The 1,153,433-nt window shown below is 44.7% G+C and overlaps 9 protein-coding genes, 7 long non-coding RNA genes, 1 other non-coding gene and 1 pseudogene across 38 annotated transcripts; 11 read left to right on the forward strand and 7 right to left on the reverse strand.

Moving 5' to 3' along the window:
- Positions 1-263,597: 263,597 nt before the first annotated feature.
- LOC105609190 (serine protease 40-like) lies at positions 263,598-274,323 on the forward strand. Its single transcript, XM_042254056.1, is given in 6 exon segments — positions 263,598-263,805; positions 264,576-264,738; positions 266,937-267,211; positions 268,749-268,911; positions 274,000-274,100; positions 274,103-274,323. Coding segments are annotated over 6 exon segments (1,131 nt in total).
- Positions 274,324-292,728: 18,405 nt separating this feature from the next.
- Positions 292,729-305,839, reverse strand: LOC121820332 (cryptic protein-like). Of its 4 annotated transcripts, none has more exons than XM_042254171.2 (7): positions 305,471-305,839; positions 305,138-305,187; positions 304,844-305,050; positions 303,589-303,703; positions 303,334-303,439; positions 297,981-298,072; positions 292,729-293,034 (listed from the first exon to the last, which is right to left on the reverse strand). In XM_042254171.2, the coding sequence occupies exons 1-7, from the start codon at positions 305,491-305,493 to the stop codon at positions 293,004-293,006; spliced, it is 624 nt and encodes a 207-aa protein (XP_042110105.1). In that variant the 5' UTR covers positions 305,494-305,839; the 3' UTR covers positions 292,729-293,003. The 4 variants fall into 4 exon arrangements, 3 of the variants coding, with proteins under 3 accessions (XP_042110105.1, XP_042110104.1, XP_042110106.1); XR_006060818.2 differs by having other exon boundaries at positions 292,921-293,034; positions 303,334-303,443; XM_042254170.2 differs by lacking the exon at positions 297,981-298,072 and having other exon boundaries at positions 303,334-303,443.
- A 39,289-nt stretch (positions 305,840-345,128) lies between these two features.
- LOC105609191 (uncharacterized) lies at positions 345,129-362,424 on the reverse strand. Its single transcript, XR_001042631.5, has 2 exons — positions 362,212-362,424; positions 345,129-355,746 (listed from the first exon to the last, which is right to left on the reverse strand). It is a non-coding gene; the product is annotated as an uncharacterized LOC105609191 (long non-coding RNA).
- A 40,539-nt stretch (positions 362,425-402,963) lies between these two features.
- CEBPD (CCAAT enhancer binding protein delta) lies at positions 402,964-404,517 on the forward strand. Its single transcript, XM_027972933.3, has one exon. It carries the CDS (start codon positions 402,996-402,998, stop codon positions 403,764-403,766), a length of 771 nt encoding a protein of 256 aa, XP_027828734.1. The 5' UTR covers positions 402,964-402,995; the 3' UTR covers positions 403,767-404,517.
- Positions 404,518-405,127: 610 nt separating this feature from the next.
- On the reverse strand, positions 405,128-690,349 carry SPIDR (scaffold protein involved in DNA repair). Of its 8 annotated transcripts, none has more exons than XM_012183635.5 (20): positions 690,261-690,349; positions 650,203-650,358; positions 649,495-649,561; positions 643,268-643,447; positions 639,692-639,855; positions 583,827-584,077; positions 570,996-571,096; positions 553,313-553,526; positions 501,403-501,598; positions 499,795-500,024; positions 445,951-446,091; positions 425,396-425,480; positions 424,312-424,455; positions 424,164-424,223; positions 421,690-421,894; positions 420,710-420,856; positions 411,146-411,239; positions 410,296-410,413; positions 410,025-410,078; positions 405,128-405,416 (listed from the first exon to the last, which is right to left on the reverse strand). In XM_012183635.5, the coding sequence occupies exons 1-20, from the start codon at positions 690,291-690,293 to the stop codon at positions 405,282-405,284; spliced, it is 2,775 nt and encodes a 924-aa protein (XP_012039025.3). In that variant the 5' UTR covers positions 690,294-690,349; the 3' UTR covers positions 405,128-405,281. The 8 variants fall into 8 exon arrangements, with proteins under 8 accessions (XP_012039025.3, XP_060249363.1, XP_060249366.1 ...); XM_060393380.1 differs by having other exon boundaries at positions 405,128-408,276; XM_060393383.1 differs by lacking the exon at positions 445,951-446,091.
- On the forward strand, positions 453,994-458,685 carry LOC121820334 (uncharacterized). The gene is made up of 2 exons (XR_009594940.1): positions 453,994-454,059; positions 454,142-458,685. It is a non-coding gene; the product is annotated as an uncharacterized LOC121820334 (long non-coding RNA).
- On the reverse strand, positions 456,343-493,502 carry LOC121820333 (uncharacterized). The gene is made up of 3 exons (XR_006060820.2): positions 493,481-493,502; positions 473,815-492,674; positions 456,343-473,719 (listed from the first exon to the last, which is right to left on the reverse strand). It is a non-coding gene; the product is annotated as an uncharacterized LOC121820333 (long non-coding RNA).
- On the forward strand, positions 554,230-558,726 carry LOC132657165 (uncharacterized). The gene is made up of 3 exons (XR_009594939.1): positions 554,230-554,921; positions 556,561-556,816; positions 557,402-558,726. It is a non-coding gene; the product is annotated as an uncharacterized LOC132657165 (long non-coding RNA).
- A 12,634-nt stretch (positions 690,350-702,983) lies between the features above and the next one.
- LOC101111106 (histone H3.3C) lies at positions 702,984-703,890 on the reverse strand. The gene has a single exon (XM_027972934.3). The coding sequence runs from the start codon at positions 703,737-703,739 to the stop codon at positions 703,329-703,331; it is 411 nt and encodes a 136-aa protein (XP_027828735.1). The 5' UTR covers positions 703,740-703,890; the 3' UTR covers positions 702,984-703,328.
- PRKDC (protein kinase, DNA-activated, catalytic subunit) lies at positions 702,984-836,813 on the reverse strand. Its single transcript, XM_042254176.2, has 86 exons — positions 836,616-836,813; positions 834,889-834,965; positions 834,693-834,785; positions 834,297-834,371; positions 833,322-833,430; positions 832,688-832,800; positions 832,501-832,600; positions 825,116-825,171; positions 824,999-825,029; positions 824,391-824,548; positions 823,095-823,241; positions 821,701-821,865; positions 821,131-821,299; positions 820,722-820,771; positions 819,808-819,933; positions 818,202-818,354; positions 816,739-816,854; positions 816,013-816,172; positions 815,256-815,342; positions 814,796-814,915; positions 814,391-814,550; positions 813,643-813,749; positions 811,322-811,412; positions 810,478-810,641; positions 809,678-809,830; positions 804,061-804,168; positions 801,674-801,900; positions 795,521-795,615; positions 794,140-794,239; positions 792,903-793,036; positions 789,712-789,963; positions 788,106-788,329; positions 787,033-787,241; positions 786,713-786,845; positions 786,131-786,289; positions 785,023-785,226; positions 782,814-782,999; positions 782,342-782,446; positions 781,430-781,597; positions 779,343-779,470; positions 774,888-775,095; positions 771,002-771,180; positions 769,441-769,609; positions 769,171-769,236; positions 768,129-768,201; positions 767,000-767,148; positions 766,014-766,151; positions 765,696-765,815; positions 763,698-763,841; positions 762,116-762,267; positions 761,024-761,155; positions 759,837-759,948; positions 757,689-757,813; positions 757,361-757,510; positions 756,238-756,411; positions 755,658-755,756; positions 754,509-754,716; positions 752,753-752,942; positions 751,731-751,943; positions 750,053-750,165; positions 748,436-748,567; positions 747,226-747,405; positions 745,442-745,647; positions 744,081-744,219; positions 743,111-743,299; positions 741,778-742,002; positions 740,941-741,049; positions 736,312-736,423; positions 730,016-730,190; positions 724,351-724,525; positions 723,559-723,740; positions 722,764-722,944; positions 722,225-722,385; positions 719,635-719,846; positions 718,482-718,569; positions 718,255-718,398; positions 716,946-717,150; positions 715,737-715,804; positions 715,133-715,353; positions 714,837-714,929; positions 712,108-712,197; positions 711,866-711,937; positions 711,588-711,789; positions 710,949-711,137; positions 710,282-710,421; positions 702,984-708,579 (listed from the first exon to the last, which is right to left on the reverse strand). Exons 1-86 carry the CDS (start codon positions 836,767-836,769, stop codon positions 708,375-708,377), a joined length of 12,375 nt encoding a protein of 4,124 aa, XP_042110110.1. The 5' UTR covers positions 836,770-836,813; the 3' UTR covers positions 702,984-708,374.
- Positions 836,814-837,566: 753 nt separating this feature from the next.
- On the forward strand, positions 837,567-848,925 carry MCM4 (minichromosome maintenance complex component 4). Its single transcript, XM_027972936.3, has 17 exons — positions 837,567-837,601; positions 837,751-837,820; positions 837,943-838,032; positions 838,122-838,285; positions 838,371-838,472; positions 839,468-839,563; positions 839,647-839,742; positions 841,623-841,761; positions 842,686-842,906; positions 843,283-843,403; positions 843,815-844,074; positions 844,341-844,706; positions 845,130-845,257; positions 845,964-846,171; positions 846,907-847,135; positions 847,528-847,661; positions 848,308-848,925. Exons 2-17 carry the CDS (start codon positions 837,757-837,759, stop codon positions 848,398-848,400), a joined length of 2,511 nt encoding a protein of 836 aa, XP_027828737.1. The 5' UTR covers positions 837,567-837,601; positions 837,751-837,756; the 3' UTR covers positions 848,401-848,925.
- A 1,686-nt stretch (positions 848,926-850,611) lies between these two features.
- LOC132660267 (nucleolar RNA helicase 2-like) lies at positions 850,612-871,797 on the forward strand (annotated as a pseudogene).
- A 4,036-nt stretch (positions 871,798-875,833) lies between these two features.
- Positions 875,834-899,011, forward strand: UBE2V2 (ubiquitin conjugating enzyme E2 V2). Its single transcript, XM_015097745.4, has 4 exons — positions 875,834-875,876; positions 888,778-888,926; positions 893,188-893,313; positions 894,500-899,011. Exons 1-4 carry the CDS (start codon positions 875,861-875,863, stop codon positions 894,644-894,646), a joined length of 438 nt encoding a protein of 145 aa, XP_014953231.1. The 5' UTR covers positions 875,834-875,860; the 3' UTR covers positions 894,647-899,011.
- A 40,955-nt stretch (positions 899,012-939,966) lies between these two features.
- Positions 939,967-977,337, forward strand: LOC132657166 (uncharacterized). The gene is made up of 2 exons (XR_009594941.1): positions 939,967-940,386; positions 974,231-977,337. It is a non-coding gene; the product is annotated as an uncharacterized LOC132657166 (long non-coding RNA).
- An 11,337-nt stretch (positions 977,338-988,674) lies between these two features.
- On the forward strand, positions 988,675-1,018,697 carry LOC132657167 (uncharacterized). Its single transcript, XR_009594942.1, has 2 exons — positions 988,675-990,738; positions 1,012,773-1,018,697. It is a non-coding gene; the product is annotated as an uncharacterized LOC132657167 (long non-coding RNA).
- Positions 1,018,698-1,050,861: 32,164 nt separating this feature from the next.
- On the forward strand, positions 1,050,862-1,050,932 carry TRNAR-CCU (transfer RNA arginine (anticodon CCU)). Its single transcript has one exon. It is a non-coding gene; the product is annotated as a tRNA-Arg (tRNA).
- A 40,554-nt stretch (positions 1,050,933-1,091,486) lies between these two features.
- CLXN (calaxin) lies at positions 1,091,487-1,105,502 on the reverse strand. Of its 12 annotated transcripts, XR_003590298.3 has the most exons (9): positions 1,105,348-1,105,502; positions 1,101,232-1,101,390; positions 1,100,421-1,100,525; positions 1,099,968-1,100,027; positions 1,099,621-1,099,772; positions 1,098,801-1,098,905; positions 1,097,407-1,097,486; positions 1,094,103-1,095,064; positions 1,091,498-1,091,723 (listed from the first exon to the last, which is right to left on the reverse strand). XR_003590298.3 is itself a non-coding variant. In XM_027972937.3 (8 exons), the coding sequence occupies exons 1-7, from the start codon at positions 1,105,403-1,105,405 to the stop codon at positions 1,097,427-1,097,429; spliced, it is 699 nt and encodes a 232-aa protein (XP_027828738.1). In that variant the 5' UTR covers positions 1,105,406-1,105,502; the 3' UTR covers positions 1,096,206-1,096,571; positions 1,097,407-1,097,426. The 12 variants fall into 12 exon arrangements, 9 of the variants coding, with proteins under 9 accessions (XP_027828738.1, XP_027828739.1, XP_027828740.1 ...); XR_006060825.2 differs by having other exon boundaries at positions 1,091,487-1,091,723; positions 1,096,440-1,098,905; XM_027972937.3 differs by lacking the exons at positions 1,091,498-1,091,723; positions 1,094,103-1,095,064 and adding an exon at positions 1,096,206-1,096,571.
- A 186-nt stretch (positions 1,105,503-1,105,688) lies between these two features.
- LOC105616018 (uncharacterized) lies at positions 1,105,689-1,133,235 on the forward strand. Its single transcript, XR_006060827.1, has 3 exons — positions 1,105,689-1,105,777; positions 1,108,129-1,108,212; positions 1,132,900-1,133,235. It is a non-coding gene; the product is annotated as an uncharacterized LOC105616018 (long non-coding RNA).
- The last annotated feature ends 20,198 nt before the right edge of the window (positions 1,133,236-1,153,433 follow it).

A 1,153,433-nucleotide genomic window follows, 5' to 3' on the forward strand; every position in this document is an offset into this window, starting at 1 on the left:
TCAGTGACTTTCTGGAAACTCCTGATTTTGAAGTTGATTGGATGGTCAAATTACTTTTCATGTTAGGCAGCCCTATCAATGATCAACTCTTCTACCACATTTTCCATTAAAACTGTATCTAAGAATTCGACCTTTTTTATTTGAATGTCAAATATCTAGGGAAAACCAGTCTTAACAGAAAAAAAATCTATAATTAAAATAATATTGAAAGAATGAAGTATCAAGGGAATGAGGTAAAATGAAGTCATATGGCAAGGAGGTAGCTGCCTTGTTTACTGTTCCCTGTAGCAGGAGTGCTATTCAATCTGTTATGATTCAAGGGCAGCTTTGAGAGTAGACTGGGCTTTTTAAACACAGCTGTGTAAAAAAGATGATCATGGGCAACTAGGCAATGGCACTTAGACAATTGCACTTAATGCACCAACTATGAGCACTTAGAGTACAGATACTGTGCCTTTATTTTTAAATCACAGACAAATGAGTCACCAAGTCAATAGTCACCCCATTCTATTTGCATTGCACAGAAAGTCTGAGATGCTTTAGCAATTTTATCCTGAGGAGATAACATGGAAAGTCAGCAATAGGGTTGGGGATTAAGAAGCTTCTTGCCATATCTGCAAACAAAGGATATTGTGGCCAAGCCACCCAGTGGCTTCCAATGGTGCACCCTGAGGGCACTCAGGATCAGAAAGAAGAGGTTACTGGCCTCGGATAGTTAAGGTGCCTATCAAAGGAATGATTTCAGTGAGCCCAGACTTTGGCATCTTCCCAAACATAGAGAAGCACTACATCCACTAATTTCAGATGTCTGATTATCTTTAATTAACAGTAATATTTTGATGTTCTGACCACCTGGTTTTTGTTTCAAAAACCTTTGTATTAATATATTCTGGCTCCTCCCTTACCTCTTTGAAGCAGTCCCTCAGTGATTTGAAGTTCTCAGAAAATTGACCAAATAAAGCACAGTTCTCAACTTTTAGGTTATGCTTTTTTTTTTTTTTTTCAGTTGACAGAGTTTTTGCAAATTGCTATGTACTTTCTTGGAAGAAAGCAATAAGTAGTGGTTAAAGACTGTGCTCTTGACTTTAATATTGAGATTTGATTCCCACTTTTACCTAATTATGTATGACCCACTCTCAGTTGACTCCTGTTTGAAAAGGGGATGCTGAAAATTTCCATCTCAGATGGTGGTTGTGCGGATTAAGCAGAATAAGAAACATAAAATGCATAACATACTAAATGCTGGCTTTCAGTTGAGTTCTTGGAAATACTGGAGACTTGCCTTGCAATCACAAGTCTTGCTTTCATGTCATAGAAAAACACTGTAGTTTTTTACCTACAGTGCTACAGCTAAAACCATGTTTCCTGGTCAAACCTCATTTATCTGACCACATAATTCTAATACGCACAAACTTCTCAAATATGTCTATTCCACGGAATGCATTATTCCTATTTTACTCCTAATCAGCCGTTCTCAAAATAATATATTTAAATGAAATCCATGTCTGACAGTGTCAGCAGTTTTCTACATCCTACAAATGATTGAACGAATTACTCATGTCGCTATGGACATGAGTTCCAACTTTTAAAATATTTAGTGCTCATATGAAACTCTTGCAGGTGATATTACCTCATCCTTGCATCTTGTTTTTAACTTGTTAAATACTCTGCTTGCAGATTCAACCTCGCATGAGGATTTTTTTTTTTCTAGGAACTGATTTCATTTATATACTGCCATGAAGCAGTGTGCACTAGGTTCACAGAGGACAGTCCAAAACTGACTGACCCACCTTGAAAGCACAATTCTTGTTAATCAGCGTTCATAGTCCCTGTTGTGATCTGCCTCATTCCTTTTGCCCCAGACAGATAGAAAAATCTGCTTATTTTTCATGGATCTTTCACACATACAAACATAGCCACACTGCCAGCCTTAAATCTCATTAATCAAATAGTAATTTGTCACAAGTTATAGCTAATTCAATGAGCAAGCTGTTATTCCCCAGATGATTAGATCCACTCGTTCTCTTTTTATTCAGAGTGCCTTAATATTCTGGTGCCTGGTATTTGAAGTTAATGAAGTTTTATTGTATGTGAGCCATCTACATAAAAGGTGGTCAATTTATATCAGAGCTCATTCTATGCAATGTGGTCTGCTATGAGGCTGTTTTTAATAAGATGACTTTTATATTCCGAACCATATGTGTTTAGATGATCATGAGTAGAGGATACTTGAGGCAAGCTACAAATGTGTTTGACTTGTGAGGCCAAACTTCTAACACATCATGGTGGTCTACTCTTTAAAAAATATTATATATAGTATGCATGTATGAATTCAAACCTAGACCACATTTCTTTCTAAAATTTTTAAATGCAAAACAGAATTTGTCAAATATTAAGAATTACAATACTAAGGCATATATATGGAATCTAGAAAGATGATACGAAGAATTTATTTGCAGAGCAGCAAACAAACACAGAGAACAGACTTACGGACGTGGGGAGAGAGGAAGAGAGGGTGAGGTGTATGGAGAGAGTCACATGGAAACCTACATTACCATATGTAAAATAGATACCCCACGGGAATTTGCCCTATGTCTCAGGGAACTCAAACAAGGGCTCTGCATCAATCTAGAGGGGTGGGATGGGGAGGTTCAAGAAGGAGGGGACATTTCTGTTTGATGGAAAACAACAAAATTCTGTAAAGCAATTATCCTTCAATTATAAAATTAATAAATTTTTAAAAATAATAGAAAAATTGCAACACTAAACAGGAAACAGCAAAATACTGATATCAGACCTCACTGTTTCTAGAGTCCACTGAGCGTTTCCCATACAGACACATCCACTAGCACTGTTCCTAGTAATGTTTTCTCAGGCCCACCCGACTTCACACTCCTGGAAGTCTGGCTCTCTAGGTGAGTGAGCACGCCGTCATGGTTTTCCTAGTTATTAAGACCTTTTCTGTATAGTTCTTCTGTGTATTTTTGTCACCTCTTCTTAAACTCTTCTGCATCATTGCTGCCCTTCATCATGCTCATCCTTGCATCAGATATTCCCTTGGTATCTCCAATTTTCTTGAAGAGGTCTCTAGTCTTTCCCATTCTATTATTTTCTTCTGTTTCTTTGCATTGTTCACTTAAGAAGGCTTTCTTATCTCTCCTTGCATTTCTTTGGAACTATGCATTCAGTTGGGTATATTTTTTCTTTCTCCCTTGCTTTTCACTTCTTTTCTCAGCTATTTGCAAATCCTCTTCAGACAACACTTTGCCTTCTTGCATTTCTTCTTCTTTGGGATGGTTTTGGTCACTGCCTCCTGTGCAATGTTACATACCTCCGTCCATAGTTTTTCAGGCACTTTGTCTACCAGATCTAATCCCTTGAATCTATCCATCAACTCTACTCTATGTGTGAGCTGTTTCTAAATGCTTTCATTCATGTGTTCTAGAAATTCACTTTCAGCTCTCTTCTTTTCTCCATCAACACATTCTCCCTTGGGTATTTTGCTTACTTTTATTGCTTTGCTTAACTAAAAAACAGGTTTATACACAATTATCAATAACAAAATGAACTCATTTCACTACACATAGTAAGAATAAAGTTCAAAGGAAAAAGAGGCTATGTCCCATGGTGGAATTCATAAGGGTGGTGTCATCTGCATATCTGAGGTTATTGATACTTCTCCTGGCAATCTTGATTCCAGCTTGTGCTTCCTCCAGCCCAGCATTTCTCATGCTGTACTACTCTGCATGTAAGTTAAATGTAAGCAGAGTGACAATACACAACCTTGATGTACTCCTTTCCTAATTTGGAACCAGTCTGTTGTCCCATGTCCATTTCTGACTGTTGCTTCTTGACCTGCATATAGGTTTCTCAAGAGGCAGGTCAGGGTCTGGTATTCCCATCTCTTTCAGGATTTTCCACAGTTTATTGTGATCAACACAGTCAAAGGCTTTGACATAGTCAATAAAGCAGAAATAGATGTTTTTCTGGAACTCTCTTGCTTTTTTGATGATGCAACAGATGTTGACAATTTGATCTCTGGTTCCTCTGCCTTTTCTAAATTCAGCTTGAACATCTGGAAGTTCATGGTTCATGTATTGTTGAAGCCTGGCTTGGAGAATTTTGAGCATTACTTCACTAGCGTGTGAGATGATTGTGCAGTAGTTTGAGCATTCTTTTGGCATTGTCTTTCTTTGGGATTGGAATGAAAACTGACCTTTTCCAGTCTTATGGCCACTGCTGACTTTTCCAAATTTGCTGGCATATTGAGTGCAGCACTTTCATAGAACCGTCATTTATGCTTTGAAATAGCTCACTGGAATCCTATCACCTCTTCTAGCTTTGTTTATACTGATGCTTCCTAAGCCCCACTTGACTTCACATTCCAGGATATCTGGCTCTAGGCGAGTGATCACACTATTGTGATTATCTGGGTCTTGAACTGCTTCTGTTAGGTCCATACCATTTCTGTCCTTTATTGAGCCCATCTTTGCCTGAAATGTTCCCTTGGTATCTCTGATTTTCTTGAAGAGATCTCTAGTCTTAAGAGATCTCTAATTACACAGGTGAGAGGCATTACTAGAAGATGTGGCAAAGTTTGGAAAAACAACTATTCAGGGTTAAAGAAAGAAGTCCAATGGATACATGATTTTCAGGGAAATTTCCCAAATCTTTCCAGTAAGAATGGACATGGCCTATTCTTTATCCAAGCATGTTGACTATTAACATCACATTACATTTGCAATGGTGCTAAACTTGCAGGGCTGGCGTAGATTGCTAGTGAAGTCTTAATGATCAGAGGTCTCAGAAAACTTGGCAACAAATGCTGAGTACTCTTACTGAGTCTGGAGAAGAAAAGCTTTCATTAGTGGTCATCAAAGCACAAAGCAAAGGATCAGCACACCTACTTAGCCAGTGTCTCTTTGAAGTAAAACTTACTGAACTGCTCATGCCTAGCACATCCCTGCAAACAGATGACCATGCTCCCCATGCTGATCTGCACTGCCTTTTCTACTCTGTGTGTGAGTCAGCCATCTGCCAAGTGGAAGGAGACCTGCCAAGATATTAAACTTGAATATGGACACATTCCTCAAAACTTACATGGCGTAATGTACCCACTATGACAGTATGTTGACCCTAAACTAACTTAACCCGGTTGAAATTGTCTTAACATGTTATGTTGAAATTGCTGCCATTCTTTTGAGATTCAAAGAATTTTTTATTTCACTTAATCTGTCTTCTGACCCAAGAAGATTTGTCTATTCTCCCTCTCTTAGATAAATTATTCCATACCAGGGGCAACTCTGTAGGATTATTGGAATGGGGGTAGAAGCAAAAGTATTTTTAAAGAGGAATGGATTGGCTACACACTATGCCACTAGGGTTGGGTTGGGTAATTCTCCTTGTTCCAAATTCTCTTCTCTATTAGTTTGAAATTTCATCACTAGAAATTAATTTACTTGAGTCTTAAAGTGTTCCATTCTTTAGGATACTCCTACTGAAATGCAAATACCCACTCTCAGGTTTTATCAGCTGGGCTCTCCAGGAGAATGAAATAACGGCTATATGACTGGTTTGGAGCATGGACATAACAGTAGAAAAGAAAGAGATATTAAAAGGGGTAGTAAAATGACAAAGGTGCAATTTTCATCCTCATAATTTTGTGTGAGGGTGGGAGGAACATGCCATTGTTTTTAATTTCTACTTCTTTCCCTCAGTAACTCAGACTCTTAACATTCCTTGAGTTTTAATAACACAGCCTCATCTGAAGAAAACTTTATTCAAACCAACAAGAACACCATAATTGTGGGGAGAAAAACCAGGATGTATTTGAAGCAAATTAGGTCAGAGTCAAATAATTTGATACTTTTATGGAACTTTCTTGGAGTTTAGATGGGGTTGGGAGGATTGAGAGGCAAGATATATCATGTGTGATCACTATGTGCATTAGTTTTTCTGGAGACACAAGTTTTTATTTTTCTGGAATAAATGCCCAGGAGTTCAACTGCTGAGTCCTACCTAAGTATAGGTTTAGATTTTAGGACATGGCCTCACCATTTTCCAGGATGCTTGCAGCATTTTTCATTCCCACTAGCAACATATGAGAAGTCCAGTTTTTCTAATCTTAGTGAGAACTTGGTATTGTCACTATTTTTTCCCATTATTCTAACAGGTGTGTGTGTGTGTGTGTGTGTGTGTGTGTGTGTGTGTGTATGCTCAGTTGCTAAGTCATGTCTGACTCTTCGTGATCCTATGGACTGTAGCCCACCAGGCTCTTCTGTCCGTTGGATTTCCCAGGTAAGAATACTGGAATGGGTTGCCATTCCTTCTCCAAAGGATCTTCTCAACTCAGGGATTGAATTTGAGTTTCCTGTATTGGCAGGAGGGTTCTTTACCACTGAACCATCAGGGGGCCCTGTTCTAACAGGTACATAATGATATCTCATAATCACGGTGTTAACTTCCCTTTCCCTAATGGCCAGTGGTTACAAATGTATTTTCATCTGCTTATTCATCATCTCTATATCCACTTTGGTGAAATATCTTTCCAATGTCTTTTGTCTATTTTCTAATTAGATTGCTTTGGGGGTATTTTAATGTTGAGTTTAAAGTTCTTTATATACCTTCAGTTCTGTTCAGTCGCTCAGTCATGTCCAACTCTTTGTGACCCCATGAATCACAGCACACCAGGCCTCCCTGTCCATCACCATCTCCCAGAGTTCACTCAGACTCACGCCCATCAAGTCAGTGATGCCATCCAGCCATCTCATCCTCAGTCGTCCACTTCTTCTGCCCCCAATCCCTCCCAGCATCAGAGTCTTTTCCAATGAGTCAACTCTTCGCATGAGGTGGCCAAAGTACTAGAGTTTCAGCTTTAGCATCATTCCTTCCAAAGAAATCCCAGGGCTGATCTCCTTCAGAATGGACTGGTTGGATCTCCTTGCAGTCCAAGGGACTCTCAAGAGTCATATACCCTAGAGATAAATCTTTTGTTGACCATGTAGCTTGCAAATATTTTCTCTAGACCTGTGGCCTTTTCATCCTCTTAATAGAGACTTCACAGAGCAAAATGTCTTTTAATTCTGATGAAGCCAGTTTACTGATTTTTTTCCTTTTATGGATCATGCTTTCCATGTTTATGTTTAAAAACTCTTCACCAAAACTTAGATCCAAACTATTTTTCCTAATGTTGTCTAAAATTTTTATAATTTATATTTTATATTTAAATTTCATCCATTCTGAGAAAATTTTCCTATCAAATGTACATGCTAGTCACTGCTGCTGCTGCTGCTAAGTCACTTCAGTCGTGTCAGACTCTGTGCGACTCCATAGACGACAGCACTGCAGTCATATCCAACTCTTTGTGGCCCTATGGACTTTAGCCTGCCAGGCTCCTCTGTCCTTGAGATTCTCTAGGCAAGAAGACTGGAGTGGATTGCCATGCCCTCTTTCAGGAGATCTTCCCAACCCAGGGACTGAACCCATGTCTCTTACATCTCCTGCATTGGCAGATGGGTTCTTTATCACTAGACCCACCTGGGAAGTCCATATCAAATGTGAGGTGTAGGTTTAGGTTCATTTTTTTTTCCCCCTATGGACATCCATTTACTCCAGTGAAACCATCCATTTACTCCAGTGGGCCTTGGAATTTCTATCCCAGCTGATTTTAAATTATGAATTAAATTTCTTTAGCAGTTATAGGGCTATTTAAATCATCTATTTCATACTGAACTAGTTATGACAGCTTTCTATCCTGTTAGGTTATCCTTTTCTTGGTCATTTGGCTAAAGAGAACAGGTTTATATTAGAGTTGGGTTGTGTGCGTTTGTCTGTGTTCATTGGCATTACTGGGTTGCTGGCTTCTCCAGTACCCTGAATTTTAATACAAGAGGCAAAAAGGAAATCCAGGAAACACACCACCATGTTGTTCCTTGGATATTGAGGTACCAAGTTGGTCAGACTTCTCTTCAAATTTCAGTCTCCTTGTGTACAGTTTATATATAATGTGCAGGATTTTCAGCTGTACTCATGGGAGAAATAAGGAAAAGTATGTGCATTCTGTCTTCTAATTGTTATTTTTAAATGTATGAATACATATTTTAAAACTTGTTTTAATTTATAATATGGCAAAAACCAATGAATATAAGTCATGTAAATAAAACTTTCTTGAGGTTGTCAAAAAAAATTTAAGTGTAAAATTTGTTTACAATTTTAAGATGATCTTAATGCCAAAAAATCATGAAACACTATCATAAATCTTTTTTTAAAGATTACTGCTGAAAAATGTCCATTGTTTCAACCACAAATAACACATTGGGGTGCATTAAGGGAGTAGCCTCCATGGAGAAGTGAAATCAGTAGCCAAATGTAGGATTTCTTTTCCCAACACTCTGAGATCAATTTGCAATACATAGGTTAACCACATGTCCTGCTATGACCAGAAAAATCTAGGTTTACACCTGTTTCCCAGGCATAATTATTAATAATAATCCTTCATTCTTAGAAGTATTCAGCATTGTGTGATAAATTATAGCCATCCAGATTATATAGAACCATCAAGACTGTGCCACCATCCCTTTTTTCTCTTCACTGTGTCTCAGAAAAAACAAACTTAAACCTCAAACATTCCAATATCTTCAGTTAAATTCAGTTCAGTTCAGTCGCTCAGTCATGTCTGACTCTGTGACCCCATGAATTATAGCATGCCAGGCCTCCCTGTCCATCACCAACTACCAGAGTTCACTCAAACTCATGTCCATCAAGTTGGTGATGCCATCTAGCCATCGCATCCTCCATCATCCCCTTCTCCTCCTGCCCCCAATCCCTCCCAGCATCAGAGTCTTTTCCAATGAGTCAACTCTTCACATGATGTGGCCAAAGTATTGGAGTTTCAGCTTTAGCATCAGTCCTTCCAATGAACACCCAGGACTGATCTCCTTTAGAATGGACTGGTTGGATCTCCTTGCAGTCCAAGGAACTCTCAAGAGTCATTAGGATACAAGATATAAACATAGCATTTAATGAAAGAGGAGAGTGAAAAACCTGGCTTAAAACTCAACATTCAAAAAACTAAGATCATGGCATCTGGTCCCATCACTTCATGGCAAACAGATGGGGAAATAATGAAAACAGTGACAGACTTTACTTTCCTGGGCTCCAAAATCATTGCAGATGGTGATAGCAGTCATGAAATTAAAAGACACTTGCTCCTTGGAAGAAAAGCTATGACCAACCTAGACAGCATAGTAAAAAGCAGAGACATTACTTTGTAGACAAAGGTCCATCTAGTCAAAGCTATGGTTTTTCCAGTATTCATATATGGATGTGAGAGTTGGATCATAAAGCTGAGCACCAAAGAATTGATGCTTCTGAACTGTGGTGTGGAAGAAGACTCTTGAGAGTCCCTTGGACTGCAAGGAGATCAAGCCAGTCAATCCTAAAGGAAATCCATCCTGAATATTCATTGGAAGGACTGATACTGAAGCTGAAGATCCAATACTTTGGCCACCTGAAGCGAAGAACTGACTCATTGGAATAGATTCTGATGCTGGGAAAGATTGAAGGCAGAAGAAGGGGGCAACAGAAGATGAGATGGTCGGATGGCATCACCGACTCAATGGACATGAGTTTGAGAAAACTCTGGGAGTTGGTGATGGACAGGGAGGCCTGGTGTGCTGCAGTCCATGGGGTCACAAAGAGTCAGACACAACTGAGAGACTGAACTGAACTGAATCACCCTCTCTGAGTCTCTCTGTAAGCCTTGACTGTTGATGAGTACATCTCCTACAAAGTTTCCACCTTGCATTAAGATTCAAGCTAAGCACACCTCCTTAGGCTTATCATCTAGTACCAACCCCAGCTAGCAGAAAATCTTAGAGACCCTCTCAGATCCATGGCAATACTTTAGCCATATTTTCTCACTCCTGCTGCTAGTTTATCTTCTCCACCATGTAATCAAGAAAAAGAAAAAAACTCAGCTATGATGGAAATACTAGAAAAATTTCCACTTGAACTAGGCTAATACAAATGAAAAGGCAATTCATTCTTTATCCGTTGAGTAAAAAAACACTTATTGGGAGCCTACTATATTCTCTCTTAAATTATATAATCATGGAGACTAGCATATAAAGCAAACCGAAAAATACTTATTTCTTTAAAAATGTTCTTTTCAAATATAGTTTTTAGTAGAAGAAACCAAACATGTAATTTTCCATCTTAACATATCCTAGCATATCTTCTATACACTAATTTTACCATGAGTAAACTATATTTTAAAAGTGCAAAACAAACAAAAATCTCATATATAACATTAAGAATTTTTTGTGGCAATCATTTTGAAAAGCTATGTGAGAGGAAAATATTTTCCCATGGGAAGTACAAATTTGAAAATGATCTCATTACCGCCTAGACTCTTATCAAACACCCAGAGCTTGAGTTACTGAATCAATTCCTAGAAGTTTCACACAAGATTTCCTTCTCAGTCAGCAAACTGGAACCCTAAAGAGAAAAGGAAAGTCTAATTCTCAGAATTTAAGAATAGAACAATGTCACCAAGTTTATGTGAAAGAGAAATCTCTCATCTGAGAGATCTAAACCTGGGCCAAGCCCTGGGGGAAAATGTTAATTTAAAAATGGCTCTAGGTCTCTTTCAATTCTGGTTTCCTCAATGTGTATGCTCAGCAGTGGGATTGCTGGGTTGTATGGCAGTTCCATTTCCTGTCTTTTAAGGAATCTCCATACTGTCCTCCATAGTGGCTGTACCAGTTTGTATTCCCACCAACAGTGTAAGAAGAGGTTTCCCTTTTCTCTACACCCTTGCCAGCATTTATTGTTTGTAGACTTTTTGGTAGCAGCCATTCTGATCAGCATGAGATGGTACTTCATGGCCGTTTTGATTTGCATTTTTCTGATAATGAGTGATGTTGAGCTTTTCACATATTTGTTAGCCATCTGTATGTCTTCTCTGGAGAAATGACTGCTTAGTTCTTTGACCCATTTTTTTTTTTTAATTTATTTATTTATTTATTTTTAAATTTTATTTATTTATTTTTTTTTAGTTTTTATTTTTAAATTTTAAAATCTTTAATTCTTACATGCATTCCCAAACATGAACCCCCTCCCACCTCCCTCCCCATATTTGACCCATTTTTTTATTGGGTTGTTTATTTTTCTGGAATTGAGCTGCATGAGCTGCTTGTATATTTTGAGATTAATTCTTTGTCAGTGTCTTCGTTTGCTATTATTTTCTACCATTCTGAAGGCTGTCTTTTCACCTTGCTTATAGTTTCCTTCATTCTGCAAAAGTTTTTTAAGTTTAATTAGGTCCTACTTGTTTATTTTTGCTTTTATTTCCATTACTCTGGGAGGTAGGTCATAGAGGATCTTGCTGTGATTTATGTCAGAGAGTGTTTTGCCCATGTTTTCCTCTAGGAGTTTTCGAGTTTCTGGTCTTACATTAGGATCTTTAATCCATTTTGAGTTTATTTTTGTGTATGGTGCTAATGTTCTAGTTTTATTCTTTTTCAAGTGGTTGACCAGTTTTCCCAGCACCACTTGTTAAAGAGATTGTCTTTTCTCCATTGTATATTCTTGCCTCCTTTGTCAAAGGTAAGGTGTCCATAGGTGCATGGATTTATCTCTGGGCTTTCTATTTTGTTCCATTGATCTATATTTCTGTCTTTGTGCCAGTACCATACTGTCTTCAGCAGACAAATGGACAAGAAGCTGTGGTTCAGTTCCGTTCAGTTCACTCGCTCAGCCATGTCCGACTCTGCCACCCCATGAATCGCAGCATGCCAGGCCTCCCTCTCCATCACCAACTTCTGGAATTCACTCAAACTCATGTCCATCAAGTCAGTGATGCCATCCAGCCATCTCATCCTCTGTCGTCCCCTTCTCCTCCTGCCCCCAGTCCCTCCAAGCATCAGAGTCTTTTCCAATGAGTCAACTCTTTGCATGAGATGGCCAAAGTACTGGAGTTTCAGCTTTAGCATCATTCCTTCCAAAGAAATCCCAGGGCTGATCTCCTTCAGAATGGACTGGTTGGATCTGCTTGCAGTCCAAGGGACTCTCAAGTGTCTTCTCCAATACCACACAAGAAAGCTGTGGTACATATACACAATGGAATAATACTCAGCTCTTAAAAAGAACGCATTTGAATCAGTTCTAATGAGGTAGATGAAACTGGAGCCTATTACACAGAGTGAAGTAAGTCAGAAAGAAAAACACCAAATATGGTATATTAACACATATATATGGAATTTAGAAAGATGGTAACAATGCCCCTATATGAGAGACAGCAAAAGAGACACATATGTAAAGAACAGACTTTTGGACTCTGTGGGAAAAGGTGAGGGTGGGATGATTTGAGAGAATAGCACTGAAACATGTATATTACCGTATGTGAAATTGATGACCAGTCCAGGTTCGATGCGTGTACAGGGTGCTCAGGGCTGATGCACTGTGATGGCCCTGAGGGATGGGATGGTAAGGGAGGTGGGAGGGGGGTTCAGGATGGGGAACACATGTATACCCAATGTATGGCAAAAACCACTACAGCAGTGTAAAGCAATTTGCCTCCAATTAAAATGGATAAATAAATTTTTAAAAAATAAATAAAAATAAAAATACATTTCAGCAATACTGAAAAACAAAACAAAATGGCTCTAGGTCTCCACCTCATATCACAGGCAGAATACACTGATGCCAGGCAGTGGTGGGCTACAAGACAGGCCTGAGAGACACAGAGGAGGAGGAGAGTTTACTCTTACCAAGAGAATGTTAACCACAAGAGAAGAACAGGGTCTAAGTGACAAAACTGATGATACTATCAACAAATACCACCAATATCAGAAATATATTTGTCAGTTTAGGCAACATAGAACCATAGGGGAAAATTTCCCATGATAGGTGGTTAACTTAGCTTTCCTATTTATGAACCACCTTTTTCTTCTGCTACGTACTAAGTCGCTTCAGTCATATTCAACTCTTTGCGACCCTGTGGACTGTAGCCCACCAAGTTCCTCTGCCCATGGGATTCTCCAGGCAAGAATACTGGAGTGGGTTGCAATTTCCTTCTCCAGGGGATCTTCCCAACCCAGGGTTCAAACTCAGGCCTCTTAAGTCTCCTGCATTGGCAGGTGGGTTCTTTACCACCAATGCCACCTGCGAAGCCCTTTTCTTCTTCTGGATGCCAATAATTTAGCTTATCCTAAGGGAACTTCATTAAAATTTTTAATCAGTTTCTAGAAATTAATGAGAGTAATATGTAACAAATAGCCAAAACTTATCCCTCTAGTGTCCAAGTCTGGCATCTTTTCTATTGATCCCAGACTTTGCCCCAGGATCCTGCACCACACAGCACCCAAGACGCTCTCAATCAGTTGTTCTGGGTTGACACAAGAACCCTATTTTCCATCTTTTCCTAAAGTCTGAGCTTAACCACATAAAATGTTTATACTCCTATCCTATGCCTTCTTAACATAATCATATGTTCTATTATTATCTCTCACTTCCTTTCTCTGTCTCTCTGCCTTTTCTCAAGGTATTTCTTCTTGATTAAAGTCTATCAGTTTCTTCTGACCAACTTCAAAAGGTACCACACAGTTTTCCCAGTATTCAATCAAAGAAATTCACTTTCCTAGATTTATTAAACCAAAGCCCAAGTTTGCAAGTTTGCCTTTCAATGCCATACTCAGACATGCATATCTTCCTCAGTCAAACAGAGACAATATGTGACCTGTTGGACAAGCACATAAATGTATGAAAAATATGGTGTACAACACATACCTTTAAAAAATAAATGAAGTATTCTATACAAGTACAAGGAAGCCCTTGAATCATTTAATTCCTTGCCTATATAGTTCCAGAGCAGGAGAAATGGTAGACCATTGAAGAAACATACACAAAAATAGTAAAGATGACGAAACCTTAAAAAGAAGAAGAAGAAGAAGAAGCAAAGATAGCATTTTGAATCGAAGTATAAAATAGTTACAAAATACTAAGAGAATATGCAGAGCTGTAATAAAGAGATCTCTAAAATTTTACTGAGGTCATAAAAGAAGAAAAGAATTAGAAACCTTTCTTAGTATTTCAAGACATTCCATGTTTCTTGATAAGAAAATGCTATAAAGAAGTTATGTCTCCTAAAATTAGTTTGTGTTTAAACACAATTACGAACTACCAACAAATTTTTTAGAGAGGATCAGTAGCTTATTGAAATAATTTTTAAATTAAGCCAGAAGAATAAACTGATGTAATTCAGAAAATTTTGAAAAAGAAGAGTAATTAACGTAATGTTTAATTTTAAAGACAGCTTACTTCTTTTATTACTAAAATCACTGAGGTAACAAGAGTAATGTGTGTGTGAGTATACAGGTGCCCATCCATGTCCAACTGTTTGGAACCCCATAGATTGTAGCCGGTCAGGTTTCTCTATCTGTGGAATTTTCCAGGAAAGAATAATGGAGCAGGTTGCCATTTCCTATTTCAGGGGATCTTCCCCAGCCAAGGATCAAATCCATATCTCTTGTGCCTCCTGCAATGGCAGGCAAATTCTTTAACACTGTGCCACCAACAGTCTATAGTAATAATAACAATAGTTATTGAGGAACTATTAATTGACAGGTCTTGAAATAAACACTTCATGACATTATTTAATTTCTACACAATCCTCTGTTGAACACAATATTATGGTGGCTTTACCAATAGCTAGGTTAACTGATTGGCCAGAGCTCATGTGTAGACATAGAGTGACCTGTTAGGTAGATGCACAGGCTCAGGAGTCAATACCTATATTCCATTCGTAAATGTATGCCTTGTTAGCTTTGGGGCTTTGAGCTTGTGATTTACCCTTCTGAAGCATCAATTCCTAATCTTAAATTTGAGGATAATAATAGCCATAGAGGACGAGATGGTTGGATGACATCACCGACTCAGTGGACATGAGTTTGAATAAACTCCGGGAGTTGGTAATGGACAGGGAAGCCTGGTAATGGACAGGGAAGTTGGTAATGGACAGGAAGTTCTGTCATCCCCTTCTCCTCCCACCTTTAATCTTTCTCAGCATCAGAGCCTTTTCCAATGAGTCATTTCTTCGCATCAAGTGGCCAAAGTATTGGAGTTTCAGCTTCAACATCAGTCCTTCCAATGAATATTCAGGACTGATTTCCTTTAGGATGGACTGGTTGGATCTCCTTGCAGTCCATGGGACTCTCAAGAGTCTTCTCCAACACCACAGTTCAAAAGCATCAATTCTTCAGCACTCAGCTTTCTTCATAGTCCAACTCTCACATCCATACATGACCACTGGAAAACCATAGCCTTGACTAGATGGACCTTTATTGGCAAAGTAATGTCTCTGCTCTTTAATATACTGTCTAGGTTGGTCATAACTTTCCTTCCAAAGAGTAAGCATCTTTTAATTTCATGGCTGCAGTCACCATCTATGGTGATTTTGGAGCCCCCAAACATAAGGTCTGCCACTGTTTCCACTGTTTCCCCATCTATTTGTCATGAAGAGATGGAACCAGATGCCATGGTCTTAGTTTTCTGAATGTTGAGCTTTAAGTGAACTTTTTCACTCTCCTCTTTCACTTTCATCAAGAGGCTCATTTGTTCTTCTTCACTTTCTGTCATAAGGATGGTGTCATCTGCATATCTGAGGTTATTGATATTTCTCCCAGCAATCTTGATTCCAGCTTGTGCTTCATCGAGCCTGGCAATTCCCATGATGTATTCTGCAGAAGCGTGCTGGCTGCGACGGACCGCGCAGCAGAAGCATCGCGGAGAGAAGCTACCCCACGTCCGAGGTCAGGGGTGGTGGCCAAGAGGAGCTACCCGATGCCTGAGGCCAGAAGCAGCAGAGAGGAGCAATCCCACGTCCAAGGAGTGGTGGCTGCACAGGCGCAGGAGGGCTGAAAGGAGCTACTCCACGTTCAAGGTAAGAGAAACCCAAGTAAGACGGTAGGTATTGCAAGAGGGCCTCACAGGGCAGACACACTGAAACCATAGTCACAGAAAACTAGTCAATCTAATCACACGAGGACCACAGCCTTGTCTAACTCAATGAAACTAAGCCATGCCCTATGGGGCCACCCAAGACAGGTGGGTTATGGTGGAGAAGTCTGACAGAATGTGGTCCACTGGAAAAGGGAATGGAAAGCCACTTCAGTATTCTTGCCTTGAGAACCCCATGAACAGTATGAAAAGGCAAAATGATAGGATACGGAAAGAGGAACTCCCCAGGTCAGTAGGTGCCCAATGTGCTACTGGAGATCAGTGGAGAAATAACTCCAGAAAGAATGAAGGGATGGAGCCAAAGCAAAAGTAATACACAGTTGTGGATGTGACTGGTGATGGAAGCTAATGCTGTAAAGAGCAATATTGCATAGGAACCTGGAATGTTAGGTCCATGAATCAAGGCAAATTGGAAGTGGTCAAACAGGAGATGGCAAGAGTGAACATCGACATTCAAGGAATCAGAGAAGTAAAATGGACTGGAATGGGTGAAATTAACTCAGATGACCATTATATCTACTACTGCGGGCAGGAATCCCTCAGAAGAAATGGAGTAGCCATCGTGGTCAACAAATGCAGTAACTGGATGCAACCTCAAAAACGACAGAATGATCTCTGTTCGTTTCCAAGGCAAACCATTCAATATCACAGTAATCCAGGTCTATGCCCTGACCAGTAATGCTGAAGAAGCTGAAGTTGAATGATTCTATGAAGATCTACAAGACCTTTAGAACTAACACCCAAAAAAGATGTCCTTTTCATTATAAGGGACTGAAGCAGGAAGTCAAGAAACACCTGGAGGAACAGGCAATTTTGGCCTTGGAATACAATACGAAGCAGGGCAAAGGCTAATAGAGTTTTGCCAAAAGAATGCACTGGTCATAGCAAACACCCTCTTTCAACAACACAAGAGAAGACTCATGGACATCACCAGCTGGTCAACACCAAAATCAGATTGATTATATTCTTCTCAGTCAAAGATGGAGAAGCTCTATACAGTCAGCACAGACAAGACTGGAAGCTGATTGTGGCTCAGATCATGAACTACTTATTGTCAAATTCAGACTTAAACTGAAGAAAGTAGGGAAAACCACTAGACCATTCAAGTATGACCTAAAGCAATCCCTTATGATTATACAATGGAAGTGAGAAATAGATTTAAGGGACTAGATCTGATAGATACAGTGCCTGATGAACTATGGACTGAGGTTAGTGACATTGTACAGGAGACAGGGATCAAGACCATCCCCATGGAAAAGAAATGCAAAAAAGCAAAATGGATGTCTGGGGAGGTCTTAGAAATAGCTGTGAAAAGAAGAGAAGCGAAAAGCCAAGGAGAAAAGGAAAGATATAAGTATCTGAATGCAGATTTCCAAAGAATAGCAGGAAGAAATAAGAAAGCCTTCTTCAGCGATCAATGCAAAGAAATAGAGGAAAACAACAGAATGGGAAAGACTAGTGATCTCTTCAAGAATTTTAGAGATACCAAGGGAACATTTCATGCAAAGATGGGCTCTATAAAGGACCGAAATAGAATGGATCTACCAGAAGCAGAAGATATTGAGAAGAGGTGGCAAGAATACACAAAAGAACTGTACAAAAAAGACCTTCACAACCAAGATAGTCACAATGGTGTGATCACTCACCTAGAGCTAGACGTCCTAGAATGTGAAGTCAAGTGGGCCTTAGAAAGCATCACTATGAACAAAGCTAGTGGAGGTGATGGAATTCCAGTTGCGCTATTTCAAATCCTGAAAGATGATGCTGTGAAAGTGTTGCACTCAATATGCCAGCAAATTTGGAAAACTCAGCAGTGGCCACAGGACTGGAAAAGGTCAGTTTTCATTCCAATTCCAAAGAAAGGCAATGCCAAAAAATGCTCAAACTACCACGCAATTGCACTCATCTCACACACTAGTAAAGTGATGCTCAAAATTCTCCAAGCCAGGCTTCAGCAATATGTGAAGTGTGAACTTCCAGATGTTCAATCTGGTTTTAGAAAAGGCACAGGAACCAGAGAGTAAATTGCTTACATATGCTGGACCATGGAAAAAGCAAGAGAGTTCCAGAAAAACATCTATTTCTGCTTTATTGACTATGTCAAAGCCTTTGACTGTGTGGATCACAATAAACTGTGGAAAATTCTGAAAGAGATGGGAATCCCAGACCACCTGACGTGTCTCTTGAGAAACCTATATGCAGGTCAGGAAGCAACAGTCAGAACTGGACATGGAACAACAGACAGGTTCCAAATTGGAAAAGGAGTACATCAAGGCTGTATATTGTCACCCTACTTATTTAACTGCTATGCAGAGTACATCATGAGAAACGCTGGGCTGGAAGAAGCACAAGCTGGAATCAAGATTGCTGGGAGAAATATCAAGAACCTCAGATATGCAGATGACACCACCCTTATGGCAGAAAGTGAAGAGGAACTAAAAAGCCTCTTGATGAAAGTGAAAGAGGAGAGTAAAAAAGTTGACTTAAAGCTTAACATTCAGAAAACTAAGATCATGGCATCTGGTCCCATCACTTCTTGGGAAATAGATGGGGAAACAGTGGCAGACTTTTTTGGGGGGATTCCAAAATCACTGCAGATGATGACTGCAGCCATGAAATTAAAAGACGATTACTCTTTGGAAGAAAAGTTGTGACCAACCTAGATAGTATATTCAAAAGCAGAGACATTACTTTGCCAACAAAGGTCCTTCTAGTCAAGGCTATGGTTTTCCAGTGGTCATGTATGGATGTGAGAGCTGGACTGTGAAGAAAGCTGAGCACCAAAGAATTAAGGCTTTTGAACTGTGGTGTTGGAGAAGACTCTTGAGAGTCCCTTGGCCTGCAAGGAGATCCAACCAGTCCATTCTAAAGAATCAGTCCTGGGTGTTCTTTGGAAGGAATGATGCTAAAGCTGAAACTCCAGTACTTTGGCCACCTCATGGGAAGAGTTGACTCATTGGAAAAGACTCTGATGCTGGGAGGGATTGGGGGCAAGAGGAGAAGGGGATGACAGAGGATGAGATGGCTAGATGGCATCACGGACTCGATGGACTTGAGTTGAGTGAACTCCAGGAGTTGGTGATGGACAGGGAGGCCTGGCATGCTGCGATTCACGGGGTCGCAAAGAGTCGGACATGACTGAGCAACTGAGCTGAACTGAACTGAACTCTGCGTATAGGTTAATAAGCAGGGTGACAATATATGGCCTTGATGTACTCCTTTCCCTATTTGGAACCAGTGTTTTGTTTCATGTCCAGTTCTAACCGTTGCTTCCTGACCTGTATACAGATTTCTTAGGAAGCAGGACAGGTGGTCTGATATTCCCATCTCTTGAAGAACTTTCCACAGTTTATTGTGATCCACACAGTCAAAGGCTTTGGTAGAGTTAATAAAGCAGAAATAGATGTTTTCCTGGAACTCTCTTGCTTTTTTGATGAACCAGCAGATGTTGGCAATTTGATCTCTGGTTCTTCTGCCTTTTCTAAAACCAGATTGAACATCTGCCAGTTCATAGTTCACTTACTGTTGAATCTTTTCTTGCAGAATTTTGAGCATTACTTTCCTAGTGTGAGATGAGTGCAATTGTGCAGTAGTTTGAGCATTCTTTGGCATTGCCTTTCTTTGGGATTGAAATGAAAACTGACCTTTTCCTGACCTGTGGCCATTGCTGAGTTTTCCAAATTTGCTGGCATACTGAGTGCAGCACTTTAACAGCATCATCTTTTAGGATTTGAAATAGTTCAACTGAAATTCCATCTCCTCTATTAGCTTTGTTCATAGTGATGCTTCCTAACGCCCTCTTGGTTTCACATTCCAGGATGTCTGGCTCTAGGTGAGTGATCACACCATCATGATTTTCTTGGTCATGAAGATCTTTTTTGTACAGTTTTTCTGTGTATTCTTGCCACCTCTTCTTAATATCTTCTGCTTCTGTTAGGTCCATACCATTTCTGTCCTTTATCAAGCCCATCTTTGCCTGAAATGTTCCCTTGGTATCTCCAAAATTCTTGAAGAGCTCTCTAGTCTTTCCCAATCTGTTGTTTTCCTCTATTTCTTTTCACTGATCACTGAGGAAGATTTTTACCTCTCCTTGCTATTCTTTGGGACTCTACATTCACATAGGTATATCTTTCTTTTTCTCTTTTGCTCTTCACTTCTCTTCTTTTCACAGCTATTTTTTAAGGCCTCCCCAGACAGCCATTTTGCTTTTTTGCATTTCTTTTCCATGGGGATGGTCTTGATCCCTGTCTCCTGTACAATGTCACAAACCTCCATCCATAGTTCATCAGGCACTCTGTCTATCAGATCTAGTCCCTTAAGTCTGTTTCTCACTTCCACTCAATAATTGTAAGGGATTTGATTTAGGTCATATCTGAATGCTTTAGTGGTCTTTCCCTACTTTCTTCAATTTGAGTCCGAATTTGACAATAAGGAGTTCATGATCTGAGCCACAATCAGCTCCTAGTCTTATTTTTGCTGACTGTATAGAGTTTATCTTTGGCTGGTAAGAATATAAGCAGCCTGATTTTGGTGTTAACCATCTGGTGATGTCCATGTGTAGAGTCTTCTCTTATGTTGTTAGAAGGGAGTCTTTGCTATGACCAGTCCATTCTCTTGGCAAATCTCTATTAGCCTTTGCCCTGCTTAATTCTGTACTCCAAGGCCAAATTTGCCTGTTACTCCAGGTGTTTCTTAAACAAACTTTGTGTGCACCAGGACCCAGGGACCTCACAGAGAATGAGATAGTACTGTATTTGAGCATCTCCTGTGGAGGTACGGGTCAGCAGTGGACTGCCACAGGGACAGGGGCTCTGGGTGTAGCAGACTCGGGTATGCCATAAGCCCTCTTGTTGGAGATTGCCATTAACCCCACAATAGAGCTGCCAGAACTTACACAGGACTGGAAAATAGACTCTTGCAGGCACAAACAGAACGTTGTGCACCAGGACCCAGGAGAAAGGAGCAGTGACCCCAGAATAGACTGACCCAGACTTGAGTGAGTGTCCAGGAGTCTCCAATGGAGGCATAGGTCAGTGGTGGCCTGCTGCAGGGTTGGGAACACTGAGTGTAGCAGTATATGCATGGGATCTTTTGAAGGAGGTTGCCTTTATCTTCATAACCTCCACCATAGTTTGGCCCCAGGTAAATAGCAGGGGGGGAACACAGCTCCACCCATCAACAGAAATTTGGATTAAAGATTTACTGAAGATGGCCCTTCTCATCAGAACAAGACCCAGTTTCCCCCCTCAGTCAGTCTCTCCCATCAGGAAGCTTCCATAAGCCTCTTATTCTCCATCAGAGGGCAGACAGACTGAAAACCACAATCACAGAAAACTAAGCAATCTGATCACATGGACCACAGCCTTGTCTAACTCAGTGAAACTATGAGCCATGCCAATGCATAGGGCCACCCAAGATGGATGGGTCCTGGAGGAGAGCTCTGACAAAACATGGTCCACTGGAGAAGGGAATGGGAAACCACTTTAGCATTCTTGCCTTGAGAAACCCATGAACAGTATGAAAAGGCAAAAAGATAGCACACTGAAAGATGCTACTGGAGATCAGTGGAGAAATAACTCCAAAAAGAATGAAAAGATGGAGCCAGAGCAAAAACAATACCCAGTTGTGGATGTGACTGGTGATGGAAGCAAAGTCCGATGCTGTAAAGAGCAATATTGCATAGGAACCTGGAATGTTAGGTCCATGAATCAAGGCAAATTGGAAGTGGTCAAACAGGAGATGGCAAGAGTGAACGTCAACATTTTGGGAATCAGAGAACTAAACTGGACTGGAATGGGTGAAATTAACTCAGATGACCATTATATCTACTACGGTGGGCAAGAATCCCTTAGAAGAAATGGAGTAGCCATCTTGGTCAGCAAAAGCAGTAGTTGGGTGCAATCTCAAAAACGACAGATTGATCTCTGTTCGTTTCCAAGGCAAACCATTCAATATCACAGTAACCCAAGTCTATGCCCTGACCAGTAATGTTGAAGAAGCTGAAGTTGAATAGTTCTATGAAGATCTACAAGACCTTTTAGAACTAACACTCAAAAAAGATGTCCTTTTCATTATAGGGGACTGGAATTCAAAAGTAGGAAGTCAAGAAACAGAGGCATAGAGACATTAAATAATTTGGCAAAAGCATACAGCTGAATTGAGGCACAAATAATGCTTGATCTATAGCACTTCCTCACACACAGTCACACTATTATGAGAGAGAGAGATGATGGACTAGAAAAGCCTAAAAGAAGCTGTGATTAACATACTATCAAATAGCCTAGGCTTGAGTAGATGAGAATTTAGATAAGAACAGAAACAATGGAGTTAAAAGAGGGAAATCATATGGCATCTTTATCTAGGAGAAAAAAATGAAAAGATTTATAAAGCAAGCTGATGTAGATAAAAATAAGAGTCCAATTTCCAACTTTGAGAAATGCGAGAAAACTTGTGTTCTTTGTCCAAATAGGAAAGGCAGAAAGAAAAAAACAGCCTTAGGAGGAATTTTGTCCAAATTGGTCAAACTGGATACTCTAAAAATGTCAAAAGTAATATTTTATTTAACATTTGCTATGGGTCATGACAATTTAACAGCAATAAAATTCTCTCTTTTAACACGATAAATAAAGGAAACTTTCACACAAAGATGGCACAATAAATACAAATAATGAAATAATGTATCATGGGGATTTCCTGGTTTAACTCATTGAAGCCAAAGTCTTATTTTGCCATAACTTGCACGCAGTCGAGTTTTGCAAGCCTTTAGGAAAATTAGGGAAAACCCAAACACAATTGTTTAAAATTTTGAAGTTCCAGTTCTTAAAAAACAGTACTTGGAGTTTTGTCAAATTTAGGCTATTCAGGAGACTTTAAAATTCTCAAAAATCTGGAGTTATTTTATTGATTAAAGTATAAAAAAGTGAAAGTGAAAGTGAAAGTCACTCAGTTGTGTCTGACTCTTTGCAACCCCATGGGCTGTAGTCTGCCAGCCTCCTCTGTCCATGGAATTCTCCAGGCCAGAATACTGGAGTGGGTAGCCATTTCCTTCTCCAGGGGATCTTCCCAAGCCAGAGATCAAACCCAGGTCTCCCCCATTGCAGGCAGATTCTTTACCATCTGAGCCACTAGGGAAGCCCTTTATTAACATACTCTATAAAATGTCTTGGAATATTACAGAATAACAACATTCCCAGGTATATTATATTAACTATAAACTCTTCCATATAGATATTATTATCAAAGTCATCCTTAAAAGCCCAAACTACCCTTTCCCCAATTCTTCTCAACTCTTCCCCTACTGTTCTGTGAACACATGGATACACACCGATACATTCTTCACAAGACAGGGGAAAATATGACGCATCTGAAATATGTCACTATGGAGTATTGACTATTCTGCAAATTAAAAGGATTTCCCTTTCCTCCTCACAGAATCTCCACTCAAAATTAGAATGGCTGTTGGCCTGAAATTCCCAACTCTAAGGCTCCAAGTAGAAGAGGCCGTGATTTATAAAGGCATTGCAGGGTTCCAGGCAGAAGAAGAGCAACCGCCAGCTGGTGCTTAAAAATAATCACATCACACGCATATGTGCTCAGTCACTAAGTCGTGTCCAGCTCTTTGCACCCTCCATGGACTGTAACTTGCCAGGCTTCTCTGTCCATGGGATTTCTCAGGCAAGAATAGTGGAGTGAGTTGCCATTTCCTTTTCCAGGGGATCTTTCAAACCAGGGATTGAACCCAGTTCTCCTGCATTGCAGGCGGATTCTTTACCGCCAGAACCATCAGGGAAGCACAATCATAACATGACAGAACACAAAATCAACTCCCATCAGCTTTACTCCAATCACTAACTTCATTAACAAGCCAGTGTTCCACACAGCCCTCAGACTATCTTGAGAAATTTTTAATTCTTTTCTCCTGAAAATTTGTCTTAAAAAGATGATGGAAACAAGACTGCAGTGAAATTTCATGACACGGGATCAAATAACCTATTGTACTCAACTTCTGAGCCCTGGTTTATCTGACCAAGTCACTTAAACTTTTTGAGCTTCAATTGCTTATGTACAGATTAGAGGGCTAGGTGAAGAGTCTCTAATATCTAAGCACAGTGGTAACACTGGGAATAGAATGCTATTCTATCTCAATATGGATTTAAATATTTTAGGTGAGAGAAGAACCCAGGAGAAAAGCCCTTATTGGACTCTCTATAGTTGATGTTGAAACTTATGACCCTCTCTCTTGGAATGACCCTACCTTCAGCCACAATTATAATAAAACACTACAGCTCACCACTACTGTTATTGCTATTATTTTTCCAGAATGCTTTAGCATTCTGAACTCTTCTTTTTTATTCCTTTCTGCTCTTCTCCCCCTCCTCTTTCTCTCTCTTTTTTTCTCTTTCTTTAAATATTTCTTGAACATCCATATGCACAATCACAAATGTTAGCCACTAGGGAGAGAGTGGTACATAAAACAAGCACAGAACTGGCTCACATGAATTCGAGTATCTAAGTCTAGTTGTTTCCTCCAACCATAGCATGAGGTCATCATACCATAACAAAGCCAGTGTTTAAGGATGCAGATTTTAGAGAAATTCTCACCAAAAGTCATAGTCTCACAGGCCTAGAGGCTGGAAGGGATTTTAGACTTTTATTATTCTAATCTCATATAAAAACATTAGAGTATCTGATAAATGTTACTTAACCTCTCTTGGAGCACTTCCAGTGATATGACACTCTCTTCCCCACAGAAAAATCCATCCCACATCTTCAGCACCAAACAATACAGGACACATGATATCTCTTTTCTCCAAGGGATACAGGAAAATCTCTTTCAAAAAGGCTAGCATGCCCTTGGCAGAATATTTTGCAATGCCTCCCGAGATATTACTTTCAGAGGCCATTTAATAATCTTGATAATTAAAAACATTTAGTTTGAAATGATTAATATCTTATATTGACAAGAAATACTTCAAGTCTGACAAACATCTTAAGAAAAGACTTCATTTGTGATTCTGCAGCAGTTCAAGTTTGAAGTTGGTTGTTTGAAGGGAGACAAGGCAGATGGATTTTAATGTTTTGTTTTAGTTTTTTGATTGAAAGAGTGCATTTAAATATGTAAATATGATGGGTCCCTAGTAAAAGATGGAAAATGGATTTATTTATCTACTCTCACTCTCTTCCATAACCCCAATAAAATGCCAGTAAAAGATTTTACAATGCATAAATCCACAAGGATCAGGAGAAATAACAGAGGAGAAAATGATAATAAAATATTGGAAGATGGAAAGTAGATGGATTAGTAGCAAATGCCATAGAGAATTCAAGAAACCTAAACATTAAAAGAGAACTGGGAGAAGTTCCGCTCGACTTGCCCAAATCCCCTAAAGGCTAGGAACTGTTAACATTTCCCAAAAGGGAGGAGAAATGGGCTGGCATAGTAGACAGTTGATAAAAAGTCAATTTGAAGAGAAGATATCCAGATATTGTCCTTAATTTCACAAATCTGGGGATGAGCCAAACTTCAGAGGTTTATTTTTAAGAAGAGAGAGCCTTTATGTGAAGAACATCAGGTACACTTGTGAACAGAAGCATCTTTCCAAAAAGAGGAGGATTAAGTGCAGTACATGTTGTGCTACGCTGTGCCCGTGTGCTCACTTGTGTCCGACCCTTTGCAACCTTGTGGACTGTATAGCCCACCAGGTTCCTCTGTCCACGAAATTCTCCAGGCAAGAATACTGGAGTGGGTAGTCATTCCTTCTCCGGGGGATCCTCCTGGCCCAGGAATCAAACTGGCATCTCCTGCACTGGCAGACAGATTCTTTTACCACTGCCACCTAGGAAGCCTGCAGTATATGTTAATCTCATCAAAAAAGTTTTAGGGAGATCGAGAGATCCACTCAATAAATAAATGGGCTTTCTTGGAGTCAACTTTGCAAGCCTGAAGACTGAGTCAGAGATACATCTGGGAGTGATCAACCTGGGAATAAAGAATCAGCCAAGATGACCACCACACGTAAAAGATCCAACACAGGAAGAAAATGAAGGAAACCACTAAGGGACAAAGAAAAATGAAGGGAGCTGTGTCCAGACTAGGACAGAAAGAATGCCCTGGAAGAAATTACATTAACAGTGAAAACTGGCAGAACACTGATGTTTAATTTGGGGTTGCACTCTGTTTGGTAGATAGAAAATTATCAAATGTATAAACAAACAAAAAAACTTCAGGAAAAACATAAAGCTGTTCAGAGGAGCAAAAAAAGTCACCATAGACTATAATGCAGAAAATTATGCTTTGATCTCTCCCTTTAGAAGGCTCCCAAAATTATCTACATATTATGGAATACTGAGGATATTAAACCCAAGTTCAGTCTGAGTATTAATGACACTTCATAAAATGTAAATAACTATTAAACTGACTAAAATAATAAAATGATATTAAGAGGTAGGTAGATAGGAAGGCAGAGAAAGTCAATGTATAAGGAACACAGGAGGAGAAAATAAAGCTAATCTCTTATCTTCCATGGTGGAAAACTGGTTACTAATTCCTAAAACTAAAACTTTTTCAAGAAGAAATACAAGCAAGTTATACAGAGATTCAAAGAAAAATACTAAAGAATCAGTAAAAATACTTGAAAGATGTTGTGCCTGGAGGGAACAAAATGGGCAAAGAGGCAGAAAGGAGTCATTGATTTTCATATAAATGAATATCTTTCCTCAGGAGCAACCTGATTTTTATTAAGGAGTAAGTATAATTTAGATATTTAAACAAGAAAAATGAATTAGTACCCTACAAAGCACCAGGGCATCTGTTAACAGACTAAAGAATCAAAAAGGAAAAGGCCTTCCCCTGACCAAAACTCAGAATTAATGTTGACAAAGCCTTACATTCTGGCCCAGCTGACAAAGAACGTACTCACCTATCTGGAAACAGACAACCCAACATCTGGATCTGAAACACTGAATACACGTTAGCTTCTTCCTACCTGCTACGTCGGATATCTAGAAGCTATAGATGCACTCTTCTATGGGTTGAACTTGATTGCCTGATTTTATTTCTAGCACATGTAGGGAGAAACCAGGACTTAATGTAAAGAAGTGTCTCAAAGCTTTGCTTGGGAAATTCCTAAAACACTAAAAAGTCTATGGTTACATCAGATTCAAGTTAAATGGCTGGCAGGAACATTAAGGCCACTGATGTCCAACCAAATAACCTAAGTAACCTCAGAGATTACCTGTCAATCTCTCTAGGTCTTCAAAATGGCAAAGAATACTCTCTGTCTCTCAAACACAAATACACACACAGAAAGGTAGCTGAGATAGACTACAAATTTTATTTTTCTTAAAATAACTTAGCTGGCTTTTGCCTGACCCGTTGACTATATGGTAGCTAATCAAAAGGAACCCCCACCTTACAAAAACAGCATGGAGGTTCCTCAAAAAATTTAAAACACAATAGCATATGATCCAGCAATTCTACTTCTGTGCATTTATCCAAAGGAAATAAAATCCCTATCTTGAAGATACACCTGCATTCCCACATTCATTGCAGCATTACACAGTAGCGAAGACAAGGGAAAAACCTAAACGTCCACTGATGAATGAATAAATTATAAACATAGATGCATATATATGGATAGGAAAGATAGATAAATAGAACGGAACATGATTCAGCCTTTAAAAATTAAAGAAATGCTGCTTTTTGTGACAACATGGATGAAACTTGTGGGCATTAAGTGAAATAAAACCAGACAGATACAAATACTATATAACATCACGTATATGTGTGTTGAAAGTAAAACAGGAGAGTGAAAAAGTTGGCTTAAAGCTCAACATTCAGAAAACGAAGATCATGGCATCCGGTACCATCACTCCATGGGAAATAGATGGAGAAACAGTGGAATCAGTGTCAGACTTCATTTTTCGGGGCTCCAAAATCACTGCAGATGGTGATTGCAGCCATGAAATTAAAAGATGCTTACTCCTTGGAAGAAAAGTTATGACCAACCTAGATAGCATATTCAAAAGCAGAGACATTACTTTGCCAACTAAGATCCATCTAGTCAAGGCTATGGTTTTTCCTGTGGTCATGTATGGATGTGAGAGTTGGACTGTGAAGAAGGCTGAGTGCTGAAGAATTGGTGCTTTTGAACTGTGGTGTTGGAGAAGACTCTTGAGAGTCCCTTGGACTGCAAGGAGATCCAACCAGTCCATTCTGAAGGAGATCAGCCCCGGGATTTCTTCGGAAGGAATGATGCTAAAGCTAAAACTCCAATACTTTGGCCACCTCATGCAAACAGTTGACTCATTGGAAAAGACTCTGATGCTGGGAGGGGTTGGGGGAAGGAGAAGAAGGGGATGACAGAGGATGAGATGGCTGGATGGCATCACTGACTCGATGGATGCGAGTCTGAGTGAACTCCAGGAGCTGATGATGGACAGGGAGGCCTGGCGTGCTGCAATGGGGTCGCAAAGAGTCGGACACAACTGAGCGACTGAATTGACTGACTGAACTGATATGTGTGTTAGTCACTCAGTCATGCCTGACTCTGTGCAACCCATGGACTGCAGCCCACCAGGCTCCTCTGTCCATGGGATTTTCCAGGCAAGGACACTGGAGTGGTTTGCCATTTCCTCCTCCAGGGAAATTTCCCTACCCAGGGATTGAACCCTGGTCTCCTGCACTGCAGGCAGATTCTCTACCAACTGAGCTACCATGGACACTCCCCACTTATATGTAGAATTGGAAAAAAAAGTCAAACTCAGAGGAGTAGAGAGTAAAATGGTATTTATCTGGAGCTATGGGGTAGCAAAAGCAGGAAGAGGATAGTCAAGGGGCACAAAGTTTCAGGTATAAGGTTAATAAGTTCTGAGATTCTAAGGCATTAACATCTTGACTACATTCATAATGTCGTATTGTATACTTGGAATTTGCCAAGAGAGTAGATCTTAAATGTTCCCACCAAAAGCAAAAACAAAAAACAGTAACAGTGAGGTGATGGATGTGTTAATTAGCTCGATTGTGAGAATCATTTCATATACATATATCATGATATACATATATCAAATCATCACCTTGTATACTTCAAATATATTACAATTCAAATATATTACAATTCTATTGTTCACAATTATACATCAATAAACCTGGGGGAGGGGAATGAATCCCCAACAGCTCATTCTCTCCCAGATTTAGGAAGAGTTCTATGTTAACATGCCTGGATTGACAGGCAAACATAACTGTAACTGGGCTTACAAGGAAATTTCAACTGACTCAAGCAAAGCAGTCAATGAAGAGAGCCAACAAAACCTGTTCACAAAGCTCTTTTAATGTTGTTTCCTGCCTCTTGAGTTCTCTTTGGGGTCTCAGAATCAGAGGAAACTAAGACTTTTCTGGAGACAGATCCCTACCTGGATGAGAACAGATATTAAATAGAATTCCCAGGATTCCATTTTCTATTAAATCATCTTAAGCCAGACTGTTACAGATGCAAATGATTGTGCAATAGCATCTGTATGCAAAAATGACTCACTCATCTTGTTAACAGAAGGTTCAATGTGAACAAAGACTCCAGACCACTGCCAAATTTTCCATGTGTCCCTCTCTAGAGCAGCATTAGGTGTGACCATGCCAGGGCAGCTTCATCCTGTAGTACCTCCCAGGAGTAGGCAGAATTTTCATATTCAGTTCCTTGGATGATCATTTTTAGGTAAAATCTGAAGACTTATCTTAATGTTTGCCTCTATTTTCAGTTCCTTGCTTACCCAGCATTTGGAATTGCAGTCATTAGCATGGGTTCAAAAGCTTCCCACCAGATAAATTAAACACCAACCAAGCGGAATTCACTACTGATCACTTCACTTAATGTCACTTTTAAATTTAGATCAGAAATGTATTATGAAATAAGGATACATATATGTAATGTGTATATCCAAACTTAATGGTTAGGAACTGGTCTCTTAAGTCAGATAGCATTAACATCATATTTTTGTTCTTTGCCTTCTAGTTACATGACCTGGGTCAACTTCAGTTTTCTCATTTAAATAAACTTGAAATGAAATTCAGAGAAGGCAATGGCATCCCACTCCAGTACTCTTGCCTGGAAAATCCCATGGATGGAGGAGGCTGGTAGGCTGCAGTCCATGGGGTTGCTGAGAGTTGGACGCAACTCAGTGACTTCACTTTCACTTTTCACTTTCATGCATTGGAGAAGGAAATGGCAACCCACTCCAGTGTTCTTACTTGGAGAATCACAGGGATGGTGGAGCCTGGTGGGCTGCCATCTATGGGGTCACACAGAGTCGGACACAACTGAAGCAACTTAGCAGCAGCAGCAGAAATGAAATTAAACATAGTATCTGGAATGGTATACACTCAAGAGAAATTGGCTATTAAAATTATATCATTTTATTATTAGTACTTCCACGTAATTCCACTTGGAGATAATTCTTTTTTCAAATGATACCATATTTCTCAAAAAGTTTGACACTGATTGTTGATTGTTCCCTTCTGAATAATTTTAGAAAGCTTGTAAGAATCAGTCATATTTTTTGTTATATTATACATTGTTATCAAGTATAAGCACTTTTTTTCAGAGAGACCCTGAAATATATTTACTTAAATTACCTCTTCTATCTCATTGATTCTTTGCAAGAAAAATTAATATGCCCAAACAAATAAAGAGATAAAAAGTCTCTCTCATATCCATACATGACTACTAGAAAAACCATAGCTTTGACTATACAGACCTTTGTTGGCAAAATGATGTCTCTGGTTTTTAATACACTGTCTAGGTCGGTCATAGCTTTTGTTCTAAGGGGCAAGCATCTTCATTTCATGGAGTGCTGCAGTCCATGAGGTTGCAAAGAGTCGCGCATGATTGAGTGACTGAACAACAGCAATGATGACTTTTCCAGTAGTCGTGTACAGATGTGGGAGACAGACCATAAAGAAGGCTGAGCGCTGAAGAACTGATGTTTTTAACTGTGTTGCTGGAGAAAAATCTTGAGAGTCCTTGGACTTCAAAGAGATCAAATCAGTTAATCCCAAGAGGAAATCAACTCTGAATATTCACTGAAAGGACTGATGCTGAAGCTGAAGCTCCGATATTTGGCCACCTGATATGAAGAACTGACTCACTGGTAAAAACCCTGATGCTGGGAAAGACTGAAGGCAAAAGGAGAAGGGAGCGGCAGAGGATGAGATAGTTAGCAACACCAACTCAATGGACATGAATGTGAGCAAACTCTAGGAGACAGTGAAGGATAGATATCCTGGGGTGCTGCAATTCATGGGGTGGCAGGGAGTCGGACGTAACTTAGTGAGTGAACAACAAAAAGCAACGGGAGAGTGATGCCTGTATACTTCCCGTAAATTCCATTCCCACATATGCCTTTATATGTAGCTCACAAATGTAGGGGGGCTTCCCAGGTGGTGCTAGTTGTAAAGAACCTGCCTGCCAAAGCAGGAGACATAAGAGATGCAGTTCAGTCCCTAGGTTGGGAAGATCCCCTGAGGTAGGAAATGGCAAACCACTACAGTATTCTTGCCTGGAGAATCCCATGCACAGAGGAGTCTTGTGGGCTACAGTCCACAGGGTCACAAAGAGTCGGTTGGACATGACTGAAGCAACTCAGCACGCACAAAGGAAAGGTAAGAAAAAAAAATTTTTTTTTCTGTTCATGGGTTTTAAAGAGAATCACATAAAAATCTGAGGCATCAATTACTGCAGCCTCCTAGATTAAACCAGCTGCTCCGATTGACTGAAAATTTAGTGGATATTCTTTACAGACATGGTTGATTTTTTTAAGTAAGTCTGGGAAACAACTGAGGATGAAGGAGGATTCAAATAGTTTATTATTATGGCCAAGTGTCCACTGTCCTTTCTATAAGAATATTTTATTTTCCTACCCAGATGGTATGAAGTTTAACAGTTTAACTTTTTTATTTGACCAATGAAATTAGCCATGATGTATGCCATACCCATGGGGCTTCCCAGGTGGCTCAGTGGTAAAAGAAAATCCTCCTGCCAATACAGGAGATGCAGGAGATGCTGGTTCAACCCCTGGGTCAGGAAGATCTCCTGGATGAGAAAATGGCAACCCACTTCAGTAGTCTTGCCTGGAGAATCTCATGGACAGAGAAGCATGGCAGACTACAGTCCATGGGGTTGCACAGAATCAGATATGACTGAGAATGCACACACAGGCAGGTGCCATATCTAAGCAGAAGCGTTTAGAGCAATTATATGGTTTTTTGTTTTGTTTTGTTTTGTTTTTTGTCTCTTTACTCTCTCCCATGGAAACATCATTCTAAGATGGCAGCTCTTTGGTCTGGATCAAACAATGCAGAAAGCGTGTGGACCAGAATCACAACCATCTCAACATGAGCAATAATAGAATTACAGAAAATACGCAAAGGTTATGTAACACAAGTAAGAAAGAAAACTTGGTTATTTTTAAGACATTGAAATTTGGGAGTCATTTTTATCACACCGTAACCTAACAAAAACTGATCAGTAATCTATAGGAGAGGTATTATATTTAATATGCTGTGCATACAAATGCCACTTCAATTCTTCCAAAAGTAAAACAGCACATTGCCTATCAATGATTAACCCCGATGTACGTAGTAGATATATTTCACTTATGAATTACTAATATATAGTAACATTTCATTTGTGGGTTACTAGCATATAATAGCAGTATATATTTTGAACACCCTCCCTGTAGTTTAATCATTTCCTGCATTATAAAGCCTGCTCCTTGGTGATAGAATTCAGAACATATCCTTTCGGTGCAAACATGTGAATTTTGTCCTGACACAGCTATGTAAGACTTGAAGTTAGAATGAAGCAAAGATCTACCGAAGCTTCATCCAGAGAAACTGATTTCCAGCAAATGTGGAACAGAAACATTTAGTTCTTCAGACATAGCAGCTGATGGGAAACAGTTCTGTGTTCTGTCCAGATTGAAAGGAGATGGACGGCAGTGACCCTAAGAAGATCCTGCCACATTGTCCTACATTGTGCCTGGCTTCACAGCTTCAGAGTTCATGTCTCTTTAACTTCTAAGTCTCCTTTAATAAAGTCCTTTGTTTCTAATTAAACTAGCCAGCGATAACTCTGCTGTTTGCAAGTAGGATCCCTAGTAGCTCAGATGGTAAAGCATCCGCCTGCAATGCAAGAAACCCAGGTTTGATCCCTGGATCAGGAAGATCCCCTGGAGAAGGGAATGGCAACCCACTCCAGTATTTGGCCTGGAGAATCCCATGGACAGAGGAACCTGGTGGGCTACAGTCTGTGGGGTCACAAAGAGTTGGGCACGTCTGAGCAACTAACACACACACACACACACACACATCCAATATATATCACATATATACTGATATATGGCAACAGAAAAATACTGCATTTTACTATAATTAGTACATGAAGGGGAATGATTCATTTTCCCAGTGTCAATCGAGATTTCCTGGAACATGACACCCTCCTCCACTTTCATAGGCAGCGATTCAGGGAGAGGAACTTCATTACAGAGTTGGATAGTCTGTTTCTTGACTATTTCTGGAAAACTACTTTGCACACACACATACATACATACGTACACTCCACTGGCTCATCCATCTCTCTTCTTTCATTCATTCTCCCCTAATCAAGCCCTCATCACATCTTCCAAGGACGAATTCCATGGTCTTCCTGCCTCTAGTTCCTCAGTAAGCAAATCCAATTTTCAAGCTGCTGCCAGAAAATATTTTCTCCAATATTTAAGAACTATTCACTGACTCCAGAAAAATCCATCACAATGTGGTCCCAATCTACCTTTCTGGATTCATTCCCAACTAAATACTCTCATGGTGTCCTGCCTTTCAGACACATAAGACTTCTGAAAAGTGTCCTCAGTGGCACCTTACTCCTGAACACTTTGGTTCAGCCCACCACAAGAAATGTCTTCTACCTGGCCGGTGCCTTTCATTCTGCACACATAGAAAATTGGAGAGAATAAAAAGGACACTCTACCATCCTTGAAAAGAAACTCAACTACTACCCATGTAGGGAGCTTTTCTCACTCCTGTGGGGGCACTTGTCACTCTCAAAGCACTGTGTACCTCTATGTGTCTATTTGCTTGTATTATTTATTTGCAAGTCTCCACATATGCATTACATTGTAAACTCTCAAAGAGCAGAGGTCAGATTGAATCATGTCTGTAATCCCAGAGCAGCATTAATATCGCTGTCTCTAATTAGTACTCCAAGAGTGTCTACAGATAGAAGAAAATAGTCCTGTACAGAGGAGAACACATGTTACACAACACGATATGCATTTCCTCAAGGTTTAAACAGCTCTGCCTAGGGCACAACAACAGCCGCGGATTTTGTTCCCGTGCTGTAGGGGAGGCTGTAGAAAGTGATGAATGAAAAATGTCCTCAGGAAAGATCAGATTACTGGGATGCCTTTAAGGGAGAAAAGATTCAATTCTGATGTGCATGTTTAGACTGCTGACCATGACCTGAATGTTTGGAAACAGAAAAGCAGCAAAGTCCAGCTTCCGCTGTAAGTGTAGCTCCATCAGTGTTTAATTATGGATTGAACTACTGGCATCATCCTAAAATAATAAACTCTCCTATGCAGTGTTACCTCATATGTGCTGTCCAGAGGGAATACACTCAGGCCAACACTTCTTTCAACAGAGGGAAATGCTGATGTAATGGACTCTAGTTGTTCGGTGAATCTGAATTATGTGAGAAGAGTCAGATAAGTTTGGGTGGAGTAAAGTGGGTCACAGTGTGATTTTATGCTTGATATCTCTGTCTCAGACGACAGAATTTCTTTTCTCTCTTCAAACAAAACAAATTTGAAACTATACCATTTAGTTATAAATTATTTGACTTAAACGTTGCTCAACTCCAGTGCTTAGCAAAAGGTGTAGAATATAATAGGTATTTAATAAGAGTGCCACATTGTGTTGAATTGCAAATGAATTGATGCCTCTTCATCGTCCTCCCTCACTCCTCAACACAAAAGAAGAAACTTAACCTGCTGTTCTGGTTATTCCATGAATATAATAATATTGAACTATTTATAACTTTATAAATAGTTATTTTAAAAAGCATAGTTATAAAAAAGCTTTTAAAAAGTTTCACTTTATGCTTTTATGATGCAAAAGATTTTTTTTTTATTTTAGTCAATGAGTCAGTCATCTGCTTGACTCAAAATACTATATTTTACTGGACATATAGACACATTTCATGTTCCCTTTTGTTGAGCTTCTCTCTTCTAAAATTTTGTGTTTTCTGGTCAAGTGAGGATATGTATATTCTCAATATCCTTTTCAAATCAGTCATCTCACAAGTTCTTGATTCTGCAGCGCTGAAGTAGAAGGATTAAACCACACTTAAATTAAACTGAAAAACTCTCTAGAACCGAGAACAAGTAGGAGAAGCCTTCAGAGTCTTTATATTACTAAAGAATAATTTATCCATTCAATAATTGCTTATTATTAATTTAGGAACTGAATACTAAAATTAAATGCAACAGAGAAGAAGTAATGAGTTCGTAAACATCTGCAAGGGAGAGAAAGTGGGCATTTATAGATGTGTCTCCATCCGAAATAAATACTCATTGGGGGCAATAAATTTTTTGTGTGAACTTCATTTGTAATTCATCAGCTTGACCACATCAAAATGCAGCATCAGGAAACAGGCAAATAAGAAGGTTATATGCTTTGGGGGAAAAAAAGGAGATATTGAAAAAGCCAAGATTTATACAGCAAATGATTGAAGGGGAAAAAAGTAATTCAATGAAACAGCTGTTCTTTTTTTTTTTTTTTGCCTATTCTGGATATAATATAAAAGTGTAGACTCCTTCAAAACAGAATAACTCTTGCTTTTCCTAGAGTAAAACAGAATCTATGCGTGTAGTTACACACAAGGAAAAAAAAAGTAGCAATTCACATGCTATTATTTAGTTTTAGATCATGAAAGAGGTTAATTATCATGAAAGTATTCATCCCTAGTAGTACTAGGAAAAATAGACCCAGATATAATGGGAATGGAATAAAAAGCTCCCACTATTCTTCACATATATTTATGAATATTAATTTTTCCAGTCTGTATAAAATAGAATTCGACTTTAACTGACCATCAATTGAGTAGTGTTGTAACTATTCATGTGATTAAAAATAAGTCTGTGATCCAGTGGAAATAACAAAATAGGTTGAAAACAACTAGGTCTTTTGTGCTCAAATTCTCCTTCTTTGATGAAACTTTTGTTACATTCTCTTGAGAATTACTAATTAACATTGCTTTTAGAGGGGCTTCCTTGATGGGTCAGTGGTAAAGAATCCACCTGCCATGGCAGGAAACGCAGGTTTGATCCTTGGTTGGGAAGATCGTCTGGAGGAAGAAATGGCAACCCACTCCAGTATTCTTGTCTGGAAAATCCCTCGGGTGGAAGAGCCTGGTGGGCTGCCATCCATGGGGCTGCAAAGAGTTGGACACGACTGAGCGACTGAGTGCATATACCCACACTGCTTATAGAAAAGATGCCAGTCACTATATCTGACACTATAGTCACACACTGAAGATTTTTTAAAAGACAAATCTGTTGGAAAATTATCACTGAATCATGCATGAGTCAAAGGCCAATTTTGACTATTTCTGTAAAATAACTTTGGCCTAAAATTTATCTTTATTATAAAAAAAAAATACAATGATTTTTGTTTAAGTGGGAGAGGGTGGAAGAGTGAGAGAAAGGGAACTAACTGTTATTAAATTCCTTGTATGCACTAGATACTGTGGTTGATGCTTCCCACATATTATTTATCTATTCCTCACAAGGCAGAGATTATCATACCAAAATTATAAGTGAGGAAACTGAGAAGAAGAGGTTACTAGCACATCAAACGCATTATAGATAGCATAACAATATAAGACCATTGGTGTCTCAGTGGAGACACCAAGATAAGCAAATAGAGCATTCCAAAGGGCCAGACCAAAATGGAAACTGTCAACGTTAATGTTCTAGGCTGGTTTCTCAAACCTTGGTCCCTGAATGAAAAATGATATTTGTCCCAAATTGAGTAAGTATGAATTAAAAGTTCAATAGAGTGAAAAGAGAGACTTCAAACAGAGTTGCCACCGTCTCTGAATCCCATGGGGGCTACCTTTCTGCTTTGGGCCTAGAAGGAGAAGCCCCACCAGGACTTCTTGCAGAGCTTCAGGTGAGTTTGTTAGGCATGGTAGGGCGAGATCTGACCCCTGCCCAGAAGGCTAGAGGGCAGAACAGGTGGGTGGAAGAGCTACATCACTAGCTAAGCTGTGGTCAGGTGCATCTGGAATTGCACTTGCCATTGAGAGGTAGTCTGAAAGTACAGCATGCTTCCTATGGACCATGGTCTGGAGGAAGAGAAAAAGGAGCCTAGAGCCTTTTTTTAAAGTTCTTCCCAAGAGAGCCTTCCAGAAGGAATATTGGGTTTCTAAAAGTGAAGGTACCTGTCATGAGGTCCTCAGAAGAACCGACAACTGTAAGGATGCAAACAAAGAGGAGCTGCAGCTGGAAGCTTTTGAGAGGACTGATATACATGAAAGTACTAATCACTAGTTGTATCCGACTCTCTGCAACTCCATGGACTGTAGTCTGCCAGGCTCCTCTGGCCATGGAGTTCTCCAAGCAAGAATACTGGAATGGGTAGCCATGCCCTTCACCAGGGGATCTTCCTGACCCCGGGATCGAACTCAGGTCTCCTGCATTGGCAGGCAGATTCTTCACCATCTGAGCCACCAGGGAAGCCCTTTATTAACATTTTGTGGTGGCTCTGACACTAAAGGATCTGCCTGCCAATACAGGAGACTCGGGTTTGATCCCTGGGTCAGGAAGATTCCCCAGGGAAGGGCATGGCTACCCACTCCAGTATTCTTGCCCAGAGAACCCAATGGCCAGAGGAGCTTGGCAGACTACAGTTCTATGGAGTTGCAGAGTCAGACTTGACCAAGTGACTATCACTTTCACAGGTAACTTGCAAGATGTGAGTTTTCTTTCTCCCCCTTCTGGATTCCGGAGAAGGCAATGGCACCCCACTCCATTACTCTTGCCTGGAGAATCCCATGGACGGAGGAGCCTGGTGGGCTGCAGTCCATGGGGTCGCCATGAGTCAGACTCGACTGAGCGACTTCACTTTCACTTTTCATTTTCATGCACTGGAGAAAAAAATGACAACCCACTCCAGTATTCCTGCCTGGAGAATCCCAGGGACAGGGGAGCCTAGTGGGCTGCTGTCCATGGGGTCAGACAGAGTTGGACACGACTGAAGCAATTTAGCAGCAGCAGCAGCTTCTAGAGTCAGGAACAGGCTCATGACATCCTTCTTCTCTGTTTCTCATGATGCTGGCTGGCACTGTGTGGGCTGATTGATGCCACAGTTGTAAATATCAGATGTCCTAGAAACCCCTCCACCAACATGGAATCACCCACAAACTTTAATACAGCCTGGCTCCCTCCAACTGTCAATTATCTGATGTAATGTGGAAAAAGGTAGAAACTGACACCAAATCCAGTGCCTAAAAAGTGACTTAACTGATAAAAGGAAGGAAATCGCTCCCTGAAAAACAGCAAAAAGAAATAAAACCACATGTCTTCACCAGCCAAGAAAGCACCCAGCACAAAGATGCACCGCAGGAGTCAGGCTGTCTCTAAACTACAAAAAAAGAAAAAAAAAGCTGTCAATGTGCATAGAAAATATGCCAGTGGCAAAATTGCTTAGGTATTGACATATTTGGAAAAGAAACACTGTGGCCTATTCCACTAACTTGGTGAAGTCTATTACTTTAGTACTTCTCCAAACCAACAGGCTAGGGGTACTCCAAGAGGTAACTGGAGAGTCCTCATGTATGTTCTATATGTCTGAATCATAGTAAGTATTCAATATTTATTAAATAAGCCAAAATGAGTGTACATTTGCCAATAACGATAATACTGCTTCATCACAATATAGCTATAACATTCGGACTGCTGTTTAAAAGTTAATTGCTGTTTAATCGTTCCTTTTTCATTCCTGTTATAGCTTTTCATTGTTTAAAGAATAAAAGAACATAGCTGCTATGGCCTTAAAATTCTCAGACTTGAAACAGAAGAAGCAAATACAATGGCTTGGGAAATAAGGAAATGGTTGGATATGGGAAAATTAAACTGCCAGGATGGTATCGGGTCTACGAGAATACCCATCTCAAATCCCTGCCAGGGGGCAGCTGATGAATTAAGCATCCCCGAAGCAAGTCCATCAGAGGCCTCCCAGAGGCTGCTCCCAGCCTTGACCTGCTGCAGGGATACCAGGTAAGGCCCTCCACTGGCAGTCATGGGATTTTGTTGTTTTTGTTGTTTAGTCGTTAAGTCATGTCTAACTCTTTGCAAACCCATAGAGTTTCAACCCCCACCTGACTCCTCTGTCCATGGAAATTTCCCAGGCAAGAATACTGGAGTGGATTGCCATTTCCTTCTCCAGGGGATCTTCTCAATCCAGGGATCAAACCCACCCACATCTCCTGCATTACCAGATTATTCTTTACCACTGAGCCAGCAGGAAGCCTGTTCGTGGGACTCTGGGGACAGGCAACTTTCTAAGTCTTTCCATCAGCCTTGCTGAACTTTCTTTGAACTTCATTGTTGTCTTAGGCTCTTCCTCCTAAGCAACTTCTCTTCCTTACCTCTTTCCTTCAAAGGATCCAGTCGGTGTCATGATCACACTCTTGCAACTTCCTGGATTTCTCTCTCCCTTTCTCCTCATGGGCTCTTGCAAGTCTGACCTGAGTTCAGAAAGGTCAGCTCTGAGAAGCCAGATAACTAAGGAGCATATGTCTAACGCCCAAATACTTCTGAAGAAGTTGTAATCCACTTTTCCGTGCCTAATTCAGGATGTAATAGATGGGGAAATAGTGGAAACAGTGTCAGACTTTATTTTGGGGGGCTCCAAAATCACTGCAGATGGTGACTGCAGCCATGAAATTAAAAGACGCTTACTCTGTGGAAGGAAAGTTATGACCAACCTAGATAGCATATTCAAAAGCAGAGACACTACTTTGCCAACTAAGGTCCATCTAGTCAAGGCTATGATTTTTCTAGTAGTCATGTATGGATGTGAGAGTTGGACTGTGAAGAAAGCTGAGCATCGAAGAATTGCTGCTTTTGAACTGTGGTATTGCAGAAGACTCTTGAGAGTCCCTTGGACTGCAAGGAGATCCAACCAGTCCATTCTAAAGGAGATCAGTCCTGGGTGTTCTTTGGAAGGACTGATGCTAAAGCTGAAACTCCAGTACTTTGGTCACTTCATGCGAAGAGTTGACTCATTGGAAAAGACTCTGATGCTGGGAGGGATTGGGGGCAGGAGGAGAAGGGGACGACAGAGGATGAGATGGCTGGATGGCATCACCGACTTGATGGACATGATTCTGAGTGAACTCCAGGAGATGGTGATGGACAGGTAGGCCTGGCGTGCTGTGGTTCATGGGGTCGCAAAGAGTCGGGCACGACTGAGTGACTGAACTGAACTGAACTGAACTGAACTATTGTTTAAAATTTTTCTTAACAATCATCTGCAAACCAAAAATATATCCACCATCTTGATTCGCCCACAGCCAGCCAGTTTACAGCTTTCACTACCTGGTATAAATCCTTACCAGTGTAATTTTTTAACCACTTCTACTAGGACTTGTTTTATTTTCCATTTCACTGTTCTCATTTCCTCACTGAAGGCAGAGAATTCTAGCTGTTCAAACGTGTGCATGCTGTCACTTCAGTCGTGTCCAACTCTTTGGGACCCCATGGACTGTAGCCCACCAGGCTCCTCTGTCCACGTGATTCTCTAAGCAAGAACACTGGGATAGACTGTCATGCCCTCCTCCCAGAGGACCTTCCCAACCCAGGGATCGAACCAGCGTCTCCTGCAGCTCCTGCATTGGGCAGGTGGGTTCTTTACCACTAGCACCACCTGGATGAGTTCTTACATAACCTCAAGCTGGAACTTCCCTGACTGTTTGGTGGTTAAGACTCCATGCTTCCAAAGAAGGGAGTGTGAGTTTGATCCCTGGTTGGGGAACTAAGCTCCCATGTGCCACTTGGCCAAAAACAACAAAAAAACTTTAGCTGAGGATGGGAGAGGAAGACTTTTTCCAAGAGAACACTTGAAATTAGAGATGCTTGAAGGGACCAGTTACCTTTAAAGAAACACATGCAGAATGAACACCCAGTTTTTCCCTGAGGTCAAAGACAAGGAATAAACATTAGACAGCCCTTCTTCCATCAGGGGCTGCGTCTGACCTAGCATTTAAATGTGCTTTCAAATCACCTTTGAAATTTGAGAAAGCTATATAGTACCTTTGCTATCAAGTCTGCTTAGCCTGCAAAGCATGCCTTTAATGGCAGTCTAATATCCTTGGGACAGCTACTGTAAGCCCTCTCAGTAAATCACTCCAACTGATGGGTTTAAGTTCTGTTATAGTCCAGTTAGTCTGATTTACGTGCTTTTCACATTCAAAGTATCTGTCTTGCTAGAAAACAAAACCAATATTTTGTTTGTCCTCTACACAACGTTAGTAACTGAAGGTCCCCAAACACACATTCATTTCAGTTGTGCAGAGACAGTTACAGAATATAATTAAAAGGGATTTATAGGCCATATTTGTGGTGAGATTGCAATGACAAACCTATGTTAATGAACTTCCCTCTCAGTCTCCAAGCTCAGAAACAACCTCTGGTTTCCCTTGTGTATGAGTCACAGAGGATTCAGCCTTAGGGGATATGAACACAGTCCATGTCATTTCAATCAATAATAAATGTCTCACATTATCTGGTTCTTTACTGCTTTATTCAACAATACTATTGCACGTCATTTGGATTTGCATCTCTAGATTTCAGAGCTTCATGACCAAGGTTTCTGGGACTTTCCAGCTGGTAAGAATTGACAGAACCCTAAAGTGGTTCCCTTCTCATTCCAGCCACTTTGACAAATGACTTTCCCTTTAAGAAATTCATGCACAAATGTCTACATTTTTTTTTCTGCACAATCTCTGTATCTATAGCAGACTTTGAGTCTAGGAGTTCAGCTCTATAATATTGTTTTCTCACCTAAAATTCTAGGTGTAGATTCATATATACAGAAAGTTTAAATTATTCTATCCATAAATGAATGGTGAGCAATTTGATTCACTGCCCAGGGATCTGAATCAATGTAAATCCTGTCCTTATTAGGTGATTCTAAATAGTAATAAATTATCTCTAGGCCTGTTTTTTGTCTATATAGTAAGAATCTTCTGTCGAACAATATCTAAGTCCAGGGGTAAATCTGAAAGTTTTATGAGGTCTGAAGTATATACAATTTAGGGGTTCTTTACAAGAAAAATAAATTTTAAATTGTGAACATAAAGTTATATGTAAGAAAATATTTATTTACACTAAGGATTAAGAATTATTTGCTAATTTTTAAAGGATGACAATTACCATAGACATCACAGAACTAAAAGAAACTGAAATATTTTTATTAATTACCTGATACATCTCTGCATTACTTATTTCCTTATGTATTTTAGCAGTATATTCTTGTCTGACTCTTCATTTTGACCATAATTTTATAATGTTATTCTCTACAGAGAAAGGAGAAAGACAATTAGTCTTTCCTCTAGCAGTGGTGATCAAAACTTGTGTTGTTTTTGTTTATTATTTAGAAAAGTTTCTTTCAGGTTCACAACTCATTGCTAATAATCTTACATAAACATTTAATATGTTGTCAAATTTGGGGAAACATCTTTTGTATACAAGCTGTAAGATTCAGATCTTCCATAGACTAGTTTCTGACTTCATATATTTGAAACTTTGTATCTTCTCTACTATCCATATACACCCAAGTCAGATGCTAATCTAATGCAACATTATTTCTGGCACCTTTGAGTGAATCAGAAAATGGCACGTAAGTATATTCCTGAAAACCATTCCTATTATGAGATGGCTAGCAATACTTTAACAATACCTAGAGAGACTGCAAATCACATAAATATAGCCCATTAAACCCAAACCTCCAGTTAAATATATCTTAGTTTTTTCAAATTTTATATATATATGCTTGTTATATAGATATATGTCTATAACCATGTGAAGATATTACCAGGGATTATTCCAAGATCTTGAAAAGATACCATTAAATGAGGAGCCTAAAGTTTAAGTTTCAGTATCTTCATGGTAAATCCATTTCTGTTTTCAGTTCAGTTCAGTTCAATTCAGTCACTCAGTCGTGTCCAACTCTTCACGACCCCATGAATCGCAGCATGCCTGGCCTCCCTGTCCATCACCATCTCCCGGAGTTCACTCAAACTCATGTCCATCAAGTCGGTGATGCCACCCAGCCATCTCATCCTCTGTTGTCCTCTTCTCCTCCTGCCCCCAATCCCTCCCAGCATCAAAGTCTTTTCCAATGAGTCAGCTCTTTGCATGAGGTGGCCAAAGTACTGGAGATTCAGCTTTAGCATCATTCCTTCCAAAGAACACCCAGGGCTGATCTCCTTTAGAATGGACTAGTTAGATCTCCTTGCAGTCCAAGGGACTCTCAAGAGTCTTCTCCAACACCACTGTTCAAAAGCATCAATTCGTCAGCACTCAGCTTTCTTCACAGTCCAACTCTCACATCCATACATGACCACTGGAAAAACCATAGCCTTGACTAGATGGACCTTTGTTGGCAAAGTAATGTCTCTGCTTTTGAATATGCTATCTAGGTTGGTCATAACTTTTCTTCCAAGGAGTGTAAGTGTCTTTTAATTTCATGGCTGCAGTCACCATCTGCAGTGATTTTGGAGCCCAAAAATAGTCTGCCACTGTTTCCACTGTTTCCCCATCTATTTCCCATGAAGTGATGGTACCGGGTGTCATGATCTTCGTTTTCTGAATGTTGAGCTTTAAGCCAACTTTCTCACTCTCCTCTTTCACTTTCATCAAGAAGCTTTTTAGTTCCTCTTCACTTTCTGCCATAAGGGTGGTGTCATCTGCGTATCTGAGGTGATTGATATTTCTCGCAGCAATCTTGATTCCAGCTGTCTTAAACCTTCCTAATTCCAAAACTGGTTCTGAAAATAGCTATAAGTCAATCCTTTTATTTTGGTTTAAGAAAGAAATGAGGAAGAATAGAAAGATGTGAAAGATAAGAAATCATAAATACATAGACAAGTGGCTTAAATTATTTTGTGATTATGAAGAACACTACTTCTAGCCCATTTCCACTTCCTACATACAAACAAGAGTTAGTTGCAAAGTTCTCTTATCAGTTGAGTATAATCTATATTGTATATTATTCAAAGACTGGGTTGACCTTATTCTGAATACAGGATGAATTAGCTTACATTTAGTAATTTAGATTATTCAGGAAAGTTACTACCTTTGTGATATAAGGTTAGATGTAAAAATAGGCACTGGTCTAGAAAGAAGGTGTCAGGGGTTTTTTGTTGTTATTTGTTTGCTTGGGATATTTTTGTCATTACTCAAACTTACAATAATAATCATGTAGAGTAATTCCTGATTTGATCCTAGATATAAAAACATAATCATACACTGAAACTATTGTCTTTAAGGAAATTTTATTAATTAATGGAAAAAGTCTAAGACTCTATACTTATCCATTCATTCAACAAACTTTTATTAATACTTAGTAATATGTGGCAGGCACTGTGCTAGCGGAAGCATGCATATTATCTGTAACTCTGACAGTCTTTCCCAGGATCTCTGGGCATGTTGATTCCACTCTTTCCTATCTTCAAGTTCTGAGTTAGTTGGTGAAAAAAACAAATAAAGCAAAGATGCTTCCTCCTGTCATATGTTCCTCCTTTTACTGAATTTTAATAGATACAAAATGCTGCAATCTAGAGTAAAAAATCTGGCTTTAAATGCCCTTTATGCCTCCTGCCCACTGTGTGATTTAGTCTGGTGGTCTTCAAAATTTGTTATTGACATTCTTCCCAAAGTGCACAAAATTTAAGTTAATGTCTGTGATTTTTGGTATATTGTAAATATTGGTTATGTCACATTTTTAAATGTGTTCAGTAAATCTAATATCATAATGATAGATAGTTGCCATGTTTAAATATATATGAAAAAAAATTCCTTAATTAGAATTTTATCTCATTTCTTTTCTCCTTTATCTCCTTGAACCTATTTCTCATTCCATTTCTCACAGACACACACACACCTACACACAGAGTAGCCTAGGGTAATATACTTTTATGCTTGTGAAAATCACTCAGTCATGTCCAACTCTTTGCGACCCCATGAACTATAGACAGCCCATAGAATTCTCCAGGCCAGAATACTAGAATGGGTAGCCGTTCCCTTCTCCAGGGGACCTTCCCAACCCAGGGTTCAAACCCAGGTCTCTCGTACTGCAGGAGGATTCTTTACCAGCTGAGCCACCAGGAAGAGATCACTTCATCACACTTGTCATACTGTTCATGCTGCTGCTGCTAAGTCGCTGCAGTCGTGTCCGACTCTGTGAGACCCCACAGATGGCAGGCCACCAGGCTCCACCGTCCCTGGGATTCTCCAGGCAAGAACACTGGAGTGGGTTGGCATTTCCTTCTCCAATGCATGAAAGTGAAAAGTGAAAGTGAAAAGTGAAAGTGAAGTTGCTCAGTCGTGTCCGACTCCTAGCGACCCCATGGACTGCAGCCCACCAGGCTCCTCTGTCCATGGGCTTTTCCAGGCAAGAGTACTGGAGTGGGTGCCATCGCCTTCTCTGCAAACTTTACATATTCTACCACTGTGGTAGCTTCCTCCAGCTACTCCTCCAACTAGGGGCCCCTGGATCAGAGACCCTGAATATGAGGGTTAGGAGAACATGTTGCCTCACCAATTTAGAGATGATGGGCCTTTGCTTAGGAGACATAATCCTCCTAGAAGAAAAGGGGGGAACGAGAGGGTAACTGGCAGGAAGGCCAGGGGTCTCCAAACGGAGGAAACAGGCTGCACGGGTCAGACACTTTTTAATCTCTCTCTTAAGCGGCAGGAGGAGACAAACTACAAGTGTCAGATTTTTGGCCTCCCTGGTGGCTCAGCTGGTAAAGAATCCCCCTGCAAGACAGGAGACCCCGGTTCGATCCCTGGGTTGGAAAGATCCTCTGGAGAAGGGAAAGGCTACCCACTCCAGTACTCTGGCCTGGAGAATTCCATGGACTGTATAGTCCATGGGGTCACAAAGAATTGGACATGACTGACTGACTTTAAATATATAAATATATATATAATAGAAACATTTATATGAATTTAAAACAAAGATTTTAGGCTTGAACTATTAACAAATTTTGCATGAATCCTGTCATAATTATAATTATCCACAATTAAACAAATTTACTAATTTAGTCCACAATTAAAACAAATATACACATATTAAAATTTTGAAACTCATTAAACACAAATTAATTTGGGGACATTTACCTCTTAAAAAGAATTTTTTTTTCCCTCAGTGTCCATGGATGTCTCTAGAATGAGATGGACTTCAGTACCGTGTCTATTCTTTTTCATTTTTATAGATGTAAATTCTGAGAAAATTTGCTCTTACAACAAGCTGAATGGTGCATAAGAGCTTTCTTATTACATCTCACCCATTTCTTTGAATTTCTTCCAAGTTACATGCCAAAATTCATATAGCAATCTATCATCTAAAATTATTTTTGATAGTCTCTCGACTGACAACTTAGTTATTTCCTCCTTCAATTTTGTTGAAAGCTGAGAATTGGAAAGTACCTGACCTGTGAAATGATTTGTTATCCAGTCATGAAAGTCATTCACTTTTTCAGTTTCTGGGAAATATACCAAAAAGGCTTTACCAAGTCTTATTAAATGAGTCTTGGTCTTTCACACTGTGGCACCTTGTTTAACCCAATATGCTCAGAAAAGTGTGAGAAATCAAAATATTGCTATGTTCAATACACTTTTGGCAATACTAATTTTTAATAAAATAATTTTGTCTCATCATGTGGCTTAATTACATTTTCCTTAAAACCTTGGCACTACAAATTGAACCCATTCATTTATGGAAACTATCCTCTACATAACCTAACTGGCAAAGTCAGTCCTCGTTGTCTAACCAGTTTATTGATACCATATTTACTTTCTGTAAGTAAAAGTTTCATTAGTCATTAGTTATCAATTCAAATAAATTTATCAATTTATGTTCCTATGACCATCTGGATGAAAGCTAGTACAAGTTAACATAGATGAATTGCATAGACATTTCCCCCACAAGGAGAAGGAAGAGGAGGAATAATATATTTTATAATATTTGTGGAGATTAAAAAGACACAATTACATAACTGAAATTAGATGATACATATTTTGCAGAAACACACATGAAGTGACAGACATTAAATACAATTGTTGCATTGCAATTTATTGATATTTTATATATTTCATAAGCAGATATGCTTATTATTCAACCCTCTGCTTTCAGACACTGTTCCACCTGCAATGGGGACTAGCATCTATACTTAAGGGTACTCTTTGGCTCCTCCTTAAGTCTTTCCAGGCAGTATGGTTGGGGAAGAAAGTCCAGGGCAAAATAAATCATCCAAGGAGAAGGAAAAGTCATCTCTTAAGAGAATTTATTTGTTTCAGAGTCTTTTTTTTTTTTTTTACAAAAAAAAAAAAAAAGGAGAGTTAAATAAAGGAGTTGTAGCCCTTGATTAGGCTTCCCTGATAGCTCAGTTGATAAAGCATCCACCTGAAATGCAGGAGACCTCGGTTCAATTCCTGGGTCAGGAACATCTACTGGAGAAAGCATAGGCTACCCACTCCAGTATTCTTGGGCTTCCCTTGTGGTTCAGCAGGTAAAGAATCCGCCTGCAATGCGGGAGACCTGGGTTCGATCTCTGGGTTGGGAAGATCCCCTGGAGAAGGGAAAGTCTTCCCACTCCAGTATTCTGACCTGGAGAATTCCATGGACTCTAGTCAATGGGGTCACAAAGAGTCGGACACAACTGAGTGACTTTCACTACAACTGTAGGATAAGCTAAGCCCTTGATTACTGAAAATGATCAGGCTCCAGGGGAAAGACCAAGAATCGCACCAAAGACTCTCCCTCCCTCCGCCGTCATCCCCTAACCTCCTCCTGATGCTGCTGCTGCTGCTGCTAAGTCGCTTCAGTCGTGTCCGACTCTGTGCGACCCCATAGAGGGCAGGCCACCAGCCTCCCCCATCCCTGGGACTCTCCAGGCAAGAACACCGGAGTGGGTTGCCATTTCCCTCTCCAATGCATGAAAGTGAAAAGTGAAAGTGAAGTCACTCAGTCGTGTCCGACTCTTAGCGATCCCATGGACTGCAGCCCACCAGGCTCCTCCGTCCATGGGATTTTTCCAGGCAACAGTGCTGGAGTGGGGCGCCATTGCGTGTGCTAAGTTGCCTCAGTCGTATTCAACTGTTTGCAACCCTATGGCGGCCCTATGGACCAAACCCGGATCTATTGAGTCTCCTGCATTGGCAGGAGGATTCTTTACCTCTAGCGCCACCTGGAAAGCCCTAAAGGGGAAGGGATCTAGAGCAAATGCGTTACAATGTTAAGTCTGGATGGTAGGCACCAGATGGTGTCTTGTGTTATTTCTTTTGTACGCTTAAATTTTTCTGATGCTTGAATTACTTTATAATTACTAAAAATTTGCATGAAGCATATGTCACTAAAGTGGTATACGGAAAATAGTTGTCCAAACATGTAGTAAGAGACCCTTTGCAACAAATCTGCAGACCCATCCTGGAAAATCTCAAGCTGATTTTGGAAATTACAATAATCCTCAGAGGGTACATTGCCAAGCATTATCATGTGACTTGCTCTGACGAGTGGCATTTGAGCAGACATGACTTATGCCACGTCTGAGGGGAAACTAAAAGAATATTGCTGGCTGAACTGTGCCCCCTAAAACTTCATATGTTGAAGCCCTAACCACTAGTACTTAAGAATGTGACTGTATTTGGAGACAAAGCCTTTAAAGAGGTGATTAAGTCAAAATGAGGCCATTTGGGTGAAATCTGACCAAATGTCCTTACAAGAAGAGGACATTTGGACATCAAAAGAGACATTCTTTATGGACATGCACTCATGGATGGCAAGCCGTGTGAAGATACAGCGAGAAGGTGGCCATCCACAAACCAAGGAGAATGGCTTCAGAAGAAACTAAGCCTGCCAACACCTTGATATTGAACTGTAGTCTTCAGAACTATGAGGACAAGTTCCTACATGTTCCATATCAAAACTACTCCTTTAATCTAGGGAAGCATTAGACAGACCTGGTGAAGTCCCAACAGTCAGCTTGGAGTTGCCAACATGTACCGAGAGGACATATGTTTGTTGTTTCAAGACACATGCACACACAGAGTAGAGCTGTGCAGAATGTACTTTTTGCCTAGCGCCAAAGGGCAAAGAGTTAGAATCAGGGTTGGACCACAGCCTAACTAAAGTTGAATCACCATCATGGAAGGAACCTCTGGAATATAGAAATACATTTGAAATTTGATATAAATTTTTCATCATCATTAATACTGTCTGATATTACAAATTAGAGTGGTGGCCAAGGGTACAGATTTAAAGTTACATCAAGAGTACAGGAGCAATGATTTCTCAGCCCTGTCAGCTGCCCGATTGCACTCATGGTTAGTGAATTGCACTTAACAACACAAAATAGAGGCCTAGTTTCAGTTGCCTAGGGGAGGGGAACAATTTGGCTGGCCCTGAGGTGCTGCAAATGGTAAGTTGCCACAAAGTGACTAAGCTTTTCTTCCTCCTCATCACAACCAAAAAAGGCCTCAACACAGTAAGAAATTTTTTAAAGCATTCTTGTGAAGCCTGTTATTTTGAAGTTTGAATTGAGTGAACAAAACGTGTTTTGGTGTGCATTTTATTATAACCCTTTCCTCTAACACTTGCAGATTTTACTTGTACAATAATGAATATGCATTTATGTATCAATGGACTGTTAGAATTTCAAGAAATAAAGAAATTCTTCTCCTGTCTTTGAAGTTTTTATTATTTTTGGATCAAGGATGTATATCCTAGGTGGTTTACAAATGAGTTTGAGGTCTTTCCAACTGTTAAAAATTTTACATAACTAAGTTGATAGTCTTTCATTTGTGAATAAATCCAAGGTATTTTTTTCATTTTAAAAAAAATCCATTTCCATAAGAAGAACACAAGGAAATTTTTCACTACAAGTTATATCTAGCTTGAGAATTTACTATTTGAGATAAAAACATTATATATTTAGATATTAATATTTATAATTTTCAGATATTGACAATAAACTCTAATGTCACTGTCGGTACCCAACCCAAATCTGCCTGCAATGCAGAGGCCTTGGTTCAATCCCTGGGTTGGGAAGATCCCCCGGAGAAAGGAAAGGCTACCCACTCCAGTATTCTGGCCTGGAGAATTCCATGGACTGTGTAGTCCATGGGGTCACAAAGAGTTGGACATGACTGAGTGATTTTCGCTTCACTATTCACTCATACTGTAGAAAAGGCCGACTGGAATTGTTTCAAACAGGAGCCCTGGGACTCTTCCCATGAAGGCTTTCTCTAATCACAGAAACCCACTCAGCCAGTTCACAAGGTAGACCAAAAGTGCTGAGGAGTAAGCTACTCTTCTCAGCACCCAGAAACCCGTTATCAAAAACTGATGGGATTTGGTGAATAGATACCTCAGCTACTCACCTCTTTGTTGGAACAACTATGAGTTAAGATCTACTCTATCCACCACAATTCTGCAGCAAAATTGAGATTTAATTGCCTTAAAATGACAAGTTCAATAAGATACCTGCATTGGCTTTCCTCTTTTCCTTGTATTACCTCCCATTCACCCATTAGTGCCTACATCCTTTCCTTAGGAAGACATATGCGATCACAAGATCACATGCACATTAGAAATGCCATAAATAACATTAAAGTGGGGCCCTTTATAAGTCATTAGCTTCAGGTTTACAAAGGTGGACTCCCATTTTAACCTGAAAAAATTTATAACTTGTATCAGTTGTCTATTGTTGCAGTAACAAATCACCGCAACTCAGTGACCTGAAACGCTGATTTATTATTTATCACAATTCTGTTCACTGGCTGTGCAATATTCCTCTCCTTTCACCTGGTTCACTCATGTAACTTACCTTTAGGAAGAGAGCCAACTGGGCTTGAAGGTCCAAGCTGGCCTAGCCATGTATGACAACTGATGTTTGTTGCTGACTAGAGTGACTTGCTTTTCCTGCTTGTGGCCTCTCACTTCCAGGAGACTACTTCCTTAGATAGGAATGCTGTACCAAAACAGCATTCTAAGAGAAAAAAAAAAAAACCAGAAGCAGAAGCAACAAGGCCTATGGAAATCTAGACTCTAGAATTTGCAGGCATCACTTTAACTACATTCTACTGGTAAAAGCAAGACACCAGGGTTAGCCTAGGTTGAAGGAGTTGGGTTATAGCCTTCATCTCTTGGTGCAAAGAGCTGGAAAATAATACACCTATGCTTTCAATCTGACATTAATCCAACTTTCTTTGTAGCAGAAACCAGCTAGATACTCACCAATCCTACTTTCACTTTCTGGACATGAAGCAGAACTACATTTCCCAGGCTTCCTGTAGGTAGGTGGGCTCTGAGGGCCTGGACTCATGGCACTTTCAGGTACAGCATATACTCTGCAGCTTGCCTTCCCCTTCCCCAGCAACAGCATGTGCTGACGATGGCAATAGCACAAAATGGAAGGAGCATGGTCCCCTGGGGGTTTTTTTTTGAAAGGAAACTATTTGATTTTCACTGACCTTTGATATGAATGAAAAATAAACTTGTATTCCATTAAGTCACACTTAAGAATGAATCTCAAATAATGAAATTTAGGACATGACAGAAGCCTAGTGACAGAGATTGTTTTGTTGCTGTTTTTGAATTCCCCCTCATTTTATACCATGTTAGCAGTCCTCTCCCAGCTTATTACATCTTCCTGATGGCATCTATTAGTCCCTTGGGGCTCTGTTAGTTCCAAGGAAAATACAGATGAACTGACTGCCTATTGTGGCAGAGATTTGCTTGCATGATATATATTTTTGACAATACAATTTCACAATTAAACTACTACTATTCACAGAGAAGAGGTGGCTGGTAAGAGCACATCCAAACATCCATGGAGGTGAGTTTATGACTAGCTTAGACAAACACTAGATTTGCTGATAATATTCAAATTTTATGTTCATGCACTCTCACACCCTCCTATGTCTCATCTCACCCCTTAAATATATTCCCATAGACTTTCACTCTGAAAGACCTTGCCGGCTCCATAAGATGCTAGTTTTTCTTTTGTTTCACAGCTGAATGGACTTGGTCCTAGAATAAAGACTATCAAGTAGGTCACTAGAAAATTTTTATCCAGTTTCTAGAACAAAAACTCCTCCAAGTGTTTTAAAAATGTAAACCTGTGCCTTTTCATGTCTGGCAATGATGCTGATGATGAGAAAAAACCTTCCCAGACCCGGATAATCTATCCAAGATCTATTTATTTTTCCATAATCCCTCTGTTTATGTGTGCTCAAATGACTAATGAGGCCAATCTGGAACTGGCAGATTTTGTCACAATTTAGACAGATGGTTTCAGTATATATGCGTAAAGAAAGTTGGAAATGTGAAAATAAAGATATGTTTTGCACCATTCTGAGTTTTTCTAAAAGAACAAAGATAAAATGACATGGGGCATGGAAAGGTTTCAGTGTTACTAAACCATACAATGTGATTCTCTTACCTTAGAAGCCTCTGGAATAACTACTTAGAATCACTGCACTAACATATATGTGGTTTCTTTAGCCCAAACACTTGGAAAAGTCTAAACATATGCCCTCGCCACTGCTTTAGAGAGATTGTATAAGCAATATTAAGTGAACTGTTGCTGATAAAATTGTGACTTCACTCCAAACCTGAGCCCTTCCTAGAAATGAAGCAAAACCAAATATTTCTGGGCAATTTGAAACATAAACAAGGTTGCCCGTTTTAGGGTCTTTGCATGGATGACACATTTCTAAACCTTCTACCTTAATCTAGTTATCTAAATTTTAGTGTAATCTCTCTTAGGTGAGAAACCCTAGAAGTCTTGGTACATTTCCAATTATTTCAAAGAGGCAGCAATATGAAAACACATTCATCCATTCACTTGCATATACTCACCGAATCCTTTGTATAAAACAAGATAGTTGATCCATCAAAATTCTGGCATGAAAACACCTGTATCAGCCCCATCTTCAAGAAACTCACAGATTTTAGAGATGCATAAACAAATTTTTGCAATGCAAAGGATGTGTAAACAAAATTTTGTATGATAAATGTGTGTAGCTCCTTGGAGAACAAATGCATTTGTGTGTGTGTGTGTGTGTGTGCTGCTGATGACTGTAGTGGTAACAACAAGGAAGAAGTAGATTGGAAGAGAGAAAGAGAAAGAATCCAAGTATAGTAAGTAGCCTTGAAACATTACTCAGAAATGTGTGCCACACAAGTACCATTAATGGTAACTTGCTAAACATTTAAATTATTTGTGGCGTGGAAGACACAACAGTTGTGTATGAATCTTGGATGCAGGCATAAGGAATAGAATATCTATATGTTTGGACTTCCCTGGTGGCTCAGTGGTAAAGAACCCACCTTGCCAATGCAAAAGACACAGCTTTGATCCCTGTGTTGTGAATATCACCTGAAGAAGAAAATGGCAACCCCTGCCATCATCTTTGCCTGGGAAATCCCACGGACAGAGGAACCTGATGGGCTACAGTCTATGGAGTCACAAAGAGTTGGGCACAACTTAGTGACTTTTGACTAAACAACAACATGTTCTAACAGGGCCCTTTGATGCAGGACAGAGGTAAGACTGGGAAGAGTGGAGAATGTGTTGTGGGCCATGGGGTGACTATCCATGCACTGCTGCAGTGAAGCTCCAAATGAGTTTCAGAATTCTAAATTCTAAACTGGACATCCAGATCATTACAAAAATATATGCTTTTCAAGATAGGAGAATAGAAAGGACACCATTTAATATTTTTGTTAGCTACATTTATAAATTTTAAATGGTATATACTATAAGAACTGCTATTTTCACACTAGCCATAATCCCATCCACAGGTTGTGTGTGTTTGAGAGTCTCTTCATCAAAGAATCACAAGCTTTTTCAGACCAGGCTCCAGTTTCTTTGGTAGTAATATTCCCTCATAGTCTTTATAGCATTTGACCTGCTGGTTTCCAGTTAGTTCCTATGTAAGTAACAACAGTCAGAAGTTTCTCTCCCATCCCTCTTTCTCTCAATATAATTGCATCTACCTTGAGATGATTTGAAACAAAGGGTTTAGATAGGTGGTAATACTACTATAATAGCATAATAGTATTATAGATAGTAAATACTATTCCTCTGATCTATTTACCTGCACTGGGTTGTCTGATAATTTCTGAATAACATGTAATCATAGGGAAATGTCAAAGAATTTATAAGGCCCACTCTTATAAAAATGGTTTCATCAGTGTAACCCCTAATAACTATAATAGCCTGACTTCAACTTTCTCTTATAGAACTTTTCTAAATGTAGTAAAAAGAAGACAGCACACATCTTCAGCGTAACTTTTCCAATAAATTTAGCCAGATAAAGACTCTGTTGACATATGGTCTACTTTCCAAAGTATTACAGAGGAGAGTTTTATCAAATGTTTTACTAAAGCATAACACAGATCACCAGTTTTCCAGCCCAGTATGTGTACCCTACTTTTTAAGACCAAATGCTAAGTTAAATGTTAGGGCAGTGGCCCAGTTTTAAGTATCAACTGCTGCTGCTGCTGCTAAGTCGCTTCAGTCATGTCCAACTCTGTGCAACCCCATAGACGGCAGCCCACCAGGCTCTACCGTCCCTGGGATTCTCCAGGCAAGAACACTGGAGTGGGTTGCCATTTCCTTCTCCAGTACATGAAAGTGAAAAGTGAAAGTGAAGTCACTCAGTCATGCCCGACTCTTAGCGACCCTATGGACTGCAGCCTACCAACCTTCTCAGTCCATGGGATTTTCCAGGCAAGAGTATTGGAGTGGGTTGCCATTGCCTTCTCCGAAGTATCAACTGCTATATTAATTGAAGAAAATAAGTTCAATTATGTAAGACTCAAAATATAGTGCTCTGATATTTTCAACAGACAACTTTACACTCTAGGTCTAAAAGTGACAGTTCCACTTCTCATCACCTTCCAAGCGACAGAAGGAAATGGGCAAAGCCAGTATAAATGTATTCATTTTAATTATAAAGCACAGAAATATAAACTTTCTATTTTCATCAAGTTGGACTGGACTTACATGGTCACACAAAGCTGCAAGGATAATGGGAATATGTAGATACTACTTGTGTAGCCATGGGTTTTCTATTATTAAAGAAGAAGAGGGGGTGTATAGTGTCGGAGAATCAGCTATCTCTATTACCATTACCCATCAAGCAATCAGAATAGGAGCCAAGAAAGGAAAAAGGAGTAAAGAACTCACAGAGCGAAGCAGTGTGAATGATTAATTAGGAAACTTCTCCTGAACTTTTTATTGACACTCTGAAGCTGTCAGTTCATTAGGAAGAATTCCCTCTTCAATGAGTCTTCCATTTGTCTTCTAAAAGGTTCAGTTCCGTTCAGTTCAGTTGCTCAGTCATGTCTGACTCTTTGCGACCCCATACCGCAGCACACCAGGCCTCCCTGTCCATCACCAACTTGCGTAGTTAACTCAAACTCATGTCCATTGAGTCAGTGATGCCATCCAACCATCTCATCCTCTGTCGTCCCCTTCTCCTCTCACCTTCAATCTTTTCCAGCATCAGGGTCTTTTCAAATAAGTCCGCTCTTCTCATCAGGTGGCCAAAGTATTGGAGTTTCAGCTTCAACATCAGTCCTTCCAATAAATATTCAGGACTGATTTCCTACAGAATTGACTGGTTGGATCTCCTTGCAGTCCAAGGAACTCTCAAGAGTCTTCTCCAACACTACAGTTCAAAAGCATCAATTCTTCAGCACTCAGCTTTCTTCATAATCCAACTCTCACATCCATACATGACTACTGGAAAAACCATAGCCTTGACTAGACAGAGCTTCATTGGCAAAGTAACGTCTCTGCTTTTTAATATGCTGTCTAAGTTGGTCATAACTTTTCTTCCAAAGAGCAAAGGTCTTTTAATTTCATGGCTGCAGTCACCATCCACAGTGATTTTGGAGCCCCCAAAAATAAAGTTTCCACTGTTTCTCCATCTATTTGCCATGAAGTGATGGGACCAGATGCCATGATCTTCATTTTCTGAATGTTGAGCTTTAAGCCAACTTTTTCACTCTCCTCTTTCACTTTCAAGAGGCTCTTTAGTTCCCCTTCACTTTCTGCCATGAGGCAGGTGTTATCTGCATATCTGAGGTTACTGATATTTCTTTTGGCAATCTTGATTCCAGCTTGGGCTTCTCCCAGCCCAGCATTTCTCATGATGTACTCTGCATTTAAGTTAAATAACCATGATGACAATATACAGCCTTGACGTACTCCTTTTCCTATTTGGAACCAGTCTGTTGTTCCATGTCCAGTTCTAACTGTTGCTTCCCGATCTGCATATAGGTTTCTCAAGAGGCAGGTCAGGTAGTCTGGTATTCCCATCTCTTTCAGAATTTTCTGAAGTTTATTGTGGTCCACATAGTCAAAGGCTTTGGCATAGTCAATAAAGCAGAAATAGATGTTTTTCTGGAACTCTCTTGCCTTTTCAATGATCCAGTGGATATTGGCAATTTGATCTCTGGTTCCTCTGCCTTTTCTAAAATAAGCTTGAACATCTGGAAACTCACAGTTCAAGTATTGCTGAAGCCTGGCTTGGAGAATTTTGAGCATTATTTTACTAGTGTGTGAGATGAGTGCAATTGTGTGGGAGTTTGAGCATTCTTTGGCATTGCCTTTTTTAGGGATTGAAATGAAAACTGACCTTTTCCAGTCCTGAGGCCACTGCTGAGTCTTCCAAATTTGCTGACATATTGAGTGCAGCACTTTCACAGCATCATCTTTTAGGATTTGAAAAAGCTCAACTGAAATTCCATCACCTCCACTAGCTTTGTTCATAGTAATGCTTCCTAAGGCCCTACGTTTCTAGAACTCCTAAAAGGACACTTCCCCAAATCATAGAGAAGCTCATCTGCCACTTGGGGGTTTCAGTGATTATCCTCCATTGTTCTGTTAGACATGCATGCTACAAAGAAGGAGGCTGTTCCACGTGTGTGCCATAGATGCTCAAACGGCTCAGAAAGGGGGACTAACTCACATAATCTGGAAAGAAGCAGGACTTGAGGGGAATGCAAAAGGAATAAAGAAGGACAGGAGAAGGGAGTCAGGCTCCTGGTTAGAGGAGCTGTCCATGCCACTCAGACTTTACAGGTCTGCACAATCTCTGAGGGGCTTCCCAGGCGGCAGAGTTGGAAAGATCCCACCTGCCACCACAGGAGATGTGAATTTGATCCCTGGGTCAGGAAGATCCCCTGGAATAGGAAATGGCAACCGACTCCAGTATTCCTGCCTGGAAAATTTCATGGACCCCGGTGCCTGGAGGGCTACACATGCAGTTGCAAGAGTTGGACATGACTTAGAAACTAAACAATAATGACTGAGTAACTGAGCACTGTCTCTGAGACAATATTCAGAGGCAGGTAAATCAGAAGGACTGGTTCCCATGATAGAAATCCCAGGTTCAACTTGACCAGGTTACTTAACTTCTCTGTTCCTCAGTTTTTTCATCTGTAAAATGTAGACAACCCTTGCCTCATAGGGTTATACTGAAGATTTCAATGAAAAGATGCATTTAATGTGCTAGAGTACTGGGCCTTGTACATTAGGAATGTTTATTAAATGTAACCTTAAAAAAACCTTTTCGGTGCTTTTATTTAAATTATAATAGATAGAGGTTGGGCTTCCCAGGCGGTGAAGTGGTAAAGAACCCAGCTGCCAATGCAGGATACCTATGAAATGCAGGTTCTATCCTTGGGTCGGGAAGATCCTCTAGAGAAGGGCATGACAATCCACTCCAGTATTCTTGCCTGGAGAATCCCATGGACAGAGGAACCTGGTGGGCTATTGTCCACAGGGTCGAAAGATTCGGATACAAGTGAAGTGACTTAACGTGGCTCAGCACAGATAAACGACAGAATATGTTTTTACTCATAGCAATATTTTTCACTGCTTCTAACATTGTGCCTGGAACACACAAGTCATTCAATAAATGAATGAGTGAATGAGTAAATTTAAACATTTTGAAACCCAGTCAAGTAACCAACATATACAAGGTTTCCCTGGCTTCTAAAGTTTCTTAGTGGTTCTTAAATAGTGGCTCAAAAATGAAGAAATTTATGTTAGAAATGTGAGCCAATGCACATAATTCTATCTGAACAAAGAAAATCAAAGCTGCTTATTAATTTACAGTGAAGCTATATATCAGCCTGGAAAACCAAACATACTGCAGCAGTGAAATTTTCTAGAACATGCATACACACAAAGAATCCTGGAGTTTCTTTAGCAAAATGGAGCCATCTAGAGGCCAAATCACTTTACCATAACATCAAACTCATTTTTGAATTAGTCATCACAGAACAGGAAAGATTTTTCATTACTTTCTTTTACTCTTATTTTAATTTTTTGTTATCCTATTTTCTTTGTCCAAAAATATACCTCTAGTTCTAAAGCACATCCAACATACAACCAGGTTTTTCTTCCTCCACCATCAGCTTGTACCACCATCACTTCTCCTTGGATCAGTACAGTAATCTAACCAATCCCCTGCTTCTGCCACACCAGTCCATGCACAGTGACTCAGAGCAATGCTTTTAAAGCAAATTATCTGTCCATTATATATTCAAATTAATGACTGTCTAAAGTTATGCATGATTTCAGGTACTTGTGTTTAATTTATTTTTTTAAAAGACATTGTACCTGTTCTGTGAACACAACAGAAAAAGTTATGGAAAAATCATTATATATACTATAATAAAGATCAAAGAATAAACAATTAAACAACTAATTTCCTTAAAATTGACAGAGCATTCAAGCTGGTTCCTGAAGGACAAGCAGACTTGCATCTTTATAGTCAAATATTTAGAATCGTAGGAATAAAGCAAAACTGTCATTTATCTGGGCTTGACTACTACCAGACACAGTGCAAAGTGCTTACACGCATGACCTCACTTAATCCTTACAAATACTCAAATAAGTAGGCATGCTATCTCATTTTGCAAAGGCAAAAGTAGAGAGTTACCAGGGTTAGGTAAATTTGCCTAGGTATACACAACAATGGATCTGAGAGCTGAACCCAGCCCGTTATGGGAGACTGCACTCTTAAGAACTAGACAATACTCCCTCTATGAAAGGCAGAGACAGAGATCCTGGTGACAAAGCTACTGAAACAAGAAGATTATCAGTATCTTTTGGGAAGCCTTTTCATTGGCCAGAGTCCTGGAGCTCTAAGATGACTGTGATTATTTAAGTGAGTGTCCTGCCAATCCCTGGCAAAAATATGAATTTTGACATTGAAAATACACGTACACACACAGAGAGATGCAGCTGCTACATGAGACTCTGAAAGCAAGAGTCTATAAGCAGAACATAAGCATCCATAGAGGCAAGTGCTATGTCTTGTCACCGCTGTGTACCCAGTGCATTTAGAGAATGCTGAATACAGGAACAGGCATGAACAGAGACTCTGACTGCATTTTAAATATCCAATCTCAAACTAAAAGGTAAGAAGTGTCATAATAGGATAACAGATTGCACAGCAGATTGTACATGGTGCCCAATAGTTGACAGCTTTTAATTTCAAGGAGTTGAGCCTTAAAAAGACAACTGAGCAAGGATTTGGAACTGGCTAAGTCAAGTTGTAGATTGGGTAAGTCTTGTTCATTTTAAGCCTAGTTTTATAACCTTAAAAGTGAAAGTGTGAAACTGTTAGTCACGCAGTCGTGTCTGACTCTCTTTGACCCCATGGACTGTAGCCCTCCAGGCTCCTCTGTCCATGGAGATTCTCCAGTCAAGAATACTGGAGAGTGTTGCCATGCCCTCCTCCAGGGGATCTTTCCAATCCAGGGATCAAACCCAGGTCTCCCACACTGCAGGCAGATTCTTTCCCATCGGAGCCACCAGAGAAGCTTAAGAAATGTGCCCAAGCTTAAGAAACACCGGTCTCAAAGCCTCAAAAAATGTCATCAAGACATTGCTTGTCTCTCCAGCATTGGTTCAGCATTTCTCTGCATCTGGCTTCATTCTCAGATAGATTCCCATTTGGATTCAGCTACATGGGTTTCCAGCAGCTTGAAACTCATATTCTATTAGCTTAGCAAGCCTGGTGGATAAAGAAACTCTTTCCCAATCACTGTAGCTAAAAAATTCTTGGATTTCCCCTAATTACCCAGCTTGTGTCATTTGCCCATCCCTAAATCAATCACTATGGCCAAGATGATGCATCCATTGCTCTGACTGCTCAGGATTAAGACATGTACTTGTCTTTGGAGTCCAAGGATGGGGTCACCTCTGCCCAAACAATACAGACTGAGAGTTGAAGAAAAGCAATCCTCTAAATAAAACTTACCTAAATGAAATAGAACAAGAGATGCTAAATTGAAAACCACACACACTCACACACACACACACACACACACACACACACACACACACACTAATTGAAAACAAGATATGAATGGTAGAAGCTGAAAATATGGAAAATCAAGCTGAATGTGACCTGACAAGGACTGACCCCTGACTAAATGGGTGGGCAGGGATAGGAATGAAAGAGCAAAGGAGACCCTAAACCTGTTATACCACAAAACAGTCATTAAGCATTGCATTAAGGAGCGGTTTAACCAAGTTGTAATTTGATAGTAATGCTATGAAAGGGCATCATTCATCCTTTCATTGTGGGTGACTGAGTCAATGCATAGGTGCATGAAAAAAAAAGAAACAAAAGAATAAGCAAGTGTAGAACAAATTTTGAAGGTAGGCATGATTTTATCCTATTTAACTATTAAGGAAAATGAAGTACAGAGACTGAAAAGCCTAGTTAAGTCAACGTAAGAGAGCAACTGAGAATTTTAGCTGAGAACTCAACCTCTTGGTTGAGTGCTTTGAAAACGGTGTGCATGAGACTTCCCTGGTAGTCCAGGGGGTAAGAATCTGCCGGTCAATGCTGGGGACTCAGGTGATCCCTGGTTGGGGAAGATCCCACAGGCCACAGGGCAACTAAGTCTGCGAGCCACAACTACTGAGCTCACATCCCCTAGAGCCCATGTTCCTCAGCAAGAGAAGTCACTGCAATGAGAAGCCCGTGAACTACAACTAGAGAAAGTCTGCACATAGCAACAAAGCCCCGAGCAGCCATAAATAAAGAGATGTTTTTTTAAAAAATCAGTTCACTTCAGTCGCTCAGTTGTGTCTGACTCTCTGCGACCCCATTGACTGCAGCATGCCAGGCCTCCCTGTCCATCATTAGTTCCCAAAGCCTACTCAAACTCATGTCCATTGAGTTGGTGATGCCATCCAACCACGTCATCCTTGGTCGTTCCCTTCTTCTCTTGCCTTCGATCTTTCCCAGCATAGGAGTCTTTTCAAATGGGTCAGCTCTTTGCATCAGAGTTGACTCATTTTTTAAAATATTTTTTAATAGGGTGCATTAAAATAGAAGCTGTGACAATCTGGAGGGGTGGGATAGGGTGGGAGGTAGAAAACAGGTTCAAGAGGGAGGGGACGTGTATACCTATGGCCTATTCATGTTGATGTATAGCAGAAACCAACACAACACTGAAATGCTTATCCTTAAATTTATCTTTCAATTAAAAGTAAATAACTTTAAAATTGAAAAAAAAAAACAACAACAACAGTGGAGTTAGATGTATTGATGCTCAGGCACAGGTAGAGATGCTAGGACTCAGGGAAACTGGAAGAACTGTGGAACACTGTGTTTGCCTACAGGGTCCTTGACGCAAAGGCCCACGGGAAAATCTGAGATGCCTCCACATCAGGACACCAAAATGCAAAGTGATAGCTTGAAGAGAGAAGTCTGAAAAGCTACAATGTCTGATCATCCCACAAAATAGGAGCTGAAAGAGATGTCTGAGACACCATCGTAAGTGTGAAGTTTTAATAATCCCCTAAGAATAACAACCTTTCTTCCTCTCTACATTTCAAGTATTGTTCAAATACCTATCATTGGAAAATCCTACCTCATAACTACTGTGTAAAGAAATACAGCTCAAATATGCTTCTTGAATGCAGATAAAACTGTAGAAATGAGTAACAACACTGCTAAGCTGACAACCAAAATCCAGCACAACTACTTTAGGGAAATGTCAATCCTGTGACCATTGGCACCATATGTGGCCCTGTAATTATGGAATCACATTTGACCTTAATCACGCTAGTTTACTATATTTCTCCCTGTTGAACTGATGTTCCAAGCAAGGCACAAGAACTCATCCAAAATCCCCATTATCAAACTATGTCTTGGATAAAAAGTTATCCATCCAAAGATATATAGTTACCACTGAGCTCAGCATATATTTAAATGTTGTTCCTGCTCTGTTTTACACAGTGAAGCAAGCCCTGTTTCACACTCACACTTGCAATCTGGAGCTTATGAATCAGAAAATAATTTATTAGTGGTATTAGAATATTCAAATAATTTAAAATGTAAGTTGTTCTAAAATAAAATAGTGGTGTATAATAGTGAATAATTTTTAATCCTAAACTTCAAAACTATGATGGGTACTTTCACAATAGAAACATAGCTAAATTCTGAACTCTTAAATATTTTATTAGACAAGGGTTCTTGGGCAAATTATTTCATCTGTCTTGGCCTCTATCCCCCATTTGTAAAACAGTGACAATAACATACCCTTTATTTTGGAGATTAAATGAGATCGCATATGTGAAAGCACCTAGGTGACACATGTAAAATTAACCAAGTCAAGTAATACTAACTAAATGAAGGTGAAATTCTTTTTTAAAATTAAAGGAAAACAATGGTCCATGCTTTAAATAAAAGAACACACACATATACACATACAAATCAAAAAACAAAAAACTTACTTTGGCTTCCACCCCATTACAATTCTAAATCATCCTCATACTGTTACTTAAGTTAATATAATTATGTGCAAGGAAAGGAAGAGGCATTTACTAAGCATATAATGCATAAAAACATGACCTCCGCTAACTCATTGGATCCTGAAAGCAATTTAAGTATGGTCTTACACCATCTGCAACCTCTCAGACTTCAGAAGCTTTGAATCAGCACTGCACCACCTTGCCATACATTGGGCACAAGTATAAAAATAGAGAGAAAAATCAAACCATAACTCTGGACTCTATCCAGGGTCTTGTCTTGAAGTTAAAGTCGTAGAAAATGTCTCTCTTCTGCAAAATGAAGGAGTGATCATGCCCTTGCCCACGTGGGACCTCTGCAGTCTCTTCAGGGTTGTCCTGCTCCACTATAAACTCCCTGCCCCCAAATCATGACCCTGCTGGTTTTTGTGATGTTCTTCCCCTCTGCCTTTAAAAGTATCTCCTCACTCCCTTCAGTTTAGTCAAACATCTTCAGTGCTTCCCTTTTATTCCAATTACCCATCAACAGCTATAGCTGATTCATAAGTGTCTCGTCTCCAGCAAACAGTACAGGACAACTAAACACTATCACAAAGGGAAAGACTGGTAAGGGGAACTTCAGCAAAATTAAGAGCTGCTGTTCATCAAAAAGCAACTCTAAGACAGTAAAAATGCTGTAAGTATATATTTGCATTACATAAATGTGACAAAGAACTTAAATTCTGAATTTTTAAATATCTACTTTATATTAATAAGAAAGGACAGCTCGTTTCCTTGTTTTTTTAAATAGGTAATAAACTTCAAGGTGGCTCAGTGACAAAGAATCCCCTTGCCAATGCAAGAGACATAAGAGACATGAGTTCTATCCCAGAGTAGGGAAGTTTCTCTGGAATAGGAAATGGCAACCCACACCAATATTCTTGTCTGGAATATCCCATGGACAGCAGAGTCTTGAGGGCTACAGTCCCTGGGGTCACAAGAATTGGATATGACTTAGAAATTAAACAACAACTGAGCTACTGAGCACAACCTCTGAGAAAATGACTCAGAGGCAGGTAAATCAGAAGAACTGGTTTCCACAATAAAAATCCCAGGTTGAACTTTACCAGGTTACTTAACTTCTCTGTTCCTCAGTTTTTTCATCTGTAAAATGTGGACCACCTTTGCCTCATAGGGTTATTTTGAAGATTTCAATGAAAAGATGAACTCAATGTACTAAGATACTGGGCCTTGTACATGGAGAATGTTTAATAAATGTACTTAAAAACAAGCTTTTTAGTGCTTTTATTTAAATTATAAATAAATGGATAAAGGTTGGGCTTCCCAGGTGGTGCTAGTGGTAAATAACCCAGCTGCCAATGCAGGAGACCTAAGAGGCACAGGTTCTATCCCTATGTTGGTAAGATCTCATAGAGGAGGGCATGGCAACCCAGTCCAGTATTCTTCCCTGGAGAATCCTATGGACAGAGAAACCTGGCGGGCTATTGTCCACAGGGTCGAAAGAGTCACATACAAGTGAAGTGACTTAACGTGGCACAGCATAGATAAAGAACAGAATATATATTTTTACTCATAGCAATATTTTTCACTGCCTCCAATATTGTGCCTGTAATACAGAAATCATTCAATAAATGAATGAGTGAATGAGTGTATTTAAACATTTTGAAACCCAACAAGTACCCAATATAGACAAGGTTTCCCTGGCTTCTAATGTTTCTTCAGTTCAGTTCAGTCACTCAGTCGTGTCCGACTCTTTGCGACCCCATGAATCACAGCACGCCAGGCCTCTCTGTCCATCACCAACTCCCGGAGTTCACTCAGACTCACATCTATCAAGTCGGTTATGCCATCTAGCCATCTCATCCTCTGTCGTCCCCTTCTCCTCCTGCCCCCAATCCCTCCCAGCATCAGAGTCTTTTCCGATGAGTCAACTCTTCACATGAGGTGGCCAAAGTACTGGAGTTTCAGCTTTAGCATCATTCCTTCCAAAGAACACCCAGGACTGATCTCCTTTAGAATGGACTGGTTGGATCTCCTTGCAGTCCAGGGGACTCTCAAGAGTCTTCTCCAACACCACAGTTCAAAAGCATCAATTCTTCAGCGCTCAGCTTTCTTCACAGTCCAACTCTCACATCCATACATGACTACTGGAAAAACAGTGGCTCAAAAATGAAGAAATTTATGTTAGAAATGTGCGCTAATACACATAACTCTATCTCAACAAAAGAGTCAAAACTGCTTATTAATTTACAGTGAAGCCATAATACCAATCTGGAAAACCAAACATACAGCAGCAGTGAAATTTTCTAGAACACCCATACACACAAAGAATCCTGAAGTTTCTTTAGCAAAATGGAGCCATCTAGAGGCCAAATCAATTTACCATAAAACAAAACTCACTTTTGAATTGGTCGTCACAGAACAGGAAGGATTTTTCATTAATTTCTTATTACTCTTATATTTATATTTTTGTCATTCTCATTCTTTCTCCCAAATATATTGCTCTAGTTCTAAAGCACATGCAAAACACAACGAGGTATTTCTCCCTCCACCACCAGCTTGTGCCACCATCACTTCTCCTTAGATCAGTGCAGTAATCTAACCAGTCCCCTGCTTCTGCCACACCAGTCCATGCACAACAGTCAGAGCAATGCTTTCAAAGCAAATTATATGCCCATTATATATAAATTAATGAATGTCTAAGGTTATACATGATTTCAACTACTGGTGTTAAATTGATTATTTTTTTTAAAGACATTGCACCTGTTCTGTGAAAAAAAAAAAAAAAGAAAACTGTATGGAAAAATCATTATATACACTATAATAAAGATTAAGATGAGAAGGAATAATAAAGATTAAGATGAGAAGGAATGAGAAGAATTAAACAACTAACTTCCTTAAAAATGACAGAGCATTGCATTCATTTAATATTTTAGCTTACATTGATTATCATTGCCTGAAGTAAATATTGCATCTGTGGCTGAAAAGTGAAGATTTTCTAATCACATAATTCATTCTGCGTTTTGCTAGCTGTCATTCTTCTCTAAAAAAGAAACTTTCTTTCCTTCAAATTTTGCTTTTTATTATCATTATGGACTCAAGCATTTAAAAATATTAAGTTCAATAAATTCTGTAACTGTCATTATACTTTGAAAATTGAAATACACTGACCATCTAGAATCTAATCATGAGGAAGCATTCAGACAGATCCAAATCATCAGGCATTCTTTAAAGTCACTGCTCCAGATTCTTCAAAAGATCAGTGTCCTAGGACCAAAAGAGAAAGGGCTACTGTTTTAAATTAAATAAGCTTTAAAAGACATGATAAAGAAAATACAATGCTGAACCATTGATTGAATACTGAAAAAAAAAGCTATAAAAGTCATTGTTAGGACAATTGTGGATATTTGAAAATAGGTTATATGTTAGATAAAACTATGGTATCTTTAAAAAAAAAATGACAGAGCATTCAAGCTGGTTCCTGAAGGACAAGCAGACTTGCATCTTTATAGTCAAATATTTAGAATCGTAGGAATAAAGCAAAACTGTCATTTATCTGGGCTTGACTACTACCAGACACAATGCAAAGTGCTTACACACACGACCTCACTTAATCCTTACAAATACTCAAATAAGTAGGCGTGCTATCTCATTTTGCAAAGGCAAAAGCAGAGAGTTAGCAGGGTTAGGTAAATTTGCCTAGGTATACACAACAGTGGATCTGAGAGCTGAATCCAGCCCGTTATGGGAGACTGCACTCTAAGAACTAGACAATACTCCCTCTATGAAAGGCAGAGACAGAGATCCTGGTGACAAAGCTACTGAAACAAGAAGATTATCAGTATCTTTTAGGAAGCCCTTTCATTGGCCAGAGTCCTGGAGCTCTAAGATTACTGTGATTATTTAAGTGAATGTCCTGCCAATCCCTGGCAAAAATATGAATTTTGACATTGAAAATACACGTACACACACAGAGAGATGCAGCTGCTACATGAGACTCTGAAAGCAAGAGGCTATAAGCAGAACATAAGCATCCATAGAGGCAAGTGCTATGTCTTGTCACCGCTGTGTACCCAGTGCATCTAGAGAATGCTGAATACAGGAACAGATGAATGGAGACTCTGACAGCATTTTAAATATCTGATTACAAGCTAAAAGGTAAGTGTAGGACAACAGATTGCACAGCAGATTGTATGCGGTGCCCAAAAGTTGACAGCTTTTAATTTCAAGTAGTTGAGCCTTAAAAAGACAACTGAGCAAGGATTTGGAACTGGCTAACCCCGCGTCCAAGGTCAGGGGCAGCCGGGAGAAGCCACCTCGAGCACGAGGCCGGGGCGGTGACCCTGAGGAGCCACCCCGAGCCCAAGGCTAGGGACAGCAGCTGGGAGGAGCCACCCATGCCTGAAACCAGGGCCCGCAGCCAGGAGGAGCAACGCGATGAGCAGTGGCTGCGCAGGCGCAGGAGGGCCTAGAGAGCTATCCCACGTTGAAGGTCAGGAATGGTGGCGGTAAGGAGATACCCCTCATCCAAGGTAAGGAGCAGTGGCTGTGCTTTGCTGGAGCAGCCATGAAGACATACCCTCACGTCTAAGGTAAGAGAAAGCCAAGTAAGATAGTAGGTGTTGCAAGAGGGCATTAGAGGGCAGACACACTGAAACCATACTCACAGAAAACTAGTCAATCTAATCACACTAGGACCACAGCCTTGTCTAACTCAATGAAACCAAGCCATGCCTGCGGGGCAACCCAAGATGGGCAGGTCATGGTGGAGAGGTCTGACAGAACGTGGTCCACTGGAGAAGGAAATGGTGAGCCACTTCAGTAGTCTTGCCTTGAGAATCCCATGAACAGTATGAAAAGGCAATATGATAGGATACTGAAAGAGGAACTCCCCAGGTCAGTAGGTGCCCAATATGCTACTGGAGATCAGAGGAGAAGTAACTAGAGAAAGAATGAAGGGATGGAGCCAAAGCAAAAAGAATACCCAGTTGTGGATGCGACTGGTGATAGAAGCAAGAACCGATGCGGTAAAGAGCAATATTGCATAGGAACCTGGAATATTAGGTCTATGTATCAAGGCAAATCGGAAGTGGTAAAACAGGAGATGGCAAGTGTGAACTTGGACATTCTAGGAATCAGCGAACTAAAATGGACTGGAATGGGTGAATTGAACTCAGATGACCATTATATCTACTACTGAGGGCAGGAATCCCTCAGAAGAAATGGAGTAGCTATCATGGTCAACAAAAGAGTCCAAAATGCAGTACTTGGATGCAATCTCAAAAATGACAGAATGATCTCTGTTCGTCTCCAAGGCAAACCATTCAATATCACAGTTATCCAAGTCTATGCCCCAACCAGTAATGCTGAAGAAGCTGAAGGTGAATGGTTCTATGAAGACCTATAAAACCTTTTAGAACGAACACCCAAAAAAGATGTCCTTTTCATTATAGGGGACTGGAATGCAAAAGTAGGAAGTCAAGAAACACCTGCAGTAACAGGCAAATTTGGCCTTGGAATGCGGAATGAAGCAGGGCAAAGACTAATAGAGTTTTGCCAAGAAAATGCGCTGGTCATAGCAAACACCCTCTTCCAACAACACAAGAGAAGACTCTACACAAGGACATCACCAGATGGTCAACACCAAAATCAGATTAATTATATTCTCTGCAGCAAAAGATGGAGAAGCTCTATACAGTCAACAAAAACAAGACCAGGAGCTGACTGTGGCTCAGATCATGAACTCCTTATTGCCAAATTCAGACTTAAATTAAAGAAAGTAGGGAAATCAATTCTCTTATGATTATACGGTAGAAGTGAGAAATAGATTCAAGGGCCTAGATCTGATAGATAGAGTGCCTGATGAACTATGGAATGAAGTTCGTGACATTGTACAGGAGACAGGGATCAAGACCATCCTCGTGGAAAAGAAATGCAAAAAAGGAAAATGGCTGTTTGGGGAGGCCTTACAAATAGCTGTGAAGAGAAGAGAGGTGAAAAGCAAAGGAGAAAAGGAAAGATATAGGCATCTGAATGCAGAGTTCCAAAGAATAGCAAGAAGAGAGAAGAAAGCCTTCTTCAGCCATCAATGCAAAGAAATACAGGAAAACAACAGATTGGGAAACACTAGAGATCTCTTCAAGAAAATTAGAGATACCAAGGGAACATTTCATGCAAAGATGGGCTCGATAAAGGACAGAAATAGTCTGGACCTAACAGAAGCAGAAGATATGGCAAGAATACACGGAAGAACTGTACAAAAAAGATCTGCACAACCCAGATAGTCATGATGATGTGATCACTAATCTAGAACGAGACATCTTGGAATGTGAAGTCAAGTGGGCCTTAGAAAGCATCACTACAAACAAAGCTAGTGGAGGTGATGGAATTCCAATTGAGCTGTTTCAAATCCTGAAAGATGATGCTGTGAAAGTGCTGCACTCAATATGCCAGCACATTTGGAAAACTCAGCAGTGGCCACAGGACTGGAAAAGATCAGTTTTCATTCCAATCCCAAAGAAAGGCAATGCCAAAGAATGTTCAGACTACCGCACAATTGCACTCATCTCACATGCTAGTAAAGTAATGCTCAAAATTCTCCAAGCCAGGCTTCAGCAATACGTGAACCGTGAACTTCCTGATGTTCAAGCTGCTTTTAGAAAAGGCAGACGAACCAGAGATCAAATTGCCAACATCTGCTGGATCGTGGGAAAAGCAAGAGAGTTCCAGAAAAACATCTATTTCTGCTTTATTGACTATGCCAAAGCTTTGACTGTGTGGATCATAATAAACTGTGGAAAATTCTTCAAGAAATGGGAATACTAGACCACCTGACCTGCCTCTTGAGAAATCTGTATGCAGGTCAGGAACAGTTCAACAGTTAGAACTGGAAATGGAACAAGAGACTGCTTCCAAATAGGAAAAGGAGTACATCAAAGCTGTATATTGTCACCCTGCTTATTTAACTTCTATGCAGAGTATATCATGAGAAACGCTGGACTGGAAGAAACACAAGCTGGAATCAAGATTGCCGGGAGAAATATCAATAACCTCAGATATGCAGATGACACCACCCTTATGGCAGAAAGTGAAGAGGAACTAAAAAGCCTCTTGATGAAAGTGAAAGAGGAGATGAAAAAGTTGGTCTAAAGCTCAACATTCGGAAAACGAAGATCATGGCATCCAGTCCCATCGCTTCATGGGAAATAGATGGGCAAACAGTGGAAACAGTGTCAGACTTTATTTTGGGGGGCTCCAGAATCACTGCAGATGGTGATTGCAGCCATGAAATTAAAAGACGCTTACTCCTTGGAAGAAAAGTTATGACCAACCTAGATAGTATATTCAAAAGCAGAGACATTACTTTGCCGACTAAGGTCCATCTAGTCAAGGCTATGGTTTTTCCTGTGGTCATGTATGGATGTGAGAGTTGGACTGTGAAGAAGGCTGAACGCCGAAGAATTGATGCTTTTGCACTGTGGTGTTGGTGAAGACTCTTTAGAGTCCCATGGACTGCAAGGAGATCCAACCAGTCCATTCTAAAGATCAGTCCTGGGTGTTCTTTGGAAGGAATGATGCTAAAGCTGAAGCTCCAGTACTTTGGCCACCTCATGTGAAGAGTTGACTCATTGGAAAAGACTCTGATGCTGGGAGGAATTGGGGGCAGGAGGAGAAGGGGACGACAGAGGATGAGATGGCTGGATGGCATCATGGACTCAATGGACGTGAGTCTGAGGGAACTCTGGGAGATGGTGATGAACAGGGAGGCCTGATGTGCTGTTATTCATGGGGTCGCAAAGAGTTGGACACAACTGAGCGACTGAACTGAACTGAAGTCAAGTGGTAGATTGGGTAAGTCTTGTGCATTTTAAGCCTAGTTTTATAACCTTGAAAGTGAAAGTGTGAAACTGTTAGTCACGCAGTCGTGTCTGACTCTTTTTGACCCCATGGACTGTAGCCCTCCAGGCTCCTCTGTCCATGGAGATTCTCCAGTCAAGAATACTGGAGAGTGTTGCCATGCCCTCCTCCAGGGGATCTTTCCAATCCAGGTTTCAAACCCAGGTCTCCCACACTGCAGGCAGATTCTTTCCCATCGGAGTCTCCAGGGAAGCTTAAGTAATGTGCCCAAGCTTAAGAAACACCGGACTCAATGCCTCAAAAAATGTCATCAAGACATTGCCTGTCTCTCTAGGCTTGCTTCAGATTTCTCTGCATCTGGCTTCATTCTCAGATAGATTCCCATTTAGATTCAGCTACATGGGTTTCCAGCAGCTTGAAACTCATATTCTATTAGCTTAGCAAGCCTGGTGGATAAAGAAACTCTTTCCCAATCATTCTATCTAAAAAATTCTTACATTTCCCCTATTTGTCCTGCTTGTGTCATTTCAGACCAGTTCAGTTCAGTCACTCAGTCATGTCCAATTCTTTGTGACCCCATGCACTGCAGCTAACCAGGCCTCCCTGTCCATCACTAACTCCTGGAGTTTACTCAAACTCATATCCATTGAGTCAGTGATGCCATCCAGCCATCTCATCCTCTGTCATCCCCTTCTCCTCCCACCTTCAATCTTTCCCAGCATCAGTGTCTTTTCAAATGAGTCAGCTCTTCACATCAGGTGGCCAAAGTATAGGAGTTTGAGCTTTAGCATCAGTCCTTCTGATGAACATCCGGAATGATTTCCTTTAGGATGGACTGGTTGGATCTCCTTGCAGTCCAAGGGACTCTCAAGAATCTTCTCCAACACCACAGTTCAAAAACATCAATTCTTCGGTGCTCAGCTTTCTTTATACTCCAACTCTCACATCCATACATGACTACTGGAAAAATCATAGCCTTGACTAGACAGAGCTTTGTTGGCAAAGTAATGTCTCTGCTTTTTACTGTGCTGTCTAGGTTGGTCATAACTTTCCTTCCAAGGAGTAACTGTCTCTTTATTTCATGGCTACAGTAAATATCTGCAGTGATTTTCAAGCCCCCAAAAATAGTCAGCCACTGTTTCTACTGCTTCACCATCTATTTGCCATGAAGTGATGGGACCAGATGCCATGATCTTAGTTTTCTGAATGTTGAGTTTTAAGCCAACCTTTTCACTCTCCTCTTTCACTTTCATCAAGAGGCTCTTTAGTTCTTCTTCACTTTCTGCCATAAAGGTGGTGTCATCTGCATATCTGAGGTGATTGATATTTCTCCCAGCAATCTTGATTCCAGCTTGTGCTTCATCCAGCCCAGCGTTTCTCATGATGTACTCTGCATATAAGTTAAATAAGCACAGTGACAATATATAGCCTTGACATACTCCTTTTCCTATTTGGAACCAGTCTGTTCCATGTCCAGTTCTAACTGTTGCTTCTTGACCTGCATACAGATTTCTCAAGAGGCAGGTCAGGTGGTCTAGTATTCCCATCTCTTGAAGAATTTTTCATTGTTTGTTGTGATCCACACAGTCAAAGGCTTTGGTGTAGTCAATAAAGCAGAAATAGATGTTTTTCTGGAATTCTCTTGCTTTTTAGATGATTCAGTGGATGTTGGCAATTTCATCTCTGGTTCCTTTGCCTTTTGTAAATCCAACTTGAATATCTGGAAGTTCACAGTTCATGTATTATTGAAGGCTGGCCTGGAGAATTTTGAGCATTACTTTGCTAGTGTGTGAGATGAGTGCAATTGTGCAGTACTTGAGCATTCTTTGACATTGCCTTTCTTTGGGATTGGAATGAAAACTGACCTTTTTCAGTCCTGTGGCCCCTGCTGAGTTTTCCAAATGTGCTGGCATATTGAGTGCAGCACTTTCACAGCATCATCTTTTAGGATTTGAAATAGTTCTACTGGAATTCCATCACCTCTACTAGCTTTGTTCATAGTGATACTTCCTAAGGCCCCCTTGACTTCACATTCCAGGATGTCTGGCTGTAGGCAAGTGATCATACATTCATGATTATCTGGGTCATGAAGATCTTCTTTGTACAGTTCTTCTGTGTATTCTTGCCACCTTTGCTTAATATCTTCAGCTTCTTTAGGTCCATACCATTTCTGTCCTTTATTAAGCCCATCTTTGCATGAAATGATCCTTTGGTATCTCTGATTTTCTTGAAAAGATCTCTAGTATTTCCCATTCTGTTGTTTTCCTCTATTTCTTTGCATTGATTGCTGAGGAAGCCTTTCTTATCTCTCCGTGCTAATCTTTGGAATTCTGCATTCAAATGGGTGTATCTTTCCTTTTCTCCTTTGCTTTTTGCTTCTCTTATTTTCACAGCTATTTGTAAGGCCTCCTCAGACAGCGATTTGGCTTCTTTACATTTCTTTTTCTTGGTGATGGTCTTGCTCCCTGTCTCCTGTACAATGGCATGAACTTCCGTCCATAGTTCAAATTCCCAGTCCTATAAGTTCTGGCAGCTCTATGGTGGGGTTAATGGTGACCTTCTCCAAAAGGGTTTATGCCATACCCAAGTCTGCTGCACACAGAACATGTCCCTGCGGCAGACCATCACCCACCCATACCTCCCCAGGAGATGCTCAAACACACTTCTGTCTCAGTCGCTGTGGGTCCCTGGGTCCTGGGGCTCACAAGGTTTGTTTGAGCCCTCTGAGTGTCTCTGGTGGAATGGGGGTTGATTCTAAACATGAATTCACCCCTCCTACCGTCCTGCTGGGGCTTCTTGTGTCATTTTCCCATCCCTAAACCAATAACAACGTGAAGAAAGTGAAAGAAACTAAAAAGCTTCTTGATGAAAGTGAAAGAGGAAGGTGAAAAAGTTGGCTTAAAGCTCAACAATCAGAAAACAAAGATCATAGCATCTGATCCCATCATTTCATGGGAAATAGGTGGGAAACAGTGGAAACAGTGTCAGACTTTATTTTGAGGGGGGCTCCAGTGTTCTTGCCTAGAGAATCCCAGGGACGGGGGAGCTTGGTGGGCTACCGTCTATGGGGTCACACAGAGTCGGACATGACTGAAGAAACTTAGCAGCTTAGCAGCCAAAATCTCTGTAGTTGGTGATTGCAGCCATGAAATTTAAAGATGCTTACTCCTTGGAAGAAAAGTTATGACCGACCTAGATAGCATATTCAAAAGCAGAGACATTACTTTGCCAGCAAAGGTCCATCTAGTCAGGGCTATGGTTTTTCCAGTGGTCATGTATGGATGTGAGAGTTGGACTATGAAGAAAGTTGAGCACCAAAGAATTGATGCTTTTGAACTGTGGTGTTGGAGAAGACTCTTGAGAGTCCCCTGGACTGCAAGGAGATCCAACCAGTCCCTTCTAAAGGAGATAAGCCCTGGGTGTTCTTGGGAAGGAATGATGCTAAAGCTGAAACTCTAGTACTTTGGCCACCTCATGCGAAGAGTTGACTCATTGGAAAAGACTCTGATGCTGGGAGAGATTGGGGGCAGGAGAAGAAGGGGACGACAGAGGATGAGATGGCTGGATGGCATCACCAATTCGATGGACGTGTTTGAGTGAACTCCGAGAGTTGCTGATGGACAGGGAGGCCTGGCATGCTGCAATTCATGGAGTTGCAAAGAGTCGGACACGACTGAGCAACTGAACTGAACTGAAACCAATAACTGTGGCCAAGATGATGCATCCATTGCTCTGATTGCTCAGGATTAAGACATGTACTTGTCTCTGAAGTCCAAGGATGGGGTCACCACTGCCCAAACGATACAGACTGAGAGTTGAAGAGAAGCAATCCTCTAAATAAAACTTACCTAAATGAAACAAAACAAGAGATGCTGAATTTTTAAAAAAAAAATACTCAATAATTGAAAACAAGATATGAATGGTAGAAGCTGAAAATGCAGAAAAGCATGTTGAATGTGACCTGACAAGGACTGAACCCTGGCTAAATGGGTGGGGAGGGATAGGAGCGGAAGAGGTCTTAATGTCTGTTTTGAGGTGTTAGACCACAAAACAGACCACAGAACAGACATTAAGCATTGCATTAAGGAGGGGGTTGACCAAGTTGTGATTTGATGGTAATGCTATGAAAGGGCACCATTCATCCTTTCATTGTGGGTGACTGAGCGAATGCATAGGTGCATGAAAAAAGAAACGAAAGAATAAGCAAGTGTAGAACAATTTTTTAAATTTATTCGTTTTTTTTAATTGAAGGATAATTGCTTTATAGAATTTTGTTGTTTTCTGTCAAACCTCAACTTGAATCAGCCATAGATACACATATATCCCCTAAGGTAGGCATTATTTGATCCCATTTAACAATTAAGGAAAATGAGGTACAGAGGCTGAATAGCCTAGTTAAGTCAGCATGAGAGAGCAACTGAGAATTTTGGAGTTATTAATGCTCAGGCGCAGGTAGAGATGCTAGGGCTCAGGGAAACTGGAAGAACTGTAGGACACTGTGTGTGCCTACAGGGTCCTTAACGCAAAAGCCCACAGGAAAATCTGAGATGCCTCCACATTAAGACACCAAAATGCAAAGCGATACCTTGAAGAGAGAAGTCTGAGAAGCTACCACGTCTGATCATCCTGGCCACAAAATAGGAGCTGAAAGAAATGTCTGAGAAACCATCCCCTGGGAATAACATTCTTTCTTCCTCTCTGCTGCTGCTAAGTTGCTTCAGTCGTGTTCGACTTTGTGCAACCCCATAGACGGCAGCCCACCAGGCTCTCCCGTCCCTGGGATTCTCCAGGCAAAAACACTGGAGTGGGTTGCCATTTCCTTCTCCAATGCACGAAAGTGAAAAGTGAAAGTGAAGTAGCTCAGTCATGTCCGACTCTTAGCAACCCCATGGACTGCAGCCCACCAGGCTCCTCCGCCTGTGGGATTTTCCAGGCAAGAGCACTGGAGTGGGGTGCCCTTGCCATCTCTGTTCTTCTTCTCTACCTTCCAAGTATTGTTCAAATACCTATCATTGGAAAATCCTACCTCATAACTACCCTGTAAAGAAATTCAGCTCAGATATGCTTCTTGAATGCAGATAAAACTGTAGAAATGAGTAACAACACTGCTAAGCTGACAACCAAAATCCAGCACAACTACTTTAGGGAAATGTCAATCCTGTGACCATTGGCACCATATGTGGCCCTGTAATTATGGAATCACATTTGAACTTAACCACACTAGTTTACTATATTTCTCCCTGTTGAACTGATGTTCCAAGCAAGGCACAAGAACTCATCCAAAATCCCCATTATCAAACTATGTCTTGGATAAAAAGTTATCCATCCAAAGATATATAGTTACCACTGAGCTCAGCATATATTTAAATGTTGTTCCTGCTCTGTTTTACACAGTGAAGCAAGCCCTGTTTCACACTCACACTTGCAATCTGGAGCTTATGAATCAGAAAATAATTTATTAGTGGTATTAGAATATTCAAATAATTTAAAATGTAAGTTGTTCTAAAATAAAATAGTGGTGTATAATAGTGAATAATTTTTAATCCTAAACTTCAAAACTATGATGGGTACTTTCACAATAGAAACATAGCTAAATTCTGAACTCTTAAATATTTTATTAGACAAGGGTTCTTGGGCAAATTATTTCATCTGTCTTAGCCTCTATCCCCCATTTGTAAAACAGTGACAATAACATACCCTTTATTTTGGAGATTAAATGAGATCGCATATGTGAAAGCACCTAGGTGACACATGTAAAATTAACTAAGTCAAGTAATCCTAACTAAACAAAGGTGAAATTCATTTTTAAAATTAAAGGAAAACAATGGTCCATGCTTTAAATAAAAGAACACACACATACACACATACAAATCAAAAAACAAAAAACTTACTTTGGCTTCCACCCCATTACAATTCTAAATCATCCTCATACTGTTACTTAAGTTAATATAATTATGTGCAAGGAAAGGAAGAGGCATTTACTAAGCATATAATGCATAAAAACATGACCTCTGCTAACTCATCGGATCCTGAAAGCAATTTAAGTTTGGTCTTACACCATCTGCAACCTCTCAGACTTCAGAAGCTTTGAATCAGCACTGCACCACCTTGCCATACATTGGGCACAAGTATAAAAATAGAGAGAAAAATCAAACCATAACTCTGGACTCTATCCAGGGTCTTGTCTTGAAGTTAAAGTCGTAGAAAATGTCTCTCTTCTGCAAAATGAAGGAGTGATCATGCCCTTGCCCGCGTGGGACCTCTGCAGTCTCTTCAGGGTTGTCCTGCTCCACTATAAACTCCCTGCCCCCAAATCATGACCCTGCTGGTTTTTGTGATGTTCTTCCCCTCTGCCTTTAAAAGTATCTCCTCACTCCCTTCAGTTTAGTCAAACATCTTCAGTGCTTCCCTTTTATTCCAATTACCCATCAACAGCTATAGCTGATTCATAAGTGTCTCGTCTCCAGCAAACAGTACAGGGCAACTAAACACTATCACAAAGGGAAAGACTGGTAAGGGGAACTTCAGCAAAATTAAGAGCTGCTGTTCATCAAAAAGCAACTCTAAGACAGTAAAAATGCTGCAAGTATATATTTGCATTACATAAATGTGACAAGGAACTTAAATTCTGAATTTTTAAATATCTACTTTATATTAATAAGAAAGGACAGCTCATTTTTTTGTTTTTTAAAATAGGTAAAAAATGTCAAGGTGGTCAGTGACAAAGAACCCCCTTGCCAATGCAGGATACATAAGAGACATGAGTTCTATCCCAGAGTAGGGAAGTTCCTCTGGAATAGGAAATGGCAACCCACGCCAATATTCTTGTCTAGACTATCCCATGGACAGAGGAGCCTGGTGTTCTACAGTCCATAAGGGCACAAAGATTCAGACAGCCCTGAGTGACTGAGCAAAATCTTAAACAGATAGTTCTTAAAGAAGGAAATCTAAATGACAAAAGAGCACATGAAAAGATACTCAATATCATCACGCATTAGAGAAAAGCTACTCAAATCACAGTGAGAATGTTCTACACACCCTTTAAAATGTCTAAAAGTTTAAAATACAAAAGGATGAATCAGTGTTAGAGAGTATGGGAAGATGGAACTCTCTTATCTTGCTGGTGGTAGTGGAAACTGGTACTGTAGAAACTATGTGATGCTCTCTACTAAATCTGAAAAGACACATATTCTATGACCCAGCAATTGCTCTCTTTGGTATATTCCCATAGAAATGCACGTGTTCATATAAGAGGAAAGGGTATATTTAAGGATATTCAAAGTATTCATTGTGGCAGTCACAAATGAGAAAGAATGCAACCCACAAAACATTGGAAAATAAAACTGTGGTGGTAGATTCATATGATAGAAAATCAAATAACAATACAAAGGAGTAAACTACTGCTACACACAGTGGCATGGATGAATTTCTCCAGCTTAAAACTGATCAACAATATATGTTCCATCATTCCTTTTTTAAAAAGTTCAAAGAGGGGTAAAAACTAGTCTAGGATAATAAGAAGCCAACAGAGTGGTTACACTGGGTGGAGGAAGGGGCTGACCGGGCGAGATGTGGGCGTGATTGCATGGTGCTGGCCTTGTTCTCTATTTTTATCTGGAGTATCACTTGGGTGTTACACAAATATGTCCATTTTTTATAAAAGCTAATCACGTTGTAACTTGAGATTTGTTCAGTTTACCAAATTTAGTTTATACATCCATAAACTCAAAAAAATCCACATCCTTCTTCATATCTCTAATTAAGATTCAAGAATTCCATATAACCACCTCTTACTTTATAGAATAAACTTGTAAGTATGAGTGGAATTCACCCAATACACAGACGACATTTTCATACTTCCTTCCTACTCACCGGACCACCTTTTTCCAAAAACATACTTATAAGCTGAATTGTCGGCAATCCAGTTTTCTCAAGTCAGGGGTTTGTGGGAATCATCAGGTACAGAAATGGAAAGCAAGAGGTCAAGAGTTTCTAATTATACAGATTATTTACTACACATTAAGCAATGTGGTAAGGACTTTGGGTGTACTCCTTCATTTAATCCTCACAGCAAACACCTGAAATAAATGCCACTAGTATTCCCATTTTAAAGGCCAAGGAAACTGAGATAGAGAAATGTTAAGTATCTTGTCTAGGTCCCCATAGCTGACAAGTAGCTAGAATCAGGATTTAAACCCAAATATGTCAACTTACTGAAAGGTTGTTGCTGAACCACGAAATACACCAGGATTCTTGGCCTCTGGAGAAGAATTTAATCCAGGGCCAGGGACAAGGCTTGATTGCTCAGAGCTTTTGTGTAACAAAGTTTTATTAAAGTATAAAAGAGATAGAGAAAGCTTCTGACATAGACATCAGAAGGAGGCATAAGGAGTGCCCCCCTGCTAGTCTTTAGCTGGATATTATATAGCTACCAGCAATCTGCTGATTAGAGAAAGGAAATGTCTCAAAACTCAGAGACTGGCACCAGGCCCCTCACCCACAATATGCATTTTGAGATAACTCTGGCACCAGTTGAGTCATCCTGGGTCATAAAACGATTGACATGAATCTTGAAGAAGGGCAGGTTTCCAAGTAAATATAGAATTTCATTAATATAGATTAGGAGAACAATACTGGTTTGTCAAGTGGGTTCTGAGTCTTAGGCGGAACCTGTCTTGAAGACAGAGTTTAGGGTAAACATTAACATAGCTTAAGACAAACATTTCCATAAGAAAAATGCATTGGTTAGCTCAAGGTTTGAGAAAAGTTAAGTTCAGGTGGAACCTGGTGTCATTATGGCAACACAGAATTTTAAGAGAAATGTCTTTTTAAATTTGTATAGAGAAGGGGAAAAAATATAACACTAGTTTGTGTCCTCCTGCCGCTTAAGAGAGAGAGGTAAAAAAATGTCTGACACTTGCAGCCTATTTCCTCCGTTTGGAGACCCCTGGCCTTCCTGCCTGTTACCCTCTCATTACCACGTCAACTTTGTGGACACTTGCCTACCCTACGCACCTCCTTGGAGGCAATGAGACAGAGGAAGTAGGAGATAAATTCTCTCCTCGCTGGATGCCCAGAGAAGAACTTCACAGTTAGGAAAAAGGTAGAAAATGGTAAAGATATTTCATCTTCAGAGCTCCATTCTGGCCAGGACCACACAGTCTTAAGACTGGAGGTGTCCTCCTTGTGAGAGGCATTTATGAATAATGAAATAGAAAGAATACACAGGCTTTGGAGAATGGGAGATCTCAGAAGTCTCCCTCGCATATGCTCTTGAATAAGTCTGTTTCTTTATCCATAAAATGAAGATTACCTATCTTTTTTATAAAGTTATTGAGTGAAAGGAAACATTGGTTATCTTAAGCCATTGCAATTTGGGGAGTTTTGTTGGTTTGCCACATGAAAGAGAGTGTATATAGTCTAATAACAGTTTCCTTTCTCTTCTATCTACTAATCCGACAACAGTCCTAGAATGTATTGCAGAGAGATGATCAGCTCAGAGACCACCTCGTTTTTAAGGTAAAGTCTTTTCCTACCTTCTCCACTGTACAAACTGTCCCAAATTCCTTTTCTTATGTGACCTAATCTGGGCAACCTGGAAGAAAATTCAAGTATCTTTATTTTTCTCTTTTTAAATTTAGAACTAAAACTAAATTGCTGAATGTCTGCTTCCTTCCATCCAGACCTTATTTTGATCCTTTTCAGCAAATGAGACTCAAATAGTCATAGCTACCACTTCAGCATCATCTTCTTTAGGACAGGTCTAAATCTCCAATCTTACTTTGTTGCTCTTTCCGTTCTTTTTTCCCCCACAATTTGCTGGCATCATCCACCTAGTCTCCCAAAATTAAGGCCCTCAGTTACCTTTCATTTTCTTCTCCCCTTCAACCCAATACATTGTTTCAAGATTGATTACGTTTAGCCCTCTACATTTTCAGTCACTCAGTCCTGTCAGGCTCTTTTTGATCCCTTGGACTGCACCCACCTAGATCCCTTGGACTGGAGCCACCTATAGGCTCCTCTCTCCTATTCCCAGGCAAGAATACTAAAGTGGGTACCCATTTCCTCCTTCCTGAGATCATCCCTGACCCATGGATCAAACCTACGTATCCTGCACTGGCAGGCAGATTCTTTACCACTTCATCACCTAGGAAGCCCTTAGTTTAGCCCCCTGCCTCAAAGCTTACCTACCACTGGTAGGATGAGAGAGCTGGAACTTTTTACTCTTTAATTAGATGTATCATTTTCCCAACTGCTCCCTCTGTTTCTCCTTCTTTCCCCTTGTTTAGAGAGTTCTCATCTACATTTCCTGTAGAACAAATTCCAAACTCCTTACAAGACAGATCAGGCCTGACACTCTCTTGACCTTCCTTTCCAATTGCATCTAGCTCAATTCCTTTATCTCAGTCTATACTTCTGCCAACCTGACATTATCACCATTCCTTTCATGACCCTTTGTACAAGCTGCTCTTTCATCCTCTTCCCAATCCTGCCGCATCTGTCAAGCTCTTATGCATTCTTCAAAATACTGCTAAATGTAACTTCCTCTCCAACAGCGTTTTTTTTTTTCCCCCATTCCCAGCAGCCCAGTTCATTGATTCCTTCTCTGAGTTCCCACAACAATTGATACATTGAATTGTAATATCTTTTTCAGTTCCCGCCACTCCTCAGGAGTGAAATTGTGTTATCTTTATCTTTTTAACCTCCAGTGCTTGGCACTCTACCTGGCATAGACAGCTGTTATGAGGAGTAGAAAAGATATCTGAAGGAAAGCATATACAGCATGAATGAATGAATTACACAAAAGCAAAAGTTGCAAAAGAGAATGAGAATCTGATTTGGAGAAAGGACACTGCATTAAGAATCCCTAGACTTGAGCATCAGTCCATCTATGCCACTCACTAATCATGCGGCTATAAAGTTGTCGTTTTACCCCTCAGGTCTAGACCCAAGGATCTCCCACATCCCTTTCTACTCTAAGATACTATAGGGTTTGAAAGAGCTCAACAAGCTAACCTATGACCTAAGTCTCTGCATGTTGCAGGAGTTAATTCACAGGCTAATGAAGTTCCAGCGTACAAGAATCCCTCCTAACCGAGGTGAAGAGGAAAGAGCCGCAGCACTTCTAAGCAACAGCTTTAAAAACAGAAGAAAAAGAAATATTGGCTCAGAAGCAAAACACAAAGGACACTCTCTGGATGTGGGACAAACCACATGAAGTAAGAGGAAATACTTTTTTTATGAGGAGATTCAGGCCAACCTCCCAAAACAAAACAAAATTCAGACAAATTAAAAGTCCATTCCAATGCAAAGCAGTTTCATTTAGGGGAAGGCAAATGGTGCGAGGTTCTTGACGAGCTGGACCCAGAAGCTCCACACTCAAAATAGAGAGGAATTTTAACTTCACGTGTGAGGTTTTGCTATTGTCAATTATGATATTTGTAATTAGCCTTTGCTGTCCTTTCTGGCCTGTGTTAAAACATTCTGTGGTTTCAAGAACAGGGATACGCTGGTTCATATCTTGGAGAGGGAAAGGGGTGGCATTTAAAGGATGCAGAGGAGGAAGGATGATGAAAATATTATCTGTGCTGTCAGCATTAGGGAGAGCAAGGAAGAGGGAAAGTTAAAGTTTCATGGCAACCCAGGAAGAATCACCATGACAGCCTTGCTAAGATCAGGATATACACAGATTTCCCTTAGCGACATTTCTAGTAGTCAGGTCAACTGCTTGTATCTTCAGCAGCCCAAGTTTGCTAAACCTTGTTCTCTTATTCACTGTTAGCATAACTCAGTTATATCCTTTGCACCTTCTTCTGTATGACTTTGAACTTCTTCAAACTCATGTTATTTCCTCATGTATCTTGATCAGATATTTTCTGGAGAAGATCTGAACACTCCAATGGCAGCATTCCTTCGGACTACCAAAGCATTTATACAATGCCACTAAGAAGGCTTGCTGGCCACCCTGCAGGTTGCTCACGCTTGAGTCTCCACCCTGGTTTGGTCAGAGTAAAATGGCCAAAATGGTCAAATAAAACAATGTTGATGCTTACAAAAGAAACCCCTAGGAATGATATTTGGGGGTGATGCAGGAACTCTCAAATTTGGTCTGTTCAGGACATAATCAAAGGGTCCATTTCCACAGTAGGGGACAGCTTTTCTTGTTTTAAACTGGAAGAAACTGCCAGCAACTCCAGAAAGCTCTGAACATATCTTCAGTGTTTAGCACTCACTCAGGTCAACAGAAGGCCACTTTGCAATGAGCCTTCTCCATCAGTCAGCTATATCAATTACCTTTCTGTTATCAGTTGACTAAGTTGTACTGTAGTCACAATGGACCCCCAAATCCAGTGACTTACAAAGGGTGATTTCTCTCTCATGTGTGTCCATGAGGGTTGGTTCTGGTCCTGCTCCATGTCTTCTTCCCTCCAGAAACTGAGCTGACAGCAGCCACTATCTGGACTCAACATTACAGTTTATCCAACACCGTCCTAGTTTATGTCTGTTGTTCCAGAGTAATTATTAATAGCATATCTTTCCACTCTCAATAGTTCATCTTATCACTTTCAAAAATGCCTGGTTTAGACAATAAATTATAAGTCATTTTGCTTTCTGGGTTGTTGATAATTTCCTGGTCAAAAGAGAGAGAGAGGGGTCACAAAACAACACAAGCTGGCTCTTAAAAGTTTCTGTTCAGAAATGATGCAAGTCACTTCTGCCCACATTTCACTGGCTAAAGCAAGTCTCATATCCACTCCTGGGTTCAGTAGGAGGAGAAAGGATAATTACCCCCAAAGAGAGGCAGACAGTATTTTGAATAAAATACAACCTTCCATAGTGAACAGTGGCAAACATAAAGAAAAAAATGAAATTAAATAAGTGGTTTGTCTAAGGCATGTGTGTGGAAGGGATGAAAGGGTAGAGTTTGAGTTACTACAACTGGAGCCCCCTATAATTTTATCAATTTCCTAGTCTCATTCAATACCCTAATTTTATGACATGAAAATAAAAACTGAAGCCCAAGAAGAAGAAGGAACTTGCCCAAGGTCCTGTAAGTAAGTGGACCAGTCAATAAACTGCTAGTTTGTGAATTAAGAATTATGGTGGAAAGAAAGGAAGTTTGGTGATAATTTAAGTCATATTTGTCTAAACATGAGCTGGGTTTCCCGGGTGGTGCAGTGGTAAAGAATGAACCTGCCAGTGCAGGAGATGCAGGAGCCACACTTTTGATCCCTGGGTTAGGAAGATCCCCTAGAGGATGGTGTGGTAACCCTTTCCAGTATTCTTGCCAGGAAAAATCCCATGGATAGTGGAGCCTGGCGGGCTACAGTCCATGAGGTTACAAAGAGTCGGACATGACTGAGCATACACACACAAATATAAAGCAATACCAAGCCACTGAATTTGCACAGCATTAAAATAGGTATAAAATCTATACAGCACAAAACACAGCAAATGAGATGTCCAACAACATGAGAAACTTTGTAAGGACTGGAACATAATCCTTTCTCTTTTACGAAGGATGACTTTGGAGAAAGTTCTCCCCTTATATTCAGACATTCATGGCATATGAGTCTCTCTTCCTTCTCATCACTAGGTGACAATCACTGACTCCTTCAACTCCAGGGCCCAGCTGCCTAGAGATCAGTAGTTCCCAACCTTGGCTGCAAACCTCAACCTTGGTCCCCAGTGCTCTTCAAAGATTCTAATTCAGTCATTGGGAGAAGAGATCTTGAGGATTAGTACTAGGTAAAAGCTCCCAAGTTACTCTAATATACATTCAAGATTGAGGATCTCTAACATAGGTTTTTTTTTATAATATTCCTTGGACCAGGATAATAGACATTATTTTGGGTAATAGTGAACAACTCTGTAAGGAGATTCACATACTACTTGTTATGGACTGAATGTGTCTCCCCAAAATGTGTATATCAAAGCCCTAACTACCAACAGAATGGTATTTACAGATGGAGCCTTTAGGTGGTAGATAGGGTTAGATGAGGTCATGAGAGTGGGACCTCCATGAAGAGATTACTACCCTTCTAAGAGACACCAGAAACCTTGCTTTCTCTCCCTTTCCACATCCCCACAAAAAAGAAATAATATGAACACAGAGAAGAATAATGACCATCTACAAGCCAAGAGAAGAAGACTCAAGAATGAAACCATATACTTGTACCTCGATCTTGGACTTCCTGGCCTCAAGAACATGAGAAATAAATATATTTTATGTAAGCCATCCAACCTATAGCATTTTATTTTGGAAGCCCAATCTGACTAATATACACCAGTTCTCGTCAAAAGTCCTCAGTCCTACTTCTCCCTACTAGCACTTTCCATACAATACACACGCATACACACGAGCACTCATTTTCTTTCACCTTTTTGCTGTTAATGTATTTTTAACATATAAGTAACATGTAATTTATCATCCAAACCAGACACTTTTGAAAGTAAGAAGTTATATTAATACCATTTGCTTCTCATTGGTGAATTTAGTTTGAAGATTCAGGTGTCTCCCTGTTGAATATAAGGGTAGAGTTTAGGAGAACTTTGGTCTAGAGTTTGTTCTGCTACTTAACTGGCGTGGACACGGGCTGAATCACTTCACCTCTCTGAATGTCACTTTCCCATCATAAATGAGAGAATCAATGCAGCCGATTTTGTAAGGTCTTCTTTTCCGGGGCAAGAGTCACACAACCATTCATAAGACAGAGGTTCTGATCCATTTTATAAAATTTATTAAGCTTACCCAAAATGCCAATATCTTGTACTCTCCTCTTCTCCCCAAATTGTTCAATCATCCAAAAACTTCTAACAAGCAGCCAGGATTAAAAGCTGAGATATTTTACAATTTTTTTTACCACTGAGGATACAGACTCAGTTGAAGTCATTTGCTCTAGATCACATACATCTCAAGCAGCAAAACCAGAGCACAGACTCTGGTGGTCCAGCTGCAAAATGCCTTCTACTAGATGCAGTACAAGAACTCCCACACATTATCAGGTGCCTGGTACTGTTTCCAAAGCTTTGGCTGCTCATCTTGGAAAATTTCCTTGGCTGATCAATCACACTCACCTATCAGCTGCTGCAGGTGTCAAGCACAGAAACTGGTTTCACTGTGAAGCTGAGATGAGGATATTCTTTCATCTGAGCCCAGTAGGATATACTGATCTTCTATATCTGCAGTTGAAAGGAGAATAAGATGCACAGAGATTAATTATGAATTATAAACAGGAATGTTTATAGATATATAAATGCTCTGGCTTGCATTTCCACATAAAAACTTTTTGGTACACTCTATGGACATTCTGATTAATATTATATTCTTGACTGTTCTTCAATTACTGAAACACACAGATTTCTGTCTACATGTACTATTAACTGTCATCTGAGCTTCCCACCCAGTCCAGCTGATAATTACGCATTCTGGAAGCTGCCACAACCAATTAAATTGACAGGCTTCACTGATTTAGGTAGAAATGAAGGCTGTTTGAATCTGGTTTTGTGGTATCTCAGTATACCTGGGTATGGCATAAGCCCTCTTGGAGAAGGTCGCCATTAACCCCACCATAGAACCACCAGAACTTACACAGGACTGGGGAAACAGACACTTAGAGGGCACAAACAAAATCTTGTGCACACCATGATCCGAGAGAAAGGAGCAGTGACTCCACAAGAAACTGACCCAGACATGCCATGAGTGTCCAGGAATCTCCAGCAGAGGCATGGGTCAACGGTGGCCTGCTTCAGTGGCCTGCTTTAGGTTCAGAGGCACTGAGTGCAGCAGTGCATGCATGGTACCTTTTGAAGGAGGTCACCATTATCTTCATTACCTCCACCATAATTTGGCCTCAGGTCAAACAACAAGGAGGGAACATAGCCCTGCCCAGAAGAAAAGTTGATTAAAGATTTACTGAAGCTGGCCCCTCACATCAGAACCAGACCCAGTTTCCCCCTCAGTCAGTCTCTCTCATCAGTTCAGTTCAGTTCAGCCACTCAGTCATGCCCAGCTCTTTGCAACCCCATGAACTGCAGCACGCCAGGCCTCCCTGTCCAACACCAACTCCAGGAGTTCACTCAAACTCATGTCCATCGAGTCGGTGATGCCATCCAGCCATCTCATCCTCTGTCATCCCCTTCTCCTCCTGCCCCTAATCCCTCCCAGCATCAGAGTCTTTTCCAATGAGTCAACTCTTTGCATGAGGTGGCCAAAGTATTGGAGTTTCAGCTTTAGCATCAGTCCTTCCAAAGAACACTCAGGATTGATCTCCTTTAGAATGGACTGGTTGGATCTCCTTGCAGTCCAAGGGACTCTCAAGAGTCTTCTCCAACACCACAATTCAAAAGCATCAATTCTTTGGTTCTCAGCTTTCTTCACAGTCCAACTCTCACATCCATACATGACCACTGGAAAAACCATAGCCTTGACTAGACTGACCTTTGTTGGCAAAGTAATGTCTCTGCTTTTGAATATGCTATCGAGGTTGGTCATAACTTTCCTTCCAAGTAGTAAGTGAAGTGAAGTTGCTCAGTCATGTCTGACTCTTTGTGACCCCATGGACTATAGCCTACCAGGCTCCTCTGTCCACAGAATTCTCCAGAAAAGAATACTGGAGCAGGTTGCCATTGTAAGCATCTTTTAATTTCATGGCTTCAATCACCATCAGCAGTCATTTTGAAACCCAAAAAAATAAAGTCTGATACTGTTTCCACTCTTTCCCCATCTATTTCCCATGAAGTGATGGGACCAGATGCCATGATCTTAGTTTTCTGAATGTTGAGTTTTAAGCCAATTTTTTCACTCTCCTCTTTCACTTTCATCAAGAGGTTTTTTAGTTCCTATTCACTTTCTGCCATTAGGGTGGTGTAATCTGCATATCTGAGGTTATTGATATTCCTCCTGGAAATCTTGATTCCAGCTTGTGCTTCTTCTAGCCCAGCATTTCTCATGATGTACTCTCCACAGGAAGCTTCTATAAGCTTCTTATCCTTTTACATCAGACGGCAGACAGACTGAAAACTGCAATCACAGAAACTAACCAGTCTGATCACATGGACCACAGCCTTGTCTAACTCAATGAGACTATGAGCCATGCCATATAGGGCCACCCAAGATGGATGGGTCCTGGTGGAGAGCTCTGACAAAACGCGGTCCACTGGAGAAGGGAATGGCAAACCACTTCAGCATTCTTGCTTTGAGAACCCCATGAACAATATGAAAAGGCAAAAAGGTATGACACTAAAAGATGAACTCCCCAGGTCAATAAGTGCCCAACATGCTACTGGAGAACAGTGGAGAAATAACTCCAGAAAGAATAAAGAGACAGAGCCAAAGCAAAAACAACACTCAGTTGTGGATGTGATAGGTGATGGAAGTAAAGTCCAATGCTGTAAAGAGCAATATTGCATAGGAACCTGGAATATTAGGTCTATGTATCAAGGCAAATTGGAAGTGGTCAAACAAGAGATGGCAAGTATGAATGTCGACATTCTAGGAATCAGTGAACTAAAATGGACTGGAGTGAGTGAATTTAACTCAGATGACCATTGTGTCTACTACTGTGGGCAAGAATCCCTTAGAAGAAATGGACTAGCCATCATAGTAAACAAAAGAGTCCAAAATGCAATACTTAGATGCAATCTCAAAAACAACAGAATTATCTCTGTTCATTTCCAAGTCAAACCATTCAATATCATAGTCAAGTCTATGTCCTGACCGGTAATGCTGAAGAAGCTGAAGTTTTACGGTTCTGTTGACTGAAAAAGAGTTACAACTTGAGAGTTGTGAGTTAACTTTTATTTGGGGCAAAATGATGCTGGGAGGCAGCATCTCAGATAGCTCTGAGAGACTGCTCCAAAACAGCAGTGGGGGAAAATCAATATATGAGGTTTCAGTGAAGGGGGAGTTCATGAAGCACTCATTTTACAAAAGGGTTTTTGTTAATAATGAGGATATGGTGTCACCATGAAGGATTTAGTGTTTTTCTAGATATGAGGAGATGCAAGGATTGAGATGTACTCTGCATCCTAAAGGAAGTCAGTACTGAATGTTCATTGGAAGGACTGATGTTGAAGCTGAAACTCCAATACTTTGGCCACCTGATGCGAAGAGATGACTCATTTGAAAAGACCCTGATGTTGGGAAAGATTGAAGGCGAGAGGAGAAGGGGAAGACCGAGGATGAGATGGTTGGATAGCATCACTGACTCAATGGACATGAGTTTGAGTAAACTCCAGGAGTTAGTGATGGACAGGGAGGCCTGGCGTGCTGCAATCCATGGGATCGCAGAGTCAGACATGACTGAGTGACTGAACTGAACTGAACTGAGGGGTTGAGATTATAAAATCTGTTCCTAAAAACATCCAACACTTTAAAGACCTGTCCCACCAGATTCCCTGGAGCACAGAATGCTTCACTCCACCATGAACTCCCTCAGGGGTTGTTGTAGGTCAACAGCTATAGCAGCAGGGGTTCAATCTCTATAGAGGCAGATGGCAAATGCTTTTGTAGTTCAGTCATTGGCAATGCTGTTGGTAAGTGCCAATTTGTAGTTGACAGTTCTATGAAGACCTACAAGACCTTCTCAAACTAACACCCAAAAAGATGTCCTCTTCATTATAGGAGACTGGAATGCAAAAGTAGGACATCAAGAGATACCTGAAGTAACAGGCAAATTTGGCCTTGGCGTACAAAACGAAGCAGGTCAAAGGCTAACAGAGTTTACCAAGAGAATGCACTGGCCATAGCAAACACCCTCTTCCAACAACACAAGAGAAGACTCTACTTGCGGACATCACCAGATGGTCAATACCAAAAGCAGATTGATTATATTCTTTGCAGCCAAAGATGGAGAAATTCTATACAGTCAGCAAAAACAAGACTGGGAGCTAACTGTGGCTCTGATCATGAACTCCTTATTGTCAAATTCAGACTTAAACTGAAGAAAGTAGAGAAAAACACTAGACCATTTAGGCATGACCTAAATCAAATCCCTTATGATTATACAGATTCAAGGGATTCAAGGGATTAGATCTGATAGACTGAGTGCCTGAAGAACTATGGATGGAGGTTTCTGACATGGTGCAGGAGGCAGTAATCAAGACCACCCCCAAGAAAAAGAAATGCAAAAAGGCAAAATGGTTGTCTGAGGAGGCCTTACAAATAGCTGAGAAAAGAAAAGAAACTAAAGGCAAAGGAGAAAAGGAAAGATATACCCACGTGAATCCAGAGTTCCAAAGAATAGCAAGGAGCGATAAGAATGACTTCCTCAGCAACCAATGCAAAGAAATAGAGGTAAACAATAGAATGGAAAAGACTAGAAATGACTTCAAGAAAATTAGAGATATCAAGGGAACATTTCATGCAAAGATGAGCACAATAAAGGACAGAAATGGTATGGACCTAACAAAAGCAGAAGATATTAAGAAGAGGTGGCAAGAATACACAGAACTATACGACAAAGATCTTCATGACCCAGATAATCACAATGGTGTGATCACTCACCTAGAGCCAGACATCCTGAATGTGAAGTCAAGTGGACCTTAGGAAGAATCACTACGAACAAAGCTAGTGGAGGTGATGGAATTCCAGTTGAGCTATTTCAAATCCTGAAAGATGATGCTGTCAAAGTGCTGCACTCAATATGCTAGCGAATTTGGAAAACTCAGCAGTGGCCACAGGACTGGAAAAGGTCAGTTTTCATTCCAATCCCAAAGAAAGGCAATGCCAAAGAATACTCAAACTACCACACAATCGCACTCATCTCACATACTAGCAAAGTAATGCTCAAAATTCTCCAAGCCAGGCTTCAACAGTACATGAACCGTGAACTTCCAAATGTTCAACCTGGATTTAGAAAAGGAGAGGAACCAGAGATGAAATTGCCAACATCCACTGGATCATCAAAAAGCAAGAGAGTTCCAGAGAAACATCTACTTTTGCTTTATTGACTACACCAGAGCCTTTGACTGTGTGGATCACAACAAACCGTGGAAAATTCTTCAAGAGATGAGAATACCAAACCACCTGACCAGCATCCTGAGAAATCTGTATGCAGGTCAAGAAGCAACAGTTAGAACTGGACATGAAACAGCAGACTGGTTCCAAATAGGAAAAGGAGTACGTCAAGGCTGTATATTGTCATCCTGCTTATTTAATTTCTCTGCAGAGTACATTATGTGAAATGCCAGGCTGGATGAAGCACAAGCTGGAATCAAGACTGCCAGGAGAAATATCAATAATCTCAGATATGCAGACGACACCACCCTTATGACAGAAAGCAAAGGAGAGCTAAAGAGACTCTTGATGAAAGAGGAGAGTGAAAAGGTTGGCTTAAAATTCAACATTCAGAAAACATTCAACATTCAGAAAAAGATCATGGCATCCAGTCTCATCACTTTATGGCAAATAGATGGGGAAAGAATGGAAACAGTGACATACTTTATTTTGAGGGGATCCAAAATTCCTGCAGATGGTGACTGCAGCCTTGAAATAAAGACTCTTGTTCCTCAGAACTAAAACTATGACCAACCTAGACAGCATATTAAAAAGCAGCAACATTAATTTACCAACAAATATCCCTCTAGTCAAAGCTATGGTTTTTCCAGTAGTCATGTATGGATGTGAGAGTTGGACTATAAAGAAAGCTGAGCACCAAAGAATTGATGCTATTGAACTGTGGTGTTGGAGAAGACCCTTGAGAGTCCATCGAACTGCAAGGAGATCCAACCAGTCAGTCTGACACCACTGAGTAACTGACCTGACTGACTGACTGACTGGTACAAATAAAGAGATGACTAAGTGCAAGGACTACAATAAAATAATACTGGCTTAAACCCAGGCACAGGAGTAGCGAGTAAAAAGATTCTGAGCTTTGAAGCCAAAGGGATCAAAGTTCAAATCCCAGTTCTACCTCTTTCTACTTAAATGGCCTCTGGCGAGTTAACAGTAAGCTCTCGGTATCCAGCGGTTGCAGAACTCACGATAAAGAGCACCTTCTGTACTGTGTGGTTGAATCTTAGGGCCTTGAGCATCCTTGGATTTTGGTTCGTCAGGAAGGTCCAGAAACCAATCTCCCTTCAGGCAGACCAAGGAATGACTGTACTTAGCGCTACTTTATTTTAAACTATATATCTACCCAATAATGCATGTAGAAAGATGAGTGCTTCTTCCTGCCCCTGGCAGTAGGGCAGGCTGAGATAGTGGCCGGGCCTCGGTCAGCGATCCAGTGTTCCTGTCACCACCACCAGTATGGCGGCAACTGCCACCTCCTCCGCGGGAGAAGGGGACAAAGTTGCTCCACGTTCAGCCCTTTACCCCAGCAACCCCTGGGGAGGGAGGAAGAGCCCTGCTTCTTAAAGGAAATAATAATTATATTTATGTTCAACCTACCAGCTTAAGAAATGAACTGACCAGTAGTCTTGGAGCACCTAGAACTTCCTCCAGTCTCATCCACCTTTTCTCCCTGATGGTAACTCCAAGCTTCCCTTACTCTTCCCTTCCTATGTGTGAATGTGCCAAGTCGCTTCAATCATGTCCAACTCTGCGATCCCATCAGGCTATAGCTCATCAGGCGCCTCTGTTCATGGAATTCTCCGGGCACGTATCCTGGAGTGGGTTGCCATTCCCTTCTCCAGGGGATCTTCCTGACCCAGGAATCCAACTGGTATCTTCTGCACTGCTGGCAAATTCTTTACTGCTAACCCACGGGGGCAGCCCACGTGTCCCTAAATGGACTTACAGTTGCTTATTTGCTCTGAACTGTATACTTATGTATGCTTTCTGCGCCTTATTGTACTTCTTGCAAACGATGTCTAGAATTAGTTTGCACTGATGTATGTGGCTAGAGATTATTTCTTTTCACTACTATCTAGCATCACACTGATTGATATAAAACAACATAGGCAACCAATCTACTAGTGACAGCCATTTGAGATTCTTGTTCTCATGAAGATATTAAAAGAAGCATGTCTGTACAGTTTCTCCCAGTGTACCATTGTCAATTTTTCTGGAGCAGAAGTCAGCAAACTACAATTCAAGGGCTAAATCCAGCCTGTCATCAGTTTTTGCAAATAAAATGTTATTAGAACATATTCACATTTATTCATTTATATATTGTCTATGGTCGCTTCCCACTACTCCATAACAAGATCCCATTTGCTTTCCTGAATGGTGCCTCCCTTGTCTAGTTCACAACAAAAATTTCTGTATCCCTCCACTCAGTCTAGTTTTTTCTTGAAAGCAACAATATTAAATTTCAAACACTCTGAAAGATAAAAGGAAATCCTTGTGTTCCTCTTGGGGATAGTACTTTAGACATGACTGAAAGGAACAGGAGTAAAACATGCTGTTTAGAAATAAAAAGGTGGTTCTTTTTAGATTTCCGCCTCCTGCTTCCTATCCTTCATTTCTGCCTCCTGCTTCTTATCCTTCAAGCTTGTTCTCACTCAGGGGCAATCCTTTCTAGGAATAATTGTATTCACTCTCCCTGAAGCAACTTGGTCTAAAAACAAGCAAAAGATGATTCCTTAGGAAACCAAATGTGTGGACTAGTCTGGCCAAATGTGTGGCTAGCTACTCAAGAAGAATGCCAAGAATCTCACATCATGTGAGCTTTTGGAAGGAAATTCATTGCCTCCCATCTTTACAAGAGATTCCAATCTCATGCCTCAGAGCTTTACTGGGCAGTCCCAGAGGTAGCTTCATCTTGAAGCCTGTTATTTGCCTCTGGTAGAAATATGTTGCTACCTAATAATTAGTAAATGTGGTTTGTGGAAAATTCTTGGAACTTCATGCCATAGAGACTAGACCTTGGGAAATCTTATTTCCCTTGATAGCCAGACTCCTCAGAGGTTCCAAGTCTATTTTCTGCTTTGATGTATTTTAATTAAGCAAGTCACTTGACTATGCACTTCCTTATTTTTTCTTTCCAACATTTTAAAATGCTTGCAGCAACTAGGTGAAAGCCATAGATAAAGCTATAGATATAGAAAGAATAGATAAAAATGAATTTGAAACAGCCCTTATTCTTAAGGACAGCATCATCTACAATATTTGCAGGACTTGGTGATAAATGAAAGTGCAAGACCGCTTGTTGGAAAATTCTTAAGCTAGTGATAACATAGCATTCAACTAAGTGTGAGGTCCTAAACACAGGGTACTATGCAACTCATGGCTATGAAGCCAGCCTTCATAATCCAGTGGATGACACAGACATACGTTAGCTACCTTAGAAAGCAACAAAGAATGGAACTTATGTTAAATGTCTATACAAGTAACATGCTATTGTATAGACACGTAATTCTGAAGGATAATCAGGGTAAGCAACTGACAATAAGACTATAAATAATAATAAAAAATAAAATTCAAGAGTGTTCTGGCAACCAAAAATAAATAAAAAATAAACTAGATCTTAAATAAGTGAAGACATTTTTATAAGGAGAGAGGGTGACCAAATGCATTCTTGGCTGGGAAGCATCACAAGAAAATATTTGTGATGTGAGAATGCTGGCTTTGATGGAGAAGAGGCAGAAAGGCCAGTGTTTAGAATGTAGGGTGCTGTAAATGATGTGGTGGTGATGAACCTAGAAAGGTCACTTGAGGCCAATTACTGGGGTGTTCTGGCAGCCTGAATTCCTTAAATTTGGACTTTATCTTGAACTGGATATACTAAACCTTTCAAGGATTTCAAGTAGGAGAATTATATAATCAGTTCTAGAACTCCAGAAAGAAAAATATCTCCAGTTGTAATGTGGCAAATGGATGAGAAGAGAGGGACAAGAGACAAGAGAAAACCCTCAGAAAATAGTTAATAACATCCAAGGGCAAAGCTCTGTGTTACCAATGGAAAGGAGACAGTTGGAAGGAGGCCTTCGTTCTTTGCAAATGAAAAAGAATTGCCAAGAATGTAATGGATTTTTTATAAAAAATTTAAAACCATCTTATTTAAGTACGATTGACATAAAAGGGGATGAACTTAATGTGTGAATTAATTATACAACATGATGAGATTGGGGATAAATATACACCCATGAAAACATGAAGGTCACAAACATGTCCATCACTTCCCGAATTTCCCTCCTGCACCTCTAACACTCTGCGTGCATGTGCGAGTGAGTTAATAAAACTGCACATAACTTAACATAATATTTACCTCTTAGGAAATTTTAAGAACATAATACAGTACTGTTAGCTAAAGATATGGTGGTGTATCATAGATCTCTAGGGTTTATTTATCTTGCATAAGAGAAATTTTGTACACTTTGACCATTACCTTCCCCATTTTCCTCCCCACAGCCCCTGGCAATGACCATTCTAGTCTCTGCTCCTCTGAGGTTGATGATTTTATATTCCACATATAACTGAAGGGTGGTTGGGTTATAAATATTCATGCAGCACTCCTGGAGAACTCAATGCCGAGATTAGAAAGATTGGTCTTGTGCCTTGCCAAGCAATGAACGAGCACAGACCCCCACTAACAAGATCTGCAGGGGAGCTGTCAGCAAAGTACAATCATGGATGTCATAGCAGGGGATGGAAGGACCTACCGTGAGCTGCCCATTCTTGTTCCAATCGAACTGCTGAGCTGCTGAGGTGTAGACAGGTCTGAAACACCTAATCCTTGCCAAGAGCCGGGCAAACTTGGTGAACTCACCCAGAAGATCTTTCTACATATTTTCCAGAGAAGACTAAGGAAAGCAACCATTGTTAAATGGATAGATGGGTAAGAAGGAGAAAACTAATTTTTAAATGCTCTTGCAGGATCAGTTGAAACACACACAGCATTATTTAGCTCGGAGAACTATTTTTTTTGTTGTAAAATTTGATACAAAAAGAGATGACAATTATTAAAACATCGGTTTCTGGCCATAATTCAAAGCAAAGTAACTGCAGCATTGGAACAAAGTCGTAGAGACAGAGTTTGGTTTAGATCATAATTCTGCAACTTCCTATTAATCTGATCTGAGATAAGTTGCAGTAGCTTCTTCTAGATTTTGTTTCCTTGAAAATGAACATAATTTTATTTGCTTTGCAAATCTCTCCAAATCATTATATAGGACAAAAGATGAGCAGACACATAGCAAGCACTGAGGAGCTCTAAAGTGGTCTAGAAATCAAAGACTTTGTTAGCAGCAATACAGACCTTTAGTGGTTTGTAATGTTTCATTCTACAGGATTAATTTGCTTCCGTACAGCAAATACACTCTCAGAAAAATCTGAATTAGAAAACACTTGAATTGTCATTGTGTGTATGTGTTTTGTTGTTGTCAGTTTTTGCACAAATGTATAACAAATATTAACAGACCTCATAATCAGGAGTAAATAGAAAAACCTGCCACAGCCTTCAGTACGGAACCAAGAAAATATATTCCAGTTTTGTTATCTTCTGAGCATATGGGAAATGTTAAAATAAGTGAACCCAACAAATACTTGTAAATCACATTTGTTTTTCTTGCTTCCCTGTCCCAAAAAACAAAAACAAACAAACAAAAAACCCACTCATAAATCATCCATTTTATGTGTAAGCACAGCTGTACCCTAACCCTAACCCTAACCCTATCCCTAACCCTAACCCTAACCCTATTTTTGGCTGCTTCTGATGGTGCAAACTGGCCACAGTAAGTCCAGCTGTTGCTGGCATAGGGATTCAGCTGACTCCAGCTCGGATATGTCTTGGGTTCTCTAGATGTATATGTGTCTCTCTCCCACTAGAAAGAAAAGACCTTGAGTGCAGGGACTGACTTTTTTGCTGCTGTATCTTCAGCATCTAATTCAGTGCCTGACATACAGAGGTGCTAGATCAATGAGGAAGGAACAAATGAGAATTTGAGTTCTCACAACAGGACACACAGCCAGTTTTCTTCCCAATATGATTATCCAGTTTTCAAGGACAGATTTTTTTTCCTCTGCTATGAGTATTTTTCAAAGGCCACAAACACAGGCATCATTTTTCACTTTTAGCTAACACAGTTCCACATAAGACAGTTTTGCAATGAGTATGAAATGGATCTACACATGTAGGGATTTTAGCATTTACATCCTCAATAAGCTAAAGATTGCATTATTTATTTATAAGCAGCAGAAGAGTGACTCTGAAGCCAGATTACCTAGAAGCATATACCAATTGTACTACCATTGGTCTGTGACCTGCATGGAACTTAACTTCTCTATACCTCATTACTTTATCCCTATAATGGAAAAGTAATACCACTCACTTCAAAGATTCATGAGGTTTACATGAGATGCTATGTTTGGAAACAGTACAAGAAAATGGAATACATACACGGTGGTGGGAACACAGTAAGAACTCAATAAATACTAGAAAATAAAGAAAACCAGACAAATATTTGTTCATCACTTGCTGTATACCAGAAACCCAGCTAGCTGCTAAAGGAAAGAAAGCGAAAAGTAAAGTGTTTGTCGTTCAGTCATGTCTGACTCTTTGCTACCCCATGGACTGTAACCCACCAAGTTCCTCTGTCCACGGAATTGCCCAAGCAAGAATACTGGATTGCATAGCTGTTCCCTTCTCCAAGGGATCTTCCTGACCCAATGATCAAACCAGGTCACCTGTACCGCAGGAAAATTCTTTACCATCTGAGCCACCAGGGAAGCTGCTATGGGAAAGAGACAAGACCCAATTCCAGTCCTCAAGGAATTTAGATTCTAGGCACAAGGGATCTCAATCTGAGTAACTGATAACAAGAATAGTCACACTTTCCCTCCTTCATTCTCCCAGAGATCTGGACCAGAATACAACTGAGAGAAAAAGGATTTTTACAGCAGCCATGTACATGGTCTGTTAAATGGCTTCTAATACTTCAGTTCTTGGATGTAGTTGGAAATAAATGCTAATATTAACAATAATCATAATAACCTGACCATGCTGAAAATCCTATATTTGATCTCATTTAATCTTTGGAACAAAATAGCAAAATAAGTATGGTTACCTCCTAGTTACTGATTGAAGTTCACAGAACATAAATAGTTGCCATATCCAGTGTATCCCATGACTGCAGTAACCATGCCCGGATACTTTCCCTGGCCTTTTGCCGGAACTTGGCAGCTAAGCCAACAAGCTCAGCAGGAGTATATTCTCTCATCATGAACATTTCCTGAATTAGAGGCTACCCCACTGACTGGGGTGGTGGTTGCTGTGCTTTTGTTTTCCTTTCTATTAGAAATCCTATGGCATGGGGCCAGTGTAACATCTTCCTCTTTGTTTTCCTTGTTTTCCCAGGAATTCCACCTCTTGGCATCCCAGTCAGGCTATGTCACAAGTGCTTGGGCCTTAATCCAAGCAGCTTTCATCCCCCTCGCCCCTCAGTTTTGCAAAATGGCACACTGAGGTCTCCGGTTTATCATCCTATTCTCTCACCTTTCCTGCCAGCCCAGACACTGCATGTCATTCCCCAACCTCAGCTTTTCTTCCAACTTTCTCACAAGATCTTCAGCCTCCAGTTGGGTATCAATGGCCACAGAGCTGCTCACGGTGGAGGTCAGCACACTTCCCAGACAGGCATTTCCCTTCTTTGCATTCCTGCAAAGAACTTCTTGAAGTTCCTCAAACACGTACATCAAACCAGCCAATACTCTGGGGGCATCCCAATACCGGCTCAGTGGTACACAGGCATCTAACATACTGGCCACCTCTTCCCACACAGAGTTAGATGGCCAGCTTGAGATTTCCCCATGGAGGCCTCTTTCTTGAGATCCATTTCAAAATCAGTTGTTGGTTCCCAACCTTGGGAGCTTCCTGGGTAAAATCTGAAATTGGTCCCAAATGTGGAGGGCAAGGGGAGACTGGAGGCAGACCCCTCCAGAGTGGTAAGTGGCAGGTATAATAATCAAAGGAACTTACATATGAAGCTTGTCTTGGGCGGCTACAAGATGTGGAGACCTCAGCATCTGCCTTCCAAAATTTTTGAAGTTTGTGTAGAGGCCTTCACTGAGTTTAGTCACATATGCCAGCCTAGGCGGTCTAAACACCTTCACTCTCTCAAGGCTCAGTCCTTGAAATGACCCCAGTTACGGGAACTATGGGTGGAAGGTATATTTCCAAGGACAGAGGAAGTGGTGAGGAGCCTCTGACTGCCAAGGTCCAGCTCTTTGACCAACCAGTAATCACACCCTCCTGATAACCTCCTCCAGCTTCAAGTGCAACCAAGTCACATATTAAATGCAACTGCTCTAACAAATAAACTCAAAATTGTGCAGCGTCACAAACACAATAGAAGCTTCTTGCCTATAATATATACTGAATTGGCAAACAGGAAGGCAGAGACACAGGTTGCCAGAAGTTCTGTCCACATGTATATTACACTAAAAGAGAGAAGAGAAAGAGAGGGTAGAAGGGTACATGGGGGATTTACTGGACCATGCCTGGAAGTGGTGCACATCCCTTCTCCTAAGTTTCCATAATGAAGAATTTAGATACATGGTCACCCTTCATTCCAGGGAGAAACTCTGACTGGACAGCCACCTTCAGCCAGTAACTCTGTTTATGGAATGGGAAGCACACATATTTGTGTTTCTTCGGTCTCTTCTAGACAAAAAGTAAGCACCAAAGGCATGATTCCAACCCATGTCTGTCTGTCTCCAGGGTCCAGTGTTTCTACAGGCTGGTAGTCATAAAGCCCCACCACGGCCCGGTACTACCCCTATGTGCTGTCCATGTTCCACATCACTTTATTCACAGAAGAACTTTATGAAATGAGTCCTGCTATTTGATAGATAAAACATGACTAGAAAGATCAAACAGCTTGTTTAGAACAATTAGGTGATGAGTGTGAATTGGATCTGAATCTTCCCACCCCAGACTCTGATGCTGACATCTTCCCAGGACCCTTCCAGCTCTGTGTTCAACCCTAAAGCCAAGTTCTGAGATAAGACTCAGAGGATGATTTCTGCCAGTTGTCCTAGGAGCAGAACAGAGCTGTCCCCTGGATGTCAGCAAAGGCCCCCAGACAACTTATGGGCTGTTATTTTGGCCTGAATGATACCATCTCTGGATTACCTCATTTTCTAGATGATTCTTGCTGTGGGTTATCCAGGAATTCCACAATAAAACACCCCACTGAGAGAAATGGGCTTTGACTTTTTGAGCCAAAGATATAATGTCCTTGCAGCTTTGGAACACAGTATGTCCCCCTAGAAGTCTCCATAAAATGGTGACATTTGTCAAGAATAAAAAGCTATAATTCTACTCACATACTACTTTGAAGTTGAAAACTAAAATTGCATTTGCTGGACATAGATTTAAAACCTTCTATTTTCAAAGTAACCACAGACCAAATTTTTACAGTGGAGTCTTATATCAGAGTAAATTTCACAGTGGTTGCTCCTTCTGAAAGGATTTCATGGCATTGTGCTTCTGAGTCCAGGCCTTCGGGCCAGGTTGCATATGCTTAAATCCCAGCCCTGTTATTTCTGCTAGCTGCGCAACCAGGGCAAAGGGATTTACTTTCTCTAAGTCAGTATTTTTCGATCTGTAAAATGGGAACAAATCCAGCACCTAATTTAGAGTGTTGTTGGGAAGATCAAAGGACTGAGGGTTACTGACATGATCACTCAGCGTAATACTCGGTAAGCATCCACTGTATTATGTAAGGTAATAAGGCATTTTCCTTTTTAATTTTTTAAAATTCAAGTATAATTGCTTCACAATGTTGTGTTAGTTTCTGCTGTACCACAATGTGAATTAGCTATATGTATACATATATCCCTTCCTCTCGAGCTTCCCTCCCACACACCTGCCTCCCGCCTGTCCAGGTCATCACAGAGTACCAAGCTGTACTCGCTGTGCTGCGCAAGAGCTTCCCACTAGTTGTCAGTCATGTCTGACACTTTGCGGCCCAATGGACTGTAGCCCACCAGACTCCTCTGTCCATGGGATTCTCCAGGCAAGAATACTGGGGTGGGTTGCCATGCCCTCCTCCAGGGGACCATCCTGGCCCAGGAACTGAACCCGTGACTCAGGTCTCCTGTATTAGCAAGTTGGTCCTTTACCACTAGTGCCACTTGTGAAGCTCCCTACCTATTAATACAGCATTTTATTTTCACATTTATTTTCTTAGATTAGAGCCTGCATAATGGATTGGACAGAAATTTCCTCTTTCTAATATCCGGAGCCCATCAATCAATACAGTATGATACTCAACCTATGGGTAGAACCTGTCTCTCATTCTATATCAGAATGATGGCCCACAGCGCCAGAAAGTATATCCCCCCAATGAAGTTTATCCTGTTCACTCAGCATGTGATTAATGTGATGCTAATTTGTACCTCCAGAACTAAAAGAGAGGAAAAGCCTTTTAGTACAATTGTTGAAAGCTTAGTTTGGGAGTCATATAGACACATCTTAAGAGTCCCATTTTCTGTGTGACCTTAGACAAGTCACTCAGCTTCTCCAGTGCTCCACATTCTAATCTTTAAATGGGCTTTATAACAACACCACTTTTATAGGCCTACAATGAGGATTAAATCTGCTGTGACAGATACTGTGCTAAACATTTTACAAACAATGAAGTCTTCAGTGAGTACAGAAATCCTTTAAGCCTCACAATGGATGCTCATTTTTTCTTTAAATAAAGACATGGTCAGTGTAAACATAAAATGATGTAATTAATCGCTATAGAAAACAGTTTGGCGTTTCCTCAAAAAGTTAAATATAAGATTGCTATATGACCCAGCAATTGTACTGCTAGGTATACACTCCCCCTAAAATGAAAACAAATGTCCACACAAAAACATGTACACAAATGTTCGTAGAAGCTTGAGTCATAATATCTAAAATGGGAAAACAACCCAAATGTCCATCGACTGATGAATGAATAAACACTATCAAATACTATTCAGCAATAAAAAGAAATGAAGTACTAAGACGTTCTATAACATGGATAAACCTCATCAACTTTAGGCTAAGTGAAAGAAACCAGACACAAAAGACCGCATGTTGTGTAATTCCATTTTTGTAACTAAAGTATAGTTGATTTACAATATTGTGTTAGTTTCAGGTTTGAAGCACAGCAATTTCCTTATAGGTTATTATAAAATATTGAGTATAGTTCCCTGTGCTATACAGTAGGTCCTTATTGGTTTTCTATTTTATATCTACACAGAAAAAGTACACAGAAAGTGTTAGCCCCTCAGTCACGTCCAACTCTTTTGCAACCCCATGGACTGTAGCCCATCAGGCACCTCTGTCCATGGGATTCTCCAGGCAAGAATACTGGAGTGGGTAGCCCTTTTCTGTCTCCAGGGGATCTTCCCTACCCAGGAATTGAACCCAGGTCTCCTGTATTACAGGCAAATTCTTTACCATCTGAGGAAGGGAAGCCTAGCAATGTGTAAATGTATGATTCCATTTGTATGGAATATACAGAACAGGCAGGTCTACAGACTAGGAGCAGAGTCATGGTTGCCAGTAGCTGGTGAGGAAAGAGAGTAAACTGGGGTAGGGTTTCTTTTGGGGATGATGAAAATATTCTAAAATTCTATTGTTACGATGGCTGTATAACTCAGTAAACACACCGAAAACCACTGAATCATACACTTAAACAGGCGAATTGAACAATGTATAAATTACATCTCACCTTACAAATAGCTGTGAAAAGAAGAGAAGCGAAAAGCAAAGAAGAAAAGGAAAGATATACCCATCTGAATGCAGAGTTCCAAAGAATAGCAAGAAGAGATAAGAAAGCCTTCTTCAGCCATCAATGCAAAGAAATAGAGGAAAACAACAGAATGGGAAAGACTAGAGATCTCTTCAAGAAAATTAGAGATAACAAGGGAACATTTCATGCAAAGATGGGCTCGATAAAGGACAGAAATGGTATGGACCTAACAGAAGCAAAAGATATTAAGAAGAGGTGGCAAGAATACACAGAAGAACTATACAAAAAGATCTTCACAACCAAGATATTCACGATGGTATGATCACTCACCTAGAGCCAGACATCCTGGAATGTGAAGTCAAGTGGAACTTAGAAAGCATCACTACGAACAAAACTAGTGGAGGTGATGGAATTCCAGTTGAAATATTCCAAATCCTAAATGATGATGCTGTGAAAGTGCTACACTCAATATGCCAGCACATTTGGAAAACTCAGCAGTGGCCACAGGACTGGAAAAGGTCAGTTCTCTTTCCAATTCCAAAGAAAGGCAATGCCAAAGGTTGCTCAAACTACCACACAATTGCACTCATCTCACATACTAGTAAAGTAATGCTCAAAATTCTCCAAGCCAGGCTTCAGCAATACGTGAACCGTGAACTTCCTGATGTTCAAGCTGGTTTTAGAAAAGGCAGACGAACCAGAGATCAAATTGCAAACATCTGCTGGATCATGGAAAAAGCAAGAGAGTTCCAGAAAAACATCTATTTCTGCTTTATTGACTATGCCAAAGCCTTTGACTGTGTGGATCACAATAAACTGTGGAAAATTCTGAAAGAGATGGGAATACCAGACCACCTGACCTGCCTCTTGAGAAATCTGTGTGCAGGTCAGGAAGCAGCAGTTAGAACTGGACATGGAACAACAGACTGGTTCCAAATATAAAAAGGAGTATGTCAAGGCTGTATATTGTCACCCTGCTTGTTTAACTTATATGCAGATTACAAAATGAGAAACGCTGGACTGGAAGAAACACAAGCTGGAATCAAGATTGCCAGGAGAAATATCAAGAAACTCAGATATGCAGATGACACCACCCTTATGGCAGAAAGTGAAGAGGAACTAAACCACCTCTTGATGAAAGTGAAAGAGGAGAGTGAAAAAGTTGGCTTAAAGCTCAACATTCAGAAAACGAAGATCATGGCATCTGGTCCCATCACTTCATGGGAAATAGATGGGGAAACAGTGGAAACAGTGTCAGACTTTATATTTTGGGGCTCCAGAATCACTGCAGATGGGGATTGCAGCCATGAAATTAAAAGACGCTTACTCCTTGGAAGAAGTTATGACCAACCTAGATAGCATATTCAAAAGCAGAGACATTACTTTGCCAACTAAGGTCCGTCTAGTCAAGGCTATGGTTTTTCCAGTAGTCATGTATGGATGTGAGAGTTGGACTGTGAAGAAAGCTAAGCGCCGAAGAATTGATGCTTTTGAACTGTGGTGTTGGAGAAGACTCTTGACATTCCCTTGGACTGCAAGGAGATCCAACCAGTCCATTCTGAAGGAGATTAGCCCTGGGATTTCTTTGGAAGGAATGATGCTAAAGCTGAAACTCCAGTACTTTGGCCACCTCATGTGAAGAGTTGACTCATTGGAAAAGACTCTGATGCTGGGAGGGATTGCGGGCAGGAGGAGAAGGGGACGACCGAGGACGAGATGGCTGGATGGCATCACGGATTCGATGGACGTGAGTCTGAGTGAACCCCGGGAGTTGTTGATGGACAGGGAGGCCTGGTGTGCTGCGATTCATGGGGTCACAAAGAGTCAGACATGACTGAGCGACTGAACTGAACTGAAAGCTGTTTACAAAGAATATATAGACACCCCTCATAGACATTGCAGGTTTGTTTCCAGACCAGCACAATAAAGCAAATATTGCAATAAAGTCACATGAATTGTTTGGTTTTCTAGTGCATATAAAAGTTAAGTTTCCATCATAGTAGTCTGTTAAATGTGCGATAGGATTGTGTCTAAACAACAAAAACCAATGTATGTACCTTAATTAAAAACAATTTATTGCTGGACTTCCCTGGCAGTCCAGTGGTTAAGACTCTACACTTCCACTTCAGAGGGAACTGACTGGGGGATTAAGATCCCACATGCTGCATGGCACAGACAAAAAAAACTTTTTTTTTTTAATTATTGCTAAAGAATGTTAACCATTATTTGGCATCTCAGGGTTGCCACAAGCTTTTAATTGGTAAAACACACACACAATATCTATGAAACACAATAAAATAAGGTATGTCTATAGGTAATGGAAACTATATCTACCATAGGTTCCTAGCTGGGATGTCCAACATATTGGTTTTTGTGCAATAAACATTCAAAATGTAGCTATTGTATGAAAAGCAAAATAGTGATGCCTAACTTTCTTCTAAAATTTCCCGCCACTGCCAAAGAGTTTTCCCTCCCTTCCTGGCCAGAAATGAAGTTGAATCAAGTGCCCAAGCAAACATAACATTGAAAGAGGGGACATTTTTCCTGCAGTAGGTATTTGTATAGGAACTATATACATGCTGGCTGGCTCTTTGGTCTAAAAGAGTAATAATCTGTCACCCACAAATACACACCTCTCATACACAGCCAAACAGTTTGAAGGTCAGAATATTGTTTTAACAAGGTCATCAGACTAAAAGACTTCAATGACCTAGTCAGCACACCATGATTTGAATGAATGAATGTTTGAGGGGGAAAAAAAATGCCTAACTTATCCGTTCATTTAATTAATATTTTTAGATCACCTACACAGTGCCAGAAACGACTCTAAATGTTGCATGTACTCGAATTATTGATCTACTTGGACATCATCACACAGAAACATTTGATTTTTCCAAGTTGCGTCTCCTGTGCTCAGGGAAATCAAATAAGAATGCAAATTTAATTAAGTTAAGGTCTGGTCAGCTATCCAGAAAAAGTAAAAAACATATTCTATTTGCTTAAGACTTTTAAGTAAAGAATGACACTTAACTATCCAATGAGAAACCATTTCGTATTACTCTGGCACTATGTCTTCTGGACACACTAAAATACTGACCAAAAAAAAGAATGTTGAAAGAAGTATATTCTCCAGTGAATAACCTGAATCTCCAACATGAATTTCACCAACACAAGAAAGAGCAAGAAACAGCACAGAAGGCAAGGGCCTGACACACTGAGGCACGGAACCTGAGTCCTCCAGCCTCCTATGTTATGGAGGCTTTACCTTGGCTGTTCCCCTCGGCTTTCAACTGGCTTCAATTACTCCTAGATTTAGCTTCAACAAACAACCAAGTATTGAAAACTCAATTTTCCATTCTTCAAAGTGCATTACCAGAAAAAGTGAAACGCAAGGCAACAAAGAGCATTTAATCATTAGGATCTTGCCCCTTGCTGTGGTGAAACCACACAGCTTGGCCCCCTTCCAAGGCTAGAATTAATGAATGAGCAGGATTCTCAGGGAAAGCCTTTAACTACAGCCTGCTTAGCGCACCGAGCCTGCCTCTTTATTGCTCTTGGCATGTCTGCCTCTGTTTCTAATGGATCGCCTTCCCCAGGGAATATGCACAGAGGGAAAGGTGCAGCCTTACGAATCCATGTTTCCATTTCTTTTTCTTCCCTTTAGAAACAGTCTTAAGGCAATTTAATTATGCCAAAGCAGAAAAGTCTTAAGTCCTAAGACTAAGACAGCAGTCAGTTGGGCTCCCCCTCCACCATGTCTCAGTCGTGGGAAATCTGGCACTTGTTTGCAGCCATGATCCCAGGCCACAGTGTCCCCAACACTCAACCTTCCCTCGTGTGGACCTGCTGCGCCTCACAGCGTGAGCATCACGGAGCCCCTCCCTGTCCTCATCCTTCTTGAAGAGGCAGATTGCTGTGAGACAGGGTCAGGGGCAATGCTGGCTACCTCCCAGGGCCACAAGTTCCTTACACAAGCTGGGTTAAGAGACTTTGGGCTTTTGTTCTAGCACTCCTTTCCTGATTGCTTCTTTCTGTCGGGCTCCCCTGAAGCTAGACCAGGAAGACAAGCCTGAGGGTGCTTTATGACATTTATTGTATGTAGGCTACCCAATAATCTTATCTTTCTTAAACAAATGTCACCCCAATTTCCTTTTTTTTGGGGGGGGGATGTGGCATGGGGAATCTTAGTTCCCCAACCAAGGATCAAACTTGTGCCCCCTGCAGTGGAAGAGCAGAGTCCTAACCCCTGGCGCACCAGGGAAGTTCCCCAATTTCCTTTTTTTCCCTTCAACTTCCTATTAAGGAGTTCGCTCTATCCTCTCTAGACACAGTCTGACAACTGTCAAAGAATCCCCCTGCCCATCTCTAACCAATGGATAAGCTCAAGACATAAGCTGAGGACACATGTTCTCTCCCTAAAATTTTAATCTTCAGCTGGATGATTTAAAAAACTAAACACAGTTAGATTTTCTTCTTGAGGAAGAGGAGTGTTTAGGGGAAGACATGCTATAGCTCCTGATATAAAGAATCCACTGGTCCACCTTTGATGCCTCCAACATACACAGACACATGCTGTTGTCCTGTTTTTCAGCCTCCCTTCTGTTCTATGAGAAGCTCCATATCCTTCCAAGAAATTCCTTCACTGCATCCATTAACCACAGTCAGTTTCTGATACTTGAGACCAACAGCTGCATAATAGGTTCATTTTCTTTTCTCAGTTAAATAAAGCCGACTCGAGGATATGACTAAGACCCTGGTCTCTAAAATAGTCTATGCTTCCAATCTTCAAGGAAATTTTTATAAATGTACCTTATTCTTTTGTGTGGCACTTTGCAGTCTTTAAAGTACTTCCTCTCTCTCTCCCTCCACACACACACACACAACCCACACACACAAGCTTGTAGATATATGTAAATACACACTCATATATACACGTGTGTGTGTTTGTGTGTGCGTGTGGAGAGAGGGAGAGAACCATTCTCAACTGAGATTAAAATGAAACAAACAGCTCTCCAACTCTGTGACATAGTAGCTGTTGAACACAGAAAAGAGTGAAATGAGGTGCTTAGAGAAAGAGTGGGGTTATGAAAGTTCTCAGATTTTCTGGCTCCAGCCCAGCTCAGAATGCCTTTAAGTAAACAACACACAAAAGCATAAAACTAAATGTTGTAACACTCACTAACAAGGTATTATAGACCTCTTATCTCATCGAATCCTCTTCATAGCCATCTGCAATACTATTAGGCTTATTTAATACTGTAAAGTAAATGAGAATTTTAAGTAAATTGTCTTGGCCGTCAGCTAGCAAATTATAATAGAAAGGTAAGGCCAGGTCATTTGGATTGTCGAGTCTGTGTTCTTTACTCCACATCATATCAATGCCCTACAATGGGGGAAGAAACATACCCTTAATGGATTTAAATCAGAATACACTTTTAATAAATGTTACTTGATATTCAGTTTCACTATGGAAGGAGGGGTAAATTTCTACCACTGAACATAAATCAACGTTAGTTTGAGGCAGATTAAAGAATTCAATGTTTAAAAATGAAACAATAAACCAAATAAAATAAAATATAGGCAAGATTTTTCTGAACTCAGGGTGGGGAAAGCCTTTTGAAGTTAAAGGAAGCATCTTAAAGAATATTATTGATATATTTGACAGCATACCAATTAGAAACATCTGTAGCACAAAAAAGTACTATGTATGAATTGAATCCAAAGACAAACAGGAAAAATATTTTCAAAATACATTACGCAAGATGAATAGTCTTAGTATATAAATATTTCTTCTAAAATAAAAGTTAATCAACATTTTATTTGTAAAATATACTCAGTAGTCGTAAACAGTCAAATCACAGAAGTAATAGATAGGAGCAGAATATACCTAATATAAATATGCAGGTTCTCTAATAATAAAAGAAATGCCAATTAAGTGAACTATGAGTTTCAATTTCCACACACCATACTGACAAAAGTTTTTTAGTTGTACCAGTACTACTACAACATGGATAGAAACCTCAGTAATAAAAGGCTCTGGGATGTCAGAGGAAAGAAGAAGGGATACAGAAGCTGTGCTTGTACAGCCTGATCTTGCAAATCAGCGAGCCCACTATGGAGCCTCCTGGGCTCTTTGCCTCTCAGAAAGGAAGGGCTGAGTCCATAAGGAGAGCATGGGGTACCCCATGAGCCACCATGTCCTTCCCCCACCCCAACTTAGAGCAAGTACAGACCACGGCCCCCTGTCTACCTGGGGGGCCCCAAGCTGGCACACTGCCAGTTGTTGGAGCAGGAGAAGGTCATGGATCAGAGAAGGAATTCGGTTTTAAAAAGAAAAGACTGGGGACCTCACTGGTAGTTCGGTGGTAAAGTATCTGCCCTCCAATGCAGGAGACTAGTGTTTGATCCATGATCCAGGAAGATCCCACATGCTGCAGACAACTGAGCCTGTGTGCCACAACTCCCGAGTCTGTGCTCTACAGCCGAGGAGCCGCAGCTGCTGAATTTCAGCCCATGTACCCTAGAGCCCGCGCTCCGAAACAAGAGAAGTCACCGCCGTGAGAATTCGTGTACAGCACCTAGAAGAGCAGACCCCGTTCCTCGCAGCTAGAGTAAAGCTCGAGCAGCAGGGAAGACCCAGTACGGCCAAAAATAAATAAATAAAATAAAATATATTTTAAAATGAAAAGACTGAGTTCTCGAATCACTGAAAGAATCCAGAAATTATGGAATCTGCCTGGTGTACCAACATGGGAGGGAAAAGGGAGATTTAATAGAATAAGATGAGAATGCATTGGTTTCTTGTTTATATGCCATTAAGTTTAAAATTCTCAATAAACACACATACAAATACGAACTTAAAGGTGTAAAATTTAAAAATCATTTGTGTGTATGCATATTCAATATATACACATATGTGTGTATAGCAATATATATGTGTATATGTGTGCATACACATACATCATCCTACAGATACTCATAAAAATTTGAAATATACAAACATGTATTAATAAAGAGGGTAAAAATCATCCTATCACCCAATAACTGCCTTGCATTTTGTGTATAAATGTAATGTATTTTTAAAACACTTCCCCAATAAGACAAGATACAATGACACTGTTTAAGGTGTTTATAAATACCCAATGCACTCAGTGTTGTAATAGTATTGATCCCAACGCCAGCAGAAACTACAAAAATGGATCCCCTAAACTGAATTGAATGAAGCAGAATGGAACTGAATTGCTGTTCACTGAATGGAACTGAATTGCTGTTCACTGAATGGAACTGAATTGCTGTTCACTGAATGGAACCAAATAGCTGGTAAGTAGTTTCCAAATCAGAAGTTGTCTCACCTTTAAGGTATGACATGGATCTTGCACCCGTGAATTCCAATATGCTCACTCTAAGCCTCCTGGTTTAGCAGAGTTTGGAATGTACAACATCCCATGTTCCAAGCAAGTCCACTGAATCCTAAAGTCACTGTTATATGACATTTTATATAACTTCATACTTTATCTTTAATTCCTGGGTCTCCCTCCCCCTTCAGTTTATAAAATACAGCAACTTGGGCAAAGAAACATTGTTTCTCTTTGGAGTTTCAAATCCTAAAAGGTAGTAAACTGTTATAGGTTTATATAGATGCATTGTTTTAAAAAAGGAAAGTGCTACTTTTCCATGGGATTTCCAACATTTTGCACCATTGTCTGTACAGGCCTCCACGTGCTGGTATTGGCTTGTACAAAGCAGTACCTTGGGAATGCGAAACTGGTAATTTACCTGGTGTGGCATTGTGGACCACAGAGCCATTTGAACAGCAGCTGACACTGGGGCAGGTGTTGTGCCCAAGGCATTACTAGCATCCTGTTAGGAGAGCGGTTAACAGCGTCCTGGAGTCAGAAGGGTTCTTTGGACCAAGTCAGGCTGATTCTAAAATAACCTGTTCAAAAATCAATCATTTTAATGAAAAAGTTGCCAAATTTTAGCAGCCAGATGATTAGGTAGTCCTTTGCTTACCCCATCATCTTATTTTACCATGGGCTCAATCTTAAGAAAAAGATCATTTAAACCCAATAATTAAACTTAAACACAGTGCAAGCCCAGTGTGTCTAATTGGACAACAGTCTTTTATGACTCCAGTAGGCAAACAGACCTAAATTATCTGCTACAGAAAAAAACTACTGTTTGCCAGACTTTCAGTATAATAATGAAAATCATAATAATAATTTCACCCAAAGTTAAAATAATGTGATTAAATCATGCTATAATGAGATTATACAGCTAAACAAAGACTGAAAAATCACCTATCTTGATGTCAAGGTTCTCCAAGGCTGTGCTGATAGAACAAAAAAACCGTAACCTCCCCCCCGACACACACACAAAATTAGTGTTTTATGCAGTAAACTATAAAATAGCACAATGATGTGATCAATCGTATAATATGGAAACTCAGAGAAAAAGTTACACCGTTCATTAAAACCTACCTAGTCTGTTCATTCCAACAGAGAGTGAAAGTAAAAGTCGCTCATTCATGTCTGACTCTTTGTGACCCCATGGACTGTACAGTCCATGGAATTCTCCAAGCCAGAATACTGAGTGGGTAAAGCTCAACATTCAGAAAACGAAGATCATGGCATCCGGTCCCATCACTTCATGGGAAATAGATGGGGAAACAGTGGAAACAGTGTCAGACTTTATTTTGGGGGGCTCCAAAATCACTGCAGATGGTGATTGTAGCCATGAAATTAAAAGATGCTTACTCCTTGGAAGAAAAGTTATGACCAACCTAGATAGTATATTCAAAAGCAGAGACATTACTTTGCTGGCTAAGGTCCGTCTAGTCAAGGCTATGGTTTTTCCAGTGGTCATATATGGATGTGAGAGTTGGACTGTGAAGAAGGCAGAGCACCAAAGAATTGATGCTTTTGAACTGTGGTGTTGGAGAAGACTCTTGCGAGTCCCTTGGACTGCAAGGAGATCCAACCAGGCCATTCTGAAGGAGATCAGCCCTGGGATTTCTTTTGGAAGGAATGATGCTAAAGCTGGAACTCCAGTACTTTGGCCACCTCATACAAAGAGTTGACTCATTGGAAAAGACTCTGATGCTGGGAGGGGTTGGAGACAGGAGGAGAAGGGGACGACAGAGGACGAGATGGCTGGATGGCATCATGGACTCGTTGGACGTGAGTCTGAGTGAATTCTGGGAGTTGGTGATGAACAGGGAGGCCTGCCGTGCTGCAATTCATGGGGTCGCAAAGAGTCGGACACGACTGAGCGACTGAACTGAAATGAATTGAACTGAACTGAACCTTTCCCTTCTCCAGGAGATCTTCCCAACCCACATATCGAACCCAGGTCTCCCACACTGCAGGCAGATTCTTTACCAGCTGAGCCACAAGGAAGCCCAAGAAAAGTGGAGTGGTTTTAAATTAGGTTCAAATAACATAAAAGTGAGATGGAGATCTGAAAATGATAAAGCAACCCTTTAAGTCAAAAGTATAGATTTTGCATTAATCAAAGTTCTTCTAAAATCACTGACCACCCTGGGAAGTCCTGCAACCAAAAAAAAAAACAAAGGCAAGATGGAAGAAGTGATTACTAATGGGCTGAAAAGTCCAGAGACAGGGACTGGACCCAAAAGCAAAAGTTGAGATGGATGAACCTGCTTTAGAAACAGTTAGATCGTGCCTTTGTCACAAGGAAGTGAAGACACATAGGTTGTTTCTGATCAAGCCATCTAGGGAGGTCATGTTAAAATAGCACCAAACACCTAAGACCCTCCTGCTCTTTCATACCCCCTCCTTCCAGACTCAACAACTGGAAAAGAAACAAGAGAAACTGATAAGCTGAGAGTCAAGGCCAGGGTGCATCTACTTCTTCACAGTTACATGATCATGGAAAGTATTGAAAATGTTGTATCTGGCTCTTTGTGACCCCATGGACTGTAATCCACCTGGCTCCTCCATCCACTGGAATTTTCCAGGCAACAGCACTATAGTGGGTTGGCATTCCCTTCGGTGGCTCAGAGGTTAAAGCATCTGCCTGCAATGTGGGAGACACGGATTCGATCCCTGGGTTGGGAAGATCCCCTGGAGAAGGAAATGGCAAGCCACTCAGTACTCTTGCCTGGAGAATCCCATGGAGGGAGGAGCCTAGTAGGCTACAGTCCATGGGGTCGCAAAGAGTCGGACATGACTGAGCGACAAACTATATAAACTCTCCAGGAGATCTTCCCAACCCAGAGACAGAACCTGAGTCTCCTACTTTGCAGGCAGATTCTTTACTGTCTGAGCCACCAGGGAACCCCAATGCTACTTGGATTAGGGTATGAGATTGAAGTTTTGACTTGGACCCGACTATATTTTTCAATGCTTGAAATAAGACCATTTCTTTCTGCTAAAGTGATATAACAGCTCTGGGATTTTTTTTTTTCAAGGCACAAGGAAGAGAGAGCCAACACATCAGAGGAAACAGTGGTAAGTAGAAAAGAATGCTATTTTTCTCTTTGTATTCAATTAATCCAACCAAGGAAACAGTTGCTTGTGGAACTCAGTGTTTACCATCTCAAATCACATTAATATCAATTCCCTCCGGCCACACAAAGTACTTTAAGACAACCAGTGTGACTCCCTGGGTCAATCTGTTTATCCAGGGAGAAAATTTTGTCTCATAGATTCATTAAGTCACTTACATATTCTCAAATTGAAGGAGACTGAGCCCCAAGACTGAGGGTACTGTTGATCTTACTGTGATTATATAAAGGTGGTAAAGAACACTTCCCAAAAGGAAAGGACTATGGAAAAGAGAAACAAACAAACAAAAAAACAAACTATAGAAGGACATTGCAGCCCCGAGATGAGGCACATTATGTGAGTAATACTCATATATGTAATACTCATATGAGTATTATACTCATATGACTCATATGAGTAATACTCATATCAAACAAAATAGACTCTGAAGACTGTTACAAGAGACAAAGAAGGATGCTCAAAAATGAACAAGGGATCAATCTAAGAAAAAATATAACAGTTGTAAATATTAGTATATATGCACTCAACATAGGAGTACCTAAATATATAAGGCAGATGATAAAGGACATAAAAGTGGAAATCACAGTAACACAAAAATAGTAGCAGACTTTAACATCCCGCTTATATCAATGGATAGATAATCCAGACAGAAAATCAATAAGGAAATACAGGACTTAAAACATTAGAGCAAATGGACTTAGTATTTACAGAGCATTCGACTCCAAAATAGCAGAGTACACCTTCCTTTCAAGTGCATATGAAACGTTATCCAGTATAGACCACATGTTGGGCTGAAAAAAAAAAAAAAAGAAACTTAAATCAACTTTAAAAATTGAAATCATACCAAGCATCTTTTTTGACCACAATGCTCTGAGAGTAGAAATCAACTACAAGAAATAAAAAAGAGGAAAACAAAAAACAAGCTACAAAACACACAAACACATGGAGGCCAAACAATATGTTACTGAAAAACCAATAAATCACTGAAAGTATTAAAGAGAAAATTTAAAAATACCTAGATAAGATCAGACAGGAAATCATGACAATCTAAAACCTATGGAATACAGCAAAAGTAGTTCTTTCGGAGGATATTTTAGAGAAATACAAGTGTACCTTAAGAAACAAGAAAAATATCAAACAAATAACTTCACCTTAAACCTAAATCTACTAGAGAAAGAAGAACAAGCAAAACCCATGTTAGTAGAAGGAAAGAAATCATAAAGATTAGAACAGAAAGGAAGGAGAGATAAATGAAAGAGATAAAAGAAAGACAAAAATAGAGAATATTAATGAAACTAAAAGCTATTCCTTTGAAAAAACATAAACAAAATTGATTAACTTTAAACCATACTCATTAAGAAAAAAAAGAGAAGAGGACCCAAATCATAATTAGCAGAAATGAAGGAGAAGGTACAACTGACACCGCAAAAATACAAAGCATCATAAGAGACTACAGCAATGAAACAGACAATCTAGAAGAAATGGATAATTTTTTAGAAAGGTACAATCTTCCAAGAATGAATCAAAAAAATATATAAATATTAACAGATCAATTGTCAGTACTGAAATTGAGTGTAACTTAAAAACTGCTAACAAAAAGTATACAATCAAATGGTTTCACAAGTGAGTTCTACCAAAGATTTAGAGCAGAGTTATCACCTATCCATCTGAAGCCATTATAAAACATTGCAAAGAAGAGAACACTTCTGAACTCATTTTATGATGTCACCATAACTTTGATAAAAAAACCAGACAATGATATCACAAAAAGGGAAATTATAGATTAATATCACTGCTGAACATAGATGTAAAAATCCTCAACAAAATACTAACAACCTGAATCCAACAATATATTTAAAGGATCACAAACCAAAGTCAAGTGAGATTTATCCCAGGCATGCAAGAAGTTTTCAATATCCACAAATCAATCCTTTGATGAATAACATTTTAAACAAGTAAAGAATGAAAATCATACAATCATCCCAACACATTGCTTCCTACATATGAAACAAGTTATAAACTTTCAAAAATGAAAAGATACATGCACGTGTCAAATCGTGTAAGCTAGCGCACGGGTCTGGTGTGCATTGCCGTGTGCACGCATCCTCTGCAAGCGGTTGTGCTTTTGTGCACTTTACAGTACTTTATAGATTGCAATAGTAAAGTATCTTTATTTCAAGCCCAGGATGTATGGAAGCAAGTGTAAAAGCAGTGGTGCTGTACCTGGTACTGGTAAGAAGTGCCAGCTGTTGTACTACTGTATGTTTCCAGTTACAGTATAAGATCAAAAAGTTTATTTTTGTTTGCTTTTTATGTATTATTTGTGTGAAAAGTATTATCAACTTATTACAATACAGTGTTATATAGCCAACTGTGTTAGGTGGGTATCTAGGCTAACTTTGTCAGACCTACAAATGTGCTCTCAGAATGGAAATAGTTTCTATGTAGGGGACTTACTACAGATCATCTCATATAATCATCTCAGTGAAAGACATATGATCATTTTAATAAATGCCACATCCATTTGTGATAACTCTCCAGAAAGTAGACAGAGAGGGAATATGCCTCAACACAATAAAGGCCATATGCGGGCTCTCTGGTGTCTCAGACAGTAAAGAATCTGCCAATCTGCTGACAACGTGGGAGATGTGGGTTTGATCCCTGGGTTGGGAATATGCTCTGGAGAAGGGAATGGCAACCCACTCCAATATTCTTGCTTATAGAATATCATGGACAGAGTAGCCTTGTGGATTATAGCCCAGGGGGTCACAAAGAATCAGACATGACTGAGCAACTAACATACATGGCAAGCTGATAGTTAACTTCACACTCAATAGTGAAAAGCTGATAGCATTGCCTCTAAGGTCAGGAACAAGACAAGAATGCTCATTCTTGCCACTTTTATGCAACATATTGTTGGAAGTCCTAGACATACTAATCAAAGAGGAAAAAGAAATAAAAGAAATCCAAATTAGAAACAAAGAAGTATAACTGTCACTTTTGCTGATAACATGACAATATACATAGAAAATCTGAACGATACTACTGGAAAATGACTAGAGCTCAACAATAAAGTTGCACAACGCAAAGTTAATATACAGAAATCTGTTGAATTTCTATACTCTAACAACAAAATGTCCAAAAGAGAAACTAAAGAAACAATCCAATTTAGCATCACATCAAAAAGAACAAAATACCTAGGAGTAACTCTACCTAAGGAGGCAAAAGGACTATACTCTGAAAACTATAAGATGCTGTTGAACCTAAATGAAGAGAACACAAACAGATGGAAAGATATTCTCTGTTCTTAGGTTAAAATAATTAATATTGTTAAAATAACCATTCTACTCAAGGAAATCTATGGGTTCAATGCAATTGAACTTTCAAATTACCAGTGCCACTTTTCACAGAACTGGGACAAAACATTTTAAAATTTGTATAGAAACACGCACACAAACCCAGATAGCGAAAACAATCTTGAGAAAGAGGGACAGTGCTGGAGAAATCAGGTTTCCTGATCTCAGACTCTACCTCAGAGATTCAGTAACCAGTGTGTTACTGGAAAAAAAGTAGACACACAGATCAATGAAAGAGGATAGAAACCCCGAGATAAATCAGCATGCCTTCGTCAAATAATCTATGGCAAAGGAGGGAATAAAGTGGAGAAAAGACTGTTTCTTTTCAGTGGAAGAAAGTGGAGAAAAGACTGTTTCTTCAATGATTGGTGCTGGTAAAATTGAATCAATGAGATCAGAACATTCCCTCACAAATGCTCTAAAAGTTCTGGAGGAAAACATAGGCAGAATTTGTATGACATAAATCACAGGAATCTTCCTTTATATCCATTTCTTAAAGTAATGGAAACAAAAGCAAAATAAATAAATGGGACCTAATTGAACTTAAAAGCCTTTGCACAGAAAAGGAAACTGTAAATAAAATTAAAGGCAACCTACAAATTGGGAGAAAATATTTGCAAACAATGAGACCAACAGGAATTAATTTTCAAAATATATAAAGAGCTTACAAAACTCACTATCAAAAACAAATAACCTAATCAAAAAGAGCAGAAGATCTAAATAGACTCTTCTCAAACGAAGTCATACAGATGGCCAACAAGTACATGAAGAGATGCACAACGTCACTAATTAATAGAGGAATGCAAATTAAAACTAAAATGAGATACCACCTCACACTTGTCAGAATAGACACCATCAAAACGTCTACAAATAAAAAGTTCTGGAGAGGGTGTGGGGAAAATGGAACCCTTCTAACACTCTTGATAAGAATCCAAATTGATGCAGCCACTATGAAGACCTGTAATGAAGTACTTAAACACTAATAACAGAGTTACCATATTATCCCATAATCCCGTCCCTGGGCACATATCTGGAAAAGACAAAAACTGTCATTCAAACAGATGAATGTACCCCAATATTCACAGTGCTGCAACACTACTTACAGCTGCCAAGCCGAGGATACAATCTAATATCTATCAACGGAAAACAAACTTAAAGTTACCAAAGGGGAAATGGTGGGGGAGGAATAAAGTGGTTATTTGGGATAAACAGATACTACTATATGTAAAACAGATAAACAAGGACTTACTCCATAGCACAGGGAACTATATTCAATAGCTTGTAATAACCTGTAATGGAAAAGAACCTGACACAGAAAATATATTCTTGGTCAGATTCTTTTCCATTATAGGTTATTACGAGTTCAGTTCAGTTCAGTTGCTCAGTTGTGTCTGACTCTTTGTGACCCCATGAACTGCAGCACACCAGGACTCCCTGTCCATCACCAACTCCTGGCGTTTACTCAAACTCATGTCCATTGAGTCAGTGATGCCATCCAACCATCTCATCCTCTGTCATCCCCTTCTCCTCCTGCCTTCAATCTTTCCCAGCATCAGGGTCTTTTCAAATAAATCATCTCTTCTCATCAGGTGGCCAAAGTATTGGAGTTTCAGTTTCAACATCGGTCCTTCCAATGAACATTCAGGACTGATTTCCTTTAGGATTGACTGGTTGGATCTCCTTGCAGGCCAAGGGACTCTCTAGAGTCTTCTCCAACACTACAGTTCAAAAGCATCAATTCTTCAGTGCTCAGCTTTCTTTGTGGTCCAACTCTCACATCCATACATGACTACCAGAAAAACCATAGCTTTGACTAGATGGACCTTTGTTGGCAGAATAATGTCTCTGCTTTTTAATATGCTATCTAGGCTGGTCATAACTTTCATTTAATAAATGTTTTTAAAATCTAGAGCTAAATTTAAAATTAAACATTATAATCAAATATATAACAGTTTATAAATTTAAACTTCTTTTGGATATTCTCACTTGAAACTTGGGTATCCTCTTATATTTCATCAATTATATTATATTAGTTTAAAAATACATAGCTAGGAAATGACAGAGAAGGGATTCAAGTATAGATCTCTTTGAATCAAAACAGATTCTATGTTCTATAAATACACTGTCAAAATTTTATTTACCATCCCAAGAATACTAGATAATTTGCAACCCTATGGACCACTAGGCTCCTCTGCCCATGAGATTCTCCATCAAGGATGCTGGAGTGAGTTGCCATGCCCCTCTCCAGGGGATCTTCCTGACGTAGGGATCTAACCTACGTCTCCTGCATCGCAGGCTGATTCTTTACTGGCGAGCCACAAGGGAAGTCCCAAGATAATTCAAAGTATAACCAAACCAAAGTTCATTTGCCTAATGGACAATGAACCTAAACAAATCAAAATGTTACCATCTGTGATGCCTGAAAAATCACAAGGAATATGGTGACAGATATGTGGAGCAAAGACCTGACCTTCAGAATAGCTGCGACTGAGGCTCTCAGGGAAAGATCCAAGAGGCTATATGGATGAGTGTCAGCCAAAGTAAACAAAATAAATTTCTCACAGCTCAAAGATTCTCTTCTTTGCTTTTAGTGGAGAAATGGTGGCACAAATTCCCATCTGTCCTTCTTAGTATTATAAAGAAAAATAGCAACATTGCACTGAGATATGTTGCTTCTGATCCAAAAATGAAAATATTTAAGTAGTTTTCAAATAACTAGGAAAAAGAGGGATTTGTGCTATTTTAAAATGTAAAAACTGGAAGGAATATGTAGAAAGTGCAATTTATAGTTAATGTTTATTACATCTCACATATCAGACTACATAAGAACAAAGAAATTTCACAAGTCAATTAGTCTTCCTGTTTTCATAGAGTAGACATTTATTCTTTATATATTTGTCTTATTTTCTTTTTTATATTAATTTATCTTAATTGGAGAACAATTTCTTTACAATATTGTGATGGTTTTTTGCCATAAATCATCATAAATTGGCCACAGCTATACATGTGTCCCCCCCCCAACCTGAAACCCCCTTCCACTTCCCTCCCCACCCTATCCATCTGGGTTGTCCCAGAGCACCAGCTTTGGGTGCCCTGCTTCATACATCAAATGAACCAGTCATCTATTTTACATATGGTAATATACATGTTTTAGTGCTCAAGTGATCCCATCCTCACCTTCTCCCACTGAGTCCAAAAGCCTGTTTTATATTTGTGTCTCCTTTGCTGCCTTGCATTTAGGATACATACTTGCTTTTTTCAGTTTAAAAACACCTTTGGAGGTTTTATCTTAGTGAAGTAAATTATACTGCTTAAATTTTTCACTGTAGGTCAGCCATTCATCAGGTGATAAACTTGGATATACTATTGTTTTGCCTCAGTTACCTTTCATGAAAACAGAGGTGAAAGGGATTGGATGATATATATAATTATATCAAATGATATAATTATATAGATTATATTGAAATATATATATATATAAGCACTCATAGCTCAGTCAGTCAAGAATCTGCCTGCAATGCAGGAGACACAGGCTCGATTCCTGGGTGGGAAAGATCCCCTGGAGAAGGAAATGGCAACCCGCTCTAGTATTCTTGCCTGGAGAATCCCATGGACAGAGGAGCCTGGCGGGCTTCAGTCCATGAGGTTGCAAGAGTCGGACACAACTTAGCAACTAAACCACCTCCACCACATGCCCCACCACAAGTGCTCATAATTTTTGGCTATTTCAAGTCTCATAACTTAGTTTAATCAGCTATTCTTCACATTTGATGGATGAGGAATCTGAAGTGCACAGATATTAGGTAACCTGATGAAGGTTACAGACTAGTCAATGGTAAAGTCAGAGGTACTCTTTACACAATATTACCTTTGGGTTCATACAGGTTTTAGTTAATGATCTTATTCATAGTCTATTTCTAAATCACACTGACTTCTCTCTTCATAGAATCTTTATTAATCTTGCATGCGTGTGCTCAGTCATGTCCAACAACTTGCAACCACATAGAGCCCACAAGGGTCCTCTGTCCATGGTAATCTCCAGGCAAGAAAACTGGAGAGGATTGCAATTTCCTCCCTCAGGGGATCTTCCCCACCCAGAGATCAAACCAGCATCTCGTGCATTGCAGGAAGATTCTTTGCCAACTGAGTCATCTGGGAAGCCCTTCTATTACCCTTACTTTTTTGCTAATACTTTTGAGTATTTTCATTTCTATTTAACATGTAATTAGCTTTGTAGGATAAGAACAGTGTTTATAGTTCTATTACATCCCTCACTTATCCTAATATAGTAAAAGAAAAATTGTAGCAGGCATTTATTAAAACTAGAAAGAAAAAGACTTTAGGACTAGAAGTCAAGACTACTGCAATAAGAGAAAGTTGATCAAGCCCACTGAATCTAAAGGTAGAAGATTATTAAACACTGGCATGTATTCTCTGGCTCTCAGTTGTGTCCAATTCTTTGTGACCCCCATGAACTGTAGCTCACCAGGCTCCTCTGTCCATGGGATTTCCCAGGCAAGAATACTGGCATGGGTTGCCATTTCCTTCACCAAGGTTTCAAACTGACCCAGGGACTGAACTCATGTCTTCTATGTCTCTTGAATTGCGACATATTCTTTACCTACTAAGCTATCAGAGAAGCCCAAAGAGCCTCTTAACGAGAGTGAATGAAGAGAATGAAAAAGCTGACTTGAAACTCAGCATTCATAGAACTAAATTCATGGCATCTGGTCCCATCACCTCATGGTAAATACAAGGATAAAAAGTTGAAGCAGTGACAGTTTTTATTTTCTTCATCTCCAAAATCTTCATCTCCAACACCACAGAACTGTTATATTTCCATAGTGGCTGTTCTACTTGGGAAATTTCTACCAACAATGCACAAGGATTCCAACTTTTTCACATCCTCATCAATACTTATTTTCTTTTTTACTTCCATTTTTTATAGTAAGCTTCCTAGTGGGTATGAGATATCTCATCATGGCTTTAATTTACAGTTTCCTAATAATTACAGATTTTCATTATTTTTCCAAGTGCATGAACATATCTATTCAAGTCTTTTGCCTATCTTTTAGTTAAGTTGCTTTTTGTTGTTGTGAATTGTACATTTTATGGTTTGTTTTGAAAGCTACCTTTTTTAAAAAATGAAATGATGCTAGTAACAGGCTGAGTCTTTCCTTTTCCTTTCTTCCTTCTGTTTTCCTTCTGTCCTTTTAGCATCTGTACATGGATAGGAGACAATTTTGGTAAGGCTTAACTCAGAGATATAATTGAAATCTATTTTATTTTTCTCAGTCTCCACCCATTGTAAACTGGCATGGGAAAAGAGATAATTGTCAATTAACAATCTATCCATCCCTTTCAAAAAATATCAATCTTGCCCCTTGGCTTTTTAATTAGTTCTTATTTATGGCTCTTATACGTCAGGTAAACATTTAACCAGGTCTAGGTGATATTGCTTGTCACAGTCTGATTTAGATCTTCAAAAGTCTGGGCTGAGGTTCTGCATCTAGAATGAGATTTATGCCAGAGGAAAGGAATATTCATTCACATTTCTTTCACTCTCACCTGTTCTGTCAACTTTCTCTCTGTATAGAAGTTGAATAAATATATGCAGGTAGTAAGTGAGGGAGATATGGAGAAGGGATTAGTATCTGTTTTATTTGGATAAAAGACTCTGCTTTGGGGTCATTGTCAGTTCTATGCCGGCTGTGAATACTAAAGACTAGGCTAATCTCTGCTTTGACAGTAACCTGAAATATCTGTGCTATATGCCTTGTCTTTTAATGTCCAAGCTGTCTGAAAGTATTCTATCCTTTGAGATACTAGTTACATTTCTTCACCCTTTTCATCCAGTGATCTCTACAGATCTTCCAGAGACCAATATTTGGCTCTCTGGGGCAGTGTCTGAGTAGCCCACCAGAATCTGCAGTTTCTTCCCAAATTAGGAATTTGTTGTTCAGTCAGTCAGTTGTATCTGACTCTTTGTGACCCCAAGGATTGCAGCATGCCAAGCTTCCCTACCCTTCATCATCTCCCGGAGCTCACTCAAACTCATGTCCATTGAGTTGGTTATGCCGTCCAACCATCTCTTCTGTTATCTCCTTCTCCTCCTGCCTTCAATCTTTCTCAGCATCAGGGTCTTTTCTAATGAGTTAGCTTTTCACATCAGAGTACTGGCCAAGTATTGGAGTTTCAGCTTCAGCATCAGTCCTTCCAATAAATATTTATGGTTGATTTCCTTTGGGATTGACTGGTTTGATCTTCTTGCAGTCCAAGGGACTCTCAAGAGTTTCTCCAACACCACAGTTCAAAAGAATTAATTCTTCAGTGCTCAGCCTTCTTTATGGTCCAACTCTCACATCCATACACGACTACTGGAAAAACCATACCTTTGACTATACAGACCTTTGTTGGCAATGTCTCTGCTTTCTAATATGCTGTATAAAGGCCACAAGAAAGCCTAGGAATTTTAGCCATGACTGCCTTGGATCTGGATTTGAACTTGACTTCCTTGGAAATCAATATCGGATTTCTCCCAAAGCACTGTGTCACTTGACCCTCTCCCTGAGGTTCATTCTCCATAATGAGCATAGAAGCATAGCCAACAGTTCAGAAAACAGTCTCCAGCTAGAAAATAGGAACAGTTCTGGTCTCCAGGTAGGAAACAGGACCCCATTCTTACAGGAAAAAAAATCATATTTTGCAAGTAATTCTAGATAGAGTGGTGCACTAAATCTCATGAGATGAGGAGAAGAATGAATAGATAGCATCCTGTTTACCAATGTCTGGTGTGGCAAGAAAGCATTTTTCTTTTCTTTTTTAGCTTTCTCAAAAGATTTCTGGAGGTAAATAACCCAAAGTTAGTCCTTGAAACTTGATGAAAAATACAAAAAGCCAACATCATGGAATCAAGCTCCCATTGAACCTGGTCATTTGAAATTTATCTTTTTTGTTTCTAACTTCCTACAGTAATTTTTATAGTCTTTTGTAACTACAAAGGACCAGAAAAGAGTCCCAATAATACTTTACATCACAGTATAATATTTGCTGGGACAAAAACCTGACAATTGTGCTAGTTAAAATCCATTTATTTCTTAAAGACATGTATTTAATACTAGTTTAAACAACAAGAAAACTCTAAAATATTAATTTCTTAGCTCCTTTAACTGGGAAGCTCAATTCAGTTGGCTTCAGGCATAAATGAATTCAAAGCTGCTAACAGTATTGTTAAAATTCCTTTGTTTTTCTCACATTGCTATTGACTATTTTATCCTTAGATAAGCATTTGCATTCACAAATTTAACTTTTGCTATCAAGAAACATGACTATTTCTGAATATAGCTAGCAAAATTCCAAGAAAGAGGTTTTCATTAGTTTTGTCTGAAAGTGAAAGTAGTGTCCTATTCTCTGTAACCCCATGGACTGTAGAATCCATGGATTCTCCAGGCCAGGATACTGGAGTGGGTAGCCTTTCCCTTCTCCAGGGGATCTTCCCAACCCAGGGATCAAACCCAGGTCTCCCACATTACAGACAGATTTCTTTTTACCAGCTGAGCTACCAGGGAAGCCCAAGAATACTGGAGTGGGCAGTCTATCCCTTCTCTAGGGGATTTTCCTGACCCAGGAATCAAACCAGTGTCTCCCTCTTTGAGGGCAAATTTTTTGCCAGCTGAGCTACCAAGGAAGCCTTCTAATCTCACAACAAAAGATTTGGGTCGAGAGTTGCAGATGGACTTACCTGGTGGCTCAGATGTTAAATAATCTGCCTGCAATACAGGAGACCCAAGTTCGATCCTTAGATCAGGAAGATCCCCTGGAAAAGGAAATGGCAACCCACTCCAGTATTCTTGCCTGGAGAATTCCACAGACAGAGATATTGCTTTGCCTAAAAAGGTCCGTGTAGTCAAAGCTATGATTTTTCCAGTAGTCATTTATGGATGTGAGAACTAGACAATAGAAAAGGCTGAGCACCAAAGAATTGATGCCTTCAAATTGTGGTGCTGAAGAAGACTCTTGAGAGTCCCTTGGACTGCAAGGAGATCAAACCAGTCAATCTTAAAGGATATCAATCCTGAATATTCATTGGAAGTATTGATGTTGAAGCTGAAACTCCAATACTTTGGCCACCTGATGTGAGGAGCTGACTCATTTGAAAAGACCCTGATGATGGGAAAGACTGAGGGCAGGAGGCCACAGGGATGACACAGGATGAGACGGTTGGTTGTTATCACCAACTCAATGGACATGTGTTTGGGTGGACACCTGGAGTTGGTGATAGATAGGGAGGCCTGGCGTGCTGTAGTCCATGGGGTCGCAAAGAGTTGGACACAACTGAGCAACTGAAATGAACTGAACTGAACTCATACCTTAATAAAGTAACTTTTTAAAATGGAGATAAGGGACTCTGTTAATGCTCCATTGGTCAAGACTCCAATGCAAGGGACATGAGTTTGAACAAACTCCAGGAGATGGTGAAGGACAGGAAAGCCTGGCATGCTTCAGTCCATGGGGTCACAGAGTCAGACACAACTTAGCAAGTAAACAACAACAAAGAGCTGCAGATATCTGAGTGGCCACGCCTGGATTATTTGTTTATCCTTGAGTTCAAAGTAGAATCAATTCCATCCAAACTGTTGGCCTGAGAAATAGAGAAATATACCTGTCTGAAGAGATTGGGATTTTTTGCTTTTGTTTTTGTTTTCAAAAAAGGGAGAAAGCCTTCTGGGAAGGTGAAAATAATACTTGACTATCACTGAAATTCTTACAAAATCCTATCCAATCTACAACTGAAAAAAAATTTTCTACATGAAAGAACCAGAAATCTGGGAATTTCTGTTTCAGGCAACAGGGAATTACCAATAGCATTGAAGAAGCAATCAAATCAAATCAAAGTTAAATTTTTATTCTACAGGCTTCCACAATTCACTTTCTTATGCCTTTTTATCCTTTAATTATAGCCGGCTTTGTAAGCCATTCATAGAAACCTTCTTCCCTCCGATAATGATTAGATTAACATCTACCAATTTCCAAGCGATCTAATTTGTGAAATGAGCTTTTGAATAGTTATAGTTTCACCTGTACCTAGGACAAGAAATCCATGGAAACCCTGAACTTCTAATGACTGGTGGTTGGCAGAATCAGGTACCGAGAGGACCGTCTGTTGTGAGGCTGCTTTGAGACCTGCACTTGGATCTATCTTACTGATTTAGATGATTTCACCAATAATATGGTAGTGGTTTAGTTCCTAAGTTGTGTCTGACTCTTGTGACCCAAGGGACTGTAGCCCGCCAGGCTCCTCTGTCCATGGGATTCTCCAGGCAAGAATACTGGAGTCGGTTGCTATTTTCTTCTTCAGGGGATCTTTCCAATCCAGGAATTAAGCCCAAGTCTCCTGCATCACAGGCAGATTCTTTACCAACTGAGCTACAGGGGAAGCTGCAATGATATGGAGTTACTCTTTACACAATGTCTTGGGATAATTCCAGTATCATTCTGATAAGACCATTTAGGAAGATAGATGTACAAATTTTACTAGTAGAACAAGGGTAAGAAGCAAAAACCTCCTGTAAGAATAAGTCAAGGACAAGGATATGGAGCAATCTCTCTTTTTTCACCTCAAGCAGATATATATATATACACACACACACAAACACTATACACACTATATTATATATAAAAAATGTGTGTATATGTATATGAACAAAGCTAGTGGAGGTGATGGAATTCCAATTGAGCTATTTCAAATCCTGAAAGATGATGCTGTCAAAGTCCTGCAGTCAATATGCCAGCAAATTTGGAAAACTCAGCAGTGGCCACAGGACTGGAAGAGGTCAGTTTTCATTCCAATCCCAAAGAAAGGCAATGCCAAAGAATGCTCAAACTACCACACAACTGCACTCATCTCACACGCTGGTAAAGTAATGCCCAAAATTCTCCAAGCCAGGCTTTAGCAATACATGAACCGTGATCTTCCAGATGTTCAAGCTGGTTTTAGAAAAGGCAGATGAACCAGAGATCAAATTGCAAACATCTGCTGGATCATGGAAAAAGCAAGAGAGTCCCACAAAAACATCTATTTCTGCTTTATTGACTATGCCAAAGCCTTTGACTATGTGGATCACAATAAACTGTGGAAAATTCTGAAAGAGATGGGAATACAGACCACCTGACCTGCCTCTTGAGAAAACTATATGCAGGTCAGGAAGCAACAGTCAGAACTAGACATGGAACAACAGACTGGTTCCAAATAGAAAAAGGAGTACGTCAAGGCTATATATTGTCACCCTGCTTATTTAACTTCTATGCAGAGTACCTCATGAGAATTGCTGGGCTGGAAGAAGCACAAGCTGGAATCAAGATGGCCGGGAGAAATATCAATAACCTCAGATATGCAGATGACACCACCCTTATGCCAGAAAGTGAAAAGGAGCTAAAAAGCCTCTTGATGAAAGTGAAAGAGGAGAGTGAAAAAGTTGGCTTAAAGCTCAACATTCAGAAAACGAAGATCATGGCATCTAGTCCCCGCACTTCACGGGAAATAGAAGTGGAAACAGTGTCAGACCTTATTTTTTTGGGGCTCCAAAATCACTGCAGATGGTGACTGCAGCCGTAAAATTAAAAGACACTTACTCTTTGGAAGAAAAGTTATGACCAACCTAGATAGCATATTCAAAAGCAGAGACACTACTTTGCCAGCAAAGGCCCATCTAGTTAAGGCTATGGTTTTCCTGTGGTCATGTATGGATGTGAGAGTTGGACTGTGAAGAAAAGCTGAGCTCTGAAGAATTGATGCTTTTGTACTGTGGTGCTGGAGAAGACTCTTGAGAGACCCCTGGACTGCAAGGAGATCCACCCAGTCCCTTCTGAAGGAGATCAGCCCTGGGATTTCTTTGGAGGGAATGATGCTGAAGCTGAAACTCCAGTACTTTGGCCACCTCATGCGAAGAGCTGACTCATTGGAAAATGCCCTGATGTTGGGAGGGTTTGGGGGCAGGAGGAGAAGGGGACAACAGAGGAGGAGAAGGGGACAACAGAGGATGAGATGGCTGGATGGCATCATTGACTTGATGGATGTGAGTCTGAGTGAACTCTGGGAGTTGTTGATGGACAGGGAGGCCTGGTGTGCTGTGATTCATGGGGTCGCAAAGAGTTGGACACAACTGAGCGACTGAACTGAACTGAACTGAATGCTTTATAAATAATAAAAATACAAATGAACATCAAATGTGTGTATTTTTTGTTGCTATTCACTCTCTAAGTCACGTTCAGTTCTTTGTGACCCCATGGACTGCAGCATGCCAGGTTCCCCTGTCCTCCACTGTCTCCCAGAGTGTGCTGAAATTCAAGTCTATTGAGTTTGTGATGCTATCTAACCATCTCACCCTCTGCCACTCCCTTCTCCTTTTGCCTTCAATCTTTCCCGAGCATCAGAGACTTTCCAATGACTTGGCTCTTTTCTTCAGGTGGCCAGAGTACTGGAGCTTCAGCTTCAAACTTTCCAATGAATATTCAGATTTGATTTCCTTTAGAATTGACTCTTTTAATCTTGTAGTCCAAGAGAATCTAAAACCATAACTTCGACTATATGGACCTTTGTCAGCAAAGTGATGTCTCTGTTATTTAATACACTGTATAGGTTTGTCCTTCCTTTCCTTCTGAGGAGCAGGTATCTTTAAAATTCTTGGCTGTACTTATATACCACAATGATTTTGGAGCCCAAGAAAATAAAATCTGTCACTGCTTCCACATTTTCCCCTTCTGTTTGCCATGAAGAAGTGGGACCAATTGCCATAAATTGATTGGACCGGATGCCATGATCTTAGCTTTTGGAATGTTGAGTTTCAAGCCAGCTTTTTCACTCTCCTTTTTTACCCTTATCAAGAGGCTTTTTAGTTCCTATTCATCTTCTGCCATTAGAGTGGGATCACCTGCATATTTGACGTTGTCAATATTTCTCCCAACAATCTTGATTCCAGCTTGTGACTCATCCAGCCTGGGATTTTGCATGACATACTCTGCATAAAAGTTAAATAAGCTGGGTGACAATATACAGCCTTGCTATACTCCTTTCCCAATTTCGAATCAGTCCATTGTTCCACGTCCACTTTTAACTGACACTTCTTGGTTTGCATACAGGTTTCTCGGTGACAAGTAATGTGGTCTGGTCTGGTACACTCAGCTCTTTAAGAATTTTCAACAGCTTGTTGTGATCTACACAGTCCAAGTCTTTAGCATAGTCAATGAACCAGAAGTAAATGCTTGTCCGAAATTCCCTCTCTTTCGCTGTTATCCAACTATGACACAACCATCTTCAGTGGCTCTGCAGAACAAGACTCATAGTTTCATTAAGTTAAACTAGCCCCTTCCCCACAAGACTGTGATCCATGAAGGGGGATAACGACAGAGTGTATGGTATATTTTAGCCTCCTATATTTTTGCTTGTTTATTCAACAAAGAAATTGAAATTCAGTGACCCAACTATTTGCCTTTATTCTAGTAGAGGGAATAATAATCATAGCTTAAAAACCTTTTAATGCCTAGTGTGGTCAAACAATTTTACAGCCTCTGAGATTAGATAAGTAATGATCTTACAACCAAAGTGGTATTGTTGTTGCTCCTTTTTATTTATGTTCTAGAGATATATAATATAAGAGCAAAGCAAAAGGCAGTCATATACTTATTTTTCTTCTCTGTGAGTCTTTTTTTTTTTCAGTTTAACATTCTACAGGATGAAGACTGTCTTCAGAAAGTAAGACAACATATATTATCGAAATAAGGGAACACCATTTTGAAAGTCGCTCAGTCATGTCCAACTCTTTGCGACCCCATGGACGGTAGAGTCCATGGAATTCTCTAGGCCAGAATACTGGAGTGGGTAGACTTTCCTTTCTCCAGGAGATCTTCCCAGCCCAGAGACTAAATCCAGGCCTCCCACATTGCAGGCAGATTCTTTATCAGCTGAGCCACAAGCAAAGCCCAAGAATACTGGATGGGTAGCCTATCCCTTCTCCAGCAGATCTTCCCAACCCAGGAATCAAACCAGAGTCTCCTGCATTGCAGGTGGTTCTTTACCAACTGAGCTATGAAGGAATCCCCTTTCTAAATACAATCAGTGGTAAAGCCATGAGTGGAACACATCAACTATGTTTTCCAACATTGTCATATAAAAAGAAAGGGAGAGAATATTTTTCTAAATGTCTTTATAAGACCAAAATTAAGATAATAGAAAATCTAGGGAAAATATGTTCTTCTTAATATGATTGACTTTCACCCAGAAACAAATATATATTAAGGCCTTAAATTCTCTTATGTGTTAATAAAAATTATCACCGGAAGTTTCCAAAAAAAGGTTTGTATGTTCCACGCTCATATCTCATTGCTTTAGAAGCAATGGTGTCTGATATCCTTCCCAATACTAATGTCTAACATTCATGATTCATAATTTTGTGGTCTACCTCTCCACTGAGAATGGCTTGCTTGCACTTTGACAAATCACAATGGTTAAAGAAAATGGGAATTTTGCCATTAGGTACCACTGTGTGGGAAGAGAGCAAATTGGCCAAGATGGCATGTTCAGGCTCTCTCGCCCCATGTTTTATAAATAATGACTATGTAACAGCTGAGATCATTTGCAGCATTGAGCATGCACATCACAAGGTGCTTGCTTGGTCATGGACTACTTTGTGCTATACACATACGTGAGCTCCACCTAGAAAAGGGTGGCATTACTGCTGCGTCACAGCTGCGTCCATTGGGTCAGCCATGAGAGCAGAGTATACAGTGTGTCTACTGCTGCGGCTGCTGCATCGGCCAGGAGAGAATACCGTTATGGCTGCTGGGACAGCCAGGAGGGAGGTTCTGTTGTGTTAGTTTATGTTATGGCTGTTAGTCAGGAGAGGATAAACACGTCTACAGTTCCTATAGCTCCTGGAGTCTTCTTCCAGCCTCTTAGCTCGAGCCTTGCCTACCCTGGGTTCAGCGAACTGTGAACACAATGAAATACAGTGAGACAATTGGCAGTGTCAACAGGATCAGCAATACACATTGTGAAAGACCTCGAGATCTGATTTTGAGGGGAGATTTATGTTGTTTTGATAGTTACATATTATTGGAGGTAAATAAACTAAGAAAAATTGAACTCCTAATGTAAATGTTCTGTTAATTGACAGGAAGGAAGTGGTTTTAAAACAGTTAATCAATTAGACACTCAACTATTAAGTAGCACATATAGGATTCGAATTCAGGACATTTTATTTCAGAAGTCATTCTCTTAAATAGGATAATTTTCTCTCTTCTATCTTAGTAAAACCCAGCTGTTTGACTAACACAGACTATGTTCTCAGTTGCTTCTGCAGAGAATGGAGCACAGATAATGTCCATGAGCTGACAAGTCAGTGTGGTGATAGTGTTGTTTGCCATGTGCTCTGACATGACCAGAATTTGGAAGAGAAAACAAGTGTCACTGACTTGGAGATGCAGTCTCAAGCAGCTGCTTCTTAACAGACTTATCAAGATCACCTTCCTTGTGCTGGCATGCTGTGTGCCCAGCATTAAGAGGCAGGTCATTTTGTTCACCTAGGCAGGGATTGGGCAAATGGGATTGAGAAGGAACAAATGGATCAAGTTGCTAAGGGCCACAGATTAGTTTCCTGTAACAGTTAAAAGCTGCCATCTGTGCAATCACTTGAATTTACATATATCTGCCTGGTAGGCTATAGTCCATGGGGTCACAAAGAGTCAGACACTTACTGAGCAACTTCACTTTCAATTTTCACTTTCCACTTTCATGCATTGGAGAAGGAAATGGCAACCCACTCCAGTGTTCTTGCCTGAAGAATCCCAGGGATGGTGGAGCCTGGTGGGCTGCCATCTGTGGGGTCGCACAGAGTCAGACACGACTGAAGCAACTTAGCAGCAGCAGCAGCCAAATATAGCGGAGAAGTCAATGGCAACCCACTCTAGTACTCTTGCCTGGAGAATCCCATGGACAGAGGAGGCCAGTAGGCTGCCGTCTATGGGGTCACACAGAGTCGGACACAACTGAAGTGACTTAGCAGCAGCAGCAGCCAAATATAGAGGGATGGAAACTTGCAGATATACATTTTGCTATAAAAGAAAATTAAATACTGTAAATTTTTTAAATATAAATTTGAATTTAGCAAAGTTAAAGCCCTACATACATAGATGTCCATATAGTCAAAGCTATGTTTTTTTTCAGTAATCACGTATGGATGTGAGAGTTGGACCATAAAGAAAATTGAGCATCAAAGAATTTTGAACCATGGCATTGGAGAAGACTCTAGAGAGTTCCTTGGACTACAAGAAAGTCAAACTAGTCAGTCCTAAAGGAAACCAATCCTGAATTTTCATTGGAAGGACTGATGCTGAAGCTGAAGCTCCAATACTTTGGCCACCTGATGCGACGATCTGACATGAGAAAAGACCCTGATGCTGGGAAAGATTGAAGGCAGCAGAAGGGGATGACAGAGGACAAGATGGTTGGATGGCATCACCAACTCAATGGACATGAGCAAGCTCATGGAGATGGTGAAGGACAGGGAAGCCTGGCGTGCTACAGTCCATGGGAGGGCGAAGAACTGGTCATAACTGAGCAACTGAACAACAACAACGGATGTCCAGATTCCTTCCCCATCTCCATGCAAACATGATTGCCAGGAAACCTCTTCTCTAAACATTTATTTCCAATGTGCTCTTCTTATCCCATGAACCAGCTTTTCATCACCAGCGTCTTTGTGTTTTAGATGAAGAGGTGGATATGGTGATAAACAAAGTCCTGGATTTTAGTGCCAGCTGAAGTACTGAAGCATTACTGCATCTTGGAAGCTGAAGTATCCTCAAACTTTCAGTTTATTTAATTTATATAAGAATGAATTTGGAATGAATAAGGCCTAAAGACAACTGCAGCTCTAAAATTCATATTCCCTTTTGACTAAATATAAGAACCTTTGACATAAAGAGTCATTTTACAAAGGAAGGTGCATTAAGTATGTGCCTGCTGAAGTTAGTCATTGACAGACATACAGAAGAGACATATATAATGGTGACTTAAAGACAGCCCTGGAAGCCATTGTAATTATAGATGTTGTTGTTTTGAAAATATGCCAAACCCTTTTTATTCTGTTAGCCCAACTGATGCCCCCTATTTTTAAGGGCCAGACTGTCCCATCACTAACTGTTAGTAATTGTACATTTATTAGGACTTCCCACATGGCACCAGTGGAAAAGGACTCACCTGCCACTGCGGAAGACATAAGAGACGCAGGTTTGATCCCTGGGTCAGAAAGATCCCCTGGAGGAGGGCTTAACAACCTACTCCAATATTCTTGTCTAGAGAATCCCATGGACAGAGGAGCCTGGTGGGCTACAGTCCATAGGGTCACAAAGAGTCAAACACGTCTGAAGTGACTTAGCATGCATGCATGCATATATTTATTAGCTACATTCTATGTGCTAGAAATTTATTGACCATGCTACAGCATAATCTACTGTAATCTTATAAGCCTTCTGAAGCATATACTACTTTTTTTGTTTTTTTGTCTTAAGGAGGTGAAAATTGATATTTGAAAGGCAAGTTACTTTTCAAAGATGGGAATCTGAATTTATCATGTAGTTGGGCTCCCAAATCACTGCAGATGGTGACTGCAGCCATGAAATTAAAAGATGCTTACTCCTTGGAAGAAAAGTTATGACCAACCTAGATAGCATATTCAAAAGCAGAGACATTACTTTGCTGATTAAGGTCCATTTAGTCAAGGCTATGGTTTTTCCAGTAGTCATGTATGGATGTGAGAGCTGGACTGTGAAGAAGGCTGAGTGCCAAAGAATTGATGCTTTTGCACTGTGGTGTTGGAGAAGACTCTTGAGAATCCCTTGGACTGCAAGGAGATCCAACCAGTCCATTCTGAAGGACATCAACCCTGGGATTTCTTTTGGAAGGAATGATGCTAAAGCTGAAACTCCAGTACTTTGGCCACCTCATGTGAAGAGTTGACTCATTGGAAAAGACTCTGATGCTGGGAGGGATTGGGGGCAGGAGGAGAAGGGGACAACTGACGATGAGATGGCTGGATGGCATCATTGACTTGATGGACGTGAGTCTGAGTGAACTCCGGGAGTTGGTGATGGACAGGGAGGCCTGGTATGCTGTGATTCATGGAGTCGCAAAGAGTCGGACATGACTGAGCGAATGAACTGAACTGAAGTGAATGGATGCAAAATTAATAAAGCTATTTTTGAGCACTTATTATATACTGCTTACATTACTAACAATGGGAAAGTCATAGAGATAACTTAAGTTGGAGCACGAAATATTTGTCTTCATGTTATGAAAATGCCCCTCTGGCTAGAGTATAAAGGATAGGGGATCCTATACTTTGAGGGGATCAGATCTGAAGGTGGGAAAATCATTAGGGGATAAGTTAAAGTCTGAATTAAGGCAATAGCCATGAAAATAGAGAGGGAAGATGTAGGCATAAATAATAAAGGGATAGAAATGAAATGATTAACAGTTTGATTTAGGGATGTGAGAGACAGAAGAATCTGAAAGGATTTCCAAGATTCTCACCTGGATTACTAAGTATATTGGTGCCATTAGCCAATACAGAACAAAATGTTCCATGGGGGAGAAAAATAATTTGACTACATTAATTTCGAAGTGTATATGGGACATTCTAAAAGGATTCCCCAACAGATAGCTATACATGTGATTCTGGACTTAATCCAAGAGATGAGGTTTAAAAACATCAATATGGGACTCATGAACGTTCTAATGATGACCAATGCTACGGATTTCAATAAGAATATATAAGGAGAAAAAAAACTTCAAAAAAGAACAAAAATGAAGTCAAGGATAGAATCAAAATATTAGATATATTTAGATAGAATCTGAATCTAAATATCTGAAAAGTGAAGATTTTGAAGAACTAATGTGCATGTAATTATGAGAGGAATGAGAGAACACTAGGATGTTCACGGCATTCATACAAAATACTCAGAAAGAAGCTTTACAAGTCAATGGATTCATGTCAATGTATGGCAAAACCAATACAGTATTGTAAAGTAAAATGAAGTAAAACTAAAAATTAAAAAAAAAGAAAGAAATACTGATAATAATAATAAAAAAAAAGGGAGATCAACAAATGAAAGGAAAGAATTTAAGGTAGGGAGTAGTAACTTGTCAAATACTGCAGATGGTGAAGAGCATGGTAAACACCTACTACATTTGACACCAGGGGTGAAATTTATACCTTTGTAAATCATTTTAGGCGAATGATTGGATGAGGTGGAAGAGAGGGCAGAATTCAGATTGTGAACATTTATGTGCAAATCAGAAGTGATTAAGAGAAATCAGCACATAAATCTATGATGTGTCTTGTTTGCAGATTGTGCATTTTTCTCCAAATCACTTATGTGCCTCAGCCTCACTTTTTCTTTTTTTGAGCTTGTGTAAATAATTATCTGAATAATCTACATTTGATGGCAAATGTAAAAACAGATGTAATAAAGTGACTAGAAATGGTCTCTTAAAAATAGGTGACCTAGGTGATTGCACATTTTTCTGGGACTATAGGGACTGCTAGAGAGGCAAGTTGAAAATATGGAATGGAGTCAGGACAACTAATGGTACAGAGTTGAAGCAGATATTAAAGAAGACTCAGAACCCAGATGGAAGTACTAGACACAACAGAATCAGTAACCCCTCTTCATCTGAGACTGGGAAGAGTAAAATAAGATAGCTAATGAAGCAGATGAGCTTCTAAATGCTAGTCCTAGATGTAAAAGTCAATATTTTTACGTGCTTTTATTTTCTCTTTGAGGTTAAAGCAAGAGGACATGAAATCTACTGAAAAATGAGGATAGGGGCAAAGATCTGAGAAGAGAAGTGCATATTTTGAAGAACTAATTGAGGACTATGAAAGAGCACTTGCTAATATAAAGTAAAATGATTGACAAGAGCATTGATGCCTCTACTAAGATTGAAAACTATATTTATAGTAGTTACAATCAGCACAGGGTTATACATTTTTAAAAAGTATCCTTCATCCTCTGTGTAGAGCCAGAGAAAAGGAACATTGGTTAGTTCTTGCCTGTTGTAGATCCTGGGATTAGAACTTATATCAAACTTATTTTGTTCAGGTCCGTCCTTCTCATGCTATGTACTTTCCAAATATAATCCAAAGGGATACATAGGTTGGCCATGAGCTTGAAGGAAACCTTGACATCTCTGTCTTCATTTTAGATATCATCAGACTCATCTGCCAATGTGATCCCCAGACTCTATTCAAGAAATCATCATGACTATGCCCTCTTTTTTTTTCTGTTTAGAGATTTCCACCGTGCACATGTTCTACACAGACAGCATACATAGTAGGACACTGAAGCATTCAATAAATTTTAATGGAAAAGAGTTAAAACCTTCAACAATTCAAGTGAGATTCTAGCTTCTCAGCTCTTTAATTGATTCATGGAGTTTTTGCTATAGCAGCCAATTCCTTCTTGGTCACCTCTATAATTCATTTATTCACCTACCTCTTCAAAGATGAGATAGTAAAGATATCTACTGAGCATGGTTCATGTGCAAAACACTGAGGTGTTATTGGGAAAACAACATTCATTGCTCTCATTGTTTATATTCTACAAGAGATCCAAACATTATACAGTTATACAGTAATAATAAGCAATAACTTTGTAATTGCTATATAATGTTACAGGTATAATGCATAAGTTTCTTCTATTTTTACCTAATATAAATGTATTAATGTAATACATTAAAATTCAAATATTTTTGGCTCTTAAAGAGTAAAATTTTTGGCCACTTGGAAAACTATTTCATTTAATATACATCAAACACGCACACTTATATATTACTGAAAATATATGATGATATTCTTAGACATTCATATATATTTATACTCATGCATACATATTTCTACATGTGTATTTCATATGCTGCCTGAGTGTACTGATTTTAGCAAGAGATTTTACAAATAAATTCCTCAGGGAAAAACTGCTAGCTGCCATGGCAACTGTTTCCCCCAACATTCCAGAGTTTCTTGACTGAAAAACATAAGGCCTTGGAGACTTCAAATGTCTCTTATACAATGCAGTCTAAACCTTTTACCCTAGAGCCTTACCATCCTATGCCTTGAAAGGACTACTGCTGCTGCTGCTAAGTCACTTCAGTCATGTTTGACTCTATGCATTACAGCCTGCCAGGCTCCTGTCCATTGGATTCTCCAGGCAAGAATACTAGAGTGGGTTTCCATGCCACCCTCCAGGAGATCTTCCCAACCCAGGGATCGAACCCACATCTCTTATGTCTCTTGAACTGGAAGGCAGATTCTTTACCACTGGCACCACTTGAGACTAACTACCATTTAGTTTATTATGTCCTGCTTTTCTCCCCCATTTAACCAACATGTCTCCAGAATAGGAGGACAGAGAAAAACTTTAATATCTCCTTACACAGAATAGGCACTCAAGAAATTAGCTTTATTAATATTATTGTTATTACTCAAATGATAGGTTCCAAGAATCTTGTACTTTATATGAATCTAAGTAAATTGCGCATTCAAGCTCACTTATTTATTCTGATTGTGCTCTTTCACTACGTCTTCCTCATATCCTGATCTAAGCCACATTAACTACTGACAATCCCACAAAGTGCCGTTATCACTTCTGTCTTATCCCTTTGTTAGTCCTTCTGAGACTCCTATTCCACAAACACCCAACCTTCTCTCACAGACTTGGGTAATTCTTGTCATTCAGACCTCATATGAAGGCACTCCTCCCTTCAGGAAGCCAAGAACCACGTATAAGGGGCTGGGTACTACTTCTAAATGGTGTAGCAATACCTTGTGCTAGCTACTGTCATGGCATTGATGACAGTAATTGGAAAGGTCCTTTTTATTTTTCTATTGCTTTAACTGGCAACTTGCTTCTCTATTTATTATAACTCTAGCTGTATTACCATGGCCAAGTTTCCAGTAGACTCATTCTGCAAATATTGAGTATCTACTAAAACCCAGTAACTATGCTGGGGACCAGGTACTGAAGTGAGTAATACTCATGGAATTCCTGCATTAACGAACCTTATACTGTACTGAAGAAAGACAAAAAATAGACATATAAGCAAATTAGTAATATGATTCAGAGAGTAATTAAATGCCCAAAGTGGAATAAGGTAGAATAATTGGATAGAGTTATTGGCAATGTGCAGAATATTTTTCAGAGAATGGTTAGGCAAGGTGTCTCCGTGGAGGTAATATTTAGCCTGGGATGTGAATGATGAGAAGAAACCACCGAGTACTGGGGCAGCACATTCCAGGCAGAAGAAATAACATGTGCAAATACTTGAAGGAAAGAAGATGACACCGGGCATGTGTGGGATTATATGATAGAGGAAAATGGTGTGATTGGGTTTGGGGAAGTGTATAGAGGTCACATTATGTAGGGTCATATGTGAGAAGTAGAAAAAAATCTAAACAGGGTTAAAACATGATCTAAAGGAACTGAAAATTTCCTATCATCTTCTTTTCAGACATTGAAACATAAAAAGTTATGATGAATGTTTTTCATGTAATAGCTCATTGAGTCCTATTAACAATTATATGAAGAATTATATAAGTAGGAGTTTAAAGATAAAAAAAAAAAATACAGAAGCACTAAGTAACTCCCCAAGAGATCATGACTAAGGATTGATATAAGGCAGTATTTGGATCTTGGTTATCTGATTCCAGAATTTATACTCACCCACTGTGGCAAAAATTTTGCCAAGTGTCATGCTAAAAGTCATACTATGGCACAAATAAATTTGGAAGTAAAATTGTGGCTTCTGGAATTGCAGTTTCATGAGCTCTGGTTACCAGACGGTTTATGAGATGCAGTTAGTACCGTTATCAAGATTAAATGTTTAATGAGTATCTGCCATCTGCAGAGATTGAGAATAAGCACAATGAGGGTGAAAATGGACTCGGTAGAGTTTCTGTTCAACTACCTTGCCATTTGATTGGTGAGGTAGAACAATTAAACTGCAAGATCCATAAACTTCCCTTATTGGATGATAAGTTGCAGAGCAAAGCTGAGGTGGTTGAGATAATATACACTGGATGGTCCGTGAAGATTTTGAGTAGGTCAGGAAGAGGTAGGTGAAAAGAAAAATGACTTACTACAGAGAGAAATACGTAAAGTGGAAAGGTGGAAAGATTTGTCTAGAGGAGTTATAGATTGTAAGGTATTAATATAGAGTGCCAGACAAATGAGCAACCAAAATCGTTGACATCTGACCTCACCTTTTCCCAATCCCCACCCCTTCCTACTTTCTAAAGGAAAACCTAACGGGCTTGAGAATATAACAGCATATGGTGTTCTTGAAGCCCAAGTATGGGATGCTTTTCCTTCTCCCTACCATAAAGAAGAGCAGAGGGAGGCTTGCACTCTTTCTTGCAAAGACAAGAGACGAAGACTCCAACATAAGTGATCCTAAAAGTTAGAGGGACCTACTCAAAAAGACTAACATCTCTTCTCCAGATGAACCTCTGCTTAGGTCACAGACTTGTTATTCACTCACCTAGAAAAGGAGAATTGGAGAAAGAGAAGGTGACAGGAGCACACTAAGTTGGAACATTCTGTAAGTCCAGTCTCTGGTCTGTCAAGAGTGAATTTTCCATGTGTCAGTGATTGCAATTGATGATGGAACAGTCTTGATAGTGCTTGCCAGGACTTCAAGATGACATCTACACACTTATCATTTTTTGGTTTTGTGTGTTTGTGTGTTTTGTTTGTTTGGTTTTTGGCAGCAGGGAGATTTGGGTGATTTTTTATTCTTTTAAATTTATTTTTTTATTGAAGGATAATTGCTTTACAGAATTTTGTTGTTTTCTGCCAAACCTCAACATGAATCAGCCATAGTTATACATATATCCCCTCCCTTTTGAACCTCCGTCCCATCTCCCTCCCCATCCCACCCCTCTAGGTCAATACAGAGCCCCTGCTTGAGTTTCCTGAACCATATAGCAAATTCCCATTGGCTATCTATTTTACATATAGTAATGTAAGTTTCCATGTTACTCTTTCCATACATCTCACCCTCTCCTCCACTCTCCCCATGCCCATAAATCTATTCTCTATGTCTATTTCTCCATTGTTGCCCTGTAAATAAATTCTTCAGTACCATTTTCTAGATTCCATGTATGTGTGTTAGAATACAATATTTATTTTTTCTCTTTCTGACTCACTTCACTCTGTATAGTAGGTTCTAGGTTCATCCATCTCATAGAACTGACTCAAAGGTGTTCCTTTTTATGGCTGAGTAATATTCCATCATGTATACGTACCACGACTTCTTTATCCATTCACCTGTCGATGGACATCTAGGTTACTTCCATGTTCTAGCTTTGTAAATAGTGCTGCAATGAACAATGGGATCCATGTGTCTTTTTCAATTTTGGTTTCCTCAGGGTATATGCCTAGGAGGGGGATTGCTGGTGGTTTTATTCCTAGATTTTAAGGAATCTCCATGATGTCTTCCATAGTGACTGTATCAATTTACATTCCCACCAACAGTGCAAGAGCGTTGCCTTTTCTCCACACTCTTTTCAGCATATACTGCTTGTAGACTTTTTGATGATGGCCATTCTGACCAGCATGAGGTGATATCTCATTGTGGTTTTGGCTTGCATTTCTCTAATATGAGCGATGTTGAGTATCTTTTCATGTGTTTGTTATCTATTTGTATGTCTTCTTTGGAGAAACGTCTGTTTAGGTCTTTTTCCCACTTTTTGATTGGGTTGTTTGGTTTTCTGGCATTGAGTTGTATGAGCCGCTTGTATATTTGGGAAATTAATCTTTTGTCAGTTGTTTCATTTGCTATTATTTTCTCCCATTCTGAGGGTTGTCTTTTCACCTTGCTTATAGTTTCCTTTGCTGTGCAAAAGTTCTTAAGTTTAATCAGGTCCCACTTGTTTACTTTTGTTTTTATTTCCATTACTCTAGGAGGTGGGTTGCGGAGGATCTTGCTTTGATTTATGTCATCCAGTGTTCTGCCTCCATTTTCTTCTAAGAGGTTTATAGTTTCTGGTCTTACATTTAGGTCTTTAATCCATTTGAGTTTAACTTTGTGTATGGTGTTAGGAAATGTTCTAATTTAATTCTTTTACATGTAGCTGTCCAGTTTTCCCAGCACTATTTACTTAACAGGCTGTCTATGCCCCATTGTATATTCTTGCCTCCTTTGTCAAAAATAAGGAACCCATAGGTGCATGGGTTTATTTCTGGGCATTCTGTCTTGTTCCATTGTCCTATATTTCTGTTTTTGTGCTAGTACCATACTGTCTTGATGACTGTAGTATAATCAGAAGTCAGGAAGGTTGATTCCTCCAGTCTCATTCATCTTTCTCGAGACTGCTTTGCCTATTCGGGGTCTTTTGTGTTTCCATATGAATTTTGAAATTTTTTGTTCTAGTTCTGTGAAAAATGCCATTGGTAATTTGTTAGGGATCGCATTGAAACTGTAGGTTGCATTTGGTCATATAGTGATTTTCTCAATATTCATTCTTCCTACCCAGGAACATGGAATATCTCTCCATCTGTTTATGTCCTCTTTGATTCCTTTCATCAGTGTCTTATACTTTTCTGTGCACAGTTCTTTTGTCTTCTAGGTAAGTTTATTCCTAGATATTTAATTCTTTTTGTTGCAATGATGAATGGGATTCATCCCTTAATTTCTTTCTGATTTTTGATTGTCAGTGTATAGAAATGCAAATGATTTACATGTATTGATTTTGTATCCTGCAACTTTACTAAATTCATTTATTAACTCTAGTAATTTTCTGATACTGTCTTTAGGGTTTTCTGTTTACAGTATCATGTCATCTGCAAACAGTGATAGCTTTACTTCTCCTTTTCTGGATTCCTTTTATTTCTTTTTCTTCTCTGATTGCTGTAGCTAGGACTTCTAATACTATGTTGAATAATAGTGGACACCCTTGTCTTGCTCCGGATCTTAGGGGGAATGCTTTCAGTTTTTCACCATTGAGAATAATGTTTTCTGTAGGCTTATCATATATGGCCTTTGCTATGTTGAGGTAGATTCCTTCTATGCCCATTTTTTGAAGAGTTTTAATCATAAATGGGTGCTGAATTTTGCCAAAGGCTTTTAGTGCATCTATTGAGATCATCATATGGATTTTTGTTTTCAATTTGTTAATATGGTGCATCACATTGATTAACTTGCATATATTGAAGAATCCTTGAATTCCTGGAATAAACCCAACTTGATCATAGTGAATGAGCTTTTTAATGTGTTGCTAAATTCTGTTTGCTAAAACTTTGTTGACGATTTTTTGCATCTATGTTCACCAGTGATACTGGCCTATAGTTTTCCTTTTTGTGTGTTGTCTTTGTCTAGTTTTGGTATCAGGGTGATAGTGGCCTTGTAGAATGAGTCTGGAAGTGTTCCAAACTCTGTGATTTTTTTAAAGAGTTTTAGAAGGATAGGCATTAGTTCTTCTCTAAATGTTTGATAGAATTCTCCTGTGAAGCCATCTGGTCCTGGGCTTTTGTTTCTTGGGAGATTTTTGATCACAGCTTCAATTTTAGTGCGTGTAATTGGGTTGTTCATAATGTCTATTTCTTCCCGATTCAGCCTTGGAAGATTGAACTTTTCTAAGAATCTGTCCATTTCTTCCAGGCTATCCATTTTATTGCCATATAATTGCTTATAATAATCTCTTATAACCCTTTGTATTTCTGCATTGTTTGTTGTAACCTCTCCTTTTTCATTTCCAATTTTCTTGATTTGATTCTTGTCTCTTTTTTTCTGGATGAGTCTGGCTAAAGGCTTGTCAATTTTGTTTATCTTCTCAAAGAACCAGCTTTCAGTTTTATTAATTTTTACTATTGTTTCTTTCATTTATTTCTGCTCCTATCTTTATGATTTCTTTCCTTCTACTATTTTGGTTTGGTTTTTTGTTGTTCTTCTTCTTCTTTGTCCAGTTGATTTAGATGTAAAGTTAGGTTGTCTATTCAATGTATTTCATGTTTCTTGAGGTAGGATTGTATTGCTATAAACTTCCCTCTTAGGACTGCTTTTGCTGCATCCCATAGGTTTTGAGTTGTCATGTTTTAACTGTCATTTGTTTCTAGAAATTTTTTTTATTTCTTTTTTAATTTCTTCAGTAACCTTCTGGTTATTTAGAAATGTATTATTTATTCTCCATGTGTTTGTGTCTCTTACAGTTGTTTTTTTTTTTTCTTGTAATTAATGTCTAGTCTCTTAGCTTTGTGGTCAGAGAAGATGCCTGATACAATTTCAATTCTCTTAAATTTACTGAGGTTTGATTTGTGACCCAAGATGTGGTCTATCCTGGAGAAAGTTCCATGTGCATTTGAGAAGGTGTATTCTTCTGCATTTGGATGGAATGTCCTGAAGATATCGATGAGATCCATCTCATCTAACGTATCATTTAAGATTTGTGTTTCCTTATTAATTTTCTGTTTTCATGATATGTCCATTAGTGTGAGTGGGGTGTTAAAATCTCCTACTATTATTGTGTTATTGTCACTTTTTCCTTTTATGTCTGTTAGTGTTTGTCTTATGTGTTGAGATGCTCCTATGTTGGGTGCATCAGTTCAGTTCAGTTCAATTCAGTTCAGTCACTCAGTCGTGTCCGACCCTTTGTGACCCCATGAATCGCAGCATGCCAGGCCTCCCTGTCCATCACCAACTCCTGGAGTTCACTCAGACTCACGTCCATCAAGTCAGTGAGGCCATCCAGCCATCTCATCCTCTGTCATCCCCTTCTCCTCTTGCCTCCAATCCCTCCCAGCATCAGAGTCTATGTTGGGTGCATAGATATTTACAACTGTTATGTCTTCTTCTTGGATTGCTCCCTTGATCATTATGTAGTGTCCTTATTTCTTTAAGGTTTATTTTGTCTAATATGAGGATTGCTGCTCCAGCTTTCTTTTGCTTCCCATTTGCATGGAATATATTTTTCAACCCTCTTACTTTCAGTCTTTATGTGTCTTGAGGTCTGAAGTGGATTTCTTGTAGACAGCATAGATATGGGTCTTGTTTCTTTATCCATTCATCTAGCTTGTGTCTTTTGGTTGGAACATTTAATCCATTTACATTTAAAATAATTATTGATATATATATGCTGCTGCTGCTACTGCTGCTAAGTTGCTTCAGTTGTGTCCAACTCTGTGTGACCCCATAGACAGCAGCCCACCAGGCTCCCCCATCCCTGGGATTTTGAAGTGGGGTGCCATTGCCTTCTCCAATGCATGAAAGTGAAGTCACTCAGTCATGTCCGACTCTTAGTGACCCCATGGACTGCAGCCCACCAGACTCCTCCGTCCATGGGATTTTCCAGGCAAGAGTACTGGAATGGGGTGCCACTGCCTTCTCCGGGATGTGTGTGTGTGTGTGTGTGTGTGTGTGTGTGTGTGTGTGTGTGTGTGTGTGTGTGTGTTCCTATTGCCATTTTCTTAATTGTTTAGGGTTGGTTTTTTAGATCTTTTTTCTTCTCTTGTGTATCTTGACTATATAAGTCCCTTTAACATTTGTTGTCAAGCTGGGTTGGTAGTACTGAATTCTTTTAACTTTTGCTTGTCTGAAAAGCTTTTTATTTTCCCCTCAATTTTGAATGAGATCCTTGCCGGGTACAGTAATCTTGGTTGTAGATTTTTCCCTTTCAGTACTTTAAATATATCCTGCCATTCCCTTCTGGCCTGCAGAGTTTGTGCTGAAAGATCAACTGTTAAGCATATGGGGCCATTAAAAACGATCAAATAATGACATTTCCAGCCACAGGGAGGAAAGTAGAGGTGATCATTCTAAGTGAAGTAGGAGAAACAGGGCAAGACATGAATCATATGGTATCATTTCTAGGTGGAATCTAAAGATGGAGACAGATGAACTTCTTTACAAAAGAGAAACGGCCTCACAGACTTATGGTTCCCAAGAAGAAACTCATGGTTCCCAAGGAGGAAAAGAAGAGGGCAGGCGAAAATGAGCTGGTTCAGATTTACGTATACACACCACTCTTTATAAAATCACCCACAAGGACCCACTGCATAGCACAAGGAACCCTCCTCAACACTCCATAATGACTTGTATCAGAAGAGAACCTGAAAAAGAATATGCGTATGTCTCGCTATGCATGAATCAAGCACCTGGAAAGACATCCCCCCTCTCTCATTATTGTGCTCAGTTTCTCAGTCATGTCTGACTCTGCAAACCCCATGGACTGTAGCCTGCTAGTCTCCTCTGTCCATGGAATTTTCCAGAAAAGAATACTGGAGTGGTTTGCCATTTCCTTCTCCAGGGGATCTTCCCGACTCAGGTATCAAGCCTGAGTCTCTCACATCTCCTACATTGCAGGCAGATTCTTTAATGCTGAGCCACACCAGGGAAGACCCACTCATTATTAAATCCATGCTAATGAAATCTACACTGAGGGATCCCCTTCCACTGGTCAGAACAGCCATCATCAGGGATCTCCAAAGAATAAATGGATGTAGGGAAAATGAAATCCTCCTACACTCTGAGTGGGGAGGCACAGGGTGCAGCCACAATGGAAAACAGCATGGAAGTTTCCTTTAAAAAGTAAACAGAGGGGCCATGGGTTTCAGAAACCCCACTTCTGGGCTCAGATCTGGAGAACATCACAATCTGAAATGACATGTGCACCCTGTTTTCAAGGAAGCGTATTTACAGTGGCCAAGACAAAAAGTCCACCAAAATGTCCAGCAATAGGAACATGAAGACTGAGTGGTTCACCTACACACTGGACTACTCCTCGGGCTCTGGCGGTGGAATCAGGATGGGAGAAGGTGGGCCTCTGACCAGCAGCTGGTTGGAAGAAGGGAGACCATTCCTGAGGGCAGAGGGTTCCCTGAAGTTTGTGGACCCCAGTGCCCTGATGGGCTTCATCCCCAGTGGGGGTGTAGGCAGGGCCTGAGCCCCTTTGATGAAGCCACACAGCATTGGACTCAGAAGTCTCCTGATGGTCTCTCAAACTTGGACACTGTGTTTTACAAAGAAACAAGAGAATGAAGCTGAGCTCCTGAGGGACAGTCCTTCCAGCTCTGAGTTGCTTCCAAAAGACCACCATCACCTGCATGGTGTTGACTGTGCCCCCTTCTGGCCTTTCCTCTTCCTCTTGGAGATGATTCCAGTGACATTTCTGGCCTGGACACCTCTCCTCAGCCAGATACATCTGTCCATCCACTGCCTCCCCATCTCACCCTGGGGGTTAACAGGACCCTTGGAGGACTGCAATCCTGCTGCTCCCCATGCCCAGGAGGCAACCCCACCTTCCCTGGCTGCAGACCCCAGACACCTGGTGTAACTGAGCAGGAGCCTATGGGGCCTTCCCAGGACAGACCCCATCCCAGACCCTCTGCTGTAGCTCCTCTCTGAGGTATGGAGATAATGGTATCTGATGCACACCCCCTGAGTTGTTTCACAGATGCTAAAACCCCCACTGAATGGAAAAAGTTAAACTACTTGATGAGCATGAACACATAACCCCCAGAGCTTCCAGTGCCTGGGAATTTGTGAGGCTAGCCTCCTGTTACCTCACCAACCAGAGAACCATGTATCACCAGTGGATCACATACTCTGTGACCCCCTCCCTCACATGGCCTGTACTGTTGCAGAAACCAGTAATCAAGAAACCAAGCACCACACTCGCAGAGTTGGAAAACTCAGGTTTATTATGCCGGCGGGCCCAGAGGAGTTAACCCTCCAAGCTCTGAGCCCCAACAAAGGGGTTACAGAGTTTTTATAGACAGGCTATAGTGGACAACACTAGCTGGTAATAGGCTGGTTTAAACTAAGGGGACAGTGGTCAAGATGTGGGGGGGGATGCCCGACCTTTACAAGGACAGGCATGATTAAGCAGGTGTGCAGGGGCTGGGTGATTGCAAAGAGCAGGACAAGAGCGAGTGAGATAAGCTCCAGTTCCTAGTATCGTAAGTCCCCACTTTCTAAGACTACGTGACCTACATGATCCAGACTTTGCAAGGAACAAGCTGAGTTACAGAGGTACAATGAGCAGGAGGTTATGTAAAATTTTAATGTTTCCTCTTCAGTATAACTGCTTTCCCGAAACCCTTCAGGGAGTTGAGGGTTTAGAGCACAAGCTGCCTGTCCTCTTTGTATCGGTACTTTTATAATTATCGCTTCACTTTCCTTCACCACAACCTGGCCTCAGTAGACTGGCTTTATTGAACTCAGGCATGTGGACCCAAGCGTAGTTCAGTAACACAGGGGCCTCCCAGGCTCCCACTTCCTTGTGCCCCAGTGACTATCAGCACCTCCTCCAGAGCTCATGGCCAGTCTCCACACTAATTCTCCTCTACCCCTAATCCTGTGGTTACTGCTTAAACCATGGTATTGATGACATCCTGAAGAGCGAGTTTTTCAAGGTAGACACTTCTGAACCTGACCATGGGCCACTTTCCATGGGTAGGATGGAGTGACTGTTCTCATGGGCCCCATGGTGGAAGGGCTCACTTTCTGATGAAGCCAGGCCTTGATCCTTTCCACGGTCCTCAATCTCTCCAGACCCCCACTCACATGGCTGCTGTCTGTGCCAGTCTATATGGGACCTTGGTACTCTCCTAAAATGAGCATGATTTTATACACAGACAATGGGCTTCTCTGGTGGCTGAGATGGTAAAAATCTGCCTGTAATGCAGAAGACCTGGGCTTGATCCCTGGGTCAGGAAGATCCCCTGGAGGATAGAATGCCTACCCACTCCAGTATTCTGGCCTGGAGAATTCCATGGACAGAGGAGTTTGGCAGGCTATAGTCCATGGGGTCACAAACAGTTGAGCACAACTGAGTGATCTTCACTTTCAATGGATTGAACAGTGGCCTCAAAAGATATGTTCCCCCAGAACATGTGAACAAGACATATCTGGGGAAAGGGTCTTTGCAGATGCTTTTAAAGATGTTGAGGTGAGCTCGTCTTGGGTGTGGGTGGCCCTCAATCAATTAGCAGTTTCCTTGTAAGAGACAAAAGAAGGGAGACACAGAGGACAAGCCACATGAAGATGAAGGCTGAGATGGGAGGGGGGCACAAGCCCAGGGAATGATGGAGCCCCAGAAACTGGAAAAAGCAGGAAGGACCCCATCCTGGAGCCCCTGGAGGGTTGTACCACCTTGATCTCAGAAATCTGGTCTGCAGGACTAGGGGAGGATGAACTGTTGTTTTAAACCACACAACTTGTGGTCATTTGTTAGAGAAGCCACAGAGAAGTCCCACAGACCCTGTTCTGTAGGGTCCTAGAAATGTGGATCTCGCTAAAGACAGATGGAGGCTGGATTACAGAACCCTTGGAGTCAGCACTGGGCCCTCAGAAATGCTAACACAGTGGCTGGACCCCAGAATGTTAAGGGGTCAAGTCTGAAGCCCATCCCTAGGGTACTGGCGGCACATGCCTCCTCAGGTTCTTACACCTGTACACATGGTGTAGTGTCTTAGTCCTGAGAACATTTAATGTCACTGTTCACATTGCTAATTGAGAACCCACCAGTTACACAGGGGAAAACCCAATTAAGATACTTGCTACAATGATCAATTCTGAAGATGGTCAGGGGTGGGGACATACATGCAGCCAGCAGCCCTTCCTCTGTCTCCACCCCCTTACTCCACTCCCTCCACCACCCTCCCCCAAGGAGCATCCTCAGTGGGAAGTTAGGGGACCACACAGAGGCATCTCTCAGTAACCTTCGGCTGAGCCCCAGGCTAGCTGATCCTGAACCTCATCCACTCTTCCCAGTTCAGTTCAGTTCAGTTCAGTTCAATCACTCAGTCATGACCGACTCTTTGCGACCCCATGAACCGCAGCACGCCAGGACTTCCTGTCCATCACCATCTCCCGGAGTTCACTCAGACTCACGTCTATCGAGTCCGTGATGCCATCCAGCCATCTCATCGTCGGTTGTCCCCTTCTCCTCCTGCCCCCAATCCCTCCCAGCATCAGAGTCTTTTCCAATGAGTCAACTCTTCCCATGAGGTGGCCAAAGTACTGGAGCTTCAGCTTTAGCATCATTCCTTCCAAAGAAATCCCAGGGCTGATCTCCTTCAGAATGGACTGGTTGATCTCCTTGTAGTCCAAGGGACCCTCAAGAGTCTTCTCCAACACCACAGTTCAAAAGCATCAATTCTTCAGCCCTCAGCCTTCTTTGCAGTTCAACTCTCACATCCATACATGACCACTGGAAAAACCATAGCCTTGACTAGACAGACCTTAGTCGGCAAAGTAATGTCTCTGCTTTTGAATATACTATCTAGGTTGGTCATAACTTTTCTTCCAAGAAGTAAGCATCTTTTAATATCATGGCTGCAGTCACCATCTGCAGTGATTTTGGAGCCCCAAAAAATAAAGTCTGACACTGTTTCTACTGTTTCCCCATCTATTTCCCGTGAAGTGATGGGACCAGATGCCATGATCTTCATTTTCTGAATGTTGAGCTTTAAGCCAACTTTTTCACTCTCCTCTTTCACTTTCATCAAGAAGCTTTTTAGCTTCTCTTCACTTTCTGCCATAAGGGTGGTGTTATCTGCATATCTGAGGTTCTTGATATTTCTCCTGGCAATCTTGATTCCAGCTTGTGTTTCTTCCAGTCCAGCGTTTCTCATGATGTACTCTGCATAGAAGTTAAATAAGCAGGGTGACAATATACAGCCTTGACGTACTCCTTTTCCTATTTGGAACCAGTCTGTTGTTCCATGTCCAGTTCTAACTGTTGCTTCCTGACCTGCATACAGATTTCTCAAGAGGCAGGTCACGTAAAACACCTGAATATGAGCAAAGACCTCACAGGCTGGAGGAAAAGGCTTGGAGCCACCTGAGTGACAGCATGCTTGCCAAGTGGACTGGTGCAGCCCAGGTGGGATGGTCCTGACCCAGGGAGGCTCTTCTGGAAGATTTCCGTTTCCCTACCTGGGTTACCTCCCCAGTCCTGGCTCTCACTGTCTTTTCTCTTGCTTCCTTACCCTGCCCCCGCCCAGGGAGACGTCCAACAGCAGGTACGGGTAACACACCTCTTCCTTATTGCTTCCTCATCCCCGCCTGGGAAGACATCCAAAGGCAGGTATGGGTGACATGCTGATTCCTTACCTGGTCTAGAAAAGACCTGATCACAAACAGCAACCCGCAAGGCCTTCTTGCCAGCCCAGCTCCACACATCCAACAGAGTATGTGTAGAGTACAGTGGCAGGCACTCTTACACTCGCTTACAGAGACCTCAACCCAGACACACCTGGGAAAGGCTGGCTGGCTGGGTCAGGTCAGCCAACCCTCCCCCACCAGGGCCTCACAGTTGCAGAAAATGGGCTTTGCTGTGCCCGCCAGGTGCAAGGAACAGATGGGTCCTGAGGGTCAGGATGGACATGGGGCTGGAGCTCTGGCTTGTTTTCTAATTTTATCTGACCCTCAAGTGGGAGGTAATTTCAAGAAGAACCTCTCCTAATGAGAAGAACCCAGATGTCAGGGAGAGGAGGGGTGATGTGTGGAGACAGAGCCCCAGTGCCTGGGTGCAGTGGAAATCTCTGGAAGAATAGGTGGAAGGAGGCTGCATTGTGAAGCCCAGGGCCACTGACCTGTTCGGGAGCAGCTGTTTGTAGTTCAGGTTCTGCTCTGAGGGGTTAAGCGTCAGACCTGAACAACAGGTGGACTGGGGGTGCTCTGCAACGAGGGCTCTGCACCTGGTTCCTGGCTGCTGAGCCCTGTGGGACACCTGCCCAGGTGAGCCCCATACCCTTGGAGGAGCCTGCCCACCAGAACCCTGTGCTCTGGGAGGGGTGTGTGAATGAGGACCCTCTCTGTGCAGCAGGCACAGAGTAGCCTAGCAACTCCCCCATGGGCAGCACTGGGATGAGATGAGAACCAGGACACACAATGGGGCCCCTGAGCCCACCGGGGGCCCATCCAGAGTGAGGAGGTCAGGAGGCAGGAGCTGGCCGCTGTGCTGCAGGGCGGGGGTCGGAGAGCACAGGTATCTTGTTTCTTGCATCTGACACCACGGAGGCCTCCCCAGAACAAAGCAGACAGCCTGCCGCAGTCAGGGGGAGCTCCTGGTGACCCTGCAGGGGACACGTGAGGGAAGGACCAGGCCAAAGGGGATTGAGCGCCCGAGGCAGAGCCATGGGCCTCAGGGCCCGAGGGGGCCTTTCTGGCCTGAGCTGGGAGTGGATGAGCAGGTGGTGCGTGTGATCCAAGAAAGTGGCTCTGGTGACATGAGACTGAATCCGCTTCAGAGTGACCAGCCTAACAGATGGTCCAGAAACAGGACTGTGAGACAAGAGCCCCGGTGAAAGAAGGTGGATGAGGCCCCCTAAGAGGAGGCTCTGGGAGCTGCCCCAGGAGGGGTTGAAGGGGGCAGATGTAACGTGCTGTGAATGGGCAGTCACCCTGGGAGGGTGGTGGGCACAGATCCCACTCCACGGCTGCACATCTGTCCTTCTGGGTGGGTCACTTGGCTTCTCGAAGCCTCAGCCTCTCAGCCTGCTTGTGGGGTGATGGTAGCATGGACTGACTAGTCATTTGCTCAGAACAGGGCAGAAAGGGGTCTCATGGAAATTCCACAGAACACCATCCATTTGGGACTCACAGCCCCTGTTTCCTGCAGGTCTGTCTTCAGGGTCCAGAGAGCAAACGCGAGCAGACTTGCAGCAGAGCCTGGCATGGGCTCAGTTTTGGTGGTTGGTGGAAGGACTGCTCTCGTCCCCAGGCCCTGCCAACATTAGCCCTGCATGTTCTGGGTCGGGAAGCCTGTGGGGTGTGGGTCCAGCTGTGCCCACCAGGGAGCTCTGGAGGACTTGGCAAGGAAGCACTACTGTGACCATCACCTGTGCAGAAGTTTCCAACCCAGGGTCCAGTAGGAGCTCTTGCCCTATTGCACGTAGGTTTCAAGTCCACAACACACATGAGTTCTAGCAGCTTTGTTTTCTACATGCAAAGTCCTAATACCCAGTACACCCACAGCCCGTGAAAAGACACATCTGATCTGGTTCCAAATGCTGCTTCTGGGTCCCTCCTGACTGGACTCCCGGCAGCCAGTGTCACTGAGCCAGACTGTCAGGTGGTGTCCAGGCCCCCACCCACCCCACAGACACCACCGTCCCCTTACAGATCGTTACCAAGTTAGACCTGTGGACCCTGCTCAGGCCCTAGCTTGGCTGAGGCTCTCTGCCTCAACAAGGACGGTGCCCTTTTCCCATTCGGGTTCAAGCAGGAAATTATGAAACCAAAGCTGAGACCAACACAGCACAGGCTTTCTTCAGAGGCCGAAGAATGCAGAAGTGGGAACAAAGTTCACAGCTCAACTTCTCACCCACCTGGAGAGAGTGGTTTGATTTTAAACAGTAAAGACAAAGGGAGGAGGGGCAGGTACATTTAGGAGAAAGGCAGAGTTTTTCCAAATTAGTGGGGTGCCACTTCCTTTTTTACCGTTTTTTGGTTCTTTGTGTTGGGTCATGGTCAACGATTGCTATGTCACTTAATATAATGATCGAGTTAGCAGCAAGCAATGCCGTGAAGAGATCTTAATTCCCCACCTAGGAATTGAACCTGGGAAGCCTGAATGAGAACCAGGAATCCTAGCCACCAGACCAGCAAGGGCTAAGAGGCTAGAAGCCAATTTTCCCTTGATCTGCACCCCCAGTAAAAAATGCTTTCACCATGGAGGCAGAAACTGTAAATGCAGATATAAAGTCTATTATTAGACACAAACCATAACAACACGTGGGAGAGTACATGGAGAAATGGTTTGTTAATATAGAAGCAAGGCAGAGAAAGGGTGTGGGTGTCTCCCCTCACCCCCAGTGAGGGGAGCGCAGTAAAGAGGCAATTAAGTCATTTATATGGGGCGGTTCTTCCGGGTCTTTGTCTTCCTTCAGCCCAATTATCTGGTTTCTTTTCCCACACCTGACCTATCCTGGGGCCCTCCCCTGGGTGCACACTCACCCCTCAGCCAAGATGGATCTCAGAGTGAAGGCTTCTGGGAGGATCAAGACTCATTATGGCCTGGCATTATCGCTTGAGTTCTGACCCACAAGATAACTTTCTGTGCATGCGAGGTGTCTCCCTTGTCCCAGAAGAGTGGGGTTGGGGCAGAGATCCCCTAATCCTTTACTCATACAGGCTTTTTCCCCCTTTTTGTCTTTGCCATGACTATTTCTTAAGGTGTTTACAAGAGACAAACACTAGCTATTTACTCTCTGTTATTTCCATTTCAGAGGGCAAACAGGAGGCTGATTATAAATACCTAGATTGAAGTCTACCTATCTCTTCTCTCAGAAATGCTAACAGTTGTAAGCATCCAGCCTGAAGCCCATATCTTAGTGTCTCATGAAATGCAAACAGGAGGCCAGATATAAATGTCTAATCTGGAGCCCATCTATCTCCTACATCAATAATACACTAAAAGCAACACACAGTGAGATTCGGGGTCTGTTGGAAGTCAGATTCACCGCCATTGTGGTCGTAGCTGGTTCCATCTGGTTTTGTTTGTAGCTTCCTCTCTTCTCTCTAGACCCTTTACCTTAAAGACTTTTGTTACATCCTGCTAAAGATGTGAACAAGGTTAAAGGGTTGTGAACAAGGACACCCCTATTAAAGAAGGTTTCAGGTGCTGCTACAGGACCCCCGATCCTTTCTGGAGAATACTGAGTGGAAGGGGGCATTCAGCCAACAGAGTAGACAGCTTGCTCTACATGGTTGTGCAGGGAAGGTGGAGGGTGGGGGGGGGGGGGGCGGGCGCAGCAACAGGGGCTCAGCCTGCAACCACAGAACCACTCACAGATCAGCTCCAGAACCACTCCTGGAGTGGCAAGAAGGGGTGTCCCACCTACCAGACATGCCAGGGTCTGCAGGGTTCCTGGAGTGACAAGGAGAAGGGGTGGGGTCTGCACGGCCACCTCATCTCCGGACCTGCTGGGAGGTTCCAGGGCTCAGCATTGGCTGGGGTGCTCACAGCTGAGAGGGGCCTCAGAGCACAGTGGGGAGGCACCGGTGGGAGGGGCCCTGAGCTGGTCACTCACCCATCATGCATCTCCCCCCTCGAGGGTGTCTGGGGTGTCTCTTCTCCCAGGGCAGAGCCCTGACAGTCACCCCCACCCCAGCTCCCCAGAGAAGCTCACTGGAGACTTGGCACCCGGCTGGGGGCTGGTCATGTGGTGGTGTCTGCCCTCCCCCTCCAAAATGCCAGTGCTCAGAAGAGGAGCCAGGCTCAGCATGAACCTCATGGTTAGTGCAAACAGCATAGGTGCAGGGGCCTGCCCCTAATGGGAGGGAGGCTTTAGATCAGAGCAGGGAGCTTCCCACCAGCTGCATGAGCTTCCTGGGGCAGCGGTGACAAATGACCACACACGGAGGCTCTGAACAACAGAAGCTGTCCCCTCTCAGGCTGGAGACCAGCCGTCTGGGGTCAGGGTGTCCCAGTGCTGCGCTCCCTTCAGAGGCTCCAGTCAAGGGTCCTTCCTGCCTCTTCCAGTTTTTTAGGCTCCAGGAGTCCCCTGAGCCCACATTGTTTCATTGTGTCCAAAGGGGTTTGTGAAGTTTTATGCTGGAGATTTCTCACTGGATGATGTTCCACACTCGGGTTGACCTGTTGAAGTTGACCATGATCAAATAGAGACATTTACTAAGGACAGCCAGCATTATACCATGCAGGAGATAGATGACATACTCGAAATATCCAACTCAAGGGCTGAAAATCATCTGCATTAACTTGGTTAGATTAATCACTTTGATGTTTGGGCCTGCAGCCCTCCACCCTCAGGCCTCAGCTACCAGAGTGTACCTTTCACAGGAGAGATTTATTTCCCAAGGAGACAGATAAGAGATGGAACCCTTAAACTTGCCTTTTAATTGTGCTCTTTAACATGATGCTGGGGACTGGAGAAGGACTGGCCAATTTCCAGGACCTGCAATGGTCTGTTTTTGTTTTTGCTTTTTTTCTTCTTCTTTATCCTTTTCACTAGCTTTGCCTGTTTACTAGGATGTGGGTCAAAGTTGTTCTTTGTATGCTCACAATTCACTCACTTCAGAAGCCACAAGGAGCCATCAGAGAAACCGTGAATTTCATCAGTTATAGCTAATCAGAAACCCAATGTTCATTGTTCAGAATTGTTTATGTTTTTCCTGGAGCAAATAGTTACTGGAACCACAAAGTAAATAATAAAACGTAATACCTCTACACTATAGCATTTTACGTGGATTCACCTGAGCTTTATTTATTTACACACCAGGGTGAGCATCTGAACTGCCCCTTGGTGTGGGCAGCAAAACCTTTCAGTGAGTTCCCCTGAGTTGCTGCGTGAGAAATAGAAGCAATTTCTCTGCATTTAAAACGCACTAGGCTGGGTATTAGGAACTCACAGATATTGTGACTTTTAATTATCTGAGTTCTATGTGTTACCACACCAGGTTTGGGTTCCTCATGGTGCATGTGTGCTCTGCCATGTTCAACTCTTTGTGATCCCGTGGACCGCAGTCCAACAGGCTGCTCCGTCAGCGGGTTTCCCAGGCAAGAAGACTGGAGTGGGTTGCCATTTCCTTCTCCAGGGGATCTTCCCAACCCAGGGGAGAGGAGTTAGGACGAGTCCTGTGGATCGAGGGTAAGGGGAAGAAGTAATGGAACACAAACCTTTGGGTGTTTGGTGTTCCCCTGGCACAGTTCAGTTCAGTCGCTCAGTCGTGTCCGGCTCTTTGCAGCCCCTTGGACTGCGTGCAGCACGCCTGGCTTCCCTGTCCATCACCAACTCCCGGAGCTTACTCAAACTCATGTCCGTCGAGTCGGACATCGAGGCCATCCAAGCATCTCATCCTCTGTCATCCCCTTCTCCTCCTGTCTTCAATCCTTCCCCGCATCAGGGTCTTTTCCAATGAGTCTGTTCTTCGCATCTGGTGGCCAAAGTATTCCACTGTAATTGACAATCCATGCACGGGATTTTCCCAGAGGCTCTGCTTGTCCAAGGAGCGAGTTGAGCATGAAGAACTGCTGCCACCTTGTGGCTGCCTCCAGTAAAACAACTTTAAAACCAGTTCTCGAGGAGTCTTACTATTCAGGAGGCCTGTAGTGGTTTCGTTGCTCTGAAGTGTCCAGCTCTTTGTGACCCCATGGACTCTACCCTGCCAAGCTCCTCTGACCATGGGATTTTCCAGACAAGAATACTGTAGTGGGTTGCCATTTCCTTCTCCAGGGGAAATTCCCGACTCAGGGATCCAACCCAGATCTCCTGCGTAGGAGGCAGATTCTTCACTGACTGAGCTAACCAGAGAAGCCTAATTTTATTCAAAAGGCCTGAGAGGCTGTAAATGGCACCTGCCCTTCAAGTAATGCCCCTGGGAAAATCATAAAAAAAAAAAAAAGAATTCAAAGCAGGGCCCAAGTTCAAGAGGTACATTGTACTCACACTGTGTAAAGTCCAAAAGCACTTGGAAATATACTCCACATGACTACCTCCTAAAATAAGGCCAATCAAACCCACCACAAAGAATCACCTCATATTGCTCAGGAAGACCAGTATCAAAAAGATCTACTCAAACTAAGTCCCACAGAGGACTCAGAGAAAAAGGAATCCTCCTTCTCTCTTCATTCTGATGTTAATGGGTACAGGAAATAAGAAAAGCAGCATAGGGATTTCTTTAAAAAAAAAAAAAAAAAAACTAAGTATAGGAGAACCTCCTGTGAAATGAAAATACCTCCTGCCTTATTAATAAACAAGAAATGTCACAGCCATCAGAGATTTCTGACCTCTAAATGTGAATGAAGACTCCCAAAACAGCAATCCTGCAGACGCTGCCACCCCTCAAGGTGATTGCTGAGGAGCTGGGGAATGATGCAAGAAGCAAGATGAACAAGGAAACAGGATTCAGCCCAGATAGCTGAGATGCATATGAATTCAGGGAACCCAGAGGCTTACATCTTCCCATACACAGAATGCTAAAGTCCTCAATTTCATACCTTATCTTTGATATCCAGAGTGCCTGTTGCCTTTGTTGCAAATTTGCTTGTAGCCTGACTTCCCCTCCTGCCTCCTTGCAACAGTTTCTCAGAGCTATTTAGATGCCATCCCCTGGGCTCAGAGTCCTCAACATTCCCACCAAAAAAAAAAAAAAAAACTCTCTCCTTCCAGGTTGTGACTATAAATTTTAGTCGACACTTCTGATCAGGCTATCCTACTCTCCCACTCCTGAGCTTAGATCCAGAGAAAATCAGAATTCGAGATGACACATGCACTCCTGTTTTCAGGGCAGCATGATTTACAAGAGCCTAGCCATCAGAATCAAACAAATTGTCTAAAAACAGAAACTGAAGTCTAAGAGGTACACTTCGCCACCAGAATCCTGCTGAGTCATGAAATAGTACAGAATAATACCAGTGGCCACAGCATGGATGGCCCCAGAGACTGGAATACTAAGGGAAATGAGTCAGAGAGGAAAATAACATAAGATAACCCTGCCTGGTGGAATCTAAAAATTCATACGAAGGAACTCATTTACACAGGAAAAACAGTCTCACAAACTTACAAAACCAACTTACAATTCTCAAAAAGAAAATGTGAGGGCAGAGAAAGCAATTAAGAGATTGGAATGAACTTCTACACTTTAATAGATATCAAATGGAGAAGCCAAAGTGACCCACTGAATGCCGCAGGAAAGGCTAGGGAACACAGTGCAATCACCTCATAGGAAAAGAGAACCCGAAAGAGAACAGATGAATGTTTAAGTGGAACTGAATCAAGTTCTTGTACACCTGGAACAAACAGGACAACACAAATTAGCTCTACTCCAATACACAATAACAATGAAAGTACAGCAGGAAAAAAAAATCAGCCTGAGGCCTGAAGACAAGTGGTCGCCTTCTGGTTTTCTGCCATAAAACCACTTGCAAAGGTGCGCAGATGGGCACTCCATGTTCACAAGGCCTGCAGGGAGGGCAGCCTGTGAGAAACACTTCCCCTCACAAAGTGTCCTAGGGCTGGTCGGCAAAAAGGAAGTCCAACTTGAGCAGACCTTAAGAACCAATTTCAACAGGTAAGTTTCAATCACACCATTCTAAACAAGTCGCATGAAAAGCTGTCAACGTCACTAAGTGTTCGAGAAATGGAAATCCAAAGCACCACGAGGTATCACCTCACACCAGTCAGAATGGCGATTGTCAAAAGCTCCACAGACAGTAAGTTGTGGAGAGGGTGTGGACAAGAGTGAACTCACCTCCACTGAGGCTGAGGATGGAACTAGGTAAGAGCCACAACAGATGACAGTGTGGAGGCTCCTCAAACCAAGAAAAACAGGGTGAGGTGGGAAGACTTGCTAACACCATGTGCCAGAAGAAACTCCAAGTAATGTAAGGTTCCAAGCGTAAGCACAGATCCTAGGAAATTCCCGAGGAATACACACTTTGCCAGAAGGACACACTTTGCCAGCAATTGCATCAAGTACTTTTTACAAGTACTTCTTAGAATAACAGAAAATAAGCCAGAAATAAGAAACCAGGACCTAATTAATCACAACAGCATTTGCACAGCAAAGGAAACCCTAAGGGAAAGACAAAGACAACCCTCAGAATAGGAAAAATATTGGCAGACAAAGATACCCACCTCCATCAAAAATACAAACAACATCCCCGCGGTGGGGCAGGGGGAGGCTAGTCTTTGACTGAAAGTTTTCCCTTTCGTTTCAGGTTCAAAGGATTTGTTAACAAAATAAGCCACTTGTTCTATACAAATAGATAATACCAATATTTATTACAGAATTATCTAGCTGACTTTCAATATACTAATATTAAAAGAAAAGAGAAATAAAAACAGCAGAGGATACATCATCAAATTGGGTTTTGACCAACATCCAGACGCAAACAGTGTCAGGAAGTCCCCTGTCACAGCGCATCTGGAGTCCCAGTTAGGAACAGGTCCCAGGCAGTAAGTCCAGTCTCTGGGTAAGAGGTCAAAGATTGAAGTTCGGGGTTCCTGCTATTAATCCCAGGATGCAAACTAATAACTTCATCAATCTGTGAGCAAATTGCAGCTCTGGTTTCATGTTATTGCTGTTTGTTTTGTCTTGTAAACCGTGGAATGTTATTAAGCCTGAGGTTTAGTCGGCCAGCGCCCCTCCAGGGGCTCAAGAGTCTCAAGATTTTTCCCGTATTTTATATGTCTATTTTAAAAGACATCTATTTTAAAAGATGCTTGCTCCTTGGAAGAAAAGCGATGACCAACATAGATAGCATATTAAAAAGCAGAGACATCATTTTGCCAACAAAGGTCCATCTAGTCAAAGCTATGGTTTTTCTAGTAGTCACGTACAGATGTGAGAGTTGGACCATAGAGAAAGCTGAGTGCAAAAGATTGATGCTTTTGAACTGTGGTGTAGGAGAAGACTCTTCAGAGTCCCTTCAACTGGAAGGAGATCCAACCAGTCCATCCTAAAGGAAATCAGTCCTGAACATTCACTGGAAAGACTGATGCTGAAGCTGAAATTCCAATACGTTGGCCACCTGATTCGAAGAACTGATTCATTGAAAAAGACCCTGATGCTGGGAAAGATTGAAGGCAGGAGGAGGAGGGGGACAACAGAGGATGAGATGGTTACCTACTCTTGCTGGAGCTTGGGGGAGGCAGCCCTCTGGGATTCCCCATTGCCCAGCCAGAGGCAAAAACAGCTAATCTCAACAAATGTCCTGTGGGTGGTCATCAGAAAAGATAACATGAATTCACCCTTGAAAAGAAAGCACAAGAAAAAAGGTCAATTTCGCTAAATATGAGAAATGCAAATCAAAACCACAGGAAGGAATGGCCTCACAGCACTCAGTATGGCCATTGTCAGAAACTTGGCAAACAGCAGCTGATGGAGAAGGCATGGAGAAAGGGGGCCTGAGGCTGGCGATAGATACTGGTGAGAGACACTATGAAGGATGGCAGGAGGCTTCTTAAAACAAAGTGAGAATGAGGTTAGAACACTCTAACACCATACACAAAATGAGCTCCAAATCACAAACATCTAAAGGTCAGGAGGGCTTCTATGAAAGTCTTAAGGAAAACATAGGCAGGATACGTGAGGATATAAACTACGAGGTCTTTTGGGGTTTGGATGACTTCATTGCAAGGTCTTTTGGAATCCATCTCCTAGATCAATGGGAAATAAGCCAAAATCAGGAAAATGCAACCTAACTTCAATTTCAAAGCAGGTGTCCAAAAAAGGAATCCTTCAGGAATGAAAAAGGCAACCCAGAATGCAAAGAAATATTTGCAAACCAAGATACCCACAAGCAATTCATATCCGAAACCAACAAAAACCTCACAATGTGGTAATATTTCAATAAAGTGAATTCCATAAAAATATTGCATCCTTCTGTTCAGTTTAGTTCAGTCGCTCAGTTGTGTCTGATTCTTTGCAACCTCATGGACCTCAGCATGTCGGCTTCCCTGTTCATCACCAACTCTTGGAACTTGCTCAGACTCATGTCCATTGAGTCAGTGATGCCATCCAACCATCTCATCCTCTGTCATCCCCTTCTCCTCCTGCCTTCAGTCTTTGCCAGCATCAGAGTCTTTTCCAATGAGTCAGTTCTTTCCATTAGGTGGCCAAAGTATTGGGAGTTTTAGTATCAGTCCTTCCAATGCATATTCAGGACTGATTTCTTTTAGGATGGACTGGTTGGATTTCCTTGCAGTCCAAGAGCCTCTCAAGGGTCTTCTCCAACACCACAGTTCAAAGGCATCAGTCCTTGGGTGCTCAGCTTTCTTTATGATTCATCTCTCACATCCATACATGACTACTGGAAAAGCCATAGCTTTGACTAGATGGGCCTTTGTTGGCAAAGTGACGTCTGCTTTTTAATATGCTATCTAGGTTGGTCATAGCTTTTCTTCCAAGGAGTAAGCGTCTTTTAATTTCATGGCTGCAGTCACCCTCTGCAGTGATTTTGGAGCCCAAGAAAATTAAGTCTGTCACGGTTTACATTGTTTTCCCATCTGTTTTCCATGAAGTGATGGGACCGGATGCCATGATCTTCATTTTTTGAACGTTGAGTTTTAAGCCAGCTTTTTCACACTCTTTTACTTTAATCAAGAGGCTCTTTAGTTCCTCTTGTAAGGTGAGTACAGAGAAGGAGAGTGAGCCGGGTAGTCAGGCAAGAAAAGGGAAATTTATTAGAAGGAAAAGAGAGGGTGACTGGCTCTTAAGGAGAACAAGCATCCTCCTTTTCTGATGGAGTCCTTCTTTTACCCCACCAATTAAAAGTTCTCTGAAGGGATGGTCATGTAGCCGGAGGTCTGGAATCTGGTGGTCTTGCAGCTTTGAGAAGATAGGTGCCAGTGAGATAACAGGATGCCATTTGGGCAATTTGGTCAGTCTCACAGATCACTGTGATTTTATTTTTTGTGAGGTCGACATAAGGAGCCATCTTATCAATAAGGCCCCATGTGGGCCCTATCATTCCAGCCTTTTTGATTTAGGATAAGGGCTTCAGCAATACGTGAACCATGAACTTCCAGATGTTCAAGCTGGTTTTAGAAAAGGCAGAGGAACCAGAGATCAAATTGCAAACATCTGCTGGATCATCAAAAAAACAAGAGAGTTCCAGAAAAACATCTATTTCTGCTTTATTGACTATGCCAAAGCCTTTGACTGTGTGGATCACAATAAACTGTAGAAAATTCTGAAAGAGATGGGAATACCAGACCACCTGACCTGCCTCTTGAAAAACCTATATGCAGGTCAGGAAGCAACAGTCAGAACTGGACATGGAACAACAGACTGGTTCCAAATAGGAAAAGGAGTACGTCAAGGCTGTATATTGTCACCCTGTTTATTTAAGTTATATGCAGAGTACATCATGAGAAACGCTGGGCTGGAAGAAGCACAAGCTGGAATCAAGATTGCTGGGAGAAATATCAATAACCTCAGATATGCAGATGACACCACCCTTATGGCAGAAAGTGAAGAGGAGCTAAAGGAACTAAAGGAACTCTTGATGAAAGTGAAAGAGGAGAGTGAAAAAGTTGGCTTAAAGCTCAGCATTCAGAAAACGAAGATCATGGCATCTGGTCCCATAACTTCATGGCAAATACATGGGGAAACAGTGGAAACAGTGTCAGACTTTATTTTTTCGGGCTCCAAAATCACTGCAGATGGTGACTGCAGCCATGAAATTAAAAGACGCTTATGCCTTGGAAGAAAAGTTATGAGCAACCTAGAAAGCATATTCAAAAGCAGAGATATTACTTTGCCAACAAAGGTCCATCTAGTCAAGGCTATGGTTTTTCCTGTGGTCATTTATGGATGTGAGAGTTGGATCATAAAGAAAGCTGAGCACCGAAGAAGTGATGCTTTTGAACTGTGGTGTTGGAGAAGACTCTTCCCTTGGACTGCAAGGAGATCCAACCAGTCCATTCTGAAGGAGATCAGCCCTGGGATTTCTTTGGAAGGAATGATGCTAAAGCTGAAACTCCAGTACTTTGGCCACCTCATGTGAAGAGTTGACTCATTGGAAAAGACTCTGATGCTGGGAGGGATTGGGGGCAGGAGGAAAAGGGGATGAGACAGAGGATGAGATGGCTGGATGGTATCGCCTACTCAATGGACATGAGTTTGAGTGAACTCCGGGAGATGGTGATGTACAGGGAGGCCTAGCGTGCTGTGATTCATGGGGTCACAAAGAGTCGGACATGACTGAGCTACTAAACTGAACTGAACTGAAGTGCCAAAGGTCAATCTTCTGTAACTGCTTCCTGCAGGACAGGGGCATCAACGGGGTAAGGTAAGAAAAGGCTGGAATGGAGGTCCAGGGGATTTGTGTGAGGTCAAAGTTTTTGATAATCTGAGTTAAAAGTAGCTCGTGGATAGTTCGATTGGTGAATGCTTGTAAGCGATCCTGAAGAAATTTTGAAAAAAGATGGATTAAACATGGGCTGAAAGTTAGAATAAGGGTAAGTAGAAGGAGAGGGCCTAGAAAAGGTAGGACCCAGGGCATCCAATTCCAATTGCTTAACCAGTATTCCCATGAATTACTGAGGTGTTGATGTATTCTCAAGGCCCTGTTTGTCAGACTTCTTGTTGCTTCCTTTACAACTCCTGATTTATTGGCATAGAAACAGCAGGCTTCCTCCAGAAATAGGCATAGGCCTCCTTTTTCTGCTGTGAGGAGGTCTAATCCTCTTCTGCTTGGAGGATCACAGCTGCCAGGGAATCTAGCTGGTTTTGGATAGTGACAAGGCTGTTAGCTGTTTCTTCTAGGCTGTCAGTGAGGTGTGAAGTTTGAACTGTAAAACAAGAGGGAGTAAGAGTAAAATCATGATGTGATGTCTCACGTCTAACGGGGAGAAAATGGTAAAAATAAGAATTCAGGTGTAGAAATCAATTTGGGTTGGTGTGTACTCTATGAAACCTCCCTGGAGCCAAAGATCAGTTTTAAAATCAAGGAGGAAAGGGAGATCAGTAACAGTGGTGTTTCCAGGAACAGTGAGGGCTTGTGTTACTAAGTGAAGGAAAGTGAATAACGAATTCATCTAGGTTGATCACCGTAAGAGGAGGGCCATGCCCACAAAAAGCAAGAATCATAGAGAAGCAGACAAAACAGAGATAAAGCTTTTGAATGATAGTCCACTCGGGGGGAGACACAGAGTAAATTCCTACTCTGAATAGGGAAAGTAGGGGAAATCCCAGTCCAATTAGTAACCAATACATCTGTTTTTGTTTTACTTACTGATATTTGGCTTTGGCTGTTCTGTTTCTTCTGGAATTCAATCCAGTCAAAGCCTAGTGGGTCCCAGAGCAGTGCTGGTGTAGCAAGCAGCGTCTGAGCGGGGAATGTTTCTTGGCAGAGATGGAGAGTATCCTGGGGCCCACTTGAATCTAGAGATATGAAACCAAGAGGAATGACCTGCTAGTTTAGCAGCTGTTGGTGTGGTTAGAATGACCTCAAATGGACCAGTCCATTGAAGTTGCAGATCCTTATGGTGTAAGGTTTTAAGCAGGTATACCTCGATCTCAGGTATGAGTGTTAAGTCCGCTGAATTCGTTTGATGAGGCTTTGGGAGAGAGCGATCTGCATGTTCTCTCATGAGCTGTCTAATAAGGTTAAGGGTGGGAAAATAATCTCCCAGCAAGGGGCTCACAGTAAGGAACTGACCTAAGAGAAGAGGGGCATCCATACATGAACTCAAAAGGACTGAGGAAATATGGGGTCCGTGGAGTAGCCCTAATGTGAGCCCAAGTCATGGGAAGGAGTTCAATCCGTGGTCTTTGTAGTTCTAGAGAGAGTTTAGTTAGGTGCATTTTGAGAATAGGATTTGCCTTTTCTATTTTTCCCGAGGATTGGGGTCTATAAGGAAAAGCTGGCCCATTATCGGATTGGAGATAGAGTGGGAGGCCAAAGATAGGGATGATTTCTCCTATGAGAAACTGTGCTACCTCTGAGGCAGTTTCTGATCTCATGGGAAAAGCCTCAATCCACCCTGAAAAAGTGTCTACTAGGGCAAGCATGTGTTTTATTTTTCTTGTTGGAGGCATGTGAGTGAAGTCAATTTGCCAGTCCTCTCCTGGGATATGTCCTCGAGCCTGATGTGTTGGGAATGAGAGAATTGGCTTTAGGGCTCCCTGCAGTGAGACTGAGGAGCAGATAATGCTTGAGTGAGTGACTTATTGTAGGAGTGAAAGAAGGTTAGGATAGGTGATAAGAGGTCTTAGATGATACAGAGGTTTGGTGCCTATGTGTAGGGCCTGATGAATGTCTATAAGAATCTGTGTGGCCTGAGATTGGGGAAGGACATAGCAGCCCTGTTTTTGTAACCAATCTCCTTGTGGTTGTGCTCCCTCTTGTAATAATCATGTTTGTTTGTTTGTTTGTTTGTTTGTTTGTTTGTTTTCAGGGAGGTAAAGGGGCTTTATGTTCAGTTCAATTCAGTTCAGTCACTCAGTCGAGTCTAACTCTTTGTGACCCCATGGACTGCAGCACACCAGGCTTCCCTGTCCATCACCAACTCCCGGAGTTTACTCAAACTCATGTCCATTGAGTCAGTGATGCCATCCAACCATCTCATCCTCTGTCATCCCCTTCTCCTCCTGCCTTCAGTCTTTCCCAGCATCAGGGTCTTTTTCAGTGAGTCAGCTCTTCTCATCAGGTGGCCAAAGTATTGGATCTTCAGCTTCAGCATCAGTCCTTCCAATGAATAGTCAAGACTGATTTCCCTTAGGATGGACTGGTTGAATCTCCTTGCAGTCCAAGGGACTCTCAAGAGTCTTCTCCAACACCACAGTTCAAAAGCATCACTTCTTCGGTGCTCAGCTTTCTTTATGGTCCAACTCTCACATCCATACATGACCACTGGAAAAACCACAGCCTTGACTAGACGGGCTTTATGCTGGGGATTAGTATAAGCTGCTGAGCTGGTGATGGGAGTGAGGCTTGTTTTGCTTCTCTGTCTGCGGCATCATTGCCCTGTGAAATGGAGTCTGAGGCCACCTGGTGACCTCAGCAATGTATGATGCCTACTTCAGTTGGCATGTTAGCTGCTTTTAAAAGTTGGAGTATAAGTGGGGTGTTAGTTATGGGAGAGCCTTTAGTAGATAGGAGCCCTCATTCCTTCCAAATGGCAGCATGTGTGTGTATTATGTGGAAAGCATATGTAGAGTCCGTGTATATATTTGCTCTCTTGTTAACTGCAAGGATAAGGGCTCTAGTTAGTGCAATAAATTCTACCTTTTGGGAAGAAGTTCCTGAGGGGAGAGGTTGGGATTCAATAATTTCGGTGTCAGGGACAATTGTAAATCCAGCTACATTTTTTCCTTCTGATGTCGTAGAGGAGCTGCCATGAATATACCAAGTAAAGTCAGGGTTATTTAAAGGGGTTGAGGAAATGTGGCAGAAATGGGGCATCGGGTCTTCTAATGCCTCTTTGCAAGGGGGCTCAGAAGAATTAGGGATAAGTGTGGCAGGGTTGAGAGTAGGACAGCGTTCAAAGGAAAACTCAGGAGATTCGAGAAGGGTGATATGAATTAGTTGAATGCATGAAGGAGATGGAAGGGTCAGGGATTTGTGAGAAAGTAAGTCCTTAAAGTCATGTGGTTAACAAATGACAGTGAGTGCTCCAAAAGTTAGTTTTTCACTTTCCTGAGTGAGGAGTGCAGCTGCTGCCAGAGCACATAGGCAGGCTGGCCATCCTTGAACTGTGGTATCTAATTGCTTTGACAGATAAGTGACAGGGGTGGAGGAGGGGCCCTGATTTTATCCCAAAACTCCTAGGACAATTTTATGCCTCTCAGTAGAGCATAAAGGGGCGAGAAAGGTCAGGAAGTGTTAGAGCTGGGGCTGAGAGAATGGCTTGCTTAAGGGTGTTAAAGGCTGAATGGGTATTTTATTTTAGCTCTAGGGGTTCTGAAAGATCTTCTTGGATGGCTTGATATAGGAGTTGTGCCAAGAGGGTGAAATTAGGAATCCAGAGACATAGATATCCAGCTAACCCCAAGAAGGACTGAATCTCTGTTTTTGATGTAGGGTGTGGGAGGGTAGATATAAGGGGCTTTCTATCAGGTAGTATATATCTTTTTGTTGGTGTTAAAGGGACTCTGAGATAGGTGACTCTAGGAAAAGAGAGCTGAACCTTGGTGGGAGGTACTCGATAGCCCTGACCAGCTAGAAAATTGAGGAGTTTTATAGTGTGTTGTTGAGAGTATGTAAGCAAAGGACTACAAAGGAGATCATCCACATATTGGAGGACAGTACTCAGAGTAAGGTCAAGAGAGGTTAGGTCTGATGCTAGAGCTTGGCCAAAGAAATGAGGGCTATCACAAAAGCCTTGTGGGAGGACTGTCCATGTTAGCTGTTGGGAGCAGTGATTGTCTGGATCAGTCCAGGTAAAGGCAAAGAGGTCTTGAGAGTCTGGGTGTAAAGGAATAGTAAGAAGGCATCTTTGAGGTCTAGAACAGTGAAGTAGGTAGTGGAAGAGGGAATGAGAGAGAGAAGAATACAGGGATTTGGAACTACTGGGTGTATGGGGAGAACAGCCGCGTTGATAAGTCTCGGGTCCTGGACCAGGCGGCAAGAACCATTTGACTTTTTGGCAGGTAGGATGGGGGTGTTATAGGGAGAGTGAGTTGGGCGCAAGAGGCCCTGACATAGGAGTTTAGTGACGATAGGCTTTAACCCTTGTTGATGTTTTTGGGAGATGGGGTATTGTGGAAGATTGGGGAATTTAGAGGGGTCTTTGAGACAGATATGAGTTGGAGCATGGTGAGAAGCAAGAGATGGGTTGTCTGTATCCCTGACTATGGGGTTTACAGATGAGGAGGGCAATGGGGCAGGAGAAGGGGGGTGGGGTGTTGAGGAGCAGTAGCCAGGCTAGTGGGCTTGGGATAGTAATAGAGACTTTGAATTTTGAGAGAAAATCTCTCCCAAGAATAGGAGTGGGGCATTTGGGGAGTATGAGAAAAGAATGGGAAACAGGGTATCTTGAAGTGTGCAAGGTAGAGGCTTGGTTATTCATGGTGTAGATATTAAACCATCAACCCCCATAACAGAGACCTGAGAGACCTTGTTTTTTCCAGAGTAGATGGGCATAGCAGAGTAACTGGCCCCCTTGTCGATGAGAAAGGAGAGTGGCTTACCTGCCACTATAAAATGTACCCTGGGCTCCTTAGAGGTGATAAGAATCAGGGCCTGGGGCCCTGGGCAACTTCAGTCTTCAGAGGTGAAGAGGCTGGGCAGAGCTGGGTCAGAGGACTCCTGCTAAGGACCAGGAGGGGATATCTGGATCCCTGGAGGGGGATTTGGGCAGCTGACCTTCCAATGTCCCTTTATGCTACAGCTGGGACATGGACCTGGAGGGGGCCTTGGCTTGGGGCATGAGCGGGCCCAGTGGCCTTCTTTGCTGCATTTGAAGCAGGGCCCAGGTGGCTTCCTGTCTTTGTTAGTGGATGGAGGTTTGGAGCCATGTAGGGCAGTGGCTAAAAGGTGGTATTTGGCCTGATCCTGTTGGGCCTTCTCTAGCTTTGCCTGTTCTTCCCGGTTATTGAAAAATCTTAAAGGCTAAATTTAAAAGGTCTTGTTGAGGGGTTTGAGGGCCTTCTTCTATCTTGTTTAGTTTCTTTTGGATATCTGGGGATGATTAGGAGATAAAATGGGTGTTAAGGACAATGGTGCCCTCTGCTGAAGTGGGGTTTAATTTTGTATATTTTTGTAGTGCTTCCATTAACCTGGCTAGAAATTGTGCCGGGTTTTTGTCTAGCCTTTTAGTTATTTCCCAGAGCTTGGCTTCCCTGGTAGTTCAGAGGTTAAAGCGTCTGCCTGCAATGCGAGAGACCCAGGTTCGATCCCTGGGTTGGGAAGATCCCCTGGAGAAGGAAATGGCAACCCACTCCAGTACTCTTGCCTGGAGAATCCCATGGACAGAGGAGCCTGGTGGGCTACAGTCCCTGGGATCGCAAAGAATCGGACACGACTGATTGACTTCACTTCACTTCTTCATCAAAGTTGATGGCTTTATGCCCTGCCTTTTGAAGGCCCACAATGAGGCAAGCAATCATACGATTACGGGCTGCTTGTCCAGGTCTCCCTGCCTGATAATCCCAGTTGGGATCATCTCGGGGGACAGCCGTGGCCCCTACAGGTTTAGTGTCATCTGTCCTGTGTATCTCATCAGCATGCGCCCGCGAGGCTTGCCATACCCGTTCCTTTTCTTCTGGGAGAAGAGTGGAGGAAAGCATGATGTAAATATCATGCCAGGTTAAGCCAGAAGACTGGGTAAGATACTTGAATTCTTTTAGATAATAATCAGGGTCTGAGGAGAAGAAGCCAAGATGCTTTTCACCCTGAGCTAGATCAGTGAGGGAGAATGGGACGTGAACCGAACAATGCCTTCTGCTCCAGCTACTTCCTGTAAAGGGAGGAGTGGAGCAGGGAAGGAGTGGGGTCCTGCAGTGAAGTTTCCTGTTTTAAATTTGTTCAGAACCAGGTACGGGGAGGGGATCTAGGGAGGTCAGGGTAAAGCCCTGGGACCCTCAGGATAGAGGGGGTGGGCTGAGGTCTCAGAGCTCATCTCAGGCACAGGCTGGGGAGGGGGTTTGGGAGCTGCAGCGGTGGCTGAGACCTGAGACTGAAAAGGATGGAGGGAGGAGGGGATGTAAGGTGGAGATTGTGAAACTGGATTGGGAGCAATAGTGGGTAGGCTGTGGTCAGAGGGTCAAAGAAAGAAGAAGAAAAGTCTGAATAGGGATCAGGAGACATTGTATTAGGATATGGCCCAGAGTGGGCTAAGAGTATTTGAGAAGCAGAACAGGATTCAGAGAGAGGGTCAAGAACAGAAAGTGAAGAAAACCTGAATATAAGGGATTTCTAACTACTTGCCCTTTGTGGCGGCAAAAGTTATCAAGGTCCCATAGAGTATTGGAGAAGACAATGGCACCCCACTCCAGTACTCTTTCCTGTAAAATCCCATGGACAGAGGAGCCTGGTAGGCTGCAGTCCATGGGGTTGCTAAGAGTCGGACACAACTGAGCGACTTCACTTTCACTTTTCATTTTCATGCATTGGAGAAGGAAGTGGCAACCCACTCCAGTGTTCTTGCCTGGAAAATCCCAGGGATGGAGGAGCCTGGTGGGCTGCCGTCTATGGGGTCACACAGAGTCGGACATGACTGATGTGACTTAGCAGCAGCAGCAGCATAGAATATTAAAATCAAGAGTTCATTTTCTGGCCATTGGGACCTGTTATCAAGTCTGTATTGAGGCCAGACAGTGTTAGCATAGTAAGTAAATCTGTTTGGTCTTATCTCCCTCTGGAAGCCCAAGGCTTTTAGGTATCAGAGAAGGCATCTTCAGTTCAGTTCAGTTCAATCTCTCAGTTTTGTGTGACTCCTTGACCCCATGGACTGCAGCATACCTGGCCTCCCTGTCCAGAACCAACTCCCAGAGTTTACTCCAGCTCACGTCCACTGAGTCGATGATGCCATCCAACCATCTTATCCTCTGTCATCCCCTTCTCCTCCTGCCTTCAATCTTTCCCAGCATCAGGGTCTTTTCAAATGAGTCAGTTCTTCGCATCAGGTGGCCAAAGTATTGGAGTTTCAGCTTCAGCATCAGTCCTTCCAATGAATATTCAGGACAGATTTCCTTTAGGATTGACTGGTTGGATCTCCTTGCAGTCCAAGAGACGCTCAAGGATCTTCTCCAACACCAAAGGTCAAAAGCATCAATTCTTCACCATTCAGCTTTCTTTACAGTCCAACTCTCACATCCATACATGACCACAGGAAAAACCATAGCCTTGACTAGATGGACCTTTGTTGGCAAAGTAATGTCTCTGCTTTTGAATATGCTGTCTAGTTTCCTTCCAAGGAGTAAGCATCTTTTAATTTCAAGGCTGCAGTCACCACCTGCAGTGATTTTGGAGCCCCCCAAAATAAAGTCTGACACTGTTTCTACTGTTTCCCCTTCTATTTCCCATGAAGTGATGGGACCAGATGCCATGATCTGTTTTCTGAATGTTGAGCTTTAAGCCAAGTTTTTCCCTCTCCTCTTTCACTTTCATCAAGAGACCTTTTAGGTCCTCTTCACTTTCTGCCATAAGGGTGGTGTCATCTGCATGTCCGAAGTTATTAATATTTCTCCCGGCAATCTTGATTCCAGCTTGTGCTTCTTCCAGCCCAGCGTTTCTCATGATGTATTCTGCATAGAAGTTAAACAAGCAGGGTGACAATATATAGCCTTAATGTACTCCTTTTCCTATTTGGAACCAGTCTGTTGGTCCATGTCCAGTTCTAACTGGACCTGCATACAGATTTGCTTCCTGACCTGCATACAGATTTCTCAAGAGGTAGGTCAGGTGGTCTGGTATTTCCATCTCTTGAAGAATTTTCCACAGTTTGTGGTGATCCACACAGTCAAAGGCTTCGGCATAGTCAATAAAGCAATTGACCTTTCCTGAAATCATGCAGTATTGAGTCATGTCTTTAAATCTGTTTCCATGCCAAAGTCTTACCAATATGTAATAAATTTAGAAAGACTAGGTGCCAAAATACCCAGCACAATGCTTGTAGTTATCATATAGAACAAATCCCAGGAACTATGAACCCGCTGGATCATATGTGGCTTAGTCCCTGCAACATTTCAAACATAGAAAGTAGGGCCCACGAGGTTTGTTTGCTCACAAAATGTTTACATCTCCCACATTCATACCGGTGTATATCAGATTTGCTACTTTTTTAATTAACCAAGTCTCACAGTGATTATTTAATATCTTTCTATTAACCTCATTTTGTGTTGTAGAAGGCCTCCATTTTGAAAATCTACATTGTACAGAAGCATATGTCTTCAATGTCTCCAGACAAAAGCCTTACAGTTCATTTTAATCCTTACACTTTGGGATGCAACTTACAGGGAAGGCCTGAAAAAAGAATGGGAGGGGGCTATTAAGTATTTTTAGTAAAATGCTGCCTTTGTCTTGCACAGAACATGTAGAATATGTGCTTTAATTTAGTAAATATTTTTTAAAAGGTAGAAATATTTTGTTACTGTAATTAAAACAATTCTTAATCAAAATTTCTGAAATTCTTGTAATTTTTTTCATACTTACCTGAAATTATTTACCAACTTAATTCTGTTTGAAATGTGATTCCCAACCTCTCTTGCAAAAAAAAAAAAAAAAAAAAGTGGGTTTCTGCTAATGAACTGAGCATTTTTATATTTTTACATACCTTTTGAGCTGTGTAACTTCATATTTGGATACTTGAAAATTTGTTTTATTATATAATTGATAAAATAGTAGTGTATATTAACATTAGCTCAATGATACATTTATACTATCTTGGAACATGTGGTTATAGTTCCGTGGAAGAAATAATTTGTCAGTGTTCATACCAGTATACATCAGATTTGCTACTTTTTTAATCAACTGAGTCTGCTGCTGCTAAGTCGCTTCAGTCGTGTCCGACTCTGTGCAACCCCATAGACGGCAGCCCACCAGGCTCCCCGGTCCCTGGGATTCTCCAGGCAAGAACACTGGAGTGGGTTGCCATTTCCTTCTCCAATGTTCACTAGTTTGTAAAAAATTAGTGCAAGAGCTTACACATTAAATAAATGATGAAATGCATTTATCATAAAAAAAAGATGCTTTGGATTATGATGACATAAGTAGTTCAACATAATGAAATGACACTGAAAAATATGGGCATCAATCTGTGCCACTAATTTAAAGATACAGTGGGTTTTGCCTTGATTTGTTTTTATGTCCTCAACCAAGAAATGACACATGGATAATGGGTATTGTCTGCTTTGTTGTTCCTAGGACATGTTGCACAGAAGAGTTTTTCCATTATTGACACATCCTTGCTATTGACAAGAGGATTATCATATTCTCTTTTTCATGGACTCTTGTCAAATGGTCATAACTACAAATAAGAACAAAATTATTCTAAAGGTGGTTTTCAGGAAAATAGATTTCAGCTGCATCTGCTCATGCTTCAGTCAACATTATAGAGCTGAAATTTAATCTTAATTTATTCACATAATCAATAAGCTACGTATTAGGCTAAGGGCTAGGGATACAAAGATGATTACAACTTGACCGCATAGTCTTGTCCAGTATTTATTAAAATTTATTTTTTTCAGAGTTGTTCCTTGATGTGGCCATGAAATCTCTGTGTTGTGGAAACACAGATAAGCACACAGCAGACATTTGGGGGGCAAAATTGAAGACTAAACTGATTCAGAACAATATGCTTCCCACTCAAGCTGGAGCAGTGTAGTCACGGGTCTCTGCTGTGAGAACTGGAGCTGATCTACCTGTAAAGCTGGGCATTATCATCATTCTCCTATTCAGTAAAGGGAGACTAGAAAATTCCACCCATCAGCCTGGACAAATAGCAAGGATTCTTATTATTTCCCTGACGCTATGGGTGTGATCATTTGAAATATATTGGCTACAAAAGCCTCCTCCAAGTGTAGCTGTGAGCTCCAAATTTACATATGTGGAATTGAGACCCAAATTGGGAAAAAACATAAAATATACCCATAACTAGTGAAGTGACAAAAGAACACTTTGTTGTTAAACGATTTTTCCAAAGTACAGAAACTGCTGGACTCCAACACAAAATCAATTCTGTTGACTAGGTAATAATAATAATAATAAATCACAAGGCATTTTAAGAGACAAATCTCCAAGAGAGAGAATGAACACACATAATAACACCAATAACAAAAAAGGAGAGATTGTGTAAAACACTTTAAAATAAGAATATTAAAATCGCTTTATGAATACAATTTAACAATGTTTTCTTAAAGCTGTCTCTGTCATGTTTAACAAATTTTTGCCTATTCCAAGATTATAAATATATTTTCCTATGTTTTCTTCTAGAAGCATTGTTTTAATTTTCATATTAGTCAAAAACTAGAGTAGAAGATATTTTCAACGCATATACTGACAAAAATCTATCCAGCATATATTAAAAATACTACAAATCAAGGAGAAAGACAGATAATCCAATAAAATAGTAGGCAAAAAACTTGAAAAAGTACTTCACCAAAAGGATAGCAAAATGACCAATGAATAGTTGAAAAAATGTTCAGTGTCATCAGTTACAACGAAAATGAAAATTTGGGCTTCCCTGGTGGATCAGACGGTAAAGAATGTTCCTACAATGCAAGAGACTTGAGTAAGATTCCTAGGTTGGGAAGATTCCTTGGAGAATGCAGTGTCTACCCACTGCAGTATTCTGGCCTGGAGAATTCCATAGACAGAAGAGCCTGGTGGGCTACAGTCCATGGGGTCGTGAAAAGTCAAGCATGACTAATGATTAACACTTAATTTAAATGAAAATTTAAAACACTGTGAGATACCACTGCACATCCAGCAGAATGTCTAAAATTATGAAGGCTGTCAATACCAAGGATTGGCAAGGATGTGAAGCACCTAGAATTCTTATATATTGATGGATTTGATTGCACTATGGATGGAGGTTCGTGACATTGTACAGGAGACAGGGATCAAGACCATCCCCATGGAAAAGAAATGCAAAAAAGCAAAATGGCTGTCGGGGGAGGCCTTAAAAATAGCTGTGAAAAGAAGAGAAGTGAAAAGCAAAGGAGAAAAGGGAAGATATACCCATGTGAATGCAGAATTCCAAAGAATAGCAAGAAGAGATAAGAAAGCCTTCCTTAGTAATCAATGCAAAGAAATAGAGGAAAACAACAGAATGGGAAAGACTAGAAATCTCTTCAAGAAAATTAGAGATACCAACGGAACATTTCATGCAAAGATGGGCTTGATAAAGGACAGAAATGGTATGGACCTAACAGAAGCAGAAGATATTAAGATGAGGTGGCAAGAATACACAGAAGATCGGTTCAAAAAAGCTCTTCACAACCAAGATATTCACGATGGTATGATCACTCACCTAGAGCCAGACATCCTGGAATGTGAAGTCAAATGGGCCTTAGAAAGCATCACTATGAACAAAGCTAGTGGAGGTGATAGAATTCCAGTTGAGCTATTTCAAATCCTGAAAGATGATGCTGTGAAAGTGTTGCACTCAATATGCCAGCAAATTTGGAAAACTCAGCAGTAGCCACAGGACTGGAAAAGGTCAGTTTTCATTCCAATTCCAAAGAAAGGCAATGCCAAAGAATGCTCAAACTCCCACACAATTGCACTCATCTCACATACTAGTAAAGTAATGCTCAAAATTCTCCAAGCCAGGCTTCAGCAGTACGTGAACCATGAACTTCCAGATGTTCAAGCTGGTTTTCGAAAAGGCAGAGGAACCAGAGATCAAATTGCCAACATCTGCTGGATCATGGAAAAGGCAAAAAAGTTCCAGAAAAACATCTATTTCTGCTTTATTGACTATGCCAAAGTCTGACTGTGCGGATCGCAATAAACTGTGGAAAATTCTGAAAGAGATGGGAATCCCAGACCACCTGACCTGCCTCTTGAGAAACCTGTATGCATGTCAGGAAGCAGCAGTTAGAACTGGACATGGAACAAGAGACTGGTTCCAAATAGGAAAAGGAGTACATCAAGGCTGTATATTGTCACCCTGCTTATTTAACTTATATGCAGAGTACATCATGAGAAACGCTGGACTGGAATAAGCACCAGCTGGAATGAAGACTGCCAGGAGAAATATCAATAACCTCAGATATGCAGATGACACCACCCTTATGGCAGAAAGTGAAGAGGAACTAAAAAGCCTCTTGATGAAAGTGAAAGAGGAGAGGGAAAAAGTTGGCTTAAAGCTCAACATTCAGGAAATGAAGATCATGGCATCCGGTCCCCTCACTTCATGGGAAATAGAAGGGGAAACAGTGGAAACAGTGTCAGACTTTATTTTGGGGGGCTCCAAAATCACTGCAGATGGTGATTGCAGCCATGAAATTAAAAGATGCTTACTCCTTGGAAGGAAAGTTATGACCAACCTAGACAACATATTAAAAAGCAGAGACATTACTTTGCCAACAAAGGTCCGTCTAGTCAAGGCTATGGTTTTTCCAGTAGTCATGTATGGATGTGAGAGTTGAACTGTGAAGAAAGCTGAGCACCAAAGAATTGATGCTTTTGAACTGTGGTGTTGGAGAAGACTCTTGAGAGTCCCTTGGACTGCAAGGAGATCCAACCAGTCCATTATGAAGGAGATCAGTCCTGGGTGTTCTTTGGACAGAATGATGCTAAAGCTGAAACTCCAGTACTTTGGCCACCTCATGTGAAGAGTTGACTCATTGGAAAAGACTCTGATGCTGGGAGGGATTGGGGACAGGAGGAGAAGGGGATGACAGAATGAGATGGCTGCATGGCATCACCACCTCGATGGACGTGAGTTTGAGTGAACTCCAAGAGACGGTGATGGGCAGGGAGGCCTGGCGTCCTGCAGTTCATGGGGTCGCAAAGAGTCAGACACGACTAAGCAACTGAACTGACTGATGCTCACTTTAAAACAGTTTGAAATAGTTTTGCAGCAATGATTAAAGCTAAACCCATGTGTGCTTATGACCAGTATTTCAATATATAGGTATATACCTAATTGAAGTGTACTTATGTCTCCCTAAGACATATGGTTAAAAAAAGTTGTTGATATAAAGTGATGTTCAGTGAAACGTTTATAGAAACTTTTTATGCTATCCTTATAACATTTCTATAATTCTAAAATTATCTCAAATTAAACAAAATTAACTTTTTAAAATGCTGAACAGAAGTAATATAAACTTGTTCCATTTGTATGGAATTCGACAAGAATAATAAATGACTATAGAGAGTCCCTTTGAGTAACATTACTCAGAAGGGACTAAATGAGTCTTCTCTGATACTAAAAATGTTTTATATCTTTTTCAAGGTTGTGTTTATATAGTATTTATATAAAGAAAAGGTGGAGAAATAGGGCTAAGAATTTAAACTTGATGCAAAAAGAAATCATCTATTTGTAAAGATGTAATGAGTGTAAAGATATAATAAGATGAGAATTATGAAAGAAATTATAAGATGGATGAAAAACAGAATGAAAAATTACATATATCTCTTCTGGGGGCTTGAAGGGAAACAGTAGTACTCAAAGATAGAATGTCTGAGACACATACATAATTTAATAAAAGATGTCTTTCAATTAAAATAGCACATTGAGTTTTAAATAAATAAATTAAATCTACACCCAGTTCCAATGTAATAAAAGGACAGATTACCAGAGGGAAAAAAAATCTTTAAAATTGCCAGAATTAAAGTTCTCACTGATAGAGTGGGAATTTGCATATTAGCAAGGGTGCCTAGAATAATCTATGTAGCAATGGACTAGAGTTGGGGATATCAGTATGAGCTTATGTTTAATTTAGATCCAGATGATTACTTAGAGAAATATTTGTTGATATGTATATATACAAAGGTTAATATGCACATATATGTTTCTTTGCTGTCAATTGAGAAAGCCTAAAAGGAAAAAAAAAAAAGTCTAATACCAACAAGCAAATCTAGTGCCCAAATCTTGGTCTTTCATACCATCTCTAATAAAAGGGACAAAGAAGGGTCCTGGGAGAAATGACTGATTCTAAGACTGGATCAGGAAGTAGAGGGGTGAGCATTGAACATTTTATAGTACTGGAAAGTAAGGAGAAAAAAGCCAAAATCCCACAGTGATGGGATTATGTCAAAGGAGTGCAGGAGCTCCAAATAGCCAAAGCTGAAATAATTTGAGCAACAAAGTAAATGAAGTAGTGCCAAATTATAATTCAAAGCATAAAATAAATATCTATATGTCCACACCGATACAAATAAATGGTTGAAAAAACTAATATATGGGAGAAGAGACACATTTCTTATAGAGTAGAATTCCAAGTAATTTATGTAGATGGTTTTCCTTCAAGGAAGTGAAGTATAGCTCCCCACTCCTGAGACATGGACTGCAAATAATGGCTTCCTTCCAAATAATAAGTGTAAAAAGAAGGAAAGAGTGACTTTATGTTGGAGAAATCTATCAAACACTATCTCAGCCAGGTGATCAAGGTCAACATCAATAGTCAATAAACACAGCGGGAGTACATACTCCTGACATGATGTGATGAAAATGGTACTTCACCCCTGTGGTTTCCTCCCACAAAATCCACATTTCAGTTTTATACTGAGGAAAAGATCGGACAATTTCCAGTAATGGGGCATCCTACAAAATATCTGATCATTACTCCTCAAAATTATCAAAGTCATCAAAAGCAAAAGAAGCCTGAGAAACTGCCCAAAAAGGAAACATAATAACTAAATGTAATATGTTATCTTGAATGGGGTCTTCAAACATATAATGAACATTAGGTAAAAACCACAGTAATCTGAGCAGACCATGGATTTTAGTTAATAATACTGTGTTTACACAGGTTCATTAGAATTCCCTTGTGGCGCTAGTGGTAAAGAACCTGCTTGCCAATGCAAAAGATGTGGGCTCAGTTCCTGAGTTGGGAAGATCCCCTGGAGGAGGGCATGGCAACCCACTTCAATATTGTTGCTGAAGAATCTCATGGACAGAGGAGCCTGACGGGCTATGGTCCTTAGGGTCATAAAGAGTCGGACATGACCGAAAGGACTTAGCACAGATGCATGGGTTCATTAATTATAACAAATGTATCAAGCTAATGTAAGATGTTAATAAAAAGGGATGTGGGTGTCAGGTTATGGGAACCTTCTCTATTATATTCTCAATTTTTCTGTAAATCTAGAACTTTCCTAAAAACTAAAATATATTTTAAAAAATACTTTTTATCAAGGAATGCCAATTGAAATAACAGCAAAGTTGGCAATTATAGCTATTAGTGGTGATAGAAGATTGATTATATGCAAATTGATTAATCAAATAAATATATTTAAGATAATGGGTGCAAGGTTTCTCATTTTTAAGGAAGACAATTATAAACATAGAAAAAGCAAAAATAAGAATGAATTCTATAATATTGGATACAGCAATATAAATTCAGGATTTTAGAAGTAGGTAAATGACAATGATAAATAGAGAGAGAGAAATCTAAATATATGTGATTACTCACCCATTTCCTCTTCACATACACACATATTCCTTAGCTTGATCCACTTTGCAGGCCTGAGAGAAGTGATATCCTAATAGCAGTGAGCATATCTGGAATCCAGATCTGGTTTTCTAAATGCTACTGCCCACCAGAATAAACCAATGCTCCTTGTGACTGAAAACAGGAATATACTCAAAGAATGACAGGGATTTGTCAAAAGACCAGAGTCCTTCTTCTGAGGTCGTCCACTTACCTTGCCTGGGATAATTTCAACATCAAAATAAATAACATTAGTATCTGATTATAACCCACTGAATGAAATTAAGAAGCCATGGGTACAAAGATATAAATGGATTCATTGTAAGTTCATTGAGAAAGGGGTATTTTTATAGTCTCAAAGTCATTTCACATGAATTCTTAATAATTACAAAAGGAAAAAGAGAAACCAGGCATACACCAGGCTTAGTAAAAGGATTAAACATTACCAGTAATGGGACAAATCAAAACAGTGAAGCTTGTCTTGAAGCAATGAGAAAACACCACATTACTCTGTGATTTTTCTGCCAATGATATAAAATCTAGATCTAAACATTAAGAATATCAGAAGAACTCAAATTAAGAGTCATTCTTCAAAATAACCAGCCAGCAGTCTTCAAGCAGAGACATTACCTTTGCCAACAAAGGTCCATTTAGTGAAAGCTATAGTTTTTCCAGTAGTCATGTATGGATGTGAGAGTTGGACTATAAATAAAGCTGAGCACCAAAGAACTGATGATTTTGAAATGTGGTGTTGGAAAAGACTCTTGAGAGTCCTTTGGACTGCAAGGAGATCAAACCAGTCAATCCTGAAGGAAATCAGCCCTGAATTTTCACTGGAAGGACTGATGCTGAGGCTGAAACTCCAATACTTTGGCCACCTGATGCAAAGAACAGTCTCATTGGAAAAGACCCTGATGCTGGGAAGGACCAAAGGCAGGAGGGGAAGGGGACGACAGAGGATAAGATGGTTGGATGGCATCACCAACTCAATGGACAAGAGTTTGAGAGGCTCCAGGAGTTGGTGATGGACAGGGAGGCCTGGCGTGCTGCAGTCCATGGGGTCGCAAAGAGTCAGACACAACTGAGTGACTGAACTGAACTGAACTGAGTCTTCAAAAGTGTCAAGATAATAATAATTGAGGAAGCATCCCAGTTTGGAAGTTTTTGTGTTGAGTTGAAACTATATTTTTTGTAGTTTATACATTTTATAACTATGGAGAAAGTGTGAGTATTGAATTTGAAACCTTTAAAGAAAGAAAACATTGAGGCAAAATAAACTTTTTTTCAGGCAAAGACTACAGGATTTTATCATAAGCAAACTGTCAGTGAGAGAGATATTAAAAGACACTTTATATATCAAAGTCTCTCAAGAGAGAGGCTTGGGGGAGGCTAGGCTTTACTACCGTGAAAGGTTGTGTGTAGCTGGAACTTAGCCCCACATCTTCTGTGCTCCAGATCCAGAGGCCCTCAGAGCAAGCTCAGAACATCAGGTCCTAGGCAGCAAAGCATTTCACACTTCTGCTCACAGTTATTAGCAAAACAAGTTTCCCATCAGGAGAGGGGATGAGACAGTCAATATTTTGAATATAATATATCTCCCACAACTTGATAGAAGGAAGGAGCATACACACAAAATACCAAATGATTAACATAGCAAGCATGTTCGTGCATTGAAAGTATTGATGAAAAATAATGAAAAACAAGATTTTGGGGTTTTAGAAATAAGACAGGAAATATAGGGCAATGAAATTAAGGAAATATGAGTTTAAAGATTCAAGTCTTCATATATTTTGGCATAGAATACGAGTAAGATTGGGCTTTCCTGGTGGCTCAGATGGTATAGATTCTGCCTGCAATGCAGGAGACATGAGTTCAATCCTTGGGCAGGGAAAAAGGGAAGGGAAGGGAATAGAAAAGGGAATGGCTACCCACTCCAGTATTCTTGCCTGGAGAATTCCATCAGAGGAGCCTGGTGGATGACAGTCCATGGGGTGGCAAAGAGTAAGACATAACTGAGTTACTAACACTTTCACTTATCATATTTCAAGAATAAGATTAACTTTTTTATTATTTGGGGATAAATAGGTATTTTAGACACTGCTGTTAAGGATAAAAATATAAGGTATACCTTCTTATTTCAGTTGAGGAAAAAAAGGGCGTTATAAAGAAATCATCTCTAACCCAAAGCATTGTTGTTGTTGTTCAGTTGCTAAATCGTGTCAGACTCTTTGCTGCCCCCTTTTCCTCTTGCCCTCAATCTTTCCCAGAACTGGGGTCTTTTCCTTTGAGTTGGCTCTTCACATCAGGAAGCCAAAATATTGGAACTTCAGTTTCAGCATCAGTCCTTCCAAAGGTTGATTTCCTTTAGGATCGACTGGTATGATCTCCTTGCAGTCCAAAGGACTCTCAAGAGTCTTCTCCAGCATCATAATTTGAAAGCATCGGTTCTTAAGTGTTCAGCCTTCTCGATGGTCCAACTCTCACAAGACTATTGGAAAAGTCACACACATGACTATTGGAAAACCATGGCTTTGACTATACTGACTTTCAGTAAAGTGGAAAATGCAAAATAAGATAACAGAAACAAGTTCACCTATTCAAACCCCAACTATAATCAAAAGATTTCCCTATTTGTCTCTCAACATGGAGACCAGTATTAAAGATTATCCCTTAGTCTGGGTCATGTTACCTGGAGATTTTGAGAAAAAGCTTGGAAGGTTTGTTCTAGGTCAAGGATTTTCACCAATAACCCAGATAGCCCCAAAACTTTTAATAAAATATATCATTTGTAACTTGTAGAATTTTAACATGAATTCAAGATGGATGAAGTTTGCTTTTAGAACAATATTACAGAGACTTTTATGTAAATATTTATGATGCTTAAATGACACAAAAAGGCATAATACACAACAATTTTTTAAAAATAAACAAGAAATTATGAAAGAAACTTAGGAGTAAAGCAAGAGCCAAAAGATAAAAAAGAAAAAAGTCAAAAATTTATTAAATTTAATTTTTGAAATTTAAAGGCAATTTAAAACTCTGCTCTGGACATTAGTGATTTAGAATCAAGAAATTCAAGATATTTTAGAGAACTAAAACTTTTTCTATTATAATATGAAAAAAATTCAGCAAGGGCCTGGAAAATAGGATGAAAACTTTCTAGAAAAGGGTAAGAAGAAAGGGTAAAGTAACAATATTTTAAAAGGTAGTAAAAGAATTATCCAAAATTTAAGAAAACCAAAATAAAAATGTTTATCTAATGGGCATTCTCAGATTTAAAAGAAACTTTTAAAAGAAAGTTAGATATTAGGTGATACATATACTCATATTGTTTATTTATTTATTTAACCTTTAATTTAAACTTTAAAATCCATTCCAAGTCATAGAGAAGCAAAACTATAGAATACTAAGAATTAAATGACAATTTTAAAAGTGAAGTGAAGTCGCTCAGTCGTGTCCGACTCTTTGCGACCCCGTGGACTGTAGCCTACCAGGCTCCTCTGTCTCTGAGATTCTCCAGGCCAGAATACTGGTGTGGGTTGCCATTTCCTTCTCCAGGGGATCTTTCCAACCCAGGGATCGAACACAGGTCGCCTGCATTGGAGTCAGATGCTTTAACCTCTGAGCCACCAGGGAAGCCCTATAAAGACATAGTTTATTCATTCAGCAAATAATTTTCTTTGAGTTTGCTGTTTCAACTCCTGTCCTAACTTCGGAATATAGCAGGAAGTAAGAAACAAAGCCCATTTTCTCAAGCCTCTTTTCGATGAGGACAGACAGACAATAAAGAGATATTATGTCATGAAGTGGTTCAGTTCAGTTCAGTCGCTCAGTCGTGTCCGACTCTTTGCGACCCCATGAATCGCAGCACGCCAGGCCTCCCTGTCCATCACCAACTCCCGGAGTTCACTCAGACTCACGTCCATCGAGTCCGTGATGCCATCCAGCCATCTCATCCTCGGTCATCCCCTTCTCCTCCTGCCCCCAATCCCTCCCAGCATCAGAGTATTTTCCAATGAGTCAACCCTTCTCATGAGGTAGCCAAAGTATTGGAGTTTCAGCTTTAGCATCATTCCTTCCAAAGAAAGTGGTTAAGTGTGATAAAAAAGAAAAGGTAGGATGAAGGGTACACAGTAGTGATGGGAACATGTCATTTATGAAGAGGCATAAAGAAAGCCCTTTCCAAAGACATGACATTTGATGAAACTCCTTAAGGAATCGAGGAGTTATCCATACGTATGTCTGAGACAATGAATTCCAGATGGAGTACTCAGCATGACTTTTAAAAAGAGAAGGAGCAGGGGAAGGGAAGAAAAAAGAATAACTCAAGTTTTTGGCTAGAGGAATTGACAGAATGGAGTTGTCTTCAGCATATGCCAGTTTGTAGATGAAAACCCAGGAGGTTGCTTCTGTACATAAGACATCCAAAAGACATTTAAATGAGAGCATCATGTAGTCAGCTAGATATAGGAATCTGGAATCCAAGGGCAAAGGTTGGAATGAGAGATACAAGTCAGCATCTATTTATCAGTTAAAGTCATGTGCTAAGTATGAATACAGATAAACATCTCAGAGCTGAACCTTGAGGAATGAAGGATGTACAAGCAAGAAAGGTGGAAAGAACCAATGAGGAACCCACGTAACAAAGGCCAACAAGGGAGATGGAAAATCCAGAGAGACTACCATAAAGATGAAATGTGGAATGTGTTCCACAAAAGAGAAGTGGTAAACTATGTCCAATGTTGCTTATAAGTCAAAGAAGAAGAACCAGAGACATGACCATTGGATTTGGCACGGGAGGTCATTACTTAACAAGAAAAGATTCAATGAATAGCAAGTAACAGTGACTTGACTGGGAAGGAAAAAAAAAAAAAAAGTGAACAGGATAATGTGAACAACTCTTTCCAGGAGTTTTCTTGAAAAGACAGTTTCAGTAATATAAATGCTGAGCTTATTACCCATAAACTCCCATCATAAAAATTATTAAGGTGTCCACTTCAGCCAGAAGAATATGTACTTGGAAGTAAGTTTCACCATGATGAGCCCAGAAATGGCTTTTAAATAGCAGTAAATTTAATTAACTATAGATTATAAATAAATGTAACTTTTATTTTTAAAGTAAAAATAATTTTTTAAGCTAATAAGATAGAGGGGACGGCTGTTTGATGAAGAAATATGTCATGTTAAAACTGACAGCATTTTCAGAACAAATGACATAATTACAGTGGAAATCTTGAAGCATATCTGTCAGGGACTGACACATGAAAATGACAACAGATCTTTACCAATATAGAAGTTTTAAATAACAAGCAAAAATATTTATCTAATAGCCATTTGCACAACTCTACTCAGAAAAGTAAAGATTGTAGGGTGTTTCCAGGTTCATATAAAACGTTTTTAATTCATTGTATGTGAATAAAGTCACAAAACTAGGTTCAGTCAATTTCAAACACTCAGTATCATTAAAATCATATTCATTGAGTGCAATATCATTACATTAAAAATTAAGAGGAGCAAGACAAAAACAAGCTCAGATTGTTTCATGATTGCTCAACACCTTGTGAGTTAAAAAGAAAATGATGATGAAAACTGTAGAATGTTTTGAAAGCAGCTTCTAGACATAAAAGTATTCATTTAAAATTATAATAATGGAAAATAAATGAATTGACTTTCAACTCAAAAGCCTGATAAGGAAAAGAATAAATCTTTAAAAAGTAGAAGGAAATAACAATGATAAGATCAGAAAGTAATTAATCATTAGTTGCACTTGTATAATGTTTATAATTAAATTAAAAAAAAACAAGCAATTTGGAGAATTAGCAAAATTTAAAAAGATATTAAATAAACTTCTAACTTGAACATGTAAAAAAGCAAAGGTAGAAAAGGCAAAAAAAAATTAATAAGGGATCAACAGATATATGAGGGCTTCGCAGGTAGAGCTGGTAGTAAAAATTCTGTGAGCCAATGCAGGAGATGCAAGAGACACAGGTTTGATCCTAGGGTCAGGAAGATCCCCTGGAGGAGGAAAAAGCAACCAGCTCCAGTATTCTTGTCTGGAAAATTCTATGGACAGAGGAACCTGGTGGGCTACAGTCCTTGTGGCCGCAGAGTTGGACACAACTGAGCGACTGAACATATGCCAACAGATATATGACACGTAAAACAATTGGCCAATATTTCCACAATTTAAATTTTAACTTATGTACTTTTTATTGTTCCAAGACATTTGTTAAAATGCAAATATGATTACTTAACCGTGAAAAAATAATACATACAAACTTTGACAATGAAATCAAACGAGAAACTGTAAATACAGAAAAGTACTCTAATGAAAATAACATACAGATGTCAAAAAGAGATAGTTATTTACTATATGACTCATTTTACATAAATTGGAGTAATAACTTTGACAACAAATTTGAACAAAAGATGTTCAAAAAAGCTTATTTTATAAATCCTGTAAATAAAGCATTAAACCTTTTAATTTTATGTGCACTTTTACAGATTGCACTATTACAAGGTAGCATTTTACTTATAATGCAGGATTATCTAAAAGTCAGAAACATCAGGGTTTTTTTTGTTGTTTTGTGTTTTTTTTTAATTTTTATTTTTACTTTATTTTACTTTACAATACTGTATTGGTTTTGCCATACATTGACATGAATCCACCACGGGTGTGCATGCAATCCCAAACATGAACCCCCCCTCCCACCTCCCTCCCCACAACATCCCTCTGGGTCATCCCCATGCACCAACCCCAAGCATGCTGTATCCTGCATTGGACATAGACTGGTGATTCGATTCTTACATGATAGTATACATGTTTCAATGCCATTCTCCCAAATCATCCCACCCTCTCCCTCTCCCTCTGAGTCCAAAAGTCTGCTATACACATCTGTGTCTTTTTTGCTGTCTTGCATACAGGGTCATCATTGCCATCTTTCTAAATTCCATATATATGTGTTAGTATACTGTATTGGTGTTTTTCTTTCTGGCTTACTTCACTCTGTATAATCGGCTCCAGAGAAACATCAGTTTATTAAATTTATTGACAGATTAAGAATGTCGACTTACTGATATCTCAATGCAGAAAAATCATGTAGTTCATTCAAATTTTCAAATTCTCAAGTTAACTAAGAATACTTAAGTAAGGGCACTCTTAACCTAATAAATCTATCAAAGCTTACAACAAACATTGAATTTGATTATGGAATTTGCTTATTAGAATCATTTTCATGGATATTAGGGGAAAAATGAAATATGTTATCATATTATCAATCAACATTGTACCAGAGCCCCATACCAATTCAATGTGACAAAAGCAGAGGTAAGAAGTGTAAGTATTGGGAAGGGACAAAACTGTCCTTGCAGGAACAGCTTTCTTTTAGATGTTCAAGCTGGTTTTAGAAAAGGCAGAGGAATCAGAGATCAAATTGCCAACATTCGCTGGATCATCAAAAAGGCAAGAGAGTTCCAGAAAAACATCTACTTCTGCCTTATTGACTATACCAAAGCCTTTGACTGTGTGAATCACAATAAACTGTGGAAAATTCTGAAGGAGATGGGAATACCAGAGCACCTGACCTGCCTCCTGAGAAACCTGTACGCAAGTCAGGAAGCAACAGTTAGAACTGGACATGGAACAACAGACTGGTTCCAAATAGGAAAAGGAGTACATCAAGGCTGTATATTGTCACCCTGCCTATTTAACTCATATGCAGAGTACATCATGAGATATGCTGGACTGGAAGAAGCACGGGCTGGAAGAAACACAAGCTGGAATCAAGATTGCCGGGAGAAATATCAATAACCTCAGATATGCAGATGACACCACCCTTATGGCAGAAAGTGAAGAACTGAAGAGCCTCTTGATGAAAGTGAAAGAGGAGAGTGAAAAAGTTGGCTAAAAGCTCAAGATTCAGAAAACTAAGATCATGGCATTCAGTCTCATCACTTCATGGGAAATAGATGGGGAAACAGTGGAAACAGTGGCTGACTTTATTTTGGGGGGCTCCAAAATCACTGCAGATGGTGATTGCAGCCATGAAATTAAAAGACACTTACTCCTTGGAAGGAAAGTATGACCAACCTAGACAGCATATTAAAAAGCTGAGACATTACCTTGTCAAGAAAGGTCTGTCTACTCAAGGCTATGGTTTTTCCAGTGGTCATGTATGGATGTGAGAGTTGAACTATAAAGAAAGTTGAGTGCCGAATAATTGATGCTTTTGAACTGTGGTGTTGGAGAAGACTTCTTGAGAGTCTCTTGGACTGCAAGGAGATGCAACCAGTCCATCCTAAAGGAAATCAGTCCTGGGTGTTCACTGGAAGGACTGATGTTGAAGCTGAAACTCCAATGTTTTGGCCACCTGATGCAAGGTGCTGACTCATTTGAAACGACCCTGATGTTGGGAAAGATTGAAGGCAGGAGGAGAAGGGGATGACAGAAGATGAGATGGTTGGATGTCATCACCAACTCATTCGACATAAGTCTGAGTAAACTCTGGGAGTTGGTGATGGACAGGGAGGCCTGGCGTGCTGCAGTTCATGGGGTCACAAAGAGTCAGACACGACTGAGCGACTGAACTGAACTGAACTGAACTGCTGATGAGTAGGGATGCTTTCAATATTTTGAGAGTATATTATTATCTCAGTAAATTTTCCTGGATTTTCTTTGCAGACTGGGAAACCAATACTGAATGGTTTCTTTCTTAGTAACACAAAAACTGGGAGGAAGGCAGCAGGATTTTACTTTCTCAGCAGTATGTGGCACCTTGAAAATCAGTGCAATCCCTTTTATTTATTTTAAATTTTTATTGGAATATAATTGATTTACAATGTTGTGTTAGTTTCTGTTGTAAAGCAAAGTGAATTAGTTATACATATAGCTATTCTCTTTTAGATTCTTTTCCCACATAGGTCATTACAGAGTCCTGAATAGGAACTGTATAGTGCCCTGCGATACACAGCAGGTCCTTGTTAGTTACCTATTTTATATATAGTGATGTGTATGTGTCAAACCCAACCTCCCAATTTATCACCCCCTCCTTTTCCCACCTGGTAACCATAAGTTTGTTTTCTTACATCTGTGACACTATTTTTATTTTGTACACAAGTTCATTTGTACCATTTTTCATCCACATATAAGTGATATCATATGATATTTGTTTTTGCAATCCCTTTTAGTTTTTAAAACTGAGGGTTCCTAGTTTGGGTATGTGAGATTTGTTAAACGTGACTATGTCCATCCTTTCTATTCTCTTCATATTTTTTTCAGTTAGCATATGTAAACATATACACCTGCATGGAATCATTTTAAAATTCATCCACATTTTTAAAATGTTTTTGTTTAAGCCTACTCTCTTCGCAAATAGTCCTTGGAGTACTCCAAATTCATTCAAAATGTTTCATTTTTCCTTGGAAAATTCAGATGTGGAGGAATGTTCTTCATTAGGTCATAATGTGTTTCGAATGGGTCTCATATTCTACACTTTTCTGAAAGCAGGAAGATGACATTGTATTACTTTGGTGACAGCTGAACAGTGTTTTGCTTTTAAAACACCAGTCACTCTACTTTGGACTTAGACTAAAGGGAGATAATTTTAGAAATTTTGTTGAGAAAAATTTCAAGATTGTGTTTTGTGCACAAGAACTTTCCTTGCTAAACTTGAAGATCTTTGACAAAGGGTTTCCCTAATTCCACCAGGCAGTCAGGACTCAGATGATTTAAAAAAAAAAAAAACCAGGAGACAAAAAAGGGCATATATTCATATATTTGGGGCAGAGAAATCAGAAATAACTTTGATGTGGAGGGAATGAAAAGGAAAATTAAATGCAAAATGTGCAAGTAGAAGATAATGGAGGTAATTTCTTTGGGTTTACTCACATCCTGTTTGCTCAGAGACATTGGGAGAAGTATGGGAAACATCACCTCCACTGCCTCTGTGTGTTATTAACAATTCCAGCAACCTTTCAATTCAGGACCCTGTCATAACTTAGCCCCATGGAGTATGGTCTAACGGGATATATGTAGAAGTTACAATTGAAATTACTTCGTTAAGGAAAGTAACTGCTTCACAAATCTCTCTTTTTTCTTCAATAATCCAAGATGGCTCAGTCATTTAGGAAACCTCTTTGAGAGATGGCTCCCATCAATTGACAACCAGGTATTTAGAGTGGGGCTTCTTTTTTTGATCTTGCCTCCACCAAGGTATGAAAAATATTCCTTTGTTATCATATTTGCACAAATGATGAGGAAGACTATGCTTCTCCTAATCCCCAAATGTGTAGTCTTACATATCTTAATCCTTCATGAATACACAGATCACACACAAGGGTCAAACAGGGTCAGAGTACAAAACACTGAGTCCCCTGATATAATGTGTGTGGCTTGAGGAATATTAGAGAAAGCAGAACCATAAATAGATGATTATACTAGTGTGGCCAAATATTGCTATCATGGAAGAATGTGCTGTGGGAGCACAGATGGGTTGCCTGATTCTCAAGGGGATGTCAGAGATAATGTTGGAGGAGGTTATTGAAGGCTAATTTTTCAGTAAAACTAAAACTTCCCTGAAATTGTCCAGGGAAGAAACTGAACAGACACTGAATTAATGCAGTGGCGATGTTTATGGAGAAAACCTAAAGGTTTGTAAGAAACTCTAACAGGTCTTAGTAGCAGCTGGGATCACAAAGAGTTTATGATAACTCCCCAGTTTCCTAGGACCAAAGATAATGACCACAGCAGGATGTGATACTACCATGGATTTTATTTGTTACCTTGCATGAATCACCAATTTTAGCTTTGCGATCTGATAAATGAGGTACCTCGTTACTATGAACAAAGCTAATGGAGGTGATGGAATTCCAGCTGAGTTACTTAAAATCCTAAAAGATGATGTTGCTAAAGTGCTGCATGTAATATGACAGCATTTTGAAAACTCAGCAGTGGCCACAAGGACAGGACCAGAAAAGGTCAGTTTTCATTCCAATCCCAAAAGAGTGCAATGCCAAAGAATGTTCAAACTACTGCACAATTGCTCTCATTTCACATGCTAACAAGGTAATACTCAAAATCCTTCAAGTTAGGCTTCAACAGTACCTGAACCGAGAACTTCCAGATGTACAAACTGGATTTAGAAAAGGCAGAGGAATCAGAGATCAAATTGCCAACATCTGTTGGATCATAGAAAAAGCAAGAGAATTCCAGAAAAAATATCTACTTCTGCTTCATTGACTGTGCTAAAGCTTTTTAATGTGTGGATCACAAGAAACTGTGGGAAATTCTTCAAAAGATGGGAATACCAGACCACCTTACCTGCCTCATGAGAAACCTGTATGCAGGTCAAGAAGCAACAGTTAGAACCAGACATTGAACAATGGACTGGGACAAAATTGGAAAAGAGCAACATCAAGGCTCTATACTGTCACCTTGCTTATTTAACTTCTATGCAGAGTACAGCATGCGAAATGCTGAGCTGGATGAAGCACAAGCTGGAATCAAGATTGCAGGGAGAAATATCAATAACCTCAAATATGCGGATGACACCACCTTCATGGCAGAAAACAAAGAGGAACTAAAGAGCCTCTTCAAGGTGAAAAAGGAGAGTGAAAAGGCTGGCTTAAAATTCAACATTCAAACAACTAAGATCATGGTATCTGGTCCCATCACTTCATGGCAAATAGACAGGGAAAAATGAAAAAATGGGAACAGTGAGACTATTTTCTTGGCCTCCAAAATCACTGTGGACAGTGATGGCAGCCAGGAAATTAAAAGATGCTTGTTCCTTAGAAGAAAAGCTATGACAAACCTAGACAGTGCATTAGAAAGCAGAGACATCACTTTGCCAACAAAGGTCTGTAGAGTCAAAGCTATGGTTTTTCCAGTAGTCATGTATGGATGTGAGAGTTGGAGTAAAAAGAAAGCTGAGCACCGAAGAACTGATGCTTTCAAACTGTGGTGTTGGAGAAGACCTTTGAGAGTCCCTTGGACAGCAAGGAGATCAAACCAGGCAATCCTAAAGAAAATCAACCCTGAATATACATTGGAAGGACTGACACTAAAGCTGAAGCCTCAATGCTCTGGCCACCTGATGCAAAGGGCCAACTCATTGGAAAAGACCCTGATGCTGGGAAAGATTGAAGGCAGGAAAAGAAGGGGACAACAGAGGATGAGATGTTTGGATGGCATCACTGACTCAATGGACATGAGTTTGAGCAAGCTCTGGGAGATAATGAAGGACAGGGAAGCCTGGCATGCTGCAGTCCATGGGGTCACAAAGAGTTGAACATGACTGAGCAACTGAACAAAAACAACAACTCCTTGGGTACATAGAACCTGGACATTTAAAACAGAAGTGAAACTGAGAAGCTATTTTCCCTATCTCAAAAACCTAAACGAGAATCAGATACTTACCTTACCAAGATATTGTTTGGACTAATATTTGGATGGGGAATTATAGGAACACTGAGTATAAATTTGATTATTTCAATCTGAGTCCAAGTTCTTACAATCAGGTAGATCTCTGATGAATTAATAGGAAACACAAGAACTTAATATAGTACTATTGTCAATTAACACCCTGCAGCATGGTTTATGGGGAAAGTTGTAAAAAAACTAAGTTCTTTCGGGTGAGAATGACAATGATATCTACTTCTACCCCAGGTTCTGCAAGCTTCTCTGAACTTATAAAAATATGCCGTTCTCCTGAATCATTTAAGCTAGTTTTAATAGTGCAAATAATTGCCAAAAAGACTTTCTGAGAACTCAGGATCAAGGACTAATTGGATGAAGGAGTGGCTGGTTTTGAAGCATTACACCACCATGGTACCATCCATCTAATATGTTTGAAAATGGATAGGAGAAATGGGTGTCTTCTTAAAACAGCAAAGTGAAAACATATTTTCTCCTCTTTAATCATATCCTTTTAAACCTGAAGAGATCTTAGCAATTCTTAGCATCTTCGATATGTCCTCTCTTTAAAGAATGAACCAACCATAGAGGTTACATGGTTTGTCCTATATTACACATTAATGTGAGGGCAGAATGGCAAAAACCAGGCACAGAGACGTCCCATAAGATTTGCTTCTTCCTGGGCCTACAATATTAGTAAAAAATGTGTACTTAGGAAACATGCAAACAGGGAAACAGAGAAGTTTCTTCCTTATACCTAGTGATTGGACCACTGTTAAATGAGAAAATTTGCGATGAGGGTAAACCTTACATCAAATGTCTTTGACGAAGTGTAAAATATTTTGGCTCCAAATAAAGTAACAATGGCCTAGAATCAGACATGTTGGGATTCTGAAATTAGATGAGAGAGCTGGAATTTGCTTTCTAAGACATAAATACTAGGCTTTGGTATCAATGTATTCAATTATACCTTGGACTTATTCTTCATTTAAATCTTACTTTCAAAGAGCACTTTGGAATACACTCTTCACTTGATGTTTTTTATGCTAATCAGTTTTAATATATTTTCTAATAATAATGCCCCAGAAAGTTTCTTACTGTAATCTGGATCTTTGATAAACCATTTCATGCATATATGTGTGCTTATTCATCAGTCATGTCTGACTGTTTGTGACCCCCATGGATTTTAGCCCATCAGGCTCCTCTGTTAAAGGGGATTCTCCAGGCAAGAATACTAGAGTGGTTTACCATGCCCTCCTCCAGGGTTTTTTCCCAATCCAGGGATTGAACCTAGGTCTCCCTCATTGCAGGCAGATTCTTTACCATCTGAGCCACATGACTGAGGCAAATTCTCCTACCTAGTGCCACTGCATGAACTGTGAACTTAGCTCTTCATTTTTAGTTTTTTAGTGACTGAATCAACAGCCTTTGTAAGCTGAATCTACAAATCTAAAGTTAAAAATAAATGACAAACACAGAAATTTGTTAATGAATAGATATTGGTCTTTTCATTAACTTGTTCTCTGGTTTACTCAGTTAAATTTTGGAGATTGGAGTCCTTGAAATACTGACTCTTCTAGGTGTTAATTCCTCATACTTTACCCCCAACCCCTGACACATACACACATCTCTCTTACCATCCCTACTAGCTTTTACCTGTATAAAGGATAAATATCCTTACAATATTAGCAAAACTGTCTTAAAGCAAGTTGGCCAGCATTTCTCTGTCTCCAAGGAAATAAAACATTTAATTAGCCTTTGTCTTTCAATACAATAAGTACAAAGAGCAATAATACCATTTTTTTAACTTTGAGACAATAGCTTGTGTCTCTCAAGCTGACAGTGTCACTCCTGCAAAATGAATTTCCATGGAAGATAAATGAAAAGTCAGTCTTGTTGTATACTGGAACTATTTGTTAAAGCAATAATGATCACTGTCTAAGACATTGCCCTTGGGATTAATGACAGTCCAGGAGGAGTTGATGGTCCAAGATGCAGAGAAAAGTCATTAAAAGTCCTGGTAATTCACCATGGCTGAAAACTGTGGATGGCGAGGCAGGCATATCATAGTGATGGGCCTGGGAGAGACAGCAAGAGCCTGGTGGTTTAGTGAAGATGTGAATTTTCCAGTTCCCTTGAAAAGGACTGCTTTTCTACAGCTAGGTATTTAAAGGCATATCTCACATTCCTGCTCCACATCAGCAGTATGAAGCCGAATGCTTTCTCCTTTATAGCATTCAACAGAGCCATTCCTACTTTGATGGAATTGACGCTAACTTCTTTTTATTTAGGGCCTCCCTGGTGACTCTGATGGTAAAGAATCTGGCTGCAATGCAGGAGACCAGGGTTCAGTTCCTAGGTCAAGAAGATCCCCTGGATAAGGAAATAGAAGCCCACTCCAGCATTCTTGCCTGGTGAATTCCATGGACAGAGGAGCCTGGTGGGCTACAGTCCATGGGGTCGCAAAGAGTTGGATATGACTGAGCAACTTTCACTTTCTTTTCATTATCTTCATTCCCTTGCTTACTACTTACTTCTATTCTGTAAATACCCATTAATATCCAGTACTTGATTGCTTATACATTGGAAGGGTAAACCAGAAGCCACAGACAGTAAACATTTGTTCTCTAGGGTCTCTGGCAAGATCTTTGCCACTTCAGCTGAACTTTATGTGTATATAAATGTGTGTTACTCTCTGAGAGAAAATATAAATAAGTCTACTCATCTGAAAGAAGTATGTGCCAACAGGAGGGTTCAAATGAGAAGATTGAATCAGCTGACCAACTCCATTAAATGTGAGCATGGGATTCTCATCCCACTTGTTATTTTCTGAATCTGTCTGGTGTTCAGCATGATTCAAAATTCTTTATCAGAGACATATTATTTGTGCAGAAGATACACTGGTGAATAAAACAGGTATGGTTCCTGCTCTGAACCACTTTTTTCTGGCATACAATAAGTTCTCAATAAATATTAGTTGTTATTATTACTGCTATTATTATTTCTCAGACAAGAGGAATGAGATCTTATAATCCATGTAGTTCTCAGTGATGGATGTCCCTCTTAAAAGTATCAAATACTCTGCTGCAGTATCAAAAATTCCCCATCAGGATGGTTGAAAAACAATTATGGTAAATTCTAATTTTATCACCTCAGAAATATATTAAAATTTAATCTTTTATAATTCCTTCAATTAACAGTAGACACTTCTTGATTACTTTCTAATTAAATCATTTCACTCTAAGACTTGGTAATTACAAGAAGTTATAAAATTAGAAAACATTTGCTAACTCAGTACTTTTGATTATTAAGCTTTTGTCATTTAATATTTTCAACCAGTCTATGAAGATATGAGTGAAGAATCTGATATTAATGTCTTTAGCTGCAATAATTACCTACAGGTGTCCCAAACAATGCAATGTTTCTTTCTTATCACATATTTTCCTGTAAAATCTATTGTTCTTGTCATCAACTGCATTTTTTCCCTTGGCCTATTACACTGTTTTTCTCTTATATTATTGTTTGTAACACAGAAGAGAATCATATCCTAGAATCTCCTCTACTTAGGGGTATTTATCTTTTCTTCCTTTTTTTTTTTTTTTTTGGAGGGGGGTGCAGGGAGGTCCTGATGAAAATATGGCCACTGCTTATAATAAGAATCAGAGTTACTCTGCCTTTGATGGTTTTTTCTAACTAAGCACCACATTAAAATCTATAGGACGATAAACTTACCCAATCAGACAAGGTCCAAGAAAGAAAAGCACTCATATTACTGGGGCCTGGGAAATGCAGTATGTGATTTGCCATTTCAATATGTCAATAGGGTGATAATTTGCTTTCATCAGATTTCTTAGGAGGTGTGATATCTTTTATCTTCAGTGGCTGATTCTTCCTGGGGTTTGGGAGATGTGGGGAGAAAGATTTTTTTTTCCTTTAGACAAGCCTCAAAGAAAAGTAAAAGATGCATTTCTATACTGCTCTTTACAAATCAATGTAAGAAGGGGTAGACATCACTGATAGGAAATGGCTTTTGAAATTTCAGATTAGATCCATTCAAATGATCCTTGCAAACTGTCAGTCAAAGTAAACTCCCCAAAATGTGATTGTGAAGCAGAGGGTGAGGTGCTAATGGCTGTCTATTGAAATATCGGTTTGACAAAACACACCTAGAAAAGATATTGACAAGCTCTTCAGTGTTCTAGCAGGAAAGAGACTCTTGAAATCAAGCCCATTGCTCCTCTGCCTGTCTTCTGCTGAGAAACCAAGGATTGAGCGAATTTATCACCCCTTAACAAAGCAGTAAGTGAAAACTGATGAATCTCTGGGCTTGATGGAAAGGTAATATCCTGTTCATGGTGATTAACAGCTCACTACACTACACTGATCAGAGGATACCTAGGGAATCATTTTCTGTTTGGGGCACAACGTTTTCCTGAGGACAATGAGAAATACCCAAGGGAGGGGAAACATGGTGTGAAGGATGAAAAGGAGAACAGAATAGGAAAGCCAAGCCCAGTGAGGAAAGGAGCAGGGTGGTTGACTTCTAATATAAGTGATGTTGTAGGCACGCATGCCGGGAAACAAACTCACGCGAAAGGACGATGCAGATAGTGGAGTGCAGTTTATTACACCGGTGGGCCCAAGGCAGAGTCTCCTCTTAGCCAAGGACCCCGACCAGCATTTGTAAAAATCTTGTATACCCCAGCTGTATGTGTCTGAACCCACCACCCCAAATTCCTTGAGACTTACATAAACCAAGGAAAATACAATCCCAATAACCCTATCATTCACGTGCTATTTGCTCATGTGCTCAAACAGTCAGACAATTAGCCAATAGTCAATAAACCCAAGGTTTCACTCCGATAGATACAGAAAAATTTATGGCCTGTCTGGAGGAAGGGGTGATTAGTGTATGTTTTCTCTTAGGCGATGAGTAACCTAGATATGATCTTCAAGGTTCCCCTGTCTGGAGGGGATCTTATCCTTCTATTGTTGTTTTCATAGGCACTAAACACAGAGTTCAGAGTCCATTGGAAAGGTGGCCGAGCATGATCAGCATGAACAGGCCTAAGATGGAGTCCAGGCCCTATGAATTCCTTCTTCAGTGATGTGATGGTGTGGGTGGCATTATACACAGGAGCAGACGACAAAATAGGCAACAGGTGGAGTCACAGAGAATCTCGTTTCAAGTCAAAATCAGAAACAATATTCTTATGGTGGAATTAGTTGTTTCCTTTATGGTGGAAATAGGTAGACTCTTATTTACTGGAAGTATTTAAACAAAGACTGGGTAAGAAGTTGGAAAAATTACAGAAGTTGGATAAATGCTAGTTTGATAAGTGAGAAGAAACACAGACAGAACTGAAAGCCCCATGCTCCAGGTCCAATCTTAAAATAACTAGTCGGGAGAGAAATCTTGATTTAACCAGCCTGGGTTTACCATGTGACTTGGATAAAATACAAGCCAGGAGGAGTACTGGCTAAATCAGATTCCCAGGGAATCTAGAAAGAGGTTTGAAATCTATGGCTGATCTTTAATCACTCTGCATCAGTCTTTAGAATGCATTTCTTTTTATTGGTGAGGGTACATTTTAGGTACATAAATAATGAAGACATATTTGCATGCTACCTCAATGAAATAGATGTCTGTATACAATGTATACATCTCAGAAGAAAGCAGGAAAAAAAAAAAAGATTAGACAAGTGTCAGCTAAGCCATTGGATCTCAAAGTTTAAATTACTCAGGTGACTAGGGGACTCCTCTTCTCTGGAGCTTTATAGTCTCATCTATGAAAGGAAGGACTAGATGAAATTATCTCTGGGCTGTCTGTTTTACCATAAGAACCCATGATCATGAATATGTGCACATCATATACATGCGTGTCAATGCACTAGCTGTGTTACGAAACGTAATACTATAAGACAATTTCATTAGTAACAATATTAGTTTTACCAGTGTGCCCCACATTTGTCATCCCTAAGACTCTAGAAGATGAACATGGTAAAAGAAGAACCTTAGTAACTATCTTGATTTGCTAACGAGATTCACAACATAAGCTTGATATTTCTTCAGTCTTAACCATGCTGAAATAATCCCAGTATCTCTATTCTTGCATTATAGTTGTAAAGAAAACAATATAAATCTTCCCAAAGGACTTATTTACATGCCTTTGAATACAGAATCATAGAATATTAAAGCAACAGGGAGACTTAGAGGTCATCTAATCCCAACCCCCTCATTTGACAGCAAGGACATTTAAACCCAGAAATACAAAATGACTTCAATAAGGACATGGTTACTTTGGGCCAAGGCTGAGATAGTTTTCAGTGCTTCTAACTCTTCATCAGATTATAGATACATTTTTTTCATTTAAATGTGTCACTTATCCTTTCTTGTGAGCTTCATGGTTTTATTATTTTTACTAAAGTTGTTGACATGTGGTTATATACTCATATATTAGGTAGAAATTTTATAAATTTTAAAATAATTTTGTTTGGTTTGGCCTAGCATATTTATCACTCATCTCCACATTGAGCCTTGAACTTGAATTTGCCATGCCTTTGAAGGAAGCATCTCAAAGCTGGTGCATAGAACCCGCAGGCCTAATCATAAGGATGTTGGAGAAACTAGCTGGAATGTTAATTTAATATGAACTGGTGGAAGAGAGGATAATTCAGGAGCAAGCAGCAGCCTACAAGGAAGACTGAGGTCCCTGCCAGGAAAAAAGGAGTAAGGCCGGTTTGGCTAGAGAGTGAAATATGTGGACTCAATTCCCAAATATCTGATTGTTGCATCATGAGGACTTGTTTGCCCAGTATCCAGTGGATCTGGCAAATTCTGAGGAAAGTAGAATTGCTTCTCTGGGTAAGAGTCATATTCTATTCAAATCAGATTTATGACAAAGCATGGAAAGAAAATTTGGGGAACATCCGAATGGTTCCTTAGACTGCCAAAATAAGATTTGTCATTTAAAACTAATAACCCTCCAAAGTCTTGAATAATCCAAATTGGATTCCTGAAATTATTCTTCATTTTCTTCAGAAAGTGAAGAGGAGCTAAAAAGCCTCTTGATGAAAGTGAAAGAGGAAGAGTGAAAAAGTTGGCTTAAAGCTCAACATTCAGAAAACTAAGATCATAGCATCTGGTCCCATCACTTCATGGGAAATAGATGGGGAAACAGTGGAAACAGTGTCAGACTTTATTTTGGGGGGCTCCAAAATCACTGTAGATGGTGACTGCAGCCATGGAATTAGAAGACGCTTACTCCTTGGAAGGAAAGTTATGACCAACCTAGACAGCATATTCAAAAGCAGAGACATTACTTTGCCAACAAAGGTCCGTCTAGTCAAGGCGACTATGGTTTTTCCAGTGGTCATGTATGGATGTGAGAGCTGGACTATGAAGAAAGCTGAGCGCTGACGAATTGATGCTTTTGAAGTGTGGTGTTGGAGAAGACTCTTGAGAGTCCCTTGGACTGCACGGAGATCCAACCAGTCCATTCTGAAGATCAACCCTGGGATTTCTTTGGAAGGAATGATGCTAAAGCTGAAGCTCCAGTACTTTGGCCACCTCATGCGAAGAGTTGACTCATTGGAAAAGACTCTGATGCTGGGAGGGATTGGGGGCAGGAGAAGAAGGGGACAACCCAGGATAAGATGGCTGGATGGCATCATGGACTCGATGGACATGAGTCTGAGTGAACTCCAGGAGATGGTGATGGACAGGGAGGCCTGGCATGCTGCGATTCATGCGGTCGCAAAGAGTCACTCATGACTGAATGACTGAACTGAACTGAGAAGGTTGGTTTATCTGATGAATTAGTCAGATACAATAATCAAAACAATTTTTAATGTGAAGTAAAAAATGAAACTAAGTAGATGGTTTGCCCAAATGTAGGCACAGTGTTTGATGTGCATCACTTCAAAGAGATTCTGGGCTTGTTTGTAGGAATTGACCTGGGGTGGCTGGGAAAGGATGTGGAGCTTAGACCAATATAGACACAAATCACATTTTTGGTATTTCCAGCAACTTGTAACCCTCCATCTGGGTTGAGAATAGACAGAATGATTGTGGAAACAGAACTGTTCTCTGTCTGGCCAGACCTGCTGACCTTCTAGAAGTTCTCCCATAACTAACTCTAGTCTCATAGGTAAAGGAGAGGAAGGACAATAAATAAAACCATGTTTGTAAGAAGATTCCTGATTGATATGAACTCCTCCCTTGTGTGGCTAAAACTGTAATACTGCTAGAATCAGAGAGTCCCTGGAATGAATTCTCATGCACTTTATTGTATGTCTCCAGCTATGTCTTGATAGATATACCCCTTCCCAGCCTGGGGAATGAGGCTTCCTCGTTCATGTGGACAAAGTACGATACAGTCACCTCTGGTCACTCATCAATCCAAATTATTTGATGTAGTTTTAATTAGCCCAAACAAGAAACACTGTGTTTATTATAACTTGACTATGGGAAGAGGAAAAATCAACTCTTTGTTCACATCTGGTGCCCCAGATGCATGAAGACACACCAAAATAACTGCTATTTATTTTACAAGATGGAAAAAATATTGACTGCCCTCTGGTCACAGAAGGCATTTTCTTTGGGGATTACAAGTGCAGAGATGAATTAGGTACATTTAGGATCAATATCTGCTTCCCTTCTAGGCTCAAGGTGGGATTTGTCAAAATTAGAGAGCAGTTTCTATTGAGTGTCAGCTACAAATCCTTCCACCACTGAGTCATACACCTATTCAGATTGAAATATAAAAGGCAAAGGGCTTTTTCAGGTACAGTATCTGGGGTCAGAATGCTGAAATTGCCTCTCTGCCGTTACCTTTAATGAGCTTTAGTTTGCTGAAGTGACCTTACTGGCCAAGACAGGAAGGGAGTAAAGGGTCCATGCTAGCAAAGGACAGTGACTCCTGGGGATGGAGGAAGATGCCAGCAGGGTGCTTACTGTGAACTGGAGGGACAGAGGGAGGGTGGCACAGGGCAGAGGAAACTGTGGGTGAAAGTACTCTGGCCAAAGATACTGAACAGTGAGGCTAAAATACACACACATAGCTTTTTAGCTCTAATATTTAGGACTGCAACAAGTAATTAATGGAATGATTAACATATTTATTGTTCTTGGGGACTTCAATCCTTGGAAGATGTCTCTCTCCTTGATTGAGAATAGTTTAGGCAACAAGATCACCACATGTCTCATGGACCAAGCCTTCAAACAGTGAAGAAAGAATTCTTGAAACCATTTCAGATATTCCTAATGCAGGATTTGTTTGGGGGCAGCGGGGGTGGGAAGAGGGAAGGCATATATTCACAAATAGGGCTCAGATGAACGTCAGCTAACCGTAATGCATAAGTGCAGAAGAGACTGCTTAGATTCACTCCTGTATATTCTAAACATCAAAAATTTACAAGGAGTCAATAAATGTTTCATGTGGAACTGGGAAACAGAAAGAAGAAAAGACAAGGTCCTTGACCTAAGGAAGCAAGCCTTTAGATGAGGAAGCAAAGCCAACCACAGGCTGTACAGAATGAGGCATGATAAACACCAAGGATTGAGGGGCAGCGATCACTGAGGACCAGCACAGTGGCCACAAGTACTATGGAAATCAAACTCAGAGGAAAGCTATGTGATGTGAGGTAGGGAGTCCTCTGGAGGAGATGAGTGCTGAGCTTGGAAATGTAGACAGAAAGCAGTAGGCACCCTGAGCTAGGGATATGAATGAGTGTGAAGTGGTGAAGGAAGTGGTCACCGTGCAAGGGAGAGCTGCAACGACCTATGCCTGGAGCCAAGGAGTGCATGTGCTTGGAGGAGAGAGATGTGGATGCTCACGTAGTTCCTGCATCAATGAACTGAATATTTTTCCCTTCTCTCAACTTCAGTTTTCTGTTCTCTAGAATGCCTACTGCATAGAAATGTTGAGAAATTGAGAGGATGATCTATGTATATCACCTACCTCAGTCTGTGTAGTTCAATACATTGAATTCCACTTAGCTGTACCTACCCCCAGCCCAGCCCAGGAGACTGCATCTAACTCCAGTGTTTGCTTATGTCTCACAGTCAACCCTCATGAAAAGTCAGTGGTTGTGTTAGCACATAGCGCTCTCTCAGGGGTCTTGACATAGAAAGCACTGTTTGTTCAATGGCACTTGATGTCAGAATTCTGAGCCTTTTAAAAATGTTTTCTCCTTCCCCTGTCAGACTGTCAGCTGCCACTTTCTGATTCTGCCATTTTTGTCTGTGCTACTTGTAATCTGCTATGGAGTAGACAACCATTGTGAGAATGCACTAAATTCATGTAACCCTAAATATAGAGTTTCAAGATGAGAAAGTCAAGCAGTAGTCCAGAGGGCTCTACATAACCATGCAAATCTTAATGCATGTCTATTTTTGAAAAATGTTTTCTCACCAAGAGCTTTAACTCCATTGTTGCCAAATCCTTTAAAATAATAAAATGATATGTAATAACAAATCAAAACTGAACTTGTTCAAAAATTTGAGGGTGACAAATTTGGTACATCTCTCTAGTGTGCCAGTTACCCAGTAATCTGTTCATCTAGACTCTCTCTCCAAAATCAGTCTCAGATCTCTAATTCTTGACTAAAGGTAAATGAATGGCATGGGTTAAGTATAGTGCTACTCAGTTTACATGCTAACAGAGACATCTTAAGTTATGAAACAGAAGATCTAGTGGGGAATCTTAGACCTTCAACTGAAGTAGACTTATATTGAGAGTGAGGGACTAGAAAGGCCTTGTGAAACCTCATCAGGAATGTGGTCCCCTGCCTTTCCTGTGCAGTCCTAACAACCAGCAAAGGGACTAAGTCATTACAACCCATGTCACAATGTGCTGCTAAGCAATACACTGGACTGCTGGGTCCTAGGACGACCTTTTCTTTTACTTTTCCTGGACTCAACTTCCCCAGATGGACATCATCATAATTCCTCTTTCTCATGTCGAGGGTGTGTCCTAGAAACATTTCATTTGTTTTTCAAATCAGGTGTCAAAATCCTTCAGAGAATAATACTATATGAGTTTAATATGACTGCCTGGTCTCCCAGGAGGCCAACTCTCTGTATAATACGGTGAAATTGACTAGACATTTTCAACCAAAGACATGTCTTTGGGTTAGATTTAAGCATACAGGAGAATTAATATAAAACATTAATGGTTCAGAGGCCAGCTCACCCCTCCTTGAAATTTCAGTGACTGGAAAAATTAGCCTCCTGTTTCTTTTCTGTTCCTTTTTTAAATTATAACTTAATGAAGCATGAGCTAATACCTTTTAATCTCTTTTAATAACTACCCTGCCCTCTGTTTCACTAAGCATCCTTTTCAAGGCATCCACAAATCCAAGAATGCTCTTAAGACTGACTGGCTGACTGAGCTCTCAGCTCTGTTGATTTACTGATGCGAGGTAAATTTTACTGATTTACTGATTTCTCCAGCCGTGGCTTAGCTGGGATGAAATAAAGCAAGGATGTGGACACTTTCTAGACCCAGGAAATTTGGGAGAAAGGCGAAGAGTAATTTCAGCTACCCTGGCTTCCCTGGTGGCTCAGAGGGTAAAGCGTCTGCCTGTAATGCAGGAGACCTGGGTTCAATCCCTGGGTCAGGAAGATGCCCTGGAGAAGGAAATGGCAACCCACTCCAGTACTCTTGCCTGGAAAATCCCATGGACAGAGAAGCCTGGTAGACTACAGTCCATGGGATCGCAAAGAGTCGGACAAAACTGAATGATTTCACTTCCCTACATTTCCTTAATGTTCTCTCTCTCTTACAGCTCCCCCCTCTCCCCCTTGTCGTCTTCCAGCAGACTCACTGTCTTCTGGGGTATGGGGCTAATAAGTATCCCTTCTTATAGGAACAGTACATATTCAAAGAAACCAAGCGATAAAGAAAAACATCTGTACTGGACAAATCACAAGCACCATGGATCAGGCCCACAGGGAACGTTTATGGCACCTGGCTCAGTCAATCGCTCTCAGGTTATGCGAGGTCAGAAGCCATCCAGGTCCTCTTCTTGTAGTACTAGGATGCGTTTGAGGTGAATAACATCAAGCTTAACAATGAGCCCCTAAACTCAGAAGGCTTTAGACCTGGCCTCAAGCTGCTTGCATTGCCACCGTTTTCCACAAGGGGTACAAATTTCATGAGAAGACATGAAGAGGCAGAACAAAGCAATAATGCCAGCAATCAAGTATTAAAGCACCGACTCTGCCTGGCCCAGTAGGGGACAAATATAACCTAGAAGACAGGACTTCCATAGGTGACATAAGAAAAAACAAACAAACAAAAAAAAAACAGTCCCTATGTGATCATAGCTATAGTTCAGGAAATAAGCACCCAAGAAGGCCAATGAAGGGAGATCAATGAGGATCCATGCATTCAAGAAAGATTTCATAAAACTCGAAGAGTGCTTAATGCTTACAAACAACTAAGATAATATGTTTATACACATATAAGTGTATTTATACTTTTTTTTTGCTTTATTATATATAAGTTTTTCTCGGGTTACATATGTATAAGCCCAGAAGATGTTTTAGATTTAGGGAGCGAATGGCTTATTTAATCATTAGGAGAAGAAAGTGCCAAGTCGTGCATGTGTAGGATACATATTTGCTTCACCAGAAGAGACGTCTCTCATTGCAACCCTATGGACTGCAGCCCACCAGGCTCCTCTGTCCATGAGATTTTCCAGGCAAGGATACTGCAGTGGGTTGCCATTTCCTTCTCCAGGGGATCTTCCCAACCCAGGGATCGAACCCAGGTCTCCTGCACTGCAGGCAGATTCTTTACCGACTGGTCTCCAAGGGAACTCCAAGATAATGAAGGCAGGTTCTGCCAAAGGGAAGGTGGAATGTAGGAAAAGTATATTGATAGCACCCACTATCAACCCTGCACGCAGCAATACCAAGACTCTCAAGCTACCCTGCAGTTTGAAGAACCTCACCAGACTATACTTCTAGAGCAGCAACATCCAACAGATATATAACAGATACTACAAATGCAAGCCACATATGCAATTTAAAATTTTCTAGTAGCCACATTTTTAGAAGTAGTAAGAAACAGCTGAAACTAATTTTAACATGTTTTATTTAGCCCAACAAATCCAAAATTTATTATTTCAATATGCAGTCAATATAAAGCAGTTACTAATGAAATATTTTAAATTCATTTTATCATACTACATTTCTAAAATCCAGCGTGTATTTTACACTTACCTATCAGCTCAGACTAGCCACAGTTTAGCTGCTCAAAAGCCCCAGATGGCTCACGGCTGGCATATTAGCTCAGCTCCAGAGACATGCCAGTCTTCAGTTTCAGCCTTTCAGGTCATCGCTCCCTTCAAAGGTTAGTCTGATAAACTGATCCGTCCCAAGGTGCTGCTAACTGACTGCCCTTGTTTGCTATATCGGCCCTCTCAGACAGTATTTTCCCTTACAGTGGGAATTTTCACACTGAAAGAGAGAGACCTCGTGGGCAGGAAGAATTTGACATTCATACCCAACCGTGTGGGTGAAGTGAAGCCTGCTTATGAATTTCCCATTACACTCTGGAACCCTTCACACTTCTCAGAGTGCTCAGATAGTTTCCTCTCTCTATTTTGGAAGAGCTGATGGGATTATAGTTTGGACGGATCTCTGTGCTCAAAGGTCTTCCCAGCACTGCCAGGCCAGATGTTGGCACCAAGACGACCCTGAAGGACCCAGGAGGTCTGATGTCACATGAACCTGTTTGCCCTTTCCCTCTCTCTAAACAGCTAGTCAGTGCTGACCTCTGGCCACCTTTCCTGACCTGTATCTGATCTTCACACTTCATAAATGAGCTGTGGAAATTCCCAAGGGCTCTGAAATTTAGGACTGAAAGGCAATGCTTTCTGTACAAGGTCAGGGAAATAGAAGCCCACTGCCCTGAAGCAGGTACTAAAAATGCTGCCTTGGGGGAAGAAAGGTGACCTGCGTGGATACTGACTTGACAGACCATCACACAAGGACCACAACTGGGATTCTGGATGCTTCAAAAAAGATGTTGGAAAAACCTGAGAGGATGACAGAGAAGACACACAGACCCGAAGGTGGGATCTTTCAAGCAGATTAAATATAGAGAGCTGTGTCTGCTTGAATTTGATCCCTCTGCTGGGCCACGCACAAGGTTGCTATCCTTGGGCTAATTACTCTACTTTCTTAAGTCTTGGTTCTTCGAGGTAACTTGGGGTTATAAAAGCAACCTCAGAGGATTGTTTTACAGATATACGTAGCTGGGTGCCTGCCATAGAGTGTTTTCAATATGGTATGTCTGTTTGATAAAAATAGATGACAGATAGATAGTAACTCAGCAAAAGCAGAAGAGAAAGGAGCAGAGGACCAGGTGACCGAGCATCAGCATACATGCATAAAGGGCACTCACATATGCACACAAATGTGTACACAAACTTAAGCATGTACACACATGCACGCGTCATGTGTGTGCATTTACCCAGAGCAAACACACAAACAGACACATACATGTCCAACCTTGCTTTGACATTCTGAGTCTCCAAAAATTAGCATCAGCCTCCAATATCTGTACCTGTAGCCAATAGTTTCCTGCTGTAATACATCCCCCTTCTTTATGACCTCATGGAGTATTGCTGCCTCCTGTGTGCGCTGGCTACAACTTTAGGAAAGGAAAAACTGACTTGATCGGAAAAGAAAAACCATACTCTTTCTCCACGCAGCGGAGACATTTGACTCTGGCTACACAATCTCATAGGAATGGATTTTGCCACTTGTATATGAAATATTCCATCCCCTCTACAGAAAGCATCTAGAGGCCCTTAGTAGAAATGGCAAATTATTATTGGCTGAAAGACCTGATGCTCTAGAGTAGTCAGATTCTCCTTCCTCACTCACTCACTTCAGAAGCTCCATGAACCATGCGGAATTAATGTCATGACTGGATTCACTGCTACGTTTTATTCTCACAAGTCATGGAGGGTACAAAGGGGCCTGTACCTAAACAGCAGAGCAGGAGGCAAGGTGGTCAGTCAGAATGTGTAAGAAGAACAAGAGAGGCAATTTGACAAGAAATTACTAGACTGACGGTGTGTTTGTTGGCTGCCGTGGGGTCCATAAGCAAAAAGAGACATAGAAAATCCACGCAAGTGGAAAAGCAATGCTGACACTACAGTACCACTCCAAATAAGTCTGACTCATCTGTATTGAGTGGTTTCAAAGTACCTGACTCTGTGATGAGTTTTTTGGCATTTATCTAATTGAATCCTCACAACAAGGTCAGTTAAATATTATTATCTCACTTTACAGATGAGAACTAGGGAATTAATTCACTTGCCCCACATCCTCAACTGAAAGACATCATTCAGTATCTTAAAATGGTAAGAAGTCAAAATTCCAACTGAGTGTGACTGATTTTAGAGAAGATATATTTCACACCTGCAGAGCCTGAGCTTGGAATTTCTCCTATGCATATACTTCTATTCATACAAACCCAGTTGATCCTTTCAAACACCAGCTCATTCCTTGCCTCCACCATGAAGCCTCTAAAATTCACCTTCTCTGGCATTTTGCTTAAACATTTTCTTGTCTAATGTGTTTCAATCTTGTTTCTCCAACTTACCTGTATGTTGTGGCAGAAGAGAATTAACATTACCTGTTACTATTAATGCCAGTGGTATTAGCTGCTCCAGAAAGGATACTACTTATTCATAATAACAAAATAGTACAGCAGAGACCCTGTCCTCTGTACAGCTCTAGGGCATGGTACTGTGTTCTCAGAAAGCACACATTGTCCAATATGTGAAAGGCAGTGCGAAGAGGTGAGGGTGAGGAGAGTAGTGTAAGAAGTCAATCAAACACCCCACCTGCCCTCAAAGTACCACCATCAACTGTGGGTCTGTGGCATTTCCTCAATAAGTATCATTTATAATGCAAATCAGAAAGTGATACAAATTAGGCTCCCTGACTTCAGACTATCAAAGTAATCAAAACTATGCTATTGGCATTAAAAACAGAATACAGACTAATGGAAAAGATTAGAAAGCCACAAATAAACTCATGCACCTATGACCAATTAATCTATGATAAAGGAAGCAAGAATATGCAGTGCAGGAAAGACAGTCTTCAATAAGTGGTGCTCAGAAAACTGGACAGCTACATATAACAGAATAAAACTAGAATCTGCCTACAGTGCAAGAGACCTGAGTTGGATCTCTGAGTTCACTACATCCCCTGGAGAAGGGAATGGTCACCAACTCTAGTACTCTTGCCTGGAGAATTCCATGGACAGAGGAGCCTGGCAAGCTATAGTTCATGGGGTCACAAAGAGTTGGACATGACTGAGCAACTAACGCTTTCACAACACTTTCAGAACATTCACTAATAATACCAAACACAAAAATAAATTCAAAATTTACTTAAAAATCTAAATGTAAAACCAGATACTACAAAACTCTTAGAGGAAAACAGAGTCAGAACACCCTTTGACATGAATCACAGCAAGGTCGTTTTGATCCGTCTCCTAGAGTAATGGAAATAAAAACAGAAACAAACAAATGAAACCTAATTAAACTCAAAAGCCTTGCACAGCAAAGGAAATCATAAACAAAATGAAAAGACAGTTTACTGAATGAGAGAAAATATTTGTAAATGATATGAATGACAAGGGATTAATCTCCAAAATTTACAAAAAAAAAAAAAAAAAAAACCCTTCAACTCAATATCAAACAAACAACCCAATCAAAAAATGGGCACAAGACCTAAACAGATGTTTCTCCGAAGAAGACCTGTAGATGACCAAGACACACATGAAAAGTTGCTCAATATCACTAATTGTTGATATGACTGTTGTTTAGTCACTGAGTCATGTCTGACCCTTTGAGACCCATGGACTGCAAAATACCAGGCTTCCCTGTCCTTTACTGTCTCCAAGAGTTTGCTCAAGCTCATGTTCATTGAGTCAGTGATGCCATCCCATTAGCACATCCTCTGTCACCCCCTTCTCCTCCTGCCCCCACCGTTCCACAGCATCAGGGTCTTTTCCACTGAGTCAGCTCTTCACATCAGGCAACCAAAGTATTGGAGCTTCAGCATCAGTTCTTCCAATGAATAGTCAGGGCTGATTTCCTTCACGATTGCCTGGTTTGATCTCTTTGTTGTCCAAGGGACTCTCAAAAGTCTTCTCCAACACCACAGTTCAAAAGCATCAGTTCTTCAGCACTCTGCCTTCTTTATAGTCTAACTCTCACACCTATAAGGATTGAACGTACAGGTTCCCTTGCATTGGAAGCATGGACTCTTAACCAATGGAACTTTGGGGAATTCCCTTATGTCCATTTTAAAAATGCTACTTTTTTAAGGTATCAGTTCAGTTTTTGAAGAGAGGACCTGTTAAAGGGAGAAGCCACGATGCCCAGCTCTAGATATTGCTCCAATTACCCCAGGAATTAGCTAGTTTCTCTCTCCTCTTAATGACTCATTCCCTTAGCTGTTGGGCCATGTCTCTGTTTTTGGATTGGTTTATATAAAAGCAGCATTCTTCATTCAAGAAGAGGCATACTCCTCTCTTTTCAGCTGTCAGTAGATCTAGCCCTCTCCTTTTCCATAAAACCACCTCAGCCAGGAAATCTAGTTGGTCCAGTAATGAAGAGCACAACAGTAATACAGATTAGGGATAGAGGCCAGGGTTGACAATGAAAATTGATTGGTATTTTGATAGCCAGATCCTCAAGTTTCTGCCATGCATTGACCAACCAGCTGCCAGAGTGTGGCTGGAGAAAGCTGAAGAATCCTCAAGCTTCTGCCATGCATTGACTGGTCAGCTTCCAGAGTGACTAGAGCAGGGCTCAGTGTCCTTTGTGGGTGAGGGCTGTTGTCTCTGGAACTGGACCTTGAGGAGGTTTTCAGGGTCCCAAACTCTTTTCCAGGTGTCCTCATCACAGGAAGTCGCTGCCTTCTTGACTCTGGTATGGTGGATCCAAGGGATGACACCTATAACTCTAACAGCAGTAGGGGTTGCCAGGCCGGCCTTGTGAGAGTCTGTCCAAACCGGCTGAAGTGGTTCCTTTTTTCAATCTTTAACCTATACCCCATCCCCTGGCTGACAGGGGTGAACCCAGCTGCCCAGTGGAGGGGTGTCCTTTCTCGGGTTTCTCAGGAAGACTGTTCCCAGGGCCTGGAGGTGCTGGGACAGCTCCAGGTCAGCTAGTTGGTGGTGGTCTCCCCTGAGCTTTTCTATCACTGGGGGTGGTCTCCAATATAAGATCTCAAAGGGAGACTAGCCTGAGGACCTCGGGGTGCATTTGTGGAGGGAGATGATAGTCCACAGAAAGATAAGGCAGCTTGTTCCAGCACTGTCTGGGTGTTGGCCGGGGGTTATTCTTGTCATATTACTACCTGGAGAAAAAAACTTAACAAGAAAGTTAAAAATACAGGGCCCAAAGATTAATAGAAGTAGGGAAGTTTTGGTGGGGCTAGCCAGGAGAACCAGGTCCAGACATTGGTTCATAATATTAGTGTTTCTCTAGGTATGAGAATTGATGCTTTTGAACTGTGGTGTTGGAGAAGACTCTTGACAGTCCCTTGGACTGCAAGGAGGTCCCAACAGTCCATTCTGAAGGAGATCAACCCTGGGATTTCTTTGGAAGGAATGATGCTAAAGCTGAAACTCCAGTACTTTGGCCACCTCATGCAAAGAGTTGACTCATTGGAAAAGACGTTGATGCTGGGAAGGATTGGGGGCAGGAGGCGAAGGGGATGACAGAGGATGAGATGGCTGGATGGCGTCACTGACTCGATAGATGTGAGTCTGAGTGAACTCCAGGAGTTGGTGATGGACAGGGAGGCCTGGCGTGCTGCGATTCATGGGGTCGCAAAGAGTCGGACACAACTGAGCGACTGAACTGAACTGAACTGAACTGAGGTATGAGAGGATGCAACAATTGGACTCATAAAAATCTTTACCTGAAAACATCTGACTATCTGAAGGCCTGTTTTTCCGGGTTTTTCCCAGAGCACAGAGTGCCTTATTTTTTTATCTCCACCCTGAACTCCTTTCAAGGGGGTGAGAAAGGTCAGCATTTGTAGTGGTCATGATTTAATCTTTGTAGAGGCAGCTGGCAAGGGCCAACTTCCAGTCGCAGGGTCCCTTCATAGCCACATATTTGACTATGTTTTGGGGACATTTCATGATCATTGTGTCTCAATTGCTGAAAAGGCTCACTCCCAGGTCTAACAAAGATTCCATTGACAGGCCACTCAATGTGTTGTCACTAGACCAGGCCTTGTACATAGCAAAAGTCTCTGACCATACCTGTCTTACTAGCCTCTTGGTCCAGGAAAATATTCCCTCTTTTTGCTTCTTCCCATATCTAGAGTTCAGTTCAGTTCAGTTCAGTCACTCAGTCATGCCTGACTCTCTGTGACCCCATGGACTGTCCATGGAATTCTCCAGGCCAGAATACTGGAGTGGGTAGCCTTTCCCTTCTCCAGGGGATCTTCCCAACCCAGGGATCGAACCCAGGTTCCCGCGTTGCAGGCAGATTCTTTACAAGCTGAGCCACAAGGAAAGCCCAAAGTATCCACTTGTGAATACTTCTTTGTTCCATGTAATAACCTTAACCTTGCAACTTTGCTTCCAACACTACAGAAAGGAAACAATCACAAGTGCATTTTGTCAACAGATTACCTTCTTGCTTCCAGCAATGACTTCTACTGAAGCCCCTATTGATAAAACTGATATAATTTAATTTAAAGATGTGTCCTACTTAAAAGATGAACAAGGACATTATTGAGTTAGCTATGCAATGATGTCTACAGAAGACATAATTGAAAACTTTTATTTACCAGAAACAAAGTCAGCACAACAGCTGAGTTAATTGCCTGAACTCTAGCTTGCCAACTAGCCAAAGATGGAGTAATGAATATTTATACTAACAGTCACTGTGCTTTTGAAGTGGCACACAACTTTGAAATGAGGTTTTAACCTCTTCAATACAGACTACAAAAGAATTTTAAAAACAGGTTGCAGAATTATTGTTATGCAGCTGTCAGTGCAGTTGGCAATTGTTAAAACAACAAGGCATTCCAAATTTAACACTATGGAAGCTAAAAGAAATCAGCTTGCTGATGTGCAGCCAAAGAGGGAGCTTTAAATATGCACCTTATCCATTGTGAGTTGCTTCATTTGTAATTATTTTCTCTAATTATGAGGGTTGTCCTTTCATTATGTTTATAGTTTCCTTTGCTGTGAAAAAAGCTTTTAAGTTTAATGAAGTCCCATTTGTTTATTTTTCTTGTTATTTCCATTAGTGTGTGTCCATGTATGCTGTCGCTTCAGTCATGTCTCACTCTTTGCAACCCTGTGGACTGTAGCCTGCCAGGCTCCTCTGTCCAGTGGATTCTCCACACGAGAATACTGGAGTGAGTTGCCATGCCCTCCTCCAGGGGATTTTCCTGACCCAAGGATCGAACCTTTGTCACTTGCATCTCCTATATTGGCATGTGGGTTCTTTACCACTAGTGCCACCTGGAGGACGCAGGTCAAAGAGGATCTTGCTGTTATTTATGTCAAAGAGTGTTCTGCCTATGTTTACCTCTAAGAGTTTTGTAGTTTCTGACTTTTCGTTTAACTCTTTAATCCATTTTGAGCTTATTTTTGTATGCGGTGTTAGGAAATATTCTGATTTCATTCTTTCATACATTGCTGTCCAGTAAAGGATTAATTTTCAAAATGCCTAAGCAGGTCATGCAGCTCAATATCAGAAAAACAAACAACCCAATCAAAAACTGAGCAAGAGCACTAAACAGACATTTCTTCAAAGAAGACATCCAGAGGCTCAATAAACACACAGAAAGATGTTCAACATCACTCATTATTAGAGAAATGCAAATCAAAGCTACAATGAGGTATCAACCTCACACCAGTCAGAATGGTCATCATCAAAAAAAACTTCAAACAATAAATTCAGGGAAAGATGTGGACAAACGGGAACCCTCTTGTACTGTTTGTGAGAATGTAAACTGATACAGCCAGTGTGGAGAACAGTATGGAGATTCCTTAGAAAACTAGGAATAAAACCACCATATGACTCAGCATTCCCACTACTGGCCATATACCCTGAAAAAAATATGATTCAAAAAGACCTATAGACCCCAACATTCATCACTTCATTATTTACAATAGCCAAGACATAGAAGCAATCTAGGTGCCCATGGACAGATGAATGGATAAAGAAGTTGTGCTACATATATACAATGGAATATTACTCAGTCATAAAAAGGAACAAATGTGAATCAGTTGAACTGAGGTGGATGAACCTAGAGCTTATTATATGGAGTGAAGTAAGTCAGAAAGGTAAATATTATGTATTAATGCATATATATGGAATCTAGAAAAATGGTACTAATGAATGCATTTGCAGAGGGAAAAAGATGGAGGTGCAGACTCAGAGATGGACTTGTGGACACAGCAGGAGACGGAGAGAGTGAGACAAACTGAGAGAGTGGCACTGACACATGCACACTTTCGTGTGTAAAGTAGATAGCTAGCAGGAAGCTGCTGCTAACCCTGGGAGCCCAGCACTGCACTCTGTGACAAACTAGAGGGGAAGAATGGGAGGGGTGGTGGCCATGTTTACCAAACATGTCTGCCTCTATCAAAATTAAAAGTTATTCTGTTATTTCTAGCTATGTTTTTGCACCAACATTTGAGATGAAGAAGAAAACTCTTTAGTAACACTATTACAAAGTATAGTTACTTGCTGCTGTTCAATCACTAAGTTGTGTTTGACTCTCTGAGACCCCATGGACCGCAGGCTCCTCTGTCCTCCACTATCTCATGGAGTTTGCTCAAACTGATGTCCATTGAGTCAGTAATGCTAACTATCTCATCCTCTTTTGTCCCCTCCTCCTTTGGCCTTCAATTTTTCCCAGCATTGGGTATTTTCCAGTGAGTTGGCTCTTCACATCGGGTGGCCAAAAGTCTTGGAGCTTAGCTTCAGCATCAGTCTTTCCAATGAATAGTCAGGGCGGATTTCCTGATGGATTGACTGGTTTGATCTTCCAGCTGTCCAAGGGACTCTCAAGAGTCTTCTCCAGCTCCACAGTTCAAAAGCTTCGATTCTTTGGCTCTCAGCCTTCTTTATGGTCCACCTCTCAAGTATGTACATGACTACTGGAAAAAACATAGCTTTGACAGACATTTGTCAGCAAAGTAATGCCTCTGCTTTTTAATACACTGTCTATGTTTGTCATAGCTTTCTTTCCAAGGAGCTAGCATCTTTTAATTTCATGGCTGCAGCCATTTTTTGCTGTGATTTTTGGAGTTCAAGAAAATAAAATCTGCCAATGTTTCCTATTTTTTCCTCATTTATTTGCCCTGAAGTGATGGGACCAGATGCCATGATCTTAGTTTTTTGAATGTTGAGTTTTAAGCCAGCTTTTTCCACTCTCTTCTTTCACCCTCATCAAGAGGCTTTTTAGATCCTCCTCACTTTCTGCCGTTAGAGTGGCATCATCTGCACATCTGAGGTTGTTGATATTTCCCCTGGCAATCTTGATTCCAGCTTGCTATTCATCCAGCCCTGCATTGCGCGTGATGTGCTCTGCATAATTTAAATAAGCATAGTAACAGTATACAGCCTTTTTATGTACATCCTTTCCCAATTTTGAACCAATCCATTGTTCCATGTCTGGTTCTAACTGTTGCTTCTTGACCCACATACAGGTTTCTCAGGAGGCAGGTAAGGTGGTCTAGTATTCACATCTCTTTAAGAATTTTTCACAGTTTGTTGTGATTCGCACAGTCAAAGGCTTTAGCACAGTCAATGAAGCAGAAGTAGATATTCTTTTGGAATTGCCTCACTTTTTCTGTGATCCAGCAGATGTTGGCAATTTGATCTCTGGCTTCTCTGCCTTCTCTAAAGGCAGCTTGTACATCTGGAACTTCTCAGTTCATGCTCTGTTGAAGTCTAACTTCAAAAAAAGAAATTTTCCCCCAGAAAATTTTGAGGGACTGAACCTGATTGTTGATTTGCTGGAGGCCAGGCCTGGAAGTGCAGAAGCAGATACTGAGAAGACTTTCAGTACCATGATTTCCCACACTGGTCACACATCCTTGGACATGCAAACATTCCTCATGATCAGAGGGAAGACGAAGGGGCAGATTATTTTCCTTCCCAGGAACTACCCTTCCTCAAGCTTCCGCTAGGTGAGTTGCACACCGGTAGCCATATTTAAGCATTTACTAAGTTATTATTTTTTACTTTCTCCTCTACTATTTACTATGAAAACTTCCTAAACCTAGAGTTACTTCCCAATAAGATATTAAAGAAATTAATTTTACATCAGAAGACTAAAGAATAACTGAAATATGCTGACATATACCTACATAGGCAGCTTTGGAAAAAGTCATGCATGCTAAGTTGCTTCAGTCGTGTCCAACTCTTTGTAACCCCATGGACTAGAGCTCGCCAGGCTCCTCTGTGTCCATGTGATTCTGCAGGCAAGAATACTGGAGTGGGTTGCCATTGTCTCCTCCAGAGGATCCTCCCAACCCAGGGATTGAGCAAGCATCTCTTATGTCTCCTGCATTTGCAGGCAGGTTCTTTACCACTAGCACTGCCACTGGGGAAGCATAGATATTCTCATGCAATTTGTTCAATGTTTCATTTGCACTACAGTGCAACAATTATGTAATGGGCATTGGAAAGAAAGCAATAATAAATTGGTGAGGAAATTTCTGTCCTTATAAAACTTCCAGTGTAATGACAAACTAGGCATTTCATAAAAGACAGTGCTTGTGTGCATGTGAAATTGTAATGAGGGTGGTGAAGGGAAATGAGACAGAGAGGGGGTAAGGGTCATGATGTACCGGACTATCATTACAACCGCTCTAGCTTTACAGCTGTATTGCTGATCCTGCTCGTGACACCGATTATTTTGCTGTTTACACTGTTCGCTGAACCCAGCATAGGCAATGCATGAGCTAAGAGGTTGGAAGTAGACTCAAGGAGCTGTAGGAACTGCAGACACATTTATTCTCTCATGGCTGGCCCAGCAGCCGTAGCAGTAGCCATAACATAGCATAGCATAACCGCACACAACCCTCCAGGGCGTTTCCAGGTAAAGCTTATATATGCTTACAGAACAAAAGTAACCCATGGCCAGTAAGCACATTGTGATGTGTAAGTGCAGTGTCAAAAGTGATCTCAGCTGTTTTACAACTGTGAAGAGTCATTGTTTACAGAACAAGGGGTGAGAGGACATGAGAGTGTGGGGCAAGAGAACCTGACTGGCAACATCTTGTTAATTTCCCCACAACAACCAAGGGCTTGTTGATACTTAAACACAGTCCAGTGTTTTATGGACTGGTTCCTGTTTTGTTTGTCCTATTTTGCTGTTTTCTGTCTTTGTCTTCCTTTGTTCCACTGACCCATAGAACAGATGTGCTGATCTAGACCAGGTAATATCCACACTCAGATTCCAGTGCTAGTAAGGCACCTCACGATGATTGTACAAGTCTTCAAAAATAGAAAAGCAGCCTATCCCCAGCACAAAGCTTGGAGGCAATTCTGCTTCACCTCTTAAATAAATTGTGGCTCAAACTTGGAGAGTTGGGAGTTGGTTCATTTGGACAGAGTCCACCTTCTCCCCAGGTTGTTGGCTTCCTTAAATAAAGCTGCTTTTCCTTTGCCCAACACTTTTCTGTCAGTGTTAATTTCTTGGGTAGTGAGCAGTCAAGCCTGTTTGGTAACATCATGATGGAACAGCTACTGGGTCTTCACTATGTGGGATATTCTAGGGAGAACTTCCTCACCATCATTCGATCAGAGACCTGAAGGGAAGGAAGGAGACCCTCATGTGAGTGCTGTAGGGAGAATTCTAGGCAGAGGTAAGAGCTAATGCCAGGCCCTGAGGCAGGAGCATCCTGTCACACTCAAGGAGCAGCAAGGAGGCCTGTTAGACTGGAACAGAGTGAGACCTGACCAGACTATGGAGAAGTAACCAGGTGTCAGATGCCTAGGACTTGTGGGTGACGTGTGCACTTTGGCTTGATGAGCAAAAATCTATTGGGAGAATGGGCTGAGGAGTGGCCTGACGGGATTGCTTGTGCTGGGTAGAGAACAGCCTGCAGGGTTAGGGCAGGAGATGGAGGGTGGTTATCTGCAACAGCCACAGCTATCCTGTTAAGGGGTGATAGCAGCCTTGACCAGAGAGAATAGGGAGAGGCAAGTATGGGTCATTTTTGGAGCTGTGGATGGAGCCTTTTCTGACTGGAATAAGGTGAGGTGGAGAGTAGGAAAAAGTCAAAAGAAATCACAAGTCTGGGTTCTGAAACACCTGTCAGAAAGGATTTAGTCATGGGACATGGGACACAGAGGGCGAGCAGGTTCAGGGGAGAAATCTAGTTTGGCTTTGGCCTGTTCAGTGCCGACACAGAGATGCAGAGGCAGCAGGGTAGGTGTAAATCTGGACTGTATGGAAAGGTTTGGAAAGGATGAATATATGTAGAAGTCATGACAGTATTAGCTATCACTAATGACTCAGGATTGGATGAGGTCAGCAAGGGGCTATGATACTGAGAAAGAAAACTGGTACAAGAGCTACGTGCCAGGGCGAAACTAATGCAAAGAGGTTAGGGAGAGAAATAGAGGCCATCCATGGAGCCAGATAAAGAAAGGCAGGTGAGTTTAGAAAAATGCAACAAACAACAAACACAATGATAAAACTGTAGAATGTATCAGTAGTGTGAGTGGCTCAGTCGTGTCTCACTCTGCAATTCCGTGGACTGTAGCCTGCCAGACTCCTCTGTCTCTGGAATTCTGCAGGCAAGAATAATGGCGTGGGTAGCTGTTCCCTTCTCTGGAGGAATCCTCCTGAACCAGAAACTGAACTCAGGTCTCCTGTGTTGTAGGCAGATTCTTTACTATCTCAGCCACCAGAACTGGAATCGAAATGAAGGAAGTATTTCAAAGAGAGAGACACTGAGTGCCATATGAAGCCAGTAGAAAATACTGAGGATTGGGAATGTTTTTTACCACGAAAGAATTGTTCCAGAGTGGGATTTTGATGGAGACACAGCTCTGTGTATTAACTCACACAAAAGCAAAGAATTGTATATTTAAATGAGTGACTATATGGCTTGCAAAGTATACCTCAAGAAATCTCCTACATAATCAAACAGTATTTATATTTACTTAGCACATATTTACTGAACAGTGCCACTCCCAGGTATTCTTCACCCAGGAAAAGTAAAAACAGATATTTAGAAAAAAGACATGTGTCTTTTTTCCCAGCACCACTAGATGAGCTAGATGTGTCTAGATGAGCACCGCAGTGAGGTCCTTCATGGTCAACTTCTTTTATCTAAATGTATTAGAATTCCTAGAAATTGCCAAAAAATGTGGGACTTTCTCTATTTATAGAATGCTTGGATTATCTCTTTTTACAGTGAAAGTAATGTACTTTAGAGACTAATCTTTTATTTGGTTTGAATCTTCATTAAGCCACAATTCTCAAGATAGTTTTGATATCTATTATATATCAATCTTATAGGGCATATATATTACATATATATAATTCTCTCTATAAATATTGTGTTATATATATAACATAAAATATATAATATTCTTTGTGTAAATATTGCATTATAATGTGAAAATATATTCAATTCATCAATATAGACTTTTAGCTGGCAATAGCAATACTTATAGAGTTAAATTCCCAACAGTTAAAAGTCAAAGCATCTTTTCTGCCTTTAAAAAATATGATAACCCCTCTTTGAGAGGCTCTTAAATAGATCACTTAGAAAGAAACTCTTATCACTTAATATTTATATTCAAAGTTAACAATGGTATATTTGAAATATTACATGTAGATTGTTTCCTTTCATTGCAAGAGTGCTGCAGTATGAGTTTTCTGCCCAAGAATATATTCAACTGGACAATTTGGGGAAATTGCCAGTCTCTGCTCCTCATCTTTCACTCCCCATCTTGCACTCACTCTTCAGTTGAAAGCTAGGGAATGCTCAGGGGTACTTCCTCACATAATCAAGTCCAAGCTCCACAGTTAGCATCTTTATTAGCAACTGACATCCTCAGCAGTAGCATATTGGACACCTACTGACTTGGGTGGAGGGGTGGTTCAGCTTTCAGTGTCATATCTTTTTGCTTTTTCACGCTGTTCATGGGGTTCTCAAGACAAGAATGCTGAAGTGGTTTGCCATTCCCTTCTCCAGTGGACCACATTTTTGTCAGAACTCTCCACCCTGACTCGTTCATCTTGGGTGGCACACATGGCATGGCTCACAGTTTCATTAAGTTATGCAAAGCTGTGGTCCATGTGCCCATTTGGTTTAGAATAAACAGCAATCATTCTCAAACTCTTCCAAACATTGAAATGACAGAGACACTTCAAAATCACTTTATGATACCATCATTATACTAATGCTAGAGCCATACAAAGGCACTAGAAGAAAAGAAAACTACATGTGCATATTCTTGATGAACATCATTGCAAGAATCTTCAACAAAATACAAGTAAACTGAATTCAACATCTCTTAAAGAGGATCATATACCAGTATTAGGCAAATTTATCTCTGGAACACAAGAACTATTTTTGTTACATTCATTTTCATTGCAAAATACTTGATATTCCCAACTTTAAAAAATGAATAAGTTTTTAAATATTTTTATATATCTGAAATTTGAAGCTCAACCAACTCAATATATCTACTATAAATACTATACCTATGTTTATGTTAATAAATGCCTCTGGTATGGGATATAGTAACTGAGTCATTTTGTTAGGGCTAGAGTGAAGGTGAGAGTAGGTTCAATAATGAATACAGACCTGGATGATAGTGGTTGTAGAGGTTTTCATTGAATAGTTTGACCTCAGAGATATGTTTTAACATGAAGTCCCTTAAAGAGTTGGATATGACCTAAAGCTTTGGGTCAATTAGTCTAAGGAATGCTGTAGCATGATAATACAGACAATTAATGGAAGAAAATTAGTTATGAACGTTCTGTTAGGGAGAATAATCGGCCTTCTGGTAATAAAGATTTAAGTTTCATGCAATTACTGGTCTCTGCCACCCTAACAATTCCTATACTTTGGCAGGACAACATAAAAGTTAGTTAGATTAAGATTGTATCATCTGTTAGGTTGAAGGCACTTTTGTAAATGAGATCATATTTCTCTTGCCTTTTCCCACTGGAAGAAATGTAGAATCAACAGAAATTGATCTGGATTGCTTTGGTCTAAACTCAAATCATGCAGAACTCTAATCATTGTACAAACAAACCATTAACAGTGCCTGTACCATTGAGATGTCCTGGTTTAACATCAAGGTTATAAACTCTTTTACTTAAATAAACTCTAGGGGGGATTGAACTGTAATCTCTAGGGCAGCTTGTTCCATTGATCATTATTTTGGATCAATATGTGACTAACTGGTGTAGATTTTAAACACTTAGAGATTATTTCATTCTTCAGTCATTCCAATCAAAATTATTAGCCCATTTAAAGTTTTGCTATCCCTTGATTTGGTTGCTGTCTATTGTTTTTAAACTAATTAACTAAAACTCAGAGTCTTCTCATCATATTTGGTTGTTCCTGCCTATTCACAGGCTGGTCAATGTCACTGATTAGAAGTGAGAGACAGTAAAACCTCAGGAGGCCATTTAAACAAGTCCTTTTCATGCTGCCCTTGCACGGTCAGGATACCACAGCTGTTAGCCAGACGTCAATTTCATGCCATGCCATTAATATTAGAACTACTATTTCCTCTAAGATCAGGAATAAGACAAGGGTACCCACTCTCACAACCATTTTAGTATAGTTTTGGAAGCCCTAATCATGGCAATCAGAGAAGAAAAAGAATCCAGATTGGAAAAGAAGAAGTAAAACTCTCACTGCTTGCAGATGATATGATACTACACATAGAAAGTCATAAATATGACACCAAAAACCTTCTAGAGCTAGTCCATGAATTTAGTAAAGTTGCAGTGTATAAAATTAATATGCAGAAATCACTTGAGTTCCTATACACTAATAATGAAAAATCAGAAAGTGAAATTAAGGAAACAATCCCATTCACCATTGCAACAAAAAGAATAACATACCTAGGAATAAATCTACCTAAAGCGACAAAACACTGGTAGACAGAGAACTATAGGAAACTGGTGAAGGAAATCAAAGATGTCACAAACAGATGGAGAGATATACCATCTTCTTGGACTGGAAGAATCAATATTGTGAAAATGACTGTACTACCCAAAGTAATCTACAAACTCAATGCAATCCCTACTAAATTTCCAACAGCATTTTTCACAGAACTTGAACCGAAAAACTTGACACTTTTATGAAAAGCTAAAAAAAACCTGAATAGAAAAACAATCTTGAGAAAGAAAAGTGGAGCTAGAGGAATCAACCTCCCTGACTTCAGGCTACATTACAAAGCTACAGTCATCAAGACAACATGGTACAGGCATAAAAACAGAAATAAAGACCAATGTAACAAGATATAAAGCCCAGAGATAAGCCCACACATCTATGGGCACCTTAGTTTTAACAAAGGATGCAAGAATATACAATGGAGAAAAGACAACCTCTTCAGTAAGTGATGCTGGGTAAACTGGACAGCTAGGTATAAAAGAATGAGATTAAAACACTCCCTAACACCATAAACACACACCAAAAAAAAAAAAAAACTCAAAATGAATTAAAGATCTAAATGTAAAGCCAGAAACTATAAAGCTCTCAGAGGAAAACATAGGCAGTACCCTTCTTCATATAAATCACAGCAAGATTCTCTCTGACCCACTTCCTAGGTTTATGAAAATAAAAGCAAAAATAAATGAGATGTAATTAAACTTAGCTTTTGCACAGCAAAGTAAACCATGAGCAAGATGAAAAGACAAACCTCAGAATGGGAGAAAATAACTGCAAATGAAGCAACTGACAAACTATATATTCAAAATATATGTTACTCATACAGCTCAATATTAGAAAAACAGACCAACCAAAAAGCAGGCAGAAAACCTAAACAGACATTTCACCCAAAAATACGTAAAGATGGCTTACAAACACATGAAAAGATGCTCAAGGACACTCATTATTAGAGAAATGCAAATCAAAACTACAATGAGGCAGTACTTCACGCCAATCAAGATGGCCATCATCACAAAATTTACTAACAAAAAATGCTGGAGAGAGTAGGGAGAACAGCAAACCCTCTTGCACTGTTGGTGGGAATGTAAACTGATACAGCCATTATGGAAGACAGTATGAAGATTCCTTTAAAAACTAGTAATAAAGACACCATATGACCCAACAATCCCACAGCTAGGTATATACCCTGAGAAAACCAAAATTTAAAAATGTATGTACCCCAATGTTCATTGCAGCAGTTTTTACAATAGCTAGGAGATGGAAGCAACCTAGATGTCCTTCGACAGATGAAGGGATAAAGAAGCTGTGGTACATACATACAATGGAGTATTACTCAGCCATAAAAAGAAATGCATTTGAGTCAGTTCTAATGAAGTGGATGAATGTAGAGCTTATTATATACAGTGAGGTAAGTTAGAAAGAGAAAAATAGCATGCATTAACATATATATATATGTCTGTGTGTGTGTATATATATATATATATGGAATCTAGAAAAATAGTACTGAAGAACCTATTTGTAGGGCAGGAATGATGCTGGAAAAGATTGAGGGCAGAAGGAGAAGAGGACATCACAGGATGAGATGGCTGGATGGCAACACCGATGCAATGGACATGAACTTGGGCACTCTGGGAGATGGTGAGGGACAGGGAGGCCTGGCATGCTACAGTCCATGGAATCACAAAGAGATGGACACAACTGGGTGACTGAACAGCAAAATGGAAACACAGACATAGAAAACAGACTTATGGACGTGTGGAGGGGGGAGGAAGGACAGGGTGGGATGTATGGAGAAAGTAACAGGGAAATATATATATTACTATGTGTAAAATAGATAGCCAGTGGGAATTTGCTGTGTGACCCACGGAACTCAAACCAGGGTTTCTTAACAGAAGGGTGGGATGGGGATGGATGTGGGTGGGAGGTTCAAGAAGGAGGGGACATAGGTGTACCAAAGGCTGATTCATGTAGATGTTTGGCAGAAACCAACAAAATATTGTAGAAAAATTATGTTTCAATTAAAAGTAAACAATTATTAAAAAAAGAGTGAGCAATCTTAGGAGAGAGTGTCCTGAATTAAGAAGTACATGCCCCATAGAGTTCATTTTTAGAAACCCTCGTGTGCTATGGTATCAGAGTGAGAAGTGCCAGCTGGCTGTGGGATCTTATTTCCCTGACCAGTGACTGAACCTGAGCCCTTTGAAGTGACAGCACAGAATCCAAACCACTGGACAACCAGGGAATTCCTCAGTGTTGGTTTCATAAAGCTTGATTATTAAGAAGTGATTATGTGTTGTACTAATACTTTGGCCACCTGATGCAAAGAACTGATTCATTGGAAAAGACCCTGATGCTGGGAAAGAATGAAGGCGGGAGAAGGGGACGACAGAGGATAAGATGGCTGGATGGCATCACCGACTCAATAGACGTGAGTTTGGGTAAACTCCTGGAGTTGGTGATGGACAGGGAGGCCTGGCATGCTGCAGTTCATGGGGTCTCAAAGAGTTGGACGCGACTGAGTGACTGAACTGAACTGACCTGAAGAATGTTGACTGGAAATGATCTGACTTAAGAGGGCATGTGCAATTATTATTCTATCTTATGTAATATTAAGTATATATGCTCTACAATGGATATCTATGTGGTAAAGAATGGTATGTGTGGTGAATTATTTTATATATTGTGCAAATTAATAGTTTTGTGGATGTGCATCTATGCATGGGATAAATAATGTGTGATTATGTATCATGTACAATAAAGCACATATGTGTACATTCAGTTCAGTTCAGTTCAGTCTCTCAGTCATGTCTGACTCTTTGTGACCCCATGGACTGCAGCACACCAGCCCTGTCCATCATCAACTCCCGGAGCTTGATCAAACTCATGTCCATTGAATTGGTGATGTTATCCAACCATCTCATCCTCTGTCGTCCCCTTCTCCCACCTTCAGTCTTTCCCAGCATCAGGGTCTTTTGCAGTGAGTCAGATCTTCACATCAGGTGGCCAAAGAACTATTTTAGAGCAGTTTTATGTTCACAGAAATATTGGCTTATTGGTTCAGAAATTTTCCATATATTCCCACTCTCCCACATATATAGCCTCCCCCATTGTCAACATTTTCCACCAGAGACCTATATTTGTTACAATTAATGAACCTATACTGATAAGTTTTTGTCACCCAGAGTACCTAATTTACCCTACAGTTCACTCTTAGTTGTACATTCAATGGATTTTGACTTAGTAAAGTGCATTTATGTTTCCTGTCCTTTTTTTTTTTTTTTTGCCATTTTCTTATTTTAAATAATTTTTTTAAATTAAAGGATAATTGTTTTACAGAATTTTGTTGTTTTCTGTCAAACTTCAACATGAATCAGCCATAGGTATACATATATCCTCTCCGTTTTGAACTTCCCTCCCATCTCCCTCCCCATCCCACCCCTCTAGGTTTATACAGAGCCCCTACTTGAGTTTCCTTAGCCATATAGTAAGTTCCCATTGGCTATCTATTTTACATATGGTAATATTTAAGTTTCCATGTTACTCTTTCCATATATTTCACCCTCTCTTCCCTTTTCCCAATGTCCACAAGTATATTCTCTATGTCTATTTCTTCATTGCTGCCCTATAAGTAAATTCTTCAGTACCATTTTTCTAGATTCTGTATATATGCATTAGAATACCATATTTATCTTTCTCTTTCTGACTTACTGTTTCTTTACTTTTTCTCTTTATGACTCTGTATAATAGGTTCTAGGTTCATCCACTTCATCAGAACTGCCTCAAATGTGTTCCTTTTTATGGCTGAGTAATAATTCCATTGTGTATATGTACAAAAACATTTATCCATTCATCTGTTGATGGACATCTAGGTTGCTTCCATGTTCTAGCTATTGTAAATAGTGCTGCAATGAACAATGGGATACATGTGTCTTTTCCAATTTTGGTTTCCTCAGGGTATATGCCTAGGAGTGGAATTGCTGGGTCATATGGTGGTTTAATTCCTAGTTTTTTAAAGAATCTCCATACCGTCTTCCATAGTGGCTGTATCAATTCACATTCCCACCAACAGTGCAAGAGCGTTCCCTTTTTCCTACACCCTCTCCAGCATTTGTTTGTAGACTTTTTGATGATGGCCATTCTGACCAGTGTGAGGTGATATCTCACTGTAGTTTTGATTTGCATTTCTCTAATAATGAGTGATGTTGAGCATCTTTTCATGTGCTTATTAGTCATCTGTATGTCTTCTTTGGAGAATGTCTGTTTAGATCTTTTCCCCACTTTTTGACTAGGTTGTTTGTTTTTCTGGTATTGAGGTGCATGAGCTGCCTGTGTATTTTGGAAATTGATCTTTTGTCAGTTGTTTCATCGCTATTATTTTCTCCCATTCTGAGGGTTGCCTTTTCACCTTGTTTATAGTTTCCTTTGCTGTGCAAACAATTTTAAGTTTAATGAGGTCCCACTTGTTTACTTTTGTTTTTATTTCCATTACTCTAGGAGGTGGGTCATAAAGGATCTTGCTTTATGTCATTGAGTGTTTTACCTATGTTTTCCTCTAAGAGTTTTATAGTTTCTGATCTTACATTTAGGTCTTTAACCCATTTTGAGTTTATCTTTGTATATGGTGTTGGGAAGTGTTCTAATTTCATTCTTTTACATGTAGCTGTCCAGTTTTCCCAGCACCATTTATTGAAGAGGTTCTCTTTGCCCCATTGTATATTTTTGCCTCCTTTGTCAAAAACTAAGGTACCCATGGGTGCATGGGTTTATTTCTGGGCTTTCTATCTTATTCCATTGGTCTATAGTTCTGTTTTTGTGTCAGTACCATACTGTCTTGATGACTGCAGCTTCATAGCATATTCTGAAGTCAGGAAGGTTGATTCCTCCAGCTCTATTCTTCTTTATCAAGACTGCTTTGGCTATTCAGGGTCTTTTGTGTTTCCATATGAATTGTGAAATTTTTTGTTCTAGTTCTGTGAAAAATGTCATTGGTGATTTGATAGGGATCGCATTGAATATATAGATTGTGTTTGGTAGTATAGTCATTTTTACAATATTGATTCTTCCTACCCAGGAACATGGAATATCTCCCCATCTGTATATGTCCTCTTTTATTTCTTTCATTAGTGTCTTACAATTTTCTGTGTAAAGTTTTTTGTCTCCTTAGGTAAGTTTATTCCTAGATATTTAATGCTTTTTGTTGTGATGGTGAATGGGATTGATTCCTTAATTTCTCTGATTTTTCACTGTTAGTGTATAGAAATGCAAGTGATTTCTGTGTATTGGTTTTGTATCCTGCAACTTTGCTAAATTCACTGATTAACTCTAGTAATTTTCTGATACTATCTTTAGGGTTTTCTATGTAAAGTATCGTGTCATCTGCAAACAGTGAGTTTTACTTCTTTTCTGATCTGGATTTCTTTTATTTCTTTTTCTTCTCTGATTGCTGTAGCTAGGACTTCCAGAACTATGTTGAAAAATAAGGGAAAGTGGATACCCTTGTCTGTTCCTATCTTAGAAGGAATGCTTTCAGTTTCTCACCATTGAGAATAATGTTTGGTGTAGGCTTATCATATATGGCCTTTACTATGTTGAGGTAGGTTCCTTCTATGCCCATTTTTTGAAGAGTTTTAATCATAAATGGGTGCTGTATTTTGTCAAAGGCTTCTTCTGCATCTATTGAGATGATCATATCGTTTTTATCTTTCAATTTGTTAATATGGTGTATCACATTGTTTGATTTGCATATATGGAGGAATCCTTGCATCCCTGGAATAAACCCAACTTGATCATGGTGTATGAGCTTTTTGATGTGTTGCTGAAGTCTGTTTGCTAAAATTTTGTTGAGGATTTTTGTATCTATCAGTGATATTGGCTGTAGTTTTCTTTTTGTGTGTTGTGTTTGTCTGGTTTTGGTATCAGGGTGATGCTTGCCTCTTAGAATGAGTTTGAAAGTGTTCCTTCCTCTGCAATTATTTGAAAGAGTTTAGAAGGATAAGCATTAGCTCTTCTCTCAATGTTTGATAGAATTATCCTGTGAAGCCATCTGGTCCTGGGCTTTTGTTTGGGAGGAGATTTTTGATCACAGCTTCAATTTCAGTGCTTGTAATTGGGTTGTTCATAATGTCTATTTCTTCCTGGTTCAGTCTTGGAAGATTGAACTTTTCTAAGAACCTGTCCGTTTCTTCCAGGTTATCCATTTTATTGTCGTATAGTTGTTCACAATAGTCTTTTATATTCCTTTGTATTTATGCACTGTCTGTTGTAACCTCTTCTTTTTCATTTCTAATTTTATTGATTTGATTCTTCTCTCTTTTTTTCCTTGATAAATCAGGCCAAAGGTTTGTCAATTTTATCTTCTGAAAGAACCAGCTTTTAGTTTTATTAATCTTTATTATTGTTTCTTTCATTTCTTTTTTGTTTATTTTGCTCAGATCTATATGATTTCTTTCCTTCTACTAATTTTGGGGGCAGGGGGGTTTTGCTCTTCTTTTTCCAGTTGTTTTAGGTATAAAGTTAGACTGTCTATTCGATGTTTTTCTTGTTTCTTAAGGTAGGACTGTATTGCTACAAACTTCCCTCTTGGGACTGCTTTTGCTGAATCCCATCAGTTTTGAGTTGTCATGTTTTCATTGTCATTTCTTTCTAGATATTTTTTTATTTCCCTTTTGATTTCTTCAGTAACCTGTTGGTTATTTAGAAACATGTTGTTTAATCTCCAAGTGTTTGTATTTCTTACAGGTTTTTTCTTGTAATTGATATCCAGTCAAATAGCATTGTGGTCAGAGAAGATGCTTGATATGATTTGAATTTTCTTAAATTTACTGAGATTTGATTTGTGACCCAAGATGTGGTCTATCCTGGAGAATGTTCCATGCGCACTTAGAAGAAGTTGTAATCTTCTGCATTTGGATGGCATGTCCTGAAGATATCAATGACATTCATTTCATCTAATGTATCATTTAAGACTTGTGTTTCCTTTTTAATTTTCTGTTTTGATGATCTGTCCATTGGTGTGAGTGGGGTGTTAAAGTCTCCTACTATTATTGTGTTGCTGTCAGTTTCTCCTTTTATGTCTGTTAGTCTTTATCTTATGTATTGAAGTTCTCCTATAGTGGGTGCATAGATATTTACAACTGTTATGTCTTCCTCTTGGATTGATCCCTTGATCATTATGTAGTGTCCTTCCTTAGGCAGATTCTTCACCAGCTGAGCCACAAGGGAAGCCATATCTCTTCTATTCTTTATTTTGAGGTCTATTTTGTCTGATATGAGGATTGCTACTCCAACTTTCTTTTGCTTCCTATTTGCATGGAATATATTTTTCCATCCTCTCACTTTCAGTTTATATGTGTCCTTAGGTCTGAAGTGGGTTTCTTGTAGACAGCACATATATGGGTCTTGTTATTGTATCCATTTAGCCAGTGTGTGTCTTTCAGTTGGAGCATTTAATCCATTAACATTTAAAGTAAGTATTGATATATATGTTCCTACTGACATTTTTTCATTGTTTGGGGTTGATTTTTAGATCTTTTTCCTTCTCTTGTATTTCTTGACCATATAAGTCTCGTCAATATTTATTGTAAAGCTGGTTTAGTGGTACTGAATTCTCTTAACTTTTGCTTGTCTGTAAAACTTTTTATTTTCCCATCAATTTTGACTAAGATCTTTGCCAGGCATAGTAATCTTGGTTGTATATTTTTTCCTTTCAGTACTTTAAATATATCCTTCCATTCCCTTCTGGCCTGCAGAGTTTCTGCTGAAAGATCGCTGTTAAACATATGGGGTTTCCCTTGTATGTTACCTGTTGCTTTTCCCTTGCTGCTTTTAATATTCTTTCTTTGCGCTTAGTCTCTGTTAGTTTGATTAGCATGTGTCCTGGTGTGTTTCTCCTTGGGTTTATCCTGTATATGACTCTTTGCACCTCTTGGACTTGATTGACTATTACCTTTTCCATATTGGGGAAATTTTCACCTATAATCTCTTCAAAAATTTTCTCACACTCTTTCGTTTCTTCTTCTCCTTCTGGGACCCCTATAATTCGAATGTTGTTGCATTTGATATTTTCCCAGAGGTCTCTGAGATTATCCTCAGTTCTCTTCATTCCTTTTACTTTATTCTGCTATTCAGAAGTAATTTCCACCATTTTATCTTCCAGCCCACCGATTCATTTTTCTGCTTCAGATATTCTGCTATTGATTCTTTCCAGAGTATTTTTAATTTCAGTAATTGTGTTGTTTGTCTCTGCAGGCTTAGTCTTTAATTCTTCGAGGTCTTTGTTAACTGATTTCTTGCCTTTTCTCCATTTTGTTTCCAAGGTTTTTGATCACCTTTACTATCATTATTCTGAATTCTTTTTTCAGGTAGTTTTCCTATTTCCTTCCTCTTCATTTATTTGGACTTCTGTGTTTCTAATTTGTTCCTTCATTTGTGTAGTGTGTTTCTGCCTTTTTATTATTTTATTTTAACTTACTGTGTTTGAGGTGTCTTTTTCCCAGGCTTCAAGGTTGAATTCTTTCTTCCTTTGGGTTTCTGCCCTCCTAAAGTTGGTTCAGTGGTTTGTGCTTTTGTTTGTTTGTTTGTTTGTTTTTCTTCTGATGGGCAAGGTTGAGTGAGGTGGTAATCCTATCTGCTGATGATTTGGTTTGTATTTTTGTTTTGTTTGTTGTTTAGATGAGGCATCCTGTACAGGGTGCTACTGGTGGTTGGGTAAGGCTGAGTCTTATATTCAAATGGTTTCCTTTGGTGAGTTCTCACTATTTGATACTCCCTAGGGTTAGTTCTCACTATTTGATACTCCTGGAGAAGACAACGGCACCCCACTCCAGTACTCTTGCCTGGAAAATCCCATGGATGGAGGAGCCTGGTAGGCTGCTGTCCATGGGGTCATTAAGAGTCGGACACAACTGAGCGACTTCACTTTCACTTTTCACTTTCATGGATTGGAGAAGGAAATGGCAACCCACTCCAGTTTTCTTGCCTGGAGAATCCCAGGGACGGGGGAGCCTCGTGGGCTGCCTGCCAGGAGCCAGCGTGAGGAACTCCGCCCATGGCAAAGGTCATGAGGAAGAAGGCTTGGCATACGCAAAGGCATGATCAAGCCTCAGGAAACCCCCTGTTCCCGAGCATCTACCCCAAAACCAGAGTCTGTTTTATGCTGTCACCTACACCTCTGACTTTACTGGGGACTGACCCCCATTACCTCTCTTGGAGAAGGAGTAAACGTGCAGCTCCAAGTCAATAAAAATTCCTGGGCGTGACAAGAGTGTTTCAACTTACAAACTCCTCTGAAGGTTATCTAGCCCGCCTGTATAGGTTCATCCAGCCACATGTGATTGTTTACAGCCTCCCAATCTGAGAGGCAAGAGATGTTTTAGACTTATTAAAGGCAAATTCCTTTGGGAAGTTGGAAATTGTCAGTATAGTGGGTTGGTTAGGAATTGTATTGGTGAAGGGTTTTTTTCATTTGTTTTGCCAATAATTGCTACTAATTCCCTGCCCTGGGTGTGACAAGGGTGTCTCAGGTCAAACCTCTCTGCTGGCAAACTAGCTTGTGTGACAGGATTATCCATACTCCTGCCACTATGCACATGATTATTTACTACCTCTCAACCATAAACAGCACAGAGAGTTTTGGAGTATTTTGAGAATCTTAATTAGCATAGGGCTTTTCTCATTGTTGAGTCAATGATTGCCACCAGGCCTCCATATCCTTAGGCACCTGGGAATATATTAATCAATGTATTTGGAATATAGAAAAGGAAATATAGTTTTTAAGGTTAGCAATACTAGACTTTTTGAGTTAATGAATTTTTCTCTTTTGTAATAGATCACTGTACTTTGTTATAAATCACTGTGTCCTTTCTATGTAAAAATGTAACTTTATCACTATCTTAAGACTAAATAGATCTTAAGGGGAACATTGATGAAAGGATTTTCATTTGTTGGGCTGATGTTTGTTGCTAAATGTCCATATTCCCTGCCCTTATAATGAATATAACTAACATATAGGAGAAATAAGTATTAACCTTTAAGATTAATCATGTTAACCTTGGGTTGAATAAATTCCTTTCTTGATTGTAACTCACTACACCCTCACCCTATAGGAATGCAACTTTAGTTGGAGGGTGGTGCCTGGTTTAAGAAAAAACACCCTTGGAAAAAATAAGTTTTTTGGTTATCAGAAAGAAATGGTCATAAAATGTCAGCAGGCCTCATAGCCAGAAGATGATGTAAAACCCCTAAGATCTTTTTTTATGTAAAGCACCTGATTTTGATAAAGATCAGGACTGCTGACCCCGGCGTGACTCTGTATTCATCCCTATGTGTAACAAAAGGTATATAAGCAAACCTAAGAAATAAAGAAAGGGGCTCAGCTTCCATGTCGCTTCTTTCTTGCTCTCCGTTTTTCTGGTTGAATTCCCATCTGGAGCGTGGGTGCTCACCATGTCTACTTACTTGCCCCAGTTTTTAAGTTCCATACAAGAAGGAGCCTAAGGAGGGGCACCTTCCGATATTCAAGTGGCACTGGTGTGCCAACGTAGATGGTGCAAATTCCTTGTCTTGGAATTTTATTGGTATCCCACGTAAACCAAGTTATTCAGCCTCTTTTTCTCTCCTACTATTTTCTGGCTGAATTCCCATCTGGTGCATGGGTACCCACCAAGCCTGCTAACTTTGCCTGGGCTTCTAAGATCAGACTGGGGGGCCCTCAGTGCCTCCTCTCCTTCAGGAGAATGGGAAGACGCCTATGGCCTACATAGGTGGTGATTGGTATTCCATGTAAACCAAGTTATTCAGCCTCTTTTTCTCTGCTAATTTTCTAATCTCTCTGTCTATAATTAAATAAGTTATTTCCAAGGACGCTGACTCTGTCCCCACCTTTGAATCACCCTGGATCCATTGGGGCTGGACCCCAGCAGCTGCCATCTATGGGGTCGCACAGAGTCAGACATGACTGAAGCGACTTAGCAGCAGCAGTGTTAGTTCTCTAGTAGTCTAGGTTTTTTAAGTCAGTGCTCCCACTCCAAAGGCTCAGGGCTTTATCTTCAGTGCCATCCCAGAGAAGGCCTGGATGGAGGAGGACCAGCAGGCTAGAGCCAAGGGGCTTCTAACACAGTCTCAGGAGAGTCCCCACATGTATGCTGGAGGACCCCAAACAGAGGCCTGGGCTAAAGGCAGGCAGACACCGTGTCTCCTTTCCTCTGGACTGTGGTTCATCCCTCCACTATGTCTTTTTGTGGCTTGATAGATTATTCAGTTTTTTTGGCGCTAAATAATATTCCATTATCTGGAACTGGTATGTTCATTAATTTCTTCCAAATTTTAGCAATTATGAATAAAGTTGCTAAAAACATCTGTGTGCAGGTTTTGGGGTCAGCATAGTTGTCAACTCATTTGGATAAATGCCAAGTAGTATGATTGCTGAACCTTATGTTAAGAGTATGCTTAATTTAGTAAGAAATTGATAAACTACCCGAAGAGGCGGTACAATTTTACATTTTCATTAGTAATGAATGAGAACTTCTGTTGCTCCACATCCTTGTCAGCCTTTGGTGTATTCAGTGTCATTTTTGTAATTGTGGTCATTCTAAGAGGTTGCTGTTCAGTCGCTCAGTGTGTCCAGCTGTTTTCAACTCCGTGGACTGCAGCTTGCCAGGCTTCCCTGTCCATCATTAACTCTCAGACTTTGCTCAAATTCATATCTGTTGAGTCAATAATGCCATCCAACCATCTCATCTTCAATCGTCTCCTTCTCGTTCTGCCTTCCATCTTTTCCAGCATCAGGGTCTTTTCCAAAGAGCTGGGTTTTCACATCAGGTAGCCGAAGTACTGGAGCTTCACCTTCAGCATCAGTCCTTCCAATAAATATTCAGGGTTGATTTCCCTCAGGATTGACTGGTTTGATCTCCTTGCAGTCCAAGGGACTTTCGTGAATCTTCTCCAGCACCACAATTTGAAAGCATCAGTTCTTCAGTACTCAGCCTTCTTTATGGTCCAGCTCTCACATCCATACAGGACTACTGGAAAAACCATAGTTTTGACTATATGGACCTTTGTCCATAAAGTGATGTTTCTGCTTTTTAATATGCTGTCTAGGTTTGTCATAACTTTTCTTCCAAAGAGCAGGCATCTTTTAATTTCAAGGCTGCAATCACATGTGTGGCAATTTTGGAGCCCAGGAAAATAAAGAGCCCAGGATTCTAATAGGTACGTAGTGATATTTGTTATTTTGATTTGCAATTCTCTTTAGGCAGGGGTCCCCAGCTCCTGGGCCATTGACCAGTTCCAGTCCATGACCTGTTAGGAACAGGGTTGCACAGCAGAAGATGAGCAGCAGATGCATGAATGAAGCATATATATTTACAACTGTCCCCTATTGTTCACAGTACTGTCTGAACTCCACCTTCTGTCGGTTGCAGCAGTGGCATTAGATTCTCATAGGAGCATGAACCCTACTGTGAACTGTGCCATGTGAGGGCTGTAGGCTGCATCCTCCTTACGAGAATCTAGCGCCTGATGAACTGAGCCTAAGTGGTGATGATAGCACTGGAGAGTATCTGCAAATATAAATTAGCAGAGAAGTCTGACCCTACAGAAACCATAATAAATCAATTACTCTCAAATTCGTATCAAAACCCTATCTGTGAGAGGCAAGTGACAACTAAGCTGCATTTGGTGGCAGGCAGATTCTGACAATTATTTTAGTCTGCATGGAGTCTGCCCACTATTTTATGTACCACTTCTGTCTGTACCTCTTTCCCACACTGCACTTGCCTTGGTCACAGTTTTCGTAAGCCCACAAGCTAACTCTACTCACAACTGGGAAAAAACATGTTGCTGGAGAGCTTCTTTGGAAAGGGGGAGAGACCAAATGATGAGACAGCAGAAGATTCTAAGACTGCCAACAAAAAGCAAGCTGCATTTAAAGAAAATACAAGAGTCCTACTTAAATTATGGGTTCATTGCAACAGGTGATTCACATTCTCAAGCCTGCTGTGTATAATATAATAGGTGGCCATGAGCTATTTAATAAAACAATGAAACCTTCAAAACTGCTTCACTACATGGAGCCCAACTATCCTGTGTTAAAAGACAAGCCTCTGGAGTTTTTCAAAAGAAAAAAAAAAATGAACATGAAGAATAGAAACAATTGCAGAAGGCCACCACTTCATCAAATGCACCTGCACTGAGAGCATCATTCTTAGTGGCTAACTGCATCATTAAAGCTAAGAAGCCATTTACTATTATAGAATAATTGATCCTGGCTGCTGGTTAAGACATTTGTCATGAAATTTTAGGACAGGCTGCAGTTCAAACTGTGGCCCATGTTCCTCTTTCAGCTAGCACCACACTAGATGAACTGATGAAGCAGTAGAGGATACTGAGGCATGATTTTTAGAGAGGATTAATGAGTCGCTGTGGTAGACGACCCAGCTGGTGAGTCTACCAGTGTTGGCAACAAGGCCACAGGGCTTGTTTCCGTGTGATTTGTCTTTTTCAGGAAGATGTGCATGAGAATGTTTTGTGCACTTTTGTTGCCAACCAACAGCACAGCTGCAGAACTATTCAAGCCTTTCAGGAAACTGAACTGGTCATTTTGTGTTGGTATATTCATGGACAGAGTGGCTACCGTGACTGGATGATTTTCTTGTTTCACTACTTAAGTCAAGAGGTTGCTTCTGAATGTGAGTCTATGCACCGTGTCACGCATGGAGAAATGCTGCACAGCTGAAAAATGTCACCTTAATGTTTTGCATGATGTGATTAAACTTATCAACCACATTAAAGTACATGTCCTTAAATCATATCTGTCTGTGCAACACTGAGAAGAGATGGGCACAGAGCACACGTGTCTTCTTTTATACACAGAAGTTAATTCCATTCAATGGATCAGTCGTGTCCAACTCTTTGCGACCCCATGGACCACAGCATGCCAGGCCTCCCTATCCATCACCAACTCCCAGAGTTTACCCAAACCCATGTCCATTGAGTCAGTGATGGCATCCAACCATCTCATCTTCTGTCATCCCCTTCTCCTCCTGCCCTCAATCTTTCCAAGCATCAGGGTCTTTTCAAATGAGTCAGCTCTTCATATCAGGTGGCCAAATTATTGGAGTTTCAGCTTCAACATCAGTCCTTCCACAGAAGTCAGATAGTTCCCTAAAGGTAGATCACTGGACAGCATTTTCAAGTTATGAGAGCAGCTCCAGAGATTTCTTTGAGAAAAGCTGTCACAACTGAAAGAGTATTTCAATTACACCGGATGGGTCGCAAAATGTGCTTACTGTGTGTGACATATTCAACCTGCTCAGTGAACTCAATCTGTCACTTCAGGATTGAACATCAACCATATTCAAGTCAACAGATAAAGTGACTGCATCCAAAGTCAAATCGGAATTACAGGGCGTGAAAAGTGGGATTCTTGACATGTTTCAAACATTAGCAGAGATTTTGAAGAAGACCTAGCCAAGGGCTTCCTTCTCCCAACTGGTGTATGAATCTATCTCAGCTTTCAAGGGTTTGAGCATTATTTCCCAAGCACAAAAAAAAACCCATTCCTGGGCAGGAATGGATCTGTGACCCATTTGTGAATAAGTCAGGTAAATCAACTTAGTTCATGCTAGAAGATCAACTGCTTGAGATCGCAAATGGTGGTGGCCTTAAAAGTATGTTTAAGACAACTCCAGACAGCCATATATTCTGGATTAAAGTTTAGGCTGAATATCCTGAGCCTGCCACCAAAGCACGAGACATTCTGCTTCCATTTACAATATACTATTTTTGTGAGGTAGAATTTGCTGCAGTGAGAGAAAGCAGACGAGGTTACCGAGAATTCTGGAAATAAGCTACACACTCCGGGTGTCATTGTCTCCCACCACCCCTAGATGGCACTGTCTAGTTGCAGGAAAACAAGTTCAGGGCTCACAATGGTTCTGCATTTTGGTGCGTTGTGCGTAGCCTTATGTATCACAATGCAAAATGCAATAATAGCAATAAAGTGCACAATAACTGTAATGTGCTTGAATCACCCCAAAACCATCCCCCACTGCCAGTCAGTCAGTAGGAGAAATTCTCTTCAACGAAACTGGTCCCTGGTGCCTAAAAGGCTGGGAATCGCTGTCTTAAGACATGGTGTGGAGCATCTTTTAATATGTTTACTGGCCCTCTGTCTCTCTTCTTTAGTTAGGTATCTCTTGAAGTCTTTAGCCCATTTCTTAAGTCAAGTTGTTAGTTTTCTTTTTGGAGAGTTTTTTGTGTGTGTGTGCATTTTGGATAACCATCCTTTTTTGTGTTTTGTCCAAATATTTGTCTTTTGCATATATTTTCTCCCAGACTACATTCTGAACTCCCAGACTACATTCTGCCTTTCCATTCTGTCCACATTGTTTTAATGAAGTCCAGCTTATCAATCCCCACTCCAGTACTCTGCCTGGAAAATCCCATGGATGGAGGAGCCTGGTGGGCTGCAGTCCATGGGGTCGCTAAGTCTGATACTACTGAGCGACTTCACTTTCACTTTTCACTTTCATGCATTGGAGAAGGAAATGGCAACCCACTCCAGTGTTCTTGCCTGGAGAATCCCAGGGACAGGGGAGCCTGGTGGACTGCCTTCTATGGGGTCGCACAGAGTCAGACACGACTGAAGTGACTTAGCAGCAGCAGCTTAGCAGCAGCTTATCGATTATTTCTTTCATTGTATGTGCCTTTGGTGTCATATCTAAAAAGTCATCGCCAAACTCAAAGTCATCTGTATTGTCATACATATTCTTTTGTCTTATAGTTTTGCATTCTACGTTTAGATCTGTGATTCATTTTGAGTTAACTTTTGTGAAAGGTGTAAAGTTCTTTGTCTAGAATATATTCCTAATACTAGCATAGCACAAGGTAATAAAGTTTCACTGTTCATGTGTAATTTTTCAAGGAGCAATTTAAGTAGAATTTCAGCTTTGGGTGCTGGTGGTGGAGCTGGAGCTTCTCCCTTGAGTCTTAGAGAGAAGTGTTCTTCTTTTCTGTTTTAAAGACCAGAGTAATAAACACACTATGAAGACTATTTTAGATTATTCTCACTAAGGCTTGTGAGTGATACAAGCATGAGAATGAGAAAGATAAATGTAAAATCTATGCTAGTTGTCTGGTGATTATGAAGAAGTGCTCAGCTTGTTGTCCTCTGATTTGTGCTAGCATTGATATATCTGATATTAGTAATCAGAACAAACATTGATTAAGGGGTTGAAATGTTATACTTTATTCTGATGATGTATAAAGTGCTGAGATGATTGCTAGAATCAGAACTGAGAAAATTAGAGCAAGTATATCACCTGATTTACTATTTAAGAATAGGCTGTGCAATTGCATAAGTGAATATATAATATCATTATGGTTTGATGTGTGGACAAGTGACCAGGGGGTTGGCAGGAATAGTCTTCTCTGGATCTCCTATAAAGTTGGGAGAAACAGTACTAATATGGATAGTGTTCAAGTTAAAAATAAAATCCTAAGATATGGTTTATTGTGTAGTGTGATGAAATGGAACTTTCCTCACATCAGATGAGATTCCTGTTGTGTTATTACATCCTGTTTCGTGAAGAAATAATAGATAAATAATTACTGGGGCTTAACTGAATGACAGGAAGAAGGCGAAAGCAAAGAATAGAGGAGGAATTTACTGAGAATCCTTTTCAGATTCATTTCATTGGGTGTATCAATATAACGAATGACAGGAAGGAGATTTTTTTTAATTAATTTATTTTTTAATTCAAGGATAATTGCTTTACAGAATTTTGTTGTTTTCTGTCAAACCTCAGCATGAATCAGCCATGGGTATATATATTTTTAATGACTGCTATTTCTCAGAAAAATATTTGAACTCATGGTTGTTGATATTATTCAGTCATGTCCAACACTTTGCCACCCCATGGACTGCAGCACCCCAGCCATCCCTGTCCTTCACTATCACCCAGAGTTTGCTCAAAATCATGTCCATCTGCCACCTCCTTCTCCTCCTGCCCTCAATCTTTCCCAGAATCAGGGTCTTTTCCAATGAATTGGCTCTTTGCATCCAGTGGCCAAAGGACTAGAGCTTCAGCTTCAGCATCAGTCCTTCCAATGAATATTCAGGGTTGATTTCCTTTAGGACTGACTGGTTTAATCTCCTTGACGTTCAAAGGACTCTCAAGAGTCTTCTCCAACACTATAATTCAAGACAATTCAAAATCATCAATTCTTCGGCACTCAGCCTTCTACGTGGTCCAACTCTCATATCCATACCTGGCTACTGGAAAAACGATAGCTTTGACAAGATGGACCTTTGTTGGCAAAGTGACGCCTCTGTGTTTTAATATGTTGTCTAGTTTATCATAGCTTTTCTTCCAAGGAGCAAGTTCCTTTAAATTTCATTGATGCAGTCACCATCTGTAGTGATTTTGGAGCCCAAGAAAAGAAAATCTAACACTGTCTCCACTTTTTCCCCATCTATGTGCCATGAAATGATGGCACTGGATGCCATGGTCTTCATTTATTGAATGTTGAGTTTTAAGTCAGTTTTTTCAGTCTCTTCTTTCACCCTGATCAAAAGGCTCTTTACCTCCTGTTGTTGCTGCTGCTGCTGCTGCTAAGTCACTTCAGTCGTGTCCAACTCTGTGCAACCCCAAAGACGGCAGCCCACCAGGCTCCCCCGTCCCTGGGATTCTCCAGGCAAGAACACTGGAGTGGGTTGCCATTTCCTTCTCCAATGCATGAAAGTGAAAAATAAAAGTGAAGTCGCTCAGTCGTGTCCAACTCTTAGCGACCCCATGGACTGCAGCCCACCATGCTCCTCCATCCATGGGATTTTCCAGGCAAGAGTACTGGAGTTGGGTGCCATTGCCTTCTCCACGTTAGGATATATAAAAGCTGTGGTTATCGCTTTGAATAACATACTGATTCTGATGTTTCACATTTCTAGAAAAGTAGAAGATTCATTGTACAGGCCTGGTCTTATGTGAATAAAAAGACAGGAAAAAATATAGATGTCCCTTTGATGTATAAATACCAAATAGCCCATTTTAATGTCATAGTAGATACAGGTTACAGAAAGAAAAGAATTGTGTCTGATATGTAGTTTATGACTTGAAATAGTCTTGTTAGAATTTGTAAGATTAAGATTCATAGTCAAAGTGTGAAAGTCATTCAGTCATGTCCAACTCTTTGAAACCCCATGGACTAGACCCCATTCTCTGCCAAGATACTGGAGTAGGCACCCTTTCCCTTCTCCAGGGGATCTTCCCAACCCAGGGATCAAACCCAGGTCTCCCACATTGCAGGCAGATTCTTTACCAGCTGAGCCACAAGGGATTAACAGAGAGTCAAAATTTTATCATGATGAAATATTTGATAAGACTGATAAATAAGCAAATGATTTTGCTGTCAATAAGTAGCAGATGGGATTTTGGGATATGGATCATTAATATATTAGAAACACAGTGCTGGTTTTTCATTGCATTGATCATGGTTACTAATCCCATATAAGACTAAGGTGAAATCGCTCAGTTGTGTCCGACTCTCTGTGACCCCATGGACTGTAGCCTACCAGGCTTCTCCGTCCATGGGATTCTCCAGACAAGAATACTGGAGTGGTTTACCATTTCCTTCTCCAGGGGATCTTCCTGACCCAGGGATCGAACCTGAGTCTCCCGCGTTGGAGGCAGACGCTTTAACTTCTGACCCACCAGGGAAGCTGAGGACAATAGTGATGAAATGTATTTATTTATTTATTTATTTTTGTATCTGAAATTATTATTTTATTTTATTTATTTTTTAATTGAAGGATAATTGCTTTACAGAATTTTGTTGACTATTAGTACCATAGGACCCAGCAATCCCACAACGGGGCATATACCCTGAGAAAACTATAATTCAGAAAGATACATATCCCTATGTTCATTCCTCACTATTTATAATAACCAGGACATGGAAGAAACCTAGATGTCCATCAACAGATGGAGAATGTTGAGCATTACTTGCTAGTGTGTGAGAAGAGTGCAATTGTGCGGTAGTCTGAACATCTTTGGCATTGCCTTTCTTTGGGATTGGATTGAAAACTCACCTTTTCCAATCCTGTGGCCACTGCTGAGTCTTCCAAATTTGCTGGCATTGAGTGTAGCACTTTCACAGCATCATCTCTTAGGATTTGAAATAGCTCAACTGGAACTCCATCACTTATGGCGGTTAGTATTTGTTAATATATTGAAGTACTCTTATGTTGTGTGCAAAAATATTTGTAATTGTTTTATTTTCCCCTTGAAATTATCCCTTGATCTTTAGGTAGTGTTGTTCCTTATGTTGTTTGTGTGTGTGTGTATGTTTGTGCTCAGTTGTATCTGACCATCTGTGGCTCAAAGGACTGTCCCTCAAGTTTCCTCTGTCCATTGAATTTTCCAGGCAAGAATACTGGAGAGGGTTACCACTTCCTACTCCAGGGGACCTTTCTGATCAAGGGAAAAAAGTTAATTAAATTTAGAAAACTAACTGATATATGTAAAAAAAAATAAAAATAAGTATATTCTTAAAAAATAAAGTCAAGCACTGGAAGGTAAAATAGAATCCTAATAACAAAAAGAAACTAAACGAGAATAATAGCAAAGAATAAGAAATAAATATAGAGAACTAACAGGTATACTTTTCATACCGTTCATGGGGTTCTCAAGGCAAGACTACTGAAGTGGCTTGCCATTCCCTTCTCCAGTGGACCACATTCTGTCAGACCTCTCCACCATGACCCGCCCGTCTTGGGTTGCCCCACAGGCATGGCATGGTTTCATTGAGTTAGACAAGGATGCGGTCCTAGTGTGATTAGATTGACTAGTTTTCTGTGAGTATGGTTTCAGTGTGTCTGCCCTCTGATGCCCTCTTGCAACACCTACCACCTTACTTGGGTTTCTCTTACCTTGGGCGTGGGGTATCTCTTCACGGCTGCTCCAGCAAAGCACAGCTGCTGCTCCTTACCTTGGACGAAGGGTATCTCCTTACCACCGCCGTTCCTGACCTTTGACGTGGGATAGCCTTCCTGCGCCTGTGCAGCCACCACTCCTCGGGTTGCTCCTCCCGGCCGCTGGCCGTGGCCTCAGGCATGGGTGGCTCCTCCCAGCTGCTGCCCCTGGCCTCAGGCTCAGAGTGGCTCCTCAGGGTCACCGCCCCTGGCCTCGGGCACGAGGTGTCTCTTCCTGGCTGCCACTGACCTTGGACGCAGGGCAGCTCCTTTCAGCTGCTGCCCCTGACCTCGGACGTGGGGTAGCTCCTCTCGGCTGCGCTCAGTGGCCAGTATGAAAAGGCAAAATGATAGGATACCAAAGAGGAACTCCTCAGGTCATTAGGTGCCCAATATGCTACTGGAGATCAGTGGAGAAATAACTCCAGAAAGAATGAAGGGATGGAGCCAAAGTAAAAACAATACGCAGCTGTGGATGTCACTGGTGATAGAAGCAAGATCCGATGCTGTAAGAGCAATATTGCATCAGTTCAGTTCAGTCGCTCAGTCATGTCTGACTCTTTGCGACCCCATGAATCGCAGCACGTCAGGCCTCCCTGTCCAACACCAATTCCCGGAGTTCACACAGATTCGTGTCCATCAAGTGAGTGATGCCATCCAGCCATCTCATCCTTGGTCATCCCCTTCTTCTCCTGCCCCCAATCCCTCCCAGCATCAAAGTCTTTTCCAATGAGTCAGCTCTTCTCATGAGGTGGTCAAAGTACTGGAGCTTCAGCTTTAGCATCATTCCCTCCAAAGACATCCCAGGGTTGATCTTCAGAATGGACTGGTTGGATCTCCTTGCAGTCCAAGGGACTCTCAAGAGTCTTCTCCAACACCACAGTTTAAAAGCATCAATTCTTCGGTGCTCAGCCTACTTCACAGTCCAACTCTCACATCCATACACAACCACTGGAAAAAACATTGCCTAGACTAGACGGACCTTAGTTGGCAGAGTAATGTCTCTGCTTTTGAATATACTATCTAGGTTGCTCATAACCTTTCTTCCAAGGAGTAAGCGTCTTTTAATTTCATGGCCACAATCACCATCTGCAGTGATTTTGGAGCCCAAAAAAAATAAAGTCTGACACTGTTTCCACTGTTTCTTCATATATTTCCCATGGAGTGATAGAACCGGATGCCATGATCTTCATTTTCTGAATGTTGAGCTTTAAGCCAACTTTTCACTCTCTTTCACTTTCATCAAGAGGCTTTTAGCTCCTCTTCACTTTTGCCATAAGGGTGGTGTCATCTGCATATCTGAGGTTATTGATATTTCTCCTAGCAATCTTGATTCCAGCTTGTGTTTCTTCCAGTCCAGTGTTTCTCATGATGGACTCTGCATAGAAGTTAAATAAGCAGGGTGACAATATATAGCCTTGACATACTCCTTTTCCTATTTGGAACCAGTCTGTTGTTCCATGTCCAGTTCTAACTGCTGCTTCCTGGCCTGCATACAGATTTCTCAAGAGGCAGGTCAGGTGGTCTGTATTCCCATCTCTTTCAGAATTTTCCACAATTTATTGTGATCCACACAGCCAAAGGCTTTGGCATAGTCAAGAAAGTAGAAATAGATGTTTTTCTGGGACTCTCTTGCTTTTCCATGATCCAGCGGATGTTGGCAATTTGATCTCTGGTTCCTCTGCCTTTCTAAAACCAGCTTGAACATCAGGGAGTTCACGTATTGCTGAAGCCTGGCTTGGAGAATTTTGAGCATTACTTTACTAGCATGTGAGATGAGGTCAATTGTGTGGTAGTCTGAGCATTCCTTGGCATTGCCTTTCTTTGGGACTGGAATGAAAACTGATGTTTTCCAGTCCTGTGGCCACTGCTGAGTTTTCCAAATTAGCTGGCATATTGAGTGCAGCACTTTCACAGCATCATCTTTCAGGATTTGAAACAGCTCAACTGGAATTCCATCACCTCCACTAGCTTTGTTCGTAGTGATGCTTTCTAAGGCCCACTTGACTTCACATTCCAGAATGTCTGGCTCTAGATGAGTGATCACACCATCGTGATTATCCGGGTCGTGAAGATCTTTTTTTGTACAGTTCTTCTGTGTATTCTTGCCATCTCTTCTTAATATCTTCTGCTTGTGTTAGGTCCATACCATTTCTGTCCTTTATCAAGCCCATCTTTGCATGAAATGTTCCCTTGGTATCTCTAATTTTCTTGAAGAGATCTCTAGTCTTTCCCATTCTGTTCTTTTCCTCTATTTCTTTGCGTTGATCAGTGAAGAAGGCTTTGTTATCTCTTCTTGCTATTCTCTGGAACTCGGCATTCAGATGCTTATATCTTTCCTTTTCTCCTTGGCTTTTCGCCTTTCTTCCTGTCACAGCTATTTGTAAGGCTTCCCCAGACACCCATTTTGCTTTTTTTGCATTTCTTTTCCATGGGGATGGTCTTGATCCCTGTCTCCTGTACAATGTCACAAACCTCATTCCATAGTTCATCAGGCACTCTATCTATCAGATCTAGGCCCTTAAATCTATTTCTCACTTCCACTGTATAATCATGAGGGATTTGATTGAGGTCATACCTGAATGGTCTAGCGGTTTTCCCTACTTTCTTCAATTTGAGTCTGAATTTGGTAATAAGGAGTTCATGGTCTGAGCCACAGTCAGCTCCTGGTCTTGTTTTTGTTGACTGTATAGAGCTTCTCCATCTTTTGCTGCAAAGAATATAATCAGTTTGATTTCGGTGTTGACCATGTGTAGAGTCTTCCACACATAATGTTGACCATGATGTCCATGTGTAGAGTCTTCTCTTGTGTTGTTGGAAGAGGGTGTTTGCTATGACCAGTGCATTATCTTGGCAAAACTCTATTAGTCTTTGCCCTGTTTCATTCCATATTCCAAGGCCAAATTTGCCTGTTACTGCAGGTGTTTCTTGACTTCCTACTTTTGCATTCCAGTCCCCTATAATGAAAAGGACATCTTTTTTGGGTGTTCGCTCTAAAAGGTCTTGTAGGTCTTCATAGAACTGTTCAACTTCAGCTTCTTCAGCGTCACTGGTTGGGGCATAGACTTGCATAACTGTGATATTGAATGGTTTGCCTTGGAAACGAACAGAGATCATTCTGTCGTTTTGAGACTGCATCCAAGTACTGCATTTCGGACTCTTGTTGACCATGATGGTGACTCCATTCTTCTGAGGGATTCCTGCCCGCAGTAGTAGATATAATGGTCATCTGAGTTAAATTCACCCATCCCAGTCCATTTTAGTTCGCTGATTCCTAGAATGTCGATGTTCACTCTTGCCATCTCCTGTTTGACCACTTCCAATTTGCCTTGATTCATGGACCTGACATTCCAGGTTCCTATGCAATACTGCTCTTTACAGCATCTGACCTTGCTTCTATCGCCAGTCGCATCCACAGTTGCATATTGTTTTTGCTTTGGCTCCAACCCTTCATTCTTTCTGGAGTTATTTCTCCACTGATCTCCAGTAGCATATTGAGCACCTACTGACCTGGGGAGTTCCTCTTTGAGTATCCTATCATTTTGCCTTTTCATACTGTTCATGGGGTTCTCAAGGCAAGAATACTGAAGTGGTTTGCCATTCCCTTCTCCAGTGGACCACAATCTGTCAGACCTCTCCACCATGACTCACCCGTCTTGGATTGCCCCGCGGGCATGGCTTAGTTTCATTGAGTTAGACAAGGCTGTGGTCCTAGTGTGATTAGACTGACTAGATTTCTGTGAGTTTGGTTTCAGTGTGTCTGCCTTCTGATGCCCTCTTGCAACATCTATCCTCTTACTTGGGTTTCTCTTACCTTGTGCGTGGGGTATCTCTTCACAGCTCCTCCAGCAAAGCACAGCCGCTGCTCCTTACCTTGGACAAGGGGTATCTCCTTACCACCACCCTTTCTGCCCTTCAGTGTGGGATGGCTCCTCTAGGCCCTCCTGCTCCTGTACAGCCACCACTCCTTGGACTTGGGGTTGCCCCTCCCGGCCGCCACCCGTAGCCTTGGGCGTGCCGTTGCTCCTTCCTGCTGCCGCCCTTGGCCTCGGGCACTGCCCCTGGCCTCGGATGCGGGGTGGCTCCTCCTGGCAGCCGCCCCTGGCCTCAGATGCAGGGTATCTCCTCCCGGCCGTCGCCCCCGACCTTGGACGCGGAGTAGCTCCTCTCGGCCACCGCCCCTGACCTCGGACGTGGGGTAGCTCCTCTTGGCCGTTCCAGTGCCATCCCAGCCTGGCATTCTAGGCCACTGCCCCTGACCTAGGACGCAGGGTAGCTCTCGGCCGCTTAGTGCACCGGCCTGCCACCGCCGCCCTGGAATGTCAGGTCCATGAATCAAAGCAAATTGGAAGTCATCAAACAAGAGATGGCAAGGGTGAACGTCGACATTCTAGGAATCAGCAAACTAAAATGGACTGGAATGGGTGAATTTAACTCAGATGACCATTATATCTACTACTGCGGGCAGGAATCCCTCAGAAGAATGGAGTCACCATCATGGTCAACAAAAGAGTCCGAAATGCAGTACTTGGATGCAATCTCAAAAACGACAGAATGATCTCTGTTCATCTCCAAGACAAACCATTCAATATCACAGTTATGCAAGTCTATGCCCCAACCAGTGACGCTGAAGAAGCTGAAGTTCAACGGTTCTATGAAGACCTACAAGACCTTTTAGAGCGAACACCCAAAAAAGATGTCCTTTTCATTATAGGGGACTGGAATGCAAAAGTAGGAAGTCAAGAAACACCTGCAGTAACAGGCAAATTTGGCCTTGGAATGCGGAATGAAACAGGGCAAAGACTAATAGAGTTTTGCCAAGATAATGCACTGGTCATAGCAAACACCCTCTTCCAACAACACAAGAGAAGACTCTACACATGGACATCACCAGATGGTCAACACTGAAATCAAACTGATTATATTCTTTGCAGCAAAAGATGGAGAAGCTCTATACAGTCAACAAAAACAAGACCAGGAGCTGACTGTGGCTCAGACCATGAACTCCTTATTACCAAATTCAGACTCAAATTGAAGAAAGTAGGGAAAACCGCTAGACCATTCAGGTATGACCTCAATCAAATCCCTTATGATTATACAGTGGAAGTGACAAATAGATTCAAGGGCCTAGATCTGATAGATAGAGTGCCTGATGAACTATGGAATGAGGTTCGTGACATTGTACAGGAGACAGGGATCAAGACCATCCCCATGGAAAAGAAATGCAAAAAAGCAAAATGGGTGTCTGGGGAAGCCTTACAAATAGCTGTGACAAGAAGAAAGGCGAAAAGCCAAGGAGAAAAGGAAAGATATAAGCATCTGAATGCAGAGTTCCAGAGAATAGCAAGAAGAGATAAGAAAGCCTTCTTCACCGATCAACGCAAAGAAATAGAGGAAAAGAACAGAATGGGAAAGACTAGAGATCTCTTCAAGAAAATTAGAGATACCAAGGGAACATTTCATGCAAAGATGGGCTCGATAAAGGACAGAAATGGTATGGACCTAACACAAGCAGAAGATATTAAGAAGAGATGGCAAGAATACACAGAAGAACTGTACAAAAAAGATCTTCACGACCTGGATAATCACGATGGTGTGATCACTCATCTAGAGCCAGACATCCTGGAATGTGAAGTCAAGTGGGCCTTAGAAAGCATCACTACGAACAAAGCTAGTGGAGGTGATGGAATTCCAGTTGAGCTGTTTCAAATCCTGAAAGATGATGCTGTGAAAGTGCTGCACTCAATATGCCAGCTAATTTGGAAAACTCAGCAGTGGCCACAGGACTGGAAAAGGTCATTTTTCATTCCAGTCCCAAAGAAAGGCAATGCCAAGGAATGCTCAAACTACCGCACAATTGACCTCATCTCACATGCTAGTAAAGTAATGCTCAAAATTCTCCAAGCCAGGCTTCAGCAATATGTGAACTCCCTGATGTTCAAGCTGGTTTTGGAAAAGGCAGAGGAACCAGAGGTCAAATTGCCAACATCTGCTGGATCATGGAAAAACCAAGAGAGTTTCAGAAAAACATCTATTTCTGCTTTCTTGACTATGCCAAAGCCTTTGGCTGTGTGGATCACAATGAACTGTGGAAAATTCTGAAAGAGATGGGAATACCAGACCACCTGACCTGCCTCTTGAGAAATCTGTATGCAGGCCAGGAAGCAGCAGTTAGAACTGGACATGGAACAACAGACTGGTTCCAAATAGGAAAAGGAGTATGTCAAGGCTGTATATTGTCACCCTGCTTATTTAACTTATATGCAGAGTCCATCATGAGAAATGCTGGACTGGAGGAAACACAAGCTGGAATCAAGATTGCCAGGAGAAATATCAATAACCTCAGATATGCAGATGACACCACCCTTATGGCAGAAAGTGAAGAGGAGCTAAAAAGTCACTTGATGAAAGTGAAAGTGGAGAGTGAAAAAGTTGGCCTAAAGCTCAACTTTCAGAAAATGAAGATCATGGCATCCGGTCCCATCACTTCATGGGAAATAGATGGGGAAACAGTGGAAACAGTATCAGACTTTATTTTTTTGGGCTCCAAAATCACTGCAGATGGTGATTGCAGCCATGAAATTAAAAGACGCTTACTCCTTGGAAGAAAAGTTATGACCAACCTAGATAGCATATTCAAAAGCAGAGACATTACTTTGCCAACAAAAGTCCATCTTTTCAAGGCTATGGTTTTTCCTGTGGTCACGTATGGATGTGAGAGTCGGACTGTGAAGAAGGCTTAGCGCAGAAGAATTGATGCTTTTGAACTGTGGCGTTGGAGAAGACTCTTGAGAGTCCCTTGGACTGCAAGGAGATCCAACCAGTCCATTCTGAAGTAGATCAACCCTGGGATGTCTTTGGAAGGAATGATGCTAAAGCTGAAGCTCCAGTACTTTGGCCACCTCATGTGAAGAGCTGACTCATTGGAAAAGACTCTGATGCTGGGAGGGATTGGGGGCAGGAGGAGAAGGGGACGACAGAGGATGAGATGGCTAGATGGCATCACCGACTCAATGGACGTGAGTCTGTGTGAACTCCGGGAGATGGTGATGGACAGGGAGGCCTGGCGTGCTGCAATTCATGGGGTCGCAAAGAGTCGGACATGACCGAGTGACTGAACTGAACTGAACAGGTATACTGGAAAAAATAAACCTATAAATGAAACAACTACCAGAAGGTAAAAGAGAACCTCAGTAGCAAAAAAAAAAAAAAACCACACAGAAAAGACTTGACTGGGGGGGAGGGCGGTGGGCGGGGCAGGGGGGCTTATGCAGGGTTGTCAGGGGTGGGGCTTAGGTGGAGATTAGACGTATACACAGGATGCATGCAGCCGGAAACGGCCCAGGGTTTTGGTTGTTGGCAGGGCCTAGGCTTGATGAAGATGGAGAGGGCCCCAGAGTGCCTCCAGCCTCCAAGTGCAGAGGATCAGGTCTGGGCCCTCAATTGGCTGCCCAGGCTGAGTGGTGGGGGTTGTTGCCCAGGTTCTCTAACCCCTAAGGACCCCTCCCCATCAGACTCATCACTTCCTCTTCCCCACTCCCTCTCTCACACTCCCAAGACCCATGTGAGCAAAGGGTGCCCTGGAGCAGGGATGACCAGGCCTAGGGTCTCAGCAGACACCTAAGTGTCAAGTGGGTGAGGAGAATGTCCAGCATATTCTCCTCTGATCCTCCAAACCCCTGAAGGTACCCTCTTCCCTATTCCCTTGATCCTCTCAATGTAATTGTGCCTCTCCGGGCATGGCAACCCTTCTCCCAGTCACCTTCAGGCGGGCTGGTCTCCACCATCCTCTGCTGCTTCTTCCTGCTCACTCCCCTCCACCTTATACCATGCCTCTGGGGGGTTCCTCCCATCCACCAGGGTATCGAGGTTCTCCACCAGTGTCCAGCAGATGCCCTAGTTGTGGGGACACTTGGACTCTGCGTGCTCCCCACCTGCCATCTTGGTTCTGCCCCTTTGCAATTCTCATTATTTTATTTTTCTTTCCTAGAAGTTCTATCTAATTCTTAATCTACTTGGCTGTTTTAAAACTTTGCTGTCCCTAAATGCTTGTTTTCGTGTCATTTTAATGTCTTAAACTGTATTAAACATTTTTTTATTAACCAAGTATCTGATAATCCAAGGTGCTAGACACAATGCGGCTATCTTCTTGCTTCCTCTCATTCTCATTCATGGAGTCTTATTCTCCTGTGTGACTTTGTGAGTTTTGACAAATGCAATTCTTTTTTTTTTTTTTTTTAGGTTGTTTCACTTCTTTGAGCCCTGAGCTGAAGCTCAGATACTCCAGAAGCACCACACCAACCACAGGATAAGAGTTTTAATCATTAAAATGGTTTGAAACCTAGCTCTAATCCTGTCAGAAGAATGGCTGCTACTCAAGAGTATTCAAGGAATTTTCTTCCTTTTCTTCCTGGTACTGATATCACTGCAGGCCAGTTCTCTTGATGGTCTCTTAGTTGTCATGTACCCTTATTCTGAGATAGTAATCCTTTGGGGCTCCAGCTTTATAGGTGTCTCCATGACACTCCTCACTAGGCGTGTGTCCTAGCTTTGCTTTGCCCCTCCCAGATCCTGAGCTGTTGTAAAATGGAGGTTTGTGGTCCCAGATTCCACAGCTCTGCTTGCTTACTTTCCAAGTTCCAGCTTTCAGTAAAGGTGTGGCCTCTCTGTGCTTTTCAGCAATAATGCTTCATCAGTAGCTGTGGATTGTATGGAAGCTATTAGAAGGGACCCCTGTGCAGGGTCCCTGAACCCTGGGAAGTTCCTGTCCTGGTCTGACAGAGGCAGCATGGAACAGAGGTGGGAGGACCGAAAGGCGGGGGGAGACTGGAGTGGGAGGCTACTGGGCAGCTGGAACATGTAGGGTTGTCTGAGGGTGTCGCAAGTTTGTGCACTCATAGTGCACTCACCGTTGTGGGGCTCTGGCTCAGGTGAGCAGCCCACGTGCCCTGGAGGTCCTGGCTGTAATGGCCTTGAGAAACTTTGTTACTCTCTCTACATTGTCTATCTGTGAAATGTGGATGCTGTGCACGAGGACCTCGAGGACCTTGTAGAAATGTCAGGAGAATCCAGAGGTGGAACACTTAGTCATGCAATGGAAGCCCTAGGTAAATGTGCATCCACGTCCACTCTCACCTTGCACTGATCTCACAGAGGCGGCAAGTGCTCTCTACTCCACAGACCTAACCACAGAGGGAGCTGCATGAGCTGATCAGTGCCCTGCCCCAGCAGTCAAGGGGTTCGGGTGGGGTTGAGAGAGCAGCCTGGAGCTAGAGCCTCCCTGAGCACTGGGACCTGGGGGAGGCAGGACACAGAGCCATGAGTGTCCCAGCCTGACATAATGTCACCTGGGCCAGAACCACCGGGTGACACACAGAAGCCTGCCTCATCTCTCAGTCATGGACCCTCTGACTACACTGGGTCCCCACGTCCTACTTCCCTTTTCTTTCTCAGCAGCTCTGCGTCTTGTCCTTAGCAATGTGGTCTTGGCTAAATAACTTAGACCCTTCATGGCCCCACCTGAGGTCCACTGTGACAATGGACCCAACCTGGAAGAGAGATGTGGATTACACTGGTTCCACTTTACACTGTGGGGTCCAGGTGAGATGAACAGAGAAGTAGGTGGTCCTGGGGCTATCACCCTCAGGTTGGACAGCTGTCGTGTTAACCTGCAAAGTGGGATCCCAGAGTAGTTCTTCTCACCCAAGAGGCCCTTTCTGGAGCATGAGGATCATTCCATCCTTCAGAGCCAGCCAAAGGCCATGTTCCCAGAGAGCCCCTAGCTCAAAGGCCATGCCCTCCCTGAGGATCTATTATAGCATTCTCAGGAGGAAGAGCAACAGTACCTGAGCTCTGATGGCAAGTTATTCTAAGAAAGGGCATCTCCCTCCTCTGGAGAAATGGCAATTGCCAGAGGGCTGACCCCAACTCCCTGTCCCCTCTGCCAGGGCCTGTGCCTCTCACTGGAGTGTCTCCTTCATATTTCCACTGACCCCAGGCCTAGAGATAGAGCAGAGCCCTGCCTGATGTGTACTCTGCATGTCATACAACTGGGCTGAACGTTAGGGTGCTCTCTGCTGTGAGCCCAGCAGGCCCAGGCTGTCAGTGTGGTCTCTCGCAGGTCCCTGTGTTATAATGCAAATTCCCTGGGAGAGGAAAACCTATTACATGACAACTCTTTGGTAAAAATGTGACCGGGAGCTCAAGCCTTCTGATAGCCAGCTCCAGGGAAACAGAAAGGGAATAATCTCCACAATGCATGAACTGCTAGATGTTAAAGAATCTTCCTTATTGTTGGGCCAACTCAAATGCACTGGCCACCACGGGGATGGCCTAGCACTACTTGTTCCTGGCTAGTGACCCCAGAGCCTTAAAATGCTCCGTCACTTCCACTTTCTGCATTCATTACGGGTCAGAACAGCCTGACCTGTCAGCCTGCAGGGGCCACTCATCACCACACGTGTGCTGACACAGGGCAGATGTGCAGAACAGGTTAGTGATCTACATGTCACTTGAGAAATAAAGTCTTCACATTTGTGTCATTTCAAGGGCCTTGGGATGCTGGGATTGTCCCTATCCTGGGACTGGCCAGAAGGTAACCTCCAGGAAACTGGAGCCAAACTGAAACTGTGGAAGGCTCAATGCAAACAGATTCAGACTGACAATAAATGGAGCCCTCAATCCTGCCCCCAAGCTAAGAGTGACTGCAGGCCACCTCACTGTGGAGCATCCGCTTGTGCACAATCTCACAGGAAGCCACCTCAAGCTGCCAAACTGGCTTCAGATGAGAAATGGGCCTAGCTAGGTTAAGTGTCTTGCCAAGTGTCACATTTTGAGGAGACTTAGGATTTTTCCCTAGACATGCAGAGTCCCCATTGCTGTGTCCCCCTGAGTTGCCAGAGGGTAAGAGGCAGCAGGCAGTGGATGAGGTACTGAGATACTCCCAGCAGAGCTCCCACCACACAACTATTCCTACAGACAGCAGGACACCCAGTTTGGAGGAGATGATCTAAACACAGGCTTTTAGTTTTTTGATAGCAGTATTAATGCCTCTCTAAGCATGTCACCTGACCAGGCTGCAGAAGTGAAGCAGCGGAGGGACTCTCCAGCCATAGGCTCTCATTTTCACATGCCTAGCTGCTTGCCTGTGTGTCATGGAGACACCAGGGAGCTAATTTTGCAACTGCTGGGTACCAAGCACCCTTATACACCTCACTTCATCTTTAGGAACCCTTCCTGAGGATAAATAAATTCAAGTGCACATGAGGTCAAAGTATTTTCTCATTCCAGCCAGCAAGTAAGTACCAGATGTGTCTTCCTTCAAATAATGTGTTGTTTCCATTCTCATTCCTGCCTTCTTAGCAGGTAGTGGTGCTGGACCCTTCATTATCTGCACCATCCTCATCAGCATCACAGCATCCTCATTATCACCATGTCATTATCATTCTTACTGTCGCAGTCACTCTCATCCTTATTAAACAACATCATTACTATCATTATCCTCACCATCACCATAGTCACCTACCATCGTCACTATCACCATCATCTTCCTTCTCTTCTTTACCATTTTCACCATCACCATGATCACCATCACAACATCAGCAACTGGTTTCTCACTGCTCTTAAGATAAAGACTAAGATCTTTAACCTAATACCTGAGACCAGATACAGCCCATTCCTTGTCCCTTCCTCCCTCTTCAGTCTCTAAACTCCAGCTCACTTGCCTCCTGTTGACTCCTTAAACGACACAAGAACCTTGCCACCTGGGAATACTATTGCCCACTTTGCAGATCAGCCAATGTCAGTTTGAAAGACTCTTCAGGCAAATGTATCTTGACACCTAGAATGGAACACAGCTCTCTATTTTATACTCATATATTGCTCCTTATTTCTTTTACATGACTTACCACAATTTGTCTCGGTTTTCTTGCATGACTCATGTCTAACTTTTCTATCAGAATCAGCTCCATGGAAGTAAGAGTTCAGTTTGTCCTGCTTTCCAGCATACTCCTCAAGCCAGTCTTGCAGAGAGTTCATGTAAAGGTGAAGCTGGGGGTTAAATGGCTTAAGGCCAGTGGACTTAGACAAAAGAAAAAATGGGAGAGCAAGTTTCCACTTGATAGGTGAAGGTAAAAGGGGAGGTACTAGGGAGTCTGGGACAGTGCGGATGGCATAAATGTTGAGGGGCCCCAGCTAGCAATAGTGAAAAGAGTAGGTACAAGGAAACCTGCATACCCAAGAGCATGCACACCATGATTTGAACATGGTCTGACATACAAGCTTGCTAAGACAATGACAAACAGTTTAATCCTGCCACCTCATGGCAAGGCTCAGTGCAACATATTCCTGGAGGAAAGAGAAGGGAAAACCGCAACTGGCCGTGAAAATGCAAAACAGGAGAAGAGAGAAGATCCAGAGGCAGAGTAAAGGACTCTGGGCTCATCTTCTGTCAAAAACACATCAAAACTACAACTACATGTAGAGTGACTCTTGCTGAAATTGATCTAGGGACTAGAAGAACAGCTCTTCTACAACCAAAGAAAAGACATATCCACATGGAGTCTAGTAGGAAGAGGGGGAAAGTGACCTGGTCCGGACACAATGGGGACACAGAAGATGCAGGGATATCAGGGGCTTGGGAATCCTCCTTGGGAAGTGAGGTATTCAAGTCACTTCAGCCCTGGCATCCAACACTTAGAAGATAACCCCTCCTTAGCTGATTTTAAAACCACTGGGGCTAACCTGAGGGCTGTTAGAAACTAAGAGTCCACTTCTCAAGAGTGCACACACAGACTTGCTTTTTCCTCATCACAGTGCTAAGGCAACATGATGAAAACTGCCTGGTGGTCTGCAGGGCCACCCCAGTGAAGCTCCCATCTAGTGCCAGGGTTCTCCTCCATCTCCTCTTGTTCTGGCACTGCTCTCCACTAAAGTAGAGGCTACTGTTGCTAGTGAGAATGCATATACTTGTGAGGAACATATCTAGTTCTAACCCTTGCCCTGCCTCTGAACAGGGCAGAGGCAGCCAGTGACATCTTGGGATTTGTGAAGTGGGAGGGGGGAATCCCTGCATACACTCCAGAGGGGGTGAAGCTAGCTCCAGGGCAGAGAACACCAACACCTGAGCTCCTGGCCCTATGAAAATCTGATAGGGGGTGAGCACAGCTCAGTGTTGCGGCACCAATCCCTCTGGCCCTGACCAAGGCACTAAGCAAGACACAAACACTGGGGGATAAGGTGAAACCAGCCCATAAGTGCAGGCCCAAGCTCTCAGGCCCTGCCATGTCCCAAACCAAGATGTAAACTACTGTTATAACTGGGAGAAACGAAGATCCCCCAGGGCTTCTGCCCCAGCTCCTCAACCATTGACTGTACCCCCGAGAGGGCAGTGACAGCTCCCGTTCATATCTAGCTCTGGTTCTAGCCCCTTGTGCTCCAGCCCTACCTCCCACCCAAGGCGGGAAGATGTTCACTTCAGATCTAGTTGTCCCACCAAAGACACTGGGCACATACAGACTGCATAGGGACACTCCCACATAAGAACACACCTTCAAGACCAGCAAAGTAACTGTTTCACCTAATCTCATACAGACATAGAAAGTTAAAATGATAAGACAAAGGAATATGTTAAAAAAAGAGAGAGATAGAGAAAACCTGGAAAAATATGCAAATAAAAAAGATATAAATATCAATAATTTACCTGAGTAAGAGCTCAAAGAAATAGTAATAAGAATGGCAACTAAATTGGGTAAAAGTTTAGATGAACATGGTGAGAATTTTAACAGAGAACTATAAAGTATAAAGGAGAATAATTCAGAGATGAGGAACACAATAACTGAAATGAAAAACACACTGCTGCTGCTGCTGCTGCTGCTGCTGCTGTTAAGTCGCTTCAGTCATGTCCGACTCTGTGCGACCCCATAGACGGCAGCCCACCAGGCTCCCCCGTCTCTGGAATTCTCCAGGCAAGAACACTGGAGTAGGTTGCCATTTCCTTCTCCAATGCACAAAAGTGAAAAGTGAAAGTGAAGTCGCTCAGTCGTGTCCGACTCTGTGCAACCCCATGGACTGTTGCCCACCAGGCTCCTCCATCCATGGGATTTTCCAGGCAAGAGTACTGGAGTGGGGTGCCATTGCCTTCTCCAGAAAAACGCACTAGAGGGAATCAAAAGCCAATTACGTAATACAGAAGAACACATAAACAAACTGGAAGATACAATAGTGAAAATCACACATTTGAAACAAGAAAAAGAAAACATACTTGAAGAAATGAGGCTAGTTTAAGGGACCTCTGGGACAACATTAAGTGTTCTGATATTTGCATTATAAGGGTGTCAGAAGGAGGAAAGACAGAAATAAATAGAAACTTTATTTGATGAAGTTATGGCTCAAAACTTGCTGACACTGAAGAAGGAAACAGACATATAGGTACAGGAAGCAGAGAGGATCCCAAGCAAGATGAACTCAAAGAGACCCGCATGAGGACATATAATTAAAATAGCAAAAGTTAAAATTAAAGAGATCATTTCAAAGGCAATAAGAGAAAAAGAATCATAAATAGAAGAACCCAATAAGGTTATTGGTTGATTTTTTGCAAAAACTATGCAGACTAGGCAGGACAGGAGTTATCTGATGTATTTAGAGTGCTACAAGGAAAGAAAATACAACCTAGGATGCTTCTACCCAGCAAAATTATCTTTCATATTTGATTGATAAAGAGCTTCTCAGACAAGCAAAATCTAAGAGTACCTCAATATTAAACCCACCTTATAAGAAGGGTTAAAGGGTCTTTTTTATGTGAAAAAAAGACTACAGCAAGAAAGAAAATGTAGGTGGAGGAACTTTCCACCAGTAAAGGCAAATATATAGTAAAGGCTGTGGATTAACCACTTAAATAAGTTTAACAAAAATTAAAAGATACAAATTGTAAAAGCCAATTGTAAGTGCAATAAACAATCATAGGATAGAATGATAGTGTAAAATATGGCATTGAAAACACAAAACTTAAAGAGGGGAGTAGAAAATGTAAAGCTTTTAGAATATGCTTGAACTTGAATGACTATCAGTTTAAAATAAGTAGGATTAGTTATAGTCAGCATATATGAATTACATGGTAAGCACAAATCAAAACCTTCAATATAAATACAAAAATCAGAAAGGACCACAAATGTTAACACTAAAGAAATCATTAGATTACAAGTGAAGAAACTAAAAGAGGAAAAGAACAGAGGATAACTACAAAAAGCCAACCAGAAAACAAGAAAGTGGCATTAAATACATATTATCGATAATCATTTTTAAATGCCAATGAACTAAATGCTCCAAGCAAAAGACATAGGGCAGGTGATTGGAACTGAAAAAAGAGAAAAACAAGATTCATCTATATGCTGCTACAAGAGACTAACTTCAGAGGTAAAACACACAGACTGAAACCTAGGAGATGAAAAATGGAAATGCAAACAAAAGGGACAATGGAATAGCAATATGTCATTCAAAGAAGAATTTAAAACACAGTTTACAATAAAACACAAAGACATAGAAAACAGACTTACGGACATGGGGAGAGGGAAGAAGAGGGTGAGATGTATCGAAAGAGTAACATGGAAACTTACATTACCATATGTAAAATAGATAGCCAATGGGAATTTGCTGTATGGCTTAGGAAACTCAAACAGGGGCTCTGTATCAATCTAGAGGGGTGGGATGGGGCAGGAGATGGGAGGGAGGTTCAAAAGGAAAGGGATATATGTATACCTATGGCTGATTCATGTTGAGGTTTAACAGTAAACAACAAAATTCTATAAAGCAATTTATCCTTCAATAAAAAAATTAATTAAAAAGAAAAAAACACAAAGAAAGGCATTATATTATGGTAAAGAACTCAATAGAAGAAGATATAATATTTCTAAACTCATTCACCCAATACAGAAGCACCTAAATAAACAGACATACAGGGAGAAACTGACAATAAAATAACAATAGAAGACTTTAATGCCCCTTTTACATCAATGGACAGATATCCAGATAAAAAATCAATAAGGAAACAGCCATAAATGACGCAGTCAATCAGTTGGACTTAAAAACTATCTCCAGGACATTCCATTAAAAAATAACAGAATGCACATTTTCACATGTACATGGAATGTTCCCCAAGATAAATCACAGACCACAATAAGATTCAACAAATATAAAAGAATAAAAATTATTTCAGGTATCATTTCCAACCACAACAATATGAAACTAGGAATCAAGTACAGGAAGAAAAATTGGAAAACAAACAAACATGTGGAGACTAAAAAATATACTGCTAAAATCTCAATAGGTCAACAAAGAGATAAAAGAGGAAATCAAAAAATACCTTAAACCAAATGAAAAAACTGTTTTCCAGAATCTATGGGACTCAGCAAAAGCAGTTCTAAGAAGGAAGTTTATAGCAACACAGGCATACTTTAAGAAATAAGAAAAATATCAAATAAGCTAATCTATCATCTAAAGAAATCAGGAGAAGAAGAAAAAAGCCCAAGGTCAGCAGAAAGAAAGAAATAATAAAGATCAGAGAGGAAGTAAATAAAATAGACCGAAAACATTAATGAAAAAGAGAACTGCATTTTTTGAAAAGATGGACAAAACTGATAAATCTTTAGCAGGCTCATTAAGGAAAAAGAAATATATAAATACACAAAATGAGGGGGGAAAAGAGAAGAAATTGTAACCAATATCACAGAAATATAAAAAATAAAATCATAAGAGGATACTAAAACAACAAATTGTCAACAAACTAGACAATGTAGAAAAAAATGGATAAATTCCCAGAAGCATACAATCTTCCAAGACTGAATCAGAAAGAACAGATAATCTGAATGGATGAGTAGTGAAACTGAATCAATAATCAAAAAACTCCCAACAAACAAAAGTCCAAGACTGCATGGTTTTACAGGGGAATTCTACCAAACATATAAAGAAGAGTTAACACCTATCCTTCTCAAACTATTTTAGAAAAAGAAGAGAAAATACTCCCAAGATCATTCTACAAATCTACCATTACCCTGGTACCCAAAACATACAAAAGACTGAGCCACCAGGGAAGCTCAAAAAATACTGAAGTGGGTAGCCTATACCTTCTCCAGCAGATCTTCCCAACCCAGAAACTGAACCAGAGTCTTTTGCCTTGTAGGTGAATTCTTTACCAGCTAAGCTACCAGGGAAGCCTGTTACAAAACACTGCAATAAAGGAAATTAAAGTCCAATATTCCTGATGACTCTTGATGTAAAATTCTCAACAAAATGTTAGCAAACAAAATCAAGCAATACATAAAAGAATCATACATCATGATCAAGTGAGACTTATCAGGAATATAAGGATGGTTCAATATCCACATTGATCAATGTGATACAGCACATTAACAAAAGGAATGACCAAAAGTTACATGATATAGATAGAACATAACTCAACATAATAAAAGCCATTTATGACAAATCTAGAGCAAGCATCATATTCAAAAGGTAAAAACTGGAACCTTTCCCTCTAAAATTAAGGACAGAACAAGAATGCCCACTGTCACCATTTCTATTTTACCTAGTATTGGAAGTCCTAGCCACAGGACTCAGACAAAAGAAATTTAAAAGGCATTCAAATTGGAAGCGAAGAAATAATACTGTCACTATTTGCAGATGACATGACACTATCTATAGAAAACCTTAAAGTCTCTACTAAAAACCTATTATAACTAATGAATGAATTCAGTAAAGCTGCAGGATATTAGATACATATACAGAAATTGGTTGTTTTGTATATGTACTAATGAACTATCAGAAAGAGAAAGCAAAGAAACAATCCCATTTACACTCACATCAAAAAGAATAAAATACCTAGGAATAAACTTAACCAAGGAGGTAAGAGACCTATAGTTTGAAAACTATAAGACACTGATAAAGAAAATTGAAGGTGATACAATAAATAGGTAGATATTTTGCATTCATGATTGGAAGAATTACTATTGCTAAAGCAAGCACACTGCCCAAAGCAACCTACAGATTTAGTGCAATACTTATCCAATTACCGAAAGCATTTTTCACAGAACTGTAACAAATGATCCTAATTTATGGGTGAATTTTATTCTGAATAGTCAAAGCAATCTTAAGAAAAAGCAAACAAACAAAGCTGGAGGTATCACTCCCCTTGACTTCAGAGTATAATTCAAAGCTGCAGTAATCAAAACAGTATGGTACCGGTACAAAAATGGGTGCATAAATCAATGGAATAAAATAAACAGCCCAAATATAAACCCACTCAGCTATGGTCAATTAATCTACAACAAAGAAGTCAAGCATATACAATGGAGAAAAGACAGTTTTTTCAATAAGTGATGCTGTGAAAACTGGACAGCTACCTGTAAATGAATGAAATTTAAACATTTTCTTATACCACATATACAAATAAAATGGCTTAAAGACCTAAGTGTAAAATAACAGCATTAAGCTCCTAGAAGAAAACATACAGTCTTAGTAATATATTTTTGGATCTGTTTCCTCAGGCTTCCAAAGGGAAACAAAAGCCACAATAAACAAGTGGGACCTAATTAAACCTAAAACTTTTTGCACAATTAAAAATACCCTCAAAAAGAACCAAAAGGCAGCCTATAGCATGGGAGAAGATATTTGCAAATGATATGTCTGATAAGAGATTCAGTTCAGTTCAGTTCAGTCGCTCAGTTGTGTCCGACTCTTTGCGACCCCATGAATCGCAGCACGCCAGGCCTCCCTGTCCATCACCAACTCCTAGAGTTCACTCACACTCACGTCCATCAAGTCTGTGATGCCACCCAACTATCTCATCCTCTGTCGTCGCCTTTTCCTCCTGTCCCCAATCCCTCCCAGCATCAAAATCTTTTCCAATGAGTCAACTCTTCGCATGAGGTGGCCAAAGTATTGGAGTTTCAGCTTTAGCATCATTCCTTCCAAAGAAATCCCAGGGTTGATCTCCTTCAGAATGGACTGGTTGGATCTCCTTGCAGTCCAAGGGCCTCTCAAGAGTCTTCTCCAACACCACAGTTCAAAACCATCAATTCTTCGGTGCTCAGCCTACTTCACAGTCCAACTCTCACATCCATACATGACTACTGGAAAAACCATAGCCTTGACTAGGCAGACCTTAGTCGGCAAAGTAATGTCTCTGCTTTTGAATATGCTATCTAGGTTGGTCATAACTTTTCTTCCAAGGAGTAAGCGTCTTCTAATTTCATGGCTGCAATCACCATCTGCATTGATTCTGGAGCCCAAAAAAATAAAAGTCTGACACTGTTTCCACTGTTTCCCCATCTATTTCCCATGAAGTGATGGGACCGGATGCCATGATCTTCATTTTCTGAAACTTTTTCACTCTCCACTTTCACTTTCATCAAGAGGCTTTTAGTTCCTCTTCACTTTCTGCCATAAGGGTGGTGTCATCTGCATATCTGAGGTTATTGATATTTCTCCCGGCAATCTTGATTCCAGCTTGTGTTTCTTCCAGTCCAGCGTTTCTCATGATGTACTCTGCATATAAGTTAAATCAGCAGGGTGACAATATACAGCCTTGATATACTCCTTTTCCTAAGAGATTAATAATATGCAAAATATATAAACAGCTCATATAACTCAAACCCAAATCATCAAAACTAAGCAATTCAATTAAGAAATGGGCAGAGGGCCTGAAGAGACAGTTTCCCGAAGAAGACATGCAAATAGTCAACAGGAGCATGAAGAGATGCTCATCACTAATTATCAGGGAAATGCAAATCAAAACCACCATGAGATATCACTTCACACCTGTCAGCATGGCTACCATGAACAAAATCTACAAATAGCAAATATTGACAAGGACGTAACAAGCAACAAATTTTGGTGAGGATGTAGAGAAAAGGGAATCTTAGTTCATGGTTGGTAAGAATGTAAATTGGTACAACCGCTACAGAAAACACTATGAAGGTTCTTAAAAAAAAAAATGTAAAATTGCCATATGGTTTAAGCAATTCCACTCAAGGGTAGATATCTAAAGAAAACTAAAATACTAATTTGAAAAACACATGCACTCCAATGTTCATAACAGCAGTACTTACACTAGCCAAAATATGGAAGCAACCTAAGTGTAACTTGACAAATGAACGGATAAAGAAGATGTGGTATACATCCATACAATGGAATATTATAAGTCATGTGAAAAACTGTGATCGCCCCAGAGGATATTATGTGCTTTTGAAGTAACCAAGACAAAGATGAATTTGTATGTTTTCAGTTATGTGTGGAATCTAAAAAAGGAAACAAACTAATGAAAATAACAAAACAGAAACAGCGTCAAAGATACAGGAAACAAAATAGTGGTTACCAGTGAGGAGAAGATTGAAAGGAAAGGCAAGGTAGGGATAAGGGCTTAAAAGGTACAGAGTATTCTGTATAAAATAAATAAAATGCAAAGATGTGTTATAAAACACATGAAATATAACCAATATTTTATAGTAACTTTAAATGGATGGGAATACCAGACCTCCTTACCTGTCTCCTGAGAAACCTGTATGCAGGTCAAGAAGCAACAGTTAGAACTGGACATGGAACAATTGACTAGTTCAAAATTGGAAAATGAGTATGATAATGATGTATATTGTCACCATGCTTATGTAACTTATGTGCAGAGTACATCATATGAAATATCTGCCTGAATGAATCACAAGCTGGAATCAAGACTGCTGGAAGAAATACAACCACCTCAGATATGCAAATACCACTCCAATGGCAGAAAGTGAAGAATAACTAAAAAGCCTCTTAATAAGGGTGAAAGAGGTGAGTGAAAAAGCTATCTATCTTTAAATTTAGCATTCAAAACAGTAAGATCATGGCATCTGATCTCATCACTTCATGGCAAATAGAAGGGGGAAAAGTGGAAGGAGTGACAGATTTTATTTTCTTGGACTCCGAATTTACTGTGGATGGTGACTTCAGCTATGACATTATTAATAAAGGATGCTTTGTTCCTGGGAAGAAAATCTATGACAAACCTAGACAGCATATTAAAAACAGAGACATCACTTTCCTGACAAAGGTCCACATAGTCAAAACAATGGTTTTTCCAATAGTCACGTACAGATGTGAGAACTGGACCATAAGGAAGGCTGAGGCCTGAAGAATAGATGCTTTCAAATTATGGTGCTGGGGAAAACTCTTCAGAATCCCTAGGAATATAAGGAGATCAAACCAGTCAGTCCTAAAGAAAATCAACCCTGAATATGCATTGGAAGGACTGAGGCTGAAGCTGAAGCTCCAGTACTTGGCCACTCGATGGGAAGAACTGACTCATTGGGAAAGACCTTGATGCTGGGAAAGATCAAAGGCAAAAGGAGAAGGGGGTAGCAGAGGATGAGATGGTTAGATAGCATCACTGACTCAATGGACATGAATCTGAGCAAACTCCAGGAGACAGTGAAAGACAGGGAAACCTGGTGCTCTGCAGTCATTGGGGTCACAAAGAGTCAGACACAACTTAGGTACCAAAGAACAACAACAGCAATGATAACTATTTCAAATCACTATGCTGTGCACCTGAAACTAATACAACATTGTAAATCAAATATACTTCTAGTTTTAGAAGAAGCCAGAGGGGAAGTCTGCACCTGTCCCAGCATTTTGCAGGCCTACAGAGAGAGGCTGTGTGGGGCAGTGGTTACTGTCATGGATTCTAGAGCCTGCTAGCTTGGCCCAGTCCTGATACTGAACCTGCCTGCAGGTCACTTTCCCTCTCAGAGCTGTTTCTTCCTTATCTGTGAAAGGGGTCCGGACATTCTATCCCCCCAGGTGGCCATGAAGCCTCCTTTCCAGGTATCCACAGCCTTCCCAGCACCTTGCCACTGCTCACAGCACCCTTCTCCTCTCCACACTTAACCAGTTCAAAGTGGTGGCAACCCTGTCATAGGCACAGGCTAAAGACTATGTTCTGTACTTCCTTGAAAACAGACTGGGGTTGGGCAGGCAGTGTAATGCTAGGGTTCTGACTGATCAGGAGCAGGACACAAAAGGGCAAGCCACCAGCAGAGCTAGGCCTGCGTCCTAACCCTGCAAGCCCCGTATAATGCTGGTTTATCCTCAGTTCAGTTTCTTCACCTGCAAACTAGGAATGCTTATAGTTGTGAAGATGACACGTGGAGTACATGGAAGGCATCTGTTCCACTGCCGTTCATGCCTTTCTTTCCTCTGAACAAAATCAGATACAGCCTAGATGGTTAGCAGCAAATCTCCTGGACCCCATCTTCACCAAAGTCCCTTTCATCTTCCAGTGTTTGCTGAAAACTGTTTTTCTGCAGCCACTTAATGGGAGACTGCCTTTGTCCTCAGACCACCTGCCTGGAGTGTCCTGTGTCCCACTCCTTGTCCTCTTAGCATCTGCAACACCTCTGCTCTCCCACACCTGATGCCACCTTTGATCTCAATCACTGTGCTTTACCACCTTTCTCTTCCTACTCTGTTCACTTATTCCAACTTCTCTTCAAAATTTCCAACCTTTTCCTCTATGTCTCTGGATATATTGGGGACAGTCATTATTGCCTTTTTCCAGCTTTTTATTGCAGTGATAAATACATAATATCTCAACAAAAGGCCAAGTTAGGAAAGCAATAATCTCAACAATCTGTTTTGTGACTTTGTCTAATGGAGTTAAACCTAGTGAGAGCCACAGCAAGGACCACAAATTCCCTGAGAAGTTTATGACGGTAGAAACACTACCATCTTTACTGAAAGGGACAAAGAAAGTACAAAATGAAAGCTGGACCCTCAGATTTCTACAAGAAGCAACCGTATAGGACTATTCCAGTGCAAACACATGTTACTTTCTGTAAAAAAAGGCCATGATAAGCATCCACAATGATCATTTTCTTCATATTTTTTACAGTCAAGTCTCCACTATTTCAAGTAAATTTAGATTACAATTTCTAAGCTTTAACAAACTTGGAGGTCCCAAGACAAGTAGATCTCTGCAACCACACACGACCTGCCCCCTACCCAGAATCTTAAAGATTATATGGAGATCTTAACTGGGTTCAGTCATATAAACTGTCCAGATGGTCTCACCAACACCTTACTCCCTCAGGGCTGCATCCTTGGAGCAGACTCACTGTGGGCAGAACCTACATTCTGAGAACAGGGGAGGGGTGAGGAGCCTCCATTTGCCCAGGTTCAGCTCCAGAGTCAACTTGTTATTATACCCTCTTGGTGACATCCTCCAACAGATGAGACTTCAAATTTCAAGTTTAACAGGATGAGACTCTTGGGAACCTTGAGGAACAGTGAATGATTTGGCATTTGAGAAGGCCATTAGTCATTAGAGGTCAGCGGTTGGACCCCCTAAAGACCCATACTCTTGTATAATTCTCTCTTGCTGGGTGTGGGAAAGACCTGTGATTATCCATCCCATGATTATGTCATGTTGTATAATATCAAGTGAGTTTAAGGAAGGGATATTATCTTTGGTGGCCCTGACCTGATCACACGGGGAGTAGGGGCTGGAGGAACAATGAGTGGAAAGTGCGCTGGATCTTGAAAGCAGGTTGGCCACATTGGATGACCCTTATAGAAGCACCTGACCTCGGAGCATTGGTACACATTCCTTGTATATATTCCCAGTATATATTCCTCTGAGCATTAGTATCTATTCCTTGTACATATTCCTAGTATATATTCCTTTGAGCATTAGTATCTATTCCTCGGCATACTGCCATAGCTGTCATGATGACTCCCCAGCTAAATAGGGTCACTGGAGAGGGATCCTATGTGCCCTCTGCTGCCCACCATCAACCTGGGGACTCCCAGCAATGACTACCGTCCAGGGACCAGGGGCTACGAGCTCCAGACACCAGTGGCAGGCTGCTTCTCAAACTGCATGCCTGCCGTCCAGTCCCCGTCACGGGTGTGGCACGCACGAGACGGTTTCCCAGCATGCCCCGGGGCCCAGGCGAGCCGCTGTCAGCTCAGTCGGATCGCAGGTGCAGGACCGGCCAGACGGAGATCACGGCAGCCGAGGGCCCAGGGCCAAGCTGGAAGGTAGCCTGCACCCTGGCTGTTGTCCTCCTCTGCCTACACTCACTCCTGCCGCACACCAAGGTGGCTGGGACTGCAGATGAACCAGCAAGGTCTGCCGTGTCTGGTGAGTAAGTAGGAGGGTGAAGGAGGTCCAGGTCGCTTGCCCTCATGTGTCCCCTCCCTCTGCTCCCTGCTGTTCCCATCTCCGCCCTCATAGGAGACAGGTAGGACCTGTACCTGCCCGCTGGTTTCTGGAGTCCCTGAGTCTCTGTGGGGCATGAGAGGTGGAGGAAGTGACCGCCCACTTCAGGGTCTTCACGCTGGATTTCAATTGTCCTCTGTCCAAGGACCAGCGGCCTGCACTTCCTGTCCTTATTGGCCCCCATACTCTCTTCATTTGGAGAATGAGGAAGCACAGCTTCAGAGAGAGAACTGTCAAGCAGAGCATGTTCTGTTTGACCTCAGTCTCTCTAGAATATGAGGATGGGTGAGAAAAGGTGCCACCACTTTGTCTCAGTGGCATCACCCTGGAAGGCTTCAGTTTCTGGGACTTCAAAAGCAGTGTGCTAGTTAGGTGAACTAGGTCTGAGAAAGTGTCTGGACCACTGCCCGACCTGGACCTCTGCCCTGGCTAATGTGCTGATAAACACCTCTGCAACTGCCTCCCTTCTTGCCCCTCCAGATCCACAGGCTGCTTCTGTAGCACCACCATCACCAGCAAAGTTAGGTGGCCTTTTGTCATGTGAGTCATCATTTCACCCTGGCTCTTGGATTTTCCAGCTTGAAGGGGGAGGATGGGCTGTGGTGGCCTGGGTCCTATGGATACTGACCTTTGGAGGCACCACAGTTGGCATCCATAACACAGAGGTCTCATGGCTGGGACTGTCTCGACAGCATGTGGGAAGACTGCCATAACTGGGAGGGTCATTGGTGGCAAGGAAGCAGTTGACAAACGCTGACCTTGGCAGGGAGGTCTTCTCTACCGGGGAATGTTTATCTGTGGAGCTTCTCTCATCAGTGACTACTGGGTGATCTCAGCTGCCCACTGCTTCCAACTGTACGTCTTCCCCACAGCCTGCTGCTGGGTGGGATGGACAGATGGACAGGACAGAAGAGGATGAAGGCTGTCCTAGTCTTTCTTTCTTAGGCTTTGATCATAGTTTGCTGCCACCAAGGGTCTCTGTGTGTGCCCCTGCCTGACTCCGAAGTCCCCTCTCCCTGGAAGGCCATCCCTGATCCTCACCAGACTCCAGTTTCCTGACTGTCTGAATCCCAGGACAGGGGCTGTTTGCCTCATTCTCCCTCTGGACCTTCATACTCTGGTAACACTTGCCAAGATGCTGTTGTTATCTCAGCTGCATATAATGCATGTTAATAGCTAAATGGAAATTAACTCTGTGATGATCAGTAAATACTAGGAAGTAGACTTTACTTCCATTTTAAGTGCCTCCAATCTACTCTTTATCTTCCCTAAACTTAAGAGTTAGATATTGTTCGCATTCAACATGGACTCTGATTTCTACATCTTGCCCAGGACTAGAGAGTCCACAAGATCTCAGCTTTTCCCTCCTTTTGTGAAAATAGCGGTGGCTGTGTAGTGTCTCAGGTCACATGCCAGGCATAAGCTTCAGGCTCTGTATTGGAACCATAGTCCCAAGGCTTGCCAGAGCTGGGGGCATCCATCAAGTCCTTGTGTGGATGAACATTTTGCCCTCTTCCAACCAGGCAATCCACAGGCCATCTTCAGCACAATTGCTAGAGGCTTCCCTGGGTCCTGACCGCTTCCACAGACTGGCAAGTTTCTTTCTGGAGGCATCTTGGAATCCAGCTCTTCTTGTCACTTTTGTTGAAGCATGTGCCTAAGAGGAGCTGTGGTCACCACCACAGGCCAGAGTGATGCATAAAGCAGATGGCCTCTGTCCAGAGAAATGGGACAGGGCAGTCAAGAGAGTGAACTGCTTCTCAGGTGCATCCTGAGCTTGCTGTGTACCTGGAGCGGGTAGAAAGTGTCACCCTCCAAGTCAGGAGTCTAGAGCTGCTGGCATCAGCTGGCTTTGAGATCCTACTTTGGTTCTATTTATTAATTCAGCACCCCTAGGTGCCAGGCCCCATGTGAGGTCCACTGAGCAGGAACTGGAGATGCAAAGCCCATCTTGAAGTTTCTGATCCTACCAGGAAAGTGAGACACAAGCCCAACTCCTGTGATACAGGATGGGAGGCCAGAATGTATAAGAAAGTAGATCTTGAGCATAAGGGAAGTCTGTGGGTGCCATCAGATGAGGGGCTTGAAATTGGAGGGGCCTTGTAGGAGGAATTTGGTTAGGGAGACAGCCTAAGCAGGACATGTGGGTCGAAAGTTGCTCATGTTTCAACAGCAAGGAGAAGTTCAGTTCCGTAAACTCCTCTATTTGTTCCACAAGGACTTGTTGAGTGCCTGTTAACAGAGGAGGACCAGCCTATAGAGAACACAGTGTGTGAGGACTGGGCAGGAGAGGGATGCATCATTCTGGGCTGAGAAATCTGAGAATCACTTCTGGCCCTGGGAACTTCCAAGTGTTCTGGTCAGAGCTGGGAATGAGCCAAGTATCTGCTGATCTAAACCGTAGGGATGCAGTTTGTTGTTGTTGTTCAGGTGCTAAGTCATGTCCAACTCTTTGGGACCCATGTACTGCAGCATGCCAGTCTTCCCTATCCTTTACTATCTCCCAGAGCTTGCTCAAACTCATGTCCATTGAGTTGGTGATGCCATCCAAACATCTCATCTTCTGTTATTCCCTTCTGCTCCTACCCTCAATCTTTCCCAGCATCAGGGTCTTTTCCAATGAGTCAGCTCTTTGCACCCGGTGGCCAAAGTATTGGAGCTTCAGCTTTAACGTCAGTCCTTCCAGTGAATATTCAAGGTTGATTTCCTTTTGGACTGACTGGTCTGACCTTCTTGCTGTCCAAGGGACTGCTCATCTCAACTGAAGGGTTACAGTGTGATGTGTATCCAAAGTTTCTTTCCAGGACAAAGACTCTCTGCTCCTTTGATTCTATTACATGCTGGGTAAGCCATGAGAAACTTTCAAAGGACAAATATCCTGAGGCTATGGACAGCAATCAAACCTACCTCAATATTAGGAAAGAAGGAGAAAGAATCCTTTGGAACAGTGGTGGTGTGTCACCAGGAGGAGGGGATGGGAGGTAGGCAGCCAGGATAAGGATGATGGACCAGCACTCAGAGGATATGGGTAGTAACTAAACCTCCCACAACAGGTCCCATAAGCCATCTGACTACAAAATCCTGCTGGGGTACTGTCAACTAGAAAAACCTGCTGCATACAGTCAGTTGACAGCAGTGTACCGACTCTATATCCACGCTGACTATAACAAACGCTACTACCAGGAGAGTGACATAGCTCTCTTACAGCTGTATCACCCTGCAAAGTTTTCTGACTCCATCTGAACCGTCTGCCTCCTGGAAGCTAATATCCAGTTACTCAATCCTATCATCTGCTGGATAATCGGCTGGGGGATGGTCACTACCCAAGGTGAGTGACAGCCAGGGCTGAGGCGGGGGAGAGGGGACTGCAGTAACCACTGTGGGGCCCTTCCAGCCCTTCTCATGCTTCAAGTTTCCTTCAGCCCATGGTTCAAAATAGCCTCAGTATCTCTAATTTCAAAACCAGGACTCTGAGCTCTTTGACTCAGCTACCCTAGATTCCAACTTGACTCCCTGGTCCTGTTTGGGCAAGCCCCTTCAGGACACCTCTTGAGCTTCCGCTGCAGGTAGAGGTACTTGGGCAGCGATAAGGAAATAAAGGTGGGCCTGCTTTCTGGCCAGGGAGGTTAAGTTGGAGCATTTAAGGCTTAAGAACATACATCAATGAATCTCATGTCCCTCATCCCTTAACTCAAGTGAAGCTGACCCATTCTGCCAGCTTGCTGGGCATGCTTATTTTTAGACAGAGAATTTTGTGCTAGGGTGAATGCCTTTGATTGAGAACAATAATAACATTGAGTGAAAAAATTGTGGAATGTAAATTTGACATGATTTGTAGGGTTGTGATTTGGCAGACCATATTTCAGTGGAGTCATTTGGGGCAGGACTTTGTTTGCTGTGCAGGCCAGTGCCAGCATCCCTGGTCTTGGCCACAAATGTCAGTCACAATGCCTCATCATGAGAACAGCCAACTCTCCAACATTTCCAAAGATATGTCCTGGGATGGGCTGTCACTTGTTAAGAACCACTGGCAAAGCAAGAAAGATTCTCCAAGACAGGTGAGATGGGAGGTGTTGGGACATGAAAGGAAGTCACAGGCTGGGTCAGCCACCGGGACAGGGAGCAGCTGACACTAAAGAGATTCCCAGCTGTCGACTGTCCTTCCCTCTCCATACCCTCTGCTGATCACAGTTGCTGGGCCTGTGCCAGCCCTGTGACATGTGAGGCACACAGGACAAGCACTGCATAGGAGCAAGCCATCAGCAGCACACTGTGCTGCCACAGGAGGATGCCTCCGATCTGTGAACAAGATCTAGAAATAGCACCCGCATGGACAGTGTCCCTAGACATGTGCTCCTCTAGGAGGCAGAGCCATGCCTCGTTTGTCAAGCCGCCTAAGCACCACGAGGCACTGCTATGTCTTGGCCAAGCCAGGACCCAGCTTCCACCCTCTGTGCCTCTGCTTCTGTTTCCACAAGGCAGCCAGATTCGTTGTTTTTTAAAGATAAGCAGACCCTTCAGTGGTTTCCTAGTGTGCTTAGAATGAAATCCAAGCTCCGCATCCTGGTGAGGAGGCCCTCCTTGCTCCGGACTCAGCTATGATATTGCCTTATCTTTTTCACCCCCTACTGTACCCACTGCAGCCACAATGATTTCCTTCCTCATCCTCCCCACCATGGGCCCCTCACATTTGCTGTTTCATCTGCAAGGTATCTTTCCCCCTCATCTTTGCACATCCACTGAAGGCTTCCCCAATCCTGGCAACTAGAACTGGCAGCATCTCTATTAGCAGGAAGGTTAGGAAGTGAGCTGATCTCTCTCTCAGGGTCCACCCCACATCTGAACTCCTCTTCCTTCACCTGCAGAGCTCCTACCTACTCCCAAAACACTGCAGGAAGCAGAGGTCGGCATTTTGGCTAATTCATTTTGTGAAAAGATTTTGAAACCACCAGAAAGGAGCGACCAAACAGTTTCTATACAGGACAGCATGTTGTGTGCTGCGGACTTACTGAAAGGAGAGTCTGTCTGCCCAGTAAGTAACATGGGCTGCTTCTCCTCTCCTGCAGCTTCTGCCCACTCTCTTGACTTCTCTGAGCCCTTCCCCAGTCCCTGACTTCCTCTTCCCAGGTGCACCCCAGCCTGATGCATCAGAGCTGAAGCACAGAAGCCCTCAAAGGGTGCTGGTCCATTCCTTCCATTTTCTTTATAACTTTTAGAAGCTTTGTTGAAGGATAGAATACATAGAAAAAGGCATACTTTACAAGTGTATCATTGGATATGTCTTTTAGAAATTGACACATTCAAGTAACCAGCATCAAAATGGGCATCCTCATACCCCTTCCTTTTACCCCAGAGTAGCCTTGACATAAATGGACATAAATGTTTGTCAGGACATAAATGGAATCTCACAGGGCACACTTTCAGTCCCCTTCAGTCACCATTTTGTGTGTGAGTTCTGTTTGTCTTGTGTGGAGTTTCTGTTAGGTGTCATATTGCTGCACACCATTACCTGCTTAGTGTTGTGTGAATATACCATTTCTTTTTCCATTCTAGTGTTGATGGCATTTGGGTAGTTTCTGCTTGAGACTCTTGCAGGTGGCATCCTTGTGCATGTGTTTGAATGTTCATGGGTTTATATTTTAGTTGGGTATAATGCTAGGAGTAGAATTACTGTACCATAAAATGTGCGCCTGTTTATCTCTCCTAGTTACTGGAGACCAGCCTTCCACCCTGCTTGGATACATTTGCACTCCTACCAACAATGGCTGCTCCATTTGGCCGCCAGGACTTCACACTGTCCACATTCTGGTTTTAACCATTGTGAGTATTTTTAGTTTGTGTTTCTCTGATGAATAACGAACGCAAGGTCTTTTTCATATGTGTATTGCCTTTTTGTAGTATCTATCCAAGTATTTTGCCCTTATTTCAAACTGAGTTGAGGGCTATGAGTCTAGTAGTGCTTGTGTGCCCTGTCAATGTCTTCTCCCACTCAGTGCAGCTTCTAGTTTATGGTGGGGGAACTGAGGTTCAGAAAGGCAAGAGGACAGGGGTGACCAAAGTCAGCCTTAGGAGAACCGTGTCCTTCTCTGAGGCTGAGCCCCCACCAGCTTCCTCACACATTCTCCTCTCCTCCCGCACCTTCTTTCTAGTGCTTTCTCTGTCTCAGAAACACATTGCCATCTTCAAACATGCCACATGACCCTTCTCTCCTCTTCCCACTGCCCTAATTCTCTGCCTGCCTTCCCAGCAGAGCTCGTCGCAGGATGTCTGCGCTTGCCCTCTCTTGCTTGCTCACTTCTCTTTCTCACCTCAGCTCGCTTCATCAAACATCGGCACCTGCCATTCCCTCACACTGCTTTTATCAAGATAACCAAAGGCCTCAGCCTCGCTGGGGCTGCTAGTGGTATCAGACTTCCTCGCACACCCCCGCAGCAGTGCAGCCTGCAGCACTTTTCATCAGATTCTAAGGGTGGCCCCTCCGGCGTCTCCTGCTCCCGTTCTCCTCCTCCTGACACCAGCCCACCAAGGACCCACGCCTTGGCACTCATCCTCACCCTGCTCTCCTTGCCATGCTCCATTCTTTCCTTAGGTAGAGAGGAAGGGTCAGCATGGTGGATTCTGAGTTTCGACCATTTCCTGCCCATCTCTGTTACACTGGCTGCCACCGCTGTGTCCTCATTGTGTCCCTGCAGTTTTGCAGCCTCCCGCTGACTGTGTTCTACCCAGCCCCAGAACCAACCTCCCATCCATTTAGAATCCAGTTTAGGTCACATCACCTCCCTGCTGGGTGTCCTCCAGTGCTCCCTTCACCTCCAGCTCCTGGCTGATAAGGACTGGGGGCAGAGCTTGTCACTCTAGGCCACCTCTGCCTGCATCTCCCAGAGTCAGGCCTTGCTCATCTCTCCAGTCTTAGCTTAGAGAAGCTCTCTTAGGATCCTCCTCTGGCCCCTTCTGTTTCACCTCTGAGTCTGCAGATGTGGAGAATATGCTGTCTGTGTTGTATCGTGCACCATCATCTTGTTTCCCACGTGCGGAATGTGCTCTTCATGTTCTAGATGAATACACGTGCTGAATACAGAGGGCGGAGGGGTACTGTGTTTCCTTGGTTCCACTTTTTGCCCTGTGAGATGGAAACATTACACCCCATAGTGCCAGGTGACTTCCTGTCTTGGCGTCCCGCACTCAAAGTTCCTCACATTCTCCTGGAAGTCCCTTGGGATTCCCTTCAAGTCCAGCCATCCTGCCAGCCTCGGCATAGGCCTCACCTCTTTCCCTCAGCACATCTAGCAGTTTGGTATTTTCTAAAGAAGTTTAACCAAGAAACTGAGGAAAAACTAGAAACCATAGTAAATCAAACACAAAAGCTTGGGTGGAAAGGTTTTGATCACCACCTCAGGTACAGTATCATGAACCTCAGCCCATAGTTCTCCTGGCACTCTGTCTGCCAGATCCAATCCCTTGAATCTATTCTTCACCTCGACTGTATAATCATAAGGTATTTGACTTAACTCATACCTGAAGACCTGGGTTTGATCCCTGGGTCAGGAAGATCCCCTGGAGAAGGAAATGGCAATCCACTTCAGTACTATTGCCTGGAAAATCCCATGGACAGAGGAGCCTGGAAGGCTACAGTCCATGGGATCACGAAGAGTCAGACACAACTGAGTGACTTCACTTCACTTCACTTGAATGGCCTAGTGGTTTTCCCTACTTTCTTCAATTTAAGCCTCAATTTTGCAATAAGGAGCTAATGATGTGGGCCAGCATCAGCTCCAAGTTTTGCTTTTGCTGACTGTAGAGAGCTTTTCCATCTTTGGCTGCAGAGAATGTAATCTATATGATTTCAGTATTGACCATCTGGTGATGTCTATGTGTAGATTCACCTCATGTGAAAAAGAAATGCAAGAAGGCAAAATGGTTGTCTGAGGAGGCCTCAAAATTAGCTGAGGAAAGAGAAAGGCAAAGCAGAAAGGGAAAGATGTGCGCAATTGAATGTAGAGTTCCAAAGAATACCGAGGAGAGAAAAGAAAGCCTTCTTAAGTGAATAATGCAAAGAAATAGAGGAAAGCAATAGGATGAGAAAGACTAGAGATCTCTTCAACAAAATTGGAGATACCAAGGGAACATATCCTGCAAAGATGTGCAAAATAAAGGCAGAAATGGTGAGGACTTAACAAAAGCAGAAGAGATCAAGAAGAGGTGAAAGAATACACAGAAGACCTGTACAAGAAAGGTCTTAATGACCTGGATAACCATGACAGTGTGATCACTCACCTAGAGCCAGACATCCTGGAGTGTGAAGTCAAATGGGCCTTAGGAAGCATCACTATGAACACAGTTAGATGTAGATGTGATGGAATTCCAGCTGAGATATTTCAAACCCTAAAAAATGATGCTGTTTGCTGGCACTCAATATGCCAGCAAATTTGGAAAACTCATCAGTGGCCACAGGACTGGAAAAGGTCAGTTTTCATTTCAATCCCAAAGAAAGGCAATGCCAAAGAATGTTCAAACATGCTCATTTCACAGGATAGCAAGCAATGCTCAAAATCCTTCAAGCTAGGATTCAACAGTACATGAACCAAGAACCTCAAGATGATGCTTTTTAAGTGTTGCACTCAATATGCCAGCAAATCTGGAAAACTCAGCAGTGACCACAGGACTGGAAAAGGTCAGTTTTCATTCCAGTCCCAAAGAAAAGCAATGCCAAACTACCACACAACTGCACTCATCTCACACACTAGCAAAGTAATGCTCAAAATTCTCCAAGCCAGGCTTCAACAGTACATGAACCATGAACTTCCAGATGTTCAAGCTGGATTTAGAAAAGGCAGAGGAACCAGAGATCAAATTGCCAACATCTGTTGGATCATAGAAAAAGCAAGGGAATTCCAGAAAAACATATACTTTACTGACTAAAATAAAGCCTTTGATTGTGTGGATCACAACAAACTGGAAAATTCTTAAAGAGATGGGACTACCAGATCACCTTACCTGTCTCCTGAGAAACCTTTATGCAGGTCAAGAAGCAATAGTTAGAACAGAACATGGAACAACGGACTGGTTCAAAATTAGGAAAGGAATACATCAAGGCTGTAAATTGTCACCCTGTTTGTTTAACTTGTATGCAGAATACATCATGTGAAATGCCAGGCTGGATGAATCACAAGCTGGAATCAAGATTGCCAGGAGAACTATTAACAACCTCAGATAAGCAGGTGGTACCACTGTAAAGGCAAAAAATGAAGATGAACTAAAGAGCTGATTGATGAGAGTGAAAGAGGACAGTGAAGAAGCTGGCTTTGGTTTCTCCATTAGTCGTGTACAGATGTGAGATTTGGACCATAAAAAAGGCTTAGGGCCAAAGAATTAATGCTTTTGAAAGTAGTGCTGGAAAAGACACTTGAGAGTCCCTTGGAGAGCAAGTCAATTCTTAAGGGAATCATCCCTGAATATTCATTGGAAGGACTGATGCTAAAGTTGAAGGTTCGATAATTTGGCCACATGATGCAAAGAGCTGACTTGTAGGAAAAGACCCTGACAGTGAGAAAGGTTGAGGGCAGGAGGAGAAGGGTATGACTGAGCTTGACGGTTGGAAGGCGTCACCGACTCAAAAGACATGAGTTTGCGTAAACTCCAGGAGATAGTGAAGGACAGGGAAGCCTGGCAGACTGCAGTCTGTGGGTTCACAAAGAGTGGGGCATGACTTAGTGACTGAACAACAAAAAATGATGGTTGGGATGCAGTGTTAGGCTGAGCAGGCAGTTGGCAGCTTCTAGGCCTGCCACAGCCATTCTTCAGGACCTCAGAGGTACCTTCTCTCACACAGGATTGGGAGGGAAGAGGACTCACATCCTGAGCCTGGGGTGCCCCTGTTTCTTCTTGTGGATATGAAATGAGCTGTAAGGCCTCACCCCTGAGATTCTGATCTAGAAGGTTTGCAGGGGGAACCCTGTGTCTGGACCTTTCAAACTGCCCATGTAATTCTGATAACAACTCACTCATATTCCCATCTAGCTATGAGGCCTTCTAAACTCCACTGTGTTGTCCTCACACTTTCTGAACAATGCCTGTCCATCTCCATGTTGGTCTGCATGACTCACGCCCTCTCTTTCCTCTGGGCGATTCTGGGGGACCCCTCGTCTGCAAATTAAATGACACCTGGTATCTGATGGGGCTGTCCAGCTTTAGTGCGCTCTGTGAGAAACCCATAGGCCCAGCATTTTCACCAAAGTCTCCTACTACAACCAATGGATCACTGAGAAGCAGAAAAGCTCGCCCAATCCTGACCCTTCAACTGCTCCTGCTGAGGAGAAACCTCCTGCTCTGATCAACTTTAATTCTCTGGGCAATGTCCACAAGCCCAGGAACTTCCTAGTCCTTGTGGCTTCACAAACCTTCCACCTGCTGCTGACTTTCCTCTGGCCAATGGGGCTCTGACAGACACATGGGGCCCGTGGCTATCTTCTCAGCAGCCCATCTGCATTTTTGCCAACTGGCTGCACTTAAGTGTGTTCAACTCTGAGTCCTCCCTAAATCTGACTCCGCTCCAAGCCTGATAAAATAAAAACAATGGAAGAAGCCTCTGCTCTTGTTTCTGAGTCATCAGAACCACCTCATACCCCCACCCCAAATGTACTTTGAGCTCCTCCTTGGGCAGAGATGGGAAAAGACAGGGACACTGAGTGACTGGCAGGCCATCTGGAGCTGAATACTCCTTGGGGAGTCCACCAAAAGAGCTGGCAGGGCTCAGGGACAAAGCATTATGCCCCAGGGCCTGCAGATCACGAGAGTCAGCGTAGCAGTCACTCTAGAGGTAGATGATCTTCATTCAGAGCTGAGTCCTCCTCAAGGAGTCTTTCAGAGGAGCTGGCAGGGCTCAGGGACAAAGCGTTACAGCCCAAGGCCTGCAGGGCGCTGAGTCAGCATAGGTGTCACTCTAGAGGTGTAAGATCATCTCTGAGCTGATAGGCCAATGAGGCTGTGTTTGAAAGGCTTGATTTGAAGTAAAGAGCAAGAGACCTTGGCCACCAGGCTCATATCCGCAGTCAGAGCTCTCTTCCATGGCTCAGCTCCAGCCTGTTCTCCCTGTTGCCACAGCCCTGTCCTCTGATGGTCTCCAGAGGCCCAACCTCCAACCCCCCTGTGGGCAGTTCCCTGCAGTGGTAGAGGTTGGGCTGACCCAGGACTTGCTGGCCCAGCCCCAAGCCCATAAGTCATGTCCTGAACTGCGCCTGGCAAGCACATCTGGGTCACAGAATTTTAGTCAGTTAGCAGAGCTCTCAGAGGAACAACCACAGCCCCCAGCCCAGACCCTTGTTCATCAGGAAAGAGCGCTATTCATTGCAAGTCCACTGTGCCCAAAGTGCCATCAGGTGGTCTGTGAAAATTCTTTCCAAACCCGTTGTCACCCAAAGAGCCCTGCCCCCTTGCCAGCATGTAACAGCAGGTGAAGTCACCCACACATGGTCACCAGAATCTTGCTTCCACTAACACAGATTTTGTTCCCAGTTCAGAAGTGTCTAGAAGTGAGAAAGACCTCCCTGACAGTGGGCTAAGTTATAGATAGCAGAGCAGGGCTGCTGGGCCTGAGATGCAAGTGAGGTGAGGTGAGATCTGCCGTCTCAACCACCCACAGACCCACCCACGGTCCTGGGAAACGTCCCTTTCTTTCAATGCACAGAGGCCTCATGTGGGCTGTGCTGGATTTCTCAAACATGGAAACTTCTGTTCTGTCCAACAGCATGTTTCTGTTTGGAGCATGGAGAGATGTGACTGCTTCTCTATGAAGCTCCCTGGATGTCCAATTCAGGGGATACAAAAGCATTATCTGGACACTCTGGAGACCTGAAGAGTCACAATTCCAATCCCAGCCCACCTCCCTATTACCTGGAATCAGGTACAATGCTCAGTATTGCCAACTATCAGTTGGCACTTGCCAAGAGCCTTTGTCATCAACTAAACAACAACAGCATTTGCCGTCTGCCTCTGAGGAGATTGAAACCTGTGCTGCTGCTGCTGCTGAACACCTACTGAGGGGAATTCAGGATGGAGAGTGAGGCACTCTGTGCACCAGGGAAACCAGTGGAACAGGTCTTCAGATAGTTAGATATTTTCAGGAACTGATTTCATGATCCTTAATCCTTGCATCTCTTCATATCTAGAAAAGCACTAAATCCCTTCATGGTGACATCAGCTCCTCTTGACTAGCAGAAAACCTTTTGTAAAGTAAGTGCTTGATTGCATTGAATGCCCCCGTCACCAAAACCTTATATATTTACCTTTCTCCATTGCCTCTTTGGAGCAGTCTCTCAGAGCTCTGTGAGGTACTGTCTCCCAGGCTGCAGTCCTCCTTGAACTTGCAACTCTCATATTGTGCATCTGTTTAGTCAACAGTATTATTTATCTAGGTTTGGTCACTTTGAGAGGGTAACAGGCAGGAAGGCTAGGGGTCTCCAAATGGAGGAAATAGGCCGCAAGGGTCAGATGTTTTCTCTCTTTCTCTCTCAAAGTAGGAGGAAACAAACTGCAAGTCAGCCTTTTTTCCCTTCTCTATACCAAATTAAAAGGAGGTTTCGTTTAAAATTCTTTGTTGCCATGGAGACACCTGTTTCCACTAACCTTAACTTTTCTCAAACCTTGAGCTAACCAATGCGTTTTTCTTATGGAAATGTTTTTCTTAAGCGATGTTAATGAACTATGTATTTACCTTAGACTCTGTCTTTCTTCAAGTTGGTTCTGCCTAAGACTCAGAACTGCCTTGACAAACCAGTATGTTTTACTCATGCAAATGTTCTCTTAAGCTATGTTAATGAGACTATGTATTTGCTTAGAAACCTGCCTTTCTTCGCCAACATTCATGTCAATCATTTTATGGCCTGGGATGACTCACCTTGTGCCAATGTTATCTCAAAATGCATGTTGTGGGTGAGGGGCCTGGCCTCACTCTGAGTTTTGAGACATTCCCTTTCTCTAATTAGCGGCCTGCTAGTAGGTATATAACTTCCTACTAAAGACTAGCAGGGGAGCACTCTTTCTGCCCCCTTCTGATGTCTATGTCAGAAGCTTTCTCTGTCTCTTTTATACTTTAATAAAACTTTATCACACAAAAGCTCTGCGTGATTAAGCCTCATCACTGTCCCCAGACTGAAATCCTCTCCTCTGGAGGCCAAGAATCCCGGTGTCTTTCATGGCTCAGCAACAACCTTTCAACTTTTTATAGTTGAGGACACAAAGCTTAGTCTGGGTAAGTGACATGTCTGTGGCCCCTGAGTGGTCAATAGTGGAACAGGAATTCCAGCCCTGACATCTTGAGAGTGCTTGGAAACCTCTGTTCTCTTCTCAATGAAGGCCCCTCACAGACTCTTCAGGCCCTGACTCTCTCAGGACTGACTGTCCCAAATGTCTCAGAATTCCCTCTGGTCAGTGGCAAAGAAAGATCTCAAATAAAACTGAGGGCAGAGTAGAAGGCAGATCTGTAAGGATAATTGACTCTGGGTCCGGGGGACAGGCTGGGAGAGGCCCTTGAGGTGGGTTTCACCAGCCATGCCAGCAGGAGCTTCCCATAGGCTTCTGGCTCTCACCCCAGAATCAACCCTGGATGAACTGGGGAGGTGAAAAGAAAATGTAGATTTCAGAAACCAAAATCAAGAGAAAAACCAGAGAAATTGGAGTGATCTGTAGCTGGCGGGGAGAAAGGAAGGAGGTGAGAGAATTGACTTGAAGAGAGCATCTCTTCACACGCTCTTCTCCTACACCCCACACACACAACCTCATGATAAATGCTGCATAACCCTCCTCTGGTGCCACTGTGCTTCAGGGTGGCCAAGTCAACAGGTGTGTAGGTCCCACCATCCACCTTTGAGCTTTTGCCCTCCATCCCCTTACTTCTACCCCAAAGACAGGGGTATTGCTACTAGGGAGACTGATCCTTCCATAGCGATTTCTTCTAAGGCTTTCAGTTGAGGCCCTGACTATAGGAGCTGACTAGCAGAGCCAGTACTAAGGAAAGCATAAGAGCAACCCTTTGGTGCCTGCAGACACCCTCCCTTCTCCTTAAACTCATTAGGACCTCAGTCCTTCTCTGGTGCACTGTTCCAGAGTGACAGAGTAGCTGTTAACCATGAGGAATAGCTCACGTGTTCACACAGCTGCACACTGAGTGTGACTGTCACGTGAGAAATACAACAGACTGCATGTTATAGGTCACAGTAAGTCCACTACACACGAACCTTCAAGTCGTGAACTGTAACTGATGTGACTGTGCGTTACATGTCCAGTCACGTTAGTTCATGTGTCCAGTGTGTGCATTCTCTACAGGTGGCTGTGCTTTTGTGTACTTTACCAGAGAAAGGATGAAGAGAGACAAAAAGAAGAGGTAACTGAAGAACTGAAGAGATTCATGATGCAGGAAATGGCAAGGGGATTTTGTTTATTTGAGGAGGCACCATTAGTGTGAGAGGCGCAGGACGGGAATGTAGAATGCTACATGACGGTTGCAGCAGCTGTTCAGAGTGCAGCCCAGTACTATCGTGGCATCTATGACAAGAAAAATAGAGCTTCTACCTAGATACCACTGGATCATCTTTTTCAAGAAGGTAGATAGAATTGAATCCAGCAAGGAACCAGAACCCATGCCATCACTGTCAGGCATGAGTGAAATTGCAGCTGGCCCTCTGTCTCCCGTTGCTGACAATCCTTCACCTCTACCATCGGCCAACCTCTCCCCCTCCAGTCAGTAATACTTCTTGCCTGTTCAGTAGGTGCCAACCTGTCTGCCAGCTGTTGTACTCTATACCATTGTACTTTTCAAGGTACTGTACTATAAGATTAAAAAATGTTTTTTTGTGTGTGTGATTTTAAATGTACTATTTTTGTGAAAAGTATTATAAACCTGGCTTCCTTGGTGGCTCAGACAGCACGGAATCCACCTGCAATGTGGGAGACCTTGGTTCTGTCCCTGGGCTGGGAAGATCTCCTGGAGGAGGAAATGACAACCCACTCCAGTATTCTTGCCTGGAGAATCCCCATGCACAGAGGAGCCTGGCAGGCTACAGTTCATGGGGTCACAAGGAGTTGGACACAACTGAGCAACTAAGCACATTATAAACCTGTTACAGTTACAATGTAGCCAATTGTGTCAGCTGGGTACCTGGGCTTCGTTGTACTTACAAACAAATTAGACTTATGAACATGCTCTCAGAATGTAACTCATTCATACATAGGGGCTTTACTGTATTTGAAATAGACTTGTTGGAAAAGACAGATCAAAAATGTTGAATAGGCATAATGAATATCCTTATGGATATAGGAAAATACTATTAACAATAAGACCAAAGACAAAGGAACCACAGAAAAGAACAAAGTCAAAATAATTTATAGGAATAACTTTTATTGTCGTTCAGTTGCTTAGTCATGTCCGAATCTTTGTGACCCCATGGACTTCTGAACACCAGGCTTCCCTGTCCTTTACTGTCACCCAGAATTTGCTCAGACTCATGTCCATTGAGTCGGTGATGCCATCCAACCACCTCATTCTCTGTTGCCCCCTATCCTCCTGCCCTTAATCTTTCCCAGCATCAAGCTCTTTTCCAGTAAGTCGACTCTTCCTATCAGGTGACCAAAGTACTGGAGCTTCAGCTTCAGCATCAGTCCTTCCAATAAATATTCAGGGTTAATTTCCTTAAGGATTTACTGGTTTGATCTCCTTGCTGCCCAAGGGACTCTCAAGAGTCTTCTCCAGCACCGCAATTCAAAAGCACCAATTCTTTAACTCTCAACCTTCTTTATGGTCCAACTCTCACATCTGTACATAACTACTGGAAAAACCATAGCTTTGACTAGCGAGACCTTGACTACTGGAAAAACCATAGCTTTGACTAGGGAGACCTTTTTTGGCAAAATGATGCCTCTGCTTTAATACCCTCTCTAGGTTTGTCATTGCTTTTCTTCCCAGGAGCAAGCAAAAAAGCAAGGAATAATATAGTAGTTGAATTAAAGAGCACACTAGATTGAGTGAATAAAAGGATAAACACAGATGAGAGAAAAATGTGATCATTACCTTGAATGGACATTACAAAGTATGGGCTTTGGAGCTGGCACACGCTAAGGGAGGGTAAACTGTAGAGTGTTTATTTACAAAAGAACTAAATACCAGAGTATTATGGTTGGGGTACAAGGAAAAGAGAAGGCCCAGTTCAGGATCCTGCCCTAGGCAGCAGCAATAGAGACTTTGCCACCTTAAGGCCCTATGGGTCTTGATGGGAAGGTCACAGAGAAGCTGCCTTGAGAGAAGGGGAGACCTGCAGTTGAGGGACATAGCAAGCAGGGTTTTCATAGAGTAAATGCCCTGACCGTTTTATTTCCTTCCTCAAATCTTCAGCTAAGGCTCCCAATTAGCTGACCCCAAGTGCAGCCAGAGGAAATAGGAGCCTGTTGACACCTTCCCAGCCCACCCCACAGACAAGAAAGAGGGTATAAGAGTTCAACTGGAAGGACACCCCATCCCAAGATCAGCGGGAGGGGTGAGAGGGCCCCTGGAGAAACAACTGCCACAGATGGTCTATGGCATTTGAATTGACTTTTCTGCCAAAAAATAAAAAGGAAGAAATTAAAAGTTTGAATCAATTTATTTAAAATAAAGTCTTCATAAAGAGGTAGAAAGAAAGTTGTGATCTTCCAGACCAAATTCTGGAAGAAAGCCTACAGTCAGAATATAATCAGAATATGTGAGATCCAACATTGTTTTTGCTGCAAGAGTGTTCTAATATGCAGGTCAAAACTGGGCCTCAGCAAGCTTCTGCAACAGGACTTCAGTGCTCTCCAGAGAACAGCTGCAAGTTTATATATCTATATCTATATATCTATCTATATACCTAGATTAGTTTTAAAGAATTGGCTCATGATAGAGACTGAAAATCCAAAATCTGCAGGATGTGCCAGCAGTCTGGAGACTCAGAAAGAACTGATATAGCAGCTCAAGTCCATATGAATCATATTTTAAATGTCCTATATTTCATTATGGTTTGACATGTTGGGAACCCTTCCTGGCCAGGGAGAAATAATAATCAACTGTGAACATACCTTTTATTTGCAAACAACTAATCCCAAGTCCATAACCACAACAGCTAACTTGATCCAACTCTCACACTCCAAGCCACTATATCCCCTGACCTAAACCACTACAGAAAACTGGAGACCACCAATGTAGCCTAGAGCCCACTGACTTTATTCACATTTGCCATTGCTAAGCTATTTTCCTGCCTGCCTTGCTTTTTCCATGGAAAACACAATAAAGGCTCTGGGCCATGCTTTCCTCTCACCTTTGCTTCTGTCTCCTGACCAGACTGGTGCTTCATCATGTGGCCCTTTGTGGGGGTAGAGGACCCCTCCATTTGGGAAGTGTAAGTAAAGCAAGTCTTCTCTCAGTGGTAATTGGCCTCTGTGCCATCACTTGTTTTGCCGAAACATGCCATCACCATGCTTTGGTGAAAGATTTAACTTTTGTTTTGGGTTCAAAGGATTCATTCATAAAAGAAACCACTTGTTATATACAAGTAAACAGTTTCAATATTTAATGAAGAATTATCTTTCAATATACAAACAGAAATAGAAACAGTAGAGTAAAAGAAAAAGCAAAAATTTTCCTTTTTTAATTTTTAATTTTTTTTTTCATTTTCTTTTACGTTTACAGCTGACACTTTTAAATATTTTGACCATTTTTTTCAAGGTCACAGAACAATAGTAATTTTCCTCATTCCTTATTAAAATTTGCTTTGATTGCCATTTTTATGGTCCCTCCCTAACACCCAGGCAAGGCAAGGATTACCTATAGTTGAGAATAGTACCTACTTCAGGAAAAATTAATTTTGATACAACTGAGTAGTTGAATTATTTTGGAAATAATCTACATAACTGAGTGCTGAAACACATCATTTCTTCTCCATATTTATTCTTTTTAAAAAAGTTTTAATACTGTAAACCATTCACTGCTTAGACTGTGTTTTTGGTGAAAATTTGTTCTTGGTGGCAAATATCTTATTCTTTATATGTATAAGGTATGGATATACATAATATGTGAACAGATATACATTATATCTGTAATATTTAACTTAATAGAGTCTTGACTAGGATTAAAAAGACTAAAAACAGCTCCTTAGTGGAGTACTAATGACAAAAGGTGGAGAGACAATGGTTGAAACAGATTATAAATTATTTGGAAATTGATGTAATCTCGCCACTGGAATTTGTACAGATATCCTTTGGATGGGGGCTTTCCTTGTAGGTCACTGGTAAAGAATCCACTTGCCAATGTAGGAAAATTGAGGTCAATTCTGGGTTAGGAAGTTCCCCTAACGGAGAAAATGGCAACAAACTCCAGTATTTTTGCCTAGGAAAGCCCATGGACAGGGGAGCCTGGTGGGCTACAGTCCATAGGGTAGCAAAAGAGTTGGAAACTACTCTGCAATTAAACAACAACAACAAAAGGAGGGTAGCAGTACGTACATCGACAAATCGCACTGACGGACATCCAGGCTCAAACAGTGCTGGGAAGTCCTGTGTAATAGCAATCTGGGGTCTCAACTGGGAAAAGGTCCAGGGCAGCATGTTTGCTCCATTGGGTAAGACTTCAAAATTGCAGTATGGAGGCTCCCGCTTATAATCCCAGGCCACAGACTGATACCATCATCTGTTTGCCAGTAAATTGCAACACTGGATTATGTTAATCTTTTTTACAATGCTGTTTGTTTTGTTTTGCAAATCTTGGAACGTTGGTAAACCCTTAGCCATGGTTGCCCAGACCACCTCCAAGGGCTCAACAACTCCAGGATCTGCCCCCTGTCTTATCTGTGGTGCTGCTAGTCCTGCACTCACAGCAGGCATGGAGTCAGGGCAGTATCCAGAGAGGTTGGAAGCGAGGTCAGAGGCCTGCTCTGCTTTCTTGCCTCTGAAGCTTGACCACGACTACTTCCATTTACTTTCTTTAACACCCCGTAAGCAAAAATCCCACAGGTGCATTTTAATAGAAAGTCCAAAAAGGCTGTCATGCTGGCCACCTAGGAAGGGACAACGTTGCAGCTCGAGTTTGATGGCAGTCTGCTTGCAAAACACCTTCTTACTCCAGGACAGTTTCTCTTTTCTTCTATTCAGACCTTCAGCTGATTGGATGAGGCCCACCTGCATTATGGAAGCAATCTCCTTTCCTCAAAGTCCATTAATTTAAACATTAATCTCAACAAAACACCTTTATAGAAACATCCAGAATAATGTTTAAACACTGTGACTTTAGGCAAGTTGACCTGTGTCAACTAAAAAAAGGTAGTTACAGCCTAAAAGTGGTGACTCAGATGGTAAAGAATCCACTTGTAATACAGAAAATCTGGGTTTGATCCCAGGACTGGGAAGATCCTCTGGAGGAGGGCATGGCAACTCACTTCAGTATTCTTGCCTGGAGAATCCCCACGGACAGAGGAGTCTGGTGAGCTACAGCCCATGGGGTTGCAAAGATTCAGACATGACTGAGCGACTAAATGCACACACACAAACACATGCACACACACATGCACACACACACGTGCATTTTATTTGGTGGGAATTGTTAGAACTTCAAGTGCAGGAGACAGATTCTGAAATTGCTCCCAGGAGGTGGGTTGAGGAGTTAGGATATATATGAGTTTGCAACAAGGGGTGTGTAGTCTGAACATCAAAAGATTATTCTTAATTAAGAAAAACCAGATTCCTCAAGTCAAGGAATTTAGCACCCTTCTGTGTATGGAAAGATACAAGCATTTGGGCTCACTGAAATCATTCCTTTCATATGCATCGCAGCTACCTGGGGCCAGCATACTGCTTCTTGATTTTTCACAACCTTAGTTCCTTGCTCACTGTAGGGTGTGGCAGCAGCCAACAGCTGCTGTATTGCAGGCTTATTCTCCCATTTGAGGGCCTTCTGGGGTCAGAAATTCACATCTGGAGGTCCCAAATTGCTAATGACTGTGACATTCTTATTTACTGATATAGCAGGAAATACCCCATTTCACAGTACCTCCCTGTGGTTGAAAATTCAATCGATATTTGGGAGACGTTGCATGACAATTTTTGTCCCATGGTGCTGGAAAGCTCATCTCAGATCAGGTGGAAGTTCTCATCAATATGTCACTCCGGGCATTAATTCTGGATTAGGCCCATCGATAGATGGTAAAGTGTTCTCTGGATCCTCTATCTTCTAATCTATTAAGATCCAGGAGATATTTCCCTGTTGCTTCTTCCCATGCCAAGAATTACACTATTGCAATTTTTGGAGGGATGCAGAACTATATTTTCCATAAATTGCTTCAAGTCACCTACTCACCATTACATTTGTTGGAGGCCTGGTTACATACTATAAGAGACAACAGTATTATAAAATAGAAGACCCTGATGCTGGGAAAGAATGAAGGCAGGAGGAGAAGGGGACGACAGAGGGTGAGATGGTTGGATGGCATCACCAACTCAATGGACATGAGTTTGAGTAAGCTCCGGGTGTAAGGTCCCTGATGATGGACAGGGAAGCCTGGCATGCTGCAGTCCATGGGGTCACAAAAAGTCAGGCATGAATGGAACTGACTGAACATAGCTAGTAACCTTGACAAGGTCATAGTGTAGCAGAGACACAAGTATAGACTGTTTGGAAGCAAAGAACAGGTTAAAACAATGATTAGTATAACTAAGTTGTAATCTAGTTGCAATAAACTATCAAGTCCACAGAGTAGGCAGCTGGAGAAGCAAAATCCTGGAAGGGTCAGGTAGAGAGAAAAAGACAAATGTCCCATCTCCATTTACAAAGACATATACTTCATTAACCAGTTGTAGGTCCCAGAGAAAGAGAAAAAAAAGTGGGAAACAGATTCAAGCTAGTATATTTTTCAAAGTCAAGGTTATAAATCATATTTATGAGTTCATTAGGTCCCATGTAGTTGATTTCTGTTGATCCACATAAAATAATCAGATTTTCTCATTACAGTTTGGATTTAGTTACTTAGTTCAGTAGCATTACCTAAAGGCTGTTAGAAATACTTCTTGTTTAAAAGTTCTTTTGTTGTATACATTTTTTTCATTTTGTGTATAGTTTTGTTTTGCATACATCTTTATTTGTATACTTTTTAACAGCATTTATGACATTGCAATGTGTTTGAGGTAGTCTAAGACTATAAGCTTCTTTGGGCTGGGATCCTAATCTTACCAATGTTTTTTCCTAAAACCTAGCACAAGGAAGATTGTGTTTGCTAAATAAGTGAATCTATTATAATTTTTTATTAAATAAATAAAACTAAAATGAACAACTCTAAAATCAAATGACTAACATAAATTTTAAAAATTATTTTAAATCCATGATTAAAATAAATAAGAAAATAAAAATTCATAATTATACAAATGAAATATGTATTTAAAATAAGTTAAAATAACTCAGACATTAAATCATTTAAAAATACGTATGTAGTTGAAAATAACTTTAAAGCTGACTCTGAAAACCAGTTAAGAGGAATAGCTCAAGCTTTGGGGAAGACTTGGCCATTGTCCTCTCATAGACTATACAAGCTTCCCCCTGTATCAAAGAGCAAAACTGGGGCAGGGAAGGGCAGCTGCGGGGACAGAAATAAGAGAACAGACAGACACCCATGGAGGAGAAGTGGAAGAACAGAGCTGAGAACACTCCAGAAGTAAGATATCATATATTTGCTAGCATTTCATAACAACAGGAGAGAAAAGCTATTTAAATTATGCTGCTTTCAACAAATTCAAGAAAACGAATTTCATATAAAGTTTAGTCATATAAACTATTGATGTTGAATTCCAGACAACAGTTGCAGGGGGCAAAAGGGCATACTTTCAGAATAACACCACTGCAGAAAAGTAAAGTGCATCTTCTTGACATACTTCAGGTATTATAATGTACTTTTTTTCAAAAATGAAATGAGAAAGAGAGCTTCCTTCATGACAATCATTTCTGTGTCTGTGTGTCTTACCAAGCCTAATTTTAATACAGCAAAGAAGTTATTCATGTCGACAAAAAACTGAAGTGCCAAAGTTCAGAGAGTTTGGTTAATTAACATAATGAGGATTAGAAATAGTTTCATATTAGGTCCCTGCCAGATTTAATGACAGTACGTTTACTGGGAGAAGAGTCATTGAATTAAGATTGGTGCAAAGCAATTTTCATATATCAAGGGAAGTCATTCTGGCTAATGATGAGTTAAACTGAATGTTTTGCTAACTAAAACAACCTGTTTGGGGCCTGTCAAACATGCATTGTACATCTGCTTAATTATTAAAGAAAAGGAGACATTGACTAAAAATGAAGACTGTTAAAAATAAAGACTAAATGCTTCCCTTGTACCAATGATGGCACTTATTTGATGATAAAGACTCCCTTCCCAGGTGCCAAGTCTACACTGACTTGCTGTGTACATGTTGATCTGTTTTGTTTTTTTTTTTTGAACCTTGAAGGAATCTATCCCTGACTTGTTTGATGTTCTTAGTTCTGAAAAGATATAAAACTGTGTGGAAAACTGTGCTTCTCTGGAGCAGTATCTCACAGTTATTTGAGAGGCTGTCTTCTGGGCTATAGTCTTCAGTTTGGCTCAGATAAAACTTTTTTCTATTCCTGTTGTAGATTGTTTAGTGATTATTTCCTCTGATAGGACGTGGTATCAATTGTCAAATTATGGTTGAATCACAACTATAGGTTGGATATATGTTATAGATTTTGGTAAAAATCTACAAAAGTTTACTGCTACTTTGGAATTTACAACATAGAACATTATAAATGTTTATTACTATTTGCAAATTCTGTGCTGTACATGAAACCATTTATCTCAGATGGGACTTGAACCCATCTGCTGGGACTTGAACCTGGCTGAAACCCACAGTACCTGGTTTTAGGACCTAATAAAGCTCAGATTCTTGATGTCTCATCACAGAAAGAATTTAGTAATAAAATAATAAATAAAGTAATTTTTATCACTTTGTCTAGTGATAGGTAAATAGTGAATTTATTCAGAAACACATCCCACAGACAGAGTGTGGGCCATTGCAGAGAGTGAGTATGGTGGCCGCAAAGTGTTAGTTTTTATGGACGGGGTAATTTCATAGGCTAATGACTGGGAGGATTATTCCAACTATTTTGGGGGAAGGGGTGAATATTTCCAGGAATTGGGCTCACTTTTTGTCTTTAGACAGTGCCTTGGAATTATCATGGCACCTCTGGGTGTGTCATTTAGCTTGCTGATTGAGGATCAAGGTCTGGTTGAAGCTGACTTGTCTAGCATCTTGGATCCATTTGATTCTAATCAGTTTATTTTATGTCCTTGAGCTATGTCATTCTTTCAAAAATTGTGCCCTGCCCGCTTCCCTCTTGTTTTATAGTCTATGTGTAATAAACCACTTTACTTGTAATAAACCACTTTACTTGTAATAAACTGATGTATAGGTAATTTTTTCTGGAGAGCTAGTTATTAAACATTTACCTGCTCATCTTTCTACAAACTCCATTGGAAGTGTGCAGACATTTCCAAGCACAGCACCTTCACTCAGCTTGGTAGTGTTCAACTGCTGGGCATTCAGCCATCTCTGTGACTACAGATTTCCACTGTACCTAGCTGGGGTCCTGCAGTAATCCAGTTGCTGGTCAGGAGGTCAGCAGTCAGCCAACAGTTCTAAGTAGAAGAAACACAGCCCCTCATTTTCCTTTTCCAAGAGTAGACAGTCCAGGTGAAATGGAAAAGGCTGTGCTTATGAAGCTTACTTTTAGCTATTCAAAGCTAAATTTAATAGATCTGTCACAGGACTGATGACTAGGTGTGATATAAAGCTATGTGCACCAGAGTGGGTTTTTGAACACAGCAGAAATTGGAAATACACTCAGAAGCTGGTTTTCAATGCTCTCAGCCAAGATTAAAGTCAGTTGTTTTCATGCTAGAAAGGGGTAACTGTGATGTGGCCGAGAAGTACAAGAGGGTACCTCCCCACCAGGCTCTTGCTTTGACTCTGAAGTGAACTGTAACACAGGGATGGGTTGAAAGGTCTGAACAGTCAGGGAACTGAAATCATGTGACTGGTATACATTCCTGTGGCTTTTCCTGTTCCTTCTTTCAGCGTCTCTGTGTGTATTTCATGAGAGTACACACGACACTGTGGCAGATCCTAGTTTTAGGATATGCAAGGGTAGACTCAGTGAGAACAAAAGCTGGAAAGGAAAGAGTGTGCTTCTATAAACAACCCAGGATTGGAGAGAGCTTGTTATTGCTTTCTCCAAAGGGAGGACTCCTCACCCTCTGTCAGAGTGAGAAAAACCAGGGTGTGAAAAAGCTCTTTCCTGTGGTGAGGGCAGCTCTGAGATAATGGCCCAGGAAGACTGTCTCTATCTACTCTCCTCAACAGCAGGAGATAGGTAAGATCCATGACACATTTATGTGAATGAAGCTTCCAACCAGGAGTCCAGGATCGTCATTTGTCTCCTGGGAAGTTTATACTTTTTAATGATCTTTCTGAACATCTGGGGAACCATTTACAGGGAAAATATCTTTTACACTCAAATTCTCCATGCACTATAGAAAAAGCTGTCAGCTTACTTTTCACAATTTCTGTTCTTTTCAGAGCCAGGTAAATCAAGGTTTCTCATTTGCTTAGTTAAGTGGATGTATAAACAGATGGATAAATAGAGAAAATGGTTAAGGTGGTTTTCTTGCATAAAATCAGGAATTATTATCTTGAGAGAATCCATAATCCTGATTCTTAATTTTGTATTTAAAATGTAGATGAGCATTTATATCCTGGATATTCTTACTAAAAATGAACATGTCTTGCTTTTCCCTTTTATCACAACTGTAACCTCTCAAGTGTGGAACAGCCCTCTTATTTCAATTTCCTCAAGTGGAGCTATTGACAATGAGACAATGTATCTTTTTGTATCTTTTTGTTTTTAGCAAACTTCATATTGGCATAAAAGTGTAGAAGATATGCATTTTGTAAACATTTTACACATAATATAAACACATTCATCAGGTTCTTAGGATAAATTGCAAAGTTCATCACTCATTTATTTGTAGAAAATTCAGCTACCACAGATAGTACTGTTCAGAATGTACTTGAAACTATGTAAAGACAGTATTGCTATCAGAAGACATTATTACCCAGAAATATTTATGTCTCAAAACTTTAATAATTATTTTTTCCCATACTACAGTCCCAGTCAATACTGGCTGAACTCAACTTTTTTCTTTAACTCTCATTTGAATATTACATCAAATTCATATTTCCGTAGCCAGTGGTGGAAATTTTTGAAAATGCCCAGAAACTAATTTGTAACATACATTTTAAAAATAACTTGCATTTCATAGGCTTATGAACTAAGGAGTATTTAAAAAACTGAAAAATTCAGTGGAAATATCACCTATCTGTGAGCTTTCTAACTGAACATTCTAAAGTGTGCAGTTTCATGTGCATGGGGCCTTTCTCAGCCAGCCTGGCTCCTCCGTGTTCTGAAGAATCCTGGGAGACTTCCATAGTCACTGACCTTGGCATTGTTTCACTTCTCGCTCCTACTCAAGCCTGAAGGGTGGGACCACCAACCCCAACTTATAGTGGGCCTAAGAAGATATTTGCTGTGTGTGTGTGTGTGTGTGTGTGTGTGTGTGCATGCACACATGCATGCATGCCTGCTTGCTTTGTAGAGCTCTACAGTGCTAAAGTATTCACTGTTGTTGTTCAGTCACTAAGTCATGTCCGACTCTTTGTGACCCCATGGACTGCAGCACGCCAGGCTTCCCCTGTCCTCCACTGTCTCCCAGAATCTACTCAGACTCATGTCCATTGAGCTGGTGATGCTATCCAACCATCTCATCCTCTGCCGTCCCCTTCGCCTCCTGCCCTCAATCTTTCCCAGCATCAGGACCTTTTCCAATGAGTCAGCCCTTCGCATCCGGTGGCCAAAGTATTGGAGCTTCAGCATTAGTCCTTCCAATGAATATTCAGGGTTGATTTTCTTTAGGTTTGACTGGTCTGATCTCCTTGGTGCTCAAGGGACTCTCAAGAGTTTTCTCCAACACCACAGTTCGAAAGTGTTGGAGCTCAGCCTTTTTTACAGACCAATTCTCACATCTGTAGGTGACTGCTGGGAAAACTATAGCTTTGACTATACAGACCTTTGTCGGCAAAGTGATGTCTCTGTTTTTTAATACGCTGTCTAGATTTGTCTTGGCTTTTCTTTCAAGGAGCAAGTGTCCCTTAATTTCATGCTGTAGTCACTGCCCACAGTGATTTTGGAGCCCAAGAAAATAAAATCTGTCACTGTTTACACTGTTTCCCCATCTATTTGCCATGAAGTAATGGGACCTGATGCCATGATCTTAGTTTTTTGAATGTTGTTTTAAGCCAGCTTTTTTCACTCTCCTTTGTCACCTTCATCAAGTGCTCTTTGCCTCCTCTTCACTTTCTGACATTAGGGTGGTGTCCTGCATATCTGAGGTTATTGATATTTTTCCTGGCAATCTTGATTACACCTTGTGATTCATCCAGCCCAGCATTTCTCATGATGTACTCTGCATAGAAGTTAAATAAGCAGGGTGACAATATACAGCCTTGACGTACTCCTTTTCAATTTGGAATCAGCCTATTGTTTCATGTCTGGTTTAACTGTTGCTTCTTGACCTGCACACAGGTTTCTATGGAGGCAGCTAAGGTGGTCTGGTATTCCCATTTCTTTAAGAATTTTCCACAGTATTCACAGTGAAAGTGAAAGTGTTAGTTGCTTAGTTGTGTCTGACTCTGCGACCCCATGGACTCTAGCCTGTCTGGCTCCTGTGTCCATGGAATTCTCCAGGCAAGAATACTGGAGTGGATAGCCTTTCCCTTCTCCAGAAAGTCTTCCTGACCCACAGATCAAACCTAGGTCTCTTGAATTGCAGGGAGATTCTTTACTGTCTGAGCCACCAGGGAAGCCCAAAAATAGAAGCCCATTTAACTCAGCAAAGATCCCATTTCAGTGTTCACACTGAGAACTCTCCATTTAGCTGTATGTGTAGTACACTGGGATGACTCTCTCTGGGCAGGGAGGTTTCAGCGTTGATTGAAAGCCACTTTTCTGTCCACAAAAGTACTTCAGTATATATAGCTTTATATCACATGCACAATAAGCTCTGTGATGGCCTTTGCATTGCATTCAGCTTTGAATATTTTAAAGGAAATTCTACAAGATTTATAAAATATCAATATTTTGATCAATTAATTTAATTCAGGCTGTATTGTCTATCCCAGAGTCTTTTTCTCTCTCATATTTTACTCTCATTGATTTGTTTGACTGAATAATTTGCAATATTCTTCCTGTTTTCATTCTTGTGTTCTTAGTTATGGTATCTGTCCAAACAGGGCTGTGTTCAATCAATAGAGAGCTAATGTATTTGTCAGACCCAACTGAGAAACACCTAACTCCCAAGTTCTGTGTGATAGGCAGGAAAGCGGGCTCCTTGGTCCACTTCAAGAGCTCCTTTTTATGGAGATACTGGTGAGAATTCTAAAAAGTGCTAACCGTCCTAGAAGCATGTCACAGCTGAGTCATTAGTGGAGGAAGATGGAGAAAAGGAGGTAGGGTGCCTAGCTGCCTTTTCCAACCAGGGCTCCCTCCCCTTCACGCCCTCCTTTCTCTGTCTATGGAATATTCTTTGGCGTCTGCTCCTTGCCACATTCACAGCATGGTGGTGCTGGGGGCACACATGTGGCTCTGTCCCTGCCCTCCAGGACTTAGAACTTGTGAAGAGACTGAGTAAACAAATAATGTCAAGTGTTGCAGAATCCACGTGTGGGGCTCAAGGAGTGTGTAGAAGGGAGCTGTTACCTGAAGCGCCACATGTTTGGTCTGCTCTGAATCATCAGAGATTCCGGCTGAATAGGCCCCAGCCTCTAGTGTTTACTCCTGCACATCCAGTCATATACAGTAAGTCCCCTACATACAAACTTTTGTCAGGCTTCAAAGACGTGAATGTGTTCGCATGTCCAATCATGTTAGTTTAAGGATCTGGCATACACTGTCAAGAGCATGAGTCCTCTGCAAGTGGTTGTGCTTTCGTATTCTTCACCGTATAGTCCTGTATACAGTGAAAGTGAAAGTTGCTCAGTTGTGTCCGACTCTTTGTGACCCCATGGACTATACAGTCCATGGAATTCTCCAGGCCAGAATACTGGAGTGAGTAGCCTTTCCCTTCTCCAGGGGATCTTCCCAACCCAGGGATCGAACTGGGGTCTCCTGCATTAATAGAGTACAGTAATGTAGTATTTATATTTTAAACCCAAGATGTCCAGAAGCAAGCATAAAAGCAGTGGTAATGTAGCAGTGACTATATTGTAAGATTAAAAATATTTTCTTTAAAAAAAAAAAAAATATTTTCTTTACTTCTTGTCTTTATGTATTATTTGTGTGAATAGTATTGCAAGACTATTGCAGTAGAGTACTACATGAAAGAAAGGGAAAGTGAAGTCGCTCAGTCATGTTCGACTCTGTGCGACCCATGGACGTAGCCCACCAAGCTCCTCCGTCCATGGGATTCTCCAGGCAAGAATACTGGAGTGGGGTGCCATTTCCTTCTCCAGGGGATCTTCCTGATCCAGGGATCGAACCCAGGTCTCCCACATTGCAGGCAGAAGCTTTAACCTACATAGCTGATTGTATTTGCTTGGTACCTAAGCTAACTTTGCTGTGCTTACAAGCAAATTGGATTTATGAACATGCTTTTAGAATGGAATTCATTTGTATGTAGGAAACTTACTGTACCTTGAAATAACTAGGAAAGTAAGAAAGGCTCTTTCATTAAAAAGTTTTTTAAGCATTACAAATATTCATTTAATGTTCTTGTTTATAAGGAAACCAGTCTATTACATACAACGTAGACAATGCAAGGGGACATATATAATCCCTGGCTTCCCCATGCAGCACCATCTGGTTCAGCCACGTTGGGAGGCCAGGAACAGTTCTGGTTCTGCTGGGTGAACTGTGGTCTGATCAGCAGACTCCCCCTTCACTGAGGATGGATTTCAGGAGGAAGCAGGACAAGAGGAGGAGAACACGCCACGTGAGCTGGGTTCTCAGTCCATTAGAGTGTGAGGTGAGAAAGTCTTTCAAGTCTGGAAAAAATAATCCCGAGAGAGTTATGAGACATGCTGTGGCAGGCCTGCTTTAAGACAGTGAACTAGAAATGTCTGCACCTACTCTAGGAAAGGCCCCTTTCTGCCTGGGCCTCCCTCCTGGGCCCTGCCCTGTGGACTGGGCCGCCTGGTGGGCAGCACAGAGCATGGGTGGACACCAGCTGTAGAGAACACAGCACAGCTCAAGGGAGATGCGCTTCCCTTTAACTTGTGCATTCCTTTCACTGCAGCTGGAAACAGAGGGATTTTTACGTAACTTGGAGAGCTGAAGGAGAATCTGTTTGCTGCTTTTAAGGCTCACAAAGAAATAGTCCTTCAGCCCTTATCATTTGGCACATGAGCTAACCAAGGTGGTGGTTCAGAGTACTATACCGTCATTTAACAATTCAGGCAAGTGGATCTGATTTAAAATGAAATAAAACAGCTTGCATCCATCTGTTGTCATCTGTTCCCCAGATAGTCCTAACACTATTTCTTTGACTAGGGACCACTTATTAAAGAGGAGGAAAGCAGCCTTTCCTACAGCAATGGTGGACAGTCTCACAAAGGACGTGACAACGAGGCACAGCTGCAGATGTGCCCCAGTTGGAGTGTTCACCACCCCACTGAGGCAGTGTGGCTCCTCCACTGCAGGTCTCACTCTGAGCCCCAAACTCAGTAGGTCTGGCTTTCTCTAATGGCTAGGACCCCACCCCAGAGGTGCTGAGTGGGACTCTCTGGGGGTAGTGAGACCAGATAAGAGTGTTTGCTAAACTCCCTGGTGATGAAGGGTTACCATGTAAAACTGACAAGCCCCACAGGTATGGCTATTAGTCTCCCAAGCAAATCTGGGGTTGGATGTGGGATCAGCTGGTCAGGGAGGCATACAAAGGCCCAACTTACAGGAACTTTTTCCCCAGGGCTGCTTGGCAGAGGCCAACCTGCTCTTCCCCCTGACAAACCTGCCAAGCCCTGTCCTCTAGGATTCTGCCAGAAAGTGCCTTCTGAACGTCAAAACCTGTGGTCAGCTTGAACCATCAAAAGCCAATGAGTAGAGATAAAGACAAGTCACTGCAGCAGAGACCTGCCCTGCCTCTTTCTGCAGGTGACTATGGTGAGCATGGCCAGGAGGCCACGCTCAGCACAAGACTGAGGGCAGGCTCACTGCAGACCTGGGCACCATTCCCCACATCACCCCGCATGGGAGAGGGTTGTTCCAGGGTACTTCAGTTCAGTTCAGTTCAGTTCAGTTGCTCAGTCATGTCTGACTCTTTGTGACCCCATGAATTGCAGCACGCCAGGCCTCCCTGTCCTCCACCAACTCCCAGAGTTCACTCAGACTCACGTCCATCGAGTTGGTGATGCCATCCAGCCATCTGGATGTCGTCCCCTTCTCCTCCTGCCCCCAGTCCCTCCCAGCATCAGAGTCTTTTCCAATGAGTCAACTCTTCGCATGAGGTGGCCAAAGTACTGGAATTTCAGCTTTAGCATCATTCCTTCCAAAGAACATCCAAGGTACTAGAACCCCACAAAACAGAAGCCTTAGCATCCAGGCTCAGAGGTAGCTCCAGAAAAGCTGATGATACAACAGGTGCTCTCAGTGTGAGAAGCAGCTACAGGTCAGCCCATACTGAGCTTCACTGTTGATTTTTCCCCTGGTGAAAGGGAACAGGCTGACCACAGAGAGGATTCAGGCCCTGTTGGCGGTCTTTTCTTGCATGTGAACTCAAAGGCCATTGTTAGAGTCAGTTTTATGAGTTTGGTTAGACCAAGTCAGTCCCCCAAGCAGGGATCCCCAAACTGGACCTGTGAGCACCAGACAATGTCCCTCCTTAGGGACTCAAGGTCACCCAGTGAGCTAAGAGAGAAAATATTAGAACTTCCACTATATATTAATAGGAAAAATTAAAGCAAGCTTTCTTCACATTTACTGTTTATCAAAACCTACAAAATCAATGGTTCTGTGGCCTATCATCATGTTTGCTGAGATAAGTCGTTCAGTCACATCCAACTCTCTTTTTGTGAACCGATGGACTGTAGCTCACCAGCCTCCTTTGTCCATGGACTCTCCACGCAAGAGTATTGGGGTAGGGTGCCATGCCCTCCTCCAGGGGATCGTCCCAACCCAGGGATCAAACCCACATCTCCTGCATCTCCTGCATTGGCAGGCAGGTTCTTTACCACTAGTGCTACCTGGAAGCCCATCATTATTTATGTCCTACCAAAAAAGAAACTCTGCTACCAATGATGATATACTATAACATGGGATTTTAATTATATACTTACCAGAAGTTCTCTTTTTAGACTTACACATTGCAGAGATTTTTATCATTACTTTAGTCTTAAGCATGTGTGAAAAGGAAGCTAGAAGTGAAATCAAATTTGTGAATACTCAGCATGTGCCACTATGTCCCCACTACCACTGCTGCTGCTGCTGCTGCTAAGTCACTTCAGTCATGTCCGACTCTGTGCGACCCCAGAGACGGCAGCCCACCAGGCTCCCCCGTCCCTGGGATTCTCCAGGCAAGAACACTGGAGTGGGTTGCCATTTCCTTCTCCAATGCATGAAAGTGAAAAGTGAAAGTGAAGTCACTCAGTCATGTCCGACTCTTAGCGACCCCATGGACCACAGCCTACCAGGCTCTCCCGTCCGTGGGATTTTCCAGGCAAGAGTACTAAGCGGTGATTTTAAAATAGTTTGGAGACCACCTTGGGTGAGGATAAAATCATACTTCAATATGAGGTCCAGAGCTAGCACTCCCCAAATTTTCCAGTTTACAAATAACCCTGAATGCCCTTGGAAAACCCAATAGCTTTCTCTCCTGTCATGACACCCAGAGAAGCTACCCCACTGAAATGACACCTATCATGGGAGAATGTCCCAGAGGGATTTGACAAAGGGTCTGCTCTCTCCCAGTCAGCACACCCTCAGCTGGCAGCCAGCTGGGGCCAGGACCTAGGAAGGCCATCCTTCCAGCAGGTCCACAGTCTGGCTCCGGCCTGCAGATGTTTACTTGCTTGTTGTTTGGTTGGTTGTCTGCTTTGCGACAGAACTGTACTTTTTAAATCGGGTTTAAAGAATGAGATGAGGCCTGACCTGACCCCAATCTGACATTTACATGACCTGTTTCTCTCTGAGGAAGTTCTAAATTGCTTCTTCACTGTGTCATTACTTAGACTCTAAATTTTAGAACATATTGGTTCTTGATGCTAAGGAAATACTTAATTCTTTGGGTGATATATAGGAAGAATCACCTTCTCAGTAAAATGAGATCATGGGTTGATTTAAGGACTGCTAGCTCCAAGGCTGTCACTCTTCTTGATTTTTTTTCCTTTTAACTCTAGCAATGCTCACCAATTAATGTGTATAGTGGGTATTTTTCACAACCTAAAAAAACACATTTTAGTAAATTTGCATATAAGTGATAGATCATGAAGCAGTTTTTTCTAACCTCATTGTACTGATGTGAATACTGTCGATGGTGAAAATAATGCAACAATATTTTATTTTATGTATAATATAAAACAGGTATAGGGCCTTTTCATCTTTACAAATCTATGGGGTAAATTGTTTCTACTGTGGAGACTGAAGCACAGTTTATAAAGATGGTAAACATTACAACAACTATTTTGGGGGATTTGAACAAGTATTTTGGGGATTTCCCATTTAAAATTTGGCTTTTTCTATTATGCCAAATTTCCTCTTTAAACACAAAATTAACAAATGTAAATGAAGAAAATGGTAGAATGATATTTACCTGTCTAAAATATACTATATTTATTAATAGAATACTGAAAATAGATTGTTTTAATGTAACATAATAGTAGGCAATGGCCTTTATGGTGTTTCTTCTTTGGCACTATATTTGGAACTAAAACATCAAGAGTCATCCATTTAATATTTATTTAGAATTATTATACACAAAGCATTATTTTAGGTCATGGAAGAGAAAAATTACAAAGCAGCTCACACCAACAAATAAGACTGCTTTGCATAAATTTTATTCTTCAATATCTGTGTGAAAGTTCAGGGCAGATTATCCTCATTTTACATGAGGAAACTGGAGAATAAACAGTGTTCCTCTGAAACAGAATGAAAAATATGCCCTTGAAAAGATATTATATTGGGATTAAGAAAGCCTGTTGTACATGGACCCATAGAGTGTCAAGCAAAGAGGGCACTTGGAGATTCTCTGGCCTTTGTGTGTTTAGAGGAGCCAAAGGACCCTGATTCTGTAGCATACTTTTATCTTTTGGATTGGCTAAAAAGTGTTTGGATTTTTCCATAAAACATTATAAAAAACCCAAAGGAACTTTTTGGCCAACCCAATATTTGTGATTCCCCTATCCCTATGTGTCCTTTCACATTAGAATTATATTGGAAACACAGTTATACTCTTCAAAGTCATCATAAAATTCCATTAAAGGAATTAAAACATTTACTTACCTATTATTCTGCTATTGGATTTACAATGTGGTCAAATTTTCAATATTCTAAATAATACCGTCCAAAATATTCTTAAAGAGGCTCGCAATAAACCCATTAATAAATGATCAATTAATCTATGACAAAGGAGACAAGGTTACATAATGGAGAAAAGATAGTCTCTTCAATGAGCGGTGCTGGGGAAATTGGACAACTATATGTGAAAGAATGAAATTAGAAAACTCCCTAACATCATAAAGTTAAGTTAAGTCGCTCAGCCGTGTCCAACTCTTTGGGACCCCATGGACTGTAGCCCACCAGGCTCCTCCATCCATGGGATTCTCCAGGCAAGAATACTGCAGTGGGTTGACATTTCCTTCTCCAGGGGATCTTCCCAACCCAGGGATCGAACCCAGGTCTCCTGTATTAGAGGCAGACGCTTTAACCTCTGAGCCACCAGGGAAGCCCCCCTAACATCATACATACACAAAAATAAACTCAAAATGGATTAAAGACTTACGCAGAAGAATGGATACAATAAAACTCCCAGAGGAAACATATGCAGAACACTCTTTTACATAAATCGCAGCAGTGTTTTTTTGTATTTGTCTCCTAAAGCAAAGCAAGTAAAAGCGCAAATAAACAAATGGGATCCAATCAAATATAAAAGCTTTTGCACAGCAAAGGAAATCATCGACAAAACAAAAAGGCAACCTACTGAATGGGAGGAAATGTTTGCAAATGATATGACATATAAGGGATTAATATCCTATATATATAAACTGCTTATACAACTCGGTATTAAAAAAAAAAAAAACTCACAATAAACCAGATTTAAGGAATGGACAAAAACTGAACAGATTTTTTTCCAAAGAGTAAATGTAGATGGCCAACAGGCACATGAAAAGATGCTCAAGATGGCTTATCATCAGGGAAATGCAACTCCAAACCACAATGAGATGTTATCTCTTACCTATCAGAATGGGCATCATCAAAAAGAATGCAGATAACAAAAGCTGTTGAGAATGTGGATAAAAGGGAACACTTCTACACAGTTGATGGGAATCTAAATTGGTATAGCCACTGTCAAAAATAGTATAGAGGTTTTTTTCAAAAAACTAAAATTGGAATTACCATATGACCAGCAATTCCACTCCTGGGTATACATCCAGGAAACCCCAAAACACTAATTCAAAAAGATACATGCACGCCAGTGTTCATAGCAGCATTATTAAAATTGTCAAAGTATGGAAGCAACCTAAGTGTTTATCAACAGATGAATAGATAAAGAAGATGTGATAAACACATACACACACAAGAGAGAATACTACTTGGCCATAAAACGAAATTTTGCCATTTCAGTGACATAAATGGACTTGGAGGGTATTATCCTTAGTCAAATGGCAGACAGAGAAAGACAAATCCTGAATGATAAAATATATACGTGGAATCTAAAAAACACAACAAACTATTGAATAAAACAAGAAAGAAGCAGACTCACTGATACAGAACACAAACCAGTGCTTGCCAGAAGAGAGAAGAAAGAGGGAAGGGGCGATATGAACATTCAGAAAATAAGAGGACTATTATGTGAAATCATGTGTGTGAGACTTCAGAAATAATTTTTAAAAATATTAAAAAATAAATATTCAATGAAATTGAATCTTTCATTCAATTAAAAAAAAAGACATATTTAGGGCAAATCTACTCAGTGGCTCAGAGAAAATTCAATAAAAAATGTAGCTTTACCAATAAGAGTTCTAATTATATCCATAATAAAATCTTAGTGTAAAAAATATCACTCCAAAGAATATTTATTTTATACTGAAAATTATAGGAAAAGTCTGGAAGGAAACGTTGACATTTGCAACAACAGAGATGGACCTTGAAGGCATTCTGGGAAGCAAAATAAGTGAGACAAAAACGACAAATACCATCTGATTTCACTTTTTCGTAGAATCTAAAAATTGAAAAAGAAAGAAAAGAAACTGATGTAACATACGTACAAGATGGTGACTACAGTTAATAATACTGCATTGCATATTTGAAAATTACTGAGAGTAGACTGATGCTAAAGCTGCCACCTGATGAGAAGAGCTGACTCACTGGAAAAGACCCTGATGCTGGGAAATATTGAGGGCAGGAAGAGAAGGGGACAACAGAGGATGAGATGGTTGGATGGCATCACCGACTCAGTGGACATGAGTTTGAGCAAGCTCTGGGAGATGGTGAAGGACAGGGAAGCCTGGCGTGCCTCAGTCCATGGGGTTGAAAAGAGTCAGACATGACTGAGCGACTGAACAACAAGAAAGAGAGTAGATCTTAAAATTTCTCATCACAAGAAAAAGAAAGTCATTATTGTATGTATGGTGATGGATGTTAACTAGGTTTGCTGTGGTTATCATTTCTCAAGTGCATATATTTGTATATAATACCAAATCACTGTGTATACCTGAAACTAATATAATTCTACATGGCAATCATAAAAGTCACTGCAGATGGTGACTGCAGCTATAAAATTAAAAGATGCTTACTCCTTGGAAGAAAAGTTATGACCAACCTAGACAGCATATTAAAAAGCAGAGACATTACTTTGCAAACAAAGGTCCATCTAGTCAAAGCTATGGTTTTTCCAGTAGTCATGTATGGATGTCAAGAGTTGGACCACAAAGAAAGCTGAGCACTGAATAATTGATGGTTTTGAGTTGTGGTGTTGGAGAAGACTCTTGAGAGTCCCTTGGACTGCAAGGAAATCAAACCAGTGAATCCTAAAGGAAATCAGTCCTGAATACTCATTAGGACTGATGCTGAAGCTGAAGCTCCAATACTTTGGCCACCTCATGCGAAGAACTAACTCACTGAAAAAGACTCTGATGCTGGGAAAGATTGGGGGCAGGAGGAGAAGGGGACAACAGAGGATGAGATGGTTGGATGGCATTACTGTCTCCATGAACATGAGTTTGATCAAGCTCCGGGAGCTGGTGATGGACAGGGAAGCCTGGCATGCTGCAGTCCATGGGGTCGAAAAGAGTCAGCATGACTGAGTGACTGAACTGAACTGAACTATCTCATTTTTTTTAAAAGTGTCTGACATAGTTCAGGGATGTGCTTATGTACTCTGAATGATAGCAATTTTATTCCAATTAATATTAATTGTATATTAATTATCATTTTGTCAATGTTTATACCAGTATGCTATTGTATGTTGATTTATATTTTAAAATAATTTAAATGTTATTATAAAATATGATAATTTATCTCTTAAGAAAAAAAAAAAGAATAGCTGAAGAAGTTAACCACTCTAGGCTTCAGTTTCCTCAAATATAAAAAGTATAACACTTACTTCAAAGGCTTGTTAAGAATTGACTGGGATTAGGTAAATAAAGTCCTTGAAATAAACTGAGAGCTAATAAAGATGCTTATCCTGATGACTGTTATCCTCACAGCATCATAATCATCTATCAGCACTGCTGCTATCACTATCATGGTAATCCTCAGGTCGTAACCACAGTCAGCACAGCCACCGCCACTGTCATCTGCCCTGATGCACAATCAATGGGTCACAGAGTGCTCCTGACAAATTACTCTGAGAGATGACCTCACTATTTGGTTCACTTTTGATGAGCACAAGCCACATTTTCAGAGTCACTGTCATTTTCCTTGGCAGACAGCAATCCCAGCCTTGAATGTTTTCCAGGATGTGAGCAGACATCTTGGAACCTAGCTCCTGCTCTGGTGCTTAGAACCCAAGCTGGCCTTGCTAGAAAGTGAAAGTTGCTCAGTCGTGTCCGACCCTTTGTGACCCCATGGACTGAATTCTCTAGGCCAGAATATTGGAGTGGGTAGCCTTTCCCTTCTCCAGGGGAACTTTCCAACCCAGGGATCAAACCCAGGTCTTCCGCATTGCAGGCAGATTCTTTACCAGCTGAGCCAAAAGGGAAGCCCTTGCTTAGAAGACTGAAAATGATCACAGCTAGGCCTTTCCCCACATCACTGCAAGGAGCGCCAACCACAGTGGGCAATGACTTCACCTGTAGGACTACACAGGCACCGTCCGCAATTCTAATGCTTATGCCATAATCTATGTCCTTTCTCTGGGTCATTCAAAGACCAGCTACTGAATCAGTGGCACAGGCCCAGCAAATGAAGAGCCCGATAGGAGAGGGAGAAAGGGAAAGTATATTGCACTATAATCCCCACCACACACCCACCCACCCCTTCCCCCACTCCCCACACACACTGCTGGCACCATGCAGAGCTGGCTAAGGGGAGCAGAAGAGGGGCTGAAGCGCTGCACCTTCACTAAGAATGTCACTAGAATGCTGATCCTATCCCAGGTTGCAGAGGAGGAAGGAAGGGAGGAAGATGCGTCTGAAGCTGAGCTTTCATTATGCGTGCTCCTCCAGCAGGCACCCCACCCAGGGAACCCCACCCACCAAGAGGGTGATTTGAAGGGCTCCACTCACAAGAGTGCTGCCTTTCTACAGCAATCTAACAGTGGACAAGGGGATGTGAAGTGGGGGTGAAGGGCTGTACCACCATTAAGCACACCCTTACACTGCGGGATTGGCCCAGGGTCGACTATAGTGCAGGAAGGAAAAGGAAAGTAGGCCTAGGGTCTTTACTTGGAGCCCACCCAAGGCTAACAAAGAGGACCAAGGAGCTCTGCTTGTGTTAACCAAGTCCCTTACTGCTATCCCAGCCAGAGCTTACTGTAAAGGGGAGAAATGCCGTGCCTGCTATACCTGTGTCTCTGGTCCCTGACTGAGATGACGACTCTGCAGCCGAGCATTTCATCTGTTTTCTGACCTCAGAAGATTCACATTCCTTAGTTTTACAAGTAAAACATTTGCATTGAGTTGGGGACTGCTCAGAGTCATCGCAAATAAGTGTTCACCCTGCGTGTAGTCCACACCCCACTGACTTTTATTTATGTGGCAGGCCTGAGCTGTGGTTACCAGGCATCTTGCTTCCTGAAGCATTGCCAGGTTGGCCTTGAAGGGCAGCACTTGGCCATTCAGGCCTGCTCCTGTCCTGCTCCAGGGCGCTCTCTACATTTCAGTTGAGAAGGTGGGTATTGGCCCAGTGTAGAGAAGTCCCTAGAGATTTAGTTTGGGTACCCTGTTAAAGCTATGGTTTTTCCAGTAGTCATGTACGGATGTGAGAGTTGGACTATAAAGAAAGCTGAGCGCAGAAGAATTGATATTTTTGAACTGCGGTGTTGGAGAAGGTTCTTGAGAGTCCCTTGGACAGCAGGAAGATCCAACCAGTCCATCCTAAAGGAAATTAGTCCTGAATGTTCATTGGAAGGACTGATGTTGAAACTCCAATACTTTGGCCACCTGATGGGAAGAACTGACTTATTTGAAAAGACCTTGATGTTGGGAAAAGCTGAAGGCAGGAGAAGGGGACGACAGAGGATGAGATGGTTGGGTGGCATCACCGACTCAAAGGACACAAGTTTGAGTCAACTCCAGGGAGGCCTGGCGTGCTGCAGTCTATAGGGTTGCAAAGAGTCGGACACGACTGACTGAATTGAATTGGCCCTGTCTGCCAGGTGCGGCTCTAATTACCAGCTTATGTGCTTCCAAAGTTCTGTTCTCTGTAAAGAGCATTTAAGGACACTGTTTGGAAATCACGTTTAAATTCCGCAAGTAGGATATGGGAAACCTAGGAATAAATTTTTCAAAGACTATGATGATAATACACTATGTGATTCACCACGAATGTGACTTTCCCGAGTGGTGAATCCCTGCAAATCGCTCATTCCTGTATCGTCTGGCACAGGTAGATCTGTATGGGTCGGTATGTATAAAGGAGCAACTGCCTGAGTGCGGGTTGTGAGCACAGGACGCAGGGCGGGTTCCTCTTACCGCAGCGGCCGGGTGTCTGCAGGGGGAGGCAGTGCAGGGCCGCAAAGACGCACCTACAGAGGTGGCAGCCGCGGAAGGTCCAGGCTCCGTGCACCAGGGCGCCGCACTTGCTGAGGAAGCCCGGGCCTGGCGTTAGTGCAGGGGGCGCGCTCACCCTCGGCCCGCCCCGGGAGGTCCCGCCGCCCCCGCCCGGCTCCCAGTCTCCTCTCCCCGCAGGCCCCGTTGTGCCCCCAGCCTGCACCACCCCGCGCCTACCTGCGCCGCTGGTCGTGCTCACAGTAGCGGCCGGTGAAGTGAGCGGGGCACACGCAGAAGCTGCTCAGCACGCAGGTGCCGCCGTTCTGGCAGCAGCTCTGCCGCGGAGGTGCACCTGTGGGGGCGTCGCCTGTGGTCAGCTCCGCGCTGGACCCTCTATGTCTGATAAGTCCGAGAAGGGCCAAGCGAGATCCCCTCGGGGAGGCAATAAAATTGGCTTCCTGCTAATAGTGTTTGCTCAGGTAAACCCTGCTTGTTAGTTTAAGGATTAAAAACAAACTGCCAGGGGTGCGGGCGGGTCAGGAAGGCTCCCTAAGACATATGGGAAACCCTGCCCCCTGCAAAGTAGCGTTTTCTTTCTTCCTTCCTTTCATATGTTAAAATTAGGCTGTGACTTCCCAAGACAGTGATTACAGACTGGCCTCTCCGGAGAGCGGCGAGCGAGCAGGGACCACCCACGGGTGCAAAGACACCGAAAGAATTAAAAAAAAAAAAAAATCTACCACTGGAGCCTGAGAGACTGCGATAAGCCTAGCAGAGGGCCGCTATTATCTGGGATTGAGATAGCTCTGGACGTGCAGAAAAATAACCAGTTAGAAGCCAAAGCCACGTTTTACCAATAAAATATTAAAACTTTTTTCAGAGTAAAAGAACACCTCACTAGGAAATATTTTTTACTTTATCAGTCAGTTCAAGTCGCTCGTTCGTGTCCGACTCTGCGACCCCATGAACTGCAGCAGGCCAGGCTTCCCTGTCCATCACCAACTCCCAAAGCTTGATCAAACTCATGTCCATCAAGTAGGTGATGCCATCCAACCATCACATCCTCTGTCTTTTATACTTTTACTTTATAGTATAAAAGTATATACTTTATAGTGTCTTTATATATATAAACACTTTATATATATATACTTTATATAAAGTATATACTTTATAGTGTCTTTATCCTTTAACTTTATATTATATATTTAAAGATGGTAAAATGTTATTCATTGGGTTTCTCATTTTATTGTTAGCTTATCCTAGTTTTTTTTTTTTTTCCCCAATTCTAAACTCAGGGTTCTGGCTTCCTAGTGGTAAAGAATCTGCCTGCCAAGGAAGGAGACAAAGGAGAAAGTCTATAAGATCCCCTCTAAGCTCACACACAGAGACACACAGTCACAGATACACACACACACACACACACACACACACACACACACACACACACACACACACACACACACACACACACACACACTCAGAGTTCACTGACCGGGATGACCTTTGTCTGCAGCACTGCCGCTTAGCTCTTGGAAAGTCAAGGAGTAGGGGAATGAACCCTGAGGCTTCCAGCCCTCCGTGCTGTCGTTCTCCTCCCTTAAATTATTCAAGGTCCAGTTGAGTGTTTTCTGCTGGAACTTCTGGGCTTTACCACTGCTGCTTTCTTCTCTACTACTTTTATATTTCCCTGTTTGATAGCCTTAAAAATTAATTGAAAATACGAGAATGATAGTGATTGACAAATATGCAATAAAAACTAAGAGAATATAAACAAAATGCTTCTTACTGTTTCCCATGGGGATGATCTGTAACATCAAACTGATCACAAACAGAAGCCTAGAATATTTAAAGAAATTTAATCAGAAATTTACATATGCATAAAATGTAATGCATTCATATACAAATATATGTCTAAATATATATTTAATGTACAATAGATAATTATGCAATCATTTTGTAACTAGTAGATTTTGATTAATGTTGTCATTCTTTAGAAAGATTTTAGACCAAGCATGTACCCATCCCTTTAAGAGAAGCAACATTAAGCACGCATTGCAATTTATTCCAGGCTCTTAAACACCCCTCTTGGCTCTAAGACTTAGATGATTTTTGTTCTTACCTAATAGAATGGCTCCAGGTCATTTTCCCACTGACACGTCTGGTATAAAAAAGTCTCCTCTCATGGATACATTGAAGATCAATTCCAAGAGACTGAGTCTGCACAGTTTTTGTATTTGAAGATTTGAAGATTTACTGCAGTTACTGGAAGAACTGCCTCAGGACGCAAGATGGTAAGTACAGAAGACACAGGTGTTTCCTGCTCTCTACCTTGGCCACTAAATAACTGTAAGAAACAGCAATGAGGTCTCCTCTAGGTTCTGCTGTGCAATTGCTTTGGCAAAGACTGTGCTGTGACGGGCAGGGTCCAGCACAGAGCCTCGGGGACCATCCCTTCAATGATACCTGCTAGTGCCGGGGGCGGGGCCTCTTCCCCTATAGTGTTTACGGTGCTGATAGTAGCAGGAGGAGTCAACCCCCAATGTAAAACACTGGTGACTAGAAGGCAATAGCCTTTCCCCTTCCTGAAAAAAAACAAAAAGGAAAACAAAAAATTATCAATAAAACCTCAACATGAACGAAAAAGTTTTCATGTGGAAATAGAGATTTTATATTGTACACTCCTCGCACTGAGGAGATGGTGAGGGGCCCAGCTAGAGAAGAGAGCTGTTGTGGGGAAAAGAACCACCTGGCTCGATTTCAAGCTTCGGATGGGGAGCATAAATATTAAAGAGAGACATTTCAACACCTCCTTTCTGAGGACGCATCAGTATTTTTACAAACTAGGCCTTTTCTCTGTGCCTAGCATAATGATCACTATATCATATTCATTACCCACTTAATACAGGACCCCTCAGGGGAGGCACTATTTTTACCCTCCATATTTTGCTGAAGCAACTGAGGCTTTGAGTTTAAGTCACAAACCTTTGGCACTTAGATATTTGAAAAACATGAAACACACAGATATTATAAGAAGGCTGCAGTGTGCTGGGTGATACGGCCCACAGTGAGGCAAGCCTTACACTGGGTATCTGAAGACTACAGAGCACAGGGGTAAGTGCCACCTTAGTAAAACTATAGTTTCACTATATGAATAGTGACTATTCAGCTCACTGAGACTTGAACTCACGTGCAGGAACACAAACCCAGTGAAAACCCAGTCTTCCAACTGAGTTCACAGACCTGGTTTCCAGACCTAATGACACTCAGGCTTTTTTCTTTTTTTAATTGACAGATAATTACTTTATAGAATTTTATTGTTTTCTGTCAACCATCAACATGAATCAGCCATAGGTGGACATATGTCCCCTCCCTGGTGGTTCAAGAAGCTCATGTTCTTAATGTCTCATCACAGAGAGAATTCAGTGAGAGATGAAGTGATAGGTAAGAAGCAAATTTATTTAAAAAGAAACACACGCCGCAGAGAGTGTGAGCTATTTCAGAAGGAGAGAGGCTGGGTAATTTCATAGGCTAATGAGTGGGAGGATTATTCCAACTATTTTGGGGAAGGGGTGGAGATTTCTAGAAATTGGATCACCACCCACATTTTGATCTTTGATGGTGGGCCTTCAACTGTCACGGCATCTCTGAGTCTGTCATTTACCTTGCTGATGTGTTACGCTGAGCCTATACTGAGGATCAAGGTCTAATCCAGGTTGACTAGACTTGGACCCATTGGACTCTGGCTTGTGTTAGGTCCTCATTCTTTCAAAGGTTGTGCCCTGCCCCCTCCCTCATGTTTCACTAGTGTCTCATGAGGAGCCTCCTAACCAGGAGGGGTTCAGGGGCTTCTTCTGGGACTTGCTAATTTTCAGTTTTTCTAATTGCCAAAGTAGGGACTGGGACCCTTGCCTCACAGTACAGAGGATGCCTTGCAACTCTGATACAAATTGTCCTATGATTTTAGTATAAAAACTGTTTTCTGAAAATGATATGTATCCCCCAAAGATGAGATTTTTTTGATACTGATTTAATGTTTAAACTTTTAAATGGGAAGTTAATTAAAGATGCTGTTAAATAAACTAGTAGGAAATTGGTGAGCTTGGCTGCCACGAGGCCTCCCAAAAGCTGGGTCCATGAGCTGCCAGGATCAGAACCCACAGATCTGACTGGGCAAACCATACGGAGTAGGTTGTCTCATGCCTTCATGAAAATCTGTAATGAGATTCAAGACAAATATACTTTTAGATGTAATGGTTCTTGTTAATTACATACTTTAGTTATATGCAAAATAATTACATTTATGACTTTAAGTCAATAGTAACTTCTTTATGAACACTAAAATCCATGGATAAGCTAAAGAATATTTATTTAAATAAGTTTTAAAACTGTTCAGTTTAGAGGATGATATTGAATCCAAATCTTTCTGATAATATTAAAGTTTTATAAGTATTTTCTAAAATAAATACTTTTATAAGTATTTTCTACAGTTTCTTTTATTAAATTTTGTATTCTCAAATATACATGAAAGCTGAGATATTGAATCGATAAAATTGGGTTCAGCAGCCAACCATTGCCAATCTTTCTTCATTGTTTTTCCCCCACATTTTTTTTTCTTGGAGTTTTTTAAGGCAAATCGCAGACATCATGATATTCTCCCCTTATGTCAAATAAGGTTTTGAAAATGTGTGTCTTACAAATGGAAACTTTAGAAAAAGGAAGGGAAATGTCTTACCAGCAAAATAGGGCTAAGGCTAGATATAGGACCAATGCCCCTCTCTGGGTGTTTGCTTAAGTGTTGAAATCAGCTTTGAGGAGGGAAAGGGCTGAAAGCCTAGGGGTGATAAAACACTCTGACACTTGCTCTGTTTACTTAAAGGTCTTATAAAGACTTACGCATTTCAGTAGGTGTAGCCCAGGTTTGCTTAGTTAATAAGGCCCTGCTGGAAAGCCTTGTCTGGAAACAGCTGGAGGCCCAGTGGTTGGCAGGCAGATCCCACCAACCCCCTACCAACTTCCCTAAATTGGGGAAGGTCCACTTTCTCGTTATCAGTTGTAAACAGATAAGACTGGAGCCAGCACTCCTATCAGACTTCTGACTCCTTTTGAGCTGACATAGAGTGTGTGGGAATTGGAAAACCCTGTCTGAAGACTGGAGCCCACCTCACCTCTCTGTCTTCAGTACATCAAACAATCACTGAGGAAAATGTTCTATGCCAATTAGGTGTGAAGGAATTCTTTGGGAGTCACTTTCCAGAGAGTCTTTGATGTGTACTACTAGGGGTTTCCTGGAAACTTAAAATGCGCTTAGACCACAACTCAGGCCCTTTGCTCAGAACCCCCAGGGCCTCAGGATTTTTTAAACCTGCCCAGTTCAGTTCAGTCACTCAGTCCGTATTTGACTCTTTGCGACCCCATGGACTGCAGCACCCCAGGCTTCCCTGTACATCACCAACTCCCGGAACTTACTCAAACTCATGTCCATTGAGTCGGTGATACCATCCAACCATCTCATCCTCTGTTGTCCCCTTCTCCTCCTACCTTCAATCTTTCCCAGCATCAGGGTCTTTTCAAATGAGTCAGCTCTTCGCATCAGGTGGCCAAAGTATTGGAGTTTCAGCTTCAATATCAGTCCTTCCAATGAATATTCAGGACTGCTTTCCTTTAGAATTGACTGGTTGAATCTCCTTGCTCTCCAAAGGACTCTCAAGAGTCTTCTCCAACACCACAGCTCAAAAGCATCAATTCTTCAGTGCTCATCTTTCCTTATAGTCCAGCTCTCACATCCATACATGACTACTGGAAAAACCATAACCTTGACTAGATGAACCTTTGTTGGCAAAGTAATGTTTCTGCTTTTTAATATGCTGTCTAGGTTGGTCATAGCTTTTCTTTCAAGGAGCAAGTGTTTTTTAATTTCATGGGTGCAGTCACCATCTGCAATGATTTCAGAGCCCAATAAAATAAAGTCTGTCACTGTTTCCATTGTTTCCCCATTTATTTGCCTTGAAGTGATGGGACCTGATGCCATGCATGATCTTAGTTTTCTGAATGTTGAGCTTTAAGCCAACTTATTCACTCTCCTCTTTCACTCGCATCAAGAGGGTCTTTAGTTCTTCTTCACTTTCTGCCATAACGGTGGTGTCATCTGCATATCTGAGATTATTGATATTTCTCCTGGCAATCTTGATTCCAGCTTGTGCTTCATTCAGTCCAGCATTTCTCATGATGTACCCTGCATATAAGTTAAATAAGCAGGATGATAAAATATAGTCTTGACATACTCCTTTCCCAATTTGGAACCAGTTTGTTGTCCATGTCCAGTTCTAACTGTGGCTTCTTTACCTGCATATAGATTTTTCAGGAGGCAGGTCAGATGGTCTGGGATTCCCATCTCTTTAAGAATTTTCCACAGTTTGTTGTGATCCACACAGTCAAAGGCTTTGGTGTACTCAATAAAACAGAAGTAGATATTTTTCTGGAACTCTCTTGCTTTTTCGATGACCCAACAGATGTTGGCAATTTGATCTCTGCTTCCTCTCCCTTTTCTAAATCCAGCTTGAACATCTGGAAGTTCATGGTTCACGTACTGTTGAAGCCTTGCTTGGAGAATTTTGAGCATTACTTTACTAGTATGTGAGACGAGTGCAATTGACTGGTAATTTGAGCATTCTTGGGCATTGCTTTTCTTTGGGATTGGAATGAATCTGCCCAGGTGGGTCCTATTTCTTTGCATTGTTCACTGAAGAAGGCTTTCTTATCTCTCCTCTCTATACTCTGGAACTCTGCATTCAGTTTATCTTTCCCTTTCTCCTTTGCCTTTCACTTCTTTTCTCAGTGATTTGTGAAGGCCTTCTCAGACAACCACTTTGCCTTCTTGAGTTTCTTTTTCTTTGGGATAGCTTTGGTCACTGCCTGCTGTACAACGTTATGGACCTCTGTCCATAGTCCTTCAGGTGCCCAGTCTATCAGAAACAATCCTTTAAATCTGTGTGTCACATCACAAGCTGGAATCAAGGTTGACAGGAGAAATATCAACAGCGTCAGATATGCAAGTGAGACCACTCTAAAGGCAGAAATCTAGGAGAAACTAAAGAGCCTCTTGATGAAGGTGAAAGAGGAGAGTAAAAAAAGCTGGCTTAAAACTCAACTTTCAAACTTAGCAGTGACTGCAGCCACAAAATTAAAAGACGCTTGCTCCTTGGAAGAATAGCTATGACAAACCTGCTGCTGCTGCTGCTGCTGCTGCTGCTGAATCGCTTCAGTCGTGTCCGACTCTGTGCGACCCCAGAGACGGCAGCCCACCAGGCTCCTCCGTCCTTGGGATTCTCCAGGCAAGAACACTGGAGTAGGTTGCCATTTCCTTCTCCAATGCATGAAAGTGAAAAGTGAAAGTGAATTTGCTCAGTCATGGACTGCAGCCTACCAGGCTCCTCCATCCATGGGATTTTCCAGTCAAGAGTACGGAGTGGGTTGCCATTGCCTTCTCCAATGACAAACCTAGACAGCATATTAAAAAGCAGAGTCAATGCTGACAAAGCTATGGTTTTTCCAGCAGTCATGTGTGGATGTGAAAGTTGGACCACAAAGAAGGCTGAGGGCCAAAGAACTGATGCTTTCATACTGTGGTGCTAGTGAAGACTCTTGAGAGTCCCTTGGACAGCAAGGAGATCAAACCAGTCAATCCTCAAGGAAATCAACCTTGAATATTCATTGGAAATACTGATGCTAAAGTCAAAGCTCCAATACTTTGGCCACCTGGTGCAAAGAGCTGACACATTGGAAAATACCCTGATTTGGGGAAGATTGAGGGCAGGAGAAGAAGGGGATGACAGAGGACGAGATGGTTGAATGGAATCACCGAACTCAAACTCCAGGAGACAGTGAAGGACAGGGAAGCCTGGCATGCTGCAGTCCATGGGGTCACAAAGAGTCAGACACGACTTAGTGGCTGAACAACAACAACAAGGTGGGTCCAGCCTATAGCCAAAACTGGGATTTATCCAAATCCTACTTGGCTGTGTGCTTCCTAAAATGGGAAGGTGCCCCTACCTTTTAGCACAGTGCTTGGTGCATGGCACCACACAATAGTCAATGCACTAGCGCACATATCCACTTTTCAGTGAGGAAAATGAGATTTAAAAAGTTACTGTCTTGGACAGCAAAAAAGACACAGATGTGTATAGCGGACTTTTGGACTCAGAGGGAGAGGGAGATGGTGGGATGATTTGGGAGAATGGCATTGAAACATGTATACTATCATGTAAGAATCAAATCGCCAGTCTATATCTGATGCAGGATACAGCATGCTTGGGGCTGGTGCACGGGGATGACCCAGAGGGATGTTGTGCGGAGGGAGGTGGGAGGGGGGTTCATGTTTGGGAATGCATGTACACCCGTGGTGGATTCATGTCAATGTATGGCAAACCCAATACAGTATTGTAAAGTAAAATAAAGTAAAAATAAAAATTTTTTTTTTAAAAAAGTTACTGTCTTGGAGATAAATGACTAACAAACAGCCATGTTTGGCCTTGAACCCAAGTTCATCTGATCTAAAATCTGTGTTTGATTCAAGCTGCTTTAGAATTATTGAGTGTTTAATGTAGGTATTGGTGACTCAGATGGTAAAGAATCTGCCTGAAATGCGGAGACCAGAATTCAGTCCCTAGGTCAGGAAGATTCCCTGGATAAATGAAGGGCTTACCCACTCCAGTATTCTTGCCTGGAGATTTCCATAGACAGAGGAGCCTCTCGGGCTACAGTCCATAGGGTCACAAAGAGTTGGACATGATTGAGCAACTAACACACATACAGGTATAATACACTCACTAGCTACACAGATTGTTTTGTTATATGGTCATCACATCCTTAATGATATAGGAAGAGGGCAGGACACACTCTTTAGACAAATGACAGTTATTGAGGTCATGACATAAACTAGTTAGAACCAACTAGGCCCAAGATGGTGGGCGATTGACTCCCATATGACCTTGAGTCTCAGCTCATTGTGATACATCAGCTAAATGACATATCCTAATGGGCCATAAAAGTTCCAAAACCAACATAAGAGGCAAAAAATGGGTGGTGGCCCAATTCCTGGAAATCCCTGTCTCTTCCTCAAAATATTTGAAATAATTCTCCTACTCATTAGCCTATGAAATTACCCACCCCTATAAAAACTGACAGTGCCATACACTGGCACCTCTTTCCTTCTGAGATGGTGCACACTCTGTCTATGGAATGTGTTTCTTCCTGAATAAACCTTTCACTTTACTATGGCTGGCTTGTGAATTCTTTTCTGTGCGAAGCCAAGAACTCACACTCAGTGGCTATCCCAAGGACTTGCCTGAGACATGGCACGTGACCATCTTCTTGTGCTCCACTTTCTTTCCTGCAACATTATGACATTATGCAAAATTATGACACATAATTTCTCCATTTTGCAGGTGAGAAAAATGAGATTTCAAGTGTTGAGGACTTGCACAGTGCTTCACAACAGTGACCAGCAGTCAGAGCCGAACTACTGCTCCTGATCTTTCCTGTGTGCCCATCTGAACTGGGCTGAGGGCTTCCATGGGACACAGCGGAGGAGAACGGATTCAGAGACACTGGCCCCTCCTGCAGTAAGGGAAGGTTTTAGAAGACAGAAAGCACAGACAGAACTGGCTGCAGGAAGAGGGAAGGCCTTGACTGCTGGAGGTAAGAGGACCTCAGAGGACTGACAGCAGACACAAGGGTGGAAGGGCAGGAGGAGAGGAGAGGAGAGGGTATGGGTGGAGACATTTGCAGGTCAGATGACAGGAACCTGGATGATTTTCCCAGAACTCATGCATACCTAAATAGGGATTAAGTGGCAGTTGAGAAAAAAGAGTAAATTGTAAACATATTTAACAACCAATGTCCTTTTCCTCTGATTATGAAAAATGTAATATATTCTGATATTAGCCAATTTGGGAAGTACAGAAAAACACGACAGAGAAGATAAAAATCACTCATGTTGTCATTGGTCAGAAATGACTATTAAGGGACTTCTCTGATGGTCCAGAGACTGAGAATGCATCTTGCAGTGCAGGTGATGCAGGTTTGATCCCTGGTCAGGAAACTAAGATCCCACAAGCCTCAGGGCAACTAAGCCTGCATGCCATAACTAAGATCCAATGTAGCCAAATAAGTGGATAAATGTATTTTTTTTAATAAGAATGAAAATGAAATGATGATTAGGTTTTTTTCAACCAAGTCCGTTATCATCCTACATGTAAAAATTGAGGCAAGCAATGCAGAGTTTAAGACAGATTTTTGGGAAACATGAACTGCACACATGTTAGGAGAAGCAGCCTGCATAGGACAGTGTCTGAAGACCACTGAACGCAGGAGCCCCTGTCACCTGTCAATTTGTCATACTTTTAGATTAATCCTAGGTGATTTTTATATTTTTATTTCATTGTAAATGGTATGTTTTTGTTATTTAACTTTTTGTTGCTTGTATTCAGGAATATAGTTAAGCTTTTTTATTAATTTTTTTTTTTGTTTGGAGGAAAATTGCTTTTGCAGTGTTGTGTTGGCTTCTGCTGTACAGCAATGTGAAGCAGTCGTAATTATACATATATCTCCTCCATCTGTCCCACCCCTCCAGGCCATCACAGAGCGCCAGGTTAGGCTCCCCGTGTTATACGGCAACTTCCCACCAGCTACCTATTTAACACATGATAGTGTGTATATGTCAGTGCCCCTCTCTCTATTCCTCCCACCCTCTCCTTCCCCCACCATGTCCACAAGCCTGTTCTCTGTGTCTGCGTCTCCATTCCTTCCCTGCAAATAGGTTCGTCAGGACCATTGTTCTAGATTCCATATATATGCATTAATATACAATATTTGTTTTTCAGAGTGACTTACTTCACTCTGTATAACAGTCTCTGGTTCATCCACCTCCCTTAACTGACTCAAACTTGTTCTTTTTTATGGCTGAGTAAAATTCCATTGGATATAAGTACAATAACTTCTTTATCCATTCATCTGTCAGTGGACATCTAGTTCGCTTTCATGTCCTGTCTATTGTAAACAGTGCTGCAGTGAACACTGGGGTACATGTGTCTTTTAGAATTCTGGTTTTCTCAAGATATATGATCAGTAGTGGGACTGCTATATATGTGGTAAAACATATATAAACACAAGAAGTCTTAGCTCAGGCTGCTGTAACAAAACAACAGACATGTATTTCTCACAGTTCTAGAAGTTGGGAAATCCAGATCAAGGTGCTGACAGAATTGCTTCCTGGTGATAGCTCTCCTCCTGGCTTGCAAACAGCTGTCTTCCCATTGTGACCTCATGTGGCACAAGGGAGGGCAGAAAGCAAGCTCTCTGGTCTCTTCATAAAAAGGCTCTAATCCCACCCTGAGGGTCCCTCCCTCATTATATGATCTGAACCTCCCAAAGGCCCCATTTCTAAGTACCATTACATTGGGAGTTACCACTACAAAGTATAAATTTAGGTGAGACCATAGTATAATTCGGACTTCCCTGGTAGCTCAGCTAGTAAAGTATCCACCTGCAATGCAGGAGACCCTGATTCAATTCCTGGGTCAGGAAGATCCCCTGGAGAAGGGATAGGCTACCCACTCCAGTATTCTTGGGCTTCCCTGGTGGCTCAGATGGCAAAGAACCTGCCTGCAATTTGGGAGACCTGGGTTTGACCCCTGGAGGAGGGCATGGCAACCTACTCCAGTATTCTTGCCTGGAGAATCCCTATGAACAGAGGAGCCTGGTGAGCTACAGTCCATGGTGTCACAAAGAGTTGGACAAGCGACTAAGCACACACACATAGTATAATTCAGTCCATAGAAAATTTTGCCATTTTACCATATATACTACAATCATAATATTGTGCAGCCATCACCACTAATTAAAAACATTTTCATTACCCCAAAAGAAACTGTACCTGTGTAGCGATAATTCACCATTGCCTGCCTACCTGGCCACAGGTAACCTCTAATCTACTTTCTGTCTCTATGAATAATACTAATTCTAGATATTTCATGTGAGCAGAATCATTGGTTATTTGTCCTTATTCTTCTGGCTCGTTTCACTTAGCATAATATAGTCAGATTCATCCATGTTGTAGCATGTGTTGGAACTTTATTCCTTTTGATGGCTAATATTTCACTGTATACATATATATAGATATACATTTATACACACATATAGCACATTTTATTTATCCATTGTTCTCGGTTTTTGCTGTTGTTGTTGCTGTTGTTATTGTTGCTGGTTTTGGCTGCTTCCTGTGGCTTGCAGAATCTTAGTTCCCCAACCAAGAATGGAACCCAAAGCTCTGGCAGTGAAAGCACTGAGTCCTGACCACTGGACTGCCAGGGAATTTCCTATCCAGTCTTCTGTTGATGGACACTTGGTTTCGTTCCACCTTTTAACTATTGGGAATAATTATTTAATGAGCCCACATCTCTTATGTCTCCTGCATTGACAGGTGGGTTCTTTACCACTAGCACCACCTGGGAAGCCCACTTTAATGAACATTGGTGTAAAAATACCTGTTTGAGACCTTGTTTTTTATTTTTTGAGTATATTCCTAGGAGTAGAATTGTTGAGACATATGGTAATTCTATATTTAACTTTTTGAGGAATTGCCAAACTATTTTCCACAGTAGCTGCACTATTTTACATACCAACCAGCAATGTTCTAATTTCTCTTCATCTTTACCAACATTTGTTATTTTCTTTTTTCTGATAATAACCATTCTAATGGATTTGAAGGGATTAATCATTACGGTTTTGATTTGCAGTTCCTTAATAGCTAGTGAAGTTGACCATCTTTTCAAGTACTTATTGGCATTTATCGGAGAAGGCAATGGCACCCCACTCCAGTACTCTTGCCTGGCAAATCCCATGGACGGAGGAGCCTGGTAGGCTGCAGTCCATGGGGTCGCTAAGAGTTGGACACGACTGAGCGACTTCACTTTCACTTTTCACTTTCGTGCACAGGAGAAGGAAATGGCAACCCACTCCAGTGTTCTTGCCTGGAGAATCCCAGGGATGGAGGAGCCTGGTGGGCTGCCATCTCTGGGCTCGCACAGAGTCGGACACGACTGAAGTGACTTAGCAGCAGCAGCAGCATTGGCATTTATATACATTCTTCAGGTAAGTGTCTATTGAAGTTCTCCCTATTTTTAAATTTGAGTTGTTTTTCTTTTTGTTGTTGACTTACAGGAGTTCTTTCCATATTCCGGCTAAAAGCCTCTTATATGAAATATGATTTGCAAATATTTTCTCCTATCTTATAGATTATCTTTTCATTTTCTTGTTAATGTACTTTGATGAACAAAAGTTTTAAATTTTTAAGTCTAATTTATCTAATTTTTTAAAAAATTTTGTTGCCTTTCCTTTTGGGCTCATACTTAAGCCATTGTCAAATCCAAGGCCATGAAGATTTACTATGCTTTCTTCTAAAGATTTATAGATTTAGCTCTTAACTTTGTATCTTTGATTCACTTGGTTAATATTGTATGTGGTATAAGGTAAGGGCCCAACTGTTTTTTCTTTTGCATGTGGATATCCAATTTTCTTAGGACCATTTGTTGAAGAGATTATTCTCTTTGAATGGTTTTGGTATCCTCATTAAAAACCAATTGACCATAGATTAGAAGTTTATTTATGGGGTTTCAATTCTATACCACTGGTCTATCTAGTCTTAGGCCAGTACCATGTATCTTGATTACTCCAGCGTAGTATTGAGATGAAATTGAAAAGTGTGAGTCTTCCAATTTTGTCCCTATTTTTTTTTTAGATTGTTTTGGCTATTTGATTCCCTTTAATTTTAAAATGGGTTTTACTATTTCTGCAAGAAACACTGTTAGAATTTTGATACGACTTGCTTTGAATCTGAATATCACTTTGGGTAATATTGTCATCTTAACAATATTTAGTCTTTAATGCATAAACACTAATGTCTTTCCATTTACTTAAGTTTTTAAAAATTTCTTTCAGCAATGTTTTATAGTTTTCAGTAGACAATACTTACTTTCTTGGATAAACTTACCTCTTTTTGACACTACTGTAAATGGGACGGCTTTCTTAATTTTCTTTTCAGATCATTCATTGCTAGAGTATAGGAACTAATTTTTTTAATTAATTAATTTACTTTAATTGGAGGATACTTACTTTATAATATTGTGGTGGTTTTGTGATTCATACATTGACATGAATCAGCCATGGGTATATATGTGTCCCACATCTTGAACCACCCTCCCACCTCCCGCCCCAACCCATCCCTCTGGGTTATCCCAAGGCACCGGCTTTAAATGCCCTGTTTCATGAATTGAACTTGGACTGGTCATCTATTTCACGGGGGCGGTGGTGAGGAGATACCCTTCGTCCAAGATAAGGAGCAGTGGCTGCGCTTTGCTGGAGCAGCTGTGAAGAGATACCCCACACCCAAGGTAAGAGAAACCCAAGTAAGATGGTAGCTGTTGCAAGAGGGCATCAGAGGGCAGACACACTGAAACCATACTCACAGAAATCTAGTCAGTCTAATCACACTAGGACCACAACCTTGTCTAAATCAATGAAACCAAGCCATGCCTGCGGAGCAACCCAAGACGGATGGGTCATGGTGGAGAGGTCTGACAAATTGTGGTCCACTGGAGAAGGGAATGGCAAACCACTTCAGTATTCTTGCCTTGAGAACCCCATGAACAGTATGAAAAGGCAAAATCATAGGATACTGAATGAGGAACTCCCCAGGTCAGTAGGTGTCCAATATGCTACTGGAGGTCAGTGGAGAAATAACTCCAGAAAGAAAGAAGGGATGGAGCCAAAGCCAAAACAATACCCAGCTGTGGATGTGACTGGAGATAGAAACAAAGTCCGACGCTGTAAAGAGCAGTATTGCATAGGAACCTGGAATGTCAGGTCCATGAATCAAGGCAAATTGGAAGTGGTCAAACAGGAGATGGCAAGAGTGAACGTTGACATTCTAGGAATCAGCTAACCAAAATTGACTGGGATGGGTGAATTTAACTCAGATGACCATTATATCTACTACTGCGGGCAGGAATCCCTCAGAAGAAATGGAGTAGCCATCATGGTCAACAAAAGAGTCCGAAATGCAGTACTTGGATGCAATCTCAAAAACAACAGAATGATCTCTGTTCGTTTCCAAGGCAAACCATTCAATATCACAGTAATCCAAGTCTACGCCCCAACCAGTAATGCTGAAGAAGCTGAAGTTGAACGGTTCTATGAAGACCTACAAGACCTTTTAGAACTAACACCCAAAAAAGATGTCCTTTTCATTATAGGGGACTGGAATGCAAAAGTAGGAAGTCAAGAAACACCTGGAGTAACAGGCAAATTCGGCCTTGCAATGCAGAATGAAGCAGGGCAAAGACTAATAGAGTTTTGCCAAGATAATGCACTGGTCATAGCAAACACCCTTTCCCAACAACACAAGAGAAGACTCTACACATGGACATCACCAGATGGTTAACACCGAAATCAGATTGATTATATTCTCTGCAGCAAAAATGGAGACGCTCTATACAGTCAACAAAAACAAGTCCAGGAGCTGACTGTGGCTCAGACCATGAACTCCTTATTACCAAATTCAGACTTAAATTGAAGAAAGAAGGGAAAACCGCTAGACCATTCAGGCATGACCTAAATCAATTCCCTTATGATTATACAGTGGAAGTGAGAAATAGATTTAAGGGCCTAGATCTGATAGATAGAGTGCCTGATGAACTATGGAATGAGGTTTGTGACATTGTACAGGAGACACGGATCAAGACCATCCCTGTGGAAAAGAAATGCAAAAAAGCAACATGGCTGTCTGGGGAAGCCTTACAAATAGCTGTGAAAAGAAGAGAGGCAAAAGCCAAGGAGAAAAGGAAAGATATAAGCATCTGAATGCAGAGTTCCAAAGAATGGCAAGAAGAGATAAGAAAGCCTTCTTCAGTGATCAATGCAAAGAAATAGAGGAAAACAACAGAATGGGAAATACTAGAGATTGCTTCAAGAAAATTAGAGATACCAAGGGAACATTTCATGCAAAGATGGGCTCGATAAAGGACAGAAATGGTATGGACCTAACAGAAGCAGAAGATATTAAGCAGAGGGGGCAAGAATACACAGAAGAACTGTACAAAAGGATCTTCACAACCCGGATAATCACGATGGTGTGATCACTCATCTAGAGCCAGACATCCTGGAATGTGAAGTCAAGTGGGCCTTAGAAAGCATCACTACAAACATAGCTAGTGGAGGTGATAGAATTCCAGTGGAGCTATTTCAATCCTGAAAGATGATGCTGTGAAAGTGCTGCACTCAATATGCCAACAAATTTGGAAAACTCAGCAGTGGCCACAGGACTGGAAAAGATCAGTTTTCATTCCAATCCCAAAGAAAGGCAATGCCAAAGAATGCTCAAACTACCACACCATTGCACTCATCTCACACGCTAGTAAAGTAATGCTCAAAATTCTCCAAGCCAGGCTTCACAATATGTCAACTGTGAACTTCCTGATGTTCAAGCTGGTTTTAGAAAAGGCAGAGGAACCAGAGATCAAATTGCCAACATCTGCTGGGTCATCGAAAAGGCAAGAGAGTTCCAGAAAAACATCCATTTCTGCTTTCTTGACTATGCCAAAGCCTTTGACTGTGTGGATCACAATAAACTGTGGAAAATTCTGAAACAAATGGGAATACCAGACCACCTGACCTGCCTCTTGAGCAATCTGTATGCAGGCCAGGAAGCAACAGTTAGAACTGGACATGGAACAACAGACTGGTTCCAAATAGGAAAAGGAGTACGTCAAGGCTGTATATTGTCACCCTGCTTATTCAACTTCTATGCAGAGTCCATCATGAGAAACACTGGACTGGAAGAAACACAAGCCGGAATCAAGATTGCCAGGAGAAATATCAATAACCTCAGATATGCAGATGACACCACCCTTATGGCAGAAAGTGAAGAGGAGCTAAAAAGCCTCTTGATGAAAGTGAGAGTAGAGTGAAAAAGTTGGCTTAAAGCTCAACATTCAGAAAATGAAGATCATGGCATCTGGTCCGATCACTTCATGGGAAATAGATGCAGAAACAGTGGAAACAGTGTCAGACTTTATTTGGGGGGGCTCCAAAATCACTGCAGATGGTGACTACAGCCATGAAATTAAAAGACGCTTACTCCTTGGAAGAAAAGTTATGGCCAACCTAGATAGCATATTCAAAAACAGAGACATTACTTTGCCAACTAAGGTCCGTCTAGTCAAGGCTATGGGTCTTCCAGTAGTCATGTATGGATGTGAGAGTTGGACTGTGAAGAAAGCTGAATGCTGAAGAATTGATGCTTTTGAACTGTGGTGTTGGAGAAGACTCTTGAGAGTCCCTTGGACTGCAAGGAGATCCAACCAGTCCATTCTGAAGGAGATCAGCCCTGGGATTTCTTTGGAAGGAATGATGCCAAAGCTGAAACTCCAGTATTTGGCCACCTCATGTGAAGAGTTGACTCATTGGAAAAGACTCTGATGCTGGGAGGGATTGGGGGCAGGAGGAGAGGGGGACGACCGAGGATGAGATGGCTGGATGGCATCATGGACTCGATGGATACAAGTCTGAGTGAACTCCAGGAGATGGTGATGGACAGGGAGGCCTGGCGTGCTGCGATACCTGGGGTCACAAAGAGTCGGACACGACTGAGTGACTGAACTGAACCAAACTGAATAATATACAGGTTTCAGTGTTAGTCTCTCAAATCATCCCACCCTTGCCTTCTCCCACAGAATCCAAAAGTCTGTTCTTTATATCTGTGTCTTTTTTGCTGTTTCGCATATAGGATTGTCATTACCATCTTTCTGAATTCCACATATATGCGTTAATATACTGTATTGGTGTTTTTCTTTCTGACTTACTTCACTCTGTATAATAAGCTCCAGTTCCATCCACCTCGTTAGAACTGATTCAAATGTGTTCTTTTTAATAGCTGAGTAATATTACATTGTGTGCATGTACCACAGCTTTCTCATCCATTCGTCTGCTGATGGACATCTAGGTTGCATGCATGTCCTGGCTATTATATACAGTGCTGTGATGAACATCAGGGTACACGTGTCTCTTCAGTTCTGGTTTCCTTGGTGTGTATGCCCAGCAGTGGGACTGCTGGGTCATATGGCAGTTCTATTTCCAGTTTTTAAAGGAATCTCCACACTGTTCTCTATAGTGGCTGTACTAGTTTGCATTCCCACCAACAGTGTAAGAGGGTTCCCTTTTCTCCACACCCTCTCCAGCAGTTATTTTTTGTAGACTTTTGGATAGCAGTCATTCTGACTGGAGTGAGATGGTACCTCATTGTGGTTTTGATTTGCATTTCTCTGATAATGAGTGACGTTGAGCATCTTTTCATGTGTTTGTTAGCCATCTGTATGTTGTCTTTGGAGAAATGTCTGTTCTTTGGCCCATTTTTTGATTGGGTCATTTATTTTTCTGGAATTGAGCTGCAGGAGCTGCTTGCATATTTTTGAGATTAATTCTTTGTCAGTTGCTTCATTTGCTATTATTTTCTCCAATTATGAAGGCTGTCTTTTCACCTTGCTTATAGTTTCCTTCTTTGTGAAAAAGCTTTTAAGTTTAATTAGGTCCCATTTGTTTATTTTTGCTTTTATTTCCATTACTCTGGGAGATGGGTCATAGAGGATCTTGCTGTGATTTATCAGAGAGTGTTTTGTCTATGTTTTCCTCTACCAGTTTTATACTTTCTGTTCTTACACTTAGATCTTTGATCCATTTTGAGTTTATTTCTGTGTATGGTGTTAGAAAGTGTTCTAGTTTCATTCTTTTACAGGTGGTTGACCAGTTTTCCAAGCACCACTCATTAAAGAGATTGTATGTTCTCCATGGTATATTTTTGCCTCCTTTGTCAAATATAAGGTGTCCATAGGTGCGTGGATTTATCTCTGGACTTTCTGTTTTGTTCCATTGATCTATATTTCTGTCTTTGTGCCACTACCATACTTTCTTGATAACTGTAGCTTTGTAGTGTAGTCTGAAGGGAGACAGGTTGATTCCTCCAGTCCCCTTCTTCTTTCTCAAGATTGCTTTGGCTATTTGAGGTTTTTTTGTATTTCCATAAAAATTGTGAAAGTTATTTGTTCTAGTTCTGTGAAAAATGCCATTGGCAGCTTGATAGGGATTGCATTGACTCTGTAGATTACTTTGGGTAGTACACTGCTTTTCACTATATTGATTCTTCTGATCCATGAACACAGTATATCTCTCCATCTATTTGTGTCAACTCTGATTCCTTTCATCAGTATAAACAAACTAATTTTTTGACTGTTGATTTTTGTATCTTGCAACTTTGTTGAATTTATCATTTGGTATAAATGCTTTTTTGTTGTTGAATCTTTTGGGTTTTCTATGTTTTAAGGTCATGCAACAAACAAAAATAGTTCTACTTCTTCCTCTTCAATTAATTTCTTTTTCTTATGCAACTGCTCTGATGAGAATTTCCAGTACTATGTTGAATAGAAGTGGTAAAAGTGGGCATCCTTGTTTTGCTCCTGATCTTAGGAGAAAATCTTTTTTCTCAGCATTGCTTATGATGTTAAATGTGAGTATTTCATGTTTGGGCTTTATGTATTGAGATAGTTTCTTTCTATTCCTATTTTGGTGAGTTGTGTTTATTTGTTTTAATATGAAAGTGTGTTGAATTTTGTCAAATGCTTTTTCTGTATCAATTGAGATGATCATGTGGTTTGTTTCCTTTCATTCTGTTAACAGGGCATACTATGTTGATTGATTTTTTGAACACTAAAATATCCTTTCACTATAAGAATAACTCCCATGTGGTTATGGTACACTATTCTTTTATTATATTAAACAAGATGCTAACTGTTGAATTCAGTTTGCAAGTATTTTATTGAAGATTCTGCATTAAAGCTCATAAGGGATATTTGTCTGTAGTTTTTCTCTTCTTTTAGTGTCTTTTTCTGGCCTTGTATTAGGGTAACAGTTAATCTATAGGTTGAATTAAGATATGTTCCTTCTCTTAAATATTTAGGGAGAGTTTGAGAAAGATTAATGATTTTCTTCTTTATCAAAGTAAATATTTGCACCTATAAATTTCCCTCAGTACTGTTTTTGATACATTCTGTTTTGGTACAGTTGTTTCTATTTTTGTCTCAAGATATTTTCAGAATTCTTTTGTGACTTCTCCTTTCATCCATTAGTTGTTTAAGAGTTTGTTGTTTACTTCCCACATATTTGTGAGTTTCTTGGTTTTCCCTTTATTGGTGATTTTTATTTTCATTCCATTGTGATTGGAAAGGCAATTTGTACAATTCCAGTCTTTAAAATGCAGTAAGAATTTTTATGGACTAATGTATGGTCTACCTTGGAGAATGGCCCATATACACTTGAGAAAAATGTATATTCTGCTGGTGTTGAATAGAGTGTTCTGTATATATCTTTTAGGTCTAATTAGTTAGTAGTTGTTCAAGTCTTCTGTTTCCTTACCTGTCATTTGCCTGGTGGTTCTATCTATTATTGAAAATAGGATATCACAGTCTCCAACTATTATTGTAGAATTGTCTATTTTGCCCTTCAGTTCTGTCAATTTCACTTCATGGAACTTGTTCATATGTTTATGAATTGTAATATCTTCTTCATGAACTTGAACTTTGATCAATATATAATATCCTTCTTGTCTCTTGCACATTTTTTTCTTAAAATATATATTGTCTGATAATACAGTCACTCCTACTCTCTTTGGTTACTATCTGTGTGCAATATCTTTTTCCATCCTTTAAATTTCAACGTATTTTGTCTTTGTATCTATAGTGAGTGTTTCACAGGTAGATGGTGTTTTTTAAATTTTAATAAATTCTTCCAGTATCTTCCTTTTTATATGTCATGTTAGCTTCAACTACAATGCAAAGTGACTCATACACACACACACACATATATTTTTTAGATTCCTTTCCATTATAGGATATTACAAGATATTGAGTTCCCTGTGTTATGCAGTAGGTTTTGTTTTGTTTTGTTTTTTACCTATTTTATATATAGTAGTATGTATATGTTGGAGAAGGAAATGGCAACCCACTCCAGTGTTCTTGCCTGGAGAATCCCAGGACGGAGGATCCTAGTGGGCTGCCACCTATGAGGTCTCACAGAGTCAGACACGACTGAAGCGACTTAGCAGCAGCAGCAGCAGCAGCAGTTTGTATATGTTAATGCAAAACTCCTAATTTATGTCTCTCCCTCATCCCCTCTATCCCCTTTGGTAACTATAAGGTTTGCTTTCTGTCTCTATGAGTCTATTTTTGTTTTGAAAGAAGTTCTTTTTTATCACATTTTTTTACATTCCACATATAAGTAATACGTTTGTCTTTCTCTGTCTGACTTAATATTATAATCTCTGCAAGTGACATTATTTCATTCTTTTTTTTATAGCTAAGTAATACTCCATTGCATATATTTACAACAACTTCTTTATTCATTCATCTATAATGAACATTTAGGTTACTTTTGTGTCTTGGCTATTGTAAATAGTGCTGCTATGAATATCAGTATGAATATATCTTTTCAAATTGGAGTTTTCTCCAGATATGTGCCCAGAGGTGGGATTGTTGGATCACATGGTAGCTCTATTTTTTTTTTCTGGTTTTTTTTTTTAATTGAAGTATAGTTGTTTTACAATGTTGTGTTAATTACTTCTGTAAAGCAAAGTGATTCACTGTATACATTCTTCTTTTTCTATATTCTTTTCCATTATGGTCTAGCATGCATGCATACATGCTCAGTCGCTCAGTGATGTCTGATTCTTTGCAACCCATGGACTGTAGACTGCCAGGCTCCTCTCTCCATGGGATTTTCCTGGCAAGAATCCTGGAGTGAGTTGCTATTTCTTTCTTTCTTTCTTTCTTTCTTTCTTTTTTTTTTTTTTTACTTTACAATACTGTATTGGTTTTGCCATACATTGACATGAATCCACCACGGGTGTACATGAGTTCCCAAAGCTATTTCTTCCTCCAGGAAATCTTTCTGATCCAGGGACTGAACCTGCATCTCCTGAGTCTCCTACATTAGCAGGTAGATTTGTTACCACTGAGCCTTTTTTTTTTTTTTTTAAGGACCCTCCATACTGTTTTCCACGACTAAAGTGACAGCAGCAGCAGCAGCATACTGTTTTCCATAGTGGTTGCACTAACATTACCACCAACAGTGAACAAAGGTTCCTATTTCTCCACATTCTCATCAGTATTTGCTACTTGTAGACTTTTTTAATGGTAGCCATTCTGACAAGTGTGAAATGATTTCTCAGTGTTTTGATTTGCATTTCCATGATGATTTTTGATATTAAGCATATTTTCATGTGCCTATTAACCATCTGTATGTCTTCTTTGGAAAACTATTTAGATCTTATGCTCATTTCTTAATTAGATTGTTTGTTTTTTTAATTTGTTATACATATATAAACTATTAACCCCTTGTCAAACATATCATTTGCAAAAATCTTCTCCCATTCTGAAATAATAGCAAACGAAGTAACTGACAAAGAATTAATCTCAAAAATATGCAAGCAGCTCCTGCAGCTCAATTCCAGAAAAATAAATGACCCAATCAAAAAATGGGCCAAAGAACAGACATTTCTCCAAAGACAACATACAGATGGCTAACAAACACATGAAAAGATGCTCAACGTCACTCATTATCAGAGAAATGCAAATCAAAACCACAATGAGGTACCATCTCACTCCAGTCAGAATGACTGCTATCCAAAAGTCTACAAAAAATAACTGCTGGAGAGGGTGTGGAGAAAAGGGAACCCTCTTACACGGTTGGTGGGAATGCAAACTAGTACAGCCACTATAGAGAACAGTGTGGAGATTCCTTTAAAAACTGGAAATAGAACTGCCATATGACCCAGCAGTCCCACTGCTGGGCATACACACCAAGGAAACCAGAATTGAAAGAGACACGTGTACCCTGATGTTCATCACAGCACTGTATATAATAGCCAGGACATGCATGCAACCTAGATGTCCATCAGCAGACGAATGGATGAGAAAGCTGTGGTACATGCACACAATGGAATATTACTCAGCCATTAAAAACAATACATTTGAATCAGTTCTAACGAGGTGGATGAAAGTGGAGCCTATTATACAGAGTGAGGTAAGTCAGAAAGAAAAACACCAATATAGCATACTCATGCATATATATGGAATTTAGAAAGATGGTAATGACAACCCTATATGCAAGACAGCAAAAGAGACACAGATGTATAGAAGAGTCTTTTGGGAGACTCTGTGGGAGAGGGTGAGGGTGGGATGATTTGGGAGAATGGCATTGAAACATGTATAATAATCATACATGAAACAACTCGTCAGTCCAGGTTCGATGCACAAGACAGGTTGCTCAGGGCTGGTGCACTGGGATGACCCAGAAGGATGTGATGGGGAGGGAGATAGGAGGGCATTTTGGTATGGGGAACACATGTACACATGTGGCAGATTCATGTCAATGTATGGCAAAACCACTACAATATTATAATTAGCCTCCAATTAAAATAAATTTATACTTAAAAAAAAAAACAAATATCTTCTCCCATTCTGTATGTTGCCCTTTGGATTTTTTTTTTTTCTTCTTCTTCTTGAGGGTTTCCATAGTTGTGCAAAAGCTTTTCAGTGTAATTAGGTCACACTTGTTTATTTTGGCTTTTCTTTCCCTTGCCTGAGATAGATCCAAAAAAGTTTACTAAGACTTATTTCAAAGGAAATATGTTTTCTTCTAGGAGTTGCAGGGTGTCCAGTTATACAATTGGGTCTTTAATTCATTTTGAGTTTATTTGTATACATGGTGTGAGACACTGTTCAAATTTCATTCTTTTACATGGAACTTTCCAGTTTTCACAGTATTTCCCAGAATTTCCCACATATTGAAGAGACTGTCTTTACTCCATTGTATATTCTTGCCTCATATGTCATCAATTAATTGACCAAATGCACATGGGTGTATTTCTGGGCTTTCTATCCTGTTTCATTCATCTACATTTCTGGTTTTACTTTTTTGGGCCAGAACCATGCTGTTTTGATTTCTGTAGATGTGTAGCACAGTCTAAGTCAGAGCCAGATTTCTCAAGCACTATTTTTCTTTTCCAGATTGCTATGACTATTCAAGGTCTTTGTATTTCCATACAATTTTTTTTTCCTTCTAGTTCTGTGAGAAAGCCACTGGTAATTTGATATGGATTGAATTGAATCTGCAGATTGTCTTAGGTAGTATGGTCATCTTAACATATTATTTCTTCCGATCTAAGAACACAGCACATCTTTCCATCTGTTTGTGTTATCTTCAATTTCTTTCATCAGTGTCTGCCAGTTTTCTGAGTATAGCTTTTTACCTCCTTAGCTAGATTTATTCCTAGGCATTTTATTCCTTTTAATCAGATGGTAAATGGGATTGTTTCCTTTTATTTCTGAATTTTTTTGTTAGTGTATAGAAATGCAAGAGATTTCTGTGTATTAATTTTGTATCTGGCAACTTTACCAAATTCAGTGATTAGCTCTAGTAGTTTTCTGGTGACATCTTTAGAATTTTCTATGTATAGTATCAAGTAATCTGCAAACAGTGAAATTTTATTTCTTCTTTTCCAATTTCTATTCCTTTTATTTCTTTTTCTTCTCTTACTCCATTGCTAGGATTTCCAGACTATCCTGAATGAAGGTGGAGCGGGTCAACATCCTTGTCTAGTTCCTGATCTTAGAGGAAATGCTTTCAGGTTTTCATCTTTGAGAATGAGGTTTACTGTGGATCTGTTGTATATGGCCTTGATTAGGTTGAGGTAGATTCCCTCTAGGCCTACTTTCTGGAGAGGTTTTTTTAATCATAAATTTTTGTTGAATTTTGTCAGAGGCTTTTTCTGCATCTATTGAGATGATCATATGGTTTTTATTCTTTAATTTGTTAATATGGTGTATCACATTGTTTTGCATCCCTGCAGTAACTCCCACTTGAGCATGGTGTAAGATCCTTTTAATGTGCTTTTGGATTCAGTTTGCTAGTATTTTGTTGAGGATTTTTGCATCTATGTTCATCAGTGATATTGGCTTGTTATTTTCTTTTTTTGTGTGATATCTTCATCTGGTTTTTGTATCAGGGTAATAATGATGGCCTCATAGAATGAGTTTGTGAGTGTTCCTTCCTCTGCAATTTTTAGGAAGAGTTTGAGAAGGGTAGGTGTTAATTCTCTAAACGTTTGACAGAATTCACCTGTGAAGCCATCTGGTCCTGGGCTTTTGTTTGTTGAAAGATTTTAGAGCACAGTTTCAATTTCACTACTTGTGATTGGTCTGTTCATATTTTCAGCTTCTTCCTGGTTCAGTCTTAGAAGGTTGTACCTTTCTAAGAATGTGTCCTTTTCTTCTAGGTTGTCCATTTTATTGGCATGTATTTGCTTGTAGTTGTCTATGATCCTTTGTATTTCCATGGTGTCAAATGTGACTTCTCCTTATTCATTTCTAATTTTATTGATTTGATTCCTCTCCCACTTTTTTTTTTCTTGATGAATCTGGCTAAAGATTTATCTTCTCAAAGAACCAGCTTTTAGTTTAACTGATCTTTGCTATTGTTTCCTTTGTCTCCATTTTATTTTTTCTGCTCTGAACTTTAGGATTACTTTCCTTCCACTAACTTTGGATTTTGGTTGTTCTTCAGTCTCTAGGCAGATTCTTTATCACTGAGCCACCAGAAGGTGAAGTGTTACAGTCCCCCATTATTATTGTATTACTGTCAGTTTCCCCTTTTGCAGCTGTTCAGTTCAGTACAGTTCAGTTCAGTTGCTCAGTCGTGTCCGACTCTTTGCAACCCCATAAACTGCAGCATGCCAGGCCTCCCTGTCCATCACCAACTCCCAGAGTTTACCCAAACTCGTGTCCATTGAGTCAGTGATGCCATCCAACCATCTCATCCTATGTAATCCCCTTCTTCTCCTGCCCTCAATCTTTCCCAGCATCAGGGTCTTTTCAAATGAGTCAGTTCTTCGCATCAGCTATTAGCATTTGCCTTATATATTGAGGAGCTCCTATTTTGGGTGCATATATAATTGTTATGTCTTCTTGGATTCATCCCTTGATGAATGTATATAGTGCCTTTGAATGGTCTTTACTTTGAAGTCTGTTTTTTGTTTGTTTGTTTTTTTAATTTATTTTGTAATTGAAGGATAATTGCTTTACAGAATTTTGTCAAACCTCAACATGAATCAGCTATAGGTATATATATATATGTATATGTATATATATATATATATATATATATATCCTCTCCCTTTTGAACTTCCCTCCCATCTCCCACCCCATCCCACCCCTCTTTTGTCTTATATGAGTATTGCAGGTGGTGGAATAGTGAAGAATCTGCCCGCCAGTGCAGGAGACACAGGAAATGTGAGTTCAATCCCTGAGTTGAGAAGATCTCCTGGAGAAGGAAATGACAGCCCACTCAAGTATTCTCGCCTGGAAAACTCCATGGACAGATGAGCCTGGCAGGCTACAGTCCGTGGGTTGCAATAAATTGGACATGACTGAGCCACACATGCAAGCTCTCCAACTTTGTTTTCATTTCCATTTCTACTGAATATCTTTCTCCATTCCCTCATTTTCAGTCTGTGTATGTCCTCAGATATGAAGCGGATCTCTTGTAGACAGCATATATATGGTTCCTGTTTATATATCCATTCAGCCAGCCTACATATTTTGGTTGGAGAGTTTAATCCATTTGCATATAAGGCAGTTATCAATATTATATTCCTATTGCCATTTTGTTAATTGCTTTGGGTTTGCTTTGTAGGCTTTGTTTCTTCCCTTCCTCTTTAGTTCCCTTCTCTTGTGTTTCCCACCTAGAGAAGTTCCTTTAGCATTTTTTGTAAACCTGGCTTGGTGGTGCTGAATTCTCAGTTTTCGCTTGTCTGAAAAACTTTTGATTTCTCTGTTGAATCTGAATGAGAGCCTTGCTGGTAGAGTATTCTTGGTTGTAAGTTTTCCCTTCATCACTTTAAATATATTCTGCAACTCACTTTTGAAGTACATAATTTCTACTGAAAAATCAGCTGATAACCTTATGAGTCATATTCTTGAGTTGTTTTGCAGATACTAAAACCTCCATCAGATAGGAGTTAGCTATATGCTGAATACAAGCACATAGACCCCAAATGGCTTGGAATCAGAAAGGTGACTATGTTAACTCCCAAAATACCTCCTTGTTACCACACCACCAACCTATCAGAAGAAATCCACATACCCCTTGACTTCTCCCTTAGCTTACCTTACCTTTAGAAACCTTTCCCTGAAAGACTTCGAGGATCTCAGGTCTTTTGTGGGTGAGCTGCCCATTCTCTTTGCTTGGCCCCATTTTGGGAGTCTTGCAATAATTGCTGTTCTTTCCTTTACCACAACCCCCATATTTGTAGATTAGTTTTATTATACACATGCAAGCAGACCCAAGTTTGGTCTGGTAACAAGGTCATGCTAATGATGAACCCTCCTGTAATTTGCCTGTTCCCAAATTCCTTGTAATGAGAAATATCATGTGCCCTTATTCTTTAAGCTACCTCAAGTGGCTGCTGCTGCTAAGTCGCTTCAGTCGTGTCCGACTCTATCGGTGCAAACCGATAGACGGCAGTCCACCAAGCTCTGCCGTCCCTGGGATTCTCCAGGCAAGAGCGCTGAAGTGGGTTGCCATTACCTTCTCCAATGCATGAAAGTGAATAAAGAAAGGGAAGTCGCTCAGTCGTGTCCGACTCTTAGTGACCTCATGGAGCGCAGCCTACCAGGTTCCTCTGTCCATGGGATTTTCCAGGCAAGAGTACTGAAGTGGGTTGCCATTGACTTCAAGTGAAGTGTTCTATTATTTAGTACTTTTTCCCATTTAAATTAATCTCAGTGAGATAGACATTGAGTTAGAGTTCTATTCTTTTTCTCTGATTTAATGAAAGTTAGAGAAAACTGTGTCAGAGAAGGCAACGGCACCCCACTCCAGTACTCTTGCCTGGAAAATCCCATGGACAGAGGAGCCTGGTAGGCTGCAGTCCATGGGGTCGTGAAGAGTCAGACACAACTGAGTGATTTCACTTTCACTTCATGCATTGGAGAAGGAAATGGCAACCCACTCCAGTGTTCTTGCCTGGAGAATCCCAGGGAAGGGGGAGCCTGGTGGGCTGCCGTCTATGGGTTCGCACAGAGTCGGACACGACTGAAGTGACTTAGCAACAGCAGCACCAGCAGAGAAAACTGCGTAGTTCAAACTTAGTTCTCTTGATTAGGAATAAAGGCTAATGCATCAACTGAGTACAGAAAGTAACAGGTCAACAATATCATATGTATAAAGTAAAAATAACAAAACAATCACTACTGTTCACTTGTTGACTTACTTGTGGCATGCTTCTTTTCTGTTAAGCATTTTGTATTAATCAGAGAGTGAGAGTTAGTGACAGACATATAAAAGGTGGTGTGTGTGTGTGTGTGTGTGTGTGTGTGTGTGTGTGTGTGTGTCTCTTCAGTGGTGGGGCCTGCTCTTGTGAACTGTGCACCAGCCAGCTTTTATCATCAACCAGCACTTTGGAAACACCCAAACCTTGGAGTCATCCCAGACTCTTCTCTTTCTTGTTACCCTCACATCCAGTCTGGTGGCACATACTATGGAATCTACCCCCTTTTCAGTGCCTCCTCCAGTGCTCCCTTGGCCTGGGTAAGGCAGTCGTACCTTCCATCACTCGAGTAGTGCACCAGCCCTCCACAGGCTCATTTTCTCAGCCTGACTTCAACCCATATACTGATCCCTACACAGTGGCCAGGTGGTTCACTTCAGGATATAAGAGGCATTATATTTCTCTTCAACTCAAAGCTGTCCTCCGGCTCCCAACTCTGTAGGAATAGAGGCCAAAGCCCTCATGTGGCCTTCATGCCCACCACCATGTGCCTGGGCTTCCTCTCAGAATTCGCCTTCATTAGGCCTGTCCTTTTGCTGTCCCTTAAATGCAGAGAACCTTCTCACCAGAGCTTCTGCACTTGTGTTTTCCACCTGAGACATTTCTCCCCAGATGTCCGTGGAATTGCTGCCCCAACCCTCTCAGTCTTTGCTCAAACATCACTGTAAGAGAGGCCCTCCCTGAAGAAGCTCCCGTGTACTGCCACTGCCCAGATCATCTCACCCTGTCTCATTCACCCAGGTTTATTTTTGCCCCGAGTGTTTTCACCAGCTGAAATATATGCATGTAGCTGTTTATTTATGTGTCTCTCTGCTAGAAGGTACTGTACACAATGTTCTCTGTGCATCTCTATCACATAGCACAGAGCCTGTAATTAATTCATACTAATTGGATGAATGTTCCCCAAGGTCTTTCTGACACTATCCAGAAGGAGTGGAGGGGTCACTGTGTGTGCTAAATCACTTCAGTTGTATCCAACTCTTCGCGACCCATGGATTGTAGCCTGCCAGGTGCCTCTGTCCATGGGGATCCTTCAGGCAAGAATACTGGAGTGGGTTACCATGCCTTCCTCTAGAGGATCTTCCCCCAGAGATCAAACCCACATCTCTTATGTTTCCTGCATTGGCAGGCAGATTCTTTTACCACTAGCGCTACGTGGGGAGCCTGGAGGGGTCGTTAGATCTCCCCAATTTATCTTTTACATGTTGAGTGGTCAACTTAAATTTTTATTTGCTAAAAATTGCTATCCTGCTAAAAGATTTTAAAATGTTTATTTTAGACTAAAGTGAGTGAAAGTCACTCAGTCATGTCTGACTCTTTGAAATCTCCTGGACTATACAGTCCATGGAATTCTCCAGGCCAGAATACTGGAGTGGTAGCCTTTCCCTTCTCCAGGGGATCTTCCCAACCCAGGGATTGAATCCAGGTCTCCCACGTTGCCAGCAGATTCTTTACCAGGTGAGCCACAAAAGAAGTCCTATTTTAGACTATTTCATGGGTAAAAAGGGGGACAATGGATTGTGTGCATGAGAAGCAAAACTTTACTGCTTTACACACTTTTCTTTAGTTGGAGGATAATTGATACACAATGTTACACTGGTTTCTGCCATACAATAATGTGAATCAGTCATAATATATATCCCCTCCCTCTTGAACTTCCCTCTCCTCTCCCATCTCACTCCTCTAGGTCATCACAGAGTCCCAGGCTGGGCTCCCCAACTTTACTCAGTTCTGTTGTGTAAATGTAAAAAAATGAACATACAGCATTTAAATTTGAAAATAAAAGACTTTTAAATAGTGCAATGATGTGGAGGAGTGTAATGCACTGTCTGCTACCCAGGCCTGTCTGTTACCAATGGGACCAGTATACCTCAGATCAGGCCTCATCATCTCTTCTCTCTCACTTTCTGTGAGACCTGAGCATTTCTTTACACAAACTACACACTGTGTGTGGATTTTAAATGTACAGATTATTGTATCTTTCTCATTTTAAAAATATCCATGCACCTTACAACACAGTTGGAGAATAGTGAAAGACAGATATGCCTTCCTACAAAGACTAGCACTGGTAGGAACACTGTTAAGTACTTTTGATGTTTTGGTTTACATTGCAAGTTTTTTTTTGTTTTGTTTTATGAAGTTGAATATACTTGCATCTAGGTCCAAGTTTATGTCCTTTTAACAAATTTCTACCATATTGAAGTCCTAACTTTCATGTCTCTTGAAAGAATGAAAATGTCAGTTCTTGTTTCTCTATCCTGTTGCTTTAGAAAAGGTCCTTTGCTTCAGAAAGATGATTATGACTCATCCCAAAGTCAGTGTGCCCCACCTGTCTACAGTGGGTCCACTGTAGTTCCTGGCAGCACAATTAGTTCTCTGAAATTTCCACAAAGCTTGGAAAGACTTCTGATAAATCCACTGTGAAAGCCTGGAATAACTCCAGTACAACTAGCCTATTACTCTTGGAAATTATATAATTTCCTATATCCATGAATCAATTTTCCAAAATTAAAAAATAACAGTGAACAGGAATTTTATTTGGGTCTTGACATTGGCAGGAAGACAGTGGGAACATAGACTTCACACATCCTGCCTCATCACCTAGCACTAAGCAAAATGGCTGTCTGGAGAGGCCTTACAAATAGCTGTGAAAAGAAGAGAAGTGAAAAGCAAAGGAGAAAAGGAAAGATATACCCATCTGAATGCAGAGTTCCAAAGAATAGCAAGGAGAGATAAGAAAGCCTTCCTCAGCGATCAGTGCAAAGAAATAGAGGAAAACAACAGAATAGGAAAGACTAGAGATCTGTTCAAGAAAACTAGAGATACCAAGGGAAAATTTCATGCAAAGATGGGCTTGATAAAGGACAGAAATGGTATGGAGCTAACAGAAGCAGAAAATATTAAGAAGAAGTGACAAGAATACACAGAAGAACTGTACAAAAAGATCTTCACAACCAAGATAATCACGATGGTGTGATCACTCACTTAGAGCCAGACATCCTGGAATGTGAAGTCAAGTGGACCTTAGAAAGCATCACTACGAACAAAGCCAGTGGAGGTGATGTATTTCCAGTGGAGCTATTTCAAATCCTGAAAGATGAGGCTATGAAAGTGCTGCACTCAATGTGTCAGCAAATTTGGAAAACTCAGCAGTGGCTACAGGACTGGAAAAAGTCAGTTTTCATTCCAATCACAAAGAAAGACAATGCCAAAGAATGCTCAAACTACCACACAATTGCACTCCTCTCACACACTAGTAATGCTCAAAATTCTCCAAGCCAGGCTTCAGCAATATGTGAACCGTGAACTTCCAGATGTTCAAGCTGGTTTTAGAAAAGGCAGAGGAACCAGAGATCAAATTGCCAACATCCACTGGATCATGGAAAAAGCAAGAGAGTTCCAGAAAAACATCTATTTCTGCTTTATTGACTATTCCAAAGCCTTTAACTGTGTGGATCACAATAAACTGTGGAAAATTCTGAAAGAGATGGGAATACCAGACCACTTGACCTGCTTCTTGAGAAACCTATATGCAGGTCAGGAAGCAACAGTTAGAATTGGACATGGAACAACAGACTGGTTCCAAATAGGAAAAGGAGTACGTCAAGGCTATATATTATCACTCTGCTTATTTAACTTCTATGCAGAGTACATCATGAGAATTGCTGGGCTGGAAGAAGCACAAGCTGGAATCAAGATTGCTGGGAGAAATATCAACCTCAGATATGCAGATGACACCACCCTTATGGCAAAAAGTGAAGAGGAACTAAAGAGCCTCTTGATGAAAGTGAAAGAGGAGAATGAAAAAGTTGGCTTAAAGTTCAACGTTCAGAAAACGAAGATCATGGCATCCAGTCTCATCACTTCATGGGAAATAAATGGGGAAACAGTGGAAACAGTGTCAGACTTTATTTTGGGGGGCTCCAAAATCACTGCAAATGGTGATTGCAGCCATGAAATTAAAAGACGCTTACTCCTAGGAAGGAAAGTTATGACCAACCTAAATAGCATGTTCAAAAGCAGAGACATTACTTTGCCAACAAATGTCCGTCTAGTCAAGGCTATGGTTTTTCCAGTGGTCATGTATGGACATGAGAGTTGGACTGTGAAGAAAGCTAAGCACCAAAGAATTGATACTTTTGAACTGTGGTGTTGGAGAAGACTCTTGAGAGTCCCCTGGACTGCAAGGAGATCCAACCAGTCCATTCTAAAGGAGATCAGTCCTGGGTGTTCATTGGAAGGAATGATGCTAAAGCTGAAACTCCAGTACTTTGGCCACCTCATGTGGAGAGTTGACTCATTGGAAAAGACTCTGATGCTGGGAGGGATTAGGGGCAGGAGGAGAAGGGGACGACAGAGGATGAGATGGCTGGATGGCATCACTGACTCAATGGACATGAGTCTGAGTGAACTCCAGGAGTTGGTGATGGACAGGGAGGCCTGGCGTGCTGTGATTCATAGGGTCGCAAAGAGTCGGACACAACTGAGCAACTGAACTGACTGAAGGAGATGGCACTACTGGAGTGGTGTCAGGAGGCCAATTAAAATGCAAGATGTAAAAAGACAGTCTCAGTCTTCCCTGGTGGTCCAGTGGTTAAGAGTCTTCCTTGCATGCAGGGGATGCTGGTTCGATTCAGGAAGATCTCACATACTGCACAGCAATGAAGCCCAAGCACCAGAACTACTGAGCCCACACTCTAGAGCCTGAGAACTGAAACTGCTGAGCCCATGTGCTCTAGAAAGTAACCCCTGCTCACTGCAACTAGAGAAACTCCTGAGCAAAAATGAAAACCCAGAGTAGCCAAAAATTACTAAATAAATGAATTTTTTTTAAAAAGACTCAGTCTCATAATACCCAGAATGTCCAGGTTTCAGTTGAAAATCACTCCTCTTTCCAAAAAATGGGAAAATCTCAACCTGAATTAGAAAAGACAATAGATGCCAACACCAAGATGACAGGATATTATCTGACAAGGATATTAAAGGAGTCATCCTGAAAATATTTCAAGGACCAGTCATCAACATGATCAAGATACATTTTTTTAAAAAGGAAAATCTCCAGCAAAGAAATAGAGGGTAAAGGAAATTTTTAGAATTGAAAATTACACAGAGTTGGGTAATTGAGACAGAGCCAGAATGTCTCAGTTACCCACTTTGGAAAGCTGCCTGGTGCACTCAAAATGTAACCAACTCAGTTGCAACTAGACATTTGTCCCAGTGCCACGTACTGTGACATTATATTTGCTTTTATTATTGGTACATACCCATCACATTAAAAGAAAGAAAGAAGCGTGGACATCATGTTTTATTTTTAAAGCACATTGAAGTGTCAATTATTTTGTTATCCAATTAGATGGCAAAGCATTGTGTTTATTATACAACAGCAACTGGGCTAAAAAGAATAAAGTGTTGACCTTATGAGACTAAGCACTCACCACAGCATTCCCAAGTTACAGGAAGACCAGTCAGAAAAACTTATATATTTTAAAATGAAATAGCTCATCAGAGCAGTTTCTTCACAAAAATAAAAATGAGGCTGCAACTAAAGTAAGTCTCCAAGTGTTGGACAAACAAGAAGAGTCCTTTACTAATGGTGAGTTAATTAGATTGATTTACTGCAGTACCTGAAAATAAACTAGTTTAAGACTATTGGTCATTCAACTATAACTTTCTTGAAGAGCTGAGGACATTGTGAGCAACATAAACAGCTAATTAAAATAGGACAAATGTTTTCAAGTGATATTCTTTGGCCTTTGATAAACCTAATGGGGTTGCTTGATAGGTGTTGCTTATTTGAGAAACCAATACTGAGTTTGAAGCACCTGAGTTACACTGTAACTAGTGTGTGTGTGGAGCAAGGACATTTTCAAAGAGGTTCAGAAAACACAAACTCAGTACAACCTGAATGCAAATTGTTAAGCTACTTTACAGTAAATGATGGTAAAAAAAAACATTTGTGGAACAAAAAAAGGCTTAGTTGGACAAATTTGCAAAACTTCTGAAAATACAAACCCTTTAATGTGAATGGTTAGTCATTTTGTTATTCAATAGCAGGGACTTTGCAAAAAACATTGGAATCTATCATGTGTTATTGAACCAGTAGAGTCAGCAGTGACCCTCATTTGGATTAACGTTTATTACTTTCGTGAATTTTTGTCAGAAAAAAACCTGAATATCTTAACTTTCTCAACCGCATAGCAATTCAATAGGTTAGCAATTATAAAGTGTTAATTTCTTTTCTTTTTTTTTTTTTTTTTTTTGCGCTCAAGGCTGAATTGAATTTTTTTCTAAGATAATCACTATTATCAACCATGGGTTGAATTTGAAAGTTAGCTCCGGTTACAAATTTGATGTTTCTTAGTGAAATCAACCTAAAACTCTAAGGAAATATAGAGTTTGTGTGTAAAATTTATACTGTAGTAAAGCAAATTAGACAACAGCTAATGTTTAAATCACAAGTAAACGCAAGTTGCTTTATGTACCTTCTGTGCTATCAAAAATTATGGACACAGTCAAGGTTGCAGGGGGAGGAAGGAGAGGGTGAGATGTATAGAGAGAGTAACATAGAAACTTACATTACCATATGTAACATAAATAGCCAATGTGAATTTGCTGTATGACTCAGAGAACTCAAACAGGGGCTCTGTAATAACCTAGAGGGGTGGGATGGGGAGGGATGTAGGAGGGAGGTTCAAGAGGGAAGGGACATATGTATACCTATGGCTGATTCATGCTGATGTTTGGCAGAAACCAACAAAATTCTGTAAAGCAATTATCCTTCAATTAAAGATAGATAAATTTTAAAAACCAAAAAAAGAAAAAGAGGTCCAAACTCTATTCCCATACAAATTTGTGTGAGTATACATTCTGAACTGAAACTACAGTTGTAACAATATTTTTTTGGACTGCAATGAAAGTGCAAAGGACATGTCCTTATTGCAAAGTCCATTTACCTGAGAAATTAATGGGCTTCCACCTAACTTTTGGATGGAAGTGATAATCTGCACTGTAATGAAATGCTAAAAGGCAGATATCGAGGAGAATCTAGCAGAATTCTGAACAGTCTCCCAAATGGTAAATACGCTCAATTAATACCATATCTTTAGGGTCAGTATTTGCTAGTATTCACCCGCGTGAAAAAAATTTTTTCAAAGGTAAAATATGTGAAATGTTATTACAGGTTGGCAGTAATAGATGAACACTTGCAATCAATTTTGATGACAGGAAACAGTAACTTTTAACCCCAACTAAGCAAAATGTCATCCCCCAAATACTACCATTCTTTCCATTAGTGTTCCTGTATTGTAAAATATAATGCTTAGTTTTTGTTTATGAAATCTTATGGAAATTTGTTTCTCTCTTGTCATGTAGATATATACTTAATACCTTCAATTTTGCAACTTGGCCTGTAAAGCCTAAAAGAGATTTACCATCTAGCTCTTTATAAAAAGTGTTTGCAGAGTCCTGGAGAGGAGATTTTGGTCTGTGTCTATTTATTTATTTATTTTGAGACGGCAAGACAAATGCCCATGAAATCGCAAACAAACCTAGTCTCTTCATTTCTTTTTTCTTAAATTTAAAATATTCTTCTGAAGTACAAAAAAGCTAAGGAATCTTGACCACCCACCTTTCTGCACACACAGTCCCTTTCCAGAGGTCACCCAGGGGTTATCCTGCTTCCTCCCTGTCTTCTCTACAGTTTAGTCTCACTCAAGAGCCAGAGTGATTCTGTTAACAAGCAGGGCAGTTCTGACCCCTCTGCTTTCAGCCCTGCAGCAGCTGCCCATTTTATCCCTTTTAAAACCATGAGCCCATAGTGGCCGTTTCAGCCCACATACCCACCCCATCCCCACCCACATGGAACTGGCCACACAGGCCTTTGATTTTCCTTGGCACACTCCTTTCTTAGAGGCTTTGCATGGAATATTCTCTCTGCCTGGAATCATGCTGCCTGACTTGGCAAATAAATATACAAGATGCCCAGTTAAATTTTCATTTCAGATAAACAAATAATTTGACTATCTCCCAAATATTGCATGGGGCATACTGACATGAAAAAATTACTCGCTACTTATTTGAAATTCAGCTGTGACTGGGTATCATCTATTTTGCCTGCCAGCAGGTCCTGGAGTGCTCCTAACTTCTATCAAGTCTTTTCTCAGAAAGGATCTCCTTCCCAGTGAGGCCCACCCTTAGTACCCATTTAAAATTACCACCTAGGTCTTTCTCTGCTACTGCTAAGTTGCTAAGTTGCTTCAGTCGTGTCCAACTCTGTGCAACCCCATAGACAGAAGCCCACCAGGCTCCCCCGTCCCTAGGATTCTCCAGGCAAGAACACTGGAGTGGGTTGCCATTTCCTTCTCCAATGCATGAAAGTGAAAAGTGAAAGAGAAGTCGCTCAGTCGTGTCCGACTCTTCACAACCCCATGGACTGCAGCCCACCAGGCTCCTCCGTCCATGGGATTTTCCAGGCAAGAGTACTGGAGTGGGGTGCCATTGCCTTCTCTGGGTCTTTCCCTACCACACCCAAATTCCTTTACCTTTCTTACTCTCTTCCTTACAACATTCGTCACCTTCTAACACACCAGATAATTCACTGGTTGTGTTTATTGTTTATATTTATCTCCTCTTATTCAAGTATAAGCTACACATGGACAGAGATCTGGTTGTTCTGCAGGAGAAAAAGCATTAATCTATCCCAGTAACTAGAAGTGAACCAGGCACATGAGAGTTCTCAAGAAATGATTGTTGGAAAATAAGTGAGTGTCCTCCGAGCAGCACCCAGATGTCCACAGGTAACAATTCCACCTTGAACTTATTTATATTTTTCCAAGTTTTTTTCCCTCCCCATCCATTGAAGCTGGCAGGTGGGTATCACTCCCAAATTCTCCCTCTCTCTCATCCTGCCCTATTCCTCTCCCCCAAATTATTTGGTTTCCACAACTTGCTACAGTTGCTCTGTATTACTCCTCACCCGTCACCTTCTCGCTGCTCCATGGTTCCACCTTGTCCTTAAAGTGTCACGTGTTACTCTACAATTTCAAAGTCTCCTTGCCTCTTATCTATCCCTATGTGATCCTTTCCTCATACTACTTCTTGATGATCTTTTTAAAATGCAAAATAATGAGAAATGAAACAGAAACCACAATTTATAAAACTAATAGTGTGAACCTCAAAACTGATAAACTGTCTCAAACTATGACATGACATGAAAAACTACCTCAAGTTCAAACTGGCTTAACACAAGCTATTTCAGGTCTGTATATTCAAGATAAGCCCTTAGTTCAGGCGTTCCACAAAGACTCAAGGATTCCAAAAATGAGCCTGTGCCAGCAACTCCCTTGGTTTACAAATTCTGGCAGGTCCTCACTGCCCAAACCTGCCCCAGAACCATCTGAAACCTTTCAGCACCCTGCCCTCACTCTCCCTTTGAGATGTTAGCAAGATTTCCTAGAGGTGACGCTCACTTTTGCTCAGAAAGTTGAATAAACTCAGCTTCATGTGATCAGTCTCTGGTGGTCTCGGTAGGAGCTCTGCAGCCATCTTTCAGTTTTCTGCTTAAGTTCCTTTTATTACTGTCTATGGCCTCCAGAGAAGTCCACTAGTCCCATCATGGTACATAAGCGCTGTCCCTGAGAAGCCACCTGCCCTCTGCTCCCAGCATGGTTGTGGCTTTGTCCTTTCATCTTTTCCTGATTTTGCAGATGCTCCACCTACCTGTCTTTTTCTGCTCCCTAGCCCATTCTTTCAGGTATAGTTCAAGTTTCATCTCCCAAGCTACACATCTTTCTTACTCATTCTCAGTAGCCTTTTAGACATACATTGGCCCAAGTATTGAATAGTTGGCTTACTCAGCTCATTGGAGAGACATGACTTGCCCCATTTCAGGCCCAGCATCAGACGCAGTGCCTGGTATATGGCCATCATTTGCAAACTTTTCTCCATAAATTAAAGGGAACAGATGAGTAAAATGTTTTCCTTTCCCCTCCTTCTTTAAGATGTCTCTCATGGGCTTTGAAATTTTCTGGTTCTGTCACTAAGGCATGTCCGACTCTTTGTGACCCCATGGACTGCATCATGCCAGGCTTTCCTGTCCTTCACAGTTTCCTGGAATTTGCTCAAACTCACGTCCGCTGAGTCAAAGATGCCATGAACCATCTCATCCTCTGTCACCCTCTTCTCCTCCTGCTCGCAATCTTTCCCAGCCTCAGGGTATAAAAGACTCATTAAAATGAGTTGGTTCTTCACATAAGGTATTCAAAGTATTGGAGATTCAGCTTCAGCAACAGTCCTTCCAATAAATATTCAGGGTAGATTTCCTTTATTATTAACTGGTTTGATCTCCTTGCTGTCCAAACGACTCTCAAGAGTCTTCTCCAGCATGACAGTTTTAAAGCATCAGACTTCTTTTTGGTCCATCTCTCACATCCACACATGACTACTGGAAAAACCATAGGATCTTTGTCAGTAAAGTGATGTCTCTGCTGTTTAATACACTGTCTAGGTTAGTCAAAGCTTTTCTTCCAAGGAGCAAGCATCTCTTAATTTCATGGCTGCAGTTACTGTCCATAGTGATTTTAGAGCCCAAGAAATCACTGTTTCCACTTTTACCCATCTATTTGCCATGAAGTAAAGGAACAAGATGCCACAATCTTGGTTTTTTGAATGTTGAGTTTTAAGCCAGCTTTTTCACTTTTCTCTTTCACTTTCATCAGGAGGCTTTTTAGTTTCTCTTTGCTTTCTGCCTTTAGGGTAGTGTCATCTGTGTATCTAAGGTTGTTGGTATTTCTCCTGGCAATCTTGATTTCAGCTTGTGATTCATCCAGCCTGGAGTTTTGAATGATGTGTACTCTGCAAAGAAGTTAAATAAGCAGGGTGACAATATACAGCCTTGTCATACTCCTTTCCCAATTTTGAACTAGTCTGTTGTTCCATGTCTGGTTCTAACTGTTGCTTCTTGACCTGCATACAGGTTTCTCAGGAGAGACGTAAGGTAATCTACTATTACCATCTCTTGAAGAATTTTCCACAGTTTGTGTGATCCACACAGTCAAAGGCTTTGCTGTACTCAATAAAGCAGAAGTAGATATTTTTCTGGAACTCTCTTGCTTTTTTGATGATCCAACAGATGTTGGCAATTTGATCTCTACTTCCTCTCCCTTTTCTGAATCCAGCTTGAACATCTAGAAGTTCACAGTTCACGTACTCTTGAAGCCTGGCTTGGAAAATTTTGAGCATTACTTTGCTAGTGTGTGAGATGAGTGCAATTGTGTGGTAAACTGAACATTCTTTGGCATTGCCTTTCTTTGGGATTGGAATGAAAACTGACATTTTCCAGTCCTGTGGCCACTGATGAGTTTTCCAAATTTGCTGGCATATTGAGTGGAACACTTTAACAGCATCATCTTTTAGGATTTGTAATAGCTCAACTGGAATTCCAACACCTCCACCAGCTTTGTTCATAGTGATGCTCCCTAAGGCCCACTTGACTTTGGACTCCAGGATGTCTGGCTCTAGGTAAGTGATCACACCATCATGGTTATCTGGGTCATGAAGATATTTTTTGTATAGTTCTTCTGTGTATTCTTGCCACTTCTTCTTAATATCTTCTGCTTCTGTTAGGTCCATATCTTTTCTGTCCTTTATTGTGCCCATCTTTGAATGAAATGTTCTTATACAGGACTGGGGAAACAGACCCTTGGAGGACACAAACAAAACCTTGTGTGCACCAGGACCCAGGAGAAAGAAGCAGTGACTCTACAAGAGACTGACTCAGACTTGCCTGTGAGTGTCCAGGAGTCCCCAGAGGAGGTGCGGGTTGGGAATGTGGCAGTGCGTGCACTGGACCTTTTGAAGGAGGTCACCATTATCTTCATTACCTCCACCATAGTTTGGTCTCAGGTCAAACAACAGGGAGGGAACATAGCCCTGCCCCAAAACAGAAAACTGGATTAAAGATTTACTGAGCATGGCCCCACCCATCAGAATAAGACCCAGTTTCCCCCTCAGTCAGTCTCTCCCATCAGGAAACTTCCATAGACCACTTATCCTTATCCATTAGAGGGTATTCAGAATGAAAACCACAATCACAGAACTGATCACATGGACCACAGCCTGTCTAACTCAGTGAAACTATGAGCCATGCCATGTAGGGCCACCCGAGACGGATGGGTCATGGTGGAGAATTCTGACAAAATGTGGTCCGGAGAAGGGAATGGCAAACCACTTCAATATTCTTGCCTTGAGAACGCCATAAACAGCATTAACAGTATGAACAACAAGGGATTTTAAAGAACATTATATCTGAATTCAGAAAACACACAAGTATAAATATAGAAGTGGCTCAGGTAAGCAGCACTTACAGAATGTTGCCTTGGCAGTGGTGGTTTAGTTGCTAAGTCATGTCCGACTCTTGCAACCCCAGGGACTGTAGCCTGCCAGCCTCCTCTGTCCATGGGATTCTCCAGGCAAGAGTACTGGAGTGAGCTGCCATTTCCTTCTCCATTAACACAAGGTAAACCAGCTTTGATTAGCCAGGTTTCCATTACATTCATTATCTTAATTGCCCATTTTGAGATTAATCATGTAGGGCCCACTTGCTACTAGCTAATCTATGGCAGAAAATAAGTGAAAAGAGCATAGAAAAGGAACTCAGATTGTGTTAGTTTTCTATTGCTATAAACAAATTACCACAAACTTGGAGACTTAAGACAACATCCACTTACTGTCTCACAGTATCTGTAGGTCGGAAGTCCAGGCCCAGTGGAGATGGGTTCTCTGCTGGGGTCTAACATGGATGTAACCAAGATTTTGGCCTAGGCTGCGTTCCCATCTGGGGCTCAGAGTCCTCTTCCAAGCTCATTCAAGTCGTTCGCGGAACTCGGTCTCTTGCAGTTTTAGGACTGAGGTCCCCAGGGACTGATTTCAGATTCTAGAGACAACCCTCAGATCCTAATTACCTTGGCCCTGTCACAATATGGCAGCTTCTTGAAAGCCAGTAGGAAAACATACCTCCGCACAAGGGAATAATAACCCTTACATTCATAGGTCTTCTCCATTCTCCAGGTTGTGCAGGTCTTGTGCATCAACAAGAGGGAATTAGGGGGCCATCCAGATTCTGCCTTCCACACGATGGTTACAGGGAGATTTTTAATACAGTGTCAAAAGCAAGGCCTATTGTGTATCAGAGGAATGCATAGAAGAGAAGTTTCTGATCTGGAGATTAGGAACTGAGTACTTAACGAACATAGATATGAAACAACTCAGGAATAATAAACGAAGGCACAAGCAGTTTAAAGTAGAATTTAGCTAAAATCTAATAGGATATATTTTCTTTTTCTTAAAATGGGAGTTAGCATTTAAACAGTTGTTTTATTATTTTTGAAGCAAAATTGCAATGTTATTGATTACAAATGTACTGCTCAATGATACAATAAATGTCAATGTGGAATGCTTTGTAATACACCAGATAGGTAATTCAATTCAGACCATCTCCCCACCTTCAGTTTCCTGTCCTCCACAAAGACCTAAAACTGGTTGAAATAGCCTGAAAGGCCAGAGTTTTGACCTATGCTGCAAAGTGCAATGTTAACACTAACCCACTAAGAAATCAACTCAGTAATCAGTAAATATCTTGAGTGAAACAACTCAACGCACCCAGTTAAATAATTTTAAATGATTGTTTTATAAGTCTAATTTATTTCCTCTGTTCTACCTGCATTTTATTTTACTTTAAAGTGAATCGAGAGATTGGGACTGACATTTATTAATATATACTACTATACATAAAATGGGCTTTCCTGGTGGCTCAGTGGTAGAGAATTCACCTGCCAACTCAAGAGACATGGGTTCGATCCCTGAGGTTGAGAAGATGCCCTGAAGAAGGAAATAGCAACCAACTCCAATATTCTTGCTGGAAATCCCATGAACAGAGGAGCCTGACGGGCTACAGTCCATGGGGTTGCAATAGAGTCAGACATGACTTAAGGACTAAACAATAACAATATATAAAACAGGTAACTCATAAGAGCTTGCTGTATAGCAGAGAACTGCACTTAATGCTCTGTGGTGACCTAAATGGGAAGGAAATCTAAAAAGGAGTAGATATGTGTATAGGTAGAATTGATTCACTTTGCTATTCAGCAAAAACTAACACAACATGTTAAAGCATCTATACTCCAATAAAATATCAAAGGAATCAATACCTGATTCCTATATTACCATAAAGTATTTTAGATACAATACTTTTATTTTACTTATGAAGGTTAAATATCATTTTATCTCTTAAACAATATCATAATCCCTTTTTGAATAATATAATCTTCTTAATAATTCAAATGTTTTCTAAATGATTATTAATTTTCAATATTTAAAGTTTTCTAATTTCTAGGTATGGGAAAGTGTTCTAAAGCATAATTTGCTTTAGCTGTCTTTTCCCATATACTCTATTTTCTAAAATCATACAGCAAAAATAGTTTAGTTTTAAAGGCTGAAAGAAATTCCCTATGTATGACAGTGTAGTATTAGTATATCAAATAACTTCTACTGTTATTGAAAAGAAAATTAAAACACTGAAATACACCAGAGAGGATATGAAACAAAATGTTAAATCTGCATGTATAATATGGTATGTTATGGTTCGGTTTCCATAGCAAGTTCTTTCACAGATGTTAACAGGGATATTGTTGTGAAATATAAAATAGCATAAAGCAAAGTTATACATATTTTCGATCAGTGATTAGCTTACTACACACAGAAGACAGAAGCTAAACCACAAGATATTACTGAACTAAACAAAGATGGTGACAAGTGTGAGAGGTTTACAGAACAGCATTAACAACCTCTATATTGAAGATATGGGTTTCCTTAGTGGCTCAGATGGTAAAGCTTCTGCCTGCAATGCGGGAGACCAGGTTCGATCCCTGGGTTGGGAAGATCACCTGGAGATGCAAATAACAACCCAATCCAGTACTCTTGCCTGGGAAATCCCATGGATGGACGAGCCTGGTAGGCTACAGTCCATGGAGTCTCACAGAATGTGAGACAACTGAGAAACTTCACTTTTATTTTCACATTGGAGATAAATTGTTCAAATATCCAATTGCATAGCTCTTATAATGGCTCTGGTCTTCCCTCGTGGCTCAGATGGTAAAGAGTCTGCTTGCAGTGCAGACTCCCAGGTTCAATCCCTGGGTTGGGACGATCCCCTAGAGAAGGAAATGGCAACCCATTCCAGTATTCTTGCCTGGAAAATCCCATGGATGGAGGAGTCTGGCAGGCTACAGTCCATGGAGTCGCGAAGAGTCAGACACTTTGCCTCACTACAACCTGTCTTTTTGCATCACTGTGGCCTGACTCTTTGCCACAAAGGGGCCTGACTGTTTGGCTCACCAGTCTCAGCCTCTCGTCCTCACTAACGCCTGACTCTCGTACACACTAGGGCCTCACCATGCCCCTCACTAAGGCCACACTCTGGCCCTCACTATGCCCTCTCTTTTCCTATTACTATCTATCACTAGGCCCTGACTCTTGTCCTTGCTGAGCCCCGAGTCTTCTCCTCACTGGGCCCAGACACTGGTCCTGTCTATGGCATGACTCTCTCTCTGCAGCCTGACTGCTCTTCTCTCTGCGGCTGACTCTGGTCTTCACTGTGACTTGAGTCTCGTCCTCACTCCGGCCGGACTCTGGTGCTCACTCCCTGGTGATTCTCTTCCCCCTGAGGGCCTGGCTCTGGCTCTCTCTAGGGGCCCTCTCTATGGCCTGACCCTTTGCCTCACTGGGGCCGGACTATGGTCCTCTCATCCTCACTAGAGCCTGACTCTCGTCCTCACTAATGCTGACACTAGTTCTCACTGCTCCCTGAGACTGGTCCTCACTACAGTCTGAGTCTGGGCCTCACTAGGGCCTGGCTCTCATTCTCACCATGGCCTGTGTCTGTCCTCCATGGCCTGACTCTGGTCCTCACTGTGCTCTGCTCTGGTCCTCAGTTTGTCCTGACCTTGTCCTCACTTGAGCTGACTCTTATCCTCACTGGGCCTGACTCAGGTCTGCACCGGGCCATGGCTCTGGTCCTCACTGTGGCTGACTCTGGACCACGTTGTGGCCTGACTCTCCCGCACTTGGGCCTGACTATTTTGTCACAGGTGCCTGACTCAGGTCCTCACTGGGCCCTGACTCTGGTCATCATTATGGCCTAACTCTGGTCCTCACTGAGCCCTGAGTCTGGTCCCCCAAAGGACCTGACCTAGTCCTAACCACAGTCTGACCCTGCTCCTCTCTATGGCCTGACTCTGGCCTCACTGCAGCCTCACCTGGTCATCAATACATCCTCACTCTTTTCCTCTCTGTTACCCGACACAGCTTATCACTATGCCCTGATTCTGGTCTCACTACACACTGGCCCTGGTCTTCACCATGCCCTGAGTTTAGTCCTCACTGTGCCCTGACTCTGGTCCTCACTATGCCCTGATTCTGGTCTTCACTGTGCCCTGATTCTGGCCCTCACTATGCCCTGATTCTGGTCCTCACTGTGCCCTGATTCTGGTCCTCACTATGCCCTGATTCTGGTCCTCACTGTGCCCTGAGTTCGGTCCTCACTATGGCTTGATTCTGGTCCTCTCTATGGCCTGCCACTGGTCTTCATTACAGCTGGACTCTGGTCCTCTCTAGGGCCTACTCTTTGCCTTACTAGAGCCTTACACTTTGTCTCACTGGGCCTGACTCTGGTCTGCACTGGGCCCTGAGTCTTGTCCTCTCTATGGCCTGACTCTGGTCCTCCCTAGGCCCTTTATCTGGTCCTCACTGGGCCTTGATGCTGGTCTTTACTACAGCCTGCCTCTGGTCCTCACTAAGGCCTGACTCTCGTTTCATAAGGGCCTGACTTTGGACCCACTGGGCACTAAATCTGGCCCTCACTACAAACTGACTGTGGTCCCTAATACGGCCTGATTCTGGTTCTCACTAAAGCCTGCTCTCGTCTTCATTTTAGCCTGACTCTCGTCCTCACCCTGACATGACTCTCCTCCTCACCGTGGCCTGACTCTCGTCCTATGACCTGACTCTTTCCTCTGTCCTGAACCTTTGCCTCAATATGGCCTGACTCTGCCTCACTGGGGACTGTTTCTCGTCCTCATTGGAGGACTGTTTCTCACTGGGCCATGAGTCTGGTCCTCTCGGTGGCCTGACTCTAGTTCTAATTATGGCATGACTCAAATCCTTACCAGGGCCTGACTCTCATACTCACTAGGGCCTGTCTCCGGCCCTCCCTGGGCCCTGTCACTGGTCCTCTTAACTGACTGACTCTTGTCCTCCCTACGGCCTGACTCTAGGCCTCTCTATGGCCTGACTCTTTGCCTCACTTCAGCCTGATACTTTGCCTCACTGGGCCTGACTCTGGTCCTCATCGGGCCCTGACTCTAGTCCTTTCTACAGCCTGTCTGGTCCTCACTGCAGCCAGACCCTGGTCCTCTCTATGGCTTGACACTCTTCTCTCAACTGCCTGACTCTGTGCCTCACTACAGGCTGATTCTTTGCCTCAGTGAGGCCTGACTCTGGTCCTCAGTAGGCACTGACTGTGGTCCTTACTGGGTCCTGACTCTGGTCCTACTGGGCCGAGTCTGATCTCGAATAGGCCTTAACTCAGGTCCTCACTACAGCCTGAATCTGGTCTTCCACTATGTCGTCACCCTTGTCCTCACTTCAGCCTCCCTCTTGTTCTCAAACTGGCCTCACTCTCATCCTGACTACAACCTCACTCTGGTTCCTCACTATAGCCTCGCTCTGCTTCTCACTACATCCTCACACTTTTCCTATTACCTGATATTTCTTCTCACTAGGCCCTGACAATGCTTCTCAATATGCCCTGACTCTGGAGCTCACTATGCACGGAGTCTGGTCCTGTGTTCCCTGAGTCTGCCCTCGCTGAGCGCTGACATGGTCCTCTCTATGGCCTGACACTTGTCCTTAACACAGCCTGACTCTGGTTCTCACTGTGGCCTGAATCTGGTCGGCTCTACTGCCTGACTCTGCCTCACTATGACCTGATGCTTTGCCTCACTACAGCCTGACTCTGGTCCTCTTTACAGCTTGATTCTTTACTCTCTACTGCTTGACTCTTTGCCTCACTGGGCCCTGACTCTACTCCTCCACACCGCCTGACTCTGGTCCTACTGGGCCCTGAGTCTGTTCCTGAATGGCCCCTGACTCCGATCATTTCTTCAGCCTGACTCTTTGCCTTATCAGGTGCCTGACTCTGTCTCACTTGAGCCTGACTTTTTGACTCACCAGGGCCTGACTCTGGTCCTCACTGGAGCCTGAGATGATTCTTCACCTGGCCCTATTCTGGTCCTCACTCTGCCTGACTCTGCCCCACTATGGCATGAATCTCATCCTCTCAAGGCACTGACTTTTATGCTACTAGGGCCTGGTTCTTGGCCTCACGAGGGCCTGACTCATCCTCAGTATGGCCTCACTCTGGTCCTCACTATGGCCTGACTCTGGTCCCCACAGCCTCCTCACACTTCTATTATCTGACACTGCTTCTCAATATGCTGTGACTATGGTCCTCTCTGTGGCCTGTCTTTATCACTATGGCCTGACTCTGGTCTTCTCTTCAACTTTATTCTGTCCTCTCTACTACCCGACTCTTGGCCTCACTGGGACCTGACTGTGGTGCTCCCCAGGGCCTCACTGTCGTCCTCACTGGGGCCTGACTCTTGTCCTCACAAGACGCTGACTCTAGTTCTCACTGCACCCTGAGATCGGTCCTCACTGGTTCTCACTCTGGTCCGACTCCGGCCTTCACTATGACATTACTTGTCCTCTCTACAACCTGACTCTGCCTTACTGGGGTCCGACTCTGGTACCCAGTAGGCCTGACTGTGGTTCTCAATGGGCCCTAAGTCTGGTCCTCCCTACAGTCCGACTCTGGTCTCACTAGGTCCTGACTCTCATCCTCACTAGGACCTAACACTTGTCCTCACTAGATGCTGACTCTGGTCCTCACGGTGCCCTGAGTCTGGTCCTCACTGGGCTCTAACTTTGGTCCTCACTACAGCTTGACACTGGTCTTCTCTTTGGCCTGACTTTCATCCTCACCACGGTCAGACTCTCGTCCTCACTATGTCCTGACTGTCCTCCATGGCCTGAATTTTGTCTACTTACAGGCTGACTGTTTACCTCACTGGAGCCTGACTCTTGTCCTTACTGGAGCTTGACACTGTTCCATACTGGGCCCTGAATCTGATCCTATGACATGACCCTTGTACTCAGTAGGGCCAGGCACTCTTCCTTACTAGTCCTTGAATCCGGTCATCATGGGGTTTTAACTCTGGTCCACACTGTGGCTTGACTCCAGTCCTAACTAGGGCCTGACTCTCATCCTCACTTTGGCCTGACTCTTGTCCTAACTAGGACCTGACATGCCTCACCCTGGCATGACTCTCATCCTCACCATGGCCTGACTCCTTGCCTCACTGGGGCCTGATTCTTTTCTTCACTGGATGCTGACACTTTTTCTCACTGGGCCATGATTCTGGTCCTCGCTATGGCCTCACTTTGGTCCTCACTAGGGCCTGACTTTCATGCTCGCTAGGACCTGACTCTGCTCCTCACTGTGCACCGATTCTGCCCTGTCAATGATGCTCTCTGTGGCCTGACTCTGGTCCTCTCTGTGGGCTGACTCTTTCCTCACTGGGCCTGACTCCTGTCCTCACTGGACCTTGACGCGATTGCTCACTGGGCCGTGATTCAGGTCCTCACTGCAGCCTGACTCTGCTCCGCTTTGGCGCAGACTCTCACGCTCACTGGGTTCTGACCTGCTTCCTGGGGCCTGACTCTCACCCTCACTGCAGCCTCACGCCGGTCCCCACTGTGTCCTCACTCTTGTCATCACTATGGTCTCACTCTGGCCCACTATGTCCTCACTATGCCCCTCACTACAGCCTCCTTCTGGTCTTCACTACAGCCTCACTCTATTCCTATCTATTGCATGACACAGCTTCTCACGATGCCCTGACAAGGCTTCTCTATGGCCTGACTACGGTCCTCACTAAAAACTGACTCTGATCCTGACTACGCACTGACTCTTGTCCTCACTAAGTCCTGAGTCTGGTTCTCTCTATGGCTTGAATCTGGTCCTCGTATGGCCTGACTCTGGTCCTCTCTATGGCCTGACTCTTTGCCTCAATAAGCCTGACCCTTTGCCTCACTGGGCCCTGACTTGCGTCCTCACTGGGCCCTGAATCTGGTCCTTCCTACGGTCTGACTCTGGTCCTCACTGTGGCCTGACTCTGCCCCACTGGGATAGGACTGTGGGTCTCACCCGACCCTGAGTCTGGTCCTCACTACAGCCTTACTCAGGGCCTCACTAGGCACTGACACTCATCCTCATTAGGGCCTGAATCTCACCCTTTCTAGGCCTGGCTCTGGCCCTCACTGGGCCCTGACTCTGGTCATCACGACAGCCTGAATGTGGCCCTCACTAGGGCCTGGCTCACATCATCTCTGCGCCCTGACGCTCATCCACGGAGCCAGTGCTGTAGCTGTGGGCGTGCCCTCCACCACCCCACCGACAGAGACCACCGTCCCCTCACAGACTCTCACCAATTGTCCTATGGACCCTGCTCAGGCCCTGGCCTGGCCAAGGCTCTGCCTCAACAGGGAAGGCTTCCTTTTTCCACTTGGGCTCAAGTAGGCAATTATGAAATCAAAGCCAAGAGCAACACAGCATGGGCTTTACTCAGACGCCAAAGAACAGAGAAGCAGGCACTAAGTTCTCAGCTCAACTTCTCGCCCACCTGGAGAAAGTGGTTCGATTTTAAACAGTAAAGACACTGGGAGGAGGAGTGAGGCTAATGCTGGGGAGGCAGGTGCGTTTAGGGGAAGGGCAGGGCTTTTCCAAATTAGCAGGGGGCCACCTCATGTTTACCTTTTTTTGGTTCTTCACGTTGGGTACGGCCACTGGTAGGTGTGTCACTTAATATAAAGATCAAGTTAGCAGCCAGTGGTGACATGAAAGGAGATCTTAATTCCCTGCCCAGGAATTGAAACTGGGAAGCCTGGATGAGAACCGTGAATCCTAGCCACCAGATAGGCAAGGGCTAGAAGCTAGAAGCCATTTTTCCCTGGATCTTTGCCCACAGTGAAAAGTGTATTTATCACAGAAATAGAAACTGTAAATTCAGGTATAAATTTTTTAGAGACATAAAGAGAATAACAAGTGGGGAAGCACATGGAGCAATGGCTTGTTAAGATAGAAGCCCAGCAGAGAAAGGGTGTGGGCGTCCCCCCTAGTGAGGAGGAGCAGAGAAAAGAGATGGTTAAGTCATCTACATGGGGCATTTCTTCCGGGTCTTTGTTTTCCTTCAGGCTAATTATCCGGCTTCTTTGTCCACACTTGACCTACCCTGGGACCCTCCCCTGGGTGCACACTCACTCTTGAGCCAGGATGAATCTTGAAGTGAAGTCTTTTGGGAAAAGCAAGACTCACTGCTCCTGGCATTATCTCTTGAGTTTTGACCCATAAGAAGACTTTCTGTGCACGCGCAGTGTCTCCCTTGTCCCAAAAGAGTGGTGGGCAGAGATCCCTGAGCTCTACTCATACAGGATTTTGCGCCCCCCTCTTTATCCTTGCCATGACTATTACCTTAAGGTGTTTGCAAGAGACAAACACTGGCTATTTACTCTCTGTTGTTATTTCCATTTCAGAGGGCAACCAGGAGGCTGATTGTAAATACCTAGACTGAAGCCTATCCAACTCTTCCCTCAGAAATGCTAACAGTTGTAAGTATCCACCGTGAAATGAAGTACACTTATTCGTGTCCCATGAAATGCAAACAGGAGGCCAGTTATGTCTAATCTGGAGCCCATCTATCTCCTACATCAATAATACAGTAAAATCAACACACAATGTCTGCTGGAAGTCAGATTCATTGCCAGCTTGGTCCCAGCTGGTTCCATCTAGTTTTGCTTGTGTAGCTACCATTCTCTCTGGAACCTCTACCTTAGAGACTTTTGTTACCTCTTGCTAAAGGTTGGGGTTAAAGGGTTGTGCACAAGGACACCCCTATTATAGGAGGGTTCAGATGCTGCTACAGAAGCCCCTAATCCTTCCCTGAGAATACTGAGTTGGGGTGAGAGCATTCAGGCAGCAGGGCAGACAGCTTGCCTTAGTGCTCATGAGGTGAAGGGGGCACAGAACCAGGGGCTCAGCCTGCAAAGCCCAGAACCACTCACACACCAGCTCCAGAGCTGTTCCTGCAGTGACAAGGAGAAGGGGTGTGACACCTACTAGACACTGAGGAAGAGGGTGAGGCCTGCAGCGCTCCTGGAATGACAAGAAGGGGTGTCCCACCAACTAGAAGAGGACAAAGGGGGCAGGGGCTGCAGTGCTCTAGAAGTGACAAGGGGAAGGGGTGTCCCACCTACTAGAGGTGGAGGAAGGGGCGGAGCCCGCTGGGGGGCTCCAGGGCTCAGCACTGGTTGGGGTGCTCACAGCTGAGACAGGCCTCAGGGCACAGTGGGGAGGCACCAGTGGGGGCCCTGAGCTGGTCACTCACCCATCGTGTCTCTCCCTCCTTGAGGGTGTCTAGGGTGTCTCTTCCCCCGTGACAAAGGGCAGAGCCCTGACAGTCACCCCCACCCCAACTCCCCAGGGAAGCTCACTGGAGACTTGGCACCCGGCTGGGGGCTGGTCACGTGATGGTTTCTGCTCTCCCTCTCCAAAATGCCAGTGCCCAGAAGGGGAGCCAGGGCTCAGCGAGAACCTCATGGTTAGTGCAAATAGCATAGGTGCAGGGGCCTGCCCCTAATGGGAGAGAGGCTTTAGAACAGGGCAGGGAGCTTCCCACCAGCTACATGAGCTTCCTGAGGCAGCGGTGGCAAATGACCATACACGGACGCTCTGAACAACAGAAGCCTGTGCCCTCTCAGGCTGGAGACCAGCCGTCTGTGGTCAGGGTGTCCCAGTGCTGCGCTCCCTCCAGAGGCTCCAGCACAGGGTCCTTCCTGCCTCTTCCAGTTTTTTGGGCTCCAGGTGTTCCTGGGCTTGTGGCCCCCTCCCTCCCACCTCTGGCTCCATCTTCACCTGGTATCTCTTCTGTGTCCGTGTCTCTTAGAAGGACGCTCTCAATGATTTAGGGCCACCCCAATCCAGGATGACCTCCTCTCCAGATTCGTAACCAATTACACCTGCAAAGACCTACTTCCAAATAAGGTTCCATTTTCAGATTCTAAAGTCATGACATGGACATAGCATCTGGGAGCCACCCATTCACCCCACTACAGCCCCCAGTTCCCAGACGCCAGCCTGCCTTCCTCAGGACAGCACTCAGGCTGCTGACTTTCTTTCCGTCTTCCTGCAGGGAGGTGTCTTTTGTTTCTTACTGTAACTTCACGAGGTTGCGTTGGGGGGCCCTGCTGGCGGACCTCCTGGCGATCCCAGGGACCATGCTGAGTGTCCTCCCGGAAGTGCGAGAGCATGGCCAGGGCTGCCTGTGCATACTCTACGCTGACCAGTTGGTGGTCAGGCACCTGCACGGGCTGGACTGGTCCCTGGACCACTGCACCTTCTACCACATCGATAGCCTGGTGCACTGTGTGCGGGCCTCTAAGACCATGATGTGTGGACCCGCCTGAACGCTGGGAGCCCTCCTGCCTGTCCTATGGCCTCCAGCCCCCCAGAGGCCCTACAGCCCTGGTGTGGACACCCTCATCCAGTCGTGGACCCCTGCTCCTGCCAGGGACACCCCATCCCAGTGGCCCCCAAGAGGCCTGCTGGGAGGGGTGAGAACTTGGCCATGAAGAACAGGGCAGTGGTGGGCTTGGACTCTGGACCCGGGGATCAACCTTCTTCTGTCCCATCCAGGTCAACGCTGATGAAGAAGTCTGCAGAAGCCAAGCCATGGATCCACCTGCATGTAAAGAAAAACCCAGAGTTAAAGAGCCTGTCAGCAGAGTGGAGAAGGCCAGACAGAAGTCAGCCCAGCAAGAGTGGGAACAGACAGAGGTCTGTGCCCTCAATAGCAACGACAGGACTGGGGCGCCTGGGGAGCAGCTTGGTGGCTTCTGCGAACAGATGCAGCCTCCTGGAGAGTGAGCCAGCCCCGTGTCCACACCAGATGGGACCATGGAGGCTCGGTTGTGAGTGTTACCAGTCTCAAGCTGAGACAGCACAACAGGAGCCTTACACAACTAGATAAGAAGACAGTCAATCTTATTCCTAAAACTGGATCAATCAGAACTTCCAGGATATAACTTGCTTCACTAGTTCCTCTAATCTGAATTGCCTCTTGCTAGCCGAAGAGACTTTTTCTATTCTTCCAAGACAATAGATTCTTAATGTGTAAACCTTTTGCTTGGAAAAAAAAAAAAAAATCCGTGTTTCTTGTGAAAAAATCTTCTCCAAAAATACAAATAAAATACTAGTAAGAAGACGAAGACAGGGCTGACCCTGACTGCAGCAAGTGTAGACAAGAACAGGGGCTACTTGCGCACTTGTGCCCCAAAGGCCCAGAATGTGGTGTCTGAGCCATCGGGGCTCTGACTCGAGGGGCCCACCTCCACCTGGGCTCATGTGGGGGGCTGCTGCAGGGAGAGCCTGGCCTTGGGTGACCTTCCAACTTGCCCCACCTCAGCTTCACCCCCCTGGGCGTTCACTCCCAGCCCACCTCACCCCCTTAATAGTCTTCAAATGGTATCTCTAAATCAACAGGCCTGAGTGGGAGGTTTTAACACTGAGCGGGGGTCCAATGACCAGTGCCCCATGTGTTCTGCGTGTCTTGCGAGGGGAAGGAGCCTCGCTCTCACAGTCATGCCCCGGTGCACCTGGGGCTGGTGGTGGAAGTGGAGGTGTGGCAGCCCCAGGCTCTGCTCTGACAGAAGCTCTCTTTCTGCGGACAAGTCTCTCCTCACTCCTCTATCCTCCCTGGAAACTCAGGAGCCACAGCATATGGGCACCTCTGGCATCAAGACCCACCCTGGGGAATTTCTCAGAAGCAGGGACCAGGCCTCTTTGTGATGCACGGGGGCTAGGATGCCTCATACCTGGGAGGGCCTTGGACTCAGCTAAGTACCACCTGGGGTCTCCTCCCCACCCTCCCACCCCCAGTAGAGGGCTCTTCGATTCCAGGGCCCCAAGACCCTCCACCACGTTTGACCCTGATTGCAGAGCCAGGGATCCAGAGACTGCCTCCCAGATGCTTTTCCTGGAGGCTCCCAGAAGTCCCTGAAGCTGTTATACTCAGGGTTAGTTATGATGAAGGATGCAGTTAAACTCAGCAAGGACAGGTGTGGAGCAGAGTCCAGCCTCCTCGGCTGTAGCAGCCCAGGAAGCCCACCTGAGCTCTGAGGTGCAGGGTTTACGATGTGCCCGACCTCAGCCTCCAGCTCCCTGGGGACTCGGGAAGCCCCACCACGCACCATGCCATGACGACAGACCAGCCTGGAAGAGAGGCCCAGGAAGCAGAGACACCCCCAGCAGACTCCAGGTGACTCCAGAGCCAGAAGCAGAGGCCTGGGCTCTGTGCACAGTAGAGCCCCCAGCACACAGGGCAGCGCCTATCCCGCGTGGCCAGCAGGGGCGCACAAGGTCAGCTAGTGTCTGTGGGCCTCAATCTGTGGCCACTGGCCACACTGGCCTGCTCTGCTCACAGAGCGAGGCCGATGGAGGGACAACAGGGCGGAACAAAGCCAGGTCATGGTCAGGCTGGGTGAGAAAGGGTCCCAGGAGCGAGAAGCCAGCTGCCCTTGCTCATGAGCTGAGAGCTGACATCCACCCTCTGGTCAGTAACGTCTCCCCACATCCCCTGTAGGGCTGCGTTTCCCAGTCCTGGGGCAGGGTCATACGTGTGTACACAGCAGGATGCACAGCAGTGCATACAGCAGGCCTGGCGTCTGCCCTTGCCATGCAGTCGAGACCTGGTGAGGGTGGAGCATCCCAACAGGCAAGGGGCCGACTGCGGGAAGGGTGCTGGGGTGAAGCATTTAGGAGCGTTTGGAGGGAACCCTCGCCTGTCAGCACATGACTGAGGACACTGACCAAGGGTCAGGGAAGCCCAGGGAGGGTCATGGGTCAACCCTGAGGCTGGACAAGGGGTGTGGGGCGCGGGTGTCAGAGCTGCTCGCTGCTGGGCGACGCCGAGCTCTGCACCCCTGGAAACCACCCGGTGTCCAGCTAGACCGCAGCCAGGAAGACAAGGGAAGCCCATTGACATAGCTGCAAACACTGGCATGAGGCGTTCACTCTCCTCTTCACCCGGCGTGGAAAAGGGCAAACTGAACTGGAGAGAGATGGGGATGAGGTGGGAAGCGTGGGTGCTTGGAGCCTAGAGGGGAGGGTCTCCCAGTGAGGGGGTGAGGCCACAGGGAGCAGGAGGGGCAGGGGGACGGGGGCAATGGTCAGTGAGCGCTCGGCACTGGGGCACGTCCACCGTCCTTCGGGCTGGCCCCCTTCCTGAAGGCGGGGTCTGTAAGCACAGGGGCCTCTGCCCTTGGAAGGGGGTTTCTGTCTGGAGGGTCCCCGAGGCTGGATGTTGGTGGGGACACGGGCCCATCTGGCAGCCGTGGTGAAGACACTGCTCTCTCTGAGCGAATGAGGCGCACACCCAGTCCCCGACCTGTGGAAGGTCTAGCCCTCTGGGGGTTTTGGGGTCAACGGAGTTGATCCTCACTCCATGGGATACCCGGAGGGGAGGGGTGGATCCGTCCTGGCCCAGCTGCGCCTGGGCTCTTGGGGAAGACCTCTCCGGCCCACAGACTCACAGGCGTCAGTCACCACGGCTCTCAACACCCTCCTCCGAGAACAAGGTGCAAGGGCCGACCCTGTGAAACGAGGCGCCTGCGTCGGGGGCTGGAGGGTCCTTTCTCAGATGGCCACACTCAGGGCAGGAGGGGGGTGAGGGTGGCCTGCAGGCACTCACCGTGGTCATTACACCACTGTGGCTACTTTCTCGGGGCTGAGGTGCCCAGTGGACGGGGGCCAGGCAGCCGTACCACAGGGAAGAGTGGGTCTTCCTGGACCCCGGGTCCCTCCTCCGGGAAGGGACAGGGTTATGTGCAGAGGGGAGGCAGCTAGTGACTGCCCTGGGTTTTAACAAGCACGACGCTCAGGCCTCCACAGGCCAGGTTTGGGATTCCTGCGGCCCCAACACAGAACACCAGATGCGTGTGGGGGGAGGTGTGAGGGGTGTAATAGGGGACACTTGCCCTCAGGCTGGAGCCCTAGATCCAGGTGCTAGGGGCCTGCTCCTGCTGCAGGTTCTGTGGTTAGCTGGTTCCAGGTCTCTCTTTGCCCATTTCTGTCTCTGCTCTCACCTGGCCTTCTCCCCATGAGGACTGCTCCCCTCTCACATAGAGGTCAGTGACCTCATCTCAACCTGGACAGCTCTGCAGTGGCCCATCTGCACACAAAGTCCCATTCTGAGGTCCTGGGAAGTCCAAGTTCCTGGGCCTCTTGAGGTGACAAGTCCTGGTGGTCAACACAGCTTGTGGGGATGTGGTGCGGGGCGGGGGGCGGGGTTCCAAGGCCGGAACCCAGAAGCCTCATGGAGGAAGCAGTGTCCTGACTCAGGGAGGACAGATGGACAGGCAGAGGCAGGAGGAAGGCCAAGTAGGGGACCACCCCTGCCCTCTGGGTGGTGAGCAGTCTCTAGAGGGCCAGGCAGGAGCTGGCAGGATGGGGATGTCAGAGGCAGGCAGCCCGGTCTGCAACGTGGGTGTCACTTAACAGCAACCATAACCCATAACCCAGCCCGCACACCAGTCTCAGCCCTAATGCTAACCCTTCAAACCACCAACACCAAGCCAAATATAATCAAATCACACAAGTACGTAATAATAAGAAAACTACACCAGTATACCGTATACACAGAAAAGCAAGAATTCTCCATAAAATTAGAGCAACATGGAACCATCAAAACATTGAATGGACGGTGCCATAAGCAATATCTCTACACCAGAAATGCCAGGTTGTTCCACATATTAAAACTAAGCAGTGTATTGAACCACTATAAACTGTGAGGCAGAAACGCATGATCATTTCAATTCCTGCAGAAGAAGCTATAATCAAAGTCCAGTGCTATCTCATGATACAAACACTCCAGAGAGCAGGAATAAAAGGAAATCTGTCCAATGTGAGAGCAGCATACAAAGCCACGTCAAGCTTCATGCTCAACGTAAAACAGTGAAAGATTTACTCCTGAAATTGGGAACAAGGACAGGAAGCCGGCCTTCACCACTGTTACTCAATAGGGTACTGGAAGTGCTACCCAGATGTCTGAGGAAAGAAACAAAATGCATTCATACATGAACAGAAAAATTAAAACTGTGTCTGCTCACAGAACACAGATCACACTATCTTATATGCAAAACTTCCTATAACAACGAAAAATTATTTGACTAGTCAACTAATTCAGCAGTCACAGGACAAAATATCACTTTACAAAAACCTATCTTATACATATATACTAGCAATAAATAATGTCAAAATGAGCTTATAAAAATAATTCCATTTAAATGTTAACATTAATATTTAGGGATATATCTAATCAAGACACAAAACTTGCTCTCATGTATATAAGGTTGTCTATCCATCTGAAATTACTGGAAAATAAAATACTTTTCAAAACACCATGTCAAAACCATGCCAGAAAAGCAAAGAAAATATTAAACCTCCATATAGAGGCCAAGCCTTATCCAGATCCAGTGGCCTCAAAATCCACATGGAATTCAGAAGGCACTGTGAGAAGACTATATTAGGGCTTTCCTATAGAGGCCCTGAGTGACCCCATGGACTACAGCCCTCCAGGCTACTCTGTCCGTGGGATTTCCCAGGCAAGAACACTGGTGTGGGTTGCCATTTTCTTCTCCAGGGGATCTTCCCAACCCAGGGATCAAACCTGGGCCTTCTGCATTGTAGGCAGATTCTCTGCCATCTGGGCCACCAGGGAAGCCTGACCCTGCTGCTGGGGAAGATTGAAGGCAGGAGGAGAGGGTACAATAGAGGATGAGATGGTTGGAGGGGATTACTGACTCAGTGGACACAAGTTTGAGCAAGCTCCTAGAGATGGCAAAGGACAGGGAAGCCTGGTGTGCTGCAGTCTGTGGGGTCACAGAGTCGGACACACTGAGCAACTAAACAACAGCAACATAAAGGACTGCCCTTTCCTCCCTGTTGTGGACAACCTGGATGTGGCAGAAACTGGGATTTTAAATTCCAATTTTCTACACCATTCCACCAAAAAAACTACTAGAAATAATAAATGAATTCAGCAAAGACGCAAAATAAACACACAGAAATCAACTGCACTCCTAAACAATAATAATGAACCATCCGAAAGTGAAAAAACTCTATTTACAACTGCATCAAAAAGAACAAAATACCAAGGAATAAATTTAACAAAGAATGTCAAAGACCCATACACTGAAAACTTTAAGACAATGATGAATAAACCAAAGAAGACACAAATCACTGCAGATACCTGTGCTCATGGAACAGAAGAATTAGTTAAAGATACTTCTGCTCACCATGAATATTCATTGATAGCCTGAATATTCATGGGATGGACTGATGCTGAAGCTGAAGCTCTGATACTTTGTGGCCAAAATATTGAGGCAAAGAACTGACTCATTGGAAAAGACCCCGATGCTGGGAAAGACTGAGGGCAGGAGGAGAAGGGGCTGACAGAGGATGAGATGGTTGGATGGTATCACTGACTGGATGGACATGAGTCTGAGCAAGCTCTGGGAGTTGATGATGGACAGGGAAGCCTGGCCTGCTGCAATCTATGGGATTGCAAAGAGTCTGAAATGACTGAGCCACGGAACAACAACTTGGGTTCATGATGGAACAGAACAAATACCGTTGTAAAAATGTCCATTCTACCCAAAGCACACAGTGAATGCAATCCTTCCTAAATTTCCAATATTTTTCACAGAAAGTGCAAATCCTCCTAACATTTGCGTGAATCACAAAGGACCCCAAATAGCCAAGGTGACCCCGAGAAAGAACAGTCTGTAGGCATCTCCCTCCCTGACTCCACACTAAATCTGGTGAAGCTACAGTCACCAAAACTGTGGAATTGGCACAAAAAACAGGCACACGGCCAGAGGAACAGGACAGAGGGCACAGAATTCAGCCCACACGGATGGTCCATTATCCAGGACAAAGGGGCCGAGGACTCACCAAGGGCAAGGACAGTCCCCACAATAAACAGAGCTGGGAAAACGACACCACATCCAAAGACGGGCCCTGGACACCGTCTACACCGCACATCAAACTGACTAAAACCCCCACTTCCCACCACGGCCTTCTGGGTCGTCTGATAACTAGTCATTCGCACCCAGGAAACTTCACCAAACATCTCCTGAATTTTCCTCACCTTTTCCTCTCGATGTCGCCTGAGTCATCAGGAATCCCAGCTCCCATCAGTGTGGACGCCGCCTCGTGTTGTCCTGAAGCCGAAACCCCAGCGACCTCCAAGGAGACTGAGCGCTCACCTGGGAGTCCCAGCCGAACTGAGCGCTCACCTGGGAGCCCCAGCCGAAGCCCTGCCGTGCCCGAGCAGGCAAAACTCCCGCAGCTAAGCTAAGCCGGAGCGGCAGGGAACACGCATGCGCTGTGAGTCAGTGACGCGGGCTCAGCGCCACCCTGTGGTCAATAAGGAAAGTGCCGGCCACGCCTCACTCACAGGTCACGGGGCACAGCGGCCCCTGCGGGCAGAGCTGCTGAGTCTGTTAAACTGGAAAGCGAAAGTCGCTCAGTCGTGCCGGACTCTTTGCGATCCCATGGACTATACAGTCCATGGAATTCTCTCGGCCAGAATACTAGAGTGGGTTGCCTTTCCCTTCTCCAGGGGATCTTCCTAACCCAGGGATCGAACCCAAGTCTCTCGCATTGCAGCCGGATTCTTTACCAGTTGAGCCACCAGGGAAGCCCATTAAACTGTAAATTCAAACTCAAATGAAGACAATATCCCATAACTTTTCAAAAATAGGTAAAGAACATAGAATTGAAAACCATATAGAATGAAATAAATGTAGATGCAAACTTTATGAGGTACACAAAATTCACTCAAAATTATTTATAGACAACTTGAAAGGTTGCAGCTGCTATCCGCGTGCTACGCTGAGATTTGCCACCTCCAGAGGAAAGGAATTTGATCCGGGGCCAGAGACGAGGCTTGACCACTGGAGCTTTTTGTGTAACAGAATTTTATTCAAGTATAAGAGAGATAGAGAAAGCTTCTGACATAGACATCAGAAGGGGGCAGATAGAATGCCCACTTGCTAGTTTTTAGCAAGGCGTTTTATGTCTGTTAGCGAGCTTCTAATCAGATAAAAGAAACACCTCAAGGGTGAGGGGAGTTTCACCAGGCCCCCCTCTCACAATATGCATTTTTGAGATAGGATGGCCAGGATGTCATCCCTGGCCATAAAACAATTGACATGAATACTGGTTTGTTGAGCCATTATCAGCCCAAGGTTTGAGAAAAGAAAAAAAAAAAAAAAAGTTAGTCTCAGGCAGAAACTGTTTGGTCAACAGAGAAGGGGAAAACAAAAGAAAACAAAAGATGTCTGCCGCTTGCAGTTGATTCCCCCTGCTGCTTGGGGACCTCTGGCCTTCCTGTCACCTTCTCACAAATTTTAAATGCAAAACTATTCAAAATTATAGAAGAAAACATAAAATTGATGTGAGCTTGGGTTTGGTCATGTAGATCACAAGCTTTGTAGTTGTAACACACAACACAAAACACACCATTCCAGAAAGAAAGGCAGGAGATTCCTCGGACTTTATAAAATTAAAGACTGCTACTGTTGTGAAAACCTCATTCAAAAAAATCAAAAAAACAACACAACTGGGGAAAAAATAATATTTGCAAACACATATTTAATAAAGGTTTTATCACAAAATATACAAAGAACTCTAACACAGCCCCATTAAAATTAGGAAAGCTCTAAATGGACACTGGGTCAAAGGAGGTACACAGTACACAAAACTGTGCCCAGGACTGGGGAGTAGAAAAATAACTACACATGGCTCCAGCTGACTCTTCGAGCCATGTGTGACCTTGAACTAGTCCTGTCCCTCCTGGAAGCCTCAGAGAGGCAGAGAGGGAGCAAGGGGAAGAGAGCCAGTTGAGCTCATACCTAACTAACCCTGACCATTCTCACCACTTTCATTCAACATGGTCTAGCAGCAAGAATACTGGAGTGGGTTGCCATTACCTTCTCCAGGGGATCTCCCCGCCCCAGGGACTGAACCCAGGTCTCCTGCATTTCAGGCAGATTCTTCACCATCTGAGCCACCAGGGAAGCCCTCCTTGATTTCAAAATATACTACAATAATAATAATAATCAAGATGGTATGGTATGAGAACAAAAGATATACACATAGACCCATGGGACAGAATTGAGAGCCCAGAAATAAGCATATATAGAGAGAGCTGAAAGTGAAAGTGAAAGTGAAATCACTGAGTCGTCTTTGCGACCCCATGGACTGTAGCCTACCAGGCTCCTCCCTCCATGGGATTCTCCAGGCAAGAGTACTGGAGTGGGTTGTCATTTCCTTCTCCAGGGGATCTTCCCGACCCAGGGATCAAACCTGGGTCTCCTGAATTCCAGGCAGACGCTTTAACCTCTGAGCCACCAGGGAAGCGGATCATTTGAAAAGACCCTGATGCTGGGAAAGATTGAGGGCAGGAGGAGAAGAGGATAACAGAGGATGAGATAGTTGGATGGCATCACTGACTCCATGGACATGGGTTTGGGTGGACTCTGGGAGTTGGTGATGGACAGGGAGGCCTGGCGTGCTGCAGTTCACGAGGTCCCAAAGAGTCGGACACGACTGAGTGACTGAAGTGAAGTGAAGTAATATAGTCAATTCATCTATGACAAAGGAGGTGAGACTACACAGTGGGGAAAAGAGAGTCTCTTCGGTGACTGCACATACATGCACAAGAATCACACTGGAATCCTTTCTCTTGCCATCTACAAAAGGAACCTCACAATGAATCAAACACTTCAGTGTAAAACTTGAAGCTATAAACTGCTAGAAGAAAACACAGGCAGTACTCCCTTTGACATCAGTCCTAGAAATATTTTCTGGATCTTTCCCCACAAGCAAGAGAAACAAAAGCTGAACAAATGAGACTCCATCCAACTGAAAAGCTTTCCAATGGCAAAGAAAACCATGCACAAAATGAAAGGCAACCTGAACGTGAGAAGATATTTGCGAAAAATATTATCTGAAAAGGGGTTCATATCCAAAACGGATGAAGAACGGACACAATTGAACCTCCAAATACCCAGTTAAAACCTGGGACTGAACATTTTTCCAAGGAGTAAGTACAGATGGCAAAGAGACACATGCAACTATCATCGATATCACCTGTCCCCTGGGACACGCACATCAAAAGAACATGGAATTTAGGTTACCACCTCACACCTAAAATAAAAAAGACTAACATCCAAACAAAATAAATAAGAAGTATCAGCGAGAATGTGGAGAACCCTCATGCATTTTGTTGGGAATGTTCACTGGTACACCTACAGAAAATTGTATACAGGTCCTCAAGAAATTAAGACTAGAACTACCATGTGATGCAGGAATTACACTTGGGAGTATCTTTCTGATGAAATAATACCACGATCCAAAATGATATACACACCCCTATATTCATGGCACTTTGTTGATAATAGCCCAGACACGCAAGCCGCAAAATGTCCATCAACTGATAGATAAGGAAGTTTCCATATATACACATACACACGCAATGCTATATGTGAAGTGAAGTCGCTCAGTCGTGTCCAACTCTTTGTGGACCCATGGACTGTAGCCCACCAGGGTCCTCCATCCATGGAATTTTTCAGGCAAGAGTACTGGAGTGGGTTGCCATTTCCTTCTCCGGGGGATCTTCCTAACCCAAGGATCGAACCTGGGTCTCCCGCATCGCAGGCAGACACTTTACCAACTGAGCCACCAGGGAAGCCCCATTGGTATATGACTAAGCCACACAAAAAAATGATATCTTACAACAACATGAATGGACCTAGAGGGAGAAATGGCAGAGAAAGTGAGATACGACAGAGAAAGTGAGATACGACAGAGAAAGAGAAACACCTTATGATCATGTCACTTACATGTAGAAACTAGAAAATATAACAAGCGAACAAGCACAAACAGAAATGGATTCATAGATCCCAAGAACATGCTGGTGGTTGACAGAGGGGAGAGGGGTAGGGGCATGAGTGCAAAGGGTGAGAAAGATTGAGAAGTACTGAATTCCACTTGTAAAACAAATGTCATGGGGATGTAACATACAGCCTAGGGAATAGAGTCCATGATATTGTACTAACATTGTATGGTGATGAATGGTGACTAGATGTATCTTGGTCTGCTGCTGCTGCTGCTGCTAAGTCGCTCCAGTAGTGTCCAACTCTGTGCGACCCCATGGATGGCAGCCCACCAGGCTCCGCCGTCCCCGGGATTCTCCAGGCAAGAACACTGGAGTGGGTGCATCTTGGTCATCATTGCGTAATGTATGAAAACATAAAATCACTACGTTGTATACCAGAACATTAACACTGGGCTGGCCAAACGCTTTGTTCATTTTCTCAGTGAGGTGGCTCTGTGCTTGCGCTTAGTCACGTAGCTGTGTCCGACTCTTTGAGACCCCTTGGACTAAAGTCCGCCAAGTTCCTCTGTCCACGGGGATTCTCCAGGCAAGAATACTGGAGTGGGTTCTAGTATTCTAGTGGGCTTAGTTGTCTTTAACTTCGTTGGAAACAACTTTTTCAATTGTATTTTGACAACTGTCAGAATGCATCTGTTAAAAACTCACCCTCTGAATGACAGGATGGCGGAGGAGTAGGTGGACATGGAATACATCTCTCTCCACGGACACGTCAGGAACACACCTTCAGACACAGAAGTGCATGCCGAACACCAGCTGAGAGTGGACAGGAGTACCTGACCAGCGGAAAAGAATATATAGAGCCACACAAAACTCGGTAGGATGAAGGAAGTAGAGGGGGAAAACGGGAGTGTTAGCAGGACTGGGCCTGCCCTCGGCACATGAGGGAACTGAATCAGGGGTCCGATCCCCACATCGGGGCAATTGTGTGAGTCAGAGGAGAAACACTGAAGGCTGACAGGGAAACAGCTGATCTGTGGCAGCCTAAATGGAATGAGAATCAGACGGTCCTCGCCACAGCCATACATACCTTAGATGTCGCAGTGGCTGGGAGTTGAAGTTGAGAGATTGTGGAGCAATCCCAGGGCAAGGGCTGCTGCTAACTGTGGAGAGATGGATTGAAGGGATGTGAGGGAGGAGATTGTGGGGGGAAGAGATTGTTGGGGGAAATGCCTGTGCTGAGTCATGTGTAGGGGGTGGAGTCATCACCACAGCCTCTCTCTTCCCACAAGCCAGCACTGGCAGCTGAACAATAGAGAGGCTGGCCCATCAAAAGCCTGACGCACTGAACAACAGAGTAGGACCCCAACCAGGGTGCCCCTTTAAGTGCTTGATGCGCTGATCTATAGAGTAGGACCCTGGCACCGAACAACAGAGAAGGACCCCAGATAATGAAACCCTCTAAGTGTCTGAATGAGTGGAGCTATGGAGAAAGACTGGTCAAAGAGGCCTTTTGATTGCCAGCTACAAGAGGCTTGAAAAAAGACTCTGATAGGGCCATAACTCCTGCGGCAGAGGCAGTCCGTGTCCCTGCACTCTTGGCACCGCCAGGGTACCCACAAGCCAAGAGCTGTGCTACCTTCATGCTCAACTCTCACTGGGGCAGAGCTGCCACAGGCAGCTTTCGCCTAGGCATGCAGGGCCACTTCGGTAGCATCCAACTCTTTGCGACCCTGTGGACTGTGGCCTGCCAGGCTTCTCTGTCAGAGAGAGGGGTTCTCCAGGCAAGAATACTGGAGCGTATTGGCCAATACTGGCTACCATACCCTTCTAGAACAGTATATTTCCTGCTGCCCTAGCTGCCAACTCCCCTGAGTACCTGGTGCTGTCAGAACCCCTGCGACCCAAGAAGCTGCACCACCTCCACACCTGGCAGTCACAGGGGCAAACCCAAGTCCTCCAGGGCAGCCTCAGGAGCAAACCCCAGTGGATGACCCATATCCAGAGGTGGAAATAAAACCACAACTGAAACCCAGGGGCAGTGTGACTAAGGAAGAAGACCTGAAACCCTTCCATCAGCTGTACAAGCTGCAGATTAAATCCATACAATCAACTAGGCAGACTCTGTGTCTGTGGAATATATAAAAGTTAATTGAGAGCTCCCACAAAAGAAGACGCGCTAGTTCTGATAGCTGTGGACATTGGAGGCAAGAACACAGAGGCATAAAGCAGATTAGAATCTGAGCTGCACCCACAGCAGGTCCAGAGATTAGCACAGTGTTAGAGGGCATACATGGAGGTGAGGTGGACTGTGACTCCCAGCGAGGGAAAGAACTCTGACAGCAGTGACTCAAGAAAAACATTTAATATTCCTATGTTTTGATTTGTTCTGTAGATTCGTTTGGATTTTTTTTTCTTTTCTCCCCCCTTTGCTGTAGTTGTCCATTTTATTGGCACTATGAAGTCTAACTAAGCACTTGAGCTTTTTTTCTTTTCTTTCTCAGTCACATTTTTTATTGTTGTTATAAATCTCTGCCTCTATATTGGGCTTTTGCAGTTCTGGGGAGGAGTCATTGTTGTTGTTGTTGTTGTTGTTGTTGTTTTTAATCTTTTAAATCTATTACTATTTTTTTCCTACATTTATTCCTTTGTTTGCTTTTCCTACTGTTCTTTCCCCCCTTTCAGTTAATTTTTTTTATATAAGTCTTCTTTATCTACCTCTATTTAACTTTGCATATCTATTCTTTCTTTCCTTTAGCCTCAACATATTTGTTAGTTTTATTTTCATTGCTTTTTACCCCAATTCGCACCTTGCTTTAGTTTTGTGTTCCAGTTTGCATTTTAGTTAGTTTTGTTCTTCTTCCATATTTTTTTCTTCTCTATTTTATAATTTTAATTTTCTTAAACCTATTATATTTTTTCTACATTTATTCCTTTGTTTGCCTTTCCTACTATTCTTTTCCACTTGCAGTTTATCTTCAAAGTATATAAATCTCCATCTACCTCTATTTAACTTTGCATAGCTATTCTTTTTCTTTCTTTCCTTTCCTTTCAACATATTTGTTAGTTTTATTTTCATTGCTCTAGTCCCCAGTTGGCCCCTTGCTTTAGTTTTGTTTTCCAGTTTGTACTTTAGTTTTGTTCTGGTAGATGTAATTTTAGGCTTCCTTTGTTCACTGGGTTGTACTTTATTTTTGTTGAACTGTTTTGATTTTGCTTATAGGTGTATATATATGTGTGTGTGTGTGTGTGTGTGTGTGTGTGTATTCAGTCACACTTTTTATTCTTGTTATAAACCTCTGCATCTACGTTGGGCTTTTGCAGTTCTGTCGAGTTTTCCTTTTTTTTTTTTCTTCTTCCATTTTTTAAAATCTTTTCTCTTTTTTTATAATTTTAACTTTTAATTTTTTAAAACCTATTCTATTTTTCTACATTTATTCCTTTGTTTGCCCTTCCTACTGTTCTTTTCCCCTTCCAGTTAATCTTTAATATATATAAATCTTCTTCATCTACTTCTATTTAACTTTGCATATCTATTCTTTTTTTCCTTTCCTCTCAACATATTTGTAAGTTTTGTTTTCATTGCTTTATTCCCCACTTGGCACCTTGCTTTAGTTTTGTTTTCCAGTTCATGCTTTAGTTAGCTTTGCTCTTAACTGGTAAATAAAATTTTTTATTTCCTTTGTTCACTGGGTCAATCTATTGTCCTTTATTTTTGTTGGACTGTTTTGACTTTGCTCATGGATGTATATGTATATGTGTATATTCCATTATTATGATTATTATTTGCCTGATTTTGTAACTGCTATTTGTCTGGAGTTCATCTTTGGTTTCTGGTTTAATCTCACTTAATGCCATAACAAACCACTTATGGAATCTTCATTCCTGACCAGAGATCAAGTCCTGAGACTATGGAGTGGGAGCACTGATTCGAAGACCCTAGACTACCAGAGAACTAACCCTAGGGAGGATCAAATGGTGAGAACTCACACAAAGGAAACCACTGTAATGCAAGACCCGGCATCACCCAACCACTAGTAGCACCCTGTGCAGGACATTTAAACAACAAACAAAACAAAAATACAAACCAAATCATCAGCAGACAGGATTACCACCTCACTCAGCCTTGCCCAAGAGAGGAAAAACAAACAAACAAACAAAAACTCAGCACACATCTTGCACATAAGATTTTTTACAAATAAGAAGCTTACACAAACCACTAGACCAACCTTAGAGGGTAGAAACCAAAAGGAAGAAAGAATTCAACCTTGAATCCTGGGAAAACGCTCAAACACAATAAATTAAAAAAAAATAATGAAAAGGCAGAGAAATACTACACAAATGAAGGAACAAACTAGAAACACAGAAGTCCAAATAAATGACAAGGAAATAGGGCAAATTACCTGAAAAAGAACTCAGAATAATGATAGTAAAGATGATCGAAACCTGGAGAAATGCAGAAAATGCAAGAATCAATTAACAAAGACCTAGAAGAATTAAAGATAAACATACAGAGACAAACGACACAATTATTGAAATTAAAAATACTCTAGAAGGACTCAATCATGGAATATATGAAGCAGAATAATGAATCAGTGAGCTGGAAGATAAAATGGTGGAAATAACTTCTGAAGAGCAGAAGAAAGTAAAAAGTGTGAAAAGAACTGAGGATAGTCTCAGAGACCTCTGGGACAATATCAAACACACCAACATTCAAATAACAGGGGTTTCATAAAAAGGAAAGAAAAAGAAAGGGTATGAGAAAATTTTTGAAGAAATTACAGTTGAAAATTTCCCCAACGTGGAAAAGGAAATAGTTAATCAAGTCCAAGAGGCACAGAGTGCCATACAGGATAAACCCAAGGAGAAACACACCAAGACACATAATCAAACTAACAAAGACTAAACCCAAAGAAAGAATATTAAAAGCAGCAAGGGAGAAGCAATAACTAACATACAAGGGAAACCCCATATGCTTCATAGCTGATCTTTCAGCAGAAACTCTGCAGAACATAAGGGAATGGAAGGATATATTTAAAGTACTGAAAGGGAAAAATCTACAACTAAGATTACCGTACCTGGCAAGGATCTCATTCAAAAGTGATGGAGAAATAAAAAGCTTTTTAGACAAGCAAAAGTCAAGAGAATTCACTACCACCAAACCATCTCTACAAGAAATGTTAAATGGACTTATATAGTTAAGAAATACAAGAGAAGAAAAAAGATCTACAAAATCAACCCCAAACAATTAAGAAAATGGCTAAAGGAACACATATATCAATAATTACTTAAAATGTAAATGGATTAAATGCTCCAACCAAAAGACACAGACCGGCTGAATAGATACCATAACAAGACCCATTTATATGCTGTCTACAAGAAACCCACTTCAGACCTAAAGACACATATAAATTGAAAGTGAGAGGATGGAAAAATATATTCCATGAAAATGGGAAGCAAAAGAAAGCTGGAGTAGCAATCCTCATATCAGACAAAATAGACCTTAAAATAAAGAAGATTACAAGAGATAAGGAAGGACACTACATAATGATCAAGGGATCAGTCCAAGAGGAAGACATAACAATTGTAAATATCTATGCATCCAACATAGGAGCACCTCAATACATAAGACAAACACTAACAGACATAAAAGGAGAAATTGACAGTAACACAATAATAGTAGGAGACTTTAACACCCCACTCACACCAATGGACAGATCATCAAAATAGAAAATTAAAAAGGAAACACAAGTCTTAAATGATACATTAGATGAGATTGATCTCATTGATATCCTCAGGACGTTCCATCCAAATGCACTTTTTTTCAAGTGCACATGGAACATCCTCCAGGATAGACCACATCTTGGGTCACAAATCAAACCTCAGTAAATAAGAAAATTGAAATCGTTATCTCTGAGACTAGATATCAATTACAAGAAAAAACTTGTAAGAAACACAAACACTTGTAGATGAAACAACACGTTTCTATATAACCAACAGGTTACTGAAGAAATCAAAAGGGAAATAAAAAAAAATTCTTAAACGGAAATGAAAACACGACAACTCAAAACCTATGGGATGCAGCAAAAGCAGTCCTAAGAGGGAAGTTTACAGCAATACAATCCTACCTTAAGAAACAACAAAAACATCGAATAGACAGTCTAACTTTATACCTAAAACAACTGGAAAAAGAACAAAAAACCCCAAAAATTAGTAGAAGGAAAGAAATCATAAAGATCCAAGCAGAAATAAATGAAAAAGAAATGAAAGAAACAATAGTAAAGATTAATAAAACTAAAATATGATTCTTTGAGAAGATAAACAAAATTGATAAACCTTTAGCCAGACTCATCAAGAAAAAAAGAAGAATCAAATCAACAAAATTAGAAATGAAATGAAAAAGCAGAGGTTACAACAGACAATGCATAAATACAAAGGGTTATAAGAGACTATTATGAACAACTATATGGCAATAAAATGGATAACCTGGAAGAAATGGACAGATGGAAAAGTTCAATCTTCCAAGACTGAACCAGGAAGAAATAGAAATTATGAACAACCCGAATACAAGCACTGAAATTGAAGCTGTCATAAAAAATTTCCCAAAAAACAAAAGCCCAGGACCAGATGGCTTCACAGGAAAATGCTATCAAACATTTAGAGAAGAGCTAATGTCTATCCTCAAATGCTCAAAAAATTGCAGGGGAAGGAACACTTCCAAACTCATTCTACAAGGCAACCATCACCCTGATACAAAACCAGACAAAGGGAACACAAAAAAAGAAAACTACAGACCAATATCACTGATGAACATAGATGCAAAAATCCTCAACAAAATTTTAGCAAACAGACTTCAGCAACACATCAAAAAGCTCATACACCATAATCAAGTTGGGTTTATTCCAGGGATGCAAGGATTCCTCCATACATGCAAATCAATCAATGTGATACACCATATTAACAAGTTGAAAGATGAAAACCATATGATCATTTCAATAGGTGCAAAAAAAGCCTCTGACAAAATTCAGCCACCCATTTATGATTCAGTTCAGTTCAGTCTCTCAGTTGTGTCTGACTCTTTGCGACCCCATGAACTGCAGCGTGCCAGGCCTCCGTGTCCATTACCAACTCCTGGAGCTCACCCAGACTCACCTGCATTGAGTCAGTGATATCATCCAGCCATCTCATCCTCTGTCGTCCCCTTTTCCTCCTGCCCTCAATCCCTCCCAGCATCAGAGTCTTTTCCAATGAGTCTACTTTTCGCATGAGGTGGCCAAAGTATTGGAGTTTCAGCCTCAGCATCAGTCCTTCCAATGAACACCCAGGACTGGTCTCCTTTAGGATGGACTGGTTGGATCTCCTGGCAGTCCAAGGGACTCTCAAGAGTCTTCTCCAACACCACAGTTCAAAAGCATCAATTCTTCGGCGCTCAGCTTTCTCCACAGTCCCACTCTCACATCCATACATGACTACTGGAAAAACCACAGCTTTGACTAGACGGACCTTTGTTGGCAAAGTAATATCTTTGCTTTTGAATATACTATCTAGGTTGGTCATAACTTTCCTTCCAAGGAGTAAGTGTCTTTTAATTTCATGGCTGCAGTCACCATCTGCAGTGATTTTGGAGCCCAAAAAAATAAAGTCTGACACTGTTTCCACTGTTTCCCCATCTATTTCCCATGAAGTGATGGGACCAGATGCCACAATCTTTGTTTTCTGAATGTTGAGCTTTAAGCCAACTTTTTCACTCTCCTCTTTCACTTTCATCAACAGGCTTTTTAGTTCCTCTTCACTTTCTGCCATAAGGGTGGTGTCATCTGCATATCTGAGGTTATTGATATTTCTCCCAGCAATCTTGATTCCAGCTTGTACTTCTTCCAGCTCAGCATTTCTCATGATGTACTCTGTGTAGAAGTTAAATAAGCAGGGTGAATATACAGCCTTGACGTACTCCTTTTCCTATTTGGAACCAGTCTGTTGTTCCATGTCCAGTTCTAACTGTTGCTTCCTGACCTGCATATAGGTTTCTCAAGAGGCAGGTTAGGTGGTCTGGTATTCCCATCTCTTTCAGAATTTTCCACAGTTTATTGTGATCCACACAGTCAAAGGCTTTAGTCAATAAAGCAGAAATAGATGTTTTTCCGGAACTCTCTTGCTTTTTCAATGATCCAGCGGATGTTGGCAATTTGATCTCTGGTTCCTCTGCCTTTTCTAAAACCAGCTTGAACATCTGGAAGTTCACAGTTCACGTTACTGCTGAAGGCTGGCTTGGAGAATTTTGAGCATTACTTTGCTGTCTAAGTCTGGGGTGTGGGAGAATGTGAGGTAGAGAATGAGAAATGACTTCTAATGAGTATGGGTTTTCATTCTGAGGTTATGAAGATGTTCTATAATTAATAGCTGCCTAACAGTATTCTTGCCTGGGAAATCCCATGGACAGAGGAGCCTGACGGGCTACAGTCCATGGAGTTGCAAAAGAGTTGGACACAACTTAGTGACTAAACAACAGGGAATGTACTAAAACCCACTGAATTGTATACTTTAGATGAGTGATTATAAGCTGTGTTTTATATCACAATAAAGCCCCCCCCCCAGAAAAACTCACCCTCTGACACAAATCACATCAAGATCCTCTGTGCCCCACCCACTAGAGTAATGGAAATAAAAACAAAATAAACAAATAGGACCTGATTAGACTTAAAAGCTTTTGCATAATGAAAGGAGTTATATGCAAGGTGAAAAGACAACCCTCAGAATGAGAAAAAATAATAACAAAACAACTGACAAAGAATTAATCTCCAAAATTATAAGCAGCTCATGCAGTTCAATATGAGAAAAACAAACAACCCAATCAAAAAGTGGGCAGAAGACCTAAACAGACATTTTTCCAAAGAATACATAGAGATGGCTAAGAAACACATGAAGAGATGCTCAACGTTGCTCACTATTAGAGAAAAGCAAATCAAAACTACAACGAGGTATCATCTCACACTGGTCAGAAAGGCCATCATCAAAGAGTCTACAAACAATAAATGCTGGAGAGGGTGTGGAAAAAGGGAACTATCTTACACTGTTGGGGGGAATGCAAACTGATACAACCACTACAGAGAACAGTAGTAGGTTCCTTAAAAAACTAGGAATAGAACTATCATACAACCCAGCAATCCCACTATTGGGTATATGCCTTGAGAAAACCATAGCTGAAAAAGACACACGCACCCCAGTGTTCACTGCAGCACTATTTACAATAGCTGGGACATGGAAGCAACCTAGATAGCCATCAGCACATGGAGGATAAGGAAGTTGTGGTACATATACACAAAGGAATATTACTCAGCTATAAAAAGGAACACATTTGAGTCAGTTCTAATAAGGTGGATGAACCTAGAGGCTATTATACAGAATGAAGTAAGTCAGAAAGAGAAAGACAAATACCATTTATTAATGCAAATATGTGGGATCTAGAAAGATGATACCGATGATCCTACATACAAGGCAGCAAAAGAGACACAGACAAAAAGAACAGACTTTTGGACTCAGTGGGAGGAGAGGGTGAGATGACTTGTGAGAGCATAGCATTGAAACATATACAAACAGATAGCCAGTCGGAGTTTGATTTATGATGCAGGGCACCAAAAGCCGGGGCTCTGTGACAACCTGGAGGGATGGGGTGGGGAGGGAGGAGGGAGGGGAGTTCAGGAGGAAAGAGACACATGTATGCCTATGGCCAATTCATAGTCATGCACGGCAAAAACCATCACAATACTGTAAAGTACTTACCCTCCAATTAAAGTAAATGAAAACTTTAAAAACTTACCAAATTTGTGAATTTTTATATAGCAATTTTAATATTGAAGATGGTAGAAAAAAGTAATATTTTGGCATTTTATACTTTATTATTTTAAGAAATGTAAAAACTCAACTGAAATGCGAAAAAAAAAAAAAAAGATTTGTGCAGTGTATGGAGAAACTGTTGTGACTGTTTCCCTATGTCAAAAGTAGTTTGTAAAGTTTTATGCTGCAGATGTCTCGCTGGATGATGCTCCACAGTTAGGTAGACCTGTTGAAGTTGACTCTGATCAAATAGAGACATTAACTGAGAACAATCAACATTATACCACACAGAAGATAGATGACATACTCAAAATATCCAAATCAAACGCTGAAAATTATTTGCATTAACTTGGTTAATCACCTTGATGTTTGGGTTCCACATAAGTGAAAAAAAAGCTTCTTGACCATATTTCCACATGCAATTCTCTACTGAAACATAACAAAACATCCCGTTTTTAAAACAAATTTTGATGGACAATGAAAAGTGGATACTGTGCAAAAATATGGAGTGGAAGAGAATGTGGGGCAAGTGAAATGAACCACCACCAACCACACCAAAGGCCAATCTTCATCCAAAGAAGGTGATGTTGTGTATATGGTGGAACTGGAAGGGAGTCCTCTCTTCTGAGCTCCTTCCAGAAAACCAAATGATTAATTCCAACAAGTGCATTCAATTAGACCAACTGAAAGCAGCACTCGCATTGTCCTGAATTAGTCAACAGAAAATGCATAATCTTCAATCAGGATAATGTAAAAGCATATGTTTCTTTGATGATCAGGCAAAAACTATTACAGCTTGGCTAAGAAGTTCTGATTTAGTCACCATATTCAGCAGACATTTCACCTTCAGATTTCCATTTATTTTAGTCTTTACAAAATTATCTTAATGGAAAAAAATTCAATTCCATGGACAACTGTAAAAGTCTCCTGCATCAGTTCTTTGTGCAAAAAGATAAGAAGTTTTTGGAGGACAGAATTATAAAGATGCCTGGAAAATGGCAGAAGGCAGTGAAACAAAACAGTGAATACATTGTTCAGTAAAGCTCTTGGTGACAATCAAAAGTGTGTCTTTTATTTTTACTTAAAAACCAAAAGAAAATTTTGGCCAACCCAATATAATATTGCCTGTCATTTATACATCATTTTTTTAAAGGGAATTTTCTTGTGATCCAGTGGTTAGAACTCAGTGTTTTCACTGGGAGAGCCTGGCTTCAATCCCTGGTTGGGGAACCAAGATCATGTAAAACGAAAATTAAATAAATAAATAAATTTAAAAAGAAGAAAAATACTCTTTAAAAAGTAAGAGTCTAGTGAGAGTAAAAAGCAGATGTCACCTGAAACTTAGAAAGGATGCAGGTTGAATGGAAAACTCTGCTGAAGTTTGACTCTCAAGTGGATCAGACAAATTGAGGAACTGAAGAGGAGCAGTGATGGCATGCTACTGGAATGTTTGTTTGTTTAAACAGGCTTTATCGTTTTTTTTTTAAGGAAGTTTTGAGTTCACAGCAAAATTAGACAGAGTACAGGGAGGTGTCTTAAACTCCCTGCTCTGCTATTCCCACCCCCCACCCAGGTACTTTTGATTCTGTGTGTCAGTTACTATGGATGAATCTGCATGAAAACATCATGGTCACCAGAGTCCAGCATCGACATTAGGCATCACTCCTAGTGTTGTACATTTTATGGGTTTTGACAACTTGTCTCACCATGAATGTATCACACTGTATAATTTCCTGTCTTAAAAATCCTCTGTGCTTGACTTGCTTATCACCCCCCACACCCCAACGCTGCCACAAGCTCCTGGCTATGCACTGGTCTTTTCACCCTTTTCGTCGCTTGCCTTTTCGGGAATGTCCTAGGTAGCTGGTATCCTGAGCTTTGCCGCTTTCCCAGATTGGCTTCTTTTAATGAATAATATGCACTGAAGGTTCCCCACCTGTCTCCCCATGACTCCATCTCTCTCATGACTTTTCAGCACTGGAGAACATCCTGTTGCATGGATGAAGCCCAGTCTACGTGTCCCTTCACCTCCTGAAGGACATCTTCGTTGCTTCCGAGTTCTGCCAGTTATGAATAAAGCTGCCATTAAAGTCCTATATAGACTTATATAAGCATTAGATGTAAGCATTCGACTCACTTGGGTCCATGGAACCAAAGAGTTCAATGGCTGGATCATATGGTGAGAATGTGTTTCATTTTCAGAATTTCTGAAGATGGTAGCTGACCGCATGTCAGCATACTGAGGAATTAAGCCAAGGAATGAGGTAGAATTCAATGATCCCAGCAAGAAAGATGTTGCCAAGACAAAACAGCTGATCCTGAGAACGAAGTGGCCACAAGATCGATGCACAGGAGAGAAGCCTCCACATTTATTTCCCCTGAGTTTTACGTGACCCAGGGCACCCTCCTAAGGAAATGAAGAAAGACCCGGAGAAGCGGCAAAACCTAAATCCTATTCTGTTGAGTTGAGCAAAGAGAGGTGATTGTGAAAAAGGAAGTACACTATGTGGGGAGGCTAAGGAGGACAAGGACTGTAGTCAAAAAGATCTGTTTGTACAGAATCTCTCTGCCCTTAACGGTAACAATGTCATTCACCTTCCAGCAGATGAAGGACATATTCCGTGGGGGTGGGGGTGGATATTTTTTCTCCTGTTTCCAGAAAGAAAGAGGGGAAGGCTCAGCACACCCTTTCTGCACTTGCTGTCTTGAGGGGGTTTCTTTGTTTTTGCTGTTTTTTAAAGTATGTGTCTGTATGTATATGTATGTGTTAGTCACTCAATCATGTCTCACTCTTTGCAACCCTAGGGACCCCAGGCTTCTCTGTTCATGGAATTCTCCAGGCAAGAATACTGGAGGGGGGTGCCATCCCGTTCTCCAGGGGATCTTCCTGATCCAGGATCAAACCCCAGTCTCCTGCATTGCAGGCAGATTCTTTACCATCTGAGCTACCTGGGAGCCCCAAAGTGTCTGAAGCTCAATAATCTGGTTTCCTTTACATCGAAGTCCGTTACCTGGGGTTTGCTTCTGCTGGGAGAAGGGACACCTTCTGCTGCCATGATGGGCCAGGCAGGCAGAGGAGGATAAAATGGGTACAGGCCGGTGTCTGTTCTTTTCTCATGTGTTGGAGAGATGAGTCTGCTCTTGCTGGCTGGTATCTAATCTCTCCATGAACAACCCAGCAAGATATCAGCAGAGAAGAGGAAGAAAAAGGGTCAGGAGAACATGGAGAAGGGTCTCCTGAGCAACGGTTTTGTGGGAGGCACACACACATCCCCAGTCTCTGGACCACCATGTTGATGATGGATTTGGGGCGTCGGTCATTTTGAAGGTACGGTGCTTCCATCAGGCCACTTCAGGGCACTGTGTCCAGCTCCCCTGAGCAAGGCCGTCATGGCGACATGAGATGGGGCTCACCAGGGATGACACTGTGCCAGAGAAAGGGACACAGCAGTAAGTCATTGAGCTGAAGTACTTCTGAGAGAGTGACTCTGAAGTGGCTGAGGTAGAAAGGGACCAGCTGGAGATTTGTCGGCTGGTTTGCTGAGTTGGGTGTTATTATCTGGATGAGGAAAATGAGCTCTTAAAGGGGAGGTGTTTGTACAAGGGGTCTGGCAGGATGGGAGGGTGCAGGTCAGTCTCTGGGCCAAGAAATGCAGAGAATCTGCAGAGGCTCAGACTCAGCTTTTCTCAGAAATAGGCCTAGAGAGGAGTTGGCCTCAGTTGCCACAAAAGTAATGGCACCTCAGCAGTTATGACAGAAGGCTTCCAGAAGGAACTAATCTGCAGAAGCCAGCACGCCTCCAGCCCTGCAGCCTCAGGCCTCAGCTCTCAGGTGGTGTACCTTTCACAGGAGAGATTGATTCCTGCTTCCGAGGAGACCAACAGGACATGGAACCCTTAACCTTAACCCTTGAATTGTACCCTTTTCACATGATGCTGGGGATATGTGAAGGATTGGCAGCCTGACTCTTTCAGGGAGATTCCTTCTAGTCTCCTGCCTGGAGATGGAAGAGGAGGAATCCCCATCCTCCTAGTCACACCTGATGGAGTGAATCCTTGTCAACCCGAGTTTTCAGCAGGAGAGAGGGGGCGTGTCAGGGAAAAGAGGGTGTGGGCCAAGGTTAGGTGCCACCGACCTCTCTGTTCTTCAAAGACGCAGCTGACTTTTCCGAGTGATTGTGTCTTCATTTTTGCCTGCTCCTACGTCAATATCCAGGACCTGCGATGGTCTGTTTTTTCTTCTTTTACTTTTCACTAGCTTTGCCTGTTTACTAGGATGTGGTTCAGAGTTGTTCTTTGTGGGCTCACTATTTACTGCCTTCAGAAGCCACATGGAGCCATCAGAGAATCCGTGGTTTTGGAAAAGTTATAGCTAATCAGAAACCCAATGTTTATTATTCAGAATTGTTTATGCTTTTCCTGGAGCAAATAGTTACTGGAACCATAAAATAAATAATAAAAGTGAATACCTCTATGCTGTAACATTTAACATAGATTCATCTGAGCTTTATTTATTTACACACCAAGGTGAGCATCTGAATTGTCCCTTGGTGTGGGCAGCAAAACGTTTCAATGAGCCCCCCCGAGTTGAGTGACAAATGGGAGCATTTTCTCTGCATTTAACACACACTAGGCTGGGTATTAGAAATTCACAGATATTGCAACTTTCAATTCTCTGAGTTATATAAGTTACCGAGCCGGGTTTGATTTCCCCATATTGCATGTGTGCTCAGGTATGTTCGACTCTTTGTGACCCTGCAGACTGTAGTCCAACAGGCTCCTCTGGCCATGGATTTCCCAGGAAGAATACTGGAGCGGGTTGCTATGCCCTCCTCCAGGGAATCTTCCTGACCCAGGGTTGACCCCACATCTCCAGCATATCCTGCATTCTGCATCGACAGGCAGATTCTTTACCACTGAGCCATCTGCAGCAAGCCAAATGCTGAGAAACCAAGCCATGCAGCTGAGAGGGAGCTTATCCATGAGGCATCCAAGTGTGGAGACAGAACAAGTCTCGTCCCCAGCCTCCCAGAAGGTGAGGGGCTTGTGATCTGTGTGGGTAAAGCTGAGATGAGGGAAGTATGGGGAAATGCAATGGGCAATGAGAAGAAGGTGAGGTAATTGTCCAGCTCAGGCATGCCTAAGCTGCACACTTTAGAATACACGCTCAGGAAGTGCTAACACCAGGGTGTTCCCCGGGAGTTGCTCTTGGCCCTCTGAAGTCAGAAGGTGAGTGAGTGGAAGCTTGCATGTGCCCAGCTGGAGGGTCAGTGGTCTTAGCCCCCACCTTTAGTAGCTCAGTTCAAACTGCTCGATCTGACTCCAAGTTCCTTCAACAAAAACAACTTGAGCAAACATTGTTTCAATTACATTTGAAGGACATACAAGTCTTCTGCAGCAACAAGTAAAGTGAGCTTAATCAATCAAGGCAGGTCACAGGATTTAACTTATGATTACTTCTTTTTTAAGTGAAAGTGAAAGTCAAAGTGTCCAACTCTTTGCAACTCCATGGACTATACAGTCCACAGAATTCTCCAGGCCAGAATACTGGAGTGGGACCTTCCCAAACCAGGGATTGAACCCAGGTCTCCTGCATTGCAAATGGATTCTTTACCATCTGAGCCACCAGGGAAGCCCAAGAACACTGGAGTGGGTAGCCTATACCTTTTCTAGGGGATCTTCCCGACCCAGGAATTGAACTGGGGTCTCCTGCATTGTAGGTGGATTCACTACCAGATGAGCTACCAGGGAAGCCCTCGTTTTTAAGTAAGCCAATGGAAATCTTCTCTCCCTTTTTTTCCTTAAAACTTATAGTTTACTGCTCTTTATTAAGTATCTGTTTGCAAAATATTAAATTATATAAAGAATCCAAGTGTTGGCGAATAGCCTGTTTAAAAATATTGTACTTATTTGCTGTGCAACCTTGGGCTTTAGGAAATGATACAGGAGTTATACAATCCACATGGAAAAGAACAATAATTATATCATGTGTTAGAGAGTTATACTAATAATAACAATGTATACAGTATATCTGACTTAGAATATGTAGTGAATGAAACATAACTCATGGAGTTTGTTAAAACTAATGAAATCAGTATTACCTTAATGTGAACTGTGGTTCCAATATTCTTAAATTTTCCATAATTGTCATATGTCTGTCAGTTATTATTAATAACTTATTTTGCTAATTACAGTAACTAAAAAGACATGCAGCATTAGACACTGATACTTAGTGTCACAAAGTCACAGTTACCTTCATTATAATTCTACGACATAAAATATACTGAAACTCAAAATGGCTAAATAGGATAAAATCACATAGCCCTGAAGAAGTGGTATGATCCAGATGAAAACTATATCTGATAAATCCTAATGCTATGCTCTTACTTGCTTTATTTTACTCAATTTCCTATAACAGCAAAGAAACTTATTGAAATCCCAATAGAGTTCTCCCAGATTATACCTACCTTTCTTTCCATACACATGGAAGAGAAAGAAAAACATTAATGTTGATATGTGTGAGATAAATTATTTTTCCTCTAAATATCTTAAGTTAAAACCACACTGTGTCGTACTGGATTTATTAGGGTTGCACTTTGTCTCTTTGATAGGCTGTGAGGTCCTGCAAAGATTGGTAAGAGTGTTCTGGATCTATTTGTATTAATAACAAGCACTTTGCAGGAGTTTCATGAAAAGCCTGTGGAAGAAAGGAAGAAAGCTATGCAGGCAGGCAAGAGAGAGGAGAGACTGGCTGACACTCCCATGGTCTAAAAGCAAGACCCCAGCACTCTGGAGTTCTGAAGCAACAGCACTAAGGGGCTGAGGGAGGGAAAGCATATAGCAAGAAGCTTTAGGGTGTGTTGCAGCCACAAGTAGGAACTAAAAGACTTTGAGTATATACATGGAGTTGAGAAAGTAAAAGGGAATGAAATTAGCCACCATAAGCAGGACGGTATTAGCAGCCCCTTTCTCAGGAGACGTCCTACGGGCGAGGCTGGAGTGGTGGACGTAATGCACTCTCTGGCGGGGACTATGCAGGAGACACACCATGTGGACGCCGTCCAAGATCATAAGGACTATTAACATGGCACCCACAGAGCAGACTGGGATTACAGATATTCCAGACAGGGAGAACTTGTACTGGCAAAAGAGCAGGTTCTCTGTTCTGGAAACACTGTTATTGTCCCAGGAGACACTTTATCTGCATGGGAAAGAAGAGTTGGTTGCCAGATTCAGGGTCCAGCAGAAGAGGCAGGAGGAACCCACGTTCTTTGATGCCCGGCCCTTGAGGGCTGCCCATGCCGCACTCCTGGGGCTAATGGTGATGGCCTGCAGTCAGCTCAGCAGGATCCCAGGGCACCCTGTGCAAGGAGTAGGTGACTCTGCACCCAGCAACCCCCAGGACACCCGGGAGTCCCAGCATACCCACCACATGAGGTGTCCCCTTGGAGACGAGAACCAAGGAGGTGGCCACAGCGAAGTTGGACAGAACCACACCTGTGGGCTTTGGCCTGTGTGCAGTGAGAAAGGACGAGCTATAGGTGGACGGGAGGAAGGCGTTCCCCAGAATGCCAGCTCCCGCCTGGAAGAGGAACACAGCCTTTAGGACCATGGCACCAGTAGTGTCTGGGCATGTCTGTGCAGGCATGTGGCTGGGGAACCAGGTGGCCTCCTGGGACACAACAAAATAGCATGGTAAGCCCAGGAATCACAGGGACCCTGGCCCTCACCATCTGCACAGACAGAGAAGGGATCACAGGGACTCTGGCCCTCACCATCTGCACAGACAGAGAAGGGATCACGGGGACCCTGGGCCTCACCATCTTCACTGAGAGAGAAGGGACTCTGAAGGCCTGCGACTTCGTCAACCAAAGAAATCAACAGGCTCACCGGGACGGCCAGTGGTTAGTACCTCCGCCCACCATGAGCAGAGCATGCTGAGGGACGGCTTATGCTCACCCAGGCTCAGGCCTTCTCTTTCTTCCATTCTATTGAACCGCTGCTTATTCCCAACTCAATGATTGGTGAAGTCTTCATTTCTGATTTTAGAGGAACAAACTCATAAACACATTTAACAATTAAATTTAAATTATCAGAATAAGAAATGTGCAAACGTCTGGAGGAAGTAACATCAAGAGATATGTGAAGGTTGTCCAGATTCCAGGATACCTGAATTTGGTTTTAGAATGAAAAGGAGACCAGCAAGGGGAAAGCCAGGGGGATTAGCATGATAACCGAAAATGCTGAATGAGCAATGAAATGAGCATGACATACAGAAGCTCTGGTCGTCAGTAGCCATGCATGTGGTCTACTGGATACACATGGTCAATATTTAGCAACTGAAGATACAGGAGATACATTCAAAGATAGGGAAGAGAAAAATAATAAAGAGACCAATATATCTATAAAAATGCAGACATACAAACATATACACACGGTGACAGTCAGCAGTCAGGATACGTCTGCTTCTAGATTTCCAATGCCATGTAATTTACTGAATACTTGAGAGTGTTTATAGTCACCTTACTTAACCTACAAATTTGCTGCAAACTACACGTCTCATCTGTATGTAAGAGGCTTGGAAGAAAAGTCATAAATGTTGTGTGATGCACACAGTCATCAGGTCATAAGCTGCTGCTGGGACCGAGCAGCTCACCTCCTTCTGTTCCCAAGCTCTGCTTTCTTTTCTTCCCCTTTGTGGTCTCATTACATGGAATGTTAGGGAACCTGTCACTGCTTAGACATCAGAAATGACATAATTCAAAGCAGAGACCCTCACATTCTCACACAAAGATTTTGTCATGATTTATGGGCTGCATTATGACCCCAAATGCTAAAAGCAAAACCATTTCTGTCTCTGAGACCATGTCCAGGCAGGCGGTGGTGAGCCAAAGCATAGCACTGCCCTTTCTTCACTGAGAAGGCAGAAAAGTAGAGAGCGTCAGAGGCAGGCTGGAATTCAGCACACATGGAGCCTTTAGGACAGACACACCTCCCCCACACTTCTGGGGAGTCAGAGTCCCCACCACAAGCTGCCACAGCCCACACAGTCCTGCTGAAACGGGGCCCAGGCAAGACTGGGCGCCACCTGAGACTGGAGGCCAGGCTCTTGTGGGCTCAGATCTGAGCCTCGAGCACCTCCGCCAGGAAGCACGAGCCCACCTGCAGCCCAGCCCTGCCCTGAGCCCCGAGGACACTCAGACTCACCTGCGCTGCTGGGCCTCAGGTAGGGAGTGACCGGCAGGATGTGTCTGCGGCCACTGATACAGGCATGGGCTTTGTGAGTCTGGCCCCAGAGCGGCTGTCACTGTGTCACCTGCGCTGACACTGAACAGGGAGTCTGAGTATCTCCAGGGAGCTATGCACGTGTGTCCCAGGTGAGAGCATAGCAGCAGCTACCTGTGATTAAGCAGGAGGCCTAACAAGCAGCATGCACGGCCGAAGGGCAGGTCTTCCAGCTCCTGGGGCTACAGGGGGAGGTTTATGTCAACTGGGGGAGGGGAGTCTTGCTCAGTGGGGGACAGGGACTCTCCCAGCCGGTCTCCCACGCGGGCTCGCTCTTGTCCCTTCTAACAAGGATGCCCCTCTGTTGAGTCCAAGGTGACCCACGGGTGGTCCCCAGCTGTGCATCACCGCTCCCAGCCAGGGGCGGATGCTGTGTTTCTAGTCCTGGCAGTCCTAGTCCCTTCCCCTCCAGTCTCATCCCTGTACACAGGATGTCAGGGGTTTGCAAACATCTTCCAGCCTGCATGATCCTGACACAGCCTTGATGACTTCTAACCACGTCGTCAACCCCCAGCTATGGTTCCTTTGCTTCAGGAAGTGTTCTTAGCTGTGCCTTTGCTTCTTAGATTTGCACCTTCTGTGAAGTAAGCTGGTGGTCTGGTGGGGGTGTGTGTGTGAACGGGCCCTCCCTGCTATGCCCACACCCTGAGCGGGGAGGAGTTGCATGTCTGCTCAGTGGGCAGGAGATGAAGGGAAAGGAAGTAGGCGCCGGGATTGCGGATGCTCCTTCTTCCCCGTCCAAGGAGAGGAGAGGGTGCCGAGCAGCTCCTCAGGTCAGAGACTGGCCCAGCCCGTGTCTTCCCAGTCCCTTGGGAACCTTTCCCTGGACAAAGTGCTGGGGGAGAGGCTGCAGCCCGGAGCCTGGAGGCAGCCTTGGGTCATCCTGGGAGCAGATGGGCAGCCTGGGGGAGGAGTCCTGCACCTGGCCTGGCCAGAGTGTGGAGATGCAGCAGCCGCTCTGGAAACTGCGGCTCACCCCCTCCCCGTCCACAGCTGTGCCTCATCAGCCCACAAAGATCCTCCGCTCCAGCCCACTGCTGTTCTTGCCCTTCTACCAGAGCACTCGGGCCACACACACACAGACACAATACAGAGACAACACAAAACACAGACACAGATAGACACACACACACAACACACAGACTCAGACAACACAGGCACACAGACAACAGATACAGATAGACAGACTCAGATAACACACACACACAACACACACACACAATACAGACAGACAACACAAAACACAGACACAGATAGACACACACACACAACACACAGACTCAGACAACACAGGCACACAGACAACAGATACAGATAGACAGACACAGATAACACACACACACAACACACACACAATACAGACAGACAACACAAAACACAGACACAGATAGACACACACACACAACACACACTCAGACAACACAGGCACACAGACAACAGATACAGATAGACAGACACAGATAACACACACACACACAACACAGACACAGACACACACACTTCTCATCATACAGGTCACTTCCTGAGGGTTACATCCTCTGATCCCTGAATTAAGTTTCTGTCTCACAGAAACTATAGCACTGAATCATGGGCAAAATTACACACTCATCTTTTCATGTGTGCAGCACATCCATCTGAGATGTTGACTCGTGGTGTTTCTTTTTCTTGACTGGTCTCAGTAGGCATTTGTGAACTTCGTTTCTTTGAAGAACCAAGTTTTGACTTTGTTAACCTCCTATAAATTTTTTAATATTTTGTTCATTTCTCTTGCTTATTACTTCTTGCTTGCTATCCTGATGACTCTCTAGATCACTGATTTATCATTAAAGGATATTAAAAGAAATGACTCAACAGCCAGGTGAAGAACTACAAAGGAGAATCTGTGCTCTGAGGCCTGGGGCCCCATGTGGAGATGGGTGGAAGCATGTGGGTTCCCTGCATTTAAAGCTGTCTGCAAAGGGGCCAGAAGCTGACTTCAGGGTTTTTATGGAGGCTTTTTCACATAGTCAAGATTGACTACATCGTTATCCATGGGTGACTGACAGACCCCCGAGCCACCTTCCCCTTCCCAGAAATTGGGGTGGTCCTGAAAACCCCAACCCTCTGTTCACAGGCTGCTTCCCCTGGCAGCCAGCCCCATTCTGAAGTGCTTCCAAAAGCCACCTCAGTCGCATAACTAAAGATAACTGGTCACTCTCAACACCTGGACCATTCCAGCAGTTTGGGAGTTGGAGCCAGAAGCTGAAGACGGAAGCCAAATACATGAGAAATATATTGGACCTATGAATAACCAAATATGTATTTCTTCTAAATCACAATATCACATAGCACTTTTCATTTTCTTGGGGGGGACGACGATTGGTCTGAATAGCCTAGCTTGCCAGACTTCCAGGAAAAGAAGACAAATTGATTACAATTAATTTTTAAAATGAAAAAGTCACCTGTATGCAGATTACATCATGAGAAATGCTGGACCAGAAGAAACACAAGCTGGAATCAAGATTGCCGGGAGAGATATCAATAACCTCAGATATGCAGATGACACCACCCTTATGGCAGAAAGTGAAGAGGATCTAAAAGCCTCTTGATGAAAGTGAAAGAGGAGAGTGAAAAAGTTGGCTTAAAGTTCAACATTCAGAAAACGAAGATCATGGCATCTGGTCCCATCACTTCATGGGAAATAGATGGGGAAACAGTGGAAACAGTGTCAGACTTAATTTTTGGGGGCTCCAAAATCACTGCAGATGGTGATTGCAGCCATGAAATTAAAAGACACTTATTCCTTGGAAGAAAAGTTATGACCAACCTAGATAGCATATTCAAAAGCAGAGACGTTACTTTGCTGACTAAGGTCCGTCTAGTCAAGGCTATGGTTTTCCAGTAGTCATGTATGGATGTGAGAGTTGGACTGTGAAGAAGGCTGAGAGCCGAAGAATTGAGGCTTTTGAACTGTGGTGTTGGAGAAGACTCTTGAGAGTCCCTTGGACTGCAAGGAGATCCAACCAGTCCATTCTGAAGGAGATCAGCCCTGGGTTTTCTTTGGAAGGAATGATGCTAAAGCTGAAGCTCCAGTACTTTGGCCACCTCATGTGAAGAGTTGACTCATTGGAAAAGACTCTGATGCTGGGAGGGGTTGGGGGCAGGAGGAGAAGGGGACGACAGAGGATGAGATGCCTGGATGGCATCACTGACTCGATGGTCATGAGTCTGCGTGAACTCCTGGAGTTGGTGATGAACAGGGAGGCCTGGCGTGCTGCGATTCATGGGGTTGCAGAGTCGGACACGACTGAGCGACTGAACTGAACTGAACTGAATCCCTCACCACACTCAAAGTAGGAGCTAGTTTCATTTTTACAAAGGGCTTTTAATGTAACTTTTAAAAGTGTACTTATAAGTAAATTGTGTTCTGCTACATTAATCTAACATAAAAACTGACATCTTCCCAGGCCACATTATTTTCCAAAATTTCTATGGAATGTAATATTGTAACCATTGAACATTTGAGTTGTTTCCTGTTTTCCTCTGAGAAATGAAGTCGTTTAAAGCAATATCTGTGGAGCCAGACTGCTTTTGTTTGTATTTTGTTATATAGCCTTTGGCAACTTTTCAGTTTCATCATCTATAAAATGGAGATAATAATGGGACCTACTTCAGAGGTAAGGTAGCGATGTGAATTAAATGTATTAATTACACAAAAGGTGCTATAAAATATGTCTGGACCATAAAAAGCATTTAATTAAGGGAAACTTTTTTAATTGTGGATTTTAATAACATGGTGATTAATGTCACCAGGCATTAAACTGTCTTGTTATCCCAGTCTCATTATTACCATATTATCTAATTCCCACCACAGTACTCAAAAGAACTTTTAATTGATTTTATCTCTCAGACTGAAGGCTTCACAAAGACACTTGGGATGAGAGATCATCTTTCCTCACCAAGAACCATCTTCCAGACACCAGAGTACATGAGGCCTGGAAGTGCCAAGGCAGCTGGAGGTCAAGGCTGGGGGGCAGAGGCAACTCAGCACAACTCTGGAGCAAGTCACAAACACCACTTGGCTATTACTGATGGAAAGAGGGGCTACCAGCATTGTCAGTTCTGTGTAGACAGCCCAGCATCCCTACCAGAAAAGGGTTCTGAAATGGGATGCTCAGTCAGCTCAGGGAAGAAACTCCAGAGTGCTAGAAATGTGGCAACAAATTGATGGTCGTCTCAGACTTTTGCACCCAAGAGAGCTCGTGCTGGAAAGAAGCTGTGTTCAGTGAATGTTAAACAGCCATCAGCCAGAGCAGTGTTTTTCTTTTGAAACACAGATAATTCACGCTCACAAGGGTCCTTGGATGCAGAAGCAGCAGCCCTGATCAGAGGATGCTCTATTCAGATGCAGGCAATTGGTACCAGAGAGAATTTTTGTGATTGCAAAAATGTGGGAAAGCATTCAGCAGTAAAAGTTCCTCAGTAACTCAATACCACATAATTCACGTGGGAGGGAAATCCAAATGCCCAGAACACGGCAAGGCCTCATCTGCAGAGCACACTGTACTCAGTACCTGAGAAGCCATTCTGGGGGAAAACCTTCTCAGTGTAATGAGTGTGGAAAACTCTTCAGCCTCACCACATGTTTCATTCAGCACCAGTTAATTCATTAGAGAGACAATGTACAAATGTAGCAAATTCAGAGAATGACTTCAGAACAATTCCTTATTCAAGGACTTCCCTGGTGGACCAATGGAGGGGACAGAGGTTTGATCCCTGGTCCAGAAAGATTCCACAACCAAGCAACTAAGCTCGCAAGCCACAACTACTGAACCTGCACTCTATAGCCCATGAGCCACAACTACTGTGCCTGCGAGCCAGAACTACTGAAGCCCGCATGCCCTGGAGCCCTTGCTCTGTAACGAGAGAAGCCACCGCAGTGAAAGCCCGCACACTGCAACTCAGAATGGCCTTTGCCCACCATGAGAGAAAGCCTGCATGCAGCAGTGAGGACCCAGCACTGCCAAAATTAAATAAATAAGGTTTTTAAAATTCCCTTACTCAACATCAGGGAATTCACACTGGGGAGAAAGCCTATGAATGTGGTGACTGTAGGAAAGCTTTCAGCCAAAGCTTCATCCTCCACTGAGCACCAGAGAATTCACAGTGCAGGGAAGCTCTAAAAATGCGGTAGGGGTGGATAAGGCTTCAGTGACCTCACAGCACACAATCAGCAGCAGTCCATTCATACGGAAGAGGAGCCGCATGTATGTTTTGAATGTGGGAAGACCTTTCAAGGACACTTGGCTCTCAGCGAACATCAAAAAGCATAGTGGAGAGAAATCCAGTCCCTACATACACAGTGAGAGTGAGAAGGCATTCAGTCAGGATTCCCACTTATTGATCATCAGGGGACACACAGGAGAGAAACCCCAAAGGTGCAATGACTGTGACAAAACTTTCGACCAGAGCTCCTACCTTGCAACACATCCAAGAGGTCAGAGGTCACCCTGGAGAGAAACCACCAAGGTAACTGGTGTGCAAAATGCTTCTAAAAAAGCACAGCAAGCATTTCATTCCAGAGAAGAACTCTAAGTGGAATAAATGTGGAAAAACCTTTAGTCAGAGTTCATACCTTACAGTATATCAGAGAATTCAGTCAAGAGAACTCTGTAAAATGCCATGCCTGTGCAAAAGCTTTCAGTCAGAGCTCACACAAGTCATCAGACAATTCACACAGAAGAAAAATCATATAAATATAATGGATATTGCAAGTTTTCAACCAGAACTCACATCTTAAAAAATACCATCTAATTCACCAGTAAAGTAGCTATAAAAATGTATTTCATAGCCTTAGACAATATCCTCTCTAGTCTGAATCAGTTATTTTTTATTATATAAATTACTATTTCTAATAAGTTTTTTGAGTGGAGTCTTAAGGATTTTCTAGTTAATATCCTGTCACCTGCAAGTGCTAAGATTTTTACTTCTTCCTTTCCCAATGTATTTATTTTTCTTGTTTGATTGCTATGCCTAGGACTTCCAGTACTATGCTGAAAGACAGTGGTGACAGTAGTCATTCTTGTTTCTGATTTTGGACAACAGCTTTCAAATTCTTACCATTGAGTATAATATTAGCTGTGAGCTTGTCACACATGGCTTTTATTATATTGAGATATGTTTCTTCTATACCCACTTTTTCTTGAGTTTTATTTTATTGGCTGTGCTGTACAGCTTGCAGGATCTTAGTTCCCTGATCAGGTACTGAACACAGGGCACAGCAGTGAAAGTGCTGGGTCCTAACCACTGGACCATAAGGTAACTTCTTTTCTATACCCGCTTTGTTTAGAGTTTTAATCATAAATAAATGTTGAATTTTGTAGAACAATTTTTCTTCATCTGTTGAAATAATCGTATAATTTGTATTGTTCATTTTATTATATGGTATATCACATTGATTGGTTTGCAAATGTTGAACCATTCTTGCCCTAGAATAAATCTCATTTTGTCATGGTGTAAGATCCTTTTAATATATTTTTGAATTTGCTTTGCTAATTCAAAGGATTAGGATTTTGGAATTGATGTTCTTCAGAATTACTGGTTTGAATTTTTCTTTCCACGTGATACCCTGCCTGCTTTTGCTATCAGGTTAGCCCTGGGCTGTAGCCCGCCAGGCTCCTCTGTCTATGGGATTTTTCAGGCAACAACACTGGAGTGGGTTGCCATTTCCTTCTCCAGGGGATCTTCCTGACCCGGGGCTCCAACCCATTTCTCTTACGTCACCTACATTGCAGGCAGATTCTTTTCTTGCTGAGCCATCAGGGAACCTTATCGGGTTAATGCTGGCTTTGTGAAATAAGTTTGGAGGATTCCCTCTTCTATATTTTGGAAGGATTTGAGAAGTATTGGTATTAATTCTTTGAATATTCGGTAGAATCCACCAGTGAAGCCATGTGGTCCAAAATTTTTGTTTTTTGGAAAGTTATCCATTACTAACTTAATCTTTGTGTGTGTGTGCATATAAGAGTATTCAGCTACTGTTTCTTCATGATTCAGTCTTATAGGTTACATATGTGTGTGTATATGTGTGTGTGTGTGTGTGTGTGTGTACTCATGTTGGATGTATAAATATTTATAAATGTTATATCCTTTTGATTGATCCCTTTACATAATGTAATGCCCTCTTATTACAATTTTTGTTTTTAAATCTATTTTATCCGATGTAAGTATAGCTAACCAAGCTTTCATTTCCATTTTCATGGAATATCTTTTGCCATCCCTTTTCTTTTTTCCCCAATTATTTAAATTATTGTCTATAAATCTTTAAATTTTTTATTATAGTCAGTGTACGATATCTATATATTCTTTCACTTTCAATCTGTGAATGTCCTTAAATCTGAAATAAGTCTCTTGCAGGTAATATATAGATGGGTCTCGCTTTTTATCTGTTAAGACCTACTCTATATCTTCTGACTAGATTGTTTAGTTCATTTGTATTGAAAGTAATTACTAATAGATATGTACTTATTGCTATATTATTTTCTGATTGTTTCATCTTTCTCTGTTATTTTTCTTGTTTCTCTTCCTTTGTGATTTGTTGACCTTTTTTTTGGTCATGCGTAAATGCTCTTTCCTTTATCTTTTGGATAGCAACTATAGGTTTTTGCTCTGCGGGTCCCATGAGACTTGCATATAACAATTTATATTTATAATAGTCTACTTTGTGATGACAATAACTTGAGTTCAAACCTGTTCTAAAGCTCTACTTACTTATTTCCCACCAACATTTTGTGTTTGTGGTATTTTGTATCAATATCTATTGCTATAAAAGATATTGTACATTTTTTATCCTAATTTTTTTATAATGAATTTTATGGTTATATATATTTTTTACTACTTTTATCTTTTAATCTCTATACTAGCTTTATCAGTGATTAATTTACCACCTTTACAACATTCAGTCAGTTCAATTCAGTCGCTCAGTCATGTCCGACTCTTTGCAACCCCATGAACTGCAGCGTGCCAGGCCTCCCTGTCCATCACGAACTCCAAGTTTACCCAAACTCTTGTCCATTGAGTCAGTGATGCCCATCGAATCATCTCATCCTCTGTCGTCCCCTTCTCCTCTTGCCCTCAATCTTTCCCAGCATCAGGGTCTTTTCCAATGAGTCAGCTCTTCACATCAGGCGGCCAAAGTATTGGAGTTTCAGCTTCAACATCAGTCCTTCCAAGGAACACTCAGGACTGATCCCCTTTAGGATGGACTGGTTGGATCTCCTTGCAGTCCAAGGGACTCTCAAGAGTTTTCTCCAACACCACAGTCCAAAAGCATCAATTCTCTGGCTCTCAGCTTTCTTTACAGTCCAACTTTCACATCCATACATGACTACTGGAAAAACCATAGCCTTAACTAGACAGACCTTTGTAGGCAAAGTAATATCTCTGCTTTTTAATATGCTGTCTAGATTGGTCATAACTTTCCCTCCAAGGAATAAGCATCTTTTAATTTCATGATGCAGTCACCATCTGCAGTGATTTTGGAGCTCAAAAAACAAAGTCAGCCACTTTGTCAGGACACTTGCAGTATCCACTGTTTCCCCATCTATTTGCCATTAAGTAATAGGACCAGATGTCATGACCTTAGTTTTCTGAATGCTGAGTTTTAAGCCAACTTTTTCACTCTCTTTTATTTTCATCAAGAGGCTCTTTAGTTCTTCCTCACTTTCTGCCATAAGGGTGGTGTCATCTACACATCTGAGGTTATTGCTATTTCTCCCGGCAATCTTGAATCCAGCTTGTGCTTCTTCCAGCCCGGCATTTCTCATGATCTACTCTGCATATAAGTTAAATAAGCAGGGTGACAACATACAGCCTTGACGTACTCCTTTTCCTATTTGGAATCAGTCTGTTGTTCCATGTCCAGTTCTAAGTGTCGCTTCCTGACCTGCATACAGATTTCTCAAGAGGCAGGTCAGGTGGTCTGGTATTCCCATCTCTTAAAGAATTTTCCACAGTATGTTGTGATTCACCTAGTCAAAGGCTTTACAACATTAGGTTATTCTAAATTTTACTGTCTATTTACCTTTACCTACAGAGAAGGCGATGGCACCCCACTCCAGTACTCTTGCCTGGAAAATCCCATGGACGGGAGAGCCTGGTAGGCTGCAGTCCATGGGGTTGCAAAGAGTCGGACGCGACTGAGCAACTTCCCTTTTACTTTTCACTTTCATGCACTGGAGAAGGAAATGGCAACCCACTCCAGTGTCTATGGGGTCACACACAGTCGGACACGACTGAAGTGACTTAGCAGTAGCAGCAGCATGAGATGTATACCTTTATGTTTTCTTGTATTTAGTGCTTTTTTTCAACATAAAGAAGTTATTTTACCATTTCTTATAAAGCCATTTTAGTGATGATCAACTCCTTTAACTTTTCCTTGTCTTAAAATTCCTTAGCTCCCCTTCAGTTCTGAATTATAATTTTTACAGGTAGACTATTTCTGGTTAGAAGTTTTTTTAAAAAAAATCATTTTGTATATATTTCAGCCACTCCCCTCTTGGCCTATAGATTTCTGCTGAAAAATCTGCTAATAGTTTCATGGGGATTCCCATGCTGCTTTTAATAGTCCTGTTTTTAATTTTTGACATTTTAATTGTAATGTGTCTTGGTATGGGTGACAAAATAAACCTCAAAAAATTTAAGAGGAGAGAAATTATATCAATCATTTTTTTTCCAACTGCAATAGTATGAAACTAAAAATCAATTGCAGAAGGAAAATGGGAAAATGGATAAATATGTAGAGATTAAATAACATGATACAAAAAAGAAAAACAATTGGTCACTGATAAAGATGAAATCAGAAAATACCTCAAGACAAATGAAAATGGAAATACAACTTTCCAAAATCTAGGGGCTGCAGCAAAGCAGTTCTAGGAGGGAAGTATTTAGCAATACAGGGTCTCCTCAAAAAACAAGAAAAATCTTCAATAAACAACCTAATCAGCCACCTAAAGGAATTAGAAGAAGCAGCACAAAGCTCAAAGTCACTAGAAGGAAGGATGGACACCAAAAAACTACTAAAAGAGAATATATGCAGAACAGTTTTTGACATAAATAGCAGTACTATTTGTTTTGGACTAGTCTCCTAAGGCAAGAGAAATAAAAGTAAAAACAAACAAACGGGACCTAATTAAACCTCATAGCTTTTGCACAGCAAAGGAAACCACTGACAAAATGAAAAGATAACCTACCGAATGTGAGAAAATATGTGCAAATGATATGATGGACAAGGTGTTAATCTCCAAAACATACAAAGAGATAATACAACTCAGTATAAAAAAAATCAAAAGATGGGTAAAATACCTGAACAGATATTCTTCCAAAGAAGAAATACAGATGGCTAATGGGCACAGGAGAAGGTGTTCAACATCACTAGTTACTACAGACATGCAGATCAAAACAATAATAAGATATCACCTCATACCAGGCAGAATGGCTATCACTGAAAAGTCTAAAAATTTACAAATATTGGAGAAGAGGTGGAGGAAAGGGAACTCATAATGTATAATGTGAATGGGAATGCAAATTGGTACAGTCACTATGGAAAACAACACAGAGGTTCCTCAAAAAACTAAAAATAGAACTACCATGTGACTCAGCACTTTCAATCATGGGTTATGAAAACACTAATTCAAAAAGATAAACGCACACCAATGTATGCAGCAGTATTATTTACAACAGCCAAGACATGGAAGCATCCCAAGGATCTGTCAACAGACAACTGGATTAAGATGTGATATACATATCATGATATAAGTATATCATGATATATATAATATATATATAATGAAAAATTACTCAGCCATAAAAAACCATGAGTTCTGTCATTTGCAGCAATGTGGATGGAGCCACAGAATATTATGCTAAGTGAAATAAGTCAGAGAAAGACAAGTACTGTATGATATCATTTATATGTAGACTCCAAAAAATAATACAAATGAAGTGAAATAAAGTGAAAGGCACTCAGTCATGTCCGACTCTTTGCAACCCCATGAACCATATAGTCCACGGAATTCTCCAGGCCAGAATATGGAGTGGGTAGCCTTTCCCTCCGGAGAAGGCAATGGCACCCCACTCCAGTACTCTTGCCTGGAAAACCCCATGGATGGAGGAGCCTGGAAGGCTGCAGTCCATGGGGTCGCTGAGGCTCAGACACGACTGAGCGACTTCATTTTCACTTTTCACTTTCATGCATTGGAGAAGGGAATGGCAACCCACTTCAGTGTTCTTGCCTAGAGAATCCCAGGGACGGTGGAGTCTGGTGGGCTGCCGTCTAAGGGGTCGCACAGAGTCAGACACGACTGAAGCGACTTAGCAGCAGCAGCCTTTCCCTCTTGCCTGGAAAATCCCAAGGACGGAGGAGCCTAGTAGGCTGCAGTCCATGGGGTCGTGGAGAGCAGGACATGACTGAGGGACTTCACTTTCACTTTTCAGTTTCATGCATTGGAGAAGGAAATGGCAACCCACTCCAGCGTTCTTGCCTGGAGAATCCCAGGGATAGGGGAGTCTGGTAGGCCGCAGTCCATGGGGTTGCAGAGTCAGACACGACTGAAGCGACTTAGCAGCAGCAGCAGCCTTTCCCTTCTCCAGGGGATCTTCCCAACCCAGAGATCAAACCCAGGTCTCCCACATTGCAGGTGGATTCTTTACCAGCTGAGCCACAAAGGAGGCCCAAATACAAATGAACTAACATGCAAAACATACAACTCACTAATTCACTGATCTGAAAAACAAATGCATGGTTACCCAAGGGGAAAGGGAAGGGGGGAAGGACAAATTAAGAATATGGAATTGATACAAACTACTATGTAGAAAACAAATAGTCAACAAAGATACAATGTATAGCACAGATAATTACAGCCATTATTTTGTAGTAACTGGAGTATAATGTGCAAAAGCACTTAATCACTATTCTATGCACCTGAAACTAACAAAATATTGCAAATCAAATATACTTTGTTAAAAATACAAAGAGGGTTTAAATTTTATACTTAACTTTCTATCAGCATCTTTCCAATGAAAATGATGAACTTCCTCCACTAAGAGGTAAACTCATGATCCACAATTTATTTCTGCTCAACTATGAAAAGATGAAAGCATTTTCTCTAGTATCAGGAACAAGATGAGGATGCTCACCTTCACCACTTCTATTCAATATAGTTTTAGAAGTCCTAGCCACAGCAATCAGAGAAGAAAAAGACATAAAAGGAATCCAAATAGGAAAGAAAGAGGTAAAACTGTCACTGTTTGCTAATGACGTGCTACTACACATAGAAAACCCTAAAGATGCCAGCAGAAATCACAGACTTTGGTAAAGTTGCAGGTTATATACAAAATTGATATACAGAAATCTATTGCAGTTCTATACACTAACAACGAAATATCAGAAAAAGAAATGAAAGAAACAATCCCATTTACCATCACATCAGACAGGATAATAGTCAATACCAAAATCAGATTGATTAAATTCTTTGTAGCCGCAAGATGATGAAGTTCTACAGAGTCACCAAAAACAAGACTACGAGCTGAGTGTGGTTCAGATCATGAACTCCTTATTGCAAAATTTAGACTTAGATTGAAGAAAGTATGGAAAACCACTAGACCATTCGGGTATGACCTAAATCAATACAGTGGTTATACAGTGGAAATGACAAATAGATTCAAGTAATTAGATCTGATAGAACAAGTGCCCAAAGAACTATGTACAGAGGTTTGAGATACTGTACATGAGGCAGTGATCAAGACCACCTCCAAGAAAAAGAAATGCTAAAAAGCAAAATGCTTATCTGATAAGGCCTTACAAATACCTGAGAAGAGAAGCTAAAGGCAAAAGAGAAAAGGAAAGACATACCCATTTGAAAGTAAAGTTCCAAAGAATATCAAGAAGAGATAAGAAAGGCTTCCTCAGTGATCAATGCAAAGAAACAGAGGAAAACAATAGAATGGGAAAGACTAGAAGGCTCTTCAAGAAAATTAGAGATACTGAGGGAACATTTCATGTAAAGATGGACACAATAAAGGATAGAAACAGTATGGATCTAACAGAACCAGAAGAGGTGGCAAGAATACACAGAAGAACTATACAAAAAAGATCTTAATGACCTAGATAACCACGATGGTGTGATCACTCACCTAGAGCCAGACATCCTGGAATGTGAAGTCAAGTGGGCCTCAGAAAGCATCACTATGAACAAAGCTAGCAGAGGTGACAGAATTTCAGTTGAGCTATTTCCAGTCCTAAAAGATGATGCTGTGAAAGTGCTGCACTCAATATGACAGCAAATTTGGAAAACTCAGCAGCGGCCACAGAACTGGAAAAGGTTAGTTTTTATTCCAATCCCAAAGACAATGCCAAAGAATGTTCAAACTACTGCACAATTTCACTCATCTCACACGCTTGGAAAGTAATGCTAAAAATTCTCCAAGCCAGGCTTCAACACTCCGTGAACCAAGAACCAAGATGTTCAAGCTGAATTTAGAAAAGCAGAGGACCAGAGATCAAATTGCCAGCATTCCTTGGATCCTAGAAAAAGCAAGAGAGTTCCAGGAAAACATCTACTTCTGTTTTATTGACAATGCCAAAGCTGTGGATCACAACAAACTATAGAAAATTCTTCAAGAGATGAGAATACCAGACCACCTTACCTGCCTCCTGAGAAATCAATACGCAGTTCAAGAAGCAACAGTTAGAACCAGACATGGAACAACAGACTGGTTCCAAATTGGGAAAAGAGTATATAAAGGCTGTATACTGTCACCTTGTTTATTTAACTTATATGTAGAGTCAGTCAGTTCAGTTACTCAGTCGTGTCCACCTCTTTGCGACCCCACAGACTGCAGCATGCCAGGCTTCCCTGTCCATCACCAACTCCCAGACCTTACTCAAACTCATGTCCATTGAGTCGGTGATGCCATCCAACCATCTCATCCTCTGTTGTCCCCTTCTCCTGTCTTCAATCTTTCCCAGCATCAGGGTCTTAATGACTCTTCCCATCAGGAGACCAAAGTATTTGAGCTTCAGCTTCAGCATCAGTCCTTCCAATGAACTCTTGCTTTTTCTATGATCCAGAGGATGTTGGCAATTTGATCTCTGGTTCCTCTGCCTTTTCTAAATCCAGCTTGAACATCTGGAAGTTCACGGTTCACATACTGTTGAAGCCTGGCTTGGAAAATTTTGAGCATTATTTTGCTAGCGTGTGAGATAAGTGCAGTTGTGCAGAATACACCATGCGAAATGCCAGGCCGGATAAAGCACAAGCTGGAATCAAAATTGCCAAGAGAAATATCAATAACCTCAGATATGCAGATGACACCACCCTTATGGCAGAAAGCCAAGAGGACTAAGAGGCTGTTGATTAAAGTGAAAGAGGAGAGTGAAAAAGCTGGCTTAAAATTCAGCATTCAAAAAACTAAGATCATGGCATCTGGTCTCATCACTTCATGGCCAGCAGATGGGGAAACAATGGAAACAGTGACAGACTGTATCTTCTTGGGCTCCAAAATAACTGCAGATGGTGACTGCAGCCATGAAATTAAAAAGACGCTTGCCCCTTGGAAGAAAAGCTATGACCAACCCAGACAGCATATTAAAAAGCAGAGACATTGCTTTGCCAACAAAGGTCCATGTTGTCAAAGGTATGGTTTCTCCAGTAGTCATGTATGGATGTGAAAGTTGGACCATAAAGAAAGCTGAGAGCCAAAGAATTGATGCTTTTGAACTGTGGTGTTCTAAAAGACTCTTGAGAGTCCCTCGGACTGCAAGGAGATCATACCAGTCAATCCTAAAGGAAATCAGTCTTGAATATTCATTGGAAGGACTGATGCTGAAGCTGGAATTCCAATACTTTGGCCACCTAATGCGAAGAACTGACTCATTGGAAAAGATCTTGATGCTGGGAAAGATTGAAGGCAGAAGGAGAAGGGGACAACAGAGGATGAGATGGCTGGATGGCATCATCAACTCAATGGACATGAGTCTGAGCAAGCTCCGGGAGTTGGTAATGGACATGGAGGCCTGGCGTGCTGCAGTCCATGGGGTCACAAAGAGCTGGACACGAGTGAGTGAGCTGAACTGAACAGACAGAATAAAACACACAGAAAAACTTACCCAAGAAGGTAAAGGGCTTCCTTGGTAGCTCAGCTGGTAAATAATCCACCTGCAATGCAGGAGATCCTGTTTTAAATCCTGGGTCAGGAAGATCCACTACAGACGGCATAGGCTACACACTCCAGTATTCCTGGGCTTCCCTAGTGGCTCAGTTAGTAAAGAATCTGCCTGCATTGTGGGAGACCTGCGTTCGATCCCTGGGGTGGGAAATCCCCTGGAGAAGGGACCAACTACCCAGTCCAGTATTCTGGCCTGGTGAATTCCATGGACTGTATAGTCAATGGGGTTGCAAAGAGTCAGACACGACTGAGCAACTTGAACAAGGAGGCAAAAAAATCTATAATCTGAAAACTAAAAGACACTGATGAAAGAAACTGAAGATGATGTAAACAAATGGAAAGATATGCCTTGTTCTCAGACTGAAAGAATCAATATAGTTAAAAGGACCATACTACACAAGACCATCTGCCAATTCAGTGGACTCCAATTCAATGCACACTGATGACCTGTGGCAGGGCTGACAGGCTGGGCTGGGGAGGTAAAGTGCTTCTCCTTCTTTTGTACTACTGGGAACATGAGCCAATTTGTGGCAGGTGGACACCTGACTCACAGAATAAATCTGTTCTCCGCTCTGGATGCTTTGTCATCTGGGGGCTCTGTCTCCTAAATTCCAGAGGCTGAAGTGAATGCAGAATTTCTGACTCATTAAAGTAGGTTTTTAATAAAACACATAGGCTTTAGCAGTGCCATGGATGTGTGACCCCAATACCCAGTGGCTTCATTCTTATAGTCCTTACACAAAAAATATGAGAAAGAGGTTTATCTAAAAAGTCTGTCCTTGTAACTTCACTACTGTCTGACACAGAACAGGAGAATCATCCCCTGTAGAGGGCACTAAAGTCACACTTTCTGTCCTTTTGACACTGGTATGTCTCAGAAACTTCATTTCAGACTTTAATTTGGACAACTCTTCTTGCCTGTATCTTACACCCTATGAAGCACCCAAAAATGATTCCTTGTGAGGACTGACATGTGACCCCTCCAAGTTAGGAACAAGCCAGTCCCACTTTCTAGCCCTGACAGTGCCCCTTAGCTGGAGTGTGTTTCAGGCATGCCCAGTCCCCGGAATTTCTAGAGGACAGATGTATCTGGAAAGTCCACCTGAAGCACAGCATCTGAAAAACGTCCATAGCAACGTTCTACGGACTGGGGGTGGGGGGTGGGTGGAGAGAGTAGAGGAGATAACTTTATTCAGTTAAAAAACAGGGGAAATAAAGGAGGGGGAATCCAAGGCTCCAACATTTTCAAGAAAACAATTTCTTACGTGACCGCCTCCTTTGGACAGTCCTACTCAGAAAACCACACAAAATCACTCAGAAAACTCAAGATTCCTAACAATGAGAAATCATGAACAACTTTGTATTTACCTTGGATAAATTAATACGAAAAGACAGTAGGCGGAGACATTTAAGAAATGAGTGTGAACTACTGACACAAAAGCTAAACTTTAAATTGTTTTATTGTATTTCGATTGCCTTTAAATGTCATAACAAATTCCTACTTTGTTGGTCTATGATCTTTCCTTTCTCATTTTTGGAAAAGGGAAGAAAATTCTTACCGAAAAGTTATCATTAATTACTACTTAATCTAAAAACTATGGGCGTAGCATCTCTCAAGCTCAATCCCAATTTGACATCCGAATCTACTAATCATGTCACCGAATTATTTTCAGGAGAATACGGTTTTCCGTGCAAGTATTTATTTTGCATTCCCTGACTAGGGAGGGCTTTAGTAAAGCGTTTTTTTTGACTTCCAAAATAAATGTCTTTTCTGAGGGTGTGCATGAACCACACATTAGAAGTTACTTTTGGAATACTGTGGAGGGTTGTGGGGCTTGTGGACTGACTGGTGTTGGGAAGCAGCAAAACGAAAAAGGATGTGGACGGAGGCCCAGTCTGAAAACGGACTGTGATGTGAAAAATAGAACTAACCCGAAATGCCTGACCTGAATTGTAGCAAATGTTTACCAACAAAGCCAATTGACAGTCTTCTCAAGTTTTATAAGGTGAAGAGCTAGCAAGTTAATACCTTGTCAGAGCTACTAGTCTAAATATCATCTTTCTCCTAAAGGGGAACTACCCCACTGCTTTGGATCCAAAGGAGCTTCTTTTTGGAACACTGAACAGAAGAAAAAAAAAAAAAAAAAAAGTAAAGACAGGTCCGAAGTTAAGACACCACCGCAAAATGGCACTGCTCTGTGGACCTGGAAGCAGGGTCCGGGGCGCGGGGCTCACGGGAGCTGATCTCAGAGTTCTCGGGCGCTCTTGGGGGTTCAAGGGCGCGCGGGGTTCGAGGCTCTCCTTGGCAATAGGCGCGCTCCCCAGACATGGCCGAGCCTCGAGGGGGCAGCGTCCCGACCTCCCCATCCCCGCGATCGGGAAGCACCGCGGCCCGAACTCCCTGAAGCTGCGGGGCAGCGCCCTGGTGCCCTAGTTCGCGAGCCGGTCCGGTGCCCCGTTCTGGTTCCGCCCCGGCTCCGCGGGCGCGGAGGCGCCGACCCACCAGCAGGAAGAAGGAGGCGCGGCCAAGGGAGGGTCGTTCCCGGCAGCGCCGCGCGGGCCGGGCCGGCGGGCAGGAAGCGCGGGGGAGGCGCGCGGGCGGGGGTCCCGCGGTTCGCGGCCGGGGCGGGGCGTGCGCGTCAGCCGGGCTAGAAAAGGCAGCGCCCGGCCCGCCCGGGGACCGCGCTCGCCGCCGGCCCGACGCCGCCATGAGCGCTGCGCTCTTCAGCCTGGACGGCCCAGCGCGCGGCGCGCCCTGGACGGCGGAACCCGCTGCCTTCTACGAGCCCGGCCGCGCGGGGAAGCCGGGTCGCGGAGCCGAGCCGGCCGCGCCCGCCATGTACGACGACGAGAGCGCCATCGACTTCAGCGCCTACATCGACTCCATGGCCGCCGTGCCCACCCTGGAGCTGTGCCACGACGAGCTCTTCGCCGACCTCTTTAACAGCAACCACAAAGCGGGCGCCCTGGAGCTACTGCCCGGGGGACCCGCGCGCCTCGGGGGCCCTGGCCCGGCGCCGCGACCCCTCAAGCGCGAGCCCGACTGGGGTGACGGCGACGCGCCCGGCTCCCTGCTGCCCGCGCAGGTGGCCGCGTGCGCGCAGACAGTGGTGAGCCTCGCGGCCGCTGCGCAACCCACACCCCCCGCGTCGCCAGAGCCGCCGCGCCGGAGCCCCGCGCCCCCAGCGCCCGGGCCCGCGCGAGACAAGGCGGCGGGCAAGCGGGGCCCGGACCGCGGCAGCCCCGAGTACCGGCAGCGACGCGAGCGCAACAACATCGCTGTGCGCAAGAGCCGCGACAAGGCCAAGCGGCGCAACCAGGAGATGCAGCAGAAGCTGGTGGAGCTTTCGGCCGAGAACGAGAAGCTGCAGCAGCGCGTGGAGCAGCTCACGCGGGACCTGGCCGGACTGCGGCGCTTCTTCAAGCAGCTGCCCGGCGCGCCCTTCCTGCCCGGCGCGGGGGCGGCGGACGCGCGGTGACGCGGGGGCCGCGCGGGCTGCGGCCGCATTGCCTGGAGCCGCCGGGCCGGACTCCCGCGCTTGGCCGGGACTCGGACAGCTGCCGCGTGGACCCTAAGTTAATGTGACGGCAGCTTCTCTACATCCTACGCCTAGGATGCAGCTAAGGTACATTCGTAAAAGAGACTTTTCCGACAAGCCTTTGTACTGTAGATACGAGGGAAAGACTGAGCATGCTCATTTTTTATACTGATTTTTACAGTATTTGTAAGAATAAAGACGCGTTAGACCCAATTTGATTCCTGCGCTCGCGGCCCTCCGAACCCGCAGGGGAGGGCGCGTCTGGCTGACTTGCACCCCGGGGCCGGTCATCCCGGGTTGCTTTGCTTCTCAAACAGGCCGAACTCCACCTGCGGGCGTGCTGGTTATCTTGCCGAGATCCGTTCGGGTGGAAGGTGCCCGCGCCCCGGGAACATGTTGGAAACCCTTTGGAGTGCGTCCCACCTCGAGTAGGGGTCTAGGGGCAAGGAGAAGGGGGCTCGGTTACCCGAAAACCAGCCCGACTCATCTTGGCTTTCATGGCATTTGCTTTCACTTTCCTCACTTCTGTAGTCAGCTTCAAGTAGATTTTCCAAGTGCGTGAAGTACAAGTCATGTAGGAGATGGAAAGGACAGTCACAAAGCTACTTAAAACTGGCTACCTTGCCAGTACTTGTAATGTTTCAAAGATTAACCTGGACGAATAAATAAAGTCGTTGCCTTTCCCCCATGAGAGTGGGTACTGGGCAGCCTTTCTTTGTCTTGGCTGCTACCTCTATATTATGTAATTTATTAACTGTGGCCTGTCATGATTATATTGTCATAAGGGAGGAAACAAAATCTTTAGTGTCCAGAGATAATTAATCCGGGGTTTTACTTTTAACTCAGATACTCTGCCAACAAGGTGAACGATGACCCAGCTCTCCTGTGGCAGGGTGGCCTTGTCTCTGCACCCAGTGCTAACCAGACCTGTTGTTCTCTCACGTTATCTATACTTTACCCATAACAGTTGGACCTCTGACACAGTGCCCCCAGAACATTTTCCAAAAAATAATGAACTGCAAAGCACTTAGGTTGGACACTGACTGTGCAGGGCAGTAATAGACGAGAGGACAAAGGTTTGCCCTTTGCCGGGTATTCTTTGGGGGAATGTTAAAAGAAATGGGGAGAAAAACCTGTTGAATCATGGTAAAATTTGAACGGAACACTTTAAAATTACAGTAGGACAAAATAATTTTTTCTACTGTATTATCTAAAATAAATATGAAGGCCTGAAGCTTATTTAAGCTTTAACATGCAGAAAGGTAATAAGAAATATATAATCACAGAAAAAAGTATTTTGATTTATAGTTTACAAAGCCATTTTACTAACATGAAGTTCCATTTCAAGATCATAAAGTACATTCACTCTGCCCAGGGTTAAGAAATTACCCAAACCACCACCACCTCTCAGCCACTTGGTAAAGTTCGCAGATCCTGTGGCCGTTGCCAGTATTCTCAAGAGGCTCTCCCCTCGCTCAGGAGCTCAACCTCCTCCAATCCCATGCTGCTGGTCGGGTGGGTGGTGAGGCACCGGACAAAACAGGTTAACGGCCCCACCTCCTTTCCGAGGACACTCCTCACTTCGTAACTCTGCAGGGAGGAGAGGCAGGCTGGTTAGAGCAAACAGCCCTGGACACCCTGTTCCCCGGCGACTCAGCACACCACAGCCAGAGCAGGAGGCCCTTCCCTGGCCCGTGACCCTCTCGGAGGTGAGAATAGGCTGTGATACAAGCAAAGGAACTGCTTTTTTCTGGTAGCTGAGTTCATTCTTACACAAGAACATTAAGAATGTCTCTTACCGATGTCTTGTCAGTGGATACAAGGTGCACACCTCTCAGCTAGGACAGAAGCTGGGGGGGAAGCACACGTGAAGCCGTGCCCCGGGTCCCAGCGGGAGCTCCATCATGCCTGCCGCTGACTCCCACTTCCGTAGTCGACCAGCACTTCTGGTCAAGGACTTGCTCTGCCTGCCTCAACAAGGTCTCATCTCTCCCAGAGCTGCCCTGAGCTGAGCGCCTCTCCCCACGTTGTAGAAAGGCCTGCCTTCCGTCTCACTGTCTGATGACAATCTCAGGGAACAGGTTAGCCGTGGGCACTCATCATGTCCACGTGGGAATGCACAGCTCCAGGCGGTGGGGCCCGGGGACCAGGTGGGGCAGTATGTTGTACCCTCCTGGTCTCCAGGTATCAGACCTCGGGACACTTTCTTTGGGGGGATAGGGCTGAATATAAAGAGAGGCTCATTGGTCTAGAGGAAGACTGAAGCCCCAGAAGGTCACGTGTTCTTTGGGAAGTTCCTCCGCAGGACCTGAGGCGCAGTGCTGAGGCTCCTCCCAGCCCTGCTCTGTGCCAGACACCTGATGGATGTCTGTGATCACTGAGTTCAGTGCTAACTTGCCCCGTCCAACATTGACATGTCCTGGCAGGGAGACCCAGGCCAGGCGGTCAGACAGCATGGCCAGGGTTGGCGCGTCTGTGTTCCTGATGGGCGCCTCACTGCCCTCAGCCCGTGTCTGGCTTCTTGTGAGCACGGTGTGGTGGGAGGGGGCCATCTTCTGCCTTGCTCAGGACCAGACACATGCCGTGAGGGGATCCAGACCGTGCGGGTCTCTGGCTCAGGGCCCAGCGAGGTCCCAGCCTACAGGAGCATAAGGGCCAGCCAGGGACCGGGGACATCTGTGACCCCAGTCTAGCCTTGTGACCGCTGCCCAGCAGAGCCGTGTCCAGACAGTGGGTCTGTGTGCACAGCGTGGACACAATGAGCCCTGAGATGGCTCCTTCTGCAGCAGTAAATGTCCAGATTGGTCTGGGATGTGGACGCTGTGAAGCCAGCTCACTGCAGTCCCTGTCTCCCACCTACAAGACAGGCACAGCACCAAATGCCGTTTCCCCACTGTGGTTCACAGGGAGCTCCGACCTCCCTGGTAGCATGCTTAGGTAAAGCGGGGGAGAGAACTGAGGTCCAAGCAGGTGAAGAGGGGAAATGAAAGGATGAGACTGGACCATGTGGAGGCCTCCAGCTGGGCTCCTGTGGCCAAGACATCAAGGTCACAGCCCCTCGGTCACTCCCAGGGCTTCTGTGCTCATGAGGGGCCTCGCACAGGTGCAGTAGCAGGAAGGCGGCAGAGATGCTGGAGAAGGGGGCGGGAGGTTCCCACTCAGGGCTGGGAGGGCAATGGTGATGCTGTATGCCACTGTGTTGTCTACGAGGGCTTCCCCTGGTGTATCCACGGGGGGCCCAGGTCCCCTGGATACAAGCACTGAACTCTGACTTGGAAAGAAAAGTCTGAAAAATACCCTGTTATTAAAATGCCAGGTTTGGCAGCTATAGTTTTCAATAATAACTATCATTTATAAATGGAGATTTACTTATATCTATATTTGGGGGAAATTAACTTGAAGAAGTTAAAAACAATCACACTACCAAACTCACACGTGCTAGTCATATGAATACACGTATTTGTGTATGTGAGTATAAAACGTGCCTCTGTTTTTAAAAGGTGTGGTGTATTTTCTTTGACTCTTGCTTCTGTGATGTCACTCAGCTAGAGTGGTGGGTGTGACTACTGCCTTTACATCTGAAGCTGGACCTTGTTAAGTGGAGGCCTGAGACCCAGCACTCCTGGGTCCTGACCAGAAGTGGCACAGTTTGTTCTGGGAATGCAGTCATGGTTCTCATGGAGAGTCATCTGATTCTTTGCAATTTGTGAATATACATCCGCGCCCTCAGCTGACAGAGTCCAGGCGATCTTCGTGGCCAGTGCCCCCCCACAGGTCTCACCCACACCCGTGTCTGCTTCCTTCCAGGTTGACATAAAGCCCGAGAGTCCGCTCAGTGCAGAGCTGGGGTTGGGGGTGACAAGCTTGGCACCTCCCCAGTCCTGCTGGCCTCGCCTCTGCCAGCAGAGCAGCACAAAGGGGACACGGAGGTGCTCGCCACTGGGCCTCTTGGCCAGGGCACTGCTGCACACACCCCACACACGTGGATCACATACACACAAGCACACACAAGCCTCCTGAGCTCTCTAGGATGCAAGCAGTCGAGAAGTCGAATGTGTGGGAGGTACAGCCTGCCTCCATTAAAAGGGAGTAAGTGAATGAATGGATTCCTACCAGGCCCTTCAGACTCCAGGCCCCTGAAGAGAGCGGGAGCCCAGGGCCCAGGAAAGGCACCCAGGTTACTGCAGGGCCCATGGGTGCTCTGGGTGCCATCCCCAACACTCGGCCATGGGCCTCAATTCGTTCTGCTGTGTTCTTGAGAACTCCCCCAGCATCCTCCACGGTAACAAGTTCCAAATGCCTCTGACACAGACAGAGCTCTCCTCCCTGAGGGCACAAGGTGAGGTGGACCTGCCATATTTAGTGTCTGTTTAAAGCCCCCTACCTTGGAACTCTCCAATCCATGAGCCTTACCCAAGGACCAACAGTCACTGAACCACGGGCTCACCACCTGTGAAACACAGGACTTCCATCTGAAGAGAACACACGCAGGGTCCCTGTCGTCCCCACCCAGGCTGGCTACCCTCTAGGTGTCACTTGAGAAGACTGCGATGACCTTCCCTCTGCGGGTCTCTCTGCATCCGACAGGAGCCCTGTCCCTGTGGCCTCTCCAGTCAGCATGGCCTCTGCCCATCTTGAGGACAGCAGGTAACTGCTGATTCCCATCGCACTTGCACACGGTCAGGGACACCTGTCCACAAGCCCTCCTCGAGACATCGGTCCCCACCACACAGCAGCCCCTTGGATGAAGGTTTGTTGGGGGGAGGGGGCGGGGGGTCGCCAAGTTGCTCTAAAGAGGTGCATGAGGCCAGGGATTCGAGCTGGAACCGCAGCCAGACCAGGGCTCCTTACAGATTCTGTGCACAGACATTCTGATTTACTCAAAACTGACATCTGGTGTAAAGTGAAGAGTGTAATAAGGGCCACTTCTCCCCCACCCCTAAGCCCAGGAGGGGCTGGCAAGCAGCTAGGAGGGCTGCATGGAGCCTCCAAATTCAGGCTGGATGCAGAGTGGGCCTGTGGCTGTGGGAACCCGTAGCTCTGCCGATGTGAGCATCCTCTTTGCCAGCAACTGCAAGAGTTGTTCATGTCTGCCACCTGAGTTTTGAACCCTGAGGGCAGACATGCAAGCCCCTCACAGCTTCTGCACAGCTCTGACATGGACAGAGCTCTCTGCTCCATAAGGCTGTGAGGCAAGGCAGGTGTGTGAAATTAGGTGGGTGTGTAACGGAATGCAAGTATGTAAGGTAAAGTGGATGTGTAAGGTGAGATAGGTGTGTAAGGTAATACCAGTGTGTAAGGTGAGCTGGATGTGTAAAGTGAGATGGGTATGCAAGGTGAGATGGGTGTGCAAGGTAAGGTAGGCATGTAGGTGAGGTGGGTGTGTAAGGGAATGCCAGTGTGTAAATTGAGGTGGGAGTATAACGTAACAGGTGTGTAAGGTAACAGGTATGTGAGGTAAGGTGGGTGTATAAGGTAAAGTGGGTGTGTAAGGTGATATGGATGTGTAAGGAGATAGATGTGTAAGGTGAGATGGGTGTACAAGATAAGGTAGGCATGTAGGTGAGGTGGGTGTGTAAGGTGAGGTGGGTGTGTAAGGTGAGGTGGGTGTGTAAGGTGAGGTAGGTGTGTAAGGTAAGGTGGGTAAAGGAATGCAGGTGTGTAAGGTGAGGTGGATGTGTAAGGGAATGTCAGTCTAAGTTGAGGTGGGTGTGTAAGGTAACAGGTGTGTGAGGTAAGTGGGTGTGTAAGGTGAGATGGATGTGTAAGGTAATGCCAGTGTGTAAAGTGAGGTGTGTATGCTCAGGTGGCAGTCTCTTTCAGGAGCATGCCTCATACCTCTTCACAAAGCCACCACCATTAAGTTAGGGCAGCTCTGAGAGGTTTCCATGCACTCAGACTCTAGAATACACAGCAATTTAAAAACTGTATGTCTCAGATAGCTGTTCTACTAGGTCTAACTTGAAACCTTGAGACCATCCTATCACAGTGGAAGCCAGGGGACAGAGCCCCAGGCTCTGCTCCCCATCTCCTGCAGGACTGATGAGAAGAACCTCAGTTCCGAAAGGGAAAGGCGTGAGTCAGAGGAGGAAGCAGGGACTGAGCTGAGCCTCCAGAGTCTGACCTCTGTTGGTGCCCAGCACACGAGGAACAGGGAGAGGGGAGAAGCACACACCCAGGGGCTGGGCCTCCACTTACCCCATCCTCACAGGCAGCGAACCTCAGGAGCGAAGAGATGCTGTCTTGTAGCAGCTGCAAGAACCACCAAGGGGGCTGGGTCAGCACCCCATCCCACTCACCGGAAATACCCCTCCCGGGGACTGACATGTGGCTCAAGGCCACCAGCTCCACCGCAGAGACTTGAGCCTTCCCTCCCCAGGAAGAGACCAGGAGAGGCAGCCCCCGCCTGGCCGCAGGTGAAGGGGCCCTGGAGGTGGACACGGAGGCACCAGCCCCTGGTGGCTCCTACCTTGACCCTGATTGTGCACCGGGGTCGCGAGGCGGAGTCCAGGAAGACCTGCAGGTGCCTCCTGAGGATGGGCGAGGTGACCACACGGGAGCAGTCCCCACAGGAGAAGGTGCCCCTGCTGTTGGAGACAAGAGGGCAGAGAGCGGGAGCCTGGTGGGGACAGACAGTCCCTGCACCCCGGTGTCTGGGTGTCACATTCAGAAACCCAGGTCTTGATACAGGCCCGAAGCAGCTTGGGCGCAGAGATCTGGCCACTTGTAGGGTGGCCGGAGGAGGGAGAGACCTGGCAGGGAGCTCACCCGGCTGAGCACCCGGCCAACAAGGGGCGGGGCCAGGGAGACCTGCTCTGGTCACCTTCGTCCCTGCTCCTTCCTGCCTCCCAAGAACCTAGCTCCACACTCCTGCTGTCTCCAAGCCCTGCCCCGCGCTGTCTGGTCTGGGCCTGAGGCCACCACCCAGGAGGTTCCAGCAGCAGGAAAGTGAGGGCGCCCTGGGTGCCTCTAACAGCCAGTGGGGCCAGAGGACTGGCTCAGAGGATGGGCCCAGGGTGTGTGGGGGGCAGGGGACAGTAACACTGGGCAGGAAGGGACGCCAGCTTGTGAAGGGTCGCCCGTGCGGTCACCAGCGTGCCACACATTTGTGTTTGCCCTGAGTTCTTTCTCTCCCATCTGACAACGGAGGAGCTGAGGAAGCCCGCTCTTTTCTCTTCTAGGACCAGAGGAGCCTCAGGGAGCAGCAGGAGCCCAGCGGTGACCTGAGGAGAAAACACGCCCAGCCTCCTACGGCAGCTTGGCCGCCCCACGTGCCCCCTTGGCCCCAGGCCGCAGGGTTCCTGGTGGCTGCCCCCTACCTGTCTGCCAGGCTCCGTTCCAGTCTCTCGCTGCCACACAGATCACACACAGGCCACGAGCAGGCGGTGCTCTCGTCCACAGCGACCACGGTGCCTGGGATCAGGGAAGCAGAGCTGGGCTCAGAGGCAGCTCTGTCCCCAGCCTCTCTGTGCCCCTCAGGTCTCAGATGGTAACGGGAGGTGCCCAGGTTTGTTTCCTCAATTTTGAGTTTATATAAATGCTCCCAAACTTATTACTTCCCTGGTGGCTCACACGGTAAAGCACCTGCCTACAATGTGGGAGACCCAGGTTCAATCCCTGGGTTGGGAAGATCTCCTGGAGAAGGAAATGGCAACCCACTCCAGTATTCTTGCCTGGAAAATCCCATGGACAGAGGAACCTGGTAGGCTATAGTCCATCGGGTTGCAAAGAGTTGGACACGACTGAACAACTTCACTTTCACTTTCAAACTTATTATAATCCCATTTATTGCACTAAATTACAGCAAAGGACAAGTTTTAAAGCGTAAGCCTATTACCAGCTACCCAAGTATTTTCATCTTTGCCTTCTCCCAGCATGCGTGTTATGAGTACATGACAAGCACGCATGCCTGCGCCGTCATGTCCTGCCCTGAGGCTCTGCATGGCTGAAGATTTACGTCAGGGTTCCCCTGACCACTCTCCAGACTGGACACTAGGCATCCAAACTGCTCTAGGACAAGGCAGCAGGCATCTGTCTACTTGGCCCCTTCCGTGAAGGTCCTTTCCCCCAGAATGGGCTCATGGAGTGGAGTCACTGTACCCAAAAGTGTGAGCCCAGAGATGGCAAAAACCCTCAGAGGTGCATCCCACAGAACTTCTGGCTCACACTGTTCACACTGGCCCACTGCCTGGATGTTTACAGGAAGTATCTGCCTCCTGGATGGTGGAATAGAATCCCACAGGTGGGTTTCCACTTTCTTGATAAGGAAAGATTCTTACTGGTTTGTTAGGATCTCCTCTTATGTGGTTTCTCTATTTCTCTTTACTCCAACATTTGTGATTTATTTATTCAACAAACAAATATGTATACAATGTTTTTTAGTGTGGGATATACATGTAGCACTATGAACATAAGAATAAATGCCACAATCTACAAATGGACTCCACAGTCTGACTGGGAAAGCAGATAAACAAATGAGTAAAAATATCATGAAATATGGGAGACAATATCCACAAAAGACACTCTGATAAAGGATTGCTATACAAAATATACAAATAACTGTTAAGACTCAATAATAAGAACTAGAATAACCTGATTAAAAAATGGGCCAAAAACTTTGACAGACACTTCGCCAGAGAAGATACACAGATGACAAAGAAGCACAAGAAAAGATGTCCAGTGTCACGTCATGAGGGAAATGCAAACGAACACAGCAGTGAGACACCCCTGCACACCTATGAACACAGCAGTGAGACACCCCTGCACACCTATGAACACAGCAGTGAGACACCCCTGCACACCTATGAACACAGCAGTGAGACACCCTGCACACCTATGAACACAGCAGTGAGACACCCCTGAACACCTATGAACACAGAAGTGAGACACCGCTGCACACCTATGAACACAGCAGTGAGACACCCTGCACACCTATGAACACAGTAATGAGACACCCCTGCACACCTATGAACACAGCAGTGAGACGCCCCTGCACACCTATGAACACAGCAGTGAGACACCCCTGCACACCTATGAACATAACAATGAGTCACCGCTGCATACCTATGAACACAGCAGTGAGACACCCCTGAACACCTATGAACACAGCAGTGAGACACTGCTGCACACCTATGAACACAGTAGTGAGACACCCTGCACACCTATGAACACAGTAATGAGACACCCCTGCACACCTATGAACGCAGCAGTGAGACACCCCTGAACACCTATGAACACAGCAGTGAGACACTGCTGCACACCTACGAACACAGCAATGACACACCCCTGCACACCTATGAACACAGCAATAAGACACCCCTGCACACCTATGAACACAGCAATGAGACACTGCTGCACACCTACAGAGATGGCTAAGTCCTGAGCATTGACGCACCAAATGGTTCTGAGGATGTGGAGCAACAGGAGCTTGCAGTCACTGCTGGTGGTAATAAAACATGGATGGCTACTGTGGACGGTCTGGCAATTTCTTAGGCCATTAAACACTATCCTATGGTACAATGAACCAATCACACTCCTTGGTATTTTCACAAAGGAGTTGAAAACACAGGTCCACATAAACACTGGCATGTGGCTATTTACTCTTAATTACCAAAACATGGAAGCAACCAAGAAGTCCTTCAGTAGGTGAATGGATACATAAAGTCTGGCTTACCTAGAAAGTGCAACAGTGTTCAGTAATTTTTAATAAATGAGCTCTCCTGTCATGAAAAGACATGAAGGAACCTTAAATGCATATTACTAACTGAAAGAAGCCAATCTCAAAAGGCTACAGACTGTATGATTCCAACTATAGGACATTATAGCAAAAGCAAAACTATACAGATTGTGAAAAGATCAGTGGTTGCCAGGTATTAAGGGGGAGAGAGGGCTGAAGAGGTGGAGCACAGACGTTTTAGGTCAGGAAAACCACTCGGTACAACACTGTAATGATGGCTGCATGTCATAAGTTTGTCTAAATCCACGCAATGTAGTCACCAAGAGTGACCCCGGCTATAGCTATGACTCTGGGTGATGATAATGTGTCGGTACAGGTTCATCAGTTACAACCAATGCACCATCTGGTGGGAATGCTGACGGTGGGGGAGGTTGTGCATGTGTGGGGGTAGAAAGAATGTGCAAAATCTCTGAACCTTCTGCTCAATTTTGCTAAAACTGCTCTAAAAACTAGTGTCTTGGAAAAAAAAAAAAAAGTAGAATATAAAATACATGCTAAATTGAGAAATGGAAAAGACTCCTGAGAGGGGCATAAGAGAGGCCCTCTAGGCTGGCCTAAGTGTCAGGGGAGGCTTCCTGAAAGAATGGAGCTGAGGTGGGGCTGCTGGTAGGGAGGGGCACAGGTCCACCCTTTGCCCTGAGGTGGGACTGGAGGCCAGAGAGGCAGAGAAAAAGGCAGGAGAGACAGCAGGCCAGCACCTTCCAAGTCTCCTTGGGATTCTAGACTTGATCTTGGAAGGGATGAGAAGCCAGGAAAGAATTTTAAACAGGAGACTGAGTTGGTCTAATTTTCTTAGAATGTGAAGCACTGTACATATCATCAAGATACACTGCGAATCTCAGACCATCCTTGTTGAAGAGTGGTGAAATGAGACATCTGAGAAAAAGTAAGATGTGAACTAAGTTTCCAGAGAAACAGGAGAGTCATCCTTCCCACTCTTGGAGCAAAGAATTTAATTTTCCACTAGAACAAACATTAGGAGAAAATTTATCTGCAGAGGATAAAATAATGAGAACTAAGTAGGCTTGGTTTATTAAAACGCATTCCTGCAATGCATCCTTGAATGACTTTTTGAAAATGAAAATAATACATCCTGATTTAAAAAAGACTGCCTAGCTAATTTCATTGTTCTTACAAATCTAATCAAGATTGAGTCAAAGTTAAGCCAGTAAAAGGCTGAAAGTTAAGCCAGTAAAAGCTCAAAGCACAGCCGGAAGGCGCGTCTTCACAGAGGGCAGAATCCAAGCTGAAGGGAGGGCTTCCAGCACAGAGACTCAATCACAGTTATGGTGTCTGCTAAATGAATTAAGAAAAAGAAGACTGCTACAAACCACAGTTCCTTTTATCTTAGGGTACCCGTGAGTGCTAACAATATTTACAATTACATGGGATTAAGCAATTTCCTTCCAATTACAGAGCACAACTCGAGCTGAGGAAATATATTTTGTCTGGGGTCTTCATACCACTGGCAACCCCCTTGTGGCAAGCAGGCGATGGCTGGACCTGGGTTTGATCCCTGGCTCCCAGTGTGCATAAAAGTTATGTCCACACTATACTATGGCTTATTAAATGTGCAACAAATGCATACTGTCTAAAAAACCTTAATTAAAGAATACTTAATTGCTAAATTACACTAACCGTCATCTGAGCCTTCAGCAAGTTGAAATCTTTTTGTAATAGTAGCATCAAAGATCACTGATCACAGATCACCATGGCAAATATAACCATAATGAAAAAAATTGAAATACTGCATGAATTACCAAAATGTGACACCAAAACATGAAGTGAGCTACTGAAAAAACAGCAGGGATAGACTTGCTTGATACACGGCTGCCACAAACCTTCAATTTGTAAAAACCATAGTATCTACCAAGCACTATAAAATGAAGTAAGCCTGTATTAAAGAAATTAAATCAATAATTCATAACTTTCCAAAACAAAGCACCAGGCCCAGAGGAGTTCACTGATCAATTCGAGCAAACATTTAAGAAAGAAGTTATACCAATCCTGTGCAGTTCCCTCCAGAAGACAGTAGCAGAGGGAGTACTTCTCAACTCATCCCCTAACAACATGCACCTAATTCCAAACCCAGATAAAGACACTACCTGAAAGGACAACTACAGACCAGGATCTCTCATGAACAGAGCTGTGAAAGGCCTCAGCAAGATATTAGCCATCTAATCCAACTACATTTAAAAAAAGGATTATACCATGACCAAACGGGACTTATTCCAGGTTAATAAGCCGATTCAATATTTTAAAAAATAAACTACTGTAATTTATCACAGGGCTTCCCTGGAGGCTCAGCACTAAAGAATATACCCCAGTGCAGGAGACATGGGTTCAATCCTTGGGTCAGGAAGATCCCCTGAAGAAGGAAATGGAAACCCACTTCAGTATTCTTACAAGGAAATTCCATGGACAGAGGAGCCTGGTGGGATACAGTCCATGGGGTCATAAAGAATCAGACATGACTTACTGACTAAATAACAACAACAACAGTCTATCATATCAACAGAATAAAGAAGAAAAATCATATGATCATATCAATGGCTGTAGAAAAGCCACTTGACAAAATCCAATACCCAGTGATGATAAAAACTCTCATTAATCTAGGAATAGAGGAAGTTTTCTCACCTTGGTAAAGAACATTTATTAAAAGCCTACAGTTGGAATAAACCAATAAAGAAGTTCTGTGATTTAGGAAAGGATGACCCTAAAGGATTAATACAGAGGAGGCCTAGATGACAGCTGACAGCAGAGCAACCAGTCAAGGAAGGTTCAGAGGGACAGAAGGCCCTAGGAGAGAAATTACACAGGAAAAGGATGGCTCCAAAGATCTGTCACCATTTTTGAGGATTTGGAAAATAATTAAGAGTGTAGAGCAGGCAGTGTAAGTAAAACAAAATTCAACACAAAACTCCATGAAAAGAATCACACAAGAAAGGAAATAGAGTATGTACTAGTTTCCTGTTCAGCGAAAAATATTTACATAATCATTATAATAAAAATACCATTTACTGTTTTTCATCTATGAGGATCAACCTGCAGACAAAGGGCAAAGCTTTACAGCTATAGAACGGAACATTATCGATCTTAATAATCAGCACTGACTGGAGGGGAAGTAAGAGACCGGAACATTATTTCCCTTCAATATATGGAATAAAGAGATATTATCTTTAGCTGAAAAAACAACGAACACTCAAAACCCTGACAGCTGACATCACTGACTAATGGTGGGAAAGGTGGTGCTTTCTCCTCGAGATCAGGAACTGGGCAAGGAGGTCTCTCTCATCACTTCTCTTCAATCTGGTGCTGGGAGTCCAGCTAAGATGAGAAGCCCAGAAAAAGAAATAAAATGGATAGAGACTGGGAGTGAAGAAAAACGTGTCCTTGTTCACAAGTGACAGTTTCCTATATAGACTACCTCAAAGAATCAATAAGAAAAAATCTAGCACTACAAAATGATTGCAGCTAGGTTGTAGGATACAAAGTTAAAATACAAAAGTCAATAGCTTTCCTATCCACTAACAATGAACAAGTGAAGTTTTAAATTAAAAACACAATACCATTTATATTAGCTAAAATAAATGAAATACTTAGGTATAAGTGTAGTAAAATACACACAGATCTATATGAGAAAAACTATAACACTGCTGAAATACATCAAAGATCAAAATTATGAGAGAGGTATTCCATGTTCACATACAGGAAGACTGAACACTGTTAAGATGTACATTTTTCCTAAGGTGCACTACAGATTCAACACGATTCTAATCAAAAGCACAGCAAGTCACTTTGTGGATACCATAAGCCAAGTTTCAAGCTTACACAGGAGGCAGAAAGGCCTAGAGTAGGCAAGACAATACTGGAGGAGAATGGAGCTGGAGGACAGACACACAACAGAGCCACCGTCATCAAGACAGCATCCTACCCTCAAAAGAAAAAACCAAGGCAACAGACCAGAGAGCCCAGAAACACACCCACATGAACACAGTCAACTGATCTGACATTTCAACAGAGAAAAGACAGTGTTTCCAATAGTGTTACAACAACTGACAAACACCTGGGGAAAAAATGAATCTAGAAAAAGAGCTGACCTCTTTTACAAAATTTAACTCAAAATGGATTGTATACTTAAGTGTAAAAAGCAAAACCATAAAATTCCTAGAAGAAAACAGGAGAAAAATCTGGGTGACCTTAGTCTGGCAATGAGTTTTTAAATACAACACCAAAACCACAGTTCATGGGGAAAAATAAGTCTATGTCGGACTTCATTAAAATTAAAACTGGTCCACAAAAGACACTGTTAAGAGATGAGATGCCATAGATGGGAAAAGATATTTGCAAAACACCTATCTAGGACAGGACTGCTATCCAAAATACATGAAAAACTCAAAAAACTCAATAAGAAAGTGAACAACCCGAATAAAAATGGACCAAAGCCCCTGGCAGACACCTCAACACAGAAGATATACAGATGTCAAATAAACATAGGAATGATGCTCCATAGAAAATGCTGTCAGAAAAATGCAAACTGAATCAGCAACCTGACACCAGCACACACCTGTGAAAATGACGGACGATCTACAACCTGAGAATACCCAGTGCTGGGAGGACGGAGCAGGGGGATGTCACCTGTCACAGCTCTGCTCTGGGAGCGCGAGGCAGCCTGTGTCGGCCCAGGGTCACTCCACGGGCACTGCTGGCCAGAGCCCCTCCACCAACACTGCCCCTCTCCAGACAGGTCACAGTGGACACCTGATCTCCCTCATCTTGGGCTGTACCTCCCAACAGTCCCTTTGGTCACCACATCTGGACATGGGATGTTCAGTGTCAGCCTCATGTCCTGCCCTCTGGAGGGTCACTTCCTACAGATGCCTCCCCATCACGCGTGGAGGGAGCACAGCTTATGCTGCTGCTGTTTGTGATTGTGGCCCACATGAAAACTATGTCAGACATCAGGAATACACCCAAAGAACAGGAAGTAGATGTCCACCCAAGGACCTTACATGAAAATTCACAGAAGCATGAATTATAGGATCAAAAAAGAGTGCATCAACTGATGAACGGATAAATAAAACAGGGTCTGTCCATATGATGGACTATTCAGCCCCAGAAAGGAACAAAGCCTGAGAAACGCCTTGAAAATGTCCTGCTGAGTGCCAGCAGCCAGAAACCAAGGAGCACACACTGTATGATTCATTCACATGAGTGTCCATGAGGCAGGAGGCAGAGGAACGGGAGCCAGGGGCTGGGAGGGGACGGGACGTGAGTGCTGACAGACACGGGTTTCTCTCTGGAGCTAGTTAGTGGCGATGGCTGCACGACTGTATGAACACACTACAATGAGTTGCACGCTTCAAAAAGGTGAGTTTCTGCTCAATGACACTGTGATTGAGAACCAGACTGCCACTGTTTTCAAAGCCAGTGAGACGACAAAAGCCAAAACATAAACGAGGAGGTGGTTGCACAATACTGTAAATGGGCTGCCACCAAATCTCTCTTGAAATGGTTAAATTTCAAGTGAAATGGTTAAATTTCAAGTGAGTTTTGTAAATCTCACTGGAAATGACTATTTCTTTAAAATATGAGGTTCTTTAGGAAAGGCAAGTCTGTCTCACCACTGTCTGCATGCTCCTGGTCTGCATCTCTATGCTTCTTACTCTCTGGCTGCAGGTAAGAGTGGTCTGGCTCCAAACCCTTCTCAGGAAGCCAGCTCTTCAAGTACATTTTCTCATAAAATTCGGGAGGGGTTTGGGGGTGGGAACTGTCACCTGGAGTCACGCCCTCCTCCTTCCACTGGCTCTGAGCCTGGATGACCTACCCTGGGAGACATGAGGGGATGGGAGCCTGGAGAGCACAGGCTGTGGACAGGCTGTGCAGCTCTGCAGAGTCCGGCCTTCACGCCTGTCCACCGGCCCGCCCAGCCTCCAGACTCTCAGCCAGCCTCCCCTGTGCTCCTCCCAGCAGCCAACAGCCAGCCCCCATTTTACTCCAGAGTTGACCTGTGGTGCTGAAAACAGGGCTTCATCTAAGATAAAAACCTGACTGTTCCACTCCATTAGCACAGCTGGGACAGCAGAACAGGACAGGGCCAGCTGGCCACCTTGGCCCCTCTCCTCCAGCACATGGAGCTTGCGCAGCTGTCCGGGGTTTCCCACGTGCCCTCCCACCTTTCTGAAAGGTCTGCACCAGCTCTGCCTGGGCAGGGATGGCAGTCTGGGCCCCATCCCTGCTGTCGCTGGCTCCAGCCCCCGAGCCCCCAGTCAGCCTCCTGCCTGCGGCAGTGGGAGCACGGAACATCGGCTTCCCTGTCAGCCCACGTACTCCTCAACCAGCCTCTGAGGTCAGTCCTGCCATCCTTGGAGCAGAGACGAGAGAGTGGGGGCAAGAAGAGACCCAGCTGAAGGCTGGAGCCATACTTCTTCAAGTCCACGAGCCTGAGGAGCTACATCTCTGTGGGAACACTAGGGTAAAGGGAATGCACTGAAGGAAAACACAATGGACTCGTGCTCAGCCTCACAATCACACAGGGGACTTGGGCTCAAGCAACAGTGGGGTCACAGCCTTTGCTGTTCATAAAAAGCACATGGGGTTTGGGGGTCGAGTGGCCCTGGGTGGAGGACACAGGCCCTTGACGTACGTGTGGAATCTCTATACTTTCTGGAAACTGACTACCACGGTGCTGTCACAGATCACTGTTCCCTGCGTGTCGGGTCTTCTGACCGAACCCTCCCTCACATCCGCCTCCGCCCTGAATCCCCCCACTCCCAACTGCCACCCCCTCCACACACACCTCTGCCACCTCCTCCCACTCCGGAGCTTACCCACCCTGCCTCGTCAGCAGCCGGGGCAAGTCCTGCTCGCCCCCCGACCCCCACCTCACCTGATGGGCTCACCCTCCCCTCCCCCTCGGCTCAGGGCTCCTGTCTGTGCCCCACAGGGAGGGCCTGGGACAGGCACTCGGAGCCCCAGAGGCTGCCAACCTGGCTCTGCTTGTGTCTGAAAGGCCGGCATCTTTTCATTTTGTTCCTCATGTACCCTATGTCAGGTACTCAAACACTCACTGAATAAACAACAAACACAAAGTGAGTGGGATAGTTAAGAAAATACAAATCTCTCTTCCATCAAGATGGATACATACCTCGGATGCTGCAAATGGAGTTGACCCGAGTGCCAGGGCCCAGCTCATCCAGACGCAGGGGGCCTGACAGCTCCCCGGCACCCACGGTCACACCCTCATGGGGTTTCAGAGGCAGGAGGACAGTTCGGCCAACACAGACAATCTGACCTGCCAACAGAGATGCTTTGGATTACTGCAGTTCCAGGTTTGAAACTAGCAAGTTCTCCTGCCAGGAGAGACGCATCCTTTGCCAGTCTCCTGGCAGTTAGGTGCAGAAGGGGTGGCCAGGGGCACTGGTGTGGGCCCCTGTGTGTCCAGGGACACAGTCTGTGCAGAAAGGAAGCCAGAGCTGTAAACACAAACAAACATCGGTTCACATTTGATGCAGAAAGACCAACTTCATGTCACGTAGCTTCAACACTGAAAATACACTGTCCAGGCAGGGTCCTACTGTGGTTCCTAGAAAGAGTGCTGACGGGTATAAGCACACAGTCAGGTCTCCGTACCTACAGGCTCCACACCTGCAGACTCCAGCCAGCTCAGATGCAGACAACCGTGGGTGGAAAACACTTAGGGAAAGTTCCAGAAAGCAAAATGTGGATTTGCTGCACATCAACCACTATTTACACAGCCTGACATGGCACGAGGTACATGTTTTACAGGGTTTACATGGTAAGAATATGTATGTAGTTCACATGCAAACACCACCTTTCTCTAGACAGAGACTTGGTGCTGCAGAGGGTGGACACAGAAGGATGGACATAAATGCTTGAGCTCTCTGTTTGTTTTACCAAAGCGGTGCGCTAGGCAGCAGCTTTGTTACTTCTGTGCCCATAAAGCGTGACCCCAAAAGACCCTCCCCAGTAACCCCAGCATCACCCCTGCATGCCAGCACCACAGGTGGGGCTTTATTCTGTCTAGGCAGCTGTCACAGGGGCCTGGTCTGCAGGGAACTCCGGGTGGGGGGACAGACCAGCGCTTTCAGTAAGAGGAAGGCATACCCTGGTCTCGGAGAGCGTCCCGGAAGAGGAAGCTCTGGGAGGTGGTCTCGCAGAGAGCATCCCGGACTTCCTGGTCCAGCAGGCATGAGGTGGCCACACGCACAGGAACAGTCCTGGGGAGGCCTGAGTCCTCGTCCAGTGTCTGCAGAGTAATGTCAGTCACCACCAGCCACATCTCCCTTGGCTCCAGAAACAAACTGTCTGCCTAGAATTCAAAGTCACGGACAAGGCTATTAACCTGGTAGCTCTTCTTAAATCCAAAATTATTTTTAAAGGCGATAATCTTAGATGATTATTATTAACACTAATATTTCTGATATCATTTCAATCAGTATTTCCACAGATGCAACGGCCTTTGCATATGTGGTCTTCAGCACGCCGGACATGGCCAAGCCCAGTAAGCTCCAGCCCTGTTGCTATGCTAAGGGCCAATGGCTGGGGGGAGGCCTGCCCCTCCCTGGCTCCTCTCTCCCAGTCCTCTGACCAAAGAGGAAGAAGCCACGCACTTCCTCCCAATCCCACGTCCACAGGGTGAGGATGTGAGTCATCACACTGGCTTCCACGAAGCACACACACTCTTCTCTCCTGCAAGATCTAAGTGTCCCAAGGATGAGGAAGTGTTATGAATGAAATGCTCATACCCCTGACCCCACGGATGCACATGGTGAATCCTCCACTCCAGTGCAACGGTCATGGATGCAGGGCCTTCGGGAGGTGGCTAGGACACAACTACATCACAGTCTTCTGCCATTAGGACTCAGCAGGCACACATGGGGACAAGGATCTCACTGGAAATACCCCTGGGGTCAGCAGGGCCAGGCTATGAGAAGCTGGTTGGCGTGAGGGTCAGGGTGCTGCTGGCATGGATGGTGTGGTCAGGCTGACGATCCCACATGGCTGGTGGACATGACTGGGCAAAGACGGTGACCGGCAAGGTCAGGAGCTGTGAGCTGAGTGGAGGAGGTGGTTCACATGGTTGGGAGGTTGATTACATATAAGAAATTAGAGAAGTTTATACTGAGGAAAGTGAGAGCCAGGTTTCTCAGAGCTGGATGAGGGAGTTATTAATACGGAAGTGAGGAAATCTAGAGTCAGTGTTATGGCCTAGAGTTGGAAGTACTGGTAGAAGACGATGAGTTTTAGGTAGAGACAGATGTAAAGAAAGAACAGACGTGGAGCGGTAGGTACATGGGCATGAGTATACACGCATACTTCCTTCTTCCATCTGCCGAGATGGCCCAGCAGCAATGAGCCCACCAAGGACCCAGATCTTGGCTTCTAAATGCCATTCTTCACTAAAATCAACCAGGGCTCCTTAGCAGACAGCTGACTTCAGAGCAGAGGAGACACAAGATGAGTCTGAAGCATCTTATTTTTGCAGAAAGTAAGGGAGCCCTGGAGGAGTGATGGGGCCATGTCCAAAGGACACAGGAGCTGGCTTGAATCTGGGGAGACGTAAGCACTGGAATAAGTGACAGCTACAGATAACAACCCAATGAATAAAAATTCAATCTACTGGTTCAAGCTGAGATAAATGACTGAATGCATAAATAAATCAGGGAAATAAAAGTTCCTAAGTATAGCCAATGCCAACTAATAAATGTAGAAAAATGCTGGAATTAGAAAATTATCATTTAGCTACTATCAGAGTAATAATTCAAGCAAGATTCATATAGCTGTTACAATGAATGGGTAGAAGTTTTATAAGAAACAGGATAATAAAACAGTCTTAAGCTATCTTCCTACAAAACATCTGTTACACAGTTATTAAGCAATAAGTATGGAATATTTGTTAGTTAACTGTAGAGTGGAGAAGCCTGGAAAACAGCATCTTAATCAACTGGTATCATATCACAGCACTGGGACAGCTCCACTGTGTGCCCCTGGTATGAACACAGTATTTTTATGTGGCATAGATCACAGATCTCTTTGTGACCTGGTAAATCTAAATGGAGGGGCATTCTGTTAAGAAATCAACCTCTTCCTCAAAAATGACAAGATCATAAAAGATAAGAAAGATAAAGAAACATTCCATCTGAAGGAGACAGAAGGGACAGGACCCCGAGGTCCCGCACATAGCCTTGCACTGGACGGAGGAGTTCATCTTAGCAAATGGTCAGTTTCTCAGGAAGGGCAAGGATTTCCACAGACCAGCTAAAGGTGGCAGTGCATCTGAACACTCCTTCCCCCTCCACCTCTGGTCCAGCTGCAGGGCTGTGGGCAGGAGCCAGTGAGTGACAGCCACGAGGCTGCTGCTCGCATCCTGAGAGCACACTCTGCTGGCTTCACACCCGGGACTTCATGAGAGGCCGCAGCCCCAACTGCACAAGCAGTGTGCTTACCGCCATGTCAGTGTGGATCGTGCATAACTGGCATTCAACAATGCTTTTCTGTTTGGGTACTCCACCCATTTCTGAGGGAGATTATCCTTTGATAAGCTGTACAACATGTGAAGAGAAAGAGAGATGGATCACCTGTGGTCTCCGGTAAATCACTCTGGCACAGAAGCTGCAATGGGTACAGAGGCCATCCGCCTGGAACGTATTGAAAACAGTGCGTAAGTCTCCCCAAGCCCACACACAGAGCAAAGCGACAGAGGTCCGGTACACACAAAGGCACCACCTGCATAATTTCTTTTAAGAAGCGGGGAGTCGGTGGCTGGTAAAGTTCTGCAACGGGGTCATCTTCAATTACATCAATCTGCCCCAAGTCTGGATGAGCACTGAGGATGTAACAGAAGCTAGGAGGAGGCAGATGAGTTTTCTCCTGTTTAAAATGAAGACAAAAGTAGAACGTGAAGGCGCTGCTTAAAGACTCAAATGCACTATTAACATAAATTGACTCTTCAACAGAGCCGTCTCTGCTCACAGATGCAGACTGACTCTCTCCAAGGGTCTTTACTGATGGGCTTGTTTCTCTCTGGACCCAGCATGAGAGTTTCTGTGCTCCTGAATTTATCACCAATTCAAGATGTCATTCTAGAAATTCAATCTCCAGATGCACTGAAGACTCCATTCACAAACTTCTTCCCTGTGAGGCATCTAGAAATGGCATCTCCGACTGGGCTGCTGCTCCAGCTCCAGACAGAGCTACTGTGTCCACCTGTGCTAGAAGTCAGAACCACACAAAGGGGCCAGCTCTCAGCCTGGGGAGCCAAGGCCCGAAGCAGTAGCTGCCAGCAGGCTGGACAGGGTTCAGAGCAGGAAGGACAGATCCTCTTCCTCAATTTTGCTATCTGTGGGCAACTTGCTACCAAACACGACGTGAGGAAGAAGAGGGAGACTCCGAGCTGAGCTGAGCTAGTGGTTCGACCGATGTGCACAAATTCTGTGCACTGAGTCTCTGCTCTAACTGGTACTCAGTGGTGGTTCTACTACTGACTGGAAGGAGGCAGGGAAACCACCTGCTTCTTGTTGGGTGCGAGGCTGAGACCCTCAGTGTGCAGTGGCCCATGACAATGGGGGTGGAGAGAGGTCACCGTAAAGGAACCTCCGGAAGCACGCATGTGACATGGTAGACTAGGTAACCAGGCTCTGGCCTACAAGTAAGGCAGCAGTGTGACCTCTGTCCTGGCTCACACTCACTGGATCCAGGCTTCTCAGGGGGTGCACTGTGTGTTGGGGGTGCCTCAATGCCAGGCTAACCTCACAGGGTTTCTCAGGATGTGCACTGTTGTGGTGGGGTGGTGCCTCAATGCCGAGCTTACCTCAAAGGCTGTGCCAGGGCCTGTTGCTTTCAGAGCTGCCCGTGGAGGCCACATGGTGTCAATCAAACTAAAAAGCTCGGCCATCCTGAAGAAAGAAGAGATGCTGATCAGTGAGCCGGTCAGATGCAGGCTGAACACCAAGAAGCCAACATTCAGAATATGCAATGAAGTCAGGGGTGCACAGACAGACAGACAGACCTTGCAACCTGGAATGTGTAAGCACAGGAAAGAGACTGTTCACTAAATTATCATGCATTTGATATGTCTGGAAAAAATTCTAATTCAAAAAGACACATGCACCCCAACTCTCATAGCAGCACTATTCACAATAGCCAGGACATGGAGGCAACCTAAATGTCCACCGACAGAGGAGTAGATACAGAAGACGTGGTGCATATATACAATGGAACACTGCTGCTGCTGCTGAATCACTTCAGTTGTGTCTGACTCTGTGTGACCCCATAGACGGCAGCCCACCAGGCTCCCCCATCCCTGGGATTCTCCAGGCAAGAACAATGGAGTGGGTTGCCATTGCCTTCTCCAACGCACAAAAGTGAAAAGTGAAACTGAAGTCGCTCAGTTGTGTCTAACTCTTCCCGACCCCATGGACTGCAGCCTACCAGGTTCATCCGTCCATGGGATTTTCCAGGCAAGAGTACTGGAGTGGGGTGCCATTACCTTCTCCGACAATGGAATACTACTCAACCACAAAAAAGAATGAAATAATGCCATTTGCAGCAACGTGGATGGATCCAGAAATTATACTAAGTGAAGGAAGTCAGAAACAGAAAGACAAATATCATATGATATCACTTATATGTGGAATCTTAAGAAAATGATACAAATGAACTTATTTACAGAACAGAAACAGACTCACAGATGTAAGCAACAAACTGATGGTTACCAGACTGGAAAGGCAGTGGGGCTGGGATATATTAGGGCTTTGGGATTAACAGATACATAGCACTATATATAAAACAGATAAACAGTAAGAACGTACTGTATACGATACGAAAATGCAAGCAATAAATTGTAATGATTGATAATGGAAAAGAAACTGAAAAAGAATATATATCTATATATATGCATGTATGTATAACTGAATCACTTTGCTATCCATCTGAAACCATGTAAATCAACTATACTTCAATAAAAAAATATACAAAATTATGATGTATCTGCACAATGAAATATGATACAGCTTTTGAAACATTTACACAGAAACTATGGACATGGAAAGATATTCATGATACCTTGCTAAGTGAAAAGCAGACAACAAATTATAACATCTCTCTCTGAAAGAGTAAAAAAAAATATTTTTAGTGGTTATCCGAGTAGAATTTAAAGGTGACGTTTATTTTCTTCTTTTGGTTTAAGTGTTTCCTGTATTTTTCAAAATCAGACACGTGTTACTCACAGAACAAGAAAAATTACCAATATTATCTAAAATAAAGAATATAGTCAGACACAAAAAGACAAATAGTGTGTGATTCCGTTTATATGAGATCGCCAACCAGACCAATTCATAGACAGAAGGTAGAGAGTGGCTGTCAGGGGCTGGGAAGCCCCGGTTCAGGGGACAGAGCTTCGCTTCACAAGGGTGATGGGTTCTGGGACATGCTGGTATGATGGCTGCAGAGCACTGTGAATGTGCTTCCTGCTACCTAAAAACTGTTAAGATGGAAACTTTTACATTATGTGCATTTTACCAGTTTTTAAAATGCCGTTTTAGTTGAAAGAAAAAACCAAACTATGTATCTCAAAGGCTTCTTAGATTTTGCCCTAATTCTCAACAGTGTTAATAGATAATAATGTTGTTTACGTTATTAAAAACTTGTGGCCTTAACAATTAATATTACACATTCTTATTGTTCTCAACATTTAACAGCATGTACTATTTTAAGTGCTTAGGATCCAGCAGTTAAACTCAGAGTTGAGAATGAGGGCCTTGGCATCACAGAGAACAAGACTCAAAGCTTCCCTGCTGTCTTCTGGCCCCTCGCATGGATCACAGCGGAAATGCGGCATACAGGGTGGGGTCTGCAGCCAACACCAACACTCTGGGTCCAAATGAAGAACAAAGCAGCAAGTATATGGGGACATGCTGGTGAAAAGTCACTCTCCCCTTCTCCTGGCAGCGGCTGTTTGTGTAGGTGATCGGACAGAGCTGGGTGACTGACCAGGGCCAGCTGAGGTTGAGAGGCGGCCACTGGATGCCGGGGGCCCCCTAGAAGCTGGGGGCTGGTGGGCCCGCTGCGCCTGTCTGCCCACTTCTGCCCCTCCTCCTTCCACACAGCTCCCTGAGGGATGGGCACCAAAGTGCTAGCCCAGTTGAGGCTTGGAGACTCGGTGAGGGAGTAACCAGCATTCACACAGTCTCGTGCACTGACACAACCTCAGAGAACCCTGTATAAACAGAGTCATGTGGTGCCTGGTGTGTTCGGCTCGGCTTCCGTCACTCAGCACAGTGGCCTCAAGATCCACCCAGGCTGCAGTGGCACCAGCAGCTTGCTGCTTTTACCGCTGAGCGCTGTCCATGGTGTGGATGTGTTTACCATTCACCTCTGAGGGACACAGGGGTTCTTTCCAGTCTGGGGCTACTAAAAACACTTGGCACAGAACTTTATGGGAACGCTGATGTTCTTTTCTCCAGATAAATGCCCAGCGGTGCAACTGCTTGGGTAAGTATGTTCAGGTTTTAAAGGGACTGCCAACTCTGTTCCTGTGTTCCTGCAGGGGACCACACCACCCTACAGCCCCATCAGCAACATACGAGACAGTTTATTCACAGCCTCACTAGCATCCAAGGTTGTCACTGTTTCTCATTTCAGTTGTTCTGATAGGAGTGTGGTAATATTCACATCACTCATGCTGTGCTTCTACCTAAGGACAGTGATGTTAAACATCTTTCTGGGCGTTCATCTGCCACATGATGTCCTCTTTGGAAATGTCTCTTCATGTCCTTTGCCCATTTTCTAATTGGACTGAGTGTGTGTATGTTTACTGCTGAGTCTTGAGATTTCATTATATAGTCTAAGATATAAGATTTATAAATATTTTCCCATGATCTGTAGCTTATCTTTTCATTCTCTTAACACAATCTTTTGCAGAGCAAAAGATTTTCATTTTGATAAAGTCCAACTTACTGATTTTTTTCCTTTCGTGGATCACACTTTAGGTGTTTATCTCAGAACTCTTTTCTTAGTAGGTCCCAATGGTTTTCTACTAAAAACTTTACAGTTTTATGTGTTATATTTAAACCTAAAATATTTTGTGAGGTATGAGATTGAGGTTGAGATTAATTTTTTGCCCATGCATGGGCAATGAGCTGAGACCATCCTTCCTTCACTGAATGGCTTTATTTGCGCTTGGTCAGGAGTCATGTGGTCAGGAGTCACAGCCCTTCCTAGGTTCTCTCCACTGACCAGTCATGTCTCCACCAATGCAGCAGTTTCTTGTAGCCATTTAATAAGTTCTGAAATTGGGTACCATTCCTCCCACTCTATTCCTTTTCAAAGTGGTTTTATCTATTCTGGTTCCTCTTCATTTCCAAATAAAGTCTGGAATAGGCCTAGACTGCTGCTGCTGCTCCTAAGTCGCTTCAGTCGTGTCCGACTCTGTGCGACCCCAGAGACAGGAGTCCACCAGGCTCCCCCGTCCCTGGGATTCTCCAAGTAAGAATACTGGAGTGGATTGCCATTTCCTTCTCCAATGCATGAAAGTGAAAAGTCAAAGTGAAGTCGCTCAGTCGTGTCCAACTCTTAGTGACCTCATAGACTGCAGCCTACCAGGCTCCTCCATCCATGGGATTTGCCAGGCAAGAGTACTGGAGTGGGGTGCCACTGCCTTCTCCAAGGCCTAGACATATCTACACACTTTTTTGTTGGAACTTTAATGGGCATTGTGTCAAGCTGATCTACTCTTCTGGGAAGAAGTAGCATCTTTACGATGTTGAGTCTTCCAATCCATGAACGTGGCATGCGTTTATTTAGATATCCACTGATTCCTTTAATCAGTGTTTTGTAGTTTGCAGCATACAACTCCTGACATATTTCATTAGGGTTATGCCTAAATACTCCTTTTTCAGCAACTGAAAATACTGTATTTTAAATTTTGGTTTCGAGAAGTTCACTGGAAATGTGACTGACTTTTGAATGTTAATCTTGTATGCTGGGCTTCTGCTAAACTGACTTACTCATTTTAGGAAACATTTTGTCTTTTGCAGATTCCTTGGGATTTCTGACATAGACCATCATGTCATCTCACAGTTTTATTTCTTCCTTTCTGATTCTTTTGTTTTGCCTTGCCTCACTGTGCTAGTCAGTCTGTTTAGTACTTTTAAAGCACTCTACCAGAATCTAACATTTAACTTCCACTTAAATATAAATATATAATCTAACGTTTAACTTCCACTTTTAAACACTCTGATATGAAAAAACCCTTAGAGGACATCAACTGTAGACAAGTTCTCTCATTGCTTTCCACTTTCTCCCTGCCCCTACTACATAATGAAACTACTCCAAGAAAGGCCAGGCAAGGACAACAAAAACTACAAACCAGGTGAACTTGTGGAGGAAAGGCAAACATGCCGCTTGCCATTCTGTGCATGTGTGGCTGAAGCTAAACCCCTGGTTTTACCAACTGGACTGGTCATCTTTGTGAGTTAAAAAAGTGGTAAAATACTACTGAATGCTATATCCATGCAACAGAGCAGCAGGCCGCCATGAAAAGGGTGGAAGCCCTGACACATGACGCAACACGGATGGACCTCACGATCCACGGCCCCTCACGATCCACGGCCCCTCACGATCCACGGCCCCTCACGATCCACGGTCCCTCAGTATCCACAGCCCCTCACGATCCACGGCCCCTCACGATCCACGGTCCCTCACGATCCACGGTCCCTCACGATCCACGGTCCCTCACGATCCACGGTCCCTCAGTATCCACAGCCCCTCACGATCCACGGCCCCTCACGATCCACGGTCCCTCAGTATCCACGGCCCCTCACGATCCACGGCCCCTCACGATCCACGGTCCCTCAGTATCCACGGCCCCTCACGATCCACGGCCCTCACGATCCACGGTCCCTCAGTATCCACGGCCCCTCACGATCCACGGCCCTCACGATCCACGGTCCCTCAGTATCCACGGCCCCTCACGATCCACGGCCCCTCACGATCCACGGTCCCTCAGTATCCACGGCCCCTCACGATCCACGGCCCCTCACGATCCACGGTCCCTCAGTATCCACGGCCCCTCACGATCCACGGTCTCTCAGTATCCACGGCCCCTCACGATCCACGGCCCCTCACGATCCACGGTCCCTCAGTATCCACGGCCCCTCACGATCCACGGTCCCTCAGTATCCACGGCCCCTCACGATCCACGGCCCCTCACGATCCACGGTCCCTCACTATCCACGGCCCCTCACGATCCACGGCCCCTCACTATCCACGGCCCCTCACTATCCACGGTCCCTCACTATCCACGGCCCTTCACGATCCACGGCCCCTCACTATCCACGGCTCCTCACTATCCACAGCCTCTCATGATCCACGGCCCCTCACGATCCACAGCCCCTCAGTGTCCACGGCCCCTCACAATCCACAGCCCCTCACGATCCACGGCCCCTCACTACCCACGGCTCCTCACGATCCATGGCCCCTCACGATCCACGGCCCCTCATGATCCACGGCCCCTCACTATCCACAGCCTCTCACTATCCACGGCCCCTCACTATCCACGATCCCTCACTATCCACGGCCCCTCACTATCCATGGCTCCTCACGATCCACAGCCCCTCACGATCCACGGCCCCTCACTATCCATGGCTCCTCACGATACACAGCCCCTCATGATCCACGGCCCCTCACGATCCACGGCCCCTCACGATCCACGGCCCCTCACTATCCATGGCTCCTCACGATCCACAGCCCCTCACGATCCACGGCCCCTCACTATCCATGGCTCCTCACGATACACAGCCCCTCACGATCCACGGCCCCTCACGATCCACGGCCCCTCACGATCCACGGTCCCTCACGATCCATGGCCCCTCACGATCGACGGCCCCTCACTATCCACGGCCCCTCACTATCCACGGTTCCTCACTATCACATGTTCAGTACGTGCAAACTCACAGGGACAGACAGCAGACGAACAGCTGAAGGGCCTGCTGACAGTGGTGGCGGTTGGGGGAGGGAGCGGCTGCTCATGGGGATATGCCTCTTTGGGGGAGATTCCTGAATTAGAAATCAACTGTATTAGAAATCAGCTGTTCCTTAATTAGACAGTGATGGCATCAAGTCGGGCACTCTGACTTCAGAGACCATGCTCTACTAAGAACACCCCACAAACACCCGACAGATGTGGGGATTACTAAACACGTTCCAAGGTTAATTCAATGCATTTCAGGATGATATTTTTCAAATTATAGATAGAGATACTGAAATAACTAAGTGCTCAGAGGGTAGACTGACAAGGTTAAACAAAGCCACAAATAGACACTCCAGACAAGACAGCAGAGCTGTAAGACAGAGGAGCTGGTTTCCTCAGAAGCTAGTGAAAGGAAGAGAAAGAAGCCCAGAGAAGCTGGGAAAGAATCAGGGGACATGATCTCAATACAGAGGTGGAGATATGGCAACAGAACTATTTATGGTGACCATGGTAACTGGTCACACAGTGGTGACCATTTCATGATGTATAAAAATATCAAATTACTATGTTGTACACTTGAAACTAATATAATATCGTATGTTAATCATAACTCAGTATAATTTTGTATGTTAAAAAAGAAGAAGAAAAGAAATGCATACACATCTGAAATTAAGCCTTTTTTACTATTTCTTTGTACCATCACTTAAATTTATTATATAACCATGTAAGATAAATTTATAATTTTGGAATACCTCACATTTTGCAGGATATCTGCTAGTTATATTTTTTAAATGTCCTTCCTAATCTTAATTCTTTCTTCAAGATCTAGGATATAAAAATATTAACTAGAGCTTCCCTGGTGGTCCAGTGGTTAAGAATCCACTTTGCTAAATCTCTTCCAACTCATCTGTTATAGTTTTAATTCTTTATAAAGGCTACATGATATTGCACGATGTGGTGTATCAAAATTAATTCAGTATTTTCTCTGTTGATAAGCATTCATTAAAAAATGTCTTTATTGATACGTTGGTGGCATTTACAAGGGAACAGAATGAAATTTACATGCTCACTTTCATATTTTTAAGTTGGAACTGTAGTATTCAACCTGGTGAACAAATGCTAAACATGAGTTTATTTTCATAAACAAAGCTATAATTACTGATTAAAAAAAAAAAAAGAATCCACTTTGCAATGCAGGGGACACAGATTCCAGCCCTGGCCAGGAGGACCCCACAGGCCACGGAGCAACTAAGCCCATGTGCACAACTACTGCGCCCCTGCACTCTACAACCTGTTTGCCGCAACAAGAGAAGTCACGGTAATGAGAAGTTTGAGCGCCGCAATGACAAGTAGTCTCTGCTCGCTGTAACTAGGGAAAGCCCCACGCAGCAACAAAGGCCTAGAACAGCCAAAACACCAGGTAAATAAATAACCAGCGCAACTTTGGTGACTGAAGTAAAGTCTGATGCTATAAAGAACAATATTGCATAAGAACCTGGAATGTTAGGTCCATGAATCAAGGCAAATTGGAAGTAGTCAAACAAGATGGCAAGAGTGAACATTGACATTTTGGGAATCAGCAAACTAAAATGGACTGGAATGGGTGAATTTAACTCAGGTGACCACTGTATCTACTACTGTGGGCAAGAATTTCTTAGAAGAAAAGGAGTAGCCATCATAGTAAACAAGAGAGTCCAAAATGCAGTACTTGGATGTAGTCTCAAAAATGACAGAATGATCTCTGTTCATCTCCAAGGCAAACCATTCAATATCAGCATAATCCAAGTCTATGCCCTGACCAGTAATGCTGAAGAAGCTGAAGTTGAACGGTTCTATAAAGACCTACAAGACCTTCTAGAACTAACACCCCAAAACGATGTCCTTTTCATTATAGGGGACTGCAATGCCAAAGTAGGAAGTCAAGAGATATCTGGAGTAACAGGCAAATTTCACCTTGGAGTACAAAATGTAGCAGGGCAAATGCTAAAAGAGTTTTGCCAAGAAAATGCACTGGTCATAGCAAACACCCTCTTCCAACAACACAAGAGAAGACTCTACACATGGACATCACAGATGGTCAATACCGAAATCAGATTGATTATATTCTTTGCAGCCAAAGACGGAGAAGCTCTAGACAGTCAGCAAAAAGAAGACCAGGAGCTGACTGTGGCTCAGATCATGAACTCCCTTATTGCCAAATTCAGACTTAAACTGAAGAAAGTAGGGAAAACCACTAGACCATTCAGGTATGACCTAAATCAAATCCCTTATGATTATACAGTGGAAGAGACAAATAGATTCAAGGGATTAGATCTGATAGACTGAGTTCCTGAAGAACTATGGATGCATGTTTGTGACACTGTATAGGAGGCAGTGATCAAAACCATCCCCAACAAAAAGAAATGCAAAAAGGCAAAACAGTTGTCTGAGGAGACCTTAAAAATGGCTGACAAAAGAAGAGAAGTGAAAGGCAAAGGAGAAAAGGAAAAATATACCCATTTGAATGCAGAGTTCCAGAGAATAGCAAGGTGAGATAAGAAAGCCTGTGAAAATGCTGCAGTCAATATGCCAGCAAATTAGGAAAACTCAGCAGCGGCCACAGGACTGGAAAAGGTCAGTTTTCATTTCAATCCCAAAGAAAGGCAATGCCAAAGAATGTTCAAAGTACTGAACAATTGCACTCATCTGACACGCTAGCAAAGTAATACTCAAAATTCTCCAAGTCAGGCTTCAACAGTATGTGAACCTCCAGATGTTCAAACTGGATTTAGAAAAGGCAGAGGAACCAGAGATCAAATTGCCAACATCCACTGGATCATCAAAAAAGCAAGAGAGTTCCAGAAAAAAACATCTATTTCTGCTTTATTGACTATACCAAAGCCTTTGACTATGTGGATCACAACAAACTGTGGAAAATTCTGAAAGAGATGGGAATACCAGACCACCTAACCTGCCTCCTGAGAAATCTCTATGCGGGTCAAAAAATAACAGTCACAACAGGACATGAAACAACAGACTGGTTCCAAATTGGAAAAGGAGTACGTCAAGGCTGTACATTGTCACCCTACTTACTTAACTTATATACAGAGTACATCATGAGAAATGCTGGGCTGAATGAAGCACAAGCTGGAATCAAGATTGCTGGGAGAAGTATCAGTAACCTCAGGTATGCAGATTATACCACCCTTATGGCAGAAAGCGAAGAACTAAAGAGCCTCTTGAAGGTGAAAGAGGAGAGTGAAAAAGTTGCCTTAAAACTCAACATTCAGAAAACTAAGATCATGGCATCTGGTCCCATTTCTTCATGGCAAATAAATGGGGAAACAGTGAGAGACTTCATTTTTTTGGGCTCCAAAATCAGATGCAGATGGTGACTGCAGCCATGAAATTAAAAGACGCTTGCTCCTTGGAAGGAAAGTTATGACCAACCTAGACAGCATATTCAGAGAAGGCAATGGCAACCCACTTCAGTACTCTTGCCTGGAAAATCCCATGGACAGAGGAGCCTGGTAGGCTGCAGCCCATGGGATCTCGAAGAGTCGGACACGACTGAGCGACTTCCCTTTCACTTTTCATTTTCATGCACTGGAGAACGAAATGGCAACCCTCTCCAGTGTTCTTGTCTGGAGAATCCCAGAGATGGGGGAACCTGGTGGGCTGCCGTCTATGGGGTTGCACAGAGTCGGACACGACTGAAGCGACTTAGTAGCAGCAGTAGCAGACAGCATATTAAAAAGCAAAGACATTACTTTGCCAACAAAGGTCTGTATAGCCAAAGCTCTGGTTTTTCCAGTGGTCATGTATGGGTATGGGAGTTGGACTATAAAGAAAACTGAGGACTGAAGAATTGATACTTTGAACTGTGGTGTTGGAGAAGACTCTTGAGAGTCCCTTGAACTGCTAGGAGACCAAACCAGTCTAACCTAAAGGAAATCAGTCCTGAATAATCATTGGAAGGACTGATGCTGAAGCTGAAACTCCAATACTTTGGCTACCTGATGTGAAAAACTGACTCATTGGAAAAGACCCTGATGCTGGGAAAGACTGCAGGCAGGAGGAGAAGTGGATGACAGAGGATGAAATGGTTGGAGGCATCACCGACTCGATGGACATGAGTTTGAGTAAGCTCCAGGAGCTGGTGATGGGCAGGGAAGCCTGGTGTGCTGCAATCCATGGGATTACAAAGAGTTGGACACGACTGAGCAAATGAACGGAACTGAACTGAGCACAAGTTTGTATAAAACAAGTACTTTGTGCATTTCTGTTCTACCTGGGCAGGAACTGCCACACACACACAGACACATACTCAGCGAGGGAAGTAAGGAATTCTTGCTGCAAGCTGCTGCTGTCGAGAACTGCAGACAGTTCTCAGGCTGGTCTCATGGCCCAGGAGGTCTTTATCACTTCAACAGTGTCACATGACCTACTTACCAGTGTGGAGGCAGGAACACTCACATTCCACACAAAAACTGTCAGCCCAGGTTTTCTGATAGATACATACACTAACATTACCAGTGCGCTCTCATATTTGAAACAAGCTAGCCTCTTCACAATCTACTCCATCACCACGAATTCACATACCACGTAGCTGCCCTGCACAGACTCCTCAGAAGACCCTCTGCTCTCCTGTGGGGATGGTCTACGTGGGCACAAGCAACAAATCAGCACAACCCTCTGCCAAGTGACTGGGCTCTGAGGACAAACATAAAACGGTAAAACTGCAAAGAAGACAGCAGAGGAAATCAGGGCTGCAGAGATCTTGGGGCATGGGGTGGTGCCTGGAAGCCCCAGCATGTTTTGTTCTTTGAATTTGGTGGTGGCATCCTGGGTAGCCCGACAGTTGTTCACTCTGCTCTGCACTCAGGAATGGCTCTCATGTCTGTCACATTTCCCCATAAACAAGGCTAAGTGAAAAGATCAGTAAAGGAGACACAGGGCACACACACGTGTCCGTTACTAGTGGTGGCAGAAACTGGAAAGGACACCGTTGGAAACAACAAAGAGAAAAGCAACCATTCTTCTTTGTTTATAGACAACTTTGTATTCGTGGAGAAAGATGTGGAGTAAATGCCCAGCGGAAAGGAGATGTTTAAATTTCCTTTTCTCGATGTATTAACAACCAGTGACAACAGCAGCTGTACCATGATCTCCTACAGATAATCCTGAGAGGCCTGGTCTGACGCTTCTCCAATATGTGGTCCAGCCCCAGGACCACTCTCTCCACTGTCAGTGATTCCAGGCAGATGAGCAAAGTCTTTGGTTTAAAAAGAATAGTAATGAAAATGACTATACTATAATGAAAAATAGTAATGAAAATGTCCAGTTCTTAAAAGTCATATTTTCATTAGTAAGTGCCTAAACAGGAAAAAAAAAAAAATGTTGAAGTAAACCTGAGGCATTCAGTGCAATTATTTAGTATGTATCTGATGTTCCTCCTGTCATTCAAGATAATTCCAGCAGAGATGGCTCACCGCTGCTGTTTAACAAAAACAATGGAAAACACCAAGAATCTAAATTTACATCACTTCTGACAAGAAATGGTCAGACTTCTGATCTGAGCGCCAGGGATTACAACTATAAAGCAAATGAGAAATTTAACAGAAGTGAATTCCCCTGGAACTGGAAGTAACTACATGTAGGCCAGAGCACCAGAGATGCAGGCGCTGGCCTCTGGAGGACCAGGCTCCAGGCCCACCCCTGACCTGCAGCCAAGTTATTACTTAGTCTCAGGAGCTTCCGGGTCTTTACTTAAAAACACAGTAACATGACCTAATTTGCCAGTGGGCTGGAGAGTTGAAGGGAAAGAAAGAAGGACCACGGTGACGATGACACCTCTCTTCCCACTTCCAAGTGCTATATGGACAGACAGGCATTTTACTGCAAACAAAAAGATTTAAGGGGGTTCTACCTAAAATTATAATATGTAAGATTCTCCAAATTTGAGAAGGCACTTAATAAAAGCAAAATCAAGCATTTGTGTTTCATATTTGAGATAAACAAGGAACATCCCACCAAGCTTCTGAATTACATGGCCCAGTGCCCCACGATAAGGCCTGCTGCCACAGGTTATTATGCTGAGAGAGGAAGAGAAAGAACCATGTATATATTTTTTTAATATTTAGTTTTATTTATTTGGCTGTGCCAAATCTTAGCTGCAGCACGATCTAGTTCCCTGACCAGAGATGGAATCCAGGCCCCTTGCCTTAGGAGTCTTAGCCACTGGACCCCCAGGGAAGTCTCAAGAAAGAACCATGTTGGTATGTGAAATGTCCAGAACAAAAGCCAGTGCTCAGTGACCACTTCCCAATCATGCAGCCCCAGGAGCTGGGTGGGGGCCATGGCGGCCCAACCCACCACCTCCCAGTTCTAAACGGAAGAGCTCTACGCAGATTTGTTATTAACACAGAGCTTGCTGTTTGGACTTCTATTTTTTAAAAGTTTGAAAGCTTTAAAACTGCTGGTCCCCTATAGGTAGAGCATTATGATTTTTGTGAGATGAGTGTGGGGAGAAGGGGAGTACTGAGATTTGTAGGAGAAGGAATGAATGAAAAAGCAAAACAATCCCGTCCACTGGCTGAATTCTAGACTTACTGTGCTGCAGGTAAATTCACTGGATAAATTACTAACCAGAGTTAGGCAGCAGATGTTTTTATGTTCCTGTATCAGCTGATCTTCCTGACTGGTCTCTTGGATTCCTGTTTTAGCTAAAATCTCTCTGTACTTTTAACTCCACTGGCTTCATTACCCCTTCTTGCCCCCTGTTATAATTAACAAGGCCAACTTGACTTCTAGTCTATCCTGGAAAAAAAAAAACCAAAATACTTTCAACCTCTAGTTATCATTCTTCTAAGTTACTCATCGTACTCTTCCCATTTTGTTTGTAAAAACAAGAAAAGAAAGAGTTAGATTAATGCTGACCAGAGCTCTACTTTTTAGTTAATTGGAAAAGAGAAAAAAGGAGGAGGAGCAAGGGCAGAACCACTACTATGGTGTTTTCAGGTGTGCAGAACCACTTCTGTGTGTGAACTCACGAAATCACAACCACCTGGGAAGGCAAGTGCTACCTCTCCTGCCTGATGCCTGAGGGGTCAGCCCCCAGTGCACTGACCGACGCCTGAGATGAGACTCACAGACAGTGGTGCGGAGCCCTGCTCTCCCCTCCACTGCCTCTACTCAGACCAGTGTCGCCCCTGAAGCTTTGATTTTGCTAAGCAAGCCCTTGCATCAGTCAGGCCGTCACTGCCAAAATCACCCCAGTGAACTGGGTTTGACTGTGTCCCTCAAGTCACTGGGGGGAAGAGGGTGGAGCAAGGTGGGGGAGGTGTCTGAGCCACTTCTGAGATTGCTACTAACAATTCCTTTATGTTTTCAAATGGCCAAGAACTACTGTGACAGTCTGCTGTGGTTCAGACCTCATCATTTTAGTCGGGTTATCACTGCACCCTCTATTAATTGCTACAGAGGACATGTGGATAAGTAACACTTGGCTCCAGCAAGACAGTCTATTTTTGGTCAAGAGATAAGAGGAATGAACTTATGGGTGGGGACATGCCCTCCCATGGGTGTCTGCCATGAACTGGATGAACCTCACCAGCCACACCCTGAAAGCCTCTGGGTAAAGCCCCACCCGCTCCAGCAGAAACCTCCTTGGACTGTCAGTGCAGCCCCGCTGGCAGGTCCGCTTCCTGCCGACTGGACTGACTTCAGCCCTGCATCCACACTCAGCCGCCGTGTGACACGGACAGACGTGCAGAGGGCCCTCGGGGCAGAACTCCTGTATCTAACTGCCGACAGACAGGGCAAATTTCTTTTTATTGGATGGCTTTTTGAAGCACTACTAGGGCAGTGATCCTGACAGTGGTTAATGCTTGGCCTACACAGTTCAAACGCCTCTTTCAGGTGGTTTGTGGTTCTCTCTCCTCCTCTTCCTGTGATCAACCTGGTGGGTGTATGAGCCTTTCTGTAATCTGCCGGTTTTCCCCTTTGTCAATGTCTCCATAACTGGTTACACAGAGAGATATACAAGAGTTTTCTCTTCTTAAGGGTTGTTCACTGAATGATAAAGGTAATAAATGATTTAGAAGTGCCCAGTTTACTAAATAAATCTGTCCTAGTTTCCCAGAAATAATCTTTACGGTTCAAGTTCAATACTCGACATTTCCTCCTGAGCCCCTAACTCCCTAATTGGGTCTTTTTGAGTGATGTGAAATTATGCCTAGACATTCCATTTAGAAACTATTCTTCTCCAACTGGACTTATGACACATTTGTAGCTGTTTTCATAACACAGTGTACTTTTCGGGCAATGAATTCATTTATGTCCCTTTAAAAGAATGAGGTGAAATTCACATGATGCAGGATTAACCAAGTCACACAGCGTAGTTCACTGGCAGTGAGCACATTCACAACGTCGTCCAGTCCTGGAATACTGTCATTGTCCCAGGAAGACGCGGTGCCTACCAGCAGTCACCCCCTGCTCTCCTCCCGCCTGGCAAGCACCAACTTGCACTCTGTCCCCATGGGTTTCCTCTGTTTCATGCAAGTGGGACCCCATAGCGTGCATGCAGCCTTCTGCATGGACTCTCTTTACTCAGCATCGTGAGTGAAGAGAGAACACCCAAAGTGTTCTACGTGGGTCAGTCCTTCGTCTCTTTTGGCCAGTTTTTTGAGCATTCTTGGTTTTAGGATTTAGTACATTCTCTTTCAGTGACACTTTATTCTCCTGCCATTAACTGGGTGGTGAACCTACCAGGAACAATTTTTCAAAATGATGAAAGATTTCTTGAGTATGTCTCTTGAAAGAGGATTCCAACCACAGCAATGTGCAAACCCCAAGGGAAGTGTGTCTGTTTAAGAGGCAGCCATCTGAAGAGGGGAATCAAAGGAGGAAGTCATTGAGGCTTCTGTTCCCAGGAGAGCACTTACCAGACACGCTTTCTGCTGAAACAGCATCTGAGATGATGCCTCAACAACGGCCCCCAAGCCCCGTCCACTTGTGTGGACAGTTCCTAAAAGCTTCCTGTGCTGCCCCTCCATGCACCTGGTCATACAAGGGCCTCCAGGAAACTGATGGCCCAGGGCCCAGAGTCACAGCAGAGCCTGACCTGGGCTAGTCACCCTCACCTGTTCCAGGTCCTCCTCCATAAGCTGGGATCCCATCCCTGACAAAACGCTTTCCCAACACCCTCAAGCGCGTGCCCCTGGACACAGTGGGGAGGACCCAGGGTCCCAGCCCAGGGTACACAGAGGATATGTTTCCCATCTGCACTTGGTCTTTGGACAACTTAGTCTCCACTCTTCCCTCTAAAACTGTGCACCAGTGATTACTGCTAAGAAAGCACAAGTTCAAATCTTGTTGAGGAAAATCTAAGATGAATCCAAGCAAACAACTAATGTCCATTCCACAAATGCTTATTATGAGCCTCTCAGGTGCCAGGAACTGAACCGTGCACAGGAAGTACAATGGTGAGTGAGAAACAGAGCCTGCACTCACAGAGCCTGGCGATGGGGAGGCCAGCGTGGACACTGGCCACGAGGTATGCTAATCCACAATGGTCTACACCATGCAGAGGGGAGTGGCTGGGTTGAGAACCAGTCTGTATCTCAGTAAGCCACTGGGACTCTGGGCTGGGCAGCCTGTACCCGGCATAGGCCAGCTAGGGGAGCCATTCCAGGGCTCCTCAGACAGGTGTTGATAATTGCATAGTATCACTAAGATGTCACTCAAATTTACATCAGAACACACCCCTCTGGTGGGACACAGGTCAGGAGAAACCCACACAGCCCTGAGCGCTGGGCCAAGGGAGCTGCTGCAGGAGGCAGAGGGCCTCAGCGAGCCCGGATATGAGGCAGGAGGGACTGGTACCTGGGACAAAGGGTGACTGCTCTGGACAGGAAGTGCTGAGGGCTGGGGGTGGAATGGGGGCTTCTGACCTCCTAGCCATGGGTTAGTTTGTGAGCAAGCTAACTAAACTTGGTTTCAAAGTTGAAGACTATTGGTACTTAATCTGTTACCTTTAAAACAAAAGCTGGCATGTAAATACCAACTATTAATTGGACCATTCTCTGAAATACATCCCGCTCAGACACGGCTGAGCGACTTCACTCTCACTTTTCACTTTCATGCATTGGAGAAGGAAATGGCAACCCACTCCAGTGTTCTTGCCTGGAGAATCCCAGGGATGGGGGAGCCTGGTGGGCTGCCATCCATGGGGTCACACAGAGTCGCACATGACTGAAGTGACTTAGCAGCAGCAGCAGCAGCAGCAGCAGCAGCATGCCCAACCCCTCACACTATCCTCAAAGCTTACCAGTCTCCGCCCCAGGCGGGGGAGTGGATGTCTTGACCAGGGGGGTGTGTCCTCCCACCCTCCCCTGAGTCCTCAGCCCCAGACTCCTGCGGTTCTCTCCAGGGTCCCCAAATCTGAACCTGCCCTCTGAGCCCTACAAAATGGCTGCTGTGTCTGGCACTCACTGGTGGGTGTGTTTCAGGACCTCCTCCTGGCTCTCCTGCTGGTCTGTGAGCTCGGGCAGGAAAGGGCTAATCTACACTCCTGGCATCAGTCTTGGCTCCCTGGAGAATTTCCCGACTCCCAGCCCGGAGCTACCGGAAGTTACAAATCCACGGTGCCAGGTCCCTCCTTCTGCCCTCAGTGGCTGCAGAGATTCCCAGGTCTGCACCCCTGCCCCAGTCTCTCCCTCTCTTTCAAATATATTAAAAATACAAGAGCAGAATCAACTCTACTCCATTTTCAATTTTGTTACCTCTTCGTTTCTTCTCTCAAAAATTCCTAGGGGCCCTAATTTTTCCTGGGTCACTGCAGAATTCCTAGTTAACAGGATTTGAGGCTTCATCTGACTGACTTTTTATTTCAGTACTTTCTGGTTTAGGATAAATCCCCCAAATCTAGCAGAGCAGTAACTAACCAGATGCATAGCACAAACAGGCACAAATATTTAAAGAATAAATGAATTATACTTTCTCTTAACCCTACTTTTACATCTTCACAGATAACATCTTACCAATTTGAGGAGAAAATTTCTATTTGCAAAATCAAGATGCCTCAACATTCTTTTCACTCACTGCTTTCAGGAAATCTTCTGAGATCAGACATTTAAGACCTCATCACTTAAAGCAACAACTGCCCCAGTCCTTGGGCAGGTCTAGTCTTCAGTTCAAAGGGGGACAATTCAAGGTCAAAGACCGTGGAAGTTGCTCCTTCATCATGGTCAGCACTCAGGCAGACTCGTCTGTATACAGTGAAAGTGAAGTCGCTCAGTCGTGTCCGACTCGTTGCGACCCTGTGGACTGTAGCCCTCCAGGCTCCTCCGTCCATGGGATTCTCCAGGCAAGAATACTGGAGTGGGTTGCCATTTCCTTCTCCAGGGGATCTTCCCGACCCAGGGATCCAACCCAGGTCTCCCTCGTCGCAGGCAGACGCTTTAACCCCTGAGCCACCAGGGAAGTGAGGGCTCACTTCACAAGTCTTCAATAGTCTTCAGTACATTACTCTCAAAGTGCCACTGGAAAAAATCTAAACAAAGTAGTACCTTATGAACTAATACTGCACTTTAGAGGGTCAGTAGCTTTGGTTTTAACAAGTTGGGACATAAGTACTAGCAGGATTTTGAATTGAAAGAGGTTCCCCTCCCCTGCAAAAATGTTGCTACTGTGTTTTCTATACTTCTAGGGTTAATATATTTCAGAAAACTTCTATTTTCCCTCAGTATTGCTATATCACATAAAAATAAGATCACATACTAATCAGCAAGAAAAAGATAAAGCTCATACCCAGAATTATGACACCAAAGTAAAGTGAGTTTTCAGCCTATCTGACCTCTAAACCGTTGCAGAGGCCACCTGGGAGAACAAAGGTCAGGGGACACGCCTGTCCCTGGACAAACAGCCGGAGTCCTGGGGAGGAAGAGAGCAGAGCAGGGGTGGGCTTAGCAGTGCTATTTAAAATGGTCTTTTCCATTATATCCAGGCTATTTTCCTGACTCTTCTCACTTTAACTGGTCAGCACAGATACAAAACACCAAAAATAAATGTGTCAGAGAAACACAAAAGACAGCTGTTTTTGTTCAACCATTCCAAGGGGGGCAGGTGAACAGGGTGGGGTCCCCGGAACAGGGGCCCAGCCCCAAGGCCATCAGTCCACCCAAAGCTGCCACTATTGACAGTGGACCAGAAGAAACCCAGGAGCTAAAATTTAAAAGACTCCATGACTTAGCCCAGACATAAAACTACCTTCCAACTGGCAAAGAAGTAGCTTTCTATATTAGATATTGGAGTTATATAATTATAAGTAATCATTTTAGCTTGAATTCTGGGAAGTAAGTCTATTTTGTCAAGGTTTATGAGAAATATATTTTGTTAAGGTTTATGAGTTGCTATGAAACACAATAATTTTGGGGAAAAAAGAGGCAGTTTTTGTTTACTGGGCCATGGATGGATGACTGACAGTGGGTGATGTCACTAATAGGCAATTATAACATTCAGCATTCCAAAACTATTAAATAATTTGTTTTGAAGAAATATAGCTTCCAAAAGAACAAAAAGACAATCTATTTGGATGGTTACATGTCAAAGTAAAGTGAAATACATAAGATAAATAAATTAATTCCAACCTAAAAAGAAGTATCAGCTATTTTAATGGCAACCCACCCCATTATTCTTGCCTGGAAAATCCCATGGACAGATGAGCCTGCAGGGCTAGAGTCCATGGGGTGGCAAAGAGTAGGACATGAGTTAGCAACTAAAAGACACTTAGTCAAATTTTAGTTCAACTTAAAAATGGAGTGGATTCCAAAAGTTTGTCTGTAAACAAATTATTTAGACTATTCAGTGCATTTCCTACAGAAAAAATATGTCCTATGGCAACGTTGTAGACAGCAGTATACCTCCAGTACAGCTCACAAGAACCTGATTAAATGTCAGGTACACAGACGGTTCTGTGGCTTCATGGTAAAGAGCACGTGCTTTATGGAGCCAGAGCCCCTGGGCCCCAGGCTCTGTCAGTCCCCAGAAGCATGGCACTGGAGGTGAGTCCTGCCTTCACCAGCAGGGAGTGTGTCCCCAGGAGCAGCCCCTTGGCCTGCAACACTCGAGATCTGCCAGCTGGAGGGGCTCCACTGAGATGCACGTGACGCAGAGCCCCCTGTACCTGGCGTGTGGTGGTGACGGGGGGAACTGTGCTGAGTGCACCTCTGGGAGGTCTACATGGGGCCAGTGGAGTTACTGCCACCAGGCTAATGTCGGGGCAACACCTCACTTACCACAACTACACACAGTCTTTCCAGATGCTTGTGATTCTGAAACCAAGGGCTAAATGAGGTTCAACTTCGTAAGGACAAGGTTCACGCAGCCCAGTTGGGCTTTCCAAATATCTGGGCAGTGCTGTGCCTAACCTATAAGGCAATTACATTACAATACAGCCACCTTTCCACAAACAGGCAGAAGTACCTGCTACAAGACAAACGTGCGTGAATCAATGCAGGGCTCACAGGGGGTCTGTCCTTCAGGAAAGCAGGGTCCTGGGTGGAGCCACTGCTCACCTGCCCGGTGCCATGTGAAAGACAGATGAGGCACAGAGCCAGGATGGGAGAGCGGACTGTGGATGGAGGTCGGGCGGAGGAATGCTCGGCAATGCTCAAAGTTTAGGAAGACCACAGCAGACGGCTGCAATGCAGACCGCTGCAAAGCAGACCACTGGCTTCCAACCGGCTCTAAGTCGGACCGCAAGTGCACATGATGGGCTTGCCCTCCCTCAGACAGTGTGACAAGCTCAGACGTTACTCCAGCAAAACACCGACATCAAGACCTACAATGACATGCTGTTTGAGGAAAGAGGCTCCAATGAGAAACCCCCAAATTCACTGTTTACCATTCTCTACATGACTGAATAGTTCCATTAAAAATGTTCTTCTTTCCCCTAACTCAAGACTAAGATGATTACTGGAATGGAACAACGAACCGCTGGGCCAGATCCATGTACCATTCCTATCCAAAACAACATCAAGGGGTGAGGTGCCATGCAACTCGACAAAAAATATGCTTTCTTGCCATGGAAAGCAAAAAACACGGCAAAATAAGAGTTTTGAAATGCCTTTTCATAAAGTTGTACTTTCATTCATATAAACTGACTCATGCAAAGCTACCTTATTAGTATAGATAATACATAGAAAAAACTTTAGAATTAAAAGACACATATATAGCATTTTTAATCCTAATCTTAATAAAATTGTGAATCACTAAACTTGCAGCATTATTTCTGTTGTCACTTATAACGTTTCTCTCAGAAATACTTTATGGGCTTAACCCAACTCCGGCCCTTGTTTTAGAGGCAAACTTTCGGGCCTAGTTTGTTTTTAAAAATAAGCGTACAGATGTCTCACCTTGCTCTGGTGACCTTCTGCAGAACCTTCATGCCTGACAGCCTGCAGCACTTCCCCTCCAGCTGCCTGTCCTTCAGTATGTCGCCCTCCAAGTGCACCTCACTGAAGAGTCCAAGGGCATCTTGCACAAGAAGGCAGACTCTACAAAAAAGCATCCACATTTGCTCTTTAGGAAACAGGTTTTGATTCGGTACAGAGACCAGACTTTCCTTCTTCTGCAACAGAAATCCACTGTAGGCATCTTCCTAAATAGGCGAACCAGGATAAATGAACAATACTGAACTAAAACATGCACTTCTTAGCTGTGTACCAGCAAGTGTGTGGGCCACCAGCCACAGAAAACAGTAGGAGACAGAATTCTCTTCAGGAAGATAACTACTCCCTAAACCCAATGTGCTTTACAACAGCACACTGAGACCACCTTTCAAATCAAGTATTTTATCATTGCCAGACGCAGAGTAGCCCCTTTTCCCTTGTTTACCCTGTCTGCCGTAACAGAACATTTATGTTTTGTATGGATGCTCAGCACTGAGGCACGGTCTCTCACGATCCTGTCCTGTTTGGAGCAACCCGCTGCGTGAAGGCAGGGATGAAGACAGCACACGCTTCCGTGTTACACCTATCCTGTGGTTTTGTCCCCTGACCATTCCGCAAGGCAGAGCCTCTAGGAGGGAAGCCCTTCAGTTTGCCCTGACTTGCTCCTCTGCTCCTAGTCTAACTCAGGCTGAGGCAGGGCTGAGTGACCAGGCTCCATCTGCCAGCTGTGAGAGGGCAGGGCAGGGGGTCCTACACCCACTCCCACGCCATCGGTCGCCTGACCGACCCCTGGGGCATTTCACACTGCTCTGCATTACCGTTAACACATATGAAGTCAAGATGTATGCAAAAACCTCCACGGATCTGCTTTTTAATTTATTTATTTAATTAGAGGCTAATGACTTTACAATATTGTAGTGGTTTTTGAAATACATTGACATGAATCAGCCATGGGTGTATATGTGTTCCCCATCCTGAACTCCCCTCCCACCTCCCTCCCCATCCCATCCCTCAGGGTCATCCCAGTGCACCAGCCCTGAGCGTCCTGACTCATGCATCGAACCTGGACTGGCGATCTATTTCACATTTATGATGATATACATGTTTCAATGCTTCCCTGAAATCATTCCACCCTTGCCTTCTCCCACAGAATCCAAAAGGATCTGCTTTTTAAGACTAGAATTTTTTGTCTTAATTGGAGGATAATTGCTTCACAGTGTCGTGTTTGTTTCTGCCATACAACAATGGGAATCAGCCATAAGTGTTTATATATCCCTTCCCTCTGGAACCTCCCTCCCCGTCCCACCCCATTCCACCCCACTAGGTCACCACAGAGCAATGGGTTGATCTCCTCAGGGCACAGAGCAACTTCCCACTAGCTATCTATTCTGCATATGGTAATGTTTATATTTCAGAGCTACCTGAAACTAGAGAGAATTGCTGACTGCTTGTGCTGAGAAGGGGGAGGTGGGAAACGGGATCCTACCCTTGCCTTAAACCTGCTCTGACGTTTGCCCATGTCAGAGATGACCCAGGAAGGGTGCTCCTGTTTATTCTTCTGCCTGGAGTCCGTCCTGCCTTGAGGGGGAGGGAGGCACTCAGGCCCCCCTACTATTCTCCTCACTGTGTTCACATGCAGCACACACCCCCGCCCGCCTTGCTCTGCTCTCACAGGCGGCTTTGTGCCCCTGGCCCACGGGGACGGGAGCCGGGGGGTGGGGGTGATGGTGGTCAGCACACTCCCAGTGGGGGCGGGCTGAGGAGCACCCAGGAGCCCCAGGCACTGCAGCGTTCCCTGCCCTTGACCAGCAAGCTCCAAAAACCACTGCAGGTCTGCACACAAAGGCCCTTGGTCAACTTGTTTTTCCTGAATCAAGAGGTGTTTCCCATAAATTACATCACATTCAGGGAACACAAACGCCTTCGCAGGGAGGCAGTACCCTGGGGGTGACTGCAGTAGCTTGAATATTCTCACTGTAAGGAGATGGTAGGGGGTGAGCTCTGGGGCTGTGAGCAGGAAGGGCGCTCTGGCTGGCACCAGGAGTCCGTCCTGCCTTGGGGGAAGGGAGGGGTGCTCAGGCCAGTTTTTAGAACATGGTTCTCTGTACAGCCCGTGCTCCACCTGTCAGGTCTGTGACTAGACTGCGCATGGCTGTGCTTGCTGTTTTAGACTGTGTTTTTCTTGGTGGCCAATGGATGGAAAGTACAATCAGCTCCTGTAATTCATCAATCCTAATGTCCGTCTAGTCAAGGCTATGGTTTTCCTGTGGTCATGTATGGAAGTGAGAGTTGGACTGTGAAGAAGGCTGAGCACTGAAGAATTGATGCTTTTGAACTGTGGTGTTGGAGAAGACTCTTGAGAATCCCTTGGAGGGCAAGGAGATCCAACCAGTCCATTCTGAAGGAGATCAGCCCTGGGATTTCTTTGGAAGGAATGATGCTAAAGCTGAAACTCCAGTACTTTGGCCACCTCATGTGAAGAGTTGAGTCATTGGAAAAGACCCTGATGCTGGGAGGAATTGGGGGCAGGAAGAGAAGGGGGCGACAGAGGCTGAGATGGCTGGATGGCATCATGGACTCGATGGACGTGAGTCTGAGTGAACTCTGGGAGTTGGTGATGGACAGGGAGGCCTGGCGTGCTGTGATTCCTGGGATTGCAAAGAGTCGGACACGACTGAGCGACTGAACTGAACTGAATGGAGTTTACTATTCACGACACTTCTAGTGTAAGGTTCATGTTACCATCTGGTCTGTGCATAAGGAAAGCGCCCGCCTCCCAGCCCCATGCTCTTTTTGCATCATTTCTTCTGACTGCCCTCGAACGTCTTCAGTGCCACAGTGAGCAGAGGCAGTGGCATGGCATCCTCACTGTGCTCTTGGTTTTAAAGAAAATATGTAGCCTCAGTTGTTTTTTTTTTTTTTTTTTTGGTGGTAGATTTTTCATCAGGTTAAAGATTCCTAGTTTACTGAGAAATTTTAAAAATCATGAATGGGTCTTAGAGCTTATATAATGCATTTTTTGTAGTCAATGAAAAGACTATGTTTTCATCTCCTTTGCTAATGTGGTAAATGACAATGACAGTTTACCAAGTATGAAACCAATTTTTTACTCCCAAGAAAGAGCAACGATTCTGCTATGTATTCAGACTTGTTATCTATACCCATGAGTGATATGGACCTTTAATTTTCTCTCTCAGATTTGGTATCAGGATTCTTTATATCCACTTCATATAATGAGCTGACAGGAATTCCTTTTTCATGTGAAAACTTTGTATATGACTAGAGTCATGTGTTTTCTGACACATGACTTTGAAAGGATTTAGTAATAAAATGACTTCGCTATCGTGCTTTCTTTACCTGGGAAGACTTTAACTCTTAATTTCTTGAATAATAGTTGAACTTTTGGGGATTTTCTGGTAAGTTATATTTTTCTAGGCGTTTATCCATTTTGTTTACATTTTCAAGTTTATTGGCATAAAGACAGAACAATGCCCTCTCACTGCACCTCTAACTGATAGGGCTGATCCTCATATCTTCCCTTTTCAGTTGTGCTTATTTATATCGTGTCTCCTCTCTTTACGAGTTTTTTCATTGAATTATTATTATATCATTTCAAAGAACCAACTCTTGGCTTTGTTTACTCAGTTCACGTCATTAATTTCTACCCTTATGCTTATAATCTCCTTCCTTCTATTTTCTTTGTATTTATCCTACTATTTTTAAATTGCTTTTTATGTTAGAGGCTTGGCTCATTTAATTTTGAACCTCCTCTCATTCTAAAATGAGCTCAGACTATAACATTTCTTCTAAGTATTAAATTAACGATATCACGTAAAATTTGATATTTAGTATTTTTACGATTATTCATCAGTTCTAGGTATTTTTAATTATTATTTTTAATTAATATTTTTCCATTATTATTTCTTTGATCTAGGAATTATTTGGAAGTATTTAAAATTTTTTCTATAGGGATTGAAAATGCACATATTTTTGCCATTAACTCTAATTTAATTGCACTACAGTGAAAGAATATGCTGGTTGTCTTACATTTGTAGAGATCTGCTGTATGGCCTAGCACACAATCAATTTTTAAGACAATATCAACCAAGAAGAATGCACATGTGCTAGTTGTTAAAGATGGTTCTGTATGAGATCTGTGAGTCAAGTTATTTAAGTGTATTTTTCAAGTCTTGTGTTCCTGCACTAACTGTTTTTGTCTGCCTCACTGACTGGTTATTCGATTAGCTATCTATTGCTACACAGCAAGTCATTCTACAAGTTGGAAGCTTAAAATAACAAATGTTAACTTTCTCGAGTGGGCATGGGTTAGAAGCGCATCATTCTGACAGTGGGTGGTGGGTGCCAGGCCCTGTTCCACGGGCACTGTTTTAGCCTTACATGGCCTCTGAGGGAGTGACTATTCTCACCCTCACTCAGCATACAGAGAACTGAAGATCAGAAGGTTTTGGGGTCTTGCCCAAGACCACATAATGTTACATAAGAGAACTCTTAACAATAAGATAAAATGAACATATAAACATATTTAACATAAACCTCTTTTTAAATGTACAAAAGTGGGAAATTACCAGGCTAAGAAATTAGCCAGAAATGGAGCTAAACTCCTTATTTCAAGACAGGTAGACCAGATGAACACACAGTGGGAGTGAGGAACAAAGCAGAGAACGGCAGCCCGTAGCAGCGTGTGGGCTCAAAAACCATGCTGACGGGTGGCCCTGCAGCTACTGTGGCAGCCACGCAGGCTTCAAATGCAGCTAATGTGGGTGAGGAGCTGAATTTTAAGTTTTACCTAACTGTAATTAATTTAAATGTAAACAGCCACATATGGCAGCACAGTCTAAAGGCATAACAATTAGAGGATCCGAAAAACTATAAATATTATACTTGAAAGTGAAAGTCTACCAGTATTCAGGCTGACCCTGTTTGGTGGGAGTCTTAATTCCATTCGCTTTGGGGTTTGCTTAATTGGAGTACAGTTTTAAGTGTTGTATTGGTTTCTGCTGTACTAAACACTTTCAAATTAACAGTCTGCTGACATGGTACCAAGGGACCTGATGAGGGACAGGTCGGAGTTATTACTGTTTAATTGCAGTCGCTTCAACAAAAATAAAAAAAAAGCTGAGCACCGAAGAATTGATGCTTTCAAATTGTGGTGCTGGAGAAGACTCTTGAGAGTCCCTTAGACAGCCAGAAGATCAAACCAGTCAATCCTAAAGGAAATCAACACTGAATATTCATTGGAAGGACTGATGCTGAAGTTCCAATACTTTCTGTACCTCATGCAAAGAGCTGACTCATTGGAAAAGACCCTGATGCTTGGAAAGATTGAGGGTAGGAGGAGGAAGAGCAACAGAGGATGAGACTGTTGGATGGCAACACTGACTTAATGCACATGAGTTTGAGCAAACTCCAGAAGACAGTGAAGGACAAGCGAGCCTGGCATGCTGCAGTTCACAGGGTCGCAAAGAATCAGACATTACTTAGCAATCAAATTATGTTTTACCAAACATTAATATTCAAATATATTAATAGGTATTCCTTGAAAATCATCACCAAAATGCTGCTAGCGATAATTTTTCTAAAATTTACTTTGTCAGGTCTTCAGAGGAAAAAATACACCAAAATCATATATAATTATTAGTGTGATCAATTTTCCTTGCAATATAGTATTTTATACCCAAGAACACCAGGAAACCCTTGTCCCCTCACCTGATGCACTACTCTGTTCAGGAGTGGTTATTTGGCAGGTGGAAACCAGAAGAATGCCCTATCTATCTTAAAGATACTAGTGTTAAAATTCCACACATGTGACATTTTCTTTAATATGCTGTGGCTATAAGACATTGATACTGGCTATAAGATTTGTCCATGGGTCAAGAAGCTGACTGTCCAGTGTGGGGATAGAGGCGGTGTGGAGGCCTGCAGGGCAGTGAGCTTTGCATCCACATCTCGCCGTGAGTGCTCTGACTGCTCCTGAGCACACCCCTCCTGCCTCTCACATCTGACAGCGATTCCGGGGCGGCCCTCGGCTCTTTCCCTGATGCTCTCTGTTACCTGCTCGTGGCTCTGTCATCTGCCTGAAGCACGCTGTGAACTGCTCTTCCAGATCCCGTTCCCTTCACTCTTGGGCACCACCTCCCTCTGGGCAGTACCCTCCACCTGCATAGATGCCTCTGCCCCAGCATGTGTGCTGGTGGGCGCTGGTCTTCTGGGCGAGCCCCTCACCCGAGGTACTCTTGGCCCCCCACACTTGGGGTGGAGCCTCTCAACAGAGGCCTGGGGATGAGGGATGTGGTGGACAGCCCTCCTAGAGGGAGACCGAGTGCTGGACTGGGCCCTGTCTGCGCCCCTGGAGCAGAGCCTAGAGCAGCAGCAGCTGGCAGGAAGTGGGTCAGGGCGCAAGAGCCACAGACTCGCTGTTCTTACTGAGACATAGTAGGTTTCCATGATTCCACAGATGGAATGTCCTCCATCTGCTGTGTGCCCTTAGGACAATTTCCAAAAGCTCAAATGATTGCTGTTCAGTTTCTGCAGCTACAATGCTTATGTGTGACGGGAGAGTCCACCGTGCACTCACTGCTACTCCAGAAGCTGGTTCTTATCTGACTCTGCAACTCACATCCTCGCCAAACAAAGACCCTCTGGACAGCCACCATGTGCTGGGCTCTTCAGCCGTTATTTGAGTTATGAGAGTATTTGGAAACTCTCTGAGTTCGCAGACTTAAGTATGACTTGTTCTTTTTTCCTTAAAAGACATCTTGACTTGCGTGAACACAAGAAATGAGCCAAGTGCAAAATTACTGGGTCAGACGCAGGAGTGCTTGACGCAGAGAGGCCTCGAGGGACGCAGAGAGGCCTTAAGGGACGCAGAGAGGCCTCGAGGACCGTAGAGTCAGTAACACTGGCACGAACACGCTCATCCCCATGCCCCGAACAGTGCCCCGGCCTCAAGAGGTTTCTTGTATGCTAAGTACAGCGGGACTGCTGCAGGCCCAGGCCTGGGCAGGGTCCTCGGCTCCTCCCCAGGGAAAGGCCTGGCCCCAGCACACAGACGAGCACAGGTGGGCGACTGATGGAGCCTGGGGGAAAGTGCTGGGGTGGAAGGGCCTGGCCAGGTGGTCAGGGAAGGCTCCTTCCAGGGCTGGTCTGGAAGCCTGTCCTGCACAGAGTTGACAGGAACACACTTAAGAGCAGGGTGCACAGCACACTCCAAAACTGGGACAGCAACATGGGAGTTTTCCCATGTTCGAGAAGTTGAGAGAAGGCCGGAAAATACTATGCAAGAACAAAGATAGAGGGAAAGTGGTCATAAGGGGAAAGACTACTTACTATTCGGGTATTCCCATGTATTATTCTTAATTTAAAATCAGTTATGTTTATGGAAACAGGGATGGAGGTAGAGATGTCACCCTGGTGGGCAGCTCTGGGGCGGTGTGGAGCCGCAGTGAGCGGGCTGTATGGGGTGGAGGGTTTGGGTCCAGGCTCAGGTGGGTCAATCACTGGCCCAGGACAGCCAGCATGCCCACCTCCTGCCACTGGGGAGTAATGGGGATGCTGGGAGGGCTCAGACCAAATGCTGTTGTAGAAACACGGTCGCTGGCACAGGAGGTGGTTGTTTTAATAGGGAATGTTTGGAGCCCCAGCCAGGACGCCAAAGACACCCAGTGACGCCATGCCCCAGGCTGCAGGTGACTTTCACGCATGTTGAGCACTGATGCTGGGACCCCAAGCCTTGCATGGGAGGGAAACTGCTGCTTTCAGACGTGGTCCACTGTTGATAAATGTTGAAACAGCATAGAGAAGATGTCTCCAGGGAGGAGGGGTTAAAGAGCCTGTCAGCCTGCCATTCAAAACTCTCCAAGTTAAGGGTCTGACAAGAGAATGCCACTTAGCTCAAGGTTCCACCCAAGCCTAAAAGACTGACCTTCACCAAGTAAACCCCTCCCCCGCTCTCACGGCTGTCAGCACGTGGTGCCAGGCCATGGGGGAGGGGCTCCTCTACCGCTGGAGACCTGCCCGGCTGCTGGGAGCTCCGCTCAGACCCTCACAATCCAGGTAACTTCCAATCTGTTTGGCCCCCGGTGACGAGCCTGCCCCTACGCTGCACCTAAGCGTCTCCGTTTCCTTCACCCACCAGGCAAATCCACTTTGCTACCAGACAGAGCTGATCGACAGGAAGGTGGCATTCCCTGGTCAGGTATCAGCTCTCCTGAGTGGTAAGAGGTGTGAGCCCCTTTGTAAGAGGCCGATCTCCTGCATGAAGGGCCCACAGGACAGCGACTGAGGCAGGGGAGAGGGCTCAGAAACAACGCTGGCACCCCGGAAGCCAGCTCAGGAGGTGCCTCAGGTGCTGACCCCACCACCCAGGTCTGTTGTAAGGAAAGCGCCTCTCTGCTTGAGCAGTTGAAATCAATGACAAACCCTCGGCCCGCAGCTCTCCTGGTCCCAGAGCCCTTGGCTGTGGTGCCTTGACTTTCTTGCATTCATGAGCCAGGAGGGTGAGGCTGGAGTAAGGGAGTAAAACTGCTGAGCTGCACAGCACCTGCCCAGCAACAAAATAACAGATAAGAGGTGCAGGGTTCAACCCCAGGCATATCACCATGGAAGTATAAAGTCCACTGTGGAGTTAATGTTTGTCTCTAAGAATGCTTCTTCCTTTCCTTCTCTTATGGGCTGAACGCCTCATCATGCTAATTAAAGAACATTTTAAAAATTCCGAAAGTACACGTACTGTTAATCTGTGAAAGCAACAAAACAAGCATAAGGAAGAAGAAAAACAAAACTGTTGATTCACAGAGGGGGTTTCAGAGAGCCTATAATTTAATTTCTGAAGCTTCAAATGACCCTTCCCAACTTTTCAAAAATATTTATTTTTCCCTCCTTTCATTCACAGGCTCTATATCACAGACACAGAAGAAGAGTGGGAGAGAACCAGTGAGCGTGTGTGCACACGTGTGTCTGCGGATGCTCGTGTTCCAAGAGAGAAGCAGATGAAGTGACATGTGGATGTTTACATGAGTCGTGGAAGCAGTTCTGAGCACTTCACCAAGAATTCCCGGAATCAGAGTCAGGTCCGGCTGCTCTATTCTAGGTCAGAGTCAACTGAAGCAGTCTCCGATCAACAACGGTCTTTCTCGCCACGTTATGATCCCTTACTAAACCCAATCTAAGAAATAAACAGAAGAAATTCCAGGATAAAGTGAGAAAAAAAAAGCAGGAAAGAGAGAAAGGGGAGGAGAGGTTGGGAGGGGAATTTGGACCCAACCCGGGTAGGGGGGGTGGCGGGGAGGCGGCGGGAGGGGTGCGTAGCACGAGGGGCAGGGCCTTTCCCAGCTCCAAGCCGCAAACAGACGGGAAACCAGATACAGCGGGACACTGTGTCCTCCTGAAAAACAAGCAGACCGCACTCCTAAAGTAAACAGTTAATCCTGCTGTTTATCTTTTCAACATGAGATGTTAGCAGGATGATCTCTACTGCACAGAAATGTGGTTTTATTCATCAGAAAAATCGGATTTTCTCTTTGCTAAAATAAAAGTGTGACATGGAAACTTTCTAATATCAGTGAATAGGAAAGAATAACAATCTTTTTGTTTTTTTGCTAAATGTAACTAAAGCATGGCAAAAGTCTCGAGAAAGGCCTTTTCCACACTTTCACTTCCTCTTTATTTTCGGAAAATACTGCATTGGTGAAATTAACCAAACAATAAATCCTGCTGCAAGGCTTGGTCTGAAGGAGGACACAGGTAACCAGGACATGACTGGAGTCCTGGACTTGGATCGCAGTCACTGCCCCTGGAGATGAGACTGGACTGAGCCGAGGCATGTCAGAAGAGGACATCTCACAGCCACATAAGTCCGCCTCCAGAACAAGTTTTCAAAGAGACACAGCTCCTCTTACACATTTTGAAGTGAAATTCCCATGGACAGAAGTGTCAATTCTGCCCCTTCCCCCAGTAGCACACTGTCCCAGGCAGACAACAGTAAGACATCACACCAGACATTCGCGACTGCCATGCACCTGGGCTCAGGTCTCACCCATCCTGATGCTATCTGTGTGCCCACAAGCCTGGTGCTGTGAAGTTCACCACTGTGGAGGTCCTGCACCCACCTCCACAAGGACCTCCACAGGTCGTGCACAGGGACCCCTTGGCTGTCTTTTATCACCCACCTCCCTCCCTCCCCCTCCCTCCCCAACATTTACAAACTGCTGATCTGTCCTCGGTTTCTAAGATTTGGCCACTTTGAAATGTTATAAAAATGCAGTCATCTACTATAGGATCTTTGGATTGAACTTTTCCCCTCAGCACAGTGCCCTGAAAACAATCAGGCTGATATGCTTTGTATTTTTATAACAGCTTTACTGAGACCTAATTTACATGCCATAAAATTCACTCAAATAAAAATATTGTGGCAAAACACACATAAAATGTACAATTTCACCATTCTAAAATGTACAGTTCAGTGGCATTACATACATACACGTGTTCTCCAACCACCAGCACTGTCTAGTCCCAGAACATTAGTCCAAAAGCCCCAAGCTGTCACAGGGCCTCCCTGCTCTCCCCTCCCCCAAACACACTGATCTACTTCCTGTCTATGGATCTGTCTGCTCTGAACATTTCACAGGAATGGAATCATGGAAGCTGTGGCCTTCTGAGATTGGCTTATTTCACACAGCATAACATTTCCAAGTTGCATCCAAGCTATACTGATAGCAAGTGCCAGTACTGAACTCCTGTTTACTGCTGAACAGTATTCCATTATATGCATATGTAACATTTTATTTATCCATCCATCGCTGATGGCCATTTGGGTTGTTTCCATATTCTTGCATTTACAAGTAATACTGCAATGAATGTCAGTGTACAAGTTACATAGATATATGTTTTCAATTCTTTTGGGTTTATACTGAGGAGTGGCTTTGCTGGATCATATGGTAATGCGATGTTTAGCTTTTTGAGGAACTGCCAGACTGTTTTCCAAAGTGGCTGCACCATTTTACCAGCCATTATGAGGGCTCCAGTTTCTCTACATCTTTGTTCAGTTCAGTTCAGTCGCTCAGTCACGTCCAACTCTTTGTGACCACATGGATTGCAGTACACCAGGCTTCCCTGTCCGTCAACAACTCCCAGAGCTTGCTCAAACTTGTGTCCATCAAGTCAGTGATGTCATCCAACCATTTCATCTTCTGTTGTCCCCTTCTCCTTCTATCTTTTCCAGCATCAGGGTCTTTCCCGATGAGTCAGTTCTCTGCATCAGGTGGTCAAAGTATTGGAGCTTCAGCTTCAGCATCAGTCCTTCCAATGGATATTCAGGATTGATCTCCTTTAGGATTGACTGGTTTGATCTCCCTGCAGTTCAAGGGACTCTCAAGAGTCCTCTCCAATACCACAGTTAAAAAGCATCAATTCTTTGGCGCTCAGCTTTCTTTATAGTCCAGCTCTCACATCCATATATGACTACTGGAGCTTTGAGTAGACATACCTTTGTTGGCAAAGTAATATCTCTGCTATTTAATATGCTGTCTAGATTGGTTATAGCTTTTCTTCCAAGGAGCAAGTGTCTTTTTAATTTCATGGCTGCAGTCACCATCTGCAATGATTTTGGAGCCCAAAAAAATAAAGTTTGTTACTGTTTCCATTGTTTCCTCACCTATTTGCCATGAAGTGATGGGACCAGATGCCATGATCTTCATTTTTTGAATGTTGAGCTTTAAGCCAACTTTTTTACTCTCTGCTTTCACTTTCATCAAGAGGCTTTTTAGTTCTTCTTCACTTTCTGCCATAAGGGTGGTATTATCTGCATATCTGAGGTTATTGATATTTCTCCCGGCAATCTTGATTCCAGCTTGTGCTTCATCCAGCCTGGCATTTCTCATGATGTACTCTGCATATAAGTTAAATAAGCAGGGTGATAATATACAGCCTTGATGTATTCCTTTCCCAATGTGGGACAAGTCTGCTGTTCCATGTCTGATTCTAACTGCTGCTTCTTGACCTGCATGCAGGAAAATTCTTTCAGAATTTTTCACAGTTTGTCATGATCCACACAGTCAAAGGCTTTGGCATAGTCAATAAAACAGAAATAAATGTTTTTCTGGAACTCTCTTGCCTTTTCAATGGTCCAGCGGTTGTTGGCAATTTGATCTCTGGTTCTTTTGCCTTTTCTAAATCCAGCTTGAATATCTGCAAGTTCATGGTTCACATACTGTTGAAGCCTGGCTTGGAGAATTTTGAGCGTTACTTTGCTAGCATATGAGATGAGTGCAATTGTGCAGTAGTTTGAACATTCTTTGGCATTGCCTTTCTTTGGGATTAGAATGAAAACTGACCATTTCCAGTCCTGTGGCCACTGCTGAGTTTTCCAAATTTGCTGGCATATTGAGTGCAGCACTTTCACAGCATCATCTTTTAGGATTTAAAATAGCTCAACTGGTACTTCATCACTTTCACTAGCTTTGTTCATAGTGATGCTTCCTAAAGCCCACTTGACTTTGCATTCCAGCATGTCTGGCTCTAGGTGAGTGATCACACCATCGTGGTTATCTCAGTCATGAAGATCTTTTTTGTGTAGCTCTTCTGTGTATTCTTGCCACCTCTTCTTAATATCTTCTGCTTCTGTTAGGTCCATACGACTTCGGTCCTTTATCCACATCCTTATAGACACATATTATTGGCTGTCTTTTTTATTACAGCCACCCTAGTGGGTGTGAGGTGATATATCACACTGTGGCTTTGATTTGCATTTCCCTGATGGCTAAATGATGATATCATGGGATTCTTGGCCAACTTTTTTGGCGAAGTGTCTATTCAAATTCTCTATTTTTAATTTGGGTTATCTTTTTTTATAATGATGCAACTTTTTGCATTAGTTTCTATATTTGTTTGGTTACAAATCCCCTACCAGATATGTGATTTGCAAAAAGTTTCTCCAGTTCTCTGGGTTGTCTGTTACTTTCCTGAATGTCCTGTGAAGCAAAGAAATTTCTGTGTTTATGAAGTCCCCTTTATTTATTTTTTGGGGGTATATATGCTTTTGGTGTCATATGTAAGGAACAACTGCCCAGTATATATGGTTATAAAGACATATTCCTATTTTTTCCTTTGAGTATGATAGTTTTAGTTCTTATATTTAGGCCCATGATCTATTTTGAAATAATTCCTATATATGATATGAGGCAGGGGTCAACTTGACTCTTTTGCATGTGGATATCCATTTGTCTCAGGGCTACCTGTGGGAATTACTATTCTTTCCCAGTTAAAATGTCAGCTCCTCTGTCAAAAAAATCAGTTGACCACAGATGAAGTGAAAGTCGCTCAGTTGTATCTGATTCTTTATGACCCCATGAACTATATGGTCCATGGAATTCTCCAGGCCAGAATACTGGAGTGGGTACCCTTTCCCTCCTCCAGGGCATCTTCCCAACCCAGGGATTGAACCCAGGTCTCCTGCATTGCAGGTGGATTCTTTACCAGTTGAGCCACCAGAGAAGCCCAGATCACAGATGAAAGGTATTTATGAATTTTAAAAGAACATATATATCATGCCAGTGATATCTTTTAAAAAATGAAGTATATGAGTGTAGGTCTTGAAAGAAATAGTCTGAACCCACCAAAGGAGAGGATTTAATTAGATTTTTTGCCTATCATTAGCACAGAGCTGTATAAATGCATCTATCCTTCCTAGGATATACAGACTAAAGTTGGTGCTGTTGTTTATTTAGGTCCAGGGAAACCTGAGCACAGGTAACTGACCAGGATCTCATTTAATCCAGTTCTATGATTTTACCATCAGAGGACTCCCAATGTCCTGTGTCTTGTGGCCCAGACTTATGGTTCTTCCTGTGTGTTCCCTCTTTGTGTAACACAGCCACAGCCACAGCCACAGCCCCATCATTTCTTGGTCACTCTGTTCCAAAATCTGCCAGTGACCTTTATTTCCTTTTTCCACACCCAGTTGCTGTAGTCAATCCATTTGCTCCATGTTTATCTTTTTTAACATCATCCTTCATCATCCTTCCTTCTCATTCCTGTTTTACTTCTTGCTTTGCATGTTACGTGGACTAGGGATATGTCTCCTAACTGATCTCCTAACCTGGTCCTTCCCTCTCACCACTCCTGAAGGTTGCTCTAAAATACTCTTTCCTAAGGGACAGAGATAGTCATATCACTCAACTAGTTATGGAAGGTCCAGGGCATCCTCATGACTCCTGCAGGTCTCCTGATTCATGCATGTGTGAGTCTAAGACCAAGTTACTGCAGCCTCACCCCAACTGAGTCTTGGCTCCCATTCAGTTCAGTTTGGTTCAGTTCAGTCGCTCAGTCGTATCTGACTCTTTGCGACCCCATGAATCGCAGCATGCCAGGCCTCCCTGTCCATCACCAACTCCTGGAGTTTACTCAAACTCATGTGCATCGAGTCAGTGATGCCATCCAGCCATCTCATCCTCGGTCGCCCCCTTCTCCTCCTGCCCCTAACCCCTCCCAGCATCAGGGTCTTTTCCAATGAGTCAACTCTTCGCATGAAGTGGCCAAAGTATTGGAGTTTCAGCTTCAGCATCAGTCCTTCCAATGAACACCCAAGACTGATCTCCTTTAGGATGGACTGGTTGGATTTCCTTGTAGTCCAAGGGACTCGCAAGAGTCCTTTCCAATACTACAGTTCAAAAGCATCAATTCTTCGGCGCTCAGCTTTCTTCACAGTCCAACTCTCACATCCATACATGACCACTGGAAAAACCATAGCCTTGACTAGACGGACCTTTGTTGGCAACATATCAATAATATCTCTGCTTTTGAATATGCTATCTAGGTTGGTCATAACTTTCCTTCCAAGGAGTAAGCGTCTTTCAATTTCATGGCTGCAATCACCATCTGCAGTGTTTCTGGAGCCCCCCAAAATAAAGTCTGACACTGTTTCCACTGGGCTCCCATTAGTTCCTCTAAACAAACTTCATGTTCCCACCACCATACCTGTCTAAAGATGCCCATTTTTCAAAGACAAACTCATTCCACTTCTTTCTTGATTTTTCTCATTCTATAGTGTAAACAATTTTCTTTTTTCCTTTCTTTAGTATTTTATTCATTTGGCAGCACCAGGTCTCAGTTGTGGCATGCAGGATATTTAGTTATGGCATGCGGGATACCATTTATTGACCAGGGATTGAACCCAGGCCCCCTGTATTGAGAGCATGGAGTCCTAGCAACTGGACAACCATGTAAGTTCCCAATTCTTCCTTTTTCCTTGTATGCAAAATGATTTATTTTTGTCTTTTAGCTTTTATAACATTCTCCCCAAAAACCTGAGTAGATCTTTCCTCTCTCCTTTTTGACTGCAAGTTTCTGGGGGATGGGAACATACTTTGTATTCCCCACGTACCCATCGAAGCCCTTAGCTGTGTATTACAGATGATTGATATGTGTTTGATCCACCAAGCTGAATTAACTGACAGGCATTTATTCAGGCTTGTAGGGACAGAAGGTGTAAGAAGTAGCTTCAACACTTGTGGACGAGAATCAGTATTAAAATGCTCTATACAGCTAGTTCACAAGCCGAGACCTTTTCACTGCTATAACGGGTAGGAGTATTAGTGTCCTAGTGAAGTTCTAAATCAGAGTAAGACAGATGAAGGGAAGAAGGGATCTTAGTTAAGAAAGTTTTTACTCAAAATATGCCAAATCCACTGAGCAGCACTGGGGGCTGTGGTCTTGTTTTCCCTCATTCATCCCCCAGTCACTCTCAAACGAGGGTCATGTGGTATTCCCACCTTTCCATGGCCTCTCACTGCTGAACCTGAAAGTCCGGGGGCCTGTGCCTGAGTGCAAACGAGGAAGAAGGCATTGAGTGTTTCTGTAGTGCCGAGGGAGGTCACACATTCCATGATGCTCCCTGGATCACCACGTGGCTTGGCGGCCAAACCCAGAGTCCTCACTGCCTCTCTCGTCCAGAGTTCTCTGTGAAACCTGAAGCCCTGACACACTAAAGCTGCACTGAATGCGACAGCTCTGACCTTCTTGAGCATCGTGGGGAGCACTCTTACATGCAGCTTTGGGAGAGAAGAGTCCTGAATATCCTCAGGGTCTGTGGTTCCAGGAAGGGCGCCAGTTGAGAGCAACCAGGCTGCGCTGGACCTCGTGACGCAGCAGGAGCAGGGTGACTCATCCCAGACGACCGGCTTCTGAGTCAGGGTTTCACACTGGAAGCTGACTAACCGGCCTGGAAACCGGTCCTGTCCAATGAGCAGCGTGTAAATCACCGGTGTTTGCGAAGCAGAGGTACACGTTCTACCTGCTCTGACCTTACCAAACAAAACACAAACCACCTCAGCAAGAGGCATGCATGTAAGGCTGTCTTCTTTTTTAAACATCAATATTGATTTTGTAAGTTCTTCAGTAATCCTAAGAACACCTGTTCTAGGGACACTACCACTAAGCAATAGTAAATTGTTTTAGGATATTTGATAATGACATAATTTCAACTTCAAAGACTAAACCATACTCAGTTTATCATACTCAAGAGAGCAGATGAGGGATCACTTTCAGAAGACGACTCGACTGTAGAGAGAAGGAAGGTCCTCAGGTATGACTTCACCTCGGGGCAGGACAGTGGCCAGCCCCGGCTCCCAGCCCCAGCTCTCCCAGCTGGTTGCCCACCCCAGCACGGTGAGCAGCCCCCGCCCTGCTCCGTCTCCACAGGCCCGCTCTGTGTGCAGACCAGCATGGCGAGTCCCTGTAAGCGCAATGCTCTCCTCCCAGCAGGTGCCCTGCAGCCCTCTTTTCTGTCGTCTTCGAGAAACTACAGGTCTCAGAATTTCGAATTTTCTAAAACTTCTAAATACAGTACAAAGCATTCCCTCCTCTCCCTCCCCACCCCGCACCCTGAATCACTAGTGTCAAAGTAAAGTTGTAAATAGAACAAGACAAATGAAGGAAGGACAGATCTTAGCTAAGAAAGTTTTTGCTCAAAATCAGTTGAGTAGCCCTGGCGGCACTTGTCATCTTGTTTCTCTCACTTACCGCCCAGTCACTCTCAAATGAGGGTCATCCCTATAAACAAGGACCTTCTCCTGTGAAAATCACCGCTGACGACCGCAGAAGCGAGGAAAGGAAAGCTGTTCGCCCTCACGCGCACACACACTGTGCTTCCCTACCCTGTCTGTCCCGCACTCTGCACCAGAAGACAACGCGGAGCTGTGTGCTGCTGGCGGATCCTAGTCCTCCTTGACTTTCATGACCTTGACATTCTCCAAGGACGCAGTTTTGTGGTACACAAACTCTCACTTTAGCTTTCTCTGATATTTTCTCACGATGAGATCCAGCTCATGTATTGCTGCCGCGTGCTAACAGCTGGCGTGCTATTTCAGTAGGGACCATTTGCGACGATGATCAGTTTTATTACTTAATTGAGGTGATGTCTATCAGGTTTCTCAACTGTAAGTTACTTTTTCCTTCTGAAATTAAAAAAAAAACTGTGTGGCAAATACTGTCAGGCTATGTAACTATCCTAGTCCTTGTCGAATTTTTGAATCATTAACTTTTAAAAACTGTGGATTCATGAATTCTCAATGGATTGTACCCCAAACTATCATTTTGATGCTCAACTTATCCCAGAATCGGCTGGTTGTAGGCTTTTTTCAAGCTGGCTCCTGTGTCCTCCCGATATGTCTCCACCATTCTCTGAGAACATTCCTTCTTTTCCACATAAAATGCTCAAGACGCATATCCTATTTTTTCCCATCCCACCCTGGAATCACCCATTTCACCAAGAAGCCCTGGTTTCTTTCAGATATTTAAAAGCTAATACCCAGGTGCTAAATGTGTTCAGTGCTCCTGGAGTGTCACAGGCCCAGGACCTCACAGAAAACAGACCGGGGAGTGTATACACACACCCTCCCACACATCAGCACACGTCCACCTCCGTTTACTCACCCGTGTGCGCATCATAAAAACTGTAAGTATATTCATCACACAGTTCATTTTAGTTCTCTCTTTCTACATCTGTAACTCACAGGTACCTCAAAGTCAAAAATCTACAACAAAACCCACCCCTTTCCTTCTTCTTTCCACATGTGTTAGCCCTTCAATTTCCTACCTCCCTTATGGTACCCACCATTCATCTTGTGGCCCAAACCACTGAGTCCTTCTCGATTCCTCCCTTTACTCCACTCCCCACATCCAACACTTCCCGCAGTCCTGCCTTTTCCATGTCTTCAGGGTGCACCACCTCTTTATCCACCATTCCCCGTGCTTCTCACATGGCAAGCTTTGAGTTGCATGGAGCATAGAGTCAAAGGTCCAGCCACAGCTTCCTGACCTTCTTATGACAGACCCCTGTCCGCCCTGCCCCCAGGACACTCTCCAAATGCCTCATGGCTTCTCACCTTTGGGATTTTTTTTTTCAATATTGTATTAGTTTCTGCCATCCATCAGCACAAGCCAGCCATAGGTAGACGTATGTCCCCTCCCTCGTGAAGCTCCCTCCCACCTCCCACCCAAACCTACTCCTCTAGGTGGTCACAGAGCACTGAGTCTGAGCACCCTGTGTCATACAGCAAATCCCCACTGGCTACCTACCTTACTATGGCAGGTAGGTGTGTTTCCCTTTGACTCCTTCACTCAGACACTATGTAATCCACAAGGCTCGCCTCGATTCTTATGTGAAAACTGCAACCACTGGGTCACCCAGGTTTATTTGACATCAGAAACAGCATTACTTTCTCATACAGTATGTGTTTGTCTGCTGCCAGTGATCCCCGATCTAATGTTGGTTCCATTAGTGCACAGACTTTGCCTTTTTTGGTCTTATTTATTGCTGTATCCTTAACACCCAGAACAATGAGTGACGGAGGCGGCACAAAGGTGCGTGCTGAATGAACGTCTCCACTGGTTTTCTTCGGTATATTATGCAGCAGCTCAATATTATACTGTGAGGTTTGTCAGTGTTAAATAATCTTCCTTATACTGAATATTGGGATTGCTTCTATATTTCCATTATTATAGGCATTGCTACCATTAAGAACAGTGTGCACTCTTGTGATTTTTTTGTGTTTGTTATGAATTAAATTTCTAAGAATTTTAGGGTCAAAGAGTGTATCTTCATTGCTCTATGTACTGCTTTCCAAAACCATGGGTAATGGTTAAAAATTCCCAAGAGCAACGACTGTGTATAAAAGTCCTTTGTTCTCCTAAATAATATATAATTAAAAGTTTTAAATTATACAGAGGTATGTGACAAAGATTCCCTCCCGTTCTTGTCCTCTGTCCCCTAGTAATCATATGCACTTCACAGATTATCACTGTTGCTTGTTACATGTCTTTCCAGAGTTTCTGTTTATAAATTTCCAAGGAGCACAGCACATTTTAAAGACTGCCCTGCTCCTTGCTTTCTGTATTTAACCAATACATCGATGTTTGTGTATCAGATCACAGAGTGCTTCCTCATTCTTTTTATACAACAGCATAGACAGACAGCTAAGTAAGTACCCCACTGGGTGTGATTTAGTTTAACCCTCTAATGCTGACCGTTTACGCTGTCGCCACATTTGCTATCAGAAACAGTGGGAAGAGCACAGTTCTGTGCATCTGCAGGCAAGTCCCACGAGGAGTCTGGTAGGGAGGATGAGCTGTCACTCTGGGGTAGAGGGCGTGGGGGTGCGCATGTAAGCACAGGCTCTCAGCTTGTCCTGTGTGGACCCAGCACTTCCTTCTCCAGTGCAGGCTGAGATAAGCCAGATCCAGCTTCTTTCTTCCCAGATGGCTTATCTGTTGTCCTCACACCACTTATCGAATGGCTAATCTTCCCCACTGTTTTGAAATACGCATATTATTTATGAAATTCCTATATATATTTGGGATCTTCTTTCTTGTTCCATTGGTCTATCTATTACACTAAGGGGGAAAACTCTGCCTTCCATTAAATTCTAGCAGCTAGATACGACCTATCTCGTGGTGCTTCTCTCTGCCCCAGGCACAGCACCTGGCTTGCAGGGCTTCACCTCTCTCCTCCACTGCAAGCTCACGTGCAGGCGGGCTTCTCTAGTCTAGCCTCTCACAGGCACCTCCATCTCAAGGACGTACTGGACCTCTCAACTTCCACCCAATGCCTCCCGGGTCACTTCCCCTCAGTAACTTGAGCTGCCCTCAAGTCAACAGCACACAGTCATCCCCGACCCCTCCTTCCATCACCCCACATCCAGCCACTGGCACCTCTAAGAGGGCGCGAGTCTCTCTTCTTTCCTCCAGTTCCTCACAGCAAGCTCACCCAGATCACCCGCCTCCCATCTGGACTCCCAAGACAGCCTCGGCCCTCTCCTTGGGTTCCTGCTCCTCCACATTCCATGTGATCTAGCACAGCAGGAGCGTTCTTGTTGAGGCACAGATCAGAACAGCCCAGGCCTGAGCCCCCGGGGCCTCTCAGCACATGGGAGGAAGCTGCCTGCTTCCCCTGGCCCCTGTGTGTCAGGCCTGGGGTCGTGGCACCCCAGCCAAGCCAGCTCTCTGCTTCCTGAAACACAAAGTTCATCTTTCTTTGCAAGCGATGGTCTTTCTAGAAAGTGCGTCTCCTGGAGCTTTCCAGGCTGGATCCACCTTTGCATTCAGGTCCTTCTTCAAAGGGCTCTTGCCAGCCTTCCCTCTCAGTCACTCCAGGTAACACTAACACCCGACCCAAGTTCCTCCATAAACACCACGGTATCACCATAAGGAGAGCAAACAGTTTTGAGCCTTCAATTACAAGCAGGAGGGAGGCAACCTCAGCCTTCATTCAGATTTACCCTCTTGCCAGGAGATGGCCGAGGAGGCCAGCAGTGGTGGCTATGGCCCCCAGGGTCCTGCCTCCCTGATTACCCCTCGGCACTGGCTTGGCCATGACTCAGCTTTGCTGATAGCAAGAGTCACTGCCGAGGGCTAGTCAGGACAGAGGGTGGAGCCTACAGGTTCCAGAAATGTGAGCTCTGGGGACACTGTGCTTGGCGTTTAAACAGTGTGATTAACAAGCGTGTGCATGCCACTAACTATGACGAAGGGCCTCAAAAGTTTACACAGTTGAATAAAACATATCATGGAAAAAGCCAACCTTTAATAATGAAAGAATGTTTTACGTATTGCTCTACCAGGCCATGACAGCACAGAGCTGAACGACTATTCCATTTTGGGCAGGAAGCAAAGTCTTCCCATTTCGAATACCACTCTTCAAGATGCTTTTGAATACACAGTTCAGAGTTTTTCATGGCAAATGCTTTGTTCATATATAACACACTAAAACATTTCAACTACTCGGCTGCAGTTTTCTCTGAAATAGATGATCACAGTTACTGCATGGAGAAAGCTACATAATGCAGAACAGAAAACAGAGGACACTGTATCCATTAATTATCTGAATATTAGTACTTTCCACCACAAATAAATAGATATGGGCTGAATTTGACTTAAAAGACATTCTGCTCAGAAGTTTCCTACAGTTTGGGTACAGAGCTAGTGTCCTCCAGTTTACGCATGGAGTTTGTGTATGGAGTTTGTGTGTAAGACATGTTCATGTTCTCTGTAGACCTGGACAGCTCTGTAGACCTCTGTAGCCTCTGTAGACCTTGACAGCTCTCTCTGCGTTAGACGCTGAGAAGACAGACATGGTGACACTGATTTTCACTGCAGGAGGACAAAGTAGAATAAATGAGAGTGTTCTGGATTCAATATGCCAGAACCCTCATGTATGAATAAGACACATTCCAAGACCTTTATAATTTCCCAAATTACAAAGACTGGAAATATTTGTACATCTTGCCTTCCACCAAATTACATTTTTTAATTGAGAATTTTCCATGAACAGACTCATACTCACGACTGCTTTTTCAACCTTTGCTGAATTTCCTCTCTTATTAATGACCTTTTAAGATGAGAAAAGTACTAACATTTTACTAGGGGTACCATGTGGAAGTGACAGCGTTGCCCTAATAGGAGGTGTTGGGTGCGGTGGAGCAGGGGCCTGGCCCCTGTCCACGGTCACTGCTCATCACCAGAGCAGGCCTCGGGCCTCCTCAGCACACTGATCTGTGTATGCCAACATTACTGAAGCCACAACTCCACACCAGGCCTGTCACTGCCACGCAGACCTGCCACTGCTCTCAGGCCCCAAAGACCACAGCCAGGTCAGATTCAGTCTCTCCAAAGTGCAGGCAGCTGTTCCCTTTCTAATCATCACTGAATAAGAAGCTGTCTAGGGAATCCATCATCTTCTCACGCAGCTCCAGCATGTATGGGGCTGAGCTCCACTTCAGTGGCCCCCCTCCAGAGTCAGTCTCTGTCCCCCGGAGTCTGAGCACTGAACACAGCCCTCAGCTACATGTGCACCCACCGTGTTCAAACCGAGTCTCTTGGGTTGGGAAGATCCTCTAGGGAAGAAAGTGGCAACCCACTCCAGTATTCCTGTCTGGGAAATCCCATGGACAGAGGAACCTGGCAGACTACAGTCCAAGGGGTCACAAAAGAGTCGGACACAACTGAGCAACAACAGCATTCCATAGCTAATGGCATTCTAAACTGAAATTTTATGACTGTGGGTCTTTGCTGTCCTCCTCCACAGGGAGATCTTCTTTATTGCACTTCACTTGATTGTGCTTTGCAGATACTGTGTGTGTGTGTGTGTGTGTGTGTGTGTGTGTGTGTTTCTTTTTTTTAAGAAATTGAAGGTTTGTGGCAACTCAAGTGTCAAGCAAGTCTATCAGTGCTATTTTTCGAACAGCATTTGCTTACTTTGTGTCTCTGCACCACTTTTTGGTAATTTCACACTTCATTTACTATTGTATTAATTTACAGTGATCTATGATCAATCATCAGTGGTGTTACTAATACTACTGTAATTGTTTTCGGGTGCCATGAACTGTGTCCACAGGAGACAGATTAATCAACAAATGTGTTTTCTGACCACTCCACAGACTGACCATTCCCTCACCTCTCTCCCCGTCTTTATGCCTCCCTTTTCCTGAGACACAACAATAATGAAATTAGGCCCGTTAACAACCATACTAATGGCCTCTAAGTGTTCAGGTGAAAGGACAGTTGCACATCTCTCACTTCAAGTCAAAAGTTAGAAATGATTATGCTTAATGAAAAAGGCAATTTCAGAGATGGGTCAAAAGCTAGGTCTCTTGAGCCAAACAGTTAGCCAAGCTGCGAATGTAAAGAAAAGTTCTTGAGGAAATTAGAAGTGCTACTTCAGTGAGTACACAAATGCTAAGAAAGCAAAATGGACTTATTGCAGATCTGACTCTCCTCAGTTCTGTGAAGGCGGAAACACGTGCAGAAGCTGGAGAAGAAAAGTTTACAGCTGCCAGAGGCCGGTTCGTGAAGCTTAAGGAAAGAAGTCACCTCCATGACAGGAAAGTGCAAGGTGAAGCAGTGAGTGCAGATGTAGAAGCCTCACCCAGTCATCCAGGGATCAAGCAAGGAGAATTCATGAGGGTGGTTACACTAAACGACAGATTTGCAACTCAGGTGACACAGCCTGCTACTGGAGGAAGAGGCCACCTAGGACATTCATAGATGAGCAGGAATCAGTGCTTGGCTGCACAGCTACACAGGACAGGCTGACTGCCTCGTTAGGGGCTAACATAGTTGGTGGGCTGAAGTTGAGCCAGTGTCCCCTATCATTCTGAAAATCCTAGGGTGCTTAAGAATGGAATGCTAAGTCTACTCTGCCTGTGCTCCAGTGACAGCACAACAGAGTCTGAGTGACAGCACATCTGTTACGACCCAGTTTGCTGAGTGTTGTAAGCCGACCATTGAGACCTGCTCCTCGGAGAGATTCCCCTCAAAATATCAATATTCACCGACAATATCCCTGGTCACTCAAGAGTTCTGATGAAGATGTTGTACAACAGAATAAATGTTGTTTTCACGCTAGATAACATAACATCCACTCTGCAGCCCATGGATCAAGGAATAATTTCAACCTTCAGGTCTTATGATTTAAGAATTACACAAGGCCACAGCTGCCATCAATAGCGATTCTCTGATGGATGTGGGCAAAGTCCACTGAAAACTTTCTAGAGAGGAGTCAGCATTCTAGATGCCATTAAGAACATTTGTGATTCGTGCAAGGGAAGAGGTCAAAATACCCACAGTGACAGGAGTGAGGAAGAAGTGGATTTGGAGCCTCACAGATGACTGTGAGGGGTTCAAGACCTCATGGGAGCAAGGGGCTGCAGGTGCGGTAGAAACAGCAAGAGAATTAGAAGTGAAGCTGTAGATGTGACTGAATTGCTCAAATCTCAAGATAAAACTCTAACAGGCAAGGAGCTGCTTCTTATGCATGAGCAAAGAAATGGTTTCTTGAGATGGAACTGACTCCTGGTGATAAGGTTGTGAAGACTGTTGAAATGACAACAAAGGATGTAGAATATGACATAAACCTAGCTGATAAGGCAACAGTAAGGTCTGAGAGGACTGACTCCAATTCTAAAAGAAGTTCTCCTGTGGGTAAAATGTTACCGAGCAGCACTGCATGCTTCAGAGAAAATGTTTATGAAAGGAACATTCCATCGATGTTGCAAACCTCACTGCGGCCTTATTTTAAGAAACTGCCACACCAACCCCAAGCTTCAGCAACCACCACCTTGATCAGGGAGCAGCTCTCAACACAGAAAAGATCCTCCACCAGCAGAAACAGAAGACTTGCCAAAGGCTCAGGTGATGGTTACTGTGTTTTTTTTTTTTTTTTTTGCAATAAAGTATTTTTTAATTAGGGTATATACATTGCTTTTTTGGAAATAATGTTGCACACTTAATAAACAAGAGTATAGTGTAAATATAACTTTTATACACATGGGGAAACCAAAACATTTGTGTGACTCACTTTATTGGGATATTCACTTTATTGTGGCAGTCTGGAATTGAACCTTCCGTGTCTTTGAGGTGGGTCTATATTTCTTTCACACATTTCTACTTCTCTCTTTTCAATTTTTCTAACTGTTCTGGTGGGTGAGAAGATTCCAAATGCCTTCTCTGGGCCTTCCTAGACCCCAGAGGCTGCGAGGAAACTGCACTTCTCACGCTCCCTGCAGCAGAGTTCCTCCTGCAGATCAAAGGCAGAGGGTCTGATTCTGTCCTGCTGCTGCCAAGCACGACATTAACAGAGATCTCAGGGCCTGGCCAATCACTGTGAAGGGTAAAAGGCAGACATGAGGCATCACGAGAAGAGGCTATGGAGCTGTGAAGGGCTGGAGTGGGGAGGTCCTCACAGCACCCTGGCTATTCAGTGCCACTCGGAGAGTCTGTCCTGAAGTCCCGCACACAGTCTGTTTCCTCACTTTTCCCAGAAGTTCTTTAAGCCTTCTGAACTCTTTGATGAATCTTTTGCTGTTTAGGTTAAATGGAATAGATATCCCTGTCACTGAGCCTAACTTCTTTAACATCTCACAAGAAGCAGATTGTGAGGGAAGAGAATCCTATATATATGCTTTTTCCTCAATCAATCAACAACAACCAAAAAGGCAAAACCAAACTCATGAACAAAAAAACTTGTGTTCACTTCCGCAGATAATTTTAAGTCTCTGAAAGATGAATGAGATCAGAAACACACCAGTTCACATATCTATACCCAGAGTCCCTTGAGAGCAGGGACCCCACGAAGCTTTTGAACCTGGGGTTTTTACTACATAATCGCTGTGACAACAGAGGAGAAAATCCGTAAGAAATATTACTTATGTGTCAACAACTATAGAGTAACTACACGGTAGCACATCCTGAGAGAATGAGTGACACACACAATAGAAAAAGGGGGGATCCAGAGATTTTCTTTCCTTCTCTCTATTGCTTAGTGCAATTTTCATGAGACAACCACCACTGGAATACATCTCAGCTAATAATACCAAATTTTCATAAAAAACAGTATTTCTAGTGCTTTAAAAAAAAAAAAAAAGGGTCTTACTATTTAGAAACCAGTAGTTAAAATACCTAGGTGTTATCTGGCCAAACAATCTATTTTAAAAAGTATTTGAGAAGGCACATTCTTTTAATACCACAGTCACAGATCATAGAAACCATAGCATCTAGCACCAGAGACGCATAAAACAAACAGTAAACCATTCAGAGGAGCCTTTTAGTGCAGAAATATCCTGAAATGGTTCAGAGGACACAAGGGCGCGGGCATGTGGCTGAGAGGCCCAGCAGGGCAGGTGGAGGAGGGGAGACAGTCCCAGGAGGGCGGCACAGATGCTGAGGCTGACAGTGCGCTCGCCCAGAAACTGTGGACAACAGTGAGTGATGAACGGCATCTCCAGAGAGATGGCGAGTGTGACCGTGAAAGCCGTCTCAGAGACAAGTGAGTATAAGACAAACATCATCTCTGGAAAGATGGTCGAGCGTGATCGTGAAAGCCGTGTAAGAGACAAGTGAGTGCAAGAGCTAAAGAGAGCTCTGTGTACAGAACAATGCTGAGACAGGCTGTCTTCCTCGGACTACAAACAACCAGGCACTCCTCTTTCTAGAGCCTCTCTATCTGATCCTGGCTACTGAAGCTGGCAGCAACCCTATGATGCTTTAAGCGGAACCTGCATTCTCTTTTTAAAATAAATTATTTATTTCTGTCCGTGCTAGGGTTTGTTGCTTTCTCCAGTTGTGGCAAGTGGGGGCTACTCTCTAGTTGTGGTGCATGGCCTTAGTTGCCCCAGTTCAGTTCAGTTCAGTCCAGTCGCTCAGTCATGTCTGACTCTTTGCAACCCCATGAATCGCAGCACGCCAGGCCTCCATGTCCATCACCAACTCCAGGAGTTCACTCAGACTCACATCCATAGAGTCAGTGATGCCATTCAGCCAGCTCATCCTCTGTTGTCCCCTTTTCCTCCTGCCCCCAATCCCTCCCAGCATCAGAGTCTTTTCCAATGAGTCAACTCTTCTCATGAGGTGGCCAAAGTACTGAAGTTTCAGCTTCAGCATCATTCCTTCCGAAGAACACCCAGGGTTGATCTCCTTTAGAATGGACTGATTGGTTCAGTCCAAGGGACTCTCAAGAGTCTTCTCCAGCACCACAGTTCAAAAGCATCACTCAGCTTTCTTCACAGTCCAACTCTCACATCCATACATGACCATCGGAAAAACCATAGCCTTGACCAGATGGACCTTAGTCGGCAAAATAATGTCTCTGCTTTTCAATATGCTATCTAGGTTGGTCATAACTTTCCCTCCAAGGAGTAAGCGTCTTTTAATTTCATGGCTGCAATCACCATCTGCAGTGATTTTGGAGCCCCCCAAAATAAAGTCTGACACTGTTTCCACTGTTTCCCCATCTATTTTCCATGAAGTGATGGGACCGGATGCCATGATCTTCGTTTTCTGCATGTTGAGCTTTAAGCCAACTTTTTCACTCTCCTCTTTCACTTTCATCAAGAGGCTTTTTAGTTCCTCTTCACTTTCTGCCCCAAGGCATGTGGAATCTTCCTGTACCAGGGATCAAACCCATGGCAGGTGGATTCTAACCCACTGTGTCACCAGAGATGTCCTGAACTTATATTTTCTTAAAATTGTGTTTTCTAGTATCTCCAAACCATTTTCCAACAAAAGAAACTCCTTGGTGAAATGGCTGATTCTAGTATAAGGGCAGTGCCAGGAAGTAAGAAAATGCTGAAGACAAAGCACAACCAAACTGAAAACTCACAATGATGGGAGTACATCAGGGAGACAAGGAGTCAGCTCAAAGAGCTTCAGAGGCCGAAGCTGGAACAATCTGAGCAACAAAACAAGCAAAACAGTACTGGATTATAATCCAAGTATTAAAAAAAAATAATGAGTCCATACTGATCTAAATAAGTGAATACATACATGCGGAAGAGAAGAACTCCAAGTCAGGACTCTGTGGACACGGATGCCATTGGAACTCGTGCCTCGGGCTGGGGATGTGCAGACCAACTTCTTCCCAAAGACTCTGGGGCTGGGGGTGGGGTGGGTAGTGGGGTCCCAGGAGACATGGAGACCCCGTCAGCCGGCAGTTTGCCCAACAGCAGCAGCAGTGACACATCCTGTTGATGTGTGAGCCCTCACACACGTGCCGCTGCAACCCCACAACCCGAGTCTAACCCTGAGTCACCAGACCACTTCCAGTTAAGAGGATTCCACAGAATACCCGCCTTACCCAGTCCCCCTCAAAACTGTCATCAGAAACTGGCAAAGCCTTAGAAGCAGTCACAGCCCAGAGGACCATAAAGAAACAGGGCCATTAAATGTGATGGGCTCCCTGGATAGGGTCGGGGTGGGGGTGGGGGCCAGAATAAAAACATTCAGTCTAGGCAAACTGAATAAATTAGGGACTTTAGTTAATTAAAAAAAAAAACCCTCTGGAGCTTCCCTGGTGGCTCAGTGGTAAAAGAACCTGCCTGCCAATGCAGGAGACATGGCTTCGATCCCTGAAGGAAGATCCCACTTGCCTCCAAGCCTGTGCACCACAACTATTGAGCCTGTGCTCCAGAGCCCGGGAGCCACAGCTATTGAGTCCACCTGATAAAACTACTGAAGCTTACGTGCCCTAAAGCCCATGCCTCACTAGCAAAAAGCCCACACAGCAACAAAGACCCAGCACAGTCAGAAATAAAACTAAAAAACAAAACCAAAAAACCTCTATACGCTTTCAGGAAGTAGTCTATATACTGCGGCAGACATGATTTCAGTCCACGCTGACGACGGTCAGTGTCCATGTGGACCCCAGGACCCCTCGCCCTAAGCTGAAGCCTTCAGGGCAGCTCTGTGCTCAGCACTACGCAGGAAGGAACAATAATGCTCTATTATATTTTATTTTTTCCAGTTTTACTGAGATACAACTGACATACAGCACTGTTTTTCCAGTAGTCGTGTACGGATGTGAGAGTTGGCCTATAAAGAAAGCTGACTGCCAAAGAATTGATACTTTTGAACTGTGGTGTTGGAGAAAACTCTTGAGAGTCCCTTGGACTCCAAGGAGATCCAACCAGTCCATCCTAAAGGAAATCAGTCCTGGGTGTTCATTGGTAGGACTGATGTTGAAGCTGAAACTCCAATACTTTGGCCACCTGATGCGAAGAGCTGACTCATTTGAAAAGACCCTGATGCTGGGAAAGGTTGAATGTGGGAGGAGAAGGGGACGACAGAGAATGAGATGGCTGGATGGCATCACTGACTCAATGGACGTGAGCTTGAGTAAACTCTGGGAGTTGTTGATGGACAGGGAGGTCTGGTGTGCTGCAGTCCATGGGGTTGCAAAGAGTCGGACATGACTGAGCAACTGAACTGAACTGAACTGATACAGCATAATGGAATAACATTTTTCTTGACTAGGGAGACTACTGTACTACTTTGTTACTGGTTTGTGTTTCTAAATTGCTACAGGTTTAGATTTAACCTCATTTCTTGGTCAAGCATTCATGAACTACTTAGAAAGCTTTCCGGACTGAATTTCTGTTCACAGAGGGACATGCTTCGCTGTGTGGATGGGCTATGCTGCCTGAGCCTGCACAGCCAGCCAGCATGTGTGTGCGCCCAGTTTCCACGCCCAGGATGCCGGTCTGCAGCACACCTCCTACTCCCTTACAGGCTCAGAGGCATTTTCTGAAAAGCAGTGCTGCCCACAGGGCTGGTAGCAGCAGGAGGTGACACCGAGGGGCTCAGGGACCTTTACTTTCTTTCTTCATCAAAGAGTTTAGGCAATTTTACCACTGGATACATGACTGACTTTTTGTTTAAAAATCTTTTAGATGCCAAGAAATAATGTTATCAATGTTAATCTTCCAAACACCAGATTACAGCCAGCTGTTTGGACAGGTGTGTTCTTTGCAGTTACTGTGCAGACAGTAACTGCTCACACTCAACTAAAAATGTCACTAGTGGTTTTTCTAGTATCAGTGCCAGTGCAGGCTGCACCGAGTGAGTGAGAGTGCTTACAAGGCACCCAGTGGTTCCAAACGGACAGTGTTCTACTGAACTCTGGAATGGGGCATACCTTGGCTGCTACACTTAAAATGGCAAATGGCTCAGAGCCACAAGGACTTGGTTCTGAGTTCCAGCTCGGCCTGAGACAAGCTTCGGCCTCCTGCCCGTCAATGGCCTCCTCTGAGCAATGGGAAACTCACACCCACCTCTCCCAGGTACTGGCCTTTTCCATTGCTGCTGTGCAGAGGGCTACTGGCAGGTACTGCATGGATATTTTATGTGCTTAATTAGCCCCTCAAGTGAAGTGAAAGTTACTCACTTGTGTCCGACTCTTCGTGACCCCATGCACTATATAGTCCATGGAATTCTCCAGCTGAGTCACAAAGGAAGCCCAAGAATACTGGAGTGGGTAGCCTATCCCTGCTTCAGCTGATCTTCCTGACCCAAGAACTGAACTCGGGTCTCCTGCATTGCAGGTGGATTCCTTACCAACCCTGTGGCTCAAGTGGTAAAGAGTCTGCCTGCAATGCAGGAGACGTGGGTTCAATCCCTAGGTTGGGAAGATTCCCTGGAGAAGGAAATGGCAACCCATTCCAGTATTCTTGCCTGGAGAATTCGATGGACAGAGGAGTCTGGTGGGCTACAGTCCATGGGTCACAAAGAGTCGGACACGACTGAGTGACTAACACGTGCACAAAATTAGCCCCTCAAACAATCACACAAAAACACAAGCACTTGGCATACTGTTAGGTTCTCAACTAAGTTCCCTTTTTTCCTCCTTGAGTACAGAGTGAAAGTGAAATGTTACACAAAGGAAGCAACAATGGTAACAGTGTGCTGACATTCTTTGGGCTAAGAAAAAAAAAAGGTCTTATGATTTCAGCTTGAAAGAAGTTAGCATAAAAAACGAGAATATACAAAATGATTACACAGTGAACAGAATTAGAGTGATGTTTCTATTGCTGGAAATTTTCTATAGATGTCACCATGTTGCTTTTATGGCTTAAAAGCACACAAAAAATATTAATGGGCCAGGCTGTTCCTCCCGTGGTTATGTTACTTCATGCACAAGATGGGCTGTGAGCACAAGCAACGCAGTGTGCAATGTTGAGCAACGCTGCTCCCAGCACAGTCCTGCCAAGCCTGGCCCACGCCTGGGCACCACGTGTGACCTCCCCAAGTTGGGAGCAGGTAGAACGCTGCTATCTGTTTGACATAAATATAGGATGGCTGTTCCATTCGGTACTTCACTCTCAGCAGAATCAACCACAGTACAGGGCATGTCATAATTAAATTAAAACATAATAATTTTTTATGGGCTGTAACGCAAAAAGTTGTGAAAAAACATTTCCTAACTCCCCTGTCATTTTTCTAAAAATAGTCCATTCCAAAGGGTTTAACGCAAAATATGTTCTGTTTGGGTGTTGGGGAGCGGGATGTGTGTGCAGAATTCTCTTTTACATCTGTGACTCCTGCAAAAATATCTGGCAGTACATTCAGTTCTGTGTCTTAAAACCTCACAGGGACAATTTAAAAATAATATTATAAATGCTCATGGTTATCATCACTTAACTAATCTAAAGCAATGAGACATTTGGCTCTTCAGTTTTCTCAGATCATCTGGAGGTAACGGCTGAATCCTGGATGCTGGTCTCTCTGAAAGACTTAAGTTTGTCAGGGGGTAAATTTCACATAAATCAAGGCGCTGTATTTTACTGGCCTTCCAGAAAGCAAAGGACAATTATAAATGAAAACCGTATGGTGATTCTCTGAATTTTACATGAGTTGTGAACTCTGAAAAATCTAATAAGAATTCTTCATCTGCCCTTCAATCCTTTTCCAAATGTTAGGAATAGATAAATCTAAACTTGTTTTTGAGATACAAATTTCCTCTTTCACCATTTGCCCTGATATGTCTAATGCGATGACTCCTGAATCCAGTGCTTTTCTGGGCTACGTTTCAGTTTTACAGTATACATTAATATTTGTGAAGTTAAAAAATCCATTAATACATGAAATATGTAATTATGAGGAAGTAAGACCCATGTGATTATGGACAAAAGCCTAAATTCTTACTTTCTGTTTGTACAAGTGCAGTACTGATTTTCCCTAAAATCTACTGTAATGACAAGTTTGCAGCCTGAAGTCCCCACTGTTTCCAGGCCAGCAGAGGCTGCAGGGAAGAGCAGACTTGGAAGGGGCGGGCCCACCTCCCCTGCCTCAGCCACCCCCCACCCCACCACGGGGTTGGCTGGATGCTTGCTCTAACCTCTGCCCAGGCCTGAAGGAGGCACCTGACTTCCTGTGGGTGGTCATAGCTGCTTTGCTGCTTTTGAGCTCACAGGAAAGTCAATAGGTCTGGGCTACACCCCTGTAAGGACCAGTTGCGTCAGACTGGCTGCAGGTTCACCTGGGCTCAGGAGCGCAGGTTTGTGACTGACAAGGAAGACATGGAGAGCACAAACTGCCACCACTCTGCATGACGCCGCACCCAACTCCGCACCGGTGCGTGAGGCTGGACGAGAGCATGGGTGGTGGACCCAGACCACGAGTGGACCAGGTGAGTCTGTGCATCGTTTCCCCCAGCCCCGGGAGGCTGCCTGGACCGTGTGTGACCAGGAGAGGCCGCGCATCTCGCGCTCGGCCGGGTGGACCCGGAATCTCATGATGCACCTCAGCACCCACAGGACAACGTGAAGCCTCCAACCCCGCTGCCTGCCCAGGGCAGAGGCCAAGGGAGCACCAGGGCTGGCCGCTGAAGGTGAGACTGGAATCATACCCTGCTTCCCACTCTCCACTGCTTCACTCAGAATTCACATTAACAAAACTTTCACCCATAATTTGATTAACACGTTTACATGTTTTCCTAGTGCTTACTATTCTCCTGTGTTCATTCCCTCACTTGTAAATCGTAAATCCTGGTATAAAGGTTTCATGTTTGTACTTCCTTTGGCCCACAAGTTTGCTATGCTACCTCTATCACTCTGTAATTCATCACATCTGAAGGCCAAGTACACAGAGATCCCAACATTCCCAAAGTCAGGTCATTTAGCATGTGACAGGAGCTACTGTATCTGAAAAATAATACATTAACCATTACACACTTTAATTTCACACAATTTTTGTATGTAGTTCAAAGCATATACTTATATCTTCATCTGTTATTGTGACAATAAGTGTTAACCATTGCAGAATTTTTACAGATCACTAATAGCTAGATGGAAATAAATGTGTATATATATTCAATTCTACGTAGAGAACTGGAAATGGGAAATAAAAAGCATTTTGAATGGAGAGTGTTTATTGGAGAAGGAAATGGCAACCCACTCCAGTATTCTTGCCTGGAGAATCCCCATGGACACTGGATCCTGGGTTGCTGAGTCAGACATGACGGAAGCAACTTAGCAGCAGCAGCATTGAATTCTTCTGCTGCTTGTTTTGGGGGATTAAAGGATAAGCCAATTTAGCTAGCATTCCGAAGTTGCCAAAAATCTGTGGGGCTCAGCTCCTTGATGGATCGGTCTCACTAGAGGCGAGAAAGTACGTTCTTTCAAACCTGATTTATCAGCAGAAGTGAGCTTCTTCGGCATGTGAAATGATGACGTCTTGAAAACACGGGGGCTGAGGGTTTTCCTCTGACAGTGGCAGCAGCTGCTGGAGGAGATGCAGGCCCCTCTCACAATCCAGACTTATCCCTGGTTCCTCCTCATGTGCCTCTCTTGCCCAGAGCAGATTCTGACAGGGTCAGAGACCTGGTAGCTATACTGGTCAGGGTGGGGCTTCCCCTGTAGCTCAGTTGGTAAAGAATCTGCCTGCAATGCAGGAGACCTAGGTTCGATCCCTGGGTTGGGAAGATCCCCTAGAGAAGGAAATGGCAACCTACTCCAGTATTCTTGCCTGGAGAATCCCATGGACAAAGGAGCCTGGCAGGCTGCAGTCCACGGGGTCGCAAGAGTCGGACATGACTTAGTGAATGAAACCACCACCACCATTGTCAGGGTGGTGCCAGGGGCTGGACTGCCATTCGCCTCACTGAGTTGTTCAGGGGATTAAATGAGGTAGCAGAGGTGAGGAGCCTGCTTACAGTGGGGCTTCGCTGTGTTCTCACTTGTGGAGCAAAGTCAGCGAGGATGGTATTTCAGGCTCTTGCCATTATTCACCTCAGCCTTTGAGGTGTGAAAGCACCTCTGGACAAGAATGCCAGAGAACAGAACAGATAGGCTGGTCCCAATAAAACTTTATTTACAAAGAGAGGTGGCAGGATGAATTCAGCCCATATCTATTTCCATCTAGCTATTAATGATCTCTAACAAGTGAAACTCTACCTTCAGTCAGAGTTCGGCCCATGAAAAGCTACAGCGATACAAACAGCTGTGTTTAACTTATCCAGAAATGGCTGGGTAAAAAACTCTCTCCCCCAATAAGATGATGATTCCTTGCTGTGGGAAGAGGGAAAACCACTCTCTCCACCCAGTTTCTCTAACACCAATGGGAAATGTCCACGCTCTCCTTGCAGGCGTCAGCCCAGAGAGCATGATCTATGAAGGACAGCTGGCTTCACAGGAGAGCTATCTATATTTTCTGTTTTCAAGGGTGATTTGAACAGCTCCCAGGGACTTCCTGTGTTTTCATGGAACCTCTCTAAATCACATCCCATGACAGACGACAGGGTGAGCTCATGTAAACACGGTCGCGGCATCATGAGTAACAAAACCTCTTTCCACCAGAGGCCCTTTATCCTGCGTAAGAGACCTGTGCACTAATAGCAGCCCCAGCTTCAGTTAACCAGCTACAGCTGACTGGATGCTATAAAAAGAACAAACGAAAACATGAACACTGCCTCTCACCCCACTTGAGCCAGTGTGTCAAGGCTGCTCAGCCCTTTCCAAACACTCTGTGAATGAAGTGGCTGAGCTTGGTTCTCTCAGTTGTTTACTGAACAGTGTGTGCAGGAACCACTGAGCAGAGATGGGGAGGGGAGGAAACACAAGATCCATTAGCACATGGGGCCAACATTCTACCTGATCCCAGATTTAGTTCTATAACATACAGGGGGGCGGAGAAAACTTTCAAAAGCAGAGCTAGAGTACTCTGAGCAATTTTTTAAGCACACATACACACTTTGAGTACTTAGGTTTACATTGTGAAAAACTGATCATTAAATCTGGGATAAATTAATACCTTATCAGATATTCTGAGCCTCATGACTCAGCTGGTAAAGAACCTGTCTACCAATGCAGGAGATATAAGAGACAATTGTTTGATCCCTGGGTTGGGGAGATCCCCTGGAAAAGGACATGGCAGCCCACTCCAGTATTCTTGCCTGGAGAATTCCATGGACAGAGGAGCCTGGCAACCACAGACCTCTGGGTCGCAAAGTCGGACACTACTGAGCGACTAACCATCTCATCCTCTGTTGCTCCCTTCTCTTTCTGGCCTCAGTCTTTCCCAGCATCAAGGTCTTTTCCAGTGAGTCGGCTCTTCGCATCAGGGCCAAAGTATTGGAGTTTCTTTCAGCTTCAGAATCAGTCCTTTCAATGAATATTCAGGGTTGACTTTCTGTAGGCTTGACTGGTTTGATCTTGCTGTCCAAGGGACTCTCAAGAGTCTTCTCTAACACCAGTTTGAAAGCATCAATTCTTCAGCACTCAGGCTGCTTTATGGTCCAACTCTCATATCCATACATGTCTACTGGAAAAACCATAGCTGTGACTCTATGGACCTTTGTTGGCAAAGTGATGTCTCTGCTGTCTAGGTTGGTCATAGCTTTTCTTCCAAGGAGCAACAGTCTTAATTTTGTGGTTGCAGTCACCATCCACAGTGATTTCGGAGTCCAAGAAAATAAAATCTGTCACTGTTTTCATTTTTCCTCCAACTATTTGCCATGAAGTGATGGGACTGGATACCATGATCTTAGTATTTTGAATGTTGGATTTTAAGCCAGCTTTCATGTATTTTAAAAAATTATATCTCATGTAGAGTAAATAAATTGCTTCTCAAGTAATTATAAAAAGGCAACACATTTACTTATATTCTTTTTGCATAATAAGTACTAGTGTGTTTTGAGAGTTTATATTCACAAAATTAAATTATGAAAAAATATAGCTTCATAAAGAGAAATTAACACCTGTTAAACTTCAGAAATGTTCAATGCACAGCCTATCATCCTTGGTGGTATTCTATTACAGTTTGTGTTAATGTATGCACCCAAAGGGAAAAGCCAGTAATTCAAGTGATTCAGATTTCAAATAAATTCAGTTTAGGTTTCCTTCAAGACTAAATAAAGCAATTAAATTGTTTTAGTTGAACTGGATGATAAGAAAAGACGTCATGGATAGATATATCTCAGCTGTAGAAGATAAAAGGAAGATAGCTTACTAATTTAAAAAACCCAGCTGAACCAATCAACTAGAAATGACACATGGGAGGAATTCTGATTCAAACACAAATCACAGATATAAAAGTGTGTAACTCTGTCACCTGGCACTCTCCATGTTAGGACTTGTGACAGGAAGGCCCACTGAAGCCTCAAGGAGTCCTCTGAGGACTCGCACACTCTGCAGATGCTCAGTTGCCCTGTGAACCATGCATGGTGCTGCCTACTTTAAGCACACAGCCTCCTGGCACCAAGTATGTACACAGATGCCCCAACACACACAAGACATTCTCACCTTAGAGTCTCCAACCCCCACGTGAGATCAAGGACCATCCAGGGTGAATCTGGGCACAGAGGTGACTCGTGCAAGCTTCCTTTCTGTTAATGCCACTTTTTGCACTGCAGGGTGATGCACCACAAGAGGCTCACTGAAGATACACTAACTGACCACTCCTCTGCAGCACGGGTCCATCATCCCCCTGACCTTCTGCTGACTGACCACTCCTCTGCAGCACGGGTCCATCATCCCCCTGTTCTTCTGCTGACTGACCACTCCTCTGCAGCACGGATCCATCGTCCCCTGTCCTTCTGCTGACTGACCACTCTGCAGCATGGGTCCATCATCCCCCCCTGACCTTCTGCTGACTGACCACTCCTCTGCAGCATGGGTCCATCATCCCCCTGACCTTCTGCTGACTGACCACTCCTCTGCAGCACGGGTCCATTGTCCCCCCAATCTTCTAAAGGAAGACAGAGGGTCTTCTGAAGGCCAGAGTAATGCCTTCTCAGCACACAAGTATGTTTGCGGGGAAAGAATCCCAACTCTGTACTTTCCACACAGAAATGAACATGAATAATAAATCACGTCAAAGACAACCAACTCAGAAATCTGGCTCACATATCACTTTGCTCTGAGCCTATAAAAGTCACAAGCGCTCTTGGTCCAGACTCCCTCCAATACCAATGGAGGAAACAGAATGCTCTAGCTTTGTCATTATCCAACAGGAATTAAAACATAAAGCTAATTTTTGAAAGCTAATGTCACAGTGTAGAAACCTGATAAACAGTACTTCAGCCAGCCTGCGGGTCAACAACAGCAGGGGTTCAGTCATGCGACCGGGTGCATGCACCCTGACACGATGTGCTGCAAATGGCTCTCCACCTGGGATCTTCCTCCCAAACCTATACGGGCCTAAACATCAGGAGGACACAGAACGAGGGCTATTCTACCAAACACCTAGCCAGTAATCCTCACAACCAGCAAGGTCATCATAAGAGAGCAGATCTATGACACACAGTCTGGAGTAGCCTAAGAAGACGTATCAGCTAAATGTAGTATGGTCTGTGGATGGAATCCTAGACCAGAAAGAGGACATGAGGGAAAATCTGAGGAAATCTAGTAAAGTATAAGTTAATAATAACAGTATCACTACTGGTTCAATAACCATGAGATCGCATGATAATAATAATTAAAAATAGCCTGAAACTTATATAAACTTACATAATATTGTAAATCAACTATAGTTCAATTAAAAACAATAGAGGAAGCTGTGTATGGGATATGTAGGACCTCTCTTTGCAAATCTAAAACTATTTTAAAATAAAAACTGTATTAAAATCAACTTTAAGAAAAGCAAAGCTAAGTGCATGCTTGTAAACTCCAATTACAGAGAATATTATTGCAGAGAAGGATCAAGCACAACAGAAGTAGTTCCATAACCTGGTGACTCAAAGCAATTATTTTAATAATCTGGTTACAATACCTTCTCTACTAAGACTCACGATGTTAGTAACTTCTAGGATTCCTAACCTTAACATGTATAATCACAAAAAAGTTGGATTTAGGCTGTGCAAAAAAAGCATCTGACAAGATCCAACACTCTTTCATGATAAAGATATTCAACAAACTAGGAATAGAAGGGAACTTCCTCAACCTGACATAGGACATATATGAAAAATCCACAACCAACATCAGACTCAATGGTGAAAGATAAAGTTCCCCCTAAGATCAGGAACAAAGTGAAAATACCTCTTCTTGCTACTTCCTTTTAACTGTTGTACTGGAAACTGCGCCCAGAGCAATCAGGTAAAAATAAGAAACAAATGACAAATATACTAGAAAGGAAGAAGTAAAACTGGTCTTCAGACTAGTTACAATAGTTGTTATTAAAAGAAAGACAGTAACATGTGTTAGGGAGGGTGTGGAGACATCACAGTCCTGATACAGGAATATGAAATGGTGGGTCTCTGGTGGCTCCTCAGAGAGTTAAACACAGAATTACCATATAGTCCAGCAATACTACTCCTGGGGATATGCCCAAGAAAAATGAAAATATCCATTCCCAAAGACTTCAGCTGATGAGTGGATAAACACAAATGTGATGTATCTATACACTGGAATATTATTCAGCCATAAGGACAGAAAGCTCCAACATGGACAAACTTTGAAAACATGATGCTGAGTCAAAGACACCAGGCACAGAAGTCCACACACCATTAGGACTCCATTTACACGAAATGTCCAGGACGGGTGGAGATGTAGAGATGGAAAGCAGGGCTGTGGCTGCCAGAGGCCAGGGGTGGGGGAGGCTCATAAGAGGGACTGATAATGGGCACAGGATATGCTGGAACCAAATAGAAGTGGTGGCTGCATGACACTGTGATGAACTAAGTATCATTGAGCTGTATGCTTTAAAATGGTTAGTTTTATGTGAATTTCAACTCAATCCAAAAAAAAATTTTTTTAAGAAAAGGTGACATGGACACACAGAATCCATGTGTTCTAACAGGCATTCAGGGAACCGGTCCCACAATGTACAATTCCTCCCCAGGCAGTGATGGAAACAGCCCCTCCTCGTGTAAACTTCTAGGCGGCCTGAGAGCCCCTGAGAGGGGCTTCACTGCCACACCTCGGTCCCAGGTTTGGTCTCTGCTCCACTTTTCATCGACCTGCCCCCACCCCAGAACAGAGCACCAACTCTTCCTTAGGAAGCACCTGGAAGAAATGCCAAGTTTAAACATAAACAGACTCTGGCAGACTGTCCCCATGTTGGATGACACTAGATACCAAATATGCTGAAGCCCTGGTACAAAGCATGTCACTGTAGGAATCTCATTCTGGCCTTTTCTGAAGAGAAGATGACGCATTAATGAGCAGAGTGAAAACTGGAATTACTTGCTTTTGAAAGATTTAAAGATAACATTTTCCAGTGTCTTTGCTGTCACTGCGGTTTTCTACTTTTCTGCAGCTCCCAGAAAATCAGGCCTTTGAAGAACGTCTACGGTCTCCAACACACCGGGGTCCTACTGCTGCTTCTCTGGGCGTAGACTCATGGTGCAGAGCCTCCTAGGCCACCTCCCAGTTTTCCAGTTCAGTTCAGTTCAGTCGCTCAGTCGTATCTGACTCTTTGTGACCCCATGAATCGCAGCACGCCAGGCCTCCCTGTCCATCACCAACTCCCGGAGTTCACCCAAACTCATGTGCATCGAGTCGGTGATGCCATCCAGCCATCTCATTCTCTGTCGTCCCCTTCTCCTCCTGTCCCCAATCCCTCCCAGCATCAGGGTCTTTTCCAATGAGTCAACTCTTCGCATGAGGTGGCCAAAGTATTGGAGTTTCAGCCTCTGCATCAGTCCTTCCAATAAACACCAGTTTTCCAAGAGGCTGTGTAAGTGGTGTGTTGGTCTTGGTCTCTAAGTCATATTCAACTCTTTCTGACCGCAGGGACTGTAGTCCGCCAGACTCCTCTGTCCATGGAGTTTTCCAGCAAGAATACTGGAGTGGTTGCCATTTCCTTCTCCAGGGGATCTTCCCTGGAGTATGACCCAGGGATCAAACCCACAGCTCCTGCATCTCATGTTCTGGCAGGCAGATTCTTTGCTGCTGCGCCACCAGGGAAGCCCCTGGTATAAGTGGTGAGACGTTGGGAAATGTGGCTCTTCTCTTTCCACTCCCCAACGTGTAGCTGGCCTGGTCCTCTCTGCTCCCTCTGTGTTCAGAATCCACCATGGGGAGAGGAAAGACAGGCCAGGACACAGCCAGAGACCCCACAAAGCAGTGGGCTGACAGTAAGGGCTACTCTAAACCTGGAGACTGGCCCAGCCAGCTGCCCCTGCATGAGTCAGACCTTCTCTCTTTCATTCAAGTCATGGGTTCCTTCCTCCTCACTAAGTTTCATTAAAATGTTGTTTTCATCCTTTTATCTTCTACCTGTGGGGGCTTGCTTCTATCTTGATTTCTTAACTTAGCTCTGTATTAATTGTAACAAATCCCTTAAAACCTTCAGTCATTCCCAACAGGTTTGTTTTTTTTTTTTCCCCTCTTGATGAACACCCTGGGCCCAGAGCAGCTCTTACTCCTTCCTTGCTTCCTCCCTAGAAGCCCCCCTGCCTGCTGCTTTATACTGAATAACCCCCCTGCAGGGGCCCTGAGTCTTTCCTGAAGCACAGTGTCCCTGGCAATTCAGAAAACCACCCACCCCAAGCCTCCTCATAGGTCTCTTTAGAGGAATGACGGCTCCGTGCTCCGCTGTGCCCACAGCTTGGTTCGTCCTGCCTAAAGACAGCGACACAGCCAGCCATGCACTGCACCCTCAGCTCCTCACCCACGGCTGTTTCTCCCATCCCCACAGGCTGCCTTCGTGGTTCTGTACCAAAACCAATGAATCAGTCCTTGACCTCAGATGGTTAAACGGGGGCAGTGAAATTCAAAAACCACATGTATGGGCTGATTTTGAAAGTACTGACAAGCACGAGTATACAACACCTGGCCATTATCCTCACTATACAACAAGCACTGTCTAGATGCCCTTGTACCCATCCCTCTCTCTTTTTGTGTCTGTGCAAATAAACATGAAGGTTCAGAATATTTTCATCACTGCCAGGCCAACTGGTCCAGAAGAGACCAGGGGTCCTTGTTCACAGTGTCTCTCTCTTCCCAAGAATGGTTTTGGAGGATACGTTTGCTGCAGTTTTCTGTGGCACATGGCACTCATCAGGCTCAAGCTAATTAGAACTTCAGGGCCAAGAAATGAGCACAATGAGGGCAAGCCTCCCAAGACTGCCAGCTGGCTGCCCCAAGTGCTCTGGGTCCAACAGCAGCTGGGAGGCAGGGCGGAACAGGTCCACGTGACAGAGGCGAGCAGGGGGAGAGGGGGCGGCAAGCGTGGCAGCCCAGCTGGAGTGGGAGGTCAAGTCCGGTCTCTCTGATCTCGCCCCTCTGTGCGTCTGGCTGCAGAGGCATGTGGGGCTGAGTGTTCGCATCTGCTCCCCTCTCCCCATGCCCCTGACCCCGACGCTGCCGGCTGGCACCCTGTCTCCCAAGGCTCCACTCTGCGCTGTCCTCTAACAGCACACATTCCAGAGTGCTGTCTGGCTCACAGGAAAGTTCTAGCGTGACCACAACACAGCTCCAGATCAAGCTGCAGGCACGAGAGGGTGGGGGTGCAGACCATCAGAGGTCCCCAGCCTCTTTAAGGAACAGAAGTTTCCAGAGAAAGGAGGTCAGGAACAGGCAGAAAATTCCACGCCTTTTATATAGGGCCACCTTGAAACCATTCTTGATCTTGATGGATAACAGGTGCTGGAAAATCACCAAGGTCAGACTAAGAAGCAAACTCTGAACTATGGATACACGTACCACGGTCGTCTGGCTATGAATCTGGAAAATTACTCTTGCTGTCTTCATCAGGTTATGAACATTTTATTTTCCTAAATATCTGTACTCATATCACTAGGCTGTTGCCATTCCTTTTGATTTTTTCCTTCAAGTATATCACTGGTTTAATATATAAAAAAAGAACGAGGGAACTTTCATTGCTATTTCATATATCAATAAGCTCATTAAGGATACATATACACATTCAAGGTACACGTATGCTGTAACTATAAACGGGATCAATGATATAGGTTGGTATTACACAGTTTAAAGAACATGAACATACTGCTTTCAAATTATCCATAGCTCTGATTCTACTCTGAAACATTTAAAACTGCAACCAGCTACCTGTAATCTGACACTAGACCAACAAAATGATAAAAGCTTCAAAAGGAGATAAAGGGTAGGAAAATGGATCCATTTTGTGCCATCTAGAAGAGGAGAAATGAAACTCACACAAACCATCATAAATGCCAAAAGAGATACATCTAACTGAAAAAATATTTAGGGATATATAAATATAGATATAGTAGGCACAGTATGTGTACCAGGAGGCAATAATAAATATTCCTACACATAATCCTTACCCGCAAGGAGGTGACAACCTTCCAGTAAAGAACGACACTTCTGTAACTAACTTCCATACAAAGGACCACAGCTGTCATAAAGCAAATAGTGTTAAGAGTGTATGCTTGGCACCAGGCATTTTATAAATCTTATCTCACTGAATCTTCAAAACAATTATACAAGACTGACAATGACGTTACTAACTAACAGCATGAGGCTGTTAAGAAAAAAATGAAGAGCGTTAAGATTATCTATCTACCTATCTTTAACCAAGAAAATATAGCTAGTAGGTTAGCAAAGCTCAGATTCAAACCCACGCCTGCCTACTTTCAAAATCTGCTTTTTTTTTTTTCATTCTAATGCACTGATAAAGAGACTATTTCCATGGCTAAAACCAGGAGAGACTTGGCAGGGCAAATGGCATACAACCATAGTGAAGTCTGCACAGGCCTCAACAGACTGAGAAAATGAGCTGGGGATGAGCTGCTGTGAGAACACCACCGCATTAAATAACCACTTTGGTTTTTCTGCCTTGAGACAATTAAGAGAGCTTGCAGGGAAATTAAGAAAGAAAAAGAAATAAGATACATCCAGATTGAAAATGAAGAAGTGAAACTATCTTTATTCAAAGACTACATGATTTTATGTATGAAAAATCCTAAGGAAACCACTAAAAAACTATGGCAGCTAACAAGCAAATTCAAAAAGACTTCAGAGTATAGGCCAATATACAAAAATCACCTTCATATCTACATATTAGCAATGAACAATCTGAAATTAAGGAAACAACTGCATTTATAATAGTATAAAAACAAACAATACTCAGGTATAAATTTAACGGCTGAAAACTATAAAGCACTGCTGAAAGAAATGAAAGATCTAATTGAAAGACATCCCATGTTTATGGATCCAAAGACTAAATACTGATAAGATAGCAATTTTCTTCAAATTAACATACATATTCAACACACTCTCTATCAAACACCCAGTTGATTTACTGCAAAATAAATAACAATTAACAAGCTGATTCTAAAACTCATATGTAAATATCAAAGACTCAGAATTCTAAACATAATCTTAGAAAAATACAGTTAGAGGACTTACGCTTCCTGATTTTGAAACATAATATAAACATGGAGTAACTCAGATCACTGCAGTGCTAGCATAGAGACATGCAGACAGCGCAAAGGGGGAGAAATGAGAGGTTAGAAATACACACTTACATGTACAGTCAACTGATCTTTGACAAGGGTGCCAAGAAAACTCCATAGACAAAGAGTAGTCACGTTAGCAGGACTGTGAGGCTGGACCACACCATAAACAAAAATCATTCAAATGGATCACAGACCTAAATGGAAGAGTAAACCTATTAAATCTTAGAAGAAAATACAGAAGTAAACCTTTATAACCCTGGATTAGGCAACGGTTCCTTAGATGCTACACCAAAAGCACAAGCAACCAAACAAAAGAGCAAAAAGATAAACTGGACATCACCAAAATTATAAACTTCTGTTTCAAAGAGAGCTATAAAAAAAGGGGGGGGGGGGCGGGAAATCCCACCAGATAATGGCAGAAAATATTTGCGAATCATATATATGAGACTTACATACAGAATAAAGAACTCTTATAATTCAACAGAAAAGGACAAATAACCCAATTAAGAAAGTAGGCAAAGGATTTAAACTAGCATTTCTCCAAAGAAGTATACAAATGAGCAAGATACATGAAAAGATGCTCAACATTGTTACTCCTTAGGGAAACATAAGTCAAAGCCACAATGAGATACAGCTTCATACCCAGTAGGATGGCCGGAGGAAAAACCCGCAATGAGATATGGCTCCGTAACATTAGGATGGCTAGTAGAAAAAAGACCATCACAACCGTTGAGCACAACGTGGAGGAAGGAGAGCCGTCACACAGCGCTGGTGGGAACGTAAAATGCTGCAGTTTCTTTCAGTTCAGTTCTGTTCAGTCGCTCAGTCGTGTCCGACTCTTTGGACCCCATGAATCGCAGCATGCCAGGCCTCCCTGTCCATCACCAACTCCCAGAGTCCACCCAAACCCATGTGCATTGTGTCGGTGATGCCATCCAACCATCTCATCCTCTGTCGTCCCCTTTTCCTCCTGCTCCTAATCTTTCCCAGCAGCAGGGTCTTTTCAAATGAGTCAGCTCTCTGCATCAGGTGGCCAAAGTATTGGAGTTTCAGCCTCAGCATCAGTCCTTCCAATGAACACCCAGGACTGATCTCCTTTAGAATGGACTGGTTGGATCTCCTTGCAGTCCAAGGGACTCTCGAGAGTCTTCTCCAACACCACAGTTCAAAAGCATCAATTTTTCAGCGCTCAGCTTTCTTCATAGTCCAGCTCTCACATCCATACATGACCACTGGAAAAACCATAGTCGCCTTGACTAGACGGACCTTTGTTGGCAAAGTAATGTCTCTGCTTTTGAATATGCTATCTAGGTTGGTCATAACTTTTCTTCCAAGGAGTAAGCATCTTTTAATTTCATGGCTACAATCACCATCTGCAGTGATTTTGGAGCCCCCAAAAATAAAGTCTGACACTGTTTCCACTGTTTCCCCATCTATTTCCCATGCAGTGATAGGACCAGATGCCATGATCTTCGTTTTCTGAATGTTGAGCTTTAAGCCAACTTTTTCACTCTCCTCTTTCACTTTCATCAAGAGGCTTTTGAGTTCCTCTTCACTTTCTGCCATAAGGGTGGTGTCATCTGCATATCTGAGGTTATTGATATTTCTCCCGGCAATCTTGATTCCAGCTTGTGCTTCCTCCAGCCCAGCATTTCTCATGATGTACTCTGCACAGAAGTTAAATAAGCAGAGTGGCTATATACAGCCTTGACATACTCCTTTTCCTATTTGGAACCAGTCTGTTGTTCCATGTCCAGTTCTAACTGTTGCTTCCTGACCTGCATATAGGTTTCTCAAGAGGCAGGTCAGGTGGTCTGGTATTCCCAACTCTTTCAGAATTTTCCACAGTTTATTGTGATCCACACAGTCAAAGGCTTTGGCATAGTCAATAAAGCAGAAATAGATGTTTTTCTATGTTACTGACTGTACCAAAGCAGTTTCTTTGGAAAACACTAATTCCTCAGAGAATTTAAAAAAGAGTTACCATATGACCCAGATATTCCACTCCCAGATATATACTGAAAAATTATGTCCACAGAAAAAACTTGGATTAAAATGTTCATAGCAGCACTATTACAAAACAGACAAATCCATAGAGACAAAAGTAGATTAATGGTTGCCATGGCTGGGAGAAGGGAAGTTAGCAGCCAATTGGTATGGAGTTTCTTTTTGAGGCAACAAAAATGTTGTAATTCTAGAATATGGCCACAACTGACCAACTCTGCAAATATAAAGTATTGAACTGTACACTGTAAAAGGGTGAATTTTTACAGCATGTGAATTATATAAAAAAGAGGAGACAGAAGTAAGGTAGTTCCAACGCTGACACCTCTTCACGTGCATTAAGAACAGCAAGACCTAGAGCTGTAATTCCATGGACGCGATGCTGTTTTTACCCTTCACAGTACTCCAGAATGTGAACAGAAGGAAGGGCAGAGAACATAATAGGTCTGGATGTCAGTTAGTAGAATCACCAGTAATAAGACAGGCTGTGAAGGAATCAGGGCTGAATGACCCTGTGATATCACAAGGACCACCAACAGCTGTTTGAGAGATCAAACAGGCAAAAGGTAGGAGCTAGGAAGCTGAGATTAGAGGCTTTATTTAAGACTCGTGAACACAGAGCTAATGATTAAGAGAAGACTTGAATTTACTGAGAGCACAGGTAAGGAAGGAGAACCTGAGGAATGGGCTGTGACATCGTTTATGAGGAGACATTAAGAAAATGATGCTCTGCTCTTCTATCTTTGCATCACAATAAAAATACTCAAACCATTGAAGAGGAGTGATTCCAATTTTTCTACAATATGAAGAAATAAAGTACAAGTAACAATAACAACCTATGAATATGTGTTGCTGCACAGGTCGATCGATACAATCACTGCACAGACTGGTGGAGTATGGGGGACACAGAAGAGCACGTGGGGTGGCTTAGGTGTCCTGGTGAGGCGGAGCGGTCGTCCTCCCTCTGCGCTCTCTCCCTGCGGACATGCATGATTTGCTATTCTGGAGGAACTCCACGCCACTCTGTCTTGATACACACAAGAAGAAAGAAAAACAGTACCTATCTTGGGAGCAAGAAACAGGATGCCTGCACTCTAGTTCTCTTGTGCCATTGAATGCTGAGCATTCTCATTCCCTCAAGACCTTGCTATCAAAACCTGTTCACGCTCCTTGCATCCCACCCTCTTCCATGCCCAGGGAGCTAGCTTCCACCGTCCTCCTACCCCCTCGGCAACTCCTGTGCGTAAGTCACCCAGGAACTTCACTTGGTGTCATCTGTCACCTTGTCAGGCATCTCTGCAGCATCAGATCAGCTGCCCTCTATCACCCGAGGCACTGCCCCATGATGCAGTCCTGCCACAACCAGCCCTTCCCCTCCAGGCTCCTCTGTGCTCCCTTGTCTGCCCATCCTCCAGTGCTGCAGAACCTGGAATCTTAAAGCCAGTGTTTTCCTTCCTTGGTGTCTACCATGTCCCCAGTGTGCTCGCATCCACTGCCCTGGCTTTAGACAGCCTCTGCCTGTGATGGAACAGCTCTGAAGGTGTTAAGGCAGGAGGGCCGACAGCATCTTGCTCTCTCTCCAGGCCCTAGGACCTCTGGAATCTGGCACCATGGACAAACGTACTCTTCAATTAGCCACACATGAATGCACATACAAATACACAGACTGGCAAGCTGGAGGCTAAAAATCCCTCAATACTGACCTCCAAGCTAACGTCTTCCCTGACTGTTCACCTGACACCCTTTCCTGGATGCCTCAAAGGAATCTCAAACTGAACAGGCCCCAGATTGAATCTGCCTGAGAAGTACTCTTTCTATTTCCTTCTGCCTTACCACTCCCAACCCTCCATCCAGTCACGCGCACATGAGAAGTGTCTCCATTTCCCTGCGGCATGGTGTGAGATGGGAGCCTGGTCTGTGCTGGGCCCGGCAGGAGCTTCCTCAGGGCCTCTCTGCTTCCACTGGGGCCGTGCTCCACGCCCTCTCATTCCCAAACCATTTCCGTCCCACAGCTGACGTGTCTGTTGGACAGGCACACCCATGGCCCACACTCGCTTGCCACTCTGCCACCTCCTTCCTGTTTGGAGCTCTCGAAGGCCCCCCACACCCCCGCCTCCATGGGTACTTCTCTTTCATCTCTTTTTCACCCAACATCCTCTGAGCTTTCCAGTGTCACTTAAGTAGCACTGCCTCAGAACACGGCCCTTCGATCCCCAAACTAAGTTCTGTCGACTCACTGTCTCTCAGAGTATCCCATTTGTTCTCACCAAGCCCTGAGCACAACTTAAAATCATAAATGTCTTTGCTTTCAATTGGTTTATGTGGGACTCCCTCACCAGACAATGCTCCGTGAGCATAGGACAATGCCTGGTTTTGTCAACTATGTAGAACCAGAACCCAACCCAGGACCAGAGGAAGTGAAAAGAGGAAGAAATGTAAGCCAAGAAACTTAAGTAAGGGTCAAAAGATGAAAAGAGAATAAAACGTCAAAGTAGAGAGAAAGGAAAATGTTTTTCTTTCCTGAGTTCAGTTCAATGAATTTCCATGAAACTAAAATGCAACTTATGGAGAAGGAAATGGCAACCCACTCCAGCATTCTTGCCTGGAGAATCCCATGGACAGAGGAACCTGGGGGGCTACTGTCCCTGAGGTCACAGAGAGTTGGACATGACTGAGCAAAACACATTAGTTCAGTTCAGTTACTCATTGTGTCTGACTCTTTGTGACTCCACGGACTGCAGTATGCCAGGCTTCCTTGTCCATCACCAACTCCCAGAGCTTGCTCAAACTCATGTCCATCGAGTCAGTGATGCCATCCAACCATCTCATCCTCTGTCATCCCCTTCTCCTCCTGCCCTCAATGTTTCCCAGTATCAGGGTCTTTTCCAGTGAGTTAGTTCTTCCCATGAGGTGGCCAAAGTATTGGAGATTCAGCTTCAGCATCAGTCCTTCCAATGAATATTCAGGACTGACTTCCTTTTAAGATTGGCTGTTTTGATCTCCTTAGACTCTGAAGAGTCTTCTCCAACACCACAGTTCAAAAGCATCAATTCTTCTGCGCTCACCTTTCTTTACGGTCCAACTCTTACACCCATACATGACTACTGGAAAAACCATAGCTTTGACTAGATTGACTTTCGTTGGCAGAGTACTGTCTCTGCTTTTTAATATGCTGTCTAGGTTGGTCACAGCTTTTCTCCAAGGAGCATCCTTTAATTTCATGGCTGCAGTCACCATCTGCAGTGATTTTTGGAGCCCCCAGAAAGAAAGTCTGTCACTGTTTCCATTGTTTCCCCATCTATTCGCCATGAAGTGATGGGACTGGATGCCATGATCTTCATTTTTTGAATGCTGAGTTTTAAGCCAGTTTTTTACTTTCCTCTTTCACTTTCAAATCAAGAGGCTCTTTAGTTCTTCTTCACTTTCTGCCATAAGGGTGGTATTATCTGCATATCTGAGGTTACTGATATTTCTCCCGGCAATCTTGATTCCAGTTTGTGCTTCATCCAGTCCAGCATTTCACATGATATACTCTGCATAGAAGTTAAACAAGCAGGGTGACAATATACAGCCTTAATGTACTCCTTCCCCAATTTGGAACCAGTGTGTTGTTCTGTGTCTGGTTCTAACTGTTGCTTCTTGACCTGCATACAGATTTCTTAGGAGGCAGGTCAGGTGGTCTGTATTCCCATCTCTTTAAGAATTTTCCACAGTTTGTTGTGATCCACGCAGTCAAAGGCTTTGATGTAGTCAATAAAGCAAAAGTAGATGTTTTTCTGGAACTCGCTTGCTTTTTTGATGATCCAACAGATGTTGGCAATTTGATCTCTGGTTCCTCTGTCTTTTCTAAATCCAGCTTGAACCACTGGAAGTTCATGGTTCCCATACTGTTGAAGGCTGGCTTGGAGAATTTTGAGCATTATTTTGCTAGCATGTGAGATGAGTGCAATTGTGTGATAAAGTGAACATTATTTGGCATTGCCTTTCGTTGGGATTGGAATGAAAACTGACCTTTTCCAGTCCTGTTGCCACTGCTGAGTTTTCCTAATTTGCTGGCATATTGAGTGCAGCACCTTCACAGCATCATCTTTTAGGATTTAAAACAGCACAACAGGAATTTCATCACCTCCACTAGCTTTGTTCATAGTGATGCTTCCTAAGACTCACCTGACTTCACATTCTAGGATGTCTGGCTCTAGGTGAGTGATCACACCATCATGGTTACCTGGGTCATGATGCTCTTTTTTTGTACAGATCTTCTGTGTATTCCTGCCACCTCTTCTTAGTATCTTCTGCCTCTATTAGGCCCATACCATTTCTGTCCTTTATTGTGCCCAACTTTGCATGTAATGTTCCCTTGGTATCTCCAGTTTTCTTGAAGAGATCTCTAGTCTTTCCCCTTTTATTGTTTTCCTCTATTTCTTTGCACTGATCAGTGAGGAAGGCTTTCTTATCTCTTGCTATTCTTTGGAACTCTGCATTCAAATGGGTATATCTTTCCTTTTCTCTTTTGCCTTTAGCTTCCCTTCTTTTCTCAGCTATTTGTAAGGCCTCGTCAAACAACCATTTTGCCTTTTTCCATTTCTTTTTATGGGGGGATGGTCTTGATCCCTGCCTCCTGTACAGTGTAACAAACCTCAGTCCATAATTCTTTGGGCACTCTGTCTATCAGATCTAATCCCCTGAAACACTTAAAGACGAAGGTCTGTTCCTCCAGGCTTTCGTCCAAATGCAAGACCATTGAGCAAGTTCTATGAATTCAATGCCCTCACGAAAGACTAATTCTCCCACAATAAATGTTTCTGCAGTGACAGGCTAGAAACAATGTGTGTCTCTGAGGGATAAAATTGTCTGTCCCTAAGTTAAGCATCTCAAGGAAAAAGGAAGTGATGGTTTCAAAAAAAGGGAGGAAGAAAGTCAATCACCACGGACAGGGAGTAGAGTGGTCTAGACGCCACTCTGCCAGGAGGGGGTTGTGGCAGGCAGCCCACTTCTGCGCTCTCTGCTGCCGTTCCCTCCAGTAGAAACTAGTGCTCCCCCAGGCTAAAAAGCCTGTGGTCTGATTAGTCATACGTTTACCTAGCACTCATCCAACATGCAGTGGGTCCAGGTAAAGGTGTGTTCTGGCTCTGAACAGACTTCCTGCTTACTGTTTAGGGAGTGCTTTGGGTCTGTCTTCTGTTACTTTTGATTGAATGATTTATAAAACTAAAGTTCATGTGGCTTACTCTGATATACAACACTTTGAGAAACCAAGTAGAAACGGTTTTTTTTGATAGCGTGAGTTAAAAGAAGTCATTCAGAAGAACAATGGACAGCAGACTTACATATGACATTTCTGAAATCTAACGTAAACTTTCGCTAATGTTTCACAGCTCAGAGGACAAATCTATCTGACCCTCTTCAGGACTGGCAGGCCTCAAATAAAATTCTCTTAATTCCAAAGGTGACAAAAATTGGGCTGTATGCCATCAGAAGCTAAGTTGTGACTGATCTCATAAAAGTGACATGGCTAGAGTGCTGGGAGCAGACAGACAAAACGCGGTCAAGGTGCCAAGTTAGACACAGAGTCATCACGGTGTTTCCTCAGGGGGGCATATGACCTGGTTGGGCAGGAGGGCAGAATCACTGTAGCAAGAGTCCCAGAAAACAGACTTGCTTCTGTTTATGCCCAGGCACAGGCCTCAATTTACTCTGACATGGCGATTTCTGGCTCTATGGAAACACGTGGTGCTCAGAGAAGACTTCAGTTCACTGCTGGAGAAGAGTTGCTGGGGAAAAGCAGGTGAGCTAACTCAGGGGAGTGGCCCTCACTGTTCAGTCTCCCTGCTATGTCCTCCGTGCTCGGGCCTCTGGACAAGACTAACTCCGTGCGCTGCACGGCTGCCTGAAGTTACCAGCAGGCAGGAAGTCACAGGCAGAAATCGCTGGTAGAAAAAAGCATTCCAGGCAACGCGCCTAAGTCTCCTGAGGGTGTCTCCCCTCGTATCGTGTTGCACATGCAGGTATGAAGGTCTACACCAGGACACATGCTGCTGAGTGACTCTCAAGGACATGCCTTATACACACCAGCAGAGAATTAGTAGAGGGCCAAGGGTCTTATTCCTTCTATATTAATTGGATTTGTAAACTGGAGAACCTGATCATTATTACAGCAAATGAATCTAGAAGAAACTAATAATGGATTATACAGTAAGACCTTTCTGTACCCCAAATACATCACAGAAGGCTTGTCTCCCAACCCAGGCCAAATGCTACGACCTCCATCCAGAAGGACCACTCTTCCTCAGGGTGCACAGTCTACTCAGGTCCCATGCCGGCTTTCCAGGGTGACTGGCCCCTGGTCATCTAGCATCTAAACAGAGCCTGCTTCCAAGTCAATATTCTTCTCTTTCTTTCAGGTCCAGTATTCTCTACAACCCTGTCATGTGGGGATTCTATATCTCATGATGGTTTTCCTTCATCCACGTATAACTGTCAGCAAGTCAATCTCTGAGGCCCAGTGTTCTCATCTGTGAAATGGGTTACCGTCCTCCAGCCTCTGTTTACAATCTCACATGTGCTACAAGAAGTCTCCATGCCCACTGATACATATTCATTACATCTGATTAACTTGGTGTTGCTTTCTTATTTCTGAGCTTTACGCCTGCCCTGCCTTCAATCCTCTGTGAGCACAGCCTCAGTTGGTACCAGGCGTGAGCAGTGCTCTGCGGGCCTCAGGATCTCCTCCTCAGAGCCCAGCATGGTCACAGACCACAGAAGAAGCCAAGCAAGACAAAACCTTTGTCTGATCTGTAACTGTCTCAGGTAATTCTGTTTAGAAGGACACAATTTTAAGTCTAGCACAAAACTGGTCAACAGCTACAAGTATGTTAAAGACCTAAAGACGGATATTCAGGTTTCACACATACATTTTCCAAACAGAATAAAAATAAACTTTTCTATAATTCCACAAGAAATATTCTGTAACTCTCCACCTGAAAGGACGGTGAAATTCATGGTCCTTCAAAGTAAGCTGCAGTCCACTGGAAGGCGACTGACAGGTAACAGAGTCGTGCTTCCTGCCGCTCCTTCCCAATAACATCAGAAGGCACCGTAAGGACAGGATGCCTGTGACTTGTTATTTCTTCAGTATGTGTTTCTCTAACAGCAGAGGCACAAAATGATCGACTGTCAGATAAACTGGCATCTATGCTTTTAATTTCTATTCTTCTGTAAATCTGTCTTACTGCTTTGAGGGCAATTTAACATAGAAAGATAACCTCAGAAGGGTCTGACAAGGATAAAGAAACTCTTACTCAACCATGTGTCTACAGCTATCTGAAAACACACAACCAGGAAGAGTCTAAGTGTGAGTAGAAAGATGCCACTCCCAATGTCTGCTGGAGTGAAGCACTGTGAATCACAGGTCTACCCTTGCTCCCACAGCTGTTGAGTTAGGCAGGGCACCAAGGCAGCCACTACCCACAGGGGGCTACCTAAAATGACTTAATTAAACTTCAGTGAAATTATAAATGTAGTTTGCTCAGCCCCAGCAGCTGTACTTCCTGCGTGGTCAGTGGCTGCCGCACGGGCGAAGGCAGTGAGCAGCATCCATACCACTCACAGGACCTGTGGCAACACCGAAGCGGACTCAAAAGCCCCATCTGAGAGCCACAGACTCACCAGCTGCCATTTCTTTATCCTGGTTTCCAAGACATAAAACTTGACAGCTATTGCCATGGTCTCTTCAACCTTGCCTTGGCTCTTTCAGAGCAATACCAATCATGCTTGTATGACTTTCAGTAGCATGAACTATCAAAGGTAAAAGTAAATGTGACTAACTTTTCTACTAGGTCTATTTAGATAAACTGGAGAAGGGAATGGCAACCCACTCCAGTATTCTTGCCTGGAAAATTCCATGGACAGAGAAGCCTGGCAGGCTATAGTGCACGGGGTCACAAAGAGTTGGCCACAACTGAGTGACTGAGCACATTTAGATAATTATACATGGACAAAATCCTCTGTCATACCAGGTGTTCCAAATTTTGATGTAAGAGAAAATCAACCAAAGAAACACCACCCTTGTGCATGGCGATGAAACTGCTGAGAAGAGCTTCCCCTCTGTGCAGATGAGTGTGGGCCCGGCACCCATGTCCGTCACTCACCGTGCTCTGGGTGGGGCTGTGCTGTCTGCCTGCTGGCCTCTGCAGGGCAGGGAGTACACTCTCTGCACCACCACTCGCACGCCCACTCCCGTCCAGGCAGCAGCTCCGTGGCTCTCAACTGCATCCAGCAGAGAATCCCTCAGGGGAGCTCGGCTGGGGACGCATGGCTCTGCTTGTTCGGGATGGAGGGTCCGGTCTGTGCCCACTGCAGTGTGACGATCACACAGAACCTGATGAGACATGCAAAAGGAACACTTGCAGGCTGACTCACGAGGGCATGCACCATACCGAATGTGGCAGCCGGCGTGGCTGCAGGACCCTCAAGGAATGACAGGGACAAATGCAGAGCCGCAGCTCAGGGCTCCCATCCGCGGGCCACCTGAGTGGCCATGGCGAGCTGAGGCGCACAGACCACCTCGGGGGCTTGAGGACATGCAGAAAGGACTCCTATTAAAATACCTCATGCAATTTTAAAAGTTTTCTTCTATGAGGTAACAATCTCAAAGCACAAAGTACAAAACAAAATGAAAGAAGGACCAGGGTTACTGTGAAGTGCCAGCACTCTGCACACTCCAGTGAGCCATAGGAGTCGCCTCAACAGTCCTGGAAAACACCTTCACAAGAGGACAGCGCCTCTAGAAGACTCTGTGCCCCCTGCATCCCGGCACTGTTCTCTACATCCTGTGCTTGCGTAACAACCATGTGACCCTCACAACCCAAGGAGGCAGGCTGCAGTCACCACTGTTACACAGACAGGCATGCTGAGACAGGAGCCGAGAATCCTGCCCAAGACTGCCAGCAGGAAGCGGCTGAGGCAGGACCCAAACTCGGCTCTGAGGTCCACAGTCCGCACTCTCGACACTAAGCTCTCTGGCAGCTACCCTGGGGCAGGTGGCAGACACAGACACATCTCATGAATTTAACATCACACACCTGTTTGAAACTGTATGTTAAAGCAGTAATGCACTTTGGGCCATATACTGTACATCTGTTAAATTTATTAAAGGGAGATTTCACATAATTCCCTCCAGACACATTTTCTGATAGTCTAAGGGAGGCCCTGCTTGATTCCACACATACAAAGCAGGATGAAAGTCCATTTGCTTTTCTTTCTGGTTTCCCCTCATGTGGTCACCCTCAACATACCCCTAAGCGCTGATGCAGGGAGCCAGGCAACCCTGAGGTAGCTGCGCTGGAGTCAGACACTTGGAGCCCACAGCACCCCAGGAGTGTCCTCTTGCCCACCCCAAGTGTGGCTTAGCGCTCCCCAAGTTCATCATCATGGGTAGTCATGGCTCAGGGTCACTAACATTCCAAAAAGCAATCTCCAGTGTGTAACCTCAAGTTTACGCAACTCTTTATCCCCAGGGCAACAAACATCATGGAGAAGAAAAAGATGATTTTTTAAAATAAATAAAAGAGGCTTAAGTAAGCTCTTAGGCAGTTATGAGAACAGAAAAAAAACTCAAATTTTAATAAATTAGAGTAAATATGACGTATATGTGTGTTGAATACTTGAAGAAGACCAAAGGAAAACACTTCTATAAATACCCGGCCTTTAAATGCAGTATTATTACAAAGCGAAAATTTCTAAGTTGAGGAGTTTACCTTGCTTTCGGGTGAGCTATCGGTTAGGCTCTTAAACTGGAACACCTGAGCCAGAGTGCTGCTCCTCCTCGGACAGGGCATGTCACACTCATGCCCATCACGTGATGCTTCTGAATCTTCTTTGGCAACAGCTTTCTGACAAAAGTAAGTATTCAGAATAACAGGGCAACTTCCACCTGGGATAATAAGCTTTTGCCTGGAAAGGGAAAGATATGCAAATAAAAATTTATTTGCAATGCTGGATTCCTCTTACTTTCTTGCTAAATTTTGAGTACGAAGGGCAATAGCGTGCTCGCTACGGACACCACAAGCCAGCCCCAGGGACAGCGCCCTGGCCTCTGCTGCTCGGAGCAGATCCTGCCTCGGGAGTCAGGGTGGAGGAGGTGACCACCCCTGCCAGTGGGAGCTGCTGCAGGGTAGCCTCAGGACCCCTCAGGGGCCTCAGGGGCAGGTACCAGAGGTGAGGGGCACAGAGCTGCCTGATACGGAAGGGAACATTACAACAAGACCGCTCGCCTCTTTCAGAGAAGAAGCGTCAGACACCAAAGGAACTCCACCTTCACTCCAAACAGATACAGTCACTGCAGTGGCTCACATTTGAGCAGAAACAGGACAAGGTTCTCTCGGTGCCTCTCAGACCTCTAAGGCTTATTCCTCACACAGGAGGAGCTGCTTAACATTAAGGGAGACTTAGGACCTCCACTCCCAGGAAGATGAAGGAGATACACTTTCCCCTTTTTCTCCCCCTAGACACAAGGAATGCCTGATGCTGCACAGAAACAAAATGAGAGGATGCTGAAAGGGGAGAGAGAGGAGCAGACAAAAACACCCTCAAAAGCTCACTTTCTCCGACTGAAGGACAAGGAAGGGGCAGCCCAGTGAGACAGAAAAGGTTCAGCAGCTTCCTTTTAGGCAAACATCACAGAAAAACTGTGACCCATGGCCACACATACCAGCCAAGGGCGAGAGGAGCCCACACATGGCCCTCGACAGGCTGCCGTGGGGAGTCCCTGCAGCCCAGTGGGGCTGCCCACACCGCCATCACAGGGGAGATGCCTGACGCCCAGAACCAAGTCTCAGCTCCAGCCCACTTAGTGTCAGAGGAGACCCAGCAGTGCCAGGGCTTCCCCACAACCCAGTCTCCCACCACTGTCCACTGCGGTCAGCAGGGGCCATGTTGGGGGCAGGGACGAGGGGTATCCTGACGTCTCCCTCCGCCGGGTAAAGGGTACCCCCCAACCCCCACTTCTCTTCTCAGAGCAGTCTCAGACAAAGCCAGCTAAAACTGGCTTAAATAAGATCCAGGACCTCATAATGCCTAACATGCACAGTTAACGTCTGAAATCACTTGTTACACAAAGACTGAGGCCAGGAGGAGAAGGGGGCAACAGCGGATGAGACGGTTGGATGGCATCACCGACTCGACGGACATGAGTGTGAGCAAGCTCCAGGAGATGCTGAAGGACAGGGAAGCCTGGCGTGTTGCAGTCCATGGGGTCGCAAAAGGTCAGCCACGACTGAGGGACTGAACAACAAGGTTTGTAAAAGCTCACTTGGTAAACCACGTGACAACCAACAACAGCAGTGAACACCAACATGAGGCTGGGCCTGCATGGATTCTTCCGTCAAGGAATATGAAGAATGTGATGTGTTTACTTTCCAGTCCTCTCTCAGGACCTCCCTGACGAGGCAGCGGCGGTGGTGGGCCAGGCTGCCATGCGGGTAGTCACACACAGGGACACACACAGAATCCTAGGGTGTGGAGCCAAGCACCAGGGTTTCGACTGAAGCTCACTTTAGAAAAGAAAGAGAGAGAACCCTGTATATTCAAATAGAAACAGTCATTTGTCAGAATGTTTGCTTTCAAGAAGAACCATTTCCATTGTTCTTTACTGAGTCTGTTATGAACAGAATTCAGGTAAACAGGGAAAAATAGACTGTTTTTTTAATGTCACCAAGGGCACAGGAGGAAAACCAAGTGATACCTCTTTTCATTTTCCAGTGCTTGTCAACCCTGCCAAAGTATGAAATATCCCATTAGCGGCTCAGAACAAACAGTATTTCTTTCACATCACAAATAAGATCAATGTGCCTATTTACTGTCTAGGAAGAAGGTATCCAAATCTGATGGGTGGCAAAGACAACTGCTGGGATTAATGCTGTGACCTAAAGAAAACAAAGACAAACAGAAGGAATTTCCTTACTTTTTTCCTTCTCTCTTTTAATGGCTAGTTAGCTAAGAGTCAGATTGAGAACTGTAGTTGTCAGAAAAACATAAGCCTAGTCTTAATCTACTTTCCACTGAAGACATACCTGGTACCAGTAATCAATTCTGTTTACAATTTCATCCCAACTGGAAGCTCCAGTACAGAGCTGGCTGGTGTAAGCGTCTCCCACCACCACGTGGGACAGGCCGAGGGGAAGAGAGCCCACAGGGGACAGACACCAAGGGAAGCCCTGAGAGAAGCAGAACCACGCCGGTGCTGCCGGAACCCAGGCTTCTGAGGGGAGACAGGCATGGGGCTCTCCAAGTAATTAATCATCTACAGATTGTTATCCCTGTGAGAGGTCTTGTCTGGTTGGTTCACCCATCATTATTTCATACAAATAAAAATGTTTTTCAAATGGATGTTGCCCCTTTTTCTAGCTTCTGTGGTAAAAGCACCTCTTCTCTCTGTACTCACTAGTGCTTTTCAAAATGTTTATGCTGGCCTCTACAACTAAACCCCTCAAATCCTAGAATAGATCATCTGTCTCTTCTTTATCTTTGTTTCTGAGTGCCAGACAGTACCTGACATGTGTAAGGGACTCAATAAATGCTTCCTAAATTAATGGAACCAAAACCACTTTATTACTACTCATCAGATGTGTTTATAAAGAAATAAGCGCGCCTTCTGAACAGATAAGCCAGACCTTTCACAGCTGTGTCCACATTCTTTAGAAGAGGAATCTGGCTGCAGCACACACTTCACATCAGGCTGTGGAAGAATAGAAGGTCGGAGGGGACATGTGCAGGCACAGAGCTTCAGTGCACAGCACACGATGGCTTGGGAGGCGGGAGGAAAGACATGGTTTGGATTCTAAGAAGCCTGGGTTTAAATCCTGGCTTTGCTACTCACTAGCTGTGTGAATGTGGGCAAATGTAACTGATGACTCAGTTTGTATAACAGGGGAGCATGAACAGTAGCTATAAGCAGTGCAGAGATTTCTTCAAGGATGAAGTAACAGCATGGTGTGGAGTTCTGGGAGCAGCTTTGCACAAATAGATGGAGGCTGCCAGTACTGCTGCTCCTCCAAGAATTACATCTTCAGTCACTTGACAGTAGTCACTGTCTCTTGTTTAGCAAAAACTAGGGTAATTCAGTGTTATTTGCCTGTGGCCCATCTTCTTTCTCCTCCTAAAGGTCAGAGAGAAGTCTATGTCATGAGCAGAAAATACTACTCCCCTGCTGCCTCCATGTGCTCATGTGCACGAAGACGCCTGTGTCGCTCCTCCTCTGGCTGGATTCTGCTCTGGGTGCTACTGCACTGGCCACACTCTCATTCAGCCCTCTTCACAACGAGGAGGCCTGTCTGCATTTCCAGAGGAGGTACGATAACAACTGTGTCCACAGCAAGGGTCCACGACAGGGCTGAAACACAAGCCAACGGCTTTAAAGCCAGTCTGTTCTCTTTCCTGGTGGGAGGATGGGACCCACCACTGAATATGGCCAGAAAGGTCCCGCACCATTCCCGGAAGGACAGTGCACGGGACAGGAAGTGGCACGGTCGCCAGGCAGGGGCCAATGTACAGGTCAGCGGAGCCACTGGGACAGTGTGAGACACTGGGGGCGGGGGGGCCCGTCTGACAAGCTGCCACACAGGGATGTAAAAGCAGATGCACAAAGGTCTCTGGTGACAACAGAACCTCAGAGCCGCTTTCTACACCTGTGCCTGGGAGGCAGCCGTGGTGGCAAACAGATTTCAAATAAAATGAAAGAAAACAAAATCTACAGTACAGATCCCAAGGTGCAGGAGCCACGTGTCCAGTCTGCAATGTGGTCAATACCATACTGGGCAGCACAGATCACTGCACAGAGTTCCATGCAGCTATCGGAGAACTTCATTCTCCAGACAGAAAATAAACCACATTCCATTCACTTGGTAAGCCCTTTTTCATTGATCAGCTTGTTGGATTTGAAAAGGCTATTGTACCTCTTGACTTCTGAGCCACAGCACAAGCTCAGGCCCATCTGGCCCCTCCCCCAGACACCAGCATATGAATCCCTGCGTGAAACCCAAGTTGGCAACAAGACAGTGTTAGCAGTGTTTTCATGAATTTTTAAAAACAGCAAAATATCCTGCCCACATTTTCAATTATTCAAAGAGTGAACGGGCACTCCTCCTCTCACCAAAAATCAGATGTATTCTAAAAAATTTAAAACCTTAGTCCTAGGAAATATCTCTAAACTGAAGAATCAAACCAATTTAAGAAACAGTAAGTTTTGCTCCCTTTATTTTCAACTTCTTATTTGACAAGATTTATCACCTGGTTCAAATATGTTTCTTTTACCTTCCTATCCAAATAACACCCACATTTCCTAAAAAACTGATAAAAACACTGAAGTAGAACACATTTATAACTGTGTGTTATTTTAAATTCCCAGAGTAGACATTAATCCCCTTTTAATCCAAATAAAGACATCACTGACAAACAGTTTATTCCATTCTAAAGTGGACAGCAAAATACATTAAAGATGAATTCATGGAAGAATATAAAATGTAAGACAGACTTTCTCTATAAACCAGAAGCCTAATTCTCCACACCAACATAAGTTTCTTCCTCTGTAAACCAGAAGCCTAATTCTCCACACTAACATAAGTTTCTGGCCATATCCTTTCATAGGCACAGGTCACTGGAAATTCCAGTTTACAGAAAGAACCACCACTTTTCTGGCAGTACGTGTAAACTTTATTTTCAAGGCACAAATCCCACACTTATTCAATAACAAAAATTCTGTCAAAACACAACAGAAAATGCAGAAAAAAAGAAGAAAGCAGGAAAAGCATGGTCTGATGTCAGACTGACCTCGGTTTAAATTCTAGCTATGCTACATGCTGCCAATTTTATCTTCATTAAATTACTTAGATTTTTCTCAACTTTAACTTTTTCATAATTAAAATGGGGATCATGCGTACTTAATGTTGTTACTGTGAGACTAACTGCATATGTTCCAATATACAAGCCAAAGACAGAGACGAGTGCATACCAGGCTTGGCATACATACTGGCTACTAATTAAAATAGTACCTAATATAGCAGCTATTTAAAAAATCTCTAGAGGTTAACAGTATTTGCAGTGTAAGACAGGAAACCTTTAAAAAATTTAGTTTCCTCTGGGTTCATGCTAGTGTATGTATTTCTATATACAACTGGGTAATTAAAGGCCTTAAAAATGTTCATACATTTTTATTTAACAAAGTCATTGTTAAGAATCTATGCCAATGAAATAATCAGAGATGTGGAGGAAAAACACGCAAAAAAACATTAATCATACTCATATATTATAGTGAAATACAGCAAAGAAGCTAACTTTCTAATAAAAAGTAGAAAAATAACGAAACAACTATACAAATGATAGCATAAAGAATCCTAATTAAAGAAAAAGTAGGGGTCTTCCCTGGGGGCTCAGTAGTAAAGAATCCATCTGCCAATCAATGCAGGAGACACAGGTGGATTCCTGGTCCAGGAAGATCCCACATGCCACAGGGCAACTAAGCCGGTGCACCGCAACTACTGAGCCCGTGCTCCAGAGCCCGGGAGCCGCAAGGGCTGAGCCCACCTGCTGCAACTCCTGAAGCCCCAGAGCCCGAGCTCCGTAACAAGACCAGCTACCGCAATGAGAAGCCCGGGCACAGCAACAAGGAGTAGCCTGCTGTGGGTACTACCACCGTGGGTGACAACTGTTATATTGTTGAATTAGAGAAACAGACTCAGGCTTGTATGAACTATAAGATTCCCAGATAGTAAGGCTACATATTATTTTTATAATATTCTTACAAGGAGGAAGTGCACAAGGATGCACTGCACCAGAAAACTAAGCAACTTATCCTTAAATAAAAGGATTACACACCAATAAGTTTGAATGCTCTTCTTTGTATTATTGTGTCTTTTTTTCCTACAATAAAAATGTATTCTTTAACAGATATAAATAAGCACTTGAATCAACCTTTTACTTAACAATAAACTGCCTCATTACTTGAATAAACTAAGCAATAACCACTTCCTGTGAGTAACTCTCAAATGAGTCCAAACTGACCCAACTAGTAAGAGTTAACATGCTCCTTATCCCATCTCTTCCTCAGCACCTCAGTTCTATTGTCTGTCTACCTATCTCAGATTTGTGCCACAACAGCACCACCTTTAAAGAGTACTCAGAAAGTATAATACCATCTTTCAGCCACTTTGCTTCATTAAAGCATATTCCACCAGGTTACATAGCACAGTGCTGTGGCTGGACTTCCTACAGCTGTGGTCTCTGCGTAAAGGATTCTCCCTGCTCTATTCAGTTCTGTTTCTTGAAAATCAGAAATAGCCATCTTTATAACAAGACCTAAATTTATGCATTAACAAGGACAGCGCAGGCAGAAACCTGATGCCTCAGGATGGGTTGTGGCCGGCCTCTATCTGTAGGGTCATAAGCATCTCCTGAACCCAAACCTACACGTATTCCCACGTTGCCACACTGCTTTCTCGGGGCCTATCTGAAACCTTTACTTACAGACTTCTCATGTGACTTCAGAACAGAAAGTTTAAATTTGAGCATGAATCAGAACTACAGGCTTGTTACAACACCCACTGCTGGGCCCCACACCCTGAGCCTCTGATTCAGGAGTCTGGGGAGGGGCCGCCTAATCTGTATTGGTTACAGGCTCCACGGTGACGCTGCTGGTCCCCTCACCATACTCTGAGGATTACTGCTCTAGAAAAATCCACACGACCATCACACCTTCCTAACTTCACTCAAGAGACTGGTAGCCCTTTCAAGTTTACTCATTTTAGCTACAAAACACCTGCTCCACCGTCAGGACTTCCTGCATAAAGGGCAGGAAGCTTCTTGGTGGAGTCTTCTGGCTTTGCCAGGACTTGTAGGAAGGCAGCACTTCCTCTTTTGCTCTCCCATCACATCTGGTGACCTGTACAAATCTAAGGCTTTAACTCACTGACTGTTAGGGCTTGGCCTTCTCACCTTTGAATTTACAATAAAGATCTCACTCCATGCAGCAGAAAAAAAGAGAAATAAACTATACCTAATGTCTCTGGCCCACAGGTCAATGGCTGCAAGATAAAAATCACAACGTGATGAAGCATGTTTTTCATATGACGGAGTGAACAGCGCCTCCCTCACATCTCATCCACAGAGCTGGAAGACAAGGCTGCAAGTACTGGCTTGGCCGAAAACTTTGAGTTTCTCTGTTACATCTTAAAAACACCTGGATGAACTTTTTGGCCATCCCAGTGAAATGTATTTTTTTTTTTAGAAACTTGCAACATGACACTCCATGCTTCTTTCTAGGTAAAAACTGTCTATTCAGAGCAGCAGTTTGGTACAGCAAGTAGAACAAGAATGTGAAAGTCTAGAGATTTGGGTTCAAATCCCATTTGGTCACTTACAAGCCAGATGATCTGAATTGCATCGCCTAAACAAACAGAATCCTTTTTGTCTTGTACTGGTGAATAACAACATTTAAGTTTGACGATTTTAAGACAACAATGGATACCAAAGTATTTGATACATTAAAATGCTTTATATAAATGATGGTTATTATTCTTCAACAACCTTGGATTATAAAAATTCATCCATTCTAGAAAACTTCCAAATATCATCTTTCCAGTTATAAACAATTTAAAGCTGCAATTTCAATGCAACTTAATGTTATTTAAACAGACAAACAAACAAAAAATATGCTTTTTATAAAACTATCAAAAGTGAGAACTCTTTGGTGTATGATTTTTTAATCAGAAATATATGACTTTCCAAATACATAGGTAACAAAGCCAACTTCAATTCTCAGATGTCTATAACCACAAACCTCAACGTGGAGACCACTTTCAAAGAAAAATGAAACTTAGAAACAAAAAGATGAAGCTACAAGACACAAGACAAGCCAGGAGTCAGAGGAGTGACTCAGTTTTTCCTTATGCTCGCCTTCACTAGAGCGCTGAAGGAAACCCTGGCTCAGGACAGACCAAAGAACCACAGCAGTCAGAATGGCTAAACTTATCTTGTTGTCTAGGTTTCTCATTCCAATGGAGATACCAAGTTGATTTAAAAATCCACTTTTATCAAGAAACGTTACAGTAACTATTCATACAAATAATTTAATCTGCAAATAGATTCAGATCACCAAAAACCAACAAATAGTGTTATGTAAAAGGGATTCTAATAATGGTCACATAATATATAATACAGATCATCTCAACAAAAGATGACAGTATTCACATGTAAAATAAATTTTTTAATGGTTTGATCTTTTGATCTCATAAAGAAAAATAAAAGTTGAGATAACACAAAAAATGAGGAATACACTACAGTATTTGAATAGTGCGTCAAGAAAAAAAGGGAGAAAAACAAATCAAGTGAATTGAAAAACATTTTTCTAAAATCCACAAAATGTCCCAAACTGAAATTTCAGTAGAAAAATTTATGAAAATTAGACCAAAAGGATTCACAATAAATGACATTTAAAGAAACTTGGGAAGACAATGATCACAAAGAACTGAAGTTGACAGTACTAAAGTCAGAGAATCAGTTAATTAAGACTGTCCTCAAAATTCACAAAGCCCGGGTTTAATTATTACCACAAACAAAACCTAGTCTAGCTTCAAAATGAAGGAGCGTCAGCTGAATTAGATAAATGTGCAAGACTCATTAGAGGACACGCTTTAACTTATAAAAGGAATAAGAATATTCTGGGATCAAAACACTCTTAGAAGAAGCAGTAGCACAACTTCTCTTGAATGGCACAACTTATCTTCATGAAAAAGAAATTAGGGCAAACAAGAATGGCAGAAACCTCAGAATGTAACATAGCAACCAGGGCACAGCAAAACCATAGCAGGGTGTGTCATATGCCAAAATCAAAACCAGTATCTCTATGTGCACTTCACCCATCCAGGAGAAACACTAAAGCAACTAGAGCCAGACACACAAAATACAAGTTTGGGCCTTTAAACAGTAAGAGTGTGCCCCACAAAAGAAAACCTTCCCTTGAGACCCCACAACTAGCCGAGGCTGCAGTCCTGCACGTTAATCCAGGGGAGGGGATGAAACCTTCTGTACTTAGTTTCTCGTGATACCTTCCGCCAGGGGTCCACCTGACAGTGTGTCCCCCTGAGGGCGACCTAGCCCTGGTCTTGGGTGCCACAGCCCCACAAACACGACTACAGAGCAGAATCTGAGGGTGCTCCCAACTTATCACCGAGGCCTCCTGCGCCTGCCTGACCTGAAAGTGACTGGATGACCGTGGAGCAGTTAGTATGCCATTACCCTTTCAACTCCTTACCATGCAAGGTTAGTAACACAGCTTGAAACATACCTTTAAGCTACAAACGCCTACCCACATTCCCAAGTCTCCTCAGGTACGAGCTTGCCCAGTGCCCTGATCGAGACAAGCAGTGTGTAAGTTCACCGTGCAGAAGCTCTGCTCTGCAATTTAGACAAGTTTAAATAGAACCAGGCTCACCTGTATTCAACACACTATTTGAAAAATTAATAGAAATGAATTTCTACTTAACAAACTTAAATCATTCTTGTTTCTTAATACAAAGACAAGCACATAGGACTGAAGTGGGGTGCCATTGCCTTCTCCATGTTTTCCTCAATGATGGGATTGTTTCCTTCCATCCACCGGGTACTGTTTAACGCTATCCTCTTTCTGGACTCCATTGAGTGGGCTCCTGGGGGCAGGCCGGGCAGAGCCCTAGTTCCCAGAGAGACACTGAGTCCTTGTGTGTGAGGCTGTGAAAGGGAACAAACTTACACAAATGGAAGTCTTTTTCATATTTCATTTTTGTCTTTAAAACGGTTATAATTTACAAAGTGAATCTTCAAAGGAAACAATTCTACAAGTGTTTCTATCTTCTTTTATGAGTTTATTACTATCTATCAACTAAATATAATACCTATCAACTGAATTCTTGGTTCCTTAAAATGTACAGTTAGAGATATCTATACTTATGGTTGTAAATTATCACTCTGAAAGTATTAGTCACTCAGTCGTCTCAGACTGTTTGCAGTTCCACGGACTGTGGCCTGCCAGGTTCCTCTGTCCATGAAATTCTCCAAGCAAGAATACTGGAGTAGGTAGCCATGCCCTTCTCCAGGGGATTTTTCTGACCCAGGGATCAAGTCCAGGTCTCATGCATTGCAGGCAGATTCTTTACCATTTGAGCTACCAGGGAAGCATACAATGGTAGAGATGATCTTTGTGTCATTTTTGTCAAAACAGACCAAAAAAGCTATTGACATTAATTCAAAATAGCCTGCTGCACCCTCTCAGAAAATAAAACAACACTCAAGTATTTCATATAATTACAAATTTTATACTATTTCAGAACTTCCCTGGTGGTCCAGTGGTTACCAGTTCACCTGCAAATACAGGAGACATGGGTTCAACCCCTCGTCCAGAGAGATTCTACATGCTGTGGGGCAACTAAGCCTGCATGCCACAAGTACCAAGCTTGTGCTCTAAAGTCAGTGTGCCACAACTGCTAAAGCCCGCATACCCTGGAACCCACGGTGCTCTGCAACAAGAAAAGCCGCTGCAATGAGAAGACTGTGCACCATGACAAAGAAAGTAGCCCTCGCTCGTCGCATCTAGAGAAGAGACCATATAGAGCAACCAAGGCCCACCACAGCCAAAACTAAATAAATTTTTAAAAATAAAAAGTTTATACCATACCAATTAAATGCTTCTCTAGTACATTTACTGAGCACTTATTATACACAAGAAATTACTCAGTAAACCAAATGATACAAATAAAGAATAGGATTAACACAATAAGAAGCTGTCTATTAGGAGAAGGAAAGCATAAAAAGAACATACATTGTTATGTTAATTATAGTAATGTGTAATAATTATATTATGTTTATTATTATGTTTATGTTTCATGCACTACTTTAAAGGAACATTTTATAAATTACTTTCCCTTAAATTATCTCACTTGATTCTTGTTAACTGCCCTGAGAGGAAAGTAGGGCACACAGAATCATCTGCATTTTAGAGGTGAAGCCTGTGGTCTGCTTGGAAGATGAGTGAAAAGCAGGACAGGAACCAGGGTGCAGTCGCCTGCACTGGCACCTGGACGTGGCCAAGCATATGACGGCAATCAAGAGAGCCAGCATTTCCTTATGCTTAGGCGCCAGACACCCTCCTCTCATGAGCACCTTTAACCTCAAAGCAGACCCCCTGAAGCGCAGAAAAGTGCAATAAGAATACATAGCTAGCAAGTGGGAGGCCAACATCTGAGCAGAGGCAGTCTGTCTGGAAAACCATTATTTTCACTGGCATTTGTGTGTCTTCTCTGAATAAATGTCTACTCATGCTCCTTGTCTACTTTAGCCTCATTCTTTCGTATATGGATACCCGGTTTTCCCAGCCACTATTTGTTGAAAAGACTATCCTTTCCACATGAATGGCTTCGGCACCTGTGTCAGCATTCCACTGACCATCCGTGTAAGGGTTTATCCTGGGTATTCTGTTCAACTCACTGTCTATATGTCTACCTTTATGTCACTATCTTATTAGTGATTATTATAGCTTTGCAGTAATTTTGAAATGAAGAAATGTGAGTCTTCTAGCTTTAGCCTTTTTTTCAGGATTATTTTGGCTATTCAGAGTCTCCTGAGACACTATAAGAATTTTTTTTTTAACTTTTATTTATTTAAATAGTTGTGGTGTGTGGGTTTCGTTGCTCTACGGCAGGTGGGATCTTCCCACATCAGGGACGGAACCTGAGTATCCTGCACTGGTAGGATCCTGCACTGGATTCTTTACCACTGAGCCACCAGGAAAGCCCATATGAATTTTAAGATGAGGTTTCCTGTATAACAAACAAAAACAGAAAAACTATCCCCTAAATTCAAATCCTTTGATAAAGACTGTATTGATTCTATGGGTAGCTTTGGGTAGTACTGACATTTAATATTATTAGTTGTCCAATCCATGAACATTTTTAGGTGCACATATGTTTGTAACTGTTATCTCTTCTTGATGTACTGAAACTTTTATCAACATAAATGCCTTTCCTTATCTCTTATAATCTGAGTTAAAGTGGACATTGTCTCACAATCATCTGAGTACTATTGGCGTGGAATATCTTGCTCCATCCCTTTACTTTCATTCAATCTCTTTGTGTTCTTACACCTAAGCTGAATCTCTGGTAGACAGTATACAGATGGATCCTTTGGGGGGGTCAGGGGGAAACTCAGTTTGCCAATCTCTACCTTTTAATAGCTGAGTTTCACTCATTTACATTTAATGTGAGTAATGATAAAGGCAGATTTGCTTTTGGTATTTATAAATTGGTTTCCTAGTGTTTTTTTATTCTTCTTTTTATGTATGTGGTTTTTATTCTTTTTAGGTATGTCTTTTGGTTATTGTTCTTTAGTTCCCTCGTTACTGCTCTTTAAATACTTAGTTGATTTTTAGGGAGTGTATCATTTTAATTCTCTTCTTTCCTATTCTGTGTTTTTAAATTTTCTTAGTAGTTACTTTGGAAATTACAATTAGCATCTTCAAAGATGTAACAACCTGGTCTGAATAATCTCAAAGTAGTTTCAATATCATAAACACTCTGCTCCTGTACATCTCCATCTCTTCCCCTTTATATGGTTATTGTCACAGATTACAACTTTATATATTATATATCCATTAAATGTCCACAGAGATTTATAACAATTGGTGTATATAGGAAAAAGTGAGAAATTACAAATATCTAAAATACAATAATATCAGCTTTTATATTTTACCTATGTAGTTACCTTTAAGGAGAAGGCAATGGCACCCCACTCCAGTACTCTTGCCTGGAAAATCCCATGGACGGAGGAGCCTGGTGGGCTACAGTCCATGGGGTCACTAAGAGTCAAAAACGACTGAGCGACTTCTCTTTCACTTTTCCCCTTCATGCATTGGAGAAGGAAATGGCAACCCACTCCAGTGTTCTTACCTGGAGAATCCCAGGGACGGGGCAGCCTGGTGCGCTGCTGTCTATGGGGTCTCACAGAGTCGGACACGACTGAAGTGACTTAGCAGCAGCAGCAGTTACCTTTACTGGTGTTCATTTTTTTTCTTATGGATTCAAGAGGCTGTTTAGTATCCTTTCATATTAAGGAGTCACTGAAGCAGTCACTTCAGCATCTGTTACAGGGCAGTTTAAGACACTGATTTACAGAGTCTGACTAATAACTCCAATGTGTGTGCTTCCTCTGGGATGGTTTCTGTCAAATTCTTATTTCCTGTGAAGGAGAAATACTTTTCCTGTTCCTTTGTATGTTTTTTCTTTAGAACTGGGTACTGTGAATATTATGCTGTGGTAATTCTAGAAATCTAATTTCCCCACTCCTTGGGAACAATTTTTGTTTGCTGAGAGCTGGAGCTATCCTGTGACTCTTCCAAAGCAGTTCTGCAAACTGTATATTCTTACTGTATGTGAGAAACTAAACTTTCTCTTCATTTGTCTCTGATGACAACCACAGACCTAACCAAAGGATTCTTCAAAAGTCTGACTCCCAAGAGTGGGGGAAGGGAGAGTTCTGTCTCTTAAATCCCCTAATATCTGGAGAGCAACTTCAGCCCATAGTGGAGTGAGTAATCAAAAGCAGCAAGCAACAATCAAAACTCGCAACCTTCATTGCTGGAGGACAAAATCCTCATTGCCTACCATGGCATCAGCAAGCTGCATGAGGAATGCTTTAGTGCCTGACAGATTCCTGCCACAGGGCTGGAGGTGGCCGATGGCAGCCACGGCAGCGTGAACGTTGAATTCGATCAAGATTTACTGAAATTTACCATTGTCTTCATCACGTTCTCCTGAACACTGCAAGTGTCCTATTAGGTCCAAAGTTCCAAACAGTTGCCTGAGACATTTTTAAAAGTTCAGTTGTTGTTTTAGTGGAGGAACATGTTCCTGGAACTTCCTGTTCTGCCATCTTCCTTGACTTGGTTCCAAAACTAGCTCATACTTACTAAGAACTTACTTTGTGCCAAGTACTATGCTGAACAGTCTCCACCCTCATATCTCCCCACTGTGAGAGCGTGTTATGAGGCTTCCCATCATACAAGTGAGGGATCAGAGGCAAAGCAACAAGTCTAATCAAAGAGACGCAAAATAGTTGATCTGGGACACAAGGCAGTTTAGCATCAGATTTGTTCTCTTAACCACTACACTTTGCACAAAGAACTTCAGTAGAGCTAGAAAATACCTTTAAAAATCATCAGGTTTGGGTCACTCATTTTGTAAATAAGAAAACAAAAGTTCAATAAAGTTAGTGAATTGTCCAAAGGTCACACAAAGAGTCTATAAATCCAAAGTGATGATTATCACTTAGTCTACTAATTCCCAGCTCTTCTCTATCATACACCCTCACTTCTCTGAGCACCAAGGCATTTGGAATTTGCAGCAAAATCTCTGCCTCAGTAGAAGTATCTTTAGAAACAATGGCACAGTCCAGAACTCACATTCTTCAGACATATGGCCTATCTTCCAAAACCAGGTTAATCTCCACTATCTCCAGAAAGCCTACCATCATAAGCCCAGTAAATGCAGTCTCCATTCTGTCTGTACTGCCTGCATGGAGTTCACTGCCTTACATTACAATTATTTATGTAGTCATGTGTTTAAAGTCTTTGAAAGAGAAAAGAAATTGTGTTTTCTCTTTATCTATCACATGGATATATAAATAAAATTAGGTCTAAAACAAATATGTGCTTAGTGAGTGATAAATGAAAGCTTTCTGCCCAGAAACACAGATTAAATCTACTTAAAATATGACAGCCATTGCATCATGTCTATGCTAAGATATCCCTGATGGCTCCATATACAGAATAGAATCCACTGTCCTTAGTGTGATATGTGAGCACATTCGTCTCTGTAGTGTAGTGGTTATCACATTCGCCTGACACACAAAAGGTCCCTGGTTCAAAACCGGATGGGAACAGACTTTTAGGGAGCCCCTGGTGGCTCAGATGGTAGAGTCTGCCCGCAGTGCAGGAGGTCTGAATTCAATGCCTGGGTCCGGAAGATCCCCTGGAGAAGGAAACCGCAACCCACTCCAGTATTATTGCCTGGAAAATCCCGTGGACGGAAAAGCCTGGCGGGCTAATCGCAAAGAGCTGGACACGACTGAGCGCGTACACATTCACTTTCAACTTCTGAAAATGGCCTGCAGAGCCTTCAGGGGTGAAATTTTAACTTATATATGTCTCAGCACATAATACTAGGTCTTGTATGTACTAAGTGACAGTGGCTTAAACTATAGTGAACATGATCTAAGATAAAAGTAAAAAGCAGAAAAATGATTTAAAATATGTAACAATGGCTCCAGAGAGCTTTGAAATCTTTTTCCCAGGAGATTTTCAAGATAAAAAAGAGACAGTCATCTGCCTCCAGTAACTGTCACCCCATCTGGAGACAGAAGCTGGACTCTACCAGTCCTTCCCAGTCCAACAGTTCCGTGACAATCCACTTAAAAGTGCGTACTCTCTGTCAGGGAAGAGAAGAAAGCAGACGTGTACCTGTGGCTGGATATGAAAACTCAGGGGAGGACATCACTTTAGATTAGAGGAGGAAAACAGTTCAAGAAAGAAAAAATTTGAATACAAATATCAGATCCTTATCAATAATAGTCTGGTACATACTGTTTACATAATTTTCAGCCAAAAAGAAAAAATAATTTCCCACTTGAAATTTTATTCTTTTAGTAATATTTAATACTTAAATCTTAATAAACAGGTTAAATAGTAATTTATGGACTAGCATATGTATTTATATTATATTTAATACAATGCAAGTATTAAAACGATATAAAGACTAGGAAGACTACTGTGAAGAAAGCTGAGCACCAAAGAATTGATGCTTTTGAACTGTGGTGTTGGAGAAGACTCTTGAGAGTCCCTTGGACTGCAAGGAGATCCAACCAGTCCATTCTAAAGGAGATCAGTCCTGGGTGTTCTTTGGAAGGAATGATGCTAAAGCTGAAACTCCAGTACTTTGGCCACCTCATGTGAAGAGTTGACTCATTGGAAAAGACCCTGATGCTGGGAGGGATTGGGGGCAGGAGGAGAAGGGGACGACAGAGGATGAGATGGCTGGATGGCATCACTGACTCGATGGACGTGAGTCTGAGTGAACTCCAGGAGTTGGTGATGGACAGGGAGGCCTGGCGTGCTGTGATTCAAGGGGTCGCAAAGAGTCGGACACGACTGAGCGGCTGAACTGAGCTGAACTGAACTGTGGGCTTATTTTACTAAGTATAATGTCCTCAAGGTCTATCCATGTCACAAAGGGCAGAAAAAATTTTCTTTTTCTCATGGCTGAGTAATATTTCACTGTGTATATAAGTCACATCTTCTTATTCATTTATTCATGGATACTCAAGTTGTTTCCATATCTTGGTACTGTGAATAATGCTGCAATACACATGGGAGTACAGGTATCTTTTTGGTATCTGATTTTCATTTCAAAGACTATAGAGTCATACATTAAATGTTTATTGAAATATTAAGTAAAAATATGTAATATGATATGATTAAAATAACTGCAACAGTAAAAAAAGATATAAATGAGTAAATACTACATGAAAATGAAAAAAAACTAAATAGTTTATTATAATAATGGGATTTAATTAGGTGCCTTTCTAAATATTTATGAGAATCACTCTTCTTTATTGTATTGAAGATACCAAATCAAACAGTGGTAGAGTAACCAATTTTAAAGCTAGTGTGAAAGCCGAAACAGCAAAGTTAGGACTCAGGTCAAGATGTGAGAAAGTAATTCTGTTTGGAAGCTCCCTGTGAAAATTATAAAAGAAATATATTTGAATTGAGAAACACTTTTATTTGATATGCAGCCACACAGGTATACTTGACAGGCCCTAACTGGGCAGCCTGGGGCCACCTCAAATAGGGTCTGAATGCATGAACAGTTCAAGCCTCCAAGTGTGAAGGTTTTATGAAACACCTGCCCTGAGCCAGGCACGCTGCATGTTTCACCTGGATGAGCTATTAGGTCCATCCTCCAAAGGAGGTGCTGTTGGCATCACAAATACAGGTGAAGAAACCAATGCGGAAACAGGTTAACATACCAAGATCAAAAAGCCAGGAACAGAGAAACTAAGTGTGAACTAACATTGTCTTATGTGGATCTAACATAAGACCTAGAAAGGACACCCCCAGAAACAAAGGAATCATCAGTTTCATTTTACAGAACAGTCCAAAGGGGTTGTTTAAAGTGAAATGCTTATTTTTTCAGAAGAAAACCCACATAGATACTAACTCTTCAAGTGGTAAAATGTGGGATCTGTTGTAGACTTAAGAATAGATAGATTTCCCCAAGGCTTACATAAAGGGGACAGGAGAACAGGAAGAAAAACAGTTGTTCTGATTACGAAAACCATAAACAGTCATTACAGGCAACTTGAGAAAATCAGAAAAGTACAAAAAAGAATCATTAACAAGCAGACAGGCATTTGAATATGCTGGTATATTTCTGTAATTCTGGTGGAATATGTCAAAGCAATTACACTGGGCTTCTTGAATATCTGTCCCTAAACAAACCCAGAATTTTGGCAAAATGATTATGTAATCTGAATCCCTTGGTTTAAACTGGAAGGCTTTTCACGGAAGAGAGAATTCTACGCGAATTGCTAGATGCAAGAAAAGCTGCAAGTGTAGATGAGAAAAACAGTAAGTATGGATGCTTGGCCCCTGAAAACACAGAAATGGAACTGTGAGTGGCTACCTGAAGATGTCTAGGAAAGACACTGGCACCAAGAATCTGAACACCAGTGGACAGGTGGTCCCCTTGGCTTACCAGGATGAGGTGTGGAAAAACAGATTTGGAAATGCCAGGTGAGACTGTAACAGAGCGACAGTTCCTAACAAGACAGTTGAACAGATATCAAGTTTCGCAGACATGTGCACGTCAGAATACAAGGAAGAGTGTGAATACAGGAGGAACTGGGAGATACTCTTTAATGCAGCCAACAACCACCACCACCACTTTTGATAAGATCGTCTGCAATTTTCTCAGGTGTGGCACATCAACATAACATAAGCAAGGAAATGTTATCACTCTGAGAGTTATATCTGCTTATTTTCCCCAAAGAGAATAAGCATTTCACTTCAAACAAGTAACACTGTATTACATGTTAGTCTTCAGAAGTTGGTTACATAAAACAAAATCAGGAACAACAGTTTCTGCTTGTGCTTGGTGAAGTCAACCTGATCTGAAGGAGAAAACTTGGATTTAGGTCCCAGACGGAAGAATCCAGTATTCTTGCCTGGAGAATCCCATGGACAGGGCAGCCTGGGAGGCTACAGTCTTTAGGGTCGCAAGAGTCGGACATGACTTAGTGCTATCTTTCTTTTCTGGAAGATATAAGATACTACCATACAGTTTATGCTATGAAGATTTCTTTCCTAATTTCCTTCTTCACAAAAGGAGTAAGGTCCCACAAACACAGCACTGTATACTGCTGCCACCCAGCCTCACCTTTAAACCCACTGCAAACAAGCCCAGGGCTGTGTCTGTGTCTCCCACACTTGACTCCTGTCTGCTCAATAGCCACAGCAGAGAGAAGAGGAAATCTCACCAGCAGTCACATCACCCCTGCCTGACCACCGCTGTCTTCATGCCACTAGACACTTTATAGATGGGGAAGCAAACACACCAGACAACAGGTGGTGACTCACGGGGGTCCCAGAGCTCAGGAAAGAGCATGGGCTCAGGTCAACAGGGCTGCTCAAAGCAACTGCTTCCAACAAAAGACGTACAGCCACGCTGGTTAGACAGTCAAGTCTAGGCAGAGTAAAACTGATTTTTTAAAAAGAATATGCAGTTTTAGTCAGATGACACACTAGAATACAGGCAGTAGTTCAGTTCAGTTGCTCAGTCGTGTCTGACTCTTTGCGACCCCATGAATCGCAGCACACCAGGCCTCCCTGTCCATCAACAACTCCCGGAGTTCACTCAGACTCACGTCCATCGAGTCCGTGATGCCATCCAGCCATCTCATCCTCTGTCGTCCCCTTCTCCTCCTGCCCCCAATCCCTCCCAGCATCAGAGTTTTTTCCAATGAGTCAACTCTTCGCATGAGGTGGCCAAAGTACTGGAGTTTCAGCTTTCCTTCCAAAGAAATCCCAGGGCTGATCTCCTTTAGAATGGACTGGTTGGATCTCCTTGCAGTCCAAGGGACTCTCAAGAGTCTTCTCCAACACCACAGTTCAAAAGCATCAATTCTTCGGCGCTCAGCCTTCTTCACAGTCCAACTCTCACATCCATACATGACTACTGGAAAAAACCATAGCCTTGACAAGACAGACCTTTGTTGGCAAAGTAATGTCTCTGCTTTTGAATATGCTATCTAGGTTGGTCATAACTTTTCTTCCAAGGAGTAAGTGTCTTTTAACTTCATGGCTGCAGTCACCATCTGCAGTGATTTTGGAGCCTAAAAAAGTAAAGTCTGACACTGTTTCCACTGTTTCCCCATCTATTTCCCAGGAAGTGATGGGACCGGATGCCATGATCTTTGTTTTCTGAATGTTGAGCTTTAAGCCAACTTTTTCACTCTCCTCTTTCACTTTCATCAACAGGCTTTTTAGCTCCTCTTCACTTTCTGCCATAAGGGTGGTGTCATCTGCATATCTGAGGTGATTGATATTTCTCCCGGCAATCTTGATTCCAGCTTGTGCTTCTTCCAGTCCAGCGTTTCTCATGATGTACTCTGCATAGAAGTTAAATAAGCAGGGTGACAATATACAGCCTTGACGTACTCCTTTTCCTATTTGGAACCAGTCTGTTGTTCCATATCCAGTTCTAACTGTTGCTTCCTGACCTGCATACAGATTTCTCAAGATGGTCTGGTATTCCCATCTCTTTCAGAATTTTCCACAGTTTATTGTGACCCACAGTCAAAGGCTTTGGCATAGTCAATACAGCAGAAATAGATGCTTTTCTCGAACTCTCTTGGTTTTTCCATGATCCAGTGGATGTTGGCAATTTGATCTCTGGTTCCTCTGCCTTTTCTAAAACCAGCTTGAACATCAGGAAGTTCACGGTTCATGTATTGCTGAAGCCTGGCTTGGAGAATTTTGAGCATTACTTTACTAGCATGTGAGATGAGTGCAATTGTGCGGTAGTTTGAGCATTCTTTGGCATTGCCTTTCTTTGGGATTGGAATGAAAACTGACCTTTTCCAGTCCTGTGGCCACTGCTGAGTTTTCCAAGAATACAGGCACAGGCAGTTAAATGCAACATGTTTTTCAGAAGAGAACTGTTATTATTCCAAAATCCTGTGTAATTTTAAAATGTCCATTCTTCCTACAGGTGACATTTTTCACCTCTATGTCCAAAACTGCTTTTATTTTTCCTTTTACATTATACAGTAATCACTTTCAGGAATGCTCCAGAGTAACTAGCGCCAGACTAGAGAAAGAAACAAGAGCAAACATTCCTCGGAGCCTAAAACAAACCACATCACCAGCAACCACAAAGGATATTAAAATCTACAGATAAGGTCACACACTGCACAAGATACACCAGAGCATATTTCACTGGCTTGTTACAAGGTTAATGTGCAATTCAAGCCTTCCTTAGGTTTGAAAACAGGAGAGCTTGTATTTACCTGGAACTGGGTTTGTAAAGATGACAATAATCCCCATGTTCTGAATGTAAGCATAATTTGCTCATTATCTATTAGTATCTTCTGGAATAAAGACATTGTGGGGCTTTTTCTCTTTGGGAGTACATAATTTGTGTTCAGCTGGAGCTATATAAAGGTTCAAGACAAAATTTTTACATTTGCATAATATGAATATTTGTACCAAACTCAAAGAGCTCCATTTTTAAAGAATATTAGAAATGTACCAGCATAGCAACAGAAGCATCAGCGTATAAAGCAGGCTTCTTTAAAACAATCACAGAATTCGAAAGTCTGGTGCACATCTAAAAAAGACCTTAGGTGTCTCAAGGACCACACCAAAGGCTCATATCCTCAAATAAGTAGACCTGTATACAATGCTGGCCAACAAAATAAACTAAGAGTCTGAAAGACAGTTGGGCAGTGGGGGCTTCAGGCTACATGGGAAGTGTTCAGCCAATGCATCTTTCGTCCACCATCATTTACAAATTAATATGGTGACAAAGCGTCTGTCTACAATGTGAGAGACCTGGGTTCAATCCCTGGGTTGGGAAGATTCCCTGGAGAAAGAAATGGCAACCACTCCAGTACTCTGCCTTGAAAATCCCATGTACGGAAGAGCTTGGTACAGGCTACTATCCATGGGGTCACAAAGAGTCAGGCATGACTGAGCGACTTCACTTTCAATGACGCAGTTAACATGCTTTAAAAATGAGAAACATACACATCAAACATTGTACAACCAGTTTCTGAGCTGCCTCCAGCTTAGGAAATAACCAAACACATGCACAGACAGTATTTAGACAGCACTCCTCAGCATTTCCCCTGTGCCGTCTTCCGGCAACAACCCTTCTGGAGCCAGTTCAGAACAGAGCAGTCTGGCCTGCACAGGTATCCTCTCAGAGAAGGCATACAGACCGGTCAGTGCTCAGGATGGCTTCTCCACTGCATGCCAGCCTCCAGACAACAGACTCTCTCTTCCCTTCTCTCTCTCCCCACTCCCATGCACTTAACGCCCTTAATGTCTGAGCTTGGCCTCAAATTTTTCTTAGAGAAATAATGTTATAAATGTGGGATAAGGCAGCTCAAGTTCCACTGTCAGTAAAATGTTAGAATGCATTAAAGTGAAAGAGACTTTTTGGAGCTGGCCTGGGAATGAAGCCATGATTTCTACTACTGTTCTTTGGGAAAATGCAGTCCAAGTTCTAAGAAAGGAACCCTTGGGAAACAACCCATTCATACTTTACGGTATGTACTTTGGGTCCAGGTACTAATAGGTAGCAAGGTTGGGGACAAGCAAACACTCTGATTTAAACTTAACAAGTTTTATTCCTACCACTATAGTAACCTGTGATCTCTAGTCTTAAATACTCACCTACAGGTTTCAATTACAACATGTAGTGTGGGCATTATCTGTTTATGTTGAATCAGAGGACTTCATTCATCAATTAATGTGAAGGCTAGATATGTTATGTAACATACTGGTGCTCCAGAAAACAAAAGCCAAGAATTTTTCAGCCCAAATATCTAGGTCCCAGATGACAGTTCTGGTTTGGGAGGCTGCTCATCTGCAGTCAGAGTGAGACTGTACCTAGTTTTTCCCCAGGACAGGAACTGGTGGGACAAAGTGGTGCAGGCAGGCTGAGAATCCACATGGGACAGGCATCATACAGGATGAAGCCAACACAGAGACACACCCCTGTGCAGCCCCCTGGGAACCCACCTGCAGCCAGCCTGCCTCTAGACCACAGCGTGGCTCTCCATCTGAGGTCACAAGGCCCACGGTTTGTTTTCATTAGTGGTCCCTCTGGCCTAGCAGAGACTAAAAGCAATGCCCAGCTAACAACAGATGATGTAGCAGGAGGGGGCGTGGCCTTCAGGGAGCTTCAGGATGTAGGCATCTGTGTGAGGATACAAGAAACTCACGGACACGCCTGAGGCATCTCTATCTGTCTAAGACTGGTGATTCCAGTCCTCTATTCAGTCCTCTTAATAACCCTGCCAAGGTGGAGAGGGTGCTGTTCTTATTTGATAGGTTAAGAATGGTGCCAAGGACTGCCCTGGTGGTCCAGTGGTTAGAAGGCCGCCTGCCAGTGCAGGGGACATGGGTTCGATCCCTGGTCCAGCAACATTCTGCACGCTGCGGGACAACTAAGCCTGCACTCTAGGGCTTGGAGATGCAACTACTGGGCCCACACCTCACAGGTAGTAGCCCACATGCCACAGCTACTGAAGTCTGAGCACCTAGAGCCGGTGCTCCAAAATAAGAGAAGCCATCACAATGAGAAGCCCACATACAGCAACGAAGAGTACAGCCCCTGCTCGCTGCAACTAGAGGAAGCCCGCACGCAGCAATGAAAACAAACCAATTACTAGACCACATCATTACAGGTGAGCACCTGTCTCCCAGGACCTTCCAGAGGATGTACCCCGTGAGATCTTAGGGACTGGATGACAGCTCCTATTTTTCCACCTCATGTGGAATGCAGTAAGTGCTGGGCACACAGCAGGAGTCACCAGATATACGTTGGAATGAATTTTTCTCAGTTCCTTCAGCAAGTCCTTCTTATCCCAGGATGGTTATTTCACCTAATGGATTCCTATGGCTGAATTCATTTTCTAGTTTCGTTCCTTAAGAAATATATATAGTGTCTTTGAAATCTGTGCTTTAGGACAATAAAATGATCCCACAAAAACAGTGGGAGAAAGTCAAAGCAAAGCACAGAGAAAAGACAATAAAAAGGGAACTGCTTATACCATTCATTAACCTACAAGTTCTCTAGATTAACTCATGACCATCTAAGGTTTCTAGACCAAGGACTGGAAGACAGCAACTTGATATTTCTGAGTAATCAAAATTATGGGATGCATGCATTTGATATTCAACCTAGACAATATACATTTAAATACAAAAAACTGTTAAGATAGTCAAATACACAGGATGGAGTATTTCCACTTGCTTCTTAAAATAATTTTAATCAGTTCTTTTATCATTTTTGTTAAAACAGGTAGAATAATATAAAAAGTTGATGTTTTAGGCTATGCTCTTCTACTCTTTGTGTTAATGTACACAGCAGCTCCTGCTGCTGCTAAGTCGCTTCAGTTGTGTCCGACTCTGTGCGACCCCATAGACGGCAGCCCACCGGGCTCCCCCATCCCTGGGATTTTCTAGGCAAGAACACTGGAGTGGGTTGCCATTTCCTTCTCCAATGCATGAAAGTGAAAAGTGAAAATGAAGTCACTTCAATCGTGCCCTGTCCGACTCTTAGCGACCCCATGGGCTGCAGCCTACTAGGCTCCTCCGTCCATGGGATTTTCCAGGCAAGAGTACTGGAATGGGGTGCCCTTGCATTCTCCAGTACATAGCAGATCTAAGCTATATTTGATTATCAATTTTATATAATCTGTACACTTCACGTGTCATGCATCAGTACTGTATCATATTCATTACTGGATTTTATTTTAAGGCAAAAGCCACTTTTTCCTGTCTTCTCATTAATAATAGAAAAATTATAGGAAGATCTCCAAACATTTGGAAACTAAATAACATACTTCTAAAAAGTCCATGAGTTACACAGGAAGTCTTAAAGGAGACTGAAAAATATGCTCCACTGAACAAAAATGAAAATACTACAAAACAAAACAGGTAAGATGCAGCTAGAGCAGTGCTGAGAGGGACTCTTACAGCATTGCTGTGGCTCAGTGCTGAAGAATCTGCCTGCAATGCAGGAGCCACAGGAGATGCGAGTTCAATCCCTGGGTCAGGAAGATCCCCTAGAGTAGGAAATGGTAACCCACTCCAGTACGCTTGCTTGGAAAATTCCATCGGCAGAAAAGCCTGGCAGGCTACAGTCCAAGGGGCCACGAAGAGTCAGACATGACTGAGCAAATGAGCCACAGACATAAGAAAAGTTTTAAATCAATAATCTAAACACTCTCCTCAGTGACTTATAAAAAGAAAATCAAAATAAACCCAAGCAAGCAGAAGAACAGAAATCACTGATGTTGAAATTTTTAAAAAAGAGAAAATGAATATAACAGAGAACTGGTTCGTGGACAAAATCTACCGACCAGTATCAGGAATGGAGCAAGACAAAGGAAAGGAAGGGAATACTCCACACAGCTCTACACACATAAACGCGACATATTCAATGAGACAAACCAATTCCTTAAGAGAACACAAACTACCACAACTCACACAACACAAAATATTTGACTAGACTTAAGAGTCAATGAGAAAACTGAAAATGCAATTTTAAAACTCCCCAAAATATCTCTCTAAATCTGAACAATTTCACTGGAGAATTCTGCCAAACATATGAAGACAAATTAACATTTGTAACTATACTACACAATCTCTTTCAGAAAAGAGAAGTGGGAACATTTGTCTATCATTTCAGGAAGCTAGAATCACCCCGATACTAAAAACAAAATAAAGACAACACACAGACAAAAAAGAAAACTACAGACCAGTATGATTTATAAATATAGCTCTAAAAATTCTTCACAAAATAACAGTAAACAGAATTCAGCAATATGTAACAAAAAATTTATACACATACACAAACACACCCTATGAGCAAGTAGAGGTTAGTGCAGGGATGCAAAGCTAATTTAATACTCGAAAATCAAGCATTATAATTTATTACATTAAATGCTAAGAAAAAAGTCATACAATCATATACATCAATAAAGAAAAACTGTTTGGTAAGATTCAACACTCATTCATGATTTTTAAAAAGTCAGAAAAGTAGAAATAAAGGGACACTCCCTCACCTTGATAAAGAGCATCCACAACAGACACACAGGTACCCTTACACTCAATGGGGAAAGACCACGAGTTTTCCCTCAAGATCAGGAACACATGCCCTCACTGCCCTTCTTCAAGACAGATGACTGGCTGTGGCCAGAGGGGGAAAAGGTGCACACATCAGAAAGGGAGACGCAAACTGTCCTACCTGCAGATGACACGACTGCCTACATAAAAATTCCCAAGGATTTTACAGAAAAATTCTAGGGCTGATAAATGAGTTCACTTATCAGTGTTGGACACAAAGTCAACACATAAAAATCAACTGTATTCATATGTACTAGCAATGAACACCAAAATTAAAAATACTCTTTACAACTGCTTTTAAAAAGAGAAATATTTCACTGTAAATCTAACAAAACATGTATAAGACTTACATGCTGAAACTACAAAATTCTAGACGGGGAGGGAGATGGGAAGGAGAGGGAAGGGACATATGTGCACTTACGGCTGATTCCTGTTGATGTTTGACAGAAAACAACAAAATTCTGTAAAGCAATTATCCTTCAGTTAAAAAATAAATTTTAAAAAATGAAGAAAGAAATCAAAGAAATATTAAACAAATACAGAGAAATACTATGTTCACTGATTAAAAGACTACATAAAAGAATGATGTCAATTCTCAAATTCATAAACGTGTTTGACATAATTCCTATTGAAATCTCGGCAAGGTTTTTCATACATACAAACAAAAATTACTCTAAAATTTATGTGGAAAGGCAATGTTTGTCTAGAACAGTTGAAATAGTTTTGAAAAAGAAGAATGCAGGGGTAAAAACTGATCCACCTAATTTCAAGGCATTAAAGAGCTTCTACAGTCAAGAGTGTATGGTACTGGCAGAGGGACACACACGTAACTCAACAAACAGAACAGCAATAAACCCACACATGTATGTTCAACTTATTTTGGACAAAGGGGCAAAAAATAATTCAGAGAAAAGATAACCTTTCAGCAAACGGTTCTAAAGGAACCAGCTATCCACAGGCACAAACAAAGGACCTCCAAACAAGTGCCACACCTTATATAAAAAATGATTCCAAACATATCATGGAACTAACTATAAAACAACACAAGAGAAAATATTTGGAATCTAGGGCTAAGTACAAAATTCTTAAACTTGACAAGAAACACACAACTCAGAAAAGGGAAAACTGAGTTGGACTTCGTTGATTTAAGAAAAAATGTTGTTCTGTGAAAAGACTGTTAAGAAGGCTGAAAAGATAAACTAGAAACTAAGATTAGGACTTGAAGTCCTAGAATACATTTATGAAGCTTCAAGTCTTAACAGTAAATAAAAAACATTCCAATTGGAACATAGGTAAAAGATACGAACACACATTTCACCAAGAGGACACACAGATGGCAAACAAGCACATCAAAAGACATTTAATGTCATCTGTGAAAGGCATTTAAACCACACTGGCAACCACTACACACGTGGCTAAAATAAAAAGCGAAAACAAGATACACTCACTGGTGAGCATGTGGACAACCGGGATCATGCCCACATTGCTGGTGGATATGTACAGTGGCATAGCCAGTCTGAAAAAGTTTGCAGTTTGTTAAAAAACTGAACATGTAACTATTCATAAGATCCCATAACTACACTCTGGTGTAGTGTATTTACCCAAGAGAGACGAAAGCATATGTTTACACAAAAACTGGTATATCAATGTCCACAGCAGCTTTATTCACAAAACCCTCAACAGGAGGATAAACAACTACATTGCTCCTCACAAGGGAAGACCACCCAGCAGTGAAAAGGAAGGCGTGACTGACACAGGTGACAAGCTCGACGCATCTCCAGAGAACCATCCCGAGTAAGAAAAGCCGACTTCAACACATTATGTACCACACAATTCCATTTAGGAAATGTTGTTGCTATACCAAATAACAACAATAGGAAACAGATAAACAACTGTCAGTGATTAAGGAGCTTGTTGTTGTACAGTCACTCAATTGTGTCCTACTCTTTGTGACCCACCCCATGGACTGCAGCACGCCAGGCCTCCCTGTCCTTTAGCATCTCTCGGAGCTTGCTTAAACTCATGTTCATGGAGTAGGTGATGCCAACCAACCATCTCGTCCTCTGTCATCCCCTTCTTCTCCTGCCTTCAATCGTTCCCAGCATCAGGATGTTTTCCAGTGAATCAGCTCTTCACATCAGATGGCCAAAGTACTCCAGCTTCAGCATCAGTCCTTTCAATGAATATTCAGTGTTGATTACCTTTAAAAAATTACCTTTGTAGGCAAAGTAATGTCTCTGCTTTTTCATATGTGGTTAAGGAGTAGGGTGGGGTAAACGGAAAGTAGGTGCGGCCCCTAAAGAAATAGGAGTGTTCCTGGAGCAGCAAGATGGAAAAGAGACCTGGCCCTGGAGAAGGCTGTGAAGTCCTTCTTCACCCACCTGCCACCCTTTATGGTATCTCATCCCACTGCTCATTGGTATCTCATTCCCCCAGGGAAACATTAGGTATTCATGAAGTAGTTATTAGGTGTATTAATGAGTAATGGAAATTAATTCTGATGAAACAAAAGTAACACTTAACATTTAAATTAACACTGTTTAAAGTAAGTACTATGAACCTCTCTTTGTACTGAATTCTTCGCATGAATGACCTCATTTAGTCTCACAATAGCCCTGGAAGTCAGAAACTGGCACTGCCCCTTTCTGACAAGTAGGGCGTCTGCTCCAGCCGGCACTACCAACATGAGGCCCAAGAACATACGTTCTCAGAAGGCCCAGCCCTCCTATCCTCCCTTCTTCTGACCTGGAAAAGAGACCGCACACTTGTCCAAGGTTAAATCCCTCAATCTGGCTGTCTCCAACCTCTCTCATAACTCTGCCTCTTCTCTGTCTTCAGTCCCTTCCTCCCAAAGTTTTCTTGCCGCCAGGGGAAAAATGTCCATGGTTTTCCCAGTTAAAGGAAAGAAAAAAACCCTTTTTACTGCCATTTCTATTAGCCACCATCCATTTCTTAGGCCTCTTCTTAGCCAAGCTCCTTGAAAAAATCATTGTTTGCTCAACCTTCAGCAGTACTGGAATCCACTGAAACACCCCTAGTCACCACAACCCCTAACAAAAGAGGCACTTCCTCGTCTTATTTCTTCTGTTGACCACTGTCTTTCCCACGGCTGCTGGATGGCCATCGCCCGCTGTGGCCCCTCTGAAGGTCATTCCTTCCTCTCCCCTCCCTTTCCCCACAAGCCTCACCCCACAGGATGGCCACCCCATGGGCTCCTCAGCTCTGGCCCCGACCTGTTGACCTGCTTCTCCACATGTATTTGACTCTAACAACCGACTAGACCACGTTGGATTTCAAATGAAGACCTGTCAAAAATGGAACGGGAAGCTTTCCCTGGCCTCAGTATTATTTATCTCGCCTAAACATCCCACCAACATGCAGCTGTCAATGTCAGAATTTGGGAACTGTCTTAGACCTGTTCCTCTTCCTCCTCAAACTGTCCTGATGGAGTACTGTCACTTTAAATACCAGCCCCAAGCCGTCCCTCCCAACAGCCTTAGCCCAGCCGGAGCTCATCCCTCAAGCTGCTGCCAAAACTGCTCACTGCCAGCATGGGCGTTCTCACCCCTCACAGGCCCACGCTCCATCCCACCCAAGGTTCTGGATTCCTCTCTTCCCCCGTGCAGCTCCATCAGTTTTTGCCTTACATATGTTGCTGGTCGGTTATTAAGCACATACACTTTAAGAACTGCTATGTCCTCTTAGAGAACTGATCTCTTTATAATTATGGATGCTCCTGTCTATACCTGATCATCGTTCTCATGGCGGAATCAGCTCTGCCTGGAATTAACATGGCTACTCCAGTTTCCTTTTGAATCTTGTTAGCTCTTTGCGTCCATTTACATTTTTGAACACTGAGATATAACTGACATTATGTCAGTATCAGGTGTGCAACATGATATTTATAGACAATGCAAAATCATCACCACAGTAAGCCTAGCTGACATCCAACACCATACACAGTTACAAGATTTTTTTTTCTTATGACAAGAACTTTAGGAGCTACTCGTGCAGCAATTTTCACATGTGCGTATGGTGTTATTAACTATAGCCATCCTGGGTACATTACATCTCCGGGACTCATTAACTGCATAACTACAAGTCTGTACATTTTCACCCTTTTTGCCACCTTCTCCCATTCCCATCTCCTGTCTCTGGTAACCACCAATCTGCTCTCTCTATACGCTTGTTTGGTTGCTGTTCTTTTTAAATTCGACATATAAGTGAAGTCATGTGGCATTTATCTTTCTTTTCCTGACTTAATTTAGCACAGTGCATTATATTCACAAATGGCAAGACTGCCTTCATTTTTAATGCCTGAATATTATTCCCTTGTGTGTGGAACACACATACTATTTTCTTTATCCATTCATTCATCGATGGGCACTTACATTGCTTCCATGTCTTAACTACTGTAAATCACGCTTCAGTGAACACTGGGGTGCATATACCTTTCCAAATTAGTATTTTTGTTTTCTTTGGGAGTAGGATTGCTGGACCATATGGTAGTTCTATTTTTAATTTTTTGCAGCCCCTCCATGCTGTTTCCATAGAGATCCGTCACTCTGTCATGCCCGACTCTTTGCGACCCCATGGACTATAGTCCACTAGGCTTCTCTGTCCATGGGATTTCCCCGGTAAGAATACTGGAGTGGGTTGCCATTTCCTTCTCCAGGGGATCTTCCTGACCCAGGTATCAAACCACATCTCCTGTAAGTCTTTGGCACTGGCAGGCGGGTTCTTTACCACTGAGTCAGCTGGGAAGGCCCTCTCATCACCTGTGCCTGTTATCTTCTGCCACTGTCCCACAGTTCTTGGACACTATGTTCCCTTTTCATTATTCCTTTTCTCTCTCTCTACACGTCAGTTTTCAAAGTTCTACTGACCATTCTTCCAGCTCATGGATTCTTTCCTTGGGCATGTTCAGTCTGCTGATGAGCCCACCAAAGGCACACTTCATGTCACAGTGCCTTTGATTTCTATCATTTCCTTTTGCTTCTTTCTTAGGGCTTCTCTCTCTCTGCTTGCACTACCCATCTGTTCTTGAATGTTGTCCACTTTTTCCTTTACAGCCCCCCAGGATACTAACACGGGACTTCCCTGGTGGCTCAGACGGTAAAGCGTCTGTTTACAATGCGGGAGACCCAGGTTCGATCCCTGGGTTGGGAAGATCCCCTGGAGAAGGAAATGGCAATCCACTCCAGGACTATTGCCTGGAAAATCCCATGGACAAGAGGAGCCTGGTAGACTACAGTCCATGGGATCGCAAAGAGTCAGACACGACTGAGCGACTTCACTTCACTTCACTTCACTTCAGGATACTAACACAACTGTTTTCCGTTCCTAATCTGAGTAATTCCAACATCTCTGCCATATCTATGTCCAGTCCTAATGCTTGATCTGTTCTTCAAATTATGATTTCTACCTTTTAGAATGTGTTGCAACCTACTGCTGAAAGCCAGATATGATGTCCTGGGTCCAGGGAACTGAGGGGTGCAGACCTTTAGCACGAGGCTTTACGTCAGCCTCATGAGGATCCACACTATCTTTGCTGCGTGCGTGGCTGTAGTCGTCATAGCCAAAAATTTTCTCTGTGGTCACTGCTTTTGTCTGCCCTGTTGTTTCTGCCTTTCCCAAGAGGCTTCTTAAAGGAGATCTGAGATGTGTGGCCGTTTCGGTTTTACTCCCGTGACAGTACAAGGAGGCCTGGTGTGGAGGTGAGGTGGGAGGTGAGGGGCTAGGCAGATGTCCTCGAGCCTACGATCAGGTCTCAGGGCCTCCTGAGCCTAAGCCTCTGGACTATGACCCCCTCAGGTGAGACAGGAAGACAGGAGGAACCTGGGGAGGGCTCTCTTCCCTCCCTGCCAGGTCTGCTGGGCTCTAACAGCCGTGTTCAGTCCTGTCTTTTTGAGACCCCATGGACTGTAGCCTGCCAGGCTCCTCTGTCCATGGAATTCTCCAGGCAAGAATAATGGAGTGGGTTTCCATTTCCTCCTCCACCCATGTCTCCTGCATCTCCTGTGTCTCCTGCACTGCAGGCGGATTCTTTAGGGCTGAGCCAAGAGGCTCTGATAAGACTGGTTAGATAGTTCCCTGAGGGCAGGACCTGTTAAGAAGTAAAGAGTGCCCTGGTGTCTTTCAAAATGGTTCCTGTTCCCTCCCCAAGCTAGGTGCCTGAGGGGAATTTTCTCTGATCTTTACTGTGAGAATCTGGTAGGGCTCTGAGAGGTAGCCTTACAAAACTGTACCCCCACCCCCAAGGTGGGGCCCCTGGGACTTTTAACTCTCTGGCTTGTCCGCACTGAGCCCCAGCGGTTCCACCACTACTGTTAAGGCCCTTCCAGCTTCCCTGATGCCTCAGTCGGGAAGGACAGCAGTGCGGTGCAGGGGACCTGGGTTTGGTCCCCAAGTCAGGAAGATCCCCTGGAGGAGGAAATGGCAAACCACTCCAGTATCCTTGCCTGGAAAATCTCAAGGACAGAGGAGCCTGGTGGGCTGCAGTCCATGAAATTGCCAAGAGTTGGGCATGACTAAGCGACTAACACTTGTACTTTCAAAGCCCTTCGACCCCAGTTCTGGTCCCAGTGAAGCTTCTACAAGTCGCTACATCTGCTCGCCTGTCTTTCTCTAATTGTGGGGCAGGGATGTGCCCTAGGACTTCAATTCTCTGTTGGACCGAAAGGAGCTGCTGATTTTGTTTCTTTGGCTTTTTTCTTGTTGGGAAAATAGAAGCACCTTCCAAGTTCCTCATATGTCAGACCAGAAACGAAGTCAGAACTCCTATTCTGATGGCTTCATCTGGGCCTTTTAACTCTTCCTATTACTCTCCTTGGGCCCTTGTGTGCACCATTCCTGCAGCGGGCCATGGTGGCTCTGGGAAGCTTACCACCCACCATCTCTTTTTTTCCCACATCTGATTACTGTCCCATCTACAAAACATCCACATGGGAACCTGGGTCTTTCTTTCTGTTCACACTCTGCCCTGAGATGACAGTTGGCTGGGCTTAGGTATTCTACCCCAAAGCATGGGCTCCCTGTGGCCAAAACCTGTCTGTTGGACGTTTGGATATTCTCCTAGCACTGAGCAAAGCAAGAGCAAGGCAGCAGGGCTCTCTGCTCCTCACTAATAAAAAAGTCAAAACTTATTGATATTTACTCAATTAAACACTCAAATTTCCTCCATTTATATAAACTAAGTCTGAGGAAAAAGTGATCTAGCTCTAACCCAATGGGCCAGACCAGAATTAAATAAAATAGGGGCAGCAAGGGACACAGAGGCTGTAAGGTCACCAGGGCAGGATGGGAACCCACCCCGGGGCATCACCACCACACCCCTCATTTCACTTCAGGCAAGGCTGCCTCAGAGAGGGAACAGATTCGGAGCAGCAGCTGATCAGCCCACTCCTCCATCCTTTCCCCAGGTTAGGAGGGTTCAGAGTTTAACCCAGGGGAACAACTCTAAGTACTGTACTCCTATGGGTACCTGGGGTGGCTGTGCTGCTGGATCCTTCTGGATGCCCTTCACATTTAATGGGAAAAATAATCCTTCTTAATGCACACTCAGCAATGTGTCTAACACACTCAGCCATGTGTGGACCACCTGGAGTCATACTGAGAGGACTGAATCGCATCTTCTATTAGCCCAGGTAGAGGGCGTGGCCTTGCAAACCTCACCCACAAATCCCAACAGCAGCCTGCTAATCTGGGCCCTCAGGACGACTCAGTGGGCAAAGTCCAGTTGGGCTGCGCCAACCAGTAGGGCCCCTGTCCTGCCGTGAGTCTGCTCCTTTAGAGAAGTTCTTTCTTGAACAAAACTTTGAAAAGAGGGAGAAACATGAAACCTCCTATTTTTCACCTATATTTTTTACACAGTAGAACTGCAGTATTCAGCTGCCAACGCTAAGCCGAGAACCATAAAGAGAGATCTCGAGCAGTTCCTGTGTGCTGGGGTTTTCAGGCTGTCTCCTATTCCAGTAAGTGGAATGCTGGGATTCTGCACAGGGTCATGTGACGGCCAGGCAGCACACAGCTGCCCTCTGGCACCGTATGTAAATGAACTCAGTCACCCTCTGGGTTTTCCCCTTTCCCGTCCCTGCTCTTTGCGGAGGACTCAGAACCATAGGGACTAACTAGCAGAAGTTTGCTCTGTGCTTTAACAGCAGGCAGAAAGCCAAACGACAAATACAATGACTGGATTCATTTTTACAAGCAAACACTGGAACTGAATTCACCCTAGTCCGGGAAGAATGCCTGCCATCAGAATGAGCAGGAAATCCAATTCAAAACAGGGCGTGTCACCTTAACTCACAGCAGGGCCTTTACACCTTGACTGACAGCCTTTGGAAATAAGAGCTTCCGTGTGTTAGTTTCACTCAGATGATCTAGAAATACTGTGCAGGACCTCTGAACGTCCACAGCCAGGCCCTGGAGTGGCTGGGAGCGCTGCTCCGCCCCCTCTGGATACTGATTATCAGTCTTGGAAGGCAGTAAAGTTATCTAGTTCCGCCAACCCCTTCCACTCCACGACCCTCTCTGACACTGTATCGCCCACTCTTGTCCCCTGGGTCACTTGAATAACTTCACAGGGGTTTCAGGGCTGGAGGTAGGGAAGACCACCACACCCCCAGAAACACACTGGGGGTTTTATGTGCCGTCTCCTTTGCCTCTGGCTGCCAGGGACAAACTGGAGTGCTGGGCCTGCGGTGTCAGGAGGGTGGGATCAGAGAGACAGGAGCTCAGCCTGCTGCCACAGCACAGCTGGCCCTGACCTAAACGACAGTGACTCCAGGAGTCAGACACGTGAAACACAGGGGCCAAGTACCCCTCACAGAGATTTCCATTTGGGCATACGGGAGGGGAGTGTAGAGGGGACAATATAAAGAAGTAAAGGCTTCCCTGACTTCAAGGTTTAATGAGGAATAAGAAGGGGGGAAATGTTTCTTATCCCCAAAAGGACATTATTTTATATGAATTCAAGAGGTGCTATTACTATTGGAAGACAAACTGAGAGGCTTCTTTAGGATATACAGCAAGGAGCAATAAAGAGCAAAGAGTGGCAAAGCTGGGTGCAATCTGCTGCACACCAGGGATCCAGCTGGGAAAGACTGAGGGCAGGGGGAGAAAGGATGAGATGGCCAGACAGCATCACCAACTCACAGGACATGAGTTTGAGCAGGCTCTGAGAGATGGTGAAGGACAGAGAAGCCTGGCGTGCTGCAGTCCATGGGGTCATAAAGAGTCAGACATGAGAGGTTCAGGAGTTAGGGGAAGGTCAAGGACAACAGCGCTCAGCGGACAACCCTGAGGCTGGTGGCTCAACTAAGGGGAGAAACAGCTCAAGTGTCATAGCCACAGCTCCAAGTCTCTGTGTCACACAGCAGGGCTCTCCCCTAAAGCACCGTCATCAAAGCTTAGACTCCCAAGCCAGATTTTCAGGCCACGCAATTACCATTTGCAGTCACAATCTCACCAAAGTCCATCTGTATGCAACGCCTCCACCTTACTGATTTGGTCAGGGTCAGAGAAACAGGAGTTCAATAAAGCACCAGGAAGCTCATAAAATAGAACTTAGGTGAATATACACCAAACTAGTAGCCAAGTTCAAGTTGTGAAAGAAAAAATTGCCTTAAAACTTAAAAAATTCCTTATCTTAAATGTTGCTTTTAAAACAATGTGGCAGAAACATTATTGGATTATAGTAGATTTCACTAATAATACATAATAAAGACCTTTCTCAGAATATTACTACCTGGAAGAAGAAGAAGAAGAAAAAAACTATCCAAAAACAACGACATCCAGAAAATAAAATACTTTTTAGCATTAAAAAATAATAATATAAACTTGGATTTTAAAACCAGGTTTTAAAATTCTACAAATAATTTCTACTTTTAATGGTCTTTTCAAAAAAGGAAAACAATAGAATATGGTGCATACAACACAGTGGTATTTTGTGATTTCTGACATGAACACACCTGCAGCCCAGTCAGTCCTACAAACTTGGAGAGGAGACCAGTCAGCCCAAGGCCACTCTGGAAGCTGGAAACCCCTGAGCCGGGCCTCTGAGCTCACAGGCCCTTGCCTTTCCACGCTGGCTCTGACCAAGCCTTCATCAGCTTTTTCTGCCACTGACAACCAAACAGGGAAAATAAACGAATTTTACAATGGTTGTTTTCCCCACAAGTTTGGAGAAAGAGAGAACGCGAGGGAACATGTGTGGGTACATACAGTGACATGTCACAGAGCCACACAGCCAGTCAAAGCCACATGCTTACCAGAGCAATAAGCAGGGGGGACAGCGTGATCCTCTCAGGGCTAAAGTCATTTCTCTACTGCTCACACACATCTAAGAGCTAGCAGCATCCTTCATTAACATGAACCGCTACCCTAAAACTAACTGAAATGCATCTACAAAACCCACCTGAAATGCTTTCAAATACAAAATGGATCGACCCTCTATTAGGACAACAAAAACATCTGGGTATTTCTTCTAAAATCCTCCTCACCTTTTCCACATTTCCTTCATTTATACCAATATACATTCCATAATACCCAAGACAGAAATTTCTGGCTTTAATCATTTGCTCTTGAGGAGAAAGTAGTAAGGAGAGGAAGACAGTTACTACTATTTATTCATCAAAGCAACTTAATCAAACATCCACAGTAAGAGTGAATGAGGTCACCCTCAACATGCGCCTGGAGCCCTCCGCTGGGTCCCACCCACTCTGCCTCTGACCTGAGGCCCACTCTGAGGAGCCTCTCTACTGGGGTAGGACTGGGATCCAAGAGGCAATCTCAAAATGCTACCCATATCCTTTTCTCTGAAAGAGCAAAGTCTGGGAAAGGCCATGACCACAGTAATACGGAAGTCACAGAGCACATCAGGAAAAGGTCCCTACCAAACTCTGTGAGCCTCAGCCAGTTGGTTTAAATTTCTCAAGGCCATTTCAACAGACTACCAAAAACTCAGGAAAACTTGACATCTCTTGCCCTCCACGTGCTCCATAATAGAGCAAGTCTAAGACAAAGATGGGGCTTCTTTCTGAAGCCAGGTAACCAGAACTCCTTTCTAGGGGCTGACCTGCCCTGCACATGGCTCTGCAAGCCTCAAGAGTGGTGGACATGCAGCGAATGACCTCATCTCCCTGACTTCAGTCTCCCCATCTGAAAATTTCAGACAGTTATGCTTCTCTTATACTTGCGTTAAGGATGAACAGAAGTAACATCCATGAAACATTACATATGGTGAGCTTCTTCTCAAAAGAACAAGAACGTTTATGCCATCAGCTGCGTGCTGTCTTGGGTGGTCACAGGGCAGACCAGGAGAGGTGGGAATCACCCCCCGGGGACTGAGAGGAGAAAATGCAGGGAACAAAGATTCTCAAGTCAAGCTCTAAAATGAACAAACCATTCTTCAGTTTGCTTGATACAAGCACAAAATTCAACAATTTAAGTTTTGTTTCATTCATGTCAAACAAACACTCAGAATGTGTGCCAGTTTCAAACTTACGGTTAACAAAGGGGAAGCGGAGGAGGGATAAATTAGGAGGCTGGGACTGACACAAACACACTACTATATGTCAAAGAGATAACTAACAAGGACCTACTGTGTAGCACAGGGAACTCTACTCAATACTCCGTAATGACCTACATGGGAAAAGAATCTTAAAAAGACTAGATAAATATATACATATATATATATATATATATATATATATACATATATATATATATAAATGACTCATTTTGCTCTACAGCAGAAAGTAACACAACTCTTAAAATATATTATGTATAATTCAGCTTAAGGTAAACAGTTGTCAGATTTACCAAATAAAATATAGGATGGCTATGTTTTATTCCTAACTACACTTCAATAAAAACTTTTTTAAAGCTGTGCCAATGTTAACATGAAGTAAAAAGGTGACCAGAACAGGTGACCTCCTTGGGGCCAATGTCAAACTGATCATTAGCAAGCTTTGTTGTTGTTCAATTACTCAGTCATGTCCAACTCTTTGCGACCCCATGGACTGTAGCATGCCAGTCTTCCCTGTCTTCCCTGTCCTTCACCATCTCCTGGCATTTGCTCAGATTCATGTCTGTTGAGTCAGTGATGCCATCCAACCATCTTGCCCTCTGTTCCCTTCTCCACCTGCCCTCAATCTTTCCCAGCATTAGGGTCTTTTCCAGTGAGTTGGCTCTTTGCATCAGGTGGCCAAAATAATGGAGCTTCAGATTCAGCATCAGTCCTTACAATAAACATTCAGGCTTGATTTCTTTTAGGACTGACTGGTTTGATCTTCTTGCAATTAAGGAACTTAGGGGATCCTTAAAGACCTAGCTGATCAATAAAGTACTTTTTTAAAAAAAGTCATCTCCCTCTGTTATGAGAAGCATATTGCTCTAAAATTCCTTTGTAGAGTTTGTCAAGAAAACTGAGCAACAAAGAAAAGTGAGTCAAGCAAAGTACCCTCCATTGTTGACATCCAAGCGTGGGCTGTGCATCTGTAGTGAAGTCGGGTGGCCCTGAAGTAACAACCCTGCCTGAAGATGGGATGAGTCTGTGCTGACTGAATGAACAACAGTCAAATCCAAGGGCAAGACAAGAATTTAAAAACCTGCCAGATGTGTTCATGGACTGGGTGGGCTGTTGTCTTTGAAACTGATCACACACATTGTTTTAAAATTTTTAATGATTTTGTCCCCCGATCAAGTGTATTTATCTATAAATTATTCATACACACACAGAAGCAAGGCACTGATTTATATCAAGGTTTACTGACTATCAACACAACAGAACAGAACATAGAGCAAAGAAATAAATCCTAGGAAACAGGAATATAATAAGTAATAAGAGAAATATTTAGAGTCAGTGATGGAAAATTATTTAGGAAGTGAAGCTGATAAAATTATCTGGAAAACATTAAAATTGATCCCTATCTCATATTATATACCAAAATATATTAAAGCATTAAATATAAACATATTTAGGCAATAAATGTAAATAATGAAATCATTAAATTACTAGTACAGAATTAAACATTTTATTGATTTCCTCATTTTCACATGCCCTCACGGTCTAGACCCTTTCTTTTCCAATTACCTAATGCCTACATATAGCTTTAGACTGACTTCCCAAGCGGCGCAGCTGGTAAAGAATCCACCTGCCAATCCAGGAAACCAAGAGATGTAGGTTCGATCCCTGGGTCAGAAGGTTCTCCTGGAGGAGGAAATGGCCACTCCAGTGTTCTTGCCTGGGAAATTCCATGGACAGAGGAGCCTGGCAGGCTATAGTCCATGCAGTCACAGACACAACTGAGCAAACACATGCACATAGTTTTAGATTAAAAGCTTGGTTTTCTAAGAAAATAGTAAGTGTAAGTGAACATAATCATTTTTCATACATAATGAATCTAACACAAACACAGCAAAAAAACATGTTGTTGAAGGGTTGCTGCTGCTGCTGCTAATGCATCAGTCGTGTCCGACTCTGTGCGACCCCACAGACAGCAGCCCACCAGGCTCCCCCTTCCCTGGGATTCTCCAGGCAAGAACATTGGAGTGGGTTGCCATTTCCTTCTCCAATGCATGAAAAGTGAAAGTGAAGTCGCACAGTTGTGTCCAACTCTTCATGACCCCATGGACTGCAGCCTACCAGGTTCCTCTGCCCATGTGATTTTCCAGGCAAGAGTACTGAAGTGGGGTGCCATTGCCTTCTCCATGTTGAAGGGTTACCTGACTTGAAAAGAACTTTTTCTACTTCCCTGAGCCCTGAGAACAGTGGTCCCAGCCTTCAGTCACAGATGCAAATTATAACAAGAAACTGCGTTTGTGGGCTGGAGAGGCCACAGTTGGAGTGAAAATGGTCCGATGAGGAACTCTTCATCTTCTTGGAGACTTTTAATTGTTTTCTGGGTTATTTTGGAATTTCAAAGTGTATCATGTGCTCAATATCACTAGTCATGATGGAAACGCAAACCAAAACCAGGATGAAATACCACACCACACCCATTAGAATCGCTATTTTTTAAAAAGGAAAATATCAAGTATTGGTGAGGATGTCGAGAAACTGGAACCCACTGCTGCTGGGAATGTGCAATGGCTGGGCCACTGTGGAAAACTATGAGTTCCTCAAAAAGTTAAACAGAGAATGAACATATGCTCTATTATTTTCACTCCTAGATATATGCTCAAAAGAACTGAAAGCAGGAACTAAAACAGGTATTTGTAAATTGATGTTCACAGCAGCATTTTCCACAATAAATGAAAGGTAGAAACAACTCCAGTGTCTGTTAACAAATGAATGAATAAATCAAATGTGGTCCATCCATAGAGTGTCATGGACTTTGAGGATATTAAGCTAGGTGAGAGAAGTCACACAAAAGGACAAATACTGTGTAATTCCACTTATACGAGTTACCTAGAATAAGCAAGTTTATAGAGATGGGAGGTACAACAGAGGATACCAGGAGCTGCGGGGGGGCGGTTGGGGAAAGAGGTGGGGAATTATTATTAAATGAGTACAATTTCTGTCTGAGATGATGGAAAAGCTCTGTACACTGGTGATGCTTGCAACATGTTACAAATATACTTAATACCACTGAATACATACAAAAATATTAAAATGATTTTGTTATGTGATGTGTATTTGCTACAGTTTTTTTAAAGTATTCATGGATTATGTGTATACATAATGAGAGTTTACAAAGCACAGAATGTAGTTTTGTCTCAAAGTACAGAAACGTCACTTATTCAGTCAACAAATATGTTAAATTTCTAGACACTCCTGGGCTTCGTAGATTACTGGAGAATCCCGTGTGGATGGTGTGAGGCCCTAGGTGCCTCTGCATCACCTCCAGCCTCAGGGCTATTGGCTATGCCCTGCAGGTGCTCACCCAGTTCTCAAGCAAAACACCTACCAGAGGTCGGCAAGGATCTTCTCTGCCATGTAATTAGCGAACACACATTTGGAAAAGGAAGAGAACTATTTTTGCATTCTGAAATATGAGTATCTTTCTGTTAATAATTCCTCACAATCACCTCTCAGAACAGGTCAATGGCTCCCTTGGCACAGCTCAGCAGAAGGGGACACTAGAGGTGGTCGGGGGACATGACAGGAGCTCCCGGAACAAGTGCTCAGTGGGGCTTCGGCCTGCAGGCCAGCTGCGGAGTTCCACGTGCCTCCCCAGTGGCAGGGGCTCGCCGCACCAGAAGGACACCTACTCTTCCTTCTGTCAGCCTTCACACAACAGGAAACAGTTTTACAACATGCTCTATGATTCCATGATGAGTGTTAACAAAGAGCCATTCAGTCTCTTTAGGAGTGTGTGAGAAGGGTAGACGCAGACACACGAGGCGACTGTCATGCTCTTTTGTGAGATGTACGTGTGTACGTAAGGAAATGACTTGACGTAAGGAAGTTATCATTTAAATTTCTTAAATTTCCTCTGAAGCAGTCCTGAGTAACTGTCACATATACTGGGGTACTTCCCTCATCTACCTTATAAGCCTGTTTTTTTTCAGCACTGCCTACTCAAATTACTTTCAGCCATCAAGTTTGACATCCTCAGAATCATATTAAAAGAGGCAACCCACTCCAGGATTCTTGCCTGGAAAATCCAATGAGCAGAGGAGGAGCCTGGTGGGCTAACTTTCATGGGGTTGCAAAGAGCGACTAAGCATAGCGCAATCCGACAGAATCTAGCACAGATCTAAGTACATCCCTTCTTTGTGCCTCACTGTAACTACAGAATTCTACCACAATAGCCATAACAGAATGCTGCACAAACCAGGAACATGTGCTTCCTGCTCTGGCCCTCCATGCAGCACCGCTGCCCTCAGAGAGGAACTAAGAGCGCATCTTCCACAGCACCTATCACCCAGCACTCAGCGCCCAGAGCCCAGTACCAAGCAGCACCGGCCTGGAACAGAACAGTTACTCGGCGAGTGTTTGTGGAATTGATGGATGGATATACTTTGCATTAGATGAGATTAGATATGCATTTAGAGGTGAATTTTTGTTATAGATAGCTCCTCTCCATCAAATTTAGCAGACATCTCCATACCAAATGAATGAAAAATAAATTTCAACCAGTAACAGATTTAGACAATTTAACACACATAAAATATTCAGGACAGAGCCAGGCACATTTAACGCAACAAATTCTAGTTTTTCTGCTAACTTCTGCCCGCTAATATTTGAAGTTTTAAATCATTACTATTAGTTTCAGAAACTTCCAATTATAAATACAAAGAATTCAACACCTCTTTCTGGACCAACCCCCTCAGTGCAAGCACCACCATCACTGACATTTCATAGAGCCCATAGCCAGACACCATCCCAGCCTGAGGGCATGGGGTTCCTGTGGGGGGCAACATTCAGAGAGAACAACGGTAGGTGACTACAACAAAAACAATCTGGTTTCCAAATTCTAATAATAGCCTGTAGAAAAACACACATTTATACACATACCTAACCCTAGAACTTTACAGCTATTAGCAAGGCTAATAGTCCAACCAACAGCCTCTCTTCCACCCCCACTGCTACATCTAAAAATAAAATAGCACAGTACCCAGGCATATTTTGCTTGCTTCAACAAGGAGCTCAGAAAATCCCCTCATGACTTACTGCAGTGGGATCAGTCCACTGTACACCATGAGTCAGCACTTCTCCACATTTCTGGAAATTCCTTACCAGAGACATGACCTACAACAGGATGCCAACTTTCCATTTCAATATGTAACAGGAAGTATTCAAACATAGTTCACCTAAACTGAAGAACTGTTTTAATGTAACTGTTATGACACAGAAATAAGAGAATCTACTGAAAGGCATTGTTTAAAAAGAAAGAAAGAACATTTTTACTTTAACACACACAAATTGTGATATGCTAAGCCAGGACAATCAATGTGAACAAAGTGTGCCTAGAAGACAGGAAAACACAAATTAAGTTTGAACTTGGTTACTGTCCAATTTTCTGCTGCACACACTACTACAGAGTTGAACGACTTTTGGGAAATCTGTGTTTATTATATTAAGGGTCTGCTATGTTTTGTTTTGAATACCTGGCTTGGCCAGTAACATAATATTCAGAAACAACAACGTTAATGCAAATATTTTCAGGAAAAAAAACTTCTGTAGCATATATCTTAATAGAATATACCTCTCCCCTAATTAATGGATTGAAGTTACTACATTAACACATTACAGAGACTTCATGTTTCAGAAGTCATGTTTCCGAAGATTAACAGATTTTACACAGCCTGTTCATTAACCACAGCACCTGGGCCTCAGTGTGCCGTTCCCCCGCTTTACACTCAAAAAGGTGCTTCTGCAGATAAAATATCAACTACAAGAAGTTGTTTTTCCAGAATTCTTAAAGAGAGTTTCAAAACTTAAGTTCAATAAGAAGCCAAATAACTCAGCTATTACAGTCATTAATAAATGCATTTAACATTCGTGCAGCATCAGAATGTTAGACATCTGGTTCTAATTTCAATTTTGGCTCAGAATAAAAGTGCCTCCCCCACAATAGTTTGATTATAAACTGTTCTCTTCCTCCTCTTTCTTTTTCTTCTTTGGAAGCTGTTATCCTTCATTCTTGCTGGAAGCCACCTGACCACTGCCAGGAAGAGGAATGCAGAACATTCCCAGGAGCGGCTGTGACGTCAGCCCCGCATTCCAACGCTCTGTGGTCAGGGCTGTCGGGAAAGCCAGCCTCCAGCAAACCCTCCAGTGAGATAACAGCAGAGGCCTGCACTAAATCTCATTAAGAACGCCTTCATGTGATGCTCTAAACGAACAGTTAAGATGGTAGGGCACTGAGCGAATTTATAAAGTATATGTAACACTAATCTTCAAAAATTTTATGTTTCTTGGGAGAAAAAAAAATACAGAAAATGATTTAGCAACAATGATCAACAGACTGATCTTAGGCTTAGCCATTACTATGCAGATCAGGTAAGATGGACAACAAAATAGGCTGGGTTTCAACCTGCAGAACTTCCTCAATTAAACAACCCCACAACCTGTCTCCAAATCCTCTTAAGGAAGAGATGGAAGTCCCATTCAGGGACTTCTAAAGCAAGCAGTGGATGCATTTAGAAATTGGAGAAGGCAGTGGCACCCCACTCCAGTACTCTTGCCTGGAAAATCCCATGGACGGAGGAACCTGGTAGGCTGCAGTCCATGGGGTCGCTGAGGGTCAGACACAACTGAGTGACTTCACTTTCACTTTTCACTTTCATGCATTGGAGAAGGAAATGGCAACCCACTCCAGTGCTCTTGCCTGGAGAATCCCAGGGAAGGGGGAGCCTGGTGGGCTGCTGTCTCTGGGGTTGCACAGAGTCGGACACGACTGAAGTGACTTAGCAGCAGCAGCAGATGTATTTTCTCTGGAGAGAATTACTGCATAGAGATAGAAACTGAAGGTGTGAATATTACAAAGAAAATACAAACATGCACATACTCTTTTTACATACAATTTTCATTTGTAACTTCCTAGGTTTCTGTCAAGTGTGTTTGTTAACTTACTTGCAAATATATTCTTAAATATATGCTGTAATTAGGGGCAACCAGTATCTAACACAACTGTGAACTGTAGTTTCTGGATACAGACATGTGCGCCACACTGTGTGAACCACTAGGTGTGTGCTGAAAAGAGACAGCACAAGGTAGGAAGTCAAGGGATTCAGGTTCTAGTCCTAGTTCTGCCTCCAGAAAAGTAATTACCTTTCCTAAACCTGTTTCCTCATCTGTAAGAATCTAGTTCTATTTATACCACAAGGTTATCTGAAGAGGAAATAAGAAAACAGACATGAAAGTACTCACAGAAGTTCCTTGATTAGCTTCTGTCTATTAGGTATTGTAATATATCACTACAAAATGCATTTCAGGGATGAAACTGGGGATTCATCACAGTTGCCAAAGTGTCTGTCTTTAATTAGAACTATCCTATAAAAGCCCTAAATCAAAGCCCCAACTCAAACTTTCTGCCTCCTGCACAGCCCAGAACAGAAATCAGAATATCTGGATGCTAGCAATGTGACAGGAAAATACAGAAAGGAACACGAAGACTGAGAGACAGCTGTCGTGTGTCACGGCCACCCGCCTCTCAACCTGACCCCTCAGGGAGCCACAGAGAAGGTCAGTGTGGCAGAGGCTGCCCTTGAAATAGGCTCCCGGATTCCCATGAGGTAAGGAAAAGTGGAGCCAAGTGCCCAGAAGCAGTCAGGCAGAGCACACATCAGGATCCAGAGGACCTAAGTTATTTAATACGCCCTGAGGTACAGGAATACTTGGTGGAGGATGGCTACTGAGAGATTTGTGGAAGAGCTGAGAATCTAAAGAAACTCCCATATAACCTCTAGGGTAACTGACAGAGGCCCTGCCTGGTCAAGCACCGTAAGGTCCAGGAGTATCCTCTGGGTCCCAGCCTGAGTAAGCAGCAGTCCCAGAGCCCCTGATTCGGAGAGCAGCTGGTCCTTCAGGAAAGAACTCTTCACTGGTATCCCAAGCCTGTCAGTTAATTCTTCCTTCTACTCCTTCCCAAAGTGTTATTTTTGGGGACAGCTGTGTACTGGAGAAAGAGAAAGCTAGCCCTTTCGGGACCTACGGGTCCCTGTCCCTGATGTAACGCTGATCCTCGAGGACTCAATCCCCTGTGCTCTAGTGGTCAAGCTGAAGGTTCCATGAGTGACAAACACAAATGAAGTCTGTCTTATGATTATCTGCCCAGATCCTGAGTTTGTGGATGGAACATATACTCAGAAACAGGAAGAACTTTCACATCTGCACCTTGATTCATATAATGAGAACTGCTGTGATGCAATGAGCTGAAAAGAAATCCAAAGTTTCTCTGCACTGCAAACAACAATGAAAGAGATACCGCATCTTCTGAAGGATGACCTCAGAGACTGAGAGAAGCATGCTGCGGATTCCTCTCTCCCCTCCTGTGTGGCATCAGGCCTCCATAGAAGACAGACAGCTTTGAAGATGACAGCAGTTACCACAGATTTTACCAGGCAGATCGAGCTGTTCTGCTGGAGAGAATCAGCACACTACCTATCCTGCTTGGCAGCTACTGATCTCAGAGCTGAATGTGTATGTGCAGGTGTGTTTCTCTATCCCAAACAGCAGAGAAAACAGAAAGCTACTTGCTTTTACCTGGCCGAGAGCAGGCTACTTCCATCTTGCTGACATTACACGATGTAAACTCCAGTTCTCGCCATAGCTCAGCCTACAGGAACCTCATCATCTCACTGTTTCACAGAACGAGAGGGCATCATACAGATAGAATTTGTTAACAGGAAATAAAAGGTAGCCTAGGACACCCTAGCAATACAAGCATGTACCACTGGACAGAAGATAAATACTAGAAGAATTCAGAGTAAATTTTGTGCCCTGCGCAAAATTTCCAAAGGTGCTATGATGTGGAAGCATGTTAAGGTATTTCCTCCAAAGAGAAAAAATGTTGCACTCTTCATCTGCTACCACCAAAAAACAGGCACAAATCTATTCCTTGATTCGGTATCTCTCATTCCACCCTCCTGTGTTCTTCTCTGTCTCCTGAGTGACCTAAAAGGCTCAGCTTTCAGCGAGGTGAGAGAACGTACTCCATATGGGCCAGGATACAACAAGGCTCTCTGACCTGGTCTCAGTGACCAATGGAAATGCCTACAGCTGACTGAGACACTTGGAGCCAAAACAGAAGAGCAGAAGGGCCAAAGGTCTGGGGGCTAAGATATGTTTTAGTCAATAAATAACTGGTTTCCTTTTGACAGGAAACCCTGGCTTGCTGCTGGCTCCCAGTGGTGACAGGACATCTGACTATGTTAGATAACCCTGCAGCCTTGACAAGGGACATGAGATAGCCATGGACGTATCATGAACTGGGCACTGTCTGATTCAACTAGTATTAGGGATGGACACGTCCAGGAATACCATGTCTGCAAGTGAAAGTGGTGTATGCAGCATACTGAGGGTGAAGACCATCTGAAACTAAGTTCCACAAACAGGAAGCTTGTACTCTTGTTTTACCTGCTTCTGCCACACCAGCCATCCTTACCTCAGCCCTCACTTACGGCCTCATAGGAAAGTCTGCATGACAAGTAATCTGAAGAGAAAAAGTCAGGTCTGGTTTTCAGATGGGCTGACGTGACAGAGGGCAGTGGCTGGAAATAACTGTGTTAGCCAACTCACTGGAAAAGACCCTGAGGCTGGGAAAGATTGAGGGCAGAAGGAGAAGGAGACGACAAACGATGAGATGGTTAGATGGCATCATTGACCCGACGGCATGAATTTGAGCAAACTCTGGAAGATAGTGAAGGACAGGGAAACCTGGCGTGCTGCAGTTCATGAGGTCACAAAGACTCGCACACAACTTAGCAACTGAAAACAAGAAGAATCATGAAACAGCCATCTAATAAGCACAAATCTATTCCTTGAAAGCTGGTTTGATTCCTACATGAAAGGTAGGAAAAGAGTAAAAATCAAAACAAAGTGAGACAACAAAATATACTATCCTGCATGAGTACGTTCTACTCAGAGTATGTTTCCGGAATACTTGGCAGGGTATGAGGAGAATAGCAAACTGCACCCATATGCCGTTGCCGGACCACCAGTCCACCTTCCTCAACAGCTTTCCCTAACGTAGGGGCTTCAGGTAAAGACAACGCCAACCCAGCTGTCTCTATACGCAGGGCAGCATCACAGGAGAACAATACCACAGCTTCCCAGCAGTCTCCCAACAGTCTCCCACTCTCCATGGCAACTTCCTCAGGACCTGAAGAGCATCTATGAATCATCCACTTCCAGAACATGAAGTTGCTTCTCCACAGATCCGAAGTAACTTAAATAACTACGTGTCCATGACACTGTTAGTAAAAATGGTGATAGACACAACACAAGCAGATGTGAGAGTCAAGAATTTTGAATGTTATGACCCAGTCAGAGGCCGACCCAACTGCCTGCATCAAACAGCTACACTTAAACTGTATTAATTCCGTTCCCTCATCTATAGTATGGAAATGACAAATTCTACAGACATCCCACAAAAGAGAGCAGGTAACAAGTTAATTCTGTATTGGACTAGAGTTATAGTTCTTAAATCAATTATTTCTAAAATCGTTAGGATTCTAGATGCAGGTAAAATCAAACAGGCATTTCTGTTTTCTGTTACCAGAAAAAAGAAAAGGGTCCGAGGCCAACTTTGGAAAGGGAATGGAGTCAGAACTGTTTTTACATTACCGTCTTCTCTGAAGGAAAAAAGGATGCAAAATGATAAGCTGATCTGTTCACAGACATTGTAGAAGGTAAGAGCTGACCTTCAGCCCAATGAGAAAGTGGTTCAGCATTCAGAACCACTGAGAGGGTAATGCTGTGACTGGGGTTAGAGAAATCCCTTACGTATTGGCGTTCCCACTATTCTAGTCTTTGGATTATTCTTTCAAGATTACATTCCTAAAACAGCTAAGGATGGCATTTTTACTGAGCATAATTACTGAGTAAGCTATTAATTAACATATGTTCATTTTCAACATTATTTTCAAACTTCCTCAAAATATCCATGAATGTTCCAAAAGGTTTTTTAAAAAAAAGCCTGATACTATTAAAAAATAACAAAAAAACTCCATAATATGCTTAAGATTTATGGTCAAACATACATCTATTTCCCAATCATCAACCAGACTAGTCTGATTTTTTTCCTCCTGGTCACTTTTCTCCAGCCATTAAAGGATGGTGATGGAGTCCCTACAGTGTCGCCGTGCTGGGCTGAGTGAGAGTATGGCTCCTGTGAAAACAGCTGGAGACCCAAGGATCCTGCTTGTGCAGGAGTACTGTTCCTGTCTGCTTGGTGCTGACTGATCAGGAGAGCACTGCTATTCAGTGAACACTACCTGTCCTGTAAGCTTGTGGAAAGAGAGGGAAAACTTCCCAAGCATTTTCATGTTAGCTAGGCTAGGAAGATCTAATAACCCAGTGCTTTCACAACTACAAATACTAGTACACATATTCCCACTACCATTTCAATTCCTCAAAAATGAGCTGGTTATCTAATCTCAAGATCTTCTGAGAAAACACGGATCCATGGGCAGAGGAGACTGGAGTCTGGTGGGCAACAGTCCATGGGGTCGCAAAGAGTCGGACGTGTCTGAGCAGCTAACGCTTTTACTTCACTATGGTCACATGGTCTTGCAAAGCCAACTTCCACTTCTACCACCAATCACATGTGCTCTGCCCTCAAGAAGCTCACCATGGAGGGTCAGACAGAAGTGTGACTGAAGTGATTTCTACCAGACGTCTTGTAATAGAGGCACATGGAAGGCACTATGTGGCGTGTAAGACCGAGCAACCAAGCGCGTCTTGAGTTGGGAAGATGAGGCAAGGAAAGCAGACAGAGAAGGGGCAGGAGAGGTGCAAGTTTTGTCACGTGGACCTGGGGTTATGAAAAACCCTCCAGTAAGAAAGAACCATACCTACGAAGGCAGGGGGGTGGTGTGTGTGTGTGTGGACTCTCAGTGACCACAATAAGCCACTGTCATTTTGAGAACAAGACCATGCAAAAGTCACCCACTATCTATTCTGGCTTTTGTCTTTTTTTTCACAGATTATCATTATGTTAAAAATAATAAAAGAAAAAACAACTTCAAAAAATTAGGAAAAACTTCATCATTCTAGCTAGAACGTGTGTGGATAAGGCATGTTATGCTTCCATGATCTGAACTCCCAGAAGGCAGAAAGCATGATTGTTTCCAAGACCTTTCAATTAAGAATAAATCTATACTGAATTATGAGATATTTCCTGGGTTCATGGATGTGCTTTAATCTGACAGGTCACGATGTGTCTGTTTATCTGACAGAACTCATGTGCTACATGGAGTGTTCCAAGAGGGAGACACACCAGGAGAGCCGGGCAGCAACACTGGCCGCACTTTCTCCACCCAGGAGCTCAGGGGCCGTGCCCTGTGCTCACTAACAGCCCACCTCTGGAAGACCACGGCCAGAAAGCAGACACACTTTTAAACAAGGAAACTTTTCTTTTTGCTTTTCCAATCTTTAGTTTTATGATAAAGAGTACTTGTGGGCCAACTGGGAGGCTGCATTTGACATGAAGCATTCCATTCATTCATTAATGTATAATATTTAACCAAAGGCTTAGTGCTGGAACCATAATGTTTCTAACAGGCCTTCACAGCACTTGTGCCTCTGCCAGGAGCTGACTGTGTTGCTGGATCAAAATGACTGATGTGTAGCTTCTCTGAAAGAAATCAATCTTGCTCAAGACAGAAAAAGGGCAGTATCCTCTGACCTCAGTAAGTCTTCCTCTTTCAGAACAAATCCACAGGACACTTTATCCCTAGGACTTCACTTAGCTTACCCTAACTGTGTCACCTCAATAAGCAGTGTTGAACTCAATGCTCTGTTACCTAAAATACTCACCAAGGTTACTTCCTAATTCTTCACAGAATTTTCAGAATCACTGTGTGAAGCTGAAGCCTCTGAGCCACACAGTTATAATCATGTTTTATGTTAAAGAGAAAAACATGTAGAAACAGTCTAGTTCAAAATGGAGTATTTATTATCATTTATCTTCAGTCATTTTATGGAAAAGCACAGCAGATTATCCCTGCCATGCAAATCAGCAATTATGTATTTACCTTGTGATAACTTAATGAAATATAAACTTGTAACCTGTATATGTTTCTATATGTGTATTATATTGGTCAATTTTAAAATGTATTAAAAATTTAGATAAAATAATGAAAGTTACCTGTGATATCCTCAGCCTGTTTAGAAGAATTTATTTAGAGACTAATGCTCACTCACTACAGACACAATGAAAAGACCCCTCCTCTGGGGAAGAAGTTAAACTTAAAGATCTTTACAATGACAATGACAATGTTAGTCACTCAGTCGTGTCTGACTCTTTGTGACCCTATGGACTGTAGCCCACGAGGTTCTTCTGTCCATGGAATTCTCCAGGCAAGAATATCGGAGTGGGTTGCCATTCCCTTCTCAAGGGGGTCTTCCCCACCCACGGATCGAACCTAGGTCTCTGGCATTGCAGGCAGATTCTTTACCATTTGAGCCAGCTGAATTCAAATCTAAGAATTTACTGATGAATGAAATTTTAAAAATGCCAGTAGGGGTGCTTCCCTGGTGGTCAAGTGGTTAGGAATCCGCCCTGAAATGCAGGGGATCCCAGTTCAATCCCTTGGCCAGGAAGATCCCACAAGCTGCTGAGTAACTGAACCTGTGAGCCACAGGTGCTGAAGCCTATGTGCTCCTGAGCCACGCACAAGAGAAGCCACCGCAGTGAGTCCGTGAACCACAAGCAGAGAGCAGCCTTCGCTCTCTGCAACTGGAGAAAGCCCACACAAAGCACTGAAGACTCAGCAGTCAAAACTAAATAGATAATTTAAAAAAAAAAAAACCTGCCAATAAAATCAATATCCCTGAGGGACTTCGCTGGTAGTCAGTTCAGTTGTCAAGACTCCACACTCCCAGTGCAGGGTGCTCGTGTTTGATCCCTAGTCAGGGAACTAGATACCACATGCCACCTAAGGACCCCATGTGACACAGTGAAGACTGAAGGTCCTGCCACAGCCAGAACCTGGAGCGGCCAGATGAACAGACAGTTAAAACTCAATAACCCTTAAAACAAGTCTGTGCACACTTTCCCTCTCCTTTTTGTGGTAAAAATTAATATCCTATGCAGAAGAAAACAAACATGGTATCCTCAAAAATAATTTCTGAGCCACTAGTGACCACTTACGCCCTGGAAGATCAAACCCCTATTTCATCTTACTTTATGATTTTTACCCCTCCAGCAAAATTAGCAAGGAAGCATTAAATTAGTGTGTATTATCCTACTGTTTACATAATCATCGTTACTAAAATTACATTTCTAAGAAAAATAAAAACAGAAACAGCCAGATTTTATAAAAACATAGCCCTTAAGCAGAAATCTTGATGTGGACCTCCTCCTCCACCAAATTATCGAAACTCTGTTGCCAGAAGTACAAACAAGCCATGAGAGGCAGTTCAGAGCTTCTGTTACATAAAACCTATGTCGAATCCTGGCTCCCTTCCCCTGGCATCACCATATAATAAAGTGATGAAAAAGTTCCTGATAACAAAGTCTTTTGAGACACACTCACAGTTGGGTGACTGCACTCACCAGGGAGGATAGATGTGGACAACATCCTGTGGACGCCCCCTGAGACAGCGGGCAGTCTCCTTGGTGAAGAGAACCTTCAGGCTGGCCTCCGCGGCCCCACCCTGAGAAGGGCCGTCAGCCTGTAGCTCTGACAGCTGCCTACACGTGGCGACGTGGACAGTGCACTCCTCATGCAGCTCTAGAATCTTCACAGTTAAGACACCAGATTTTATACCTGGAAGGAGATGAACAAAGGTAAACCCATCATTTCATAAAGCATGTTTTTACTCTAAAACTTAAACCCTTTCAAAAACAACAACAAAGGGAACGTGATCGGGGTCCCCCTGTCTCACACACCCCTCCACTTCATTACCTGCTCTGATTGCCTACTTGCAAACGTGACCGGGGTCCCCCTATCTCACACGCCCCTCCACTTCATTACCTGCTCTGATTGCCTACTTGCAAACGATGCAGTATGACTGACCAGCTGCAAATACTATAACAATCATACAGATTAACAGTTGTGGATTTCTGTGGAATAATGGGAGTTAGGGCTCGAGACTAAAGTGGATGGAATTTGATCTGGATTCAATCACTGGCTCTCTTATTGAGTTGGCCCAGCTACACAGCATTTCAACACCTCATTTTTCTCATATGTAACATGAGGATCATGCCGCCTGCTTTGATTAATATTTTTAAGAATTAAGTAAGATAAATAAAGTTGACGGTGTGCATAGCCTGTAACCACATAGCAGAAATCCCAGATATGCACCCAAGGACTCTGTCACATGCTCCCAGAGATCGAGACAGGGCCGCACAACTCAGTGTTGTTTGTAAGAGCCGGAAACCAACCCAGTATCAATCGGTGGCCAGTGGGTGAGCTGAGGGGGTGGACAGCGGAGACTCCACAGCAGCTACCTGCTGTGGACCTGATCTGTGTCTATCAGCTCGGAGAGACCTCAGTAAATAAAAGGGCTAAACAAGCTGTGGGCAGGCTAACACCCTAATGTTATTTCTCTCAAACACAAAGACCAATAAAATATCATTACAGACACAAATGTCAGACAGTTACAGAAATATGGACTAGTGAAACACACAGAAAACTTGTGATAACCGCTGCATCATGCGAGAAAGGAGTTTGCCTCAGGAAGGGAAGCCAGGAGACTTCAAACTTATCTGCTGTATTGTTATAAAAATATGTGAAGTGGAAGAGACAAAAGATTAATGTGCTGTTAATCCTAGTTAGTGACTATTACTTTTATTACTCTCTGCTTTTTAATTAAAAAGTAAATGCATTAAATTAGATAAAACCTAAGTGTCTGGCACGTGTCTTGTTAATAACAGATATTAATACAAGTTTCATTGCCACTTTAGCTAACCAGTTAACGAAAGGCTTTAACGGGGCCAAGGCTGTGGATATACAGTTTAATTTCATTTTCATTTCTAAAAACAAACAAACAAAAAAACCCTTTCACTTTTCTCCTTCATTTTCCCCTCTTCCCCAAACTGTTCCATACTCTCCTCTGAGTGCCAACAGCAAGCGTTCACGTATGAAGTAAGGTCACAGCACCTCCCCAGAGCACAACAGGGAACGAGGATTTCAGCACAACAGGGAATGAGGATTTCTAAGGTATGTGTCTACCCTGAGGAGGGGGAGGTACGCAAATAAGCACAATGCTAGGCTGCACTGGTCCCTGCAGGGAGTAAAAACACACCATAAAAAACAGCATTGCCTAGGAAGGGACTCGGCTCTGCCACTACAGGAGTCTCCAAGTAAAAGGAAGTCAACCCTCAGCAAGCGAACAGGAAGAGAAGTCAGCATATGTGGGGTCATTGTGGTGCACACATTTTTTGCCTGAGCTGGGCAGCAGAGCAGTGGGAGGAGTCAAGAGCAGCAAAGAGAAAAGCCCTAGGGTTAGGGCTAGCCACAGGAACATTTCTGGACATATTTCAGGAATTATTAAAACCTGTACACGCACTCAGGGCTCACCCCCAACACCATCCTCTGCTGCTGGCAGAGGCTGCTGCCCAGGGCTCTGAAGCCTGCGCTCTCCAGTACCCACTGCTCCACTGGAGTTCAAGGGCCAGCGCCTGCCCAGGCAGCACCGTTCTCCCTCCGGTTGCCAGTCACTGTTATGTGCAGCTGATCACAAAGTGACTTAGGTTTTCAGTGGTCTGCCTCCAACTCTACAGTCCCTGACAGATTTTACAGAAGGCCAGACACTACAGAGACACGTAAATAGTATTACAGTAGAAATACCTGTAATTCTGAGTCACACTGCTACTGACTGCAGTTTCTTTGAAGATTTTTATGAGAACTCCTGACAATACCTAATAAATATGAACCCTGATCTGACCATTACCACTGGACACTTCCTGACTAACAGGTCTTGGCTGCAAGTGGGGCTGGCGGGGCAGGGCTGTGAAGCTCCTCCCACAGGCCAGCGGGGAAGCCGAGGTCAGCTTTCTTTGGAGAAAGGAAGCAGGGTAACCTCCCCTTCCTCGCCGGGAGACAGAGCCTGGACAATCCAAGACCAGTTATGCATTCAATGCAAGTTTCAGTCCGAGCACGGCAAGATACTGGTTTTACAAATGACCAATTTTGCAATTACATGGAGGGGAACACAAAAAGGCTATCCTGTGACAGTGGGACAACAGTTTTTCATAAACCCTGTTGAGACTCAGTCGAAACTTCTATGTTGTCAAGGAAGTGTTTCCTGAATCCCAGCCACAGGCAGTGTTCCTTCCCTTAGAAACCCTCAATTGCCTTATCTACACTTATCTTTCTCATGAAAACCCTCCTTTTAAAATGGAGACGGTATCAGCTATTGTCTAGAACACTGCAAACACTGAGAGAGAGACACAGAAAGCCTACAGCGCAGGGCCCGGTTATTACCTGCGCAATAAAGGCGGCCACTGTCATCACAGCGCTGTCCCAACACTAACTTTCCAAGGCCTTTCTAAATCTATTGATGTTCTCGTACCTGAGCCAATAACGCTATGAAATAGGTAAGGAATATACTAATCTCCCGTTTTGACCAGTAAGAAAACGGAACAAGGCAGCTGCTCCCATGACTTCTTCAGGGCAGAGAGGATCACTGGCAGGACTCAGGGGTTAGGGTTAGGTCAGAAAACAGTGTTCTCACAAGTCCTGGAAGCAGTGTCTTAAGGGTAAATGCCAGTGAAAGACAGGAAACTGAGGATGCTTTTACCCCTGTTTTATTACACTAAAACACTGGACTTGTTTAAAACATTTTTCTTTTTTTCAGGTATACCAGGTTGAGAAATGGACTCCAGTGAGGCTTCTCACTGGCAGGACACAGTCAGGATTTCAACACTAGTAAGGAAGAGTGTAATCTGACAGAAACCAAACTCTGAGGAAGAAGAGCTTGAAGACCACACACAGAGAGCAACACAGCACCAGAGTGGGGAAGGCTTGGGAAAGACCACTCACAGAGGAAATACACCACCAGGGCTGAGCAGACGAAACACTCTGCGCTACAAGGGAAAATAGGTACCTTACAGGTAAACATCTGCTGAATGAATGTGTCAATAAGAGACTTATTTTTATCACCTAACGACTCTAAAAAAAAGTCTTTGCTTTTAAACAAACAAGAGGTCTAAAAACAATCGAGCAAATAATATAAGAACACAACATATTTTTGATACTTGAATTGATTTATCTGAAATATACAGATGACTAGAGTCCACTTATAATACATGTTAATTCCAATCTTTCTCAGTGGGTTACACTGATGAATTTATATATATATATATATATATGTATATATGTATGTATATATATATATATATATATATATATATATATATATATATATAGTGAGGACAACTTTCATGAATACCTACATAAAAATACTATGCAAAAAACTAACAAAAATTATAAAAGAAAGTACCAAGCAAGGCAAATTGCTATGTGGGGAGAAATATTGAAATCATCCTCCTATTGAGACAGAAACATCTGTAATTTTTTATTATGAAATACCTTTCATAATGGTTGCATTAACTTTAACTTGTTCCATTTACTTATCTAAATGCTGACCACAGAGTAATTTGGGATTTTCCCTATATTATTACTCTTTGTCTTCACAGATATTCCAACAGACTTGGACTGCAAGGAGATCCAACCAGTCCATTCTGAAGGAGAGCAACCCTGGGATTTCTTTGGAAGGAATGATGCTAAAGCTGAAACTCCAGTACTTTGGCCACCTCATGCGAAGAGTTGACTCATTGGAAAAGACCTTGATGCTGGGAGGTATTGGGGGCAGGAGGAGAAGGGGACGACAGAGGATGAGACGGCTGGATGGCATCACAGACTTGATGGACATGAATCTGAGTGAACTCCGGGAGTTGGCGATGGACAGGGAGGCCTGGCGTGCTGCGATTCATGGGGTTGCAAAGAGTCGGACACAACTGAGCGACTGAGCGACTGACTGAACCTATAAAGAGTCTGGCTTTAAAATACATGTCCTACTATTCTCTGAAACTGATACTTTTTCTCTTCTTCAGGCCAAATCATCAGTAGGTGCCCATCATGACTTTTCCCCTCAGTCCTCACACCTCATGTACACACATAAACACACATGCACACATGAAAACACACATGTGCACACACAGGCTGGGGTGGGAGGGCAAGACAGTAGAGCAAATTGGGGGGCTTTAAAGTTCACTTGCTTCCTGTGCAGACAGAGGAGCAGGTGTGTGTGTGAGATGGGCAAGGGACAGGGGACAATAGTGATATCAAGATACCAGTGTTAGGCTTAGTAAGACTGAGATGCCTCTTAGTTATTACAACAGCCTGGCCCTAACTGACCTCCTCAGTCTGGTACCTGACTGCTCGGCCCTATCCCAAGGCCGTCCAGAGCGGTCTCTTTCCGCGTAAATTTGATGACAGCCATTCCTGTTCTTGAACCCTTCAGGGGCCAACCACTGAGTAACCCAAACAACGGTCCACTGTTTAGAAATGCTTTTGTAACCAGTTACTTCTCCCTGCTCTGCCCTCAAGTTCCACAGCTCTCAAGCAGCTTTAAATTATTGCTATACTCACAATTTAAGAAAGCACTTCATCACCATCTCCCAGGTGAATGCTCTGACCACAGTTGTTTCCCATTCAGCAGTTTATCTCTGTTATGTCATCACTGTAGCTCTTACTTACCAAGACTTTAACATATAAAATGAATAATTTTGTCTACTAAATCATTAACTTTGCACTGCACTTGGATAAATACCAATGAAGTATGTATGAGCTGAATGAATTCGAACAACATAAATTGGTGTAAAGAAATTTGGGACCTCTCTTCTGTTCTTGAATTCACTGCCAACCAAGATGGTTGTGACCTCCCTCTCCTAAACTGGAAGTGATGTGTACCCAAGGGACGCAAAGTAAATTGCAATAAACACTACAGTCCAAAATCAAATCCAAGTGGTATCTGATCTATTCACTCTATTGTACCATTGCTTATTTTCATTAATATATACTGAAAGTTGAGTTGTATTTATTTGTACACAACTGTACTATCTTTTCTTTTGAGATGTTACAACTATGCCTGATTCTACCAATGATCTCAAACACCCAGGAAGAGTACAGGCCTGTGAGTGTTCAGTTATTGAGTCTTTAACTGCACTGTCGTTGTTGTGCTTCAGTCATTAAGCCGTGTCTGACTCTTTGCAATCCCATCGGCTGCAGCACGCCAGGCTCCTCTGTCTTTCACTATCTCCCGGAGCTTGTTCGATTTCATGTCCATTGAGTCAGTGATGCCATCTAGCCATCTCATCCACTGCTGCCCCCTTCTCCTTTTGCCTTCAATCTTTCCCAGCATCAGGGTCTTTTCCAATGAGTTGCCTCTTACCATTAGGTGGAAAGGAATGGAGCTTCAGCTTTAGCATTAGTCTTTCCAATGAATATTCAGTGTTGATTCTCTTTAGGATTAACTGGTTTGATCTCCTTGCAGTTCAAGGGTCTCTCAAGATCCATCTTCAGCACAGCAACTGGAAAGCATTCTTTATGGTCAGCCTTCTTTATGGTCCAACTCACATCCATACGTGACTACTGGAAAAATGACAGCTTTGACTAGATGGACCTTTGTCAGCAAAGTAATGTCTCTGCTTTTTAATATGCTGTCTAGATTGGTCATAGTTTTTCTTCCAAAGAGCAAGCGTCTTTTAATTTCGTGGCTACACTCACTGTCCTGAAGATTTTAGGCTCCTCAAGATTTTGGAGCCCAAGAAAATACAATCTGTCACTGCTTCCACCTTTTCCTCTTCTATTTGCCATGAAGTGTTGGAACCGGATGCAAGGATCCCAACTTTTTTTAACGTTGAGTTTCAAGCCAGCTTTTTCGCTTTCCTCTTTAACCCTTATCAAGAGGCTCTTTAGTTCCTCTTTACCTTCTGCCATTAGAGTGGTATCATCTGCATACCTGAGGCTATTGATATTTCTCCAGCCAATCTCGATTTCAACTTGTGATTCATCCAGCCCCACATTTTTCATGATGTATTCTGCATTTAAGTTAAGAGACGTTACTCTGCAGGGTGACAATATACAACCCTGTCATACTCCTTTCCCAATTTTGAACCAGTCTCTTGTTCCATATCCAGTTCTAACTGTTGCTTCTTTACCTGCATACAGGTTTCTCAGGAGGCAGGTCAGGTGGTCTGGTATGCCCAAGTGCATTATTATATTGTTACTAATGCTTGATACCTCAAATTTTAGTTTCTGAGTAAATGTTGTAAGCTGCCATCAGATTCATTTCACAGATAATTTCACAATAAAATTCATAAAGCTCTAACTAGGAGCTCTAGATTACAATACCTTTAAAAAACTAACTTCTGAGGAAATTTACATCTTAATCCTGTAAAAGCACAATTATTCTTTGTAAAACTTATGCTCCCCCATAAAATTTTAAGTCATCTGGCAATGATGAACAGACACATTTCTTAACCACAACTGCTTACTGAACTGTAAACAATTATGCTTTCACTTCTTGATTCTACATTTTTTTTTTGTTTTGGCCTTTTCACCCAGTTTAAAATATTTTCTTCCAAAAGCCACAATAATTCTAAGCATGAAACAGAAATCTGAAACCCAAGTCTTAAAAAAAAAAAAAAAAAAAGCACCAGACAGGACAACATGGCCTGAGAGACTGTGATGCTCATCACAGTCCCCAGCAATGCAAACAATGGAGAGAGCACGTCAGCCCCGGGATCAGAGACACAGGGCGGCCACCAGCTGTGTCAGAGGACCTGTTCTCTGGGGTAGCCTGCACTGTTCTGGAGAGGGTAAATGGGCAATGGAAGGTCTCATTTTTTAAGAAATTCAAGTAAGGAAAAAGCATACAGAAGCTCCAGGAAAGCAACAGATCCTTCAGCAAAGTTCATACAAAACCAGAGAAGAGGGAGTACTCCAGAGTGCATGCCTGAGTCCCCCTAAATCCACATGTGGAAGCCCTAACCCCATGCTGTGGCTATATTTGGAGACAGACCTCCAAGACAGTAATTAAGGTTGAAAGAGGTCATGGTGGGGAGGGGCTGATGTGACAGCATTAGTGAGGGTCCTTGGGAGAACAGCGGAGAAGGCAATGGCACCCCACTCCAGTACTCTTGCCTTGAAAAATTGCATGGACAGAGGAGCCTGGTGGGCTGCAGTCCATGGGGTCGCTAAGAGTCGGACACGACTGAGCGACTTCACCTTCACTTTTCACTTTTATGCATTGGAGAAGGAAATGGCAACCCACTCCAGTGTTCTTGCCTGGAGAATCCCAGGGACGGGGGCCTGATGGGCTGCCGTCTATGGGGTCACACAGAGTCGGACACGACTGAAGTGACTTAGCAGCAGCAGTAGCAGTTGGGAGAACAGAGCCACAGTTTCCTGTTTCTCTTTGCCGAGCAGAGAGGAAAGGCCATGTGAGCACATGCCCAGATGGCTGCCGTCTCCAGGCCACGAAGACAGCTCTCACTAGAAATTGACCACAGTGGCACCTCAATGCTGAACTTTCAGCCTCTAGAATAGTGAGAAAATACATGTCTGCTGTTTAAGTCCTGCAGTCTGAGGTATTTTGTACGGCAGCCAAAGCCGAGTAAGACAGATTTCGGTACCATGAAGTGGGCTGCTGCCATAGTAAATATCTGAAAATGTGGATGCAGCTTTGTAACTGGACAGTGGGCAGAAACTGGAGAAGTATGATGTACATATTAGGAATACAGATGTTAAAGGTGATTCTGGTGAGGTATCAAGCAGATGTGAGGAACAAGTCATGGACAGTGGAGGACAGGGGACTGCTATGGACCAAATGTTTCTGTCCCCACAAAATCTTTATATTGAGGTCCCTAACGTGATGGTGCTTGGAGGTGCAGCTTTGGGAGATGATTATACCAAGAGAGAGCCCTCAAGAATGGGATCAGCATCCTTGTAAAAAGAGACACAGCAAGGCTCTCCCTCCTTACCTGTGAGCACACAGCAGAAGGCAGAAAGAAGCAAAACTTGAAGATCTGTACAATTCTCAGCCTGTCCATATTGCAAAACAATGAAAAAGCATACTGGGATGAGGATACCAAAGACGTAGCTAAACGATCACTCAGTAAAGAGATTTTGTGAGCACAGATACTACCAGTCTGAATCAGAGGAGACAAAGACCACAGGAAATGAAGGAAGGCTGCGAGCCTTCTTCGTAGGGCAGAAAAGCTAGCCTGCAAATATATGTCACCTTCAAAAAAGGGAATGATGACCCTAAAGGCCACCCAGAGATCCTAAGGGCTGCCACTCTCAGCACAAGGCCGGGGCAGGGCTGATACGCCTTTCTGTGCTTCCAAGGGCGGGGCAGCGTCTTGGGTTTGTGGGGAGAAGATGCCCTCCTCCGTCCCAGAGGTGGTGTCTCTGTAGAGAGCCCTCAGTGAGAGGTCCAACAGAGCCATGGGGTGACACCGTCCTCCGGGGGGCCTGGATGGCAGAACACTGAACCAAAGAGGATTTTCCTTGACCTTTAAAATTAATAGAATGACCCTTGGTAGTTTCTGGGCTTGCTTGGGACTTATCACTGCATTCTTCCTTCCTGTTTCTTCCTGTGGAAAGGCAATGTCTGTCCTATACCTGACCGCACTGTATCCAGAAGCACATGACTGTGGTTTCACAGCTACTGAGGAATTCTGTCTCAGGCTGGAATCGAACCTCAAGTCTCATTTACATCTGATTCAGACATCTAGACAAAACTCTGGACTATAGAGCCGATGCTGGAAAGGCTTAAGGGTTTGGGGGCTGCTGGGATAGAATGAATGCATTTTGAATGTGAGAAGGACATGAACTATTGAAGGCTAGGGCAGAATATTTGAGACTGGATGCTTCGGTCCCTCAAAACTCATACACTGAAGCTCCCTCGCCTCCCAGTGTGGATATAGTTAGACACGGGGCCTCTAAGGAAGGGTCCAAACTTAAATGAGGTCATAAGGATTGGGGCACTGATTTTAAAGGATTACTGTTCTTTGTTGTTGTTCAATTTCTAAGTCATGTCTGACTCTTTGTGACCCCATGGACAGCAGCACACCAGCGTCCCTGTCCTTCACTATCTTCCAAAGCCTGCTCAAAGTCATGCCTTTTGAGTCGGTGATGCCACCCAAACCATCTTACCCTGTCATCCCCTTATCCTTTTGCCTTCAACCGTTCCCAGCATCAGGGCCTTTTCCAATGAGTTGGCTCTTCACATCAGATGGCCAAAGTGCCCTTAAAATAAGAAGAGAAACTAAAGAACCAGATCTCTCTCTCTCTGCATAAGCACACAGCCAGATGGCAGCTGCCTAAAAGCCAGGAAGAGAGCCTCGCTAGAACTAGATCTTGCCAGCACCCTGACTTCAGAATTTCGGCCTAAAGAGCTCTGAGCAATAACGTCTGCTATCCAAGTCACCCAGTCTGTGGTAGTAAGTTATGGCTGCCCAAGCTGACACAGGGTCTAGTACGGGTTAGATTCCAAAGGTGAGCTGTGTCTGGGACCACGTGATGTGCAAACTGACCCTTCCACGCTGAGTACACACAAAGCAAGGTCTTCTTTATTGAAAAACTTCCTTGTTTAAAAACTTTCCTTCATAGTATTGTAGGTAATATTTTTGGCTTAGAAAACAGTATTAAAATGGTGTTCAAAAATCATATTGCCCACCTGCTAGAATAATGGAAATAAAAACAAAAATAAACAAATGGGACCTAATGAAACTTAAAAGCTTCTACGCAGCAAAGGAAACTATGAACAAGATGAAAAGACAACTCTCAGAATGGGAGAAAATAATTGCAAATGAAACAACTGACAAAAGATTAATCTCCAAAATATATAAGCAGCTCATACAGCTCAATATAAGAAAAAGAAACAGCCCAATCAAAAAATGGGCAGAAGACCTAACTAGACATTTCTCCAAAAATAGACATACAAATGGCCAATAAATTCATGAAAAGATGCTCAAAAGATACTCAATATTATTCATTATTAGAGAAATGAAAATCAAAACTGCAAAGAGGTTATCACCTCATAGCAGCCAGAATGGCCATCAGCAAAAAATCCACAAGCAATAAATGCCAGAGAGGGTGTAGAGAAAAGGGAACCCTCTTTCACTGTTGGTGGAAATGTAAATTTATACAGACACTATGGATAGCAGTATGGAGATTCGTTAAAAACAAAAAAAAAACTAGGAATAAAACTACCATATGACCCAGCAATCCCACTACTGGACATATATCCTGAGAAAACCACAGTTCAAAAAGACATATGTATCCCAGTGTTTATTGCAGCACTAGTTACAATAGCCAGGACACAGAAGCAACCTAGATGTCCACTGACAGGTGAGTGGATAAAGAAGATATGGTACATATATACTATGGAATATTACTCAGCCATAAAAAAGTATGAATTTGAGTCCGTTGTAGTGAGGGGGATGAAGCTAGAGCCTGTTATATGGAGTGAAGTCAGAAAGAGAAAAACAAATATCGCTTATATGTATATATGCATTAGCATATATATGGAATCTAGAAAAACAGTACTGATGAACCTATTTGCAGGGAAGGAATGGAGATGCCGATGTATAGAACAGACTTGTGGATACTGTTGGGGAGGGAGAGGGTGGGATGGACTGAGGGGCAGCACTGACATATACACACTGCCCTGTGAAAAGCAGACAGCCGGTGAGAGGCTGCTGCATGACGCAGGGAGCTCAGCCGGGCACTCCGCAATGACCTAGAGGGCCAGATGAGCGAAGGGGAGGCAGGCACAAGCAGGAAGGGATAGATGTATAATCATGACTGATTTGCACTATCATACAGCAGAAACCATCCCAACATCGTAAAGCAACTTCCTCAAAGTAAAAAAATTTTAAAAATCACACTGAAAACAACTTTTAAAAGATCATAGGGCTGTTAAATATCTCTAATTTTTTATATATTTAACATCAGCTATAAAGCAATCAAATGTCTTGAGAAAAATTTTAGGAACCCAACTACAAAACAGCAAATTACTACTTCTGGATAGTTATTAACTAGCAGAATCCTCTAGAAATCAGGGCTCACATCCACCTTCTCTAAGCCATCCTGAGGGAGGCTAGAGTGCGTGTGCATCTGTGCAAAGTGCACACTCACTGTCAGTCCAACATGCTGAAAACCCTGCAGCAAAAAGAACTAAAGACACATGTACTGATATGCGGACAGATCCAGGGTGTCCCTAAGGCCCTGTTACTCTTGATACTTACTCCAACAGCAACCCTAATCCCCTCCCACTCTCTGAGAACTATTCGTAAAGGATATTCTAGTGAAGAACTTCTAATCCATCAGTTAAGCCACTTTAAATTGGGTCAAAATAGGCAAGCTTCCCAGTTGGTGTTGTGGTAAAGAATCCGCCTGGTGATGCAGGAGATACAAGAGATGTGGGTTTGATCCCTGGGTCGGGAAGATCCCCTAGAGGAGGAAATGGCAACCCACTACAGTATTCCTGCCTGGCAAAGTCTACAGACAAGAGCCTGGCAGGCAGCAGGTCATAGGGTCACAAAACAGTTGGATATGTATTAGCACACACACAGGCGGTATCAATAATTAGAGCAGTGTACGTTCCAGCAGGAATTACAGTGAATTCACAACTACTAAAGCAGAGCAGGTTATTTCAGGGGTGGGTGCCATCCCCTTTCCAAGGACATTGTAATAGACCCTAAGAGGGAGGAGAGGGAAAAGGAGAGTAATCAGCTGAAGGATTAAAATGAAATGACATCAAAAAGTTTATCGTCTCTCCAAGGACATGCATGGAGAGACCCGGGAGTACAATAACCAGAGAGACTGAGGGGGGCGCTCGGAGGATGACTTCCCGCCGGAACAGTGGACAATGGCAACACAGGATCTCAAAGAGAAATCACCAAAGGTTTGGCTGAGACAAATTTTCTCAGGAAAGAAAGAGGCACAGATCAAGTGACCTGCACGGGCCTTCAGCTCCAGCAGAGCTAGGGCCATTTCTGCACTCCGGTGTCATGGAAAAATTTTAAATGTACCACTGACGCCATTTATTCACTTCATAAACACCTGCTGAGTCCCCGGGCACAGCCCAGGGTTGGGGTCAGCCCTGCACATCCTTGCGGCACTTTGCAGAGCTAGGGTTTGCCTTTACTTGGAATACCTACTGAACAACAGGACGCCAGCAGTGTAACTACCAACAGAGGAAAGTGTACTGGGCCTGGTGGTCAGGTGGCTATCACGAAAGACATGGCAGGTGGAGGGCAGCTGTGACAGGTGCAGGGTGGTACGTATGCGAGAAATAACTAGTTGGGTGGGCCAAGACCCAAACCAAGAAAGCTCATACCACAGGCTCCGACGGTGATGGACACTTACTCCAACATAAGAGGCAGTCAATGGACATTTTTTAAAGCAGGCAAGTGATAGATTTGCCTCTTAGCATAATGACCCCAACAGGCTGAAAATGAGGACAGGCAGGGGCAGGGAGACCAGGCAGGGGCTGATGCAGTAATCCAGGCGCAAGGGGACAGGGGCCTGAGCTTGTGGCAGATGGGATGGCTGAAGAGGTCTCACCTGAGAGAGAGCTGTGAGGTAGAATCACCAGCACTGAGGGACTTAATGGGTTGAAAACATGTGCAAGAGACCATGGGGGAAAAAAAAAGAGAGCCCATGGAAGACACTCGGTGTGTGGGCTGGGGTAGCAGGTGGCAGGCACACTGGTCCGCTGGGTCTGCAGGCACCGAGGTGCCGGTGGTGCTGGCGCTGGGCCAGGACAGTTTCCAGACTGCCCAGCAGCCCTGAGAGTCAGGGGGCTGGCATGGAGATCCTAGATTATCCAGGAAGGGGACACAGAACAGAAGAGGTCAAGGCAGAAGCCTGACAAACACCTGCTGAAGCTGCTCACAGAGGAGGACTCATACAGGAGGAAAGTGTACACAGGAGGAGGCAGACAGGAGGCAGCGTGTCCCTGAAGGAAGGGCGACCGGCTGTGTGAAGGCTGCATGAACACAGCTCCGAGGAATGACCACTTCCGCATACTGGTGGAGATGGAGCAGCGTCACAGGGCATGGAAGCGGGTGTGCTCAAGTTGCTAGCCTCGTAAATCGCTGTCACAGTAAAAAGGCAGTTTCCAATTTGTTTTCCAAACTTTGTAAGGCATTTTACTAATTTAAGAACTTACTTATTCTGCACGGGGGCTGCAAAGTTTCCTATTTTGTAACAGAATGTGTTCGAAAAGCTTACGAGCATTGTGTGATAAGCAACCGCCCACTCTAAGACCACCTTCCTGCAGCAACACTTATGGGGAACACCTGGGGAGCAGGCCGCCAAGTCGGCCGGCTCACTCCCCTTCCTCACCATCTTCTGGGGAGACAAAGGCAGTCAAGCCTGGACTCCCACTTTCAAGCAGGCTCCTTCAGGCACCAAGGTCCCAAGTGGAAATTACAACCTCTCTGAAAGTAAAATGTAAAAGTAAAAATGAGCTGGCAGAGTTTGGAAAGATAGACTGGTGAAAAGGTTACGATGACACACTCAAGATTTCACATCAGGACAAAGGCCGACATGATACTGAACTAGGCTGGAGGGTAAAACAATTGCTTGAGCAAGCCAAAGGGAATGCTGCCTTGCCAATATCAATGCTTTTCTAAAGGTCAAAACTAGCATTTTGAACATACAGATAATTTTTGTCATTAAAGAGGTCCCAATTTAACTCTATGAATGAATTTTTATTCATTGAGCCACATGTGGAATTCAACAGCAGATATGTGTTACACACTATATAATTCATTTAGAATGGGCTAACTTTGCAGTCTTATTTTTGGATAATTTACAGAAGAAAACAGAAATAAAGATTCTTTTAAACCTCAGATCTATGAGAAAAGAATCTGTAGAACTACCGTTTTTCTTTTCATGTAAAAAGAAATGGAGAAAGCACAGATTAAATAAACTTAAAGGGAATCTGAAAGCATCATTTACTTCTGCTGTGCCACCAAATCTCATTACATAGGTTTTTCGGTAGGAAAACTCACAAGAGATGAAAAATAATGTGGCAGAAACAGCTAAGGGGTGACACACATTAGCTGGAGAGTTGAGTTTGGTGTCAGTATCCCTTCCTCTCTCTCAGGTCCCATCAATATTTTAACATAATTATGAAATAACTTGATTGTATGAACTCTTTTCTACTAACTTACAATGATCACTGGAAATTACAGTCATTTGGGACATGAAGTTACAGTTCTAACAGTGGGTAAACTGGTATCATAGTTTGTTTCCTGACTTAAATAACTCAGAGTATTAATGTGAGTTCCTCTTGCCCATGACTACAAAGAGCAATATTAAATACCACTGCCGTCCCTAAATGTGGGTTTGAATATAAAAAGCAGAAAAAATAAAGCTTAGACACTAATCAGCTTTCTGGTTTTATTGGTCAGAGGGAAGCTAGAAATACTCCAGAGGCAGCTCCCTTGACCCCAGAGGAAAGCGGAAGTTAAGAAAAAGAACTGCAGCTAGACCTCCTCAGCACCCTGGAGTTGACCCACACTGAGCAGGTCACAGGCAAGGTCCCTTCACTTGAAGCAAAGGGTAAATAAGTAAGATAGACCAAGGAGTTGAAGAAAACATTTTAAATGAGATTAAGACTTGGACCTAGGAAACTGCAACCTGCTTCAGGCCATGTCATTCTCATTCCATAAATCTGAACAAACATGTATTGTTTTTAAACTTGTCATATTATGTCAAAAACCCCATGTCCTCACAGAAACTAAAAATTTAACCGGCACAATACTGCCAAATATCAGACAAATTAAATAAACAGCCAACCACACACCTCTCTTTCCTAGCTTTAAACTCTCAATACTAGAATACTTAGACCAAGTCATATGTATTTTCTATCAAGTATTTTTTTCAAGTAATTGAAGGATCTTAGTTTACCAACTAACTAGGTTTGGCAGAAATAATCAACCATTTACTAACACCAAGACAACTTTTTATTTATGAGGAAATACTGCAATGAAGAAATTAAGAAGGACATGGCAACCTACTCCAGTATTCTTGCCTGGAGACTCCTCCAGGACAGAGGAGCCTGGCAGGCTGCAGTCTGTGGGGTCGCAAAGAGTCGGACATGACTGAGCGACTAAGCACAGCCCAACACAAGGAGACAACACATATCTACAAAAGCCCTGGTTCTTCGGGCTCACATCACTGCCACTGTATAGAAAATGCTGGCCCTGTCATTACTTCTTCCTCTCTTGACCATGCCAGTGGGCAGTCTTGAACACGACCCTGTTTCAGGGGCCTCCCGAGTCTCAGGCGGGTCCCTGGGAAGCACTGAGAAAGAGGCAGGGGCCAGATTTCTGGCTTCTCACTCCAGCAGGGCGGAGGGCGCCCCACTCCACAGGGGCCACTACTCTGGATGCTTCCAGCGCCTCAGGGGCACAGCAAAGGATGAGGAGGGCTCCAGGAGCAGTGCCCGGGACCCGCTGTGCCCCTGGAGATGAAACTTCTGAGCGCTCACAGTTAATGATGCTCAAAGACAAGGAGCATCTTGTTACACGGCATTGTAACAACTGCCTCACTGAGAAAATCAACCTCAGTTTTAAAAATATGTTTTAATTGGAGGATAATTGCTTTACAATGCTGTGATGGTTTCTGCCAAACAACAACACAAATAAGCCATAACTACACATGTGTATATATCCTCTCCCTCTTGAGCCTCTCCCTCTCTCCCCCTATCCCACCCCTCTAGGTCGTCACAGAGCACCAGGCTGGGCTTCCTGTGTTATTCAGCAGCTTCCCATTAGCTCTCTGTTTCACACATGGTAGTGTATATATGTCAGTGCTACTTTCTCAATTCATACTTCCCTTTCCTCCCCCACGATATGTCCACAAACATGTTCTCTGCGTATCCATTTCTTCCCTGCAAATAGGTGCATCAGTTTTTTCTAGATTCCACATATGTGTGTTAATATTTGTTTTTCTCCGACTTACTTCACTCTGTATAATAGGCTCTAGCTCACAGGGTTTCATCACAGAGATACCCCATGAATCCATCCCTGAATTTCAGCTGTTCACTATATGTTAGTTCCTGGGATTGGGGAGACAGGAAATTACCTCTATTTCATATTTACAAGTTTTTTTTTCCTATTTATCAGTTGCTATAAACATACAGAAGTGAGAAAATACTTTTTCATATTGAAAGGAAAAAAAGTCTTCTGCCAGCCTACAAAGGAAACAAAAGACCAGTGAAATGTTCTTCCTAATATATGCCTATAGTGAGGTATATCAAAAGTAAAGAAAAAGACACAACTTATTACAAATATCAAGGAGAGGATTCATAGGTCTGAAAAATAAGAAATTCATCAAAGAGAAAAACAAAACCAAATTCTTAAATACAAAGACTTCTAAAAGAACAATCTATTGGAGTTGGTCTTATTCATGTTTTCAAATTAATAGATAATTTTTGTCTGTTTTTTTATTTTGCTTTTCTCTTTTACTCATTATATCAGTAAGTACCCTCTATTCTCAAATGAAAGAAAAGAAAACAAAAGGAAAATTCCAAATAAGCTATCTGGTGTTGATGAGCCAAACAAAAGCTCATCTGTTCCCTTCAGTCTCAGCACCCAGTCATACTTGTTTCACTTGGTATTTTTCTTGTCCCACCTCCAGAAGATACTCTCTCAGCTCTACGCTTGACCATCTGGTTAATTCACTGTAATGAGAAGTTGAAGCAGCAACTTCTAAGCTGCATACTGCACCTCATTAGAAGGGTCCTACATCAATTCAGTGAGACAAGGACTTGGGATACTACTGAAGCTAGTGTTTACTGAATGTTTGTTTCAGGTGTGGGTGTGTGTGTGTGTGGGTGTGTGTGTGTGAATGATATGTGTGAATGTTTCAGGTGTGTGTCTGTGTATGAGTGATATGTGTAAATGTTAGGTTAGTGTTTACTGAATGTCTGTTTCAGGTGTGTGTGTGATGTGTGAATGTTGTGTGTGTATTATGAGATGCAGTAAGATGTACTGCTTACTATGGGTCACAGTTGCAACAATCAGAAAGCTACTGAAACAGATAAAGCAAAAACAGATATAATACAGAACCCTCCAACTCAGACCTTTGGCACCTAGAGAAAAAGGGGTAAAAACAGTAATGATCAACTTTATATATTTTAATGTAAAAATACTTTTACCTGGCATATTCTTTACTCACATATACCTGTGCAAGCCTTACCTGAAAGTGTCTTTTGGTAAGAAAGACCCTGATGTCTCCACAAAGAAATGGTGGATCTCTCTCGATTCTGCAGTCCATTAAGTCTTTCTGCTAGCCCGCCTCTGTTCAACAAATTATAATGTATTAAGTTTAGTGAAAAGAAAAGCTTCAGAAGAGTTGGAACATTTATATTTTATACCCTCCAATCAGGGCATGCAAGTTTTAACTCATTTGGCATTACATTCTCTTCCTATAGGTCAAATCCTTCTACGTTAGTTATCTCCTTTTTAAAGACTTCTTGGATGATCAGTTTTCTGATTCTTAGAAATGTGGGCTCCTCTGAGATGAGTCTGACTTTCTGACTACTCTTTCTTAGCTAACTTACTCCATACATATATACTGATTATGTGTTTCCTGCTATGCCGAGCCAAGCACAGGTGCCAAGGATGTGAAGAAGGCAACAAGCCACACCACGGTGGACCTTATCGTCTAATCTGCAGACGGGCAAAAAGATAAGTGTAAAATGGGTTCAGAGTTGTAATCAAGAATAAAACCTGCACCCAGTTGATAGGCAGAACACTCAAATAATTGAGGATCCAGGTATGAGCTCATTACTTGACCTAGAGATAAGTATTAACTGTAAATACAGGAAGGATATCAACATTATACAAAGGAAAAAACTTCCATGAATGGAAGGAAAATGACTCATAATAGAGGATACACAGGCACTTCACAAGAGACCCGATCTATCAATGAATAAATAGATATACAGATCAATTATAAAGCTCATTTGGGTTTTTCCATGAACTACCTACATTCAGAAGAGTCAGCAGTTCCTAACATATCTGTGACCACAAGAGAAACCATCATCAGGTGTTAATCACCATTTGACTATGTAAGTCATCAGTGTATTATCTCATAAAACTATGTTCACTGATCATTTCACTACATTATCTCATTTTATTCTAATAATATTCCTTTGATGTAGAAACAACAGATATCAACACCCAACTCATACATGAAGAAAGTCAGAGCTTAGAGAGAGGTCAGGAAAATTCTTCACTATTGTATAACTAGCCAGATGAGGAAACAGAAAGGACACTGCGTTTGGCATTTAGTCAGTCTTCAAGAAATGCTCGTCACTGCCATTGCTGACTCTGTTAGATTTTTACTTGCACCCTGCACTCTTTCCACAGTGATTAAAAGACCTCATTTTAATATACATTATATGTATTATCACTACAAATTACTTCATTTTCCTATTAGGTAGTTTTTTTTCTACAGGCACTAATTATTTCTGAATATGTGTGCGTGAGAGCAGCATATATTACAGGAAATTTTTAAAAATTCTCACAGTCATATATATGCCAAAGCATCTCTACTTTATACATAGGTAAGCCTTTCTTCAGATCATCCTGTTCACATGAAGTGACTAAGCAGGCACTATTGGCATCCTCACGTCACACATGACGAACAGAAGCACTGAGAGTGTAACACTGCGCAAGGTGAGACATCTGCTGAGGGGCACAGCTGGGGGAACACCAGGTCTGGCTCCAGGGATCACAAGCTCAAGACTCAGTGACACGCCTACTGCCTCTTCGGGAATACCTGCTACTTAAAGATACTAAGAATACATAGAAAAGCAGAAGACCGTATTCTCTGCACAATTACCTATTTACCAAATGCTTGTTTTCAAACTTACGACTTTAAGGGAGAAGGAAAAAAAAGACAAAATACAGTCTGAAAGCATTATCTTACAAGTGAACTTAGGATTGAAAGGTAAAAATGAAGAGGGAAAATGAATGAACGCAAAACTGTCCTCCACATGCAGGAGCATCTGAAGCCTGAGAGAGAACCTACATTCCCGCCCAGCCTCTGGTCACAGGATTCCTCTGTTCCAAGAATTCCTGCAGGGAATTCTGAGCAGGTACACCAGAACTCAGGAATGGAAACACCATGATCTCTAGTCAACAATCACAATTCCAGTAAAAGTCTCTTGTATATTAAAAAAAAAAAAAAGATTCAATAAGGCTGTGCTATAATATACACAAAATAATTTTTTTCTTTTTCAATTTTATTGAGACATATTTGACAAATAAACTTGTAAAGTACATACGGTACATACAGTGGTGATTTGATATATGTATACCTGTGAAAGCATCCTCCCCTATTTACTCAGCTGGTAGATCCACCACTTCACATGTTTATCTTTTTTTCTTTTTTGATGTAAACATTTAAACTCCACTCTTGGCAAATTTCAGTTGTACAATGTAGTGTTCTTAATAACAGTCACCATGTTTACATCAGATCCTCATAACGTACTCACTTTATGACTAAAAGTTTGCACTCTTCTCGCATGAATACACTCTCAGAAGTGGGACTGCTGGATAGTATGGAAGAATCTACTCAGTTTTCTCAGAGCCTCCATACTGTTTTCCTTAGTGGCTGCACCATTTATACTCCCACCAACAGTCCACAAGGGTTCCCGCTTCTCTGCATCCTGGCCAGCACTTGTCATTGCTTGTCTTTTTAAAGACAGTCATTGTGACAGGTGTTAGGTGGCATCTCAGTGAGCTTGGACTTGCATTTTCCTGATGACAACTGATGTTGAACACCTTTTCTCATATCTTTGGTCATCTGAATGCCTTCTTTGGAAAATGTCTATTCAATTCTTCTGCTCATTTTTAAAAGCGGATGGTTTGATATTTTTGCTATTGAGTTGCATGAGTTAATTATGTGTTTTGGATATTAACCTTTATCAGAAATCATTTCCAAGTATTTTTTTCCATTCTGTAGGTTGCCTTTTTCATTTGCTTCTGGTTTCCTTTATTCTGCAGAAGCTTTCTATTTTGAAAAATTCCACTTGCTTATTTTTGCTTTTTTTAGATTTTCTTTTGGTGTCAAATCCCCAAAATCAATCACCAGGACCAAGGTGAAGGAGATTATCACCTATGTTTTCATTTAAGACTTCTATGTTTTCAGGTCTTCCGCTGAAATCTAACACCTGAGTTGTTTTAATGAGTGGTGTAAGACAGGGGTTCAGTTTCATTCTTTTGTATGTGGCTGTAGAATTTTCCAAACACTATTGAAAAGACTATCCTCTATCCATAGTATATTTGTGGCTCCACAGTTATGAGTTAATTGACCATATGTGCACAGGTTTACTTCTGGACTCTCTATCATACTCCACTACCACTTTGAAATATGGTTTGAAGTCTGGAAGTGTGATACCTCTAACTTTGCTCCTTTCTCAAGATTGCTTTGGCTATTTGGGGTCTTTGTGGATCCACATAAAGTTTAAGATTGGAATTTTGATAGGGGTTGCACTAGATCTGTAGATAGTTCTGGGTAGTATGGACATTTTAACCATACTAATTCTTTCAATCCATGAGAACAGAACAACTTTCCATTTATTTTTGTCTTCCTCAATTTCATTCACCAATGTCATAATTTTAAGTGTATTTTTTTTTACCTCCTTGGTTAAATTTATTCCCAAGTATTTTATTCTTTTTGATGGAACTGTAAAATAGGATTGTTTTCTTAATTTTTATTTTGGATATGTTTGTGGTTAGCATACAGAAATGCAACTGATTTTTGTACACAGAGATACTAGGGACTATTGGTTCCAGATCAACACAATGAATTTATTAGCCTAATAAAGCAAATCACAAGAAACTTTTTGGTTTCTTCATACATGTAAAAATTAAGTTTACACTACACAGTACTCTATTAAATGTACAACAGCATTATGTCATAAAAATGTATATATCTTAATTTTAAAATGCTACTAAAAATGGCAGAAAAACACAGGGTTGCCATAAACTTTCAATCTGTAAAACAAAAATACACAATATTTGTAAAATACAATGAAGCAAAGCACAAAAAAACGAAGTAGGCCTATACTGAGTTTGTATCCTTTACTGAATTTATTTACTACTTCTCACAGTTTTTTCAGTGAGTCTTTAGGTTTTCCTGTATAGTATCATGTCATCTGTAAATAAGACAAGCTCTAATTCTTCTGATATTTAGATGTCTTTTATTTCTCTTTCTTGCCTAATTACTGCGGCTAGGACTTTTAGTACCGTGTTAAATAAAAGTGACAAGAATGAATGAACATTGTTCTTGATATTAGAGGAAAAGCTTTGACCTTTTCGCTGTGAAGTATAATGTCTGCTGTGGGTTTGCACTTTGTGGTTTGTACAATGTTAAGGTACATTCCCTTAACACCCAGTTTGTGGGAAATTTTTTTCATAAACGGATGTTGATATCTATAAAAACATTTTCTGCATCTATTGAAATGATATGATTTTTTTTGTCTATCTTATTAATGTGATATATCATGTTGACTGATTTGTGAAGAGTAAACAATCCTTGAACCTCTAGAATCAATCCCAATTGATCTTGGTGCATAATCCTTTTAATATATTGTTGAACTTGATTTGCCAATACTTTTATTAAGGATTTCTGTGTCCATGTTCATTAGGGATATTGGTCTATAATTTTCTTTTCTTCAGGTGTCCTTGTCTGATTTCCGTATCAGGGCCATGTAAAATGAGTTTGCAGTTGTTTCCTCCTTTTCTCTCCTTGGAAAGAGTTTGAAAAATATTGGCATTAATTCTTCACTGACTATGAGACAGAATTAAATAGTGAAGCCATCTGTTCCTGGATTTTTCTTTGTTGTGAGGTTTTTGATTACTGACAGTAAAGAATCTGACTGCAGTGCAGAAGACCCAGATTTGATCCCTGGGGAGGGAAGATCCTCTGGAGAAGGGAATAGCAACCCACTCCAGTATTGCCTGGGAAATTCCACGGACAGAGGAGCCTGGAGGGCTAAGGACGGTGGGGTTGAAAAGAGTTAGACAGGACTGAGCAACTCTTACTTTCTTTCAATCTCACTAATAGTTCCTCTGTTCAAATTTTTAATTTTACCTTGATTCAATCTTGGAAGGTCAAATGTTTCTAGGATTTATCCATTTCTTCTAGGTTGTCCAATTTGTTGGCATATAACTGTTTATAGTACCTATCATAATTCTTTCTATTTATATATTAGTTATAATGACTCCCTTTTTAGTTCCAGTTTTGAGACTTTTCTCCTTTTTTTGTTGTATCTAGGTAAGTGTGTGTCTATTTTGTTTAGCTTTTCAAAACAACATTAATCATTTCCATTAATCTTTTCAATTGTCTTTTTGATCTATATCATATATTTCCCTACTGATTTTTACTATTTCTTCTACTAACTTTGGGCCTAGTTGTTCTTTATATGATTCTTTTAAGTGCAGTTAGATTGTTCATGCACTGCTGACTTCATCATTATGAAATAATTTCCCTTGCTTGTTACAGTTCCTGGCTCAAAGCCTATACAGTATGATATAAGTAGAGCTACCCCTCTTTCTTTAGGTTTCCATTTTCATGGAATATTTTTTTCCATCCCTTCACGTTCAGTCTGTTTCTCTCTACTTAAAGGTGATGTTTCTTACAAGCGGCATTTGGTTGGACTTTTCTTTAAAAAATCCATTCAGCTACTCTTTGTTTTTTGATTGGAGAATTTAGTCCATTTATACCAAAAGTAATTACTGATAAATATGAATTTATTGTCGCCATTTGTTCATTGCTTTCCAGTTTTTTGTAACCCTTTGTTCCTTTTGTCTTCTCTTTGTCCCTTTCATTTCAATTTGTTGATTTCTCTCTACGATATGTTTTGATTCCTTTCTCTTTAACTTTGTTATCTATTATAGGTTTTTTACTCTGTGGTTACCACGAGGCTATATAATACATCTGGTATTTAAAGCAATCTATTTGAAGCTGATAACAACTTAGGTTAAAATGCTTACTAGAATTCTATACATTTACTTTATCCCACTCTGACATTTTATGTTTTTGATGGTACAATTTACATGCTTTTATCGTATGTATACATTAACAAAGCACTGTAGTTACAGTAATTTTAAATATTTTTGTCTTTTAATTTTATACTATATTTAGAGGTGATTTACTCACCACAACAGAATTAGAATATTCTGAATATAATGATATATTTACATTTACGAGTGAGATTTATTCTGACGTGTTTCCCATTACTTTTAACATCCCTCTTTTCAGTTTGAGGAAGTCCCTTAGCACTTACTGTAAGGCTGCTGCTGCTAAGTCACGTCAATCGTGTCCGACTCTGTGCAACCACATAGACGGCGGCCCACCAGGCTCCCATCCCTGGGATTCTCCAGGCAAGAACACTGGAGTGGGTTGCCATTTCCTTCTCCAGTTCATGAAAGTGAAAAGTGAAAGTGAAGTTGCTCAGTCATGTCTGACTCTTCATGACGCCATGGAAGCCTACCAGGCTGCTCCATCCATCAGATTTCCCTGGCAAGAGTACCTGGAGTGGGTTGCCATTGCCTTCTCCTACTGTAAGGCTAGATTAGTATAATTGATGAACGTCTTCAACTTTTTTGCTTCACCTCTTGTTCAACTCTGAAGGACAACTTTGCTGGGTACAGTATTCTACATTGGCATTTTTTCCCTTTTCAGCACTTATCATGCCACACACCTCTTGTTTGCCAATGCTGTGCTAAAAATCAACTCATAGTTTTACTTGTGTTTCCTGGTACATACGACGCTGATGTTCCCTTGCTGTTTTTACAATGATCTACCTTAACTTGTGATAATTTCATTATATGTTTTGACATGGGTCTGTTTGGATTCAACTTACTAGGAATTTTCTAGACTTCCTGGATCTAGATATTTGTTTCTTTACCCATCATAGGTAAGTTTCAGGCATGATTTCTTTGAATGAACTTTCTGCCTGCTTCTCTCTTCTCCTTCTAAGACCCCTACAATGAAATACTGGCCCACTTGATGGTATCTCAAGTCCCTGAAGGTATCTTCAGTCTTTTCCATTCCTCTCTCTTTTTGGTTCTCTGTTTGGATGAATTCTCCTGCCCTGTTTTTGAGTTCACAGATTCATTCTTCCACTGGATCTACACTGCTGTTGAAACCCTCCACCTAATTTTTCGATGAAATTATTGTATTCTTCAGCTTTGTGACTTCTATTTGGTGCTTTCTTATATCCTCTATCTCTTAAAATTTTCACTTTGCTATTGCATTATTCTCCTGACCTCAGCGAGCACCCTTAGGACCATTATTTTTGAACTCTTTTCAGGCAACTCATTTATGTCTCTGTCCTTAAGGTCTGTTTCCAGAGTTTTCTATTGTTTTCTTTTTTTTTAATGTGTTTCTCTTATTTTTTCATTTTGCTTGACTCTATGTGTTTAGGAGAACAACCTTATTGTTCAGCCAGGCCTGAGTTCTTGGTTCTCGCAAACTTCTGTGAACATCCAAGATGTCTTCTTTGTTCTCAGTGGTTCCTGGAAGTTGAGAGTATGCCAAGAGCTATCAGTGTCCCAAAGGTAGAATCTCAGTCAACAGCTTTTAAAGTACACAAGTAACCTTCTGCCGGGAAATACTGGGAGCTGGGCATTTCCGTGCACTCCCTCTGTGTTGAGCCCTTTGGGGACAGCCAGATAAGAACTGCTTCTTTATATGCTACAGTCCTGCTCAATCCACAAATGCCAGTCCTGCTGGCCATCAAACACAGGCAATCAAGGTATGTCCTCTGGGTGGCAGTCACAAAAGCTGAAATGCCAGACATGTGCACAAGCCTCTTCTAGGAGACATCATCAACCCACAGCAATGTGGAGAGAGAATGAGAAGAAGGCACCTGCTGGCCTCCCATGTATCCAAGGAGAATGGCAGTCAGCAGCCTAGATGTGTGATAAATTAGAACCTGATCCTCAGGTAATTGTGCGGTAGTTTGAGCATTCTTTGCCTTTGAGCATTGCCTTTCTTTGGGATTGGAATGAAAACTGACCTTTTCCAGTCCTGTGGCCACTGCTGAGTTTTTTCAAATTTGCTGGCATATTGAGTGCAGCACTTTCACAGCATCATCTTTTAGGATTTGAAATAGTTCAACTGGAATTCCATCACTTCCACCAGCTTTGTCCATAGTGATGCTTCCTAAGGCCCACTTGACTTCGCATTCCAGAATGTCTGGCTCTAGGTGAGTGATCACACCATCGTGGCTATCTGGGTCATAAAGCTGTTTTTCGTATAGCTCTTCTGTTTCTTCTTGCCACCTCCTCTTGATATCTTCTGCTTCTGTTAGGTCCACACCATTTCTGTCCTTTATGGTGCCCATCTTTGCATGAAATGTTCCTTGGTATGTCTAATTTTCTTGAGGAGATCTCTAGTCTTTCCCATTTTATTGTTTTCCTCTATTTCTTTATATTGTTCACTGAGGAAGGCTTTCTTATCTCTCCTTGCTATTCTCTGTAACTCTGCATTCAAATGGGTATATCTTTCCTTTTTTCCTTTGCCTTTCACTTCTCTTCTTTTCTCAGCTATTTGCAAGGCCTCCTCAGACAACCGTTTTGCCTTTTTGCATTTATTTTTCTTGGGGATGGTTTTGACCACTGCCTCCTGTATAATGTCACAAATCTCCATCCATAGTTCTTCAGACACTCAGTCTATCAGATCTAATCCCTTGAATCTATTTGTCACTTCCACTGTATAATCATAAGGGATTTGATTTAGGTCACACCTGAATGGTCTAGTGGTTTTCCCTACTTTCTTCAAGTCTGAATTTGGCAATATGGAGTTCATAATCTGAGCCACAGTAAGCTCCTGGTCTTGTTTTTGCTGACTGTACAGAGCTTCTCCATCTTTGGTTGCAAAGAATATAATCAATCTGATTTTGGTACTGACCACCTGGTGATGTCCATGTGTAGCATCTTCTCATGTGTTGTTGGAAGAGGGTGTTTGCTATAGCCAGTGCATTCTCTTGGCAAAACTCTGTTAGCCTTTGCCCTACTTTGTTTTGTACTCCAAGGCCAAATTTGCCTGTTACTCCAGGTATTTCATGACTTCCTATTTTTGCATTCCAGTCTCCTATGATGAAAATGACATCTTTTTTGGGTGTTAGGTCTAGAAGGTCTTGTAGGTAGACAGCATATTAAGAAGCAGAGACATTACTTTGCCAACAAAGGTCCATCTACTCAAAGCTATGGTTTTTCCAGTAGTCATGTATAGATGTGAGAGCTGGACCATAAAGAAAGCTGAGCACAGAAGAATTGATGCTTTTGAACTGTGGTGTTGGAGAAGACTCTTGAGAGTCCCTTGGACTGCAAGGAGATCCAACCAGTCCATCCTAAAGGAAATCAGTCCTGAATATTCACTGGAAGGACTGATGCTGAAGCTTTGAAATTCCAATACTTGGGCCACCTGATGTGAAGAACTGACTCACTGGGAAAGACCCTGATGCTGGGAAAGATTGAAAGCAGGAGGAGAAGGGGACGACAGAGGATAACTGGTCGGATGGCAGCACCAATTCGATGGACATGAGTTTGAGCAAGCTCTAAGAGCTGGTGATGGACAGGGAAGCCTGGCTTGCTGTAGTCCACAGGGTCACAAACAGTTGGACAATGAGCAACTGAACTGAACTGACCCTCAAGGAACAGCTTTTATCATAAGCAAATAGGCCTCTTTGGGAGAAAGAATAGGAGATGATTTTGTCAGCTCACTGTGGGCTGAGCCCTAGAGGAATAGCCACAGGGAGTCCTGGTAAGTTCATTAAGAACTATATCTATGTTTGCTAAAGTCTGGTGGCATGACCAACTGGATGTACATGAGTTTGAGTAGGCTCCAGAAGTTGGTGACGCCAGGGAAGCCTGGCATGCTGCAGTCCATGGGGTTGCAAAGCGTTGAACACAACTGAGCGACTGAACTGAGAGTCTGGTGGGTCTCATAGACACAAGCCCTTTTGGCTTTTAGAGCTAGGTGTTTGGGGGGCTAGTCCTTCCAGTGAAAGTTTTAGAAGTTGAGGTGCTACATACTGGATCCAAATTTTCTGCTCCTCACAGAGTAGTTGGGAGTTACAAGTTCCCCACTGATTGCATGTTGCTGAGCCAGGGTGGGGTCTATGGTGAGGATCTCATAAATTCACTAAGCAAGTTGCTGCTGCTGCTAAGTCACGTCAGTCGTGTCCGACTCTGTGCAACCCCATAGATGGCAGCCCACCAGGCTCCTCAGTCCCTGGGATTCTCCAGGCAAGAATACTGGAGTGGGTTGCCATTTCCTTCTCCAATACAGTGAAAGTGAAGTCACTCAGTCATGTCCGACTCTTTGCGACCCTACGGACTATAGCCCATCAGGCTCCTCCATCCATGACATTTCCCAGGCAAGTTAAGACAGTCCAATTATCTTTTATATAAAATAAATAGATTGGTACCATATCTGAAAAGATTACTGGCATCAGTTCGACAAGGCTAAACATTTCTACAAAATGTGAAGTGAAAAAGAAAAAGATTCAAAACATTCCAACTAATTTCCAGAAAAAGAATCACTACATACTTTTAATACACTCTTTGAAGAAATCAGGTAAAGAGAAAATAATTTAAATAAACGTACTATACAGTATCTTCAAGTTTTGTTTTCTGTCAAATATAGCAAGCACTACAAAAACAAACAAACAAAAAAAAAACACCTGACCATAAGGCTGGTGTAATACGGCCTTATTATTGACAACCTAACTAAAATTTCAAAGCAATGTTAGATTGACTTTCATTAGTTATGCCTCAAACAGTGCCACGTATCAATAAAAATAAAAATAGGACTTCCCTTGTGGGTCAGTGGATAAGAACCCACTTCCCAACATAGGGGACATGGGTTCAATCCCTGGTCCGGGAAGATTCCACACGCCAAGGAACAACTAAGCCTGTGCGCCACAACTACTGTACCCACACTCCAGGGCCCACAAGCCGCAGCTACTGACGACAGTGCTCCTGGAGCCCGTGCTTCGCAACAAGAGAAGCCACTGCAACAAGAAGCCTGTGCACCACAACAAAGAGTAGCCCGCACTCCACGCAACTAGAGAAAGCCCACATGGAGCAACAAGGACCCAGTACAACCATAAATAAATAAATAAATAAATTTTTAAAAATGAATAAACAAGGAAGAAGGCCCAAAGAGACTGAATTAACATTTCCCTGTTGGACAAATCACAAGGAGAGAAGGCCAATGTTCTCCAGCCTTGAAATGCCAACTACTTAACTTGATCCTTGCTAGCTAGTCCTTATGAGGTTTAAAAAAAAAAGAAAAAAAATCCTTTTAATGGCATTTATAAATATTTTATTTGTGCTACATAATGGAAACCTGTAATTAACAACCACCTTTTTTCTCATTGCAGTTTCATTTTCCACAGACTGCCCCCCACCCCATCCCTGGCTGAACTTCTGTGACAACGGCTCATGACCCTTCCCTGTGAGGATTATCAAGATGTCTGTATCCGTAACATTTTCATAAAAGTTCACTTCAACAAGTCTTTCTTTCATCATTACTAGACAACTAGTCAAGAGATTTTCTCAACTGAAAACATGATGCTCTAAACAGGAGAGCCTATGAGCCGAAACATGTGACCTTTCCCCTGCTTCCGAACCAGGTCAGCAAACCTGCTCCAGGCAGCAACCATGGGCCTTCAGGAAGTTCAATAAAGCTCCTCCTAGCGTCAACAGAAAGTCTTCCAGTCTGATGCCTGAGACAGACAGCCCTAATCACACCAACCACACTCTTAGTATTTCAACACAGTAACTCTGAAAGAATAACCACAAAACAGACATCCCTCAGTTATCACTTAGAAATCACAAGAAGAAATCAACTATTTGCATATTGCTGGAGTTGCTTCAGTCATGAGCAAAGGACATTTGAATCCCTTTAATTAGATTCCTTTCCTGTTTTCTCAATAGACTACGACATCATTCTCATTTAAGGGTATTTAATAACTTCTTCACTCTGGGCATGAGGCATTCTGTCTTACTTTATGTCAAAAAACAACAACAACAACAACAGCGAACAGGCATCGATAGATCACCAGACTATATCCATTCCACTGGATCAGTCACATCCTTCTAGTCTCCCCTCTGCTCCTTTACTCAAAACAGGTCTCCTTCTCCCATTTCCATCCCTGGACATGGACAGCGATTATTCCTAACCTCTCTGTCTCCACTGGGTCTTCTCTATTATTTTCTAACTCATCTCACTTTTTTCCTCTGGGATCTCTTTTAGACACTGGATCCCAATCAAGCCTGATCAAACATGTGCCCTAAGGTCCCCGCCCCTCTCCTGCTTTGAACTGCAGCTTCTAGCAGAGGGTGACACTGCTCTCCAGAACTCAAGCTCCTTGCCTCCTCCCCAGCTGACCCAACACTAACACCATCACTGGGCTCTCCTTGGTGTGTGCTGTACCTGCCCTCCGTGAAGTACACACCCTCAACAGATCCCAAACCGTGTTCTTCATTAGCGCATTTACACGCTCTACTGTGCTCCTTCACACATTCTGCTGGCCCTCTGTAGCCTAGCTTCTATGGTTCTTCACACATAGGCCAGTTTCAGGCCTGTGAATCCTTGCTCTCGCCAACTACAATCATAAAAGCAGTCTCAATACTCTTTATTTCTATTTATCTCTTTAAACATAACTCACTCAAAAACAAGAACAGTCATTTACTTGTATTAATTGTCTAAGATAGCACTTGGAACATGGTTACTAAATAAAATTTGATAAACCCAAACAACCAATCTCCATTAAGGAAAACAGTTACATAAACTGGTTATGATCAAAACAGTGGATGTTCAACTTAGATGAACAAATCCATAAGTCATCTCCAGAAATTAGGACTCTAGAACTGCTCATCAGAATTACAATTCTATTCTATAAATCTTCCTTCTGACATAAATAGATATTTTTAAATTAACATTTTAGGTATTTGGATTTTTTAAGAAAAAGAAAAATTGTTTTATAAAGTATTTAACCTTAAAAGCTTCTTCCTCTTTGCTGAACTTTCTGGAGTCTTGGGAAGTTTTGTGTGTTTCTTGGGTGTCTGCAAAATGGTCTCCGTAGATTCTACCCTCAGGTTTTCTCCTCTCTCTGTAACCTGTGTTCCATTTGACCCAAAATCCATGTGGTATTTGTGAGAGGATTCTGAATCAATGACCAAGACGTTCTCAGAGCTGTCATCTTCTTCACTATCTGATGAATACTCTAAAATCTCTGTAGGATTTATCTGAAAACAAAAAAAAAAAATTAAGAGAAATGCAATTAACTTTGGAGAATTGTTTACTCAAATCCATATTTACGCCATGCCCATTATTCTACTTCCCCATGATTATATTCATTGAAATAACTTTGCAGACATAATATCTGTATCTTAAACTTCTTTCTTCATACAAAATCCAAACTAAGCAAGCCATATACCCAAAGAAGATATTAAACCAACTGTAAGCCAGACACTATCTCACAGAATCCACCAAATCCAGCACAAACATTTCAATCTTCCTTCAATCAACTAAAAGAAATGTGCCACACATTTGTCAGTCTCAAAAACTGAACTAATAACATGAACCTGAATGCTATTAGTCATTTAACACCTACTGGGAAAAAAGTAATCTTTTGATTCTGAATTTTAATGTGGGGTATAACAGTAATTTACTATTTGTTAAAACTCAAATTTTCTTTAAAACTGCCTCTTCAGATGTAACCCACTTAATTGACCAAAGAAGTCTCTAAGGATAAAGATGAAAAACTGAGTTTTCCCATATAATTCCAATGAAATATTTTCCAGAGGCCAGTTTGAAACTGCTAATAAAATTAATACACAGAAATCACTTGCATTCTTATATACTAACAATGAAAACTCAGAAAGAGAAATTAAGGAAACAATCCCATTCACTATTGCATTGAAAAGAATAAAATACTCAGGAATAAATTTGCCTAAAAAAACAAAAGACCAAGTATACAGAATAAAACACTGATGAAAGAAATCAAATATGACACAAATAGATGGAGAAATATACCATGTGCTTCAATTGGAAGAATCAATATAATAAAAATGAGTATACTACCTAAAGCAATCTATAGATTCAATGCAATCCTTATCAAACTACCAATGGCATTTTCCACAGAACTAGAACAAATAACTTCAGAATTTTTATGGATATATGAGAAATGCTGGACTAGAAGAAACACAAGCTGGAATCAAAATTGCCGGGAGAAATATCAATAACCTCAGATATGCAGATGACACCACCCTTATGGCAGAAAGTGAAGAGGAACTAAAAAGCCTCTTAAAAGTGAAAGAGGAGAGGGAAAAAGTTGGCTTAAAGCTCAACATTCAGAAAATGAAGATCATGGCATCCGGTCCCATCACTTCAAGGGAAATAGATGGGGAAACAGTGGAATCAGTGTCAGACTTTATTTTTTTGGGCTCTAAAATCACTGCAAATGGTGACTGCAGCCATGAAATTAAAAGACGCTTACTCCTTGGAAGAAAAGTTATGACCAACCTAAACAGCATATTCAAAAGCAGAGACATTACTTTGCCGACTAAGGTCCGTCTAGTCAAGGCTATGTTTTTTCCAGTAGTCATGTATGGATGTGAGAGTTGGACTGTGAAGAAGGCTGAGCACCGAAGAATTGATACTTTTGAACTGTGGTGTTGGAGAAGACTCTTGAGAATCCCTTGGACTGCAAGGAGATCCAACCAGTCCATTCTGAAGATCAGCCCTGGGATTTCTTTGGAAGGAATGATGCTCAAGCTGAAACTCCAGTACTTTGGCCACCTCATGCAAAGAGTTGACTCATTGGAAAAGACTGATGCTGGGAGGGATTGGGGGCAGGAGGAGAAGGGGATGACAGAGGATGAGATGGCTGGATGACATCATTGACTCGACAGACATGAATCTGAGTGAACTCTGGGAGTTGTTGATGGACAGGGAGGCCTGGCATGCTGCGATTCATGGGGTTGCAAAGAGTCGGACATGACTGAGCGACTGAACTGAACTGAACTGAAAAGGCCCCAAACAGCCAAAGCAAGATTGAGAAAGAGGAACAGAACTGGTGGAATCAATCTTCCTGAGTTTAGGCTATACTACACAGCTACAGTCATCAGGACAGTATGGTTCTGGCACAAAGACAGAAATATAGTCACTGGAACAAAATAGGAAATCCAGAGATGAATCCATGCACCTATGGACACCTTATCTTTGACAAAGAAGGTAAAAATATACAATGGAGGAAAGATAGTCTCTTCAACACGTGGGGCTGGGAAAACCAGTCAACTATGTGTAAAAGAATGAAACTAGAACCCTTCATAATATCACATACAAAAATAACTCAAAATGGATTAAAGACCTAAATCTAAGGCCAGAAACTATAACACTCTTAGAGGAAAACAGGCAGAACACTCTCAGATATAAATCACAGAAAGATCCTCCATGATCCACCTCCTAGAGTAATGGAAATAAAAACAAAAATAAACAAATGGGACCTAATTAAACTTAAAAGCTTTTACACAACAAAGGCAATTATAAGTAAGGTAAAATGACAACTCTCAGAATGGGAGAAAATAATAGCAAACGAAACAAATGAAAAAGAATAATCTCCAAAATATATAAGTAGCTCATGCAGCTCAACACCAGAAAAATGAACAACCAAATCAAAAAGTGGGCAAAAGACCAAAACAGACGTTTCTCTAAACAAGACACACAGATGGCTAATAAACACATGAAAAGATGCTCAATATCACTCATTATTAGAGAAATGCAAATCAAAACCACAATGAGGTATCACCTCATGCTGGTCAGAATAGCCATGATCAAAAAGTCTACAAACAATAAATGCTGGAGAGGGTGTGGAGAAAAGGGAAACCTCCTACACTGTTGGGTGGAAGGCAAACTGGTACAGACACTATGGAGAACAGTGTGGAGATTCTTTTAAAAAACTGGAAATAGAACTACCATACGACCCACCAATCCCACTGCTGGGCATACACCCCTAGGAAACCAGAACTGAAAGAGATACATGTACCCCAATGTTCACTGCAGCACTGTACAATAGCTAGGACATGCAAGCAACCTAGATGTCCATCAGCAGATAAGTGCATAAGGAAGCTGTGTACACATATACATATACACAATGGAATATTACTCAGCTATAAAAAGGAATGCATTTGAGTCAGCTCTAATGAGGTGGATGTACCTAGAGCCTATTATACAGACTGAAGTAAGTCAGAAAGAGAAAGACAAATAATGTATATTAACATATATATATGGAATTTAGAAAGATGGTACTGATGATCATATATTCAGGGCAGCAAAGGAGACCAGATGTAAAAAACAGACTTTTGGACTCAGCGGGAGAAAGCGAGGGTGGGATGGGGAAAGTGAGGGTGGGATGATTTGAGAGAATAGCACTGAAACACACATATTACCATATATAAAATAGATGGCCAGTGCAAGTTTGATGCATGAAGCAGAGCACCCGAAATTGGTACTCTGGGACAACCCAGAGGGATGGGGTGGGGAAGGAGGTGGGTTCAGGATCGGGGGGGACACATGTATACCTTTGACTGATTCGTGTGATTGTATGGCAAAAACCATCACAATACTATAAAGCAATTATCCTCCAATTAAAATATATTAATTAATTAAAAAATAAATGAAGCAAAATAAAATCCTCTTTTCATCGCACATCAAAAAAAAAAGAAACTGGTCCTATGCACTTTTTCCCCTCTAATGTCTTGTTTTTCAGAATGTTCTATTAATTTTTGTTTTTGTGCTATCTTGATAATTGAGGGAAATACCATCATGGCATGGTGGATAGAACTGTTATGTAATATAATATATTATAATAATAATATGCTTGAGAGCATAATAAATATTTACCTTTGGAATTTAAAAAAAAACAGGAACTATGTTAGAATGAGTCACTGAGTCTTTTTCCTAACATTTCCTACACTTTCTTCTACTCAAATTTCTGAACTACCAAATAAGTAAGAATTTTTGTTTTGAACACCAGATTATATAAAGCAGGACTTCACATCAAGAGCCAAATCTAGGGCTTCCCTGGTGGGTCAGTAGTAACTAATCCGCCTTCCAATGCAGGAGACACAGGTTGATCCCTGGTCCAGGAAGATCTCACATGCCTCAGAGCAACTAAGTCATGCACCACAGCTACTGAGCCTGTGCTCTACAGCCTGGCAGCTGCAACAACTTGAGGCCACACCCCTAGTGCCCGTGCTCTGAAGAGAAGCCACCGCAGTGAGAAGCCCAAGAATCTCAACTATAAAGTAGACTCCCTTGCTGGAACTAGAGAAAAGCTCACACAACAGTGAAAACCCAGTGCGGCCAATAAATAAATAAGTAAATAAATGGCAAATCCTGGAGAGAAGAATCAATACATTCTTTTCTAATGCTTTCTGTCTTTGCCCAGAAACATGCTAAAACATTTAAATATGGTAGATATTTTCCTATTACTTGATTTTGCAAGTCACTCTCATTGTTTTAATGTCAGCAACAATATCCCTCAACATTCTAATTTTCCAGTATATTAGTAGCTGCTCCTAATTTAATAGCTACACTAAATTTTTAACTCATTAAATGTAAACTGTACATTTAGTTAAATGGGTTCTGTACCCCATCAATTCACACTGCAGCTACAGGGACCCTCACAAGGAGCCCTTCCTATTGATGGTCAGCTTGGACTGTGTCATTGGCACTGTAGCAGGCATATGGACACACGTGAACGAGGTTATCACTTGTGGGTATGTGTGTGCACATGTGCACTGGGATGCGTCTGTGTGTGTAGGTTAGCATTACAATTTTCTTTATTTACTAATTTACACACAAAGCAAAAGATTTATCACATTTGGCCTTTTGAGAATCTTATCATTAAAATCTTTTTAAGAGCTTAAAAAGGACCTCATCTATTCCCACATCTCAAAAGTTTGGGTAGTCACCTGTTACCAGGTGCCATTTAAAATATGAAAAAGTAAATGAAAAAACTGTCAAAAGAAGAGCTTCATCCCACAATCCTCTCCACAGGCTCAACTGTGTGTCCACCTTACTGTGTTACTGAAGTGTTCAGTTACTACACACTGCTCGTCAGGGGCACATGTTCCCCCTAACCCTGCCCTGCCAGACACAGCTTCTGAGTAAACATGAAGAACAGGCCACAAAACAACCACAGTAGTGGACCCTGAAAACTGTTTCTCGACATGAAATTTTCGGATATTACTTAATAACTCCCAATTTAATTTCATGTTTTTGCTATGGAATATCTTTTCCTATAGCACTCTAGAGTTGCACACTTCCCGCTAGAGCAGAGCTGCTCAGTGTCAGCACCGCTGCCATTTCACCATGGATAATGTGGGGCTGTCCTGTGCACCACAGGGTGGTTAGCAGCATCCTGGCCATTGCCCACTAGCAGAATGAGCACTGTCCCTCCAGGCATGACTGTCAAAAGTCTCCAGGCGTCCCCTGATTGAGAACCACTGTCCTAGAAAAAAGTCAATAAATAACCAGCTACACGTGGCCTGTGCCAGGGACTCACATGAAAAATGGAAAGGGATAGAGTGCTTTGTGGAGATGGGGAGGTCAAAATGAAATAGTCACGGAACAAACTGGTGGAAGTACTGCAACAGAAGTGTTGTTCAGGCTGCACAGGAACAGGTGAGAGAACAAAGCCAGCTGGGGCACAGGGAGAGGGGAAGAAGGAAACAGATGCCACTCGAATCAGGATTTGCCACCTAAGCTGGATGCTAACTGCAGGTTGTTAGGCAGAGAGAGAAGGAAGTGCATTCGGGGACTAGGAATAGCACGACCACAAATAGGAAGCCAGAAAGAACAGAGCACACGCAGGGTAATCTATAAGAAGCAGAGGAGAGGGGTGTCGAAGGCCGAGCAGACCACAGCAGGGCATGCTGCTGTACTCTGAGGCCCTTGCAAGCCACGGGCAGTTTTACCAGGGACAAGACAAGGCACGTGCTGGTGTGGAGAGATCACCCAGACAACATTCTAAAGAACAGACTCTACTGTGGAAAGGTAGAGACAGCAGCTAGCAAGAAGTCTCCTCCATAATCAAAGCAAGAGATGAAGATGTGAGAGGTGGCAGGAGGAGACAGAAGCAGACTGGAAAGAAAATAATGAAGAAAATGTAACAATACTTGAGGACTCCCAGATGTCAGAAATGAAAGTGAAGGCAGAGTGAAAGGAGCCCCCCAAGCACCTGGTCTGGGCAACAAGAGAGGTACATTTATCAAGAAAGGGAATTCCAGAAATATATCTGGAACAGGATTGCTCCCAATACTGAATTTGGCTTTGGTATGTTAATACTGCAATGCCTATGAAACAGCTGAGGTAACAATGACCAAGAGGCAGCCATGGCTTGACAGGCCTGGAGCGTAAAGAAAGAGATTCGATGTGGAGATCCAAGTGCAGGAACCATAGGGACAGAAACTGTGCGCTCAAGTATGAGAGCTCAAGGGAAAGACGGTCCACAGAAACCACGTAACAGAAGAGCAGCTCCAGGCTGGAACTGTGGGAATACTATCAACATTTAAGCTGTACCCGGGTGAGAAGAGACAGAAAAGGGAACTCACTTGAGAAGGAAGAGATTGCACAGATACGAACCCAGCACCATCTCAAGCTCAGCCCTGCCCTCAATCGCAGGTTATCTTAAGCAATGTATTTAACTTTCCTATGCCTGTTTCTTCATCTTCAATTTGGAGAAATAATAACATCTAACACATTAAGCATTTCATTGTCATTTAGTCGCTAAGTCGTGTCCGACTCTTGCAACCCCATAGATTGTTGCCCACCAGGCTCCTCTGACCATGGGGTTCTCCAGGCAAGAATACTGGAGTGGGTTGCCATTTTCTTCTCCAGGGGATCTCTCCGACTCAGGAATCGAACTCAGGTCTCCTGCACTGCAGACAGATTCTTTGCCAACAGAGGTTTTAAGGATTTAATAAATGTATTAAATTTTACATTTATTTTCTTTTTTAAGTTATTTTCTTGATCCCTAAGAGGATCTCTGTAAATGACAATGAGGAATACAACAATTAATGACTTCAGCAGCTGATCAAACATGAACAATGCCTTAGCCAGCAAAAGAAACCATGTATTCTTCATCTATGCACGTCCAATTTTCAAGAGGAAACAAAAGCCATAACAAACATCTTAAGGAAAAGATGGCAAGCAGCAGCACTTCAGCACATTTTCCTTTAGAACTGCTCCCCAAAGGCTGAAATCCTGAAGAGCGCGGAGGACCTCTCCTCACATGGACACAGGGAGAAACGGCCACTCACGAGACCCCAGCTGTCTTAGCCCCAGCCTGACAGTAAGGAACTCACACTCTCACAAAGCATGCTGAGTGCGTGAGCACACATGCACCGTGTGTCCCTGTATACGCAGGCAGAGGTGCACGTGCACGAGACAGGAGAAGGAAAGAATCGAAGACCACTCACAGGAGTCTGCAGGTTCAGGAAACCAGGCGACATTTTATCTTTACTGTGGAAGCTGATTAATGAGAAAGGAGGGCTATGAGTTTCGGAACAAAAAAAGACTCGGTTTTGAATCACTGGTCCCCTATTTTACTGTTTTGTAGTTGCACAAGTCACTTCACTGGCTCTGTCATTCCTTAGCTAAATGGAAAAATTCTTCCAGAAGTAGTTTAAGAATGAGAGATAATGACTACTTATTATGAAATAATTTAAGCACATGCAAAAGTGTAAGAAATTAAAAAATACCTGTGCTCATTACCTAATCACTCTTCATCAAATATTAACACAATACAAATTTTCCTTCAGATTTTTTTTAAAGGCAGTTGAAAATTCCTGCATCTCTCTTCATGTTCGAGTTTTCCTCCATCCTAGAGGTAACTCCCTCCTGAATTTGGCATTTCATCAACATCCTCTTTTTGCTCTCATAAAAGAATATTATTCTCTCTTTATTCTTTACCACATACACAAATACTATAGAGTATTATTTTGTGAGCTTTGAAACTTTATATAAAATTTTTAAATCGTATCCTCTGAACACAGCTCTGAATGACGTATTTTTCCCATCAACATTATCTTTCTTAAAATACTTATTCATGTTCGTACATGTAGCTCTATTTCAGTGCTGCCCAACTGAAAGATACGTAACTTAAAACATTCTAGTAGCCACGTTAAGTAATAAAAAGAAACAGATGAAATTAATGTAACTACGTTATTTAACTAAACATATAAAAAATAGTACCACTTCTTTCTCAGGTCTCACCAGAATCGCCTTTAGCAGTCCCTTCACACCAGTCTGTTTTTGTGTCTCTGTACCTTGAAACTCTCCCAGCCTCTCCCCACATCCAGTTCTGAAGCCACTTCTGCACTTTAAGGTATGTGCTATAGCGGCACCACACTTCTCAGCACCAAGCTCTCGGTGAGTCTGCTTAGGCTGCCAGAGCAAAAGACGAGAGACACAGGGAGATGGAGAGACTGACTTCCAGCAGGTTCCCTGGGGAAGCTGACCAAAGGGAGCCCTCTGAAAACTTTCACATATAATACTTTCTTCAGGTCTATAGTCCATTACAGAAATAATCCTGGGCAATCTCAGGATATACTAGCATGGTTCTAAAACATTTTCTCCTCCTCTTTAACTATATTTTGTTTTTTGTTACTTGCAACTAAAAATTAACTATCTGCTAAATATCTCAATTCTTTGCAGCCAAAGATGGAGAAGCTCTATACAGTCAACAAAAACAAGACCGGGAGCTGACTGTGGCTCAGATCATGAACTCCTTATTACCAAGTTCAGACTTAAATTGAAGAAAAGTAGGGAAACCTGCTAGACCATTCAGGTATGACCTAAATCAAATCCCTTATGATTATACAGTGGAAGTGAGGAATAGATTTAAGGGCCTAGATCTGATAGACACAGTGCCTGATGAACTATGGAATGAGGTGTCTGACACTATACAGGAGACAGGGATCAAGACCATCCCCATGGAAAAGAAATGCAAAAAAGCAAAATGGCTGTCTGGGGAGGCCTTACACATAGCTGTGAAAAGAAGAGAAGCGAAAAGCAAAGGAAAAAAGGAAAGATATAAGCATCTGAATGCAGCATTCCAAAGAATAGCAAGAAGAGATAAGAAAGCCTTCCTCAGCGGTCAATGCAAAGAAATAGAGGAAAACAACAGAATGGGAAAGACTAGAGATCTCTTCAAGAAAATTAGAGATACCAAGGGAACATTTCATGCAAAGATGGGCTCGATAAAGGACAGAAATGGTATGGACCTAACAGAAGCAGAAGATATTAAGAAGAGGTGGCAGGAATACATGGAAGAACTGTACAAAAAGATCTTCATGACCCAGATCATCACGATGGTGTGATCACTTATCTAGAGCCAGACATCCTGGAATGTGAAGTTAAGTGGGCCTTAGAAAGCATCACTACAAACATAGCTAGTGGAGGTGATGGAATTCCAGCTGAGCTGTTTCAAATCCTCAAAGATGATGCTGTGCAAGTGCTGCACTCAATATGCCAGCAAATTTGGAAAACTCGGCAGTGGCCACAGGACTGGGAAAGGTCAGTTTTCATTCCAATCCCAAAGAAAGGCAATGCCAAAGAATGCTCAAACTACTGCACAATTGCACTCATCTCACACACTAGTAAAGTAATGCTCAAAATTCTCCAAGCCAGGCTTCAGCAATACATGAACCGTGAACTCCCTGATGCTCAAGCTGGTTTTAGAAAAGGCAGAGGAACCAGAGATCAAATTGCCAACATCCACTGGATCATGGAAATACCAAGAGAGTTCCAGAAAAACATCTATTTCTGCTTTATTGACTATGTCAAAGCCCTTGACTGTGTGGATCACAATAAACTGTGGAAAATTCTGAGAGAGAATGGGAATACCAGAACACCTGACCTGCCTCTTGAGAAATCTGTATGCAGGTCAGGAAGCAACAGTTAGAACTGGACATGGAACAACAGACTGGTTCTAAATAGGAAAAGGAGTACGTCAAGGCTGTATATTGTCACCTTGCTTATTTAACTTACATGCAGAGTACATCATGAGAAACGCTGGACTGGAAGAAACACAAGCTGGAATCAAGATTGCCGGGAGAAATATCAATAACCTCAGATATGCAGATGACACCACCCTTATGGCAGAAAGTGAAGAGGAACTAAAAAGCATCTTAATGAAAGTGAAGGAGGAGAGGGAAAACATTGGCTTAAAGCTCAACTTTTCAGAAAACAAAGATCACGGCATCCGGTCCCATTACTTCATGGGAAATAGATGGGGAAACAGTGGAAACAGAGTCAGACTTTATTTTTGGGGGCTCCAAAATCACTGCAGATGGTGACTGCAGCCATGAAATTAAAAGACGCTTACTCCTTGGAAGGAAAGTTATGACCAACCTAGATAGCATATTCAAAAGCAGAGACACTACTTTGCCGACTAAGGTCCATCTAGTCAAGGCTATGGTTTTCCAGTAGTCATGTATGGATGTGACAGTTGGAATGTGAAGAAGGCTGAGTGCCAAAGAATTGATGCTTTTGAACTGTGGTGTTGGAGAAGATTCTTAAGAGTCCCTTGGACTGCAAGGAAATCCAACCAGTCCATTCTGAAGGAGATCAACCCTGGGATTTCTTTGGAAGGAATGACGCTAAAGCTGAAGCTCCAGTACTTTGGCCACCTCATGCGAAGAGCTGACTCATTGGAAAAGACTTTGATGCTGGAAGGGATTGGGGGCAGGAGAAGAAGGGGACGACAAGAGGATGAGATGGCTGGATGGCATCACGGACTCAATGGACGTGAATCTAAGTGAACTCTGGGAGTTGGTGATGGACAGGGAGGCCTGGCGTGCTGCGTTTCATGGGGTTGCAAAGAGTCAGACATGACTGAGCGACTGAACTGAACTGAACTGAAATATCTCAAAGTACAGAAAGTGTTTCATTAAAGAAATAGCAGCCTTATTAAGTATATACTATGTGTAAGGTGTTATACAAGAGACAAAATTTAATGAGATACAGTTCCATAACGAACCTGAAATCAAATAAAGGAGATATTGTAAGCACGGCTCACATGAGATGTTCCAAATGAGCACAGAATAGAGCCCCTGTTTCTGGCTGATCAGAAACCAGCAGATGCGCTAGAAGAGACAAAACCTACACTGGGTCTCAAAGGACCGAAGAATTCTTAGCATTTTAAAGATGAGAAAAGAAGAAAGCAAGCACATGAGGCAGGGAAGGACCAGGGATTCAAGATACACAGACAAGTCTTGACAAATCCAAGTGTGGATTTCACACTGGGAGGCAAGAGATAACCATGTAACTGACAGACTGCGGGGTGTAGAGAGCACAAATGTCCTCTCACATAAAGACAAATCAAGTAAGCCATCAGCAGTGGGAAGCAGGTTCTAAATTTATTTCTTGGAATGATGATAAATTTGATGGCAAATTCACTCACATACTTTCCATGTGGCTTCTTGGTACCAGGGACTGCCCTAGGTCAGTGATAAGGTCCATGCCTTCAGATTTGTTTCCATTCCCAAACCCACTGAAGACATGCTCTAGCAAATTAAGTTTGTTGTTGTTTAGTTGCTAAATCACATCTGACTCTTTGCGACCCCATGGTCTGTAGCCCACCAGGCTCCTCTGTCCACAGGGCTTCCCAGGCAAGAATACTGGTGTGGGTGGCCATTTCCTTCTCCAGGGGATTTTCCCAACCCAGGGATCAAACTCGTGTCTCTTGCATCTCCTACATCAGCAGGTAGATTCTTTACCACTGAGTCACCTGGTAAGTCCAGCAACTTAAGTTACTATAGCATTTTAATGTGCTGAAATTCAGCACACTGGCAGGTGTAAATGCATTCACAGCCTACTATTTTAATAATTATTATTCTAAAACTGTTTGGCAACCAAATAGCACTAATGAAAATACTGCAGACAGTCGGTTCAAGGAATGCACTGCTACAAATAACGTAGTAGTAATGCACTACAAAAGGCCAAATTTTAGTCAAGACAGTGGTGCTGTCTTGACTGAAATAGAGGACACATTCAAGAGCAAAGAATGGAGAGAGAAGCTGTTCTTTGGAACACATGGAGTTTTAAATGATCACAGGTCGAGCACAGACACACAGAGCCACCTAGCAGGAGACTGGAAATTCAGCTCCTTGACAAAGATGCCACTGGAGAAGAAATGATTCAAGACACCAATGACACCAACCCTAAGACTCCTCATGGAGGACACAAGTGAGGACAAGCTGGCTGCAGCACTCTAATTTCTGGGCTCCATGAACCGAGTCAAGGTACATTTATTACTTCAGCCTCATCATAGACAACCAACCTCCTACAGACTATCACAGGAATCACAATGACTCCATCTTACTTTGATAATATAATACTGTGCACCTAAGATGATAAAAAAGACTCCACTGTCTCTCCCTTAACATCTGCCAGTTATCTGGCAGTGCATACATCTGGGTGATAAGGAGAGCAAGGACAAAATGGGAAGTATACACACACATTTATGTGAGCTGTAATCAGCGGAAAAATCAGGAATAAAACAATTCTTCAATTCTCTAAATAAGTGGATATTCAACATTTTTTATTTAAAATAGATTTTTAAATAAGTAGCACAAAATTTTAATTAAAAAATTAATTCACACAATATTCTATGTAATTCATCTGATATTCTTTAAGCTGAAGTTACCTCCTGTAATCCCATCCACTAATTTCTGCATGAAATGTTCAGGAAAGAGTCTCATAATTAAAGAACTAGCCCTGAACCTAAGCATCCTAGTTCCTACATCAAATCTCAACCTAAATCCACGTCTACACGTGCAGGGTCCTCCTGGATAGAAACAGCGTCCACTAACAAAGTCAGGAAGTCAAGCGTCTCCCTGCAAGACTACGACACGCTGCCGTAAAACAGGTGAAACCGATCAGCCAGATGAAGCAACACTCTCCAACTCTCAGAAATTACAGCTTCCAGTTCTAAAATGTATAGATAGGTTGCACCAACAGCAACAGTAGAATATCAGTAACAAATGATAACCTCTTCAATTCTAAATGACACCTTTGTAAGCTAAATTACTTACCCAGCTGGCAAAACAATCGAAAGGTAACTAAACTAAAGTCACTCCTTGAGATAACCAATTACAGGACAAAAACAGCTCACTTTACTGTATTTTTTGCGAAAACAAAAGCCTCACGCTCTGGACTCAGCCCAGCACGGTCAGTGAAGCACCCTGTGTGCCCGGGGCCCCGCTGTGGGGGCAGCTGTCAGCTGCACCCTAACCGGCAGGCCCATGTCTCGAAGCACTGGTTTCTGCTCTCTGAGGCTCCCACCCAATTACTGGCCGGCCCAGACCTGCCTGGGGAGATCAGCAAGGGCCAGGCCACGCCAAGTTCACCACGTTTATCCTGATTCAGCCTCCCTTTCTTCAACTCACACTACAAATGACAACAGTCGTGGGAATTTTAAGGACATAATAAGAGAAGTATAAGGTGCTGCCTGTTTAGGAGCTTTTGAATCTAATAACAACCAGTAAACGTGTTTACGTAGGTTAAAAGGTGTGGGCAACAGCTAAAAAGCTAAAGAAGACATGCCCTGGCAGCTGTGATGCGCGAAACGACCAAAACCAACACAGCTCCTAAAAACTGATGGGAAGGAGAAATACCGGCAGCTGATAAATCGACAAGTTTAGTTACCAGACACTTTCCACTCAAAACTCTAAAATGGAATTCATCCCTTTAACAAATCAGCTGAATGCTGCTGTGCATCAGAAATCATTCTGGGTACAATGGATCTAGTGGTGGTGATGGGGAGAGCAGATACCAGAATCCTAACCTCTATGGTCTTTAGATTCTGGTGGAATCATCATACACACAGACACACACACACACACACGCTCACACACACACGCTCGCTCACTCACTCACTCACACACTCACTCCTTCATTAACGTGGGCTGTTCTCTATCAAGGACAACACTGGATGTGTAGAAAAGGACGGCAAAACCATCAAGACCAGGAGTGTATCAGACTTCCAGATCCTAACAGAATTTTACTTTCTACTGGGATTAAAAATCAGTAAAAGCAATATAATTCTAGATTATACAGTCTTAAACTAATCATAGGTGATACACTTTCACTGTTTACTTGTGTGCTTTTTGTGACTGAAACTTTATCCATGAAAATCACTGCCAGCTGGTGAGAGGGAAAACAAAAGCGACAGATTTTCTCACACACTCAAGAAAAAAAATTTTTTTTCTGAGGTAAACAGGTTTAACAAGCTACACCCAGAGTTACACCTCTGTAAACCACTTGGCTTGCCTTCCCCAAACAAAATGTTTCCAACCTCAAATTCCAGCCCGATGAGAACAACAGAACTCAAGTCCTACCAACGTTTTGTGGGTTCACAGAAGCACCGTTCCACCAGAGTGCCTGCTCTGAGGAGCCCAAGGGGAAAACAACCAACAGCAGGGGAGAGGCTCATCATTAGAGACAGCAAGACAGTGACTGCAGCGCTCAAAAAGGAAGCTGTGGGTCAAAGTTCACTGAGCAGCAGCCCAGAGCACAGAAGTGCCTGGTGGCCCGGGGCCAGCAGGGCCTCGCAGCAGAGATCCACCCAGAACCAGGATCCCTCGGCCCAGAGAGTGACTACAGGTCATGAAGGAAAGCACGCCTCCTCCCAGGAAGACGGGGCTCGACTGGAGTACAGACGCCGTCTGTGACATAACCTGGCTGCCTCTCTCTCTGTTTCAGACATTTTCAGGGAAAGACACAGCCTGCCTTTCTGCAATGCGGTCTTCTGGCAGATAGGCAGGGGTGGCATACCTTTCCCTGGTTAGCTGGAGGCTAAGGAACATCCAACTCAGAGCACACTCAAAACTGGAGCCTCAAAACTAACAGAAAGGCAAAATGACCACACACTCAAAAAATTAATCTATTCATTTGCAAACAGAATAAGAGGCAAGACACAGACTGCTGCTGGTTATGAGCCAGACTTTGCTTTTTTTCAAGGCAAAGAATTCAGATCATACACAAAATATTAGGTACAAAACCAGACTATGGGTGTTCCCCTATGGCTCAGAGGGTAAAAAATCCGCATGCAAGGCAAGAAACACAAGAAAGGCAGGTTTGATCCCTGTGTTGGCAAGAACCCCTGGGGGAGGAAATGGCAACCCACTCCAATATTCTTGCCTGGGAAATTCCATGGACAGAGGAGCCCAGTGGGCTACAGTCCATGAGGTCGCAAAGAGCTGGACACAACAAACTAAGCAAGCAACCAAAGCTACAAGGGTATATGGTACAACACGGGGAACATGGTTAATATTTTATAACTATAAATGGAGTATAACATTTAGAATTCTGAATCACTATATTGTATACCTGTAACTATATAACACTGTACAGCAACCACACTTCAATTTAAAAAAACTAAACTAAAGCAAAATAAAATCCTACACAGTGCCGAATGGGGTGGGGGTGGGAAGCCAGAAGGGAGGGAGGAGTCTGGAGAAGGCAGATGGCTTCCAAGGAAACAAGCCAGGGAAGTGCCCTAAGGAAACAAAGGCAATGCAGTGAAAGGCCAGGACACAGCCTCACAGTCTGGGTAGCAGTCTCCAAGCATGGTGCCAGGAGGTGTTAACAGGCATGAAGATAAAGGCAGAGAGGGGCTCCACAGCCAAGGCAATGTGAATAAACATGGATGAATGAAATTAAATGCCGAGCTTTCTCAGGAGCCTTTACAACGTCCTTCCATCTGTGACCTCTAAGAGAGGGCTGTAGTTTTCCCTAACTTCTACTTCTGTCTGTTTAAATATTGTAGACTGAACGTAGTTTCACATTTTCTTGACAGCTGTTCTCATAGAGAAACATTACTTAGGATGTTGAGGTGTGCAGTTCTGCACGTACCAGATGGACTTCCTTTCCTACCATTTGCAAGACTGCTGGTGGACCTCAAACCTGCGATGCTCAAGCCCGCTCCTGTTGTATCTCTGACTATCAAAGTCACAGGCTCCTTGCTTGCTCTGGGTTTGAAACCAGGAAATAGCAAGGCTCAGTGCTGGACAACAGGAAGACTAAAAAGATGAATAAAATATATACTCTGCTCTTTAGACATCTCTATCTGGCTACTTGCTTATAACCGAGTAAAACCAAAACACTCACTGTAAAGCAAATCTAAGAGCAAGTATTTCAGAGGACCCAGGCCTCGCTCCAGACACAAGGTTGGCTGAAAAGGTCCCAACTGGACTTCAGGCAGGTAGCACCTGACCGTATTTTATATACACACAGATGCTTCTTCAAAATAATCAAACTTCATCAAAATAATCCTCACAAAATTCCTTTGAGATGAAAGAGGACAAATTAGGTAAACTGAAATAGAGAAAAATGACTTAAACATAGTTGTGCAGTCACAAAAGATAAGGGAATAATCTCAAGAATCCCCTCTATCCACACAGAATCCTAAACACACTATATCAGCCTCTGTCTAGAAAACAATGCCAGGCAAAGGAATAGAGGAAAACTTATACATAGATACACACACACACATATACACATATGTATACATATTTAACTTTGATAGCTACAGAAGTACAGGAAGGCAAAACTTAAGAGAATTCTGTCCATAGAAGAAATCTGTCCTGTATATTTTTCCATAACATGAGGGTTGATTAAGGTGATACAGCAAGCACTTTATATTAAGGTATTTAAAAGGTGTAATGTTTCATAAAGCTCATTTCATCATTATTTCAATAACTAAAAGATAATGTTTAATACAGTTAGGGATTTTATTGGCTACAATGAGCCAAAACTATATCATGGAGGTAAGTCAACTCTGAAAACGATTACTCTTTTAACATTCATGCAGGAACATGAACTATGAAAAGAAGTACCAGGCTATTTTAGCCCCTCTAAAAGCCAGAAACAGCAAAGTAGTCCACCCTTAAGAAGATACTTGATTTAAACCATGCTGCTGCTGCTGTTAAGTCGCTTCAGTCGCATCCAACTCCTAGCGACCCCATGGACTGCAGCCCACCAGGCTCCTCCATCCATGGGATTTTCCAGGCAAGAGTATTGGAATGGGTTGCCATTGCCCTCTCCGATTTAAACTATAAATTCAAACAAAACAATGTTTAACTTTGTGAAGTTTTAAAGACTCATGATTCTATAAAGTTATATTGGGCTTGATACATGAAGTAACGCAGATTTTCTTACTTGAAAAATAAAGATAATGCTGACTAAAAAATAATTCACTAAAAGAACATATTTGAAATACAGTTGTAACTAGCAGAACATTCTATATGCACCTGAAACTGTATACATAAAGACTGTACAGAACATTTACAACCAGCAAAAATTCTCTGTGTGTTTCTGAACACGTACTATGGGGTGCTCAGGAGCATTAATGCATGAGCTGAACCAACCACGTGTGCTCAGAAGGGTTGCTTTAGTCACTGACTCTTGACTGGCACTAGAGAACTGACCTCTTAGAATATTCAAACTGATAGGAACATTTTTCACACTCAGTACCTTGGCCACACTGCACTGTTCTGTCCAGGTGGTCTGTGCAAATAATGTGATTCATGGTAAGCATCTGCTTTCCTTCTAGAACTGGGTTTGGTCACTGCAGCCAATCACCAGGCACTGTTACGGTGACAACGGAAACTACGCGGAAGCTTAGTAGTGAGCTTACTACACTCTGCAAGAGCTGCTGCAGGTTGAGATGAAGCGTGTCCTCTGCTACCCCTAGGCGAGGACTCTTTGAAGCTTGTGACTGGTCACCCAACTTCTGACACATCTTCCCCTGTGGACTGTGCTTAGCATCATTTGTTGTAATAAATCACAGCCTCAAGTATAACTTAGAAGTTCAATGATTCCTCCTGACAAATCGCTAAATCTGGAGAGGATCTTAGGGACTCCAGACACACAGAGTTCATAATTTTAATACACTTTCCATCATTTGAGTAGAATGAGAGGTAGAAACTAGTCTATATAATCCTGGTAATCAGATATAGTTCTTATAATAACATATATGTTACATGACTTAGAGAAATATCAATCTCCATTCATGGAAACTATTTATAGTTAGATAAATATGGTTTTAAATCAGATCACCATCTACAACAAGGGATGGCAGTTTTGTTTTTTGGGTTTGTTTTTTTTTTTGGTGAAGGACCAGATGGTAAGTACTTTAGGCTTTGAGGGCCACACAGTATCTTTCACAAATACTGAACTGTGTCACTGCAGCATGAGCACCATAAGAGACAGTGCAGAAACCAGTATGCATGGCTGCATTTCAATAAAACTTTATTTGCAAAGACAGGTAAGGGGTGTGATGTAGCATGCAAGCTACAGTTTACCAACCTCATTCCAGAACAAATGACTTTTCTTAATTTCTTTCCTAGATAAAGAAAACCACATATTAAAAATATAACAAAACAAAAAGTAAACAAAGGAAAATACCAAAATTCTTTCTTCATCACTCAGTGTTGCTATAACAAGACTCCAAATGTCAGTCATGTCCAACTCTGTGCGACCCCATGGACTGTAACCTACCAGGCTCCTCTGTCCATGGGATTTTCCAGGCAATAGTACTGGAGTGGATTGCCATTTCCTTCTCCAGGGGATCTTCCAGACCCAGGGATCAAACCCGGGTCTCCCGCATTGTAGACAGACGCTTTACCATCTGAGCCACCAGGGAAGTCCAATGTTGCTATAATAAAACTCAAATTACCTAAATCATAAATTTTTAAAATCAATTTAGGATCTGCTGATACCTGCTGTGAACTCAGTACACCAAAAGTCACGAAAAGGCAATCCAGGGGTAACTTCCTGGCTCTCTGGCACTGGGAAACTCTAGCCTGGGTTTTCTATTGCTTCATAACAAATCACCACTAAGTCAGAGGCTTGAGGCAACATCCATTTATTAGCTCACAGTTCTGGTGTTCAAACCTTTATTCAGGGCAAGAGAGTCCAAGCTGAAGTCTCTACACAGAGTCCCTAAAGGACAGTCAAAGTGCTGGCGGGCTGCTTCTCATTTGGGCACAGGGTCCTCTTCTCAGTCCCCACAGCTGTGGAAGACTGAGCTCTTCACAGCCTTTGAGTGAGATTCCTGCTGCCCATCAGCTGGGGGCTGCTCCTAGCTGACATTACTTTCCACATGGCTGCCCCATCTTCAGATCCAGCAACAAACAGTCCTGTTCCTGTGGAATCCTCACATAACCTCCTGCAACTTGTTTCTACAGTCAAAGTGTAAACATTTAATTTAGACAATAACTGGATTCAGCATTGCTCAATGAATATCTCAAAGCATGCCTAACAAAATCAAAGCCCTGAAAAATCATTGAGAGGTTTTGAAATGAGCTTTTTTATAGAAATGGTCCGACCTTAAGAACATTTAACCCAAGCTTCTGAGACACTGGACCAGCACTGATGTGAACCTCAAGCGTTCAGGGACTACATGACTTTGAATGAGGTCAAACAAACATGCTTATCATGCAAGGTTCTTAATCATACCTGTAAGTGTCCCAAATCTATATAAATTCCTTCCTTCATCTCCACAACTTGCTGCCTTAATAATAACTAACACAAAAGAACAAAACAAGAAATTTCTAACAACTTGAGATCATAAACCAATCAGAGCCATTTTCTTGTTGCTGTGCTCAATCGTGTCCGACTCTTTTCGACTCTACAGACTGCAGCCCACCAGGATCCTCTATCCATGGAATTTTCCAGGCAAGAATACTGGAACCGGTTGCCACTTCCTCCTCCAGGGGATCTTCCCCACCCAGGGATCAAACCTTTGTCTCTCGCATCTCTTGCATTGGTAGGTGGATTCTTTACTATGAGTGCCACCTTGGAAGCCCGTGAAATGCCCTGCCTCTTTCTTTTCTACCAGGCAAATTCTTATTTAATGCTGAAGACTTTGTTAATCCATCCATCATCTACAAAGTCCTCTCTACCACAACTTTCTATTATAAGTGAACACCTACACATCCACCGCTGAGGATACCCCATGTATACTCCCACACTTTGCTTAGCATGTATCTACTACAGGGTTCCTCCTAACCCACAAAGGCTTTTCTTTTGCCAACACTACACAGTGTACCCACTTCTACTCCTGAATTTCTATATGCTATTTGTATACATGTCCGTCCTTCTTTGAGACTGTGAGCTTAAAAGCCTCACCTGGTTCCTGTATGTATGGCTTCAAGAGTTTAGACAGGCATAGACAAATTTCCTATGAGAGAGAATATGAAATAAGTAGGTTCTGACCATATAACTCACTGAAAACTTCTCTTTATCTGATCTCTGAATAACAACAGCAGAAATCAAGTTTTTACAAATCTTCCCCGGTGGCTCAGAGGTTAAAGTGTCTGCCTCCAATGTGGGAGACCCGGGTTCAATCCCTGGGTCGGGAAGATCCCCTGGAGAAGGAAATGGTAACCCACTCCAGTATTCTCGCCTGGAGAATCCCATGGACGGAGAAGCCTGGTAGGCTATAGTCCATGGGGTCGCAAAGAGTCGGACACGACTGAGCGACTTCACTCACTCACCCTTCCCTTATGTGCTAGGCACAACAGTTCCGTATGAATAGCAGCAATGGGGAAATGAACTTTGCACCACTTCTGCAGCTGGTAGAGAAGGAAGCTAAACAGGCTCCTTCTGCTTTGGGAGGAGAGCAAATTCTGTCTATGTTAGGTAACACACACACACAAAACACCCTCTGGGAGACCACAACCAAACTTACAGATACTAGTCATATGAGAGGGTACCTACCTCTGCTCTGACCTATTGTTACATCCAGGAAACTACCTCTTCAGGAGAGAAATGTGAAATCAGGTCCTGTGAGAGAAGATGGGATTAACAGAAAGCAACGGACTTGAAGTGGCCATAGGGAAACAGTGGTTAACAACAGGGTCTTTTTCAGACTAGGGTGAAAATATCTCTCTTTCTACATGTATTTTGTTCTCCAGATGACAAGACTCTTAAATAAACCATAGAAAAGAAGTTTTTTCTACAAAGCATCCCCTTCATAACTGCCTATCATGACACAGCAACCAAGAAACACGAAGCTTGTTCTGGGGACAGTCAACTGGTGATTTCCTGCTAGACTTTCTCAACTCAGAGGGTGATGAAACGGCCTGGTGTTGCAATGCAGTTATGGCTTGGGTGAAAACGCAGGGCATCCAAGGCAGAAGTGGCTGAAGACAGAGGAGCCCAGCAGGAAGTTGTTCCTACAAAGGAAATTGCAGGTTCTAAGATGAAGAGGAAGTCAAGAGTGAGAATTAAGTGTCCTAAGAACTTGAGAAAATACTGAAGAAACTACTTGTGGTCTCACACATACTTAAAACCTTATGCAGCATATTCAGGTTATCATTAATTATAAATCTGAAACTTTGCCAATGCAGTTCAGGGTAAAGTTCACCCACAGTGGGGATTTCCAGATGGCTCAATGGTAAACAATCCACCTTACAACGCAGGTTCAATTCCTGGGTCAGTACGATCCCCTGGAGTAGAAAATGGCAACCTACTCCAGTATTCTTGCCTGGGAAATCCCATGGACAGAGGAGCCTGGAGGGCTACAGTCCATGGGACTACAAGGAGTCAGACACAACTGAGCAGGCAGATATGCCTCACGTTTTCAGCTAAAGAAGTCAAATCCTGTCTTCGTTAACCGTCTGTGAGGAGCTGCTGTTGCCTCTATTCCTTGCAGGGAGCTCTTCTGTAAGAAGTCTATGATGACACTGACTAAAGGGACAGAGGAAGACCACTCTCACCCGTCTGCTCCTGCAGTGAGAATCCTCGTCATATTCCTCTTCATTTTAACCATGCCCTGCACTGTCCTTCTCACATACAAATGCTCCCACAAGGAGCTTCCAGTCTCCATAAAAAATGGTAGACTCTCTGAAGGTTATTTCCATTTGCTGGTAAGATGTGTCCTAGTCACAAGGAGCATACTACTAGTCAGCTCCTTGGCAATAAATGAATGAGCACAAATGATCATTTTGAGTTTAAAACAACTTTCACAGTGAGACCTCAGGACTCTCTGGTGGAAGTTGTTTCTATCTCCTCCATCTGTGCATGCGTGTGTGCTAAGTCACTTTAGTCGAATCCAACTCTCTGCGACCCTATGGACTGTAAGCCTGCCCGGCTCCTCTGTCCATGGGATTCTCCAGGCAAGAATACTGGAGTGAGGTGCCATGCTCTCCTGCAGAGGATCTTCCCAACCCAGCGATGGACTCCTGCACTGCAAGCGGATTCTTTACCACTGAGCTACAGGGGAAGCTACAGACAACAGAAACTGAACAGAAACGTCATATCCCAGGATTATTGATGGGATAGGATGCTTATAAATATTCACAGAACATACCTTTCCACCATTAAGCGAGAAATAGTATTGCATATATGTTTTTAGTCAATAACAGGCTTTATAAATATGAATAGTAGCATTAACAAGATTATTCACAGGTTTCATACAAGACCACATGTGACTTTCCCAAATCTGGAAAGTAAGTGTGACCATGTCAATTTCTCTCTAGCCCGACACAGCATGTTAACTTCTGAGAGTAATGTGAGGCACCAGAACCTGCTTTTTATTCTGATTTCCAAAATCAGAATGCCTCACGTTGTCACCTAGAGAAGTCAAATCATGTCTTCGTTAACTGTCCATGAGTTCTGGTACTCACTACTTTACTCTAAATCACCTGCACTCAAGAGTGAGATCTCCCTTGAAAAACCACATTTTTGATATCTCAGCAGTCACTGAAATCATCATCCTACACTCTCCATTCTGGCTTCTGAATCCCTGTGTTCTTAGATCAACATCTCCCTGTCTCACTTTCATTCACAGACCAAATGCCCCTGAGCGCCAGGCGCTCTGCTCACTGCTGCTGCACAGACACCGAGGCAGATGTGGGTGAGGTGTGGGCAAGGAGTAACCTGTACCACGGAGCACACCACATGCCATGGCAGGAGGAAGGACACAGTGCTACGAGGACGGGGAGCAGGGTGCAAAGCCATCCCGGGCTGGGTGCAGGGAGGGCTCCTGGGAGACAGAGAGGATGGCCCTGTGAATGCCCTAGGCCGCCAGCAATGGGGTCTCTGGCCAGCTGCTTAACTTCATTGTGTCTGCTATTTCCACTCTCTTAAACGTGTGCTTGACAACACGCACAACCTGTGCCCTTTGAATGCTATCCACAAGCTCTGCGTTAGTTTTCTTTCTATACTGTGTAACAAGGTTCCACAAATTCAGGGGACTGCAGTCACACTGGCTTATTACCTAACAGCTCTGCAGGCCACAAGTCTTGCCTGTTTTTCCCTTGTGTTTTTGTGGCTGTGTCAGGTGGCATGTGGGATCTTAATTCCCCTACCAGGGATTGAACCCATGCGCCCCCTACACTGGAAGCAGGGAGTCTTAACCACTGGATTGCCAGGGAAGTCCCTTGCTCATTTTAACTGAGTCTTCTGCTCATGGTATCACAAAGGTGATATCAAGGCATGGCTGGGCTTAGTTCTCCCCCAGACTCTGGAGAAAAATCCAATTCTAAGCTCAATCTTCTTGTTGGTAGAATTCAGGTCCTTCTGACTTTATGACTGAGGTCTCCACTTTCTGGCTGGCTGGGGGTCAGGGTCCACTCTGAGCTCCTAGATGCTACCACACTCCTTGCCCTGTGGCCTCTTCCAACTGTGAACCAGCAATATTACATAAATCCCTTTTCTGCCTCCAATTCTGACTCCCCCATCTCTGACCTCTAGACCCAGATGGAAATGGTTTGTGGGATGAGGCCAGGCCCAGAAGATCGACTCTTGTCCTCAAGTCCACTGAGCTAAATACAAAGTTTAGTCAGGGAGTAAATGCCACCCAAGTCACAGTTTCAGGGGCCATGCAGGATTCAGTAGGAGTGGGGTATCGGGGGTCATTTCAGAACTTTACCACAATTTATAAAGAAACCACAAAAAGCTGGCATCAAAATACGTGTCACCAAGGAAGAATTTTATGGCACCGATGAGAAATAGAGTACAAGTTTCTTTCTATGTAAGGATTTTATTTTTCAAACTTGAGACTGCAAAAACCAAAAAATTACAGACAACAGTCAAATCTACACCTCCTGCTTTTTTATCCTCAAATCACTCATCTTTACAATGCCTGAGACATTTATATTTGAATATCTCTCTCAACCTCACATAATACAAGCGAATTTATAGCCTTCCCCTTTCTGAGATTTGTGTTACACCCGCAGGCAGCCGGTGTTCCAGGCGACCTGCCTCAGCATGATGACTTTATCTTTTACTCTATGTTCTCTGTGACAACAGCCAAACTGAAACTAATTCATTACTAGATCTTAATACTCCTTCCTCTCTCCATTCCCACGCACACTCAGTCTGGAACAGGGTCATTAGAAACCCAACCTGACCTCCCCTCCCTGGAACTTTCTTTCCTTCTCCTGTCCATGCACAGACTGGCCCCGCGCCAACCATGCCAGTGAAGTCCTCAGCAGCCCACTCAGTCACCTCCACTTGGGAATTAGCACGGCCCCCTTGCTCCAGTCACAGGGATCTCCTCAGGCCAGCACCCAAGGCCAACACTTAGCATTCCCTGGGCCCCAACCTCATACTTCAAGGCCCCACAATCCCACTTCACACCAGAGTCGGCCTCAGGGACTCCTCCCCACGAGGCCCACACCTCAGGTTCAGAGCACACACGCCTTGGCTCTAGAGGCTCCTGAGCCGGGCAGGTCAGCTCCACGGAGGCTTTTCTGGTTATAGCCCCCACCTGTCTCAGGCACTCTGTACCCACACTGCCCAGCGTGAGCCTCATCTGGCTTTGGCATCTGCCACTTTAACAGGGGCACTGTGCTTCTCTACCTTGTCCAGATCTGTGTGTGTGTGTGTGCACGCGCGCGCATTCAATATGCGTACATACACACACACATATATTTAATAGGGGTACTGTGCTTCTCTACCTTATCCAGATCAGTGTGTGTATGTGTGTTCAGTACACACACACACACACACGTTTAATAGGGGCACTGGCCTTCTCTACCTTGTCCAGATCTTTCTGTGTATGTGTGTTCAGTATACACACACACACACACACACACACACACACACACACACACGTTTAATAGGGGCACTGGCCTTCTCTACCTTGTCCAGATCTTTCTGTGTATGTGTGTTCAGTACACACACACACACACACACACACACACACACACACGTATGTTTAATAGGGGCACTGTGCTTCTCTACCTTGTTCAGATCTGTGTGAGTGTGTGTGTGTCCAGTATACATACACACAACACACACACATTCTTTTCTAGATCCCTCAGACCTTGTGTAGCACACCTAAGAAGTTAGGGAATTCATCATTTTTCCCCTCTATCCTATTTATTGATATCTCCAGTCCTAATTTTTCATCTGTTTTTATAATCTCTTTATTTCTCCCTGCTGGGAAGAACAACATCTTCAGAACAGAGGCTAATACAGTAGGTGATCCATTCTCCTCTCTACAGGAATGAGGTAATAGCATAACTAACAATCCAGAGTTACAGACAAGTCAATTTACTTAATGTTTACATTAAATAATGGACAAGAGATTCTAGGAAAATAAACTACTTCTTCTAGAAATCGAGGACACACAGTAAAAGCCTTAAAGTAGGGAGAGAAACATAACTTGGAAAATCTACATTTTCATATGCAAAACTGCTATGCATGGGGGCTGCTTTGTCTCCCAAGTAAAACATTGGAAACATCTTGAACATGCACGCACAGGGGAATGGCTCGAGAGAAGAGGGTCCTGCCCTGTGTGGACCGCACCACACTGGTCAGTGGAAGGGGACCTCTTGCGTTCCCAGGGGATGACCTGGGCACACTGCCTGTGCGCTCCACGTGCAGCACTGTGTCTCAGGTACGGGAGGACCCGGGCACACTGCCTGTGCGCTCCGCGTGCAGCGCTGTGTCTCAGGTACGGGAGGACCCGGGCACACTGCCTGTGCGCTCCGCGTGCAGCGCTGTGTCTCAGGTACGGGAGGACCCGGGCACACTGCCTGTGCGCTCCGCGTGCAGCGCTGTGTCTCAGGTACGGGAGGACCCGGGCACACTGCCTGTGCGCTCCGCGTGCAGCGCTGTGTCTCAGGTACGGGAGGACCCGGGCACACTGCCTGTGCGCTCCGCATGCAGCATTGTGTGTCAGGTATACTGGCATTCGTGTACAGAGGTCAGGGGACAGAGTGTCACACACTAACGTCTCTGGGAAAACTTAGCCATAGTAGTTGCCTGCTGGGGAAGGGGACTCTGGGAGAGAGGCAGCTGCCACCCTGCGGGTGGTACGGTGACCACAGGAACCTGGTTCCAAAAGAGACCTGGCGGAGCTGCTCTGCAAATGCAGGAACAGGACAGACTGGCCCACAGCTTGTTACCAAGCTCAGTGCCCCAGAAGAAGCCTCCTACTTGCAGAAGCCCCCCCCCCCCACCCCACCACCGGCCGTTTCTTTACCTGACCTTCTCTGGCAGGTGAAGTTGCAGAGGTCACACATCCTAACACTTGTGGACCCCCTTCTGCGGCAGGTGCTGGGCTGCCCGCAGCACACACACATTGGATAAGAGCCACAGCCTGCAGTGAGGATGGTCAGGTGGCACCCACCCACCCTGCCATAAAGACCATCAGATGTGCCATGTGCGACTACATGAATGGAGCTCAAGGCCATTACTCCAAGTGAAGCAAGTCAGGGAGAGAAAGACAAGTCCTACACGGTATCATCTATATGTGGAATCTAAACAAACAAGCCAAACTGGTAGAGGCAGAGAGCAGCACAATGGTTACCAGGTGCTGGGGGGTGGGGGGTGGGACAGACGCTGTGACGGGGACAGACCTGCAGCCAACAGGAAGTAAACCCCAGAAATCTAATACACAGCAGGGAATACAGATAACAATACCGTGTTCTCATCATCAAACTGGCTTGGAGACTGACACCTAACAACTGCAAAAATTAAGAAGAAATGATAATTATGTAACATAACAGAGGTGCTAATTATCCCCCCAAGGGCAATCATGCTGCAATATACAATTGTATCAAATTAACAGGCTGTACACCTTAAATTTACAGGTAGTATCTGTCCAAACTACTTCAATTAAAAACTGAATCAATTAAAAGTTAAAAATAAAGAAAAAATAAAGCCTACCCATCTGCTACCTGCCCCAGTGCCTGCAGGGAAAGGCTGGAAAGTCACCAGAGACTGGGCAGCAGCTGTGGACCCAAGACAAGGTCTGACCACAAGCTCAAAGGAAAAACCTAACTGCTAGAAATGGAGACACTTTTCAATAAACATTTTTGGATTATGAGGCCTGCTTTATCAGAAATGCCCCTGAGAAGACTTCATGAGAAACCTGGTATTTTCAAAAAAGTCTGTAAGATTTGTCACCACTGAAAGAAATCAAATGAACACTGGGTATTTTCCAAATGAGAATTCTATGTGGGGCCTGCGACTGATAATTAAACAACTGAGCAGACCTAGCCAGCTAGTGGAGCTGGAACCTCACCTAGGACTAGGCTCTACAAAAACAAAACCTGCTTTGAAGTTACAGGATCAAAAACACTGCTTAGGGATTTGAACTAGACTTTTGGTGATCATTCTGTAACATATGTAAAAGAATCAAATCATTATGCTGTATACCTGAAACTACTATAATGTTATATGCCAATCATATGTCAACTTAAGAAACAAAGAACAATAAACAAAGAACCAGAACACAGCTTGAAACCAAATCGAGGCTTCCTGTGGCAGCTTCTGGCCCAGATTAGGCCAACAAGACAACCACGGCTCTTCAAAGTAAGGCCCAAACTCCAGAGTCAAGGACTTGGGAGTGAACCCCCAGCATAGAGGAACCTTGGCTTGATGGCCAGCGAGGGCAGGAGCCATGAAAGAGTTCAGGGAGGTATCCTCAGGATTAAATGTGATCGTTTACTCTCCTGAGCAGTACGCTTTCACAATGAACCAAATGTTTTATTTCATATTAACAGAAGAATAATGCTTTATAGGAGCAACCACTAAACACAGAGAGTTTATTCCCCCTTCTCTATGTTCTCCTTTGAAACAGTGACCCAGGTATATTTAAAACAGATGCCTACCTTTGATTTTAGTACTTTACGGGCACTTCAGCCACTTCACTTTAAGCCCCCAAAACAGCTGGAAGAACTCTGCTAGAAGAGAGTGATTTTCCTTAACTCCTAGAGAGGGAGGAAAGGAGAGAGGGAGAGAGAGAAGCAGGGAGGGGGAGGGCAGACGCCCCTTCAACAGCACACTGGCAGCAGACCACCGCACTCTCCGGACCAAATGTGAGCTCAGTGGCCCCCAAACTGAACTGCAGCACGAAGCATGTTTCTGCTCTTCTGAAGACCGAATTCAGAAAGCGAATGCTTTTCTTAAAAGAATCATTTTAATAACATGCAGAATTCTGTGATGCTTCCAAACACAGGCATGGAAAGGGGCCATCCAACAAGCCTCCCTTCTGAGAGGTCACTGTCAGAGGCAGGGTTGGGGGCAAGGACAGAGGGGAACCCAGAAACTGAAGAGTTTGAAATATTCTCCTATCTAAATAACATTTCTTTAAATAGCTCTAATTTCTATGTCTTTTAATTCCCCAGGAGACACTTTTGCAACATGAATTAGCCCATGAGTCTTCCCTGGAACTTACTGTAACACGACCTCTGACAAAACACACTGCATTGTTGGCTCACTAGGGAGAGGCAAGACAAGACGGGATAGGTGAGACAAGACGGGATAGGTAAGGCTTTGATCAAGTGGAGGTGATACTGACCCCCAAAACAGGAACATGGGTAAAGATGGGAGGAGGGTGCCTAAATTCTCCCTGTAATGTGTTATTTCCCAGGCTGTGCAGATTCATGGGTGCTCATGATTTTTTCTCTATTTTTGTATACCTAATTTATTCCATTTTTTAAAAACAGGCCAAAAAACACAACACACATATTCTAGAAATGGCAGAAATCGGATGTGGTGATGTGTAAAGGTGTGTGGTCCAAGAGTGATGGGAGGAAGGTCCCCCAGGCCAGTCCCAACAGCTCTGCAACAGTCTTGAGGGGGTCTTCGGATCCCACCACACATCACAGCTACTGTGTGTCTGCAAACATGAGGCACGTGTTCTGTCAACACCACGCAAGACAGTCCCTCACAGCCTCTTGTTTCTGGGCAGCACAGCAGGCCTCTTCCCCACCAAACTCAAGAAGTGTGCACGCCACCTGCCGTGCTGCACACATCCACACACACACACACCCCCTCCAAGCTGCCCCAGAGCTCTCCACCACACCTGCTGTGCTGCACACTTCCACGCAAGTGTGTGCATATGCACACACACACCCTACACACAGCCCCACAGCCCTCCACTGCACCTGCCATGTTGCACACATCCATGCACACACACACACACACACATATGCCACACTGCCCCACAGCCCTCCACCACACTGCAATTAGGCTCACACTAACCATTATGCCTTCCTGGGGCCCCTCTGGCTACTCCAAAATCTAGACTCAGGTCAGAAGACATGAAGCATGCAGAGTCTCTGGACTGAACGACCACCACAAAGGCAGCCCAGGAGCACTGGCCGTGACCTGACAGCTGACGAGCCCTGTGTTCCTGACACCCACCACTGAGGGCCTGCTCTTCCAGATCCTACTGAGCCAAACTAGGCAAGCACTCCTGCACTCCTGGAGCCCTGAGTTCCGGATCTCCCCACACACGCCAGTTCCAAGACTACTCTCCTACAAATATTCCTGCCCCTCCGAATGCCTCTCCGTCTTGGCAATGTTCACGTCACAGAACGCCTACAGAGCTCATTAAGGACAGCTGGGCCTCGCCCCTGACTCTGATTCAGTGGTCTGTGGCTTGCCCGAGAATCTGTATTTCTAACAAGCTCCCAAGTGGTGCTCTGCTGCTGGTTGGAGAATGACTTCTCTACGCAGGCCTCACATCTGAATATTTGGTTTTAACTCCTGTCCACTTAATGCAGCCTTACTGAGTCCAAGCCTGAAGTCTTCCCTGGGGCAGTGAACTCCCTAACTAGGCGTGGGGTTGGCAGCCCCCACTCAGGCCCTTCCTGGGGGCCACGGTATGTCACTGACCTATAGTCCACGGTCAGTGTACATCCACCCTGTCTCCTTACTAATGGTCAGATGGCTGGAAGGCACTCAGTATACAAGGAACTCAATTATTAATAAAAATGATTTATTGTGATGATAAATTCATATAATACTTTATCATTTACAAATCCTTCATCCTCTTATGTGGTCTCACTGGAACTTGACAAGTTCTAATAGCAGATATCACCGTCTGAACTTCAGGGCCGAAAGTGAAGTCAGAGCAGGTTTTCAACCTGCTCAAGGCCACAGCACTAGCACTTTAGATGCCTCCTTTTGTGTAAATGTGGTCATTTAATCCATTTATCAGCAGTAATTTTTTTTTTTTACAGTTTCATCAGCATCACTTATCACTTATTTTCAATATTAAAAAGCACAACAGAATCTAAGCAAGGTGTGAAAAACATAGGTGAATGCTCACCATAACATTAAATAAATGCTGAATCAGAGTCCTACCCGCCCATGAATACAAACAGCACTAAAGCAATGTTCCAAGAACAAGGTGATGGGCACCGTGAAGCATCAACACTGCCTCAGATTGGCAGTCAGCCGAGAAGTTTCCATGTTTGCTTTTCGCCCTATGGAGTTTTTCACTTTTTGTTTTGATTTTCTTTGTATGAGCTGCCTACATGTAGAAATGGGGAGACTTTTACAGATAAACCTGGAGAGCTTCCTGGCAACAGAGATCTGGTGATGTGGGAGCCACATTCCAGTAAAGCAGCACCTGCGGGAGCTTCCTAACAGCTTGCAGGTCCTGTGCCCGGCAGGCCCTCTGAGGCCTGACGCTCTGAACCCCTCCCCTGGTCCACAGGCCTCCTACCTGGGGACCTGTGCTAAGACGGATCAATGACAGACAGAGACAGGTGAGCAGAGTAAACTCCCCAGTGAGCACAATAAATGGAATCACCACTTGAGTGCGATGTCCTCTGGCTGCTTAAGAACTAAGGAGAAATAACCAGCCACACAGCAATGATTCTTATTGACTGTTTTCTGGAAAAGCCAGTCTCTCCATTTCTGTAAAGAGCGTACCAGGCTCTTTCAAGCAGTTTCACACACATACATATGCACTGTTCGGTCTGATAGGCAACCCTGATCATACTGCTGCGGTTTGTTGCTAGTGAGGACTCATTTGTTGAAGCAGGAAGAATACCTGGAAGGAGAAAGCTAGTGGTGAATTTCACAATGAGAACTACCGCTCATGATGTATTCTGGACACACACAAAATACCTGAAACATATACGCCCACAAATGACTGCACTCTCCTTAGAGATGGGGTCCTCTCTACCTCAAACTGGAAGACACCGACAAGCTGTACAGGGCGTTAAGTCGAGTGATCAAATCTCAAGTTTGACTGCAATGGTTAAGCTGATTTTCAAGAAAAATGAGAAAAAGAATTAAAATATTCATTCCCCACCTTCATTCCTGCAGAACAGGCTGAGACATAAAATCACTATCCTGCATTCCTGCATTCGTAAACTCTCTTTTCAATTCTGCCTCTGTGGGTACAGCAGAAAGGGAAGGCCATCTCAGGCTCTTCATGTGCTCTGACGCACAGAACTGGGACCAGGGACTCCCAAAAGAGCAGAGGCCTTGTCTGCAGTACTTTTAAAGGAATGATGCTGTCAACATTTCGGACTAACAGTGTTCTGACGGAATGTTAACAAAGGTGATACGAATTCTTCGTCTAATGTGCCACGGATAATAATATAAAAATAGAACTCAACTAAAAACTTACACAAGTAAAAGGGTCTGAGACACTACGTCTCATTCTTATTACCAGATGTCCATGAAATCCCAGTCACACAGAGTTCACATCTTATTTTTTTTTTTTTATGTTTTTTCATAAATAAGCATCTTTTATTTTTTTTTGTTTTTTTTTGTTTGTTTGTTTGTTTTTTTTAATCTTTAATTCTTACATGCATTCCCAAACATGAACCCCCTCCCACCTCCCTCCCCATAACATCTTTCTGGGTCATCCCCATGCACCAGCCCCAAGCATGCTGCATCCTGCGTCAGACATAGACTGGCGATTCAATTCACATGATAGTATACATGTTAGAATGGCATTCTCCCAAATCATCCCACCCTCTCCCTCTCCCTCTGAGTCCAAAAGTCCGTTATACACATCTGTGTCTCTTTCCCTGTCTTGCATACAGGGTCGTCATTGCCATCTTCCTAAATTCCATATATATGTGTTAGTATACTGTATTGGTGTTTTTCTTTCTGGCTTACTTCACTCTGTATAATCGGCTCCAGTTTCATCCATCTCAACAGAACTGATTCAAATGAATTCTTTTTAACGGCTGAGTAATACTCCATTGTGTATAGAGTTCACATCTTAAAATGAAAATAAATTATATAAAAGTGCTGATTCTAATTACCTCCAGCTAGAGAGACTATAGAAAAGTTACTGGATTATGAATTAATAATACAGACAAAACTCAAAACAGCGTGTGTGTGTTCACGTGTGTACCCTACACCCTAACTTCTTAAATATAAATAACTTTGGGCAGGACTAAAACCCATAGAAAAGAAAGATTACATGAAAATAGAACCTTTGAAGTTTCCCACTGAAGTAATATAAAGGTGAGAAAGTGCTCTTGAATTGAGAAATTCTTGTAAGACAGTTTGAGCTAATGCCATTCCGTATTAGAGACAACTATAGAAAGAGCAGACGTGAATGTATTTAATTGTCTTCACGTCACAAGACTGCTGTGCAATGGGCAGAAGGAGATCTCAGCCTTAAATCTGAATCTTAAGAAAATCTGTTTCTGGTCCTGTCTTCCTGCCACCACAGGAAAACGCGCCAAACTCAGGAGTGAACCATACAGTGTAAACCTATCATTTTGGATGTGCAGTTATTTGGGGAAAAAATAAGATAATTATTCAATATTTTTCAATTAAATAAATGTTATGCCCAGAGCCCAGTTTACTTGTTAACAGATTTTATAAATACGGATGGCAATTTTTACCAGGGTGGAGAGCAAAAACTGTCAGAATAAAATATGTGCAAGCCACATTTTAGTGAGGAAACACTCACAAATCTACTGAATTGCAAATAAGCATATTTATATTTAATCCTTTCTAATATGGTTTACTGACCTTAATGCAGCTTTAAAACACTACATCCTCAACACATAAGAAATCTCCTTTCCTTTCTTTCTCATTTTCTTCTCCAGTTTTTTTTTTTTTCAGAACTCCAAATTCCAGATTTCAAATTTCTTTCTTATAAGTAAACAAAACAAAGGCACATATTTAAGGAAATAAGGCCCTTTGAGCTTTCTTTCCTAGAAGTTCAGCTCAATAAAAGAAGCAGAAATCATGCAGTGGGGAAAATAAGTGCTATCTTGCTCCATCATACCACAGAAAGAACGTAACTCATAGCCACAGAGAAAGGATGGATAAGATAAAAGAAAGAAGTTTGACTTAAGCAAATGTCCTCTTTCCCTTGGCCTTCAGTGCTCCACTCACTGCTTTTTTCAGGCAGAAATCCTAGTACCTAGTGGGGTATCTTTAAAATCTGTAAGATACACAGGGAGCAGAGCAGTGCGCTGATATCTTAACACAGGCAAGAGAAGCACAAGTTCCGACTAGCTAGGGAGCGGATGTCGGGACGTGGAGGCAGTGGGTGCTGCGATGTGGAAACACGGTGGAATGATGTTCCCTCCCTCAGATCCAAACAGCAAGGTGTGTCAAAGGTCCAGCAATTTGGATGGAAGACACAGTAAAAGATGAGCAAGAAGCACAGTAGTATGGAAAATTTAACGCGTTTCCCTTATAATCCCTGTTGATAAATTCACACTTTCCCCTACTCCTTAAACTCCTACTTATTTAAGAATCAAAACCTTTTATATGAGCACTCAACTAAACTGAGTAGACTATAAGCAGGTATCCCCTGCTCCCACCCACCACAAACGTGCTGTGCACTGAAGAGTGTTTCCATTACAATTTCTCCTAGAAATATAAGTGATATAGACCATTAGCACCCATTCAACCTATGAGACCCGTGTGCTTTGTTAATGAGCTCTCTACTTGGAATGTAAGTATCACAAAATTCTGGTAAAACGTTTTCAAGTGGCTAAGCCATGTGATCATGCACGCTTATTACACAGTCATTTGTTTAACTTTTTCCTAATTAAGTACAGAATCTTTCTCCACTTAGCTTTTCTCACAGTTGAAAATTTTGATGATATCAGGACACATACTTTGTTAAGTATCCTCAACTACAATCTGGGAGTTTGGATACTGACAGGCACAGTGACTGGATGGGAAATCCTGCTCCCACGACAGCACTCTGACCCCATTACTCCGTCCTGTCACCCTCACTGCAGGCATAAAGCTTTCTGATAAAAGTAGAGAAATGCAGGCGAATAAACAGACAAAAAATATAATATCAGCAATTCAATTTCCATAAGAATGAATGTTTAAATAGTTGTATTTAGTTCAGCTTTCACCACATATACAGGTATTTAACTTGAGAACATATGAGTCTTGCCAGTAGTGTTTTTACAAAGTCCCTGCCACTGTCCATCTGCATGTCTTGCCTCTGTTTCACTCATTCATTCATTCCCTCACTCAGGTAGACCCTGGACCTCAAGAAACTTCAGTCTAGCTGGGGAGAAAGGCAGTGTTTGCTGGGAGCTACGACAAAGGGCACAACGGAAGCAAAAGGAGTGCTATGGCGATATAATGCCCAACCCTAACTCTCTGCTAACACTACAAAGTGCCTCTTGAGGAAGGGAGGAAATGCTATATTCCTTCCAGCACTTAACATTCTAAGGCTTTCTGAGAAATTCATGCATATTCCATCTGCATTAACAATATTTTATACTGTTCAAAGGTCCTTGGAAGGGTGGTAAATTAGTATGCTTGCTACATGAAGATTTGATGGAAGAAGTTTCTTCTGCTCAAGCTTTCTAGAAGCCCAAAGTAACCCATGCAGAAAAATGAGCTAAACAAATACTTATGTTACAGCTTTTGATAACATGTTTGCTTTTAAATAAGTCTGTAAAGGCATATGTTTATGATTTATTTGCTTCATGGGATTATTTTTTATGATATAAAGTATGATCCCAGACCTAAATGCTCCATCATCACACGTCTGACCCGTGATGTGACTGGTATCCATTAACTGGCCGACTGTTGGTACCCAGTGAGCCGATGAGGACAAGGCATCCTGCTCGAGTCCAGACAGGCATTAATGAGTAAGACGGTGATCAGTCACAGAAAGAGAACCATTATGCGACACCGTGACCAGTCACAGAAAGAGGGTCATCACCGGACACTGGCCCCCAAACCGCATATTCCAGCAGACAGTAAGTAACCCAAGCGTTCTTTAAACTTTATCAGTAGCAACACCAACTCCATATCCTTGGTTAAATATTACAATGAACAGGAAAAAAGTAATCTTCTGAGGATCTAGTAAGCCACTTACAAGTCAAAATATGTTTGCTCACTCACACATTGACAAATTAAATACTTTCCAAAAAAAACTGTTTAAATGTAATTTTCAGGCAAAATAGCTCTAGTTATTAAGATTTCTGTGTACTTAGTGCATTTTTAATATAACAGAGTCAATGAATTTCTGCAACTGGAAAACAAAGATGGTAACTGAGAAATTAAACCAAGGAACTAAGAAAGAACCATTCATTCCAATGAGTGAAAGGATGAATAATATCCTTAAAGATGGGTACTTGATAGCATTCTTCTTCCTTCTAATCCACCTTTTCCAGCTTCAATTTGCATATGTGACTGAAAAGAGCACTTCTTGAATCCTGTGTGTTCCCTTCAGTGGTGTAAAGCAACAGTTCCCATGACAGAGCAGAGTTCATACCGGGCCTGCTAGATACTCGTCTGGAATGGTTAGGAGAGCAGCACTATTTCACTAAGTCAGATGCAGAGTCAACAAACAGACAAGAATGTGACATTAGCACAACAATCTTCGAAAACAACTGATCCTCCAAACCCACCTAACATGCCAAGACAGAGGAATGTTCCTCACTCAGTTTAGTATCTACACTGGAGCTTATCTGAATGAACTTGACCCTGGTTGGCAGCAAGCCAGCAGTCTTCGTCACTGAATGACTTAACAGAACACTGTGTTCTTGGCACAAGCACAAAAAAAGGTGTTGAAATCCACGCTAAAAAGAAATCTCAGCTTACATTTTAAATCAGTTTTTAAATATGATAATAAAAGATAGTTAAATGTGATGAAGGCTTTTCAGTGTTCTGTCCATTTTTAATTCAGGTCATTTTTTTAGCCCTACTCCATTTGGCTCACTTTCAGTACTTCCTGGAACAATCCCTGGGACTTCCCCAGGCACTGTGAATCCTGCTCCGGCCCTTTCTATGCTGCCTCCTCTAATGATATACCTGGAAAATTCCAATGCACCCAACGCTGGCATGGGAGGGAGGGCCAGCAAGTAAAGCCAGAAACAACGTATTGACTCACTTCCGCAGAAAGCCCTGGAGAAAAATGTGGGCCACAGTGCAGTCCTCTCATGCGATCCAGTCAGAATAAGTAAGAGATAGGAAAGTTATGTCATTCCCACACAGGTTACGTTAACTCATCCACAAAGGTAAGATGCAAATGAGAAGAACACATAATCTGCAGGGAGTCTACATACTTTCAGAAAAAAAACACTTCTCTTTTCCTTTAGTTTTTGTCATCTGCTTTTCCTCCTACTCCGAAAGCGCCATCCTTCGTGTAACGTTACGAGAGTTCATCCTCATGAACTGCAGCAGTTCACAACCAGCTCCTAATCCAGGGAAACCACAGGAGTCCTACAGGACTCACAGAGACAAGACTCAAACCACAAACACTCGGCAGTCTACACTGGTAGAAGGCCGCGATGAAAGCACAGATGTTTGTTCACCCTTTAGTTTCCAGCCTTAATTTTTACTAAGTACTTTCACAGGTCTCTCGTCTTACAACAGCACAAATTATGTCTTAAGATCAAAGCCTATCATGTCTTCAACTCTGACAGACAGAATTACGTAGTCAAATGATTTTCCTCAACATAGTAAAATGTTAAAAAATCTTGAACATTTATTCTTATATACTTTAAACCTTACTCTTTCAAAACTATGACATAATTATTTGTTCATAATTATTTCAAATTATGTTTAAAGTAAGTTGTAAATAATACTAGCATAGGAAGTCAAAGGAAAAAAAAACTGGAAATACATATGGTTTACCTTCTGATAAAAGCTTCTTTTTTCAATCAAATATGATTTACTCAGATGAATGTTAAAACTAATCTAAATATCTTGATAACAATTGATAACTAAGGATACATGGACCAATATTGCACCTAGAAGTAGGCCTAGGCTTAAAACTTTGTTATAATTAAAAAGTCAATTCTACTGTGGACTGAAGGTTGTAACTGTTAACACCTGAACGCTGTAGTTCTGTTCTCTACCCAGCCCAGGCCCCTCAGAGGCAGTCATAAGAACACAAAGTTCACAGATCTAGTTAAAGAAATGTTTTACTCATACTCCTCAGGGTGCATTCACCCATGAAGATACACTATAAATAATACCTTTGTTTAAAGTAAAACAATGCAAGCTCAACTGATATTACTCACTCTACCCTTAACTCATGAAAACATTCCCTGTTCTCAGGTACGCTATCAATTAGTATAAAAGAACAGCAAGGCTGACATCCCACCGACAACTTGGATTCTGTTCACTGATGTAAACCTCTAGGCTATGGGGCAGTCCTCAGCTTATGGTTTTTGTAAAGCAACTGTCTGAATAAATAATTGATTTTACAAAATTCTCATGGGCTCATGAGAGCTATAGTGATTTATCAATGAAGTTTTCAAATATGGAGTAGAAAAACAGATACTCAGTGTCTATCTACTGTGCAATCATGCACATAAATATTCTTTGTGGTGTAGTATAGACATCATAGGAGAAGGCAATGAAACCCCACTCCAGTACTCTTGCCCGGAAAATCCCATGGACAGAGGAGCCTGGTAGGCTGCAGTCACGAAGAGTCGGACACAACTGAGAGACTTCACTCTCACTTTTCACTTTCATGCATTGGAGAAGGAAATGGCAGCCCACTCCAATGTTCTTGCCTGGAGAATCCCAGGGACGGGGGAGCCTGGTGGGCTGCCGTCTATGGGGTTGCACAGAGTCGGACACGACTGAAGCGACTTAGCAGCACAGACATCATATCTGCGTGCAAAACTAATTTCGTAACTCCCACTTAAGAAAAAGTGACTACTGTTACCACTCACAATGCTCCTAGGACATGTTGGTATTGAGACAGTACACATGTGCTGTGGTTCCTCGATGCCATTTAGTCAATGTTGGTTATATCTCTACTAATGATACTCTTCCTCCACTGTATCACCTAATCACTAACTTCCAATGACTTTCTCAAAGGTTGTTGTTAGATTTTGTTTACTTGTTTGAAGACCTCAAGTCTTAACCAGTGTAAGCAGCAATGTGCGAATAATTAGGCTTTCTGGTCATGTTACATTTACAGTTAGGAATTTTACAGCATAAAAGTAGAACAGCACTCTTCCAACCATGCCTCTCCTGAAATCTTCAGGCCCTGACCACTATTGGGTCATTACTAGAATGTGGTCTCTTTCCTGTGGAATGCTCCTCTGCCTCCCACACACCAACACCAAGAGAAGGAAACAGGTCCTCCCAGCCATGCAAGGGTGGGGCAGAAGAGGACAGAAATAGGAAACTCATTTTAAAATACCTATGTAAATGGAACAGGCCCAAAATAGCCAAAACAATCTTGAAAAAGAAAAACAGAGTTAGGGAATACTGACTTTTCAGTTTCAAAATCTACTACAAAACTACACTAATCAAAAGAAGACAGAATTGGCAAAAGGGGAGGCATACAGATCAGTGGAAAATGACTTAGATTCCAGACATAAACCCATCCATACATAGTCAGCTGATTTTTGACAAGGAGACCATGACCTTTAAATGGAGAAAGAACAGTTTTCAACACATGGTGCTGGGACAATTGGACATACTCATGAAAAAGAACAAATTTCACCCAGCCTAAAACCAAGTGAAACATTAATTCAAAAAGGATCATACATCAGTATTTAAAAGGTAAAACTACAGAAACTTTAAGAAGAAAACATAGGTTCAAATCTGCATGGCCATATATTATATAGTTTTTTATATATGACACAAAAAAGCACAAGGAATCAAAGAAAAAAATAAATAAACTGCTGCCGCTGCTGCTAAGTCTCTTCAGTCGTGTCCGACTCTATGCGACCCCATAGACAGCAGCCCACCAGGCTCCCCCATCCCTGGGATTCTCCAAGCAAGAACACTGGAGTGGGTTGCCATTTCCTTCTCCAATGCATGAAAGTGAAAAGTGAAAGTGAAGTAGCTCAGTCGTGTCCGACTTTTTGCGACCTCATGGACTGCAGTCTACCAGGCTCCTCCCGTCATGGGATTTTTCAGGCAAGAGTACTGGAGTGGGGTGCCATTGCCTTCTCCAATAAATAAACTGGACTTCTGCAAAATAAAAACCTTTTGCAACCAAGGACAGTATCAAGAAAGTGAAAAGACAACTCATACATGGGAGAAAATATTCCCAAGTCATGTATCAGATAACACATGTATACACTATATACAGAACTCTTTTATCTCAACAGTAAAAACCCAAATAAGCCAAGTGATAAATAGGTAAAAGATCTGAACAGAAAGAAAGAATAAAGAAGCTGAAGAGAGAAATTACAAAAGTATATACAAATAGCCAATAAGCACATGAAACAATGCTCAAAACCATTTAGCTATTAAAGAGCAAATAAAAACCAAAATGAGACACTGTTTCACACTCTTGAGGGTGGCTATTATTAAGAAAACAAATGAAGAAAAAAGTCAGCGGTATGGCTGTGTTGGTAAGGATATGGAGAAGATGGAGAGACCATAAATTGCTGGTGGGAATAAAAAATGGTGAACTCATTATGGAAAGCAGTCTGACAGTCCCGGCAAAAGTTTAACCAGAGTGACCACTGATCAAGCTATTCTACTTCTAAGTATATTCATAAGAGAACTGAAAACATGTTCAGAGAAAAACTCGGACTTTAACTATAGAGAAATAGTATTCATAACAGCTGAAAGGTAAAAAAGAACCCAAATGTCCATCGATTGATGAATGGATTTTTTTAAAATGTGGTATATCAATATTTCCATTGTGGAATGTGGAATATAATATTCCATCAATGCAATGGAATACTACTTAACCCTAAGAACGAAGTACTGATACACACAACACCGGTGAACCCTGAAAACAGTGCACCTAGTGAAAAAATCCAGACACAGAAGGCCACGTATTAATGACTCCATTATGACTCCAAAAAGCTTAGAACAGGAAAATTCATGGTAAATGAATACAGACCAGAAAGTTCTAGGGGATGTGAGAGGAGTGAAATGAGATTGATTACTAATCAACGTGGGTTTCTTTCTGAAATTATAAAAACATCCTGGGTTAAAAAGTGGCAATAGTTGCACAACTTACTAAACATCATTGAATTGTACATTTTCAATGGGTAAATTTTGGGCATTTGAGTTATATCTCTTTTTTTTTTTTAAAGTGTAAAGATAGGTATGACGACAAAGAACCAAACAGAAATCTTGAAGTTGGAAAGTTCAATAACTAGAATGAGAGATTCATCAGAACAGTTTAACAGCAGATATAAACTGAAAGAAGAAACGGATGAACAATAGAAACTATGCAATATGAAGAACAGAGATAAAAATTAAGAATGAACAAACTTTCTGAGAAATGTGGGATACCATTAAATGTACCAACGTACATTTAATGAAAATACAGAGAAAGAAGAGAGGAAGAAGCAGAAAAAACCTTCCAAAAAGTGATGGCTGTAAATCTCTTAAATTTAGTTAACACATGATTGACCAGGGGATTTTTACAGAAACTAATGCCTGCAGCCAGTGATTTCTTACATAAGTGAATACTGAAATGTCTCTGGTCAATGACATTAAGGTAACAAAAGACGTACTAAGACGTCTCTGGTTGATAAGCTGTTAGATAAATCTACACGTGTAAGATGAACACTCCAAGTAGGATAGACACAAAGGGGTACAGACACATCATATAAAAATTTGAAAGAAAAAGAAAAAAAAATCCAAAAAGAAGCAAGAGGAAAATGACTTATCATGTACAAGGGAACTTTCAATAGATTAATAGCTCACTTTTCATCACAAACAATGTAGACCAGAAGGCAGAAAGATGACATATTCAAAGTACTGAATTAAAAAAAAAACTATCAACTAAAACTTTTTATGTAACTATCAAAATGTAAGCAAAATAAAATATTCCCAGAAAACAAAAACTGATCAAAAGTATCAGACTCAACTTATGAAATAAGCTAACTGAAGGTTTTAAGCATGAAAGCAAGTGACCTAAGAATCCACACAAATTCACATGAAAAAATAGTCTCAATGAAAGCGATTACCTGATTTTTAAAAAGTATAATGCATGTTCTTTCTCTTAACCGATTTGAAAACCAGTTGCATAAAACAGTATGTACATGATTATACAACATATAGAAATGTAATGTATTTGTCAATAAAACAAAGGAGGTGGTGGGAACAAAGCTGTAATGACCAAGGAAATGTCACTAGATGGTAATGATTCCACAGGAACAAATGAAAAGGACCAGAAAAAATTATAAATAAGAAAGATCATGTAGCACTTTATAAAAAATACTTAACTCTCCTTTCTTTTCTCTACTTCTATAAAACAGATAAATTATATCAATCACAAATTACAACAATGTCTCAATGGGTTTATATCATATACAAATATAATATGTAAGCAAAGAATTTAAAAAAATAATTTTTTTAAAGTCATGAAAGGAATTAAAAGTTACAGTAATCCCACCTCTGGGTATCTATTGAAAGAAAACAAAAATACTAATTCTAGAGGCTATATATGCCCCCATGGCCTAGTTCTCCACAGTGACATTTATAATAAGTCAAGATATGGGAATAACCTAAGTGTCCATCTATGCATGAATACAGAAAAAGACATGAGACACACACACACAAAACAGAATACTATTTATCCATAAAAAAGAATGAAATGCTGCCATCTGCAACAACAGGGATGCACCTTGATGGCAGTTCAGTTCAGTTCAGTTCAGTCGCTCAGTCGTGTCCGACTCTTTGCGGACACAGTATGAATCGCAGCAGTATGTTAAGTTAAATAAGTTAGAACTTATGTGTGGGGCTTCCCTGATAGCTCAGTTGGTAAAGAATTCGCCTGCAGTGCAGAAGACCCCGGTTTGATTGCTGGGTTGGGAAGGTCCACTGGAGAAGGGAAAAAGCTACCCACTCCAGTATTCTGGCCTAGAGAACTCCACAGGCTGTATAGTCCATGGGGTCCCAAAAAGTCAGACAGGACTGAGCGACTTTCACTTTCATTTTTGGGCTTCCCTTGTGGCTCAGCTGGTAAAGAATCTGCCTGCAATGTGGGAGACCTGGGTTCAATCCCTGAGTTGGGAAAATCCCCTGGAGAAGGAAACAGCTACCCATTCCAGTATTCTTACCTAGAGAATTCCATGGACTGTATAGTCCATGGGTTCGCAAGGAGTCAGACATGAATGAGCGACTTTCACTTCCTTATGCATGGAGCTTTAAAACGTCAATAAGAACAACAAATATCCAAGCTGCAAATACAGAGACTAGACCGGTGGTTATCAGAGACAGAAGCTGAAAGCAGGGTAAGGGGAAGGGAGAAATGGATAAAGAGAGTCCAAAAGTACATATTTCCAGCAATAAAATAATTCAGTCATGCGGATATAATGTACAGCATGGTGACTGTAGTTACAAATACTGCATTGCTTACTTGAAAGCTGAGTACATCTCCAAAAAGTTCTCATTACAAGATGATGCAGAGGGCCAACAGACACATGAAAACATGCTCTACATCACTTAGTCATCAGGGAAATGCACATCAAAACCAAAATAAGATACCACCTCACACCTGTGCGAATGGATATCATCAAAAAGTCAACAAATAACAAACATTGCTGAGGATGTAGAGAAAAGGGAACCCTTGTACACTGCTGGTAGGAATGTAAACTGGTGCAGCACTGTGGAAAACAATATCGAGGTTTCTCAAAAGTCTAAAACCAGAATTATCATAGGACCCAGTAATTCCACTTCTGGGTACATATCCAAAAGCCCCACTAATTTAAAAAGATGCATGTGCCCCAATATTCATAGCAGCATTATTTACAATTGCCAAGACATGGAAACAACCTGTGTTCAACAACAGACGAATGCGGAAAGGAGATGTGGTACACACACACACAAAACGGAATACTATTCAGCTATAGAAAAGGAACGAAATTTCTTACCATTTGCAGTAACACAGATGATAAGCCTAATAAGTATAAGTGAGATAAGTTAGAGAAAGGTAAATACTGTATGATATTTCACTTATATGTGGAGTCTAAAAACTACAACAAACTAATGAAGACCACAGAAAAGCAGCAGACTCACAGATGCAGAGAAAAAACTACAGGTTACCAGTAACCAGGCGTGGGGAGAGGTAATATAGGGGTCGGAGAGTAAGAGGCACAAACTGCTGGGTGTAAGACAGGCTCAGTGATATACTACACCACCAGGAATACAGCCAGTATTTTGTAATAACTGTAAATCAAAATTTTTTAAACTGTACAAAAACTTAAAAATTTTAAATTAAAATAAACAAAACAAAACTCAGAATGGTGAGGTATGCAAGAGTTTCTAAATTGGTGAACACAGCCATGAGCTAGGAGAGTAGCAGGCCAAGAGACCTCCCTACCCCTTGCCGCACCTCCACCCCCGTAACAGCTTTCCCTATACGTCTCTTCCTTTTATTTGGCTGTTCCTGAGTTATATTCTTTATAATAAAACTATAACCATAACTATAGGGCTTCCCAGGTGGCCAGTGGTAAGTAGCCACCTATCAAAACAGGAGATGCAAGAGATGCAATTTCAATCCCTGGGTCAGGAAGATCCCCTAGAGAAGGAAATGGCAACCCACTCCAGTATTCTTGCCTGGAGAATTCCGTGGACAGAGGAGCCTGGCGGGCTACAGTCCATGGGGTTGCAAAGAGTCAGACAGGACTGAGTGACTAATACTTTTGTATCTACTGTAGATGCCTTTAAAAATGTTCATGATTTCACATTAAATCTACATATCAAAAGGGAAAATGTTCTTTAATTTTTAAAAATATGAATTTCTCCTAGATATCTTATTATTACTGATTTTTATTTTAAATTCTATCATGGTTGCAGAGTATCATCTTCAGAGTTACAATCTTTTGAAGTTTTTTGAGATGTTTTATGACACAATATATGATTCATTGTGGTATGTATATCATGTGCACATGAATAGAATGTGCATCCTATTGTATTTGCATTGCATGAAGTATTCTACAAATATCAATTAGGTGCTTGATCCCATCACTTAATGGCAAATACATGAGAAAAAAGTGGAAACAGTGACAAGTTTTATTTTCTTGGGCTCCAAAAGCACTGTGGGTGGTGACTGCAGCCACAAAATTAAAAGATGCTTGCTCCTTCGCAGAAAAGCATACTAAAAAAGAGACATCACTTTGCCAACAAAGGTCTAAATAATCAAAACTATGGTTTTTCCAGCAGTCACGTGTGGATGTGAGAGTTGGACCATAAGGAAGGCGGAGCATCAAAAAATTGATGTTTTCAAACTGTGTTGCCTGAAAAAGACTTGAGAGTCCCTTGGACAGCAAAGGGATCAAACAAGTCAATGCCCCTGGAAGCACGGATGTTGAAACTGAAGCTCCAATCCTTTGGCCACCTGATGTGAAGAGCCAACTCAATGGAAAAGACTCATGCAGAGAAAGTTTGAATGCAGAAAGAAAAGGGGGCGACAGAGGATGAGATGGTTAAGTAACATCACTGACTGGATGGACATGAGTTTGAGATAACTTCTGGAGATAGTGAAGGACAGGGAAGCCTGGCGTGCTGCAGTTCATGGGGTCACAAGGACACGACTTGGTGACTGAAAGACAACTGTACATTTAACTATAAAGTTCTCTTCAATTTCTATTTTCTGTTGAGTCTTTTGCTTGGTGCATTCATTATTTGCATATTTTCCTTTCTGTGCTGGAATAGAATTACAAGATCTGGTAATTCTAATATTTGAGTTCTAATATCCTAATATTATCTAATATATTCTGATATATCAGGGTCTGTCTCAATTATCTGCCTTTTAAGTATGCGTCACATTCCTGGGTTTACGTGTGTATGTGTCTGTGTCTAACAAATGCGAAGTGTATCCTGGTCATTATCAGGGAGGTAGACTCTGGATTCTATTATGCTCTTCTGAGGAGTATTTACCTTCCTGCTTAAACAGTAGTTAACTCGGCTATGCTCACTCCCCTGTGAGTACAGGAAGTACACTGCTTTCTCCTGTGTAGTGGAGAGCAGCTGAAATCTGTGTAGTTCTTATAACCTGTAAGATCTATACGCAGAATGTGGGGTTCTCTCTGGGAGGTTCTACCTTCACCTTTGACCTCCCATACCCCAAACTCTGTGTTATGATTTCTATCCAAGTTTAGTCACCCTGAACAACACTGACAGGGGCCTGCCTTTGGGTAAAAAGTGGTGATAAATGAAAAACCCTCCTTGCTTGTGCCATTCTCTTCTTTAAAATGCCAACCCCTCCAAGTCTCTGCCAGCTGTATTCTCCTTCTATCTACTGTCTTCAAGTATTTTTATACTCTTTATATTTTTATATAAACTTATTTTTAAAATATATTTAATATACTTTATATGTACAAAATTTGTCATTGCTATTTGTAAGAAAGGTAATCTGACACATGATGCTCCGTCCTTACTCCGAGTGGAATTCCTAAGGACTTTTTTAAATTAGAAAACTAGAGGACTAAAGTCACACTGTAATGACTCATACGATGACTTTTTAATTTATATACATGTAACGATAATTCCTACAACACTCTTTTTTCTATTCTATCATTCTCATACCAGAAAACAGATGAATTTAGGAATAAAAGAAACAGAAGAAGAAACAAAATTGAAGGTAAAAGAAATGACAGGGTGACAGTGAAAAAGGAGTAAGATTTATACTAGAACAAAAAATGACAAAGTCTCAGACCTGATAAGTCATAAGCTAAGGTTTAGCCAATTAAGAAGGGAGATGTGGAAAAATAAGGATGCTAAGTTCTGAAACAAATGCTACAAATGATATTGGGACATACTCACTTTCCTAAAGAGAATAAAAACCAAAATATGCTATAGCGCTATCAGATCAAGAACAGTGTTTATAGATATATGCACACAAAACTGTAATGTAAAATAACAACAAAAAGTACCTACTCCTCAATACTACTCCTAGGAGTCCTCCTTTTTAACATAAGAGAACACTGGAGTACAAATCTGTCTCTTTTTTTAAAAAAGCCCTGTGTTCAGTTATTTATTTTTGGCTGTGCTGGTCTTCACTGCTTCATGAGGGTTTTCTCACTGCAGTGAGCGGGAGCTGCTGTCTACTTGCAGTGCATGGGCTTATCATGGTGGTTTCTCTTGCTGTGGAGCATAGGCCTAGGTGCATGGGTTTCAACAGCTGCAGCTCCCAGACTCTAAAGCACAGGCTTTAGAGCACACAGTAGGAGTAGCAGCACAGGCTCAGCTGCCCTGTGACACGTGGGATCTTCCAGGACCAGGGATGGAACCAGCATCTTGTGCATCAGCAGGTGGATTCTTAACCACTGGACCACCAGGAAAGCCTTGAATTTGTTTCTTAAATGTAATGTTTCTATACTGAAATCTTCAAAATATAATCAAATGAAATCATGACTAAACACGCCCTATATTTTCCCTTTACAAGCATGAAATTTTCATTTTTATATAAACATAATTACATTTTAGAGAGGACTTCTAAAATGTGTGCTTTTGATCATCATAATCAAATTCCACCAAGTCTACACATAGATAAATTGGGGAGTTCTCAGACATTAACAATTAGTTCATATTTAGTTACATCAGCTTATTCTGATTCATCATTTAAAATGATTAAATGTTAAATTACATGTGTTACTTTCAATTTTTTCATAAAAATATAAATAAAGAATTACAAACATGCTCATTAAGCTTAGAAATACTTTCAAAGTCTGCCAGATTACTTTCTAAATATCCTCTCAAGAAATAAAAATTTTGCTAGTCTACTTTTATTAAATTTTTCCCTATTCCATCTTCTGTGAGATACTGAATCATTTGTTCTGCTCTTACTGTTAAAAATACACAGAAAACATCTGTTTTATAATAATGAATCCATGTTTGAAATGTGAAAATCACATTTGCTTTGTCTTTAAAACTACTACTTTCAGATCTTGTTTGTGTCACCCAGCTTATGTTGCACACCTTCAACAAAACTCCACCTCTCACTCAGGTTATCTGATATTTATTAAGTCTACAAACCTGTATTTGCATAGGAATCACTATATAAAGTACAAGAGAATTACATAACAAAGCTCACTTAAAGCCAATTTTCTTCACGCTTCCTGAAAAATGTAGGTTAGTAGAAAACTCACCGCTGTATCTCTGCTGCCCTCTATAGGAAGGGTTCTTGGAAGACACATAAAATAAATGGAAAACCCAGATAACAATACTGAATAGGAAGTCACATCAAGAATCAATTAATCATATGTCCTAAAAGGCAACATTATGAACTGAAGCTATGATCTTTTGATTTCATCATGCTTTTCCTTCAAGTTGTATAACCATGCTATACTGCAGGGGATACATTAGTTAGAACCTCATTCTGCTTTACCAGGTATGTCTCGATCTCCTAATCCGCAAAATAGGGCTAATAACAACATCTACATAACATGATCAGCACTTACCAAAGTGTGTGGCATACAGCAATAACTCAGAGTTACTGTACTGTTATTAATGGTATCATTGCTATTACTATTATTGGCACTATAACAAAATGGACAGGACCACAGCTGTGAGCTATTTATCTTTTCTTTACTATTCTGTAGAAGTTCGCACTATATTCTGGATAAAAGTGTAAAGTGTCCTTTAAAAAAATTTTTAATACAATTAATCCATGTACATGGTTCAAAATTCAAAATAGCACAGAAAAAAGTTGCCTCAACACAGAGATTCCTCAAAGCAGAGATAGTTCATGCAGATGTACATTCTTTACATTTTTCTACACAATTAGTGTATGTTTTTGTCATTTAACAAACTATTTTGAATATTTCATAAGCACACAGACTTATATCCTTCTTCTACTTTAGAAAATGCTTTATCAATTTCACTGACATATGAAACTACTACCACAATCAAGATAAACATTTCCATCACCCCCAGAACTTTTCTCTTTGTCCCACTGTAATCCATCCATCTCCCCGCTCATTCCCAATAAACCACTGACCTGCTCTCTCACTAAAATCATTTGCATGTTTTAGAATTTTACATAAATAGAATTATATAGTATATATTCTGCCTCATTCATTTGAAGGACCTGAGGCTAAACTGTAATAGTCAAGTTACATGGACCTTGATTCTCAGGCTGTGTGGGGAACCACTGAAAGCATAAATAAGTAAATGATGAGGTCATAATGTTTATTAAGATGAATCTAACAAAAAGACAGGAGCTAAGAAATCAGTTATGAAGCAAGGAAACAAGACAGGCCATAGGTGAAGGGGCCCAACATAGGGAAGAAGTGGTAGGGATGCTGTGATTTCGAGGCCAAATCTGCGTGGCCTGACAATGAGCAGATTAAGGCTGAAAAAAAAAAAATGAACTAGGACCACATAAAAAGGATGAGCCTGGGTTAGAAGGAAGAGAGACAGGACTTGGAACTCTGGACTCACAGCATGTTTAGGACATCCACACAAAGATGTCATCAGGCAGTTGGAAACCCACAAGGAATTCAGGATAGCAAGGGGGTCAGAAAAAGACTTAACAGTGAGCAGCTTGAAGATAATAAGGAAAATAATTGAGTCTTTGTTCCGATACCAGGAAGAGAAAGGAGGAAAAGAAGGCAGGAGTTAAGGCCACAGAGAACACGGCTATGATTAGGCAGAGCACAGTTTCCTCATCACAGGAACACCTCCCAGTGCCTGGTTGGAGCAATCCATTTTTTGAGTCACTTTTTAATAACATAATATGTCACACTTTAACATATATAACTACTTTAAAAAAAAGTGTACTTGATGAGAAACTACATAGAGAAATACTGAACTTTTTAGATACAAAGAAAGCCACGAATTTCCCTTTTCTATCGCCATAACTTTCAAAGTTCTCACGTGCATGTGCACACTTCTTCTGATATAAGAAAGCAATCGACGTGGATCCTGAGGCATTCAATCACCACCCAATACTTTCGCTGCAAGATTTCAGAGCGGCCTTGATTATTATATAAATAACCTGGTCACAGTCACATACCTTTAATAACACACTTTCCTGTCTGAAAATAGGGCACAACAGCACTGACTTCACAAGCTTGTTTTTAGGCTCAAATGAAAAATGTACTGCTACAAACTCCATGCTGAAACCTAATCCCCAATGTGATGGCACCTGGGAGCGAAGCCATGCTGTGTGGCCCTCATAAATGGGATTAATGCCCTTCCTGGAAGGTCCCAGGGAGACCCCCTAACCCCCTCCATCACAGAGGACACATGAGACGACAGCTAAGAACCAGGAAGTGAGCCTTCAACAGACGCCATATTTGCTGGCTCCTGGATAGCAGAACTTCCAGCCTCCAAAACTGTCAGAATTCCTGTTTTATAAGCCACTTAGTCTATAATATTTTTGTTACAGCAGCTCAAACAGACTAATACATAAAGCAATTAGTACAATATAAGGCCCAGTAGATGGTCAATATACATGATCTGATTCTTCCTCTTCCTTGAGGGAAAAGCCAATGACTTTTCTGTCTTTTTTTATTATTATTATGAAATATATATATATAGCAAAGAAAGAAATAAACTTCTCCAATAGTTCTACCACCCATAGACACACAGTTTACATTCTGGAAAACTATGGATGCCAGTCACTCACTTCTCATAAATTATACTTATTCAAGCGAAAAGTGAAACTGCTCAGTCGTGTCCGACTCTTTGCGACCCCATGGACTGTAGCCTACCAGGCTCCTCAGTCCATGGAATTTTCCAGGCAAGAGTACTGGAGTGGGTTGCCATTTCCTTCTCCAGGGGATCTTCCCGACCCAGGGATCGAACCTGGGACTCCAGCATTGCAGGCAGACGCTTTACCGTCTGAGCCACCAGAGAAGCCCAGTTATTCAAGAGCTACCCTGAAAAGTCTGTGCTATACTGTAATTTGTAATTTTAACAAGGTGTGAATTTGAATTGCAAGCACTACAAGACCTGTGTGCACGAGCTTCTCAATTAGCTGAGTTAGTAAATCCCAGTCAACCAACTGCATCTCTACCATGCACCATTACAGTTCTTGTAACAGATGTGGTTATTTATACAACTTTCAAGGGATAAATATAACCTTAATTAACAAGAGTATTTCCCCCAAAAAAAAGCCAAGAAAAAAATTTACACAGCATAATGTTTTCAAGTTTCATCTACCTTGTACCACGTATCAGAATTTCAATCCTTTTGAATGCTGAATAATAACCACTGTATATGAAATGGAATAGGATCCTGCCTCTCGTTTGTAGAAAAGCTTCACCTCCTAGGACCTCCCCAAGTTCCAAAGAAAAAATTTAATTAGAAAAGTAAGAAAATGGAGACACAAAGGAAAGCTGTCAAGCAACATGAAACAGTAATAGTTCAGCTACTAAATACAGTCAAGGACCTTCAATTCTTCTGCAGGGGACAGAGGTATTATCCTGAGCCATGTCCTTGAGTTGTTCTGCTGACACTGAAACCCCACCAGGTGGAATAAGTTAGCTGCACGCTGACCACAAGCACACAAGCCACAGACTGGATGTTGCCAGAAGTGGGATGATGGTGACTCCTGACTACTTCAGCACCAACCAAGCAGAAAAATGCCCACAAGCTGATCAGTCACCCTGATCACAAAATTAGCAACCCTGTCACTAAAAATTTTACCCTGAAAGCCACGGTGGAGTTTGGGTCTTTTGGACCCAAACTCATGCCTCCACGCTCAACCCCAAACACTGGGGGTGCCATGCAACAAAGGCTGCACTTTCCCTCACCACAACTCAGTGTCAACAGACTGGCTTTACTACAACAGAGCAGACAGACCCAAGTTTAATTCCGTAACACATACACACACACACACACACACACATATCTGTATCTATATACAAAAGCACACATATACATACACACACATTGAGAAATGGTATATTTCCTGCCATATCAGTAAACAAGGGGTGGCACAGTCATCACTGATTGCAGCCGCCACAGAAGGTGAGCTGGTGAGCCCTGAGGGAACTCAGGAAGGAAGTACCTATTGCCTAGCAGCCATCAGACTGCAGTCACCCCCCACACTGAGCCCTGAGGAAACTCGGGATGAGAAAACACAGGATACCGGCCCTAGACAGTTAAGATGCGTATCTAAGGAATGATTTAAGGGAACTCAGATTCTGGTATCTTCCCCAACACAGAAAAGCACTAAATTCCTTAACTTGAGATACCAGGTTTTCTTTAATTAACAATAACCTTTCGATGTTCAGACTACCTACCCTTTGTTGCATAATGTCTATATATTCTGACTACCCCTCCCCACTCAGCTCATTACAGCACTTTATTTCGGGGTTACTTGTGATGCTGCCTTCCAGGCCTGAAGTCCTAAAAATTCCCACCAAATAAAACATAACTCTCATCTTTTAGGTTGTGAATATTTTTTTTAGTACACAATATACATTTGTTGTTGTTCACTCACTAAGTCGTGTCCAACTCTTTTGCAACCCCATGGACTTAGCCCACCAGACTCCTCTGTCCGTGGGATTTCCCAGGTAAAACTGTGGAATGGGTTCCATTTTCTTCTCCGGGGAATATTCCTGACCCAGGGATCTACCCGTGTCTACTTCCATTGGCAGCCGGATTCTTTACCAGGGAAGCCCAGACAATACACATACCCACACATTTTGTTTATTCCTTCACCTGATGATAGATATTTGGGTTGCCTCCACCATTAGGACACTGTGAATAGTGCCACTATGAACATCAAGGTACAATTTCTGTTGAGACCCTGCTGTCAAATCTTTGGGGTCTATGTCCAGAAGCAAAATCACTAAGTCACATGGTAATTCTATTTTAACTTTTGAGAAACCAACAAACTGTCTTCCAGAGTGGCTACATCATTTGAAATTCACACCAATCATACCCAGGGGTTCCAATTTCTCCACATCCTCAACATTCATTTTCCCATTTATGGGTAACAGCTATCCTAATGGGTATACAGTAATATCTCACTACGGTTTTGATCAGCTAATGTCTAACGATTAGGAACATCTTTTCATGTTCCAGGTTGCCTGGAAAGAATCAAGAATATGACCATGATGGTATAATAGGAAATGGATTTATCCTCTTGCTTGAAATAACCAAAAGGAAAGAAATGAGACAAAATACTTGAAACAATGGCTTTCAAGACATGGGACATCAGGCAAGAAGAATACTAGCTCCTGAAAGATGGGAAACAAAGGAATGAGGCCTACAATTGCCCCAGTTTACCTTCCAGAAAGAATTTCCAAACTACACAGTGAGGAGGGGGAACTGAGGTGGAGACTACGCAGCTCCCTGAGTTGAAGGGACAGGGTCGAGAGTCCATGGAGACAGAAGGAGCTCAAGCTCATAGGCCAGAGCACCAGAAAAGCCAGAGCTGCACAAAGAAACCCAAACATCCCCCTCAAGTATTCGGCAGAGTACTGATCAGCCTGTGCACATAAAGAAACTCTACATCAGGGAACAATCCCTTGGGAGCGGAGAAGAACAGTGCCTAGAGTTCATACAGGGTCAGGAGACAGTGGCTGTTCCTGCTAACCCGGTGGAAAAACGGTAATTCAGGGCATTACAGAGAACACTTGGGAAGGTCCTGCTTCAGCACTAAGACCTAAGACTGAGTACTCCTCCAGACGCAGAGAAAAAACCATGAAGCAACACTTAAAACGATGAAACTGTTTCCAATAACTGTACCACAGAACAAAGGCCTCAGAGTATTCAAAGAAATTTTTAAAAATCTCGTACTCAACAACATAAAATTCAAAATATCTGGTATACACTCAAAAAGTTTCCAAGCAGGTAAAGAAGGAGAAAAATACAACTTAAAATGAAAAGAAGTATCAATCAATAGAAAAGACATAGAAATGACACAGATGATAGATTTACAGAAAAAGCCATTAAAACAGCTATTATAAACAGACTATTTATGCTGAAAATATTGATAAACGTATGATTGTGTTAAGGAGAGACATGGGCAATGTAAAACGACTCATATCAAACTTTCAGAGATGGCAAATGCACTGGATAGTATTAACAGCAGATTAGACATGATAGGAAAAAAGATTAAACTTGATATAGCAATAAAAACTGCTCAAAATGAAATGTGAGAAAAAATGGGCACAAGATCAATAAACCATGACATAAAATCAAGCAGCCTAATTAATACACAGATAATTGCAGTCACAGAAGGGAAGGAAAAGGGAAACCAGAAAGAAGAATAGAGTGCTGAATAAAGGCAAAAAACACTTCAAATGTAATGAAAGCTTTGCGCCCACTTGTGAGGAAGAGAGTTAACTCAGCAGACCTGAGACAGGTGCCCAGAGAGATCCTTGTTTGCAAGGCTGGTCCTTGCCAACCTCTGGGAACTAACTTGGATGTCAGGATGAGCCCACCATGCCCTAAATGATAACAGTGGCTCCCTGTGCCTCACCTGTCCCAACTATGCGGCTTATGTTGAATACCCATTTTATTCCTGAAATCTGAAATTCTGGCACAAGCTAGGCAGACAGCACCCCTCAATAAAAACCCTGGGCTCAGAGTCACTGATGAGCCCCGCTGGTAGACACCAGTGCACATATGTTGTCAAAACTCCCTGCTGGAGCAATAAAGCATACCCTGTGTGACTCCCCTGAGGAAGACTCTTGAAGAGTGATGATTTTGCTTTTGTACGCTAAGTTCTGCATGTCTTCCTACCAAATCACCAAACCTAGAAGGGAGCTTGGGGATCCCAGACAACCACAGACACAAAACCTTGACAAACTCCAAGCAGAAAACTACATCTAAGCACATCACAACCAAAACAGTTTAAAACAGGGAAGAGAAATCTTAAAACATCAAGAGTAAGAATAGCTGCTGGCTTCTTGATAGCAACTCTGGAACTAGAAGAAAAGGAAGCAATGCCTTCAAAATTCTCAAGAAAAATGATTTCAAACCAAAAATTCTATATAAAGTTTCAACCACAGGTCAAAGTGTAATGACTGCGTTTTCTGACATGACAAATTCCAAAAAATTATCTTCCATAAATCCTTCCTTGGAAGCTATTGGAAGATGTGCTCAATCAAAATGAGAGTAAAAACAAAGAAAGAGAAAGACATGGAATCCAGAATAAAGTTGCTCCATGCAGGAACAAGGTGAAGGGAATTCCCCAAAAGAGGGTGAAGGGCAATATAAAACTGGCAAGGTTCACAGAGCAGAAGGGACTCTCAGGTGACATCAGAAAGGCTAGGAGTTTGTGAAAAATAGTTCTCCACAAAAACAAAACTAATCAAATGCTGAATGAATAAATATGATACAGTATATAATCACAATGGAATATTACTTAGTCATAAAAAATGAAACAATGCCATTTGCAGCAACATGGACAGACCTAGAGATAATCACACTAAGGGAAGTAAGTCAGACAGAAACAAATATCATATGATACCACTTCTTTGTGGAATCTGAAATATGACACACATGAACAAATATACCAAAGATAAACAGACTCACAGACATAGACAACAGTCCTGTGGTTGCCAAGGGGGAGGGGGAAGGGGAGGGATGGATTGGGAGTCAGGGATTAGCAGATGTAAACTAGCATGGTTAGAATGGATAAACAACAATGTCCTACTGTATATATAGCACAGGGAACTATTCAATACCCTGTGATAAACCATAATGGAAAAGAATATGAAAAAAGAATATATATATACACACACACATACATATATATAAAATTGAATCACTTTGCTGTAGAGCAGAAGTTAACACAACATTGAAAATCAACCATACTTCAATAAAATATTTTTTAAATTTTCTAAGAACTTAATAGAATGCCTGCTATGTCTGAAAATCTTAATGAGAGAACTGAACAACACTGAAAACTTAAGAGTTTTATTCATAAGTAAAACAACGCAACATAAACCCAAATAATTAACTCCATAAAAAAATGAAAAGCTGTAAAGGAAAATCACAATTAATAGTTGTCTTTCTATGAATATTATTATTCAGAATTGCACATTGCTGAATCTAATCTGACCAGACCACAAGACACGTGTCCTGAGGGAACAGAGGGATCCTGGGAAAGACCCATGTGTAACAGAGGTGAGAGCAGGTGAGAAGAGAACTCAGTATTTATCCACGTTTAAAAGCACATTACCAGCATACTATTTAGAGGAGTTGCAAACAAAACACCAAAGGTTGTGACTAACACATTCCACGAACGGAACGGAAAGTGGGAAACAATCCGTCCTCACCTTAGGAAGCTCAGGTGGCGTCTCTGCTGGTGTCAAAGAACGACTGCTTGCACCAGAAGCACAGTCAGATATTTCCAGCACACTTTCTCGGTCTTCAAATTCATCACGTTCACAAGCATCTTCCCTCTCACTGTCTATCTCCCAGTCAATAACCTGCAGGTCATCTACAAATACAATTTTAAAATATTCTTAAATTGTATTAAATCTATTTGTCCTCAGTAGTTTTAAAAGATCCATGTTGTTCAACAATTTTAAAATACATTAAAAGGCAGAAGAAAGTATATTTCTACTTTTATCTATAAGCATCCCATTTCTCCCACCTGTGACTGCCACCTCAATTCTCAACTTCTATTAGTTGCTTTTCTGTTCGTCTGGAGTTTCTTCAGCATTACTGTTGATATGGAGAAAGTTTTAGTTTCTTGATAGAAGATCAAACCAGAAACAACATTCCCTGACGCCAAAGCCTAACCCAGAGCAAGGCCCTAACTCTCCTCAGTTCTGTGAAGGCTGAGACAGGTGCGGAAGCTGCAGAAGAAAAGTTTAAAGCTGGCAGAGACTGGTTTGCAAGGCTTAAGGAAAGAAGTCACTTCTGTGACAGAAAAGTGCAAGGTGAAACAGTGAGTGCAGATGTAAAAGCCTCACCCAGTCATGCAGGGATCAGGCAAAGAGAATTCATGAGGGTGGTTACACTAAACAACAGGTTTGCAACTCAGTTGACACAGCCTGCTACTGGAGGAAGAGGCCACCTAGGACTTTCATCAGTTCAGTTCAGACGCTCAGTCGTGTCCGACTCTTTGTAACCCCATGGACTGCAGCACACCAGGCTTCCCCGTCCATCACCAGCTCCTGGAGTTTACTCAAACTCATGTCCATTGAGTTGGTGATGCCATCCAGCCACTTCATCCTCTGTCGTCCCCTTCTCCTCCTGCCCTCAATCTTTCCCAGCATCAGAGTCTTTTCAAATGAGTCAGCTCTTTGCATCAGGTGGCCAAAGTATTGAAGTTTCAGCTTCAGCATTAGTCCTTCCAATGAATATTCAGGACTGATTTCCTTTAGAACGGACTGGTTGGATCTCCTTGCTGTCCAGGGGACTCTCAAGAGTCTTCTCTAACACCACAGTTCAAAAGCATCAATTCTTCAGCGCTCAGCTTTCTTTATAGTCCAACTTTCACAACCATACACGACCACTGGAAAAACCACAGCCTTGACTAGACGACCCTTTGTTGGCAAAGTACTGTCTCTGCTTTTTAATATGCTATCTAGGTTGGTCATGACTTTTCTTCCAAGGAGCAAGCATCATTTAATTTCATGACTGCAATCACCATCTGCAGTGATTTTGGAGCCCAAAAAAATAAAGTCTGTCACTGTTTCCACTGTTACCCATCTATTTGCCATGAAGTGATGGGACCAGATGCCATGATCTTAGTTTTCTGAATGTTGAGCTTTAAGCCAACTTTTTCACCTTCTTCTTTCACTTTCATCAAGAGGCTCTTTAGCTCTTTGCTTTCTGCCCTAAGGGTAGCGTCATCTGCATATCTGAGGTTATTGATATTTCTCCTGGCAATCTTGTGCTTCCAGTTTGTGCTTCATCCAGCGCAGCATTTCTCATGATGGACTCTGCATATAAGTTAAATAAGCAGGGTGACAACATACAGCCTTGACGTACTTCTTTCCCAATTTGGAACTAGTCTGTTGTTCCATGTCCAGTTCTAACTGTTGCTTCCTGACCTGCATACAGGTTTCTCAGGAGGCAGGTCAGGTGGTCTGGTATTCCCATCTCTTTCAGAATTTTCCACAGTTTGTTGTGATCCACATAGTTAAAAGCTTTGGCATAGTCAATAAAGCAGAAGTAGATTTTTTCTGGAACTTTCTTGCTTTTTTTGATGATCCAATGGATGTTGGCAATTTGATCTTTCATAGATGAGCAGAAATCAGTGCTTGGCTGCACAGCTACACAGGACAGGCTGACTGCCTCGTTAGGGGCTAACATAGTTGGTGGGCTGAAGTTGAGCCAGTGTCCCCTATCATTCTGAAAATCCTAGGGTGCTTAAGAATCGAATGCTAAGTCTACTCTGCCTGTGCTCCAGTGACAGCACAACAGAGTCTGAGTGACAGCACATCTGTTACGACCCAGTTTGCTGAGTGTTGTAAGCCGACTGTTGAGACCTGCTCCTCAGAGAGAGTCCCCTCAAAATATCAATATTCACCGACAATATCCCTGGTCACTCAAGAGTTCTGATGAAGATGTTGTACAACAGAATAAATGTTGTTTTCATGCTTGATAACACAGCATCCACTCTGCAGCCCATGGATCAAGGGATAATTTCAACCTTCAGGCCTTATGATTAAAGAATTCCACAAGGCTACAGCTGCCATCGACAGTGATTCTCTGATGGATCTGGGCAAAGTCCACTGAAAACTTTCTGGAGAGGAGTCAGCATTCTGGATGCCATTAAGAACATTCACGATTCATGTAAGGGAAAAGGTCAAAATACCCACAGTGACAGGAGTGAGGAAGAAGTGGATTTGAAGCCTCACGGATGACTGTGAGGGGTTCAAGACCTCATGGGAGCAAGGGGCTGCAGGTGTGGTAGAAACAGCAAGAGAATTAGAGGTGAAGCTGTAGATGTGACTGAATTGCTCAAATCTCAGGATAAAATTCTAATAGGTGAGCAGGTACTTCTTGTACATGAGGAAAGAAAGTGGTTTCTTGAGATGGAGTTGACTCCTGGTAAAGAGGCTGTGAAGACTGTTGAAATGGCAACAAAGGATGTAGAATATGACATAAACCTAGCTGAAAAAGCAGCAGCAAGGTCTGAGAGGACTGACTTCAATTCTGAAAGTTCTCCTGTGGGTAAAATGTTACCGAGCAGCACTGCATGCTTCAGAGGAATTGTTTATGAAAGGAACATGCCATTGATGTTGCAAACCTCACTGTGGCCTTATTTTAAGAAACTGCCACACCAACTCCAAGCTTCACTTGAGTAGCCATCAACAGTGAAGTAAGACCCTCCAGCAGCAAAAATATCAGACTGGCTAAATGAAGGCTCAGATGATACACAGAAGTTTTAAGCAATAAAGTGTTTTTAAATTAGGGTGTGTCTATCATTTGTTTAGACATAATACTAGTGCAACTTTAAACAGACTACAGTAGTATAAAAACATCACTTGTATACGCACTGCGAAACCAAAAAATTCACATAACTTGTTTCACTGCAACATTCACTTTACTGTGTTGGTCTGGAGCCAAACCCAAATATCTCCAGATATTTTATACTTTATATTATATTATTTATACTTTATATATTATAATATTTTATATTATACTTTAGAGAACTGGCTCTGATCAATTTTAACATGTTCAAGCCTAAATTGTCAACTGCAAAAATAATCCCGGTAATACCGATCTCTGAAGGAGTTACTGTGAGAAATATTATGAGAAAATGTTTCTAAAAGATTGGGACTCAGTAATATCAAAATCAATGCTAAGTATTAGAAGAGAAGTATAAGTTATTTCCATTATTAAAACACAATCTATAATGGAAACTAAATTTCTTTTAAAAATTATCAATTTACCTTCACTGGCCCCATCTTCTGGACATAAAATGTTGCTGTTACAACACCTGCCTGTTCTAGAATGATATCTATTATCTCTGTGTGATTTAAAAGCTGTTTTATCTTCATCTGACAGATCACTTTCACTGGAACTCCACGTTATAGCTGCAAGCCCACTGGTACTCTTAAAGGCGGTAGGTTCTGCAAAAGAAAGAATAATTTTTTTAATGGCCAATTGATTATGATTATTGATCAATATGAGGTCTAATACATGATACTTTGCCAAAGGCACAAATATACAAAATTCTGTTGATAGTGAAAACAATGTCTTATTTCAAATCTTTCCAACTAAAGGTCTATGTGCAACCTGGCTAAATTAAATCCCAACTACAAGAAGAAAAAAAATAAAATCAAAGTCATAAAAGACAAGGAAAATGACTGGAGCACAAATGAAAACTCAAAAAATAACCCGAAATAATTATAAAACTATAACTTTGTAGAATCTTTCATCAAGCCTTAAGGGTAAAAAAAAAGTACCAAAAAAAAACCCACAGAAATCAATAATTATCTACAAAAGGAATGCTTCCGTGTGCTTCCTTTACTATACTAGGTGCCCTGGTAACAGCAGCTTGCTTAAAATGCTTAAAGGAGAACTTTTAAATTTAATTAACCTTATTTTCAGATAATAGTTGGTTCATAGACAGTTGTCAGAAATAACCAGACAGCTCTGGTATGCTTCAAGCAGCTGTTCCAGGGGTGACATTCTGTCATAGCTGACAGTGATGCTGTCAAAACAGAGAACAACTCCATCACTGTGGGGATGTCTTGCACTGCCTTTTCAAAGCCATTAACAGAGCTCACCTCCCCACCTCAATTCCTATTTCCTAGCAATCACAAAGCAATTTTGCACTTCTCTGATTTTGTCATTTCAAGAATAACATATAAATGAGATCACCTACATCACCTTTTATCACTGGCTTTTTGAGCTTAGCACAATTACCTGGACATTCACCAGGCTGTTGTATGTACCAACAGTCACTTTTTTTTTTTTTTTTTTAATTACTGAGTGCTGTTCTGCAGTGTGAATGAATCACATGTTTAATCAGTTACCCCTTGAAGGATGTCTGGGTTGTTTTCAGTTTGGGGCTATGACGACTGAAGCCACTATGAACACTACGTACAGGATTTCATGTGACTGTAATTTTCACTCTCCAGGATGTCTAAGGGTACGATTGTTGGACAGTATGGTAATTGCATGTGAAGCCTTATAAGGAACTGCCCAACTGTTTTCCAGAGTGGCCATGCCATTCTACAGTCCCACAGCACTGTGAGGGTGGTACAGTTTTTCCACATCACCAGCACGTGGCATGCTCACTATTTTTACGTTGTCCATTCTACAGACAGGAAATCTAGCAGGAATGGAGTGTCTCTATTGCAGTGGAACCAAAGTTCAACAGAAAATCTTACTGATATTAATCAGAAAAGAATAGATAAATAATAAAAATCAATTTTCCTATTCACATTGAGTGGATAATTGAGTTATAATTCTAAAACCAAGGAAAAAACCCTTAACCACATTTCAATACACCATAAGAGATTAGACATTACAACTCAAGTTTTACAGAAGAGGAAACAGTATCAGAAGCTAAATGGCTTCATTAAATACATATTTATATAACACCTTCGATATAGTAAACCTTGAGGAAACCAAAAAGAAAAGAAGAAAATTCCTGCCCTCGAGGAATGCAACATTAATTAACTATGAAAAGAAAAATCAAATACTGTATTAGAGATATGTCACAGAATATTGCGGACAACACAAAAAAGTGAATGCTCCACTTTATACTGATCAGGAAAGGAAGATTCACTGGCAAAATGGTGTCTAGAAAATCAACACTTACAAAGGCACAAAAACGTGAAATAATAGTAAACATTTACTGAACACTTACTTTGTGCCATGAAGATCTAGAATTACTAAAGTTGTCTATCCTTCAAAATATAAAATTAAACGTAAACTATTCAGAATAACCAAAGAACCCATATTGATTTAAAGAGCTAATAAAACTAAGCTGTGTACTTACTTACAAAAGACATTATCAATCTTTTTCATTATTATGCATCTGGAAAAGTAATCAACAGGGAAAAGTGGAACACTCTATACACTGAATGTGAGTCCCCCAAAACTCACACATTGCAGCCTAATCCATGTGTTGGCCTCTTCAGGAGGTAATCAGGTCATAAGGGTGAAGTCCTCAGGAATGCAATTAGCACCCTGTAAAATGAAGAGTAACTAAAGAGCCTCTTGATGAAGGTGGAAGAGGAGAGTGAAAAAGCTGGCTTAAAACTGAACATTCAAAAAACTAAGATCACGGCATCTGGTCCCATCACTTCCTGGCAAACAGAAGGGGGAAAAGTGGAAGCAGTGACAGATTTTATTTTCTTGGGCTCCAAAATCACTGATAACAGTGACTGCAGTCATGAAATTAAAAGACACGTACTCCTCAGAAGGAAAGCTAAGACAAACCTACACAGCGTACTAAAAAGCAGAGATAATACTTTGCCGACAGAGGTCAGTATAGTCAAAGCTATGGTTTTCCAGGAGTCAGATACAGACACGAGAGTTGAACCATAAAGAAGGCTGAGCGCTGAAGAATTAATGGTTTTGAACTGCGGTTCTGGAGAAGACTCTTGAGAGTCCCGTGGGCTGTAAAGACATCAAACCAGCCGATCCTGTACGAAATCAACCCTGAATATTCCCTGGAAGGACTGAAGCTGAAGCTCCAATACTTTGGCTACCTGATGAGAAGAGCCAATCACTGGAAAAGACCCTGATGCTGGGAAAGATTGAGGGCAGACGGAGAAGGGGGCAATAGAGGTTGAGATGGTTGGACGGCATCACCGACTCAATGGACATGACTTTGAGCAAACTCTGGGACATAACAAAGGATAAGGAAGCCTGGTGTGCTGCAGTCCATGGGGTCGCAAAGAACTGGTCACGACTCAGCGAATGAACAACAAATCCACTGATATGTTAAGTTCTAACCCCAGCATCTCAGAATGTAATCTTATTTGGAGACTGGGTCTTTAGGTAATCAAATTAAAGTGAGACGTTAGTGTGGGCCCCCATCTACTAGGACAGCTCTCCTTATATAAAGGAGAAATCTGGACACCTAACCACGCATGCAGAGAGGGAAGACCTAGGAAAGAGATACTTGGAAAAGAAACAGCCACCTGCAAGTCAAGGAAAGAAGCCAGGAGCACATTTCCTGGAAGGAACCAATCCTGCCAATATCTCACTTTGGAATTCTAGCCTCCAGAACTGTGAGAGAGAAAGTTTCTGTTGTTCAAAACATCCTGTCTGTAGCACTTCATTATGGCAGCCTTATTCTAACCCAAGTCACTTCGGAGAGAAAGATGAGCAACAGATGAGGGTCTCCCCGAAAGAAACCTATGGTTCAACAGGGAGAAAGACACATCAACAAATAACAATTTAAAAATTTACTGATGTCTTCCAAGGAGATTTCTGACCTCAACAAAAAACAGACTCTGAGAATATATTCTGCAGAATATTTCAAGAAAAATAAAATAATACACACTATTTTCTTTTTTATTACATGGTTTCATTTGCTTAGGAAACACTTTTTAAAAGTTCTTCCTTTTAAAGAAAATCACTATTTACATAGGTTCCAGCCTATTTTTATTTCAATTTTATCTTCTTCCACCTTCCACAAACCTTCTGGCAAGATCCTTTGCCAGCAAGCAAAGGATCACCTCTCTTACCCCTTCTCTTCTCCTCCATCTCCTCCCCCTTCCTTCTCTGGTTCTCAGTACCTTACAGGTAAGGAAATAGACATGGAGACAAGGAAATGGAGTCCCCCTCTTTTTTGCACACTTTGCCAAAGTATGTTCCCCTACTTTTGCTTCCCTGTTCTTAAAAAAATACTACTTCTACGTCCTAGAAATTTTATTAACAGCCTATCTTAAATTAAACTAACACTTTAAAAGTTACTATTTTTAAAATAAACCAGTTTCAGGGAATGCCTTGAGTTCCCTTTTCTATCAGTTTATATTTGGTAAATTATTAATAACACTTTCTTCTCTTAACAAGCTGCTTATGCTGTAAACAAATTAACTATGCATGGATATATGCTTTTCCAGTCTATCAGAACATACTGGTCATTCCACAGAAAAGAAAGTATAGCAGAGTAGGTTTTAGGTTGAATATATACTGGCATGGAAAACCATCTCAAAAGATGCTTTTGAAATTAAATACAAGGCAGCAGCTTATTTAATATTTCTTTCTCTGTCCAAGTTAAATTTGATTATACCTTCAAATCTATCGTGTAAAAGAAAGTAAGAGTTGATCCTTCAACAACCCAGGCGTAAACTGCACGAGTCTACTTACACAGAAATATCTTCGTAAATATGTACTACTACAGTCCTACACAACCCACAGTAGGTTGAATCTGCTGATGCAGAATTGCAGATAGGGCTGATTGTGAAGTTAGCTCCGGGCGAATTTCTGACTGTGTGTAGGGTCAGCACAAAAGCCCCCCCATGCCAGTCATTCAAGGGAAAACTGTACTATTTATTTTCTCCATACTTCATATTATGACAGCTTAGAAATTAGAATTAAATTGATCTTTGAAAATTACAACATTTGGCATTAATAACAGTAAAATTTAAATTCTGTAGCACCATCAGAAGATTACAGTATTATTTTACTATACAGTATTTTAGAAATCAAAAAAATGAGGAGAATTTTATTTTTCAATTGCATAAAAGGAATCCCCTTAAAATAATAATACAGCTTAAAGTGTCAAATCTCTTATTCACAGAAAGTTTTTCACTCGGCAGGATGCTGAGCAGGCTCTCACCTCTCTGCCATCAAATGTAACAGCAACTGCTGCAGGTGTTGCCACTGTTCAGTCCCTAAGTCATGTCCAACTCTCTGCAACGCCACGGACAGCGGCACGCCAGACTCCTCTGTCCTCTACTATCTCCTGGAGCTTGCTCAAACTTATTTCCATTGACTTGGTGATGCCATCCATCTCATTCTCTGTCACCCCCTTCTCCTCCTGCCCTCAATCTTTCCCAGCATCAGTCCCATTTCCAATGAAACAGCTCTTCGCATGAAGTGACCATATTACTGGAGCTTCAGCTTCAGCATCAGTTCTTCCAATGAATATTCAGGGTTGATTTCCTTTAGGATTGACTGATATGATCTCCTACTAAGTGTTAACCTTTGAACAGGGATTTTTTTTTTTTTTTAATTCACAACAACCCAGTGAGATACACAAGTTTGAGACCTATTTTCCAGATGCAGAAACTGAAGCAAAGCATGCTTAGCTTGCTTTCTCAAGATCCCACAGTCAAAACATAGTCAGGACATGGCACAGTCAAATGAGACCCCCAAAGTCTGGAGTCATGACCCTTCCTGCCCACCCTGAGGGTGAGTGAATGCAGCAGCAGAACCTGTGGCCTCCCTGATAGTCACACCCCTTCTTCCTTACCAACAAAATCCCAGTTTTATTGGAGCAGCAACACATATGTTTAAAAATCCTTAATTTCACTGATGTCTCTTTGGTGGAGGTGACACTGTGGAACAGATTCTGGCTAAAGGTAGAGGTCTGAGGGAGAGTACTCCTTCTCAGAGGAAAGTTCATTTGGAGAAAATCCCCCCAAGTCTACACTTTTCCTGAGAACTGGGCCTGCAGAATTCAGCTTCTACCTCACGACTGCAAAAACAGACGCTACACTAAGGCAGCAGAACTCAAAATGAGTCTAGCCCCCTGACCTTCTTGTTGTAGGAGATAAATTCAACCCATCCCTTCAAACACCTCAATACACTTTCCTATGACCCGTAACTCGAAGTCTTCCCTAACCATCACTGACTAAGCAGTATAGTCCTTATACTACAGGTCATAACTTTATTTCTCAAATCAGATTCTTTTTAAAACCCTGCAGCCATGAATCTGAGCTTACCTATTGGGTTCTGTTGATAACAGTGAATTCAATAAAGAAACAAAAAAATTTAATGATTAGCTATGGGAGGCATAAAAAATGGGACAGATGGTGAAAAAGATGATAGAGATGCCAAAAACACCTTTTTACATTGTTTTGGTGTTTTTTCTAACCATGAATATATAGTTTTTCCAAACTATATACATGACTTTTTAAAAAACAAATAAATCAAAGGAGGATATATGAGGCTTTTATCTTTCCTGCCAAGAAATCAACAATATTACCTTTCTTGGGTCGACAGGATAATTCAAGGTGTTTTTCTGTGGTAGTCTTCTTTTCAGCTGTTAATGACTTCAGGCAGATAATGGTAACAATAATAATAATAATTAATAATGATGCAGTAATTCATGTGACAAGTGCAAAAAACCAACAACATTACATAAAATAGTCAAGAACTTATACTACACCCTTTAACATATTCGTCCATTTTCCTTTATTCATCAACAAGTATTTCCAAAGCACATATTTATAACTGCATTTTTATATTCTTCCAGAATCTAAACAGAGGGCTGTCTTTGTAGAATTGATAACAGTGGTGAACACTCCTTCTTATGGTGAGTACTTCAAAGTTACCACATAAACCAAAATCAACCAGAATCCCCCAGTGCCATCAGGTCCTGATACATAAGCATTTCATTAAATACACTTCTTTTAAAGGTAGGACGCTCAACAGTGTTATCTTCTGAGAACATTTCCAGTATGCATCCCTACTTACAAAGTGCAAAGTTCTGCATGACAGAAAGAGGTGAATACTACTATGCCACAATTGCAGGGAATTCAAAGATGAAGAAAAACAAGTAACACATCAATTACAGTGTTCTGAAAGACAATAAGGAAGGGAATTCCAAAGAAATATGAGTACAGTGGCGTGAACTCTCAGGAAGCTAGGATTTATCGCTCAGCATTCAGGGAAGACAGCATCACGACTTTACCGGAGTGCCGGGACTCTTCAGAAATCCTTCTCCACACCTGAGCCATGCTTCAGACAGGGAAGCCTCAGCCCCCACGGTCCTGAGCCCTGCTCGTCTGCAAGGTAGGGGACTCTCTCCTGGAAAGGATGGGTACTCTGCATCCCGACTTCTTTTTCTCTGTAGAAACAGTTTTCAAAGAAAAAAATAAGGAAATCAATTTCATTAAGTATACACTAATGAATGGCACTGTTGAGCAAGCCCAGCAATGGCATCAGTGAGGACCCAGTTTTTATTTCATTTTCATGTAGAATTTCCATTTTAGTGTCTTTTTAGAGAACAGTATTTCTCTAGTCTATAAGGACTTAGCTCCTTCCATGGGCTTTGGTGGAGGCTGGGGGGCAACAGCTGCAGGTCTGCTTCTGGGGGAAGGTCCTTCTGGGACTCCCAGGAACGACTCCTGACCCCCTGGCTGTGAGTGACACGGCTCATGCAGTAAGGTAGTTTCACACACGGCTTGCAAAGCACACAGCTGTTGGAAACACTCGTTTCAGCAATGTCCGATGGCTTCGGCCTCTACTTTGTTCCAATGATGAACTTCTTAATGGCCTTGTCCTTGGGCACACACTGGGCACAGCTGGGGCATGAACAGGCTGCACGTGTCCTCGGCCCTTCCTAGACATGACCATCGTTGTTTCTTTCCGTGGTCATTTTGGAAGCAAGGAGGCAAGAGAGAACTGGCAGAGTTTTCAAACTGTCTCTGAACCTCCACAGAAAGAAGAGTCAGAAGACAGCAAAACTAAAAGGGCTTGAACAACACAAGCAGACAACCAACTCTAAAATACAAGTGGATGAGGGCAAACCATGAACCCTCCAAAGTCTTGCATGGGATCCCATCTGACAGGAAAGAGCCAAGAGAAGCAAGGAAACAGAGGATCGAGCACAGAGGCAGCTGGTGTGCAGCAGGAAGGAGAGCAGCAGCTGAGAATGCACCAGAAATGGGAGGGCAGGGGCTCCACCCGAGACCCAAAGGAACCAAGGAGCTTATGTCCAAAAACGGTGACAACACTGATTGGTTTCTCAAGCTATTTTATTTAGTTTTTTTTTTTTTTTAATATCTATGACAAACAATGGAGAAGGAAATGGCAACCCATTCCGGTATTCTTGCCTGGAGAAGTCCATGGACAGAGGAGCCTGGCGGGCTACAGTCCACGGGGTCACAAAGAGCCGGACATGACCGAGCGACTAACACAATACATGACAAACAAACATCCACCTTATAAGTTTCTTAATTTGCATTTTATCTTAAGGAAAATTTTCGATTTGCATTGGGAATTAAATTAAGGTAACCTACTAGAAGCTGATCACTTTATCAGATATAAAACCGCTCATCCAATGACACTGCAGTTTCAAAAAATAAATTAAGATTAAAATACACCATTAAAGCTTCCTTAAGGAGGAAGAAGAGAACAAATTCATAAAAATAAATTCAGCCATAACATAGATGGCATTTTAATACTTAAGAGGTCTAAGCTTGTTTCCTCTTACATAGAGACTCCTGTGGTGGGGAGAACTGCAAGCAAAGAGGCATCGGCCCTCAGGAAGGTGCCGCTCCACCAGAGTGCAGTTATCTGAAGAGGTTCACTGAGTTATCCAGAACAGTAAGGAAACTGGGAAACATCATTGGGTCTATTCAGTTCTTGGTCTATATATATACATATCTCCAGAATATCTCTTTAACACAATAAATCGGTCCAGGTCGGCTCCTCAGTAAAGTGGGTGATACCACGGATGGGACAGGGAAGGACAGCATGAGCCTGAAATATCTTGAGCCAGAGAGTAAGAAACTGCTCAAGGAATAAGGAGAGCATGCAAAAAAGACACAGGAGCCTGCATGAAGGGGCTCTCATGGCCAATGCAGGACATTCCAGCATCAAGTAAGTAATGATAGTAAAGGATTATAACCAACTGAACAGAATAAGAAAGTAAGTCTACAATGACATAAACAAATGAATGACAGATTTAGAATATCATCAATGAACGCTACAACTAGTGGGTGAAAGTGTGAGGATGAAGAGAACACATACATGGTCACAGAACATCCCCCAGAAGTTACTTACTAATTCCAAAGGGAAAAGCAGTAACTTTACAGTGGAGAAATCTTTCAGACACCATCTTAACCAAGTCATGAATGTTGATGCAAACCATCACCAAGTGCTTCTTGATAGGAGGCACCAAGCAGAATATAAGTCAACCTCCACAGTACAACTACCGAAAATGCATAACCTCAATCTCAACACTGAAAACGTCAGACAAACCTAAAACAACTGGACCGCCTGCCTCAACAAGGACACGGCCAAGAAACACGGAGAGAACCTGAGGAGCTAACCCAGATCAGTGTAAGGCTGCAGGAGCATCAGTTCAGTTCAGTTCAGTCGCTCAGTGGTGACCGACTCTTTGCAACCCCATGAATTGCAGCATGCCAGGCCTCCCTGTCCATCACCAACTCCCAGAGTTCACTCAGACTCACGTCCACCGAGTCAGTGATGCCATCCAGCCATCTCATCCTCTGTCGTCCCCTTCTCCTCCTGCCCCCAATCCCTCCCAGCATCAGAGTCTTTTCCAATGAGTCAACTCTTCACATGAGGTGGCCAGAGTACTGGAGTTTCAGCTTTAGCATCATTCCTTCCAAAGAAATCCCAGGGCTGATCTCCTTCAGAATGGACTGGTTGGATCTCCTTGCAGTCCAAGGGACTCTCAAGAGTCTTCTCCAACACCACAGTTCAAAAGCATCAATTCTTCGGTGCTCAGCTTTCTTCACAGTCCAACTCTCATATCCATACATGACTACTGGAAAAACCATAGCCTTGACTAGATGGACCTTAGTCGGCAAAGTAATGTCTCTGCTTTTGAATATGCTATCTAGGTTGGTCATAACTTTTCTTCCAAGGAGTAAGCGTCTTTGAATTTCATGGCTGCAGTCACCATCTGCAGTGATTTTGGAGCCCAAAAAAATAAAGTCTGACACTGTTTCCACTGTTTCTCCATCTATTTCCCATGCAGTGATGGGACCGGATGCCATGATCTTCGTTTTCTGAATGTTGAGCTTTAAGCCAACTTTTTCATTCTCCTCTTTCACTTTCATCAAGAGGCTTTTGAGTTCCTCTTCACTTTCTGCCATAAGGGTGGTGTCATCTGCATATCTGAGGTTATTGATATTTCTCCTGGCAATCTTGAATCCAGCTTGTGTTTCTTCCAGTCCAGCGTTTCTCATGATGTACTCTGCATAGAAGTTAAATAAGCAGGGTGACAATATACAGCCTTGACGCACTCCTTTTCCTATATGGAACCAGTCTGTTGTTCCATGTCCAGTTCTAACTGTTGCTTCCTGGCCTGCATGGAGAGAGAATAAAACCTGTGATCCCGGACTGGATCCTGAACCAGGAAAACAGACCATTATTAGGCAAATGATCTGAGAACATGGACAGGAGTTTGGGTGAACTCCAGGAGTTGGTGATGAGGGAGGTCTGGCGTGCTGTGGTTCATGGGGCCAAAGAGTCTGACACGACTGAGCGACTGAACTGAGCTGATCTGAGAACCGGAACAAGCAGACAGAGTGGGGCCAGGAACCTCAGCTGGGAACATGCATGTCAGGTGACTCAAAATTTTCCCTGCTCTATATATGCCTGCAAGAGACTATAAAAGCATCATGAGGACTGATTCAGGGATTACAAATAAAGTTGAGCAAGGAGGCAATTTCATAAATACACAATCTTTGAAAAATGAGGATTGACTGTACTTTGAATGGAGCATACTTAGAAAGAAGCAACTAGTTAAAACCAAAAACATTAAACTCTGCTTTACTGCTTTACTATCCACATCAGCCCCTCACAGACCACTTTTCCTTCTTCTCACCTCTCTGCTCAAGTTTTCACTTCTTTAAGTACATCATGCGTATGTATTTTATTTACTCATTTTGAAACTTTATTCCTTTGATACCAAATGCATGCTACTATACATCTGTGGGATACTCCCTTTGGAAAGAAGTGAATATTTCTAAATATTGCTTTGGATATCATGTAATAAATTTGGAGAACAAATTGAATGTCTACCAATAGAAAGTTTACTTGGGTATCTGAATAAATCTCAGTAGCTCTAGCCACATACTCAATGGATGTCAACACTTTTTCACCCAGGAATTGATCTACATTAAGGATAGAGAATGAGGAACAGATGTGAAGTTTTAAATACATCAGCGAGTATGCCCGCACTGTGGTGCTCAGAGCCTGTCCTGTGAGGTTTATTGAGCACATGTTTTTTTCAGAGACACGTGGATTGGGACATCACTCACTACTTTGGTTACATCTGACCCGTCCTCTGCTCCTCTGGATTTCATCCACACTCAAGATTCTTCAGGGACTAGAACCCTGTAACTTAATATAAATGACAGAATTCTGAGGTCCCACTTTCCAGTCAGCCAGTGCAGACACTCTGCAGGCCCCGGGACACAAAATGAGCAAGAAAGACCCCACCCTCCAGCAGCTCAGGCAGGAGTGACACAGACCCTCCCACAAGCGCAAGGACAAACGGGCCTGAGCCCCAGTTCTGACAGCTCCCAGCCCGGCCTTCCACAGCCCCCTTCGGTGGTTCCCCAACTCCCCCAGCCATCTCTTATTTCCCATGCTGCTGCCAGGCGGGGCATTTCCAACACCTACCTGCATCCACGGCACGCTTTGCCAGACATCACCTCTCCTCCTCCTCTGGTCTCCCTAACAGATTTCTCCACAGATCATGCTCATCTTTTCTGTGGAATATCCTTCAAAGTCTCCATTAACGCCCTCCCTCAGTGACCCCATCGGTTTCTTGCCCAACTTACCCCTTGCCCTGGAGTAAGAGCTCCTGAGGGCAGGAGTCCCGTGTCTCTGCACCTCATCCCCACTGCACAGCACCCCCACTGAGGTCCTCCTTACATAACTGCTGAACAAATATGCAAATTCCACGACTATTACACCAGATCTGTCACAAAATTTTTAAATATCCAAAGTCAGTCAGTCAGTAAGTATAAGCCTATGGGGAAACGCAGCCTACTTCATTTCCATTTTATCCACCTATGGTCAAAAACAATACCTCCAGCAGACCTCTCTACATGGCTAGGCAGCACGGACACTTCTCTCTCCACAGTGTTCACTCCACCACAAACACGTGCTTACAGGGCAACTTCACTACCCAGCCTTTTCATTCATCCACCTTTTTTTTCTAGTGACAAAACACAATCCCCAACCACAGTTTTGGGCACCCAACATGGCCAAGGTTAATCATAGGCCATCGGCCCATCCACGATGACTGGTCCAGGGATGCCACGGCACCCCAGCTGAGGCAATGAGAGACCCGCTCCAGTGGGGCCACTGGAGAAGATTCTCTTCTTCTCAACTTGGTCAAGGGTGTGTCCCCGAAGCAGCCAGCCACCTTATCCCATATAATGGGAAAAACCTGAGAAAGTCAGAAGAGGAACAAGCCATGCTCCAGGCTGGAGGGCAGGTCCCCAAGCAGCCCAGGTGCCCAGATGCTGTGAGCTGCAGGCCAACGCATCAATCTTTCAAGCCTCTATCCAGCTTAAGCTGGCCTTCAACCGCCAGATACTAAAAGAGCTGAACCACAGTATTCAGTAAATATCTATACTGAGCTGAAGTGACTCACGGAGCCCTCTGAAGGTACACAGCCAAAACCCATTTTCACCTTCAATGACCTTCGGCTCTAACAACATAATTAGGGTGGAGGAAGAAATAGACCAACATTGGGCTGATGAGCTCAGAAACAGATTCATGAGTGAATGTTTCCTGGAGAAAGCTCACTCTGACTTGAACAAAGGAAGAAATATACTTTGGTGATGGCTACCTGTAGATCCTGGATTGTCCAGGCTAGTCAATGTCATGAGTTATTATCCTGCTCAAGCACAGAAATACCCAGGAAATTTCCCAAGCAGAACACAAGTCCTTTCGCCCTCATCTTCAGGCTGTGCTGTCACACTGGTCTGGCCTGAGTCACAGCTGTGCAACCAGTTGGCTACATTTACAATTTACTGACCCAGCTTCTGCCTCAGTAAAATATGGATAATAGATGCGCTTATCTCAAGACCACCACCAAGATAAAATCTGTACTTAAAAACGAGACTGTGAGATGATAGTACCATATACTACCATAATAGAAGGAAGAGGAAGAGTTGATTAATATTCAGGAGAGTTAATATGAGAATGTACTTTAGACATTTTTAATAAAGATGTTTACTATGATTCACAAAAATACTGTTTTAATCTAATGACCAGCTTTAATATTTCAAAACTCAAAAAAAGAAAATGAAGTTTACTGATTAGCACTCTACAGTCTCTCAGAGAGTTTAAGGAGCAGGAAGGAATTAAATGACTCATTGGAAAAACCAGTGTATACACACACAATGGAATACTATATTATTCAGCCTTAAAGAAAGAAAAAAATTCTGACACAAGGTACAACATGGAAAAACCTTGAAGACATTAAGCTAAGTGAAATAAAAGAGAAACAAAAGGACAAACACTGTATGATTCTACTTACATGAGGTCCTCAGGGTCATCAAATTCACAGAGACATAAAGTAGAACTATGGTGGCCAGGGGCTGGGGGGAGGGAAAAATGAGTTGTTGTTGAAATGGGTAAAGGGTTTCAGTATGGGATGATGAAAAGCTCTAGAGATGGAAGGTGGTGACAGTTCCAGAACAACATGAAAGGACTTACTGTCACACACCATACACTTAAAATTGTTAAAACAGTAAACTACATTATCTTACCACAAGTTTTAAGATTGCTATCAAGGGCAATGCACATCAAAATCATCAGGTATGCTTCTGGAGACAGGAGATCCTCAAACCTCAAGTGAGAACCCTGAGTGAGGAGAGGCTCAGGAATTTGCATTTCAGCAACCACCTTCGTGAGTCTTACACTGTTACAGTTTGAGAACTGCCACAATGGATTAAAATCCAAACTGTAAGGGAAACTAAACACACAACAAGCGTCTCTGCACATACTTGGAATTTTCTACAGCTGTCAAGTACACACTGCTGGGTAAAACACGTAAAAATACCATTGGCTCTGCTGAGCTTTTGAAAAGGCCAAGGGACAAACATGAAGCTTTACATCCCAGGGGCTGGAGGCTGTAAGAAGGAAATCTTCAAAGACCAGGATGCCAGTCCCAGGACACTATGTTCAGGTTCCAAACTCTCCTACCATAGACAGTTCCACTCCTCAGGCCATCATTCAACCATGCACAAGTGTCTGTCTGCTTTTTCTTTAAATCTCTCTCTTACCATGACCCCATCTAGCTATCCTTTGCTCCTTCTCTTCCCTAGCACACTTACATAGAGACTACTGCAACTTGATTTCTTCACTAACCTCTCCTCTAAACTGTTTTCCCTTTGATGAATGTCATTTCTTCATACTCATAAATGTACAGGTATCATTAGTTTCATAAATAAATGACAAGAACTGAAAAAAGAATTCAATGTGTCATGTCCAGTTCTTTGCAACCCCACAGACTATTGCCCACCGGGCTCCTCTGTCCATGAGATTCTCCAGGCAAGAATACTGGAGTGGGTAGCCATTTCCTTCTCCAGATGATCTTCCCAAGTCAGGGATCGAACCGGTGTCTCCTGAGTCTCCTGCGTTGGCAGGCAGTTTCACTGAGGCAGGATACCACTGAGCCCCCTAGGAAGCCCAGGTGAATTCAATAAACTGGTTCAAAATAGGGAAGGACTCATACAGAATGTTCAAAGAGAAAGTTTTTTGAGATCTTCATAAAACTGTGGCCAAGAACTCAGGCACTAAATATGCTTCTCTTCTTTCTGTAAATAAATTAGTTATTGGGTATACAACATACACTGTTTTTCTCTGTCATAGTTTTTAAGAGGAGATAACCTAGAGTTACACACTCTGGACAGGTTTTCTTACAAATAACTTTTACAGAAATTGTTCGTGTGTGTTTCAATCTCTACAGAAGTATTCCCTTTTTGTGTCTTGACATTATAATAATATTTTTTTTAAGAATCACTCTATTCCACTATTTGTCCCTTACAAAAACTGAGTACAAAATTGTGTACCAAGGACCAAGCTAGCCACTGACACACCTGTTTTAATACACTGCTGCCCAATTCGTGTCTGTGATTACACACATTTTAGCTATATCCTTAAAACAGATAATGTTGTATTCTGCTGCTTTTCTTTGCTCAATAGGAATTTTCTGATGCTCTATTGAAGTTCTACCCCTTAAAAGAACAGAAATCAAACCTATGAGTTTATGAGAGGCCAGTGGAAATCATTTATACACAAGAATCAGTGTTCTGTTTCTGATTGTATCCGGATGGAAAAGAATAGTCAAAATTGATTTTCAAGTATATACCTATTAACACTAATGACTGTAAGTTTTAAAACAGTAACATCAATTTTGATGTAGATACAAGCATTGCTAGAAGAAAACATTTGCAGGAAACGCATGAAAGTGCCTGTGTCTCCTGACTGCAGACTAACAGGTGATATTCTCTAGTGTATTCTTTTATAATAGGTGTGTATTATTATCAGAAAAGACAAAAAGAAATCTAACTGTTCTAAACTGTACTGTACACTAAAATCCCAAGTATCTTTCCAGCTTGAGTCTCTGTTCCAAAAGGAACCTAAGTACTCCCCCTGCTGGTTATTTAAATAATTCCCCAAAAGTAAGAGCAATGGTTAGAAGGCAAAGATTTCTTAAATCAAATCATATCAAAAGACAATGATACCTGAACTATGAACTTCAGAGCAAGTTAAGATATCAGGAAACAACTTAACCACTCTAAAGCTTTTCTTTCCTAAGTTTCTTTAGCTACCTCTTTCAATGTCTTCCATACCTTCAAACTTTTTTCTCCATACATCTCAATCCATTAGTTTTGCTGATCAAAATCCAAATTATGAAGCAAAGTATTAAGAGTATGAATTTTTAACTTTCTTTTCCTAAATATATACACGGCCTTGAATATGTGCTCAGTCACTTCAGCTGTGTCCAGCTCTTTTTGCTCCATGGACTGCAGCCCACCAGGCTCCCCTGTCAATGGGATTCTCCAGGCAAGAATACTGGAATGGGGAGCCATTCCCTCCTCCAGGGGATCTTCCCGACCCAGGGATCGAACCTGCCCCTCCTGTGTTTCCTGCACTGCAGGCAGATTCTTTACCTCAAGAGTCATGAGGAAAGCCCAACTCCATCTGCACTTATATTAATTAAGTCATTTAAGACAAAATGGACATTAGGAGACACTGGAGCAATGTCTTTAAAATTCTGAGGAAAACTGGTTTTCAATCTAGACTTACATACTCAGCCAAATTATTAATCAACAGTGCAAACAAAATAAAGAAATTTTCAGACATGCAGAACTCAAAAAAACCCTTTATTAGAAAGATACTGGAGGATATATCACAGCAAAAGGAGGAAATAAGCCATATACATGACTAGAGACAGGCATAAAAACTTTAATTACCTATAATTAAGTAAAAAATGAAGTAAAGAAAAATATGCAGTGGTTATTTACTATATTAAAATAATGGCTACACAGAAAGGAAACTTTCTGTGTATAATTTCTCAAGTATACTTTCTTTCTGTGTATACTTTCTCAAGTATACTACTTGAGTTTTCAGTGGACCATATTTATGTGATTATAGTATTAATATTCACTTCTGGTTTAGCAAAAAAACTGTAACATAACTATACAATAAAGGGTAACAGAAATATGGAATGCTCACAGGGAGCTATGTCCTGATTTCCCATAGTAGGTAATCAACAGATTTAAAGAAAATGAAAGTGAAAGTCACTCAGTCATGTCCAAATCTTTGCAACCCTATGGGCTATACAGTCCATGGAATTTTTCAGGCCAGAATACTGGAGTGGGTAGCTGTTCCCTTCTCCAGGGGCTCTTCCTAATTCAGGGACTGAATCCAGGTCTCCCGCATTGCGGGTGGATTCTTTACCAGCTGAGCCAAAACGTGTTTTTTAAAATAAGAAAATAAACTCCACAAGAAATGGTTAAAAGAATGAGTGATTTGCAAACTTCTAACCTAAATAAGATGGTATAGATTTGTTTCTCCTAGCTTCTGCCAACATAGAAAAACTATAATCTCTGGAAGTAACACAGAGACTGGTGAGAATTCTGGAAGGTGGCAAGAAGGTGGCAAGCTGGTTGAAGAGCCCAAGACTGAAGGAATACCAGAGCAACAAAGTGCCTTATGTCCCAGCATCCAACAGAAGGTCACTCAGATCCCATGTGTCCCCACCTACAATCTAGCTCATTCCTCCACTTGATCAAGGAGGAGTCTCTCTGACAATGTCAAGTAAGCCGAGCACCACAACAAGGAGAGAGCAATCATGAGCCCTGCAGATACGTGATCAAGGGAATCCCAACGCACTCAGACCTCCTCCTCCATTAGAGGTTTCAGGTCAAGGAAGAGAGAGGAGAAAGGTGGAGAAGACGTGAGTGTCAGTAAGACAAATCTCGCAACAACTCACCACAACCGAAGACTCACACTCATGTCAGGGGCATGGGGGCGGGAACACAGCATGAACCTGACAAGGGAAGCTTCTCGGTCACTCTGTGCCCCGAGACTGTCCACTCCCTCACCGAGAGACACCCAGCAGGGCAGCCTGGGGGACCTTCCTCTGTTCCCTCAGGTTCCTGGCACTAGATATGCCAGGCAGCCCAACACCATCACAAAGATTCTAAAAACTAAACTATCACTGAAACCACAGTCCACAAAAGTAGGTCAGGCCCTGAGTGCTTGACCGTAGCAGCATACTACTAAGATAAAACACTTAAACAGAACCCAGCATCTCCTAAATGGACAAAATGTCCAGAATACAACTGAAAAACTGCTCTTCACACTAAGAACCAATACTATCAAAAAACAAGTAAAAAAATTAACTGATGCCAACAATTAAATGAATCTTATGCTGGAAATATCTGACAAGAATTTTTAAATAGCTGTCATAAAAATGTTTCAACAATCAACATCAAGTTCTCTTGAAACAATGAAAAATTAGTAAAAAAGAATTATTTTAAAAAGACCAAATGGAAATTACAGAACTGAAAAGTACAATTATCAAATTAAAAAATAATGATAAATTACCAAAAAAAAAAAAAAACACTAGTGTATGGACTCAGTAGTAAAATGATAATTAAAGAAGATAAAAATCAGTAATTTGTAGACCAATCAATAGAATTCACCTAATCTGAACAACAGATTAAGAGAATATCATTTTAAAAAAACTGACTAGAGCCCCAGAGCCTGTGAGACGGTAACAAGATTCATCCTTCATACCATCAGTGCCCCGAGAGGTAAAGAAAAAGAAAGGAGATTGGAAAAATATGTGAAAACATATCAGCTTAAAATTTCCTATACTTGGCCGAAGGTACAATACTTCTACAGATTTAATAAGCTGAATAAACCCAAAGCAGGATAAACCTAAAGAAACTAATGGTAAAACATGAAAATTAAACTTTTAAAATCCAAAGACAAAAAAAAGTTTGGAAAAGGGCCATGATAACATACTGCCTATATAGAAAAACCAATTCTAGTGGCAAAATTCTTATCTGAAACCTTAGAGGCTGGAATGAACAGGAGTAATTATTTTTCAGTTCTTAAAGAAAATAACTGTAACTCACGACTTGATAGCCAATAAACAGTCAATAAATAATAACAGTCAAAAAACAATAAACAATAAATATCCTCAGCAGTCTAGGGAAAATAACGACATTTTTAGACCAAAAACATACATAATACTTAGAAATCAGCAGATGTATAAAGATTGGTAAAAAGAAATCCTCAAACAGAAGAAAATGATTTTTTTTAATCTTGTCATCAGTGATGAAAAAGGAAAAACAGAAATTACAGATATATGGATAAATACTAAAGACAATCCTTCTCAAGAACTGTACAAATCACATTCAATAAATATGAAATATGAAACAAGTTACAACACTAGCTGACATTAAAGTTAAAAGTGAAGCTCCTACATTTTACCAGAAGTGGTAAAATGCAACACATGTAGACTGTGGTAAGTTACGTACATATTATTGTATACCTAGAAAAACCATTGAGAACACAATAAAACAGGATAAGCTAAGAAGAATTATAAGTAAGTCAAACTGGAAACCTAATAACGTTTGCTGCTGCTGCTACTAAGTCGCTTCAGTCATGTCCAACTCTATGCGACCCCATAGACGGCAGCCCACTAGGCTCCCCGGTCCCTGGGATTCTCCAGGCAAGAACACTGGAGTGGGTTGCCATTTCCTTCTCCAATGCATGAAAGTGAAAAGTGAAACTGAAGTGGCTCAGTTGTGTCTGACTCCAAGCGACCCCATTAAGTAGCTCTAAAAAGTCAAGAAGAGAGAAAGGAAAAAAACAACAGAAAGAAATTAAGGAAACAATTCCATTCACCATTGCAACGAAAAGAATAAAATACTTAGGAATATATCTACGTAAAGAAACTAAAGACCTATATATAGAAAACTATAAAACACTGATGAAAGAAATCAAAGAGGACACTAATAGATGGAGAAATATACCATGTTCATGGATTGGAAGAATCAATATAGTGAAAATGAGTATACTACCCAAAGCAATTTACAAATTCAATGCAATCCCTATCAAGCTACCAGCCACATTTTCACAGAACTAGAACAAATAATTTCAAGCTTTGTATGGAAATACAAAAACCTCGAATAGCCAAAGCAATCTTGAGAAAGAAGAATGGAACTGGAGAAATCAACTTGCCTGACTTCAGGCTCTACTACAAAGCCACAGTCATCAAGACAGTATGGTACTGGCACAAAGACAGACATATAGATCAATGGAACAAAATAGAAAGCCCAGAGATAAATCCACACACATATGGACACCTTATCTTTGACAAAGGAGGCAAGAATATACAATGGTGTAAAGACAATCTCTTTAACAAGTGGTGCTGGGAAAACTGGTCAACCACTTGTAAAAGAATGAAACTAGATCACTTTCTAACACCGCACACAAAAATAAACTCAAAATGGATTAAAGATCTAAATGTAAGATCAGAAACTATAAAACTCCTAGAGGAGAACATAGGCAAAACACTCTCAGACATAAATCACAGCAGGATCCTCTATGATCCACCTCCCAGAATGCTGGAAATAAAAGCAAAAATAAACAAATGGGATCTAATTAAAATTAAAAGCTTCTGCACAACAAAGGAAAATATAAGCAAGGTGAAAAGACAGCCATCTGAATGGGAGAAAATAATAGCAAATGAAGCAACTGACAAACAACTAATCTCAAAAATATACAAGCAACTTCTGCAGCTCAACTCCAGAAAATAAACGACCCAATCAAAAAATGGGCCAAAGAACTAAATAGACATTTCTCCAAAGAAGACATACGGATGGCTAACAAACACATGAAAAGATGCTCAACATCACTCATTATTAGAGAAATGCAAATCAAAACCACAATGAGGTACCACTTCACACCAGTCAGAATGGCTGCGATCCAAAAATCTGCAAGCAATAAATGCTGGAGAGGGTGTGGAGAAAAGGAACCCTCCTACACTGTTGGTGGGAATGCAAACTAGTACAGCCACTATGGAGAACAGTGTGGAGATTCCTTAAAAATTGCAAATAGAACTACCTTATGACCCAGCAATCCCACTTCTGGGCATACACACTGAGGAAACCAGAATTGAAAGAGACACATGTACCCCAATGTTCATCGCAGCACTGTTTATAATAGCCAGGACATGGAAACAACCTAGATGTCCATCAGCAGATGAATGGATAAGCAAGCTGTGGTACATATACACAATGGAGTATTACTCAGCCGTTAAAAAGAATTCATTTGAATCAGTTCTGATGAGATGGATGAAACTGGAGCCGATTATACAGAGTGAAGTAAGCCAGAAAGAAAAACACCAATACAGTATACTAACACATATATATGGAATTTAGGAAGATGGCAATGACGACCCTGTATGCAAGACAGGGAAAGAGACACAGATGTGTATAACGGACTTTTTGGACTCAGAGGGAGAGGGAGAGGGTGGGATGATTTGGGAGAATGACATTCTAACATGTATACTATCATGTGAATTGAATCGCCAGTCTATGTCTGACGCAGGATGCAGCATGCTTGGGGCTGGTGCATGGGGATGACCCAGAAAGATGTTATGGGGAGGGAGGTGGGAGGGGGGTTCATGTTTGGGAATGCATGTAAGAATTAAAGATTTTAAAATTTAAAAAATAAAAACTAAAAATAAAAAATAAATAAATAAATAAATAAATAAATAGAAAGTCACAAAAAGAAACAAATAAGATGGCACTAATATATCAATAATTATCTCTTACATGTAAATGACCTAAGTACATCCATCAAAACACAGAGCCTGGCAGAGTAAACTAAAAACATGAACCAATTACATGCTGTTTGGAAGAAACTCAAGTTCAATACTACAGTGACGTTGAAAGTAAATGAATACAAATATACACCAAGTAAACACTGACAAAACAGGGGTTGCAATATTAGTATCTGGTGAAGTAGACCTCAGGTCAAAGACAGATATTACACAATAATAAAAGGATAAATTCAGCAAGATATAATACTAATTTTATAAACACCCAACAACACAGCCTGAAAATGCATAAAATAAAACTGATAGAGCTGAAAGAATAAACAGTTAAATCCACCAATGTAATTAATACTGGGGTTTTCAATACCTGAACACCGTGCTCAACAGCTAAACAAGCTAAATGATATAAGACATCACACACACAAAAAAACAAACCTAATGCCAAAGAATGCTCAAACTACCACGCAGTTGCACTCATCTCACACGCTAGTAAAGGGATGCTCAAAATTCTCAAAGCCAGGCTTCAGCAACACATGAACCGTGAACTTCCTGATGTTCAAGCTGGTTTTAGAAAAGGCAGAGGAACCAGAGATCAAATTGCCAACATCCACTGGATCATGGAAAAAGCAAGAGAGTTCCAGAAAAACATTTATTTCTGCTTTATTGACTATGCCAAAGCCCTTGACTGTGTGGATCACAATAAACTGTGGAAAATTCTGAAAGAAATGGGAATCCCAGACCACCTGACCTGCCTCTTGAGAAATCTGTATGCAGGTCAGGAAGCAGCAGTTAGAACTAGACATGGAACAACAGAATGGTTCCAAATAGGAAAAGGAGTGAATCAAGGCTGTATATTGTCACCTTGCTTATTTAACTTCTATGAAGAGTACATCATGAGAAACGCTGGACTGGAAGAAACACAAGCTGGAATCAAGATTGCCAGGAGAAATATCAATAACCTCAGATATGCAGATGACACCACCTTTATGGCAGAAAGTGAAGAGGAACTAAAAGCCTCTTGATGAAAGTGAAAGAGGCGAGGGAAAAAGTTGGCCTAAAGCTCAACATTCAGAAAACTAAGATCATGGCATCTGGTCCCATCACTTCACGGGAAATAGATGGGGAAACAGTGGAAACAGTGTCAGACTTTATTTTTTGGGGTTCCAAAATCGCTGCAGATGGTGACTACAGCCATGAAATTAAAAGACGCTTACTCCTTGGAAGAAAAGTTAGGACCAACCTAGATAGTATATTCAAAAGCAGAGACATTATTTTGCCAACAAAGGTCCGTCTAGTCAAGGCTATGGTTTTTCCTGTGGTCATGTATGGATGTGAGAGTTGGACTGTGAAGAAGGCTGAGCGCCGAAGAATTGATGCTTTTGAACTGTGGTGTTGGAGAAGACTCTTGAGAGTCCCTTGGACTGCAAGGAGATCCAACCAGTCCATTCTGAAGGAGATCAGCCCTGGGATTTCTTTGGAAGGAATGATGCTAAAGCTGAAACTCCAGTACTTTGGCCACCTCATGCGAAGAGTTGACTCATTGGAAAAGACTTTGATGCTGGGAGGGATTGGGGGCAGGAGGAGAAGGGGACGACCGAGGATGAGATGGCTGGATGGCATCACTGACTCGATGGACGTGAGTCTGAGTGAACTTCGGGAGTTGGTGATGGACAGGGAGGCCTGGCGTGCTGCAATTCATGGGGTCGCAAAGAGTCGGACATGACTGAGCGACTGAACTGAACGGAACGCCTAACTGACACAGAGAGAATAGCCCACCTGTAAAAAACAAAATACATAATATTTCTCCAAACAAAAAGGAATATTTACCCAAATGAAGAAAAGACTGAAATCATACAGAATGTGTGGCTCGATCATAAACGAATTGTTAGAAATCAGGAATGAAAATAAATGCTAAGTACATGACTAAAAAAGAACAAGCTTCTGATTCAAGAATCAAACATACAGACTTTAAGAGAATTTTTAAAATATACAAAACTTGGAGAAGGAAATGGCAACCCACTCCAGTATTCTTGCCTGGAGAATCCTGTAGACAGAGGAGCCTGGCAGGCTACAGTCCATGGGGTCACAAGAGTTGGACACGACTTAGTGCACTGTCTCACCCCAGAGATCCTGCCACATATACCACAAAAATGAAACATCCCCCAATGACCTTGGCCCCACTGTTCCAATCACTCCCAGGTGGGAATTCAGGCACATGTCCACAGAGGTCACAGACAACATACATACGGTTCTGTTATGTCCCATATATTACCCTTTCATGTCCCAAGGAAGACATTTTCTCTTAGAGATTTTCATTTAGTATATCTTTAAAAAATCTTGTGTTAAACTTGCCTCCATCTTTTTCTTGGGTAAGGACAACCCAGAAATGGCCCTTTTGTGTCTGTGATGTTGCCATTCACAGCTTTGATAGGCCTAGTACAATCTTGAGAACAGGGTTGCTGTATGCTGAATGTCAGACGGTAGCTCTTAGCTTTGCCTATCTTAGGTAGTTATGCTGTGCATTTTTTATTGGTGTACCATGTTTGATTTGTCCCTAATACCTTTGAAGTTTTTCTGAGAAATGAAATAATGCAACATGAACTTATTAAAATACATTTTAAGCCTTTTAAAAAAAATAAAAATAAAAAAAAAATAAAATATACAAAACTAAATGAAAAAGAAAACATCAAAATATATGGGATGTAGCTAGAGCGAAACTGAGGGCAATTCGTGATACTAAATACGTTGACCCTTGAACAACACAGGTTTGAAATGCATGAGTCCACTTACATATGCAATTTTTTTCTCAGTAAACACCTACTCCAGGAGCACATGATCCTCAGTTGCCAGAACCCATGAATGTGGAACCGTGGATACAGAGGTCTAACTATAAGTTAACCATGGATTTTCAACTGCGCGAGAGATCAGCCTCCTAAACCCTGCACTGTTCAAGGGTCAACCTACTGTCACTGGAAATAAAGGAAATCTCAAACCAATAACAAAATTCCAATCTCAAGAAACTAAAGGAACAAAAAATAAAGCAAGCAAAAGGAAGACAATAAATAGTAGCAATCAAGTCAACTGAAAATAGGAAAACAATTACTTTTTAAAGCAATGAAACCAAGAGCTGATTCTTCAAAGATAATGACAATTGATACACTTTTAGCATGACTGACAAAACACAAGAACAGAGAAGGCACAAATGACCAATATGAGTTTAAAATAGGGGATATTACTACAAATTCAACAGTCATTAACAAGATAAAAGAACACCACAAACTCTGCATCTAAAATTCAGTAACTTAGAGGAAACCAACCAATTCCTCAAAAACTATAACTCAATCAAGGATAATGTGAACAAACCTCATAACCATCAAATAAATTGAATCTGAAGTTTAAAAGTTCACGAAACCAAACCACTAGGCCCAAGTGATTTCAATATAGGGTTCTAACAAACCTTTAACAAAGAATTAATGTCAATATTATATAATAACTTCAGGAAAATAAGAGAGAACACTTCCAAACTCATTTTAGAAAACAAATATTACCCTGATAGAGTCAAGTAAAAACAGTATAAAAAAGCACACTACAGACCAAATGTCTCTTATTAATTTAAATGCAAAAAAAAAAAAAGACTCAACAAAATATTAGCAAAAGGAATCCAACTTATATGCAGAGTACATTATGAGAAACGCTGGGCTGGAGGAAGCACAGCTGGAATTAAGGTTGCCGGGAGAAATATCAATAACCTCAGATATGCAGATGACACCACTCTTATGGCAGAAAGTGAAGAGGAACTAAAGAGCTTCTTGATGAAAGTGAAAGAGGAGAGTGAAAAAGTTGGCTTAAAACTCAACATTCAGAAAACTAAGATCATGGCATCCGGTCCCATCACTTCATGAAAAATAGATGGGGAAACAGTGGAAACAGTGGCTGACTTTATTTTTCTGGGCTCCAAAATTGCTGCAGATGGTGACTGCAGCCATGAAATTAAAAGACGCTTAATCCTTGGAAGGAAAGTTATGACCAACCTAGACAGTACTCTTGTCTGGCAAATCCCATGTACGGAGGAGCCTGGTAGGCTGCAGTCCATGGGGTCGCTAGGAGTCGGACACAACTGAGCAACTTCACTTTCACTTTTCACTTTCATGCATTGGAGAAGGAAATAGCAACCCACTCCAGTGTTCTTGCCTGGAGAATCCCAGGGATGGGGGAGCCTGGTGGTCTGCCATCTATGGGGTCGCACAGAGTCAGACACGACTGAAGTGACGCAGCAGCAGCAGCAGCAGCAGACAGCATATTAAAAAGCAGAGACATTACTTTGCCAACAAAGGTCCGTCTAGTCAAGGCTATGGTTTTTCCAGTGGTCATGTATGGACGTGAGAGTTGGACTATAAAGAAAGCTGAGCGCCAAAGAATTGATGCTTTTGAACTGTGGTGTTGGAGAAGACTCTTGAGAGTCCCTTGGACTGCAAGGAGATCCAACTAGTCCATCCTAAAGGAGATCAGTCCTGAGTGTTCATTGGAAGGACTGATGTTGAAGCTGAAACTCCAGTATTTTGGCCACCTGATGAGAAGAGCTGACTCATTGGAAAAGACCATGATGCTGGGAAGATTGAGGGCAGGAGGAGAAGGGGATGACAGAGGATGAGATGGTTGGATGGCATCACTGACTCAATGGACATAGGTTTGGGTGGACTCCAGGAGTTGGTGATAGACAGGGAGGCCTGGCATGCTGCAGTTCACGGGGTCGCAAAGAGTCGGACATGACTGAGCAATTGAGCTGACTGAATGTTTACAAAGAATTACACATCAAGGTCAAGGGGAATTTATTTCAGGTGTCCATGGCTGATTCAACATGCAAAAGTCAGCCAATGTAATCTACCATATCAACGAGTTAAAAAAACTGCACCATCTGATACAAAAACAAAGCGTATGGCAAAATCCAATACCAATTCAAGAAAAACTATAAACAAACTACAAGTAGAGGTAAACTTCCTCAACCAAAGAGTAACTACCACAAACCTTCAGCTCACACCATACTCAACCAGGAAAGAATGAATGCTTTCCCCTCAGATCAGTAACAAGTAAGGATGTCCACTCTCATCACTTCTTCAACATGGTACTGAAAGCTATAGTGAAAAGAAAGTGAAAAGTCCGACTCTTTTGCAACCCCATGGACTATACAGTCCTTGGAATTCTCCAGGCCAGAATACTGGAGTGGGTAGCTTTTCCCTTCTCCAGGGGATCTTCCCAACCCAGGGACTGAACCCAGGTCTCCCGCAGGTGGATTTTTTACCAGTTGAGCCACAGCTGGAAGCTAAAGCTGCTGCAATAAGACCAGGAGATGGGGTGGGAGGCAGGCAGTGAAGGATGGAGGATTTTAGAACACACAGCTTGAAAAAGAAAAAAGAAAAACAACAGAGACATTATAGGCTATGTAGAAAATCCCACGAAATCTACCCCCCACAATGCCCAGTACTAAAAAGTGAGTGGAGTAAGGCTACAGGATAGAACATCAATGCACGAAAACCAATCCATTTTTAAATACTAACAATAAACATATACAAACTGAAATTAAAAACAGAATACAATTTATAATCACACCAAAGGAAATGAAATATTAAGCATAAACTTACCAAAATATGTACAGAATCTACAGGCTAAAAAATTCAAAAGTCTGATGAAAGAACCTAAAGAAAGGTTAATAAATGGAGCAATATAACTAGGAGACTCACAGGCGTCTATCTGGTCCAGACTGATCTATAGCTTTAGTTCATTTCCTATCAAAATTCCAGAAAGTACTTTATAGATATTGCCAGGCTATTCTGAAACTTTCAGTGAAAGCCACAGGCCCTAGAAGAGCTAAAACTGTTTGAAGAAGAATGAAGTAGAAAGTCACTCAATCAGATGTTAAGGCTTACTAAGTAACTCCAATAATCAAGACAATACATTTGGCAAAGAGACAGACATGTAGATGACTAGACTGCTTCAGAAACCCAGAAGCAAAAACCAAAGTGCAATTGGTTTCTGACAAACATGCAAAAGCAGTTCAGTGGAGAAAGGAATAGACTTTCAGTAAATGGTACTGGACAACAGAACATCCATAGACCAAAAACTTTAATAAAAAAAAAAAAAACCCTAAACCACTCATCTCATATGAAAATTAACCTAGACTTTATGGGAAAACCATGCAAATTTTTTTGCCAATCTAATATGTCACAAACTTAAACATAAAACATTAAATAACAAAGCTGTTTGTGAAGAAAAAAAAAAACATAAAATCTTTAGGTTCTATAGCTAGGCAAATAGTTTTTATAAATTTTATAGCAAAAGCACAAACTATCAAATGGACATGGTAAAAATTTTAAACGTTGCTCTGACAGAAGATATTTGGTAACAACATGTCCAACAAGGGACTAATATCTAGAATATTTTTAAAACACTCAAAATTCAGCAATACCAAAAAAAAAAATTTATTTAAAAATGGGTAAAAGACAAAACGTGGTCCATCTGAAACTGAAATGGCAATCCACTCCAGTATTCTTGCCTGGGAAATCCCATGGAAAGAGGAGCCTGGCAGGCTAGAATCCATGGAGTCACAAAGATACGACTTAGCTTCTAAACAACAGCAAAAGACATGAACAGATATTTTGCAAAGAAGATAGACAGATGGTAAATAAGCACATAAAAACACATTCAACATCACGAGCCATCATGGCAATACAAAGTAAAGTCACAATGAGTTACTGCACACACCTATAAAGATAGCTAAAATAAAATTGTGATGGACAAACTTACAGAATAAGAGAATAACAACCTCTAAAAACCCATTCCTCCATAAGAGGAATAATAATAGTGGCAAAAAATAATCAAAGTTTAATTTTTCAAAACTTTGGAAATTAACCACAAGCTCATAATCTGAATAGCATTCACTCTAAAAAGCAGCTTAATATCAGTAAGAACAGTGAATTTTTGGTGTTTTAACTTGCCCTCATCTCATGCCCCCTCTTTAGCTCCATGGCAGCCTTGAAAAACAGCAGCCTCACAGCCCAGGTAGCTGTGTAGACTGATAGCCCAGCAGCCATAGGAGAAAGCAAACTGGGCTTGCAGCTGTCAAAAGGCTGGTTCCTCAGAGTACTGCCCTACCTGAACTGCCCGACAGCTAGTGGGGGAAAAAAAAACTACTCACAGAAATTACCATAATTTGCTCTAACACAGAGCTCACTCAGTGGGAAAGCCCTACTATCACAGCATTTGTTTAAAACAATTGACAGCAATTAATTAATATTATTGCTGCCTGAGACAGCAACAGTGGATTAAGAAACCACACTGACAAAAAATACTAAAGAAGGAATATCTGAAGAATGAGATGTCCACAGGCAGCACTGAAGATCTGACACCTTCCAGGGGATCTGGAACGCTACTTGTGTTTGCAGGGCTGTGTATATGCCCAGGAAACCCTGAGAAGAGCCTAGTAGCTCAGGATTGAGCCCCTGCACAGAGTTACATGCCAAGCGTGCAAGTGTGTGTGTGCCCACTCAATTGCATATAACTCTTTGCAATCTCATGGACTGTAGCCCACCCGGCTCCTCTGTCCATGGAATTTTCCAGGCAAGAACACTGGAAAGTCAAAGTGTTAGTCACTCAGTCATGTCCAACTCTTCATGAACCCAGGGAGGGTAGCCCGCCTGGCCCTCTGCCCATGGAATTCTCCATGCAAGAATGCTGGAGTAGGTAGCCATTCCCTTCTCCAAGGGATCTTCCTGACCCAAGGATCTAACTCATGTCTCCTGCAATGCAGCCAGATTCTTTACAGTCTGAGCCACTAGGGAAGCCCCTAGGAAAGATACGTTTCATTAAAATGGGCAAGAGGTTTGCATAGTCATTCACAATGGTGGTGGTTTAGTCACTAAGTCATGTCTTACTCTTGCGACCCATGGACAGTAGCCTGCCAGGCTCCTCTGTCCACAGTATTCTCCAGGCAAGAATACTGGAGTGGGTTATCATTTCCTTCTCCAGGGGATCTTCCCTGACCCAAGAATCTCCTGCATTGCAGGCAGATTCTTCAACAGTTAACCACCACGAGCCCTAAGAATACTGGAGTGGGTTGCCTTTTTCTCCTCCGGGGGATAGTCAGTTATAAATTGCCAGAGTACAGAAGGCATGTATCGACACACAGAGAGTTCCTCAGTAAGAATGATGGACTTAGCTCAAAGCATTTACAGAAATCTCTGTCCAATAACTCACAGACAAGTAAACTAACAATGTAGTGTCTTCAGCAGCTACACATGACAGAAAATTTTCCTCGGATTTTTGGCATTTACCTCAAACAACCACTAATACTACATTTTATGCAGTCTGTGGGTCCAGGTTCACAAGACACGGGTTGGGACTGCAAGGCTCCTTTACCTCCAGCTCAAGGCGATGGCAATCTTCTCCTTGCCCCTTAACAGACCCAACTCCTGGAGGCAGCAGGAAAAGCTGCAGGTACCCCTTTTCCTAGGGGATATATGGACATCACAGAACCCATCTAGGAGGGTCATCTCAAGCATTGGCAGGCTGGTTCTTTTCCACTAGTGCCACCTGGGAATCCCTAAACAAAACAAATAGCAATAACAAACCAAAAATATCCTCTGGGGAGGTGGGGGGAGAACTCAATGCTCAGAGTGGTCACATTATATCTTAAATGTCTGGTTTTCAACAAAAAATCGTGAGACACATGAAGAAACAGGATGCAGTCAAGAAAAGCTGTACCTGAGGGAGGCCAGAAGCGGGATGCACTAGACAGAAACTTTAAAATAGCTCTGTAAATATGCTCAAAGAAAAAACAAAAAGGAAACTGTCTTAAAATGTTAAAAGAAAATAATCAGCAAATAGAGACTATAAAGCCATAAGAATTATTCTCTAGGAAAAAAGGAAAAAACACAACAATCAAATAGAAATTCAAGATTTAAATAGCACAATAACTGAAATAAGATCTCAAGAGGGGCTCTATAGCAGATTTGTGCTAGCAGGAAAAAAAAAGGCATCAAGCTTTAAGACAGGAAAATTGAGCATATCCAAGGTGAAGAACAGAAAGAAAATAGAATGAAGAAAAATGAACAGAACCTCAGAGACCTGTGGGATACCAGCAGGTAAGAAAATGAAAGAAGCAGTAAAACAGTATTTCAAGAAATACAGACCCAAATCTTCCCAAATTTGATGAGCTATTAAATATATACCCAAGAAACTCAAAAAACTCTTGAGGATAAACTCAAAGAGACCAACTATAAACACATCGTATCAACTAATGAAAGACGAAGAGAAATCATAAAAGCAACAAGAGAAAAACGACTCACCGTGTAAAAGGACCCTTAGTAAGATTAACAGCTAACTGCTCACAGAAATCATGAGGACTCTTCAAACAAAGAGCAGCAGAATACATTCTTCTCACACACAGAGGAAAACTTCTCCCAGACAGAACAAGCCTCCATACACCATAAAGGAGTGAGATCATATTGTTACTATTCTTAAGACAATAATGGCAGAAAGTGAAGAAGAACTAAAGAGCCTCTTGATGAAAGTGAAAGAGGAGAGTGAAAAAGTTGGCTTAAAACTCAACATTCAGAAAACTAAGATCATGGCATTGGGTCCCATCACTTCATGGCAAATAGATGGGGAAACAGTGCCTGACTTTATTTTTCTGGGCTCCAAAATCACTGCAGATGGTGACTGCAGCCATGAAATTAAAAGACACTTACTCTTTGGAAGGAAAGTTATGACCAACCCAGACAGTATATTAAAAAGCAGAGACATTACTTTGTCAACAAAGATCTGTCTAGTCAAGGCTACGGTTTTCCCATTGGTCATGTATGGATATAAGAGTTGGACTATAAAGAAAGCTGAGCACCGAAGAACTGATGCTTTTGAACTGTGGTGTTGGAGAAGACTCTTGAGAGTCCCTTGGACTTCAAGGAGATCCAACCAGTCCATCCTAAAGGAGATCAGTTCTGGGTGTTCATTGGAAGGACTGATGTTGAAGCTGAAACTCCAATACTTTGGCCACCTGATGTGAAGAGCTGACTCATTATAAAAGACCCTGATGCTGGGGAAGATTGAGGGCAGGAGGAAAAGGGAATGACAGGGGATGAGGTGGTTGGATGGCATCACCGACTCAATGGACATGGGTTTGGGTGAACTCCGGGAGTTGGTGATGGACAGGAAGCCCTGGCTTGCTGCCATTCATGGGGTCACAAAGAGTTGAACACAACTGAGCAACTGAACTGAGGACAATAATACAATGAAATTAACAACAGAAGCCACACCATGAAAACTGAAATGCCTAGGTAACTACCACAGAGCAGACAAATGCCTAGAAAGACACAACTAGCAAAACTGACTCAAGTAAAAATCAAAACCTCAACAGACATAACAAACAGATTGAATGAGTAATTTAGAAGCTTACCACAAAGAAAAGCAAGGCTCACATGGCTATGCTGATAATTTATACCGAACATCTAAAAACCCATTAATATCAATGCTTCATAAACTCCTAATTCATACTATGAAATCAAATATCCTTATAACAAAACCAAAGACATCACGAAAAAACTATGGGCCATTATTACTTATGAATACAGATGCAAAAATCCTCAACAAAATACTAGCATACTGAATCCAGCAGCATATACAAAGGAATATACATAGTGACCAATAGGGATCTTCCCCCTAGTAATGCAAGATTGATGCCACATCCAACACTCAATCAATATACTGTATCAATATAATAAAAGGGAGAAAAAAAAAAAAAACAGGATCAACAGGAAAACAACTTACAAAAGCCAACGTCCTTCCATGATATCAGCATTCTAAATAGAACTCAGAGAGCATCATACACAATAACACAATAATAAAATACTGAATGCTTTCTCCTTAGGATAAGGATCAAGAAGAGGATGCCAGCCCTCACCACTTACATTCAAGATTGTACTAGAGGTTCTGGTCATGGCAATTAGGGAAGGAGAAGAAATAAAAGACATTCAAATTGGAAAGGAAGAAGTAAAACTATCTCTGAATACTCAGAGATGATATAGTCACCCCTGGGGCTTCCTAAGTGGTACACTGACAAAGAATCCACCAGCTAATGCAGGAGATGCAAGGAATGAGGGTTCGAGCCCTGAGTTGGGAAGATCCCCTGGAAGAGGAAATGGCCACCCACTCCAGTATTCTTGCCTGGAAAATTCCATGGACAGAAGAACCTGGTGGGCTAGAGTCCACAGGGTCGCAAAGAGTCAGACATGACTGAGTGACTGAACACACACACACACACACACACACACACACACACACACACACACGATCCTAAGAAACATACATACATTAGAATGAATGAGTTCAGCAAAGTTGCAAGACACAATCTCAATATAAAAAATTAACTGTTTTGAATGCTTCCTTCTATTGCTCTTCTGGAGACCGGAGGGAGAGAAATAAATTTTGGTTAAATGTCAAAAAAAAAAATCAATTGTAATTATATACACTAGCAGTGACCAAGAGAAAAATGATTAATTGCATTAATACTATCAAAAAGAATAAGATGCTCAGAAATCAATTTAACCAAAAAGTGCAAGACTTACTAAAATGAAAACTACAAAACATAGCTGAAAGAAATCAAAGAGCTAAATAAAATGGAGGGGACTTCTCTGGTGGCCCAGCGGTGAAGACTCCACCCTCCACTGCAGGGCGGTGTGGGTTAGATCTGTGATCAGGGGAACTAGGGTCCCACATGCTGTGCAGCCAAAAATATAAAATAAAATAAAGAACTGCTTTAATTAAGGGGAAAAAAGGAAAGATATTCCATGTTCACAGCTTAGAAAACTTAATACTGTTAAGACAGAAATACTCTCCAATTTTCTGCAGTTAACCAAATTTAAAAAAAAAAATACCAGAAGGCTGTTTCAGAAAGTAACTAATGTCACTTTTCACATGAAAATGCTAGGGATCCAGAATGATTCAAATTATCTTGAAGCAGAACACGCGAGAGACTTTGTCACTTCAAAACTTTCTACCAAGCTACAGTAGTTACGTTTGGTAGTGGCATAAGCATAACACATAAATCAATGGAACAGAATTCATACTAAAAAATAAATCCTTACATTTATGTTCAATTGATCTTAAAAAGAAAATGTAAAGAGAATTAAAGAGAGAATAATCTTTTCAACAAATGGTATTAGTACAACTTAATAGCCACATGTAGAAGAATGAAGCTAGACCCTTCTCTCAGAGAAGGCACTGGCGACCCACTCCAGTACTCTTGCCTGGAAAATCCCATGGATGGAGGAGCCTGGTAGGCTGCAGTCCATGGGGTCGCTAAGAGTTGGACACGACTGAGCGACTTCACTTTTCACTTTCATGCATTGGAGAAGGAAATGGCAACCCACTCCAGTGTTCCTGCCTGGAGAATCCCAGGGATGGCGGAGCCTGGTGGGCTGCCGTCTACGAGGTCGCACAGAGTCGGACACGACTGAGGTGACTAAGCAACAGCAGACCCTTTTCTTACATCACATACAAAAATTAACCCAAACTGAACCACAGACCTAAATGTATGAGATAAAACTTTCAGAAGAAAAGATAGGAATAAACCTTTACCACAAAAAAACCTAAGTGATTTCTCACATGTGATACCAAAAGCATAAGCAACAGAAGTAAAAAGACTGAACTTCATCAAAAATTTTAAACATTTATGCTTCAAATGACCTAATCAAGAAAATTTTAAAAGTCCACAAATTGGGAGAAAATATCTGTAAGTCACATATCTGATAAGAAAACTATACGTAGGATTTATAAAGAACCCTTACAATTCAACAATAAAAAGACAAATCCAACTAAAACACAAGCAAGCAATTTGAATACACATTTCTTCAAAGAAGATACATAAACAGCCAATAAGCACATGAAAAGATACTCAACATAATCAGTCATTAGGGAAATACAAGATCAAAACCAAGTCAATGAAATACCATTTTCTACTCATTAAAGTAGGGTTTCCCAGATGGTATACTGATAAAGAATCCACCTGCCAGTGTAGGAGATGCAAGAGATGAGGGTTCGAGCCCTGAGTTGGAAAGATCCCCTGGAGGAGGGAACGGCAACCCACTCCAGTATTCTTGCCTGGAAAATTCCATGGACAGAAGAACCTGGTGGGTTAGAATCCATGGGGTTGGAAAGAGTCAAACATGACTAAACACACTAAAGTCAAAAGAAGGCAATGACAAGTACTGACAAGCATGGGAAAAATTAGAATCCTCATTCTGTGCTGGTGAGACTATAAAACATGTGAACTCACAAACATGTTCCACTGGAGAAGGGAATGGCAAACCACTTCAGTATCCGTGCCTTGAGAACCCCATGAACAGTATGAAAAGGCAAAAACACAGGACACTGAAAGATGAACGCCCCAGGTCGGGAGGTGCGCAATATGCTATTGGAGAGGAGTGGACAAACAGCCCCACAAAGAACAAAGAGGCTGAACCAAAGTGAAAACAATGCCCAGCTGTGAATGTGACTGGTGATGGAAGTAAAACCCAATGCTATAAAGAACAATATTGCATAGGAAGCTGGAATGCCAGGTCCATGAATCAACGTAAATTGGAAGTGGTCAAACAGGAGACGGCAAGAGTGAACACTGACATTTCAGTAATCAGTGAACTAAATGGACCGGAATGGGCAAATTTAATTCAGATGACCATTATATCTACTACTGTGGGTATGAATCCCTTAGAAGAAATAAAGTAGCCCTCACAGTCAACAAAAGAGTCCGAAATGCAGTGCTTGGCTACAATCTCAAAAACAACAGAATGATCTCTGTTTCCAAGGCAAACCATTCAACATCACAGTAATCCAAGTCTATGTCCCAACCACTAATGCTAAAGAACATGAAGTTGAACAGTCCAATGAAGACCTACAAGACCTTCTAGAACTAACAGCAAAAAAGATGTGCTTTTCATGATACGGGACTGGAATGCAAAAGTAGGAAGTCAAGAGATACTTGGAGTAACAGGCAAGTTTGGCCTGGGAGTTCAAAATGAAGGAGCACAAAGGCTGACAGAGTTTTGCCAAGGAAACACACTGGTCATAGCGAACACCCTCTTCCAACAACACAAGAGACAACTCTACGCATGGACATCACCAGACAGTCAACACCAAAATCAGACTGATTATATTCTTCACAGCCAAAGATGGAGAACCCCTATACATTCAGCAAAACAAGACCAGGAGCTGACTGGCTCAGATTATGAACTTATTGCCAAATTCAGACTTACACTGAAGAAACTAAGGAAAACTACTAGATCATCCAGGTATGACCTAAATCAAAACCCATACGACTATACAGTAGAAGTGAGAAATAGATTCAAGGTATTAGTTTGAGTAAACTCCAGGAGTTGATGATGGACAAGGAGGCCTGGCACGCTCAGTCCATGGGATCACAAAGAGTAGGACAGGACTGAGCGACTGAACTGAACTGATTAGATCTGATAGACAGAGTGCCTAAAGAACTATGGGTGGAGGTTCATGATATTTGTACAGAAGGCAGTGATCAAAACTATCCCCAAGAAAAAGAAAGGCAAAATGGTTGTTGGAGGAGGCTGTACAAGTAGCTGAGAAAAGAAGAGAAGCTAAATGCAAAGGAGAAGAGGAAACATATACCCATCTGAATGCAGAATTCCAAAGAATAGCAAGGAGAGATAAGAAAGCCTTCCTCAGTGATCAAAGCAAAGAAATAGAGGAAAACAACAGAATGGGAAAGACTAGGGATCTCAAGAAAATAAAAAATACCAAGGGAACATTTCATGCAAAGATTAGCATAATAAAGGACAGAAATGGTATGGACCTATGAGAAGCAGAAGATACTAAGAAGAGGTGGCAAGAATACACAGAAAAGCTATATAAAAAGATCTTAATGACCCGGATAACCACAATGGTGTGATCCCTCACGTAGAGCCAGACATCATGGAGTACAAAGTTGGGTGGGCCTTAGGAAGCATCACTATGAACAAAGCTAGTGGAGGTGGTGGAATTCCAGATGAGCTGGAATTTAACACAGAAGTTAAATAAGCAGGGTGACAAAATACAGCCTTGACATACTCCTTTCCCAATTTATAACCAGTCCATTGTTCCATGTCCGGTTCTGACTGTTACTTCTTGCCTTGCATACAGATTTCTCAGGAGACAGGTCAGGTAGTCTAGTATTCCCATCTCTTTAGGAATTTTCCACAGTTTGTTGTGATCCACACAGTCCAGATGTTAGTGTAATCAATGAAACAGAAGTAGATATTTTTCTGGAATTCTCTTGCTTTTTCTATGATCCAACAGATGTTGGCAATTTGATCTCTGGTTCCTCTGCCTTTTCTAAATCCTGCTTGAACATCTGGAAGTTCTCAGTTCATGTACTGTTGAAGCCTGGCTTGGAGAATTTTGAGCATTACTTTGCTAGTGTGTGAGATGAGTGCAGTTGTGCAGTAGTTTGAACATTCTCTGGAACTGCCTTTCTTTGGGATTGGAATGAAAACTGACCTTTTCCAGTCTGTGGCCAATGTTGAGTTTTCCAAATTTGCTGGCATATTGAGTGCAGCATTCTCAAGCATCATCTTTCAGGATTTGAAATGGCTCAGCTGGAATTCTATCACCTCCACTTGCTTTGTTCATAGTGATGCTTCCTAAGGCTCACCTGACTTCGGAATCCAGAATGTCTGGCTCTAGGTGAGTGATCACACCACTGTGGTTATTTAAGAGCTTTTTAAATAGTTCTTCTGTGTATTCCTGCCACCTTTTCTTAATATCTTCTTCTGTTAGGTCCATACCATTTCTGTCCTTTATTGTGCCCATCTTTGCATGAAATGTTCCCTTGGTAGCTCTAATTTTCTTAAAAAGATCTCTAGTCTTTCCCATGCTGATGTTTTCCTCTATTTATTTGCATTGATCACTTATCTCTCCTTGCTATTCTTTGAAACTCTGCATTCAGATGGATAAATCTTTCCTATTCTCCTTTGCCTTTAGCTTCTTGGTATGTTTATACCCAAGGTAAATGAAAACTTTCATCTTCACAAAAATTAGTACACAATTGATCACAGTAGCATTATTCCTAACCGCCAAAATGTATAAATACTGCAATATTCATCAAATGAATGGATTTAATGTTGTATACCTTCCAATGAAAAAATATTAAATCACAAAGGGGAATGAAGTACTGATACATTCTACAACAATGGATGAACCTTGAAAACAGTAGGCTAAGCGTAAGAAGTTGATCTCAAGAGACCAAGTGTTATTCCATTTACACGAAATTTCCAGAGTAGGTAAATCTATACAGATGGAAGTTTGCTTAGTGGTTGCCGGGGGATGGGTAAGGAGAGAATGTGGAATGACTGCTAACAGCTGTGGAGTTTCTTTTAGAGTGATGAAAATATTCTATAGTTAAAAATATATACACAACCCTGTGAATATACTAAAAAAAAACTCACTGAATTACATACTTTCAAAACATGAATTTATTACCTATGAAATTGATACAATCACTCATACATTTCAGTGTAGTATCATACAGCCACTCTAGAAAAGTTTGCTGATTTCTTACAAAATTAAACATCCAATTATGATATGAACCAGCAATTACACTCCTGGGCATTTATCTTAGAGAAATAAAACCCTACAAAAATCCATATACAAGTGTTGACAGCAGCTTTATTCTAATAGCCAGAAACTGTAAACAGACCAGTCATATTTCAACAGTAAAATGCTAAGTAAACTGCTGTACATCCATCAAAGGACTGCTCAGCAATAAAAATGACCAAACCACTAATATACACAACCTGGATAAGACTCTTATACTGAGTGGGAAAAATAACAAAAATATGTCAAAAGGTTATAAACTAAATGACTCTTTCCCTGTAACATTTTTGAAATGACAAAAAATTTAGATGAATGATTGTCAGGAGTTGGGGTGGGAGTTACTGGAAGGGAGTGGGTGTGATTAGAAAAGGAATATTTGTGCAACTGTTCAGTATCTTGACTGTGGTAGTTCATACATGAACCTACACAAGTCACAAAATTGTACAGAACTAAATGCATCACCGACTCGATGGACATGAGACTGAGTGAACTCCGGGAGTTGGTGATGGACAGGGAGGCCTGACGTGCTGCAATTTATGGGGTCGCAAAGAGTCGGACACGACTGAGCGACTGAACTGAACTGAAACACACACAATACATACACAGACACACATCTAGGGAGATTTGAATAAGGCGGTTGGATTGTATTCAGATCAATGTATTGGTGGTGATACTGTACTACAGTTTTGCACAATGTCACCAATGGGGCAAACTGGATAAAGAATAAATGAGATCTCTGTCATGCTTTACAACTGTAAGTGCTTCTACAAATATCGCAGCTTTAAAGACAGACTGCCTACAGGGTCAGCACTAAGTGGAGAAAAGACCAGGGCAATGATTTCTAGTTTCCATGAGAAGTTTTTTCATACTACTTTATCTTATCTATGTATGCTTGATTTAAAAGAAAATATTTTCCCTCTACACAAGGGATGTATGTGAAGTCCCTGTCATATGAAAAGTCTTCAATGAATTTTAGTTCTCCTTTCCTTCCATGTTAAGGATAAGACAACCTGCAGACCAAGAAATCAGGACTAAGCAGCCTAAGTCTAAGCAGAACTTCTAGTAAGTCGTCCAGTGGCATTACCAAGGGCTAAAACTGGAACCATAAGGTACACCCACCAAGATAACTATGAGACAATCTCTCACCATCACTGAACAACTTTAAAACTAAGCCCTCTTCCTATTCCTTGTTCAACAAGTTGAGTCAAAGCAATCCCAGGGAAAGCTAAAGGGAAAACAGCGGAGGATTCACAATAGTATCTAAAAGATACTTTCATTATCATGGTATTTTATTAATTGCTTTCATTATCACTAACAGTAATTGAACATTTATATGCTCAGTATATCATTTCATGCATTCTCATCATTTAACCCTCATACCAACCTTTCAAGGCAAGTATTATCCCCATTTTATAGACAAAGAAGCTACAACTTAGAAATGCTGGGTATATTGTACTGGTCGGAGAGCTACTAGTAAGCAACATGTCAGGATTTTCTCCCATGTAAGTCTAATTCCCAGAAATAAAGATTCTAGCTACTCTGCATTATCTCACTTTAACAAAACTGTCCCTCATAAAGGTACACACCGGCATCTGGGCTTCTGACTGGGTTGAATACCTGGGAATTCACTGGGACTTCTGAGTCTCAAGCCCAATCACATTGTCATCACTAGCCTCCCTAGACATGAAGACTCTTCTGCCACTCTGCACTCTGATGGCCAATGACTTCAGAGGGGCCTTTCAAGTGTTAAGACTCCCACCCTTCTACCAGTTCACTTTACCAGTCACCAACCCACAGGGCTACCATAAAAAGACCCAAAAAGAGAGCCGCCCTCTTCAAATGTTCTTATTACTTGTCCTTGATCAAGGCTGGTAAACACTGTTTCCACTCCCCACTCCTCTACTCTTACACACACACAATTACATATACACAAGTTCCACACTCAGGCTTGCCTTTACCTCTCCATGTCACCATCGTAGCTCTGATCGTCTCATCTTCCCGAAGGGTAAAATGAGCCACCACGAAACTCAGCAGACCTCTCATCTACTGAACTCTCCTTCTCCCCAACAGTCCCAGAGGAAAAATGCTCCTGTTACCCAAAGCTGACTCCTTTCAGTAATATAAAAGAAGCCAGGTCCTTACTTTCCCCTTGGCTCCTCCCCTCCTGCTTCAAAGAAGCCACGTTTCTCTTTCTTAAAAAAGGAAAAACTCTCTGAAATGACAGGTACACTTCATTTAATTAGTAATTGCAATGTTATTCTTGCCTGGAGAATCCCATGGACGGAGGAGCCTGGTAGGCTACAGTCCATGGGGTCGCAAAAAGTCAGACATGACTGAGCGACTTCACTCACTCACTCGCTTGCCGACACTATACAAGAAGCATCAGAAATAAAGTTTTGTAATGAGGACCCAAAGGATTAGGGAAGGAGAGTATTATCAGAAAGATCTCTTTTATGATCTTACCAAGATACAGGTTTTCTTTCAGTGGGAAACAGCAGTGGGACACCCAAGACTGAGTCTGAGGGGGCAAAAGGATCTGTGAGAGTGAGGGAAGGATCAGGAATTCTCAGGAGGCAAGCAACTGATAAAGGATTTGGGGTCATTCGTGGCTACTTAGCAAGGAAAGAAGACAAAGCATAAAGGGAATAAGAGTCATAGTACCTGAAAGGACAGCAAGGGCAGCTAAGGCAAGAGAGAAGGAAGAAGTAAAATACTCTGCAACTAACTGCCCTAAGCTCTCCCTGGGCCTTAAGTTTCATGTATCGGTGTATCCTAACAGGTTAAGAGGCAACTAACTCTCCTCAAGCTTCCCATTTTTCACAGGTTCAACTTTTGAGTCAACACTGACCCTTCTCTCTTCACCTTTCAAGAGATTTCAGGTGCTTAAATCTCATCTTCCTTTTTTTATCTGTCTACTCAGTCCTTTCCCAATACTATTTCCAATTTTACCATGTTAGTTCAGGCCCATATCAACTTTCATTTTAAGAGTCCAGAAAGATTCATATATAGCTTGCTAAAAATTATAAAATTAGTTAGTTGGAGAGCTGAGGCTGGTACTGAAGTCTTCTGAGCAGATTATTTCCCCAATCTGCAATACTTGCAGATCTTCATGACCCAGGTAACCATGATGGTGTGGTCACTCACCTAGAGCCAGACATCCTGGAATGTGAAGTCAAGTGGGCTTTAGGAAGCATCACTACGAACTAAGCTAGTGGAGGTGATGGAATTCCAGATAAGCTATTTCAAATTCTAAAAGATGATGCTGTTAAAGTGCTTCACTCAACATGCCAGCAAATCTGGAAAACTCAGCAGTGGCCACAGGACTGGAAAAAGGTCACTTTTCATTCCAATCCCAAAGAAAAGCAATACCAAAGAATGCTCAAACTACCGCACTGCAAACTGCAAACTCCCGCACAACTGCACTCATCTTCCACGCTAGCAAAGTAATGCTCAAAAATCTCCAAGCAAGGCTTCAACAGTACATGAACCATGAACTTCCAGATGTTCAGCTGGATTTAGAAAAGGCAGAGGAACCAGAGATCACATTGCCAACATTCGCTGGATCATCAAAAAAGCAAGACAGTTCCAGAAAAACATCTACTTTTGCCTTACTGACTACACCAAAGCCTTTGATTGTGTGGATCACAACAAACTGTGGAAAATTCTGAAAGAGATGGGAATACCAGACCACCTGACCTGCCTCTTGAGAAATCTGTATGCAAGTCAAGAAGCAACAGTTAGAACAGGACATGGAACAACAGACTGGTTCCAAATTGGGAAAGAAATACATCAAGGCTGTATATTGCCTACTTATTTAACTTATATGCAGAGTACACCAGGAGAAATGCTGGGCTGGATGAAGCACAAGCTGGAATCAAGAATGCCGGGAGAAATATCAATAACTTCAGATACGCAGATGACACCACCCTTACGACAGAAAGCGAAGAAGAACTAAAGAACCTCTTGGCGAAAGTGAAAGAGAAGAATGAAAAAGTTGGCTTAAAACTCAACATTCAGAAAACTAAGATCACAGCATCCAGTCCCATCACTTCATGGCAAACAGAAGGGGAACAATGGAAACAGAGACGGACTTTATGTTTTTGGGCTCCAAAATCACTGCAGATGGTGGCTGCAGCCATGAAATTAAAAAACGCTTGCTCCTTGGAAGAAATGCTATGACCAACCTATAGAGCATATTAAAAAGCAGAGACCTTACTTTACCAACAAAGGCCTGTCTAGTCAAAGCTATGATTTTTCCAGTAGTCATGTATAGATGTGAGAGTTGGACCATAAGGAAACCTGAGCGCCAAAGAACTGATGCTTTTCAACTGTGGTGTTGGAGAAGACTCTTGAGAGTCCCTTGGACTTCAAGGAGATCCAACCAGTCCATTCTAAAGGAGATCAGTCCTGGGTGTTCTTTGGAAGGAATGATGCTAAAGCTGAAACTCCAGTACTCTGGCCACCTGATGTGAAGAACTGACTCACTGGAAAAGACCCTGATACTGGGAAAGATAGAAGACAGGAGGATAAAGGGATGACAGAGCATGATATGGTTGAATGGCATCACTGACACGATGGACATGAGCTTGAGTAAGGTCTGGGAGTTGGTGATGGACAAGGAAGCCTGGCATGTTGCAGTCCATGGGGTCACAAAGAGTCAGACACAACTGAGACTGGACTGACTGACTGCAGCCCAAAATAAAACTATTATGCAGTCAATAAGAAGTAAAATGTTGCTTAAGCAGAGGAATATGTGTGTGTGCTCACTCATGTCTGACTCTGCCACTTCATGCACTGTAGGCCACCAGGCTCTTCTGTCCATGGGATTCTCTAAGCAAGAATACTGGAATGGGTTGCCATTTCCTTCTCCAGAGGATCTTCATGACCCAGGGACTGACCCTTCATCTCTTCGGTCCTCTGCATTGGCAGGGGCATTCTTTACCACTAGTGCCACCTGGGAAGCACAGGAATTAGACATATTTAATTATACATAATTAAAGTGGTTCCTATGGGAAAGCATCTCAGAAGATGGAATGGGAGCATGCTACCTGTTACACACAAACACTCTATGCATAAAGTATTTACTCTGTACCCACCCTAGGGAGAAATGAAAAAAAAAAAAAGAAAGAAAAAATCCTGGAGCAAAACTATCCTGATAGCCAGTCTCTAAGATAACATCCTATGATCCCCTACTTGTTGGTGTTCACAACCTCTACAGTTCCCTCTCACACTATCAGTTGGATCTATGTGATTAATAGAAAAGATGGTATGTCACTTCAGAAATTATGTTATTAAAGACACCAGGGTCTCTTGGAGAGAAAGCCAGTTGCCGTGTCATGAGCTGCCTTATGGAAGTGGCAAGGAACTGACACTTGCCAAGAGGCACATGCGTGAGCTTAGAAATGGATTCTCCAGCTGTGATGACCCTTGAGTCCAACTTGTGGGACACCCTGAACTAGAACCACACAGCTGAACCTTCCCAATCCCTGACCTTCAGAAACTATGAGAAAATAAACATTTTTTAAGCTGCTTTGGTTTTGAGACAAATCTGTTATATGAACAATAGTTAATTAATACAACTTTAAAAAAATGATAAGGTCTTGAAAACTAATAGAATGACTAGGGGAAAAAGTGAGTATCAGGTCAAAAACATCAGTATTTCTAAGTGAAGATGCAGTGTAATTGCCTGACATTAATCATTTGATTGCCAAGTGGCATCCACTTCAAAAGTCCAACCCGAATAAAAGCATCCCTGCAGAACTGGCCACAGAGGCACGGTCAGCTCCTGGTCAGCTGTACTGCAAAACAACAAGGCAAGGAACTAGCCTGCCTCCACGCATGAAGGTCCCGATTTCAAAAAGCCCTGGTAACCTAGATAAATGACTGTCTGAGTGACCATACTTCTCCATTCCTGCACCCTAATCCCAGCTATTGCTTTAAACTAGCCAATGAAGAGAGAGCACACGAAATTCTAGACACCTAGCTCTCAGACCCTAATAAAGGCAAACCCAAGCGCACCCCCCTCTCTCCCTCTGTGTCTCTCTGCCTCTGACCTCACTGTGTAGCCCCTGGATGTACCACGTACCCTTCAGGATCTGTGAGTAATGAATCTTGTTTCTCAGAGTCCCCTGATGGTTTCTGCTGAAGTGCATCCTGAGGTCATAATTAGAATGGTTGGTTCAGCCACGAACCTGGGGCAGGGGGTGGGGGGGTTGGGGGAAGCCTTTGGAACACACCAGAGTAACCCTGGTCAGAGTTCTTCAACTGTTTCCACAGCCACTCACCTGTGTGCAGAGGGTTCGAGAAGAAAGAAATGAGAAAACTGTAGAAGAAGCCTTAGAGGAAACAGTACCAGATGTCTGTGCATTACCAAAGTAACCAGAATAAACCAAAACCTAACAGCTGGAAAGTCACATTAAACATGACTTCCCAGTCCCATTAGACTAGTGACCTTTCTCCAAAGCGCCTTATAAACAGTTTCCTTTCACAGGGAGAACACCCCAAATTGGAGCCAAAGCTCCCCAGGCTGGACAAGGTCAAAAAGGCTCCGGTGGGGACTCTGATGTCAGGCTGTTCTGGGGAAATTGTTATTTGAGCACTTAATTTACAAAGGAAAGTAGTGCCTATTAGGAAGTCAATCAACTTGTTCCCTACTGTCACAATTACCAGACGCTCCTGTAGGGGAAATCAGAATTGGACGCCTCAAGTTCAGGGGAGCCCCTGGGCCTGTTTATTATCAGAGTGTTCCTCTCCTTCTGATTGCCAGATTGTTTAATCGTGAGCCATTCAGGGGCCATTGCTCTTCTGATCTTAACATATCTAATATATGCCCCAAAGATCATTCCTTTGGGACAGATGAAATATTTCCCATTTTTATAAGCTTTATAACATCAAAACATGAAAGACGCACATAAATGCCAACAAAAATGGTATGAACAGATTCTAGCATCGATGCATACAGATGAATCGATTCCCAAATCAGGTAAATAAATTTAACCTACAAAACAAATGAACTACTTTCAACTAGGCTACCCACCCCTACAAGAACTAGCTCCCCAATGAACCAGTTCCAACTGAACCAATTCCCAAATCAGATAAAGAAATTTACCCTACTCAACAAATAAGCTAATTCAAACTAGGGTGGGCTTGCCCCACAAGAACTAGTTCCCCAGTGAACCAGTTCAGGGTAGCGTCCAACACTTCCCTTCTCCAACAGGGTACCCCAACCAAACTGGCTTGTCCCATGAAGGAAAAGCCCAACTTGAGAGAATACGTTCCCCAACACCGAAGCGACTTACCCTCCAAAATCGAGCCCATCGCTCTTAACACAGAAGAACACATAAAACAAGTGGACCAACTGAACCCGCTACCGAATTGGGTAGACTTACAGAGGGAAGGCAATCAAGGCTTCAGTGGACAGCGCAAGGGCAACCGAGGTGTCAGGGGACAGTGGGAAAGAAGTAGAAGCTTCAGAGGACAGCGATCAGGAGGTGGCAACAAAAGTAACAGATTCCAAAACAAAGGCTAGAAGTGGAGTTTTAATAAAGCATTTGGACAGTAACTCGAAGTAGAGGATTTATTTGGCAATAACAGAACTATGTTCAACAATGTGGAACTGAACATTATTTTTCATACAAAGTTAAAAGCACATTGTATTTCCTTCCTGACCACTTGCCCAGTCCCCATCTCTTCAAGAGAGAAAAGCTTCATCTAAATTATTTCATCTGATTGATGACTGTCATTTATAACTTTATTGCTACTTCCGTCTTGGGTATTCCTTTGGAAAAGGTTTATGGATTCATTACATATTCTAATGTATTGTTTATAAATTATAAGATAAAGTCAAGCATGTATCTGCTAATACTTAAGTTGACCTGTCGTTAGACTTAGAAATTTCTCTTAATAGTAGACTTCCCTGATGGCTCAGATGGTAAAAACTCTCCTGCAATGCAGGATCCCTGGGTCAGGAAGATCCCCTGGAGAAGGAAACGGCAACCCACTCCAGTAATCTTGCCTGGAGAATTCCATGAACAGAGGAGCCTGGCAGGCTACAGTCCATGGGGTTGCAAAGAGTCAGGCATGACTGAGCAACTATCACTCATTCACACCACAAACAAAATCGAGTCCGTCAACTCTAGAAGTTTATCAGTCCCTTGTCTCAACTGCCAAGAGCTGGGGGCAGCTGGTGTTGCTTCAGGGAATCTTGAAGGAAAGAACCTCAGGACAGTCCTAGCAGCTGCTAGGGTCTTGCCCCAGTATTCCTTGACCAGGGCCAGCTAGCCCCAAGCAGCTAGGCCCTCAGCTGGCTTGCCAAACTGTTACTGAATCCTAGCTCTCTCTGCTCTCCAAACAGGTTGATGAATTCTACAGAGGAGTTGTTGAGGAAAGGAAATACACTTTATTCGGAAAGCAGCTGAGCAGACGATCGCAGGCCAGCACCTCAAAATAACCATTTTTTCGGGGTCTGGATGCCAGGTTCTTTTATAGATCATTGATGGGTAGAGGTGAGGAAGCAAAGTAAAAAGGCCATTAATCTTGCACACATCTCCTAGAAAAGCAAGGATGTGTTAAATTTCTTCCTCTCTGCCATTTACAGGGAAACAGGGTTCTGAACAAAGGCACTTTAGTTAACAGTCAGATAGAGGGGCAGGATTCTCTGAGGCAAGGTGTTAAGTATGATTATAATAACAAAAGCAACAAAAAGCAAGTCACAGAAACAATTCCAACATGGAGTAAGAACTGACTTCTTTGCAACCGGGGCAGGAGAGGCATCGCAGCAGGGACGAAGGTCTCCCAGACCCCAGACACCGCTGTCATGGTTCCACCAGGCAGAAACCCTGAACACCAGCAAGGCTCATGCCCCCAAGGCAGCGACCCTCGCTCTCCAGGAAGGCGGCCAGACGCAGGCGGCGTCCATTCCACAAACTTCCACCAGTCCAGAGTCGGCCACACGCGCTCCGCGGGTCCCTCCAACATACGGAGACCACGGAGACGGCGCCCACAAGCCCACAGCCTACCTTAGGGCCTCGAGACAGGCCCCCACGGGGCATCTCCCGGCGCTCCCCCTCCTCAAGGGTGCACCGCCCTCTGAAGGCACCGGAAGGCCGTGGGTCGCAGAACCAACTCGGCGCGCCCGGCCGCACCGCGTGCTGCGATTGGTGGACTTTCGGGTAGGGGGTGGGGCTTCCTCGGACGCACCGCCCTACCGGCGCGAGCGTTGCGATTGGCAGATGTTCCGGCTGGGGGCGGGGCTTCTCCGGCGCACCGCGCCCCCACTCCCGGCGCGCGCCTTGCCCTACATTTGAGATTAGCGCTGATGCTGGGAGGGATTGGGGGCAGGAGGAGAAGGGGACGACAGAGGATGAGATGGTTGGATGGCATCACTGACTCGATGGACGTGAGTCTGAGTGAACTCTGGGAGTTGGTGATGGACAGGGAGGCCTGGTGTGCTGTGATTCATGGGGTCGCAAAGAGTCGGACACGACTGAGCGACTGACCTGAACTGAACTGAACTGAACTGAACTGATGCTCGTGGAGGGGCGTGGTTTTCCTGCTACTCGCACCCCCTGGCGCTGATCTGAACCGTGGCGTCTGGTGCGGGCAACAGCTCCGGGGACGGATTTTCTGCGCTGCGGCCCCAACCTGTGGCTGGGCCCGGATTAACCGAGCACGCGCAGCCTCGCGGTCGGCTCCTGGCCAAGGAGCTGCTGAAAAGCCCGCGCGGGGTTTTCCAAATAAAGCTCGTCTGGGGTGTGCTTTGTCAGGCAAGGACCGACATTAATAATAAGGACCAAAAAATAATAATAATAATAATAATAAGGACCGAAATTAAAAATAAATGATAACCCCAAGTGGGCTATGAATTCAGCAAGCAGTGCTTAGGGAATGGTTGTAGCCGTGGGTAGCCGGAGATAGGGGTCTTATGGCCCTATCTGCCGAGGCGGAGGCAGGGATGAGGTCGGGTTGGGGCTTAGTATCCAAAGCAGTTTTCAAGTTCAGAGACGCCAGAATCCCCGGGGACCTGCTACAGCCCGTGACTGGGTCTCGGACTCGGAAGGTACGGACTGGAGCCGGAGAACTTGCATTTCTGACAGGTTCTCAGGTGATGTTGCTTCCATCCCGCGTCATTTTGAGAACCGCAAGCAGAGCCTTTCCTTAGACCCTGCACATGAGTTTGCTTAAGTGTTCCAACACTTGGAGGCAGAGATTTTAAAGGAAATGTAATGGGAAGGGGGGGTTGGAGCTGAGCAGAGACATAATTAGGTTACAAACTCACCAGGAAGGCTGTTGTCTAAATAAAGGTGTCTATTGAAGAAAAAAACGACAATAGTGACTTGAAAAGCGTCAGCCTGGGAAGGAGGAAAGGATTCCGACTTGTACCCTCACAACTGTGGAAAATTCTCAAAGAGATGGGAATACAGACCACCTGACCTGCCTCTTGAGAAACCTATATGCAGGTCAGGAAGCAACAGTTAGAACTGGATATGGAACAACAGACTGGTATCAAATAGGAAAAGGAGTGCGTCAAGGCTGTATATTCTCACCCTGCTTTTTTAACTTATATGCAGAGTACATCATGAGAAACCCTGGGCTGGAAGAAGCACAAGCTGGATTCAAGATTGCCAGGAGAAATATCAAGAACCTCAGCTATGCAGATGACACCACCCTTAAGGCACAAAGTGAAGAGGAACTAAAAAGCCTCTTGATGAAGGTGAAAGAGGAGAGTTAAAAAGTTAGCTTAAAGCTCAACATTCAGAAAACAAAGATCATGGCACCTGGTCCCATCACTTCCTGGGAAATAGATGGGGAAACAGTGGAAACAGTGTCAGACTTTATTTTGGGGGGCTCCAAAGTCACTGCAGATGGTGACTGCAGCCATGAAGTTAAAAGACGCTTACTCCTTGGAAGGAAAGTTATAACCAACCTAGATAGCATATTCAAAAGCAGAGACATTACTTTTGCCAACAAAGGTCCGTCTAGTCAAGGCTATGGTTTTTCCTGTGGTCATGTATGGATGTGAGAGTTGGACTGTGAAGAAAGCTGAGCACCAAAGAATTGATGCTTTTGAACTGTGGTGTTGGAGAAGACTCTTGAGAGTCCCTTGGACTGCAAGGAGATCCAACCAGTCCATTCTGAAGGAGATAGGTCCTGGGTGTTCTTTGGAAGGAATGATGCTAAAGCTGAAACTCCAGTACTCTGGCCACCTCATGTGAAGAGTTGACTCATTGGAAAAGACCCTGATGCTGGGAGGGATTGGGGGCAGGAGGAGAAGGGAACGACAGAGGATGAGATGGCTGGATGGCATCACGGACTCGATGGACGTGAGTTTGAGTGAACTCCAGGAGTTGGTGATGGACAGGGAGGCCTGGTGTGCTGTGATTCATGGGGTTGCAAAGAGTCAGACATGACTGAGTGACTGAAATGAACTGAACTAAACTTGGCGGAAATGGAGTTTGGTTTTCTGCTCTAAAAGCACTTTCTCATGCCTCTGTAAGAATACCAATATTTTGCACTTAATCCATTTCCCGTCTTTCCTGCCTAGTCCCTATTCTTTCAGCATATTGCATTTGAGTTTCACTCACTAAAGCACAAATGCTTTGTATAAAGATGTCCACACTGCGATTTTTGAAAAAGAAAGAAAGAAAGAAATGTCTAGGTAGACATTTCTACTGGGACTTCCCTGGTGGCTCAGCGGAAAGAATTTGCCTGCAACTCAGGAGAGCCAAGAGACACAGTTTTGATCCCTGGGTTGGGAAGATCACCTGGTGTAGGAAATATTAACCTGCTCCAGAATTCTTGCCTGGAAAATTCCATGAACAGAGCAGCCTGATAGGTTACAGTCCATGAGGTTGCAAAGAGCATGCACACACACACACACACACACACATACACACAGATATTGCTAATACTATTATTGTCAACACTTAGCATAAGATAAACTGGACTCTAAATGTAGCTAGTTTAGGATTTAGAATATTGGGACTCTGACTGGGACACCACACAAATGGTTGCCTCAGTTAGGCCTAAGGAGACAGCTCAACAATCTCACTGTGTCTTTCTTGGCTCTCAAAAGTTGCAAACAGACCGCTTCCTAATGCTTTAACTAAAGTCCCATTGCACTAACTTCTGGTCATTGTCACTTGAATGTCTGAGAGACTCTTTAACCTAAATTCTTCTCTTCCCAAAATAGCTTCCTTTTCAGAAATCTCCATCTCAGTGGCGGCACTGACATCCAGCCAGTAGCTCATACTGAAACTGTCACCCATACCAGCCTCTGACAGCTAAAGGATCATTGCCTCGATTTACCTCTATGTTTGTTTTGGAAGAATCTGATATTTGACAGAGGCTTTGCAGCTGTGCTTTCAGAGGTATGTAGTGATCAACTGCTCCAAACTGGCTCTGACTTGACCACAGGAATGCATCTCTGCAGATGAGACTTGGAGGTGTCCAGAAGTTACATTGCTTCATTACTATGTTAAGATCTCCATCCAAGGACGGGGGTGGAGACTTGTACTCTGCTAGGCACAGTTCATGCTGTGTGCAAGCCCTGGCCACTCCAAACACCACCACTACCCCGCCCCACCTGGCTGCCCTCGCAAATCTCCATCCCCTTCCTGGTTGGTGGTTTAGTCGCTAAGTCGTGTCTGACTCTTGCAACCTCATGGACCTCAAGTAGCTTGCCAGGCTTCTCTGTCCATGGGATCCTCCAGGCAAGAATACTGGAGAGGGTTGCCGTTTCCTTCTACAGAGGATTGTCCCGACCCAGGAATCGAACCTGGGTCTCCTGCATTGCAGGCAGATTCTTTACCAACTGAACTATGAGGGAAGCCCTTCCTAGAACCCCACTAACAAGTCTGCCTCCTACCCCTTAAACTTCTCTTCAGTTCAGTTCAGTCACTCAGTTGTGTCTGACTCTGTGACCCCTTGGGTTGCAACACACCAGACCTCCCTGTCCACTACCAACCCCCTGAGTTTACTCAAACTCATGTCCATTGAGTCAGTGATGCCATCCAGCCATCTCATACTCTGTCATCCCCTTCTCTCACTTTCAATCTTTTCCAGTATCAGAGTCTTTTCGAATGAGTCAGTTCTTCACATCAGATGGCCAAAGTATTGGAGTTTCAGCTTCAGCATCAGTCCTTCCAATGAATATTCAGGACTGATTTCCTTCAGGATGGACTGATTGTATCTCCTTGCTCTCTAAGGGACTCTCAAGAGTCTTTTCCAACACCACAGTTCAAAAGCATCAATTCTTTGGCACTCAGCCTTCTTTACAGTCCAACTCTCACATTCATACATGACTACTGGAAAAACATTAGCTTTAACTATATGGTTAAAGTTATAACCATATAACTTATGCTGTCTAGGTTTGTCATAGCTTCTCAAGGAGCAAGCATCTTTTAATTTCATGGCTGCAGTCACTGTCTGCAGTGATTTTGGATCCTAATAAAATAAAATTCGTCTGTTTCGACTTTTTCCCCATCTACTTGCCGTGGAGCGATGGGACTGGATACCATGATGTTTATTTTTTGAATGCTGAGTTTCAAGCCAGCTTTTTGGTCTCCTCTTTTCACCTTCAAGAGGCTCTTTAGTTCCTCTTCACTTTCTGCCATTAGAGTGGTATCATCTGCATATTTGAGGTGTTGATATTTCTCCTGGCGATCTTGTTTCCAGCGTGTGATTCACCCAGTCTAGCATTTGCATGATGTACTCTGCATAGAAGTTAAATAAGCAGGGTGACAATATATAGCCTTATCAAAATCCTTTTCCAACTTTGAACCAGTCTGTTGTTCCATGTCCAGTTCTGTTGCTTCTTGACCTGCATACAGGTTTCTGAGGAGACAGGTCAGGTGGTCTGTTATTCCCATCTTTTTAAGAATTTTCCACGGTTTGTTGTGATCCACACAAAGACTTTAGCATAGTCAATGAAGCAGAAGTAGATGTTTTTCTGGAATTACCTTGCTTTATCTATGATCCAGCGGGTATTGGCAATTTGATCTCTGGTTCCTCTGCCTTTTCTAAATCCAGCTTGAATATCTGGAAGTTCTTGTTTCACATATTGTTGAAGCCTAGTTTGAAGGATTTTGAGCATAACTTTGCTAGCATGTGAAATGAGTGGAACTATATGGTAATTTGAACATTCTTTGGCATTGCCCTTCTTTGGGGTTGGAATGAAAACTCATCTTTTCCAGTCCTGAGGCCACTCCTGAGTTTTCCAAATTTGCTGGCATATTGAGTGCCACACTTTCACAGCAACATCTTTTAGGATTTGAAATACTTCAGCTGGAATTCCATCACTTCCACCAGTTTTGTTCATAATGCTTCCTAAGGCCCACTTGACTTTGCATTCTGGGATGTCTGGCTCTAGGTGAGTGACAACACCATTGTGGTTATCCTGGTCATTAAGACTTTTTTGGTATAGCTTTGTGTATTCTTGCCATCTCTTGTTAATCTCTTCTGCTTCTGTTACGTCCTTACAATTTCTATCTGTTACCATGCCCATTCTTGCATGAAATATTCCCTTGATATCTCTAATTTTCATGACAAGATCTCTAGTCTTTCCCATTCTATTGTTTTCCTGTTTTTCTTTGCATTGTTCGCTTAGGAAGGCTTTCTTATCTCTCCTTGCCATTTCCTGGATCTCTGCATTCAGTTGGATGTATCTTTCCCTTTCTCCCTTGCCTTTTGCTTCTCTTCTTTTCTCAGCTATTTGCAAAGCCTCCTCGGACAACCACTTGGCCTTCTTGCATTTCTTTTTCTTGGGAATGGTTTTGATCACCACCTCCTGAACAATGTTACAAACCTCTGTGCATAGTTCTATAGGCACTCTGTCTACCAGGTCTAATATCTTGAATCTATTCATCACCTCCACTGTATAATCATAAGAGGTTGATTTAGGTCATATCTGAATGGTCTAGTGATTTTTTCCTACTTTCTTCAATTTAAGCCTGAATGTTGCAATTTCCATGATACCTCAGTTGGTAAAGAATCCACCTGCAATGTAGGAGATCTGGGTTTAATCCATGGGTTGGGAAGATCCCCTGGAGAAGGGAAAGGCTACCAACTCCAGTATTCTGGCCTGGAGAATGCCATGGACTGTATAGTCCATGGGGTCACAAAGAGTTGGGCATGACTGAGTGACTTTCATTTGTTGCAATAAGGAGCTCATGATCTGAGCCACAGTCAACATCAGGTCTTGTTTTTGCTGACTGAATAGAGGTTCTCCATCTTCAACTAGAAAGAATATAATCAATCTGATTTCAGTATTGCCCATCTCATGATGTCCATGTGTAGAGTCATCACTTGTGTTGTTGGACAAGGGTATTTGCTATGACCAGGGTGTTCTCTTGACAAAACCCTGTTAGCCTTTACCCTCCTTCATTTTGGACTCGAAGGCCAAACTTGGCTGTGTATTCCAAGTATCTCTTGACTTCCTACTTTTGCATTCCAATCCTCTATGAAGAAAAGGACACCTTTTTTTGGTGTTAGTTCTAGGTGTTGTAGATCTCGGAGTGAACTGAGGATGAGCTTGGTTCATTTCCAAGGCAAACCATTCAACATCACAGTAATCCAAGTCTATACCCCATCCACTAATACCAAAGAAGCTGAAGTTGACCAATTCTATGAAGATCTGCAAGATCTTCTGGAACCAACCCGCTGGGGATCAGTAACAGAACCTGAGAACTATCATGAGCACGTTTGGCTCTCCTGTTGAAGCCCTATCTGTCCTGTGTTGAGTCTCTCCACCCATACTACTCCTCCATGGATGTATTTCAGGCCCCTGATTTATTTTACCCAGTCTACTCAGTGGCCTCATAAGCAGTATCCCCTGGTCCTGGTCCACTCTTGCCCTCATCCGTGCGCATATAAGCAAACACAATCCATTCTCCACACAGATACCCAGGGATATGTGCGCTCTTCACGGGAGCCTTACCTGCAGTTATTGGATGTGCATGGGGCTTCAGAGTCTTCACATTTGCTACTCCATTTCCTGAAAGGCTCTTGTCTCTGCCAAGCCAGTTTATATACAGTTCCTGAAAATTGTTGAAGCTGGGAGATCAGCACATGGAGGTTCACTATAATATTCCTTGATATATTTGAAAATAATAATTTTTTTATTTCAATTGAGGTTTAAAAAAACAAGACAAAGTGAACTTGAGCCTGTTCTCAGTTTCCTTGAACTCCTAGGAGGCTGAACCTCCCTGTTCTTCATTTTCACAAACCCTATGCTCCTTTGATGATGTTACAATACTCATAACCTAAATAATTATCATCTGGCTCCACCTATGTAAAGCAGTACCATTTCTGTCTTCTTGACCTTTATATCCATAGCACTTCACAGTTTCTTCCACATATAAAGCACTCAAATAAATACTAGATATGAACGAATAAATGAACTAATAATTAGTAAGTAAACTTGCCTAGGGGTACAGAGCTAGTAATGTTTAGAATTAGACTCGAGTGTGACACCTAGGTCTATGTTCTCTACATTATGCCATTCATAACGCAGTGTAATTATGAGGAATTTTCAATTGAACCAACAGACATTAACCCTGATACTCAAACTGCCCTGGACTCTAACCCTTTTCCTGAGTCTTAACTAACCCTGAACCTAAACATCGCTGATATTTACCCTCACTCTAATGCTGACTCTAACACATACCCTGAATCTCACCCTGACCCACACTTACCATAACCCTGAACTGATCACAATACTCACTCTTTACCCAGAGCTTGACACCGACCCTGAACCTGACACTGAAACTTAACCCGACCTTGACCTGTGATCCTGACCCTCCTAAGACAGTAACTGCAGCCATCAGTATGACTCTCTCCCTGACACCCAACACTGACCATGATGACCCAGACCCTCATGTGACCCTACCCTCACTCCAGCACTGACCCACACCTAAAGTGGACCCTCATATCACCCAGCCCTAATCCTGAACCTAACCCTTGGCCTTATTGTAATCCTAATGTTCAGGAGTACGTCAAGGCTGTATTTTGTCACCTGCTTATTTAACTTACATGCAGAGTACATCATTCGAAATGCCGGGCTGGATGAAGCCCAAACTGGAATCAAGATTGCCAGGAGAAATATTAACAACTTCAGATATGCAGATGACACACTTATGGCAGAAAGCGAAGAAGAACTAAAGAGCCTCTTGATGAAAGTGAAGAAGGCGGAAAAGTTAGCTTAAACTCAACATTCAGAAAAAGAAGATCATGGCATCTGGTCCCATCACTTCATGGCAAACAGATGGGGAAACAGTGGAAACAGTGAGAAACTTTTTTTTTTTTTTTTTTTTGGCTTCAAAATCACTGCAGATGGTAACTGCAGCCGTGAAATTAAAAGATGCTTGCTCCTTGGAAGGAAAGTTATGACCAACCTAGACAGCATATTAAAAAGCAGAGACATTACTTTGCCAACAAAGTTCTGTCTAGTCAAAGCTATAGTTTTTCCAGTGGCAATGTATGGATGTGACAGTTGGACTATAAAGAAAGCTGAGTGCCGAAAAATTGACGCTTTTGAACTGTGGTGTTGGAGAAGACTCTTGAGAGTCCCTTGGATTCCAAGGAGATCCAACCAGTCCATCCTGAAGGAGATCAGTCCTGAATATTCATTGGAAGGACTGATGCTGAAGCTGAAACTCCAATACTTTGGCCACCTGATGCAAAGAACTGACTCTTTGGAAAAGACCCTGATGCTGGGAAAGACTGAAGGCGGGAGGAAAAGGGGACGATAAAGGATGAGATGGTTGGATGGCATAACTGACTCAATGGACATGAGTTTGAGTAGGCTCTGGGAGTTGGTTATGGACAGGGAACCCTGGCATGCTGCAGTCCATGGGGTTGCAGAGTTGGACATGACTGAGCAACTGAACTGAACTGAACTGAATGTTCATACATACTAATTCTTACTCTCAGCTGTACCTTGAAGCTAACCTAAGCCTGTATGAGACTTGACCATGAGTCTGACCCTAAATGTTCCTGACCTTAACCCTATGCTGGCTTGAATAGTAATCCCCAAAACATGTATCTAATACCAGTACTTGTGAATGTAACCTTACTGGGAAATAGGGCCTTTGCAGAATTAAGGATCTCAAGATGAGATACGCTGAACACCGTTGCATTGTGGGTGAAGCATGTACTAGTTTGTTTAGTAATATACGTTGAAACATGGAAAAGGAGAAAGCACGGGTATGGAGGAAGTACACATGAAGACAGAGGCAGAGACTGAAGTGATGCCATCACAAGCCCAGGAATGGCAAGGGGACCAGAAACTGCAAGAGACCAAGGAGGCTCCTCCTCTGGAGCATTTGGAGAGGGTATGGCTGCGCCCACACCTAGGTTGCAGGCTTCTGACGTCCGCAACTGTGAGAGAATACACTTCTTTTGGTTTAAGCTAACTAGTTTGTGTCAATTTGTTACACAGACCTAAGAACTAATACACACCCTCATTCACCATAAGTGAATCTAACATTTACCATGGCTGAGCCTACTCCCTTGTTGTGGTTCAGTTGCTCAGTCATGTCCTACTCTTTGCCACCCCATGGATTGCAGCATGCCAGGCTTCCCTGGCCTCCACTATCTCTCAGAGTTTGCTCAAACTCATGTCCACTGAGTCAATGATGCCATCACCTATACCCACCCTAACATGAAACTGACCTCAATCCTCATACAGACCAGAACTTGACCTTTACCCTGACCCTATGACCTTCACACTCACTTTGGGCTAGATTTTGACCATCTTCCTAACCCTGATAATCACCCTGATACTGAACAGAACCTTCCTCATAACTTTGACATTGACCCTGATCTAGATCCTCATCCTAAACTTAACCTTGACACTGATTCTGCCATTTACTACTGCCATAACCTTGACCCTACTGCCATGACCTTGACCCTAACCATGAAGATCCTGATGACCATATACCTCACAATGAACATCTCGTCAGCTCTGACCCTTGTCCTCACCTCCTCGCCAAAATCCTGAACCTGTCCTGACCGCATGAGCTTGAATCTCATGTGCTGCTTGATTCTTCCGATTGTCCCTGACCTTTACCCGCATAATGACCCTGAAGCTGACCTTGGATCACACACTCCAAGTACCCTAAATCCAATTTTGACCTTGACCTTCAGTCTGACTCTAAACTGGACTCCGCGCCTAAGTCTTACTCTGGCCTTTGAATGGTGTTTGTTGAAACAGTGTGTTTAACAGTGTTAGGAGAGTGTTCATCAGTATTGAGATGTTAGGGACATTGTGTTTACATGAACATGGCATGGCTGCCCCTTTATTAAATGGTATATCATAATTCAGTGTATTTAAAACTGGTGGGTGCCTTACTATGGATAGAAGTATATGTGTGAAACATACTTTGTTTCCCCTCCAGCTTTATTGAGATATAGGTATACAAAAAAAACTGGGCATAATTAACGTATTCAATAGGGTGAGTTATTTACTTCTTTACTGAAGTGTATGAACCTCTGTGTTTAAGCAACCTGCTAAGTCACTTCAGTCATGTCCAACTCTGTGCGACCCTGTAGACGGCAGCCCACCAGGCTCCCCTGTCCCTGGGATTCTCCAGGCAAGAACGCTGGAGTGGGTTGCCATTTCCTTCTCCAACCTAGGTGTATACTATTTTTTGGAATTAAAAATTGTTTTTAGCTGTATGTTTGCACGTTCATCCTTTTACTGTATCTATATATGTACAATTTTTATAACTGAAATATGCTGAACTATGCTATAAGGTACATGTGTTACTGGTTATGCTTATATACCTATGAAACTGTATACAGCAGTGTATCTTGCATGTACTACATTGCTGAGTTATATGTTGAAACCTTTTCAAGAGGGCTATGGAGAGTGACGTCACAGCAAGATGGTGGACTAAGAGTTTTCTGTTGTTATCCTCCCAAAGAATAAATATTTGGACAATCACCCACTGATAAGGGTACCTCTTTTGGAGTCCTGATTCCAGCAGTGAAGTTCCATCACTTCTCTGGAGCAAAAAATCTGAGAACAGATGTATTGAAAGAGTAATAAGAACAGTTAATTACCGTTGGATTAACTTACTATCTCTAGTACTTAGTGAATCTTTGGGATTTTTTTTTTTTTTTGTATATATGATCATGTTTTCTGTTAGTTGTCTGATAGTTTCATTTCTTCTTTCCTAATTTGAGTCCTTTTTTCTTGTCTGACTGCTCTGACTAGAACATCCAGCAGTGTTGAAAGTGGGCATCCTTCTCTTGATCCTGACCTCAGAACATTTTCTCTTTCACCAATGAGTAGAATGTTACCTGTGGATTTTCATAATGTCCTTTGTCAGGTTAAGTTTCCTTCTAGTCTTGGTTTGCCATGTGATTTTTATCTTGAAACTGTATTGAATCTGTCAAATACTTTTTTGCATTGAGATGAACCTGTTTTTCCCTTTGTGTACTAATGTTATGCATCACAACAATGGGTGTTAGATGCCGAAGCAACCCTGTAGCGCTGGGATGGCACCATGTGCCTGTGAGTAATCCTTAGTGCTGCTGGACTCCATTTCTGAGTGTTTTATCGAGGATTTCTGCATCAGTGTCTGTAAGGGATATTGGTCTACTGTTTATAGAGTCTCTGGCTTTGTTGTTGTTGGTGGTTTTTTTTGTTTTTTTTTTTTTTGAGTCTCTGGCTTTGAAGGTAATGCAGGGTTCCTGGAATCAGTTAGGGAGCTTTTCCCTTTCTGATATTTTTTGGAAGCATTTGAGGATTGGTGTTAACTCCTTTTTCAGTGTTTGGTAGAATTCACCAGTACACTGTCTGCTTCTTTTGGCTGGGGGTGGGGGTGGTTTTTAATTACTAATTAAGTCTCATTGCAGATCTGTTCAGATTTTCTATTTCTTGAGTCAGTTTTGGCAATTTATATTTCTAGGAATTTTTATTTCTGTAAGGCTGATGTCTCCACTTTCTTTTTTTTTTAATAAACAAGTTTATTTGTAAATTTAGTCAACATATATAATTGACCTAAAAACTTCAATAGAAGGATAAATTTTAAACCACTTGGAAAGCCATCTCTATGAAGTGATTTTCCTAGAATCTATGCCACATGAACACCATTTTAACTGGCAGAGGTTCCATAAGCTGAAAGCTGTGTCCCTCCCCCACAGCAAGTTTACCCTAACAGTTATAATACAAACCCCACAAGGAAAAAAAGTTCGGTATTGTTCCTCCTTGGTAGAGAAAAGTTCAACCTAGTTATCAGACCAATCACAACACAAAGAAAAGCTGCGCTAACTACTATATTAGTAACAGATGCTGCTGCAGTGAATAACTTGTATTATAGTCTAGAACCCTTATAAATAAATCCCCCTCCCCGTTAGTGTTTGCATTATCAGCTAGAGGGTTAGTTTAACATGTGGTATAACGAGGAGTTATGCAAGGCATAACACACAAAGCATTTCACTACATACACAAGTGCAATCTGCTCAGGAGAAAACCTATCAGTCTCTCAATCACATACCTTAAACACTCCCCAGCACATGTCAATGTAAAACATTTAATTGAAAAATGTTGACACTACAATATATAAAATAGCTATTTTAAATGCACATAGTGTATTCTATAGCTGCCAGGTTTACATTTTTTAAGGAAATTGTAAGTTACACTGTGGTTAAGACTTGTATCTTTGCTCCTGAAAACGCCCACATTCTAACAGTGATTTATGGTCAGACTTAACAGTCCCAATTGTTAAACACTTGGATCAAGTCATAACCAGTTTTATTGCAAAAGGACCCTGTACACATTTATCAATTCTAGTACCTTAATAGCTACTCAACAAATCATTAACATAGAAACGTGCATCATGAGAAGCAAGAAATATCACCTATCCCTTCTGCATATTAGCAACTTGTCACCCCTTAGCAACAGCGCTCACATCACTCAGGTTTGTGAACAGTCACTTTTCGCCTTCATCCTGAGAGAAAGATGGAATGACTTAAGTACAAATGCAACATATTATAAACAATTTCTCACCAAAAAAAGTCACAAATTAAACCAAAGTATTTTACAGAAATGTACTACAAAACACCATAAAAACCGCCTTCACTTAAGCTCTCTCTCCCCGTATCCGGCGAGCCAACTGGATGTCTCTGGGCATGACGGTTACTCTCTTAGCGTGGATGGCACACAGATTAGTATCTTCAAACAAGCCCACCAGGTACGCTTCGCTAGCCTCCTGCAGCGCACCGATGGCGGCACTCTGGAACCGCAAGTCAGTTTTGAAATCCTGGGCGATCTCCCTCACCAGCCTCTGGAAAGGCAGTTTCCGGATCAGAAGCTCGGTGGATTTCTGGTGACGACGGATTTCTCGAAGCGCAACAGTCCCGGGCCTGTAGCGATGAGGTTTCTTCATCCCGCCGGTAGAGGGGGCGCTTTTCCTGGCTGCTTTTGTGACCAGCTGCTTGCGGGGCGCTTTCCCACCCGTTGACTTCCGAGCAGTCTGCTTGGTTCGAGCCATTTTCTTTTACCCAACGCCGAAGTTTTAGGCCGCTTCTCCGACCGCCGCGCCGCTGCTGCTGCCCAAAGAGCAGCAATAGCTCAGCTACGGGAAAAACTTCCAACGAACGGAAGAACTCCTTCCAACGAACAACCAAACCGCTCTGCGCTCCACTTTCGTTTCTGATATTAGATATTTGCGGGTTTGTCTTTTTTTTCTGAATCAGTCTAGGTTTATCAATGAGCTGTTCAAAGAATCAGTGTTTTGCTTGCTGCCTTTTTTTGTGCTTTTTTTTTTACTGGCACCAAGTTTAGTTTGTTCTTTTTCTTAGCCTCCTAAACATGTAGCATTAGGTTACTTATTTGCAATCTTTCTTTTCTAATATAGGCGCTAAAATGTGATGAAATAAAAATTTCTACCTGAAGGCAGGACAAGAACTAAACAAAAATTTCTTTGTTCAGGCCTCCTCCCTCCCTGCTGTCCCTTTAGTGTATAGAGGGATGTAGGGTGTGTCTGGGAGAAGGCAATGGCACCCCACTCCAGGACTCTTGCCTGGAAAATCCCATGAAGGGAGGAGCCTGGAAGGCTGCAGTCCATAGGGTCGCTAAGAGTCAAGACACGACTGAGTGACTTTACTTTCGCTTTTCACTTTCACGCATTGGAGAAGGCAATGGCAACCCACTCCAGTGTTCTTGCCTAGAGAATCCCAGGGACAGGGGAGCCTGGTGGGCTGTGGTCTATGGGGTGGCACAGTCGGACACAACTGAAGCAACTTAGCAGCAGCAGCAGCAGGGTGTGTCTGATCACACGTTAACTACAGCTCCTTCAAGGTGGAGTGCCTGCTCAGCCATCAAGATCAGTGTTTCTTTTCCTTCTGATGCTAACAGTGTAACTTAAAAACAACAATGTTCTTTCCCAGCTCTGTAAAGGGTCAGGGTGACATGCTCTCCTTTGTACATGCTTACCTGGGCTACATATCCTTCGTGAACTTTATAGAAAATATCGGTATGTCATTTTCATATACTACAAAACACTGCTGAAGGAAGTTAAATAAAAGGAAAGACACCGTGTTCGTGGATTGGAAGATTTACTGTTGTTAAATATCAAACCACTTGGTTAAGAATTCACCTTGCAGGGGTCAGCCCCGGACCCCACCCACTTCTGCTCGCGCCCCTAACAGCATGGCACGGGCTGCTGCTCCTTGCTCCAAACAAGATGCAGAATGAGCTGTGGGAGGCGTCACACATCCCAGGGAAGCCCAGTCCAGCCTAATGACCTTGAGCAATGCTGTCACTGGCTGGCAGACATGAGAGACATAAGTGACAACAGGAACGGCTCATGCACAGAGTTTCAATGAATGCCTCTGAGGGAAGCTGGCACTGAATTCCATTTTAAATGGACGAGGCTGTCACATTATTGAAGTGATTCTCTGAACTCTCCAGGCCCAGAGTGCTGTGCTGACAGAGAGCTTCTACAATCCAGAGAAGAAAACCTGCAGGAGACTCACAAATGTTTTACTTTCTTAATGAGGCCATGTGGCTATCATGTTGATGTTTGGCAGAAACAAACACCATTCTGTAAAGCAATTATCCTTCACTTAAAAAATGAAAATGGTTTTAAAATGGTGAAAATGGAAAAAAATAAAGAAGAAAATGCAGCATTCTTGTATTTCTGCACATCTAACACTGTTAATTAGCTCGGTTTCTTAGAAAAGAATCTGCCTGCCAATGCAGGGGACACAAGAGAGGCAGGTTTGATCCCTGGGTGGGGAAGATCTCCTGGAGAAGGAAATGGCAACCCACTCCAGTATTCTTGCCTGGAAAATCCCATGGACAGAGGAGCCTGAAGAGCTACAGTCCATGGGGTCACAAAAGGATTGGACACTATTTAGCAATTAAAATTACAACAGCCAGTGTTAATTACAGACACACTTACAGCAGGCTGGGTGATAGCACACTGGAGCTGAGGCAGCTTGGAGGGTCTCCCCCAGCCCAGGCTCGGGCAGAGTAAGACCGAGGTGGAAACTGCTTCTGATCAGCCGGCCAGAACAGGACGATCATGAGGTCAGAACCCTCAGGGTCCGCAGCACTGTGACTGCATTACTGTTGCTGTCACACAGCCACAGGCTGTAACCTAGCGCTGGCCAACTGTTTTGAAAATAAATTCTACAGTCATAGATTCAGTCTGTAGAACAATTTTGGGGGTACTACTTCACAAAAGCCACACCTACTTTACAATCAAAAGTGCCCTGTTTATATAGCAATTTCCCCCAACAGCTGGAGATAACTATCTTTTCTTTAATTCCAGGATAGCAGGGTTCTTTCCTAAACTGTATTCTAGTACTAGATTTCTTTATTTATTTGGCTACACCATGCAGCCTGTGGGAATCTTAGTTCCCTGAACCAGGGCTTGAACCTGTGCCCCCTGCACTGGGCACACAGAGTCTTGGCTCCTGGACCACCAGGGAAGTCCCTCCAGTGGTAGAGAGTCTGCTGGGAGGCAGTGGCAGTGATCTTGGGCAAAGACTATAAAGACAGGAACCAGGGAGAGGTGCAGGACGAGAGGGGACATGGCGGGAGACACTTAGGATGTGACCACCACACACTGGCATCCAGGAGCTTGCGGGAGTCACGCTGGATGCACACAAGCCTGGACTGGCGGCACCCTAACCGTGGGTGCCAGCCATCCACTGAAGCACAGACTCTGATAAACAGAAGCCCTCACTCGCAGCACTTGCTGACTTTCTGAGTGAGCTTAACAATTCGCTGGCAAAATTCCTAATGTTCTGAATGTTGCTCGTGTGGATGGGAACAAGAGGGCTCTGGCACACCACTGATCTGAACTCCGTTTCAAGAGGCCCAGGTGGACAACACCAGTCTGTTTTCAAATTCATGATGCCAAACAAAGTTTAAAGGGCAACTCACCTACATTTTATTACAACCAAAGAGTGACCGATTCTGAATTATATAGGGTAGAGCTCAAAAGCCTCACAACTGAACATGGTGTGTGTTTTTCTATAACTAATGTTTTGCAAGGAGAAAATTTGGAGATAAACATCTGTAAAGAAGTTCTCATAGCATTGAGGGAACAGTACTTCTGACTCCCTTGTGTTTATTTATCAATTTTCTGAAAGCCACTGGGTAACAGACGGTGTCACAGCTCCAGACAACAATAAAGAGATCCTTTTCGTTCATCTACACTGTCAGTGCATGATTACCCCTGCCAGCAGCAATAGGAACAACCCTTAATCTCTCCAAGGAGGGACCTGCGGTTTTACAGTATTGTGATTCAAAGTGTTGAGACAACAATTAGAAATCTGCAAGCTTGTCCATACATATACAAACATGCTTATTTCTTTAGCTAGAAGTGGAGAATATGGCCCACACTTAAATATTATTTCACAATAATTAAAGTGAAAATAAAACCGAAGGACAAATGGTCTTCCAAACTCTTCCCCCTAAAAAAGAATCAGCCTTGCAATGCAGGGGGTGTGGATCTGATCCCTGGTCGGGGCACTAAGATTCACCATTTCCCCAAATCATTGAAGAGTCTGTGATTAGAAATGTTTGGAAAGCTGTAACACAAAGCTCAAGTCAGCCTGAAACAGGCTCCAGCTAGGGAGGCGTGGGGACCGAGGCTGGTGAGTGGACAGGAAGCTGTTCCCATCCTGCATTTCATAACCTGACCCGGCTGCCCCAGAATCATGCTTTATCTCCAAGGAGGACTCATTTCAAGCAAGGGTTTTCTTCATGTTCCTAGAACGGGAATGTCAAGTGCCAGGCCTACGCAGACTTCCCGAGTTTGGGATGCAAAGCTCCTGTATCCACCTTCCAGCTGTGACCAGAGCAGCAAAGGTAGCAAAGCTAAGACCAGAGCTTTCTCACCCCTCAACACTTTACCTTCTAGAGGACAACTCTATCCTAAAATGTCAAAGCTAGAGGGGAAAAATGTGAAAGAGAAAACCTACAAAAATATCCTACAATGTCAAACACAATCATGTCAAATCACAATCAAGGAGAAAATTTGGGGATAAACATCTATAAAGTTCTCACAGCACTTAGGGAACATCATTTCTGACTCCCTTGTGTTTATTTATCAATTTTCTAAAGCCACCGGGTAACAGATGGTGCCACAATTCCAGACATCAATAAAGAGATTCTTTCCATTCACACATTACACAACCATGTGTAAATATAATAAGCCACAATCTCACCCTGACCTGTTCATATTCTTGTGCTGCTGATACAACCTAACATCCCATCAGTTACTCTCACAAAGTCTGCGGGACAAAGTCTTCTGGGTGTAATTTCCAAGGCACGTGGGATGCTAACACACACCACTAACATTGACAGCTGTTCACCCGGCCATAGCGCCTGTTTGCTGTGCCATGACTCGGTGCTTGCATGAGATTGGATACACCTGCCCTTCTGTGTCCACTGTGATCCTGAGCTCATCCTTGACCACGGCCTAGTCCCTGACCCGGGTCGGCATTCACTTCATCATGAGCTGGATTAAACTGTGATACGAGAGGAAGTCACACACAGACACCTGCTCTCTGGGGCTTTGGGAAGATGAAGTCACTGGTGGCTTGGATCAGAGTTCAGGACGGTCTCTAAACACACACACAGGGGCCCTGTCTGCTGTCTCTGGGGGATCTCACATCCAGGGCTCCCACCCTTCCCAAGTTCTGCCGAGGATGTTGGGGTCAGTTGCCTGGTCAACCAGGCACCTCACTTGGGCCTCTTCTGAAAGTCCACTTTTAGGCTCCTGGGCACGAACGCTGTGCTCTCGGCTTCCTTGTGCCACAGCGACATAGTCTCTGAAGGCAGGCTCCTTCTCATGGCCCAGGAGAAGCTCATCACTGGAAAAAAGATCAAGCAACACAAAGACACAAACTGCAGGTTATTTCTCCAGTCCAAACCAGACACTCCATCTGGTCACACAACATACTCTCTGCTGCTCATTGTCCTCAACGTCAAGATTCCATCCGCAGGAAAACAGAACACTGCTGGGAACATCTGTCTGCAAGTGTGTGGGTGTGTGTGTGTGATCCTCACCAACAGCTTGTTATATTCCAGTTTCTGATTATAATAGCAATCCTAGTGGGTGTGGAGTCTCACTTGCATTTATCTGATGACTAATGATTTTAAGCATCTTTCCACTTGTTTATAGGCCATTTGTCTATATTCTTTTATAGAAATGTCTGTTCAAGTCCTTTGGTCATTCTTCTCATTGTGTGGTCTTTTTATTATTCAGCTCTAAGAAGTTTTTCATGGATTCTATATACAAGTTCGTTATTAGCTATATGACTTTCAAATGTCTTACCGCATTCTGTGGACTGTATTTTTACTTTCCTGATGGTATCCTTTGAGGCACAAAAGTTTTTAATTTTGATGAATTTATGCTTTTCTTTCTCCTTCTCTTGTTTGTGCTTTTGGTTTTAGACTTAAGAATGTCAAATGTCATTGCCAAATCCAAGGTCCAAAAGATTTACCCCTATGTTTGCTTCTAAGGATTTTATAGTTTTAGCTCTCACAGGTAGGTCTTTGATCTGCTTTGAATTAACTCTGTATATCGTTTGGGGTGCAAGTTCCACCTTCATTCCTTTTAGTGATCTTTGCTGGAAAGATCACTGAATGGTCTTGGCATCTTTGTCAAAAAACAACTGACCATGGTCACCATTTACCATTAACGGGAAAGTCCAACTTTCTTCCTTCTTGTGAATCATTTCTGAAAATCTGTATCTGTTGCAGACCTCAACCAGAAAAACCTGAAAGCTAGGTTGAAGGCACCTGATCTGCATGCCCATTAATGAGCTGCCACTACGCTCTGTGCACCCAAGGGCTCTGCCACCAGGGCCGCATTTGTCCTGAGAAAAGACAGGAGCAAAGGTAAACACATCTCCTCATGCAGGCAGAGATGTTCATGCAACAGTCCAGGACTGTGGTGAGGGGGCCCAGGCTGACTGGTGTGTGCGCGTGTGGTGTGAGTGTGGGTTTCAGAGTTAGGACCTCACTGGGCTGACGGGGGGTGGTGTGTGTGTGTATGTAGGGGTGTGTGGTATGTGTTGTGTGTGTTTATGTGTCAAGACCTTGCTGGGCCGACTGGTGTGTGCCTGTGTATGTGTGGTGTGAGTGTGGGTTTCAGAGTTAGAACCTCACTGGGCTGACGGGGGTGTGTGTGTGTGGGGGGTGTGGGGGTGTGGTATGTGTTGTGTGTGTTTATGAGTCAGAACCTTGCTGGGCTGACTGGTGTGTGCCTGTGTATGTGTGGTGTGAGTGTAGGTTTCAGAGTTAGGACTTTGCCGGGCTGACCGGGGTGTGGGGCGTGTGTGTGTGTGTTTTAGTCAGGACCCGGCCAGGCAGTGAGAGGTGGCCTCTGCATGCTGCACCCCGCCATTGTCAGTGGGGGTGACAGGCTGATGGCACAGGTTGAGTACACACACACACACACACACACACACACACACACACACACACACACACACACAAATATGTTTAGAGATTCTCTCGGGAACAGCAGCATGTTGGTGTGTGTGTGTTTTTCCACAAATAAATGCTTACCAGGTAATAACTGCTGGATTGGCACCTGCTAGCTTTCTCTTAGCATAATGAATCTTCTGCCGTGGATACCAATTTTGTTCAGTTACATTTATTTCTTGAATCCACGATCCTCCTTTTCTCAGCATTGTCTGTTCAAAATTCTGAGGGAAAGGAACATGATTTTCTCTGCTTACTGGTACATACAGTCACATTCAAACAGAACCAACAGGTAGTGATCTCAAAATAAACCAAGTCTCCAGCCGGGAAGGGCTCTGCAGCTCTTTGCGCACCCTCTCTCTGCAGCACATGAGACGGTGATGCTGACCACGAGGGTCTACACTTGGGCTTACCGCGGCCCTCCCTGAGGGGTCACTGCTGCGCTTCCTCCTGGGGGCTGAGCGGAGAAGGACGCTGACCTTGTGTGGAACAGACTCAAAACTAAAACTTGTCTAAAAGAAACCAAACCCCATCACCAAAGGATTACAAATACTCTCAAGTCTAACAGTGTCCTCCAAATAAAAGGCAGGTCTCTTGTCTAATTTTCAAGCTAAATGATCCCAAATGTTAACTTTGAGAGCTGTACAGAACCAAGTAAGTACTTTGGTAAACACATCCCCACCAGGAGACAGGAAGGTGGTCAGTCATGAGCACGCTGGAACAAAGCTCCAAAGAGGGGAGAACCACCGACCTTCCAGTCAAAGGACGGCTCCTTCACGAACACGTCCATGGTGGTGGTGAGCAGGTCGGTGCGCGAGCGGAAGGCCCTCAGTGCGCACACCATGACGCTGCTCATGAGCCCCGTCTCCTTCAGTGGTGACATCAGGTTGATGAACTGGCGAGTCAGCCGGAAAGGCATCAGCTCAGGGACCCGCAGAACCTAAAGAGCAAACGAGATGCATGGCAGATGAGTGAGGCCTCCTGCAGCTGTCGCTCATGCATGCAGAGCACATCTGCTCCCCTCTTCTTGGAACTGGCCACATGGGTGTGAGGTCACTGCGTCCCAGAGCAACCACACGGTCTGTGCGTGTAGCCACACAGCCCAGAGACGGAGAGCTGGAGTCTGACATCAGGAAAGGTGTGCATCTCATCCACGCAAGACATTCTGATGAGCCTCCTACCCTTTTACAGGAGCAAGTGATGTAATTAGTCTATCAGCACACTGTCCACAACCACCTGAACGAGGCTGATACAAAGCTGAGACTCTCCCATTTTACAAGAATGACCGCTTCAATGATCACGGCAGGCCAACTGTCCATAGAGGGGTGTTCATAGAGGGGTCAAAAAGCTGACGACAGGTCCACCCCAGCACAGAGCAGGGCGAGCTCACCTGGGTGGCAGAGCCGAATGCATGTCCGAAGTCAATCCCGATCACGCCGCCTGTCTCCAGGCTCACCATGAAGTTGTTCAGATGCCGGTCTCCGATGCCCAGAACCCAGTGGCCGATGCACAGGAGTGCGTGGGAGGTGGTGAAGTGGTTGCGAAGGGCCAAGAAGGCCTCAGGGCCAGTGCTCATCTTCAGGAAGGCCCGCCTACAGGGGACGGTCATGTGGCCTCTGCCCGAACCCTGCCCCTCCCCCACAGGTGTAAAGTCAGAAAGGCACTTACTTTAAGAGATCTGCAGGCACTTTACTTTCTCTTTTCCTAAAAGATGTGACTGCTTCAGTGCGATTAGCTGCTCTACAATTTAATCATAGGGAATGTCTGATTAGATTAAACTTCCCATGACTTAAAATTTAAAATTTTTGTTAAATTGAAGCTCCAAGGCAAAATTTTCTCAGAAACAAAGTGAATGTACAACTTTGAGAAGGATGAACTAGTTGGAACGAGGGGATGAGAATACCACGTACTTGAACATGAGGGGATAGGCCCCAGGGTCACACTTTCCCACCATCGTGATCAGCCATTCTCTGTACTCAGATGCAGGCGCCCGGGGGTCACTAACATGCAGGAGAAAGAGAACCAATGTTAGGAAGGTATCGAGGGCAGCTGATTTCAGAGGCCCACCAGCAGGGACTCACTGCAAAGCAGTGAAGAGGCAGGAAAAACAAATATGACTTAAATCATATTTAATATTAACACTGCATTCCTGCCACCCTGGGCCAAGAACTTCAACATACCACTATTCATTCTGAATCACTCCTCAAAACTCATGGCTACTTCCTGTGCAAAAATGCAGGGATAGACCACCAGATACAAGTGACATCCCGCTTCACACAGAGGAAGATGAGCTGATGACGCAGGCATATGGTCCCGAAGGCCCCGGGGAGGGGGGACCCCTCCCAGCAGGACGGCAGGACCACACACAACCTGTTCACAGCAGGCCAGTCACTAACAAACTAAACAGCCACAAATTACTTGTTGATGGCACACTGTCTGCTTCTGTCATTATTTAAACATTGCCACACGTTTTTAAAAAAACATTTCCAATAAGGAAATACAGACAAAATCCACAGTAAGGGCAAAAAAGCATTTTCTTAAATGACGATGGAGTTGAGCTCAATTTGAAAAGCTGCTTTCAGTGATGCTTCACAGACAGAAGGCAGTGTCTGAACAGGTGGAAACACCGTAGTCCTTGAAGAACCACTTTGGGGTTTGTATCAAAAGCTGAAGACGAAACAGGGTTACATGTGCTACTTAGTAATTAGATCACTTCAGGTGAAGCTTTTCTGAGCTGCCACTAGGTTAATTTCAGGAAGAGATGATTTCAATCTAAATTCTCTCCCAGTTACAACTGGACAAAAATGTGTAGGCAGGAAAATTGCAACGCACAAATTAAGGAAAAAATAGCAAGGATTTTAGGAATAGGGGGCTGTTTTAAAAAGGTAATGGGAACTAATTTATATGATTCCTATTTGAAAGTGAAAGTCACTCAGTCATGTCTGACTCTGCGACCCCATGGACTATACAGTCCACAGAATTCTCCAGGCCAGAGCACTAGAATGGGTAGCTTTTCCCTTCTCTAGGGGATTTTCCCAACCCAGGGATCGAACCCAGGTCTCCCACATTGCAGGCGGGTTCTTTACCAGATAAGCCACCAGGGAAGCCCAATTTGAAAAGTACTTTACACTCCACGGACATCTGTGTACCGTGTGCTTTTCACATTTTCTCTCCTCACAAGTGGGGCCGTGGGGCCAGCCGGGCTCACTGTGCGTTAGTAGATTCTAGAGCAGATCCCTGACCCCGGGCGCAGTCCTCCAGGGACAGCAAGAGTCATTTCAGGCAAAGGACTCCAGTGATTGGAATTTAAAGTGGGTAAACACTGTAGCAACTACTACCCAGGCGTGAGAGTCTGAAAAGAGCAGTGCTCCTATGTTAAGAAAGAGGCAGTGAGAGCGCTGCTGCTGCTGCTGCTAAGTCACTTCAGTCATGTCCCACGCTATGCGACCCCCTAGACGGCAGCCCACCAGGCTCCCATCCCTGGGTGAGAGCGCTCTCCTACGCAAATGCTCTGAGGAGGGGGAGAGGCCTGAGGCCTTTTATGATCGTCTCCTCCCTGCCATCCTCCCGCTGGTCCCCAAACTCCTGACTCCTGCTTCAAAATGGCTGTAAGCCACGCTGTTCTTTCCCTTCTTTACAGAAACAAGGAACAATTTTTTTTAAAATTACTGATTACAGAAATATATTTATTATAAAAAACTTGGAAAATATAAAAGGATAAAGGAAAGTATAAAGTTGTTGTATCTTGACCTGGAACTCAACACCAGTCCCCTACCTGCACTAACCCGTACCCACCTGCACCAGCCAGTCACACACTAACCTACACCTCCCAGCCACCCACATGTACTAACCTATACCCACCAGTCACCCTCCTGCGCTAACCTACACCCACCGGTGCCCCACCTACACCCACCAGTCACTCACATACTCTAACCTACATCCTCCTGCACCGACCTACACCCACCAGTCACCCACCCGTGCCCAGCAGTCTCTGACCTGCACCCCTTCCACACCAGGGACACCTCACCTCTCCAGCCTCAGCTGCTTTGTCTGCACAGAGGAGACAGTAGTACTCACTGTGTAAGTTTTGGTAAAAAATAACTTCATACACAGTAAAAACTGAGAATGGTGCCACAGAAAACCCATAACTAAATGTTAGCTGAAATCTTAGTATTTGCTTTATCTTCTTCAAACACTTTTCTTTTTGTTCAAGGTTAATTCTATTTTTAAAATTGTGATAAAATATATACAGCTATTGCTTAGGAGGAGAAGCGGGAGCGGCAGAGGATGAGATGGTTAGATGGCACCACTGACTCAATGGACATGAGTCTGAGCAAACTCCAGGAGATAGTGATGGACAAGGAAGCCTGGAGTGCTGCAGTCCACAGGGCTGCAAACAGTCAGATATGACTGAACAACTGGACGTGACTGAGCAACTGAGTGATTGCTTAGAAACCTTGACTCCAGGTCATCTTCACCCACCTAGAGGCAGACTGAAACACAGGCTGGGCAGGGCAGTAATGAAAAGGGCCTGAAAACATCCCTGGAAGCAGGGGGTGGAGGAGCCCTGCCCGGGGAGGGGGGCAGTGGGCTGGGGTGGCCAGGTGGAGTGGGAGATGGGCCCTGGGCCTCAGGTCACCTGGTGTAGGCTTTCTTCTCCTCCCGTGACATGCTGCTCAGAAGTAGTTCCTTCAATGTGCAGGTGTTTTCAATCCATTCGATTAGCCCCAGCCTGAAAGGAAGGTACAGTCATGAGCCCCACTGCTGGCCTTCTCTATAAAACAGCTCTGCCTTCGCTTCCTTCTCAAGCAGGAGCCTCACAGCAGAGCAGTCTGTGCTGCTGGTCTCTGTCCTGTGACACCTGAATCCTGCGCCGTCCCTGTCCCCGCCCACAGAGGGGAACTGCACCCCCCCACTGCAGAGGGGCAGCCGCACCTGGAGGTCATGGGCACCACGTGGTAGGTGGTCATTTGCAGGCCCCTCTGGCCGCAGGCAGCATCGTGGGCCAGGATGCTGTTCATGACCTGGAGCAGCTGCTGGATGCGGTGGTCTTGCCGCAGATCCTCACCGCCCTTCACCAGGAAGGGATACTCCCGTTCATCGTGGCCGCGGATCACAATGCGCTTGGGTTTCCTGATCGAGGCCATCACTTTCACCTTTAGAGATTGAACAGCATCTTCAGGTGCAGCTGAGAAACCAGGTGGCCCGGGTCTTGTCCCCAGAGGGATGCAGGTTGCTGACAGGTTGTGGGGCCCCTGGTTGCCCTGATTACGAGTTACACTGACACACATGCATGCTTGTGAACAAGCCACATGACATGTCCATTTGCGTTACGTCTATAATGGACACACACAAAGCTGATGCCTCAAGTCTACTAGACCCTTACACATGACTGAAATTAAAACATATATTAAGCTCAGTAAATTCCATCAGAGAACTCGTGACACAACTCTCAGAGAATTCCACGCACCTGAGACCAAGGAGGGGAGTGAACTGAGGGGCTGACCCCGGCCATGGAGCTGGTGGAACTGGCACCTACCCGCTCGTCGAAGCCTGCGATCCGTGCGTGGTGTTCAGGCATTGGTTTGCTTCTGCCATCGTACTGACCTGGGAGGGACACAGAGCCGCCTCAGATGCTGCGGGGACAGCGCATGCACTTCACACCCCCCTTCATCCCCCACACCCAGTCTAACACGAGAAAAAATTTTACTCAAAATTTTCAGTGGATGTATTTTTCTAAAATGCTGTTATTTCTCATTTGACTAATGGATGCTGCTTCCTATTTGGTGGAGCAGAAGCAAATGGGGAGACAGGGCTGGGCGAGCCCTCCACCTCAGCCCTGATTTCAGTCAGGTTGTGTATCAGGAGGCTATGCTTCAACGTTCCTGAAACTCACGGTCTGGGATGCATAGCTGTTAATAACAACAAAGAAAAGTCTTTCTCCACATCTGTTTTTTTCCCCCACTGGAGTAAGGATACAAGTCACTGTACTGTAAAATTTTTTGTCTGGCAAATTCCAGGGGGAAGAAGGGACGTGAGGATCACACCGTGCCCACATGTGGCCAGCACGCTGCCGCCTGCCTGCAGTGTCAGCCCCTCCTGACGGCATGTCAGGTGCCATCACCCCCTCACTTCAGGTGGAACCAGCACGTCTCCCGAGAAGTGGGGTGCAGGCACACTGCATCTTACTGCTCTGGAGACACTGCCGTTTTCACAAATGGAGGCTTGGTGACGGCCCTGAGTTGTCAGGAGATGGCGTTTTTCAGAAACAGTGTGTTTTAACTTTTGTATGTACTCTGTTTCTTAGACAGGACCCCACTGCACGGTGTGGTATAAACGCAGCACTTACAACGCGTCACTTACAATGCAGCCACCCACCTTGATGTGCTCTGCTGCAGGGGCTGGAATAAAACACAGCATCTCGGGGGGTTGCCTGAATTTTATTTCTGAAAAAAAGTTCTGCAGGGCAGTGCGTGGGCAGATTCAGAGGACATTACCAGCTGCCATGACAGCAGGGGCCAGCTGAGCACACGTCCTCAGGAATGGGATGGGACTTGTAATGTGGTTAAGTGTACTGATCACAGAAACTACAGATTTTCCTGATGATGAAAAACATGTGGAATTTAAAATCTTTTCAAAAAAAGAAAGAAAACTGTTATGATTCTGATCTCACCCTCTTAGAAACAGAGGCTCTTGCTCTGGCCCGACTCTTCCTAGCGCCATGCTGTCTGCCCACAGGTGAACTCACCAGGGACCTCCAATTCTGCTCTCAGGAATTCCACCCTGAAGTTGCTCATCCAGGGAGAACATTCCCTCAGGTTCCCTGGCGCATTTGAGGCCCTGGACATCCTTCCCAGTAGCGAGCCAGCGATGGCACAGAAGTCTTGGAGCTTCATGCCTGGGAGTTTAGAGCCTCCTCTCCCGAAGTGTTTATCAAATTCCTTTCCAAAAGCCTGAAAATAATATTAAACTTACCTTAAATTAAAAAAAAAATTTTTTTATTGGAGTACAGTTGCTTCACAGTGTTAGTTTCTGCCATCACCACAGAGCATTGGGGAGAGTTCCCTATGCCATATCGTTGGTTCTCGACAGTTACCTATTGTATACACAGTAGTCTATACATGTCCATCTAATTTATCTTTTTTTTTTTTTATCTTTAATATTAATGTGAAGTTGAACTCCTGGAAAGGTTCTAGGTTTACAAATCTTTATAACAAATAGGTACTCAGTTACATTGCTTTTTTTTTCCTGTGCCTTTAATCAATAGTTTCACTTTCCTTGAATGTTTCAACCCTATTCTGGTGGATTATCCTTTTAATTGATGCAAATTAAGTGTTGATTTGTAATGAAGTAGAAAGTTCTAGATGGATGGTCCCAGGTAATAGAAACCAACCTCAGGACAAACCGTGGCTGGAGCTGCAGCAAGGTTTCTTTCTATAGGGGCTCTGCCCAGGTGGGCAGTGGGCTGTGCTCAACCAGTCGGGCCAGAGTTTCTGGGTCAGAGCTGACGGGCTCAGCAGGAGGGAAAGGACACCCAGTGTGCAGAGTGACAACGGGCACGACCTGGGTGTGACCCTGTAGGAGCCCTCCCCAGAAGCGGCGGGTGGGCCCCTCCTCTCCTTGGAAGGCTGCTCCGTGACCACTTGCAGTACCTACTCTGCCGCCCTATCTGGTCGACCCTGGGCCAGCCCCTGCCTGACCTCACACCCAAGTTCTGCTGAACCCTGCCAGCCTTAAAGTCCGCCCACCTGCCATCTGGGATTCTGAGTGGCAATGGTACAGGCGTGTGTGGTATCCAGGATCACTCTGAGAACCAAGAAGATTAAACCACACTTAACCTTTACGTCTAAGAAGCTAGCCACGAAGAACAGAATGTAATAAACGTGCCACTATCTGACCTAAAAACATGCCATCAATGTCTACCAGAAAGTCACAGATCTAACGAAAGTTTATAAGTTCAACAGACATTTTAAAACCAGAATTATCAACGAACCAGCAAGTATAAGCCCTGGTCTCCACACGACTCTGTAATCTCGAGGAGCCTGCCATCCACGTACCTGGATAAACCTCCTTCGGAAACTCCCAAGGCCAGGAGCCTGTGGGTCTCCCAGGGCTGCATGCATCCTCTCATACATTCTCTGAATGTTCTTTTTATCCACAGGTGTTTTCCCTAGTTCAACCTTAACATCTTCCATCCAGTCCTACACAGAAAAAGACATGTCAAGTGGGACCACAGGCAAGTCTCACTGAGTTCCGTGTGTTATGCCAGGAGCTGTCACCTCACCTTAAAAAGCATCTCAGGGTTGGAGAGCTGCTCCAGGGCGTTAATGAAATCCTGAACCACGCCTTCTCGATCCAGCTTAGCTTTAATCCTGTTACAAAAATTAAAGTTTAGGTGCTCAAACATCTTCCAAAGATCAAGGCCAACAATGTTTATATGTATATAACTATATTTATATATAAGAAAATATTTAACCAGCTACCTAGTTCAGAGAAGGAGCAATTTAAAAATTAAAACAGGGACTTCCCTGGTGGGACAAGGGGCTAAGATACTGTGCTTCCAATGCGACGGGTCTGGGGTTCAATCCCTGGTCAGGAAACATGATCTCACATGCCGCAACTAAGACCCCAGTGTAGCCAAATAAGTAAATGAACTTTTTTTTTTTTTAAAGACAGATACTATTAAAAAAGAAAGAAAGATGAAGTGAAAGCAAATCCTCGACATTCTGATGCACACAAGCTGACACATACAGTTTCTGTGGTTAAAAGGTCCCTTTCTCAACAAACCTGCAACTTCTCTTTCTAAGGAACTGATCACGCTACAGCTGCCTCTGCTGAGACAGAGGTGGGTGCCACAGGGCGGTAGGCATCACAGGGCGGTAGGTGCGTGGCCAGCCCATCAGGGCACTGCGCTCCCCCACACTGCCACTCAGAAGCTCACCACTCTAAATAACTAGGCACGTCAGCTCCTGACACTGAAAGGCGGCTACAATACTGTTGTCTACCAAAGTCCTCTTTCTAAAGTGAAACACAACTGCCTGTGTACTCACTCACAAATCAACTAAAGAAGCCAAAAGGATAACATCTGGGCTATTTTGTGAGTCCTAATTAAGAGCGGCTTCCCAGAGACTTTCAATTTCAGAACAACTTCAGACACTGATTTCAGAATGCATCTTGAGTCTGTCTCAACCAAGAGATCACTAGCATTTAGCACAACCCTCTCCTGACTAACGCTGTAAGATGAACTGTGCTTACAAAAGGAAAGACATTCTACAGCAAATAACACACAGGTGGATGCACCCAGCCTATAGACGCCCAGGCCTCTCGCCCCAGGGCAGCCCTAACTCATCTGAGGACAAACAAGCATCTGTGTGTCTTGGCCCACAATCATTTTTACAACCTTTCAGTGTTTGAGCAACCTAATTTTTCTGTGTCACCTGGCCACAAACTCCTTGTTTTTATGACCAGCAGAAGTGTCTCTGAAGCAGTAGCTTTCGCTACTAATCATGAACGGGTAGACGATGGCCTGCGGGTAGTGGTCGGCAATGTCCTCCACGGTGCGCTGGATGGCAACCGCCTCCTCCTTGTCCAGCAAGGGCAGCATGTGGCTAATCCAGCCAATGAACTCCCAGCAAGGGACAGAAGAGATCTGCAACACAGAGCAGGACATTTAATGTTCCTTCCCTACACAGGGGCTGTGTGTCCAACATCAAAGCACAGCTGCATTTGCAATTGTCAGCGTAAAAGCAGACAGACGCACTGACAGAGGTTGGCCTTCTCCTGCCCTTTCGGTTCTGACTCGCCACGAGCCTTCTCTGGTCACTCACAGGGCCCCTTTCTTTATAAGAATGGAAGCAGACAGAACTGCTATTGCTGATTCTCCTTCAGTTCAGTTCAGTTCAGTCGCTCAGTCATGTCTGACTCTTTGAGACCCCATGAATCGCAGCACGCCAGGCCTCCCTGTCCATCACCATCTCCCGGAGTTCACTCAGACTCACGTCCATCGAGTCAGTGATGCCATCCAGCCATCTCATCCTGGGTGGTCCCCTTCTCCTCCTGCCCCCAATCCTTCCCAGCATCAGAGTCTTTTCCAATGAGTCAACTCTTCACATGAGGTGGCCAAAGTACTGGAGCTTCAGCTTTAGCATCATTCCTTCCAAAGAAATCCCAGGGTTGATCTCCTTCAGAATGGACTGGTTGGATCTCCTTGCAGTCCAAGGGACTCTCAAGAGTCTTCTCCAACACCACAGTTCAAAAGCATCAATTCTTCGGCTCTCAGCTTTCTTCACAGTCCAACTCTCACATCCATACATGACCACTGGAAAAACCATAGCCTTGACTAGATGGACCTTTGTTGGCAAAGTAATGTCTCTGCTTTTAAATATACTATCTAGGTTGGTCATAACTTTTCTTCCAAGGAGTAAGCATCTTTTAATTTCATGGCTGCAGTCCTCCTTAGATTTACGTCGTTCCTTCCACCAGCTGTACTGTATCCCACGTCATCTTCCTTGTGCTCCATCATCAACTTTTAGGGTGCCTGCAGTTCTTGCTTTCCAGACAATCCTACAGGGCTCATCCCTGCATGTTTATCTCTTTGTACCTGTGCTATACGCCCACAGGAGAAATTCCTAAATCCCTTCTTACTTTAATACTAACAACAGTAAAAATCACTGATTTCCTCCAAGAAGATTTTTCAAATTTTCACCTCTAAAAGTCTTTTCCAAAATCCTTTCCGACACTGAGGACACTCAACTTTTAAAATTTATTGTCAATCTGAGAAATAAAGTATCTAATTGTAATTTGCATGTTTCATTTTTAGAAGCCTGCACTTCTTGGCCTCACATACTTTAATCATGTGAGCATCTCCTGTTTATTAGTCTGTTTTGGAGACCGGAGACAACTGATCTCCATCTCTACTATGTGTTGCAAATATTTTTCTCTGAGTTTCCTTTTAAACTTTGTATATGGTTTTGTTTTTTTTTTAAACGATAGAAGTGTCAAATTATTTTCCTTTATAGCTCCTGGGTTTTGTCCCTCAACTTCAAGATCATTTTAAAATTTCGCCCAGGTTTTCCTCCAATGCTTTTCCAGCCATTTGTTTCAGGATAAAATCTGATGCACTTGAAACATTGGTGTAAAGTGAGGGAGGGCAGGCAGCTTATGGAACCCTCAGCATGAGGCCAGTTGCCCCTCTCAAGGGTCTTGATATAGACCCACCGCTCTGTCTGTTTCCATACAAACTCAAGATGTCATCTTTATTATATGTAAATATGATTTGGGGAAAAATAAAATCATAACTTATTGAAATTTCTTAACTTATCTTTAAGAAAAACGCCTGTGTGTTGCATACTAAATTGACCTTAATTTCCTGTGTTGAACCTAATGAAATACTCACCCACCCAAGTGTGCAGAGAACTGACTCTGAGTTCTGAGACAGCACCATCTACAAGCTTGCTGTGCTCAGCTAACAGCATTGTGTCACCCTTTCTGAACACTGTCAACTCAAAGCCTGGCCCAGTTTTCCAGTTACAGCTCCACAGAAGTCACTAAGGAGCCTCTCTGAGGACCCTGCCTCCCTTTTGCCCCAACACAGCCCCCGCAGAGAGGCCGGCACGGGACATAAACAGGGGAGTGGGATGTTCGCAGGAGACCTCAGTGTCCCCTAGATGCAGGGTGTGATGGGCTGGCACCCAAAACATCCCCTGCCAGAAAGTGGCGCTGCCAAACAGTGAGCTGAGCTTAAGGCCCCAGATGCTACAGACAAGGCTCGGCCCTCAAGGGAGAGGAGGCCACGTGCCAGCCTCGCCCCTTGTCTGCCCCTGGGGTCCCCCTGCAGACAGAGTCTTCACAGCAACACCCCCAGAGGGAAACGAGGCCTGGGAGCTCATTCTCAGCGTTTCACTGACACACATTCTAGAATGGAGCAGAAAGCTGTGGTTAGGAAAAGCCATCACCCATGCCCCACACACGGTGCATGTCTGGACGTAAGTTCTATCAGGTTCCAGCTGCTGGAATGAACACACTGACCTCTCTGGTCATAAGGTCCAGCGTCTCCTCTGGATACCGTGCAACAATTTGCAGGAGCCGGGGGAACTTCAGCCGCGCCTCGCTTGAGTGAAACTTCAATGCCTTCAGCATCTTGTCCACCACAAGGGCTGGATACGTGAGCAGCTCTGCAGACCCAAGGACTAGTGGGACAGAAGAGGGGAGATGCGGTCACCACCCCCAGGCAGACACAGTGACCGACTCTGAGGCTCACTTCCCAGGGCTTGCACGTTGTAATCGTCATGTTCCCTCTGCAGCAACTACTGCAGAAGAGCATGCGGCCTGGGGAGTGGGCCGTGTGTGAGGGCTTCTCTCGGGGGCTGACCCCTACTCCTGGGTGAAGCTGTCTGAGTCCTGGGCTGCAAAAGGAGGGCGGCCACAGGAGCCGGTCACGCTCACGTCAGGTAAGTAGACGAAGGGACAGAGACAGCCTGCCACCGGCCACAGGCCGCCCACAGGGTGTGTCCATGTCACTGCCCCTCAAACAGACAAACCATGTGCTGACACAACGTGAGGCTCACCAGACAGGCCCTCCTCCTCCCTGCGGAGCTGCTGGTCACAGAACTCGGCGAGTGTCAGGTAAGCCACGGTCACGCCGGCTGTAGGTCCCTGGCCCCGTGCCGAGGGCCCAGCCTCCTCCTCTGCTGCCCGCACGGCTTCAGAAAGATGGTGGAATGCTCTCTGGTACAAACCTGCCATAACCTGGAATTCAGAGACCCCGAAAGCTGTGAGTGGGCCCGGAGCTTCCTGAGGACCCTCCTCCCTACCTGGGCCCCATGGGCCACCAGTGAACATAAAGCTGTTAGTGCCAGACCGGGAGAGAGACACAAGCCTCATACAACCTCAGGACCTGAAAACAAACATGAGGTGGGCCGCCTAGGCCCCAGAGTGGGGCTGAGGAGGGGCTGGGGACACAAGAGACACGAGGAGCACATGGGAATTACTGATAATATAGAATCACCTGAAAAAAGCCAACACAGCAGCCGCTACACAAAAAAGTAGAAAAGCTGGTTTTCCCCACAAGCTAGTGGGGCGTCTGGATGATGACGGGTGGCAAGATTACAGCAAAGTGCATGGAAAAACCGTCCATAGGGATCAACACAGACTCCTCATCCTTGACACTAAAGGAAAGGCGTTATCTGAATGAACAGGAAGCACATGGAGGGTGTCACTAGCCCAGTGGCAAACTCAGTTGCGAGTAACTGCCAGCTACGTGTTAAAAGCACACAGAGAGACCTGATGCTGCTCTCGTGCAGCAGAACCGTCATGGTCAGGACAAACACGACGCCAGGAGCTCAGGTCCCCAGTGTCACTACCTTGTCTGCATCCTCCGAGCTGGACCCAGACAGCTCCACGACACTCCTGGCCTTACTCTCCCCGATCTCAGCAAGGCAGGTGGGCTCATCACAGAGCGCATCAGCCAGGATCCGGTAGGTGGTGCCCAGGAGGACATGATGGTCACGGGAAGCCAGGGTGCTTGTGCGTGATGTGTTCTCAGCTGTTGGATTACATACACACAAATGTTTTAGAAGTCAGTAAAAACACAAATTAAAAGAATATAGTCATAATTAAACTATTAAACCCAAAACTTAGCTAAGTGTTAAAAAAAACATTTTAAACTTCAACTTTAGAGAAATAAAAGCTCCAAAAGTCATATTTAATAGTATTATTAGGATACAAAGAACCTTGGCTCCAAATACCTAATAAACATTTAATAAAAATTTTACAGGGCTTCCCTGGTGGCTCAGTGGTAAAGAATTTGCCTGCCAATGCAGGAGACACAGGTCCCATCCCTGAGCCAAGAAGATTCCACATGCCAAGGAGTAGCAAAGCCCATGGCCACAGCTACTGAACGTGTGCTCCAGAGCCAGGGAGACACAATTACTGAGCCCACATGTCACAATGACTGAAGCCCGAGTGCTCCAGAGCCCATCCTTGGCAACTAGAAAAAAGCTCGTGTGGTAATGAAGACCCAGCACAGCCAAAAATAAATAAAATTATCTTTTAAAACATTTTTATAAAACTGAGTTCCCAAATGTCAGCGCAGCACAAAGGAGAGGTGAGAAGGCAGGATCCACAACGCGCGCAGCCTGGAAAGCAGCTCGCACCCAGCAGGGACGCAGTCCTGAGTGCCGTGCGCAGCTGCTCAGGCCGGCGCTGGGCCCGGGCCCGGCTATGGCTGAGCCGGCAGTAGGCCTGCACCCACGTCACCAGCCAGTCCTCCCGGGCTTTCGACTCTCTGTGCAGCTCCTTCAGCAGCTTCAAGGCAAGTGAGAAATTGTTCTGCAGGGAAGAGAGAGGAAGCAGAGAGATAAGATGGGGCCCGCAGCACACAATCCAGCAGGGAACAGAGACCCATCACCTCAGCTGAAACCATGGGGTGTCCTTGTGTTTACCGTAGGGACAGTCACAGCCACGACATGCACTCCAGGGAGGCTGGGAGAGCATCAGGGCCACCGAGTTCGCAACATATTCCTCAACCACGAAAGCTCTGTCCAAAGGGGTTTCCCCTCCCCAACTGATGGCGACATGGCTTTCTGCTCCTGGATCTGCCTCTTCCAGACCCTTGGTATCATTAAATCAGCAGACAATCTCGGACTTGAGTCAGACTCCCAACTCTTCCTTACAGCTGAGCAATGCTCTCTCTCAGGGTGAACCACAATTTATCACCCACCTCCTCCTGATACACATTCCAGCTTTGTTGTTGCCACCTTTTGGCTATTTCAAATAATGTTCTTTGCTAATCTGAATGGAAATAAAGCCCCTGGAGAAGCTAAAGGCAAAGGAGAAAAGGAAAGATATACCCATTTGAATGCAGAGTTCCAAAGAATAGCAAGGGGAGACAAGAAAGCCTTCCTCAGTGAACAATGCAAAGAAATAGAGGAAAACAAAGAATGTGAAAGACTAGAGATCTTGTCAAGAAAATCAGAGATATCAATGGAACATTTCATGCAAAGATGGGCACAATAAAGGACAGAAATGGCATGGATGTAACAGAAGCAGAAGATATTAAGAAGAAATGTCAAGAATACATGGAAGAAATAAACAAAAAAGATATTCACGACCCAGATAACCACAATGGTGTGATCACTCACCTAGAGCCAGACATCCTGGAATGTGAAGTCAGGTGGGCCTTAGGAAGCATCACTATGAACAAAACTAGTGGAGGTGGTGGAATTCCAGCTGAACTGTTTCAAATCCTGAAAGATGATGCTGTGAAAGTGCTACACTCAATATGCCAGCAAATTTGGAAGACTCAGCAGTGGCCACAGGACTGGAAAAGGTCAGTTTTCATTCCAGTCCCAAAGAAAGGCAATGCCAAAGAATGCTCAAACTACCGCACAATTGCACTCATCTCACACACTAGCAAAGTAATGCTCAAAATTCTCCAAGCCAGGCTTCAACAGTATTTGAACCATGAACTTCCAGATGTTCAAGCTGGATTTTAAAAAGGCAGAGGAACCAGAGATCAAATTGTCAACATTTACTGGATCATTGAAAAAGCAAGGGAATTCCAGAAAAACATCTACTTCTGCTTTATTGGCTACGCCAAAGCTTTTGACTATATGGATCGCAACAAACTGGAAAATTCTTAAAGAGATGGGAATACCAGACCACCTGACCTGCCTCTTGAGAAACGTGTATGCAGGTCAAGAAGCAACAGTTAGAACTGGACATGGAACAACAGACTGGTTCCAAACTGGAAAAGGAATGCATCAAGGCTGTATATTGTCACCCTGCTTACTTAACTTCTATGCAGAGTAAACCATGCGAAATGCCGAGCTGGATGAAGCATAAACTGGGATCAAAATTGCTGGGAGAAATATCAATAACTTTAGATATGCAGATGACACCACCCTTAGGGCAGAAAGCAAAGAACTAAAGAGCCTCTTGATGAAATGAAAGACGGGAGTGAAAAAGTTGGCTTAAAACTGAACATTCAGAAAACTAAGATCATGGCATCTGGTCCATCACTTCATGGAAAATAGATGCAGAAACAATGGACAGTGAGAGACTTTATTTTGGGGGGCTCCAAAATCACTGAAGATGGTGACTGCAGCCATGAAATTAAAAGACATGTGCTCCTTGGAAGAAAAGCTATGACTAACCTAGGCAGCATATTAAAAAGCAGAGGCATTATGTTGCCATCAAAGGCCCGTCTAGTCAAAGCTATGGTTTTTCCAGTGGTCATGTACGGATGTGAGAGTTGGACTATAAAGAAAGCTGAGTACCAAAGAATTGATGCTTTTGAACTGTGGTGTTGGAGAAGACTCTTGAGAGTCCCTTGGACTGCAAGGAGATCCAACCAGTCCATCCTAAAGGATATCAGTCCTGAATATTCATTGGAAGGACTGATGCTGAAGCTGAAACTCCAATACTTTGGCTACCTGATGCGAAGAACTGACTCATTTGAAAACACCCTGACGCTGGGAAAGACTGAAGGCAGGAAGAGAAGGGAACGATAGAGGATGAGATGGTTGGATGGCATCACCAATTCGAGGGACATGAGTTTGAGTAAGCTCTGGGAGTGGGTGATGGACAGGGAAGCCTGGCGTGCTGCAGTCCATGGGGTCACAAAGAGTTGGACATGACTGAGTAATTTAACTGTAAGCCCCTAGATACAAATTTCCATGTAGACCTAAGCTCTGCTTTCCCATGGGTATATTCTGAGGAGGGGAACTACTGTCACATGGTGACCCTTGGCATTTGCAGGAGCTGCCAGACCGGTGACGGCAGGGTGCACCTCTACTCCAGCCGTCCTGAGGGTGGTGACGGGCAGGCCCTTGCTGTGGTTTGACCTGCCTCCCCCCATGACTCATGGTGCTGCGTTCTTCATGTGTGTACTAGCCACTTGAGTGTCTTCTTGGGAGAAGCATCCATTCAGATCCTTTGCCCGTTTTATCACTAGATTGTTTGACTTTCTGTTGTTCAGTCGTAAAGAGTTATTTATGTATTCTGGATAAGTGGACGCTTATCAGATATACACTATTAAAGTAATGCTCAAAATTCTCCAAGCTAGGCTTCAGCAATACGTGAACCGTGAACTTCCAGATGTTCAAGCTGGTTTTAGAAAAGGCAGAGGAACCAGAGATCAAATCGCCAACATCTGCTGGATCATCAAAAAAGCAAGAGAGTTCCAGAAAAACATCTATTTCTACTTTATTGACTATGCCAAAGCCTTTGACTGTGTGGATCACAATAAACTGTGGAAAATTCTGAAAGAGATGGGAATACAGACCACCTGACCTGCCTCTTGAGAAACCTATATGCAGGTCAGGAAGCAACAGTTAGAACTGGACATGGAACAACAGACTGGTTCCAAATAGGAAAAGAAGTACATCAACGCTGTATATTATCACCCTACTTATTTAACTTATATGCAGAGTACATTATGAGAAACGCTGGACTGGAAGAAGCACAAGCTGGAATCAAGATTGCCGGGAGAAATATCAATAACCTCAGATAGGCAGATGACACCACCCTTATGGCACAAAGTGAAGAGGAACTAAAAGGCCTCTTGATGAAAGTGAAAGAGGAGAGTGAAAAAGTTAGCTTAAAGCTCAACATTCAGAAAATTAAGATCATGGCATCTGGTCCCATCACTTCATGGGAAATCGATGGGGAAACAGCGGAAATAGTGTCAGACTCTATTTTGGGGGGCTCCCAAATCACTGCAGATGGTGACTGCAGCCATGAAATTAAAAGACATTTGCTCCTTGGAATAAAAGTTATGACCAACCTAGACAGCATATTAAAAAACAGAGACATTACTCTGCCAACAAAGGTCCGTCTAGTCAAAGCTATGGTTTTTCCAGTGGTCATGTATGGATGAGAGCTGGACTATAAAGAAAGCTGAACGCTGAAGAATTGATGCTTTTGAACTGTGGTATTGGAGAAGACTCTTGAGAGTCCCATGGACTGCAAGGAAATCCAACCAGTCCATGCTGAAGGAGATCAACCCTGGGATTTCTTTGGAAGGAATGATGCTAAAACTGAAACTCCAGTACTTTGGCAACCTCATTGACTCATTGGAAAAGACTCTGATGCTGGGAGGGGTTGGGGGCAGGAGGAGAAGGGGACGACAGAGGATGAGATGGCTGGATGGCATCACTGACTCAATGGACATGAGTCTGAGTGAACTCTAGGAGTTGGTGATGGACAGGGAGGCCTGGCGTGCTGCAATTCATGGGGTCGCAAAGAGTCAGACACCACTGAGCGACTGACCTGAACTGATCAGATATACAATTTCCAAATATTGTCTCCCATTGTATGGGCTGTCTCTTCACTTTCTTTAGTGTGTTGCTTGAGGCACAGAAGCTTTTAGTTTCAATGTACAATTTCTCTACTACTTATTTGGTTGTATTACAGACATCTCTTAAATCTAATTCTCTGCTAAGCTTCAAGGACATTGACATTAGACTGTGTTACAACCCTTGCAACCACTTAGACCAGAAGTCCAGGTCGCCCTCATCACTCCTGCCGTCTCTGGTCTTCTTTAACACAGTTTTTTTTCCCACCAGCATGTTCAAGACCTTCCAGGACCTCCTGGAGTCTCCAGTCCCTAATTCTGGGCCACAAGCTTCATGGTCCACCTCAAGTCAGCATCACGAGATAGCCTTCCCCTCACAGCAGGCTCTGCAGTTCCTAGTTTCTCACCTTTGGGATATTGTTTAAAAATGTATCTTAGCACCTTTCTTTCCTACCATTCCCAAGCGCCTCTTCTCCCTGGAGCTTTTCTCCCCACCGACCCCGTGACCCCCCCAGCAGTGGAAAGCACCCGCTCTGCCCCACTTTCTGCTGAGAAGCCGCATGCACCCCGCTCCTGCTGCACCCAGAGCTAAGGAGACAGAAGGAGAAATGGCCAGGACCTTCTGGAAAAAAAGAATCTTCTTTCTTTTCTGTAGGAAACAGTCAGGGAGAGACTACCTAATTCCAGAAAGATGCAGTGGGAAAGCAGTACACAAAACATCAAGAGCATTTCCAACTCCAAGGGAAGCCTGAAGCTACCAGAGTCACAAAGAACAAGATTCGTGTGTGTGTGGCGAGGGAGACTGGGAGAGGAGACAGATCCTTCTCGGTGGGGAATTTGAGAGCATCTGAAAGCGTGTTCCTCTAGAGTATAATTTAGGGGTTGATACAGCTCCTTTGTTCACTTAAGCTGTTCCAGGCTGGGCTTTTTCTTATTGAAAATAGAAAAATTCCTTATACAATACTTACCTCAAAGAAAAACATTATACAAGAGCATTAAAACCCACAAAACAGAAATACTAATTATTTCTACTGGCATGATATTCTTTGCTTTATAACAGCAAATCAACATAGGGTCATTAAAACAGAAAGTTCCTCTAGTATAGTTAAATATGATTACATGAAAAATTTAATACTTAAAATGTTAATATGCCACTTTTAAACAAAGCACACTTGTATCAATTAAGGATCTTATTATCAAAGGACAGACTTTTCACAATCTGAAAATACAATTTGAAACTTAAATACAATTTGTAACAAACTGGCAAGCACTCACTACTTTGTTAAACAAGAGAAAACCTGATGTTAGGTCTATTTTCTTTATAAGTAACAGAAAATAATCATTTTGAAATGACAAGTAAATAATAAACTTTAGATGCTTTCTGGAAAACTTTAATTTTTCTTCAAGCTTACTTTCTTATAAAGAAAAGAAATACTAACAACTCCATCACCTCTAAGCATCAGTTTTTAAAGAGGAGCTCAGCTTAGAGACCGCCGGTTCGAGTCTGTGGCCCTGGTGCCCACCTGCTTCCTTGCGCTCTCGGCCATCTGCATCCTCATGGAGAAGCTGCAGCTCGTGATCAGGGTCCGTGTGTCTTCTTCCTGAGCCTGCACATCCATCTCAGCCCAGTCCTCACTCGCACCTTCACTGTCTGGAAGGAGACAGAGCTTCTCCTCTATTTTGCTGAGAAAGAAACATCTGCATGAAACAAAGAAAAGTAAGAGTTAATGCCGGACTTGTGAAAGGAATCTCTGACACACAGGAAGCTACTGGATAGCATTTAGACAGAAATTCTACGCTTACTGAAATCTTGCTCATTTTTTAGACGGTTAATCTTACACTCTCGGAACTGGACTTAATCTCCATTTTTATTAACCAACTCTGACGATCCTCTGAAGATCACTGAGGATACTTTAACTTTCCAGATATCATCTGTTGCCTCCACCTCCACAAAGTATGGTATTTACACTCACAACCTGCCTTCTTAATGAAGGGATAGCACATCTGGTGTTGGGTCAAAACCATTTTTCTCTTCTGTCTCCAAATCTAAGGTCCTCCTCCCAAAGTCAGACAGTGTCAAGTGGTAGGCAGGTTCTAACCACTGTTGTCAGTAGCTGTGTTACACATATGGCCAATTTTATACACATTTGATTTGGTTCCTGTGATTGTATTTCAGTGACACACCAAAAAATCACTAAAGACATGGAAGATCTGAAGAACACAATTGACCACCTTGATCTAACTGAAAATTATATACATTATCTCCAAGAACTGTAGAATACACTGGGTTTTCAAGTATACAAGTATATTTACTAAAATAGACCATGTGCTTGGCCATAGATCAAGTCTCAATAAATTTAAAGAGACCAAAACCATACAGCATGTTTATAACCACAAGGAATTAATTCAGAAATCTGTAAGATACAGAAACTCACTTACAACTATTTTATGGATCAAAAAAGAAATTACAGAAGAATGAGAAAATATTTTGAACTACAAGATAATATAAAAATATAAAACCAACATACTAAAATCTGCAGTGTGCAGCTGAAGCAGTGATTAGAGGAACATTATAACTTTAAATGTACTGAAGAAAAAAGCATAAAGTCAATGATCAAAGTTTACACCTTAAGAAACTGAAAAAGGAAAAGCTAAATCTAAAGAACACAGAAAAAAATACTAAAGATGAAACCAGAAAATAAATGAAATAGAAAACAGATTGATGATAAAATCAGCAAAGCAGATCCTTTGAGAAAATCAGCAGAATTGACAGACACCTAAAATTGAGAAACCGATGAAGAAAAAAAAGGAAACACAAATCGTCAGTATCAGGACTGAATAAGGATCTCCCACTACAGATATCATAAATAATAACATTAGAGTATAATATGAGCAACTTTATGCCAACAGTTTGACATGAAATGGAAAAATACAATTTAATAAAATTGTTATGGAAAGAAATAGAAAATTTAAATTTAAATAGTCCTATATATCTTTTTTCAAAAAGGTGAGTTTTTCCCCCAGTATTTATTTATTTGGCTGTGCTGGGTCTTAGCTGCACCAGGTGGTACCTACTTCCCCCATCAGGGAATGAATCCGGCCCCCTGCACTGGGAGCACGAAGCCCTCACTGCTGGGCCACTGCAGAGGTCCCAGCCCTACATTACTAAAGTAATTAATATATTATCAAAAATCTGCCCCACAGGAAACCTCCAGGTATATACAGTTTCACTGATGAACTGTATCAAATATTTAAGAAAAAAGAAGTATCTTACACAAACTGTTTTCAAAAAACAAAGAAGGGTACTTGTCCTAACTCATTTTATGAGGCCAGCATAACCCTAACATCAAAACCTAACAAAGACATTACAAAAAAGGGAGACATTACAGACCAGTTCCCACTTGAATACAAACAGAAAAAATTCTTAACAAGATGTTAGCAAACCAAGAATATGGAAGAGATTGGAAAAGAGATCACCATAACCACACAGGTTTACCTTCAAATGCACCATCTGCTTCAGAATCAAAAGCAGTGTATTACACCAAAAACACAGCAAAGACGAGCAATATTATCCGGATGGTGACACAGGTCATTCTTGACCTTGGTCCCCTCACAGGAAAACCAAACAACATTCACAGACAAGACACCTCTGGAAAAATCCCTCAACACAACAGTGTACCCCAGAGACTGGGGGGATGCCTGCTCCCAGGGCTGCGGGTCTCACCTCCTAGGGGTCTCAGGGCTCAGACCATGACAGAAAAGCTGAGGGGATTACAGCAACCAGCAATAGATCCAGGCAGGCAGGGCCCTGCTCCCAGTGGTGGCTGAACAGAAATCCTAACCAGTGGCTTTATGCACCTGAGCCGAGATGCTGGCCTAGTCTGACTAGGGAGCTGGGCAGGGTGCAGGTTTGCCTGATTCAGGACCCAAACAATGAGCGTCGTCAGTCCTGGAGTGTGTTCTGTCCTCTGCCTGGGCAGAGAAGCTAATTCACAGCCCCAGCCACCCTACTGAGAAGCCTAACTGGAGCTCGGGGACCTGCACAGCCCACCATGACCCTGCTCACAGCAGCATGGGAAGGCCCAGCGGGAGGCCCTGCCTATGGACAGAGCCAGGACAGTGGCTTGGCCACAGAGCCATGTAGCTTGGCTCATGGTTCTGCTGCATCTGGTTCCCAAACAAGAGTCCTGTCAGCTGAGGGGCCTACGTGGTGTCCCCGCATGGACCGGGAAACTGACCTGTGGAAGAGCCTTCAGCTCAGCTACCCAGGGAGCCTCACAAGAACATGTGGGTTGTGGGGCCCACCCACAGCACAGCACACAGCAGTCCTGCAGCAGACAGCTTGGCCAGTGTCTCTCCCGCCCTGTCTGGCCAGGGAATTGGTGTGCAGTCCCACCTGATCTGGGTCCCCAAATGATAAGTTGTACTGGCCTTTGGGCCAATCTTTCTGTCGTCCCCACCCTTCAACAGTACCCCACCTTATTGCTGAGCACAGAACCTTGTTCCAACCACCCAGGAAGCCTGATCAGAAAATCCAGGCAGCACAGAGAATCCTTTTACAAGATAGTTTATGTAAGCCATATGCTAGACACAAAGGAAAGCTTGTAGTAGCCACACAAAAGATGTGATAAAGAAGTCAAAACCCAGTAGACAAAAAGTCATCAAATCACGCAAGAAAGAACAGGGAAAGCAAAAAGGGGTCATGGACCCACAAAACTGTCAGAGAGCAATTAACAAAATGGGAACAGTAAGTCCTTACCCATCAATAATGGTTTCAAATGTAAACAGGTTAGATTCTTCAAGCAAAAGACACAGAATGTCTGAATGGATAAAAGTAAGATCCAGGGAGAACTCTCAAGGTCTAGTGGTTAGGATTCGGCACCTACATTGTCCTGGCCCAAGGTCCATCTCTGGACAGGGAACTGGGATCCCACAAGCCACATGACACAGTCAGAAGACAAAACAGAACCAACAATATGATGTCTACTACAGACTCACCTTTGCTCTGAGACACACTGACAGAGTAAAGGGAGAGAAAGATATTTCAAGTAAATGGTAACCCCAAAGAGCAGGGGAAGCTCTACTCTATCAGAGCAAACTAAGCTAACAGCAGTAAAAAGATACAAGGAAGGTCATTACATGAGGATAAAGGGGCCAACTACCACTCTGTCAAGAAAACAGAATGATTACAAATATTTATGCACCCCACATCGAAACACCTATAAAGCAAACAGTAATGGAACTAAAAGGAGAAATAAACAGTAATCGAGCTATTGTTGGGACTTTAATATTCTACCACTAACAATGGATAGATCATCCAGACTGAAAAACTATACAGAAATAGCAGATTTGAACAATACTATAGACAATACGGACCTAACAGATACATACATGAAAAAGAGAGAAAAATATGATCAATTAAATGATGCAAAGAAAAGGCATATGACAAAATTCAATACCTCTTCATTATTAAAAAAAACTTTCAGAAAATCAGTATATGAGCAGCAAATAATTGGAAAATACCAATAGAATGAAAAAAAAAAATCCATTTACAAGAGTGCTGAAAAAACAACACATACTTAGAAACAAATCTAACAAAAGACATCTAAGATTTCCATACTGAAAAAATACAAATCTTTGAAATTAAAGAAGACCTAAGTAAACAAACAGACATATTACATTCCTGAACTAGAGAACTCTATGCTACTAAGACAGCAATTTCCCAAACTGATCTATAGTCAACAAAAGTCCAACCAAACTCTGTTTTTCTTTTTTTTTGGTAGAAACTGATAAACAGATTCTAAAACATATATATAAATATAAGTATCCTAACAGAAACAAAGCAATTTTCATTAAGGAAAACAAAGTTGGAGGACTCACCCTATCTGATTCAAGACTTAATATAAAGCATCAGTAATGAATACAGCTTGATATTGTGAAAAGATAAGCGTAAAAATCGAGAAACAGAACAGAGAATTCAAAAAAAGACCCACAAATATAATGCCCACTGATTTTCAAAAAAGGTGCCAAGGCAATTCAACGAAAAAAAAGTTAGGATTTTTGAACAAATGGGACTACACAACCAGATATCCACACGGAAAAAGTGCACTTGTACCCCTGCCTCACACCATCTACAGGATCATCTTCCACTGGATCACAGGCCTAGACATAAAAAATGAAACCATAACATTTCTAGAAGAAAATACAAGAGGATAATTTTGCAAGATGAGCCTGGAATACCAGATCGAAAGGTCTCCCACTAACCAAACCTGAGACATTCTGAACATGAAATAAATAAGAACAGTAACGGATTATATTCCATAAATAAAATTTGATTCCACGATTATATATTAATAATTAAAATTTAAGTAAATGAGTAGATAAACAGATGGGGGAGAAGGAGGGCTTCCTACGAGATGCAGACAAATACAGGCACATTGGCGGGGGGAGACGATGGTCACTGGACAGCGCTGCCAAGGCTGCTTTGTCCAAAGTCATCCAGACACAGTGTGGAGGAGGCAGCCTCATCGAGCAGGACTGGCGTGTCGCAGAGCACCTCCCCTGTCATCCGTTTGGGGAGAGGAGAATATAGGCCTGACACCCGGAAAGGCCAGACACTGCTTTAACCAGACAGCCAACACCACTGCCCCCAGGAAAGGAAGGGCAGGGGACACTCTGTGCTTCTAGGAGGGATGCCGCAGGATGCACACTCTGCTTCAGTGGCATTCCCACCACGGGCATCTCACCTGGACAGTCGTGACGACATAAGCTAAACCCAAACTATGGAAAACACCTCCAGAGCATCAGTGTCCTGAGAGACAGCTGAAGAGCTGTCCCAGGTTCAGAAAACCAAGAAGACATATCAGCTAAATAAATGCATATACGATGCTGCTGCGTCCTGTCTTAAAGGCCAGAATGCTTTACAGGACATTAATGGGAGAAATGACAAAACTGAAATTGAGGCTGTACATTAAAGTGAAAACAGAGAAGTTACTATCATACTGTGGTTCTAAGAAAATACTCTTTTTCTTAGGAAAGGTACACTGATAAACAAAGAGGTAAAGAAATAGATGTGTGCAGCTTATCCTCAAATGGTTCCAAAAATTAGTATATATATGTGGAGAGAAAGAAAAAAAGGCTAATATACAATCTATTTAAAATGTTTTAGAAAACCATGAATCTGAGAAAAAGGCACACAGAGGAGTGCCACTTTTCTTGTTATTTTTTAATAGAAAAGAATTGTCTCAAAATAAAAAGTGAAAAAGTTTGAAAAACAAAAAGTATTAAAAGTGAACCTTTGAAAAGCTGTAGTACCAGAGGAAACAGGGTCCAATGACAGGAAGAAGAATTTTAAGGGTCACAGTCCTTCGGTCCTGCTGACTGCGTTTCTGCATAAAACAACTCATAGCCTCTCTGGCCCTGCTCCTCCCACGGATACGTGTGGCAAGTATCTGCCTGTGGACCACCAAGAGCTGTTTCAAGGGAGGCAGAGAGCCTCAGACCTGGTGAAGTGAGGCATATGGTGCATAACAGGGCTGAGAATTCGGGGTGTCACTCCCTATCAGGCAGCCCTGAGCCAGGAGCAGAGGGGCTGCCCTGCCTTCTCTCACCTCCAAGCACATCCACAGCTCACCACCCAGCACAGGACGGACAGGGGACATGATCGCACACAGGCAGGGAGGCTGCTGACGGGACAACCTCAGTGGAAACGGGCGCACGCAAGGCTCAGACTCCACACTGCTCAACCACAGTTTGGGAGAAAAACAATTCTGGAAACTTCAGAAAAAAGACCACATCAACTTGGGGGACTACATCTCACCGATTCGTGATGATGTCATCCCAGATGTTCATTGGGTCCATTTTAGCATCAGGGTATCGATTTGTCCAGGTTTTCACAAGTCTCTTCAGGGGAACTTGAGATGATAAATTACCTAAAAATGACATTATAGTGTGAGTGTGGCCACAGCCCAATGATCAGACCACCTTATCAAGTGAGCTGCCATCTGTAAACAGAAACTTAGTTCAGATTCCTTGTGCAAATTATAACACTTGGCCCTCTTGTTCACAACAGGAGCACAAAGTTACCATGTTTAATATATTCTGGCATGAAAACTTAATGTCTTCAGGCCATCAAGGAAAGAGGAGGAAATAAACACACGCAATTTTTACATTCACCACAGGTCCACAGTCACAACGCTCCACTCACAATCCCAAAATCTAAAAAGCACTGAAAACTGACAAGCTATTCACAGGGTTGCAACCAATTTTATTGTTTATAAAATCTAATATAAGTCATTGCAGGACAACTGAATCTGCTCATGCCACTCATGGGAGTGCCCAGAGGAGGGGGAGACTTGTCCGTTGCTGGAGGATTAGCCACCAACCCAGACCTGGTGTGCACATGAGGTCGCCATGACAAAAGCCCCAAACAGCCTGGCTCAAGGGCTTCTAAATCCCACAACACCAATATTTAAAGAGAATGCACTAGTCATAGCAAATAACCTTTTTCAACAATATAAGAGGTGACTTTACACATGCACATCACCAAATGGTCAACACCGAAACCAACGTGTTTCTTTATAGCCAAAAATGGAAAAGCTGTATACGTCAGCAAAAACAATACCAGCAGCTGACTGTGGCTCAGATCATCAAATTCTCATAGCAAAATTCAGGCTTAAACTAAAAAAAAAAAAACACCACCACACTGGAAAAACAATAGGACAACCAGGTATGACTTAAATCAAATCCCATATGAATTCGCAATAGAGGTAACAAATAGATTCAAGGGACTAGATTGAGTTAACAGTGTGCCTAAAGAACTAGGGACAGAGGCCGCAACACACCACAAAAGGCGACAAATAACACCATTGCAAAGAAAAAGGAAAGCAAGAAGGCAAAGGGGTTATCTGAGGAGGCTTTACAAATAGCATAAGAACAAAGAGAAGCGAAAAGCAAGGGACAGATGGGAAGGCACATCAAATTAAATGCAGAGTTCCAAAATACAGCTATAATAGTCAAGAAGGCCGTTTCCAATGAACAGTGCTTAATAATCAAAGAAAACAACAAAAGGGGAAAGACTAGCGATCTCTTCAGGAAAACTGGAAACATCAAGGGAACATTCCACCCAAAAATGGGCACAATAAAGGATAAAAATGGTAGAGACCTAGTAGATGCTGAAGAGATCGAGAAGAGATGGAATGAATGCATGGAAGAACTGTATAAAAAAGATCTTAATGAACCAGATTACTATGATGGTGTGGCTAGTCATCCAGAGCCAGATATTCTGGAGTGCGAAGTCAAGTTGGCCTTAAGAAGCACTGCTTTTAATAAAGCTGCTGTTAATGAAATTCCAGCAGAACCATTCAAATCCCTAAAGGATGATGCCATCAAGGTTTGAAAATTCAACGTTCAAAAACTAAAGATCATGGCGTCTGGTCCCATCACTTCATTGCAAATAGATGGGGAAACTGGAAATAGTGACAGACTTTATTTTGGGGGGGCTCCAAAAATCACTGCAGATGGTGACTGCAGCCATGAAATTAAAAGACGCTTGCTCCTTGGAAGAAAAGCTATGACCAACCTAGACAGCATAGTAAAAAGCAGAGACATTACTGACAAAGGTCCTTCTAGTCAAAGCTATGGTTCTTCCAGTAGTCATATATGGATGTGAGAGTTGGGCCATAAAGACGACTGAGTGCTGAAGAAATGATGCTTTTGAACTGTGGTGTTGGAGAAGACTCTTGAGAGGCCCTTGGACTGCAAGGAGATCAAACCAGTCAATCCTAAAGGAAATCAGTCCTGAATATTCATTGGAAGGACTATTGCTGAAGCTTCAATACTTTGGCCACCTGATTGGAAGAGCTACCTTGTAAAAAGAGACCCTGATGCTAGGAAAGATTGAAGGCAGAAGGAGAAAGGGACGACAGATGGTTGGATGGCATCACCGACTCAATGGTCATGAGTTTGAGCAAGCTCCAGGAGATGGTAAAGGACAGGGAAGACTGGCATGCTGTAGTCCATGGGGTCACAAAGAGTCAGACACAACTGGGCAACTGAACAACAATAACAGCGTTTAAAGCTTTGCTTTTCTTTCTATGGTGAGAAAGCAGTGCTTACCTTGTTTAGGCAAGTTACTTAATCTCTAATGCCCTATAAAATGAGGAAAAAGAATCTAAGTCTCATTTGTTGTTCAGTCCCTCAGTATCTCTCAGAGTTTACCCAGGTTCATGTTCACCGCTCCAGTGATGCTGTCCAGCCATTTCATCCTCTGACACCCTCTTCTCCTTCTACCCTCAGTCTTTCCCAGCATCAGGGACTTCTCCAATGAGTCATCTGTGCACATCAGATGACCAAAATACTGGAGCTTCAGTTTGAGTATCAGTTCTTCCAGTTCAGAGTTGATCTCCGTTAAAATTGACTGGTTTGATCTCCTTGCTGTCCAAAGGACTTTCAGAAGTCTTCTCCAGCACCACAGTTCAAAGACATGAATTCTCTGATGTTCTGCCTTCTTTAACAGTCCAGTTCTCACAACCGTACGTGACCACTGAGAAAACCATAGCGGACTTTTGTCTCTGCTTTTCAACACATCATCTACGTTTGTCATTGCCTTCCTGCCAAGAAGCAAGCATCTTCTGATTTCACGGCTGCCGTCACCGTCTGCAGTGATTTTGGAGCCAAGAAGAGGAAATCTGTCACTACTTCCACCTCTTCCCTTCTATTTGCCATGAAGTATGGGGCCAGAGGCCATGATCTTAGTTTCCTTAACAGTCTTAAGCCAGCTCTTTCACTTTCCTCCTTTACCCTCATCGAGAGGTTCTTTAGCTCCCCCTTCACTTTCTGCCATTAGACTGGTATCTGCATATCTGAGGTGGTGGTTGTTTCTCCCGCCTATCTTGATTCTAGCTTGTAACTCATCCAGGCTGGCATTTCTCATGATGTGCTCAGGGTATAGGTTAAACAAACAGGGTGACGGCAGATATCCCTGTCACAATGCTTTCTCGATCGTGAATGAATCAGTTGCTCCAAGCAGGGCTCTGTTTCTTCTTGACCCGCACACAGGTTTCTCAGGAGACAGGTAAGATGGTCTGGTATTCCCAACTAAGAGCTTTCCATAGTTTGTCATGATCCACACAGTCAAAGACTTTAGCATTGTCAATGAGACAGAGAGAGATGGTTTTCTCTATAATCCAGTGAATGTTGGCAATTTGATCTCTAGTTCTTCTTCCTTCTCTAAAACCAGCTTAGATACCTGGAAGTTCTTGGTCTGAATAATGCTGAAGCCTAGGCTGTAAGATTATAAGCATGATCTTACTAGCATGGGAGATGAGTACAATTGTCTGATGGTTACAGCATTCTTTAGGACTACCCTTCTTGAGAATTGGGATGAGGATTGACCTTTTCCAGTCCTGTGGCCACTGCTGGGTCTTCCAGATTTGCTGACATAATAAATACAAAACCTGATCAGTTTAGTTCAGTTTAGTTGCTCAGTCATGTCCAACTCTGCAACCCCATGGACTGTAGCACACCAGGCTTCGCTGTCCATCACCAACTCCCAGAGTTTGCTCAAACTCATGCGCATCAAGTCATCAATGCACCAACCATCTCATCCTCTATCATACCCTTCTTCTCCTGCCTTCAGTCTTTCCCAGCATCAGGGTCTTTTCTAATGAGTAAGTTCTTCATATCGCCTGGCCATAGTATTCCAACTTCAGCATCAGTCATCAGGTGCCATGATATTAGTTTTAGAGCCTACATCTCATAGGTTGTTATAAAACTGGGTAAAATACAGAGAAAAGAAACTAACACAGCTCCTAGAATGATACGCCACTAGTAATACATACTTGAAAAACCATTCTCTAAATTTAAAACAGAGAACAGTCAGGTAGATAGTTCTGAACACCAACTTTTATCAGTACTCTAAGAAGTCTTTCAAGAAATGAAATTTGAATTCAAAACAAGAAGTTACTTCTGACTCTGGGGGACCTTCCATCGGCATCAGGATTAAGCCCACTCAGCAGTAGCAGAAAGGCCTTCGGTTTGGGCACAGCCACCTGGGCCTCACCTCACCCAGGACAGTCACGCCAGTACCCCAGGCTCAGACTGGCCCTCTGAGAACCCCTCTCTTCCTACCATAGCCAACTCAAGCCCTACCAGCAGATTCTATCACCCCAATTTTTCATGGGGGTCCTGGACTGCTCTGCTCTGTGGGGACCACAGCGTCTGCTCCTTGGAAGCTTCTTAAGTGCCCAGAAGAGCACCGGACTATTTTAAACACTTATTTCAACAATCTCAAAATACACATTCATGGAGTAAACTCAAGACAATTTCTAACCCATACATTAAGAAACATGTACTATTACCAAGCAAAACAAAAACAAAAAAATCAATCAGATGCCAAAACTCTTCCTAATTATGGAAGGAAAAAAGATACATATAAATAAAAAGTTACCTTGTTTGCTAATAAAGCTGATGAACTCCTGAATTTCTATGAAAGTCTGTACAGATTGCAATTTGGTGAGTCTACTTCTGTGTAAGAGGACATCAATACTGGAATAGTTCTGGAAAAGTTATTTAGCATTGGTTACAGGTCAATGTACTGCTTCAGATTTTAACACAGTCTAAACATGAAACAGTAGCCACTCTGTAAACAGATCAGTTACACGAGATGTCTCTGGTCACAGGAGCAATTAAACGGTCTAATTTTTTTTTTAAATTTTGGTTTTCAGTCACATTTTGGTTCAACAAAATCAATAAGAGCAATACAATCAGGTGCTGCTGCCTCCATTCCCCACCAATTCTTAAAAATCACAATATCCTATAATACAGAACTGCCAACTATAGAAGCCAACCTTCTTCTTTCCATAACCTTCCTCGAGTGGACTGCTACTCAACCCTAAGCATGTGTAAAAACTAGAATAAAGACAGTGAATGTCTATGTTCAGCAACAATAAACATTCAGGGACTCTACACAAGAATCGGCTTTAACAACGTAACGGCCAACCTCAGAGGCAGGACAGACTCCGGCTGGTGGAGCCGCAAGACCCTCCTGCATGACCACCTCCCACCCAGATGCCTGGGGGTGGGGCCTGCTCTCAGGTACTTGTCCAGGGAAAGAAAGAAAACCCCAAGGGAAAACAAAAGGAACTTTCTAAATCAGAAACAGGCACTAAAAGGCTCCAGGCCATTGGCTGGTGTGGAGGGAATCAGGGTTAAGTGGCCAGAGAACTGCCCATGTCGACCCAAGCTCACAGGAATAGCGCAGCCCCGGCGGGCCCGCCCAGGTTACCTGCATGAACATCTGGATGCAGTTCTGGATGTAATACTTGGCCCTGTCAATGTCGTCCTGCAGGAGGTACAGGAGACTCAGCTCCTGGCTGTAGCGGAGCTCGAGCAGGGCCTTCCGCAGCTCCGAGGTCAGTGCCTCGTCCACAAAGGTCAGCAGTGCCTGGTCGCCCTCCCCGCGCAGCAGCAGCTTCAGCTTGCTGCGCACCATGTACGGCAGGCAGGTCTCCTGCAGAGCGAGAATGGATGTGACATCCCGAGATGGCGTCACCATGCATCTGTGGCGTCACTTCACTGGTTCAAATGATGGCGCTTAATGTTTCAAACCTAAGGCCACAATCTTTCAAGCAAGTTCATCTACAATTGCTCATTTTATAACCACAAAACATACAGGAACACGTTCTATAGAAAACGGAAACTACTTGTAGCTGAAAGAGAACCGGACGTTCAGTACCAAGTGAGGACCTGCAGGCCGGGCGAGGGCAGCGGTGCAGATGGGTGCCAGACCGGCCCAGTGAGGCCCATGTGCAGTGCAGACACAATAGGAAACACTCTCCCTATGGTCACACCAGGGAGGCTAACATTCCTTTGTAAAGGCATCTGCTTATTTTGAAAGCATTAGCTAAGAGCACAGTGAGTGAGTAAGCGAAAATCGCTCAGTCATGTCCGACTCTTTGCGACCCCATGGCCTATACAGTCCATGGAATTCTCCAGGCCAGAATACTGGAGTAGGTAGCCTTTCCCTTCTCCAGGGAATCTTCCCAACCCAGGGATTCAACCCAGGTCTCCCGCACTGCAGGCGGATTCTTTACCAGCTGAGCCACAAGGTGAGCCTAAGAATACTGGAGTGGGTAGCCTATCCCTTCTCTAGCGGATCTTCTCAACCCAGGAATTTAACCGGGGTCTCCTGGATTGCAGGCAGATTCTCTACCAACTGAGCTATGAGGGAAGTACAGTGGTTTAACGATATTATGGAGTTTGGGGGAGTCAAGTTATTTAAACAGTCTAATGCTTTACAACCACTTTCCTGTTTCTGAAAAGTTTTAAACACCTTCATTAATTAGACTTCCCTGGTGGCTCAGATGGTAAAGCATCTGCCTACAATGCAGGAGACCCAGATTCAAACCCTGAGTCGGGAAGATCTCCTGGAGAAGGAAATGGCAACCCACTCCAGTATTCTTGCCTGGAAAATCCCATGGATGGTGGAACCTGAGAGGCTACAGTCCATGGGGTTGCAAAAAGAGTCAGACACGACTGAGCAACTTCACTCTCATTAATGAGAGAGCACTTGACTATCGAGGACATCTAACTGGGTGACCTCATAGATGGCCCCGCACCTGATAGAAGGGCTCGCTCCACATCTTGCTCAGGTCCGGGGTGCCCTCGCCATCAGCGCTAGCTGTGGAGCAGTACTCCAGCGACTTCCACTCGGCCAGCTGGTTGTAGCAGTCAAGGGATGCAAGTTCCCAGAAGTCCTTCTCGGCTTCCGTGGGCTCACCATCTGCCCACTCCTGTGTGTTGAGGGCCTGCAAAGATTATTTTACCAAATTGGATACATGTAACATTCACACTAAGAATAATCACTGTCAGATTTATGACAGGTATAGAAAAAATGGAAAAGAGAGTTAACTTGAGGGAACCTAACTGTCAAATGAATATTAAAAATCCCAGCTAGGACAGAACCACTTCTTTGGGGAACTTAACTATAAAGTCAATTAATAAGCTGAAAACTGAAAATGGCCCTTAATTTGATATAAATACTGTAGAGTCTTCACTACTTGAAAAGTTCTTAGAATGAAAATTAGAAAACAGGACATTTATAGAAAACTGCAGAAGGTTTCACCATTTAGATGTCTCGCACAGGCCACAGGCCCTCAACTGCAAGTGTGACCTGCCACACATCCACACTCAGTCACGGACAACTCCCAACACAAGACGTGCAAAACTGGACTTCCCCAAACCAGCTCTCATCTACCTTTTTATAAGTTTTACTTGCAGAGTGGAAATAATCTACTCAAACAGAAACTATATAACAATACCAGATACTGAAATGACATTTTACAATTTCATACTAACTGGTAAAAAACACTTTCTCTTTGATTCAGTATTTTCTTAAAAAGAGTAAGAGACAGAATAATAACTAGTTCACGTTCAATTATTATGAAACCATTTTCTGGTAGTAATCTTTGTGTAAAAGTTAAGGAATATAGATGAATATTTGAAGGTCTAAATTCTAAAGTTGAGTGTTTCCATCCAGAGAACAAAAGTGGTAAAGCAATGGACACACTTGCTGGAGATCAACTCTACCTCGTTATACAGCCTGGCAGCTTCAGAATAGTTACTTCTTGCTTCTGCTAACAGTGCGTCCTGTGTGATCTGCTTTGTTCCAATCTCACTGCTGAAAATACCACGGAGGATGTCATACTCCCCGATCGACCTGTACAGTCTATGAAACAGATTTAAAAAAAAAAAGAGGACAAATCAGTGAATACCCAATATTTTTAAAGTCTTTCTTGAAATGATATTAAACCAAGATGCCACAATTATAACTAAAAAAGATGTCATATTGATTTGTTAAAACATAAAATCCTAAAAATGTTGAAGTTACCAGTAAGTTTTAATACTTGAGCCATACAGAAGGCAGGAGTTATTCTCAAGTACACGGCTGTGTGCTCAGTCACTGCAGTTTCATCTGACTTCCTGTGACCCCATGGACTGTAGCCTGCCAGGCTTCTCTGTCCATGGGATTCTCCAGGCTAGAATACCGGAGTGGGCTGCCATGCCCTCCCCTTCAGGGGATCTTCCCGACCCAGGAATCAAACCCGCATCTCTTATGTCTCCTGCGTTGGTAGGCTAGTTCTTTGCCATTAACCACTAGTGGCGCTTTACCAATAGCATCACCTTGGGAAGCCCATTCTAAAGTGCATTTAATGTAAAATCTGAAAATATCATAGGTTTACAAATGAAACATTTATCTGTGGTGACCTTTCTGGAATCTGGTCCAAAACCCAGAAGCAGGCAAACTAGTTCTGGCCCTACAGATGCCATGTCCTCCACATGCAATGGCTGTCTTGATGTTACTGAGAGCCTGAACATGTGCTAGAGTTTTGACTTTGATGTCAACACAAATTTGTTGGCCCATCAGCCAAGCCTTCCACTTGAAGACAGGCTCAGGTGTCTAAAAGTCCATTCCGTCCTCCCTGGAGACTTCTTCCTGTCTTCAGCGTGCCCACACAAGGTGCCACAACCATCCAAGCCTACGGAGGACATGACGGGGTGGAAACAGCCTGTGGGCAGAGCAGCAGCCCCAGGACGTCATCCCCCAGGGGACGGGCCACACCCAGGCTGTGAGGCTTCTCAGCAGCGACACAGCACCCACTGCTCGCCTCTCACAGGCACAGGGACAGGAGCGACTACACGACAGAGACATTCTTTTACACTTTTCCCAGAACCGGGAATATCTCAAAACCAGTGCTACAGGAAAAATGCAAGTCCAGTCTCACCCTAATCCAGCGCCCTCAGAATCCAGTGTCTAAGAATTAGGCCCTGGGTTTCTCATGATAAACCTCAGGTAAGAGAAGTCTCAGACAGGATGTATCTTGCCCAGATAAAGTAACTGTGTTAGACACATCACTTTGGCCACAGCAGGATCGGGGCCCAGAGCTTACTTGGCAAGTTCCATCCACCTGCCGACGTCGGGGGGCAGGCCGGGCCTCCCCCGCACACGCTTGGCAGGCGGCTCCTGGGGTGCCAGTCGCAACAGCGCCTCCTCCAGCAGGCAGATGGCCCCGGGCTGCTGCAGGCCCGCCAGGCCGGCCCCACTGACCAGAGCCGGGTCGAGGCTCAGCAGGTCGGCGTGTTGGCAGCTGATCTCCTGGCAAGACACAGACACACAGTCCTTCAGTGAGAGGGTCTCCAACCAGGAGTAACTCGTTTTACCAAACACTAAGTTCTGGCGTTAGCAGTCAGGGGAGAAAGACATGGAGCACTTCACACAGTCTCAGACCAAGTCTGCATGTGCATCCCTCCCACGTGGCTCCCCCAGTTCCGGGCCCGAAGGCAAGCTGCAGGGCGATAAGTTACCTATCAAGACTTCCCTAAACAGCAGTGGACAAAACTGCAAAACTAGAAATTCAGATATAAAAAAATCACTGCAGAATACAACGTGAAGAGAAACTTACTCTGAAACACTGGCTGATGCAATATAACTTCTCAAGCCCTGTCTTTGGTATTGCCAGGAGAAAACCAATGAAAAAATTCTACATGTAAATTATAAACCAATAAAAGTAGAATACATAAAAAGAAACTGTATTAACAGTTTCATGCTGCATGGAAGAGAGCAAAGTAGGCATAATAAATACTTCATCTCAAGGAATTATTACCCAGTCTGCAAACCACAGCTACTGATAAACAGCATTAAAGAACATAATTTTTAAATTATTCCAAGGACGTAACTAATTACAAAAATACTGACATGAATCCAGATGATTTTCTACTAGGAGCTTTGTAATTATTCACGTTTTGAGTATAAAGAAAATATTTTTTAATCCCCTAATAAGTATGCTTAGTGGTTACATCTACACGAGTCCTCTGTTTGAACTGCATTGCTGTGGAAACCTTCTCTGACACCTGTGTCCCCTGTGTCTGCAATGGTGCAGAGCACCCCTCACCTCCCAGCAAGGGGTGGCCTGCTGATCTGCCCACCAGGCCCTACACCCCACCCACTTCTGCATCACATGCCATGCCCTCGTGACCTTCCACCTCTGCCTGCTCTCCGCCTGCCCCCATCGAGTGTAGTTCTGTGTCCCTGTTGCCTGGTCCCCACCCAGTGCACAGGTAGGCACGTACTCCATCAGTGTCCCCGAAGGTGACAGCAGGGCTGGGTGCCACGTGACATGCAGGTGTGACCAGAACCCTACAGGGACGAGCTGACACACAGTCAGAACAACTCTGTATTAAGTTGGATCTCAGATTATTCCGTCATATATAAAATTAAAAAAAAATACAAATTAACTGGGGCTTTCGTGGTGGCTTAGCGGTAAAGAATCTGCCTATCAAGGCAGGAGACACAGGTTCAATCCCTGGTCTGGAAAGATTCCACATCCCGTGGAGAAACTAAGCCCAGGTGCCAAACTACTGAGCCTGTGCTCTAGAGCCCGGGACCCACGACTACTGAAGCCCGTGCCCCAGAGCCTGAGCTACACAAGAGAAGCCACGGCAACGAGGAGCCCGTGCACCACAACAAAGAGCAGGCCCCGGCACCCCCAGCCAGCACAACCAGAGAAGAGCCCACACGGCAGGGAAGACCTAGCACAGCCAAAAAGAATCAATAAGCTGCCCTGAGCCACCTGGGAGGAAGTGGCCCCACCAGAGTCCAGCTGCTGTGTTAAGCCCACACTGCAACTGGGAAACCAGCAGAGCCACTGAGACACAGGCGTGCCGACCACCTCACCTGGATGCAGGACACAAAGGGCGGGAAGAAGGAGAAGCTGGTGTCCAGGAAGTGTGTGAAGTCCTGCAGGAGCTTCTGGGCGGCGCCCCGCCCCTCAGCTGCAGTCCTGCGCTCGCCCGACTCCCTCAGGATCCCCGAGCACAGGCTGCTGAAGAGCTGCCTCGCGACGATCGGGTCCCTCTGAAAGACATTCCCGAGGGGGACAGGTGTGCTGACTTGCACGTGCATCAGAGCCTGGCCTGGAACATCAAGTGCTGCCACCAGTCACCACGCTGGGCAACGTCACTGGAGGGCTGTGCCCACCAAGGAAAGCTGGGAAGGGACACGGGGCTCTAAGCTATTTTGCAAATTCCTATCACTTTAATAAATAGTTAGATAAGTAAAAAGCTTATAAAGCAGTATTGGGCTACACAGATGTAACCTATTATTATGATCAATATTGGGCCTTCCCAAGGGTTCAGCTGGTAAAGAAACTGCCTGCGATGCGGGAGACCTGGGTTTGAGCCCTGGGTTGGGAAGATTCCCTGGAAAAGGGAAAGGGTACCCACTCCAGTATTCTGGCTTGGAGAATTCCATGGACTGTATAGTCCATGGGGTCACAAGGAGTCAGACACAACTGAGCGACTTTTACTTATCACTTATGATCAATATTAGTACCGTAAACTTAAGTACAGTAAAATTATGAGGCATCAAGTTTCAGTACCTAATTATGTACTATGACACAGTATAAAGATCTTTAAAATTACTTCATTAAAGTCAAAGGAATTTTAACCAGACTTTTGAGGGATAAATATCTCGTTTATCTCAGAGCACTCAGCTCCAGAATCTCACTCACTCCTGAAGCTCGTGGTCACCCTAATGACGCAGAGGAGTGCCTCTGTGCCTGGGAATTTCGGAGAAGGATGCTGATACCACTGACCTTCCCCATCACCCCCACAAGAGGGTTTTGTATAATCAATGATTTAAGTGGTGCAGCTACTTACATACTTTTTCATTCCCACCACCATCACTGGTGAGAAAAAGACTGCAGTGTGACCGGCACACAGAGACACTGGGCCCAAAGCAAAGTGCTGGATAAGACTCCACGGTGGGGTCCCCGGGAGCCAGGACTTGGGATGAGGCTCAGCACTGAGGCCCGTGTCGGGGACAGGTCACCCTTGCTCCCTGCAAGAGGCAACAGTCCCAGAGTGTGTGCCGGTTCCATACTGACCTGGGCCACAGCCTGCAGCGGGGTGATCAGGCTGCTGTGTGGAATCTGGATGTCAGGAAGGTCTCCACGGCGGTAACTTCTGTATAAGACGACCTGGGCCTCGTGCTTCATTTTCAACTCACTCTTGATCTCCTACAATCATCAGCAATACAGGAAGGTTACAACTTTCACCTAACCAGTAGTGCTTGGGTGATGAAACTGTCCTCGCCTGCCACTGACAAAAGTGAATCAAGGTCAATTCTAGCTCAGACACTCTAGCCGCTACACTTGATCAACGTGGCAGACAATAAGCCCAAAACCAGCATCAGATGCGCAACAGGAAGATTATTTAAAGATCTATTACAAAGAAATCTGAGTTTCTCTGAAACTAGAGAACTTGATTTAAACTTTTTCAACCCACAAATGAGAGGACTGTATCTGTTTGTCACTCTTAAGACAAACCTTGGCTACAGAGCCCACTGGCCCCAGCTGGCCCTGCTCTCTGCAGCCGTTCCCCCTTCGGGCCCCATTCCCCCGGCGGGTACCGGTTCCAATGGCAAGGGCCCGTTCCCGCTGCGGGGCCAGGCTTCCCCTGTGAGCCTTGTTCCCCCGACAGGGCACTCCCTCACATGCATACATCCTGGCTAACCCCTGAGGCTGCCCAGCTTTTCCATCTGCTGCACACTGCTCTGCAGCTCCAAGAGTAGAGGGGACCCCCAAACGCCTCTGATGAGAGTGGTGACGACATCCAGCAAGGCCACCCCAGGTCCCAGGCCACACCCCATCCATTCCCTGAGACCCTCAGCGATCAGCCCAGCGCCTCTATCCCACCCCCACCCTGCCCCTTCAAGAAGCCCAGGCAGGACTCAGACTTAATGAGGAGGCTGGAGCAAAGGCCCCTAGGCTGGGTGGGGCCAGCCCTCAGCCTGCAGAGCTGTGGTTACAGAGATACAGGGAAGTCCAGTCTTTCCACAGAAGATAGTGGAACCTTCTGACCATTTCACTCTCAGACTTGGAAGTGAAGTGGCTGAGGATTTAAACTGAGTCACAGTGGAGACAGGATTCTCACCCATAGTCCAGTCCTAGAACAGCCTGTCGTCATCTCTGTGGGTTATAATAGGGTCTCAACCACAGTCCAATCCTAGAACAGCCTGTCAACATCACTGATCTGTATCTCACACTGACTCTTGGGCTGAACAACTTCTGCTGTTACTTCCACATTGGGGGAAACGTTCAACCATCCCTTCATGCCACACGTGTGTCTGCAGTGGGCAGCTCGGGACTGGCCATGCTCCTCACCCAGCCCCCCACCAGCCTCCAGGAGCGCAGCCCCTGTTTGTTTGCCCTCAGCCACGGCGTCAGGGCTCTGGCCTCGAGGCTGTGGGGACTGCACCTGAGAGGCATGACACCGGGGGCGGGGGGTCCTGGTCTCCACCTCGTGCAGAAAACCCATCTGTCCAGAGAGAACAGCACCTCCCACCCCTCAGCAGAGCAGTGGGGCTCAGGCAACACCTGGAGGTGGGGTCGCATGGGCCACCTCTGTGATCCGGCCTAGGCCAGCCAGGAAGACATCTCCTGGGCACACCTCCTGTGACAGAAACAACTATTTCCGACCAAATTCCAGAAATGGGTACAAACCTTTTCTCGCTTTTGCTCAACAACACCTTTCCTGGCATAAATCAAACTCAGCTTTTCTTGGTCCTTTAGAAATCGTCTGCGTAATCGCAGTATTTCTGCACGATTATCTGGACCTGAAGAACAGACAGCAGGTTGGTTACGCGCGGCTGATGTCCATCCCCACCTCCCCAGAATTGCTGACATGAAGTGAGGCATCCGCTCGTCTCCATCTCCTACTCCCCGCAGCTCTATTTCCAAAACAACCTAAGCCTGCGAAGCGCAGTTTTAGAAGCTGGAGAACTGAGGCTGCACGGAGGAAGCAGGCAGGGCTCGGACATCTCGGGGAAAGAGGGGGCTTGGAAATGCGAGGCTGAGGCTGGAGGTATGGGGCCATATGGCTGGAGCAGAACCCCCATAGTCGGGACCACTGAGGAATCCAGGGCTGACCCAGCACCAGGCCTGGACATGCAGGCAGGAGGGGGAAGACCTGGCCTCGGAGGGGGACCACCCAGTACAAAATGGGGGCCTCCACATCTGATGAGGCCAGTCAGCATACCCAGTGTGCAACCACCACTCCCAATGCCGGTTATTGCCTGCCTGGACACAGCAAAAGCCGAAAATCAGCAGACATTTCAGCAAAGCTTCAAATAAGAAAAGTAGGAACCAAAGCAATGTGGGGGAGAAAATGTTGAAAGCAGACCATCTAGGGAAAAAATTTTTCAAATGACCCTTTATCACAAGAGCAGAGTAGGTCCTGTAACAGGGCACAGAGGGACTTTCCGAGAGCACAGAAGCTCGTGGGAACTAGAGACTGGACGTCGTCATGCACAAGCACAGTCAGAAGGCAATGCTGTGCCCAGAGCCGAGCAGAGACGGTAAGAAGGGAAAATCAGAAGGATAGTCCCTCGGGTCTGACAGTCAAGGTGGAATTCCTACAAGAGAAAACTGACGTTTGGAAATTATTGGCAAAAACACCCATGGGTGAAAAGGGAAGCCGTTTCTTAGTGAGAAAGAACACGTATACATATACATACATGCAGGTGGATCACTGTGCCATTCAGGAGAAATCAACACAACTCTACTTCAACAAAAAAAGAAATGGAGGCCATTAACGCCCATGAACAGTGACCGCACGAGAAAGGAGAGAAGCCCCACGTGAGCCAAGCCGCAGCAAGACCTGTTCAGGACGTTGGTGGCAGTGTTGGGGGAGGGGGGAGGCAAGGGAGAAAGTGACCAAGACCCCAAGGAAAGGGGGCCACAGTAACGCCAACTGAAGCTGTGGAAGCAACACTGAGGGCCTGGCTGAGCAGATGAGGCTGACTGGGGAAGGGGCCCCAAGGGATGGGGCTGGGGGCTTCTCGAGAGCCTGGGGGGAATCTGGCCGAGGCCCCTCCCGGAGCACACCCACACCCCTGGTGAGCTGAATGCCTGCATCCTCATTCCCGCCCTCAGGCCTGCCCTGACCCTCCCAGCCACCAGACCTAAACAGATCTCTGACTCAGCTTCCCCATCCTGCTCGTACCATGGCCCCTAGACCCTGAGACCCCTGAGTAAGGGGCCAAGCCAGTTCAGGCAACTGCTTTCTGAACCCCAAACCAGGCTCCCACGTGGTGCTGGGCTCCACGCAGGCCACCTGGACTCAGGAACAGTCATGAGCTTGCGGAGGCAGGTGTTTCAACACAGCTCAGTGATCTTTTACCTTGTGCTCCATCGTCCACCTCATTCTCAAGGAGGCCCAGCCTTTTCTTCCCAAATTCAGGCCCCACGGACTTCACAGGCGTCCCCCGGGGCCTCTCAGGCCTCTTATGGGCAAACAGCAGGGACGCAGACGAGGCCTCAGCAGTGGGGGCCAGGCTGCCGCCCAGAGGGTCGGTGCTGCCTGCCGTCAGCCAGTGGGAGAGCACTCTTCCTCCTGCAAACACACACGGTGCGCGGGTCACAGCAGTGCCGCTCGGCCGGTGCCCCGGCCAGGACCCGCCGCTCAAGGGCAGGGCCGCCCGCAGTTACCAGGGTAGGCCACCACGTCCCAAGGAAGGCCCGGCGGCCAGACCTCCTCTCCTTGTGGGCACGAGGGAGACCACCACACGCCCGTCAGGATGACACTACATCTACATGGCACTGAGGTCTGTGATGTCTAACATCAGTGTCTAAAGGTCCCACAGTAACTGGCCAAGTTAGTCCTATTTCCACAACAAACAGAGTGTGAAAAAATTACATACAGGAAAAACACCGAAGTATTTCCATAAAAACGACTTGGGGATTTTACTCTACAACTGATACTCTGCTGATCAAAGGAAACGGCTGAACCGTTTGAGAAAGAGCAGGTTAACGAACTACAAACACAGTGAGTGAGTCTGGTTTAGCTCGGCTTTGCTTCTGAGACAAGCGGTTTTAAACTGGATGCACTGGACAGATCTTTCCGGACAAAAATCAAACTATAACTTACATGTACTGAAATCTTTGTTTTCTCCAGTCAGAAATAATGCTTTTCTCCCCTTTTTTAAAATTGTGGTAAAAACACAGAAAGTCCAATGGACGATGTCATGCACTCTGAAGAGCCCAGCACGTTTGGGCTGCACAGCCATCCCCACTTCTGTCCCCAGGGCCCCTCGAGGCCACCCCACCCCCGAATCTACAACCCAGGGACTCAGCCCATCCTCCCTCCAGCCACCGAGGCCTTCACGGTGCCCCCGGCATGCATGCCCACAGTGGAGGCAGTACCTGCACTCTGTGTGGGTGTGAAGTCAAGCTGCTGCTGGGTGGCCCGGACCTGCCCCGCCATCGCCCTGCGAGCCGAGACAGACCCGTCCTGGGTCCGGGCCTGAAGCGTGCTCTGGGAAGCCTGAGTCTCAACAAACATTGGTGTGAGGACTGTACTCCGGAAGCGCCAGTCGGGGTCAATGGTATACTCCTGCCACAGGGAGGGTCAGGTGAGTCACGGCCCTTCTCAGAACGTGCAAATGCTTATTTAAAACTTCACAGTCCTCTCCACAAACACTACTATACTCCATGTAGCTCTGCAAGAAGCAGCTGAAGAACAACTTTCTCAAATTTAAAAATTTTAACAGAACAATTATCTGTCAACAAATAAAACCAATCAGTACTGGGGAGAAAAACTGCTCTTCTCCTCCTAACATCCTGCATTCAGAGGCTCACTGCCACGCTCAGGGAATGACTCGAGACTCCTCTGACCCCACTGCCCCCACCATGTAACCAGACTAGGAGATGCTGGGGACATGGGGGGATGGGGTGGGGGGGCTCTGAGTCATCATGTGGCTCATCAGTGGTGCTGCCAGGTGGAAGCGCAAACAAGCACCTACGGGGCATGTCGGGGGAGCGGGGGAGGGAAATGCCTCCATGGAGGTTGAAAGGACAAGGGTGAGCTGTGTGCAGGATGGGGGGCGAATGGGGTGAGGTGCAAGTGGGCATCTCAGGAAGAATGTGTGTGGATTCCAAGTAAAATCAGGAAGCCAGCAGACGAGTCATCAGGGAAACGCCAATCAAAGTGCCGTGAAGCATCATCAGACGCCTGCCGCGTGGCTGTGACCAGGAGACGAGAGATGGCACCTGCAGCTGAGGAGTGGGAAGGGCACCCTGTGCACTGTGGGTGGGCATGCAACCTGCTGCTGCCATGTGGACAGCAGAGTGCAGGTTCCTCAGGAAACTATAAATAGAACCACCAGAGGACCCAGCAACCCCACAGCTGGGTATTTATCAGAAGAGAACAAAAACACTACTGGGAAAAGACACAGGCACCCCAGTGTTCAAAACAGCACTGCTTACACAGCCAGGATATGGAGACAACCTAAGCGTCCGTCAGCAGACGAAAGGAGAAAGAAGACGCGCGCCGAGTGTGCACGCACACACGCCACACACGGATGATGGGCCACTACTCAGCTTTGAAAAAGAGCGAAATCCCGCCATTTGCAACAACATGGATGAACCCTGAAGGTATTATGCTACACGAAGTGAGTCAGAGAGAAACACAAATACTGCAAGATCTTCAGTTCAGTTCAGTTGCTCAACAAAAAACATAACAAAACAAAACCAAAAAAGCTCATAGAAACAGAGAACAGATTGGTGGTTGCCAGAGGTGAGGGATGATGGAGACGGGTGAAGGGGGTCAAAGGGCACAAACTTACAGTTGTAAAATAAGTAAGATCTGGGGGGCGACATACACATGGTGACTACAGTCAGTAACACCATCTGTATACGTGAAGTTTCTAAGACAGTATATCTTGAAACTTCTCACTGCAAGATAAAAATCATCTAACTATGGGCAGTGATGGATGTTAACTAGATTTATTGTGGTCATAATTCTGTAATGTATACAAATATCAAATCACTACTTTGTGCACTGAAAACAAATACAATCCTAATTATATCTGAATTGAAGAAAAAAGCAAGGATTTAACACCAGTGGACAAAGTCTGCTGACCAATAGGCGGGAAAGTCAGCTCACAGGGCCAGAGCTCACCTGAAACTCACACTCGGACAGAGGGTGCTCAAATAGGGAAGTCTGGAAGTCGGGGCTCAGGCTGGTCATTTCAAGCAGGAAATCTGTCGCTAAACTCAGGAAGTGCACTTCTATCTTAGGAGAATATAAGGAATTTAGGGCCAGCAATCGGTCCAAGGTATTTGAAGGCAACCTAGTTTCATGGCTCCAGAAGTTCCGAATAGTTAATCTGGAAGGCAGAGAAGAAAGAAGAGGAGGTCTCTACGTTCCCCACGAGGAAGATCCTCTTCTTCCACCGGAGATCAGCCCTGGGACTCCATCCACATGCAGACCTCCATCCACAGGTAAGCTGCCTAACAGATGAGGTACGTGCTGAAGGGGAAATATTCCAGAATGTTTGCATACTTAACAGGAGGTGAGAAGCTGCATCATTCTATTCTCATTTCTATTACCCAGAAGTTTGCAAAGATGAGAATTTTACATTACATACTCTGAAACTCAGAAAACACCATGAGAAATTATATATATCGTCCTTCATCGCCTTACTAAGACAATTTACTCTAAACATTAGTGCCACAAAATATTCAAAACATAATATGAACAGAAAGTAGTCAAACTATTAAACAAGTTAAAAACCAGATCAGGCTTTATAATTTGTGACTGTTTGAGAAATCCAAATACAATTTTTAAAAGCTCAATGAATTAAAAATTGCAGTACGCTGAAAGTTAGCTGACGCACAGACTCATCAGGGTTTCCGCCAGGCCTGCTGTAACATAATGAGCTCTTGGCCATCTGTGATGACCCTGCAGCACCCTCTGGTTTCCACAGGCCGTCTGACACTGATGTGCAGAGTGGGAGCTCACTTGGGGTTAAATGGGGAATGACAACTCACTTTTCATTACAGGTTTCTCATCCTGAGATGCTGTAACTCACAGCACAGTCAAGACAGCGTTACCCACACCAGTTTTTCAAGACGTGTATATTTAAGTAACATGCCAGGACTTTCAGGTTCTAATGTGATCTAAAATACATTTTTCTTATGCCAGCAAGAGGCAGAGAAAAGGCTAATACAGCAAAGGCCCTTTGACACCTCAGAGAGACCCCACACTGGCCCAGAAAGAGCCCTGAATGTACCCACACATCCACGCTGCTCCGGGAGGGGCACTTACTGAAGCCCGGGGTTCTCGTCGGTCAGCCCTTGGATCAACACATCTTTCGCCAGCTTGAATACTTCTCGCGAGTCTTCATCTGCCTGACTCTCTGGGTCTCTGAGAGAAGTCACAAGACAATAAAACCGTTACTGTTCCTTCCGCTGCACTGGGTCAACCCAACAATGCTGTCTAGGATGAAAATAATGAAACCTGCCTCTTCCCCACCTTCCACCCACCCCGCGGGGCCTACACCCTGATCCAGGTCCTGGTGGCCAGCTGACAAGCAGGACCACAGTCCCCAAGGAGGAAACATCCTAGGAGTTCTTTACTTAACCTTGTCAGACTGTAAGGGAAAACAAGGAAAATAAAGTACACTTTTAGCTCAGCCAGTAATACCGTGCTCTGAATATTTCCCATGGGTTCACGAAATGCAGTAGGATGAGAATACATTTCAACATACCAAACTTGTTGCAGTTAATAACCACACATTTTTAAATGTCTTATCATTTATTATAGTCATTCCAGACTGCTGGAGGCACCCAGATACTCCCTAAGAGACGGAACAAGAGCGTCTGACAGGGACAGGTGAGGCGCTCACCTGTAGTTGTCATGGACCCACATGAGGATGGCATACATCCGCTCACGGCATGGCACTGCAGGGTGAGCCAGGAACTCTACCACGGCGCTCAGGAGCTCCCGGAGCTCTGCAGGTCTCAGCCGTGCCATCATCTTGGAAATTATGTCCAAACACACTTTCTGTCTCTCATCGTCTCTATAAAGAGGAATTTTCAAAAACACAGACTTAACCATTATTACTATACCTTTAGATGTGACAGGTAACATTTTCTTCTCTGTGCTGTTCTGTATTTCAGATTTTATTATTATAGCTAATACTACATTTATATAAAAATTAAGCTCTTAAAAATAATTATCATGGGCTAGATTATGAAAAGGAAATTATCACTGTAGTGTCCTGCCTGGATCCTAGGAAGAGGATGAGGAAACTGGTGATTTCAAATAGACAGAAGTACACTAATGTTAACTTCTTGGTTTAGACAAACACCATGATGACGTGAGATGGGGAAGCTAGGTGAAAGGTGTGTGGGAATTCTGTATACTTCTAACTTTTCTGTAAAAATTAAATTATTCCAAAATAAAAAGTTCATTTTTTAAAAAAACTGACCAAGTCAAACAAAATAAGCTAGCTAGAAAGGATTTCATGACTTTAAAAAATGGTTTCCAGGGCTGGTCAGGCACCAGGGGTTAAGTGCAGCCAGGGCCCAATGTGGTGCACTCCCATTTCCTCCTTAAATAAGCACTAGCTGAATGCTCCACATAGTAGACACTGAACCAGGCTGACTGGAGGAAATCAACACAAAGACAGTTTATCACCATGTAAAAGTGTGCACACAGGCGGGAGGAACACATGGGATGCCATCAGCAGCACTCTGTCAGCATTTACCTTAACAGCCTGTTACCATTTTGAAAATAAACAAATTTAACAAATAATGGAAGCCTGTTAGCTGACAAAACAGGTACAGAACTCAAAACCACACATTTTGAATCTGAAAACAGCTCTGGACAACCCAAGACAGGGCCTCTCAAGTGTCAGGTGTCAAAGTGAACAAACACTCCTGTCACGGCGATTAACAAGTCCCATTGAGTTGAGGGGACAGCTGAACAAACAGCTGCATCCAAGGACACAGGCGGCGGCCACTCACCTGTGTCTCATGACCTGAACGAAATCCTTGCTCTTCAGCTGCAGGTACAGGTCAGGGGTCTCCTCCGCACGACACAGCACCACCTCCAAACACAGTGTCTTCATCACGCCGTGGAACTTCGGCAGCAGGAAGAGCACGCTGTTCATGAACCTGGGCAGCGGCCAGGGCCGGTGAGCGGAGGGGCACTGACCCCCGCCAGGACTGTCCCCGGCAGGCAGGTGCTGACAACACCCCACGACCCTCTCCGCAGGCAGGGGCAGGCAGACGGACACAACCACCCTCCCCCGCACATGACCCTCCCCAGCGGGCAGGCAGACACCACCCCCACCTGTCAGCCAGAGGAGGGAAGTTCTTCGTGGCTCTGCTCAGGCACACAATGAACTTGTCCTCCAGCGTGTTCTGATGCTGCTTCAGTTGCTTTACCACCAGTTCATACACAGACTCCTCTAGCATCTGGAAGACCAAGTTTCCTTTCAAATACACACAAGTGGGAACTTGGAGGCACTGAGAAGAGTGAGGTGACCACCCAGAGCGCCATCTCGAGGAGGCCGTGGGGCCCTGACCACTGGGCACCACCAGAGGCTCGGTGGCCGTGAGTTCAGGTGACCCAGGCCTTGGCCACACATCAGGTGAAAGACTGATCAAGACTATACTTCTTTCTGACACCAAAACCCTGCCAGGGAGCCATCTGAGCAGCTGAACAAAGACCAGGGACTGGACGCTGTTTAGGACGCATCTGAGGGACTTTCCTGGCGGTCCAGTGGTTGGGATGTCTTCCAATGCAGGGGGCAGGTTTAATCTCTGGTCGGGGAGCTAAGAACTCCCAAGCCTCAGAAGCAATATTGCAACAAATTCAACAGACTTTAAAAATGGTCCACATCAAAAAATCTTTAAGAAAAAAACAAAAGACGCATTTTATTATGTCAGTGTGCACGTCTCTGGGCAAAGACTCACACAAACCAGGATTTCACGGAGCTCCATCTGCAGGCAGCCTGCCCATCTCCCTATGCCCACCTTCCAGGCCCGGCCTCTCCTGACTGCTCCCCGAGAGCCGCACCCCCAGGGAGCACCCATCCACAGAACAGGGGGCCCTGACCCCACGGGAGAAACAAGGAGCACGAGGGCCCTTGGGATTGGAGACCACGGTCTGGAGCCGTGCTGGTCAGTGGTCAGAACACAAGTGACCCCCACTTCTGTGTCCCACACTGCTCCCCCATCTTCCATGCTAAATCAACCATTTTATACTCAGAAAAGAGCTATGTCAAACCAAAGGGTGTATCATTTGTATTAAGTTGAGACTTAAGTCATGAAAGATTAACCTTTTGATCTGCCATTGTGTGCTCCACCTGTGGTGATAACTAAGCACATTATGTGAACTGAAACCCACTACTTAGGGGCATTAGAATCCTGTCATAACAACGTTATCCTGAATTTGAAACATGTTTTTTATTTTATAAAAATAGCTGGCAATCCCTAAAATAAATTATAAGTTTTATATTCTCAGGGGAGGGGGTTCCTATTTCCTTTCAGTTTAATTTTCCTCTAAATCCAAATAAAGGCCTAATTGGTGAAATAGGCCGGGCTCCAACATGCTGTGGGGGGACCGTTCTGCCCTAAGGATCCCTCGACTTCCCCAGCCTCTCCTCATCCTGTCTTGTTGCAGGAGGAAAGGAGACTGGAGACACGAATTTGGGGATTAGGAGCCTGAGGAGTTCTCAAGCCATGAGGCTGGGTGACCAGCTAGGGGCCCACACTCCAAGTTGTGGGGGAGGCCGGTGGGATGACACCCCAGTGAAGAAGCGAGAGTGTCCTCTGAGCAGTGACAGAGGGTCGAGGACTGGTCCAGTGTGGCATTCTAGACAGTCTGCACCCTGCATCTGGTCCCCATGGGTGATGAGCTCTGCAGGCACCAGCACAGACCATCCTGGACAGTCTGCACCCCGCATCCTGTCAGCATGGGTGACAGGCTCTGCAGACGCTAGCAAGAAGCCCCCTGCACTAACCCATGGGGGTCAGCCAAGTAGCAGCTAGCTATAACCTGCGATTTCCACACACGGGCCGATGCAGAGACTGTGTGCCTAGGGGTGCGGGAGGGGCAGGGCACACACCAGGCGCCCAAGTCAGAGGCCACCCCTGCTCTTCAGCTGCACTATGCCAGAAACTGGAAGTGGGGAACCTCCCCTGCTTACCCTCCCCCAAACCAAAGCAAGGCTCCATCAGGGCAGTTTCTCCAAAGTGCCCCTGATGCCAAGGTCAGAGGAATGAAAGCTGCTCCAATGCTTACATCCCAACTTTACAATAAGAAGAAGGTTAACAACCTTAACGCTTGCAAAGTTTCCAGGCATTAAAAAAACAAAACAAAACAAATTATCTCTTTAAAAAAAACTGCCCACTCTGGCTCCTAGCACAGAGGACGAAGCACCGAGGCTGAGCCAACAGTGAAGAAGAGGCACTCATGCCCTGCGCGCACACTCACCTTCTCTCTCCCACTGAGATACCGGAGAACAAGCCCCAGGACCTCTGCTGACGCTGCGTACACCTCTTTATATCTGACAAAGGACATGTTACTGACCAGAGCTTCAAAGTACCTGCGAGAAACACAGAAAGCCAGTGAGCACAGGGCAATCTGTCCTGCTATCCGACAGAAAGTGCAAGTCGCTCGGTCGTGTCCAACTCTGCGACCCCATGGACTATACAGGCCATAGAATTCTGTAGGCCAGAATAGTAGAGTGGGCAGCCTTCTCCTTCTCCAGGGGATCTTCTCAACCCAGGGAGACCGCATTGCAGGCGGATTCTTTACCAGCTGAGCCACCAGGGAAGCTGCTGTCAGACGAATGACCCCTGGGCAGGCCCCGCCCACCCGCACAGCTCCAGATATAGACACTGACAGCGCAGAAATCAGCAGCGGCCTGATCTCTGACCCCTCTAAAGCCGTCTATATGACAGGAGGAGGACACACAGTCACACAGGGGTGGGGTGGGGGGCGGTGCACCCTGGCCTCATGACTGAAGGACTGGGGATCAGGAAAGCCACTGGTCCGAAAGTTAACCACTTCCCGCTGATGCTGTGTTGAGCTGCGCGTCCGTCCACGGCACCAGGCGGCGGAAGCCCCTGGTGCCTCAGAGGCTGACCCAGGAGGACCAACTGGACGGCAAACTTTTCCCGAGAGACAGTGAACTTGACTGAATGACCGCCTCTGCAGGGATCCAGCCCCTCTCTGCGAAGTTTAGGGCTCTCCTGCTAAGGCCCCGCCACGTGGACCCTCCCCGACCCTAGGTGATGAGGAGCCGGCAAGCTGCACCTGCGGCAGAGCTGCAGCGCCCCCTCGTGGCCATACTCTGGTGAAGGGTCTCTGGACCTTAGGCTGGTTTCCGGAGTGGATGCTGAAAATGGCAGCTTAAAAAATAACAGAAATAGCTAACACCTTGTCTAAATTGCATGGAAAAAACCATACAGTTTTTAAAAACTCACTTTTCCCATTCACTCCACTAACATATTTCTCCTCCCAAATGATCTCTAAACCCAACTACTTAATTTAGATGGAAATACTAATATGGGTTCTAGTCCTTAAATTTCTCGAAATTAAACCATATTCCAGTCTCCAATCAGAATCAGGTACACTTTACCCAAAAAAGAAACAAAGCATAAAAACATGACACTTACCGGACACTTTCCATGCCACACTTTGGGTCGTAGGGGGGCAAGTTGTTGGCCATTACAATACCCAACAACTGAATTCCTACAGAATTGTCTTTAGAATTAGGATCTTTACTGGAAAACTTGTCAAATATTAACCTGAAATGTGAGCGTGAAGAAACAGTGTAAGTTGTCAGATGTAAGGAGCAGGAAGACAGACGTAAGAGCTTCCACAGCTGACTGTCAGGTAAGAAACCCCTTGCTTCCCATTACTTTGTTCACACCCAGTTACTCTGCCTCTGGGACACGGGGAGCTCTGCATCTCCCACAATCTAGTTGTTTGCCTTAATTCTCCCTTGGTTGATGGTGAGAAAAGAAAGAAAAGTGCAGTTGCTCAGTCACGTCCGACTCTTTGCGACCCCATGGACTAGCCTACCAGGCTCCTCCGTCCATGGAATTTTCTAGGTAAGAGTACTAGAGTGGGTTGCCATTTCTTTCTCCAGAGGATCTTTCCCACCCAGGGATTGAACCCAGGTCTCCTGCATTGCAGGCAGATGCTTTACCACCTGAACCACCAGGGAAGCCCATGGTTGATGGTGAACCTTTGGGAAATTCTGGTTTGCCCCAGGCTATGATGACAGGAATCAGCCCTGAGGGCAGAAAACGGCAGAGCACAGGCCGAACACCCAGAGAGATGGAGGGCTACTTGAGGGCGGTGCCGTCCAGAGATGCTTCTAGTGACAAATGCTGGGGGCTGATCATGAGTGACAACACACCTACCAACAGATTCCATTCCAGGAACCATCCTTCCAGCACTTCAAGTCCATTAGTATGTTAGTTGCTCAGTCGTGTCTGACTCTTTGCAACCCCGTGAACTGCAGCCCACCAGGCTCCTCTGTCCATGGCATTCTCCAGGCAAGAAGACTAGAGTGGGTAACCATTCCCTTCTCTAGGGGATCTTCCCGACCCAGGGGTTGAACCCAGGTCTCATGCATTGCAGGCAGATTCTTTACCATCTGAGCTGCCAGGGAAGCCCTGAAGTCATTAAGTCTCACGGTAATTAATCGTGCACAATGTGTGACAAGTTAAAGGACACTGCAAACCCCAGTAAACCCATACCTGTAAGGGATGGACAGACAATCCTTCCAGCACTCAACGAGGGTCTTTATGATTTCAAGGTTATGTCGAAACACAGCTCTTTTTTGATGAAAAACATGTTTCATCAGGAAATGGAGCAATCGATTCGCTAACACTTCATCTTTAGGGACCCCCTGAAAAATGCAGAGAAATCTCATGTAAATATGTAGCATTCCCTTCTGGGAAAGCATTTCTTAACCCAGAAGTCTGTCTATAAAAGAAAGCTGGCGTTGTACTGAGGAGTCTGGCTCCCATGATTGTTCAGATGACACATGACTGTAACACTAAGGTCTCCCCTGGAAGGCCTCCCCAGAACCCCCAGGGTAGCCCTGACCCCAGGGTGGCTGCACTCCTGCAGGTCTGTACAGGGTCCTGCAACCTCTCAGGGCCTCGGCTGAGACCTCCCTATGGGGTCCCTGAAGACATCTTCCCTGCTCTGACTGGGCACTCAGCCTTGCCCCCACCTCCTCCCAACCCCAGGATCCCACCAACTGCTGGTGCCTTCCCACTAGGGCTCCCCCTCAATGGTGAGGTGACCCCAGATCTGTGCTGGTCACCTGACCCACTGCCAGGATGCTGTTCCATGGGGTACACAGAATGGGGCGGGGGACACCCTCCCTCTGCTTTTAGCCTCTTGCTCAGACTATTGCAATGAGTGGTGAAATTTCACTGTGACTTTCAACCTGGCTGTTGCAGCCCTCCTAGCCGAGCTGAATGCCTGACATGGGAGTTAACCTCTTGCAGAGGTTCCTCAGTTAAACTCGGCTTGCTGTGAAATGGGATAGCCACATTCCAACACAAACACGTGTGACAGCTTCATGGGTGCATATTCTGTTCAGTAAGCACGTGCCAGGCCATCCTCCTAGGAGAACTCTGCACACCACTGGGGCCGACGTCAGTAAGCAAATGGGAGAGAGCTCCAGCACGTGGAGCCAGAGAGCTGGAGGACACCACAGCCTGCATCAGGACAGTGTGGGGACTGAGGGTCACCATCACACCAGAGGTCACCAAGTCACACCACATCACCAGGAGCCGGGAGGCTGACAAGATGGATGCTGGAGACCACGACCTCAGCCTCACATTCAGCGTCTGCCAACATCTATTTTACATGTACTTTTAATAAAATATTCTTCCCTGGTGGCTCAGATAGTAAAGAATCTGCCTGCAATGCTAGGAGACCTGGGTTTGATCCCTGGGTCAGGAAGATCCCCTGGAGAGAGGAATGGCTACTACCCAGGCTAGTAATCCTGCCTACAGAAACCTATGGACAGAGGAGCCTGGCTGGATATTTCACATGTACTTTTAATAAACCAATTATTAGGGTCAGTGCTCCTAGCAAGCTAAAGCAGAAAGGAAATAGGACAAACATCCAACATCTTAAAAATAAAAGCAAAGCCAGGGGAATTATCAAAAGCAAAGCAAAGCAGACAGAAGTGAGGGAGTAGAATGGGGCCTTCTTCAGCAGCACAGATGGGCAGGATCTGGGCTGGAGACGCTGAGGCACTCGGGGTTGGGTCCCGGGTGCCGTGCGGGGAGGGGGCACCAGAGGTGCAGCTGCTCTTACCACCGGGGTGGCTATTCCCGTCCACGAAAGGACCGTGGCCACGATCTCAACCACTAGGTAGTGGATCCCGTCCCCGCCGTTGTTCTCAGAAACCACCAGCTGCAGCAAGGGGCCCAGCCAGTGCCTTGCATGAGGCCGGAAGACCTAGGCAAGAGTTCAAAGGTCAGATGTCAGAACTGCTGAGTAACCAAGATGGGAGTTCAGGAACATCCTGTATTACGCCTCTACCTAAATTCAAAACAGACGTGAATGCCAACAACTATGCTGCTTGATTCAGTTAGATTTTCAGCTGACGTCTTCCTTGTAGGCCCTGAAACCACAGCTCAATGGAGACAGATTCGAACTGATCTGCTCTTTGCGTAGATCTGCTCCAACTATGCTTAGAGTAGTAACGTTCTACACCAGTCTCACCCTCCACACAGCATACAGCTGTAGGATCCTACTCTTACTGGATATAGAAGCAAGGGGAAGTGGAAAAGAAGGATATAGAAGCGAGGTGCATGTGGCGAATTTTTTTCACTCACCCAAAGTCTGAAATCCAGAGCATCTTCATGCACTAAATTCCACTGAATTTACTTTAGAAACTCAGACCGAGTGTAACCCAAGACTCTCAGCCTTCTTTCCCTCTGCCACCCTCTTCTTTCTCCAGATGTTTTCTCAGGGATTTCAAATCTATGCTCGCAATTAAATCTGTGTGGTCTCAAATCTTTTTGTTCAAGTACCCCAGAGGTAAATAATGTTTACACTGTTCATATATATCTACTGGTTTATGAATTCTAAATATAAACTTCTTTACTGTATTATTAAACTATAAAAGAGGATAAAAGTTCCAACTTTAAAAATAATTGTAAATACAAGTTCTATGTTTTTGTTCTATTAAGACAATGGGCCCTGAAGGTTCCTGAGCTCAGGACGTGTGCAATACTGCAGGCCCCTCATGCCGCACGAGTGCACACAGCTCAGCAACCCCCTTGTTGAACTAAACACTAGACGCCAGCTCCTCTCTTCCAGCCATCAAGCCAGCACTACAGGAACATGAGCTGGAAGTCACGTGATCCCAAGTACTATGGCTGACCTGTGAGTCCCGAGAGGACACTGAGGTCCAGCTAGCAGAACCTGTAAATGTGACCTGATTCAGAAACAGGGTCTTGGAAGATTATCAGGTTAAGAGTCATTAGTAGGGGACTTAACCAGCGACAGTGTCTTTATTTGATAAAAGGATTAAAAGGGAAATTTTTACACGTGAGACAGATGCCGAGAGAAGACCTTCCACAGGCCAAGAAATGGCCAAGGTGCACAGCAGCTGGTCACGCATCATCGGGGCCAACTGGCTGACATCCCAGTCTCAGGCTTCCAGCTCCAGAACCAAAAGGGTCATTTCTGCTGTCTGAGCCACAGGAGCCAGAAGTCAAGCATGACTCTGAGGAAGGGCCTGTCACTACTTGACGGCCTTGAGGCCTCGCAAGTTGCTGCCCGGGAGGCCCCCTCCTGGCACTCGCTCCTCCTGAGCTGCATGTGAACCCCCTGCCCTCCCAGGTCAGCCTAGGATCACTCATAAACCTGTCCGAGTGCCCCTCCTGACAGGGCCACGCATGACCGAGAGAGAAACAGACCCATGATGCAAACACGTCAGCTACTCTTCACACAGTTACCAGGAATCTCTTTACCACATTCTCTGTTATTCTAAACCAAGAAGGCTGGCTGCCGACCCACATGCTGAATAAGTAATACAGGCTGGCGAATTTATTCAGGGAATAAGGCCATGCTGTGACCCTTAACGTCTTCCTTTATTGTGGGTTTTTTAAAAGTAGATTCATATGCACTTTTGTGCTTAGTCGCTAAGTCACATACAACTCTTTGAGGCCCCATGGATTGTAGCCCACCAGGCTCCTTTGTTCATGGGATTTCCTAGGCAGGAATATTGGAGTGGGCTGCCATTTCCTTCTCTAAGGAGATGCATATAATTGAAAAGAGTTTTTAAAGAAATAAATAACTTACTTCTTCTGTATTAACAACCAGCTTGGCTAAGAAAAGACGGATATTTAATGACACTGATGGATTTCCCAGTTTGTCATGAAGAAATTTCATCCAAGGAGGAAGATTTCTTGGCATTGAACCCTGAAATAACACACTCAATATTACTTAGTGAGAAAGTGGCATTATGACACAACAGTGACAAAGCAGGACATGAGTGACAAGACATCACGAGTGTTAGAGACAGAATTCAGTTTAGTCTTTGATGTCAAATACTCGTTCAACAGGACATGGTCAGTCACGGTCAGCTTTGTTGAGTGAGACCAGAAAGCACAGAGAGACCTCCTCTCCAGGCAGCGCAGCCTCAAGTCTTTGCATGTGCTGGACCAGGGCCACCAGGGGGGCCATGCACTCATGCTGGCTGAGCTCGTCCATGTCCAGGTCCAGCACGTCGCCTGGGCCCTCAGGGTCCTGACGCTCCTGGGGAGAGAGAGACCATGCAGGGTTAAGCGCCCGACTGCCTGCTCCACCACAGAGTGCACACAGTCGGGACCTCACACCTTCCTCATGTTCTCAGAAGTGTCCCCCCGCCCCCGTCTGCCCAGCTCTCTCTGGGGCCACACCGAAGTCGGGGCATCACTGAAGAGCTGCTGCTCTCTACACACACGTCTCTTCAGACGTGTTCTGGTGGCCCCAGAATACTCCATGTCTTGAGAGCAACAGTCCCCACGATGCTCAGCTGCCACTTTACGTAGAAAAGTAGAGCAACTGAAGGATAATCACAGGGTACGTGGTTTCCTATTGTGTTGTCAGTACTTTGAAAAGTACTGAGGACTTCTGTGAACTTAATCTGCTTCAAAATTTTAATCAGTAATAGAATTTTTAAAATTCCTGATCCTTTTTAAGAAAGAAAGAGCAGGGATAATGATTTTACACACAGGATGCTGAACTGAGGTGTCACACACTCGGGGCGGAGCAACAGATCTGGGCGTGTCCCAGCACAGATCACTTCCAGGAAAAAGCAGCCCAGGAAATCCCAAGAGGACATATTGGACAGGTGAAGGTCCCAGCCTGCCCCCGCTGCCAGACACTCCTTCCCCGGAGGCCCGCCCTCCAAGGGGGAGGCTCTGCTTGGGCCAGGATCGCTGATGGCAGACACACAGTTCTGATATCAATTCTGACCCCGGGAGGAGCCGGGAATGTGACCATACCCCCACTGCCTCCTCTCTGTGCTGGCGGCGTTAGACCCTGCGCCTGGGCTAGAGGTTGGGGCCCCTCTATCCTGAGGCACCCGTTCCTTCCCAACACCAACAACACTCGTTAATCACCCGTCTCCGGAAATGACCAGCGCTGGACTGAGGGTCTTGGGACCCGTACGAATAGCTCTGGACTCCAGTTGAAAAATCGAACTGACTCATTTCCTCGCTCAGGCTGCTGTCTGCCAGATACGATAGTGAAGACATGTATTGGGGGCCACCTGAAGGAAAAAGAGGATGAGCTACCGTCACTCAAGTCAGTAAGACACGTGTGTCTCGAAGCTCAAATGACTCCTGCATCTAGGATACTTTCATTAAATCCGTACTCCTCACCCACCATCCAGGTGCTCTGGAATCCCTGAGCAGTAACTCTTCAGCAAAAACAAAGACATTCAGTCAAATTAGATCCAGTTTTCGGACATGATGCTAACAGAACTTCTTGCATTTAAAATTTTGATGGTGCACATTCTGCCCATAAAGCCTAACACAAATGTGGCTAGAGGTATTACTGACAAATAACTAATCCAAAGTCTGTAAGGAATTTAGAAAACTGGTTCAAATTTTATCCTTGAATCGGGGTGGGGGAAGCAAAAAGCCATAAAGAAAAATTAAGCCAAAAATTGAAACCAGGAGCACATGGAAGGACAGAGGGTTGATTCCAAATAGGGAGGCTAGGGACTTCCCTGAGGGTCCAGTGTTTAAGAGTCTGCATTCCAAGGCAGGGAACACGGGTTCAATTCCTGCATAGGGAACAAAGATTCCACACGCCAAGGAGCAACTAAGCCTGAGCGTCACAACTAAGACTTGGCGCAGGCAAATAAGTAGTGAATACAGGGGCCAGGAGAGCTCTCTTCAGAGGGTGGCATTACACAAAGCATCGTGGGCCATGCTGACCTTGGGGGCCAAGACCCTGCCTTCGGGGACATTGCAGCAAACGCAGGGAGACAAGTCTAAGTAACACACAAACAATCCAAAAGCAAACAGCACACGCATCTTGCACGTGTTAAGAAAGTGAGCCAGGCCTGAGCTCCTCTGGCTACCCCGAGACGCTTCCGAGCTGCTTTCACTGACTGCGTTTCTTTCAAAGTTCAATTCTGTTTATCACTTGAAAATAAAAATTTCCAAATCCAATTCAAGGTTGGGGTATTTGAAATACTATCTATATACCGGGATCTTCCTCATCATTTTGAAAGTGTCCTACCTGAATCTTCATTTGCCGCCTCCCTGGCTTCTCTCCTAATTTCAATGTACTTTTTCTTTCTTTCCATAGGAACCTATTAGGCAAAAACAGACAATTTAAAACTTTTTAGACTCAGGGTCACGTAGTTTCTGTTTCTGCAGCAATCTGACAAAAATCACTGTTACTCATTTTAAGCAAAACTAAAACACCCACAGAGACAGACCCCGAAAGCCTGGGAGCTGGTGCTCCTTCGGCTTTGGGACTCGGCAGGTGGTACTCCTCCAGCCTCAGGCCTGGCCAGGAGCCTCAGGCCCTCGACTGCACAGCTGCGACAGACCACAGAGCTCCCAGCTGCTCCCAGACACTCACAGGTAACACACAGAGTGTCTGAGTGCCCCAAAGACTAGTGTGATTATGTGATGTCTTAGTTCTCTGAAGACAGGCCTAGAAAACAGTCCTAGCTTTATTCCAAAAGGGCACAGGGCACAAGGGCAGGAGCAACCACTTACCTGAACTTTGAGCCACTGAGCCACACTAGGACAGGGTGGAGGTCAGTGGTGCGGGACAGAATGCCAGCCTCCCCTCGTACTTGCTCTGTCCGTCCACTGCCCTGGGCTGTGAAAGGCTGCAGCACCCCCAGCGTCCGCTGAGTTCGGCAGAGACTGAGCTTACCTCTTGGCCACAGTGTCCTCCCCATCACCCTACTCCTGCTCCCAGAGCCCAGGATTGGTGAGCCTCCACCAGAGCCCAACATTGCACGGGGCAGACCTCAACTCACTGACCACAGGAGCTTACTCAGAAGACCACTCGGGGGATGTATGCAAACAGCTCCTTTTACTGGCATTTTCTCTCCTTTACAAGTTAAGGGAAAATGTGAGTCAGGGCCAACCTTTTACAGCTGCCTGAGATTATACCTGAGGTAGAACTGTAAGAAACTGCCTATGTTTATAGTTCACAGCGGACTTGAGTAGAGGGCATTTAGTGTTCAGCACCATGTACCTTTTTCCCTACAAGCCTTGGTAAGTGTTTTTACGTTGGAAACACCATGACCAGCCTCACTTACCTCCACTTCTATGGGAAACGTGTAGCAGCGCTTCAGGTCTATCAGATTTTCAAAAATGAGCAAGTTCTGTAAATGCAAAGAGTCCTGTGACGATGCCCCAGCGGCGGAGAGGCCTGGTGCTGATGTCACTGCAGCACCTGCTGTCTGCATCCGCGGCCAGCTCCGGGAGACCCCCCACCCCACCCCTCCCTGCCCCGCAGGACCCAGCAGCACCCCCAACCCCACCCCGCGGGACCCAGGCAGCACAGCCAGCGGTCTGGAGGGGCCTACCTTCTCTGGTTTCTCGCTGAACAGGAAGCCCTGGTAAAACCTGAGCTCCGTGAAGACACAGCGGACAAGGGCAATGGCACAGGTATAGGCGGCACAGTGGTACAGCCGCCGGCGCTCCAGCAGCTGGGCCTCCCCAGCCATGTTCTCCGAGAAGGCATCGTGGCACAGCCTGTGGGCAGCCAGGTGGGGTTCAGTCCCTCCAGGGGAGATCGGCTCCAGTCCACAGCACGGGACCTGCCCTGCACACCCGCACCCACACCTGGGCTGTACTGCACAGGAAGCTGGGGTGGGGGGCCCAGCCCGAGGAGCAGGAGGGGCTCCAAGAGGCTGGGTCTGAATGACAGCCCAAGGTCTGTGTGAGGGCATGGAGGGTGGGTGGCAGCGGTGACAGAGGTGCCGAGCACACCCAGGAGCCCGGTCTTGGCCCTGCCCACAGCGGCCAGCCCTGTGAGCACACTGCCAGCAGAACACAGCTGCCCCTCCGTCTACACTGCTCCCAGCTGCTCCACACAGCCTGCAGTTGGAAGGGATCACTGGCCAGCCCTTGACAGGAGAAGTGTACCAGACCCAGCCAGGGGACCACACCCCCCTGGCCCTGCCATGCCCTCTCCAGTTACAGGAAACCCCCAGCTGTGGGACGGGGTCCCTCTGCAGGGCTGCAGGCCGAGGAGCAAACGATCAGGTTCCAGTAATACATGGATGGTCGCTGTGACCACAGGGCAGCAAGACTTGTCACCAGGAGGCCTGTGCAGCTCCATCCGGCAAGCCCAACGTTTCCTGGCCGCTGGCTCCAGGAGACCAGCAACATGAACCCGCCAGCCCTGGGGGGTGTGCTCAGAGGTTGGATTCAGAAGGAAAAATGTGCTCCTCAAGACCTTCATTGATGCCAATGCCTAGCGGTGACATCACCCTCAAGGCCCACACATAAGGAGGGGTCACGGGGGGGAGGGGACTCTGTAGAGCAAGACCCAACACATCTGTGTTCAGCACTAAGACAGAGCCACACAGAAAGTTGGCTTCAGAGATGACACGTCTGACTATTCCGTGCTTTACAGAACCACTGCTTAGAAATGCTGAACATGCCTTCAGTTTCAAATGAGAGAGAAAATAAAACACACTCAATCCTGCCTTACTGTAAATCATACACTGGAAACATATTGAGCTGTTGAGGGAGAAGAAACGGTAGAGAAACAGTAAGGGAAAAAGCTATACTCTTTATGGACGATGTGTATTGGATAAAACATGCTGCATTAGCTCCATTCAAGTACTCTGTGGGGGCTTCCCTGGTGGCTCAGTGGGAAAGGATCTGCCTGCCATGCCATGCAGGAGACCTAAGTTTGATCCCTAGGTTGGGAAGATCCCCTGGAGAAGGAAACAGCACCCCACTCCAGTGTTCCTGCCTGGAGAATCCCATGGACAGAGGCACCACCAACACCAAGTAGTCTGCACACAGGAAAACTACTAAGATTCAGTGTTTAGGTATGTATTCGTATTATACACATATGTAAAAACACATGCACCAAAAAAATTAACTACAATCTAAAGTTAAGGAAAATCTTACTTAATCAATGTCTTTGTAAGTTCATTTCCTTCTGTGATGCTCGAGCCGTGGAACACCTGGTTAATTTTAGATTCCTTGGAGTGGACATCATCTTTTGGAAGACGAGAGTACATCACCTCTAGCATCTTGTAATATCCCATCTTCTTGGTAATTTGAGTGTCAAAGGCAGATTCATTCAGCTAAAAACATATAACAAATGATTATCTTTGGTCCTATCAAACATGGAAAATATTTTATTGAATAAATCAACTTTAATACCCAATGTTTCCTGGTGGCCCAGAGAGTAAAGAATCTGCCTGTGATGCAGGAGACCCCGGTTCAACCCCTGGGTTGGGAAGATTCCCTGCAGAAGGGAATGGCAACCCGCTCCAGTATTCTTGCCTGGAGAATTAAATGGACAGAGGAGCCTGGGGGGCTATACAGTCTGTGAGGTCACAAAGGGTAGGACAGGACTGAGTGAATCTCTGTCTGTCAATACTCAATGCCTTTTAAATTGAAAATAATTTTAACAAAGATGTTAAACCACTTCAGTAAGAAACAGGCCAGGGACTAAAGCATGAACCTAAGTACTGATGTGTGGCAGCAAATACTTCAGCTCAGTGAAACACATTCTGGACTTTTGGCCTCCAAAACAACAATAGACTTCTGTTGTTTTAGGCCACCGAGCTTATAGTAATTTATTACAGCAGGTTAAGGAAACTAATATATATTTGGGTACCAAGAGGTGGGGGGGGGGTGCTACTTCAAAATGAAAAAAATACGCAAGTGGCTTTGGAATTGAACAGGGAAGAGAGGAGGAAAAAAATTTCACCATGCATGACAGAAAATGTCTAGATTGCCTTGTAGAGACTGTTGTTAGAAATGTCAACACTGAAGGCACTGATGGTGAGCACTCAGAAGGAAGTGGAGGGCAAGCCAGTGGCAGGAAAAGCAATGAATGCTGTCTCAGGGAATGGCCATCGTCACAAACCTATTTTTGGTAGAAATATGGACGTTAAAAGTAACTGGTGGTGAGGTCTCAGAATGAAGTAGGTAACAGTTTTTAGAAACTGGAGGAAAGAGGATCCGTGCTATATGGTGGGAGAAAGCTTAGCTGAAGAATGTTCAGAGGTTGTGCAGAAAGCAGATAATGTAGGCTGTGCCCTTGAATATGGAGCTGAAAGGATTTCTAAGTAAATTTGTTGACGATAAGCCTGGCTTCTTCTTTGCTGCTCATAAGAAAATGTGAGGGTGAGAAATTAGACAGAACTGTTAAGCAAAAAGAACCAGAACTTGATGATGTGGGAAATTCTCAGCCCATCCAGCTTGTAGAAGACGCTGCCATGAGGAGATCCACGGTGAGGGAAGTCAATTGGAGAAGACCACAGGGGCAGCCAGGGAAAGAAGCCTGTGCTCACGGCCGTCCTCAGCCTGCCCCACTGCCCCACCACCACCACTGCAAGACCCAGGATCAGGGAGGGGCCGTGGCAGGAATCTCCAAGATGGGCAGGAGACGGACAGAAGGTTTCTGAGAAGCTCAGACCAGTTTGAACTGAAAGGGAAGGAGACAAGATAAAATGAAAAAAAGGATGCTGTATTCCCCAAATGCTACAGGCAAGAAACAGACAAAACTGCTCAGCTGAAAACAAATGCTAACCTTCAAGGAAAAAGGAGATGACTCCGGGGACAGAGTCTTTGGCCCAGAGCATAAGCGCCAGGCCACAGAGCACTGTTCTCAGGTCTTGAAACCTAATGGGTTTGCCCGGCTGAATTTTCAAACTGCTTTGGAAAACAAACTCCTTCCTTCCACTGTCTCCTGTTTGGAACAGGAATGTCTATAACGATGGTCCTATGCCTGTCCTACCACTGTATTTTGGAAGCAAATAATGTGTTTTCTAGCTTCACAGGTCCACAAACGGAGAGGATGTAGCCTCAGAATGCACCATTCTGAGAACCCCACCCATACCAATTTAGATGATGAGGTCTGGGACTTGGTGCTAACAATCTTTAGGTGAGCTTTTGGACATAGCAGTTGATGCTGTAATGGGTTTCGACCTGGAATGAGATAAACGTATTTTGCAAGTAGAAACGCTTGGCACAGGTGGACTGTGTGAGGCTGAATTAAAGACCTGGAAAGACATCCATGCTCCAGTGCCTGGAACCTGGGCCTGTCACCTCGCATGAGAGAAGGAATGAGACAGATGAAATGAACCAAAGAATTCTGAGATTATCCAAGAGGGTCCTAAATGCACTCCTGTTTACAGGAGAGAGGCAGAGAGAGACATTACACAGAAAGGAGGAGGCCAGAAACAACCCAAGTGTTCACTGACAGAGGAATGGATAAAGAGGTGGTACATACATCAATACGATAGAATATTACTTGGCCATAAAATAGAATGAAATAATGCCATTTGCAGCAACATGGACGGACCTACAGATTATCATACTGAGGGAAGTAAATCACACAAAGACAAATATCATATAGTATCATTAATAAGTGGAATCTAAACTATGAGACAGTCAACTTAGAAAACAAATAGATTCAAAGACAGAGAACAGACTTCTGGTTACTACAGGGTGAGGAGGGGAAGGAGACAACTTAGAAGTTTGGGATTAACACACACATAAGTATACATAAAACAGATAAACAAAGACCTATTGTATAGCACAGGAACTATACTCCGTATCTTGTAATAACCTCTAATGGGAAAGAATCAAATAAAGAATAGACACATATACATGTACTAGGTTGGTGCAAAAGTAATTGGGGTTTTGCACTGTTGAACTCTGCTGTTTGATATTGGAATACATTCTTAATTTGGTTATGTTATATATCATTACATCATTTTAATGCACATTTCTCATTAAGATTTTTGCTAATGACTTATAGCTGTGTAATTCATATTTATTTTAGACTATGGAAATGATGCTAGACAAAAAGCAAACTCGAGCAATTTCTCTTATTCAAGTTCAAAATGAGTCATAAAGCAGAGGAGACAACTTACAACATCAACAACGCATTTGGCCCAGACACTGCTAATGAATGTACAGTGAGGTGATGGTTCAAGAAGTTCTGCAAAGGAGACGAGAGCCTTGCAGATAAGGAGTGAAGTACCCAGACATTAGATGTTGACAACGACCAATTGAGAGCCATCACTGAAGCTGATCCTCTTAAAACTACACGAGACGTTGTCAAAGAACTCATTGTCAACCACTCTATGGTTGTTCAGTATGTGAAGCAAACTGGAAAGGTGAAAAAGCTTGGTTGTTTTGAAGAGTCATCTCTTATTCTATGCAACAACAGTAAACGACTGTAATGGTTCCTGCTTTGATTAATAAAGATGTGTTTGAGCCTAGTTATGTTTTAAAATTCACAGCCCGAAACTATAATTACATTTGCACCAACTTAATATAACAAGCACTTTGCTGTATACCTGAAATGAACACAACACTGTAAATCAACTATATATCAATTTAAAAAAAAGAAAAATAGTGGATTTTTTTAAAAAAGAAGAGGAAGGAGGGGGTGGGTCAAGTGACCAAGACTCGGAGGGAGAAGCACCATGGCCATGAGCTGAGGGATGCTGGGCCCAGAGGCTGGTGGAGAGAAACGTGTTCTCCTTGGAGCCTCTAGAACAAGTACAGCCCCAGGAAGCGGATTTCTACTTCTGATCTCAGAACCATGAGACAGAAAGCCCTGTGAGTCTAAGCCACACTCCCAGTCATTTGTTACAGATGTCTCCAGAGACTAACGCAGACGCCACGTGCTCAAAGGCTGAGATCAGAGCACGGAGGGGACGCTTGAGTTGCTGACACCCTGGCTGAATACATGGCAGTTTCTAGTGACCCTGACCAAGGAGGGCTGTCGTCTCTTACTAACATTCAACTTAGTAACAGACTATGATACCTTTGTAAATCTGGACTTCAACACATCGACAGCCTCCACCACAGTTCTGCTGAAGAAGTCCCTCAGCGCCCCCAGGCCGCAGTGCTGCAGGAGAGTGAGGAGGGCGCGGTCCACTAACGCCTGGCGGGTGGCGCTGGGAAGCAGGTCGTCCCTGCTGAACTTCCGGTACACGCTTTCCAGGAGGCCCAGCTGCGTGGCACATGAACTCCTAAGAACAAAGGAAAACTACATGCATGTGCCAGCTTCAAACGAATACTCCACGAGGGCCCACTATGATACAAGTGAATGCTAAGGATTATGAATTAGAAACTAAAGATTATGTATATAAAACTGTGAAGTATAAGAACCATATGCACATAAGCCATGTGATCTTACTCATCCCCAGAAACCTTCGTGCCTTTTTAGGCCTAGGAAAAAGGATATTTTCATTTATTTTCAAGTTCGGTCCAGTTCAGAGGACACCTCCAAGGCTTCGAACAGCCCCAGGCTGAAGACCATCACGTTTCCCAGACCCTGAAACTCATGAACCAAGGACCCACCATTGTACTTTCCAGGTAGAGACTCAGCCATCAGGGAAACATGGTCTATGAATGACTGCCTAAACAATTCAGTCTATAAATCTTTAAGTTAAGGATAGACTGTTTCCCTGCCTATAAAAATAAGAGGTTACAACTGAATGACCATTAAAATCTTTCCCAGTTCTAAAATCCTGATGCTCAGAAGTTAGATATGAGACAAAATACTGGACTTGAAGGTAATTCAGTCACAAAAAATTGAGGTTGCAGAACACGATTGGACCTATAAGAGCTCTGCAGTGTGAGTCCAGACTCTGTCCCAGACCTAAATTCTCCAGGACTATCCTGCTAAAGGAAGAAGGAGGAAGGGGGAAAGAGCAAGAATGGCCACCACACAGTTTACTGAAAAGTCAATGGAAATGAGCATTCACTATGAAGACATGTTCACGTCACTCATGACAAAAGAGACACATTAGAGTGACACTGAGAGATTCTTTCTCACCTGTTATCACTGGAAAAATCCACGTTTGTCAGTATACTCTGTTGACAAAACTGTGATGATACATACATTGCCAAAAGGAATACAAATAACACATCCCCCCAAAGGGGATGTGATGATAGCTAACACAATTAAAGATGCATTTACCTTTGCTCGCACACTTAGGGATCCAATGCAAAGCTGCACTGGCAACACACAACAGCGCAGGCCCAGGGCTAGTCGCTGGGCTATTGCTGCTCTGGTTGCTGCGCCATTACTCTAGTCACTGCGCCATTACTCTAGTCACTGCGCTATTACTCTAGTCACTGCGCTATTACTCCGGTCGCTGCGCTATTACTCCGGTCACTGCGCTATTACTCCGGTCACTGCGCTATTACTCTGGTCACTGTGCTACTCCTCCAGTCGCTGGGCAATTGCTCCTCTGGTTGCTGCGCCATTACTCTAGTCACTGCGCCATTACTCTAGTCACTGTGCTATTACTCTAGTCACTGCGCCATTACTCTAGTCACTGCGCCATTACTCTAGTCACTGCGCTATTACTCCGGTCGCTGCGCTATTACTCTGGTCACTGCGCTATTACTCTGGTCACTGTGCTACTCCTCCAGTCGCTGGGCAATTGCTCCTCTGGTTGCTGCGCCATTACTCTAGTCACTGCGCCATTACTCTGGTCACTGCGCCATTACTCTGGTCACTGTGCCATTACTCTATTACTCTGGTCACTGCGCCATTACTCTATTACTCTGGTCACTGCGCTATTACTCTACTCACTGTGCCATTACTCTAGTCACTGTGCCATTACTCCGGTCACTCCTCTGGTCGTTGTGCTATTACTCCTCTAGTCACTGCGCTATTACTCTAGTCACTGTGCCATTACTCTAGTCACTGTGCCATTACTCCGGTCACTCCTCTGGTCACTGTGCTATTACTCTAGTCACTGTGCTATTACTCTGGTCACTGCGCCATTACTCTAGTCACTGCACTATTACTCTAGTCACTGTGCCATTACTCCGGTCACTCCTCTGGTCGTTGTGCTATTACTCCTCTAGTCACTGTGCCATTACTCTAGTCACTGGGCTATTGCTCCTCTGGTCACTGAGCCATTACTCTAGTCACTGGGCTATTGCTCCTCTGGTCACTGAGCTATCACTCTAGTCACTGGGCTATTACTCTAGTCACTGAGCTATTACTCTGGTCACTGTGCTACTACTCTAGCCACTGGGCTATTGCTCCTCTGGTCACTGGGCTACTACTCTCAACAGCAAAAGGCTGACACAGAGCCCAGCAGCAGGGACTGCATCCACACACTACCTCCACACCATGAATAATTACACAATTGCTTTTTTTAAAAAAAAAAAAAAAGGAAAGCAGAGATCTCTATAGCTGATTTGGAGTGTCTGTAGAAAACAAGAAGTAGAAAAAAAGGTAAAGGAGCATAAGATGACAGAAGAGGGACCAAGACGGAAGGAGGTTCCGGAACACAGCACATTACTTACTTTCAGAGTTCAATGCATGTATGTATTTCATGTGTTCAAAAACAAAATTAAATGAAAAGAAAATAACTTGTAAGATCTGAAAATTAATTAAACTGTACCTAATGAAGTGGTGTAATAACCACACACTGAAAAATACTCAAGTGAACATAAAGTGTGACTATATCCTCAGAGAATACTCTATAAGTAAATTATAAATAAAATTTAAAATGTTAACTTCATCCAGTTATGATTATTCTTAGTTATTTTTGAAGATAATTTCTGTGTATTATAGGATAAAACAATTATGTAATGATGGACTGTTATTTAAATCAATACTCGTGGGAGGGGGGTTCATGTTTGGGAACGCACGTAAGAATTAAAGATTTTAAAATTTAAAAAATAAAAAAAATTAAAAAATAAAAAATAAATAAAAAAAATAAATCAATACTCAACAGAAAAAATAAAGATCCACAATGTAAGGGGAAAAAATAATTTAAAAAAGTTAAATAATAAAGAACTCATAATGTTAAGATTGAAAGAGAAAGATCAGAGTACTTTTCTTTTCCTTAAACAAACTGTTCCTTAGTTGTGTGAACTGAAAGTAGCACTGCAACCTAGCTGCACCAAGTTCACCTAGGACCCAGACTGCGGTCTCTAAACACCGTTTCACGGACCCTCTGGGGAAAATGGTGTGACTCAGGTGCAGGTGAACCTGAGACAATCTGCAGAGCCAGAGAGCATCTGAAAGACAATCAGAGACCAGTGGAGAGCTGCCCAAACGCTGAGGAACTAACTAGCTACCAGGGACCCACTGGCCAGAGATGGGATAGCAGGAACATCAGAAAGAAAAGTTATGGCAATGGATTGACACTTACTTCTGTTTTGTCTTAAAAGCTCTAAAAATGAAAAAAATTACAGAGACAATTGTAGCACTGGAGTAAGTTTTAAAATTGGGGTGTGAAAAATCCTCCAACTTTATCTCTCTTTTTCAAAATTATTTTGGCTGTTAAGGGGTATTTTGCACTTCCATAAAATATTAGAAACTCCTAGATAATTTGTATACACAAAAAAATAAGACTTGTTGGAATTCTGATATGGACTGCATGAAAGCTACCAATGCAGATAGAAATAACCCTGTTAACAACATTGTATCTTGCAATTCATGCACATGGAATAGCACTCCACTTATTTAGATCTTTCATTTTTTAACTTCCTTAACCAATAGATCAGAGAAGGCAATGGCACCCCACTCCAGTGTTCTTGCCTGGAGAATCTCAGGGACAGGGGAGCCTGGTGGGCTGCCGTCTGTGGGGTCACAGAGAGTTGGACATGACTGAGGTGATTTAGCAGCAGCAGCAGCAGTAACCAATAGATTGTAATTTTCGGTGTACTAGTCTTGAACTTCTTTTGTTAGATTTATTCCCATCTGTTTTATTCTTTTCTGTGCTATTATCAATGGAATTACATTTCTAATTATAGTGTCAAACGTTCTCTGTTCATATATAGAAATACCATTGGTTTGTGAATACTGATCCTGTATGTGATAAATTTTCTATAACTGTCTATTTGTTCTAATAGTTTCTTGCGATCTTCAGGATTTTCTACCTTGGGCCATCTGTGAGAAAATACATTTCTACTTCTTTCTTTCCATGTTGACTATCTTTTCTTTTGCTTGTCTGATTGCAATGGCTGGAATCTCCAGTACTACATTGAGTAGAAAAGAATAGACATCCTTAACTTGTTCCCAAACTCAGGAAGAAAACATTCAGCCTTTCGCTATATTTTGTTGGCTGTTGGTTTTTCTTAGATGACCTTTTGCCACTTTTATCATAAATGAATGTTGGATTTTGTAAAAATTTACCTGCATCTACTGATATAAGGCACTCACTATTTTCTGCACAGCGATAATAATCTCCCACAGAAATAAAACATTTATGATTCCCGGGATCACAAACTAGAAGTGACTTACTTTCTGGCAATCTTCCTGAAAGTAGACTGAAATAAGTCTTCCAGAACATGCTGCTGTTCCCGACACAGAATTTCTGTCATCAACTCCATCAACATAGGACTCTGGGATAACTCCAATGCATCCAGAAACTAGGAAAGAAACACACACCAATGGTGATGATGATAATTGTGTTGGACTGATTTTTGACAGTTCAAATAAAAAAGAGAAAATTATAACAGTTTCACAAAGATTAACAAATGCCAATATAGGTCATTTTTGTGGCTACAGTGAATGCCTGGCATATAATGTTCACAAAATACTTGAGTTTTGATTCCCTCAGAGTTTCACAGATAGTTTCCCTCTGACCATGTTTAGGGTCCTCACTTCCCCTCCATGATGCCGCTCCTGGGCTCCAGCCCCTGGGTGTGAGTGTCCCCTCACACCAGCCTCACCACATAGCACACACTCCAGGCTGAGGGTCCAGCGTTCTCACCTCACGTCCCACCTTCCACCTCCATGTCCCTCTGCTCTCTCTACGCTTCAGGAGACAGCTGCAATCTCATCTGCCATTTGGTGAAGGTTTTTTAATTCTGCCCTCATGTAATTAATTTCCAAGAGCTCTCACTTGTTCTTTCTCAACATGACACCATCTCTAGTCTCTGAAGTTACTCAGAACAGTCTCTTTGATGTTATCTTGACTTGTTGACTGTTCCCTCTCGGTTCCTGTTGTTTTACATCTTTTTTAGACCAGAAGCTTTCTTCAAACGTTCCATGATTATGTGCTCTTGCACTTACAGTAAGAGAAAGGTACTATAGATCTACTCAGAACCTTTGTGGACTCAATAACAAGTCGCTGGCAGATTGTGGAGCAGGAAACACAGATGGTACTGGCGCAACGGTGCTGCTACCCACTGATGACTTCCAAATTGCAGAAAGAACACACCGTCCAACAGAGAAGTGAAGCGGCAATCACTGCGACCAGCCAGCAGATGTGAGGTCGCTCACAAGGCCTACTGGGGTGGGGCTGTTGCCAGAAAGGTAAGCCTGAATATCATGGCCATGCCTGCAGCCTGAATTCTAGTTTAGAGAAAATGCAGAGGGGGAGGGAAACAAAAAAGCACCTCAAGGAACCAATCAGACAAACGGGGTCAGCCTCTAAGAACAAGCTCTGCTTTCTTCCAAATCCCAACATCACAGAGAAACAAAAGGGATGAAGGTAAAGACACCAGAGACATGACATGACAATTCAAAGCAACTGTTAATTAGATCCTGATTTGGAACATCCAGCCAAACACGAGGACATCAGAAGTGAGGCCACAGACGGCAGAGCAGAGGGTCTGAGAGCAGTGTGGGCCTCCCTGCCCCTGGCGTCAGCGTGGCACCTCCCGCTCAGGACGCACCGCTGGCACACCCGGGGGCGAAGCTCCAGGACGTGTGCTGCTAGCTTGCAAAGGCTTCAGCCAGACACACACACACCCACCCCTCATGCACACACACAAAGCAAGTGTGACAGAAAGTTAACAGCTGAATATGGGAGATGGTTATATGGATGCTTCTCAACCACTACTCAAACTTCAGAAGCTGTACCAAATATGTAATATTCTGTTTCGAAGCTTTTTTAGGTATTATCCTTTAAAAATTACACATCATGAATAAAATATTGCACAATATTTATATACATAAAATACCTTACAATTTTTATAGTGGAAAAGAAAGAGAAGTCGTTCAGTCATGTCCGACTCTTTGTGACCCCACAGACTGTAGCCTACCAGGCTCCTCCGTTCCGTGGGATTTTCAAGGCAAGCGTACTGGAGTGGGTTGCCATTTCCTTCTCCAGGGGATCTTCCCAACCCAGGGATCGAACCCAGGGCTCCTGCATTATAGGCAGACGCTTTTACCGTATGAGCCACCAGGGAAGTCTGAGGAACAATTAGTTACAAAGGATTCAGATAACACTTCTGCCTCCACAGACACCCAGCTTTCAAAATGAATTCAACAGAATCCTTAAAACGAGAACATTCGCTCAATATTTCACTTACTTCTCTCTAAGAAATGTTAATAGGAAACAAGCAGTGTTTTACCTTTGGTTGCTACTACTGAGAACTAACCTTTTTCATACAATCGACATAGTTACTGTAGCGCAGAGTCCCTGGGGGAAACTCTCCAGACCTCATGGGGAAATGAGAGACGATGAGCTTCTCAAGAACGTGTCTGAGCTCCTGCAGACGGTCGCCTGTGAGGCTGGAGAAGAAGGGGAGCAGTGCCACGGCCTGGCCCTGCAGAGCAAGCACAAGCGTGAGACTAGCCGCAGGCCCCATGGACAAGAGCAATGACTGCTCTCTACAGATGGAGCCAGGAGGTTCAATGACCACTGCAGGACACCAAGCCCATGGTGGGATGTGCCCTGCATCCAGGCTTCCACCCTCGTCTTGGTGGCCAAGTCAGGGCCACCCGAGAGCATGGGACAGGGCAGCATGTGTCTGTGTGATTTCTCCTCCTACGAGCAGAACCACTACTAGGAACCTGCTGCCCAAGTCACTGAGGAAAGACCATTGTGGAGAGCCTACAGGGTGAATGCAGAGCTGACTCTCCTCCACCAGGGCCCTGGAGATTCCAGGCAGGGCCTTCCTCCCTGGGTGGGACATCAGTTCCCTCATGCTGAGAAATGTGAGACCTGACTAAGCACATGAAGCAGAAAATCCCAGAGAAACATCCTGGTGATCCAGGAGCGAGACACTTTCATGAGGTTACACTTTATTGGAGTAAAATCTGTTACAGGACTCTAAAATTACAGTCTATGAAGTTTTGGACCCAAGTTACTGAGATGTTTTAGATTCTTAATTAGTAGAAAGATGACTGATGGCTACAAAAACCAGTGCTCCCTCTGCTTTTGAGAATGCCTGAAATTTTCCATAAAATAAAATTTAAAGAAAAAACAGAAAATATCACAAATACACAAAAATATAAAACAGGAAACAAATGGAGACCATAATCTGAAAAAAATCTTTTTAATCTCTTACCTTTAAATGTAGATCCAATTTTGGATCACCAAGTAGACTCACAAATGTTGTAAAAACTTCCAGGAAGGCACTGTGACTTGTATTAAAAGACACCGATGAATCAATCTAACAGAGGGAAAATAAACTCAGATCTCTACATTGTGCCTCCAATTTCCTATACTACATTTTCTACTTTTCAAATTTCAGAAATGATCTATAAATTTGTTCTTGGGCTTCAAAAGGATGTCAACAATTTCTGTTTGGAAATATTTTAAAACTATCCTTCAGACAATGAACATAAGGGCACACTGAAAAGATAAAGTATAAGAAGAAACAATGAGAATAAAGGACAATACAGTAAAAAAACAGAAAAACATAGGATATAAGTGAATCAGAAATCAATCCAACTAAAGAGCTTTTCAAGAAACTTCCATCAAACTTTCAAAGACACAAGCAATGGACACAATTACATCTTCAAGCTCTCTGAAAATACCTGCAGAATTTTTGCCAGTAAGGTGAGCACCGCAGTTTTGCTGTCAGGGGTGGCGTCCCCGGCCCACCACGGGCTGCAGCACCCCCAGCTCTGCAGGACGGTGCTGACCAGTTTCAGGCCTTGGTGCCTCTGGCTGGCTCGGTCCCGGAAGCTCTGATCCAACAGACCGTTCAGGACAGCGCTCACCTAGAACAGTGCGGGCAAAGGAAGGGAAACTTAGCATCCAGGCCCACAGGCGGGCAACAGAATTTACTGTCATTCAAAGCTCTTCCTGGAAAATGAAGACGCTATTTCTAGAAGAACCATGTACCTCACAGCTCCTTAAATCTGAAGTTCACATGTGACTTAATATGTGAGTTTTCTTACAAAGGCCCACAATGGTCTCCAGCCCCATGACTAAATCAGGCTTACACCACTACTGTCTTCTTAGTGGGGGCATTCTCCATGAGAGGGGAAGTCAGCTGTCTACAGTCACCATTACCACCGTGTTCATGTGCACACACACAGGGACACAGGCACACAGAGATACACCCACAGAAGCACACACACACACAGGCACATGCACACACAGGAACATCCACACAGGACACAAGCACACAAAGATACACCCACAGGAGCACACACACACAGGAACATCCACACAGGGACACAGGCAGACAGAGATACACCCACAGGAGCACACACACACACAGGCACATACACACACGGGAACATCCACAGGGACACAGGTACACAGAGATACACCCACAGAAGCACACACACACAGGCACACAGAGATACACCCACAGAAGCACACACACACACAGGCACATGCACACAGGGACACAGGCACACAGAGATACACCCACAGGAGCACACACACACACAGGCACATGCACACACAGGAACATCCACACAGGACACAAGCACACAAAGATACACCCACAGGAGCACACACACACAGGTACATGCACACAGGGACACAAGCAGACAGAGATACACCCACAGGAACACACACACACACACAGGCACATGCACACACAGGAACATGCACACACGGACACAGGCACACACACAGGGACACACGTGCATGTATTCCTGTCCAACCACCTTCCCAACAGCACTCTCCTAAGTCCACTGAGATCCATGAATCAACGTCCCTGCTGCCATGAAACCACTCACAGATGAGCCAGCCACAGGAAGTCTCCTTCCTTGGCAACACTGATGGCCATGAATTTAATATCTGACTCATGAACAACACGGTCTGAATGGCGCAGGTACCCTTGATGAGGAAATGCACTCTAGCGCCACGGTCCGTGGGAGGGATTCGCACGCACAGAGGCTGTACGTGGACTCTCACTGGCAGAGGGACAGCGTCCCAGTGTGTCTCCCTCCTGAGCCTTTCTCATGACCGTCACTGCTGTCATCAAACATGTTGCAGGGGAGGAGGGAGGCTGTGCACCATCGGGGGGTGGGGGTGCCTCCCGGGGCTCGCATGGGGGTCAGTGCTCTCCCCGGGAGACTGTCCACTTCCCAGACCCATGTCCTCGTCAGTCCCCGCTACAACACTGTCTTGGTGCAGAACTTGCCCCAGCAGCTTTCCAGGGAGAGGCGCACGGGACACAGACCCCATGGGGACCAGGCGCATCGGAAACACCTGCTCGACTCTCACATAGTTAACAACCTGCTGACTCGGCCCCCAGCTGTAAAGTCTCCTTGCAATAACAGCTCATTAACTCAGCAGGAAATTATGCCTCTAGAATGGCCCTAGAATGGCCATTGCAACAGTTAACAATTTTTGATGGTCTACCAACCAACTTCAAGTTCAAAATTAAGTTTAGCAGACCAAAGTCAACTACATATTAAATATTGACCTGCAAAGGTTCAGTGTGAGGGGCAGAGGGGCCAGAACATGAATGTGTGCGAATCAGGACTCAGCATTGTGATGGCGACTGTGGCGTTGGCCCAGCCGTAGCCGGGGGAGACTAAGGCCAGTCGCTCCCACAGTTGAGCCGTGTCGTACAGGGCCTGTGAGATGAGAACAAGGGTCAACGTCTCATATCCACTACATCACTAACTGCTCACAGAGGAGAGGCTTTGGGCAGGAGTTTTAGACCTTCCAGGCAGAGACTGTACTTTGTTTTAATGATGCATTTTCTCAGCAGTACAGCAACCCCTTTATAAGCATTACTAAATAAAACACAGTTTCCTAAGAGGAAAAATCCATTACCATTTTGGGATTATCCACAGATGACTTCATGAGCTCTGATACGGCAAGATCCAGATTTCTCAACAGTTCAGTGTTGATTGTTTCTGAGAACAAGTTGTAGAAATACTGTCCATGAGAGAAGCTAACAATGTTCCTCTGGGCGCCTCCAGAGAATGGCGTGGACACCACGGCCGTGTCCAGGAGGAGACCCACCAGGCGCTCACACTGCAAGGAGGAGAGGGGACAGCAGGGGTCAAGACTCCCTGGGCGACAGGGAACTCTGACATGGAAAGCACAGGGGCCTGGCCTGGTCAGTCTGCAGATGAGCAGCATTCTCATCTGCTCTGCACTGCAGACCCTCCCCAGGCTCCATTTCCCAGGTTCCATCTGGGATCAGAACTCTTCCTGACACCTGTGTCTCCCAGGGCTCCCCAAAATCCTGCTTTAAGGGGAACATCTGGGATAGGTGAGGTCGTTAGATAATAGTGTCTGTTCCAAGGGGACAAGGGGACAGGAGAAGGGGATGGTGGGTAGGGACCCTCAGGTGAGGACGTTAGACAGTAGTCTGTCTGTGCTGAGGGAGTACAGGGGAGGGCAGGAGAAGGGGGGCGGTGGACAGGGACCCTCAGCCAGCGAGATCATCGGAGGCCACCTGGCAGATCCCGAGGCTATGAGCACTTGGGCATCTGGATGCGCCTCCCATACCAGCCAATCGAGTCACCAAGGGCAGGGGAGGAAGAGCCACAGCATCAGCGCAGGGTGGCTCTGCACCCACAGAACGTTCTCTGCCTGAGAAAGACCAAACCTCAGCTCAAGAAGAAAATCGTTCTACTTTTCTAAAAAAAAAAGGAAAACTCTATCCTTACAGGAGAAAAAGTCATCTCACCTAAATCAGTTATTAAAGTCCTTGTGCGGCTGAGAAAAGTGAAATGAAAGTGAAACTTGCTCAGTCGTGTCAGACTCTCTGCAACCCTATGGACTATATAGTCCATGGAATTCTCCAGGTCAGAATTCAGCAGTGGGTAGCCGCAGGTGAGAGGGTCCCCAGCTAAACTCCCACCTCCAGGGACGCTGCGAGCGCTGCCCGAGGTCACCAGAAGGCACATGTGCACACGGGCGCATCTCCTACCAGTCCTCCGCACGCGAAGGCCAGCTCCAGAAGCTCACGCGCGAACCGCTGGCAGCTGGGGTCCAGGGAGGACAGGCTCAGCCCCTCATGTCCAGGGGCGATGCTTTCATAAACCAGGGAAAGAAGCTTCATGCCAAGAGAATGCTGCTCATCTGGAGACTGAAGTGAAGCAACACTGAGATACCCAGCAATGAGACACTTGAGAGGAAAACACCACCTCACCACTTTCATTCATAAAAAGCCACGTTCACTAACACTGACCACTGCCTTCCGACTCTCAGGGGCAACTTCACTCACCTCTGCTTCCTGCCACAAAGAGAGGACAGCAGTTAGTGCCTAAAGGTCTCAGAAGGCTGCTGAAAACATTCAGTAGTCCTTCACTGGATTTCCAGTTTACATTCACGAACTTCAGCATTCACTGTTGCATTTACACTCCAGGCAACAATGACGTGTCTGGAGCAAGTATTTCTCTAATTCCCATCTCAGCAAGCTCTGTACATAATGATGTCTTAAAAAGACGACACATACATAGACTAACTGGCATAATAAGCTAAGAGAAATGTAAAACAAAGCAGCAGTTACCTGAGACGGCACTACGACATGCAGAAAGCCAGCCTTGTGCAGCTGCTTACAAGCCAGCACGAGAGAAGCCAGTCTGGCCATCTTCATGTGTGCGTCTGGGCCATACAGGTCAACAGCACACAGCTCCTCAATGCTGGCCAGGCAAGGAAAACAAAGAAAAACCAGGTGAGTGCTGGCCTCCTTACTGTAAGGACTCTGACAATCATTAGTCCTGCTGGAATGCATTTACTAGCTTGCAGGGCACAGCCATGGCGGCTATCCTGGGGCTGGGCATGCCCTGGCTGAAGCTGCCCCCACACAGAGCCCATCCGGAGCCCCACCTTTCTGCTGTGACCTCTTCCCGGAGGCGGGCCTCCAGCATGTCCCGGTGTGGGGACGTCTTCAGGGCCCTCAGCAGGGCCACACACACGTCAGGGAGCTGCTCCATCACCCGCACATCTCCAACGTTGAAGCCCACACTCGAGGGTGCACACAACGTCCTCACCAGGAGCCTCATGAGGTCTGTGCTGCGTGAGTCCTTCCCAAGGAGCTGGACAGACACAATGGCAGCAATGGGACTCCCAGCACCCTGGACGGCCAGGCACATGGGATTCCGTCTGCCTGGGGGAAGGGCTGGCACCTGCTCTCCACGAGGCTCAGCGAGCACACATTCCAGTCTCCCGGGGTCACTCCATCTTTGCCCCGGGAGAGGCAGGCCTGGAGGTACCCTCATGACACTCTCACGGGGAGGCCTGGGCCCCTAACCCTGAGAGAGGCGGGCCTGGAGGTGCCCTCGTGACACCCTTATGGGGTCGTCTGAGCCCTCAGCCCCAGGAGAGGCGGGCCTGGAGGTACCCCCCATGACACTCTCACAGGGAGGCCTGGGCCCCCAGCCCTGGGAGAGGTGGGCCAAGAGGTGCCCCCCATGACACCCTTATGGGGTGGTCTGAGCCCTCAGCCCTGGGAAAGTAGGGTCTGGAAGTGCCCCCGTGGCACCCTCATGGGGCAGCGTGGGCCCCCAGCCCTGGGAGAGGCGCCCCGTGGCACCCTCATGGGGCAGCCTGGGCCCCCAGTCCTGGGAGAGGTGGGCCTGGAGGTGCCCCTGTGGCACCCTCATGGGGCAGCCTGGGTCCCCAGCCCTGGGAGGGGCAGGCCAGGTGCACAGCAGGCACACAGTAGATGCCAATGGGTAGGCTGTGGGTCTCAGCCAAATAGACACATTTACAAACTTTGGCTGATGTGCATTTCTTCAGGCAGGTGCTCGGTCACAGCATAAAACCCAAGAGCCAGTAAGATACTTAGAAAATTGTCTTCTGGTCCCACACGAGCACCTGAAGTCCGGTATTCTCAAGAACAGCCTGCTCCCACACAGGGACAGCTCTGGGAAAGCAGACCGGTGGGAGGGTAGGCCCACCTTCCAGCCGTCGGGGCAGGCGCCCAGCAGCGTCGTGGAGAACTCCAGGACCCGGACGACCACCGTGCACTTGCTGTAGCTGTACCTGTCCCCCTCCTGCGGGCTGGGCCTGTCACCTGTGGTCCCCATGCCAAAGCACCTTTGTGCTGCTGTGATGTCGTGCAGGGCGATGCTCTCTAAGAAGAAAGCCACTGCTTCCCAAAGTGAAGACTGCGTTTCAGCACCTAGAAAAAATTATAGTAAAATATCAGCATACACTTCCTTCTAAAATCACTAAGATTAATGTAAAATTTCTTCTTTAAATATGGGTGTGATATATATACTTTCAGTCAAATTTTTAAAGGTTCAATAAAAGCTGAATAAAATGGGCAGTTATTTCCTCTCATTTCAAAACACAACCCACCTAGAATTCAGCTGCAGACTCATACAGTAAGAACACACCTATGGAAGGTTAGATCCTGCTTCTCAAACACTACCCACGGGACCATAAATTAACACAATCTTTTTGAAGGGCTATTTGCTCAATCATACTAAAAGCTTTAAAAAAATGTGCACACCAATTTCTATCAAAGGTTTAAAAGTTCATATCCTTTGATCCAGCACTGAGATTTTATCCTCATGAAATAATAGTGGAACCGCAAATATGCGCTTTGAGAATGTTCATTCTAGCAATGTTTTCAATTTAATATAAGAAGAAACCACCTAAATGTCCTCCAAAGGGCAGTGGGGGAGACACATCCTGGCCTTAAACAGGGGGCTCTGACTGGCTGTTTCATGGAGTCAATTTCAGACCAACTCCCAGACAGGTTTCCCACAAAACTCATGAGTCTGAGATACACTCCCCTGGCCCACCCCGTCTGCCACAGAAAGACAGACACAAGCTCTCCTCTCTGTGATCGGAGTGCAGCTCACCATCTGGGCATAAAGATGGGGACAAGTGACCCCAGTGGTGCCTAAGTTGAGAGAAGAGCAAAGGTGGAGGCTGGGTGAGACCCTCTCGGGTGGGGGTTTCCAGTTCTCTGTGTCATTAGATTTGAGGAAAGTTAGTCAAATTGCCACCTGACAGGTCACTTGAGTAATTCTGGACAGGTCATTATGTATTCAAGTAACCGAGAGTTCATTTGGTCAGAGTCACAGTCTCAAACCCCAGGTGCCCTTGAGTGCAACAGACCAGGGGCCACCTGAGTCCTTGTAACCCTGTCACCTCTGACAGGACTGCGGGAGGATGCAGTCCCCTGGGTCAGCTGTCACCACACCTGGAGCAGATGTCCCCGGTTCAATCATTTGAAAAGCCCAACCTGTTCTGTGGACAAGTCTGCAGTTTGGCCCACCCAAGCGAGGACCCAGGAGAAATCCAAGACACTAAATGCGGCTGCTCTGAGCCTCACAGCAGAGCACACCTGGCAGCCACCGGCTGGGTGCACACGCTCCATGCTGGGGACGCCCCTCCCAGAGTGGTACCTGCCCGTGTGGGCCATGCTCCCTGACGGAGGGAGCAGGAAGAGCCGAGAATGACATCCGTGATCCTGTCCAGTCACACGCCCCATCTCATCCCCAGCCTGGCTCCGGGCAGAGCCGTGGAGCCGAGCCGGGAGGCTCTACCCACCCAGGACCTCAGCAGCGCCGAGGGTGCCCGCATCCAGGAAGGTGTTGTAGCACTCCAGCGCGGCCAGCAGCGCGTCCATCCACTGCAGGGTGGCGCGCAGGCTGAAGGGGCCCTGCAGGTGGCGTAGGGTGGGCTGGGCCAGTAGGCCAGCCGGCCGGTCCCGGGCTCCTCCACCCTCGAAGGTGCTCACGAGGAAGGGGATGCCTTCCTTCTGGACCAGGTCTCTCAGCCATGAGGAAGGGGACCTGTTGCCTTAAAAGAGAAACAGGATTCAAACACACACATCAGTCACTCTCATGTGATTAAAATCATTTGCTAATCGCTATACGAAAATAAAAAATAGCTTCTCCCAACAATAAAGAACAAAAAAAGGTCTGGTAGGGTTAAAATGTAATCAGACCATAACAAGATGGGCAGTATCACAATATTTCAAATACAGCCCCCCATAAAAGACTCACATAAACAAACCTACCAATGCAACAAAATTCCAAAATGATCCAGGGTAGTATTTTTCTAACTGTGGCACTCACAGCTCACTCCCTGTGCTCACAGACAAGAAGGTTATTTCCACCAGGAGTCATTCTCAGTGTCTTTAACCATTAGCAACCTAATTGGATACCATTTCACTACCTGTAAACTTCAGACTCTTCCTCCTGCCCTCTTTCTTGAGAACCATTATTGGTTTTTTGAAGGAACAAGCACCAGAGTAGTGAGGCCCTCTGAAGGTTCTGCCTCTCCACCCGGCGCCATGGGGAGCGGCCCTCTGGCCTGTGTCCTTGTCCAGTGACTCACACAACATCCGCCTCTGGGGCTGTCGCCAAGATTATGTGACCTGAAGCAGCTAATATCTGAAACAGTGCTCGGAAGAGCATCTACCACATGGCAAAGTCCAGTGTTCATTAAATAAGAGAATTAAATGATCTACTTTTTAAAAGATATTTTTCTCTCTGGGTCATCCCCGTGCACCAGCCCCAAGCATCCTATATCCTGCATCAGACATAGACGGGCGATTCGTTTCGACCCAGAGAGATGTTATGGGGAGGGAGGTGGGAGGGGGGTTCATGTTTGGGAACGCATGTACACCCGTGGTGGATTCATGTCAATATATGGCAAAACCAATACAGTATTGCAAAGTAAAATAAAGTAAAAATAAAAATTAAAAAATAAATAAAAATAAAAGATATTTTTCTAATAGGTATTATTTTCTAAATTAAACAAAGCACATCAAAGTGTATTTTGTAGGCTCTGAAATCAGTGCCTTTAAACATGTCAAGTCATTCTGATTCTAATGAAGTTAGAAACTGAAACAGAAATGTATTTCTGATGCAAAAGAAATGTTTTTTATTGTGTCAGAAAATGCCTATCACAAGCCATGTTAGAAAAGATTAGAACCATGTTTTCAGAGTTTTAGAAAGAGAAATTACCAGTCCATTATTTTCACTAAGAGAAAAAGAAAACTGTAACAGTGAGTAAAGCATAAGAAGATACGTAAATTCTACATCGAGTGCTAGCTGAGAGTGGCGGCGGCGAAGATGCAGAAATGAAGGGCCCAGGAGGACAGGCCTAGAGGGAAACAAGATGGGGGGGGGAGGCGGTCTCTCGCTCCCACTCCCCGTGAGCCGGGGCCTTTCCACCACCATTCCCTGGTGGGGAGCAAACCTGCACTGTTCATCGCACCCTATGCATTTGGGTGTCCACGTGCCTAGCCCGGTGCACAGGGTACCTCTGCAGGACGCAGGACCTAAAATATCCCTGAAGTGGGCAGAGGCCCCCTAGAGGACAAAGGAGGACAAGTCAGATGGCAAACCCAGTGTCCAGTGCTGAACACAGATCATTCTGAGGGGTAGAGCCCTGATATTTCCCCAAAGTATAGGAGGGCCTGCAGCAGGCAGCTGGGAGGAAAAGTGGCTGCGCCGACACCACTAGCGGGCGTGGGGCCTGCAGGAAGCAGTCCCACCTCTGCCCTGCCTTCTACCCCGTCCATCCACTCTGCACTGACTTCCTTGTGAGAATGGAAACATGTGAAACAAACTTTGCTAACTTAAAGCATATATAAAATACTAATGCTTTTTAAACAATTCCCTAAAAATTAAAAGCACAAACATACATCTCTATCACGTACGTTAAATTATAGTACAGTGGAAAAATACATACTACATGTTTACATAGTATATGTAAATATACAGCATGAATAAAACCATGATATATAGTATGTAAATTATACAGTATTTAACATCATGTATTTCACAGCACCCTGGAGAAGGAAATGGCAACCCACTCCAGTATTCTTGCCTGGAAAATCCCATGAACGTAGGATCCTACAGCCCATGGGGTCACAGAGTCGGACACGACTAAGCAACTTGTACTGTATTCCACAGTATAACAAAATGCACAACGCTTCTAACTCCCAGAATGACGGGAAGGTATCTCGCCTCTTGTTCCCCACACTGGTCCTCCATGCCACTTGCTAAACAGAACAGGCTGCGGAGCCGTGGTGCAGGGCGCCGCCTCGCGCAGATGCACGTGGCACAGCGCCACTCGGCTCCGGACTCGCGCCCGGCGCACGTGGAGCCCAGCGTCCCCATGCCTCAGCCACCAAACCTGAGGATGGACTGACTGGAGAGAACAAGACACTCACTCCTGAGAAACTGAGACAGGATCTCAAGTTTAATGGCTCAGCAGGGTAACTACTAAAAAGCACAGGTCCACTGCTTTCCTTTAATATCACAAAGATCTGAGATCATTCAGACTTGGGAGTCTGGAATTCCTTATTAATTTACATGTCAAAATAAAACAACTACACTACTTCATTAACTATTAATAAGATTTATTAAATCTTAACTGAATATCACATTAACAACCACCATGGTCATCCAACTCTTCCTTCTTTTAAGTGGCATAGAAAAGCAAAAATGTTGTAGAAGAAAATAAAAGATACTAAGAAATCCTAAATTTACTTCCTCTGTTTCATCTAACATCAAAACAGCATTTTCCCTTCTATAAATCTTTGAGAACTCTGTAGCCATAATTATCAGCTGTCACACAAACGACCTGAAATAATTATTGAACATACTTACTTTTTGTTTGTTAGAGGCATGTTACATTTCTCTAAATGGAAAGATCACGTTTTATATAAGCACACCTCTAGACTACTGGTAAAAGACACTTATAGGGCACAGTGATCGCCATACCTGGCAGCAAAGGAACAAGCTTATAGAAGAGTTCTATGGACTTGTGTCGACATTCCGTCTGGGGCCTCCCGCAGTTGGTGAAAAGCCACTGGACCACGTCCGACAGGCACAAGGATGCCACAGGTGGGAAGCCTCTGTATGGAGAACACACTGCATTCAGTATTTGCCCCAACATTCAGCATTTAGCCAACCCCAGAGTCCATAAACCATAAATTTAATTTTGCTTCCTTAATACATGTGGAAACCTCATTAAAAGGCATTTGATTTATTTTTAATGTATTATCATTAGAATACAATCAAAATGTCACAGGTGAAATAGATTCTAAATGCTCACTGTCTTTTTCTAATTGAGAGAAAAATTAAAAAGCATTTCTTAAAAGAACAGTACCACGTATTTTCATGTTTTCTGTTAAGTGCAATTTAAAACAAAAGGGGTTAAGGATCTGAAGCAGAGCTTCTCAAGTTGTGCTCCCTGGACCAGCTTCATCAGTGTCATCTGTAAACTCAGCAGAAAGGCAAATTCTCAGCCCCCTGAAAACCTATGAAGTCCAATTCCAGGGCAGGGCCCAGTGATCCACGCTGTTACCAGACCTCAAAGTAATCCTGTTGCTCAAGAGTGAGCATGAGCTACCTGGAGGGATGCCACGCCCAGGGTAGGGGAGAACTGATTTTAAAACCACAGAGGGAGAATCAATGTCCAGTCCACAGGCTATGCCTCTGCAGAGTGTTAGCACATGCCAGGGCTCCTCAGGCCCGTGCATAGACCCAGAGGAGAGGGGGCACGGCACACCATGACCCCGTCTGAGAATGGGACCTGGCAGGATGGAAATGGGAGTAAAGACAGAAAATCACTGGGCGATGAGCCAGCCTTGGTTTTGAAGGACTTCATTTCAAAATCCTGTAACTTCATGTCTCTCAAAATCCTACTGTTCTAATATTTTGGATCTTACATTCCAAACCTACTCCATAGCATGTCAAAGAATTCCACATCAGAGCTGTATTTAGTGCAGACATATCTCAGCTCCAACAATGACTCTAAAAATGCATCTACCACCCCAACCAAGATTACACCTTAAATGAAGCACTTTTAAACATACAGCTTTTAAATGACTTTAGAAAACTAACTCTATACTTTTATAAATTCCTCACAGATATTAAACATGTGTTGACTGAGAATTAGTTTTATTCTGGGGGGAAAAAAAAGAAAGAGAAAGAGAAAGGAAGCAACATCACCTACCGGGGACAGCGTCGCTTTTTGGCTTTGTTTAAGGAAACATGCTTCTTCTCGATGATGCGCCCCAGGTGGTCGACAGCATCGCAGCACTGCTGAACCGTACCTGCTCTCAACACACAGACATCACCACGGAGATTCGCAGCTGATAGTAATCAACACAGCAGTACTAGGCTTCCTGGCCGAGGTTTGTAATTAAACAGGTGATTTTATAAAATACAACACTGCATGTCCACAACCAAAACCCATGTTTAAGAAACTGCACGTCAGCATGGTGCACACTCACACAGAGCGACACAACAGCCCTGCCAGCCAGAGGCAGCCTCAGTTCGGGGTGGGATGCAGGACCCACCAAGCTGGCCAGAGCCCACGCGCCCCCCACTGCAGGCTGTCATCTCGGGGGAGCTCCCTGACCCTCCTTCTGTGCTGTAGGTTAAACTCTGTTATAGTTGATAATACAGCATTGCAGAACAGAAGCAAAATGGTGAAATCATCCACAGGCATCTAGGGTGGTAAGGAAAGAGGCCTCCCCTGTTACCAAGAAAGCATTTTCTCTCTACACTTTTTACCTGACAGTGATTAAGAGTCAAATTTCTCCTGTTGAGAAAAGTCACCTGTATACGACGTCAAGATGAAGCAATTTTAATGTGATGCTGGCAGGACTGAATTTTAGATGTTTTTACTCATTAGTAGGGCTATCAACATGGAGGACAACAGGGCTCCATGCATCTGTTAAAAACAAGCACCTCCCTGGTGAGGGCGGGGTTCTCCACACGTGAGAGCCATGTCAGAACCCTGGGCCAGACTCCCAGGCAGACCGAATAGGGGATTGTCAAGAAGCCTTAGAAAACTGAGGATGATCCTGACAGCTCTGGACAGAATGCAGCCTATGTCTGGCCTAGTATTTTAAAACTGTCTTCATGACTGTCACAACAGCTTTATCACAGTCTTGTTGGGAAAGCTATTTCCTACCTTGTAGACCACAATCAGTGAGTTCAGAGACACTGTCCTCCTCTCTGAGGAGGTCCACTGTCTGCCCTGCACCAGCTGTGCATTTCCACCAGCTGAGTCACCACGGCAGCTGGCTGGCTTCACTGGGGCTTCACTGTAAAACTGCCCTGCCCACCCCGGGCAGGACCCCGCATGACTGAGGTCAACCTGAGTGGCCGCCAGGGGGACATGGTGAGTCTTAGGGGTGGGGGTACAGACACCTCTTGTATAAACTGGGTTAGAGGCTGTGAGGGGCCCGTCCTTGCTTCACTCATCACCCTAAACGGCAGACGAGAGAAGACAGCGCCTCACAAGAGAGTGGCCTTGGCCCCATCCTGCGTGGACAAGCTGGCGAGCTGTGCAGGCCAGCGTGCACAGAAAGCCCGAATGGACCTACCCAAAGACCGCTCGTCTGTGTGCGCTAAGGCCAGGCTTTCCATGTACGTGACCAGGGCTTCAAACACAAACTGTTCCACCAGAGCCTCCTCCTCCCTGCAACAGAGAACACGAGTGTCATCCGAGAATCAGAAAACGGCCACGACACAGGGACACAGCAGTGCTACCAGACAGAACACACTTGAGCTGAATCTGCCTTTAGAAACGGCTCTAATACTCTAAAACAGAAAACAGCCTAACACACCTCAAGGAGGAAAACCTGGCCAAGGACAGACCCAACAGACATGGCCTTCCATAATAAGCACCCTCCCCCACCTGTGGACCTGCTCACAGCACAGGACCTTGAACCACTGTTCTGACCACACTCCACACATCTCCCCAACATTACATGTAGCAGAAAGGAAGATCTGGTCCTACATTCATTCTTTCAAAGCAACTTCAAAAGCTCTCTACCCATCCAAAAACAAGTCAACACCAGCAGTCATCTCTGGGCCTTTCACAGGCGTACCCACCACACGTAACAGTTACACAGACCACCAACATCTTTGGATGATCCAGTGACAGCGGACTTCCGAGGGGTCAGGGCACAGGTCAGCCTCCCCCTGGAAAATCTGTTCCTCTGACACAGGACAGGGAATGACTGTGTACACACTGCCAGGCAGAGGCACACAGTCTTATGGGTGTTCCAGCTTGTGACCAAGTGCACAGGCACCACTCCCCACTCTGGGAAGGGGTGTTTTCCCAGAACCACAGTGAGGACCAGGGTGAGGACGAGTGTGAGGATCAGAGTGAGGACCAGAGTGAGGATGAGAGTGAGGATCAGAGTGAGGACGAGAGTGAGGGACGAGAGTGAGGACCAGAGTGAGGACGAGAGTGAGGGACCACAGTGAAGACCAGAGTGAGGACCAGAGTGAGGACCAGAGTGAGGACCAGAGTGAGGACGAGAGTGAAGACCAGAGTGAGGATGAGACTGAGGACCAGAATGAGGACCAGAGTGAGGACGAGAGTGAGGACCAGAGTGAGGACGAGAGTGAAGACCAGAGTGAGGATGAGACTGAGGACCAGAGTGAGGACCAGAGTGAGGACCAGAGTGAGGATCAGAGTGAGGACGAGAACGAGGACGAGAGTGAGGACCAGAGTGAGGACGAGAGTGAAGACCAGAGTGAGGATGAAGACTGAGGACCAGAATGAGGACCAGAGTGAGGATGAGAGTGAGGACGAGAGTGAGGACCAGAGTGAGGACGAGAGTGAAGACCAGAGTGAGGATGAAGACTGAGGACCAGAATGAGGACCAGAGTGAGGATGAGAGTGAGGACGAGAGTGAGGACCAGAGTGAGGACGACAGTGAGGACCAGAGTGAGGATCACAGTGAGGACCAGAGTGAGGACCAGAGTGAGGACCACAGTGAGGACCAGAGTGAGGATGAGAGCGAGGACGAGTGAGGAACGAGAGTGAGGACCAGGGTGAGGACCAGGGTGAGGATCAGAGTGAGGACGAGAGTGAGGGACCAGAGTGAGGAACCAGCAGGGCTCGAGGATGGGGGCATCAGGACAAGACTGCACATTGCTGTCTGGTTTGCCAGGAATATTACCCTAATTTTTTTTTTAAATTTGAATCCTAGAAGGGGATCCCAGAAGCCTCTTATGGTTCCACAGGCCCCTCATCTTCCACATGCACAGCCTGTCACACACCCAGATTTGACACTGAAAATACAGGCTGTGGGCAAAGGCGTGAGGCAGGATGGAATATGGGTGTCAGAGCGGGAAGAAGAGGTTCCCCTGAACAGCATCGTGTGGTCAAACTGCCAGAGCTGGAGTCAATCTCAGAGGGCCAGGGTGACTACAGTAGTTTTATCCTGAACAAAAGACAGTAAGACAAAAAGCAAATCCATTTAACGTAGTGAGAAGATAAATGATAAGACAAATGATACTCTAAAACCGTGCTCCCCAAAGAAAGATCTCCAGAACGGCCCCGGAGCATGCAGGAAGGAAGCATACAAGCCTGTGTTTATATCTCCCAACACACGACACCCCCAACACAGCTCCCTCGGGATCTTCTCTCAGAGCCACTTGGAATGCGGCCCAGCAAACCCAGGTATCTGAGAAAGACAGCAACAGGGTAAAGGAAACAAGGTCTCACCAGAACGGGGTGGGGGGGGGGGGCGGATGGGGAGGGGCAAGTCGCAAACGGGGCGAGAGGAGCACACAGCCAGAGGCAAGTCAGACGGGGCAGAGAGAAGGCTGGATGAGTCTCGGGACCCAGGGGATGCTTCCAGCCTGGCTCTCCTCCAGGACTGCTTCAGCTATTCGGGGTCTTGGCGGCTCCCCACACGTATTAGGATTGCTGGTCCTATTTCTGTGCAAACAGCCATCAGGATTTGGAGAGAGACAGCATTGCATCTCGCGACTTGGGTGGGAGGTATGGCAATTTTAACAATATTAATTCTTCCAATCCGTGAGCACAGAACAGACATCTATCTATTGGGGTCTTCTTCAATTTCTGTCGTCAGTGTCTTACAGTTGTCAGGGTACAGGTCTTTCACCCCCTTGGTTAAATTTATTCCGAAGCATTTTATTCCTTTTGATACAGCTGTAAATGAGACTGCTTTCTTAATTTTACTTTCTGATTGTTCGTGATGAGTACACAGAAAGGCAACAGATTTTTCTGTGCTGATTTTGTATTCTGCAACTTTACTGAGTTTATCAGTTCTAACAGTTTTATTGGTGGAGTCTTTAGGGTTCTCTATGCAAACTATCACGTCATCTGTGGACTTTCCTGGTAGTCCAGTGGTCCAGAATCCGAGGTTCCACTGCAGGAGGTGCAGGTCTGATTCCTGACTGGGGAACTAATATCCCACACACCATGTGATGTGGCCATATGTTTTAAACATTCTTATGTACAAATAGGTTTTCACAACTTAAAATACTAAAAGGAAAAAAAAAAACTTATCAAAATACCAAGGGCATTTTTCACAGAACTAGAACAAATTAATTTTAAGTTAATTAAGTTTAATTAGGCCCCATTTGTTTCTTTTTGCTTTTGTTTCCTAGAACAAATAATTTTAAATTTTGTATGGAAATATAAAAGACCCCAAATAGCTGAGACAATCTTGAGAAAGAGTAACAGAAGTGTAGGAACCACACTCCCTGAGTTCAGACTATACTGTAGTGTAATCAAAATGGCCTCAGATTGATAGATAAACAGAACACCGTAGAGAGCCCAGAAATAAAACCATCCAGTTACAGTCAGTCAATCTATGACAAAAGAGGCAAGGATATACATGCAGAAAAGACAGGGTCTTCAATAAATGCTGTTGGGCAAATTGGACCGCTACATACAAATAATGAAATCAGTTCATTCTCTAACAATGTATTAAAAAAAAAAAAAAACAAATGAATTAAATACCTATATGTAAGGTCTTCAACAGACTTTAAAGACTACATATGTGACTATAAATGCAATCATATGTAAGACTGTAAAACATAAAACTCCCAGAAGAAAATACAGGCAGAATACGCTCTGACATAAATTGTAGCAATATTTTCTTGGATCTGTCTCCTAAAGCAAAGGAAACAAAAGCAAAAAGAAACAAATGGGGCCTAATTAAACTTAAGCTTCTGCACAGCAAAGGAAGGATCAACAAGACAAAATGACAACCTACGCAACAGGAGAAAACATATGCAAATGATATGATAAATATGGGGTTAGTATACAAAATACACAGACACCTCAGTTATCAAAAAGCAGTCCATTTAAAAATAGGCAGAAGACCCGAACAGACACTCACCAAAGGAGACACACAGACGGCCAACAGGAACATGAAAAGACAATCAACATCATTAAGCATCTGGGAAATTCAATCAAAACCACAATGACATATCACCTCCCACCTGTCAGATAACTATTACCAAGAAGACCAGAAATAACGAGTACTGCTGAGGATGTGGAGAAAGGGGGCCCTTGGGCACTGCTGGTGGAAACGTAAACTAGTGCAGCCACCATGGAAATAGCACGGAGGTTCCTCGAAACATTTAAACTACAACTACCATGCAACCCAGCAACTCCACTCCTGGGCATACACCTGAGAAAACCGTACTTCGGTAAGATAAAGGCACCCCAGTGCTCACAGCAGCACGAATCACAGCAGCCAAGACAGAGACAGCCTAAGTTTCCACTGACAGATAAAAGGATGAGCAAGATGTGTATACAGACAATGGACTACTGCACAGCATAAAGAAGAATGAAATGATGCTATTCACAGCTATATGGCTGGACCTAGAGAGCTTTATGCTTAGGGAAACAGATCACAAAGACAAATATCGCATAATATCACTGATATGGGGACTCTAAAAAATAAAACAAACATATGTACATAACAAAACAGAAACAGACTCACAGATACAAAGAACAAACCAGTGACTACCAGAGGGAAGGAGGAGGGGCAGAACAGGTAGAGGAATTCAAGACACAAACTGCTATGTACAACACAGAAAAGCAATGTGCAATACAGGAATATAGCCAATATTTTATCATAACTATAGTGAAAGTGAAGTCGCTCAGTCACGTCCGACTCTTTGCGACCCCGTGGACTGTAGCCCACCACGCTCCTCTGTCCATGGGATTCTCCAGGCAAGAATACTGGAGTGGGTTGCCATTTCCTTCTCCAGGGGATCTTCCCGACCCAGGGATCAAACCCAGGTCTCCTGCATTGCAAGGCAGACGCTTTAACCTCTGAGCCACCAAATGAAGCATAACCTTTAAAAACTGAATCACACTGTACACCAAACATTTTACATCAACTCCACCTCAACTAAAAAATTAACAATGACTTCAAATTCCAGTCAATTCTCACACAAATGTGAACATGCCCCCACACGCCGATACAGACATCCATCAGTCCACCCATCCGTCATATCTCCATCTACCACCCATCCAGCTACAATCTACTTACCACCCACCTACCTCCCCATCCATCCATCACCTCTCTTATCTTAACAACTGCTCCCTCGTCATTATCTAAGTGCCATTTCCTGAGAGAAGCTATTCTGACTAAATGAGGTCTGATTATTGATTATAAGATCCTTTAGTAATCATGTACCACTACTGAATTTTTCTTTTTTTCCCTCTGCATGGCATAGCTCATGGGACCTTGGTTTCCCAACCAGGGGTGGAACCTGAGCCCTCAGCAATGGAAGCATGGAGTCCTACCACTGGGCCACCAGGGAATCCCTTATACTACTACTAAGGCATTGATTTCAGCTACAAATTTTACCTTTATCTAAGTGACTATCACCTGCCTCTCTTTTTTAAATGCAACCGTCACGAACCGCTGCATCTTTGTACCTTCCACATCTGGCACGGTGTCTGGCACTTGCAGTCTAACTTAGCAACCAATGCTCAACGAAGGAACAAGCCAGCATCACCATGACCTCAGGTCAGGGACTATCTTTTCCATGGACCATGAAACAGCCTCTTCCCCGGTGTCCTGGCACTCAGACCACTCCCCACACAGCTGCTGGCAGGTGAGCTTCAGGACAAGCCCAACCGTGCTCCCTGCTCCCACGACTCCGGGCCTGGCCGTGGCCTTCAGATCTTAGCTCTACAGAGAGGCCCGTGGCCAGCCTCGCCTCACTCACATCTGCACCTCAATCCCCACAGCAAGGACGAGAAAATGTGTCTCCTCAGACCCCCGTCCGTCTCTTATCTCTGCATGTCCCTCTGACCTGGGCCTGAGCCTTTCCACGCAGCTCCAGTCTCACTCCCGTGCCACCTACTCACCCTGTGTCAGACACCTTTACGTGCTTCACAAGTCGCTTACGACGTCTTTTGCTACACCTTCCAGACCATGTTTATTAAGCCTGAATGTAGTTCTCAACATTTTCTGAGCCTCTTCTTGAATGCAAACAGCATTTTAATTCATTATTTAATCCCCAGAAAACAGTACAGCATCCAGAATATAAGTATTCACTAAGTGCTTGATACATGATTACATGGATGCATAAACAGTAAGTCACTTCACAAAATCACTACTGGAAACATAAGAACCTCTACACTCTTCCCAGCACGTGACTCCTGAACTCCCTGTAAATAGTATTACTCTCCCCATGCCGCCCCACTGCCCCGCCCTCGTACCCCAGACAGGGAACTCACGCACCTGAACTCCCTGTAGATATTATTAAAAGCAAGCGATGCTCCTAGTCTCTTGAAAGCGTTGGGGTGAAGTGCAAAGCTGTACAGTCGCTTGAAGAGTGACTTGGTGTTTACTGGACTGTTCTCCTGCTGCTGTGGTGTTGTCTGCTTAATGGACCATTTGAGGAATTCCCGAATACACCGACCACAAAAATCTCTTAAAGTGCTGTCCACAGGGTCCACAATTCCATCCTGAAACAAAGCATAAAGTGACAGTTGAGTACCCTGAACATAACTGGAGTAATTTATGGGAATGAATTTAGAGCTCAATTCAGGAACAAATAGACACTAGTCAAGGGGTTTCGCAGGAAGCATCTAGACTCTAATAAATTCTTTCGACAAAATGAAACTGTCTTTTACAGAGACTAAGAAGCTGAAACATTTGTAAGAAGAGAGAGAATATTTTAATTATATCTCAACAAAGCAGTCTCTCATTCCCAGAAGAAACACAATGGCTGCATCCTGAAACCTTTTGCTGCTGATTCTACCAGTAAAAGCACCTGGGATGCTTATCTGTTGAGGATGAAGAAAAGACCTTGCAAGTCTCAAGGAAACTGAAATGCTACACAAAGAAAAATCCGACAGATGCGGTTCTGAAAATATAACTTTCTGTTGGAGCATGCTCCACAATGGTACGGTCTCGGGAAGTGAAGTGAAAGTTGCTCAGTCGTGTCCGACTCTTTGTTACCCCATGGACTATACAGTCCATGGAATTATGCAGGCCAGAATAATGGAGTGGGTAGCCATTCCCTTTTCCAGGGGATCTTCCCAACCCAGGGATCGCAGGTAGATTCTTTACCAGCTGAGCCACCACCGAAGCCCACGGTCTCCAAACACCTAGAAAAAACTGTCAAGGAAACTTTGAGTGTTTGTTTCCCTCTTTGATTCACAAAGGAGAAGTTTAACTTGAGAAAGTACTCAGAAAATGAAATAAGAGGATTCTAACACAACTGGTTCCCTGCCATACACAAAATCTCTGATCACAGTGCAAACCAGAGTCAAGGAGGTGATGGTCACACACAGCAGAAATGGCAGGGGTGCAGAGGGGAGAGACACATGGGTGCCGGAGCCCATACCAGCTCTCATCTCCACCATCAGTTCTCACCTCCACCACCAGCTCACACCTCCAGAACCAGTTCGCACCTCCACCACCAGCTCGCACCTCCACAACCAGCTCGCATTACATTTCCATTCTCACCCTGACTTAAACTGCCTTCAGTGATCAGCTAAGATAGCGACTACAGAAACAGCAGAATAAATCCGTCTGCTTGAAATATCCACAAATGAAACTGAATTAACTGGATCTGTCACAGGCCCTGCTGGAAGTAAACCACAGCTGTACTGACGCCACCATCCTAACTGCACGTGTTCACTAACGCCCACCACCCACACGTGACCTCTCGTCAGGGGCCTCTGAGAGCGAAAGGAGCCCTGTGAGTAACGACACATTTAACAGGGACTCCAGGCCTGGCCTGGGCCAGCAGGAGCGGATGGCAGCCCTCCATGCGATGACGCTACTCACTCAGCAGAGAGTGACACAGAGACTCAAAGGAATCAATTTTCAAAAACACAGAACTAAAGGATGTTCGTTTGGACACATGTGCTATGAGTTCAACTGAGGATTTTGACTTCAAAGTCAGCATATGAGAAAACAAAACTATGGGTTGATATAAGAGGTAAAAATCACTTAATATGACATTTAAAGAAATCACATATAGTTATTTGTACAAGTTCAGAATATGAAACTAAAATAAGTATGGAAAGACAGTAAGGCTTTAGCTGACCACTGCCTTCTGCCTCAGTGAGCGAGAGACCACAGCCCAGTAATGCCACCTCCAGTGGCTCAGGACCCTCGTATGTAAACGCTGAGCTAAGATTTTTTAGGGGTTTTGAGGAACTGAATCTGAATGCAGAAGAAAATGGGACAAACTCAAATAATTCCTTTTACTCGTAATTATTATACCACAGACATGTTTTTAAAACAAGAGGATACTGCAACTCTGATAAAAGTCCAGGAACATTCTTGTTCACCCTTTCTACCCTCCAAACACACACACAGTCCCTCAAAGTAGATGAAGTTTGTCAAATTTATAGTTATCCTCCCAAAACAAAGCAAAAAAATCTGTTTGCATATCACTTTAAAAAAAAGAAAAAGAAAAAAAATAAAAGTATCACTTAATAAATATGGCACCACATTCATTAAATGGTGTCTCACCGATTATCTAAAACAAAAGAAAAAGATGATGAATCTAGCAAGATGCTACACTCTTACACCCTAATGGGCAGCTTAAGGTCGTGAACACTGACCACATAAGCCAGTCAACAGGAATGGCAGGAGGGGATCACACTCACCAGTATTGCCTCCAGCAGGGCAACCGTGTCCTGACTCTCAAACTTCTTGTTGTTGGTGAACCAGTGAATCAGCTGCATGACCAGAGGTTCATACAGCTGCCTTGTCACCTGGAAGAGCAAGACCATCACAGTTCACTTCCTTCATGCTGATCTTATAGCAGAGAAAGTTTCATTTCTATGACAGCAGCAAAATTAAGCAATACCACTACTGTGGTTATACCAGTGTCCTTCTCCAGCTAAATTCTGTGACGAACATGATCTAACTTCTCCCTGCCTAAGAGGCCTGCAAAAAAAATCATGTGTCCCAGGAGTCATTGTTCCTCTCCTAAGCAGGGCAATCAGGGTTGACAGCAAAGGCTTCCCACACCCATCCTATTAACCTGGCCCTGAGCACACACAGGAGGCGGTCCATTCCCCCATCCTCCACGGATACACTTCCACACGCATCACAGAAGAGGCACTGCCCCGGGCAACTCTTCACTCTATGGCATCCCAGGTTCTCACTCTAAGCAGCTCAAATGTAGACACAGTCTCTCCAGGACCCAGACAGCCTGCTGGTCTCTGGGTTTCACAGTCCAGGCCTGGGGAGAAGCTGCAGTGTCCTTTTGGATCAGAGCAATCTCCCGAGACACGTGGTTATGCGGCTAGTCCTCTTTCTCTATGAGGAGTAAATGCTCACAGTCCAAGTGAAGGTGAACATCCTCCATGTTCAGACCTCTCTCCTCTGTGTCTTATAGGCTGGCCCCACAGGTGCCCCACACAGTCCAGGGAATTTTACTTCCCCAGTGATACTGTGCTCTAGAAGGAAGCACTTGGTATGCACACCACATCAAAACTCACGTGCATGTCTTGGGGCTCAGGCTAAATAGGTCCTCTTGTACCCAGATATTTATCTGAAAATTATCTTCCTAAACTTGAAACAATTTTAGACTAAATCAAAGTAAAAGAGTCTTACCTTTCAGTTTGGAAATTAACCTGGTCTTAAAGGGTTACTTTTTTGTTTCAAAAAAAAAATTATTTTGCATTCCTAGTACATAAATTATATATATGTACACACATATTCCATATAGAAAATGTAGAAAACCATCTGTCTATAATCCTACATCCAATGTAGGTTTTGAACGTAACCACTGTTAACATTCAAAATCACTGTTAACACGATACACTTCTACACTTAAATATATGAATATACATGACTGTAAAAATACACACTTTTGTAACTACCTATTTTTCTCGTCTGAATACTTTTCACATAAACACATGGGCTGTATCTGTATGTTCATAGAGGCCCAGCATCTCCTGTATGGACGCAGCAGGACCGATTGCTAGAAACACAAGTGGTTCAGAAGTGTGACAGCCACGTTCACACACTCTGAATGCCTCTCTGGATGAGCATGGCATCCGCACTCCCTCCTGCCAGGACCACAGGTCCCTTCCCTACCGGCCTGGCAACACTCAGTTCAGTTCAGTTCAGCCGCTCAGTCATGGCCAACTCTTTGCAACCCCATGGACTGTAACAAGCCAGGCCTCCCTGTCCATCACCAACTCCCACAGCTTGCTCAAACACATGTCCATCGAGTTGGTGATGCCATCCAACCATCTCATCCTCTGTCATCCCCTTCTTTTCCTGCCTTCAATCCTTCCCAGCATCAGAGTCTTTTCAAATGAGTTAGTTCTTCACATCAGGTGGCCAAAGTACTGGAGCTTCAGCTTCAGTATCAGTCCTTCCAATGAGTATTCAGGACTGATTTCCTTTAGGATGGACTGGTTGGATCTCCTTGCAGTCCAATGGACTAAGAGTCTTCTCCAACACCACAGTTCAAAAGCATCAATTCTTCAGTGCTCAACTTTCTTTATAGTCCAACTCTCACATCCATGAAGGACTACTGGAAAAACTGTAGCCTTGACTAGGTGGACCTTTGTTGGCAAAGTAATGCCTCTGCTTTTTAATATGCTGCCTAGGTTTGCAATAGCTTTTCTTCCAAGGAGCAAGCATCTTTCAATTTCATGGCTGTAGTCACCATCTGCAGTGACTGGAGTGCAAGAAAATAAAGTCTGTCACTGTTTCCATTGTTTCCCCAACTATTTGCCATGAAGTGATGGGACCGGATACCATGATCTTAGCTTTTTGAATGCTAAGTTTTAAGATAGCTTTGTCACTCTCCTCTTTCACTTTCATCAAGAGGCTTTTCAGTTCCTCTTCACTTTCTGCCACAAGGGTGGTGTCATTTGTGTATCTGAAGTTATTGATATTTCTCCCAGCAATCTTGATTCCAGCTCGTGTTTCATCCAGCCCAGCATTTCACATGATGTACTCTGCATATAAGTTAAATGAGAAGGGTGACAATATACAACCTTGATGTACTCCTTTCCCAATTTGGAACCAGTCTGTAGTTCCATGTCCAGTTCTAACTGTTGCTTCTTAACCTGCATAAAGATTTCTCAGGAGGAAGGTAAGGTGGTCTGGTATTCCCATCTCTTTTATTATTATACATTTTTATTTTTAAATTTTATTTTTACTTTATTTTACTTTATAATACTGTATTGGTTTTGCCATACATTGACATGAATCCACCACGGGTGTATATAAGCTCCCAATCCTGAATCACCTTCCCACCTCCCACCCCATTTTCCACAGTTTGTTGTGATCTACACAATCAAAGGCTTTGGCGTAATCAATAAAGCAACAATGAACACTGGCAACACTAAAACTAAACACTGCCAATTTTTAAATTATTTTACAACTGCTACAAAAAATATAATTTTGAATTTCCTTATTTACTAAAAGGTTGAATATTTTAAATGTACTTAATTGGCCACACATATTTCTTTGTTCATGACCTTCCCATTTTTGTTCTTTATCCATTTGTCCATTTTAAAATCTTACATTCTTTAGCACAAAATGGCAAAAAAATTTCCTACTTTATCCTGTTGTTCAGTTCCTAAGTCATGTCCAACTCTTCATGACCCCGTGGACTGCAGTGCAGCATGCCAGACTTCTCTGTCCCTCACTATCTCCTGGAGTTTGCTCTAATTCATGTCCATTGAGCCAATGATGCCATCCAACCATTCTGTCCTCTTTTACCCTCTTCTTTTCCCTTCAATCTTTCCCAGCATCAGGATCTTTTCCAATGAGTCAGCTCGTCTCATCAGGTAGCCAAAGTATTGGAGCTTCCAATATCAGTTCTTCCAAAGAGTATTCAGGGTTGATTTCCTTTAGGATATACTGGCTTGATCTCCTTGCTGTCCAAGAGACTCTCCCACATTAAATACATACATATCAAAATTGTGGGGTTTGTGTCATTCAGCAGTTTTAAACACTAATCAAGTCAATATACTAATAATTTTCTTCCACATATCTGCCTTCAAATCTTGTATGAAAATCTCCCTTTCTACACAAACTTTACAGAAAGATACCTACAATCTACAATGTAATGATAAAGTCCACCAGAGTAGCAGACTGCATTTTAAATAAAAGAAGTTCTGAACACTGTGACCCTATTTTCTCTATAAAACAAAATTTATACATATGTTTGTAAGAATGTGTTTTACTAAGATCTTGGGGAAGCTTCCCAGATTTTCTGCAGAGGATGACACGCCTTTTCCTGGGGAGTGATAGGGGGCGAGGGGTGACGGTGGGGAGTTTACTTTTAGCAACCTATGTTTCCATATTAATATATTTTACCAGTGAAAAAGACCATCCCTATCCAAAGATTCACACAGGCTATAATTCATTACATTTCTCTCTCATATCGTCAGTTTGTTTTTCCTTCTGTATCTTTTAAATCTGAAATTAACCTTTCATATGTTAATAACTCTAAAAGAATATACTAAACGATCCATTTCTCACTGACCCAGAAAACCCCATGAACCACACACACACTTTATGTGCACACAGGGGCCCACGCAGCCACTGCCAGACAGCCCCACTGACACCTGTGCAGTAGTCCAACCACTGTACTCAGAGTGTCTTCCTCCCGATGTCTGCGAGGGCAGGACTCCCTCTAGGACTTGACCCGCCCACAAGTTTTCGGGGTTAGATTCAAGGAATTGTTCTTTTAGACTGCTTTTCATGTTCAAAATGAAATACTTTCAGGATTTTTGCTGGAAGGATACCAAACTTACTGATTGATCTGAGGAAGATTCAGCCTTTTTTCAATACTGATCCTTTCTTCTTGCCAAGTCACACAGCATACAGGACCCTAGTTCCCTGACCAGGTGTCAAACCTGGGCTCCACCAGTGGAAATGCCAAGCCCTAACCACTAGACAACCTGAAAATTCCCTCAGTACTGGTTCTTCAGGCACACATCACATTCATCTTATATTCAATAAATACACGAGTGCCTGGCACGTTGAAGTTTATTGCTAGACGCTTTCTGTATTTATTACGGCCGCAACACGTGGTCTGCAGGTCAGGGACGGACCTGCACCATAGCACTGAAAGCCCGGAATCTGTCCACTAGGCCACCAGGGAACTCCCCCAGATGCTTCACTATTTTCTTTGATGCTGTTATAAACGGCATACTGTAGACACGTTTCCCAAGGGGTCAATACTAAAATATGAGCTATATTAAAACACTGATATATGAGAGTCCTATTTTGTAATTCATCAGCTTTCACCTTCACTGATTCTTAGATTTATCGGTTGACATCTGAACCTTCCAGAGTTTTTACAAACTGTATTCAAAAAAATAACTTCTTTCTTCCTTTCTCTGACATCCACGCCCTCAGGGACCATGTGGCCTGATGAGAGACACAGACAGCAACCCCCGCAAATAAATTCCTAGACACACGTGAAGCCGTTCTGAAAACAGGCCGCCCACAGGCCCCACTCTGGGTGTAGAGTCACGTCTCATCACATCTCAACCTCGGCCCAAACAGAGGCAGCACGGTGCTTCAAAGCTGGGGGGCGACCCAACAGTGTCATTCAGGTAAATGACATTTTAAAGGCAAAAGTAAACTATTCCTGGCTTGCCAACACAAATATTTTTCTGGCCTATATGGAGAGAATCACCAGTAACGAAATCTACTGTGGTAAATTTCCAGTTTTACCCCCAAACTTTATTTAATCACAGTGCATCTCACCGCACTGCTGGACTGTACTGGTTCACATATTCCAAGGGACTTTCCATCCATGTTTATAAGCGGGCTTTTCATTTTCTTTTTCATGTGTGAACCTTCTATTGCTTCACAAAATAAAGTGAGAACTTGAATGTTTTCTGTGTCCCAGCAGCAAAGGCTGTGTCCCTGTCCACAAAGCCACAAGGAAAGAGCACCCTGCTAGTATCTCCGAGCCCCCAACTGCTGGCCACAGCTTCCTCCACCTCCCCTCTGTGCAAGACCATGAGCGCTGATGTCACAGGGCCAACGGCACACAGCCGCAGGTGCACAGCAGGGACTCTTTCCACACCCTGTGGCACATGTTTAGGGACTGCGGGTGCTTTGAGAAGTCCTGAGTCCTAGGTCCTATCCAGAGGTGGGAGGGCAGTGCCGGGCAGCAGGTTTCAAGGATGTTAAGAGTTGTCCCAACATGCAACAAGCTGAGATGATCATTGAACCTGATGCGACATTTTTCCAAATTCTATAACTGTTTCAAATTCACAATCATGCACTGACCTGGTCCACGTCACACGCCAGTCGAAGCAGCACAGGAAATGTGCGCTTATAGAGCTGGTACATGGGTGGGGGGCCCTGGCCACCATCAGGCATCTGAGTGGCTTTCCCCAGCATAAACATAACCACGCTGTGCAGAAGTTCACAGGCTGCAACCTGAAACAGGCCAGGGGTCCAACAAAGGTCAAGAGCATTTTGAAATGCTATAGAATGCAGCCCTTTAAAAAGAAAAACCTGTGCAGCAGATAACTATCTCACCTATATACGAACTAACATTAAGCAACACTTCCTGTTGTATAAGATTAACACCTCTGTTCACTCTGCTCTGGAGCCAAGAGCTGAGAACAGAGACGTAAAAGATCCAGGCACTGGGACTAACACACTCATAAGAGACACAGTCCCACGGTGCCGTATCACAGAACACTGCTCCATTTGTGAGCACGCCTTAACTGTTACTTCCTGAAAATCTGTTTTTAATGAACAAAATGTGGCAATGTACAAATTAATAGAAAACCTTGAGACCATCTGTTTTGAATCTCCCAAGTTGAATAGAGAATTGAGCACAGACTAAAAAATCCCTTCTCAACCCCCTGTACCCTGTATTCTCTACGATGAAGAGTTCTAGTGCGTTAATGTTTTATCATCTATTCAGACTCTTTAGGTTTAATTTCCATTTTCCAAGGATACCAACTTCTGATAACTGAGCAGTTTCCCATCACTAAGCCAGAGAAAACACAAAGCCCATGAAACACAACACATCTCTCCTAAGGAGCACATGGCTGACCACGGCGAGTGATGAGTACCTTGGTGTGTCTGTCACCCGCCGAGAGTGCCAGCTCTGTGACACGTGGCAGGAACAGGTCCAGATGAATGACAGGCTTCATGTCCACGAAGGGCACTGCGAAGCTGAGCCTCCTCTCTCGGTCCCAAGCCATACAGCCCCTGGCCCGCTCCTCGGGGGACGCCGCTATAGGGGAGATGCCGGTCAGCCCCTCCTCCCCTCACCGGGATGGCCTTGGCCCACCCCCTCCTGCTCTGTTTATCACACACACGGGGCAGCAACACCAGAAACCACCACATACTGCTTCTAATTAAACAAGTCTAATAGTCTGGAATGTTTAATTTTCAATTTCAGTTAAGTTACTCTTCTGTGAAAAAATGATAAATGAACAATACTTTCATAAATAGTTCCTCTTTATAACACATTTTTCTAATATACATTCTAACTGCTGAAATGCCAAAATCACCAGTACATTTAGGATGAAATTTTAAAACTAAAAATACAAATTTTTACTCATCAAAAAACACTAATTCTGATCAAAAACAACTAAAAATATCCAAACATTAAGAATATTAGTATTCAAAGAGATAACTCTGAATTCCTGACACGATGTTTAACATAAAGGCCTATCCAGCTAGACTCTGCTTAAAAAATGAACATATGCCAGACCCTGAAGATAGGAACCCACAGGATTCAGGGCATGGCAGAAGCATTCACTCCATTAGACAAAATACAGTTCCTCAAAATCTTACTTGAAAGACATAAATGACACACGGGAGCAAGTATCAGAAGACACTGTGACCTGTGTGCACTCAGCTGAGGGGCCCACATGCCTCCGGGGTTGAGTTACTTTCAGGAAACGTCACCTGTTAGCAGGTTTTTGTTGATCTGTCCCCCGAGACGGCCAAGTACTTGCACTACTCGAACCCGTGTTTCTTCTAAGGACAGTGCTTCATTCTGCAAATGTGGAGACAATAAGAAACAACCTTGAGCTCAAAGAAAGACCCTCTCTACCGCTGATGCCCTCAATGTCTCCTTATAATCCTCCACGGCACTGCCGTCATTTTACTGCAAAATCATGAAAAAAAGCCACAATTCTTCCACTTTTGCAGCCAATGTCCATCTTCTAGGTCAGCAGTTCCTGTTTCGGGAGTCCTTATACCCTTAAAAAATACTGAGGATTCCCACAGAGCTTCTGTTATTGTGGGTCGTATTTACCAGTATTTATCTTGTTAAAACTTAGCTTCCCTGGTGGCTCAGATAGTAAAGAATCTGCCTGCAGTGAGGGAGACCCAGGTTCCATCCCTGGGTCGGGAAGATCCCCTGGTAGAGGGCAAGGCAACCCACTCCAGTATTCTTGCCTGGAAAATCCCCTGGACAGAGCAGCCTGCTCTCCAGGCTACAGTCCATGGGGTTGCAAAAAGTCAGCACGACTGATGGACTAACACTTTTACTTTTTACTATTTACATACTTATCATTTTATTTAAAAACACTGAACCCATGACATGTTAACAAATTACATACTTTTAGGAAAACTAGGATATATTCCAAATAAACAATCTCAGGCAAGTGGTGCTGTTCACATTTTGTGTCTGCGACAGACTTCTGGGCTATGACTAGAAAAGGGAGGAGGACTTCATAGTTTTTCTAGGAAACTAGGGTTTGCTTTGCTACTACTCCAAAACTGAAGCAGTAGTTTCTTTAAGGTTAGTTACAATGTGGAGTGTGAGCCCACATCAGGGAAGTTTATACAGTCTATTACAGTACAATCCGCTGGCTTTATCTTACACTCAGTTTAGGAACACAATGTACTGCTCATCTGGAGATACCGGTTCACCAGCAGCAAAGATTCTCAGATGTGCTCCTGAAGTGACAGGCCCGCTCTCTATTCCAGAGAAAACGTCAGCCAGACACTGAGCAGCCAGGAGTCCGTTGCCATGCTTCCAGTAACAGTAGTGCTCACGGGGGAGGCGGCTGCTCGATGCTCCCTGAGGCCAACCACCAGCGCCTCCTGCCCCAGCACACAAGATGGTACACCGTGTGTGCTCAAGGGTCGAGGCTTCGTGAAGCTTAAAGGAACAGCACCACCCACCACTGCACAGTGCAAACAATCACGAGTGAAAACAGTTCTGGCCTCGCACTCTGGGACCCCCGGGCCCTCCTATAAAGAAATGTGCAAAACTAGAGATATTCTCAAGAAACTTTATCTTCCTTTACCTAAATATGATAAAATAATTTAAAACTATTTGACACCACTTCTAGGTCCTTCAAGTCTCCCAATCAAAAGCTGTCAAGAGAGTAGCCCCCACTTGCCACAAATAGGGAAAAGCCCTTGCAGCAACAAAGACCCAGCACAGCGAAAAATAAGTAAAAATTAAAAAAAGAAATAAATGCATTTCTGATCCTATAACAGAAACTGTCAAAAATAATGAGATCAGAGGAAACTTCCTGAAAGCTTGCAATACCAGTTCTAGATATTAAGTTGCTGCTGCTGCTGCTAAGTCACTTCAGTCGTGTCCAACTCTGTGTGACCCCATAGATGGCAGCCCACCAGGCTCCCCCGTCCCTGGGATTCTCCAGGCAAGAACACTGGAGTGGGTTGCCATTTCCTTCTCCAATGCATGAAAGTGAAAGTGAAAATGAAGTCACTCAGTCGTGTCCAACTCTTAGCGACCCCATGGACTGCAGCGCACCAGGCTCCTCCATCCATGGGAATTTCCAGGCAAGAGTACTGGAGTGGGGTGCCATTGCCTTCTCCGAGATGTTATGTTACACTAACTCAATTTTCTCTATTTACATCATTTTTATCTCTTACATTATGTGCCACATCTAAAAAAACCGGTCGTAAGAAATTATCACTGGGCAAAAAACATAAAAACTGCCATGAACTAAACTCGACAAAATGACCTATTTCAGATATAATAAGTAAATGAGGCAATCTTATACATCAATATCAGTGTGGCAACTGCTTATTTCAAACAAAAAAAACAAGATCAAGACAATAACACGGTTTACATGTTAACATGGTTTACATTTTTATCACTAAATATATACTGAAATTATTTTCATACTGTACACCAACTTATATGTAACAATGATATTTTAAATGAAGATTTTTACTACTCATGAGCATCAGAATCTGATCTCTCCACTATTTAAGGTAAAGAAAATATAAGGGTCTCTTACAGATGAAATGTTCTTTGTCCGTTTCAGATGCTTTAACACATCTTTAGTAAATCCTTTCTGGACAGCCCGAGAAAGTGCCGACACTTCCCAGTTATTCTGGGTCTCATCTGTCAAGGGTAAACAGAAGTCAATTTTAAATAGCGCTCATCTGTTTAGTTAATAAACACAAGTGGAAAGACACTAGACTACCATGCAGAGACATTAAAATTCTAATTTAAAGTATGATTAAAAATGAAATTTCTAGAACAAAAATATTAATAGTGGTTGTCTCAGTTTTAGACACCATTATCAGTTTCTTGGAGGGACTTCCCTGGTGGTTCAGTGGCTAGGACTCTGCACTCCCAATGCAGTACTAAATCAGTCATATTTGGAAAACCAATAAAAATCAGGTGAAATTAGGTCAAAATATAACTTTACTATTGGATTTTCTTATAGTTTTAATCCCTGTTTGATTTATTAAATAAGGTTTTCTTTGCAAGACAATAAATCAGAATTTATAAGATGCTCAAGATGTTTAAGGATTCTTCCCCTTGAAGATTTTATAAATTTTGCTAGGATATACATGAGTAAGTAACCTATAAGTAGTTTTAATACCTCAGTTATACTTATGTCCAATTATACTGAAATGAATTGGAAAGATTACAAAAATACCAACCAAATGTATTTTGAATGCATAATATGTAGAAATACCAACACATGTATTACATTACCATTTTAAGATACACATCAAAACTCTTCTATACTTTACCTGATAAGGCTGAAGTTTTCAGATATCCATCAAGGCTAGGCAGAATATCCTTATAATAGGGTTGAATTACATGTTTGCAGATATAAACTGACCATTCTTCCAGGGCATTCAGGCCGGCTTCTGCCAGTGGGGCATAGCTCAGGCCCAGTTTAAAAGCCATCTGTACATGAGAACAAATGAGATAATGAAAACCAGGAATTTAGTTCTGAGAGAAGGCTTCTTAAATGACAAGCCTTTCCTCTGTTGGAACCATGCAGGCTGGAGAGAAGGGGCACTGAAGCCCCCTCAGGAAGGCCCGACCACGCAGGATGCTGGCGGGGGGTGGGGATGGGGGTTCTGACATGTGAGTGCCACTGTGACTGCCACGTTTCTCAGAACCATGACCCCCACAAGTGATGTGCCCACCTGCAACGCAGGGACGTAGGCTCTGACATCAAGTGCGATAATGTCATGTGGCAGGGATAGGACAAAGGTCAAACAGGAGGCCAGGAGTTCATCTTTGTACTGCTTCATCTTAACTGACACCTCGGCAGGAAAGACAAGGTTAGTGCTATGCACCTGAACAGAGCCTTCAGTTCCACCATCGACTACGAAACATCTGATTTGCAAATACGAAAAATGAAGGTACTTATCTCCAGCAAAAGTTTGTGTTGAGTACTTAGTTCCCATCATGTGGAAAAGCTAAAGAATCTATGGACCCTGAGTCATCATCACTAAAATTATTGTGAGAAACCTCAGGGGACTTCGGAAGCACAGTGACTTTCTCTGCCAGTGTTTTCAACCCCCCCACCCCCACGTGGATTAAGCAACCCATTTCATCTTTAAATAATATATGATAAGACTGGATAAAGCTTTTGAAAGTTACCTCTTTACCGAATTTTGAAAACAAAGCAAAGCAGGAATGCTTCTCTGGATCCTCAGGAGACGGTTTCTGACTCTTTGGACCTACGCCCTGTCAGATAAAACAGGCAATGAGCTCAGGGAATGATAACCAGATAGTCCCATGTTCTAATCTGGCGGTTCCCACTGGTCCTTGTGAGGGGACCCATTCTAATTCTGCTGAGGCCTCATGCAGAGAGGAAGACACTTCAGGCAGAGGCCCATGAGGAAGCACATGTGAGCTGGGAGGGGGACCACTGGCCAGGGGTCAGGGGCCCAAGTCCACTCCCCGTGCTGGTCATCTGACGTGCACGCCTGTGAGCTGAGACAGCTGCTCACAACTAGAGCCCCTGGACACTGACGCACCACTCTCCATCCTTAGGAGCTACCAGATCCCCGGGCAGCTGTGCCCAGAGGCTCTGAGGACTTGAGTCTGGAAAGGGCGCCAGTGATGCTGCAGGTGGGTCCTGGCGCCATGCACACATCAGAACCTCTGTAGAGCTCACAGCACCAGCCAGATGCTCGCCAGTCAGATCGGAAAATGGGGAAAACATTCCCCATTAAACTTTTAAACGGTGTCATGCAGCTGCCACTCACATCAGTTTTTCAAAATACAAATAACAAAAGTAGCAGACTTTAAAACTGCAATATGCTGTACAATACCATATTTTAGAATGTATTTATACACACTCGTGCAATCTAAAATACACAGGAATATTCAATGTCCCTCAAAAAACACTTACCTCAAAATACTTTATCTTCTTGGCATTTCTCACAGCAAGAGAAAGCAGTTTGTAGAAACCACTAATGAGTGGCGACCGTGTAGACTGCAGAATTAACTGATATGAGAAGGAATGCACCCACGGCCCAAAAAATTCTACATGTTTCTCAGGAAGAATCTCCCTGTAAAAACAAATGTAAGGCTTAACAAAGAAATCCTCATCGTATACTTTTACTCCGCTCTGAAATTCTAAGTGACATAATCAAAACAAAATCATTATCTGTGACTCCATTATACCCCATTTTCGGGTGTATCTGTACTCTTTAGTTTCTTTGCCATGCTGTGTTCTGCGCTCAGTCGCTCACTCATGTCCAGTTCTTTGCAACCCCATGGACTGTAGCCCATCAGGCTCCTCTGTCCATGGGACTCTCTAGGCAAGAATACTGGAGTAGGTTGCCATTTTCTTCCCAGGGGATCTTCCCAATCCAGGAATTGAACTCGTGTCTCCCGCATAGACAGACAGATTCTTTACTGTCTGAGTCACCAGGGAAGCCCCCTTATTGTCCTTACCTGAGGATCTTTTAAATACAATTAAAAAAATAATAATAATCTATTTTAAAATTTCATATAAGCTGTTTTAGATTTTAAGTCCTACTATTTCATTTCTTGTACTACATAAGTGGTTCTCCTATGTCATAGCCAACAATTGATAGTATCTACTCTTAAGTATACATAACTTTATGAATACCTGCAGAACTCCACCAGGTTGATGAAAGCAGAGAAGTCTTTGGGTTTCGCAGGATGCAGGTTAGCAGCTGGATCTGAGGTCGGGATCACCCAAATGCCAGCAGCTTTGTTTTCATCCTTGAAAATCAGTTGCACCAAAAACACTGTACCATTCAGTCATTCAACAAATGACTCAGCAAGTGACCCACAGACATGGGTGAGGCTTTGAGCAAGGAATGCAAAACTGAGGAGGCAGAGATGGGCCCAAAGCTCACAGTCAGATAAAAATGACAGAACCCTCAGAACATGCTACACAGGAGGCCACAAGGGATTCGGTAAGTAGGAATAAAAGTGAAAACACAGAAAGATCTGGGGGCGGGGCGGGGCACAACTTCTCACAGGAGCCACAGTGCCCAGACAGAGGCAGAATCTCAAAACACAAGACAGTTATCAGTAGTGACGAGATTTCAAAATGAGAGACAGAGGACCAAAGTGGCTACTGTTAGGTGAAACATAAATATAAACATGTTCAATTTGTGTTTCAGACCCAGGTGGAAATGTCAAACAGGCAGGAAGGAGGGCAAGGCTGGAGACCAGGCATGTCCCAGGAAACACCAACAGAGACGACGGTGACCCGGCGGTGGGGTGTGGGGGCGCAGGGACACAGAGACTAAGACAGGTGCTCTGCACGCAGACATGTGGCCAACCGTCTCAGGGAGTGAGCACGTCTGCTCATGAAATTACTTTAGACGTGAATGAATAAAAAGCCTGAAGAGTGAGAGGCCACTCCTCAATGGCCCCGACAACCAGCACAAAAACTTGGCCCTGACAAGCGCAGCCAAGGCCAGGGCTCTGCCCCTGTAGGACCCCTGACCACAGGCCTCAGCCATGGAAGCCAACATGCAAACTTGATTCCAGGAACCACTGGACTCAGAAACAAACTACCTTAGGTGACAGTCTCTCTACCTGAGTGTCCTGTCTCCTCAGAGGGACAGCAGCTCCAAGCTAGCAACCTCATGCCCAGTCTGATCTTTGAGCCCAGCCAGAAAAACGGTGCAGAAACGTGGGAGGCATGGCCTTTCCTGCCCTCCCTTCTACTGTCTCCAGAGCCTGGGGTCCCCCTGGCCATAAATCAAGGAGCACCAGGGTGCCCAGACCCTCTGCAAAAACCCACCTCTACACAAAATAAGACTAGTCTCTACTGTTGCTAAGTCAAGAGTACTAATCCTCCCAACAACTTTTTCTAAAAAATTGCTTTAACTTATTAAACATATAAATTACTTCTTGAACAATCTGATACAGAATATATTCTGTACACTGGGCAATTCAAATATCAATAGAAAAGTATCAATGACATGTGTTAATGCTGATAAACCAATTTCCTGCCATCCTCTACAAATGTAAGACTTGCTCCTGAATACTGCAGCATGTAGATACAGCTGGTACAAAAATGATGCAGAATTGCTACTGACAACATTGTCTAACCTCTTGTTCCCCAACATTCTGCTTTTCCAGCGTAAGATCCAGCTTTTCAACAATCTTCAAAACTGATTTTACAAATTCATCATATAGCAAACGATTCAGACTTTGAAGAGAGGAATTCACAAAGACAAATGCTTCATCTGCTAAGAGAGAATCCTGAAAGTAAAGAAAATAAATTTCAAAATGCTGCACAAAACAGTGTCAGTACGAGTATTAAATCAGCATTATGACACATAAAGATGTACACGTGTAATTAGGTTTTATGGAAACGCTTGTGTAAACTAGAGCAGACTTACCTCTAAGTTTTCAAGCTGTAAAATAGACATCTTTCTAATTATTAGGACAACACCATTTCAGTCTGACATGACTTAAACAGTCACGTAACACACATAAACAGTAGTGAGTTGAGAAGGTTTAGGCCAACCTCGTCCAAGTATTTACTCCATTAATGCATGTGTATGTGTGTGTGTGTGAGAGAGAGAGAGAGAGAGAGAGAGACAGAAAGAGAGAGCGATGCCTCCTTGGTGGCTCAGTGGTAAAGAATCAGCCCACCAATGCAGGGGATGTCAGAGATGTGGTTTCAATCCCTGGGTTGGGAAGATCCCCTGGAGGAGGGCATGGCAACCCACTCTAGTGTTCTTACCTAGAGAATCCCATGGACAGAGGAACCTGGTAGGTTACACTCCATGCAGTTGCAAAGAGCTGGACACGACTGAGCGACTGAGAATATACACAAGCAGTGTGCGTATACACACATCTCTACACTATATACACACGTTCTGTATGTCTATATGCGAATGCACATGCATGTACGTATACACACGTGCACTTGTAAACACATGTACTCACATACACATGCATATATAGATACGTATAATATACATCTATCCTCAGAAGGGACTGAAAAGCTCTATAATCTGTTATCTCTTTCAAAGTGAAATATTCTATCATTCCAAAAACACAGACCAGTGTCTACGGAACTTAACCTCAAAATATACCTATTATCACATATAAGAAAAAACATTTTAGTAATACTGCTATACTACTTTACTAATACCTTAATAAGAAAAACTCCTGAGGTTGCACAGGACAGGAACCATCTACTGACCAAAACTGCTTTTCCTAGAATACCCATGCTCTGTCAGACACTACGTGAAATGGTGACCAACCTGGCTTGGAGCAGATACTGCAGAAACACCTGCCAGCAACACAGGAAGCAGGAGGGGTGGTTCTAATGCTGACAGAACTGTGCACCCGTCTCCATCCTGTCACATCACCCTTAGCAAATACAGAGAGCACAGCTCTCCCACCATGATAACACTGCCACATTTCTGATACCTTGTACGCAGTTTCTTAAGCTAAAATGAGGACTTGGCTACAACTACTCATCAGTTTCAAATGAGTTCTATGACTTTGCTCCTCTAATCTGATTTTTTTTCCAAGTCTCACTTTATCCTTATTCACATTACTTGAAGTACTTAAAAAAAAAAAAAAAAAAAAAACTGACTGAAAGTAAAACAGGCTTCTGAAATAATTAAGCCTCCAGTGTGAACTATGGACACTGTAGGGGAGCCAAAGCGCTTCAGTGGCTTTCAGCTGCAGTGTTTACCATCGTCTGGTCACAGCTCAGCAGGCTCCTGAACAGGTCCACATAGTCTCTGCAGGTGGGCACTCTCCACTTGCCGGTCCTGACTTCCCCCAACACTCCGGGGTCCTCAGACTCGGGCTCGGCTCCCTGGCGGGAAAACAGACAGCCAGCCACGCTCAGGACGGACGGAGAGGAGCAGCACTGCTGTGCCTCCCGATGAGCATTCCCGGAGCTAAGGGAGCCCCCGGCTGAAGCATGCAGCTTGGTTGAGGAAGACAGCACGTTATGAAAGCACAATAAAAAAGCTAGGAAAAAGTCACCATTCTCTAGGACGGAGATGGTGATGTACAAACTAAGCTTCAAAACAATACCCAATAATTTACCTCCTCACACAGATCTCTCATCTCCTCCTATTTTCTCTAACTGAAGTAAACTTAAAACAAGCCTCCCATTATATACTAAGTATTTTGTCCTAGAGTTTCAAGGGGAAAATATCCTTTCGTAAAAATGTAGGTATGGTAATAAGGTTATGTTTAAGGATGTCTCACACCCAGAAGTTTATTTATCTGAAAAAATAGGTATTACATCCTACATCCACCAAAATCTAAGGCATTGCTAATAATAGAAAGGCCATTTTTCTTTCTCCCCATAAGAATTACCCATCATTGCAAGTAATTCACACATTCGTCTGTAATTTCAAACGCCTGAATATATTATATTAACATTGCATTTGGGAAAGCAGCTATCATATGCTATAGAAAGTAATGGTAATTCGTTTACGTGACAACCATCCTATTGGACAACTTCATTAAAAAAAATCTTTCAGGCAATCAAAAAGGCCACTTCTGTATATTTACAGACTAAAAGTTCCAGCAACATCTCTAACTTGCAGGGTGACAAAAGACTAATTTTCAAAGCACAGATTCAGAATGTACCTTTTGAAGGATCACTGGCTTAGAACATATTCTGATTAAACTTTGATGTACTAAAAAAAGAAAATAAAAACAAAAATGAAAAATTACACTGAAAAATACTAAACTCTCAACAGACAGCCATTTGAATATACAGTACCTCTTGGTTTTTTCTCTAAGTTTGCTAACACCTTTAATTTTTTTTTTCTTTGTTTTAATGTTTAGTTTCAAATTTTAGACTACTAAGATTCAAAAGGAAAAGATGAAGAAAGTCAGAAAACTAGAGAAAAAAAGATTTTGGTTCACCAAAATATTAGCAGTTCTACAAGAGGCATCATAAGACAAAAACGAATTTGGCAACTGGATGTTCTTTATCTCAAACAACACGGTAAGATTCTTCATGCATCATCTCAGGAGTAAGCTCCAAACTCACCCACAGCACCAATGCAACTCCAGAGGATGGGCCCCTTCTCCGCCAGGGCCAGGAACAATCGCACAATGGCCCTGCAGCACACCAGCTGCATCTTGGGGCTGTACTGGGGGAAACTGTCCATCTGCAGGACCACAAGGTGTTCCAGGACCGGCGAGTGCACCTCAGGAACCTGCGGGGACAAGAGCACACTCAGGTCGGGGCTGCGACAACAGGCACAGCAGACACAGGGAGGCAGAATCCATGAAGAAGCAGCTTGTTACCTAGGGGACTAATTCCTCGCTGGGACTGTCTGAACACAGCGGAGTAAAACTGTCTGCATGACATGTTACCTACGATTCTATCTCAAGCAGCAATCCTAATCTTTTAGAAATATGAAAAGAGTAACAGATAGCTTTTCTGCTTTGGAAACAAATCATCAAGTTTCATGACAAAAACTATACCAAAAAACCGTACAAGGTACTAGCTAAAGAGGTCACCTTGGTCATACTGGTGCCTGAACTGCATCAAACCAGCTGAAGACCTGGGCTAATCTCGCCAAGCCCATGTTCAGCGGGCCACCCCCTCACTCACGGCGTCGAGGTGCAGCAGGACGCTCGCCACGGACTGCAGGAAGCTGGGCAGCTGGTACACGTGGTCCTCGGCAGCATCCGCCTCAGTGAGGAACAGCTGCCGGCAACGCTGGATGAGCTCCACGAACATCAAGTCCACGTCGCGGGCATTCACTGCCTTGCATGGCTGCAGGGAGGCAAAACCAGTCTCCATCAATCTGTTCCACCTCAGGGTGATGGCACCTAAGCCGTCTCGTTAGGCCACGTTATTATAACGGAATGTTAATAGCTTCTCAGTGGAGAATACAGATATAGAATGCACTGTACGTCAGAAAGATGCTTTCCGAAAAACCTGTAAATACATTTTAAAGTTACTAACACAAAAAACACCTACTGATTGTCACCTGTGTTTCTGGCAGGGGCAGACTGCAGACAATTGGGTGCCATCCCTGCAGAGGGCCGATGCCCAGAGGAGGGACAGGCCCAATCCCCCCACAGCACAGCAGCAGCACCCACAGCCACACCCTCCTAACTCAGAGACAGTCCAGCCGCACATGTCCCAAAGGCTCCTCAGACGCTGGCCCCAGTCCCGCCTCCTCACGGGCCTGGACCAGCGCCTGATCCGCATCCTCTCCCTTGTTCCACCTTACTCTGTCTACACCAGCTCATTATAGTGAACAGGTCCCCACTGCCAGACCTCAGGGTCTGAGGATACAAAGTCCGTGCTCTCAGTCACCTCTGAGCCTCCTCACACATTTCCTCTGCCCTAAGCTAGTATAAACGAGCCACGGAAACATGTGGAGATGAAGACTTTAAGGGGAAAGGAGTGTTGGGAAGAAGCAAATGAGGAAGCATCAGGATGGAGGACTGAGCAGAGGGCTGGAAGAGACTCTCCATCCCAACAGCAGGGGAGTAGCCCTGATGGGGATCTGTACAGAGAAACAGCAGGAGACGTAATCCGCCAGTGGGAGCCATAGACCCCTCCAGGAGGACGCAGCCACACCAACTCCCAGTATTCCCAGCAGACCTCACCCAGGCTCAGGGACTCATGCCAGAGTGAGCGCAGGGGCTCATCAGTGATGGGCGGCCAGGCGTGGCCAGGAGAACATGGTGTTCCTCGTCTCCAGGCTGCAGCCATGTCTCGGTTCTGTCTATCGCTGGCTGAACCCTTACATGAGTCCCCTAACTTGTCTGGCCTCACTTTCCTCATCTGTAAAGTGGAATAATATTCCTAAAAGCTTATAGGAGAGTTATGAATATTTGAGATGATACATAGGAAGCACTGAAAAAACACATTAACAACAAAACAAACAAGAACAATGTTTTCAAAAGTGTGAGATGCTATTCAAAAGATACTAAAGTATATTCATTTAAACATTCAAATGAAAGTAAAAGGGGTCAATAAGTGAGACATACCCCCGCGAAGAGCCCATATCCACGGATGGCGATGGACAGGTCCTTGCTGTTGGCGTCCACGTTCCTGATGATGCTGTAGAACTGCTCCATGAAGAAGCGCAGCGGGCCCCTGTGCGCCTCGGCATCGTGTGCCACCAACAAGGAAACCTGCATCACACAACGTTCACTTTAGAGGCATCCATCCAAACGTGAAAAGGCTGGAACAGCCGAATGGGACAACATCAGGTCCACAGCAGCTATTACTTGTAAAGAACCATCTGTTCAATCCACTTAGTCTCCATCAGGTTCGGAAAAGCCACTTCCTTAAGTAAGCCTTTATTACACGTGATGCATTCTTCCTAGAGAAAGGGACTGAGAGAGAGACCAGGTAGACACAGGAAGACGTGCACAAAACACAGGCTCCGGACTAAAGCTCCCTGATGAAGCAGAAAGCTTCCTTAGACTCATCTTTGACTCAAGGTGACACAGAGCTGGGCAGGCCCAGCAGCTGGCGAGCTCAGAGTCACCCACAGACAGGACCCCCAGGAGCGAACACAGAGAGGGTTCAGAACTAACAACCAGGGGAAGAAAAAAAAAAAAGGTGTCTCATTTCTCAAAACAATAAGCTACAATAATTACGTGAGCCAAAGCAAGTACTCTGAGAAGCAAGCAGATGACGATGCACCACACACAGTGACACCTGCCAGAACTCGAGACCAGCAAGGGCATCAGGAAGCTCTCGCAACCTGCCCACGACCGTCCGAGACAAGGATGGGAAGAAGCCAGACAATCACCAAAGGGAGAAGGAAGACATGCATCCACAGTGCCGACCTGCGGCCCGCGCCCAGACCTGTACGAAGGCCCCAGGTCTCAGCACCCGGAGACGGCAGGCCACCTGCAGGCTCCCTGCACCCACACCCAACCTAGATAGGAGAGGTCGCCTCAGCTGAGAAGCCACAGAGACACAAGCATCCAGTCTAACAGGACAGCAGACCCTGCCACCGTCTCCCTCCCCTCCCTGCTCCCACCCTGACCCAGCCACCGCCTCCAGGGAGCCCTGACCTTCTGACCGCCAGCCTTCCCTCCGTCCCACCTCCTCACTCTTGTCCGCCCTTGGCTCTGAGGACCTGATCAGACTTGATGTCTTTGAAGCTTTCTTTCTTCCAAACCTGCTGCCACTCCTGTGGCAGAGGGATAACCAACTTTCCTCTTTAAGTACTACAGAAGCTAATGGACCAACTTGTATTTTTTTTTTTCAAATGTTCATGCAGAAGACTGGAATTTATGTCTTTGCATAGAAAGAGTTTTACATAGTACCTGTTTCAGAAAAGACTCCAGAGCTGAGTGTGCAGCTTTCCTCAATTCCACATTCATGTGGCTGCACCACTTCGACAGGACTTCAAACAAAGAAGCGTAGTTGTCCAGAAGGCAGGTGCTAAACTGAGATGCGTGCAGGGTGAATAAGGACAGCCCAGCTGCAAACACAGAACACACCGTATTTAAAACAGGATGACAAAGGGCAGGACAAAGAACTTAGGAAGCTTCAGCCACACATCAAACCAAAACTGTGCTCACAAAGCCCCCGAATCCTTACTTCAGGGGCCTGGGGTCCCCTCACACCTGATGCCTCCATCCTCTATTTGAATCAAGAGGCCCACAATCCGGCCAGTGACCCCCAAAACAAAGGTCAGAAGTAGGATCAGGGTTTATTTAGATAAAGATAGAATCAAAAGATCTGGATTGTTCTGAAGTAATTTCTTCTGAAATGGTGCAATCTTAGTGTGACCATCTCGAACAGCACCAAGAGCTGCCATCAGTGACCACGTGGGAGCATCACAGGGGTCACAGCGCCACCTTCACTCACAGTTTAAGCAAACATTCACTCAGACACCAACCTAATAACCTCCTTAAAAGTAGAATCTTACCCAGAGGCACGGCATATCTCTTCAGATCAATCTATTAAAAAAAAAAAAAAAAAACTACCATCAATGTTTGACAATCACAAGGCTCAGTCGTGAAAGAATTAGAATACTAAATCCTACCTGAGGACGGATTGCCTTTAATGCAAAATCAAAAATCTCTCTTGAAGTCTGGGGATCTGAGGAAAGACAGAAAGCAGCCACTGTCACAGATCATAAGGTGTGTCTGGCAAAGCTCATGAGACTCACGACCCACTGCTCTGCTGGAGACAGTGGACCCCTTCCTCTATTAATGAACATGCTAGTACCCAGTACTACTGCCTGGAGTCACATAATCACAGCATGCCCCAAAAACCTGAATTTTAGCCTCAGACCAAGGCTCAAGTCCCAGTCCTGCACTGGTTACATCAGTTTCCTGTCACCACTGTAATCAATTCTCACCAACTTTGTGCCTTAAAACAACACAAACTTACTACCACCCAGTTCTGGAGGTGAGCAATCTGGAATCAACATCACAGACACAAGCAGAAAACCCCGAGAATGACCTGAAAACAGCAGGATGGACCTTCCACAAGTGGAGACAGGAGTGGCCCCTGGAGGAAGGTAGTGCTGTCAGGCCATCCCCAGCACTGGGGCCCCAGGGTCTGGACTCCACCTCAGCTCCCCAGCTGGAGACCCTGCACCCAGAAGATGAGGTGCAGGGTCTGACTCTCCATCTAAGCCAGCAGCACCACCCACCTCACCCGGCTTCATCTGCACACCCGACACAGTTGGTGTTCCTCCAAGCTGCACCCCCAGCAGCCCTTTATGCGGGCCCTTGGCTGGTATCAGGACCTCCCCAAAGTGACCCCTGCCTTGCCAACACCTCAGCCAGCACCAGCATGCCCCAAAGTGGCTCCCTCCACCAGGCTGCCCCCACAAGCCAGAGCACCAGCCACAGCGGTAACCAGGCCTTAGAAACTGCAGCACAGTGGCCCCCAGGCCAGGTTGGCCCACCCACCACAGGGGATGCTCCTGGAGTGCCCGGCTTCTGGAGTGCCCAGCTCCAGGGCAGTCCAGGGAAGGAGAGCTGCACTCCTGGACCCCACAGGACACCTTCTACACAAAGACCAAGAAACGTAACTGAGCTACCAAACACAAACAAATAAAGAATTAGGCAGAACGAGGGGCCAAAGGTCATGTTACAAGAAAGAAGACGACAAAATCTCAAAAAAAGAACTGAGCAAAACAGAAGTAAGTAACTTCCCAGAAAAAAATTTCAAAGTAATGGTCATAAAAATGCTCAATGAACTCGGGAGAAGAATAGAAGAACACAGTAAGAACTTCAACAAAGAACTAAAAATCATATGACCATCTCAATAGATTAAGAAAAAAGTTTCTGACAAAACTGACACCCATTTACGACAACTTTTAATGAAGTGGGTAAAACAGGAATGTACTTCAACACAGTAAAGGTCGTACATGACAAACCCAGGGCCAACGTCATACTCAATGGTGAGAAGCTGAGAGCATTTCCTCCGAGATCAGGAACAACACAAGGATGACCACTCTCATTACTTTTATTCAACATTGTGTTGGAAGTCCCAGTGAGAGCAATCAGACAAGAAATAAAAGGAATCCAAAGTGGAAAGGAAGAAGTAAAACTGTCACTATTTGCAAATGACATACTATATATAGAAAATCCTAAAGACTGCACCAAAAAACAATTAGAATAAATGAATTCAGTAAAGCTGCAGAGTATAAAATTAATATACAGAAATCTATAGTGTTCCTACACATTAATAATAAACTATCATAAAGAAAAACTGAACAAATAATCCTATTCATAGTTGCATCTAAAAGAATAAAATACTTGGAATAAATTAAACCAAGAAGGTAAAAGATCTATACCCTGAAGACTCTAAGACATTAATGAAAGAAACTGAAGACAATACATACAAATATACATATAAAAATACATACAAATATACATACATATATGCATACATACAAATACACATATGTATATATACAATATACATATGTGTGTTGTGCAATACACACAAATATACATACGTATGCATACATACAATATACATACGTATATTGTGCTCACAAGTAGAGAGAACTAATTTTGATAAAATGTTCACACTCCTCAAAGCAGTTGACAAATTTAATGCAATCCCTATCAAAGTATCCATGGCATTTTTCACAGAACTGTAACAGTTAAGCAAAATATTTGAATGGAAACACAAACGACTCTAAATAGTCAAAATACTCTCTGAGAAAGAAGAGCAAAGCTGGAGGCATTGTGTGCCCTGATTTCAAACTGCACTACGGTAATCAAAACGTTATGGTTCTGGCACAAAAAAACAGAAACATAGATCAAAGAAACAGAATAGGAAGCCCAGAAAAAAACCCACAGAAATATGGTTAGTTAATCTATGACAAAGGAGGCAAGAATATACAATGGAGAAAAGATAGCCTCTTCAACAAACAGTGGTAGGAAAACTGGACAGCTACATGCAAAAGAATGAAACTTGACCCTTTTCTTACACCACATACAAAAGTAAACTCAATGGGTTAAAGACCTAAACCTAAATCTGAAACCACAAAACTAGAGGAAACATACACTGTGCTCTTTGACATGAGTCTTAGCAGTACTGTTTTTGCTCTGTTACCTCATGTATGCATGCGTGCTCAGTCATGCCTGACTCTTCTGCAATCCCATGACCTATAGCCTGCCAGGCTCCCCCGTCCCTGGGATTCTCCAGGCAAGAACACTGGAGTGGGTTGCCATTTCTACTCCAGGGGATCTTCCCAACCCAGGGATCGAACCTGCATCTCTTGCATTTCCTAAATGGGCAGGCAGGTTCTTTACCACTGGCGCCACCTGGAGTTACCTCACTGCTGCTGCTGCTAAGTTGCATCAGTCCTGTCGGACTCTGTGCGACGCCATAGACAGCAGCCCACCAGGCTTACCTGTCCCTGGGATTCTCCAGGCAAGAACACTGAAGTGGGTTGCCATTTCCTTCTCCAATGCATGAAAGTGAAAAGTGAAAGTGAAGTCGCTTGGTCGTGTTCGACTCTTAGCGACCCCATGGACCCCATGGACTGCAGCCTACCAGGCTCCTCCGTCCATGGATTTTCCAGGCAAGAGTACTGGAGTGGGTTGCCATTTCCTTCTCCAATGCATGAAAGTGAAAAGTGAAAGTGAAGTCGCTCGGTCGTGTTCGACTCTTAGCGTGTTCGACTCTTAGCGACCCCATGGACCCCAGGGACTGCAGCCTACCAGGCTCCTCCGTCCATGGATTTTCCAGGCAAGAGTACTAGAGTGGGGTGCCATTGCCTTCTCTGGTTACCTCACTAGAGGATGACAAAAGCAGAAACATGCAGGATTACGTCAGGCTAAAAGGCTTTTGCATGGTGAAGAAAACCAGCAACAAAACAGAAAAGCAGGCTGCTGAATGAGAGAAGATATTTGTAAATGATAGGTCTAATAAAGGGTTAACATCCAAAGAACACACTGAACTTAGCAACTCAATAAAAAAAAAAAAAGAAAAAAAACTCAGTAAAAAGAAAAATGAGCAGACTGTGACAATACAGAGATGCAGGATGGGGTGAGAAGTGGGAAGTAAGTTCAAGAGGGAGAGGACGTATGTACACAGATGGCTGATTCATGCTGATATTTGACAGAAACCAACATAATATTGTAAAGTAATAATCTTCCAATTAGACACAAATAAATTTAAAACTGAAAAAATATAAAAATAAAAAATGAGAAAGAGGACCTGAATAGACATTTTTCCAAAAACACATAGATGGCCAACAGGCACAAGATGCTCAACATCACTAACCAGGGGAATGCAAATCAAAACCACAAGATCTCACCTCACACCTGTCAGAATGGCTGTCATCAAAAAGACAACAAATAAAGAGTATTGATGAGGAGGTGGAGAAAAGGGAACCTCATGCACTGCTGATGGGAATGAAAACTGGTGCAGCCACTGCAGAAAACTGAGCGGAGGTTCCTAGAAAACTACAGTTACCACGTGATCCAGCATTCTACTTCTGGGTACTGATCCAAAGAAAACGGAAACAGTAGTTAGAAAGATACACACACTCCAGTATTCATAGCAGCATTATTGACAATGGCCAAAACATGGAAGCAACATTTAAGTGCCCACAGACAGAAGAACGGATAAAGAAAATGTGGCGAATGTGCAGGTATACGTATTTCTGGGAATACTATTCAGCTGCAGAATGAGGTCTTGTCATCTGCTGCTACACAAATGGACCTAGAGGGCATTATGCTAAGCGACGCAGGGTCACGGAAAGACACGTAACCTCACCTAAAAGCGGAAACTAAAAGAACAAAGAAACACGGAAACAGATACGGAGAGCAAACTGCTTGTTGCCAGAGGGAAGCGAGCGGGGAGCATGAGAGACCCAGGCGCAGATCAGGACGTGACACACAGCTTGGGGAGTATGGTCAGCACTGTCATAACAACTCTGGTGACAGACACTATGAGACTTGTCGTGGTCATTTCCTAAGGTGCTTCATCGTCAGATCACTATGCTGTACACCTGAAGTAACACAATACTGGTCTGCAACTACGCTTCAATTAAAAAATAAAATAGGGAACTTCCTGGCTTAGAACTTGGTGCATTCACCGACAGGGTCCAAGTTTGATTCCTGGTCAGAGAACTAAGATCCCACAAGCTGCAAAGAATGGCCAGAAAAATGAATAAGTCATTAAAATAAGACAAAGGAAGGAGTCCCTGGGTGTGCTCCTCTCTAGAGGCTTGAGGGCTGCCTTCAGTTTCTAGAAGTTGCTCGCCCTCCTTGCCTTGGGGCCCCAGTCCCATCCTCATAGCTAGCTTCTCCCGTCACAGCACCCTGACCCTGACCCTCGTTCACAGTCAAGTGTCCCTGTGATCACACTGGGTTTACCTGGACAGCCTCGTCTCAACGTCCCATCCACACCTGATTCCCCTCTGACTCAGACCTATGGCACATCTTTGGAAGCCATTATTCTGTCCACCTCAGTCCAGTGTTCTAATCCAGGAAACAAACATATTATCACCTGCTTTAGTGAGTTGTCACAGGAATTTCCCTTGCAACATGAACAGGATAATCCTTAGCACATGGTTAATGAGCAATAAGTACTATTAATTTTCTTGTTCACCGAATGTCAGTTAACACGCCAAGCAAAGACAAACAGAAATAAGCAACGTCACCTGCCACCGAGGTCAAGTGACAAAATAGACAGTCTAGGAGACGAAAAACATGTCGCAGAAAGTGCTGTAACAGAGAGGACTACAGAAGCCCAAGAAAGCGGCTCACACGAGGAAGCACAGAGGCTTCAGAAAACAGGAGATCCCTGAGCAGGGAGCTGAGAGGGCGGGATGCACCATGGACAGGGAGCCGGAGAGAGAGACCAAGGAGGGGAAGCAGCAGCAGCTCGGCCAGCTTCTCTACTCAGAGGCAGCAAAGACTGGGAACACCTGGTTGATACGTTAGAAACCGCTGCTTCCTCAGGTTGAAATGATCAGATCTGGCAATTTCTTAAGCTGCAATTCAATAAAAACAAACACATGCAGGAGGTAGAAAAATCTGACAATTATCTGAACAAAAATGGTAAGCAACAGCAAACAAGTTCTTTAAAGAATTTTCTGGAATTTAAAAGTTTGATTTGTCCTTTAAAAACAAATGAATTCATTATAATGCTCTCACAGCTAGATTATCCTCTAAGCTTAAATTTGAGATACTATAGAAGAACACTACTGACAGTTAAAAAGAAAATTGTATTAAACAGAGTTTAAAACCAACAGGCAAGGATCTGCGGCACAAGAATTACAAAATGCTAATGGAAGAAATCAAAGAGGACCCAACTCAACTAAATGAAGAGGTGCGCTGTGCTCATGGGCTAGAAAACTCAACATGGTTAAGGCATCAACTCTCCTCCAACTGATCCACAGGTTTAGCACAAAGACCACAAATATCCAAGCAAGACTTCGTCGACACAGACCAATTCATTCTAAGATTTACATGGAAAGGCACAGACCTTATAATACCCAAACGATTTTTAAAGAATAAAATGTGAGAACTACACAGGACATTTAAAGCTTACTATATAATTATATCATACAGACAGTGTGGTGTGGGCAGGGCAACAGAGAACCAAGATCCACCCCCACAAGTGATGAGCCAACCAGCTAATGCCCAACTGGCTTTCTACAAAGACACAACGATTCAGTGACTTGGTGATGATTTCATGGATGTGGCACTAAAATCACAAGCAACCAAAGGAGAACCAAAGGAGAAAAGCAACCAAAGGAGAAAAACTGAACTTATCAAAATGAAGACCCTTTGCACATCAAATGGCACAATCAATAGAGTGAAAAGACAACCAAGGGAATGGGAGAAAATGTTTGCAAATTATGATCCCATAAGGAACTGATATGCAGAATACGTAAATAACTCATACAACTCAGTAACAAAATGTCAAATGATATAATTTTTCAAATGGGCAGAGAACCTGAATAGACATTTCAACCAAGATGACACCCAAGTGGGCAAGAGGCACTTGTGAATACACTCAACGCCAAGAGCCATAGGGGAGATGCAGTGAGAAACCACCTCACACTCACTAGGAAGGCTACAATCAAACAACAGAAAACAAGTACCCTGAGGACATGAAGAGACTGTGCCCTGATGGTGGGAACAGGAATTAGTGCAGCCCCTGGAAATTACAGAACCACCACGTGGGCCGGCAAGCCCACTCCTGGGGATGCTCTAAGGGAATGCGGGGACTCCAGGTGTTCACACACCCATGTCCAGCAGCATCATTCACAACAGTCAAAGAAGCAGAAGCAACCCAAGTACTCACTGATGGCCCAATAGATATACGTGTACTATATTCATACAGCGGGATTCTGTTACAACAGGGGTGTACCTTGAAGACCTTAAGCACCATGAAATAAGGCAGCCAGGACCTGCTATGAGTCTGTTTACACAAACGTGAAAGGACAAAGCTCAAGATGGGAGAGTGAGCAGTGGCTGTGGGAGGAGAGGAGGGGAGGAGAGGGGAGGGGAAGGGAGAAGAGAGTAGGGGAAGAGAGGGGAGGGGAGGGGAGGGGAGGGGAGGGGAGCGGAGGGGAGGGAGATGTGGCTACAGAAGGACAGGAGGGAGGCTGCTCCCGCGGCAGGCTGCCAGGGCCTCGACGGTCATGGGCACACACTAGCCCACATGCGATAAAGCAGCACAGAACTAAATTCAACACCCAAGTGGGTGCATGGGAAGCAACTGGAACCAAGCAAGACCCGAAGGTTCATCAGGCTGCACTACGTCATGACAGGCGTCACCGGGAGGTGCCAGGTGAAGGACACACGTGGATCTCTGCATTGCCTCTCACAACTGCATGTGAATCCACAACTGGCACAAAATTCAAAAATCACACAGGAATTCATTTCAGACTAGTAGTTCTTCCATAAAGAAAGAAACTCAAGTGCCGTCAAGCGATACCTTCCTCCATGGACTTGGTGAAGTTACACATAAGTGACGCCAGTCCCTTCAGACACCCCGCCAGCACCGCAAGTTTGGGTTCTCTCACTGTCGATGTCATCTGAAAGGAGAGTTTAACAAGGTACCATAAAAAGAGAAAAGCCCACCAGATACAAGGAAGCAGAATAGATTATAAAGTTTATCATACCTGGGACTTAAGTTCACCCAGAAAAGCCCGGAAGAGTTTATCCGAATTATTTATCATCTCGCTAGGATGAACTTCACCTAATACTCCTAGGAGCTCATATACTTTTTCTAAAACTGAAAAATAAATTTTAGACAAATTAAGGCCTAAAATTAAATAAATTAAGCAAAAATCCCCAAATAAAAGGAGAGGATTTCACTTCGAAATAATTTAACAATAAGCCACACAAACTATCTAGTTTTATGTACTGAATCTTTCCTGATATGTTTTATGTGAATGTATTATTATAAGCTAAATTACATTTGACATGTGAGTTTTCTATTTGAAGAAATCATTTTGTATAGATTAAAATTTTTATAAGCACATTTAACACATTATTTGTTTCCATTTTGGTTTCTTTTCAGCAAAAAGAATTCATCTGTATTAAGCGGGGAGGAAATCCAAAAAAAGAGAGAACTGACTCATTTTTTCGTGCAGTAGAAACTAACACATTGTCGTAAAGCAACAACGCTCCAACAGAAGTTTACAAAGTTCATCTGTAAAATATAAACACCTTGGCAGAAAAAATCCAAGTTTTACACTAAAAACTTGTTAAATTTGCTAAAACATTTTAAAGACACATTTAAATACGTCTTACCTGTATCTGGTATTTTTGCTTTCAATGCAAGTTCTCCATAGAATTTGGTAAATAACTCTCCAACTCTTAATTCATCCATGAGTCTAGAACTCCTCAAAGTCTGAAGTAACTGAGAGAACGAACACGAGTTAGCAGAGTCTAGGAGGAAGCAACGGAAGGCTTCCATCTATTGCACCTGTTCGCACACAGCCATGTTCCACAGCCATGGTCTCCAGGCACTCATGCTCGGCATCAAGCTAGGTTATGGGGGATGAGGGGCTGAGGTGGGTGGTGGAAAAACAGGGGAGACCAAGTGGAAAGGGATGTAGACGTAATTTCACCTTCCCAAGAAAATTATCCTGTGACTAGACCCTTTCTCTCAGAGGCACTTAAGGACCAACAAAACCCAGAGAAATTCTACAAAAAAAAAAGATACGCATCTAAGCAGATACCCAGGTGAGAGTGAGCCCAATGACCACATACACACAACACACAGACCCTTCACAGTGTGAGTGTAAGGTTTCAAGAAAACATTCAAGGACAAAATGAGGTGAATCTGGGCAAGTCTCAGCAGCGTTAGGTTTTCAGAGTAAGGGCTTCCCTTACAGCTCAGTTGGTAAAGAATCCGCCTGTAATGTGGGAGACCTGGGTTTGATCCCTGGGTTGGGAAGATCACCTGGAGAAGGGAAAGACTACCCACTCCAGTATTCTGGCCTGGAGAATTCCGTGGACTGTATAGTCTATTGGGTCGCAGACTCCAACAGGACTGAACAACTTTCACTTCTCACTTCTTGCCCCTCACAGACCAAATTCTTCCTCTGCTCCCCAGAGCGGTGTGAGGGGAGAACACCAAGGTGCTGCTGGGTGATGGCTGGAAACAGACACCTTCTCACACCAATGGGAGTCCTCAGCATCCCTCACCCACAACTCTCGCTTTCAGTTCAAGTTATATGTGTACCATAAAATACACGCACTTAGAAATATTTTTTTAATTACCTTAATAAGAAGTTCTAGGGCTGGAATTCTACATTTAGCAGCTTTATCTTTTGTGTAAACACTGGTACAAGTATTCTAGGATTTAAAAGGAGACATCAAAATCATCAACAAGATCTTCTTATAACTAAGACTTAATAGCTAAATCTACACCTGGGAGAAGAAATACCAATACTTGACATACTACATTTAATAGTTTTCCACAAGGGCCTCAGCTTGTTAAATTTTTTAAAAAATTAGCCACTTAATTTCTAATACAATCAAGCAAAAATAAGTAAACTCCTCAACAAGAAAGGCAGAAATAAAATTAAGCTTAACCATGTTAAGTTACAAGTTACCATGTAACTTTCCATGTAAGTTAAGAGATGCTGATATATAAAGAGGTTTTTTCCTTCTTACCTTAATATCTAGAGAATAAGGTGTGATCTTCTGGCCAATTTTTTCTAAGAAAACACATAAAAACTTTAGGGCTTCTTCTCTACAATCACGAAACTATAATAAAAGAAATAAACATTACGGAAACATGGGCTAAAAAAAAGTCACCTCAACATGAAGAGACATACACTAGAAGAGCAAAATGAAATGGTCAACTTACTTCATCAATGCTAAGTGATTTCCGAACAAATACAAGCAAACCAAAATCTTTGGAAAAAACTAAGGAAGTGTGTAATGCTGGAAAAAAAAAAAAAAAAAAAGTAAGAGAGTTGCCAAGATTCTCCATAAACGCACACTAAAGGTGATGCTTGTTTTTCAATTCAGCCTCATAAGTGACAAAACACAAGCCTAAGTCTGCCTTGACACGGAAAACGGGAAATTCTAGACAATGTTCCACAGTGATGTCAGAATAATGGCCCCAGAGGCCAGAACCCTGATGCCTAGCGTCACACCTGTGAATGTGCTAACTTTACACAGCAAATGAAAATTAGGTTGCAAATAGAATTAAGGCTGCCAATCATCTGACTTTAAACTGGGGAGTGCCCTGGGTCATCAGGGCTTCCCTTGTGGCTCAGCTGGTAAACAATCTGCCTGCAATGCGGGAGACCTGGGTTCCATCCACAGGTTGGGAAGACCCCCTGGAGAAGGGAAAGGCTACCCATTCCAGTATTCTGGCCTGGAGAATTCCATGGACTGTATGGGGTCTCAAAGAGTTGGTTACAACTGAGAGAACTTCACTTCACTTCTGGGTTATCAAGGGGGCCCAATGCAGTCACAAGGGCCCTCACAAGTGGAAGGGGGAGAAGGAGATGGGAAGGCAGGCAAGCAGGACAGGTTCCAGGCGTCTTACTTGACACTGCTGCTTGAGGAAGCGGGGAGGGGGGCAGCGTGATCTAAGAAATGTAGGTGTCTTCTGGAAACAAGGAATGCCAGAAGAAAGGAACCTCAGTGCTACAACTGCAAGGAACTGAATTCTGCTAACAACCTGAATGAAAAGGAAATTAACTCTCCCCCAGGGGCTTCAAAAAAGGAGTGGCCCTGCCTGCTGCCTCGGTTTTAGCTTGATGAGATAGATCCCTGCTGGCTTCCAACCACAGACCAGTAACCGACAAACCTGAGCTGTTGTAAAAACTAAGTTTGTGGTGTATTTCAGGACCAATAGGAAATTAGTACACAGCCCTACAATCCCTCAAGTGAAAGGATACATCCTGGATAGAGTGAACCTCGAACTGCTTTACGACAAGGTTACTAAAGGAACAAAACTGAACAGATTGGAAAGCATTTACACAGTGATGCTGTCCTCATGAATACAACCTGGCAGTCTGTAAGCACTACACAGCAATCTCTTTAAGGCTTTATTTCCCCCTCTTTATTAACAATGACGTTTTCGGAAGAAAATCTCATCCTCTAATTAAGAGGACGCATCATGAAGTCTGCATATTTGTGTTTTTAAAAGGGGGTGTAACTGAAGTTTTCACGCAATGACACATTAAAAATGCTAAGAGGCACTTCTGCTGCAAAGGGTCAAGTTCTTACCCAGGCATAAGTCAAAAGTTAAGAGCATGACTCGTTTCTCAAAAGGAACAGCAAAACTGGGGTTTGGAAAAGGTGCTGGTGGGTTGAGGCGACAATGAGGTGGAAGAACATAAAACTTTCCTCTCATCGTGGCTCCCCACCGTGGTTAGCAGTGATGCCAAATTCAGAGCATTTCCACCACCTCAGGCTTTGAAATACCTTTCCTCTGGCGTTAAGAACAGAGGAAGTTGACAAACAATTTTACACAGATCACAAATTCCCACGGACCCGTTCAAGCACCACCCCGGGTGCCCACTCGGACTCGAACGGGCTGCCGGGCACCGGCCGTCCGGAGCCCGGAGCTGTACCCACCCAGCAGCGCGGGGCCAGAGCTCAGCACGCACTCCTGCCCCAGGCCCCGCAGCAGCTGACCACTGGCCACCGCCGCGCCGCAGCGATCGGCAGCGGACAGGGACTCCTGTAGCTGCAGTAGGGAGCCCCGCACGCAGGATCCCGAATCAGCCATAACCTCCAGCTGCGAACACCACTCTCCCTGCCGGGACCGGAAGTGCCGCTGGGCGGGAAAGGGCGGGGATGGGAGGATTTTCCGGCGCGTGCGCACAACTGCCTGGGCCCGGACCAGCCTCTAGGACTAGGGGGCGAGGTGCTGGGCCGAATGGGGCCTTAGTGGGCCGGGGAGGGGAATCCATGAGCCCTGAGCACACCCAGCCTCGGCCCTGTAGTGCTCCGGACTCCATGCGGGCGACGGGTCCCTGATGGAGATCCTCGAGGAGATGGCCTGCCCTGTAGGACCGGCGGCTTAGACATCCTAAGTTAAGATACACAAAGCACAATGCATTCAAACTTCGGGAGAGTCAGGAACCCAACCGCTCGACCTCCGGAAATAGATGTGGAGAACAAGGGGGGAGTTGGAGGTGACCAAGTGCCCGAGGCAGACAGAGACAGGCTAGGGCTCGGGTCAGGGGCCACCGCTAGTCCTTGGTAACGGGGGTCGGGGTAAGGGCGGTCGTCTGGAATCCCAAGGGACACAGGGACGACCCCCGCCGTGGAGGCCGGCCGGGAATGCAGCCGCCACAGATTTCCCGCGAAATCGCGCTGCGATGGCGGTCAAGACCATTCTAGAAGGGGAGCGCCGAGCCAGTTGTGCGTAGGTGTCCTGCGGGGCGCGGGCTGAGGCCGTCCAGTTCCCCCTATCACTGCCCAGTGGTGCCTTCCGAGGTCGGGGGCCGCGCGAGGACGCTGTCGCGATTGGCGGGCCGCCGCTGGGGGCGGAGCCAACAGTGCCGCCGGCGGGAAATCTGCGTACTGCTAAAGCGGAGCTGAAACGCGCAACTTAGGTGGGCCCGGGCGGGTCCGGCGGGTTGGTTGTGGTCGGCCGGGGGCGGCGAGGGGGTGTAAGAGTTGAGAGGAGGGAAGACAGGAGCGAGGGAAGAGGGACGGGGGTCTATAGGGAGCGTCCACGCGAACCCGCGTCCCTGTTGCGCAGCCCGCCATGTCGTCTCCTGCATCTACCCCGAGCCGCCGCGGCTCCCGGCGGGCCGCCTCAGCTCAGCCACGTGAGTGTCTGGTCCCTGCGGTGCCCCGCGGAGTCCCCGGGGAGGGCGGGCGGTGCCGGGTCAGCCCCCGTGCAGGCCCGGTGCCGCCCGCGCCGACGCCGCGGTGCCCTCCACCCCCGCAGGCCAGGACCCCTTGTCGTCCGGAGAGCCGCAGCCGCTGCCCTCGTCGCCTGGCGCCGAGCCCCGCACCCCGTCCCGCGCACCGCCCGCAGGTGCGCTGCCCGGTGGGGAGTCGGGGGTGGGACCCGGGGGGGGGGTGGACGCCCCCGCCCCGGCTCACCCGTGTGGATGCGATCCCCAGCGGTCCCCCTGGACCTGGACCTGAGCTCGCCGCTGACCTACGGCACCCCCAGCTCGCGGGTGGAGGGCACCCCGAGGAGCGGCGTGCGCGGCACTCCCTTGCGGCAGAGACCCGACCTGGGCTCGGCCCGAAAGGGACTGCAGGTGGACCTGCACTCGGACGGGGTGAGTCCAGGGCCGGTCGGGGCGCGGTGGGGTGCGCGATGCGGGCGGTCCCCCGAACCCGCTCCCGTCGGCTTTTCCTGTGCAGCCGGCCGCAGAAGATACAGTGGCGAGCGAGCAGTCTTTGGGCCAAAAACTCGTGATTTGGGGAACAGATGTAAACGTGGCAACGTGCAAAGAAAACTTTCAGGTGAGGTGTCATTCCTCCAAGCTTCGAAATGTGGGAGCAAGTGTGCATGACCTATGTCCAAGTGCCCCAGTGTTTAGGCACAGATGCTTATGTGGGTGAGAATCATAGATACAGTTTTTAGGAAAAAAAACGTGCTTGTTTTCAAATTCTGACGCTACTATTATTTTTGTGTAGTCGAGTTGGCTTACAGTATTGTGTTTCAGGTATACAGCAAAGTAATTCAGTTGCCCTAATAAATTTTCTTTCTGATTATATTTAATTATAGGTAACTAATAAGATATTGAACATAGTTTCTTGTGCTATAGTAGATCCTTGTTGCTTTTCTATTTTACATCAGGTAGTTTGTGTTTGTTAACCCCATACTGCTAATTTATCCCTCCCTTCCCCTCTCCCCCTCCTCTTTGGTAACCACACATTTCTTTTCTGTGTGAGTCTGTTTCTGTTTTGTATGTAGACTCATTTGTGTTATTTTTTAGATTACATACATAAGTGATAGTGATACATAGTACTTGTCTTTTTCTAATTTACTTCATTAAGTACAATATTGTCTGCACCTATCTGTGTTGCTGCAAGTGGCCGATTGTTTTATGGCTGAGTAGTATTCCATCTTATATAAACACATATATGTCACTTTGTGTGTGTATGTGCCTGGTTTTTGTTGCCACACTGGGGCTTTTCATTGCAGTGAGCAGGAACTATGTCTAGTTGTGGTACATAGCCTTCTCACTACTGTGGCTTCTCTTGTTGCAGAACATGGGCCCTAGGTTTTGTGAGCTTCAGTGGTTGTGGGACTTAGTTGCCTTGAGGCGTGTGGGCTCTTCCCAAGGGTGGATCTCATGTTCTCTGCATTGGCAGGTGAATTCTTAACCACTGGAGCACCAGGGAAGTCCCATCACATCTTCTTAAGCCAATTGTTTATTGATGAGCACTTGAAAAGATACATGCACCCTAGTGCCCATAACTTGAGTAGCTGCTTAATCTTTCTCTATGTTTAGAGATTTCTTCAGCGTTTCATTGATCCTCTGGCTAAAGAAGAAGAAAATGTTGGCATAGACATTACTGAACCTCTGTACATGCAGCGACTTGGAGAGGTAATGAAATATGCTTACCTAAAAATTCAATTAACTGTTTTAAAACAATTAACAGAATATAACTTGTTTGTTCTATTCTATAGATTAATGTTACTGGAGAGCCGTTTTTAAACGTAAACTGTGAACACATAAAATCATTTGATACAAACCTCTACAGACAGCTCATCTGTTACCCACAGGTAAGAATTTGGCTTTGACCTTGGCGGACTACAATAAATATCTAGAACACCTGCAGGGTTCCTGGATAGCAGTCTTCTCAGTAACAGAATATGCCTGCAGAGTGCCGGTGTATGTGTGTGTGGACACTATAGGGGATGAGAAGATGGGACAAATTGAGAGCATAGTCGTGAGGAAGGTGTGTGTGGACACTTACGGCTGATTCACGTTGTACAGTAGAAATTAACACAATGCTGTAAAGTAATTATACCCCAATTAGAAAAAAGTAGTGAACATATAACCATTATATGACACAGCAATCGCATATCTGGAAATTTATCACAGAGGAGCAAAAGCTCATGTTCACATAAAACCTATACACAGATGTTCATAGCTGGAATCAGCCCCAATGTCCTTCAGGTCAGTTGTGGGCAAACAGCTGTGGTATAGCCAGTCTGGAACATGCCTCAGAGGTAAAACATACTGTGACTTGGATGGATCCCACGGGAGCAATTCCAAAAGGTTACATACACATCTAAAAGGTGATGTTAATAACGGTTCCCACTTACATAACATTTGAGATAACAGAATTATAGAGATGGACATATGAGTAGTTGCTTGGGGTTACAGAGAAGGAATAGGGGAGGGGGAGCTCGGTATGGTGACAAAGGGACAATATAGGGATCTTGGTGGCTTTGAAGGACTATTCAGTACCTTAACTATGGTGACAGATTCATGAACCTATGCAGGTGATAGAATTGATAGAACTTAATATACACACATATATATACAAGGGTGAATACACGTAAAACTGGGAAATCTGAATATAAGTGAATTGTACCAAGTTAATATCTGCTTGTGATATTAGACTATTTACAAAATGTTATCATTAATGGAAACTGGGCAGAGTCAGATCTTTATGTTTCTTACACCTGCATGTGGATCTACAATTATCCAAATAAAAAAGGCAATGAGAATTTTAAAAAAAAAATTTTTTATAAATAGAGTATGCTTCAAAGAGCCTTTTTTTTCCTTTTTCTCTTTTTTCTTTTGGCCATGCCTCATGGCTTGGGATTTGGAGTCCAAATGACTGGACCGCCAGGGAATTTCCCCCCAAATTCCTTAAATCATGTTCTTTCTTTTTTAAGTTGAACACTTTGTTTTTTACATATTAACATTGAAAATCAAGATACGTGTTACTTTTGCTGGCATGTCATAGTTTGATTGGCAGTGTTTCTTAGTATATGCATAAGGTAATAGTGACTCACAATAGTGTGTTGGGTTTGCTGATATGAAATATCTTGAATGAAAATGGTCAAACGGTCACACGCCTGCCATGTCTTAACAGGGTGTGTTAACCATACTACAGTCTTCTCTGGGCTTAAGGCCAGGCTTTATCAACAAAGCATCAGCTATACTGATCCTATTAATAGCTGTAGGCTTTGGAGGCAAGCAGACTTGTTATTAAATCTTGATTTTGCTGAATTGCTGTGTAACCTTGACTCAGTTCCTCAGCTTCCGAGCAGCATTTCCTCATCTACAGAACAGAGAACAGGTGTTAACAAATTTGAGTAAGAATTATAGTTTTACCTACCTTGCTATCATTTTGATATGGAGGAAAAGACATGAAAGTATAGGCTTGTGTTACTAATTAAAAGCCTACAATCATGCCAGCACAGCATGAAGGAACTACTGTAGACTCGCCTCTTTAAGTGAGAAAGTGCTGATGTGTGAGATTCCAGCATGCCCAAGGGTTTGTGAACTGCACATGTGTGATTTCTAGGATAATGCTTCTGGATTATCCCATGTTCTTTTGTTTTTATGCCTTGCTAATGTCAGTTGCTTTATTTAATCCTAAGCTAAAAATACAAGCATAGCTTGGCATCCTACATTTGTTTTTTAGGAAGTCATCCCAACTTTTGACATGGCAGTCAATGAGATCTTCTTTGACCGCTACCCTGACTCAATCTTAGAGCATCAGATTCAAGTGAGACCATTCAACGCCTTGAAGACTAAGAATATGAGGAACCTGAATCCAGAAGGTACTGTCTTTCTCCCAGCTTTATTGAGATACTCTTGACATATAGAAGGTAATGTTTTTAACAGCAGGAAAATACCTTACGTGAGAGTCACTTTACCAAGGAACCTTAAAGGAATTGGTAACAGTGACGGTGGAGTGTGAGTTAACAGAAACCGGGAGCAGGCTCTGTTGTGCCATATGCTTGTAGGTCACCATACCTATTTTTATTAATAACAAATGAAATTATATAAAAGATATAACTTTTGACAGTTTTCTATCTTAAGGTAAACTTACCCAATGATGATAGTTTTAGTTACTTTACTAAGTAGGCACTTTCTCAGAATCAGTTTAGAAAGCAGATCTATAAAATATGGTCCCTTCCCTGATACATAGGAGAATGTCTGGTTTGGGAAGAAAGAGAAGAGGCAGAAAAACAGTGTAGGGGTCTCAGCCCAGGGAGATGGCGCACTCTGGGCCCCCATCGGAGGGTTTGCAGCCGAAGGTTTGGAAACCAGACCTGAAGCTTCTGTTCTTTATTTGGGGAAACGCTGTTTCAGGGCCCCAGGTATTAGTGGGACTGGTAAGTCTGAACCCCACATGTATAGTGGGGTGATGGTTATGGCTATAAAGAACATTATCACAAGCACATGGGCTGTTGCAGCCACGTCATAAGTCCGCTCGTCCCCAGGCAGCCTTGGGCCAGCTGAGCTTGGTGCAGGTCAGTAGACTTGAGGGATTGAGAGGAATCCGGCTGGACACAGGAGGGGCGTCCCAGGCCAGAGCTGAGGGTGCCCAGCGAAGTGTCGGTGCTCTGGCCACAGCGTCTCCTGTGACTCCAGCATCCCCATGCGGCCTGCGGCAAGGTCCTCCAGGGCTGGACAGCAGACCCAGACCTTGGGGAGGCCCACGCCCAGCTGGGACAAGCCGCCTTCTCTCCGCCTTGCAGATATCGATCAGCTCATCGCCATCAGTGGCATGGTGATCAGGACATCCCAGCTGATTCCAGAGATGCAGGAGGCCTTCTTCCAGTGCCAAGTGTGTGCCCACACGGCCCGCGTGGAGATAGACCGTGGCCGCATCGCCGAGCCCTGCGTGTGCGAGCGCTGCCACACCAGCCACAGCATGGCCCTCATCCACAACCGCTCTGTGTTCTCCGACAAGCAGATGGTGCGTGCACCCTCCACAACCCCGTCCTTGTTCTGTCCCTGCTGGGTCCTCCAAAGCCCAGTGTAACCAGTCCACTCGTGCGGCCCTAAAACCGCGCTTCCTGAGTGGGTTGACCTGGAATGGAGTGCCGCCCAGAATGGATTAGAAAAGCAGGCAGAGGGTGATGCAGGCTCACCCACTGCCACCCTGATGTGGCCATCCCACCCCCATGTGGGGGAGTGTTTACTCAACAATGCTCTCGGAATGGAGGTGAGACTGAGTTGCTGGAGACTAGTGTGTTGTGGTGAGCATAGCCATCTTCCAGAGCAACGTCCCTGGGGCAGTGGAGGTGCCGGGTATCTGGATGTCCTGAGATGTCCATTCCCTGTCCTTCCAGATCAAGCTTCAGGAGTCCCCCGAAGACATGCCTGCGGGGCAGACGCCGCACACGGTCGTCCTCTTTGCTCACAATGACCTCGTGGACAAGGTCCAGCCTGGGGACAGAGTGCACATCACAGGTGAGGGGCTCCACCGTCAGGCCTCTGACCTGGTTGGGGGCAGATGACCTGGGGCTGCTGTTTTCAGTGCCAGCCTCTGACCTCCAATGTGGTGCCTTCCCAGACAGCAGGTTGTCTTGTTGTCCGAAATAACTAGTGAGCGACTTTAAATACGTGAGCCTTTTGGATTTCCTTTCTTTTTAGGCTTTTGGAACAGGATTTTAATATTTTTAGTCAAATTATTAATAACTGTACATTCCCTTAAAGAGAAATAAGAACTCTGTCTCACACTGAACACAGCAGCAGGCAGGCGCCGGGTGGAGGTGGGTTTCCCCAGTCAGCCTTTCGGCTGGGCTCAGAGCCCCCAGAGCCCTGTTCCCCCTGCTCTGGACTGAGAGCAGGCAGGTGAGAGGGTGTCCTTCGTGCCTTCAGGCATCTATCGAGCCGTCCCCATTCGCATCAACCCCAGAGTGAGCAATGTGAAGTCTGTCTACAAAACCCACATTGACGTCATTCACTACCGGAAGACTGACTCAAAGCGTCTGCATGGCCTTGACGAAGAAGCAGAGCAGAAACTTTTCTCTGAGAAACGTGTGGAGTTGCTCAAAGAGCTTTCCAGGAAGCCAGACATCTATGAGAGGCTTGCATCTGCCCTGGCGCCAAGCATCTATGAGCATGAAGACATAAAGAAGGTAACTGACCTCGAAAGGCTTCTTGCTTACGGCCAGGCCTGAAAGCTCAAGGTCAGATGGTGTGAACACCGGGAAAGGCTGAGCCTCGGGTGGAACAGGGGCCGCACCCTCATCTCCACCCCCGGCTCACCCGTTTCCAGGCAGGCCCTGTGTGGCTTCTGACCCGCTCTCGTCCTCTGATCTCTTCACCATCCATTTGCTCAGCCCCCTGCCTCTCCACCACCCACCTCAGGTGAGTGCTGAGACCTGTCTGTCCGTCTATCCAGGGAATCTTGCTTCAGCTCTTCGGCGGGACTAGAAAGGATTTCAGCCACACGGGGAGGGGCAAGTTCCGCGCGGAGATCAACATCCTGCTGTGCGGGGACCCAGGGACCAGCAAGTCCCAGCTGCTGCAGTACGTGCACAACCTGGTCCCGCGGGGCCAGTACACGTCCGGGAAGGGCTCCAGTGCCGTGGGCCTCACTGCCTACGTCATGAAGGACCCTGAGACACGGCAGCTGGTGTTGCAGACCGGCGCCCTGGTGCTGAGCGACAATGGCATCTGCTGCATCGACGAGTTCGACAAGATGAATGAAAGCACGCGCTCCGTGCTACACGAGGTCATGGAGCAGCAGACACTGTCCATCGCCAAGGTCAGCCACCCACCCGCTCTGATGTCTGCGTGGGGGTGGGGGATGGGGCCTGGACCACAGCGTCTGGACTTGCAGCTCGGGAGGCTGGCCAACACTCTGCTGTCAGGTCCCAGCCCATCTGAGTGTCCTCTACAGGACCTGGGTCCTCTGTGCGGTACTAACCTCTAATGCCTGGTGTTCACAGAACTTTTGTCCTAAATCTCATGCCAGGGATTTGGTTTTTGAGAAGATGTAGTCACAGCAAATGTTTACCCCCACCTCCATCCTTGGTGTGAAACTCAGCTTAGGCTTCCCCAGTGGATGCTGTAGGTACCGTGCTTGTGGTGCCAGGGGTTCCTGGCAAAGGCCACCCGAGGCAGGGGCTCTGAGCTCCTGCTGGCCTCAGCGTGAGGCTGCTGACCACGCTATCGGTCCCTCCCGCAGGCTGGGATCATCTGTCAGCTCAACGCCCGCACCTCCATCCTGGCAGCAGCAAACCCGATTGAGTCTCAGTGGAATCCGAAAAAAACCACCATTGAAAACATCCAGCTGCCCCACACACTCTTATCAAGGTATGATAGCACATGTTCATCAAACAAATGCTTTCATTTTCCTCATCTGTGGAAGGCTCAGGGTGAGGGTGAGAAGGAAATAACCAGAGTTAACACAGCCAGTCGCCGTCTCTTCATGCTGGTGTGGTCTGCATGTCTGCTTAGTCACGGGTCCTGAGGTGAGGACCACGCGCTTGCTCACCTTGACGGATGCTTGTTTCTTGGAGCGGTTGGGGCCTGTCTGCTCCATTCTGTCAGAAGCCCACCTCTTGCTGCTCTTGGTCCTATAGCCACTGTAGACAATCAGCAAAGTGCAGAGAGCAGCTTCCTGCAATAGACAAGGGTCTGAGAGCTGCCTTTGTGGGAGGGGAGATGTGACCCAGGCTTCCTCTCAAGGATGGATGTATTTCATAAATGGGTTTTAGAATTTGGTTCCTTCACTTCTTACACAAATAGTTCCTTTTCCCCAGCACAGCTCAATGTGTTTCACTCACCTCCTCCAGTCTTCAGAATCACAGCAGTGTTTCCCTCCAGAGCCTCCTGCTTCTGACTCACCTTCAGCGCCCAACACTTATTCCCAGGCAGACTGAGGGCTGGGGCAGGAGACCCGGGGGCCTGAGCTCCTCGGACCACCTGGGCCGGGCGCGCCTGCCACTCCCACGGAGGCCGCAGGTCCACATCAGGTGCGTGGGTGTCCTGACTGGGCACCATCACTGTGTCTCCTCAGGTTTGACTTGATCTTCCTCATGCTGGACCCCCAGGACGAGGCATACGACCGGCGCCTGGCTCACCACCTGGTGTCCCTGTACTACCAGAGTGAGGAGCAGGCACAGGAGGAGGGCATGGACATGGCGGTGCTCAGGGACTACATCGCCTACGCGCACAGCACCGTGACACCAAGGCTCAGCCAGGACGCCAGCCAGGCCCTCGTCGAGGTACCGCGGCCCGAAGTGCTGCTGGGCCCTGCTCAGCCCTGAAACAGTCTTTAGTCAAGAACAACACTGTCTTCTACAACTGTTTTCCTTCCTGTGTTGCAAAGCTGACTTTTCCACGTGTGGAAGAGGGAAAAGGATTATTTCTACAAGTTGTGTGCTCTTTTTAAAGTTCTTGTAAGCACAGTGTATTTAAGACCAGGATGCCTGAGTTGAAATATCGGTGAGGCTGTTAATACTTAGTGACTTTGTAATTCTGGTCTCTGAGCTGCATTTGCTCATTTCTAAAGAATTGAAGTATTTTATGTTCACTTCTCAGTACCTTTTAAGTGGGCAGCAGTGCCTGGTGACACGCATGGATGTTGTGACACTAGGAAGGTTCCTAGTGCTTTGGTGGGCTTTCCATCCTGACAGTTCTGAAGATGCTCAAGTGACAGTTAGAAGTGATTCGTAGTTTTCCCTCTGGGTCATCTTGAGAATCAGGTCATCCACACGAGTTCACAGTTTACCCTTTGTGTGCTCTGTGTCAGCGCCCCTTGGCCTGCTGCTATTTGGTCCTCCTAGGGTGTGAACAGGCCAAGTCCTCAGCTCCCTCCCCAGCGCCACAATCCCCCCACTGGTGCCACCTCTCCCCCAGATGAGGGTGGAGGCCTAAGGCTAGACCATGCTCTTGTTCCCCTCAGGACTTCCCTCCCTGCGGTCACCATGTGAGGAGTCAGCCTGTCTCCTGTCTTACAGGCCTACGTGGACATGAGGAAGGTTGGCAGTAGCCGAGGGATGGTGTCTGCGTACCCCCGGCAGCTGGAGTCACTGATCCGCTTGGCAGAAGCCCACGCGAAAGTGCGGTTTTCAAACAAGGTGGAGGCCATTGACGTGGAGGAGGCCAAGCGCCTGCACCGGGAGGCACTGAAGCAGTCGGCCACCGACCCGCGGACAGGCATCGTAGACATCTCCATCCTCACCACAGGTCAGCCTTCCCCCGACGTGGGTGCTGCCCTATCTCGAGTCAGAGCCCCCATGAACACGCGATGGGGCTGGGCGGAGGCAGACGCTGGCACACTCGGCCCAGCTCTGTCCCACCCAGCCGTCCAGGCACCGAGTGATTCAGGCCCCCACAAGGGGGACTCTGTGGACACAGACTCCTGTGTGGACTGCTGGGCTGTGTCTCAGTGGCCAGTAGCGGCTCTGAGCTTTTATAAAACTGGGGACAGGATTCAGACCTCACTCTGGCATTCAGCCACCATCCCCTTACCTTGTCTGGTGACAAGACTAAAGATTATTTTAGAAGAAATACTAGAGATTTGAAAGGTGTTCCCTTGATTATGGGAGAAACATCTTCATTGCTTTCTCTTAACTCAGGAATGAGTGCTACCTCTCGGAAGCGGAAAGAAGAGTTAGCGGAAGCATTGAGAAAGCTTATTTTATCAAAGGGCAAGACACCAACCCTGAAATACCAGCAGCTCTTTGAAGATATTCGGGGACAGTCTGACATAGTAAGTGTTTACATGGACATTTTGTTTGTTTAATAGTTTTCTTTTCCTTTGATGCTGCTTTAAAGTTTTTTTCCCTAGCTTTCCCCCTTCATTTACTGCTTGAGTAATAAATGTAGATACACATAAGAGAAGTACGGTCCCCATCCATAGTGAGTGATCACATTGAGAATTTTTTCAGTCTTCTGTGTGGATGTAGATGAGTAGTTTTGAGCAGAGTCAGTGGTTTCTTTTTTAATCAGTGACAGTCTTAGCTCTTTCTGTGACACTGAATCCACTGCGACATGTTTGCTCTGTCTCATGCCTTCCCCATCATGTACTCAACTGTCGGTGGACATTTAGTGTTTGCAGTTTTTGGCTGTTATTAGGAAAGCCAGGTTCACGGCAGGGGCTCTGCTGGTTGGGACCAGCCCTTGCCTGCTTTCCTGACACCCCCTTCTTGGCCCCACATGACCGCTGAGTGGTTCACACAGACCAGGGGCGCCAGGCCTGTGGTGCTTAGCATCAAGCCCTTTAGGGGAAGAGCTGGAGCATGAAATGTCTGTCCAGCCGCCCAGAAGGCAGGAGACTCCAGTGGTTTCTGAACTTGGGCTCCTTGTGTGTCTGGGGAGGGCAGCTCCAGATGTAAACTCTTTGCTCTTCCCTGAAGGCAATCACCAAGGACATGTTTGAAGAAGCGCTGCGCGCCCTGGCGGATGACGACTTCTTGACAGTAACTGGGAAGACTGTGCGTCTGCTCTGAAGGCCCAGGAGCAGCATGGTCCTGGCCCTGCCGCCAGCAGGAGGAGGGGCTTCAAGGTCATTGCTTGGCACCATGAGAATTTTCTCACGTGGCTTCACTGTTCCTAGGAAGCCCGTGTATTCATCTGTTGATACTGAGTGAAGCGTCCTAGGCCATCTGAGTGTGTGAGGCAGAGACTGAGTATCATGGAGCACCAGGGCTGAGTAGCGTGTCCCTACAGACAGCAGGACGCACTCTTCTCTGCAGACTGCGGTCTCAGTCCTGGTCTGTGCTGGACTCTGTCGGGTACTGGAGACGCGGGTGTTCCCATCCCTCCCTTTGAGGAGGTGACAGGCCCCGCTGAGTCCTCCAGGCTTGTTTACTTGCCTACAAGAGGCTGGTAACAATGGGGTTCTATGTTAACTTGTATTGCTTTGCTCTAATGTGTAAAATTTCTTCCTCAATAAGTGATAGAATAAGTAATACTTGGTTATCTGGCACTTTTCACTAAGAAAAAAGCTTTAATAAACACTGCTTTTACGGAAATTCATGATGTTAATTACTTCCTATAAGTCACTAATAAGTTTCATCATATTTAAAAATTTCGGTTTTAGCAGTCATTCTCATAAAACCACCATTGGCTGCAATCTCAGGCAGAAATACGACTATAACAAGTAATCCCTGAAACGTGTCACTGTGTGAGTTTGGCCTTCTTATAACTTAAAGTCACTATTCATTGGGAAAGTGTCCAGACAGAATTGAGTGCTTAAACAGCATTACATTGGGCGTCGGGGGTGGAATTTGAGGTCATCCAAGCAGTGTCACCTTTGACTTCCCCTGAAGTAATACATTAATGATGTTTTTCTGAACTCTTAATTCAGTACCAACGTGGAACTGAAGGCTGCAAATGATGTTTGATTTTAAGGGAATTTGAGTCAAATGAACCCAATGGGGGTTCTGTTGTGCAGGATCCAAGCTTATTAGGGTGCATTTCTGGTCCCTTTTGGTCTGGGGGGTCCCCAAGAGCCACGGGGATAGCAGGGTTTGTCCTGTTGGCAGAGCTGGGAAGAGGGTGTGCAGGCAGTGAGGTGGAGGAGGAACAGTGCATCTCCCTGGAGAGCTCTGCCAGACCCAGTTCCGAGAGCTGGAGCTGGAGGGTGAGCGTGCGGACTCACCCCCAAGTGCTGGGGCAGGAAGGATGGCACCTTCCCAACTGTGGAACGTGGTTTGTTGAGCATAGGTATGGGTGGCCCAGGCCGGGGTCCTGGTTCCTCTTCTTCCCGACTCACAGGGCTGGCACGTGGTCCCTGCCCAAGTGTCCCTGCAAACAAAAGAACGTAGGTTTTTCTTGGTAGGACAGTACAATTCAGCTGAATTCCTAAAAGTACATGTTTCAAATGCCATAAAATAATGTAATTGAATTTGAATTTTTCCCTCTAATTTTGACCCAGACTTACTAGTTGGAGCATCCTTACTGGATTTAGACACAGACATAGATACTCCTAGCATCTGTTATAAATACAACCACCTCCACCCAAGGAATCAAAGATCAGCAAGACAAGAAGCTCAGAATGTAACTCTTAGAACAAAGTTAGGAAATGTTTGGTTTAAGAAAGTGCTGTTACTTATTAAGTCTGAGGTAATTTCTTAAATACCTCTGCAACTCAATTTTTAAAACTTTGACGTTTCAGGCTTTAAAAAAGTTGTTAGTATAATTCTCATTGACCCTTCACTCAAATTCCTGTTACACTTTCTCAAATGTGCTTTAACATTCTCTATAAAATTTTATTTGAGACACTTAGGATGCCCCTTTACTTATAAGTATGTCCTTAATACAATTTATGTCCTAAATCCAGTAGCCTTCATATAAAACCACAGAATTATTCATAACAATCAAAAATTCAGGGACTTTCCTGGTGGTCCAGCGGTTAATGAGTGTTTCCACTGCAGGGGGCGTGGGTTCAGTCCCTGGTTGGGGAGTTAAGATCTCACTGCCATGCAGTGGCAAAAATTAATTTTTTTTTAAAAAGTTATTCGTTACCTAATCTACAGACATTCAGAATTCATCAAATGTCTCAATAACGCTCATAGTAAAACTAAGAAATTCAGGTTTCTGCTTTAGGATCACAAGGTGCATTTAGTTTTCATGTCCTCTTCATTCTGGAGCATTCCTCAGTCTTATCTTTTTGTGACTCTGACATTTTTAAGGAGTGCAGGCCACAGCTTTGGGAGATGTCTCTCAATTTGGGTCTGTCTGACATCTTTCTGGTTGGATTCTGGGGACCCTTTGGCAGCAGCAGCACAGGTGAGGCTGTGTCCTCAGCGCATCACACCAGGGGGTCATGAACCTGACCTTTACTGCTGAGGTTGAACTTTATCACCTGAGTAAAGTGGTATTCTGGTTTCTTCATTGTAAATTATGTTTTTGGTGTTTTTTTTTTCCTTTTTAAATTAGAAGTATCTTGTGAGGAGACAATCTGGGGCAATGTAAATATTGTGTTCTTGTCAGATTTTGAGAGTAAGTAGTACATTTGAACCCCAGAGATTGTATTGATCTGGATATCTACAATGGTGTGTCACTTAACCTAGAGCTAGACATCCTGAAGTGTGAAGTCAAGTGGGTCTTAGGAAGCATTACTGTAAACAAAGTTAGTGGAGGTGATGGAATTCCAGCTGAGCTATTTCAAATCCTAAAAGATGATGCTGTGAAAGTGCTGCACTCAATATGCCAGCAAATTTGGAAAACTCAGCGGTGGCCACAGGACTGGAAAAGGTCAGTTTTCATTCCAATCCCAAAGAAAGGCAATGCCAAAGAATGTTCAAACTACTGCGCAATTACACTCATCTCGCACACTAGCAAAGTAATGCTCAAAATTCTCCAAGCCAGGCTTCAACCGAGAACTTTCAGATGTTCAAGCTAGATTTAGAAAAGACAGAGGAACCAGAGATCAAATTGCCAACATCTGATCACAGAAAAAGGAAAGAAATTTCAGAAAAACATCTGCTTCATTGACTATACTAACGCCTTTGACTGTGTGGTTCACAACAAACTGGAAAATTCTTAAAAAGATGGAAATACCACATCCCCTTACCTGTCTTCTGAGAAATCTGTGCGCGATCAAGAAGCAACAGTTAGAATCTTATATGGAACAACTGACTGGTTCAAAATTGGGAAAGGAGTTCATTAAGGCTGTATATTGTCACCCTGCTCATTTAAACTTACATGCAGAGTACATAATGTGATAAGGAGGGCTGAATGAATCACAAGCTGGAATCAAGATTTCCAGAACAAATAACCTCAGATATGCAGGTGATACCACTCTAATGGCAGAAAGTGAAGAGGCACTAAAGAGCCTGTTGATGAAAGAGGACAGTGAGAAAGCTGGCTTGAAACTCAACTTTAAAAAACTTAAGATCATGGCCTCTGGTCCCATCACTTCATGGCAAACAGATGGGGGAAAACTGTAAACAGTGACAGATTTTATTTTCTTGGGCTCCAAAACCACTTCTGACAGTATGGTGACTACAGCCATGAAGTTAAAAGACTTGCTTCCTGGAAGAAAAGCTATGACAAACCTAGACAACGTATTAAAAGCAGAGACCACTTGGCTGACAAAAGTCCATGTAGTCAAAGCTACGGTTTTTCCAATAGTCATGTATGGATGTAAGAGCTGGACCATAAAGAAGTCTGAGCACCAAAGAATTGATGCATTTGAGCTGTGGTGCTAGAGAAGACTCTTGAGAGTCCCTGGAACTGTAAGGAGATCAAACTAGTCAATCCAAAAGGAAATCAGTCCCGAATATTCATTGGAAGGACTAATGCTGAAGCTCCAATACTTTGGCCACCTGATGCAAAGAGCCGACTCACTGGAAAAGTCCCTGATGCTGGGAAAGATTGAGGACAGGAAGGAGATGGGGTAACAGAGGATGAGATGATTAGAGAGCATCACTGACTCAATGGACGTGAATTTGTCCTGTGGAGGACACAGGAGCCTGATGTGCATCCATGGGGTAGCAAAGAATTGGACAACAATTAGTTAGTGACTGATAACAACAACCCTTAAATATCAGCATTGATCATTTTAAAACAAATCACATTACTGCAATCTGGCAATGCCACATGATTTCACACTACATATCCTGTTCTTAAAAACCTTTCCAAGTTTGCCTGTTCTAGTTAAAATAGAAACTTCTTGTCATTCATAAGTAAAACACTGCAGGATCTGGCTCCAGCTGTCTCTGGGACCTCAGGGACACAACACTAACACACTTTCAGTCACACTGGACTTCCTCTGGTGGCCAAATAAGCCCATTACTAAGGCCTATGACAGATACCAGGGCTTCCCTCCCAGAGGCCCATTCCCCAGGTCCCAGGCCCTCCTCTTTCAGCCGCCGGCCTCTGCCTGGGCTCTCTCCAGGCTTCACAGGAGCTCTGCCCTATTATCTGAGCTGCAACCCTCTGAGAGGGCCCCTCCCTCACTGACCGCCCTAAAGAACGGGGCCAACTCTGTTGCTCTTCTTCTGTTGCCCCATTTGCTTTTCAGTACTTATCATGATGGGAAAGTGTCTCATGTATGTACTGTTTAAGTCTGCTGTTTGTCTACTTCCATTAGCACATAGGCTCCATGAAGGCAGGGACCTTTTCCAAGGCAACTGTAAGTTTTCCAGATTAAAAGAACAATTTATAAAACCTCATGGGCCTCATGATCATTGCAGCATTATTCACAACAGCCAACACATGGAAACGACCTGTGTCCATTGGTGGATGAGTGGATAAACAAGATGTGAAATTCTATATAAATACATATATGTAATTATACATACACGTATGTACATATACACACAATGGAATATCATTCATCCATAAAAAAGGAAATCCTGCCCTTTGTGACAACATGGATGGACTAGAGGGCATTATGCCAAGGGAAATAAATCAGACAGAGAAAGACAAAAATACTGTATGATCTCTTTTACGTGGAATCTAAAACAAAACAAAACTTAAAACCTCAGAGGTGTTTATTCTTTGGATTCTTTTCTCTCACTGCTCTCTGTCTACTGTTGCAAATGGAAAGTTGTATTTAAGATCTGCTTCTATGTTTTTCAAGCTTCCCTGGTGGCTCCGATGGTAAAGAATGTGCCCACGATGCGGGAGACCTGGGTTCGATCCCTGGGTAGGGAAGATCTCCTGGAGAAGAGCATGGCAACCCACTCCAGTATGTTTGCCTGGAGAAGTCCACGGACAGAGGAGCCTAGAAGGCTACCATCCAGGTGGTTGCAAAGAGTTGGACACACCTGAGCAAATAACACTTCCACTGTTTTCTGTTTCCCAAGGCTTTATCAGGCTCTGCCGAGACCAAGTAATGGATTCCATGTTTTATTTCACACACACACACCACGCGGCCCATGTGCAGTGTTCTCCCCTCTCAGCAGCTCCGCAGGGCAGCACTGGTCCCGTTTAACAGGCACGTCTCTGCGGCCCTGGACAAGGGAGGGATGGAGAAGGACACTGGTCCAGCTCCTTCTCTCGTGAAAGAGAAGCAGCTGATCCAGCTGCCTTACCTTTGTGGGGTCTCCTGGCATGGGGGCTGAAATGCAGGGCTGATTCCTGCAAGGGTGGAGAGCTGTCTTTGAGGAATGGACAGCCTTCCTCAGTGTTTGCTCCAGAACCACCTGGGAGTAGCTAAACAGGGGCCCTGCTCTACCCAACAGAATATCAGTCTTTATTGAAAACATCCAATTCAGTGACATTTCCGGCTCATAAAATTCAGAGTCTCCAACTTCCTGTCTGTTCCTCTGAGGGCTGTGCTTCCGGCACGGCCACTCTGTCTTCAGTGGGATTTCACAGGCAGAGTGTGTGATCTGCTGGCCTGAATTGCTGTGAACCCTGAACACATAATCTCACAAAGATGAAAACAGTCTTCCCTTAGTTGGAAGGTTATACTGTAATATTATAGAACATATAGCATCTGTGCTAACGATTTCTATAAGCTATCTGCTGTGATTATTTCAAAAAGGGCTTACAGTAAAAGATCCCTGAAACCTATTTCTACCATATCAGATACATTCTAAAGTTTTGCACAACCAGAGGGCCAAACTCAAGTTCAGCGATGTGTATGTTAAACGGATGAAGTCTCTTCCCTCTGAACCTTGAAAAGGGCTGAAGCACTGGGGAATAATGATTCAATTGGCTTCATGTTGCTCCAAGACTTTTGGCATCATTACAGCAAAGCCACATTTGACTTAGGAATAAAGTTCAATGACTGTTTCTTATAAGATTCCTGAAAATTAAAAAAGGATACAGTAAAGGCAGGCAAAGAAGTAAAAATTACAGTCACAGAGAAGAAAGCTTCAGAACCAGGTACAGCCTGTCCTCGGTGACTCACTGAGTAACTGTCTCTGCACATTTATAACAATGGCTCCATGGGACCTGAGCGGACCCTTTCAGTGGCTCTGTCTCAGGACCTAAACTTACCCAATCAGCCTAGCCGCAGTTTAACTCTGGAGTTTGCTGTCAAGATGCAAAATATCTGGAAGGATTTCCACATCAAAACACTGCCAAATGTGAATTTTTGCTCAGAATGAATTTGTAAGTGAGAAGAAAAGATGCCAGATTGGAGAATTTTCAAGAAACACTCTACTCACTTGTTCTCAACGTCAGATTTCTGGGCTGTGGATGATCCTACATAAACTCAACTTCTTATGGATGAAGGACAGACAGTTCCATGAGACAGGCTTTGACTGTGGGGTCCAGGTGCTTTCTAAACTATTAACTTTACACCTTAATGATTCTTTTAGAACAAGGTTAGAAAGAAAGTGAAAGTCCGACTCTTTGTGACCCCATGGACTATACAGTCTATGGAATTCTCCAGGCCAGAATACTGGAGTGGGTGGCCTTTCCCTTCTCCAAGGTATCTTGCCAACCCAGGGATCAAACCCAGGTCTCCCGCGTTGCAGGCAGATTCTTTACCAGCTGAGCCAGAAGGGAAGCCCAAGAATACTGGATTGGGTAGCCTATCCTTTCTCCAGCGGATCTTCCCAACCCAGGAATCGAACTGGGATCTGCATTGCAGGTGGATTCTTTACCAACTGAGCAATGAAGACCAGAACAAAGTTAATGTCACATCAAACTATTGGGTTGCTTAATTAATAGCTGTTATTAAAGAAATTAGACATTTATCCACCAAGGAAAGATTAATTCATGCTGTTGATAAGCCCATTTAAACAGTAATAATATTTTACTTTTATATCTTGTGCCCTCTGCATATCAATAACTAGATATGAAGGTGCCATAGGTATATCAACTTTTTGGGAAGGCACAGTTGATTTACCATATTATATCAGTTTCAGGCGTATAGCATAGTGATTCACAATTGTTAAGAGGTTACTATAAAGTACTGGCTATATTCCTGGGTCAGGGAACTTGTAGCTGGTTTATTGTATACCTAGTGGTTCACGCCTCTTACTCCTCCATTCTCCCTACGTGCCCCTCCATCACTCTGGTTCCCACTGGTAACCACAGTTTTGTTCTCTACATCTGTGAGTCTTTCTTGTTATATTCACTGGTTTTATTTTTTAGAGTCATTTAAATGATATCATACAGTTTGTCTGACTTATTTCACTTAGCATAATATCCTCCAAGTCCATCTATGTTATTGCAAATGGCAAGATTCTTTTTTGATGGCTGAGTAATATCAACCGTATATACGCACCACATCATCCTTATCCATTCATTTGCTGATGGACACTTAGATTGCTTCCATTCCTGAGCTATTATAAGCAGTGCTGCAATGAATACTGGGGTGCATGTTTTTTTTTCCCAATTACTGTCTTGGTTCCTTTTGGGATACATGCCCAGGAGTGGAATTGCTAGACCAAACAGTAGCTGTTTAGGTTTTTGAGGATGCTCCATATTGTTTTCCACAGTGGCTGCATGGGTTTACATTCCTACCACCGGTGCACAAGCGTTCTCTTTTCTCCACATCCTCACCAACACTTGGCATTCGTTATTATTCTTTTTTTAATGACAACCATTCTGAGAGGTGTGAGGTGGTATCTCATTGTAGTTTTGATTTGCATTTCGCTCATGATTAGAAATACTGGGCCTCTTTTCATGTGCCTGTTGGCCATCTTTGGAAAAATGTCCCAGATAAACTGAAGATGATGCATCAAGAAGAGGCAAATGAGAATTTTTTTCCATTTTGTCCAGCTCCACTGGCCCTGAGGGGCCGAGCCCTTTGTCCCTGGATTCTGGGTAACACAGTGTACACAGAGGCAGCAGCTGAGCCATGTGGGCAGTGAGGCACTCTCCTGCTGCTGCTGCTATGTCGCTTCAGTCGTGTCCGACTCTGTGCGACCCCAGAGACGGCAGCCCACCAGGCTCTCCTGTCCCTGGGGTTCTCTAGGCAAGAACATTGGAGTGGGTTGTCATTTCCTTCTCCAATGCAGGAAAGTGAAAAGTGAAAGTGAAGCCACTCAGTCGTGTCTGACTCTCCATGACCCCATAGACTGCAGTCTACCAGGCTCCTCCGCCCTTGGGATTTTCCAGGCAAGAGTACTGGAGTGGGGTGCCATTGCCTTCTCCAGAGGCACTCTCCTACCCCACCCCTAAAGACAGGGCCACATCTTCCCAAAGAAAAACAGACTCCTGTTGGCAGGACCTGCCATGTGCAGTCCTTCAAAGAGGACTTCATTCAGGCTGGAGGGGGCCTATCCAGGTCTCCAACTGTTGTGGGCTGAATGTTCAGTCCCCCTAAAATTCCTATGTTGAAACCTGATACCCGAGGTGATGGTATTAGTGGGTAGCATTTGGCAGGCGGGGGTGGGGGGGGGGGGTGGGGTGGGGTGACTGCAGAGCCTTACGATAGAAGCAGCACTCTTTTGTAACAGAGGCCCGAGACCATGCCATGAGCACACAATAGGCCTCCTGTAACCCGGGAAAGGGCCCTCACCGGACCCTGAATCTGCTGGTGCCATGACCCTGGACTTCCCAGGCCTCAGAAATGTGAGAAATACATTTCTATTGCCACCTAGTCTCTGGTATTTCATTTTTTTACAGCAGCCCATGTGGAGAAGACACCAACCTTTCTTCCACTGCCCCCAACTCACCCCTGGATGTGTTATGCTCCCCCACTTGGTGCTTCTACACAAATGCTTTATCTGACCAAGTCCCACCTGTTCTCCAAGATCAGGGATGTCCCCAGGTCCTCCCACTGCCCTGCACCCACCTCTCTGGGACCTTCTGTACCTACTGTTGTGGGTCTCCTCTCTCCTCCTCAGGGCCTAGCGCAGGGCTTGAGTGCTCTAGGGAGTGGAAGAAATACATAAATATAACTGGAGTGCACTTGTAGTCCCATGGGCTCTTGCTAAAATTCACCATATGGAATATAAGCAAAGCTTCTCAACACACTTAGGCATGATGTCCTGAAGTTGACCAGATGTTGGACATGGGCTTTGCTGATCAAGTGGAAGAGATTTTATATGTAGCATACAAGAAAGATTCAGAAGACAATCCCCAAACATTGGTCTTTTCTGCAACTTGCCCTCATTAGGTGTATAATGTTGCTAAAAAATACATGAAATCTATATATGAACAGGCAGTCCTGATTGGTAAAAAGACACAGAAAACAGCAATAACTGTAGAGCCTCTGGCTATCAAGTGCCACTGGACTGAGAGGGCAGCAGTTATTGGGGACGTGAGCTGAGTGTACAGTGGTTATCAAGGGCACACTATCACATTTTGTGAAACGAAGGAAGAAGCCCAGGAGTTGTCACAGAATGTGGCCATAAAGCAGGATTCCCAGTCTTTACACAGAGACATTCCATAGAAGGAAGGAGAAATCATTCTGAAAGGTTTTAGAAACGATGATGTTGCAGTTCTGGTTGCAACCAATGTTGCTGCACATAGGTTAGACATCCCTGAGGTTGATCTGGTTGTTATAAGATCCCCACCAAAGGATGTGGAGTCCTACATTCACCATTCTGGGTGAACACAGCTGAAGAGACCAGGGTTTGCATCTGCTTTTATCAGCACAAGGAAGAATACCAGTTAGCCAAAGTGGAGCAAAAAGTGGGAATTAAATTTAAGCGAACAGGTATTTCTTCTGCAGCAGAGATAATAAAAAAGGTTCTAGCAAAGGTGCCATCAGGCTCTTGGACTCTGTGCCTCCCACTGCGATTGGTCACTTCAAGCAGTCAGCTGAGAAGCTGATTGAGAAGGGAGCTGTGGAAGCCTTGGCAGCAGCCCTGACCCAGTTTTCCAGTGCCACATCAATAGATCAGCGCTCCTTGATCAACTCAAACACGGGCTTTGTGACCATGATCTGCAATGCTCAACTGAGACGCCAAACATTAGTTATGCTTGGAAAGAACTTAAAGATCAGCTGGGTGAGATACTGATTCCAAAGTGAAGAGAATGGTCTTTCTCGAAGGAAAGCAGGGTGTTTGCTTTGATATCCCTACTGCATCAGTAACAGAAGAACAGGAAAAGTGGAATGATTCATGGCTATTGGAACCTTTCTGTGGCCACAGAGCAACCAGAGCTAGAAGGACCACGGGAGCGATATCGCAACAGGGGGAAGGCAGTTGAGGCTTCAGGGGACAGCAATCAGGAGGTGGCAACAAAAGTAACAAATTCCAAAACAAAGGCCAGAAGTGGAGTTTTAATAAAACATTCGGACAGAAATTTGAAGTAAAGGATTTATTTGGCAAAAACAAATATGTTCAGCAACATGGGACTGAACATTGTTTTTCATACAAAGTTAAAAGCACACTGTATTTCCTTCTGAACCACTTGCCCAGAGTCCATCTCTTTGAGAGAGGTAAGCTTTATCTAAATTATTTAATCTGTGGTGACTGTCAGTTATAACTTTATTGCTACTTCTATCTTGGGTATTCCTTTGGAAAAGGTGTATGGATTTATTACATATTCTAATAAATTGTCTATAGATTATAGGATAAAGTCAAGCATGTATCTGCTGATACTTTTTAAGTTGATCTTTTATACTTAGAAATGTCTCTTAGTAGGCTTCCTGGTGGCTCAGATGGCATCTGGAAGTTCTTGGTTCACTCTTGCTGTTGGTAAAAGGCGACTTTTTGAAGATACAATCAAGACATGGAGAAAGATAAAATGATTGTCAAAGATTTTAACTTATTAATCAGAGAATCCAAAAGAAATTACAGTTGGTTCAAATGAAAACTGGAAGAATATTGGCATTAATTTATAAATTGAAGCAAAATGGAACTACACACAGGGAATGCACGTGTGTGTGCTCAGTCATGTACAACTATTTGCGACCCCATGGACTGTACACTGTCAGGCTCCTCCATTCATGGGATTTCCCAGGCAAGAATACTGGAGTGGGTTACCATTTCCTTCTCCAGGGAATCTTCCCTACCCAGGGATTGAACCCACATCTCCTGTGTCTCCTGCCTGTGCAGGCAGATTCTCTATCACTGAGTCACCTGGGAATCCCACCACAGGGAATAATCCATAGCAAACTACTGGACACAACTGATTTGTATTTCTGTGGACAAAAATCATGGATCATTACCAGTTTTTTGTTTACAAATTAATGAGTTGTAAAATAGCGTAAAGACAGCAAAAGGAGCAGAGAACCTGAAGAATCAGGTTACCCAGACATGTTTCCATCACACATACCCAGTGAGCTTCTCAGTCCATTTCATAGTTTGTTTGTGTTTTACAATTTTTCCTTTTACTGCTTTAAGTTTGAAACTGTCAAAAATGTTAAAAAAAATTTTCAAGTGTTTTATAAATGGCAACAGCAGGGAGATGGCAATTGAAACACCTATTTCAACCATCAGAAGATGCATTTTTTTTTTTTACAATTTTACTTATTTATTTTTATTTTGGCTGTGCCAAATCTTCCTTGTTGTGCACAGACTTTCTCTACTTGCAGTGAGCAGGGGCTACTATGTAGCTGTTGTGCACTGGTTTCTCACTGCGGTGGCTTCTCTCATTGCAAAGCATGGGCTCTAGAGTGTACAGGCTCAATAGTTGTGGTGCACCAGCTTACTTGGCCCTTGGCATGTGGGATTTTCCTGTACCAGGGATTAAACCCATATCCCCTACATTGGCAGGTAGATTTTTAACCCCTGGATCATCAGGGAAGCCTGATACATTTAGTTTTGAAAGCAGTATGTGAAAAAAACTACTCTAGATTAAGGTGGGGAAAAAAAAAAGAAAAAGTGAATTCACTGTAAGCTCAGACGTATCTAAAATAATCAGATACATATGCACACAAGTTAGCACTATCAAAATATTTTATGAATTTGGAAATAATCTAAAATATATTTAATAAATCTTTCTGATGTCTCTTCAAGCATAAAATTACAGTTTGAATGGGAAAAGAGGCTCTGTGCAAACCAACATGATGAGTGTCCTCAAATCTGCACGTTGAATTTCTTAGACAACTGGAAGGAGATGTCAGTTACAATCAAAGCTAGAACACAGTCCAATGGCCTTACATGAAGCATTTGCAGCCTCCTGACTTGTCAACAGACTTTCTTTCTTGGGTTATAAATATTCCATGTGTGGTGGCTGTGTTCCCTGTCAACTTTGTTAAGCTGTAACTATTTTTTAAAACACAATTTAATTTATTATTTTTGGCTGTGCTGGGTCTTCTTTACAGGCTTTCTCTAGTTGCAGAGAGCCGGGGCTATTCTCTTGTTGCGGTGCATGGGCTTCTCAGCTCGTTGGCTTCTCTTGTTGCGGAGCACAGGCTCCAGGGCATGTTGGCTTCAGCAGCTGTGGTGTGGGCTCAGTAGCTGCCGTTCCCGGGCTTTAGAACACAGGCTCAAAAGTTGTGGCACACCGGCTTAGTGGGGTGTAGGATATTCCCAGATTAGGGATCATAGCCCTGTCTCCTGCAGAAGCAGATTCTTTACCACTGAGCCACCAGGGAAGCCCTGAAGCTGTGTTTTGTGCGGTTCCTTCCCTGGGCTGTCTGGCTGGGCTGGCCACAGGAGTGGTCAGGCGGAGACCCAGGGGCAGTAAAGGAGCAGCCACTCTGTCCGCAGCTGCACCCCTTCCCAGGTGCAGAGCACTGGCTCACCTGTGGGAAGGAGGCAGATATCTCCTTTGGGAGCAGGTGTGAACACAGCCCTGCGGCAGAGGCACCTCCTTCCCTTCAGATCCTGGCACATCTGCTTATGTTCTTGCCTGCGTGCTTACCTGCAGCCACGTCAGTATACTCTCATCTTAACAAGGTTAGGTCTTCCAATCTGTGAATATGGGCTGTCTTTCCATTTAGGTATGTCTTTTTTAGTTTCTTTCAGCAATGTTTTCAACATTGTTCAGTCTTATTTTTATGCTATTGCAAATGAAATGGTTTTCATAATTTCCATTACAAATTCTTCATTGTTAGTGTACAGAAATGCTTCTGACTTTTGTGTGATGATTGTATCCTGCCTCTTTGCTGAATTAGGTTCTTAGTTCTCAAAGTTGTTTTTTTGGCATTTTTAGTATTTTCTACATATAAGATCAGGTCACCAGTGAACAGAGATAAATTTTATTTCTTCCTTTCCAATTTGGGTAACTTTGATCCCCTTATCTTGCCTAATTCTTCTAAAACCAATGCATTAAAAGGAAGTGACAAAGTGGGTATCCTTATCTTACTGCTGATCTTATGGGAAAAGCTTTCAGTCTTTCACTACTGAGAATGACATTAGATGTAGGGTTTTCAGATGTGGACTTTATGATATTGAGGAAGTTTCCTTTTATTCCTAGGTTTTTGAGTGTTTTTTAATCGTGAAAGGGTGGTGAATTTGTCTAATGCTTTTACTGCACCAATTGGGACTACAATGTGATTTTTTTCTTCATCCTATTAATGTGGGTATCATGTGAACACACTTTGCATTCCTGGAATATGTCCCACTTGGTCATGGTGTACAGTCATCTCACTATGCAGCTGATTTTAGCTTTCTGGTATTTTGTTGAGATTTTTTGCTTCAATATTCATGAGGGATGTTGGTCTGCAGTTTCCTCTTCTTGCACTGTCTTTGTCAGGCTTTGATATCGTGTAATGCCGACTTCATAACACACATTAGAAAGTGAATGCTGACTTCTAGAGGAGCTATCCCACGTTGAAGGTCAGGAACGGCAGGGGTAAGGAGATACCCCTCGTCCAAGGTAAGGAGCAGCGGCTGTGCTTTGCTGGAGCAGCCGTGAAGAGATACCCCACGCCCAAGGTAAGAGAAACCCAAGTAAGGTGGTAGGTGTTGCAAGAGGGCATCAGAGGGCAGACACACTGAAACCATACTCACAGAAAACTAGTCAATCTAATCACACTAGGACCACAGCCTTGTCTAACTCAATGAAACCAAGCCATGCCTGTGGGGCAACCCAAGATGGGCGGGTCATGGTGGAGAGGTCTGACAGAGTGTGGTCCACTGGAGAAGGGAATGGCAAGCCACTTCAGTATTCTTGCCTTGAGAACTCCATGAACAGTAATGAAAAGGCAAAATGATAGGATACCAAAAGAGGAACTCTCCAGGTCATTCGGTTCCCAATATGCTACTGGAGATCAATGGAGAAATAACTCCAGAAAGAATGAAGGGATGGAGCCAAAGCAAAAACAGTACCCAGCTGTGGATGTGACTGGTGATAGAAGCAAGATCCGATGCTGTAAAGAGCAATACTGCATAGGAACCTGGAATGTCAGGTCCATGAATCAAGGCAAATTGGAAGTGGTCAAACAAGAGATGGCAAGGGTGAACGTCGACATTCTAGGAATCAGCGAACTAAAATGGACTGGAATGGGTGAATTTAACTCAGATGACCATTATATCTACTACTGCGGGCAAGAATCCCTCAGAAGAAATGGAGTAGCCATCATAGTCAACAAAAGAGTCCAAAATGCAGTACTTGGATGCAATCTCAAAAACGACAGAATGATCTCTGTTCGTCTCCAAGGCAAACCATTCAATATCACAGTTATCCAAGTCTATGCCCCAACCTGTAACGCTGAAGAAGCTGAAGTTGAACGGTTCTATGAAGACCCTACAAGACCTTTTAGAATTAACATCCCCAAAATATGTCCTTTTCATTATAGGGGACTGGAATGCAAAAGTAGGAAGTCAAGAAACACCTGGAGTAACAGGCAAATTTGGCCTTGGAAGGCGGAATGAAGCAGGGCAAAGACTAATAGAATTTTGCCAAGAAAATGCACTGGTCATAGCAAACACCCTTTTCCAACAACACAAGAGAAGACTCTACATATGGACATCATCAGATGGTCAACACCGAAATCAGATTGATTATATTCTATGCAGCCAAAGATGGAGAAGCTCTATACAGTCAACAAAAACAAGACCAGGAGCTGACTGTGGTTCAGATCATGAACTCCTTATTGCCAAATTCAGACTCAAATTGAAGTAGGGAAAACTGCTAGACCATTCAGGTATGACCTAAATCAAATCCCTTATGATTATACAGTGGAAGTGAGAAATAGATTTAAGGGCCTAGATCTGATAGATAGAGTGCCTGATGAACTATGGAATGAGGTTTGCGACATTGTACAGGAGACAGGGATCAAGACCATCCCCATGGAAAAGAAATGCAAAAAAGCAAAATGGCTGTCTGGGGAGGCCTTACAAATAGCTGTGACAAGAAGAGAGGTGAAAAGCAAAGGAGAAAAGGAAAGATATAAGCATCTGAATGCAGAGTTCCAAAGAATAGCAAGAAGAGATAAGAAAGCCTTCAGTGATCAATGCAAAGAAATAGAGGAAAACAACAGAATGGGAAAGACTAGAGATCTCTTCAAGAAAATTAGAGATACCAAGGGAACATTTCATGCAAAGATGGGCTCGATAAAGGACAGAAATGGTATGGACCTAACAGAAGCAGAAGATATTAAGAAGAGATGGCAAGAATACATGGAAGAACTGTACAAAAAAGATCTTCACGACCCAGATAATCATGATGATGTGATCACTAATCTAGAGCCAGACATCTTGGAAAGTGAAGTCAAGTGGGCCTTAGAAAGCATCACTACGAACAAAGCTAGTGGAGGTGATGGAATTCCAGTTGAGCTGTTTCAAATCCTGAAAGATGATGCTGTGAAAGTGCTGCACTCAATATGCCAGCAAATTTGGAAAACTCAGCAGTGGCCACAGGACCGGAAAAGGTCAGTTTTCATTCCAATCCCAAAGAAAGGCAATGCCAAAGAATGCTCAAACTACCGCACAATTGCATCATCTCACATGCTGGTAAAGTAATGCTCAAAATTCTCCAAGCCAGGCTTCAGCAATACGTGAACTGTGAACTTCCTGATGTTCAAGCTGGTTTTAGAAAAGGCAGAGGAACCAGAGATCAAATTGCCAACATCCGCTGGATCATGGAAAAAGCAAGAGAGTTCCAGAAAAACATCTATTTCTGCTTTATTGACTATGCCAAAGCCTTTGACTGTGTGGATCACAATAAACTGTGGAAAATTCTGAAAGAGATGGGAATACCAGACCATCTAACCTGCCTCTTGAGAAATCTGTATGCAGGTCAGGAAGCAACAGTTAGAACTGGACATGGAACAACAGACTGGTTCCAAACAGGAAAAGGAGTACGTCAAGGCTGTATATTGTCACCCTGCTTATTTAACTTCTATGCAGAGTACATCATGAGAAACGCTGGACTGGAAGAAGCACAAGCTGGAATCAAGATTGCTGACAGAAATATCAATAACCTCAGATATGCAGATGACAGAAAGTGAAGAGGAGCTAAAAAAGCCTCCTGATGAAAGTGAGAGAGCGAAAAAGTTGGCTTAAAGCTCAACATTCAGAAAACAAAGATCATGGCATCTGGTCCCATCACTTCATGGGAAATAGATGGGGAAACAGTGGAAACAGTGTCAGACCTTATTTTGGGGGGCTCCAAAATCACTGCAGATGGTGATTGCAGCCATGAAATTAAAAGACGCTTACTCCTTGGAAGAAAAGTTATAACCAACCTAGATAGTATATTCAAAAGCAGAGAGACATTACTTTGCCGACTAAGGTCCGTCTAGTCAAGGATATGGTTTTTCCTGTGGTCATGTATGGATGTGAGAGCTGGACTGTGAAGAAGGTTGAGCGCCGAAGAATTGATGCTTTTGAACTGTGGTGTTGGAGAAGACTCTTGAGAGTCCCTTGGACTGCAAGGAGATCCAACCAATCCATTATGAAGGAGATCAACCCTGGGATTTCTTTGGAATGAATGATGCTAAAGCTGAAGCTCCAGTTCTTTGGCCACCTCATGAGAAGAGTTGACTCACTGGAAAAGACTCTGATGCTGGGAGGGACTGGGGGCAGGAGGAGAAGGGGATGACAGAGGATGAGATGGCTGGATGGCATCACGGACTCGATGGACGTGAGTCTGAGTGAACTCCGGGAGATGGTGATAAACAGGGAGGCCTGGCGTGCTGCGATTCATGGGGTCGCAGAGTCTGACATGACTGAGCGACTGAACTGAACTGAAATGCCGACTTCATAACACCCATTAGAAAGTGTTCTCTCATCTTTAATTTCTGGGGAAAATTTGAGAGGACTGGCATTAATTCTTCCCTAAATCCTTGGTAAAATTCACCAGTGAAGCCATCTTGATCTGGGGCTTTTCTTTGTTGGGAGATTTTTTTTTTTTTTAATTACTGATTCAGTCTTACTGGTTATAGGTCTATTCAGATTTTCTATTTCTTCATAATTCAGTTTCAGGAGATTGTGTGTTTCTAGGAATCTGTCCCTTTCATCTAGGTTATCTCACTTTTTTAGTGTACAATTGTTCATGACAGTCTCTTATAATACTTATTTTTGTGTAGTTCGTTACGTACCCACTTTTATTTTTGATTTTAATCATGAAACAAAGTAGTCTTTTCCTTAGCCAATGTAGCTAAACATTTGTCAGTTTCATGAAACATAAGCAGTCTTTTTCTTAGTCAATATAGCTAAGGGTTTGTCAGTTTCATTGATCCTCTCAAAGAACCATCATTTGATTACATTGATTTTCTTGACTGTTTTCTTATTCTCTGTTTTTCTCCACTCTAATCTTCCTTGTTTCTTTCTACTAGCTTTGGGTTTAGTTTGTGCTTTGCCTGGTTCCTTATAAGATTAGGTAATTAATTTGAGATTTTTCTTTTTTAATGTATATATTTAAAGCTATTCATTTCCCTGTTTACACTGCTTTCACTGCATCCCGTAAGTTTTGGTAAATTGTATTCTTGGGAAATTAGAAAATTTCCCTTGTGATTTCTCTTTTGATACACTGGTTAAGAGTATATTGATTAAGTTCTATATACTTGTGAATTATCCAGATTTTCTTCTGTTAATGACTTGTTTCATTTGTGATAAGAAAAGATACTTTTTATGGTTGTCTTTTAAAATTTATTTTTAAACTTGTTTTGTGACAGATGCTCATCCTGGAGACTGTTCCATGCGCACTTGAGAAAACCGTGGGTGATACTGTTGCTGAGTCAAATGCCCAACTTGTCCATATTATTGCTTGGTCCTCAATTTCTTTCTCAATCTTCTGCTTTATGGTTGTCTCCGTTATCAGAAGTGGGGTGCCAAAGACTCCAACTGTTATGCAGAACTGCTTATTTCTGCTTTTAAGACTCGAAGGAGCTAGTGATGTAAGCTTGGAGTTTATTCAAAGAATGAGAGGGAAGATGGCCTTCTCTCCTGCCCCACTTTTCCTCTGGTTATAAAAGTGTAGCCCAGTAAGTTCTTGGGGTGGAGCTCTTCTGCCTGCCTGCTCATATCCTTCACAAGAATCCTATACTAACAAATCCACTTCCTACCTCTCACTTTGTCTCTGACCGAATTCCTTCTGTGTTGAGACATAAAGAACCTAAGCTTCATTAAGCTGAGACCAGCTGTGTGGTTTCAGTTGGAACCAGAAGACTGATGATTAATATTCCTGAAACATCACCCTGTGACCTCACCATCAGTCAGAAGAATGTACCTGAGCTGGTCCCACACCCTGAGACCCTCACCCCAGTTGCTGCCTTAAAAACTTCCCTGGAAGTCCTTGGGGTGTTCAAGTCTTTCCAGCCCCAGCTGCTTGTTCTCCTTGCTTGGCGCCTATGACTAAACTCTGTACTTTTCTTCACCACAACCAGGTAGACTGGCTTTGGCGATCATCAGGTGAGCAAACCTGAGTTTGGCTTGGTAGCATGAGGATTAATTTAGGCTGATTGTGTTTAAGGCCCTGAAGACTCAGGAAGAGCCTTTGACCTTTCCCCTAACTGCCTAAGGATGTGGACAGAAGATCTTATTCTACAAGAGTCTTGGAAGCAGTGACAAATGACCAGAGAAGAAAATGTCTTGATAATATGATAAATATTAATATTTTAAAGCCTTTAAAATTGTACTTCTGAAAACTGAGTGGAAAAAATGTTTTACTGAAAGTAGTAATATGTAGGATGGAAGAGCAGTAATTAAAAAGTATGTTTATGTGAAAGGTGTATAAGAAACTAAAAATAGATGTGTTAGCTTCCCTGGTGTCTCAGATAGTAAAGAATTTGCCTGCAATGCAGGAGACCTGAGTTTGATCCCTGGGTCAGGAAGATCCCCTGAAGAAGGGAATGGAAACCCATTCCAGTATTCCTGCCTGGAGAATCCCTTTGACAGGGAAGCCTGGCGGGCTACAGCCCATGGGGTCCCAAAGAGTCAGACATGATTGAGTGATCAGCACTTTCACTTTCAAAGTAATAGTCATGAATAAATTATTATAGAATTATTAATAAAATATTGTATCTTTTTTTAAAAAGAAGGAATTTAGATATCTAAGAAATTTATGACTTTATGTCAGATCCTCTCTGAATTTCAGAGTTCTTTGTAACCCTGAGTCCTCTCCCTACTTTTAGCATGCATAGTTCATGTTATTTCAGTGGTTGTCCATTCTTTCCAGTTATGGACTTAAAACTTCAAATGTTATCAATGTTTCTAAGAATCTCTTTCATAGTGAGAAAATAACACACTGGAGTAAGAACAAATTCCATCTGTATTATCTTAAGTTTTCATTATCTCCTGTTTATTTAGATTTAAGAATACTCCAGTTGCTGAATGAGAGGAGGGAGAATGCACCCAGTAAATCTGAACTTAACACCATGACACCAATCACTGTTCTAACAAACCGGAGGAGACTTGAGAGCGCTCACCATTGGGGTGCAAGTGCTTACCTGTGGAGCTTGAACAGTCAGCTCACAGTAGATGGTGAAGGATGAATCTACTCTCACCCCATAGCTCTGCCTGGTTGGACACTCCAGAAAGGATGCTCTAACCCAGGGATGGTTGGAATAGGCAGCAGAAACATGCAGACATCCCCCCTGGGGGCTGCTCTCAGCAGAGCACAGCCAGCGGTAATCCAAATCACAGGTGATGGGCTCTCATCAGCCTGAATGAAAACAAGTGAGCATCAGGATGCACTTGCAACACACTGCAAGGAGCCAGCAGGGAGGATGTTCAGCTGCAATGTACTGGGAGGAAAGGGGTCCACATAGGAGCAATGGCCGGGGGACAGACCCAGAACTGACTCTGAATCTACACTGTTGGACAGACAGTGAGGAAGCACATGGACCATATGTGAAAGAGCAGAGAGGAGAGGAGAAGACCAAGAGGCGAGCATGGGAGATAAGGAAGCAGGCATGGGAACAGACAATGTGGAACCTTCTAGTCCACTGCAGGAACCTTAGCTGAGGACAAGCAAAGCCACTGTTAAGGTTTTTACAAAATGCTTTTTTATTTTTAAAGAGCAGTCTAGGTTCATAGCACAACTGAGTGATTTCCCATATACCTCCCTGCCCAACCCTGCATAGTCCCCCCGACCCCGCCTCCATTATCAACACCCTTAACAAGATGGTAAACTTGTCATAATTAATAAATGTACACTGAAACACCATAATCACCAAGTCCACAGTTTATATTAGGGTTCACTCTTGGTGTTGTAACTCCATGGGTTGGATGAATGTATGACACAAATCCACCACTACAGAATCATAAAGACTAATCGCTGCCCTAAAGTCCTCTGTTTATCTATCCCTACTTCTCCCATTATTTTGAGGAACCACCCATCTTTTTATGGACTCCATAGTTTTGACTTTCAGAAGGTCAACCAGTATATAACCTTTTTCAGATTACCTTCTTTCACCTAATATGCAGCAATATGCATTTAAGTTTCTTCCAAGATTTCATAGCTCATTTTTTTTAAAGCACTTAATAGTATTCCATTGTCTACATACATCATAGTTTATGTATGCATGCACCTAGTAACATTGGTTGCTTCCAAGCTTTGGCAATCATGAAGAAGGCTACTATAAATATTAGTGTGTAGGTTTCAAGTGAACGTAAGTTTTCAGCTCCTTTGGGTAAATATCAAAAAGCAAAACTACTGGATTATATATCAAGAATATGTTCAGTTTTGTAAGAAACTGCCAAACTTCTTCCAAAGTGGCTGCACTATTTTTCATTGCCACCAGCAAATAACGAGAAGTCCCATTGCTCTACATCCTCGCTGGCATTTGGTGCTGTCAGGGCTCTGGGTTTTGGCCATTCTAAAAGGTGTGTAGCAACATCTCACTGCTCTTTTAGTTTTTGCCTGTCCCTGATGACACATGATGTGGAGCACCTTCTCATGTGCTTACTTGCTATTAGTATTTCTTCTTTGTTGAGGGGTCTGCTAGGATCTCCAGCTCATTTTTTAAACTAGGTTGTTTGTTTTCTTGTTGTTGAAGTTCTTATATTTTGGATAACAGTTCCTTATAAGATGGGTCTTTTATAAATATTTCTCCTGCCTGTGGCTTGTCTTTACATTCTTGTGACAGTGTTTTTTGCAAAGAAGAAAAATTTTAATTGTACTTAAATCCAGCTTATCAGTTCTTTTATGGATGGTGCCCTCACGGTCCTATCTAAAAAGTCATTGCCAAATCCATTGCCATCTAGGCTTTTCCCATGTTAACTTCAGAAATTTTATAGTATTGCATTATATACTTCGGTCTGTGATACATTTCAAGTTCATTTTTTGTGAAGGATATAAGGTCTGTGTCTAGTTTTTTTTTTTTTTTTTTTTTGCATCTGAATGTTCAGTTGTCCAAGTACCATTTGTTGAAAAGACTCTCTTTCCTCCATTGTACTGCCTCTGCTATCTGTCAAAGATCAGCTAACTCTATTTCTAGAGGTCTATTTATGGGATGGCTATTCTGTTCCAATGACCAGTTCTTTTGCCAAAATGATTTTATCTTGAGTATTGCATCTTCATAGCAACTCTTGAATTTGAGCAGTGTCAGTCCACCAATTTTGTTCTTCTTTAATATCGTGTTGGCTACCCTGGATCTTTGCCTCTCTAAACTCTAGAATCAGCTTGTCCACAATTCACAAACTAACTTACCAGGATTTTGATGGGGATCACATTGAAACTAGATTAATTTGGAAAGAACTGACATCTTGACAATACTGTCTTCCAATCCATGAACATGAGATATCTCTCCACTTATTTAGTTCTTCTTTGATTTTGTTTATCAGAGTTTTTATAACTTTACTCAGATAGATATTACATGTAATTTGTTAGGTTTGTTCCTGAGTGTTTAATTTGGAGGGTACTTATGTTAGTATTATGTTTTTAACTTCAAGTTGCAGTTGATCATTGCTGATATATGAGAAACTGATAGACTTTTGTATGACAACTTTGTATCCTGCAACCTGGCTATAATCGATTATTAGTTCCAGAATATTTTTTGATTTTTTCAGATTTTTTACACAGAAAATCATGTCATTGGCAAACAGTTTATTTCTTTGGTTTCCAGTACAGTGTTGAAAAGGATCAAGGATTGAACTGGTGTCCCCTGCACTGCAAGGCAGATTCTTAACCACTGGACCACCAGGGAAGCCCTTCCTCTATTCCTAGTTTACTGACAGTTTCTGTCATGAATGAATCTTGAATTTCATCATATGCTTTTCTGTATCTATTGATATGATCATGTGTTTTTTGTTTTTAACCTGCTGATATCATGAACTATATTAATTGATTTTGAATGTTGAAATAGCTTTGTATCCGTGAGATAAATCCTGCTGCTGCTAAGTCACTTCAGTCATGTCCGACTCTGTGCGACCCTATAGACGGCAGCCCACCAGGCTCCCCCATCCCTGGAATTCTCTAGGCAAGAACGCTGGAGTGGGTTGCCATTTCCTTCTCCAATGCATGAAAGTGAAAAGTCAAAGTGAAGTTGCTCAGTCGTGTCTGACCCTCAGCAACCCCATGGACTGCAACCTACCAGGCTCCTCTGTCCATGGGATTTTCCAGGCAAGATTACTGGAGTGGGGTGCCATTGCCTTTTCCAGAGATAAATCCTACTTGGTTGCAATGTGTAATTCTTTTTATATATTACTGAATCTATTTGCAAATATTTTGTTGAAGATTTTTTATCTATGTCGAAGAGACAGATCACAGTTTTCTGATGTCTTTGGTTTTGGAGGTAGGGTAATGCTGACCTTATAAAATGAAGTAGAACATATTCAGTTTATCTTCTCTGAAACAGACTGTAGAGAATTGGTGTAATTTTTCCATTAAATATTTGATAGAATTTACCAGTGAACACATCTGCACCTGGTGCTTTGTTTTGAAAGGTGAGTAATTATTAATGTATCTTCTTCAATATACACAGACCTATTCATACAGTCTGTCTGTAAGCTTTGGCAGACTATACCTTTCAAGGAATTGATCCATTTCATCTGGGTTGTCAAATGTGGGGCATAGATTTGTTTATACTATTCTTTTATTAGGGTTTCCCTGGTGGCTGAGACCGTAAAGAATCTGCCTGCAATACAGGAGACCTAGATTCAACCCCTGAGTTGGAAAGATCCCCTGAGAAGGGAATGGCTACCCACTCCAGTATTCTTGCCTGGAGAATTCCATGGACAGAGGAGCCTGGTGTTAAATTTCCCTTTAAGTAATGCTTTCACTGTATCTCACAAATTTTGGTAAGTTGTGTTTTCACTTATTTAAAAAGCTTTACAGCAATCCCAGGAATTCCCTGGCAGTCCAGTGGTCAGGATTCAGCACTTTCATTTCCAGTGTCTATATTCAATTCCTGGTTGGGGAACTATGATCCCACAAGCCTCACAGAGTGGCAAAGAAAAAAAAAAAAAAGCTTTCTCACAATCACTATCAAAACACCAATGGTGTTTTTCACAGAACTAGAATAATTCTAAAATTTGTAGAGAAACAATAAAGACCTTGAATAGCTAAAGCAATCTTGAGAAAGAAGAACAGAGCTGGAGGCAGCATGCTTCTAGCCTTCAGACTACACTACAGAACTACATTAATCAAAACAGTATGATAGCATCATTCAGTCCTCACCCCTCAGCTGATTATGAGGCAGCTGAGATCTACAGAGGCCCGCACAGTCAGATAATGCTGAAGACAAGAGCTAGTCCAGATCTAACAACTCCCATTAGATGAGCTGTGTGGAACATTCCCTTTCTCCTGGACTGTCTGCTTCCTCCTCCACCCCTAACCCAGGGTGCACAAGGTAAAACCACTAACAAACACCACTGGCTTACCAGGAGGCTGATGTACAGATGCTTCATCCCTGCCGCCGCGCGCCACCCCCCCCCCCCCCCCCCCCGCCAAAAAACCATAAACAGGATGAAATGGGCACAAACATCAGGCACATAAATCAATGGGACAGAAGAGCCAGTAATAAAGCCATGCACTGAGGGTCAATTAATCTACAACAGAGAAGGCAAGAATATAACTACTTATTGTTATTGTACATTAGCTCATCTTATAATAACCATTACCATACGTCAAAAAAGTTCACTGACTACCAAAATATATGGAGACAGAATAGCACACATCTAAATAACAGCAGAGGCAAAGATAAAAAAATCTCAAGAGAAATTTACAAAATTTATTTTAAATTTAGGCAGAGTTGATTTACTAGTTTCAGGTGTACAACATAGTGATTCTAAATTTTTATGTTATACTCCATTTAAAGTTATAAAACATTGGCTATATTTCCTGTCCTGTTCTTGTAGTCTATGTTATACATAGTAGTTTGTACCTCTTAATCCATTCCCCCTATCTTGCCCCTCCTCCTTCCTTCTTACCACTGGTAACTACTAGCTTATTTTCTACATCTGAGAGTTTGTTTCAGTTTTGTTATATCTATTTCCTTGTTTCAGTTTTTAGATTCCACATAGAAGTGAAAACATCTGAGTATCTGTCTTTGTCTCACTTCACTTAGTACCCTCCAGGTCCATACTCCTTCTTGACAGTGGTCAAATTTCATTAAAAAAATGATTTATTTGGCTGTGTCAGATCTTAGTTGTGGAGAAGGAAATGGCAACCCACTCCAGTGTTCTTGCCTGGAGAATCCCAGGGACAGAAGAGCCTGGTGGGCTGCGGTCTATGAGGTCGCACAGAGTCGGACAGGACAATGTGACTTAGCAGCAGCAGCAGGTCTTAACTGTGGCCCAGGGGCTCTAGAACACGTGGGTTCAGTACTTGCAGCACACAGGCTTAGCTGCCCCTCGACATTTAAGATCTTAGTTCCCTGACCAGAGATTGAACTGCATCTCCTGAATTAGAAGGTGGATTCTTAACCACTGAACCACCAGGAAACTCCCATAATCTCATTCTTTCTAAAGGGTAATATCCCATTGCACACATATTCTGCATTTTTATCCATTCATCTGTTGATGGACACTTAGGTTGCTTCCATATCTTGGCTACTATAAAGAGTGTATTAGTTTCCTATTGCTGCATAACATATTATCCCAAAATGTCCTTGCTCGAAACACTTAACCATTTGTTATCTCAATTTTTAAGGGTCAGGAAAGGGGTGACCAGATGGGCTCCTCTGTCTCAAGGTCTCTAGCAGAGTAGCCATTAAGATGTTGGGGCAGGCTAAAGACCTGACTGGGGAGGATCTGCTTTAAAGCTCATGCCCTGTTTGTTGACAAGATTCAGCTCCTCAGGCTGTTGAACTGAGCTCCTCACATCGTCAAGTTTATTGACCAGAGACTGATCTCAATTCCTTGCCATGTGGGCTTCTCTATAAAGCAGCTGTCATAACTGAGAGCTGGCTTCCCTCAAAGAGAGGACTGGAGCAAGGGACAGCAATGCATGCAATCTAATTTTTTTGGCCCAGACCAGGGCCGTGGGATCTTAGTTCTCTTAGTTCCCACCAAGGTTCCAACCCAGGGCCCCTGGCAGTGAAAGAGCTGAGTACTAACCACTGGACTGCGGGGAATTCCCGGCGATCTAGTCTTCTAAAACAAAATTTCGGAAGTGATTACCTCCGACACCCCACCTCCCCACGCTTGTTGTTTTATTCAATGGAAGCTGGTCAGTAAACTCAGCGCACACACAAAGAGTTTAAAGAACAAGACAGGAAAACCAAGAGTGGAGCCACGATAGTTTTCCACCAGAGTGAAAAGTAAAGTAACGGAGCGCCCAGCAGTGTCACTTCACATTAGGGGGGTAGCTGGGACCAATTCGGAAGAAGCAGCAGCTGACACTTTACGTTCAGAACTAAGACTACGGCCTGTCTTTTCCCAGGCCTCGGTTGTGCTATCGTGAAGTCACTCAGTCGTGTCCGACTCTTTGCGGCCCCATGGACTGTAGCCTACCAGGCTCTTCCCTCCATGGGTTTCTCCAGGCAAAAGTACTGGAGTGGGTTGCCATTTCCTTCGTGCTAAGGCATGGGTAAATGAGTGCGCAGGATGGAAAGAGGTCCACCCCGCAGGGACCACCGCCCTGCGCAGAGCAAGTCCCACTCGGGCGAGCTCGGGCCTCGGGGAGAGATCGGCGCGCCCCAGAGGAGTCGTCCTGGCTGTCACCGCCTGGAACCGCCCCGTGCCAGCGGCCGCCCAAGCCCCGTGGGCACCTCAGCTCTCCGGACGGAGTCATGCTCCCTAATCACTCAGAAACGGAAAGAACTTTCTAGAGTCACAGAGACTTAATCATGTTTTTCCAGCATGCCTATCTCAAAAGAAAATATGAATACGGCGGCTTAATTGTAAGGTCTCTTTAAACATTCTGTCACTCCTGCAGAACCGTCAACGCCCCAGTCAGGGCCTCATTTCCACAAACACTTGGTGTACCTCAACACAGACGCCACCCTCTCCCAGACAGAGGACAGCCCTCTGGGCGGCGCTCGCGCACGGCGCTCGCGCACCTGATTCGACGCACGCCTGTGATATGTTGGCGCCGGGGGGAGCTCCCGGAGCATCAGCCCCTCACAGAGCATTCTCGCCTCACGCTCTTGCTCTTTCATGTTGACTGACTCAAGTCTGTTCCACGATCTTATCCTTCAACCTTTCCCTCAGAGTTAGCGGCTCCGTCTCAGGAAGTCGGAAGCCGCAGGGCGGGTCCGCGGAGACGCACCGGAAACAGAGAAGAGGGAGCCTGGAGCCGGAAGCCGCGGGGCGGGTGGTGGCGCTCCCGGAAGTGGCGCGGACGTCGCGTGCGTCTGAGCGGTGCGTCGGGCTGCAGGAGAAGATGGCGGTCTCCACAGGTCGGTTCCTTACCCGGCTGCCTGCTTTTCCACCCCGACCCGCGCGGCGTCTCGTCTTGCATCTGGCGACCGATCTGGCTGTGTGAGAGAAGCCACAGTACGGCCCCTCGATGGCCAGACTTCCTGCGTAGCGCAGGCGGAGCAGGGAGGGTCCTGGCGACCGTCGGGGCGGCGGTCGTGCCCCGCGTCGGCTGCGCGCCGGGGGGCTGGGCTGGGCCGGGCTCGCTGGGGGTCCGGCAGGCGGTGCAGGATCCGGCTGGCGGAGTCCCGCGGGTGATGCGGGAGCGAGGAGAGGAGTCTGGGGCGGCCCGCTGTCCACCTCGGCGCGCGATGGCTCGTGTGGGGGTCGTGGATGGAGCGAGTCGGATCCTCCGGTTCGCCCTAACGTGGGCGGAGGGCCCATTCTTACCTGACTGAATGCGTGTGGTCTGTCTCCCTTGAGTGGATAACTGCGGTGCCAAGTAAAAGCAACGAGCGAGGTGAACGCTCATTGAAAAAACGACTTCTTAGATTAGCTTTTCAACTCTTCTCTCCTATTGAATACAATTTTGGGTTCCTGTAAGCACAGATTTTGAAATTAGATGTTAACACTGAGGTTTTAGAAATTTGACTGTTTAAAAATGTTGAAAGCTGTATTAACCTAAAACCTTAGTACGTGTGGTCTTTCGTTTTTCTGATCGTTATTGAAACCTGACTAGAGAACAGTGTGGTTTTGTATTTCTTGCCATCATTGCACGAATTTTCGTTAAGTGGAATACTTCATTGTATGTTGCGATTGGTACTTTCGAGGTAGTACCTTTCTAGCTACCTTTTAATGAAAAATTGCGTCTTTTGTGTCTCTGTTCCTTGCAGGTGTCAGGATAAGCTGTTTAACGATTTTAGCATTGCGGAACTATTTCACGCTTAGGGTCAGACCTAAGAGGTAAAGCATAGGTGATTTAAAAAGTGACGTTTTAGTGTTGAGACTGCTGTTGTCCTTGCTGTTTGAAATCGAGTGTGCTCATGCATGGGGCCATGTCTTTTTTAAGACTTGTGCATCCTATCTTTAGGTTCTTGAAAAATTAGTAATAAAATGGTATATTTTAACTTGATAGTTTTCATTTTGTAGATTTCATTTTTTAAACACAGTTTTTTCCCCTGTACCATTTTACATATGAAAGAGTTTGGAAATATTTTGAAAAAAACCAATAATTAGGTTATATTAATGGCAGATACTTCTTGATAACAACATTTAAGTCATTTTTGGAAGTTGATATGAGTTATAAAGAAGTTGCAGAGAGGTTATTAGCGTATTTTGTTGTACATCTGAAGCTTGAGTTTTATAGTTTATATTTCAGCATTCTAGTTCTTACATTTACACTGATTTTATGTTTATGAGTTTTGAAATCTTAGCATAATTTAGAAGAATAACTGTTAGACTGTTAATGGATGTTTTCTTAGACCCTGAAACTTGTTTTGACATTGTTGCTGAAAATTGCCTTGGTCAATATCACATTTATTCCTCTTCTGTGTTTTGTAAGCTTGACAGTATTATCCAGCATGGAGAGAGAGGAGTGCAGAAGCAGTTTTAGGTTATGTTTTGTAAATAACTATTTTTAAATTACGTTTTCGCTTAGTTATACCTTGGTATTGCTTGCTTCTTGGTAGCAAGGGAGGGAAACAGTACCTGTTTGTGAAATAAATATGATAAAGCTTGAAATTTAAAATAGATGAGCTAGATGGATGTGCTGTACATGTTTTTTATTTAAGCCAAATTAATGTAAAAATAACTGTTTGACTGGCCAGAAAGAAAAAAACACCCAACAGATTTTTTTTTATATCTTATTTAAAGCATTTTATTTTAACATGTATTATTTAAGTCATATGCTTTTACACTTGCTGTTACTAAGAAGAAAAATTGGGAAGAATTTTAATTAGACTTGGGACTTCTAGGGGGGTGCTAGTGGTAGAGATTCTGCCTGTCAGTGCAGGAGACATAAGAGACTTAGGTTCGATCCCTGGGTCTGGAAGAATCCCTAGAGGAGGGCATGGCAACCCATTCTAGTATTCTTGCCTGGAGAATCCCATGGACAGAGGAGCCTGGCAGGCTACAATTCATAGGATCACACAGAGTCAGACATGACTGAAGCGACTTGGTACTAATTAGACTGAGCCCTTTAAACTGGAAAATACTTTGCCATACCACTTGGTTCTCTAGTTTTGCAGTTGAGAAGACTGAGGCCTAAGGAAGTATAAGCTTTTACACAGTTGGTTAGCAATAGAGTCCAGATCAGAATTCAGGTGTCTTACTCAGTCTGGAATTGTGAATTTGGAATAGTCCTGAAATGAAGAATCTTACTTCCTTTGAGACTTGAGAGTGGCTTTCATACTTCTCTTCTCTCTGCAGGTTCCTGTCTCACACTGTCTAGTGCTTCTCATGGACAGAAGTAGGGCCGTGGTGGAGACTCCACTGGCTAGGTTTCCCTTTCCCAAGAGACAGTCACCTCTGGGAATCAAGATAATTTCATAGGGCATGACTCTACAGAATAGAAATTTGTTAGTATATTTAGTATGTGTGATTCAAAAATTTAATCGCAAGGAGGCAGCTCTACTACAGGCTTTGTTGTCTGTGAATTGAGTAAGCCATGTGGTGAACCACCACCTGCAGACTGAGAGATGTGGCGTGTGGCCGCTGGTCGGGATTGCTCAGCAGTTACTCACATAGTGACTTGTGGACAGAGAGTAGCAGCCGTGTATACTCTGTGCGTTTACTCACAGTGTGTGTGCCCTGGAGACTGGAGTCCAAACCCTCTTGTTGGGGGATTGGCATTTAAATCCTGGTAACTAAAAGTCACCCATATGGAAACCATGAAAAGCAGAGATTGCCCATATGTGGAGACATCCATTTAGCAAGTATTTGGGGAGCTTTTTGACACAAAGCTTCAAAATTGATAGAATAAATGGAATGAAACCCAGTTTCATTTAAAAGTTTTAAAAGTTTTCATTTAAAAGTTTGTTTTAAAAGTAATTGACTGTTAGAAAAGAGCCAGTATATTTATAAGATGTTTCAGATACTGTGAGATGGCACTGCAAGACTGGATTTGGGAGTGTGTTCTTGTTTACAAGGGCTCCGCTGATTTGTGTTAAAGTGGATGTTATTTTCAGTTTAAGTTGTAACTCAGCAAAATTTCAGACCACAGAAGGGGAGAAATTCTTAGGGCTTTTTATAGGTGCTTACATACACTGGAATAATAGTTCTCGTGGAAAGTACATTATGAATCATCTAGGCTCTAGCTAAGTTCATTTTATAGATGAACAGTGAATATATAGATATAAAGTGAGTTTCCCAAGATTATTTAGCTCGATGTTGATTCCAAACTAGTTTCTTGATTTCAGCTTTTTTGGTGCCGCTTCTGTATCACACTGTATTCTGTAAGCTTTCAGTTGCTGCATATAAATGAAATCATACAGCATCTGTCTTTTTCTGTGTGGCTTATTTCACTTCAGTCAGTTCAGTTGCTCAGTCATGTCTGACTCTTTGCGACCCCATGGACTGCAGCACACCAGGCTTCCCTGTCCATCACCAGCTCCTGGAGCTTGCTCAAACTCCTGTCCATCAAGTTGGTGATGCCACCCAACCATCTCATCTTCTGTTGTTCCCTTCTCCTCCTGCCTTCAATCTTCCCCAGGATCAGGGTCTTTTCCACTGAGTCAGTTCTTTGCATCAGGTGGCCAAAGATTGGAGCTTCAGCTTCAGCATCAGTCCTTCCAATGAATATTCAGGACTGATTTCCTATAGGATTGACTGATTTGATCTCCTTGCAGTCCAAGGGACTCTCAAGAGTCTTCTCCAACACCACAGTTCAGAAGCATCAGTTCTTCGGCACTCAGCTTTCTTTATAGTCCACCTCTCACATCCATACATGACCACTGGAAAAACCATAGCTTTGACCAGGCGGACCTTTGTTGGCAACGTAATGTCTCTGCTTTTTAATATGCTGTCTGAGTTGGTCATAGCTTTTCTCCCAAGGAGCAAGCGTCTTTTAATTTCATGGCTGCGGTCACCATCTGCAGTGTTTTCCACTGTTTCCCCATCTATTTGCCATGAAGTGATGAGACCACACGCCATGATCTTCATTTTCTGAATGTTGAACTTTAAGCCAGCTTTTCACTGTCCTCTTTCACTTTCATCAAGAGGCTCTTTAGTTCTTCTTTGCTTTTTGCCATAAGGGTGGTATTATCTGCATATCTGAGGTTATTGATATTTCTCCCGCAGTCTTGAGTCCAGCTTGTGCTTCACCCAGTGCAGGATTTTGCATTATGTACTCTGCATTTAAGTTAAATAAGCAGGGTGACAACATACAGCCTTAACATACTTCTTTCCCAATTTGGAACCAGTGTGTTTTTCCATGTCCGGTTCTAATTATACTGTTGAAGCCTCACTTGGAGAAGCTTATTTCACGTAGCATGATACTATGTAGGTCCATCCATGTTGCAATGGCAAGATTTCATTCTTTTTTATGGCTGAGTAGTGTTGTGGTGTTGGAGAAGGCAATGGCAGCCCACTCCAGTACTCTTGCCTAGAAGATCCCATGGATGGAGGAGCCTGGTAGGCTGCAGTCCATGGGGTTGCGAAGAGTTGGGCACAACTGAAGCAGCTTAGCAGCAGCAGCAGTGTTGTGGTGTATGTGCATGCCTGCCACATTTTATTCAGTCATTCATGTGTTGATGGGAACTTAGGTTGCTTCCACATCTTGGCTATTGTACATGATGCTGCAATAAACATAAAGATGTATGTATCTTTTTAAAATAGTGTTTTTGTTCTCGTCCATTAAATACCCAGGAGTAGTATTGTTAAATTGTATGGTAGTTGTATTTTTAATTTTTTGAGGAAGCTGTATACTGTTTTGCATGGTGGCTGCACCAATTTACATTCCCATGAGCAGTACACAAGGGTTCCCTTTTCTCCACATTCTTGCTGACTTGTTATTTGTTGTCTTTGTGATGACAGGCATTCTGATGGGTGTGAGGTGGTGTCTCATTGTGGTTTTCATTTGCATTTCCCAGATGACTAGTGACGTTGAGCATCATCTTTTCATGTGCTTGTTGGCCATCTATGTGTCTTTGGGAAAATGTCCTATTCAAATCCTCTGCCCACTTTTTAAAATCCAATTTTCTTGTTTGTTTTTAATGTTGAATTGTATGAGTTCTTTGTATATTTGGGGTGTTAACTGCTTGTCAGATTTCAGTGTTTGCAAATGTCTTCTTCCATTCCATAAACTTCCTTTTTCTTTTGTTGATAATTTTGTTTGCTCTGCAGAAGCTTTTAGTTGATGTAGTCTCATTTTGTTTATTTTTGCTTTTTTTCCCCCTTGCCTGAGTAGACAGATCCAGAAAATTATTGCTAAAACTGATGTCAGAGAGCGTGCCCCCTGTATCTTCTAGGAGTTTTAAGGCATCAGGTCTTAGGTTTAAGTCTTTGATCAGTTTTGAGTGTGTTTCTGTAGATGGTATGAGGGAGTAGTCTAGTATGATTCGTGGCCATATTGCTGTCCAGTTCTCCAGCACCATTTGTTGAAGTCAGTGTCTTTGCTTCTTTGTATATTCTTGTCTCCCTTGTAGATTAATTGCTCATGCAAGTGTGGGCTTATTTCTGGCTTATCCATGTTTAAAAAATTGTGTTAACTGTCTTTTTATTGTTGAGTAGTAAAAGTTCTTTCTATACTCTGGATACAAGTTCCATAGCTATGTGTTTGTATTTTCTTTTACCTTCTTGATGGTGTCCTTTGAAACCCCAGCGTTGTAAATTTTGATAAAGTCCAATTTATTTTTTTCTACTTTATTAAGATGGGAAGTCTGGCATTTGATATGTGCTTCATTGTTTGACTCTGTTTTAAAAACATAATGTTGATATATGTGAGTTCTCAGTGATGGTCTGGTTGTGATTACTGTACATGATTACCATCTGACAGAGGGCAGGAGTCTAAACCCTGCCTTGCCAGGTGTGAGGTTTAAGGTTACATTAAAGAGAAATATAGCCAGGTAACAGGCATGCTCCAAGCAGTTTATTCTTTGTTAGTATATAATCATGCAAAGATTTTTTTCTGCCTAGTGACTGGAATGCTGTTGAAAAGGACCAACAGCGCAGAGCTTGGTTTACTGTTTGTTTCTCGTGGTAGTGTCACCTGCTCCCTCAATTATCAGTTATGGTTGACTAACCAGTATTGATACAAGTGGTTGTTTCCTGAGAGGATATACGTAAGTTATTGAGAAGTTTTTAATTTTCTGAAGTGTTTACCTACCGGCAACGACTTGGCAGGATCGCTCCTTTGTTTCTAGCTGCAGCTCCCAGGAGTCCCAGGCGAGCAGTTGTGCTCCTGGAAGTGGTCTCTGTCAGGGGAGAGTGTGCCGGCCCTCGATCCCCTTAGAAGTCCCTGCTAGCGAGGGACCAAAGGCGCCCTGACCACCCTCCACCCCCGTTTCTTCTGAGGGAGGCATTCCTCCTTAGCCCTGAAGTAAACGGTGCTGTCAGCTCTCTTGGAGAACGTTGAGTCACTCTGTTCTCACTGGCTTGTCTGTCGCACGGAGATACCAATAGTGTGTTCGAGCAAATCTTTTGGGACAGCTTACTGCATTTGAATGCGTCTGCTTCCGTGCTCGTCCTCGCTTGCCATCTCTGCCAAGATGCTAGGCAAAGGAGTCTGTGTCCTCCACCAGCAGCACTTACAGGACAGGCCCTTAAGTGTAGACAGAGAGGTGGACAGTAAGCATCTGCCGGAAACGCATCCCAGGTTTATTGAGCGCCTCTGGTAGTCTCGGCATTACTTACGGTCCAGTTTCTATGTAAGTGATTTAATGATGAGAAAACAAATGACTCAAGGAAAATCTAGCTTTCCTCCTTAGTGTATTATAATGTTCTACTCGTAAATTTTGTTTTGAGCTTACTTTTCTGAAATGAACAGTACTAAGGATATTTTGTGTTCGGGTACATTCATTAAATAAACACACGAAGCTGCTTGTTTTCTTCCTTCCCTGAGTTAGTATATCGCACATGGGATGTAAGAAGAGGTCCAGAATTTGGGGAGTGGCTGGGGGCAGAGTGGTTTTGGCTGTAACCTGTACCAGTAGCGTCATTCACCGTCTGCTGTATGTTGCGCAGCCTCCACACCTTGGTTCCAGGTACTTCACAAACCCTGTGATGCAGAGGTCTGTCTTCCTAGTGATTGAAGGTAAATTCAGATGCTTCACAGGTACACCATTGAGTTGAAATTTTTTCAGATTTATTATTTACTGCTGCTGCTAAGTCACTTCAGTCATGTCCGACTCTGTGCGACCCCGTAGACGGCAGCCCACCAGGCTCCGCCATCCCTGGGACTTTCCAGGCAAGAGTACTGTAGTGGGTTGCCATTTCCTTCTCCAATGCATGAAAGTGAAAAGTGAAAGTGAAGTCACTTAGTCCTGTCTGACTCCTAGCAACCCCATGGACTGCAGCCCACCAGGCTCCTCCATCCATGGGACTTTCCAGGCAAGAGTACTGGAGTGGGGTGCCATTAGTTCATCAATTCTAAGACAAATTTTAATATCTTAAATGGATATATGGCTTCAGACAGAGATTTATTCTTACGATTTGGGGGTTGACTGACTGGGCCTGGTTGTCTCCCTTCGCCTGACGACGGGCTTGGCCTTTTGCCCAGGACCTTGTTTCTCATCCATGTGGTCAGTCTAGGCGTCTTGTTTGGACTTACTTGCATCCCAGTAGTGTCTGGGAGTCAGAACTTAAATGGTGGTTGGCTTCAGAGAGACCAAACAGAAGGTATCAGGGCTCTAACAAGGCTGGCCCCAGAACCACACCAGTGTCGCATTCTGCCAGAACAAGTGGCAAGGCCAGCTCAGAGTCAGGGGGCTGGGAGGGGCCCAGCCTACAGCCTGAGAAGCACTGCTCGCAGCTGACTCTGTGCTGGAGGCTGCCTGCCTCCTTGTGCTTTGCTCTTGGGGGCGAATTTCACTCAGTGGGATTTTAAGTCAATGCACATGAATATTTAAAAATTCTTGTGATGGTTTGTCAGTTTACCTCTTCAGCAAAGTGTATTCAGTTTTCAGTGATGTGTTGAGGTGGATAAATAGTTTTTCCACTGTTTTGTCAGCATTGTGTTTACCATGGTGTTAATTTTATTTTTTGATCGGAGTTTAATAATAATATTTTTTATCTGCATATTTTTGTTAATTATCATTTGTGTTTCACACCTGTGAAATATATTATCCACTTACTAGTGGAACTGGTTATTGACATAGGGTTTTAGTTGTTTAAAAATCAACTTAAAATTTTTCCCTTATAGCTCAGTTGGTAAGGAATCCGCCTGCAATGCAGGAGACCCCAGTTCACTTCCTGGGTCGGGACGATCCACTGGAGAAGGGATAGGCTACCCACTCCAGTAATCTTAGGCTTCCCTTATGGCTCAGCTGGTAAAAATATCTGTCTGCAATGCAAGAGGCCTGGGTTTGTTTGATCCTGGGTTGGGAAGATCCCCTGTAGAATGGAAAGGCTACCCACTCCAGTATTCTTGCCTAGAGAATTACATGAACTGTATAGTCCATGGGGTTGCAAGGAGTCAGACACAACTGAGCAACTTTCACTCTTTAAAATTTTTACACCTTATATTTATTATTTTTCCCCCTTTGCATTTGTGTTTTTTCAACTTCTTCGAGTCATGTCTCTTGTTTTGAAACTCCTTCAAATGAAATTCAAGGGTCCTAAACCTGGGAGGAGCTTTGGGAATACTGTGGTTCTGCAGGGATTCTGAACCCGAGGATAGAGGTGGGGGGCAGAGACCAGGGACAGGAGTTCTCCTTTCTGCCCAGTCCAGTGGACTCCTTCCAGAAGGAGGCTTGCACACGTCGATCATTGAGCTGGGGTGGAGTGGGCAAAGGTTGGACGTCATCACCTGTGAGTTTTAGCTCCGTAGTTGATGTCAAAGTACGCAGCTGTCTGCTTTTGTGGCAGAGCAGATCCACTGCCTTATGGAGCGTGCCCGCCGCCGCGGTCGTCTTGCTGCTCCTCCCCTTGTTTTTCTTGTCCTGCTGCCCTGGTGTGCTGTGCACTCCATGAAGGCAGGGCCGTCAGTGTCAGATCCCGTTGGCCTAGCACAGTTCCTAGCTCGTACTCGATGTTTAGTTTTGGTTGTCAGATGACAAAATCACAGAACTACAATAAAATGTACCACATTTTCCTTAGTGGAGGCGTGTGGTGTTTTTTCCCTGATTACTCTTTCATCACAGCTGATACTGTATCCCACCTCCCCGTCCTTCAAGTCTGGGCTTCAGTCCCTCCCTGGGTCCTTGTCACCACAGGTTAAGTCTGAATTTGCAAGCACACCTGTCCCTCCTGACAGTTTCTGGCTCTTTGCTCATTTATCCTCAACTGCTGTCCCCAAACATTGCCTGCAGTTCCCTCTCTCCTTTTTTGGATACTGTTTCTCCTTTTCTGTTGAGACAAAAGATTTAAAACACAAGAAAATGCATGAATATACATGTTACCCCCCCACACCCCCACCCCCAGCTCTCCCAAATGGTAATAAATTTTTCTTGCTTCAGATTGTTTTGTTTTTTGGAGAAACAAGACGTTACCTGCACCCTTCCAAGTACTAGGCGACTTCTTTGCCCAGAGGTGATCAGTGTTCTGATTTTGGAGTCTGTTCCACAAGTATTTTTATACTCTTGCTAGATGTGTATGTATTCAGAACAGTATAAAGATCTATTGATACATAGCTTTTTTATTTCTCTTTGTGATTTTGGTAAAGTGTATGTAATAGACAGTGTACTGTCTTAACTTCCTCTGTACAGTTCAGCAATATTACATATTCACTTTGTTGTACAGCCGTAAACCTGAAACCGTGCACTCATTAAACAATGTGTTTTAAAATTTCAGCATTAATTGATACTTGTAGCTCTGATTCTTTCATTTTAATTGCAGTAGCATTGTGTCATGGGTTATGCTATGTTATGTCTGGGTTGTTTCTAAATTTTCACGGTTAGAAATCATAGTACGTGAGTGTTCCTGCCTTTCTCTAGCCCAGTGCCAGCATTTCTGTAAATGTTACCAGTTTCCTCCTGAAGTAGTTGTGCCAGTGTATTCCAGCTTCAGCAGTGGAAGAGCCTTCATCTCCATATCTTTGTCAAACCAGGCGTTGCCAGAGATAACATTTGTCAGTCTGGCGGATGGTCTTTAGGGTTTAGTTCTTGTTTTCCCAGGCAGTGAGAGTTCTGGCTAAGAGGTTGACCTTTGGAACTCATATCATGTATATGGGCTGTTTTGTTATTCCCTTTAATGAAGATCTTAGACTAAGGGCTTAAAATATTTAAAACTATTAAATAAGAATAGTACCATCACCAGGCACGCATAGACACACACAGGATAAAGGCAAGTGGAAGTAACAGGAAAGGGCTGAGAGCCAGCCAGCGATCAGAGGGCAGCTTATGCACCCGCTGCAGCATTCACAGCCCCACAGCCCCACCTTGTGGTGTGTTCTCTTTACAGACATTGGTGCGTGAAATGAAGCCAGAGTACTCCAGGCCTCAGTTTGAAAATAGAGCTTACTGATATTTGTTTGAGTCTTATACTTAAAAAAAAAAAAACAAAACAGAACAACCTTAGCTGCTGTAACCCTTTAAATGTTAACATTGCTGGTAATCTTAGAACTATTTTCCCAAAATGCTGCTTTGAGAAATGGTGAGAAGTTTAGCAGTCACTCAGTTTATTGCTTTTATGGCACTTACATAAAAAGAAACATCTTTACATTTTTTACTTTGTAGTTTTGGATGCTTATAAAGCTCTCCTGACTGAATTGTTTTTGAAAAGGAGGAAAGGAAATTACACATAAATTGAGAATTTTTCTTGGGGAATGATTTCATAGATGGTGAGGGTGATCAGGCTCCTTTCATATTCCTTTAAAGAGCAGCTCAGGCACAGTGTGAGTGCATAGAAACTCTCGGCTCAGGGACCCCTTCTAGGTCATTCTTCAGGACTGCAGAGAGCTTGAATTCTCACAAAACGTAGGTCAAGGTGAATGGAAGCTTTGTGTAATTTTTGTTAACATGAACGCTAAAATGATGAGAGTCATCGTTTATCCTGTTTGAGATTGATCACCTTACAGTGGCTCTGTGGAGTAGAGACCGTGGCAGTTCCCCTTGTATAGGTGAGGACACTGCAGGGGCCCTGCCCGAGCGGCAGCAGCACTGGGTGCGGCTGCGGCCGTCGGAGGCCTGGTCTGTGCCCACGGTGCTGCCTGGAGAGCCTAATGCTTGAGAGTGACGTCGGTCTGGAAAGTGGGCTTTAATACTGGGGCTGACATGACTTAGTACAACAGCAACGGCTGCCACTTAAAACCGTGTGACCTTGAGTAGGTCACTTAACTCCTTCAAACTCCTACTTTCGACAACTGTAAAATGGGTGCTTTTAGGATCCAATGGGATAGTTTATTTAGTGTAGAGGGTACGCTAAGCAAATGGTTATTAATAGTTATTATAGTTGTAATAATGCTTACTCTTGTTTTGTGGTTTTTGTCATATCCATGTTTCTGTGGCCCAAAATTTTAAAGTGCTTTTTCTGAAGCACAGTACATAAAATGGCTACTATTTCTAAGTTACAATATTTATTGGCTTTTCATTATTTGTCCGGAAGGACTACTATGAATTAGTAACTGAAAGAGATGTTTTAGTTGCTCTGCGGCATGTGGGATCCTCCTGGACTGGGATTGAACCCGTGTCTGTTGCATTGGCAGGCGGATTCTCTACCACTGAGCTACCAGGGAAACCCTGAAAGAGGTGTTTTAGTTTCAGCAGGAGAGATAAGTTATGCAGAATGACAGTCTCCTTAAAAGAGATGTCACCGTTTTTTCCTGCCTTGCAATTATGTGTGTGCTTGCTTTTTAGAGTGGGAAGGGAAGGAGGGAGGCAGTGCTCCAGAGCCAGCGGAAGGGTCTTGGTTTTTCTCAGAACTTGCGCAGTGGGGCTGGGAAGTGTTTCAGGCTGGGTGCTGTAGAGAGCTCGCAAGACCACAGGGTCTATCCTCCGGAGAGGCCAGGCCAGTGATCCTGAGAGAGGCTGTGATCAAGTCACATGCTGTATCACCAGCCCTGCTGGTTCCAGGGGTTGGAGGTCAGGGTGGTGATGGTGGCAAAACCGGGTTCAGTGAGAATGAGGTGGTGGGGACTGTGAAAGGCTGGAGTTCTGGGCAGAGGGGAAATTTTTTTATTAAGATTTGAGAAATAGATGAGGTCTAAAGGGTTCAGAAGTGGAGATGTGAGAAGGGCTGTAAAAGTGTCGCTGGGTTGGGCCAGGGTGGGACGGACATGTCATAGGAAATTAGCCACCAGGAGACTGGCTCTCCATCGTCGGACCTGCTCACAGGGGAGGCAGGACACTGTGGTTATTAGGCAGCCAGCACACTGGTTGAGGACCCAGGGTGGGGTCAGCATTCTAGAAAGTAGTGCCTCTTGGTGCCTTTTTACAAATGGGATGTAGTTCTCTTTTTTACAGATCACTGGAGAGTATGTGCTAATGCAGTGACACTTTTATGACACTTTCTGGTCATGCCTGTTTACCTGATGCATTGTTCTTGGCAGAAATCTCAATTATGGGAAAACAATCACTTGTAATGATTCCCTTGTGATTGATTTATGTCACTGTAAAACTGGTTAGGTGTTGAGATACATGTTCTGTGCTGCTGTTATGTTTGGAACAATGCTAGCTGTAGCTTTTTCATTTTGAAGACTTATTATTAGATTCAGCATTTCCTGGGGCAGAAGACTTTTTAGAGAATGTTGCCTTTTTAGTAAATAATTTTTAACAATTAATTTGGGAAAAGCTGAATTTGACTGTGTGTAGCCCTTATAATTATGAGCTACTTTGGCTTCCTTTTGTATAGGCGTTAAAGTTCCTCGTAATTTTCGTTTGTTGGAAGAACTTGAAGAAGGACAGAAAGGAGTAGGCGACGGTACGGTCAGCTGGGGCCTGGAAGATGATGAAGACATGACACTCACAAGGTGGACAGGCATGATCATTGGGCCACCACGGGTCAGTGCATACATTACATTTATTTCCTATGAATATTTATTGTAACTTTTGAGTATGCATTTTTTATGTTATTAATATTAAAGTAAATAGTTAAGATAACTTTAACTGAAAGAGTTCCTCACTTTTTACTTATTTTTGTACATTTGTTGATGCTGGATTTTCTGGAGGAGTGGGGGCGAAGACTGGTGTGATCATTGCTGTCAAAGTGTTTGCAATTCAGTAGAGGAGAAGGCATGAATGCAGACGACAGACCAAATGTGGCAGAGTGAGTTCACTGTGGGACTGTAGAATATGTCTCTTCTAGCTGGAATAATTGAGGAAGGCTGGACAGTGGAGGAAGTTGCCTTTGGAATACCTAAAGGACTGGCTGGTAGGATTTCAGAAGGTGATGATGGGGATGGAGAGCATTCCAGATAGAGAGGAGAAAAGGTGAGGCACGGAGCGGAGGGGTATTTGGGAAGAGCGAACAATGTGCTGTATGTAACACGCTGCTAACCGGCCGTGTGTATCAGCAGGGTTCCTAAACTGGTTTGTGTTGAGTGCACGTTGCTGTTGGCCAGTGACAGTTGATTGGCCTTGGAAATGTTCTGGCTTCGATGTCTTCACCTGTGAAATATGTCAGAAAGGCTGATTCTTGCATGTTTCCTAGTGTTGTTGGCCACAGACCTATTGTTTTATTTTTAGGTCTTTCTCAAGTTCATGACTTTTTATTTTTACTCAAAATCTTTTTTAGATTGGGAAAATTTTTTTGTACCTTGCATTCTTCACTCAGAGGCCCCATTTGCGGCATGCCCTGCAGCAAGTCTTTTAAATACGTTTTGTATGACCTTTGTCTTTGTTAGAAAGAACGCAAATTTGAAGTTTCTTTTTAGTCTTTGGTTTTGTGTATTGGTTGCTACCTGTAATGGGACTTTTTCAACTGTTTTGCTGTTGGGTAGAATTTAGATTTTTTTGATTTTTATGAAAGAAGAATGGTCAGGTAGTTAGCATTGATAACTTCCGACAAATGTTTGTTTACCATTTTCTGGTATTCCTTTGTAGAATTCATGTACTCTGCTAAACTAACAAGTTCCCTCTTCCTCCACTGCTCTGATTTTTCCATTAGACATGTAAGGAAGGAAATAAAATGCTGATGGTTAAAAATGTTGTTTTATAACTCAGTATTTGTAATGAAAACCTGGATGTTTTACTACCTGTGAACAGTATCACCATGGTCTGTTTGGTAAAAGTAAGTGCTTATAACTTTTGAGCATTCTTACTTAATGAATAACTTGAAGATTGGACAGTCTGAACTGAGTAGAGTATGTTTTCAGAATTACTTAGATTTTTCCTTTTTTAATTATTTATTTTTGGCTGTGCTGGATCTTCACAGCTGCATCGGCTTTTCTCGTTGTGGAGAGTGGCGGCTCCGTTCTAGCTCTGGTGCTCGGGCTTCTCATTGCAGCGACTTCTCTTGTGGAGCACGGCTCTAGGAGTCAGTGGTTGCAGCACGTAGGCTCAATAGTTGCGGCGCACGAATTTAGTTGCTCTGTGGCATGTGGGATCTTCCCGGATCAGGGCTCAAACCCACGTCTTCTGCATTGGCAAGCAGATTCTTTACCACTGAGCCACCAGAAAGTCCTGAAATTACTTAGATTTGATTTTTCTCACATTTGTTCCTCTGAGAGAACTTGAAGAGTATTGGAGTTTGTGTGAAGTAAGACCCTCAGCCCCATAATCTAGTTTGCAGATACTGCTCTCCCGGTTCGGGTCATCCGCAGGAGCCCCGCACTGGCTGTTCCCTGGTGTCACTGAGCCACAGGAAGCCCCTGTGTCCGGCTGTGCCCACTGGGGGCTTGGCTGTTGTAGGGTAACGTGGGGGTGGGCCAGCTGGCAGGGTTTCAGAGACAGGTGTGCCTCCTGCCGCTTTCTGTGTTGGTCGACTTGGAGCCCCTTCCCCTTCTTGTGCAGGAGGGCGCAGCCTGAGTGGACTCTGTCTTCCAGTCAGGCTTCAGCCCCCCTCGCTGAGCTGGGGGGCTGGGTGAGGGGTTGTGGTCTCAGCATTCATTCAGCTGCCTTTTAATTAAACTTGCAGGAGCTGGCATCTCATCTTGGTTGTTTTTTCTTTGCCGGGTACCAGATTTAGAACAGTTTTGTCCCAGCTTTAGGGTAATGTGAAAATTGCTGCCTTAACATTCTGTTGCTTGGTTAGTTGTTTCTTGTTTTTTTATGTTATTAAGATCCCTGGTTGCTTTATATTATTCTATTATTTATTTGGATTTAAATAAATCCAGTTTTGTTTTTCCACATTTGTTAAATTTTTAGCATTAGAGATTTAGTAACTTTTCCAGGTTTACTTTTATGTAAGTGCAGTACCGTATCACTTTAGAAATTTTGAGAATTAAATTAATAATTAGGCAATAGGAGAGTATCTGACTCTAGTATATAGTTCGTAAATAGTAGTTCCTTTTACTTATTACTCTCTTCTCTACTCTTTTGTTAGGTAACAGAAAGGATTGGCTGTTAATTTAAAATCCAGTGATGATGAAATTAATCCAGGGTATCAAAAGTTAGGATGTTTAGTTTTAAGCATTGTAGGTTAGTTTAGAGTTTGTTTTTTTAACTTAAAAACTTTTATAATTTGCATGTAGTTAAATGCATAGGTCTTACTGTGACTTTCAAAAGGTATATCTTGTTACCTGCACCTGTGTCGAGATACAGACCATTTCTGTCACCCTAGAGAGTGCCTTGCCCTTCCTCGACCCCAGACCTGACCCAGTTACTACTTCTATGCCCTAGAGTATTTTGCCCATCATAGAACATGCAAGTGGAATCATGTAGTGTGTGTACTGAGAGGCCTGCTCCTTTTGACTGGTGCCCCTCAGGCTCACCTGCGTTGTTTCATTCATGCGCTGCATAGTGGTTTGTTTCTTTTTATTATGGTGGGGATATGCGGCAGTGTGCTTGTCCTCTGATCATGGTTCTCTCTGGTTATTGCAAATAAAGCTGCTGTGATTACAGGTCATCTTGTGAACGTAGGTTTGTTTCCATTTCTCTTGGATCAAAAATGCCTAGGGTTGGAATTGCTGCATAGTAGGGGAGTTACACGGAGAAGGCAAGGGCACCCCACTCCAGTACTCTTGCTTGGAAAATCCCATGGATGGAGGAGCCTGGTAGGCTGCAGTCCATGGAGTCGCTAAGAGTCGGACACGACTGAGCGGCTTCACTTTCATGCATTGGAGAAGGAAATGGCAACCCACTCCAGTGTTCCAGGAACGGCAGAGCCTGGTGGGCTGCTGTCTATGGGGTTGCACAGAGTCGGACACGACTGAAGTGACTTAGCAGCAGTAGCAGCAGGGGAGTTAGGGAAGGGGAGTTGAATGTGTGTAGTGAAATGCATGGGAAAAAAATCCCATATTTTTTCCGTAATAGTTATACCGTTCCCTACTCCTAGCAAAGTATGAGAATTCTGATTGTTTCCATGTACTTTGAGTATTTTTAAGAGTATGAGATTTTTCAGGGGCTTTTTTTGTTTTCTTTTTCTTGTAGTTGATTTACAGTGTTGTCTTAGTTTCAGGTGTACAGCAGAGTGATTCAGTTTTATCTACCTATATGTCTATTTTTATTTCAGATTGTTTTCCCTTAAAGATTATCACAAAATACTGAGTATAGTTCCCTGTGCTGTACAGTGGGGCCCTTGTTGGTTACCTCATTATTGTTCTTTTACTGCAAGTACTAGAGAGGATGGTATGCATGTGAGTGGAGAGCGACAGACAGGTGTCTCCTTGGCCTTTTTAGTTCTTTTTAAGCCTCTCCGGGTCCTGGGCGTACTGTTAATATATGCTTGCTGTTAAACTTAGATGAGTTTTATATAGCTGCTTACTTTTTTAAAATACTGAAACATTTATTAATATATGAACAAGATTGTTGTATACATTTTAAACCATGGTTATTAACACCCGAGATCCACCTCCACTGGGGAGATCTCTTACTATGAGAGAGAAAGCCATGGATCTGTTGAGGTGACTGAGATCCATAGATGGTCAGCTTCTTTTTTTCCAGATTTATACAAGAATCATCAGGTATTAAATTTTTCACTTTCATTTATGTTTTATTTTCTTGTTTTAATTGCACACTAACTGTATTTTTGCTAACCATATAGATAAAATAAATTTGTTGAAAAGTAAATTCTTGATCACACACATGGCAATATTAAGTACATTTATCTTGTGCTTTTCCAGTTTATTAGCGCTTGAATATTGTTATTATTTCTGCCTTCCAGACAAATTATGAGAACAGAATATATAGCTTGAAAGTAGAATGTGGACCTAAATACCCAGAAGCTCCTCCATCAGTTAGATTTGTAACCAAAATTAATATGAATGGAATAAATAATTCCAGTGGAATGGTAAGTTAAAGTTGTTATTTTATTTTTACGTAACCTGTAAGTTTATAGTTAGGAGAACATTAAAACAACAGAAAAGCGAGTGGAAGCTGTTTATTGGGTTGATAATCCTAGTTAGTTGAGTATTTTTATTATGAAAGGTGTTGGATTTTGTCAGAAGCTGTTGTGTGTCTGTGGAGATAGTGGTGGGTTTTTCTGTTAATATGGTGTGTCACACTGATCTTTGTATGTTGAGCCAACCTTGCACTTCCTGGGTAAATTCTACTTGGTTATAGTGCATAATCAAAATGTCTGTATGTTGATCAGGGTCAGCCATAGGTGAGAGTTTATAGCTTTCTGAGGCTTTGAAGCCTGTGTGCAGCACTGCACGTGTGTGTGTCTCCTGGACCCTCAGGTGTGTGTGGGACTTTGTAGCCTCACTGGACATCTCCTCTCCCAGCGTTTCCTGTGGCGTCTTTGGTCCCCTTCCTGCTTGCCCTCTTGCTGCTGCTTCAGGCAGTAGAACTATTAAAATAGTTTTTTCTTTAATTAAAAAAAAATTGTATTTTTTATTGAAGTATAGTTGATTTACAATATTATATTTGTTTCAGATGTGCAGTATAGTGATTCAGTAGTTTATAAACTATACTCCATTTAAAATTACTGCAAAATTATGGCTATCTTTCCCTGTGCTGTACAACACATCTGTGGTACCTGTGTATTTTCTACATAGTAGTCTGTGTCTCTGCTGTTACACATTGGACACTGGTTATTTTTGACAGGTACCAGGGTAGAGAGGGGGTGGTCGGGGAATAGATGGTCCTCAGTGGGCAAGTTTCCAGGGAGCTGCCAAATAGGCCAGGCGACAGCATGTACCTGTGGCTAAGGCTTTGAAGAGGCTGTAGCCCCAGCCTGTCCGTCTCCCCCAGTGGAAGACGAGTCCAACACAGTGCAAAGAGCATGCTGGAGTGGGATCTGAAAGCAGAAGTCAGGGTTACCACTATTTGCTGATCCCTGGTGTGAGTAACTGCCCAGGCCTTGGATTGTGGCCCTAAGTATTGTGTGGATCTGTGGTTTTATAATGTTTGCTTTTGTGAAAATAGTGCCTGACTGTGGATTTTTAAAGCCCTTCTTATTAAAGTACATCTAGTAAATTGGTGCCCAAGTACTTTAAACTTCGTAGTTAACTGTAATTTTCCCCTCCTTTCAGGTGGATGCACGAAGCATACCAGTGTTAGCAAAATGGCAAAATTCATATAGCATTAAAGTTGTACTTCAAGAGCTAAGACGTCTAATGATGTCCAAAGAAAATATGAAGCTTCCACAGCCACCAGAAGGACAAACATACAACAATTAATTTTAGTGGATCTCAAACTTGTCTTAAATCAGCAACCTTCTACTCATGTTAATGTCTTGATTAAATATCACAATGCAAAATACCCACACATTAAAGTAAGATAATTCCAGCTGGTAAACATGACCTGGACATTTGTAAGAATATATTTAATATATGTACACCCATTATGTTTTCAGGTAACAGGAAGAAAATTCAGCAGTCTTTTCTTGTTAAGGCACCACCACTTAAGCACGCACCTGGAGTCCTCACTGGAGCTCAGGTTTGCAGGTGAGAGCACAGCAAGAAGTGTCGGCTGGCTGTGCAGGCAGGTGTGTTTCTGACGAGAAAGCCGAGAAGGAAACTCGAGTGGCGTGCTCCATCATCTTGCTTAGAGAAAGAGCTTCAGTTGAAATTGTCTAAAGTAGCAGGTACAATGAATATTGTCACAAAATGTGTTCATTTTTGAAGCGGTATGGGTGCTGACTACTAGTAGTATCAAAAATATGTTCAGGATTGTTTTGATACCTGTATTTATAATAAAAAATGTTGTGGGGGAGGTGGATGAATTTCTGTTACAAGCTGTTCCTGTGTGTTCCATGTAACAGATGTGGTAAATATTTGTTTACAGTCTTTGTTGGACAGACCATGCATTTACGTTTAAATGAAATCAAAAAGGAATTAGGTGTATGGATATGTGATTTGGAGATTAAAGTTAGTCTTAAATTGTAAATAAAATGTGGAATGTGTCTTCAGAAACGGTGCCATTTCTGTTATATTGATGTGTGTGTACAGTAACTTGCTGAGATTGCAAAAATTGGAATTCTTGTAGCTGTTCATCTATACACACCTCTCATTATTTATCCCGTATGGTATACTTCTTGCAAATCGGAATTTGCAGAGTATTTCAGAGTACAGATTTCCTAATAGGCTTTAATTTCTTGTTAGGAGTAATCCCAGGTATTATGTTTTCAACTTGATTTCAGTAGAAATATTATTAAAAGAGATGTCCGAGTTCTAGCAGTGTTTTATAAAATTTAGATTACAGATTATCCAAATATACATTTTAGTTTTCTTCATAGTATCTGCCCCCAGTGCTCTTAGTACTGACTGGGATTAATTTTGTCCACTTACCTTAACTCTGGCAGCTGTGTATTTCTGAATTGAAAGTTCACCTGTGCTCTGCTTTGACCACAGTGACTTGAGGCTTTGGGTCACTGTTTCTCATCTCATAGAGCTTGGGTGTACTACTTTGTTGAAAATCCTTCCTTAAGAGTTGTGCTTTCTGAAGAAAATAGACAGGTGGTCGTGTAATAAGAACTTATTTCTCAAACAACCACTGACGTGTTTTTATCAAGTGCATTCAGAGTTACCTTTGAGCTACCTTTTCTTGGCCAGAATACATTAAAGTTAGCAGCACTATATCTAAAGTTACTAATTTCAGTCTGACTTTAAATAGCGAAGATGTTTAAAGTGACACATAGAGAATGTATACGTACATACTAGTGCCTGGGTACTTTGTTAGAACGGGTTTGAAATGGACTGTTACCTTGGCATACATTCTTTAAAAATTTTAACTGGTTGAGATTAAGTGGAATCCCACTGACATCCTGTGTGAGAATGGTGGTTCCTGATGGTCTGGATTTGTGTGTAGTGGCCCCTTTCGTAGGGAGAGTGTGTCCTATCCTACATGGGCGCCAGTAACCACCTGAATGCTGTTTGTTGTTTCCACATTAGTGGGCTGATCACTTGGGCACCTTGACCTCTTGTCTTTCATTTCCCCACATCCAGTGTTGTAAAGGCCTCCCCTTCTCTTCCCTCCCAAGGTGTGCATTGCCTTTGAAAGGCTAGCAGGTAAGACCCTCGGGGTTGATCATATATTAATAAAAATTGCAAAAGTAAAGTGTTTGTCTTGTTAGGTCAGTGTTATTCTTGAATGGTTTTAGTTACTAATTTTCAGAATCCCTTATTTTAAAAATATTTTTTCTAGTACTTTAAAGGCATTTGTTGTTGCAGGTTTATGTGTGACTTTTCAAAATTTTGGAACATAAACTTTTGTTACAGGTAGTCAGTGGTGTTTGATCTTTTGGGTATAAAATAGAAAAAATTATTTTAAATAATCTCTTTAAAGGAATTTATCACTTCAACTTTGAGTAAGTGTGTGGAGAATTGGTTTGACTTGCATATAGTTTATAGTCTGGATTACTTAATACCGATTCATTGACTTAAATACTTTCCACTAAGTATAGATTATTATTGATAAATACACATGAAATTCAGTTGTTTTGAAAATTTAGAGGACACAGTTGGAAAATATCAATGTATTTTCCATTCTAGATGTGGCGTGTGGTGACGTGGGCATGACGGAGCAGGCGGGCTCTGGAAGGAGCCTTGTGAATTGTTGGCTTTGGTCAAAGTTGTGTTCTTTCTGATGGGCACACAGCCATGCTCTCATATCAGAAGTATGTGTGATACCATCTGGTGCCATGAGTTACAGGATTAGTGAGTTACTTAATGGATTTTTCCCCCCCAGATTTCCTTTTATATTTTTTAGATGCATATGTGTAGCATTATAGTATAATTAATTGCTGGGAAGGATCTAAAAGGTACTGATTTCACTTTTCTACCAGAAAACTATGAAGTACCAATATGATTTTCCAGTAACAACTTGGTTGGCTTTTGGTTATATTCACAAAAAGAGTCCGGTTCCTGAGATTTTGGGAAGTGTATATATTTTGTATATAAAAATAGAAACATTATGAAAAGCAGTGGATACAGTATGTTACAGGATTGATAGGAGCATTAGCAGTTAACTCCTTCCCAGTACTGTGTTTATTGAAAAGCAGGAAGTGTATGGAAATAGAATGTCTTTTATGCTAAATTAATATGCCTCTGAAGTTATTAAACTGTAGATGGAAATGTTATTATGGGTCATACTGAAAATGTTGGTTATTTTATAAGTATAGTAGAGTATGGAAAAGAAAAGGTACACCACGAATATCTTCTGAAGAGAAAAGTATTGAAGGTGTTTGATGACAGAAAATAAATGACAAGTCAAAACCATCATCCTGTGAAGTAAGGGAGTTTGAGGAACTCATGGAGTGAGTATGTCATTAAAAAAAAAAAAATCACTGGATCTGAAGAGATTGCCCATGGAGTTTATGTCTTTAATAGGACAGTCTCACTAAAGATTCCCTAAAGGTCTGCTCCATCTCATTTTCACATGCAGTCTGAAGATCCGTACAAGATTTTATCTTCAAGTTCATTTATGAAGTTGGCGATTAGAGTCAGATGGATTTCACTTCTTAGAGTCCAGGAATTGTCCTCCCTCCAGTGGTAACTGACCAGGTAGTGTGTCAGGACTGGGCACTGACCCCTCCGCTCCGGATGTAGATTTCCTGTGAATTCCTTCATCTTGTCTTTGTTCTGTAAGAACAGCTGCTGACGTCTGAGGTTTTGGCAGCTAAAATATTATAAAGTGAAGTTAATATTCCACCTTCAAATGAGGGCTAATTATTGAGGAGCCAGCAGAAGTCAGAAACCTGTGGGCAGTAAAGAAGCTGACTGTTGAATACACTGAGAGTGAAGCTTTGCATTGTTTGTTCACTGCACTTGAGTAATTACATATTGTTCAAAAGTTATGGGGAAACACTGCTAACTACTGAGTGGATCGTTTTCCTGTATCTAATATAATAGTTTTTGTTTTTTTTTTTTTAACAGGCACTTAACAGTAGATAACTTTACCAAGTAATCTGAAGATTAACCATGTAATGTAAAGTGAGGTTTTGACATGACACCTGCATTAAAATGTAAAGTTGGTTATAGTACTTACGGTCATGTTTTTGGGTCCAAAGACTCAACTGTTTTGCAGTCAACACACCTGGTCATTGTGAACGCTGTATTACACAGGGCGGAGTCTTACAGCCTGTGTGGTTTGTCCTTAACGTGAGAGAAGAGTAGATTTTCTACACAGTTGATAATTGACAAAGAGAAATGTATGGTCTGACTGCTTCTTAAGCCAGGTTGTCCAGATAAGTAGTGATTGACAGACGTTCAGATTATATCCACTAACATAGATTATCTTTTTATTGCTATAGTTTAAAAAAATCATCTGAATACCCAAGTGAAAAAATTGAGTTCACAAGAAAAGTGCAGTATCTTAATTGCCTGGGTTTCTTTACCTTGAGTAACATGTGGACTTCCTTAAGGAAAAAAATAATTCTTTTGGACTCAATATTGTCTTGAATTATTTTTGTTAAAATATTGTTTAATGCATAAAACTGTGTTAATGCAAATGTATATACTTCTTAGTCCTATAAAATTATAAAGCCCAATAAAATTATAAAAGTTACACAGTAATTAAAATGTAAAAGACTTTAATACTGAAAATGTTTTATTGAATTAATCTCTACTTGAAATGTAAATATTGTTGTCTCTCCTTGGCTTTCTGTTGTTGCCATGTCTATACTATGTGCTGCTGGACCTTAGTTTTTTTTTTTTTTCTCTTTATCTTTTTTCTCTTGCCATACTGGTACAAAGAAAACTTTTTTGTGTTGTCTGACCTTCATTTGGTATACGCACACTTCTGCATTAAGTCCCCCTCTGTGCTGTTCTTTACCAGAGAACTAGAACTCCTGAGTTTTTGGCTTCCACTCTGAGACCATAGTTGTTTTAAACCCTGGGTTCTCAAGAATGACCGTGACACTCACTGCTGTGTTCATGGCCCTCTGTAGACACAAAGATAATCTGTGATTGGTGATGGTCGATAAATTGATCTATTAGTAACGTCGTTTTAAATCTGGGTGATATGGTTTAATCCCTTGTGTGTTACAGCTAAGTGCTGCAATTCCTCATGCTTAGTGCTGCGAGGTGCTGACTGCATTTATTAGTTTAGAAAGTGAACTGCAGGTGAATGGCCCCTCCGTGAGTCTGTCATCCATGGCTCTCTGGTGAGTCCCCCTCACCTGTGGTCTCTGTCTCCCTCTTCATCAGCCCATTCCTGTGCTCCGTCACGTCAGTGGATCCGTTCTCTCAGCTGCTCTTCCCATCATCCTAGATGTGCTCTCCGCACATCAGCTCTCACCGCAGACTTAAAGAAGACTCGTGATGGGGCTTCCTTGGTGGCCCCGATGGTAAAGAATCCGCCTGCCATGCAGGAGACCAGGGTTTGATCCCTGGGTTGGGAAGATCCCTGGAGAAGGAAATGGCAACCCACTCCAATATTTTTGCCTTGGGAGATCCCATGGACGGAGGAGCCTGGCAGGCTGTCCATGGGGTCACAGAGAGTCGGACACGACTGAGCGACCAACACTGTGAGTGGTAGCTCACACCATCTGCTGTGCGTGGCTCCTTCTTGCCTATGCCCTTTGTTTACCCCATCCCCACATTACCTGGGTCCTCTCACACCTTCACTACTGCCTTGATCTGCAGGTGGTCTCCCTTGTCACTCCTGTTTGACACACAACATGGGAGGGCATGTATGCATCTTACACTGTGAGGGTACACACCTCACTGGCCCACCAGAAACGCAGACCCTACCCTGAGCTGAATCCTTGTGTGTGATGTTCTTGCTTTATTTGCTTCTGAGAGTTACGTCTAAGTTGCCCATCATAGTAATAAAATTTTAATAATATTTATAAATGTATTCTAATAATTTAATATTCTTTGAATTAAAAAATCTCCAAAGTATATTTTTTGAAACTATAAATCAAAAAGTAAGTGTTTTCTTATTTGAGATATTGAAGATTATTAGAAATACATTTTTGAAAGCAACGTTCTTGGCTTCAAAGAAATGTTGGAATTATTTATTTAGATTAAAAATTATTGACATATCTGCCAGAAACTAGGTTACTTTTTATGTGATGCAGATTTTACTGAGTTCTGTTCAGCAGACAGGCTGGGGTGTGTTTTCCAGCCCTCCCTGTGTTAAGTCCTGGTGAAGACATAAAGGTAGACAGTACTATGGATGTTACAGGCCTCTGCCAGTTATAGTCAGCCCTGGTGATGGAGTGAGTGATGAGGCCTGTGGGCCTCCCCTGGAGCTCCTCACTGACAGCCCTAGGGCTAGCCCTAGCCCTAGCCCTAGCGCTGTCAACCATGAGGTTCTGAGCTGACCTGGTGCAAATCCTAGGGCATTTTATCCCATGGCTTTGGGCCAGTTAGCCCTGTGTCCTTCGGATTTTCCTGAGAGGAGGTTATGCTTACCCTGTAGAGTTATGGTTTCATGAAATAGTAGCAATGCTTTTAATCACAGTCAGATGCAGAATGACTTATCAATAAATGGTTGTATTTTAAAAAGTTACTTAATCTAAGAACATTCACTTAAATCATGTTAAGATGTGTATTTACATCAGGTCTGTCCTCCTGTGTAAGGGGTAGGCCGACTTTCCAAGAGGTTATATGAGGTTCTATAGGCTTCATTAAACCACTCATGCTTTCTGAAGTTAATTTCTGCTCATGGTTGAAGACAGACAGATGGTGTTCTAGGTGCTAGGGAGACCTGGCATGCCTGGCACACCTCCCCCAACCCTCTGGGTGTAGTGGGTCCACCCCTGGGGGACACCACGCCTGCCCTCCCATGTCATGTGCATTATTAGTGCATTTATGATTGTTGGCATCATTGTTTTGACCAATACAAGTTACAGGTGGACCTGGAGGGGAGTGGGTGTGGTTCATCCATGCATTCATCTCACACCGTGGGGTCATACACCTCGCTGGCCCACCAGAAGCACAGACCCTGACCTGGAACTTAGAGCAGGCCTGCAGAGGCTAGGCCGTCCTTTTTGTCCAGGGCGTGTAGACGAAGCCCTGGACCAAAGGGACTGAGCCACTTGAGCTAACTTGGTGTGAAATGCTGCCTGGTAGGCTCCTTACTGGAGGGTAGTGAGCGACATCTCAGTCGGATCCTCTTATACACCTGGGGAGGGGGCTCCCTGGAGCTGAAGCCCCACTGGACGGGGCTCCACCCCATCTGGAAGTGCAGGCCCAAGGCCAGGAGAGCCGGGAGAGGAGGTCGGGTCATATTTATTACTACTGTTTCTTGCAAAGTTGAGATGTAAATTACATATCATAAAATTCACTTTTTAAACTGTTCAGCTCAGTGACTTACCATATCCACAAGACTGCAAACTTCACCACTGTCTAACTGTAGAACACTCCAGAATAATGGATATTTGGGCTATTTATGTATTTTGGCGGTGATAAGTTACACTGTTACAGACGTGTACAAATGTTTGTGAAGATCTGTTGGCATTTTCTCTTGGGTGGATAGCTAGAGGTGGAATTGCTGAGTCATAAGGAACCCCATGTTCAGGCATTTGGGGAACTGCTTGGCTGTCTTCTAAAGTGGCTAAGCCATACATCTCCACTTCCTCAGCGACACTGTTTCTGTCTTTGATTCTCACCATCCTAGTAGGTGTAAAGTAGTTTACATTGCAGGTTTTCCTCGTCACTAATGATGCTGAGTGTCTTTGTACAAGATCACTGGCTGTTTGCATATTTTCTTTAGAGAAATGTCTACTCATGTCCTTCGTCCATATGAAAAACTGGCTTATTTGTTGTTTTATTGTTGAACTGTAAGAGGTCTTTGATATTCTGGATACCCAGGTGGTGCTAGTGGTAAAGAACCCACCTGCCAATGCAGGAGACAGACGCAGGTTTGATTCCTGGGTCAGGAAGATCCCCCGGAGGAGGACATGGCAGCCTACTCCAGTATTCTTGCCTGGAGAATCCTGTGGAAGAGCAGCCTGGTGGGCTACAGTCCATGGGGTCACAAAGAGTTGGACATGACTGAAGCAAACTAGCATGCACGCCAGGCCTTAGATATTCTGGATATTAGACCTAATTAGATACATGGTTTGCAGATATTTTTCCTGTTCTCTAGGCTTTCTTTTCACTGTTTCCGATACTATTTCTTTGATGTGCAGATTTTGAAATTTTCATGCAGTATAATTTTTCTATTTTTCCTTTGGTTACTTGTCATTTTAATACTGTGTCTAAGAAATTATTGCCTAGTCCAAAGTCATTGTGATGGTTAGTTTTGTGTCAACTTTGCTAGGTTGCAGTGACTAAATCAAACACTAACCTGGGTCCTTTGGAGGTGTTTAGTAGAGGACCTTATCCTTAACAACGTGATGAACCCACCTCCGGTCTCCCGAAGGCCTCGAGTAAAAACAGGTTTCCTGGAGGAGAGGTTCTGCTTCAGGATTGTCGTGTTGAGTGCTGCCTGAATTGCCAGCCTGTCCCCGCAGTCACTTAGGCCAGTTCCTTAAAATAAATCTATCTCTATGCCTGTCTCTCTCTTCTTTATCTGTCTGCCATTTATCTGTATTGTTGTGTTCTAACTGATACAGTAATAGAAATTTACATCTATATTTTCTAAGAATTTATTCTTGTAGCTTTTACATTTAGGCTTTTGGTCTGTTTTGAGTTTTTGCATATGGTGTGAGGGAGGGGTCTAGATTCATTCTTTTTTTTTTATTTTTTCTTTTTTAAATTTTAAAATCTTTAATTCTTACATGCATTCTCAAACATGAACCCCCCTCCCACCTCCCTCCCCATAACATCTTTCTGGGTCATCCCCATGCACCAGCCCCAAGCATGCTGCATCCTGCGTCAATTCACATGATAGTATACATGTTCTTTTGCATATACATATCCATTCATTTTTAGCACCATTTGTTGAATGGTTCACCTTTGTTGAAAATCATTTGACCATATGTCTTTATGAGTTTATTTCTGGACTCTCAATTCTGTTCCATTGATTTACGTATTTAGCCTTAATGCCAGAAGCACAGGTAGTTACTGTAGTTTTATAGTTAGTTTTGGGATCAAGAACTAGGAGTCCTCCAATTATGTTCTTTTTCAAGATTGTTTTGGTTATTCTGGGTCCTGTACATTTTCAAATGTACAGTTCTTTCACTTTGTTGTTTAAATTTATTCCTAGGTATTTTAGTTTTTGATACAATTTTCAATGAAACATTTTCTTAATTTCTTTTTTTTTGAGAGCTAATTATTTGTGTATAGAAATGAAGCTGATTTCTATATATTGATTTTGCATCCTGCAGCTTTACTGAATTTGTTGATGGGTTCACACATGTTTTTGGTGGGATCTTTTAAGGTTTTGTGTACTAAGAGCAAGTTGTCCGCAAGTACAGTTGTGCGTCCTCCTTTCTCACTTGCATCCCTTCCACTTCTTTTTCTTGCCTAATTGTTTTGGCTAGAACTTTCAGTGCTTTGTTGAATAAAAGTGGTAGAAGTAGACAACCTTGTCTTATTCCTTATCTTGGAGGAAAAGATTCAGCTTTTCACCGCTGAGTGAGGTGTTAGCTGTGGGCTTGCACTTTGTGGCCTTCACTGTGCTAAGGTATATCCTCTTTGTACCCACTTTGCTTGGGGTCCTGTGTTTGCCATCTTACTGAACTTACTAGTGTGGGTAGGTTTTTGGTGTAAATTTTTAAGGGTTTTCTGTATGTAGGTTTGTGTCATCTGCAAATAAAGATTGTCATCCTTATTTTCCACTCTGAATGTCTTTCATGTCTTCTTTTTTTTAACCTAATTGCTCTTCTGCTATCTTTTGCAGTCATAATTTCTGATTCAAGTTTCCTAGCTCATTTTTTCTTCCTTTCCTTGATTAAGAACTTTTTTTGTTTCAGAGATCTAGATATTTCTAGCAGTAATATTCATTATGAATTGGATAAAAGGCTTAGTTTGTGTTTATGTTTTAATCCAAGGGAGTATAGTCTTGAAATGCTCTGTGTTCTACAACTGGTCCATGGGATTGTGTTCCTTCAGTCCTCAGTATGCTTTCCAGCAGTGTGTGCTAACTTTCCATGAACTTGGAGCTGATAAACTGCAGAGAACAAGTTGTTCTAGAAGTCTAGTCAATCTGAAAAGGCTGTATTCTGTATGATCCCAATTATGTGACTTTCTGGTAGAGATAAACAATGAAAAGAATGTGGTTGCCCAGGTTTCGGGGAGGGATGGGGGAGGAAGAGGGATGACTGGTGGAGATCTTAGGACAGTGACACTGTTCCTAATGGTGGAGACATGTCCCAGCCCACAGAGTGTACAGCATGGAGAGTGAGCCCTCATAGTAATTATGAACTTGAGTTAGTAATAATTAGGTTTGTTTCATCAGTTGTAGCAAAAGTACCACAGTAACTAAGGCTTGATGCTAGTAATAGGAGAAGCAGCAAGGGGCGGGGGTACACAGATATTCTCTGTACATAAAAATGTCCTAAAATTAGAGGAGAGGAAAAAACGAGTTTATTAGAGTAAGCAATAACTTTAAAATAGCAGTTTTTTTTGAGATCCTTGTTGTATAAGTAAGATTGAAGTCCAGGAGGGCTGATGCTTGGCAGGTGACATCAGCAGTGGTAGGGACAAGTGCTCTTTATGGGTCTGTTAGTATTGTGTGAAGGTGTGGATTTTCCAAACACAGAGAGGAGTGGGTCTGTGTCCTTGGCCACCCCGGCAGTTCCTCAGCAGGGAGGCAGTCAAGTTCCTGCAGCCAGGCACCGGTGAGGGGTCCTCCACACCCCCATCTGTGTGTCCCCTCGTGCCCAAGTCAAGAGCTCCAGTAAGAAGTGGCCACTTGGGTAGCAGGATGCAGAGGACAGTGTGAGGTTGTCACTGAAACTGGAGCTAATAGGGTTCTGGCATTGGGAAGTGGCCAGACAGCGAGAAAGCCTGAACGCAGTGCTTTATATTCCTTTGCGTTGGGTGACAGCCTGGACGGTTTCCAGAAAAACTTTAACCTGAGTGGGCAGTGGTGTGAACTGGCAGCTCTCAGGATGAAGGACCACTTACAGAAATCTTGTTTCCTATGATCTGGTGGAGATTACAGTGCCTGGCAGGACCACACTGACTGGAGAAGATGCAAGGCCCGCAGTGAGAAAGCAGCTTGACACAACCCGTCCTCATGCGTCACTCTTCAGGAATGCCCTTCTGCTCTTCACACGCATGGAGGCCATCTAGGCCATCTGGGAGCAAAAATTCGTGTACTTGACCAGAGGAGGCAGGTTTCTCAGCGAAATAGGGCATTTGTTTATTTGTTCTGCTGTGGGCTTAGTTAAATAAATGCTGAAAATGCGCAAGCAGCATACTTGTTTGGAATCGGGAACTTGGCAGTTGTGACGGTGTGCAGACATGTTGAACTGAGGTTGTCATGTTGCGCGGTAGGAATCAGTGAAGGGAGCCCAAACTGGGTGGAGCGAGTGTGTGTGAGAAGCAGGCTGCTCCTGAAAGACTAGGGAGAGGCCAGATTCATGTCCTGACAGCGTTCAGGTGTGTTTCTGTTTTGAGTCTGAAGGAGCACTAGTACTAGTCGGGCACTAGGAGCCTGCTCCCCTCCCCTCCAGCTCTGAGGTGGCTGATGAGAGATCCGAGGTGGCTTTGGCAGGGAAGCAGGGGGAACATGGAGGAGGAAGCCAACCTTCCCCAAGGTGGACCAGGTCCCGTGGACTCATCCTTGCCCCAAAGTGTCTGATTGACTATCTAGGGTGGTGGTACAGCTGGAGATAGGTCTTGCTGAGCAGAAGCCCACCTGTGGCCCCCACCCACTACCACGGACACTCTCTTCACATACCCTTTGCCCACACCGAGGTTGTGATAGCAAGCCAGCTGACTGTTCTGTCTGGTTGGATGTCCAGGTGATGTTCTTAAGGGGCATTGACATGTGATCGGTGGTCTTCATGCTTTGTGCCAACTTCCAGAGGACCATCTGCTTGCCTCTCCGACCCCTGTGCCTGTGACCTCCCAGCTACACTCCTGCCAGGCTCGTTGCTGACCAGCGGAACCCTTTGTCACTTCCCATAATCTTTTTCCACAAATGATTCTGGAACCATTGGGATCACTATGCAAAACTAAACCCATAGCTCACACCACATAAAAAAGTTAATTCAGAATGGATTATTGAAATGTAAAGCGTTTACGTTTTCTTTAAACTTTTAGAGGAAAAAGTAGAAAAATGTTAACCTTGGGGCAGCTCAGCAAAGATTTCTTAGATAACAAACCACAACAGGATTTGCAGAACAAAATTTCAAAACCTGAACTTCACTAAAATGAGTAACTTGTGCTCTTTGAAGACTGTTAGAGAAGAAAACGACCAGCCATGACTGGAAGAAAACATTGTGACTCACATGTAATTGTCTCCCGAACACATCTATGTCCCCATCCTGCAAATCTGTGAAAATGTTACATCATAAGGCAGAAGGGGGTCAGGTTGCAGACAGGATCAAGGTTGCTCATCAACTGACCTTGAGAAGAGGCTGTCTGTGTGAGCCTGGAGTGATCACAGGGACACTTGACCATGGACAAGGGTCAGGGTCAGGGTGGTGTGATGGGCGAAGCTGGCTGTGAGGATGGAACTGGCCCCCAAGGCAAGGAGGGCGAGCAGCCTCTAGAAGTTGGAGAAAGGAAGAGGACATGCACTTCAAGCCTGCAGGGAACCACAACTTCATCTTAGCCAAACAGTGAGACGTTTCAGGCTTCTAACCTGCAGAACTGAAAGGTAATATATTTGTTTAAAGCACTTAAGTTTGTGTTTGGTTGTTTTGATGACAAATTGAAAACTGATACACTGGTATAAGAAAACATACAGAACTCTCAAAGCTCGCCAATAAGAAAACAGCCCAGTAAAAAAATAGGCACAAACTGAACAGACACTTGGGTAACAAAAATATACAGGTGGCAATCACATAAGATGGTTAATATCATTCATTATTAGGGAAATGCAGATAGAAGCTATAATGAGATAGCATTACACACCTACGAATGTCTGAATTAAAAAGGATTGACCATACCAAATGTTGGGGCAGATGTAGGTAAACGAGTTCTCATATGTTGCTGGTGGGTCTGTAAAATGGTATGACTTCTGTAAGTAACATCTACTATCTGACAGCATTTCCATCCCCAGGTATGCACTCAAAAGACAGTGACAAGCATATGTCCATGCGAAGAAATGAATACTCAGAATATTTGCAATAGTCAGAACGTATCATGTAATATTCAAATGTCTATCATCAAGTGAATGGATAAACTGTGATATATCCATAAATAGAGTGCTATTCAGCAATAAAATGAAATTTCAAAATAAGTGGAAGATGACAAAGAGTTCGTACTATGTGATTTTATTTTATGAGGTTCTAGAAAATGTAGTAATCCATCACGCCTACAGCTTGATGGTTGCCTCGTAACAGGACGTTGGGAGGGGAGAAGTCATAAATGAGTGTGAAAGAACTTGGGGATAATGGATAATAATGTCTTGATTATGGGGGTGGTTTCATTTACATAAACGTGAAATTTATCAAATTGTGCAGTTTAAACATATCCTGTTTAATTGTATTCTACCTCAATAAAGCTGTTAAAAAATAAGGATACAGAAAGATTGAAAATAAAAGGATGGAGGAAGGTAACAATACAAACACTAGAGATAGACAACTTGCTGAAGATAAAGCAGGCTGGTCACTAGGAAACATCTGCATCCTATGTTCATACCCATGAAACATAGCCTTGAAATAGGCACAGGAAAAATTGATAGGAAATTAGAGATCTTTCAGAAAACAACACACGCACACCAACATACATCTCTTTGTGTAAGATATAGCACAGGCCATTAAGTTTATGGAAGATCTGAGCATGATTAGCAGACTTGAACTGAAGGCCGAATGTAGAAAAATGCACCCGCCAATTGCAGAGGGAACACTCCTTGGAAGCACGTCTTTGCCATTGAGTGTGCTCTCCGAGCATTGAGGAAATCAAAATGACCATCAGAAGGTGATGAGATTAGACACTAGGAATTCTGTGTCAGTAACCAATGGGTCAGTGGAAAAGTCACAGTGGAAACTGGAAATGTCTTAAATTGAGTGATGACAAAAATACTACATGCTAAAACCTGAGATGAAGCAAAAATATTGTGTAGCAGAAAGTGTATAAACACAAAACATACATATTTAAGATTGTGAAAGGCTGAAAGTTGATCATCTAAACATTCATCTCAAGAGGTCATAGAAAGCAAAATTAAACTTAAGGAAAGTAGATGGGAGGAAATAATAGAGATCAATAAGAAATGTATGATAGAACCAAGATACCATTAAGAAAAGGAAAAAACCATCATCAGAAAGTCTAGAAATAATAAAAGCTGGATGTGGAGAAAAGGGTACCCTCCTGCACTGTTTGTGGGAATGTAAATTGTACAGCCACTATGGAAAACTTCATGAAGTTTCCTTAAAAAGCCAGAAATAGAATGACCGTCTGATCCAGCAGTCTCACTCCTGGGCATACATTCTGGAAAAGACAAAAATGGCCAATGTTCATAGCAGCACTGTAGCCAAGACATGGAAGCAACGTGTCTGTTGACAGATGAATGGATGAAGAAATGTGGCATATAAATAGAATATAACTGAGTCTTAAAAAAATAATGAATTATTGCCATTTGCAGCAACATGGAGGAACCTAGAGATTGTCATACCAAATGAAATAAGAGAAGGCATGATACCACTTCTATGTGGAATCTAAAAAAATAATGCAGATGAATTTATTTACAAAACAGACTCATGCAGAAAACAAATTGGTTACCAAAAGGGAAGGCAGGGAAGGGATAAATTAGTTTGAGATTAACACATACACAATATATACATATATAATATATACAATAGATTAAAAGGATTTACTGTATAGCCCAGGGAAATATATTCAGTTATCTTTCAAACATTAAACTTTATATTTTGTATTGGAGGGTAGCCAGTTAACAATGTTGTAGTTGCAGGTGAACAGCTAAGGGACTCAGCCCTACTATTTAGTCTCTTAATAACCTATAATGGAAAAGAGTGTGTGTATGTAACTGAATCACTTTCCTGTATACCTGAAACATTGTAAGTCATGTATACTTCAATAAAAAAGAAAAAAAAGGCAAAGTTAGATATTTGCACTGCAAATAACCAGAAAACTCAAATGTAGAGTAAAAATCCTATCAACAAGTCACAATCAACAAGTCACAAAAGATAATACACACACGGCCCAGAAACATAAAAAGGTGCTCGATGAGTTATCACTGATACTTCCCCAGTGGTTAAAATTAGAGTGACATCAAGTGCTGGTGAGGATGCAAAGCTAGGGAGGACACATAAACACTTGCTGGAAACTTGCATCATCTTTTGAAATCTAGGATACACCTTCCCCAAGGCACAGTCATTCCTTCTCAAGAAAACCAGCCGCTGTGCATGGGCCCCAAGGAACAGGTACTGGAGGTGTGCGTGGTGGCTGGGCCCTGGGCAGAAGACGCACTGTGGTATTTCCATCCATATGTTGCTCAGCATACAAGAGTGTGGATGAAACTACAGACATGGGGATGAGAAGACAGGAGCTCATGTACTGTGTGATTCTGTTTATTCTGTTTAAAAAAATAACAGCAGAACCTGACCTGTACTGTTTAGACTTCTGTGGTAAAACTAAAGAGCGTGGATCCTGTTTTGTCAAGAGAGGCTCCTGAGAACTGAGGGGATAATTCGCTCAGCTGTGATGTTGGCTGTGTTTGTGATGTTTCACAGTAGAAGAGGTTTTTGAGAAAGTCTCCAACAACTTCACTCTATTAAGAGTTTACTTAATTTCCACCACCAGATGAGTATCTCCGTCCGCTAGTTGCAGTGTGGGTGGAGGTCTGGTCTCTGCTTCTCTCCAAATGTTTACAATCTAATTTAAAATCTAAATTTACTGGAGGAGAAATATGGGTGAAGAATAGGTTGCAAATAGGACAGGTCTGGTTCTGAGGGGCTTCATTGTGGGATGCCTGGCTCCCGTCCTCTGGCCCTTCAGTGCACTGGGGGCTTCTCTGGGTCTGAGCCTCGTGGCAGAGCTGGAGGCTGAATGTTCCCAGAGCCACTGACTGTCCCCACCGTGCCCACTGCGGCCTTAGCATCCTGGACATGGGTGCTGGGACGCATGGAGTGCACAGGTGTATGTGTGTGCCTGTCCAGGGGAGCCCCCGACGGCCCGAGCCAATGGAGGCTCACTATGTCCCCAGAGCCCAGGCCCTCAGGTAAGAAGACCTCCAGGTAAGGGGTGGGACCTGGCTGGGCAGCAAGCAGGTGCAACCGCCTAGACGGGGGGCCCTGCGACAGAGGGTCAGAGTGGAGAGACCGCACCTCGCTCCTCCCGCCCCTCAGCCAGGGGCGCCTGCCCAGGCGGGCTCAGGCCTTGGTCCGGGGCTCCGAGACCTCTCCCAGAGGCCTGGACGTTTCCCGCAGCTGATCAGCCGCATAGAGAACCTTTCCAGGCTGGGGTCTTTCTCCATGTTGTGTGGGGACGCTGCGTCCATAACCCTGGGGGGATCTTCTCAGAACCCCCACTGCCCCCAGTAAAAGGGCTGGGAGGGGATCTGGGGGACACATCAGCTAACCAAGACCAATTCCTAGAAAGCTGTGAACTATCAGTTACAGACCAAGAAAAAGTCTGAACAGGCTTAGAACAAGAGAGAGACTGAATTAGTAATAAAAACAACTTCCCACAAAGGAAAGCCCAGGCTCAAGGTTCACTGATGGATTGCACCCAACATTTAAGGAGAATTCAGACAGACTTTGAAAAAAGTAGGAGAGAACACTTCCCACTCATTCTATGAGACCAGTGTTACCTGTTGTTGAAAATCACCTGAAGTGGTCACTGCAGGGCGTGGGAGACAGGCGGAGGACTTGCCAGTACCAGGCCGAGCCCCTGAGGCATAGGCATTCAACAGGTGTTCCTGGGGCTGCTGTGTAAGCACATGGTGCTGTGGGGCCTGAGTGAGGGGTGGGCCGAGGCCCCTGCGCATTTCCTGCCGTGTCTCCAGCCTGGGGGTTGTGGGTCAGTGCGGCCCCAGGTGGGAGGGAGGCCCTGTTGGGTCCAGGCCCAGCTGATGCTCCGGGAGAGTGGCGGTGACAGTGGCCCTCTGCCCAGGACGTGACCGGAGGTTTGACTGAGGCCATGCAGCTGAGCCCAGGACCCAGGGGAAGTGCTGTGTCATGACTCAGGCCGCCGCCTCTGCAGGGTGTTCTTGAGGCTCTTCGACCCACGGGTCTGAGCTGCTTCCCTAGATGCTATTCCTTCAGGTTGCCTGCCAAGAAGTTTCGTTTCTTCCCGATGGGGATGAAGTGAAGAGAATACTTCTGAGTGTGGGAATAAGGAGGACGTGGATAATTAAATGCAGAACAAGCATTGTTGAGTGTATTAACTTCATGGCCTAAGGGGATCTCAAGAAATAAAAGGATTTTTTTAAAGTATTATTCCAAGGAAATAATTTGTAGTGATTTAAATCATATTCTGAAATCTTAATTTTAACCCAGACATCAGACTCATTTTAACAAATCCACTTCTTTTCTTTCAGTTGTGTCTGACTCTGCGACCCCACGGACTATAGCCCACCAGGCTCTTCTGTCCATGGGGTTCTCCAGGCAAGGACACTGGAGCAGGTTGCCATTTCTTCCTCCAAGGGGTCTTCCCAACCAAGGGACTGAACCCTTGTCTCTTGAGTGTCCCACATTAGCAGGTGGGTTCTTTACCAACTGAACCACCTGGGAAGCCCCATTAAATATTAGGACATGGTTTCTCTATACTTCGAAAGGCGAAAACAGCACAGGCTCCTTAGAGACTTGGAGAAGATCCTTTCTTATGTTTCCTACTTTTAAACACCCACACGTGTATTTGAAAACCTAATGTGTGTTATTCAACTTTCTGTGTCAGTCCATAAGGGGGCACCGTGTTCTGGAAGGGGCCATGGGTGGCATCGCTCTGAGCCTCATGAGGTCGACACACATATATTCACACGGCCACGTTGGGGAAGGCGCTCTGTCCTGGGTGACAAGCTTCTCTGTGAGGGGCAGTCTTCACTCCTAGCATCGGCACCAAGCAGAGGGACCCTGTATGTGGCCGTGATTTCTAGGAGAGTTGCCCCTGGACTCCTGTTCCCTTTGAGGAGCCTAGGTCCCTGACACATCTGTGGTCAGGGGTCTCCCTGGTGACCCTGAGCTTTGCAGGGACCAAGGTCCAGTCTGTGACGGGCACGGTCTTGGTGATGAGCGGATGGCATCAGGCTGGACACAACTGTGGGGGTCTGCCTGCCTGTCCCTTCCCCCCTCCAGCAGGGAGGGGACAGATGAGGGAGGGTGTGAGGGAGATGCCTGCTCTGCCCGCACCAGGCAGTTGTCCTCCCCCAACTCTGAGTCATCAGCAGGGGGCAGTACCCACCCTCATAAAGAACAGAGGACACAGTTCCCCAGGGAAGGATGCCCGTCCACAGGGACCCAGATGCCTCAGATGCAGGCAGGTGTTGCTATCTCCTCGCTGAAGGCGACCTCAGCTCTGCCGGGGCAGAGGCGTTGCTGTTCCTCTGAATATAACCATGAAGGAAGCACAGAGGGATCTGGGCAGTGTGTGTGTCTGCTAAGTGAAGTGTCCTGTCTTCTCGACTTCAGAACCTACGGGGTGACTCCTACAGGCCGTGACCCAGGGCCACCCAACTGCCTCCACCTGGGCCCTACTGGTGATCAGGGTCTGCGTTCAGAGTGGGAGCAGGTGCCGGGGTGTGTGGGGGTGTGACGGTCACCATGAGGACTAAGTCCACACCATGCTGGTCACTCTGCCTGCTCAAAGCCTAGGACCACACCCTCCTGTCCAGACACTGGTCCTGGTGGCTGTGTTTCTGCTACAGGAGCCGCGGGGACACGGCCTGGCTTCCATGTGATGAGCTTTGAGGCCGAGTGTCAGCCAGTCATGACATCATCATCAGCCCCAAGTACATGGGTGTGTCTGTCTTTCCCCCGAGTGGACGTTAATGTCTTTCATCTGAAGCCCAGGTGTGTGCACGACTTTCCCACCACTTACCCCGTGCACCCCACCCCCCGCCCCACCGTCTCCTGCGCTCACCTTCCCTGCGTTAGCTCAGGCCTCAGACGTGACGGCCGAGGTGAAGGCTGCCCGGTGCTGGAGCCGGCCTCCCCCAGCTGTCCACACACCTCTGTGTGTTGCCACACTGCCGTGGTCAGGTGTTCTCACGTGGGAGAAACCAGGAACGTGTCTCTGATCTTCCACAAATGCCGGAGCTGCTTAAGCATCTGCCACATCCTTGGGCCTCCGTGCTTTTCTGTGCGAAGCAGGGAGATGGGCTTTAGTCTTCTCAGAGCCCCGAGGTTCAGAGCCTCCTGGAGGGGCTTCAGGTCTGGGGCTGAGCGCCCAAGGCCCAGACAAGCCCCACATCTGCCTCTTTAAATCGAGCATCCAAGATGTTTCAGTAGATTTCTAACATTGCATCAACATGCAGTTAAAATACATTTTTAAAAATTGTAAGTTGTGTAACGTAAATTAACATAAAATTAGCCGTGTTCTCTGTGTGGGAACCAGGCAGGTGTGGGTACCCCTCACCCCCTGGCAGTTACATCATACTCAAGTCTGTTAGATATGCTGGCTCTCCTACAAGCCTCTCGCAGTGGTAAGTTATCCGTCACGACATCCTGGGGCCCAGTGGATGCCGTCTGCAGGGGGCGCTGTTGCAGCTGAATGGGTTTACCTCTCATTCTGTCCGCAGGGCTGGACGTGCTCTAGTGGGAGGCAGGGTGGCAGGGTGGGGGTGAGGGGGGCTCTGCTGGCCTCAGGGATGATGGTGTGGAGCACCCTGCACTGGTTCATCCCTAGACAGATGCATGGCCATTACCAAAACCCCTGGATTTGGAGCTGTTTGTTGCTGCAGCAAAAAGAAAAATATGTCTATTTATGAATGACATCTCCTTTTTCCTGAGTGTCCAGGTCACTTGTTTCCAGCGTTCCTGCTGTGCTCCATGCTCTGGGCGTGGACTTCTGATTGTCGTCGACTGCAGGCCCCAGGTTTGCTTCCTTCTGGGCTCTAGGGGTTCAGTCGATGGAAGGACCAGTGGGATGTTTGTTGGAGAGCAGAGGTGCAAGCTCAGGGTGTGTATCTCTGCTCCTCGCTGGCTGGCCAAGCCCGGAGATGCCTGTGTCGCTCTCCCTAAGACCCTGGTGACCTGGTCACTGCCCCTCCCCTTGGCTCCAGACCCCAAGGAAATGGCCTATTGCTGTTATGTGTCTGGTCACAACTTCTCATTTTCTTCACTTCGTCTCTTCACAAAGCTCTCCCCTCATCCCCAAGCCCTTACTCATACCCTTGGGGCAGGTGGAGTCACGGGAGCAAGACCTGTCCACCCTCACTCCCAGGAAGGACATTCAGGGCGTCACCCCTTTCAGGGCAGGGCTGCAGCATTGGCAGCATCGTCTCTGTGTGTAGATTATACCTCTGAGGATGTTCACTGCAGCGATGAAATAGTCACAAATAATATTTGCCTGGAATTTGCAATCATTCCCATGGTGTTCTGAGTCTCCCAAAGCGGTCATTATCCCAAATTCTCAGGAAAGGAAACTGCCCATTTGGGAAGGTAATGACATACCAGAGGCCACCTAGCATGCCCGTGCGAGGGCAGTGTCTACAGCCATGGGGGCAGAATCCCTGACCTGCCTGGCCTGGCCCCAGCGTCCACCTGCTCCCCGAACCTGCACCTGTGACAGGCCTCACCCCTGCACTGTCTGCCAGTACGTGGCTCCGTGGACCCTGAAGTGAGGAAACTGAGGACCTTCATGCAGAGAATTTCTCAGGCTGGCGGGGGGTGGGGGGCCAGTGTTGGACTCTGAAACTCAGTGTCCCTACCTCTTCCGGCTCAACAGAGATCTGAGCTGTCTGTGCCTGTGGCTGCACTATGTCAGAGGTCTGGAGGAGGGGGGTCGTTTGTTGGGATTTGTGTCTGTTGTCTGATTGGTGGCAGGTCCTTGGAAGATGGTCTGGTATACACACAGAGGCCTCACACATGGCCCAGGCCTGTGAGGAATTAAAAATTACAGTGAAAACAATCGGAAGTGTGACTGTCACAATGTCAGTGAGATGGGCTGCTGGCCATAAGTGGCAGCCGGGCCGAGTGGCAGTTGCCTTGTAATGGTCACCAGAGGTGAGCCACGCACGCTGGTGAGGTATATGAAAGCAGTATTCAGAATAAAGCGTGTATTTTCCTTTGAAGAAGTAATGGAAGCCACTGCATCACCCCCAGAGCACCAGGATTTGGCTAGTCTCTCCTACCTTCCCTGGCAGTCCCTGGGAGGAGGAGGTGTTCGCTTGAAATGCCCCCTTTCTCCTTTCTGCTTGGCATCCCTAATAATTAGGGGACTGCAAATTAAAAACTCAACACGATGCCATATTTCACTGGTTAGCCCTGTGGAAGCTAAGTAGATAGAAATTGTCCTGGGGTTGGTGGGGTCAGGTCCTGAGGTGCATATTGTTGTGGTCATCGTGCTGGCTTTTGGCAATAACCGTCACAATTTGGCAGAATCTGAAAAAATGTTAAATGCATGTTTTTGACCCAGCCATTCCATATTTGGCATACAACTCGCATGAATACTTGCATATGGACACAAGATGAATAAAAATTAAATTAAATTCGCAGTGCTGCATAGCGAATCCTGGAATCCACCTTCATGTCTGTTAGAGAATAGTGAGTGCTTTCTAGTGCGAGTATGTAGCTTATGAAATATTGTGGGGCTTTGCAAAATATAGATACAAACACAGAAAGTTCGCCATGGCATATTCTCCACTGACACCTCACATGCTCACTTCTATGGTTCCTATTTTTATATTGTGATATTTTTTTTTTTTTAAGTTATGTCCTGGGAATTCCCTGGCAGTCCAGAGATTAGGACTTGGCACTTTCACTGCCAGGGCCTAGGTTCAATCCCTGGTTGGGGAGCTAAGATCCCCTTGTGGTGTGACCAGAAATAGAAATAAAATAAAGCTTAGAAATTTAAAAAGTTGCATCCTCCCAAATGCAGTGGCTTCATAGTAAAGATGGCTGTGTCAGCGTGGCAAGGTCAAGCCAGCTTTCTGGTGGCTTTAGGGCAGTGGTGCCAGCACTCCCCGATCAGCACTACTTCCTATACTGGTGGATGGGAACACGCTTGGAGGCTGGAAGGCTGGGTCAAGGATGCTGTGCAGTCTCCTCTCCTCTTCCATCCTCCTTCCCCCGCTCCCACCATCCCCTGAGGTCATGTTGCTGAGATTCCAGACGACTGCCCAGTCGCTGGACTGTGACTTCCAAGTCACTGGACTGCCGTCTGCCTCTATCCCCCTGGAACCCTTCTCCAGATGTCCATGAGACCCCACACCCTGGTCTTTCTCTGCCGCTTTCCTGTTCCTGTGGCGCTCCCTACCTGCACCCTCGGTGTAGTTTTCATTAGGATTTGTGTTCAGACTTCTCTTGCTTTCCGTGTTCTCTACAGCCTTCCTGCATGAGCCCATCCACTCTCGTGGCTTAAATCCAACCTACGTGCCGTGCTTCCAGCTCAAACTGTTCCGAGCGCCAAGCCTGGGCCTCCAACTGCAACCAGCCGCCGTCACGTGGGTGTGTGATGTCAGATTCAGCATTTTCAGAATCATACTCATTTTCTCCAAACCTGGACCAGGGCTCCCTTCTCAGTGCCCTGCCCCTCTGTCCGTTCAGAAACCTTTAATTCGTCCTGGGCTCGTCCCTTCTGCACGTGGCATCCAGTGGAAGATGAACCCTAGCCAAGTTTTCATCACTAACGGCTCACAAACCAGCCTAGTCTATGCTGTCCAGTCCCAAAGCCACTCTCTTGGTTTGGGCCATGTTCTTGGCCTGGATGATGGAACAGTTTTCTAACCCTTCTTGCGCCTCTACTCTGGTTTCTCGGGAATCATTTGCTGTCATTTGCTGCAGTGGATGAAGCTCCATCAGTAGCTTTTTACTGGTTTCAGAACGAAGAACACGTCTCACCCCACTGGGCTTCTACCTTTCACCCCACCCTGTGCTCTCTGTTGCTTGTTACTCCTCCCGCTCACACAAACACCGTGGCTCCTGGATGGGCCATGTTCTTAGGCCATCTTTGTTCCTCCAAAGATGCTTGTGGAACAGTTGCTAGGTGACAGGCTCTCATCCCCATGCTGCAGTTAGTGGACCAAGTTCCTGATCAGTGTTCTCATGAGTGAGACCTTGGCTCCCTCTCTCACCTGCACACCACCATGGGGAGCCAGCACCAGGTCTGAATGTGGCTCTGACCTTGACTGTGGGGCCCTCAGGGCCATGAGCAGGCAAGTCATCCATGGTCACAGTGCTGGGGACTGAGACAGTGTGTGGTCCCGCGGGCCCAGGCTGGGGTAGGGGCTGGAGCCGGGGGCTCCCAATGTGGCAGGACTAGGCCAGCTGCCCATGGGCGTCAGTGTTTTAGTGGCTGCAGGGGAGCCTTTGGAGTCCTGAAGGGATGGTTGGACTCTCACTGCTGCGGGGAGGGGCTGCAGTTCGGAGGGAACCCCTGGGTTGGCATCAGGAGGTGAGAGGAGGTGGAGGGTGGGACGTGCTGATGTGGGGGAGGGGCAAGGAGAGGGAAGGACCCCAGGTGGTCTTGAGGGGGCCCACCACTCCCTGCAGTTTGCCTGCCTGGGGGGCCCACAGCTTCACAGGCTGTGTGTCTGCACTCCCTGCTCCCTCCACTAAGGCTGAATAACCCCTGAAGTTCATAGGGCACCCCTTGTCCCAGGAAGTTTGAGGCTCCTGTCAGGGTCTTCTACTCTTTGTGACGTTACATGGTTAATAATTTGTGCTCTGTCATCATCAGCATTCAAAAACTAAGATCATGGCATCTGGTCCCATTCAGTTCAGTTCAGTCACCCAGTCGTGTCTGACTCTGCGACCTCATGGACTGCAGCATGCCAGGCTTCCCTGTCCTTCACCAACTCCCGGAGCTTGCTCAAACTCATGTCCGTCGAGTTGGTGGTGGCATCCAACCATCTCATCCTCTGTCGTCCCCTTCTCCTCCTGCCTTCAATTACTTCATGACAAATAGATGGGGAAAAAGTAGAAGCAGTGAGAGATTTTATTTTGGGAGGCTCTAAAATCACTGCAGACGGTGACTGCAGCCATGAAATTAGAAGACACTTTCTCTTTGGAAGTAAAGCTATGACAGACGTAGACAGCATATTAAAATGCAGAGACATCACTTTGCCAACAACGTTCCATATAGTTAAAGCTGTGGTTTTTTTCAGTAGTCAACTACAGATGTGAGAGTTGGACCATAAAGAAGGCTGAGCACCAAAGAATTGATGCTTTTGAACGGTAGTGTTGGAGAAGACTCTTGAGAGTCCCTTGGACTGCAAGGAGATCAAACCAGTCAATCCTAAAGGGTCCTGAATATTCTTTAAAAAGACTGATGCTGAAGCTGAAGCTCCAGTCCTTTGGCCACCTGATGCGAAGAGCTGACTCATTGGAAAAGACCCTGATGCTGGGAAAGACAGAAGGCAGGAAGAGAAGGAAGTGACAGAGGATGAGATGATTGGATGACATCACTGACTCGATGGATATGAGTTTGAGCAAATTCCGGGAGTTGGTGATGGACAGGGAAGCCTGGAGTGCTCCAGTCCATGGGATCACAAAGATTCGGACACGATTTAGTGACTGAACAACAGAACAATACCGTTTCTCCAAATGGTTCTCCAGTAGAAGCTGCACCCCCCACCCTACAGCCCGCCCCCCATTCTAACTGGGCCCCTGGGCTGCTTCCCGCTGTACTGGCCATTCTCTGAGCGCAGAGTGGGCACCAGAGGGTCGAGTGCCTGGGGATGCTGGGCGAGCCTGAGATTTTGCCTTGTGTGCATTGTGGAGCCATGTGTCAGACATGCATCTTGTACGTTAACAATGCGAGTGTGTCTCCTTAACGAAGGCCTTGGACTGGACCCTCTCTCGGCAGGGTGCAGAGGCATGCCCTCAGGCTCCTGAAGCCTAGGCCTGCCCTCCTGGCCCAGGTGTCCGAAGGTCCTGCTCCACTAGCCCAGTTTCCTGATTTGTAAAGGACACAGAGGCCTCTCCTGTGACCCTGAGGTGCAGGCCTGGCTGGGCAAAGACAAAGACAATAGAGTCTCTGGACGCTTTGCCTCAGCACTGCTTCTTCAAACTCACACACGCGCAGCTCAGCGGGTCTCCCCATGTTTCTGCCTCCAGCTCCCAGAACCCTGTGTTGTGACTTCGCTTCTTGTCCACGGGAGGGAGCTGGGAAGTGGTTAGTTGTCTTTCTTCCCCCTTGCAGAGAACTGCCAGCATGACTTGACTCTCCCAGATGAAGTCAGCTGTAAATTGTGGCTCTCCTGAGGCTGGTCTGGAAGAAGACACAGCAATTCTGAGAAACCAGTGCAGGGGCTGCCAAGCTGCCCGCTTCCCTGGCCACAGCTCCTGCTTCCGCACGTCGGGTCTTGAGAACCAAACCCAGTTCTTTTCACTGGAAAAGGCTGGAGAGGCTGGTCCCACCCTTGGCCTTGCCCACCCAGGCCTCTCCTCACCAGCCAGCGTCCTGGCTCCAGAATACTGGCTGCTGTCTGGCTCCAGGGCAAGCGCCTCTGAAGATGGAGCCTGGTTCCTGCCGCCTCTGTCCCTCCTGGGGGCGGTCCCTCCTGGCTGGGGGCACCTGGATGCCTGGGCTTCACGCTGGCTCTGGCTGGTTTGGGGATGTGGAGAGGAGCCCGTAGGTGTGACTCAGGGTCACACCCAGCAGAGCAGTTCAGAGCCACCAGGACGTGGCTGCGGAGCGAAAGGGGAGAGGCCTGGTGAGCTTGCGGCACATGTGGCCCCATGGGGGCTGAGAGTGATGATCTGAAGGAAGTTTGCTGACCTCTAGAAAAGGGGAGTGAGGCCCCCTGGTGCCCAAGGCTGTGGGTGGACCCTCTGTGCCGAGGGCTGGCTGTGAAGCAGGTGGTGTTTCGTGCCCACCAGTGCCCAGCACTGGCAGGTACACGTGCCTGTCCAAGCTGGTAGGAAAGTCTGAGACCTCCTCCAGGTATAATCCCTCCCCCACCCAGGCCTGCAGGAGGAGGGGGACCCCCAGCTCCTAGGTGCTTCCTGCAGGGGAGGGTGGGAACACAGCCGATCTCCTTCCTGCTGGCCTGGGGGTGTCCAAGGGCCCAGCTTGCTCCAGCTTCCAGGGTGCCAGTAAGAAGCAGGCGGTGGTTTGGTTTAGCACGGAGATCCAAGAAGCCTCCGGAGTCACTGGCCAGGCTGAGGGATCCTCTCTGTATGCTGAAGCGGTCAGGTCGTGCTGGCCAGGAGAAGGGTCTGTTCTTTCTAATGTCCAGATACCAACCAAAAGACGCAAGGAAAGTGGAGAAACAGTGGTCCACACAAAGGACCCAGATAGATATTGCCATCTTGACAGCCACACCCGAAGTGTCCTCACAAAGCCACCCCAGGGTCTCCCAAGCCCACAAGGGGCTGGTGGCTGGGGGAGTGAGGGCCCTCCAGGGCCACCCCTTCTTCACGCTGAAGCACTTTTATAACCAGCTCTTGCTGGTGGTTTAATGAAGAAGACAAATGACTCGATTACTCATGCAATTCTCATTTAAGCCGTTACTTTTGAAAAGGGGGGAAATCCACATGTAAATTGAATAAACAGAGACCTCAACCTGTGCTGTTTTGGAATTTTTCCTGCATGTTTCACAGAAAGTGCAACAGGAAAGATATAAAGTTAAACAGTGGGACCGACCTTCATTTGAGGCTGCTGAATTCTGGTCCCCTGCACACCAAGCTTCCACTTGACTCTGAGTAATGGAAATTAAATACTTGTTCTATGTACAGAGTGGTTGTGAGGGTCAAATAAGATGACAGGTGTGAAAGCGCTTCATAAACTACGACCGTTGTGTGCAGTATCGGACCCCAGTCCACGTCTTATGTTTCCTTTTCTAAGATTTATCTTCAGAGTGTGTCCAGAAGCATACCAGTCAGAGGGCACGCTCAGATTCTCGAATTTAGACTTGTTCACTTTCTCATCATTTGGGAAATGGGATCTGATCCTTCAGTTTCTCTGAGCAGGCGCCAGAAGAGGGCTCCTGGGTGCGGTTGTGTGTCTTCTCCGTGGAGCCTGCAGGGAGCGCTGCAAGTGTGTGCAGCGGGGCTGCGGGTTCAGAGCCAGCCTGCAGGACCCTCCGGCTGATTGCAGAATTCAGGGCTGGCAGGAGGTGTTGAGCTGGATGAGGTAAGGGAGCAGAGGAGGTTGGGTGTCTGTGTGTATATTTGGTGTTGGCGTGGTGTGGTGTGTGTGTGTAATGTGTGTCTGTATGTCTTTGTGTGTGGTGTGTGTGTTTGGTGAGTGTGTACCTGCATGTGTGTGGTCTGTCTGTGTGTATCTGTGTGTGTGTGCATGTATCTGTATGTATGTGAGCTGTGTGTGTGTTTGTATGTCTATGTGTGTGGTGTGTGTGTATATGCATGTGATGTGTGTGTATCTGTGTGTGATGTGGTTGTGTAGTGTGTGCGTATGTGTGTGGTGTATGCCTTTGTCTGTGTGTAGTATCTGTGTCTGTATGTCTGTGTGTATGGTGTATGTGTATCTGTGTGTGATGTTGTTGTGTGGTGTGTGCGTATGTGTGTGGTGTATGACTTTGTCTGTGTGTACTATCTGTGTTTGTATGTCTGTGTGTATGGTGTATATGTATCTGTGTGTGATGTTGTTGTGTGGTGTGTGTATATCTGTGTGTGGTATATGTGTCTGTGTGTGTCTGTGTGTATCTCTGTGTATGTGAGCTGTATGGTGTACATGTTTCTATGTATGTGTATGGAATGTGTGTATCTGTGTGTGATGTGGTTGTGTGGTGTATGTGTATCTGTGTGTATGTGAGCCGTCTGTGTGTGTAGTATATGCCTTTGTATGTCATTGTGTGGTGTTTGTATGTCTGTGTGGTGTGTGTGTGTGTCTGTGTGTGTGGTGTATGCCTTTGTATGTCTTTGTGTGGTGTTTGTCTGTCTATGTGTGGTGTGTATCTCTGTGTGTGGTGCATGTGTGTGTATCTGTATATGTGGTGTGTGGTGTGTGTGTGTGGTGTTGGTGGGGGACGCGATCGTGTCCCTAACTGAGCTCTGGGACCTTGGGGCTCAGGTACCTGGGTTTGCTCCCAGAAGGGTCTCCACTGAGGGCAGGCAGGCCTCAGCCACTTGGGCCATGGTGGCCCCTGCAGGAGGCTGCGGTGACTCTTGCCGCATCGCTAACTACCGTGCGGGGCCACACTCTCCCCAAGCACAGTGGCCCAGGGGACATGCCCAGGTCTCTGCCGTGAAGGAAGGAGGCTCCAGGGAGCACCCCCACCCCAGGGAGGAGCTGGTTCCCTGTGACTGCCTCTGTCACTCACCCCACCTGGAGTCCGGTGAGGAAGGGGGTGGTGAGCGGGGGGCAGCGAGGACAGGCCCGAGATGGCAGTTCCCAGCAGGACTGAGGGAAGGAGCAGAGGGGAGGCGGGTGGCCCAGCCCAGGTTGTGCGTTTGGGTGGAGGAGGCTGGAGCTCAGCTTACAGGCCACGTTATCAAAACACACTTAAACTTCCCATTGCCTAACCATTGAATTTACATTTGCTAATCCGCATTCTAAATCTCCTTCTTTCTCATGAGGAGCTTGAAACAGACAGAAACCATTTGTTCAGTCCGGAGGCATGAATAGAGGGCTTGTGGAGGGTGCAGCCTAATTTTTATCCTGAGTGAGTGAGCCTGTGGATTTCTGTGATGTTGGGTGGAATGCTGTGGTTGGTGGAGCAAATTTCTCTGCTGAAAGGATCATCTCAGGGCCCTGCCTCTAGTTTCCTGATATCCTCAGGAAAATGAGTGAGAATTTACTGTACAGCTGTCCATTTTTTAAATCAGAATACTTTGTTTTTTATTATTTAAAATAGCAAAAGCAGTTGTAGCCTTGTGGCCTAATTGTTTGACAAACAACTCATTTCCAAACTGCCATGATCTTGGAACTGAACTACCACAAACACTGTTTGGAACCAGTAAGTTGTATTTATTTTTAGCTTTTAAACAGCCAAATAGTTTGCCCTCAGTTTCATGGGAAGAAAGTTCCCTCTGGGCTGAAGCTCGGGGTCTCTGTGCCTGACTGTCCCTGTGCAGGCTCCACATCACGGAAACAGAGGTTCCTGGCGACTAGGCTGTAATAGCAGCGCCTGTGCTCATGAAATACCAGGTTCTGAAATTACGCTGAAGAATGTAGTTAGATGGCCAGGTTTAGTCAAGCCCATGGGACCACAGCACCAGTGCCCCAGCGGTGTGAGCAGGACCAGGTCAGGGCCGCTGCCCTCTGGCTAGGGTCCATGTGGGTGTGCTCTCTGCGAGGCTGGGTGTGTGGACCTGCACAAACACAGCCGTTGGGCAGAGGAAAAGGAGCAGCTGTCCAAGCACTAGACACATCCACGTGTGTCCATCCTTCAGTGTCCTGTACCCCTTGCCGGGGTGAGGACTGCAGGCTGATGTAGTTGGTGACGAATGCGGTTACCTTTTCGAATGGGCTGCAAGGACCAGGGTAGGTAGGTCTGGGGAATGGCCGGGAGGTGCCCTACGCCCTTTGTCATGCTTTTAACTGTGACTTCCGAGTTGTGTGACTCATGCGTGAGTTACCATCTCTCTGAGCCTGAGTTTTCTCATCAGCAAAGGTAATAATATTAATAGTGCTTGTCTCATACAGCTGTTGTGAAAATTAAAATGTCTGTAAGTCTCTCAGGATAGTATCAGACACATACACGATGGTAAATTATCTGGCGTTTTTATTTCTGTTTTGTTACACATCCTGAAGAAGGGCATGGCCACCCACTCCAGTGTTTTTGTCTGGGAAATCCCATGGACAGAGGAGCCTGGTGGGCTACAGTCCACGGGGTCACAAATAGTCGAACATGACTGAGCAACTCACACTACTACTGCTGCTGCTGCTGCTGCTAAGTCACTTCAGTCGTGTCCGACTCTGTGCGACCCCGTAGATGGAAGCCCACCAGGCTCCCCCGTCCCTGGGATTCTCCAGGCAAGAACACTGGAGTGGGTTGCCATTTCCTTCTCCAGTGCATGAAAGTGAAAAGTGAAAGGGAAGTTGCTCAGTCGTGTCCTACTCTTCGCGACCCCATGGACTGCAGCCTACCAGGCTCCTAAGTCCATGGGATTTTCCAAGCAAGAGTACTAGAGTGGGATGCCATCTCCTTCTCCGATAAATCAACTAGACACCAATAAAAGTTAAATAAAATCAGGCCTCGCTGGTGGTGTTGCCATGCAAAGCAGGGGATACCAGTTCGATCCTGGGTCTGGGAACATTCCATGTGCCTCCGAGCAACTAGGCCCATGTGCCGCAACTGCTGAAGCCCGAGTGCCCTAGGGCCCATGCACCGCAAGAAGAGAAGCTGCAGTGAGAAGCCTGTGCACCTCAATGAAGAGGTGCCTCGCTTGCCACAGCTAGAGAAAGCCCACTTGCAGCAATGAAGACCCAGGGCAACCAAACATGAAATTTAGAAAAATATAAAGTAAAACTTGAGTTTTGAATAAAAGAAAAAAAAGCAGGCTTGAAAAAATTCTTCTCATTTTAAGAGAAGTTTTAATGCATAAGAGTTTGCGTTTTTGCTTTGATGCAAAGATCTATTAACAATTTTAAGAATAGAAAGTGGTCATTACATTTTATGTTCATAATAAAGATTTCAGTGAACAGAGAATTAACTGGGTCAAACCAAAAAAGCCACCAGCAAGGTTCTGGTCCCAGGGCCCAAGCAACTTGAGAGAACCACTTATGACAGCTTTCCATTTTGCGGTCTTTCAGCTTCACATTAAATTACAGCTTAGAACAGCATGGAAGCTGGATCAAGAGATGGCCAGAGGGAGGGGAAGGGGAAAAATTAAGAATAACAGCTACCATATTCTTGCAACTTATCCTATTCAGAAGTTTTATTAATAATCAGGAAAACCAGGACAGAATTTGAAAATTTATTTAAAAAATATTTCTCAAAGTGTTTATTTTTCTCCAAAAGAGTTTATTTTCACTCCATGGCATATTGGTTTCCCATTGCTGCCATAACAGATTGCCACGAATATAGTGGTTTCAGACACCCCAGTTTCTCTCACGTTTCTGTACATCAGAAGCCAACCGGGGTGTTCCTGGGCTGGAACAAGGTGTCTGCCGCCCTGTGGTCTTCTTTGAAGCTGTAGGGCAGGGTGCTCAGATCCTGCTGCTGTCTGTGCCCTCGTCTGACGGCCTTCAATTCAGGGAGTCCTCGTGTCACGTGGTCACAACGGTCACCTCACTCTTGCACTGCCTCCTCTGGGCAAGCTGTCCACAGTGAGATTGCCCACACCACCACGCTCTGGACACTCAGGGGAAGGACCCAGGCCCTGTCTCTCATGGGCAGATGGCTCTAAGGATGGAAGTGCCCGCCCAGGACAGAGGATGTTCACAGTGGACGAGGGACCAGGAGATGTCATTTTCATGAAGGAGCGGACGGGGCAACTGAGAGGGCCGGAAAGATGTGGTTCAGAGGGGCTGGGAGGGCACAACCATGACTGTTCAGACTTTAGAAAGTTGGTGATCAAGTCTGGAGGCTTTACTGTAAATGGTGTATAAATATGCAGCTTAATAGAGTTGAAACTGGGGACGTGGGCTTAAGCGAATCCAAATCAGGTAACAGTGCCTGCTGAGTGAGGCATTGGTGAATGTTCACCAGCTTCAGGAAGTTATCTCACTCTGGAGTCTCCCTCCAAAGACAGTGCTGTTTTCAATCAGCAGAATGGGGATTTAAAATGCAATCCATAAAGAAGTCGTTAAAGCTCGGCCAAGATCACTGGCTGAAAGGCACGTTTCCTTAAGAAAATAGGCCTAAAAAAAATTTAAATAAAACACTCAACAGTCTTTTTAATGTTTTAATTATCAGTTTGGTGCCAATTCCTTTTTACTAGATAAAAATTGAACTGTTAAACACATGGCACCAGGGCTGTGCCTGGGCGCTGGCCAGGAGCTGTTTATGGGGACCACCTTTGGGAGCGTGCTCAGGTGTGGTTATGACATGGCCTCATCTTTGTCTCCTTTTGGGGGAATGTGAGGGGTTGTCTCAGTTTTAGCTCCTTTCTCCCCACCCCCCCGACTTTCTTCCGCATCTCTATTGAATCCTCATCACGTCAGAGTGGCACAGGTAAGGCAACTTGAAAGTTCAGGCCTTCTTGGAACTTACCTTCCAGAGAGGGAGAGAGAGAATTATGTCAAGAGATAAACCACACAGTTCCAGACAGTGACTGATGCTCTGATGACAGCAAGATACAGAGAGAGTAAGGGGAGCCTCCTGCAGGTCTGGGGTTCAGAGACTACCCAGTGGCATGTCCTGGACAGGTCTCCAGACTGTCCAGGCTGCCCCTTGGGCGCGCACGGCCTGCATGAAGATAGAGCCTCCTTGCTTTCTCCTTCATCCTTCCTGTCCCAGAGGAGCCTGACTTATCTTAGGGACAACTGTGTCCTCTCCCAGGTGCGGGGGCCTCTGAAGATTGTCACCCCCACTCAACGCCGAGGAAGCTGAGACCTGGACACACCAACCCCTCTACCCCAGACAGCAGGGTTGCAGGCCGGTGTTTGTGAACACTGACCACTCCTAGGGGGCTGCCCTGGCTGGAGAGGATGTGTTTATGCAGGACCCTGGGCGTTGCGAGGGTCAGGCACCACTTGCCTCTCCTAGAGCTCAGCTCAGCTCAGCTCTGGACCCTGCTTCACTCCATGGTGTCTCAATTGTTGTTGTTTGTTTGCTTAGTCATGTCCACTCTGTGTGACCTCATGGACTGTATGTAGCCCACCAGGCTCCTCTCTCCATGGGATTTCCCAGGCAAGAATTCTGGAGTGGCTTGCCATTTCCTCCTCCAGGGGATCTTCCCGACCCAGAGATTGAACCCAAGTCTCCTGCACTTCAGGCAGATTCTTTTGCACTGAGCTGTCAGGGAAGCCCTAAGTTGCTTATTACAGCAGAATTAAGATCAGTCTAGACGTTTGCAGAGCACATTTTTCTGGAAGGCTTGGTAGGAGAGGGACTTTTCTGCTTCTTTATGTGATTTAATGTTTTTAGGGCCACATGGTCTTGGGGTAGAAGTGGTCCCCAGGGCAGAAGCTCAGAGGTGTTCTCTGTTCTCAGCACAATCACAGACTGGTCTCCAGTTCACCCCCGATTCTGGCTGTTTCTTGGGAGTGTTGGGGTGGGGGTGCTGGTGCCTGGACCTGCTGGGCTGTTATTTCCAGCTTGCCGCTCAGGTTTAGGGGCTCCTCCCAGGGCTGCTGGGGCTGTGGGGGCCCTGGGGCTCGGGCCTGGGGTGTCTCTGGGCCCCTCCATCCATTTGGCCCCACGTGCCACATGTAATATTAAGCTTATAACTCAGACCAGTAGACAGGTACCAAGTGTACATGTTCTGTTGTTTCATCCTGATAAGTATCTTCATAATGACAAAATAAAAATATATGTAAAGTACAAGTTTTGTATGACTAAGAGCAAAATATCAAAGATGATTTTATTTATTATTCTACATATATGGATATTCTGTGGATATTTGAATAAATAATAAAATAAAATATATATAATTATATAATTAGTATATATTTATCATATAAAATTTATTTTCTCTTATTTCAGCTAAGTCACAAATTATATAGATATAACAATGATTTTTACATAATTTGTGTTCAATTGACAGTAGTGGTCTAAACGGTTAAGATGGAAACGTCTTAAAAAATATAAATTAAAACAAGTGAAAATTACAAAAAGTAATATCTTTCAATTTTTATTTTACAACATTAACATTAAAATGTAAAATTTCACAAATGAATATTAATTTTAAATCAAAATGATTGAAATAAAGCTGAAAGAAATTTAATTTTTTAAAGTCTGATGATATGTAATTTGTATTATTTGTGTTTTATCAATATAAAGCAATCTGTGTTTCTAGCATCCATCTAGATGTCCATCTCGTTGCTGACATATGGTATCATGCTTTGTGCATGTTGTGTCCAGACTGACACACACAGGTTCATGAGTAACATGAACAGTTAGAGATGGCATGCTGTTTCTCAGTGCCCTTGGTTCTCAGCTTAGTGGTGAGTCCTGGCTGCTGAGCGACCCGTCAGGACCCATGGACAGAACCACAGGAGAGTGAGAGAAGTGCTTTCAGCGCCCTGGGTCCAGCTCCATTGTGCAAGGTCTGCTGTGCTTATGGTGAGCGGGACTGAGAAGGTAGGTTAACTTTCCACACAAGTATGTAAGTCGTACGTCCATTCTCACACCCACATGTCCCCCCGTGTGCAAGGGCAGCGTTGGTCCCAGCTGAGGACAGTGGTTCAACCCACAGACTGGCACCACATCTGGACATGGCCGCCGCCCTCACTAAGGAGAGTGGGCTGGAGGTGGGGAGGTGGTGGCGGGGCCATGTCCCTGGGGACGTGCCCGGTTGGACCTCCTGTGAAGGCTGTGCCCCCCAGGCACTGCACGCTCCTTCAGTTTGCTGTGTGTATTTACAACGAGCAGAGTTGGTCCCCTCTTGCCTGGTCTGGCTTCTGCCTGTCAGTCTGAAGTCTGAAGCTGTGCCTACGTTGGAGGCAGTTCTCTCCTGGACTCCTGTTTCATTTGTTTGTAAACCAGAGTGGACGAGTGCCCCCATGTCCTGAGGAGATGGAGGAAATGGCTCTCATTTCTCCTTGGTCTGTGCTTTGTTTCTCTGCCCCTGGGAGTCAGTCCTGAGCTGGGAGCAGGTGGAGGGTGTGCTGAATTACCCAGTGATGTTAGACATCACTGTGCTAGCAACACTCAGGAAAACCTCACCTTGACTTGTGCTCACCAGCTTGGGGCCATATCTGTGACCTTGACTCTTTCCTCTCTTATAAGAAAACTTTCCTAGGAATCTTGACCCCTTGTGCAAAATATCCCGCTGGTAGGCCACTCCATCTGTCTTCCAGAAATACCCTGGACTTTCACCCTGGAACCTCCCGATACACTGCATCACATTTATACACTGTTACAGCATGCGCAAATGAAAAAGTATATAAACCATGACTGGTGTCCATGTAGTATCTCTTTAATAAAGTTAGAATTCATAGCTTTGGGGAAATTTTCATTTTTTTTCTTAGTGAAGGGAACATGAAATTCAATATTACAACTTTGAATCTGCTATTTTATTTAATTTTCATGTTATCCCTGCCAGACAGTTGTTGCTTTTTCCATTTTATTTTTCAGATGAGAAACAGAGTTTTATAGAAATTAAGTATAATTTGCTATCAGTAAGTGCCAATATCCATATTTCAATACTGGTCTGTTTGATTTCAAAGCCTTTGTTTTTGTGATAAACTACCTCCTGGTTTTCACTGCTGCAAATAAAATTCTACTTAATTTTAAGTGGGGACAAACATTATTTCTTATGATGGAATTTTAGGAATGGATGAGTCTCTATCCTGGAGGAGGAAACGGCTACCCACTCCAGTGTTCTTGCCTGGGAAATTCCATGGACAGAGGAGCCTGTGGGGCTACAGTTCTCGGGGTCACAAAGAGTCGGACGTGACTTATCGGCTAAGCATACACTCATGAGGCTATCTGTAATTATCACCTTTGACTCTTAGCGCTTCTGGCACCTACAAGGCTGTTGACACCTGTTGACTGTTTTCCCTGGGGAGATTTCATGGCTTGGGAGCCTTAGTTTATGATTCATTAAAAACCAAAATAGCTCTAATGCAGGGTTCTGATTATGGGACAGATGCTGGTGAGAACATTAAGAGGACAGGGCAGAAGACTAGGAGAACATGGCGACTAAGCAGGCTGTTTTTCTAAAACTCTGAACAGAGAATTGTGGATGACCGGAAGCTGGTGGAGACAAAGATCACGCTGGACATGATTACCTGAAAGGCAGTGTGATGAAGGTCCAGCAAGCCAAAGTCTGCAAGTAAACTGGTAGATTTGTATACTTTGTTTCAAAATGTCACTACACTAGAAGGTCAAGAAATGGAATGAAAGTGGTAAAATAAGAACAAGAACTGGGAGAGGGGTTGATATGAGCAGAATGGTGGTCTGAGAAGCTTATAATTCTTGCTCCCTGACAGAAGCTTTGAAGGAAACAAACCATCTCAACCACCTCAACTGGGGCTCTGGAAAACCGGCAGTTTACAGTCCCCAAGCCAACGTCCAGTCAAGAACACACCATGTTCAGAGTGGTCGGAGAGTCCTGGGGTGTTCCTCCCTATCTCACCCCTCTCCTGCCTGCAGCTGGGGCAGGTTCAAGTGAACAGAGTTGAAGGGATTTGTGGGAAACTATGTGAGAGCTGGACTGTGAAGAAGGCTGAGCGCCGAAGAATTGATGCTTTTGAACTGTGGTGTTGGGGAAGACTCTTGAGAGTTCCTTGGACTGCAAGGAGATCCAACCAGTCCATTCTTAAGGAGATCAGTCCTGGGTGTTCTTTGGAAGGACTGATGCTAAAGCTGAAACTCCAATACTTTGGCCACCTCATGTGAAGAGTTGACTCATTGGAAAAGACCCTGATGCTGGGAGGGACTGGGGGCAGGAGGAGAAGGGGACAACAGAGGATGAGATGGTTGGATGGCATCACCGACTCAATGGACATGAGTTTGAGTGAACTCTGGGAGTTGGTGATGGACAGGGAGGCCTGGTGTGCTGCGATTCATGGGGGTCACAAAGAGTAGGACACGACTGAGCAACTGAACTGAACTGAACTGAACTGAACTGATCAAGCAGATACATGTTTGCATTATGGGAGTCCCCAAACACGAGAGTGAGAGATTATGTGAAGAATAATGGCTAAAACCCCCAAATTTAATGAAAGATGTGAGTCTATAAGTAAGAATTCAATAATTCCAGGTAAGATAAATTCAAAGAGACCCAAATGGAGATACATTATAATCAGACTGTCGAAAGGCAAGGCAAAAAGAGAATCTTGAAAGCTGCAAGAGAAAAGTAACTCAGGACTTCCTTGGTGGTCCAGTGGTCAAGATTCTGCCTGTCAGTGCAAAGGGTACCGGTTTCATCCCTGGTCAGGGAAGACTGCATATGCCAAGGGGCAGCTATAGCCATGTGTCACAACTATCAAGCCTAGAGCTCAGAAATGGCAGAAATCTCAATGCGATGAGAAGCCCGTGTACCACAACTAAAGAGTAGCCCCCACTCACCAAAACTAGAGAAAACCTGCACACAGCAAGGAAGACCCAGTGCAGCCAAAAGTAAATAAATAAATGAGATAAAATGAAATAAAATATGTAAAAAGTGACTCCTTACATACAAGGTATCCTCCGTAAGATTGTCAGCCTATTTCTCAGAAGAAACTGTGGAGGTCAGAAAGCAGTAGGGTGTTAGAGTGAACTGTCAACCAAGAATTCTCCATCTGCCCTTCCGAACGAGGGAGAAACTAAGACATCCCCAGGTAAACAAAAGCTGAGGAGACTCATTACTACTAGACCATCCCTATAAGCAATGCTGAAGGGACTGCTGACGGTGGAATGCAAGAGTGTTTGATGTAAATAGTAGTCACAGAAGCTATAAATATCTCTGGCACAGAAAAATACATGGCAAATGTGAACAGTATTATTGTATTTTGGTTTATAACTATTTTCTACAGGATTTAAATGATAAATACATAAAAATAATTAAAAATCTGTGTACATCACGTACCAATCTAATTTGGCACATGATGTATAAAAATGTAATTTGCGACACTGATAATGTAGAATTGCTTAGGAGTAGTTATTGTATCTCCAATACTCTTGCCTGGAAAATCCCATGGACGGAGGAGCCTGGTAGGCTAGTCCATGGGGTCGCTAAGAGTTGGACACAACTGAGTGACTTCACTTTCACTTTTCACTTTCATGCATTGGAGAAGGAAATGGCAACCCACTCCAGTGTTCTTGCCTGGAGAATCCTAGGGACAGAGGAGCCTGGTAGGAGGCTGTCTATGGCGTCGCACGGAGTCGGACATGACTGAAGCGACTTAGCAGCAGCAGCAGCGGTTATTAAATGTGATTGAAGTTGATATCATTTTAGATTTGATCATTGTAATTTTAGGGTATTATATATAACCCCCATGGCAACCAAAAAGAAAATATCTATAAAATATACACAAAGTGAATTAAAAAAAGAATCAAAACACCATTACAAAGAATCACCTAACATAAAAGGCAGTAACGGAAGGAAACAGGGGTAAGAAATTATATGAGATATACAGAAACAAATGGCAAAATTGCAGAAATAAGTCTTTCCTTATGAGCAATTGCTTTAAATTTAAGTGGATTAAACTCTCCAACCAAAAGGCAGAGATTGGCAGAAGGGATTAAAAAAACAGAAAACCAGAAGCATGATCCAACTACCTGCCCCAAGCCAGACACCCACTTTGGCTCCAAGGCCACAAGTAGGCTGAATGTGAGAGGGGGGAGTGGAGTCACCATCCTGGCAGCTTGAGTCTCTCCTGTCTTCTCTCCCCTTTGACTTACCACTAGCTGGACACCTGTGACTGGCCCTAACCAGGGAGGTTTAACCACCCGTGCACCGACAGTCAGCAGACAGGCCTTAGAAGGTCCAAGGGGGTCGGGGAGCCTGCCCCACCCCCACGTGCCATGATGGGAAGGCAGCCTCGGGTGCAAACTGGGCAGATGTCTGCCGATGGCTGAGCATCGGTGGCAGTCCCGCCTGCCCATGGGGAACCTGGCAGTGGGTTTTGAGGGAGGGGCGGTGGAGGGACTCACACAGTCAGCTCCCCTCCCCAAGGGGATCGCTTTGGCCAAGAAGGTGGGACGTTGCGAATGACCATCCAGTTGACTCAGCAGTGGGATTGTGGCAGGAAGGACCTGTTTCTGTCCAGCGGCATCTGGACTCCTCAGGCCGGATGGATGATCGGGGATGGAGACGGGGGAGGGGCGGCGGGCAGGAGGGGAGGGGAAATGGGAAGGCGGGGTGTCTGGGCTGGGGGGTTGGTTGAGGCAGAGGAAACACTCTCTGAAGGATCGTGTCTCCCGCTGCTGCCCCGGAGTCCTCCCCCGGGACCTCCGGGAGCACCCTACCTGAGGGTCACCTTACTGCGCGCGCGGGGACCCCCAAGGCCCGGTGCCAAGTCCAGGCCCCTCTCAGGCAGCTTAGGTGCACAAGCCTCAGTGGATCTGCCCGAACGCCTTCAGGAGAGGCCTCAAGACTGGGCTGTAGCGCCACCTTCTGGGACACAGGAGAAAGGTTTCTAATTGCCAGCCTGCTGAATTGTTCAGTTCAGTTCAATTCAGTTCATTCGCTCAGTCGTGACCGACTCTTGGGAGACCCCGTGGACTGCTGCACGCCAGGCTTCCCTGTCCTGGCGTGGGAAGGACAGGATCATCAACTCCAAGAGCTTGCTCAAACTCATGCCCATCGAGTCAGTGATGCCATCCAACCATCTCATCCTCTGTCGTCCCCTTCTCCTCCCGCCTTCAGTCTTTCCCAGCATCAAGGTCTTTCAAATGAGTCAGTTCTTGGCATCAGGTGGCCAAAATATTGGCGTTTTAGCTTCAGCATCAGTCCTTCCAAAGAATATTCAGGACTGATTTCCTTTAGGATGGACTGGTTGGATCTCCTTGCAGTCCAAGGGACTCTCAAGAGTCTTCTCCAACATCACAGTTCAAAAGCGTCAGTTCTTCGGCACTCAGCTTTCTTTACAGTCCAGCTCTCACATCCATACATGACTACTGGACAAACCATAGCTTTGGCTAGACAGACCTTTGTTGAATTGTTAGAAACAGAATAAATTCTCAACTAAGGAAGATGTCTGCTCACTCAGGAGTGAGAGTAGAAGCACAGGTTGTCAGATACCATGAAAAATCAAGAAGAGATGAGATCAGGAAAAAAAAAAGAGTTCTTCAGCAACTAAATTCAAGGACACAGAATATTACAATATAGCTGATAAAGAATTTAAAACAGCTGTTATAAATAAATTCAATGAGTCGTAAGAAATCTCAGAAGGCAATTTGATGAACTCAGGAATAAAATTAACAGAGGATTTCTTTATCAGACTCTGAAATTATTTTAAAAAACCCCACAAAACCCCGAAATTCTAGAGCTGAAGAATTCAAGAGAATTCTTGAAGAAGCAATTCAATGAAGAAGCAAGAGAGAGTATTGGTAACAGAGCAAACCAGATAAAAGAAAGAATAAGTGACTTGAAGGATAGGATTGAAGAAATAATTCCATTAGAATAGAGAATGTAGATTTAAGAAAGTGAAAAAACCTTCTGTGAGCTATCAGGTTTGCTCAGAAAGACAGATATAATAATAAATGTGCACCAGAGGAGAAGAGAAGGGGAGGAGACAGAGTTTATTTAAAGGAGTAATAGCTGAGAACTTCCCAAATCTGGGAAATTAGATGTACACATCCATTAAGCTAATTAGAAGATCTTATTATCTCAATTCAGAAAGACCTTCTGTAAGACAGATTCTAATGAAACTGTCAAAAATCAATGATAAAGAATCTTAAAGGCAACCAGTGAAAAAAGAAACTGACCTATTAATAAAATTCATGATCCAAAATCCTAATTATGTATGTACCAACCTAATACAAAGGTAGACAGAGGGGAAAAAGAAAAGAAAAAAAAAAAAGAGAGAAACACAAACGACCAGAAGGCAAACAATAAGAAGGCAGATGAAAATCCTGACACATTAATAGTCACTCTAAATGTAAATGGATCAAACGCACCAATCAATGAAAACCCACTATCTGCCTACAGGAGATGCATTTCAGCTTAAAGATACATGTTGACTGGAAGTGATGAATGGCAGGAGATATTCCATATGAGTGGAAACTAAAAGAAAGCAAGGCAACTGTCCTTCTATCAGATAAAATAGACTTCTAGATGGGAACGAAGCTGGCGGTGGAGGAGAGACAGAGGAGCTGAAGGAATTATCATGAATTAAACGCACACAGCCAGTTTCACAGAGAAGCGCTGTGCTACATCGAGGCGGTGCTGAGCCTGAATAAAGGGTCAGGAACCCAGACAGGAGCTGGTGTGCCCCAGGGGGGTGTGTGTGGCTCCCCCAGCAAAGATCAGGTCACCGCTGGTCCCAGGGTGGAGGAGGGGCTGGGGACTGCAACCACTCCATCCCAATGTCACCAACCCCACTGGGAGTTTGTTTCTGGTTTGGTAGTAAAACTGAGGGACTGCATCTTATGTCCAGCACAACTTCTTATTCTTACTGATCTTCCAACACAGAACAGGCCTGTGACCTAGTCCAGCTCGTGGACCATGAAACATACGATGAAAGAGGAAGCAGGGGAGAGACCCTGAGGTGTCTGTGACCACAAGGACAGCAGCCCTGGGGGAGGGGCAGCGGCCGGGGCAGTGGGTGTGCCCACAGGGGGCTGGATCATTTACTTTTTAGTGATCAACCCCTTGGAAAAAAATCTCTCCCACTGGTTACACATCTGGTCTTCGTGATTTGTGGAAGATACTTCCTGAACTTTTTTGACAGCCAGTGATTTTTGCCACAAGTACCTTCTGACCCGAGGAGTTGGCTGTTGACTCCTTGAAGAGCAGAAACGCAGGTCTCAGAAGCCCCCAGCCGTCTGTGTGGCATGGATGGTCACCATGGATGGTCACCTGGACAGTCATCATGGACTGAGTTGTTCTGCAAGGCTCCCGCCAGGGAGGAGGCAGCTGCTGTGACAAGGGACATGCCATCTCCAGTGAGGTGAGGGGCCAGAGGAGATGGGCTGGGCACCTCAAGGAAACAGGTGCCCTGCTCTTGGGCAGGGTGCTAGGTGGATGGGGCACCCTCTGACCCTGGGGGGAAGGCCTGCCCCATTTCAGGGTCTGGCTGGGGAGGCCTGGGAACAGGCAGGTCTTTTCACTCAGCAGAGCTGTGTTTGACAGAAGTAGCAGCAGTTTGTCCATCACTTTGGGACAGCGTCCGTTTCCCCTTTTCTCAAGACGTCCAGAGAGAGGCAGTCTGGGGCTGGTGTGGACGCCAAGAGTCTGCTCCTCCTTCAGTGTGAGCTTCAGTCTGGCTTCCAAGGGTGCTGGCTCCGTGGCCAGACACCCTCTGTGCTCCAGGAGGGAAGAAAGAGCAGGGCAGGGCAGGGGGTATCTGCCAGCTGTGCCCCTTTTCTTAGGAACATAATGGCTTTATTAGAAGAGCCACTGAGTAGAATTCCATCTCGTCTCCCCGACAGGTCATGGCCATCCCAGCTGCAAAACTTCTTCTGTTGGAGAAGGAGGAGACAAGACAGCAGTGAATTCCCGCAGAGTCCCCGCCACATCCTCTAAACACAGGCGCTGACTGTCACCTCATGTGTCATTACATAACGACGTAGATATATCAGTTGGGCATCATATGATCCTCATTCTCTGTGAGGATCCTTTAGTAAGTGCTGTGTGCTCAGTCGCTTCAGTCATGTCTGACTCTTTTCGACCCCATGGACTGTAGCCCATCAGGCTCCTCCGTCCGTGGGATTCTCCAGGCAGGAGTTACTGGAGTGGGTTGCCATCTCCTTCTCCAGGGGATCTTCCCAACCCAGGGATCCAACCCACGTCTCCTATGTCTCCCGTGCTGGCAGGCAGATTTTTTTTTTTTACCACTAGCACCACCTGCAAAGCCCCTAGTAAGTTCTAGTGACTAAAAATCTTCACCAACCTTGGTGGACAAGCATGGGGGCTTCACAGGGCAGGGGCAGCATTCTCATATGTGCAGGCAGGGCCGCTCTGGGTGAGGGTCGCTCGTGGTCCAGGGGGAGGTGGGCACGACTTCCAAGGCTGCTATTTCTGAGCCTCTGAAAATACAAAATACAGTCATAAAATTATTTGGTTTTCCGTTTAGCACAACCTAGAGATGGAGATGACATTGTTAAATGTGTGGTGTTGTGGGTTTCCTGGTAAAGATGCGACTGACAAGCAGACAGAGGTTTCGAAAGTGCCCTTGACTCTGTCCTTGTCATCACTCAGCAGCCAGACCAGGTCTGAACCCAGGTCTTTGGATTCTAAACTCAGGCCCCACGTTGATCCCAGGTGCCTCCTGCTGTAATCAGCCCCTCTTGTCCTCCATCTCCGCTGAATCCTGTGGGACTGGGAGTTTGGAGCAATGCTGAGAGAGAAAACGGCAAAAACACAGGGCACCTGTGGCTGGAAGTCGAGGCTTCCCCCACCCCCCAACTCACATGCATCCCTCTGGCCTGGGTGCCTGTCCTCCCCGGCCCCTGCCACTCCAAGGGCTCCTCCATACGCTTCCCTCTGAGCCGCCGGGCCTGCCACCCTCATCTTTAAATGCTTTACTCCTTTTGAAAAATATTCACTGTTCATTGTAAAACTTATATTTTGCACGTCGTGCCTATTTTTTGTGTTTATCTGGAGAGAGGGTCAGATAAGGGATTCAGAGTTAGACAAGATCCCATTGTTCAGAAGTAATCAGTCTGCTGACTTGCTGACTGAACACTATTCTAGAATCTTCATGTGTGTGTGTATGAAATTTGCAAACACAGGCAGATAGATATGTACATGAAGAAGGCAATATTGTATTAGGTCTTGCTGCCCAGCTTGTCGTTCAGCAATGTGGCATGGACCTCCAATGAACCCGCTCTGCATGGTTTTTTTTTGCTGGTTGGGAGCCGAGCTGCTTGCTGCGTGGACCAGTTCCCACACACCTGGTCCTGACATGCGTGGACATGGACCCACATGCCCGCCCATCCATCGGGCAGTGGGGTGGTATAGACCTTGTGGGGTGGGGCAGCACAGCTCTTAGCACCACAGTCAACAGCGAGGACAGGGGCTTTCACGGGCCGCGTGGGAACACCAAGTCCTGACCGCAATGTTTAGCTTTCCCTCTGGGGAGGGCGGTGCCGCAGACCTAAAGTAAATGCAAGAGACCGGAGTTTAGAAAATATGACAAGAGTTGAAAACCTAAAGCTGGATCACACAGAAATAGCCCTTAGAAGACGGCCGCTGGGACGAGGACGTGTGTATTCGTTTCCACGGCCGTTTATGGCTTGGAGTCCTCCGAGTCTGAGGGCGGGACTCGGGGATGCCCCGGGCAGCGCTGCGGGGCCGGGACTCAGGTGACAGGTGTGGGACACGCGTCCTGCGAGCCCGTTTTCACGCTTCTGTTTCCATTCAGTGCATGTTTCAGGCTGACGTCGGGGCCACATGTGGAGCTCGGGACCCTGCCATTGACCCTTGCTGTGTCCCTGGGTTTCCTGTAGGTGGAAAAGTCACTCAAACAGTGAAGCAGTGCGGATCACAGAGGCCAGAGCAGGTGTGAGAGGCGGGAGGGACAGCCCAGGGAGGGTCTGAGCTCAGGGACCCCCTGCCTGGGTGGGTGGGATGTGGGCGTGGCTCTGGGTGGAGAGGAGGCCCCTTGTATATAAGCATTTCTGGTGAAGGGCTTTCAGAAGAAAGGGTCTGAGTCCTCAGAGCTCACTGAATTCGTGTGGTTTGTTTTTTTCATCCTGGTCAAGTCTCAGTGTCGTTTTGTAGTTGTGATTGTGCGCTTTTCTTCCTGACGAAGGACCTGCCCAAGATTCTGACCCCGCAGAACCTGAAGCCCTGCACATGAAGTTTGGCCAGGGCCACCCATGGGTGCTGCTAGTGCCTCTCAGATTCCACGGGGTCCGGTCTGGCATTGGGCTCTGGGTCACAGGCCGGGGAGCCGCCCCCGTGTGCTGCTGGAGAAAACGAGCTCCTAGAACACGCTCCCTGAGCCTTGCCAGGTGGCCCTCTGCTCCGGAGATGCGTTTGTTCAGGACAAGAAAGAGGATGAAGGGGCAGCGTCCCCGGCACTTCCCAGCAGCCAGGGCAAGGGTAGTGACCACAGTGCACGAGCCTGTGGGGGCCCCAGAGACTCCCGAGTTTGTCTACAGGAACGACCTTGGCTCCTGGGTTGAGGGACTGGGTGCTCATGGCCACCAGTGTTGGAAGAGGCGGCCTTGCCTGTGGCTCAGCCTCTCCCGTGGCTCAGCCTCTCCCGTGGCTCAGCCTCTCGGACCACAGATCAGAAAACAGGTCCAGAGGTTCGCTGCTGGGCCAGGGAGCAGGGCAGCTAGTTACTGTGTGGACTCTTGTTAGACAGGAACCAGCTGACGCAGGCGCTTTCCAGGCCCACCTCTGAGAAGTGCTGGCTTCTGAGAACCGTCTGGTCGGTTTGCGCTGGGCAGCCTGTGATCAGAAATATATCATAGAGTCTAATGTAATTATAAGTAAACTGTTTTAGATAAATATTTTATAACGACTCAGTGTTATCCAAGCAGCTCCTTCTTTGCAGGAATTGGCAGGGGGCATGGAGGTGTTTTTAGTGTTCATTTTCTGTTTAAATAAGGTTAAAAATATTTTCTGAAATTTTTACTTAGGGCCAAGAAATAAGCCCAGCTGTAGTGAAAGATCTTCTCTCCCTCCCACTCTGTCTTCATAAGAAGGCTTCTGGAGCTCCTGAAGCTGAAGAGCCTAACTGGGCAGCAAGCCGGGCTCAGCTGTCAGGGACCCTGCACCAGGGCCTCCACTCAGCCCAAGGATCACCCTGAATTTATGTAGGATCACACACTTCCCATAAGGAAGATGGTGCCTGTAAGCAGCAGCTCCTGCCTTGTGCTTAAGCCCCTCACCTTCCATCAGGACAGTGATCCAGGGTGGAAGAGCCTGCCCTCCATCTTCCAGAAGCTTCTGGTCTGTGTGGTGTTCCATTGGACCCCTAGCTGGGCTTTGGTGGATGACAGACAGCGGGCATTTGAGACCCTCTTAGGGACTTGCTTCCACTTGAGTGGGAAGCCTGGGTCTGGTGGCAGGAGAGAATTTGGGTTAGGCCACCTCCCTGGAGCACAGCGTGGAGAGGCTGCTCTGTGTTGGTCTGGTCGCCATGGTAGCCAGCGGCCCCCACATCTGGACATCTGGGACTCCTCACCCAGGAAGAGATAGAGCCGTGGACGTTTCCCAGATGGCAATCTGGTGAGTAATTCATCCTCTGGGGCTGCGGCTAATCTTGATTGCGAAGTGATGGAGTTTGATTTTCTTACTCAGAAGACATGAATCTCGGCCTTTGAGTGGGAGGAAATTCTGTGCTGGTGGATCCTCCTGGCATGGCCCTCTGCCTGCCCCTCTGTGTCTGGCCTGGGGGGAGTGGTCGGGGTGCTCTCTGTGGTCCCATGGGACCAGCAAGTCTGTGATGCCAGGTGACTTGTATGTTGTGGTCATAGACAAGCAGGTGTGTGGGGTCAGGGGAGGTACCCGGGGCACATGGACTCAACCTTGCCTGTGATGGGGGTGGATGAACTGCTTTGAGTCTGTCCCCTCTTTTGTGAAGTGAGGGCCTTAAAGTGTTTTCTGGGTTTACTTCTAGCTACAAGTCCCTGTGTCTGATTCAGTGCCATGTTCTGAAAGCTTTTTGCTCAGTCTGTGTTATCTGCAAAAAACGAATAAGTTGTTGGACATTCCTTCCCTGCTGTCGTCAGCCCAGGGAATTTTCTGGAATCGAGATGACATAATTAGACTGAGCACCAGGAGGTCTGAGTCAGTGACTCGACCCGGCCAGAGGGGGTTGAGGCCAGGGTATCCACTTCATGATCCTGTAGGTGAGCTGGGCCCCTGCCTGTGCCCAAGGGTGTCTGGGTATCTCTTTCCATCAGAGTTGGCTCAGTAGACTGACTTTTGAGGTCTCATCAAGTTGTGTCCCAAGTAGGGCAGCCTCTGACCTTCCTCCAGAAGTGCCGGGAGGAACCAGAGGACCTAGAGCCAGCAGAGCACAGGGTCCCACAGCGCAGGCAGACGGCTGTGCAGGCCACAGGGGTACAGCCCACGCCAGAGGCCGGGGCAGTGGGGAGCAGTTGCCTGTGGCGCTGCGGTGTGAGAGGACCACATGCGTGTTCTGCTGCAGGGTAGGCTGCTCTGCACGGCTGTGCTGCCGCCCAGGACACTGCACATGCACTCCACCGCACTGCACTGTGTTATCCAAGGCTGTGCTGTGCGGCGTACTATACTACACTGGCACTAGGCCACACTGCACACACTGCACACACTGCACTGGCGCTAGACCACACTGCTCACACCGCACTGGTGCTAGACCACACTGCATACACTGCACACACCGCACTCATGCTAGACCACACACCGCACACACTGCACATACCACATTGGTGCTAGATCACACACCGCACACACCGCACTGGCGCTAGACCACACTGCACACACCGCACTGGCGCTAGACCACACTGCACACACTGCTCACACCGCACTGGTGCTAGCCACACTGTACACACCGCACTGGCGCTAGACCACACTGCACACACCGCACTGGTGCTAGACCACACTGCACATGCTGCCCTGCATTGCAGTGCTCTGCTGCACCGTGGTGTCCTGCCCTGCACAGTGCTGTGCTCTGCAGCTGTTGGTGTTACAGTGGACAGTGCAGTGTGCAGAGTGCAGTATAGAGTCCAGGACACTGCACAGCACAGCACAGGGCAGCATAGCGTACACTGCCGGTCAGCACAGCAGAGCACTGTGCACACAGCGAGCACGGCATGTGTTTCACATCACAACAGCACACAGCACAGCGCAGTGTCCCCAGCCTCCTGCTTTCTCTCAGCTGCCTAAGCTGGTGAACCAGGCCCCTCCTGGTGCCCCGTCTGCTTATATGAACAGCCTGGTCTCCATGTGTCTGCATGTGCCTGTGATGGTTCCTTCCACCCTGTTTCCTGAATAAACACGAAGGGTTGGGGTCAGAAGGGCCTTCCCACAACCTCTCTAGCCGAGGTGATGGGAGCTGGTGGGGTCCCAGAGCCAGAGAGGGGCCCAGGGCCCGGCATGCAGGGCCACGTCCCACCCAGAGAACCCCAGGGCCCCTCGGTGGGCCAGGCCCCTCTGGTCCCGTGCAGCTGTGGGTGGAGCCCTGGGCACGGGGAACCCAGATCTGCCGTGTCAGCGGCTCCTCATCAGTCTGCTGAGACCAAAGCCAGCTCTCAGGCAAGCATTTCCTGCACGAACCGCGTGTTTGTTACATTCCCCTGTGTGTTTATGAAGGCTGTGTCAGCCACACTGATTTACATAAACACTGCCAGGCTGGGGTGGGCTTCCCCACCCCCAAAAGCGGCTGAGTACCGACAGCATCCACAGCTCTAACTCTTATTGTCTAAACAGAGCAGATGTTGATGGAATGAGCCAACAAGAAAATACAACAAAGGAGACCGTTTTGAGGGGCCTTTCGATTAAAATGCGTTCCAGATTGACAAAATGTTACGATATTAGTGGAATGGATCATTTCAATGTCATGTTTGGCTCCTAGAGACCATAAGGCAAGCCTGATGCAAACTTCTGCAGCTCCCAGGCCATAAACGCCCAGGGTGAGTGCAGCGTATCTGTAAGTGAACCAGCCTCACCTGTTTAGTGACTTATCCACACGTCCCACATCCTGTGTGGCTGCTGTGGGGCAGCCTCAGTCCTGCCTCAACTGCCTGGGACACCCTCCGCCTCCTTCCTCCAGGCCAGGCAGGGCCATGGGCAGAGGAGGTAGTCTGGTAGCAATGGGCTGAACGGCGAATTTTTGTAAGCTCCTGCTGATGTGGTTCTGAGAGTCAGATGTGATAGTCCGGGAGCTGTGGTTGCAGATACTGTAGACAGATTTGATCAGTTTTTCATGCTTTACTTCAGGCACCCAGGGGGTAACTTCCAAAGGATGTTGGTGCTGTTGGGTCTTTTGAAACAGACCAGAAGGAGCAGCAGGGTTTACCCTTCCTCATGAGGTACTGTGTGGTCCGCTTGGATATGGAGAGTGAGTCTCTGTACTGTGGGTCCCAGGGATGAGCAGCGTGGATAATTGCACCTTTGCCCTGAAATGAACAATTGGGTACAGAACAGGAACCCTTGGGATGCGCTGTGGGTGCCTCGGGGCCTGGGGGCTCCGAGCTGGTGGCCCCTGGTGGCGGCAGACCACCCAGTCAAGGGCCCCCCTGTTGCTCTGCCAGTGGAATGACTTGTAGGAGTTTACTTCCAGTCCCTTCATCTTCCCATTTTTATAACACAATTATCTTAAACATTTCCTCTGCATACATTTAGAACCGCACCAGACCGCTGTAATTTTTGCTTCAACTGCATAGTATAATATAATATAATACACTCAGGAGAAGAAAAGTTTGGTGTGTGTTCCCACATTTGTGCTTACTGTGCTCTTTGTTTCTTCCTGATACCCCAAGATTCCTCTTTTATTGTTTCCTTTCTGTTCAGAGGAATTCCTTTAGCCCATCTTTCAGGGCAGGTCTACAGACGACACCTTGCTTGGTTTTCCTTCATCTGAGGGTCTTTGGTTTCCCTTTCATTCCTCAAGGATGTTTAAACAGATGATGAATTCCATTTGTTCTTTTTTCTTTCAGATCTTGAATTGTGTTGAACTATTTCCTCTTGTTCTCTTGGTTTCTGAGGAGAAATCATGATCATTTGGGTTCCTTCCCATTATTGGTGAGGGTTTTTTTTTTTTTTCCCCCTGGATTCTTTCAAGGGTTTCCTTGGACTTGGATTTCAGAAGTTTAATTATGAGATGTCTTGGTGTTGATTTCTTTGAGTTTATCTTGTTTGTGTGTGTTTAGTCACTTCAGTCATGTCTGACTCTTAGTGACCCCATGGACTGTAGCCTGCCAGGCTCCTCTATCCATGGGATTCTCCAGGCAAGAACACTGGTGTGGGTTGCCATGCCCTCCTCCAGGAGATCTTCCTGACCCAGGGATTGGGATTCCCTTAATTCTCGAATCTATGTCCTCTGCAAAATTTAAGATGTTTTCAGCTAGTTTCTTTGGGTATTTTCAGTGCCCTCCCCTCAACTTTCTTCTCTGCTTCTGAGATTCCTATGACACAAATGTTGAATTTTTTGCTACAGTCTGATCACTGAAGAAATGATGCTTTTGAACTGTGGTGTTGGAGAAGACTTTTGAGAGTCCCTTGGACTGCAGGGAGATCAAACCAGTCAGTCCTAAAGGAAATCAATCCTGAGTATCCATTGGAAGGACTGATACTGAGGCTGAAGCTCCAATACCTTGGCCACCTGATGTGAAGAGCTGACTCATTAGAAAAGACCCTGATGCTGGGAAAGATTGAAGGCGGGAGGAGAAGGGGACGACAGAGGATGAGATGGTAGGATGGCATCACCGACTCGATGGACATGAGTTTCAGCAAGCTCTGGGAGTTGGTGATAGACAGAGAAGCATGGCGTGCTGCCGTCCATGGGGTCGCAAAGAGTTGGACATGACTGAGCGACTGAACTGAACTGAACTGAAGGCTCTGGGTATTGCTGTGTTTCAGCCTGTCTTCTCTGTTGCTCGGGTTGGATGAATTCTCTTTCTTTGTCCTCTGGTTCACTGATTTGTTTCTCTGTTCCCTCCATCCGTCTTTGAGCATGTTCATTAAACTTCATTTCAGTTGTATTTTTCAGTTCTAAACTTTCCATTTGGTTCTTGTTTCTTCTATTTCTTTCAGTGACTTTCTCTCTTTGCTAAGGCTCTATTTTTCATTGTTTCAAGCATGTTTTTATTTGCTCACTGAAGTATTTCTGCATTGGCTGCTTTAAAGTCTTTGTCAGATCATTCTCACGTGGGTCATCTCAGTGTTGGCATCTGTAGACTGACTTTCCTCAGTCAATTTGAGATCCTCCTGGTTCTTGGCATGATGAGTGAATTTAGACAGGAGCCTGAACACTGGTTATTATGTTCTGAACCCTTTGATTTTCAGGTGTTTCCTCTAACACTGGTCCCGTGGGGCCAGGAGTGTGCTTTCTCCTCACTGCCAGGTGGGGTGAAGTCCTGGATCCCCACTTGGGCTCCCCTGACACCGAGGGGGATCCCTTGTTGCTCTGGGAGAGGCCCAACTCCCCTGGGCCTCCATTGGCACGCCCCTGGCTGTGAGGGGTGGGACTGCCCCCTCATGCCCTTCACTGATATCATGGCAGGGCAGCCCCATCACTGGCTGGGCTGTGGTGAAAGTCCTGTTGTCCCCTCGGCCTCCCCTGGCACCACCCAGACGGTAGAGGGAAGGTCCCTGGGGCTACAGTCCACGTTGGGGTGGCCATCTAGGCTCCCATGTAATCTCCACTGACACCACCCTGGGGGCCTGGGACTGGGTGGGGGTGTTAGGCTCCTGTCTCAGCCTTCCCTGGCACAGTGCTGGGGAGGGACCCTGGCTTTGCCTGTGGTGCTTGGCTGGAGCACAGTGGCCGCTTCCTAAGAGTTCTCTTTCTGGATGGGCTGCCCTTTGCCTGGTCCTTTGCCCATAAAAAGCAGCTTCTGCAGGGGCTTCTTTATCCATGTCAGTCAGCATTTCCAGGTTACCAGGTTCTTCAGCTCTAAGTCTGTGATATTTGAGGCAGAAAGAAACCCAGGGATAAGGCGTGGTGCTCCCTCAGGTCCCGAGGTCGCCGGCCAGTCTGGCCTCTCTTCTCACCTCTCAGGGTTTCATGCCCAGTGTTTCCGACGTACTTCGTGTGGGCAGGAGAGGAAAGTACACCAACTCTGTCTTCCCAGAAGCAAGAAACGTGTTATTAACATTTAAGTGTTTTTGCCAAATAGTATAAATTGCAAGTGCAAGGCAGAGAGTCCGGGCCTTTGTATGTAAATTTGCCACCATGGCCCAAGGAGGTCACCTCCAGAGAGGAACGGAATCCCTTCTGGCTGCCTGCAGTGCCAAGGGCCTCTTGCTGGAGGCACTTAGTTTGCACATACTTGATTTATGTTGGGTTATTCTGGGTCCCTTGCATTGAATTTCATCAGGACAGCCAAGGTGGACAAAAGCGAACATAAAAGCTGCTGCATAGGGTGGTGACTTTCTGGAGCAGGGAGCCCAGGCCGACAGGCTCCAGGAAGGGCGGGGCCTGTCTTCTGAGCACAGCTATTTCACAGTTCACATCATCAAGCAGAGATGGGCTTAAGTGGCTGTTGCTGGAAGAGACGCATTAGTGGATTTCCTGCGCCACCTCGTAAGGAGAGTGAACTCGAGCCTCTCAAAGGCGCGCGGGTCCTGGCGGACGGGCGGGCGGCTCTGTGCTCAGGGATCACCATAGAGACACATGCTGCTGTAAAGTACACAGAGGAAAACGGGGAGTGAGTGCCCGCGTGTGATGAAGTGTCACCAGATTTCCCGAGAGACAGGAAGTGGTGTGAAGACAGGGCACCTACTGACGTCTCCTGAAATGGGCCCTGTCTCCTGAAATGGGCTCTCAGACCCAACTTTTCCATTCATGTGTTGTTTCTGACGAGGGATAGAAATGGAAACTATTTTTGGATCCAAACCCTGGACAGATTTCGGAGTTCAGATTCATAAAAGGAAGACTAAAAGCTGGTTAGAATAACGTTAGAAACACAGATTGTTTTAAAAGTCATGGATCCATCAGGCCCACGACAAACACAGCTTCAAACTACCACCTCCTCCACTGGGACGTTTCACCAGCCAGAAGACTTACCCTTGGCAGGTAGACATCTGAAGGCCCCCGTCCAAGCTGGCTCTGCTCGCCGGTGACATGGAATAAAGCTTTCTGGAGCCACAAGTTCCTCTGATGTTCCAGAGCTTGGCCATGGTCTGGCCCAGAATAGGTGCTCAGTCGTGTTTATGGAGTGAATTGGCTGAACTGGGCATCTTTGCTCCACATCCGTAAATCAATAGGAAGGTTGGAGTCTGTTTATATTTGGCTCTTGAAGTTGGGTTGGCCTTCAGATGAGCAAAGATGTTTATTCAAGTTCAAGATTCTAGGTTTCCTTTGCAAATAAGATCTGAGTTTGGAAATGACCTTGCATTATGGGACGTTATGGTCTTAGAAGAATATTAGACCATGGACAAGCCAGTGTGCAGACCTAGTGCTCCCTTCTCGGCTGCTCTGGGCGTCACTGTTTGCCATGGCACATGACAGACTGTGTTAAGTCATGTTCCAGCATCTTCTTTTATTATGTGCCTTATGGTTTAGGTAGAGTTGTGTGTGTGGAGGTAGCAGTCCTTGTTGTGTGTCAATTAGAATTGGGTTCTACTGGGGATGGGGGCGCCGCCTGGTCACAGACGTGACCACACAGAGGGCTTGTGTCTCATGGCTGCACCTGCTCTGAGAGCGGCTGGAGGCACCGAGGGTTTGCAGCTGGGCATGAGGTGTGTTGCTGGCCCTGGTGAAATGGGATTATGTGGATAAAAAACAAGAGAAGGCCCCTAGGTGGACGGTCTGCGCTGCCTGCTGTGTGCACTCGGCGCTGGATCCTTTCTTGTGGTTCCTTAGGTCCTGCTGTGTGGGCCTCGGTGGGACATCTCTGAAAGTGCCTTTCTGATCAGCCAAGACGGGAACAGGAGCTTGTTTGCACAGCTGAATGTCAACATCAGGCTGAGAGAGAGAGGTCCTGGGGACATGTGTTCTGAGAGAAACAGGACCTACCACACTCAACACCATCCCCTGGCTCATGCGAGCAGAGGCCAAGGCGGGACTGGGAGGCATGTCCCCGATGATGCTCGGGGCCTCTGACTCCAGGCTGAAGGAACCCCAAAGGAGAGAGGTGTCAGAAAGTGGTCCCATGCTCCATCGCAGATCACTTAGTCCTGCTGGTACCATCCAATCCCATCCCACATGCCTCTGTGATGAAAATACCTGCCGTGCTCACTAACTCTCTTGTCCGCTTTCATCCCCCATGGCTTCCAGCCTTCAACATGAAATGCAATGGCCCAGGAGGTCTGCACAGCTAAATGGAAAGTGCTTGTTGGCTATTTAAATCAAATAATATGGTCCCTTATAGCAATAAGGCACGTGAAGACAAGGCCATTGTGCTTTTGTAGATTTCAGATTTGCATGTTAGATGAGAATCTATATTTTTAAATTACTATGATGGGAAAAATTACTGCTAATATTATTGAATGCTGAAAATCTATTAATTTAAAGCTTTATACATACAACTGTGCAAACAGCTTCCAGATGTACTGGCTTAAACCAAGCACCATTCATCACTGATCACCTTCTGGGTGGGGGTCCAGCTAGGCTGGTCTTGGTAGGCTTATCTGTGTGTCTGAGGTCAGCTGGTCCAGGAGGGCTCCACGTGGATGTCTAGCAGTTCACCAGCTGATGGCCAGGCCCCTGGAGAGTCATCTCAGGGCTGTAGATGACCTGGGAGGCAGTGGTGGGCTGCCAGCTGAGCCTGTGAACGAGACAGGTTCAAAAGCATGAGGAAGTGGTTCAGTCTCACCCAGGGTGGGCTTGGAGATGGGGGTTGGGGACGGAGGGCTTGGCCCTGGAGAGTGTGACCCCCTTGTGGAAACCCCAAGGCCGGGATGCGCTGCACACCTTCCTGGCCAGGCCCTAGCTGCCTGATGCTGCAGGGATTTTTCCTCTCCCTCGGGTTCGTCTATGGGCACAAGGCTCTTTATTTACCAAGCGCTCAGTGAGAACTCCCGTGTATTTCCTAAGAAGACTGGGGACTAAAGGGTTAGCACTGCTATTTTTGTCTTAGCAGCACCATGTCTTCAACAGGAGAGGTGCTAGGACAGGTGAGTGCACCCCTGACCACAGTCTGTAGGGAGCTGGGCTGGTGTAAATGGACCAGGAGACTCTGGGCCTCAGGGAATTTGCAGCCAAAGTGAAGCTAGAGATGAAAATGAAGCTTCTCTGAGGAAAGGAACTTCACCACCATGAATTTCACAGCAACATCCTGTGACAAAGTTGACCACTGAAGCCAGAAAAGTGGACCCGGTAGCGAACCCCAAAGCTGCCAGAAAACAGAGCCCGGTGGCAACGTGAGTTTGAAACATATCCGGTTAAGCAGGGTGGTGCCTTTTTTGCAGATACTCCTGTCTTCAGGTGGTTGTGCCTTCCCGGGAGGGGACATGGGATGTGGTCTTGGGTCAGAGATGGTTGTATGGGCACTGAGTCAGCCCATCTGCTTAAGTCAAGGCTGTCCATCCTCCAAGTGGGGTGCCTTTAGACAAGTTCTTTGATCTGAGCCCTGATTTCTTCATCCGTGAAAAGCGCACAGCCACAGCACTTGTGGATGGAAGGTTGTGGGGTCAAATCTGGGGCTTACTCCCTGCCTGGAGGTGGACAAGCTCCCTGAGGGGCGAGTGCTGAGTGGTGCGCATTCTCCAGAATGCCTGTGAGTGGACACCGGGCCGCTCCATGCTGTGAAGCCTGGTGGAAGAGCTCGGTGTGGTTGGTCTGCAGGGTGGGCTCAGGAATGTTCCTTGGTGGCTGGGCGGGGGGGTGATGGGTATGTGGGGTCGTGGGTGCTTTACTGTATTGAGGCAGAAAGCAGAGGGGGCCTTCTCCCGGCCACACTGAACTGACCTTCCCTGGGCTGCTTGGTCAGAGAGCCTGTAAATTCCTTGCCACTTAAGTAAGTCTGAGTAAGGCTTTCTGTTTCTGGCCAGCACCTCTGTGGATGGAGCATGGGGCAAAGTGGCTGCGGGAGCAGCTCGGTGCAGATGCAGCCCAGCTTCCCGGCCCAGCCTCCATCCATCGCCTGACCTCTGCTTCTCAGTGCCTCATACTGTAACCCTTTCAAAAATTTTATAGCCCTGAGTATTTCAAAAGATACTCTGAAAAGTACTCATGTGTAGACAAGGAACCTCAGTGCTGGTCATTTTATCTTGTGTTATCAGTTTTCACACTTTGTAAAACATTAGTCCTCACTCACCATCAACCAAATGGACCAGAGAGTATTTGACAAAAAGGAGTGAAGTATTTGTTTCAAGAGAAATAAAGAGAAGTATTAAATAAAGTATTTAAGGAGAACTACATAGTTTAACAAATAGTGTAAAAAAGGAAAGCACCTATAAAACACAAGAAGTTTGGCAGGGACATCAGTGAAACTGGAACTTTAGTGATGAGAGTGACAACCCATCTGCATTGGGGAAGACGCTCTCTGTGGGTTTTGAGCTTCTGCGGGTCTGGCTGGGACACGAAGGACCAGGCTCCAGCTGGGTCACTTCTCTGTGGGGTCCCTGTGAGTAACCTCAGTGATGGGGTGGGGTCTCCTTCCAGGACAGAGGGGGGCTGCAGCAGGTGGGCACCCACGCTCCGGGGTCTCAGCCACCACACAACCCACGGCATGTGGACATCCTTCCCTCTACATCTCGTGTGGTCCTGGGGACTCCAGGACCACCACTGGGCCCCAACTGTTGGAGCCGGCATCCCTAACCCCAGAATGCAGGTCTTCTCAGCATCCATGGGATGGAGACATCTAAGGAGGAGAAAACAGGTCCCCAACTCTCCAAGTTTTGATGGTTTTGGAGACGTTGTGTTTGGCTGATTTCCATGAAAAATTCCTTGCACTTCCTCGGCGACTATAGGCTCCTGGCGTCGGTCACCAGCAGAGGGAGCCCCATGATGAACCAGAGTCCGTGATGGTGCTGGCTGAGCCTCACACCTCGCACCCGCTGAGGGAGCCGGGTGTGAAACACTGGCCTCATTGAGGGGGCTTCAGGCATGAAGGTAAGAGCGTCACATTTTCCGAGGGGACCTCCCAGGAAGGGGGAGCCAGGGAGTGTGTGCGCGACCAACCAGGAGCCGCTGAGAGCGACCTTGTGTCAATAAAAGAGAATTCTGAAGTTGATAGCCCCCAACTCATGAACGGAGAAGACCTGCATGCAGTAGCGTGTCTATCTTTGAAGCTCTGAAGCTTTCTCTCCTGTGACTACCCTGCATGCTATTAAGAAATGAGGTCCTATCTGGGAACTATCTGACAGGTACTATGTCTAAAACTTCAAAGGGAAGCACAAGCAGGTCTGGGCACGCTGCTCTGATGGCTCCTGTCAGCTCCTTGTCACTCGTCAGCTCTTCAGGTGACTGGAGTGTCCAGAGCTGACCGTCCACCCCAGGCTGGACCAGTTTCCCAGGAACAAGTCTCAACGTCAGCCTGTGACGATCTCAGAACCTTCGATTTGCTTATATAATAAAGCTTCTCTGCATGGAAGCACCACAGAAATATGTTCTTTGAAACAGAAAAATTGCAGTTCAAACTTTCATTTAAACGTTGCCCTATGCTACTCTCTCAATTTTTCTGCCCCCAATATATATACATTACCGTGTTTAAAATAGATAGTTAGTGGGAAACGGCTCTATAGCACGAGGGCTCAGCTCGGTGCTCTGTGATGATCTAGAGGGTTGGGATGGGGTGAGAGGGAAGTTCAAGGGGCAGGGGATATGTGTATACATATGGCTGATCCACGTCGTCGTACGGCAGAAACCAATGCAACATTATAAAGCAATTATATTCCAATAAAAAAGTATAAAAATTGCTGAGTGGAGGGAAACTGAGTGAAAGATTACTAATGACAAGGGTGGTGATGATAATGGCCATTTCAACATCTCTTGTCACTTGGAATTTCTTCTGAAGCTGGGGGTCATGTGCGTTGTGCATCGAGGTTTCTCAGCCTCCAAATCTGGCTTTTTACTTCTGTTCTGGGACAGCAGCATGACCTGGTGGGTGTAACACAGGGTCTCTATGTCCGTGTGCCTTTCCATTTCATCATTGCTCTAATCCCCACCCTCTCCCTCTCGATTGTCATTACTACCATCCTGCCTGAAAGCACCCCACAGGACTCAGACAGTCCAAGAGGAAGAGCAATGAGAAAGTGCCACTTGTCCTCAAGGCAGCTCTGCTCTTCTTGAAAGAAGATGTGTCAGAGGAAGTGATGTATTCACTTCTGATTTTCCCACACAGTGTTATGAGTAAAGGGTTATTTCCCTAGAAGAGGGCTTATGTCTAAAACTTGAAGGAATACTTAGACTCAGTATTAGGTTCAAAAGCCATGAGCCTTGGAGGTCAGCGGGGGGTTCAGCGCCAGCCACATGCTGCCCACTGCTGTCTGATTTGTGCAGGTGACAGCAGCACTCTGAGAGGCTCCTGGGCTCAACCAGGAGCTCCAGGAGACCCTGGCAGGGCTGGTGGTTCAGCCAAGGTGTGGATGGTGTGGCTTCCAGGGAGAGCCATGAGGCGCCTTGAGTCCTGGGCAGCTCAGCTAGTGAGTGAGTTGCTGGAGGGTCCGGGGAGGCTGATGTTGGTTTTATATGGACACCCAGAGGGAATAGGGCTGCACAGATGTGGAGGCTCAAGGAGACAGGGAGACCCCTCTCCTGGAGAATCTTCTGGGAAACTCCTGACCGCAGGCGAGGAGGTGGAGAAGGCATCCTGAGAACACATCGAGTAAGTCCCATGCAGGCGGTGCTGCACTGGTCCTCCTAGTAAGATACTTGGGGACTCAGGGCTGCCCTTGGGACTCTGAACCTGCATGTGGCTGTGCCCACCCCATGCACCAGGCAGACCGCCACTTCCTGGCGAGCCACCGTGATTTTACAAGAGGTTTTTTCTCTGAATCTCTTTGCTTCAACAGTTTCTGACATTTCCCATTCCTCTTATTTTTGTAACCCAAAAGATACATTTCCCTGTGTGTGAGCAGGTGTGTGTCTGTGTGTGAACATGTACGAGTGCATGTGTGTTTGTGTGCTTATACACGTGTGTGCATATGCCTGTGTGTGAACGTCCACACATGTGTGTGCTTATGTAAATGCACATGTGTGCCTGTGTGTGAACGTGTGCATGTGTGTATACACGTGTGTGCGTGTGGACATGTATAGCGCAATCAAAGCAGGTGGCTGTGGGAAGGAGGTGCCGGACAACAAAATGCTTGAGATGTTTGATGCCAGTTAGAACTTGAGCAATTAAAGTCATGCAAACTTTATCTATAATGTTTTAAACAAAACCCAGAAAGTCAGAGAGTGGTAAGAGAATAATGCTGGCCATCACCTGACCACCCAGGCTGTACTCTAGAAAATTTCAGGGCTCCGGACAGTTACATAGCCCATATTTATCTGTTCCCAGAGTGAAGGCTGGTCTTGGTTCAGGATGTGAGCAGCCCCAGGCCACCTGGGGAGCCCTTCTCCTCCTCTGGGGCCTGTGCTCAGTGTCTCTCCATGTCTCACAGCAGCTGCATCATCAAACTAACCTGGTGGCTGAAGAGAAAGATGAATCTACACTGAGATTAATGATAATGCACCTGGATTTACATAACACGTCAAGTCATGAGGGATCCTGGAGTGCCCTGTGAGCTGCCCGCCCCACCCGCCCCATTTCTGTTTAGGCCGCTCACACCCTGGTCCAGGGACGCGTTGTTGAAGAAAATCGACTCAGAAAGGCTGCCGGTTAGTTCAGGGTGTTTTGTTGTGAGGCTTCGAGAGATTGAAGCTCTCCCGTTCCTTTCCTGCTGGGAGGGGCTGATGTTTGCTGGGCTGGGGAGGGGGGTGGGGTGGGATGCGGGCTGCAACAGCCTCTCTGACCTTTTCCCTCAGGAGGAAGGGGAGTGAGGACAGGCTGGGCAGATGGCTCCCTGTTCTGCCCTGTTTGAAACGCTCCCCCAGTTGGAGTCAGGGCCACACAGCCCAGCGACCAGCCTGCCTCCGAGAACCCCAGACCCTTGGGCCACAGGGTGAACAAGTGGAGCACACTGTAAGCATATGGGCCTTGCAGATGCAGGAGGGTCCTGGGGCAGGGGTGTGGTCACTGGGGAGAGAAGGGGAGGGTCCCCCGGCTGCCTGATCGGCAGGAGGAGACAGGAACCCACGCACACATGGATGTGCAGCAGGCAGGCTCTGGGTCCCCTCGGTGGGATAGGTGGGGAGACAGGCCCACACCCTGGGCTGTGATCTCATGAGTGGAGCAGGACCAGGCCTGGCCAGGAATGTAAGGAAGACCTCCCAGGAGCACCCAGGGTGCACAGGCAGGGCCTGAGGCCGCTGATTCACGCAGTGGGAAATCTTCTCTGAGTCATTCCTGAGTCAATGTTCCAGGACATGGCATGGGCTGTCAGAGGACCGGGAAAAGCAGGGGATGGGCCCCTCTCCTCCTTAGAGGGCCTGGTGGACGATGCCCCACTGTGGGTTGGGCTGTGGGGCTTCCCTTCTGCCCATCTGATTCCCTCTGGAAAAGGAGTCCGGCTGCCCGCCTCCCCTGCAGGCTCTCTTGGACACTCTGTTCTGAGATGACACTGGCCGACTTTGCCCCAAGGGGAAACAAACACACACCCAGTGGCCTCTCTACCCCAGGGCGATAGAAGGAGTGGGCATGGTTGGTCTCCATCTCAAAGACGCTGGTCAGAGGGCATGGGGTAACCTGTCTCCTTGATTCACTGGTCATCTCAGGGAAGGACTGGGGTGGAAACTTTTTACTGGTCCTGTCTTCAGTCAGCCGGGTTTTCCTTAGTTCTTTTTGTCTTCAAAATTTCTTTGCTTTAAAAATTATTTCTTTATTTTTATTTTACTTTCGGTTGCACTGGGTCTTAGCTGCTGCACAGGCTTTCTTGAGTTGTGGCGAGTGGGGGTGAGTCTCTAGTTGTGGTGTATGAGCTTCTCACTGCAGTGGCTTCTCTCGTTGCAGAGCACCGGCTCTGGGGCGTGCCAGCTCAGGAGTTGTGGCACACAGTCTTAGTTGTCCCATGGCATGTGGGATCTTCCCGGACCAGGGATCAAATCCATATCTCCTGCGTTGGCAGGTGAATTCTTATCTACTGTACCACCAGGGAAGTCCTATTCCTTTTTTCCCCCTTAAATAAGGACATTTTCTTGATGTCTTGTTATGTAATAGTATGATGTGCTCATTACTGGGAGGCATGTAACTAGGACACACAGCAGTAGTAGTTCTCAGAGTGATTTGAAAAATGGCCCAGGGACTCTGGAAGTTGGACGCTGCAGATCACAGGCGTACATGGGATGGTGGTTATACTTCCCAGGGACTCTCTTTCCTAAAGACTAGCAGCCCTTGAGATCAGGGAAACTCAGACTCCAGGACACCATTTAGATTCAAGCACAAGCAGGTCAGTTCACAGTTGCAGACTGGCACTTTCCTGGGACATCACTCGGCGGTGTATGAACACAGGAATTTCACAGTATACTGCTCCAAGTATCCATAAGTCACATAAGCAAGTGCTGCCCCCCCCCACACAAAAAAAAAACCTTCTAAAATATTTTATTTTCTAAAAAATGAGTTTTCTACATTTCTTGACTTTCTATGTTTGAATTGTGACTATGTGATGAGTATTTTTACCCATATGGAGAAGTATTAATATCAAGAACACCCTCTGTGGTAACTGGGCATATGCACTTAAACTTCCTGCCACCCCAAGTAATAAATGTCTTTGCAAATGTAAACGGCATGAAGCGTGACCTAAGGCTCGGATTTACTTCCGCGTCTTCGCTCAGTGCTGTGACTGTCCCGGCGGAAGAGGCGCGGTCCTTGGCTTACATCGCAGCTGCACGTGGAGATGCCGGTCCTTGCGATGGAGGTCGCGCTGAGAAGGGGGAGAAACTCAGTGCGAAGACCTGCGGACTGTGGAGCTCACCCTTCCTCCGAGCGCCTGCGGGCCGCCTTTCCCGCCCCCAACCCCCCGCCCTGAGCCTGAGAGCACCTGCCCGTCCACCCCCTGCATTCCCGGCTCGCGGTCGTGAAGCTGTTCTGCAAACAGGAGTTGGACTAAAAGCCAGACCGCCCAGCAGCTCGAGACTCAGAGCACGGGCCGCCCGCAGCCCCTTTTCTAGCAATCGGGGTGGGGGTGGGGTTACGAGGCTGTAAGGAGCGTTTTCGCGATTTCTTTCCTGCTCCTCGTACAGAAAACGTGTGTCTATCAGAGTGGGTACCGCCCGGGGCCGGCAGATGTCCCTGAGTCTAGCGGCTGCGCTGCGGGCTGCGGGCCGGCGAGGAGCGAGCGAGGAGGGGCTAGAGCGCTTCCCGCCCGGCTCCAAGAATGGATGTGCCACGGGACCAAGCATTGGGCTCACGCGCCCTGCGCGCCCCCGCACTTGCCCGAGCCCCGCCCCGGCACTTGCCCGCGCCCGGCCCCTCACCTGCCCGCGCGCCCCGCACCTGCAGTGCACGCGCACCGCGCCTCACCTGCCCCTTGCGCCCTGAGGCCACATTGGAGTCCCGCCACCAGTTTCCGCTTTGCAGGAAGGAAACGCAAGGAGAGAGGAAAGGACGGGACTGGCTCTTCTTCCGGACCCGGGAGGCCGAGTGCTCGGTGCCCCCGCGGGGTCGTGGACCCGTCCTGGGGTGGGTGCAGTGAAGGGGGAGGCTGAGAAGCCACAACTGACGTCACACAACTGCGGGAGGCACCTGCCCCAAGGGAAACCTTAGAAGAAATAACGTGTGGACGGACCAGTCTTTTGGAAACACGTTCCTTTGAGACAGAGGTGGGGTTCAGGGAAGATTGCGGTTTCCCTGGCTGGTTGCAGGGGTGGCATGGACCTGGGCTTGAATTAATTTTTCTGATAATTTTTAGAAGTATTTCTTGAGTGTTACACCTTTCTGTAGTGTTCCACCCTTTTAGTATTTGTTCTTACTGTATACACAGGAACACCTGCAGTTACTACTGGAAGCAGTTGTTTGTGTGGGAGAGATAACACTCATATTCATTTAGCCGTGTTAGAAGGCTTGGAGCTGCTGGGGTGGCCAGAGATGACGAAGACGGTAAAGCAGCACGTTTGCACGTCCACCCATGCATGCTCCCTGTGTCCAGGCCCCGACAGTGGCGAGGAAGCCTGTCCTCGTGGCCTGGCTGGCAGGGCTCTTTGCTTTGTGAATGGGCCTTTGCTGAAAGGAAGGCGACCCTTTTCTCCTGCCTGCCCAGCTGGGAGTAGCTGGCCCTTGGGCTCACGAGGGTTCTTTCTCCCAGAGGCACATGTGGGCAGATTCCTTATTTTCCTTTCTTGCTTGAAGGAGTTGGTCCTATGACAGGATGACCAGTGTCTGGGCTGTGATATGATGGTCTAAGTGGCCAGGGCAGAGAGAGTGCCCCAAGGAAAGGTGGCCCTGGAAAGGCTCCAGGAGTGGCTCCCCTCATGGAGGAACCGCAGGGAGCGGGGCTCGGGGTGAGTGAGTGTGGGGCGGTAGCCACTCACCAGATGGCGCTTGAGGCTGCAGACCTCTGGTGGCTGAAGCAGACCAAGTCATGGGTCTCTGTGGACTCTGCCTTCTGTGGGAAGAGACCCTTAAGCCATGCAGGTGATGATGGTGAGAAAAGCTGAGGCGAGATGAACCGGGAAGGGGGCCAGTGTAGGGCACCAGTCAGGGACAGTTTTCCTGTGGGACGTGAGGGAGTCCTTCATGGGGGTGGCCTTGGGACCACATGGCCCAGATGCAGAGGCAGGAGCATGCTGGTATCCCTGGGGGACCACAGGAGGAGGCGGGAAGGCTGCCCTGGTGGCTATGAGCTTGTTGTGGCAGAGGCTCACTGGCTGTGACCCTGGTGAGACGGGGCTTCAGCCAAGGCCTGTGATGTTCTTGTTCCAGCTTTAAAACGTCTAAAGTCATGTTGAAAACAGACAAGGAGACAGCGGCTGTGGACGCCTACAGGGAGGCTGTGGCGACAGCCTGGGTGTGAGATGGTCTAACCGGAAGGTGGGTGGTGCTGAGGTGTGGTGGTGGTTGTTATCCATCCAGATGGGGACTGAATGTGGCAGGAGACAGCTGTGGGCCAGGCCTGGCAGAAGCAACTTGAGAGGATGGGTTGTCAGAGACCCACGAGCTCTGTCCCCAGGGGTTGAGCACCAGTGGCTTGAATTGGTCCATGGAGGGAGCATTTACACCACTGCTACTGCTCAGTCGCCTCAGTTGTGTCCAACTCTGCGCAACCCCATAGACAGCAGCCTACCAGGCTCCCCCGTCCCTGGGATTCTCCAGGCAAGAACACTGGAGTGGGTTGGCATTTCCTTCTCCAATGCATGAAAGTGAAAAGTGAAAGTGAAAGCACTCTGAACAAATCCACAAATCCAGGCTCTTTCCTCTTGACCGACGGGCTCCTCACCCATCGTGGATTCAGAGGATGGGCTGGGTGGCCACCCAGGACTGCAGTGACCAGAGGGGTGAGGCTGAGGAGCGCACAGACTGGGGGGCTCAGCTGATGAAGGTAGTCCTTCACAGGATAACCATGCTACCCATGCAGGGGGATCCCATCCCTTTTGTGTCTGGGATTAAGTCCAGCCCTGGTCAGGCACACGTGCCCTCTTCATGAGTGAGAGCTAGAGCCGGACCATATTTCTTCCCTCAGGGGAGCCAGGTGTGGCTGCCCATGGGGCGTCTCTACAAACATGCCCCTCCCCGCACGTTCTCAGTGGCCTCTCGTCCCTCCGTCCATCCGACTCTGTCCTCAGAGGACACCAGGGGGTCAAACACTCTGCCCCCTGGCGTTTTGGAGATCACTGTCCAGGGCCTGGCATGGCCCAGTGGGAGTGGCTTTGCGCTGTCTTCCTTCTGATGCATCTGTTTCGTCAGCTTGCGGTCTGTATTTCTGTGGGCTGTGAGGCTAACCTCCCGTCGGGCTGTATGGGCGGCTTGCTTCAGCGTCCAAGAAAGTCCTGCTGCCCGTTCGCAGGGGCAGAGCTGCGGCCTCCCTGTGGGGCTAACGAAAACACCCTGGACGTTTTACAAGGACTGACTTTTCTGTGAAGGGTCCAGGACTTTCACCTACTCCGCAGTCTGGCGCCGACAGCCCTGGCTGGCGGGGGTTGTCCCAGCTGGGCGGGAGTGTTGAGGTGCAGATCTGCAGGGAGGCGGCCAGGCCAGGAGCTGGAGTCCAGGCGCCATCCCTGTCTGGCCTTGACTCACTCTCTTGGACGGAAACGCTGTCTGAGGATTCTGCGGGGATGGGCTGCTGTGGGCCCGCTGGGCCCGGGCTGCTGGTCCTGATCCCTAGGGGAGCATTTGGGAAGGTCTTGATTTTTCTGATTCTGGAGGGGAGAGCTCCTTTCATTAAAGGGTGGGTGGGGGAGAGTGGAGACATGCCTACTTGATGCCAGGGTACCTGGTGCAGGGGTGGGGGTGGCAGGGGGCCCCCGCCTGCTTCTCGCTTGGCCAGGGCCAGGCCTGGTGGAGCGCACTGACCTGGAATCTGTGGCGGTGACGACCCTGAGAGGGACAGGGCTGCAGGAACCCTGGAGCCGCCACCCGGCTCTCAGGGGTTGGGGATGGTGTGAAGGGCTGTGCCTGGATCTCTGGGTGGCTGTGGTCAGGCTCTCAGGGGTTGGGGACGGTGTGAAGGGCTGTGCCTGGATCTCTGGGTGGCTGTGGTCAGGCTGCTCACTGCCACCCTGACAGCTGCACACACACTCCCAAAGCCCAGCCCCTTGGTGTCTTGAGTGGACGAGGGACAGAAGGTCAAGCGTTTCTCTTGGTGGGATGGGTGGGGTGGGGGTGGGGGCAGGTGCGATTCCTGCACTGCTGATGCTGGGGCCTCTCAGAGGAGCACGTCCAGGTGGGTAGAGCCATGGGGTGGACAGCTCTGCCCGTGGTCGGGGGTCTGGCCCTCCATGGGGTGGACAGCAGCCCTAGTGTTCTCGAGCAGAAGTTCCTAGCTTGTCTGAGTGGAGACTCAACCCCGAGAGAAAATCCAGAAAGCAAGATCCTAGAAAAACATTTTGTATTATTGCCATTTTTATTCCTGGGTTTCATTCTACCTGTATTTAAAGAAAAGAGGGCATAAATCTACTGTTTTTGGCAGAAGCATTTAAAATGTCCTCCTCTCTCAAACTGAAAATAGCTTTCACAATTCTCAGGTCAGAACATACATCCTCCCTGTGAAACCATGCTGGTTCTGCCCAGTCCATCATCTACTGAGTCAAGCTCAGCTAGTCAGGGTGGATACAACTGCAGGAAAGGTCACCTGGAGCCACTGGCCTCTGGCAGGAACGCAGAGCCTTCTGTGCCACCTGCAGCCAGTGAACCCAGAGGACACCCCCACCTCCCTGCCCAAGACCCCCCCAAGACTCCCCCTCCCAACCTCCCACCAAGCGCAGCATCTCATAGGATCCCCCCTCCCACCAAGGGCAGCTTCTCACAGGACCCCCCTCCCACCCTTCCACCAAGGGCAGCATCTCACAGGAACTGCATCCCCCCCACCCAAGGGCAGCATCTCACAGGACCACCACCCCTACCTCCCACCAGGGCAGCATCTCACTGGACCACCACCCCCACCTCCTACCAGGGCAGCATCTCACAGGAACTGCATCTCCCCATCCAAGGGCAGCATCTCACAGGACCTTCCTCCTCCACCTCCCACCAGGGCAGCATCTCACAGGATCCCCCCCAACCCCAATCCCCACCCAAGGACAGCATCTCACAGGCTCCGTGTGACCGGAACTCCACCCCCAGTCTCTGGGTTCAGAGAGGAAATAGAGGACTGTTTTTTCCCCCCATTTCTAACAGCAAGGGGTTTTCCTCACAAGCCATCAGTTTTCTGATTCTCTGACACCGGCTGGGCTGACAACTCAGTTCTGATGCCATCTCCTAGAGTGAGAGCAGACTCTGTGGGTAGGGGCTCACCCACCAGACCCCCTCACTTCTGCCTGGACAACTGCAGATTTGGTTTTTCTGGCCTGGCCTGGCCTGAAGCTGCCTGGGGCCACACGAGAGTCCCCTCATTAGCACAAATCTGGGTTTGCTCAGAAGGGCCCTGTTGTGAGCATGAGAGACACTTCCGTTGCTCAGGAAATTCCAAGGGTTCTCAGAGTGCTGTGCCGGGAGCCTAGAAGGGGGCCAGATATGTGTTTCCTATTATACACCCACACGAAGGCCGCTTCCCTTGCCCGGCGCTGGTCACCGTGGAACGAGGCCAGAGCTCTAGGTGAGCTGGTCCCGGCACAGGGGAGGGGTCCTGGGGGCTGTCAGTCTCTTCGCATTTTCTGTCCTGCAGAACATAACTTCTGTTTCTGCACTAACCAGTAAGGCTCCTGTAAAAACAAAATGTTTGAGCACTGGACGAGTGGCTGGTGCCCTGCAGTGTCATTATGTATTGAGATGACTGCTTTATTTAGTTCCAGTCAGCTCAAGCCCCTGTGGCTCCTGGCTGTGTTGTGAAGCTCTACACACAGACCCTCTGGAAATGACGGGAGACCTCAAGGGGAGAGGGTGCCCCCCTGGGTCAGGAGCAGCCACATACCCCTCATCTCTTACTTCCCTCCCTGGAACCGTAACCCAAAGTGAGGAGACGCTGGCATTCCTGGCAGTGCTCAGTGTTGGATTCATCCACCCATCCATCCACTCATCAGCCCATCCATCATTCAATCGACATCGCCAATTCAATGGACATGAACTTGGGCAAACTCTGGGAGACGGTGAGGGGCAAGGAGGTCTGGTGTGCTGCAGTCCATGAGGCAGCAAAGAGTTGGACACGACTTAGCAACTGAACAACAAACATCCATTTAGCCATCTATTCATCCATTCACTCATCCATCCATCCTTCTGTGAACAAATACTTCTTGAGCACGTTAAACACTTGGTCACATTCGGTGCTTTTCCAGGTACATGAATTTAGAGTCACACAGCAATTCTTAGAATAGTTGCAGAATCAAATTTAGTGTAAGAGCAGAGTTAAATACTAAAATTATGTTTAAAAGTTCTCCTTCTCAAAGTGATGCCAACTGAGAGGGTGACTCCAAGTGGGAGCAGGTGGGTGAAACAGGTGAAGGGATGCTGAGCGTCCAGTGTTTGGAGGGTCCTCCCGAGTGAGGTGGTGACTGCCTGCAGCACCTGGGGTCCTGCACCTGTAGCAGGTGTGAGGTACTCGTTCAGTACAGGGGCGTGTGGTTCTCAGAGAGGGTGTTGGTGATGGAGGGCAGGTTTGGGAGCTACATGGCTTCCCCCTGGCTTGGAGGCCTGGGTTAGATGAAACTGAGCAGGGGCCCTGGTGGAGCTCAGGAAGGGAAGTGAATCAGAAATCTAAGTGGAGGGAATGGACGCAGAAGAAGCTGTGAGCCACAGCGCCCTTGGGAGGCTGGTGTTTCCCCAGGGAGGGGTGGCACAGAGGTCAGAGGAGGCTGGGCCAGGTCTGGGCGTGCTGTGGGGAGTGGTGCCCAGGAACTGCCTGGAGGAGGTGCTTACTCTGAGCCTGAGCCCCTCCTCGCCCCCCTCCTTCTCCACTGCTTGTCCGGGAACTGGGCCTTGTGGGTGGGAACAACTCTGGCCAAGAGGAGAGACGCCGGATGGAAGCATAGCTGCACATTTTGTTCTGTGTGTGGTGGACAGCGCCGGCGAGGTGGCCTGCAGCCCTCTGGCCCATGTTTGTGTCATGAGAAGGCACTGGGCCAGGGCCCTTTTCTCTGTTCCTGGGGCAACAACAGATCAGCACAGACTGGGCCTTGTGCACAGAAGAGCCTCACTCCTTGAAGCTGGACGTCCATGCAAGAGATGTTAAATGTGGTATACAAATACACACAGAAATTTATGAGTGTATATAATACATATATAGCATTTGGAATGAAACACTTCTATATCCCAGCAAAATGCATTTCTCTCTGGGTAGGTGAGAGAGCTGGGTGTATGTGCAGCCTGGGAAGGATTTGTTTGCAGGGGAATTAATGAAATCTTACAGTTACGTAAATCACCAATTACATGGTCGGCTTCTTTCTAAACCTTTACAAGTTCACATAAATACTTTAATCTAATTGCCTTGAAGTCCCACTGTCGTGAAATTCCTGCAGCTCCAGCCCCCAATACAGGGCTCAGATCACTCCCCTCGGTTTGGGGAACACCTTGATGGTGTGCTGGCAGAGCTGGGGTAGGGGAGAAATGGGGTCCGAGCAGACCCACCTGCAGGGCTGGACAGCAACTAGAGAGTCCTGCTTTAGTCCCAGGTCTGGATGGACACACAGGCAGGCGTGGGGTTCTGTTTGGCAGAGGTTAGTGGGGCAGGCCTGTGGGCAGGTGTGGAGGTATGCTCCCCCTTGGTGCTGGCGCTGGGGCCTAGCTGGGGGCTGGGGGGGTTACAGGCAACCATGGGGAGGGACCTCCAGAGGGGGAGGAGGGGCCTGCAAGCACGGAGGCCCAGTCTTTCCTGGGGCCACTTGCCCACCTCTGATTCCAGACTTCCATAGCAGGCTGCCTTTCTCACATGAAGCCCTTTCCAGCTGATTTCCGTCCATTAGGGAATGAAGGCAGTTAGTGGCAGTTTAGGAAAATGTTAAACTTCACGTGTGGAAGTGGCGTTTTCATACCAAGTTCCCATCTGCACACACACTTGACACACCAGTCCTCCGGCGCTTTTAGGACAAGATCTGTGCCTTGTTGATGTTCACCCAAGGAAGACGCCTGGCTCCTTGAGGAACCTCCACTCACGGGCTGGCTTGACTTTTTTCCAGCAGATGGGGAAACGGGGGTTGTGGTGTGTCCATGCACCCCTAGCCAAGGCCCAGGCGGCTGAGACTGGGGGCTCCTGAGGCTGGGGTCCGGGCCCTCTGCCAGCCCCAGGCGGGGTCGCATTCCACAGGCTCTCAGGGAGCCCACGCCAGCTCCAGCTCACTCTGTCAGCACCTGCTGGGGAGGCTATTGATTACGCAGGTCTCTGTGGGTGGCCTCTCCCCTGGGAGCCTGTCCCAGCCACGGCCAAAGCCTGTGTGAGTGAGAACACTCGGCGTGGCTGCAGGAAGGCCAGCTGCATGGACTTGTGTGAGCACCAGGCTGCCTTGGGGTTCCCCCGGCAGCGTGGAGCCACTGGTTGCCCGGGTCAAAGGTGGCCCCCTTCCCGGGTGCGTGGGGGGTCTTGCCCTGGGCCTGGCCTGTGCCTGCTCCTCTGGGGAGGGCTCTGTGTCTTCTCTGTGCAGCCCAGCAGCTAGGCCTTGGACAATGTGGGGAGGATGACGGCCAGTTCCCCACCCCTGCCCCCGCCCGCCACCACCTGCTTGCCGTGGCTGGGATTTCACTGGACTGGGGAGGAATTCTTTCCAAGGAGTCCCTTCTGGAGGCCTCATCTTTCCTCTGGTAATTTATGAGACATTTGCTGTTGCATCTGGACCCTCCCTCAGGGTTTTGAGTGTTACTGTAAAGGTTTTATTCTCACCCTAAAAGTGCAAGACAATTGCTAGTTTTGTTCCAGGAAGTCTATGACTTTTAAGAATGAAGAAAGAGTCTTTTCTAAGAGATGTGTATAGCTAGCTGTGTGACCTGAGTGTGCTGTCATCATCTTTCTGGACCTGAGACCACACTTCAGTGAGCAGGCGACTGTCTAGATCCGGCATAGACCCACCACGCCCCGATATCCTGACCACCTCTGCACAGTCAGAGAAACGGTGCCTGGTGTCGACCGAGAGTCCATTGAACAAAAACGGCTGGATCAGGTCTTCCTAGAGCAGTGCTGATGGGGTGGGGAGCCTGGGAAGATGAGCAGCAAAGGAAACAGCAGAAAGAGCACTTCAAACGTGTTGGCAGTGGTCTAATCTGGCTGGGCAGAGTTGGAGCCTCCACTCTGCACTCATCTGTGTGGCCTCAGGGTAGGGCTGCTCTCTCTGATCCTGACCTCAGGCCAGGGGAGCTCAGAGGGTGGTCAGGAGGCTCAGAGCTGTGACCAGGCTGTGGGCTTGGGGAATGGGTTCCTGCTTTAGCGTGCAATAGTTTTCATCAGCCACATTCTGGTTTGTAGCAGCTTGGGTGACTTCCCTTAATTCACGCCTGGTTCTGGGTTCTGACCTGGGGACAAGGCAGTGGAGGCAGGAGAGGAGGTCAGCCTGGTTCGTGGTCAGGGGCCAGGCATGGGGACAACGGCCATGAACCTCAGTCCACAGAAAGTCTCTTGACCACATAACACTATGAGAAACTACCTGCTTTTTTTCTCTTGGCTCTGAAACTTGTGTGGAGTTTGCAAAACATAGAACTTCATATAGCTGAAGTATAGAGCTTCATTTAGCCAGTCTTTGAGAACAGGTCTGCTAGTTAAAAACTGTTAATATCTCAGTTTTCCTTTGTCTAAGAATTTTGTATTTCCTCTTCCTTCTGCAAGTGTGGTTTCAGTTCAGTTCAGTTCAGTCGTTCAGTCGTGTCCGACTCTGTAACCCCATGGATGGCAGCACGCCAGGCCTCCTTGTCCATCATCAACTCCCAGAGTTCACTCAAACTCATGTCTATTGAGTCAGTGATGCCATCCAACCATCTCATCTTCTGTCATCCCCTTATCCTTCTGCCTTCAATCTTTCCCAGTATCAGGGTCTTTTCCAATGAGTCTGTTCTTCGCATCTGGTGGGCAAAGTATTGGAGTTTCAGCTTCAGCATCAGTCCTTCCAATTAATATTCAGGACTGATTTCCTTTAGGATGGACTGGTTGAATCTTCTTGTAGTCCAAGGGACTCTCAAGACTCTTCTCCAACACACAGTTCAAAAGCATCAATTTTTCAGCAGTCAGCTTTCTCTATAGTTCAACTCACGTTCATACATGACTACTGGAAAAACCATAGCTTTGACTAGACAGACCTTTCTTTGCAAAGTAATGTCTCTGCTTTTTAATATGTTCTCTAGGTTTGCAATAGCTTTTCTTCCAAGGAGCAAGTGTCTTTTAATTTCATGGCTGCAGTCACCATCTGCAGTGATTTTGGAGCCCCCCAAAATAAAGTTGTCACTGTTTTCCACTGTTTCTCCATCTATTTGCCATGAAGTGATGGAACCAGATGCCATGATCTTTGTTTTCTGACTGTTGAGCTTTAAGCCAACTTTTCCACTCTTCTCTTTCACTTTCATCAAGAGACTCTTTAGTTCTTCACTTTCTGCCATAAGGGTGGTGTCATCTGCATATCTGAGGTTATTGATATATCTCCTGGCAGTTTTGATTCCAGCTTGTGCTTCATCCAGCCCAGCGTTTCTCATGATGTACTCTGCATAGAAGTTAAATAAGCAGGGTGACAATATACAGCCTTGACGTACTCCTTTCCCTATTTGGAACCAGTCTGTTGTTCCATGTCCAGTTCTAACTGTTGCTTCCTGACCTGTATACAGATTTCTCAAGAGGCAGGTCAGGTGGTCTGGTATTCCCATCTCTTTAAGAATTTTTCACAGTTTGTTGTGATAAGTGTGGTTTGTGCAAACGTGAACTTCTGGTTGATGGTTCTTTCCTCTCAGCACTTGAACCTGGTCATGCTGCTTCTTTCTGGTCTGCTAGATTTCAGATCACAAATCCCCTGTTATCAACTTGTTCTTTAGTAAGTAATGTGTCAGTTTTCAAGATATTTTTCTTCATCTTTAGTTTTCAGAAGTTCCACGTTGATGTGCTGGCGTGAGTTTCCTTGGGTTCACTCTAGTTAGGCTTCTCTCATCTTGAGTCTGTGCACTCCTCTGGGCTGCCTTGTATTGTGGGATTGGAGCTCAGGAGCTGCTGCACTGAGGCTCCCTGTGGTGTTGGTGGAGGCTGGGGGCGGGACCAAAGAGCCCAGAACAGTTGGGGGAGGGCGAGGCTGGCCCTGCAGGGGGCCTGCCTACCTGCCAGCTACGTGGCTGGGGGAGAGGAACCTGGTGTCCGCTACCCCTGTCCTCTGGCTACAGAGAGAAGAGAAACATCATGCATGTCTCTCGGTGGCTCTGTCTTGCAGGCTTCTCCTGCCCTTACTTCTAGACCAAAGGAGCCTAGGGAACCACACTGCTTTTCTCCAAATCTCCACATCTCCAGTCAGCCTTTCTTTTTCTCTAGGCTTTAGGGTCCTTTTATCATCCTCTGTTTATAATTTCCGGGGTTATCTACTTGTATTTAGAGGACACATCAGAGAAAAGTGAGCTTACCCCATCCTAATACAGACCCAGAGAGTTTAAGTGGATTTCGAAATACAGAAATTTCCTCTGCATTTGCAACAGAGGTCAAGAATAGCTGCCATGGCTGTGGTTTGAGCTGAAACAATGCATTTTCAAGGCCATTTGTGTCGGTATGGAGATCATCTCGTTTTAAATTTTAACAGGAAGTGTATAAAGCCGCTTGATACTACTTGTAGTTCAGACAGTATTAGCTGTTGATGCAATCAATGACTAGGTTGAATTTCTCCTTTTTTTAAACTTTAGTTATTTATTTTAATTGGAGAATAATTAGTTTACAATATTGTGATTGTTTTTGCCATTCATTAGAATGAATCGGCCATAGTTGTACAGGTGTCCCCTCCACTCTTCCCTCCCGACCCTATCCCTTCCAGGTGTCACAGCGCAGTGGCTTTGGGTGCCCTGGGTCACACATCAGCCTAGCACTGCTCATCTGTTTTACATATGGTAATGTGTATGTTTCAATGTCATTCTCTCAAATCAGCCTCACCTTCTGCCACTGAGTCCAAAAGTCTGTTCTTTGCGTCTGTGTCTCCTTTCCTGCCCTGCCCGTAGGATCGTCGGTACCATCTTCCTGGATTCCATATATATGCGTTGCGTGTGTGTGTGCTTAGTCACTCAGTCGTGTCCGACTCTTTGCGACCCCATGGACTGAAGCCCTCCAGGCTCCTCTGTCCATGGGGATTCTGCTATTTGTCTTTAGGTTGAATTTCTTAAGAAACATTATGAAATCTGCAGCAAGAGCTAGTTTTCAAGGCAGTTCAGTGTTTGATAACAGGGTTTGCAGGTGGTTCTTCTGACCAGGAAGGAGCTCGGGAGCCCTTGGTAGCCGGTTTTTGTTCTACCACCTCGATTTCCTGGTGGAGCTGCTGAAGGGTTGATGGGTCTCTGGGGACCAGAGCTGCGTGTAAGGTGTGCTGGTTTCAGGGCTGGGCACTGCCCCCACACGGCTGATCTAAGCCCCCAGCATGCTGTCACTCAGCTGGGATGTGAAGAGGTGGGCAGAGTGGGCTTCCTAGGTGGGCGGGGCAAGCTGGCCCCAGCAAACTGTTGACCAACACCCTCCCAGGAAACCTGGCTTCCGTGCCACCCGCGTTGAACAGCTGCCGTAGGCATCATCGTACACTGGAGGCTGTTCACTCAGAGTGAGCTTCCCCTTCATAAAACACACACACGTATGGGAAAGCCGCTTTCTGCACGACTTCATTTTAATAGAACAGAACAGGGGAAGAAATAAATCAGATTTTTACTTTTCTGCACTGGGCCTGAAAACCAGCTTAACCAATCCCACTCTTTTCTTTCTCCGCAAATATTTACTTTTGGAAGGATGAGCCCTGCGCCCCATGTGGTAGATAGGATCACAGATGAAGCAATGTTTCTTCATGCCATTTGCAGAGACAGTAGCCTGGTTTGGATCCTGAAAAAATGGCAAGTCTTGTTTTAAATGTCTTTTGTGGTGGCATGTGTGAATATATCAAAGTGGTAAATAATCTGCTTCTTTGAAAATCAGAGTCTCTCAGTCAGCAGTGTGTGTCCCATCCCTGCCCGTGAACAGGGACCGGGGGGTGGGGTGGGGGGTGGTGCTCTGGGGCACGCCTGCTGTGACCCGTGTCTTCAAACCTCCTGTTTTCTGTCCCCTCCTGGCCCTCCCCCCAACGGTGACTGTGCCCAGAACAATGGCACAGACAGCTTCTACATGCTTCCTCTCATCTTCTGGGACTCTGGCCTTCAGACCTGGGGTCCCCCCAGCTTTCCTGGGGGTCTGCTGCTTTCCAGGGGTGAAGGCAGAGGTTTCCTGGACACCCAGCCCCTCTGAGTCCCCTCTCACCTTCCCACCTTTGTCCCCTCATCCCGTCAAGGCACTTTCATGCCCCATGCTGAGATCAGGAAGAGTCTGGGGTTGTCAGAGTAGCCCCCTGGGGCGTGTGGTCCTGGTGGGGGCTGCCCAAGGGAGGGGTCTAGGAGGTCTGGGAGGTCTGGGAGGGAGGCTGGGGGCCAGGCTGAGCGACGTGTGGGCACACAGCCCCTGGACCTGCCACATGGAACCACCCACAGCCCTGTCACACCCGCCATGTGGAACTTTGATGGAGTTTTAGGTGCAGGGAGGCTTCACCCAGAAATCTTCCCCTTGACCAGGCATTCCTTTAACAAGACACGGAGCTTCCGTTTAATAATTGGAGGTGAAAATGCAAATGCTTGGAGAATTACTGCGCTGGCTTTGAGTTCCAGGATGAATGTGGCGTTTCAATTTCAGAAAGGAGTTAGGAAGCAGGAGGCCCTGGGCGCCACGAGAGGGCAGGAGGGCAGTGAGATCCGGCTGTGGTCGGTGCCCGTTTCTGCCCATCCCCTGCTCTTCTCATCTGCTCCAGGCCAGAGGGATGGAGGGCTACCTCTGTGTGACACTGGGCCACCTCGGGGCTGGGGTCACCTTGGGCCTGGGATCACCTTGGATCTGGGGCACCTCGGGTCTGGGGCACCTCTGACCTGGGGCCACCTCAGGTCTGAGGTCACCTCAGGTCTGGGGCCACCTCAGGTCTGGGGCCACCTTGGGGCTGGGGTCACCTTGGGCCTGGGGTCATTTCAGTTCATCTTTGGCCTGGGGTCACCTCAGGCCTGGGGCCAAATCAGGTCTGAGGTTACCTCAGGTTTGGGACCACCTTGAGTCTGGGGCCACCTTGGGTCTGGGGCCACCTTGTGTCTGGGGTCATCTTGGGCCTGGGGCACCTCGGGCCTGGGGTCAGGTCAGGCCTGGGGTCACCTCGGATCTGGGCCACCTTGTGTCTGGGGCCACCTTGTGTCTGGGGTCATCTTGGGCCTGGGGCACCTCAGGCCTGGGGTCAGGTCAGGCCTGGGGTCACCTTGGGTCTGGGGCCACTTGGGTCTTGGGTCACCTCGGGTCTGGCCTCTCCCACAAGAAGGCTCTGGGAAAGGTGATTCTTAGGAAAAGCCGAGGGGCTTTAACAGAGTGAGGTCAGGTGCGGGGGGCACTGGACATGTGGGCACTGCCTGCTGGAGCAGAGTTGGGGGCCTATGGGCCTCAGCCACCCAAGTGGAGCAGTTCTTGCTGGGACGTGGCTGTTGAGGTGGCCGGGTGCTTCCAGGGAGAGGGAGCTAGTGCAGGGATGCACAGCCTTGTGGCAGGGTTGGCGTGGGGAGAGGTGTGGGGGGAGCACAGCCTGCATCCCTGGGGAGGGGCTGTAGGAACACCTGCCCCAGCAAGGCCGCCCTGACCCCCTGCCCCTGACATGGGGGATGTGGAGGTTGAGGCCTCACTGGTAGTTTCTAAGGAGCCCAGGGAAACAGAGACCCCGGCTGCCCAGGGCCCTCTCAGCACGGCAGGACCACTGACTTCGGGACCTGGCTGGTCGCTGCAAGCGGCAGCACACCCGAGAGAAACCAGCACACAGAGCTCACGCTGAATCACGTTTCTCTCTGATAACATTTAACGTCAAAGGAAGTGGAGAAGAAGTAGGCCCAGATGAGCCGGCCGCAGTGCATTCTCTGCTTGGGGTTGTTTCGGTTTCTGGGACTTCTGCTGGGAGGCTGATCTTATTCGGGACATTGGGATGCTGTCATTCAGGATTCATTTCACAGCAGAGGCCCAGGTTCTCATCCGACCCGACTTCTTCCAACAGAGTAACATGTGTTTCTCATAAAGTCGTATGTATTTATCAAAGATGTAAATGAACAAATGCCATATCCACAGTGTACTGTGTAAATGTGTATCAAATATTTTATGCCCGATGAAGAACTTTCTCATCAGAGAGTGGGTGGCGAGTGGTGTCCACACCAGGACCCTGCTCTGGAGAGGAGGACTGCCCCGCCCCTGGTCTAGGCTGAGGTCATGGCTCCCTTCTGGGTGGGGGCAGAAAAACAGGATACTCGGGGGTTTGGGATGTCAGACCCCGGGGGTGGGTGGGCGTGTGATCCCCGAGAGGTCCTGTCCCACCCCTGTTACTCTGCCCAGGGTGGGGCCTGGTGGGAAAGCTGACACAGAGCTTAGGGATGACCCACCATTAGGACTGCTGTTGGGTCTGCTCTTAATTCTTTCCTGTCATCTGGGCCTGTCTGCTAATCAGTCCTGTCTGCTGCTAAGGATCTCCTTCCCAGGGGAGCCCAGGGCCTCACTAAGCTCTGTCAGGACACCCGCCCCTGCCCAGTCTGCTCTCTCAATGCCGTGGGTTTTCTAAGCCACTGCGGTCAGTGCTGTGTCATCCAATTCTCATCTCACAGCAAAGCCATGATGAACCCCACCCGGCACCACAGCATCACTTTCTGTTCCAAGTGCTTTTCCAGCATTAACTGACTCCTCGTCCACAGGCCTGAGCAGGATGACGCCCTCATCAGCCTCCTTTGCAGATGAGGGTGTGGAGCCCAGGGAGGCCCCTCTGAAGGTTAGAGCCATGAAGCCAGGTGGGCACCGGGCCAGCCCATCTCCTGAGCACACATTGGGGTCAAGCTGCCCAGGAATGCCAGTAGCTCCGGGGCTACGAGGCGGAGTGACCCCGGAGACTCCACAGGTGAAGACTTCTGGCGCTATTGCTCAGAGCCCAACTTAGTGCATCAGGAAATCTCCTCAACATTCCTTCCGGGCTTTGGGTAGAGCCAGAGGGGAGCCGTGTTCCCTGCAGGATGTTCCTGGGCACACAGTAGGCCTTCATGCACGTGTGCAGACACCCCAGTCCACTGGCCTCAATGGCAGAGCCTCAGATGAGTCTGCGGCTGCAGATGAGACCACGAACCACAGCTGTGGGCTGCCACTGATCTCATCAAATACAGGAAGTTTAGGCATCGGCTCGTGACTAATTTCAGGAAAATTTATTGTGATTGAAAAAGAAAACTTCTGACTAGAAGACAGATTTCTTCCCAAGCTTGTGCTTCCACTTTTGTTACCTGCCTGGTCTCAAATTCACTCGCAGGAGGGGGTGCCCGGGGATCTCCCCACTGATGGCTCTCAGGGTGGGGGGTGAGGGGGGACATAGACTCAGAGTGTCTTCAGTCAGCTCCCTTCCTGGGCATCCCCTCCATGTGGGATTCAAGCGCTTTTCACAAAGGGCACCCACTGGTCACCGTGTTGACCAATGTTGCTTTCTGTTCTTTCAGCAGTGTCCCAGCCTCCCCAGTGTGTGAGGGTCCTCGCACCCCCGATCTCCAACCCCCCCCCGCCCCCCCAGGGCTGGACAAGACATTTAATGTAAACCCCTGCTTCCTGCATGTTTCCAGAGTGCACATCTTTCTCTGTAACATCAGAGCCAAACCCAAAGAGAAGCACGAAAGTCCCTGGGCAGCGGCCCTGCAGATGGATTTCCCGTTTCTGCTGGCGTCCCCCCTCCCCCCGCCTCCCAGGGCTCAGCGTGTAGAGGGAAGGGCTGCTAGACTTCGTGTCTGTGCTTGGTGGGAACTATTAAATTACTGCGGGATGTTTTCGATTATGCCACACATCAGTGCCTCAGCCCGCGGCCTGGAAGCCACATGTACCCGCGGCCGCTGGTGCCCCCGCCCCAGCCCACGCTGGCTCGCGGAGCCCCTCGGTGGCACCGACCGGCCAGGATGGAGCTGGAGCAGCCCAGGGAGAGGAAACAGCAGTAAACTCGGAGCCTCGCGGCTTCCTGGAGCCAGGACGCTGGGGTTGGCTTAATTGCTCTGAAATGAGAAAGATTCGGGGGTTTTCAAGAAGTCCCAGAGGTGCACTTGCCAAGCCTCAAATATTAGCTTGAATTACAGTTTCTAATCCCGCCCTCTCCCCTCGCCTGCAGCTCTCCTGGAGGTTTGTCCTGGGCTCGGGGCCTCGAGGAGGGAGGCAACCAGGAGGGGCGGCCGAGGCCCCCACCACACAGAGGCGCCCAGGGGGAGCACGCTGCTGGGCACCGGCCACCGTGCTGCCCTGTCCTCATACTCCAAAGCGGGGGTGTCGCAAAGACCCGGAGCCCCGAGGCTGGCCTTCCTCCGGGGCAGCATCTGCGGCTTCTTTCAGGTCTCAGAGCGGTCCTGAAAAAAAGATTAAGAAGCACTAAAAGAGAAAACGGAAGTGTGATAACACACTTGAGGGGTTTTCCTGGGAGAGAGGGTGGATTTAGGAAGTGACTGGAGGCGGAAAGGGAGGGTCTGACCTCACTGGGGGCCCGCTGCACTGAGTAACTGGGGCAGGGCAGAGGATGCTGCGTGAGAATGAGCGCTGAGTCATGGGGGATACTGGCCAGGTCAGTGCAAGGGACTGCAGGGGGGCAGAGCACACAGCACAGGGGAAAAGTGTCCCCCACACTTAGGGAGGCTGCTGCCGATGTGGCCGCTGTCCCAGCTCACGAGGTGGGCACTTCCCGGCCAAGCCTGGGGACCAGGGCTCTCTGCAGGCTCACCTCCTCCCAGCCCCCCTTAAGGCACAGCCTTCTGGCTCCTTTGCTGCCTAGGGAAACAACGGTCCTGGGTGTTCTGGAGTCACGGGCCCTTGGGGGGCATTCCTCCTGGGTGATGGAGACTCAGAATCTTCAAAGCATTTGTAGAGAAAAAGAACAGGGAGAACTGTTTTGAGAAAACCAGCAAGAGATGAGATAGGAAGACAGAATCTCAGGGACCCTGGGGCTGTCAAGGCCAAGATGTGAGGAAAACAGGGCAAGTGCATGGTGTGTGAGCTGCTGTCACTGCCACGGCTCAGGCTGTGCTGGGAGGTCGTCTTGCCTGCGCTCACACTTCCTGCAGGACGACCTCAGTGGGAGAGTTCCCTGTGCCAGCGATGGCCCTGTGACAGGGGCGCCATTGCCGGGGATAGTGTCTTCCTCCTGCCCGTCTCCACTCGTGGGGGTAACTCAGGTTTCCCCGAGTGGTCCCTTGTGGTGGTGGTGGTGACAGAGGTGTCGCTATGGTTGCAGCAGGAGGGCCCAGGTCAGTGTGTGCTGGCCCTGCCCCATCGAAGACAGAGGACTCGGGAATCTGGAGACGACTGATTCCAGGGCACAGCACGGCCTCCAGGATGAGGGCAGCAGCTGAACTCCAAAGGGGAAGCACTGAGGGGGGAGTGGGGGGACATTGGGGGGTGCAGAGAAGGCTCCTGGGGTGGCGATGGGCCCATCACACAGGTTGTTGATGCAAACCATACAAAAACTTTCCTAGGGGTGAACTATTGCTTTCATTCTTTTAAGTGATGGAACTAAAAGCCCAGAAGCGTATTAGTTAACATCAGCTATTGTAACAATTAAGCCACTGAACGTGTCAAGTTTTAAAAATGACAAAGCTTTATGTTTCTTCTGTTTAATCCCAAATAGGTCCCTTCTCGAGGAGCACAGTTCCAACCACCCTTCAGAGGTGTGTCTCTCTTCACTTGGGACTTGCCATTTTCTTTTAAGGTGCTTTGGCCCCTGTGGTAAAGTTGATTTAAAATTTGGTGAAAATGGTATTTTTGACCTGGAATGAACCATAGCAACAAATAGTTCAAACACCATATTTTAATCATTAACGAACATACACTCAAGGAGGCTGAGGATTGACCAAGGTCTCAAAATTAGGTCATACAAAAATCAGCTCCTCAAAGCAGGAGCCATCACGCTTCCTGATTTCAAGCTATACTATAAAGCTACAGTAATCAACACAGTATGGCACTGGTGTAAGAACAGACACACAGATCAATGGGACAGAATTGAGAGCCCAGAAATAAACTCAATTGTATAAAGTCAACAGATATTTGACAAGAGAGCCAAGAAGACTCAATGGAGAAAATACAGTTTCTTTGATAAATGGTGCTGGCAAAATTGGATAATCACACATAAAAGAATAAAATTAGACTTCTCTTTTATACCACTCAAAAAAATTTACTTGGAGTGAATTATAGACAAATTAGTGGTAAAGAACTCACCTGCTAATGCAAGAGACATAAGAGACGTGGGTTCAATCCCTGGGTTGGGATGATCCCCTGGAGGAGGAAATGGCAACCCTCTCCAGTATTCTTGCCTGGAAAATCTGCATGGACAGAGGAGCCTCGTGGGCTACAGTCCATGGGGTCACAAAGAGTCAGACATGACAGAAGCAACTTAGCACATATCAGTGACTCAAAACCATGTTATTCCTGGAAGAAAATCTAGGGGAAAAAAGTCTCCTTGACATAGGTCTTGGAATGATTTCTTGAAAATCACGCTACAACCACAAGCAACAAAATGAAAAATAAACAAGTGGGACTACATCAAACTAAAAATCTTCTGCACAGCAAAGGAAAACATCAATAAAGTAAAAGGACAGCCTACAAAATGGAAAAAATAATTGCACACCATATATCTGATAAGGGTTAATTTATCCAGAATATATAAAGAATTCATACATCTCGATAGCATCAAATGAAATAATCCAATTAAAAGAGAGGCAGAGGATCTGAATAGGCATTTTTTCCCAAAGAAGACACACAGATAACTGCAGGTTCCTGCAAAGATGCTCAACACCACTAACCATCAGTGAAATGCAAATCAAGACCACGAAGAGACATCATCTCACACCTGTCAGGATTGATGGGGCTTGATTGTGACTGAGGTAGGTCAAATACTGAAAGAGAACTACTGCATGATGTTACTTACATATTAAAACCACAACAAGCCCTAACCTACCAAACTGATAGAAAAAGAGATCTGATTGGTAGTTTCCACTCTGAGGAAGGTGGTCAAAATGTAATACCATTGTAAGATGTAATACCATTGTATTACCGGTAACATAATAACATTGTAATACCATTCTAAGATGAATAAGGAGAAGAGCTGTGATGCACAGCACAGGGGCTATAGTCAACACTGCTCTGTGGTTCACAGGGAAGTTGTTGGAGTAAATCCTAACAGTTCTCATCACGAGGAGATATTTCTTTCCCCTCTTTATTGCATCTATTCAGGATGATGGATTTTAGCTAAAGGAACTGTAATCATTTCACAATATATATAAATCAAGCCAGCGTGCTGTACACCTTAAACATATACAGTGATGGATGACAATCATTTCTCAATAAAACTGGAAAAATAATACTCTCGGATACTAAAAACAAGATTCTCAGGTCTCTCTCTTTAAATAAATCAGTTTATGCATTTGGTTTTACAGATGCTAATGAAAAATTTGCTGAATGGGCCAGAATAAAGATAAGATTTTTTTTCCTTCCTCAGTAAATTAAAAAACAAAGAAACCACAGATTGAAATCAGCTCCTATTTTAGACACAAAGCAGGGGCTTCAGAGCTCTTCGAGGATAGTGTGAATGCTTCCATGAGGGATGGCCATGCACGAGGCTTAAGGATGTGGTAAGCACTGGGCACTCTTCCCATTTCCTTCCAAAATACGCTTCCCTCTGTTGGCTTGTAAGGAGTGTTCCCAGTAGGTGACAAGTAAGCTTTCTGATGCATCATCTGCAGGCGGATTTGATTCCAGCTGACTTCTGTGCTTCCTGGATCTGCGGGTGCAGCAGGTGGGGGGAGGGACCCAAAGGCCTCATCAACTTCAGGCCCCTCTCTGCGTGCAGGTCAAGGCCTGGCTGCAGAGCAGAGAGGAGGGGAACTCAGTGCTTCTGAACAGAATACGGGAGATGAATCACGCGGCACAGGGCACACACGAGGAGGGATGAAGGGGTGTCGGTGGAATCTCACCCTCTGGTTCACTTCCCGCCACAGCCCGGGTACCAGAACCATCCTGTCCTCAGAGATGAAGGCCTGGGCTGGCCGTCTCCACTGCAGAATGCATCCTCGCTCACCAGTTGGACTTCCACATGAGGCACAGGTGACAGGGTCCGTGGAGCCAGCAGTGATCATAACAAAGATCAGGTTGTGGACTCCAGGCATCAAGTCTCTTTCTTATCCACACCCTCAACACCCTCTTCCTACCATTAAACAGAAGATAGAGGAAAGAGTCTAGCAGCACTGAACCTCTACAATAACAGGGTGTGGCGCGCCAAAGCCCAGGAAACAGTCATCGCTGCCTCTCCGCCTTGAGGACCAGCGTCCCCCTGCCAGGGCCAGGGTGGCCGGGCCACCTCCCCAAACCTGGAGACACACATTCGTGCCCAGAAGGCTGTGACCAAAGCGGATGTATGCAGACAGAAGGCCAGTTTGCACAATAACTTTTTTAAGTGAGAGAAGTAATTTGTAAGATAAGAGTCATTGCTTTTAGCAGGGCTTTGTTGCTGTGAGGGTCGTCAAATCTTCAAATGTGCAGAACTTGTGAAGACCCCTGATGCACGCTGTTGGAAGACACACAGTCTTCTAGAACCCCCTGCATCTCTTTTCCCCTAGCGACAAATGATCCTGCAGCCATGGTTGGCAATGGGGAGTGTATGTCTGAGGTTCGGAGGGTTTGAACTTAATCAGTCGCGTAGAACGAAGTGGAACTGGAAATAAATTACTTGGATCTTGAGTACATTAGGCTCCTGAGCTCTTCAAAGACTTAAGCAATTTCAGTGGAAATCTAGGCTCTCCCACCAGCAAAGGCAAGACGCAGACACACCACAGGACTTTAGGGGGCTCTTTTAGACAACACTGAAACATTGGGGAGATTTCATTCTATCGTTCAAATCAGCTCCTTGGTAAAGGCAGCTGCTTGGCTGACAGTGAAGTCAGGATGAAAAACACAAGGAGGGCAGGTGGGACACAGGGCATCTTTTCTTTTCAACTGTAAAAGTTTGGTGACCGATTGCTTTATTTTATTATTTTTCACAATTTTATTTTCTGATTTTATTTGGTTTGTGATATTATTTTCTTTGGGCTTATTACAGTAAATGTGCAATACTTTTTGCTTCTTGGAGAATTAAGTGGAAAACCCTTAGTTTCTAGACAGGAAAAAACCGGTCGGCAGCAAAAGGCTGAGGTGCCATTTGATCCTCACAGGCCGGGAGCCTGTGGACAGAGTGCCCAGCTGGGGAGGGGTAGTTCGGGTCCCCATCCTCCTACCTCCTCCTCCCCTAGCTTCTCCAAAACTGTACAAGCTTCCAGGGAATTCCTGGAGCTAAGGGACTGAGTCCTGGGGGCTCAGCTCCAAATCTGGGGAAAACCTCACAGTAGGGCAGGCGGATGTGTCCAGAAACAGCTCCAGGGCTGAGGGCTCCTGGAAGCTGCTATAACACTGGGATCAGCAACATGTCTTTTAGAGCAGACACTCTCTGGTTGCTGTTCTGTTTTTCATACAAAAACATTCTTATATGTAAAAAACTTCCTTTAATAAAAAAGTTAACATATTTTCTCCAATAGTGCAAACAAGCAGCTGTGAATAGCAGCAAACCCGTATTTATTGTAAGAACCTCACACCCTGATTGCCTCTTCCACCTCTGTCCGCCTCGCTCTTTCTCCTGTAAAAGGACATCTGTGAGGACCACCTGGGTATGTTTCTTAAAAAAAATCCTTTTGCCTTAAATTCCATTAGTTTTTGAACCTCACAGGAGATGTCAAATTCAGCTGACCCCAGACTTTCCTCCTGAACAGAGTCGGGCCTGGAGGGGAGAGCTCTGTTAGGTGTGGGTGCATGACCTGCAGGGAGGATGCCGAGGGGGGGATTTTAAAAGATTGTGCCCAAGCCCACAGCTCTCGGTTTGGCTTCACCTCCGAAAGGTGGGTAGGCAGGGGTTCATTTAGATTTGCTCTAGCTGCCCGCATCCACCACCATTCTCATCAAAACCCAAACCCGACTCAAGCTTCTTATCTTCTAACCACACTTTGACTTTTTCTCTTTCCTCATCTTGTCAGTGGTTGGTTGCTGATCATTCATCCCGTCACCCATTCATCGGTGCCGATCGTGTGTCTGTGGGCACAGATAGTGGACGAGACACAGGTCCTGCCTGCAAGTTTAGTCTCGATTTTGTTACGGAAAACCAGAATGAAGTTATGGGCTAACCCAATATTTGGTGAAGGATGAATATGGAGGGAAAACCCATTCCCGCTGCCCTTCTGGACCATCCTCCACGTTCCAGCCTTGAGCTCACAACCCAGGCTCTGGCTGCGTGGCCTCAGGCCTGGGCCACTGATGTGAGGTGGGGGCTCGTGGCCACAGCCATCCTACCATTGGCACGATTCTCCTCTCTTGTGCAAACATGGTCCAGGAATCTAACAGGCACATTATAGTTTTCTTAGTCACTATGTCATGATTCTAATGCCTTTTTCAAAGGGAGAAATTTTGTTTTTCAGTGGCTGTGTCTGTATAAACATATGCATGCGTGCATGCTCAAGTTGTCTTTTTCGCTATGTACCTCACCAAGCTCCTCTGTGCATGGGATTTCCCAGGCAAGAATACTAGGGTGCGTAGCCATTTCCTTCTCCAGGGGATCTTTCTGACCCAGGGATTGAACCGATGTCTTTCATCTCCTGCACTGGTAGGCAGATTCTTTACCACTGAGCCACCTGAGAAGCCCCTGTAAACACACTAAAGTCAGTTAAATCAGTTTTCAGTTCAGTTCAGTTGCTCAGTTGTGTCTGTCTCTTTGCGACCCATGGATTGCAACACTCCAGGCTTCCCTGTCCTTCACCAACTCCCGAAACTTGTTCAAACTCATGTCCATTGAGTTGGTGATGCCATCCAACCATCTTATTCTCTGTGGTCCCCTTCTCTTCCTGCCTTCAATCTTTCCCATCATCAGAGTCTTTTCCAGTGAGACAGTTTTCCACATCAGGTGGCCAAAGTATTGGAGCTTTAGCTTCAGCACCAGTCCTTCCAATGAATATTCAGGACTGATTTCCTTTACCATTGACTGGTTTGATCTCCTTGCAGTCCAAGGGACTCTCAAGAGTATTCTCCAACACAACAGTTCAAAAGCATCAATTCTTCAGGGCTCAGCTTTCTTTATGGTCAACTCTCATATCCACACACGACACACATGAAATCAGTTTTTAAAAACTTACAAAAGCTCAGTTTTGCCAGTGTGCATTCAGCCTTGAGACGATCTGCAAGCTGAGGCGATGGAGTCTGCAGGCAGCTCACAGAACAGGGCTGCAGAGACCAACCTTTCTACTGGGGCCCGCGGTAAGGCATGGCTCCCTGCGTCACCCGGTATGGTATGTGGCCTCTTAAGCCCCACACCTGTGCCACCAGGCTCGGGGCTTCCAGTGCTGCTGCGCACATTAAGTTCGCCCATGCGAGGGGTCCAGGTGCGAGCCTCCCCTCCCCCACCGCCTGCGGGTCTGCGGTAACCCCGCCCCTGGGTCCTGAGTGAGTCCCCGCCCCACTCCCCGGCCCCTCCCCGGCCCATCCCCCTGCGCAGGTCCGGATCCTTGGGCGATCGGCCCCGCTCCGGTCCCACCCGTCGGCCTCCCTCCACCTGCCTCCCGCCGACGCTGACCACTGCCTCCGCGCTCCGCTGGCGCCAGCCGCTGATAGGTCTTGCACTTTGATTATTTGTGTTAACAGTTAATTTAGCACCGCGGCCACGTGTGCCAGAGCTGCCCCCGCTTCCCGCGGCCGCCGGGGGGGCCCCCCCATACGAGGGACCCTTCCAACGGCTCCCAGGCCGGGCCTCCCCCTCCACCCACGCCCCCTCTTCAGACCTATCTCGGCTGCAATCTCCAGTCGTCTGCAGGAAAGGAGCTATTTCTGGCCACTGGTCACTCCACCAGGGCACTGGTCTAAGGGAAGATTTACGGCGCTTTCCTGTGTGCAGCGGAGTTAGGAAATCTGCTTGCTGTCACAGCAGACGCCTGGTTGCTGTCATGACATACTTGGCAGGCTTACGTTTTTGCACGATAATTTCCATCAAGTGTGGAAGCGCACATCCAGACTGTTTCTATGGCTGTGGGGGGCGCCGGCACCCCTGGGAGCTGACACTCCTAGCCTCTTCTGAGATGCTTCTCGGTGTTCCACTGCCTCCCTGTGTCTGGAGCCTGTGTGTGGGTTTGGACCCCTTCTGAAGTTCTAGCTGGGGACAATGGCTACACCTGGGAGACAGAGTCACCCCTCTGGAGAACAGAGGAGGGCTTGGCTATCCATTGTTCTCTAAACTCTGGCTCTTCTTCCCTCTGAATGTCCCCCTGGTTAGAATCTCATGTTCCCCTGGTTAGATCCCTGATGCAAAGTTCCAGAATACTCGTGATAGCCAGGCTTCCACTTACTGTGTAGACACTTGTCCTGTGGGCAGGAGATGTGACGTAGAGCTGGCGTGGAGCGGGGCCTGGGGATCTGCATGTCTGGACTCAGAAAGGGTCCCTGATGAGCTCAGACGGGGGCCGGGAGTGAGGAGGGACTGTGAGGGGCACCGCGCTCTTGGCCCCCAGGTGCAGGAGGCCTGGCCTTCTGGCCCTGAATGTTTGTGAGCTCTGTCCGTCGTTGTAAGCGCTCTCACTCAGTGTGCTATCAGTGAATCACTGCAGGCAGGATGCTCCCGTGTAAACAGTGACTCCAAAGCACGTGGCAAATGGCCCAAAGCCTGTCCTTTTCAAGCACAACCACTCTGTGAGGCTGGGGCTCCTAGGTCTTCTGGGCGTCCCCTTTTGCATATGAGGTCACTCTGGTCTGGACTTTGGCCTCCAGACCTTGGTCCACAGGGCACAGGACCAGATGGGAACTCAGTACCTGACTGACTTGGGTGTTGGAGGCGAGGGGAAGGGGGTTCCCCTCTGGGGACCCAGCCAGGGTCTGGCTTCAGGCAGAAATTGGTAGGAGACATCGGGCAGCTCCCCATCTGCTGACACTCAGGTGGGAAGGCCCATGTCTCTTGGGCATGCTCACCTGGATCTGGGGTGGGAAGGTTGGGTCTCCTGGTCATGTTCACCTGGATCTGGGGTGGGCAGGCTGGGTCTCCTGGGCACATTCACCTGGATCTGGCTCCTCTGCTCGCACATAGCACCCCTCCCTGCAGAAAGGAGCCACTCCGGGCTGAGGACGGTGTTCTCTTGTGCGCTCAGCTCTGAGGAAGGCTGCTTTGCCCTCCTGACCCGAGTTCACTGTCCTGTTGCTTATTTTATCTCCCCAAACCAAACAAATTTCTCTCCATTTTGTCTGATTTCCTACCAGATAGAATCTTTTGTTTTCACTTGTGGCCTCGTCAACTTCCAAGAATGTTTTCGTCCCAAGCTGTCCAGGGTCCCCAGCCCACGGCCGGGCTCCGCCCAAGGGTGAGGATTCCCTCCTCTTCCTTCCAGGCTTTGTCCTGCTTCCTGCGGCCGGTGGGACAGACGGGCGGCCGGCGAAGGGCCTTGGCGGCTGGGGCACGGCCACACGTGCTCTGTGCCTGCAGAGGGGAGATGGGCACGGGGCCGGGGTGGGGGGCGGGGTGCTCCTTTCATTCTTGCCCTCTGTCCTGCCTGTGGGTGCAGGTTCAGGGAGTTCGAGGAGGTGGTGCCCCAGAGTCTCGCTAGGACTGCAGTGTCACCTGCCAGGGGCTGGGAGCTCCATCTAATCTCAGGGCAATGCCTGGTTGGAAGTCAAGAATATTACTTTAGGAACTGCAGCTTCGTTTCAGTGTCTTCAAATAGAGAATTTTTCCTTCATGGTGCTTTCTCCAGCCTGAATCTCCATCCTAAACAAAATCTAATCAACTTGGGAACAAAAGTCTTAAAACTCATCCATGGCTTCCTTTACCCACAGGCCAAAGTTGGGACCCCTGGTTAACCCCCAGACCTTCTATGGTCCATGCCTGGATGGCCCCTCTGGCCTTACTGCTGCCTCACAGCCCCTGCTGCTGCTGCTCTAGGTCACTTCAGTCGTGTCCGACTCTGTGCAACCCCATAGACGGCAGCCCATCAGGCTCCACTGTCCCTGGGATTCTCCAAGCAAGAACACTGGAGTGGGTTGCCATTTCCTTCTCCAGTGCATGAAAGTGAAAAGTGAAAGTGAAGTTGCTCAGTCGTGTCCAACTCTTAGCGACCCCATGGACTGCAGCCTACCAGGCTCCTCCGTCCATGGGATTTTCCAGGCAAGAGTACTGAGTGGGGTGCCATTGCCTTCTCCGCCACAGCCCTTGGTGCCCTGTAAATACAGCTGGCTGCTCTAGCCTGGCTGTGGTGTGTATACTCAGATGGGGTGCCCCAATACTGGGTCTGCTCTATGAGCTGTCTCCTAATTTTCCAGAAAATCATCGACCTGTTAGTGATCAGGATGTGGCATTCATGGTGGAGCTCCTGGGTCAGGCCTTGAACAAGGCTGAGCACCGAGCAGGCAGCCAGGGAAGACTGAGGAGTCAGGCGTCTGTATAGGTCTCCAGCTTCATTCGCTGAATATCCTCTGGCGGCCATTCGGGGCAGTGGGGGTGATGTAGAACACATTCAAGTAAGAAGAGATCTGTTTTAGAGACACGACGTTTGGAGGGAAGGGGCTGGCAGTGGGCAAGGGATAGAGTGGGATTGAGTAATTCCAGCCACAGGCCTCATGTGGACCCAGGGCCCCAATGTGCCAAGAACAGGAACACGACCGGCTCCACCCGCTGCAGTGGACTCTGGAAAAATCCTCCGAGGCTTTTCTCCTGGGAATGTAATCCTTACAGCAGGTGCTGGCGAGGGTGTGAAGCTGGAACCCTGGCACACTGTCGGTGGGAGTGTAAAACGATGCAGCTGCTGTGGAGAACAGTGCGGAGGCTGCTCAAAATTAAAGCGGAGCCGTCGTTTCTGTGGATCCAGTCACCCCACTCCCGAGAGTTTGCCCTGAAGAACTGAAGGCTGGTCTAGCACAGAGGCTTGCAACTCCCCAATCCACCCGTGTCCACTGCAACACTCTTTACAGGAGCTGAGGGATGGGAGGAGGGGGACAAATGGACGAGCAGGATGTGGTCACCACGAGCAAGGGAGTAGGATCCTGCCTGGAAAGGAGGGGTGCTGCACCATGGACGTGCCCTGGGGATGTGTGTGTTTGAATACGCCGGACCCCGAGGAACATCACTGTGGGATTCCGCTCACAGGAGGTCCCTGGAGTCCAAGCCCAGGGCCGGAAGGGGACGGGCATGGTTGGGGGGGAGATGTTGCGTGGGGCAGAGCCTCACTTGGGAAGATGAGAAAGTTCTGGAGATGATGGCGTGATGGTGGCACAACAGTGTGCGTGTGCTAACCCTATGGAACTGTGCACTTAGCCTGGCTAAAATGGTCAATTCCCTGTCCTCTGTGTGTTACCACTCTAAAGACTTTGACTGAAAAAGCCTATCCCCAGCAGGCTTCGCTGCTCTGGTGATGGCATGTGGTCATGGCTCCTGCAGACCCCTCCCCGATGCCCCCGCCCCGCCCCCGCCCCCGCCCCAAGTGCATGTTGTGGCCCTGCAGACCCCCACCCTTTCCCCTCACTGGGGACCACGCACACCCCACCTGGGCCGGCACCCCAAAGCCACCCCCTGCCCCTTCTGCTCCCCCTACCACCCTACTTCCCTCCTCTCCCTGTGGGCAGCCAACAGGGCTCCTCCATCAGAGGGATGTTCTGTTTTCTGAGGAAGCTGCTTAGGATGATAATTATCTTGCTTTCTGGTAAATTCTCAGGGGAAAAGAAATAATTTTGGCTGTTTTTTTAAACTTGGAATTTCTTTGGAAAACTAGCCTCTGTCTGGCATTGCTGCTCCGTGTGGGTGGGTCCATTTCACATCTGTCATATTCTGTGCTGGGCTCCCTGGCCGAGGGGTTTGTAGATAGCAGTCTGCAGCCCTCTGGGGCCTGCTCTGCAGAAGTGTCCAGGAAAGGCGGCTGTGTTCCCCATGGACCCGTGGGCACCGCATCCGCCTCCTCCTCCTTCCCCTACACCTCAGGGCCACCACCCACCCCTGCCCCCGGTCCCCAGGGACTGTCCTGGAGGAGCACACAGAAAGCTAATAGGAGGCCAAGTTTCCATCAGCAGGAGTCCTGACCCTGCCTGCTTTTGCCTGCATGCACCCAGCGGGGCTGAGGCGAGGCTGTGCTCACCTGCATAGGAGGGGCTCTGTTGTGACATCCTCGCCTCCAGGCCCGGGGTCTCTGTTACCTTGTACGCACCTCTGGGTGAACCAGGGGACACACAAGGCGGTGTTGAAGGGCCCCGGGGTCGTGGTCCCCGTCTTCTGGGGGGTGCATGGCCTGTGCCCTCCACCCCGGAGACTCTGCGCCAGGTCTGAGAGATGAGAACAAATGCCGCTCGCCCCGCCGCAACCTCCTATCACCTGCTGCAGCCAGGGTGGCCTGGGACCCCGCACTGGCCGCGGCTCGGGGCCCTCGTCTCTGTAGCCAGAACAGGAGTGCAGGGCCCTGTGAGCCGCAGAAGGGCTTCGGCCTCGTCTACTTTGTGTCCTTTTCTCAACACACACGGTAACGGAGAATCGCCAGTCCTGGCAGTTTTTGAAAGAAGACTTTCTTTCCCTCTTGGCAACTTGTCTCTGTAAAGACACTGTGCTCTTTTTATTGGACGGGAAATAACTTCACAAATAGCACTTTAACTTTAGCCCCGAGACCCCACCCGGCCCCCACCACCCACCTCTCACGGACAGACTTGCCCTCGTATGGATCTTCCCTCAGCCTCGATGTTGGCCGTCACGAGGTCAGAGTATAAACTCCCTGGGGGACCCCAGCCTTGCAGGGATATGACTGGGAATCAGGAACAGATTGCAGCGAAGTGAAAACACTGGCTGCAGCCCCAAGACCAGGCGTCCGGGGCGCCATCTGTGCCGCGGGGCGGCTGGCGCCTGGGCGGCTTGGCTTGGCTTGGCAGCCCGTCCTCGCCGTGTTTTCCTTGGGGGGTGGGTGGCCGGATGGGGGGTGCCCTTTGCCTTGTGATTTATATGTGGTCAGAGGAGCCCAGTTGCCCTCTCTTCCGGCTGGAATGTCTCTGACGTTCCATTTCACTGCGGGGCTATCAGCTGGGCCGCTGTGGAATGTCCCCGGGGACCCAGCGACCTCCCAGTCCGTTCATTTGTGCAGCAGAATTCTGAGCGCCTTGCCTAACATCTGCGTCCTATTAGTATGTTCAGAGCATTTCCACCAGCTTTGGGAAGGCAGGAGATTCTCAGAGGGAGGCTCAGCCCCAGATCCTGGGGCATTTTTGACTCTTTCCCTTGTGAGTCTTCTGGACGCAGTCTCTGCCCACTCCCCAGACTGTTGTTTCCTCAGCCATCACCCAGATGGCCGTTCACTTTCCCAGGTGAACCCAGGGGCCAGGCGGAGGCCCACAGTGGACGGTGGTCTGTGAACACATGGGAGAACGGTGGTGCAGCTCAGACACTCTGCTGCACTTGCTTGGTGGGAGAGGGGCACCCTGCAAGGGCCCTGCGGCACTGGGCTCCGAGCCCCAGAAAGCCTCCGGGCCACCTGTCCTCTGAGGGCTGGAAGGCACGGGAGAGGGAGGGAGGGAGGGAGGGAGGAAGGAAAAGGCGTGACGAGACGGTGCAGTAAAGTGATAGACATGAGGAGCATTTCTTAAAGCGAAGTAAAAACCATTCCTAACGTCTGGGAAGATGAAAATGAACCCGTGTCAGTGAGAGGTTGCTGCATGTGGTGCCAGGGCAGGGTCTGGGTGGAGACCTCAGAGGGATCAGGGTGCACAATCCTTGGAGGGGAGTTTGAGGGACAGACACTAACAAATGACCCACTGGACCCAGGTTCCAGGAGGTTTTGTCACCAAGTATGGGCTGTGGGTCAGGCAGGGGCGCTGCCGCAACTGCTGGAAGCAGAGGCCCATGGCCCCAACTAAGTCATGCTGCCCAGAGTGTGTCTGAAGGGGATACACTGTAATTATCTAAAAGGGATAGAAAAGAAGCCTCTTTTTCTGAAAAGTATTGGAAACAATTCTGATGACCCGGCCTTCGTCCCCTGAGATCTCAGTTCTCAGAGTTCAATGGGAGAATTGCCAGTCTGGGTTAAACTGAGTTTAAACTGGGTTAAACTGAGGAGCAGTTTTCTGGGAAGTTCAGAGGAGCACCAGGCTGGACGAGGATGGCCCCCCTCATCCAGCCCAGCACCAGCAGTGGACCAGGCCCGGGGAGTGCCCTGGACTGAGGACAGTCCCCTGCCCCGCCTTAGACAGCCTGTTGCCCCGCAGCCTGGCCAGGACCATAGACCCGCCCTCCACCAGCATCTGTCCTGCAGGCACCCTGTGAGCAGAAGGCTCAAAACCCGTCCATCTTCTTTCCCTTTGTCAATATTATGCAAAGTTGCTTGGAAGACAAACAGATATAACCACTAACTGGGCCGGATCCTTGGGTCAGGAAATTCCTGAGCTCACGTGTCTGCGGGGAGGAGGCCCCCCAGAACGCACCCCCTCACGCTGCATTCAGGACCCGCTTCCGCCTGTTCCCACAGCTGCTGGGCTGAGCGGGGGGCCATGGCTGTGGGCTGGACGCTGGATGCAGTGGAACAGGCAAACGTTGGGCGTCAAGGTCAAAGCAGGCGGTCCTCCACTCACTTCCTCCCGACAAGAGGAGCCGATTCGAGCCTCTGCTGCTTGCTCAGCGGGATTTCAGAGTCGGTGGGTTTTACGAGAGACTTGAATCCTCTTCCCAGAGGCTGAATCCCATGGACAGAGGAGCCTGGCGGGCTACAGTCCCTGGGGCGCAAGAGTCGGACACAACTGAGCGACTAAACCACCACCGCCCAGAGGCTGACCCAGGCACAGGGCTGCTCTGGCAGGGAGCTCCTGGTTTGGCCGGTCATGCAATTGAAGCAGAGAAGCAGCAGGAGATCTGCCACCTTGAGGGGTTTCCTGGTCTTGTCACCCAAGGGCCCCCACCCCCACACTGGCTCGGGGTCCTTACTCGACGGAGAGGATGCAACAAACCTACAAAATTAAAAGGCAATTTCTGTTCATTTGCAAGATACACAGATCCTGCTGAGGATTCCTGTGTGGCCGCATCAGTACAGAGGACGACCTGCTGGGACAGAAGCCGCTGTGCCTTCCACGTAGGGGGCTGCCACCTGCCTGAAAAATGTGGGTCTGGGGTCCCGGCTGGGAGCTCCCAAGGCTGACACCCTTGGTACTCCCTCCTGTTAGCGCTGGAATTAAGGGAAGTGTTAGTCACTCAGTCGTGTCTGACTCTTTGTGACTCCATAGACTGTAGGCTGCCAGACTCCTCTGTCCGTGGGATTTTCCAGGCAAGAATACTGGAGTGGGTTGCTGTACCCTCCTCCAGGGGATCTTGCTGACCCAGGGATCAAACGCAGGTCTCTTTCATTGCAGGGAGATTCTTTACTGACTGAGCCACCAGGTAATTAAGGGAACCGAGGCTCAAAAAGGTCAGGCCAGCTGCTTGAGGTCACCTGAGAGCGGGAGTGGGTGGGATTCTCTGTACTTTGTGCTGAATGCTCCAGGGTTCTCCAGAATGCCCGCTGGGGAGCCACAGCATGTGCAAGAGCTCAGGGCTTTGCCTGTGACAGGATCAGGTTGTTTTCACCCGCTCTTACGCATACTGCATGACTTTTCTCTGTCCTCCTGACACTGCCCAGTGATGTGGCTCCTGCCGGCCCTGCAAGGCAAGGTCAGGCAGCGCCGTGGAGGGGACCGTGGGCTCCACCCCCAACACACGTGTGATGGCAGAACTGGGCTGGAAGGACCTGTGCCTCGCTCTGTGGCGCGAGCTGAACAGAGGTGGGGTCAGGGCGCTTCCAGGGCAGAATTGGCTGGCTCCTGGTCGCTAGTGAAGTGAACCGCTCTCCGAAGTTTAAGGGGCAGGGGTGTGTGTGTCCTGTGGCCCTTTGACTGTGACCCTGGACTGTCTCTGACAGGCAGGGGACCTCTTATCTTGGCTCGCCCTGAGTGTCCAGCCGTCTGTTCTGGTCAGTCACGGGTGGGCAGAGACAGGACTGTAGGCTCCCCTGTGTCCCTCTACGAGGCCAGTCAGAGGAGGGCTCCCTCCCCGCCCTGCCCAGCAGGCTGCCCGCTGGGCAGCCGTCCTACCCAAACCTATTAATAGCCTGTTTCCAGTAGATTCCCCGTCAAGCAGGGCCTCATTTTTAGCAGCTCCCTGTTACAATTGTAGGAAAAGTTCCCTTTGAACGTCTTCCTGCCAGAGGATGGTTCAGCCCCCGCTCCCGTGTGCCGGGCGGGTGCCCTTCCACACGCTCCTCCCGGGAGGGACTGTCTGTCTGGGAGCTGCCTGGATGAGCATCTGGGGAGGGGGTGGGGGGTGCCCTGCCAAGCTCACAGGGACTCATGTCTCCTCCCTGGAGCCTGGTTCGTCACACCTTCCAGTTCATTCGGAGATGGGCCCCCTGCCAGGTGGCCACCTCCTTGGAGGGCCCTCGCCTGCCCCCACCAGAGAGAAGCAGCTCTTGGGAGAAAACCAGGCAAAGTCACATTCACATCAGAGGTGCCTGGGGCCTGGAGCCCCGTGCTGAGCAGGAGTGACCTCTGCCATGGGGACCCCTCCCTCGATGGGCTGGCTGTACTCTTCTGCTCTTTCCTCCACATGGGCAGTTACCCCTCCAGACAGCGGGGTTCCTTCTGGGCTCTGCTCTCTGGGCTGGAGTTTGGGGCTGGAGGCTCAGCCGAATCCCCTGGGCTTCCTACGGCGCCATCGGCAGTTTCCTGGCCTGGATGCTGTGTCTGGAGTGGGACCTGGGGAGGAGCAAGCAAGCCTGGGTCCAGTAGCTTTGTCCTGTTCCAGAGTGGCCTGAATCTTGTAGGTTATGCTGACCACAGGCAATGATGTGAAATTTGACTCCTGACTATGCATGCTTAACACAGAATCTTCCTTCATTCAGAAAGTTACTTTCATAGACAAAAATATTAATAAGTGAAAATTAAAACCAAATCTATCTTTCACTTTCAAAAGACCTAAAAAAAACAAAAAAGACACAGAGTCCCAGCCGCTAGGAACATGGAACATCTAATGCTTCCTGGGTTTCTCATCCTCACGGAGCGGGGGCAGGGTGTGGGTGGAATGTGGGGCTGAAAGGACCTCCTTCCCTGCTGGGGGGTTGTGGGGTCGCAGCCCTGCTCTCACCGTGGTGGCTTGGGGCTGAAGGCCTCTGGCAGAGAGAGCGTTTATTTTTGTAGCATCACTTCCTTACTCCCCCAAACGATAACTGTTTGGATTATTTATTATTAAATCAGAGGGGGCAGGAACCTCAAATCTAATTTGGTTTTCACTGTTTGCACACTCTTTGTTTATCTTTCATTCATTACTGAGCTTGAGAAAGTATGAGAGAGAACTGGCCATTCGATCCACTTTGTGAGTTTCCTTCGGCTGGTTCCCAGCTGTAGCACTTCTTTCTCGGCTACTCGTGTTATTGAAATAACAACGTTTATCCACGAATACTCCAAAATGCAGAAGGAAAAGCCGTGCAGTAAAACACGCAAGGAATCATTCCACATGTGCTGTGCCCCGGGGGGCCCAGGGAGCAGACAGCCTCCACAGGCATCAGCCTTGCAGGTGAACCCCTTGAAAGAAGTATCCGTTTAGTATGAGGACTTTAGTGGCTAGACCACAGTGACAACATGGAGCATCCTGAACACCCCTGCTCCCACAGACCCACTGAAGGGACATCTCCACATGGGGTAACTTCCTCTAAACCAAACAACCCAGCCGGGGAGCCCATCGGGGTTTGACAGGCAGACCCTCCTGTCAAGGACCCTCTGCACAGCATCTGTGCGCTTTAAATCTGCCTTAAAACTGAGAACCAGGAAAGAAACAGAACAAAACAAGGTCTGGCAGTGAACGCCCAGGTGGACTGAAAACAAGCAAAGAAAGAGGGAGAAGGCGACTTGGCTGGGTTCAGCCTCTATAGTGACTCCTCTGTGAGCCAGACTCCCTTCCCTGGCCGTCCTCCTCGGAGGGAGGGGCGCTGCCCACGTGGCGGGGCCTGGAGCCAGACCCCGAACCTTCTGCCGCTTGACCGACCCGGCCGGCAGCCCTCCTTGGAAGCCCTCCTGCTCATCACCAAGTGCAAGGAAATGAGCTGCCTTTTGGTAAGGTGATGGGGAGAGGATTCTGTGTAAAGGCGCTGTGTAAGAATCTGCTTTCGGTTTTCCTGTGAATGTGTGTCTACGTCCAGGGTGTGCTCCATGGCACAGAGGCAGCCCTGGGGCCAGATCACAGTTACAGCCACGGAATGAGCTAAGCTCAGGTCAACAAGTGTAAATAAATATCCAGGCCCACGGGCCAGCCCAACCCTGAGATGACTTAGTTCCATATAAAGGCTTCATTGAAGCCTTTCAGGACAAGATTGCAAAAACCCCGAGTTGGCAGCGTCGCTAAGAGAGTCCAGTAAACAAAACCCTGGACATTACGGGGCCCGCGCCCTCCACCAGCCTGCCCACTGGCTTCGATTCATCCTCAGTCCACATCAATGTCCAGAGTTCAGAACAAGATGTTTGGGGAAGGATGAGAAGCACGGATTGTAATAGTCCTGGAGAGGTGGGTTTCGGTAGTGATTGGGTGGAGGTGACGCGGCTGCCCCCCAGCTTGTCCCGAGGGGTGGGGGTGTCGGCCATCTACCCACCCATGACCACAGTCCTCTCTGACCTGGTATAGAGTCTGGACTGGTGTGTCCGGCCCACCAGGGGTTTCCAGAGACCCTCTAAGACACTGCTGGTAGAGATGCTTTGCTGGGCAGATCCTAGAGACCAAGACTCGCAGATTCTCAGAGTTCAGGCAAGTCTTAGAGATTAGGAGCAGAAGTTCCAGGGCTGGGCAGCAGAAAGAGAAAAAGTGAGGATTTCAGCATCTTGGGTAGAGTGGCTGTGTTTGCTTGGGATTTAATCATAAGAACAAGTTCTGTTCTGAGGACTTGGTTGGCATCAGTGTCCAAGGAATGACTTTGTCAAAGGTGACGGGTGGGAAAGAAATGGTTCTGGAAATGGGCCCATAAAATGTGTCTGTCATCCAATGTACAGCACGTGCGTGCTCCACCCAGGGACCCCTTGCAGGTGCCGACCCCTCCTGGGCCTCTGTGGACGGCAGCACCCCCCACCCTTCCCCTGTAGATCTGTGTCCTGTGCTGCTCCCAGGGCTGGTGTGGGGGGTGGGGGCTAGAGGGCTGTAGTGGCCTGGCAGCAGCCTAGCCTCAAGTGGGATGTGGCGGAAGAGGAGAGCTTCTGGCCCCATCACCCTCAGAGGAGGGCCCTGGAGTCAAGAGCCCGCTGGGCTGGCGACATTAGCAGCTGGGGGTTCTGTCCTTGAAGTGAAACTAGAAAGAGAATGGAAGATGTTCTGGTCCACCTCCACGCTTTAGAATTAGAGAGCATCCTTTCAGAAGTCCATACAGAGCCTGTCACTGCTCACGGAGGCCCTGCTTCCCCAGAAACAGTGACTCAGGGCTTCTTGAAACACTGGTGGGTTTGCATTTCTAATTTCTTCTCCATGGTAGAGCTTGGAGACAAAGATTTAAGTTGGTGTATGTTTAAGTATGGAAGCATTTGTATTTGTGTCCACAGTTTTGTGATGTCATGTGCAAATGCACTTAACTGAAATCTAAGACCGTATCTGTGTGTTGGTCCATTTATCTCACAGACACACTCAAACACGTTTATAAAGTATAATTTTCATCCATTTAAATACAACCAAACTATGTCACCAGTCACAGGCAAAAATGAGAAAGAGCAAAAGACATTTTAAAGTAAACTTTTTAAGAACAATTTGGAACTTACAGGAAACTTGCCAGGGTTGCACCAAGGCCCCATTCAAACGTGTCCAAGTGTTGCAACAACAGCCTTCATCAGGACTCAGGCCCACTGCACCCTTCTCCCGGCTCCTCACCCGCCTTCCATCTAGAATAGCGTCTCTGTGTTTCCTTGACTTTTGTGACTGTAAACATTAAGAAAAAACCAATGCTAGTAATTTTCCAGAATACTACTCCATTTGAGATGTTCCAGAGTTTGCTCATGATTAGACCTGGTCTGTACATATTTTGGCCAGAATATCAAAGCAATGATCTTATCAGGTGGCAATCGATGTTGACTTTTCTTGTTACTGAATTTGACCACATGATTAAGAAGTTCTGTGCCTGCTTCTTCCACCATGAAGCCCCTTCAGTTTGTCTCTATATCCATAAGTGTTCTGAAGATGCCCTTGAGACTGTTTAAAGTCTCATGCCTCACTAATTGGTGTTTCTTGCCAAAATAGCTGACCAAGACATAGCTGTAGCAAGATGTCCTGGAATGCAAAGTCAGGTGGGCCTTAGGAAGCATCACTACAAACAAAGCTAGTGGAGGTGATGGAATTCCAGTTGAACTATTTCAAATCCTGAAAGATGATGCTGTCAAAGTACTGCACTCAATATGCCAGCAAATTTGGAAAATTCAGCAGTGGCCACGGGACTGGAAAAGGTCAGTTTTCATTCCAATCCCAAAGAAAGGCAATGCCAAAGAATGCTCAAACTAACACAAAATTGCACTCATCTCCCATGCTGGGAAAGTAATGCTCAAAATTCTCCAAGCCAGGCTTCAATAGTATGTGAACCATGAAAGTCCAGATATTCAAGCTGGATTTAGAAAAGGCAGAGGAACCAGAGATCAAATTGCCAACATCCACAGGATCATATAGAAAGCAAACATCTGCTTCTGCTTTATTGATTATGCCAAAGCCTTTGACTGTGTGGATCACAACAAACTGTGGGAAGTTCTTCAAGAGATGGGAATACCAGACTACCTGACCTGCCTCCTGAGAAATCTGTATGCAGGTCAAGAAACAACAGTTAGAACCGGACATGGAGTAATAGACTGGTTTCAAATTGGGAAAGGAGTATGTCAGGGCTGTCTATTGTCAATCTGCGTATTTAACTTATACTCAGAGTACATCTTGCGAAATGCCGGGCTGGATGAAGCACAAGCTGGGATCAAGATTTCTGGGAGAAATATCAATAACCTCAGATATGCAGATGATACCACCTTTATGGCAGAAAGTGAAGAGGAACTAAAGAGCCTTTTGATGAAAGTGAAAGAGGAGAGTGAAAAAGCTGGCTTGAAACTCAACATTCAGAAAACGAAGATCATGGCATCTGGCCCCATCACTTCATGGCAAATAGATGGGGAAACAGTGGAAAGTGTCAGACTTTTTTTGGGGGGGCTCCAAAATCACTGCAGATGGTGACTGCAGCCATGAAATTAAAAGACGCTTGCTCCTTGGAAGAAAAGCTATGATCAGCCTAGACAGTATATTTGGAGAAGGCAATGGCACCCCACTCCAATACTCTTGCCTGGAAAATCCCATGGACAGAGGAGCCTGGTAGGCTGCAGTCCAAGGGGTCACCAAGAGTCGGACACGACTGAGCGACTTCACTTTCACTTTTCACTTTCATACATTGGAGAAGGAAATGGCAGCTCACTCCAGTGTTCTTGCTTGGAGAATCCCAGGGACGGGGGAGCCTGGTGGGCTGCCTTCTATGGGGTTGCACAGAGTCGGACATGACTGAAGTGACTTAGCAGACAGTATATTAAAAAGCAGAGACATTCCTTTGCGGACAAAGGTCTGTCTAGTCAAAGCTATGGTTTTCCATAGTCATGTATGGATATGAGAGTTGGACCATAAAGAAAGCTAAGTGCTAGAAAATTGATGCTTTTGAACTGTGGTGTTAGAGAAGACTCTCGAGAGTCCCTTGACTGCAAGGAGATCCAACCAGTCCATCCTAAAGGAAATCAGTCCTGAATATTCGTTGGAAGGACTGATGCTGAAGCTGACACTTCAATACTTTGGCCTTGTGATGCAAAGAGCTGACTCATTTGAACAGACCCTGATTCTGGGAAAGATTGAAGGCAGGAGGAGAAGAGGGTGACAGAGGATGCGATGGTTGGATGGCATCACCAAGTCAATGGACATGAGTCTGAGCAAGCTCTGGGAGTTGGTGATGGACAGGGAAGCCTGGCGTACTGCAGTCCATGGGGTTGCAAAGAGTCGGACACGACTGAGCGACTGAACTGAACTGAGGGTGTATTTTTCTTTTATTTGCTAGGTTTTTACTGTAAGGAAAGTGGACACAAAGAGCCCCGAAGCCCGTTACTTGGGGATGCTGGGGGCTCTGGGACATAAGAGTTTAGATCAAGGTTGAGGTGCTGAAACTGGGGGGCAGGGTCGCTGGACCATCAGGGGGTGATTTCAGTTGGACTGGAGCAGCAGGGAGGAGGTGGAGGGTGGGTGTCCGTGGAGGTAGATGGACATGTGTGCTCTGGTCTGCAGGGGCAGTGAATCTAGCTGAGTCCCCCAGGGAGGAAGGAGGTGAGGTGGCTCCAATTAGGACATGGAATTCCATTGTGGATCCCTGGATCTGTGTCCTGGAACACGAAATAGGGAGAGATCGCTCAGGTGCCTGGCATGGAAGTAACACCTGGCATGGTCATTCTTGGGCTTCCCTGCTGGCTCAGTGATAAAGAATCCACTGGCAATGCAGGAGCCTCAGGAGCTGCAGGTTCAATCCCTGGGTCGGGAAAATCCCTTGGAGGAGGAAATGGCAACCCACTCCAATATTCTTGCCTGGAAAATCCCATGGACAGAGGAACCTGATGGGCTACAGCCCATGGGGTCACAAACAGTTGGACATGACTGAAGCGACTTTTGCACACACACAGGCATGGTCATGTTCTTCCAGACAAGGAAGACTTGTTAAAACAGACATTGTCTCCTCGCTAAGTCAGGACTCAACATATTTTGTTCACTGACCCTTGAATTCTTTGCAATGCTATGAACTTCTTATGATTAATTCTCTTATGTGAGAACAGAAACAAAATTTGAAAAAATATCTCCTGAATCTGGAGCTGTAGTTTCTCTGTTGAAACAACATTTTCCGTTATTGAGAAAGTTGTTGCATTGAGAGAAAGGACCCTAATTCCATGGCAGGTTTGGAGGCAGCCCTTCTCCTGGGAACAAAAGTCTGGTCTGCTTTGCATCACCCCAAAGAGACCCCACAGGCCCCACACTCAGCACAGCTCAGAGCTTCAGAGGAAAACCACATCTCAGAATATTTAAATCTCTGGGCATACATTTAGCAATTCAGAAGTAAACCTGACTTCATAAGCAGCAAAGTCATTTTTCCACAATATAACTTCCCTACCAGAAAGCTTTTCATCATTATTTTTCCTGAAGGGATATCATAACCAGATTATATTATAGAAACTCTTGATTTTAGGCAGCTGAACTTTTTTTTTTTTTTTGTAAAAAAGCTGCCAAATATTTTTACATTAGAGGAACTCACAGAGCGAGCCGTGGAAGGATGAATTCTGGGAAAGGACGATACGAGGGCGGATTCTAGGTTTAGAAAGGGAAAGCATTTGTGAACTGTCTGACCTCTGGGCAGCACTGAAATTATTCAGCATACTTTCTCATCCACTGACACTCAAGTTCCAGTGAAGGGGGAGGGTGGAGCCAGTAAGTGCCCTCAACTAGAGGCCACCACCAGAGGTACAAGTGGCCGTGGTGGGGTGTGGGCAGCCCCCCGGCCAGCTCCACCCTGGTGGCCTCCCTGAAGGGCTTGTGCAGTCCAGATGGCCCGTGGGGCTGGCATCGTTGTTTCCACGGTGGAAGTGAAGATGCAGAGCCCCAGGGCTGGGAGAGGCCTGGCTGGAGTTCCCCGGCCCAGTGTTGGCTTTAGGCTGCAGCTTCGCCTCCGTGAGGAAGACTTCTGAGGCTGGAAATGGGACACTGTAACTGATGATTTAATGACAATTTGAAATGATGAAGGAAGAGAACCCTGCCTTTCCCAGTGAGTGGGCCAGACAGCAGCTGTTACGCCAGGGGAGAGAAGCAGGGGTGGCGTTTGTTTATTTAGACCAAGGGCAGTTCGCTTACTCCCAAGAGGTGAGGTTGCCTGGCCAGCCTGTGATGGGGGTGGCTGGCGCAAGGGACGGTCATTCTGCAGACCCCAGGCGCCTGCCCCATCTTCACCTGAGGCCTTGGTGGGGGTTGGGGGAGGCCAGGGACAGGTCAGAGGAGGAGCGGGGAGGGGTTTTACAGTCTAGAGGAGGGCCTGCATGGTGGTTCTGTGGGAAGGACCTGGCCAGGCAGAGAAGCAGGCTCAGGACTGGCAAGGATGATGATTCCAGTGGGGTCTGGGTCTAAGGCCTGGCCAGGGGGGGAGACGGGCAGTGGAGTGGCCCAGAGTGCCAGAGCCCCCTTAGAGGAGGGATTGGGAGTGGACATAACTGGGGGTAGGCCGACTTCAGAACTGGGTGCAGACAGCATTTAGGGAACTGTGCTCATGGCCTGGCTGCCCCTCCCACACACGCAGACTGGGCACACCGCCTCCTGCTTCCCTGCCCACCCCTCCTGGGGTGTCCGAGTGGTCAGACCAGCCCGTGGTGCCCAGGACCCCCATTCCTGCCCCCGAGAGAGGCTGCAGGGCCCACTGGGTTCATCTGCCTCCTGCACGGCACAGAGGAGGCTTCATGGGGCTTGAGGCTGACCTCCAGCATCCTAACTGCAGGGAAGGCGGTGGGGTTGGGCATTAGCCAGGCTGAAAGAGCTGCACTGACCGGACCTGGGGCAGTGACGCCGTGGAGCGGGGCCTGGGACGGGGCATGGGCGCGGCTGCTAGGAAGGACTCTCAGGGTTGTGCGGAAGCTGGACTGTAACTGGACTGCAGTCCAGAGCTGCCAGGGCAGGAGCGGGGAACGGGGTCCAGGTTGGGAACTCCTGGGTGGCCGTCCCTGCGAGGTGCCCGTGCAGCTGCCAGGCAGACGGTCTGAACTCCTGGACCGAAACCTGAGACTGGGGCTCGGGCTGCAGACTCCAATGTGGGTCTCATCCGTGTAAAGAGAAATGAAGCTGTGTGGTGTTTCCCAGGTGAGGACAGGAAGGAGACCCCGCCCAGGGGCCCTGGGGGGAGGCTGGGAGCAGCAGCCAGCCTGAGGACGTCCACGACCTCCACTGTTGCAGAGGTCAGCTGACAATTCTTCTTTCCTTATGAATACATTTAGATTCTTCATTAAAAATTTTTTTCCCCTCTTTTTCTTTCTTTTAAAAGTACATCTTTCCTTTGATTCTTCTGGAGTCCTTTATAGAGGAAGGTGGGAGAGACAGCAGCATCCTTCAGCAGGTCCTGAATTTTAGAGAATTTATTGTAGTTTCCTTTCTTTCCTAAAAATTTATTGAAAGGACAATGGCAAAGCTGATGATTTATTGGAAGAATGTATGAATCAATTTTGGTGAAGGTTCCCACAGTTTCCTGTTTGATAAAGTCATGGGGTGAAACTCTGCACAGGAGAGTGTTTTGTTAGTAACCGAGAGTCAGAATTAAAGGGCTGAGTTGATCCCAAGGAAATCCAGCTTTATTTTTCCTCCTACTCCCCACCCCCCACGGAGAGTTCATTCATTAGAGCACTTCTTTGTAAAGTGATCTTTGTGTTCTTTTGAGCTTGGAATTATACTCCAATGTTCTTCTGGAATGTTTTCATTTTTCTTTAAAATAATAAATGTATTGACTTTCTGGAACTAAACTAAATTAGACAGCCTGGCAGGGGGTTTGGGGGAGAAGCTGGACTTCAAGCTGTCCTGGGCCATCACCTGGCTGCCTGAATGGACTGTCATTGGCTTCAATCAAACACGCCAAAACTCCTTTGGCAGCTGTGACCTGGGCAAATTCACCTCTTAACCTCTAATGCTTTAGGTTTTTTCTCTGTGAAATGGGGATAATTATGATATCTAATACACAGGCTTGCTGAATCCATAATACATACCTAGCGTCTGAGTGCTCGCAGCGTCCAGCTGTTGGGGGGGCACACCCATTACAGCCTGTTCCACTCCATTCCACGCTGATGCATTTGCAAAAAAACCAGGATCTAGACAAGATCAGAGTTTTTGTCTTTATATGAAGGTGGAAAACAGCAGGCAACCCGGGGATCTGGCTTGTGATGAAGGGAGGGGCTGCTTTAAAATGCCCTGCATGCCCTTCATCCCCTCATTCCCCTGCGTCACCTGCCTGTGCCCCTGCAGCCTGCGGCCCCTGAGGGTGCACATGCCCCCTGGCATGAACCCGGAAGCCCGAGACCAGGGCTGGTGTGTCCATGCCTGGGTCGCATGCTCAGGGCTGAGGTCCTTTCCGCTGTGGACGGCATGTCTCATGTTCCCAGCAGCGGACCTGGGGCTGAACTGGAAGCTCCTCTCTGCTGTGCCTCTTCTCCTGAGTTGTCTGTGTGCCAAGGGATCTTTTTATTCACAGCATTTGGGATCTAGTTCTCCAACTAGAAATGAAACTCGGGCCCTCTGCAGTGGGAGATCGGAGTTGTAACCCCTGGACCACCAGGGATGTCCCCCAGCTCCTGTATTTTATTCTATTTGCAGTGTTAGCTCTCACAGGCAGGTCTGTGGTCCGTTCTGGGATGGTTTCTGTGGGCTGTGATGCATGTGTTTCTCCTGTGTATTCAGTCCCAGCAGCAGTTGTCGGAGATGCTATTTATTCCCCCATTTAATTGTCTTGGCTGTGCGTCAGAAACCAACAGATCGTAGATGTGGGAACTGAATTCTGCATTCTCACTTCCATCCCATTGTTCTTTGTGTCTGCTCTGCTCATATCCTACTTGCTTCATGACTGCAGCTTTGCAGTAAGTTCTACAGTCATTCCATATTTTGGCTACGTTGGGTTCCCGGCATTGACATATACGTTTTATGGTGAACTTGTCAATTCCTTATTGGCAAATTCAGACTTAAATTGAAGAAAGTAGGGAAAACCACTAGACCATTCAGGTATGACCTAAATCAAATTTCTTATGATTATATAGTGGAAGTGAGAAATAGATGTAAGGGGCTAGATCTGATAGATAGAGTGCCTGATGAACTATGGACGGAGGTTCATGACATTGTACAGGAGACAGGGATCAAGACCATCCCCATGGAAAAGAAATGCAAAAAAGCAAAATGGCTGTCTGAGGAGGCCTTACAAATAGCTGTGAAAAGAAGAGAAGCGAAAAGCTAAGGAGAAAAGGAAAGATATAAGCATCTGAATGCAGTGTTTCAAAAAATAGCAAGGAGAGATGAGAAAGCCTTCCTCAGCGATCAATGCAAAGAAATAGAGGAAAACAACAGAATAGGAAAGACTAGAGATCTCTTCAAGAAAATTAGGGATATCAAGGGAACATTTCATGCAAAGATGGGCTCGATAAAGGACAGAAAAGGTATGGACCTAACAGAAGCAGAAGATATTAAGAAGAGGTGGCAAGAATACACAGAAGAACTGTACAAAAAAGATCTTCACGACCCAAATAATCACGATGGTGCGATCACTCACCTAGCGCCAGACATCCTGGAATGTGAAGTTAAGTGGGCCTTAGAAAGCATCAGTATGAACAAAGCTAGTGGAGGTGATAGAATTCCAGTGGAGCTATTTTAAATCCTGAAAGATGATGCTGTGAATGTGCTGCACTCAATATGCCAGCAAATTTGGAAAACTCACCAGTGGCCACAGGACTGGAAAAGGTCAGTTTTCATTCCAATCCCAAAGAAAGGCAATGCCAAAGAATGCTCAAACTACCGCACAATTGCACTCATCTCACATGCTAGTAAAGTAATGCTCAAAATTCTCCAAGCCAGGCTTCAGTAATACATGAACCGTGAACTTCCTGATGTTCAGGCTGGTTTTAGAAAAGGCAGAGGAACCAGAGATCAAATTGCCAACATCCACTGGATCATGGAAAAAGCAAGAGAGTTCCAGAAAAACATCTACTTCTGCTTTATTGACTATGCCAAAGCGTTTGACTGTGTGGATCACAATGAACTGTGGAAAATTCTGAAAGAGATGGGAATACCAGACCACCTGACCTGCCTCTTGAGAAACCTATATGCAGGTCAGGAAGCAACAGTTAGAACTGGACATGGAACAGCAGACTGGTTTCAAATAGGAAAATGAGTACGTCAAGGCTATATATTGTCACCCTGCTTATTTAACTTCTATGCAGAGTACATCATGAGACACGCTGGACTGGAAGACAAGCTGGAATCAAGATTGCTGGGAGAAATATCAATAACTTCAGATATGCAGATGACACCACCCTTATGGCAGAAAGTGAAGAGGAACTAAAAAGTTTCTCAATGAAAGTGAAAGAGGAGAGTGAAAAGTTGGCTTAAAGCTCAACATTCAGAAAATGAAGATCATGACATCTGGTCCCATCACTTCATGGGAAATAGATGAGGAAACAATGGAAACAGTGCCAGACTTTATTTTTTGGGGCTCCAAAATCACTGCAGATGGTGATTGCAGCCATGAAATTAAAAGACGCTTACTCCTTGGAAGAAAAGTTGTGACCAACCTAGATAGCATATTCAAAAGCAGAGACATAACTTTGCCGACTAAGTTCCATCTAGTCAAGGCTATATGGTTTTTCCAGTGGTCATGTATGGATGTGAGAGTTGGACTGTGAAGAAGGCTGAGCGCCGAAGAATTGATGCTTTTGAACTGTGATGTTGGAGAAGACTCTTGAGAGTCCTTTGGACTGCAAGGAGATCCAACCAGTCCATTCTGAAGGAGATCAGCCCTGGGTGTTCATTGGAAGGACTGATGCTGAAGCTGAAACTCCAATACTTTGGACACCTCATGTGAAGAGTTGACTCATTGGAAAAGACTCTGATGCTGGGAGGAATTGGGGGCAGGAGGAGAAGGGGACAACAGAGGATGAGATGGCTGGATGGCATCACCGACTCGATGGACATGAGTTTGGGTGAACTCCAGGAGTTGGTGATGGACAGGGAGGCCTGGCGTGCTGCAATTCATGGGGTCGCAAAGAGTCAGACACGACTGAGTGACTGAACTGAAGTATCAATTTCTTTAAAAATCAAGCTGGGAGTTTGTTAAGTGTAGCAAGAAGTCTATCATTTTATTTTAAATTGACTGGTAGTTTTGAATCTAAAGTGTGTCTTCGTGTAGACAGTATGTTATTGGATCATGTTTTCCTTTTAATTCACTCTATCAATGTTTTTCTTATGATTGGGGTGTTTAACCTATTTGCATTTAGTACAGTTAGTAATAACGTAGGCTTTATAGCTTCCATTTTCCTATTTATTTTCTTTCTGTGTTGTGTGCTTTCTGTTCTTTTTTCTCCACCAGTTTTAATTATTAACATAATTTAAAGCAGTGTAGTCCAGAGATATACCAACTTAAATTCAAGAGACTGCAAAATCTTCGCTCCAATACTCCGGTATAGCCGTGTATCTTCCACTCTGCTTTGTGCTATTACTGTCATGTAAGTTACATTTTTATACATTATGAGCCCATCAACATATTTTAGTAATGTGTACTGTATCTTTTACATCATCTGGTGAAGAAATGAGTTACAAACAAACATATAGTTACATTGTCTTTCGTATTTACCATTGTAGTTGAGTCTTAATGTGCTCTCTTTTCCTAATAAGCCTTTGAATTACAGTTTCATGTCTTATCATTTCAGCTTGAAACACCTCTCTCAGTATTTCTTGAAAGGCATGACTCCTAGTTCCAAATTCTCTCAGTTATCGTTTATCTGGGCACATCTTAATTTATCTTTCATTTTTGAAGAATAATTTTGCAGGTGGAATTGCCAGTTAGCTGATCTTATAAAGGATTGTTACGAATTGTCTCTGTGTGTTACTTGCTCAGACGTGTCTAACTCTTTGCTGCCCCATGGGCTGTAGCCTGCTAGGCTCTTCTGTCTGTGGAATTCTCCAGGCCAGAATACTGGAATTGGTAGCCATCCCCATCTCCAGGGGATCTTCCTGACCCAGGAATGCCTGTGTGGGCCTCGTGTAGTCAGAAGGCTCTTTAAAGGTGGATGAGGGCTAAGGAGAAGGTTGTGTGATGTGATGTAGGAAGGACCCAGCCTTACACTGCTTGCTGCCTGTGAGGGTGAGGGGCTGTGAGCTGAGGAGGAGGGCAGCCTGCAGAGGCTTCACCAGCGAGGACACAGGTGGCCCTGGATCTAGAGAGAAGTGCAGTCAGCTCTACCACCATCTGGATGTCAGCCGGTGAGACCCACGTCAGATCCCTGACCTGCGGAAACACAAGATGATAAATCTGTGCAGTTTTAAGGCACCAGGTATGTGGTAACATGTTACAGCAGCAATAAGAAACTGATACACGGGAGACTGGAATGGGCCAAAGTAGAACACCACAGAGCTCGCTGTTGTACCTGAAATTCAGCCGTCTTTCCTGAATAAACAGGCCTTGGGTTGCTGGATCCTCTGCACAACCTTCAGAGTTCTGAAAAGGCTTAGTTTGCACTTTCCCCCAGTGTTCCTGTGGCTGTTATGAAAGAGTGAGTCTGGGAGATTCCTGCCTGCCTTTCCAGGGTTGCTTCCATAGGACGACAGTTTAACTGGGGTTTACTGAAGGGCTGGGAGGTCTGCAGGAAGTTTACAAACGACTTTTCTTTCAGGAGGTAGGATGGCCAAGGAAGCCTCCAGGCCTTCATCCAAAGCGTTTGACTTAAAGCAATCCTGTTTTTATCTGTTTAACGAACTGGGCTTCCATTTAAATTTTGTTGCAGAAGTTTTTTACGTATTGAAAATAAACAAATCTGAAAACTCTGCTCTGTTCTCTTGCACCATCTTCTCACCCAGTTCTTATAACTACAAATGAGATCTGTTAGCAAATTGCAGGATGGATATCTCCTCTGTGGGGGCTGTGCTTGCTCACCGTGAGTCATCGTGTTGTCCTGAGCAGAGATGCTAATAACTGGTTCCAGGTAGGGAACACGCACACAAGCAGGTTGTCCCTGGGGGATGCAGTCATCCATGACCTGGAGACTAAGCTAGGATGTGGGAGGGTGAAGAATATCGATCTAACTTGAAGAGGCAAGATGATAACATGTGAAAAATAACAACTCAAGACGTCAGAAGCAATGGTCGCATTCTATGAAGTTCTCGAGTGAACAGAGGCACATGTGGAATGTTAGAGCTGATGCATCCACAGAGGTCATATGGGTCCACAGAGGCTGTCACATGGTCCATCCCGCGGTTTCAGAGTCAGCTCTCTGTTTTTAAGTTCTGTACTTAGTGGTGGCTTAACACAGCTCCATAAGAACCAGGGCAGAGTCCACAGTGCGGTGGAGAACCCGCTGGGGAGGGGTCTCAGGCAAGGAAGGCTAAAGGCACCATCCAGAAGCAGATGTCTGTGACCGTGAGAAATACAGGATTGTGACATTGTGATCTACCAGTTTCACCCTCAGACATATTTAAATTCCATTTCTGATCACTAGCTGTATGACCTTGGTGCATCATAGTGTAACATCTCTGAAGCTTACTTCACTGTTCTCAAAGGAAAGCTATCCTTGTCTCTTAGGAGCAGTGGGATAATACATGTAAAGCTGGGCTTCCTTTCCCTGTTGGATGAAATTTTGGGCAAAAATCCAACCATGGAAACTAGTTTCTGCTGCTGCTGCTGCTAAGTCGCTTCAGTCGTGTCCGACTCTGCGCGACCCCATAGACGGCAGCACACCAGGCTCCCTCATCCCTGGGATTCTCCAGGCAAGAAAACTGGAGTGAGTTGCCATTTCCTTCTCCAATGCATGAAAGTGAAAAGTGAAAGTGAATTTGCTCAGTTGTGTCCGACTCTTCGCGACCCCATGGACTGTAGCCTACCAGGCTCCTCTGTCCATGGGATTTTCCAGGCAAGGGTACTGGAGTGGGATGCCATTGCCTTCTCCGAGTTTCTGCTAGGAAAAGTAATGTATAAATGCATAGAAATAATGTGACATCAGTTATGGTATCTATACATCTAGCCATTCTGTTCAGGTGATAATTTCCGGGTGGATTTCTGAATATGTGCCTGTGTGCATGCTCAGTCGTGTCTGACTCTTTGTGACCCCATGGACTGTAGCCTGCCAGGCTCCTCCATCCATGTCTTTGGGGTCAGAGGTCATAGGGGAAGGGTGACACTGGGAAGGAAGAAAATCACCCCTCCCCTGTGACCTCTGACCTCAAACACAAGGACTTTGGTCTCCCTGTTCCAACCACCACCCCAATCATTTCACAGCAACTGAGGATAGAGACGATGCAGGAGGTGACCTACCCCTAGTTCTAACACCCTGTAGAGTTACTGAAACCAAGGCATACTGCAATCAGAGGGTGAGTCCCTGACTCAGGATGAGGATGTTCTGGGATGTGTGTGTAGATGGGGAACCTTCGTTCTTCTGAAGAGCAGAGCCAACATCTGGGGTGTGGGAAGGGCTTAAGGGACCCTCCTCTGTCCCCAGACATCAGTGCACAAGACCCACAGGGAGCCCTGTTGGAAACATGGTCCTGGACCCCACCGTCTGCTGAGATGCTCTGGGATTCATCTTTGAGCAAGTGTCTCAGGCGGTACGGAGCCACTCAGGGAGGAGCCAGAAGCCTGTGGCCTCACCTGACACTCACATTACCTGGATGGGGCTGCGGGCCGGGAGGCTGGGCCGTTGTGAAGGCCACAGTCCATCCTCAGACCCGGCTGCTGCCCACTGTTTCATCTGCATCCAGGAAGACTCCTTCTGGTTTATGTTTTGAGGAGAAGAGGCTTAGAGCAGAATTTGAAGGAAGCTGCCAAGGTGATAACTTTGCAAAAAAAACAAACGTAACTCCAATGTGTTGATTCAAGGTCTGCACTGACTCCTTGAAGGTTGGCTGGAGAGATGGGGTGGGGGGACTGCCCCCCATCTGCCCCAGGGCAGTCTTGGGGTCCCTTGCAGGCTCCATCCTGACCTGATTGGCTACACAAGGCATGGAAGGGCACCCTCACCCCCTGACCCTGACCCAGAGGCAGGTTTTTTGCCGGAGCACTGGCAGCTGTGAGGTGTCATCACTGATGGGGCAACACCCTGCCTGACCTGGGCCAGGCTTGTATCCTTTATGTTCTGAAATGACGTTTTCCCCTCCTCACTTGGTTTTAATTCCAAAAATAATTTTTAATACCAGAGAACAAGATAGAATAAAATATAAATAATTACCATACTGGGTAAAGATGTCATTCTGATGAGACCTTAAATCAGAAGTTAGTCATCATTGTTAGAAAGCTGAAAATGTGCCTTTGGTGGAGCAACTTAATCTGTTCCCTTCTTGAAGGCTCAGTCAAAGTTGGAGGACTTTGTGCAAACACTGGTGTTCCTGGGCCTTGTTTGGACCGAATCAGCCCAGTGATGGGGGAGAGGGGCATGCCTGCCCCTCTTTTTCTTGCAATAACACTCTGCTGACAGCCAGTATCTCAGGGTGTGGCAGAGGTGAGATTCGAGAATGATTCATAAAAAAGGATCCCACAGGCTGGTTCCCGTGGGATTCCCAAGCCGCGTGGGAAAGTGTAGGCGTGGGGCTGGTGGGGGGAGTAAGAGGCCCAGACCCACCCTCTGCAGTCTTCAAGTTTATCATCAGAAAGGTGGGGCTGTCCAGTCTGGGTGTGTCCAGTTTTTTTTTTTTAATCACACCTTCAATATGTTTTAAGACAGACAAACAGGTGGGCTTTGAGAGCACTGCGGCAGTTCATCTTTTAGAGACAACCAAACACTTTAAAGGGCTTCCCGGGCGACATTAGTGGTAAAGAATCAACCTGCCGATGCAGAAGAGTAAGAGACACGGGTTTGATCCTGGGTTGGGATGATCCTCTGGAGGAGGGGCATGGCAACCCACTCCAGTATTATTGCCTGGAGAATCCCATGGACAGAGGAGCCTGGAGGGCTACAGCCCGTGGCGTCACAAAGAGTCAGACACGACTAAAGCAACTTAGTATGCACGCATGCGTGTGCGCTTTAAAACCAAGTTTCTAAACTGGCCATCAGCACATGCCAGAAAACTGACAGTGGTGGAAATTTGTCTTCTTTTGTATTACCCACTTTTATACTTAATAATATGTTTGCATTTAAATTTTAACTATTTAGTCTTTAATGTGAAATTTGGAAACCTAGATGGTAGTTCTTTGAATAAAGATGATTTTGTGAGTCCCTAGTTTCAGATTTGGGATGATTTGGTTGTAATACATGTGTTGGCAGAAATAATAGACATTGATTAATTTTTATAAAAGAAATTAAACTGGTTTTGTTTTCTTCTAAAAGGCTTAGAATGATATTAAAATGTGACTTAAAGTCCTCTGCACTCAAATAATAATACTTCATCATCAGTGGAGATCACCTCTTGGATCTTTCGTGTGCGGCTGTCTTTTGTTTCAAATTAAGTTTGATGGTGAGGTATGTGGGAAATATCTAAAATTTTTCCTCTGTCTACTGTTCTGAATCCAACTTGCTGACACCCCGTAAATAACACTGACTGGTGGGCCAGTCCCAGTAGAACTAACGTGTCAAAGTGGCCACAGAATCTCCCATCTTGTCTTGTCTCAGCCTGGTTCCAAGGATGAATATTCCAGTTCATGTCCAGGTCTGTTTACGTCTTCTCTGTGGCAACAGACTCTTCCCCGGTGGCTCAGATGGTAAAGAATCTGCCTGCAACGCAGGAGATGTGGGTTCAATCCCTGGGTCAGGAAAATCCCCTGGAGAAAGGAATGGCAACCTATTCCAGTGTTCTTGCCTGGGAAATCCCATGGAAAAAGGAGCCTAGACAGCTTCAGTCCATGGGGTCGAAAAGAGCTGGAGATGACTGAGTGACTCACACACACACAGAGACTCTTCACATGTATATTTAAAGCACAGAGTATTTTCTATGCTAAAGTTTTGGGGAACATGTGGACTTAGGGGTCCTACTTGGCCCCCCCATTGTCCACCCCCCACCTGTAGCTCCCGTTTCACAGCAGGCACCCAGTGATATTTGTAGAACAACTGGATGTAACATGTAGTGACTTCATTTTGTCATCGGTCAGCTGATGAAGAAGTTGGAAAGTCTGGGAAAAGAGGCTTAGGGAGCAGGCGGGGGTGGGGGGTGGTGCTTAGGCCGTGGTAGTCTCTGTCCCCAGCCCCCTCCCCCCGCAACCCCTGGGCGCTGCACTAGGGGAGGATTTCAAGGCAGTAAGCAAGCCAACCTTAGTTTCTTTCTCTTTAAATAGCATACACATATATGTGTATGTATATAACATGTGTGTAGTGAAATAATACTTCATATTGACATATCTCCTCCTGGAAAAGGCCCCCACGAAGGGTACAAGGGAAGTCAGGTGGCCCCAGTGGCCAGGACCTGCTTCTTTCAGGCCATGGACTCTGCAGTTGAGGCTCGTTAAAAGACCTAAGCATATGACTTGGCTACTTCAGAAACATATCAAGGCTTAGACCCCTGCTCCTAAGTTCCTACTTTTCAAAAAGAAAACAGTGTTCTAAAGAAAATAGAATGGTCTCAACATCAAGTTTTTTGTTGTGTTTCTACATATTTTTTTCATTTTACAAAAGAGTATTAAATGTGTATTGCTTTTATGCACTACAATTAATCAGGCAGGAACCCCAATAAATGTCATTTCCCAGGACAGACTCAGACTGTGAGGTTATGCCAGCTTCCAGCCTGTTGACAGTGTGAGAACATCTCGCAGGGTGTTGGGCGGGCAGGAGCATCACCTGCCCTGTGCACGTCACCTGGATGGCGGCTCCAGAGGTGGGGGAACCTGTTCATCGGGTGAGCGTGTGAGCAGGTGTGGACCGTGCATTTCCCAGGAGGCTGGCCGGTCTGTGCAGGTGGATAACTAGTTCACAGAGTTAAATTTGGCTCCCGCACCTGCCAGGCTGTGAACTCTCGCTTCCGGAGGGCTGTGCCATCACCAAGGAAGCCGGGACCTCTTGACCTGGAATCAGATGCTGTGGAGGCTCTGTGCCCCGTGACTGTTTAATAAACTCACAGATCTGAGCAGTGTGTTTCACACCTTCTGAGGCCATCATGTGGAGGACGGAGCAAGGCTGAGATGAGACTCCCCTGCCCCGGCCCAGGTGATCCCGGCTGTGCGTGTGGCCCATGGGGCATCCATTGTCAAAATGCAGCAGGGTGTTTGGAAAATGCCCATTTGGGGGAATGCTTTTCCTCTCTTCCAAACTCATGTCGCTGGGACAATGGGTCAGCTCTGAGTTGTGGGGCCCTCTGAGCTGACATGTGTTGGGGAGGACATGACTTTGCCTCAAGAATCCACAATTTTGGGGCTTTGGGATGTCTCTGAGAAAGACGATAACACTCGCATCAGCCAGAATGCCCCATCCCAGGCACACCGGGCCTTGGCCATGTGGGGTCCCTGGGCTAAGGGTTGCAGGTGGGGATGGAGGGACCTCGCTGGGCCCTGCGGGATGCCAGAACTCAGGTGCTGGTGCATTTGGTTATTATGTTTGAACTGGAGTTGGGAAAAGGACCCAAGTGAGACAATGTGATGCCTTTTCAGGTTAACATGGGCTGGAGCTCTTTTGATTTGTAGCATGTGAATTCCTTGGTTCCTTGATTTCCTGTGATGCCTGCAGTATCTGTGTGAGCTGACTGAGTCCCAACAAACTAGTGGAAAAAAAGCCAGGATGGTGCTCCGCCTCAAATAGACGAAGCATTCTGGGGCTTGGGTCCTTGTCTTGTTTTGTTTTGGTTACGCTGTGTTCTGGTTTTAATGGCTGTGCTCTTGTGAGAAAGGCTGATACTTACTGAGATCCTGGACTTCTACAAAGTGCCATTAAACAAATTATCTTGTTAAAATCTCATAAGGAAAACCCTGGAATAAGTACTTTTTAATTTCACTGTTCTGCAGATGAAGAAACCAGTGCTGAGGGATGGGATGGCCCGAGGCTACAGAGCTGGCTCATTGGGGCTGACCGGCGTCTGGCTGGGCTCCGCGGGCTGAGCCTGGGCCAGGCAGTAAATGGGGCAGGGGGGCCTGCAGGCAGCCAAGGGGTGACTTGTCTGACTGGTGCCTCCTTCTCTATTAAATAAAACAAATTTCCAACAAGTACATTTTGGGTGTATTTGATGCACATTTTGTTCCCCTTTGTGTTGATCTTTATTTCTTCCTGGGGCCCTGACTGAGGAGGCTAGTTTCTTGAGGGAAAAGAGCCCTGCCCCCCTGCAGCTGCTCCTGAAGCCTCAGATTGGTTCTCCCAGGAGTGGGTGCAGCAGCGTTGTTCTGGGGTGCTGCAGGGGCAGAACTGTGAAGCTCCCCAGTGTTCCACCTGCCCCTTCCCCTACCTGCCCTGCTCCAAACACACACATTCAAACTCTAACTCCCGGGTGATGGTGTGTGGACGTTAACTACCCCCTGCAGATGGTCCCTCCAGACGCAGCACACTGTGGGAGGCTTCAACAGTGGACTTCGGGGAGGGACACACATTCAGTCCTTAACGTGGAGACTCAGCTGAAATCCTATGAAAACTTTCTCTTTCGGATTTCACTTTTGCTATTAAATCTTACGTGGGTAACAACTCAAACCAAAGTATGGGAAAGCTGGACAGGCTGTTTGAAATCCCTGTGGCTCAAAAATGCCTTTATCCTCAAAATGGAGATTCTTCTAGGCCATCCGTAATGGAGACAGGGCCTTTGAGTATTCTGAGCAGTTTGAAGGAAATCGGCCCTATAAATTTACTCAACAGTTTACTCTCTCAAAGCAGACTCCCTAACTTGGTTTTCCATATAAACCTATTCCCACAGGAGTTAATATCTTCTGTTTCTCCAAATGCAAGCAATTCCACTGTCAGTAAAGTGAAAACAAGATTTTCTCACGGAGTCAGCAGCTTGTATGCATGAACAATGGACTCTGGTGTCCGGGGCTGCGGGTGTAGCCCCCCCACTCGCAATCCCCGGTCTTGGGGGTGCTGCTGGTGTCTTGGGCGAAGGGCAGCCAGCTCCCATCAAGGCACATTTGAACACAGCTGTGATGCATCCAAAACTCGCCGTTGGCACGAGCAGGGCTGACCCTGGCCCCGAGGATGAAATGAGAGGATGCAAGTGTGAGCTACAGCTCTGGCCAGCAGACACCACAGACTGGCCTCTGGCTGCAGAGTAGGGGACGTGCTTGCCAGGCAGCAGGTCTAAATGGGGCGGGGGGACCGGAATCAGGGAAGTGGACCCCATGGCCTGGCTGGGGTGGAGGACGCCCGGTGCCAGCATGTGTCAGAGGATGTGGGACTTACCCCAGAACCGGGGCAAAATCCAGATGTCGAGCTGCCAGTCAGAGGAAGACATCCACTAGGACCCTCGGCATGCAAGATAACACCAGTAGGAGCTCCCTGGACGCAGCATCATCATGAAGATTCAGGCCCAGGTTCTGGGAAGCGGTCACGATGGCAAATACCCAACTATCACGTAACCTGGTTCAGCACACAGATGCACACGCTGATGTAACGATGAGCAAAGCTCAGGAAGTCAAACTCACAGAAGAATTAAAGTACCTCAGTGTGGTCAGTAGCTTCGTTAAATCATTTTAAAAAATCACTGTAAAAGAGCAAATGAGCCAAGTGCTCTCCTCTGCTTCGCCATCGACACCTCCTCACTCTAGCCCCACTTCACAGGACAGAAAATATTTGCTGAAAGCTCAGTTTCCTCTGCAAGTCAAGTTCTAATGAAAAGTGTACACAGGACACAGAAGCAGCATTTATTCATTTCTGCTCTAGTTTCTAAATCCTGGGCAATTTTTTTCCCCCCTAACTGATAGAAATGTATACTGTCTTGGAAAAAATTTTAAATGATGGTCACTTGCAGAATTTCTCAAAAGACTGAAATTTTGTGTGGGCATTTTCTTAGGTTTTAGATTAGAGGAAATTGACAAGGAAAAATTTAAGGTGTTAGATGTATTTGTTCAGCTCCTTATTAAAAATGTAATGTGTTCTGGTCAGGGGTCGTGGTCCAGATGGGAGGAGGGTCTGTGTGTGTCTTGTGTATGGATGCCACTTGGGTCACCAGGTGCCACCATCCCGTCACGCTTCCATGGCAACTTCCACTTTCTAATTGTCCTGTGACCACTTGGGATGGTCTGCACTGATCTAGTGCCTGTTGTGCCGGTGAGGCCTGACAGGCGGGGCCGCCGATGCTGTGACAGAGAGGAGCCTCACACTTTCAGGCCCCGCTGTCTTTGCCCCTGCTGACCTGGCCATCAGATCAGCCATTTCCTTGCTGTGTGACCTGTGTGTGACTTTGATGCTCTGTCCTCCACCTGTAATGTTGGGGGTGACAGTGTCCTCTGCTCCATAAGGTCCCTATGGGCTTAAGAAGGTGATGCCCACAAACCACCCTAGACACCATGAGTCCAGCCACAGGTACCAGTGATGTGCCAGCGGGCTGTGGTCCTGGAGCAGCTCGGCCCAGCCAAGGGGAGGGAGTGGACCTGCTCACCCACACAGGGCACCTTGAAGCCATTTAAGACCCACAGACGGGTCAAGGCCTCTTGCAAATGGCCTATTGGGGATGCCTTGGAGGGCTCAGGACTGGGGATGTGTCCTGAAACACAGCAGAGGACCGCAGGGCAGGTGGAGCATCCCTGCCTGGGTGCCGCTTGGTCGGTTAGAGATGCTGATGGAAGCCCCACCCCGGGGCCACATCTGCTCGCTGCTCACGGAGAGCAAGCCTGCCCATGGGGGTCCCCGAGGACCCTGAACACCAGTCTCTGGGAGTGGGGTGTCTGCAACTGGCAGTGGGTGGGGGTGTGGAGGGGAGGCCTGGGAACAGTGAAACTGATGTTCTTGCTTGCCTGGTCCTGTGCCCCTGTGGTGGGTGGCATGGCCGCTGGGGGTGGGTGGCTAGAATCCCTGTGCACCCATCTCATGGTCCCAGTGCTGTCACCATCTCAAGGCCCTAATTAAGGGTGACGCATCTAACCCTGCAGCTCTGGGATAAAGTGCTGTCTGCAGGTAAACCCAGTCTTGGTTCAGACTTGGTTTCTTGGCTCCAAACCTCCACCCCCCACCTACTCGCGGGGTCCATCCACGAGCATGGAGCAGCTCGCAGCATCCATGGAGCAGCTCGCAGCACTGGGGACTGCAGGCAGGCGGGCAGAAGTCCTGTGGCATGGGGAACATGTGCTTTCGTACACAGCACCCACAGCTGCGCTTTCCCAGGTGCTCTGTGAGCCGGGTCTGTCTCAGGCTCTTGACCTCCCATCTTCCTGCCACTTGCTCCTACAACCCTGAGCATCCTTGGGAACGGCAAGGGGGACCTTACTGCACCTGACTTAGTTCTAACATTTTCACCCCTTTCTTTGCAGGAAGTGAACTTTGGGCCTCTGTGTTCCAGTTTCAGAGGGAAAGTTGGCTGCTCTGTGTTTATGAGTCTACGCAGGGGTCCAGAAGGTCTTCACAAGTCGTCTCAGGGGTCTGGAAAGGTCTTTTGGATGGGAGGTAGAGGGAGTAGGTGGCACTGCTCTGGATGGCACCTTTGTGAACTGAACCTCCGGGGAAACCACAACACCGATTGCTCCGGCGGCCGCGGACCGCAGACCGAGAATAGAGGGCTGACCACTTCCTGACAGGGTGGTTTGACTGCTGGGGCCGAGCAGGGGGCAGCTGTAGACAGAGGACTGGATCCGCCCAGGCCTCAGCCTGCACAGGACACTTGCTGACACCTGGGTTTCGGATTTCTGCACACACAGCAGGAAGGAAGAATCCAGGGCCCCTTCTCACCCACCTGGTGGCTCAGATGGTAAAGAATCTGCCTGTCAATGCAGGAGACTCAGGCTCGACCCCTGGGTTGGGAAGATTTCCTGGAGGAGGGAATGGCTACCCAATCCAGTATTCTTGCCTGGGAAATCCCGTGGACAGAGGAGCCTGTTGGGCTGCAGACCACGGGGGTCGCAAAGAATTGGATACGACTGAGCTACTAATACTTTCTCACCCACACTGTGCAGCTCCTATTTCAGTGAGGAAGGAGGCAGCCTGGGCGCATGTAAAGAAACCTCCAGTGATTGTTCCTTTGTCACGAGTGCGTGTCTCCGCTCCGGTCCTTTCTGTTCAGATGGTGAGTGGGTGTGTAGGACACAGGAGCTGTGCCCTGCTGCCTGCCCGTGTCTGCTGCGTGCCTGGCACACCTGGAGAAGGGCGCCCTCAAGCGCAGCAGAACCAGAGCGCTCCTGCCCTGAGACCTGGGAGCACTGAATTGGGGCTCTGAGCCATCAGGCTCACTGGAGACGGGCCTCGCTTCTCAGCAGCCTCTGCTCCTGTTGCGGGGTGGTCATTTCCCAGCATTGAGAATGCTGTCCTGGGAAGGGGGGAGACTCCAGCCCCTGGAGGAGGAGAAGGTGGTGAGGCGGTCCCTGAGTTTGGCTCCCAGGTCCACTTCCTTTTCTACTGTTTGACAGCACAGAGCAGTTACGCGTGAAAACCCCAAACTGCTTACTTCCTAATGAAGAGAATTCAGATCACGTTGGCTGTGGAAATCCACGCTTATGAGTGGGTACTGTCCCAGTTCCCCATGACGGATCACCCCTCAGGCTTCCGAGCCCCGGGCGTGTCCCCTGCGGGAAGCGTCTGAGCAGCAAGCATTCTTTGTGAGTGAGACAGGAGCATTGTCAGGAGCATAACTAGGCTTACAAACACCTGCTCGCCCTCCCACATCCTGCGTGCAGGTACAAGTGCAGTTTTCAGCAGAGACAGGTCTATTTCCCAACAGCTCCAACAGGTAAAAACTGGCAGAAGTTCCTGGCATCACACGCCCCCTAATTGTCCTTCTAGCTGATACCTGTTCTGAGTCGCTCCAGGTGGATTTAGGATAAAGCCGTCCTGTGATTCTCCAACTGCGAGGCATTCCACGGGCCTTGCCTTTAAGCTCGGTGGTTGCACAGACCATACAGAGGGGCTCAGAGGATCACAGGCCAAGTCGGAGGAGGGCTGCCTGGCTGTGTCGGCTGCCTGACGCGCTGAGCGAACAGGTGTATGTAAAGGTGGCTCCGCCTCCCAGCAGACAGCGCCCGCCGGGACCTGCAGGTCACAGCACGCAGCGAGGGTTTCCAGAGTGAGGTGTAAAATTCCAAAGGTTTGGGTTCGGTTCAGATAAGCACCCACACGTTTGCCTCTTTGGTTGAAACCTGCCTAAAACGTCTCAAACGGCCTGTTAGGTTGGGCTGGGAATCTTGAGCAGCTCCCTGTCTCCTGAGGCTTTCGGCGCTTCCTGGAAGAGTCAGCGCAGATTAGTGTTTCCAAGTCTGAGCCCAAGATGCAAAAGTCTTGAAGCTCACTTTCTATTGTCTTGTGTCCTGAGGCCGTACTCCCTGCAGGAGCTGGGGTGCTCTGGAGAGGAAGCTGGAGCTCAGGCCTGAAGCTCCTGGCTGGGCTGGTAGGGAGGGTGCCTTTGCTTCCCACCTCTGAGTGATTATTTTCATTCTGAGAAAGGGAAAACACGGCCTGGTTGTGGCCCCCAGATTGGTGCTGGGGGCCCTTCTCTAGGAGGCGAGGGGTGACGGGGCAGGCCCGGGAACCAGGTGGATTCCCTGGAGACCCAGCACCTCTGGACAGCTAGAGAGGATGGGGTGTCCGGCCACTGACTGTAGGCGCAACCAGCACTGCCCGGGCCCTGTCCCAGCTCCTGGTTCCATGCAGGGGACTGGGGATTACAGAAGGGGAGCGAGTGACCCCAGGAAGAGCAGCTCCACTGGGCTCGGCCTCCTGCCCAATACCCGAGAGGGGCAGGGCTCTGTGTGAACTGGCCCGTGTCCTGCCTTCTCTGCCATGAGCGTGCTCTGCATCCTGGGGTGGTCTCTGCCTGTTTCTTGTCCTCACCTTCCCCTGATTGTCACGGTCGACAAGAACTGGTCATAGTTCCTCTGGCCGTTTCCTGGGCGTCCTCAGAGCTGCCTTTGTATCACTCACTCAAATACAGCAATTTGGAAAGATTTCCCTGGAGTCTTCCCTGCCTGGTCCAGTTCTTCTCAGGCCTCCGCGGAGGGGCCTGCTGGCCCTGTAGGAGGCGTGGCGCTGCCACGGAGGGCAGCGCATGTGGAGGGGGACCTGGGGTGGACCAGAGACAGGGGTCTTCACTGCCTCCTGGGGGACACTGGCTTCCCACAGCCCTGGGTTCCTGGCTGTGGACAGACAGCAGATCTGAGAAGCATTTCCTGCCTGAGGACAGGTTACGTCTGGAGCCGGGGCTGCAGCACAGTGGAGGTGGTGGTTTGGTTCTTGTTGTTTAGTGGCTCCCTCGTGTCCAACTCTGCTCCTCTGTCCACGGGATTGTCCAGGCAAGAATACTGGAGTGGGTTTCCAGGGGATTTTCCCGACCTAGGGATCGAACCTGCATCTCCTGCCTTGGCAGGCGGGTTCTTTCCTGTTGAGGCACTGGGGACGGCCCTCTACAGGTTTTGGTCCATAACTGTCTGTCAGAGTGACGACATCTGACTCTTGTTGGTGTGGACTTACAGCCTGTCTCATTTTGAGTCTGTGGTTAAATGGGTGAGCCCGGACCTGCTTGCCATCCCCGCGTTGCTGGGGTCCACAGGTTGGGGGTGGCTGGGTTGGGATGGCACTGTCTGAAGCCCCTCGATTTCTGAAGCCTTTGTTTAGTTTCACACAGGGGTCTGTGCTGAGGCAGCCAGAGCAGAGTCTCACTTCTTTTTTTGCTGGAGAATAAAAAGGGCCGACATCTCATGTTTATTATTATGGAATTTTTCTCAGCAAAGCTGAAGAAATACATCAAGATAGTTTGTTCTCAGGGGACGGAGTTCAGACATTTCATAACATATAAATAATTGTCCTTAACATGAGCCACTTATTCTATGTCTTCTTTGTTTATGGGGAATTTTCCTTATTGAATGATAAGATGACTAACACTCAATCTGTGGGCTTGATGTCCAATTCTGGATTCTTGACCTCACCTCCTGCATCTGGGGGCTGAGAAAATTCCTGGGACGTGGTGACGAGATCTTTGCTGAGCCCCTGTGTGCTCGCCCCACACCGCGGGGCCCTGGTTAGGACAGGCTGGCTATGCCCACGTGGGCAGGCCCTCAGCATGTCTGGCCCCTGATCTCGGGTAACAGCTATTCTCATGTGTAACTGGAATTTGAAAGTGGAAGGGCCCCCGCGGAATATGAGGCCATGAATTATTTTCTCCTGGAGAACTTTCACCCCAGGTCTTCTGAAACTTGCTGGCCACTCACAGAACCTCGGAGTTTGTGGAAAAGCGCTGTGCTGGGCCTAGAGGTGCATTTGTCGGGACCAGCAGAGTCTCCCTTGTCAGAAGCAGGCTGCTTTCCCGGAAGTCACATGTTCTCTGGAAACACGGGGTGTCTCTGTGAGTCAGCAGCTTAGCAAAAGTCGTGATTTAATTTAACCATGCTGATTTTGGTTACCCTGCCCACACAAAGTGAACATTTTCTGAGCTATGAAACGAAATTGGAGGCAATTTCCTCTTTGTCTTATTTCATTAACATTTCAGACTCAAATTTGGCCTTGAGGAGGGTGCACCAAAGGCAGCGCTTTGGGCACAAGGAACCCAGAGGCGCTTAGTGTTTACGCCTACAGACTCTGACGTTGCTCAGCCTGCTGTTTTACAATGTTCTGGAGCCATGGGCACTCTGGGCCACCCGCAGGGGCCGTGCTGCGCTAGGCCCCTCTCAGGCCCTGGCCCTACAAGGTCACCTGTCCCCGGCAGGCTCTGACTGCACCCCCACCCTCTGAGATCTCCTTCTTCCTCTCTTTGCTTCCTCAGTTTCACAGCATGTGTCGCCATCCAAGGGTAGAATCCTTGTCCTGTTCACTGCTCGATCCCCAGTCTCTAGGCAGTGCCCGGTACTTACTTATGAAGTGTCCACAATTAAATGAATTATCTGTAATGGCAATTCCTCTAAACCAGAGACCAAAGCGCCCGGTTTTTGCCTTTTTTTTTTTTTTAAACCGAAACCCCATGCTTTTCCCCTAGATTAGCTTCCTGTGTAGGACAGTCTTTTTCTCTTCTTTCTTTGGCTTTAGTAGGCCTTTGATCTCAGTTCACCAGCAAAGAAGGGGAGCCCAGGAGTCAGAGTGCTGTTATCTCAGAGATAAGAGTCAGTGAGCTGGAGAGGATGCACGGGAGGGGAGCCCTGTGTGCAGCTGGAGAGGATGCACGGGAGGGGAGCCCTGTGTGCAGCTGGAGAGGATGCAAGTGGTGCAGCCCCTGTGGAGACTGTGGAGGATCCTCCAAAACTAAAACTAGAGCTACCGTGTGACCCAGCAATTCCACTCCTGGGTATTCACCCAAAGGAAATGAAAACACTCCCTTGAAAATGTACCAGTGCCTCCACGGCCATTATGGCAGTGTTTAAAAGTCAGGACCGGGAAGCAACCCAAGTGTCGTGTTGCAGGTGACGTGTCGCTGCAGACAATGTGGTTATGCGAGCAGTGGAATAGTACTCCGCCACAAAAAGTTGTGAAATCTTGCCATTTGCAACAACATGGTTGTACTAGGAAGGCATTATGCTATGACCTCAATTACATATGGAATCTAAAAGAAACTAAAAACAAACTCCAACCCCCCCTAAATAAGTAAAACCCCCCAAAACCAAGCTGATAGAAAAAGAGCTGAGATTTGTGGTTATCAGAGATGGGGGGTGGAGGTGGATGAAAGTGGTCAAAATGTACAAGCTTCCAGTTACAAGAAGAATAAGGATTAGGCGTGTGACCTAGAGACTGCAGTTAATGCTCCTCCCAAGGAGAAAGTGTTTCTTCTTTCTCTTAGTATCTATATGAAATGACAGACATTAAACAATTGTTAATTGTTTCATAATATACGTTCCTCATGTCATTTCACTGTGTACCTTAACCTTAGTTAGTTGAGTGTTGCTTATCAGTCCTAAAACTGGAAAAAAGAAGATGAGTATAACAAGGCTTTGTAACCCTCTCTTTCTATGGGTATTTCTTAACCTCGCAACACATGCTAAAAAGCATTGCCATCACACAAAATTCAACTGCGTCTCTGTACAATAACAATAAACAATCTGCAAAGGAAATTAAGAAAGTTCCATGTATAAAAGCATCAGCAAGAATACAATTACTTGCGGAAAAACTTAACCAAGGGGATGAAAGACTTGTCCGTTGAAAACTACAAAATATTACTGGTGGAAGTTGGAAATAAGTGGAAAGATTCTATGTTCATGAATCAGGAGACAATATTATTACAGTAGCAATTTATTATTAACAATTTGAATAAAATATGTCTATTCTACCCCAAGTATGTAATGCAATCTCTTCAAACTCTTAATAACTTTGCAGAATGAAGAAACAAAATGTGGTTTATATATGTGCTGAACTATTATACAGCCATAAAAAGAATGAAATCCTGACATGTACTATGGCACAGATGAAGCCTGAAGACATTTTGCTGGATGAAATAACCTGATATTTGTACAAAAGCACAAGTATTATATGACTTCATTTATAGGAGATATGTGAGGAGGGAATGAAAACCCACTCCAGTATTCTTGCTTGGAGAATTTCATGGACAGAGAAGCCTGGCAGGCTACAGTCCATGGGGTCACAAGAGTTGGACACGACTAACACACACACACACACACACACACACACACACACACACAGGAGATATGTAGGAAAGACAAACTCACAAAGATACAAAGTGCAGGGTGAGTGCCCAAGGCTAGACAAGGAAGCGGGGAGCTTGTGTTTAACGGGGAAGGAGCTTCACTTTGGGAAGCTGAGGAAGTTCTGCCAAGGATGGCAGGGCTGGCTGCACCAGTGTGAATATGCCTGATGCCACCGAGCTGTGCTCTTAGAAACTGTATATCTGATGTGATGTATGTTTCACCACAATTAGAAAGCAATCGTCTTGTCCCTGCATGGGAACTGCAGGACTGCTGGGAAGTGGGTCCACATGGAGCCGGGCACTCGGGCTGGGGGAGGCCCCAGGCTTTTGGAACCGCTGGCTGTTCTAAATAAAGCAGATTCACTCAGGGGAAAAAATGAGCTGCAATGGCAGAAAATTTTCCTGAACACACGATTATTGTATTAAATTCCCCCGAACTCTGAGCTCCTATTACGAGAGTCCTTTGCCCACGTCTGGAACTCTGTCTTGTGGTCAAAGGGGGAAAATTTTGTTAAATCTTTGAGGATAGAGATTGAACATAGGGAGAGAGAGGCCAATTTTTAAGAAGTGTCTCAATTCACTTAATGAGTCTCTAGCTGTTTTTGACCCTCGGAGAGACTGAGCAGAAATTGCCTGTGGCTTTGGCCGAGACCCCTCTTTCCCGGGGGGCTCCCCATTTTAAACCATGCAGCTTCTAGGTTGCAAAGTGGGTGGGGCTTATTAACACCCCAGTGACAGCCACGTCTGAGTGACCGATTCTTCTTCTGTGATGAAAACGTCAGCCTGTTATTACACGGGGCTCCATGGGGGATTGGAAGTGCTTCTCAGAAGGGAAGTGCTTCCAGCCCGGCTTCAGAGCCCGTTCCCATGTCCTTGCTGGAAACCTTCCGGAAACCACATTCCTTTTCGGTCCCACTGAGCAATGTGAGCTCGCCCAGCCAGGCTTCCCAGACCACCTCATCAGCAGCCTGGGAACGGAATGTGACCAGGAGGGTTAGCTTGCTGGCTGGGGCTCCCGTCCAGGCTGGGCTGCAGGGAGGGTTTCTTTTGCTGAGAGTAGCATGTCAGGCCCAGCCTATCTCAAAAGATACAGACTCTCCAATGAATCAAAGGATTCAAACTGTCTAATCTGGGGACGAGGGCCTGGACTGAGGATGACTCAGCTCTCACAGTGGCTGGAGTCAGCCTGGGTTTTAGGGGAGGGGCACTTGACAAGGGTCAGAAAAACCCACAGGACTCTCCTATCAGTTTTGGAGATGGCCAGACTCAAGCAAAGAACTGAGAAGAGTGAGGTGATGACTTCATGTTTTAAAATAGAAGAGGGAGAAAAAGAATAGAAACAAGGAGGGATTTTGAATATTCTATGATTGCTGGTAAATGAGTTTGTTTGCTTTAAACAATGCCGGAAAGTGGGTCTCCATGGTGCCTACATCCCAGGAGGAGGGGCTAGGTGGGCGAGCCTCTGGCTCTGGCTTGTTCTCATTTACCTCAGTGCACCTGGGCGAGTTTGATAAGATGGGGGAAGAAGAATAGTTTCAAGAGGAGTGGTCTCTGAAGTTCACAGATGCCAAAGACTTCATTTTTTCAAGTGTGTATTTGATCCAACTGCTGGACGGTGTCAATGACAACTATTTCTCCCTGGACTAAATCTGTGAACTGAAATCATGTTAGTTGTCAAAGATTTCTAGCTTAGAAATCATGAAGAGACCCCTCAGGCCTGACATCCCTGCTGTGGTTGGTATTCTGACTTTATGATCTGATTCTTAGAGAAACACCTGGAGACAGACAGACGGCTGTAGGGTGACCGAGTCAGGTATCTGCTGGAAGGATGATGGAGAGTCCCTCGGGTCTGCCTTATGCCCCTCCAGACCTCAGGTTCCTGGACGTGTGGACTCCAGGCCACAAGGGGCCTGTCACGAGGTCTTGAGGAACAGCCAGAGCTCAAGCCATGGTGTGGGACCGGGCGGGCTTGCAGCTCATTTTGGCCCCTGTTTGGGAGTACCCCCCTCCCCTCATGGTCCCCCACCCACCTGTGGCCTGTGAGTAAGTGAGTCGACTGGGGCATAGATGCTGGGAAGTTCTCAGGGAGAGAACTTGTCCGAGAACATGGATCCAGTAGGGGTGTTCTGGGGAACAAAGCAACAATGTGGGACATGAAGGTGCAAACCCAAGGACGTCAGGACACCCACTTGTTTGGACCCTAAACTTGGGACCAGGTCCCTGAACTGTCTCTGGCAGCGTCTCAGGCAGGAAGATGCCTCAGGGAAGCACAAGTAAGGATTTATACCCAGAATTAAAATGAGCAATGTTCCTTCCCTGTAACTCCCCTGTCCCTCCGAGGCCAAGACGGTCCCTGACGCCTGCCTCTGCCCTCTGACCATCCCCGAGTCCGAGGCACCTGTTGGTGCGAACACACACTGGGTCGACCTGATTGGGACTCCTGCAGGCAGAGGACTGGGGGGCCCAGGAGGGGCCTTGACTGTCACAGCGCCCTTTACGGGCGTGACACCCGCTGCTCCCCCAACTCCAGCTTCCTTAGCCCCCACCCACCTTCAGCCTGGACATCTGGTGAGTTTCTTTCTTTCTTTCTTTTTTTTACAGAAAGGAGATACACAATCTTTTTCTTTTAGTGTTTACACATAATATCTACAGAATTTATCTTTCTGTCTTGAATGACTTAAAAACAAAGCAGCTGTTCCCTGGGTGCCCTCCTGGGTTGCTGCTCCTCACTCTGGTTTCCTTCTCCAGAAGGATCTCTAGGTCACTCAGCGTGCGTCCTTGCGGCTTTGTATCGTGCAGATGGGGGAGCATTTTAGAGTCAGAGAGAGAGAGAGGAAGAAGAAAAGAAAGAAGGAAAGGGAGAACGTGTGGAGGAAGCTTCCAGATTCGGAAAATAGCTGAGTCCTGAATCCTCACTCCCCTTGTCCCTGTGGATCCATCACATACGTGAGATGGTGATGCTTAGATCTCTCGTGATTTCCTGGAAAACCAAGGGGCGTCCCTGCTAAGGTCCGCCTCCCATGGATGATAGCCCTGAGGTCCCTGCTGGCCGTGAGCACTGACTCTGCACGTGAAAAGTCAATCAGAGAAAAAACAAGCACCGCGTGATCTCACGTGTACATGGAATCTAAAACACACAGCAAATAAGAGGACATAACAAAACAAGCGGATTCTCAGACACAGGGAATAAACTCGTGGTTCTCAGCAGGGAGGTCGGGGGTGGGTGATCTAGGGGTGGGGGATTAAGAAGTACAAACAACTGTGACTACCATAAACAAGCTACACAGACATGTGGTACAACGTGGGGAATACAGCCAGTATTTTAGAATAACTATAAATGGAGTAAAATTGTTAAATATTGTAAATCACTATCTTGTCCACCTGTAACATGCATAATATTGTACATCAACTACAGTTCAGTGAAAACAACTTGCACCCTCAGTTCCTCAACCCCTGGGAGGTACGGAGCCCAGGCTTCATGGGATGAACGTGGGCGATATGGGGCTGGGAGAGGCTGAGATGAAAGGAAAACGAACAGGAGATTCTAGCACAAAGCCCTGTTCCCAAGTCCCATTGCAGGAAAATAGCCCAGTTCATGAGAGTTCTGAGCCTGCTTCCTCCCATATTTATTTTGGCCAGACACCAGCCCTCGTCTCTGCAGAGGCTGGGGGAAACTGGGGACCCCCATTCATGGCTAAGGCCATCTGATGCCTGAGCCCTACCTGGCACAGCCTTCATTCACAGCTCATGAAGCAATTTCTTCCATGTTCAATATTTTCATTTCGTGGTCCTTGAAAATGAAGTATGTTTTAATATAATTCCAGGCCTCAAATTCAACAGATATGTTCTCAATCAACAATGAAGGGATTTGATTCTCTGTCGAGCTGCTTGTAAACGATGTAAAAAATTCGACTTCTTCCTCTCGAAGGGTGGCAATTAAAGCATTGCTCCCAGGAATTCACCGAACTGTCTTATTTACCATGATTGTAAAGTGCTCAGAAGTGCTATGTTGAACCAAAAGAAAAAAAACAAAACAATATTGTATCTTTGAAAGGTTTTTATATGTGATGCAACCTCATTCCAACTGACCATCTCAAGCCCCCTGAAGTGTGGGTAGCAAATTGCATTCCTATGAAACTATTATAAATGGGGCAGTGAGTCAGAGAGAGACTAAAAGAATGTTCCTAAAGTCACATAGCAGGAGCTTTGCACTAGAATTTCCTGCTTCATCTCACATACTTCAAGCCCAAGGGGAGCCCTAACCCCCCAGCACACACACGATATGTGCAGAGGAAGTTTCATCTATAAATACAACCTTTAGAATATTCCTCTCAGTTTTGAGTTTCTGTGTTTTTGCTGCCAAACAACATAGCAGTCAGCGGATAGAGTATTGGTGACCAGAAGGCTGATTCCAATCCTGTGAGGCTGCCCTGCACATCCTGGGGCATGGCCAGGACCGGTCACTCTGCCTGACTCAGACTGCCTGAGGATCAGGGCCAGCTCATAGGGAGGCATGGACATCCACACCTCCATACCCGCGGTTCATGCTGAGAGGCTGTCCTCTGACCTGGGTGATAGCAGTGTGTCTGTGGGGGGCCCTGGAGGATCTGGCATCGTGGACACAGGGGGGAGGGGCTGGGCAGGGCACATGTGCTTCTGCCCAAGGGTCAGCTCAGGAGTCCTCGTGTCCCAGGGGGTGCTGGCCCACCCTGCTCCGGTCCCAGCCTTCATCCCCTTGTGAGCAGAAGGAGGGTTAGAGATGATGGGAGGGGGCAACCCCGGCCTCAGAGAGGCTGCTGCATGACCAGAGGACTGGGCAGGCTGGGTGGGAGTCTTGTAGAGGAGGCCAGATGATGGGAGTTGGGGTCTGACCATGCTTGGTGAGGGTCTCAGCTTTGGGAGAGATCAAAGTCCAGCTGGGCTGGGCCACTGTGGCTCCCCAGTGGCCCTTCCAGCACTGATCTCCTTGCTAACCCTGCAAGACCAGCCGTGGACCTGAGACCCATGTGGAGGCTCTGCTTGGGGGGAGCATGGCTGTGCGGTCAATGCTGACAGCAGAGCTGGGACCCTCCCTGGGAGCCTACGGGGGCCCAGGATTGGGGATTGGAGTGGGGAAGAGGATGGTCCATCTTTCCTTCTTGGTGCCCGAAGGGCTTTGGGGCTGTGATCTGGTATGTAAACTTGAGCTCAGAGGCAGACGCAGCCCTGGGCCCCACCACCTTGCCCTGCAAGTAGACGTGGTGACAGAAGAAACACTCCCTTTCCTCCCCCACATAGACCACCCCCACAATCAATATAAAACACATCCATGAAAATCACACACCTGTAACTCTCAGTGAGCACTGGCAGAGGTGACCGTGGCCTGAGGGTGAGTTCACAGTTTCCTGGGCTCCTGTCTGGAAGGCCTGGTCCCCCAACGAGGGTCCACCAGGCTCCTATCCCGGTCAGCTGGCCCAGCAGCTGCTTCTGGGCCTCGCAGTCTTGGCCCCCATGCTGGTCCTGCTCTGGGAGCTATGAGGCCAGGGAAGGTCAGGTGGGGGGGGTGGCCCGTCCCTGTGCTGGGGGCACCCTGGTCTCGGCCTGCCAGGTGCTGACAGCACCCCAGCCCTGGTGGGACCATAGACATCCCCACACTTTGCTAACATGCCCAGGGCCAAATCACCCACAATCGAGAGCTTGTGTCCAGAGTCTGGGGTCCTCGACCTCTCCAGGTTTGGGCTTGGGGTCAGTTTGGGTGTGCAGGGTTGGCGAGGGTGCAGGCCTATATTTTATCACAAACAGAATCCATGTCCCTGCACAGTTGTCCACATCTGAAAGACAGCTAACCCAGTGCTTCAACAGTGACCTTGTGTGCACACAGGCCTGTGGGATGCTGTTTTCCCTGATGTGCACAAATGTGGGTAAACCCTTTCCTGAGTTGCCCCCAACCCCCAGAAAGAAAGAGGAGGATGACGCGTCCATGCATATGTCTGTGTGTCCACCTGTGTGACTGTGATTCCGTGTGTCTGTGTCCATGTGCGTGTCTGTGGTTCTATGTGTCTGTGTGTCCGTGTGTGTATGTGGTTCCATGTGTCTCTGTGCCCATGTATGTGTCTGTGGTTCTGTGTGTCTGTCTCCATGCGTGTGTCCCCATGTGTGTGTGGTTCCATGTGTCTGTGTGTCCATGTCCATGTGTGTGTCTGTGTCCATGTGTGTGTCTGTAGTTCCATGTGTCTGTATCCATGTGTGTCTGTGGTTCTATGTGTTTGTGTCCATGAGTGTCCATGTGTGTGTCTGTGGTTCCGTGTGTCTGTGTCCATGTGTGTCTGTGGTTCTACGTGTTTGTGTCCATGAGTGTCCATGTGTGTGTCTGTGGTTCCGTGTGTCTGTGTCCATGTGTGTCTGTGGTTCTGTCTCCATGTGTGTGTCCCCATGTGTGTGTGGTTCCATGTGTCTGTGTGTCCATGTGTGTGTCCATGTCCATGTGTGTGTCTGTGTCCATGTGTGTGTCTGTGGTTCCATGTGTCTGTGTCCATGTGTGTCTGTGGTTCTATGTGTTTGTGTCCATGAGTGTCCATGTGTGTGTCTGTGGTTCCGTGTGTCTGTGTCCATGTGTGTCTGTGGTTCTGTGTGTTTGTGTCCATGAGTGTCCATGTGTGTGTCTGTGGTTCCATGTGTCTGTGTCCATGTGTGTCTGTGGTTCTGTGTTTGTGTCCATGAGTGTCCATGTGTGTGTCTGTGGTTCCGTGTGTCTGTGGTTCTGTGTGTTCGTATCCATGTGTGTGTCCATGTGTGTATATGCGTGTGCATGTTTGGACTTGGTTGTGTTGGTCCTGGGTGGGCCCTCCTGCCCTCTGGGTCCAGAACAGAGAAGAGCATTAGGGAACCACATGTAATGTAACGGCCGCTGGAGAGAGATGGAGCTGCTTTGTGAAGCTCATTTCAAATGGGTTGTTTTGAATCTACAAGTTCATTCAAATCCAATCACAGCAAATTCATAGATTGTGATGTCATGCGAATTGAAACCAAAAAAGGGCTGTGGGTACGCTTTCTGCCAGACGCACTTCTGGCTCCAGGAAACCCCTCCCACCAGCTTCCTGGCTCTGCTCTTGGCCTGGGCTGGGGCTCTGCATTGAGCTTCAACTCCCTGGACAGTTCTTCTTTATTTAGCAGCCCTTGCACCCAAGGCAGCCCTTCATGACTGCTTCTCACACTGATAACATGAATTTATTTTCACACTGAAAAGGGAATGTCTCCTTCCGATTGCACACACACCCACGTTGTCTGGGGGCGGTGGTGAGGGGGGCGGGTAGAGCAGGAACTCGATGACCTGGCTCACTGCTATGGTTCTAAAGGCTTTCTTAGTCCACAGGGGTGTGGCGGGGGTGGGGTGCAGAAGGTCTCTGTCCACTGTGAGAGCCTCCTCCCACCCCCATCCCAGCCTGGTCCCCTCCACGGATGACAGGCCTCTTCTCATCACCGTGGATGGGGTCCAGCATCGGCATCGGAGGCGGCTAAAGCAAGGATGTAAGGGAAGTTTGTCTGGGGGGCCTTCTGGGTCTCAGGCTGTTTTGCTACAGGAAGGGCACGTTGAACCCTGGGGATGGGAGGGCGTGCACCCCATACGCTCGAGTGTGCAACTCCATCTGAGTCCACTCTGCCCTCTGCAGACAGGCCACCCTGTCTCAGGCTTGCCTCAAGACTGGAGGCACAGCTGATGTCCAGTATTTCCTGTCCAGAGAAAACCTGGACCTGCCTTCCCTGGTGTGACTCTAAAGGACACCAAGGTGTGTGTGTGTGAACTCAAACCACCAGACTCGTGGGTGAAACCTCCCATGCGGGTGTGTGAGCTCAACCATCAGACCCCTGGGTGGAACCTCATGATCCCATTTAAGCAGCAACAGAGAAGTGACTTAGGAGCTGGACCCACTTCACCTGGGCCTCAGGGTAGACACCAGTGAGCTGAGTTCGCAGGAGGCCCAGCTGCGTCCACTGGGCCTTGCTGCCTGGACCCCGGGCCGGATGTCCCAGGTCGTCGCCGTTTCTGAGCTCCTGCTCCAACGCCGGCCATCTGCGCTATGAGGTCCTGTCCATGTTCTCCCCTCAGCACGACCTCCTGGATGGGTGACTCCCTGGGCTGTGCCTCCACGCACAGTTCTCAAGACTGATGACAGACTGGAAGACATGCTTGTGAAGTTCTGTTGAGAAGAGAGTGAAGAAACAAACGAGGATGAGTCCCTCCAGAGAGAGAGCCGTCCTGACTGTCTGTCTGAAGAGCCATTGAGACTGGCCGGAGTCCCGGGCATGGTGGGCCTGGGGTGGGGCAGGGAGGACTTCCAAATATAAGACCACACTCCGGATGACAGCACATAGTCCAATCAGAGTGCATCCTTTGTCTTCTCTTTCTCCACCACTCCTGTTTTCCAGCCTCATCCAGCAGAAGAGATGATGCTCAGCCTGCCGAGAGCTCAGCTTTATCAAAGGGACAGCTGCTGGAGAGCACACCACGTTCTCTGAGAGGCCCTCCCTGAACACTGTGTAGTCTGTGACAAAGTCACATGTGGACTCGCCTATCCCTGACGTTGTGTGGCCCCTCACATATCTGATGCCAGCGTCAGCTGCCCCCGGGCCAGGAGTTGGTAGTCACAGCCCAGGGGACACACAGTGCCAAGACCTGGGGCTCTGGCAAACTATTCGTCTGTTTTCCAGGCTGAAAGCCCTCTCTCTCCACCTGGGAGGCCAAGCAGCATCCAGCAAGGGCTCTTTGCAGGGTGGGGCCTGTTGTGAGAGCAGCAAGCAATGATGGGGGCCAGGGAAGGTAGAGGCAGATGACCCTCATCTGCCCCCCCGCCGGTGGGAGGACAAGGCCCAGCTCTGGGAGTTGGGGGGTGCCCTCGGAGCACACTCTGTTCAGGGAAGTGGGGTGACCATCTTGGAGAGGCACACTGGCTGGTGTGGTCCTGCCTTGAGGAGGTGGGAGGGGAAGGAGAAGAGTCTGCAGGGGTGTCCATGGGTTTCACTGGGCTGAGAAGAGACCAAAAGCGATGGGAGAGACAAGGGCAGAGAGCCTGAGGGCAGGCCTGGAGTATGCAGAGCCCCCAAGATGCAAGAGCCCCGGCAGCAGGATGAGGATGGGTCCTTGGCATGAAGACCAGCTGCTCACCGATGACTGGGAGTGGGCCGGGGACCTCTGGGGAGGCTAGCGGTCTCTGGAAGCTAGGCGTCCCTGGAGAAGCTGGCAGTGGGGGCAGGGGTCCCTGGGAAGAGTGATAGATTTGTTTGGATTTTTAAGGCTTGCCTAGAATTTACCTACCAGAGACCAAGGAGGAGCTTCAACTTCCATCTGGGAGTCAGCATCCATAGAAGGACCACCATGCAGGACAAGACCTCAGAGAGGCTGTCCCCAGAGCACAGAGTCCTCCCACCCCAGGACACAGATTCCCCCCAGGACACAGATTCCCACCCCTCCTCCACCAGGACACAGAGTCCTCCCCCGCAGGACACAGAGACTCCCCCAGGACACAGACTCCAAGACACAGGTTCCCCCCCAGGACACATATTCCCCCCCTCACCCCCAGGACACAGAGTTCTCTCCCAGGACACAGATTCCTGCCCCACAGGACACAGAGTCCTGCCCCCACAGGACACAGAGTCCTCCCCCTCAGGACACAGAGACCCCCCCTACAGGACACAGAGACTCCCCCAGGACACAGATTCCCCCCCAGGACACAGATTCCCCCCCCCCCAGGATAGAATACCCCCCACCCCAGGAAACAGAGTCCCCCCGGAACACAGAGACCTTTCCCCCTGGACACAGAATTCCCCCCTAGATGTCAGAGTCCACCCCCAGGACACAGAGACCCCTCCAGGACACAGAGTCCCCCACAGAGTTCCCCTCTAGATCACAGAGTCCACCCCCAGGACACAGAGTCCCCCCAGATCACAGAGTCCTTCTCCCAGATCACAGAGTCTCCACCCTAGATCACAGAGTCCACCCCCAGGACACAGAGTCCCCCCAGATCACAGAGCCCTTCTCCCAGATCACAGAGTCTCCCCTCTAGATCACAGAGTCCCCCCACCAGGACTCAGAGTCCCCCAGGACACAGTTCCCACCCAGGACACAGAGTCCACCCAGGACACAGAGTCTGCTCAGAACCCAGAGTCCCCCAGGACACAGAGTCCCCCCCTAGGGCACACAGGCCCCCAATGCCCCCTGACAGAGACTCCCCTGGAGGGGCATCAGGCTGCAGGTTGGCGTGGTGTTGGGGTTGCGGTGGCCGCGTCTCAAGTGTGGGCAGGGCTGCCGCCCAGAGGTCTGTGCTGGAAGTCAGGGCAGACCCCTGAGAACAGGAGGGAGGTAAGTGGCTCTGAGCCTCGGGCCTGAGTCCAAGGAGAGGGCTGTCGAGGCCCTGCGTTTCCAATGATGATGAGCATGTCTCTGCAGCTGGAATAAAGCACTTGGGCTGGAAGAAACGTCAAGAGCACAGCTTCGTGTTTAAAATCTTCAGTATGAGCCGTTACACACAATGACGTGGAATAGGATAGTGTGAGAGGGCAGAGGCCAAGGTCGCAGACTCCATCTCACCGACATTCGACATTCGCAAAGAGGGGAGCGCAATGCTTTAAATGAAGGGCTGAGCCCTCCGGAAAGGGGTGTTGGGTGGAGACAAAGGTAGGGTGACAGCGAGTTCCACACACAGACACACAGGGAGACACAACAGGAGCTGGCATGGGCTTCCAGCCACAGTGGGTGTCACGTTTGAGTCCTGAGATCAAAAGGGACGCAGTCATCCCTTGGGGACCACGGGCTGTGGGCAAAGCCAGCCGAGCTGGCAGGGCAGGCGGAGCCCAGCTCACAGATTCTCCCATAGGCTCTCCTGTAACCTTCCCGCTGATGGGTGTCAGAGCTCTGAGATAAGAAGGGAAAGTCCTACTGAATGAAGGATCTTTACTCCTTTGGTTTCCATCAAGGCACAGATAGAAGCAAGTTTCTTACTTTAACTTCTGGGGAAGTTTCTGGGTGCCCTGGGACACACACATGGGGGATGCTCTGAACTGAGGGGGAGAAGAACATGTTCTTCATGATTCTATGAGAATTCTTCATTTCTTGTCTAGTTTAATGTTATTTTAAAATAGTGCTTGTGGTTTAATCATTCTTTTTCTTGAGATCTTGCTACCAGATTTAAAAAATCTGCTGCTACGAGCCAAGATAATTTGCTCATGTAATTGTTTTTGAAACATATCTTATGCAAGACATTTTGTGCTGGTGAAGCTGAGCTGTGTATCTGCTGACTTGTGGCCAGGCACCAAGAAGGACCCCAGCTGATGAGCAAAGTTGCACCCTTGCCAGGGCTGGATCTCAGGCCATGTGGCCGTCCTCATGACTCAGAGGAGGTGGGACTCGAAGCTAGTGGGCGGAGGGGCTGGCGGCCTGCCGACTCTCCGCTGCTGAGATAAGCAGTTCCTCTCTGGCTGGCAACATGTGTCCCTAGTCCCCAGGGAGGGGGCCCAGCTTCCTCTCCAGCGGCCCCCCTCCTCCTGCCCCATTGCTTGAAGGCTGTTCCCTGGAAGAAGCGTTGTCCACCCTGGGCTTCTGCTGCGAAACACACTGGGGCTTCAATCTGGAGAAGGGACAAAGGGACTGAAGCCGGGGAGGCGCCTGCAGACCCATCTCAGTTTATGATACCCACGTTCTTGGAGCTGTGAATCCAGCAAAAGGCAGGGTGAGGGGGGAAGATATTTTAATCAGAATACCATCAGGTTGAAAACAATGTTCAGCAAGTGTGGCCACAGTGTGCTTGAAGTCCGTGGCTGGTAGGAACTTGTGAGGAAAAGAAACTGGTTCCTGTTTCTTTTTCTTATAACTCAGCAGCGAGGACCGTGTAGGCCGCTGGCGATCAGAAATAAATGTCTAACTTGGATTTTACACAATCGGGCCCTGCTCCACAGCACACCGCCTGCCCACTGGTTAGCCCGAGTCCTGCAAGCACAGCAGAGGGGTGCCGACCGGAGATGGCTTTGGGGTCCCTCCAGGGCCGCCCTGGGAACCTGCTGGCTTGCAGGACCCCTGGTTAGCCAGCAGTCTCTCTTGCTGCCTGTTCACTGTATTCCAGAACAAAAGCGCATCTAGTTTCTTTTTTTTCCTGGGGCATTTTATTCTTTTATTCCTTCTGCTTCCCCTCTTTCTTTCTCTTGTTTTTACAATCTCCTTGTAATGACTAATTGGCAGTGTTTCCCGGCTTTTTTTTATGTTTCTCTTGCTCTGGTTACAAGTCGTACTAACCCAGCAGTATCCACAGGGACCAATAGACAGCCAACATTCCCAGTGATATACTGCGCTCCCTGTTCTTTAAAGTGTAGCACATTTACAGGGAAATGCACACGGCGCGGGGGCCCACTCCCGGGGTCGCTGGCGTCGCGCTCGAGGTCCCTGCTCTCCGCCCCGTGGGTGCGCCCCTCCCCCACAGCCCCTCCCTTCGCGCCCCGTCCCTGTGCCTCCCCCAGCTCCCCCTTTCCGCTCACCCCCTCTCCTGCGACCTCTCCCCGAATGGCCCCTCCCCGCGCACTCCCCCATGCAACCGCCTCCTAGCGCCCCCTCCCCGCGCGCCCCCCTCCGAGCGCCCCTTCCCCGTGCGCCCCCGCGGTCCCTCCTCCGCGCGCCGCGGTCCCTCCTCCTCTCGCCGCCTCTGTGCGCCCGCGGGGCCGCCTCGGTGCCCGTTTACTGCGCGCGGCAGCCACTCTGGAGCCGGCGCACATCTGGATGGAGTCAGGCCCAGCGCCCGGGCCGGCGCCCAGCCAGTCCCCACCCGCTGGATTTCCTGATGTAAACAGAGCAAGAACACAGCAACTCTGCTGAATGTGTCACGCGGCGCTCTTTATCTGCTTGGGGTCAAGACGGCGACTTAGAAAAACAGAAGCGTTGCTTTGAATTTAAACAGCTAAGAGCCAGAGCCGAGACTGGTCTGCAGGGGGGAGGGCGAAGGCCTCCAGACCCACCTCCCGCTTTTGTGCCTACTTGTTCCACTTTATGGTAATTTGGGGGCTAATTTCATTATCTGCAGCCGAATTGGAAACAAGATGCTGTTTCTGCTAATGGTGCTGAAGGCGTGTGTGAGTTTCTGTGCAGTGGGTAGAACCTTCCACCCCGCCGCCCCCAGCCGCCCCCGCCGCTCTCAGAGCGCGTTCTGACGCTGATTCTCGCAGCCGGAAGCCTCCTGCCCTGTTTCTGAGAGGGCCGCATCGCTCTCTGTCACGGAGCGCCGGCCAGGAGCGCCTTTCCTTCCTGGGTTCCCAGAGGGGCCCAGGCCGGGGCTGGAGGGTAGACTTCCGACCCCGCTCGGCGGGGGGACGTGCTTCCTCGGCCGGTTCTGGCCCCGTCGTCTGCGCCCGGGCGCCTGGCTGGGCCCCCGTCTTTCCCTGGAGCTGGTGGTTCCTTCTCTTCTGGCAGGGAATAAGGGCTTAAGGATTTGGGGTTCTAAATATTCATTAGCTAGAAACCAGCCAGCTATAAACCACGACAAAGTCATTTTGAAAAGATGGTAAAGAGGGAAAATAGAAAATGATGGCGGAGCTTGTGTTGTCTTCACCAACAATTAACACGAAGTGTAGGTGGTTTCCACCTCAGTCCCAAACTGTTTCAGCCGGCGGGTCTGGAGATCTGGCCGGGGGCGTTGTCCTGGCCAGGGTTCCCTGGCCCCGAAGCCGGGACTTCTTTTTTTTTTTTTCAAAAGTCCTTAAGTGGAACTGAGAAGAAGCTGCGCTGGTCTGAGGGCAGGCTGACTGGGGCCGGTAGCGTTTCCGCAGAGCAGCTTCCTGGGGAGTTTTGTCTAAACGTTTGAGGTCAATGGGCCCAGGCGGTGGCTGGACGTCAGGGCGCTGGAATGTTGAGGAGCCTCGGATGCATCACAGTGCTTTGAATAGGCTACGAGGGCACTGTTTCCTCCCACAGACTGTATCTTGATGAATTTGCCAGAAATTGGGCCAAGACTCACAGAGAAGACCGAGGTCCAATTTGGCGAGTTGGCTGTTAGTGGCTATGCTTGGTGGTTTGGTTAAGAAGATGGAGCCAAAACCCAGAGTGAGAATGAGGTTCCTTTAGAGCTGCCAGAGGCAGACGTAAGGTTCGTCTGATTCGCCCCACCCTGTGCTCTCTTTACCCTTTGAAACGTTGATGGCAGGATTCGGCAGTGGCTTCCCTGTGATGGAGGGGTCCTGCCTTTCAGTGGTCTGGCTGCGAGTGCGGGACCTCTCAGTTTATTCATAAAACAATTGCTTCTTCCTTTTCACACATTAGATTTTTACCGAAGTTTCAGGGGACAGGCAGGAGGTTCCAAAGAGAAGAGACCAACATGGCCCCCTGCTTACTTACTTATTCCAGCCTCAGTTTGCTCATCTCTAACGGATAAGGAAATCTCCTTCTCCAGGTTAGCGGATTTTACGGTCGGTGATGCGTGTGAGGTCACTGCCCGTTAGCCAGGGTTACTACACCGGGGTTTGTAAGAAAGGCTTTTATGTTACAGTTGGGTTTAGTGGTTCTGAATTTTTGTTAGTTCCTATCTATTATAGACACGAGGACTTGGGAAAACTTTCTGATCTCACGTCCTCCATTCCATACACTCACCTTGCGTTTTCCAGGAGCTCCTTGATTTAATGATGGAACAAAGCATTTGAAATCAGGAGCTCACCGCATTTTCCTGCTGTGCTCAGGGGCCAGCAGGAACCTGTGTGTGTGCGTGCGCATGTGTGTGTGTGCTCAACACTGGCCCTATCACAGCTGTTTTACTTTAATTGAAACTTTTATTAAGGAGGCTGCAGATTCATATGTGGTTGAGAGGGCTGTGTACTCTTCCCCAGTTTCCCCCAATGGTAACATTTTGCAAAGCCACAGAAGGATGCTCAGCCAGGACATCGATATTGACACGACTCACTCACCTCAGTCCGATGACTTGCACTCAGTACGTGTCTGTTTGTTCCACACATAGCTGTATCCATGTGTGGGTCGTGTGGACACCACTGCAGTCCAGACACTAACTAAAACACTAAACCACCCAACATAGGGTCCCTCTGTGGCCTTTTGTGGCCACATGCCCCCCTCCTTCCGTCCCAGTTCTTGGCAACCACCAATCTGTCCTCTGTTTCTAAAATTCTACCCTATGCATGATCCTTTGGGGACTGTTTTTCTTGCTTAGCGTAATTCTTCGGAGATTCATCCAAACTGTTACATGTATTAGCAGTTTGTTCCTTTTTATTGCTGACAGATATTCCATGGTATGACTGTTCTGCGGTTTTTATCCATTCACCTGCTGAATGACATCTGGGCTGATTCTAGTTTTAGGCTATTACAAGTAAACCTGCCTTATTATTTGTGTACAGGTTTCTATGTGAATGTTAGTGTTCATTTCTCTGGTATAAATGTCCAGAAGGACCATTGATAATTTGTATGGTAGTTTAATGCTTAGTTTCAAAGATACTGCTGAATCGTCTTCAAGACTGGCTGTGCCATTTTACCGTCCAACTAGCAATGTATGAATGACCCAGTTTCTCCACATCCTGGCCAACCGTTTAGTGTTCTGGTAAGTGTAGTAGTGGCCTCATTGAGGCTTAAATGTTCATTTCCTTAATGCTTAATGATGTTGACTATTTCCCGCTCATGCTTGTTTGCCGTGTATGTGTGTTCTTCAGTGAAATACCACTATGCTTTGTGCTCATTTTCCAATTGCATTGTTATTTTTTGTTACTGTTTAGTTTTGAAAGTTCTTTCCGTATTCTAGATACTGGTCCTTTGTCACATGCTGGATTTGCCAACACCTCTTCTCCATCTGAAGCTCATCTTTTCATTCTCTTCACATAGACTTTCACAGAGCAAAAGGTTTTAATTTTGATGAGGTCCAATGTATCGAATTTTCCTTGTATGGCAGTGCTTTTGGTGTCAAGTCTAAGAACTCGTTGTTTAACCTTAGAGCCTGAGGATTTCTTCTGTGTGCTTTTTATGAGAGGTTTGTCGTCGTACATTTTACACTCAAGTCTGTGATCTAGTTTGAATTAACTTATATATAAGATGTGTAGGGTGAGTCCCCTCCCTTCCTGTCCAGTTTTATCAGAACCACTTCTTGAGAAGGCTTGCTTTCCTTCTCGGAGTCACTTCTGCACCTTTGTCAAACCTCAGCTGAGAATATTCATCTGGCTCTGTTTCTGGGCTCTTCTGTTCCTTAGATAAATGTATCTGTCCCACCGTCTCCCAGTACGACTCTTTGTGATTACTGTAGCTGTGTTATATGACTTGACGCCAGATTAACTATTTCCTCCCACCTTACTCTTCTTTTTCAAGTGATTTTACCTTTGTTTTAGAATTAACTTGTCTATCTACAAAAAGTGTTGCTAAATTTGGATAGGAATTGAGTTAAACCTATAGATTCATTTGGGACTTGACATTTTTATGATGTTGAATTTTCCAGTCCATGAATGTGGTATGCCTTGATGTTTGTTTGTCTTTCATTAGCATACACGTTGTAATTTTTAGCATACACTTTCTGTACATGTTTTGTTACGTGTATATAAAAGTATTATGTTTTCTTTGCAGTGATTACAAATTGTTATTTGTTTTGAATTTAATGTTCATTGTTAGTATGTAGAAATGTTATTGATTTTTGTGAGCTGATCTTGTATCTTGTGACCTTGCTATACTTACTTTTTGCTTCTAGGATTTTTTTTTTTTTCTGTAGATTCTTTTGGACTTTTACAACAGACAATCATGTCATCTACAAATATAGTTTAACTTCTTCCTAATATCTTTTCAGAACTTCCAGTGCCCTATTGAATGACAGAGGTAGAGCCTTGCCTTGTTCTCGATTTTAGTGGGAAAGCACACATTCTTCACCATGAAGCATGATCGTAGCTGTAGATGCTAGATGCTCTTTGTCAAGTTGAGATCGTTTCCCTCTCTTGCTGATTTCCCTTTATTATTATTTTTTTAATCATAAATGAGTGCAGTGTGTTAGTTGCTGTCTTGTGTCTAGCTCTTTGTGTGATGCCACGGACTGTAGCCTACCAAACTCCTCTGTCCATGGGATTCTCCAAGCAAAGATACTGGAGTGGGTTGCCATTCCCTTCTCCAGGGGATCTTCCTGAGCCAGGGATCGAAAGTCGGTCTCTTGCAGGCACCTTTTTTTACCATCTGAGCCACCAGGGAAGCCCTAAATGAGAGTAACGTTTTATCAAATGCTTTCTCTGCGTCAAATAATAGGATTGTTTTCTTTTGCTTATCGATATAAAGGAACTAAAAAGCCTCTGGATGAAAGTGAAAGAGGAGAGTGAAAAAGTTGGCTTAAAGCTCAACATTCAGAAAACGAAGATCATGGCATCTGGTCCCATGACTTCATGGCAAATAGATGGGGAAACAGTGGAAACAGTGTCAGACTTTATTTTTGGGGGGCTCCAAAATCACTGCAGATGGTGATTGCAGCCATGAAATTCAAAGACGCTTACTCCTTAGAAGGAAAGTTATGACCAACCTAGATAGCATATTGAAAAGCAGAGACATTGCTTTACCTACAAAGGTCTGTCTAGCCAAGGCTATGGTTTTGCCAGTGGTCATGTATGGATGTGAGAGTTGGACTGTGAAGAAAGCTGAGTGCCGAAAAATGGATGCTTTTGACCTATGGTGCTGGAGAAGACTCTTGAGAGTCTCTTGGACTGCAAGGAGATCCATCGGGTCCATTCTAAAGGAGATCAGTCCTGGGTGTTCTTTGGAAGGACTGATGCCAAAACTGAAACTCCAGTACTTTGGCCACCTCATGCGAAGAGTTGACTCATTGGAAAAGATTCTGATGCTGAAAGGGATTGGGGGCAGGAAGAGAAGGGGACAACAGAGGATGAGATGGCTGGATGGCATTATTGACTCGATGGACGTGAGTTTGGGTGAACTCCGGGAGTTAGTGATGGACAGGGAGGCCTGGAGTGCTGCGATTCATGGGGTCGCAAAGAGTCGGACATGACTGAGTGACTGAACTGAACTGAACTGATGGTAGAATATATTGATTGATTTTCAAATACTGACTAGTCTTGCATATTTGGAATAATCCCAGTTGGACACTTTGTATCATTCTTTCTATACACTCTTGGGTTTAATTTGCTGATATTTTATGAGGATTTTGTGTCTAGGTTCATTGGTTATATTAATCTATAGTCTTATTTTATATCACTGTCTTTGTCTAGTTTTGGTTTCAAGATAGTACTGACATCAGAAAGTGAGTTGGAAGTGTTTCTGCCTTTTTCCTTATCTGGAAGAGATTATATAAGATTAACTTTAAACTTTTCTCTTGTAATTTTCTTTGATCTGAAGTCTACATTATTAGCTATTAATAGCGTTATTACTCCTTTTTTTTAAAAAAATAATGTTTATATATTTATTTCTGTGTTTTTTGCTTTCAACATGCCTGTGCCATTACATAAGAAGAGAGGTTGTTTTGGTAAAAGCAGTGTACATTTGGAGCATGTTTATTTTTCCAGTCTGTTAATCTGTGTCTTTTGATTAGTGTATTTGGACAATTTGCATTTAAGGTGGTTTCCAGGTATGTTAGTGCTTAAAAGGACTGTTTTATTATTTGTTTTCTCCAGCTCTTGATCCTGTATTTCTTTGCCTTTTTCCTGGTATATTAGCACTACTTTAGGATTCCCAAAGTGATTTATCATTATTTTAGTGTATGTCTAAAGGTTTTGTAGTGGATGTTCTGGGTACCCAGATATACATATGTGACTTATAACACTTAACTGGTATCAATATTTTACTATTTTCAGGAGTGAAAACTTCACATCCCTTTAGTTGTTTTTTCCTTCCTTGCTTTTAAATAATTTGTTCTTATGAATTAGAACGTGTTATGATTTCTGTTTTATCATTGAATATAATTGATAAAGCTTGAGAAAAGGATGGTCTGTTGTGTGTGCCCATTTCTAATCTTTCTGTTGCTCCTTCTTCCTTCCCAGTTCTTTCTTCTATCATTCCCTGTCTGCTTGAAGGAACTTGTTTAGTAGATCTTTAAGGGTAGGCCTGTTGTTCAGTTGCTAAGTCATGTCTGACTGTTTTTGACCCCATGGACCACTATTAACTGATTCATGAATGTTTCCCTTTCTGCGAAGTTTGTTTGAACTTGGTACCATGCTTGCTTGTTTAGCATCCAGGCCTTTTTCATAGTGGCAAAAACATGCTTCTGGGTGGGTGCCTTCACTTTCATATTACAGTTCTGTTTTAGTTTAATGACCCGACACCCTGGGGCTATGCTGGTTGTGTTACCTGCCCTTCCCAACAATATCGATGTTCAGAGAAGATTAACTGGAAATTTGCTGTGAGTTTCAATCTATTGTTTCAAAAGAAATTGCTTTTAAAAAGTCACTGATGAGACTCCTCTTTGCCATTCAGGGAAAGAACTGAAGAAAAATAAGTGCATTTGTGTTAAGAATTACGCTTTGCGGTGTCTACTGAACAGCGTTTAGGATAGAATTCATTTAGCCTCCCCAGTTTTTACTTTTGAATTAATTTTCAGTTATACAAGAGTCTTGAAGTAGATGATGCTTTTGGTTAAGCAATTCATGGGTCAGTGACCTGTTAAGTGATTTGTCTCTGAATCTTCAGTTACTTCAGTAACATTTCTGCCTATTCTGCTGCTGCTGCCGCTAAGTCACTTCAGTCGTGTCTGACTCTGTGCGATCCCATAGACGGCAGCCCACCAGGCTCCCCCGTCCCTGGGATTCTCCAGGCATGAACACTGGAGTGGGTTGCCATTTCCTTCTCCAGTGCATGAAAGTGAGAAGGCTATTTAAACCAGTTAGTTCTTCTCTGAACTATCAGACTTAAAATTGCTGTAAATGAATGTTGCTTTTTACTCATATGAATGGAACCTGCCTTAAAACCCTCAACTGGTATCCACAATGTGATGTCCTGCTCATGTGCACAAGACTCCAGATACTGTCTCTATAAATGTGTTTTATTTTAAAAAAGCTGGAGACTTTTTCACTTATGGAGTTGTTTCTATGTTATTGAAAGAAAATTCAGAGTAAGGCATTTCTTGAAAAACTAATGCTGGAACTGTATTACTGATCTAGATAGCTTCCCAAATAACTCAAAATATTTTACAAGATTTCTTTACCTGCCTTTTTTTCCCACTAGAAAAATCAATCATGTTTGGGAACGCATGTAAGAATTAAAGATCTTAAAATTAAAAAAAAAAAAAAAAGAAAAATCAAGGCCATTGATCCTACAGAGAGACACTTCAGAGATCTCATGGATTTGGTTCTAGGCATCGCAGTGAAGCAAATACCATGATACAACGAGGCACCCACGTGTTTCGGTTTCCCAGCGAACATGAAAGTTGTTGATTCTATATTGTAGTCTATTAAGTGTGCAGCACTAGTACGTCTGAAAGAACAATGTGTGTAGCTAACATACCTTCTTGCTAAAAAATGCTCACCATCAACTGACAATACAGAGTAGCTTTAAATCTTCAATTTGGAAAAAACAGCATCTTCCTTCGAGGCACAAAAAAAGTGCACTTGTGGTTCTTTCATTCAGGTGGGACACGCCCCTAACCTGGACATTCCATCTCAATGGTGCTGACATACCGCTGTGAATATCAAAGGGACACGGGAGAACCAAGAAAAGTGATTTAGAGCTGGCTGTCTAATGATACTGGACAGTGGCTGTTGTGAGAGGCTTAGTCAGCCAGACAAGAGGCCTGAGGTCAGATTAGAGATGGAAGATGTGTGTTAACTTGGCCTTGAGGCCCCAGACAATGAGGAAGAAGTTCCATGGGTCAATTTCTGGGTGTATCTCTGTCAAAAGATATTTTTCATGAAAAGGTAAAAGCGAGATTCTTGTAGTGATGTACAGCAACCCATGTTGAAGATTTTGTCTTACTCTTTAACCACAGAGGGAACCAGGCGGGTGTTAAAAATGGTCGGAAGGAAAGGTGAAAAGCACAAGTTTATTTGGAGTAAGTTTGTGTAGGCAGAACTGATTTTTCTACAGGAACAGTGAACTCTACTGAAATTCCACAGGACAACTGCAGTTTGCATACCCATCCTTCTCCGCAGTGTATGAAGAGATGTAAAATAGCTGGCTAACAGTGAGCCAGGTGAAAAGTCAGGCTGTTTGGAGGAGTGAGCTGTGGACTTGCAGCATTGTCATCAAAGAACATATTTTCCTCTCCTGTCAGGGTTCATTCTGTTGCTCTACACTCATCACCACCACCCATCCCACCCCACGCCACCCCACCCCCCAAAAAGTGAATTGAACCAGTGAAGGGAGCACAAGACAATCCTTCTGCTCCCTGGGAACAAACCAAACAAGTGAGTATACATATTACATTGGAATGTGAGTTACAGCGGAGTGGGCATTCTGTTCTCAGTTATGCCATTTTATCGCTCTGCCAGCGAAACTCTTTCAAGCCCAGTGAGTTACTGAGTGAATCCTGCCTGGTGCAGGAAGATAGAATCCGCCAATCAGAAAGTAACAAAGAAGGAGATAAAAGAAAGTGAGCGACTGAACTGAAAAGAAAGTAACAGAAGTAGATAAAAGAGTCACAACGTCACATCCTGCAGAAGAAGAGTATGGACCACAGCAACTCGCCTTCTGATTGCAGTCTTTCTGCCTCCTCTCAGAACCGCGTCCCGCTGGCCCTTGTGGACAGTGGGGGAGGTGGACGCCCGCAGTGGAGGAAGGGACTTCACTCCCTGGCTTTGCCGCCAACAAGCCATGAGTCTGGGCAACTGGCGGCTCGCTAAAGGCAGGTCAGACGGGTCATCTCTGAAAGGGGGCATGTTCTGCCCCCCTGGTGAGGATTCAGAATGTCTTTCTTAAGCACCAGTGAGAACTAAACAAGGCCACAGATGTAAAGCTCGGACATGAGATGCCCGGTAGATGATGTCAGGGCCTCCTGGTTACTGTTCTTACTAGTGACTCAGCGGCTTCCCACGGGGCCTGTGGCCGGGAGGAGAGAGGATGCTCATCCCGCCCCTCCCGCGGGTGCCCTGCTGCGCTTGAGCAGGGGACGGGGAAGGGCCCTTGGGGGTCTGTTTGGGACCATTTACTGGAGGAAGATGTGGCCCGCCTATTGGTGACCGAAGCCTTGTAAACACTCCTGTAGCCCGAGAGACGGGAACGTGTGACTCCTGGATCCTCCCTTGTCGTCATGACGAGATGACATGTCGGTTTCATTTCGGACTCTTCTGAAGGAGACTGAGCCAAGCACTTGGGGCCTGGAGGCTGGTGGAAAGGTGAGTGGGGCAACCCTGGCTTCCCTGCGTCTGTAGGACTCAGGGTAGCGTCTTGTGGCCAAGCACGGAGAAGCCCCGGGCAGCCAAGAACAAGCCTCCTGCTCATCCCGGCCTGGCTCGGCGAGCTCGCGGGGAGGCAGAAGGGCAGCTGGTCCTCGGGGTGTCCCTGGAGAGCTGGCAACACCCCTGTTTCCATGTGTCCCACCAAGGCTTGGGGCCAAACCTGAGGAGGAAGTGCTTCTCCCCTTTGGGCTGCAGCCCAGCCTGTGGTCAGAGATACTGCTCCTGGTGTGAAGGACACACAGCTGTGGTTTCTGGACCTGGTGGCCTTGGGATGAGGGCTGATGGGAGAGTGGGGGTGCCTGGGCTGGCGGGGTGGGCAGAGCCCCGTGTCTATCTGGAAGGAGGGCTGTCCCAGCAAGGCAACCCTGGATTTAAACTCGGGGACCAAGGTCCAGCTGTGGTCACCTGCTTGGGTGTCCTTTCTAGTGAACCCTGCTCTGCCTGCTTGGCCCTTCTCTCTTCAGTTTCCTCATGTGTGGAGGGGGTTGACATTGGGAAAGATTGAAAGCAAAAGGAGAAGCGAGTGGCAGAGCGTGAGATGCTTAGGTAGCATCACTAACTCAATGAATATGAATTTGAACAAACTCCAAGAGACAGTGAAGGAGAGAGGAACCTAGTATGCTGTAGTCCCTGGGGTCGCAAAGGGTTGGACATGACTTAGTGACCGAGCAACAGCAACAGCTGAGACAGTGAACTGAGCCTGGTGAGCGTGTGGGTCCTGGGTGTGGACTGAGCCCCTCACTGCCTGACCCCACTGAAACAAGGAACTGGGGGAAAATTTGTGAAATTATCTGGCACCGAGCAAGTGCTCAATGAAAGTAAATTAATTTTTTTGACTTTGCCAATGCCCAGTGTTGATATGAGTTCTTCTAGAAATTCAGTTCTGAATTCCTAATAAATAGTATGTTTATCATCTTTATCTATTGTATTGTATTGCATTGTTCTGTTGCCCAGTTGTGTCCAACTCTGCAACCCCGTGGACTGCAGCATGCCAGGCTTCCCTGTCCCCCACTATCTCCTGGAGTTTGCCCAAGTTCATGTCCATTGCATCGGTGATGCCATCCAGCCATCTCACCTGTCATATTATTTGTAAATTACTAACAACTGGTTCTTCCTTGAGAACCCCTGCCTGCGCTCTGCCCAGACACAGAGCTGGAGCCGGCACAACTTTGTGCTCCTCCTGATTGCAGAGCGTGGTTTTATTTTTCCAGGAATGTCTTGCTCAAGCAAATGGCCTGACTGTTCCTCCCAGGAACTTCTGTGGAAGCATCCACACTCACACCGAGAGTCAAACATTGCTTACTGAAAAGGCTGGTTGGTTCTCTGGGCTGTGCAGTCAGGGTCCTCACTGGCCCTGCTCCCCCATCCTCAGCTCCGGCCTGTCAGCTGGTCGAGTCTGTGGCGTTTGGAGCAGGTTTGATGTACTCTCCACATGCTGGATGGTTCAGAGAAGTTGCAAGATCTAGAATTTGAAAAAATGTCTGCATTTTGCGTTTTACGTCTTAAACTATTGTTGCAGTTCTGGATTAAGATTTATATATTTGAAAATATTTCAGCTTCTTGAGCTCCTTCTAAAGTAATTGCAGCATTTTTTTCCAAAGTTCAACATATACCTATTCTGTTTTCTAAGAAGTAGCCTCTGGCCATTGACTGGCCACTGATGGATGAATCCCTCATGTTCTGTGGTCCTCACAGCCCCTGACAGGGTGTTGTCTTCAGTCGCACCTGGAGACCCTGCCCTCTGGACAAAGGCCTCCCTGGACAGGACGGGCCAGCCCTCCCATCTCCTCTGCCTCCTCCACAGATGTGTCCTGGGCCCGGGTCTCCAGGGGCCACAGGCTGCCAGCCCTGGGCAGTCAGAAGCTCTATGGGCCAGTCGGGGTCTCCTTTCCTGGCCTCCAGCGGCCCCCTTGCTGACGCCCTTTCTACCTGGTGGCGGTGAGGCTATGAGCCTCAGCCCCCAAAGGGAGGGAGGGCACCCTCTCCTCTTTGAGAGCATTCTCAGGCTTCGCGAGGCTTCCTCAGGAAGCACCGTGGCTGCGGCCCTTTCTTGGGCTGGTGGCCTTGGGCAGGGTGTGCAGGTGTCCAGTCCCCCCTGCCTGGAGTCAGGAAGCTTCCCTGAGGAGGTCCTCAGCGAGGTCGCCCGGTCCTTCTCCTCATGGCTTCTCTCAGGGAAACACTGCATTTTGGTGCCAGAGAACCTGTGCTGGTTCCCCTGAGTCCCCCGGGGAGGGGGGACTGGGATCCTGGGTGTCCGCCTGAGGTGACCTGGTTTCAGGAAATACGTTCAGCTCAAGTGGCCTTTCTTACAACCGTGAAGGCATCCACGTGCCCTTCCTGCCTCTCTCTGTCTGTCTCTCTGACTCTGTCTCTCTCGGCCTCTCTCTCTCTGTCTCTTTCTCTGTCTCCCTGTTCTCTCTCTGTCTCTGTCTCCCTGTTCATCTCTGTCCCTGTGTGCCCTGGAGGCCGTTATTGGGAACTCTGCTCAAGGGCCATCTGAGTCTTAGGAAAGCAGGCCCTTCTCAACCATCCAGAGCCTCATCTGGGTCACATAACTTTTCGTTGGGTCTTGGCCAGAGATCACTTTTATTGGGAATAAGTTATTACTGCTAAGTACTGCTTTCCTAATCCTTCTGGATATTTAAGAATCTTCATCAGAAGCAAGTGGGCACCGGTAACTTTTGGTCTTTTCTAAATAAAATAACTTTGTGCAGGTGTAGCAAGGATTTATTCCGATATCAGGACAAGCTTTCATTGTGTTATTTACAGTTCACTTATTTGCAGGTGATGGCTGGCAGGGGCGTGTTGCTAAGTCGTGTATGGAAAATGTCCCCATGTTTCAGGACAGAGGTGATTTCCACACTCAGGGTGGCAGAGTCAGAGTTTGGAGATGGGGTGCCCCCAGTGGTCTTCTCTGGGCTCCAGGGGGTGCGATTCTGGGCCATGTGAGTAAACCAGGTGTGACCTTATATCTCAGAGGGTGCGTCCACCCAGCGAAAGCAAACCTCTGTTTGGGGAACATCCTAAGTTATAGAAGCCCCGTGACATTGAAAGAGAATAAAAATTCTTTAAAAGTCTTAAATGGAAATATATTTCTTCCAAATAATGTCCAAATAATGTTGCATGATATCATCTAAACATTTTGGTTCGGGTTGTTCTTTGTGATGGAATTAACTTTATTTTTTAAAATTAGTGGTTTTCTCTGGATCCCCTTCTGCCAGTTCATGGTATCATCGCTTTGATTTCTGTAGAATTTCTAAGAATCTTCATTTCAGATCCAGGAGTTCTAGTTTCCTTGTTACAGAACAAAACAGCATTTGATAGACTTTTGAAGAATCTACTACTCATGGGATTCTCCAGGAAAGCACATTGGAGTGGGCTGCTGTTTCTTACTCCAGGGGATCTTCCCCACCCAGGGACTGAACCCACGCCTCTTGTACCTCCTGCATTGGCAGGTGGGCTCTTTACCACTGAGCCTCCTGGGAAGCCCCTTGTCCTCAGAAGCATATTCTTTCTACCTTGAGTTACATAGCTGGGTTGGAGGACACAGAGCCCCCAGGCCTGCTGTGCCCAGGGGTCACCCCTTCGGGGTAGGGTCAGAGGCCTGTCTGCTTTCCTCCCACTCCCGGGAGATTAGATTTGGTGTCTGGCCAAATCCCTGGCTAGAAATCTTGAACAACAGGGCCTTTGCACTAACCGCCAAGTGTGTGGTCATCCCAGCAAATTTAAATGGACTTAACATGACTCTCACACCCCAGATACCCTGCTGAGCAGAGTCTGGTTCATCAGCAGACGCGTGGGATCAGAGGGGCTCTCTCAGCAGAGCTGGTTCATCAGCACACATGTGGGGTCAGACGCAGCGAGACTGAGCAGCCTTGGCAGTGAAAGTGAAAGTCGCTCAGTCGTGTCTGACTCTGCGACCCCATGGACCATACAGTCCATGGAATTCTCCAGGCCAGAATACTGGAGTGGGTTGCCTTTCCCTTCTCCAGGGGATCTTCCCAACCTGGGGATTGAACTCAGGTCTCCAGCATTACAGGCAGATTCTTTACCAACTGAGCCACAAAAGCGTGGAGTTGGAGGTCTGATGATGCTGGGTGCTGGGATCTGCTGTGGCCTCTTCCCATCCCCCCGGCCCCCGCCTGCCCTGGGGACCACAGGCTGAACTTTCTGGGCTGTGCTCTGCACAGGGGAAGAAAGCCCAAGAGAGAGGCCAACCGGCTGTCCAAAGCACTGTCCCCTGTTGGTGGCCAGTGGCTCTCTGGGCAGGGATGGCACCTGGAAACCTGAGGATGGCCAGGTAGGTGCGGCCAGGACTTCTGTCTGGGAGGACACAGCAACGGGTGTGACTCCATCATTCGGGCTTCGGACAGAGCAGAGAGAGGAGTGTGTGGCGAGGAGGCGCTCAGGACCAAACGGGGAGGAAGGATGTGGTTGTCAGCCCCCCTCACAGTACGGACTGCATCCCTGTGTCTGAGCCGGGGGCTGACAAACAGCCCATTGTGTCAGGATGGGGTTAAGTCACCCGGGCAGCTGACTCGGCTTCAGGACTTGGAAATGGCATTTCTCACCTCCTCCACACTGGTCTTTTCAGTTGCTTGCCAAGTTGAAGGGGGGAAGAAAAAATCCCCTTAATTCTGGTTAGAAGTGTTTCAAACGTTACATAAAGAGGCACTTGGCTGGTTAACTGGCTCAGTTCTGCCTGGGTTTCGTCTCAGGAAGCATTTAAGCTTGCTCCCCAGGACTGCACCCCTAGTAAACACCCTGCTTTAAGGGCCCTCCGCACACGTAGGCTCATTGTTCCTCCTAAGAACCACCAGTTTATAAAAATCACAAACACATTGTGTTTGCTGAAATATCCTGATCTATGTTTGAAAAGGTGTAATACATTCCAGTTTGAAAACTCAAGTTCTTTAAGATGCTTCTTTTCCTGTAGGTTCTGCACTTTGGCCTCAAGAGAGGCTCAGTCACGTGGGCATGTGGAGAGCCAGCTTGCCCACATGGTGTGGCACTCTGCATCTGATACATTAGGGGTTTTCATTCATCAGTGAAATTAGGAAATGCCGTGACACTTTCTAATGTTCTCACTAGCTCACTTTTTTTTTTGCTGCATAATTATAATTGTGTAGACAGGACAAGTTCCAGTCTCCACTAACCACCTAGAGAGGATGTTGAGATTTTAAGCTGTAGAAGTTGCTGTTGGTTTAGCCAGGTTCTTGCAGTTAGAGGAACTGCTGTGTGCCCTGTTCTGATGGGCTCAGGGGGTGCCATGGCTGTGGGTCTCTGTGCTTGGTGGTGGGAACACAGCTCCACGCCTGGTCTCAGAGCACAGGTGAAGATGTCCTCCCTGTCATGGGGGTGGTCCCCAGGGACAAGGTGTTGGGGTGAACCCGGCTGTGTTGGGGGTCCTCTCCAGCCACTGGCGCTTCGAGTTTGGAGTAGACCCTGCTCCCTGGCGGGCGGGGGTTGCCATGCAGGATTCTTAGCTGTGACAAATCCAGTTCCTTCTGATATTCCTCTCCCTCCGCTCCCCTCCCCTCCCCTCCCCCTCCTCTTCCCCTCCCCCTCCCATTCAGGGGTTTATCTCTCTAACTCATTTTCTTGCTCTTTCGTTTCAGGCATGATTTGTTTCCTTAGGAATTCCTTCTGTAGTACTTGGAGCTTTGTGGATAAAGCACCAGTCAGAGCCGCCCTGTGGAAATGGAGCGAAGGTAATTAAAGACACACGAGTGTGTGCTCTTCCCTTTGGAGACTGAGTCCGGCAGGCCCTGCTCTAGGTCTGTGTGCTCGGCTGTGACGCGGGATGTTAGTGGTGGCGCTGCAGGGCCTTCAGGGTGTCGGGCCTGGGCTGGGCCTGGGTGGGTGGACGGACCCCCGCACCGGTGTCCTGTCAGTTCAGATGAACTGCTCAGTCCTGGTCCCAGATCCTGGCTCTTCAAAGCCCAGGGTCGGGTTACATATTATAAGAACAAAGTCAGATTCAAAGACTGGCAGAAGATAACCTAGTCTTAACTCAGAGACACTCACAGACGTGCTTTCGATATTTATGTGCTGTATTTTCACAGCACTTTCTATAGGTTGGGACTGAAACCTGGGAGGGTTCCTGCTTGAGCCAGCCTGGATTCCATCCGGTCGCAGGCTTCGTCTCCCGCCCTCAGGGCCTCTGGGTCCACGGCCGGGGACCTCAGCTTTGAGCCCAGCCCCCATGGGAGCCGCCACAGGGCCTGTGAGCTAGGCCCTCTGGGTGGAGGCGTCTGACGTGCTGCCTCGCTGAGTCCCTGGCCCAGCCACTTCCCCGTGGACAGGACACTGCGCTGTGGTCCCAGGGTCCCCAGGGTGCACCTTATCCAGTTTGCAGGTCCAGACTGTAGCCTACCCTGTCCCTTTGGATCCCTGAGCATGCAGCGGGCCTGAACCCTGTTGTCTGTCCTTTTCCTGAGAAGCCCAGGCGTTTCCTAGAACACTTGCTGTGAGGAGCAGCCCCACTTGGGCGGCCATCAGCTGGGGACAGAGCTGGGGAGGCCTGGGCGAGGGAGGGGCTGGGCACCCCGCCCAATCCCTCCTCCTGCGGGCCCAGCCAGGCTCTGATGTCCATGGGGACGCTGCCCCCCTCCCCCAACCCCCGCCCTCATTAGGGAAATGACTGTTTTCCTTGCATTCCAGGCTCTGCCGTTCATGTGAGCGTTTGGGGATCTGTGGGGACAGTGGCAGATGGGGCTGAGAGCCGGGGGGAGGAGAGTTGAGGGAGTAAGTAAGTGTCAAGGAATTCATTGTCTGCGCTCCACCTGTTGCTGCTCTGGTCCCAATCAACCTGCTCGCCAGGCTGGAGCCAGCGGACATCTGGAAACACTGCTCTGTTTATAAACTTGGCATGGAGCAGCGCTCGCGGCCTGACCTCCCACACGAATCTGGAAACAATTAGAGAAGATGATAGGCAGGCCCCAGAACGCTCCAGGGAGGAGGAGCCTGCAGGGGAGGGGTGCCCGGGGGAGCCCGCGGGGGGTGCGGGAACCGTCCTCGGGTGTGAGGAGCTGGGGTCTGGGAGGGAGGCCCGGGTGGGGGAAGGGCACCGCAGGAGAGGGGAGGGAGCCAGGGTGGGTGAGGGGGCCAGAGATCTGGTCGGGGAGTGGGAGAAATGAGGGTTGGGGGGACCTTGGGAGGCCTGGACTCCAGGGAGGTCTGGATGGGACCCCGGGTAGGTTATTTGCACCCCCTACCCCGTCCCCCGCCCCGCGGACCCCGGCCCCCAGCCTGCCCTCACTGTGAGCTTGGAACCAGCCCACTGTGGACACAGAGAATCCAGGCCTTTCTGGTCCCTGTAAGAAAAACATCACACAGTCTCAGCTCATTTTTTTTAGTTTCGGAAACACATTCTTGAAAAGCACTTTTTAACCACAGGAAGTTTAAGCAATGTGCCATTTTCCTGCAGAAAAACTAAGAGATACTTGAAGTGCAGGGGGCAGTTCTCTAAACAGGGCAACCCTGGCGGCCTGGTGCTGGGCCCCGTGGGGTTGGACCCCATGGCGCTGGGCCCTGGCAGACAGCTGAGTACCCCGCTCTGAGCTCCGGAGCCAGTTTAGGCCAGAGTCTGCCGCCGCAGGAGGTGAATGAGTCTCGTCCTCTTCACTCAAGAAACACTTTTTTCTCTTTCTCCGCAGAATTGAAATGTGATTCCCAACCTGGAGTGGATGCTCTTTTCATGCTCAGCTGGGTCTCTAACTCCTGAAATATTAATCTGTAAGAGCTGCTGGCAAACCAATCATTGGCACAATTAACAAGCTCCTGGTTGGCCACACAGCCTTGAGGCGGGGAGGTCCTGGGGGTGGGGGTCAGCTGAGCTATTGGGAGGGTGGCCTCCCCACCCCCCCCCCCTCCCCCCCGGCCTTGGTCCTACTCTGCCTGGTCTCCAGGATCAGCCTGAGTGCATTTGCTAAGATTTCTGAAAGTTGCTCCAGCCACGATCACATGTCACGTGTCAGCTCCCATCCAGGCACTCTCTACTCTCTGAGCACAGAACTTCGAGGCCCAGCCTGGCCCCTCCATCCACCCCCTGCGCTTTTCTTCTTTGCATACACGTGTCCTTTCATACTCCCTGCTTCTTATGTACTGGTTTCCATTTAGGACATAGGATGAGTACCATCCAGGGATGTGAAAAATCCAGCCTGAGGCCCCAAACAGAGTGGGTCCTGCTCTCCGGGCAGATCCAGAGCCCCTGGAGACGAAAACCTCGTAAGCCAACTGTAGACTCGGTGCTTTGCTGCAAGAGGATTCATTTGAGCTATAATAAAAAGTAGTGTGTTTATTTAACCCCTGTAAGTTGATCTCCTTGGTCTTCATGAACTGGCTGGGCAGCTAAGGACCCACATTCCTTCCACAGTTAATAAAACTTCATATTTTTCTCTGTATTCATAAATTTAATTGCACTCAGACCCGCTTAATCTACATTAGTTTTTGAAACTTTACCTAGATTAAAAAAACACAAGCACTCCTATCCCTCCCCCCGAGCCTCCCTGCAATATGCAGCACAATCATCATCTTTAAGTTAGACGACATAAATTGGAAATTTTACTGGTTTGGTCCTTCGGAAATCATCTCCCATCTTTACAATTTTCTGACCTGGGGATTGTAGCGAGGTGTAAAGTAACTTGGTTACAATTCATCCTAAGATAGTGCTTCTATTTGTTCAACTTGATTAAAACCCCCCAAACAAAAGCAACAGTAAAATCCCCACCAAATCAGATCTAAGGTGCTTCACCCAGGACCCCCTGTAAGTCCTTTGTGATGCCCGCACGTGCTGGGGGAGAAACTTCTTCCAGAGACCCGAGGAGGTGGGCCGCCCTCAGCCAACACGGGGCTTCCTTCTGCTCCCTCCACCCCGTCACGGTGGGTTTTGAACACCAGTGACATTTGTGTAAATCATTTTGCTTTCTCTTGAGAGAAATAAATGTGGCTTCTCAGCCTGAGAGCTGGTCACCCAGCCTGGAAGCCTGGCCAGCGGCCATCACCCCCCTCTACCGTGGCCTCCTTTGTGCAGAATCTTCTCCAAACCCAGCGATTCGAAGGCGCCTTAAAATTGCTTGTCATGAGGAACACCAAGTGCCCTCCTCCTCAAGAACCACAGCAAGGGTGGCTGCTTCTGGGCGCCTGCACGGGCACGGGGTGAGCAGGACGCTGCCTGACCATGTCCAGTGACTCTGCCGGCATCTGTTGAGTGGCTGGAGCCCCTTGCTTTGCTGCTTGACCTCTGGTGGCCTTGAGAGGCGCTGACCCTTGCCTGCCTTGTTTCCTGGACTCTGCATGCTGTAGTTCAGCCACATGTCGATGGGATACCGTTGCTCTCGAGAAGATAGGGTCCAGAGGCCGCTGTGTGCCTCCTGACTGCCCGCCTCTCCAGCCACCATGGCCCCCGGTCACTGTGCGTTTCCGCTAATGCTCTCCTCACTCTGAGGGTTTACGTTTGCCCCTCCGTCTGTTTGAAATGAGTGGCATTGGTGGTTTAGTGGTAGAAATCTTGCCTCCTACTCAGGAGACCTGGGTTCAATTCCCAGCCAATGCTTTCTGCTCACATTTCTTGGGCCTTCCCAGGTGATGCTAGTGGTAAATTATCCATCTACCAATGCAAGAGATGCAGGGGTCAGGAAGATCTCCTGGAGGAGGAAATTACAACCCACTCCAGTGTTCTTGCCTGGAAAATCCCATGGACAGAGGAACCTGGTGGGCTATAGTCCGTGGGATCACAGAGTTGGACGTGACTGAGCATGTGCGTGCACACAGGCATGTATGCGTTAATATTTGCCTCTGCCTGAAGCACTCTTCCCACCACTTCAGGTCAGATCCCTCACCCACTTCAAGAAGCCTGGATACTGGGGTTGGGTGACCAGCAGCCCGTGGGCTCCTGTCTTTGCCCCATCAGGAGACTTCCCGCTGTCACTGCCTCAGTCTTTCACCAGCTGACCCCAAGCTTCAGCTGCATCAGTCGTGTGCTCATCCTGTGTCCACCTGTATATGTGGGCGCTGGCCCTGCAGTCACGTGAGCCATGCTAGGACTGGGTGCCCAGGGAACAGGAGTGCATGAGGTCCAGGGTCAAACTGGGGTTCAACACCGTAATTAATGGGAAGACAACTGGAAAGAGAATCTTACTTGGTCCTCCCTGGAGGTTCTTTGATGGTTCAGCTCAGTTCAATCACTTAGTTATGTTCGACTCTTTGAGACCCCATGGACTGCAGCACACCAGGCTTCTCTGTCCATCACCAACTCCCAGAGCTTGCTCAAACTCATGGTAATCGAGTTGGTGATGCCATCCAAACGTCTCATCCTCTGTTGTCCCCTTCTCCTCCCGCCTCCAATCTTTCCCATTATCAGAGTCAGTTTTTTGCATCAGGTGGCCAAAGTATTGGAGCTACAGCTTCAGTATCAGTCCTTCCAATGAACATTCAGGATTTATCTCCTCTAGGATTGACTGGTTTGATCTTGCAGTCCAAGGGACTCTCTAGAGTCTTCTCCAACACTACAGTTCAAAAGCATCAATTTTCCAGCACTCAGCTTTCTTTATTGTCCAACTGTCACATCCATACATGGCTATTGGGAAAACAGCTTTGACTAGATGGACCTTTGTCCGCAAAGTAATGTCTCTGCTTTTTAATATGCTGTCTAGGTTGGTCATAGCTTTTCTTTCAAGGAGTGCGCGTCTTTTAACTTCATGGCTGCAGTCACCATCTGCAATGATTTTAGAGCCCAAGAAAATAAAGTCTGTCACTGTTTCCATTGTTTCCCCATCTATTTGCCATGATGGGACCAGAGGCCATGATCTTTGTTTTTTGAATGTTGAATTTTAAGCCAGCTCTTTCACTCTCCTCTTTCACTTACATCAAGAGATTCTCTGATGGTTACCAGGCTCTTTACAGTTACAGGCACGAAACAGCCTTCTTTCCAATGGTGTTTCCTTCTATTATCATTAGTGATGAAAATTGGATTTATTTCGCATATTACAGTGCAGGATTTGATGTTGTTTTTATGTGAACGTAACTGCTCTGTAAAACCTCAAGCGTTTTTCTCTCCGAGAATTGGCAGATGAGAGGTTATATAAACTTGTAGCCAGCGGAGAGGTTCCCAAAACATCTCAGTGGAAGCAGAGGAAACAGAGGGCAGGAATGCCGATGTCTGGGTCCCTCCTGCAGATGGAGGGGAGTGCTGGCGTCTGCTCTTTATTATGGGACTGCTTTCCACCACGGGCCCGCTCAGGGGAGTCAGGCATTCTGCTAGTGGTCACACAGCCTCTCTGGGGCCCGACTCCGCGTCTATGAGTAGGAGTGGATTTCTTTCCCGGGAGGCCCCCATCCCCATTCCTTATGCTCCTGGACACGGAGACGGACCCCTGCTCTCTCAACCTGATCAGCCTGGTGGTGACCACATGCCTGGTGGTGACCACATGCCCAGAGGGTTGTACCCCGTAGAGGGCCCACCCAGGCACCTGCTTTCCTGTTTGGGCTTGTTGTGCGTGGACACTGCTGGCCTGATCTCTGGTCCTGTGGTGAATGTCCGGGGATTCCCAGGTTGGAGGGGGTTATGTCCTCACCGGTGATGATGAGAGCAGGGGAGACTGACGTGGGGTGTCCTGCGTCTCCATCTTATTACCATAGAATCCCCAGGGGAACCATCAGGCCTGAGGTGCAGGGGCTCTAGGAACGCCTTGAGTGCCTCTGTCCCCCTGCTGGCTTCCTTCCAGTGCCTGGCCCACATGGGCTGTGGCCCCTGAGCCAGCACTGACCCCTGGGAGGGTTCTGTGCACAGAGTCCGGCCTATTTAGCCCCCCAGCCCCTGTGGGTATTTCAGCCTCCTCTGGGGACCACTTCTCACAGTGGGCAGGGGGGGCGGTGGTGGTGGCAGGAAGATGCAGGGTGGGAGGCGGAAGTGACTGCATGCAGAGTAAACACCCTCGTGACTGCAGACATGAGTGTTGGTGTCTAGTCATTGGTTTTTACACCTGAATTCCTCCCGTGTGTCTCTGTGTTAACATGACTGTGTGGGTCACAGACAGCAGAGGGCTTGGAAAGCCAAGCGTCAGCAGGAAGGGCCACCCCCGAATGACACCCACCTCCCGAGGGAGGGTCGTGACCCCGCTCCATCCTTCCACTCCACTTGGGTGACACCCCCATGCATCCTGTTCAGAGGCAGCTCAGATCCGGCTGTTTTCCTCCTGTTTTTCATCACAGAGCATGAGGGAAGGCCAGGAGGTGCCCGTCTACCCATGGGATCTGGAGGAGGCCTGACTGCTGTCTGCAGAGAGAGGAGGAGGCCTGGCCAGCCCTCGGGCTGCCCACGGCCCTGTCAGTCAGTGGCCTGGGCCCCACCTTGCTGGCCACCCGTCTGCGTATATGGTCCCGGTGAGAGCACAGGGCAGAGTCACAAGAAGGGAACCTGAGACGTGGATTCCTTCTCTGGAGAGCCTGTCCCTTCTACCAGCTGGGTCAGTGTGATCACCGCGGTGCAAGCCCATCATCACTACTGCCAGGACCCGAGACAGGCTGAGTCCTGTGCTGGACACAGAGCTGACCACACGCATTCACACACACGTGTCAGGCAGGGCCCATGGCCACTTGCCCTTCTTCTGTGCTTGAGTCCGGGCTTTGGGTCTGCAGCAGTCTTCTCAGCCTGTCTGGGGCCTCGGTCCTGCAGAGAGGCATGTGGACCCCCCACCCTCAGTGGCTATAGGCGACAGAGCCTGGGAGGCACAGCAGGAACGGGGGCTGCAGGGAGGGAGGGAGGAGGGCCCGTCTGTTCACACTGCAGTCACAGAGGTGTCCTCTCAGGCCTGGGAGCCACACCCAGGATGAGTGAGGGCCTGGCCTCAGAGCACTGCCTCAGGGTGACCGGCACCAGGGGGGCAGGGCCAGCCTGAGTCTTTGACCTGAGCTCCGAGGCTCTTTACTGATTAAAGTCAGTAGGCAATTCTCTCCAAAAAAGAGGGGCCAGCCAGCTCCGTAGGAAGCTCTGTAGGAAGCTGTGGACCTGAGTTCTGGGTCACAAATTTTCCCTCAAATAATATATTTTTTTAAAAAAATTTTATTGTAGTATAGTTGATTTACAATGATTTATTAGTTTCTGCTGTACAGCAAAGGGATTCAGTTAGACATATATATGTCTACTCTTTTTAAGATTCTTTTCCCTTTAGATCATTATTGAGTGGAATTCCCTGTGCTGTACTCTAGGTCCTTGTTAGTTATCTGCATACACAGAGTAGTGTGTATATGCTTTTAAACTCTTTATGTGAGATGAAGAATCAGTGCAGCTGTGAGATAGACGATGCAGAGACACCCATGACTATTCACCCTGTCTCCCTAGGTAACGCCCCATGAACTTACAGACCGACACCTCCACATCAGAAGCTAAAGCTGAGTTTGTGCAGCTGCAGACTTGCCCATGGTGAGAGTCTGTTTATCTGTTTATTTATCCCCATCACCAGGGTCCCTGTGCTTCCCTTTGGGGTCACCCCCACCCCTACCCCTGGTGAGCACAGCCTCTTCCATCTTCGTGCGTTGTCCAATGTGTGTGGGAGGTGTCCTTGCTGAGCGTCATTCCTTGAGGCCTGTCCTCTTTGTCCGGTTTCTGCATCCTTTCCGTCTGAGCATCTTCCACATTCTGGAAGAACACCTTTCCTGTAACCACTCATGGCTGAAGGACACCTGAGTTGGCCCCTGTGTTTGGCTATTACAAATAATGCTTCCAAAAGCATTCACATATACATTGTTGTGTGAACATAATTTTTCTAGAATAAAAACAGAAATCCTTTCAAATTCCTGAGTAAATGGCCTGAGGGGTCCCCAGGCCACTGTGGGGAGGAGCATGGAAGTGAGGGTTTACCTGGAGAGCTGCCCATACAGGCAACAGCCCTCTAGGGGCCCGTGGCTGCTCCTCTTGCTCCATCCTGGTTGGCAGCTGCCGGTCGAAGAAGAGCTTATTTCTGACGGCCCTGAGCAGACGCTGTCTTCCGAACACCTTCAGTGTAACAGAATCAAATTATCACCTAAGAAGATCATTCATATCTTTCCTGTAGCTCAGTATTTTCAAATGTATCAGTTTCAAACTTTTAACTGGTTACTTTGCAAAGGTTGGGGTTGTAGACTTGGGATTCTGCTGTGCTTGTAACAGAAAGGTAGTAGTATTTTATGATTATTTCATAGTCATACCTGAAACAAAGCATCCTTCTCTTTCTTGATGATATTATGCAAACAAGATGGTCCTCCTTGCTTCTCAGACCACCAGGTGAGTGTTAGCACCATTCTCATTTCATAGGTGTGGTGGAGTCAGTTTCTGAAGGTCTTGGAACTGGGGCAGGTGAAGGTGAGTGGACCCAGGCGGCTTGAGGAGAGGCCAGGACAGCCTCCCGAGCTGTTGGTCGTCTGAGGGGTCTGTGTGATGCCAGCTGAGACTTGTCTCTTGAATCCGACGGTGGGGTTCTCTGTGGAGATGCTGCCAGGTGGTTTGTGTTTATCCCGTGTTAGCATCAGCTCCGTCCCGATTTAGGACCGGGGTCATCTCTCAGCAGCTGTCCTGAAAGCACAGCCGATTAAATAGATACTGATACACAGAGCTCTTTGTCTGTGGAAAGGATATACAAGTCAAAACACTTTTCCTGCAGCTCTCGGTTGGTCAGCACGGACACATTGTGTTTCAGGACACGGTTCAGGGTTGCTTCCTCTAGCTGCCCACCCCCGTGCTGACCGCACACTTTACTTCTCACTCACAGGAGGTGCTTCCTGTGCGACCCCCCTCCCCGACGGCCCGCAGCATCTCCGGGGCCACCTGGTTGCCCACCGTGTCCTCCTCTGGTGGGGAGTCCCTGCCCCCTGCAGTGACCGCTCTGCTCGGAAATGGTCTTAGCCACAATTCTTTCTTCCCTCTTGCTCTGCTGCAGTGAGAGGAGGCGAGGAGGGTTCTGAAAGCTGGGGTGTGGTTTTTGGCTGCCTGACCCATGTGGCCATGGGCAGCCACACACCAGTGCTCGTGAGGGACCCTCCTGCCCCCAGGCCCGGAGACATGCTGCCAGGACCCGCCCCCCCCACCCTTCATCTTGTGGTCCGAGGGGTTTGGGGGCTGCAGAGTATGCCCACGCAGCCTGTTCATGCCACTCACCCATGTCCCTGCCTCCAGCCCTACAGGCTGGACATTCAGCCCTGATTTCTGCTCAGGTTGAGGACATGGTTTGTCAGTGTTTATCTCTAGAAATCAGTCACTTTGCACCCCGAGATGTAGCCTCAGGAGAATAAACATTATTTATTTCCAAATCCTAAGAGAGTGGGTCCCTCCTGTGTGGAGGAAGGCTTGTGGACTGGGGAATTTAGGACCCTGTCCCAGAGGACAGGTGGCCACTGACCCCCCAGGCTGCTGTTCACAAGGTTTCTGGGAGGCTCGTTTATCCCGACTGTCCTGGGTGTTGTCAGCACAGGGGCGGGACGTGGCTCTAATTTTGAGAACATGAAGAAGGAAGCTCTTGGCCAGATCAGTTTCTCACACTCCTCTTTCCATGGCCAAAAGTAGCTCTGCTGTAACAAGCATTCTTCGCTCGCAGCTCTGCTTCTCATCTGGAATAGTCTCCTGTGAAGCCATAGCTGTGTGATATGGCAGCCGTTACCAAGATGGAAACGATTAGGACGCCACGGGAGCTGGCACAGGATGGCCCATGTTCCAGACAGGACCAGGACCCCGGGTCCCAGCCGCAGCTCTGCCGTCCGCCCAGCCCGGCTTGGTGGCTGGGGAAAGCCGCTCAGCCTTCCCTGGGTCGATCCTCGCGGTCGCTGGTCGTGGCCTCAGAAGCTTGGATGCCTGCGCCTGGACCAGCTGTTGTCTGTTGTCCCTGGGGATGCTAGGCTCCCCCGGGTAATGGGATGAGGCAAGCCTTTCTGGGACACCTTTCAAGTTGGGAAACTAGAGCACAGGCTCTGAGAGAAGGCAGCTGCAGGAAGTCTGGCAGAGGCACCCGTCCCCTCTGCTGAGAACAGGAATGAGCCTGGCCATGGGCTTGGATGAGCTGGAGGGGGAGGACATCCAGAAGCACTGAGGAGGGTGTTTCTATATTGAAGAGTAACCTCAGGGCTGGGGGAGGGGAAGGGCTCAGGGGGAGAGGACAGTGGTCACCAGACTTTTTCAATAATCAAACTTTTAGGAGACAGTTTAGCTGAATCAGTCTAACCTTTGGGATAATGCTCTTTAGAAGAAAACAGAAGATGAGGTTTTCACAGTGAGGGAACGAGCAATGTGAGACTTCGCTGCTCTTGCTGCCCCAACCCAATCTGTCCTCACACAGTTGTCACCATTCCCCTGGGAGACTGAAACCACACCAGGCTCCTCTTCTGGCCTGGGGAGTCCTTGTCTGTAGCCCTACTCGTAGGCGTGGGAAACTGGAGTCCGCCTGCTGCCTGTTCTCACCTGCTGGGGCTGGTGTCTGGCCACCTGGTAGACCTGGTAGGTCTGCTGCCCTGTCACACCCCCCAGCTTCAGAGACTTTCACAGGAACATCCAGTTATCACCTGCCCCCTTCAGTGGAGGAGAGGGGTCCAGACCACTGTGGACAAGCGTTTGCTTCCCGGGTGTGGACAGAGGAGAATGCACAACCTAAATGTGTGATTTGTGTTTCATCTGGGGACCGTACAGAGGACTGTAGTCCAGAGGTGGCCTCTCAGTAGCTCAAGGGACCATCCTGAGAAGGTCAGAGAGGAACCAGGACATATAGGAGCTCCTGGCTGAGAAGACAATCCAGTTAACAGCAAGAGATGTCTGCTGATCACTGAAAACAGATACCACCAGTTAGCAATTTTAGGGCTTGTCTAGGGTATGGGAAGATGCGAGATTCTGATGGGCTGACCTGGTTCTCAGGGGTCCACCCACCTGCCATTGATCTCCCCCATCCAGGTGCGGGGCCGGCTCCCCAGAGCCTGGAGTCAGCATCTCAACCTCAGCTCATCCTGCCACCTGCTCACCCTGCTTCCCCAGCCTGGCTCACTTGCCCCCACGTGGGGGGTCCTGTCCAGACCTGGTCCATGTCACTCAGAAGCCCCAGTTTGTCGTGGGTCTGTCCTCAGAGGCCCAGCTTCACAGCCACCTGCCCTCCAGGACACCTGCCGGGAATTTCAGAGACAGCATGGCTACGACCTCAGTGGTGGTGCCCTCTCCTCCCCTGCAGAAATCCCATTTCAGGAAATGAGACCACTGCCCACTCTGTCCACTGAGTGAGACAATGGGGGCCCCAGGAGCACTTCCGTCCACCCCTGCCTGCATGCCCAGCTGCTCTTCCTGCCCGTTTCCTCTCTCTGTGGCCTCCCTAGGGGTCCTCACCTCCCTTCCCACTGCTGTCCTTTGGTTCATCCCACATGGCCTATGCTCACCCCCCCGCCCCACCCCACCAAGTCTCCCTGCTTCCATCCAGTTGGCCACAGCCTTGTGTCTACACCCTGCAGAGAGCCCCTCCAAAAGCCTTCCTGAATCACAGACCCGCAGCTGGCTCACGTTTCCTGACAACTCTCAGCATCCTGGTCCCCTCTGTCTGGGCTTTCCAAGCTGTGGGCAGCCCCGACCTCCCTCCCAAGCATAAGACCACTTCCTTTTCCCAAACATCAGCTGTCTCCTCCTTGGCCCCAGTACCCCGCTCTGCTCAGGACGCATCTGCACGGCTCTACATGGCTCTACACAGCCCGGAAGCTGCCTCCTGAGGGCACCACTTGGAGCCTCGGGGCTCCTGTCCACGCTCTGCCTGGCAGGTCAGGCAGGTTCTCGCCCATCCCCTCTGTTACTCTCTGTTCCCTTCAAGAGGATCTTCGCATGTGAGCAGACAGGTGGTATCCACAACAAATCCAGTGCTGGACAGCACCTGGCCTTTCTAGAAGGAACGGTGAACACCTGCTGGAGGCCCACGCCCACCTACTCACCAAATGACCAGCAGGAAGGGCAGCACAGTTGGCATCTCCCCAGGGACAGCCGGCCAGAGCCCAAGGCTTCTGAGGAACCAGCTCGGGGCTCCCAGGACCAGATGCCACTTCTCAGGGAAGGCCCACAGCCATGGGTGGTGGTTCCTTCGCACGGCGCGTGGCTGGTGTGAGCTGCAGGGTCCAAACTGCCAGCAGGGGGGCTGGGTGGGCAGCAGGTGGTGTCTGCCTGCTCCGTCCCCTTAGCAGATGGTGGGGTCCAGGGAGCCCAGGAAAATCCCCCTGCCCCTCTTCTTTGTGAGCTGGGATTTGCCCCAGGAGCTTGTTCCCCAGTGTGGCCCCGAGTTTGAAACTGGTGGCTCTGCTTCTACCCCTTCCACCCTCAGAGCAGGGAGAGGGCTATACGGTGACACAGGGACATGAACTTGTCTGTGTGACACACGGGCGTCTTGTGTGTGACCAGCTGCACTGCGCTGAGCACAGCAGGAGCTCTTGCCAGCCTGCTGCAGTCTCCGGCTCTGCACCAACGACTGGGTTCCTACTGTCTGTCTGCGGCTGGGCTCCCTGGCTGAGCTCCCCACACAGACCCACCAGACTCCACCCACCCTTCAGCCTCAGGGTCTGGCTTTTCTAGCTCTGCCTCCTTCTCCTGGGCCCAGTGTCAGCTTCCTTCAGATTGCACTGACCCTGCAAGCCCCTCTCTCCGCCTGTGTTCCCCCCACTTCCAGTGACTCGTTCATGGGACTGTTCACTTCTCCAGCCTATCTGATCCTCCCCTTCCCCGGCCCTGAGCCTGTGACCCTGGGCTCTTCATCCAGGGCAGACACTGGACAATCCAAGCAGAGTTGCTCCTTGGGTGTAAAGATGGTAAAAGGCCTCATTAGTAATTTTGTCCCTGTCCCTTGGACAGCAAGGAGATCAAACCAGTCAATCATAAAGGAAACCAACCCTGAATACTCATTAGGAAGATTGATGCTGAAGCTGAAGCTCCAATACTTTGGCCATCTCATGCGAAGAGCGTTGGAAAAGACCCTGAAGCAGAGAAAGACTGAAGGCAGAAGGGAAAGGGGGTAATGAAAGATGAGAGATGGTTGGATGTCATCACTGAGTCAATGGACATGAATTTGAGCAAACTATGGGAGATGGTGAAGGACAGGGAAGCCTGGTGTGCTGCAGTCCATGGGGTTACAAAGAGTCAGACACGACTGAGCTACTGAACAACAAAGTAAATTTTGTATCAGTTATGTGTAGAGTTGGTAATATTTTAGATAAATGGGGTAAAAACATTTTAAACTGATTTCACCTATTTTCCTCTTAGTCTCTTAGTCTGGCTAATGGAAAGCTTAGGTCACACCATGGCTTATATTGTGACTCATGTGAGAATCTGCTAGATGGAGCTGCCTCCATCAGGCCAGAAATGTCAGCTGCCTTCTCTGCCCACACTCCCATTCTGTGTCTCCTCTGCTTGAAACTCACTCCCATCCTTTATTTTTTGCCTTTTTGGGGCCTAAATTGCTCCCCTTTCAAGACTGAGTTAAGAACCCCTGTTTGAGTTTCTAGAGACTGTGAGCTTCCCTTCATCACAGCACACAATGTATCTTTCTTCCTGTGAGAACAAGAATGGATGTTATTTTGCTTAGGTTTATCCCTAATGCCTGCTGTATGTCCCTGACAGGCAGGAGATACGTGATGCTGCACTGAGCCGCAGAGCAAAGCCGTCTTATGTGGGAAGCGGGCAGACCGATATCACTTGGAGGGTTGTAAAAGTTAAACACTGATGTAACAGGCCTCTGCAATCATATTATCTCTAACGTGTAAGTAAGTTCGCACTGACTCATGAGAAATCTGTATGAATTGATGAGCCAGTGAAGAGACTAAGGTGCAGATTGTTTATTCAACAAGTAAGCCAGGCGCTTGCGTTTGTCCAGAGTCCACACTGTACATGGGCGCTTCCCGACTTTGACATCATTCTACTTAGAGCTCCAGTTGATTGTGAGGGCGGATTATTCCCTCAGATAATGTTAATTCCATTTTTATGTAAAGCTTGGTTGCCATTAGGTAATAGTCATGTAATAAAATTTGGAATTCTTGATAAGGTAAAGGTGCAAATATTTAAATATTTAAAAATACTTAAAAATATTTAAAAATACAAAATAAAAATAAAAATAAAAATAATATTTAAAAATACAAGCTGGTGTCTTCCAGCTGAAAGCCTCGGCCTGCGAGGTCTGCTCAAGGTTGGCCTCCTGTGCTCTGGTCTTGGGGGTGAGTCTGTGCTTCTCCCAAACCTGACCTCCCTGCCCGACCTTCAGACGTGCTGAGCTTTCAGGTGGGGAGGCCACCTTCCCCCGCCTCCTCTTCTTGGAGGGACCCGGACCTCAGACCTTCCTAGCGCCACAGGCCACCCCTCCTCCCATCATGATGCTCAGTTCAGGGGCAGGCACAGGGCCCGTGTGTGGCCCGAGGTGGCACCGCAGACTCTGAGGGTCAGCCTGGGGCCTGCGCAGCATGGTCCTGGCTGTTTCTTCTGGCCTGAGTGGGTTTCTGTGTGCTTTAAACACAGAGACACGGCAGCAGGCAGACAGCAGAGCAGTCAAGCCTCAGGCTTGCAAACTCGGGTAGGCTCCTCACCTCTGAAACTCAGTTTCCCCATCTGTAAACAAGGGGTAACCCAGTACTGCCTCACAGGGCTTCCATGGGTCGGGGGGGAGGTCCACAGGCCTGTATGTGGAAGAGCACAGCCCTGCTGGCTGCAGAGAGACGGAGTGGGGATGCTCCGACCCCTTCCTGAAAGAAACCCTGGGAGCCACTCAGTTTGAGAAACCGCAGTCTCCTTCCCAGAGTTGCTGAACAGCCTCTTTGTCTTAAGTCCGCCGTCTTGATAAAGTTAGGCAGGAATTCAGATCTTCAAGGGTTTCATGTCTTTATCTTTGGAGTGGCTGGGGACCTTCTGGAGTGTGTGCCTGGCGTTGCTCCCTGAAGGCTCTGCGGAGCCTGTCCTCTGCTTATCTCCCTGGGAAATGTCAGCTCGGTTTCTCTGGGCTCTGGGATCCCTCACCATCCACCAGGCATGGGGCATAATGTTCAGCACTGCAGGCTCTGTTGTTAATCCCAGAGGCCCAGAGCGCCAGCCCTGAGGGGCCATGGCAGCACCATGTAGCCCTGGGCCTGGACTTGAATAACGTGGCAGGGGCGTCCTGCGATCTCCTCATCCCCCGTCCCTGAGATGGGCCCCTGGCAGGCATGCTGGATGCAGCTCCCAGCTGCAGGGCCAGTCTGCTATACACATGAGGCTTTAGGAACATTTCCTGATAGGCAGAAAGAAGGTGGGGGGTGGGTAGAAGGGGAAAGGATAGATGCTGCTTTCAGAATGAGCAGAAGGCAGCATTGGTCACTTCCCCCAGGTCTGCAGTGTTGCATTTTCTAGAGCATCTCTCACTTTCCAGATGGGAGTGCGTTTTCCTCCCCTTTGGGAATGTGTGCAGAGAGCACAGAGTAGCTGGGCAGGAGCCCCCTGGGGTGGCGCAGTCATGTGTATTTCTGTGTAGGACACAAGTTACCTTACTACCCACCAGGCTCCTCTGTCCATGGCATTCTCCAGACAAGAATACTGGAGTGGGTCGCCATGCCCTCCTCCAGGGGATCTTCCCGACCCAGGGACTGACGCGTGTCTCTTGTGTCTCCTGAACTGGCAGGTGGGTTCTTATAGCACCACCTGGGAAGCCCCTGCCTTACTATACACTTCATGCTAGAGTTAATTCACCTTATCGGATTCTGTTTTCAGCTTTTTTTTTTTTAAATGCAACTGCTGGGACAGAAAATATATTTGCTCAAGCTCTGAATTCATTCAAACTTCATAATAAAAGTCTAGAACTAAAGCGAGATTAAAATTACAGAGTTCTGAGATTCTTCAGATGGGTCAGTAGAGAGTAAGGGTATGCTCCTGACATCTGGGCCCGTGGTTTCTGAGACAGAAAGCAGCTTGGGGGAGAATGGACGAGAGCTCTTCTACCTGACTCAGGTGAGCGACCTTCAGTGTGAGAAATCCGAGGAACAAGCCTTGATTTCAGTGAGTGATCAGAGGGTGGATGTGGCTGGGGGCTGAGGGTTGCCCAGAGGAACCCCACAGAGAGCAGGCTGCTGCTACACTGTAATACTGGATTCCTCCTGGGTTTTCTTTTCTTTGTTTTTTTCCCAACAGATTGCTTCTGCATCCTCACTTCACTCCTGGTCATGATCATAATGTTTGCAAAATACAATTTTCACCTTATAGAACACTTCCACATGTTGTTCACTTAATTCTTATGGGGGCTCTATAATGTAGGTAGTTTTAATCTTATTTTACAGATGAAAAGCAGGATTCAGTGAGAAACATGGGTTAGGAGCCCAGGACACAGAGCTGCAGACACCTTCTGGGCTGGTGATTCAGCAGTTCTTCCAGCCCCTACCCATGCCCAGACCCACAGGCAGTGATGACAGCCTCTGCCCGTCAGGCCGGTGCCCTCTGTCTGGGCCCCAAGCTTGGGGAGGGCAGCTCTGAGCCTCCAGCTCTTGAAACAGTGACTGGCCCACTGCTTATCCTGACAGAGGTGGATAGGAGGGGAAGGTGATCAGCAGTCCTAGAAGAAGTGAGCCCAGACCAAGTGAGCGATGGGCCCAAGAAAGGGAGGAAACCATGGCATGGTTGGGGTATGAGGCAGCCGGGGTGGAGTGTGGGGGATCTTGGGGCAGGTAGGAAAGGGTGGGGGAGGGACAAGCTGGCACCTCTTCCTCGGGGAGGTGGGAAGAGCAAGGTGGGCAGGTGCCAGTCATCCCAGGTGTCTCTTCCCCAACCCCCTGCCCCCTGCCCCACCATGAATTCCCACACAAACCCCAAGAGCTTTGATGACAGCCTGTCATCCTCAGGACCACACCTGGGCCATGGTGTGTGTGTGTGCACGGGCCTGTGTATGTATGTGTAGGCATGTGTGTGCACACGAAGGTGTATATACATGAGGCGACTACACAGGACCACGGGAAAGTCGCAGAGCCGGCGAGTTTGCACATCTGTCCTGACCTCTGCACTGTCCTCTGGCTCTGGGAAGGTGATCACTGGGCGCAGGTGCCCCCTGGCCAGCTGGGGCCGTGGGCCCTGGACCTCGGGCTTAGTCGGTTTCCCACCTCTCCTGCTCTGACCCACTGGGCAGTGTGGGAACCCGGGCCCCGCTGGGTGAGTGCTCCCCAACTTTCCCTCATGAGGCTGGCGTGTCCGCCACATGTGTGATCCTGAGAGCAGGGACCTCTCCTCTGTAAACAGCCGACATGTGGTGCACATTTACAGAGAATCCGCACAAAGACTTGGAAGGCAAGCCTTTGGTTTTGCATTTGAATTGCTTTTCTGATGTTGTAGGCATGTGGCTCTCGCATCTGCTGTTATATTTAGAAGGTGATGTCATGTTTGCGGGACCCTCTACCACAGCGCGGCTGTCAGGAGGCGCTTTCTTGGGGGAGGTGGTGGGCTCTCTGCACGGGGTTGGGGACAGAGGGACCTATGAGCCGTGGTCCTGAGGAAGCAGCACAGCACGTCCCCTCCTGTCCCGACGGGATGCTGGTATCACGTTGACTCTAAGCTCATGTCCCTCTGTTTTCAGCTTCCTCTCTTTCTTGATGGTTTCAGGGGGTCAAAGCAGACCCAAAATTCTTCAGAAATGCCAGGAAGAGAAGCTGTGGGGCCCACTGCCCACTTCATGGCAGGCTGGTCAAGGTAAGACTGTGGGCAAGGAGTGCAGTTCCACGGCTCTTTCAGCCTTCAGGATTCATGAAAAGTTTAAAGTCACGCAAGAAGGATGCTTACAGGGTAATCCTGTCTTACGCTGACAATTGTTCAAGCTGGGAGGTGCTTCCCAGAAACAATGGCACAACCTTGGAGCCAAGAGGAGCCTAGAGCTGTTCCCCTGCGTTTGAGTTACTCCTCACATTTGCTTGAGCGGCGGTGGTGGGGGGCGGGGGGGCGGGGAGGCCAAGAACGGACCCCGGGAAGCAGGGGTTGCTGTGCTGCTGTGCTCTTACGCAGAGTCGAGGATGCCATGTAGGCTGCTAAGGCAGGGAGGAGAGCTGCTCTGTGTCCTCCGGGGAGAGGGTGTGGGGGAGTCTGCCATTTGTGTGGACGGATGGAGCCGGGAGACTGGGGGCGGGCTGGTCAGAGTGGGAGGCCTGGGGCTGCAGGTGGTGGGGCGCTATCTGCTTCCTGAGTCAAGGTCAGCAGGTGGCCGCTTCCCGGTCGATACTGGAACCCAAATATTTCTTTCTAAGGGAAACTTTCAAAGACAAGCGGGTTTGCTCCGTGCCCTCTGACGGCCGGTCCCCGCATGCTGTTTGCTGCCGACTTAATCACACAGCCTCACGACCTGCAGCACAACCGTTTGATTTGTTTTGACTCAAATTTCCCCTCTCTCAACAGTCTGAGCTTTGTCAAAGGAAAGGAGCCGGACGGAGTCCAAGCCCTGCGATTCAGGGCTTGCAGTGGGAGGAGATGTGGGGTCTGTGTACACGTGTGTACATGCGTGTGCATGTGTGTGTGCACGTGTGCGTGCCCACTCCCCACCTTTCAAACAGTTCTGGAAACTGGGTCAGAAAAAGTTTACGCTGATCATCTTGAGGGGGACAGGGGCACAGGATGATGAAGGACCAGGTGTCTACACTGGCTGCAGTGGGCTGCCTGGAGCAGAGGAACCGAGGCATTGAGGGGAGTGGGCCCATGCTCTCTGGGGTCCTTTCCTCCTGCCATCAGTTCTCCAAGTCCTGCTGTTGCCTGCTGACCTCTAGGCGGGTCAGACCCTGATAGGGACACAACTGCGGCCCATACTAGGGTAGTGCCCTGAACACTGGATTCGGCCACGGATACAGGAGAGCTGAGTGTCACGGAGACCTTGCGGACGCACTCGCTAATGGGGAGAAGGTTGGGTCCAGACCAGCCTTGGAGTGGGCCGGTGGCTCAGCCAAGCTCAGGTGTGGAGGCTTCGTAGAAAGGCATATGATGGAGCTGACACCTGGGACAGTCATGAAGGGCTCTACTTTTTAGTGACTCAAGTTATCGGCACAATTTTATTATCTGGACTGTTTGCACATTCCAAAATGTGCTTGAGGGAACAAGACAACTTCCAAACAGCTGAGATTTGGTGCCAAATTACTAAAAGGGAAAAATGATTGGGAACTTTAGAAGGGCCGCCACAAGGCAGTCCTGTAACAACTGGTTTTATAAACCAAGTTTGCTCAGAAAGAAATAAGTATACAGGGATCCCAACAATAAATTCATTGTTTTGAAATAATGTATGGTTTCCGTACCTACTTCTAAAACATATCCAAAGGCAGGAAACAAGTTCCTCCAGAGAGCAGAGAGGGTCAGGAAGCTTTTCACAGCATCTACGGCCAAGCAGACCCCCTAAAATCAAAGCATAAAGTGAGTAATAAAATTGCTAATATTTGCATTCTGCTTAAGAGTTAAAAATCTTTAATAAGCAGACAGACTTGGGTCCAGAAACCAAAATTTAATCACGGATCAACTTCTCTTCCTTTGTGTAGCAGTTTTTGGTGATGGCTGTTCTTTTGACTGTGAAAGTAACATATACTACTGAAAGATTAAGGAAAGAAGCATCAAAAATAAGTGCAAATTCCATTAATGATTTTGAGAAAAATGCACATTATTTACACTGGGGAGTTTTGACTGTGGTCATGCATACAAGAGTATTTCATGAATGCCGTGCCCAAGTGTGAACAAGTGTGTGTGTGTCTAGTCACAGAATAGGAGACATGCTTTCTCCACCACATCCTGGCACAGCACCCGAGTCACCGATCCCATCCACGGTAGGGGGTAAGAAGCCGGCAGGTCAGGACTCTGCTTTGTGACCCCACGCCTCCCGCAGCTGCTTCGTGTCCCACTTTCCTTGTGACGTGGGTCCTTGTCCTCGCTGGTTGTGAAGATGCAGTGTGGATGGCACGAGAGGCTCAGATCAAGCCCTGGATGCTGCTGGCCACGGTGACGGAGTCCGGGGGCCACATGCAGTCCACCACATTGCATGGGCCTCTTTTGTTCTTCCTTCTCCAAACCCCTCTCTGCTTCTGATGTTTTTTTGCTGAAATAAACACACTCACAGCTTTTTTTTTTTTACTTACCCAGAATGGATTCTTGTATGTGAAGCTGTTGCATCAAAATATATGGTGCTTGAAATGGTTCTGTGGTTTTATATATATAATTTTTATTTACTTATTTGGCTGGGTCTTTGATGCTGCGGATGCTTTTCTCTAGTTGCAGCGAGTGGGGGGCTGCCGTCTAGCTGTGGGCTTCTCATTGCGGTGGCTTCTCTTGTTGTGGAGCATGGGCTCTAGGGTGTATGGGCTTCAGTAATTGTGGTTCCTGGGCTCTCGAGCACAGGGTCAGGAGTTGTGGTCCATGGGCTTAGTTGCCCAGCAGCATGTGGGATCTTCCTGGACCAGGAGTAGAACCTGTGTCTCCCCCACTGGCAGGCAGATTCTGTACCATGGAGCCACCAGGGAAGCCCATAGCTCTGTGTATTTATGAACTGATGATTTTCCAGGAAGCGTCTCCGTTTGTGAGGACTGTCTTGTTGCTCCGCACGATCACCGGGGCACCTTGCGATCCTGTTCAGTTCAGTGAGTTGTGGTGCATTGTGCAGGGAGCACCAGGAGTGTCTCCCCACTTTGTCTGGAGGAGCACATGCTCGCTCTGCCTGGACTGGAGAGAAGGCACGGGTGGCTGGGTGAGGCTGCTGGGCTCGGGTGTGGTGCAGAGCTGACCATCTTCTGCCCGTCACCTTAGCTGTCCCGAGGAACACTACCTTTATCAAACTGTGTGCTTATGGAAACTAAACATCCCATGTAAAACTGGAGTCTCTTTTTATCACTTTAAAAATACTGAATTTTGAATCCCTGGCATCCTGTCTGTGATCTGTAAACACTGTTTTCTGACAGGAGACCAGAGCTTCCTGGGGGTTTGGCTGACTCCAGGTCTAGGGCAGGAATGGCCCATCTCATCACTAAGAAAGTCAAGGACAGAAAACACCCTGGAACTGTGTCTGGGGCCCAGGCCCAGCCTGAAGATGGTGGCTTGCAGGCAGCTCGGGACAGTAACTGTGACAGATCGGAGCAGATTGGGTATGGGCCCCACCTCCTCCTGACACCTGGGCTGTGACAGAAAGTCACACTTGCTGGCTTGGTGGCTGAACTTCTTCTCTGGCCTCTCTTGCCACCCCTGTTTCCAAATTAGCCCAAGAGCTCTGAGGATGGGGGCGCATCACTGGATCCCACACAGGCACTCAACAAACACTAGCTGACGGATAAATACGCACATAGACAGAACAAACCAGGATGCACTGAGGTGCTGGCATTGCAAGGGTCGAGGGGCTCTCAGTCTTCCTTCATTCAGGGCACCTCTGGAGACCGGCACATGCCCTTCCCCACAGAAACTTCTCATGTTTACACACAGGCACAAAGCTCCCTCCACACCCACAGAATGGGCAGGACTGCTGTGATCCATCTCCAGCACAGACCCACCAACCACTTCTATTAAACAAGAATCAGGGTGTGGGGAGCTGTCCTACCTAATCAGGCTGACATGTAGACAGACAAACTACTGAAAAAGAAAGAACATTTGGAACCTAATCATTTGTTGTATGATTAGAAAGCATTTCATAAACCTGTTACACTTTACCTTATCATGTTTGGTGATAAGGTAATTCGTATCACATTTGGTGAACAATTTAAAACTTGGAGTCTATTTAAGTAACCAAAAAACCCATTGATCTAGTGTCATTATTATTATTTTTTTGCAATAAGATTTACTGTAGTTAAGGCTGAAGTTAAATTTCAAATGCTAGTCCAGAATGTTTTTAGCAAGTTCCGTTTCAGAGAGACATTTTAAAGCTACAAAGTGATCATGTCTCAAGCACATTTGTAGGGTACTTTTCAACACACACTTAGAAACAGAGTGCCGTGTGACTCCCTAAGCAAGGTGGACTCACTCCATCTAAATGCACCCTGTTCCTCCTCTTTCCCCACATCTTGTTCAATTGTTCCTATCTCTTTTGCATCCTACGTGCTGAGTTGCTTGAGTTGTGTTCGACTCTTTGTGACCCCATGGACTATAGCCTGCCAGGCTCCTCTGTCCTTGGGATTCTCCAGGCAAGAATACTGGGGCGGGTAGCCATTCGCTTTTCCAGGGGATCTTCCCAACCCAGCAATAGAACCTGGGTCTCCTGCCTGACAGGCAGATTCTTTACCACATGCACCACTATAGCAGCTCCTTCGCATTCTACAGGTTGTTGCTTAATTTTGATCTTGAGGTTTCAGCTGTGTCTAACAGCTGAGTCTTTTCGTGCAAAATTGAAAGTGTGTCTTGTTGCCAGGTTTGTGCTTATAGAACTTTATCTGCATTCTAGCTGCTGCTGACGGCCGTGGAAGTGACATCAGAGAGAAGGGCTGACTCACATCCTCGAGACTCCAGCAGGAGATTACATGGAGCCGGTGACCCCGGGGTGTCTGTGCAACACCCAGCAGCTGGGCCCTCGGGTTTGCATTTCATTCACATCAAAGGCACCGCCAAACCCAAATGAGGTTCTCTGGGAGGATGGCTGTCCTTTGATAATGGGCTTGTGGGGCGTGTCCTTGGCTGTTACAAGGGTCGCGTGGGGTTTAAGCGCTGTTCTATGTGAGGAAAACCATATTAGAACATTATACAAAGTGATTTCAAGTTGCATTAGAAGATTATAACTTTTCTGGTTAAAGCAAACAAATGCTTTGGGAGGCCCTGAGCCCAGGAGTTGGCGGGGGTGGGGGTGGGGGGGGGGGGGGATGGGGCTTGCTCCTTCCATGAACTTTCACCACTTAACAGTGACCATGACCTTCCTCTTTGCACGCGGTGTCCAGGTCACTTGTGTCGGCTTCTCTGTCACAGTGTCGCCTACAGACTGTCCTGGGAGATGTGCAGTGTTTTGAAGGAGAAAACTTAGATGCAGACATTATCAGCCCAGTGACTTCCCATTGCTCTTTTGTTTGGGGGCACAGGGGTCCAATCGTAGAGACCCACCTGGTACAGAGGCTGTTCTACACTGGGGGGAGGGTGGAAGCCTTAGTGTGGGGCACATTAAAATGACTTTCTTTCTCCTTGCCCGACAGTGGGTCAGGTTCTGGGAAGAGGGGACCGACCTACTGTCCTGGGCTGGCTGCCCATCAGACGAGAGGAGCCCCTGGTTTCTTCACCAGACACTGTCCCCTGATGACCAGAGGATGGTTTTTCTAAGAAGAAGAAGACAGGAGAGCATCCCACTGTGCCGTGAATGAGGGACGTTCCCGTGGCACAAACAGGACACACGGAGCACATGGGGTGCCTGCCCAGTTCCTGCTGATCCCCGGCCTCACACTTACTTAGATTTCTCCAGAGTGAAACATTTCAGCTGAAAATGTGAAAATGATGATGGAGTTATTTGGGATCAAGGGGAATGTGAAGTTCTGAGAAAAGGAAGCAGTGACATATAGCAGGTGGGAGGTTGGGGGTCGTGTTGTGCGGACGTCTTACCTGTCCAGTACCTGGGCCCCTGGGATGCAGATATGGCAGGTGGGGGGGGGGCAAGAGCTGTGCCCCCGAGTCCATGGGCATGTCTACAACACAGCATGGAGGGCCACATGCGGTCCTGGTGTGTTTCTTCTGCTTAAATGAAGGTTGTGGATACACAGAAGATGCACTTCCAGATGCCCTTCCTGGGTTTCTGTCAAGACCCAGACCAGGTTCCGTCTCAGGATGTGGAAGTAACTGCTGGGGCTGGGCTCACAGTCCGCGTCCATCTCAACTATCTCTGACCTTTGACCTCTAACCTTTTGACAGAGGAGGGAGTTTTCTGAGTGTCAGGGCTGTCAGGGCCAGGGGTTATGCCCGACCCCCACCCCGCCCCTACTCTGCTCTCAGAAACAAACTTTGAAGATGATTAATGATGGCAGAAATTGGACGGGTGCAGAGTACAGTCAGCATGCTGAGCCGTCTGTCTATGAGGGCTGTTTTCTGCCTCTTTCTCTCATGCAACACCTTCATGCCAGGCCCGAGAGCATGTTTTAGTGGCTGGACAGGATGGCTGGCGGCTCTGGGGGCCTCAGCCAACGTCCATAAGCTCGGGTGGGGTCTGGGGCTTCCTGGATGGCTGGTTTTGCTCCAGTACAGACAGAGCTGCTGAGGCGTGTTCAGATTCAGTTTGTGTAGAAATGAGGGGGATTTTAGGTGCAGTGTTCTTGGCTATCTTTGGGGGGCTGGGCAGTGTCAGGGAAGGGGAACTGGGCCTGCAGGCTGGATGGGTGGTCCTGCCTCAGAGCCCACCTCCCCACGTGCAGAGGGTACAGCCTGTCACGTGGCACTTCTGCCCTTGGCCCCGAGATGCTGTGGGAAAGGACCAACCTTCTCTCCACTATTCTAATTTTTTCTTTCATGTTCAACGATTATACTAGCTTTCACTTTGACTTTGCCAAATAAGCCTTTCTGTTTTCCTTCAAGGAAGATGTGTTACAGAGGGAAGTGAACTGACTTCTCACCATGTCACCTTTGTCTTGGGGGTGGGGGTCTGAGGGGTTTTTTAGTTACTTATTTGCTTGGGCAACTTTTGATCTTTCCTCTTCCCCCATGTCTGCCCCAGTGAAGACTGACAAACTACAGGGAAAAGATATGTAAAACTTCTAACATTAAATTCTTTTTCCTTCCACTTAAAAATCTTAGGATTGTTATTCTTCATGCATTGATGGCCAGATAGTTCTATAAAATTATAGCCTTTGCTTCCTGTTTTGCAGGGTTATCTGAAATCAACTCCTCGGATATAGACCAGCTGCAAAACACGTGCTTGCATTAGCCAATTCAGGGCCCAGGGACAGGACTGGTCTGGTCAGGTGGCCTGGCTCCTGCGTGAACGCAGTTGCTGGACTGTGGGTCCCGCTGTGACCTGCCCGGGGCTGCGTCTCTGGCTCTGACGCGGTAGCTGACTCTCACCTGGACGGGAATGTCCCCTCTCCTTCCTTGACAAGAAGTCTTTGCTTCTGACCCCTGGCCCATTTCTCGATGAAAATCTCAAACCAAGAGGCTGGGCATAAGCTGACCCCATGTTAGGGGGGCTGCCAGGCCATGGCTACTCCTGACTCAGCCTGCCTGCTCCAACCCTGCAGATGTGACCCCCTGTGACTTGAGTCAGGAGGAGGAGCTGGTTCCTTGGACGCCTGCCCGGAGGAGGAGGCATTTCCTTTCCTCCGTCTCCTTTTTACCTACAGACTGCCCTGCCAGGTCCCAGCTCCGGGGGATTTGGTGGTCAGGCAGGAAGACTCAGGAAATCCTTGTCACTCCTCATCTCTATTATGTGGTCCATCTCCTTGGAAACACACTTGTGTTGGACCAGATAAGCTGTCAGCCTCCAAGGGTCCTTTCACTGATGTGCATGGCCTCTCCCCTGTTTATTTAAGCCCGGCCGATGGTCAGATTCTGTCAGACCCCGTGGTTCACAGGTTGTCTGCAGCCCCTGGTCACCCCCACCCCCTCAGGTGCATCCTTGAAAGAAATAATTAAGGAAACACTCAGGGATGTGCAGGTTGGCTGACCTCACAACCAGAAGGGAAGAAGGCTGTGCCGTCTGGGCCGGAGCTGTGGGGGGCGGTGCGGGGAGCCCACTGCCTCCTGGGGCCTGCTTTTTTTCTGCAGATGGAGGAGGGCAACCACCATTTGGGAGAGAAGCAGGCCACTTGCTGTGTTTACACAGAGACGGGAGGCCCATGCAATGAGCACGGGTGTTAGGAGAGAGAAAGGTGCTGATAAACATCACAGTGGCGTCTCTGTGGTCCGGTAGTTTTTCCATTATAAACTCATTGTCAGAGGTTTAGAATCTGCTGTGAAGACTCCAGGATAGAGCTCAGCATCGGGTGTACTGGGTGCAAATCTCTCTCCTCCGGGTCTTTACAGCCGCACGTCTGCTCTGCCCGATACTGTCTGCTTCCTTGGGGAGCCGGGAGGCCAGGGGCCCCAGCAGAACCCTAGGGCAGGGACGAGGCTCTGGTCCCTGGGGAAGGGGAGTCCAGTCAGCAGTCCTGTACTGGGCGTGCAGCTTGGTCTGCATTATAACGCTTCCTCAGCTGTAAGTGAAGCCTGGGATCCAGAGAGTAAGTCCAGACACCACTGGACTGGGAAGCAAGTGGGAAAGTGCACTCAGCATTAAGGCTGGTGTCTGAGAGCGGATGCGCTTTCAGGCCAGCGACTTCAAGCCTGTCACCAGCAAGGCTGCCATCCCGAGACTATGTTCAATGAGCAGAGCTCGTGCGGTTTCTCTTTGATCCAGAAAGTGACCGGTCAAAACAAAAGTGATCAGCAAATTCGGCTCGGGGTTACAGGAAGATAATTGAAATACAAGCAGAGAGTTTTCAGAATTAATCTGCAAACAATCTTAGGCTAACAAAGCCACTTTGGATGGAAATGCTTTCCTCTCATTTATTGATAGCACCAAGTGGGCAGTTTAACAGATGGGCTATCTTTGATGGGTCTCAGCCTAAACTGAGGACCAAGTTGATGGTTAGCAAAGCTTCGGCTCATTGCCAGGGCCAGCCCTCTCTCGGGGTGGGCCTGCAGGTGACCTGCTGGGACCCCCAGGGCTGCGTGAGGTGTGACCCACCTTCCCCTGTGATGTCAGCTCCTCTGGTCCCAATGACTTCTGCTCTTTTGTCACTAAATCCTCCCCGATTCTGTCACATTCCTGACCAGCTACACATGACACCTGTCCCTGGAGTAACAGCCTGTCACCAGAGATATCCAAGTAGTTAAGGGAGAAGAAAGATGCTTCAGACAATAGGCCAGGAAGCTTAACTGAGCCTGAGAAGTGTGTAAGAGGCCTCAGGGCTGAGAACATTTAAAATGAGAAGGAAAGACTGCAATGAGCTGCAGGCTGTGCCCGGGGCGGGATGCTCTGGACTCCATTCACTCATCCAGCTGTCAGCGTGCACGGTCAAGGGCGAGTCCCGAGATTAAGGACTGGCCTTCAGTCCTCAGACATGGGTTGTGTTGGGCTTCAGCTAGTGTCACCTCAGAGGCACTGTCATTTCTACACTGGTCAGTCTTATCAAAGGAAAGATGGCTGGCAGTCACCACTAATTCAATGTTGTCAGGAACAGGGCTTGACACATGTATAGGAGACTGACTGAGCTCCTTTAGGAAGGAGGTCACTGGGAAAACTGGCCCTTCAGTCCCAGCTGAAGCCAGAGCCTCAGAAAGTAAGCAACCCAAGGTGAGTGTCCTCTCCATGGCCCCGTCCAGTGTGGATCCTGGGGACTAAAGACTGGAGACTCTGTTTTAATGCACAGTTACCTTCCTCCCAGAGCCATGGGTGGGAGCCCATAAACCAGGGGAGGTTCGAAATGTCAGCAGTGAAATTTACAGTTCCCTTCCCAGAACAAAGCTAGTGGAGGTGATGGACTTCCAGCTGAGCTGTTTCAAATCCTGAAAGATGATGCTGTGAAAGTGCTGCACTCAATATGCCAGCAAATTTGAAAACTCAGCAGTGGCCACAGGACTGGAAAAGGTCAGTTTTCATTCCAATTCCAAAGAAAGGCAATGCCAAAGAATGCTCAAACTACCGCACAATTGCATCATCTCACATGCTGGTAAAGTAATGCTCAAAATTCTCCAAGCCAGGCTTCAGCAATATGTGAACAGTGAACTCCCTGATGTTCAAGCTAGTTTTAGAAAAGGCAGAGGAACCAGAGATCAAATTGCCAACATCTGCTGGATCATGGAAAAAGCAAGAGAGTTCCAGAAAAACATCTATTTCTGCTTTATTGACTATGCCAAAGTCTTTGACAGTGTGGATCACAATAAACTGTGGAAAATTCTGAAAGAGACGGGAATACCAGACCACCTGACCTGCCTCTTGAGAAATCTGTATGAAGGTCAGGAAGCAACAGTCAGAACTGGACGTGGAACAACAGACTGGTTCCAAATAGGAAAAGGAGTACGTCAAGGCTGTATATTGTCACCCTGCTTATTTAACTTCTATGCAGAGTACATCATGAGAAATGCTGGACTGGAAGAAGCACAAGCTGGAATCAAGATTGCTGGGAGAAATATCAATAACCTCAGTTATGCAGATGACACCGCCCTTATGGCAGAAAGTGAAGAGGAACTAAAAGCCTCTTGATGAAAGTGAAAGAGAAGAGCGAAAAAGTTGGCTTAAAGCTCAACACTCAGAAAACGAAGATCATGGGATCCAGTCCCATCACTTCATGGGAAATAGATGGGGAAACAGTGGAAACAGTGTCAGACTTTATTTTGGGGGGCTCCAAAATCACTGCAGATGGTGACTGCAGCCATGAAATTAAAAGACGCTTACTCCTTGGAAGAAAAGTTATGACCAACCTAGATAGTATATTCAAAAGCAGAGACATTACTTTGCCGACTAAGTTCTGTCTAGTCAAGGCTATGGTTTTCCAGTAGTCATGTATGGATGTGAGAGTTGGACTGTGAAGAAGGCTGAGCACCGAAGAATTGATGCTTTTGAACTGTGGTGTTGGAGAAGACTCTTGAGAGTCCCTTGGACTGCAAGGAGATCCAACTAGTCCATTCTGAAGGAGGTCAACCCTGGGATTTCTTTGGAGGGAATGATGCTAAAGCTGAAGCTCCAGGACTTTGGCCACCTCATGTGAAGAGTTGACTCATTGGAAAAGACTCTGATGCTGGGAGGGATTGGGGGCAGGAGGAGAAGGGGACGACAGAGGATGAGATGGCTGGATGGCATCACGGACTCGATGGACGTGAGTCTGAGTGAACTCCGGGAGATGGTGATGAACAGGGAGGCCTGGCGTGCTGTGATTCATGGGGTCGCAAAGAGTTAGACACCACTGAGCGACTGAACTGAACTGAACTTCCCAGCCAGGGTGTGATGTTTGGGTGGATCATAATACTTTAAAAGAAAACCAAGTGCCCTGAAACACCCTCGTTGTCTCATCTGGCACAAGGCTTTCTGGAGCAGTGAGACGCTGTCACTCATGTGAGTGACAAGAGGCTGGGCACTTGAGCAGTGGAGCGTCTGCTTAGTTTCGTTTGGGAGATACGTGGATACACAAGGGGAAACCTGGGGGCTTGCCAGACCCTCCTTTCGATGGCACCTCCTGCAAGGGTGCTTCTTCCTCGCCTGCTCTGCTTTGCGGCCCCGCGTCATCCCACAGGGACCACAGACAGCAAGACCCATTACACGTGTATGTGCTCCTGCTCAGTCATGTCTGACTCTGCCACTCCATGGACTGTAGGCTCCTTTGTCCACGGGAATTCTCCAGGCAAGAATACTAGAATGGGTTGCCATGCCCTCCTCTAGGGGATCTTCCCAACCCAGGGATTGAACCCAGGTCTCCTGCATTGCAGGCAGATTCTCTGCCATGTGAGCCACCAGGGAAGCCCAAGAATACTGGAGTGGGTAGCCTTTCCCTTCTCTAGGGGAACTTCCCAACCCAGGAATCAAACTGGGGTCTCCTGCATTGCAAGCAGACTTTTTTAATCAGCTGAGCTGCTGGGAAGCCAGCGAGACCTGTAAACACACATCAACTATTACTTTCAAGTGAAACAACAAGCCAATAAACAAGGAGATGCCTGCCCTCCCGGGCTGTACGCGGGCCGGGCACTTTACAGCCTGCACCGCTTCCTCCCATGGTGTCAGGGGCCTGGGACTGGAAGAGCCCCAAGAGTCTGAAGACCCTTCACTGACTTGGAGCCACAGATGGAAACACAGCATCACTGCACTTCCTTTATAATTAACACTCGTTTGAGAAGCTTGTTGCTCATTCTGAATGAATTCTCTTCAGGAGGCACACTTGAAATCTTTTACTTCATTTTGAAGTCTCACAGACTTAAGTTGGCTCCTTGCAGCCGTTAATTCTTTTCTCCCAAATTAAACAGGACACGCAAGTTACTCAGCACAGCACCCAAGAATACACAGAGTTCTCCTGTGAGCGGAGGTCGACACAGCTTTCAAACAAGCCTGCACTGACTTTTCCTCTTACTGACGTTGCTGATTAAGCTCCTTCACCGTTAGTTTCTTTCTCTGTTCAACTTTGATCTTGAAGTGCCAGGGCCTCAGGCTGTCCACAGTGGGAGGATCCACTCAGGACAGTTTTTAGTACATTTTTTCTTGGTAAGTCACCAAGTTGGGCACGAGGGGTTAGTTTTATCAGTGTGTAAATTTTTAGCAGTTGTACATCTGTGCACAGTCAGGAGTAATCACTTCTCTCCAAGTGGGTGATGGGGGTGGGGTGGGGAAAGCCCGCTGACTTTGGGCTTGGGTAAGATTCCGCAGTTTTCACCTAAGAGTTGGGAGGGTTAGGAGGGGGTGGGTGGGACATCCAGCTGCTGACGGGAGGGGACTTGTGGGTGTCACAGAAGAACGGTTTTCTTACTCGAGGGTCACAGGAGATGATAAGAATTCTGTCGTTGGGAGACAAGACCATTGTTGCAGTAGTAACAATGGAAAAGTACACTTTTCTTACAGAAGTCATAAAAGCTGGGAAACTGCCAAGTACCTGTTAGCTGGGGAGGAAAGCTAACCTCGGGGCTCACTTCCTGCCCTCGAGCATTTCCTGCAGAAAGAGAGTCGCTTCCCACCGCGGCCCCCGGGCTGCTGGGCGGCCGAGCTCGTCATTAAGACCAGCGCAGGAACTCGGATGAGGCTCTGTTTGTTGATTTCTCTTCATCAGCGATGGCCAGTGGCCAGAAGGCGGCCCTGGCGACGCACAGCAACACAGGACATGGTCTGTGTAAACACCTCCTGCCTGGCCCTGCTCAGACATCAGCCCTGACTCGGGTATGTCCGAGACGCTCTGATGAACAAGCTGGGCAGTCTGAGATGCTCCGGGTCTGTCCCAGGGGAGTCACAAAAGTGAGTTCTTGTTTCCGTCACATTTAAAAAATTGATAACAAAATTTAAAACAGAACACCTACCTTAAAATATACAGAAATTAGGGACTCCCCTGGCGATCCAGTGATTAAGACTTTGCCTTTCAGTGAAGAGGTAGAGGGTTCAATCCCTGGATTGGGAGTTAAGATCTCACATGTCTTATGGCCAAACAACCAGAACATAAACAACAGTAGCAAACTGTAACAAATTCATTGAGGACTTAAAAAATGATCCACAACTCTTTAAAAAATACACAGAAATCATCCACAGTTTCAACACTCCTTAACATTTTCCTTTTTTGTTTTTTAAAGAAACTTTAATGTCATATACGAAGTTCTGAAGACAAGAAGATAATAAAATAGCTCAATGTTGGAGAAAAATTGTGTAGATATCCTATGGACATGGATATGGAAGGCCCAGGATAGGAGAGCCGCTAGCCTGGGCCGTGTTATGTCCTGCTCCTCCTTGGTGTCCTGGGCTGGCCGGGCAGCCGTCCTCCAAGCTCAGGTGTCGCTAGACTTCCCCAGGCGTCAGGGCCGTGATGGAGCAGGAATGAATACGGAGTCCTCGGGGGATGGAGAGCCACCCAGACCCAAGATGGACTAAGGCTGACGGAGGCCACACAGCCAGCCCTCAGCATCTGTCCCCGAGGATGCACAGACCACCTCCAACTAAATGAATGGGGACAAGATCGAGCAGCTGGCACGTGGGTCTGACGAGTGACTTCTGAAGAGTGTAGCATGTATGGAGAAAAACTGGCACGTCTCTACTGAGGCTCAATTAGTAATACTCTACACAACTGCCTTTCTTGTTGAGGCGTGTGAAGAAATGGCTATTTTTCTTTACTGATTAGGGATCTGAAGTTAAATGAGCCAATAGTTTTCAGGGGCAGGCATATTATCTCGTGCTTCCTCCACTTCATCCTACCGGAAAGCCAGAACCCTTGAACAGATGTTGCTCAGATTTTCCCAACATGTGAATAAGTGACCCCTGGAGAAAGAGAAAAATCCTAGCATGGGAAGTTTTCAGGGAAAATGCTTTGTTTTTCAAAAAACTGTACATAAAGAAAAATGAGATAAATGGGATTTAGGGAGAAAATATTTATGCAACTTCAACTGTTTCTTCCCAGTAGCAAGGTGATAGTAAGGATTAACCCATTTGCAGTTTTTCCTTTTGTGATTTTCGTCATCAGAAGCTACTCTGTGTTCATTTGTTTCTGGCTTGACACTGCTTTTTTTGTACTAAAAGACTTAAAAGATCTCTTCCTTTTCACCATATTCCTGTTTCCATGACTGCATAAGATTTCTTAAAAAGAAAAACAACCACAGTATTTCTAGAAGTTGTAGAGTGTTTTCAATAGCACACCTAGGAAGAAATTTGGCTTCCTTGGTGGCTCAGATGGTAAAGAATCAGCCTTTAGTGCAGGAGACCCAGGTTCAATCCCTGGGTCATGAAGATCCCCTGGAGAAGGGCACGGCAACCCACTCCAGTATTCTTGCCTGGAGAATCCCATGGACAGAGGGGCCTGGCAGGCTACAGTTCATGGGGTGACAAAGAACCAGACACAACTGAGCGACTAACACTTTGACTTCAGGAAGAAATTATTATTTCGGGAGATGATTTGAGGCTTAACCTACCTTAATATTTGCCGTTAGACTTTTAAATATGATAATTCACGAAAAGCCTTAGATTTTATTTTCCTCATCCCATATATAATTTTACACTGTAGTCAAAATCTTATCCTCCATAACCTGCCGATGCACTTGGTCAGCATCTCACCTGTGAAGAGACGCCGGCTTGTAAAAACCTGGGAAGGAAATAGAGGAGTTTGGAAAGATGAGCAACAGTGAACCACCCTCTGACCGATTTGTAGCAAAGTGATTCTGGTGATCTGAGCAACTTGCATCTGTCCTCCCACCGCCCCGAAGAATCGGGCCACAAGGAGATGGAGATAGTGGGTCCAATTAGGAGATGGGAACTCTGCGCTCAACCCTGACCACACTGCCCTCGCCGTGGGTGGTGTGCACCCCTCGGGGGTGGAGAGGGAGGGACGATGGGGAAGTAAAAGAGAGCAGCGGAGATATAAGAAGGGAGGAACCAGCACAGACGAGCAGGACGAACAAACCCAGTCCAGACCAAGTTGGCCGCCCTGGGTCTCGCTGACCTTGGCAGACTCAGAGGGTCATATTTTATGTGGACAAACCTCGTCAACTCCTCCTACATCTCTGGAACAGGCAAATGTTTTCCCTTGATGCTTGCTCATTACATTCTTTATGTTTTATTGTATTGATAGATACCTAGCAGTGTGTTTAGTTGAATTCATCCTGACACTGTATCTTTCATCCTTAAAGAAAAATGGATTTTTTGGTTTTTGTCCAGTTGATCCTCTCTGGCCTCTGCTGTTGAAGCCCCAGCCCTACCATGGTTTAGAAGCGGAACAACATAACTAATCGGTTTATGAGACACGTGAAGTCATTCTCATCAAATGCATCATTAAACTGGAGGGAGTGCCCTGGGCACCATTTTACTGTTGGATTCCTGCTGGGGGGTCAACCTGTGGTGAGCCCTCATATGCACAAGGCAGACATCACAGAGCTATCTCGTCCTGATCTCTGTTCCTTGCTGAGAGTTTTATTAATTTAGAAAAATACACTCAGATGGCGCTGAAGACATCTGAGAAGGGAGTGGAAACACTCTGCTCAGAACCTCTCTCGTGAGCAGGGGCAGGGTGGGACAGCTCCCCTGTGTCTGGTGGCCCTGGCCTCACTGTGCTGTCTTGGGAGCTGTGGTGGCATCATAGGGGCCCCTCTTGCCTGCCTTTCAGGCTGGGAGCTCTTTGCCCGACAGTGACAGGCAACACTCCTGATACAAACCCACTGACTCTCAAAGGATGCCTTTGCTGGCTCTGCTGGGACCTCGCAGCGGTGGACAGATGTGATGGTGGGCTGGTGTTTTCCTAGTGACACAGCACGGAGGCAGAGGAGAGATACGGGGTGGAGCCGGACTTCGTTTGTCCTTGGATGCGACACGGTTTCTCTCCAGATGGAATGGCAGGGGTGCTGGGGGCAGTGGGCCTTGCTGCATCATGGTGTGACGGCCACAGAAACGCGCACCTTCAGGTCTCATTTGCAACATGAATGTTTTCTTCTTCTTTTCTTCACTTGGGACTCAAGCTCTGATCTGTGATGTTTGCTGTCGTCCATGGTGTCAGCACCCCAGCTCAGACCAGCTCATTCACCTACGAGATGTGAATGAGCTCAGGCAGGACTCCACATCCAGGAGCCTCTGACTTGCCACCTGCAGTGATCCACACGTGGCCTTAGGCATGCCAGACACAGTGAAACAGAGTGAATATTTAGGAAGTGATGAGTTTTGAGTTCTTACCATTTTTACGCTGAATATAATTTATTCAGGTGCAAGTTTATATAATTTAATATTCAATCATTTGAAATTTAACAAATAGCTAAAACATTCCTGAAGGTCGAACACAGGAGTCTCTTTTGAGGCTCCCTGAGCTTATGCGAGACCACCTCTGCTCCTGGCAAAATGTGTGATCTCCGCAGATACGGCTAATCACTCCGCTGAGCCTGGTGACTGGTTCAACAATTAAAGTTAACTGTAAGTTTAAAAGGCTTCCCAGATGGCTCTAGTGGTAAAGAGCCTGCCTGCCAATGCAGGAGACGTAAGAGACGAGGGTTCGATCCCTGGGTCAGGAAGATCCCCTGGAAGAGGAAATGACAGCCACTCCTGTATTCTTGCCTGGAGAATCCCCTGGACAGAGGGCTACAGTCCATGGAGTGGCAGAGGCAGACACTACTGAACCTACCTAGCAGGCACACATGCATACATTTAGAAAAACCTTTTAGAACAGAAATATTCTCTTTGCAGTGGCTCCTGAGCAGATCAGTCCCTTACACTCCTTTCGTGGAATCACCTTTGAAACTCATGATGTATGTGGTGACTTAATTGAAAGAGATCAAAACAGGATACATATTACAATAGTGAGCCAGTAAACTGACCTATTATTAGATATTGGGAATTGCATATTGACAGTGAGCATGGTATTACTCAAAACATGGACTCTAAATCCACGAGTGTGGACTGGGCCCCTCTAAATTCTTATATAGTAGCAAGTATTATTCTGATCATTTGCATCTGAAATTATTAGAGTCTATCACTAGGATAATGTGTTGCCCAGATTTATACCATGTAACAAAGGTAAAACCAATCCTGAGGTTAATATATAAGGTAGAACTTGGACCCACACAGCAATTACTGCATAAATACCAATCCCTGGGTGAATCTAGATATGAAGGCAGCACAGAATATGTCATTAGTGTGAAATCTTTGGGTCTCCAGGTCACTGCTCAAACTTTCTAGGGGATTTTCTATTCAAGTGAAACCAACACAAAATAATTCTTTCAACCTCTGCCTTTGTTCTGCCGCCACACAGATCTTTGCTGCCTGATGCTGAATCAGGACGACATGTGCCCTGGTGCGAACACCCTGTGCGTAGCCCTGCCAGTTAGCACACGTCTGTGTGACTTTCCAGAAGACAGGAAGTCATAAATAAAGCGTACAGAGCAGGTGAACTTCAGGAGGTGTGGCTAGAAAAGAGACAAAGGGGAACCCCGTGTGTGGGGCAGAGACTCCCAGCAGTCCTGGCCAGGCCCCTCACAGACTCCTTCCACGGCTTAGTGGGGTCTGTGCCCTCGGCAGCTGGCTGGAGTGTTGTTGCCTCGACCTAGCCACCCACGTCCTGCCCAGTGGGACTTAATATCCATCTGACTGTTTAAGCAAAGATAAAGAACTTTCTCCCTAACTCAAACCTGTTTTTCCCCACACGATCTACTTATATTTATAAAAGCAAATCTCATCTCTATCTGTGGCATGGGAAGCACTGGGCAGGCTTTCTCTGGGCTGGGGGGCCTCTTGGAAGACCTGGGACTGGAGCTGCCTCTTTGAACCCGAGGAACAAGGCTCTGTCACCAAGGTGACACAGGGGACAGTTGATGAACCCCTGGTGCCATCCACCTGCAGTTCCATCACCGAGAAGCCCACCCGCTGCCAAGCTGCCGGGGGTCCCCATCCCTCTGCTAAGGGTAGCAGCTCCCCTCCCCGCCCGGGGCCAGCACGTGCACACAGCACACAGTCCAGTGATGGTCATGGGAGGGAAACGTGGTGCCTCTGCGGGACTGGGGTCCTGACCTGGAGCCCGAGACTCCCAGACTATGGTCCCGATGCCAACCTCCCTTCCAGCCTGAGACAAAGCCCGCACAACAAAATACTGGCACCCAAGCTCAGGCCCTGGCACACACAGGTCCCTGCAGCCCTGCAGAGTCATCTAGCTGGGCGATGGCCACGTTTCAACACAGTTCATTTGATGACTGTGGTTTTTCAGTGGGACTAATAAAGAGAAAGTCTGATGACTTAAATTCAGGCCAAACATAGAATTAACAGCCTCCCCATGAAAATAGCATAAAGGTATAGGAACAGCATGTAAGGAGCTGAAATAGCAGAGAAAATGCATCAGGACACGATATGCTGATAACATTATGCAGACAAGAGCTAATGAGGGCACTGTGCTAAGGGCACACAAACCAGGGCATCACTGATTCTTCCCTCAGAACAATCCTGGCAGCTCAGGCTCGTCTTCCCAGGCTGCATGCGGCCCTCTTGAAGGCTGGATCACATCCACTGTATGAGTGAGCCATGCTTCTCTCTGCTGATGGGTGAGAGGCTGCTTCCACAATCAGCACCTGTCACCTCATCATCCAGCTGCCTCCGGGTGATGAGCTGACGTCGGGTCCACAGCAGGACCACGGCCAGGACCCCAGAGTTTGGTGGGGGTGGAGGAGACTTTCAGTCTATCCTCCTCCAGGTCCCACTGTGGCTGTCTTGCTGCGGAAGCTGTCACATCTGCTCGGGGTTTGTTCAGAAGATGCAGGGGGAGCCCAGGGCTGGCCCTGCAGGTGGGGCTGAGGCGGGCTGTTCTCTGCATGGAAGCACCCCCAGCCGCCTTCCCCTCTCCCAGGACGGCAGGATCCCTCATCCACACCCTGCCCCTGGGTGCTGCGTGCTGCTGGGCAGCGCCCGAGGCTGGGGTGACCGACAGGGCCACCCTGTGGGAGGTGTGACAGGTATAGACCCAAGACTCAGCCAGCAGCCTGTCTTTCAACTGTGTCCAGACTGAGGCCACTATCCTGGGGCTGCCTGGTGCAGTTGCTGGGTTGGGTCAGACCACAGGCTGTTTCGGGGGAAGGAGGAGGGGGGGTTGTACTGCTGTGATGTTTATCTGCTGGATCTGACCTCAGGCTCCTTACCTGCAGAAACAGGTGATGACGGGACCTGTCTCTTTCCCGTCAGGCCCGTGGGCCTCAGCAGCTTGAAGCTAGGCCCTGCTCTCCTAACCCCAGATGAGAGCTGGTGGCGTCTTAGTGGCCGTGACACGTGTGGAAGCACTGCTCGAGATCCTTTCCAGGTGTGTCACCCTCCAGCCTGCAGGAAGGGGCCGTGACACCTGTCTGCTAGCTCAGCTGGTGCAAAGCTGGCCCTGCCAAAGTGCTTGTTGTTAATATTTGGACTGGTATTTAAATTTTTTGCTGTGTGTGCTTTTTTTAAATTGCTGTTCTTCCAGAGCCTTTTTGAGTTCTGCAGATTTTCTCAAGTTCCTGATAAGAACCAGGTCCTTGGATTCCACGGCTGCTGGAATTTCCCTTATATCTCCACACGGAAAGGAAGAATGAAGCATAGAAGTTTGGAGCCCCTCACCAAGTGGGGCTCTCCGTGGCGTGCTGCTGTGGGGGACCCTTCCGTCCACTCCTAGGAGCCCCACGTGGCCGAGGGAGGTCTCAACTCTATTCAGACAGGGTCTGTGTCCACTCCTCAACTATGGCAGGCTTGTTTTTCACTTGAAAGACTCTGGGCACCGTGTCTTGATGAAGTTTTGTGAGGGTGCTCTTTCTGAGGAGGTGGACGTGAGAAGAGGAGCCACGGAAGCTGATAGAACAGGGAGCAGAGTCTCTGTCAGGATGGTTTCCGCAGAGAAGGCTTGTCTTCATGGCCTCTCCTCCCAGCAGGTTGCTTATTAGACAGGTGTGTGTGTGCATGTGTGTGCACCTGCACAGGCATGTGTGTGTGTGCTGTATGAGTGTGCACGTGTGCAGGACACACACTGAGCTTTGGGGCCCCACCTCCAGGAAGTCTCCTCACCCGCCGCGGCTGATGTAGAGGGAAAGGAGCCTCAGGTCAGCTCTTCGGTGGACGCTCGCAGCCCTCAGTATCCGTGCTGGTGATAACGACGCAGCCAGCTCTTCAGCCTTTGAACTCTCCACATCTCTTTGTGTTTTCCTGGCCGCTCCTCGCGGGCGGGCGGGTGGGAGGAATTTGGGCAGGCTGGTGCCTGCTCCGGCCGCAGGTTTGAGCAATGGTTAGCCGCGTCGTCCAGCGTCTCGCTGTGTGTTTTTTCCTGGTGGTGGCAGTGAGAAGTTGGACGAGTTTCTGGGTACATCTTGTTCTCCAGGCAAATGAATGATTTCCTTTCAGCTGGGTAGGTTTGCAGCGAGTTCCCGCCACAGGCTCCAAGTCTGCAGGGGAGCTGACGTCTGTGTGAGGCTGGCAGTCCACCCTTCTGCTCTGTCTGGTCCCCTGGGAGCTGGCCACTCCCCGGGAGGGGGGCTCTCTGCCCTACTGCCCTGCCCTCGAGACGTCTCAGGTCACCTCGGCTCCGATGTCCTTGGACACGAGGGGGATGCTCCTGGCAGGAGCTGCTGCTGGATTTGACCTGTGTTAGGCCTGTGACCGGGCCTAGTGGGCCCGTAGCCAGAGATGCGACTTTGTAACACCAAGCATCACCTCTACCAGGTGGGAGCTAAAGGCTGCATTAGGGTAATTAGGTCTTTGCACCAGAGCATGCAGCATGCCGTGAGAACAAGCACAATGACCCAGAGCATGCTTCAAAGCCGCTTTCACTCTCGAAGCTGCCTTGCTGGGGAGGCTCCGTGTCTTCTGTGCTGGAGCCAGGCCTCTCTTGGTGCTGTACACGCTCTGATACATGCCGCCTGTGGATTCTGTTGATCCTGCAAAACTGGGGTGACTTTGGGCTGGCGCTGGGGACCCTGTCCATGGCACTGCCCGGTGAGCACCTTGCAGCTGAGGTCTGACCTCTCCCTGCCTTGGTTTGCTCACCATTAATCACCCTGTCTACCCGTCCACTTCCGGGACGGCTGTAAGATTTCATGAAGTCATGGGTATAAAAGTGATTTGCAAAGTATAAAATTGCCACTCAAATAATAAAAACCCTGCAGGCACAGGGTCAGGGCACGGACACCAGGGAGCCAGCCCGCCAACTGTGACTCAGCGTGTGGCTCCTCACTGAATACTTCAGGGAATGGGCTCTGAGTCCTGGTGGCCAGGGGGCCTGTGTGAGGAGTGATGGGGCTATGCTCTGGGGGCTTCGGCATCCTCAAATTAGCGGTTGGTGCTCTCTCATTGCCAGCATCCATGGGACACCTGGTTCCTGGAGGGCAGGTGCCTGTCGGCACTGAAATGCGAGGTTGCAGGGGCCTGTGGAGGTCTGGGGTGAGTTGCAGAGGTGTGCATGGCATGGAAGGTCAAGTGCAGTGGGATGGGCTTGAGAGGCAGCCGCTCAGAAGGCGGTGTCTGGAGGGTAGAGTCGTCAAATGGAAGGTTCTGGAGGAGGGGTTTCGCAGTGGCCAGGCTGTGGTGTGGCTGCTCCCAGAGGGCATGAGAGGCTGACAGAGATGGATATCTGTCATTCTCAGGGCAGCAGATCTGAATTCTGGGATCTTTGGGGAATCACCAGAGCCCCCTTGGAGTCAGCAAGTCTGGTCTGAGAACAGTCGTCACGCATCCATCACCTGACTGGGGATGGTCACCTTCCAGACAGGGGCACTGCAATGAATTATGGGCCCCGGGCCCACGGGAAGCAGCTGAGGAGGGGGCAGGGCGGGGGTCAGGGCTGAACTCTCAGCAGAGACCGCGGAGGTCTGCGGGGGGTGGGCCATCGGGAAGGGAGGGGGAAGAGGTGTGAGGCTATGCAGACATCAGGGGTGTCATCTCCAGGCCCCTTGTCGGTAACATGGAGCCAGGCAGCCAGGCAGCCTCTTGGAAGCATCACGTTGCCAGAACACTTTCTAACAGGCCCAGACGGTGCCCGTTTCTGAGCCTGTATCACACAGCTGTGGGGGAAGAGAGACTTGGGATCGTGACTTCCCCAGGTAGCTTTTTACCTTGTTGATCTGCACATTCTCAGCCTTTAAAAGTTAAGATCTTGGTGCTGAATACACGTGAGTTTTGAAACCCTCAGTCTTATAATTTCACCCCGGTCTGGGTGGAATCCTGCAATGCCCACCTTCAGGGACTCAACTCAGGAATCAGAAAATATCTGACGTTTAAGTTTCATAAGGATGTCAGTTTCTTAGAAGACTGTCTTGGCTTGATCTAGCCTCATCAGCAGGACACTGTGTATTGAACTCCAACCATACTTACTCTGTGCTTCAAAAGGAGTCTGTTTACATTTGCTCCCTTTTTGAAGACATATTTGATGTGATAAATTTACTCTGTGAACTTCAAGTAAAGATGCTGAATCAGCCGTGGGCAGAGACCTACTCATGTCAGTGAATTTCCAGATACCCAAGTAGCCCTGGTTCACTGTTCTTTGTCTCAGAGGGACATTTTTAATTTTGTCTGGTGACCAACATAAAAGGTCAACACTGATGCCCCTGAAATGATGGGTGGGTGAACTGCTGGCCAGGCTCCTCGTCTCCTGGTGAGTTGCAGGCAGTCAGGGCCTTGGGGAGCTGATCCTCCCGCTTTGCTGGGCACGTGCTGTGGCCTGACAACTTTCTCAGGAGTCATCATTGCCCTGGGTGCACAGACTAAAACAGAAAGGGGTTTTCCCACGACCCAGCCTTGGGATTCAGTCATCAACTCACCTTGCAAACATTTATTAAGTGCCAAGTATGTGCAAAGGCAGGAGAACAGAGTAAAAGTGGCCAGACCTATGTGTTTATGGACCTGCGTTTGTGTAGGATAAAAAAACCATAAGACAAGTAAATAGAAACTGAGAACAAAGCAGAGGCTGGCAGCAGGGTGATGGAGGCTGTGCTAAGCCCGCATCCCTTGGGGTGAGGAGGGTTAGTCTTAGCGTGGCTGCAATAATGGGATGGCTAATGAAATGCTGTCCTCCAAGACTCCAACCCTTAGCTTAGCACCATGTCTCCTATCTTACAATGCAACTGATAGAAACAGTGAAACCGGTCTGAGGATCCAGGTCTTTGGAGGAAGCAGAGGGAGAATGTGTGTCAGGAACAAGGGACCCTGTCTGGTTTCTGAGGTCACATTAGGGAGGGGGAGCCCCCCAGGGGGCGGAGCAGTCCTTCAGCAAAGAACTGGGAGTCCCCTCCCCATGGTGGGTGCGGACCTGCCAAGGAGACTCAGGCGGCAGCTGGAGACTCAGAGAGCCATGTGCCCAGGGATGGCCAAGGGTGGACAGACAGGGTGCCGGTGTGGGGGCAGAGGGGCAGCACTGAGTGTCCGGAGAGACCTCTGCAGAGATGGTTCCCTGGGAACCCCCTTGACCCACACCCACTCCCAGAGGTGCCCATGGGCGTCACCCTAGCCGCCCAATCCCGGGCCTCCTGGACCCCGCCCCCACTGCACCCTGGGACCTGCAGATGGAGGGTGCTCAGAGACTGGGGCGCCGCTTGGCTCTGCAGACTCGGGCGTGCCCTGACTGCACCTGCAGGGCTTCTGTCCCGGGGCCGCAGGCGCTGGCCGAGCTGCACCTGCCGTGGGCGCGCCCTCCTCGGGCCGCATACCTGGCGCTGGGCTGCAGGCCCCGGCCTGCTCACATCCCGCTGTACCAGCGGAGGCGAGACTGCAAGGCCAGGATTTCCTACCTGATGGGATGAGGTGGGCTCCCCACCTCCCCCTCCTGCATGGCCCAGGTGACCTCACCCTCGTCCCTCTGCTGCCGTCAGCTCCTCTGCTTATCAGGGTTTCTCAGGAGCAAACTGACCACGGCGCCCGTGGGTTGTAACTGTGCAGACCCCAGGGGTGACCTTGGAGGAGGGGACAATGGTCATCAGGGAAACTGGGCTTTGCTGAGGCTAGAAGGCTCCTTGGAGGAGGTCGCTAGTCATGTGTTCCTATCAGAGCCAACGCCAAGCTTTCTGTAAAATCAAGTGCTGTTTGCTCCTGGACTTTGAACACTGTGGTAATTTTTCAAGCTCTGAGAGGCAGCTGCAGGAACGGGCTTGTTCAGAGTGACCGGGAGAGGGTGCTGAGAAACCCACAGCGGGCTGTGCCCCACCCCTTCACACCTTTCTGGGCTGCAGATCCTTCCAGGTAGAGGGGATTACAGGACCTCTTGGGGTGACCCTGTGTTTCCTGAGCCAGGCTAGCTCTTCCATGCTCTCTGCCTGCAGCCCCAGGTGCTCTGAGGCTTGGCTGCCTCCATCCCAGGGAAGCGAGCCATGGCTGTGGGGTGCCCCCAGGCCCAAGGGGCTGTGTGCCCCTTGCCCTCACCTTCTCTTGAGAGGGGACACCTGTGCTCACATCTGTGCAGGGGAGGGCAGGCAGGGGGAGCTGACGGCAAGGGTGCCTGAGGCAGAGGGAGGCAGCCCATGTGTATGTGTATGTGTGAGGGTGTCTGACAGTGTGTGCGTGTGAGAGTGTATATGTGTGAGAGTATGTGAGTATATGTGTGTGAGGGTGAGAGTGTGTGAGTGTATGTGTGTGAGAGTGTGGGTGACAGTGTGTGATGGTGAGAATGTGAGTTGTATGTGACAGTGTGAGTGTGTATGAGAGTAAGTGTGAGTGTGTGTGTCTGAGAGTGTGTGAGAGTGTGTATGAGAGTGTGAGTCTATGTTGTGTGAGTGTGAGTTGTGTGAGTGTGTTTGAGTTGTGTATGTGAGTGTGAGTTGTGAGTGTATGTGTGACTGCGTGAGAGTGTGTGTGTATATGTGTGAGTGTGTGTGTGAGCACAGATGTATCTACACACAGACACAACCACAGCACACAGTGGCACCAGAGACAAGCGTTCTGACCACACAGCAGTGACAGCATCAGAGGTCAGGGCAGGTGCAGGATGCTGTCCCTGGGCCTCACCTGTCACCTGTGAGCTCCTGGGACTTGGTGGTGCTGAGGAGGGAGCCCGGGCAAGAGAGCGTGCCCCCTGTCTTGATTCAGCATAGTGTCCCCGTGTGACCACAGCACCCCCATATCACCTTGTCACCACAGTGTCCCCGTGCCACTACAAGTTGTGCTGTTTTCCCTTGAGTCCAAGGACATGACACTCCAGCGCCTTCAGGGACCCCCCTGGACACTCTGTCCCTGGAGGCCCTGTGAGCGAGTCTGCCTGCTGAGGGGCACCAGGGAGCCCTGCCTCACTGCCATCTGAGCACCTTCGGGTCTGGGTCCTTGACACGTGGCCAGAGCACTAGGTCTTCACTGGAAGCCGTCTGCACGACTGAGTCTGGGGCTGACCCGGACAGAGTGTCTCTCCTGAGCCGGGTGCCCTCCAGGTGCCCCTCTCCCCGTCTGTCCCTTCCTGTGTCTCCACACCCTGAGGGTGGGCATCTGGGTTGCCCACATCCGGCATGCGGTGTGAGGCCCAGAGGGCCCTGGGCGCCTGGCTGAGCCCACCCTTTTGCGGGTGCCCGGCGGCAGGGCGTGCAGAGGGGCTGGACCAGAAGCAAGCCTGCTGACCCTGGGGAGGCAGGGTGGGGCTGCGGGGGCTGAGGTGGGGCTGAGGTGGGGCTGAGCGGCACCCACCCCCTCCCCCGCCCCCAAACCAGGCCGGCACCGCCTGAGGCTCTGTGGGCTGCAGCGGCCCAGTCTCGGATCACAACCTCGGGGGCCTGAGTCCCAGAATATCTTGACTGACTTTCTGTGACTGCTCGCCCCGGCAGCACCTGAGGGACGTGACCGCCGGCCTTCCTCCCCCGCAGCAGCAGGTCCAGGCAGGGCGCATGGTCGGAGCGGCTGCCCCGGGGGAAGGGGGGCTGTGGGTGCCAAGAATGCAGGGGTGGGGCCGCGCTGAGTGTCCGGCGAGGCCTCTGCAGAGAGGATTCCCCAGGAACCCCCTCTGCCCACACCCCTTCCCAGAGCTGCCCCACGGCGTCACCCGAGCCGCCAGGTCCATGACCCTCCCCTGCACCCCCCTGGGCCCCGCCCCACTGCACTCCGGGACCTGCAGGCTGAGGGCGCCGCGTGGCTCTGCAGACTCGGGCGTGCCCCGACCGCACCTGCAGGGCTCCTGTCCCGGGGCCGCGGGCGCTGGCCGAGCTGCACCTGCCGTGGGCGCGCCCTCCTCGGGCCGCATACCTGGCGCTGGGCTGCAGGCCCCGGCCTGCTCACATCCTGCTGTGCTCGCGGAGGCCAGACTGTACGGCCAGGATTTCCTACCTGTCGGGACCGGGCAGGGGCGAGTGCCGCTGTTAACTCTCCATCTTACCTGTTATCTTAAAAAAAAAAAAAAATCATGATTTTAAAACCATGCCGGTAGTCAGAACATCTCTTTCTTGCTACCTCGTCATCCCTTCGCCCTCCCCCTTCCTCCTGGTCCTCCCCTCCCCCCACCGTGTACTCCTGCAGGTGGGCACTCCCTGGGGTTCCAGTCCCCTGGCCTGAGCTCTGCAGACTCCGCACACCGGGGCCTCTGTGTGCAGACCCAGACAGGATGGTGCCCTTGGCAAGAAGGAGGCATCCACCCTTCCTGGCCGTCAGCTGACCCTGGTTTCCTGAGGTTGCTGCACTCTTCTGCATTTACACAGGTCAAAATCAGCAGAAGGTCATATTTAAAAATTCAAAGAGGCAAGAAGCTTGTTCTCCACTTAGTCAAATTCACAGTGTCCCATTCAGGAACATGGCAGGCACACCCAAGGGTGGACTGGGCTGGTCGGAGCTCACATAACCTGGATGCAGCGCCTGTTTGCTCAGTAGCCTTCAGACGCCTGTGCTTCCATGCAAACCCTGTATCCTACTGATTTCTATTTCAGCACCCAAGAGCCAGTGAGTGCCACAAGCACTGGAGCCTCGAGTGGGGTTGACGGGAAGACAGACATTAGCGGGACAGCACCAATGGCTTCGGGATTAGCAGGGTCACGACAAGTGAGATATAATGGTTGTCTGAATTAAATTTGCCCATTATGGTCCATTTTGGTTCACTGAGTACTAAAATGTTGATGTTCACTCTTGCTATCTCCTGTTTGGCCGTGTCCTTGATTCATGGACCTGACGTTCCAGGTTCCTATGCAATATTATTCTTTACAGCATTGGACTGTACTTTCACCACCAGACACATCTACAACTGGGCATTGTATCCGCTTCGGCTCAGCCTCTTCATTCCTTTTGGAGCTATTTCTCCACCCTTTTCCAGTAGCATGTTGGACATCTACGACCTGGGGGGCTCATCTTTCACTGTCATATCTTTTTGCCTTTTCGTATCGTTCATGGAGTTTCAGGGGACTCGAGTGTGTCTCATAAACAGAATAAACTACTGTGTGTTTCTGTGAGTCTGTGGGGAGGATGTGTTTGTGGGTTAACAGGGGGGAACTTCACAAAAACAGACCCCAAGAGTGTCATATTTGTGAAAATCCTAGTGACACTTCTTTGGAGCTTTATCTTGGCTTCATGAGCTCCATTTCTCTAAATACACTGGATGACTAAAGGATTTCTAGGGGACCCCTCACAAGACTTCAGCTCCGCCACTCAGACGACACTCCACACTTGTCAAGGGGAGGACCCACAGCTGGATCTTCAAGTCATCCGAGTCCACTGTGTTCTTATTTATTCATCAGCTACGAGATCCTGGTGAGGACATTGCCTGTCCTAGACCCTCACATCGACGGTGTACCCGTATTTATCTTGGATTTCTGTCACACTTCACAGTTTACAAAATGGCATCATAAACCTATTCTCACTCATTCTCAAAGTCCCTATGCGAGCAGGCAGAGAGTGGAGGTGTTTTCCCATTTTATATGAAACACACTTGGTAGAGTGTTTATAGCCTATGGGGCTTCCCTGGGGGCCCTTTGGTAAAGAATCTGCCTGCCAGTGCAGGAGAGGTGGGTTTGATTCCCTGGGTCAGGAAGATCCCCTGGAGAAGGGAGTGGATACCCACTCCAGTATTCTTGCCTGGAGAATTCCATGGAGAGAGGAGCCTGGTGGGCTAAAGCCCCTGGGGTTCCAAAGATTCAGACAAGCCTTAGCAATTCAATAACAATGTTATGGGCTGAGAATATGTGACTGTCCCACTGTGACCACAGCCCTGATGGATGGTGCGTATTCCAGTCCCCACCAGCTCACAAATCACCTTTCACTTATGTCGGACTTTCAAGTCCATGTGGCCTGTGTGAGGCAGTCAGAGCTGGACCGAGGTGGGAGGGCCTGGTGCAAACCCATGCCCCCGCCCCATACTGGGGTCCTTGGGCTGGGTCTCTGCCTCTGTAAGGCCACACAGTCACTTCTGTGTGTGTTGTGGGATCATGTGGCCTCTGCTTCTCCTTCTCCACGTGGAGGTCTGTGTCTGGCACCGCTCTGTCCTCTGTGTGAGGGTTCAGCTAGCCCTCTCCGGGAAGGACTTCCAACATTCCCCCATGACCTCTCCTCACGGCCTCCTTGTGGCAGGGTGGGGCCCAGCCGTGTCCTGAGCTCTGGGCTAATCGCTCCCACCAGGAGGCAGTGGCTCCACTCGAAACACGACTGCAGGGAGGACGTGCCCACTCCAAACCTGGCTTTCTGTCCCGGCTCTGAGACCCTGAGGACTGTCCACGTCGAGACCTGGGCTGGGGGCAGGAGACGGTGTGCACAGGCCGAGGGCAGGACGGCTGGGACCTCACCTGGTTTCTGCAGACACCTCCAGGTGGACTGTCTCTCCCATGGAGATGCTAGGGCCGGTGGGTCCATCCCAGGGCTGGATGGGCAGGCAGGGCAGCAGGAGGTACAGGCAGACAAGAAGATGCAGGTCCTGGGGAGGAGTGTTTTCCTGGCAGATATGGTGGGAGGCTTGGGCCACAGGAAGCTACACTTAGAACGACAGGACCTGGAGCGGTGTATTCCCATGGGACTGGGATGGGGAGAGAGTCTCCTGGGCTGGCCCCACCATGGCTACCCTTTTCTCTGCCGGAAATCTGGCATCCAGGGGCCGATTCTGGTTCCAGGGTGTGTTCAGGGTCGGCTCCTTCTTCACTGGTGACCAGACTGGAGCCACTTCAGGAGGTCGTGTGCTCCTGAAGAGGGAGGGGTGGTCTTCCAGGAGGGGGACACACGTGACTTCTGCACTTTCTGGCTATCGCCAGGCAGTTGCACAGTTAGTGCATCATGACCAACATGTGATCTGGGGTGCACATCTGTTCCTTTCCCTGGTAGCTGCATGTGAACCCTGACAACTGGGAGGTCAGGGATGCTGAGAGGGGCTGCTCGGAAGAACCTTCTCTAGAGGGGCTATTGGTACAGTTTCTGAGCCTGTGTGATGGGAATTCCCTTGAACCATCTCCGCAACAGGGCTCTTGCTGGGGGAGGGGAGGAGGGACTCCAGCAGAGGGGGACAGCAGGGGCGTCACAGGGTGCAGAGCCTTTGTCTACACTGCGGACCGGGCAGAGGACTGATTTAGGCTGGGTTACCCACCTCCCCCGCCCCGCCAGCTTAGCCCGAGGTGGGACTCATGAATGTTTTGGATGATTTTATGATGCAGGCAATTGCAGGCTTGGCTTCTCACAAGTGCAATCTTGTTCCCAAAGATATTTGCAGGTTAAGAATGCAGGACTACCAGTTTTCAGTGGTAGCTTTTAAATCCTGTGGCTGAAAAAAAAAAAAGTTACTTGTTTCCCAAACAGAGTCTCTCTGTGCTGCTCAGGGGCTCTGCAGCCCTCCCAGAGGGGCCTCCCAGGGCGTGGAGGGGGGAGCATGTTAAGGAGCCAGTGGGAGGAAGGCTCCAGGTTACAAGTGTTCCCCGCAGCCCCCACCAGGCCACCCCGGGGCAGACGCAGTGCTGAGCCCCACTGAGCCTGGAAGGAGGAGGTGGGGAGGCGGTGGGGCCCACGTGGAGTAGGAGGAGAGCCTGGTCCTCAGGGGGACTCGTGTGCTCCGAGGACCTGCTATGAAGTTGAGTGAACCCTCGGGGCTAAAGTCATTCACAAGCTGCCACAGAGAATCTAGACATCTACAGAACGTCACTGGAGGGAAGAACAGGGCAGAGGCGCAGGACCCAGCGTGTCCTGGGCTGTGGAGAGGCTCTAGCCACTTCCCTCGGGTGCCCCACCCTCAAGTCCCACCACAAGTGTTTTAAAAGCTTTTTTAGTTTTAAAGGAAGTCAAGTAGTAAAACAGGGTTATTCACATGGAGGTTGACCTACAGGGAAAGGTTCAGGGACAGATGCATAAAATCAGGGTTTTGCATGATCCATTAAAATCACAGTTGATTATGGGCCACATGCTGGCAAAGAAGTAAATAGCGCGGCACAGGGCAGGGTTGGTCCTCACGCGCCCGCCCTGCCGGCCTTCCCAGGACCGTGTAGTCACACATGCCGGAAATCTCCAGAGATGCAGGCCTGGAAGCCAGCACTCTTGCTCACAAAGTCACCCCAAGTAAGGAAGTGATGAAGCTTGTGAGGAGATTTATCTCCGAGGACAGTTCATTTGGAGAATTATTCTTAAGAGCAAACATGGGGACATTCAAATTGTGAAGGGCAGGGAAAGAGCCTCTCAGGACGGCTCTGGACAAGGATTTCCTGACCTGAGGGAATGTTCCTGACACAGTGGTTTATGGGCGACTTTGTGCAAAAACGTACATGTCCTCACAGAGAGGCCTTAAGAAAGCCTGAGAGAGTCTATGCCAGAATATTAACGTTTTAGTTTCATCTTAAAATTTCTTAAACTTCGGAAATATTTTTCAGTGATTATTATTTGTAATTGGAAAAAATACAATAAAAATTACAAGCATATTGTGTTGCATTTTTTATATGCCAACTCAAGACAGAAAAATTGTATCAAAGTCCATCTGTATGAGAATCCAAAACTTTAAGAAAACACTTGGACAGTAAAATGTCTTCTATTTCATGAAACTGGGTATTTCACTTATTTATAGCACTTCATTTTTAACACTAGGTATTCTTTTGCTAAAATGTAATAAAGCATATGCAGTAACAAGAGGAATTTGATAGGCCGTGTGGCCTTACGTGTCTGCACGTGGACCAGGGGTTCCCACTTGACGTCCCGCGGCTGCCCTGGAGTTCGCAGGAGGCAGACGTGGCTCAGCAGCAGAATGAGGCCCGTCTTTCTCGAGCTGCGTCCGATGCCCTCAGCACCCACTGGAAACAGGGGCAAGGGAAGGCAAGGCCGGCTTTGGGGATACCCGGCCACTGGGCACATGTGATGTGGCCCCGGATGAGGGGCTGCACAAGGGGCGTCCCAGGTGGGGTGATGTGGACTAACAGTGGGGTCCAGGGGGAGAGCCTGGGGGCAGAACAGAGAGGGGGCTTTGCATCTGACCAGAAAGGGGGCATCTGGGCTGACTCACAGCCAGACCTCACCCCAGACCCAGGGAGGAGCATGCCCCGCCCGTGCGCACTCACAGATGGGTCAGCCTCATGGTGCCCGGGGCCCCTCTGGGCAGCAGGCTGAGCCTTTAGGCACTTCAGACAGCGACACAGAGCATATGAAAACAGACCCAGCCTCTCTGACTGTTACCCAGGGCACAGCAGGAAGGTGTCTCAACACTGAACACCAGAATGATCATTCTTTGGAAAACGTCTTGGTTACTGATTGCTCCAAAGGGAATTCAGTAGTTTCAGTGATGTTCAGATGGGTGCCCACCATCTTTCCATCATGAAGAAAACAGCTCATGATTACATGCTCTCTCTATTCATTTCATTCATGGAGATATTTTATGATAGTTTGTGCTAACAGATGGTCTAGGTGATAACTCCTCGCTGCAGCGATAACCCATTGGGCCAAACCCAACCACAGCTAATAAGGAAATCTGTGTCTGCGTCTATCTTACTTGATCTTACACCAAAGGTGACGATGTATGTGAGTTAACCCTGACCCATTCCCCCTCAAACATACAATTCACCAAATTCGCCCGCACCGTCCAGGCTAAGCAGGAAGAACACACAGTATGGGTGAGCCTCCCTTTTTACTCACTTGAGATGACATTTAGGAATTCACACCTCACTGAATTCATTTGGATCTTTGAATACTTGGGCTTCAAATTCTTTCTGGCTCTGAGAAATGGAAGGCTCAAATTAGTACAGACTAACAAAAAGTGTTCTGTGTGTCTGCCTGACATCCGAAGAGCATGGCAGCGATGAGGAGCATGAGGTGGGGGCCTGGGATGGGCTGTGTGCTCATTCTCAGGTACTGACTCTGCTCCAGCCCAGCGCTGGTTCAGGGACCGCCAGGAGGGTGAGACCTGGCTCCTATGGGCCCCTGTCCACAGGCTTAGACCCAGAACCAGGGCTGGTTCACAGGCCAGAACCAGGGGCTCAGCTCACCACAGTGGGACTGCAGGAGGATGGGCACCCTCGGGATCCCAGAGGGCTCATCATGGCACAGCCAGGCTGCAGTGGTAGCTGAGATGTTGGAGGGAGACCTGGGGGTGGGGAAGGGACAAGGTCGAGGAAGACACGAGCCCAGCTGGAGATACAGATGAGAAACCGGGGTGGGAATATGGCAGTATTCATGTATTGCATCACTCCACCTGCCTAACACCTTTCAACAGATCCTCATGACCTTTAAGACAAAGGCCAAGCTCCGAGCGCCATGCACTGGGCCCTTCCGTGTCCTCCAGGCTCATCATCAGCCTCACGACTCCAGATGCTCTTCTAATACTGTCCCCCTTTCCCTCTCACACATGACACTCCCTCTGTGTGGGCCCTGCTGCTCCCGTGCATCTGGTTCACCGCTGGGTCCACAGGACCCGCAAGCCTGCCTTGTCCCTCCAGCTGTCCACCCAACTCCCTGCAGCAGTCTCCACATGCCCTCTTGGCCACACATGCCCTCTGAGCCCCAGCACCTGGGGTCTGGGGACTCTGTAACCCATGATCAGTGAACCCTGGCAAGTGATCTACACTCTCTGAGCCTAGGTTTCCTCATCCATAAAATGAAGACAACGATAATTGCCGACTTCACGGGGTTGTCAGAGGACAGGTGAGGCCACAGGGGGCTGCCAGCACTGCTCATGGTACTGATTAGCAATGCTGGTATAATAATAATTATTACCATGTAATCATTTTCTGTCGGGTTTTTTTCCCCTGATCTGGAGTGCAGCCCTAGAGTTTTTCATCTGGGTTTCTGGCCCACATTACGCTTCAATAATAGTTTCTTGCAGGAACAAACAAGTTAGTGAATGAAAAAGTCACAGTGGACTACCCGAGTTCAAAGACACGGACCAGCCCTATTTCTCGGCCGCCTTTCTCTTTTAGAAGCCTCTTCTATGGGTGAATGTGACTCATCTGATCACTTGCCAAGCCAGGGAGTCCTGGGCTGCTGCTCCTATAGGATGCTTTGGTCTCTGTTCTGTGAACACATGCTGTTACCTTCGGGTCAGGGAGACATGGCCCAAACGCTTCCAGTAGAAGGGTCTCCTCCCTCACGGCCTGTTCATAGTCCGCGAAAGACAGCTTCCCATCATGATCATGGTCCTGGGGGCAACCGCCACGCGGCAGTTAACATGGAAACACTGATCACAGACACACACTATCTTCCTGTGGTCCATGGTTCAAAGAAAGATGTTAGAAAAGTGAAAGACTAAGTGATGGAATGGAAAAGGTTCTTTAATACCACAGTGAGAGAGAACAAGCTGGCGCTTTCTTTCACCAGGCAGCAAACTGATTCTTGTTTAGTTGCTAAGTCACGTCAGACTCTTTGTGACCCCATGGACTATAACTCGCCAGGCTCCTCTGCCCATGGGATTTCCCAGGCAAGATTACTGGAGTGGGTTTCCATTTCCTTCTCCAGGGGATTTTCTTGATTCAGAGATTGAACCTGGATCTCCTGCATTGGCAGGCAGATTCTTTACCACTGAACCGTCAGAGAAGCCCAGGAAAAGAGTTTCTGTAATTTGAATTCTTATTTCTAGCCCATCTCTGGCTTGTGAATTTCAGTGCATGCTAAATCACTCAATTGTGTTTGACTCTTTGCAGCCCTATGGACTATAGCCCTCCAGGCTCCTCTGTCCATGGGATTCTGCAGGCAAGAATACTGGAGTGGGTTGCCATTCTCTTCTCCAGTGGATCTTCCCCACCCAGGGATTGAACCCATGTCTCTAATGTGTCCTGCACTGGCAGGCAGGTTCTTTACCACTAGTGCCACCTGGGAAGTGAATTTCAACAGAAAAGTCTGAATGATCCATCTCACCATTTTCTTCAGTGTGATCTCCACCAAGTCTTTGATGCCTTCGTCAGGGTCTTCCTCAGACGGCTGCTTCAGGAGGCTGTTCTTCAGCATGTGGAACATCTCCTCCTTGGAGATGAAGCTGTCCCCGTTCAAGTCAAACACTTCAAAGCAATCTTAAAAAAAACAACCGATACAAAAGTGCTGCCATTAGCAAGGTAGAGTTTGCTCTGATGGTTTTCAAGGCCCAGGGCTCTAGGGTGATGCTCTTATCAAGCCCCAGGACTCAAAGCAATCAATTCCCATAATAGATGCTTAACGTCCACTTACTGAATATACTCAACAGTCCTAGAAAGGTTTCTTACACTTACCTATGAAGAGCAGGCCAAGGAACAACAAGTTGACAATTTCATCTTGAAAACCTTGGAAAACTGATTGAAATGTGCCTCTTAAACAGAGTTCACTGGGGGTGAATTAGGAATTAACTAAGAATCAGAAACTTGAATCAATGTTTTTGACTCTTATGATTATAATTCAAGTAACAAAATGTGTAAAATACTTTCATGCCTAAAGGCATGCATGTATGGTTAGCGTGTGCGCTACATGCCTGTGGGGTCTTGCTTGGCATGATTCCTCCTTAGAGTGTCCTGACTTGTCTGTTTACTACTTTTCCCCGCTCTTATTATTGAGTTGAACTTGCTCCCTACATGAGGTCAGTGGGAGTTCAAATCAAGCAAACAACAGAGAAACCCACCACACTGATGCACATTCTTTGCACCTGCTTATCATAAAGTACAAACCAGTAGGATGGCATGAAATCTTACATTTCATTTTTTCTTCCAAAGTTCCTCGGAGAAACACTGATAATCCATACACCCACTCTATTACACTTATGCAACCATCGTTGTCTTTATCAAACCCTCGGAAAACTAAAAAAAGAGAGAGACATACAACATAACGCTTGTGCTGAGCTTGTATTCTCAGTGAAGGCCTGTGCCACACTGCTCACTCTTCATGTTTAAGCAAAACTTCAGGACCATGTGGTCCCACATTCTCATTTGACAAAATGGAAAACTGAGACGTCATAACACTGGAAAACTCTTTCACCTAAGCTTTTACATTCTCCCTTTATACTTTGTGAGAATAGGCACACTGAATATCTAAAGACATGAATCAACAATTAACATATAAACAAGTTGGTATATTACATGTTGGTATGTTAACATGAAATATATAATTTTGTATTTTTGTTACTCAATGAAAGTAATGCTACTACATGATAGGCTATATCTTAATTTTTACTGAAATACTCTCAATGGTATAAGGACATTTAAATGTCCTTTTGAAACTATTTTAAAACTATTCTATTTACCAAGTAGAAATAGAAATGTTTGGGGTTTTCTGATATAAGGTAAAGGAAACCTAGTTACTCAGGCTGACTTTGTCCTCTTCTTAAATACACGAAAAGAGTGGTCGCTATCTTCTTCCCTACAAATATGAAAATTAAAATTTTATGTTCAAGTGGAATTGGGATCACAGAACATGAAGCGTCTGTCCCAGGGTTTGCCTGAACTTCAAACTGTTTCCCTCAGTTGCGGCTGGATCTGGCCCATCAGGATGCTGGCATCTGCTCACCCCTGTCCATGATCATGTCGTCTGTCATCCCAAACGTCATATGCAGGATGTTCCGAAAGGCGTTGCGGTCCAGCCCAATGATTACGCCCTGCCGCTCGGTCACTTCTCCCACCAGGTTATAGAAGAGGTTGATAAGGCATTTCACTTCAAATTTACTAACTGGGAAAGAATAAAATTAAGACATAACAAAAGGCATTTTAACCTTTTAAGTCCAGCTTCAACTCTGCATGAATGAGTCTGCAAACAAACAACACTGGAGCCGTCCACAGCCAGCTGTCGACAGGAGACGACCCTGCTTTGAGACTCATGACCCCCAGGTTAACAGAGGACCCCACCACCCCAGAGTCTCGCCACAGCAGAAACAACAGCCATCCCTCCCATGCACTAAGGCTGTCATATTTGGGAAAAAAAAAAAAAAAGATAATATCAGCCAGGTCACCTGAAAGGCAACTGTGGGGTCTGATTATAACCTGAACAAGGCAGCAGAGGTGAGCATGGTGATGTGAAGAATGGTAATTTTCCCCATCATTAAAAAAAAATAATTTTCTTTATTTGTTCATTTTTGGCTGCGCTGGATCTTCACTGCCATGTGCAGGCTTTCTCTAGTTGTGGCGAGCAGGGGCTACTCTCCAGTCGCAGTGCATGGGCTTCTCACTGCGGTGGCTTCTCCTCTTGCAGAGAATAGGCTCTAGGGCACAAGGGCTTGGGTAGTTGTAGCTCCCCGTCTCTAGAGCACAGGCTCAATCGTTGCGGCGCACAGGCTAAGTTGCTCCATGGCTATGGGATCCTCCCAGACTAGGGATCAAACCTGTGTGCCCTGCATTGGCAGGCAGATTCTTAACCACTGGACCACCAGGGAAGCCCTCTGCAGCATTTTGATTACAGGCATTCATGAGATTTACAGTGTAGCGTTCCCCTGGAGATAGATACCAATCTCCCCCACACTAGGCACCAACTTGCATCTCACATTAGCTTTTGTGAAGCCATGAGTCAGATTTTGGAAATCAGAATCACCTATTTTCCAATAAAGGATTTAAGCATATGCTAGCACACAGGAAGTGTGGGCTGTGGGTGATGTGAAAATGAACAGGCAACCACAGAGCAGCACCTTGGAGGAAGAACACTTTTGTCTAAAGCGTGTGCACACACGTGCCTGCTTGCAGTGTGCATGACTGTGGAAAGGGTGGCCCAGTAAACACAGAGCTGATTGTGTCCCAAGCACCATCTGAGGTGCCTAGCTGGAAGGATTAGTGTCTGGCGTTAAGAACATAAAAAGGAGTTTAAATATGAACTACAGGTGGAAGATGGGGAAGATGTTATTTCAAAACATGACAAAATTGTGGTTGAGCATTTTTAAAAACAAGGAAGATGTGTCCATGTACAAGGAAACAGCACAGAGAAGCGGGTAAATCCCATCTCGTCTTTTAGGCCAGGACAGGTTTGAAGGTGATTTCTGGTTTGGGGCACCACAATTTAAGAGGAACATTGAAAACTTCAGAAAATAAATGATTTAGTAAATAGATTGATAAATAGTAGACAATGATACAGTGATTATAATTTTTAAAAGAGCTGTTAGTTGCCACAGAAAATGGTATGAATAGTATGTCACTTCCTCAAAAAACTTAAACATGGAAATACTACACAATCCAGTGATTTCACTTCTGGGTATTTTCCCCAAAGGATTGAAAGCATGGACTCTGATACCTGTGTACCAGTGTTCATACCAGGAGTATTCACAACAGTCAAAAGGTGGACGTAACCCAGGTGTCCAGGGAAGGATGAGTAGATGGGTGTCCATCCATACAATGGACTATGATTCAGCTTCAAAAAGGAGGGAAGTTGTGAATCATGTTACCATATCATAACTCTTGAATACAACATGCTAGAGTGAAACAAGCCAACAAAGATAACAAATATTTTATGATTGTACTTCTATGATGTACCCAGAGTAGTCAAATTCACAGAGACAAAAAAGTAGGTGGTGGGTGCCAGGGGCCAGGGGAGAAGGAAGGGACCAATAGTCTCATGGGGACTCAGTTTGGGAAGATGGGAAAGTTCTGGAGATGATGAGGGGCATGGCTGCCCAACAATACGAATGTACTTAATGCCACTGAACTGTGCACTTCAAATAATTAAAGTGATACATTTTGTGTATTTGTGTAATACACAATTTGTGTAATACATTGTGTGTGTTTAACCACAGTAAAAACTCTAAAAATAAAAAGTGATGTTAATGGTTAGAGAAGAGAGACTTGCATGAAAGATGATGCGATCTGTTCCTGTATATGAAATGCTAGCTGAGGGGGTGTTGATTAGCCATTTTCCCATCTCAGCTGAATAAAAATGAAAGAATATTAGCTTATTACCCAAAGTATCAAAGCTGAGTAATTTTTCCACAGGAAAAATTCTCTTGCTGAAATGTTTCTTAAATTCAAGAATACAATACTAAATGAAATTAGGGACATCGGAGAAGGGATTTTTCATCTTTTCAGATTGGTGTAAGTCTGCTCTGCAGATCAGATCTGCCAGGTGGTGGATTAACTAGACCACCACTTAAGATACTTTCTTCTCTGATTCTGCAAAATCTACTCACTTCATCCTGCTGGGAACATCACCTGGCAACTAAAAGGAAATCTGACTTTAGAAGAAAGGTCTTCTGTGTAAAGTTTCAAAATTATTACAACGTCTATGATTAGTTGCCTGGCCCGGGATTCTCACTGTTTCTACAGAATTTAATCATCAAGTTTCTTAAGACTTACTTTAAAAATTTTATGTGAAGGACAAAAATCAAAACTGTTGACTGGTTTTCTTGTCCCGTTTTCACTTATCTTTTAATATATTCACAGAATGTCTGCAATACATTTGCAAACACACTGGAAAAGGAACTAAATCAGATTCAGTGTTTGCCGTGTATAGTAGTTATTGCATTGTTCATTCAATATGTGACTAGATGTTTTAAGAAAATCTGGTCTTTTCCAACAAATGAAAGTATTTTAAGAAAAACAATAGGACAAAACTCTCAGATTATAGTAACCATAATAATAGATTATAGGACAACTTTCATTTTCAGAGTTTAAGATGCTTATACATACCATAACTTTTATTTGCAGCACCATCCTGACAGACTTTCCTACCTCTCATTATATAAGATACTAACTCTGATTAGAAGGCACTAGATTCCATAATCTTTAAAACTACATCAAAACATGTTTGCTCTTCTTTCTTTGCACCATGGGAATAGTCTTGGGATTATGGTTTCTTGTACTTTTTAAGAGGCCAGTAGTTTTGTAATAAGCACATAACTTATAAGCTGGATCATCAAATATTTATACCAGATCCATAGCTTCCTTGCCCAAGCACAGTTCTGTTTTTGAGTCTGAATACAATTATAAGGTTACCTGTGAAATTCTAGGACCACTTTTCAGAATATGTGTGAGATGGGAGTAGGGAGGTTATTAACATTAATATCTTTCATAGGTGTTCATCTTGTCACCTGCCAAGTCTCCTTCACTTTGCAGGAAAGTGGGGCCCCAGAGATGGGAACAGATACTGTATTGTGTGATTAGCTTTTTTGAGCTCCTTGGTTTCCAGGCACATTTCCTTGCCCTGAGATACAGGTTTCTGTACCGCTTTAACCCACCTTTCCTAAGGATGTTCAACCATTGATAACCACTTTCCCATAAGGTTCGCTTAGTAATGTCCAGAACTTGGACCTTGCCAGTTGGTTTGCTCTAAGAAGAGCTTTTTGTTGTGCTACTTCTCTTGATTCCAGTGGGTTTTTAGTGCTTGTTTTCCACCTAAATCTGAGGCTAGGGCCACATACGTCTTCAGGGTAATTAAATCACATTTCTTATAAGGTAAGGGGAAGTTAAGAGAAGGTTTGAGAAGCAAGCACGTGCATGCATGAGTGTAGAATTTGGTGCCTCGACACCTGGAAACGCTCCCTAAGATCCTGGGCTCTGTGGGTGTCCACCCAAAGTAGCTGATGCTAGTGTTCCCTTCCAGACTTCTCTTTAGGGTCAGGCGTGGAGGGACTCTGCAGACCAGACTCTAGCACCCGCAGGATAGGGCCTGACCCGGGAGTCTCTGCCCGCCCAGCCCTTGATTCTTACTTACAATGCTTGCAATTTTTAGTTAAGGAGTCCGTCAGCTTCTGCAGCTTCTTGCGGTTCATGTTGGGAGCTCAGGAAACCGGGAAGAGGCCGGTGTCCGGCGGCGGCTGCCAGGACGGTTGCGAGCCCTGGGTCTGGGGCTGCAGGCAGGTCTCCCCTGTGTGTGTATGCTGTCCTAACACGCGGCGTGGCCGGGGCAACGTCTGGGCGGCCGCCGATTGGCTGCTGGGCAGGAGAGGGCGCGGTCCTAACAGGCGGCGTGGTCATGGCAACCCTCGGGCGGCCGCTGATTGGTTGCTGGGTCTGAGCTCTCTCACTGGGCATCGGGCCAGGCGCCCTCCGACCGCTTTCCGACTGTGACATCGGCGAGTGACCATCCAGGTGTGTCTGGCTCGGATTCACAACCCCTTTGCTGTGCTGCACCGTAAGTCAAGGTCTGAATTTTGTTTTGCGCTCCGTGCGGGGATGTCTTGGGTGGTGAGCGTGACGCCAGGTCCTCAGGGAGGTCTGGGAACCTGGGGGATGCAGGAATGAGCAGGCGTGGATCCGGACGACAGCTGTGCAGGAAGGGAGGGTGAGGGGCTTGCTCTCAGGTTGCCAGTCCTTTTGCTCTGATGCCAGAAGGGAGTCTGCAGCAAGATATCTTCAAGGTTTTGATGATGTTACTGAGAGCAAGAGGAACTTGTAATAATTATTTATTTTTTTCCCTTCCCTGCTCATTCTTGAGGTAGGCGCGGAGGCTGTCAGTCGAATATGGGGAAAACCCCCTAGCAATTTTTTAAGCTGGATAGAGTCAACCTTCCAAATAAAGACATGCTGACAAAGGACAGTGGCTCTGGGGTACAACCTGAATTTGCTTTTCTGGAAGAATATCCCAGCAAAATGAATCTTTTACTTATTTGAAAGACAAGTTTTTTGACTGCAAACAAAGGCTAATTTTTACATCTTTACTCTGAGAGAAGTTTCTGCTTTTAACACAGATAAGACACCGTGTTTGAATTAAGACAGTAACAAGGGTTAGTTCAGCCAGAAGGAAAAGGTTGTACAATATTCTCCAACATGTCACTTGTTTCACTTCAGAAGCAGTAATTCTTTTTAATATGAATTATTTTATAGTGTGTGTACTATCATTGTGAAATGGAAAGCAGAAAAATTCTACCGACCATGAGTAACGATTCCAAATCAGGTCTCTGATTCTGTTTTCTTTTTTCATTTGTTATGGAATGGAAGACTGGGATGCTGTTTGAATCCAGAGTCAAGGATGCTTGAGGAAGGCAGGCACTGTGTTATCCTGAAGCAGATTCCTTGAGAACAGTAACTAATATGAAATGATAGTGATTGTGAGTTTTCCAGTTAATGGCTAACTGGTATTCCTATGCATAGTCTTGTCGGGCAGGTGTGGCATTTCTAATAGGATTGTAGGGAATGAATAGGGGTGGATGTATTCGGATACATTCACTGTGAGACCTTAGGGACTTGTCAGATGTCAGATATGGCAAATACTTAGTCCATAGAGATTGTTGGGGTGCTCATCGTAGAGACAAGCAGCTGAAAGAGTGGTAGTGGTTAATAGGAGAAGCTGCTGGCCCCTCTTGTGTCTACCAGGTGTGCTGAACAGACACCCTGCTGGCCCATCTGATGTGTCCACGCATCTCTGCACACTTCATGTGCCGGAAGCTTCTTAAGCACCTTTGGGGAGCAGATCAATTCTTCCTTCACAGCTTTCAGGCCTAGGTCCCACCATCCATGTTCCCTCAAAGTGGAAGAGCCGCTGGAAGGCAGTATGACAGAAGCCTGATTAGGAGTCAGAGCTGTCCTACCAGCAGAAATCCCGAACCTGCCAAGAAACCATGGTGAGGCGTCCTGCTCCCACCCTCGCTCCCAGGTCTTTCTTCTGTGTTATTCCTTTAGCCAGAACTTTACAAGCGTGTCATAGCATCTCCCTAGTATCTCAGAGGGTGGGTTGTGGAACTGGCCTCACACCCGTACAGTCTTGCAAACCTTTCTCAGGGAAAGCAGGTATTTATCAGAGGTATGTTTTGTCCACATGTTGGCCAGCTTCAGAGCATTCTCTACATTCTTGTGCCTTTTTGAACTTAGTATTTTTATACCTTAGAACAAGCTGTGGGCCTGATGGAGTCTGCTGAGTGTGTTTTGAGACTGGTTGTAATTTCTGTTCTTAGGTTTAGTTGCTTGTGTGAAAGAGATGCGGGACTGCGTCCCAAGGGCTTTTTCTGAGTGAAGCAATTAAGCCTGAACAGTTACCTCATATCAAGTCAATCAGTAATAGAATAATCAAAAACTGGGCTCACTCTGTGCTGTGTAAGAAATAGCCAATGGACTGTCCAGAGTTCGAACAGCTTTGGGATGGATACTTTTGTGGATACAATGGTGTATTAGAGTGATTATGAGTGTTTCCTTTAATTTTGTGTGCAAAACAGCCTCCTCTTAGACTCACAATTAACTGAAGTTTTGCCATGATAAAGAGCTTGAATGTCAAACTGATGACAGTATTTCACTTAATGTGGACCTTTTATAATGGAGGCATTTGGAAACTGTGGGAGATGACGTCACAGAATCGATTTCCAAGTATATTGCAAATCTACTATGAAATTACTTTAATGAAAGGAAAATATAGAGGTTACTTATCTACATAATTTATATCCAGTTGTACCAGTTTTAGGTTGTAGGGAGAGTGCTGAGAAGTTTTGGGGGGACTGTGGCCAACCTTTTAGACAGGTGACCATCTCTAACCACTTTCTCTCCCCCCTTCTGCTCCCCACAGCCCTCTGACAGCATGGAGCTGTCTCCCCACTCCAGGACTCCCACATGTCCTTCCCCCTGTCCCCCAGGACAGCTCTTCAGAGAGGTGAGTAAATCGTTATCTGCCTGGAGACCATTCTGTTCCAGCACTTCCCACAGTGAGTGATGGCTCTCTGATATGTCTACCCACTGGAATGTGAATCACATGATCCTGCTTTCCCCCCATATTTGTGTCTGTTTTATCTCTGAATCCCTGTGTCTGTCCGCTGTCACCCTTCTGCAGTTCGTAGCACAGCCCATGCTCCGTGGTCCACACTTAGGGAGAGGGAACTGGGAGTTCCTGAGCAGGTGGAGCCTGGAGCCCTTCCTCGGCAGCGCCTATCCTGGAGAATGCCAAGAAGGGACATTAAAGGGCTGGGGAGTGAGGAAGACATTTTCCTGAAATACATACTCAACACTCACTGCTATTAACACATTTCTGGTAACTTTTTGGAATCTTAAGCAAGTGAGTGGTGGGGAGGCCAAATGCCTGAGGTTTACTGAGGGTGGCATCAATTCAGTTCAGTCAGTCAGTCGTATCTGGCTCTTTATGACCCCATGGACTGGAGCACCCCAGGCCTCCCTGTCCATCATCAACTCCCGGAGCTTGCTCAAACTCATGTCCATTGAGTTGGTAATAGCATCCAACCATCTCATCCTCTGTCATCCCCCTCTCCTGCTTTCAATCTTTCCTAGCATCAGGGTCTTTTCCAATGAGTCAGTTCTTCACATCAGGTGACCAAAGTATTGGAGTTTCAGCTTCAGCATCAGTCCTTCCAATAAACCAGTTCAGTTCAGTTCAGCTCAGTTGCTCAGTCATGTCCGACTCTTTGCGACCCCACGAATCACAGCATACCAGGCCTCCCTGTCCATCACCAACTCCCGGAGCTTACGCAAACTCATGTCCATCAAGTCAGTGATGCCATCCAGCCATCTCATCCTCTGTCGGCCCCTTCTCCTCCTGCCCCCAATCCCTCCCAGCATCAAAGTCTTTTCCAGTGAGTCAACTCTTCACATGAGGTGGCCAAAGTACTGGAGTTTCAGCCTTAGCATCAGTCCTTCCAATGAAGACCCGGGACTGGTCTCCTTTAGGATGAACTGGTTGGATCTCCTTGCAGTCCAAGGGACTCTAAGAGTCTTCTCCAACAGTACAGTTCAAAAGCATCAATTCTTTGGTGCTCAGCTTTCTTCACAGTCCAACTCTCACATCCATACATGACTACTGGAAAAACCATAGCCTTGGCTAGATGGACCTTTGTTGGCAAAGTAATGTCTCTGCTTTTTAATATGCTATCTAGATTGGTCATAACTTTCCTTCCAAGGAGTAAGCATCTTTTAATTTCATGGCTGCAATCACCATCTGCAGTGATTTTGGATAAAATTCAGGACTAATTTCCTTTAGGATTGACTAGTTTGAGCTCCTTGCAGTCCAAGGGACTCTCAAGAGTCTTCTTCAACACCACAGTTCAAAAGCATCGATTCTTCAGCACTCAGCTTTCTTTATAGTCCAACTCTCACATCCACACTTGTGCCTTAAAATTGTGCCATACACGTCCACCTTGTGCCATGAGGGTTGCATGCCTTAAAATCAGCTTGTTAGGACCCCCCCACAAAATCCTGCTAAGATTGTGATTGTGATTGCATCACATCTATACAGAAATTATGCAGAGTACATCATGAGAAACGCTGGGCTGAAAAAAGCACAAGCTGGAATCAAGATTGCAGGGAGAAATATCAATAACCTCAGATATGCAGATGACAGCACCCTTATGGCAGAAAGTGAAGAGGAACTAAAAAGCCTCTTGATGAAAATGAAAGAGGAGAGTGAAAAAGTTGGCTTAAAGCTCAACATTCAGAAAACGAAGATCATGGCATCTGGCCCCATCACTTCATGGGAAATAGAGGGAGAAACAGTGGAAATAGTGTCAGACTTTATTTTGGGGGGCTCCAAAATCACTGCAGATGGTGACTGCAGCCATGAAATTAAAAAAAGCTTACTCCTTGGAAGGAAAGTTATGACCAACCTGGACAGCATATTAAAAAGCAGAGACATTACTTTGCCAACAAAGGTCCATCTAGCCAAGGCTATGGTTTTTCCAGTGGTCATGTATGGATGTGAGAGTTGGACTGTGATGAAAGCTGAGCACCAAAGAATTGATGCTTTTGAACTGTAGTGTTGGAGAAGACTCTTGCGAGTCCCTTGGACTGCAAGGTGATCCAACCAGTCCATTATGAAGGAGACCAGTCCTGGGTGTTCATTGGAAGGAATGATGCTAAAGCTGAAACTCCAGTACTTTGGCCACCTCATGTGAAGAGTTGACTCATTGGAAAAGACTTTGATGCTGGGAGGGATTGGGGGCAGGAGGAGAAGGGGCCGACAGAGGATGAGATGGCTGGATGGCATCACTGACTCGATGGACGTGAGTTTGAGTGAACTCCAGGAGTTGGTGATGGACAGGGAGGCTTGGTGTGCTGCAGTTCATGGGGTCGCAAAGAGTTGGACATGACTGAGTGATTGAACTGAACTGAACTGATGTCTTAACGGTGTCAGTTTTTCTGATCCATGGACATGGTTCAGTTCAGTTCAGTTTAGTTCAGTTCAGTCAGTCAGTCGTGTCTGACTCTTTGCGACCCCATGAATCGCAGCAGGCCAGGGCTCCCTGTTCATCACCAACTCCCGGGGCTTACTCAAACTCATATCCATTGAGTCGGTGATACCATCCAGCCATCTCATCCTCTGTAGTCCCCTTCTCCTCTTGCCCCCAGTCCCTCACGGACATGGTAGGTCTTTCTATTTAGGTCTTCATTAGTTTCTCTCAGCATTGTTCTGAGGTGTTATATGTACACATCCGAGCACCTATTGTTACATGTATTCGTAAGTATTTTTGATGCTAATATAAAGGCAATGTTTAATATTGCAGTTGTTCTTTGATAGTACATACAATATACCTGATAATTGTATACTGACCTTGTATGCTGTAACCATGCTAGACTCATATATTCTTCTACTAGAATTTTTTGTAGATTATTTAAGTTTTTCTGCATTGATGATCATGCTCTCTACAAATAGGGGCATTTTTACGTCTTGTTTTCCAGTCTGCATGCCTTTTAAAATCAACACTGGGCACATCCCTCCAGCACAGGGGGCAGCAGGCAGGCCTGCTTTCGCCCTTCCAGTGTGCTGTGAGGAGGAGTGGTGAGAGTGACCCTTGCTCTGCCTCCCGTGTCGGAGGAAAGGTGCCATTGTCTCACATCCCACGTGCTCTTTGCTGTAGGTTTCTCACAGATGGCCTACGTCAGAGTAGGAAGTTATCTATTCCAAATTTCCTGAGCGTGTTTGTCATCTGTGTGTTGTTGAGCTTGTACTGCTCATCCACCCGTCCCTCACCGGCAGGGTCAAGAGCACGTGTTGGGTGAGCCGCACATGACAGAAAATGCCGGCAAATCCAGAATGCCTGTCTTTGAGGAAAATAAGTGATCTTGCTCATCCTGGACGCTCACGGCGTTTGTTTGCTCCAAAGTGCTCTGAACAGTGAGCATCACTGACGCACAGAAGGTCCACCTTTATCCCCTGCCCTCCTTCTTGTGAATTATTGTCAAGTAGCATTGTAAGTCACTGCTTTATAAAATTACCTACATTACAGACTTTGTTCTCCTTGAATTAACTTCGTCACTAAAGTACTTTGCCCACAAATGACCCACTTAATGGCCTGCTGTTGTCTCTAGAGCATTACTCAGGAGGATTTGTTTTGTTTTTTCACTGTGGTTGAAGTTTCACAGCTTCACATTTTATCTTCAATGTAATGTTTTTTTTTTAATTACTACTTCCTTTTATGTGAGAACATACTTCTCTGACATTTTTGTTACTGAGAGACTCACAGCATTTTGTTCTTGAAATACAATTGATCAAACAGTGTAGGTTTAGAAGTGTTGAGATGCATTGTGATGGTTCAAAGCACACCCTTAGTGGCCCTCCTGCTTCTGTGGGGGGACCACCCTTCTCAGTGCTTTGCATCAAGATGGGACCACATTGCCAGGCCTTGGTCAGAGGGACGTGGGCAGAAGTGGGAGGGGCTGACGAGCCTGGCCACAGCACATCCCTCCTGACTCTGGAGGCAGAGGATGTGTGCTGCACCGGGTGGGTGGGGCGGAACATGTGTCTGGAGCCTGGGGGTCCGAGGTTGATCTTTGGAGGACAGACACGCCTTCTGTGGACATTGAGTAAGAAGGTCTTCAATGCTCTTCCACCCTGAAACTTGGGGTCTTGTGTTGCAGATCACCTACTCTGAACAATACATACCGTCCAGCAAAATAGTGCAGCCAATCCCCGATAGGAAGGGGATATGCTCCACTGTTTAAGGGAACATACATAGTTGTTCATGTGCACCGTCCAGTTGTGCGTGCTGAAGAATGAATGGTTTATAATCTCGACATGTTGTCTCCAGGAAGAGCAAGAGTTTCCCCAACTGTTTGGCTGTTGTTTTTTTTTTTTTTCCCTCTTCCTGTGAAGTGAGAGAGCCCAAGAGAGATTTACAGATATTTCTCAAGTTAAAAAAAAGTTTGTAAAGTACTACGTTGAGTATACCCAACCTTAAATACCTTAAAAATTGTAAAGATTTTTACAATTTACTCTCCCTGTTCTACATGCTTATTTTTAATTGTCTTACGGTTTGTGTTGTCATTAGTTCGTATTTTCAACCACAGTGCACTCTTAGTTGCAGCTTCCTCTCCAACGATTCATTTGTAATCTCATAGATCAAAGAATACATTCGTTTGTGGCCATCTTTCTGCAGATCTGACGAGATCATCCTGCCGTCCTTCTCTCGATGGCAGAGCCCCGTGGGCAGGGGCTGAAGCGGCGCTGTGCCCTTCTCATGGGCTTATGCCTTTCCTGTTACCATTACCCTCAAATCAGTGTTTCTGTGAAGAAATGACTTTAACCTACTCGTCCTTTTTTTCACAGTTAGTTCGGTCAAAACCAGATAATCTAATCCATGTTAAGGGCAATGCCCGTGATGTTCTGAAAGCAGATAAACGCATACAGCAGATGAATGAAGGGGTCCTGTGTTTTCCCCCACTTCTCTGAACACTGGTCTTGGGACACACATGTGACTGTTCTACAAAAAGGAGAGCACATGGTTTTAAGAGCCTGCCTTGGAACACACGTCATCACCTAAACAACAACAAAAGCTCATTCTAATATAACAACTCGGGGTGGGGAAGTTGATCTTCCGGGTGATGCGGGAGAGCCATCGCTATTTTCCTTTGTTCCTCTGGGCACTCTGCGGGTGTCACACCTCAGCATGCAGCCTCATCACCCCCTTCAAACAGAAAACAGAACTGGTCCTGAGGGAACCTTCTGAATTGTCACCTCTTCCCCTTGGCTGCCAGGGTGTCCGCCTACCCTTCCTTCCTGTGTTAGCCAGAGGAAGTGTTTTCTCCCCGGGCAAGAAGGATACTCTTCATAATGTTTCCGAAAAGCACATCACATTCCCTTCACTTTTTTTTTTTTTTTTCGCTTAAATCCACGTGCCCCTTGCAGTGACATCCTTGGAGCTTTGAAAGCAGGCTTTCTGTATTTTTTCCTTGCCTATTGTTTCTGAGCATCTGCCTGCCTTGAACCATATTGTGTTCCATGAGGTGATGTCATGTCCTGTGCTGAGGAGAGACCCAGTTAAACAATGAAGAGTCCCGCCAACGCTTCAGTTATGATGACATCATTCGACACGTCAGTGTCGGGTTCGAGTTTGTAGATAATTAGCTTCCTAAAATTTTCCTGCTGTTCATCATCAAGTTTCAGGACTCGGTGGGTTTCAGCCTCAAGATCAGCAGAACCTTCACTTTCTCTTTTACATCCCACCCTGGGTTTTATACTGAGTAGAAAGAGCACAGATTGCTTACATGTGGAAGGTCAGAGTCAGTGGATTCTTTCCTTTAATAAGATATGGATTTTACACATTCGAATGTACTTCCTTCAGGGAGAGCTTAGAAAGAATCAGATACCTCCTTCTTTTTGGTTCATCCCTGGTGAAATCATTTCCTGATTCCAGGATCAGGTTCTAAACCTGGACGATCTAAGCATCTCAAGTGGTTGTTCAGGACTCATTGTATGCAAGGGGTTCAGGGACCCAGCCCGCTGTTGCTTCTATTTATTTTCCCCCGGAGTCTCCAACCAGGGGAATTCCTGTCAATGAAACTTCACGACTCTAGTGCTTCTTTGGAGTCCCCTGAAGCACGTCCATTCAGTTCAGACCTGGGAACCTATGAAGCAAAGTGTGACTAACCCTGATCTTAGAGGATGCGGTTAACGGGACAACCGCTCTTGATGACTTGGGAGAAACAGCCTAGATCATCGGCTAAGCAGCTCATCGGCTAAGCAGCCTTGTTTTATAATCTCTATGGGCTGATGGGTTGGTTTTCTGTAGAAGGCAATGCCTCATTTGAGAAGCTGGCTTTTGTGGCTGGGAGTGTAGCTTCTTCTGGGTTAGGGATGGGGTGGGACCAGCAGGAACTTGGGAGACGAGAGGAGGCAGAAATCTCAGTCAAAAGAGAGGGAGCCAGGTTAAGTCTCCTTGGGGTTGATGGAAGGATGGTTGGTATGGGGTTCTCAGGGTTTGGCTAAGAACCCCTGCATTCACTGGGGATCCTGCCATTTCTCATCAAGTCTGAGAACTTAGGTATGGCCTCTCCTCAGTGCTCTGCGAACCTTGCATTTATACAAAAATCGAGCCCAGTTGCAGAGCTTTGATTCGGTTCCGAAGTGTTTCTTCTTATTCTGGAAACCAAGTTCTTAAATGTCTCTGCTTCAAAGTCTTGTTTGAACCATGGATGTTTCTCATTGTGTGTGTGTGTCCACATAACCTGGGAATTGATGTAATTAATTGATGGGAAATATAAATGAGTCAGTCCTTATTTATATTTAAAAATGGTTCATTTCCCTGATTCTGGATCGTGAGCAAAGCTCTGGGAGGTGGAGAAATGCCATGCCGGAAGGGGACATGGAGATGCCCTTGGTGATGCCCTGAGTGTGGTCCAGGGCCCGACTCTGCAGAAGGTCTGGTGTGAGCTGAGTCCTGCTCTAGGAGGAGGACTGTGAGTTCCATATAGACAGATATACTCTGAAGCATTTTCAAGTATTCAACGCTTGCTGAAAAGATCCTCTTTGATGAGGATGTCAGGGGGCATCTCATGAAGGGGCATCCTCTCTGCCAGCTGTGGCTCCCCTACTGTCTTACTCTTATGGGGGACCTGGCTTCCCTCCCATGTGGGCGGTGTGCTGAGCCTGGCTGGTCCCCCACTCCTGCTGCCCTGATTGCTGGGCCACCTTCGGGACCCAGTGAGCTGCTTGGATGGGGCCCTGATCCTTTCTCCCCGAGGCCACAGCCTTCAGAGCTTGCTGATCTGTGTGAGGGTGTCAGATAGAAGTGTTTACATTTGCAGCAGCGTTGGAAAGAAGGGAGCTGTGAAATAGTCCAAATGTCTCTACGATGGTCACAAAATGCCTACATGTAGTTTTCTCCTTGGCTCACTCAGAGAAGCACAGGTTCCTGAGTGCCTGAGCTGGGCTCACTTGACCTCTCAGTCATTACTTCATTGCATCCTCGGCAGTGGCCTCAGGGCATTTCCTGATCTTCTCAGGGAAGAAGCCCATGACCAGGAGGATGAACCAACCAGCCAATCAGAGGGCAGGCTGGACCTGAACCAGGACTGCCCACATCCATTACATTCTCCCCAGCTCTCTCCTGCTGGATGCAAGATCGGAGGCTTAGACCCCTCTGCTGGCCCCGTGTGGTGTGGACTGACTCCTTCATGGCTCAGCTGAGCCCAGGGGACATCCCATAAAGCTCTGCGTGCACACACTCTTCTCTCCTTTGTACTGTTAGTTTGGACATCAGTTTGTTTTTTTTTAAAATAAATTTATTTTTAATTGAAGGATAATTGCTTTACGGTGTTGTTTTCATTTCTGTCATACATCAACATGAATTAACCATAGATGTACATATTTCCCCTCCCTTTTGATCCACCTCCTACCCTTTCCCACCCCTCTAGGTGGTCACAGAGCCTCAGCTTGTATTCCCTGGGTCGTGCGGCAAATTTCCATTGTTTATCTGTTTTATATATGGTGGTGCGTTTGCTTCCATGCTTCTCCCTCCAGTCATCTCACTCTCTCCTTCCTCTCCCCCAACCTGTGTCCCTAAGTCTGTTCTCTACGACATCAGTTTCCTTTTTTTTTTTTTAATTCCTTTTTTTTTTGATTCAAGTTCCTCAATAACTGTTCCTGGGAAATCTGCCCATCTCTTAAGGGGCTCCCTCCTGGGGCCAGTTCTTTTCGCCACCTCCCCATGGCGACAGGCTTGCAGCCAGGCACGGGGCTGCTTTTGCCAGACCTTGGCCTTGGTCTCCCCTGTGGGTGGGTTTGTGCCACCTCAGGAACTGCGACATAAGATATCCTGGGAGTCACATGTCCTTTTCCAGGAGCTGGGGTGGACAGGCTTCCTGCCCTGGACCCAGTTCTGTGGGTGGAGGGAAATTCACATGATGGGGGCTCAGGTCTGAGGGGTCCCATGGAGCGGAGCCACGCATGGCTGGGAGCCCATCCCGGCTCCGAGGGAAGCAACCATGTCAGTCTGAACCTGGCAGGTGTTACTGGTCTCTGCCCATGCAGTGGGCGGGTGGTATTCTAGGACCTGCTGGACACCAGCCATGAGTCAGAGGGCCACATGTAGAGCCTGAACGGCATCACAGGGCCAGGGTCAGGGGAGAGGCCTCCCAGGACCAGGTGAAGGCATGTGAGGGCACCGCAGGGAGGGGAGCAGACACCTGAGGCCCGAGTACCCGGGGGAAGCTGTTTGGAGGTCTGGGCTGCCGCCAGGCTGAATCAGCTGTGTCCATGGACACCTAGACCAGTCTCTGTGGCTGAGAACCATGGCCAGCTGTCTGTTCCCAGGTCTGTGCTTGGTGATCTGGGCTCAGCTTGGCTCAGTATCCTCTGTGGGTCTCCTGGGAAGTGATGATGGTGGCCCTGAGGGTGCGAGGTGGCCTTGCTCTTGGCTGGTGCTGCCTCCAGGGGAGGTGACTTCTTCTCCCCCAGGAAGGAGGCTCAGCCTCGTCCTGTGGGAAGAGCTGGGGTGGACACTGCTTCGAGGCTGCTCCTCCTCCAGCCCCAATCCCCTGTCACAGCAGGTCCGCTGCAGCGTGACTCAGGGAAAGAGAAGTAGCATCTCTTTCTGGGGGACATGGCTCTGTGGGACAGCGGGAGGCAGGAGGCAGCCTGTGGCCTCCAGCGGTTCTGTGGGATGTACTTCCGGGGGTCTCAGCCAAGAGTATCAGGAAACCTCTGAGAATGGTTGGAGATGGATCTCTGGGAGACTCTTATGTAACGGGGCAAGCTGAGCTGAGGCTGCCTCTCACTCCAGGGCTGTGTCCAGAACTCCCAGGCACTGGGCTGAGGTCCCTTCTCTGTGGCCGTGATGCAGAACCGCTCTGTGGGGAGAGGACTGAGGCCTGAGCCGTCCAGTGACTCCCAGGGTGGCACACACGGCTTGGAGCCTGAGCCTCGCGGGGACCCCATGGCCGGGGAGCCATGAGGTCACAGCGTCGCCCTAGGGACACGCTTGCTTCCTCTCTCTCCATGGCTGGTGTGGAGAAAGGAACTGCTAAAAATAACCGGGAGAGAGAGCCAGAGGAAGGGCCGGGAGGCAGTCCCCGTGCTTTTACTAATATGGACTTTCTCGGGCTCAAGGAAGTACTTTGTTTCAAAAATAGCTGGTGCTTTTCCAGGAGGAGCCGAGGTGGTGAGCGGGCCCTGCTGCCCGTGAGCCTTGCTGCTGGATCCTGCCCTATGCGGCCCAGATGTGGGTGCCCAGGGCCGGGACAGAGACCAGCGGGATGGGAGTTCCACCCCTTCCCATTCCAGCCCTTCTTCTCCTAGGGGTGGAATCCAGGGCGTTGAGCATCTGGAAACACAGCCGAGGGCCTAACAAGCCAGTTAAGGATGAAGACTGTGAGCTTGACAGCATTGGAGTTTGGCAGCATTTATAATGAGGGAAGCGTGTTGTGACAGGTAGAAAGCTGGAGGTGGAGGGTAGGCACCCGAAAGGTGGCAACGGGGCATCTCATCTTGCTTTTGAGGGTCAGCTGCAGTCACTGAGGACTGACCGTGCGCCGGACGCCACTCTTCGCATCCTGCCTGTCCTGGAGCGTCTGAGCCCAGGTGGGCCCAGGGAGGCAGGTCCCGTTCTCCTCTCAGAGCTGTGCTGGAGGGACTCGAGGGTCAGTTGCCATTTTCATGCTGGAGCGAAGGGTGAGCGCCACTTCAGAGTGTGCTTTCCTAGCGCCCTGGCGGCTGTTTCTGTGTCTGTGCTCGTGTGTGAGTGCAGTGCACACTCGTGTGATGTTTCTGGCGGGCCTGCAATGGCTGGCTGAACTGCAGTTGCCGTTTCGTAGGCTCTCCTGTCCCCAGGGGCCATTTGTCCGCCGGTGCTGGTGCCTCATCTGTCACTTGCCACTTCTTATCGGCTCGCGGCCCCTGGACAGCTATTTCCCCTGGAAGATGGATGTGGACAGTGCTCTCTGGGTGGAGAATGCGGCCCCTGCAGGCCCCTCGGCCGAGAGTTCCCAGCAGACATGGATGCTGCGAGGGGAGCCCAGGAACGACGAGGCTGCTCTGCATAGGCCTGGACGCCTCAGCTGAGTGCAGATTCAGTTTATGTTATTATACGCCTTGTCAAGCAGACTTCTTCCTGCCAGAGAAGTTTAAGGCGAAGACCAGAATCTGAAAAGTAAACATCTATTTGTGAGGGTACATGAGGAATTTGATTACTTTGTGCTCTTTATCACATTGTATCTGATGTTTTACACTTGACCTCACTTCGTTGGAAGGAGTCTTCTTTTTTCAAACAGATCAAAAATTCACTAGTGTTTATAGCAGAACCTCATGCACTCAGGCTGTCCCATGTCATACATCCTATGAAGCTACAATTTAAATTTCTAAACACACGGCGAATTATTTGCTTAAAATTGATAAATTGATAACACACCCAGGGCTTGTGGCTACACAGACACGTTTCTGTGCTCAGCTATGCTTTACATGCAAATCAGTGTGCTAATTACAACACAGACTTGGTCTTTCATTAATATCCTCCAACCTTCTAATGGTCAGATTATTATTAAATACATGTGCAATTCCTCAAAACATCTGACAACAAAGCACTTTAAAGTTTATTATAATCCAAAATGTTTCTATTTTACATCTTACCCCCGCCCCTGTTCCCATGGCATCCTTTATATACTCACTTTGGAATGCTTTGCAGATTTTATATTAACTATTTTCTTCTGCATCTGCTTTCTCATAAACCCTGTGATTCTGTCAGCTACTTGAAAGGCCTAGCATAGCCCTGCCTAAAGCTGTGGCTCAGAAAGCCTGTGTCTTCTTGGTCCCTGGCAGGAGCTCAGACACGGCTGTTCATTCTGCCTGGGGTGTAACTTGGTTCTTCTATTTTCCAGAATAGAGTTTAAACAGTTAATGTTAATTTTTCTACAAGGTTTGGTAGCATTCTTCAGGGAAATGCTCTGTGCCTAGAGATTACCTTTGTGGGATGTTTTTAGTAACAAATTGGATTTCCCAAATAGTTAAAAGGCTATTCAAATTCCATGTGTCATAATGGGTAAGTTGTGGTAGTCTGTGCTTTTCAAGGAATTGGTCCACTCATCTAGGCTGTCACTTTCTCGTGTGTAGACTTGCCCATGTCACTTTCTTATTACCATTTTGATGACTGCAGGTTCTGTAGTAACATCCCCACTTCATGCCCTGATAGTGGAAACTCGTACCTTCTCTCTTTTTTTTCCCTGTAAGTCTTTTTAGAGGTTGGTCAGTGTTGTTGATCTTTTCAAAGAAAAAGCTTCTTGTTTCATGGATTTTCTTTACTGTTCTTATGCTTCTAACTTCAATGGTTTCTGGGCTTTCCCCTCCTTCTGTTTGTTTCGTGTTTACTTTTCTAGGTGCTTGAGTGGGAAGCCTAGATCCCTGATGTGGGGATTTCCCTCTTTTCTGATATAAACAACTAGTGCTATGAATGGCCCTCCTGGCACTGCTTTAGCCACATACCACACATTTCAATATGGACCATTTTCATTTTCATTCAGTTCAATGGACACTTTCTTTCTCCCAAGAATTCCTCTTTGACCCATGGACTATTTAAAAGGACACCCATTAGTTTCAAAGAAGTATCTTCCCATTTTTGGTTCCTATTTTGACTCCGTTATGAGCAGGAAGCATTCTGTATGATTTTAATTCTGTTAAACTTGTTGGTTTTGTTTTCTGACCAGGGTATGGTGTCTCCTGATGTGTTGACTAGATCCTGTTGGCTGATGGTGCCACTGAGTCCTTCCACGTGGTTGGTGGTTTTCTGAGTAACTGTCCATCAAGTGCAGAGAGAGGGGTCGTGGCATCTCTGCATAGAGTTGTGGGCTTGCCGTCTCCCCTCTTGGCTCTATCATGGTTTGTTTTATAACTTATGCAACTCTGTGGCTGGGCACATACACATTCCTGATGGTTCTTCTTGGTGGCCTGACCTTTCACCATAATGCACCGTTCCTCTCTGCCGCTGTGCTTCTCTTTGCTCTGAAGTCTCCATTAGCTGATAGGAATATGGATGTTCATAGCTCCTCTCCTTGGATGAATGTTTGCAGGATGCATCTTTACTATATAGCTTGTCATAATTTATAATTGTGTCATAATTTTCAATCCCCTGGGCCAACTGTTGTCTTTCAAGTGATGACTTTTCACTTAATACAATTATTAATTGCTATGGCTTAAACCTACCCTTTCATTTTTCTTTTCTATCTATTTATTTATTGTTTTCTTTTCTTTGTGTCTTTTCTTCCTGGCTTTCTCTGGGTTAGTTGAACACATCTTTTGAGTTTCATTTAGATTTATCTTAGTGTCTTTAAATGTAACACTTTCTCTCTTTCTAGTTGTTATTACTGTTGTTTTAGTCACAGACTACTGATGTGAGTATTTTCCAGTTTGAATAAAGTTTGGAGACTACCTTGTTTTACATCCCGTTTATAACCTTGTTTAAAATACAATTGTCTTATGTATTTTCTTTATGTATTTTTAGAGTCATGCCAGAAAGTGTTATAATTCTTGTTTTAATCATCAAGAGTAACTTGGAAAACTCCGTAGGAGAAGGACATGCATTGTCTAGATACATATTTTTACTCTTTCCATTGTTCTCATTTCCTGCTGCTCCGAGTCTCCTGTCAGACATGCCTTTCTGTCTAGAGAACTTCACTTAGCCCTCTGTTGGGTCAGTTCTGCAAGCAGCGCTATTTTCTTTATCTGAGAAAGTCTTGAATTCCCTTCATTCTTGAAGGGTGTTTTATCAGCATAGGATTCTGGATTGATAGTTCTTTTCTATTACATCTTAAAAAACATTGTGGACTCTAATTTCTGGAGAGAACTTCACTCTCATTCAAGTTGTTTTTCCCCTAGAGAAAGAATGTTCTTTTCTCCTCCTATTTTCCAGATTTTTTCTTTGCCCTCACATGTTAGTAATGTGACTAGGATGTTTCTTGGAAAGGATGTTTTAGGGTTTATCCTGTTTGGGATTTTCTCAGCTTCTTGAATCTGTAGGATTATGTCCTTTGCCAGATTTGAAGATTTTTGAGTTATTATTTCATTCAATAGTTTTCCATACACTTTCTTCCTCCTTTCTTTCAGGGACTTTTCTTTTTTAAATCCACCTACCGGCCCTGTGACTTTGTTCTCTAGCTACCTGCCTTCTCCTTCCTGCCTCTGTGCTTGTGTTAGACATACTGTTTATTGCTTTTATTTGTGCTAACAGGAAGAAAGGGAAAAACTTGTCTATTACATCTTCCTGGGAGCAAAAGTCCAATGGAAGGCTGCTAGACTTTTAGTTTTTATTTTAAATGTTTTATAAGCATCTTACTTACAGAATGTTTTTAGAACTCAGTACATTTTTTTAGTTTGCATAAAATTGCAACTCTCTTTTTCACCCTTATATTTCTTCTGTGTATATCATGCTATATGATGCATAGTGTTATATTACATAATGTATTATAATGTATTACATAAATATAACATATTATATACATTACATAAAATTATACATCAATTATGTTACACGAGACGTCACTGTATTAATTTATCTAATCTATATGTATTGTATATACTACATATGTCATTACATATATTTATGTTATTCAGTTCAGTTCAGTTCAGTCTCTCAGTTGTGTCCGACTCTTTGCAACCCCATGAATCCCAGCACGCCAGGCCTCCCTGTCCATCACCAACTCCCGGAGTTCACTCAGACTCACATCCATTGAGTCAGTGATGCCATCCAGCCATCTCATCCTCTGTCGTCCCCTTCTCCTCCTGCCCCCAGTCCCTCCCAGCATCAGAGTCTTTCCCAATGAGTCAGCTCTTCACATGAGGTGGCCAAAGTACTGCAGTTTCAGCTTCAGCATCATTCCTTCCAAAGAAATCCCAGGGATGATCTCCTTCAGAATGGACTGGTTGGATCTCCTTGCAGTCCAAGGGACTCTCAAGAGTCTTCTCCAACACCACAGTTCAAAAGCATCAATTCTTCGGTGCTCAGCTTTCTTCACAGTCCAACTCTCACATCCACTCATGACCACTGGAAAAACCATAGCCTTGACTAGATGGACCTTTGTTGGCAAAGTAATGTCTCTGCTTTTGAATATGCTATCTAGGTTGTTCATAACTTTTCTTCCAAGGAGTAAGCTTTTTTTAGTTTCACGGCTACAGTCACCATCTGCAGTGATTTTGGAGCCCCCCCCCAAATAAAGTCTGGCACTTTTCCACTGTTTCCCCATCTATTTCCCATGAAGTGATGGGACCAGGTGCCATGATCTTAGTTTTCTGAATGTTGAGCTTTAAGCCAACTTTTTCACTCTCCACTTTCACTTTTATCAAGAGGCTTTTTAGTTCTTCACTTTCTGCCGTAAGAGTGGTGTCATCTGCATAACTGAGGTTATTGATACTTCTCCCGGCAATTTTGATTCCAGCTTGTGCTTCTTCCAGCCCAACGTTTCTCATGATGTACTCTGCATAGAAGTTAAATAAGCAGGGTGACAATATACAGCCTTGACATACTCCTTTTCCTATTTGGAACCAGTCTGTTGTTCCATGTCCAGTTCTAAATGTTGCTTCCTGACCTGCATATAGGTTTCTCAAGAGGCAGGTCAGGTGGTCTGGTATTCGCATCTCTCTCAGAATTTTCCACAGTTTATTGTGATCCACACAGTCAAAGGCTTTGGCATAGTCAAGAAAGCAGAAATAGATGTTTTTCTGGAACTCTCTTGCTTTTTCAATGATCCAGCAGATGTTGGCAATTTGATCTCTGGTTCCTCTGCCTTTTCTAAAACCAGCTTGAACATCAGGGAGTTCATGGTTCATGTACTGCTGAAGCCTGGCTTGGAGAATTTTGAGCATTGCTTTACTAGCATGTGAGACGAGTGCAATTGTGTGGTAGTTTGAGCATTCTTTGGCATTGCCTTTCTTTGGGACTGGAATGAAAACTGACCTTTTCCAGTCCTGTGGCCACTGGTGAGTTTTCCAAATTTGCTGGCATATTGAATGCAGCACTTTGACAGCATCATCTTTCAGGATTTGAAATAGCTCAACTGGAATTCCATCACCTCCACTAGCTTTGTTCGTAGTGATGCTTCCTAAGGCCCACTTGACTTCACGTTCCAAGATGTCTGGCTCTAGGTGAGTGATCACACCATCGTGATTATCTGGGTCATGAAGATTTACGTTATTATGTATTATATAACAGCAAACTGGGTCACCAACAAGCCAGCTTTGCGTCTTCCTTTGCCTGAGGCTGGGAGCTGGATGTCACGGAGTGTGAGAGGCTGTTTCTTTGCCAGGATGCCTGTAACAAGTGTCACAGACATGCATCTTCTCATGGTCCTGGAGTTGGGAGTTGGAGATAAAGAGTTGGAGGGCAGATTTCTCCTGTGACCATCTCCTTTGTTGTCACACCATCTCCGTCTATGTGTCTGGGTCTGAATCTCTTCTTCTTATGAAGACACCATTCATACGGGACCTTCTTGTACCTCAACCACCTCTTTAAAGGCCTCTCTCCAAGTGTATCTCTCACTGAGGTCCTGGGGTCAGGACTTCAGCCCCAAGTGTGCAGGGGACTCGATTCAGCCCCTGATGGAAAGTGGGGGCACAGACAGCACGGGGAAGCCCATAGCCTGGGCTGCAGACAGGCTCCTGGAGAAAGTGGCTGTCAGGCTGGGTCAGGGGCTCGAGGAAACATGGGCCAGCATCATGAAGGGATGGCTTCTAGGCTGGAAGGGGTTCCTGCTTTCATGTGGTTCCACCTCCTGCTCAGAACAAACCAGGATGCTTTGCCTGCCAAGAAGGGAGCTGAGCCCCAGTGTGTGTCTCCTGAAGGCCTTGGGCTTCCAGTGTCCACGCTGGTGCAACATTGCTCACGAGCCTGCTTCATAAAAGAATGTGGCTTCTTTTCACAGATTTTTAAGGAAACCAATTCTTATATTTTAATGAAAGGGAAAGCAAATGATATGGTACCTTTCAATAGACCTTTTGGTAAGAATGCACACATCCACATCCAGGAGATATATTCCTGCTTGGTTTTTTTATTGTTTTTTTTTTTTTTTTTTACACTTCCTATAACATACACACATGGATTTACCAGCTGAATTTTCTGTGACCTCAGAAACCTGTGTAAATCAAGACTCTAGGCATAGACTGCTTTCTTCCCCTCCCACCTCAAACAAATACCCAATTTCTGTTGGATTCCAGCAGCCCCGTCGACTCTCCTAGGAGCAGCAGTTGGTAGGAAAAAGCAGAGGCATGAAAGCCTTCTCCCAGACACGTTTAGCAAATGCTTTCTTATTTTCATGTTTCACGATGATTTACTGAAGCATTCCAAGTGCCTCCCGGCGACCCGTCCCGCGCCCCAGCGCTGGAGATAAATGTCCTTGCCGACTCCCCAGCATTTGCCGATCTGGTCCTGGCCCGTTTTTTTTGCTGCACCCCCAAGGAAATAAGAGTGCTGTGTATTCTAGGGAAAAAAAACACTCCTTTCAGAGCCTCCCCCTTCGCGGCCTGTGCAGTGGGGATGCTGCCGGTGGCCGGGAACAGAGTGGCCTTCTGTGGGCCACTGGCCGCAGACTGGCTGTCTGCAAGGGGAGTTCCTGCTGCCACGGCCTGCTGCCAGGCCCCTCCTGCTCGGCTGGGAGCTGAGCTGCAGGCTTGGGAGCCTGGAGCGGGACGAGCCCAGAGCAGGGAAGACAGGCTCTGTCGCTCTTCCCTGAGTGGACTCACAGCCTGGCCTCTGGACCTCTGCGTCCCCGATGGCTCTCTGGGCAGCGGGCGCAGAGCAGCTGGCCTGGCTGCTGGCTGTTCTTCTGAACCAGAGGCCTGTGGAAGCAGAACCCAAAGCGAGGGCGGTGGGTGGGAGGACTGTCCACATTCCTCTTCCTCCCCAGGGTGCCTGGAGGCCTGTGTGTCCTGGTTCACCCAGGGTCTGCACAGGGCTCCCAGGACCTTGGCCTGGTTCCGATCATTGGGTTGAATTCTCATAGCTTGTTATTATGATGCTTCTCTGCTTCATTCAGAAAACTGTGAATTCATTCTGAAATGGAGAAAATATTGTCTTTACGTCTCAAAAATGCCATGATTCTTGTTTGCAAAACAACTAAACCAAACAATCAAAAAGCAAAAGCAACCCCCCTTCCCCTCCGCAGTGACCGGACAGAGACGGAGGCGTTTCCTCTTTCAGGAGGATGAATTAGACGCACTTTTCCTGTTCCTCCATGAAGCACAACTGAAATCAGTGGGCATCAAAAGTCTAATACATAAAGTGAGAGTCTGACAGTGGAGGCAGGCAGGTGGACAGGAACCGAGAGGCCCCTGAGAACAACACAGAGCAGGGCAGGGGTTCCTGGTTTCTCTCTGTCTCATGCCCCAGACCTGGGCCGGAATAATCCAGAAGCTAAAACGTGGTTGAGGACCAGGGAAGGGAGCCTCGCAGGACAGAGAGCTTTTAGACGATAAACTGATCCTGCCCAAACCCATCCACACCAGCAAATGGCCCAGAGGGAGCCCAGCTGGAGGGGCCAATGCTGAGTCATCCGAGTCCCAGAAGGCTGGGGAGCAGGCAGGATGAGCGGAAAGAGAGAAAATGTGAGAATGCAGTGTGTTTTCCTTCTCTTGTTGAGTTCTCCAAATGGTGTCTGACAGTCTAAGCAAAACTTATGAAGCTTCTGGATACAGCGTTATACGTGAGAAGAAATATTTAAGCCAATAATTTTTTTGGGTGATGGAAGAAAAGGGGGTACAAAGTGATGTAGGTTTTCTACACGTGACATCAGTCCTGGTGATGGCAGGGATCTCTATGCACCCACCCCTGGAGGGGTATACCAAGGAGTATATTTCCACTGGAATTCTAAAATCAAGTTTAAAGGACCTATGAAAAAGTGAAAGTGTTAGTCACTCAGTCGTGTCCACCTTTTTGTCATCCCACCTGGCTCCTCTGTCCATGGGGTTTCCCGGGCAAGAATACTGGAATGAGTTGCCATTTCCTTCTCCAGGGGATCTTCCTGACCCAGGGATTGAACCCAGGCCTCCTGCATTTCAGGCAGATTCTTTACTTTCTGAGCCATGTGAATTGACACTTATTTCAAAACAAATATTTGCATGTAGCTAAAATATGGTACTCTGACTGTTGCCAGGCTTTCGATTCCTGCTTTTGGAGGACTCTCAGACTCATCTGTAGGGACCGTGGCAGAAGGAACACTATGTTTTCTGAGTCACTAGGGAGCTCTCACCTGCAAGTGAACCCTTGATTCGACCATCATACAGTGAGAATTTCAGAGGTCAGTTCCTCTGATACTGCAGGTGTATCAGCATCAGGCTGCCTCCTTCTCTCTGATCTTTCTCAGCATCCATGTGACAACATTCATGCTGAGTTGGCAGGTCCAGAGGGAGTCGAGGGGGTGATGTGTCTTTCTCTTAGGAGACAAATTTCTGTTTCTAGGAGCTACCCTGATCTGCACTCAGTGGCCAGTGTGGGTGCTGAGCTGTTTCTGGTCTAAGTGGTGGCCATGTGAAGGACTGTGGAGCCTGAAGTGTCACCTGAGACGAGGAGGACCAGGAGGGGCTTGATGTCAAAAGGACTGTTCTCAGTCGAGGTCATGCCTTACGTTTGGTCCTGTAGCAGCTTCTTGGGTGAGCAGGTTGACAGCTCAGTTTAGGCAAGAGAGTGAGTGTCACAGTTGTTAATTAACAGCCTCATGGGGCCAATGAGTGCAGGCCTGGGGTCTGAAGAGCATTTAAAAAGAGAACTGACTTCACTTTCAGAAGCCCCACTCTAGACAGGGGTTATTTTGTGGATCTGCACTGTCCAGGTAGGTTTTTTTTGTTACATTATTTAATTTGTTGCTTAATTATCATTTGACAGAAGGGATGGCTTTCGGCCAGTGGGACAACTTGCTCCCTATATTGGAATGGCCTTCAGATGCCTGGCCAGGTCCTGGGACACTCAGCTGTTCCAAACATAGGCTTGTCCTCTGGTCCGCTAGTAGCCAGGCAGCGTGGGCATGGGTGTAGGACCTGGCCGGGTCTCCCAACCCTGCAGGATCTCTGTTTCCCTCATGGTCTTCGAGGTTTGTGGATGGCGCACTGTCTGTCCATGGATCCCCACACAGAAGCTCCTTCATGACAAATAGCTACTTGTTTATAAATGTGGTCACAGATTTCTCCAAGAAGAATGCCAAGCTGTAGGATGCCTTTCTGGCAGAGAGAAAACTAGAAAGCGTGGGAAACGTGGAGAAGACTATTTCCTGACTCTGCATTCTAGGCAGAATACTGCACTTTATCCCACCTGTATTCTGAGCATTGCCCATCTTAGTGATCCCCGAGGAAGTGCTGGTTGGTTGACTTGTCCCTGGTATGCAGTAGGCACTCAATTAATGTGTGCTTGGGGGTGGGCCTGGCATTTCTCTTGTAGCATCTAGTTATTATAGGGGCTCAGAAGTGCAGACTCTGCAGACTAACCCTCATTTAAAAGCAGCAAAACCCAGAGTTAACCCAGTTTTCTCTTCTTATGCTCTTCAAAGCAGTTCTGGTTTGGCTTTCAGCATCTGTTCTGGGGAAGGGTTTGGATGAAGTTGTATTTTATCTGTCATTCCTCCCTGTCTTAGGTCTGCAGGGAGGGCCTCCAGTCCCTGTGGGTCTCTGCCTGCTGAGACTAAATAGTGCTCATTGTAGATTTAAAATATGCATCAGAGTCTCAAAAACAAGAGGAGCAGGAGAGATGCTTCTAAATTCTCATCAATGTCTAAATACATTAAAAAAATAAATACAATGAGTGTACGTGTGTGTGCATGTGTGTGCCTGCATTACGTGCATGCATTTATGTGTGGGTGTATGCATGAACACGCGTTCATGTGTGTGTTTGTGTGTATGTGTGTGTGTGTGCGTGCCTGAGTAGAAGGAACAGCCCGGAGACCTTGTCAGTGGCTGCAGTCACCATTCCCTGTATCTTGGTTAAAATATCACAGCACAACCCATAGGGCATACACTCACATCGACTTCAGAGCAGTTGCTTTCTGAAAGTTTCATACAAGGAAAAGTTGTTTAAGGCTCAGCCAGGTTGCTCAACATATTATGTATTTATTCAATTTTATTTATTTGCTTTTAATTTCATAGCTCCTGGGACCTCAGGCTTTGGGCTTATTCCTAAGAAGGCCCAGTGTGTTTCTCTGAGGTTTAGTTCAGGGTGGGAGAAAGTTCTCAATAAATGGGGGATTCTGTGAAGTGTGTAGGTTGTTGATGGGCGTTGAATAGTATTTGCACCCTTCTGGGAAGATTCTTACTTCAAAACTTGTTTCTCATTTTGAAGCCACAGGTCAGGCACTGTGACAGAGGAGTCCCTCCCTCATCTCTCTCCATCATGTGTGCTGGCCTTTGGCTTGGTCACTTTCGTTATTTAAATGAGAACCAGTTATTTATCATTATTTTTATTTAAATTAGTTATTTAGATGAGAACCAGCAGTGTTATCAGAAAGGGACTTGTCAGGGGGTAATTCTTGAGGCAAACCAAGGAAAGAAATAAGCACGTCAGAATCAAGGCCTAAAACGAATTTTACACAAACGTTTCTACTCAAAGGACAGAAAAATATGTATATATGTTTTCAAAGACACATGGATTTTTTTTAAGATTTAAAAATAATTGTTAATAACTCTAGAAAATGGCAGTGTATCCATAGCCGCGTGCTATGGTGTAGCCTGCGCGGCGGCCTTCTGGACTGTGCACACCTGACCTGCCCGATCTTGACTCTCTCAGGTCGCTACCCGCTGTGTAGAATACTGACTCCCTGATTTTGTTCTAATAGTCGTCAGTTCTACCCTTGGGGCGTGTATTGAAAAGGCCTACATTGACCCAGAGAGTAGTCTGGACTTCAGACTCCCCCTCAGACTGGGTTCTGGCCTCGGCCTTGTCCGCCCAGTGCGCAAGGCTCCGCGCGGCCAGCGGTTCCCGCTGTATGTGTTCGGCCCACTCCTCTGCAGAGACGCTGGGGCTGTGACGGATCTTCTGTCTCGGGAAGGCGGGGCCGCGGCGGAAGCTTCCTCGGCTGCGGGGCTGGGGAGGTGCAGTGACCAGCACAGGGCCCGGGGCCCAGCACGTGACTGACACACTTAGCCCATCACACCCAGAGGCTGTCTGCTCACCTGCAAAGAAATGCCCTCAGGAGGTGACATTCCATTCCAGAGATAATGCAATTCAAGTTCTAAACGTTTTCAGACTTATCAGTGTCAGGATTCTCTTTATTGCCAAACAAAAACAATGTGGAAAGTATGAAACTGAAAGGCCACCGCTAATAAAAATGACAATTTGTACGTCATTATTCAATAATTCTGCCATCACTTTAGCAGTCAGTGTTTAAAAGTATCTTTCTACATACAGAGAGGCCAAGTTTAGTAGGGGTTTTAATAGGCCCCATAACTAAGTTTTTTCCTGATGTGCCTTCTTCAGCTGTAACCTTTTAATCAGCTTATAGATGATGTTTCAAAAAGTTTCATAAATTCTTAAAATTGTTTCTTCTCTTCTATATCTGTCAGAAGGTTAGGAAAAATAATGCATATTCAGGATTGTATGTGAATTTGTATAAAAATGCCAGGAAGGAGACGTGTGTGTGCGCGCCCTTTTGAATTGTAAAGATGTTGCATGGCCCTGAACCTCAGACTTACTCCAGGTGTTATGACTTTGGGGTTATTCGCAACTCTGACTGTGTGTGTCAGCTGTCTGATCCATCATCCTGCTTATTGCAGTACCCTGGTAGAAGCTTTAGTGAGCTCTTTATAACCTGATTCATTTCTTTCTTTAGGGCTATGCAGCAATTTGAACAATCCTACAAACTCATTTTGATGAGGTTTGAATTCTGTATACATTTTCAATAATATTAAGCCATGAATTCTTTGCATATAAAAAAGTGTTTTGAAAACTGTACACTTTCTGGTATTTTCTATTTCAGGTACCCCCCAGGCAGATACCCTGGAACTATTTTTGCAAACTTGTACAAACTGCCTTGAGGACAAGGCATTTTTCCTCCCACTTTTGGGAATGTTTTGCCATCATTTATTGCCATTGACTTGGCTGGAAAGTCAGCATCCATCCTGTCATTTCACATATTGTCACTGTGTCCACAGCAGTGAACATTTTAATTTAGTTAATTTAATACAGCTAATTTCATATTAAGCCAATCAGTAGCCTCATGTCCATTTGTACAGTGATTTATTACTAATTTTGCACCCCAGATTTTCAACACATTTCCTTTTTTTCTTGCTTGTAAATGAGTATTTATGTATGTTTGTATTATTTATTATTGGCATATAGTTGATATACAATGTTGTGTTAGTTTCTGCTGTACAGCAAAGTGAATCGGTTACACATATACATAGTTCACTCTTTTAGATTCTTTCCCCATATAAATTATTACAGAATATTGAATAGTGTTCTCTGTGCTATAGAGTAGGCCCTTATTAGTCATCTATTTTGTATACAGTAGTGTGTTTATGTCAATCTCAGTCTCCCAACTTATCCCTTCCCCCCTTTGGTTAACCCTAAGTTTGTTTTCTACACCTAAGACTAGATTTCTGTTTTGTAAATCAGGTCATTTGTAACTTTTTTTATATTCCACATATGAGTGATGTCATATGATATTTGACTTTCTCTGTCTGACTTACTTCCCTTAGTATGATCATCTCTAGGTCCATCCATGTTGCTGCAAATGAAATTATTTCCTTTTTACGGTTGAGTAGTATTCTGTTGTATGTATGCACCACGTCGTCTTTATCCATTCATCTGTCAGTGGAGATTTACGTTGTTTCCATGTCTTGGCTATTGTAAATAGCGCTGCACTGAGCAATGGGGCGCCTGTATATTCCTGAATAATGGTTTTCTCCAGATATATGCCCAGAAGTGGGATTGCTGGATCATATGGTAGTTCTATTTTTAATTTTTTACAATATATTTCATATACAATATTGGGAAGATGTAAAGCTGACAATAAGCATTAAAAGTGCCTTTCAGTTGATCTTGATTTACTTTAGACGGTTGTGTGCCAGTAGGTCTTTACTGGTGCTGGGAGGTAAGAATGTGCCTGGAGAAAGTTTTACTCTGAGAGCAGCAGGGTGAGGACATGGACTCTCCATGCCTGGTGGGCAGGCGCTCGGTGGGGCTGAGCTGGGCAGGGACCAAGGGCTAACAGGGTCCCCGGGTAACCTACTAGGTTCCCCAGGGTAACCCACCAGGTTCCCCAGGGTAACCCATCAGTATCTCAGGGCAGTGCACCAAGGAAATGCACAGTTTAAGTGCTGTAACTTGAGTATATCATTTGTTTCAACATGTCAACTAAGAAAGGCAACTGGTTCTGTTGGAATCAGGAAAGGCTGGGGAATGAGATCCAGGTTCAAATTCTGCTTCTACCACTTCTAAACACAATGAGACATTTACATTATTAAAATTTAGTTTTAGTTGATGGATTGCATTTACCAGCCCATCCCAAATTTACAGGGGTTGGAGTATCAGATAAAGGCTGGTTGTAAAAAAAACACATAAAGTTGGAGTAGTTTATTATTAGTAGACAGAATTTTCTATTTTATTAATAACAAAGTCTCTGAATATAACTGCTTCTTGTAGATACTTTGTCTTAAGACGAGCATTTAAGTTGTTTACATTTTGTGGGTTATTTTCTTTCCATCTTAGACTTGAGTTTATCATAGAAACAGAGCTAGAGTGGCGGTTGCCAGGGACCAGGGGAACAGGGAGAGGCTGGTAGAGGGTATAAATTTCCAGCTTACAGGCAGGATAATTTCTGAAGATTGAATATAAAATGTGGTGACAACTGTTGATCACTGTTTGTATCACCGAAATTTGCTAAGAGAGAAGAGCTTAAATGTTCTGACACATGACGATAAATGTGAGGAGACGGATGTTGGTTAACTATGTGTGGGAAATCCTTTCACGGTGCACACGTGTATCAGATCACCACAGTGTACACTTTCCATATTTTATAGTTGTGTCAATTGTACCTCAATGAAACTGAAATTAAAAAAAAAATGACTCATTTAAAGATCAGAAGAGAAATGAGCAGTACTGAGACTCCTTCAAAGAACTGATGTAAAAATAATCTTCTCTGTTGTATTTGCTCTTTCTTTCAAAAGTTCTGTCCTCTGGACCGAGCCGAGGAAACAGGCATCAGGGACCAGACCAGTGCTGGGAAAGCGGGACGCAGCTGGCTCCCAGGATTCATGGGAATGTTGGATCTTTCACCTCTGCCGTCTTCTCTCCCTCCTTCTTCAAGCACTGAGGTAAATTAAATCCTGTGTCCTTGCTTCTCCAGTTCAACAGGCTCCCACAATTCGTTACCTTCTGAACTTCTGCTGTTGACCTTTGTGTCCTGGACTCAGGAACAGGAGTGTAGGGAACCGCAGAAAGACATTACTTTGCATCTTTCATTTAAAGAAACCCTCAAACATGATGTACTTTGTTAGTACCTTAAAACTTTAGGGTGAAGTTAATAGAACTGAATTTATGTAATTTAAATTAATAGATCGGTTTTTCAAAAGGTAGTGCATCTAAGTGGCGTGTGCTATAGGGACTCTGAAGGAAATGGACATTTGGCTTTCAGATACTGTGATGGTGTGGACTGGGCCAAAGCAGGGCCCTGTGGCTGTGTTTAATGTCTGGGTCCTCAGATATACGTCTTCTACTCCACAGCAGCAAAAATACTGGAAAATTCACATTTAGTTTTGGGGGACTACGGAATGGAAACTGTGTCTAGCTGTTCCTCTTGTTCAACCACAAAGGGTGTGGATTGCTGTTTCATTACGGTCTGTTTGCTGGGTCAGAACCCTGTCTCTGCAAGGGAGACAGAAAGTAAGGGTTGTGGCGTGCAGCCACCAAGTTGATGTGTTTGTTTTGTGTAATACAATCAGTTCAGTGAGAATTTTGAGCCATTTTGTCAAATGTGGCCACTGTTTACTTCTGCTCCAAATCTTCACTTCAGGGCTATTTCCCCTCCAGCTGGGGAGAGGGTCTCTGCTGTGCAACCCTGGGCTCTCCATAAACTGTCCCAGTTTCTGTGCATCCATGCACCCTTGGCACCTGCCTCATCCTGCCATGGTGGGGACCCTGGCCCCTGTGGTCTCCGTCACCACCCCAAGAACAGTTTCTCCTGCGTTTCCTCAACACCCCACACCTGGCTCTGCCACCTCTGCATCTGGCTAGCACCACCACCATCCTGGCACAGCCTGCCCACTCCCTCCAGGTGTGCCCCAGCTCTGAGCTGGCACAGCTTCCCCAGGTCACGCTCTGCCAGGCAGCCCGGGGTCCTATGGCTCTGTATGGCCCTTGAGACACATGCAGGATGCTAGGGACTGAGCAGGTAGTGTTCTAGGTAAGCTGGTCCGCTGGTCTTTCTTCAATTTTGAACACCCCCACTTAGAATAATCAGATGTTCTCCTCCTGAGATAAGATCTGCTGAGGTGATGGGTGGCTCTTAGCGTAGTCTGGGCTTTCAAGGTGATCGATGGGAGACTCCAGGCACTTGGCATTTGGCAGTTTGTTGGAGGTGGGGAGGGGGAGGTGCTGGAGTCTCTGAGGGCTGAGCTCTAACTGCAGGGGGTGGAAGGAGGCTGCCCCTCCCCGAGGGTGGGGAGAACGGGCAGGAGTCCATGAGATGAGTCTGAAGACAGACGAGAAAACTGGTATCCTCAGGGGCTTTGTCTCCAAGCCACGCGCCTCCCCGTGCCCCAACCCCAGCTGCCAGGAAAAGTGGGGCAGGGGGTATAGGAGCCTGATAAACGAGTGCAGCTGTGGACTGAACTTAACTAGAGCTTTTCCTGAGCCATGATGTCTGTCCTTGGAAGGCTAAACAGCAAAGGGCATGCGGGCCTGAGTGAATGTAGCTCTGCTCCTCGGAGTTGGGGTCTGAAGGGATCTGCCAGCCCCGGGGGACGAGTATCGTAACTAGGAAGAAAATGTGCGCTAGAGGTTTGCCTGGTGAGCTCTCGCTCATGCTGGGAAGCACATCTATTCTGTGCTCAGGATTTCTCCTTTTACTGTCCATAGAGCTGTTCACAGTGGCCTGATGTAATCGTGGTCATACTTTCCTAGTGTGTCGGCGCCTGGAGTGAAGCTGTGCATACAATCACGTGCTGGCTTACACGTTCTCTCCAGATTTCTCATTTGACAAACTCCCACTTACAAAAAGGCTATTCTTTTGCCCAAAGGGCCAGAAAATCTTGGGAAATATTTTTCTGCCCTGATCATAGACTGTTGGTTTTCAAGAAGATGCAGGAGACATCAATGAAGCTTTTGCTCAATGCCCCAGTTATAGGCACATACTCAGACTCTGCAGCCATCAGGGACCTGGCAGCTGTGTGCACATCATAAGCATGAACCCGTGTTGCTTCCATGCCAGGGCTCTCTTCCAAGCCCTTGTGTGTGGACCATCCATCCTGCCTCATAATTGCCCTGCTAGTCTTAAAGCAACATCCTCCTCAGACACACGTGCTTGAAAGTTTGAAAGTCAAAGAACATGTGCAAAGAAGAAAGCAGCTGATCTCAGTTGTCAAGAGGAAGACAGTGTGCACATCATGACCACAACCTAGACAGAGGCCGGGAGCCCTGGGCTGAAAGTACGACCTGCACGTTCCGAGTGTGTGTGGATTCAGGCTCTCGGCCGGTGCAGCAGCAGCCTGTATCCAGGGACAGGTGCAAACAGACCTTCTCGCTCATAAATGCTACTACCTGAGTCATCTTCTTGATGGAGACTTAAAATGGGCAAAGTTTCTCTCACTGTCCCAGGAAGACACTGCCATCAGGTGATGTGTGGAATTAGGACCCAGAAGAATCAACAGAGATCGAATGAATGGAACTGGAAGATCCATTCTGGTCTTTTTGCTGCCTGAGCCATTAAAACTCTCTTTTTTCTTAAAATTATTGACAGTCATCCCCTAACTTTGTGGAAGTTCAGCCGCTCACAGGTGCTGTAAGAAAATCCCTTGGTGTCACCTCATTTCCAGGGTCGTGTTTCCTTTCTCCCACAGGCGCCTCCAGAGTGAGCCAGGCAAAGATGATTGCATTCCGCTGGTTGTGTGCGGCCTTTCTCCAGCCCTGTGGCCTGTGGTGCAGTTATTCACTGTCAAATGCAATACGTTGTGATTTCCTGCCTAATTCAAATTTTATGAACATTCTGCAGTCTTACTCTTTTGTTTCTCTGCTATTTCTAGCATTTTTCAAATAAACAGTATTAGAAGAAAAGAGCATGTGCAAATGAGGCTAGCTCACTGTTGCCGTGTCCCGTTTCTGCTTCAAGTGCGCTTGTTAGCCCTGGAGCATCTTCTCTTTCTCGTCTGGAGAGAAAACCCAAAAATCTTCAGGTCTGAGAAGCTCGGGGGTCAAACATTTAAGAAAGAGCCTCCATAAAAATATTTTGATAAAGAGCCTCTCAAAGCCCTTTATACCTTTTTGAGAGAATCGTTTCTTTGAGTCAGTGAAGGCAGACTTTGTTCAAAGCTCCTCATAACTTCTCGAGACAAGAAAATCGCTCTAATAGCCATGGAGGGAGCTGCTGGAAAGACCTCTGGCTTGGAGACCATCAGGGGGTTTACTCGGCGCCGACCGAGGGCTCTGGTTTTAGGGGGACTTGGCTGGGAAGCAGACTCACCCCAGGTGCTCACTCTCTACCTGTCCTCCACTTGTGTGGCAGCACCACTCTGTTCATCTTGTCATTACTTCACCTGGTTCCAGAGGGGGCTGACGGGGACAGGCAGCCCCTGGCAGAGTGGGCAGAGGGGCCCCATGGGCTGGCAGCTTGTGCCCGGCACACTGACGATAGCTCCTCAGACCTGACTGGGGTGGGCTCTTGGCTGAAGCCACAAAAGTGGCACAAACATAAGATGACAGCGCTGAGAAGCCAGGTCTGGCCCAGCAGTGCCCACAGTGGAAATAGGACTGGGTCAGCCTCTGACCACTGTCTCCTGGACACGGGACCACGGAACTCTGACAGAGAAAAGCATGACGCTGATTTTTTTTTTTCCCCTGAAATTTTTTCTTCTTTTCATATTGTGGATTTTGTTCAGGGGAACACTTGTAAAAGTTTCATGAGACAATTTATTGTACAACATGTGAAATAGATAATATGTTCTTTTTCTTGCTAAAGCTCTTACATCTCTTATCTAGACTCAGCGAAACCCCTCTGCAGTATAATAATTAATTACTTTTTAAAAATCTTCTATAGCTGCATAGTTGCACATATGTTCATATATACAGAGAGTTAATATCTGCATGCATGTAATTTCAAGGAAGAAAAGTCTTCTAACCACATGTATAAAATGAAGGCAGTAAAAGAAAGTTGTTTAGCTAAGTTATCAGTGTCTGGCTCACAATATGGGAACCACTTCAGAAGTATTTATGAAATGAATAAATACAGTCACCGGTGGGGATGAGAGGAGGCATAAGCATTGCTGTTCTCAATTGAAATTATTCTACGGTGTTTATTTGATGACATAGGAAAGCTTTTATGCTAAAATAAATACTTAAGAGGATGTATTTGCAGGAAGAAAAAGCATTCTACTTATTAAGTGATTTCCAAGGGTCTAGAATCTCACAGGATAGAAAATGTAGAGACTGTTACTCGAGAAAGACGCCTAGAGGCTCTAAGTTATGGGTTTGCTGAACAGCTTCTTTCTGACATTAAAACAAAATAAAGCAAAAAAACTGTAACCAAAGAAAGCTGAGAAGCAGGCAGATGGCAAGCAAAACGCCACTTGTTACTTAAGGAGCTATTTCCATGTACTTTCTCTGGAGCACGTCCACTAAGCTTGACTGCATATGACAAAAATTAGAAAGATGCAATTTTACTGCCTTCCTTCCTGGTGCACTTGGTTTAAATGTTCTACTTCTGTTGGAATCTCAAGTTTTTGCATGAAAAGGAATCTAAAGCATGAATGAAAAGGTTGACGTGGAGGTGTGTCTGATATACAGCTTAGTGCCTTCAAGTGTGAATGAGATATTTCCTGAGGGATGGAAGGAAGAAACAACTTTCATTCCTTCCACTCTCTGCCCTGATGTGAGGACACCACCCCAAACTCCTCCATCCGAGCCTGGTAGTCATCCTGGGAGCCTGTGTCCTTGAACCTTCTGCCTCCTTCCAGTTCCCCCAGCAGCTTCGTCGCCACCCGTTACTCAGCGTGGTGGGGAGTGGCTGTGTGCTTCCTACAGAACACATTTTGCAATGATGCGCAAATGTCCTGTTGTTTGAATAATGCCATTTTTACTAGAGTGTAAGCCTCTTGAAGGCAGGGTGACTTGCTGTCTGCTCTATCTCTAGCAATTGGCACAGAGCTGGGGTGCATAGATCGTGCTCCATACATATTTAAAAATGAACGAATGAGTGAAATCATCATAATATTTAGGATTAATCACAGTGGCCGTGGCTCTCACTTCCTCGGGCTCCAACAGAACAGCCTCAGCTTATGGGTCCTAGCCCCTGAGTCTGTAAAAAGATCTTGATTGAAAACAAACTGTAGTTCATCCTCCTTAGTTGGTGAAACATTAAATGTCTTCCCCCAGAGTCTGAGACTCATGTGAAGGTAACTACTTACACTACTTATACTCAGCATATACTGGAGATTGTAGCCAGTGCAGTAAGAAATGTAACAAAAAGCATATGATTGGAAAGGAAGAAATAAAATTATTTCTTTAGCAGGTGATAAAACCTGCCTGCTAGTGCAGGAGACACAGGAGACATGTGTTCGATCCCTGGATTGGGAAGATTCCCGGGAGGAGGGCATGGCAACCCACTCTACTATTCTTGCCTGGAGAATCCCGTGGACAGAGGAGCCTGGCGGGCTACAGTCCATGGACTCACAGAGTTGGGCACGACTGAAGTGACTGAGTATGTGTGTGTGTGTGTGTGTGTGTGTGTGTGTGATTTTTTCATATTCTTTCCCCTTACAGGTTATTACAAAGTATTGAGTGTAGCTCCCTGTACTGTAGATTCTGAAAAGTTTTGTTTCTATAGTTTTCCTGTCTGGACTGTGTATGTCAGTTCTATGTGCTTCCAGGACCGCAAGCTGCTCCTTTTGTGAAAATCCTTACATTCCTGATTCCTGTTTTTTTTTTTTTAAAAAAAGTGTATATATTTTTCTAAATTCAACTTTATTTATCCTGCTTTCTTTTAAAGAACTGCATCTTTTTTTCTAAACTCCAGACCCCCTGCCTGTCAAGCCCAAGTGATCCAGAGGCAGGTGGATGTCAGAGGTGCCTATATTGCTCTGCTCCCAGCACCTGGAGCGGGGGGTGGCCACCCAGGAGGCGATGGTGGTTCCTTCCCTGGTAATGCCCCCACACGCTGGCGTCCCCTGCGGTCTAGCCCATCTTCACCACACACACCCTTTTGCGACGTCACAGGCCTGGCTGGGGCACAGTCTCCACCTTCTGGGAACAGTCTGAGACACTGATGATTCTTCGTTGGGAAGTGCCTGGTGGTGTGTGAATACTTAACAAGCTTTCGCTGAAGGAAAGAAGGGCGGCAGGAACGCAGGCAGGCAGACTGCTCCGTGGAAGCCGCCAAGCTGCCCGGTGGAGACGTCCTGGAGCCCCGCACTGTGTGGTTGGAGCTGGCGGTCCCTTTCTCCTCCGCGATGGCGCGTGGAGCATGGCGTGCCCCCAGCACACCCACAGTCACGGACCAGGAGGCCATCCCCCACCGGCCGAGCTGGTTCACTCTGCCCGAGTCATGGGACACGGGGGTCCCGAGCCCGAAGGGGAAGGAAGCTGGTTTCTTCCCCTGAGACCGTTCTGTCAGTCTGGTTTCGGCCTTGGCCAGATCCAAGCTGTTCTTTGGTAACCCCTGAGCCTGGCACAGTGTGAATTTGCCCAGAGGTCAATGCCAGGTGGACACGGCTTGTCACGACTGGGGTGAGGGAAGATGACTGCCTCCCAGGCTGCTTGGGGACCCGTGGTGAGGACCACCAGGTGAGGAAGAGTGACAGGTGCTAACATCTCCCAAGACACCAATGAAGCCGTCTGAAAAAAAAACGAGCAACTTTTGAAGCAGCTTTGGCTTTTCCCCGCTGTAGTCTGTTAGATTAATTATGAGGATATTTGCCCCAGTTTTGACTTACCGAAGCAGTAATTTCATATACTTTACCCTAATCTTTATTTTTAAGCTTATTTATAAGTGCACTTATTGATTGTAACTTATTTATTGATTGAAGTAGAGTTGATCTATAATATTATGTTAGTTTATCCTAATCTTTACTTTTCAGGGGTGAACGGACTCATGGAATACTGAGCTGTTTTAAGGCTTAAGAAAAGCTGCTTTACCTTAGAAAGAGAGAAAGGAAGAGACTAGGAAAGAGTCACGTGTCAGCACACAAGTGAGCTCATGTCTTTTCCCTGCGTGTGGCTTGCAGGGAGCTCCGAGCTGGGGCAGGAAGTTCAAACGCAGACTCTAGGGATTGGGGAGCAGGTGGGCTCCCTGCTTTTCTGCCACCCTCCTGGGTCCCACCATCCTGTCTTCACTTCTGACTCGGTTTCTGGAGTCTCAGGGGGCTCTCGAGCAGGGTGGGCAGGAGCCGTCAGGAGTGCCAGACCAGCCAGGAACTGTCCTGGTCTTCGGGTGGTGGCGAGGCTGGGGTGTGCCTGGTGTGTTCCCTGAGGGCTCCTGACGTGGGGCCTGCTCACGGTGGGTTACTGTGAACCGTGCTGTCCCAGCGCACCCGGCAATTTCCATTTTGAGTCACTTTTCATCTCAGAGTGAATCATACTCCGCCTTGCTTTCTCAGCCTTTCGTGCCTCCAGGCTCCAGGTCCTTGGGTGGGACACTGTTCTGTGCGAGGGGAGCAGTCAGCAGGAGCCCCTTCCTCAGCGGCCAGCCTTCTAGTCCCCTGGGCTCAGCCGTCTAAGCCCAGGGGCTCAGTTTTGCAGGCATGGGGGCTCAGCCATCCAGTGTGGCTGTGGTGGCCCAGCAGGCCAATTGCAGACAGGAACACTCCCCTTTCTGTCTGGGTTTTTCTCTTGACTTAAAAACTCAGAAGCTTGCCCCCCAGTCTTTGTGAGAGGACCACTAGTGTCCCTGTGCCTGGCTGTGGGCTGTGCTCTGTCATCAGAAACGTGAGATGTCCCTAAGAGCAGTGGTCAGTGGGCTCAACCACAGGAATCTCTGAAGCTTTTTCCTTTTTCTCATGGTTCTGAAAAGCATATACTTACCAAGAATTTGGCTTTGAGTTTCTGTTGTTGCTTCCAACCGCCCTTCTTTTATTCTGTTCCTCTCAGTTTTGAGCCCACAGACACTGGTCAAAACTGAAATTGCTATTTGTACAAGGAGCTGCAGACAGGAATGTGCGGGGCCGGAGCACAGAGGGCTCTTTGTGGGTCCCGGGCTCGGGTGGGTGTGCCGGGCGCGGGCGGGCCTTCCCGTGGAGCCTGGAGGAGCCTGGATGGGCCTGGCCCTGGCTCGGCCTGAGGCAACTCTTCCAGACCCGGCCTCCTCGGGGAGCAGGGCCGGAGCCCAGCCCCGGAGAGGATGTGACTAATCCCTGGATCTAGGCGCTGCTGCCTGTGCCCCAGAGTTTGGCCGGTTCACGGGCTCCTGGGTTTCCCCAGGGAGCTGTCGATGCCGAGTGGGGAGCTTGTTCATGCTCTTAGCCCCCGGCTTTGTCCTCCAAGTCACTCAGGATGTGCCCGGAGTCGGAGACAGGGGACATAGCGTTCACGCTGGGGCCCTCCCCTCTTCTCCCTGCTCTCCACTCTTCTAACCCCGCGATGACATTCTGTGGGTCCTGGGGTTCCTCCAGTTTCCAGGGTCTTCAGGGGGTTGTGTGCTGAGCGTGAGGAGGGCTGAGTGCTGGGGAGGCGGGGGCTTCCAAGTGGGAAGGCCTGGGGCACAGAGACCTGGGGCGACTCTTCCTCACCTGCCCTGTCCCCGCATCCTTTGAACTTGACTTTCTCTCCTGTTGTCCCTGCCCCTCGTCCTTTTCCGGGTATTGGGATCTTAATCCCTTTTCAGAGGCCATATACTTCAGCAACTGTTGAGGTCGCTTAGGGCACCATGATCTCATATCTGCTTTCCGTGGCGCCCAGGGTGGCCATCCTGGTGCCTATGCAGCACCCGGGGTTCCGTTAGGTGGGGCCCCAAGTCCCCGCCTCCCCTGCAAACCCCACCTCCCCCATAAACCCCACCTCTGTAGACCCCGCCTCCTCATAAACTCTGCCTCCCATAGACCCCGCCTCCCTACGGACGCCACATTTATAGACCCCACCTCCTCATAGACACCTCCCCACAGATCCCACCCTGTAGACCCTGCCTCCCCACGGACCCCGCCTGCCCACAGACCCTGCCTCCCTACAGACCCCACCCCTGTAGACCCCGCCTCTCTATAGACCCCGCCTCCCTACGGACGCCACATTTATAGACCCCACCTCCTCATAGACACCTCCCCACAGACCCCACCCTGTAGACCCCGCCTCCCATATATCCCGCATCCCATAGGCCCCGCCTCCCCACATACCCTGCCTCCCTACAGACTCCGCCCCCGTAGACCCCGCCTCCCCATGGACCCCGCCTGCCCACAGACCCTGCCTCCCTACGGACCCCACCCCTGTAGACCCTGCCTCTCTATAGACCCCGCCTCCCATAGCCCGCCTGTCCATAGACCCCGCCTCCTCATAGACCCCGCCTCCTCATAGACCCCACCTCTTCATAGACCCTGCCCCCGTAGACCCCGCCCCCATAGACCCCGCCTCCTCATAGACCCCACCTCTTCATAGACCCTGCCCCCGTAGACCCCACCCCCATAGACCCAGCCTCCCCATGGACCCCGCCTCTGGTAGTTTCCGCCTCCCCTGCAGATGGGACATGGGAAGAGCTCCATCTCTGGCATCCAGATACCCCTGGGGTGGCAGCATCCTCGAGGACCCACCCCAAGGAAAGACCAGATTTAGCGGCGAGAAGGCATCTCAGAGGCAGAATGAGCCTCCAGGCATACGGCAGAGGGTGGAGAGGGTGGAACGTGGTTTCCAGGCCAGAGGTGGGGTGTGTGCGTACACACACAGACACACACACGTATGCACATGGACCCCAGACTCCTCACTGCCTCTGAGATGCACAGAGGGAGGAACCCTGAGTGGGAGACACACATGTCCAACTGAGTGTCACCCACTGGGATCTGGGATCCGCCATTTGTATTAGAAGTCTGGACCCCTGAACTTTGGGGGGACCTGGCAGCAGGGGCGCTGAGTGGAACAAAGACCCCTGGATGCATGCGGGGCTGCATTTTGTCAACCTGGCGTCACGTTCCTGCCACAGCAGGACAGACAGATGCCCGGCCAGGTGGGGAGATTCGATCTGCTCCCCGGTTGCGCCTGCACCTGGATCGTGTGATGGGAGCAGGTGCTGAGGCCCCGCGGCTGCAGGAGCAGAAAAGGGAAAAGGCCAGACCCTGGAGCAAGCGCAGCAGAAGCTCGGGGCCTCCGGGGGCAGCTCGGCTTTCTCAGTGAAAGATCTGAACTTTCTCATGGCACAAACCTGCGTCTGGGGGAACTGGGGGTGGGGAGAGGGTGGAGTTTAGCGTCTGCAGATGGTCCCTCCAGGGTCTGAGGTCTCTGCTCCTTCCTGAGCCACGGGTGGGGCCCCTGAGGTGCCTGGTCACCCTGGGGCTGAGGCCTATGCTGCTGGCAGTGCCCAGCAGGACCTGAGGTCAGGTGGCCTAGCTCTGGCAGACTGGTGGCCTGTCGTCCACCATCCGTCTCCCAGCACAGGAGACCTGAGTTTGCCCCTGGCGGGGAGCCCATGATGGGTTTCACATCCTGCCCTCTCCCTTGAGGTGGCCCAGTGTTGGCAGCACTGAACAATTCTCAGATCAGAGCTCAGAAATCTCCCAGTTGTTTCTCTAGTTGCTGTTATTCAATCCCCTTTAATAACCACACATCTGAGATTTTGATCTCTTTTTCTACGATTTGTTTTTTTCTCTTTTCTTCCTTTTTGAAGATTGCACATATAAATGAGATTATACAGTATTTGTCTTTCTGTGTCTGACATTTCACTTAGCATGAAGTCCTCAAGGTCCATCTGTGTTGTCACAAATGGCAGTATTTCCTTCTTTTGTATGGCTAAATTATACTCTGACACACATACCCACTCACACACAATGCACGCACACACACATGTCACAAGCTGGCTTAAAACTCAACGCTCAAAAAATGAAGATCATGGCATCCAATCCCATCACTTCATGGCAAATGGAGAAACAGTGGAAACAGTGTCAGACTTTATTTTTGGGGGCTCCAGAATCACTGCAAATGGTGACTGCAGCCATGAAATTAAAAGATGCTTGCTCCTTGGAAGAAAAGCTATGACCATCCTAGACAGCATACTAAAAAGCAGAGTCATTATTTTACCAACAAAGGTCTCTCTAGTCAAAGCTACAGGTTTTCCAGTGGTCATGTATGGATTTGAGAGTGGACCATAAGAAAAGCTGAATGCCGAAGAATTGATGCTTTTGAATTGTGGTGTTGGAGAAGACTCTTGAGAGTTCCTTGGACTGCAAGGAGAGCAAACCAGTCAGTCAGTCATAAAGGAAATCAGCCCTGAATGTTCATGGAAGGACTGATGCTGAAGCTGAAGCTCTGATACTTTGGCCACCTGATGCGAAGAACTGACTCACTGGAAAAGATGCTGATGCTGGGAAAGATTGAAGGCAGGAGAAGGGGACAACAGAGGATGAGTTGGTTGGATACTATCACCAACTCAATGGATGTGAGTTTGAGCAAGCTCCAGGAGTTGGTGATGGGTAGGGAAGCCTGGTGTGCTGCAGTCCATGGGGTTACAAAGAGTCGGACATGTCTGAGCGACTGAACTGAACTGAATTGTTTATTCATTCATATGCTGATGGACACTTAAGGTGCTTCCATGTCTTGGCTGTTGTGAATCATTTTGAGTTAATTTTTGTGGTGGGTAGAAAGTCTGTATCTAGAGTCGTGTTTGCACATGGATATACAGTTGTTCTAGGATCATTTGTTGAGAGGACTATCTTTTCTCACTGAATTGTCTTTGCCCCTTTGTCAGGGATCAGCTGACTACAATAAACAACTTAGAAAAGTAGGTTGAAAACTGCGTCTTTGTCTGGTTCCCTTCCAGGCAGTGAGTGCTTTCGTTAAGTCTGGTTTGTTCTTAAGCCCAATAAAGTTAGCCTGGGTACCCAACTAACACAATCAGCTATATAGTACAGTACTATCGTAGGTTTATAATATCCTTCACACAAATAACACATAAAAAGCTAACAAACACAAAAAATTAAGAAAATAGTTTTAAACCTTACAATACAGTAGTGTGAAAAGCACAGTACCACAGAACAACAGTTGGCATATAGGGGCTGGCATCAGGTGAACAGGCAAGAAAAGGTATTGACTGGAGGAGGGAGAGGAGGTGGGAAATGGTAGAGCCAAACAATCATTCACAATAGGAGACAGAGGGCAAGCTGAACTTGACTCATGCCTGTTGTTGATGGCATCAGTTCTGGTTCCTTATTGGATTCAATTCTATCTACCCTCTTGAAAAAACCATCCAGTGATGTCTGGGTAGAAGCTCTTTTTTTCTCGTCTTAGACGACATGGTGCACTGGATTGCATTCTGAACAGCTGCTGCAAATTTGTGCACCATTCTGCATTTGGGTCTTGAGTCTCAAAGACTAACAGAACCTCTTCAAATAAAGAAAATCCCCTTGCCATTTCCTGCATCGTGAATCTCTTCTGTTCCTCAGTTACTTCTTCCTCTTGTTGCTCTATTCTCTCGATAACTTTCACATTTGTTTTCATCATTATCACTTGGCACTTCTTAGCAGTACCAGCTACACTACTTTTACACTTGCTTCTGGACATCGTGGGCTTGAAATAAAGCTGTCATACTACTGTACTCTATGTGTGTGTGCTTATTCATTCAGTTGTATCCGACTCTTTGTGACCCCATGGACTGACGCCCACCTTGGCTCCTCTGTCCATGGGGATTCTCCAGGATAGATTACTGGACTGGGTTTCCAGGTCCTCCTTCAGCGATCTTCCCAACCCAGGGACTGATCTCAGGTTTCTCTCATTGCAGGCAGATTCTTTACCATCTGAGTTACCAGGGAAGCCCTCTGTAAAAAGTACACAAAAGCACAACCACTTATAGAGCATGTGACAATGTATGCCAGACACATGAACTAATATATCTGATTGAACAAGCTTGAATCTTTGAAAGTTTGCAACTCAAAGGTTCATAAGTAGGGAACCTACTGTATGTTTGTATGGGTCTGTTTTCAGCCTGTCTATTCTGTTCCAGTTCACCCATTTGTCCATCCTTTCACCAGCACCACACTATCTTGATTCCTGTAGCTTCAGAGTAAATCTTGAAGTCAGGTATGTCCATTCCCAGACTTTGCTCTCTTTCTGTTTTGAGTTTATTATTTCAGATCTTTTGTCTTTTCATATAAACTTCAGAAGCAATCTGTGAATGTCCACAAAATAACTTGTTGAAATTTCGTTTGGAATTGTATTTGGCATGGCCTTTTTCAAGGGCTGAAAGAAAAGAATTGTCATCTGCAAACTCTATATCTACCAAAACTATTCTTCAAGAATGAAAGCACATGTTCAGACATATCATATCAAGACATATTTGGAAGAAGTAAAAGCTAGAGGAATATGTTTCCAAAACATAGTGGCGCAACCATTATGGAAAACAGTCTGGAGGTTCTTCAAAAATTTAAAAATAGAACTACCTTAAGACCCAGAAATCTCACTTGTTGGTATAAACCCAAAGGAAATGAAAACACTGTTTCAAAGAGGTATTTGTGTTCTTACGTTCATTTCAGCTTTATCCACAACAGGCAAGATGTGGAAACAACTCAAGGGCAGCTGATGGATGGATGGATAAAGAGGATGTGGTGTATGTACAATAGAGCATGAGCTGTGAGAAAGAAGGAAACCCAGCCATTTGCAACAACGTGAAAGGAAGGACCTTGAGGATGTTACACTGAATGAAATCAGCCCAACAGAGAAAGAAAGATACTGTGTGATATCACTTATATGTAGAATCTGAAAAAGGCAAGTTCTTCCCTGGTGGCTCAGATGGTGAAGAATCCACCTGTCAATGCAGGAGACATGGGTTCGATCACTGTGTCAAGAAGATTCTCTGGATAAAGAAATGGCAACCCACTCCAGTATTCTTGCCTGGGAAATCCCATGGACAGAGGAGCCTGGTGGGCTACAGTCCATGGGGTCGCAGAGTCAGGTGTGACTTGGCGGCTAAACAACAACAGCAATACATTGTACACTAACAAACTATCAGAAAGAGAAATTAAGAAAACAATCCCATTTAAAGTTTCATCAACGAGAATAAAATACCCAGGAATAAATCAAAATAAAGAGGTAAAATAGTATCTCTCATACTTGGAAAGATAGAAGACAGGGATGAAAGAAACTGAAGATGATACAAATGGAAATATATATTATACTCATCATTGACACTTAGTATCATTTTTAAAATTTAAGGAGAAACTAAACTGGAAGGACTGTTGCATCTTTTGAAGAGAAAGATGACAGTAATCTGCAGGACAGCACAGAATTGGTGTTGGCCTCAAGGGCTGCCTCCCGCCATCCTGCATGACCTTGTGCAGGCACCTGACCCTGGAGGTGACAGTGATGTGCTGAGAATGTGGACAGGACAGCTGTGATCTCCGAGGGGCCTGGCAGCCCTAGTCACCAGTGCTTTGAGGCACAAAAACTGGTCCTTCTCTCACCTGTTTCTACCCAGGCAACCCTGGCAGCAAACCCCCTGTTTTATGCTTTTCTTTTGACATTACTGACCCTGATTTTTCACCACATATTCCTGATCTTATTCCAGCTTCTACAAACTTGCAATTTTCATTCCCAGTATGTTCATAGGCTCTTGACCATTCTGGCTTCATCTTGCATTTAATTGCTGTCTTCTTGGAGACAGAATGATCAGCCAAGGGGACAGTAAAGTGGATTGGCTGAACAGTTTAGAGACGGACTTTCTACTGCATTACTCTGATATAATAGCATATTTTCTCAAGACATGTAACACTTCCACTTTATAGACTATTAAAAAGGAAAATGTGCTTCCACTCAGGCGGTTTCCCGTGTCCTCTCGTGCGGGCACGTCGAGCCATCCATCACTCTTTGCGAACATTCCCAAGTGGAGATAGACTCGTGGGTGTTTGGGAACATCCATCAGGCTATTGGTGGGGAGGGAGGGTGGGCCTGAGGACTGACACCCTCTGCTTTATAGCTGAGTATGATTTCTCAGGATGTAACAACCCACATTCACCCTGGGGTGGATTTAAACTTGCTATTTGTGGTGAAGAGGAAAAAGTGGCGAGGGCCACAGGTCCCCCGTGCCCAGACAGGAATGAGGTGCATAGCTCCGGCAGGAGTGTGGTTTATGGGTCCCTTTACCTTCATTCTACGGGAGCGCAGGAAATGTGTTGTCTTATTCCCGCTTCTTCATCCAGGTTGTAGGAGGAACTTCTCCTGTAGAGACAGCTCCTGGAAAAGCCCTGACCAGTGGTCCTCCCTTTGGAAGGGCTGAGCGAGAGGAGAGTGACCGGCTGTAGTGCAAGAGATAGGAGTTAGATTCCTAGACTGGGAAGATTCCACATACTACAGAGCAACTAAGTCCAGGAGTCGCAACTAATGAACCCCGTGTGCCCTAGAGCCCTTGCTCCACAGCAAGAGAAGCCACTGCAGAAAGAAGCCTGTGCATTGAAGCTAGAGAGTAGCCCCTGCTTGCCGCAACTAGAGAAAATTTGTGCAGCAACAAAGACCCAGCACAGCCAAAAATAAATACAATAATTTTGAAAATTGACCTAGAAGAATGTTCCACATCTTAAAAAAAACTTAAAAAAAAAAAAAGAAAGGTGATACAACATGAATAGTATGAGATCGTCAGCTTTTAAAGCCTCAAATCTTCAGTGAGGCCAAGGCCATGTACACCCACGGCCCTCCATTTTGCTGTATGACGCCCCATGTAGACAACATGAGGTGTGCAGAGCCCTGCCCAGCCGTGCCTGGTGGCCCTGCCAGCCTCTCTGGCCTCGGTATGCACTTGTTTCCAGGCTCGTCTCGGATGGGGTCTTCACAAGTCACTCTGTGAAATTCTTCTTCGCCTGTCCCCACGGGGCAGTTGACCTCACGGGAGGCCGGCAGCCTGGGGTGGGGATGGGGCTCCGGCCACAGTGGGTCCAGGAGAGCACGGGGCAGGGAGCTTTAGGCTGTAGTGGAGGAAGTGGGAGGCCCCTCACCCCACGCCAGACCTGTGCTGGGTCTCATGTCCTGACCTTGCACCCGGTGGACCCCCCTTCCCGCATCCTTGCTGACGCCCCCACGGCTGGGCACGCCATCTGCACCCTCGGCTCGATGGGCAGGAGGGCTGCACAGCCGCTCAAGGGCCACCCTGTGATTTACAACATCCCACATTGGTTCCATCTTTGGGGAAAAACGGGAGAGGATGAGACATAAAGAAGCATTATTTCCCGAAGGTGGATCCCATTTCTTCAACCATTCATAAGTCTCAAAAAATAACCTATGACCATTTGGGGGCTGATATTATATTTCAATGACTTTTCCAGCTGTGACTGCTGCTTACATTCAAAAGCATTCTTTCGTCCCTCCTCCCCCTCCCCCTGACCGGGCACCTCCAGCCCACGCACAGAAGTGACGATGGAGCCAGGGGTCAGCTCCGTGTGCGGCTGGGGTGGGTGATACCATCAGGGTGGGTGAGTGTCAGCACTCCCTGCATGGGGTGACGAAACCATCCTGTTCATTTTGTTCTTCTGATTGATTAAATCTGGCTTTTGTGGGCCCATAAAAAGGGAGGCATGGGGCAACTCTGGTTTCAGTGCAGACGTGAACTGCCCTTGCAGTTGCTTCACCCTGAGAATTTCTGCTCAGTCACCTGCTGGGAACGGCTGTCCTGCGACGCTGTGACCCTGCGTCTGGGCCTAGCTACGGAGGAGGGGACCTGGGGGCATCAAACACGCGTGGGGACCATGGTGAGTCATCTGTTCCCCCACAAGCAAGGACCTTCGGGGAAGCATGGAAATAAGATGAAATTACATGTTTATGCTTTATTGGAAGAGACCAAAGAGTGTAGTTACTCACTGAGTATTTTTAATTGCCATACGAAAGTATCATTTAGCATCATTATATTAGCTAATTAAAAGTTTTCTTACATCACCATCCTAAATTTTGTTGGAAATACAGAATTTCCTGAAATTTATGCATTTAACTTTAAAACACTCCTGAGACAGAATCGAGAGCCCAGAACTAAACCCAAGCATGTATAGACAATTAATATCTGACAAAGGAGTCAAGAATACTGAAAAAACACGGTCTCTTCCATAAACTGTGTGCTTGGTTGCTTCAGTTGTGTCCCACTCTTTGTGACCCCATGACTGTAGCCTGCCAGGCTCCTCTGTCCATGGGGATTCTCCAGGCTAGCATACTGGAGTGGGTTGCCGTGCCCTCCTCCAGGGGATCTTCCCAACCCAAGGATCGAACCCGTCTCCCACATTGCAGGTGGATTCTTTACCGACTGAGCCACCAGGGAACGTCATAAGCAGCACTGGGAAAACTTGATATTTACATGTAGAAGAATGACTCCATCTTACACAAAAATTAACTCAAAATGGATTAAAGACTTAAATGTATGACCTGACAGCATGAAACTCAGAAGAAAACATAGGGAAGAAAAATCTCCTTGGCACTGGGTCTTGTAATGTTTTCTTGGAAATCCCCTGTAAATCACAAGCAATGAAATAAAAAATAGACAACTGAGACTGAAAAAAGAAACAAAACCAACAAACTTCTGCACAGCAAAGGAAAACCACAAATAAAAAAGCCTGTGAAATGGGGAAAATATTTGCAAACCATGTATCTGATAAGTGTTATTATTTAAAATATGTGAAGAACTGGTACATCTAAATAACAACAGACCAAATAATCCAATTTAAAAATGAGCAGGGGATCTGAATAAACATTTTTCCAAAGAAGACATACAGACGCCTGCAGGTACCGGCAAAGATGCTCGACATCAGTAACCATCAGGGAAATGCAAATCAAGACCACGATGAGACATCACCTCACACCTGTCAGGATGGTTATCATTCAAAAGACAAGCGATAACAAGTGTTGCTGAAGATGTGAAGAAGAGGGAAGTCTTGTACAATGTTATGCTTTCCAGTGGTATACAGGAGAGTTGTTAAGAAAGTAGACCCTGAGCTCTCATCGCAAGGAAAAATGTATTCTTTTTCTTTTTTGTGTGCCTGTGTGAGATGATGGATGCTCACTAAACTCTCTGTGATGATCATTTCACAATAAATGTAAGCCAAGCCATCATGTACAAACGTACATGGCGCGGCACGTCAGTGATTCCTCAGTAAAAGTGGAAAAAGTAAAAAGCGAAATCTGTCCTCCCGTCACCTCTAGCCCTTCCCTTCCTTCCCTTCACTGCTGCTCTCTGCACCCACCGCCCCTTCCTCTCTTCAGAGCATCAGACCCCCTTCTCCACCCACCAGGTGAACACACACCCAGGCCCTGAGTGACTGGGAGACCCAGCCCATCTGAGGATGCGCAGGGGTGGGCTCACATCCTGAATCTCTGGGCGCTGGGCATCTTCTCTCACTTTCACAGAGCATGGGAGCATGGAACAGCACGTGGCTGTGAACTTGGGTCTGAGCCACAGCCGACGGACTACAGGCTGTGACAGAGGGTGGGGATTCCTCTGTGAAAGCGCAGATTGTGAGCAGGTGTGGCAACAACTGACCCGGGAGCCCTGGTCTGAAGCAGGTGGCCGATGCTTTGGACCCAGGGAGCCCGGTCACAAGTGCAGTGATGGCTGCGGGCTGGGCCGGACCAGGCGGCTGAGTCCATGCCTGGGAGCCGCTCCCCAGTGGAGCCTGGCCAGGGCGGATGGCTGCCAGACAGCCGAGCCGATGAGTCAGCCCCGGAAATAATCCGGCCGTGACCCATGGGGAGAGCAGAGAACAGAAGGGACAGTCAGGAGCAACAGGTGGGCAGGCCTGCAGGAAGGGTCAGGGACGCGCAGCAGGTGGCCAGGCAGATGGAGGCGGAATATGGACATGGGCAGGTGGGCAGGACCCCAGTGTGGGGGGTGGGAGTGGAAGGACGGGCAGATGGGTGAAACCCCAGTGGGGGGGATGGGCAGGTGGGTGGGACCCCAGCCGGGTGGGGTGATGAGCATGCGCCGGACCTCGGCTGGTGGGGGACACACAGGCTTTCCTCCCAATGCTGACCACAGGTGCCCAGTGTCCTGGCCCATGAAGGCCAGTAGGGCCAAAGTGCATCTTTGTTGTTTTAGGTTATTGATCTGTTTTTAAAGAAAAGGGCTTGGGCCCTGAACAATATTCACTTTAACAGTTTAGGGCTTCTTGGTGTGATTTTCAAAACGCCAAGGGGAAGCTCAGAGGATCGAGTTATTGCAGAGAATGACAACAGAAGTGTGTGGGAAGGGCGGCTGGACAGCGGCCGGGGTGAGCACTGAGCGCAGGTGCTGTGGCCGCGGGGAGGTGCGGGTGGGAGGTGGCGGATCAGCCTGCCTGGGCTGGAGCTCAGGTGAGCACCCGGGCCGGGTCCACACCTGCCCGGGGGCAAGGAGGCTGCATGAGGCTGGGGGTGCCTGGCCCTCTCTGGGAAGGTGGCGCAACCTGGCCTGAGTGGGCAGTTCCTACCTAGCACTGGGGGTGCGGCTGGGTCAGGACTTTGGGGTGCACAGCCTGAGCGGTACCCCTGGAGCCCTTTGGGGCCATGCACCCCTGATTGGGGTGCAATTGGTCTCCATGCGAGTCTCGGCATTAGTTGGAGCTTATGATCTGTAGTGAGCGCCACCTTGGGGGACTGACTACATCTCTGCACTAAGGCTGGGCCAGAAGACTGGCGGGTGTTACTGGAAAGATGTCCTTTCCAGATGCTGACACCACCCAGCCCCCGATGTCGGGGTCCCAGGCTGGGGCTCCTCCCTCGCCCTTGAGTTCTGTCTGCTTCAGTGTGTGTCCCCCCAACCCCCCTAGGAGGAGTTGGTCTCGGCTGCTCTGCATCCCCTTTTGAAGCATCAGGAACAGTGCAGGGCAGCGGGGAGAGACAGGGTGAGGAGGGAGGAGAGCTGGTCCTGGGGTCAGGAGGAGAAGGGGGTTGCAGGAAGGGATGGGACTGCGGCGCACACATTTATCTGCCACAGGTGTATTCTGTCTTCGACATCTGGAGTCTGTGTTCTCCAATGGTACAACCTGGACACAGCGTGGGGCAGGGAGAGCTCCAGCTTTGGGCTTTGCTCTCCGAAGGGTCTGACGGCTGCTGCAGCCAGAAAGAGGTCAGTTTTCCAAAGAAGGAGGGGCAGCTGGACAGTTCTGGCAAAATAACCCCCCTCAGGGGTGTGTGCCCATTTCTCTCCTGAGCCTGCTGCCACTGAAGGAGCCATCAGATACTGTGGGGACACTAGTGGGATGTCCTGACCTTCCTCTGAGGGTTCACTGGCCCCCTGACCACTCCAGGTGGCTGGAAGGACAGGGGTCAGGCAGAATCACGCATTTACTGCAAGTTGGGGAAGGTGCATGTCAGGGAAAATGAGGAGACAGAAGCTGTGAGTGCAAAGAGGCTGCAGAAACGTGGTGGG

The sequence above is a fragment of the Ovis aries genome, chromosome 9 (assembly GCF_016772045.2).
Source record: "Ovis aries strain OAR_USU_Benz2616 breed Rambouillet chromosome 9, ARS-UI_Ramb_v3.0, whole genome shotgun sequence".
NCBI classification, from domain to species: domain Eukaryota; kingdom Metazoa; phylum Chordata; class Mammalia; order Artiodactyla; family Bovidae; genus Ovis; species Ovis aries.

Excerpts from the sequence above, each read along its gene's own strand:
- LOC121820332 (XM_042254170.2), bottom strand. The coding sequence starts at position 305,493 with ATGACCTGGAGCCATTCTATTAG. Across the intron at positions 305,051-305,137 it reads GATCATCCCCATGGGAAACA|GCTATCAAACAGGGAAATAT; the intron begins GTAAGAAGCATT and ends TTAATTTTTAAG. Across the intron at positions 293,035-303,333 it reads GCAGACACCCGGCCGCTGCG|ACTTGAAAGACTTTCTCACC; the intron begins GTAAGAGGAACC and ends TATTTTTTCCAG.
- CEBPD (XM_027972933.3), top strand. The coding sequence starts at position 402,996 with ATGAGCGCTGCGCTCTTCAGCCTGGACGGCCCAGCGCGCGGCGCGCCC.
- SPIDR (XM_060393380.1), bottom strand. The coding sequence starts at position 690,293 with ATGCCCCGTGGGGGCCTGTCTCGAGGCCCTAAG. Across the intron at positions 584,078-639,691 it reads CGCCACCTGAGCTTCCTAAG|ATAAATCCTACAGAGATTTT; the intron begins GTGAGGACGGAT and ends TTTTGTTTTCAG. Across the intron at positions 571,097-583,826 it reads AAGAGGAAGAAGCTTTTAAG|AGGCGGGCTAGCAGAAAGAC; the intron begins GTTAAATACTTT and ends TTTGTTGAACAG.
- LOC101111106 (XM_027972934.3), bottom strand. The coding sequence starts at position 703,739 with ATGGCTCGAACCAAGCAGACTGCTCGGAAGTCAACGGGTGGGAAAGCG.
- PRKDC (XM_042254176.2), bottom strand. The coding sequence starts at position 836,769 with ATGGCTGATTCGGGATCCTGCGTGCGGGGCTCCCTACTGCAGCTACAG. Across the intron at positions 834,786-834,888 it reads AATCACTTAGCATTGATGAA|TTTCGTGATTGTAGAGAAGA; the intron begins GTAAGTTGACCA and ends CTTTTATTATAG. Across the intron at positions 804,169-809,677 it reads TGGCGTGTGACGTGGACCAG|GTGACAAGGCAGCTGTATGA; the intron begins GTCAGTGCATGA and ends TTGCTCTTCCAG.
- MCM4 (XM_027972936.3), top strand. The coding sequence starts at position 837,757 with ATGTCGTCTCCTGCATCTACCCCGAGCCGCCGCGGCTCCCGGCGGGCC. Across the intron at positions 839,564-839,646 it reads ACATGCAGCGACTTGGAGAG|ATTAATGTTACTGGAGAGCC; the intron begins GTAATGAAATAT and ends TCTATTCTATAG. Across the intron at positions 847,662-848,307 it reads TTCGGGGACAGTCTGACATA|GCAATCACCAAGGACATGTT; the intron begins GTAAGTGTTTAC and ends TCTTCCCTGAAG.
- UBE2V2 (XM_015097745.4), top strand. Across the intron at positions 888,927-893,187 it reads TGATCATTGGGCCACCACGG|ACAAATTATGAGAACAGAAT; the intron begins GTCAGTGCATAC and ends TCTGCCTTCCAG. Across the intron at positions 893,314-894,499 it reads TAAATAATTCCAGTGGAATG|GTGGATGCACGAAGCATACC; the intron begins GTAAGTTAAAGT and ends CCCTCCTTTCAG.
- CLXN (XM_060393387.1), bottom strand. The coding sequence starts at position 1,105,405 with ATGAACCGCAAGAAGCTGCAGAAGCTGACGGACTCCTTAACTAAAAAT. Across the intron at positions 1,101,391-1,105,347 it reads AACTAAAAATTGCAAGCATT|TTAGTAAATTTGAAGTGAAA; the intron begins GTAAGTAAGAAT and ends ATTCTTTCCCAG. Across the intron at positions 1,100,526-1,101,231 it reads CGACATGATCATGGACAGGG|TTTTCCGAGGGTTTGATAAA; the intron begins GTGAGCAGATGC and ends CTCTTTTTTTAG.